The sequence below is a fragment of the Prionailurus bengalensis genome, chromosome A2 (genome assembly GCF_016509475.1).
Source record: "Prionailurus bengalensis isolate Pbe53 chromosome A2, Fcat_Pben_1.1_paternal_pri, whole genome shotgun sequence".
NCBI lineage: Eukaryota > Metazoa > Chordata > Mammalia > Carnivora > Felidae > Prionailurus > Prionailurus bengalensis.
The window spans coordinates 137,201,911-138,177,673 of NC_057348.1; the positions used below are offsets into that span (position 1 = coordinate 137,201,911).

Genomic DNA, 975,763 nt, shown 5'->3' on the forward strand with positions numbered 1-975,763 from the left:
AAATGTATATTGAAATGTTTTAGTTGTCATTGTGTTTACAATTCTGAATTATAGAGAAATTCAGATAGTTCATTTAGTTCTGTAAAGAAATCAATCTCCCACATACAATTAATACAAAGAAGAAAATAGTATCAAGATTATTTCTGTCCTACAGATTTTTGTAAATAATTGTAGTGATATCTAATCACAACATATGATAGCTAAGCATAGTTCTAGAAGGCCAAAGATTTCTTAAAATTGTAATTTAAATATATATGTTTTTCATACATCTATAAGACAGTTGACTAGGTTCTTAAGCAGACAACTTAACAAAAACATGCAGGTTTTTGGGGACGCCTGGGTTGCTCAGTAGGTTAAGCGTCCGACTTGATTTCAGCTCAGGTCATGATCTCATGGTTCATGAGATCAAGCCCATGTAGGGCTCTACCCTAGTGGAGACTAGGATTCTCTCTCTCCCTCTCTCTCTGCCCCTCCTCCACTCTCTCTTTTTCTCTCTCTCTCTCAAATAAATAAGCTTAAAAAATGCAGGTTTTAAAACTTACCTCAAGAGTCCAATTAGAATAAGAAAGTATATAAGAAAAGCCATGCAATAGAATACGGCAATTGTATAAGATAATAATCATTTTGTTAGGATTTTCTCTACCCTAATTACTGTACTAAATGTAATTTTTTATGATCATTTATTTTATGTTATAGTTGATGCTATATGGTTATAATGTTTTATTATTACTTATTATTATATGATCATTTGTATAAAGTATATGTGGTTGTTGACCCTTGAACAAACACAGGTTTGAACTATGCAGGTCCACTTATACACAGATTTTTTCCCAATAAATACAGTACAGTATTATAAATATAGGCTCAGACTCACAGCCCTGAGATCAAGAGTCACCTGCTCTACCAACTGAACCAGCCAGGTGTCCCACTTTATGATTTCCTTAATAGGTTAAGGAACCTATTCCTAGTTTACTTTATTGTAAGAATGCAGTATATGAAACATATATAACACACAAAATATGTATTAATCAAGTGTGTATTGGTAAGGCTTCTGGTCAAGAGGCTATTAGTAGTTGAGTTCTGGGGGAGTCAAGTCACGCACAGATTTCTGACTGCACGGGATAGCAGTGAGGGTCAGTGCCCCTAACACATCCAACATTGCAGGGTCACCTGCGTGCATATATATGTTTGTGTGCATATGTGATTAGATTATAAATCCCTTGAGTGCAGTGTTAAATGCAAGTTTTATATTTTGTTCAGTTGTTTTTCCAAAATATTCATTTGTTTTGAAAAAGAGAGAGCAGAGGAGGGGCAGAGAGTAGAGGGAGAGAGAGAATCCCAAGCAGGCTCCATGCTCTTAGTGCAGAGCCTGACATGGGGCTTGATCCCACAAACCTTGAGATCATGACCTAAGCTGAAATCAAGAGTTGAATGCTTAATCAACTGAGCCACCCGGGTGCCCTCAGTTCTTATGTGGTAAGTTAGCTACCCTCCCTAGTACTTCACATTCGCATATAATACCAGGCACTAGAATTATGTTTCTTCAGCTGGAATTCTGATTGTTTTTCCTCCTTCAGAAAATACATGTTAACTTAGTCTAGCTAATTCTTCTACCATGTTTATAGTATCAAAATTGAGTCTCAGGAATCGTACAACACATCTGTGACTCTTGATGGATAACTGTAATCTGTTCACATGAAGCAATTAAAGCATATGTGTAAGGTACATCAGATCCCAGAATAACAGGGAAGAATGTCTGGATCTGGCATCTCCACTTACAGAGAAAGTTACTAGATCCAAGAAGCCACTGCAAAAGTTGAAAGCAGACTTTTAGCTCAGAGAATGAGTGAAGTACATTGTTTTTTAGCTACTTTATTAAGATATAATTGGTGTGTCAAAACCTGTATATGTGTAATGTACAAACTTGATGAATCTGGAGTTAAGTGTGTACATGTGAAAACTATTGCCACCGTCAAAACCATAAACATAGCGATTACCTCTAAAACTTTCCTCCTGTTCCCTTTATTATCTTTGTGTGTTAAGAACATTTAACATAAGATCTACCTTTAGCAAAGTTTAAAATATGCTATAAAATATTGTTAGCTCTAGGCACTATGGTATACAGTGGATCTCTAAAATTTATCTATCTTGCCAACTGAAACTTTGTACCTTTTAAGCATTGCATTGAATCCCCTGTCCTCCTCCCTCCAGCCCCTGGAAACCACCATTCTACTCTCTGATTCTGTGAGTGTGACTATTTAACTGAAACTTTATTTGAACAACCTAACTCTGAATGTCTACATTAATAATGATAGTGAACAACTTCCAATATAGTATAAAATATTAAAGCACTCTGAAGCATCCACAGTCCCAAAAGTATTAGAAAATATGTAAGGATAATAGGAACACGTAGGATAGTAGTTAGAAGAACAAGTTAAAAGTCTCAGCACTTGGAAGGGAGGCTTAGGGGAAAAAAGAAAAGAGAAAACCTCCATTAAAAAAATTGACTTAAGGTAAAAATACACTTCTTTCCCTTGTATCCCTCTTTCCAGTTGATAGATGTTTCAAAGACTCTGATTTTTTTAATACCAGTTATTACCTTAAATTATTACCTTAAATTTATTACCTCAAAGCATTAATGATTACAAATTATAAAGAAATTTTGGTAATTCGAGTGGAATGCAGCAATTATTTTCCAGTTTCTTTTTTTTAAGTTTATTTATTTATTTGAGGGAGGAGGAGGGACAAAGAGATGGCAAGAGAGACTCCCAAGCAGGCTCTGTGCTCAGTGCAGAGTCGGATGGGGATTCAATCCCACAAAATGTGAGATCATGACATGAGCCGAAATCAAGAGTGGGAGGCTTACCCAACAGATCACTTGACTGGCCCAGCAAGTTTCTCCTTATAGGAGGGGTAAACTAAATGATGGGAAATTAAATGATGAGAGTTTTGCTTATATTGATTCATATTGATTTTTATTTTGGTTTATATTGATTCATAACATTGTAATGTTATGAAAGACCTATAATGTGCCTCTGTAAATTCCTCTTTTCATACACATTGTTAAGTACTCCCTTGCCTCCCCCAATATGTACACATACAATGTGATATACACATACATAAACACATATCATTTGGTAAAATTCTTAAAGTGTTGATAGCCTTAGCTTGGGTCTCAAGTTCTGTAAGGCATATTTCTATCAATAGAGTAAATGTTTGTGTCCTCCCCAAATTCAGACATTGAAATATTAATCTTCAATGTGATGGTATTAGGAGGTGGGACCTTTGGGATGTAACTAGTTCAGAAGAATGGAGCCCTCATGAATGACCCTTATAAAAGAAAGCTCAGATGGGCACCTGGGTGACTTAGTCGGTTAAGCATCTGACTTCCGCTCAGGTCATGATCTCACGGTCAGTGAGTTCGAACTCCATGTCAGGCTCTGAGCTGGCAACTCAGAGCCTGGGTTCTGCTTCAGATTCTGTGTTTCCCTCTTTCTCTCTGCCCTTCCCCCGCTTGCACTTGTTCTCTCTAAAATAAATAAACATTAAAAACAAATTAAAAAAAAGAGAAAGCAGGAACATGAGCAGAGCTATGTATGATATAGTTTGTAGACACTCTCTCAAAAATAAATAAGGGTTTAAAAAAGAGAGAGAGAGAGAGAGAGAGAGAGACCCTAGAGAGCTACCTTGTCCCTTCCTCTATGCAAGGATACGGGGGAAGGCTGTAACCCAAAAGTGGGCCCTCACCCTCCCTTGCTGGCACCCTAATCTGGGATGACCTGGGTCCCCAGAACTGTAAGAAATACATTTTTCTTATTTATAAGCCACTTAGTCTCTGATATTTTGTTATAGCAGTCAGAGCAGACTAAAACATTTCCCAGTTTTTAACTTCAGTGTACAATCATTTTTCCTTGGTCCCAAGATTCTGGAGAGTAGCCACTTAATGGTCAAGTCCTCAGGACTATGACAGTTTTGTTTTTGCTTTTATTATATTTATTTGTTTTTTAATGTTTATTTATTTTTGAGAGAGAGAGAAACACACACAGTGAGAGTGGGGGAGGGGCAGAGAGAGAGGGCTCGAACTCACAAACTGTGAGGTCATGACCTGAGCTGAAGTCAGACCTTTAACCGACTGAGTTACACGGGCACCTGCTTTTATTATATTTAAAATATTATTTCTTCTTCTCTGTCTTCCGTTTTGGTTTATTTATTTACACTGTATTTGTTTTTATAAATGTTGCTGATATAAAAGTATGCTAATATCAACAACTGAACTGAATTCATGACAATACAAACCATGCACATTTAAACTCTAAGTCAACATTTCACTTTCTTAATTGGGATTATTAATTTATCCTAATACTTAGTATTTTAGCACAAGAGAATTTCATGTTGTCCTTTCTCCTATATTTTAAAATCTATTTAAGGGAAATTTATTTTCAACCTATTATTATAGGGATAAATGACTATAATTTGGCACAAGGAAGTCTTCTCTGACAGTGATAATGTTCTATTTCTTTATCTGGAGGATTGTTACATAGGGGATATTCTTTCAATCTTTGTAAATATTCACCAAGCTGTATAATTAAGATTTGTACATATTATCCATATAAGTGATTCTTTAATAAAAGTTTATTTGAAAGCCTTTTTGAGATGATATGTAATTTATATAATGAAACCTTTGCCTGCATGAATTTTGAAAGTTATGAACAGCATTTTAATCATTTTATTTTTTTCTGGATATTAATAGAAGCAATTATATGTAGATTCACATATTTACAGAATTTTTAAAGATGACAAACACTAGAATCATCTATTTCAAACCCTAAATTATACAAAAAAGAGCAAAGGAGACTTATAAAAAATATAGAGTTAATTTTCTTGAACTAGAATTAGAAACTAACACACTGGATAATATTGATGCATTTAAAAATAACATCTGGGTCATTCTGAGATTTAACTTGCTTGGGAAAACAGTCAAAGAGGCATTCCAAAGAGGATAAATGAAAGCTTAGATAAGATACAAAGAATGAAATAATGGGTTATCTGTGGTTATTTATACTTCATTTTAATTTATATATCATAATTATTATATTCTTCATGATCTAGAATTTTTATATTATGGGCTTCAATAAAGTATTGTAAACAGTTATGAAGAGGTTCCATGTCTTTTTCCATCAATATCATGATTATAACTGGTATTCTGAAGTTTAGTAGTATGTGTATATATGTGTGTGTGTGTATATGTGTATATATATATATATATATGCATATATATATACACACATTTATGTGTGTGTGTTAAATATAATTTAATCTTATATTCATTCCATTGATAAATTTGCAGATTTCATTTCCATTTTACTGTCTCATCCTCTTTTATAAGCCACGATTTCTATAATAGGATTAGGAAAACTCAGGCTGACATACAAGCTAGCACTCTTTCATCTGGGACACTCAGAGGTCACTATACCATTGTGATCTTTTATAGAGTAATATATAATTAAACTGGAACTTTTTCCAACAGGATATTATAAGAGATCAAATACTTAGTAAGTTTCCAAAACGATTAAACATTTATACAAGAATAGCATATGCTAGGCTAAAAATAAAGGCTATTAATAAAAGCCTTTATGCAGTATTGCTGTCATTGAATCCATCTGTCCCTGTGAGGACTCAGCATGTTCATGTTAGTGCCAAGAGAGCTGTCCTGTGTTGCAAGGACTTTGAATGACCTACCACCCATGAGTGCAGTCATCTCTATATCCTTTCAGCTGAATGACCGTGGCCTAATAGAAAGGATACTGTTCTTTGAATCCAGTGATCTTTCTTTCAGGACCATTCTGCCCCAATACTTTTTTGAGATTCAATATGTCATTTAGACAGCTAATGCCTCAGGTGCATTGTCAAGAAAATAGAGTGAATTCACTTTCAATTTAACTGGCGTCTTGTTTGTGCAATTAATATAAGGTGATTTATTTGAAAGCATTAAATAAGTATGTATTGGTTGTAGCAGTTTTGAGAGATAGACCCTTTGAGAAGGAAGAATTATTGAAAGCATCAATTTCAGACTTCTGCCTGATGAATAAATCCTCTCTGCCACTTACTGATCTTTATTCTTACATGGGATATCTATAGGAATTTTGAACTCATCCTCCAAAACAATCTCTTCTTTATCAGCTACCATTGTCACAAGTACTGTCTTATATTAAATCAAAATGCTTTTTTTTTGTTGTTTCTATCCCATGTCATTTAACTGCCTTAGGTCCCGCAGGACAAATTTTAACTTTTTTCTACTTAATTTGATACATAAATATTTATTAAATGCCAACCAAATGCCAAAATGTGAATGATGAAATCCATATTCTAAATTGTCTAGTGAATGTGGGGAACAGATATGAACACCAGTCATTAAAACACAATAGACTGGGGCCACTGGGTGGCTTAGTCGGTTAAGAGTTCAGCTTTGGCTCAAGGTCATAATTTCATGGTCTGTGGGTTCAAGCCCCGCATTGGGCTCTGTGCTGACAGCTCGGAGCCTGGAGCCTGCTTCAGATTCTGTGTCTTCCTCTCTCCCTGTCCCTCCCCCACTTGTGCTCTGTCTGTCTGTCTGTCTCTCTCAAAAATAAACATTAAAATTTTTTTTTAAAACACAGTAGACTAAGTACTTACTACATTAGAGGTATACATAGATAGGACAGGAAAACAGTGGCATCTAACTAAAAGAGTTAATGAAGGATAGAAAGGAGGCTTCATACTCTGTTAAGAATGAGAAATCATATGAAAATGATGGGAAATGGCATTCCAATAGAAAAAAGAGTCGATACAAAAACATGGGTTCTGGCCACATGCAAATACTTAAAAATAGCTATACATCATTAATCATTTTTTTTCCTGAAATCTAAAGAGCACCATTTCATAAGTCTGTTCTGTTTTACTTTATGTTTTTAAGTCTATCAGTAATCCAGCAGCTTTTCTTTTGATCATACTTCAGTTAACCAATACTCTCTTAATTGGGAAGCTGAATGGAACTATACATGGTAGGCCTGACCTGGCTTTGATTGGCATAGAAGCAATCATAGGATCAAAGAATATATTTGCATTTGCATTTGAAATTTGAAGCAAACATTAAAATTTTTGATGTGTCTATTAAAACATTTAGTATTTTTGTATGTATTTTGTTTTATTATGTGAAAAATACAAATATACAAAAGACACATCATTTATTTTTATTTTCTTTATTATATTTTTAATCCAGTTTGTGGGCTATGAATTCAAATCAAGTGATGAATGACTGCTGGGAATAAAGGGCTGAAATCTGTTTCGAGTGATATTAGTAAGAGGCAGAGAATTCTAACAACATCTGCAAACCTAAATTCTAGGCCACCAGGCAACAAATGTAAGTTGGCTTTGGTGCAGATAAAAAGCAATGTGTTTAAACTTTCTAGCCTGTTGCCATTTTGATTCAGAAAAATATATTTCTTCCCAATCTCTCTCTATCAAAATTAAAGATACTTTTTTTAAAAATATGGAATAAAATTATATAGTAAATATTATAGTTGATTTTAGAAGGACATTGACTTCATGGAAAAAGTGATTTGTGAGTGTTTTTGTGATTCATGAATTTAAACCAGTTGAGAATCTGGCACTCAAGTAAGTAGTGAATGACTAAATGTTCTTACTGTTCATTTAAAAGGTGACTAATTAACAAAATAGTATTACAGCTATACAATAGAACACCAAGAAACTATTAAAGTGAGTAGGTTTATTATGTAAGTTGATATAGGAAGAATCTCTGTGTATCTACATTTAGAATTATAAGAGTACAGAATAATGTATACTCTGAGCTCCTGTTTACATATGTTAGTGTATTATGTGTTCATATAAATGGTCGCTTATATTTGGCCAATTCATAATTGACATATGGTGTGATCATGATGATTACTTCCCCAAGGATCTGGGGTAGATGGTGAATTACTTTTCCATGGAATATTAGAGAGACATCAGTGAAATGGAATCTTTCCTACCATTTGCATTTTTACTACATTAATGTACTCTATTTTGTTCTGTTTCTTAATAATATTCAGGGAAAGACTAATTTAAAAAGAGGTAGAAGAGAGAAAAGGGAACTGAATCTTTGCCTAGGGAGGGCTGGGAGAGAACAAACTCTGTGGCTGGAGGAACTTGAAGACAGCCCAAGAAGAAAGATTAATTAATGAGGATTTATCCAGAGGATTTCCTGTTAACTATTATTTCTCTATGTGGACCCACAGATTTTTTGAAAAATGACCAAAAAATAAAAAAGAGGATAGCTTTGGTATGATTTTATTTCTTTGGAAAGTTGGAAGAAGAGTTCAATATTTTCCCAAAGTTGGTGAAAGGAATCTGAGTGGGGCACCTGGCTGGCTCAGTTGGTGCAACACGCAACCCTTGATCTCGTGGTCATAAGTTCAAGTCCTACGTTGGGTTAAAAATAAAAGAGTTAGGTCATGTGGACCAGGGCTACCACAGCTACCTCTATCACTGAGGTGTTTGACTGCTAGAGCCTTCACATCCCTTGACACAACTCATGCTGTGTCATCATTAGAGCCGATGGTCACTGAGGAAAAGGTGATATGAAAGGAAGTGGACATATAATAATGGAGGAGGTTTCTAACATACATTCTATAATGTTTTAACTTTGAAGAATAATTTGTTGTAATTTACCTTTTCCGGTATGTTTTTATTTCATTTTCATTATGCCCAGATGATGCTCTTCATTTTTAAGTACACTGCAACACTCCCCATAGCTGTTAATGGAGAGAAACAAAAAAGGATAAACAAGAATATACGTATAAGGACATGACAGAACAAAGGCTATAAGGTAGAGATAGGAGCACCTGGGTGGCTCAGTTGGTTAAGAGTCTGACTCTTGGTTTCAGCTCAGTTCATGATCTCACAGTTCCTGAGTTCAAGCCCCACAGCCTGCTTGAGATTTTCTCTCTCTCTCTGCCCCTCCACGGCTTTTGCTCTCTCACTCTCTCTCTCAAAATAAATAAATAATCTTTAAAAAATAAAATGTAGACATAAGTAATAAAAAATAGTTTGTAAATAATATGATGGCACAGATTCTTTATGGACCTAATTCACTGTTTTACAATAATATATTTATGTGTCTGTTTTCCTTAGCAGATTATAAAATCCTCTTAGAAAGCAGCATTGTTATCATAATTGTGTTTATATCCTCAATGTCTTGTAACAATGCTACACATAATTTGTTCAATACATATTTATTGAATGAATTTGTATTACTTAATATAGACCTTTTAGGAGACAGTTTTCAAGACTATAGATGATTACACTTGAATACTCTATTTAAGCCAAACAGATTTGGCACATGTTCTACAAAATTAATTAATTATATATATATATATATATATATATATATATATAGGATTAGATATTTGAAAATCTAGAACAAAACCCAATTGTCCAATATACCCAAGATGAATAATATTAGAATAAAAAATATATGATATAAATTTTGATTTGGATTTTAAATATGATTTTACATCAGTTTTGTGCATTTGTCATTTTATGTAAATGTAAAATACATAAGTTTGGGGACTTCCGACTGGCTCAGTTGGTAGGGCATGTTACTCTTGATCTTGGGGTTGTGAGTTCAAGTCCCACATTGGGCACAGAGCTTACTTTAAATACATACATATATATATGTATGTATATATATATAGGTCGATGAAATAATTTTTTTGAGAACCAAAAAGTAGAAACAATGTCAGAAATATAAAATGAGAAGCTTTGAGAAAAAATATTTTTGCCTTCTCTTGTTTCATGTATTTTTTTAATCCTCTAGGAATCTAAAAAGAACTAAAAGAAATTTGATATGAAACATCATTTTGTAGACCATATCTTTTGCAATTGGGTGAAGTTAAGATTTGGAGCTAAAGAATTCAGAAGGACCATAAAGCTCTGACTATACTCTTTCTTTCCAGCCCCACCACTCAAATTTTCCCATGTATGTCCTATTCTCCTTCCAGTCCAAATTCCCTTCTGCTCCTTGGAAATACCCAGGCAATCAATCATTCTTGTATGCCATTCTTTCCAACTTGAATATTATTCTATTTCCCTGTTCTGTTCCCCAATTCTAACCCATATCATTCCCCAAACCCCACACACACATGCTTCCCTTTCATATTCATATTCTTCTTTGCCAAATGAAACCTCAATTCTCCTTTTAGATTTGATTTAAATGAAACCTTTCTAAGGGGCCTCAAGCAAGAATTGTTTATCTGCTTTCTGAGCCTACATTTTATTTAGCACTTACTCCAAGTATCATCATCATTAGTCTGCTTCTCGTTTTCATCCATTAGACCTGGACTTCTTAACAATAGAAAGTGCTGTGTTATTCATCAGTGCTATCCCAGGTCCAGCACGACATTTAGAACATAGTGGGCATTCAATTAACATGAATGCCTGCATGCATGAATGAATAAATGGCAAAGCAGGAAAGAGGGCAGATAAACATGAAATCTGGAAAAGATCAATATACAAGCAATTAGATAATATAGATAATATAGCATATGGAAAGAAAGGACTTGTAGAAAATGATTGCAAAGAAAAGATTAAGAAATACCTAACAGAGAGATATCATTTGATTTGCCAAGTATTTATACTTCAGGGAGTTGGCATGTACAGATGAGAACCAAAATGTCTATGTCCCTCATTTAGTACATATTTTTATCTACTATCTAAGTTCTAAGGGCTTTTCTTTCCTGAAAGTATTTTGTAAACTCCTTGGAATTAGTGGATGTTTCTCATCTCATAATTTCTAACTACTTAGACTGCAGTTGAACATATGAAAAGATCTTAATTCATAATTTTAAGTTCAGAAATGGGTTTGTGTTTTTGAGGGAGCCATTTCAAAATTTTAATGAGTCATAGTAAGTGTTATGGGCTGAATTTGTCCCCTCCCCTCCTAAATATATATGTTGAAGTTCTAAACCCTGTATTCCAGGATGTGACCATATTCAGGCTTAGGGTCTTTACAGAGGAAATCCAGTTAAAATTAAGTTGTTAGGGTGGGTCTTAATCCAATTTGACTGATGTCCTCATTAAAAGGGGAAATTTGGACAGTGAGATATGAATATATGGAAGAGAGTGTGAACAGACATAGGGAGAAGACAACCATTTAAAGCCAGTGAGAGACTGAGACTGGTCTTTCTTTCACACCCCTCCAAAGGAACCAGTCTCACTACCATGTTGATCTTGGACTTCCGGCCTCTAGAACTGTGAGACAAAACATTTCTGTTGTTTAAGCTATGTAGTCTCTGGTATTCTGTTAAAGTGGCCCTAGAAAACTAACAGAATAAGCAATAGCTTATAAATATCAAAATGATAAAACAAATTCCAATTTTTGTATGTTTCCCTGTTTTGGTAATGCTCCCCCCCCATTCATCAAGAGTGTATTGTCTTAGGTCATATATTAAATATCGTATGAAAATATCTTCCTTTGTTTTTTTTGTTTTTTTTTCTCTTTTCTTTTAACATGTTCTAAAATTTGATTTGTTGAAACTGTTTCTTACTTAGAAATATGAGCTGAATGACCCTGAAATGGCAATGTTTGCAACTGACTTTGTTGATGATCCTTAAGGAGAAAAGCAATTGAAGAAATCAAATGGAAGTCAGACATGTGGAGTCCTCAGGGATATTTTGGTGTCTTGTAAAAGTCCAATTATTTCTTCTTTACAGACTTGTTCTCTATTTAGAAAATGGTGAGGTTTTTTTTTCCTTTAAATCACATCAATTAACAATTGCAATGGAGTGATGAGTATCTCAAAATTATGATGCTACAAAGCTCATTAAAAGTAACTTCTCTGTTGAGTTAATACAAAAGCTGGATTGATAACGAAATACTTAACATAAGTGATATAATGGGATTTATTATAATTGGTCAATGTATAAACTGTTGACACCTAACTTTCACATTTTCCCAAGATACTGTAAAGATATCATGGCAACAACTTATTAATACAATAACAAAATACAGCAAGTTGAAAATGGCTGTAGATAAAACAGTTATTTTTGGTAACATCATAAAGTGAGGTAATAAAGGAGGTGTTATAAAACAACATATTTTTTCCTGTAAATTCTTTGAATTTTTTGGTACTGCTCTTGAGAATATGTATTTCTAAGCTAAATGCTTATTTGCAAAAATACAAAAAATACTATCAACCCAGTTTGCCATCATTTTTACTTTTTTTTTAAATTTACTGAATATTTTATTGAAGAATACAAATCTCATGTCAAAATACCTGTTCTGGTTCCGTTATACATGATGTAGATGGGTCAAGATAAACAGATTATTGGTTTTGAAGAAAGTTGATAAACGTCATTAATTTGGCTTTGCATTTTAATTAGAGAGCTGAGAATAAACAGGGGTAATTCTCAAATTTAATCTGGTAATTATATCAGTTTTCTAGGGTTGTCATAACAAAATACTACAGACTTGGTAACTTAAACCACAGAAATTTATTTTCTCACAGTTCTGGAGGCTAGACATCCAAGATCAAGGTGCCAGCAAGTTTTTGTTTGTTTGTTTGTTTGTTTTGTTTTTTTTACCAGGTCTCCATCCTTGACTTGCAGATGACTACATTCTCACTGTATACTCACATAGTTTTTCTCTGGTGTCTCTCTGTGTGTCCTCATTTCCTCTTCTAATAAAGATCCCAATCAGATTGGATTAAGGTAACGCTAATGCCCTGGTTTTAACTTAAATTCTCTCTTTAAATGTCCATTCTCCAAATACAGTCCAATTCTGAGATACTGAGAGTTAGGACTTCCACATATGAATTTAGGGTAAGGGCACAATTCAGCCCATAATATATAGATTCTTACACTCTACAAAGGTACCAGAAAAGAAACTAGATATGGATTCAAAAACTCAACAAGAAGATTCAACTAAAATGGAATCCAACAGATCAATACTTAAATACGGTGTTTGAATATTTGAATTCAGTAGATTGACAGTCATAGCCAAAAGATGATCTTGTTTCATCTGTAGGCTTTTGATGGGCAAAGTATTTTCATCCATGTTTTATGTACAAGGCAATAAACATCTACATAGATGTTCTGACCTGCTCACAGCCAGATCCAGTAAGTGGAAGGGTTTGAAGAAGCAAAGAGTGGCTTCTAAACCTGAGAAATTTGGCTCTCTAATTATCCATAATGTAAGCAAATGGCAGATAAACATAAATATTAGACTATATTTACTTGTGTTACTTTTTCTTGTGGCTAATTCTGATCTATGTAAATGAAGTTGAACTAATAGATTTAAAACATTCTCAAAATATGGATTTAATTGCATAGGTGTGAAGGAAAGAATAATAAATGGTCCTTACTGTTGATAATGTTGGAAACATGTTACTGAACTATTTAGTTCCATTTTCATGGAATAATATCATTTCCTCGGGCATTTATAAATACTTCAATTTAATTAGGGTCTCACCAAAAAGATATTTATAGCATAGTAAACAACTAATGATAAATAACCAGGTACAATAAAATGGATAGATTTATATAATGTAAAGGAAAGTGACATTTAGATGGCATTTTCAAGGATTTGTGATGATATGGGTAAACAGAAAGGGATTCACTGTAATTGGCCAATGTATATATTATTGACACCAGACTTTCATATTTCCCTAAGAAAATAAGGAAATAACTTGTGAAAAGACATGGAAATGTGAGCAAGCATGATGTTTTTGTTAAGGGTAAAGTCAGGAAGATGTAAAATTAAGAAAAAGAGCAGTGGAAGATTAAGTTGGTAAATTCAACTGTTGTGAGCCCATATTTTGAACACCTTTTCCATGTGATTTGATACTGACTGCCTGGATCAATTACTTAAAGTAGCTGGAGATTCACAATTATAAATATGGTTGATTCTTTGAGGTTCATCAGATAAATGTTGATGCAGCCACAATGGTTTTCTAATAGTAATTATCCTCCTCTCCTCCCAGTCCCCATTTCTAACACCACTGTCTTTACTCTCAGAACCACTGTTTGATTCAGATACCCTGTGGAAAAGGCTTGCAAAAGGTGAACACAAGCACACGGTACATTGTGTTTACTATGAGCCAGTCATTGTAATAGCATATACCTAATTATCAGTGATTTAATGGATCCAGATTTTTTTAAATTTATCGTCTCTATTTTTTTTTCTTCCAAGTTTTTATTTAAATTCAAGTTAGTTAACATATACTGTAGTATTGGCTTCAGGAGTAGAATTTAGTGATTTATCAGTTACATATAACACCCAGGACTCTTCAAAAATGTCCTCCTTAATGCCCATCACCCGTTTAGCCCATCCCCCCTACCCCCTCTCCATCAACCCTTAGTTTGTTCTGTGTAGTCAAGAGTCTCTTATGGTTTTTCTCCCTCTCTGTTTTTATCTTATTTTTCCTTCCCTTCCCTTATGTTAATCTGTTGTGTTTCTTAAATTCCACATTTGAGTGAAATCATATGGTATTTGTCTTTCTATCTTTCTCTGACTTACTTTGCTTAGCATAATACACTCTAGTCCATCCACATAGTTGCAAATGGCAAGACCTTATTCTTTTTCATGGTGGAGTAACATTCCATTGTATATGTATACCACATCTTCTTTACCCATTCATCAGCTGATGGACATTTGGGCTCTTTTCCATACTTTGGCTATTGTTGATAGTACTGCTATAAACATTGGGGTGCATGTGCCCCGTTGTTTCTTTTTAGTTTTTTTATGTCTTTATTTTATTTTGAGAGAGAGAGAGACAGAGTGTGAGCAGGGGGAAGGGCAAAGAAAGAGGGAGACACAGAATCTGAAGCAGGCTCCAGGCTCTGAGCTGTCAGCATGGAGCCTGACACAGGCTTGAACTCATGGACGATGAGATCATGACCTGAGCTGAAGTTGGATGCTTATCTAACTGAGCCACCCAGGCACCCCTGCATATGGCCCTTTGAATTAGTATTGTTGTATCCTTTGGATAAATACCTAGTAGTGCAATTGCTGGGTCATAGGGTAGTTCTATAAATTTTAAAGGGGGAAACATGATGGTGTGTTTTGGGGTAAGCATTTTTTTTAATTTTGATAATAAGAGGGCCAGATACTGTACAGGATGATAGGGCCCTTCCTTTCCCGCTTTTGGATGTTACTGAGTAAGGACATAATTCTGGAGCAGCTATAGCTCTCTTGTGACCATGACAAGAGAATCACTGGTTGGGGCGCCTGGGTGGCTCAGTTGGTTAAGTGTCTGACTTCAGCTCAGGTCCTGATCTCACAGTTTGTGTGTTCAAGCCCCACATAAGGCTCTGTTCTGACAGCTCAGAGCCTAGAGCCTGCTTTGGATTCTGTGTTTCCCTCTCTCTGCCCCCCCCATGTCTCTCTCTCTCTTTCTCTCTCTCTCTCTCTCTCTCTGTCTCTCTTTCTCTCTCTGTAAAAAATAAATAAACATTAAAAGAGAGAGAGAGTCACTGGCACAGTGAGAATGGCAGGGCAGAAAAAGGGAAACTGCCTGGGTCTTTGATGAGATCATTGAGCCACTGAATAATCTTCAAACATATGCTTTGTCATTTACAGCATGTAAAATTAGATATTTTTTAAATGTTTTTAATTTTTATGTATTTTTTGACAGAGACAGAGAGAGAGAGACAGAGCATGAGCAGGGAAGGGGCAGAGAGAGAGGGAGAGAGAGAATCCCAAGCAGGCTCCAGGCTCTGAGCTGTCACCACAGAGCCCGACACGGGGCTCGAACTCATGGACCGTGAAATCATGACCTGAGCCGAAGTCAGATGCTCAACTGACTGAGCCACCCAGGCTCCCCCAGAAAATTTTTTTAATGATTAAGAGTGTAAACAATAGAAACATGTTATTTGAATATGGAACTTGGCTCTTAGTAACCTTAGGTAAGTTACTAAGTCATTGTGTGCCCTTGAGAGGAAACAACACAATAGGTCAGTTTCTCTCACTGTTCTTGCTCATCTGTGTTATCATTGTGATGGCCCTTGCTCAAACACTGAAAACTAAACTACTGGAATGTTCTCATCATTACTTGGTAATGATGTGATTTTCTACATGACCAGAGCACTGGGTCAAGATAAATCAGGTCATTAGCATGTTTAAAGGAAAACATGAAGATTCATTATGTGAACGTACAGATTTGGAAGTTGACACCATGGCTTGGCTTTTGACTCCAAGACTCAAGTGGAATTTCTTGAGAGAATACATCTTACACATTGCCCCATAGATTGCAGCTGGAGAAGAAGACACATCTACATAATCCTTATGGAGGAAGATAGGAAGGCTCCCTTTTGACCTGTCTAGCTTCAGCGTATGTATATTTTTGCCCTGCCTTTCCTGCACTGTATTCTTTGTTGTAATAAGTTTGAGCCTTGGTTATACCCATATACTAAGCTGGGTGATTCCTTCCAGCAAATCACTGAATTAGTGGATAGTTATAGGACTCTTGGGTACTGCCCTTGATTCCAATTATATGAAATAAAGCGAATTTTAATATCTACCTACCAAGTTTCATTTGAGAATTAAAATATAATGAATATATTTAAAACACTTATTAAACAACTGCATGACAATATAAAAAATATGTGGGTTAGTTATTTTTACTTTTTAAAAAATTGTTCAGGTGAATTTGGGGCACCTGGGTGACTCAGTTATTAAGCATTTGACTTCAGCTCACATCGTGATCTCACTGTTAGTGAGTTTGAGCCCCACTTAAGGTGAGCCTGCCTCTCTCGCGCGCGCGCCCTCCCCTCCCTCTCTCTGTCTACCCCTCACTCACTTGTGCTCTCTCTTTCTCAAAAAAAAAAAAAAAAAAGAAAAGAAAAGAAAAAAGAAAACCCAAAACTGTGAAAGTGAATTTTAATGACTATCCACTTACTCAAATAGAAAGCATCTTACTATTTAAGGCTTCCTATTAAAAATTAACAAAATGTGAGCTTTCTAGATGATAGATTTAAAAAAATGAAAATGTGTGAGAAAGGGGTCTATAGATGAATGAAGAAAGGGAAAGAGTTTCAAAATTTGTCTATAATCACTGACTTTATATCAACTAGTTTGGAGGGGTTGTTTATTTTTTTATTTGGTTTGTTTTTTGTTTTGTTGTGTTTCTTTTTAGTCTAGGTTTGTTTATTGGTTGACAATATGTAAATAGTTTTGCCAAATGCCGCCATTCCAGGGAAATATATTGCTGCATTAACATTGATAAATTCTGGGTTTTACCTCATAGCACTTAGACTCCAGCAGTGTATTTTTAGTCATTTAATTAAGGAATAGCAAAAAGTGACATTGTACACTGATGAAGTGAGCAGGTTTATCTACACCATAACTAAAAATGCAACTGTTGTAGTGCTGACAAGAGCTGACTGAATGAAATGAAAACACCATCTGTGCTGAAAAGACATATACCTGTTTGTATGATCTTCTTCTCAACAACCCTCTTGTTTACAGTGTAAGTGAATTTTATATCGATATAAAGTGTGAGTTTACTGCTGCAAGAGTCCGTAAGATGAGAAATAGACACATTGAAAAACCTAAGATTGATTGTCCTTGTAAAAAACAGAAACAGCATGCACCAGTGAATATACTGGAAAGTACAGAAGAAGGGGAGGCATGTTTCCATTCCCCAGAGGTTCAGTCTTGCATTACATGTTCTGGGGGATCATATTTAAATATTCTCCACATTGGAAGAGTTAAAATGACAAAATCTAATAACTAAAGATGAGAATGAGCATTGGATTTTTAATTATCTTATGACACGAGGCATCATCCTAAATTAAAGCGACGGAGCTTTATCACGCGGTACTGGGACGCAGTACCTGTGTTGTTCTACAGTGTATTTTTACATTCTCTACTTCATTCCAGAAAGGTTAAAAATACTAATATTGAGTGAGATTTTCCTCCCTACCGGACGCTGCACATTGTACTGGGTGGTCTTCATGATGATCATGCTAATGATGATAAAATAACAGAAACAATGGGCACACGCTCAGACCTGGCACTGGGAGGCATTTAAATACATTTAGTTTATGAGTGTCTTAGTTTATACTTGCAATGGTCACAGGGATGTGGGAGAACCAATGTTACTAAGCTTTGTGTGGCCCTTCATTAAAGCTCTAGGTTGCTAAGCCCCACCACTTTCCCATCGTTCTCCACCCCCCATTAGGGCTCGCTGCCTCCTGGAGCTATTATCTCTTTACGTTCACCCTGGGATTCCATTTGCTCTTTCAGCTTTCCAACACTTCGGTACCCAGTTTCCTGCATATGGATCCCAGTGCGATTTCTGTTTTCCTGGCCTGTCTCTGACTGTCGCAGTCACACATGATTGAAATCATATATTCCTTCTTTAAATTCAATTCAGTTCCATTCAACAAATACGTATTCAGGGCATAAACTGTCAGACAGTGTTACAAAGATAAAGAAAGCATAGTCCTTGCATTAGCCAAGCTGAAAGCAGGCTCTCCAGAGCAGGACATGCCATCTGCCTGTTCCTCTGCTTGTACTTCCAGTCACACCCATGGACCATCAATACCGATAGTAATCCTTTATGTAATTCTCAGACCTGAAGCATGACTGCTAATTATTGCCACCCAATGAAAATATTTTAATACCATTTCTTCTAAATGCATAGTTTAATTTGAGTCTGGCTTTTGAGGATATATATGTGCTTTTCACCTCAACTTCTTTAGGAAAAATATTAAACCTATTTTAGTTGACAGGCTACCCTTGCAGGAAAAACAGAAGTAATAATAGTAAGTATTAAGTAAATATTTAACAGTCTTTAACCAGGCATACATAGGGTGAACATAGTTTAGTGGGGAGCGTGGGTGGCTCAGTCAGTTGAGCATCCGACTTCAGCTCAGGTCATGATCTTGTAGTCCAAGAATTCGAGCCCCACGTGGGGCTCCGTGTTGACAGCTTGGAGCCTGGAGACTGCTTCGATTCTGTGTCTCCCTCTTTCTCTGTTCCCACTCTGTCCTCTCTCTCTCTCTCTCTCTCTCAAAAATAAATAAAAATTAAAGAAATTTAAGCAATAGTTTAGAAATATTTTCCCTGCATGTGTCTCTTGATCTCAGGGTTGTAAATCTGAGCCCCATGTTGGGTGTAGAGAATACTTAAAATAGAAAAAGAAAGAAAGAAAGAAAGAAAGAAAGAAAGAAAGAAAGGTCTCAACCTAGCATTTGTTAAAATTTTATCATCGTTATTATATTAATACTACATTAAAATAAAATCCTCTCCTCTCCATGGTCTCTTTTAATAGTGAAGCTAGCAGTGAAAGAATTCTTACTTTAACTTGTGTTTAAATCTGAAAGAAGGCCAGCAAATAGCCAGGGCTTTTTTTTTTCTTCTTAAGCCACAGAGTTACTGATAATTACTTTTCAAGTTCAACATGCAGAGTACTTGCTGAGAAAATGAGTAATCTTGGATCCAAATGGCTGGAGATAGCTGTTTCCAGTCTTAGATGGTGGCAGGAGAACTATTTGATATTGCTTTCTTTCCTTGTCACTTGGAGTTTCAACCACTTGTATCCTGTCGTGGTTAGCCAACTAAAGCTTCTATGCAGTCAGTTGGTAAGGTCTATAGGAAACATGATAAATTATACATTAGACATATATGAGATAATTTCAGGAAATAAATTGGTAGTTGTCTTGATGTACTTACTACAATGATATAGTGGTTTTATGTAGAGTAAGTCTACTGTTTGTGTTGTTACTTTTAAACACTTTTACTTTGCAGTAATTTTCTTACAGCAATTACTTCAAAAATATGAAAGTCAGATTTAATAGAAATTTAAATACCAAATTCAAAAATTAAAAAGTTTGATGATGGCACCTATTGATATTTACCATTCTACATGGACATCCATTTATTCATGAAATCCACATGTTACAAATCTTCCTGAAAAGTATCACCATTTATTTTATAAGTTTGTACTCGTTTTAAGAAGACAATTTAACACATACATTTTCAGAAGTTTCAACTATATGTAACTCTGAAACATTACATTTTATTTAGATCAAATGGCTATTTTTCTAAATCATTTTTACTCCTTTCTGAGTCCACATTTTCTTGCATACATAGAAAAAGTGTAAATGGCTCCATTAGCTGATAACCTCACATACAGTTGATTGATATTTTGAAAAGGAAATAGTTTCTTTGAATAATTGTTTTTTTCCTGCTGTTGTATAAGCTATAGGACAGAAAAATTCCTGAATTACACATGGGAGCAAAAAATAAAGGGGGCAGGAAAATACGAAGATAAAGTAGATTAGTATTCCAAGATATGCCTCCCCACACTGAGAAGAATCTGGTTTCTCCATCTCACTACTTCTGTCTCATTTTCCTGCCATCATATCAACTGTTAAGTTCTTTCTGTGTCTTCTACATTTCAACAGTCATCACTTAAGACTTTTACTACCTTAGGTGTGTGCTATACAATTTCATCCAAATATTCACTGCCTATAAATAAAGTGGACAAAATGGCAAATGAATATGAAGCCAATGCTTAGAATTATGCCTGGCCAATAATGGGAGCTAAATACGTATACATATTTGGTATTTGACTAGAAGGGAAAGAAAAAAATGTTGGCAGGAATTAGACTTCAGAAGTTTGTGCAATAAAGATAAAGCACTTTAGAAAGCACAATAACAGAATCATTGACTTTAGAGCATAAAGAGATTGTAAATCATTGGGGGGAAAATTTGATTCACATAAATTTCATGTACATTTTAGGATTATAATATTTGTAACCAGTGATTTTCATGAAAGTTTGAAAACAAGGACCCATTTCCATATTTTAAAACCTGAAATATTGCTCATTTAAATAGTTATTTGCTATCTATAGCATTCACTTTCACATAGCTATAGAAATAGTTCAATTGCTCATTCTGTCTCAGTTTATTGCGAGTGCTCCGGTTAAGGGGAGGGCCGATGACCTCCTGACACAGCTCCTGGAGTTTTGATAATCCTGCACCAAATACTAGTTCTGTTCTCTTACCTTCCATGTTCTAATTAGCAATCAATTATTATTACATATGGCTTTTAATCTTTATGGTCATGCATAATGTTTATTTTCATTGTTTAAACTGTTAGCAGCATAAGCTCTTTTGATAGAGGCAATTCATTTAAGTGAACATACACATTCCTGCTGTCAACAATCTCACACCATAAATTCTGATTCCCTTAGCCTCCCTTTGTGTCTTTGGATCTTACAGCAATATAAAATCACAACCACAGTATCTCCTGGAAAGAATGAATAAAGAGTTGCCAATTTTTTCATGATCACAGAGAGGGATATACACTTGTATTAACTGCTCTGAAATGATCTAGGAGTTACAATTTCCATAAAGTTTTTCCTGATCCCCCCCTCTGAATCATGAGTAATATAGCCTTCCAAACTCTCATGTTCTCATTTTTCTGTCTTGAATAAAACCTATTTGTGTGTTCTTTTTGTTTTTAATTTTAACTGTTTATTCAATAATTGTAACTAAGTATAGAATATATGTGAGAAGTTCCTTTATTTTTAGTTCAGTTGAAAAATACATGCCTGGGTGCCTGGGTGGTTCACTCAGTTAACCCTCTGACTTCAGCTCAGGTCATTATCTCGTGGTTCGTGGGTTCGAGCCCTCTGTTGGGCTCTGTGCTGACAGTTCAGAGCCTGGAGCCTGTTTCGGATTCTGTGTCTCCCTCTCTCTCTCTCTCTCTGCCCCTCCCCCCCCCAAATAAACATTTAAAGAAAAAAAAGAAAACACATGCTTTCACAATTGAAACTAGGTTCATATATTTATGTTCCTCTCTCACAACATCTATCAAAATAACTTTTATATATTAGCTACTGAAAGTCTTTCTTGAATTAGTAAATGGATGTATCTACATTTAAGAAAGACATCTCAATTTAACAACACCCCCTAACTTCTAATGGTTACATCCTGTTACATCTTTTAATGGGCGTACTTACTCTCCTATTCATCAAAGATGTTCTCAGTGACTGGTATGTGCCAGTTGTGTGACAATGGGAGTTAAAACAGTAAAGAATAACACAGACATTTACTTCATACAGATACTGTGAATTCTTCATGGTTCAGTGATAACAGTCCATTTTTAAAGAACTGCCTTTATAGAATGTCACGGAGTTAAGAAGTGCTTTGTTCATAATGATGGGACAAATTATATTTTGTCTTTGCTGTGTTGTAGTTGGGTCAAGACTTTGTGTAGCTTTTGTGACATAGCCCTTGGGTTGGATCACCCAACATTAATTTCAGACTCTTTCTCTCCTTTTTTGTTTTTTGTTTTGTTTATTTGTTTGCTTGTTTTATTTTTTTGTTTTCCCTACTTAGAAAGTGGAAGTTTAAGTATGCAGTTTTTCAGGTCTCTTCTACGTCTAAGGGTAGATTATAAATGAATAGCTTCTGTGAAAAGTACTGGTGAAAGTTTTCTGTCCAAACAAAAAGGTAGAGATGAAGCTAAGGTCATCATTTTGACTGTCCATTTTTATTGCCTTAAAATGGGATACAATGGGGCGCCTGGATAGCTCAGTTGGTTAAGCTTCCTATTGGGCCCAGGTCATGATCACATGGTTCCTTATTTTGAGCCCCATGTCAGGCTCTGTGCTAACAGCTCAGAGCCTAGAGCCTGCTTCAGATTCTGTGTCTCCCTCTCTCTCTGCCCCTGCCTTGGCTCATGCTCTCTCTCTTTCTCTCTCTCTCAAAAATAGGAATAACCATTAAAAATTTTTTAAATGGGATATGATAATTGGAACTATAAGAGCATCTTGTGACACTGAGATCACAAATGGTCATGAGATGGAACCAAAAACTTCAGTTTTTAAAGAGCTTCAGTCTCTAACAGCATCATTGAACAGCTGATCCAACATCAGCAATTACCCTCTTCAGACTTGAAAGTGAAGAAAATGAAATCAAATGTAGCTAAATCGTGAAGGTTTGTTTTTCTTTGCTTTTCTTTTTCTTTTTGCTTAGAGCTGAGCACATTCCCAATTAATTGATAGTAAAATCAGGGATAACTCTTGCTACTTGATCTTTTTAACCATTTTACACAATTTTGCTCAACTGAGGAGAAGTCACTCACTTAGAATTGTTTTATTTTCTAAGATGTCTTACAGTTTATAGGAGAAAATCATGATTTGTATTTTAAATTTATTAGATATAATTTGGGTCTGAAATATGTCAGTTATAGGCAGCATTCCATAAATAAACTAAAGGTACTTTAGTTTGATACATTGATGCTGATACTTTAGTTTAATTTGGTGTATTAATGGAGGCAGAATTTTTTTCTCCTTTAGGAGTATCACACTTAACTGCAAATTGACAGGAGGTGCAAATACAATGTGACTGGTAATATTTTTTTCTTTCCCTGTAAGCCAAGATGTGTGGAACTAGAAGACAATTTTTCTTCTGTGCTGAGAAATTGAGACTGGGTAACTAGGAAAAGCTGAGCACATTGAAGGAGCACAAAAATTCTACGCTATCAAAAGACTCCCAACTAAGACAGCAAAAGATAGTGTTACACCAGCCCCACAGATTTTCAATACTTATAGTCTTATAAGGAAGCAAGGTGTTAAAATTTATTTTTGATAGAAGAAAAGGAAAAAGAGGAAGAAAGAGAAAGATTACCTTGTTACTGAAGAATTATAATTGAAATAGTGAAAAGGGACCAAGCTACAACTTGCTGTTTGCATTCATTTAAAGCAGAATTATATGTAATATTTTTAAAAATATGCTAATAATAGCAATTGTGAATAGAGTAGGACTCTGATTAACTGACTAAAAACTGGCCAGTTAACTTAAAAATTATGTTCCAGTAGGAACTAATACATACCTATAACTTAAATATTTTTAAACCTAAAAAATATTTTTAAAAAGTTATCACCATCTGACCTAGACATTGTAATCAATATAAAAAATTAAAAATATATTTTATAGTTTTTGACCATACTTAACTGGATAGCAATAATAAAAAAAATTAAGTCTTACAAATGATTCAACTCAGTTTTTATTAAAACAAGAATTTTGTTTTCTCTATTTATATTTATCAGTCTATGTGTTCTTTAAGTACCTGAGTGCAATATTGAGTATAGCTAGCATAAATTGCTTGACATGAAAAAAATAATGTTCCTATTTATTTATTTATTTATTTATGTATTTAGAGAGTAAGCATAAGCTGGGGAAGCAGAGAGACAGATTGAATCCCAAGCAGGCTCCACAGTGTCAGGGCAGAACCCTACATGGGGCTCATCATGGGGCTCGAAGACCTTACTAACTCTGAGATCACAACCTGTGTAGAGACCTAGTGTCAGAGTCTTAACTGTCTGAGCCACCCAGGCACCCCAATAACTTTTTTTTTCTAATTCTGTAACTCAACCAGTAGCATTGGGTACAATGACATATTAGTAATGTCATAATATAAATCATTGTCTAAATTGGATAATTATGAAAGTGAAAAGGAGCTATTCATTGAATAAGGTACCAGAAAGCAGGTATAAACGGTCCCAGGCAAACCAGGAGGTATATTCACCCTACTAACTCTGAATATCCAGTGTGATGAGCAGCCGGTAATCTGTTATGGGAAAATGGGGTTGCAGGATTCGTTACAGGAATTAGGAGATTCAGACAAAATGCAATTTATTGTTAGGTGTTGTTATTTACTTCCATGTTCATAAAAAAGTTTAATCAATGAGATTATATACTTCATTTATTCATAATGTATACTCTGTTCACTCACACAAAGAATTTATGCTGAAAGATAAGAAACATAGTCATTTGAGTTAGACCACTTTTTACACTAAATAGTATTGACCTGATTAAAAAAAAAAGCAACAACTTTACTTCATTCTCCTAAAATGCTGTGAAACAGTATAGAGAACTTTCTAATCGCTAGCCTCATTTTATCCAAGAGAAGGGTCTATGTCGATCTCTAAAAGGCCAGCACAATCATGTTCCTGAAGACTGTCTTTAATAGTTTAGGTATACTAGATTGTATACCAGATCTGCTAGAGTCTGCCCATAAGCTATGAAACAATTTTAGTTGCAGCTGAAAGGCAGCAAATCCCTTAGGACTGACTCAAATCAATTTGCCTTGTTGGCCATTTCTGTCTACTTCCAAACTTTCTCATTTCAACATTTCTACTATTCTCTATTATAGCTATTAAAGTTGGTATGTTATAAAATGTAAATTACACTGAATTAGATACTTCCTTTATGTTTCATTTTGGTTCTGGCTTGAATAGTGAAAGATTATAAAATGCATGGAAATGAATTAAAGAATTGTGGAAATGAGAGGAAAAAAAAAACTTACTGCCTTATCTAATTCCATCACCCTAGACGAGTGAGGTTTTTCTCCTTAAGGTATCCTTTAGTCTCTCTTTGGTGACAATCTAGAGACAAAAATATGTATAATTTTGGAAATGCACCATTCCAGATTATTCTCATTTCTTCCCCCTTCATATTAAATCCAAGATTGCATGTTGTTTTTGAAGAAACCAAGATATTTAACTTCTCTTAAGCTATTTCTCAGCAGATCTTTCAGTTATTCACTTATTCTGTGACAGATAATTCAGAGGAATCATATTCTTCACAGTTAAATTCCAATTATAAAAGCAGGGAGGCCTCTGTGTTTACATTGTTTCTTTTTTTTTTTGTATTTTTCCTCTAACATTTACATTAGAATGGCCAAGATACATTTTATGTTTCTTTGTGTGAACTTTGTCTAGTGATGACTGCACAGACTTCTCTTTATAGAAATATTTCCCTAGAACTAATAAAGCTAGAATAAAACTGATTCTGCATGTAAGTCCAAAGAGAATACTTCTACCCCAGCTTTTTATTAAAAAAAATCAAACATATGACTTTTGCCTAGATTTACCAATTGTTATTCTCTCTCTGTCTCTCATCCTCTTTCTTTCACCTTCTTCTGACCTTTTTCTCCTTTCCCCCCTCCTTTCACACTCACACTGAAGCATGTGGAAGCAAGTTACCCACATCATGACACATCACCTGCAAATACTTAGTGTTTATCTCAAAAAAAAAGATCAATCTCCATAACCACAATATAACTATCACACCTGGAAATCTAACCATATCACTATTAGTATATGATTTATGGCACAGATTTAAATTTTGAAAATTAACCTAGAATCCATTCCCCATTTCCACCTACCCATTTGTTGACAATCACACTTCTGGTTTATCCCTTCTTTCTTTTGCTTGTTTTTTCAAAATGTTTCTTTTTGTTACATAAAAACTATGTTATATATTTATTATCATGAAAATATTATTAACACGTTACTAGCATCAAATACTATAAAGATGAATGGAAAGAAGTGATTGGAGGAAAGTCCAGATTTTTTGAATATAAGAAAAAACACACTTTTGTTTTTTATTTATTTTTGAGAGAAAGAGAGACAGAAACAGAGAGACAGAGCACAAGCAGGGGAGGGGCAGAGAGGGAGGAGGACACAGAATCAGAGGCAGGCTCCAGGCTCTGAGCTATCAGCACAGAGCCCAATGTGGGGCTCGAACTCGAGATGAGATCATGACCTGAGCTGAAGTCAGATGCTTAACAGACTGAGCCACCCAGGTGCCCCTAGAAAAAAAGCACACTTAAAACGATTGAAACAGGTTGTTGTATGAATTTGTGATACTGATATTTTCTTACCTTTCAATTTTCATCCACCAGGCCTGATGATAAAAATGTTTCCCAAAAAGAAAGTAGCATTCTAGTTCTCATTTAAATAGTTTAGCAGCAAAAAACCTTTCAACTGACAATTCCAGATACTTTAATTGATGCCAGTGTTTTTATTTTTTTAAATATTTTTACTTACTTGTTTTGCAAGTGTTTTTAATTTTCTGTTTTTGATTCCATATTCTGGACGGTTGCATAATCCACCTTTATTTTGCAGATTCAGATTCAGCCTATGTTTATGTACCTACCATGTGCCAAGTTGGGGCTAATATTTCTACACTATTTTCATGATTTAATCATTACAACAATCTTAGGTATTCCTTATTTTGCCATTAAGGAAAGTAAGTCTCATATTGTGACCAAAAATGTTGTTTTTGTTTTCATTTGGAATCAGTGAGTACTTTTTTATTTTGCTTCTTTTTGTAAACTGTAAAAAAATGATTAAATCCGAGAAGATATGAGGTCAGCTTGTTTTTAAATAAAATGGCAACAAAGAGCTTGAACTATGAATTGTGGGTCCACTGTACCAAAGTAGTGGTTGAAAAATTATTAAGTACTGAGACATGAAATACAATATAATCTCAGAAAGGTGGAATTAAAGTGCAATATTGTAAACTCAGTTTGTTTTTCTGTCTTTTATTTAACTCTGCCAGTGGACTAGTAAAATGGAGATCAAACTATCAAGAAGATAATTATCCCTTTGAGTAGTGTTCCCATAAAATATATTCTGTGGTCAGCTAAACTTTGTGTAAATACTCTAGAATATATTTTATTCAACTTTCTACACAAGGAGTTTTTCTTTTGTTGTTGTAGTTGTTTTTTCTGGGGTTTGAAAAAAAGATTCTTTTTTTCTTGTAAGAGAAATTCTTCATTTAAAAAGAATATATATATATATAAATATATATATAATATATAAAAAATATATAAAAATAATATATATGTAATATATATTATATATTATATAATATATATTATTATATATAATTATAATTAATTATAATTAATTATTGTATAATTATATTATATAATATAAATATATATAATTATATATAATATATATAACTATATATAATACCTTTACCTTTACAGAGTAATTACTTTACACAGTAATTCCCCTTTAGGAGTCTATCCTTTAGAAGTATATGTGACACATAAATATATGTGAACAAAAGTTTTACTATAAGCTATGTTTTCATTAGGTTGATATAGTCATTATTATTTGAATATTCTGTGTTTTTAAAAACATTTTCCTCATTTTCATAAATGCATACTCTAGGATACCTTTTCTTGTTCTAGTCTATTGTTTCTGCTCCCAAATTATTTCTCCCAAGTAACTATCTACTCTACATTCCTGATTTAATTGTTATAAAGGGACTGCTGTGGGTTGAATTTATGTCCCTTGAAAAATATATGTTGAAAAGCCAACCCCAGGTACCTGTGAATGAGATCCTATGTGGAAATAGAGTCTTTGCAGACATAGTCAAGGTGAGGTCACACCAGACTGCGGCCGCATGAATCCGAAGAAGGCGCTTTAGTAGGGAGAGGGAGGATTGCAAATATACAAACTCAGAAGAGAGATGGTGATGTGAAGACAGAGCAGAAATTGGACCGATGCAGCTATAAGCCAGGGCACACCAAGGATGGCCAGAACCCACCGGAAGCTATGAGATGGACAGAAGGAAACTTCCCTAGAGAATTGGAAGGAAGAGTGACCCTGCCAACACTTTTGATGTCAAACTTCTACTCTCCAGAACTGTGAGAGAATAAACTTGTTGTTTTCATCCGCCCAGCATGTGGTATTTTGTTATGGCAGCCTTAGGAAACTAATACAGCGACTAATAGTGACTATAGAGACTAAATAAAGAGACTAGTTCTCTTCTGCTACAAGATACCCATTCGCACATTCTGAGAATCTCTCTGTTTCTCACTCCCTAGCCAGCGTTCCCACTGTGTCCAATCAGAGCAATCCTGGCAGAAAACATTCCCCTATAGTAACTAATTCACTGAACTCAGATGCACCAAAGCAAGAATTTAAATTTTCTTGCAGCTTTTCCTACAAATTCATGGTTCGTAGCTCTACTTTCTTTACTAACCTTAAAAAAAAAAACAGCTTTATTGAGGTATAATGGATATACAAAGAACAGCTTATGTGTAAGTGTACAAGTTAATGAGTTTGGATATATGCAAACACCTATAATACCATCACCATAGTCAAGGTAAGAGATATGTCCAATACCTCCTAAAGTTTCTTTGTTTCCCTTTGTTTTTGTTTGTGTGTGTGTGTGTGATCAGATAAAACTCTTTCATTTTTAATCTACCCTGAGACTCATTGCATTGATGGCCTCCACAGAGTTCACAATTGCTATCACCAAACCCACGATCTTTCAAATCCTGTGGGTCCCATTATGGAATGGCCTTGTCTTCCTCTGTCAGTGTCAAACTGTGGAATTTTGACCCTAAAATCAAAGTATCAGTCCCACTCAGTGTGTTTTGACCATCCTGAACATCCAGTGCCCATGAAGAGTGTTTTATTTATCAACTCCTCCTCTTGTAATGTGAAAATATAATACAAAATGAATGATCGTTAAATAATAATTGCAATTTTAAATAGCCAGTGCAAATATTGTCTTAACAAGTGCTGTATGTTTAAAGGAAAAAATGTATACATTTCTTTACTGGGGAAAAATGAAAATTTATAGCACAGGGAAATAAGAAATTGAATTAAGTTGACACTATCACAGAGACAGTACCTGCGCATCGTTTTTTCAGTTTCTGAATTATTTTTGCCTTGTGCATTCCTTCAAACGTTGGACAATAGCAAATAGGTATAATTCATGACACACCCTAAGGGGTTAGCAATTTTCTACTAAATTAACCACAACAAATAGAGACAACAGCAGACATTCTTCTTACACTAATTCAGGTTAGAATTAATATCACTGACACTCACTGAATGTACCAAATAACATGCATAAGAAAGAGAATCTTCTGTGGGAAATGAAGATACTGCAGTCATATTGGCTGAACCGCTATGTTCTATATACCATAATACTATTGCCTGGTGTAATTAGAAGCACATTTATATTTATGTCTTTGAACTGTGAATCCTACCAGCACTTTGTATTTTCCTATTTGTGTCTCTATTTTATTTTTGACTATTATTCTTATGCATCTATGTTAGTAAACTTAGACTTCAAGTTTATTAGTAGTTAGTAATTCAAGTAATTAGTAGATCAAGAAACTACCATCTTAAATTAATCTGTCAAATACTGTAAAAACTCTGTATAATAATAAATGTAAAGCCATGATCAGAATCAGTAGACATGCGAAATAGAAACATTTTGAGCACAAATGGTATCAGGACATTTTAATACTTACTCCTTTATCATAAATACTGACCTTGGTTCTTGACAGTCTGTCTCTCGTGGGCTTGTTTCTGCAACAGTTTCACTACATTAGTACCCTACATCCTATAACAAGGAATGTTGTAATGTGCTGACATTTCTTCAGTCCCAACTACAGGTGGTGACCAGAAACTTTTTTTATATTCAGCAGCACAACTAGCTCTGTGTTCCTGAAAATTTATGAATCAGTTGCTGCTTTCCTCAGTGCTTTAGCATATCATTGTGCTTTGAAAAATTAATATTTGTCTTCTGTATGCAAGTGAGTAAGGGGGCAGGGGAAATGAAAGCTACAAATTATTAATTATTTAGAGAAGATAAAATCATTTTTCACTTAATAACATATAGTAATAGATTAATTGCTAATGAAGTAAGGCTAGGTACAGGTCCTATTGGGTGTACATTAATGAAAAAATACTTTTATTTAATATATTATTTTGCAAAGTAATAAAAAGGAATGCTCAAGCATTTTAACTATAATGTTATATGAATATATTTTTCTTTTCATTTTAGTATTATACAAAAAAGATTTAGCTTGGCCTTGGTGGAATACACACTGAATTTTTATAACCATGGTTCAATTAATAATATATTTTTAAAAATTTTTTAATGTTTATTTATTTTTGAGAGAGAGAAAGAGCATGAGCAGGGGAAGGGCAGAGAGAGGGAAACACAGAATCTGCAGCAGGCTCCAGGCTCTAAGGTGTAAGCTCAGAGACTGATGCAGGGGCTCAAACCCACAAACCACAAGATCATGACCTGAGCCAAAGTCATACACTTAACCGACTGAGCCACCCAGGTGCCCCAGTTAATAATAATTTAAAGGCTGTGATCAGAACATAATCACTGGAGAAAAAAAAATTCAGGAAATACCGGTAAGGATATATAGAACATTGAATAAACTAGAATAACTCCTTATAGTTTTTATAAATGTGTCAAGGTTGTAGTAGTAATTAACTTGATTCAAATTTTGGTTTAAGTCTTTAAGGAAGAATAGAACACCTTTAACCCTTTCAGTTGCCAGAATATGCTTTCAAATAATTATAATCTTGTGATGACTCTTTTAAAGTGAGTTATGGAAAATATTTACAGCCTTCTATTTTTTCAGCCAAGTTCAAGAATGTATAGCACATTATATCTCAGTTTGAATTGTTGAATACACCAATTTAAACTGGCTTGGAAGTCATAAAAAATATGCTAACATTTTAGTCGAGGCAGAGAAATCAGCATGCAGAAAGACATGGGGAAAAAAAGAAAGTGAATAATTTAGAATCTTTCTAGTCATTTGAGATAGCTACATCGCAGAATGCAAGGACAATGCTTTTAAGAAATGAGCTCAGATCTTGAAAGATCTTAAATGCCAAAGAATTGGGACTTTATCAAAAGGCTTTGAGGAGACTCAAAGGAATTGAAGCAGAGAAGTAATAGACTCACATTTGCATTTTAGAAGCATCATTATAGAGACCCTGTTAGCATGATTTAAGGAGAGATTGGGGGTAGGGAGAGGTGTTGTTTTTTTGTTTTTTTTTTTAATTTTTTTTCAATGTTTATTTATTTTTGGGACAGAGAGAGACAGAGCATGAACGGGGGAGGGGTAGAGAGAGAGGGAGACACAGAATCGGAAACAGGCTCCGAGTCATCAGCCCAGAGCCTGATGCGGGGCTCGAACTCACGGACCGCGAGATCGTGACCTGGCTGAAGTCGGACGCTTAACCGACTGCGCCACCCAGGCGCCCCTGAGAGGTGTTTTTTTAAGTTTGGGTAGGGCAAAAAATATATATGTATTTTAACTTTTTGAAGGAATTTGAATCTAGATTAATATCCCCAACTGTTTTTACCCATGTCACGAGTTTTCATGGATTGATTGGATGTTTTGAAAACTACATCCTAGCCTTAGCAGTCTGAAACCGAATATGGAAATATATTCTAGACACAGGTTCATCCTAGTGTTTGTGATACAGTCAAGAAAATGTGGGAGACAAGATTCCACTGTTGTCTGTGATCCAAACAATGCAGATATCACCATCAATTTATTAAGGTTCCAGGAAGAAGTACTCCATTCCAGTGACTTGAAGCAGCATACAAAATGCAGTTAAAGAGATCCACAGTTTTGTGACCATCAAAGCTCTTAAGGACCCATTGTTAAAGGTGTCAGGAACCACTATCCTTAGCCCTATATCATGACCCCAGTCCACAGTGGATGCCAAATAAAGGGATGTTAAACTTTTGACATCCTCTCGTAACAACACGTGTATATACGTATTTATAGATAATGAGAGATACCACCTCAAAACGTAGGAAAAAAATGACTGTAAATTCAAGGTTAGGGAAAAAAAAATATCACTAACTCCAGAAAGGAATTTTTGGAAGACATACAGTCTCGTCCAGACCAGGAATGAAAAAGTAGAGAACAAAGGTGCTCTCCGAGAGACATGGTTTTTGCATTATGCTCATCACATTTCCAATTTCTTAAATATTCCCATTTTTAAAGTCTTTAGTGTTTAATAATTTTGATTATAAGAGAAGGGGATGTCATGCTGCTGCCGAGTCTTGGGATGTACAGCTCACAAATATATTAAAACTTTGGTTGTAAATCAGTAACAAAGATTTAAATTCTCTTTCTGTGTGAAAGGAGCAAACTACTTCCTGTTCCTTCATGAAAAAGAGTAGGATGTCAAGAGGACAGAGTAGGAGATGTTTCTATTTATCCCTCCTTTTATCAAGGAGTTGTGATGTGCCATTGGCATGACATATTAAGAAGGTTCAGACAAAGCCTCAGGTTAGGAGTATGGCAACTTACATGTAGCAATAACATAAAGAGTAGCAGAAAACACTAAAAAGAATACCACATAGGCTAAATGCTAATTATCATATTTATTTTTACTGTCTTTCATTACAAAAAGAGAAGAAAGAAAGAAAGAAAGAAAGAAAGAAAGAAAGAAAAAGAAAGAAAGAAAGAAAGAAAAAAAGAAAGAAAGAAAGGGGAGGAAGGAAGGGAGGGAGAAAGGAAAGAGGAAAAGAAGGAAGGAGGAAAAGAACCATCTGCTGTCATGCAAGACGACAGAGAATACTATCCCGAGTTCATAGAACTTCAGAAGCCTACATCAAATGTAGTTTCATGACATTAATTATGAGTAGAATTGTGTAGCATAAAAATTCATACGTTGGAATCCTAATTCCCAGTGTGTCAGATGTGACCTATTTGGAGAGATGTTTTTGCAGACATAATCAAACTAAAATGAGATTATTAGGGTGGGCCCTGATCCCATAACACTGGTATCCTTATAAAAAGGGGAGACTTGGACACAGAGACACAGGTAGAAGGATGGCAATGTGAAGAGACCTAGGAAGAAGACAGCCATCAACAAGCAGAGGACAGAGCCTGGAACAGAGCCTTCCCTTAAAACCCTCAGAAGGAATCGACCCTGTGGACGCTTGATATTGAACTTCTAGACTCCAGAACTGTTAGGAATTCTGTTTAAGCCACTCAGTCTGTGGCATTTCTTTATAGCAGTGCTAGGATACAAAGTTAGTATTCTTTTTCCTTCTGTTTCGCAAGTGGGCAGTATCTCCGGGCCTTTGAAGGATTGTCCTTAGTCACGTGCTGTCCTTTCCAATGGGCTCCATGAAACTCTAATATGCTGAATGCATGCATGTATTCTTCCTCATAAGCAGTTTTATGACATAGGTATTAGTTAAGGTCTCAGTCAAAACAGATGTGGAGCTGCCCAGAGAAAGGTTAAGATAGCTATGACTATGCAATCTGTAAGAGAAATGACTAACAGGTGAATCAGAATCAGGTTCAAAAAGGAATGGATTTTCTATGATAAAGATTGACCACTGAGAACAGAGTAAAAAATCAGTAGAAAAATTGATCCTGAATTCTCATTTATCCTCAAATAAAATATAAGGACATTGTAGCACCACATCTTCCCTCTTGCAAGCATTTAGAAGCATCGTCTTAATCATTTTGTGGAATAAGCTGATAGTTCTCTACTCAAATATTCAGTTATTTGTGTAAGTAGAGTGGGGACAAAGAAGGGAATATTTTGGCTCTATAGCTCAAGTCAGATCTTTGTTGTAAATTTATTTACTTATTTTGTAATTTCAAATATCCCAGGGAAACAATTGACCGTGAGTCTAATCATAAAGGGGAAAAAAACAATATATGTTTAAGAATAACTGTAAGCTTTCAACTTGAAATAAGAGAATTGCCTCTTAGGACAAGGAGAGCAGAAAGCAAAGAGAGAAACTGTTAACATATCATCCATTAGGTTGTGCATAGTCATCTACATTTTATGAAGTATTTTTGTTGCTTAAGTTATTTATTATAGTTCTTCCAAGTCTTTTCAGTTTGGATTCATTTATCTGTGTTTTATATGTTTTATATATTGTCAATAGTCTCATTATTTTATTAAATAGTACTAAATTTGCACTAAATTAGCTAAAATTATGGAACTGTTATATAAACACCTTGTGTGTATCAGTGTTTTCCAAGTATAGGATTTTTATTCCAGTAAATACAACATGTATGCCATGGGCTTACTATGTGCCAAGAAATGCTTTCAGAGAATGGAGTAGATCAGTTAACAAAAAAGATAAAAGACCTCTTTCCAAAATAAATAAATAAACATGAAGAGCATTTCTCACTGTGTTAGAAACTGAATTTCAAAAAGAAACATGTACTTGTTCCTTTTCACTCCAGAGTTTTTAATATTCTTAGAAAACTCATGGAAATTATGAATTCATAGATGAAAATGCAAATCCAGATGGAAACTGTGACCTGTATGCTGGGATTGCAGAATACCAGACTGTACTGGGAATTAAAGCCTGGCACATTGATGGATGGTGACAGCATTGTTTCACTTAATGAAGTGGCTATTGAAGCTGAAAAGGGGTGGCAACAGGGAACTGAATGCTTTTGTCTTTGGAAGAAGAAAAGGCTTTACAACATTAAGCCAAGAAGAACTGAACTCAGTACTTCTTTCTGAACTTCATTAATCTTTTCCATGAAAATTTATCTCATTGTCAAGCAGCTCAATAGTCACTTTGGGAGAAGCTTTGCTTCTTCCTAATGGAATCAGTGCCTTCATTATCCTGAGGCGCCAGTGATCTACCTTCACAGAAATGCTTAGGAGACTAGCAATGTTCTGGAGAACCCTGTGTGAAGATGCCAAAATTGTACAGTTGGGAGGCAAAACTTTTGCCCCTTGGGGCAATTTTTCTTTGTTAATTAGTTCCTGACAACAGTAACACATAGTAAAGGGAAATAATGTTACTAAGAATTTTCATGCGGAGATGCTTATTTCTGAGTAATAGAAGGGGAAGCTTTTGAAATTGTTTTAGTGACTCTTTCTGTAGATTGATCTTAAGTTTCAATAACACAGACTGTAAGTGAGGTCAAAAGGCTCAACAGAATACCACAACAAAACATGTATCTTTGAAAACCCACACTCCTAAAAGCAGTCAAATCATTTTCCAGTCCCAATCCCCAAAGCTTTGCACAGTCCCAATTAATATCTATTTTTATACAAAGAAAGCAGGAAGACAACACATGCAACTTACCCAAGACTCCTTCCTGTTAGAAAATATTCAAAATCCAGCACTGCCTCCCTATTTTAATGTTAAAATATGGGCTTTGATCAAAAGAAAAGCATTTTCAAATAATATGTAAACAATAAGGATATATTTTCAAAATGAGTACTACATTCTTAATCATTGTTTTTCTTCTGGAAACTAATGGGTAGACAATTTTGATCACGATGTGTAGCAAACTAAATCATTTTGGTGTTCTAACATACTGCACTTGTATCATACTTTGCCTTCACACCGCCTTGATGTATTGCCTTTAAGACAACTGTATTTCCTTGAAATCACAGGTACTTATTTTCAGCCTCATTTTCTCCCATAATTTCCTGCATCTGTGCGGTGGGTGGAACTGGCTCTATATCAGTTCCAACCTTTTAATGATAGGGATCACAGACTAAAAAAACATACCCTAGAATGCCAGAGGCAGAAAATTAGGACAAAGTCTACTGCTGGTCTAATACTTTGCCTTAAAAATGCAGCATGGTGTTCCTGGGGTTTATTATTCTTCTACACTTCAAAAGAGAATTTAGAAAATCTGAGTTACCAGTTGTTTTGTATTATCTTGATTTAAGCTCATGCAAAGAATAGGCCAAAATAGAAACACCACTCACATGTGATTATAAACGTGAACATACTGAATAAATAAACTAGCGAAATAGAATGTTACAAATGAGAAAATAAAAGGGAAAAACATTCTTTAATTTTTAAGTTTTGGCCATATTTTTCCCCAAATGTTCTTTGAAATGTAACTGGCAGCAAGATTAATCCAGGATTTAGTTCCTTGGCTATCCACACAAGGAGAACATAAATTATTAATTACAGAATTTCAATTACAAAGTCATTTGAGTCCAATTTTTCTTCTGCTCTCATGGTTTTATTAAGTCAGCATGAAAATACAACTAACCACAGTGTTGACCCATAGATACAGGGACTTAAAACTAAGCAGATATAACATGGGAATTAGACAAAAGTTATTTATAAAGATTTTCTCTTCTATATAAGTTTTCCTTAAATTTTTATTATTAAATTTAAAAAACGATTTGGGATTTTCAGTTCTCAGGTCTGACATATAAAGAGCTTGGAGTTATTACTCCCTTCCTGACAACAAAGAAAAGCTGGACAAACTGAAAATCAATGACTCTTCTTTGACCAGTCAGAGAAGGAAGTTCCCAGAGGCAAATCCAGAAAGTCAGAGCTGAAACCTAAGCAAAAGCTGCGAGAGCTAGAACCTTAAACTGATAGGTATACTTAAATGGTGGCTTGCTAGTATGAGAGCAGACACAGTTCCCTGACACTTTCCTGGGCTTTACCACCAGGAATTCTACCAGGTTCTTGTGGCAAAAAGTTGATAAATATCCCCTGGTAGCTCTAGCAGGAGTGTTGTGAAACACTCCTAGAACCTTCTCTGTAAATGCAGACTTATTTTCCAGGGGAAAAACTGTTATCAGAGCCTTGCCCTAGAGCAGTGGAGGAAGGGCATTATTTTCACTCTCGTTCACTCTCGCCTTCCTGTCTTGCCTTGACAGAGAGGGAGTCTACACGCAAAGAAAACATGTAAGCGTCATGGGCCAGAGGCACTAATCAATAAAAAAACTTAGATTTAATTGAAAGACTATAGAATGCTTCTCTGTGCATCTTACCAACACCAACAGAGCTCCAACGTAATAGTGAATTTTAGTTGAAGGAGCTGCAAAACACAGACTCTCTCTTACAAAGAGTACTTAGGGAAGTTCAAACTCAAAAGAATTGATGAGACAAGAACTATAGAGCAATGTAAAGTCTCTGGAATATACAGCTACTGCAAATATTAAACAATGCCTAAATCCTAGATGGATTGACAGAAGCCTCCTTTACATCAATCACTATCACTCAAAAAAAAAAAAGTGGTTGGCTTTCAACAACAAATTACAAGGCATGCCAAAAGGTAACAAAAGACAAAGTTGGTAAAGACAAGTAAGCATCAAAACAAGACTTAAATATGATATAGATATTGGTATTGGTAGACTGGGAATTTAAAACAAACAATATGTTAAAGGCTCTAGTAGGAAAAATTAACAACATGCAAGAAGACACAGATTTTTTTTAAATAATTAGAAGGAAATGCTGGAAATGAAAAACACTGTTAGCAAGAATGCTGTTGATAAGCTCACTAGTAGACTTAACATGGCCAAGAAAACAAAATAGAGGGCTTTAATATATTGTCAAGAGAAATTTCACAAATAGAAATGCAAAGAGAGAAAAAATAAACAGAACAGAAAATCCAAAAACTGTCAGATCATTTTAAAAGATGTAACATATGTGTATTTGAAATACCAGCAGGGGAAGAATGAGAGAATGAAACAGAAGGAATATTTGAGATAATAATGGCTGAAACATTTAAAGAAGAAATTATACCAATTCTCTACAATTTATTTCAGAAGATAGAAGCAGAGAGAATATTTCCTCATTCATTCTATGATGTCAGCTTTACCCTAATGCCAAAACCAGACAGAACACCACAAGAAAAATATGAGCCACTATCTCTCATGAATATAGATATAAAAATCCTCAACAAAATATCATAAAGTTGAATCCAACAATGTGTAAAAAGAATTATACACCGTGAATAAGTGGGATTTATCCCAAATATGCAAGGTTGATACAACATAAAAAAAATAAATTTTGGGGGGTGCCTGGGTGCCTCAGTCACTTAAGCGTCCAACTCTTGATATCAGCTCAGGTCATGATCCCACAGTTCATGAGTTTAAGCTCCACACTGGGTTCTGTGCTGACAGCATGGAGCCTACTTGGTATTCTCTCTCTCTCTCTCTCTCTCTCTCTCTGCCCTTCCCCCACTTACTGTCTTTCTCTCTCCCCCTCTTTCCCTCTCTCTCAAAACAAATAAACATTAAAAAATCAGAAAATCAATTCTTATAATCTATCACATCGATAGATACAGAAAAGACGTTTGATAAAAATCCGGTATCATTTATGATTTTAAGAGTTCTCTGTAAACCACAAATGGAGAAAACTTCCACAAGTTAATAAAGACTATCTACAAAAAAAAAAAAAATCAGCCAGCAGCATACTTAATGGGGAGAAACTCAAAGCGTTCCCACTAAGATCAGGTACAGGGAAATAATGTTCCAACCTATTCCCTTTCAAGATAAGGAAATAAAGGTATATGTATATATAAATTCTTTGTTCTCAGATGACATTATGTAGAAAATCTACAAGAACAGTAAAATAAATTGATTAAAAGTATACAGACAGAACAGGAAAAAAAATAAAACTGTCTTTGCTCAGAGATGACATGATTGTCTATGGATAAAATCCCAAAGAGTTAAAAAAAATTCCTGAGACTAATAAGTAATTATAGCAACATTATAGGATACATGTTTAACATAAAAATTCTATGCTTTCCAATATGCCAACAGTAAGACTTGGAATTTGAAAATAATTAAATAATATTTATAGTAACTGCAAAAATGAAACCTAACAAAACGTCTAAAGGATTTATATGTGGGAAACTACAAAACGCATTTTTTAAATCACATTTTAAAAAATCACACATTTAAAAAAATCAATGAAAATTTAAATAAGTAGAAAGATGTACTGTGTTTCTGGTCTGGGAGATTCAGTATCATTAAGATGTCAATTCTGAATTTCATCAGTAGACTCAAAGCAATCTCAAACAAAACCCTAGAAAGAGATTTTCTAGATATCAACAAACCAATTCTAGAGTTTGTATAGAAAGGCAAAAGATATAGAATAGCTAACACAGTATTGAAGGTGAAGAACATAGATGGAAAACACACACTACCCAATTTTTAGACATACATATGTCTACATTAAAGAAGATAGTGTGTTATTAGTGAAAGTATAGACAAAAGGCATGGTCAGGAAACTAGAGTTATCCATGGAATACATTAAACAGCTCAGAAATAGATTCACATAAATATAGTCAAATGATAATCAATGAAAGAAAAATAATGATTCAATGGAAAAAGAATAGTCATTTAAAGAAACAGTATTGAAACAATTGACTATCTATATGAAAAATATACATAAACCTTATTGCTTACAGATATATTAACTAAAATAGATCTTATACTGAAATGTAAAATATAAAATTTGTAAAAAACTCTTGAAAGAAAGAGGGGAGAAAAATTTATATGAACTTGAGTTTGGTTATGGGTTTTTAAATACAACACCAATAATGCAATCCCTAAAAGAAAAAAAAAAAACGATGTCTGACATTATTAAAATAAAAATTTTCTGTTCTCTGAGAGACACTGTTAAAAGAATACAAAGACAAGCCATAGATTGGGGAAAATATATTTCTTAAAGTTTATTTACTAAATTTATTTTATATATATATTATTTTATTATTTATTTATTATATTTTTATTATTTTTATATTATTTTATTATATTTATTATATTATATTTTATTATTTATTTATTATATATTATATATATATATTATATATATATATAAAGTTTATTTGGTGTTGGAACTCAAAATTGTGAAATTGGCTGGGCAGTTTGGCAGTTTTAAAAACTAAGTATAATCTTTCTTACAATCAAGTTATCCTGCTCGTAGGTATTTACCCAACTAATTACTGCACATGGATATTCATAGCATCTGTATGCATAATTACTAAAATCTGAAACAACCAAGATTTCCTTCAGTGGGTTGGATAGTGGATAACATATAAACCAATTGTGGCAACACACAATAGAATAGTATTCTTCAATAAGAAAATAAATTACCAAGCCTTAAAAAAGACTAATTAATCTTAAATGCATGTTGCTGTGTGAAAAACACCAGTCTGAAAAACCTGCATACTTTATGATTGCAATTATGTAGTATTTTGAGAAAGGTAAATATTACAGATGACTGCTAAAGATCAGTAGTTTCCAGGAGTTGTGTTGGGGAGCATTGCATAGGTTAAGACAGGGAATTTGGTGCAGTGAAACCATTTTGTATAAGACTGTAATGGGGAATAGAAGATATTGAGCATTAGTGAAAATGCTTAGAATGTTAAAGCAAAAAGAGTAAACAATATATACCACTTAAAAACGTATTTATAAAAAGGGAATTTTTGGAAACAAGGTATAATGTGATAATCTAAACATAGGATAATATATGAAACAAATCTACCAATTTTTACTCACCTGAAAATATTTGTTTTTCCTTTGTCAGTCCACAATTTTAGATTAACTGGAATTTCTTAAAATCATCTTCTTATTTTCAACATAATAACAACGGTCATATTATCAGCCTAATTGTTTCTATTTGGTACATGATCTGTCCTTATTACTGAATGTTAAAATATGTATTTGGTACCTGAATTTTGAGCAATTTTACATTGTTAATATTAAAGTTAATTTCTATAACTATAAATTTATACTTTCGAATAGTATTGGAAGATTGCTAGTGTTATGTTTTCATTCATTGCCTCTTCTCCATAGTCTGTATTTTCTTTCTGGACCTCAAACACTTTGCATATTGATTTTGGTTTTTATCCTCTTGGTCACTTAACTTCTCTTTCACATTTTCGTTCTCTCTCTGTGCTACATTCTGAGTGGTTTTTGCCATTGTATCTAAGTTACTGTGCAAACCATCCAGTAGGTTTCCAAATTTGGAATGATATATTTAGCATTATGTATTATTTTTGGTCATGACATATCTAGAGTCTATGGATGCTTACAGCTCCTGCTTGCTGTTTCTGGTCACTCTTATTCACAGAGTTCAGATTCTTGTGATTTCTAATTTAGTATGAATTCATATTTTATTGATCGTGAGTATACTAAAGGCCTATATTAAGATACTCTTATTCAGAGAAGCATTTCATTTGCTTCTGTTAAGAGCCATTTTAGTTTTTATCAAGCATCCCTTCCCCATCTCCCTTGGGACAAATGCTTAGTCCATTCTGAGGTTTCACCGTGAGGTTAACTTTGCTTGTTATTTTTTATCTTGCTTTCTTTGTACTGCTTCCTGCTTCCTGCATAGATTTCACCTACTTAATTCAATGTTTCCTGCCTTGCCTTCCTTCCTATTTTTCTTTCTTTCTTTCTTTCTTTCTTTCTTTCTTTCTTTCTTTCTTTCTTTCCTTTTTAACTTTTTTGGCTTTTGGAAATTTTATTGCTTACTAATAAATATAAGAATGCACCAAAATATTAAATGTAGTTTAATAGGAGGGCTCCCAGAATATCTAGTACACCCGTGGAGTGATAATCTTTTCTTGACTATTTTGGGTAGATTTTTAGAACTAATGATATGGTTTCATATGTACATGTTTGTTGTTGTTGTTTGGTTGGTTTTTGTACTTGTGTGTGTGTGTGTGTGTGTGTGTGTTTACATATAAAAAATTAAAGAATAGAAGAAAGAGGGGAGAATAGAGGAAGATAGATGCAACACCAAAAAAAAAAAACCTTTTTGTTAATCCCCCTCCACTCCAAACATTTAATGATAGAAGGTGTTATAATATAAAAATGATTATTGTTGATAATGATTAAAATGTGTCAGGTATTCTCTGAACATATACATATTTTATTTAATTCCCATGATATCTTATAAGTTAGGTATTTTTGATATTTATTATTTAATTTATCTCATATCATGCAGCTAATAGTGGTGGGAGAATTCAGTTCTAAGATAGTCTGTATCTAGATTTCATGCTCTTTATTTTTTGTTGCATTTAAAAACAAATTAAACATTTTCTGGGAGTGAGGAGACAGAAAGGACAATAGGTGCAAAATGGTGATGTAGGACTATAGCCAAAGGCACACTGGGTCATACTTGGAAGCAAAAAAATGATAATCAGGATTTTGAATCATGAAGGATATTGGTGGTCGATCATGAAGGGTCTGCAGAATGATAGGCTAATGTAAAAGTTATTGCTTGAAATTCAGAAGTGAGGTTGACCCCTGGTTCTATATGAAGGTCACAAAATAACATCTGTCCTACAAAAGAGACATGCACACACCCAGTACTGGGTGAACTATTTTATATTTCAATCTTAAAAAGAGCTTATTGGATAAAACTTACAAGTGAAAGTATTGTGGAGCGCCTAGGTGGCTCAGTCGGTTGAGCATCAGACTCTTGATTTTGGCTCAGGTCATGATCTCAGGGCTGCGTTGGGTTCCATGCTCTGCTTAAGATTATCTGTCTCTTCTTCCCTACTCATCCTCTCTCTCTCTCTCCCTATGAAAATAGAAGGGAAAAAAATTAAAAAATAAAAAGAAGTGGAAGTATTGCATAACATGAAAGATAAAGGGGGAGCTCGTTGATTGCACAGAGATGTATGTTGCATCAGGCCATAACTAAATTTTACACAATATGAATTATGTTCCATGGAAAACTAATCCTATACCTATAATTGTCAGCAGACTTCAGGGGAAGGGAGATTCCTTATTTAATAATGACCTGGTTAGAAAATGGGACCTCCAGAGTAGTTACATTCATATCAGTTTGTTTTGAAATGATACTCAAACATGCTTCCTTGTTAAGCTACTAAGAAGGACAAAGAAATTAGTCAAGGATATTCAGATTTGTTTCTCCTAAAAAATAATATCTTGATTTGAACGCTGACAGCAAGCAATAGGTAAATGAAGGCAAAAGGCAGCAGCTACACTCAACTATGATACAAACCAGTAAATCACTAATTTTATAGCTAGCATTCTCAGTATCATCCCGGGTAAAATAATTTAAAACTAGACAGTAGAGATTTTGATTATGAGCAGGATATAGAAGAATCCGGAAAACCTTTGCATCTTTGGTAATCACGAGAATATCTTAAGAAGTCAAAATATTTTATGACCTAACAAAGAACAGTGGATACAAAGAGGCCTTCACTAAGTCAATTCCAGGGATAAATAAACAATTTATATTTGGTAGCAACTTCCATTCAAGGATGTATGCCTGACTTGTTATATACAGCGTACAAAGGAACAGCCTGGCCAAGCTAGTGGGAATGTTCACAGAAATGGAGAAACCAGCAAAAACGTTAATGGTAGCATGGTTTATCAAGACCTGGAAGGGTATCAAATATAAAAACAAGCAACTAGTTCTAAATAATCTACCTATACAAGGGAAAAGAAAACAGAAAGAAATTGTAAGATCCTATATATATATGTATATATACACATATATATAGGATCTTATATATATATATATGATATATATATATATAGGATATATATATGTGTATATGTATATGTGTGTATATGTATATATATGTATCCTCCATTCTTGAATCCTTGGATCTTGCTGGACTTGCATCTATATATGCACTAAAAATATGTAATATTGCAGCTCACTGCAATACTGTGCAAATGCTTACTTACAAGGTCAAAAAGCTGTTGAGGGCACAGGATTTTGAAAGTTGGTCTAATCACAGGTGAACTCAATCTAATTATAGCTCCAGGTCATCGTCTGCTTCATACAACTCCAGGAAGAATCTGAATAATTAGACCTTCTGGTCTATCACCATAAAATGGAAAGACTTCCAATCCTAAGGAAATTAACAAAACAAAACAACAGTTATAATTCCCTACTATGTTATAACCAATATCTGGGAGAAAACTATGAAAATATAAAAAAATATGTAAAGGAGCATGAAAAAGGTAACCTTGATCAGTACAAACACTGACAATAGGAACTGACTTAATACACAAACTTTACTTATTATGAACTTACCACAATTAGCAAATATTTTGATACATCTATTATAAATATGGAAAATAATGGAAAAGAGGGAATAATAAATGAAGATATGGAGATTTGAGGAAAGGAATAAAAGTTCTAAATAAGAAGGAAATGACAATTGGTTTAACAACATACTGAACACAGAAAAAGAAAGATTAGTTTAACAAAATTTAATTTAATTCCAAGGGCAGAAGAGTGAGATTACGGAGTAGAGAAGCTATTGAAAAATAATGACCGTGGTTTTTTTTTGTTTTTTTGTTTTTTTATATAGAGAGAGCATGAGTGGGGGAGTGGGGCAGAGGGAGAGAGAGAGAGAGAGAGAGAGAGAGAGAGAGAGAGAGAGATTCTTAAGCAGGCTCTGCACCCAGCAGTGAGCCCGACGCAGTTCTCCATCCTACAACTCTGGGATCATGATCAGAGTCAAAATCAAGACTTGGATGTTCAACCGACTGAGCCACCCAGGCACCCCATGGCCATGAATTTTTAAAATTTGATGCAAAATATCAACCAAGATATCTAAGGAGCTCTACATATTTAAAGTTGTATAAATACAAAGTAAAAGATATCCAGGCACATCATGTGCAAATAGCTGAAAACCAGAGTTAAAGATAAATACACCTAGAGAAAAATCCCATTACAAAAGGTAACAATAATGATGATGGTGACTGATTTCTTTTTTACTAGAAACAATAGAAGCCAACATAAAATTTAATGTTTTAAAATGCTGAAAGAATAAAAGATCAAACAGAATAAATTGAAAATTGTCTATATTCAGCAAAAATATCCATTAAAACTATGTTCTATTCATCAAAGACACCATTAAGAGAGTAAATAAGGAAATAATAAGGCATGGACTTGGAGAAAATATGTTATGAATATTGATAATATTCGTAATTTATATGTTTATAATACATGTTTACATATGTGTTTATAATAGGTAAAAGTATATGGATATGAAAAAGAAATTGTGTTCCAAATATATAAACAACTTTTATAAATTTATAAGACAATCTTCACATGACCAAACAATATGAACAGGAAGGAAGATATGAAAATGGCCAATAAACAGAGAAAATTGTGTGTAGTACTAGATAATAGAGAAATTAAAAATAAAACCATTAGAAGTTCAAAAAAAACCCATTAAACCCACTATATACCCCCTCAGAATTAAAAATATCCATTGGGGAGCCTGGGTGACTCAGTTGGTTAAGCATCCAACTCTTGATTTCAGCTGATGTCACAATCTCATGGTTCATGGGATTGAGCCCTGCACTGGACTCTGCACTGACAGAGGAGATCCTGCTTGGGATTCTTTCTCTCCCTCTCTCTGCCCCACTTTCTCTCTCTCTCTCTCTCTCTCTCAAAATAAATAAACTTTTAAAAACTAAAACTAAAACTATCCGTAAAATTAAATAGCCTGATACACACAATTTTTGCAAGTGTGTATGCACAGCCATTGAAACTCTTCAACATTAATATTAGTGTGTAAAATAATACCACTTTATAAGGTAGGAGTTTCTCTGTAAGATTGAACTTTGTTAGTGTATTAATTATTTTCCCAAATCTAAGCTCACATTTTTAATAGAATTTTTTAAAACACTTTTTCTGTGGAAACTGAGAAATTTACTTGTATGGCACATAAGCTAACAATCACCAATGCTGTTTTAAGAAAGAATAATTATTTGAAAAAAGAATAGCACATGCTGTTCCTCAAAGCAAAGTTTAATATAAGTTATATATACATAAACAATAAAGCTGTAATAATTAAGCCATTGTGATATTGGCTCATAGATCAACAAATACTTCTAATTAATAAAATAGAGGCTCTAAATGAAAACTACTTTCATGATAAAATTTGTATGACAGAGACCAGTGGAGAATACATAGACTTTCCAATAAAGTGTTCTAAGTCAATTGTTTCCATATGAAATGAATTCTGATATAACACTACACATAGAAAGTATTTTGGGGGGTGCCTGGGTGGCGCAGTCGGTTAAGCATCCGACTTCAACCAGGTCACGATCTCGCGATCCGTGAATTCGAGCCCGGCGTCAGGCTCTGGGCTGATGGCTCAGAGCCTGGAGCCTGTTTCTGATTCTGTGTCTCCCTCTCTCTCTGCCCCTCCCCCATTCATGCTCTGTCTCTCTCTGTCCCAAAAATAAATAAACGTTGAAAAAAAAAAAAGAAAAAGAAAGTATTTTTGGTTGGTGTATAATTCTAAATTTCAAAAAACAAAAGTTTAGCATTTTTGTAGAAAAGTATGTGGAATATTGTTATGACCCAAACATTTAAAAGCAGGACAAAATACACATAAAGAAGGGTTGATATTTACCTACATTAACTTTATTAAAAATCTCACCATAAACCATACACAAACCATGCAAAATACTTCCATAAGAAGTTAATTTTCAATAAATAATTAACAAGGAATTATAACTAGTACTTCAACACCTCATACAAATAAATAAGGAAAATGTATTATTACCCAACAGAAAAGTGAAGAATGTGAATTAACAATTCACAGAAGGAAAATTAAAAATTTTTAAAAATCTACAAAAAGAGGCTCACAGTCTTCTTATAATCCATGAAATACAAAAATAAATTTCAAATCAAAAATAATTTACAAAAATTTGAAAATATAATGATAGCAAATGTGACTTAGATGTCAAACAATGGTAACCTCACATAGTGGTGGAAGAAATGTAATTTGATGGAGCCACTTTTGAGAGTGATCTTATCAATGATAAAAATCATGTATTATCCTAAAATTCCACCTATAGGTATGTCATGCAAATAAAAAAGAAAATATTACAAGAATATTTATCACACTATTAGTTATAAAAGCAATAACTTGGAAACAATTGAAATATCTATCAGATATTTTGTGGCTTTTACAATGAAATGATGTGCAGCAGTAAATATGAATGAACTTGAGCTACATACATGTATCGACATGGATAAACTGATCAAAAATCAGTTGTCAGAGGTGCCTCAGTGGTTCAGTTGGTTAAGCATTTGATTCTTGATTTCAACTCAGGTCTTCATCTTATGGTTCCTGGGATTGAGCCCTGCTTTGAGCTCTGTGCTGACTGAATAGTAGGGAGCATGCTTGGGATTTTCTCTCTTCCTCTCTCTGCCCCTCCCCCCAATTCTCTCTCTCTCTCTCTCTCTCTCTCTCTCTCTCTCTCTCTCTCTCAAAATAAATACAGTTTAAAAAGCTAAGAAACAAAAACACAAAAATCAGTTGTCCATGAAGCAAATTTCAGAATGATGGCAACCCTACAATACAATATGTATATTTTATGGGTGTATATATATGTGTGTGTGTGTGTGTGTGTGTGTGTGTATATACATATATATATATACATATATATATATAGTATGGTATAAAATGTTTTGGAATACTAAAATTCAAATTTGGATAAATTGATATATTTTGACAAGAGGATGAGGAAATGTAAACAGGGCTCTTAATATATATCGCTGTAAGGCATAAACATTGCATTAAAAATCAGGCATATATAGGACTAAAGGTTAAAGTTAACAAATTTGGATGGTGGGTCTGAGGTAGTCTGTTAATTTTCTCCAATGGATGATGTATTTGAAATAAGAGGGAGAGAAACAGAGAAAGAGAGAGAAGCAGAGAGGAATAGAAGGAGAAGGAAAGGGGGAGAGAGAGATGTGAGGGGGGAGAGAAATGGGAGAGAAAGAGTGGGGAAGAGACAGGAGGAAAGAGCTAAGGGAAAAAGAGGAGAGAGAGGAAGAAGAGAGTAGGAAGAAGTAGGGAGGGATGTGTTAGTAGAATGCATTATGTCACTATACATTTTTTTAAATTGAATATAAAGTCTGTGACAAGTACATTGAACAGCTGTTTTCAAGTTAGGTTTAACCAATCTTTGTTAAAGTTGATATATTACATGAGGGAAATGTGTATTTTGTATCGTGGTAGTCAATTTCAATTGAAATTAACCATACAGCACGCGCGCACACATACAGACACACACACACAGACACACACACACAGACACACACACACTACGCTACTTGTACTGGAATTTTAACAATCTTACTTTATCATCCAGTACATTCTTTTTTTTTTTTTTAATTTTTTTTCCAACGTTTTTATTTATTTTTGGGACAGAGAGAGACAGAGCATGAACGGGGGAGGGGCAGAGAGAGAGAGGGAGACACAGAATCTGAAACAGACTCCAGGCTCGGAGCCATCAGCCCAGAGCCCGACGCGGGGCTCGAACTCACAGACCGCGAGATCGTGACCTGGTTGAAGTCGGACGCTTAACCGACAGCGCCACCCAGGCGCCCCTCATCCAGTACATTCTTGAGACTGGTTCCCATTCTGCTCAACATATTTTTTCCTACATTAATCCTAAATTATCTATTTCTTTAATGTTCACTTGAGCCTGGAGAAAATATTCTGTTTGTCTTAGAACCCAATTAAGTAGTACTCAATTCTCAGTATTCTTTCCAAATTGCACCACTTGAAATTAATATCTAACATAGTATTGTGTTTCTACTTCCATCAAAGAATTGCAGTATGTTTGGTATGTAGACATAGGTGTATTTCTTGCATTAGTTTATGAACTCATGGAGGACAAAAACTGCACTTTTTAAATTTTAGATCCTCTATTTTACTTTGCACTATGTTCTGTGTTTGTAGCTGTGTCCTTACTATCTTACTGAGTAGTAGCCAGGCTCTGTGCTACCACAAGGATTTCACTGGTGTTGATAATCATTTCTTATGGTAGCAATAGAGATACGAGAAAGTGACATTCAGGTTTTGCATGTGCCAAGGTAAAGGTGCATTATTTGTTCAAATAATTTTGTAAGGAGTAATATTTTGACATACTAAGACTGATCTTTTTGAAAAGTTTTGTACTCTTTTCTCTTCCTCTACTATTTAGGAAGAATTGATAATTTTCTACATTCACTGATTTGAGAGGCAGGACATACATACTTGGAGTCAGATAACTGCAGCCTCTTAAATAGATAAAACTTTAAGATAATTGTCTTGCAGACAAGACTTTTTAAAAAGTGTTTCTGAAATATAAATTTCTGTTCCAAATGTTAAATACTAAAACTTAACTAAAGCAGAAACTATGGAACCTTTATTTTTTTATTGAAAAAAAAAGAGTAGGTAATGATGCAAAGTGATAGAAGATCTAGTTTCTGACCCCAAAAGTATATAAATTATCTGTTGGATAAGACATACAAGGAAAGAATAGGGAGGAATTCAGGAACTATAGGAATCAGGAACTACAAAATAGATGTGGCTTATGTCCAGGTGAGGATGTTTTCACCAGATAAAGAAAGGCATTAAGTCCCAGCTGGTTTAAGGGATCTTGGGAAGGTATAAAGATGTGTCCCAGCTTCCGAAGAAATTATGCAATATGAAACACATTTTTATTTTGTTCTAAGTTGTGAATTATCTATATTATTTTTGCAAAGTGTTTCCAGAATTCTTTGCATTACTTATAGCTTCTCCCCATTTTCTCCCATTGAAGAATGCAAACTCAAGCACTAAGAAAATGGGAAAAACTGTAAAATGGATTGAAAATGTGTTGGAAACATAAACCACAAACTATTTTTAAAAATTAATTGTGATGTGCTCAGCACTTAAAATTTTAAATGCATAGAAATTATAGTTCACAGCAATACACTTAACATTTTGAACTGAATCTTAAGACATTCAGAGAAACAAGATTTTGATCAATTTGGTGAATGTATAGTATTTGAAAAATTAAGAAAAAGGAAAGTTTTCTCTATGATGATTTGAGTTCAGTAAAATAATTAGACTGAGAGAGCCTTCAGGGAATTGTTATTGGTCAGATTATTTTCAGCACATTGACCTGACTTTAATAAATGGCAGGTGAGTATGATACTAATTACAGTTTTGACACTAATATGAAGCCTCTATCTGGTGTGAAATTAAATCTCATTTGTTTTAATATAAATTCCCCTCACTATTAGCTAAATTCAGTATCTTAATATTCTCATTGTCATTTGATATTTTTCTGGTTCTTGGTATGATGACTGATTTTCAAGTGGAATATGGACATTTTGGGTATTATGCTATGAGATGCTACATCTTATGTAAACATTGTTTTAGCTGTTTTTGTTGTTGTTGTTGTTGTTGTTGTTGTTTTAGCTGGTTTGTTTTGACACCACACTGGCTGGGAAGGTGGAAGTTTCCCCATTGGGCCTCCAATGAGAGGGGAGAGCTCCTCATTATTCCTGACTGGATATGACCATTCCAGCTCCCATTAGGACTCCAATGAGACTTACTCTTCACGAGGCCTCCTCTGGCACCCACCCAGCGTGGTGGAGGGGAGATGTTTCCTTACTGCCAGCTAGGGGTAGAGGTACAATTTCTTCTTGTGGTCTGCTAAAATTCATTTAGATGTTGACACCTAATTTGCACACTTCTGTGTCTGTACAACATACTTTAGTAAATATGCATCTTTTGACCACCTAGGATGAAAGTCCCAGCTACTTAGCCTCTTCGAAGCTACGTCAGGGAGGTGATTGGTGCACCTCGGTATAGCCTGGCCAAAGTGGAAGTCTAGGCGTCTTTGATGGTTAATTTTATGTATCAACTTGCCTGGGCCATGATACCAGATATTTGGCTAAACATTGTTCTGGAGGTTTCTGTGAAGGTGGTTTTATTTTTGCTGTTTCTTTGTTTTTAATGAGGTTAACCTTTCAATAGATGGACTGTGAGTAAAACTCATTGCCCTCGATAGTGTGAGAGAGCCTCAGCCAGTCAGGTGAAGCCTTATTTAAATAAAGGCTGACTTCATTCCAGTGAGCAGGGAGGGATTCTGCCAGCAGACTGCCTTTGGACTGCAACTCTTCTCGGAGTCTCCAGTCCACCAGCCTACTCCATCAGATTTTGGATTTGCCAAGCCTCCATGATCATGTGAGCCGATTCTTTAAAATAACTCTCTTGATAGAGAGATAAACATTCTTTTGATTGTGTTTTTCTAGAGACTCCCAATACAGCATAATACCTGCCTTTGCTAGAGTGGGTAGAGATAGGGATTTATTTTCCTTCCAGGGTTAGGGTGGAGTTTAGTGGTTATTTTTTAAGTTTTCAGTCTTGCTATGGTCTTTTGGCTGGAGAGAACAGGTTTTTGGGATGGGAGTCGCTTTTATCCACCATGAGCAAAAGAAAAATACAACCCACCTGTAGGGTTCTGAGTCACTCTGGCCAGGAATTCTGGGATTTAGGAGGCAACAAGAAAATCCAGAGAACTCATCACCTTGTGGTTCCTCAGTTCCTTGATCCTCAGTTCCTCAGTATCCTGAATTTTGGATATTTGCCTGTCTTCTATAATAATTATGCTTTTTATCATATGTTATCTACTCATTTTTCCCCTATTTTTTAAAACATTTTATTTTTAAGTAATATCTACACCCAATGTGTGCCACCAACCCACAACCCCAATATTAAGAGTCACATGCTCTACCGACTGGGCCAACCAGGTGCCCCTCTATTTTTTCTCTTGATTTTTTTTATTTGTCTTTGTTTTATTTCTCTCACTATTTCTTATTGAGTTGAATTGAATCTCCCTCACACATCTTACCATTTAACCATTCACTACTGACATAAGTATCTCTGGTATTGTTATGTTCTTTACTTGCTTCAGTAACCCCTTCCATAGTTATTTCCTGTTTAGAATCTGTTTAACTACAGAGTAAAATTTGTTTTGAAATCTTAATATCACTCAATACTTAGGAATATTTAACGTTGAGGTGTTCGTTGCAGCATTGATGATTTGAGGGGATTTTTTCATCATCTCTAATACTTTATCATTTTCTATTTTCTTCCTTTAGGACCATTTTATGATATTGCCAATTTTTTTTCTTATTTTTAAATTCTAGTACTTTACTGAAACATCAATAAAAGGCATTTCTATGTGAGCAGTATTGAAGAATTCCAGTGGCTTCCTCAGGTTTCTTAAATCAATATTGTGATTTTCTGTTGATACAAATGCAACTTCTTTAATGGGTGGCATATATTTTTTTGAGAAAGTGAATATTTTTTTCTAATTTCGAGATACTCCTTTGTTTTTATGGAACTTTAAGTGCTACTTCTTGTTTTGTTTGTCTTTGCCGCCTCCCTCTTCAAAGAAGTCTCTCTCTTCACTGTGACCATGGTCTTCCTTAGATTCCCCTTCTGACCTTTCTTTTCTTCTTTTTTTTTAGTTCCTTGAAACGTATTCTCTCACCAGGATTCAGAGTTTTCCTTAGTGTTTTCCCACTCAGAATAAAACTCACATAGCAGTGATTTTTTTTCTTCTTGTTACCACTTGGCCTGGCTTGTATTCCATACCGTCTCCTTCCACTTCCTTCGGTACACTGTAGCTCACTATAACGTTTCGGATACATCATTGCATATGGGGAGATATAATTTTGTGCTATTCTTGTAAGTGTACGTGATGTGTAATTTACTTTTCTCCCTTTGTTAATTATTATGGCTTAAGTTTATGGACAGTTTAATATTTAAGTGTTCATTATGATAAAAAAAACCTATAAGTACAGTGATTTAAAATTATAATTGATAATAGTCATTTAGGACCTTTTCAAAGACTTTCCTAAAAGCCAGAATTTCTTACCTCCCTCTCCAAAACTAAATAATCGGTATAACATAATTTCTTAATGCTTCTAATACTTATTAGGCACAACAAATCTGTTCCATAATAAAGGTGATTATTGTGGATGCTTTATTCCTTGAGTCTCTAGGACTATGCATAAAATCCAGAGACACTTGTTTTTAACATTTATTCATTTTTTTGAGAGACAGAGCACAAGCGGGGAGGGGAGGAGAGAGAGGGAGAGACAGAATCCAAAGCAGGCTCCAGGCTCTGAGCTGTCAGCACAGAGCCTCACGTGGGGCTCAAACTCACAAACTTTGAGATTGTGACCTGAGCCAATGTTAACTGACTGGGCCACTCGGGCACCTCTGCAGACACCTTTTATTTTTAATGTTTATTTATTTTGAGAGAAAGAGAGAGAGAATGCATGTGTGCACACACAAGGGAGAGAGAATCCCAAGCAGGGTCGGTGCTGTCAGAGCAAAGCCCCCAAAGCAGGGCTGGATCGCACAAACTGTAAAATCATGACCCAAGCCGAAATCAAGACTCCCAACTGACTGAGCTACCCAGGTGTTCCCTGGGAAACATTTTTAACCACTCAATCTGCTGTCCTTGTAGTTGATTCTCTTCATATCTTTCCTCATGGCTTGTGTTAATTTTCTATTGCTGCCATAATTAACCAAAGGTTAATAGCTCAGATTTCTGTAGACTCCAGCCAGATGAGATCAACTAGTTTCTTTTCTCGGGGCCAAAATCATGAAGTTGCCCTGCTTTACGATTGTTGAGAGGTTCTGTGAAGAATCCATTTCCAAGCTCATTCAAATTGTTCATAAAGTTCAGTTCTTTGGGGTTTTAGGGCTGTGATCTTCATTCTCTTTCTAGCTAATAGTTGAATGGTGCATTTAATCCCCAGAGGCCTGTTTTTGGTCATTGAACCTGAGATCCTACATCTCAGAGCAGCAGTCACGCAACAGATATTTTTCAGGTTTGGCTCCTTCTACAGCTCTCTTCTGCTTCCAGCTGGAGACCGTTTTCTGTTTTTAAGGGTCATGCATTAAACTTGGTCCACCTGGATAATCCGGGCAACTCTCCCTATTTTAAGGTCTTTAGCATTAAATATATCTGTACTTGCAACATAACATTCACAGATTCCAGGAGACAACTTTAGAGACCATTCTACCTACGACATGATTAATTTTAGGCTGCCTATTTAGAGATACATCTCCCCACCTTTCATCACTGAAATCCTCCAGTATCCTCTCAGTGGATACTACTTAATTATACTGAATATTGTTCAATAAGCCATGCATTGTCTCCAACCAAGTAGTAAATAATTGCATGTGGATAATCCATTAGAAAAATACTTGTACCATAGTCTTAAAATACTCATTTAGCTTGTCTCCTCTTTTTCATTTCTAAGCAGTGCCTCAGTAATTATCTAGCTAACTCTGTTTTTTATACATGAAAAAATGTTCTTTCAATGATTTTAGAATCTCATGTGATATTCTCATTAAAATCTTTTCAACTACCATGTTTCAGTTTACACCTAATCAGCTCTAATAACACTCTATATTTATATAGTGCTTTATAGTTCACAGGTGCTTAAAATACAAACCTAATTAAATCCTTGTTATGTAAATAATTGTGCCGTTTTCAGGTAAAGAATATCAGAGATTCAGAGAACTTATTTCTTCCTAAAATCAAATGGCTCTTAAGAAATGCAACTGAAATTTAAACACGTTTCATTATGCCAAGTTCGTTTGTCTTTAACTTAATTTACAATTACCCAAAATAGTTTGCTTCTCTGTCCACTTAACCGTACCACATTTCATAAAGACTTTGAATCTTTTATATCTTATATAAAATTTCAAACAGTTTTTATAAATCCTGTTGATGGCTTCTATGCTTATTTTATGAAAATATCACAGCTCCTTATTGTAAAATATGTGTGAGGCATTTACTTGTATTCCCAGTATTAAGTACTATTTATCGATTAAGTGAAGTCCAGTACCTTTCCCCACTAAGAGGTTTCTTGAGCAACTGAAAGGGTCTTATATCCAGTCAGTTTATAGCCATTTATTGACTACCTACTTCTGTTAAGTCTTAGTTAAAAGCTGGAAGTATTAAAGATGAGAAAGGTATAGTTACTGCCTTCAAATAGTGATCTTTCAAGAAACAGTTCATTGCAATTTTACCCCAATTTTTCCAAATAACAGAAACAGGAGGAACAGTTATTTCATTCTATTGGGGAGGACTAATTAGACAACAAAATTCAACCAATATATCAGAAAGTATAGGTCAGTTTTCCTCATGAAGTATTGATGTTAAAAGCCCTAAGCAAGGGGCACCTAGGTCTCTCAGTTGGTTAAACCTCTGACCCTTGGTTTCTGCTGCCTATTTGGTCATGATCCATGGATCCATGATCCAAGGTCATGATCCATGGTTCATGGATTCAAGCCCTTGCATCAGGCTTTGCACTGGCAGTGTGGATCCTGCCTGGATTCTCTCCCTCTCTTTCTGCCCCTTTCGTACTTGAATGCGCTCTCTTGCACGCTTGCTTTCTCTCTTTCAAAATAAATATATATATATTTTAAAGCCCTAAGCAAAACAACATAGAAAAGCTGTATCAAGTATGACATATTATGTCTGTGTAAAAGGTTGGGAACAGGAATTTAAGGTGGTTTTTATTACCAAATTAATCAGAAAAAAATTTGCACCAGCCTCTATCCTCTGCATGGTTCTAAAACTACTTCTACATTTTAGTTATTTGTTACAGCAGCAACCCCACATCCTGTTATCAAACTTTACATTAGTTTTCTATTGATACTTAACAAATTACCTCCAGCGTAGTGGCTTGTAACAGTACACACTTCTTCACAGTTTCTGAGAGTTGGGTCCACGCTCCACATAAGTGGGTCCTCTGCTTGGGGATTTCACAAAGCTGCAGTTAAGTTTTCACTTGGGTTATGTTCTCATTTGGAGGTTTGACTGGGTAAGAATCTACATCCAAGCGTACTGTTTGTTGGCAGAATTTATTTTCTGGTAGCTATAAGACCTAGGGCAGTAGCTTCTTGCTGACAGTTTGTAGAAGCCACATGCATTCTTACACGTGTTGACTTTCTTAACATGGTCTCCTCATCAAACTAGCAATGACCATTTCTAGCCAGTCAGCTAGCAAAATTTCTGTAGAATATAACATAATCATGGGAGTGACACTCAATTGTCACTACCATATCCTCCTGGTTAAAAACCAGTCACAGGTTCCACCTACACTGAAGAGAAGGAGCTTTCACAATAGCAGGACATAGAGATTATTGGGAATCACCTTTTTAGTCTGACTGCCACACTTCTAAATTTAATTTTCAGTGAATTTTTAACTTGAATGAGTATGTTAAATTTTGTCAAAGTCTTTTAGTGTATCTAGTTACTGAATCTATCTTATAATTTTTCTTCTTGAGAACTACTTTGGTAACTTACTAATTTTGAACAAACATTCTACCCTGAGGCGAACTTCACTTGATCAAGAAGTACTATATTTTTATCTCCTTTAGGATTTGATTTGAAAATTTTGTTGAGGGATATTTGTGTGTGCTCCTGATAACTTTTTTCTTGTAATTACTGTGTCAGATTGTAATATCATAATTACTCTAGCCTTATAAAATTAAAGCAAATTAGGAAATGTTCTCTTTGTCAAAAATTTTATATAGCATTGGCATTAATTTCTCTTTTAATTATTATGGAATTGACTACTGAAACACTCCAGTCCTAGAAATGTTAGGGATTTTTTTAATTTAATCTTTAACACATATAATACTATTTATATTTTTAGTCATTCTGTGTCAGTTTCAGAAAGTTGTGCCTTTTAGGGAAGTTTTCCATTTCATCTGTTTGTTGAATTTATTGTCATGAAATTTCATAATATTCCCTTATTCTTTTAATGTCTGTGAGACTTACCATGATAACCGTACTTTCATTTCAAGTATTGTTCATTTGTATTTTGTTTCTGGTATCGACTGAATATGTACCCCCAAAATTCATATGTAAAGCCCTAACCCTTACTATAATATTAGGAGCTGGGGCCTTTGGGAGGTAATTAGGTCGAGATAAGATCTTGAGGGTGAAATTCCTATGATGGGGTTAGTGCCTTCATAAGAAGAGGAAGAAATATCAGAGCTCACACCCTCAGCTATGTGAGGACACCATAAGAAGATAGCCATCTGCAAGCCAGGAAAAGGGCTTTTGATGGAACCCAACCATACTGGCACCCTGATCTTGGACTTCCTCCAAAACAGAAATTTCTGTTATTTTGATGTAGGGGGGAAAAAGGCAGAAGGAAATGGTAGATAAAATTTCCTTATAACCTGCAGCCCTTTGACAGATACTTAAGGCAGGCAGAGCAAAATATTCCTCCAGGAACTTCTGTCTTAATGTTAATGCTTTTCTAGAGGGAAAAACAACTAGCTTGATGATAGCTAGACCTCCAGGATCCTGCTGGTTGTCTTTAACATATTAAAATCCTTTTGGAAACTTCCCCTTGCCTTTTTTTTTTAATGTTAATTTATTTTGAGAGAGGGAGATGGGAGAGGGGAGAGGAGAGTAAATTGGGAAGGGACAGAGCGAATCCCAAGCAGGTTCCTCGCTGCCAGTGCAGAGCCTGATGAAGGGCTCAGTCATGACCTGAGAAGGAATCAAGCATTGGAGGCTTACCTGACTGAGCTACACACATAGGCACCCCAAGTCACCTTGCTTTTACTTCCCCCAACAGCCGAATATATAATCAATCACTCCGCACAATCCCAGGGCAGCTCTTTCTGCCCACAGATCCTGTCCCTGTGCTTTAATATAGCCATCTTTTTGCACTCAAGGTGTCTCAAGAATTCTTTCTTGGCCATCAGCTCTGAATCCCAACATTTCCACATTGGTTTAAGCCCCCTAGTCTGTACTGTTTTGTTGTGGCAGCCTGAGAAGACCAAAATGTTGTTGTTATTGGTTTTCTTTTAGTATTTCTGGGGCTTTATCAATTTTCTTACTCTTTTCAGATAACCAGTTAGCTTTGCATTTTCCTATTTGTCACTTTTTAAAAAATTTTGAACTATCATAATTTTTTTTTCTGTTCTTCAACTTACTTTAGGGTTAGTTTTCCTAGCTGAAAAGTTGGACACTTAGATCAGTCATTTTAAGATTTTCATCCTTTGCAGTATTGACATTTATTTCTATTACTTTTTCACTAGTTGCTGCTTTAGCCATATTCAAATTTTCTTTTGAAATAATTTATTTAAAATCACTTCAAAACTTCTCTTATAATCCTTCCTTGACTCCTGTTTCTTTAGATGAATTATTTCCCACAAGTATGGGGATTTCATATATGCAGGGATTTGTTGTTGTTGTTTTTATACAACAAATTAACTGCTGTTAATTCTAATTACATCCTTGTGAGATACTCTTTTGAAACCTATTGAGATTTATACTCCTGAAATAGTCCATCTTATTAAACATTCCAGTTGTTCTTCCAAAATTAATACACCTGTATTCAACAGTTGTTGAATGTAGTGGTTGATAATGTTCATGGGACTGATACTGTTTGTTCATGTATTTGTTTTAGATTTTCCATATAGTTCCTAATTTTTTTGTCAGGAAAAGAAATTAATGAATTAATTTTGGAGAAAGACTGAAAACCTTCAACATTATTGTAAATTTGTCTTTAGTACTGAAAATTTATGCTTCAGGAGTTTTGATGTTTTAATAGATATTATATTCTATTCTAGTAAATTGATCCTTCTATTATATAACATAGTATAATTATTTCTATAACATGTAAGGTTTAAATATAATATATAATTTATATATGTATATATATATATGTTATACATGTGTTGTACACATGTCTTACAATACTCTGAAGTTGCTCTGAAGTTTACTATGTGTCATATTAAAATAGCCAGGCCAGTTTTTTTATGCTTGTTGGTTACTAGGTGTTTCATATTCTATTCAATTATTTTCAACATGTCTGTGTCTTTTTATTTAAATTTTATATTGTGTAAATCGCATTTCGTTATTTTTTAATTGTATTTCAGACTGTAGATTAGGATGGTTAGTCCACTTACAGTTAGGTATTTTTTTCTTTTTCTTTTTTTTTTAAGTTTATTTATTTTGAGATAAAGCATGTGAGTGGGAAAAGGGCAGAGAGAGAGAAAGATAGAATCCCAAGCAGGCTCCACTGTCAGTGCAGAACCCAACACAGGACTCGAACGCACAACCATGAGAGCATCACCTGAACTGAAAGTTTTCATACCTTATACTCTACATCTGACATTTCAGCCTTCTCAGTTTACAGTAGATTTTTTTTCTATTTCCCACCTCCACTTTCCATTTCCTGCTTCCAGTTTCCCACTGTACACATGTAATAACCATTGAACTCTATAATTCCATTTACATGGCCTATATCCCTTGCGTGTCTTTTATAAAGTATATTTGACTTCCACATATATATTTCAATACCATTTTTTGGATTGTTTTGCTTCAAATACTTGATTTTCCTTTCAAGAAAAGTATAAAAGAGAAACTATATTATTTTGTAATTGCTTGTACATTTATCATTGTTAATTCTTTTCCAAGGTGAAATTTGCTGTATGGTGTCATTTGCTTTCAAACTAAAGGCATCCTTTAGATTTTATTATAGTGTGTTATTTGTACTTACAGTAGATTCTCTTAGTTGGTTATGTGTCATGTCATTTTTAAAAAAGGTTTAATATTGACATGATATTGCAACCATAGCTTTTTTCTTTCAGCTGTTTTAAAAATCTTATTCCATTGCTTTCTCATGAGAAGAAAGCTATCATTGTTTATCCTTGTTTGCTGATCATGTATCTTATTTCTGACTGCTTAAATTTTTTTCTTTATATTTGGTGTTCAGCTGTATGATTCTATGTCTAGGTATTATTCTGTTTATAAATTTATCTGCTTGAATATGTAAATCACTGATAGTCTTAAGCTTTTGGAAGTTATATACGTCATTGTATCTTAAAAGAATTCTTGGGGCGCCTGGGTGGCTCAGTTGGTTGAGTGTCCGACTTTGGCTTAGGTCATGACCTCACAGTTTGTGGGTTCAAGCCCCGCGTCAGGCTCTGTGCTGATAGGCCTGGAGCCTGCTTCGGATTCTGTGTCTTCTCCTGTCTCTGCCCCTCCCATGCTCATGTTCTGTCTCTCTGTCTCTCAATAATAAATAAACATTAAAAAAAAAAGAATTCTCTTAAGTGTTCTCATTCTGGCACTCCAGTTTGTCCCACGGTTTACAAAGACTGTTCAGTTCTCTTAAAACAATAGCAACATTCACCATTTGCGGTCTGATGGTAAACCCATTCATCAGTTTTTTCATTTTTGATTGTATATTTTAGATCTAAATTACTTTTATATTTTTTACAATTTTCATTACTTTGCAGAGATCCTTTATCTCTTTACTCATTAAGAATCTATTATTTTTAATATATTTTATGTAATTAAAAATATAACAGATACTTTAAAATATTTACCTGCTAAATTTTTTTTAAAAAATAAATAAAATCTTTACCTGTTATATCTCTATCTAGTCCATCTTGGATTCAGTTTCTGTTGCCTGTTCAAAAAAATTTTTTTTAATGTTTATTTAGAAAGAGAGAGACACACAGGGTGTGAGTGGAGAAGGAGCAGAGAGAGAGAGGGAGACGCAAAATCTGAAACAGACTCCAGGCTCTGGGCTGTCAGCACGGGGCCTGATACAGAGCTCAGACATGGTAATGGCAAGATCATGATCTGAGCCAAAGTGGGATGCTTAACCAACTTAGCCACCCAGACACCCCTGTTGTTGTTGTTGTTGTTGTTGTTGTTGTCGTCGTCATCGTTTTAAAGGTAGATCTTATTTTTTAAGCTTAATTTTTTTTTTAGTAATCTCTACCTGCAACATGGGGCTCAAACTCCCAAACCTGAGATCAAGAGTTACATGCTCTGCAAACTGACCCAGCCAGGTGTCTCTTTTTTAATTTAATTGATTATGAGTCCTAGTTTTGTTCCTTCACAAGTTATTAATTTTTGATGGAATATTGGAGAGTTCTGATAGTTTTTGGCACAAGCTCTGATTTTTACCACTTTCCTCTGAAAAATCTTATCCTTTGTATGGCAGGCAGTTGAAATAATGGATAATCAGTTTGAACTTGTGTTATTCTTGTACTTAGATTTCCAATCTCTTCTACCTTTACTGGACTTAATTCCATTGTGAGCTTTTGTCAATGCTTTGTTAGGCCTTGTGAGAGCAGGTCTGAGTCATGGTGCTTATCCCTAGGATGCCTAGATACTAAGATTTAAAGATACGTGTTTACTGTGACACCAAATTCTGATTTTTGCATCTTCAGCTTTGTGGGACAATTGTGTTCTACTTGGATTTAATTTCTCTATGTCACATTGGGAAGTTGTCTCAAATCATGGAATTGTGATTGTGGGCTCACCCCAATATCACTTTCAGATATTAGCCTCACTGCTTAGAGTCTGTGTTTTGAAAACTTTCATAAATTTTGAACAGTGTTCTACCAGGTTTTACTTTCCTGGATGAAAGCAAAATTCTTGTTCATCCTTTATATTTTTCTTTTGACTCAGTGAATAACTTATTTTCAGCAATGATAATATACCTTTGGTAAAAATATTTTAAATTAATGAAAGTTATGAATATATTAAAAATTAACTATTGTTCTCTGTCACAGCATATAGGGAATCACAGTAAAGGAAAGATATTTAAGAATTCTAGTAACAACATGGTTTCTCTAAGTTAGGAACTAAAAATCTGTTCCTATGACTTACTTCTTAAGACAACCATAGAGCAAATTTGATTAAATGGCATTTTATTGGGGCGCATGGGTGGCGCAGTCGGTTAAGCGTCCGACTTCAGCCAGGTCACGATCTCGCGGTCCGTGAGTTCGAGCCCCGCGGCGGGCTCTGGGCTGATGGCTCAGAGCCTGGAGCCTGTTTCCGATTCTGTGTCTCCCTCTCTCTGCCCCTCCCCCGTTCATGCTCTGTCTCTCTCTGTCCCAAAATAAATAAACGTTGAAAAAAAAAATTAAAAAAAAAATAAATAAAAATAAATGGCATTTTATTGGCAATACCTGCTCAAGTATTATGTTGATGAGGTCACTGAAGAAACATCTAGCATTATGAAAAGAGTTTGACTCAGTAGTATATAGACCCAAAGTAAAGTGTTGTTGCACAGTTCATTATCATAATTCTTGCATTGCTCATCTATATAAATTAAAGAGACAAAAGTCTCAATTATTTTTTTAATATTTATTTATTTTGAAAAAGAGAGAGAATGCTAGCAGGGGAGGGGGGCAGAGAGAGAGGGAGAGAGAATCTTAAGTAGGCTGCATGCTCAGCACAGAGCGCAATGTGAGGCTTGATCCCATGACTGTGAGATCATGACCTGAGCTTAAATCAAGAGTTGGACACTTAACCAACCAAGTCACCAAGGTGCCCAAAAGCCTCAATGATTTTAAGAGTATTTTAGACCTATTTTGCAGGAAAAGGTGCACCTTTCTATTATTGGATATTGTGAACCAATTGTAGGGTGCATAATTCTGTCCATAATTACAGAAAATCAACATTAAGAATGAGAATAATCCTTTGTATAAATAAGAAGGCATCTCAGTCAATATCAAATACATGTTAATTTCAGGACTTTTGTGTTCCAACCAAAGAGTTGTGTATTTGTTCCTAACAAAGCCAGTGGTGTATTGCCAGAACCTTGGTTTTTTGTTTGTTTATTTGTTTGTTTGTTTTGTATGAATCTTGGTAATGCGAATTCATGGCAGCTACTTATGGCTGGCACATAGACTCATTTTGAATATAGTGAATTACAGGAGTTTGCTGAAATGATACTAGGATTAAATTATACTTTAGTAGTTTCACAAATTGCCTAAGTGTTTGGTTGACCATGAGAACCAGCTTAACAGTCAGTGTAGCAATGAACAGAAGAATATCTTATGTTGTATAGTTCTCTCATTTAAATTGTGTTGTTACATACTAATACATTTGACTTCATATTAACCATGAGGGTAAGTTGGTCAAGAATGTCTGTTCTCCTTTTAGAATTAAGAACAGGGGTTAAGTGCTCTGCATCAGGTCTTACAGCTGGTAGAGCTCATAGTTAAGATTTATGAATCCAAATGCAATGTTGTTTCCTTTCTACTATACAGTCCCTTTTCTCTAGCAAATATTCCTTTGGATAGAATTAGGAAATAATCCCTCTGCTGCTCACCTTTATATGCTATTTAACTTTATTTCAGTTGCCAGTTATTCCTGCTTATTAAAATTTCTACTTGAAGGACACACTTATGGTCCTTACTTTGGTATATTACAGAGAAAAATTCATACTGCCTTTCATTTACTGAATGCAGTCTCTGAAAATTGTTCTGGCTAAAAAGTTCAATATAAATGCAAAATATCATTATTATTATTATGTAAATATTCAATGGTTATTAAACATTTTAAACCTTCTTTTCCGCTCATAAAGCAGCTATTATTTGCAACCTGTGGGATACTTAAAAAGCAGTTATTCTACCTGTTTCATATTGCAGAAGAAATCCCTTCTCATCCAAATAATTGTGGTATGTTAGGAAATAAGACACTAGTTAAGGAAACAGGAAAGAGAAATTCCATTCATTCTTACTCAGTAGGTAGAACTCTGATGTGATCTGAAGATTGGTAAAATATGTACCTTTTTCATTATTTTAAAATACAAAAATATGGGGTGCCTGGGTGGCTCAGTCAGTTAGGCATCCATCCAACTTCGGCTCAGGTCATGATCTCACCGTCCAGGAGTTTGAGCCCTATGTCGGGGCTCTGTGCTGACAGCTCAGAGTCTGGAACCTGCTTTGGATTCTATGTCTCCCTCTCTCTCTGCACCTCTTCTGTGCTCTCTCTCTCTCTCTCTCTCAAAAATAAACATTAAAATACAAAAATAAACTTGTAAATAGAGTAATGGCAGTCATCTTTACCACACCTAGAAAGACAAGCTACTCCCAAACATGTGCACTTTGGAGTATTTGAAAAACATAATATGACTTTTATTATTATTAGCCAAATTACCCAGGCTTCAATAGTAGCCCCAGTAATAAAAAGCATCTGTGTAACTTGAAAATGTTAAAATTGCCTTTTCTTTAAAAATCGTGTGAAGATCCACTATAATAGTATCTCCTATCACTAGCCTCTACAATGTTTTCATTAGCATTCACAATATAGTTGAACTCTCAATGGCAATATAGCCCATTTATTTGGGAGGTGGGAATTATAAAGTTTTGGGGGCATAGTTATTTGTGAAACTCCAAACTTTGCCACTTACTACCACTGTGAGGCAATACAAAATAACTTGAGGCAAGTTACTGAGTCTCTGAGCCTCCATTTCATAATTTTTATTAAAGAAAAATAGCAGGTAAAGGTTTAAAATGTATATTGGGGCTCCTGGGTGGCTCAGTCAGTTGAGCAACCGACTTCGGCTCAGGTCATGATCTCATGGTTCGTGGGTTTGAGCCCCGCGTTGGGCTCTGTGCTGACAGCTCAGAGCCTGGAGCCTGCTTCCGATTCTGTTTCTCCCTCTCTCTCTGCTGCTCCTCCACCTACACTCTGTCTCTCTCTTAAAAATAAATAAAACATTAAAAAATTAAAATATAGTATCTATAGGGGAGTTAAGGAGACAGCTTAGAGTGGCCTATGATCTGTTGTGGAGTGGTACAAACAAATTTTATACAAGTTGGGAGTAATTGGTATAGATTACTTCCAGCGGGAGTAATCATAGTAGGTAGATCTTTTCATCTAGGACTTTAAAATTATTTATAGACATTTGGCACAGAAGGGAGGTTGAGCTAAAATAACTACCAAATTTTCAAGGACTTTATGCATGTTAAACATGCATGGCAAAGTTACAAGTAGAAAACAAAACTCCCGTGGCCACTTTGCAAAGCATTCCTGTGGCAATTAATTATGTTTTAAAGTTTCATCAGCCCCAAAGCAAACTTTTTTCTCTCAGAATTTTCTGGAATTTTTTCTTAAATTTTTTCTCCATAGCCAGAACAATGTTAAATTTGTACTCTGTCGCCCTGGGTATAGAACTCATGAAGCCTGATTAATAGTTTGTCATTCTTAAAGCTGTTCTATTGCCAAATTTTGCAGTTTTCTGTTCTCTGCTGTCTTATAAATGTGTGCTCTTAGTACCATAAATAGTGTAATCAAAAGGTGTTGGGGCGCCTGGGTGGCTCAGTCGGTTGAGCAACCAACTTAGGCTCAGGTCATGATCTCACGATTTGTGAGTTCAAGCCCTGCGTCAGGCTCTGTGCTGACAGCTCAGAGCCTGGAGCCAGCTTCAGATTCTGCGTCTCCCTCTCTCTCTGCCCACCACCACCCCCTCCCCACTCATGCTCTTTCTCTCTCTCGAAAATAAAAAAAACATTACATTTTTTAAAAATGTATATTAAAATGTACAATAGCTACAAAGTGCCTCTGATAAAATAGACACTCAATAAACAGACTTTATAATATTTGGCACTGCTGGCTAGTTGTATGACCTTTGAGAAACAAGAACAAGGTTATATTTTCTGTTTCAGTTTCCCTACCTATTCAATAAAAGCTGAAACACCACCTGCTTCTTTTCTACCTTGAAAGAATGAAAAGATCAGAGAGTAGTTGCTGGCTTGATGCCCAAACCCTTCACTCTAGTTCACTTGGGAATTAACAACCTTGGTATGAACAGAAAAAAGGAACTATTATTTACTCTTTGAAAGAAGGATGCTCTAATTCAATGAATAGAACAATATACCCTATTTTCTTTACCTGCTATCTGCAAGTAGCTTCTTTACCCATAAAAACTATGCTCTGGAGAATTTATAACATGTATATACAACACACATGCATACACACAGAGACACATTTTTTATGTGTCTTTCCTGGCATTTGCAGAGCAATTACTCATGAGGAAAATTATTTAGGTGTAGAAGTTATCCTTATTTATTTATTTTTTTAATCTGGTAACAAAAAAGAAAAAAGCTGCTGGCTGAAAGTTAACAAGCCAAGGCTGATACAGGAATTCATGTAAAATGCCTGGCGTCGGCTATATTATAAAGTAATGTCACATATTTGTGTGTGTTTTTCTCATGTTCTCGTGGAGTTTTATCAGGCAGGAGACTGGAAGGAAAAGAAGTTTCAGGATGCATTGTACAGTTGGGACACATGTGGGAAACTCTGTTTAGTGTAATCTTTTTTATGTAGCAGTTTATATGAAATTCTTTTTTAATTTTCAACATTCAACTCATCTTTGTTTTATCAAGTCATAACTGACAAGCAAAAATTGTTTCCTTACAATGTACACCATAATGACTCAATGTTTATTTTGTGACCTATGATGTTATTTAACATATCCATCACCTCACATTGTTACCAGCGTGTGTGTGTGTGTGTGTGTGTGTGTGTTTATACACACATTACAATTTCTTCATCCATTCATCCATCAATGGACACTTAAGTTCCAGGTCTTGGCTATTATAAATACTGTAATGAATATGGGCATGCAGATATCTTTTCAAATTAGTGTTTTGGGGTCTTGGGGGGTAATACCCAGAGATGAAATTGTTAGATTATATGGTAGTTCTGTGTTTAATTTTTTGAGTAACCTCCATACCGTTTTCCTACAGTGGCTGCCCCAATTCATATTTCCACAAGCCGTGAATGTGCAGAGGTTTCTTTTCTCCATATTCTTGTCAATACTTGGTATCTCTAGTGTTTTTGATAATAGGCATTGTACTAAGTGAGAGATGATATCTCATGGTTTTGACTCGCATTTCCTGGATGAATAGTGATGTTAAACACCTTTTAATATGCCTTTTGCTAGGTGTATATCTTCTTTGGGAAAATGCCTGTTCAGGTTCTTTGCCCATTTTGTAATTGGGTTTTTTTTTTGACTGTTGAGTTATAGGATTTCTTCATGTAGTTTGGATATTAATCCCTTATCAGATATGTGATTTGCAAATAATTTCACCCATTCACTAGGTTGCCTTTTCGTTTTGTTAATGATTTTCTTTGCTGTGAAGAGGCTTTTTAGTATAGTCCCACTTATTTATTTTTACTTTTGCTTTTGATGTCCAATCCAAAAAATCCTCACTGAGGTTGATGTCCAGGGGCTTACCAGCTATGTTTTCTTCCAGGATTCTGTGATTCAGGTCTTACATTGAAGTGCTTCTTTTGAGTTGTTTTTTGAGTTCTTTTAGTATTAAATAGTGGTCCAGATTCATTCTTTTGCATGTGGCTGTTCAGTTTTCCCACAATCATTTATTGAAGAGCTGTCCTTTCCCCAGAGTATATTCTTGGCTGCTTTGTCATAAATTAATTGTCCATATATACATGGGTTTATTTCTGGGCTCTTGATTCGATTCCATTGACAGATGTGTCTATTTTTATACTAATACCATACTGTTTTGATTGTTATAGCATCGTAATTTGGTTTGAAATTAGAAAGTGTTATGCCTCCATCTTGTTTCTTCTCAAGATTACTTTGGCTGTTGGGGTCTTTTGTGGTTCCGTATAAATAATAAAATTGTTCTATTTTTGTAAAAAATGCCATTGGAATTTTGATAGAGATTTCATGGAATCTGTAGGTTCCTTTGGCTAGTATGGACATTTTAACATTCTTCCAATCCATGAGTACCGAATATCTTTCCATTTATGTGTGTCTTCATTTTTTTTCCATTGGTGTCTTATAATTTCCATTGCACAGGTCTTTTCTCTCTTTGTTTAAATGTATTCCTATGTATTTTTTATGTTAATGCAGTTGTAAATGGGATTGTTTTAATTTCTCTTTCTGATTGTTTGTATAGAAATGCAATAAATTTTTCTGTCTTGCTACTTTACTGAATTTATTCTAACAGTTTTGGTGGAGTATTTAGATATTTACATAATATATACAATTTATATAAAATATAAACACATATAAAGTCCCAAGGTCTACAGGGTGAATCAGCAAGCTGGAGACCCAGGAGAGATGATGGTATAGTTTCAACATAAAAGCCAGTTTACTTACATGAGATTTAGAGGGAGCAGATAGTTCAGTTGGAAGGCACAAAAACCTGATTTCTTCATTCTAAAGCAGTAAGGCGAAGGTGAAAGGAGTATCAGTCTTTTTGATTTATTCAGACCTTCAGCTGATTGGACGATGTCACCATATTAGGGAGAGCAGTCTTTATTCACTCTACCTATTTAAATGTTGATCTTTCCAAACGTACCCTCAAAAAAAAAAAAACAACCCAGACAGTGTTTAACCAAATATCTGAGTGCCCTATGCCCCAGTCAAGTTGGTACACAAAAATAACCATCACAGTAAGCCGGGCCTTCATGGCGCTAGGAAGTCAGAGATTGAAACAGTTTTACCACTCAGAGACCTTAGATGTGAAGTAGACAGCATATGAGGTCTATGTTGGTGTGTCTGAGTCTGTAACAAGGTAAAAAAAAAAATTAACACAAATATGCATAAATTTAAGGAGTAGGCTGTTAAATTACCTTTTGCAACAGAGTTCCAGGCAAGTGAAATGAAGTTTAAATGCTTTGTGTTTGAGACTGGCAAAATCAAAATCATCCACGCGGATACCAATTTGGCGGAGGCAGATGAAAACAGGCATTGTCAAAAGCTAGTCTTTGGATGAACATGACCCAGAAGTAACAGTGACTTGGCCTAAGCACCCTTATGGCATGAGTAATGCCTATAAGTATGGAAGATTTACAGAAAGTAGATTTTGTCTGAGAATTATTTTGGCTTCACTGGAAAGCTGTAGATGGTACATAACCACCATGACATTAACCACCAAGGAGGTCATCTTTGGTTCCTCTGAACATTAAGACTTATTAGATTCTCTTAGGCCACATTTGGCACCAGTCTTCTCAGGTATAGATTAGCAGCCACAGCGTGGCCTTCCCCATGAGTGAATATCTCCTGCAGCGGTCCGTACAGCACATGGAGAAACGATCTATGGACAGGGGCTGCTTGACCTGAAAGTTTTATGTTCCCCAAGAGCCAAAAACTTATTCTTTTTAACTTCTAAATACGTTGTGTCTAGGGACTCTGCAATGGACTTACTCATTTACAGGAGTCACTGAAAGTTGCTGCATTTAGACAATTCTAAATCACCGTCCTCCTCAGATATTTTAGTCCGTATGTTTCTTCCCATTGCAAATAAAATTGCCCAATCAGGGATCATTTTTTATTAAAAGCAACATTGCCTAATAATTTTGCCCACAGGAACACCTTTATAATGGTACAATTTAACTGAAGTTCACATTCTCACAAAATGGAAAAGAAGCTTTGTTAATCCTTTGCTCACAATTTCCCTGTAGCTCACATAATATCTGGAAAACTATCCCAGGTAGAGATAACAGCCAATGTCAAGAGTCTGATTCAGAAATATGTCTGGAATGTTTGAACAACAGTAAGGAGCCAAGAAGTTGGAACAACAGTAAAAGGTGGCTACAGTTAGAGGATTTGGGGCCTTGTAGGCATTTCAAGATGTTGATTTTTGACTTTAGAGTATAAGAAGAAAGCAGGAAGGTTAAAGAAAAGTATAAGCTAATGGTTGCTATATTCTAAATAAGATTGCCATGAAGGAAAGTATGTGGGGAAAAATTTTCCTGTTTTATTTTTCTTTGTAATTATAGCATATTGGAATACTATAATTTCTTCAAATTCCTTCCTTAATACCTTATTACCCTTTATGTCACACTTATTGCTTGTTCAGATTTAGGCACCCAAGAATGGTTTTAAGGTTCAAAGACTTAGCTTTTGTTTTTAATGTTATAAAATTTAGTAATGTGATAAAAATGTAGGCTTCTGACCTACTTGGCTTCTGTGAAGACCATGTTACAATAACATTGTCCTCATACTTAATTTATTGTTACTCCCAAATTTCTCTATTTCCTTTTAAATGTGCTTCTCTCTACATAATCTAAAAATAATTTTGGTGGGAAAGCTTTATTAGTATTTTGATCTTTGCCTTGCAGAATAACTTTGCTCAACTAAATAGTCTTAATTGGCTATGGTTGCATAGACATTTTAAATAATATTTCTGTCTGTTTTAAGGGACTGAAAGCAGTCAAATTATGTAGACTAATTTTTTTTTTTTTTGCATATCTACTTAGAACTTTGGCAAATTCTTTCTTGGAGAGCAGGCAACACTCATGAGATTTCCCTTTTTTTTTTCTTTTACTTTTTTTCCAAATACTTGCACTAGAGATACATGCTCAAGAAGAAGTTCAAAGAAATCACAGATGACACTGTACCAAATACATTGTCGGAGCCAAAAGGGATTACCTCTAATTTAGCCTTTTTCATCACATTCTTACAGACTGTTTAATGCCACATATTTTAGCATCTGAGGATTTTCCTCCCTCAGCAGCTACCCAAAATGCAGCCAGATTTTGAATAATTAAGGTAAGTTAACTTCTGTAACCAATAAATTATATCCAAATGCTGAAAGACTAAATATAAGCTCTTAAATCTCAAAAACAGGCAAAATGGTTTTATAAATGGCAATGACAGTATAATTGGAAGCATATTTACCTTTCTGTCTTAAGTGATGATTATATATAAGGAAACCCTTTTTAGTCATTGGACAACTGTCTGTTAACTTCAAGAGAAGACAAAGTAAAATGAGCCCCATGTTCACCCAGTTATGTGCCTATGACACATTTCAAGCCCCAGGGAATAATAACAAAGTATGGGATAAAGGAACCAGAAGATGTTGCAGGTAACCAGAATGGTATGATGGTCTCACTGGGTTGAGAAGGCAGAGATTAAGGTTTAGGGCCGTTGGTAAGGAGATTATGAGGAAACACGCTAAAACAAAAGAGCTGTTCATCTGTTTTTTCTTAGCGTTTATTTATTATTGAGAGACAGAGACAGAGCATGAGCATGGGAGGGGTAAAGAGAGGAGGAGACACAGAATCCGAAGGAGGCTCCAGGCTCTGAGCTGTCAGCACAGAGCCCGATGCGGGGCTCGAACTCACAACCCGTGAAATCATGACCTGAGCAGAAGTCAACGCTTAACCAACTGAGCCACCCAGGTGCCCCAGGAGCTGTTCATCTTGTTCACAGAGTTGAAATCCCAGAATTGCCATGCCAAATGATGAAAGACCAAAGTCTAGAGTAAGGAACATGTCCTAGGACTATGCAGTGGAGGAAAAAATGGAAATAGACCTTGATTAACATAGAAAAAAATATGTGTGTATATGTTGATGTGTGTATATGTTGGATGGCAATCAGAAAAGTAAAAATTATCTTCCTACCAGAAAAAAATTTAGTATCTAAATGAAGACCACACAATCCATACTCATATAGAGTGTCTAACTCACAATTAAATTTTACTAGAGAAGTGAAAAAGCCAGCAATTTTGACCCATAAATAATAAATGGAAACATATGGAGAAAAACTAAACATAGTATATAGCAGAAAAGGATTTTTTTACTGTTTATTTATTTTTGAGAAAGAGAGAGAGAGAATGAGTAGGGGAGGGGCAGTGAGAGAGGGAGATAGAGTCTGAAGCAGGTTCCAGGCTCTGAGCTATCAGCACAGAGCCTGACATGGGGCTTGAACTCACAAACCATGAGATCATGACCTGACCTGAAGCCGGATGCTTGCCCAACTGAGCCACCGAGGTGCCCTCAGAAAGGGATTTTTAAAGCAAATATTATAAATACATTCTTATCCTCCAATCATCTACTTCGACTTTTCGTGTTAACATGCATGACCTAATAAGTCCTAGTAACATTCTAGTGAGAAATGTATAAACTTGGTCTAAATAAAAAACAAACAAACAAAAAAGCAAAAACGTATTTTTTTAGGTCTATGACAACAGCATGAAAGGTAGAAAAAGATTTCAGTAGTTCATCAGATAAAGTAATACGTGTGATTTGTCTAGTTTGCATTGCCTTATGCTTAATATACTGTTCATATAAACTGTGCAAATCAAATTGCATGATTTGACCAACCGAAGTTAGTTGTTGATATCTTTACCTTCCTATTCTCAAAGAAATGCATTTTTTGGCAATAAGAGTACAAGGTTGAACCTGATTTCATGTTAATGCTGTCACATAGTTTTGTTTTAACAAAGTGTTGAAAAGATTTATTATTTTTTATCAGAATATTTTTGGAACCCAAGAATTTGAAACCTAATTCATGAATTCACATTGATGTAAGAATTCTAAAAAAATATAAGGCAAGATATCCGACATTTAGGATATTGAAGCTTTAGCAGAAAAAATAAAATAGCTGAAATGTCCAATGATATGCAAATATTAATTCTCCTGCTGGATACAAGGTCACAGCAGGAGGTAATGAGAGAATGAACTCATTTATTCTGAGCTGAGCTGCTTTGGTGTTGCAGTAATCACAGGTTTTTCAAAATCACTGAACTATTCAAAGAAAATACCACATTTTTATAATAAATATATATATATATATATCAACTTTAAAATTTTAGTGCCTATCAAGTATATTTGCATGTATCACAAAGTTTCCTTATGATTTTCTATCAAAAGTATTAATTGAACTAGAAGTGTAGGTTTCTAAGTAAACCCATGTAATTTAGTGCTAGGTTTATGAATTGCACTTATTTCTTTTAAAAAATTTTTTTTCATTTATTTATTTTTAAGAGACAGAGAGAGACACAGTACAGGTGGGGGAGGGGCAGAGAGAGAATGAGACATAGAATCTGAAGCAGACTCCAGGCTCTGAGCTGTCAGCCAAGAGCCCGACGTGGGGCTTGAACTCACAAACTGAGATCATGACCTGAGCCGAAGTCCGTCGCTCAACCGACTGAGCCACCCAGGCACCCCAGAATTGCACATATTTCTGATAATGTGGTCCAATTCTAGATAGTGTTGGATCTACAATACTCTATGAACATGTTTTATTTTCATGAAACAACTTGAACCAAACTTAAGAAATGACCCCTAGCCATGCAACAAATGTTAATACTGAAATCAAAATTCTAATTCCCTTTTCTCTGCCCCCTTCAGATACACTGATACTAGTTCAGTATATGAAAAATACTGTATTTGGATCTTGTAGCCCTGCAGTTAGTTAACTGTCAAAGATTTATTTTGATAACGCTAAAATGGATATTTTATTACCGAACATGCTATAATTCAGGGCAATTATTTAAGAAAGCATCTAGGTGGTCCATATTTGGCAGATCATGTAATAAGTTAAACAACAAATCTGAATTTCCTTTATAGAAGATCCTTCTCTCATTTTACTATTAAAAACTTGTCACTTAGAAATGTGGAGTGATTTAGCCAAACTCCTAAAGTGTAATGTTGATAGAATCCTGACTCCCATGTCATTGCTAATTACACTATATCAAATATCGGGGAATACCCTGAAATCACCCTTAAGTTTATATCCAACAAGAAATTTTAGCCTATAATAATCTAGAGTCTTAAGAGAATTGAATATTTTGATAAAATTTTGTCTAATAAGAGTATATTATATTTGGGGCAACTGGGTGGCTCAATCGGTTAAACATCCAACTTCTCTGCTCAAGCCATGATCTCCTGGTTTGTGAGTCTGAGCCCTGCATTGGTCTCTGTTGTCAACACAACCTGCTTTGGATCCTCTGTCCCCCTATCTCTACACCTCTCCTGCTCATGTACCTAATTTTTTTTAAGTGTATATTAAATTTTTAAAGTTTAAGTAAACAATAGGCTGGATAGATACACACACACACACACACACACACACACACACACATATATATATATATATACACACACACACTAATATATATATTTAATATATATCATAATTATTTATATATAATTATATAGTTATATAATATATATATACACACTAATATATTTAATATATATTTATATATATATATTATATATATTAAATATATATATTAGTGTGTGTGTATATATATATATTAGTGTGTATATATATAATATAATATATATATAATTTATGATCTAGGGCCAAGAGGGAGTCCTATCTCTAAAGAAATGTGATAAAAAATTATTAAATCTCTATTACTGATAAAGAATGTGGACAATCTGAAGATCATTCTCCCAGAACAACAGACAAGGAGCTAAACATTCAGAGAACAGGATTGATTACTTTAAATTTAGTCCTTTCAATTACACAAAGAAGTGAATCCTGATTGCACGTATTCATGGATATTTAAATAAGTGAGAAGTATCAAGAAATCTTTAAAAGGCTTTTGTGTTTCAATGGAGTCAACTCCTTTTTTTCTTGCCCATAGCAAGTGCCCTATTTTTATGGGTACTAAAGAAGATACACTACCTCTATGAATATAGTATTAAAAAAATCCATCATAGCTAGAGAAAGCAGAAGATTTTTAAAAATCATGAACTGTATAGTTTCCATTTAAGCATATAAATCATTTGTTTCTACATGATTTAAAAGTATGGGTACTAAATAGCCTTATGGCTATTTCCTACAGTATATATGTTTATTTCTTTATATCCTTTGCCTATACCCAGAAATGGGCTATTGGTTATTTTGAGGATAGTTTATTGTTACAAAAGTATATAATAAGAAAATCTGTAACAACTAACCATAGCTTTTAATATGTCCTATGCCTAGTGCTCAGTATTTGACATATTAGTACTGCATTCAGTATACCCAAAAAACTCTGAAAGGCAAGGACTATTGCTGAAACTAATTTACAAACTGAAAAAGTGGGGATTTGAAGGTCCTAGTAACTTGTCTAAGGCCAGAAACCAGTAGATGCTGGAATTAGGACTTGAACCCCTGCAGAGTGAATCAGAAAGTTATAACCTTTAAATCATTATGCCATGTTCTATGTGAATATATTGATTTAGTTGAATAATTTTTCATGAATCAGTGATACCTCTATGTAAAACATTTAACAAACTATCTGTAAGAATTAGGTTTGGGTAGATACAAGAGTATGTTCAAATTAACAGTTGCTGAAACAAGTCCTCTTCAACAAGTCCAAATCCCAGCATTGAAGGATGATGCATTTTCTCTGCACTGCCCAGAATCCAGCAATTTCAGTGTTTCCTTTCATTATTCATAGATTGCCCTCATTGTCCACAATAGCCAAATGTCAGCCATTGTTTCCATTTTTTAAGAAACTGGATCAGAATGAAGATAAGGGCTGTATCTTCTTCCTTTTCTGTCCTGCAAGTTGTAATATCACATTCCTGCATACTTTATTGGCTATAAAATGATCCCTGTCCCGTGTATAGTAAGGAATGACGGGAAATGTAATCTATTCTGAGTGTAAAAACTGATAAATTTAAAGGCTCCTTTCCTGTAGAAGAAAGGAATAAGAGATTTTAGGGGACAAAATCCCTAGTTTCTGTCACATACATGAACATAATGGATATTAAGGAATAGTCCTAATTGCCAGCCTCTATACTAAAAAAGAATATAAAACATAGAATTATGTTTTAATTAAATTAACTTTATAAAACATTTGTTAGAAAAATGGTAAAACCAAACTTTGACCTCCAGCAAATAAAATACAATTTGTTTTTATTTTCACAGAAAACATAGTAGGCATATGTATTTCCTTGCCCCTAGAAAAGGCAAGTGTTAATTAAAAAGAAAAAAAAAATTTTAAGACAATTAGTATAATAAAGAAAAAATCTTCCACAAAGTAAACTGGCTGTATTCACAAAGTCTGAACCAATTTCACACTATTACATGTTGGGTCCACCAGAAGCAGCTGCTGAAGTTTAGAGTACGAGACCTTTATTAGGGATCAATATCTCTGAAGGGAAGGGGAAAGAAGCAGAATTGATCAGAGGATAAAGTCAAGCTATTACATAAATTTGTCAGAGCTTTGCCCAACTTAGGGAAGACCTGGAGAGTATTGCCTGGTGGAGTTGCCTCATGCTGATCTGAGGTGGCCAGGCCTTTCTAGCTCTTCTAGTCTCTAGATGTGATCAGTCTTGGGAAAGGTATGGGTTGGGCAAAGCCACTCTTCTAGTTGAAGTGTTGATACAGATAAGTTCTATCTCCCTGCTTCTTTCTCTAGCACCCTGGTGGCTGGTGCACGTGACTAATTCTGATCTATCCTTTGTAAGCTGAATTATTATGTGTCACTTTCAAGGTGGAGCAATAAATTCCAATGCCCTACCTTCCTGAGCTCTTTTCTTTCCTCTAGCATTGTGATCAGTAGTGTATGAGTTAGTAGTCGTCAGTCTGGGTGTCTGAAAGACCATGATGAGCAAAACTCTTCTGCTGATCCATGCTAGACATGCAAATGAATAAGTACACTAATTGGATTGAGTCTATTACCACAACATAACTCAGTCTCCCCTCAGATGTCCTCATGTTTTCCTTGATAGTAGAATCCTTGTATTTAAGCATATTCCTATGCTTTCTGTCCAAATTTATGCCCAGACAGAAGTTACCCATCCATCCAAAATGTATATTTTATGAATGCCTTATAAGTAGTATATACTTATAAAATCTAGTCTAATAAACACTTTTTTGGATTTCCCTTTGTTTTTATAGAGGTAAAATTGACATATTACATTGTACTGGTATCAGGTATACAGCATGATTCAATATTTGCATATGTCACAAAATGATGACCACAGTAAGTCTAGTAAACATCTGTCACCATAGATGGTTACAAAAATTATTTCTTGTGATGGGGTCTTTTAAGATTTACTCTCAACTTTCAAATATGCAATGCAAATATTACATTACATCCCAGGACTTATTTATTTTATAATTAAAAATTTGTACCTTTTGATACGCTTTGCTGAATTCACCCACCCCCCTACCTTCTGCTCCTGGTAACCTCCAATCTGTTCTCTATGTGCTTATAAATTCTATAATCTGTATCTATAAACTTTTTCTTAGAGTCTGCATATACATAAGACCATATGGTATCTTCCTCTGATTTATTTCAGTTAGCATAATATCCGCAAAGTCTATCCATGTTGCCACAAATGGCAAGATCCCCTTCTTCTTATGGCTGAATAATATTCCATTGTTTCTATACACCACAATTTCTTTATCTGTTGATCTGTTGATGAACGTTCAGGTTGTTTCCCTCTTGGCTCTTATAAATAATGCTGCACTGAATATGGTAGTGCAGATATCTTTTCATATTGGTGTTTTCATTTTCTTCAGATAAATATCCAGAAATTGAATTGCTAGAACATACAGTAGTTCTATTTTATGTATGTATGTATATATGCATGCATGTATGTATGTATGTAACCTCCATACTGTTTTCCATAGTGGCTGCACCAATTTACATTCCTATCAGCAGTGCAGGAGGGTTCCCTTTTCCCCACATCCTTGCCAACACTTGTTATTTCTTGTTATTTGGCTTTGTTTTTATTTTGTTTTTGGAGTAACCTTTCTTACAGGGATGAGGTGATACATTACTGTGGTTTTGATTTGCATCTACTTGATGATCAGTAATGGTGAGCATCTTTTTTATGTGCCCATTGGTCTTCTGTATGTCTCCTTTGGAAACTGTCCATCCGTGTCTTTTGCCCATTTTTTAACTGGATTTTGTTGTGTTTTTGTTTTTTCAGTTAAGTTGTATGAGTTTATATGTGTATGTGTATATGTATATATACATACATACTTTGGATATAAACACCTTATCAGATATATGATTTGCCAATATTTTCTCCCATTTAGTAGGTAGTCTATTCATTTCCTTATTGATTTTCTTTGCTGTGGAGAAGCTTGTTAGTTTGATGTAGCCTCACTAGTTTATTTTTGCTTGTATTGTCTTTGCTTTTGGAGTCAGTTTCAAAAAATCATCACCAAGACAAATGTCAAGGAACTTACCACCTATGTTTTCTTCAAGAAGTTTTATGGTTTCAGGTCATATATTGAAGTCTTGAACCTATTTTAAATCAATCTTTGTGTATGCTATAAGATAGTGGTCCAATTTTATTCTTTCGCGTGTAACTTTCCAGTTTTTTCCAGCACCATTTGTTGAAGAGACTGTCCTTTCTCCATTGTATATTCTTTGCTACTTTGTTATAAACTAATTGACCACATGTGCAGGGGGTTATTTCTGAGCACTCCATTCTGTTCCATTGATCTATGTGTCTGTGCCTCATTGATCTATGTGTCAGTACTCATTATTTTGATTACTATAGCTTTGTAATTTGGTTTGAAATTGGGAGATATGATTGTTTCTTCTTTCTCAATATTGCTTTGGCTACTTTGTGTCTTTTGTGGTTCCATACAAATTTTAGGATTGTTCGTTCCATTTCTGTGATAAATGCCAGTGGAATTTTGATGGAGATTGCATTGAGTCTGTAGGTTCCTTTGGGTAATATGGGCATTTTAACAATACTTCCAGTCTATGAACAGAGAATATCTTTTCACTTATGTGTGTTGTCCTCAATTTTTTTTTATCAATGTCTTATAATTTCCAATGCACAGGTCTTTTATTTCTGTGTTTAAATTTATTCCTTGGTATTTTATTTGTGTTGCCATTGTAAATGGGATTATTTCTTAATTTATCTTTCTGATAGTTCATTATTGATGTATTAGTCTGATTCAAGTATCAAAGAATATTATGATACCAATCAATGCAATTCTGAATGTACAAGATCATGCACACAGTTCAGCCAATCAAGGACTACATTTCTGCCAGGGAATGTTTCTTATAGGAAAAGGAATGAACATTGGCAGAGCATATGTATGAAAATATATACTACATCCACTGCATAGCACATAATCAAAGTTGAAATCCAAAACAGTTCATTTAACTTTCTTCTTAGAAGCACAGGAAAAATTGTCAAAGGGAAAGGTTGAAGTTAATGGCTGATATGAAATAAAGCCTAGATAGAGAACTGGTGTGAGCCTGTCCAACCTGTCACTTCAACTGTTAGCTGAATTCTGAAGAGCATGACAGAGAAGTTTTCCCCTCATTTAGATTCATGCCATGTCCATTGTCTATACCTTTCACTTGTCAACTAACCCCATCCTGTTTTGTGAGCTTTCATACTGTCTTCAGATGTCATTTATAACATCTGCACATTAATTTTTATTTTATCTCTTTTTCCTAAATAAACTTATCCATTTATAAGCAGTAACCCTATTGGGTACATTGCTAAATTGTCCTAGTATATAACACACAACCTAGTGATGTATTGGAAACAATTTAGTATTGAAAGTCAGTATTTGTTTTTTACATTGAAATACTAGCTCCACTATTTTTTTCTGAGATCAGAAGTTCTTTAGTCATGTTAACAAATTGTGTAGATAAAAATGAATAAGAGTGAGCTTTTCTGAGATACCCTGAGAGAGAGAGGTAGAAATAATTTATCCCATCCCAAAACTTATTAATAAAAGCATGCAATATTTTTTTCTTTTTTTTACCAATATGGTCATTTTGCCTAAATGTTCAGTATTTAACACAAAACTTGATTTTTATTTTACCACTTATTTGGATGGACTTGGGAAAGTCACTTGAATCCTGAGTCTTTGTTCTGCATCTGAAAATGACAGAAAATAATGTTTTAAGTATGTATTTTATCACATACTTCCCCATTTATTCCTTGGAACAGAGCAAAAAGATAAATATTACATTTATAACTACCTTTATTTTCAAGATTAAAGTTTATGTAACTTGCCTATAACATGTGAGGAAAATGGGATTTGAATTTAGCCTGAATCTTAAATGTCTTTAGTCTCTAAATTAAATTATTCTAATAAATGAAATTACCCATAAGTGTCAATATGAAATGGACTGTGAAATAGAGAAAGGACCACAGTTTAAATAATATCGCTGAAGATAAATTAATTCATGCTTCTCTATGAAGTTAGGTTAAACTAAACTTACCTGTTATAATGCCAACAACAAAATAGTTACTATACAAAATAAATATATAACTTTATTGGACTCTTTTAATAGGAACTATTTTATTTTATTTATTTTCTTTAATTTTTTTAACGTTTATTTATTTTTGAGACAGAGAGAGACAGAGCATGAACAGGGGAGGATCAGAGAGAGGGAGACACAGAATCTGAAAAAGGCTCCAGGTTCTGAGCTGTCAGCACAGAGCCCGACGGGGGACTCGAGCTCACTGACCGTGAGATCATGACCTGAGCTGAAGTCAGCCGCTAAACCGACTAAGCCACCCAGGCGCCCCGTTAGCAACTATTTTAAAGAAGCAAACATTTTGGCGGCACCTGGGTGGCTCAGTGGGTTGAACATTCAGCTCTTAATTTTAGCTCAGGTTATGATCTCAAGGTTGTGGACTCAAACCCTGTGCTAAGTGTGAAGCCGGCTTGGGATTCTTTTTCTCTGTCCCTTTTACCCTCCCTCCTACTCACTCAACCTCTCTTTCTCTCTAAATAAATAAATAAATAAATAAATAAATAGTTAAAAAAAATAGGCACACTTTTTAAAAAGATTTTACTTTCATGCAATCTCCACACTCCTCATGGGGCTTGAACTCACAACCCCAAGATCAAGAGTTGCATGTACCACCAACTAAGCCAGCCAGGCATCCCCAGAAGCAAATGTATTTTAAACTAACATAATACATTGGACACCAATTCCAATTATTTGAAGTAAAGTAAGGGAAGTATATCAAAAAATAAATGATTGGGACTTAAAATAAGCAATAATATGATTTTTTTTTGTTTTGTAGGGGTAAATTCTGTGTTCCAAAATCCAGAACCATGAGGTAATTACACTTATCATCCAACTTGAATTTCAGTATCGGAGAATTGCTGATAGTTAAGTAGAGACTAAGAATAGAGGGGCGCCTGGGTGGCGCAGTTGGTTAAGCGTCCGACTTCAGCCAGGTCACGATCTCGCGGTCCGTGAGTTCAAGCCCTGCGTCAGGCTCTGGGCTGATGGCTCAGAGCCTGGAGCCTGTTTCCGATTCTGTGTCTCCCTCTCTCTCTGCCCCTCCCCCGTTCATGCTCTGTCTGTCTCTGTCCCAAAAATAAATAAACATTGAAAAAAAAATTAAAAAAAAAAAGAATAGAGACCATGTTTTACAATAGGTTGATTAATATTTTTACATGTAGCTTTGATTTCTTAAACAACTGCCTTTCTTTTTTGGGATATAAAAAAAATCTAAAATACATTCCACTAACTTTAACATAAAATTAAAATTTTATTAAAATTTTATTATTATTAAAAATTATTAAACATTTTATTAAAATTTTATTAAAATCCCACTAAAATTAAAATTTTAAACTAGTTATTTAACATAAATAATATATGCTTATATGTAATGTGTATAATTTGCATGAAAATGAGTAAAGGATGGTTCACCTCCTGTCCCACAAAATGTGAGCTTATTTGAAATGGCAGTGTTTTCACCTTACTTTGCAAAATGGAAACATGTTCTTAGAAAATGTGGTAAACATGTTTATTGAAAACTTTTTTCTGAACACATTTTTTGAGATAAGTTAAATAGTGGAAAACACTGAAGAGTGTTTTACCTGAAGAGTGTGTAATATAAACAAGATGTTTGTATTTGGAAAGAAAGCACAGGGAAACAGTAATAAGAATTTATGCTACAGTGCCTGGCTGCTACAATCCCCCAGAGTCCCTTAGTAAAAGTTTTAATGTTATGGTCATACCACCATTGTGCTTCAAGCTTCAAACATTAATCTCCCTGTGTCTCTCATGGAGAATCAGATATTCTGCAGATGGTGACATGCTAACTGGGAAGCAATTCCGGTGTTTTTTTCAGGCCAAAAAAAGAAAATCTTGCTAGCAGAGTTGGGATTCAAAGTGACTGGGATTGAAAGGCAATGAAAGTCTGACCATTTCTGATAACATAGTGTGTCCCTATTGTCCTTCCTCCTTTTGGTTTACTACCTCAGCTGGTTGAACAAAAACAAATGTAAATGTTACATTAAACAAGTGTGTATTTGTCATCAGTGATATCTCTCCATATCATCTACCTTTTCATGTCCTAAACTTAAGGCTAGAGACCCCATGCAGTAGTGAGAGACAGAAAGGCAGAATATGAGACTAAAATGTAAAAGCTCAACTGTCTACCCAATGATAGTCATATGGTCCTGGTTCTATTGATTGTCTGCCTGGGATAAAGGATGATGATGGTTGGTTCCTACTGGCTAGAGCAATGATTTTAAAGAAAAGATCCTGAGCAGAAGGAATGCCAAAGACAGAAGTCCTAGAAACCAGAGCATGCATTAGGGCATGATGGGGTTTGAAGTGTTGGGGTTTGGAGCTGGTGGCCAAGAAAGAATTCTTGAGACGTCCTTGGTGCAAAAAGGTGGTTTTATTAAAGCACAAGGACAGGACCCATGGGCAGAAAGAGCTGCACTGAGATTATGGAAGGTAACGGATTTTATATCTTCAGGTTGCCAAGGGTTAGGGATAGTGTAAGTCTCTAAGGTATTTTGGAAACAGGGTTTCCAGGACCTTGAGGGGATAGCTATTGTTAGAAAAAGGTCATCCATGAGACCCTTCAGATGTGTATCAGTGGACCATAAGCTTGGAGCATGATTGCCCATATATACCTTGGGGGGCTAGAAATAAAGGAAGTTTCCAAAGGAGTTTTTATATGTTAGAGTAGACTTACAGGAGGATCCTGGAGGTTGGGATAATGTTAAGGTAAGATTGCCTTTTGCCCTGAGCAAAGTGTCATCATCAAGGCAGCTGAGCTCCGAGAAGAATATCACTCTGCCTGTTTCAAGGACTTGTCAATGGGTTGTAGGCAGTAAGGAAATTTAATTTCTCATTTGCCTTCGTTTCCCACATCATTACCCCCTGAACAGTTTGACCCTTAAATCTTTAAGGTTGCTAGCGGTGGATGGTCTCATCACTGTAACTTCTTCCTGCTGAATGAGGGGCATAAAGATGTCCCTACCTATGGGTCAACATTGGTCATTTGAAGGCTTATGTATATAAGAGTTACAAAAGGCAGAGGCAGTTGAATCTAAGGGAGACCACATGTATGGATCTTTTTGACTGGAAAGGATCATCTGTCAGCTGGAAGTTATGGCAGTGAAGGAGTTTCTGCACCAGGTGGAGAAACAGTGGAGAAAACAGGAAAATGTGATTAGAACAGAAAGAAAAAGAAGCCCAAGTAAGCATCCTTTGATAGTTGACAAAAGTCATCTTCCAGTCTAGGAATTTAGCCAATTATTAAAGGAAGAAAATTATCATTTAAGTGTTAATTTTAACATTTGTGTCAATTAGAAACACAGAAGTATTTTTGTGGTAATCTGGAATGTATACACAACATTCTGTTTTTAAGATAGCACATGGTTCACCTTGTGCAGCAGTTAAAACATCCAGTGCCATTCTATTTGGTAAAACTGCTTTATGCATTTGTGTCACTTCAGTATTTAATAGGAAAATGCCATTTTGAGTTTCATTTAGGGCTTTGGCATGTACTTATTAAGAGTTTCCATGTTCCAAACAATATCCTTCAGCCCTAAATAGGGAACAAAGATGAACGTTAGATGGTCATGCTAGTGAAACACAGAACATGTCCATTGTTGTTTTAAATTTGGAAGATTGGCTGGATTGATGATGGTTTTAATAATGCATCCAGGCAAAACCCAGACTACAGCAGCCTATCTAGTCTGGGAAAGCTATGGCTACAAGTTAGAGCTGCTTCCAGTCTAACTAATTCTCAGCCTCTTTGAACTGCAGTCAGGATATCAAGGGCCATTTGGTATTGGAGGGCCACCTTTCCAGAGGAATGTGGATGCCAGGCTGAATGTAAATAGTAATTTTTAAGGCTTGAGCTCAGGGGCTTTTTACTCAAATAAGTAGCCTTGTGTAAACCCTATATTACCTTCCGTTGTTGTTGTTGTTGTTGTTGTTGTTGTTGTTTTTGGAGGGGGGGTGGAATATAAAGTTTTTTCCCTCATTATTAACAAGCTAGTCCTGTGCATTTTTTGAATATTCTCATTACTGGGCTATGTGAATTTCTTGGTCTGAATAGACTGGAGCTAGAGACTTTATTTAAGACTGGTGTAAGACAGTATTTGTTTATTTTTGTGCTGTCTGCATGGCTGTGCAATCTGCCAAATTGATTCCTTTAGAGTCTAAGATCATATCCTTTTGATGTATTTTGAGGTAAGTTACGGCTACCTCCTTAGGTAGGTGTACAGCCTCAAGAAGAGTAATTATTTTGAACCCATATTTGGGTTGGGAACTTATGGCTTGATTATAATCCCTTTTCTTCCAAATTGCTCCAGGGGCACCTAGGACTAGGAAGGCCTATTTAGAGTCAGAATAGATATTAATTTTGAGGACTTTTGCCAATTGTAAAGCATGAATGAGTTCCATTAATTGATTTTTTGGGGCAGACATATCTGCTGGGAGGGCTTTGGCCTCAACAGTCTGCATTAGACTCACCATAGTGTACCCAACCTTTCTTACCCCCTTTTCCATGAAATAACTGCCATCACTAAACCAGCTGTCATCTGCATTTTCAGTAGGGGAATCTTTTAAGTCTGGTTGGCTAGAACAAAGATCAATAATCTGAGCAGTCATATTCTAACATGCAAGTACAATGGTCAGGCCCAGGCACAAGCTTTAAAGTTTTTCATGGCTTGCTTTAAAGTTTGACAGGTGTTAAGTATTATTTCAGGTGTATCTATAAGCATAGCCTGGTATTTAATAATTTGGTCTCCCATTATACATTTATGGTCTCTGTTCTCTGAAACACTCTGGCCCTGATGTGGAGTCATTACTGTCAGAAACTGTCCCATAGTAAGTGTTGAGGCTTCTTCTACCAGGAGGACTGTTACACGCTTGGCTAAAGCCTCTATCTGCAATTGTACATCGATAGAGGTAGTTCCTGAGACAAATATGGCTAAAGGAGAAAAACATCAAGAAGCCCTCTTTGTTTGAGGTCTAGCCTTGACAATATCCTAATTATGAAGAATCGCTGGCAAATAGGAGAAGACTTGTCTTAGGAGATAAGGGGAACCCTGAGTGCATCATCTCATACAATCAAAAGGAAAGTGGGGTTGTCCATTATCTCCACAAGCCCATAGGTTAACCTGATGGAGTTGGATATGCTCCAACTTTTAAGAAGCAATTTTGTCATCAGTCACACAGAATTGGTCAGGGTGATATTTGAGTTATACAATTGTTGTGGAATTCATCCCATTTTCCAGCTGTTCACATAATCATATATCCATGGGGCCTGTTATTATCCCCACAGAATAACAATCACAAAGATTGTCTATACATGAACTATTGCGGTAATTTCTCTGAAGTTTACCTCAAGTTGTCTAGCTTACTCAAACAACAAACATTCAAAGACAATCAGAACTACAATTAAACATCCACAAAGATATGTTATTGAAACATAATTTTTCTCTCTATAATTACCCTTATTTCCAGAGATAGCCGAATTAAGACTAATTCACTTGTAAAACAAGTCCAATTTTAACAAACTTGTTCACATAAGTTTAGCAAGAATAGCAATTGGCCATATAGATTTTTTAAAGTCTGCTTTGCTGGAATTTTATAAGGAATCTAGATTGAACTTTTAGTAGCCTCTCTAGGCCAGAAGCCAAGCCAAGTACTTGCCATCAGTCATAGCTGCAGTACCTGTAGCTTTGGATGAATTCCTCTTCACGAGGTCCCCAAAGTCTCCTGAGGTTCCAGCATGTGCCAAGAAGTGACATTCTTTACTCACCTGGGAAGGCTGCTGGGAACTCTGTAAGCAGGGTATCAAGCCAACATTTCCAAGGGGCTTTAAAGTAAATCTTCGTTCCTTAAGGCTGTCTGGTCATATCTGAGTCTATGCATGTCTTTCTCAAATATGACATTTCCAGTGAAAGCGTTGGTAAAATAACCAATGTTCCCAGTGGTGTCTTACTACAAGGAGAACAAATTCTTATTGAACTTATGCAAATAATTATGATTGCTATGGAAGGAAGAATACTCACTGAGACTTTTGAATTTCAGGGGGTTCAGGTAGAGAGAAAAGTTAAATGCTTCAGTTATTCACAAACAAATAATTTATCACATTCCTGTAAGATACAGATACAGTAAGAGAAAGTTTCTTTACTCTGGAAGAGCAAACATTAGAGAACCAGCAGTGTTTCAAACAAGAGTCACAAAAACTATAATAATCTCTTTTCAGTTCATTTAGTCCCATATTACTAATTCTTGTTGAGTTTGAATGCAGGTTTTTAGTTAGTTCTGGAAATTATTACCCATTTTAGTTTATGATCTTAAAGATACTGAATACTTGTATTTGTCCTAAAAGTCCTTTTTATGAATCTCCTTGAAGATGAAACATGTTTTGTAAGAGCATAAGAACAATCATAAATGACAAAAAAATTCAGAAATGGACATTGTTAATGATCTGATATGATAGGTTATTAGGATGCAGTTGACAAGGAAATTCAGTTATTTCTGTGACACAGAACACTTCAGTAATAAGAATACTGAGTAATGACTTTATAGCAGAATGTAATGTACCAAGTAAACAGGCCTAATTAGTCAAAAAGACTTCATTTACAATTTAAATCTTGGGGATGTTTGTTAAAACCTTAGAAAGCTTTAAAGAGTGTGCCTAAATAGGATTACAGCTCACCAAAGGATAAAGACAAAACCCAGAAACTGTTTTTTCTGGGCGGGCAAAGAGAAAACAACTTTGTTTACATTTCTTACCAGGAGCAGGCCAACAATTCAAGAGACTTTGTCTTTTTAAAAGAGAGAAAACAGAGTACCAGTGCACTTTTAAAAATCCATTCATTTCAACTTTAGTCCGTCCTGACCACACATCCTTTCCAAGGATCTCTTGTCACAAACCTTCTACAACTTTCCTGTACATTCACATTTTGTTCCAAGCCATTTTTCCCCAAGCAACCAGTCTCACTTAGAACAAAATTACTTTCTTTTACCTTCAAAAAAATGTATTTCCATTCCTTATATCTTTCTTACACATTTCCTACTTTTCTACATACAGAGTTGCATCCCTTATTTCCATCAGTGTTAACTCTTAGAAACAGTCTACAGTGGAAACTAAGTAGTAACCAACTGTAAACTGTTACACCAGAAGTCTTTAGATGGCAAATTCATGAATCAAGCACAAAGCATCATGTTTTCCAACAGACCCATGTATCCTTAGTTTCTCTGCAATAAGAAATCAAAAGCAGATAAACCTTTTATTTAGTATTCAGTGCTGTAATATTTTATCCTATTTGGAAAAGACCTAGATGTCCAACAAACTCAATCTAATTTATTGGCCAAGCAAAATTGTAAAGTTTCAGGTTTCCAAAGACTTTGAGAACTATCTTAATTATCCATGAGAACTTTGAGACAGACAAAATTACCTTTTTTTTTTTTTTGAGTGACAGAGACCATGCATGTGATCAGGGAAGAGGCAGTGAGAGTGAGAGAGAGAATCCCAAGCAGGCTCCATGCTGTCAACACTGAGCCTGATGTGGGCCTCGATCTCATGAACCATGAGATTATGACCTGAACTGATATCAAGAGTCAGATGCTTATAACTGAGCCACCCAGGCACCCCATGATTTTCAGGTTACCAAAGGTTTTGAGAACCATCTTAATTACACATGAAAACTTTGGGACAGACAAAATTAACCATCATTTTAAGTCATCTTTTTGCTGACAAATTGCAACAGAGATAACATGAGCTTATTTGACCTTTAGTAAACCTTGGTAGAATAACAATTTCATATGTAATGCTGATAACTCTAAAGATGGGTCTAAAGATGGGTGCCTAGTGAATGGACTGAAATACCATACCTACCATGTCTAAGCATTCCCACAAAAGCCACGCTATTACCTTGCTCGGAAGGTTGTGCTGCTTTTTTTAACCCGTGGAAAACAGTAGAAAAGTTTTACAAGGGGAAATTACCCAGTTCTGTAGTTAAAGTAGTTAGTAGAGGACATTAATGGAAACAGTAAAACTAGAAGCAAATTTCCAACACATGTAGTCTTTACAGCCAATTTCTTTAGGAAATTGTCCCGGTTGCATTTTATTTCAATCGGGTACTTGTTTTGGCCTGCTCCAAGCAGAGTTCTCATGGCCAGAAGCAGCTAGACCAGAGATGTGAAAGGGATCACATTAGACCAATAAGGAGGAAGCTTCACTTAAGAAGAGTCTTAAGATTGACAGTTGTCCTGGTGACTTAGGTGGCTGTCCATGGCCCAAGAGAGATAACTTGGTATAAGGACAGGAATATAGAGAGGGCAAAACGGTTCTGGGTCTTATTACCATTCCAGCTGTGGTACTAACTTCCAGCCGAAAGGCAGGCTTTCTCCTCATAGAGTAACCAAAGGCTAGAGAATTACAGCCTGAGCAATCAACATGAAAGTTTCCAGTAAGACCATTCTTTTTGAAAAGCCCCTGAAATGAAAGGAAGGGAAGAGAAATTACTCACCAAATTTGTACAAAAGCTCAAAGTCCAGGTGAGAAGGCTCAGCCCCATGGTAAGGCGCCAAATGATGTGGTTTGAAGTTTTGGGGTTTGGAGCCGAGGGCAGAGAAAGAATTCTTGAGATGCCTTTGGTGCAAAAAGGTGGTTTTATTAAAGCACAGGGGTCAGGACCCATGGGCAGAAAGAGCTGCACTGGGGTTATGACAGGTGAGAAATTTTATACCTTCAGGTTGCCAGGGGTTAGGGATAGTGTAAGTCTCTAAGGTATTTTGGGAACAAAGTTTCCAGAACCTTGAAGGGCTAGGTATTGTTAGGAAAAGGTCATTTATTACTGGTTAGTAAAACCTCAGCCATGAAACCCTTCAGACGTGTATCAGTGGACCATAAGCTTGGAGTATGATTGCCCACACATACCTTGGTGGGGGGGTGGGGTAGGCATAAAGGAAGTTTCCAATGGAATTTTTACATGTTAAAGTAGACTTACAAGATTCTGGAGGTTGGGACAATGTTAAGATTGCCTTTGGCCCTGAGCAAAGTGTCATCATCGAGGCAGGTGAGCTTCTGGAAGAACGTCACTGTCCCTGTTTCAAGGACTTGTCAATGGCTGTAGGCAGTAAGGAGATTTAATTTTTTATTTACCTTTGTTTCTTACATCAGGGTAGAGCTACAAAATATGAAGAAAGGATTCTGCTATGAGTCAGGAAAATCAAAAGTTCCACGGCTTCTACTTATTTAAAGAAAAGACACTGGTTTTAATGGCAGATCGAGAAGTAAAGCTAGATGTGTCACCATGCAATGCTGGTGCTACACGTGGTAGCTCCACTTGCAATGAGCATAGTGTAACATATAGAGCTGTCGAATCACTACGGCATACAACTGAAACTAATGTAATGCTGTGTGTCAACTATACTCCAATGTAAAACAAGGTAAATCTAGAGATGACAGATATAATAAAAAGTTAAAAGCAATAGCCATGCATTAAAACACTGTCAAGTCTCAACTGAAGTGGGTGTTCAAAGAATGGAAATATAAATAGTCCGAACTGAATAAAGTCAGCAGAAACCTTAACAGGTCATTGAATTAGTAACCATTATGGAAGAATCAAGTGGATATACTAATAAAAACTAGAGACGTATAGAGGACTGACCTCTGAATGTAGATGGAACAGCACAAATTAGAAAGATAATAATGAGATCTGTATCACCAACAGAGCAAAACTAAAGTAGTATTATTATAGCTGCTATAGAAAACAAAAGTTGAAGGATGGGTGGATGCCTTAATGAGTGAATAAATGCACAATATAAATATACTTTAAAAATTAAATATAAAAAGAAAACAATGTTTATGCATACATACACATACACAAATGTGCTTGCATGTGTATGTTCAGCCATTATCTATGAATGTCAAGAAAAAAAATCTTGAAATTCATAATAGGAGTATCCCTAAAAACAAAATGTGTTTTACCTATGGATAGCATGAAAGAATGTATATAACAAAAAACAGTAATTTAGTGGACAAAAGGGGGGAATGAAAACAAGAAAATGCCATTAACTGAAAATATTTTATGCTAATAATATATAAACACTAGTATAATCCAGACAATCAGAAAAGGTTGTGAAAGCCCTGTTAGAAAAACAAGGGTCTTATATAAAACCAAGGTGTAGATTAAATAACAAAACAAAAACACAGGGGTAAAAAAAAAATGATTAAAAAATCAATATGATTGGTAGATAAGACTCAAAGTAACTAATTCTAGAACAAGTTAGTCATTGGGAAAGAAAAGAGGTAAAAATGCAGTTTCCTGAAGAGCAGTGACCAAATGACAAGAGATGGAACAATGGAGATTGTTTTCAGGATGGCTATTAAGAAAATATTAAGTTGTAAAATCACTAATTTATGGGTGTATAATAGGGAGGGATACTATTTGGGGAAGGAAAAAAAAAACTCAGGAAAATTAGAAACAAAACACAACAGCACATAAAATAGATAAAACTAAATGCTATCTTGACCACCTAAGATCAGACCAAACTATAAATACTCATCAATACAATGTCAGGAGGATTGGAAGATATAATGTTTTAGAAAAATTTCTGATTAAACAATTGTCCATATACTTCTCCATTTGGCTAGTAAAGAAAACCTTTGGGAAATAGAGGAGTTTTGGTTTTTCTATTTTTCTTAGAATTTTTTTCTTTTATTTCCTCTAAATTTTAACAAACCCCCCAAAAAATCAGGGATGGGGGGCAAAAATTATTGGAAACTTCATGGTTCAAATGGGGAGAAAGGAGACTTCAGGTATTAAGTAGAAAATGTCGCTGAAATAACAGGCTTACTTCACAACAAAGGATAATTAGAAGATCAGATTTCAAACAGCCCCGAAAAATGCATGTCAATTATACATTTGAGCAATGTAAATTTTGCAATACTAGTAGCATAAGGGAATTATGCCCACTTTGTTTTCACATGGAAAGGGGCCCTGTATACAATTACTAGATGAACAAAAGGGTGCATAGTTTGGTAATAACAAGCTATATAAACAGAATTTAAGTCAGAATTTAAAAGAAGTTCTAGGGGGAAAAAATGTTTCCTCCACCCTTCCAGGTTCTTGGCTGATAACCTTTTGTAAGAAAAAGCCAGATTAACAGGAGAAAAACATGAGCTTAGTAACATGTATAGTTCTTGTATACATGGGAGAAGCCCAGTAAAACTGAGCAACTCCCCCAAAAGGCACAAGCCACCACCTTAAATATTATCTCCAGATAAAAACAAAACAAAACAGAGCAACAACAACAAAAAAAAGAAAAACAAAAAGATGTTGGAAGGGGTAGCCAATTCAGGGGGGCTATCAGGAAAAAATACACTGAACAAGGATAAGGTTGTTGTACAAATGGAAGCTGTTGCCTTCTCCAGGGATCAGAGTTTCTAGAGAATTTTCTTCCTAATAAAGGAGGGAGACACCCTTACAAATGGTGATTTTCCTTGCAAATGTAAGTATTTCTTACAGTAAGGCAACTTCTACTTTGTTTTAGGAGCTTTTCCTCTATCTTTTAAAAATAATCAGCCTACAGTAATTCTTATGCCAAAAAGATTTATTTCGGGATGGCAAATTCTGCCCTCCCATGGATCAATAATAGACTGTTTTGATAATATCATCATGGCCGGGGGATAAGTAATTGGTAATTGAGAAATAAAGAGATGATAATTTCCTGGATGCAACATAGAAAATGTATAGTACAAATACACATATAGTTGATACAAAATATGATTAAATTCTTAAGATCAAATCTTGAGAAATTAATTTACAACTACATGGAGAATTGGGGAGGTTTACTTAACTCCAGATGTGTATGTTTCCATTTCAAGAGAAAATGAGGGCAGGACCATGAAAAACTTCTTAAGTCTTACAGATTGGATATGCCCAGGTTTATCTACCCCTTGGAGAGATGTATTTCTTTTCTTGAGGATTAGAGTGAGAACTCAGGATCTTAACCATTTTGTCTCCAAGGAACAAAGGTTTTTCTCTTTTCAGGCGGGTAGTGGGAGGCAGCTATCTCTTTCTTTTGTATGTAAGCACAGAAAGCCCATTTTCCTATTTGTTGCCTATATTACAGACTTTGTATCAGTAAGGTATTTGACTTGGTTTTCATTTTGTCAACCTAATGTTAAGAATAGGGATATAGAGAAACACATTGTCATTATTTGCTTTTTATAAGGATAACCATGGTATTGTCTCTGATACAGAGCACCTTATGTGTATGTTCAGGTTAAAATGAATAGGATTAATATTAAAAACACAACAAGGAATATCACCAAAATCTAAAAGGAAACAATAAGTAAAGTGGACATGTTCTCAGTAGGGATGCTCTACCTACTCTCTATGAAGGATGCAGAATCAACATTAAAGGAATTAATAATTTGGAAGTCATCATTAGATGAAATTGAAGATCTCCAATCACTGAGTCAGATCCAGGAATTTATTTCACAGCTAAGTAGTTCAGAATTGAAGTAGCAGAAATAATATTGATGTGGGAAACAAAGGCAAAAGAAAAAAATTTCCTTACAATTTACAGCCCATTGACAAGTCCTTGAGACAGACAGCGTGATTGACATTCCTCTAGAAGCTCAGCTGTCTTGATGTGGACACTTTACTCAGGGCAAAAGGCAATCGTAGCTTAACATCCCAACCTCCAGGATCCAGTACATCTACTTTAACATATAAGAATTCCTTTGGAAACTTCCTTTATCTCTACCTCTCCTTCCCAAGGTATATGTTGGCAATCATACTCCAAACTTCTGGTCCAATGATATATAACTGAAGGGTCTCATGACTGAGGTTTTACTAAACAGTGATAAATGACCTTTTTCTAACAATAGCTAGCCCCCTCAAGGTCCTGGAAACCTTGTTTCCAAAATACCTTAGAGACTTATATTATCCCTAACTCCCCCCAACCTGAAAGTATATAATCTGTCACCCATCATAACCCCAGTGCAGCTCTTTCTGCCCATGGGTCCTGTCCTTGTACTTTCATAAAACCAGCTTTTTGTACCAAAAACATCTGGAGAATTCTTTCTTGGTTCTCATGTTGGAACCCCAACATTTCCACGTCAATATTATATGGAACTTGTACCAAACCTCTAACTCAAAGAGTAGAGAAGTGGAGTGGACTATTAAAAACAGATAAAAAGAAAAATACACGTAGCTTCAAAATGAATTGATGGAAAATTGGTATTAAGTACTGCCAGATTTCAGTTGAATAATTAAGAAAACAAAAAGGCATAAATTTACCTTCTTTAATTGATGGCTATTCCCCATATCTTTCTGGGATGACTCCACCTTAAAAGTTGGGGTGGGGAGGGAAAGTGAGGGAATTAGGTCCACTTAATATAGTTAAACAATGGATTAAAGGACAGAAGTTATATGTGATTCCTGTAAAGATGATAACAGGAAGAGCAGTCCCCTGTAAAAGAAAAGTGACAGTGCAAAAATATAATTTCTATGATAAAATATTCCACATTGTTTTTTTTAGGCTGCTTTTTTTGTTAAAACCGTATATTTTTTTTACAGTCAGTAATTTAGACTTTTATGAGAGTAGTTACAATAAAAACTTGCTGATCCCCAATCCTGAACAGTTTTGAAAAATATAAATGATGTGTTTAATATGTATAATTGCTAATTTCAATTTATTGTTCTAAAACTGGTTATTAAACAATCATGGAGAAATAAAATATAATTGATGTCTTATTAGAATCTTATTTTTTCAAACAATTTTTAAAATATGTTTATAGTTATAGACCAATATGTAAGCAATTATGAGATTTATGAATCCACTGACAATCCTTTACCATCAACTCATTTATATGTTGATGAAGCTCACTAATGTTTGGAACAATCAAACTGACAGTTATATTATTTAAAGGAAACAACTTGTTTACTACTAAACAGATATCCTAGTGTCATTAATTCTTAATCACTTGTAGTGATGACTTCAAATATTTTTAGTTACTAAAAATACAGCCCAAATATATTATATTATTTTAGGTACTATATAGAAATGTTCTCTCCAAGGATTAATTTCTGAAATACTGCCATCTTGTGGTGTTCTTTACAGAACCTCTAAGCGTCATTTAGTATTTGGACTTTTAGTGAAAAAAAAATTGTCCTCTAATAAAACTAATGAATATACTCAGCTGAAAACCATGGAAACCTAGAGATTAAGAATAACCAATTCTTAAATATTCCCTTAGTATTCACATAGGTGGTGAGTTTTAAGTATTTCAGAAGTAGAAGAGATAGTTCTTCCTATTTGCCTATAAATTTGTTAATAGGAAATAAAGGAGAAATTTAATCAAATACCAACTAATACCCTCTCTGGAGAGAAAACCCTCTGTTTCATCTCAGTCCAATTTATTTCAATACAACAACTACTTAGTATATTTTCTATGAGTTTGACAAATGACTTGGCAAACCAACATAGGCTACTCCTTTTTTTTAGCTCTTGGAGGAGCCAGGTCTCATTTGCGTTGTGATTTAGACCACCAAGTTCCAGAGGACATATTCTTCTTTTGACACAGTTGAGCTGTATGATCCAGGATTATTTAAATTTTTCTTATTCTGCCTATCACAGGGCATAGATATACAACTAATAAAGAGAAGAAAGTTTTGGGGGTGCCTGGGTGACTCAGTCGGTTGAGCATCTGACTTGGGCTCGGGTCATGATCTCATGGTCTGTGAGTCTGAGCCCGGCGTTGGGCTCTGTGCTGACAGCTCAGAGCCTGGAGCCTGCCCTGGATTCTGTGTCTCCCTCTCTCTCTGCTCCTTCCCCCATTCGTGCTCTGTGTCTCTCTCTCTCTCAAAAATAAATAAACTTAAAAAAAAAGGTTTGTATTAAAAGAGAGAAGCAAGTTTTAGCTTCTAGTCCATTTCATTTTATCACTGAAATATGATTAGTTTCATTAATCCCTCATTTACTAGTTTGACTCCAAATTAAGATCAACTGTTTACAGAAAGCAAAGTTATATATTTATCTCCGTTGAAGATAGGCAAAAGGATATTCAATATGATTTGAAGGCCACTGCAAAATTTTTTTGTAAGTTACTGGCAAAATCATGATCTCCAGTTGAATCTATAAACTCTGACATACTAATTTAAATGATCAATTAGGTCACTTCATGGTTTATTTTGTAAATGTTTTTTGTTATGCAAATATTAAGTAGAAATAATGAAACTGAAAATTTAGCTTCAGTAAAGAGAAATTCCATGGTATTTTATGCCAAGAGAATGCCTAGATCTGTAATAATGCACCAGGAGCATTTGATAGATTGTGAACATAAAAACAATGTCTATAAACACTTTTGAGATCAGCTTAGGCTTCCTCTGGTAACTGAAGCAGAAGGAGGCATTTTGCAAGTGATGCCAGCGTAAAATGCCCTTAAGCTTTGAGTATTGAAGCAGTTTTCACACAATAAAAGGAAAATTCCTTATGAAGCAACTTTGCCCTTGCTCTCAAGACACTCTTATTTTCTGCAGCAGAAATTAATGTGACTACTATCAATGAACCCAACCTTGCAATAAGTTCTGCTTATATCTTTGCCAAATGTTTTGTATATCTTTGTGTTCTGTTCCAAAAAATTCAAGTGCTTTCACTTTTCACTGTGGAACATTACCTTATAGGGTAACCTCAGTATTTTCCTTCAGGATTGAACCCCTGACCCTGAGACATAATCAAGAATGTTATTGTCCTTCCTTTTCATGACTTCAAATGTTCAATTTTTTTTTCAACGTTTATTTTATTTTTGGGACAGAGAGAGACAGAGCATGAACGGGGGAGGGGCAGAGAGAGAGGGAGACACAGAATTGGAAACAGGCTCCAGGCTCTGAGCCATCAGCCCAGAGCCTGACGCAGGGCTCGAACTCACGGACTGCGAGATCGTGACCTGGCTGAAGTCGGAGGCTTAACCGACTGTGCCACCCAGGCGCCCCTGTTCAATTTCAAAGTAATCAATTTTAATGGGAGAAAAAAAGGATAATGGTTTTGAATAAGATTCAATGCTGATATGGCAGGACCAAAATACTTTATTTTGATATGAGTGATAGGCACTCCACTAATGTCTATTATCATTAATATTTTAATTCATAATAACATTTGAATATAATCCATAACGTGAAAGAAAAACAATTTTATAGATATAAATTCAATCATGATTAGATATGACAAATGAGTAAGAATCTTGGCAAAATGCCACGTGTTAAAAATATAATTTCTGAACAGAAAATAATACTGATATGTGCATGATAGTAAATATATAGCTGCTTCACATAACATTACATATATATAAAGAAGTTACTTTATTGTATTAGTTTTTTATAATGTAAAAGCATGTTGTACTTGAAAACTTGTATTTATAAAATTAACATGTAAATATTCCAGATTTAGAGTTTAAGATTTCTAGAAAATATGACAGTTTTAAAATTTAAAACTTTTTGAAGTTTTAAACAGGTCTTTTTGAAATACATATCTATATTTAGAGATATGCTATGAAAATGTAAACTGAGGCACATTAAAATCTCCAAGGTTTTATTCGTGTATACATCCATTCCAGGCTGGCACTGCCAAACTGGAGATGATTAGGGACCTTCTATAGATAGGAGCTATGGGAGGGATTTTTATAAAGAAGACCTGGAAGTAAAGCAAAGAAGTTATTCAGTTGGCTATGGCTTAAACAGTTGCCTTATTTGGGAAAACTAGTTGGTTGTTTTTCCCTCGGTTTTCTTAAGTTTCATTGTTTGGATTCAAGTGCATTGACTCTGGCTTAGGTTTTGGTTTGCTTGCATAGGCTCCCAAGGCATTATATAGAGCCATTCATTCCAGTGGCCTCCTTGTTTAAATACTTTAAGAACTCTTAAATTATTAGATTGTATTTTTTTTTATTCTTTAAGACAGGATGGAAAAGATTTGCTGAAATCTACCCTTATCACTTATGCCTGAAACTTTGTAGGCATCCTCAAAATCTATGGAAAATGTTTGTAGACTCCTCATGGTTTGCCTTAGGAAAAAAAGACCATCCCCTTCATTTAAGGGTACCAGCTAGAAAGGAAGGGGAAAGTGAGGAAGGAAGGAAGGAAGGAAGGAAGGAAGGAAGGAAGGAAGGAAGGAAGGAAGGAAGGAAAATACTCCCAACTTTAATATTTCTATTTCAGTCTGTGAAGTATAATCTAATTAATTAGCAAAAGTGTTCTGAGGGCTTACTAATGCCTAGTACTTACTGCCTAATATAGTATTCTGCCTCTAAGTTAGCAACTCACTTTTATATATTTTCAGTTTATAAAGTATACTTTCATGGTTTCATGCAAGCTATACATAAAATTTGAAGAGGTAGGGATGACCATTTTTAAGTCCAGATTTACAAGTAAGGAAACTGAGGATTAGAGAGGTTAAATAGCTTGCCATGGCTAAAAATCTAGTAAGTCAGAGGCAAGTTTTCTTAAATTATGGCTGCTAGCATCCCCAGTCTCCCCCTCAGCCCAAATTAATTATAAATGTGATTCATATAAATATTAATTATTTTGATTATATTTGAATGTTGAACTTTAATAATGCTAAAATGACTATTCAAACATTTGTGACATAGGTTGATATATAATTGTGAAGGCACAGAAGAAAAACTAAATATATGACCACACTTGATAAATAAGAGACTTAAGAAAGCTTCCTATTATTATGCAGACAGAGTTTCATGGCCTAGTTAAAAATAGATGCACTTGACCAAAAATTTTTAAGCTAATGGCTAACTCATTCACCACTTTGCTTGTCATGCTTATGTATATATGTATCTGTGTATGTGTATGTGTGTGTGTAGTTAATATCATATTGAAAATCATTTACATTCAAAACTACATTTGGAAATATTTATATAAATTTTTAAAATCTGTCTTTTCAGATGATATTTAAAAAATCAATTTGTCATTCAAGATGAGAGCCCAGTTCATATGTGTACACATCTCATTCTATTTAATTAAGGGAATCACAGATATATTTATTGTTAATGTTAGAAATGTCACTATTTAAAAAAATTTCAAATCATTTATAAAACTTATAACCGTAGAATTTCAGATTTTTAAAAAATGTACATCAGCTTTGAAGGTTAGCCTTTTTTTCTTTTTTTAGGAGAATGAGAGACAGAGAGAGAAAGCCTGAGCAGGGGAGATGGGCAGAGGGAGAGAGAGAAAGAATCCCAAGCAGGCTCCATGCTCAGTTCAGAACCCAACATGGGGCTCAATCCCACGACCCTGGGATATGACCTGAGCCAAAATCAAGAGCCGGATGCTCAACTTACTGGGCCACCCAGGTGCCCCAGAATTTCAGGGTTTTTTAACATAAATTCTAATAAATTTCACCCGGATCATGCATTACTGTGTCATGTCTTTGTAGATATTTCTCAGCATGAAGCTTTATTTAACTATCTATACATAGCTAATTTTATGAGGAAATATAGAATCCATTAGATATCTGACAAGTTAATCTTGGGAAGAAATAGCTATTTTGCAGTAGAATAAAAACAGTCAAATATACTGTTTGCTCTGGCAATCCTGAGTGTCTCCCCCTGACTTAAAGAACAGCTATAACCAAAATAGCATACAGATATTTGTCTATTAGATAAGTCCCTATGTGTTTCTTATGCTTTGGAACAAAGGTCTTCAAATATGAGATGATAATCGATAGTTCTTGACCTCCTGCCCATTGAATTTCTGAACTAATTGCCAGTGTAAAACCTTTACTTCTTCCATACTTATTACGTACTGCCTGGCCAGATTTTCTAGTTGATTATAGCAACTTTGCCCTTAGTTCATAAACAGAATGATGTCTAAGGTTCAATCAAATAAAATAAGGTCTTCACAATACATCCTGAGATGAGTTTGAGTGAAGCCATTAAAGTGATAAATTCTTATAAAACAGTCTGGTGCGCGTGCTTGTGTGTGATAGCAAATGCAATGGAAGTGCTCAAAAAACAAAAATCAAATTTGCATTCTTCCAGCTTTCCCAGAGAAGACATTTGCAACAACCAAATCATTTAAATTCTTGGGCTTTCTCACCCTAGAATTCTATATTCTCTCAAACTGTTTCTTATTTAACTGAAGTCCCGGGGGCTAGTGGACTGCCAAAAAGTATAGTATTTCTGGCTCATGGACCAAGGATAATTCCCAAATTATAGAATGTATTGCAAGTTGTTTATTGTAAACACAAAGATATTGAAACTCCATTCACTGTAAAACAAATCGAAAGCCAGTGAGTTTGAAGGTAAGCATTACAGTTTTAGCCGTAGCCATTACCTGGCTGAAGTGGACACAATTATAACGAGCACATCTGAAATAGTTTTTTTTTTTCCACTTTTTTTTTTTTGGCCTTCAACAGCATCTATTCAACAGAGCCTTCTGTTCTAGTATAAAAGTTAATCACCTGAATATATTGAATATTTAAATACGTCATTATCATAAGTCCCCTGTGAAAGTTAAAGAAAAAATATAATTTGTCCTCCTAGAGTATTAATTCTATGTAATAAGAGGAGAGCAAAACATCTTTGTGATTTTTACAATATCATTGAAAATGTATGCATTATATATTTTGAGGAGTCATGGTATATGTTTATTTACTATTGAAGTGATGAGTGAGGCCACAAGTTAAATGACGTTATTTCTAGAATGTTGTAATATACACGCCTCTTTAGAAGTCTCAGTAACTAAAGAGATTAATCACCAACAACACAAATAAACTGATGTACCAAATCATTTTCCTTGCTCTTTTCTGTTTGTTTTTTTATTGTTTTTGTTGTTGTTGTTACTAATATCTCTCTGCTTGCTAGTGGCAACACATCTGGTTCACACTAGTTAGATCAATAACAGAATTCATTACCTTCCTTACCTAAGAAATCTAGAGATAATATTGGTTCAAGTAGAGCTGAGTTCTTTGCTCAAATACCTGACACCAGTTTTCCTGATTCTTTGACACTTCTGTTCAATTGGCTGTACACTCAGATTCTTCAAGATACCCTGCATTTTATATTCCTCAATGCAACCAATAAATACAAAAGTTTTAACAATGAAGTATGTAGTTTCATACTTTTGACTGACCACATTCACATATATAATAGGTGTACATGTATGTATATCACATATTCATGGTTCTAAAAGCACTTATAATAATCTTATCTAGTCATAACATCTAGCTTCAAATCCAGGATTTTTGAGTGATGTTAAGCTCAGATTATAAATCATCAATATTTGATAACCTATAATTAAGTTACTTACTCAGCCGCAATATGTAGTAAACATCTTGGAGATAAAGATAACTTTTTGAGAAGAGAGGATAGAAAACATGACATCGTTGTTACTAATTCATAGCACATATATCCTAAAATATAAAATAAAAAGGACTTCCTAAACTGACAATGACCTAAGTTTTGTTATTGTTGCTGTTATTTTGGTGTGTGTGTGTGTGTGTGTGTGTGTGTGTTTTACATCATCTGCATTTTACATTTGTACTCTCCTTTTCTGATCCATCTTGAACATATCTAACATAAACATACAGATGGCCTTCCATTCTGCAAAGTGTGATTCTTAGGAGCCAGTATCTTCTAAGAATGGTTAGGTGGGCAGACATAGTAGCCTAAGGGTTTTGCTGGTACAGATATTTTGTATACCAGTCTGCAGAATAACAATTTCCTTAGATTTTAAAAGTGTTTTTTGTTGTTAGTTTTGGTTTTGTGTGTGTGTGTGTGTGTCTGTTTATCACCTTCTTGGTTTATTTCGATTGACATCCATTGGTATTAAGCAATGTTGAAGATATTATTTACTTATACTCCTTAGATCTAATTCTTTGTCTACAAAGTTCTCTCTCTAATCAACAGTCTTCTATGCCATGTTTATCCTATTAGTATTCACGTTATAGTTTCCATTTACATCACTGGCTCCTTCTTGTTCTCTATATCCATTTTAACCTCTGTCTTGGGAAATTCGAAATAATGGCCTGCTGGGTTATAAAGGAGTACAGGCTGCATCTCTCTGACAGTGTTAGGGAGCTTATGGAAGGAGCTGCATTAAAAAAGTGCAGGAAAATCCATCTTCTTTCATATTGTTATCTTATAACCTGCCCAGACTTGTCTTTTAATAATACAGTCTCGGTTTCTGGAATTGGTCTTGTCCAACCCTACCAGCTTTCAGGTTGAATTAAGCAATCTTGGGTTACAGAACACAAGAATAAATGTTCTTGTTTTATCTTCATTATACTTTCAGAAAGGTTATTTTCTTAGTTCTGGTCCTCTAGGAAACAGAACTTGAGGCATGAATTAAAGTGATAACATTTTATTATAGTGATACAAGTTTAAAACTGAGGAAGAAGATAACGGAAGGCAAAAAGAAGACATACTGCTCATCCAATCTTCCTTTCTACTTTCTTATGTGCACCTTTTTTTATTCTTCAATGAGAAACTTTAAAAAGCAAAGATCTTTCTAAGGTCATCCTATAAAAGATTCATTTTTTAATATAAAATTTGTCTTATTATTTTGTTTTGAGTATACCCTTAAGGTGTATATTTAACACATCACTTTGTTTTTAATGGTTGCAGGGACAAGAAAGTATAGTCCATTTCTAAAAAGGATAGCTAAATGCTGGTTTATTAAGCTAAAATATGAAGTCTAGAATATGGTTGAGTGGTCATTTAGTTTATTCTTAGTTTGCTTATCATCAATGCTACTACCTTAGATGTTCCTCTTTCTCTCTATTCCATTGCCTTAAATGTTTTAGGTTTTCTGGCTCTCCATTTTGCATTGATAAGGAGAGTTGCAAAAATTGGTGTGTTTTTTTTAAATCTAGTCTAAAACAGACTTATTTTTTTAACAGACTTTTAAGGTGAGAATATTAACTGTCTCTTAAAGCTTACTGTGTGTCCTGTTATGCTTGAATCTTTATTTTATTTGACTTACCAAGACTCATGATCACTCTTTTGCATTTGAGATTTTTGCAAGGCTATTGTAATAATTTGTTATACATGATGGTTGTTTTCATTGGAGTAGAGACAGTGTAGCTGGGAAGGAATTGAAAGACTGAAGACCTTTTTGAGGTTTAGAATTGATAGGACTACATAATTAAGTATGTGAGAAAACTCAATTATTAGCATAAGCATATTCCATCTCCATAGAATGGAACTTTTTTGCTAATTTTCTGTGGAATAATCTAATATACACACATCTGTTTCATTATTCTGACTCTAGATGCTGTGTTCAAGTTTAAGTACTATAGTTTTGAGTATTTTTATATCCATCAATCATATCCTATATTTATCACAATTAACATTTTGAATTTTATTAAAACCTGAATGTTTTTGTGGGTGTTTCTGTGAATGGCTAATTTGACTTAAAAAATCATATTAAGTTATCTTGGGAATGATGAAACATATAAATTGATATGTGTAAGGAAGAGACATGGTTTGCATCTCTAAATTACTAAAATACATATTTTTTAATTTCTCAATACCTTTTTTATGTGTAAACTAGCCACATTTTTGTTCCTTTTAAAAAAATGGTACCCCAAATATTTTCTCTAGTTTATTATTGCTAGTATAAGGAAAGATGTTAATTATTCATTTATATTTATCAAATTCCTTGTACTTTATTTTTCCCTCCTTCTATAATAGTCTTCTTTAATATGAATCATTTAACTTTTAATAACTTCTATAAAAAATTAAATGATGGCAACAGTAATAGGCTTTATTACCTCTATTTTTATATTTAATGAGAATACTTCAAGTTTTTTTCTCATTTTTGCTGTGATCCTTCTGCATTCATAACTGCTCTTAGCTTCACTTTGTAGGAACAAAACAGCTCTCCAAAGTATAAACTCCTCCTATTTTGAAGAATACCATCTAAATTTTGCATCATTCAGATGCAGACATTTGAAATTATCAAAAGAAATAGTCCCCAGTATTGCTCAATCTCAATGCCCAAGTATAATTTGGCCAGTGTTTCCAAAGTATTTAACACACCAGATTCTTATCAGATGATGCCAGACCATTTTGGACCACACAGATCTTTTGGATTACTGGCTGGGAATGAAAGAAAAAATAAGGAGTGAAGTGGAGGATATAAACCACCCAAGTGTGATAATTTAAGTGATGGAGAGGAGTGTGTTTACAGACTCACTGAGATATATTTTGGAATGTGTTGAAGGAACACAGTTTGGCTGAGGGGGCTGTAAGAATAGCAATAGAGCAAAGGGAATTATTTATGAGATCCCGGAAAGCTAGTGGTTGTTCATTTACAAAGCCCAACAACCTGAAGCAAATAATACTGAATCTCAGATATAACAGCAGTCGGGCTTTTGAATAGAATAAGAGAAAATTTTGGTGACTTCGCACAGGACTGTAAGCTTCAACATTTATAAAAATTTTCAGTAGTCGCTGAAATTATTCGTCATTAGATACACTTAATTCTTATGGAGAAGTTTCTTTCTGTTTATGCATGGTCCTAGCTAGAGAAAAGGTACCAAAGGTTTTGTGCTTAAGAGCATCATTTTGTTTAAAAATGACATAATTAGTGGATTGATAAGAATGTTTCTACTTTTCAGGCTGATTAATAATAAAAGAGATAATAAAGAAAAATCACAGATAATGAATATCTGTGAGAAGGCATTACTACCTACCTTAGAAATATTAAATACGTTTTTTAATGCCTGTTCTTCAAGAGGCAATGTTAGGATAATTAAAAGACTGGACACAGATTAAGAGAAAATATTTCAAAAACATATTTGATAAAATATTTGCATCTAGATTATATAGAGAACTTTCAAGGTCAGTAGTAAGAAAATAATTTTTAAATATATGGGCAAGAATCAGGGAGTTAAGATGGCAGAGCAGTAGGAGGACCTTATGCCTGTCTCGTTCCTCGAACACAGCTACATAAATAATCAAGTTATTCTGAACACCCAAGAAATCGATCTGATGACTGGGAGAACAAACTTCACAATTAGAGGGAGAGAAGAGGCCACATCATGGGAGGTAGGAGGTGCAAAGGTTTGATTTGGGAGAGAAAAGGATCACAGGTGCTGCAGAGGGGAGAGAGCCCTGGTCAGGGAGAGAGGAGAGAGAGAGCAGCGCACAGGGGATCACACAGAGAAAACACTTCCCCAAAACCATTGACTAGGAAAATGAGAGCGGCTGAGTATTGTAAGTTTTTATAACCAATGGAACTCAAAGACCGGAGTTTTAGAAGTCTGTTTGGCCAGTGTGGAGCCCAGGCAGATGCTGTGGTGCTTCTGTGGAGAAGGAGACCAGAAGCCTGGAGCTGAGGGCATGATTTGAGGATCCCCTGGGACACACTGGGAGAGACGTTTCCCTTCTTGGAACACATCTGGGCATTGCCTCCCAGGGCACAAAAGAAGCCAGCAGGCACCATTAAGCTCTCCTACCCCTAAACAGAGGGTCAGAGACACTTACTGAGTGTGGCTAACCTGGAATCAGGCTTTTTGCTGTGCTTGATTCTAAACTCCAAGCTCCTGCACATTGGTGCGACTGCCTTTTTAGGACAGACCAGAAATAGCACCACTGTGGCAAGACCCTCCCCCAGAGGACCAGTGAAGGTCCACAACACGCTGGGTCCCTAAAGTTTGGAGTTTTGAAATTCAGCCAGTGTGCCTGAGAAAAAACACAGGTGTGCTGTGCTGCTGGGTGGGCCGACAGCCCTGATGCAGACAGGGTGAAGACAGCAATCTGAGGGGCACCTGGGACACATGGGGGGGATTGTTTGCTCTTCTTTGAAGGCTTTCCAGTCAGCAGCAGATGTGAATTTCCCCTCTCCAGAGAAGAGGGAGAGGGCTAGCACCATTTTTATCCCCCACCCATCAGAGAGACTTCAGTGGGCACCACAGTTCCAACAGTAGAGGCCTGAGCTACTTACAGCAAACTCCACCCACATGTGCTCTGCAGGTGCTTCTTTAGTAGGACAAGTACCTGGGAACCAGAGCAGCAGGCCCTTCCCCAAAAAGAAAAGCACAATCCCCCTCCCTCACATGCACCAAGTCTATTGATCATAGAGTGCTGCAAAGCTTCAGTTCTAGTGGAAATTGGGCCAGACCTCTTTTAACAAGCAGACCAGAGCACACCTAGTTAAAACTCACCACACTCTGGCCAAAGTCAAAAGATTCCCCATTGCAAGTGAGAAACTACAGAGGCCTAGCCTGAGGGAAAGACCAGCCATATATGACCTCTTCTTAGTAAAGCTATTACTTTCAGGAGGAGGAAACATAACAGGCTTTCCTAACACAGAGAAGAAGACAGACCTAGACAAAAGGCCAAGACAAAAGAATTCATCCCAAAAGAGGAAATCCAAAAAATAAAAAATAAAAAAAATCATGGCCAAAGATCTAATCACAACAGATATAAATAATAAGGCTGATCCAGAATTTAAAACAACAATGATAAAGATACCAGTTAGACTTGAGAAAATCATAGAAGGCACCAGGGAGTCCCTTACCACAGAAATAAAAGACCTAAAGGTAATCAAGACAAACTATAAAATGCTATAACTGGGATGGAAAACTGACTGGATGTAATGACCATAAGGACAGAAAAAGCAAGAATTAATAGGTGATACAGAAGATAAAATTATGGAAAATAATGAAACTGAAAAGAAGAGGGAAAGAAAAATATTCGATCATGAATATAGACTTAGGGAACTCAGTGACTCCATAAAGCATAATACCATTTGTATCATAAGAGTCCCAGAAGAAGAGAGGGTTAAAGAGGCAGAAGGTTTATTTGAGCTAATTATAGCTGAACGCTTCCCTAATCTGGGGAAAGAAACAGACATCCAAATCCAGGAGGCACAGAGAACTGCCATCAAAATCAACAATGGGAGGCCAACACCAAGACATACCATAGCAAAATTTTCAAAATACAGAGATAGGGAACAAGAATCCTAAAAGCAGCAAGGGAGAAGAAGTCCATAACTTTCAAGGCAAGACAAATAAGTTAGCAGCAGAATTCTCCACAGAAATTTATCAGGACAGAAGGGAGTGCCATTATATAGTCAACATGCTAAATGGGAAAAATATACAACCAAAGATATTTCATCCAGCAAGAGTGTCATTCAGAATAGAAGGAGAGAGAAAGAATTTCCCAGACAAATAAAAACTATAGGAGGTCATGACAACTAAACTAGCTATGCAAGAAATATTAAAGAGAATTCTGTGAATGGGAAAGGCCACAAACAACAAAGAATAGAAAGTCTCCAGAAACAACAACTTAACAGGTAATGCCATGGCACTAAATTCTTATTTATCGATAATAACTCTGAATGTAAAAGGACTGAATGTTCCAATCAAAAGACATGGGGTTAAAAAACAAGACCCATCAATATGATACCTACAAGAGATCCATTTAGACCTAAAGACACCTGCAGATTGAAAGTGAGGGGATGGAGAACCATCTATCAATCTAATGGACTTCAAAGAAAGCTGGAGTAGCCATACTTATATCAGACAAATGAGCTTTTATTTTTTATTTTTTATTTTTTAAATTTTTTTTCAACGTTTACTTATTTTTGGGACAGAGAGAGACAGAGCACGAACGGGGGAGGGGCAGAGAGAGAGAGAGGGAGACACAGAATCGGAAACAGGCTCCAGGCTCTGAGCCGTCAGCCCAGAGCCCGACGCGGGGCTCGAACTCACGGACCGCGAGATCATGACCTGGCTGAAGTCGGACGCTTAACCGACTGTGCCACCCAGGCGCCCCAAGACAAATGAGCTTTTAAACAAAAGACCATAACAAGAGATGAAGAAGGGAACTATATCATAATAAAAGGGTCTATCCAACAAGAAAATCTAACAACCATAAATATTTATGATCACAACTTGGAAGCACCCAAATATATAAACTAATAACAAACATAAAGGAACTCATTGATAATAATACATTAATAGTAGGGAGCTTAACACTCCACTTACAGTAATGGAAAGATCATCTAAGCAGAAGTACAACAAGGAAACAATGACACGCTGGACCAGATGGACTTACCAGATATATTCAGAACATTTTATCCTAAAGCAGCAGAATAAATTCTCTTCGAGTGCACGTGGGATGTTCTCCAGAATAGATCATATATTGGATCATGATTTAGGTCTCAAATAAAGATTGAGATCCTACCATGCATATTTTCTGCCCACAATTCTATGAAACTTGAAGTCATCCACAAGAAAAAACTTGGAAAGAGAACAAATACATGAAGGTTAAAGAACATCCTGCTAAAGAATTATGGGTTAACCAGGAAATTAAAGAAGGGATTTTAAAAATATGCAAACAAATGAAAATGAAAACACGATTGTCAAAAACGTTTGAGATGTAGCAAAAGCAGTCAGAAGAGGTAAGTATATGGCAATACAGGCCTACCTCAAGAATCAAGAAAAATCTCAAAAAAAAAAAAAAAACACAAGAAAGATTTCAAATATGCAACGTAACTTTATACCTAAAGGAGCTAGAAAAAGAACAACAAATGAAGCCTAAAGCCAGCATAAGAAGGGAAAGAGTAGAGGAGAAATAAATGATAGAAACAAATAAAACCTATAGAACAGAGTAATGAAACTAGGAGCTGGTTCTTTGAAAGAATTAATAAAATTGGTAAACCCCTAGCCAGACTTATCACAAAGCAAAGAGAAAAAGCCCAAAATAAGTAAAATCATGAGTGAAAGTGGAGAGATCACAACTAACACTACAGAATTTCAAACAATTGTAAGAGAATATTATGAAAAATTATATGCCAACAAATTGGGCAATCTGGAAGAAATGGATAAATTCCTAAAAACATAGAATACACACACACACACACACACACACACACACACAACTAAATCTGAACCAGGAAGAAATATAAAATTTAAACAGATGATAACCAGCAAAGAAGTTATATCAGTAATCCAAAATCTCTCAACAAACACAAGTCCAAGGCCAGATGGCTTCCTAGGGCAATTCTACCAGACATTTAGAGAATAGTTAATAACTATTCCTTTCAAACTATTCCAAAAAATAGAAATGGAAGGAAAACTTTCAAACTCATTTTATGATACCAGCATTACCTTGATTCAAAAAACAAAGAACCCCTGGGGCACCTGGGTGGCTCAGTCGGTTAAGCCTCCGACTTCAGCTCAGGTCATGATCTCACGGTCAGTGAGTTCGAACCCCGCGTCGGGCTCTGTGCTGACCGCTCAGAGCCTGGAGCCTGTGTCGGATTCTGTGTCTCTCTCTCTCTCTGACCCTCCCCCATTCATGCTCTGTCTCTCTCTGTCTCAAAAATAAATAAACGTTAAAAAAATTTAAAAAAACAAACAAACAAAAAACAAAGACCCCACCAAAGGAGAATTACAGGCCAACATCCCTGATGAAAATGAATGCAAAAATTCTGAACAAAATACGAGTAAACTGAATCCAACAGTACATTAAACGAGTCATTCACCATGATCAACTGGGATTTATTCCTGGGCTTCAGTGGGTGGTTCAGTATTTTCAAATCAACCTGATTCACCACATCAACTAAAGAAAGGATAAAAACCATATGATCCTCTCAATAGAGGCAGAAAAAGCATTTGACAAAGTACATCACCCATTCTTGTTAAAAGCCCTCAACTAAATAGGGATAGAGGGAAAAATCCCTCAACATCATAGAGGCCATATGTGAAAGACCCACAGCTAATATCTTCCTCAAAGGGAAAAAACTGAGAGCTTTTCCTCTGCAGTCAGGAACAAGACAGTGATGTTCGCTCTCACCATTGTTATTTAACATAGTACTGGAAGTCCTAGCCTCAGCAATCAGACAACAGAAAGAAATAAAAGACAGCCAAATTGGAGAGGAAGAAGTCGAACTTTAACTATCGTAGATGGCATGATACTCTATGTAGAAAACCTGAAAGACTCACTAAAAAAACTGTTAGAACTGATACACAGATTCAGTGAAGTTGCAGGATACAAAATCAACATATAGAGATTTGTTGCATTTCTATACACCAATAATGAAGCAGCAGAAGGAGAAATCAAGGAATTTGCCCCATTTACAATTGCACCAAAAGTCATAAGATACCTCAGACTAAACCTAACCACAGAAGAAGATTTGTACTCTGAAAACTATAGAATACTTATGAAAGAAATTGAAAGAGGACACAAAGAAATGGAAAAACATTCCATGCTTGTGGATTTGAAGAATAAATATTTTTAAAAACATGTATACTGTCCAAAGCAATGTACACATTTAATGCAGTCCCTATAAAAATATGGCCAGCACTTTTCACAGAGCTAGAACAAAGGGAACCACAAAAGACACCAAATAGCCAAAGAAACCTAGAAGGAGAAAAGCAAAGCTGGAGGCATCACAGTTCTGGATGTCAAGTTTATCTTGTTATCATCAAGATAGTACAGAACTGGCACAAAACCAGATGCATGTCAATGAAATAGAGTAAAAATCCCAGAAATAGACCTACAACTAGATGGTCGACTAATTTTCAACAAAGGAGGAAAGAATATCCAATGGGAAAAAAACAGTCACTTCAGCAAATGATGTTGGGAAAACTGGACAGCAACATGCAGAATGAAATTGGGCCACTTCCTTACACCATACAAGCATGCACACACACACAAACTCAAAATGGATAAAAGACCTAAATGTGAGATAAGAAAGCATCAAAATCCTAGAGGAGAACACAGGATCTCTTTGACATTGGCCATAGCAACTTCTTACTAGACATGTCTCTAGAGGCAAGTGAAATAAAAGCAAAAATTAACTACTGGGATTTGATCAAAATAAAAAGCTTCTGCACAGCAAAGGAACCAATGAGCAAAACTAAGAGGCAGCCTACAGAAAGGGAGAAGATATTTGCAAATGGCATATCCAACAAAGGGTTATCCAAAATCTATAAATAACATATCAAACTCAATACCCAAAAAACAGAATACATGAACTGACATTTTTCCAGAGAACATCTCCAGATGGCTAACATACACATGAAAAGATGCTCAGCATCATTCATTTTCAGGGAAATAAAAATCAAAAGTACAATGAGATACCACCTCATACCTGTCAGAATGGCTAAAATTAACAACACAATAAAAACAATAGATGTTGGTGAGGATGCAAAGAGAAACCCTCTTACACTGTTGGTGGGAATGCAAACTGGTGCAGCCAATCTGGAAAACAGTATGGAGGTTCCTCAAAAAGTTAAAAATAGAATTACCCTAAGACCCAGCAATTGTGCTACTAGGTATTTTCCCAAAGGATACAAAAATACAGATTTAAAGGGGCATATGCACCCCAACGTTTACAGCAGATTATCAACGATAGATAAATTATGGAAAGAGTCCAAATTTCCATCATCTGATGAATAAAGAAGATGTGACATTATATATATATATATATATATATATATATGAATATTACTCAGCCATCAAAAAGAATGAAATCTTGCCTTTTGCAATGATATGGATGGATCTAGAGTGAATTAGGCTAAGCAAAATAAGTCAGAGAAAGACAAATGCCATCTGATTTCACTCATGTGGAATTAAAGAAATAAAACAGATGAACATAGGGAAAAGGAAAAAAAAGACAGAAGAGAAGAGGAAAACCATAAAAGAGACTCTTAACTATCGAGAACAAACTCAGCATTGCTTGAGAAGAGGTGGGATGGGCTAAATTCAATGGCATATCACCCAATGGTGATAAGTATTAAGGAGACATTTGTTGTGATCAGCACTAGTTGTTATATATAAGTGATGAATCACTAATACTAATCATAATCAAATCACTATCACTAATAGTAATCAAAACACTTGAATATTCAATTTACCAGGAAACTATTGTTATAGCAAAGCAGCACATTTAAAAAATACTCAACAACATTAATTCTTAAGGATATGCAGATTCAATTACAAAGTGATATCACTACATAGTTATTAGAAATAAAAAAAATTCTTGCAAGTACCAGTTATGATGGAGATGTGAAGTAATTGAAATAATCATGTATGATTGATGGGAGCACAAACTGATGCACTTTGGAAAATTTAGCAGGTTCTTATCAAGTTAAACATACACTTCTCATTTGACCCAGCAATCTCACCACTAGCTAGTTACAGAGGAGGATTTAAAACATGCTTATCAAAAAACCTGTTTGCAGTTGTTTAGTGTTTTTATATATAACCTTCCATTCCATTTGGGAATGGAAACAATAAAAATGTCCTCTAAATGATAATAATATTACACTCATACAATAAAATACCACTCAGCAATAAATGCAAAATACGGATTTAGTTTTAATGTGTATTACATCATAGATGCATTATTCACAGTGATAGAAGACAGACATATTCAGTGTTTAGATAACATGTGCCACTTCACATACGGAGTAAGTATACAAATGTATACTTCCTTTTCCCCTTATTTGTTGCTTGTGTCATTGTCATCATATATTTTACTTCTGCGTATGTGTACATATCTGTTGGGTAATATGTGGGAGTGATATGGCTGAGTAATAGTGTAGGTTTATGTCTCACTTTTTAAGGAACCTCCAAACTGTTTTCCCAATGAACTATATTTTTACATTCTCACCAGAAGTTTGAGAGTTCCAGTTGCTCTAAATCTTTACCAATGTTTGGTACAGTTTCATTTTAGTTTTCTAGTGGGTGTATAGTGGCATGCCGTTATGGTAAAAAATTGCATGTCTCTAATGAATAGTAACATTCAGAATCTTTTCCTGTGGTTATGCCATCAAATATAAACTAGTAGAAATAATAGTCAATTTAGCACAGTCACTGCACACAAAATTGGTATGAAAAATTGCATTTCTATATACCAGCAAAAACATATGGGGAAAAATACCATATACAGTGTCATCAAACAAGAAACAAAAATACATTATCAAATATCTAATAAATGTAAGGAGGGTACCTGGCTGTCTCCATCAGTAAAGCATGAGATTCCTGATCTTGGGGTTTTGAGTTTGAGTCCCACATTGGATGTAGAGATTGTTTAAAAATAATTCTTAAAAAAATTAAGGACAATATGCAAAATTTCTTCCTTAAAAACTGCAAAATATTGATGAGTGAAATTGAAAACAATGGATGAATAGATATACCATATTCATGGATTGAAAAACTCAAGTAGACATACATGCTAAATTATCTCCAATTTAAAATATTTAACACATTCTCAAAATCTCAGCAGGTTTTTTTGGGGGAGAGGGGGATGGGGTGAAGTTGGCAAATGCTATTTGTAAAATTCATATAGGAATTCATTTCACAAGGGCCAGAAATAGCCTAGGTAATTTGAGGGAAATACCAAAGTTGGAGGATTATATTACCAGATATCTAGCCTAAGCTATAAAAATATTTTCACAAGGGTAGAACAGAATAGAGTCAGGAAACAAACACATTTGCAATAATCTGCATTATTGCATATTGCAATAATTTGTAACAAAGGAAGCACATCAGCATAGTAGGTATAAAAAGGTTCTTTTCAACAAAGATGCTATGTCAATTGGAAATACCAATGGGATAAAAATGAATCCTGGCCCCTACACTATTCACACTTTTTACTATTCACACATTGTAAAAAATAAATTATAGGTAGATTTAATATCTAAATATTAAATATAAACAAAACATTTACAGAAAAAAACAATGAATTTGCCTTCATGACCTCAGATAGAAATAGGTTTCTTAAACAAGACAAGGTGCTAAGTATAAAAGAAAAAGTGTTTAAACAAATTAATATTGTCTTTTTTGTTTTTGTTTTTTTTAAAGCTCTTTATTTTTTATTAAAGTATAATTAACATATAATGTAATATTAATTTCAGGAACACAACCTTTTTTTTATTTAACTTTATTTTTTATTTTTTAAAATTTACATCCAAATTAGTTAGTATATAGTGAAGCAATGATTTCAGTAGATTCCTTAATGCCTCTTACCCATTTAGCCCATCCCCCCTCCCACAATCCCTCCAGCAACCCTCTGTTTGTTCTCCATATTTATGAGTCTCTTTTGTTTTGTTCCCCCTCCCTGTTTTTATATTATTTTTGTTTCCCTTCCCTTATGTTCTTCTGTTTTGTCTTTTAAAGTCCTCATATGAGTGAAGCCATATGATTTTTGTCTTTCTCTGACTAATTTCACTTAGCATAATACCCTCCAGTTCCATCCACGTGATTGCAAATGGCAAGATTTCATTCTTTTTGATTGCTGAGTAATACTCCATTGTATGTATATACCACATCTTCTTTATCCAGTCATCTATCGATGGACATTTGGGCTCTTTCCATACTTTGGCTATTGTTGATAGTGCTGCTATAAACATGGGGGTGCATGTGCCCCTTAGAAACAGCACACCTATATCCCTTGGATAAATACCTAGTAGTGTAATTGCTGGGTCGTAGGGTAGTTCTATTTTTAGTTTTTTGAGAAATCTCCATACTGTTTTCCAGAGTGGCTGTACCAGCTTGCATTCCCACCAACAAGGCAAAAGAGATCCTCTTTCTCCGCATCCTCACCAACATCTGCTGTTGCCTGAGTTGTTAATGTTAGCCATTCTGACAGGTGTAAGGTGGTATCTCATTGTGGTTTTGATTTGTATTTCCCTGATGATGAGTGATATTGAGCATTTTTTCATGTGTCAGTTGGCCATCTGGATGTCTTCTTTGGAGAAGTGTCTATTCGTGTCTTTTGCCCATTTCTTCACTGGATTATTTTTTTTTTGGGTGTTGAGTTTGATAAGTTCTTTGTAGATTTTGGATACTAACCCTTTATCTGATATGTCATTTGCAAATATCTTCTCCCGTTCTGTCGGTTGCCTTTTAGTTTTGCTGATTGTTTCCTTTGCTGTGCAGAAGCTTTTTATTTTGATGGGGACCCAGTAGTTCATTTTTGCTTTTGTTTTCCTTGCCTCCAGAGACATGTTGAGTAAGAAATTGTTGCGGGCAAGATCAAAGAGGTTTTTGCCTGCTTTCTCCTGAAGGATTTTGATGGCTTCCTGTCTTACATTGAGGTCTTTCATATACTTTGAGTTTATTTTTGTGTATGGTGTAAGAAAGTGGTCCAGGTTCATTCTTCTGCATGTCGCTGTCCAGTTTTCCCAGCACCACTTGCTGAAGAGACTGTCTTTATTCCAGTGGATATTCTTTCCTGCTTTGTCAAAGATTAGTTGGCCATACGTTTGTGGGTCCATTTCTGGGTTCTCTATTCTGTTCCATTGATCTGAGTGTCTATTCTTGTGCCAGTACCATGCTGTCTTGATAATTACAGCTTTGTAGTAGAGGATAAAGTCTGGGATTGTGATGCCTCCTGCTTTGGTTTTCTTTTTCAAGATTGCTTTGGCTGTTCGGGGTCTTTTCTGGTTCCATACACATTTTAGGATTATTTGTTCTAGCTCTGTGAAGAATGCTGGTGTTACTTTGATAGGGATCACATTGAATATACAGACTGCTTTGGGTAGTATCAACATTTTAACAATATTTGTTCTTCCTATCCAGGAGCATGGAATCTTTTTCCATTTCTTTGTGTCTTCTTCAATTTCTTTCATCAGCTTTCTATAGTTTTCAGTGTATAGATTTTTCACTTCTTTGGTTATATTTATTCCTAGGTATTTTATGGGTTTTGGTGCAACTGTAAATGGGATCGATTCCTTGATTTCTTTTTCTGTCGCTTCATTGTTGGTGTGTAGGAATGCAACCGATTTCTGTGCATTGATTTTATATCCTTCAACTTTGCTGAATTCATGAATCAGTTCTAGCAGTTTTTTGGTGGAATCTTTTGAGTTTTCCATATAGAGTATCATGTCATCTGTGAAGGATAAAAGTTTGAACTCCTCCTGGACAATTTGGATGCCTTTTATTTCTTTGTGTTGTCTGATTGCAGAGGCTAAGACTTCCAATCCTATGTTGAATAACAGTGGCGAGAGTGGACATCCCCATCTTGTTCCTGACCTTAGGGGGAAAGCTCTCAGTTTTTCCCAATAGAGGATGATATTAGCGTTGGGGCACTCATATATGGTTTTTATCATCTCAAGGTATGCTCCTTCTATCCGTACTTTCTTGAGGGGTTTTTATCAAGTAAGGATGCTGTATTTTGTCAAATGCTTTCTCTGCATCTATTGAGAGGATCATATGGTTCTTGTCCTTCCTTTTATTGATGTGATGAATCACGTTAATTGTTTTGCGGATATTGAACCAGCCCTGCATCCCAGGTATAAATCCCACTTGGTCGTGGTAAATAATTTTTTAATGTATTGTTGGATCCAGTTGGCTAGTATCTTGTTGAGGGTTTTTGCATCCATGTTCTTCAGGAAAATTGGTCTATAGTTCTCCTTTTTAGTGAGGTCTCTGGTTTTGGAATCAGTGTAATGCTGGCTTCATAGAAAGAGTTTGGAAGTTTTCTTTCCATTTCTATTTTTTGGAACAGTTTCAAGAGAATAGGTGTTAACCCTTCCTTAAATGTTTGGTAGAATTCCCCTGGAGAGCCATCTGGCCTTGGACTCTTGTTTTTCGGCAGGTTTTTTATTACTAATTCCATTTCCTTACTGGTTATGGGTCTGTTCAAATTTTCTATTTCTTCCTGTTTCAGTTTTGGTAGTGTATATGTTTCTAGGAATTTGTCCATTTCCTCCAGAATGCCCATTTTATTGGCATATAATTGCTTATAATATTCTCTTGTTATTATTTTTATTTCTGTTGTGTTGGTTGTGATGTCTCTCTTTCATTCTTGATTTTACTTATTTGGGTCCTTTCTTTTTTATTCTTGATCAAACTGGCTAGTGGTTTATCAATTTTGTTAATTCTTTCAAAGAACCAGCTTCTGGTTTCATTGATCTGTTCTACTGTTTTTCTGGTTTCGATAGCATTAATTTATGCTCTAATCTTTATTATTTCCTGTCTTCTGCTGGTTTTGGGTTTTATTTGCTGTTCTTTTTCCAGCTCCTTAAGGCGGAAGGTTAGGTTGTGTATCTGAGATCTTTCTTCTTTAGGAAGGCCTGGATTGCTATATACTTTCCTCCTATGACCGCCTGTGCTGTGTCCCAGAGGTTTTGGGTTGTGGTGCTATCATTTTCATGGACTTCCATATACTTTTTAAATTCTTCTTTAACTGCTTGGTTAGCCCATTCATTCTTTAGTAGGATGTTCTTCAGTCTCCAAGTATTTGTTACCTTTCCAAATTTTTTCTTGGGGTTGATTTTGAGTTTCATAGTATTGTTGTCTGAAAATATGCACAGTATGATCTTGATCTTTTTGTACTTACTTAGGGCTGATTTGTGTCCCAGTATATGGTCTATTCTGGAGAATGTTGCATGTGCACTGGAGAAGAATGTATATTCTCCTGCTTTAGGATGAAATGTTCTGAATATATCTATTGAGTCCATCTGGTTCAATGTGTCATTCAAAGCCATTATTTCCTTGTTGATTTTTTTATTGGATGATCTGTCCATTGCTGTGAGTGGGGTGTTGAAGTCTCCTACTATTATGGTATTACTATCGATGAGTTTCTTGATGTTTGTGGTTAATTGATTTATATATTTGGGTGCTGCCACATTTGGCGCATAAATGTTTACAATTGTTAGGTCTTCTTGGTCTATAGACCCCTTGATTATGATATTTTAAACTCTTTATTTTAACGTCTAGATTGTCTGATATAAATATGGCTACTCAGGCTTTCTTTTGTTGACCATTAGCATGATAGATGATTCTCCATCACCTTATTTTCAATCTGTAGGTGTTTTTAGGTCTAAAGTGGGTCTATTGTAAACAGCATATAGATGGGTCTGAAACAAATTAATGTTAAGAACTTATGTTCATCAAATAATAGCATTAAGAATGAAATATAAGAACAGTGTGGGAAAGATACATTAATAATGTATCTAACATATAACTAGTATTTATAATGTATCTTAAACTCCCTCAGATCAATAAGTCAAAGAGTATACCTACTAGAAATAATGTGCAAAGGATATGGTTTAAAAGCTTTTCATACAAAAGGATATTCAAGAGACCAAATAGCATGAAAAGATGTTCCACTTCATATAGTTGTCAAAAAAATGCAAATTAAAACTTTATGGTGATACCACTACATACCCACCAAAATAGCCAAATTTAAAAATAGTAAAATCTAGGTGCACCTGGATGGCTTAGTTAAGCATCCCACTCTTGATTTTGGCTCAAGTATGATCTCACAATTTATGAGTCTGAGCCCATGTTAGGATCTGCACTGATGATGTAGAATCTGCTTGGGGTATTTTCTCTCCCTCTCTCTCTGCTCTTCCTCTGCTCACGTTCTCTCTCTCTCTCTCTCTCTCTCTCTCTCTCTCAAAATAAATTAATTAATTTAAAATATTAAAAAATAGTAAAATCTAAACGTTGCTTATGATAGAGAACAACCTAAATTTTCATATATTGCTGGTAGGAATATAAACAGTTTGTTTAAGTGTTAGTCAATATCAGGTAGAATTGAACATATACATACTCTATGACCTAGAATTCCATTGTAGGTATATACTCAAAGGAAATACCAAAATAAAAATAGAATAGTCAGGTAAAATAGAACAATCTTTGTAGCAACACCACCTGTAGAAATCAAAAAGGCTATCAACCGTAGAATGAAATTAAACTCTAGCAAATTCACACAATAGAATGATATATAGCAAACAGAATGAAACATCTATGTGTGGCAATAGAGTTGAATCTCATAAGAATAATGTTGAGGGGCGCCTGGGTGGCGCAGTCGGTTAAGCGTCTGACTTCAGCCAGGTCATGATCTCGCGGTCCGTGAGTTCGAGCCCCGCGTCAGGCTCTGGGCTGATGGCTCAGAGCCTGGAGCCTGTTTCCGATTCTGTGTCTCCCTCTCTCTCTGCCCCTCCCCCGTTCATGCTCTGTCTCTCTCTGTCCCAAAAATAAAAAATAAATAAACGTTGAAAAAAAAAAAAAAGAATAATGTTGAGTGAAAGAAGCCAGGTGCAACACAGTGTTAAAACTATTCAGTGCTGTATGAAGTCAGCAAAGCGGTTACCCTTGGAGGTGGTAGTGAGGGAAGGAAGCACTCAAGAAGGTTTTTCTTGAGTGATGGGGATGTTCTGTTTATGTTTTGTTTAAAGATTTTATTTTTAAGTAACCTCTACACCTGACGCGGGGCTCAAACTTACAACCTAGAAATCAAGAGTTGCATGCTCCTCCAACTGAGCCAACCAGGAACCCCAGGAATATTCTATTTATTAATGTAAAGGATGATTATATGAATGTGTTCAACTATGAAAATGGATCTCCTCTTTCTCCTCTTCCTCCAACTTCTTCTGTTAGCTAAAATTTAATGTTTTGTGCAGTATAGAACAAAATGCAATTTAGATTTCTTATAGAGCATTTGGACACCAGGCACATTATCTGGAAGTTGATCAGTTGGCCTTAGAGAACAGTTTGCAGATCCTTTGGGATATCAGCTCTGATTGTCTTATGTAATGCAGTTCATTCTCAGAATCTGTGCTTTCATTAGTGGCCATTCACAAATGGATATTAAAGGAGCCATTTTAAAGCTCTCTATTATTAGCATTACTCAGGTCTAGGATTAAATCTCCTTTGTTAAATGTATTGCTCTTAGATAGTTCATTGAAAAGTTGGTGCATCATAAAATAGCCAAAATTACAAATGAATGTATATGATTATGGGCATTCAACCATTTATAGACCAGTTATCTGTCATTACTTTATTTTGAAATTATTGAATATTTTGAACAAAATATAATATTAGGTAATTAAAAATTGTGCAACCAGACAAACAAGATAAAAAAAAAACTGTGATCTACATTATATGGAAAACTCCTCTGGTACTCTATTTTATAGTAGGCTTTCAGTGATGTACACATTTCGGTATCATACTTTATTATACTTTGACTTCAACTAGACATTGATGGAGTTTGAGCACTCAGTAAATTAAATAAATAAAAAATATTGAGAGACATACTGCTGTGGTAAGGAAATTTCCTATACATATACCCATTAACTTAAGTTATGGAGTAACGGACTTCAGTTGAGTTTAAAGGCAAATCAATGTCATGTAGAATGGGGTAATAAAAGTGTGTCCCATAAAGCTCTTCTTGAATATCAGCCAAATCATGGAGTATTTGGCAGAATTCCTAGAGTTTTCTTGCAGAATATAACTTTAAAATTTCTTAAAATGCTTATAAGTACATTTGATGTACATGTTGCTAGTAAACTAAGGAACTGCAATAACTTTTCATTACTCTGATATTCAGAAGCCAGTTGTTATATGCTCCAGTAGATCAAAATGTTTAAATCACAAAACAATGTGAATCTCTTAGAAAATGAAATTGTCCACATCCAGAGAATGCACTGACCACAATATAGCTCCGATAGCCTGGGCTAAGAAATTTGAATGGAATGCAGAGTTTACCCAAAGCAGTAAGGGTCTGAAACTGGAAGGTGGCAGATGGAAATCAAATGTGTAGACTGAGTTTGTTAATCTAAACAAGTAGATTAAACTGGAAAGATATTTAGAACTTGAATCCTGATTTCACAAATATATGAGGCAAGGTGATGCACATGAAGAGAAGATTCTCAAACAGGACATCAAACAAAAACTTTAAAGAATTTTAGAAGAGGGTTATGATAGGTATTGCATTGGGTTCAGAAGCCCAACATCTCTATCCTCAGAGAGAATGGTAGGTTTGAATGGAGTTAGGCAGAGCAAGCACATTTCTACATTTGGAAATTTGGAATTTTTAAATTCTAGCCAGTTTAAACTATCATTGTGAAACATCTAGATGTTGTGTCTTCATTTATTCATCCTGCTTAGCACTTAGTTGACCCTGATTCTTTTCCCTGCATTTTGCCAATTTTGATTTTCTCTATTATCACTTTAAAAACTTTGTTTTCCAAGAGTTCCTATGAGAAAGCAAGTTAGAAATTTTGTACCTCCATATCAATGCCCCAATCTCTTGAACTTTTATTTCTTTTCATCTATTGACTTTTATACTACATATTAGAGTCTGTCTGTTGCACATGGCAAATAATCACTTAAACTTCTTCAATCTGAAAAGGAATTCATAAGCTCATCTAAATGGAAAGTCAAGAGTAATACTGACTACAAATGGACCTGATGCACTTTCAAAGTCGCATAACTTGGTTCTTCATGTCTCTTAACTAAGCTTTTCAGACTGTTGCCTTTGTTTTCAGAAAATATTTCTCCTTGTGGTCTCTAAGAGGACAGCAGGAGCAACTCCAGACCTTATGAGACTCAGGAACTGAGAGTGAAGGAGGGGTAGATTTTCAAAAGAAAATGAAGATGTTATCACAAGAAATAGAGGGTACGAGTAATAGTTTCAAAGCAACAGTCACATAATGCACACTATAACTTAAATGAATTCCTGGGCTTACTAATTTTTTTTCTTTAGTCTTTCTTGCTTTGCAATTTTTAGCTCCTATTGCTAGGTCCTCTGTGGCAATACCTGTTCTCTGACTTAGAGGGCTTTTCCATACTCCTGGATTCATCAGCTGTTCAGCCAGCTCTGCCTCTTTCCCTGGTTCTCACACTCACTGATCCTGGTTGGGGGCCAATATCTCTGCTATCCTTTTCGACATTATTAGCAAAATGTTTATTTCCTTGGCAGATTCTACAGCAACACTCCAAAGGTTGATTCAAATGTTGACTCTGGTGACTAGCAAATCATGTCTTTTATCTTTTGCGTTAGATAAATGCTCCTGCTCATTTGGAGTTGTGGTTTCCTCCTTCATTCAAGTCCAAGTATCTCTTCCTATGAATATGTCTTATTTTTTTTTTACAACTTTTACTTATTTCTAGGGATTTGGGCCAAAATGAAGAAACTATACCTATCTGCTACTGAATTTTCAGTTTTCTTCTATCCATAGTACCAAAATATGCATCATGCTGCTTTGCCACCTACTCTTCCCATATTCTAGATACCTTATTCCTTTTCAAAAATAATGTATGTTTTCCTTTGTTGAGATGAAATGTCTGTTTTCAGACACTGACTGATAAGTACTGATGTTACTGATTGTAAATCATTAGGTTTTCATAACATTCAGTTTATTGTCTATTCTTAGCATTCTTATTTACTTTTTTATCTGTGTATGTTTTACTTTGGAATATGGCTCTCATTTATATTGTGGACTAAAATTATATCTTTAGGACATTTTAAATCATAGTAAATATCAAGAAATACTAGATTGAAATTGATAGTTTCCAGGAAAGTAGCCATTTTTATGAGAAAAATATATTTTGTTATATAAAATAATTAATTGGATTTTTATTGTTCTTCTTATTAAACTATTTATGTATTCATCATCATAGATGCCACTGAATAATTGCACTTAAACTATTTTGGGAAAAAGGGAGATGTGCTTCCTTCAGTTCATTTTTAGCTGGTGTTCTATATTCTTTCCATGTTTGTTCATCTTTAGAATTCGAGAACAGTTTTCATATCTAGTATTGTGCTCATACAGCAGGTGGGAGTTCAACCTACTCATCAGCTACATTTGTATAGCATTTAAAGCTCAGCTGGTATAATTTATAGTGTTCTACAGTATGGTTTCTCTTCTCATGTGTATAACATAGAATGTACTTGCCAGGGAGACTTTATCATCACAGGAATTTTAAAAAGCATGAATAGCTAACAACACAATTACAAACAATTATATAGTTTTTACACACTAATCCACTTTTGGCAAATCATCAAAGACCCAAAAATGAATGAAAGAAAGAAAGAAGAGAGAGAGAGGAAGGAAGGAAAGGAAAGAATGGAAGACTGCAGGTAGAAAATTTAACAGGAGATGGTATTATTATATTACTGACATATATATGATCACAATTAAATTATGTAATTGTAAAGTACTTTTATATTACTGAAATATTGTATAAATTATTGGTCATTTGATTTACCAAAGCTACTAGTTAATTCAGAATAAAAACATTTTGCAAAGTATTTTCTCTAAATTGCTTTTATAAAATAGAGATTTAATGAACGGTCTGGTGCTCAAATAACAGGGCCTTTCAAAGAAGAGGATTGCCTAAGGTTTGCCTGAATGGCTTCTTTACTCATTACAACAGGTATAGAATCATGTCAAGTTTGTTCTCTCATGAATTATATACTTACCATTTCTTGATTTTATAAGAGGTATGTCCACTGCACAGTCCATCAGTATTGGAACAGATACATGTCTTCTGCTAAAGAAGACATGCGACAGTCATAATGGCTCTCCATTATCTTCTAACATTTTACTATTTAAACCTTTAGGAAATTGAATGTTTATTAATAAAATAAAATTTTATGAGAGTGATTTTTGCGGGACACCTGGCTTGCTTAGTTATCGGAGTATGCATTCTTGATCTCAAGTGCAAGCCCCACATTGTACGTAGAGATTACTTCAAAAGAATCGAAGTGAAATAAAAAGAATGATTTCTGAGAGCCTAGTGGCACCAGATCCCTATCTGCCTAGTTGAGACTACCAGACTTATTTAGCCTGAGCAAGGTTAAATAAACCCAGCAGGATGCTTACTGGAGGATTTAGAATAGCACTATTTTCCCTGCTGTCCTATGAAAAAGGCAATTTCAAACCTACATATCAAAACAAGTGAAATGGAGTCTGATAGCATAAAATGTCCATATAATTTTTGCCTTTGTAAAAAAAATAAATAAATAAGTTGTGCCTTTGTGATTCCATATATATATATATATATATATATATATATATATATATATATACAGAGAGACAGAGACAGAGACAGACCAACAATGTGAGGTGTGAAAACCTAATCACATCACTTTTTTGATCCAGTCTGGAAAGACTAGCTTGAATCTCTTTGATTTTCTTATTCTTATTGCTTACTCTTGGTGATTTTGGAAAAGAAAACATAAAATGAGCAGCACTTTGACTTAAAAAATATATTTTCCTAATATAAAAGTTAAATGGAAGGCAAGGAAATCACAGAACTGAACAAAAATAAAATTTGGGGAATCCTAATTGGGAAAAATACTGAGCCACAGAAGGAAGTACTGGTAAAATACCATGCAGGTAGAAACAGCTATTCATTGTGCTTGTCAAACATGTTAGGACAGCAGATGAAAGACTCTTAAGTCCTTCTGTATATTCCCTCATTTTAGCAAAAACAGTATTCCCATAGAAACCAATTGCAGTAGAGTTCATGTTAAATATCACTGCATGAAGACCAAAGGAAAGAAGGAATTATCTGTACCTTTCCAGGATATTTCCAGAACCTTTATGGAAAAGAGATGAAAGGCATGGAAATCTGAAACCAATTATACCTTATTAAAATGCATCTCCTTATTAGAGGTTAATGAAAGATAGACAACTATAGCCAATTTGACTATGAAATGGAACCCCTTACAGTCTTTTTGGAATGTTTGTCAACACTTCAGTGTGAACTTCTCCCAATAAACCATCTGCTTACAATTTACTTGAGTCCCATTACCAGCAACTTGTACCAAATTGGTACAAAAAGCAAGAGAATTTATGTGATCTGCCTACTGAGATCTTGTACCTCATATTTCTTAAACAAATCATCTCTTGATAGTCACATACCTTATTTTTATTAACGATGTAGCTAAGTCTTCTTCATCTAGAAAATAAATAGCACCGCACTATGAAATCATGATTTGCCAAATCATATAAAAGTCTATATTCTTTTCCACTTTTCCCTGCGTGATCCCCAAATACATTTGAGCTTTGTCAGCTGACCCATTCTGAACTAGAATGGCAATCTCCCCTACCCATGTCCTTAAACAAAAAATTAAATATTCTATAGTTGCTATATTCAAGTTCAGTGAATCACTGGGTAATGACCTAATCATCTGATGGTGATTTTTGAATGCAAGATCCTATTTCAGTAGCACCTATACTTTTAGGTTTTTTTGTTTGTTTGTTTTCAATGTTTATTTTTGAGACAGAGAGAGACAGAGCATGAACGGGGGAGGGTCAGAGATAGAGGGAGACACAGAATCTGAAGCAGGCTCCAGGCTCTGAGCTGTCAGCACAGAGTCTGATGGGGGGCTCGAGCCCACGGACTGTGAGATCATGACCTGAGCCAAAGTCGGACGCTTAATCAACTGAGCTACCCAGGCACCCCGATATACTTTTAGTTTTTAACAACAATGAAAAGTCTTTTATTTACCTTCATGAGCCCTCTGTTTCCGTGTAAGTCATATTGCCCATACGATACAAATGGAGCATATGGGAACTGATGGCAGGTGCGTATGTTGATTTGAACTTGGTGGTGTTTGGATCATTAAGGGTTGAATGGGCAGCACAGATAAAACAAGGAAAGCATAGCTTAAGGTTTTTGGCCCTAAACTAGTACTTGGAGGTTAGGTCATACACAGATTCACAGTCTTACATAAAACAATGATAGAAGTAAATATTTGAAAGAATTCTTTAAAAAATGTGTTCTGTTTTTATTTTTGTTTTTGTTTTAACCAGAGGTTCCCATAGGTGCTTATAATTACACCTGGAGAAGATTTTGTTTTATTTTGCTTTTTTTAAAGAAGGAAGCTGAAGTCCTTGCCCTAGACATCTAGAGATTCTGGATCATGTATCTGTGGCAGAGTCTGAATATCTGTTTTTAAAATTGCTCATGTGATCCCTGTGACTATCTAGGTTTGGAACACATTTTGAAGCCAACTCTTAACCAGTTAACATGATTCTTTGGTTTATTCAGTAGATGCCTTTGATATTTTTAATATACTAGATTTCTTTTCTCATTTGGCAGAAATTGCCTTGCAGCATAACTTCATCAGTATTGTTCTAACATGAGATAATATGATGGCTGTTTAATTTATAAAAATACAAGGAAGTAAATACATAATACTATATACATGGTGTGTGTCCATTCATTTAATATCTACTTTCAAAAACTTAATTTCTCAAAAATTTGAAATTTATAACTGGAAATGGACAAGAGAAAAATTTGGACCATGTCTGATACAGCATATTACATTGCCAGACTTTAATCCTTTTCCTATTAATTTATATTTTAATAGATTTAACAAGCACTTCATATAGCATGTACTACCCGCCAAGCTGTTTTCCTAGTACTTTTACAAATACTAATATAATTTTCAATACAGTGTTATAAATTGTTTTTCTTTTAATTCTTATTTATAGATGAGGAAACCGAAGCACACAGATGTGTTAGTGGTGTTTCATCATTTGTTTGCTTTAACAAATCACACAGCTGATAAATATTAGAACCAAGAAGATTTTTTTTAATTTTTTTCAACGTTTTTTATTTATTTTTGGGACAGAGAGAGACAGAGCATGAACGGGGTAGGGGCAGAGAGAGAGGGAGACACAGAATCGGAAACAGGCTCCAGGCTCCGAGCCATCAGCCCAGAGCCTGACGCGGGGCTCGAACTCATGAACCGCGAGATCGTGACCTGGCTGAAGTCAGACGCTCAACCGACTCTGCCACCCAGGTGCCCCTAGAACCAGGAAGATTTGATTTTAGGTACTCTCTGGCTTATCAGTCTATAGATTTAAACTCTGAAATATACAGCTAGACTTAGCTTCAAAACATAGATGGAACAACTTTATAACATTGCAATGATTAATACAACCTTAATTTGGTATGTCTAAAACATTTACCTTGTATAATAAAAATGTTCAGTTTGTGTTTAATTTACAAACAAATGTAATTTAAAAACATCTGATGGCCCTGTGAAATAATTGAAATTATTCTCATAATTTACATGTAGGGATTCAAGGTTATAGAGAGTCAAGGCAGAAAAGATAGCTCTGACCTGTTCTCATCTCTTTAGTAATTCAGAATGAAAGATAGGTTCTCATTTCTCAGTGGTCAGTAATTGATTTCACTAAAAGTGATCAAATTTATATAAGTTAATGGAGTCTTCATGACCTTATCCCTTATTCTTTCAAAGGAAGAAAGTGTTTTATACTCCAAAATGGTGTGTGTGTGTGTGTGTGTGTGTATGTGTGTATATATATATATATATATATATATATATACACACATATATATATATGTATATATATATATATATATATCCTTACACTAGGATTCAAATATTTCTCATAAACTCCTGATTTCTAGAATTTGTATTAGTTACTAAGCCTTACGAGTTAAAAGCATAATTAAGTAATCCATGCTCATGGTTTTTAAAAAATCCAACTTGAAAGTAGATTTCCCCCACCCGGTTCAATCCTGTATCAAATAAATGTATGTATTTAGAATTTAATACATATTTTTCTGCAACTGGAATTTTTTCACATGATAATATATTGGAATATCTTTCTTGGTCAACATATATAGATTTATTCTATGTAATTGCATCTTTACATCCCATTGATAAAATGCATTATAATTCATTAGCATAAAAATAACTTATTTTTTCCAATATAGTGATGATGTATACAAATGGTAATAATTTTCAAGTGGCCCAGAAGAATATAGAATTCAAAATAAAAGCACCTTTCATCTTTCTCACTCACAAAGGCAACCAGTGCTAAAAGTTGTTGTTTTTAGCTCTTCTAATTTCTGTATATATGTATATATGTGTGTATATTATATGTGCATATGTATGTAGAATATTTTGCCTATCTTGAGCCTATTTTATAATTTATTATTTCGTAAGCGTATTTATTGATGTGCCATCATGAATTAGAACAGTTGCATCTTAACTGTTATTCCTTACTCTGCCCATATATATCACTGAGGATATTTTTTATGAGGATTTTTTTATTTCCTCTTATAAGGGTTATTTTTATGATTTAAATCTTATATTAAAGCTTGATTTCTTAATTTATAGACTGTTAGTAGACACTGTTGCCTGTATAAATGTAAAATTGCTCCAGGAATTATCTACATTTTTTTCTCCATCCTTATTTTTTTTTTCACTTTTTATTGGATTATTTCCATGAGCAAACACAGTTATCTACATTTTTCCCTCCATCCTCAATTTTTCCCCCTTTTTATTGGATCATTTCCATAAACAAACACACAGTCCTTTAAAAAGTACTGTTCTTATCCCCGCTTTTCCCACCAGCCACTGTGTTTCGTATTTGCAGCAAATCTCCTTTGAAGAAGTTGATTATACTCATTTTCTCTAATTTCTGCCTTTCTAGTCAAAGTATCTCTATTCGTTTTAAACCATTTGATCTAAGACATTTGTGAGTTTTTAATCAGAAGGAACCTGTGCTTATTGAGAGGTCTATAACATTTTCATTTTTTATGATTACTGATTTATTTGGAGTTACTTGATAGTTTTTTAATCCAAAAGGAGCCTCTGCTTTTTAAAGGAACATTTAATCTATGCATAATTATTATAGTTGCTGATTTATGTGGGATTACTTGAAATATACTATTTTGTGTTTTGTATTTTAAATTTTATTTTGCTTGCTTCATTCACCTTTCTTGATTTCTCTAACACTTATTAGATTTAACTTTCATCTTTCTTAATTTATTGGTTTGGATAATATATACCTCTACATATACTTTCAGGGGTTTTCTTTTTCTTTAAATTTTAACCAAAAAATACATATATATCATTATGTATATATCCATAAATTAAAAGCTTACTTTAATTTTCAAGTTTCTCTTTGCTAATTTCTATATGATCAATATCTAAATTTTTAATTCCAGCTAGCTCTTAAAAACATCAAGTTGGATTATTCTAATTGCCATGTTTAAAAATATAGCTATATGGATTAGCAATATACTTAACTGATTTACTTGCTTACCTGTTCTCCTTGTAGCTCATTGCTTTATTCTCTGATGCTTTTTAATTTTCTTTCTGGAATGCACTTATCCCCTGAGAGTTTGCAAAGTACATTTATTTTTCTAATGAAAGACAGACTGTTATTCCATTGTAGCCAATCTAATCCTTGAAGGTTATCTATAAACACATGCGTGCGCGCGCACACGCACACACACGCACATGCGCGCGCACACACACACACACACACACACACATACACACATTTCTTTTCTATTTTTGTTTGCAGATCTTTTGTACTCCATAAAGACTTTCCTTTCTTGTTCTCAAGATGCAATACGGCTTTACTCCAATAATTAATCACAAATCTTTCCCTTTTTACAGGAGTTGCCTTCACATTTGGAGTAAACTAAAGTATTGAGAATGTTTCAATGAAGTATTTTGTCATTCATAGTTTAGGAAAATATTCAAATAAGGAAATATTCCATCTTTTTGCTATCATCCAATCTTACATTATGAGACACACCCAATGTACTGAATAAATTTCCATAATAATGTACACTTCACTGAACTATTTCTCTTTGTACAAAAAGTGCTAGGAAATTAATTTCTTCTGAAGGAGTTAAAGGGTCAGAAAATGTTTTTCTTTTGCTTCTGATATTAGTGCCCTTTCTTGAATGATAACTGCTCTTGTCTTCATCCCCTAAAAAAATAAGAAGCTGAGGAAACTGAGTTAATCACCTTCCATCCCTTGTCCCATCAATACCATTTCTCAGTTGCCTGTGTCTGCAAAAGTTAGTTCATTAATCACTATCCCTTGTCTACCTGGTTCAACAAATGGAGGAAATTGACCTTGTTTCAGTCACCCAAATCACCAGTTCATTTTACAGCCCCTGGAAATGCCTACACCTCTTATACAACATATCTTTGGTCTGGGATAAGCATATCATTCATTTCTTTAGCTTCTCTTAGTTCATACAGTGTCTTCTGGATTCTCTTCATACTGAGCCTCTATGTACTAGCATGCATTGCTGAGTGTATTTGTGTTCCATGTGATTATATTTTAGAGATACAGATACATGTAGAAAAGATTACACATAACCTAATTTCTCTAAGCTCTGTTCTAACTCTCAGATGTGTTTCATTCCTTCCCTTTTATTAGAAATCACCCCCTCTCAGAGAAAACATGTAAATTAAATTATTAACCGTACATTTGCAACTTGGAAGTATTCTCATTTTTAAAATTTTCTAGTCTTTTTCCCTTGCTTCCTATTATTATTACTACTACTACTACTACTACTAAAGGCATGTTTTCTTTCTTCCTTTAGTCCTTAATTACATTTAATATAGGAAACAAGTATACAATTAACACTTCAATTGCTCTGCAGATCTTCTGTCTATGGCAAGAGTTATCATTACAGACAATCTTTCAATACTGGAAAAAAAACAGCAGCCATGTGATTCTCCACACCCCTGTTTAAATATTCTATTTTTATATAATTTAATAAAGCCATGTAACAGTTGTTTTTATCTGAAAACATCATGACTGTCTGAATGTTGTGGTTACCAAAAGGATTATTTATTGAGGGAAAGATTAAGGATTGAAAGAGGCATTGTTTTAAATTTCACAAGGGCAAATAGAAGAAGTATGTTTAGATTCTTGAAGTAGAGTGCTCATAAAATAATTATTACAGTAACAACTTCATTAAAAATAAAAATGAGCTCATTTAATTGAATTACTTGTAATTGCTAATCAATTAGAAACACTTTCCAAAAGGTTATGGTATTCTTGGGTTTCCGGTTAGAGAGCTCTCAAGGGAAAAAAAGCTCATTAACAGTTCTGTATTTAAAGATGAAATAAATTAAGACCTGGGATTACAAAGAATTAGACAATTTCTTAGAACAGTTAAAATAAAATATTAAGAAAAAGAATACAGAATTCGAAAAAGAATGAAAGAATGAAACAAATTTCTGCAGTTTTCAAGGTTGGAATATAGTTCATATCCAAACAATACATGGCTATATAGTATTTATTATTCCTAATAAAGATTGTATTTAAATTTTATACAGTGGGTATTTTGTTGTTGTTAAAATCATATCTTCTATGAGTAATCTAGAATTGTCCTGTAGTTCAAGGTCTCTGCTTGTTTACCAGTGGTGTGACTCTAGTGAATTGATTGAACGCTGTGTGTCTGTTTCCTGATCTATAAAATGAGGTTAGTAACAGTCAGTGCTTCTTGATTATTTTGAGAATTAAATAATATGTTCAAAGTACTTAAAACAATGCTTTAGAATTGAGGAATATTTAGTAACTTTAGTGGTTGCTGTTATTATAATAGTTATAATAATTATTACTACATGAGTAGCCATTATTGCACTTTGCTTTCTACCCACTTGTACATTTCGCTTTTTGGTTTCATTTTAAAGGACAATTTATCATCGAGAGCTCCAAGTGCAATCCATAATTTGCCTCAAAAATCTCACCTTGTACATCTCTCCTTGAATGAGGCAGCACCCTCTTGTGACCCTACTATCTGATCATCTGTAACTCTTGACATGAGAAAGATTTTTCAAAACAAGCATGAACTGTTTTTTTCTGTCAACTCCTCTTTTCTAGAGCTTTATTTGTGGGGACTGTATAGCTGAGAATTTAAAATGCCATCGTTAGCACCACCACCCCCTCAAACACACACACACACTCTTCTTTTATCCTCTGTGATTTCTTTTCTCTCCTGAGAATCACTACCTTTGAATGCACGTGAAAAATGGTAGGTAACTGAAAGGTCAATACTTTGTCTAGGAAAAGAATCAGCAAACAGCCAAAATATATTTAGCTGCTCAGTTTTCATGTCATCAAAGACTGATTCTTTGATGTGGTAGATAGGCCATAAGAAAAATTTAAAGCTTCTTCTATCATTTTCCAGGCAGCTGCTGTTTAATGAGAGTGAGAGAAAGAGAAAGGGTGAGAGGAAAAGACGTGAGCAGAGAAAGGGAGACAGAGAAGTAACAAAAGAAACAAAAGAAACATCCTATGTAATGAAGGGAAGCTAGATAAATTCTTCATGATGAAATTGCTAGGGTTCGGATATGGACTCATATAACAAGATTCTGGAATTGTGTGCTGCTGTTTTTTGGTATTTACATTTGTGGGTTTTCCTCACTTTTTTTAATAGATATTTTAGTGGAGTGGTAGAAGATGTTATATTAGGGGTTCTTGAATACTGTTTTAATCTACAAGATTCAATCATTCTGTTTCTGAACTACAAGAAAATGTTAAAACTTGAAATGAGTGGGTGGATGTGCATGTATGTGGCAGAGAAAGAGGGACCATTGAAGTTGTAAGTTTTGTGTGTGTATGTTTAAGAGAGGAATAGGAAAGAAGAAAAGGAAGAGAAAAAATTTAACAAAATGGTTGGTTTCTTGGTTTGATCTGTGTCAGTAGTCCTCTCCCTGATGATGCATATATTCATTTTCTATAATTTTTTATACATCAAGACTTACAAAACTTGAGTTGATTTTTTTCCATAAATAAAAATAATTGTGACCTATAACAAATAGACTACATAATTTTATGAACTGAGAACTACCTAGGGCAAGACAGCCTTTTGCAGGAACATTACCCTGTCAATCAATTGATATTATACAACCACGCTTTCATTAACTGGTTAAGGTAGTATTATTTAAGTATCAGCTAAGTATGGTTGGAAATATTTCAAGTTGGAAAAAAAAAGAAATATTTCAACTTGAAAAGGGCCTGGTATTTCATATAACACAGTCTAATTATTGGACACAAATAATGTCAACAAATTTTTGAAAATACCTGATAAGATGCAGACTTAAGGTTTGCATATTCTTCATTCTTTAAAGAGTGCAGTATTCCTAGGTTGCACCCAAGGTTTTCATCAGTGCAGTGTCTGGTGTTAGAAGTTTCAAGCTATGTTGAATTGTTCCCCTTTATGCAAGTATTTTCCCCTATTTGGTAGCTACAATAATTTTTTCCTCAAACTTGAATTTCTGTAATGTTTCTTTATAATATAAAGGACATAAAGAGTCTATGTGATTATGCTAGTTGCCTTGTCCCTTCTGTTTCTTGATATTTTTAATTAATTTTATTTTTTCAAATGTTATTTTTGTCTTTGACTTTTTTTTAACCTGCAAGTTACATTTAAATCCCATCTTTTTCCCTCTGTAAATTCTGTTGTAGAGGTACTGTTTTATTGGATATATTATTACACTATTTACAGTGTTCATATCATTTATGGAAAATTTGTCTTCTGTGTCAGCATAAACTAATATGCTTTGTACATGATAAAATCCTTTGTGTCATGTGCATATATTGGTTGGCACTGCTACTGTTCCATATCTTGTCACTTTTTTCCCACTTGGGTAACTTTGTCCAGATCTTTTCTTTGCTCCTTGACATGTTTTTTTTTTAATTTTTTTTCAACGTTTATTTATTTTTGGGACAGAGAGAGACAGAGCACGAACGGGGGAGGGGCAGAGAGGGAGGGAGACACAGAATCGGAAACAGGCTCCAGGCTCTGAGCCATCAGCCCAGAGCCTGACGCGGGGCTCGAACTCACGGACCACGAGATCGTGACCTGGCTGAAGTCGGACGCTTAACCGACTGCGCCACCCAGGCGCCGCGCTCCTTGACATGTTTTGACAATGTTCTCACCATAACCATGTTGCTTGTTTTTCCTACTTTGTTACTATTGAATACCAAGTAATTTTCTGTTTTAACCACATTTCTATAGCCTGAAAGCATGACAGGTTAAGGAAAAAGCTTGAGTGAAGCAGTATGCAAGTGTTGTTGGAAAACCCAGGGTATGCTTTGGTTTCTGTCATGATGCTTAATGCCCACACGCTATGTCCTCAGTGCCTGCCATATTGGCACACTGTAGGTCTCAACAAATGATTATTAAATAAAACAAAGAATAACTATCTTAGACAAGAATACCTGTCACCTAATTGTGTGTTTATTACCCTTCTGCTATCCGATGTTTCTTCTATTCATTATGTACTTTGAAATTCACACTTCAAATTGAATGAGCAAACTCACGCAATGCTACATAAAACTGGAATTGGCACACTGCATTCATTCATATTTTATTAGTTTAAGCAAGACATAGGATTGAGCCTCCTACTGGGTAAGACATACATCTGCTGTCCTCAGAGAAGTACTAGAAATACCAATGGGAACAGGTATTTACTTATGTAGCCAGGCTTTTCTGGAACTAAACATTCTTAATAAATGTAAGATGACAAACTTCAGATTTTTATTCTTTATATTTGAAGTTAATATTAAGAATTTCCTGGCCTCTGTTTGCCTATACTGTGTTCCCCTGGGTTTGTAGGCTTCAATAATTGTGACTGCCAATACTGTTGGCAGTTTTTCTAGTTTCTAGAATCATGTTAATTTGTTAGTAGCCATTTTTAAGTTTTATATTTATAATGTTTATTTTAATCTTTAAAGAAAATGAGTGTTGCAGTTGAGTTCTTCCATTGTTTTCTATAATTTGTTTATTTTTTATAATTTACATCCAACTTAGCACATGGTGCACAATGATTTCGGGAATAATTTCCTTAAGCCCCTACCCATTTAGCCCATGCCCCCTCCAACCATCCCTCCAGCAACCCTCTGTTTCTTCCCTATATTTAAGAGGCTCTTATGTTTTGTCCCTCTCCCTATTTTTATATTATTTTTGCTTCCCTTCCCTTATATTCATTTGTTTTGTATCTTAAAGTCCTCATGTGAATGAAGACATATAATATTTGTCTTTCTCTGACTAATTTCACATAGCATAATACTCTCCAGTTCCATCCACATAGTTGCAAATGGCAAGATTTCATTCTTTTTGATTGCCAAGTAATACTCCATTGTATATCTATACCACTTCTTCTTTATCGATTCATCCATCGATGGACATTTGGGCTCTTTCCATACTTTGGCTATTGTTGATAGTGCTGCTATAAACATTGGAGTGCATGTGCCCGTTTGAAACAGCATACCTGTATCCCTTGGATAAATACCTAGTAGTGCAATTGCTGGGTCATAGGGTAGTTCTATTTTTAAATTTTTTGAGGAACCTCCATACTGTTTTCCAGAGTGGCTGCACCAGCTTGCATTCCCACCAGCAGTGCAAAAGAAATCCTCACCAACATCTGTTGTTGCCTGAGTTGGTAATGGTAGACATCCTGACAGGTGTGAGGTGGTATCTCATTGTAGTTTTGATTTGTATTTCCCTGATGATGAGTGATGAGCATTTTTTCAAGTGTCGGTTGGCTATCTGTATATCTTCTTTGGAGAAGCGTCTATTCATGTCTTTTGTCCATTTCTTCACTGGATTATTTGTTTTTTGGGTGTTGAGTTTGATAAGTTCTTTATAAATATTGGATACTAACCCTTTATCTGATGTGTCATTTGCAACTATCTTCTCCCATTCTGTTGGTTGCCTTTTAGTTTTGCTAATTGTTTCCTTCACTGTGCAGAAGCTTTTTTATTTTGATGAGGACCCAGTAGTTCATTTTTGCTTTTGTTTCCCTTGCCTCCAGAGACGTGTTGAGTAAAAAGTTGCTGTGGCCGAGGTCAAAGAGGTTTTTGCCAGCTTTCTTCTCTGGATTTTGATGGCTTCCTGTCCTACATTGAGGTCTTTCATCCATTTTGAGTTTATTTTTGTGTATGGTATAAGAAAATGGTTCAGGTTCATGTTTCTGCATGTTGCTGTCCAGTTTTCCCAACACCACTTGCTGAAGAGACTGTCTTTATTCCATTGGATAATCTTTCCTGCTTTGTCAAAGATTAGTTGGCCATACATTTGCAGGTCCATTTCTGGGTTCTCTATTCTCTCCCATTGATCTGCCTGTTTTTGTGCTAGTACCATGCTGTCTTGATGATTACAGCTTTGTAATACAGCTTGAAGTCCGGGATTGTGATGCCTCCAGCTTTGGTTTACTTTTTTAAGACTGCTTTGGCTATTCGAGGTTTTTTTCTGGTTCCATACAGATTTTAGGATTGTTCTATCTCTGTGAAGAATGCTGGTGTTATTTGATAGGTGTTGCATTGAATATGTAGATTGCTTTGGGTAGTATTGACGTTTTAACAACTATTTTTCATATCCAGGAGCATGGAATATTTTTCCATTTTTTGCGTGTGTCTTCTTCAGTTTCTTTCTTAAGCTTTCTATAGTTTTCAGTGTATAGATTTTTCACCTCTTTGGGTTAGATTTATTCCTAGGTATTTTATGGTTTTTGATGCAATTGTAAGTGGGATCAATTCCTTGATTTCTCTTTCTGTTGCTTCATTATTGGTGTATAGGAATGAAACCAACTTCTGTGCATTGATTTTATATCCTGCAACTTTGCTGAATTCATGAATCAGTTCTAGCAGGTTTTTTTAGTGGAATCTTTTGGGTTTTCCATACAGAGTATTATGTACATCTGCTAAGAATGAAAGTTTGACCTCCTTCTGGCCGATTTGGATGCCTTTTATGTCATTGTGTTGTCTGATTGCTGAGGCTAAGACTTCCAATCCTATGTTGAATAACAGTGGTGAGAGTGGGCATCCCTGTCTTATTCCTGAACTTAGGGGAAAAGCACTCAGTTTTTCCCCATTGATGATATTATTGGTGTTTTTTTTGTATATGGCTTTTATGATCTCAAGGTATGATCCTTTTATCCCTATTCTTGAGAGTTTTTATCAAGAAAGGATGCTGTATTTTGTCAAATGCTTTCTCTGCATTTATTGAGAGGATCATGTGGTTCTTGTCCTTTCTTTTATTGATGTGATAATCACGTTAATTGTTTTGCGGATATTGAACCAGCCCTGCATCCCAGGTATAAATCCCACTTGGTCATGGTGAATAATGTTTGTAATATATTGTTGGATCGGTTGGCTAGTATCTTGTTGAAGATTTTTACGTCCATGTTCATCAGGGAAATTGGTCTCTAGTTCTCCATTTTAGTGGGGTCTTTGTCTGGTTTTGGAATCAAGGTAATGCTGGCTTCATAGGAAGAGTTTGGAAGTTTTCCTTCCATTTCTATTTTTTGGAATAGTTTCAAGAGAATAGGTGTTAACTCTTCTTTAAATGTTTGGTAGAATTCCCCTGGAGAGCCATCTGGCTCTGGACTCTTGTTTTTTGGGAGATTTTAGATTACTAATTCAATTTATTTACTGGTTATGGATCTGTTCAAATTTCTATTTCTTCCTTTTTCAGTTTTGGTAGTTTATACATTTCTAGGAATTTGTCCATTTCTTCCAGATTGCCCATTTTATTGGTGCATAATTGCTCATAATATTCTCTTATTGTTTGTATTTCTGCTGTGTTGGTTGTGATCTCTTCTCCTTCATTCTTGATTTTGTTTATTTGGGATCTTTCCTTTTTCTTTTTGATCAAACTGGCTAGGGGTTTTTCAGTTTTGTTAATTCTTTCAAAAAACCAGCTTCTGGTTTCATTGGTCTCTTTTACAGTTTTGTTGTTGTTGTTGTTGTTGTTGTTTCGATAGCATTGATTTCTGCTCTAATCTTTATTATTTACTGACTTCTGCTGGTTTGGGGTTTTATTTGCTGTTCTTTTTCCAGCTCTTTAAGGTGTAAAGAGGTTGTGTATCTGTGACCTTTTTTCTTTCTTTAGGAAGGCCTGGATTGCTATATACTTCCCTCTTATGACTGCCTTTGCTGCATCCCAGAGGTTTTGGGCTGTGGTGTTATCATTTTAATTGACTTCTATGTACTTTTTAATTTCTTCTTTAACTTCTTGGTTAAATGTGTATTCTGCTGCTTTAGGATGAAATGTTCTGAATATATCTTTTAAGTCCATCTGGTCCAGTGTGTCATTCAAAGCCATTGTGTCCTTGTTAATTTTCTGTTTAGATGATCTGTCCATTGTGGTACGTGGGGTGTTGAAGTTCTCTACTATTATGGTATTATTAATAATGAGTTTCTTTATGTTTGTGATTAATTGATTTATATATTTGAATTCTTCCACATTTGGAGCATAAATGTTTACAATTATTGGTTTTCTTGGTGGATAGACCCCTTAATTATGATATAATTCCCTCTTCATCTCTTGTTATAGTCTTTATTTTAATGTCTAGATTGTCTGATATAAGTATGGCTACTCCAGCTTTCTTTTGTCCACCATTAGCATGATAGATGGTTCTCCATCCCCTTACATTGAATCTGAAGGGATGCATCTTGTTTTCTTATCCATTCTGTTATCCTATGTCTTTTGATTGGAGCATTTAGTCCATTGATGTTTAGAGTGAGTACTGAAAGATATGAATTTATTGCCATTATGTTGCCTGTAGAGTAGGAGTTTCTGGTGGTATTCTCTGGTCCTTTCTAGTGTTTGTTGCTTTAGGTGTTTTGTGTGTGTGTGTGTGTGTGTGTGTGTGTGTGTGTGTCTTTTCTCCCCTCAGAGAGTCCTCCTTAAAATTTCTTGCAGGGCTGGTTTAGTGGTCATGAACTCCTTTGATTTTTGTGTGGGAAACCTTTAATCTCTCCTTCTTTTTGAATGATAGCCTTGCTGGATAAAGAATTCTTGGCTGTATATTTTTCCAATTCAGCACATTTAATATATCCTGCCACTCCTTTCTGGCCTGCCAAGTTTCTGGGATAGGTCTGCTGCAAACCTGATCTGTTTTCCCTTGTAGGTTAAGGACTGTTTTTCCCTTGCAGCTTTCATGATTCTTTTCTTGCCTGAGTATTTTGTGAATTTGACTATGACATGCCTTGTTGATGGTTGGCGTTTGTTGAATCTAATGGGAGTCTTCTGTGTTTCCTTATTTTGATGTCTGTGTCTTTCCCCAGGTTAGGAAAGTTTTCTGCTATGATTTACTCACATAACCTTTCTACCCCTTTTTCTCTCTCTTCATCTTCTGAGACACCTGTGATTCTGATGTGTTCCTTTTTAATGAGTCACTGATTTTTCTAATTCTTAAATTGTGCTCTTTTGCCTTAGTCTCCCTCTTTTTTTCTGCTTCATTGTTCTCCTTAAGTTTGTCATCTATATTGCTGATTCACTGCTCTGCTTCATCCATTCTTGCCACTGTGGCATCTATCAAGATTGTAGCTCAATTATAACATTTTTTATTTCATCCTGACTAGATTTTATCTCTTCAGAAAGGGATTTTAATCTGTTTTCAACCCCAGCTAGTATTCTTATCATTGTGATTCTAAATTCTGGTTCAGACATCTTGCTTATAGCTGTGTTGATTAAGTCCCTGACTATCATTTCTTCCTGTTTTTTTTCTCTTGGCATGAATTCCTTCTTTTTGCCATTTTAAGGAAGAAAAGGAACTAATAAGATAAAAGAAAAAATTAAAATTAAAAAATGTAAAACAACACAAAAAAATCAAATAAAGGATGCTAGATCCTAGGCTTGTTCTGGTCTGGTTGTTGAAAGGAACTTGATAGATTAGAGAAAAAAGGGAAAGATAAGGAAATAAAAAAGAAAATGTTTGGAAATTTGAAAAAATGAATACAATGAATGAAATAGAATAAAATTAAATGATGGGAGTAAAAAGTAGAATGAAAAATTTACCAAAAGTAGTAAGTATAGTAGAAAAAATTTTAAAGAAAAATATTTTAATAGTAATGGAAAATAAAAATAATTTTTTCTCTTTCTGTAGTTAAGACTAAGAAAAGAAAAAAAATTGAATCAATGCACTAGCAAACAGACTGAAGTACGATTGAAATTACATCGGTTTCTCCTAGAAGGTGAACTGTGATGCACTTTATAGTCCATAAACTAAGCAGGCAGAGACATTTATGTTGCTCCTGAAGAGCAAGGTTGGCCCAGTTGGGTGGGGCTTAGTGTAACGACTCCATTCACCACTAGATGGTGCTGCTTAGCTTACTGGGATGGATTGTTGTGGCACCTGTAGTTGTGTATGTGCATGCACAGGAGGGGTGAAAATGGCATCACCTAGCTACCCAGTCTCTAGTATCAGAACTCTATGTTCTCCCTGACCAGCAGTTGCACACCCTTTTTGTCTCTGGCTTCTGTCCACTCCTTGTTTTTACATTGTCCATGAACAAGCCATCAGTTTGCCAGGCAGCACCTCCCTCCTGAGTTTTATCTCAGATGTGGCTGTGTTTCCCAACCCCTCACTTCTGAAGGACTGTGACTTTGACCCACTGGGACCTTTTGAGGGAGGGTTTCACTAAGCAATGGCCAGATGCCGCCCCACCCCCAGGAACGATCGGGAGACCACACTGCTGCCAATGCCCAGAGACTGCGGCTGGGTCCCAGCCCGCTACAGAAAAAGTTCCCATGATAGTGTAGCAGCAGCGTTTCAGGGATATGGAAAATCACAACACACTTCTGGTGCCAGGCTTCACCCTTAAGGACCTTGTCCAGCACCAGTGAATGTGATTGTTCTCCAGGGTCCACTGGGACCTTTGCCTGTGGGGAGGCTGCACAGCCTGTGTCTACCAAATGCCCTCCCAGAAAGGGAACCACCTCTCCCATGTGTCCTACAGACCTCACTCTCTGCTCCTAAAGATTTGCCCTTCCTACCAGAGCATGCCAGATATCGAGCTGCAGAGTTTCAGACTCTGCACCCCCCCTGTTTAGAGTCTTAATGGAATTTAAACCCTCTTCTTTCTCCTTCCTCCTTTTTTTGTTCAGTCCTTTGTGTACTCTTTTTTTTTTTCTCTCCAGCTGCTTTTGGGAGGGGGAACGGGGGATGATTTCTGTACTCGTCCCCTGTCTCTGTCCTCTCTCTGAAAGCAAAAACAGTTCCCCTCCCTCCTCAACTTTCTTCCCCAGTTCACCTCTCCACACCAGGTACCTGCTGAGTTCTCTGGTTCAGGTTGTGCAGATTGTTGTGTTAATCCTCAAATGAGTTTTCTAGTGTGCAGGCTGATTAAGTGTTGATCTGGCTGTATTTCAAGGATGAGGGATGCAAAAAAAACCTTCCATCCTGTTCCACCATCTTGGCCCCTCCTCCAAGTTCTGCCATTTTTACATTACTGTTCAGCTCAGATGTTGGCCAAGATCTTTAAAGCAATAATATGTACTCTGGTATTCTTTTATCCTATCATATATCAACATTATCTTACTTGTATGATAGTTTTATTTAATGCATATTTTTACATATTTAATATGTGATACATTCTAAATGGTTAGTACAGTGTTAGTACAAGGTTGGTGCTTCTTTTAGTATTTTCTTTATTACCTATTAATATTATCTGTATCAGAAGATTCAGAATTTCATCTGTTTAATTAGGAATCTAATTTACACTCTACTTTAAAAAGTTCAGGAATAAGGACACATTTTCAAATTTGCTGATATTTTAAATTGTACAGTAACTTCTTCATCTAATAAACGATGTGAAACGTTGGGGTTCAGCAACAAATGGTCAAGATTTCTTGAGACATCTTTGGTGCAAAAGGGTAGTTTTATTAAAGCACAGAGGCAGGGCTTGTGGGCAGAAAGAATTGCACTGGGATTGTGAGGAGTAACTAATTATACACTTTCAAGTTGAGATGGGGTTAGGTATAATATATGTCTCCAAAGAATTTGTAAGCCAGTTTTCCAGGACTTTGAGGGACTAGCTGTTGTTAGGATAAGGTTATTTACTACTGTCTAGTAGTAATGACCTCTTACTTATGAGACCCTTCGGATGTATATCAGTGGGTCATATGTTTGGGGGATGATTGCTAACATATATATTTGGGGGTACAGATAAAGGAAGTCTCCAAAGGAATTTTTGTATGCTAAAAAAGACTTATAGGATCTGGAGATCAGGCCAATGTCAAGCTAGAGTTTCTTTTTGCCTGTAGCAAAATATCAACATTGAAGAAGTTGAGCTCCTTGAAGAAGGTCACTCTGTCCCAAGTACTTGTCAATGGGCTAAGTAGCAAGGAAGTTTATTTTGTTCTAAATTTCTTTTGTCTTTGGACCCCACATCACTAAACCATGTTTTGAAAGCCATTAATTTTCTTTAAATATGCCTTTTAATTTAAACACTTTTAGGAATATGGGATCATATTTGCTGTGTTTTCTTAGAATCTGTAGGAAAACTACTAGGTTGTAGGTCATACTTTGGGTTACAGAGAGTGATCTCAGAACTTGTGCATAACCAGAATCTATATCCTCACCAGCATTTGTTTTCTTTTCTCTTTTTGATGATAACCATTCTAACAGGTGTGAAGTGATATCTCATTGTGGTTTTGATATACATTTCCTAATAACTGGTGATGTTGAGCATACTCCTTAACTCCCTGTTGGCCATTTGAATATCCTCTTTGGAAAAATGTCTCTTTAGGTCTTTTGCCCATTATTTGACCAAATCATTTTCTTGCTTTTTTTTTTAAACTCCTTATCAGATGTATGGTTTGCAAATATTTTTTCCCATTTTATTGTTTTTCATTTTATTAATCATCTGTTTGCTGTTCAAAAGCTTTTTAGTCTGATAGTTTCATTTTTTAATTTTTAATTTGGTTGCTTGTGTTTTAGATGTCATATAAAAAAAAAATCATTGTCAGAACACATGTCAAAAAGATTTTTCCCTGTGTTTCTTCTAGGATCTCTCTGGTTTCACTTCTTACATTTAAGTCTTTGTACTGAGTTAACCTTTTTTCAGATTTTTAAAAAAGATTTATATTATTTTTATTTATTTTAAAGATTTTATTTTTAAGTAATCTCTACACCCAACGTGGGGCTCAAACCTACAACCCCAATATCAAGAGTTACACATTCCACTAGCAGCCAGCCAGGCATCACTGAGTTAATTTTTTTAATGGAATAAGATAGGGATCCTGTTTCAGTTTTCCCAGCCCTAATTATTGTCATTTCTTCATGGAATTATCTTGGCTTCCTTGACAAATATTAGTTGTTAATGTTTTTAATCCTTTAACTACCTCTGTCTCTTTTACATTACAGAATATAAATATGTCCACTTATTGTTCTTTCTTTCTAGTTTTAATGTGTATTTTTTTTCAGTGTAAGGTGCTTGAATTTTATAATAGCTTAGAAAAATGTGGGGGTGTTTGATAGGAGAAAATATGTCGGTGTTGTTTACGTTAATTGCCCAAGATTTATAAGCGAAGACACATTTAAAGGCATAGCAAGTGTGATAATTGCGGCAATGAATGCTGCGAACTTTCAGTCTATTGCTACACAGTGCCCTAGAGAGGTGTCATTTCTAACACATTATTTTTGATACCACATCTCTTACACATTTTCCAGCAAATGCCAAATTTATAATTTAATATATATTTCTAGTTATTGTTTATTAAATCATCCATAATCAATTGAAAAATTATCATTACAAGTCATATATCTAAGTTACAATCTAGTAAAAAATGTGGAGAGTTAGATATTAACATTTGTGGCTGTAAAACATCTCAAGATAAAACCAAATAATTTTACTTGGTTGAAAAGAAATTTTGAGGGAAAAAAACGACTAAGATGATTAAAAGTACAATAATACCACAGCCACCTGGTTTTTCAAAGTAAATACAAATGACACAGCTTGTGTCATTTAAAATATCAAAAGCCTTAGTGAACTATAATTTTTACTGTTTAGTAGAGAATAAAAACAATTTAGAATGAATTGTTTATCTAAATTATTATTAAATTAGAAGAATAAATTATTTAATTTAAAGGATAAATTGTTTTTTACTATTTAGAGTTCTACACTCTGTGAAAGATGAATTGCAACCACACATGTTCACTCAATCAAAAAAACAAAAATCTACACCCTTCCAATGACTGAAAGTCGATATGCATATCTCTGAATGTAGCTGATACTTAAACATCCCTCACTGAGAGGGGTTTAAATCTCATGCTGAGGTTACAGGGACATCATTTGGAAGATCTTTTTGTTTGAGATTTTCAGTTTGTATCAATCAAGATGCCTTTAATGGTCCCGGTCATCATCACTACACTTTAATGAAAGCTTCTTCCTGATTCTAGGCCCCTGACCTCCCCTTTCATAGAGCATTTACTTTAGGAAACTTGTAATTGTAAATTCTTTCTCAGCCATGTTGAGATGTAAATCTTTTTAAAAGCCTCTTGCAAGTTTTACACCCCAGGAATGGTTTTCTCAAGGAAGTGAGATGCATTTATTTGAAATGTAATCATCAAAGGTGAGAGTACTCTTATCTCTCAGTTTTGTGAGAGAATGGGGACCTAACTTCGGCAGGTGCCTTGCTCCAAGTTGTGAAACTACCTTCTGTTGTAAAGATATGACAAGCTTATTTTTCCTCTGGATAAGCCAATTGAGCAAACACAGATGACCTAAAACATTCTCCCATAAATTTCCACAAGCTCACTCCAGCCCTAAGGAATACTCCCTCCCTCTACTTAATAGGAATTAAGTTTAGACTCAGTTCCAACCTCTCTTCCCCCATCACGATAGCCTTTAAAATCTTCCTTGCCTGACTAACTTTGTCCAGTGTAATTTTTTGCCTTCACAGAATCAGTGTCCAAATTATGTTGGTAATTTATGAACTTATTTTATACAGTGGGGAAAAAAGCAAAATAAATAAAAATACTTGACCATGAATAAGATAACCTGGATTTGAGTTCATTTTCTCCATTTGCAAATATTTAAAGGATATAGTTCATATTTCTTCCTGTGATCATCAAGTAAACATTAGCAACACACTAAAGAAGAGATAAATGAATTTGCTAGCACTTTCCATAGACTGAATGTTTGTGCTCACCACCCCCTTCCCAATTCTTATATTGAAACCTAATCCCCACTGTGATGATACTTGGAGTGGGACCTTTGGAAGGTAATTAGGCCATGAAGGTAGAGTCTTTGTGAATGGAATTATTACCCTTATAAAAGAGACCCCAGAGAACTATCTTACCCCTTGTGCTCTGTGAGGGCACAGCAAGAAGAAAACCATCCAAAGTGGATTCTCACCAGGCACTAAGTCTGCTGGTACCTTAATCTTGGATTTCCCAGCCTTCAGACTGAAGAAATTTTCATGTGTAAACCACCCAGTCTTTTGTTATAGTAGCCCAACTGGGCTAAGATAGCACCTTATATTAATTTAGCATCACCAGATCCATTTTTGTTTTCCTTCAAAAGGACAGACATAGAGATGGCACAGTGTAGGAATAATTAACCAGGAGCATGCCTAAATTTGGTCTGAAAATTATAATATTTTGTGAATCGATACCTCTAAGAAAAAAATATACTAAGATATGTTCTTATTAGAGTTTGAATGTAGTTCTGGCAAACATTAGCACATCAAAAGGTGAATTGGTTTAAATGTGAAAGAACAAGATTTATATGTAAAGCATTTGCTAATTATTAGTCTAAAGTGGTAAAGTAGAGCCCTTGTGAGATCTGTGTAGACGTATCTTCAAATGGCAGTGTCTGATCAGCAGTGAGAACACAATCTCAGCCTACACATCGTTCCTAGCTAATATGCCTTTGGTATAATACTAATGTTACAAAAATTATAATCCCACTTACTAATTTATAGTTGCTTTATGAAAGTGTTCACCATTGAGTTTTTCAGCCAGAGTTCTTGCTGCTCAATTTTATTTTGGTTAGGAAAGCCAAAATGAAAGTCAGAAACTATCAACAAAAAGGCCAACAGATTTCCTTACATAAACATGAAGATATTCTCTGTATTTAAATATGGCTAATAGACAAGCAACATTTAGGGGGAAAATATTCACAAAAAATATAGAAGGCAAAATATCAATTTATAAAGATTTCCAGAAGTACAGAAAATTAGCAGGACAAAGGAAAGATATAAGCAGTTGATTTAAAGAAATAAACTATAATTTGTCAACACAGATGCCCAACAAAACTACCAAATATTAGTGAAAATTAAAAGTTTAAATTGTCCATATGTTAGTATATTTGAAAATATAAGATTGTTAATACACAGAAGTATTGATACTAGGGTGATATTTTATCTGAAAAGTTGATTCCTACAGAAATATTCAAAATTTTTGCATATATATGAATGTTCCCTGTAACATTGTTTATAATGGCCACATATTACAATATAATATAATGACATCCATATCCACTTAGTAGGGAATGTTTAAATAAACTGTGAATTATTCATATAAGAGAAAATTATAAAATCATTAAATATAATTACCAGGAGCAAAGAGATCTAAAAGTATGCTTAGGATGCAAGATTTTTTAAAAGTAATATAGCAAGTTGCAAAGTTACATATAAGAAAGTATATGTCATCCCAAATGTATTAAAAACAAATATATACACTTGTGTCTACACATACAAGCAAATGTACAAAAATATTTTGCACATTCATATCATATTTTTTATAATTGTCACCTATAGGGTGTTGAGAGAATTAAATCAGAATACATTGATGTACTGTTAGTTTGCTTACATTGTTTTACTTCTGAAAGAGACAAAATATTAAAGGTTGACATCAAAATTATCCCCTAATTTATTTTAGGATAGCAATTTTATTTGGACTAAACATTTATATAAAGTTATATTTTTAAAAATTTCAGTGACGGGGAAATAACAGTATTGAGTTACTTTTATTAGATATTTCTTTGTAAAATTATATCATGTCCTTACAATTTTTATGCCGTGAAGATGAAAATTTTAGAAGTTTATTTTGAATTGATCACTTTGGGGGAAATGATTAAAAAGTTGTCATAATTTACTACAAATTCTTATAAATGTTAGAGTTTACTATGAATTCTTATCAGTGGTAGTTGACTGGAGTCCCAAGGTAATCACTTAGATAAAACCAGATGCTCTTAAGTCATGTCTGATAATCACATTTTTACCAGATAACATTTATTTCTGACAACAACTTACCAAGTGGAACCCATATTACTGCTTCCATAGGATATCACGTTTGAGAGAGTGGGACTGTCTAGGATCTTGAACTAACCTTAATTTTCAAAGCCAGCCTAGCTGGTCCAAGAGGTGGATATAAACTCCCATCCGCTTTTAGTATTTGACTCCACTATCTTGCAGAAACTGAACTGTAGTTTGTCAGTCGTATAACCTAGTTCTTGTGTTTTCAGCTGGTATTATAATTCAATCACATCTTCTTTTGTTTTTGTTTTATGAGTACTTGTATCACTGTTCACTACTAGAATTTTAGCGTTGTCATTGTCAGAGACCTTCAGTTTAAGCCCTCCTTACATATTCATTCATACTCAAGTAGAAAACACTTCCAGTGGAGACTGCGTTTTTTGCAAAGCATATGCTAAACCTGAAGCCCTCAATGAACAGTAGCTCTTTCTGTCTCCTGGTTTCTGAATAGATTGATGGCAATTAATAGCTAACATTTCTAATGTTCTTATAATGTACCAGGTAAACTTCTAAATTATACTCTTATTCATTCCTCAGAGCTAGTTGAGGTGACTGGAATTTTATTCTTTCTTTACAGATTCAAAAAGTGAAGAACAAAGAAGTGAAAAAAGTTATCCAATATCTTATTTCTGGTAAGTAGTGGGACTCTGATCTGAATCCAGGCTATTAGCCTTCAAAGTTTTGTTTTCTCTCCTTTTTTGTTTGTTTGTTTGTTTGTTTGTTTTGTTGTATTGCATTGTATTGTTTATTTCTGCCTTTATTTTTTAAAATTTTTTTTTCAACGTTTATTTATTTTTGGGACAGAGAGAGACAGAGCATGAATGGGGGAGGGGCAGAGAGAGAGGGAGACACAGAATCGGAAACAGGCTCCAGGCTCTGAGCCATCAGCCCAGAGCCCGACGCGGGGCTCGAACTCCCGGACCGCGAGATCGTGACCTGGCTGAAGTCGGACGCTTAACCGACTGCGCCACCCAGGCGCCCCATATTTCTGCCTTTAGACTGTACTTCAGATGGGTTATCAACTCAATTCAAAAATACGAAACATGTTAGAGAGTTGAGATTCAAAACCAAGCAGTCTGACTCAGACGCCATGCTGAACTATTGTTCTGTACTATCTAAGCCCATTCCCATTATCTATATCTATGGTTTTATCTACCTGTCAATGTATTCATATTTATAAAGCCTGTATATGGACACACACGCATATGTATATATGCTTAATTTGCATTGTATGCATAAAGAAATAGTTATTGTATTTCAGGGAAAACATATACTTCATGAATTACATTTTCTCAAAACTAGCTCATCCAGACAAATGGAGACTGAAACATGGGGCTCGTCTTGTTCCTCTCACAGGTCTACATATGGAATTAGTTCCTTTGCTGTGAGCAGAGACAATTTACTATCACCATCTGGGATTGAAAATTAAGAGTTTCTTTGTTCTCCAAACAGAAACAGAGAATATTCAGGAAACAGCATAGTTGCCCATAATTGACCACTTCCAGGGAGTCAAGTGAGAGTGGTGCCTCTAAGAATCTCTAGAAATGAACTTAGAGGTCTTCTGTCTTACCACCCACTGTTAATACATGGCAGTGGGTCATTTGTGGGTTGGAATTTGTGATTAAAAGAGAGGCTATAGGGACACTGGACAAAGTTACTCAACTTCACTAAACTTAAATTTCCCCCTCCTTAAATAAAGAATATGAACTAAATACTCTACTGTTTGTAATAAGCTTCTGATAAATTATAAGTCCCCAACAAAAACATAAATTTTCACAAAAATAAAAATTACTGTCATAATATCCATCAAAGAAAAAGTGGTCTTTTCTGAGAGAAAGGAGAGAGTGCAAACGGTTACGGGCAGAACAGGAACATAATCTGAGGTGAGCCTGAGGAAACATGCCACTGGGGAGAGCAGAATTAAATAAACAAGAGCCCTGAAATGGGAGGGAGACCAAGGATTCTTTTCATCCTGTACCTACAGTATAAAGAATATGGAAACAGATGCTGAAATTTGAAGAACGTCTTTCATTTTTAAATTCAGCATTTTGGGGGATGACTCAGGGGTATTTGACCATTCTTTAAAACTATGAAGAAATTCCTAAGAATATTTATTTTCATTCTCTTATATAAGAATGTGTTGAAATCTGAGAATTCTCAGGAAAAAAGTTTATAATTGGAAACAGATCATTATGAGTTCTTATGAAGAACTCTGTTGTCACACACACACGAAAAAAATAGCCATGATGTAGACATGGTTTTGTTAACCTGAAATCTCTTGTTTCAATGCTAGGGTGCTTGGGTGACTCAGTCGCTTAAGGGTCCGACTCTTGGTGTTGACTCAGGTCATGATCTCACAGTTCATGGGCTCAAGCCCCACATCGGGCTCTGCGTTGACAGTGTGGAGCCTGCTTGGTATTCCCTCTCTCCCTCTCTCTCTGCCCCTCCCTAGGTCGCTCTCTCTCTTTCTTAAAAAAATGAATTAAAATAAATAATTAAATCTCATATTTCAATGCAATGAATAGAGGTAGATTGGTTTCCACACAGGGGTAAGTGTGAATATTAATAAGTTTGATGCCTTCTCTTTCATAAATTGAAGCAGTCAAGTGACGATATATCATAAAAGGCAATGAGAAATACCAGAGATAACATATGGATATGTATATCTATGTGGATATGTATATCTATGTCTATCTATTTATCTAAAAACTAAAGATTCAAAACATTATACATACAGAAGTCCTAATACATCTATGAAGAGTGAATTACTAAGTCTGCCAAGTTTATATTGATCAAAATGCATGAGGATATTTATACATATATGCTTGTTGCATTGTTTTTAATAGCAAAATTGGAATAGTTTTTTAAAAGTTTAAAATTAAAACACACCAAAGAAAACGTTTTAAATAACAAAATAATTTTACTAAATATAAAAACATTATTTTTGAAAAATACATATATGAGTTTATCATAGCTGAGCAGATTATAGCTTATTTGAATCAGTGAATAAAAATATTTTTAGGAGCTCCTGGCTGGCTTAGTCAGTGGAGAATCTGACCTTTGGTCTCAGGTTGTTGGTTTGAGCCCCATGTTGGATATAGAGATCGCTTAAAAAATAAAATCTTTAAAAAAATATTTTTAAAACAGCAAACTTTGTCATTTCCAGACTAACCTATACATCTCAAGTACTCTGATTTTTTTTCACACAATTCATATAACAAATCGTCTTAAACTCAATGTCCTAAAGAAGAGAGGGAAGAGGAGGGGTATACCTTAAAGTTACTATGTTTAAGGTCACTCTCCCAGACTTTCTTAAAATTAGCAAGGCAATAGAATCTCAAAACGATGATTGAAAATTAAACGGGCTAAAATTAGTCAAAGGACATATCTCACCAAAGAGTATTTTAATAACTTTGTTACTCATATGTACTTCCATAAGCCTGATTTTTATTTGTGATATATATGTGAAAACATTCCTGCTTCAGAGTCAAGTGTGGACTCCTAGGGGAAAGTTATGATCAGAAATGGTTCTTTTTTTATTTCTTTTTAATGTTTATTTATTTTTGAGAGAGAGAGACAGAGTATGAGCAGGGGAGGGGCAGAGAGACAGGGAGACACAGAATCTGAAGCAGGATCTATGCTCTGAGCTGTCAGCACAGAGACTGATGCGGGGCTCGAACACCCAAGCCGTGAGATCATGACCTGAGCCAAAGTCAGATGCCTAACCAACTGAGCCACCCAGGTGCCCTGCAGAAATGGTTCTTTAAGGCTCTGCAGCAGGCAGAGGATTTGTCTTTTACAAAGACAAATGTCTTTTCCCCATGACTAGCCTTGGATGATGATGTCAGGTTTCCAACATGACCCTCATATTGAGTAATTGCAAGAGAGTTTAATAAATATACTATTTTACCAAAATATGTGCAAGAAGCCAAATAAGGAAAATGCAGGTAGTAATGGACTGTCCTTGTGCTAGCAGTAGTCCACCAACAACAGACTGAAGCCTAAGTGGTGAGCAGAGGGATTCGCAGAATAATGCAGAGAGAGAGAGAGAGAGAGAGAGAGAGAGAGAGAGAGTCAGTCATGAGATATAGCCAGCCAAAGCAGACCCTACAGAAGAGAACCAGGATTTACCTTATTCTCCTAACTCTTCTGGTATTTCTACTAGTACTCTTTATTCTCCAGTCTTAACTGTAGCACAAAGGATCCCATTAGTGAAATCCATAGAGGTCAATCTCCCAGGGCATAAAGCAGAATAGGGGAAGAGTGAACATGTATCTGGAAGGACAGGCAAAATAAATGTAGCTCACATATGATGAAGAAAGATACAAACATGGAAAATGGGTTTTGGCCTTAATACTAAGCCTCAGAATTGACTGGCCTATATAATAATTCTTCATCTTTGAGAGAGCATTCCAGTGCCTCAGTAAAAGAGAGGGTAGTGAGGACATTGATGATACTGAACGAGATATAAAACATTGATATTTTCAATTGTATTCAGCCCTTTTGGCAAACCACCTTTAGAAATATCTTAGCCTCTTAGTGAAATAGATTTACACTCAATTAGGCCATTTAAGCATACTTTTATACTTACCCTGAAGAAACACAATGTGATAACAAAAATATGACCTCCGATCAAGATCTTGCAACATAAATGCCTAGGGAGAGGCAATTGTTATCCTCAGGCTAACTTTCTTCCTGCAGCTATAGGAACCGCCTATATCTGCCAGAATGGTAGCAGCTGCCTTCCTTTTTAAAGAAGTGTCATATAGACTTCATCAATTTTGATTTGAGTATTATGTTGTTTAGAATATGCAATGAATTTGAGATAGCATACAAATTGGTTTAAGGGAGTAAGAAATGTTTTAACTGCTAAGTAGTAATACATGTTGTCACTTTAAATAAATTAAACATTATGACAATAATATAATTTCCTGCTTTTTAGAGCATATCTTAGAAGTGTATAGCCCTGTTTCTGATCTAATCAGAGATGTGATCCCGCTGGGGGTAGTTCTGCTTTACCAGAGTTGCAGATTTTATCCAAATCAGGGTGCAGGGCTGGTGTGGTGTGGACAAAAATTAGGAGAAAGCTTTGGGGAAAGGAGGACTAGTGTATATATTTTGCTTGTTGAAACAGATGATGTTTGAGAGGCAACTGGAAATCTATCATTTTCCACAAGAAACACTGGGAAATGAATATAATTTCAAATGGTATACCAAGATAATAAGTAATAGTCCAAAAGAAGACATTAATAACAGACATTAGTATGAATATATCAGAGCCACATCCAAGTCAGAAGATAAATCCTAGGCCATAAGTATAGTCTATCATGATACTAAGAGGAATAAAATGGGACTCCTCCCCAAGCCTTTAAAAGTCTTATTATATTTGGGTTAAGTTGAGCTTTAACTACTTTAGAAGCATGTGGAATACATTGGAAACCTTATATAATATAAAAGTGTCTTTATTCATTTTTACTCCGTTGGATATTTATTGAATGCTATTGTGTGCAAGGCATTGTTTGGGGCACTAAGGATATAAGATAAATGAAACAGACAATAATCTGATCTAATGGAGTTTACATTCAAGTTTACAAGACAGATAATGAGTACATAAAACAAATAGATGCATAACAAAATACATGTAATGTTATATCCTTTGAAGGAAAAGTAGGATAAAGGAGATGGAGTCCATGGAAATTTTTTCAGATAGGGTGGTGAGAAGGTGACATTAGAACATGAACTTGAGTGAAGTTTAAAAGCCAAGCATACAAGAACCTGGGGGAAGACCAATCCAGAGGAAAGAAACATCAAGAGCAAAGGTTTTGAAATTGATTGGTAATTGGCAAGTTGGATAAACAGCAAGGAGTCCCCTGTGTTCTACATATGGGACAGAAATAGGCTGATAGAGGATTGGTCAGGAGCCAAATCTCAGGGCTATGCAGGCAAAGGGAAAGGATTTGAATTTTATTCTAAATGTGATGAAAGGCCTTGGGAGATTTGGGGTAGAATAATTAGATGGCCTGAATCAAAAATTGGCCACTCTGTATTGTCTATGTAGACTAAACTCTAAGGGAGGAAGATTTATTTAGGGAGGCCAGTTAGGGAGTAATTATAGTAGTTTAGGTGAGAGATGATGACAATTTTATGCCCTTAGAACTTGTGACTTGCCCTTTTAATACTAATGCCATATATTTGTTTTATGCTTTTTTGAAATCAAAACTCTATTCCTTTTATATTTCTCAAATCATCATAAAGCTTTTTCACTTAGAGGTAAGAGGGCCAATGGAAACACTAGGTCTGGAAAACACATATAACCTAAATGCGATTTGACACCTGCAATAAGTCTCTGATGGTTTCTCTCATTACTTGCCAAAACATCCTCCACTTACTATTTTGCATTTGCTTCATACAACTCAGCATCATCTTCTGTCATCTCTGGACCAGCTGTTCTGATTGTGAAACTTCAAATAGTTTCTCTAATCACCAACCTCCCATGACTGTGTTTTAAGTTCTGAAAACAACCTGGGATAAATTTAGAAATCAAGAACAAAGCATACATGAGACTCTAGGTTTAATAGCTTGTGGTTTTTAATGGCATCTGTCAGCATGTCTTTGAAAAGCTATTTATCACAATTCCCTACTGTACTGTTTTGAAATGGTGGCCTTTTTATCTTCTTCACCCAAACATTTCATGTAAACAAAATCACTAGGATGAGAATAGGAATATCATATTTGATAAAGAACTAATTTCTGCTTTGGAAAAACTTAAAGGTATCTAGCATCAGATATTCAGACAACATGAAATATGGAACTGGGGCCCCTGGGTGGCTCAGTTGGTTGAGTGTCTGACTCTTGATTTCGCCTCAGGTCATGATCCTACGGTCATGGGATTGAGCCCCATGTGGGGCTCCACACTGAGCATGGAGTCTGCTTGGGATTCTCTCTCTTTCTCCCCCTCTGCCCCTCCCCTGTGTGTGTATGCATGCACACACATACTGTCTCTCTCTTTCTCTCTCTCTCTCTCTCAAAAAAAAAAAGGAAGAAAAGAAATTAAATATGGGACTGAGCTTTCATAATGCTCATTAACCAGTATTATGAGATCACATGACATCACATTAGACATTTTCTCAGCTTCACACAAGCACTGGCAACATGTGATACAGCAGAACAGAGTGTCAGGTACGAGTAGGAAGTTTGATGTTAGTGGTTTGTTCCATGCCATTGAGCATGAGCATCATCCATATGGGCTATAATTACCTCATTTGAGAAATTAAAATTTCAGTTAAATATATTTAAGTTCCCTTTGGGGTCTGAACATTTACATATTTTTGATCAATAAGATAAATCTTCTAGGTTTGGTTCCCCAAGAAAATGATAGCATGAATCACTAGGAAAAGGATAGATTACATCTTTAGCTCTACTAATTTAGTACAATTCATTACCAAGATAGAATTTTACTCTTGAAGTGCTTATTAAATTAGTAACACACAATACAGAGTAATTTAGCTCATAGTAATTTTCAGTATAGTTGCACAATGAGATTTTGTACTATAAGGAAAACTGTTGTTTATACACATTTTAATGCATAGGTATGATGAAATTTTCTTGAAGATGAATGTCAGGTTTTGGGTTATGTTTACCAATCCCCCCCCCCTCAACCCACATTAACTCATAATATAAGTTTCCCCTTCTTCTTGTTTTTGGCATCTCTCCAGTGTTTTCTGAAGAGTGTCAAAGCTTCTTTGGTAGCAGTCGATTGTAAAACAAAATAATCACATCATTATGAGGATGTCATTATGCTCAAAATCTTGCCTGTCTAGGGATAGTCAGGTGTTCCATAAGGGCCCAGCCACCACTGTCTTCAGAAATCCACTTCTATGGACTCTTTGTCTGAAATGAACATGGCAACTCTGTGAGTTATGCTCAAATGTCCTCTCACTACCCTTGGCCTTTATTATTCATTTTGCAAAACCTCTCAGACCACATCAATTGAAACTATGAATAAACTCCATATCTGTTCGTGGAATGATAATTCAAGGCATTATTATTTTGCAGACAATTTCCCATCTACAAAAAATTAATATTTAATTTCAGAGGGAAAGCTTTAGTGTAAGACAGAGTGTCACAATGCCAGTATGTGTCAATTTGCTATTGTGGTGTTTTCTGAGTGATAGTGACTGATGTATCAGAAGGACAAACCAAGGTATTCTATTCATCCCTCCAGGCAGGGACGAACAGGCCTGTTCCTGCAGTGAGATGACAGCCGGTGTGGGCATGAGCCCTAGCAGAGAAAGGAGTTTTACAGTTTTAGAAATAAAGAATGAGCTCGGTTTTTTTTTTTTTTTTTGGTTTTTTGGGTTTTTTTGAAGGAAGGGACACATCATCTGTTAGTCATAGTCCTATACATGTGAGGGTTAAAATTAACTTTCTAAAGCCTCACCAGAACCCAAATAAAAAGCAGAGGACCACTAGAAGCAGCATGACTGCTACATGTGCTTTTATCAGTTTCCAATGATAAGTATCAATAAGTTATCTGGATAGGGACTTCAACTTTTCACTTAATTTTTTTCTGGTTACATATAGCATTGTATGCCATATGTATGCTTTGTTTATTTGTTTTTTCTTTATCAGGAAGACTTGACTCTTCCTTACACTTGGACACTCCCATGCCCTGAGACACTGTCCTTGGGCAGTTCACACATTGCAGAAGTATAGGCGTGATAACATAAAGGAGATATTACTCCTATCAGATTCCTTGATTGAGAGTCAATAGGTTTTATGATGATTACTATATTAACTTCAGATTTCAGCTGTCAATTTTAAATTACCAGTCTTCCCTGTATATATTATTTCTATGTGTTATGACAAAGTGCCAATTATTTTGTACTATAGCTTGTCAGAATTTAGTAAACCTTCGGTAGAGATGAAGCTAAACAAGGAAAAATCATAAGTAATGATTCGTATAATTATGACTAGGTTTTAAGAAAAATATTCCTAGCCATTTATAAAACGAAATTTATGCGCCTAGATATCTTATTTGAAGTGATGAGAATTGCCATTTAGATTACAGAAGCCCCTGAAACTAGTTTATTGGGTCCTATAGATCTTGGAATAATTTGAAATAGCTGTAAAATACATGTGCTATTTCTTTGCCATACCTTGTCAGTTTTAATTGGCTATTTTGGAATTGGAATCATTTGATGTGTATTTTATTCTGTTGGTACTTGATATGATATTGTAGTATCTTTTGATATTTAAGTAGAATCATAATTCAATTATACCAGATAAATATTTACTTACATACATGTATGTAAGTTATTGTATGCATCCGTATGACTTTTTTCAATTTTTTCTGTAAGTTGGTTTGGTATACGAGGTAGCACTAGAATTGTTGTTTTTTTATCCTGTTTATTTATTTATTTTACCTTTTTTTAAGTTTATTTATTTTGAGAGAGAGACAGCATGAGCAGGGGAGGGGCAGAGAAAGAGAGAGAGAAGAGAGAGAATCCCAAGCAGGTTCTTCACTATCAGCGCAGAGCCAGACGTGGGGCTGGAACTCACAAAACTGTGAGATCATGACCTGAGCTGAAACGAAAGGTTGGATGCTAAACTGACTGGGCCACCCAGGTGCCCCGCCCCCTTTTTCAAACTACTTTTTTTTTTTTAAGTAAGCTCTAGGCCCAACGTAGGGCTTAAACTCCCAACTCTGAGACCAAGAGTCACATGCTCTACCTACTGAGCCATCCAGGCATTGTTTTTTTAGATGTTTGTCTTATTTGAAGGGTAAAATGAGTCTGAAACAAATACCTTAAATATTTAAGGTATTCGTTTTACTCATGTAATTTACTTTACTGGAGGTTCCTCTCAGATCTGATATTTTATCTATAGCCTATTTTGTGAGTGTAAAAGAAAAATTCAATCCATTTAGCTTAACAAATATTAATTTCAAAATCAAAGAACTGTTCTATAGTTCACATGTAAGTGTTCACTACTAAATTGTTAGTTTTCTCAAATTATAAAATATTTTAGATTTATCTAAATTCACAAGATAATTTTTAAAAATTAGATTAAAAAGTTTTCTGCATAAAATAAGACATGAATTTAAGGATTCATTTTTGACATGTTCATTACCCTGGCCTGGCCTCACCTCAAGTGTGCAATCCTATTTCATACCCCTTGATACACTTAAAGAAGTATATCCTCTTTCTGTTATACTCTCAAGTGGGGCACAGCTCTCTGGAGTTTCTCATGGCTTATATTTCCACCAACAGTTATGAGTATAGGTGCTGTTAGATAGAGACCCCCTCATTCCTTAACCACAGTGGCAAATTGCAGATTTCTATTAAATGTAACCGCAATAACTAAACTCACTTCTATGTAGATCTTCATGTGACCATCACTTTAGAACCAAACAGCATATACATGTTATTAAAATATAAGGATGATTTTTTTGACAAGTAAAGCCATATTTAATATTAGTATTATCTTTGAATAGCCAAAAAAAAAGGATTTGAATATAATTTTTGGATGCACATTAGGATCCAGGGTAATACTAGGTAATGTTTAGTTTCTAAATGTAGACTTACAGACTCAAGTCTAATAACGGCCTCTCATTATATCATTATATCACTTTATCACTTAGACTGGAAGTGAATTATCAGACATTTAAAAAGCTTTCTACAGTGAAATTTAATGGACATTATGCTAGTGAAATAAGTCAGAGAAAGACAAGTACCATGTGATCTCATTTATATGTGGAATTTAAACAAACAAAAACACAAACTCATAGTTACAGAGAACAGATTGGGGGTTGCCAAAGGCAGAGGGTAGGGGGTGGGCAAAATGGGTGAAGGGGGTCAAAAGGTACAAATGTCCAGTTATAAAATAAGTCATGGGGATATAAGGTACAGCATGGCAACTATAATTAATAATTATGTAGTGCATATTTGAAAGTTCCTAATAAAGTAAATCTTAACAATTTTTCATAAGAAAAAATAAGCAACCATATGTGGTAAAGAATATTAACTAGACTTATCAGGGTGATCATTTTGCAGTATATACAATATGGATTCATTGTTTTACACTTGAAATAATATATTGTTGTATGTCAGTTAAACCTCAAAAAAATAATAAAAGGCTTTCTGTAAGAGTAGCTTTTAAGTGTAACTTTGCTATATATTTTTAATGAATCATCAACTTGGTTTTTTATATCTCAAGTTACAACTAGAATCTTCAGAAATAAAATATCCTAAAAACTGATTAGGCACTCATTGCCACCCATGGCCTAGCAATTCAGGGTGATAATCATTAGATAAATTAGGTTCCCAATTGTCATAAACTAGAGATAAATTAAAACTCAAGAATCATTTTATTTTAAACATAATTTGATCCCAAAAGGGTAATCTTAGTTTTTTTTTTTAATATTTATTTTTGAGAGAGAGAGTGAGACAGAGCATGAACGGGGGAGGGGCAGAGAGAGAGGGAGACACAGAATCTGAAGCAGGCTCCAGGCTCTGAGCTGTCAGCACAGAGCTAGACGCGGGACTCGAACTCACGAACTGTGAGAACATGCCTGAGCTGAAGTCAGAAACTTAATCAACTGAGCCACCCAGGAACCCCCCAAAAGGGTAATCTTAATGAGAGCATCGTAATGATTCTTAAGAAGATTCCAGTTAATTTACCATGTGGGCTACAAGGGAATAAATTGAAGCACTACAAGGAAGGAAGGAAGAAAAGGAGGGAGGGAAGAAGGAGAATTAACATAACAAAAATTGTCTTGGTGAAGGCAATTACACTTATATTTTCACCAGAAAAAATAGTGGAAAACACCAAGTCATCTGTCAGTGGGTATAACTATGGGGCACATTTTCAATAATCAGAAATAAAAGCCAGATTGGTTTTAAAAATTAATTTATTTTCAACAAATGTATTAGATAAAACGGGTTTAAAGTAAACTATCCCCAGGGCCCCTGGGTGGCTCAGTTGGTTGAGTGTCCACCTCTTGATTTCAGCTCAGACCATGGTCTCAAGGTTCGTGGGATCGAACCTGGTATTGGGCTGTGCACTGACAGATCTGAGCCTGCTTGGGATTCTCTCCCTCTCTTTCTCTGTTCCTCCCCCACTCATGCTTTCTCTCTTTCTCAAAATAAATAAATAAACTTTGAAAAAAAAACCTTAAAAAAATAATTAACTATCCCCAAAATGATTACTATCCCCAAAAGTTTCCTTGACTCTTTAAGACCTCTCCTATACCTCAAAGGCAAACACATTTAATACTGAACTATTTGGGGGGCACTTGGGTGGCTTAGTCGGTTGGATGTCTGACTTCAGCTCAGGTCTTTGTCTCACTTATACCTTATATTTTCCTCTCAATATAAGTATACCTTAATTTTTCTTAAAAACATTGTATTTCCATGATGACTTTTCAGATATTGTTCACTGTGAACAAGAAATGTGTTCTGATTACATTTCCTTCTACATTGATTTTGTTACAGAAGTTAAAAATTGACAACCCCCACCCTGCTTTGATTTGGTTTTCTTTGAACTTATGAATAAGTCACTCCAAACACTCCAAAGGTCTGTAAAATGCCTCATTATAAAATTTTCCATATGGTCACAGCTTTCATCTCATTTTCAAGCATACTTTATTTTGCTGAACACATGCCTAATGGAGACGTCTGACTTCCTGCTAAAATATGACCCTGTGCACTCTTCTCCTACTCTACAACTACCACATGGATACTTCCTTTTTGCTATGATCTCGGGAATTTTTTTCATCTCTCTACTGTGTTGAGTCCCCTGTTCCCTGGATCACAATTCTATGTTGGTTTAGTTTCTTGCTTTGGCAGAAATCATCCTCACATAGCTTCCTTTAAAAAGGTACAGAGAGTCAAATGTTCTATACTTGGAAAGTCTCAAGGACTTTTATTCTCTGATATGTGTTAGAATATCTAATGGAAAAAGAATTTTAGGTTGTAAATATATTTTGCCTCAGAATTTGGAAAACTGGCTCAAACTTCTTCCTGTTGCTACTGCTGCATCTGAAAAATCTGATATTCTGATTTATCATCATTTGTATTTGACTGTTTTAAAGTTTTTATTCAGTTATTTTGAGAGAGAGAGAGCGTGTGCAGGCGTGTACGTGCACAAGTTGGGGAGGGGCAAAGAGAGAGAGGGAGAGAGAGAATCCCAAGCAGGCCCCACACTGTCAGCACAAAGCCTGATTGCAGGGCTCAATTTCATGAACTGTGAGATCTGACCTGAGCCCAAATCAAGAGTCGGTCACATAAGCAACTGAGCCATCCAGGCACCCCTTTATTTGACTTTTCTGTTCTTTGAAATATTTTAGTGTTTCAGTTGTTCACCTTATTCACCCCATTAGTGAGGGGAGGACTCACTCTGTGGTTACAGGGATGTCTGAACTTGTGGCACCTGACAGTGAGCAGAGGAGATTCACAGCATTTTATAAGGCACATGTGCTTACAGTGCAGGGGGAGGAGGGTACTGCAGGGCCACAGAGGGGTACATTTTGGAACAGAGTAAAGGACAAGAAGCTGTGGGAGGCAGGCTTTTCAGGACCAGGAGGTTAGGGTTCCCTTCATTCCTATAAAAGGACGTGATTATCTTGTTTGAATAACACCATGGGCCTAAATAATCCATGAACTGAAACCCACTACTCAAGAATAAGCAGGAGCTGTGCCTGCTCCCTTTGTTAAGGGTGTAGCAGCAGAATGGGGTGAGAAGGGACTTGCGCTGTAGGACATTCGAGGCAACCCCAGTTCTACCAAATGTCAAGGAAGCAAATGTTATTTATTTTAGGACTTCTCCACTATGTGCGACCTTCCCCTTACTTTTTGTGTTCTGTAAGTGCATGATGATACACTTTAAATAAGGGTCTACTTCTCGTTCTCTGCGCTGAGCATGTTTTGGACCCTGTCACTGTGGAATCCCCTGCCCCTGCTTCCAAGTTTGTTTGCTTTAATGATTGCTTTCAAGAGTTCCTTTCCTTTAGTTTCACTTTTCTCCTTTTGTTGAAGTTCTGTTAGCCAGATTTTGGATTACTTCAATTTCTATACCAATTTCCTTTTCTATTTTCTCTTACTGAAAATCATCATCTTTTTTCTTTCCCTGAGAGGTAAGATTTGACTTTTCTTCCAACCATTTTACAATTTTACAGCTATTTGAAATTTCCAAAGTTTCTTTTCTTTTTCTCGGAATGATTTTTAAAATATTGTTTAATAGCTGCTGTATCTTCTCCGCTAGCTCTGAAGATATCACTGATATATTTTTCCCTTCCATCATTGTCACCATTTTTCCTTTTTGCTTGCTTCTGTCTGGATCATTCATCCTTAAATGTTGGCAGCCCATTTATATTTACCAATGAGGCACTAAAAATTGATTGGAAGCTCTATGTGCACTGAATTTACTGTAAGGCCGTCAGACCTCTTGCATGTGTGGTATAAATCTGGCTGCTGCTTTTCTGGATCTGCTTAGGAAAAAGAGTGGATAGGCAGAGAGTGACCTAATGCAAAAAGCAGACTTCCATATTGTGCACCTGTGTCACATATAGGACATAAGGGACAAAATTCAACTGCCTTTTTTGGTTTAGCCAACTTCCCATCATGCTCTCATTTTCTGTACTGCTGCCCATACTCTCACAGCACTTGATACATCAGTTCCTGAAGCTCTCCAAAGGTTATGCTAGGTTTTTCTCCTCTACCCCAACTTGAAAGCAATTAGGTATGACTTGTTCCTCTTTCCTAAGTCATTTATTATGCATTTTTCTGTCTCATGTATTTAAATACTATGTGCTGGGCTTGCAGGTTTATCCTACTTTCATTGAGGATTGGTTTTGTGATGGTATAGCCTTAGGTTATTGTTGTTGTTTTTTTCCTTTTTTTGATTTTCTTACTATTAAAGGAAATATTTTAAGTGTTTATTTATTTATTTTGGAAGAGAGAGAGCACATGCACATGTGCACTCTCCCTAGTGGCAGAGAGAGAGAGAGAGAGAGAGAGAGAGAGAGAGAGAGAGAGAGAGAGAATCCCAAGCAGGCTCCATGCTGTCAGCACAGAGCCCAATGCGGGGCTCAATCCCAAAACTCTGAGATCATGACCTGAGCTGAAATCAAGAGTCAGATGCTTAACCAACTGTGCTACCCAGGTGCCCGTAAAGGAAATATTTTTAAGGTTAAGATCTAAGGTCCTTATGTTCAAAAATACCCTTTATTGTGAATCCTAAGGCTGTTTCTTCCATTAAACTCTCTGGACATCGCTTCCTTAATACTTAGAAAGAAAAAGGAAAAATAATAATCTAGACCTCATAGATATGTTCTGGGAGTTACATCTGAAAAAGCTTTAAAAATTATTGGCACAAAAAGAAATAACTGGCACCATGGTTAGCATGTAATGTGATCTCCATCTTCATTGCCAGCAATATCATCTAAGTTCTGTGCATCACCAGTCCAATATCTTTGTTCTTCAGCCTGGCTTCTTTCTTTTGCTTACCCCCTTTCATTTAAACTAGGCATTCTAAGCAGTAACATCTTTGAATTTCTTTTTTATAGTTTCTATCCTTTGAGTAGCATTTACTTCCATTGTTTCAATCATTTCTGTAGTGTTGACTATCAATAAAACTTCACTTCTAGAAATTTCCTTTTTCTAGAAACCCTGTCTTTTGATTACAACTTTATCCTACTTAGCTTCCCCTCAGTCTTTCCTGTGTAGTTGGAATTTAGCAGGTTCTGAAACACCAATGACTCTACTGTTCTTACAGTGTTTTAGTTTGTATTTTGATGACTTGTTTTCCATTCTTTTAAGTCCTCCTGATCAAACCCTTGGGATCAAACCTTTGATTTCCTTTTTTTATCTTAAATTTCAGTATTTGTATTTATTACCACTGCCCTATCCTATTTCATGCCTTAATTTTGTTTTTTCCCCAAGCTTTAAATTTAAATTCCAGTTAGTTAGCATACAGTGTAATATTAGTTTCAGGTGTAGAATTTAGTGATTTATCAGTAACACACAACTCATCACAAGTGCCCTTCTTAATCCTCATCACCTATTTAACCCATTACCCCACCTACTGTCCCTCTGGTAACCATCAGATTGTTCTCTATAGGTAAGAGTCTATTTCTTGTTTTTCCTCTCTTCCCCCTGCCCCCAGGTTTGTTGTTTGTTTTCTTTCTTCAATTCCACGTATGAGTGGAATAATATGGTATTTGTCATTCTCTGACTTATTTCACATAGCAAAATACTCTTTAGTTCCATCCATGTCATTGCAAATGGCAATATTTCATTCTTTTTTATGTATGAGTAATATTCCATTATATATATATACCAAATCTTCTTTGTTCACTCATCACTCTAAGGACATTTGGACTCTTTCCATAATTTGGCTGTTGTTGATAGTGCTGCTATAAACATCAGGGTGCACGTGTCCCTTCAAATTAGTATTTTTGTACCTTTTGAGTAAATACCAGTAGTGCAATTGCTCGATGGTAGGGTAGGTCTGTTTTTAACTTTTTGAGGAACAGCATGAGTTTGCACTCCCACCAACGGTGTAAGAGGGTTCTCTTATCTCCATCATGCCTTAACTTTTAGTTGTTTAGAGAATTATAGTGGTCTTCAAACAACTTTAATCATTTCTGTACAATTTATTCTCAATCATTAGCAAACACTGTTTTGCATTTATTTTGGTTGTGAAAGGCTATACCAAAATCTGTAAATAAGTGCATTCAAGGTGTCATATGAGGCATATATAGATATGGAAAGAGTAAAATGATGAACTCAGATTTAGGAATACATTTTCCTATATGGGAGGATTATTCTTTAATCCACATAAAAGCCTTTGAAAGATAAATGACTTGGACAAATGGCTCATGCAATTCATTCTACACACAATTACTGTGTTAAACTTTCTTCTTCCTATCCTTATTTGAACAGTTTTAGTTTCTCCATTCCCTATCAAGTAAAACCTGGCACATTTAGCTTGACTTTCAAGATATTAGCAATATGACTCAACCATACTTTTCAGCTTCCATATTCCAGTACCTCTTTAGATGCTTAAACCATCATCTAATGTACCTGGATTGCTCACAGTTACTTCGTACACTAGCCCCATTTATTTTGCACACTTTCTTATTTCTTCATTTTCTTTACCTCAAGTTTTCTCCTCTGACATTTCTGCTTGTTAAGCCCTATTCACTTCCTTCATGAAGCATTTTCTGATATATTCACCCATATTACCTTCTTTTCCTCAAACTTTCCCTTCTGAATATTTTAATGTCTTTTGTAGCATTGATGGTATTCAGCCTTTTTATTTTATCTGTACTAGATTATAAACTCCTTGGGAACATCCCCCCCCATTTTTTATCATGTGTGTATTTCATAATACATTAGTGCTGTACTTTCTAGGCATTCAAATATTTACTGATTTATATTTATATTCAAGTTAATTTTTTTTCTAAAACAAAACCTTTGCTGGAAGTTTTCATTTTCATAAATATTGTGTCTTCAGCAGTTACCCAGAATGTAATATCTATTTTTTTTTCAAAGTAAGGGTATTTTAAAATAACAATGAGGCCTCCAGTGCAGGTATCATTACTGAGTTTCTTCAGAGGTAGGAATTATGATAAGATGTTTCCTACATAAATTTCAGCTTAAACTGAATTGCCAGGAGGCAGAAAAAGAATACAAATTGCCTTTAAGGTAAGAAGGACCTCAAGTTTTCAATACTTCCTAGAATTCATATCTCTAAAAAAATATGCTCTGTAAATCCAATAGTTTTGTCCTGCTAGGCATATTAAATAAGTAATGTAATTCATGGTTTGATGTATGCATGTATGTGCGTACAACTCATGCTGACACTCTCTTATTTTTAAGAAATCCCACATAATACAATACAAAGTCTATGTTGTGTTAATACAGAGTTTAATAATACTGTATTTTATACAATCCTTTGTGAATAACACAACTATGTAGCTAACAATTACAAAGAATGTTTTAAAATGTCATTATTAGATTTGAAGCTATTTATAGAATATTTACATTTATGTATAGTTCTTTTCAAGGTCCTATACTTCATCATTTTAAGATGCAAAATGTAATTCTTAGCTGACGTATTTAATTATATTTATTTTTGTCATATTTATTATATTTATTATTAGCATTTTGTTATGCTTTGGCCTATTTTTTTTATTTTTGTTTATTTATTTTCAGAGAAAGAGAGAGAGAGCACGAGCACACAAGCAGGGGATGGGCACCAAGAAGGCCCTGTGCTATCAGCGCAGAGCCTGACATGGGGCTCAAACACACAAATCGTGAGATCATGACTTGAGTTGAAACCAGGAGTCATATGCTTAACCTACTAAGCCACCCAGGTGCCCCATGCCTGGAACTAATTCTAACAGAGATGTTACTTTGGAGGTCATGATTACACATGTGTCAATTTGTGTGTTTCTTGTAGGAAAGATATCCAAGTTCATGTAGGATAGCTTGCATGAGATCTCAGAAAGGAATGAATCCATAGTATTTTCTTCTAGTCAGCACCTTTCTTGTCATTAGATTTATGTCATTCTATTTTCAACTTAATAGCTATTTTGATCATAGGAATGGAGAGATATTGTGTCTTTTTCAGTCCCCATTATAATGTCTGTGATGAGAGTATAGTATGGAAATGTTAATGTTTTATGTATTTCTGACAGTCATAATGTACAATTCGATTTTGACCTTTCCAATATGATACAGATCAATTGGCTGGGCACTTTATTTCTTCCTTTGTCTACTACTGTAATAGTCTATTAAGAATAAGGGCAAAATGATCAATCAATCAAACTTTCTAATGTGTTGGATAATAGTCCTCCCATTTTGCCCAGTAAAGATAGACATATGTTCATTATTTAAATACATCCATAAATATATTCATGTTAGCATAGGCGTTCTATTATTTTGAATATACCATCATATATTCTTATGAATTATAGTTTTGTTTATATCTAATCTCATGCTTTCCATTGCCAGTTACGCATTTTGGAAAAAAAAAGAAAATAAATAAAGTAGTGGCTTTTAGCTGCTAGCTTTTGGAAATGTGGGTGCTTTGTTTGACAAAATGGAATGATTTCTCTAGATACATTGGACAAAGTAGCAAGGTCCCCAGATGTTATTTCAAAATAACAAAAGGTCTTGAGGTTTGTGCACACACATGCAAGGTAACTGAACTGAATGCATACTCTCAAATGGTTTACTTGTGATAACACTGAAAAAGAGGAAAGAACAATTCAAGTCTCATTCAAAGAGTCAACCCATTACTGTGTAGTTTAAATTGATTGGTTCTTATTTGTTTCATACAAAGGCATCTCTGCTCTGGAAACCAAACATTTTCCTCTAAAAACTCTGTAAGCAATATCAAAATCGCTGTATTATGAGTGGGAGAGAGGTCTAGTAAGTAATGTCCTGGGTCTGCCTTACTCCTAAAGAAATCAATTAATAGCAATATAGTGATTAACAGCACTGTAGGCCTGGTTCCCAGAGTCAATAATTTCCATTTTCACCACTGCAGGGATATCATAAAAGAAATACAATATGTTATCTTGAAGTTAAAATAAGTGTTTTTGCCACCTATTTGGCAGTTTTCAAAGCATTACAAATTACTGAGGGTCATTGCTTATATAGTCCAGGTGACTGTTACACTTTTGATTTCCAGGAGGAACATATCATTCGAATACTTGGAACAAAATGTGTAGTATACACTTCTTTCCAAAGTGAAACGAAAAATGTAATGCAACCTTACAGTGTTTGGAGAGCTTAGCATGGTTTGAGATACTCTAAACACAAAGAACTGAATTGCTTATCTTGTTGCCTGGTAATCTTTGATGTCCACTCAATTTGTCCAACACAAGGTGAATCACAACATTTTGTTAGAGAAAGGAGAAAGAAAGGAGAAAAGGAGTTATGAGGTAACACTTGTGTTTATATGGAGGTAAAGGGTATTATTAAACACTTAAGATGCATATCTGTAACCCTGGAATCATTTCCTTCTGAATTATCCCAAGGAGAAATCTCAGAGTTATCTTGATTACTTTGGACATGCAAGGCTATGCATCCCCTTCTTACCATCTCTACAACCACTGTCTCCTTTTCATTTAGCAAATATTTGTACAGTTCCCAGTTTATGATAGGCACTATGTTTTGAATTTCACCTTGATTTTTGCAATTTTATGTTGCTCATGCCTCCATCTTATTAGCCTCATCCATAACATTCGCTATACAGCCATTAGATCACTTAACGTCTCTAGATACAAATTTTTTAAATATGAAATTTATTGTCAAGTTGGTTTCCATACAACACCCAGTGCTCATCCCAACAGGTGCCCTCCTCAATGCCCATCACCTACCCTCCCCTCCCTCCCACCCCCCATCAACCCTCAGTTTATTCTCAGTTTTTAAGAGTCTTTTATGGTTTGGCTCCCCCCCTCTCTAACTTTTTTTTCCCCCTTACCCTCCCCCATGGTCTTCTGTCAAGTCTCTCAGGATCCACATAAGAGTGAAAACATATGGTATCTGTCTTTCTCTGTATGATTCATTTCACTTAGCATAACGCTCTCCAGTTCCATCTACGTTGCTACAAAAGGCCAGATTTCATTCTTTCTCATTGCCAAGTAGTATTCCATTATGTATACAAACCACATCATCTTTATCCATTTGTCAGTTGATGGACATTTAGGCTCTTTCCATAATTTGGCTGTTGTTGAAAGCGCTGCTATAAACATTGGGGTACAAGTGCCCTTATGCATCAGCAGCACTCCATTTATCCCTTGGGTAAATTCCTAACAGTGCTATTGCTGGGTCATAAGGTAGATCTATTTTTAATTTTTTGAGGAACCTCCACACTGTTTTCCAGAGTGGCTGCACCAGTTTGCATTCCCACCAACAGTGCAAGAGGGTTCCATTTCTCCACATCCTCTCCAGCATCTAGATACGAATTTTAAAGGGCTTCACATATCCTTTAAAGTTTGGATCCATAAGCATGAGTGGAATTACATATTACTTAAAGAATTGGCCAGTAACTCTTTCTCCAACAGAATCTTTTTTCTTGCCTAGACGATATTCAAAATTACTTAACAATACTCAGAAATAGTATGTTCTAGACTAAACTACATTGTTTGCATAAACTGATCTTTAAGCCTGGACTGCTTTAATTTTACTTGCTAATTGGCTAATTTCTTTCTACTCAAACTCTTTAACCTGCCAGTCTTGATTATTATAGCCCTACTATGTGCCCTGTAACAACTCATGCTTTCTTTTATCTTTGCACTTATCACTTTGCATTTCAGTTGTAATTAAACTTTTTGTTTTGAGATCATTGTAGAGTCATATGCAGTGGAAAGAGATAGTACAGAGAGATCCCACGTATCCTTTATCCAGTTTCCCCCTGTGGCAATATCTTGTAAAAGCACAGTATCCCAACCAGGATATTGACATTGTTATAATCTAAAGATCTTACCTAGATCCACTCAGACTTATGTGAACTTTGTGTGTGTGTGTGTATTTAGTTTTATGCAATTTTAACACAAGTAAGTTTGTGTAACGCCATCTGGGCAAAAAACAGAACAATCCTATTGCTGCAAGGATTTCTCAGTTTGACCTTTATTGTTAACTTTCCCTGTATAATAAACTCCATGAGTTTATATGGCCAATTGGTAAGTTTAATCAATATTCAATAGTAAATTTTCTGATCATACACACACACACGTGTATGGCTGTGTGTGTGTATGTGAATAGATGGATAGATAGACATATGTATGTATACATATATATGCATATACAGTTCTTTGAATTGGTATTTTGTTAAGTTAATTTTGATTACAATTCTAGTCAGTATTTCTGTTTTATATGTCCAAATGTTTCCTTTTGTGTAATAATTTCTATATAATACTATAACAAATCATGTTGTAAAGTGTGTGTGTGTGTGTGTGTGTGTGTATATTTGATGTGACTCTAGAAGTTTGACCCTTAAAAGCTTAGAACTTGTGGTACATGGAATATAATGTTTTTGATAGCTTGGATAAATCATGAAATGTATGATTTAGCACTTCACATGATTACTGTGATTCACACATATTTGAATTCATGCTGATGCTCTGTGCTAAATTCAGTTAGGTGCCAAGATTTGGAATTTGGGTGCATCCACAATATTTTCCCCTTTTCTGTTTATCTGCTTGTTGTGATTGGTGATTACCAGCAGCTGCTGTGCACATTTGCTGATAATAAGAAATGTTTAGAGCTCTGTATCCAGTTTCTCTTGCTTCAAACCCTCCATGATAATCAGCTTATCTGCATTTGGCTTTCACATGATAAGATTATCTTACCCCTGTGAGTTTAGTCCTTCCATCATGGGTATAAATCATTATGATTGGGCACACAGAAATGTTGGCTAGAGAACAAGCGAAAATAGGGCTCATTCTGGCTCAGTAATTGGAATCAGCCCCCATCCCTTGGAGAAGATTAAGAGTTGGTCATCAAACATGCTTTTCTACGTATCTCTTCATTGTTAACTGGTCCCTGGAGTTGGAGGACTGTTTCTTAATAGCGTTTCTGGGGAGAATGCCCAACCATCATCCAGAACTCTGTCATATTTGGATGTTAGTGTGAGGTTGGTTACCAGAGGACCATTTCAGACATGGTCAGCAAGTATTCTTCTGTTCCATTTTTGTACTTCAGTCCTGATACGAGATTCAGAACAGTGTATCTGGAAGAAGTGTCTAAAAAGTCATATACTCTGTTTTAGTTAATATCCCTATAAATATCTTTGTGTCAGAGAAGATAATACAAGAGAGAGCTAAGACAGAATGAGAACAAATCTATTGATTGAGGAGAAGTGGTAATCTTCATTCATCTTAAGAAATGTAGCTTCTTTAGCAAATCTCATATCATTTAGTTAAGCAGCATTAAAAGATGGATCCTCACACCCACCTTTTAATGGTTTGTGTGTTAAATCATTTATCTATGTCAACAGCATCTATTCAGCAATCTGAAATACATCAAATGCTTCTAAAGCCATCTTAGTTTAAGTAAGTGAGTTTCATTCCTCTGGCTTCAGATCAACCAAGAATGATTAATTGTTGGTTCCTCAAATTGTCGGTTCCTCACCTGTGAGGCATTCAACACTCCTGATGCCCAGGTGATACCCTCGTCCAATTGGCCTCTGAAAATGGGACCCAGGCGTCCATAGTTTCTATAAAACTTCCAAGTAATTCCAATGAGTGGCCAAGTTGAAGAACCAGCAATTAACTGCTCATTCTCAGGCACTTATATATCAAAATAGTCTCCTACGGTTTATTGGGGTAAGAAAAATCTTTAATTTTCTTTCTCATCTCTGTCATACATTTATATATTTTAAGGTTGCTTTAGTCTTTTTTTCAGGCTCCCAGAAAGAATATATAGGCAACAAACTTCTTCTCCTAATTTCAGTTCAGGATACAAGAGGAAACTGGTAACTTGTCTGGATGGCATTAAAGTCGACTTAACTAAGTTATAACAAGTTAACACTAAACAAACAAGAAATCTCTGATTTAAGAGAAAAAAAGAAACAATGAATTTACTCAATATGAAAACCAAGTTCCAATTTTTAAATTTTATTTCAAGCTAAATAATGCACAAGTCTTCCCCCCACCCCCTGCCCCAGGAAACTGAGCCTTAATGAAAGTCCTGGTAAAAGATATTTGTAGGTATTTTAGTATTTGGATCATGACTACCCAAAGAAGGGATTTTTGTGAGTTTGTTTGTGTTATTTTGCTTTTTGGTTTTTTGCTTTGTTTTGTTTTTGCTTATCTGTACAAAAGTAAGATAAATGCAATGGGAAGAAATTTGCCTTGGCATATATAATGGAAGCCCATGGGACTCCTTCATATGCATAGCTGTAGATCAAGGGCTGCCAGGGACCTTGACCTTCAATGTTCATGGCATAATATGTACAGCTTGATAAATCAGAGCTCCTCTGGAACATCTTGGGAAATTTTAGCAACTTTAGAATCATGACCAGTATTAATAATTTTCCAATTAGGTGCAAAGATATTTTAATAATATACAGCACTATGGCTTATTAATAGGTTTTACATTTTTAAAATGTTTAAATTTTTATGTAAAAAAACTTTGATAACTGTGTTTCAGAAGAACACACTAAAGTCCAGCACACTTATATGATATGTGTTGAAATATAAGAGAGAAAATTTCAGGTCCAAAGTAAAGCTTTATCATTTAGAATCATTATTTTGATGGTTATAGAGAAACATTATAAGAACTCAATTTCATATATTCGGAATACGTGATTAAGAGTAGTAGGACACTTCAAACAAAAAGTGTCCTATAAAAGAACTTTCCTTTAAAATATTTTTCTTGGGTGAAGAATGTTCTTTTCTAGGTTTTGCTTGTATGAATTTAAAATATTAGCTGTAAAAGTAAAGTAAATGTACAAAGAACTATTTTTTTATATTATCAAAGGAGTTTAATTGATAAAGAGGTTAAGTGAATCATATTAATAGGCTATAAAGTTTTATTTATCTGCAACATAGAATGCTTCACAAATGTAGAATGAGAACTTAGAGATTCTGTGTCTGTTAGGGTAGGCTAAGTTACAGAGGCTAATATATAAAATGTTAAAGACTCACAGAAAGAAAAACATATTTCTCTCTAATCTTAATAGTGTAGTGCTGGTATTCCAGGTCAGTGAGAATAGTGTGTGTGTGTGTGTGTGTGTGTGTGTGTGTGGCGATTAGGGAAGTGGCAAGGAGTGGGGAAGTCTTGCTCCAAGCATTCATTCAGAATCCCAGACCGATAGGAACTCTTCCATCTTCATATATAGTTTCTCTAATTCTAGGCAACAAAAGGGAAAAGATCATGGAGGAATGAACATAGAAAAATTTAAGGGTCTGTGCTAGAGTTAGCACGTATCACTCCCTTTACATTACTTCAATTATAGCTGAATTTTATAGCCATATCTGACAGCAATAAACATTGCCCAGGTGAAAAACAAGAAAAAATATTTTGGTAGATAGCTTGTAGCTTTTGCCATGCAAGCCAGTGTGCATTACTAATTTCTAGATTCAAGTTTGTTTTCTTTATGTCCAAGGATCTTAAATATTTTAAGAGACTGGTTTCCTCATAAACATGATCTGTTCCTTCTTTTCAGAATACTCTACAACATAACCTAGGCAGAGCACAGCCGTATGGCTCTCTTACACACACAAAGACATAGACACAGACGCAGACACACACACACACACACACACACACACACACACACACACACACACAGAAAATGATTCTGTACTGGAAGAAAAAGAAGAAATTGAAAGCTAATCTTTCTGACCCCAGGTACTGGTTTGATTTTACCTTGAACAGTCATCTCTACTACATCATCCAAGGAAAGACATGGAGGCAGAGAGTGCCTATGAGTGGGAGATGTGGCAGCAGGAAGGAGGAAGTCACTTGTACTGTAAGAAGTGGGCACAGCTCTGGCAGCTCTCCCCTCTTATGAAAAAGGGTGTGCTTTATGAGGGCAAATCGTTGGGACAATGAAATTCTGTTGGCGAGTTTGGAGCCCAAGGCGGAGTAAAACAGGCAAGAAGAATTCTGCCCTCTTACAACCATGGCCTTCTTTAGGGCCTGCTGCAAAAGCTTCTCTATCCTTTGCGTAAGTGTAAATGAAACACAAAGACTTCTGACTGACAGCAGTTAGAGTCCCTCAAGCCGTTAACCATCTAGTCCTGGATTATCATTCAAGAATCCTCACACATTTTGAAGAATCTTCCTTCCATGCTGTTCTGTTTTGCAATTCCTTAAAGTATTGTATCACTTGTTTGGACCATTCTCCTCCTTTTTCTACCCCTACCATCCCCTCAAATCTTTTGAGTCGATAATTGTGCTCTTCAGATCTCAATGCTCTTGATTTCTGAGCATCCTAGACTGAATTAGCTCTCCCAAGTAGAGATTGCTCCCTTAGCAATCTGTACTTTACCATTTAGACAGACACTACACTTACAGTGATCTGTTAAATGATTGACTTCCCCTATTAAATTGTAAACTCCCTGAGGACAAAGAGAGGAGTATCTGCAATGCATTGCTTAGAACAGAACACAGTCCATGGCAACAGTAGCTGCCAGTAAAATAGTTATCAGATGAAAAAAATAATACATATATATATATTTTTTCAATGTATAGCATATATTATCCAACCCTTACTATAGGCAGTCATTCACATATAAATACTTGAAGCAATTTATTTTAACCTTAGCATTTCTAATGCTAATTTCAGAAAATCTATAGGCCTCAGAGTTAAAGTTATTCTGATTGATTCTAAAATGAGGTGTTTCCTATGTTGTTTATCTTAGTGGGCCAAGCATAATATGTGTGTATGTATATGTGTGTGTGTGTATGTCTATATATAGATCATATATATAAATATATATGTACTTATAAATATAGTCAAGGCTATGGGATACCATAGATTATCTTGCTAGTATATGTTTTCACCATAAGTGATTACAAGCATGTGAATGGACAATGTGATTCCATCACTATAATTAAAAAAAATAATTTAGAACAAATATTCCATCCCTGAATCAGTAGATTCCTGTGTCCAAAAACAGTTCACAGAACTACATAGTGTTAGGGAAACAGCATTTTCCAAAGTTATAGAAACGGTGGTGTAATATAGTAGTTAAGAACATACATCCTGAAGCCAGATCATGGGGGTTCAGATCTCAGTTCCACTACCTGTGTGATTACATACCTCTCTGTGCAACTATCTCATATAGGATACATCACAAAATATTCCTCTCCTTTGCCTCCTCATCCTCCTATTTTCTTTTTCATTTTCCTAATTTTAGGAAATGCTGTGCATAATTACCATTGTTTATTGTGGGAAGCATTAACAGAACATGATTTGTGAAATTATGAAATAAACTGACCAGTGAAATAAGAACTTTACTGATGTGTTAATTAATACAATATTGTTTTGTTAGATTACACTCTTGAGTAGTGGTTGTATATGGCAAAGTTTAAATACCATGATTGTATTCTTTTTAAAAAGCTACCCTGTCTGCTGGGTACATGAACAATAGAAACTAAAATTTAGGACCAAGATTTTTTATCATAATTATGTCCTTACTCTCTTTCAAATGCAGCAATGTTGAAAAATATTAATTATATTTAATGACAGTATCTCAATTAAATTAAGAAAACTATATTGCCAAGCAACATTTTGCTTTGTGCAATTTAGGTTTTTTCCAATAAATGTCTATCTGCTCTACATGAATCAAACCTGTAGATACTACTTGCAAAACATTTTTTTTTTCAAATAAGAGAAAGGAAAAACGGGGGTAAGAGTTAGGCCCCAAACAAGAAAAGCCGCTCTAAGTACCAACCAGAAAATATTATGTGTGACAAGGTGTGTGCAACTACTAAAAGACTTTGTTGCAACCAGAATGCACTAGCTTTGGGCACCAATCATAGCAGAGTAGTTCTGCTCAATATGCTGACACACAGGCAAGTTGTCCAATTTGCCCTGATTGTCACAATATTGCTTTAGTTTACAATACTATTCTGTGGAAGCATTTATTACTAGTTTAAATGCTCTAGAGTTTTCCTGTAAGGTTCATAAGTATTGCATGGCGTTTGACTATTGAATTATAGCTATAACCTGAAAGTGAGTTGCAATATACTTGAAACTTAGCATCAGTAGCCTAGAATTTTTTACCTCACACTGTGCAGATTGTCATTGTGACCATAATTTGTAGTTGAGATTACTAGTTACAGTTATTTCAGCGCAAGCAGTCACAGGGATCCATTTATCCAGGTCTGCTTATAGAAGACATATGTGATCATCTATAAGAACAGAAAGAGATTTCATGCTCTAATTCTGGAAAATGTTCCTTCCAGGGAACATAGAAACAGAAAGAGATACTTGGCTTAATAATGTATAAATAACATTGGAAAATATAATTACTAATACAAAATACCAGTCATAATGTTTTCAACACTTATCAGCCCTTTTCAGATATAGACACTATCGCTGGTGCCTTAAAATCTAGACTTAAGATTTTCTTACCGAATTTTGAAAACCAAAGTCCTGTTTCACTACTTCAATCCGTAAATCTCAGGAAACTAGAACTACCCATGCTCCCTAATCTATCCTACAGGTGGCTGAAATCCCCTGTGGATCCCACTTACTTAGCAAGACACACACAGTATTGTGCTCAAAGTATAGATCTGCCACTTGTTGTAGCTGTGGATAAATTACATCACTACTTTGTGCCTAGTACCCAAATACATACGTAAAACAATGTTAACTATAGTATAATGCTTATGTCACAAGATTCTATAAGGACTAAATGAGCAAATGCTTAAAAACCATTTGCCACATGCCTAATAAAAGCTTGTTTAATAGGCAGTACATATTATGACTAATATTTTAAGCAAAAAAAATTAATTCCTTTTTCAAAATATTCTTTCCACAAAACTCCTGATTCCTAAGTAATAGTCTCTTAAAGTAATAGGCTTATATGTGTACTGTTCTAGCTAAATTAAGGATGATGAAATAACAATAAATATAGTAAGGTAAATTTCAGGTAGAAGATCTCAAAAAGCAGTTTTATGATGTATTTTAAATAATGTAACTCTTTAAAAATTTTTTTTGAATTTTTTGAATGTTTATATCTGAGAGAGAGACAGTCTGAGCGGGGAAGGGGCAGAGAAAGAGGGAGACACAGAACTGGAAGTAGGTTCTAGGCTCTGAGCCGGCAGCACAGAGCCTGACGTGGGGTGCAAACTCATGACCTGTGAGATCACAACCTGAGCCGAAGTCGGATGCTCAACTGACTGAGCCACCCAGGCATCCCAGTAATTTAACTCTTAAGAATCAATTTACCTTTCTATTTTTATTTTATTTTTTTAATTTTATTTTTTTATTTTTTAAAATTTACAGCCAAATTAGTTAGCATATAGTGCAACAATGATTTCAGGAGTAGATTCCTTAGTGCCCCTTACCCATTTAGCCCATTCCCCCTCCCACAACTCCTCCAGTAACCCTCGGTTTGTTCTCCATATTTAAGAGGCTCTTCTGTTTTGTCCCCCTCCCTGTTTTTATATATTTTTTTGTTTCCCTTATGTTCATCTGTTTTGTCTCTTAAAGTCCTCATATGAGTGAAGTCATATGATGCTTGTCTTTCTCTGACTGACTGATACTTGTCTTTCTTGACTGACTAAATTTCACTTAGCATAATACCCTCCAGTTCCATCCACATAGTTGCAAATGGCAAGATTTCATTCTTTTTGATTGCCGAGTAATATTCCATTGTATATATATATCACATCTTCTTTATCCATTCATCCGTCGATGGACATTTGGGCTCTTTCCATACTTTGGCTATTGTTGATAGTGCTGCTATAAACATGGGGGTGCATGTGCCCCTTCGAAACAGCACACCTGTATCCCGTGGGTAAATGCCTAGTAGTGCAATTGCTGGGTCGTAGGGTAGTTCTATTTTCAATTTTTTGAGGAACCTCCATACTGTTTTCCAGAGGGGCTGCACAAGTTTGCATTCCCACCAGCAGTGCAAAAGAGATCCTCTTTCTCCACATCCTCGCCAACATCTGTTGTTGTCTGAGTTGTTAATGTTAGCCATTCTGACAGGTGTAAGGTCGTATCTCACTGTGGTTTTGATTTGTATTTCCCTGATGATGAGTGATGTGGAGCATATTTTCATGTGTCGGTTGGCCATCTGGATGTCTTCTTTGCAGAAATGTCTATTAATGTCTTTTGCCCATTTCTTCACTGGATTATTTGTTTTTTGTGTGTTGAGTTTGATAAGTTCTTTATAGATTTTGGATACTAACCCTTTATCTGATATATCATTTGCAAATATCTTCTCCCATTCTGTCGGTTGCCTTTTAGTTTTGCTGATTGTCTCCTTCACTGCGCAGAAGCTTTTTATTTTGATGAGGTCCCAGTAGTTCATTTTTTGCCTTTGTTTTCTTCACCTCCAGAGACATGTTGAGTAAGAATTTGCTGTGGCCAAGGTCAAAGAGGTTTTCGCTGCTTTCTCCTGTAGGATTTTGATAGCTTCCTGTCTTACATTTAGGTCTTTCATCTATTTTGAGTTTGTTTTTGTGTATGGTGTAAGAAAGTGGTTCAGGTTCATTCTTCTGCATGTCACTGTCCAGTTTTCCCAGCACTACTTGCTGAAAAGACTGTGTTTATTCCATTGGATATTCTTTCCTGTTTTGTCAAAGATTAGTTGGCCATACATTTGGGGGTCCATTTCCGGGTTCTCTGTTCCATTGATCTGAGTGTCTGTTCTTGTGCCATACCTTTCTGTTTTTAAGTGCGACACTTAAAACATTAACAGTTCTCTTTTTAGGAGATTAAATTAACTCATATTAAGCAGTTTTGAATTCCCAATAAGCTATTTAATTAGTATTTTATAGAGTGATCTTAACTTTATTACATTATAACTAAGCAAACATACATATTCCCAAGAACTCATATATTAACAGCATGCAGCTGTCAAGTATTTTTTGAAAAGGCAATCAAAATAACTGAGAAACTTTTTTATGGATGACATAATCCAAATGCAGAAATGCATTTGAACATCATCTGCATATTCCATAGCTTAATGACCAATCTCATCTTCATTCAGCATTTTTCAAGTCCTTGTGCTTAAAAGGATGAAAGTAATTCTAAGATCATCTTTCATACAAACACAAAAACACCTCTGCAAATTACAAGAGCTACAGGGAATGCAAATGTAATATATTACCTGAGCAAAACATGAGCCCCTTAACTCTGATATTCACAGCTTTTCCTTTGAGAGGTACTACCAATTACAAATCAGCCAAATGTGTGAAATCTTTTTATAGTGGACGTGCCCCCAAATCCAGCAAACATTAAAGTTAGATAGAGTTAAATACAACAAAGCTGCTTGATAAAGAGAATGAGACATCTTTTCTTATAAGTAAATCTATTGGGTGCAGATAACATGTTAGTGACATTCTTATTTGACCCTTTCTTCTGGGATAGGGACTATCTTTGGCCTTTGGATACAGAGGAATCACATGTTACCATGACAAATGGAAAATGATCAAATGATTTCTTTACCCAGCAATTAAAAGCCTCATATAACATAGAACATTTTTATTTAAAAAGCCCTTCAATTTAACGTTTTTCATTTAAAGATAAGTGTTTTCCCTTGACAATAGTGTTAACTTTATACATTAGTTTTAAACATATGTTGTGTTTCCTAAGCAAATATCTCTTAATTCATCTCAGAAGACTGAATTTTGAGTCCTTTTCATCAGCCTCAATGATTTTTTTTTAAACTAATTGATTTGTATAAGCCTGGCTTTCAACTAGTTGCCTCAGTTACAAACCATCTTTTAAGGACTAGGTTTCAATCAGGGGCTTCTTGTGATTTTAAACATAAAATTTTTAGGTTTCTTAAATTGTTAACCGAGTATCTTTTTAAATTAATTATTACATGATATTCATATACTTAACTAAGTGAAGGAGTGAGATGTGAGGAACCTCAGTGTCAGAATTGGGTTTCCTTGTCTTATGAACTCAGCCCCACTCATCCCCAACCTTTTTTCTATTTCTTTGAGTAAGGTAATGAACTGAAAGTATTCAGATTGGCAATGTGCCCCCTTCTGATTAGTTCAAAATGGGTTCCTCATCGTTATTTCCCCATTCAACAATCTATTCAATTCCAGGATTGTGATAATGATGTTTTCTCCTACAGAGCTATTGTGCTACTTAATTAATGTTTGTTACATACTTGGAGATCCTTGGATGGTAGATGATATACTGGTGCCAAGTACATTATTATTTCATTAAAATTAATGCCAAGATAAAACATAATGTGGATGGTGATGGCCTGGAAATTGTTTCCTATTACCAAGTGGAAAGGATAGATTTGTTTGGCACCTTTCTAAGTACAGTGTAAACAGGTGGCCATCAGCTAACTGATACATAGAAGAGAAGTATTTCATCCAGATAATTTAGATTTTAATTGGATTATTAGCAAAGTATATGAAGTTTGAGTTTCTTTTGCAAGGTGGAGATTTTGATGAACTACTTTATAAGAGGGCAAACAGAGACCTATAAAGAAAAAAATAAAGCACAAATGTTTACTTTGGTGTAGTGAAGAAACATGAGCTTGGTGTTAAAGAAGACAGTCTTGAATCCAGGCTCCATCAATGTTGACATTCCCCAGCACACAGACTAGACCTGTCTTTTTCACTGCCATTTTCCTAGTATATAAAATGTATCCGTGTTTTACCTACTTCATACTCTTCTTAAACAAATATTCTAGTTTTTGATATAGTCAGTTTCACCAGTTTTTTCCCACAGGCTTTGTAGTTTTCATATCTTTCATTAAAAAGTCTTCTCTCGGGGCACCTGGCAGGCTCAGTCAGTAGAGCATGCAATTCTTCACTCTCAATCTCAAGGCACACATTGGGCATGGAGCTTACTTAAAAACCAAAAAACCAAGAAACAAGTCTTCCCTTACTTGAAATGATTAAAATAAATCCTCATATTTTATTCTATAAGTTTTACTTTCTTTAAAAGTTTATTTATTTATTTTGAGAGAGAGAGAGAGAGAGAGAGAGAGAGAGAGAGAGAGAGAGAAAGTACACAGGGGAGAGAGAGAGAGAATCCCAAGCAGGCTCTGCACTAACAGTGCAGAGCCTGACATAAGGCTCAAACTCAGTGAACCGTGAGGTCATGACCTAAGCCAAAACCAAGAGCCAGACACTTAACCCACTGAGACACCCAGGTGCCCCTATAAATTTTACTTTTTATATATAATCCATTAATCCATGTGGATTGCATTATTTTGGAGTAAAAATTGTAAAAGGTAGAAAAACATGAGCAGTCTAATTTGAATTTCAAAAATTAAAGATGTATTTGGAGAGAATTCACATACTATCTTTTTTTGTTTGTAGTTTACTTTGTCTTCTAATAATGAATTAGAGTATACTTTTTTCATTTATTTTAGTTTACTTTTTGTTTCCAATAAAGTCCTATACATATTTTGCTAGAGTTATTATAGGTACTTAATTTCCTGTGTTAATACTGGAAATGGTGTACTTTTTCAAAAGGAATTTAAATATCTGATTAAATGCACTGAAATTAGAAACGTACTTCAAGAAATATCTCTGTTTTTATCTAACAAGTGCCTTTAAATAAATTGTTTAATCTTTCTTCCCTGCCATAAATGACTGCTAAGATAGAAGCCATCACTTTCAGGAACACTTTTAGTTATAGAAACAAATTTTATCTCCGTAATTATAACTCACTTTGAGGTATTAAAATGATGGCTCCAGTGTAGAATCCAATTAAAAATTTAAATGTCCAGTCAAGTTCATAGATTTTCCCTTTCCGTGGTTCAGGGCTAACTTAAGCCCAGGATGCCTGGAGTAGAAACTTCTTTCTTCCTTCCTCATTCCTTCCCCAGCCAGTCAACAACTTCTGGGTTCCCCTTCCTTCTCTAATGTAAGTGTGATGTGAAAGAAAAGATGGCAGTGAGCAACGTTGAACAGGAAAGGAGTATTTATTCAAGACTGTTGCAGTAGGGCAGAGTGGCCAGAGCTTAGTAAAGGATTGGAGAGTTTTTAAGAGCCGGAGTGGGTGGGTCTTAGGCCATCTATGTTTGCTAATTGGCTTTGCCCATAGGAAAAGTAGACATTCTCTTTCTTCACAGAAGGAAGTAGTTTTACAACTTGGAGCAAGGCTCCCACCAAAGTTTGGTTCCTGATAGGTGCTCTGTCTTCCTTGATGAGTACATTTCAAAGGATGGCTCTCAGGTCCTCTAGAATAACATTTTAGGTTGTAAAACTGGCAAGAGGCTTTTAAAAAGATTTACATGTCAACAGGGCTGAGAAAGAATTTACAAGTACACTTTTTTCTAAAGTAAATGTTCTAAACAAAGGGAGGTCAGGGCCTCCAGTCAGGAAGAAGCCTGTCTAGAGTTTAGTTGTGCCTAGGGGAAGGTTAAGGCCATCTTGTTCAATGGGTGCACATTGCTGTCCTCTGTCTTGTGCCGTAGACAAAATTTATGGACAACAGGAAAATTCCTTTTTCATCTGTAACTTTTTCTAATTGTTTATGCTGGTGTTTAGGAATACAAATAATTTTTGTAAATTGATTTTTGTATTATTCCAGAAAACTTGTGGAACTCCTTTTTTTATTATAATGTGGTTTTTTTTTGTAAAATCTGCTTGGTTTTGTATATAAACAATTATTTTTCCAGCAAATTATGAAAGTTTTGTTTCTGATTAATCTTTCTCTTTTTCTTCTTTACTTTCTGTGCCCACTAGAACCTCCTTTACAATGTTCAGTATATACAGTAATGAAAGGCATTCTTTCCTTCTGCCTGACTTAAAAGAGAATGCTACTTGTATCTCACCTTTAAGTATGAAATCTGATGTAAGATTTTTAGGAGGATTCTATAGAAACAGGCAATGCCTTTATGTTTTTATTTTATTAAAAGCTTTTCCCTAGGGATTGAATTTCTCCTTTTGTTATAGGTTTGGAAATGTAATACAAATTTAATATAGTCAAAGATATCAATGTTTTATTCTGTGTGTTTTTTTTCTTTTAGTTATTTATGCATTTTTTTTCATTTCAAGATGACCTACAAATTCACTGGGACTTTTTTCTAGTACTTTTGGAATATTATCTTTTATACTTAAATATTTAATGCCTCTGGAATTAATGTTAGTGAATGCCTTGTCACAGGGCTCCAGTAATTGTCCTCATTTGTGATGTCATTAGAATTATCACTAACATGGTGTTATGCTAGGATTTGTTCCTTGGCACAATTCTTTATGATATAATGACAGATATCGCAGACTCCAGAGACAGAATACTCACGTTCAGGATCCAGCTTCTCTACCTTGGCTCTATGTCCTTGATGGATATTTAACCACTTAGTGCCTAGTTTACTCATCTGTAAAACTGAGGTAAAAATAGTACTATGGCAGGAAATATTGTAATGATGTTCCCTCAAGAGTCTCACCTTCTGGTTATTCCATCAAATGCAAACCTAGGTACTACTGTCATAGGGCTTTGCAGATGAAATAGAGAAAGTATCTTGAATTATCCAGGTGGGCTCAATGTAATTGCATAAGCCCTTCAATTCAAAAGAGGAAAGAAGAACACAGCCAGAGATATTTGGCTAAAGTAGAAAGCAGGAGAGGGATTCCATATATAAGAAAGACTCATCCCACAGTTGCTGGCTCTGAACATGTCAAGGAATGTGGGTAACCTCTAAAAGCTGAAATGTGGGGCACCTGAGTGGCTCAGTTGGTTAAGCATCCAACTCTTGATTTCAGCTCAGGTCATGATCTCATGGTCATGAGATCCAGCTCTGCATCAGGCTCCACATAGAGCCTGCTTAAGATTCTCTCTCCCTCTCCCTCTCTCCCTCCCCCTTACTTGCTCACTCTAATAAAATTAAAATTAAAATTAAATAATAAAATAAATAAAATAAAAGCTGGAAGTGGTACTTGGCTGAGAGCTAGCAAGGAAATGGGGACCTCAGTTCTACAACCACAGGAAGTTAATTCAGACATCAATCTAAATGAGTTTGGAGGTCGATTCTTCCCCAGAGCCACCAATAAGGAACACAGCCCTGAAACACCTTGATTTTAGACTGGCAGAAATCTTGTTGAACATCTCGAGAAACTATGAATGAATAACCTCCAGAAACTATGAATAGTAAGTTTGTTGTTTTAAGTCCCTAAATTTGAGGTAATTTGTCATGGCAGTGAAGGGTTTAAAGAAAGCTCCCCTGCCCACCCTGCCAATGTGCTGCTTTGGCATGTAGATCATTTTGAGTTGAAGGCACTTGAGGCCCTGTGGGCTCAAGAGAAACTTCTGTCCCTCCCTTAACGGCACAAAAGAATCTAAATTGGGGGTCCTTCCTAGAATAAGGGTTATTAACAGAGATAAATTTTATCTGAGTAACCCATCTGTATGGTAGGGCAAACATCTAATTACCAGACATCTGTTCTTCTTATCACCCTGTGAAATGTATTCCTCTCTCTGAAATCTCAGACCCTTTTCCCCTTCTCCTTAATTCAGAATGACATATACCTCATTTTGCCTAATTGTCTTTGGAATTTCCATGTCTGTGTGGACTCCCTGTAAGTACACCTGTTAAATTTGATTTTCTCCTATTAATCTGTCTCATGTCAATTTGATGCTCACTCCAGTAGGAAGACTTTTGAAGGGGCAGGAATTCTTGCTCCCCCAAATGGCAGCAACAGAAGACTAACACAAGTGCATACATGAAAAAATTATCATGCATGCTAAATGAGTATATTTGTGTGAAACACTAAGGATAGTGCCAAGCAGGAATTAAGTGATAAATTCTGATTTTTATCCAGTTACCCCCTATTTTATTTCATTCACTCAAATCAGGTTATTTATTATATTTTTATAATACATATTAATCTTTGGTGTAAAATGTACTCATATGGTCTTTTTTAAAAATGTGTTCTTAGATATCCTTATTCATTTATTCTTCCTCATTCTTTCAAATTTAAATCACCATTGGAGTTTTTATTAGGAATGCTTTAACATATATACATTTGATTCTACCTTCTGTTTGACTCTATTGATAAAAATGATAGCTTTTATAGCCAGATTATTGTTAGTGAATACTTTTATTATGTTTATGCCCTCTCAGGAATTATTTTTGCTACATTTCTTACTCATATCCTTGTTTATATTATTTATGTCATTTTTTCTTTTCTTTTCAAGGATCCATGTTATCCTTTAGTTGCATGTTATTCCCTGTCCTTTATGTGTCAGTTATTGTTGCATGATCAGCACCCCATACTTAATATACTAATGTTCTCCCATTCTAATTATGTGTCTTTATTCTCCGGACTAAAAGGACATCCTTGCGATTCTCATCTGCATCACTCATTAAATTTGATGTTTTCATTCAAAAATAGGTCAAGTTTTATTAACTTAAAAATTTATCATATAATATTTTCATATCCCAGTGATATTCTCCCACCCTTTCTCCCTATCCACTCCCCTGGGCTTTGTTTCTATTACTTACCTTTTTCATTTGAATTAATTGTTATCATCTCATCTTTTATCTATTTTAGATAGTTAGCGTTTTGTTGAATTTTTAAGAATACTCAATTATATTTTTCATATTTACCTTTGTTTCTATTTCAGTTTTTATGCTGGCTTTTTTCATTGATTTTAGTAAGGAATTCAGGAGTTCTTTGTTTCTCAACTATTAAATGGAGAGAGCTCCGACTTGGCTTAGGTTTTGACATAAACAGAACGGGTAAATTGTTTCTGCTTTTCTAATTCTTTGAGTCAGAAAAGAATCTGGATTGTAAAATGTGTCCTCAACTAACATTCTATTGAAATGAAAGGGCTTTCCTTTTTTCAATGACAGGGATTTATTATTGTAATATCTGAAGCAGGCTACAGTTCTTTCCTTTTCAGAAACAGTACATGAGCCACTGTAGCCCCTCACATACCAACACTCCAGGTTTTTCCATGTTTGCCCTCCCTGTGATGGATTTCACATCCTAGACTGCAACAGGTCATTGAATGTTCAACTCAGCTCTGAAACGGAAGTGGATGAGAACTAGAGCATCCAATGCGGGACACATTCTTGGGGAAAACAAACAAACAAACAAACAAACAAACAAACAAACAAAGGCTACTCCTGTCAGGTATATGCATGTATGTTTCAACTAGAAAAAGGATTAGATTTTTTTTTTCCTTTCTAGTCTTGGAAGATTCGTTTCTCTGTGATTGGATGGAAATCTGCCATCATCTTCTCAATATTTTTCATTTTTGTATTAGGGTCCTTACTTGTGCTATGATTAGTGACAGTTTCTTTAGGACCTGGAAAATTCTTGACAAGTGATTCAGTTTTTAGTAGTTTTACAATGTTGTATCTCTATCTGTGTTCTCATGGGTATTTCAATTGGAACTGAATAGCCCTTCCTAGAAGTCATTATATCAAATTGTAGTAGAATTTCTTTATTTTTGTTGTATATTTTATCAAACCAATACAAAGTAGAAAATCATCTAAGATTTTGGCAATAGATTGACTGTTTGCCTTTCTTACAAAGGAAGAAATTTGGGGTCCTCTTTAGTATTTTCTCAGGTATTTGAAATATTTTGTGAAAACTGGGTAGTGCAATGTCTAGTGACATCTTAAATTCTGATTTTTACTTTTTATTTTTCATGATCACAAAATAAACCAACTAATCTTTCCATATGTTTTCAAATTATTTGATCACAGTACAGAAGATATTTTTGAAATACCGTTTTGTCACACTGTTCAGGGGAGCAGTCCTCTATAGTTATGAGTCAGTAGTAAGCCAGCATAAGCCGACAGATAATGATGTGAATATCCACAGAATGTGTTTTATTTCGGTGATATTTTCCCAGTGCAATGTAACTACAGAACAGAATTCTATATGGTACATGGACTAGGAGACTACATGTTATTAAACTCATTTTGAACAGTTGACATCAAGAAGTCTCAAATGTTTTGACCTGTTTTAAGTAGGTCATAAAACTGCGTCTCACCCAACTTCCCACTTCCTATTACTGTTTTCCATATCACTCTTTTGAAAATAATTGACTTTCATGCAATCCTTTTATCTTTTTTAAAAGCTGAAAGAGGGTCTTTATAAGCAGCAGACTAGGCAAAAAAGAAAGAAAGAAAAAAAAGCTTCAAAGGAAAACTGAAGCAAAATTTGAAACTGTGTCACAGAGCTGGGAGTTGTTGAAACATAGAAAATGTTTTCAGACTTATGGTGAGCTGCCTGAATGGATCATGACTTCTCCAGTAACTCTTGGGAGAGTTATGAGCAGTGATACATTCACTAAAACACACCTTCGAACCCTAGTTGAGGAAGTGTCTAGCCTTTAGTTCTGTGCTAAAGTTAGTTGACAACAACTTGCTAGCTTTTGACCCTTTCTTGTAAGGTTGTCCTATTTTTACATGTGCACTCCTGCCCTAGGCCTGTTCCTTTTCTGGAATCTCAAAGGAAGGGAACAAGGGAATATATCAAGGTTTTTGATGGAAGAAACCATTCAGTGCTATCCCCTCCTCTTTCCTCAACTCATACCCAGTCCAAGTCACAACTACAATATATAGATATGAAATGTTATTGATAATGTGAAAGATACACAGTAGTCATACAAATAACTAAAAGAAGCCTAAGTAGATATCTCTCATGTTCATAGGGCATGATCTTTATATTTATTGATGAGCCATAGACTACTAAATGCTTTAAACAACAACCACTTTAATATGCTTCACTGTTTTGTAAGGTATAAATATGGGGTGATTTTTCTTTTTCATGTGGCAGCAGTGCCCCAGGGATAGTATTTTGCTGGCAGACTGATCTAGATGGTTCAAGATGGCTTCACTCATCTGTCTGGCACCTTGGGAAGGAAAGACTGAAGGCTGAGCTCAGCTGGACCCTTCTTCCATATAGGTTAAGGGCCTTTCCAAATGATGTCTCCACCTAAGCAATTGGATATCTTTCATGGTAACTCAGATTCCAAAAGGCTTAGAAGTTGCTGCATATTTTAGAGCTTACACACAGACTGTCACCTTTGTTGGTCAAAATGGTTTTGAGCCAGCCCAGATTCAAAGGAATAAGAATACACTCCAACTCTCAGTTAAGGGAGAATTAAATAATTTGTGGCATTCTTTTATACACTTTAGGACTCAATAATATGTATTCAGTGTTTAATAACAACTTATGGAATATTTAATATCCTTCACTTCTGTTCCATCTGTGTTTTCAGCTCAATTTCAGCACTTGGCAGACAGGAATTCACATATTAATACAGCGACCACATATTCCCTGTTCTGTGTATGTGTGCTTGCAAGCACGTCTCTCCCCCTGTCCTCTGTCTTCATACAGTCTGTGTTACAGAGTGAATTCGAGCCTGAGTTTCGAAACATTTAAGTATCATGTGGTAAAAGTTGAAGAAGATAATTTCTCTCTAAGAAACAATATGGCATAAGCACCATGTATTCAGAGGTAGGTTAACCAAATGTTATTTTGGAATTATAAATGAAAAACAAATTGCCAGTGGATGATGGACTGAAGCCTAATCTCTTTGAGCCCATCAACTGCTTTATCCTTTGTAGAACACATTGGTGGGAAAGACAGCAAAGACAGAGCTAGTGAAATTGAAAGTGATAGATCATAATGTGTAGAGAAAAATAGCAGGGTTTTCTTATTTGTTTTCCTGACCATAATAGAACGCAATTAGGCAAGGGAGAAAAGGAGGGAAGGAGGTGAGCAAGGAAGGAGACAAGAAGGGGAAAGCTGAAAACATGTTGGGGGGAGGTAGGCAGGAAGAGGAAGAATGCAAAGATAATGAAAAAAAGGTGGAGGAAGGAAACACTTCTAGTGACTTTCTTTATCTCAAACCCAAATAAATTGTGTCCTACCAAGTATCCATCAATACAAAATAAGGTTTATTGCCATGGTGGCTATCCTCAGGTAAAACATGTTAAGCTGTTATTAACTACTAGAAGGGAAGAATTATTGGTTTCATTTACTTATCCCATTCCTTTTCAGTATTTGACACAATGCTAGGAACTGTGTACATATTAAACCCAAGCTAAATGAAAGAAAAGATAATTTAATATAAACATTTGACCAGATTGGGATATAATGAATGGATCGCATGGTTTGGCTTTATTTTTATATTAAATGTACCAGATTACATCACCTTTGTAGATATGATCTAAGTAAAGTAAAATTATTAAAATAATTAGATATTTGAGAATGGGCATAAGGTCCTTTTTCACTTTCTTGATAAATTATTGCAAACGTGGTTGAGGATATGTCTAAGACAAGTAGGTAAGTATTAACATATGTTCAGTAAACATCACACTTCTATTTAGAATTAGACTTTTTTCCTCATAATGCACAGTTTCTCATATTCATCATAAGGCTTATTCAACACCAAGCCACCATTGCCCAATAGCATGACACTACCCATTTGTGTAGCAGATATGTGACTTGCTTCCAGGCTTCTATTTTAGGAATCTGGAATGAAAATGTCATCATAAGGAAGGCCATTCACAGAATCTCAAGTCATTAAAAACAAATCTACACAGAGCTATATTGGAGATCCAAAGAAATCCTCAATTAAACACGAAGAATACCTTCTGAATGTAGATTAAGAAATATATAATCTCTAATTTTATAATAATTCTCTTTTATAATGTATGATATAATATATATGTAGATAAATTTTTAGAACATACATATCAAAGGTTTATGCAAATCTAAAAAATGTAGCTTGACAAATACTATTATAAAGTTTTATATTTAATAGAAATGATTTCTGGAAAGTAATTAATGTTTCCATGACCATATTTTGAAGTTGTTTGTCAGTTTATTATATCAATTATAATATATGTAAATATTTTGAAAAACTTAATTTGAAAGTATTGAATTATAGTGCTTTTATACAAACTTTGTTAACTACTGGAGAACTTAACGCCTCTGCATCATGTGTGTAAATGTGTATGTATGTGTGCATATGTGTGTATGTGGGTATATATGTGGTATATATAGTAAGTATCTTGGAATGTCTGAAGCTTTATTAGCATTATAATATATGTGCCTTCTCAGTTGTTTAAAATGTTTACTTAAGGTAATCTACACCATATTTTTCAAAGAAGAAGAAACAAGAGAGGCTATATTTTTATAGCACTATTGTTTTATTAAAAGTATTCCTGGAGGCAAGAATCTCCACTATTTATTTAGAGGCTTATGATTTTTTAATATTATTTTCTGGTTCATAGAAAAATAATCAAAAGAAGACAGCAACTTCTTTAACTTATTATATATGCATCTCATAAATCTAATCTTCTCCTAAAGTTTCTGGTATTTACATGTAAAACTCATTTTATATAGGAAATTTTAGGAACTATGTATTTGGGGTATGCTTTTCACTATCAACCACCAGTTTCAAAAGAAATTAAATATCACTGTAATGAAAAGTTTACTTGAACAGTTTCTATTGCAGAACACTCTCAATTAAATTTTGGGATAATTTTTTTTCTCTTTCAACTCTTGCTGCTAACTTTCAAAATTTAAATATTTGCGGAAGAAAAATGTATGCAGACATAGCTTGATAACAAATATGGAAATTAAAATGCTTATATAATAATAATTTCAAGATACTTAAATTGATGCTTAAAATAAGTCCATGCATATGTACTTTGGACAGATAATGTAGCATGTATTACATGTCAGGTGCTATGCTGGGAGATGGAGATTTAATAGTAAATGTATATGCTCTGGACAGAGTTAAAGAGATTTCCTGCAAGAAAAGGTATATCCAACTTGAATCAAAGCATATTCTTTGGTAACATGAACTATTTCAAATATCATTCTTTAACTGTGAAACATAGTAAGAATTTTTGCAGGTTAAATCAATTATCTAAACAAATTTTAAAATTAAATCACTATTTCTCTCAAAGATATAAAAGAATTTATCATTTAATCAAACATCTCATATAATCTAGTAATTGTTCTATGTTACCTTTGATGAATAAAAATTCATTGGGGCGCCTGGGTGGCGCAGTCAGTTGGGCGTCCGACTTCAGCCAGGTCACGATCTCACGGTCCGTGAGTTCGAGCCCCGCGTCAGGCTCTGGGCTGATGGCTCGGAGCCTGGAGCCTGTTTCCGATTCTGTGTCTCCCTCTCTCTCTGCCCCTCCCCCGTTCATGCTCTGTCTCTCTCTGTCCCAAAAATAAATAAAAAATAAAATAAAATAAAAAAAAATTCATTCAAGAGGCAGTCTGTTTCATTGTTTTCGGGTACCTGCAGAGCAAGATATTTACTTGTAATGAACCCAAACCTGCTGGGTGTCCTTCTCAGGTGCTTGGAGGAGTGGGGGAAGAGTATATAGATAGTTCTACTATCTAAATCTTAACAATTCTAGGGGCACCTGAGTGACTCAGTTAAGCAACCAACTTTGGCTCAGGTCATGATCTCACAGTTCGTGAGTTTGATCCCCACATTGGCCTCTGCTGTCAGTGCAGAGCCCACTTTGGATCCTCTGTCCCCCTCTCTGTGCCCCTGCCCTGCTTGTGCTCTGTCTCTCTCAAAAATAAAATGTTTTAAAAATTAAAAAAAAAATCTTAACAATTCTGTCTATACCACTTAATTATATATTCATTTTTTTCTAAATTCTGTCTTCCCCACTGGAATGTGATTTCCACATGGGTGGGGATTTTGTTTTGTTGACTATTGTTTCCTGAGCAGTTAGAACATCTCTTTCCCAATAAAAGGTGTTCCATAAATATTTGATGAATAAACAAATACAAGGTAATAATAATAGAGAGTGGCAGATGCTATTGATGAACCAGCACATTTGCCTTGGGCTATCTGAGGTCACCTATAGCTACAGACAGTTTCCAACTTGGTAAATGCTTCTTAATTTAGATGCCCTGCGTCTGTTTCCCTTCTCTGCTTGAGAGCTTACTCCCCACCATCTGATGCAATTCTATCCTGTGCTCCCCCTTGAGGGCAATGCTCCAGCAAAGCAGGATGGGAGTGAGTAGACAAGTGCTAGAACCTGTCTGCCTTCTGATAAGACAGTCCTGAGGTTGATTCCACAATGTTTCTCAGAGGGTCCTGCACCCAGGCAGGATTGAGCCATAGTTGCTCTTAGGAGCAACTTCCTCGTTAATACACTCTGTTAGCTTTTTCTCTGTCCTACTTTCCCCACTTCTTTGCCTGTGCTTCTCAGGACTACACTTTGGAGAACCCAAACTATGGAGACTTAAAAGTCATCGATGATGATATTTCCTCTGGGCAATCAATGCTTATTATTTCATCATATTAAAGGTAATGACCAAGTCCATAAAAATTAACTTTATTTATTTTGTTATGCATCAGCATTAGGGAAAAAAGAAAAAGTTGGGAGCCATTAAAATTATTCATTAAAGTAACTGGGTCAATACTTTAAAAGTACTAATAGATTTCAAATATGTCTTGTGCAGAAGTGTGTATTCATCCTTGTGCTTTATGTCAGTGCCTACCTCCCTGCTGCTCTAAGTACCCTTCTAGATTTAAGTTGTAGAAAAGAACCCAACCTTTGTACAGCATAGATCATCTCATTTCATGTTTAACAATTATCTTCCCTAGAGCTTAAAGAATTACACTTCAAGGCAAGTAGGTAAAACATAAAAGGACAAAATTCTTTGTATATTATCAATAAGAATTTTTAGACTTTGTGTATAATCCTTATACTTCCAAATGTCAGTTGGAATATTACTTGTTTTCTAGTGAATTTTCTACTACATTCCATTTTAAAAACACCTCATTTTGAAAAGATAAATTTTAAAAATGAAGTTGAAAAGAAATTTGAAATAACTTACTTTAACTTTAAATGAGAAATATCAAAGGGCACGTGGGTGGCTCAGTCGGTTAAGCGTCCGACTTTAGCTCAGATCATGATCTCAGAGTTCATAAGTTGGAGCCCTGCATCAGGCTCTGTGCTGACAGCTCAGAGCCTGGAGCCTGCTTTGGATTCTGTCTCCCTCTCTCTCTGCCCCTCCCCAACTCACGCTGTCTGTCTCTCTCTCTCAAAAATAAAATAAACATTAAAAATTTTTTTAAAATGAGAAATACCAAAACTGATGTGCTTTTATATGTATGTAACTACTAAGTTACATACATATAATTGGCATATTTATTTTGATGTTTGGCATATTTATTTTGTGTGATTTAGCCAAATAATGTAAAATGAGATCTATGCTTTTCATTATCAAAACCATATTACTAGTTAAACCATGTGAGGAAGAAGTGAAAAAAAAAAGAGAGAGACTCTATATTTGATGAGAGGATTCGATCTTAACATCTCTTTGTGCATGTGCTATATAAGAAGGTAGTATTAAAATTACTATGCTTTGTTTCTAAATGAAATGACCATAATGAGTTCCTTGGTGTTTATAGAAGCCTCATAATTACAGTGTTTGAAAAAACAGACAAGTTTATTTCATTTTATGTAATAGTTCTAAATTAATAGTCAGTGTTTACAAGACAATTTTGCTCTGCATGAACATTCAAAAACTTGAATATCCTCCACTTCATGGTGCAGCCACATCCCATAAAGCATTTCCATTTTCTCAAAGCTGAATCACTGTGGGTCCTGACTGTTCTGTCAATGGAAAGAATAAGGCCACTATCTTGAAGACTAAACACAGAAGTGGAAAACATCACTTCTGTTCACATTCCATTGATAATCACTTACATAGACACACCTCACTGCAAGGAAGTGGGAAGTAAACTATTACCATGTTACCAGAAAGAAGGAAAGACACATTTTGGGGGACCACTCACTGTTCCATAAGCAAATGATTAGGGCTTAGTTACTAATAGGTTTAAAAAATTTCATGTAATGTTAGAATTCTTGAGATTGGCATAAGTTTAAAAGGCAATATGTGTAGTATTCATTCCCACTGTGTTTCTTAACAAATGTTGACTAGTCTTATGAACAAGGAACTTAGTTTCCAATATATAAATTAAATCTAGTGTATGACATGTTTTAATAAAATGTTAATGTAAAGCAATTAGTAACTTGTCACATTCAAAGAAGTTTAGAAGCAAGATGTCTCATGTAGTCATGTCTAACTGCTTGAGCATAGATTCATTTCAAAATTATTACAGAATCATTTTAAGTTATAACATTGCTAGATTTTTGTCAAAGCTGAAATATAGAAATAGCAATCATTGTACACATTCTTCCTGGGTGATAAAATTCATGAAGCTGAGCATGTAGGCAAGGACACCTTCATTTATTTTCAGTAAGCTTATGTGTAATTTAATAATATAGCAAACAAAGAATCCTCAAACCCCCTTCTATTCCAGCCCCTTAGAGAGCTGAAAATATCAGTAATTTTATCTTCCAACACATCCTAACATATCGTCGGAGAAATTGGTTATCCAAACACACAACCTAGTTAGGAAACATTTACACTTTAAATATTTACCACTATAATTATAATAAATTAATAGTAATTGTCTTAGTCTTTTGTTTCAGAAATATCAAGCTTCTATTATATAGAGATTGAAAACTATATTTTAATTTTTTTATTTTTTAAATGTTTTTATTTATTTGTTTTTTGAGAGGTAGAGAGACAGAGACAGAGCACGAGCGGGGGTAGGGCAGAGAGAGAGGGAGACACAAAATCGGAAGATGCTTCAGGCTCTGAGCTGTCAGCACAGACCCCGACATGGGGCTTGAACTCACGCATGACCTGAACTGAAGTCTTAACCATCTGAGCCACCCAGGTTCCCTGAAAACTATATATTTAAAATGGATAATTTGTATCCAAGACTATAACATTAATTTTACAAAACAGAAAGTCAAATGAATCAACTTCATAATGGTTTTATCGAACTTCATGAAATACTTTTTCAATGGTACTTATTTCTGAAATAAAGTAGACCTAATAGGATATAAAAATGCAAAGGTTTATCTAGTTTACTGTATGTGTAGATTGTATTATTTATTTATGATACTTTCTCTCTTTCTCACTTTTGCCATGGTTTAGGGTAGGAAAAAAATCTATTTTCCCACTAACTTTTTCCTTGGCCAGGTGATTTTATTTTTGATCAGTGGAATGTGAATAGAACAGAATTTGCCACTACTGAGGAGAGATTTTTAGAGACACTGTGTGTTTCATTCACCACTCTGGTTTTTTTCTCTTCCACGTGATAACACATCTCACGTAAGATGGTTCCCAAAGCGGGGTGCCTGGGTGGCTCAGTCGGTTAAGTATCCAACTTTGGCTCAGGTCTTGGTCTCACGGTCTGTGAGTTCGAGCCCCACGTCGGGCTCTGTGCTGACAGCTCAGAGCCTGAGGCCTGCTTCGGATTCTGTGTCTCCCTCTCTCTCTGCCCTTCCCTCACTCACGCTCTGTCTCTGTCTCTCAAAAAATGAATAAACGTTAAAAAAAAAAGATGGTTCCCAAAGCAAGGAGACACATGCAGCAGTGTTTCACCCAACTTGCATCCTGCATCCACGTCCACCAAAGATAAATCCAGAAGAGTTCTGAACAGTCACAATAAACTCTCAGACACTGAAGTAAGACATAAATTCAGAGCATTGTAAACATCAGAGTTGTCAGTAGAATGTTGTGCATAATTATAACAAAACCATACTAATACAGAAGGGGACACCAGATGTAGAATGTCGCCGTAACAAAACCTTAGCTGTGTGACATTGGCATTGGAGATACACGGTAGTCAGCCACTGTAGACAGAAAATATTCAACCCATGTATAATAGTGGAACAACAGTTGATAAAACTGTAATCTGAAATAACTTCAGGGTAGAAATGCTCCCAATGAATTCCTGAATGAGGGCAAGGAGGTTTCTCGAGCTGAGGTGATCTATGCGAATTGTGAGTAGAGACATTAAAAGGCATTGCATGTTTCTATTTACTTCTCTTGCATTCTTCCTCTCTCATGAAACTCCATGTCCCAGAGGAGACGGGCTCCTTCGATTTGTGTCCTAGAATGGGGAGACATGTGGCACAGACTAATCCTAACACTGAGTCTGTGGCCAATCACAGACAAATCTAGCAGAAATAATCTCAGCAAATCACAGTAAACAGCCAAACATACATAGATCTGTGAGTGATTAACAAACATTTGTTGCTGTAACTCATTGTGTTTCAAGGTCAGTTATTATACATATATGGCATGGCAGATATAGATAATTAAAATTTCACTTTTCTTGCCAGAAATATTTTGTTATTAAAATATCTTGAAAACAAATATTTTTTTCTAAGATAATATTGTACAGTATAATGAAATGGCTGTATCTGTAATCCATCTAAATGTTTACCCTTTTATAATTTTGTATTACATTGCTGCCTATATTTTAGAATCTTCAAATAGATTAGTACATATTTTTTAAGTATTATTTGCCTAATGGATATGTCTGGGATTTCACTCTAGATTCTTTTTTAATTTTTTTTTAAGTTTATTTACTTTTGATAGAGACAGAGTGCGAGCACGAGCTGGGGAGGTGCAGAGGGAGAGAGGGAGACACAGAATCCGAAGCAGGCTCCAAACTGTCAGCACAGAGCCTGATGCGGGGCTCGAACTCACAAACTGTGAGGTCATGACCTGGGCCAAAGTCGGACGCTTAACCGACTGAGCCACCCAGGCACCCCTAGATTATTTTTTTTAATGTTTATTTATTTATTTTGAGATAGACCACTAGCAGGGGAGGGGCAGAGAGAGAGGGAGAGAGAGAATCTCAAGCAGGCTCCGTGCTCAGAATGGAGCCCGACATGGGGCTCGATCTCTTGACTGCAAGATCACAACCTTAGCCAATATTGAGTCTGATGCTTAACCAACTGAGCCATCCAGGCACCCCTCATTTTAGATTCTTGAAAGAAAAAATTAATTGTCGGTTTCAATCATTGGTTGAGCCAATTTAAAAAAATAATTTCTGCTAAATGAGCTGGTGTCTGAATTGCATATAACATTCTCATTAAAGACACACATCAATAATTTACCTAGAGACAATGTTTTAGCAGTCACTGTCTAAAAGAGTTTGGACTAATGAGTTACAAAATCATTCACAAAATCAGTCATTGTCTATAAAAGATTCCTTCAATAATTTGTCTAATGTCCAGATTTTAGACAGGGTTTAAATTACAGGGTTTTAAAAGCTACTGCAATCAGTTATATGCATCGATAACTCTCCAAACAAATAAAACATTGTATACTAAATCATAATTTCCATGATGATTAAAAGGTAAATTTATTTCAAAAATGAATGTATTTGTAGCTAATATGCAGTATTTTGATCTAAATTTCAGGCTACACACACACACACACACACACACACACAAAGTTGGTAATAAGGAGAAGAGAATATAGTAATAGTTTTGATGCAGGCCAGCTGAGTCCAAGAACCTGGGGGAAAATCCAACAAGAGGGTCCTTGGCTTCACTGAGGATAAAAATCAAACACGAGCCAGAGAAACTGAAAACAGAGGTTATTGAATAGTGTTAAGTGACAGGTAGAGAACATTGGATGCTGTGTCTGGAAGACTCAGAAAGGAAAGGAGAATGAGCCTCATCATTGCTTGTGGCTAGGGGTTTATATTAGGAGAGGGTATGTGTTCCTCCAGGAATCCAGGGTAGGGTCCAATCGAGGCAAGCCTCAAGTGAAAACAGGTGTTCTTCCACAAATAATCAAAGGTAAGGGTGTTGATGCCAGTGTCAGCCAAAGTTTGCTTGAAGCTGATGTCCTGGAACATGTTTGGGATCTGACTCTTGTTAGGTGTTGTCAGGTATTGGGAGGCTAAGACAAAACTCACAGAATCATTAGCTTTCTTGCTTCACCTTTGAAGTAGGAACATAGCTTCTTTGGCTTATTCAGAGGCAAAATATGGAACAAGAGTCAATGAGGCCTTGCAGAAAAACAGCAGAGATGGGGCCTTTCTAAAATGGAGTCTCTTTAGCTTCCCTACTTGTTTCAACTCTTTTTTGTAAAATGACCCCTAAATAACTTATGTATCCATTTTGAGAAACTGATTTTCCTGAAGGTGATTTTGTTCTTGTGTCATCCTTAAATTGGGTCAATTCAGTTCCTCTTTCACTTATAAAATATTAGCTATAAATCTCAAACTGTTACCTATTAGTTGTGCAAAGTGAAAAAATTCATTTGTGCCTTATTTCCTCATTTAAATGTGGATAATAATATCTCATTTAGTAATTGGGAGTACAATTTCTTAACACAAAACAGAGTATCTAGTACATAATAAGTATCATATAAATGTTTATTTCCACCTCACTGAGAAATTCCCATCTCATCCCTGTGTAATCACCAATATTGTTTCCCAAAGTCTTATTTATTCTTAAAAGTAGTTTTCTTTTCATACTTAGCACTGCCTATGTGGAGTAGACAAAATATTCTGGTACTACCTTATGCAAAGGAGACCAGTATGTATTTGTACACATACAGGTTACAATCCTCAACACTTATATTTGTAGCTATATTCTTAGAGAATTAAATATGAATATGTATGGGTATGTGCATGTGTGAGTTTGTCAACATATTCATATTAGTAAAAGAGAGGGAGAAAGGTATGCCTTGTATAGACAATCCAGGCTCTGTTAGAGTACAAATGATAAAGAAATAACAGTGATATGGGCCTTTGGGTTCATTTTTGAAATGACTTCCCTTCTCAAATTTAAGTGAATCAAGTCAACTGTTTTTTAATTTGACCATAATTAAAACTCAGGTTTCTAACAAGAGCCCGTACTGGGCTGTAACAATAAAGATCAACACCAGCATTTATTAAACCCTGAATCTTTTCTCTGGGTGGAACTGTCTTTCTTGCCCATTGTTTGTCATGAGCCCTAGCTCCACAGTTTGAGAAACTCCTCCTTATCCATTATGCTCTTTGACCACAGTGGACATGAATGAATATTTGGGGCACTCCATCCTTGTTACTGTACCCTCTTTAAAGCCTACTACTCATGGAAGACTAGGGATCTAAATGATTCTAAAATTCAGTGGTGTTTTTAGTTCAACATTACGGTTATTTTACTAATAATATCCCTTACAGATTTACTAGTATCACATTCGTCACTAACCACCCACCAAGGTTTTCAAAATCATAGGTCTCAAATCTGCATTATTTTCTGCCACTTTGCTTCCATGCGCCCCATCTTCAACTAATTTCTCAAATTTGAGCACTCCCTTGTGCTCTCTGCCTCTCTTCTCTCTCTTTCTTACACATTGTTCAATAGAGATATTTTAGCAAAACTTTGGTTTTCCTATCCCTTTGTTTGGAGTTAGAACCAGTGGCTTCAGCTTGAAAGACCCTTTATCCCTTCATCTCTGACTGCCAACTGGCCAGTTTGTTCATGTGTTAACCCATCTCTAATGACAAGTGTTTTAAATCCAGCCCACAGGAAGTCAACACAACCTAACAAGGTTTGGTATTCTAAGTCCCGTTTCTAGCTTCTCCCCTGGAGCAGCTGACCCAGCAAATACATGGGTTTTTTTCCTTCCTTATCGCAGATGATGATTAAGTAAATCTTTTGCTGTTACAAACATGGATGACTCTTTTTAAAATCTCCAATATTAGTTTTCTCACTTTTTGCCATGCAGCTGTTAAGTCAATGCCACATATTTTTGGGTTTTGCTAAGGCAGAATCCTGCTTCAAAAAGCCATTTTCTGTATTAGTTAGGATGATAATTTTCTATATCAGTTAGGAACTATATTTAATAATGAGAAAGAAAAACTATCCATTCAGTAGCCTCTATCCTAGTATTTCAAAGAAGTCAAAAAGAATGTTCAAGAAACCAATTATTTTATGGTAAATATGTAAAAAATGCAAGATATGAAAGGGTAACTTGAGAAATGATGGGAATGAAACACAATAAGGGTGACACCCCATTTTTAAAAAAGAGGATTTTTTTAATGAGTCCTTTGAAAATACCTGCTTTTCAGTTTAGAATTATGAATCGAGTGTTATGCTTATATAACTAAATCTTCCTCCAGCTATCAAGGAGGCAGATGAAAAAAAAAGCCTTCAAACAGAACAAATTGTTTCCTTACTACTAAGCCAATGTCTTTATACACTCCTGACTTTTTAGATGAATAATAAATAATAAAGAAATTGTTTAGAAATGGCTAGTGATACCCATTTCTTTTGAATCAAATAAGGATAAAAACATTAGCTATAGAGTAGAAGTTGTATATATAACACGGGATTAATTAAAGGCATATAAGGCATTATTCAAGGGTGGAGAGAGGCAAGTTTGAATGAAGACCCTCTAAATATAAACAGAACGGGGGAAATTACTTCGTTAAAGAAGCGAGCTTCAAGAGATTGATTTTTACTAATGATAATAAATAGAAATGTTCTCAGGAAAGTAAGTTCAAAAGGTAAATGAGTCCAGGAAATCACACTGCCAACTTTCAGAAATAATTACAGCTGTATTTTCTAAATGTTTATATAGAATAGGAAAAAGAATAAAAGTAGACCATATGAATTCATAGCTACATAATAATGTGAAATTTAGATCTGCTAACATGGAAATAGGAAAGAACAATCAGGACAAAGGTAGTTAGTTCAAAGATGTATTTCTCAGGGCACCTTGGTGATTCGGTTGGTTAACCTTCTGACTCTTGATTTTGGCTCAGGTCATGATCTCACCATTGTGGGATCTAGCCCTGCATCAGGCTTTGTGTTGTGCTGAGCATGGGATTCTCTCTCCTTCCCTATCTTTCTCTCTCTCTCTCCCTCTCTCTCTCCTTTTCCCCTCCCCCACTCATGCTCACAAGCTCTCTCAAATAAATAAATAAATAAATAAATAGTACTTCTAGAGTATAAAACAGAGGAAACTCCTTTAAGATATATTTTGGGTCACCACGTGGCTTAGTCAGTTATACGTTTGACTCTTGGCTTCACCGTTCAATGGAGCCCCGCATCAGGCTCTGTGCTGATGGCATGGAACCTGCTTGGGATTCTCTCTCTCCCTCTCTCTCTCTCTGCCCCTCCCTTGCTCATGTGTGTGCATGGTCTCTCTCTCTCTCTCTCTCTTAAAGAAGTAAACTTAAAAAAAAAGATACATTTTGTGTTTAGGAGGAGATAACCAAAATAAAGCAGGAATACTGTATTTGAAAGTAAATAAAATAGATTTTCTACTAATGATAGCAAAAAAAGGGTATAATTCTTTTAATATTTTATTTATTTTTCCATTGGCAACAGTAATACATGCAATATAGAAAAACAAAATTCTGTCTTAACACTGCCTCTAGTTCTTTTTTTTATTATTCTCCCAGAGGCAGCCACTGTTATCTGTCCTTGGTAGTGCTTTCAAAGAAGGTTTCAAATTATTTTAGGTACATATAGCCATATATGCACAAACATTTATACACATAGGCACCTTTATACACCAAAATATAGCCCACTCTACACAGTAGTCTATACACTGATTTATTAATAAGTGATATATCTTGAAATTTTTGTGTAAATACGTATGCAGCTTCTATATACTTTTTAACAGCTACACTTGTAGGCATATTTATGTACACCTGTGTATAGCTGTATCAGGGTTAAATATCGTCACATCTTACAATAATACAGGTCAAATGATACAATTACTATATCAGAGGGTATGCAAAATTAATTTTGATAAATATTTCTAACTGCATTATAGTTGTATTCCAAACATCCAAGTACAACAGTGCCTATCGTCTTACTTTCTCTAAGTATGTTATCAAAATATGATTATACCTAATGAAACTGTGAGCAGTGGCATAATGTGATTTTGATTTTTTTTATTATGAGTAAGATCAAACACTTCTATATATTTGAAAGCTATTTGTATTGGCTTTTAATTGAATTCTCTGTTCATATCCTTTGTGTTTTTTATTGTGTTCATGGATATATCATGTTCACCTTTCAAATGCATTTAACAATGAGAGAATTTAGCCCTTTTTATGTGATATGAATTACAAATATATTCTCATCTTTCCTCTTGTCACTTTTATGCACTTTCTTTCTTCATGCAGGTCTTCAAAAAGTATATGAAGGTATCACTTTTATTTTATGATGCCTAGATATTGTGTCAGACTTATTTACTCCAATATTATAAAATTATCCCATATTTTTGGAACTTTTTTGGTTTAATTTCTCATATTTAAATTTTAGATCAATTTGGAAATTTGAAATGTATCAGGTGGCAGAAGAGGATGGAACTTTGCTTTTAATGATGACACTCATGTTGTCCCAACATTATTTATCAAGTATTTCTCCGCTGACATAATATACTAAATTCAAAATTGTGGCATTTTTTTGGCCTTTCTACTCTATTTATCTACCAATAAAATACTTCTAAACATATTTTAATGGCATTATATTTTATATTGAACTCTGATAAGCCACATAATCTCTTCTTTTTTTGAAGTTTATTTAATGGCTTGGCATATATATCCATATGTGTGTTTCTAAGTCCAAAAATTGCTTTTTGGTATTTTATTGAGCCACAGAACTTATATATAATTTATATCTAAACTTATGAAAAATTAAACTGTTTAGGATGTTAAGGAGTTGACCAAAAATCATGGCGTGTTTTTCAAATTTTTTGTGTAATTTGTATCCCAGGATACCATTTTTTGTCTTTTTTGTTTTGTATTTTTGTAGTTAAGACAACTGTAGATTTACATGTGATTGTAAAAAGTTTTTTTTTTTAACTATTGATACCAAGATGTGATTTTTTATCTTTAGCCTATCATGGTACATTACATTAATTGATTTTTGAATATTAAACCTGCCTTCCATAACGAGAATGTCCTACTCAGTTGTAGAGTATTATTCTTTAACATTTATTGGATTTTATTTGATAATATTTTATTGAGAGCTTCTACATCTATATTAAAGAAAGATATTGACCTGTAGTTTTTCTATTTTGTAATGTATTAATTACAAAATTAATTTGTATTATTATTCATCAAATTATTAATTATTAATTATTCATCAAATTATTTAATACATATAGGTCCATTCATATCATTGATTTCTCCTTATTTGAGTTTTGGTAGTTTGTGCTTTTCAATTATTCTATTTCATCTACATTATTAAATTTAAGGTCATGGAGCTATTAGTGTTATTTTATTATAATCCTTTTAAGATCCATGAGATCAGAAGTGGTGACACTCTCTCACTTCTGATATTTGTGGTTTATGTCTTCTCTCCTTCACCTTTGTTAGATTGACTATGGGTTTTTCAATTTTATTAATCTTTTCAAAGAGCTAGCTTTGGTTTTGTTGATTTTCCTCATTTTCTTGTTTTCAATTTTATGTATTACTTCTATAATTTTTATTATATCTTTCCTTCTGTTTACTTTAGATTTAAAATTGCTCTTTTGCTCTAATTTCCTGAGGGGGAAGGTTTAGGTTATTGATTTTGGATCTTTCTTTTTTTTCATATATACATTCAATGATATAAAATTCCCTCTAAGCACTGCTTTGGCTGCATTGCACAAAGGTTTATAAGTTACCTTTATATGTTTAATACATTCAAAATACTTTATTTTTATGAGAACTTTTCATTGAATCATGTATTCTATTAGAAATATGTTGTTTAATCTCCAAATATTATGGAATTTTCCAGTGATCTTTCTGTTATTGATTTATAGTTTAATCCAGTGTGTTCTGAGAATATACTTTGTATCATTTCTTTTAAATTCATTGAACTATGTTTTATGGTGCAGAATGTGGTCTATCATGGTGGATATTCCATATGAACTTGAGAATAATGTGTTCTTTGCTGTTGTTGGTTGGAGCTTACCATAAATGTCATGTTGAGAAAGCAAGATTTTCCTGTAGGAATGAGTTGAGTGAGTTGTTTTCTTCTCTGCTTCCTTTGAACCAACGAAGATCAGCAACTATATGGCTATTCACCCTGTTGTCTCTTTCATCACCCCTACCTCCTTGCCTCATTGAGAGATTGATTCCCTCAAAATTGCTTATGTATATAATTCCTCAATAAACATTATCTCTTTTGCTTATCTTTAGAATCTTTTGAAATTAAATGGAATCATTCCAGACCATGCACATGTATCTGTTGTCTCAAATAAGATATGATGGGTTTTTCAGAGAATACTCCTCTCTTTGGAGTATGGCAGATCCTGTTGATTCTACAGTATTGTCTGACATCCACAATGATAAGTAGGTCAGTATGCTGTGGTTAGTCAGATCTTTCATAGAGTTTTGTTATGTGGGGCCACTTACATAAAAATTGCTTGACATTAATAGGAATAATTTTCTAAAAAACATCTTAAAGTAAAAATATTTCAAAAAATTTGTGAATAAATAGTGTAACTATGGGCTAAGTGTATAAAATAAAAGTTCAATAAAATGTGTTGATAAACTGCAGAGCGGCAGAATAATTAGAAAAAAATTACTCGAATTAAGCACACACTTTATTATATGCTAATTATAAAAACCAATATTTGAAATCACCACTTTATGTTTTATAATGAAACATTTGTTATAATGAATGTAATTTAAATGAAATAGAGACAGTGATGATGTAACGGGGCTTAAATGATCTCAGTGTTCCTTCTCTTAAGCGAATGTGCTCCACAATCATTTATAATATGCATATCCACCTCTTATAAACGAAAACTGTGATAGAAAACTTTAAATGTAGTAGAAATTTAAGCAGTTGGTTAGGAAAAAAAAAGAAAAAGATCTCTGTAACATTTACATAATCTCCTGGTACTGAAGTGTATATTGTTTCAAATTACTGTTATTTACTTAATAATCTATGAAGAGTCATCTGACTCCTCCATAGATTTTTCTCTTGCCAAAGCCTATTAGAGTCTTTCCAGTGAAATATTAAACCCTTAGGTTATAAAACTTACAAATGAGTCATTACTGTCTATTAGGTCAGTACAGGTGTAAGTATGGGCCATCTGTTGGTTAAAATGGCTTTTAATATCTCAAAGATAAAAATATCAAGCTGGCACTGCAATGATTTACTATAAAAGATGCCATAAAAATAAAATGCATACATTTTCAAGAAGAAATCACTTGTGAGATGTTTGAAAAAATTTAATCTCCAAACATTTTTAAAGTATTATATTTCAAAAAATATTTTGCAGCCATAAATTTTTTAGAAAGATATATATATATATTTAGAGATTACTCAGATGCTATTCTAATTTATTCCATTATATGGGAATGGAATATAATTTATTCCATTATATGGGAACATTATATGGGAACTGGAGGGATTGTCCTAATTTATATCTGAGGATGGAAGAACAAGACCAGAAATGAAGATGGAAAATTAGCGATATTGGAAAGAGAAAAAAGCACAGAAGTGAGTTCAGATATCTGTGTGTTAGTCTGGTCTCTGCCACTACTCGGTCTGATATCCTTGCAAGGCAGTTCACTTAAGTATGCATTCAATCTTACTATCTCTAAAACAAGGAGCTTATAGTGTCATGTCTAAGGACAATCTCTGTGCTAAATTAAGTTTTGTTTCTTTTTAAGTTTATTTATTTAGAGAGTGAGTGAGCAGGGCAGGGGCAGAGAGAGAGGGTGAGAGAGAGGATCCCAAGTAGGGATCCCCGACATGGGCCTCAAACTAATGAACTGTGAGATCATAACCTGAGCCAAAATCCAGAATCAGGCACTCAACAGACTGAGCCACCCAGGCGCCCCCTAAATTCAGTTTATAATTGTGCCTTAATCAAAAGAAATTGAATTATAAATTCAAGTGCAATTTTTAATAAAATAAACATATATGCTTAAAATATCTAAAACTAACAATAGAGTATAAACTAAGAAAGCTCTTTAAGTAAATGGTATAGAAAAAACATTAAAACAAGTATACAAGAGAAAATAATAAGTTTGTTAATCAAAATTGAGGTTGACAGTGAATTTCAGAGGTAGAACAATCACATAGTTCCTAATTGCTTTTGTTAAATGAATGTGGAATTCTGGAGTGGATCCTGGAATAACAAAAGGTCTTAGGGAAAAACTAAGAAAATATTAATGTTAAGTATGAACTTTAGTTAATAATAACATGTCTGTAATATTTTATTAATTTTGATAAATTTATATTACTAATGTAAGATATTGGTAATAGAGGAAATGGCTTGCGCATATGGAAACTGTAATATCTTCACAAATTTTCTGTAAATCTAAATATATTCTAAAATTAATCTTTTCTAGATGAAAATTACTTTTGTTAGCCTAGCTAGTTTATCAATTTTATTGTAATTTTCAGACAACTAGCTTTTGGCTTTGTTAAATTTCTTTTTCTTATTTTTTTTGTTTTAAATTTAATTGATTTATATGCTATTTTTTTATGTTTCTTTTCTTCCACTTGTTTTAGGCTTAAATTATTCTTATTTCTCTGGTTTCCTAAGGTGAAAGCTTAGGTTTCTAATTTTAGATCAACCTTATTTTCCAATATATTTGTTTCATGCTATAAATTTTCTTTTAACCACTGCTCTTGCATCCCATGGATTTTTATACAATGCATTTTTATATTCACTTATGTCAAAATATTTTAATTTGTATTATACATTTTTCTCTGACTCATTAATTACTAATTATTTGGAGGTTTTCTAGTTATCTCTGTTTTTGAGTCTAGTTTAATTCCACTTTGTTCTGAGAACAAACAGATTGGAATAATTTCCAATTTGTATAATTTGTATAAAAGTTGTATACTTTCTGTTTTTAAATTTATGAAAGTATGTTTTATGGCCCCAAAGGTGGTAAATCTTGGTTAGTATTTTATATAACTTGAGAATAATGCAAATATTGTATATTCTGCTGTGGTTAGATTGAGCATTCTATAAATGCCGCTTAGAACAGTATATTTATATTGATGTTTTGGTCAACTATATCCTACTGATACTCTTTTTGTTTGACTTGTCACTTACTGAATAAAAAGTGCCAAAGCCTCCAACTAAAATAGTGAATTTATCTATTTTATTTTTAGTTCTTTTTAAAAAAAAATTTTAAATGTTCTGTATATTTTTGATAGCTAGAGCATGGGGTGGGGGGGAGGTGCAGAGAGAGAGGGAGACACAGAATCTGAAGCAGGCTCCAGGCTCTGAGCTGTCAGCACAGAGCCCAAAGTGTGGGGCGTGAACTCATTGGCTGTAAGATCATAACCTGAGCCAAAGTTGGGCACTTCACCAACTTAGCAACCCAGGTGCCCCTATTTTATTTTTAGTTCTATCCATTTTGTTTATTTGTTTGTTTGTTTGTTTGTTTGTTTGTTTTCTCATGTGTTTTGACATCCTACTGTTGGGTTTATATTATTTGGGGGGTTTTATTTTCTTGGAGGATTGCCCTTTTATCATTATTCAATGCACCTCTTTATCCTTGATAGTTGTCCTTGCTCATGTCTGCTTTGTCTGTAATTGATATAGCTAATTCAGATTTATTTTGATTAGTGTGAGCATAAAATATTTTTCTCCATCTCTTTGCTTTCCTTATATCTGTTTCCTCATATTTAAAATGAGTTACTTTTAGGGGTGCCCGGGTGCTCAGTCAGTAGAGCATCTGACTCTTGATTTTGGATCAGGTCATAGTCCCAGGGTTCTGGGATCGAGCCCCTTGTCAGGCTCCATGCCTGCTTAAGATTCTCTCTCTCATTCTCTTTCTTTCTCTCTCTCTCTCTCTCTCTCTCTCTCTATTTCTCCCTCTACCCCTGTCTCCTGCTCATGTTCTCCTTCTTGCTCTCTAAAATAAAATAAAATAAAACAAAATAAAATATGAGTTACTTTTAGACAACATAGGAGCTTGTTTTATATTTATCAAGTCTGACAATTTATCTTTGAATTGATGTATTTAATATAATTTATATTTAATTATTGATATAATTTAATAAATATATACCATATACCATATTTATAACTATTTTTTGCATTTGTTCTTTGTTTCATTTCCCCCTCTTTACATTTACTGTGTTTTGTTTTTGAGGTAGAAAGAGGGGGGTGGGGCAGAGAGAGAGAGAGAGAGGGAGAGAGAGAATCCTAAGCAGGTTCCATACCCAGTGTGAAGCCCGACACGGGGCTCAACCTCACAACCATGAGATCATGACTTGAGCAAAAATAAAAAATCAGACACTTAACTGACTGAGCTACCCACGCACCCCTTCTTTTTTTGTTTGTTTTTTATTTGAACATTTTATAAGATTATCTCTCTTAGCACATCAATTATACTGCTTTTTTAAAAAATTTATTTGTTGCTCTAGAAATTTCTTTTTTTCTCTAGAATATTCAATAACCCATTTAACTACTCTAAATCTACCTTCAAATAACAGTATACTGCTTTGCAAGTAGTACAAGTACTTAAAATAGAGAATTCCTAATTTTTTTCTCTCACTTCTTGTAATGTCACTGTCATTCATTTTACTTATCCATATGATAGAATCCCCAAAACATTGCTACTATATTAAAGCAAGCAATTGCCTCTAAGATTAATAATTTTAAAATAAGGTATTTCACCTTCATTTACCCTTTCTTCGTGTTCTTTCTCTTTACATTGATTCAAGTTTCTGGCCTATACATTTTTCTTTCTGTGTTTAGCATACATTTTAAGAGTTGCAGGGCAAGTCTCTTTAGCAATGAATCCCTCAGTTTGTTTTTCATGAGAAAAATCTTTATTTTTCCTTCACTTTTGAAGGATAGTTTCAATAGACATACATTCTTTTTTCAAGGTCTCAATATGTATATAAATATTATTAAATATTTCACCTTCTTTCTTCAAAGGTTTCTTATAAGAAGTCCACTGCAATTTTATATTTGTTCCTCAGTGAGTAAGGTGGTTTTTTTCATCTGGCTTATTCTATTTTATTTTTTAAGTAATCTCTACTCCCACTGTGGGCTCGAACTTGAGATCAAGAGTCACATGTCATATGCTCTACTGACTGAGCCAGCCAGGCACCCTTCATTTGGCTTATTTTATAATTTCTCTTTGTCTTGTCTTCCATTGGAATACGATATATTTAGCTCTAGCAGGTTTATTTGTTTTAGTTTAGACTCTGTTATTATTTGTTTGTTTATGTTGGTCTTAATATTCATTGTGTTTGCTGTTGTCTGAGCTTCCTGGTTCTGTTGTTTCATATCTGTCAGGACTTTTGGATCAATGGCTACTTCTTAACCATTGCTACTTCAAATACTTTTTTTTAATCCTGATTCTTTCTCCCTTTTCTCTCCTGTCATTCATTACACATATTTTATACTTTTGAAATTGTCCCGAAGTTCTTAGATACTCTGTTCTACCTTTCCTCATTCTTTTTTTTTTCTTTGTATTTCATTTCAGTATGTTAATGAGGTGTGAGGAGGGTGAGAATAGTCTTCCAATTAAATCTCTTTATTTAAAAAAATTGTTAATGTTTTATTTATTTTTGAGAGACAGAGTATGAGCAGGGGAGGGGCAGAGAGAGAGGGAAACACAAAATCTGAAACAGACTCCAGGCTCCGAGCTGTCAGACCCTGACACAGGGCTTGAACTTGTGAACCGTGAGATCATGACCCGAGCTGAGGTCAGACGCTTAACCAACTGAACCCCCCAGGTGCCCCGTAAATCTCATTATTTTAAGAGCTTATTTCTTAGAACTATGACCTTCACATCTGTTTCTTCAGTGATATAGCCCCCACCACACCCACAACCAATCCCCCAGCCACCTATTTCCTTCTCTAGCTACAGTGTTCTAGAGCCCTCCGGGTTCTGTTTTTCTCTCTTCAGTTAAAACAGGAAGGCTGTATGGGGCTAAGATTAGGGTCAGAATTGTGCTTAAGTTCTTTCCTTGAGAGTATGCCTTTATTATGGTGAAGGCTCTGAATATATTGTATACTGATACTCTTTCCTTCTCTCTACCAGAGACATGAAGGTATCTTTCTTGGATCCTCACAGTGAGAAATTAATGAGATTTTTTAGAGGTAAGCCTGTGGTCCTGAGGACTTTCTCCCTCTCGCACTAGTGCACATTCAGCAATGCATTGAAATTACACGGTAAGTAATTCCTGCCAGTTTATGGTTCCCATGCCACTTACTTCAGGTAAATAGACCTCTTGGCTAGACAGGTTGCATCTGTTTCTACAGATTTGAAACTCTGTACCCTCAATTCTCTGATTTGTCCTGGATTGCTGACTTTCACTTTTCGATCTTGTTCTTATTGTAAGGATGATGTGATGACTTTTAAGTTCTTTAAATTAAGAAATGAACCTCAAAGTGTAACTAAGTGCTTTTAAGCATAAAATTCTTAACTAGTGGTTTCCAAAGGCCTAGCTTTTTTACATTTTTTAAAATCAGAATGACTATGAAAATACCATTTAGGAAGCTTCTTAGAAAAACAAATTTCTAGAGATTCCCTTTCAGAAATGTTGTGATCTAGACACCAGTATTGTTATAAACTGCCCTTGGTGATTCTGTTGTGCAACCAGGTTATGGAAACTAATATTCTAGAAAATAAACGTTATTTTTGAGAGGTGCTATCAATTCATTATTCTCTGTTTTCTACTTCTAATGTCTAACATACAGCTTAACTTATTTTACAACAGTTACTATGATCTATTTTTTTATATTTCTTTAATAATTTGGTCCCATAGACTACTGTAATCAAACTTATGGTTATCATCAATTTGTCTCAGGCTTAAGGTCGCATATTGGGTCACATTTGACTGGAATCAAGGTATCTGTTAAAATTCTAGAAAGACTTTCAAAAGATGATACATGGAAGTATTAATCAATTTATTTAAAATGATAGAAGCAACCCATTCAATTCAGGAAGGGAATACCCACAAGTACATTTAGAATTCTATAGTAAAAAAATGATGAAAAATAATTAGGAAGATATAATTAGGGGGTTAAAAAATTTGATATATAAAGTAAAGTTGCTTAATATTCTATTTGCTAATATTCTTAATATTCTATTAATATAAAAATTAATTCAGGGGCACCTGGGTAGCTCAATCAGTTGAACATCTGACTCTTGATTTCAGCTCACACTTTGTGAGATTGAGCCCCACATCAGGCTTTGTGATGACAGTGCAAAGCCTGTCTGGGATTCTCTCTCCCTTTCTCTCTGCTGCTCCCATGCTTGTGCTCTCTCAAAATAAATAAACTAAAAAGAAAATTTAAAGACAATTAATTCAGATCCCAGAGTACACTTGATCTGTCTCTATATAATACAACACTAAACATATGAGTAGAACCCTGGAGTGTTTGATGAAATAAACCTCAAAACTGAACCTCATATTTGATATAAATTTTGTTTATTGTTTTAAGTACTATATATGTGTATGTGCACATATATTGTAGTTATATGTTGACATACATACTTTTCCATCAGGGGAAAAGAATATAATATTTGCAGAGACAAGCAGAAAGAGAGAAAAGAGAAAGTTAGGAAGCTATGTGCTTGAAAAGCCTAGTTTTTTATTTTCTTCCAGGCAAAGCTTAATGGAAGAGATAAACCTGGAGGGCACTGTTCCTGTTTTTAGCTCTGAAATTCTTAGTCCTACAGAGAGTGCTACTTGTCCCCAAATGTTGACATGGATAAGGGAAAATTTTAAATGAAAGTTCGGTACTGCTAAAATATTAATATGCAAATTTCAGAAGCCTCAGTAACAGATGTCAGTGGGACACCAATCTATGAAAATCTTACCAACACTAGAGATTCCATGATAGTAATAATTTCTTATATCCAAATACAATGAGGGTATAATGGGGGTAGCCTTGACTAAAACATTTAGAGACTCTTGGCCAACAAAGAGTGCCTAAAACAAAAGCAAAGTGTACTTTAATGTATATTGCCACTGGGGGAGACAGGAAGGAGGAAATAAAACTGTAGTTGATTATGTACCACATGATGTTCTGGGTTTTGAATGTTTTGCTGCCTACCAATTGTGATATTAACAAAGAAAGTAAAACAAGATGTGAATCTAGTAGCTTGCGTTTGATTGTAAACTAACTGCACTGAGAAGATGCTGCCTTAGTCTCAGAAGGTGAGTACAAGCTCATTTAAAGTCATTTTAGCTAGCAAGTTGTCTTCATGGTACATAATAAGGTTTCCCATACCCTGGATAAGAATCAAGAGATAAAACTTAATCATAGTACATGACACTTCAAAAGGTTTTTTATCTCACTTAATTTAAGATTCATAACTAAAGCCAGGCTATGATTTTATTCTGACATTTCATCTGCTTAGCATAAGGAAGAGTCATCATGACCTCAGAATCTGAGCCAGCCACAGTCATTCAGCAATCTAATTTTATACTCAGTGGGCTGGAATACTTTTCATCATTCTGGAAATGTTCTGGTTCATCTAGGAAACACTGGTTCTTGTATTTTATCTTCTTAAATAGATAATGGAGTAGTAGTGATCATGCAGTTTAAGATTAAGTTCGTTTAATGGTCTTAAAATGTAGATTAAAAAAATCTTGTTAATGAGAATAATCCTCTTTAGGTATTTTGCCAGATGCTTGGTAACAACTGTTCTCCAGTGCAATTTATCCTGAGATATTTTCTTTTTGAAGTTTTCCTGATTAAGTGAATCAAAAGCACTTAGAATGCAATTTATACTCCTCTCAGTTCCAGATTGATCTGCAACACAGATTGAATTAGAGTTAACTGCTAAAAAATGTTCATTTTCATGCCTTCTTTTTCAAATTCTTGTGTACTTAATATTTCCCCTCTTTAACTTTGCTTTAATATGATGTGATTCTCTTCAACATATATAAAATCAGTGATATAAGACCAATCCATAGCTTTTTCAAAGAATTATATATCAAGATTCTGGCCCTTCTGCAGGTATATAGATGATGGATATGTTTTTGAATGGAGTGATTCATCCTACTACACACTAAGTAAAAACTGAGGCCCATTTGTAATTAACTAAAACATAAGCATACTTTGAATGAGGGCCTTGGGGAGGAGATGAAAATAATAAAGACTACAGTCAGTGAGTTGGGTGTATGTGGGTAAGATTTCTAAGGAAAAACCAAGAGGGAGAAGTCCTTGATTAAGTAAAAATGCTTTTGTTTCATTGTGTTAGCATTATGAAGATGAATTTAGGTTGCATGTTTACTTGGAAAATAAATACAAACAGTAAATTTGTTAAATGAACAAAAAATGCTTTTAAAAATTAAATAGATCTGAAATTTTTAGTCCTTTTTAAAACATTTTTTTTAAAACTCCCCACCACCAATTTCCAGAGAGTGGAATACTATGACTGAAGCAGGAACTCAAGGAAAGGAGAAATACCCTACTAGCCAATTATCTGCTCTTTCCTCTCTCACAGTAGCCCCCAATAATCTCCAAATAATCCAAAGATTCTGGGTAACAGAATTGAGAAAGTACTTTTCATTTTTTTGTATGCCTATAGGTCATCAGCAGCATTTTTTTCCCAATTCTTTTGTTCAATATTATGCCTCTCAGCAGTGCTTTTAGACGTGTCTCTTAAAGAGGATGAGGTCAAACAGAGTTGTGACATTTTTTAATAATGTTTAAAAGGTCAAAAACATAGAGCATGTGAAGCATGAAGTAATATAGCATTCTATGGCTACATGTATTAATACCTTACAGTTAGGAGCAGAGTTGGATTGAAGCATGTTATCACTGAGACTACTGGTAAGAAGGACATAGAAGCTCACAGACATGCACTGGACAGGATTTATAGTTCTCCAAATGTGACTTACAGGAGACTGGTGGTCCCCAAGGACATCACAGGTTGTCTGCCAGCCCAGGTGTCTCTGCTGAATTAATGTTAAAGTATTTAATTTATTTATATCCTGCATAATTCCAAAAGTGATTTGGACTTAAAATACATTCAAGAGGAATAATTGAGTAAATAGCTTAGCTTATACCCAGAAGTTGACAAAATATGGTACATCTATGGAGATGTTATTACTTAAAATAACACATGAGGTCTTCCATCATTGTTAGAATTGACACAGATTAGGATGAGTTCACAAATGTCTACCATAAGAAGGGACAATAATTATATTAATTAAAGGGTCTATGACATAATACCTACCTTCTTAGTACTTACAATCTAATTTGTTGGACAAATATGGAGACAATTTCAATCCACTGTCTAAATATTGTGATAAATTGGTTGAACATGTGGCCTATCATAGTTCAAGATAGGAAGCAGTGAAACATATTGGAATGCTGTCAAAGTGATCCAGTCAACTGAGGAGTTGCAGTGGGAAGAGAAAGATATAAAAAAGGTAGAATTTATAAAATTTAGTCATTGCTTGTTTATGGAATATGAAGAAAGAAGAGGAACCAAGAAAGGATAGTACCGCATCCGCATCTTTAGTTGATTGCACCATTCTCCAAGATTAATAAACAGGCGGGAGGAGTATGTTTGGAAGAAGGAGAAGTGAGTTACATTTTGGACAAATGGGGTTGGAGGCTGCTTGGGAGAAATACAATGATTTCTGGAACTAAGGAAAGAGTGAACTTTCCCCCATGGTCTTCTTTAAGACAGTTATGACACACTGAGCAACTTTCTCAACAATGTCTTTGTAATTAATAACATAACGAATTTCTTTGGTCATTTCTTATATATTCTTCTACATAGTCAAAAAAATAATATTTAAATATAGTTAAGTAAAACAAATTTGAAGGTTTCCAAAAGTATATCGTCCGGATAGACAACTTGGAGGGTTGGGCTGTGAATAATTTTTTTTCAAATTCTTTGGATTATTATAATGGAAACTTCCTCCCTTCGGGGATTATCAGGAAAGCTATTTCTTCCTCTCCTTTAACTCTTGTGATTATTGTTACTCAGGTGGAGTGATTTCTCTGATTTGTAGAATGACAAGAATCTCACAGCTAGTGGGATCCCTTTCTCTATTATGAAGGGCAGAGATGTTAAAGATGACTGTTTCAATGTTGTTTTCTCTTTTCACTTTTAGGCTAGCTTATGGCAATAGATCATTCTTCACTGAATGTAGGTTTCATGAAATATGCACATCTGGGTACAAGTCTAGGGTCTGCCTTTTAGAAGCAAGTTTGAATTGCAGCCTACTTTATCCCCACTCTCAGGACAAGATGAGTATAAAAGAGTGATTTATCTTAGGCTGTCTGAGTAAATTTCCCAACTGCAGACAAATTTCCTTATGCATGGGTCACAGATCTGGATTTTGGGAAAGGTGGCAGAAATCTTTATTTTTGCAGCTTTTAGTCTAATCTAGTCTTTCCCATAACTAAAACTTTTTTTAAGATTTTATTTTTAAGTAATCTGTACATCCAACGTGGGGCTGGAATTCACAACCCCAAGATCAAGAACGGCATGCTTCACTGACCGGGCCAGTGAGGCGCCCCAAGAAAACTGTTACTTTGATGCCAGTCTGACATTTGTGTTTGTATTTCAAATATTTAAGAATCTGTAGTACTAGGTGTGCAGTTTTTATCCCAAAAAGAACCCAAACACAGATCTTTCATTGGGGTGACCTTTTAGAGTATTTGTAGTGGGTGTTACACATTGCACTCAAAATGGTCTAGAATAGCATTTTGTTAACTATTTTTTTGGAAGTGTTTCTGAGTGTTTCAGTACTTAAATTTCGCTATAAAAATGGTAAAAATGCTTTTCCAACTCTAGCCACAAAAATACAGATAAAATTGATCTGGAGTAGAATCCAGTATATGTATCTTCAACAAGAGCCACAGAATATTCTGACTCAAATATCCATGAACCTTACCTAGGAGACACTGTTATAAGTTTAGAATCAAACTTTTTTTTTTAAATAGAGCTTTTGTTAAATATTGTCTCAAACAAGGTTTTGCTAAATATTATCCATCTTGGAGTCTAAAACTTTACTCTCCAATAGCTACTGAAAACTAACCCCCACCCTAGTCATTGTTAATTGAAACGATGTTGGGTACCTGAATTAACACCAATGATAACCAATATTGTGGACTGAAATGTAATCTAAGAGAAAAAAAGTAAACATCGTTCTCTTAATAATGGGAACTAGAAAACACAAAAAGAGTGAGTAGGTACAAGTAGGATCAAAAACTACAGAGTCAGGGGGCGCCTGGGTGGCTCAGTCGGGTAAGCATCCGACTCTTGATTTCAGCTCAGGTCCTGATCTCATTGTTTGTGAGATGGAGCCCAGCGCTGGGTTCTGTGCTGACAGAGCAGAGCCTATTTGGGATATTCTCTCTCTCTCTCTCTCTCTCTCTCTCTCTCTCTCTCTCTCTCAAAATAAATTTTAAAATAAAACAAAACCGCAAAATCACAATATAGAGAAAAACTTGACAGACATAATGTATTCTCTTTCAACTAAGTTTTGTGAAAACACAAATCAGAAAATGTGCATATACTGTTATGAAACTGAGAAAAGATATTAGAGCAGAGAATAAACCAGTGGTGACAGGATAGAAAGAAATCACCATAGAGCAATGGAGTCATGCCCGTGTCCAGTGATTATCAAAGCTATAGCAAAATTCCAGCCTATGTTTTCTACTCTTCAAGTCCTGTTAATTTGACTTGTGTGTGTTGGGGGGGGGGAGGTGGGGGGGGGGAGAGTTGATGCATGTTAATCATTATAGTAAATTCCTTTTACTTGGGATAAATTGCATCATCTTTATTTTTTAAAAAGTGTTAAAACAGATGCCTTTTCTGGACATGATTTCATACAGTATCCAATCCAAAAACCATTCACTTTATTCATTTTCTATTTACCTACATTGTATATCATATTAATAAATAATATTTTAAATTAATCATTATAGTTTATGTGTTATTGTTGAATAAAAACTCATGGCATAGGATGCCATCTTAATATTTTGTAACTCAGTTCACAAAATATTTTCAGAGAACTCTGTTGCCTGAAGAATCACCTAGTTATTTGCTCTTGTGCATCTGCCTTCGGTGTTATCACCATTTTGCTATAACTTTCACCAGCTCAAATTATAGACTGTTTTTTTTTTCATTCATCCCATCTGTGGGCCTTATTTAATACCATGAGATATGATGAGAATACTTACTTATTGCTCTGTAGCAAACTTATGGACATCAGCAAATATTAGCATTAATTCTGTAAATTTGTAGGGAAGATTTTAGATTAGTCTTCATTTTCCTCTTTTAACAGGAATTGAATCAGTCAAGATCCATTAATAAATTGGAAACCACTCTTGTCGTTCTAAAAAGGAATATTGGTTACATGCTTGTTGCACGACATAAAGAGTTGAAAAAGGGATTAAGAGAAAATAAAAATTAACAATTGTAGGAAGCAGCTACCACTTCTAAGTCTAAGGGAAAAAAGGAGGAGGTCGAGTTATAAGAACCTAGTAGCACTGAGGAAGGGACCCAATAGAGCTGATTTTCAAGTCTTTATGGAGGGGATACTTCTCAATGCTTCTGTAACCTATGGGGAACACAGTCAGGTTGGCTCTGAAAATGACAAATAATGGAAATATGGAGATTGCCTGCTGCTGCTGCTTCTAGGGCAACAGCTAAAAATGGGAAACAGGAAGTAAATACCTTCTCCACAACTCCTACTTCCCAGGATTTCTCTAGTGCCTACTATCTAACCTAAATTGAAGCCAGCTCACAACAAAATGAACGCCAAGAGACTCAAGCAGACTAGACTAGGGAAGGTTTAATTTAGAGCTGACAAACAATAGATAATCTTCACTGAAAAAAATGAATTTTTATGTAGTTTTAATATTATATACATATCACACGTTTATCATAATAGTGATTAACTTTCCTTGCTGTGTGTATAGATTTTCTTCATTTTAAGACAGTTGAAATCATTGTGACAATAGAAAATATATAAATTATAAACAAAACTATGATCCTTGCTGAAAGTAACTATTCTGTATGTGGAATGAGACTGGAACACAGGAAATTTCATGACTATTCAACTTGTATCTTCTTGAAATGTTTCATTCTTTCTTCTTTTTCCAACATATGCATTTAAAGCTGTAATTGTCTCCATATGCTCTGCTTCAGCTGCATCTCACAAGTTTTGATAAGCCATATTATTTGTTTTTCAGTTCCAAGTATTTTATCATTGCCATTGCAATTTCTTTTTTGACCCATGGGTTGTTTTGAAGTTTATGGTTGATCGCTAACCTTTGGAGGATTTCATAACTATTCTATTATTACACTGAGTAAATTCCAATTTAATTCCACTTTAATCAAAAGTCTTATGTATTATTTTAATAATTTGAAATTTCTTTATACTTAAGTGTCTAGAACTTATTTTGAGAATCGTCACATCTTTATCACAAATGATATGCATTCTACTTCTCTTTGAGTGTAGGGTTATATAAATGTCAAATAGGACAAGTTGGATAAATGTGTTGTTCAAACATTATATATTTTTAAAATTTGTGTCAGCTTTTTCTTAAAATTAAAAAAAATATATTGTTTAATTATAGTGAGAGAGAGAGAGAGAGAGAGGGAGAGAGACAGAGCACAACTGGGGGAGGGGCAGAGAGAGAGAGGGAGACACAGAATCTGAAGCAGACTCCAGGCTCAGAGCTGTCAGCACAGAGCCTGACACGGCCCTGGAGCTCACCAACCACAAGATCACGACCTGAACTGAAGTTGGAGGCTTAATTGACTGAGCCACGCAGGCTCCCTCGTGTCAGTTTTTTCTAATAGTTACTAACATTTGTGTTCAGATATTCATTTGTATTATAAATTTACCTATTTTTCTTATATCTTCAAATTTTGGCTTTTTGCATATTGAAACAGACTTAGGATTGTTATACCTCCATTTTTATAAGGACAATTTTCCCAGATACAAGGTTTTTCCTTGCCCCTAATAATATTTCCTACATTAAAGTATTTTATATTATTATTAGTTATATTAAATGATTTTTCTGGTTAGATTTGCATATTTCACAGTATCCTTTTTTTCAGTCACCATTCCTTCAAATCTATTTATGTTCTCATCTACAGTGTGACTTTTGTAATAAAATAATCGGGTCTTTTTATTTAATTAGGAGGGGTATTTTTTTAATGTTTAATTTAACCACTGATATAGGGAGATTTAAATCACCATCTTGCTATTTATTTGATAATTATTCCATGTATGATTTATTTCTTTATTCTTTTTTAGCCTCCCTTTGAATAATTACCTTTTATTATTTGGTTCTATCTCCTTTATGAACACATTATTTATGCTATTTTGTATTACTCTTTTACTGGTTAGTTAGTAATGTAGAGATTATAATATGCAACTTTTTCTGCTTATAGTCTACCTTAAATAAGCACTCTTAACATGTCTCAAACAACTTGAGAACCTTACAACAGTTCAATGCTGTCTACCCCATTCCTCAACTTTGTGCTATTATTATAGGTTTTACTTAATTCTTTTAAAACACACACCATAGTTAATTTTTTTTCTTTTTGCCTATTCAGAATACTTTTCATATTTGCTTACATATTTGTCACTTATGGTGCTGTTCATTCCTTTTGGCATCATGGAGTTTCTGTCTGGAAGCACTTCCCTCCTGTACAGGATGCACCTACAAATAACAAGCCAAAACAGTGTCTCAAGTGACTGGTAATTTACAAGAGGAATAGGAAGACCCCATCCAGAAGTTACCTGCAGATCTTGCCTCTCTGCATAACTTCCTACCCTTCTCCTCATGAAGGATAGGCAGAAAAAAAGCATCAATAACTTGTAGCACTATCCAAACAGATAAACTGTGGAAACAGACACAAAAGCATATAGAACAGAAAATTCAGATACAAAGAAAGTACAATCGAGACTCAACAAACATATGAGGAAAGCCAATAACATAAAAGGCCAATAGTGACAAATGAAAGTAATTATAATTGCATAAACTAGTATAAAAATCTAACATGAGGAAACAGTTAAATCAACCCCTACATATTATAATCTCAAAGTTTCAATTTAGACCTTCTATGTTGACCCTATGTTAGAACTTTCCTTCACTGTTATTATTTTTTCATACTATGTATATGTTTGACTTCCGGAGTAGGGCCAGAAAATAATGCATCCATGCATTTACGTGGTCTCTCCAGGGGCTTAGATAAATTTTGATTAAAATAAAATTTTTTTAACCTTTATTTATTTTTGAGAGACAGAACCGAGCACAAGTACGAGAGGGGCAGAGAGAGAGGAAGACACAGAATCTGAAGCAGGCTCCAGGCCCTGAGGTGTCAGCACAGAGCCCAATGGGGGGCTCACACCCACAACTCGTGAGATCATGAATTAAGTTGAAGTTGGATGCTTAACCAACTAAGACAACCAGGCACCCTGATAAATTTTGATTTTTAATAAATAACTGTTTGTAACTTTAAAGCCTGAAAGAGAAGTACCTATGGGATTCTAAAATGAACGCAATTTTAAATTAAGTGCAAATAAAATCAACAAGACAGCTCGTCAAAGAAAAGGTAGATAAATACAGTTGAAAATTTTAAGTGGTTGTTGAAATTGTTTTAAAATATTTAAATGTTAAATAGTAAAAGAGTAGTTATGCTGGGTTTATTTTTTAAAGCTGAATAAAATATTACTTTTCTAAAAGATCTAGCAATGGAATCTTTCCAAAATGCAGCACAAAGGGGTTGATAATGCAAAATATGGAAAAGAAAGACAAGAGAAATAGGAAATTGAAGCAGACATTCTAAATCTAATGGAGAATGAAGGAGAGAAAAGAGATTGGGAAAAAAGGTTCTCTTTAAAGAAAAAAGGAGAAATATCCTCCAAAACTGAGAAGGAGTGGCATACACAAATTAAAAAGACGTGATGGTACAGGGGAAAAAATTAAATAAAATAATAAGATACAATCAATAAAATAAACACATAAATAAATATATATCTGGCAAAACTTATAACATTAACAAAAAAATCTCATATTATTAATTAAAGTAAACCAGAATCAAACAGACATCAGACTTCTCATCAAAATAGAATCTAGGAAACAGTGAATAGCATTTTCAAAGGAGAATTAACAGATTCTATACCTAAGCAGGTAGGATGTTGAGGTAAAAATTATTCAAACATGATAATTCTCAAGACAGTATATCACCTGTGAATTCCCAGTGGAAGAATTTCTAGAGTAAACAGTTCTTTAATCCAAGAATTAGGTTTCAGGAAGATAGTAGGAACAATGAAATTTGTAAAGCAAAATGCTAAATGTTATACATATAAGTACATACAAATGGGAAAAAATTAATAAATCTGGAAATAAATTGCCAGAAAAAATCATTAGGGGAAGTGAACACTGCTGATGATAAGGAAATGGCACTCTCTCCTTGACCAGTTTGAAGATATCTAAGACAATAAAAAGGTGTTAGTTGTTTGTTTTTCTGAGACATAGAATATAGATACTGATTAATTTTATACATACTTGGACAACATAGGTTAAAATATGTGTGCAAAATATCAAATGCTAAGAGACTTCTGATTCTTAAAGACTATATACAATGCTAATAGCTTTGAATTTCTACAAGCATACCTCTTATAGCATTTCTGGGTTATAGGAAAAAATAAACACCAGGAGGAACAAAATAAATAAGCAAAATATAAGCTGCATTGATTGGTTTAATCAATGCAAACAATTGCTTCACCTTGGGTCAAATGCCAAAGAGAGGCTAAGATCTGGAAATGAACCCTTGAGTCCACACCAGGCTGTGAGCACATTAGGGTGGAAGCTTCAAAGTTAATAAAATTGTTGCAGATAAGTAGTATCATTGTTTTTTCCTAGCAAAAACAGATGCAATCACAAATCTCATGTACATCCAAACTAAACATATCCCCAACTCACATCCCCAAAAATCTCAGTAGCCACTGTGATGCCATTTGACAAGAGGGAGTCTTAAGGGGAACCCAGACTGGTAAGTTGTGAGGGGCGACTAAGGATCACATATCTTCTAGTTGAAAACTTGACAAAAGGAGCTGATCCAAGAAAACATTGCTAGAACTCCTGTTGTTACAAAAATGAAACATGGGGGTTTTGTTGTTGTTGTTGTTGTTGTTGTTGTTTCTGCAGAGATCCAGCCAAACTAGGGGCCCTGCAATGTAAGTTTTCTAGCTTCCTAGTTGACCCATCTCTGTTGCCCCGGCCTCATTCCTCCTTCCCACATGTATTTTTCATCCATCCATCCATGTTCGTGAAGTAGCCCTTAGGAGATGCTGCAGATGGAAATTAGGCAGATTAATCATAAATTTGTCAGAATATGTAAGGAAATACCTGAGTTCAGATAATGCTTATTTAAATGTACTTCCCATGGCTTGTAGTCGCTTTGACTTCTGAAACACGATAGAGAAGACCAGGTCAAAAAGAAGAAAGAAGAAACTTTAACTCATATACCTCAAACAGAAGTAGTAACCTGCTGAACCTACCTAGCCTATCTAGCTATTTTTCACAGACTACAATGACAAAACTTGAGGAATGGTATAATTTTTGAAAGTTTATACATTTTGAATGATCCAAGCTCTGATAAGAACATAAAATAGGGGCGCCTGGGTGATTCAACCGGTTGAGCACCCAACTTTTGATTTCGGCTCAAGTCATGATCTCACAGTTCTTGAGATCCCCGGAGTGAGGCTCCATGCTGTCAGTGCAGAGCCTGCTTGGGATTCTCTCTCTCTGCTCCTCCCCTCCTCCTTCTTTCTCTTTCTCTCTCTCACTCTCTCTCTCTTTCAAAAAAAAAAAAAAATGTGTGTGCGTGTGTGTGTGTGTCATACACACACACACACACGCACACACATTTTTTTAAAAAGAACATAAAATAATAGGTGCACCAAGGTTGATCTTGGGGTTGTGAGTTTGAGCCCCATGTTGGGCTTAGAGATTAGTTTTTTTTTAAAAAAGGAGCATAAAAAAAATAAAAAAATAAATTAAATTAAATTAAAAAATAAAAAAAATTTAAAAAGGAGCATAAAAATCATAGAATAATACCTAGACTAGGAAAAGAAGGAGACTGTGTTTCTTTTTTTTTTTTAATTAAAATGTTTTATTTTTGAGAGAGAGAGAGAGAGCACAAGCAAGGGAGGGGCAGAGAGAGGGAGACACAGAATCCGAACCAGACTCTAGGGTCCAAGCTGTCAGTACAGAGCCCCCACACAGGGCTCCAACTCATGGACCACGCGATCATGACCTGAGCCGAAGTCAGATGTCCAAACGACTGAGCCACCCAGGTGCCCCAGGAGACTCAGGTTCTAATGTCAATCTACATATTGACTAAAATAACTTAACCTGATTTTTCTGAGATTTTTCTTTTTTTGTAAAAAAAAAAAAAAAACAGCAAAACTGAGTGATGAAAGGCACACAACTAGATTAAAAGGGAAAAAGTCTCATGATACAAATGCTCTCAGAAAACCATTTTGATATTAAAAATTTCACAAGCGTGTACAGAAATGCAAACCCATTGGTGCATATGTGTTGTTTGCTTAACAGTGATGGAAAAAGATTACAGAGCAAAGGAAACAAGTTACACACTGAAACAGTACAATAGCTTATCTAATAAATCAGAAACAGCAAGGAAGAAAGACACAGAGGAAAAGGACAAAGAGACTAAAGTGATAAGAATGAGATAATAGGTACAAAGAGACTGATGACCTCACAGTGGTTTCCTAAAATGGAGAATGCATCAACTGAAACCTTAAAAATGTATTCAGAGAAATGACACAGCAAAATTTCCCTGAAGTGAAAAATTGCATAAGTAGATTAAATTATGCCAATTATACAAAAATGAATTAAAAGATAAAAATCAGCATTGAGTTATATGCTGAATGTTGTAGAGGTCGACTCGCTTTAAAGTGTAGTTGGTTCATCCAGGTAGAATATGAGAATCACCTGCAGAGGGAAAATTGAGCTGAACTCAGACTTATTCACAAAACCAAGAATAGTTCAGCAAAATTTTAAAAGACTGAGGAAATATTATTACCAAGAAAATTATATTTAGCCTAATTTTCATCAAGTATAAACACAAAAGGAAGATAGACTCAATTATGAAAAACCTCAAAGAAGAAGCATTCCCTAGTACTTTTTGGAAAAACTATTTGGAAGAACTGAAATTTCGCTAACCGATAGTCAAAATACACACTTTGGAAATGAAGATGCCATTTAGAAGGACTGATAGTGTATATTGAAATCCTATAAATATAAGGGGCGCCTGGGTGGCGCAGTCGGTTGAGCGTCCGACTTCAGCCAGGTCACGATCTCGCGGTCCGGGAGTTCGAGCCCCGCGTCAGGCTCTGGGCTGATGGCTCAGAGCCTGGAGCCTGTTTCCGATTCTGTGTCTCCCTCTCTCTCTGCCCCTCCCCCGTTCATGCTCTGTCTCTCTCTGTCCCAAAAATAAATAAACGTTGAAAAAAAAATTTAAAAAAAAAAAAGAAATCCTATAAATATAAAACTAAGATTTTAAAATAAGGAGAATTGTAGATACACACCAGAAATGTGACTACTACAAACTCTGACTAATTAAATCTATTTTAAAAACTCGGAATTTGTAGGAAGGGAATCATTGCAGTGAAAGTTATAGTGCAAATAATTTCATCTTTCCTAGCAGGGAGTTAATAATAAATTAGTATAGAAATATTTTAATAGAACTATTATACAAATAATATCTTAACTATTAAAAAAAGAAACAGAGTTTTAAAAAGAAAAAGGAATGACTTCAACATCTCTGATACCCATTTAGAGCAAAACTGTGAATGGCTATGTTCGCTCTCTGTGTTTCTCTCCTAAAGTTGATACAGTCAGTCCTTCATCCTGCTCTCCAGAAACTGCTTTTCTGAACTCCATGTTACCATACCGAGTGGTCATTTCTCAGCCTGCATCTTATTTTCTTTATCTTTAGCATTTGACACTCAGATTACCCTCCTCCTGGCAAGACTTACTTTCCTCTCAGAGGACATCAATGTCTTTCCATTTTTCTTTGCCTTTATGGCTTGCAAGTTTTTAACATTTCAATTAATCTTTCCCGTGCTAGCAGCTATAAAGGTTGTAGTGCTCCTAGATTTAGTGCTTAAAGTTCTTTGTCTGTGTGATTTCTTAGGGGATCCCATATGATTTTATCAAAAATGAATGATGAAATGAATTGACAGCATCTATATCCTGTCAATTTTTAGAAGTATATCTGGCCTAAACCGCATCCTGGATTCTAGACTCAAATATTCAACCACTTCCTTGACATCTAAATTTGAATATCTGATAGATATCTCAAACTTAATGTGTCAGAGTGGAACTTCCCATCCCCCTACTCCTTTCTCATCTTGCTGCTCATCCAGTCTTCTCCATATTAATAAATAGCAACAATATCCTTTCTGTTGACTCTTCTCTCTCATATCCCACCCACAATTACTCATCAAATCCTGTTCACTCTACCTTCAAATTTATCTCTCTCTACTGTAGCTTGTACAATTCACGATTAACTGTCAGTGTATCATTCTAATAGATGCCTTACAGGCTTCTCTGCTTTTATCTTTATTCCTACAATCTAGTCTTAGCAGAATGTCTAGAATGAGCATCCTAAAAATTAAATCAAGTTACTTACTTTTGAACTCAAAATCTCATGTATTCCTGCCTCATAGTAAAATGTGTTTATTGGTTTTTAACAATGAGAATGTGACCTCCATTACATCTCTGCATTGTAAGAAATAACCTTTGGCCATCTGGAATGAAGAGATTATTGAAAGCAAGTCTTTGAAGGACCAATAAGCCAATATTTTAAAAAATGTGTGACAGGGGCACCTGGGTGGCTGAGTCGGTTGGGCATCCAACTTCAGTTCAGGTCACGATTTTGCGGTTTGTGGGTTTGAGGCCAGCATCAGGCTCTGTGCTGATGGCTCAGAGCCTGGAGCCTGCTTTGGATTCTGTGTCTCCTTCTCTCTCTGCCCCTTCCCCACTCATGCTCTGTCTCTCTCTGTCTCTCAAAAATAAACATTGAAAAAAAATTTTTTTAATGTACGGCAATGAGTAATTCAAGAAAAAGTTAGTGGGCTGATTGTCTCTAACTGCACTGAAATTTTTTAAAGCAAGTGAATTTTAAACTTAAAATCCAAAATTCTCAGCTCAAAATCTAACCAGCACATATGAAGTTTCTCTGGTTTTGTAAAAGAATTTATTGTAGCCGTAACATTTAATCTATAGTTTACTAAACTACAACATCAACTAAATTCAGAGTCATGACCAGACTCATCTGTGAAAAGAAAAGTGCCTATGAAGTGAGGGGGAGGCATAACAGAGAAATCAGGGTCTCCACTGGAAACAGGAAAAGTTTTTCTTCTCCTATTTTATGAGGGTCTCTATAGCTTCCCAGAAGATACTACTATGATGTCTCTAAGGTATTTATTGGCAAAGGGAAACACAATTTTTTTTCATCACTTACTTGCAAACACCCTTCTAGAATTCTAGAGTCAGAGTCCAGTATTCCCCAAAGGAAGATATAAGTTTAAGCCCAAGAAGGTATGAACTCACATCTCAAGATATGCTAATTAATATTGAGAAAAACCTTGGAATGCGTGGGAATGTATTCTAAGATTATAGACCGGAGGGCTAAATTTATTAATCTGGATACATGTGCCAGGGATTCTGAATTCAAAAAAGTGTGTGATATAATTTCTGGTTTTGTTAGTTGGTTGGTATATAGGCTCAATAGTTAGCCTGAACTAAAAGTGAATTCCCAGGGTTTCTTGGTGTGTCATGTATACTTTGTAAGTATGCCCAAACCAATGCATTCTATCTCCCATGTTTTATTTATAACATCATTTTATAGGATGACAAATCCTGACATTTACCACCCTCCACCAAAAAAACACAGTTGTATTTGTATACTTCCTGTATACTTATTCATGCTATTCTGCCACACTGTCCTCAAATCACACGTACAGCCTCATGAGTATTGCTTATTACAATATCCAAGTTATTAAGGAGGAAAAAATAGGGTCTTGCTTGACAAAAGGTTCTTGGCAATATGCTTAGATCACCTGGATTGATAGTCCTGCAGTTAGGCAACTTTATTCAAGAGTAGGGCAGAATGAAAATCCTACCAATAGTTACAAATTCAACTTGTTTACCTCACAATCTACTTAGTCCAGAAAAAGAGAAGCATGAATTCATGGGCAATAGCTAAGAGGTTGGTCAGATGTTCATAAATTGAAAGAAATATGACTGAAGGATTAGAGGCAAGGAAATTGCTCATATTACAAGAAATGCTGTGTCTTATTTAAAACTCACCAAATCTTCTTCTGAAAAAGAGTCTCATGTGGACAGTATGATCCACTTCATATCAATCAACCATTTTTTTTATTCAGGTACACCAACGTTGATCAATAGGTTTATGAACAAATAGCTATGATAACAATTACCGTTTATACTTCACTTTAACATGGAATTCTCACCATGTTTGAACTGGATACAACCACTCCTAAGCATCCAGTATGTTGACATCAGCAACTGTCTCTGAGATCCCAATAGAGTATCATACCCAGAACAACCAGAGAGCCAACTGGTACAATATGACTTTACAATTTCTCCCATTGAGAGGGGCTGGTATTGTGACTTCCGTTGGCCAGGAGAATGTGGAATAATTATGACATGCCATTTCCAACCTCATGGATCTGGGAAACTTGTATGTAATCTTGCCTGGTTGCTATGTAAACGGGTCCATGCTAGCCTGTTGGGGATTAAGACACCACATGGAAAAGAGTGATCTTTCCCACTTGAGCCCATCAGAGACCAGCCCAAGTTCAGTCAGCCAGTTGCTGACTGAAAATACATGTGCGAGCTCAGCCAAGACCAAAAAAAGCACCCATCAGAGCCTAGCACAAATAGTTTACTCAGAATTGTAAATGAAATAAATTATTTTTAAACCATCTGTTTTCTATAAAATGATCTCTCTACTTGTCTACCTTTGTCTTTCATATTTTCTCTTTTTTTCATTTTTAAATATTTGGTAGAATTCACCAGTGACACCATGGGCCCTGGGATGTTCTTTGAGGGAGAATGTATTCTGTGTGAGTGTGTGTATGCACCACCCCCCAGCCCCCATGCTCCACTATATTCCAGCAGTTAAAGTAGACTTTTGTAATTAAAATGTTCTTGGATCAGTTAGAGTCTCAGCATGAAATAGATGGCATACTCTATTTAGGCTAATATAATTCAAGGAATGTTTAATGAAGGGAAAATAGGTGTGATAAGGTAGAGGGGATCCTAAGGAATATCTCAGTGCCTAGGTCTAGTGGCGCTAACATTCATACCCAAAGTATCAAACAGAATAGAGTGATTACTGAAATTTGGAAGAGAGAAGCTGTATATTCCTTACAAGACAAGAGTCACACTCATCTCAAGGAAGCCAAACAGAAAGGGAGCCTTAACTTTACTTTCCTCCCTCCTTCTGCCTTTTTTTGTCACATCTTTGAGGCTGAACCCAATTTGAGGCCAGAGAGTAAAGAAGCCCATTCCTACAGTTAAATAGATGATCCTCCTGGAGCGGAGAACAGGGCACAAAAGATATGATGTATCTGGAAAGCAAAAAAAAGATGTTATAACTGGTATAGCACTGAAGAATACATGAATATATATATATATATATATATATATATATGTATTTGAATTAGCAGATGCATGGATATTGCCATATATATTGTTGCAGTTACTCTGAAGGCAATTTGGAAGCAGTTATTGGCATTTAAAATATTTGATTCCATATCTCAGAATCTAAATTAAAGAAACACTAGTACAAATGAAACAAGAGGTAAGTTCGAGAAAGATAACTTAAAGATACAACTTTGGTCACCATGTGAGATTAGTGTAGGCTTTGTGGATAATATTTTATCTGTAATTTTTTTAATTAAAAATATATTTTTTACATATTCAACCTGGGTAATTAAATGATAATTTAGGTTAAAAAAAATACAGGGGTGCCTGGGTGGTTCATTTGGTTCAAATTCAGCTCAGGTCATGAGCTTGTGGTTCAAGCTTCAAGCTCTGTGTCAGGCTCTGTGCTGACAGTTTGGAGCCTGGAGCCTGCTTCAGATTCTGTGTCTGCCTCTCTCTCTGCCCCTTCCCTGCTCATGCTCTGTCTTTCTCTCTCAAAAATAAATAAACATTTAAAAAAATTAAAAAACAACAACAAATACAGTAACTATACTAGAGCCAAGATAAAATAATTCTTACAATTAATCATTCTACTCCTGTGACTCTTCTGAGGTTCTTGGCAGCCAAGGCAAAATGAACAATATAAAAGATTATATAATATTAATTATCAAAGAAAAGCAGACCAGACGAGATAAATGTTTTATTTCTAGTAAGCTCCTTCCAGTATTAAACACGATGTTCCTATAATTTTTTTTTTAATATAAGCTATCATAGAAAGAACATTTAAGGTACCATCTTATTGGGAGTTTAAAACATCCCATCTGATTGGGAGTTTAAAAAAAATTGCAAAAGCATCCTTTTTCATGAACATTTTCTTACACCAAGTAGTTAAAAATGATAGACATTGCTATTTGAGGGCCCTGTAAAACAGTTAACGTAATCTAAATACATCATTTTCAAGTAGTGTAATGTGAGCAAAGAATAAAGATGCCATATTTTAATTTTACACAGTATGACTTACTATTTACATGAAAGTGGTTTTACAACAATGATTACATAACTTCACCTTTTTAATTAAATATTCTCACCAAAAACAATGATATTCCAACAATAAACTTAAACTAAGTTATAGTAGATGATCTGCTTCTGCTTTCCATTTATTCATCTTTCATGAATGAGTAGAAAAAGCAATTAATAAAATAACACATGGGCCACAAATACATCATGTATAACAAAAATGAAATTGTATGATTTTTCTTTTTTTTTTTAATTTTTTTTATTAACGTTTTTTATTTATTTTTGGGACAGAGAGAGACAGAGCATGAACGGGGGAGGGCCAGAGAGAGAGGGAGACACAGAATCGGAAACAGGCTCCAGGCTCTGAGCCGTCAGCCCAGAGCCCGACGCAGGGCTCGAACTCCCGGACCGCAAGATCGTGACCTGGCTGAAGTCGGACGCTTAACCAACTCCGCCACCCAGGCGCCCCTGTATGATTTTTCTATGCAACTCTTCTCACCTTGATCATGTCACATTTAAGTGCTCCTTACTAGGATGCATTTCTAGTATTTCAAGAAGATATATTTTATATTCATTATGCATACATTGGGACCTCAGCATGGCCAAACTAGTTCTGGCATAATATACAAAACTTGTATATTTGGCATTATATTTTTATGGCTTTCAAGAGTTTTATTACTGAAAGCACCATATGAAAGAGTTGTAGCATTACTGAGGCATGAGTTCTTGTAAAGGGTTGTATTTTACTTGCTTACAGATACCAAAATCATCAATTAAGTCTGAAAACACAAATATAAAAATATAAAAATGAGGATCTCTTTTTCAAATAAAAAGTTGATTATGAATATGTAAGCTATAACTCCTGAATTTCCTACCAAAAACATAATTTCTTGGTATGAATGCTTATTTGATTATATATTTTGGTAAATAGAATATCCTAGTGATCGTATATTTCCCATGTATATAAATATTTGCAAAAAAGACCAGTTTAATAAAAGACATTAAATATTTTTAAAATTTTCATGTATTATAGCCCACCCTCACCCCAGGAAAGGAATTTAGGAATTGGAAAAGGTAGATTCATACTCTTGCCCCTTCGCCCCACCCTTTATGTTGTCCCAGATGACAGTGAACATGTGTATCTTACTGGACTTGTGAAAAAAAAGAACTTAGGCAATAAAGTCAAGTTATAGGAATTTTTTAAAAGGTAAAGATAATATTGAAGAAAGTTTTTCTATTAAGTCAAACAAAATGTTATTTTAAAAGTTGCATACAGAAATAAAAGTATAAATCAGATAGCTCTTATCATTGGTTAAACTGATGACAAGGGGCATAGGCAGAGAATCCTCATCAATCTGGTATGATGGGGCTGACTGGATTGACAGGGGCATTTGGGGTAAGAAGTGCTAAAAAAAAAAGTCAAAGAAAGTGGATGGGGTAATAACTTAGAGCAACATAAGGTTAAGTCCACTAGGATATTACTGCAAGGAGACATACAAGCAATGGTGAGTCGTCCATTAGCAAGTTACTTGAAGTTTCCCTAAAAATCCCTGTCTATATTACATCATGTCCTCATTCCAGACAAATAAAAAATGAATATTAACTGCATTATTGATGCTTGATTCATCTCTGGAGGATGAGGTCAAAGTCTCAGCAATGGGGATTTTTAGCAGAGTCCTGACAACTTCAGGTCTTAGGCCAATGCTTAGGAGAACAAGCCTTTTCTGCATAGCGATTATTCTCCCACTTTAAAGGTAAGGGATTTCCTTAAATATGATTTACCCTATTAAAAATTTACATTCTCTTAATGTATGGACTCAGTCCAATTAACTTCTGCATTACCTTCCCCAATTTGGCACAAGAATCACTTCTTTATCTCTGGATAGTTTTGTTATATTCTCTCTTACTTTGGAAATGCAGATACAGGGAGGGAGGAGATGACATCTACTTGGTGCCATCTTGGCTTTAAATAAATTAATTTATCTGAAATCATCTGAGATACCTCTTATCCAGATTTTACAAAGAACAGTGGATCACTGGCCCAAGGTCAAATGGGAAGGAAGGAATTTCAACCCACGTCTTTAATTTCAAAGCTTTTTCTTGTTCTAATAAATGATAATTTCTACTAACACGAAGCATCTATTTAGTATTCTAAGCTACAAATAATGTAGTGGATTGAATAGTTTCCTACAAAAATCCATGTCCACCCAGAACTTCAGAATGTGACCTTGTTTGGAAATAGAGTTATTGCGGATATAATTAGTTAAGATGAGTTCATACTGGATTAGAGTTGGCCTTAAATACAATGACTAATGCCCTTATGCAAAGGTCATGTGAAGACACAGAGACATAGGTGCACATACAGGGAAGAAGACCATATGGAAACAGAGGAAGAGACTGAAATGTTGCAGCAACAAGCCAAGGCATCTGAGGATTCCCAGCAACCACTAGAAGCCAGGACAGGCAGGGAGCCATTTTTCCCTACAACCCTCAGAAGAAACATGGCCCTTCTGACGTTTTGATTTCAGACTTCTAGCCTCCAGAACTTAAAAGGGTAAATATCTGTTATTTTAAGCCACCAAATTTGTAATATTTTGTAGACAATCCTAGGAAACTAAGAAAAAGTCAATTAACAAAGAAGTTATAATTTGCTTGTCACAGTGCTACTGGAAATAAATATCTTGTAATAATTTAGAGGATACTTTAGAATTTGTATTTCCTCAAAATCACAACGAAAATAATTACCAATCACAATTTTTAAATTGATTTTGCCTATTGCCTCATTTGACTGCTCTTCCCCCACCTATATAGCTGAACTCAAGCATTCAACACAGAATATTCCAAGTGTTGCTATGTTTTGGGGAGAAATTCTTTAACAAAGCATTGGCAGAATTCATCATTGAAACTCAGAGTATATGTATAGAAAAGCTGACTAGTAGAAAGTCTTAATAAAAATTTGGCAAAATATTTGGAGCAAATATGGGTCCTATGTCACTGACCTTTTCTCTTATGTATACAAAAAAACATATAAATGTGATGAAATGGGTAAAGAACTAAACTCCATCATTTTTACTCACAGCTACTGCCTCTTGAAAGAATACTTGCCAAAGTGGCAAGGTAAGAATGGGATGTATGATTTGAGACAATAATTCTGAGATTGCCCCATCTCAGTTACAAGAGAAGTTATTACCAGAAGTATCTGCACTTAGATAGAAGTTGTTTCCAGTACCTCCAAAATCTCAATAACAGTAAGAATGGAAAAATAAAACTATTCCAATATAAGTTGATAAAGTTTCTGCATATTAATATCTTAACTTTAAACAAGTGCAAAGTACAGAATTCTTTGTAGTCATGATATTACTGTTATTCAAGTATCTACCTGGAAAAATGTGAACTGATTTGGAACTGGCTTCTTAAAGAATATCCCTAATGCCCTTAGTTTGGTAATTAATTTCACAACTCCACCTTCAGATATATCTATATGTTATATATATTTTTTGTCTTGATATTTATACTTAAATAGTTTTTTTAAATAATGTGTCTTTCATAACACATCTCTCTGTAGTGGGTAAAACTGTTTTCTCATCAGGCAAGAGAAAATAAAACTCGCAACACCAAAAACAGGGAGAAGAGATCAGCTAAATCTACTGTGTGTGCTTTTTATTTCCTTGGTTTTGCTCTTCTGTAAAAAAGAAAAATCCCCTCTTCCATTCATATATTGAACATATGCAGTAGCTCTCAGCTCTGCATCCCACAATTTATCACTTTAAATCAAGCTTGAACAAAAGGACTGTGACATAATCAGATATATAATCCAAGAACCTAAATTGTCTTTTGTTAAGCCCACTCGTTTCCATAACTTCACTGAATTCGAAAACACTGAATTCTAGGAGCTGCTGAGCACAGTTGATAGTACATATAGTAGGTGTCTAGAGCATCCTTGATGTTAACACCACAGGACAAGAGAGATCTATCCTTGTACACAGTACAGATCTCCACAGGGACAGCTCATTTTCTTTTTGTTTTCTTTTGTTTTCTAACTTGCCATAAAACACATTTTTCCTAGAACACAATGTTTTAAAAAATCAAGATTAAGTTCTCCGCAGCTGAAAATTGATATAGAGTACTTATAAATTTATTAAACTTGATTAGACCCACTCAAAAGTCCCTGTGTTTTTGACAATTTAAATAAGAATTGCTAAGTGGATAAATTTTTTCATCTGTTTTGACATATCATATTATACAAGTACTTCACAGTGGAGATAAAACATTGTATATAGACATTTCCAATAAAATATATCCCTTGTGTGGAAACCACATTAAACTAGCAACCAACATCTTAGCAGCAGTGTATGTCAATAGAACACTAACTCCGAAGGCTCAGGTTTTTCTTGTACCATTTATGAAAATGTAACCCTAGGCAAGTTATTTATTTGAGCCTCTTCGATGCTCAGACTCCTATCTGAAAACTGGATAAGAGATACACGCTGCCAAACCTTATGAACTAATAACTGAGTTACTAGAATTGAGGATGGACAAGAAAGCACTGTGAAATAAATGCATCCTTAAGATATATAGATCATTCATGTTTTACTTTAAAAAATTATTTTGTTTAATAAGATAAGCACATACTTTCAAAGATTGATATCCTATTATGAGTTATTTAGCTCTTTCAAACTTTTTGCTCCATCTTGAATCTCAAACCCCCTACTCTACCCATTGCATCAATATTGAAATTGTTGGATGGTTGCATTACTATTAACTGTGTAATGTGCTAGGATTAAGTTTCCATTCTTGTAAAACTCTTTCCCCTGGATTTATTAATTACTTATTTTGGTTATCTGTAGTGAATTTTTAATTTTCTCTAACAGATCTATCAAAGCACAACAATTGTTCTAAATACCTAGGCCATCAGGTTCCTTTTTTTTCCTTGCACATCACCCTTCCATAGCTATCTTCCTATGATAATTTTGACTGTGCAGCTGTTATTGGGAATGCCTTCCATCATTCACATTTGGGAATCTATTGTTTCATGAATGTCATCTCTCTTTTTTTAAGTTTATCTATTTATGTTATTTATTTATTTGGAGAGAGGGAGAGAGGAAAAGAGCACAAGTGGGGGAGAGGCAGAGAGTAAGGGAGAGAGAAAGAATCCCAAGTAGGCTCCACACCATCAGCGCAGAGCCCAGTGTGGGGCTGGAACTCATGAACTGTGAGATCATGACCTGGGCCGAAATGAAGAGTCCGATGCTTAACTGACTGAGCCACCCAGATGCCCCAAATGTCATCTCTTTTTGTTTATGTTTCTTCCTTAACATATTCTCCAGTCTCTTCTAAAAAGGATTACAAAAGAATTACTATTTTCTGATTCCTTGCGTGTTTAAAAATGTCATATTGTATCCTCTCATTTGAGTAAATTTGTCCAACCATAGATATCTATCTCCCCACAATCAGTGGATTTTCTCCCTCTTCAGAGGCCATAGGGAACAGTGGGCCATTGAGAGCTATAGTCTTGATTCAGCTGACAAGTACCGCCAAAGGCAAGAAACCCAATGCCTTCCCACATAAGTCCTGTCCTTGAAGGAATACAGACAGGTAGCAGACAAAGCAATGTAGAGAGGCTCATCATCCTTCATGCCATGAGAGAAACAAAAGGTCTACAGTACCCACAAGTTCCCAAAAGTACAAGCTGGGATTTAACTGTACAACTAATTATTTTTGATCCACCTTTTGACCTCACCTAACTTTCCACCCAATATCTTTCTCAGGGTAGAGCCACAGATCTGCTCACTTCTCCCCCCGCCCCAAATCAGACTGCTTACACATAATGCCATTATAATATACCAAGTGAACTGAGGTTTGGGCTGTATTTTTCATGCTTCAACAGTTTTTTGTTTGTTTGTTTTTGTTTTGTTTTGTTTTGTTTTACTATGTATCTCTTTAAAATCTTTGTGGAGAAACAGAACATTCTTTTTCTTAATACCTTATAGATAACAGTTGGTATTAAACAGAATCGGTCTGTTTGGTTTTTTTTCCTACTCTCTGTACTTTGGGCTCCATTTTTAAATTCAAGCCATCTTTTTTTTTTCATATTGTTAGCATACTTATAAAATACTGTGTTAAGTTGAATTTATTTAGTATACTTTATCGTCAATTTTGTCCGTCTCCAATTTACTATCCAAGGTTGAAAATTAAATGCTTTCAGAAACTTGAAGTCATGACTCCATTGTCTTCTAGAACCCAATATTGCTTTCCATTCTGATTCCAAGTTTGGATGTGTACTTGTTGTATCAGGATGGACTTCACTAAAGAGTAGGCAATTTAGTTAGTTGATCTTGTTCTGAGAGTGTCCAGAAGATTTAAGGTAAAAGGGTGAAACAAATCATTCAGAAGTAGAAATCTTTGCAAGAAGACCTGGGATTTCAATTACTTCCCCCATTTTTATGGTGTCAAAGTTTAACTTTTTATAACTGTACTGGGAAATGAAATATAGAAACAAAACACAAATATGGAGATTCATATAAATATATACATGCACATGGAAATGTGTGTGTGTGTGTGTGTGTGTGTGTGTATCTTTGGTAGCTAAAGGATTCTTTATTATACTCTTTGAAGAGATACGTGATTACTTAGCATGAAATAGTTTACTCTTTCTCTTTAAAACATAAAATGCCAGTAATTCCAGCTAATTGCAACAAATATGGTACTGAGTTCTGTTTATTGGCCTGTTTTCCTGCTTCATTGTAATTGCCTCTGCCTATTGTTTATTTCTGTTTTTGATAAGTCCAACTCAAAGAGATATGTGAGCCTAAGGCTTTTTTAAACAATTGAGGAAAATGGGAAATTGTCAAATACAAACCAAATATAAATATATAATCAAGAGAAACTGCCGAATTAAAAAAACAAAAAGATGGAAGTACTGCATGTCCAAAATTTTGTATATTGACCATCTGCACAATCTTAACTCATCAAACAACTTCCAGCTTTTAACCTCATTTTTCAACATGTTTTCATTGAGTAATAGTGAGAGTTAGAGAAATTACCAAGTTCTTGTCCTTTCTGATCCATTGATTTGTTCTATGACCTTTTGTCTTGACACTGTTGGACCTCAATTTCACAATCTATAAAACCATTCCTGTTAGATTTACTATTGGACCAATTACTCTAGTCTTGGGATACTTTAGAAGACAAACAAAAAAGGAGAGATGAGATATCTATCCCACATCTTTACAGTATGCCATTCCAAATAATTCATTTCTATGTCACCAATGTTACCTTATAACCTAAATTTTTTCACAGATTATATTTTAATTATTTTTATGTGTTTTATATAAGTTTAAGATACTGTATTAGTAGTGACTGAAAAAAGAAACATCTTCAATCTAAATTTAAATAATTTAAAGTACAATTGGAAAACTACAGAAAGTGTCATAGAATATATGATGGCAAAAAATTATATTTGCACAATAAATGTTTTACATTTTTTTTCTTGGAAAAAAAATGAAAGTTCTCCTCTAATGCACTGAAGACACAGGTAATACCTAGAATTCTCAGTACAAAATACAACCTCCATGGACTCCTTACATAGAGTTGATGTGCCATTCTCCCCTCTGCAGATGAGAGTGTTTTCAGTTCTCTAATCTATGTGTTATAAAGGAAAGAAATCCACCCAAGAGACATACAGAAAACAATGCTCATAAATTTGGGGCAAAATGTATCAAACTATACTCATGTGCTATCATTTCAACTTGTTTAGTCTTTATGCATTTCTGTGGCCTTTGCAACAACATTGTAATAACAATCTCTTGCATCTTCTCCAAACCTTTGTCCTTAAATCTACAATATCACTGCATTAATAAAGCAAATCATAAGAGTATTTGAAAACTTGTTTCACTCCTAATTCAGTATTATTAGTCATGAAATTATTGCAGTTGACTGTTCAAATATTAGTCACTTTATATCTTCATAATGAAAAATTTGCTTTTATGTCATTAAAAGTGAAACCTCACCTTAAACATTTACTTTAATTATCAGTATTCTTTCCTCCTTTAGTGTAAGTTTATATGAGGAGGTAGGATCATTAAGAAGGCAAAAAGGAAGCACATGTGCACTCAGTGTCAGCAGTCACTCTACTCTAAGGTTACTTTCAAGAAAGGCTTCCTCACTAACTACATGAATAGAATTAAGACAGGCTGAATTTGGCTTTCTTTACCCCATGGCTAAGCATCTGGAACTCTTGCCCCTTCCTTCCTAAGATGACTGTTAATACTGGACATTTCTTCTTAAAATATTTATAGGCCATTTATTAAAAATCAGGAAATGTCAGCAAGTAGACTCCAAGTCAGAGGATACTTTATTAATGTTAAATATCTTATGTGTAACTTAGCAAGAATAAACTGGATTTCATAAAAGAAATTTTGGCTGAGGGGCACCTGTGTGGGTCAGTATGTTAAGCGGCCCACTTGGCTCAGGTCATGATCTCATGGTTCGTGGGTTCAAGCCCCACGTTAGGCTCTGTGCTGACAGCTCAGAGCCCGGAGCCTGCTTCATATTCTCTGTCTCCCCGTCTTTCTGCCCCTTTCCCACTCGTGCTCTGTCTTTTTCTGTCTCTCAAAAATAAATAAACGTTAAAAAAAATTTTTTTAAAGTAAAGAATTTTTGGCTGTGATATTGTGTATTAATTTTATAGTTAATATCAATGTATAATTAATAGAATATATTTGTAGCTGTATGTTTGTACTAATACAAATATAGTTAGTACAGTTGAAACCATGGAAAGGCAATTGAATCAATTGATATATAATTAATACAATAATATATAATTAATATAGAGAAAGGAATTGGAGGAGCAAAATTTTCCACTGATGAAGATATCTCTGTGTTTAAAGACCCAGAATTATTTTCCTAAAGTGTTCCTTTGGAAACATCTAATTGTAATTTTGTAACCCTAAGCAATAAAATACACATATACAATCAACTTTTAAATATGACCCAAATTTGTTTAAATCTTAAGCATTCAGTTACAGTAACTCTAGAATCAATATGAAAGAGTTGTTTGAAGAGTTATCAAGAGAAGCAGCTCCCTATTTCTCTAAAATGTAGACACTTTATAGTAACATGTCATCTGCATATAGGGACAGTTTTACCTCCCCCTTACCAATTTGGATGTGTTTCATTTCTTTATGTTGTCTAATTGCTATGGCTAGGATTTCAGTACTGTGTTGGATAGAGGTAGTGAGAGTGTACATCCTTGTCTTGTCCCTGACCTTAGGGAAAAAGCTCCCAGTTTTTCAATATTGAGTATGATATTGGCTGTGGGTTTTTCATATAAAGCCTTTATTATATTGAGATGTGTTCACTCTAGGTCTACTTTGCAGAGGGTTTTATACAACTCAATACCCCTCCCCCAAATAATCAATTAAAAAATTGGCAGAAGACATTAACAGACATTTCTTCAAGAAGATATCCAGATGGTCAACAGACACATGAAAAGATACTCAACATCATTCATTATCAGGAAAATGTAAAGCAAAACTACAATGAGATATCACCTCATACCTGTTAGAATGGCTAAAATCAAAAACACAAGAACAAGAGGTACTGGCAAGGATGCAGAGAAAAAGGAATCCTCCTGCACTGTTGGTGCACTCTTAGCAGTGTAAATTCATGAAGCCAATGTGGAACACACTATGGATGTTCCCCCCAAAATTAAAAATAGAACTATCCTGTGACCCAGGAATCACATTACTGGGAATTTACAAAAAAAAAAAGCCAACACTAATTCAAAGTGAAACATGCACTCCTATGTTTATTGCACCATTATTTACAATAGCCAAACTATTGAAGCAGATCAATTGTCCATCCATTGATGAGTGGATAAAGATTTGGCATATATATACAATGGAATGTTATTCAGTCATAAGAAAAGAATGAAATCTTTCCATTTGCAACAACATAAATAGAGCTAGATGTATAATGCCAAGCAAAATAAGTCAATCAGAGAAAGACAAATACCATACCATCTCACTTATATGTGGAATTAAACAAACAAACAAAAAAGAGAGAGGCAACCAAGAAATAAGAGCAGGTACTGGGTGGGGAGGATGGGGGAAATAAGGGATGGGAATTAAAGAGTACACTTATCATGATTGAAGTAAATAAAATAAATAAAATAAAATAAGTAAAACAAAAATAAATAAAATGTAGACACTTTAGGTTGTTTAATATTTATTCAACACACTGTGCTTTATTTTCTTCTCAAGGATATTCCACAAATCCCGTTTCTTAGATTGAGAGTTAAAAAGCTTTATATACAACTTTTACCCTACTCTATGTATATATGGTTAAGTATTTGTAAATATAGATTATATATAATTTATCGATCTAAGTGTCACAGCATTTGATTAAAAGGCCAAGAACATCTATTAGTTAAATAAGATGACTCACACATCAAGTTATTGACTTACCTTTATATACAGTATTCTGGTGTTGTTTCATCATAAGAATAAAGAGAAAATAGTTCCTGATAAATGAAATTCCAATTTCAAATTGTGTAATTTAGTGCTAAATTATCACTTTGCCTTATTTTACGAAGCAATTAAATTAATATACATATTTTAAATGTGCTGGACATTTGCCCTCCTGCCATAATGTAAAATAACATCTTTAATGCTGCTTACATGGTTTTTATCATCTTAATTGTTAATAGACTCAGGAAAGAGCCTAACCATCTATCACCTCTAGGTTGTACTTCATCCTGGCCCTTTGTACAGCCCCACCACATTTTGGACGCTTGTGATAAAGAAGACAGTACAGTGATTTTCTTTTCTGGGGGCCTTTCTATAAGCAATTTGATTTGCTATTTAGGCCCTGGTATCCCTGCATGGTGTATCTTAATGAGTACAAGAGAGAAGAAATTGTACAGGATATGTGTGTACTACTATTGTATAACATTAGGGCAACAGAAGGCTGAGCAGATTCCAGTTTTATATGATGTCTGGCTAGCAATCAATATTTTTGGAGTTAACATGAGTCTACATTAGCTCCAGATTGCAATTCCCATGTCAATTACATGAGATGGCAATTTTGTTGAAAATCTGGCAGTAGTTTGGAATTTAATCTTTAATTCTGAGTGCTTTGACTTTTTGCTAAATCTTCATAGATAATTTAGAGGGAACATAAAATACCATAGGAACAAACCTTACTATGGTCAAGTAGCTATCGAAAAGGATATATGAGTGTTCTTCCTTGCTGACTGCTGCTGCTATCAAGATTCAAATTATATATCAACATAAAACTGGGCGATGATCTTTAGTTGGATTAATATTAGACTAGAGAGCTCTATGTTGGCTAGAGTAAAAGATAGCCATCCATTTGAAATATGCACACACATACACAAATATGCGCATTCCTACACATTTGCACACAATGTGCTATTTTATACACTATATCTGAAATCTGCATTGTAAGTAAATGATATTGATAGGTAAATAACAAAAATTTTAATTGAATTGGGAGATGCTTTAATCAATATGATGGATAACAAATTTGTGGATTTCTGTAGCATGAAAAGGAAAATGAAAAAGAAGATAAAATGCAAGGATTGTATGGGATAGATATGTCAAAAACAAAACAAAACAAAACAAAACCAACAAAAACACTTCTAAGTAAAAAATTATAGGTATTTCTCAGGAAGAAGAAGAATAAATCTCTGGAACTATACAACCTACCAGGACTAAGTCATAAAGAAATAGAAAATATGAAAAGACCAATTATGACTAAGGCTACTGAATCATCAAACAAACAACTCCCAACAAAGAAAAGTCCAGGACCAGATGGCTTTGTTAGTGAATTCTATCAAATATTTAAAGAAAAATTAATGTCATTCTTTCTCAAACTCTTCTAATAATTTTAAGAATAGGGAACACATCCAAACACATTTTACTAGCCCAACATTATCCTCATATGAAAACCAGACAAGAACACTATAAGAATATCCCTGATGAATTTAGATGCAAAAATCCTGAACAAAATATTAGCAAGCTGAATTTAACAGCATATTGAAAGAATTGTACACCAGGATTAAGTGAGATTTATTCCTGGAATGCAAAGATGGTTCAACATTCATAAATGAATAAATATCACACACCATGCTAACAAAATGAAGGATAAGAATTATATGCTCATCTCAATAGATGCAGAAAAAGCATTTGACAAATACAACATCTTTTTATGATAAAACTCAACAGATTAGATATAAATGGAATGCATCTCAGTATAATAAAGGGCATATATGACAGGACCACAGCTCTCATCATTTGTAGTGGTGAAAAGCTGAAAGCTTTTCCTCTAAGATCAGGAAAAAGAGAAGGATGCTACTTTCACCTTTTGTATTCAACATAGTACTGGAAGTCCTAGCCAGAGCAATTAGGAAAAAATAAATAAATAAAAGATATCCAAATTGATATCTATACAAAGGAAGAAGTAAACTTGTCTCTGTTTGCAGATAACATGATTATACATATAATATATATAAGTATATTATATATAATATACATATATAACCATAAAGACTCCACAAAAACAAATTGTTAGAACTACTACATGAATTCAGTAAAGTTGCAGGGTAAAAAAAATCAACATAGAAAAATAAGTTACATTTCTATACCATGAGGTCAAAATATCAAATACCAATTAATTCAGGATAGTAAATGCAGAGAAGAGGCTCAAACATGTTTTACAGAATTTACAAGGATATGGATGAATTCAAATTACTCTTCTAACCTTCTCCTTTTTATCTTCCCTTTCATATATGTGTGCATGACTCTAAGAAGATGTTAACTAAGGAAGAGGATGACTAATATCTTTTCCCTTTCTAAACATGAGTCAAATAAAGGGGATCCTTTCAAGGAAAATAAAGAGAATCCAAGAGAACCACTCATAGGGACTGATGGGTGGGGAGTGAGTGGGGGTGCGAACATGAAAGGGAATGTGCCGTCTTAGTTGATAGCTGGACATCTTTTTATATAGTAAATTGTGCTTTGCCTTCTGTACTCATTTGAACAAAGTCTGAAGAGACTGGGAGAAAAATGGGTTAGTGAGGCATCCACAGAACAGTCTACCGTACCCCCACTGGTAAGACAAGTACATACAAGTTTCCTGTGGGTGAAGTGTAGGCAACTGCGGTAGTGGGAGATGGGTATGGAGTTTAGGGTGAAGAAGTTTGATCACAGATAATGTTCAAGGACAATGAATTGTTCAGTTGCAGGTTCCCTGCTGTGCTCCCATAGCAATCATATATATGGCTCAGTAGTTGGAAAGCTGCCCCACAGAGTCTGTTGTCAGACAGCCATTGTTAGTATAATGTTCTCTGCCATTCCCCTTCTTCACCCCAGCCTGCTAGAGCAGTAGACTACAAGAAGAGGAAGGAGAAAAGGCATTAAACTACTTCAGGAGGACTTTTTTGCATTCTGGGTCATTTGAGCATAAGTCTAAACTAGTGTGGATGAGAAAGAAAGAGGTCACAAAGCTTTAAACTGGGTATGGAATTGGAACTTTTAAATAGACTAGACTAGGGGTGCCTGGGTGGCTCCGTTAAGCATCTGACTCTTGGTTTCAGCTCCGGTCAACATCACACAGTTTGTGAGTTCAAGTCCTGTATTGGGCTCTGTGCTGACAGTGTGGAGCCTGTTTGGGATTTCTCTCTCCTTCTTTCTCTGTCCCTCCCCGGCTTTCCCTCTCTCTTTCTGAAAAACAAACAATTTTTAAAAACCACTTAAAAATAGACTAGACTGAAGTTTATGAAAAAGAGATTAAAATCTTTGGATTTTCCAGAGGTATCATTTAGGAACGACAAAAGAAAAAAAAAAAAAAGGAAATTCACCAGCATAGTACAAGGCAGTGATTGGAGAAAGTAAAGCCATTTCTGTTCGGTTGTGCACCGATTACAGATAGTTTAATAATTGGTTAATGTAATTGCTTGACAAGAAAATTAATAATGGAAAAATAGCCTAGCATTATCACTTGTACCAAAACTCCACATAATAATTTTGACTGCAGTCTTGGAAAAGAGTATGCTAAATAATTTCATTCAGACAGGTCAGTTATTTAATAACCTAGGAATGGGGGTGGAACTCTTTATAGCTAACATTTCGTGACAGGCCCTATGTTGATAGGCTTAATAATTTCTATTTCAATTAAAGTGTCTAATGTCTAATACCTAACTTTAAAATTTTAAATACTAAATTATCTCTTCAATCTATGACATTGAAATTGAGGGCTTCAGCCCATTATTTGAATAAATATAAAGATACCTTTTAGGACAGCTTTGGCCTAGCCTATGACCTCCTTATAAATAGTTCTTCAGATTGAGAGGTGATGGCAATTCTGGGAAGCAGATGCTGGCTTACTCTTTTATGACTTAATTTATAGTGGTTCTGTGAAAGCACAGGATCACCTACCAGTAACCAGAACATGCCCTTACCCAGGTCCTAATGGTTCATGATAGCACAGTAATCTGAGGTGAAAGTGCTGGAGTCAGACTACCTGAGACCAAATCTCAGCTTTGCCCCTTCATGTTTATGTTACTCTGGGCAAATTGCATAACTGCTCCGTGTCTCAATACCTTGATTTTTACAAAAGGGGCTAATAAGCTGTTTTATTTCATTGGATTATTGTAAAATAGAAAGTCAAAATAATGTATAATGAATAATATTCATTCAGAATATTAGTATTAGCCAAGACACCAATTTTGAGTGTGCTATAAGCAGCTCTTGTGAAAAACTGACTCAAATAATCATTATTTGAGAAAGATAAAAAAAAAGGATAAGTACATATTATTCTATATTCCCTAAGTTTTATTCCTGTTTTTATCTTCCTAACTGAACCATATTATTTTAACACTCTGACATTTTTCTGTATTTCAATACTTATATAGCTCAGTAGAAGAAATGGGTAATAAAGAAGATTGCATAGGCATGCCCTTATGTAATGATATGCATGATTCTTCAATAATTGAATAGTAGCAATTTTTTTCTCTCTCGACAAAAGGATATATACTTCCTTTAACATGCAATAGGATTATATCCTTTTTTCAGTTTGATATATGGGAAAAAAGATATTCATTTTAAACCATATTCATCTAGAATCCTTATATGATCTTTCCCTTTCACATATTTTACATTTTATTATTGCAATTATAGAAGTTCAAGTTAACTCAAACCCTATTGTTGAGGCAGAAAGAATTTAAATTATAAAATTAATTTAGAGGACTATGTGTAAACTACTGAGGTGGACTTTCCTATTCCATAGAACTAGCATTTCTTTGTAGAGTGAAATGTAGTCCAGTTAATATTTACTAGGAATCTATACATGAGTAGGGGGTGGTATGTAATAGAGTTTGCCTTTGATAAAAGAGTCCAGCTAAATCCTTTATTTCTGGTGGCCTCGATAGAAACAGAAGAGAAAACAAAAGAAAGACAGATTGAGGGAGACAGGTGAGAGGGAGAAGGTGAAGGAGACAAAAAGGAGAGAAAGAAAGGGGAAGGGAGAGGGAGAGTTTAATGTTAGGTGCAAACATCATAGACCACAGCTTCCACAATCAGTCATGGGCTAGGGGTTAGTAGGAATAAGTTATCTTTGTTTCTTATTGCTAACCTCAAGTATAGTAGAAACCTTGGGATTACTTTTAATTGGGAAAACAGCATACAGTTATATATGGATTTGGTTATGGCCAATGATTATTTTCCACAGGAAATACTCATATTATATATATATTACTCATAATATATATATATTATATACTCATAGATATAATATACTCATACATGCATTATTTTTACTTTGTTAAATACATTAAATGTAAACTCTGTGTGATATACAGTCATTGACTCCATTTCAATTTGCCTTGCTTTAGGAATTAGAAGATTCACAGGACACAAAACATACCCAGTTTATTTAAATTCAAAATACACAAACAAGGTGATATAGCATTCAGACAAACAGCAATTGTATCAGGAGTTCTTGCAACATCTCAGGTGCAGATTCTAGGCCCTCTGCCTCAGAAGAGGCATTCTATTGCAAGAGATGAAACTGAAGCATGTATGGACCACTTCAGTTTATGAGCCTCTATCATTCATCAAATAACTTTTGCATTATTGCAAGTTACACTTCTTGGAGAAAGTGCCACTTGAGTGCAGCCGAACCCACCAATCAGAGGTTTAACAATGAACACTTCTGATAACTGAATACAAGCTACTTGATACCGCATGAACTAATCAACATTCCACATTATCTTAACTCAGTACTCTTCAGAAGGCAGAGTTGTAAGAAGGCAAATCCAGGGACGCCTGGGTGGCTCTGCCAGTTAAGCTTCTGACTTCAGCTTAGGTCATGATCTCAGGGTTGGTGAGTTTAGCCCTGTGTCAGCCTCTGTGCAGAAGCTCAGAGCCTGGAGCCTGCTTCAGATTCTGTGTCTCCCTCTCTTTCTATGCCCCTCCCTGACTCGTTCTCTGTCTCTCTCAAAAATTAAAAAAATTAAAAAAATTTAAGAAGGCAAATCCAGAATCATATAACCAGATCTCCCTGGAGTTCAGACCAAATGAATGAAACACCGAAAACCAAATTTCCTTAACTCTTTAAGCATTACCTACAGATATTACAGATTACCTATTGGTTGTATTGATTAAATTTAAAGTGAATATAATTTTTCATTACAGTACCTTTGAACATCCTAAACAGCAGGTAAACAATTTCAAAAACAACTAATATTAAAAACTTAAAATATTATATCACTTAACATATAACCATCATGGGAAGTATATGTGTTCATTATATCTAATATTTTGTTTATAACTTTGCTTACAGCTTTAATTGCTTGATATCCCTTATGATTCTTCTTGTAATATAGCTTTGATACTTTATAAGAAGTTTACATTATTCTAGAAGTGAAGGTAAAAGAATACCAAATCAAACTAGCTAGGGATTTGAGTTATCCCTCTACTGATTCTTGTCTGAATACAGGATTAGGATTATTTTACTTTGGAGATTCGAATGTGAGATACTCACCATCAGGCTGAGTTTAGCGTTTAACAGTTAAACTTACTAAAATGTAGGGTGTAGGTACCCATATCCCAAACTTGGAGAGCAGAGTCTGAAAAGTAGTGAGTGCTCAATTAACAAGCACATATTTGTTAAATGTATTAATTTGTTAATTGGCACTTTTTGCTTAATGATTTATAGAAGTTTTATTTTCAAAGCCTACTTTGAGTTTCAAAACATATACCATCTATTTGAAATTTTGTTTTACCAGTAATATGAAATCCATTACCTTAATATCATGATATCTTGACCTGTCCTGCCAGCACTATTAAAAATGTATGAAATAAATAAATAAATAAATAAACATGCCTCATTAGTATTTTATAATTAATAGTATCATTTAGAAAATGTGTCTCCTAGGAGATGAGGACTTGTGTCTTCCCTACCAATTCTTCTTTTTTTGACACATTTGGCCAAGAAAACACTTAAATCACAAAATTTAAACTTTTTTTTTCTCTTTGCTCATTGTTTTTTTTAATGTTTATTTATTTTGAGAGATAGAGAAAATGCTTGCATGTGCACACATATGCACAAGCAGAGATGCGCAGAGAGAGAGAAAGAGAGAGAGAATCCTGAGCAGGCTCCATGCTGTCAGCTTCATCTCATGAACCATGAGATCATGACCTATGCCAAAATCAGGAGTTGGACACCCAACCAACTGAGCCACCCAGATGTCCCTCTTTGCTCATTGTTTGTGACAAGTAATGCTGATTAACTGTTGGGCCCCAGGATAATCTGTCTTATCTAACTGATATTACCATTACTTATCATGTTCTTCCTTTCCCTGTAACAAGTGTGATTGCTTCTGAAATACCTGACATTATTGTTTGTTCTTCATGCTTACTAATTCCTGCCTACATCCTACTTTTTTTATACCCAACTTTTATATCCCAATAACTTTTGATTTCCTTTTATTATCTCTTTCGATTTTGAGGATACCAGTCAGGGTAAATAATGTTAGCTGAGTAATAAACTACTCTCAAATCTCGGAAGATTAACAATATAAACGTTTATTGTTCATTGATGTCAAAGTACAGCATGGTCCCCAAGAATGGGGAGAAAAAGTTCTTCTATGTGGAGAAATTCAGAACACCAGTATAATGAAAGCTTGGCCATTTCTAATACATGGCTTCAAATAAATTCATTAAATAGAACAGGGTAAAAAGAGATTGAGAAGCAGCTTCTAACTGCCTTATACCAGAAGTGACATATCATTGGTATCAACCAGTCATACAAATCCAACTATAATCACAGGGATGAGAAAACTGTTTAACTACACTCACAAGAAGGGGAAAAGTTTAGTGAGCATCTGCCCAACATTTTACATAAATTTCACATAAGCTCATGGGTTTTACAGACTCAGCTTTTTCCACAGAATTATTGTTTACCATTGTCAGTATCATCCTGATACAAAACTTGCCATGCCATTTCCAGTGTAAGCTTTAATACTATTTTTTGAAAAGATATTATGTTTGATTCTAGGCAATGAAAACATATATAATAACCCTCTTAATCTTTTTCTTTACTCAAGACAGGGATTCATCTCCCTATCCTTTTAAATGGAGAATAGTAATAAAATCAAACATAAAGGCAAGAGGTATAGACATGGGCCAAGATTGCTATAACTGCTGGGTCAGTTTTAGTAGTGACATAATGGAAGACATTTGTATTTAAGGTTACAAATTCAAATTTATTTCTTAATTAATATATTTTGTCACAATACTTTTTTTTTATAGTGATGAGGTTTCATTGACAACTAAGGTTTTCTACAACTTCAACAATAGTTATTTTGGACTTCAGTTAAAGCTCTTCCAGACTCAGTTGGGAGCCTAATCAAGGTATTTTCAGGTGAATGATGCTTGAGTCCAGTCATTTTTGAAATATACCTTTTCCAGTTATGACTATAATCAGAAAGCTGTCTGACTTCTTTAATTAGAAGTTAATAAGCAACTGTGTCAAAATTTTCCTTACAAGATAAATGGTTAATTGTACTAAAGATGTACTCTATTCTCTTATAGGGAGAATTGAGCTTACCATGCAATCACAAGTTGGTATAAAATTCTAAAACTTACGTAAGTTTCAGGTTTCCTTTTTCCCTTCACACTTTGAACGGAAAAGCATCATCACTTATTTTTATTACTGGAGCCTGAAATTCTAAAAGTTATTTTGCGTGTACTTCATTTGCTGGGCCTTTTCTATTCCCAAATTCATTCATATGCAGAATTGCCATGATATTCTGAAGAAAACAGGATGTCATTCTCTAAATGAAACACTTGGAAGGAGGATTATTTCTATTTCAAGCCTCCAGTTTATTTTAATTTATTTGCTGATGGAGCCAAGATCTGCAAGAACAGTCCCACTTTCTCATGCTGATTCTAAGTGCAAAAATCTACATCATGACCTTTGTATTAACAGACACAATATATCTTTAAAAATAGAGTATTCTTGCCATATGTGCCAGGGCCCTAGTGACTTCAAATATGAACAGACAACATTACTACAGAAAAGCTTCGGTCTTGAGAAGAATGGCTTTCACACAGCTGAATGAGAATTAAAAAAAAAAATGCTGAGCTCAAAATACATTGTCAGAGTACCAGAATCCAAAATAGAGTGAAAATGTATGCCTCAACTCAAGCAGTTTTTGTCTGTCACTCATCTCCTGGTTTAGAATCATTCTCAAGTGAATATTATTAAGAAGGTACTTTTATCTCCTCAGGCTCCATTTCCCCTAGGTACTTTTCTGTATCCCCATGAACAATCCCCAGAGGAACCTTAGAGGGTGACTGAGTTTGCTATTCACATTTGGATTGCATGAGCTCCAGGGATGGGGTCCAATCAATGACTCAGCAGCCTTCTCTCTGCTCATGCTTATTCTTCCCACTTTTCTAGGACCACAGAAGAAGAGAAATAACCAGTAGCAAATTTTGGAGGGAGCTACATGATATCAAAATAATTGAATAATTGATGTTCTCTTAGGATATACATGTCACTGAGTAGTATATCCTTGGAAACCAGTATAATTACTTAAAAGGAGAAGAAACTGTTGAAATTGTGAGTAGTGGTCAATGGGACTAGGGAAACCCTTAGAAGAACTAGCAGTCTGGATTCTTATCTCAGAATATAGGGAAATCAATGTCAAGTACAATGGTGTAGAGCATTGCATGGTTTCCTGTGGGTGACGTCTCATTCAGGTGTTAATTATATAGCACAGGTATTATTTACAGTTAACAGCTGAAGAAATGAAGATTTGCAGAATTTAAGTGATTTAGTCTGTCTTCAAGTAATATGTGCCAGAATCAGCATTTTATAAAACTTCAATCCTATGATTCAAAATCTTATATCTTTGTTTTCTCATTTTCTTTCTTTCTTTACTTTTCTTTTTAAAACTACAATAGTGATTTTCAGATTGTATTTTGCAATGATATGGGTCTCTGGAAATGAATTTTGGGATTACTATAGGGGAAAGCATAGAATCAAAGCAAGTAGGAATGCCAATATCCAATATCCAATATCCAATGTCTCCTCTTACTTCAGTCAAAGCAACACTACCTTTTAAATGTTTATTTATTTTTGAGAGAGAGAAGGAGAGGATGCATGAGCCTGTGTACACACGGTTAGGGCAGAGAGAGAGAGAGAGAGAGAGAGAGAGAGGGAAAGAGGGAGGGAGAGAGAGAATCCCAAACAGGCTCCACCCTGTCAGCACTGAGCCCGACATAGGGTTCCATCCCACTGCCAGGAAATGATGACCTGAGCTAAAATCAAGAGTCAGATACTTAACCAACTGAGCCATGCTATTGCCTCAAAACAACCCCATTTTTATTGATACTGAAATTGGGATTTGATGTTAAGATTACATTTGAAAAATTTTGGGGTGCCTTGGTGCCTCAGTTAGTTGAGCATCCGACTTTGATTCAGGTCATGATCTCATGGTTCATGAGTTCAGGCCGCACATAGGGCTCTGTGCTGATAGTTTGGAGCCTGAAGCCTGCTTCAGATTCTGTGTCTCCCTCTCTCTCTGCCCTTCCCCCATTTGTGTTCTGTCTGTCTGTCTGTCTCTCCCAAAAATAAACACTAAAAAAATTTTTTTAAATAAATAAAAAACAATTTTAAAACTAGTTCCAATAACTAAACAACAGTAACAATAGGTTTTCAGTACAAAATATAGTACTATGTTTTGTTTTTTTCCAAATAGAGACTACTAAAAGTGATTCCTAGGTACAAAGTACACTCATCAACCATCCTGGAACTCAAGACCTTTAGATAACAAGATTAATGAACAGCTGGCTGCACTAAGGGGCAGCTCTAAATTTGCCTTAAAAAGCACAGGAATTATAAGTTCAGCAGTTTTATTTTTAAATGCTTATTTATTTATTTATTTATTTGGAGAGAGAGGGAAAGCACGCCCGAGTGGGGGAGGGGCAGAGAGAGAGGGAGAGAATCCCAAGCAGGCCCCACTCTGTCAGCACAGTCCCATAGGAAGGCCCTATGCCTTGGACCTGGAGAGAAGAGGGCACTTCACATATCTTTTAGCACCCATCACTATTAAATGAAATGAGATCATGACTGAGTCAAGATCAAGAGCCGGACGCTTCACCAAATGAGCCAATGAGGCACCTCGAGGTCAGGATGTTTTTAAGCTAACAATTTATGTATATCTTTTCTCTGTTAACCTTGTTTAAAGATAACATTATAAACTCATTGATTAGATATAGCAAATGTCCTATTAACCTGCTAGAATTCTGCATAGCTTCAGTAGCTCTTTGTTGAGGAGGGCACATGGATCCCTTGATGACAGAACCAAGATTCTTGGCCATAGCCAATTGAATAGACTGGCATCTAACCCAAGTTGGGCTAGTTTCATTACTTTGCACATGTAAAAACCAGGTACAGCAAGTTATATCTGCAAGCTGTCATATTGATAGTATAGCCACAATAAACTATAAAACTGTCCCATTTTCTGTCCATTATGAAATCTTTATTTTTTGATATTTCCTTTGATTCCATGACATTCTCTTTTATTGCTTAAGTCAAGCTTTTGGTTTTCCTCTTTTGAAACCAACAATATCTTACTTAAGAGAGCAGTAACTTAAAAATCTATTTATGAAAGCAATACAAACTCTTTATTTGTTTCTAGTGTATTTTTTTTAATTTTAACATTTATTTATTTTTGGGGAGAGAAAGAGGAAGGGGCAGAGTGAGGGAGACACAGAATTTGAAGCAGGCTCCAGGCTCTGAGCTATCAGCACAGAACCCACGAGCCACGAGATCATGACCTGAGCCCAAGCCAGGCACTCAACCAACTGAGCCACCCAGGGGCCCAATTTCTAGTGTATTTTTAAAACAATTAGAAATGATCTAAATGCAGGTAAAATTAAATTTTTGTAAAGCCTATTAAATAAATCAATGCAGTGTTTTTCAGATATTTAATTCAATTTTTTTCTTTTCTTAATTTCTACTGCTTAGATTAGAACTGCATTCCTATGTTTGACGAAGCTTGAGTTTTTGTATGGTTATTACTCAGCTAACATATTTGAAAATAGACTACTTAATTTTACAGCATTATCTCAAATATCATTATTGCATATGGCATTTTATCTAAGTGCATACTTTAAAATAGGACTATTCTTAAATGATCACCATATGAAGTAAAATCCCTATTTTATATCTTACTCTATTAACAGAAATGTGGACTATACAAAATAAGTAATTGTGTATAAAGGAAGATTTTACTGATGATGATTAAGTTTCTGAAATTTTATTGTGTTTCACAGGGTATTATTTTATTAACCTGGAGAGAAGAGGACACCTTGCACATCTTTTAGCACCCATCATTATTAAATTAAATAGACTATTTGAAAAATAAAATTCTCACTGTAAACTGCTGAATTGGGTCATTCTGAAAGTCTTCTAATCATTTTTATGGTTATTCTTAATAGTTGTACAGTATTGCCTTATGTTCCCTTGGTTCAGGTACCCATCAATTCAGAATTTATTACAATAACCTCTCGACTGTCCTCCATATCTCTGGCGGCTCCTTTCTTTCTTGTCACCCCAAACCCGATCCAAACTACACCCAATCCATAAATTAATCCTCATAAACACCGTCTTCTCTGGTCAGCAGCTTTTGAAAAACAAAAACAAAAAGTACCTAATTTTAAGACAACATTTTAATACTTTTGGGAGTCATTCAAGGTCTCTAAATTGATACTAGCTGGTCCAATACAAACTAATTTTATAAAGTCAAGCATTTGTAATGCATATTCCCTAATGTTCATAATAAACTTCTTAAGCACATTCAGTTATTCCAGTTTTACAGCTGAAGAAACTGAGGCCCAGAGAATTTAACTAATTTTCCAAAGCTATATAGCTAATAAATGGAGCCATCTATTTTTGAACCCAAGCCTGGATTCCATAAAATACATCATGAAAAATAGGTCCCAAGGTCAAATAAGTTTTGAAAATAATGTAGAAATATATATCTATCGTAGAAATTCAAAGTTCCCAGTAGCATTTTAGGGAACTTAACAGTTGTATAGTAATAAATGCATTCCAACATGATTACTCCAGCGTTTTCCAAACTTATTGGACCTCACTATCTTTTTCATGTTCCACTAATACACTATTGCTAGAAGACTATTGTAAAAGTATTTTTTGTCTGCCTACTAGGCATTCACTTTTCCCTTTTCATGGCTTCGCTGGGGACTCCCTGCTGTGTATGGCCACAGTAATTATCAATTATGTATCTGCCTTTTCCCATTGCAATGGTAGATGCACTACCCTGGTTGTTCAATGAGAGTCCCACATACTGTAGGACCCAGTAATTATTTCAAAATTTAAAAAATAAAAATTATTTCAAAATTATGGGCATGGCTCCTTAGAATCTTTCCTGGGAAATAGGAAAGAAAACTTACCTTTACAGAAGCATCTTTATATGTATGAAGAATAAAGTTAAATAAATTTGAAGGATGGACCCTTAGGTCCAACTATAAAGGAAATTTACCCTTGAGTTCCACAGACACAAAGGACAATGAATTTTCTTTTGGACTAAGTTAATTTGAATTGAAATTGTATCACTGGTCATCCAAAATAGTCCTGACACATAAAAACCTGTGAAATTTATGTACTATGCAATATATTTTGGCAAAAACTGCACTGGTCTATGCTAAAAAATAATGCCTTTAATTTCTTTATAGTATTATAGACCCTACTAAGCAATTTTTCCAGATTGTGTCTTTTCATTTATCATTTCACTGAGATGTGACACATACATACTTATATGTCAAAAACTATGTTTGTTTGTTTGTTGTTGTTAGCCTGTAATGAACTTGAATCATATTGCTATTTAGCTAGTTATTACAACCTTATCTTAGATTCTCTAGAAGCTTAGTTTCTGGATGGGGATTCTTGAGCCGGTGAGTTATTAAGGTGCTATTCTCAGATGAAACATATAAGGGAGAAAAATAGGTGAGGGGAAGGTTTGTAAACCTGTGTGTATAGATAAAACTCCAGCTTCAGTCTGATCCCATGGGGAGTTCTCGCACAGGAATATCCACAGAGCCATTCTACCCTGAAGCAAAGTATCTCCCATACCCTGAGGGTAATTATAAGGAGGAATGGAACTCAGCTTTTAGCAGCCACCACTCTCAGAAACTGGGAGATGGGTGATCTCAGACCAGTAAAGGGATCTTGGTAAGGCAACAACAGCCTACCACAACCACCAACTTGCTTCCAAAACCTACATAAAAGAGTTTTGAGAAACCGTGCAGTATAATTTAGTAAGACCTTGATTGTTACAATAGGATTAATCTAGGTTAAATTCTAGCTCTTGAGTATAATTTCTGGGTTAATTTGGACAAATTGTTTCGCATCTATTGGCCTAGAAACATTTTTTTGTGATGACTAGAGGTAGTAATGTATTTAAAGCTTTGCCACATACTAGGTACCCAATAGCTAATCAGGGTTAGTAATACGTACAAAATCAAGCACTTGGTGGCTTTTTAAAACTCTGCCAATTCAAAGAACAAATTTATTCAATATACAAAAGCAAATTAAAATAATTTGAAAGTATGTTTTGCTATAACCTCTCAAAAAAAAAAAAAGAGTCCAGTAGGGATCACATAGCTAGTACCTGTCAAATTGCTTTACAGTCTTCATTTGTAAACCCTGTCCTAAACTCTAAACCACAAGGCAGCTGTCTCTAAAGTTTCAGTTCTTCCTCCTTCTAGACTACCACAAGCTGTCTCTCAGAACACAGCCTATATTAAGCCATCTTGAATTTTTCCTTTTGTATTAGTTTGCTAGAGCTACTATAGCAAAGGACCACAAACTGGGCAGCCTAAACAGCAAAAGTTTATCGTCTCGCAATTCTGGAGGCTGGAAGTCTAATATCAGTCAAGGTGTTGGTTTCTTCTGAGGCCTCTTTTCTGGCTTGGAGTTGGCTGTCTACTACCTTTCTTTACTTGGTATTTCCTCTGTATGTGTCTACATCCTAATCTCCACTTTCTGGATAGTCTTGGGGGGATTAGGAACAACCCTAATTATTTCATTTTAACTTAATTGCCTCCTTAAAGGCCCTAGCTCCAAATATGGTCACATTCTAAGGTACAGGGGTTAGGAATTCAACATCTGAATTTGGAGGGGACACAAGTCAGCCCTTAATACCTTTACTGGTCCTGTAGCTACCATTTACTAGATGCTCTCTGTTCTTTTTAGAGGCTCTCTACTCTTTCCAGTGTGCTGGTCTCACAACTTTTGCTTGTTACTCTTTATTGTGATGTGTATAAAAATGGCCCCGGAGTCACTCTGGTAAAGGAAAACTCTAGTGGGCACTTCTTGGACAAATGAGAGTGAGCAAGTAAGAATGGTCATGAATGAAATTTGTTCATGTCATATTCTTTAATAAAAAATAGGTTTAAAATAATTTAAAAATATATCTTATAGTAAAATATCTCAGTGATATTCAACATTGGTAGCAGTAATATATATTAAAGCAGGCACTGGTCATTCTACCCAGGATGTGAGGGAGAGCTGAAAGAACTTATTCTGTGCACTTGAGAATATTAGTTGAGGATAGTATGACTATTTCACCTTTTCCTCAGGCAAGGATTTGTTTTACTTTAATTTCAAATTCAGAGTGGAAAATACACTGAACTCTTACAGCGATGATATTTACTTTATAAAATGTAGAGCTCTTGCAAACAGGTAAGATTACTGGAAAGAAAATTACTAGATCAAGATTATTTTGTTTACATATATATCATGTCATAGTTCTAGAGAGCTTAGTGTTATATTTGCCTGCAACCTCTGTCTGAAGACTGTGCCAGGGCTGGACAAACACAGGTCACTGGAGAGAGAGAGGATCTCTGACATTTTTGTAATGGAAGAGTCAACTGCTATACTGCGTACCACAGGAAAGAAGTCACTTGTCTGGGGAGAATAGTGTACCCTCCAGTGAAGAGGAGTGGAAATCACTGCTGAAAAGAAACAGCCTAAGGATCAAAATCGAGGACCAAAGAATGAGGAAATGAGAGGTAGAGGCTATCAATTTATAAATTATTTAAACTAAGAGAGTGAAAGAGAGAAACCTAAGGCCAGTTATTAATATTTTTATTTAAGTTAACACTAATTTCTTCTGTAAACCATATTTTCTTTTCATTCCATAATTCTCCAAGGTCTATCTGATTATTGCTAAATAATCCAAAGCTTTCCATTCCTTTATTTCTTTCCAGTATGAATTTTTAAAAATGAGCTCAATAGCTCAGACCCTTCAGAATCATCATTAACTTACTAGTCTTTATTTATTAATGCCCCTTCCTTACATCTTATGCTCCCTTTTCTCCAAAGTATTTGTAAAATTCTATTCTCTTCAAACCCTTTGGCTACCATGAATTATTTCTGCTTTTTCCCCCCTTGTACTGAAAACTACAAATAATACAACATATCTTTGTTGTTTCTTCTTTCCTTCTTTTTTTTCTACTTTCAATATCAGTTTTTTATTATAATAGAAAATAGAACCATACTCAGATTTTTATAGGACCATACTAATGACTTAATAGAACAGTTTGTCATAATTATCTGTATATTTCTAGGCTATTTGAAACAAATAAATGTATAAGGCTCATCTAATTTATGATGGCTATATGTGTGTGTGTGTGTGTGTGTGTGTATCCATGTACAATGGTGCATTCACTTGTTGTTAGTGACATTTTATACTAATACTAGCAATATGTACTAGAAAGATTGACAAAGTATGTGAAACAAATCTTATTTATATTAATCTGACTTAAAATATATGTTTATTTACTGGAGTGGTGGCATGTGCCACTTAGATTCCCCTCCTAGATTGAGACTCACCTTTCCCCAGCTGCTGGGAGTGTTGGCTACGAATAGCTCTTTGCTGATTCCCTCTCAGGAAATTGTCTTTGGCTGAAAAGAATACCCTTGTCTGAGGTCACATCTTCGTGGAGGTCAGCATGCAATGAGTAGCTGATACTGAGATATAAACACTTGGTACTCTTGCCTCAAACTGGAGCAATCCCAAAGCATTATCCCATCTCTAGAGTCCCCATTAGATTGACTGAGACCTTTGGTGCAAATACATCAATAGTTTGGTTCTTCTGTCTGTCCAATCTTCTTTCCTTTATTCTTCTACAGATGTTGACCCTGAGGGTAGTCCCTTATAAATTTTTGGCATAAAAATCTCTGCCTCATAATCTCTTTCCCAGTCAAACAATTATAAAACTTTTGTTACAGGAATGGTCCAAGGAAGCAGACTCTAAAACAGGGTTTTGGAACTGGACCACGTAACACCCAGGTGCAAAATGAGACCCCATTGGTTGCAGGCAGTTGCATTGCAACTGTGAAATTTTGCCAATAGTTAATATTTTTGAGATAAGATAAATATGCACTGGTGGTATAATATTTTTTAAAGTTCCTTAGAAGTGCAAATTATAAGAACAATTGTATTCTGATAACTCTTGCTAGGTGCCATTTATGTACTGGAGAAAGACATTAAAAGTAGAAGGTGATTAATCACTGAATGAAAGTAAGTGTCTAAGGAAGAAGTCTTCCTTGGCAGCATAAAAAGAGACTCATCTCCTACAGCCAGAGGGCAGAAAAACCTAAGGAAGAAGTCTGTGACTTAATTAGAAAGAGTAGTAGATTTCCAGGGGAGAGAGGAAAGAGAAATCTAATGAATTGGACCAGGACCTAATTATATGAGTAGCAAAGTTGACAGAAGGTTAATTCTTAGCTCCCTCTACATGTTCCACATGTGCTGTGCCAAGCATGGTTGAAAAGAGTGGGATATTGATACCTGGCTTGAGGATATCTGTTCCGCTACACTCAAAAACCTTGGGACTCCAGACTCCACTGAACTCTCTGTGGACCTGCAGACGTGGCCCACTCCTTACTCTTAGAGGGTAAGGCTACCTTCTTTCTAAAAGCTATAGCAGAAGCTTCTGCCTTTCAAGAAACATGTATACCCTTTGGGATCAACCCATTCCTGCCCTCATTGCCAACCACCAGTTACTAAAGCCAAGTCACAATATGCCCAGGAAGTTCTGGACATTCTCTTATGATACAGGATATAACACTCTGGCAAGGATCTCAGGAAACAATATTAACACGCTGCGCTTGGAAATATGGAGAAAGTAATGGTCCATGCTATGTTAAATAGAAACACCCATGGCAGATGCCTAAAGAAAAGATCAAAAGGCTCAGAGAAGTAGTTTAGGGTGGATATACTATGTAAGACTGAAAAATCTGCTAGTTAGCTATGTTCTGCAGAAGGACCTCAATGAAGAGCACCCCAAAATGGCACAGAATACACTAATGAGAGGAACACTAATATTACAGGAAACCTCAATGGTCACTGTCCTCTAAAACAGGGGCTGATGATAATAGGTATTTTTTTATAATTAAGCTCACTGATAGCAATGGAGATTGCACATTCCCCCATCCCCAGAATAGAGGCCAAGTAGAAGCATTTCATTGTCAGAAGCAAGTAGAGTTACAATAATCCTAGTGAGAGACAAGGTTGTCATGAAAGCCAAGAAAGCTTGATTGCAAAGAGGTATGGATATAGTTAATAGAACACAGCATCTCTAGGGTCAAGACAGTTGTCAGCCAATGAGGTCATTGTTCAGTTTGCACAACCAAGGGGTGAGGAGGAGTAGAAGGGAGAGAGAGGGGAAGAGGAAGAGAGGAAGAGGAGGGGGCAAAGAAGGAACAAGGAGAGAAAAGGGAGAGAATTATCAGGAAATGGAAGCCCACTGTCTCAGTCATGATCCTGCACCAAGTTTATGGATCTGAGCCTATTTCCAGACCCTGATCCCATTGACTAAAGGAGATAGCTGGTACTTAGATGGAGTAAACCTGCAATACCACATCAGAAGCATGTGGCCCAGATCCCTGCTGCATTTACAGTTTCACTAATGCCTTTCTCTGCCTTTCACCTATGGCCACATGGGATGGAATGCAGTCTTATATCACTAGATCCCAGAAGAAGAAAAAGAGAAAACTTTGTTCAGAGATGGTTTGGCTCTGTGAATGTAGGATGAAATGGTCCACTGCTGTACTTCTGTCCCACTGAAGAGAACAATAAGGGGAATTATTTCAGCGAGCAAAGCTTCAGGTGGCATGCTCAGTCTTGCTTTATGCAAAAAGAGAAGTGCCCAAGGTAAGAATATTTAAAGACACATGTAGGGTCAGTTGGCGTGGCTAATTGGTCCAGGCCTGGAAAGAGAAAACTCTGAAGATCAGGGATAAGAAAGTACAACAAAAAGGCATGCTGATAGCATTATCAAAATGGGCACTAAGGATGAGGGTCTTTGTATTTCTTATTAACCCTCACCAAAAAGCATCCACTACAAAAATACACTAAACAGCCAAGAAGATAGAATTACTTGACCAATAATTCTGACTTGATCAGCTGGCTTCTGTCATTGTCCACCCCACTGCAGGCATAATAGATTCAGGAAGACTCAATGGCAGTAAGGATGGAAGATGTACATGGGAAATGAGCTCCCACTCAACAAAGCTGATTTAGCCACTGCTGTTGCTAAACATCCAGCTTCCCAGCCATAAATATCAGCATTTCAGTCCTGATATGGCACCCTACCTAACTAAAGAAAACAAATCAGCCACTTGGTGGCACATTGATTACATTTGACTCCCTCTACCCTGAAACAGTCAATAGTTAACTTTGAACAGAAAGAACTCATATTTGAGGTATATGTTTGCCTTTTCTGCACCACTGTTTAAAAACTTTGAAAGTATTTAATCATCTGATAGACCCAGCATGACATTGTTTTTACCATTGTCATTGTTTTGGACTAAGAAACCATTATATAGCCAAGGGGTGCAGTAAGAGGCACATGATCATTGAAGCCCGTGATCTTGCCAGATACCACACCTCCCAGCAGCTCTTAACATGCTGTATCCTCAGGGGGTAGAATATATATGTCCAGGAACAGTGCATGGGAAGAGGAGTGAAAAACCTATTTGTAATCTCACCAAATGCTTTCCTAATTATTTTGAGGAAAAATTAAATAAATCTCCAATGTCGAAATACCTTGAAAGAAGACTAAGAATTTCAATCTTGATCTTGTTGACTTACCATTTTTCTTTCCACTGAGATTCACTACCTTTTCATATTTGCTCCTAGATCAAAGGGCTGAACAAACAGGAAGAACAGCAAAAATAGTCTCTCAGGAATAGGTGGTCAAGAATGCACTTTAGGGCCTCATTTGTATACAACAACATTCACATATTTTTTTTAATATTAACAAACTGAAATCAACCAAATGTCCATCATAAGGGAATTAATTATACAAACTATGTAATAAATACATGATGCATGAGCATGCAACTATTTAAATTTTTGTTGTTGTTGACTGATTTACCCAATTGTGGTTAGTACGTTGTAGCATCAGATCTGTAACACATGATGTTTGGTGTTTAGTCCAATGGGCTATCCACCATATTTAGCTGGATTGGTCTTGATCTCCTTAGACATCACATTCTAGCACTACCACTCTTCCATGCTCATCCCATTACCTTTCCTTCCAAATTATGTACTGAGGTTGAAAAAAGTAATCAAGTTCTGATTAGTTAATACTAAATGTGCATATAATTTATGAATAAGTTTGATCTCTGCCATTATTAAAAATGAATACATTTTTCATTTTGTTTTTTAAAGTTCATAACAGCATGAGATGAATATCGCTATATAAAATTATGTAAATATATATATATATATATATAAACTGTATAGCATGGCCTCATTTATAAACACATAATCACTGGATATTAACCAGAATATGATACAATTTAGTGTGCATTTTATTTCTCTTTTATACTTTTCCATATTTTTCATACAATCTTATAATTTTTAAATCTGAAAACAAGAGCTATAGTAAGACAAGAATAAGGAAAAGTAAGCAAGAAAGAATGCAAAAAAGAAAACCGCAAGTTAAATGATGTAAAGCCCTATCCAAGATCTCCTGTGTACATTTTAAAGGCATTTTTTGAAATGTTGTTTCTTTTTTGAGCATTATTTCTATAATCTCTAGGTGAATTGAAGTAAATAATATTCCTCCTAAATGAATGCTAGCAAAGTTGTTCTCCAGGGAATAAAATTTGCTTGAAAAAGAAGGGGGGGGAGCCCATTAGGATTTGCAAATTACACACGAGTACACTAGGTCAAATTTAAGCAGAAATTGCTTCTAAGGCTTGATGTTACTTCCTTCAATCTCCTCCCAATCCTTCTGTGTTAGTTTACCAATAGAGCGGAAATGAGTATTTGTCGCATTTTTTTGTCAATTAAGAAGTTAAAAGCAACACCATGGTATATAATAAGAAATAAGGACTTAAATCAGGCGATACATTACTTAGCCACTTTAGTTTTTGCCTTTATTTTGTATTTTACCCAAGTGATACAGCTATGTTAAAAACAAAGCTATTCCCTTGGGTTCTATAACAATTGGCAGAAAGAAAGAGAGAAAGAGAGAGAGAGAGAGGGAGGGAGGGAGGGAGGAAGGGCAGGCATTGGACATGATGCATGATAATTATATACATCCGCTTTTTATGCAATGGTACTTTGTAGTAGCTTCATCACAGTGCCCGATCATTTCCTGCTTTACCTCATGACTTACATGAAATTAATTATTACAGTTTCTTTGCTTATTGTTTAGTTGAAAATCTTGATATACTAATAAATAGTATTTGTTCTTTGAATAACCACATTAAGGTTCAAAGTAGCTTTGAAATTACTATCCGTATTAAAATAAGCCATAAAGGGGTGCCTGAGTGACTCAGTCAGTTCAGCTGCTGATTCTCGAGTTCAGCTCAGGTCACTATCTCATAGTTCTTGAGATCGAGCCCTGTGTTGGGCTCTGTGCTGACAGTCCCAAGCAAGCCTCCTTGGGATTCTCTGTCTCCCTCTCTCTCTTCCCTGACCCTCCCCGGTGCTCTCTCTCACTTGCTCTCTCTCAAAATATAAATAAACTTTATAAAAAAAATAAGCCATAAAATGAGAAGGTAAGGAAGTGGTTGTTTAATGTCTGATATATTTAATCATATTTTACTATACTGGTCAGATTCCCAACAGAAATCCATTAGCACACTCAAAATAGGGTATACTTCAAGGACTGTTTATGGACCAGGAGTAGAGGAGCCTTGGATAGTGCAGTCACCTGGAGTTAGTGAGCTGGAGATCAGAGGGAGAAGGACAAAGATTCGTTGCTAGAATCTGGGAGAAGAGAGTCCTGGAGAATCAAAAGCCTTGGGATGAACAGTAATCTTCACTTGAGAGGTGTAGCCAAACCAAGGCATCCTAGCAGGAGTAAAGCCACATAAAATACCCTGACCTCACTCTCCTCCTTCCCTCTGATTTCTTACAGCGGTTGCCCATTTTCAAAATCCAATCTGATAGAGAAGGCATGGATGCTCATAGACATATTCCATATGTTCAGTTTGTCAGGGCACAGGTCCAGCGAAAAGATGAAATGTGTACCTGGAGGGACAAAAGGAAAACATTCCACATAATTGGAGGCCTTTTTGTCCAACTTGAATATAAAAATATAATGATAATAACAGTAAGAGTAACAGTTTACATTTGGGTAGATCTTTGGTCAATTTACATGTATTTTTTATAGCATTCATACTAGCTTTTTATGGTGTTTTCATCTGCTTCAATGTGACATGGTATCCAGAGTGGTTTAGCTTTCTGGGGGCTCACTAATTCAAAGCCTTCTAGATTTTTAAAAGTAAAGTCAGAGAAAAAAAAATGTTTGCTCTACATGATGCGTTTATTTAACCAGTCAAGAAAAGTGCATAGTTTCAAGGTTTAGTTTTAATTGCTGTCAAATTTATTCATGTTTCTGTTTTAACAAGTCAGTTATATAAGGTTTGTTGTGGAAAATAATAGTTCACGCCTCTACTCTCCTTGGTTATCTCTCTCTTTTAGCATTAATTGATCTTTTTTGCTCATAACATTCTTGTATTGTGACTTCTTGATGGTTCAGTTTCAGGTATTTATTAGTGTGCTAGGGCTGCCGTAACAAAATATCACAGACCGGGTAGCTTCAACAACACAAATTTATTTTCTCATAGAAAGGCTGAAGGCTGAAGGCTACAAGTCTAAGACCAAGGTGTTTTTAGGTTTGGTTTCCTCTAGGGATTCTCTCCGTGGCCTGCACATAACCAGCTTCTCACCATGTCCTCACATGGTTGCCTCTCAGGCCATGTGTGTCTGTGTCCTCATTTCCTCTTCTCATAAGGACATCAGCCATATTGGGTTAGGGTCCACCCAAATTACCCCATTCTACCAATTGCCTCTTTATTATTTTTTTTTAAATTTTTTTTACTGTTTATTTTTGAGAGAGAGAGAGAGAGAGCATGAGCAGGGGAGTGGTGGAGAGAGGGAGACACAGAATCCGAAGCAGGCTCTGAGCTATCAGCACAGAACCCAAAGCAGGGCTTGAATCCACAAGCCATGAGATCGTGACCTCATCAGCCATATTGGGTTAGGGTCCACCCACGTTACCACATTCTACCAATTGCCTCTTTATTATTATGTTTTTTGTATTTTTTATTTTACTGTTTATTTTTGAGAGAGAGAGCACAAGCAGGGGAGTAATGGAGAGAGGGAGACACAGAATCTGAAGCAGGCTCCAAGCTGTCAGCACAGAGCCCGATGTGGGGCTTGAACCCACAAGCCATGAGATCATGACCTTGAGCCAAAGTCAGATGCTTAACCAACTGAGCCATCCAGGTGCCCCCAATTGCCTCTTTATAAGCCAAATCTCAGATATAGCCTCATTCTGAGGTACTAGAGATTAAGAGTTCAACGTATGAACTTTGAGCAGACCCAATTCCAGCCCTAAACAGGTATTGTCTATTGACATCTTACTAGAAAGGTGATATAAAAGGCTATTTGTAATTTACCCAGTAGCACCACACAAGCATGCTTTCCATCTTCTCATGTATTCATTATAGTTACTATGCTTAAGTCAATATTTAATGTTCACATTATTAACCATATGTAAACCAATTCATAGTGAGTGCTAAATTTACTTTCACTTTATCCTGAAAATTTTTTCACTTTCCCTAGAGTTAGCAAAACTATTGTTTTTGCTTAGTTTTCTATGCAATTATATTATTTTAACCCCAAACTGTTTGCTATTTTAAAAAAATATCCTAGGGGCGCCTGGGTGGCGCAGTCGGTTAAGCGTCCGACTTCAGCCAGGTCACGATCTCGCGGTCCGTGAGTTCGAGCCCCGCGTCGGGCTCTGGGCTGATGGCTCAGAGCCTGGAGCCTGTTTCCGATTCTGTGTCTCCCTCTCTCTCTGCCCCTCCCCCGTTAATGCTCTGTCTCTCTCTGTCCCAAAAATAAATAAACGTTGAAAAAAAAATAAATTAAAAAAATATCCTATCCGGGCACCTGGGTGGCTCAGTCATTTAAGGGTCTGACTCTTGGTTTCAGTTCAGGTCATGATCTCATAGTTCATGGGTTCGAGCCCCATGTTGTGCTGTGCTCTGGCAGCATGGAGCCTGCTTAGGATTCTCTCTGTCTCTCTCTCTCTCTCTCTTTCTCTCTCTCTCCCTTCTGCCCTCTCTCTACCTCTCTCTCTCTCTCTCTCTGCCCCTCCCCTGCTCACACACACACACACACACTCTGTCTCTAAAAATAAATAAAAAAGAAAACAAACCAAAAAAACCTGTAAAATATCCTATCAAGACATTCAGAAGCATGTGAATTTCATAGATTTTATCTTCCTGGGGTAACCTTCCCTGAGCCTTCTGACCTGTTCCAGGCATGTCATCTGCTCCTGATGTGTAGTAATGTTCTGGGATCTCCATTTACCAACACTGTGAGTATTTTTCTTGCCTCTTTTCAATTAGGGTCTCTTAGATCTTTCTTCACATATCCTAACTTCACACATGGCTGAAATAGAATTCTAGTTGGGAAGAATTACCCTTCTGAATTTTAAGGACATTTCTTTTATTGCCTTCTAAATTCTAACGGTGTTGCCTAGATGTCTGAAGCCAGACTTCATTGAGACTTTGTGTCTGTGTTTTATGCTTTTCTCTCTTTGAAAACTTGTATAATTTTCTCTTGATTTCCTGTTTACTTAATTTTTTTAATGATTTGTCTTCCTCAGTTTGTTTCATCTGTCTTGTTAGGCGCTGAGTATTTATAACCTTTCTGCTTGGCAACATTTCCTTTAGTTTTAGGACTTTTAAAAAAGTATCTTGTTGACCATTTTTTCCTCTCTTCTTTTTCAAAATAAATATGTCCATACATAAAATCTCCTTTCCTCCCCAGGATATGTATTTTTTCTCTACCCCTCAATTTTCCTTTAAGAAACAAGCATTCTTATTGCTGAGGTTAGACATAGATTTTTCCTGTTTCCTTCATCTTTTTGCTTCATGCAATATGCCAATCAGTCTTACTATTTCTTCCTTTAAATTATCTCTCAAGATTTTCACTTTCTTGGCTTTCTTAGTAACTCTATTCTGGGTCATCTGTATGTCACTGAAATCCCAGATCAGTAAATATGAGAGCATTCAATAAATTTGTGTTGTATTATCCAAGTGAGAGATCTTGCACACCTAATGATCAATTTCAGAAGTGAATGTTGGAAATGTTTCAAACTTAAATTAAGGTAAAACCAGTTTCTATTAATTTACTCTATGTAAATATTATAATTTATTGATATCTGAAAGTGGAAGGAGATATAAGAACCAAGTGAATAAATGGTCAGCTTTTTATTATCGTTGATTTAATTCATATGGACTTTAGAAAACACTTTCTCCAAATTGATTATTAAGCCCATCTATCTTTAATGCAAAAGCAGATTACTATTTATTCAACATTGTCTAGTTTATATAGTTCCTACCATGTGTCAATTATTGTGTTGGAGTTTGGTCAGATTTTGTTGGAATGAGGATACAAATGTGAATAAGGAAATTAGAATGTGATTTCCAAGTCTTCCAAGTCTCATAGGAACGACATTTTACACAACAGAATGTGATATGGTGTGCTAAGTGGTGTAATAGAGGTGGGGACAAAGTGGGTAGAGAATAAAAAGAGTATAATTTTAAACTCTACCCAACTGGGTTTTGTAGTTAAGGATGGCTTGGAGGAGAAAACATTTGCAATGGTATGGATATTATGGGGGAGAGCATTCCAAGCAAACTCATCAAACAATGAGGTAGGATGACATGTCTAATCAATTGTATATTTAATTATCTTTTCACAGTTTATATTTCCATCACCTTTCCAAAAAATACTATATACTTATTAAAATATTATTGGAAATACATTACATTTCATTAATTTAAGTGATCATACCATACATGTTAGTTTAAAATATATATATATATACATATATATATATATGAAGGTAATATATATATATATGAAGGTATATTTATATATATATAATATATATATATATATATATATATATATATATATGAAGGTAATATTTCCTTGTGTTTTTGTTGGGTATCACTTATATTTGTGCTTGGAACTAGGCTCTATATGCTGTAGCCCCTGCCCTCAGAATGATGAATATCCCTGTTAAAAAAGAAAGACTTGTGCAAATAGCACATATTAGAACAATGTGTTCAGTATGTAGGCAAAGTAGGAGGTTTTGTAGAAAGAGCTCTGAACCAGAAGTCAGGAAACCTAGGTTCTATTCCCAGACTTCTCTCTAATTAGCTGGGTGACCTTTTTAGAATCAATTATCATTCCTATGTCCCATGTTCTTAATTTAAAAGAGTGTCTTGCACTAGATAACAACTACGTTTCTTTCCAGCTCCTAAGTTATATGTCAGTAAAATGACAAATGGATAATTTCCCCTGCCTCTATTCTTTCCTAATTGTCTCTGGCAAGTCTTGACCTTTGCTTCTAAGGTCAGCACAGAAGCCGGTTTGTCTCTTCTGAACTCACATGGAATTGTATTTCTAGCTCTCTTAAGTTAGGGTAGACTACAATTTAGAATATAGGTTCTGGAGCCAGACTTCCTGGTTTAACAATCCAGCTTTGCCACCTACTTACAAATTGTATAATCTTAGAAAAATTATCTTGTTTTTTTCATGTTTTTAAATGTTTGTTTATTTATTTATTTATTTATTTATTTGAGAGAGAGAGTCAGTGTGTCAGCAGGGGAGGGACGGGCAGAGAGAGAGAGAGAGACAGACAGACAGAATCTGAAGCAGGCTCCAGGCTCTGAGCTGTCAGCACAGAGCTCAATGTGGGGCTCAGAACCCACGAACCACGAGATCATGACCTGAGCTAAAGTCAGATGCTTAACCCACTGAGCCACCCAGGCACCCCTTAGAAAAGTTATCTTAATATTTATTTCTTCATCAATTTATTCAACTCTTATAGAAAACAAATGAAGAGGAACTTCATTTTTATTAGGCCAGGTTTACTTTGATAGTAAAACCAGACAGTTATAAGAAAGTTGAAGACCATTTTTTTTTTTGGTCATGGATGCATAAATCCTTATTAGCAAATCTAATATTAGCAAGTCTAATCCAGCATCATGTAAAAAGGAAAACCATCAAGTTTATTTGGGCATGGTATGTTGGTTTCATATTAAAAAATCAAAGTGTATTTTGCCATATTATGAGTATAAAGAAAAAAACATCTTAATATTTCAAAGATGCAGAAAAATAATTTCACAAATTGAATACCCATTCATGATAAAAATGCTCAACATATTGGGGCACCTGGGTGGCTCAGTGGGTTGGGCAACCAACTTCAGCTCAGGACATGATCTCACAACCCGTGAGTTCAAGCCCTGCATCAGGCTCTGCGCTGACAGCTCAGAGCCTGGAGCCTCCTCCGGATTCTGTCTCCCTCTCTTTCTGCCCCTCCCCCACTCAGGCTCTACCCCCCCATCCCCATCAAAAATAAATAAACATTAAAAAAGTTTTTTTGGATGCTCAACATTTTAAGAATAAAAGGGAATTTCCTCAACCTGGTAATGGTAATCTAGAAAAACTATACCACTAACATCGTACATAAGGATAAAAGACTGAATGCTTTTTCTCTAAGATCAGCCACATGGCAAGAATGCCCATTGTCACCACTTCAATTAAACATTGTGTTAGAGACCCAAGCCCCTGAAAAATAAGTCAAAGTTTTATAAATTGTAAAGAATTAATATTATCTTTATATGTATACTGTGGCCCATGTGCACTGAAAAAAGCAAGCAAACAAGCTACAAAAAAACCTACTAGATTTGTCAGTAAGTTTGCATGATACAAGATCAATACCAATATGATTGTGTTTCTATATCCTAGGTAGGAACAGTTGGAAATGGAAAATCTTTAAAAATACTTTACAATAGCATTCAAAAATACAAAGTAATTAGGTATGAATTCACAAAATGCTCTGCCAATTAAAAAAAACACTGCTGAGTGAAATTAAAGAACTAAATAAATGGAGGACTATACTATTTTTACTCATCATAAATTGACAATTATCACCAACTGATCTATACATTTATTGCAGCTCCAACAAAACTTCCATAGGCTTTTTATGTAGAAATTAAGAAAATGATTCTGCAGTTTATATAGATATACAACAGGCCTGGCATAAGCAAAACAATTTTGAAAATGTGAACACAGTAGGAGGACGTAGACTAGCTGCTTTCAAAACGTATGAAGTCACCCAGTATAAAGCTACTACTGTAGTCCAAAAATACAGCTATGGATGAGTGGAGCAGAACACAGAATCTAGGGATACACCTGCATTTGTACAGTCAATTACTTTTCAAAAGTTACCAAGGTGCTTCAATGGAAGAAAAAAGTTTTTAATAAAATGGTCCTGGGAAAAATCTACATATTCATATGGGGGAAAAAAACCAACAACTTCAACCCTTAGTTCTTGTCATATGTACAGGTTGACTCAAAATGAGTCACAGACCTAAATTTAAAATTCAACAGAATCTATAATTAAATGTAAAAGCAAGCCATTAACCAAGAGAAAATATTCACATTACATGTATCAAACTTTGAATTTGTGTGATGAATATTTTTTAAAAAGTTGTGACTCAAAAATAAGTAAATAACCTAATACAAAATAGCCAAGAGATTTAAACAGATGGCTTATAAAAAAGTTTTATATGTGAACAAAATGTATATGAAAATACTCAACATATCTTATCAGGGAAATGTAAAGTAAATTCACAATTAGATATTGCTACACACATGGTATTAAAATAGCTAAATGTGTAATGATTGACCATGCCGACTATTGGTGAGATTCCTTGCTGAGGGTAATATAAATTCTACAACCACCTTCCAAAACTTTTTTAGCTGTTTATTAAGTAACTAAATATATTTATATATATATATATAAAACCTAGAAGTTTCAATCCTAGATATTTACTTAGGGAAATCAAAGCATTGTATATGTCCCAGAAAGACTTGTAAACAAATCTTTCTAGGACCTTTTTGCAGACATAAGGGATATATTCTATGATTGCTTTTATATGAAACTCTAGAAGGGAGAAATCTAAATTCATAATGAAAACAAACTGAGGAGTGATTGCCTGGGGTTGATTGCAGGGGCTTAAATTGACTGGGAAGGGACATTGGGCATATTTTTGGGTGATACTGGTATTCCAGTTTGCTTTTGGCTACTCATTAAAATACACACTACTCGGGGCACCTAGGTGGCTCAGTAGGTTAAGTGTCCAACTTCAGCTCTGGTCATGATCTTATGGTTTGTGGGTTCGAGCCCCGCATCAGGCTCTGTGCTGACAACGCAGAGCCTGGTTCAGATCCTCTGCCCTCCTCTCTCTCTGCCCCCTCGTTCATTCTCTCTCTCTCTCTCCCTCTCTCTCTCAAAAATAAAAATTTAAAATATACACTAACTCGAGGTGGTGGGTGGCTCAGTTGGCTGAACATCCAACTCTTGATTTGGCTCATGTCATGATCTCACCGTTTGTGGGATTAAGCCCCACATCAGGCTCTGAGCAGACAGCATGGAGCCTGCTTGGGATTCTCTGTCTCCCTCTCTCTCTGCCCCTCCTTCACGTGTGCTCTTTCTTTCTCTCTCTCAAAATAAATAAATAAACTTTAAACAATAATAAAATATACACTACTCATAAGGTGTATTTAAATGAGACATTATATTGTATGTAAATCAAACTGAACTTTATTTCAAAAAGTTTCAGGGAAATTTTTTTTAATATTTATTTTGAGAAAGAGTGCAAGGGAGGGGCAGAGAGAGGGAGACAGAGGATCCAATGTGTGCTCTGCACTGACAGCAGAGAGCATGATGTGGGGCTGAAACCTACCAACCATGAGATCATGACCTGAGCCCAAGTTGGATGCTTAACCGATGGAACCACCCAGGCACCCCTAGAGGTTTTTTTGTTTTTTGTTTTTTAATTGAAATATAGGTGACATTCAATGTCACATTTATCTCAGGTGTTGTTTTTTGCATATGACCTTAATTGAAATCAACTAATCATGTCCAAATTACCACATCTTTTTATATTCTATGGTGTGAATTCACCTAGGTGAGCCCTGAAGATCTGAGCCAACATTCATAAGCAATATCCTTGTCTCTACCAAGATTCCAAGATACCTCACAATGGACACCTCAAACTTAGTGGAGGAAAAATCTATGTACATATATCCATAATCCTGCTGTCATTTCTCCTCTGGAAATAAATTTAATGATATTAAAGTTTGTACTTAAAATGTATACTTTGTTTAAGCTATTCATGCATTATACTATATTTCAAATGATAATTATCTGTTTGAATATTTTTAAAAATTGTTAATGCTTAGAACTCCACAAGTAATCAGTGATTATATTCTGTCCAACTTGAAATACATTTTTAAAGGGATTTATGGAGATTTTTAAGCAAATTCTATCAGAAATATGTTTAAATTTGAATTACTTCCAAATATTCCCCACCCTCCACCCTGCTTCTTTCTGTTTCCAGAAATTACCTCCTTTGCTGGGTCCATAAACATGGAATTAATCATGAGGCAGTAACTATGGCCACAGAGTCTAGACTAGACAAGTCATATAATTATTATTCAATTTCCAATAGAATACGATAACTTTTACCTTATTTCCACCAATTTAAAGACACCATAGTATTTTTTAATGCTCATGTTTGTTCTTATTAGAAGTGTTTTCACATTATTGTAAAAGTCAAAATGCAGATATGTTTCACTGATACTCCATCAGAAAATAATTCAGGAATGAAAGCAGAACATATCCAGCTTTTCATCCGATAAAAGTGAGAACCACATTGTGTGTGGTGCTGGCTACCTTCACTCTTTCATATGTTATCCAGATGGTTTATTCGTGATGCCCAGCTTAATGATGCACACCTTAAATTGACCATGTGACCATGATGCACACCTTAAACTGACCAAACAGACCATGTTGGACTGGCTGGCTTGTAATCTGCTGTGTCTGTTTATATATCCAATTCAAAAATCTTTGATAAATTGAGCATTAATCATGATTTTCTTGTCACATATTTTTTAAATCTACATTATGACTCATATAATATGTGTTAAATTATTCAGACTCTAACATGGCCGTTTGGACATTATAAATTGCCTGCAGATTTTTTATTTTGTTCAAATCAGTATAAACTCGCATGCGGATGGAGATATCCCTATTGACTATACATATGAATAGGCTCAACAGCTTAATGTAATCCTTCTAAAGATTATAAAAGTTTGCCTAGACATAAAAATTCAACAACGAGCATGTTTTGTAAACTGAAATTGATGAGAGAATAGATCTGTGTAGAGTCTAGACACTTTGCAGCTTGTGACTTGAAGTCAAATTTTATTTTTCTTTCATAAAATACATTTCTTGACTATGAGTGGCAATCTACTAACAATACTCTATTCACTGATAGGATTAATGCCACCAAAGCATTGAGGAAGGAGAGGTACATGTAGTTTAATGAATTTGGAAAAATATAGCGTCACCATGTACCTAAATCCTAATACCAGTTCCAACTAATATGGTAATTATATAGCAGAAATCCATATACAAGCAATGTTAGCTTTAAATTTATACTGGTAAATATTTTTATGGTGCTATTTAGTTCCTTCAATCAATTCTGCAATCTCTCATTAATATCTCTGCCTATAAACATGCCTCTAAAATGATGGATAGAGTCAAAGTTCTTTTAAGGTTCTTTATTACCTTTTCATAACTTAGTGTGTTTTAAATTATGTTTAGTAACTTGGTACATGCTTCTCATGGTTTCCTTTTCTCAAGAAGTAATGTGTAATGGAACAGTAAAAAAAAAAATTCACTGTATTTAGGGTCAGAAGATAGCACCAACTATGGGTTTGCCAAGCAAGATGTGAAGATAATTGAATACCATTCCATCTGTGCAGAATTTAAAACATGATAGATATCATTATACAGACATAAGTTCTATAGGAGTAAAGAGGAGGAACCATGCAACTTACGGCTTTGAAGAAAAATTTTAAAGAGTAAGATGTATTTGAGTAAGAAGTTGCCAGATAGAGAAGGGGAGAAATAGCATTTAAATCAGAGGATACAGACACAACATGCCAAAAGACATAAATAGAAAAATCTTGAAATTTACAAGTATTCTGACATGGCTATATTACAGTATGCATGTGTTGGTAACCATTTCGGGGGTATGAGGAGGGGAGGGAGATGAGCAGATTGCAGGAAATGAAATGGGGTCATTGCAGAGAGCATGGTAACTTTATGCTCCAGATAATTATAAGCTCTTCAAGATTCAGCAGAGGAATGAAGTGAATCTGTTTTCCTTTTGTGTAATTTTTAATTTCTAATCTATCACTCTGCACTGTAGATCTTGCCTGGGTAGAAAGAGAACCTGTTGCAGGAGGCTAGTTAGGAGATTATGGTCATAAACCACATGGAAGAGAGTTTACAGAAGGAATGGGAATGAAAAGGAATGGGCAGATTTGAGAGTAACTTTATACCTTTTTTTTAAGTTTATTTATTTATTTTGAGAGAGACAGAGGCAGTATAAGTGGGGGAGGAGCAGAGAGAGAGGTAGAGAGAGAAAGAATCCTAAGCAGGCTCCACACTGACAGCACAGAGACAGATGCAAGGCTCAAACCCACAAACCATGAGATCATGACCTGAGATGAAATCAAGAGTCAGATGCTTAACAGACTGAGCCACCCAGGTGCCCCTATATCTTTTTAAAAGTACTTTGCCTTTACTTACAAAAGTAGTTTGTAAACTTTTTGTTGACTCAACACAGAAAATGTTACAAGTATTTCAATTCAAATTCTTATTTTACCCTATTCAATCAAACTTTTCTTATACAGCCAAGGGTCACACTGTTACTTTGGGAAGAAGTCCCACTTTTTTTTTTCCTCATCCAAACTTTCTACCTCATTATCCAAAAATGACTCATATTGTTAAATCACTTACATATCCTAATACATCATTCTGATTCTCTTCATCATTCCACCCAGGTCAGAATTTATTTATTTTCCTTCTTTGCTCCCGTGTTCCATATTGCCTACACCTTCTATTCTAGCTTTTGTTTTCTTTGCTATATTTACTATCTTAAAGGATCCTTAAGGGTAGGGACCCTGACATGTTTGACAATCTGTGACAGATCTTTTATCATAAATACTTGATAAATATTACTGAAAAGAATAATAATTGATTCATACTCAACCTATTTCATAATGTTATTTCCAAGTGATAAGAAGTTGCCAAGTTTTATCTGTGGTACAATCTAACACAGAATCCCTAGTGTATGATTTTTATTCATCTTTAATCCTATCTGTATACAAAAAATAATCATGCCTTTAAGTCCCATTCATCAATGTGAGAATTCTCTCTTGTTCTCAAATATCTTCATGTAAAGTCTTTCATATTTACTTTATTATAATTTTGATTATGAAGAGTTTTATCATATCTAATATTTAACCTGACTTATTCAAGTCATCATTGCTACTAAGAGCAAACTATTGGTCATATAGAGTATTACTACATTTAAACAACATCATGTCAATGACAGAACACTAGAAAAAAAGTATATACCTAATTGTACCATAGTTTATTAATAAGGCTTTGAGTATGGAGTTCTGAGAACTTACTGTAACTATTCCTTGATTATAAAGGCTATTTTAACTTGAGACCTTTATTTAAAAAAAATCAAGTCTCTAGCATGTGTCATTCATTATTTCATAAATATGATAGTTTATACCTCAGATACATGGTAATATTTTCCCATTCATTGTAGTTGTGATAGAGTGTACTTTTAAAAAATGCCTACAACAATATTTCTAGTCCTATGTGATCTTCTAGAATCTTGCCTCTCCATCACAGGGCGAAGTCTGCGTCCACTGCTCTTGATCTTGGGTGGGCCTCTTGGGGCAATAAGGAAGTAGAAGTGGCACTCTGTGATGATTGAGGTTAGTCATGTAAGTGGTAGAGCTGTCTTGCTCTCAGTCTGAATGCCATCATGCTGTGAGGAAGCCTTGGCCACGTGGAGAGCTCTACATAGAAAGGAACTGTGGCCACATGGCCTCAGTTCTGTCTGAGCCTCCATCCAACAACTATCGCCAATTGTCAGCTATGTGAGTTTAAAGGTGAGCCTTCCCTGCCAAACCTTAACCATATTACACATTTACAAGCAAAATGAAATGATTGTTGTTTGAGCCCTCGTGGTATTGAGGTGTATTTTTTTAAGGTTGTTATTTATTTTGAGAGAGAGACAGATAGAGAGCAAGCAGGGCAGGGGCAGAGAGAGATGGAGGGAGAGAGAGAATCCCAAGCAGGCTCTGCACTGTTAGCACAGACCACAGCACAAGGGGCTTGATCATGAACCATGAGATCATGACCTGAGCCTAAACCAAGAGTCAGACGCTTAACCAACTAAGCCACCCAGGCACCCCAAGGTGGTTTGGTAAAAGGCAATAGTAACCTGAACGAAAGTAAACAAAGCATTAATAAGAGATATATTTTGCATTATAGAGTATTTCTTTATAATGCAAATGTGACCTCCAGAACAGCAGCACTGCTGTTTGGTTCCCTTCTGTCTTTTTGGTCCTTAGTACAGGGGGTGGCCCATAGTATTCAGTACATAAAGTAATGATGAATTTATAATGATATATATATATACATATATATATATACACATATACATATACATATATATATAAATGATAATAAAAGCTTTTGAAAAACTTATGCAATCAAAAGTGCTTGCAAATTAAAATTTTTCAGAACGTTACCCAAATTGATGAAAATGTTAGTATACATAAGAATTAGCAAAAACCATTTTTGTACATTTAAAGCTATGAGACTCTCAAAATATAATGCATACCATTATGTCACATTCAGTTCATGTTTCATTTCAAATATATATTACTTATGTTGACCCTCAACAATATTGCTGAGTTTTACATACCAAGTTTTGATTTAATAGTCTGTATTTGGTTTATTTATTTACTAGTTCCTGAGATATAGGAATTGATTTAAATATCTCAAAAATGTATTTTTATGTGTTCTTTCAAATATCATGAAATTTTGATTTAAAATGTGCTATGTTATCTCCCCCAAAGCAACGATCCTTCTGATTTCTTCATTTATAATGTAGGCTGCAAACTAGGCATGTCTTAATGTTTTCTCCTAGATGAAAAGGTCCCTGCAGACAATATCAATCCAGAGATTCAGATTCAGCCATGTGTTTTCCATCTTATCGACTTGAAGCAAAGCATATTCTCTCTCAGCAATGCATAAGGCTTTGGGGAAAGATTCCATAACTAAGAAACATGTTTTATTATTTACTCTGCATTGTGATGCAGAGCTCATTCCAAGTGTGATTGACAAGGAGGAACATTAAATAGGCAGAGGCACATAAAAATCAGTGTGAGAAAAATTATGGGATAAAAAGTCACTGAATATGATACTATTAGCCATTTTTTATGTCTGTACTAGAAAATTATCTAAGATGAATCTGAGAAGCCTCCCACAAAGATATTCAAATATGTTCTAAAAAATAGCAAAACCATCCATTGATTATTGTCGTTTATAATCAGTGGCTCAGTAAATTCAACTGTAATTTAAATTTTTTTAAACTTAAATTTATTAAATTATCAGAATATTGCCCTATTGGGGCACCTGAGTGGCTCAGTCGGTCAAGCATTCAACTCTTGATTTTAGCTCAGGTCACGATCTCATGGTTTGTGAGTTTGAGCCCCACATCGGGCTCTGTGCTAACAGTGTAGAGCCTGCTTGGGACTCTCTCTCTCTCTCCCTGTCTCTCTCTGCCCCTCCCCTACATGTTTTCTCTCTCTCTAAAAAATAAATAAACATTAAAAATGATAATAATGGCCTATTTATGGAAATGCTATGTCAAACAAAAAGAAATATTTATGAAATAATATAAAATTTCATTAAAATAATATTTTGTGAGGGGCGCCTGGGTGGCGCAGTCGGTTAAGCTTCCGACTTCAGCCAGGTCACGATCTCGCGGTCCGTGAGTTCGAGCCCCGCGTCAGGCTCTGGGCTGATGGCTCAGAGCCTGGAGTCTGTTTCCGATTCTGTGTCTCCCTCTCTCTCTGCCCCTCCCCCGTTCATGCTCTGTCTCTCTCTGTACCAAAAATAAATAAAGGTTGAAAAAAAATTAAAAAAAAATAATATTTTGTGTTTTATTTTATTCAAATAATTATCTAATGCAATAAATACCTTAAAGTCTATTAAAAGATCTGTGTTTTTAAAACCAGAAATACTCTATGGTTAATGTGAAATTGCAGTTAGTCCGGTTTCACTCTGAAATTATCTCCTATGAGAAATTCTTGAAATGAAAAAAAAAAACTAAGAATAATTAAATAAAATAAGAACACCAAAACCTACCACAAATGTATTTAGATCTAACCGACTGCTCTCAATGTTTTTTCTCAAGGTGGTCTAGCAAAGAATGAAGATGAACAGCCTTGTTTTTCAAAGGCAAACATTTAACAGCCTCATCCATACAGACACTATATTTTACAGACACTGTATTTTAAGTTGTTGACAGAGTATTTCATATTGCATACAATACATAAGTGATAAATTTCATTTTGTAGATGTATTATATTTTGAAACTTATAAGGTGGTTCTAAAACTGACAAACACCCCAAAACATATAAAACAAAATGGTAATATCACTGAGTAAAGAATGTCAAATTTATTGCCTCTTCTGATATTTATCAGAATTTATGAATAAGAGAAAAATGTATCATAGTCTATTGCAAGAAAGTTATTAAGTTGAAGAGAACTTCTATGTGATTCTGTCTTTGAAAATATATAATACCAAATAGCTAATTGGTTAATAATTTTTCAGAGTATTAATAATTTACTGATAATAGCACATAGATTTTTAGTCAAAGGTGTGAATAATAAGGATAAAAACCTATCATTCTTTTCTGTCCAAGATATCCATTGAAACACTCAATTTTAGTTATTCCCCATTCTGAATACTTCCTAAACTATTAAGATGTAACATTTAATAGAAGAGCTTTTGAGATCTGCCTTCTCTTATATTTTTGGACAAGGCTTTCCTTGAACTTTATTGCTGAGGTAACAATGAATTAGTTACAGATCCCCCTCTGCTCAATGACGTGTTGATTCCCACTTATGGTTTGTTTAAGGTGTTTCTTCTGTCCAGAAATGCCCTAAATTGCCATTTCACTTTACAAAGTTGGTTCAGTGGACTTAAAACTCAGTTCAGGAGTGTGTTTGATGTCCCCAGGACCACTCCCACTTTCAGAGACAGGCTAGAAAAACTCATAGGAGTCAGCACATAGGTGTACTCACCACAAAGACTTATACAGTGATGTCATGAGGACACATGGCTGGATCATATGCAAAAGAGGTGCAGTGTCTGGAAGAATTTATGTGGTGGTTTTCTTATGCTCTCTCCATCCCATGAGGTGTCACATAGGGTGTCCTGTTCTTTCAGTAATGAAATGCAGTGACCTGTGTGCAACATTTCTGCCCAGGGAAGCCCATTAGGGACCTAGCCAGGAGCAGATGATGCAGGACCCTCTGCCTAGCATGTATGAATTCCAGACTTCGAGAAGGGAAGAAGGCATTTAGCATAAAGCTTATTGGTTGCACAGTCTAGGCATAGTGAACCTTCATCAGTTAACTATGTATTGGGGGCCAAGTTTCCAGATGAAGCCAAGGGCCAATGGTTCAAGCAGGTCCTTCTATAGATAGCAGTCTCAGGCCTGCTATGGTAACTTTTTTTCCCCCTGCACAAAAAGCAGCCCCCTAAGGATTCTGTCTCTTGATTCCTGGAGTGGTAGCTACTGATCTTCAGTGACCCCATGCCTATATATCTTATAGTACTTTCTACTTTGGAGTACCATTACCAGTATATCTAGCTTCTCTCCCATATTACTCCTGATTGTTTTTTACATGAAACTTGGATACACTGTATGTTAGCCAACTTGGCAATAAATTATATTTTTAAAAAAATGAGTTACCCATCAGGACCCCAGTGCAGCTCTTCCTGCCCATGGGTCCTGTCCCCGTGCTTTAAAAAAATCACCTTTTTGCACCAAAAAGAAAGAAAGAAAGAAAGAGGAAAGAAAACTTGAAAAATAGTAGGCACTTAGAAAAAGCTTGTAAAAAGTTAAATAATGAATCAAGTCCCTTTTCTTTAAGGTTTAAAATCTATATAGTTCACCCCTTTTCCCATCTCTTCTTTCCTGAGCAATGTATTCATAATATCATTAAATAAGGCAGAGCAAAGTATGTGTTCACATATGAGGTGGAAGGGAAGCAGGTTGAGTTGTAGTGGACCAACGCAGGGTCTCAGAGCTATGTGAGATAAGGAAGTAGGAATAGAACTGCACAGGGTAGGAGTAGAATAGCACAAGATGTTGAAGCCCAAGTATGATGAGGAAGGCATCCCTACGGGAAGACAACCCAGCATGTTGTGTCAGAGCCTAGAGGGTAATGGGGGAAGCCACACAGGGAAAGGCAGGATTTTGGATTTTGGGGAAGGGAGGTGGGGTGACCACACAGTGGTGGACAGTGTCCTGCAGAAAGTATTGGAGGCAGCCATGGGAGATTGGTTGATAAAAGAAGATCAATAAACTAAGTGAACTTGTGTAGGATAATTAGAAACAGGACTTTCACTGTCAGAAGGGTACTACAACTATGGAAAGGAAGATAATAAGGTTGGGTTGGGAGTAAAGGGTAAACTCATGGTTCTTAGAGAGACAGACAGGAAAACAGAAACACAAACCGACATAGAAAGATAGATAGGTAGATAGATAGATAGATATTTGCATAAATATTTAAATTAGATATTTACAATTTAGTAGGCTACATATATGTTGCTATTCTTAGTGGTCCTAATATATAAGAGAATTGTAAATAATTTTAAATACTCTAACCAAATAGTCCATTGGTTATTTTGATAAAAATATATTCCTTCATTAGGAAGAGGAAAGTTATTAAGTAAATAGAATATGAGCACCAGTGAAAGACATTATTTCTCTTGATCTCTAACAAGTTCTCAAAGGTTTTCATTTTCACCCTTTCAAGACTAATTTATTGTATGTAAGAGAACTGGAAGTGAAATTGCAGATTGGGAACAAGATACTAATATCCAAATGTTTAATATCAAAAAAAATTTCCAGATGATGGGGAACTGTAAACTCAGGTATTCCACTAAACCATTCTATCTCCTGCATATAAAACTTACTGTAACCTCTATCTTAACATACCAGTGTGGAAGGTAGCATCTTCTTTCTCTAAATGTTTCCTTTGATTTTCCTGTTTTTTATCCATACTCTCAGTCACTGGGCTCAAAATTGGTGTCGCCTTTTTTTTTTTTCCCTTAGACTTCCCTGTCTAATAATAACACATACTAATTTTGTTTTTTTTTCCTCAAAAGCTGTCTTATTATGTCCATCCTTCATTTGCTTTTTTATTATAACCTTTATTTGGAGTAGCCTTTTTTTCCTGTCAGTTTCTTCTCTTTTAGCTTTCTCCTACACATGGCTATCACAAAACAAAGCATATTTGTTATTTCCTCTTTAAGTCAGTTATAGAGAGGGAGTAAGAGCAGTGTTAGAGTACCGTTTCCAACTTCTCTCCCCTATACCTTCACAATTTATTTTTCCATACATACAATAGCTGCTCCACCTAGGGTAGCTTCACCTCATATCACACATTGTCCAAACTTGTCTTTTCATGTTTCAGATGTTTTAAATGTTTATATGTTATAGGGATGCCTGGGTGGCTCAGTCAGTTAAGCATCCCACTATTGATTTTGGCTCAGGTTGTGATCTCACGGTTGTGAGATCGAGCTCTGCATCAGGCTCCATGCTGGGTGTGGGGCCTACTAAATAAGGTTCTTTCTCTCCGTCTCCCTCTGCCCTTCACCCACTCATCTCATAAATGAATGAATGAATGAATAAATAAACAAATAATTAAATGTTATAAAATGTTTTAAGTATGTTTAAAATGTTTATATAATTCTTTATTCCCCCTTCTTACTGTGAATTCTTTGCTAGGGTAGAAAAGCTGAGGTTTCCAAATTTCTTTATTCATAGTACAATTCCTGTTTCCCAAAAAGAAATGATGTAGAAAATTAGACACATATAGACTAAAACATCAAATGCAGTCACTTGGTAAGTATTCCAAGCATGTTACTCTTACCAAATCTATATGCACAGGACTCTTTTTAAAATCAGTGGAGTTCTGGCCCACAAAGGTTTCACATGAGAGGAGAAGAAAAATAATTTAAACATAAATAAGTAGAACAAACTTTATTAAGCTCTCTCAATAAGTATTTACCTGAGGGACTGGAATAGCTGCAATGTAAAACCTGTTTAATAACCCTCTATTAAATAATTTTCTTTATTTAAATTAAAATCCAATGCAGGTTAAATTGTAAACAAGCAAGATTTACATAATATCAATTTCTAAAAGTGGGGTAATGCAGGGATCTTCTATGAACCAAATATTTTAAAGTATTGTATTATGCTGCTTTTCTGTATACTCCACTATTTTGAGTGATTTATTAAAGTCAACTACATAATTATGTATAGAAATAATGATGCAAATATACTTGTGTATCAAAGTGGCTTGCTAGAGCATATCAAGCAGTTTTAAAGAAAGTAAACAAGCAAATTAATTGCCAATTTTCACACAGAATGTGGCTTTTTAAATGATGAAAACTTTATAGACTTCTTCAAGATTTTCAATGACCATAAACCATTTGGGGTAATTTATCTTTTTTGCCAACATCAGTAACATATGCAAGAATTTACTTTTCTCCAGTTTTAGAAAAAGCAGGATTTTATTTCTTTGGAACTCTTGCTGCTGCTTTCCTGTTTGTGGTTACAATTCTCGGTTTATGGCACTAGAATTATTCCACGGCAATTAATCCCAAAGTTATAAATATGATAATGAGTCTAAGAAGCAAATTTATATGTTCCCTCTTATCTTCCCTCTTTTTTCCATTTCTAACGAATAAATGGTTCCTCAGGACAAAACACTTAGGGAAGATACTCTGAAGTGAAACTCACAAGCAAGGTTGCTTTTGGATTAAAAGAGATTACCATGCTCTTTCTTATTTTCATCCCCGGTGTCAAATTCCCTGAGGGCCGCTGTTCTTCAATAACTTGGGTCATGCTAATGTCCAACTTCATGCTTTGCATGTTGTAGGTGGTTGATAATAACAGTGTGTTCAAAACTGATTTTTCCCTCTAATTTGTCCCCTGCCTTGTTAGATCATAGGAACAACATGTGCATTACCATCTGTAATTTCATGAAAATTTTTACAACAAAAATATATTATTTATATTAAAAATAACCACTCTGCTTCTTCGTAATGATAGCCATGCCATGAGGCAGGATTGGAGTTGTAACGTGATGGTTAGATTTTGTACATCTATTTACAAAATGTGTTTAGCTGACAGAGTTCCAATCACACAGAATTAGACAGGGGCTCAGAACAGCATTGTGGGAACTTAGAAAGTCAAGTTCATTTCATTGTATAAAATATATTTAAGATGTTCTGGATATGAGGAATAAAGTCCCTGAAAATGGGTTATTTTTAATAGGAGATGTTCAAGGTCTGAAACTTTAAAAAGGGAAGATCCTTTGAAGAGGACTTTGAAAAGGACTTTGCAGTATTAATAAAAGGAAAAAAAAGAAGTTAGAAAAAAGTTAAGCGCAGGTTGCCAACCTATCTTTTTAATAGTAGTCCAAAAAAAGACATAGGTCATTGCCCTTTCCCTGATGACCATATTCTAGGGATACTGTGAGGTATTTGAAATCTCAAGTATGTTTTAAGCATTTATCTAGCCTTACCTATGCTATGACTTTCTAACGTCCTCCATATCTTAACTAGTATGTCAGGTTTTATTTTTATTTCCCTGGGGAGCAAAATAAATAAAAATGGGACAGCTGTGTACTTTTTCTAATGAATAGAGAATCAAAACCAAACCAAAATTACCTTTGGATAAAGTACATTTGCTAAACTCAAATAATATGGAACCTAGAAAGTGAATAAAAATAAACTATATACTTCTGTCTTTATAATTTGAAATTGATCAGAAATTTGATCAAATATTCTAGGGTAAAAATGTTGATCTTTTTTCTGAATATTTAACAGTATAAGCAAATATGTTACTTTACAAAAAAATTGAAGTTGCTAGAAGTTAATCAAGATTTAATACATATAATTTCAATTACTGGATAAAACTTTTGTTCATTTCACAAGTTGATTAAATTATTTCTTAATGTAGGAATTTTTTTCTTTAATAAAGAACATACTGTGTTTTAAAAAACATAATAAAGAGTTATTAGGAAATAGGTTGAAGTGTTCAAAAGATACAAACTTCTAGTTATGAGGTATACTAATTATGGGGATGTAATGCATAACATGATGATTATAGTTAGCAACTTTCTTTTTTTTCAATATATGAAGTTTATTGTCAAATTGGTTTCCATACAACACCCAGTGCTCATCCCAGAAGGTGCCCTCCTCAATACCCATCACCCACCCTCCCCTCCCTCCCACCCCCATCAACCCTCAGTTTGTTCTCAGTTTTTAAGAGTCTCTTATGCTTTGGCCCTCTTCCACTCTAACCCCCCCCTTTTTTTTTCCTTCCCCTCCCCCATGGGTTTCTGTGAAGTTTCTCAGGATCCACATAAGAGTGAAACCATATGGTATCTGTCTTTCTCTGTATGGCTTATTTCACTCAGCATCACACTCTCCACTTCCATCCATGTTGCTACAAAGGGCCATATTTCATTCTTTCTCATTGCCACGTAGTACTCCATTGTGTATATAAACCACAATTTCTTTCTCCATTCATCAGTTGATGGACATTTAGGCTCTTTCCATAATTTGGTTATTGTTGAGAGTGCTGCTATAAACATTGGGGTACAAGTGCCCCTATGCATCAGCACTCCTGTATCCCTTGGGTAAATTCCTAGCAGTAGCAACTTTCAAATATACAATACTGAATTATTAAGAATGTAGATCTTAAAAGTTCTCATCACAAGAAAAAAATGTGTCATTACGTGTGGTGATGGGCTTTAACTAAATTTATTGTAGTAATCAATTAGCAATGTACACATACAGCAAGTCATTAATCTATACACCTAAACTAATACAGTGTTATATGTCAATTATATCTAAATTAAAAAATAGGTAAAAATAAAATGAAATAACCTAATACAGACCTTTAGAAAGAAGTGTCTTAGAAGAGGTTCTAAGAATGTAGTTAGAAATACTAAACTTCTCTTATATGAAATATATAATTGAGATATTAAAATTTGTTTATCACTCTGGGCAGTTAGCATAATTGGTTAAAATATGGGGTGAACAGATGAGGTACTCCCCTTCTGTATGACACAGACTGATTTCCTGTGCTGGCCAGAGACCGCTCAGAGATGTGCCACAGGGGATGCATCTGTCTGCAACTTAGTTATATGATATAATCTTGGGAAATCTTTTAACCTTCTTAAATTTTGTTCTTTTTTGGGTAAAATGAGAGCCAACTATAGTAGGTATATTGAGAAAGCATTTTTACACAGCTATATAAATGTGGATCATTTGTCTTATTGTTAAGGTAATTTGTTTTCCCTTGTACATCTTGGTAGAAAAATCAGCTTGATTCTCTGTGAATCTTTTGGAGTTGCAATAGTAATCTATAATGGGGAAAAAGTGCATATTAACTATCTAATAAGAGCATCCAGACCTTTAACAAATATTCACTTTATTTCTACTATGTGCCAATTACAATGGTAGATCCCAAGGATATACAGATAAAAGACCATTGCCTTCTCTTCAAAGAGGTTATAGTCTATTGCCTAAGAAAATGAAAACACACACATCTCTTCTGAGCTATTCTGATGGAGCATGGGAGATGGACGTAATTTAGAAGAGGTTAGGCAGTGGTTCCTAGTGATTGGGACTCAAGCTGAGTGCCTGAGAGCTCTGAGAAAGAAGTGTGTGAACCAAGATCCTGAATCAAGATAAAACACACCAAATTCTGCAAACTAAAAATAGTTGAATAAGACAGTGAAGTAAGCTAATATCAAGACAGCATGAGATGAGGCTTAAAGGGTAGAGGGAACTGAGATCCTGAAAGGTCTGCTGAGGACTGATTTCCGAAAAAGATGTAAGACTATCAAAAGGGGTAGTGATATGATTGTAAGTGCATTTTTTAAAAACACACTCTAAATAAAAGGCATACAGATTTCAAAGGAAGAAATAAAACCGGCCCTGTCTTTGAGTGACATGATTATCTGCATAGAAAAATCTAAGAACTAATAAGGAGGTTCAACAAAATTGCAGGTACATGATCAATACACAAAAACAAATTGTATTTCTGTATTTTGAATATGAACATACGGAAACTGAGATTTTAGAAAAACACAAAATACTATATATTTATAATTGCCCCAGAGAAAATGAAATACTTAGTATACATCTAACAAAACATGCATGGGATTTGTATCCTGAAAATTGAAAAATGCTGATGAAATAATTTTTTAAAAAAGAGCTAAGTAGATGGAGAGACCATCACATGATCCATCACGTGATCATGGATTCAAAGACTCTGCATAGTAAACATGTCCATTCCCCCCAAACTGATTTGTAGGTATAATGCAATGTCTATTTAAACCCCAGCAGGATTTTTTGTAGACATGGATATGCTTATTCTAAAATGTATATAGAAAGACAAGGACCTAGAATAGCTAAATTGGTTTTGAAAAAGAATAATAAAGTGGAAGGAATAACTTTAGTTGATGTTAAGTGTTACTATACAATGTCAGCAATCAAGAAACTATGGTTTTATTGAAACAAAAAATAGAGAACTTAAAAATAGACCACCAAAATATACCCAACTGATTTTTGACAATGATGCCAAAAAAAATTCAATACAACTGGGCTAGGCTTTTCCACAAATGGTGCTAAAGCAACTGGATATCATAGGCCAAAAAATATATATAAAATGGACTTTGACCTAAGCCTCATACCTTATACAAAAAGTAACTTAAAATAGATCGTGGACTTATATTTAAAATGTAAAACTATAAAACATTTAGGAAAAAAAAAAACAGGCGAAATCTTTGGGACAAAGAGCTAGGCAGAGTTGTTATAGTTGACACCCACACCATGATCCATAAAAGGAAGAATTGACAAATTGAACCTCATCAGAATTAAACCCTTTGACTTTACAAAAAAAAAATCCTGTGAGGAGGATGAAAAGACAAGCTATAAACTTGGAAAAAATATTTGCAATGGACATATCTGACAAAGGACCATTATTTAGAATATATAAAGAGCTCTCAAAAGTCAACAGTAAAGAAAAAACAAACAACTCAAGTTCAATTAAAAAATGATCAAAGATAGGAACATGTATTTTGCTGAAGAATATACAGATGGTAAATATGTGCATAAAGATATGTTCAACAAAAGTAGCCATTAGGGAAATACTGATTAAAGCCACCATGCGAAGTCACAACACACTATCAAAAAGGCTAACACAGAATAAAAAAAAATGATACTGACAAATGCTGAGAAACCAGATAACATATAGTTTACTGGTGGGATATATAGCCATTCCGGAAAAGATTACTGCAGCTTCTCATAAAACTAAACATACACTTATCATACAACCTACCAATTGCACTCTTAGGTATTTATCTAAAAGAAATGAAAATTTACGTTCACCCAATAATCAGTACATGAATGCTTATAGTAGCTTTATTAATAAAAGATAAAAACTGGAACCTCTCCAAATGTCCTTCAGGGGGTGAATGCTTAATCAAAGTGTGGTATTAGTCAGCAATTAAAAAAAAGAATTGTTGATACATGCAACAATGTGGATGGATCTCAACTAATTCTACTGAGTAAAATAAGACAGTCTCAAAAATTGATATTGCATGATTCCTTCTACACAATATTCTTGAATTGATAAACTATAGAGGAGAAGAGATCGATGGTTGACAAGGAATAGGGAAGGAAGAGGGAGGGAGACAGTTGTGTCTATAAAAGAGGACCCTTATGATGGAAATCTTCTATGTGTTTACTGTGATGGTAGTCGCACAAATCTGTATGTGTGATAAAATTAGAACAAAATATAAACATGCAAAAATTAGTGTATGTAAACTGGTGAAATCCGAATAATGTCAGTGGATTGCATCAATGTCAACTTCCTGGTTGTGATATTGTACTGTAATATGAAAAATGTTACCTCTGGGGGAAACTAGGTGATTAGTATAAGGGATCTCTTATTTCTCACAATTGCATGTGAATCAATAATTATCTTTTTTTTAAATGTTTATTTATTTTTGAGAGAGAGAGAGAGAGAGAGAAAGAGAGAGAGTGAGTGGGGGAGGGACAGAGAAAGAGGGAGACACAATCTGAAGCAGGCTCCAAGCTGTCAGCACAGAGCCCGACGCGGGGCTCGAACTCACAAACCGTGAGATCATGACCTGAGCCGAAGTCAGACGCTTAACTGGCTGAGCCACCCAGGCACCCCATGAATCAATAATTATCTTAAAATAGTTTTTAAAAAATCACTGTAAATGGGGTGCCTGGGTAGCTCAGTCTGTTAAGCATCTGACTTCAGCTCAGGTCATGATCTTGCGGTTTGTGAGTTCGAGCTCCACGTCAGGCTGTGTGCTGGCAGCTCAGAGCCTGGAGCCTTCTTTGGATTCTGTGTCTCTCTCTCTCTGTCCCTCCCCGCATTCGTATTCTGCCTCTCAAAAATAAATAAAACATAAAAAAATAAAAAAAAATCACTGTTGTTGCAGTATAAAGATAGATGGGAAATGAGGGTAGACTATACCAGCTTATTGGATCACTGGATGAGTGTGTGTGTTTTTGGGGGGTAGGGGAAGTAGTGAAGAACAGGACAGGGTCTGTGAATGACCATCAGGTTTCTACCTGAGTAAAGAAAAAAAGAGGTGGTGAATTCAATTTTGATCTTGCTGAGTTTGTTTTCCATCAACCAGGCAGAGTATATAAAATGAGAATACAAGAAGGAAGAACAGGAATCCCTGGGTAAGAAAACCTTAGAGTGAGAATGTTCAGCTGGATTTTGTATATTATACTCCTCACATAGTGTTTCAGTACATGAATGAAGACTAAAATATCAGAGTCACCAGTATATCACAACAAGGGAATTTTTGAACTCAGAAGCAAGAGTAAACATAGCAAAACTATCTGTGAGAATATCAGATACAGGAGGGATAAAATAATTTGCATTTCCATTAGACATTAAAGCAAAAAGGAATTGATACTGAGTACCATTTGTGTGTACTAAGTTCTACATTGGTGTTCAGAAGTATTATCCCATGTAATCCTCACAATAGCCCTAAAAAGTTAAATTTTATCTGCAATTTCTAATTCTTCTTAATGTTTATTTGTTTCCGAGAGAGAGAGAGACAGAGAGACAGCGTGAGCAGGGGAGGGGGAGAGAGAGAGACACACACAGTATCCAAAGCAGGCTCCAGGCTCTGAGATGTCAGCACAGAACCCGATGCAGGCCCCAAACCCACGAATCATGAGACATGACCTGAGTCAAAGTCAGATGCTTAATCAACTGAGCCACCCAGGTGCCCCTGTTATCTGCAATTTCTGAACAGAAGTTAAGTAATTTGCGAGATGAAACAGCCTATGACTAATTTCTTGGGCTACAATTTAATTCTAGATGTGTTTATCTTCTTTTTTTCTTATTTTTTTAATGTTTATTTTTGATTGATGGAGAGAGAGAGAGAGAGAAACAGAATGTGAGTGGAGGAGGGGCAGAGAGAGGAGGGGGCACAGAATCTGAAGTTGGCTACAGGCTCTGAGCTGTCAGTGCGAAGCCCCATGTGGGCCCAAACCCACGAACCATGAGACCATGACCTGAGTGGAAGTTGGATGCTTACCCAAATGAGCCACCTAGGCGCCCGAGATGTGTTTATCTTCTTCTTTTTTTTTTAATGTTTTTATTTTTGAGAGAGAGAGAGACAGAGCACGAGTGGGGGAGGAGCAGAGAGAGATAGGCAGACACAGAATCCGAAACAGGCTCCAGTCTCTGAGCTGTCAGCACAGAGCCCAACTCGGGGCTCGAACTCACAGACCATGAGATCATGACCTGAGCCGAAGCCGGACCGCTCAACCGGACTGAGCCACCCAGGCGCCCCATGTGTTTATCTTCTAAGGCCACATTCTTTCTACTGTATCAAGAAGCTTGTGGAGAGTGGGGGAGAGTAGATATCAAAGTCTTCTTAAAAATTGTGGATATTAGGGGCACCTGGGTGGCTCAGTTTGTTAAGTTTCTCTTAATCTCTGCTTGGATCTTGTTCTCCAGGTCATGAGCTGAAGCCCTGGCCTCGGCTCCATGCTGGGCATGAAAACTACGTTTAAAAAAAAAAAAAGAAGTTGCAGGTTTTATATTCTTACTAATTAAGGGGTTTTTGTAAAGTTATACATCTATGTTTATATTTGCAAGTGTTCACTTTCCTGCTGGGAAGTTTTAAAGGCTCTGTTTAGTTCACCTGCCCCATCTCTATGGGAGGTCATGCCAGTTTGGCATCAATTGAATATTCGTGGCTCTTCATTCTCTAGAGACACCTGTCATGCTTGTACCTTATTGTCTGGATTAGAACGGGGTTAATTTTCTTATAGTAATTGTTAAGTAGTGCCCTCCTTTTTATTTTCCAGTTAACATTTTTTTCGTGTATGTAGGCTATACAGATTTGTTAACAAGCATCTTTCACTGCAACTAATACAAACAGATAAACAGCAGGTGTTTTCAGTTCTGTGTTTCCAAACTTTCATGGTGCGTTGGCTCTGACTTCATTAACTACTAACATGGGATTCCCTAAACCTCTATACCAGTAAATAAGTAAACAAAAATACCTTTCCATCTCTACAAAAAAAAAAAAAAGCAAACAAACAAAAACCCCTGCACATTAGAAGGTTTGTTTTTCTCCTTCTCTAGTAAGTTTCTGTATCCTCTATTTCTTGTTAATATCTTTTATTTGAGGTATTCCATTTCAGATTTTTAAGGTTAACACATCATCCCTAAGAACTCTAAGTCTTTAAAGTCAATTCAAGACTATACATCACAGTCCTCTTACTTTACAAACTAGGAACAAAGTAAGCCTTGAAAATGTAACTTTTAGGTAAAAATTAGACTTCTCCCCTAATCAGTATAGATAAAACCTCACTATTTCTTTTTTTTTTCAACGTTTATTTATTTTTGGGACAGAGAGAGACAGAGCATGAACGGGGGAGGGGAAGAGAGAGGGAGACACAGAATCGGAAACAGGCTCCAGGCTCCGAGCCATCAGCCCAGAGCCCGACGCGGGGCTCGAACTCCCGGACCGCGAGATCGTAACCTGGCTGAAGTCGGAAGCTTAACCGACTGCGCCACCCAGGCGCCCCAAAACCTCACCATTTCTAAGGGCCTTTATTTATAATCACTGTTACTCAGTAATCTAAGTTTAATTTTCAAAGGTATTTCAACAGGGGACTCTCCACATCTTCCCATAGCCATGGAAATGCAGACTCAAACCTGAGTAGTATATCTCATATAAATACTAAAAAAGGTGGATGGAGAGTGGGGGATTGAGGATGTTTTTGTGATCTGCTCTTCTGCTGGGTCACTTCATTTTGATCCTTCACCTTTACAAAGCATCTGAACCTTAGGTGTAGATTTAACTTCTCTCCATTCCCGCCATCTAGTGGTTTTAAGTGGTATAGGTTTGGTTTTAAGAAATATTCCTAATGACGCGGGGGGGGGGGGGGGGAGGGGGGCGGGGTACACGAAAAACAAAACGGTTGGCCGCGACAATTTCCTAGTCGCTCACCCCATCATTTAGCCATCACACGGACACCTTTAACTGCTTTAACCATTTTTGAGATGCGCAGAGAGAAGGAAGGGGACGCACACTCACAAGAGCCTCACGCCCCTTGACGCTGACATTTAGAAAAGGATTCTAAATCCTTCCTGTCATTCTCAAAGGACGGGAAAAGGAGTTGTGGCAAGACCTAGTGCGAGGAGACTGTCTGACTTTTCAGCAAGTTGGACAGATGACATATTAGCTCCTGCAACGTTCACATCTGGTTTGAACAAATAAAAAGAGAAAGAAAGAGGGAAAAACACTTAAAAAATTCCGCCGCGGGGCTCTGCAGGTCTTGCTACCCAGTAGCCCCCAGAAGACAACCAATTCCTGCGCGTTCCGCTCCGCTCACCCTCCTTCCCACCTTCTCTCTCTCTCTCTCTCTCTCTCTCTCTTTTTTTTTTCCTTTTTTTCCCACGCTCGCCGTGAACCGAGTCCCAGGGAGGCAGAAGCAAGGCACCGGTCCCCTTCCTCCTCTCCTCAACCAAACCACCGCAGCAGAGCGCGTGAAGCTTCCCTTTGTTCATCCAGGCTGCTTTCCTCCCCGGCAGATCCACCTGGATGCTCTCCCTCGGTGACATTTTGCGCCGGGGCTGGTGGGTGGCTGGGGTGGAGCGAGAGGAGCCGGAGGGGGCGGGGGCGGAGAAAGGTCAAGCCGAGGGAAAGGCAGGAGACGCCTTTCATAACCTGCGTGGCGGGGCGTGCGCGCGGTTATTTATTTATTTTCTCCTTATTTATTGATCGCACGAGCAGAGCGGCGCGGGGAGCCGGGGGAGATGCAGGACCACCCACTGGCGGGGAAGCAGCCAGCCGCCCTCCCGCGCCCCCGCGCTGCCGAGCGCCTCCTGCCTCTGCGCTCCGGCGATTGCCCTCGCCGGCCCCGGCCCCGGCCCCGGCCCCGGCTCCGGCTCCGGCCCCGCCGCGCCGCCGCCGCCGCCGCCGCCGCCGCCGCCCGCCCGGCCGCCCCGCAGCCCCGCAGCCTCGCAGCCCCGCACCGCCCCGCTCGGGCCCCGGCGACCGCGGCGGCGCAGTAAGTTGGCAGGAGCGAGTCCCCTCCGTTCTCGCCTCCCCCGCACCTTTTGAACTTGTTGCTGCTGCTCGGCTCGCCTGCGCCTGGCTTTTGGAAGGTGAAAAGGAGGAGGGAAGCACAGAGGAATGGGGGAAGGGGAAGAAGAGCTCGCCTGAGCTTTATTTATGCCCTCTGGGCGCATCGGATTCGGCTGCTCGGGAGCTGCTTTCTCGGCTTTTCCCTTTCCGGGTGCACGGCGAGGAGAAAGTCTCTATGCAACTCAGCCCCGGCGCGCACTTTGCCAGGTATGTACCGCGAGCGAGGCGCGTTCTGCGCGGAGGCAGGTGCTGCTGCTGCTGCTGCTGCTGCCGCCGCGGCGGCGGCGGCTGCCAGCTCCCGGCTTCTGTGACTGTCACACTGCACCTGGGCTGAACTTGAAAAGAGAGTGAAGGGGCCATTGGGCGAACGCTTTTGGCAGATACAAGGGGTGCTTGCAGACGAGGGGGAGGCGGATCTGTCTTCACGCCCCCCACCGTGCCCACCGCCACAGCACCTCCATCTCTGCAAATACGGCCCGAGGAGTGGAGGCGGCCACCGGACTCCCAAAGAGATATGGGGCAGCGGCTGTGACCGCATCTCGGAAGCTACAACAACAGGTCGCCTTTCTGAGACTCCTTTGGCGGGAAGGGCCACTTGGAAAGGGGAGGTTTGGAAGAGCTGCAAGGGAAGGTGGTAGGGTTCTCGATTCATCAGAAGAACACCACTGAGTGACTGTCCCTCGTTTTCTCTGTCCTACACGACGCGTACTGGCCCTACATTATCCGGACTGTGTCAGGGGAGAAATCAGACACCTGTCTGAAGAAATTGCTGCGCCTAAAGTCACCTGTGTACTTATTCGTGCCAGGAGTGGCCTGGCCCAGCTGCTGGAAGAGATCTGGTGAGGTTCTGCTGGGTGTGATTGTAAGGACGTTGTACATATACACATATTTTTTCTTCTTACAAATCCCCGCGTTGGAGGGAAACTTACCTTTCCGAGAACTGTGACTTCACCAGGAGCCCCGCCTTGGAGTAGGAGTGATACCTCCGTATTGGGTTCGACGGCAGGAAGCGAGTGAGTGTGGCCACTGTGACCCGCTGTAGACGCCTGATCGCCCTTCGTGCCTCCGCTTCGAGGAACCATGGCGGCGGGTGTGGCCGCGTGGCTGCCCTTTGCTAGGGCAGCAGCCATTGGCTGGATGCCCGTGGCCTCGGGGCCCATGCCGGCTCCCCCAAGGCAGGAGAGAAAAAGGACCCAAGATGCCCTGATTGTGCTCAATGTGAGTGGCACTCGTTTCCAGACGTGGCAGGACACCCTGGAACGCTACCCGGACACTCTGCTGGGCAGTTCGGAGAGGGACTTTTTCTACCACCCGGAAACTCAGCAGTACTTTTTTGACCGTGACCCAGACATCTTCCGCCATATCTTGAATTTCTACCGCACCGGGAAGCTGCACTACCCTCGCCATGAGTGCATCTCTGCGTATGATGAGGAACTGGCCTTCTTTGGCCTCATCCCGGAGATTATCGGGGACTGCTGTTACGAGGAGTACAAGGATCGCAGGCGGGAGAACGCGGAGCGTCTGCAGGACGACGCCGATACCGACAACACGGGAGAGAGCACGCTGCCCACTATGACCGCCCGGCAGAGGGTGTGGCGGGCGTTTGAGAACCCCCACACCAGCACAATGGCCCTGGTGTTCTACTACGTGACAGGCTTCTTCATTGCCGTCTCAGTCATCGCTAACGTGGTAGAGACAGTGCCCTGCGGCTCTAGTCCCGGGCACATTAAAGAACTGCCTTGCGGGGAGCGGTATGCGGTGGCCTTCTTTTGCTTGGATACAGCCTGCGTCATGATCTTCACAGTTGAGTACTTGCTTCGCCTGGCCGCGGCACCCAGTCGTTACCGTTTTGTGCGTAGTGTCATGAGCATCATCGACGTGGTGGCCATCCTGCCTTACTACATTGGGCTGGTGATGACAGACAATGAGGATGTCAGTGGAGCCTTTGTCACGCTCCGGGTCTTCCGGGTCTTCCGGATCTTTAAGTTTTCCCGCCACTCTCAAGGCCTGCGCATCCTGGGGTACACGCTGAAGAGCTGTGCCTCAGAGTTGGGCTTCTTGCTCTTCTCGCTCACCATGGCTATCATCATTTTTGCTACAGTCATGTTCTACGCAGAGAAGGGGTCTTCGGCCAGCAAGTTCACCAGCATCCCTGCTGCCTTCTGGTATACCATCGTCACCATGACAACACTAGGGTAGGTGCCGTCAAGGGAAATGGGGTGGAGGTTGGATATCTGTGAGGTGATCGTGGACCCAATAAGGTTCTACAGTTCAGAGGAAATGCTTTTTTCTCTTCTAAGTGGGTTTAGGAAAGCATTATCCAAGTGGCTCTGAGTAACTCTTTATCCACGAAATGGGTATGATACAGAGATTGAAGTCATTTAGGGATTTGCTGGCCGGTGTTGAGTATGGATGCCTGAAGGTGATAAATACACAAAGAAATTTTAGAATTCCTGAATATAGGGAAGGATAATATATATATATATATATCAATACATAAAGATATGACAGTGAAAAACACAAAATTGGTGCCCAGTAAAGGTATGAATATGCATAATATATATTGAAGTGCCTAGAGAGAGTTCCAGTGTATTCAAATGAAAAGTTTTCATGTATATTTGAAGTATTATTTTCATATAAATAGATACTTTTGGCATGCATTTTCCTTCTAAGAACCATAATTCTTATTTTACAACATTGTAAAACACAGATTATACGTATCATTATCCAAGGATTTTGTAATATATATATACATATTCATATACATGCATTTTCATTTTGGATGATAGGTTATGCGGTTTTAGAATATCAGGGCTGAAACTGATCAACCCTACAAAATGAAGTAGAATGATATTTGCAACATATCTTACACTATAAGTTCATAGTTTTAGAAAAAAGTCAGTAACTATCACTCACACAGTTTTTAGAAACTACAGATCCCATCAGGCAATGGGCCTATGACCATTAAATATACTTAGAAGGTAGAACACTATCTGGTGAGATTGATGGTCATCAGGGGCTGATCGTATTATAGGATTTTGTGCATTGTAATTTCCTTCTAGAATTCTTCTGTGTGTTCTTTTATTTGGGGATAATGGTGTTTTGCAACCCAATGGGCATATTCCAAATTAATGTGGTTTTTTTTTTTTTTAAATAAATATGAAGCTAGAATTAAGGTTTCTTTAGATGGTACAAAAAAGGAAAAGTATGAAATGATTAATGTTAATCAAGCTGCAGAAAAGTAGCAGAATTTATATATTATAGGACCTAATAAAATAAAATGGTTAGAGTCTTTTACTTTTATGAGTTCTTAGGTAAGCCAAGTACTGATGTTAGTGCCCTTTCTTCAGCTTTTCTTTGCTGCTTTTCTTGCATAGTTAATCAGTTCAATAAGGCTTTGGTAATGGCTGTAGGAAAAAAGTTATTCCCAAGGCTGCTTTTTTAAGTTTTGTGTCTGGCTAATCTAATTGTCTTCTTTAAATGACCATGTGGTTAAAGTCAACTTAATTTTATTAGCCATATTGTGTTCAGCAGAAAGTCTCATGTTGTCATATGGCCAACTAATGGAATATCTTATATGTGAAGAATTTCTGGCGAAGTTAATTAAGAATTTATACTAAGCTAAAATACCATAGTATGATTTTGATTTGTCTCACATATTTTTTAAGACCTACTGGTGCACTAGAAAAATGAATCAGTGAAAATCCATATCCTACTGCTTCTATGTCCTTTTTATCGTGTTGGTAGTTTTGTGACAAATTTTGAAGGTGATAACAGAATACCTTAGCAGTGAAGGTGCTTATTTCTTATCAAAGAGAATTATATATATGTGTGTGGTTTGGGGGCTTATTGTCTTTTTATCATTTGAAATCTTTGTTAAGGACAATTGGATAGTGCAAATCACTATCAGGACGTCAAATCAGAAATGTATATGAATAAAAAGAGAATTCTGTTTTAAGAGGAAATTAAAGAAACATTAAAAGGTTACATATATATATATATATACACACACACACATATATATATACATATATATGCATATATATATAAAACTTGGTGTCTATGGTAGTGTTTTTCATGAAGTATCAGTGAATCATTTTAATACCATATACTGTCTATATGGTTGAATATCGGTATTATTATAATGAATATTGATGAGATGCTAATTTCATTTGGCTATAAGTTCTAGACATGAGAAGTTACTATTATTTTAAAATTTGTTTCCTGAAATGACTTTTTTTTGAAGTTTATTTTTATTAAATTCAGGGGAAAAAAGAGGAAGTTTTAACCATTAATGACATTTTCTTTATTATATAAATAAAATACTTATAAGCATATTTTTGAAATCATTTAGGAAATTGAATCATAATGCCCGAGTCAAATCTATGACATGGATTTATTAGTTCATATGTTCTGTATGTAAGTAGATTAGAAGAATTAATTATATATACTTTCTCAAAACTTGGAAGCAAAATGGAAGTTACTTTTAAGACTTAAGTTTCACTGAAGTTAAAAATTTTAATTTTCGAGAAATTAAGTTAATGATCCTGATGAAATATAGCAGTCATACTTTTAAGATGTAGAAATGTGGATGCAATCAAAATACAATCCATGTATTGAAAAATGTATATGAACATTTAAGAAAGTATATGCTTTATGATATAGAAAGCTTATTAGAAAGATGTCTTCAGTTTCTCATCAAAACATATTTATAATGTATTTTATTTTCCTGGAGAAATAGATTTTGTTTTAAATCCTGCCTGTTTGGTGTCTTTGGTTGCACTGTGATTCAACAGCTTTATTTAAGAACAGAAAATATTCAGCAAAAGCCATTGTCTGAATTTATTTTTTCACTCTAGTTTTATACTTACAGGCTGAAGTGTTAGGTATAAACTTTCTGGAAAATATGCAATCGTCTGAGTTAAGATCAAGCTGTGTCTGATAGATATGACCAAGAATTTCCCCGTACATTTTTCTGAACTCTTTTTACTTGGCTGTTATTTTTGATGGAGCTAATATTCATCAATTAATGATAATAGAAGTGAAAACAGAATCCTAAACAGTGGTTATAGAAAACCTAGCTCATATAAACATTATCTACATGAGAAGTAAAGGCAAAACCTTTGTAATTTAGGACTGACAGAATTATCTACTTCTCGGGTCCTTTGAAACAATTTCAGTCCGGTTTTGGGCTGAAGAAATGAGTGGGTCTGTCTTAGAACTGTTGTGTGTTCATCGAATCGTTCTTATGCTCCCTGAAATCTCAAATATATCACTATACCGTAACTTAACCATGCTTTTACATAACCAATTATTTGCTGCTAAAATTAATGCTTTGAAGTATAATTTTAAGCCTACCCATTTCCTATTAAAGTAAGAAACATTAAAAGCACAATTTAAAAAAATCAGTGAAAGAAAGAGTATCAGAAAGAATTTTTAGAAAAGTGTTTAGATTGAGTGGTCAAGTGTATCTGTTTTTTCACTTCATCTTTTCCTTCGGAGCATATTCATAGGCCTTCACTGGCCCTCAGTGCCCTTTTACTCCCCCCACCTCCCTCCTTTCCATAACGTAAACTCTAATTGCTGCCTTACACAGCCTTGGGAGAAAAAGAACCTGGAACTCCTCTTTTGTCCTAATGACCCTTGGCAGGTAGCATCCAGTAGTGGTGTTTCTTCCAGGTGGTAGTACTCAAATGGTACCAAGTTTAGGAAATTTTCAAATGTTTATCAGTGATCAAAAAAGATTTTGTAAAAACAATATTTAACAAGGTCCAGCATCAGTTTACCATTTATTGAACCTCCGGTTCATGACTTGTGAGTTAGAAGTGGTACCAGGTGGCACATTAAATAATCTGAGGAGCTTGTATGGTAGCAACACCTGCGTTTTTGGTCACGATCACTAACCACTTAGACCCTTGTTTTTAAACAGATTGTGGGGCACCTGGGTGGCTCAGTCAGTTAAGCGTGTGACTTGATTTTAGCTCAGGGTATGATCTCAGTGAGATCCAGCCCCGCATTGGGGGAGGCTGCTTGGGATTCTCTTTCTCCCTCTCTCCTTCTGCCCTCCCCCTGCGTGTGCACGCGTTCTCTCCCTCGCTCTCTCTCAAATAATAAATACATTTAATACAAAAAAAAACCATTGTATTACTCATAACATACAACTTAAGAACTTGAGAAATTTCTTATTTCTTAATTTCTGTGGTCCACCACTTCTTTAATTTTAAAACAAAGTTGCTTTTATCAAAGTTTTCACTTGGGAAAGAAAGCTACTACATGGCATTTCTGTAAAGTTTTGTTTAACATGCAACTTTATGATTTTAACTACATAAATTATATTCTGATTTCTGAACCAATCTAGGAAAACAAGAAGGGTGCTGTCATCAGAGACAAATATGGTAGAATTACCTCTGTGCTCCCAGAAAACTTAGTGTACTTGTCCATTTATAACTCTAAAAAAACTAGCACTATAATATTTCAATTTTAATAGGTTTACTAAATTGCTGTTTTGTGAAACAAAGAAGCAAAATAGTTTTTTTCACTGCAGTTTTCCTAACACTGTGCCAGTATCTGTGTATCCTCTTTTTGGAGTGGCATGATTGGAGAGGGATTATATATAGAAATATGCCACATATGTTATATTTTATGTGCATACAAATGTGTTATATATGTCAAATACAATATATCAATATATTAAAAGTATTACATTTTATATATCATATAATATAGAACATATACCTTACATAACACATATATGTTGTTAAGTATACATGATTAAAAAGAAGAAGGAGCTTTTAAATATCTTCCTGCTAGCCATCACTATCCTGACTACATAGCTTTGGGGAATGTTGGGAGTATATCTTGCAGAATCATTTAAATAAATAGAAACTTTTCATTTACGCAGTTATTACTAAAAATGGGTAGAATTATTTTCCCCTGCACTAGCTTCTGCCCAAAATATTGCTATCATGTTAATCAAATATCTTTACAATGTGGGAAGTACCAAATATTTCTCTTTCAAATGAAAGAGCCATACTATGGGTAACATCCATTTTTATTTTAGCATACCATGATATATATTCTTATTAAATTCTTTATAGAGTGTGTTAATTGTTGGGAGTTGAAAATGAACTTTTAAAGAAATGTAGACATGTAATATGTATTCTTCTTTTAGCATTAAGGTCACCAAACTTTAACTGTCTTTATTTTGTTTTAGTCATCATTTAAATATAGACAGTATTTGACATGACATACAGATGTATCTTTTAAACGTGTGTATTTACCTAGCATTTTTCCTTTTCTTTTTTACAAGTATTTACTTGGTTGCCAAACAGAGGTATGTCAGGAAGAGATAATATGTGTTCTATCAGCACAGCATACTAGAGTGGGATTGTGTTCTAATTTTCAGTGGGTCTGTTATGATACGGATACTTTTTATCCTTTCAGGATTTCCCTTTAGACTACAGATTAGCTTGGTCTTATTTTATTTGTAGAGTTACTTCATTTAATTCTGATGTCATGTCCCAATACTCATCTTTGAAAATGAGTTAATGAACTTCAAATGTCTTATTACCTAATTTCTAAACTTCTGGTGGAAAGAAACTTAGCTGTTACTCATTTACAGTCCATTATTTTCTACATGTAAGATTTTTGGGGGCTTACTGATAGTTACACAATTAGCAGCAGCATTTTTTTTTGTTTCATTTTTCACTCTTTTTTTTTTCTCTCAAGACCATAAAACATTATCTAGGAATATGTAATAATAGCTACCTGGAGATTACTGCTGAGACTACAGAGTAAGAAAAGGAATAAACTTTCTCTTTATTTCTCTCCTAGTTCTGCTTTCTGTGACTCACAGTACATTTCTCAGCATCGCTGTTAGTCCTGCATTTATTTACATAGTACTGGGTTTTAGCATGATGGTGCCCAGTTGACATAACAAAACCATGTGTTCCTGTTCAGTGAGCTCTTAGGCCATTTGGAAGCAAACTATATGGTGGTAAGTATTTTACCTGGCCTAATAAAGAAGAAAATAAATCAATAATTTTGCTTGAATTACCTAAAAAGAGTTGGCCTGAGAGTTGTTAAAACTATACAATTTAACTTCTATTTCATTGAAAGAGCAGGAATGGTAAAAAGAATATTCACTGAGAAGGAAGTATTATTTATCCTTCAGAGCTATAATAATGATTTTACTCCCCCCCCCCATTCTCCATATGTCTTATACTGTTTTCTGATTACATATATATGGGTGTGTGTGTGTGTGTGTGTGTGTGTGTGTGTATCACCATTGTTCTACCACTGGCTTCAGCAGCTAGTTTTGGCAATGTGGGATATAGTGTGTATTGAAAAGAAACCCAGTACTGCAATAGCATCTCTACATTTCTGTGCACATTGACACTGCTTCTTGCTTCAGTAGATTCCATTGGAATTTTTACCCTTTAGTTTTCTCCTTTGAGAACCAGTCTTTACAGTGATTTTCTCCATGAAGCCTTCTCGACCTCCCATGCCTATACCATCTATAGTTGGAATTACATTTGACATTAGTAATGTTATTTTATATATGTTACAGTTCTACTTCTTGCCTTCCTAACCAGATTGAAAGGCTTTTAGTATGGGCCCATACCTTTTGGGGACTTATTACCTATTAGTGCAGTGTCTAAATGTAGAAAAATCTACATTAAGGCTTTGCAAAATCATGGTGTGAGGTGATACCTGCACACCATGGAGAGCTCCTTCGTTTTGGAACAGTGCCATCTTGACATCAGCCATCATCTACTAATGTAATCTTTCGCTTTGTTCAATGTTAGGGAAAACTGGAATTTATTATTTGAACATTTTGTCTTTGTACTATAATCTGCCTTTGTTATTTTTCTTTTTGGACTTGGGAGGGCTATGAGACTCTTCCACTCTTTGTTCTGTAACTGATTTTCTTCAAAAATTAGAATTAATGGCTGTCGATGGTTATTTCCTTAATCAGTGTGCTTTCTGGTGAAGGCTGGTAAATTGAAAATCCTCTGGGAAGCATATGGAGATATCTTATAATGCAAATGAATCAGCACAGAAATGTACTTACTGCCTTCTCTTTCAACCTCAGTTCCCCCAGTAAACATGAGCTGGCCCTTTTTTTTCTTTATCTAAGCCCACTCATTAATGCATAAAATGGAAATGTTTAAAATTAGTGAAGTGTTATTTATAAATGACATACACAATACACAATAAATGTAGTCTATCAGAGAGAAGTTCCTATTTGAAGTGATTAAAAGGCAGATATGTAAAATGTACACATATATGTGGATCCACATTCTGGCATGGTGGGCTGCATTTTGCATTGGGAATTTTGACATGTCTGTTATGTAAAGAAGATCTGAATTATAAAAAGTGTGGGGAGAATAGGCAGTGAATTATCAGAAGTTGTTAATGAGAAAAAATAACATTGAAAGAGTAGGATGACTGTTGAAATAATGTCAAATAGAATGGGAAGGTTTTGTTCTAAAAAGTGAAAGGTCTTGTCTTTTTGCTCTCATGTGGGCATGATTCTGCCATCTTCCTCATTCCCTTTGCTTTTAAGAATAACAATAATAGTGCTTTTGGAAACCCAAAGTTTTACCAGTAGCATATACTCTCAGGAAATCAAAATATGACTCAGAGTTGGTTTCAATTTAATAGGCTTTTGTTGATCACTTACTACTTGTCACTGGCCACAGCAGTAAACATAACTGCCAATTTCCTAACCTTAAGAATTGTGTTTTCTAGTGACAAAGGCAGAAAGAAAACCACACCAAGTACTGGTGGGTGCTACAAATAAAATAAGCATGGGTTAAGAAATGTATTGTTCTGGATAAGAGACAAAGACCTTTGTAAAGGGAATATTTGAGACAAAGACCTTTGTAAAGGGAATGGCTAACTGGAAGGATGGAGTGAGTTCTGTGAATATCTGGATAAAGAGCTTTTGGTGAAGAGAGGAAATAAGTAAAAAGACCTCAAGGAGGGAGGAGACTTGTTGTATTCCACCTAAGGCCATGGTAATTAAAACAAAAGGAGGGAGGGGCTTGGTAGCAAAGGCTGTCTGAAAAGTAGTAGGGACAAGATAGCTTAGGACATTGTAGACCATAGTAAAGACTTCTGGTTTTATTTAAGACATAACGGGGACACATTAGAGAACTATGAGTATGGTAAAGGTAGGATACGATTTTTGTATTAAAATGTGCACAAGCTCCGAAACATTTAACATTTTTTTAAGTGGTCATTTTAACATTAATTTCTTCACATGCATAAATCCTCATCCTTAGTTAGATTCATTATACTTACCTTAAGTTAAAATTTATATCGTTACTCATGAGATTTTCCAGAAAAAATGAAGTATTTTATAAGAATGCATGATTAAAGTATTCCCAACAGACAAAAATAAAACTAGTTCAAATGAGAAAATGAATTCCACACTTGAGCTGAAAGGACAAAAGTGTTTCTCAATAGATGTGGAGCTATCTAGGAAGTGACTAGAGATTATTATTTATTTTGAATATAGATTTTCCGGCTTACAATTATCAGTTCTAATGTTAATTTTCAAGAATATCATATCTGCATTGGTACTACAAGAATATTTCCATTTCTTTTTTTCTCACTTTGCAGTAGGTACATGTGTCCATGTTCAGGGGTTTTGTTGTGAGTTTGAAAGAAAAAATAGTTTACACGTCTTAAAAATTGCCAGAGGATATGTATTTTTAAGCCCAAATCAAATTGGAACCATGCATGTAGCAGATGTGTATACGTAATGAAACTTATAGAGTTTCAGTCCTTTGGTAAGAGTCACCACGCTGGAGATAAAACATAATCATGGAGAGAACTTGGGTTTGGAAGAACAAGAATTGGATCGCCAACATAAAAATTAAAAAAAAAAAAAAGTGTGTTTCCTAGACAAGCAACTTATGGAAATAGTACCTGACTCTAAGGGCACTCAGCATGCCATCTCACCGTGGCATTCTGCTTCCATTAAAACATCTGTCCTACACATCATTCTGCATCCCGACCAGTACTTCTATCTGGAGACCTGACTTCGGATGGTTGTAAGCTGGGATTCATGAGGGTCATAACAAAGGAAAAAGTCCTGGTATTCCCTGTTCTTTGCATGTGAAGTTGATAATGACAATTACATTGTCAAACTACTAGACTTTTTTTTTTTTTTTTTGAACGGGGAGCTAGTTTGTTTTCATCTCATTGTGGAAGTTGGAACTCTATAACCCTACACCATTCTAACACATTTTGGAAAAGGAAAATCCTTATGCATATTGTTTTAGATCACACTGTGGAACTTTTGTTCCCAATTCTTCCCAAATGTGGTGTTTGGGAATGAAAAGCAAACACATGTATTTGTATTCTTCTTAACTTAGATCAACTTAGTAATGCACATTGGACACTACTGGATCAGAAAAGAATGTATCTTATGGATTTCACTAATATTTGATTTTTTGTTTTAGTCTAAAGGTATTAAAATCATGGAATATTGATTTTCAAGGATCTTTAGAAATCATCTTGTGGAAACTTATCAATTTATGCTTGGAAAATGCTAGGAAACAAAATCACAGAGCTAGTTAGTGGAAAAACAAAAGCTTGATTTCTGGGGGATCTTTTGAAGTCTAATGCTCTTTAGAGCACAATTCACTGGAATTCTTTTTTCTCCATATTTCTTTCTTTATTGTATAACCTATTTTCATCATTAAACAAAATAAAGTAGTAAAACTAGTGCACATATACATATATATAACTAGGTCGTAGTCCTCCTTTTATATATATATATATATATATATATATATGTATATATACATATATATGTATATATATATGTATATATATACATATATATGTATATATATATAATCTCCCCATTAGACAATAAATTATATACATAAAACTTATTGTCTAATGGAGACTTTGAGCTAGTAATGCAGATTAATAAATTCATACAATCTTATCCTGTCATTTTTCCCTAGGTCATCTGCTACTTATTAAACCTTGTTCAAACTAAAGAGAATTACTTATTAAATTGAAGTTTCAACTCTGAATTTTATTTTATTATTTGTTTATTTAAAATGTTTATTTGTTTGTTTTGAAAGAGAGAGAGGACACACAAGTAAGGGAGGGGCAGAGAGAGAAAGTGAAAGAGAATCCCAAGCAGGCTCCGTGCTGTCAGTGCAGGGCTTGATGTGGGGTTCGAACTAACAAGCCATGGATTCATGATCCGAACCCAGATCAAGAGTCAGACACAACCAACTGAGCCACCTAGGCGCCCCCCAACTCTCAGTTTTAGACAATTATCTAAAATTATGATTTGTTAATTTTATTATCAGTGGTGTTGAAAGCAGGGTGTGAAATCAGTGTCAAATCATTTGTGTGAAAAGTTGGAATTCAAATTTTGGAATATCAGATGTGTTCCTAATTTGATCCCAAAAGATCATGTTATGTTTTCTTCATTAAATGAAAAGACATGTTAAGGTTCAAATGAAAGAATATCTTAAAATATTTTTCATTTAAACACCATAATAAAGAATATATTTTGAGGAGATTGTCTCAAGCTTGCTTCAATAATACATTTCCAATTTGAAAAACATATAAAAGGTCATTTTTATATACATTTATATGTCATTTTTATATCCATGGAATTACTATAGGGAAAGCAGTTCCTTCTTTAATTCCTTTGAATTTTTGAACAAGTTAATATTCTGAAAAAATTAGGTAATAAGCAGATACCTCCAGTACTTTAGGAGAAATCTTCAAGATGAAGCCTAATTGATAAATCATAAGAGAATACCTTACATTTCAATAGAGTGTATTTAAAAGAGCTAAGCCTTTGATACTGTGAGCTTAAAGAGGTAAACCAAGTTGCTTTTGTTTAATTCCACATACATAGAATTTAATTAATTATTATCCTTTTTCATAATACACTTCTATCATTCATTCATTCATAGTCCTCTATCATTTTATTTAATAAATTTTGGTAATGTAATATGGACAAGTGAACTTATCCCCAAACTAAAGCTATATCATTGGTATTAACTTACAGTGGTTGCTAACCATTAGCACCTCTTTTTCCGTTGTGTCCCGCTGTCTTTCTCTGCTGGAGATAACCATCATCCTGTATCCTATATTTATCATTCTTAAAATGATACTTTTAATTGGGAGATTTTGTTAACCTTATGAAAGTATATCATGGCGTACACAGCCTTTTGGGCTCTTTCTTATAATACATCATCAAGGTTTCTATGCATTGTAATTTATTTTTTGGCTGCTACATAATATCTCATTCCATTATGTGATTATTCTACAGTTTATTCAGCCAGTCTCTTGATGATGACTTTCAAGTTGGTTCTAGATTTTTTTGAAGAGTGCTTATATGCAAATTGTTGGCATGTGCAAATGTTTCTCTTACATATATAACCTGGAATGAAATTGGTGGGTCATAGGTGTGAATGTTCAACTTCGGAGATATAGCCAGTTTTCCCAAAGTTGACATCAGTTGACACTTCCATGAGCTACAAATAAATACAGAGAATTTCGAAAAAGATGATTTTTATGAGGCAGTGGGATGCAATGGGAAGAGGAAGTGCATATGGTTAGATAGAAGTTACTGTGAAGAAATTAAGAATGGTTTTTATATTGGCACTATTTTTACCTTGATCTCTTTGAAATGAGAATGTAATATAATTGTAGTGATCCTAACTTGCACTGTATTTAACTCCATGGTTTGTAGTTGGATTTTTCTTTTTCTTTCAACCCAAAAAGATTTACTTTGGTCAACACTGCATTTATATTTTCACAATGTGAAAAAATTTGGTTAACTTCAACTTTGTGTTTGAACTCAAGGCCAATATTATGAAAACATCAAACCTGAAAATATCTTGCAAAGCTTGGCTTACTCATTCATCTGAAATTAAGAATGAGGATTGAAATTGATATTCAGTTGGTTTTCTGACACTTTATAGTATCTTATAAAATGTTACATATAACTTTCTACAAGTGTGTACAATCAAGAAACTATTCATATCTCTCCATTGATATTGTCTAATTTATCACAATATTACTGCAGTTAGAAAAAATTGTGCTAATTTCAAGGCATCTCATAGACATTTAGAAGGAGATACATTACTGTGAAACAGGATGTATGAATAAATGTCAAGAGGAAATTACCTCCATTTCAGGAAATTCTTAATTATGGAAATTAAAATGAATATTATTTCCAGTTCTTCATGGATGACCTTGCATTTTTTTGTTTGCAATAGAAGGCAAGTGTTTTGAAAATGCATAGATAACTTACAGTGTATATATGTTGACCCATTTCTTTTTAAAAAATGTAGTATTTGTGCTTTTGGCTTTAAAAATTACATGAAGTTGATATACAATGTCAGAAGATAATAGTAAATATTCTCATAAAAAAGAAAAAAATGTGATTTACAAAATGGCTATAAACTCTTCTCTATGGAAAAAGACACTTTCTTTATTCAGGATTGGCATGGTTTTAGAGCACTAAAAACTAAAGTGCCTATTGATTTCACAGAGAACTTCATTATTTTCATGTGAAGGGCCCAAATACCTTCATAATCACCTAAATGAAAAGTAAGATTATTTTATTTCAAAATTAAAGAGAGTTGTTTTTTAGTCAGGTAGCAAATTTTAGCAATGTGTTCTGAAATATACTATTTGAAGCCAAACATTGAATAAACTAAAAAGTCACTTTACATAATTCACATTATTTTACTTCTGTCTCTTCATTATTTTCCACAATTAGACAGCATCCAGTTACTGGATCTATATTTGTTATTTTAAATATTACTAAAATATGTGTTAATGTATAATATATACTCGGATATACTTTTTAAAGGCACAAACACATACATGATTACAAAATGTATGAATATGTAAATAAATATTACATACATGTACATAAGTTGATACACACATACTCTTTCTTTTTATTTTTCTGGGAGGACACAAAATGAACTATTGGTGATAATACTTTTATGAAGTGGGGGAACAACAATTTTATACTTCATTTTGTAACTTTTTGTATTTTTTTTCTTTCCAATAGCCTACAGAACTTCTGTTGAAAAAAGACTCTTTGGTGACATTTGAGGCCTTTCCCTTCATATATTTTCTATATAAAAATCTTACCAGATGTTACTTAAAATTAGATCTTTTCTCCTACAATAACCCTTTTGATGATTCATGCAAGAAGGTCTTAAATATAGATGGTAATATATTAGAAATGGCCTGGATTTAAATACCAGCTCCATGATATTGGTTAAATTACTTAAATTCTGTTTACTTGAGATTCCCTATTTTTAAAAATAGATTAACAATACCTATCTCATAGGACGTCAATGGAAATTAAATGTAAATATGCAAACTTGTTAGAACAGTACCTTCTACATAGGTGCTATATGAAGGATTCCTATTACATTGTTATTATTAAATATATGATAATATTAAATGTAGTACTTTTTCTTTCTTTTTGCATAAGACAAAGTAGTAAGGGAGTAGGAAGAAACTTTGGGAGGTGATGGATATGTCTGTGGCCTTGATGGTGGTGATAGTTTCATGGGTGTATAGTTATCCCCAAACTCCTCAAATTGTAGTCATTAAGTATGTACAGCTTGGAAGGAAGGAAGGAAAGAAGGAAGGAAGAGAGGGAGGAAACTAAGAATAGAAGGGAAAAAAGTTCCTAGTGGATCACTCAATGGACAATTAGGCAGGAGAAGATTTTTGACAATGAAGAGATACTGATTGAACATACACCTTAAGTGAAAAGGTATTTCCTATTTAGAAACTGGAATTCTGAGTCATCCTATAAAACTTTTTGTTGCTGTTGAAAATTCAATAGTTAATGAGTTTGGGTTACCAAATGATAAAAATTTTACATCTCTGGCAAACTTGTTTTAAAATTATATGCTTAATAATTCCTTTATTAATTTTATATCTGCCAATTTTCAGAGAGGGTATGCAACAATTTACTGTCAAATGAACCAAAATATTAAATAAGTGCCAAGTATTAAAGATGAAGCGGAAATGATGGGGAAAAACAATTATGTTAAATAAAGCATTAGTGAGCATAAAATCACCTCTGGATTTCCTGGCAGCCAAAGAAAAGAGGGAAAGTGTAGCATGTTTCACAGCTCTGTTTATCCAAGAAAAGAAAGTATCTTACTTCCTGATAAGGTTTTTTGTTTTTGTTTTTATTTTTTTAGAAGAGGTAGAGTCTAAGATAATCCAGTCATGTGGATCCTTGTAAGCTGGTTATTTACCAACCTAGTGAACAGTGTCTGCACCAATATTTTCACAAAATATTTAGAACTATTTTTGATTTGGCCTTTTTATGCAAAGTACATGATATTGTAAGAAGATAAAGGCATTTCCATAGGAAATATAAATGACATGATCAAAATGTATATAAATTCCACATAACAAGATTCATAGGTAGAGCTGAGCAAATTTTGAGTGATGTTTCTTACTGTGGACCAAAGGCCACCAGAATTAGGATCAACTCAGTCACTTATTAAAAATGCATATTCTTAGCATTCACCTAAAACAAATCATCTCTGGGGATAGGAACCATGATGACTGGATTTTTGCTTCTCACATCAAATTTTAAGAACCACTGATCTGGAAGAATGTATCTTGAGCCTATCTCTACTGTTATCATCCTGGAATATTACTGACCTTGAGTTAGAATTTTCAAATGAGGTAAAAAAAAACAAACCATGTAAAATAATGTTCCAGACAAAGTAGCTAAAGTGATGGTTTTCAGTATTACTTAATAGACATGTATCGAGAGAAACATTGATAGAAATGCAATAATCTTCAATATAGGTGATAAACTATTTATTGCAAAAGCCCTGTTTTATTTTGTGCTAAGAAGTAAGGTTCCATGGATAATAACCATTAGTACTAGTATTCTGGAGAACAACTGGAATAAAGAAGACACAGCTGCTTCCTTTGGGGAATTTAAAGTTGTAACCTTTTAAAGTTACTGATTTCTTAACTGGCAGGGATGAGTGGAGGCCCAAGTTAACTGACCAATTGATCATAATGAAAGTAAAGTATGTGGTGTCTTGGATCAGAGACTCAGAAGAAGGGAAGAGCTTATGAGGAACAAAACAACACCATTCATAAAGATAATCTAAATCTCATGAGATGAGAATTTTCTTCAGTTAAGTTCTTTTTTCTCCCCTTTTTTTCTCTTTTGCCTTATATATAACCATAAAGTTGATTTGCAAGGATTTTCTTTCCAAAGAGGATAATTTTTAATCACATACTAAAAATTTCAACCTGGAGGGTCTAAAGATAGAAAATAGGGGCACCTGAGTGGCTTAGTGGACTAAGCATCCAGCCCTTGATCATGATCTCAAAGTTGGTGAGTTCAAGCCCTGCTTGGCATTCCCACCCTGCCCCCATCCCCACCTGTGCATATTCTCTCTCTCTTTCTCACAGAATAAATAAATAAACATTTTTTAAAAAGATAGAAATCAAATTACTGGTGGATTCTTAGATCATAATGAAGCATAGAAGGAGATTTTATGTAAAAACCTACTGAATGGCTGATTTGATGTTGAGCTTTTTAATTGACTCTTCATGATGTTAGCCTGACCAAAACTACTTTGTGTTGATCTAGGAAAGTATGCAATAAGTGTTCTCTCACAAGACCTAGGTGCAGAGAGAACTACCTTGTGAAAGGCTGATTGAAGATTAATATGGCCAGGAATTGAAATTCACTTTTTGCCTTGGAGGATGCCATCTGATTAGCTATGGTTACAGGATTTCTGGTCATCATCATTCGTAAAAAGAAGAAGACTATAGTCAAAAGTTGTAATTCAGTTATAAAGTTCTGATAAATATAATGTCATGCAAATTCAGATGTTGCTTAGTATTAAGGTAAGAAGGTCTGAGATGACATTTTGAAATTTTGGTTTGCAGTGAGATAATTTAGATGATGCATGTTTATCCCAAATCAGATAAATAGGAGGGAAAGTCTTACAATCCCTCTGTAATGCCTCTTCCTGAACAGAATATTCATGGAGAGGGAGAGGGAAATGGAGAAAGATGTGTAAGGAGATAATCTGACTGTTACAATGGAGCAAGGAAGGGGGCCCCTACTCTGTGGTAGACACCATATGTATAGACATAAACAGTATTATTTTTTCATACCATGCATCAACTGTCTCCCTTGCTTTACCACATTTTGATCCCTACTGGCAAGACATAAATGAAAATATGCTAAATAATTACCCAATAAAATGGAAGACATGACACCAAAATTGGACTACTCTAGTAAAAACATGTTTAAGTTCAAACAGCTAGAAGTAACTTTTAAAAATCAGGCAAACCCTTTTAGCTAAAATAAAAAGCTAGAGCCAAACATAATAGAACATGTTCTGAGAAACAAGTCTGAATTTTGATATATGAAGTTCTTCTGGGAGAATATCAGAAAAGATTCAGCAGAAAATTAATGTCCCTGATCAGGTATCCCAGTAAAAGAACTTTTATGCTTCTACCAAAGATTTGAGCCTTGAGCCACAAAATAAATAAGTTCTCTTATCTTCCTGCAGAAAAGATCAGTGGATTGGCCAACAGCACTAGCTGTCCCTTCCCTGCACCTCAGGCCAGACTTAAACATCAGCCAAATGCCACACATACCATGCTTGCAAGTTGTGACCTGCTAGTGGAATCTGGAATATTGGAAACAAATGTTTTGTTTTGTTTTCACTTTCAATCCAAGATACATTTTAATTGGACCTATAATTCCTGTTCATCTGTATTTTAGTTAAGAGGAATTGGTTTTACTGAAGAGCTAGGCATAGCTTGCATTGTATTTCTGTTTATTTATAGTATCTCTAGGAGCCAAATAAGGAAAAAAAGAAATCCATGGATCTATAATGCTCTACCTGTAGACTTGTGTTTAAAGTGCCTCAATATGCCTGCTGACAAAAGTTCTCTCTTCCAAGAACCTCAGACTTGAGCTGAATTCTCCCCCACAGGTTTATAACAATATCTAGAACATTGCTTTGTAGATCACAGATGCTGAATAAAGATTTATTTTATTTTTTTTCTTTTTACTGTAGAGTTAAAGATCCAATTCATCTTGGGAACTTACATCATTCATAATACAGTTGACCGTTGAACCCCATGTGGGGTTTAGGGGTGCCGATGCCCCCCTCATGCACAGTTGAATATCTGCATACAACTTTTGACTCCTCTAAAACTTAACTACTACTAATAGCCTACTGTTGACTGAAGGCCTTACCAGTAACATGAGCAGTCTATGAACACATGGACAGTCCGTGAACACATATTTTGTATGTTGTATGTATTATATACTATATTCTTACAATAAAGTAAGCTAGAGAAAAGAAAATGTTTTTAAGAAAACCATTTGGAAGAAAAAATGCATTTAAGATACTCTACTGTTTTTATCAAAGAAAATCCATGTTAATTGGACCTTCAAAGTTCAGAGCCATGTTGTTCAAGAGTCACCTGTACTTTCTAGCTACTTCTCTCTCAATTACACATCCTTGGACACAACAGTATCTGCATACAGAAGTAAAATTTCCACAAGTGCAAAGTCTTCAGCTCAAACATACATTTAAAAAAAATGATATGTGAAATAAACTATTAGAGTTTTGATACTTTTTTTTATTCATAGACACTTTTCAAAATATGCTAATTGGTTCCTCTATAAAACTGTTTTCCAAATCCTTATTCATTTTCCTTAACCATTAAAAGAATTCCCCTAAATTTCTGTGCTATTTCTTTCACCTCTATGCTGTTGGCTCATAGCTATACATATCTACCCTGGGCCATGCTTCCGAGCTTCAGACAATAATTTCCTGATTTATGCCGTCAGGAAATATTATGCCCTTAGTTTTTATGGACAATCAGCATAAGTAATGGCCATATAGAGAATATTTCTAAATCTAATGCAAAACCATTAGACATAGAGTATTGTCTAGCTGGCACATTGCTCACTATCCCATATTATTAAGAACTATGAAAATATAAATATTAGAAGTTTTTCTTATATGCTAACTCTGTTAGAATTTGGATGTTTCCTGTGCGACTGATGAGAAAAATTCTCAGTCATGTCCAGGGTCACCAGTAATGGGTGCCATGACCAATTAGTGATGACAGTCATAGTAGGGGATAGAGGAGAGTTTCCTTACCTGACTTAAGCAAAGTCTCAGTGGCAAAAAAAATTCAGGGCATATTCTGGGCACAGTGTGTAGATTAATTTGGCACTAAAATGTCTGTTGAATGTTGACCGAACAAAAATTGGGGTCACTTGTCACTTTTTAAATCTTAATAAATTCTGCTATGAGTGGATTTGAAAGTAATCATTATAACATAAATAATGATCTCTGCACTTAACAATTATATTTGTACTCGTATTTGTGCTTTTACCTTTCTAATGTGTTTTTACTTTCATAAGTGATCAATAATTATCCATGGAATGCATGAAATAATAAGTTACAAATGTCTTTCTGAGCACATAAAAATTTGATTCGTATTTATGAAATGGGAGAAATAATTTTAGCAGGAGGATGGAGCAGAGATTGACTTAGATGACATTTGAATCTTGTTTTATGGTCTTAACACTTGAGACCCCCAAATAATCTGTGACATGACAGATTTACCTACTTTACCTCACTATAATAAGGTTCTCTGTAACTATCTCTCACCATCACCTTAAGATTGGTATTTAATAATAATCTATGAAATTGATGTACATTAGATGTTGCACACAGTCTAACATACCAGAACACTGTTGTTTAACAGAAACAAATATGATACCCAGAAACACAGAAAAACAAATGCACAGTCATATACAAACCTAGCAAGTAAACACAGAATCCAGATTTCATTTAACTCAACTTATTGACTGTTCCTATGTGCCAGAAAATATACTTGGCACTATGAAGAAACGATATAAGTATGAGAGAGTATGTTCTGTGCAAAGCTGGGATTTTAAATCCTGGCTCTTCTCACTGGCTGACTCTGCAGAGCCTGGATGCAGTTTAAAAATATATTTGTGTTTGTATGATATAAAATGTGTGAGGAACTTTTTAATGCTCTGAAATGAGCGATCGTTTGCCTGAGTTGGAAGGAACAAAAGTCAGCCATCAATTCTTGTAGTGAAGTTAAAAGTCCATGGAGCATATGAAATTGCCAGGATATTTGAACATGGTTTTTGTCCTTTCAGTACCTCCTTTCCTCCTTTTAGGCCCATCCTAGTAAATAGGAAAAAATGGATGCATGTAAGCTTTTATTTTAGCCTTTAATTATGAATTTTTATTTATTTTGTTTTTAAGTTTTTATTTAAATTCATGCATGTAAGCTAACTTTTGAGCTGATTACTATACCAGTTGTTTTTCTCTTATTTTTTGTTGGTTAAACATAATTGATATTTGCTTTTTTCCAAATAGTTTAAGATCATCTATATCTACTGTAGTTTTAAATGATGCACAGCAAATGGATAAATGATGCAGTGTTACTATTGAGAATGTTATATTTGCTCTCTAATAGAAATACGTTGTTTCAGAGATAATTACCTTGAAACACATGAAACAAGTCTTTATTGTAAATGTTCTAGGTATATTTTGGTTTTTGTTTGTTTTTTTAAGATTTTATTTTTCCGGGCTCCTGGGTGGCTCAGTTGGTTAAGCATCCGACTCTTGATTGCGGCTCAGTTCCTGGTCTCAAGGTTTGTTGAGATCAAGCCCCATGTGGGACTCTATGCTGACAGTGCCTGGCCTGCTTGGGATTCTTCCTCTCCCTCTCTCTCTGTCCCTCCCCCTCTTGCACATGCTCGCTCTCTCGCTCTCTCTCTCTCTCTCTCTCTCTCTCTCAAAATAAACAAATAAACATTAAAAAAAAAGATTTTATTTTTAAGTTATCTCTACACCTAATATGGGGCTCAAATTTACAACCCTAAGATAAAGAGTCATATGCTCCATGGACAGAGCCAGCCAGGCTTCCCTATTCTAGTTGTTTTTTTTAAAGACACATTTCTATGACAAGAAAGAAATTAAATATTATTTCTCAATTTTCTTAGTGCTTTTGCTCCCTGTGTCCCAATTTTCACTCATTTGCAATGGTATCCAAATCCCTTTTGATTTCGTTTTGGTCGTTTATGCCATCATAACCATGATACTTAAATAAATTCAGCAGCATGTTCATAGATACAGACATTTAGGTGGGGTTTTTCAAACAGTAGTTCTTTCTATTCTTACAACCATAGAATCCTGAAAGTAACAGTTTTCCCGTAGGTCACCTAGTTCAATCTTCTACCAGTTGAAAGACTCTAGTATATTCTCTATATTTATATGGCCTTCTATGAACTTTTTGAATGTTGTGTAATTGGAAGTTTAAGACAGTCCATTTCTTTGCAGCAAGAATCAAATTTTTATAAAGTTTTTTTAAAGATTATGCTGACAAGTACACCTTCCTCTATCACCCATTTATCCAAATTAGGCTTTAGAGATTGAACACAATATATTTTCTTTTTCACATCCTTTCTAGAACTGTACTTGAAGAGAGCTATCATGTCCCTCCTTGGGCTTTTCTCTGCTGGGGTGAACTTTCCTAAGTCATTTAAACTTTGCCATGTAATGTGTTTTCTGGACCCCCCTCATTGCCTTGATCTCAAATCCTCTGAAGTTGATCCTACTGGAAGAAAGTACATTGAGATCATGACCTGCCATGACACTAACACTATGTATCTCTGAATAGGGCCTAAATGCAATGACTTTTATCGATCTTGTGGTAAAATAACAGGTCTTTTATTTTTACTTGAAATACTATAAAACCTTTTCTTTCTTCTCTTTACTTATACTATTTACTACTTAAGGATAAATTCTGTCAGATTTTTAAAATCTTTGTTAAATTTCATTCTATGAGTTAATAAAAATGCATTGTTTGAGTGTTACCTAGCTACATGGCTCAAACTTCTCTATGAGTCTGTTTAATTGTGTTATAAAAATGAAACAGAACACATAATAGATGATGTTCTTCTGGAAAACCTATAAAGGAGTCCTTTCATCACTGGAGGTGTTTATCTAGATCATTGTACCTGAGTGCATCTATCTAGACATTTAAAATCCAGTAGGTGAGGGAGAAGAGAAAGAAAGAGTATATTAAAAATCCTAACTGAATTGTTCGGGGACCCATGGGATATTCTGATTCTGTCTGACCAGAGGCTGAGGTTCATTCAGGTTTCTGATGATTTTTCCCTTCAGTCCCTAGGAGGATCATCAATAATGAGCCTATTAAGACAACTGGGATGGATAGAGGAAAAGGGTCAGACACATGCAGCTTTCCTGTTCCTTTTTATTTGATCAAATTCATTCCAAGGGATGAAATGGCAGTCATCATCATCATCATGACAGAAGCTCTCATTTAATGAGTAATTACCCTGGGTCAGGCACTCTGCTCAGCTATGCTTTACATACATTATCTCTTATCACATGTGATTCTACAACATAAGACATTGCTTTTACTTCATAGGTAAGCAAAATGTGACTTAGAATTGGTGTCAATTCTGTCTCTGAAACATGTGCATTTTCAACAGAAACATGTAGGCTCATAAGTTATGTTAAATAAATAGCAGTAGGAATGTAACTGTCCGTCTGGAGGTAGAAGTGCTATAGAAAAGGCTTGGTTCAAAGTGTGTCAGGACCAGCAATGACAAAACTAAATTTTCTACTCTCAAAGTATATTTACCAAGACTGTGGTAATAGAGTATTCTGGGCATGTGTTGGTTTGTGATTTGTGGGTTTCCTAATTGAGGTCACTCAAAATGAAACCCAGTCCTCAACACAGCCATTCTAAAATAGTTTACTCAAAAGTAGGTAGGTGGTGGAGCTATCTTGATGCAGGAGGAATAAATTCTCTAATATGTTTTCTATCATCTTCTAACTGAAGTCATCATCCCAGCATATTTGAAATAATACATGACCAGATCAAATATGCATTCATTATAGCAGAGAGGATTGATTAGGTCACAACTTTAGAAATAAGGTTTGTATTGAACACAAGGAGAAGTTACTTGTGAACCCTTATCTGACTTAAGCCAGGTCAGCAATAATGGGCATATATTAAGTCAGAAAATGATGTCAGCTTGATATACAGACAAGCAATATTTTTAACAATCGTAATTTCATTTTTCTTCCTGGAAGTAATTTTATTTATTTGCATTATCTCTAATTTACAAAAATCTTATTATAATTAATGCCCTAGAAAATAAAAAGATGTGATTACAAAATACATACTTCTAAAGACATTTTCATCTGACTTAAAATTTAGAGAAGACATATATATAGGATATAATAAGCATCTTAGAATGGTGTCAGAATTTACTTAAAATTAATTAGGACTTGACTAAAAGTCATTCCTATAATGAAATAATGTTTTATTTTTATTTTATTTTTTATGAAATAATATTTTAACATTAATGTGGCAAATTGCAAGAAAGATATGCTTCTTAAGTAAACACTCAGGCCTATTGTACATTAAATTATCTAAGTTTCTATTATATACATATCATAGATAGGTTTGTAGATATATATACACACAAATACATACAAAATATATTTGGAAAATATCTATATTTATTCATTTCATACTCTCTTTCTCCTATTATGAATTCTTGGAGGTCAAGACCTGTATCTAACTTAATTTGATCTAATACTCTGGGCATTGAATATATTATTTTGCTGACGGTTATGTTGGTCTTGATAAAAATATGCAGTATTCTATTTATAAAGGGAAATTGGCTTGGAGATAATGATTTTCAATATGTAGCACTAAGAATTCATATTGATGGCAAGGAAGCAAACTCAATAAAACATCAGTTTAGTTCAGCTTTGGCTGCAAGAATATTATAATGTTCTGTTTCAGGAGCTATTAGAAAATATCAAGATTCTTTTCTTTCATTTATTCAGCAAATATTTGAGTACCTTCTCTGGGCATGCTCTTGCTAAGTGTTAAGGATAAAAATTAATGAGACATACTTTCTGCCTTTTGAAGGCAATGGCCATAGTGTAGTCTTACATACACCTATGCACATGTACACACACACTCACACACACATACACAAACACACAAAATTCTACCTTAAAGTACAAAGAGTATAGTAATAAGGTTATACCAGGTAATTATGGAATCCCTAAAGAGACACACCTAATCTAGCTGGGAATCTCATAGAAGGCTTGCTGAGGGTGAGTCTTGAATGAAATATTTAAGAATGCATATGGGGTATCAAAAAATATTGGGATGGAGATTGGGAAGGTCATTACAGATTGAGGGAATAATAAAAACAAAGGGATAAGTGGAATATTTTAGCAACAATACAAATATTAGGTATTATGGATTTAATATTTACTTTGGACTAGCAAGTGTGATGATGGTTTGACATGGATTCTCTTGTTTTTGCCTTACAACAACTTTTAGATAAGTGCAACTTTTATCACTGCTTTGCAGATGATGTAATGCAAACTCAGAGTCCAATTGTAGGAAAGCATGGATTCAGATGTAGGCCTCTGACTTCAGAATCCCTGCTATTAAGCTTTCCTATACACTCTTGAATTTGGGGTTGGGATATTCCCAATAATTTAGAGCAGCTATAAACTATTCCCCAAGGAAAGATTCACAACAATTGGACTGGAACCCCACAGCAAGGGTTCATGGAGATTTTTGAGGTAAACACTGAATACTCAAGGATAACCTTAAGCAATTTTTTTTCTCTAATGTATAGTACTAAAGATTTAATTCTGTTTTCACACATTGAAAAGGTTGGCATATATCTTGCTAGTGATGGAGGATTTATATATAGTCATTCAGTCTCATTTTGGTAGGGTCAGGTTTGCATTCATGTACAATGTAAAAAGTGTAAGTGTTGCATTTGAGGATGACATTTTTTTCCAGTTCTAGAAAGCTGTGTTTTACACACCAGTTCTTCTAACTGAAGAAGTGTTTGAGGTCATGCTTCTAATTGTGACTGTTGTCCCACAAATTTTCAAAAGGATTCAAAGTACTGGATCTCATTAAGTTTAATTCCTAGGACCATGGAGAGAGGAAATCTCTATTTCAATTTAATCTCTTAAAGTGAATTTCCTATTTCAAATAATTCTCCTGAGAAAGACTTAGTGCTAATAATTAGCTTCATATTATCCTTCATTTTTACAAAACCAGAACTCAAGATGTGCCTATAGTGTGATCATACGGGAATACTAATTGTTTATTTGAAAAAGCCTCTTTTAGTCCATAGTAAAATAGACTATGAATGAATTCTTTATAGTTATTGTAATTATCTGGGTGGTGCTCATTACATAAATTTGGAATAATAATTTAAATGCACTGCTGTACTATACATAGTTACTGAGAGAAGCAGTTTTCTAATACTTAGAGAAATGAAGAATCAAACATTTGAAATAGTCTTTGGATTTGTTGGCTAGGGTGAAAGAAACCAGAGCCAGACTTGGAAATGAGACATCAATAAAAGGAGCCAAGAAAGAACAATTAGAATACCCAAACAATAAACCTTTTATCCAGTTTAGCAATTATTTTCTAAGAATTTTTTAAGCTATTGGTTTTTAAGAATTGCAATTTTGATATGATAAGGAGACATGATTCCATTGTCCTTTTTATTAGTTGAAAGCTCTTACTTCGCATTTATATTTCCATGATGCCTCTTTTAAATCAGATTATTTTTAAATAGCTTCTCTGTATCATTGTTATTTTTTAGAAACTCTTTTTTAAACATTTCTACTCTTGGCTGTTTGATGAATAGCTGTCATTTCTCGTGGAGTTTCAAGCCTCCTGGCCTCTAACTGAAATCTCTTGGAGACCATTTTGGTATTTTAGTTTGTTCATTTGAGTAAAAGTCACTGTGAACACATTAACTTTTCAGTTTTAAGTTAATACTCTTTCAAAGTGTGTTGATACATGAAATTCTAGTTCAGCATTATCCCATTGAACATTCTGTGATGATAGAAATGTTCTGTATCTGTTATGTTTAATACAGTGGCCACTGGCTACCTGTGGATGTTGAGCACTTGTAATATGGCCAGGGTGACGAGGAAATTTAATTTCTAATATCATTTAATATTAATTATTTAATATTTATATAGTCACATGCAGCTAGCAGCTACCTTGTTGGATAGAGCAGTGGTAGTTAATGTATTTTAACTGTGTGGCTAGTGAAGTTCTGTATTTCTAAAGATGCATCATTGGGATAGTAACTTCAACATGAGTGCAATTGTAAGAAAGGTCTCCATATACATACATATTGGAGGCTTCTACGTGGGCTATCCTGTCCCCAGGTAATTTCATTGTAAAATTGGAACAACCACCAAAAAACGGAACTCATTCAACTAGAATACCCCAGCCATGTCATTGTGCTGTGGTGCTATTAAAAATTAAAATGTTTAGGGGCGCCTGGGTGGCACAGTCGGTTAAGCGTCCGACTTCAGCCAGGTCACGATCTCACAGTCCGTGGGTTCGAGCCCCGCGTCAGGCTCTGGGATGGCTCAGAGCCTGGAGCCTGTTTCCGATGCTGTGTCTCCCTCTCTCTCTGCCCCTCCCCCGTTCATGCTCTGTCTCTCTCTGTCCCAAAAATAAATAAACGTTGAAAATAAAAATAAAATAAAAATAAAATAAAAAAATTAAAATGTTTAAAAAAAATTAAAATGTTTTTACATTCAGAACAACCAGAAATATGAAATATACCAGGCCACTGACTAAAATTTTCTGGCCACTTAATACCTCTTCAGTCTGGCTATTTAGTGATTGATGAGTTCCTGATTAAAATTGAATATTAAGTATGATCTGGACGATGGATGATTGAGAGCACTTCCTATTCAGCCATACATTTCTGGTGCTCCTGCTAATAAGCTCTAAAAATAAGTGTTGAGAACTAGTCACAAAAAGGTTTTCTGAGATGAGGATGTTGATGTAAGCCTTGATTTTAGTTTCTGCTTTAATGAATTCAAAACAATATGTAGGAAGTGAAGTAGGAAATGTACCTCTTAATGCCTAATCTTGGAAAAAAACACACACAGAATTAAGATCCATTTTTATTCTGCTTGTACAAGTTAATAATGATTGAGCACCATTGTTAGAAAGTGTAGCTCTTAAGCTATATCTGATATAACCATTGGCTCTTGATGAATTACCCATGCAAGTGAAAGAGTGGAGGACACATTTGCTAGTCGATGCAAGATATATCATTTAGCCTCACTTTATTAATGATGGTTCTGTTTTGTCTTATTTTCTTAGTGGTATTTTGTACTATAGGTAAAAGAAAAAACCAAATGCCATTAAATACATGAGTCACAAGGATCTTGATAAGGAGGGAACTGGTCATAGCTATCACAGTTTCACATTCTGTGTGTGTGTGTGTGTGTGTGTGTGTGTGTGTGTGTGAGAGAGAGAGAGAGAGAGAGAGAGAGAGAGAGAGAGAGAGGGAAAATGAGCTTTTGCCTGTCAAAATCTCCTGGATGTCTGAGTTTTTCACTATCTTACTATTTAACTAATACTCATTTTTAATTATTTTAATTAATTTATTTATTTTGAAAGAGAAAGAGTGAGCAAGGGAGGGGCAGAGAGAGAGGGAGAGAGAGAATCCCAAGTAGGCTCTAATTCCAGTGTGGACTAATTCCACACTGTGAGCACAGAGCCTGATGTGGGGCTTGAGCTCATGAACCATGAGATCATGACCTGAGGTGAAACCAAGCATCAGACACTTAAGCAACTGAGCCACCCAGGCGTCCCAACTAGTACGCATTTTCAAATGCCACATACATGAAGTTTAGACTTAGATTCAGCTATAAATAAGGGAAAACTTGAAATTAAAATGGCTTAAACAAGAGAACAATGTCTTTATTTCTAAATAAATAACGTCAGTATTCCAAAGCTGTTTTCGCTAATTCTGCATCAGAGATTCAGACTTCTTTTATCAAGTTCTCCACCAAATTAAACACATAGCTTCTACCTTATGATAAATACAGTTAATTGAGGTTTAGATATCACATCTGCATTCTGGAGAGTGAGAAGAAAAGGAAAGAAAGGGGCAAATCCTTGTGCTACATGTCTCTGAAGAGATTTCTGGGTAGTTTCTATGGGAAAATTTTTGTTCATAAGTCTAAATACGGTCATGCCTCCCTGTAAGGTAGCTGATCCAGGGGTTTTTTGATAGAAGAGATGAAATATTTAGGTCCCAGTAATGTTTCCTTTTGGAGAATAATGTTGAACTAGAATGACTTTCCTGGCTTACTGTAGAAATAGACTATTATTTGGCATATATTAGAACTATTTATGATATATACAAAGCTCTGCAAATAAAACTACAGAACTGGCCAAGAATATATGTGCTGGGTTGTAGCAAAGTTAGCATTAAGAAATATCCAGTGTAAAAAGGTTGGTCCCATAGATGGAAACAATGAGGCCAGGCCCTAATCAAAAAATATACCTGATAAAGGACAAACTATTCTTTTATTTTTTTAACTAATTTTTTTCTTTTTTTTAGAAAGAGCATGTGCATGAGTAGCAGAAAGGGGCAGAGGGAGAGGAGGGAAGAGGGAGAGAGGGAGAGGGAGAGGGAGAGAGGGCGAGAGAGGGAGAGAATCCCAAGAAGGCTACATGCTGAGCACAGAGTACTACACGGGGCTTGATCCCACAATCCTGGGATCACGGCCTGAGATGAAATTAAGAGTCAGACGTTCAACCAGGTGTCCCAAGGACAAACTCTTCTTACAGAATAATTTGGAAAAGACTCACTTCACTAGATTGACTTAACTAAGAATGTAGTAATTCATGTTCATAGGAAATTTATTTATAATTTTATAAATCCATTGTGTCTTGTCCAGAAAAGAGGCAGGCAATAAAACTGAAAACTCATAGCGAACTCCTTACAAGAAATAGATGAAAGAACTAAATGGTGTTTCCACAAGAATAAATCATAAATTCATATGATGTCCTTGAGTACTGGATTTGCATTCTGATTGCTGACTTGGCAGAAAGACTTAGAGAATCAACTAAGAGCATTTAGATTGCTATTTAAGAATACTGGTATGTGTTGTTTTCATTTCAGAACCATCTGAAGCATATTGTTTATCTTTAAAATATATAATGAACGTGGATACTACTCAGGAAACAACACTGAGTGGTGAATATGTGCGAAAATTGTATTTTCTTTTTTGATGAGGTTATTTGTGGAGTTACTGATGCATTATAAAATATTCTCATAAATTTAAGCAAAAAAACATAATTGCAATTAAGTGAAAGCCTTTATTATCATCTAAAAACTTAACTAACAACTATTTTCCTCCACACACTCTCAAGTTCACTAAGATTCTGATACATAAGCCAACTTCGTATGAAGCACAGTAGGCACGGTGCCTGTGACCCACATTACTTCTAGGGGGCCCATGAAAATGGCTTATTTACTTTTAAAGTAAGAAGTAAAAGTAAACTTCATAATTGTGTATGAATATTTATTATTAATATATTTATATTTGCACCAACACAGTTATAAAATGTAATTTAAAATTTTGAGGGGGGAGGAAGAGGCCCACAAAGGCAAAAGTCTCTGGAGCCCACAGAATTTGTAGTATACCCCTGAATATCCAAAGAAGAATCTGAGCAAATACCTCCGTTTGGCATGTTGAATTACATGTAATAATCAAACAGTATCGTATAGCAAACAGTACCGGAAACTTCTGTATTAGTACCTGTGGAGCAAATGCTGTCATTAGTGTTTTATATAAATTAACTAATTTGATTCTTGCAACAAACTTTAGAGGCGAGTATTATTATTATTATCATCCTTCCCCTCTTAGGGAGTCTCTACCGTCTTCCACTTCCAGGCGAGATCATGGAAATACCTGCTTCTGAGCGGTAAACGTGAAAATGCTGCAAGCGCTAGATCATTGTCTCCTCAGTGGAAAGCAGTGCAGCGGAATTAGAATCGGGTGATGTTGAATTTCTGCGGCCACACTTACCAGATATCTTATTTTGGGGGGATTGCCATCCAAAAGCTTTAACAAGCTTTACGGGATTTTTTGTCGGTGATGTTTTTTCTAAGCTTAATGGAATGCAAGAATGATTTCTGCCAACTTATTAAGTTGTGGAATCGCCAACTTTCTTCATAACGAGTACTATGAAAATTGCCACCACACTGGGTCCAATCCGATGGCAGCACAGTTCTTCAGAGGAATGAAACATGGCCACCTCTGAAATGTTATTATGCCAATGTTATCTTTGCTGGAAATAGTATTTAAGTTTTTCAATGTAAAAATTTTAGAGGTACCTGCTTATGTTATGCACTTAGAGTTATGTACGTAAAGGTAGCATTTCTGTAAGTTAAGATTAAAATAGAGAACATAAATTGAATATGTCTTTAATTAATTAACAAAAATAATAAAAAACATGTGCTGCCATCGGATTGCCATGGCTATAGCTGCATAGCCATAATGCTTACTTGAAGAAGAAAACATAGAGAATTAAAGTAGGTAACGAGATGACTTTTTTTTTTTTACCAAGACCCATTTTGCTAGAATCATAGGTTTGATATCAACGTCTCTGCATCATGTGTTTCATGTCTAGATACATAGCTTTAGTTTACTTGTTAGAAATTAGAACACCAAGCCACACATATGTTACTATTTTCATATGTTGCTGTAAGATTCTGTGTATCTTATGTATTTATATATACAATATGTATGATACAGAGAACTATTTACCTAGCTGATTCATCCGCAATAACCGATATCACTAGTGAAGACTCCCTAAAAATTCAAACCAGTTCTCTAACTGGCTGCGTTTTTTACTGTAATCGAATGGGTGAATTATTGTATATACTATGTGCTTTAGGTAATATAAAATTTTTTTTTAATTTATTTATTTTTGAGAGACAGACAGAGACAGAGCACAAGTGGGAGAGGGGCAGAGAGAGAGGGAGACCCAGAATCTGAAGCAGGCTCCAGGCTCTGAGCTGTCAGCACAGAGCCCCATGTGGGGTTCATGAGATCATGACCTGAGCCAAAGTCGGACACTCAACCTACTGAGCAACCTCAGCACCCCTGTATTTTAAGTAATATTAATCAGTACCCTAAGGTACTATATAAAAGGAGTCCTAGGGGTACCTGGGTGGCTCAGTCGTTTGAGCGTCCGACTTCAGCTCAGGTCATGATCTCATGGTGTGTGAGTTCAAGCCCTGCGTTGGGCTCTGTGCTGACACCTCAGAGTCTTGGAGCCTGCTTCGAAATCTGTGTCTTCCTCTCTCTCTAACCCTCCCCCACTCACAGAAAGACCGTCTGTCTTTCTCTCTCTTAAAAATAAATAATAAACATTAAAAAAATTAAAAAATATTTAAAAAATAAAAGGAGTCCTAAAAATGTTTTATGTATGGCTGAATGTTTGAATCTAAAAGAGTAATATAAAAAAGGCTTATTAATTTCATTTCCAGCAGAAAATATAATGTCTTCTTGTTAGAACTCATGGACAAAACTATTTAAAAGCCTATTTCTGAACTAAGAACTTTGTTATCCATAACGTCTTTTAACCTGTAACCATCTCAGGACTACTGTTTACCAGATAAATTTGGAGAGCTTGAGTTGAATTTAAAGTTACCTAGTCTAATGCACTCATTTTATATACGAGAGAAATGAGAGGCATAAAGGTGAAGTGATCTTTACAAGGTCATGCAGCTATATAGAGGCAGAGAGGGAGTAGAAGTAAAAACAAGATATTAGATCCTCAATCCTCTTTCCCATCCTTTATAATACACATTGTTACCTGTGCTACATGTTATACAATTCAAAGTTCTATTGCTAATATGTTTTACTTTGGCAGACACTTGTTATAAAGAAAAGATGGGAGATGGATATTACAAGTCAAAATGACTTGAAAACTGTCAAGTCAATAAAATTGGCAATAAAGTTTTCATAGATTACAGCAGGGAGAGATGAGACAATTACTTTATGAAGAGAGATACTGCAGTTTTCAAGAAAGAGCAGATAATGAGGTTTATTCCTGGAGATCTATGATCAAAGTCACCTATAATTGTGAAAAACACAGCTAGTCTTACGTCTATAGATTATGAAACAACAAAATTGGTGATCTTTTCCCAAAGAAGTAGAGAAATGCATTTGCAAACAGATCTATTGTTTCCTTTTTTTGGAATAGGAGGTTTAAGATGTTAACAATAAGATAAATACTTGTCCTTGCAGACTCAGAAAAGGCATGATATAGCATTTGTGCTTTTTCTTAAATGCATCATCTTAAGTCATTTTTAGCATGCAGAGTAAAGCTTTAAAAATGAGTTTCCTTTCTTTTCATCTCAGTGTTCTGCCAGGGACAAAGTTTTGATTTTGGCCAGATTAGGGGAATCCCTCTTACAACTTTGACATCACTTTAGACATTCCAAGAATGAGAACTATGTTCATGGATATTCATCCAGAGCAGGAGAAAATAAGTTTAGTTCCTGCCCTCCTGAGCATCCTTAGATGGGTGAAATAGAGAACGTACCTTTCTACCCTCATTCTTACTATGTGTACACCTCCATTTTTTTCTGTGTCAGTGTCACTTTTAAAATAATCCCTGCACTGATGAATAACTAAAATACTGATCTAAGAAAAACGTATTGGGATTCTTTTTTATTTTTCCCCCTTAGGATTCTTGGGAGGGTTAAATATCAGTCATTAACACGTGAAAAGCACTAACCAGATGCCTCGCACAGAGTAATGTTCAATTACTGTTGTTAATAATGGTGGTTGCAGTGGTGCCTTTAGCTGTTGAGTTAATAAGGCTTTTTTCACATGGCACCAGAAGATAATCTGAAACAAGTAGGCCAAATTATACTTGCACCAACAGTGAATGAGAACACCCATTTGATCTCTCACTACCCCATCAGCATAAATGTGTACTGTTACCTTGGGTTTTTTCTCCCATCTCTGATATGTAGTGAAATATAAAATCCATTTAATCATAGCACAAATATAAGAAGTAAAGATTCTATCATATGCCTAGGTAAGAGAAGTTCAGTGTCTTGAAACAAAATAACACAGCTTATACAAATGATAATGACTTTTACAAAGGTGGCAATTGGAACAGGTTTCTTAAATTTTAAGAACTGAACTACACCTGTTTTTTTCTAGGCACGACTCCATATAGATGGAGAGTTATCATAGTATTCCGAAAGTGTGGCTCCCACACCAGCAGCCCCGGCCTCACCTGGGAATTTACAGATGCTAACTCACATCCCACCCCTCCTCCCACCCTCCTAGGCTGCATCAAAAGCTCTGGGGTTGGGTCCATTAATCTGGGCCTTCCAACTTATTCTGTTGCCAGTTACAGTTAAGAACCACTAATACATAAATTGACCTGTCTCGCTCTCTTCTTCCTTCACTGCCTGTCTTTGGGTCTCCCTTCTCTTTTGCACCATCTCTTTTTCTCTCCTTCCGTATCCCTCTTTCTCTCTTCATCCTTCCCTTTCTGTTCCTCCTGCTAGAAATTGGTGGTTGAAGCTAGTCATTGCATTATTGTTAAACTACAGAAGTTGACTAATTTGACCTAAATACTCACTGACTATTAGATGAGCCTGAACAGGAATGCTTGTCTCCTTCGCCTTTAGCCCGGCATTCTTTCTGCTGTACGGCAGTCTGCTAATAGGCTGAAATGCTCTTGAGAAACCTCCTCCTATCGTCAATATTATTGTCATTGGAGACATTGCCTCTTTGAATATAATAGAATTTCAAAGCTTACTGATTTAATCTTTCATGCTTCAAATCCAGACACTGTGTTATATTCTAGGTGAAAGATTGCTGTTTCTTTATTATTAAAGGAGGAATTGTGTCTTCCTAGCTATAATTAGTTACATCAGCTTTCACATCAAAAGGGTAGTAATTTTCTGAACCAGAGCTTTGAAAAGTAGCAAGAAAATAATTTTACAAGTGTCTTTTTCAAGAGCATGAAAATTATGAGGCTGTAGGTTCAAACTATTCAGTTGAAAATGTGTCCAAGTTAAGCCCAACATAAATTCACTTTCTTTCTTTCTTTCTTTCTTTCTTTCTTTCTTTCTTTCTTTCTTTCTTTCTTTCTTTCCTTCCTTCCTTCCTTCCTTCCTTCCTTCCTTCCTTCCTTCCTTCCTTCCTTCCTTTCTCCCCTCTGTGGCCCTTACTATGGTGCTATGACATTTTATCTCACCCTGAAGGCTTCATGAGGAGATGACTCGATTTAAGGTAAAGTTAAAAAAGTAGACAACCTGCAATAAAGGAAATTAAGTAGGTGACATACCTTCAATCCAGAGACAGTAAGAGACTTTTTCTTAAATCTTAATAAAGTCACAATAAAGCCTTTCCTGGTTTTCTGCTTCTGTCTTTAGTTAGTTTCCTTTAACTATGAACTCATTTTTCTCAAGACACAGTTCCACTTGCGTTTTCCAACTCAAAATCCTCAGTGACTTTGCAGATCTACAGGTTCACCCCTTGAAATATTTCCTCCCTGTATTTCTGTCTTTAAACTCCACTACTCCCTAAATGAAGCCGAACTTGTCTGCCCCAAGTCTACGCGGTTTTCTGGGACCCTTCTATGGAGTTAAAGGACTTATAAGCTCTTAGTAATAGCTCTTAGTATAAGCTCTTTTTTTACTGCTAATTTAATTTTGACTTCATGAGCAATGTTTTATTTATTTTTTTTTTAAATTTTTTTTCAACGTTTATTTATTTTTGGGACAGAAGGAGACAAAGCATGAACGGGGGAGGGGCAGAGAGAGAGGGAGACACAGAATCGGAAACAGGCTCCAGGCTCTGAGCCATCAGCCCAGAGCCCAACGCGGGGCTCGAACTCACGGACCGCGAGATCGTGACCTGGCTGAAGTCGGACGCTTAACCAACTGCGCCACCCAGGCGCCCCCATGAGCAATGTTTTAAATTCTGAATTTGAAGGTTTTGTTTTGTTTTGTTTTGTTTTGTTTTGTTTTGTTTTAATGGCCCAATCACTGCAGTTTGTGAGAATCTTCAAATATACCTGGCTTTCACTTTTGGCAAGGTTCTTAACATCTGTAAGGATGGTACTAAACTTAATATGTGGACAAAAATGCCTTTAGGGTAGAGGTTTTAAGGATTTGTTGCAATGGTATACGCAAAGTGGCTAGCAGATAGTGGGCCCAGACTGGTTCCTCCAAGAATTTTATGGCCCTTCCCTTAGCTTTGGAAACCTCGTATTGCTTTATGGTCTGTCTTCAATGTCTCCTCCTCCATAAAACACCACTTAGACATGGCCTCACAAAATTTACAGATCTTTTATGACTTATTGGTAGTCCATTATGTTCTTTTCTTAAATCTATCCATGATTTTATGTTAAAAATTAATATTTTTGAACAGTTGTTTAGTTATTGTTTTTGAGCTCTTTATGATATCCTGTTTATAAAAAATATTCAATAATCTTTGGTGAATTTAGTTTTAAATTTTAAAAATTCAATACAATTTAGGAGACTGTAAGACAAGTTGAAATACTACAGAAAATTTCTTGTCCCACTGTGCTATAAACAATATTTAATGTACAGTCATTAGTTATGTTTCTTCCTACCATTGTAGAAAACAGATTTTTTTTTGCAAAAACTCTTTCACTTTATGAGGCCATGTTCTTCATCACCTAATAATTGCTAGTTTCCTTAAAAACCTTCTCTGTAAAACTGCATGTTTATGTGTGTGTTTGTGGTGGGGGTGGTTTGTGTATGTTGCACATATAGAACTTTTTCAAATATTGACTTCTACACCTTCTGCATATTTCTTCTCTCCTTCAGCCCAAATATGTTTTATTTCCAGTAACTCAAAAGTATGGCAAGCCATGAAAAATCTCCAGGTATAGCTACAGACAGGCGAAAGAAAAGGAGAGATAAATCTAGGAATGGGATAAAGCAGAGAAATAGAGAATATTTACACCACTCTTTAGATTGATAACTGAATGCTTTACCTTCCAGGGCATTGTATTATCATAGAGTATTCTACAGATTAATAAAAGTGACTAAAAGTGAGAATTGCACAGAGACTGATAAAAATATTAAATCACAAGTCATATATGAGTAGCAACTATTAAAATCAGGGATATATATATACATATATATATGTGTGTGTGTGTGTGTGTGTGTGTCTATGTGTGTGTATTTTTTAAGCAATCATATTTTAGAAACTTCGTCTTTCCTGTCAAATTGGTAATAACTCCAGTAAATAGGGAAGACCAAACTCTCACAATGAAAAACACAAATCTTCCTCCCAAATAAGTGCACAGTGGAGAAGTTCCTGGTGATTCTTGGGCATGGAATAGCCCGCAGGTATTTCTATTTCAAACTAAGAACTTATGGCTCTTGTTATTTCTAGCTATCTGAGGTAGTATCTGAAAGAGAAGAGAATTTTGTGAAGGAAGTTTCAAAAATGCTTTTTAAAATGAATTAAGGGAATTTAATCGTGTTTAACTCAATTATTTAAATATGAATTGGGGACTCTCTGAAGAACATAAAATAACATGTTGTAATATATAAGCCATTCTATACAAAATCATTAGGTGTATCAGTAGCTGAATTTCAAAGTAAGTTACGTAAAATGTTACTATTTCTAGGACAGAAACTATACAAAAATATTAATGACCACTCTTAATGAAAGTCTTAGTCAAGGCAATCTTTATGTTAATGGCTATTATCATATATCCACTGATAAGAAATATGTATTTTCACAATTGCTGAAGTCTATGTTTACTGCCATTAAAATAAAGTATGTATTTCTTATATAATTGATGAAAAATTGTTTTAGGGGTTTGGACATTACCTAACTACATATTAATACAATTGAGTATTTGTTTTAAATCCAAGGGAGGGACGCCTAGGTGGCTCAGTAGGTTAAGCATCCGACTTTGGCTCAGGTCATGATCTCGCAGTTCGTGGGTTCGAGCCCTGCATCAGGCTTTGTGTTCAAGGCCTGCGTCAGGCTCTGGAGCCAGCTTCAGCTTCTGTGTCCCTCTCTCTCTCTCTCCCTCTACCCCTCCCCCACTCATGCTCTGTCTCTCTTAACATTAAAAAAAAATTAAATAAATACATTAAAACATTCAATAAAAATATTAAAATAAAATGCATTAAAACATTAATAACATTAAATAAATACATTAAAACATTAAAAATAAAACATTAAAAAACATTAAAAAATAAAAACATTAAAAAATTAATTCCAAGGGAATATTATTAGTTCACAAATAATATTCAGTATCAAGATTAGTGACACGTGTTTGTACTGAATGTCTCCAGAGGTTTTCACTGTAGTCTGTCATGCAAATTGTGAAGGTGAGCCACTACTCTACCCCAGCCCTAGCAAAAGATATTTATTTTTAGGCAAAATTAAGCTGTACTTTAAATAGTGAAAAAGAAAGAGTATCAGACCTAAGCAACGTTTGGTCACTCTAAGGTTTTGATTAAAATCAAAGTCTATTTTTCTTAAGTTTGCCTTTAAAATCCATGTTGTGTTTAACATTAGAAGTTTTCGTGTCTTTTATGTTTCTTTCCTCTAGATTTGTTTTCTTTCCCTAGTCTTTATTTCCTCTTTCATCAAAGGGGATTATCACCACAAGTTGAATGCTTTTAGAAACATATGAGAATTTTTGTTGTTTCACAAGATGGTAAAGTTTACAAATAAGGGAATAGTGATGTACCTATGTACTCTATGCCTACCTTATAGGCTTCCAGTAACTTGTATTGTCTCTTTAACATAGAGCATTCATAGTGCCATGATACTGGGGTATGAACTACAACAAGCAAGACTTCTGTCTCTTGAAGATCATTCCAAGAACTGGAAATTCTACATCCACCTTGTTTCTGAAATGAGACAGCCTTCCCAGTAATAGAAAAAGGTTGAACAAGTAGGGAAAAGTATTTAAACATGCCTGTGTGGTCAGATATATGTTGTATCACAGCATGCATTACTCATGTTGCATAATCTACTGAGAAAGCATGCCTCAGCCATCTGAGCGGAACATATCAATGTGTAAAAATTGCAGTTACTCTTTAAAACCGAAGCAAGCTTTAATAGATGCTGCGCAAGCTTCCGCGACTAGACACCGTGAAGATTCTCTGGGCTATTTCATTAACAAATTGTATCTCTGCAGCCTGCATTTCTCTACTTATTTATTGAACAGATAATAGGAAATAACTACTTTCTTTGTGAAGTCGTAAATAATATGGCAGAAGGATATTAAATGCACTGAGATGTGACAGAAGAGCTAAAACTTGTGGGTTTTAGAATTTTATGATGCAAGCCTTTTTTTTTTTTCTTTTTCCATGAGCACATGTAAAGTAAACAGATATATTTGAGTTGTTTATGTGAACAATTACCAGTTTAACATCGCAGCTGCTGAAAAGCAACCACCTTAAACCCAGAACTTCTTCTGGTACTTTTTCCTAGAATATCACTTGCTGAAGGGCTTTACTAAAGAGAGGGGGAAAAAAGATCCTTTAGCCTTATCCATAGTCCAGCTAAAAAATGATGTAAAACCTTTTATGATTATAAAGGTGGTTTTATGTCCATACTTCTCATAATCACTGTGTGGCGCCTGTAAAGGTGATAGGAGGGCACCAGCTTTTCTAGTCCAACATAGCTTTATCCTGTTTACTGAAATAGTTCCAAGCAGTACCACGCCGAGATGATACATTACCATTCTTCCTGCTATCAGCAAGAGAGCTCTTTCTGTTTGTCCTTTCAGGGCTTAGCAAAATTTACAATTATTTTTTTAACACTAAGTGAACAAAAACTCAAGTAAAGGTAAAATAATAGAATTAAGGTTTCAAGGGGCACTGGAGCTGTAGTTTTATCGTCACAATGATCTCAAATTAATATTGGTCGATATGACTTGTTGGTTGAAGTATTGTTTTCAGTTGTTACGGATTACTAAACATGTCTTGGATATGATAATTTTGGTTTCCTTATCAAGAAATCATATTTGTTTTGTCCTAAGAAATAGGAGGTAGGAGAAAGTTGCCTTGTGTAAATGGTAAGTTATGTGACTGAGAGACTCTGTTTCCTTACCTGAGTAAATCAAATTGGAGTTTCTAGTTTACAAGTAAACTTGGATACGTTTATCTCTAGTCTTTTCTGAGACCTCATTGAATTGAAAGCAAAAGCTAGGTGATAACAAATGAATGTTTCTCATAAGTGTTTAAGAGATGGGAAATATGTGGATGGGGTAAATGACTCAATAAATTAAATAGGCTAAGACCTAAGTGTTTTCTACAGGGAACACCAACAGAAAACAAGCCAGTATGTGCAGGAGGAAACCATGAAGGCTCAGGAAGTGGAAGTACTCGATGCTTTGGAAGATATGGGTGGAGAATGAGTTCAATGTTTTTAACGGAGAATGATTAGAACTCAGTCCCAGTGTTTCACTCTGTACATCCAAAGAACTACTCTCCTGACCCTGGCAAAAAAATAAGATATTTATTCTTCATGAAATTCAACCAGAAAGCCTTTGATGAAAGGGAAGCTTTGTACAACAGAGAATAGAGGTGAGGCATCATATTAAAAATAAGAGTGTTTACAGAAGGTTGACATACTATTTTATATGTAACTGGATACATCCCTAGAGGAAGAAGACAGTAATGTCCGTAAGAATGGGAGAATTTCTGGAGTGAATAGTTAGAATGAAATATGAAGTATTTAACTCTTACATAGATCATTGTGTGCGAGGCTCTGTTCCAAGTACTTCTCAAATAGTAGCTCATGGACTTCCTGGTAGGGCCATGTGAGGTGGTGTTACTGATTGGTCTCCTACCTTCAGATTCCCCTCGTCCCTTTAATCCAATCTCTGATCTTCTCACTCTCTAGATTAAAACAGTTCAGTAACAACTCTCTATACACAAAAATTCAAACTTTTCTATTTTGGCATATGAGAAAGACTCTTTGTTGTCTGCACACCAGGCATGGGAAATTCTTTGCCACCAGCAAAAATCCCCTCACACGTATTTGCCTTCACACATCTACCCCTTGAAGACTTTCTACTGTTTCTTTAAATCTTATTTCAATTGTTACTTCTCCTGTGACTCCTTTCCTGACTTTCTTCCCAAGAGGAACCACTGTCTTGGTTTTTCGCCATGTTTGCAGAGCTCACGGAACATTCTTCTATTATAGTATGGGGAGAGGAAGGGAAAAGGAGAAAAAGAGAGTGTTCCATTAATAACACACAATGTTAATTTTAGGATTAAGAAGAGCTTTAAAATGTGTAAATAAAGAATAAATGACTTATCAGAAACTAAGTCACTTGTGTTAAGCTAAAATTTTAAAAATTATATATATTTGTAATCTCAACAAATAAATTTATGGAACTTGTAATTTTCTTTCAGTTTAGTAGCATGGTACATAGTATTTACAGTTTTTAAGGACAATGAAGAACAATTTAACTTGATTTATCCTGCATTATGTTTTTCTTTAAAAGAAACGTTTTTCTTATCCATAGATAATTAACACCTGTCAACTATTATTTACAAAGAGCTCACATCAGTTTCTGCCTTAAGATATGCAGAATGACACAGAAGATTGAGTCTGTTTCTGTGCCTTTATTTTCTGCTATAGAATTACTAGTAAATAAAATAGTGTTTAAATAATGTGACTAAAGAAATGCTAATGTATATTATAAGAAGTTAAAATATATATTGTAGTTTATATTTCATTGAGTTGGTGGGTACCTTAGCCTCATTATATTCTTTCACAGCACGTACAAATTTCCCCCCACTTTTTTATTTAGGTTTCTGACAAATAGAGCTTAGACATGTGCCACATCCTCTTGTAAGCAAAACTGTGCTCTTTGGTAATTTTTGCTGACATACCCATACTTCTTTTTATTTTTTTTAATCTTTATTTATTTTTGAGAGAGAGAGACAGAGTGTGAGCAGGGGAGGGACAGAGAGGGTGACACAGAATCCGAGGCAGGCTCCAGGCCCCGAGCTGTCAGCACAGAGCCCGACGTGGGGCTCGAACTCAGGAACCGTGAGATCATGACCTGAGCCGAAGTCAGACGCTCAACCAACTGAGCCACCCAGGCACCCTTACCCATACTTCTTGATAGAAGTCTCAAGAGGCTGAGTGGTATCTTAATAAGACTGCATATTTTAAAGATTTTTTTGAAGGGTTTTGTAGATAATTATTCAAATGCCCTTTGTTATAAGATAAAATCAGGAACTACAATATAAATATTTTAAATATCTGGTAGACTTTTCCATTCCAATGATAGTGAAGACTTTAATTGTAGAGGCAATTGGGATAGAATGTGACATTTTAATTTGAGGAAGACTTGGGAATAAATCCAAAGTTTCTAAACTCCTTTTAGTAATAGCAAGGGCTAATATTTATTGAGCACCTACAGTATTTCAGTAACTATCCTGAGTGGACTATCTCCTCATATTCTTAGAATACTAAGCTACAGATAATGCTTTTATGCACATTTTTTTGGGTAAGTAAACTGATGTGAAATTGTGTAAGTACTTACTAAGTTCATGCAGCTAGAAAGTGATTGTGTAGAAGATCCTTGATTCAGTTGTGGGTATTCAAAAACTTGCTTTCATGGCTATGGCAGTAAACATCCACATGTCCAGCCTCAAAAGGACTACTTAAACTCTTAACTAATTTCCCCAGGTGTTGTTCTGTGCCTAACTCATTCAATGATATTTCTAGCATAGTTTTTAATGGATAAGCATGAGGAAGCATTATGATTATTGGGATTATAGAAAATAAATCCTCAAATAAATAGATATGGTGATAATAGTGACAATTGATAATAGGATAATAACCACAGAATAAAGTTGAGGAAATGGATGTATGAATGGATAGTTCTCTGCTAATTTTTCAAGAGAATCAGAAAGGAGTTTTGGTTTTGTTTTATTTTATTATTATTATTTTTTTAAGTCTGATTAGATCCTTTCCAACATGTCCACACAAACCTTAGGCTTTCAGCTCTGATAGTACGTCTGGTCTGGAAGCACCTAATATGACACAGGGTATTAAAGATCTTCTGAAGACTTTTCCATTGCCGAAGTTTGAAAAAGGAAATTTACTTATGACAGTTTGTTGGTCCATTTAGAACTTTATTAATTGCTTCTGCATCCATTGGGCCAGAACTGTCTACTTACTTATATACTTCCACTTTAATTTGTTATCTCATGAAAATTTCATCAGAAATATTCTTTATCTGATTCAGTAGAAGGTTGAATTGAAGGATACATAGAGATGCTTGTAGAATAGAAATTTAGCTTCTATTACTGCTAACTAGAGAAAATTATCTTAAGCAAATGAATTGAATAAAGACAGCTGTTCATGCTAATATCCTAACAGATACATTATTTCTATTGTACACATATAAATTTATATATGAAAATTAAATAGATAGTGGGCAGCCTGTTTCATTGTTAAGGTGAGGACTTTGAGGGACGGAAAGCATTTGTTAGTAAACGTTTTCTTACTAAAAGTTTAAAAGCACATTGCAATAGTGTTAAATAGATAAAGCATAGCTCTAGCTGGACATTTTCTGTCCCTTCTGTTTTTCCTTTCATTAGTAATTACAAGATGTAGATGGCAAAGATAGGAAGACTTCGCGAAGTGGTAAGCAGCTGGGTCTTTGTTGAATGCCCATAGCATGCTCTGCTGGTAGCTTCCAGATTGCTTCTAGGACTCCCCTTGCTGGTGGAGTGCATAAGCTTTGTTGTATTTTAGAAACTCTGCTCAAGAGGTCTACAAAGATTTTTTTTTTTTTTTGTAATTTTAAAGAGAAGTGTCCTTCTTTAGAAACATGCAATATTTCTAGAATCCTATGATATTATACTGTAAGACATAAGCCAACAGTTTACACATCCCTGTCCAGGAAGCTGAATAATAAGTAATCTTGGGAATTTAAATCTCTATTTTAATCCTCCAGTAGGACACTCTTATTTCTTCTGTATAAATACAAAACAAACAAACAAACAAACAAACAAAAAAACATAGTTTGATCTTCTCACTTCAAAAAGACCCCCATATGAGGATTTAAAAAAGAACAAATGCAGGTGGAAAGAGAACTATTCAGATTGAGTGAACTTAATATGTTTTGAAATTACTTTTGTGAAAGCAGATTATAAGTAATGTGGGACATGTATGTATTTATTTTCCAAATGCATTTGTTGTTTCATTTGATTCTTTAAGGTCAAGCAAGTAAGACAAAGGCCATACGGACTTCTTTTTCTCTAACTCTTGGTTTAAGAGACTAATTGGTAAAATAGATAATTTATAAGCAATATGGAGGAATAAATTGCATAATCAAATTAGTCCTTAGTAATTCTTTGGCATTTCATATATTTTATTCTGACTATCCCTCAGTACCATAAAGAAGAAATTATAAATCCCATTTTATGCATAGTGAAACAGACTTTAGAGGCTTGACTGGTCATTCATTCATCTAATGCGTATCAGGACTGGCATAAGCAATGGGTCATAAAGAATGCCTGAATAATTACAAATTTGTTGCCTGTATATATTACAATGCAAACCAGTATGTAATTATAACCAATAACCAAGATATATGTTATGTGGCTTGAAATTCATAATAATCTCTACATAGAATACAAGCAGGGAAATCTACATTAAATATAAAAAATAATGACATATTATAAAATGTCAGTTGTGTTAAATAGCATATGCCCATTAGCTACATTGGAAGATTAAGTCATAGAGGTTTTTCTTTGCTGAAGAAAGTTATCACCACTGAGACTTTTAATGGAACACACACACACAAATACAAATATACATGTACTGATACACATAATCTGTGAATATGAAAGGTACAATTATTGAAAGATATATTGAAGTAAATTATCAATTTACCAATTGATTAAAGCTTAGTACAGTGTAAATTGCTTTGTGAAGGGAGTGGGAAAAAGCGCCTATTAATATGATTTATTTCGTATCCATGCAACCTTGAAAGAATGAACCTTGCTCAGTATTTCATTAGGGCCTCTGCTGCTTCCCGCCATCCCCACCACCACCACATATATACCCTTGACTCCCACTCACAAAAGCAGAGTTTGAGCAGACCCAGAATTTCCTGTAGAAATTGGTGCATTCACAGGAAATGCAATTGAGTTAACAATTATCCTTTAATCTGAAAAGTCCTGTGGATACATAGTGTAGATGCCTCTCAGGGTCTCTAGGAGTTTCAACCTTGCTAGGTTATTTTAGGGTGACGTGGCAGAACCAGAAACATCGGATGCCTGTAGAACCTGAGTTTTCTGCAGTGAAGTGGAAGACTCAGAAGCAAAATGATACCTGAAATTATCTATTCCTACAATAGGTAGGATGCTGATTCTCAGCATCAATTCCTTTGCTAGACATAGAAAATCACATATTTAATGTCAGTGAAATATTTGACAATCTGGCAGCACTCTTATGGAATAATCCCTGAAGCCTCACAATATAAGAGTTACTCTGGCTTTGATAATGTTCCCTATATCACCATGTTGTAAATTTCATTGTCCTAAACCCATGTTGCAAAAGGTAAGGAAAGTCATGCAGTGCAACATGCAGCTCAAGTCATGCAGTGCCTTGTGGTTTTCCATGAGTGCTGTTTTTTCTTTTTTTTTCTTTCTACTACTTAATAATTTTAAGGGTTAATGACTAGCTTCAACTTGAGAGTAAGCAGATAACTGAAATGCAATGATGCTGTATATTTTAGAATGCACAGATCTTTAAATTAAAGGAAAACATGCAATAAACCATGAGTCTTTGGCATCTCATAGATGTTGAATTTGTGTTGAACCAATGGCTTCTGTTTATGTGTTATGTACTTTTTACACATATCATATTTAACTCTAGAAGTATTTCTAGTTGTGAAGATCCAATAATATGTAATTTTAATATTTTAAATGGCAGTGACTATATTTAATAATTATAATTCTCTTTTCCCCTTACATGTTCACAAGAATTACCTTGTTAGGTATACATTATCATATTATATATTATTAGTTAAAATTTAAAATTATACCTATATTCACCTTAAAAATTAGATAATTATTATCTTATTAAGTATTTTAGGTAAAAAACAAATTTAAAATATTTTGGGTGAATTTCCAAGTTAAAATGATCTCTTCAGTGAATGCTTAAAAATTATGTTTCAATAGTCACTAAAAGAATGAATAAAACCTCAACTTTCTTTCAAAATAATAATTCTTAGGGTTTTTTAATCATAAGTAGCTTGTGGACTATGTAACACTCCACAATTTAGGAAGTATAGCAATAAGTTTATAATTTTTATCTGTGTGATATAGTACACAACTGGAAAACAAATGGATTTATCAATCTAAACTAGTTTTTTAGTCTCCAGACTCTCTGAGAATTCTTACATCTTCTTAAAGTTTTTCCCTATTACTAAGTGGCATTCATAACCACCAACATAGCCTATTCTAATTTGTAGGTGACTGAGAAACAACAAATTTTGATGAAGAGCTATAGTTAAAGTAATTTCATTTTATTGGAATTCCTGTGACCAATGAATTTCATGATACTTTCTCCCTAATTAATTGGAAGAAAAAGATTTTCAGAATTCTAACTTAGGTACTGTTGTCTGGGCTTTCATATCTAAGAAAAATGAGTATGTTGATAGATAATATTGACACATATTCTTAGCTATGACTCCTTTCCCTAAAAGTAGAAATCAAACCACTAGGAAAAAGAAGTTATCAGGACAATTACAGTTTTAAAACACAAGATGGGTGCCTAGATGGCTCTGTCGGTTAAGTGTCCACCTCTTAATTTCAGCCCAGGGCATGATCTCACTGTTCATGAGTTTGAGTGCTGCATTGGGCTCGGCTCTGACAGCATGGAGCCTGTGTGGGATTCTCTCTCTGCCTCTAAATAAACAAACTGTAAAAAATAAATAAAAATAAAACACAAGATAAATTTACTTTCTCTTAATGCTATGTCATTGGACTTTTTACAATGGCAACAATTTTAATCGATTTTTGGCTTTTGATGTTGTAAGAAGTTTAAGATTACAAAAAGTGAGATGGAGCTCAAGACATTGTTACTTTTTATTTGGACCGAACTACATAGCAATTCATTGCTGAGAAGTGACCATAGCAAAGATGGACTTTTGATGACTCATAGTTGGAGAAAATGAACTATGTGAATTAATTTCATGCTTAAAAATTGTATATAGCTCTGGGGTGAGGGGTGTGGGTGTTTCCCTCAGGGGAATTCTGGCAGCAGTGTTTGCTAGACTGTACATATTAATGTAGAGTTCTGGAGGGATGGCAGATTAGCAGATGTTGGGATTTTGCCATATTTAGCATGGATTTTGAGAGTTTTCCTCAACATATTGCAAATTAAGATAGGTTCAACAAGACCTGAAATATTAAGATCTAGGACTGCAAAATCAAAGGTAATGGGATGAAGAATGCCAACAGATATCCGCAGCAGTGAGACCTCTTGGCAAAGTATTAGTCAGAAGACAATGTGTGGTGCTCACTCAGTTCTGAGCAGGTTCATCATAGGAAGTGGGGAAGACCAAATACATAGCACAGAATCTGCTAATGTCACCTCCTAGAATGATTTGGGAAAAATAATAACACATTTTTTTCTAGAGCTGTCCAGAATTCTGGTCCCCCCTCTAAGACTAGTAGTCATTTACTTCATGCATGATGCATGCATGCTTGATGACATGAGTCCTTTTCTAATCAACTACTCTAAGCAACTACTCTCTGTTTATTTTTCTTAAGTGCTTTCACCTAGCTCCTATGAGCAATACTTAATGTTTATGTTGGCTTTCTGCATTCAAAGAAACCTAGCAGATGTCACATAGCCTTACTGATATTTTTGTGTCACTTCTTCCATTGCTGTCACAATTATTATAGTTGGTGAACCAGGCTGTCCAATCAATTGTTCAGCATCGCACTAAGAAGAAACTTATCTATTGCTGACCGATGAAAATTGTATATGATTAAATCACTAGATGGCATTGCCAAAGTGGAGTTTTTGTAGGTGCATCCAAATTCCAGCCATCTGAAAGAAGTAGGCACACCTTGAAACATAAGGAAGGAAAAAAGTGCATAAATCCATCAACAAAGAGTTTATGTAGTTCCAAGGGGGAAAAGTTGGAAATATTTTTTATTTATTCCCCAAATTTAAATATATCTGTGGTTGTAAAGTCATAATACACTATTAGAGAAAACTAAAAGTATCTCCAGTTTTAGAAATTTAAAAGGTAAAACCATTTTTCATCTGCTTTACCGTGTCTCACAAGAGGTGGAAATCCAGATGCTTCTGGTTTCCATACCACTTTTCTTTGCACCTATTAAAGTTCCAATTTTGCTTTGAGAGAAAGAAAAATGATTCCACTTCTAGGATTATTTAGCTAGCTATGTGAGGCAGAGGCAATTTTCAGATTTGCATTCTTATCACTGCTGCTGTAAGCTCAATTATTTTAACAAGGTCTTTCCAATTTCCCCTAATGTTTTTCATAACTACCTCAAGCTTACATTTAAATCAAAACTCATTTTTGAAATAACTTATTTCTCTTAGACTTTTGAAGCTTTCAACATCACACTTGTGTAGCGTTCCTGTTTCTACGTATTGAAGTTTGGTGCAAAGATTTTCTTTTTATTCCAATGGGTTTATTAAGCTACAGCTAAAGTTATTAATGTAAATTTTAGATTTATATTTAACAGGCTATTTTAAAGCCATGTTGACATATTGGCTACTTATTCTGTTACTAAGCAAACATCAAAACAGCAAAGTTTCAGTCATATGAGGTAAGTATTTCCTGGAGATCTGCTTTACAACATGGTGCCTAAAGTTAACAAAATTTTAATGTACACTTAAAAGTTTTGTTAAGATGGTAACTTTCACATTAAGTGTTGGTAAAACAAAACAAAACAAAACAAAACAAAACAAAACAAAACAAAACAAAACCAGCCTAAGGCTAGTGCTTTTCATTTGACAATGAAATGGTACAGCTTTTTATTGTACTCATTTATTGTATTTGATGTTCAGGATTTTTAGAAATCAGAATATGACATTAATTGCAGATCATTTTTTGTAAATCATTTGTGTATTCAGTGCTTTATTGAACAGAAATATATTTCAGACTTCTTCAAGAAACTATTAGGAACACTTTGTATACCAATCTGTTATGCTGAATGATAAATGGTCTTAGAAAAAATAAAACCATCAAAACATGGCATCAGATCCTCTAAATGATGCATTAATTTTAAATTAGATAATTTATATAATTCAGATTAGATAATTAGATAAAGTTTATTTATTTATTTTGAGAGAAAGACAAAGGGTGTGAGTGGGGGAGGGGCAGAGAGAAAGGGACAGAGAGAATCCCAAGCAGGCTCTACATTGTCAGTATGAAGACTGATGTGGGGCTTGATCCCGTGAACCATGAGATCACAATCTGAGCCAAAACCAAGAGTTGGCTCCTTAGCTGACTGAACCACCCAGGTACCCCTAGATAGTTTTTATATTAATATTATTTCATTAATTTTTTAAGATATTTCAACCACAATGTACATAGGTCATATGTATCTAACACTTAGTAAGTTTGTGTCCTTTTTTTTTAATTTCTTTTTAATGTTTTATTTATTTTTGAGACAGATAGAGACAGAGCAGGAGCAGGGGAGGGGCAGGCAGGGAGAGAGGGAGACACAGAATCCGAAGCAGGCTCCAGGCTCCGAGCTGTCAGCACAGAGCCCGACACGGGGCTTGAACTCACAAACTGCGAGATCATGACCTGAGCCAAAGTTGGTCACCCAGCCAACTGAGCCACCCAGGCATCCCAAGTTTGTGTCCTTTCTATAATTACTTTCTTCTCTCATAAAAGCTATGCTTTCTTAATGCGGCCGTGCATCCTGTGAGTTATGTGTCTTTTACTGAGAATATCTTACTTTAATTAAAAATACTCATGTTGGTCCTAATATGAGTCACAAGTTACAAGTTACCAAAGATTTAAAGAAAGGTTTAGTGAGACAGATTGTTTTCATTCTTAAACTTCATCCCAGTTTGATTTGTGTGAATCTGTGATTTGGCTGAGATTACAGTATAGGGCTTTAGAAATTAAATTGTCTTTGGAGATTATTGCTACTGTGCATATGTAATTAAGTGTACTCATTATTGTCTATAAAGCTGTAAAAACCTGCAGTTTTATGGGAAGAATATAAACCCAATGATTTCAAATCAATCAGTTGCAGAGGGTTCTGAGATGTTCCAACCATTAGTTTTGTGAAAAACTTTAAGAAACAATATTCCTGCAGTCGGCCTAGAAGTATGAAGTAATAAAAGCTATCCCATATTAATTAAACAAGCATTCATTAAGCACCTGCTGTGTATTTGCCACCATGTACTCTAAGGTGTAGGGGAGTTATGGGATGTTAGATTTGGAAAGAACTTTAGAGTAGATCTTGGTCCAATTTTCCTACTTATTGTTGAGACCTAGAAAATACGAATGGTTTAAGTTCTCACATCTAAAATTAGCATCAGTACTCGAATTAGAACATACAAGAAAAAACACAATTAAAACGAGTGAACCTAAGAGCTCAGTGTACGTGTTGAGTTGCCTAAAGATAGGAAAGTGTAACCGTACAAATTCACAGTGATGACATAGGAAGGAAAGTCAAGGAATGATTAAATATAAAATTTGATCTCATTGTTATATCTAGATCATAGTCATCAGCTTTTTCAGAAATAATGTCAATCACTTTTACTGATTCCATATGAAAGATGAATTCTCTGTTGATTAAGGTCATTCATAATGACTGAAAACGTGCTGAATTAATTAATACTTTTTATAATACTTTATATTTAATCATAACATCAACACAGCTTTTATATGTATATGCAATATATCTGTTTACTCTAATGGTAATGCTTACTAAGCTCATTTGGCCTTGAACAAACCTTGAAATAACTCCTTCGTGATTAAATCCAGAGGTTGGGAACCAAACAAAAGCTGATGAGAAAGTTCTTCCTTCAATGGCATATGTAACATTTTTAGCACTTGAAGACTCTCTTCCAGGCTTCACATTGTGAAGAACGAGGAAACACATTTTGTCAATCTAAACAAATAAAATTCACTGATAATGCTAGCATACCAGATTCAAAAGATGGCTTTCAACAAATTTGTATTGCTCTGAGACAATGCCTTAAACATTTATAAATAAATAAACAAAGGATCATTGATATATCTCATAGGATTCTAGAAACTAAACAAACTAACCCTATGTCAGCATATAGTGGACTTCAAATTTTTAAAGATGATTTGCATTTTAGAACAAATCAGGAGACTATAGATGCTGGAGAGGGTGTGGAGAAATGGGAACCCTCTTGCACTGTTGGTGGGAATGCAAACTGGTGCAGCCACTCTGGAAAACAGTGTGGAGTTTCCTCAAAAAATTAAAAATAGGTCTACCCTATGACCTAGGAATAGCACTGCTAGGAATTTACCAAGGGATAAATGGAGTGCTGATGCATAGGGGCACTTGTACCCCAATGTTACAGCAACACTTTCAACAATAGCCAAATCATGGAAAGGACCTAAATGTCCATCAACTGATGAATGGGTAAAGAAGTTGTGGTTTATATATACAATGGAATACCATGTGGCAATGAGAAAGAATGAAATATGGCCCTTTGTAGCAACGTGGATGGAACTGGAGAGTGTTATGCTAAGTGAAATAAGTCATACAGAGAAAGACAGATACCATATGTTTTCACTCTTATGTGGATCCTGAGAAACTTAACAGAAGACCATGGGGGAGGGAGAAGGGGGAAAAATGTTACAGAGAGGGAAGGAGCCAAACCATAAGAGACTCTTAAAAACTGAGAATAAACTGAGGGTTGATGGGGGCTGGGAGGGAGGGGAAAGTGGGTGATGGGCATTGAGGAGGGCATCTTTTGGGATGAGCACTGGGTGTTGTATGGAAACCAACCTGACAATAAATTTCATATAAAAGAAAGATTATTTGCATTTTTAAATTATTCACTTGTAATTTACGACAATTTATGCTATTGTTATCATCACTGCTCAATAGATGAGCAGTTTCCCTTTCTCCTACTGTTTTTCACCCTCTCCTTCCTTATAGCATTACTGCATGGAAGCATTAGAGCATTTAGTTTTATATTTTCTGAGCCATGGTTCCCTTCCATTAACCTCGTTATTAGAGATATTTCTAATACCTTTCTTCTGAATGAACCCTAAGTTTGCTATTCATTTTTTTCCCTATTTCTTACAGGGCTCTAAATATAATCTCAGGCATTCCTCCAAAATTGCCATGAAGTAACAGGGGAGTAGCTGTAGAGCTTTTTATTTTTAAAGGAGAAATTGTAGAATAGTAATACACTGTACCAAATTACTCTTTTCTTAAACAAAACTCTAACCCCAAAATAGGACACAGATTTTACATTCACTATTCTATTCCATATACTTCATATATTACAGTAGACTTTTTTATTAACATTAGGCATAGGTTCTGGGCATTTAAATTTCCTCATAAGGTAGATAAGCTTATCAACAGAGCTATGAAATAGAAGGAAAATGGAATATAGAATCAAATTCTTTCTTGCTTCTAAAGGTAGGTCACAATAAATAATGCTATAGTTAATTAGCCTAAAATGTGTCATGTTTTTATGTCTTCTTCATGCATTAAGACATTGAAACAGAAAAATCATGTCCAAATCATTTTGGATTCATTTAAAAAATATCTTTCAGTGGTGCCTGGATGACTCGGTTGGCATCTGCCTCTTGACTTTTGGCTCAGGTCATGATCCCAATGTCATGGGATTGAGCCCTGAGTAGGGCTGTGCACTGAGCATGGAGCCTGCTTAAGATCCTCTCTGTCCCCCCCTCTTCCCCTCTTTCCAGCTTTATCTATCTCTTTCTCAAAATAAAAAAATAGAAATAAGAAATATCCTTTAGATAATTATGTTGTCAAGTCAATATGTATTTCAAGAACTAGAGATAAGATTTAATATAATTATATCTTGATTATGTGAAGTCTTACTATAGAAACATTTTTGCTCTCCATTTAAGGTAATAGAAGTCAGTAGAACCAATATTACACTTCATGTTTCTGCATATACTAATTATATCATACTATGTTGTAAGCCATGAAGTATTTTCTTAGCATGCAGCTATTAGCTGGTTGGCATTTAAAAGGTTGACACCAATCCCAGTATGTGGAGAGGGGGGATTTCGCCACACATACAACAAGAAATGCCTCAGATACCGACGTTTGTCCTACATTTCAACTCACTTTGACACTGTATACAGGTTAAGAGCTTGGTCCTACAAGATTTCTCCTCCACCCCACCTGCCTCTCCCTCGCCACTTTAGATGCCAGTTGCCAGCTTAGGTTGTCACCTGTAATTTTGACTGACTGACTAGAAATCAGAGTTTTCCATGACCCCCTCCTTAGGTTTGATTAAGTTGTTAGAGAGGCTCACAGAACCTAAAGAAACATTTAACTTACTAGATCATAGTTTTATTATAAAAGTATAGGGGCGCCTGGGTGGCGCAGTCGGTTAAGCGTCCGACTTCAGCCAGGTCACGATCTCGCGGTCCGGGAGTTCGAGCCCCGCGTCAGGCTCTGGGCTGATGGCTCAGAGCCTGGAGCCTGTTTCCGATTCTGTGTCTCCCTCTCTCTCTGCCCCTCCCCCGTTCATGCTCTGTCTCTCTCTGTCCCAAAAATAAATAAACATTGAAAAAAAAAAATTAAAAAAAAAAAAAAGTATATAACTCATGAACAGCGAGGTGGAAGAGAGGCACAGGGCAGTCTGTGGAAAGGGCACAAAGCATCCATGCCCTGTCCTGGCATGCCTTCTCCCCATATCTGCATGTGTTCACCAACACGGAAGCTCTCTGAGCCCCATCTTTTTTTTTTTTTTTTTTTTTTTATGGTGGCTTCAATATAAAGGAATGGTTGATTAAATCATTGACCCCTGATGATTGAACTCAATCTCCAGCCCCTCCCCTCTCCCTGGAGATCAGGGGCGGGGTGGAACCGAAAGTTCCAATCCTCCAATCACATGGTCAATTCTCCTGGCAACCAGCCCCAATCCTTGGGTGCTTTCCAAAAGTCACCTCATTAACATAGCAAAAACTAACTTTCTTATTCTTAACACTTAGGAAATTCCTAAGGTTTTGGGAGCAGTGAGTCTGGAAACCAGGACAAAGACCAAATATGTATGAGAAATATATTTTGGTCATCTGAATTATCAAATATATTTTTCTTATATATCACAATATCATAGCATTAAATATTAAAGTACATGTATTAGTTTAGGCTATGCAAATACAAAAGTAAGAAAATCATGTTTTAAATATACTGAAATTAAAAACCCTTGAGCCAGACTGTCTAAGTGATTCTGACCCACCTCGAGCTCCTTCGTCAGTTTGTACCACTTAAATGATAATAAACATTGAGTGTTTTAGAACTGTGTATGTGCCAGGCACTAGAGATACCCACAACTTGAATAGTTGACATCTACCCATAGGAAGTGTAATAATGAATTATATGGTGGCACAGGGGTGTTATAAGGGAAAGAGTGATCATATCTGCAGAGGGGAATTAAAGAAACATTCACAAAAGAAGGGTCCCTGATAGAATGGATATGACACTGCCAGGTGTTCAAGATTGGAAAGTGTCCAGGGACTAACAGATGCAAAACCTGTAAGTGTGAGAATTTGGTATGTCTTTGTGGTTCAGTGTGAATGTGAAGTTTATCATTCAGCCTGCGCATAGCCACGTGGGTGGCAAATTAAGGAAATGCCTGTCATTCTACAAAAGGACCTTTACTTTATCCTGTCAAAGACAGGGACAGGCTAAGGAATTTCAAGTCAAGAAGCAACAATGTGGCTGCACTTTGGAAAATTGATTGAAGTGGTTTGAAATTGAAAGTAGAAAAGCCAATTAAGAGTTTATTGTAATGGCTTAAAAGGAAGAAAATGCGAATGAAGATGTAGTAAAGGAGAGAGATGCCACCTTTAGAAAGTAGAAGCAAAAGGATAGAGTGACTTATTGAAAATGGGAGTTGGCAGGAGGAAGGTGATTGCTCTCTCTAACCTGGTTGATAGACTCAGGGTAGAACAAGACAGAGAATGCAAGAACAGCAGTTTTGTTAAAGAAAAGGAGTTCCTTTTTGTTTTGTATTAAGGCTAAAGTACCTTAATATAGGTGGAGATGTTTGGACCTACAACAAAATACTTTATGAATGAATGAAAGATTATTCAGTGTGCCTATGTTGCTTTGCTTGGAATCCATGTTCAAAGTACGTTGTTTCAGAGTACTCAATCCATGATACCTTCCTAGCTTTCAGTGCTATCATTTCCATTCATGTATTCGTGCATTCGTTAGTAAATTCATTCGGCAGATGTTTGTAGATTTTGCTAGGTAGGCACAAGGATGCATCATTAAAGACCACAAACCAACATTCCACTATTTTATTTATTTATTTATTTATTTATTTGAGAGAGAGGCAGGAGGAGAGGGATAGAGGGAGAGAGAGAGAGAGTCCACACTCAGAGTGGAGCCCAGTGTGGGTCTCCATTCTATGACCCTCGGATCATGACCTGAGCCAAAATCAAGAGTCAGAGGCTCAACTGACTAACTCACTGAGCCACCTAGGTGCTCCTCCACTGTTTTAACTTAGCAGAGAATACTAACAAGTAAACTACCGATCAGAGTACTGTGTGGTAAGTGCAGATTGACTGCATTCAAAACCAGGAGTTTATTGTTTAACTTGCATTTATATAACTATTAGGACAAACATTTAGATAATTATTACATAGTTGTATTTCTATCTATGCTTTTCCTGTGTACATCACTGGAATATTTGTCTGTTAGAAAACTAATGATTTTAACCACAGTTTGTCTAAGGTGTTTATTTTTGTGATATTAATAATCTTTGCTTATTGAAAATTTTGTCCTTCACATTTTCTATTTAAATGGTATTTGTTGTTTGTCGTCCATTTTGAAAATTTTATTGTCCTTCACATTTTCTATTTAAATGGTATTTGTTGTTTGTAGTCCATTATTAAAACTATAATAATGTGGTTATACTTTAAATTGAAAAATATCTCAGAAATGGAGATTACATATGTGAAAGTACATCACGTTGTGCCTAGCAGAGAATATGCAATCAACACGTTGTTTTCCATGTTTTTTACTTTCCTTTTTAGCCCTCTCACATCTGTTGTCTAATGGTCTAGTTATATCCAACACACTCACTGTTCCATACGTCATCATTAAATCTTTGAGAGAAGGAAACCAAATTTAGGATTTATTTCTGTCCTCATCAATCCCTATCATTATTAATCATTTACACAATAAGCATTTATTGAGTACCCAAAGCTATAATATTCAGGAGATGCTGAGGTACATAACATATGCCTTAAGTGCATTACAGAAACTCAGAAGAGGTGACATTTATAGTAATGAGAAAATATGAGCATGAAATTGCTCAAAAATGCCCATTAAAGGTGGGTAACAATATTACAAGCAGAGAGAAGAAGTTCAAAGACTCATAGGCATAAAGTGATAAGAATATTGGAGGCAGTAGATGGTTCTGTGTGGACAGAGAACTGCACACATAGAAGAAAGGTCATGTAGGCTGAGAAAGGTGACCATGTGCCATGGTGAAGGGTTTGTTGTGTCATAGCAAGAAATTTAAGGATTTTGTTTTTGTTTTTGTTTTGTTTATTTGTTAGACATTCAGAGATGCCAATTATTTTAAACAGAATGATACGGGCACACAGTTTTAAAAGGTGCCACTTTTTGGGGCACCTGGGTGGTGGCTCAGTCGGGTAAGCCTCCAACTCTTGATTTCTGCCCAGGTCATGATCTCATGGTTTATGACAAGTTGTGCCCTGTGGGGTGGACAGCACAGAGCCTACTTGGAATTCTCTCTCCCTCTCTCTGCCCTTCCTCCACTTGCACATGCAGAGCATTCTTTCTCTGTTTTTTTTTTTCTTTCTCTCAAAATAAATAAACATTAAAAAAAAGTTGCCTCTTTTCATATAAGACATGATGAACTGAAGAGAAGAGATGTTGAACATATTAGCACATAGTTATTTTAGTACTTAATGGAATTATTAACCTCTATTTTATTCATGTGTGGTGTGTGTACACGTGCTTGTGTGTAGTTTCAAAAAAATGCACATTGAATATGTATGTTTTACAGGGAGGCATATAGGGTATTTGATAAGAAGAACTTTTATGGAAAGTATTCTGAATTGGGACAGGTTAGTACTTATCTGTGTTCGTGGAAAATGATTATTGAGTATTGAGACTAGGACATCTGCTAAAGAGGAATGGGGAGATTAATTTATCTCCAGAAGTCAGTAATTCTATTTTAACAACCATGTTTGTTTGTTTGTCTTTCATTGTTATCAGTATTATTGAAAGATAATTACTAGCAGCGTGTTAAATAATGTGGAAGATGAATTAAAGTAGATGTGGTCACTGAAATGTATGTTTTAAAACTAGAAAACATACTGGGATTAGTAAAGTGCACACTGCCTATAGATCTAAGAATCAATGAGTGAAAGTAAAACAAAGCAAAAAACAAATATTCATCAAGCAGCACAAACAATTGTGGAGTTTTATATTTTCATTTGGGGCATGCCAAATATGCTTCTTGTGAGATATATTTTTTTCAGAAATGTAAATGACAAGGTGATTTTGAAAAAATGAGTATAAGAAACCTTTTAAGAATATCTGTTGAACTGACGAAGCTACAAGTATAGGGTGAACGATTAAATAGTGGGAAAAAGGCAATTTGAATAATAAAACAAAACAAAAAAAGAAGACACTGACAGAATAATTTAATCCACACTCTAAAAGTTTTGGAACCCACTCCATTACATGAAGTTTCTATAAGGTCCTAAAGAGAAGCTATCGTGAAACATCCAGTGTATCTGTGAAGTCATAATTTACTTGAAAGGGAATTAGAAGCAAGAGGAGGAGGTTCATAATTAAGGTTGATAGCTGAGATTAATTGTCCCTATATTATTTATTTGGTCATTCTTACATTTTTCAACGTAGTAATGTCACAAAGAAGCTTGACTTCTCTGAGAACCAACTTCAGGTTTTATTGTAAACAAACCTGCATGAGAAACAGTCTAAAACCTCCATTTTGCCTTTGTTTAACTTTTTTGATTAAGTTAAAGAAATGTAATTTCCGGTGAAATAAATTAGTATTTCTGTGAAAAAATTACTTAAAAAAAATTGACATACCAGCACCTGGCCAGCTCAGTTGGTGGAGCATGAAACTCTTGAACTTGGGGTCATGAGTTCAAGACCCATACTGGGGGTAGAGTTTACAAAAAACAAACAAACAAAAAATTGCTATCAATTCAGTACATAAAATTGTCTAATTCATAATACATTTTATGTCAATCAGAAGTTATGTTTATTTAATAGGCTTATAAGTTTTAGAAATGTAAGGAAATTTAATGTTCAGTTGTTCTAGATTCCTTATTTTGCAGATGAGGAAACTGAGATCCAAGGATATTAAATGCTTCCTATGAGGTAGGGACAAAATCCAACTCCCTGCCCTTATCCATATTTCTTTCTGTTATGCAGCATTGATATGTATGTCATATGTTAGACTTGAGTAATTTATTTATTTAGTTAGTTAGTTTTTTTATTTATTTTGAGAGAGAGATAGAGAACAAGCTGGGGAGGGGCAGAGAGAAGGGGACAGAATCCCAGGCAAGCTCCGCACTGTCAATGCAGAGCCATACATGGGTCTCGAACTCACAAACAGTGAGATCATGACCTGAGCCAAAGACAAGAGTTGGACACATAACTGAGCCACCCAGGTGCCCCAACCTGGTGGACTGAGCTACCCAGGTGCCCCAACTTGAGAGGTTTTTAAAGGAAACAGTTCATAAAGCAAACAAAATGATTTTTACTTATTATAACATAACTTGTCTTGAGATTGTTATTCTAGTCTTGCATAGGTTAAATAAGATATTATGTATATTCCGACAATTTATCCATTTAAGGAAAGAAATACATATTTTAATTTTGCCACTGACATAATCTAACATTTAGAAAATTTTCATATCCTGGTACCTGGGTATTCAGTCACTGTGAGAGTAAAAGATGGCATCCTCTCTTTGTTAGCTCATTCGTTATTAATATTTTCTATGACGAGTAAAAGTAGCATTATTGGCAAGACACATAATAGCTTTGTCTTTTGGTAACAGATAATTTGTACCCATAAATGGCTTTTAGGTGTTAGATCAATAAATACATGGCTTTTGTTTTCCCTAGGGCCATTTTATTTTATTTTTTTTTTTAATTTTTTTTTTTTAGTGTTTATTTATTTTTGAGACAGAGAGAGACAAAGCATGAATGGGGGAGGGTCAGAGAGAGGGAGACACAGAATCTGAAACAGGCTCCAGGCTCTGAGCTGTCAGCACAGAGCCCGATGCGGGGCTCGAATTCACGGACCGCGAGATCGTGACCTGGTCCGAAGTCGGCCACTTAACCGACTGAGCCACCCAGGCGCCCCTCCCTAGGGCCATTTTAAACTAAATTCTAGATATTACCAAAAGTAATCCTTTACTATAAAGGTAAATTTCTGATATGTAATAAAAAAATAAAACCATTCTTAAACAAGGTCATGTGTCAGTCTATTGGCTTTCATTAATAGGTTAAAATAATGACCTGGAAGAAAACTTGTTAGTATTTCCAAGTAGAATCAGCCATTGGAAAATAACACTGTCGGCTTGCTGTGAGATCTTTGGAGGTTAATATTGATGCAGTGGTGCTGACAGGTGCTTCCACGTGTGGTCGACCTTTGGTCGTAAAGGTTCCCAGTACTCACAGTAGGAAAAGAAAGCTGACATCAAAAAGAAAGCAAGAGAATAATAGTTCAATTACCAGTGAAATTAGGAAACCTGGTTTTTAAAGTTTTTCTTAATTGTACAAACTGATTTCTTTAAAAACACGAGTTTGATAAATGACGTGTGGTTGGGCTCACATGAAAACTTACAAATGAAAGCATCTCTGGGCACATTCTATTTTCTTAAGTTAATATATTGTTAGACTATCATTTGTATATAAATTTCAATATTTATGTTGAGTAAATACATGGCTGTCAATTAATGTATTGAATGTGTAATTCCTTGATTGGGAAAGACTGATACAGAACAGTATACACTGATGTTGCTTACTTTTCTTTGGAGTTGCCTGAGAAGAGCACTCTCATAAATTGAATGTAACCTTTTTAATATAGCTCAATGATAAATGTTTAATTACCCTATGACAGAGTGGAAAAGAAAAATGACATTTGTTTTATACTTTGATCATGGACATCTGGCCAAAAAAAAAAAAAAGTGGAAATTTCTGACTTACCTCCAAAAGCTTCAAAAGGAAAAGTGATTGCATATAATATTTGCATTAATCTACCTTTTAAATGACTTGTTCAATGACAATAATATGCATAAATGTGCATAAACATCGATGTATATTTATGGATATGGAACTAAAATGAAGAATAAATGGTAGCCTACTATTGTAGCAGAAATTTATTTTGCCTTCAAATTGGAGAATTACAAGAACTCTTCAAGGAAGTCATACAGATAATCAAATCCTACCAGAATAGAGATATAAAAAAATATATCAAATATTTATTCAATTCGTTCTTTCACATGTTTTGCAAATATGTATAGAGAGCCTATTTGTTAATCTTCTCTCTTACCCACAAGAATATAAACTGCAAGAAAGCTGTGACATGGCCTGCCTTGATTACTGCCTTATACCCTGCACTATGAGCTATGCCTACACAGTCATAGGCATTCAATAAACATTGATGAATGAATGAATGCCAATTACTGAACTGTGTGTTAGATATATGCTGTTGACCAAAATACGTGTAGCCTGCTATCTTAATGTCTAGCTGAGAGGGTGAGGGTAGGATAAAAAATCAAATACTTACATCAATAAATATTTAATAACAATTGTGCACCATGATAGGTAGGAAAACAATGACATTTTTTTTTCAGATGTGAAAATGTTACTGTTGGTAATCAGTCTTCCACATTGCAATAAAATATGCAGTCTATAAAGATCACCAAATGACTTAAGTTTAAGCTCAAAAGGAGGAAGGTAAAGAAAATGTAGCCCAAGAATTCCTGGCAGTTTATATTCCAGAATTAAGGGTGTGAATTTGTATATAGTTACTTATGGTGACCTATTAGCGTAAGAGGCCTTTAGAGATTACAGGTAGTATTACCCAGGAGCTCCATTAAACCCTTAAGATGTAGATGTCCCAACATGCGTTGTCAGACACAGCTCTAGGAGGAAACCTTAATGATCACTAACTTCAGAATGTGTTTGTAAATGTTTTCATTTCCACATTTATCCAAAACATTTCTCATATAAACTAGTGAATGTTTAGAATTTTATCTCCCTCTCCTCCTGAATCAAGAGTTACTCTCCTGAAAAGTTAAATAGGATTCACCGTCACAAGACTGTAGACAAAATTTTGTTTGCTAAAATCAATCCCAGTTTCAGCAACTAAAGAAACTTATAAATTAATAAAATTATAGGAAATAATAAATTCTAATATAAGACCCATAATATACTGTTTGACACCTTTGTAGTTTTTGTTGTATTTATTCGACCCTGTTTCATCATGAAGGAATGGAAAAAAATGCAAACTCAGATTTTTGAAAGAAGCACAGAGATAATCACTCCCTCTGTAGAAAGTGACTTCCTTTAGACATTTATAAACATAACCTTTTCAATTTTTTTAAAGTTTTGTTTGTTTATCTTGAGAGTGCATGAGTGGGAGAGGGGCAGAGAGAGGAGAGAGAGAATCCTAAGCAGGATCTGCTCTGTCAGCATAGAGCCCAACACTGGGCTCTAACCCACAAGATGTGAGATGAAGACCCGAACAGACCAAGAGTCAGATGCTTAACCGACTGAGCCACCCATGTGCCCCTAAACATAACTTCTTTTAAAAAAACAAACTGCCCAAGATCATTTGAAAGTTTTTGGAATTTATTTTTTAATTGAGTTACATAAAAAACTTTGTGAAAATACCTGTTACATAATATGATTAATATCCCACTGAGTGCTTTCTTCTTTGGTTGAGTTTGAAAGTGTGCCACTACAATTGTATCCCTGAGTCTACAGATACGGTGTTGTTCCCGATTTCAGTGAGTCAAATTCATTATTAATTTTTTTATTCAATATCTGATAATACTTATTGAATGTTTTTTTTAATGTTTACTCATTTTTGAAAGACAGAGAGAGACAGAGCACAAGCAGGGGTGGGGCAGAGACAGAGGGGGACACAGAATCTGAAGCAGGCTCCAGGCTCTGAGCTGTCAGCACAGAGCCTGAACGTGGGGCTCGAACCCACGAAACCATGAGATCATGACCTGAGCTGAAGTCAGGCGCTTAACCAACTGAGCCACCCAGGTGCCCCCGATAATACTTATTGAGTATTAACTTCATAGTAGACTCTCTGCCTTACCTCTTTTAATTTTTAGAACCACCCTGCTGGGTAGGTACTATTATTATTCTCACTTTCTAAGTGAAGAACTTGGTGGTTCTAAAGTAATTTGGCAATAGACAATATAGCTGGTAAATAGTAAAGCTTAAAATCTAACCAGGATTATCTGTTTCCAGTGTAAGCATGCTTAAGGTCTGTGCTATGAATAGAGAGATATGTTGAATTACAACCTCAAGAGGAGATATTTTATCTTAATGAATGAATAAATGAGAGGGTGAATTAGTACATAAAATATATCTCAAAAGTAAAGAAAGTCAGGAAAGTAGTATCACGAAATGGGGAATATTTTCTGATCCATAGGTTGCTTACCTTTGATTTTTACATTTTGGTTCTTAGCTTCAAAATAGCAAATATTTTTTTGAGCTTGTGTATGAGAAGCATAGGCATACTATAGCCTTTATTTTCCGTGAAGTATGAGGAGTCTAATATACATTCAAATGTTGCAATGATAGGTTCTTTATCATATAAATTATATTAGTTAACAGATGATATTTTAATACTTATATATTTAATATTTGCGAAAACTCAGCTTTCAGTACTTTTTAACATATTATGTTTATATCTCACTAAAGTCATCTGGGAAATTCCATAAAAATATCTAACTATAAATTGTTCAATTGGTTACTTATTTGGCCTGTCTTAATTCAGTTATGAATCCCCTTAACCAAGCTAATGGGCAGCTACTGATATGTACTCTCATGGAAATAAAATATTATCATGTGGTAAGATGACACTACAAGATAATGAAAATATAACTACCTTATTATGGTTTTCTGCCCATGCATAGTTTCTGATTCAGAACCTTAATATGAATTTTCCTTGCCATTTCAAAAATTAAGTTACATCTCCCAAGAACTTATTCAGATGCTGTTTTCATGAAAATACAAAATTGAATGAATTTTAAATGAGAGAATTCTTGCTTTTCTGCATTGAAAATGGAGGATTCTTGGCCAATAAAATGAGGACACATACCTTTTTCTGGTCATTTTGTCTTTTCTGAATGCTAGCACGCCTTTCTCAAGTCCTTTTTGACAATGAATGAACTCTATTCTGAGCTCTGGTATTTGCAGTGATTTGATAAAAATCTTCCAAACTGTCCTTAAACTGAGCATTCTACATGTTAAATAACTGATTCTGTGTAGGCAGTGGAGGAAGTTACTTCTGCTATTATCCACACAATTAAGAGTTTTACAGAGTCCAATGAATTTCTGATTTTATAAAAATGGGAAAAATGCTTGCTGATTATGCTGCAGATTTGTCCAGGCCCCACACTGTTTATTCATAATTTTAAAAGTAGCGTATACTATAATTCATTGTATTTCTGTAGAATATCTGTAGATTAATAGAATGCTACATTAATATTCACCATTTAGGAGTATTTTTCATCTGTATTTTGTTTTGCTCTAAATAAAACAAGATCTATAGAGGGAGCGTATTGATTCTGTCTCTAGAACTATACAGCCTGGGTTAGAACCCAGCTTTCCATTCACTAGATATGTAAAACTTGGGCAAGTTTGCTTAAACTTTTTTTTTTTAGTTTATTTATTTCTTTTGAGAGAAGGCATGAGTGCAAGTAGGGGAGGGGCAGAGAGGGAGAGTGAGAATCCAAGCAGGCTTTGTGATGATAGTGGAGGGGTGGGGAGTTTGATTCCATGAACTGTGAGATCATGACCTGAGCCAAAATCGAGAGTCAGATGCTTAACCAACTGAGCCACCCAGGTGTCCCTACTTAAACTTTTCATGTGTCAGTTTCTTCCTCTGTAAAATTAAGATCATAAAATACTTACTCTAGATGGATGTTTTAAGGACAAAATGAGTCTATTTATTTTAAATACTTAGAAAAGTGCCTGGCACATTAAGAAAAAAAAAAGCCAGTAATTCTTTTTATCAAGCTCCAACACAAAAGCTGATGAAATTAGAAAAAGGCGCAAGAAGCTGTACTTGTGCACTTATATCAAAGTGATGGATGAGTTCCATTTTAGAATGTGAAAAATGATAGAACAATCGTGCAGGTGCAGAGAAATTAATAAATGTAGATATTTGGGTATTTCATTATTTTTATGCTACTGTTTCTAAATAAAGCATGATGCTTTCAACACCTCAGAAAGGATTTTAAAAATAAAGCATAAAGCATCAATGTAACTATGTAAAATCCACATACTAATGTAACTGAAATTGAAATGAGGGAAGAAACAGGTTACAACTGATCTGAAGATAAAATTAAGTTGAAAATAACCTTCTAACAAAAATCACGTTGTGACTTTTCTCTTCTTTATCATTTTTTTAAGATTTCTAAACAGTGTTATTTTCCTGTTTTAGCTTTTTACACTATTAGACTTTAACAGCCATAATAGCATGAAACATTTAAGGAAACTACATTTTTCCAGATTTAAATTCTAATCATATGTCTTATTGAACTTCCTCAGTTTTATTAGTAGAAATAAAGAGTAATATTCAATAAATTAATATATTTAATTATAATTTAATCTTTTAATGATTGTAATTTGTAATGAAAAAGGATCATTTTTTTTTATTCTTTAAAAATATTATGTTTTTAATGGTTATAAACTTTTGGTAGTTTTCAAAATTATTTGTTCCTTGACCTGGGATCCTGGGAGTGATTTTCATAAGACAGAAAGAGGGAAAGAGAGAGACAGAGAGAGAGAGAGAGAGAGACAGAGAAAACACAATGAGGAAAAGGAGAGTGGGAACGAGGAAGGAGAGGGAAAAGAAAGGAAGAAAGAAGTTGAGAGAGAGGAAGATGTGTGTAGAAAGGCATTTTACTGGCATTTAACTTATAGAAATAATCAGGTAAGAGTTTTTGCTTTGTTTTAGCTTTCATAACACCACAAGTAACTGAAGAAATTAACAATGAATATAACATAGTAACTATACTTAAATTTATCTTCTGAAACAACATATAAGTATTTGTCATTAAAAGAAAAATACAACCATAATAAGTTATCTTGTAGCTCTTCTGAAGTGAAAGAATCCAAACAACTCTCAAAAGTCACCCTGATGTTTTGACTGTGCATTTAAGTACAATATTCTAAGATTCTCTCTCTCTCTCTCTCTCTCTCTCTCTCTCTCTCTCTCTCTCTCTCTTTTAAGTAAACTCTACATCCAGTGTGGAGCTTGAACTCACAACCCCAAGATCAAGAGTTGCATGCTCTACTGACTGGTTAGCCAAGGATCTCAGTTCTAAGATTGTGAGATATCCTTTATTTTACCCCATTCTCTCTAGCCAGAGGCCCCCCTCCCACCTTTTTGTGTCTCCTTTTAAAATTTCACTTGTGTCCCATTCTTCTTTGCTTTCAGTTCTTTTATCCCATTAATCATGTCCTCTTTGGAAGCAGGGATATTGTGAAGGCCTTCTGTATGCTCGTCTTACCTGATCTTTCTGTTGCTTTTAACATTTTAAATGCCAGCACCTCCTCCACCTGTAGCCCCATTGAATTTAAGTTGGTATGACTGATTATCTCCAACATCCACAGCAGTGATTATTAGTAGAATGTAAAGTAAGCAAGCAAACACAGAAGCAGATCTTCATCTTCCACCTAATTGAAACAATAATAAAATAGTTACTCCTCAAGACCAGATAGCGACTTGTGGAATCATCTTCAAAATGCTCCTAACTTTGGGGCGCCTGGATGGCTCAGTTAAGCATCTGATTTCGGCTCAGGTCATGATCTCACAGTTCAGGCGTTCGAGCCCCACATCAGTCTCTGTGCTGACAGCTCGGCGTCTGGATCCTGCTTTGGATTCTGTGTCTCCCTCTCTCTCTGCCCCTCCTCTGCTTGCACTCTGTCTCTCTGTCTTTCAAACATAAATAAACATTAAAAAATAAAAATAAATAAATAGTAAAATAAAATGCTCCTAACTTTAAGCCAATTATCAGCTCCGATTGTGGCATATTAAAGCTTATTTTCAACATTGTCAAATATAAGGCATAAAGCAATATGTCACATGTATTTTATCTGTGCTTATAAATCTGTTTATGAAACAGGATTGAGGGTACTAATTATGTCAAGTAAGAAAAAGTAGGTACATGTGGCTGACATTTCTTGGAAGGTTCTTTATTAAAAGTAAGAAATCCGAATGCAGTTAGGTTTTCATTTAATCAAGTCGTGTTTCCAGTACAAATGAATGGCTATTGAAGTCATTATATCCCGTACTTTTCTTAAATGCTTCGCTGAATGTTTAATACTCTGGCATCCCAGTTTGTAGCTTCCTTTAAAGGAGTCTTTCATAAAACTTGGGACAGAAACCCGCTGTAGAGGACCACATGGAGAGTTGTACAAAAGAGAAACAAATTATAAAAGCTTAGTGTTACTTGGTTGCTTAAAATTTCTCTTTCCCTCTTTCTTTTTTACAAGAAAAAAATGGGATTAATCACTGACCTACTTTAGGTTATAGAGGCTAAATAGTTGAAAATTTTATATAAAGGTTCACATAAGATCATTTTATTAAGTAAAAAGAGAAGTACACAGTCTTTTGAAATTAAGCAAACAAAAATTTAGCCAAGATAATAAAGACAGCTTTTTTAACACACTCAAAATTGCTTTACTTCACATACTGTTTTAAATTATGTAAATCAATATACTCATCCACAGTTGCTATGAACAGTCTTCAGTGTTTTCCATATCTTCTGAAATTAATCTTTATGACAAGCATTCCATACAGTATCCTCTGTCCATTGGAGGTGCATGGGGCTAGAAGAATAGAGAACTGGGTCTGATTCTGTTTGAGTCCCTTATGTAAGTTAATTCTGATGTGTTAAGAAAATTGAGGCTGGGGAGGATTCAGTTATCTGGAAAAGAGATTAATAATTTATTCCTTGACTTTTTCATAGGTTTATTGCAAGTAATACATGAAATATTATTTGTTTCCAAACAAACAAAAGATTATAACTACAGATTAATTGATGTAATGTATTCAAATGAGACTTCACTGCTTGGCTGGGTCCCATGAAAGGTTGGTTTCTTTCTACACTTGAAGATGGTTGCTGTTAATCCTGGAAGAAATGGATGATAAAACATAGATTCTTAGAAATTCTACCCCATTTATTGAAAAGCAACCCAAATCTTAAACCAACAGTTTCCAAGAAAGCATTTTAGGACCTTTGCCATATGGCACAGTTTGAAGGGTAAGAAAAATACAAGAAAAAAAAATTGTGGGAAGAATCTAAATATTTTTTTTCCAAAATACAGTCCACTGATTATACAAATTTTTGCTCTCTGAATTTTAACTGATCATATTATAATTTTTTTATTTAGATCAACACAGATACTCTAACTAGCCATTTCATCCATAATAATACTGGTACTAGATTCAGTAGAATTAACTATTAGCATTAATAAAAATGAATTACTGTTGCCAAACTACTATTTCATTTCATGCATGTCTAGACAATTTCTGAGGGCCATTTTCCAAAATATATTTTAAGTACTTTTTTTAAAAGATCTTTTTAATGTCTATGTTTGACAGAGAGAGAGAGAGAGAGAGAGAGAGAGAGAGAGAGAGAGAGATACAGAACATGAGTGGGAGAGGGGCAGAGAGAGGGAGACACAAATCTGAAGCAGGCCCCAGGCTCTGAGCTCTCAGCACAGAGCCCAATGGGGGGCTAAAACTCATGGACTGGGGAGATCATGACCTGAGCTGAAGTCTGATGCTCAACCAACTGAGCCACCCAGGCGCCCCTACTTTAAGTACTTTTAGAAAATGTTTTTTTATTTAATTTGAGAGAGTGGGAGAATGCTTGTGCGCGCGCGCACAAGTGGGGAAGGGGCAGAGAGAGAGAGAGAGAGAGAGAGAGAGGGAGAGGGAGAGAGGGAGACGGAATACCAAACAAGCTCCATACTGTCAGCGCAGAGCCTGATGTGAGGCTTAGACCCACGAACGGATTGAGCGACCCAGGGGCCCCTCCAAAATATTTTCCAAACATCTGTTGGCATTTCAGGTCTTGTTAGTATGTTTAAATTCTTTTCATTTTAAAATGTCATGTAAATACAATCATTTTAATTTTATATAAATGAGTTTTAATCAGAATTGTGTCTGCTACAGTATAGTGGTGGGAAGGTTTTGCCTCCTTTGTGGAAGATTAATTGATCACACAATTGTGGGTTTATTTCTGGGCTTTCTATTCTGTTCCATTGATCTATGTGTCTATTTTTGTGCCGGTTCCAGACTCTTTTGATTACTACAGATTTGTAGTGTGTCTTGAAATTTGGGATTGTGATAACTCCAGCTCAAGATTACTTTCACTTTTGGGGGTCATTTGCATTTGCATACAAATTTTAAGATTATTCTGGTTGTGAAAAATGCTGTTGATATTTTGATAGGAATTACATTAAATTTGTAGATTTCTTTGAGTAGTATGGACATTAAAAAAAATTGTTTCTTTATTTTTGAGACAGAAAAAGAGTAAGTGTGCAAGCAGGGGAGGGGGAGAGAGGGGGGAGAGACAGAATCCTAAGCAAGTTCCCTGCTGCCAGCACAGAGGTGAATGCAGGGCTCAAACTCAAGAACTGTGACATCACGACTTGATCTGTAACCAAGAGTCGATGTTTAACCAACTGAACCATCCAGGCGCCCTGGTATGGACATTTTTAGCAATATTGGTTCTTCAAACCCATGAGTTTGACATTTTTTTCCCATTTCTTTGTGTCATTTGTAATTTCTGTCACCAATATTTTATAGTTTTCAGACTACAACTCTTTCACCTCCTTCATGAAGATTTTTCCTAGGTACTTTATTATTTTTGGTGCAATTTTAAATGGAATTGTTTTTTAAATTTCTCTTTCTGTGACTTCATTATTAGTGTACAGATATGCAGCAGATTTCTGTGTATGAATTTTATAGCCAGCACTTTGCTAAATTCATTTATCAGTTTTAGTAGTTTTTTGGTGGAATCTTAGTGTTTTCTATATATAGTATTACATCATCTGCAAATAGTGAAAGTTTTACTCCTTCCTTACCAAATTGGATACCTTTTTTTCCTTTTTCTTCTTTGATTGCTATGATTATGATGTTAGCTGTGAGTTTTTCATATATGGCCTTTATTATATTGAGGTCTTTTTGAAAGGTTCTATATATTTTCAAAGGGTCATTAAAATTAAAATAAACACTGGTTCAAGAAGTTCTTTTCTCTCCAGTGATGATTTGTTAACATCCCTAAACTCTGTGTTCCCACTTGAAATGAGAAGATTGACTATGCATTGCAAGTATTTAGTAAGCATTTGGTTTGAGCTCCCTTTTTTTCTTGGTGGAACTTATATATGGAAAACAGAAAAATAATAGATGTCCATTTACACTTTACACATATTTATATTTATCACACTGCATGATATGATCCATATCTTTGAAATATTGTTTTTTTAGTTTTGAAACAAGAATAACTATATAATATTATTTTCCTTCTCCTGGAAAAACAGCTGCAGTTCTTTCATTTATTTAGCTTTTGCATACAGGTAACTTAAAACATGAAGGATATTGTGAATGAATTTTCGTCCAGGTAGCAATTTTTGCACTTGAAGTTGATGTCATTTTAAATCTATTCAAGCAAAGGTTATCAAACTTAATGTGTATATGACATAAAATATCAGAGTCTAGGGGCGCCTGGGTGGCACAGTCGGTTAAGCGTCCGATTTCAGCCAGGTCACGATCTCGCGGTCCGTGAGTTCGAGCCCCGCGTCAGGCTCTGGGCTGATGGCTCAGAGCCTGGAGCCTGTTTCCGATTCTGTGTCTCCCTCTCTCTCTGCCCCTCCCCCGTTCATGCTCTGCCTCTCTCTGTCCCAAAAATAAATAAACATTGAAAAAAAAATATCAGAGTCTAGCAAAGACTCTGTAGCAAGACTCTATCAGCTTAGTGTATACAGTGAAGCAATGTGGAATACTAGAAAGAACACTGCAGTAAGATGAAGCAGACCTGAATTCTGTTGAGAAGTGGTTTTTTAAATATCTTTCATTTTTGTTCCTCCATCAGTAAAATTAGGAGGATTGAATAGATTCCTGGTAAATTCCCTTCCTATTCTTTTTTTTAATGTTTACTTATTTTCGAGAGAGAGAGACAGAGAGACAGAGCGTGAGTGGGGGAGGGGCAGAGAGAGAGGAAGACACAGAATAGGAAGCAGGCCCCAGGAAGTAGGAGCTGTCAACACAGAGCCCTACACAGGGCTTGAACTCAAGAACCATGAGACCATAACCTCATGAGCTGAAGTACGAGGGTTAACTGACTGAGCCACTCATGTACCCCTACCTCCCATTCTTTTTTTTTTTTTTAATTTACATACAAGTTAGTTAGCATATAGTACAACAATGATTTCAGGAGTAGATTCTTTAATGCCCCTTACCCATTAAGCCCATCCCCCAGCTCCACAACGCCTCCAGTAACCCTCTGTTAGTTCTCCATATTTAAGAGTCTCTTATGTTTTGTCCCCCTCCCTGTTTTTATATTATTTTTGCTTCCTTTCCCTTATGTTCATTCTTCTGTTTTGTATCTTAAAGTCCTCATATGAATGAAGTCATATGTTACTTGTCTTTCTCTGACTGACTAATTTTGCTTAGCATAATACCCTCCAGTTCCATTCACATAGTTGCAAATGGCAAGGTTTCGTTCTTTTTGATTGCCGAGTAATACTCCGTTGTATATATATTCCACATCTTTATCCATTCATCCATTGATGGACATTTGGGCTGTTTCTATACTTTGTCTATTGTTGATAGTACTGCTATAAACATTGGGACTCATGTGTCCCTTCAAAACAGCATACCTGTATCCCTTGGATAAATACCTAGTAGTGCAATTGCTGGGTCAAAGGTAGTTCTATTTTTTAATATTTGAGGAACCTCCATGCTGTTTTCCAGAGTGGCAGCACCAGTTTGCATTCCCACCAACAGTGCAAAAGAGATCCTCTTTCTCCACATCCTCGCCAACATCTGTTGTTGCCTGAGTTGTTAATGTTAACCATTCTGACAGGTGTGAGGTGGTATCTCATTGTGGTTTTGATTTGTATATCCCTGATGATGAATGATGTTGAGCATTTTTTCATGTGTCAGTTGGCCATCTGGATGTCGTCTTTGGAGAAGTGTCTATTCATGTCTTTTGCCCATTTCTTCACTGGATTATTGTTTTTTTGGGTGTTGAGTTTGATCAGTTCTTTATAGATTTTGGATACTGATGTGTCGTTTGCAACGATCTTCCTCCATTCTGTCGGTTGCCTTTTAGTTTTGCTGATTGTTTCTCCTTCACTGTGCAGAAGCTTTTTATTTTGATGAGGTCCCAGTAGTTCATTTTTGCTTTTGTTTCCCTTGCTTCTGGAGACGTGTTGAGTAAGAAGTTGCTGCGGGCAAGATCAAAGAGGTTTTGGCCTACTTTCTCCTCGAGGATTTTGACGGCTTCCTGTCTTACATTGAGGTCTTTCATCCATTTTGAGTTTATGTTTGTGTATGGTGTAAGAAAATGGTCCAGGTTCATTCTTCTGCATGTCGCTGTCCAGTTTTCCCAGCACCACTTGCTGAAGAGACTGTTCTTATTCCATTGGATATTCTTTCCTGCTTTGTCAGAGATTAGTTGGCCATACGTTTGTGGGTTCATTTCTGGGTTCTCTATTCTGTTCCATTGATCTGAGTGTCTGTTTTTGTGCCAGTACCATACTGTCTTGATGATTAGAGTTTTGTATTATAGCTTGAAGTCTGCCCTCCCTCCCATTCTTAAGTTGTATTTCCATAACTTGCGTGTTTCAAGAAGCTAATATGCATGTGTGTATAAAAGTACATTCAATCAAACATATGCACGTAAAGTATATATATATAATGATAAAACAAGAACACAAGTTTAGGAAGTCTTTGGAGGAAAAGTACTCATGAGAATCAGTTTACAGAAATTTTAATGAGGTGTATTTGTTGTTTTGAAAACAAAGTTTTTCTATTTTCTGACATAGTGTCAAGAACTTGCTCCTTCTGAGAAATGATTCTAAGACACTTTGTTCTTTTGAAGCTTTAAAAGTTTTTATTGAGCTGCACAGAATAAAGTCTATTTGAACATGATAAGCTGACATGGTGAATCAAAAATGTCAAGCTGTTTTACATTTCAGAGTTTCACAGTAATAAAAATTGTCCTTTAATCCATTAAATATAACATCTTTACACAAGAGAATTCTGGTATGAAGATCTTTAGAAATTTGAAGAGTTTAATGATATCACTGAGTACTTCAAGTTGTTATTTATTTCTGTGTTGTATTTAGGCATCCTAATTATGAATATTTCATTGTCTCTTATAATTTTATAGTTTCTTTTAAACTTATTTGAATCACAGTGTGCTACACTGAGCAGAAATACAAAACATAATTAAAATGTGAAACGTTCATAATTCAGACATGGTGTTTAGCTTTTCTTTCTTTCTTTTTTAATTTTATTTATTATTTTTTTAAATTTACATCCAAATTAGTAAGCATGTAGTGCAACAATGATTTCAGGAGTAGATTCCTTCATGCCCCTTACCCATTTAGTCCATCCCCCTTCCCACAATCCCTCCAGTGACCCTCAGTTTGTTCTCCATATTTATGAGTCTCTTCTGTTTTGTCCCCCTCCCTGTTTTTATATTATTTTTGTTTCCCTTCCTTTATGTTCATCTCTTTTGTCTCTTAAAGTCCTCATATGAGTGAAGTCATATGATTTTTGTCTTTCTCTGACTACTTTCACTTAACATAATACCCTCCAGTTCCATCCACATAGTTGCAAATGGCAAGATTTCAGCTTTTCTTTCTTTTTAGTACCTCTTTCAACTCCTCTAGTAGTAGAAATTACGGTGATTTCTCTAAGTGACATAATCAGTCTTTGCCTAAATTATTTTGGGAGGGAAACTTTTCAAAGTCTTTATTTCACCTAAATTATGTCCATTATTTTTTTCTTGTTTTCATCTTTCCAACGTGAGGTGGATTTACTGGAGCATAGCATAATAGTGTTTTGAACTTACCAGTGGAATTCTCTACCTCAGATTTTTCATGAATTATCTTTCTTCAGGCATAGCATCTCTTGCTGGTACTATTTTATCAGTGTCATTGATTTATCATGACAAAACTTCCAAAATAACTTAAATTTCAAAATGAGTGAATGTTTTTCAAGTTCTTTTGAGGTTTGTCTACATATACAAACTCTTAATAAAGTTTTAAATTTGACTTTAGTTGTATTAATATTTTTAAATCATCAGTGATTAAAATAGTCACTTGGTTTATTCAGCAGACATATTTAAATGCATTAAAGGTTTTGTGTACCCAATAGAATATGGTCTGATGGGTACTAGTCTAGCAGGCAAAAGAACTGGTTTCTGATTCTAACATTGCTATTTTCTTTAATTGCTGTGTAATCTTAGGCAACGTTAAATAATCTTGACTTTCCAATTTTCTCACTGCAGACCATGTAAAAGGCCCCCTGTTACTAAAGTATTCAAGAATAGACTAGAAAATTAGTATGGGAAAACATGTAGAAGAAATAAACATTACACACATGACTGAATTATATAACCTTTAAAATTCTTCACAGTTTTGAGAGTCTATTGTTTTATATACAAAATTATTAATTATCCCTTAGATGTGGATCATCATATTTCACTTATCAAGGACAAATTTCCAGTTCTTTTTAGAGCTGTGTGCGTGTGCACGCGCGCGCACACACACACACACACACGTGTGGGTTTGACCAAGATTACACTATATTATTTTATACATTTATTATTTTATAGATTTATTGGACAAATACCATGTGTCTGGCACTGTTCTAGGCACTAGGGTTACATTAGGGGAACATATACACACAAATTATTTAGGCAGCAGAAGGTTATAAGTGCTAATGAAAATGTAGAACAGAGGAAAAGAAAAGGGAATCAGGTTGCATTTTTTACTTAGGCAGTCAATTTTGGCTTCATTGAGAACGTAGCATCTGGCAAAGACTTGAAATACTTCAAGAGAATAATCATATATCCAGAGGACAATATTTAAGGAAGGAGTTATACTTGCACAAGCCTATAAAGCATACATATGCCAACTCTGTTCACTGGATAGTAAAGTCAGGTGGTTGGAGGTGAATGAATGAGTAAATGGTTAGATCTGAAAGGAAGAGGAGCCTGATCTTGATGTGGCTTGTTGTGACTTGAGTTTTACTCTGAAAAGAGGAACTAGTAGACAGTTTGAAGTAGAGGAAAGATTTGATCTGATTTGGATTTTACAAATGTCAGTCTGGCTGTTGTGTTGCAAAAGTTTGCACATAGATTGAAGTAAGAACCAGTCAAGAGATAATTATAGTGATCATTGGAGCAGTAACGATGGTTAGTATCAAGGTAATAGCAATGGAAATTTTGAGGATTGAGTTCTGGCTATATTTTAAGATAGTATAACAGGAGTCCCAACAAATTGGACATGAATGTGAGAATAGAAAAATCTGGAATGAAGTCAAGAATTTTGCCTAAGCAACTAAAAGGGAGGAATGGATAAAGAACTGAGATCTAGGAAACCCCAATGTTAAGAGGTCTGGAAGAGGAAGAGAAACCAACAAAGGAGATTGAGATGGAACAAAAATGTTGTTACAAGAGAAACAACAGTGTGGTGATGGAAGCCAAGTAAAGAAAATATATCACAGGCAGTACACTTGATGTTGATAAGTCAACTGTGATAACAACTGAAAAGTGACCACTGAATTTAGGAGTTTGGATATAATTGGTGGTCTTGACAGGAACATTTCTGGTGTAATAATCAGGAGGAAAATCTAATTGGCAAGGATTAAAGAAGAATAGGAGTAATCGAATTCAGTATTACTGAGTATAGTCAAATATCATAAGATGTTTTGCTGAAAAAGGGAAAAGATAATCAGTTATAGTTTTTAGGTGAAATGAGGCTTAAATGAGGATTACTTTTAAGATGGGTGAAAAACAACATTTTTTTGCTAGTGGTGTTTATCCCTACTACATAAGAAAACAATGCAGATAAAGGGGAATAAATTACATTATGTGGTTCTTGGATAGGTGATAGGGAATTGTATTTAGTGCACAAAGGTAGGTTTTAGAAAGAAGTAAGTATCATTTATTTCCAGAAATTTGAGAGAGAGCATTTGAGATATGGGTTCAGTTGTGGGTTTACATATGTGGCATTAATTTCTAGTTGCTTTAATTTTCTCAGTGAAAAAAAAAGCAAAGTCATCAAATTGGAGTATTAGGATGGAGGTGTTAGAAATTTACGAAGAAAGGAGAAGATATGAAATAGTTCTCCAGGATAGTAGAAAGTACATGAACTAGTGAAATATAGTTGATTGTCGGCAGCCTTAGGGGTCCTCTAACAGTTTGTCAAGTTGAATTTAAAGTGAGATCTTTCAGAGCTATTTATTTCTGCACACATATTTAGCTGCACAAGTGCAGGTGTTGAAGAGGCGAAGAGTTAGATTTAAGTAGGATTGTAATTTGGTCTAGAAAAGGTTGTTGAAGGGCATTGAGGTGTTTATTAAGTTTAATTGATGACAGGTCCCAGTGGGATCAAATGATTGTTAGAATTGAGACACTAGAACAAATGAGCTGAAAATATAGCAGATGATGATCAGAGAACTGGATGCATGAAACAGAGATTATGGAAGTTTGGGCATTGCTTGTAATGAATAGGTCTAGAAATGACCAGGGCATTGATTGGTTGAAATAACATGGAGGACAAGGTATTTAGGGGAAAAAAGAGCAAGCGATCAAAAGGCCAAATTTCAAGGAAGATCATATATTGAAATTGTCTATCATTAAATCAAGAGTCATGTTGCAAAGAGAGACAGGAGCTAAAATACTTGAGAAACATGAAGGATCATCCAGTGACTGCAATAATGAAGGTAATGAACAATATAATCTGATTCCAGTAGAGTAAAAGCTAGAATTTATAGGGAACAGGGAAGAAAAATAGTATAGAAATAATCATAAGAATGGAAGCAGCCATCTTTTAATGTGACCACTTTGATAAAAGGCAGTCTCTTATGTGGTTTTTAAAAATGTATTATGGCTAACATAATGTAGAAACTCATGAAATAATAATAGCTAATTGACTTAAGTGTTGATATTTAAAATAGAGAAGCAAAGTGCTTCAAACAAAAGTGTCACAAAAACATATGTAATGAGCAATGCTAGAGAGAGTTGTGTGTTAGAAAGAAAAAAACATGAAAGAATAAGACAGGTGTTGGGTTCCACTCACTGCTCTGCCATTTATGAGCTGACTTCTTCATTAAGCTGTTTCATCTCTGCAATGGGGAGAAAACAGTACTTCACAGTTGTTGTGAGGACTAAGAACAATGGTGTATGTAAAGCACCTGGCATAGAATAAGCATCCAATGAATGTTAGTTCCCTCCCTTAAAAGAGAGATTCAAATATTGAACATCTTTACAGGGTACTGCAACAAAGATAGACTTCTGAGGTAAATAATGTCTATTTCTATCACCAATGATAAATGATTCATGAATTCATTCATACACCAAATGTGTGCTATTTCAGTGACTTAAGATTGTGCTTGTGGACTTTTAGTTTCTTTTTCTCAATTTCTGGCTTCATATTACTTATTTAACACCAGTGGGAACAACAGTCAAAAGAAGAAAATCTGGACATTATCATTTTCTTTTTAGTGAATACTAAGCAAGCATTAATTTTTTTACATTTTAAAATTATGTGGATATATAATTAACGTTATCATTGGATAGCATATACATATATTAAATAATGGTTAGAGTATTTTATGAGTATTGAAATGCATATAATTGAATGATACTGTGACAAGTTGGAAGACAGTATGTATCTTCTCTTAAAAATATACTGATGTTGAAAGAATGTTATTAAATAATTGTAGTTGGTTATATAGAGAATTTTAAAAAGCATTGAGATATATTTCTAGTCTTTCACGATCAATGAGGGAAGTGAAAAATGGCCCAAGAAAAACAAGGGGTGGAGGGTGAAGCTTCATCCATGCAGTCATTGAGGCACCCAGGAGCTCTGCCATTCCCTAGAATCTTGTAGTCCTTGTTGAATCCTCTTCATGTGGCCAGTAGAAGAGTACAAAGAAGGAGAGTGCATGAAGCACTTAAAACATTTTATAGGTCAGCCTCAGGATGGTGAACATTATGTTTGCCTACTTGCCACTGGCCAGAACCAGTCAAATGATACACCCAGATGCAAAGAGACTGGGAAATGCAGTCTAAATGTGCACCAAGGAGAAGAAGTGCTTATAGATGAACTAGTTGGTCTATTCCAGAGCTGATGTACTCCTAGTTGTCAAAGTATGAACTCTGTGGTATTATAAAAATGTAGAAAATGGATGGATCATTTTAAGCTATCTGGGTACTAGATAGGCAGGTGATATTTCACAGGAGGGATGAACTATTGTGGTATGGTATGCCTTGCAAGATGGGAAATTTGGGTGAATATGTTTTTCAGGGAGTGAATAGCAGTGAGGGTAGGAATGAACTTGCAATACATTTCAGTGGTGAAATTAGGCTGAGTGGGAAATTGGCATTAATTACTAAGGCATAAGAAACTCTCATATATAGATAAGATAGATAAGTTGGACCATACTGAAGTCTATAGTGGATACCAAGATGGGGACTGTGTGATTATTTAGAAGCTACATTTGCTGCCATGTTATTTTAAACCATAAGAAACAGGATGTTGACAGTGTATTTATGTAAGAAGTTTTTAACAAACTCAAGTATAATATTGAGATCTACAATTTGACTTTTTTATTTTATATTAATGTGGAGAAATATTCTTATCTTATATTCAGGGTAGCTTCTTTTTACAGAGAGCCATGTATAAACATATGCATGTGCACAAGCAATAGAGTATTTGTGCTTAGTTCTAGGTAAGGGTTTAGCCCTTCAACTATCATTCTGGACATTACTGATAGACCCATGAGATTTTAGGGTTTGAAAGAACTTTTGAGGTATTCTAATCCTAAGTAGTCAAACGACTTTTCTAAGGAGCCACAGTTACCCTAAGTCTACATCTAGATACAGGTCTAATAAATTTTGTGGTTTAAGATTGCTATGAAGGAAATCATATTTCCTATTCTCTTAAATTATAGCAACTAAAGCGTGCATTTTTTACCTAGAAAGGGTCTTGACTAGATTGTCTTATTACTTTGAAAAGGAGCTTAATTTAGCCATAGTTTAAGGAAAAATAGAATAACTAATATGACACACAAGTGGATATACATTGGAAAACAAATTGTGGAGAACAGACTATACCACCTACTCAGAACTGAACCAGACAACATAAAGTGTATAAGAACAGATATTGCAGTAATGAGAGCACAGCTGTTTAGGATTATACTGAAATGTAGGAAACATTATTCATGGAACAAAGAAAGGAAACTAAAGAGAACAGCTTTAAAACAGCACCTTCATATTTAGCCTCATATTGCATATTTTACATATTTTAATCATATCTCACTTTCTTCCAAAATAGACTTGAGGCAGTTTATAACAAGATAATGTTACGAGAGCATAGACGTAAGGACAAGACAAGACGGGGTAGTGGTGGAATAAAACCAGATTACTCATACTAGATTACTAATGCTAGGGGTAAACTTTAATTTAGGACAAACGTTTGGCATTTAGCTTCCTGGCACCCAAGTCAAAAAAGAAAAACAGAGCTATATTATATTATTTGCTAAAATCATATATTATTTAGTGAAAAAGAGCAGGTGGGCTTTTATTCTGCCATAGTCCTGATCTCTAAGAGGAACTTATTTCACAGTTATTTAATAAGGCAGTTTTTACAAGAGATGGCTTCAGCAGCAACCTATAAATAAATACTGAACTTCTATTTCTTGCTTGGCTCTCTGCTGAGTTCTTGGGACACACAGATGAATATGAAGCATCCTTACCCTTAAGGAGCTCACAGCTAGTATAAATCTAATTGGGCAGTAAATGCAATAAATGAGTCACTTGCAAGACATAATGGTAGCCCAAAGGAAAGAGTGTCAGCACAGTCAAAGAGAGAAGACCTCACAGGGGGAGAAATGTTGAATTGATCTGAAAGTATGAATAGGTCAAGATTAAAAGACAAATGAGCAGAACTTTCTCTTATCTCAAAAAAAAAAACTGCAATGCATAGTTTTATGCAGATATCTGAGAGAGAATTTCTTTGAAGAACCAAAACAATATAGTTCAGATCCCTAAAATTTAGGAGAACCATCTGGATGAAAAGTGCTAAAATTTGAGGAATGAGTTGTTGGCTGATTGCTTCAACCCTATTTGAAAATAATTGATCATATTATTATCAATAATTTTTCGCCTGGTGGTATGCTTTTCCACAGCATAACTAGTAGGATGAAGACATCTCATTTTTTTATACACCAAAGTCTGGATTGTTTTTAATTGTGGCAAAATACCCACAACAAAATTTACTCTCTTAACCATTTTACATATATAGTTCAGTATTGCTAAATATGTTTATATTGTTCAGCCAATCTCCAGAAATTTGTCATCTTGCAAAGCTGAAACTTGATACCCATTAAACAAATCCTCATTTCCCCCTCCTTCCATCCCCTGGCAACCACCATTGTATTTTCTGTTTCTATGAATTTAACTACTATAGATCTCTTAAGTAAGTGCAGTCGTACAGTGATGGTCTTTTCGTGATTGCCTTATTTAACTTAACATAATGTCCTCCCGGTTTATGTATGTTTTAGCATGTGTCAGAATTTCCTTCCTTTTTAAGGCCAAATAATATTCTATTGTATGTATATACCACCTTTTATTTAACTGTTCATCCATTGATGGACATTTCCACCTTTTAATTATTGTGAATAATGTTTCTAGGAACACGAGGATACAAATATCCCTTAGAGACACTGCTCTCAATTTTTTTGCATATATATTCCCAGAAGTGGAATTGCTGGATCATATGGTAATTCTGTTTAATTTTTTGAGGAATGACTTACTATTTTCTTTTTTTTTTCATATATGAAATTTATTGTCAAATTCGTTTCCATACAACACCCAGTGCTCATCCCAAAAGGTGCCCTCCTCAATACCCATCACCCACCCTCCCCTCCCTCCCACCCCCCATCAACCCTCAGTTTGTTCTCAGTTTTTAAGAGTCTCTTATGCTTTGGCTCTCTCCCACTCTAACCTCTTTTTTTTTTTTCCTTCCCCTCCCCCATGGGTTTCTGTTAAGTTTCTCAGGATCCACATAAGAGTGAAATCATATGGTATCTGTCTTTCTCTGTATGGCTTATTTCACTTAGCATCACACTCTCCAGTGCCATCCATGTTGCTACAAAGGGCCATATTTCATTCTTTCTCATTGCCATGTAGTACTCCATTGTGTATATAAACCACAATTTCTTTATCCATTCATCAGTGGATGGACATTTAGGCTCTTTCCATAATTTGGCTATTGTTGAGAGTGCTGCTATAACATTGGGGTACAAGTGGCCCTATGCATCAGTACTCCTGTATCCCTTGGGTAAATTCCTAGCAGTGCTATTGCTGGGTCATAGGGTAGGTCTATTTTTAATTTTCTGAGGAACCTCCACAGTGTTTTCCAGAGTGGCTGCACCACTTTGCATTCCCACCAACAGTGCAAGAGGGTTCCCGTTTCTCCACATCCTCTCCAGCATCTATAGTCTCCTGATTTGTTCATTTTGGCCACTCTGACTGGCGTGAGGTGATATCTGAGTGTGGTTTTGATTTGTATTTCCCTGATGAGGAGTGACATTGAGCATCTTTTCATGTGCCTGTTGGCCATCCGTGTGTCTTCTTTAGAGAAGTGTCTATTCATGTTTTCTGCGCATTTCTTCACGGGGTTATTTGTTTTTTGGGTGTGGAGTTTGGTGAGCTCTTTATAGATTTTGGATACTAGCCCTTTGTCCGATATGTCATTTGCACATATCTTTTCCCATTCCGTTGGTTGCCTTTTAGTTTTGTTGGTTGTTTCCTTTGCTGTGCAGAAGCTTTTTATCTTCATAAGGTCCCAGTAGTTCATTTTTGCTTTTAATTCCCTTGCCTTTGGGGATGTGTCGAGTAAGAGATTGCTACAGCTGAGGTCAGAGAGGTCTTTTCCTGCTTTCTCCTCTAAGGTTTTGATGGTTTCCTGTCTCACATTCAGGTCCTTTATCCATTTTGAGTTTATTTTTGTGAATGGTGTGAGAAAGTGGTCTAGATTCAACCTCCTGCATGTTGCTGTCCAGTTCTCCCAGCACCATTAGTTAAAGAGGCTGTCTTTTTTCCATTGGATGTTCTTTCCTGCTTTGTCAAAGATGAGTTGGCCATACGTTTGTGGGTCCAATTCTGGAGTTTCTATTCTATTCCATTGGTCTATGTGTCTGTTTTGGTGCCAATACCATGCTGTCTTGATGATGACAGCTTTGTAGTAGAGGCTAAAGTCTGGGATTGTGATGCCTCCTACTTTGGTCTTCTTCTTCAAAATTCCTTTGGCTATTCGGGGCCTTTTGTGGTTCCATATGAATTTTAGGATTGCTTGTTGTAGTTTCGAGAAGAATGCTGGTGCAATTTTGATTGGGATTGCATTGAATGTGTAGATAGCTTTGGGTAGTATTGACATTTTGACAATATTTATTCTTCCAATCCATGAGCACGGAATGTTTTTCCATTTCTTTATATCTTCTTCAATTTCCTTCATAAGCTTTCTATAGTTTTCAGCATACAGATCTTTTACATCTTTGGTTAGATTTATTCCTAGGTATTTTATACTTCTTGGTGCAATTGTGAATGGGATCAGTTTCTTTATTTGTCTTTCTGTTGCTTCATTGTTAGTGTATAAGAATGCAACTGATGTCTGTACATTGATTTTGTATCCTGCAACTTTGCTAAATTCATGTATCCGTTCTAACACACTTCTAGTGGAGTCTATCGGATTTTCCATGTATAATATCATGTCATCCTCTTCCGTGGGCCTCTCGTCTGTGCTTGGCTCTGGAGACTCCGTTCTGCTAGTCTTCTGGTGGTTTTTTGGGTTAGTTAGGCAGGTGTAGGTGGAATCTAAGTGATCAGCAGGACGCACAGTGAGCCCAGCGTCCTCCTATGCCGCCATCTTCCAACCTAAAATCTGATTTACTATTTTCTGTAGCAGCTGCATCATTTTATATCTCCATCAATAGTCTGCAAGATTAGTGACCTTGTGAAAAAAGGCCCCAGGGAGCTGGCTCACTTTTGCTGTACTAGATTACAGCTGGAAGGTGCTGTCTGAGAACCAGAAAGCAGGCCCTCACCAGCCCCTGAATGTGCTATGCCTTGATCTTGGACTTCCCAGGCTCCAGTACTGTGTGAAATAAATTTTGTTATCATCAGCCACCCAATCTATGGTATTTTGTTATAGAAGCCCAAACAGACTAAGACATCTGCCTAAGAAGGTTAATAGAGGCATGGCTTCTGGGGACAATGACTTTCTTTGGTGGCCTTTCTCTGACAGAACGTTAAGAAGCCATTTCTGATCATGTTATTAAAGCCTCTCATAATTATGTTATTGTTCAAACGATATTTTTTTTTAATTTTTTTTTTCAACGTTTGTTTATTTTTGGGACAGAGAGAGACAGAGCATGAACGGGGGAGGGGCAGAGAGAGAGGGAGACACAGAATCCGAAACAGGCTCCAGGCTCTGAGCCATCAGCCCAGAGCCTGACGCAGGGCTCGAACTCATGGACCGCGAGATCGTGACCTGGCTGAAGTTGGACGCTTAACCGACTGCGCCACCCAGGCGCCCCTCAAACGATATTTAAAGATTGAAAAGGCAGTTGATTTAGAATCAAACAAAGGTGGCCCATGTGCCAAGATAATGTATACCTTGATAAAGCCCAGATCTTATCAAAGCAGGAGTTTAGCACTAACTAATTTTGTACCTGCAAGGTAGCTAAGACGCAGTTCCTCTGATACGAAACGAGATCAGAGGAGCCAGCCTGTTCTATCCTCCATGAGACATACCTACAATCTTACTGTGAATAAGTGCATTTTCTCAGATGAGGCATTTTCTCTAACAAGTGACGTGAGAGACCAAAAAGAAAGGTTTATCCTGCTGCACCTTAGGAAATGCTGCTTTAGCCATTATCAAAGATATGTTTAGGGATTATTCATATCTCTGCTTTTTAGAAATATAAGATTCTGTACTTCTAAATGTATATATATATATATATATGTATATATATATATATACATATATATATATACTTGTTTTACTGTTACTACTTAGTTCTTATAGTTTATTATTATAATGTGCTTGGAAGAAGGGTGTCATGCCTTCCTCCTCAGCATATCCCTCAGCAGGATTTGAACATAAATAGCCTGCCTAATACTCAATAACTATTTGTTGAATATGTGAAGGAACATGTTGGCATATGTATCTGCGCTATAAGTTTTGAAGAATAATTTTAATTGACCCATACAAGAATGGGTATCATTCCACTTCTTTAATATCTCACTATGTCTCCCATTTTTGTCATAGTCTCTTTCTCAATTCTCCAGAGAAATTTACTCTTGTTCTTCCTCATCCAATTAAGGAAGATCTACCATGCTTTCCTGATGCCTCTCATGGGACTAATTAGATGGACATCTGAGGTTGTATGAGAAGCATAAGGCCATCACCACGACCATCTCTACCACGTCTAAGCTACACCCCCAACCCCAAGTGTGCGAGCATGCGCATGCACACACACAATGTTTTCCCAGGGAATGTGGACATTTTAATACTGTCTTTCTGGAATTAATGCATCTGTCTTTGCTGTTTAACCTAGTGAGATAAGCTTGAGTAAAATGGCCTGATGTACAGCCACAAGTCTCAAATAATATCTTTAGGGTGGATCATTGTAGACATATTTGATGGGCTTTTCTTCCCCCCACCCTAACCTCCTGGAGTGTGTAGCTCCTATGCTGGTTCCTCGGGTATGCCATATGCTGCTAAATCTTTTCCAGGGAACCTATCGATTAAAAGGGAAGCTTCCAATTTTTACATTATTGAAGATACTATGCAAGTTTATTTACCCAAAAGATATTTTTAAGCAGATATTATTATCCAGATAATGTTCTAGATACTTTAATCACCAAACGTTTACATACAAAGACTGGCCCCATTGGGGCTTCAATTTTATTATTATTTATCATTTATGTTGTTTTCCTGTCTTGTCTCCTTTTAGTCTTTGGTCCATTACAAATATCATGATGACAATGAAATCTTAATTTTATTTACTGTTTCTTCGTATAGTATTTTTTGGTACCTTTACAAATGTAACAAACAGTAATTGCATTAACTATATATTTCATATGTATATACACTCTATGAATTTGTCTACATTAGTGGTTAAGAATTTTGATAATTTTATAAAACATTGCATAAATAAAGTTTTGCGGATTTTGCAGGCATATAAAATAATACCATTTTATGAAGTAACTTTATCAGTGTTTATAAAAACTAGTAAATTATTAAAGTTTTCATCCGTTGCCTTTAAATGCAGGTGCTGTGAGTGTTCCATTCACGAAAACAGACATCATTTTTATCGAGTGAGCATAGTTCATTTTTTCAACCAGTTTATTTTATTAAATCACAGAATCCCATGCTAATACAATGTTAGGATTGCAAATTTTAACCTTCATAACTCAAGAAAGTAAAAAGTTAGAGTTTTCATAACAACATCAATTTCCTTACATTTCTTATGCCTTGTAATAAAGTGTACATTTAGAACACTAACCAGCAATTCAGGAATTATATATAATCAGTGTTGGACAAGGTAATGTTACTAAGAGGATCTTAACTTTCATATTCTCTGATTTGTTTTTAAATTTACAGCTTTAACAGTGCACTAATGGAAAGATTTTGCATTTAATTTTCTAATTTTTATGAAGCAGACAAGCACAGATAATAAAGGTGGAAAAGTTGATAATGATTATTTCAGTATGATGACTATTTCATTAGTGAATTTAGAGGCAATCCTGTGAATTTTTAATCAGTGTGTTTGATTCAGGATGTTAATGCTTATAACATATCCATAGTATTTCTACCTAAAAAAATTGAACTTAGGGGCCGATTTCTATTCACATGATTGCCTATAATTGAACACCTTTTAACATATACTGCAAGTAAAATTAATTACCAAGTTCTAAATTATGGTTCCAATCATACTTGTATTTTGATAAATACTGATTTAAACAATGTACACTCAGGTCCACTTTGTGTATTTAAACAATAAATCACATATAAACTGTAATAACACAAAAATGAGTCCAAAGAAAAATAGACCTTTAGCTGATATATCCCTATTAAATGTTGTAAAGATATTTAAGTATAATAAGAAAAATAATGGACTTTAATTATTGAAAGCATTGTTACGTATTATGCATTATATATCACATATACTTCATATTGTGTATTATAGTTCACATTTTATATTATATATGTTGTTTTATTGTAAGGTATATTCATAGTACCTATTCTATTATATGTTATATATTATGTATCATATATATGTTTTTCAATTTACTTATTTGTTTATATCGGGTCACTTATAAAATCCAAGAGAATATACACAAACAAAAAATCAAGGTTATAATCAGCACAGCGTCTCTCCAAGACCCCAGCAGTGTTGGCAACAAATACAAAATACACTGTAAAGAAGTGTGCAATAAAACTGGCATGGTGATTTAATGATATTATTTAGTGGCTCTTGTTCAGCAGTCAGGTACTTGGGTTCAGGGTTGTGGACTTCCTATGATTTATTTGCAAAGTTCAAATAAATATAGACCTAGTAGGCAATTGTCTTCACTTTGTGATTTGACATGTTCCAAAATGTTTGCATGCTAAAACATACACATCAGTTTGTCATGGACTCTGCCAACTCCTGGTATTATATTCTCTGCCATCTTCTACAACAACGGTTATTAGCCTTGTCTGGGTCACAGACCTCTTTTGAGAATATGAAGAAAGCAATAGACATTCTTCCCCCCACCAAATGTATACAGAGTATTCATGTATCTTCCAGCCAACCCTTGGACAAGTTGACTTTTGTCCTTCCGAGTCTTTGGAAGACACGTGTTTAAAAATGGCTCAGGACTTTGCCAATCGGGGTAATATGTTGGCAGATTAATCCTAGTATATAATTTAGCTACTGTGTATGTTTACATATTACAATATATTTTCCTCTAGTAATTAGGTAGAATCTTAAAGAATTGAGACTTGGGGCGCCTGGGTGGCGCAGTCGGTTAAGCGTCCGACTTCAGCCAGGTCGCGATCTCGCAGTCCGTGAGTTCGAGCCCCGCATCAGGCTCTGGGCTGATGGCTCAGAGGCTGGAGCCTGTTTCCGATTCTGTGTCTCCCTCTCTCTCTGCCCCTCCCCCATTCATGCTCTGTCTCTCTCTGTCCCAAAAATAAATAAATGTTGAAAAAAAAATTAAAAAAAAAAAAAAAAGAATTGAGACTTAAAAATTTCAAACAGTAATAAACTAAGTCCCATTGTAGATAATTCAGAGAAAACTTAGATTCATTAACTGATATTTAAAAAGTACCAATTATGTTTCAAATGATGTGCCATGCCCTAGGCATAAAGTGAGGAGAAGTTAAGTTTCCAATTTAAAGGAGGACATAGTCCAGGAGCGGGAAAAGCATAATCAGATAATTTTTACAACACAGTGAGAAGAATTTTAAGGAAAGAACAGACAATAATTGTTAACATTTATCAACAGCTTGCAGACATCAGGATATGTGATAATACTTTCTGTGTATTCACCTAAATAATGCTTTATAGGAATTATCTCTACCTTTGCAACCATATATGATAAATATCTTTACTTTTTTTTTTTCTTATAAAGGCAAGCAGTATAACACACAGAGCCTGAGTAACTGCTAACGTTGCCCAGCTGGGAAGTGAGAGAGTAAGGAATTGAGGCCAGTGCTGTGTGACAAAAGCCTCATCTCTCAATATTGCATCATTTAAATTTGCTTTTTCAGAAGCTAACTTTAGAAATGAGTGAAGTATGAGTAGGAGGAGAAGGAGATTGAGCAAAGAAAACTAAATACAGGACAATTTTTTTGAGGCGCTGAAAGCTTGAACGAATCCAATCTTAATAGTGTTGGACAGAAATGAATATATGTAAGAGATGGGACATAGTGACTAATTGGATGCAAGGGTTTGAGGAGAAAGAAAAATCAAGAGTGACTCCTAGATTTCCGACTTCAATGACTTGTATAAAGATGCTACCTAAGATAGCAAGTGAAAGAAGAACAGCTTGGGGTAAGAGGAATGACAATGATCATATGACCGTTAATCAATTAAGATTCTTGAAATAGCAGTGCCTATAGGACATCTGATAGACCATTGAACATTTGGGTCTAGACCTCAAGACAGAGTTTTGATTACAGAGCTACTCAAATTGTGCTCCACAGACCCCTGGGAGTTTTTGAAATGTTTTGGGGGAATTCAGAGAGTCAAACTATTTAAATAATATTCTAGGATATTATTTGCCTTTTTCACTGTATTGATATTTGCACTGATGCTGCCAAAGCAGTGAGTAAAGGTACCTTAACACAAAGGAAGGCAGTGGCACCAGATTGTCATATTCCTCATTGCCACATTTTGGTGTTTAAAATTAAAAACCATGGGGCGTCTGGGTGGCTCAGTCTGTTAAGCATCTGATTTCGGCTCAGGTCATGATCTCACAGGTAGTGGGTTTGAGCCCCGCATCAGGCTCTATGCTGACAACTCAAAATCTGGAGCCTGCTTCAGATTCTGTGTTTCCCTCTCTCTCTTCCCCTCCCCCACTGGTGCTCTGACTCTCTCTCTCTCTCTCTAAAAAACAAACATTAAAAATTTAAAAAAATAAAATTAAAAATCAGTTTCTCTTAATAATGTGGAAGCAGTGAAAAGCTATTAATTTCATTAGCTCTGAACTTTTGAAATTTTTAATATTTAAATATGTTGTGTGATGAAATGCTAAATATGCATATGAATTTCTTTAAACAAAACACTCTGGCTGTCTCAAGAAGAAACACTTGTACACTTATTCAAGTGGCAAACTAAAGTAGCCACTTTTTTCATACAATACTTTTTTTTTTTTGAAAGAACAACTGACATGCCAACTGTGGTTATTCAGGTGTTTGGCAGACGTTTTCTCAAAAATTCATTAACTGAGCCTGTCATAACCACTACTATGAGTTTAACAACTTCCCAATACTTGAAGAATTTTCTGATATGATTAGTGGTGGTGTTGAAACATTTTTTATGTATGTATTATATGTACATATGTTTATATATATAATATGGTACTGCCATGTAGAAATCTATCAACATTTGAAAAATGAATATAACTCAGGTAACTAATATTGTGTAGATGTCCAATGCAGGAGGTTGTAAAATTATGCATGGGTAAAAAACCCATTCAACCAAATTAATGTAAGAAAAAGTGAAAAATTCATTGATATGGTTTCAGATTCCACCTTGTAACTAATCTTTTAGAAACTGCCACTTGTCAAGATTTGGTATAGTATCAAAATAGAATATCCACAGTTATCTGAAAATGCTATTAAAATATACCATTCCTTCCCAAATATTTATCTGTGTGAGTCAGGATTGTCTTCATATATTTCAGCCAAGATAGCATATCTCAACAGATGAATACAGTAGCAGATATGAAAATCCCACTCTCTTCTATCAAGCCAATCATTAAAGAGATTTTTTAAAAATGCAAAAAAAAAGCCACTTTTCTAATTTATTTTAGAAAACATAGTTATTTTTCATGATAAAGATGTTATTTATGTGAACAAGTAATGAGTTTAATATTGTTCTTTTTAAAGTAATTAATAAAAAGTTTAAATTAAAAAAATTAAACTGTGTTAGTTGATGTGGAAGTGGCTTCAGCCTCAGTTCTAGGGAAAAGTCTCAGCCATTTGGCATTCATTGAGATTTATTTTAACTAATCTTGTGGTCTTTGATATGAGACATCCATTGCATAAATGGATACATGCACATAAAGAATCATGTGACTAAGGAGACCCTTACTTGATACAGGCAAAGATGCTTTGAGGGATTATTTATTTTACTTTAGCAAGTTCAGTTAGAAATTCTCTAAAGAAAATTTCACAAACATTTTACATGTGAGATATTCATTATGTAAATTATAATATTCTTCAGTTTTGTTAAGTATCCAAAAAATATGTTCAGTTGAATAATATTAAGGCACATGTTTTTGCAAGGAATGAGGAAGTCATCAAGTCAATATCCTGGTAAACATCATTTTTCTTTCTTAAGCTATTATCAGTCTAAAGAAGCAAGAAGTGACCTTCTCTCCCTTGCTTGCTTTTTTATTGAACCTCACTAGCTAGCGAACATGCTTCTAGTAGAAAATTCATGCAGCAGAAATCACATATTCATCATTTTTATCATTATTTATCATTTCTGTGGAACTTTTACTTAGTATTTCTAAATCCTCCATGAAAATTTCTTACAAATCAAAATCTCTCTAATCACTTGAGCAAATTCGCATAATTAACTTCTACCTAGATACACAGAGAACATTGATTGTATTTCTGTTTTTTCTAAATTCTTATAGAAAGGAATATTTAAGGTGTCATAATTTAAAGGTAAGAGCTCCTAGGGTATCAAATAACTCATTTAGATGAGGAAAAGTTATGAGAAAGGACAAACCAGTCTCAATGGGAGTATGAATTCTGTGATTCCTATGTGTTAACCTTGAATCAAGGGAGGGCACCTAATTCTTTATGCCAACCCCATATCAGTGATGCTGTAATGGAAAACTACTGGGATGTTATATGCTCCCTGAGAAGACGGAATGCCATCCTTGGTGATTGTATAATTAGAACATTTTTCACAATGTCATGACATAATGTGTGCTTTCCTACATATGCATTTAACATCATATAAACTCTACACTGCTGAGAATATAGCTACTTTAAGGATAAGAGCAATTAGTAGGCTTTGTCTTTATACACATAAAATCTAAAGTATTTTAATGGGAATTTTAAATCGTAGATGAATATTTTGAATGACCACAGGTCTCACTGTTGTGTATCATGACAATAGGTAAGAAATGAGATGATCATAAAGTCAAAATCCCATTGCTGTGAAAATAATTGATCAGATTAGAGGACCCTGGTTTGATTCACTGTTTGGGTGTAATCAAGTGTGGAGTTTTGAAAAGCCATAGTGAAGTCAGAAACAACTGAAATGGGAACAGGAAGAATTACGTCTTCCTGTCCATGCTGTCTCTTGCTATGTTCCTTCTTGTCTTGCCATATTTCCTTATCCAACATGGACTAAGTATCTAATATTTCATAGGACTCTCATCCTTTCTATACATTCTTTGATTTTGGTCTTACTCTGCAGACTAATCTCAAACTCAGTGTAAGTCCAACCATTCTCTTCTCTTGTTATTTCCAGGCTAGTTAGCATTGCTGGAAAAAAGTGCATGACCCTGTGGATAGATATGTTTAAAAAGTTAGGGTTTTAGACTGCACTGCACTTGGCAGTGCTGTTCTGCCCTCAAGTAAGCATTTTCTTTTCCTGTTCTCTGTGCTTCATCGCCGCCTCTCATGGCTCTTGTAATACATTTACCCCTTTTCCCAGATTTATCCTTTCCCTAATCTATATCCTTTCTAATTGTACTATGTAAAATTGTCAAAACAGCCAACATTTGTTAAGCAAGTGTCAGAAATTAGAGTCCAGACCTAGCAGTTTCTTCTAATTATAATAATACTGGAAATTAAGTATTATTATTATCCAATTTATAAAATGATGAAACTGAAAACCAGCCTGCACAGTTATTAACTGAGGAGCCAGGATTCAAAGTCAGGGTTTTATGACTCCCACGTCAAAATCATTTCCATTCCAATGTGCTTTTCCTGTTTTATCCTGGGATTCTTAAGTGTGTTTTCACTTTTCTATCCTTATAGTATTTTAAATCTTCCTAAAAAGTATTTTCCTCTGTAAGAATCTGAAATTCACTCCTTTATGTATGCAGGTACATAATCTTATAATATTATTGCAACAAATAAGTATATCAAGCATTATGAGAGATTTTTTTTTAATTAGATAATTTTATTTCCTGTCCTCCATGTCAGTCAACACAGGGAGATAAGTATTAATTAAATACAAGTGGTATATTAGTTTTTCAGAGCTCCCACAAAAAAATACCACAAACTGGGTGCCTTAAACAACAGAAATTATTCCTCATAGTAATTGAGGCTGAAGTCCAAGATCAGGGTGTGTGCAGGTGGGTTTCTCCTTGACTTACAGATAGCTTCCTTCTTGCTGTGTCCTCACATGGGCTTTTCTCTGTGCTTGTACTCTTGGTGTTTCTTTGCCTTAGTGTGAGGACACCACTGCTGTGGATTAAGGCCTTACCCTTTTGATCTCATTTAACATCAGTTACCTTTTTAAAGATCCTATTTCTAAATATAGTCACACAGGGTGGAAGGGCTACAACATGAATTTTGGGAGGACATAGTTGAGTGCATAATAGACTGCAAATATGACAATTATTTCCAGTGAGGTAAAAAAAAAAAGTTACTGTAGGTGTTACAAATTTGAGAGTTGAGTATAGTATAGCTGGAAGTGATTCTAACACATATGCTGGAGAAAAAGAGATGTAAACTAGAACTTCATGGATGACTGTAATCTGGAAAAAATTTTGACACAAGAGAAAGAGTATTTCTTATGACGGAAACTAAGAGCAAAGGTACTTGTATAGGAATTAGCAAGGTGTGTGTAACTGGTGTATATAACAGGTTGGCAAGTTGTGTTACTACAAATAGTGATGCTTTCAAAGATTCTCTCAAAGTTGGTATTAGGATAGTCCTTGAAGTTAGAAATGTTTCCCTCCCTCCTTCTTTATCCACAACAGAATCTAACAGAGACTTAAAAGTGTTGTGTTGGCTTGAAAATCAATACATAAATTTTAATCAGATTGATAAAAACTAAAACGATCTCTTGCTGGTACATGAGGTAAACAGTTGCCATGGTCTGTTGCATTGCGTTCAGACTTTTCATTTTAGTGATTTAATGCCTTCAGTTTGTTATATTTTGCCTATCCAACCTTATCTCATCCTTTCTCCTGGCCTAACCCATTTCTACTAGCTCAATATCAGCAGTATCCCTAATGTAAGACCCTGCATGTAAGTCTACATGTAAAGTCTTATGCATTTGTTCATGGATTTATCTTGTCTGAAGTGCTCTATCCAACCCTTCTTCATTAATTGTTTTGGAAAGGCTACCTTCAAGTTTAGTTTCTATAGGGGTCAGTCTTCCTTGAGGTTTGTTATCTGTAAATTTACTAATCTAAATTATAAACTATACTCTTCAGTAAAGGATTTGATTATATGCTGTCTTTCATAGATCTTTGGATATTTTGTGCAGATAAATTTTGTCTTCATGATTAAAGCTAGGGATTTTATTTGCTACTTCCTACATTGCATTGTGGGATTATGATAGATACATTGTAAACTTTTGTTGACTATAATAACAGGGACGATTCTGCAGCATATAGATCAGATATTTTATTATTTTATTTTAATTTAATTTAATCTAATTTTATTTCATTTTATTTTATTTTATTTTATTATTTTATTTTAATGTTTATTTATTTTTGAGAGAGGGAGACAGCGAGAGAGCGTGCACACACAAGTAGGGGAGACACCCCGTGAGGGAGACACAGAATCTGAAGCAGGCTCCAGGCTCTGAGCTATCAGCGCAGAGCCTGATGAGGGGCCCGAACCCACCAACCATGAGATCATAACCTGAGCCGAAGTCGGATGCTTAACTGACTGAGCCACCTAGGCACCCCCAGATATTTTAAAAGAGAGAAAAAGAAAGACCCTCACAAGCCATAGGAGGCATTCATTGATCCTGAGTGTTTAATCCTTCCTGTTCTTCACGAGGGACTAGTAGTAGTGGTACTTTACAGATTGGAATAAGTCAGGTTATGGTTTTCAGTGCTTCCTTTAATGGCAATAAATTGAGCTCTCTCTGAAGCCTGCTTATAAATGTCAACTTTGGGAAAGAACTTATGTCATGTGCTTAAACATTTTCTTGAATGTTCTGCCAGTGAAGGTATTCCTTCTCTCTATAACAAGACACATTCTGTACATTAAAAATTATTAAGGTAATATGTGGAAGGAAGGGAAACTGTTTTATATTTGCCTCTCTGGTGACCTTTTGAACATACCGTGGTTTGTACCAACACTTTTATAGGCCACAGAATGCTAGACCTCTAAGCATTTCAGATATTATGAAACCTCATGATATTTTAAGATCTTAGGTGTCTTCACGATGTTTAGTACACCTACAACTAAAATGAAATAAACAAAAAGTTATGTATTTTTTATAAATGATAAGATAAATTCTGTTCCTCCTTGTTCCCTTATCTTTTCCAAAAAGGAATGGTCAATTATAAACAAGGCAGGTGGACTTTAGACACTTCTCCTTGATAATGAAAATTGCTTTAATGTGGTAACAAGTTTCTGTATCTTCTTAACCAGAAAATTAACAGGTGTGGAAATTAGATAAATATGGCCTTTTCCTTTGGGGGCAGGATAACTCTTCATGCAGAATTGCAGTTAGGCTACTGAGAATGATGCTGATGATTACTTCAACTCATTTTCACTATAATTCAGTACAACAGATTTTTAGACCTTTATTATGTACCAAGACTGATATATTTTTCAGGGAGAGGGCAGAGAGGTACATGTATTCATCTCAAGTAGCTGTATAGAGTTATCTTTTGGCCTAATAACTTTTCTGATCAAAGATTTCCAAAGCCCTCTGTGATTGATAAAGCTTATCAAAACTCTCTCTGCTACCCTTCATCTTATTGCACGTGCAATATGCTTAATACATCATATCACACTCCAGCCTTTGATCTGCAAGCTTTGGAAAACTATCAAATTTAAAAGCTGCAAAAATTTAACAAAATATATATAAATTCTGTACAAAGATGATGCCTTTGTATCAATATTGTTTGGCTCTGTAACATGCACTTTGGAAAGCAGAATGAGTGGACTGAGTGGCTCCAACTAAGTTTTTAATTAAGCATTTGGTTTATATGGTTGGAGACACAGTGACATTTTATTTTTCCCTGTCACAGACGCTTTTTTCTATAGCCTTTCTTTATTAATAGAAATGTGATTTGGTTTTTATCTCTAAATCTTGATCCATTATCACATACATTTCAATTTAAACAAAAATAAAATTTTAGATACAAGAAAACAGTGGAACCCTTTAAGAAATTCACAAAGTTCAAAAAATGGAAAAGGTGTTGGACTCATTTTACTTCATCAAAGACTTAAAATGATGTGATCATTTTTGGTTTTTTCTTTTTCTACTTTGTGTTATTTATGGGCCTATTATCTGTAAACAACAAGTAGGATTCTTTTAAAACATTGGTGCAGGCACTAACATTTATCTTTGTTTAAGTCAAATTAAGTTCAGCTCAAACACCCATCCTTTCCCTACAGACACACATATGGCATGACTTTCAGTATTGGTTGCAAGAGAACCCCTCTCTCTGCCTCCACACAAGTTGGATGGTGATTACATAATCTCAGAAGTGGCCCTTCTGTTTTGACTGTCAAAAGTCTCTATTTCTGCAAGCTGCAAGTTACTATGTGACCCATGTATACAATGACCTAAGCCTTGAAACCAAGGGCTGCTTAATGAATTGCCTTTAGCCCATCCCAGCCTAAAAATTCTCCTTGCTGGTTCTGAAACACACACGAAAATTCTGTTTCCCACTTCTTGCTCTAAGCAGAGCTCTGTCTTTAGGAATAATTTCTTGTTGTAGTCTTAGAGACACAATTTTCCCTCTTTTTTTTCCTTAATGACTACAACTTTGAAATAAAACAAATTAATTTCTCAGTAGATTATCTGCCTACATTAAATTTTTAATAAATCACTTTACTGAGCTGAAAAGGATAATTTGTAAAAGTCATTGATTTGAGGATGGAGAATTGTGATTTGAGGCGTTCAGGGCAGGCGAGAAGAATGAGCAACAACACGGCTTGGTGAGTGAGTTGCATGTTGAACATGTTGCATGCAAAGGAGAGAGCCACGACTGAAGATTGAGAAGCAGAAAGGCAAAAGCAGAAGTGCTTAAAAACACAGCTTCAACAATTTCACATACTGATTTGCTATAATCGCCATTAATCCCTATTTGGCTCATTAATGTAATGAGAGAACCTGGTTGAGAGGAAGTTCCAAAGTAAGTTATAATTCTATTTAAAGATTATTGTGCAGCTGACTAATCACTGTAAAGAAGTCTAGGCTATTTCTATACTGTCAGAGCTAAATAGAAGGATTTGCAGTTCTCGATAAATCTAATGCCTTCTTTGTGAGTCCAATAAACATCAGGCCTTATGAGGATTTCCTGAAGAAGATATAGAAAGTAGAGCTTAAAAATGATAACCAAGCCAATAATCTTCCATTTCATGTAACTATAGATGGTTATAATGAAAGCTATTCAGTATTACCTAACTGGGTGGGATTTAATCCATTATTTGTTCTCATTTGACCCGAAACTTTTCAGTCTGAAATTATAACTAGATGTGTAGTAGAAAAAAAAAATGCTGCTGTAAATTCTTTTTCAAACTTGCAATAGTCCGGCACTGTTTCCATAAATGATTTTTCGGAACTATTGTAATGTCATGGTTTTTATATAGCCCAGCTCTACTCATTTAAATGTCTTTAAAAGTTAGAAGTTACATTTTCTCTGGTTTAAATCCCAGACCATCTTATTGGGGCAGATCATTTATCTACTTGACGTTTTACAATCTATACTTCTATTCATCTTGAGGTTAACCAAAGATCCTAAAATGCATTTAGTTAGAAAAGGAAGGAAAAGAAAAAAGTTTGGTTTTCAAGGCCAGGAAAGTGGTAACCTTATGCTAACAGTCTGGCACTTAATTATATTTCCAAATAAAAACATGGAGATAGAATGTGAATATTGTAGCATATGCATAACAGCAAAAGCATGTGATCAACTGAGGGGCCATATGCTCAGTAGATTGCATGATTCCTGGGTTCTACCTCTAGCTCTGTGATAACTATATGAATGACCCTTTCAAAGTCATTTATCCTTGCCAGACTTTAGCTTCTTTCAGTGTAAAAAAAGGAGCTTCCTGTAGATTCCTCCTGAGATTCCTAAAAGCCTATAATTCCATGACATAGTCTATATATTATGGCTTACTAGCAAAATCAGTTCAACAATGAAATATGTTTTATCTTGGAAATCATACAATATATCCTGCCTTTCTATTGAACATGACTATAGGTTGGACCAAGGATGAACAAAACCAGGAAGCTCCAAGCAGAGTATTTTCTGTAGGAAATTACTAACTTGAACCTAGAGAGGAACAGTAACTGGGAAAGGGAGGACTTAAAGGGGAGAAGAGAGAGATTTGTCTTTTAGGATGACTATGGTCTAAATTCTTGGATGTCTAATAAAGTTTCAAAGTCCATATGCCCAAAATTAAACTTCTTATCTTCCCCCCACACTCTCCTCTAGGCTGTCTCAGATATCTTAACTCGCTCAGATGATGAAAAGCACATTCTTCCAGTTTCCAGATGAAACATCTTGGAGTCATCCTTGATTTCAGTCTCTTTCTCCCATACCTGTAGTCTATGACTTTATGTTCAAAATGTAGTCAGAGGGCAACCATTTCTCATTGCTGCCACACTGGTCAAAGCCATTGTCATCACTCACCTGCATCATGGTACCAGCTGCTTAACCAGAATCCCTGCTTGATCCTTGCGCCATTTCAGTGGCCAGAGTTATCCTGCCCAAACCTGAGTTTGGTTGTGTTACTTCTCTGCACAGAGTTGTGCAGTAGTTTAGAATTTGAAACAGAATGAAACCCCAAGTTTTTATAATAGTCAACATGGCCCTCTATGATTTCCCATCCTGACACTCTTCTCTGATATCTCCTTACCTTTCAGCTCCTCTGATATATCCCCAGCACCATTTGTGTTGCTCATTCCACTCCAGCCCCACCTTCCTTCTTACTGCCTTTTTGTTTTTGTTTTTTTTTTTCTTTACTTGGAACACTTTTTTTCTAGATATCCAGTTGGCTAACTTCATCACCTTTTCCGGTTTTTGCATTACCATGTTATTGAATCCTGCACCTTTGTCTGTTTTGTTCACTGATGCATCCCAAGCATCTAGAACAGTGCCTAGCACATACTGAACAACTGTTCAGTAAATATTTGCTGAATGTACAGTTGGCCCTTGAACAATAAGGATTTGAACTGCACAGGTTCACTTATATGCAGATTGTTTTCAATAAATACAGTACAGCACTGCAAATATATTTTCTCTTCTTTATGATTTTCTTATTAACATTTTTTACTCTAGCTCACTTCTTTATAAGAACATAATATATAGCACATATAACATACAAAATATGTGGTAATGAACTGTTTATGTTGTTGACAAGACTTCCAGTAGGCTACTACTGTTTTAGGCTAGCTACGTTTTGGGGAAGTCAAAAATTATATGCAGATTTCAACTGTATGGGAATTGGTGCCCCTAACCCTCATGTTGTTCAAGAATCAACTGTATTAATCTTAGATGATATATTTCTCCCACTGGGATTTGTCTTGCTTGCTCAGTTGCTAATCGCATTCATAGTGTGCCTAGTTTATAATTTCAACCCTGACGTCAGCTTTGTATTTCATTTTGCCAAGTACTGTTAGGAGGACCTTACCATTGTTCTATGTGCTATCAACAGCTCTGTACTAAGTGTTCTTCAGAAGAAAGCCTGGTGTAGTAAATGGAGGCATTTTTGATACCCAGGTTTCTTTGGAGAAAAACAGTGAAGTGAGTAGGTCACCTTTCAAAGCAAAACCATCCACAGACTAGGAGACATGCCTTAAGGACAAGATAAACTAAGATGATGACAGGAGGAAAACAAAGACTGTAAGAAGCAAAACGAAGAGTTATGAATGGCAAAAAGGATATATTGGAATATGAAATTGATATTGTAGAAAAAGGTCTAGAAAGAAGCATTTAGGGGCGCCTGGGTGGCGCAGTCGGTTAAGCGTCCGACTTCAGCCAGGTCACGATCTCACGGTCCGTGAGTTCGAGCCCCGCGTCGGGCTCTGGGCTGATGGCTCAGAGCCTGGAGCCTGTTTCCGATTCTGTGTCTCCCTCTCTCTCTGCTCCTTCCCCGTTCATGCTCTGTCTCTCTCTGTCCCAAAGATAAATAAACGTTGAAAAAAAAATGTTTAAAAAAAAAAAGAAGCATTTAAAAATATAAGATGGTGATGTTATGACATAGTCAAGGTGAAGTTCACAGCTGTTACTTATCTCTTTATATTTTGCTTTGAGATAGGATGGAGAAAAAGGAAACGAAGGGAGGGAGGGAGGGAGGGAGGGAAGGAAGGAAGGAAGGAAGGAAGGAAGGAAGGAAGGAAGGAAGGAATTCAAGTGTACTAATTGAAAAAGTCTGCTTTGGAAATGTGTTTTGAGCCAAGCAATCACTCTTAGATATGGGCAGCAAAAGTTCAAGGCTGGGTAGAGGAGACAAGACTGGGCGTTTTGTCAGACAGTAGCCATCCAGCAGGTTGCATATGGGGTGACGACCTGCAGGATTAGAGAGACTGAAAGTCCAGGCACAAGTTAGGCAAAAGGTCGGTGTCTCTGTTGGAGCTCCAATTTCCTTTTTCAGTGTTTACTCAAGACAGAGATGTATTTGCCTTTATTGCAGCCGAGATTTAGTCAGTGGCCTAAACAATCCTGCCTTCTCCTGATTAAGGTGAGGGCAGAGGTGCTGGGCCTGTGGGGAATGAACGCAGAGATGAGAAAAATACCAGCATGTCAATTGTGCAATTACTTAATACTTTTTGACGCACATGGTTAGGGCTACAGAAAAGGAAGAAATGGAAAATGGACCTGTAAGAAAAGATACACGAGCTTTTTCGAACAGGACACACATGTTCTAAATAGAACTGTATTTATAGTATCAATGTAAATAATCAGAAATATGAAAAATGGATATTTAGGTAAAGAATCATATATCATGTTAAAAATAACTTGTAAATATGATTAAAAACATAAGGGGTAGAACTCTGTGCTAATTTAAATAAGAATAAATTAAGAATGTTTAATAGAAGTTTAAAATTATTATCCCCAAATTAATTTAAAATGCTTAGAGAAGGGAAGCTTGTAGGAGGCCAATGGCTGCACCCTTACTTGTAAGTAATTATAGATAATTATGAATACAAGTGGAAATGATTGCAGTTAGCAGAGGGCATCATGGTGAATCAAATAGTCCAGTGGAAAAGTAAGCTTCATCTTGATAGATGAGAGATCTATGAGTTTGATGACCAAACACAGGCAGGGTAATGTGTATGAGGAACATCAGGCCAGGAAGCAAGGAGGTTTTTATTTAGATTGCATTACAACTTTTGAGGGGTGGAAGCAAAGGGATGATGACCTATTAAATTTATCTCCATCTAACTAGCTTTTATATTCCTTTCTCGTGTAATTTTTCTGCACTGAATCCAGACTTCCAAAACCAAGAGGCCACTTGCTGTCCCAAAGTTAAATTCTGTGACTGAGGATTTACAATGTAATGTTTACCTCCAGCTGCAGTATTTTGATGCACCATAGATAACTTTATACCATCAAGATATTATCTTTTAAAATGCTCTTTCAGTGATACAGCAAATTCATCAGTCCGGATTTAGCCTTGGGGCTGCTAAGGCAGGGAGTCCTTATCTCTATGGAATCCGAGGCAGAAGGTATACATGGAACAAATAGTGGGACTAAGGAGAAAAAAAAGATTGGAGAAGGGACTCAGCCCTAGTCAGGGTGTTCAGGAGCTGAAGACAAATGTATAGAAAGTGCTGGATTATCCAGTTGGCCAACTGGGCACCAGTGATTAGGACACCAGTAAAGCAGAGATTATTAAACAATATATATTAAATTAATTTTGCATTTTAAATTTGCAAATGTTAAAAGTGTCAACATGGGGAAAGTTCTAACTGTGTTGGTCTTCTTAGCCTTATTTTATTTTAGGGCTTAATACTATTTTAGAATATAGAATTACAAAACATAATTATACATGTGGGCTTACTCATATTATCGCTTTTTTGATTTTTCAGGCTGATAATACTACCCCAGATGTGGATATGGAAAGTAGCCAAGGGTCAGGATTTTGGGAGAAGTTCCTGACTATTCTAGAATAATGTAAATACTTTTTTTCTCCCAAGCTCTGGGGGAAATAGATGCACTGTCTTCTCCTACCAACCTTGCTGTCTGGCTGGAACCCAACATGTGAGGAAAGACAGGGGTATAGTTAGAAGACAACTGTACTAGAAAACAGAACAGTTTGGTTTTAACTTTCTCCTGAAGTTCTCTGAACTTGTATCTATTCATTTGTTAAAAGAATAGGTTGAGCCAAATTATTTCCAGAATCTGAAACATTGTCAGATTCTGTGTGACCTTGGATACCCTACCAACTTTTCCATACTGTTTCTTTAAGTGGGATAGTAGTTGTTAACCTCACCCATCACTGCCTCCTTTCCTTCTTTCTTCTAAGAAGTGAATGAGATAACACTTGTGAAAACACTTCAGGAATTCAAAATGTAGCATATAACTGCGAGGTATTATTTCAATTTCCAAGGGAGTATAGGTTAACAGGTATTGAATGCACATTCTGCACCAAGCATGGTGCTGTGTGTTTTTAATATGTCGCCTCACATACACATAGTAAACCGACAAGGTGGTTGTCAGACCTTTGCTACAGATGAGAAACCTGGGATTCATGGAAGTAAAGGGATACGTTAAAGGTCAAAACTTAAATAGCAGAATTTAGGATTCAAACCCAGGCCTGCCCGATGCCATTCTGTCAAGCTTATTTCCTGTGGCTTTAAGAGAATCAGATCCATGAGGTGAACCAAAAGGGTAAGGCAGCTGGGTTTTCCTATTCTGTTTTGAGTGAATATAATGGCTACTCTTATGTTCCCTTTGAAGAAAGGGTCTGAATAGCTACTTCTGTGGGGTAGACCTGGGAGATAATTTCGAGAATGGTGTTTCTTTTCCATTGTAATATTTGCATCACTGTAACAGCTCATACTAGGATCCTGAAGTTCTAATAATTGTTAAAAAGTAGGTGTTGAGGAGGAAGCACCTATATGGGGAATTTCAGGACATGCATAATTTTTAAAAGCCCCACAGATTATTTTAAACAGGCTTCCTCCCAGTGAGAACTATTCTGTGATTTAAAGCACTAAAAATGGGGATGGGGGGATAGAGGGATTTCCTTGCAAAATTTTAGAACTGTCATTCTAATTACTAAATAGCTATGGGTTTGCTTCTCAAAAGAAAGCCTAGAGACTCAGTCTGTAGTATCAATTAATTTCAGAAAATAGTGCCCAATTCATAATTGTTTCAAAAGGAAAAAGTAGCAATCAGGACACAGCTGTTAATAGCTAATTTTTTCTTTTTCATTGTCCTAGCAAGGTGACTAGGGAAGGGCTGCATCAACCCTGACAAATATCTGCTTTAAAGCTTTAAGTTCCTTTGGGATCTTTGTTGCCAGAGTGTAAAAAGGCCTGGGATAGTTGTTTTATTTGATACTAATTCAGCTGGGCAAGCCATAACCAGGAGTGTCACATCTAAATGTCTGAACGCACTGCTCATCTTCTACTGTGATTGGTCTCAGATTATAGTACTATGTCAAGGTTCATTTGATCCAAAGCATTTCAACTCTAGATTTTACCTCTCACTGGCTCCAATGAAAGAAACTTCCTGATGTAAAGCCTGAGAATTCCTTAACCTTTGATAATTCTATTATATTCCTCTTCAGATTCTTCTTGCAGATCCAGAGACATTTTTTCTCATTAAGGATGAAACTGCTAATTGCAAGTTGTCAATAGGGTAGAGAGTTTTTATTTTCAGTGTAGGTTTCTTGGGTTTCAGGGTACTTTTTTTTGGACAGTTTGAGTATTTTTTGTGTGGAAGCCAAACTACTACATTGAAAGAAAACAATTCAGTATCCTTAATATAAATTTTTTAAATTCTATTTGAAGTGTCCCTCAGTAAGCATGGAAAAGACCAGTTATCTTTTTTCTTTTATTCTAACAGTTAATTCTGCCTGCTAGTAGAAATCTGATTGTAAGTTTAAGAATATTTGACAGCATTTTTATTTCTAATAAAGCGTACAAATGTAGCTAACCCAAAGTGCATAAGCCCTCTGTACATTCCATTTAACTTTTCAGAAGCATTCATATCTACTAATTCTCTTTTATCGTTTGCAGTTTGATTAATAATATGAAGGTGTTTATAGGAAATTTGACTATAAGCCAAATCTCTTGGAAGTAATTATTGGTTTCCATTAAGAATTTAAAAATTGAAGAGGGAAGAGGGCTATAACGAAGACACAGAAGGCTTTCATGGAAGATGAAGGACAAGCTTAAATTAAAAGGGCACTGAGGAGAAATAGAACCACTGTGTTTCTCCTCAAACAATTTACTGCATCAGATTTCATTTATTCATCGTCCTTAAAAGATTATACTTTCTGTGGATAGCCTCCAGCTGTTCATTTCCTAAACTAAGCTGGAGCCACTGATTGGACACACATATGAGGATGCTGATGGGCTGCGCAGTAGAAACTGTATTTGGTGCTGGTTTTATTATCCTCGATCCTTCTTCTTTGATAAATGTATATGAGCTAGAGTTTGAGAGTTAACAATGTTCTTGGGGTTGAGGCAAATTGGTTAAAATAGAAAGGAATTTTGAAAAGCATAATAATTTCACATTAATATTTATAAGATCAACTCAAAGTTTCCAAATGTGCACCAATCCACTTTGTTGCTGTCTCAAAACAAAAATAAAAACAAAAAATCCTGCAAAGCATGTGGCTAATTAGCTATCTTTCATATTTTCCTCCGTTTATTTTCAGCTCTGTGAAGTTAGAAAGATGTCACATCAGTGACTTGTTTTATAAGAAAAAAGGTACTATTTTAATCTTCAAAAAACAACAGCTTGCGGGGGTCAATCTTTTAAAGTATATGCTTCACTGGCTGCAATTATTAATCAGTTTCCTTCAGGAAATATATGAAATTAAATATTAAAGTACAGATCTAAACAGTGCTACAGTCTCAGGGCTTCTGAGCGCATGATTTCCTTATTAGCCTGAAATAACTGACCTTCTTCAATCCAAATGTAGAATCTGCATGAATACAAAATCACTCATTCTGTCTCTACACCTCATCATTTGGGCTTTATTTACTTGTTAGCACTTTATCTCTTTTAATAGGCACAATTTCTTCGAAGTTAACTTTTTATGATGGCATAGTTAACTGCTAAATAAACATTTTGTTTGTAAAAAGGAAATTTACACATTTGCTCAACTTGTGGGTTCACTCAACTAACAATATTTATTTACCATCTATCATGTGCCAGGCACTACTCTAATTGCTTGAAATCAGTGAATAAAACAAAGGACCTGTTGGAGAGGAAAGATTTTCATTCAGCCTTTAAGATTCTTTTGGCTGGTCTAAGAATTAAATGACATGTGACAGATTAACAGGAGAAAATCGGATTTAATTACATACATGCAGGTACTCCAGAAGAATATGAGGCCCACAGGCAGCTGAGGCTTCTATGCTGTCTAGAGCTAGGCAGAAGAGGATGGAGTCAGAGACTTCAAAAAGGAGGAACGCAATTCATAGGAATATGAAAAGAGCAAATGTTTGGTAAACAAATGTGTGCTGGGCCATAAGGAAACTGCCACAGAGGGAGGACTTTGCTAGGTTTCTCTCTGTCTACCACAGGTAGTTCGTTTTATACTGTAGTTATCTATGATGATAGCTCCTATCCTGGAACAGATCCTCTGTCTAAATTCTTTTAGGCAGTTAGTGGGGAAGCAAAAGGAAAAACTTCTTGAGTTTTCTGTTTCTTAAAAATAATTGGCCTACAATAATTCACACGCCAAAGAGACCTATTTTGGGGTGGCAAATTTTGCTCCCCTACAGACTCTACCCAATGAAGCTTACATTTTTATAGAAATAAAAGGTATTAATTATAAATGTGTATCATAAGCAAATCACATGGTATGACAGAAGGTGATAGGCGCCTTAGCAAAAATAAAAAGAGAAAATGTAGACAAGATTAAGGGGAGTCACAAGTGTCAAGTGTGTTGGGGTGTGGGGAGGAGAGTTAACAATTTCAAAACGATGATCTGTTTGCCTTATTAAGAAGGTGACATTTGGACAAAGCTGTGGAGAAGGTGAGGAACTTGGTAGTGCAGATGCTTGGAAGAAGAGCGTTCCAGGCAGAGGAAGGTACTAGAGCAAATACTCAAGAGCAAAAGCATTTCCTGGAGTGTTTAAGGAAGAGGCGAAGGACAGTTGTCTGGAGTAGATTGAGTGAAGAGGTAGCTGCAGGAGATGAGATTAGAGATGGGTCAGAGGCTTTTGGCCTTATGCAGAACTTGGAGGGCATAATTGGCTGTTGTTAGGACTCAGTTTACTCTGGGAATATTGGGAAGCCACTGCAAATTTTGAGTGCAGAAGTGATATCATTTGGTTTCTTTAGACTCTGGATACATTTTGAATGTAGAGTCAACCGGATTTTTTAATGGATTAGAATTGAGTTCAGAAAGATGTAAAATTTAAAACTGCACGTATTGGGGCGCCTGGGTGGCGCAGTCGGTTGAGCATCCGACTTCAGCCAGGTCACGATCTCGCGGTCCGTGAGTTCGAGCCCCGCGTCGGGCTCTGGGCTGATGGCTCGGAGCCTGGAGCCTGTTTCCAATTCTGTGTCTCCCTCTCTCTGCCCCTCCCCTGTTCATGCTCTGTCTCTCTCTGTCCCAAAAATAAATAAACGTTGAAAAAAAAAATTTAAAAAAAAAAAAACAAAACTGCACGTATTACCTATGGAAACCATAAATATCTTGTCAAATAATATTTATGGCAAATAATAGTAATACTCATAGTAGATATTAATAACCAAAGCATTGCCATGTGCCAGATACTTCTCTGTTTTGCCTGTGCTAACTCAGGTAATCCTTACAACATCCTCTCGGTGGTAAACTATTACTTTTTCCATTTTATGGAAGAGGAATATGAGGCACAGAAAATGAAGTTCTTTGCCCAAGATCACACAGCTGTAAGGGACAGAGTGGAATTTAATTTGGGGCATTTCAGAGTATGTGCTCATAACCTGAAAAGTTCATACAGTGAACCAAAATTATTTATAGGAAAAATCCAAAATAAGAAAGAGTAACTGATACCTCTTAGAATAAATCTTCTTTTACTTCTTCATAAGGAAAACATAATAAATATGGGAAATGTTGACAGTGCTGAAGGGGAATGATTATATTACCTCAGATAGTAATATCTTACGTTTATGCTGGGAGAGTGACCACAGTCTGTCGACAAAAGTTCATTTCTCCCTGGTGTCACAAGTCTCTCAAGAGCCAACTGCACGTTACTTCATACTGTCTTCATTCTGGAACTCAGGCCAATAGAGCAACCATTATCTGGGGCATGTCTGTATCATAAATGAGAAAGAGAATATGCCAAGCCATAGGCTGCCTCTTAAATCTTCTGTTGAGTAGAGACACACATTGTCTCTGTGTACCTTTAATTGGCCAAAGCAAGTCATGTGACCACTGTTGTTTAACACAGCCATGGTATACACACATAGAGAAGAACATGAAATTGTAAGTAGATTCTAATCCACCACAATGACACTACATTCATGCTTACATACTTTGCAGGTGCTAATCTGTTGGCATTTTCCTGGGTTGGAACCACCTATAAATAAAGCAACACACAGCATAGCTGATTCATTCCTTGAGTTGGGAGATGGCTTACACTATCTCACCCAGTACCAAGACAGAGAACCCTTCAAAATTTTGATTGATAGGTTTTCTGACTGGGGCCCAGTGGGGGGAGATGAAGGGGAGGGGTGTTCCTCTGAATTTTTCTTAGCAAATGCATTCTAACATTCCATGAAACCCATTTCTTCTGAAGGAAAATAAAGTGCCATACTCTATAATATTGGTGGGTAATCTGAACTTCAGCTAGCTGTATGTATCTCATGAAGGGGAGAATTGGTAGGACCTAAGTAAACTATTATTTCACTATTATACCTTTCTGCTTTTATTAGAGGACATCTGTTAAGTTGTATCACTTTGCACATTTCTCCCATAGAATTGAAAACAAGGGCTACGTATTCTAAGCATTTTCTCTTTACTACTCACCATAGTGTTTGGCAAATAGAAAGCAGTCAAGGAGTTCCTAGCTGGCTCAGTCAGCAGAGCATGTGACTCTTGATCTCGGGTTTGTGAGTTCAACCTCATGTTGGATGTAGAGATGACCTAAAAAATAGAATATAAAAGGGAGAAAGAAAGAAAGAAAGAAGAAGAAAGAAAGAAAGAAAAGCAGTCAAAACTCACAGAATGAATAAGTGAGTGAATGAATGAACAGCTACCTCAAAACCAGCTGACTTCATTTAATCAAGGTTGTCCTGAAAGCAAGTGGTATATGTCAGTGACTCTAATACTTTAATTTTGGCTCTTTTTGCTTCACTCTAGAAAATCTTTATAAATGGATAAATTGGATCAATGGAAATGATTTTTTTCCAAGGCCTTCCTAGGAATGGGCTGATTGGTGGAAAGTGGCAAGTTTTGCATGTCATAAAAGAGAAGTTTTTTTATATGTCAGAAAATATGTAGTTTTGTTTGTTTGTTTTGTTTAGTTCACTCCTCAAGGAGGCTCTAGTTTTGTTTTAGCTATAAGTTACGAGCTGTATAGTAGAAATTCTTTTGAGATTTAAAATAATTTTATGATACTTTTATGAGAGTAATTTACCCCATTTATTTCTTGAAGTACTCACTTTGCTAAAGATTCTCCAGTGTCCGAAGTATTGGATCTAATTTATGTTTAAATTATGTGTCCCCCCAACGACTTTCATGTATATCTTAATTTGCTATAAATCATTTGATCTGAAAGGGGAAAAATATGGAATTCTGTCAGGAATAGTTGCTTTCAAAATTTAACATTAGTGTTGTTATTCCATTATACCATAAAGGCCAGTTTTTAAAATCTGAATTCATTTTATTTTTGCAAAATAATTTACTTCAATATATATGTGAACTATTTTTTTGGTTTCATTTTGTTTTAAGATGAAAACACGTAACTTTTGTATGTCACACACACACACAAAATCACAAAATTTTAAATGAGTTTCAATTTTTCACAAGGGAAAAACCATCTTTTTGAAATGTAGGCTTATTTTATAACAAGTCTCATTTCTTTTCCTTTTTTGAAATTGTAATTCTAGAACTTCCGCCCAAATAGTCAAAACTATGAATAGAAATTTGTCTTTTTATTTTACTAATAAACTTCTTTCCTGATAGGTGTCTTTTTCCATAGGGGAACAAGACTAAGTTTAGCACTGTCAAATACTCCAGGATCAAAGCTCTCTGCTCAGTCTCCAAAATGGAATACCTACCACCAGCCTTTCAACTACAAGTCTTTATGAACCTGGACTTTTTGGACCCAAGTTAGAAGTCTGTCAATTGAATTCCCTTTATAAAGTTTTACTTCAGATAGGTGCCCTTAGCTTCATTTCCCCTCAGGGTTCCTGTAACTTCACTAGAATATTCTCTGGAAAATGATACCTTTCAGTGACTTCTCCCTGAGTCCTATCAGAATTTTTATATTAGTTGCCAATGCTCTAGTACTTTCTTCCTTCCGTATCTAACTAATTATAAAATTCTGGGTGTAATTTATTTAATTTTTTTAGAGATTATTTCTATACTGGCAGGTTTTCATCTTATTTTTGCTTTCCTCTGATCTAGTACTACAGTTTTAATTATGACATTGACTTACTTCCTTTTTCTCCCATGAAGAAAGTAGACAAATACAATAACTGGTCTTTTTGGGTTGAGGACCAGAACCTGCAACTAAGCCCCACCTTCTCTCTAACCTGTATTAACTGGCACATTTCAATCCAGAATAACTGGTGTCATTTATCATGTCACCTTAGAAAGCAGGAAACTCTTTTATAAGACGTGATTCATATGCAAATCTGAAAAGCTCTTTGCCTCTTCCTTAGAATTGACTCAGATTTGAGTTGCTTTTTCATTTTTGAAAGTAATGATGAACTTGTTCTTCTGGCATATCTGTGCTACTGTAAGGAGGGACCTTCCATAGTTTTAGGAATTTGTAAAAAAACCCATCTCCACACAGGGAAGAAAGTGGTCATGAATATAAACACTTAACATTTCAACATTTAGATCTATGGATAAATTAGGCAGTAGACAAAATTAAAAGTCTATTTGTTATCAAAATTTATTTGGCCAGCTTAACCATCTATTTCCTTTTTCAACTTTTTCTTCTACCCTTCTAGGTTCTTGGCTGAGCCACTCAGGTAATAAAAGACAGGTTAACAGGAGAAAAACAAAAGCTTAGTAGCATGTGTACCTCCTGTATATCTGAGATATCCAGGAAAAATGAGCAACTCCCTGAAGTGGCTCAAACCATCACCTTAAATACCTTCTCCAGCTAAAGACAATAGATGTGTGAGGGTGGGGCAGTTATGGAAGGTTATCAGGCAAACCAGAGTAAACAAAGGTAAGGTTGTTATGCAGATTTAAGTCTGTGTCCATTAATTGAAAATAGTTTCTAGGGATTTAGTTTTCTTACTCTTCCTGACAAAGCAGAAAGGACCCTTACAAATGGAGATTTCTTTTATAAATGTAAATGTGTCTTACAGGAGGGTAACTTCTGCTGGGTTTTCAGAGCTTCTCCTGTATCTGCTTTCTTAAAAATAATCAGTTCACAATAATCCTTCTTCCAAAGAGAAATATTCGGGGTGGAAAATTCTGCTCCCCTTCAATATCATGTTTGAGCTGTGAAAAATACCACAGGAAATTTGCTGACAAGTTTTCCTATCCACTGCTGAAGAACTAAGGCAGTGTCATTTAAATTAAACAACTCTGAAGTTTTTCTATTTCCATTCTGATTTTTTTTTAAGTTTATTTATTTATTTTGAAAGAGAGAGAGGGAGAGAGAGCTTGCACTCAAGTGGGGGAGAGGCAGAGAGAGAGAGGGAGAGAGAATCCTAAGCAGGCTCTGCATGGGACTTGATCTCACCTCCACATGATCACTATCTGAGCCAAATCAAGAGTTGTATGCTTAACCAACTGAACTACCCAGGTGCCCCTCCATACTGATTTTTTCAGTAAGATTTGAAGTCACATGAAAAATATAGACAGTAATTTCATATTCTATAATTGTATGTTTTCTGGCTAGTTAATAAACCCAGAAATTTAAACAATTGAAATATTTGATCCTACTACTAGTTTATTTCTGTTTGAAAAAGTTGGTTTTATAGTTAGCATAATTTTTTTAAAGTATAAATTGAAAGTACTTAAAAATATTGTGTAAGATTGCCTTTTTCCAATAAGTTTTACCTTATTTCATCTATCCTAAAAAGAAGCTTCATTTTAATCTAGATTTGGATTACTCATATTTTGATTAAATATGATTTTTAGCATTTAATCCACATGATTATCGTGGAATTATTTAACCTTTATATATGTTCATCCTTACTACAATGCTGTTAAATTCTTTTTTATTTTTTAATTTTTTTTTAATATATGAAATTTATTGTCAAATTGGTTTCCATAAAACACCCAGTGCTCATCCCAAAAGGTGCCCTCCTCAATACCCATCACCCACCCTCCCCTCCCTCCCACCCCCCATCAACCCTCAGTTTGTTCTCAGTTTTTTTTGTTTTTTGTTTTTTTTTAAGTTTATTTTATTTTTTGGGACAGAGAGAGACAGAGCATGAATGGGGGAGGGGCAGAGAGAGAGGGAGACAGAATCGGAAACAGGCTCCAGGCTCCGAGCCATCAGCCCAGAGCCTGACGCAGGGCTCGAACTCACGGACCGCGAGATCGTGACCTGGCTGAAGTTGGACGCTTAACCGACTGCGCCACCCAGGCGCCCCTGTTCTCAGTTTTTAAGAGTCTCTTATGCTTTGGCTCTCTCCCACTCTAACCTCTTTTTTTTTTTTCCTTCCCCTCCCCCATGGGTTTCTGTTAAGTTTCTCAGGATCCACATAAGAGTGAAACCATATCTGTCTTTCTCTGTATGGCTTATTTCTGTCTTTCTCTCTATGGCTTATTTCACTTAGCATCACACTCTCCACTTCCATCCATGTTGCTACAAAGGGCCATATTTCGTTCTTTCTCATTGCCACGTAGTACTCCATTGTGTATATAAACCACAATTTCTTTATCCATTCATCAGTGGATGGACATTTAGGCTCTTTCCATAATTTGGCTATTGTTGAGAGTGCTGCTATAAACATTGGGGTACAAGTGGCCCTATGCATCAGTACTCCTGTATCCCTTGGATAAATTCCTAGCAGTGCTATTGCTGGGTCATAGGGTAGGTCTATTTTTAATTTTCTGAGGAACCTCCACACTGCTTTCCAGAGCGGCTGTACCAATTTGCATTCCCACCAACAGTGCAAGAGGGTTCCCGTTTCTCCACATCCTCTCCAGCATCTATAGTCTCCTGATTTGTTCATTTTGGCCACTCTGACTGGCGTGAGGTGATACCTGAGTGTGGTTTTGATTTGTATTTCCCTGATAAGGAGTGACGCTGAACATCTTTTCATGTGCCTGTTGGCCATCCAGATGTCTTCTTTAGAGAAGTGTCTATTCATGTTTTCTGCGCATTTCTTCACTGGGTTATTTGTTTTTCGGGTGTGGAGTTTGGTGAGCTCTTTATAGATTTTGGATACTAGCCCTTTGTCCGATATGTCATTTGCAAATATCTTTTCCCATTCCGTTGGTTGCCTTTTAGTTTTGTTGGTTGTTTCCTTTGCTGTGCAGAAGCTTTTTATCTTCATGAGGTCCCAGTAATTCACTTTTGCTTTTAATTCCCTTGCCTTTGGGGATGTGTCAAGTAAGAGATTGCTACGGCTGAGGTCAGAGAGGTCTTTTCCTGCTTTCTCCTCTAAGGTTTTGATGGTTTCCTGTCTCACATTCAGGTCCTTTATCCATTTTGAGTTTATTTTTGTGAATGGTGTGAGAAAGTGGTCTAGATTCAACCTTCTGCATGTTGCTGTCCAGTTCTCCCAGCACCATTAGTTAAAGAGACTGTCTTTTTTCCATTGGATGTTCTTTCCTGCTTTGTCAAAGATGAGTTGGCCATACGTTTGTGGGTCTAGTTCTGGGGTTTCTATTCTATTCCATTTGTCTATGTGTCTGTTTTTGTGCCATATTTTTTAATTTTTGAGAGAGAGAGAGAGAGCAGGGGAGGGTCATAACGAGAAGGAGGTACAGAATCCGAAGCAGGCACCAGGCTATCAGCACAGAGCCCAATGGAGGCTCAAACTCAAGAACTGCAAGATCATGACCTGAGCCAAAGTTGTATGTTTAACTGACTGAGCCACCCAGGCGCCCCACTACAATGCTATTAAAAAACAAAAGTTCAAAGGAGTAAATTTGAAAATCCAATTGGCTTTAGGAAGGTATTCATGAATCAGGCAGCATCCCATCTAGCAAGTAGAGGGGAGCTCCAAGGTGCTGTAGCAAATGGAAGGTTCTTATAGGAAGGTAACTAGGGCAAGAAGTTATTAGCAAAAGAAAAGAAAGGGTTGTTTCAGGTAGGATCACCTTCCCTTTTAGCGAGGCACGGGGGAGGGGGATCTTACTCAGATTACCTCATTTTTTGGGGAATGGAGAGGACCCTTGTGACAGATTACTTCATAGATGCTTCTTGGAAAAATTCTGACTGACCAATTAAGACTACATTTCTGGAGTAGGTTGGAACTGCATATCAGTAAGGTATTGGGTACAGTTGGATGAGTTGGCCTGAGGCCATATTGGACCTGTGGTTTTCTTTTTAACAAGGTTTACCCCTTAGTAGATACGCAAGTAAAAAAATATTTTTAAAAAATTTGAAGGGAACTAAAAGGTATTTATTGGCAATCATTCAAAGACAAGGATTTTAAATGAACATTTTACAATTCTTAATTGGCTTACATCCCTGTATAATCCAGTTTATTATAGGAGGCAAAACAGCAGGTAGGTGTGAGCTAAAGGTTAGCTGAATTAATTATATTTGCTATGCCTGTTTTAAAATAAGTATTAGTTGAATGGCTGTAAATTCCTCCATATAGGTCTCTCTCTGCCTTGTCCTATGTCAATTCCATCTCCCAAACTGCCAACAAGTTAAGCTTCTTAATATATACTTTGATCTTAATTAAGAGACTTTCTTTAAAGATTGCACATTGTTTTCAAGATAAAAATGTAGAATCTTTAATGAACAAATCTAGTCCTTTCTTATAGGGCCCCACCTTTTCTTCCATCCTCAAAGCCTGTAGGGCTTGTTGTAAATTACTAAAGTACTTTTCCCAAATACACTTTGCCCTTTGGCATATCCATACCTTTACTTTTTCCTACTAGAGCATCTCACCATCTACCCTCCCTATTATACTAATAGTCCTTTAAGATGTAAATCTGATCATATTTGTTCTGATAAACTTCACCACTGTTCATCTCTTCAAGCCAAAATACTTCTCTTTCCAGTGTTTACACATCTCTTGAGCCTTCCTTGAAAAGGAACTCACCGTATCTCTGCCTTGTAATCATCTCTCACATTGGAACCTGAGCTTGCTTAGAAGAGAAGAGTCTTGCCTCCTGCCCTACAGTCTGCATCATGCCGGGAACCTATTAGATACAGAATACGTGGTTTTGTTTTTGTTTCTCTCTCTTTTTTTTTACTTTGTTGTAGTCGTTTAATGAGTATTCCACAACGGCTGATTTTAAATCGCTGCAATCTCTTAGACTCTGGTGTTTATGATTTGTGTAGATATGTTTTGTTTCCAGAGGAACATACATTTTTAAAAGAATAAGTGAAATACCTACCCTTTTCTTCATGAACCATTATTAAAAATAATAGCTTATTTAAAAAGTTATTAACTGAGAACTTCTGTCCATGTCACTTCTAATCAGAATATACTTGGAAATTTAGATTCCTTTCAGTCTCCTATATGTAAATGATGCATGGCCTAATGCTTATTATATACCATAAATAGTCTTTTAAATCAAAGAATCATTGTTCAGTTCTATTCCTTGTCAGTTTAAATGTAGCATAACAGTGGAAATATGCCTTTTCAATATGCTACATGAATGTATATCAAGGCTTGATGGCTGAACTGTCAGAAATCCTAAATTCATCAGAGACTACATTTTTTTATGTAGATAAAAAGATGTGGTTCCCCATTATATTACATGAATTGTCATCATAATATTACAGTTAAAGCTAATGAACCATTCTCTGGCATTTGAAAAGCCAGTTAATGTAGTGTTTTCCTGATGAAGCTCAAGTTTATAAATGAATTAAGTCTGTTTGTGTGGGTGTTGTAATGATCATGACATGATTTCTCAACATTTTAAAATAACCCCATTCTGCCCCCATTTAAGGCTAGCACGACCTACAAAAAGACACAGTCATATTCATTTAATCAAAGTAAGATATGTAGGGCTTTAAGGGGAAAAATAATTCTATAAGGAAAATTATTTATCATAGCAAACATGTCTTATTGGAATCCAAGTTGTATATTTGGCTTAAAATTTTATTTATTTACTTACTTACTTATTTATCTATTTATTTATTTTTTAATTATCCAGTCCCAAGCGAGCACAGACCCTACCACACCCTTAGTATATTTCTACTTTAAGTAGAAGTACATTAATATTTGATACGTCTTCCTTGTTTCTCAAATAACAAACTAAAAAAAAAGGGAAATCAAAAACTCCCAGTGACTTTTAATCTGTACTCTACTCCCTTTCCTAAAATTCTGTTAAATTTTAGATGAATTCCAGTTATCATAAGAAGGGTGCTGTTGAGTGGGGGGAGACCACATTTACATTGTGAGACAATAACCGAGTTACGAATAGATAATCCTTGCAAAAACCTTTAAGCAACTTTCAAAGAACTAACTCCAGATTTTTTTTTGCCTTATTATAAAGTTATTGAAAGACCTTACATATCTTCACTTAACAGTAATTGATATACCCCTACTTTTATTTTTAAAGATTTTTTCTTATTTTTATTTTACATAAAAATAACATAAATTTATTTAAATATAAAATGTAAATATAAAATAATTTTTAATATGAATACAAATATAAAATATTATCATGTGTGTATATATATATGTGCATTTTATTAGAATCCCTAGACCTGAACTTACCTCTTTGAAGTATTGAACTGAATGATGATATTGAGTTAGCCATTGCTTGTTGACTCCTTGTATTTCAGCGCGTTAGTTCTACCTTTCAAGAATCATAAAAAACTTAGGCTCAACTGGATATTAAAATGACAGCATTGGGGCACTTGGGTGGCTCAGTTGGTTAAGGGTCCAACATTTAATTTTGGTTCAGGTCATGATCTCAGGTTACTGAGATTGAGCCCTGTGTAGGGCTCCAACTTCACATTGTGGGTGTGCTTCAAAATTCTCTCTCTCCCTCTGCTCCTTCCTCTCTGTTTCTCAAAATAAGTAAATAAAACTTAAAATAAAATGACAGCATTAAAATTTTATCCATACGGAGCTTTTTTTTCTTTTTCAAATTTCTACATGTTTATTATCTCTTGTAAAGCATGTAGATGACTCACCAATATTTGTTTTTGATCAGCTGTTCTGATATTGTATTGACAGAAACTATGGCTCAGGTTTTTCCTCTCACATAGGAGATACGCTTTTTGTGTAGGTCTTTTATTCACACAATGTCTCCTAATGTTTTGACTCAAATGAAGATAGGACATTTTCAAATAAGCATTGGATTTTTGGTTTAACATTAGATGTGGTATTGAAGAAAGTGCTGATATGGAAATCTGAAAAATTGGGTTCAAGTTCTGGCTCAGTCATATAACAGCTGCATGATTTTAGACAGGTTACTTAACTTTTATAAAAGTTAACTTTGTCTTCCTACCACTGAAAGTAATACTATTGATTCTTAGGTCCCTCTGATAATTTTTTAGAGGGATCGGAGAACTATAGGATACAGATTTAATTTTAAAAGCAAATTTTGGGGTTGCATCGGTGGCTCAGTCGGTTGAGTGTCAGACTCTTGATTTTGGCTCAGGTCATGATCCTGGGGTTGTGGGATTGAGCCCCATGTCTGGCTCCATGCTAAGCCTGGAGCCTACTTAAAATTCTCTCTCTCTCTCTCTCTCTCTCTCTCTCTCTCTCTCTGTCTCTTTCTCTGTCTCTCTCTGTCTCTCTGTCTCTCTCTGTCTCTCCCCTTTGGCCCCTCTCCCCCCACTTGCATGCACGCTCTTTCTCTCTAAAAATGTTTAAAAGTAAAAATAAAAAAATAAAAGCAAATTATAATATATAGGTGAAACATTTGCCTCAGGATATTAGAGTTTACTTTTTAATTTAAGGCATGAAAACTACATGCAGAGAAGGCAAGCAACTAGAAGTGTAGTGGGCTCAAGCCCTCAAATCCAGAAAGAGTTTATGCTAGGGTTATTAAAATTTGATTCTCTCACCCCATTGACTAATTTTCTTAAGCATATTCTATTTTTAAAATCTATGAGTAATGTGGTAGTAGTTTTCCTCAATATGACGGAGTTTTTAAAGATTCCAATTTTGTTTATGTGTCATTCTCTACCCCCTTAACCTAATAAAAAAAAGATATAGTGTCAAGACAGTTGTTTAAGGGGTTGGGCAGACATAAATGTATATTTAGCCTTGTCACTTAGATTCCTAAACCCTGCCTTTTTTGTAAGAGTGGGAGCCAGTATATTTATTTTGTACTGTTCCTTACTATGGCAAATATTCTAGGAACTTAGCTTGTTTTATTATATTTCCATGGCTTTGCACATGCTGTCCTTTCTGCCTGGAATACTCTTATGCAATCTATCCACCTAGAAAACTTCAGTACATCCTTTCAGTTTTATCATGGAATGTAGGATATCATTAATAATGTCTTCTGTGATACAGTCAACCAGCTTAAGTGTCCCCCTTCATATGTTTACACTACATCTGTAATGTAACTCCCAATGAAGCAATTAAATTATTTACAGCTTTTTGTTTGCTAATCCTTTCCCAACTGGATGGCATGCTTTTAGAAGAAAGAGAGTGATGCATAGCAAGTACTAGCTTCCTACTTAGTGAATGAATGAATATAGAAAACACCAAAGCCTAACATTTAAGGCAAACAAAAATGTTCTTTTGTCTTTTCTTTCCCCTTTTGTTAAAAAAAGAAAAAGCTGGGGCACCTGAGTGGCTCAGACTGTTAGGCCTCAGACTCTTGACTTTGGCTCAGGTCATGATCCCAGCGTCATTGGATGGAGCCCCCTCTTGGGCTCCATGCAGAACTTAGAGCCAGCTTTCTACCTCTCCCCTCCTTGTGCACAGACTCTCTCTAAAATAAAAACAAAAAAAATATATTATTAAAAAAAAGGAAAAAACATATACGTGAGCAGTTTATATATATGCTGTGTATCTGTGGTTAAAATTATATACATATAAAATGATATATGATATATAAGTATATAATCCTTATTTTAAAATGATTTTTAAGGTATTTGTATATGCAGTATTTAAAAATTTACCATATGATTGCCACATGCCATAATTAACATTTCAAGGGATAAAAAGTTGACTCATTAAAAGTGCAAAAATACATCAAAATCTAAGAATTAAACTATTGCTTTATTTCAATCGGTATAAATCTTGGCAAAGACATTTAGAGTACAGACTTTAGACCAGTAGTCGCAAGGTTTGCAGATCTCTTCTGCAAACTCACCCAAGCAAAGTGGAGGGAAGGTTTTTTCCATGGAATATTTTGTGGGAATTAAGAATAAGCTAAAGAACTCCTTTAGTTTCCATGTATTTTCTCTAGTGACACATAATACCTAGAGTTTTAAGTGAGTATAGTAATTTAACAGAATATAATATAATACAATATAATAATTATATAAAATATAAGCCCCTTTTTTTAGCTCTATAAGATTTAGAATAATAGATATTCTTAGGACAAAACTACATGCAAAGCAGGCTCACAAGAATGTGATTTTTTTTTTGTACTGGATTACCTATCCATATAAATCTTTAGGGATAATTTCTGCTTTCAACATAATTTTAAGAGGTCCTTGTTAAGTAATAGCTCAAAACTGCCAACATCTCAAAAATGTATCAAGAAATAGAAAGTTTCCTTGAATAATTTGCTTTTTTGTTTAAGACTCTTACTTTTTAAAAATATAGAACCTCATATATAAAACTATTCTAGGGACTGAGAGGGTGATAAAAATCTTAGTTGTAATATTACTTTTCTCAGTAGCAAATGGTTCGTGTCTTCTACTTTAATCTATGCTGGGAATTTATATGCATGTTTAAGAGGAGAACTCATTTGTAACTGAAAATACAATAAAACTGGAATAAGCGGCCAGAAAATTTTAATAGTTATTTAAAAGCAGACAGATCTTTACCCATGCAAGTTTTTTATATAAAAAATGTTCAGTGTGTTTTTTCTTCAAGGTTAACTCTTTCTTAAGAATGGAATAAAATGATTCTGACGTATAGCATAAGCCAGGAAACTAAGACAGTGTTTCTTCTATGAACCATGGAATTTCCAATCTTGGTAATGTAGTTGAGTTTGAAAATACCACTGATAATATTTTGGTTATTGGCATGCAGCCATGGAAGAAGTTCCTCATCCATATGTAATAACATATGTCAGGGAAATAGAAATGATTACTGAATTATTATTACTAAACTTTGGTTGATGGAATGGTGGCACAAAAAAAATTAGATAATGTGTCATGCTTTAAGGTCACAGCTGATTAATTTCATCTTAAATTTCATGACCCTACCTTTCTTGCCTGTTGACTATACTACTTTGAGAAATGATATGTTGAACATTGTTTATTTTAATAAAATGTACACAAATGTCTGTGGGTGACTTCCAGGGAAATTTCAAATTTGCCTTTCGTAAAGTCATTCTTAAAATGCCTGCACTGCCTATTTCTGTCTGTGGCCTGGAAATTGTTCTAAAAGAATTTTTTCTAAAACATTAGTAGTCTTTGTTGAGTACACATGAAAGGAGACTTTCCAAATGTCTTGAGTTAATCAGACTACATTATGTTGAAATGTGATTTCAGTATTCAAATGTGATTTGGGGAAGTACATGTGACATGTGGGCAGAGTCAGGGAGATAACCTTAGTTATTCAGTTTCTCTCTGCCCTGTAGCTGCAAACTGAGACGCATGTCCAGATGATAGAGACACAGAGTCATGTTGGCTTGGATCACTGAGGGTATCATATGCACAGTATCTGCCTTGGAGTATTACAGACACTAAAATACTTTATATGTCAATGAAGTTTAAATTCTCATTGATACTAATTCTAATGTTATTATATGATACTGAACTTTGGGGTTTGGCAGCATAACATAACCTATTCTGTCCTGATGTATATTTTTGTTTCTTTTTTCTTTTTTTCCCTGAAGGACCTATGACTGCATTAAATATATCTAGTATGCAAAAATATGAATTTATAGAAAATAGAAGTATTGCAAACATCATAGTGCCAGTTCAAATTGTAGAAAACTTTCAGAAGTACCTACTGCACAAAGAAAAGGACATTTGTGGTCATAAGTATTTTTATGGGAATAGTATAAAACCTATCCAGTATTGTTTTACCAATATCATCATTAATAATCCTAGAAAAAGACCCCATCAGGACTGCATTTATGTGACTGTGTGTTGTAGGATGGCATTGTCTTTGTCCATTCATCTGTGTCTTTCCTCTTCCATTTATAAAGCACTGCATTTGTTGTGAAGTAAGTAGGGTCTAGGTCAGAGAGTGTGTGGATGATGAATTGGAGCTTGATGGCTCAGGACCTACAATGGCTTCTGACATAGCACAAATTCCTAAGTAGCATGACTTTGGGAAATAACAAAAATAAAAGTTAAGGACAATACATAGAAATTGAAATAGTTAATAGATTTTCAAATCTAAATCATCATTAGATGGATAATATTTAATAAATTTTACTGTTTTTTTGTGGTTTTGTTATGAACAAATTTTAGAGCTACCAACTTACTAATGATACCACATTAAATATTTTTGTAAGGAAACTATCCAGTCGTTATGCAAGCATTGACTATTTTAGGGACAAATCATGGGCCACAATATATAGAAAACGCTGATAAAGAAAGATAGATATAAGCCCGTTCCCCAAACCTAAACTGAGACAGAATCCTGCTATATTATCAGTTTTGCAGAATTTAAGTATACATATTTATATGTTCTTAAAAGTTATTTTAGGGGCGCCTGGGTGGCTCGGTCGGTTAAGCATCCGACTTCGGCTCAGGTCATGATCTCACAGTCCGTGGGTTCGAGCCCCACGTTGGGCTCTGTGCTGACAGCTCAGAGCCTGGAGCCTGTTTCAGATTCTGTGTCTCCCTCTCTCTGTGACCCTCCCCCGTTCATGCTCTGTCTCTCTCTGTCTCAAAAATAAATAAACGTTAAAAAAAATTAAAAAAAATTATTTTAGATGTATTTATCCCAAGAGTAGTGACAACTTACCAACAACTGTGAGTTAAATAAATTATTTTAAATTCACAAAATGATTTCTTAAGGAGTGTCAAACACATCAAAAATTCCAAGGTGTTATTTACACAAAGCTTAAAAGTAGGAAATATTTTTACAGTATATTGTTAAAGAAATCAGATAACAATATATTACACATAATAAAAATCTTATTTTGTAAAAGGTAATTATATATTATAATTGTTTTTTGCTTAAGGGAAGTGGTTTCAAGTTTTATTGATAATAATATGATACACGACGAAAATAAAACATGACAGATTTATCTGTTGCTACATTCTGCCAAATTCTTCATTATCTTTTTAATTTCATCTAATGAGAGGGATGAAAGAAGGCCTTTCTAGTGCTACATGGAAAAATAAGTTGTAAATTAATGGGATAGAATAATACATAGAAATGTTGTTAATAATTTCAGGTATAACTGAGGAAGATAGGATCTTCCCAAATATTAGCAAAAAAAAAAGGTAAAAATTATGAAGAAACAAAGTATGCCAAAACTGTGAGTGAAAAGTTTCTGTGATGTATTATTGTAAGGTTTAATTAGATTAAAATTTTATTTCTGGTGAAAAGTATTTTTAGGTATGCAAAAACAATTTATATTTAAGCATGACTATGCCATTTAATTTTTAGAAAGAGAACGAAGGGAACTGGTAATTTCTCATTAGGTTAAACAGAAAACTGTCCAAACAATGATAAAACTTAAAAGTCAAATGCATTTGACAAATCATTTTGTATTTATAGATTTAAGAGTTAGGATAGTTTGTAGTTTTATGTGATTTATTTACTTGATTTTATAGGTAATTTAGAGTTCAGTCAACCTTGTCATGCAGAACATATTTTTATCTTTCCTTGAGGAGTTCAAAGAATATGTGGCTGATTATGAAGCATATTCCAACTAGTAGAAAGTATATTGTTTTTTTGTTTCTTTTTAAAGTCAAGAAAGCAGAGAAATGTTCAGAATCTGAAATAGGATTTCTTTTACTCTCCCCACATAATCTTCTCATTGTTTAGAGACTGAATATAAGATGGAGATCCTAATTAGTCAAATATTGATTAGGGCATTTAAAAGCACAAATGAAAAATTTATATAGCACAGATTTCCATGCTGGGAACATGAACATGGTAAAGTTTGTTAAGCTACTGGAAGAGTGCAAACAGAAAAGCATTCTTTTCAACTTCAAATAATTATAATGCATATGTTTTTGGTCCCAAATGAACTAATAATGTTTACCCTTATTAGAATTCAAATACAAAGGTAATGACTTGGTGATTGTTTTTTAAGTCCCACTGCAACATGTTGCTGAAATTTCACTTTGGAACAGAAACGTGTGTTCATTACTCCTGTTAACTTCTTACCTTTTGCTACTCTGAGTCAATGATCAGCATTAACATGCAAAGATTAATTTAAGTGTCTGTCCCTGGGTATATTTTTCTCATCTATGAATTCTAACTTTCATGTAACTAAAAAGTAGCCTCAGCTAAGTAATAGTCAAATTGAATTCTATTGCAATATTACAAAGACTTTGGGGCTCCTTCCTGAAAAGAAATCCTAAGGAGAAATGCTAAGGATTACTCTTTAATTATGTTTTAGATCATCTTTCTGTGTTATTAAAGAATATATTTTGGTTTTGATAAGCAGTGCATGTTACCCATGATCTTTCTTCTTTATTCCTGTTCGGAGTTTAAAAATTAATGGTGTCACTCAGTAGGTGTGTTTGCTGAGCACACCATTCCTATTATCTTACATGACATTGAACCCTTTGAACCCTTAGTCACATCTAAGTTTGCAACTTTGACCTGGGACTCACATGATTCTAAGGCATATATTTGACTTTATTGTTTCTCTTGAAGAAAATGTTTTAAGTGAGTTTAAATGTTTAGATATTACAGAATTGTTCTGAAATTAATTTTGAATGGTATCTAACCACTGTTCTTTCAATAAAGTCACTTTCCCTTGGATTCTCAATGTATTATTTAAGCTACTACCTCTCTATCTTTTCCTTTCTTCCTTTTCTTTTTACCCTCTAGCCAGATTTCCTTTCTGTCTTGTCTACTTCTGTATCAGCCAACAGAATCCAAGCTACAAAGATTGCTTCTATACTTGCATTAATTCTTTACTGTCTTACTATCGTGGCAGCACATTATGGTCATTAATTTACCTGAATAGTTTACTTAATTAAAGAAAATAAACATTGTGAATAATATTAAAGTTAAGTTTTCTTCTTTTTGTTTAGCAAATAGTAATTATGTAAACTGTTGGGAGCCTTTAAAAAAGTATGAGAAATGCACAGTCCACTCATAAAGTTTAGCACTGATATGCTCTAAAATTCAAATATCTATCTATATATCAACTATAATATATATATAAATTCAAATATATATATCAAACTATAAAAAATACAAACAATATACATCTTATATAACGTCAAGTCCTGTTCATATACAATGGTAAAATAAGTGACAGGACTTGACTTCAGTACATTATTGAATATATAAAAATAGATAAGCAGCATTTGACCCCACATTTGATGTGTGGTGTATAAAATACATTACTTGTATATATGCGTGTATGTGTACACATGCACCCACACACATTGCTGTATGTGCCATATTACCCCTGTATATCTCAACTCATAAGAAAAACACCGTAATGCAAAACTTAATAAAAAGGACATTTCTGACAGTATTAAATAATATTTAATTATTAAGATGAAGTACACTTCACCCTTCATTTTATAAACTGCTGAATATGGCTGAATAATACATTTTAAAGTTTTTAAATTAATTTTTATGGGACTGTTGTTTTTTAAACTGGGCATGTCTATCAGTTGTCTATTGCTACATAACAAACTGCCCCAAAACTTCATAGCTCAAAACAACAATCACTTCCTTTTGTTCATTGATGTACAGTTCAGGCAGGATTCAGCGGCTGTAGCTGGTCCACTCCATGCTGCACCAGCTGGGGTATCTCCCCTTGGGGGCTAAAGAGGCCACATCCAAGATGGTGCACTCATGTGGCTGGTAGACTGGTTCAGGTATGCTGAATACTATGTACCACTGGAACCTACATCCTCTAGATGACTTAATCTAAATCACTTTTACAGAGACACACAAAATCTTTTCTTTTTCTGTCTGAAAGATATTAGAAAGGATATAGGTAACAGGCTCAGTGAATCTTAGCTTGAAAATAACACTCTCGGCCATTCTGAGAGCAAAATTAGGACTGGATCACAATCAGGTAGTCAGAATTTAATCACATGGCCAGAGTGGCCATAGCTCGCTGCAGAGATGGTGGGTAATGTACCTTAAGTGTGGGGACTTACGTATAGCCCAAACTCTGATTTTTACAAAAGAAAGAAAGGATATTTAGGAAAAACTAGTCGCCTCTCATACCTTCCCAGGCTGTTTACTCTTTTCTTTGTGTAAACAAAGCCATTTATACACAACTTTACTTAAAGCAGGAATCTTACCATTTTGTTAATAATGAGTTTCTTCAACCTGAGAATCCCCTAATGTGTCTCTGAATATCCCATACTGGGATCAGTGCCTGGCCAAAAAAAAAGTAGGTACTTAGTAAATGTTAATAGGACAGATTTTCCAACTTTTGAAATATCCAAGTCATCACCAATCATATTTACCTCTAGAGCAAGGAGAATTAGCAAATAGATGAATACTGAGAAGGGGCAACTTTAACTTCTTATTTGGCACAGGAAAGATTACTCAGTTCTTCCAAATTCTTAGTCAGTTAAGGAACAGCCACCAAAGCCAATAATTTATGCAGCAAAAAAAAATGCACGGTTCCAAAGGATATGATGTTTTCATTTGTAGACTCATTAATGTTCTAGAAATAGCTGAACTGTGAGCTATGCCTAGCCAAAGGCAACATTAAAGATTTTGAGGAAAGAAAAATGTTCTTGATATACACAGTTTTATCAGTCGTATACCAGTGTTTTCATATGTTTCTCCTTTTCTTCACAATTATAGCTCAGTTGGCGTATACACTGGTTTCCAGTCATTCTGCATTGAGCTATTTTCATTCCAGCACATAGTTATTTTCAGTCTCAACTGGAAATGAGTTCAGTGCCCACCTGATGATACTGATTCCATCTAGCCTTCTTTGTATTCTAAGACTGAGCACACATTATTTTTGGTTTGACACTCCTTTGTATTGATCCTAAGAATTCAGTGCAAGCCTCACCTTTTCTGTCTAGCCTCAGGAGTCTGTCAGAATGACACAGCCATTAAAATGTAGGTTTGATGGTTGGACAAAGTCAGAAGCACTTGTACAGGGCTTACCTCAGGAGTCACTCCACTCCGATTTTAGCTTGGAAGAAGACAGTAGAATATTTCAGGGTATGGAAACACTTCTCAAGAATAAAAACTATATTTATTTTTATGTTTATTCCATATCCACTTGTGAGACCAGTTTTACATGATCAGGTGTAATTGATGCATCACAAAGTTAATAGTTTCTTTTGCCCACACTTTTCTCCTCTGACTGTTTTCCATCTCCTTGCCTCCTCCTCAGTGGCTTTTCAAACACAGGGTTGTGTTGAAAGTCAGTAGGTATTTCAGTGCTGGATGGGAACCACAGGAAGTAGCCCTGAAGGGGTCCATGAGAATGGCCAAAACAAAGTGTTAAATAGAGTTGTTTTTTTTTTTAATGTTTATTTATTTTTGAGAGAGAAAGAAAAAGACAGAGGCCGAATGGGGGAGGGGCAGAGAGAGAGAGAGAGAGAGAGAGGGAGACACAGAATCCCAAGCAAGCTCCAGGTTCTGAACTGTCAGCCCAGAGCCCGCCACGGGGCTTGAACTCACAGACAGTGAGATCATAACCTAAGCCACAGTGGTATGCCTAACTGACTGAGCCATCCGGGCCCCTCAATATTCTTTGGTAATCATTTAGCAATTCTTCAAAAGCCCAAAGAGTCAGAATTGACATCCCTTACTTCTATATTTAGAAATTCTTCTATACTAGAAATCTTTATGGGATCATGTCATTCTTAGCTTTTTAATGTAAAAACTAAAAACCATTTACATTTATATTCTACCAGCAATTTCTGACAGTTGCACATATTTCACTGTTCCATGAAACATTTGATTGTTCTTCACCCCTCATAAAGAGACCTGTCTTAATATTATCAATGTTGTCTTAACATTCTTTATGTTACAGCTACTCTCCAGAAGTCTTGTTTTGAAGGAAATGGAGGGGAAAATATTGAAGAATTACTTTTTGATACATGATTTTAATAAGCATCTACAATCAAATTATGACAATAATTAAAGGATGTTTCTGTCCTCATCAACTTCATTTCTTTATTCAGTGCTGTGTTTCCACTGAGGCCATTCTAACTAAGTTAACTAAATCACCGTGTCCATCATCACTTGCTTTATTTTTCTTCTGGGTATTTTTCACTGTCTAACATACTATGTACTTTTTTTTGTTGTCTTGTTTATCATTTGTCTTTCCCCATTCGAAGGTAAGCTCCTTGAAGATAGGAACTTTAATCTGTTTTGATGACTACTGAATTCTCACCAGGTGGTAAAATTATGTCTGCCACATAGCAGACTCTTAATAAATGTGTTAAACAGTTAAGTGACATAGTGAATGAATATACATGTGATATTTGTTTAATATGCCATGTTATTTATGAGATTTTTCTCAATTATTGTCAAAATATTTTGGTATAAATTGAAGTTTATGTTACTTCATTTTGTCTGTTAAAAGAAGTAAAGATGATGACTTGGAAAAATTGCCCCAAATGGCGAAAGTTATAATTGTTTTTCTATTCTAATAAATGGTTTTATGAGGAGTATTTTTTAAGTCATTTTTTGCATTTGAGTGGCTGTATTATTACCTATATGTCATTCCATAAACCAAATAGAGACTTTTGCAGTGAATTTCTAAGCACATGGTACTCCTTATAGCTATACTCCTGTGTCTTTCATTATGGAAGCTATTAAGAAAGCAGCATGAAATCCAAATTGTATTTTATTAATTGATTTGGAAAATAATTCTTCAAATGTCTTTTTGTGAATGACAGAGATAGGAAAACCTGGGTCATCAGACAGTTGGACTAAATGGATATTCTCTCTTAACTGTTTTTCTTTTACAATTGAGGATTTACTTTTTCAGTAGTAGTGAAACTTCTATTTGTTTTAGTTTTACGGTGCAAAACTAAACATCTTCTGAATTAGTGCTGTACCCCTTCTTAATAAAATGCTGGTGATAAAAGGTTATTATTTTTACATTAATATGAATTTTACAGTGTCTCTTGGTCATCATTACAAATGAATATCAGTCACCAACATATATTCATGGAATTCTGAGGTATTAATAGTTACGTGTTAACTGTTGTCTGTTTTCCACAAAAATAGATTATCATAAATGTGTTTAAATTTTTAAAGTTGTGATATATTTAATTTTTTTTAATTTATTTTTGAGACAGAGAGAGAGCATGAATTTATTTTTGAGACAGAGAGAGAGCATGAATTTATTTTTGAGACATAGAGAGAGCATGAGCAGGGGAGGGGCAGAGAGAGAAGGAGACAGAATCCGAAGCAGGCTCCAGCTCTGAGCTGTCAGCACAGATCCTGAGTAGGGCTCAAACTCACGGCCTGTGAGATCATGACCTGAGCTGAAGTCGGACCCTCAACTGACTGAGCCACCCAGGTGCCCCTACTTAATATTTTCATTAAGTAGGTTACAGTTTGGGTGTTTACTAATTATTTCTGGGAAAAATGGAAATTTAATGTGTCTGATACCTATTTTAAATTATTGACGATGTAGAAAATTTTATGGTGATTTAGAAATTAACCTCTTCCCACAGGGAAGTATTTTTCTATAATTGAATAAAAGCCAACTTTTAAATTCAACTGTGTAGAGTACTCTGTAATTGGGGAAATATACCTGCTGATGCAAATGAGAGTTTAGTAGGAGACCTTTGGGCCCAGCAGTATCTGCGTAATCCATTGGCCTTCCCCCAGCACCAGCATGTGGTTCTGTACAAAGTAGATTCCCAATAAGTGTATGCTGAATGAATAACGTGTGCATAAGTCTCTGCTCAGCCAGCCAGAGGCCTGGATCTCTGACTCACACTGGGATCAAAGAGGGTGTAATAAGGGTGTGGATGATACTGGTTTGTAGTTTTAGGAAGGAGACCAAAGGGAACCAGAGCTAGAGTCCCAAACAAGGAAGTTTGGAAATAAAAGGACAAGTAGAAAGCTTTAAAGCAATGAGAATGAACTGAAAGCAAGACTCCTACCCCAGTGAAGGTTTTTCTATGGAAACCAGTCCAGATGAACTAGAACAAAGCTATATGTATGGGCTTTCCATGCGTATATTCTCATGGATGTGTGTATTCACTACAATAATTTTGTTTTGCAATGAGTGATATCTTTGCTGATCATCTGAAATAAGTTAATATAAGCCTCTTTTTTGTATATGTATATATTCTGCTGCAAGATTTTACTTCTTGCTTTGGAATTTGTATGTATAAACATTTTGGTGCCATGTTGTATTTAATTGTCTAGGGCTACTGAGAAAAGAGAGAAGTACACAATACACAAATAATGCATCTTCGCTAAAGAGATGCCAAATTTCTTTAAGCCACACCATTGAAAGATTTTACATTGCCCAGTAGGGAAAGTAGTGGGAGAATCATCTTCATTTAGCATATTTGTTAGGATGGGCTTGCTGAATTCCAAAGGTCATCATTTAGCAATTACTCACATTTTAAATTGTTAAAGATTATTTCATTTAGAAATCATTCTTTATATTAATTTAATTTAGAATGTTAAACTGATTTTTATTGGCTTTATAGTTTTGTTGCATTTAAACTGTAGCATTTTAGTTACTTTAGGTTTATCACAATTGTAAGCACGAGGAGTGTTTAACGTATGTTTATGTTTATGTTTAAATACAGTTATACAATATAGAAATAAGTCAAGCCTGTTCTGGGTTGTTGCAGCCTTTATGTAGAGCTCTTTTCAAACCTTTATTTAGAGCTCTGGGCATTTCTCAAGTTCAAGAAGTGGAATCATGAGAAATTCCCTTGGTCAGCTATTAAGGAAAGAGAGCTAGTTGGGACTTTTTATCTCATTATAAATTCATGTTCATGGTCCTTATTGGATAATTTGTGGAAATTATTATTTTCTATTAGAATCTTTAAGGTTACATTAACTAATGAGGGGAAAATAAACACATATTTTTAGTAATTTCTTAAACCAAATACTTTCTGAGTTGCTTTTCTTTTACTTGGTTTCCTAAATATAAGATGTTACATTAACTACTAATGGAAATATAAAAATGCATAAGACTCAATTAGTTTAAAAATGACACACTCCCTGGTTATAGGGATCAATTTTGGGATGATGATTCTAATCATGATGATAATGATGATTTCTGTCACTTACATAGAACTTGACACATGCCAGTCATATGGCGTGTGGTATGTGGTTGGCACTCACATGTTAACTGACTTGACCCTCACAGTAGCCCTATGAGAGAGGTTTGCTTATTATTCCTGTTTCACAGATAAGTAAACTGAGTATTCAAGTAAACAGAGTCTTCTAAGGTCACACAGTTCTCGCACAGTGGAACTGGATGCGGATTCCATTTAATTCCTGTACTGTATACTTCCCCTCAAAAGTTAGATTAGGGCCTCTGGGTGGCTCAGTGAGTTGAGTGTATGATTCTAAATTTCGGCTCAGTTTTTGATCCCAGGATTGTGGGATCCCTCCCTGTGTAGATCCCTGATCTATCAGCATGGAGCCTGCCTAAGATTCTCTTTCCCTCTCCCTCTGCCCCAACCCTGCTTGCGCACACACTCTCGCAAATAAAAAAGAGTTCATTGTTTAAAAAATTAGATTAAAGTATATTTATGCTTAAGATATAGTATTAAATAATGTTACCACAAGAGATAATTATGATTTTTAGTTTTCTTCATTATGTTTATCAATACATAAGTATATCTTTGTTAATTTTTTAAAAGTATTCAACAATAGACAAGCACGATATCTATATATCATTCATCACTCCCTGGATAATCCAGATTCAAAATTTGTGTCGATTAGAAGTGAAAGGTGTTGGTTTGCTTTTCTTCCCTTTTCACCAGATGCATCCAAATATGAAATATCCAAAATATCAAATATGGAAACCTTGGTTATGACACAATATTTTAAAAGAGGAAATCTCCTCAAAGTCAGACCTATTAATAGTTAGGTTCCAGATTCATTATTTGAATGTTATGAGTAATTTTGTTCTTGTATTTGCTAACTTTTTCTTTGGTTATTTTATGTAAAAAGTTATTTTTCACCAAAGCATTAATGACTTACAAAACTGTTTCTTCACTGAAGTGGTTCTTCCACTATTCCAGAATGGCTCTACCTGAATATCATAACATCATTTTTGCTCTTGTGGTGTTTGTGTTACAAGCAGTTAATTCATAGGCACAGAGCAGATTGTCTTTATTTAACATAACTGTGGTATTAGGATACTAAAATGATAAATATCAATATCATAAAATTTAGCAAGACCTTATTAATCCTAAACTATTTGCCGTACAGACTTTCTTGTTCTATATAAAGTCCAGTGGTCAGAATGTATGTTTAAAGCAAACACTTATCATATAAAATTACATATTTATTGCCATACTATATTGCTTTCACTTTTTTTTTTCCTCAAATAGTGTAAAGGGGATGTTTGACACTCAATATGAAAAATAAAAGTTGATATAAATTTGATAGCTTCATTTTCTCTTCCTTTGTTTTCTGAACTGCCCAAAATATATAGACCTTTTGAATTAATGAGTTCTTATCCCACCTAATGGCATTTATTAACTATGTGCCCTTGCACCATATTTAATTTCTATAAGCTTTAGTCTACATATATTTAAGAAACCAGGATAATGGCATGCAACTATAAAACTTGTTGGGAGAAATAAATCAGAAAAAAAACATGTTATTTATTAAAACTTTTTATTAAGCTTTTTATTTTAATTCCAGTATTGTTAACATGCAGCATTATATTAGTTTCAGGTGTATAATATAGTGATTCAACAATTCTATATATTACTCAGTGCTCATCAAAAGTGGACTCCTTATCCCCTCGCCTATTTCACCTATACCCCCACTAACCTCCCCTCTGGTACCACAAATTTGTTCCTTATAGTTTAAGAGTCTGCTTTTCAGTTTGTGTCTTTTTTTTTTACTTTGTTCATTTTTGTTTGTTTCTTAGATTCTACATATGAGTGAAATCATATGGTCTCTCTTTGACTGACTTATTTTACTTAGCATTATATTCTCTAGCTCCATCCATGGTGTTGCAAATGGCAAGATTTCATTCTTTTTTTATGGTTGAATAATATCCCATTATGCATATATCTCTTCTTCTTTATCCATTCAGCTATCAGTGGACACTTGGAGTACTTGCATAATCTGGCTATTATAAATAATGCTGCAATAAACATAGGGGTGTATATATCCTTTTGGATTAGTGTTTTCATATTCTTTGGGTAAATACCCAGTGGTACAATTACTAGGTGACAGGGTACTTTTGTTTTTAATTTTCTGAGGAGCCTCCATACTGCCTTCCACAGTGGCTGCACCAGTTTGTATTCCCACCAACAGTGCACAAGCTTTCCTTTTTGTCCATATTCTTGTCAACACTTGGTGTTTTTTGTGTTTTGGATTTTAGCCATTCAGACAGGTATGAAGTGATATCTCATTGTAGTTTTGATTTGCATCTCCCTGATGATGAGTGAAGTCGAACATCTTTTCATGTGTCTCTTGGCCATCTATCTGTGTTTTTTGGAGAAATATCTGTTCATGTCATCTGCCCATTTTTTAACTGGATTATTTGTTTTTGTTTGTGTGTTTTACAAGTTATTCTTATATTTTGGATACCAATCCATTATTGTATATATCATGGGCAGATATCCTCTCCAATTCAGTAGGTTGTCTTTTAGTTTTGTTGATTGGTTCCTTTGTTGTGTAGAAGCTTTTTATTTTCATGTAATCCCAATAGTTTATTTTTGCTTTTATTTCTCTTGCCCAGGAGACATATATAGAAAAATGTTGCTTTAGCCAGTGTCAGGGAAATGACTGTCTATAGCTCTCTTTTAGCTTTTTTATGATTTCAGTTCTCACATTTAGGCCCTTAATCTATTTTGAGTTTCTTTTTGTGTATGGCATAAGAAAGTGGTCCAGTTTCTTTCTTTTGCATGGAACCATCCAATTTTCCCAATACCATTTGTTGAAGAGACTGGTTTTTTTCCCATTGCATATTTTTGTCTCTTTTAATTGACCATATAATCTTGAGTTTGTTCCTGAGCTTTCTATACTGTTCTATTGGATCAGTGTATCTGTTTTTGAGTCAGTACCATACTGTTTTGATTACTATAGTTTGTAATATAACTTGAAATGTGGAATTGTGATATCTCCAGCTTTGTTTTTCTTTTTCAAGATTGTTTTGGCTCTTCAGGGTCTTTTGTGGTTCCATACAAATTTTAGAATTATTTGTACTAGTTCTGTGAAGAATGCTTTTGGTGTTTTGATAGGGTTTGCATTAAATCTGTAGGTTGTTTTGGGTAGTATGGACATCTTAACAATATTTGTTCTTCCAGTCCATGAGCATGGAATATTTTTCCCTTTGTATGTGTTGTTTTAAATTTCTTTCATCAGTGTGTTATAGTTTTCAGAGTAGGGGTCTTTCACCTCCTTCGTTAAGTTCATTCCTAGGTACTTTATTATTTTTGATGCAGTTGTAAATGGGATTGCTTTCTTAATTTTTCTTTCTCTTGCTTCATTATTAGTGTATAAGAATGCAGTGGATTTCTGTACATTGACTTTGTATATTGGGACATTACTAAATTTATTTACCAGATACCAATTTATTAATTGCCTAGCATAGTGCCAGGCTCAGAGGAAACACTGTATTAGTTTCTTCTATCTAATTGACATCAAAAAGTCATTCAAAATTCTTTACCTTCAACTCTTAGATACCTTCAGAAAGAGAATTTCTTAGTATCTTCTAGCAATGCATTGACTTTTCATTCCTTTTTAAGCAGGCAAAATGCACATATGTATTGTTAAAAAGTTTTACATGCTGTCTGCAATGTTTTGTGTAGTTTCTTCCCTCTTTATCATGTACCAATGTATTCTTAGTAAACTGTAGTTTGTTTAAACATCATACATCCTATGATATTTGATTATGAAAATGTATAAAGTTTTAAGATTTAGAAATTTCAGGCCAATTACTTTGTTTTGGTGCTTAGGTTACTTACAAATTGTTTCGTGTGATGATTTTCTCAGCACCTCATTGAAACATCTCCAGATAAAGCCATTAAGCAACCTGGCTGAATTAAGGGCAATTACTTTCTATTTTTACATTTTTTTGAAATTTGTTCTGAGAAATTTCTTGCAATTCTGTTATGTTTAATAACCAAAGATATAAAATTCTCTAATCACTCTACACTTCAAAGTGGTGACATTTTTGGAAGGGAAGCAACTTTTTTTAAACTACTCAAAAAATATGACTTCGTAAGAGAGAGTAAGTAATGTTAACATAGGTAGATCATCCATTATATTATTAGAGCATAAATAATTATTCTAAGTTTATGCTATAATGAATTTATATTAGGAAAAAATAATCGGAAATGGAAGGAACTTGTGATTATCTGAACTTCCTGTGGTCAAGTCACCACTTAAACCACCGAAATCAAATAAATGGTCATATATGTTCAAAGATTAATGTTGCTTTTACCTGCCTTTGGCTGAATGAGAAGAAAAGGAGTTTCTTTTAACTTTGCTGGAAGCAGATAGATTCTTCTTTGGCTATTTGGTTGTCAGAAAGGTGCTATTCTTTGCTATTCAAATTAACGATGCTAAGTTTAGATTCCTTATTGTTGAAACTCTTTTAGGGCAACTCCTCAAATCTTTATATATTACATATTTAGCTATTGATGAGTTTATTCTTGGAGACTTCTTGTTTCACATATCAATGAGGGAGACATTATCTCTGAAAGAATATGACTCTTTGTATTCTTTAAAAATCTTTAATGTAGTCTAAAAGATTACCCCATGTTCTTTAGTTACAATTTTACATTGTACATAGTAAATATATTTGAAGCAGTTTTCAGTAACTATTCTAATATTTAATTTCAAACTCAATACAACTCAATGTAAGTAAATGTTAACTAGTAAAATGGTTCCAGTTCTTTGACTCTTTATTTCATTTTCAAGGTAAAAACATTGACATTGACTTGGAGTATTGAATAAGCAATTTTTCCAATGACATAGAAATTGCACTTTTTCCTTCTTCACCACACTCTCTATATAAGTAAATTGCCTTTTACTTTGAGCTACCTTTTATGTTCACTTAGGACTTCCAGCACAGCAAATCCTACAATTTTATCCATATATTGAGGAAAATGGAAAATAGATATTTTCCTGAAATTTAATTGCTGAACTTCCAAATAAAGTCAGATTAATAGATAGAAGTCCACAGTCTGAGATATCCACATGCTGGCAATTACTTGTTTAATTTGATCCATGTAAATAGCTAAATTGGTCAATGTCAAACCCAGTATTCACTCTTTAACCTAAATGTGCATTCTGTGTTGCTCAAATTAATCATAAGATCAATTGCTTTTCCTCCTAATTGTTGAGGACATTATGTGAGACTGTGAAGCTTCACAGAATCAACTGGTGTGCCTTAACTAACAGTGTACTGATTTTTATCCTCAGGGTCAAGAAGCATATTTTAGATTTAATGCTCGTGGCACCCTACTAACTTGGCCTGGAACAACTCAAGATGATTTACTTTTTTGGACTGAATGTAATAGTTATATGTTAGCATTAATAATAAGACTTTATTCTATGATTTCATTTAAATAGAACAATAGTCAACTGAGTTGAGTTTATATTTTTCACTGCATTTGTGTTTTTAACTAGTTAGTTGATTATCATTTGTGAGTTCTTGTTAACATCAGGAAACTTGTGACTTACAGCCAATTCAGTTAATACTACTCAGTGTTTAGTAGTTTAAGTTAATGTGTGTGTGTATGCGCGCATGTGTGTGTGTGCGTCCCCTGATAGAACTCTTTAAATGATTTCTTTATGTTTAATAAATGTGAGCCATTGGTCATACATAGGGAGGCAGAATGGTAACACAAGAACCCTCTAAGTTCATGTCCGACATACCATAGAATATCATGATCATATTATACAGCAGATCAGAAATGAGTGGCTATTGTTGCTGTTATTTTTCTGAGTTACTTGTCTTGCTAAATGACCTTACTGTCTTATTTTATCAGAATTTAGCATGTCCCTCCAGGGGCTTGGAAAACCAAGCTATCGACATTTAATTATTTTCAATTTCCTTTAAGTTAATCTTCCTGAGTTGTTCCTGCATTGCTTATCTGATTTTCTTTCTTAGTTTATCTACATGTTCCTAGGAATGAAGGCCTTATATCTACATGTACATTTAATTCTCCATAGAAGAAAAAACAAAGTATCACCTTAACTCTGCACTATCATGAGAGAGAATACGCCTTAGCCAATATGAGTGCCCATTTAACAGCTAATATTGGCAAAGTCAAGTTGAATTTGTAGTTTTATTATTAAACTTATTCACCAAAGTAGAAAATGTCATTTTAATAAGATGCAAAACAGATCCAAGAATATTATTACTGTCCCTGGTAGATATGACTACGTGTTTTCAACATACTGTCCATTTACCCGGTCAGTAGTCAGTATTTCTTCCCTGTTCCACTGCTGTATTTAAGGTATTTGGACCATAACTACAAAATACAGAATAAAAATTAGAAATCCCGAAGGATGTGTCTCTTTCTCCTCTATAATGGTCCTGTCCAAATTAAGGACTTTGAAGCTCTCAACTCTAGTATTGCAAGTAGTTTCTATATTTTGCCAAGTTTAACAGTGCTCTTCAGTTTCTTTAAAATGTGCTCATCAACAGCTAAGTCATCACTTCTGTTGATCTATTTACTTGGCATCTACCGCCTCTGCTCTTGCTCCCTATTTTGGGTCCACTTGTTTTCTTCTCCATCAGCTCAGCCTAATTCAAAATTTAAGGTCCAGTTCATTTCAAGTTCTCTAACTCATCCTCCCACCCACATAAGTTTCCTTAATACCTTATAAATATATATGATTATATTTTCTTTGGCACTGCTTATCAGCTACAATTGGGGATCCTTAGGGTAGTGAAAGTATCTTGGCCGCTAGCAAGCTTAGCACATTGTTGACACATATTAGGCCCTTATTCACACGTTACTGAATGAATAAATGGAAGAATGAATGAATAAAATGGTATTAATGTGTTTTTATTAGTAATTGAAGTTGCCTGGGAGCTCTCATAAAAATCAACATTTAGCATACGTTGATAATTATTTTATAGCATGTTAGCGTGTGGGGCATGTTTTCATTAAACTTTCACACACAGACACACATTTTATATACTGTGCTTGGGAAAATAATAACCAATTTTAAATCTCTAACATTAAAAAACATGATTTGCTTTGGAACATGTAAAGGAAACTATTTTGGCAAGCATAGGGGCCACCTTTACATCTTTCCCGTACTTATTACACATTTTAATGATTCTTAAATATTTGCAGACAGTCCTTGCATTATAAGCTGTTAGGTATATTTTGACCTTAAAATATGATACATGGGAAGGAATACAATGATACTTTTACCCTTCATTTTTTAAAATTATTAAATTATTCAGCTGAGATCAGGGAAAACACGAAGCATGACATTATTTCTAAGAGCTTTGTATGTAGTGGAAATCTTATATTAGTGCTTACACTTCTGTGTATCCTTAAAATATCTACTTAAAGTGATGTTAAATTGATTTTATTATCAAATATATGAATGATATCTAACACCAGTTTTAATTATGTGATATATTTTAATTTTAAAAGATTTCCTTCATTTTTCTTTTATTTTTCTAATTTTTTCCCCAGTGTTACTTCCTTTTGACTGTCTTCCTAGACTTTACAATGTGTATATTAGTCAAATATCTGTCATTCCTCGTATCTATATCGTTTTGTAATTCAGTGTTCACTTAACCATGTGTAATTAACATTTCCCCATATGATTAAGTATTCTATATTGTCATGCTGGTTAGAAATTATAGATATCTTAAGTCTTTATCTATTTAAAAATTGCTGTACTAAACAATATTAGAGCTGAATAATTAAATACAATTATTCATGATGGACAAATTTCTAAAAACTGAACTGCTGCTTCCAAGAGGTTGAACAGCTTATATACATATATACATATACATATGTATGTATATATACATATATATCCACACACTGTGTGTATGTGTGTGTGCGTGTGTATGTGTGTGTGTATTCCCTTAACAATAAAATAATTGCAGTAACATGATGAAAGTGATTATTGAAAGTGAACACTAATAATTTTTTGTAAAAGCAAAGTCGAAAACATATACAGTGAAAACTGTTCTAGAAGTAATATGAAACTTCTATGATCATTCATTCATCAGTCATTCACATTTGTAAAAATTTGTTTACTGAACACACAGTATGTTCTAGACACTGTGTTGGATGACTGGGATACAAGGGTCAGTGAGCCATGGCCTCAGCCTTGCACCTGTGCAGAACATACTTACATAAAGGAGGTCCATTTCTGTCAAATGTCACTGCCAGAGATGCCTAAACAAAGTGTTATACGAGTTAGTCAGTGGAGAAGTTGGTGGAGCTTCACAGAGAAGATCATACTTGAGCTAACTCTAGTAGTATGAGCAGGAGTTTATAGAAAAGTGAGGGAAGAAATATAAATAAAGCAATACAAATTTATATAATGAAGACAATGAACAGGTATTTGCTTATTTGTTTTTTAAATGAAAGAGAAGTGAGGTTGAGGTCCATCTTATGGAATGTGAAGTGAACCCATACCTTGTTAAGAAGTGCTGGAAATTAGTGTAAAAATCAAACAGATTTGTAATTAAAACATTTTTTTAATGTTTCTTTATTTTTGAGAGAGAGAAAGACAGAGCATGAGCAGGGAAGGGGCAGAGAGAGAGGGAGACACAGAATCCAAAGCAGGTTCCACAGAGCCCACACGGGGTTCGAGCTCAAGAACCATGAGATCATGACCTGAGCCGAAGTCAGACGCTCAACCCACTGAGCCACCCAGGCACCCCAGAAGAGGCTTTTAAATAAAGGAGCGGCAAACTGCTTATGTAAGAAAAATACTTTTCTGGCAGAGTAGAGTATGGAGCAGAGTGAAAGAGAAACTGGTGGAAAGAAAACAACGAAATATGCCACGTGATATCAGCCAAGTCTTAGTGGCAGTGGACGTGGAAAGGAGCACAATCATGTCCACTGGATGTGCTGCTTCAAGAGGTAGGAGGAGGGTAAAGGTCTGAGGTTGCAAAGAAACATCACAGAATAACCTCCTTTCCCAATTGATTTTATGTGTCTAGTGTCCTGTCCTCTGCTGAGACCCCAATCCTGAGGTAAAAAGATTCCAGAGACCTCAGAGAACCCATGAATGCCCTGATTTCATGGACAACAATTCAGAGATGAGGATCTATAGTTTTCAGCAGATTGTCATCTCAGATTCCTGGATACTTTTAAAAACTATAAGCCGATAATGTTTATAAGCACTTTTCTAGGGAGAAAGACTACATGCTTTCATTAGATCCTTTTAGTAGATTATAACACCAAATATCTGAAAACCATAATCTATCTGAATATGCTTTTTATTTTCACAGATTTGTCTGTACTGAGGTCCAGTCCTTAGGGCAGGGCTGCAGGGCAATATGGCAGAAAATACGTGGCAAAATTGGCGAAATTGTTTAAACTTTTTTAACTTCAGTTTCTTCACTTGTAAAACAGGAAGAGTAACATCTAGTTCAAATATGGGGATATTAAATAAGAACTTATCCCAGCGGTTAGTAAAATGGCTGCTTAATAGAAGGCACTCAGTAAGTGATAGCAGTAATGAAGATTGTTGTTATTATGGTTACATTTAATAAATGGCAGTGATAAAGTCATCTCAGTCTCCTCCCCTCCATGATGCCTTCACTTATGACTCTATCCAAAGTGAGTCTTTGGATTGTCTTTGGATTTTGAGCTCTTTGTTTGTACTTCCTTTTGATATCTACCTTACTTTAACCAAAATTATAATGCAAATGCTTTTGTCTCATCCAGCTTCCTCAACATAGGGGTATTCATCTTGTATTCCCTTTAGTGTTGGCTATACTACATTTTATATGTAGTAGTATAAGCACAATATTTTAAACTTTTTTAGGTTCATTTGTTTATTTTGAGAGAGAGAGAGAGAGAGAGCACATGAGGGAGGAGCAGAGAGAGAGAGAGAGAGCACATGAGGGAGGGGCAGAGAGAGAGAGAGAGAGAGAGAGAGAGAGAGAGATAAAGGGAGAAAAATCCCAAGCAGGCTCTATACAGTTCAGCTCAGAGCCTGACTTGGGGCTCAGACCCACAGAATGTGAGATCATGACCTGAGCCAAAATCAAGATCTGACACTTTGAGCACCCCACGTGCCCCAAGCACAATATTTTAAATATTTATATATCACATGATATTTGATATTTTAATAGCACGTTTGGTTCAGTGGTAACTATCAAGCACTTATCACACCATATTGTCTCCCTTATAACACAGTGGATTCAGGGCAGAGTCTATGGTATATTCATAGTGTTTACATTGGAGAAAAAATGTATATATTATTTGAATCAATGACTATGGGCTTCTGACGCTTGAAAAAAAACTTGGGTTTTACTTTTACTCTTTAAATATTAGATGTCTTGGGGCGCCTGGGTGGCGCAGTCAGTTAAGCGTCCGACTTCAGCCAGGTCACGATCTCGCGGTCCGTGAGTTCGAGCCCCGCGTCAGGCTCTGGGCTGATGGCTCAGAGCCTGGAGCCTGTTTCCGATTCTGTGTCCCCCTCTCTCTCTGCCCCTCCCCAGTTCGTGCTCTGTCTCTCTCTGTCCCAAAAATAAATAAACGTTGAAAAAAAAATTTAAAAAAATAAATAAATAAATATTAGATGTCTTGTCACTTATGTGATATGACATAAAACCTAACTCTTTGTATAATGTTGTATGTATTGTATTAAAATAGCCCATATTTGCTAAAACCTTATGTAACTCAACATCTGGAAAAACTTAGCAACAAACAGTGTATATATAGTTCAAAGATTTGGTTTTTATAATTCCTCTTATTCACATAATAATTTTTGTGTGTATTTTGCCACTAGGGTAATTTATCCCTAGGTAATTACATAAATTAAAAATTTAATAAGGCCGTGTTTAAGAAACATTTTATAAAACACACAGCAAGCAACTGACACTTCAATCAAGCAAACTTGTGTCATCCAAGCACACAGCTGTCAAACAACAACTTTCCAGATTCACCACAACCAAGTGGGGCAACCCTTCCATGAGTTTAGAGAGCCCTGTGTTTATTTATCATAGCACCTATCAGGCTTTATTGCAATCATCTTCTGACTTGTCTGTCTTTCCTATCAGAATGAAATACATTCTTGGGGCACCTGGGTGGCTCAGTCGGTGGAGTGTCCTACTCTTGGTTTCAGGCTCAGGTTGTGATCTCATGGTTCATGGGATTGAGCCCTGCATCCAACTCTGCACTTTGAGTGCAGACCCTGCTTGGAATTCTTTCTCCCTCTCTCTCTGGCTCTGCCTCTCTCCTTCTCCTGTTCTGTCTCTCAAAATAAATAAACATTAAAAAAATAGAATGAAATAATTTTTTTCAAACCATCTCTATGCTCCCAGAGCCTATTGAGTATCTAGCACATGTAAGGTGATAAACTGTTTATGGAATCAATTACTTAAGTAAATAATTATTTAATTAAATGGCCCCTGTGTTTTTCAATGACTTTCAAACTTGAATGTGCATAATAATTACCTTCCAGAACTTAGTTTTAAAATGCAGATCCCTTACTACTACTACACACATAGATTCTAACTCAATAGGTTATGCAACCTGAGAATGTGCGTCTTAACAAGGACATCAGTGTTTCTGATTCAGGGGCAAAGATAATTCTTTAAAAACATGAATAGAATGTCATCAATGTTATTAAGAATTCTTCTTGACTGATGTAAACTTCAGCAAAATCACTAACCTTTGTTCACTGGTTCTGAATTGACAGAGCCAGAGTGAATGAGGAGGGAGGCTCTGTAAGAGAAAGCCTGAGACATACTGGTGAAAGCTTTACTCAAACTTCTTCGGATTCTGTGCCTGTTAGAGTCGTGAGGTCAATATTAATAGAAGGACAAACTTGGCAATGTGGGCAGACTATGGGACAACCTAAGGATACAGATAAAGGATGCAGGGTTCCAGCTGGGCTGCAACTAGGTTCACACTCCAAGAGTTCAAACCAAGAAAAAAGCAGGGGGCAAAATCTAGGCCAGTAATGGAATGGCATCTCAACATACAGACCATGCAGGCACACCGACAGCAGAAACAGTCTTGAATGTGACTTCAGATACCTGGACAGACCCTTTGCTTCCTCAGTTCCTATTTTAAGTTGGCTTTCTCAGGGCGCCTTTGTGCTCAGTTGGTTAAGCATCTGACTCTTGATTTCTGCTCAGGTCATGATCTAGCAGTTCATGAGCTTGAGCCCCACATCAGGCTCTGTGCTGAGTGCAGAGCCTGCATGGGATTCTCTCTCTCCCTCTCTCTCTCTCTCTTATGTGCTCTCTTGCATGCATGTGCGCTTTCTCTCTTTCTCTCTCAAAATAAATAAATAAACTTAAAAAAAAAGGTAACTTTCTCAGTGTCAGTGGATGGGAACTAGTAAAGTATGTTCTGTTCCCAGAGTGGATTTGCTTCTTTAGGTACTGGCCATGGTGGAAGTTTAGATCTTCTAAAGCAGTTATACTTTCAGATTCAGCACAGAATCTTTGAAAAATATTGTTTAGATTGATTAAAGCCAGATGGAATAAATCAGTATCTGAGGAAGCACACAATGGGAGTTGATTTATGAATGCTCTTTAGGGGATGTAAATGATTGGCCTGGTTATGGGAGCCATGACTTTGAAAAGCCTTCATAGATATTTCATTAATGAAAAATGTTACTGTATTTATAAGGAGCCATATTCCCCAGTTCCCATCTTTAACCACACGTTTCTGCCTCTTGCACACATCTCTCCTCATCTGTCTCTTAGTAGCCTTCTGTCCAAAATTATTTTGTTACAGACTTGCTGCTTTAGATAGTCTAACTTTCTAACTATAATGATTTCCTTTATTCCCCTTTCTGTCAGTTTTCAGTCTAAAGACTTATTTTTCTGTTCTCTTTTTTCCCCTTTGTACAATTTATACCCTACCACATATTCAAATTGCATGTCATAGTGTCATACACATCCCTCCCACCCTTTTCTCTATACCCACATAGGTAGCACACCAGCAGGCCTAGATTTTTTAAATAATTAGGGTCCTGTGACTCTGTGTCTGAATAAGCAAGCAAGGTCATTATTCATCTAAGGATGTAAGAGAAAAGTTAAAAAAAAATTGAGAAAGTTGCCTTAAAAAATGGACGATGGGTTCAGAATAGAGCAGAAAGCCTAAGATGTTTTACATCCCGACTTGTTTTAACAAGATTCTACTGCTTTGTAATTCATTTATAGAATGGTTATAGCCTCCCATTGGCTCAGTGCTCCCATTTATTCAGCGACTGTAAATAATAGCCATCAGCAAAGCTTTTGAAATCTTCAGATGAAAGGAACTAAATTAAGGAAGCTTCCCGAGTGCATCCCATCCCCACAAAATGGATGCTGCTAGAACACAGAAAGCAAGGAATAGCTAGGACAGCCTGGTGATCTTAGCAACCTAATGCAGTCCAGCTTTCAAGAACCATGAATGTTTATTTTCTATGTACTGAGGGTTCGTTTTATTAATAGTTTCTTTTTCCCTCAATTCCCTCAATTGTAACAGGGTATGGTGGATTTTATGTTAAGATGTGAGAGATTGGAGAAGGCAGTATCAAATCAGCTACATTATGTGAATTAATACTGCAGTAATTTCTTTCTTTGGTTATTGCAAAGCTGGTTGCTATTTTAAAGCTATTAGTCACATGCTACTGTACCTGAGAGTGAAATTGTTCATTTTCAACCAAAGATGATTCATTTTGTTGCTTAAAAGGGAAACTTCGATAAATAAATCTCAGCATTTTTTTTAATGCTCCCAGGGACTCACAATGTACCTGCAGTTTAAAAAATTTTATGTACTTTATCTTTTGTCAAGGAGTTTATTTATATAATGTACATATTTTAAATTATTAGACTAATGAGCTTGCAGTGGATGAGGTTTAATCTCATTGAAGTGCTTTGTAAAATCTTCTTAGGATATGATTGTTGAGTTAGGGAATCAGTGCTCACTCCTCTAGGCCCACAGTGTTTAATTAGATGAATGTGTAAATAAAGTTGGGAAGCATTACTTGAAATATAGAATATGCCTAACTCAGATAAGAGTGGATTTGTAGTTTAAAAAAATTTGTGTTAGAGTTCTTTGTCCTTTCATCACTTTGTTATATCTGATAATGTCAATATTCAGTACTAGGGAATGCAGTAAACAGAAAACCATGTTGCTTGCTATAAAGATCAAGTAACTGTTGGGGCATTGTGAGGGATGTAAGAAATGTAGATATGCTCTTAGCCTTCCAAAACCTCAAAGTACGTTTGGTTAGATCAGGAATACAAACACACACACACACACACACACACACACACACACACACACACACACAGGACACCTATATATATATGGATACATAGATAAGATATATTGCATTTATTTTTCAATAATGCACATCTCACATTCCCTATTTTTTAACAATTGAGTTTACAATTATTTATACCATATAATATCGCCTGTTCTGTAGCTTTAAATTGTTATTTAAATTCATGAGCTCTTTGTACCTCAGAGAAGATTTGTTCGCTTGTTTTTGTTTGTTTGATATTTGTTCTCTAAAATAACTAGGTACTGTGAATAAAAGAAAATCCTTTTCAGGGATAAAAGATGCATTGTATTCCTAATTATCATTTTGTTATTTTAGGATATAAGCATTTTTATATGCGGTTTATTTCTCTGACTTCTTAAGAGAAATAAATTGAGTGTGTTTTTAATCTATTCAGAGGCATCGTTATGTGCATCAGTGTTTGTGATATTCTCAAAATGAAAATGTCAATATAGAATGGATATGATGGAAATCCCTTGGTTTCATAGAAAAAATGCATTACTGACCTACTCTTAGGCCATTTTTAATTTTTTCTCCTAAATATGTGTGAAGCAGTTAGGTGCTTTTTTTATGCACTTTCTGCTAAATTACTAATAAGTTAATATGTGGGTCAAAGGCGAAGGCATGCTTCTTCCAAGGGGTAACTTCAATTTATAAAATGATCATCTTTATTATTGATATTGATGATCCTGAGTTTGTCCATATCTTTGAAATGTAATCTCAGAATTCTTCATTGCCAATGTGAAGGATCACCTACAGTATCACAGTATTCACCCTCTCCTTTAGAGCCCTCGCTTTGATTTTGTTCCCAATGTAGGAAGGAGTATTTTTACCTTTTGCAGTTTTTGATAGAGAATTGCATTCTTAAGAGTGGCAAGCTGGAGTGTAGGGAGCATTTTGTGACATACCAAAGATTAATAAAATTAGAAATCCCACACTTAATCTTATGATAACAATAAAATTAATAGCTATTTGATACTGTAATGTTATCTTGAGATTCCTTCATTCCTAAATTACAATTTCGATGGTTTTGTGAATATTCTAGGAGATAGATTCTATTAATAAATGAATCTTCTACAAGATTCATGAAACTCTTCTAAAGCCTCAAGTTTTGCTTACAATCTTTGTTTAAATGTCTAATGTAATTATTCCCTTTCAAATGCCATACCTCAATTCTGTGACTAATACAGCTTAATAAGCTGTATCTACTTATTTGTAAAATGCTCTTTTAAAGAGTGTAGTGGAAAGAATAATGTTCCCTAAAGATGTTTATATTCCAATCTCCAAAATCTGTGAGTATGCTCTGTTACATGGAAAAGAGAAGATCTTAAGATAAGGAGATTATATGTATTATCCTGTTGGACCAATGGTCCTTACATGGGAAAGAGGAGGCAGAAGAATCAGAAACAGAGAGATAGCATCCTGAGAAAGACACATCATTGTTGGTTTGGGTAATAGAAGAGGGTCATGGATTATGAGAAGCCTCTAGAATCTGGAAAGTGAAAGACAACAGGTTCTCCCTGGAGCCCCAGGAAGGAATGCAGCCCAGTGAGACTCATTTCAGATTTCTGACTCTCAGAAGTATGAGGTGATAAATTGGTGGTTTTTTAAGCTATGTTTTGGTGATTTGCTACAGCAGCAATAGGAAACTGAAACAGTTAATACTAGAGTCAAAGAGAGGCATTCTTACAATGTTTCATAGAAAGTCAGTCAAACAACATTGCTGAATTCCCGTATGTGGGTGAATGTGTGGAAGCGTGCTTCTCTGTAACTTTGCATCATTCATAATTGTTGGGAAGTATAAATAGCTACCCAGTCTGAGGCCTAATGCAGAGATAGGGTAGATAAAATACTTCTATACTGACATAGCAATGTTTTCCTGCATTTCCTTTTAAAAGCGAAATTATATAGATCCATTTGCTTATTTCAGTTTATAGTCACTCCTCACATGTTATTAGGTAACAAATTAGAAGTCCTACAAGCTTTTGCTTTTACTGCAATATTCTTGTTATAATGTATATATGGTGCTCCTATGTTAGTCCTTCTGCTCTGCCATACAGTTAAACAGATCATGGTGCCTAGCCTGTATTTTGGCTTAGTATGTCATGGTAAAATTGCTTTAAGCCTTCAAGAAGCACAGTCCTGAAAAGCTTCTGAGGCTACTGAAGTACAGTTAGGTTGGGTGCCACATATGTAGGCTAGATGCATGGTAAGAATATAGTTTATAAAAATAACTACAGTGAATGAATGTGCCAGTTGGGACATTGACCTTGACTCAATCAGAGATAAGCTCCTCTTTCCACAACCTGTATTCATTAATCTGAAACTAATTTAATTCCATGGATGATCTAGATCCATGGAGTTTGGAGATTCACTATGACGTATCTAAAAATTCCACTTTGAGCGTATTTACTGGTTAAGCAGAGATTCTCAACCTTGGCATTATTGACATTAGGACCAAATTTTTCTTTATCGTGGGGGGCTGTCCTGTGAAGTCCGGGATGTTTAGAAGTATCCATGGCCTCTGCCCACTGGATGTCATTAACAAACCCCTACTCCAATTGAAATGTTTTCAGATTCTCCAAAGTTTTCAGATATTGCCAAATGGTTTCCAGATATTGCCAAATGGTTTCCAGATATTGCCAAATGGTTTCCAGTGGGGCAAAGTCACTTCTGATTGGGAACACTGGGTTACGGTACATGAGAACTTAACTTTTTTCTTGAAACTAAGATTCTGTTTTATAACCGACTTTGAGTAGCTTGATTTACTTTGACAGCCCCTATTAAAATACCTGTAATTGTATCCAAAAATTACCTCAGAGAAGCCCCAAATTTAAATACTATATTTTCTCTAGACCTTAATCACCATGGTAGGATCTCTGCTATGATATTGCAGAATATCCTCTCTTCCTCCTCTCTTTTCATGAACCAGCTGTGTGTAAAACTCCCTGAATAAATATTCTACCTTGCAGGATTTTATCCACTGACATCTGGAGACATCTTCCCTGATAGGCCTAACCTGTTGGATCTGCTCATCTAATCTGCTAATCTCTAGTCTGTCCCATTCTATTGGACCCTCATTTCTGACAGTCAAATTTGTTTAAAAACAACAATAACAACAAAAACTTAATTGGTACTGATTCTTATTTCACATGTAAACACACACCTTACCACCAATAACAATTGAGACCTGAGTACCCAGTAAGACTCTATTTATAAGTAACAGAAACTAATTCAAGAATGCTGAAGTAGAAAAGCAAGGCAAAGCAAAAAAAAAAAAAAAAGGGGGGGGGGGAGTAATTTTGATTAGAAATAAACTATCTCAGAAAAGCAAGGCATACAGAATGGCATTGTGATTGTTTGCAGCAACTGGGAAGTGGCCAGGACCTCAGGGCTCAGGGAATGGTGTGCACCCTTCTTTCATCTCTGTCTCTTTCACATTTTCCATGTTTCTTTCTATCTACCCATTGGCTTTGTCTATTGCATTGTCCATATGGCAAGAGGCTGAGCCAAACACCCAAGAGTTTACAAGCTTTTCCTTCCAGAGATTAACCCAAACTGAACTATCATATCTGAATCCCAGTTTCACATCCCTGCGAGAGAGATTTGTAGCCATGGGTATGTGGAGGATACTTCTAGCTTCTAGGTAAGAAGATGCCTCAAGAGATTACAGCCACAGATTGGTTCAGAAATTTACCCAAATAATCTAGTCACTAACATGGAATAAATTATTTTTTAAGTAAGATTTGTGATAGAAAACAATGCCATATGCAGAATTTTAATTTTCTGAAAGCAACATAAAATAATACCATCTTTTACATATCAACTTATGCTTAATAATTACATAGCAATGCTTACATTGCAGATTTTATTTACCAAAGGGACATTTTAGAATAGTTTTGTGCAGATATAAACAATGATTGTTTTCTGTCTAGGAAAATAGAAAATTTAATTTTTCTTCTACAAATAAATGAAAACATCAGTATCTTTTTACAAGAGTCTCTAAGATGTTTTTGCATATCTTTGAAACTAAAGTAAAAATATCTATTTCCAAGATAAACAAAAAAGATAATATAACCTTTGTGTGAAGCTACAAAGATAATTTTTTTTTTCTGTAAAGCTTGTTTGTTCAGACCCTGATTATTACTTATTTCAGCAGAGCATACAGGAAATTTCAGTATCTTAAGACAAAAAAACTAGAAAGTTGGGACCTTTATGTTTTTCTAATAAGTATGCTCTGCTTTATTTTCTGACAGGTTCACTGACAGGGCTTCAGAGGTAGCATAACAGTATCTGCACTTACCTGTCAGCCAGGAATGAGTCACTCTTGAATTTACTAAAAATGACATGATCAACATGGCATAGTAATGAACCCTGGGGAGGATTTTAAGATACTAGATGGCACCAGAGCCTCTCATTAGTGCCATGGGTCTTATTAGCACATGTCAGTTTTCTAACCTTTACAGCATTGCTGGTAGAATACAGCACACATTGAATATCTCTACATTTGTCGCATCTCTTAATAAAAAAAAATTGTTTATAGCTTGTAAAATTTTCTAAACATGTTTTAAAGATGAGGAAATAGTGTAAAGCAAGGAAAATGAGAAAAATTCATGGACTTTGTAGGGGGAAAAAAAAGAAAGAAAAAGTATGCTAATACATTGAATGGGAAGAAGTACTTGTTCCCTGTCAATCCTTATATCCTAGGGAAGCAATATCTGATGAGGAAGGGAAAGAACCTGTGACTCAGGCTGGGGTTCTAGACAGCACAGCCAATAAGAATTTGTGTTACTCTTAACCTTTCTTAGTTTCATTTTTGACATGTGTGGTATAGGAAAAGAATTCTAGGATTCTTTTTTTATTAGCATTCATTTTCTCAGAACCCTTTTTGAATGTTTCCTCTCTTGTATCCCCCTCCTTTCTTTCCCTCTTCCCTCCCTTCCTTCTTACTCAAAAACATTGAATGAGCAAGTAACAAATGCCAAGCATAGTGATAGGAACTGCAGATACAATCAGGAATTTCATTCTCTATGTGTAAAGATGAGATAATATTGTAACTCTATGTAAGTGAACTCACTCACTCCCAATACATATTTGATTGTATAGAAAACCCCCTTGGGAAAGAGTTTAACAAAATCTGAATGTTGTTTAGTTTCAGTTAAAAAGATGCACTTAAAAAAGCTTTTGAAGAAGAGCTGCTGGCTTTCGAATTTAAATACCTCTCTAAATTTCATAAATCGTCTTGAGAAAGCAAAGCATCCACATTTTTCAAAAAGACCGGAAATAAAAATACCTAGTAAAGCTTTTGTATTTTAAAGGCCAAAGCAAGTAATAAAATTGTGTAAAAGTGATTCCAGTATATCATTTGTTATTTTCAATTTTGAAGTTAACATTTCCCATGCGCTACCTCAAGCCAACTTTACAAAGCCTGTCACTCTAGATATCTAGCGTGGTGAATCCCAGGTGAGTCCCTAATGTCTTCTCCTGACATTTCCTCAAGAGTGACTGATCACTGGGCAGGTCCAGATTTACGGAGTGGTGTGGATTGATACAGATATAACTAAGGTTTAGAAATAAGAGAGAGTGATGGAAAATACATCTCACTTAAAGATGGCATCTTATTCTGTTGACTTACCAAAAATACATAATAATTTTATGTGAGATTAAAGAAATAACACATTTCCATAATATTTACATAAATATTTCAAATAAAAAAATAAGCACCAAAATGCATGCATGCATTTATAAGGTTATATCTGCCAGATTCCTAACATTAAATGTCACCTCAGAATCAAAATTAAGAGAAAAAATTTTTTAAAAAGCCATCTGATTTGTCAGGTAGTTACTGAACTACTTGTCATCATATGACTAATTTGTCTTCCTAAAGGCAGAATCATGACACATATTAAATGTAGAATAGAAGTAGGAGTAGTCGATATTTTTCACGGTAGTGGTTTAGACATTCAGAAAGTTCCTGGGAAAATACCATATGCCAGTTGAGACTACCAATTGCATTGAGTGTTTATTGGTTTCTGTCATGGTATGGTAGGTATTGGTCAGTGATAAAAATGAAGGAAAATTTGTTTGTAGCTTTAATTTTTCAGCTATGTGCTTTCTAGTAGGTACATTTGTCTTGTGGAGGAGGTAGAAAGGAGCTACGTTAGAATTCAGTTCTAATCACAGACAGAATATTGTAATGTAATTTGTTTTCTCTCCAGTGAATCAGAGAGGTTTAAGGTATCTGCTGAAGTAACTATTGCATCAATAGTTAATCATAATAGATGAAATTTACTTTTACTTCTTAAATACAGTTCTATTTTCCTGGTAAAGGATAATCATTTCAAATAAAATTCAAAGTGATATCTTTAAGATATACATTATTTCTTCTAGGAATCTCAAAATCAACTTAGTTTGTACAATATAAAATATGTAAACCCCCATCATTTGAGGTTCTCTTTCACTGCATTAACATATGATAAAACTTATGATTTTAGTCAATCTTTTCTGCTGGTTTGGAAGCAGTAGCAAAAGATCAACCATTTATGATATGCCTGCTTATATGTACCGCACTGAGTGAACAGGGAGAGAATTCAGGGATGGGTTAGAGTTTATAGATTTTATTTTGAAGCCAAAACATATGCATGCTAAAAATTTAAATAACTTTCTAATCAAAAATAGAAATATGTGACAAAGTAGTACATGATTAATAGCAAAATTAATGGGTTAGGGAATAATTGCTAAAAGAGTATATAGGAGAAGATTACTTCACTGCAGAGATGAGCTACATATTAATCCAAAGATTAGAACTGAGCCAAGTAATGAAAGCTGGAGTTAGGGCCAGAGAGTCATTCTAGGCTTAAGAAATGCCCAAAGCTAAGGTGGAGAGATAAGAAAGTAGAATGATTTCTTAGATAAGAGTGAGTATGGATATATGAAGGGTATATGTAGGGAGTAGATTGACTAGATCAGCTTAGAGTCAGGATATAATGGCTTTTGAATGTCTGGCTAAGTGATTTTGACTTTATTCTTTAAAAGCAGTATTTCCCAGAACCCGGTCTTCAAAACTTCAAAAAGTTCCAGCAGATGTGATAGCTATACCTGGGGGTGGGTAAGGATAGGAGTGAAATATGGAAGTTCAGTATATTTGGTAAATTCTTAATTTAAAAAAAAGCAAACAAATTTCCTTATACTAGGCCTTCATAGAGCCCTTAATCTATTAATATGCATTGTGAAATCCCAAGAGGAGGATATAGGCTAGATGAGCCCCCAGGTTCATTTGATTATAAAATCCTTGTTCTATGGAGCATCCTACAGCATAAATGTACATGGAACAAAATTTAGGAAACACCAGTGTTGATTGCTGTTGAATAGGAAGGAAACAAATGTTTGATTAACTGAAAGTTTATTCAACTCTACTGTATACCAACACTAGCTTGAAGCATAAGGATATAGAGATAAGTACAAATAGACATTGTCTTCACAGAGCTCAGAGTGTATTCATAAACAAATCCAAAAATTAGTGTAACATCCTTCAGATGAATGCAATAATAAGATTATGCAAAAATAAGACTATAGAGTTTATGCACATGGACTTTGGATTTGAATCTTTAGGCTTTGAATTCTGGATTCACTACTAACCAGTTATGTGTCCTTGGATAAAGTACTTGTTCATCCTGTACCTAAATGTTTTCATCCATAAAATGGAGAAAGTAATAACCAACTTCAGCTAGCTAAGATTAAGATTAAGTGCTAATGTATATAAAGCATTTTGGGAGTGCTTGGTACATATTAAGTCCTATGTAAATATTCATAGTTAGCATATAAAGTAAGAGCATTAACAGAGTAGTGATGTCCAAGCTACCTTTGAAAGGAAAGGCAGAAGTTCATGAAGTGAAAGGTAAAGAAAGAAGCATAAGGACTAAGCCCTTCCAGGAAGGCCTGATAGAGGCACAGGTATATGAAACACCTTCGTGTATTCTAGAAGCTTAGGTAATTTGATGTTATTGAAGGACACTATATGATGGTGTAAGAGATAAAAGATGAAGCTGGAGAGTCATACTGAAGACTTTCCAGTGTATGCATATTTTTTATTGTGTAGGTGATGGGAGGCCAAGGAAAGGTTACAGGAATTACAGGAAGAAAGTTGTCATATTCACATTTATATTTTTGAAAGGTCATCCCAGTGACAATCCAAGAGACTCCTGTAATCTGTCATTTAAGAAATGGGGGCCTGAACCAAGGCAATGGCAGCAGAAATGGACAAAAAAGGTCTACCTCAAAAGTATTTAAGAAATATAATCCTTGGGGTGCCTGGGTGGCTCAGTTGGATAAGCCTCTGACTTCAGCTCAGGTCATGATCTCGTGATCCGTGGGTTTGAGCCCCAGGTCGGGCCCTGTGCTGACTGCTCAGAGACTAGAGCCTACTTCAGATTCTGTGTCTCCCTCTCTCTCTGCCCCTCCCCTACTTGTGTGCACCCTCCCTCTCTCTCTCTCTCAAAAATAAACAAAAAAAGAAATATAATCCTCAATTCTTGACGATTGACGCGATAAAAAGGAGTCGAGAATGGATGATGAGTATGTAGCTATGGAAACTGAGAGAAAAGCAACATCACTAATCAATTTACGGAACAAAAGGAAGGGCAAAACGGGGAAGGGGTAGGAATAGTGCAAGAAGACAAATAGTGAAATCAAACTGTGGTGGTTTGGGGTTTGAGATCCCAAAGGTACATACAGAGTGATATATCTAGAAGACACTTAAACATATATCTGGAACCCAGAAGAGAGATCTGATCTAGAGGTAAAGGTTTGAAACTCACTGCTATGTAACAACATAGCATGCAAAGACATGAGGAATGATGAGAACACTTACACAGACCTTATAGTGAAAACAAAGGACCACCAAGGACATAATCTGGGAAAAATAATGAATATACAACAGAAAGATATCAAAATTAGCATTATCCAAATGTGTTATTAGAAATTGTTATAAAGGGGGGCGCCTGGGTGGCGCAGTCGGTTAAGCGTCCGACTTCAGCCAGGTCACGATCTCGCGGTCCGGGAGTTCGAGCCCCGCGTCAGGCTCTGGGCTGATGGCTCAGAGCCTGGAGCCTGTTTCTGATTCTGTGTTTCCCTCTCTCTCTGCCCCTCCCCCGTTCATGCTCTGTCTCTCTCTGTCCCAAAAATAAATAAACGTTGAGAAAAAAAATTAAAAAAAAAAAAAAAAAAGAAATTGTTATAAAGGGACACCTGGGTGGCTCAGTTGGTTAAGTGTCCGACTTCGGCTCAGGTCAGGATCTCGCGGTTAGTGGGTTCAAGCCATGTGTTGGGCTCTGTGCTGACAGCTCAGAGCCTGGAGCCTGCTTTGGATTCTGTGTCTCCCTCTCACTTTGCCCTTCCCTGCTCACGCTCTGTCTCTCTTTCAAAAATAAAAACATTAAAAAAAAAAAGAAATTGTTGTACATACCCTATCATTGTTCTACTCAAAATGGGGCTTTCTCATTTCTTCACAAGTTAGTTGTGACCATTGCCCCTAGCCTGCACACACATAGGAACTTAGGTGTCCTTGTTCACTGAGAAGCACAATCATGTATAGAGTGCTCTATTTTTCTCTTACTGACATTATTTTATGGGTTTCTTTTCCCAAATAATTCCCTAATACGTATTTGAAGATTGCTGTCCATAAAACACATTGCCTTTAATGTACACTAAGTGGATTCTTTAAATCACATGAACTGAGCCCAAAAACACAAGAGCAAGAAAGTGTTAGGGGAAGAAAAAAAGATAATGATATGTCAGACCTACCTTATACATGTTTCCTGAGAGGGAAAAGCCTGGGAAACCCTGCTAAGAGCAAATACATCTGCTCCTTTTTTTACATATGTCTGAGAATCATTGCTACATATTTTAATCAAGACTGAGGCAATATACATGACTTTGTCCAATTTAGAAGACATATTACTGCTGGGAAGTACTGTGACAGAGTGGAATGAAATGTTGGGTTTAGATAGGTCTAAGTTGTATTTATAGTGTGGCCTCATTCTTGGGAAGGAACTTGAAACAAGATATTTAACCTCTATGAGTCTCTGTTTTCTCATATGAAGTATCTTACAAAATAAAAGCTACCTCATGGGATAATATGGATGATAAAACAGTATAGGGAAAGCACTTAAAAAAACCCATGATGGGGACGCCTGGGTGGCTCAGTTGGTTAAGCATCCGACTTCAACCCAGGTCATGATCTTGCCATTCCTGAGTTTGAATCCCGTGTCAGGCTCTGTGCTGACAGCTCAGAGCCTGGAGCCTGTTTCAGATTCTGTGTCTCCCTCTTTCTCTGTCACTTCCCTACTTGTACTGTCTCTCTCGCTCACTCTCAAAAATAAATAAACTTTAAAAAAAATTAAAAACAAAACCAACTTATGATGACTTATATTAAGTAATTCTTGTCCCAATAGTATGTGGTAGTCATTGGTATAGGTATGCTGAGGTAGGAACTCCCAAGCTTTAGGGCTAATCCATGTGGGGACTAGGGGGTCTATAGTCCACAAATCTGTTACAATTAGTTTTAGTAGCCTTATCCATTTACCCTATTGGAACATAAAATATTATTTCCTATCAGTGCCACAACATAAAAAAGCTAAAATCAAATGAATAATTTTTTTTTAATTTATGGTAACTTAAACAGTTATACACTACCAGTTTTGAGTAGGTGTTCAATAAACGTAATTTCCAATTATGTTTAATTTCGAAATTTTTAGAGCAACTACTAACCTGGAATTCTTCTGGTGACTAACACTAGAACTTTTTATAATTAGTCCTCCTGCTCTATATCCTGCTATGTAGATTTGAAAGAAATCAACTTTATTGAGGTAAAAACAGTAAAATTCATTCATTTTAGGGATAAACTTTGTTGAGATTTGACAAATGTATATAGTCTTTTAACTACTACCACAGTCATGATAGAGAGTATTTGTATAATCTTCCAGAGTTCCTTTGTGTTCCTTCCACCAAACCCACACCCAGGTGACCACTGATTGGCTTTCTATCATTATAGAATTTTCTGGAATTTAATATAAATGGAATCATACAGTATGTAATCATCTGTGTTTGGCTTCGCTAATTTAGAATAATGTTTTTAACACATATTCATGCTGTTGTGTCAATAGTTTGTTCCCATTGAATGGATATGCCACAATTTGTTTATTCATTCACCAGCTGATAGTCATTGGATTGTCAATACTAACGTACTGTACTGCTATGAACATGTGTAAACACATTTTTTGTGAACACATGTTTTCACTTCCATTCAGAAAATATCTAAGTTTAGGATTGTTGGATATGATAAATTTATGTTTAACTGCCTAAGAAGTTGTCAAACCACTTTTCCAATTTTTTTGTCATTTTGCATATTTACCAACAGTGTATTAAGATCCAGTTGTTGTAACAACTGGATCTTAATAAGTTGTAGTTACCCTTAACCAAACTTGGCATTGCCAACCTTTGTGATTGTATTCTTTTTAATGGGTGTGAAGTAGTGTTTCACTGTGGCTTTAATTTTCATCCCTGTAAAGACTCACTATTTTAAGCATCTTATCACAGTTTGGTTGGTTTCTGTTTTTTTGTTAGCTATGTATATTGTATTTTGTTGAAATGACATTCTGATCTTTACCCATTAATTTGACTGGGTCGTTTGTCTTCGAGTTATTCAGTTGTAAGAACTCTTTATACAATCTAGAAACAAGTTTTTTTGTTGTGTTTTGTTTTCTTGTTTTTTCACCATATATATGGTATGCAAATATTTTCTCTCAGTCTGTGCTTGCCTTTTTATCTTCTTAATAATCTTTCTAAGAGCAAAGTTTTAAGATATTGATCAACTACAGTTTATCATTTTTTTCTTCAAAAACTTTTACTTTTTGGGGCACCTGGGTGGCTCAGTCACTTGAGTGTCCAACTTCAGCTCAGGTCGTGATCCCACGGGTCATCAGGCTCTATGCTAACAGCTTGCAGTTTGGAGCCTGCTTTAGATTCTGTGTCTCCCTTTTTCTTTCTTCCCCTCTCCAGCTTGTGCTCTCTCCCTCTCTCTCTCTCTCAAAAATAAATAAAAACTTTTTAAAAGTTAAAAAAAATTTTAAATAAAAACTTTTGCTTTTGTCCTATTTTAGAAATACTTGCCTAACATGAAGTCTCATAGATATCATATATTTTTATAGAAATGTTATGCTTTTGGCTCTTATGTTTAATATCCATTTATAGTTTTCTTTGAAGTTTATTTATTTATTTTGAGAGAGAGAGCATGGGGGGGAAAGGGCGGAGAGAGAGGGAGAGGGAACTCCAAGCAAACACTGTGTTGTCAGCACTGATTCTGACATGGGGTTCGATCTCATGAACGCTGAGATCATGACCTCAGCCTAAATCATGTGTCAGATGCTTAACCAACTGAGCCACCCAGGTGCCCCCATTTCTAGTTATTTTTATATGGCATGAGGTAAATAGTCAAGGTTTATTTATTTATTTGAATATGGATATCTGGCTGTTATAGTGTTGTTTGTTGGAAATACCACCCTTTCTCATTGAATTATCTTTTTTGCTCTTTGTTGAAAATCAATGGACCAATGTTTATCAGTCCATTTTTAGACTCCCTATTCTGTTCCATTAATGTATATGCCTGTATTTATGCCATCATTATGCTGTTTTTCATACTACAGCATTATGTTATATTTTTAAATGAAATAATGTAATTCTTTCAAAATGTTCATGAAAACTATTTTGCCTATTATAGACCCTTTGTATTTCCATGTAAATGTTAGATTAAGTTTGTCACTTTTTATGAAAATTTCTTCTGAAGTTTTGATATTGCATTAATTATATAGATCAATTTAGGGAATATTGGCATCTTCACAATACTATGTTTTCCAGTCCATGAACATGGTATACCCCAACACTTATTTATGTCATTTTTACTTTCTCTTGGCAATATTCTATATTCTTCAATGTAAATATCTTGAGCATATTTTGATAAGTTTATTCTTATACATTTCATGTTTTAGATGCTACCATATATGGCATTTTTTAATTAATTTTTTTTTAAATTTATATCCAAGTTAGTTAGCATATGCAACAGTGATTTCAGGAGTAGATTCCTTAATGCCCCTTACCGTTTATCCCATCCCCCCTCCCACAATTCCTACAGTAACCCACTATTTGTCCTCCATATTTAAGAGTCTCTTATGGGGGCTCCTGGGTGGCTCAGTCAGTTGAATGTCTGACTTCGGCTCAGGTCATGATCTCGCAGTGTGTGAGTTCGAGCCCCAGGTTGGGCTCTGTGCTGACAGCTCAGGGCCTGGAGCCTGTTTTGGATTCTGTGTCTCCCTCTCTCTTTGACCATCCCCCGTTTATGCTCTCTTTCTGTCTCAAAAATAAATAAACGTTTAAAAAAAATTTAAAAAAAGAGTCTGTTATATTTTGTCCCCCTCCTTGTTTTTATATTATTTTTGCTTCCCTTCCCTTATGTTCATCTCTTTTGTATCTTAAAGTCCTCATATGAGTGAATTCATATATTTGTCTTTCTCTGACTAATCTCACATAGCATAATAACCAATAGTTGCATCCACATAGTTGCAAATGGCAAGATTTCCTTATTTTGATTGCCCAGTAATACTCCATTGTATATATGTATACCACATCTGCTTTATCCATTCATCCATCAATGGACATTTGGGCTCTTTCCATACTTTGGCTATTGTTGATAGTGCTGCTATAAACATGGGGGTGCATGTGTCCCTTCAAAACAGCACACCTGTATCCCTAGGATAAATACCTAGTAGTGCAATTGCTGGGCCATAGGGTAGTTCTATTTTTAATTTTTTGAGGAACCTCCATACTGTTTTCCAGAGTGGCTGCACCAGCTTGCATTGCCACCAACAATGCAAAAGAGGTCCTCTTTCTCTACATCCTCGCCAACATCTGTTGTTGCCTGAGCTGTTAATGTTAGCCCTTCTGACAGGTGTAAGGTGGTATTTCATTGTGGTATTGATTTGTATTTCCCTGATGATGAGTGATGTTGAGCATTTTCTCATGTGTCGGTTGGCCATCTGGATGTCTTCTTTGGAGAAGTGTGTCTATTCATATCTTTTGCACATTCCTCACTGGATTATTTGTTTTTTGGGTGTTGAGTTTGATAAGTTCTTTATAGATTTTGGATATTAATCCTTTGTCTTATATGTCATTTGGAAATATCTTCTCCCATTCTGTCGGTTGCCTTTTAGTTTTGCTGATTGTTTCCTTCGCTGTGCAGAGCTCTTTATTTTGATGAGGTCCCAGTAGTTCATTTTTGCTTTTGTTTCCCTTGCCTCCAGAGACATGTTGAGTAAGAAGTTGCTGCAGCCAAGATCAAAGAGGTTTTTGCCTGCTTTCTCCTCGAGGATTTTGATGGCTTCCTGTCTTACATTGAGGTCTTTAATGCATTTTGAGTTTATGTTTGTGTATGATGTAAGAAAGTGGTCCAGGTTTGTTCTTCTGCATGTCACTGTCCAGATTTCCCAGCACCACTTGCTGAAGAGACTGTCTTTATTCCATTGGATATTCTTTCCTGCTTTGTCAAAGATTAGTTGGCCATACATTTGTGGGTCTATTTCTGGGTTCTTTATTCTGTCCCATTGATCTGCCTGTTTTTGTGCTAGTACCATACTGTCTTGATGATTACAGCTTTGTAGTATAGCTTGAAGTCCGGGATTGTGATGCCTCCTGCTTTGGTTTTCTTTTTCAAGATTGCTTTGGCTATTCGGGGTCTTTTCTGGTTCCATACAAATTTTGAGATTATTTGTTCTAGCTCTGTGAAGAATGCTAGTGTTACTTTGATAGGGATCACATTGAATATACAGATTGCTTTGGGTAGTATCAACATTTTAACAATATTTGTTCTTCCTATCCAGGAGCATGGAATCTTTTTCCATTTTTTTGTGTCTTCTTCCATTTCTTTCATCAGCTTTCTATAGTTTCCAGTGTACAGATTTTTCACCTCTTTGGTTAGATTTATTCTTAGGTATTTTATGGGTTTTGGTGCAATTGTAAGTGGGATCAATTCCTTGATTTCTCTTTCTGTTGCTTCATTGTTGGTGAATAGGAATGCAACCAATTGCAGTGCATTGATTTTATATCCTGCAGCTTTGCTGAATTCATGAATCAGTTCTAGCAGCTTTTTGGTGGAACTTTCGGGTTTTCCATATAGACTATCATGTCATCTGCAAAGAGTGAAAATTTGGCCTCCTCCTGGACAATTTGTTTGCCTTTTATTTCTTTGTGTTGTCTAATTGCAGAGGCTAAAACTTCCAATACTATGTTGAATAACAGTGGCAAGAGTGGTCATCCCTGTCTTGTTCCTGACCTTAGGGGGAAAGCTCTCAGTTTTTTCCCCATTGAGGATGTTATTAACTTTGGGTTGTTCATATATGGCTTTTATGATCTTGAGGTATGATCCTTCTGTCCCTACTTTCTTGAGGGGTTTTTTCAAGAAAGGATGTTGTATATTGTCAAATGCTTTCTCTGCATCTATTGAGAGGATCATATGGTTCTTGTCCTTTCTTTTATTGATGTGATAAGTCATGTTAATTGTTTTGTGGATATTGAACCAGTCCTGCATCCCAGGTATAAATCCGACTTGGTCATGGTGAATAATTTTTTTAATGTATTGTTGTATCTAGTCAGCTAATATCTTGTTGAGGATATTTGCACCCATGTTCATCAGGGAAATTGGTCTCTAGTTCTCCTTTTTAGTGGGGTCTCTGTCTGGTTTTGGAATCAAGGTAATGCTGGCCTCATAGAAAGAATTTGGAAATTTTCCTTCCATATCTATTTTTTCAAACAGCTTTAAGATAATAGGTGTTAACTCTTCCTTAAATGTTTGGTAGAATTTTCCCTGGAAAGCCATATGGCCCTGGACTCTTGTTTTTTGGGAGATTTTTGATTACTATTTTGATTTCTTTACTGGTTATGGGTCTGTTCAAATGTTCTATTTCTTGCTGTTTCAGTTTTGGTAGTGTATATGTTTCTAGGAATTTGTCCGTTTCTTCCAGATTGTCCTTTTTATTGGCATTTAATTGCTCATAATATTCTCTTATTTTTGTTTTTATTTCTGTTGTGTTGGTTGTGATCTCTCCTGTTTCATTCTTGATTTTATTTATTTGGGTCCTTTCCTTTTTTTTTTTTTATCAAACTGGCTAGTGGTTTATCAATTTTGTTAATTCTTTCAAAGAACCAACTTCTGGTTTCATTGATCTGTTCTACCATTTTTTTTTTGGTTTTGATAGCATTAATTTCTGCTCTAATCTTTATTATTTCCTGTCTTCTGCTGGCTTTGGGTTTTATTTGCTGTTCTTTGTCTAGCTCTTTAAGCCATTAGGTTAGATTGTGTATCTGAGATCTTTCTTCCTTCTTTAGGAAGGCCTGGATGGCTATATACTTTCCTCTTTTGACTGTCTTTGCTCTGTCCCAGAGGTTTTGGGTTGTTATGTTATCATTTTCATTGACTTCCATATACTTTTTAATTTCCTCTTTAACTTCTTGGTTAGCCCATTCATTCTTTAGTAGGATGTTCTTTAGTCTCCAAGTATTTGTTACCTTTCCAAATTTTTTCTTGCGGCTGATTTCAAGTTTCATAGCATTGTCGTCTGAAAATATGCATGGTATCATCTTGATCTTTTTGTACTTGCTGAGAGCTGATTTGTGTCCCAGTATGTGGTCTATCTGGAGAATATTCTATGTGCACTGGAGAAGAATGAAGATTCTGCTGCTTTAGGATGAAATGTTCTGAATATATCTGTTGAATCCATCTGGTCCAGTGTGTCATTCAAATCCATTGTTTCCTTGTTGATTTTTTGATTAGATGATCTGTCCATTGCTGTCAGTGGGGTGTTGACGTCTCCTACTATTATGGTATTAGTATCAATGAGTTTCTTTATGTTTGTGATTAATTGATTTATATATTTGGATGCTTTCACATTTGGCACATAAATGTTTACAATTGTTAGGTCTTCCTGGGATAGACCCCTTAATTATGATATAATGCCCTTCTTCATCTCTTGATACAGTCTTTATTTTAAAGTCTAGATTGTCTGATATAAGTATGGCTACTCCAGCTTTCTTTTGTTGACCATTAGCATGATAGATGGTTCTCCATCCCATTACTTTCAATCTGAAGGTGTCTTTAGGTCTAAAGTGGGTCTCTTGTAAACAGCATATAGATGGATCTTGTTTTCTTATCCATTCTGTTACCCTATGTCTTTTGATTCAAGCATTGAGTCCATTGATGGTTAGAGTAAATACTGAAAGGTATGAATTTATTGGCATTATGTTTCTTGTAGAATTGGAATTTCTGGTGGTGTTCTCTGGTCCTTTCTAGTCTTTGTTGCTTTTGTTTGTTTGTTTGTTTGTTTTTGTTTTTTCTCCCCTCAGAGAATCCCCCTTAATATTTCTTGCAGGGCTGGTTTGGTGGTCACGAACTCCTTTAATTTTTGTTCTGAGAATCTTTTAATCTCTCCTTCTTTTTGAATGACAACCTTGCTGGATAAAGAATTGTTGGCTGCATATTTTTCCAACTCAGCACATTGGATATATCCTGCCACTCCTTTCTGGCCTGCCAAGTTTCTGTGGATAGGTCTGCTGCAAACCTGATCTGTCTTGTCTTCCCTTGTAGGTTAAGGACTTTTTTTCCCTTGTTGCTTTCATGATTCTCTACTTGCCTGAGCATTCTGTGAATTAGACTATGATATGCTTTGTTGATGCCTGGTTTTTATTGAGACTAATGGGAGTCCTCTGTGCTTCCTGGATTTTGATGTCTGTGTCTTTCCCCAGGTTAGGAAAGTTTTCTGCTATGATTTGCTCATATAACTCTTCTACCCCTTTTCTCTCTCTTCATCCTCTGGGACCCCTATGATTTTGATATTGTTCCTTTTTAATGGGTCACTGATTTCTCTAATTCTTAAATCGTGCTCTTTTGCCTTAGTCTCCCTCTTTTTCTCTGCTTAATTATTCTCCATACATTTGTCTTCTGTATTGTTGATTGACTGCTCTTCCTCATCCATCCTTGCTGCCGTGGCCTCCATTTGAGATTGCAGCTTAGTTATAGCATTTTTTATTTCATCCTGTATAGGTTTTACTTCTTTTATCTCTGCAGAGAGGGATTCTAATCTATTTCGGCCCCAGCTAGTATTCTTATTATTGTGATTCTAAATTCTGGTTCAGAAATCTTGCTTGTATCTGTATTGATTAAGTCCCTGGCTTTCATTTCTTCCTGCTTTTTCTTTTGGGGTGAATTCCTTCGTTTTGTCATTTTGAAGGAAGAAAAGGAATTAATAAGGAAAAAAAATTAAAATTAAAGAATTAAATCAACATACACACACATACACAAGAATCAAATAAATGTTGCTAGATGCTAGGCGTGTTTTGGTCTGGTTGTTGAAAGCAGCTTGATAGATTAGAGAAAAAAAGGGAAAAAGAAAATGTTTGAAAAGTTGAAAATATGAATACAATGAAATAGAATAAAATGAAATGAAGGAAGTAAAATAGAATTTGACAGATGCACAAAAAAGTAATAATACAGTATTGAAAAATTAAATATTTTTAATAAAAATTAAAAATAAAAATAACGTTTTTCTTCTTTTTGTATTCAAGAAAAAGAGGGAAAAAAAGAATATTGAATAGTTTGACCAGCGAACAGACTGAAATATGATTGGAATTACATCATTTGCCTCTAAAAGTCAAACTGTGAAGCACTTTATAGTCCATAAACTAAGCAGACGGAGGATTTGTGTTCCTGAAGAGTGAGGTTTGCACAGTTGGGCAGGGCTTACTATAACGGCTCTATTTGCCACTCAATGGCACTGCTTAGCTTACTGGGGTGGATTGACGTGGCGCTTGTAGGTGTGTATGTGCATTTGCTGGAGGGGAGAAAACAGTGTCTCCCACTTACCAGTCTCTAGTATTGGGACTCTGTTCTCCCCAATGAGCAATCACGCACCTGTCTTTTGTCTCCAGCTTCTGTCTACTCTCCTCTTTTACACTGTCTGTGACCAAGCCATCAGGTTGCCAGGCAGTACCTTCCTCCTGAGTTTTATCTCAGATGTGGCTGTGTTTCCAGACCCTTCACTTCTGAGAGACTGTGACTTTTTCCTGCTCACATCCTCCTGGAGAAGTCCTCACTGAGTCATGGACAGGTCCTGGCCGCACCCAGCAATGTTCACAGGACCGTGCTGCTGCTGATGACCAGAGACTGCAGCTGGGTGCCAGCCCAACCCAGAAAAAGTTCATGCGATCATGTAGCAGCAGTGTTTCAGGGATTATGGAAAATCTCAACACACATCTGGTTCCAGGCTTCACCCTTAATTATGTTGTTCCAGCACCAGCGAATATGGTTATTCTCTGCTGTCTGCTGGCACCTTTGCCTGTTGGGGGGCCACAGGGCCGCTACCAAATGTCCTCCCAGCTGGGAACCACCTCTCTCCTGTAGCCTGTGGACCTCCAGACCTCACTTTGCTCCTGGGGATACGCCCTTCCCACCAGAGCACCACCAGGTATCAAGCTGCAGAGTTTCAGACTCTGTGCTGTCCCCATTTATAGAGTCTTAGTGGAATTTCAACCCATCATTTTACTTTCTCCCTTTTTCACTCAGTCCCTGCAGCTGTTTCCACTTTTCCACTTTCTTTCCATCTGCTTTTGGTGGCGGGGGGGTGTTTTCCTGAATTCTCCCCCTGTCTCCATCCTCTCTCTCCAAGATAAAGCAGCTGCCTGTCCTCTGCAGCTTCTGTCTCCCCCAGTTCACCTCTCCGCGCCATGTACCTGCTGAGTTCTGTGGTTTAGGTTGTGCAGATTGTTGTGTCCGTCCTCAAATCAGTTTTCTAGGTGTGCAGGATGGTTTAGTGTTGGTCTGGCTGCATTTATTTCATGGACGCGAAACACACAAAAAAAAAACTTCCATGGTGTTCCACCATTTTGGCTCCTCTATGTGGCATTTTTTAATTCAGATTTCTAGTTGCCCATTATCCTTGAAGACTGTCAAGACAATATCCATAGGGAAAAGCACATATCTCTTGGTTTTTGTTTTACTTGAAACCTGGGTATTTGTTGACTAGCTTAACCTGTCTTTTTGCCATCACTGTTTTCAAGAACTTTTCCTAACTTTTCCTCAGACACAGATATTGGTGACTTTAACACATGCTTTATAGTTCAAATTTAACAATACTAAAAGAAGTTAAAAATAAGAAAGCTTTCTGTTATCAGTACAGTTTTCTATCAAGTTTGGAAAATAAATTGGAAAGTAGGCAATGAGAGCCTCATCAGATCCACTTTTGGGTGTGACTCTGTATATGTGTAAGAAAAAAAAGTTGGGTGAAGTATACAGAAAGAAAAGTCCCTGTAGAAAAATAAAGAAGAGAATCAAGACATCTAGGCAGTATTTGAAAATATACTGGCAAGAAAATTACATTTAATATTTGTTTTTAAATATTTTTGTATTATGTGTTATACAGGTTATATTAATTATTATTTTAAAGATGAAGAAATTGAGGATTAGAAATATAGTATCTCTCCCAATGTTATGGAAGTAGTAAGTAGCAAAAGATGTATCATTGCTTGGGCCTTGTGACTCCTATCTCTTTTTCATTTACTGGTTGCCTCCTAAGTTACCTAGACAGGCTTTTTGAAATCATGTAACTAATTGCATCTTTGAACAGATATACATAGACATAATTATCCCTGCCTGAGTACTATGTAGTAGCCAAACAGTTATTTGGTAAACCTGGATTAATGTGTTTTACTTCTAACAATATTATACTATATTTTATTTTTATTTTGCTCTATGTGGTCCTCAAGGATCTTCGCAGGAATGTTTCAGTAAGATTGCTCAATCATGAGACAAGTGAAAATGTATTGACTTATGAATACTTAATCTCATTATGGCTAAACTTTATTATTGAATCACTAAGAAGTTACACATTTAGCTCAACAAATAAATGATTAAATCCAGAATTCTTGAATTGGCAAGAGCTTAGTTTTAAATTTGTTTAATGTTTATTTATTTTTGAGAGGGAGAGAGAGAGAGCAAGCATGAGCAGGGGAGGGGCAGAGAGAGAGAGGAAGACACAGAATCTGCAGCAGGCTCCAGGCTTTGAGCTGACAGCACAGAGCCCAATGCAGGGCTCGAATTTATTAACCATGCAATCATGACTTGAGCTGAAGTCGGGCACTTAAAGGACTGAGCCACCCAGGCGCCCCAATAAGAGCTTAGTTTTAATACTGGATCTCTTTCTCTTGGAAATAAATAATAGTTGTTTTTTGACTGGGTTATTCCCAGTTCTGCTCTTGCTGTTTTTTTTGTTTGTTTTTAAAGTCTTAGTGTACCATTTCCTTTTCATATGTGTGGCATAGAGCTTATGAATCCCACTATACTTTATAGTTTGCAGTTAATCTGTTACCAAGGCTTTACTTTCTTATTTGGATTCACCTTGGGTCTCTCATCTTTTCTTGCTCCTTTAAAAAAATTTACATATGATATATGCCCTGCACCACCCCTCTTGTCTCTTACATAGTTTCCTTCTCTATAGTTTCTGGTTTTCTCCTTTATGCCTTAAAATAATTATATGGCTCATGTTGCTCTATCCCTGAGCTCTGCACCCTGTCTCCACCTGTGTGTTCACCAAACCTTTTTGTGTTGCTAGTCTTCTCTAAAACAATGCATTCACTGAAGCTGTAGTGTTTGAAATATATTTCATTGTGCTTTCTACACACAATGAGTGTTCTCAGAAAACTCCCATCAGTTTAGCTTCCTGGCAGAAAATAATATCGTGGAATGTCAGCCCAACCTCCTAATGCTTCTATCTTAAGATTCTTTAGGTCACACTAAAACAGCAGCCCTTTGAAATCTACAACTTCTCCAGAAGCTTTGCCAGTATTTCTTTACACCAGATCATGTGTTCTGCATTCATATGTTAAACATAAATTCCCTGCTTTTTGTTAGTTCCATGAAATCTCAACCAATGAAAAAGCATGAAAATGCCTGCGGAAGAAATTTGATGTGATACAGGTAAAGTAGGAATTGTGATTACTAGCACCAACCTCCCATTACTATAATTATGAAGAATATTTATTTAAAATGTAAGATATTTAATGGAAGATTCAACATTCACAACATTGATGTAGTTGATAGTGGGTAATTAAGAGCAATCTGCTGAACAATCCAATGAAATAGTAAAGTACTATTTGAGCCTAATAAAATTTTCAAGAATTACTGAAACGATATATATGGTTAACTCTGGTTAAGCTATCTACAGCATCAAACATTAATATTTTATTTAGATAAATTATTTTTTTTAATTTTTTTACGTTTATTTCATTATCAAGAGACACAGTGAGACAGAGCATGAGCATGTGAGGGACAGAGAGAGGAGGAGGCACAGAATCTGAAGCAGGCTTCAGGCTCTGAGCTGTCAGCACAGAGCCTGACTCAGGGCTCAAACCCACCAATTGTGAGATCATGACCTGAGCTGAAGTTGGATGCCCAACTAACTGAGCCACCCAGGCACCCCTAAATTATTATTATTTTTTTAATATTTATTAATTTTGAGAGAGAGCGAGCATGAGCATAGGCACAAGCTGGGGAGGTGTATAGAGAGGGAGAGAAAATCCTAAGCAGGTTCTGTGCCATCAGCACAGAGCCTGATGTAGGGCTGGATCCCACAAATTGTGAGATCATGACCTGAGCTGAAATCAAGAGTCACACCCTTAACCGACCGAGCCACCCTGGTATCCCTAGATAAATTATTTTTTTCTATTGGAAAATAGCAAAGAGCAAAAGAGTTATCAGGTACTAAATAAACCATCATTTTTTCTGGGTTAATTTGTCTGTAAAAATATGTCTACATTTGCATATTTTTTAATGTTTGTTTTTTAGAGAGAGAGTCGGGGGGGGGGGGGGGGGCGTTGGGCAGAGAGAGAGGGAGAAAGGATCCCAAGCGGGCTCTGCACTGAAAATGGAGAATCTGATTCGGGGCTCGAACTCACAAAGCAGGAGATCATGATCTGAGCCGAAGTCAGAAGCTTAACTGACTGAGCCACCCAGGTGCCCCTTGCATATTATTTTAGAAAAAAAAATGTGTGGGGTGTCTGGATGGCTCTGTTGGTTGAGCGACCAACTCTTGATTTCAGCTCAGGTCATGATCCCAGGGTCGTGGGATGGAGCTTTGCGTGGGGCTCTGTGATAAGCATGGAGCTTGGTTGGGATTTTCTCTCTCTGTCCCTCTGCCCCTCTCCCCAACTCTCTCTCTCTCTCTCTCTCTCTCTCTCTCTCTCTCTCTCTCTCTCATAGAAGAAAGAAAGAAAAAGAATGTGTGCTTACTTTTTGACATTTCTTTGATATATAATGTCATCACTAATTCAATTTTCCAAAATATGTATATAGCACTAACACACACACACACACACACACACACACACACATCTAGAGAAAGAATAATTTCAAACTGTCATGTACAACATATCAAAATTATATATTAGTAGCAATTGATCCTGTTTAAGTTATCCATGGAATTCTGAAGTAGCATTGTACGATGGTTTATAATAAAATACCAAAAAATTTCTTCAAGTTGATAGGAAAAGAAATTCATGTTACTGTCTGTTAGTTGATATTTCCTATCTGAGTATATTAAATAAATGTTTCATGTTAGGTGATTGACATTGGCTAGCTACTTTTTCTTTTTCTTTTTACTGTGGAAGACTTAGACAAATCAATGTTTCTAGGATGTTTTTTTGGCATTACAATATATAGTACTGTTTTATTCCTCAAACTGATTTATTATGTTTCAGATATCTCCTAAAGCAATTTCCTTTTTTTTTTTTTTAGAACATGTACAGTAAGTTAATCTATTAGACTGAAGTTCAATTTTTCCCTCTTGTGCTAAATCTGATGATGAGGTTATAATTCTTTTCTGCCAGAGAAGAAATAGACAATACAGAATAAAAGCCTCTATTAGGAAAACTTCTCATCCTCTATCATTACTGGTATTTTCAAAAATTTTATATTGAGAATTGTACTATGCTTTCAAAAATAATAATAACAAAGAATCCCTTTAATAGCTAATTTATATAGAAAATTTGGTTCCAGAGACAGAGAACTTAAGATATTATGTTTTTTAATAGCTTAAACAGATGATTCTGTGTTCACCTAGATGAAAAGCCATTTGGGATTATTCCAGAAAGTCTCCAGTGAATATTGAAAAAATAATTACCAATTTTTCAATTACCCTTACCCTGACTATTTTGCTATCATGGATCATTTAATTAAGATGTGTTGGAGTGCCTGGGTGGCTCAGTCGGTTTTAGCGTCTGACTTCGGCTCAGGTCATGATCTCGCGGTCCGTGAGTTCGAGCCCCGCGTCGGACTCTGTGCTGACAGCTCAGAGCCCAGAGACTGTTTCATATTCTGTGTCTCCCTCTCTCTCTGACCCTCCCCTGTTCAAGCTCTGTCTCTCTCTCTCTCAAAAATAAATAAACATTAAAAAATGTTTTAAAAAAAAAGATGTGTTGAGTGTACTTATTTCAGTTTTCATCTGCAATCTCCTTCCTACCATGTTCATTGGCACACGTTCATATGATAACCCTTACAATACTCTAGTTACTAGAGCTTGTGTTCGTTTTGACCTCCTCATGTCCTGTAACATTCTTTGCTACACTTTGGGCAACCAGTTGCACAGCCATGCTCTACAGGTGTCCCCCCAAAATCTGTCTCCTCCAGAAATCACTAATTAAGCATCATACTTTGAAGAGTTTAACTTTTATTGTTGAAGTATTCCCTATATGATTATTTTTCTACTTCATTGTGACCTCCATTTCCTTGATACCTCTATTATTGGCCTCTCTTTATCCATCAGATTGATGTTTGAAGTTTCCCCATAAGATCATTCTGCCATACTCTCATGATATCAGGCAGCTTCATATCACTATCATAGGCTTCACCTTATTCATTAGCTGCTCCTGCTCTTTCCTTCTGTTTTTATCTTCTTCTAACCAGCTTAAATTGGATGGATCATTATGTCAATAAGTTTATGTCAATATCCAAAAGTCCCTTGCCCCAATGGCTTTGACTTTTTGATCATGAAAATCATCAACCACTGATGAAGCCAACTATTTGCTTTATCTGGTCTGCATGTGTGCAGCTGGGCTCAGCTTGACACAATAACAATGCACATAAAATTAGTGCCACTGTAATTATTATATATTTATTAACCTCAGCTAGACTATCATTGCCACCACATTTTGTGTCTCCCACCCTCTGAAAAGATTATTTCAAGCCTTCTCTATTCTCTATAAAACCCCAACTTCCCTCTTCCTCCATTTATTCCCCATACATAACCTAACCTAGGCAAGATAAAACAAAATCCTCTTACGTGTAAAAGTTTTCTATTTGACATGGGATACAGAGAAGTGAACAGGTATAGGGAGCTATTCAATAGTGACTTTCTCATCAGCACCATCCACTCTATCCCAGCGTGTTATTAAGTATACTTGAAGTTTTTGGGTCTTCTGCTTAGCTGACCACACCTTCCTTCTTGCAGCACTGTAGTGTTCTTTTGCCTATACCATCATAATTTTTTTTAATCCTTTTCCTCCTACGTCTCTGCACCCACCTTCTCAATTTTCTTTGCTTGCCCATTTTTCTCTTTCTGGTAAGTGTTGGGGTAGTGCAGGCTCAGTGAAAGGCCTCCCCTTTCCTTTCCATCCTATACTTCATCCCAGGCCATTCAGCCCAGTGTATGGCTTCAGCTCAAAACCAGTCATTCATGCCAATGACTCTGATTATATTTCTAGCCCAGTTCTCTACTCATCTCTGGAGAAGTACATCATTTGTCTTCCAGATATTACCACTTGAAGTTCAGAAGCATGTCAATGTCAATATGTACCGAGTTTCACAATATTGCACTCCTGCCTTCCTCTTGTGTTTCATTCCTTAATGAAAAGTACAACCATCCATCTGTTTACAAAGCCAGAAAGAGGAGACATCCTGACCATCTTCTTTCTTTTCACGCTTAATTCAATTCGTTAGCAAGCCTTGGTGATTTTACCTTCGACTATGTTTGAGGCACTGCATTTCTCAACATCACCACCATTATCACACCCAAGTTTAAGCCACCATTTTCTCTTGCCTGGACTGCTTCAGTAGTGTCCTATCTGGCCACATCTTTTCTTAGGGCTCTCTCTTTGTATACATAATGGAGTTGGAAAGGCAACTATTATTATTAACCTTTTTTTGCTTAAAACCATCCTTCCCTACTTTGTGCTCCAGCAACACTGTCTTTTATCAGTTTCTTTAATGTGTCAACCTTCTACTTACGTCAGGACCTTTGCACATACTCTTGCCTCTATTTCATCTGTGCTTCCTCACCTCCAACACACATACATCCCTCTCCACCACTCTTGCTGATCTGTTTTTATGATCTTGGCTCAAATATCACTTCTTCAAAGAAATCTCCCTTGACACTCCAAATAAGATTAGTCTCCTGCAATTGACTTTGGAAGTATACTATAAATTTACAATACCCTATAAATGTTTCCCATAAAAGCTGGTTTAACAATTCGAAGTATATATCAAAATAATGATACGATTTTGTGAGAAATAAGCATTTACTGAGTGCCTACTATAATGCTAGACTCAGTCTATGCTCTTGAAAATCTCACAATCTATCAGGGAAGTCATCCACATTAAAAAAATAAGCGAAATTGTACTTTCAAAGAGTAACGCAGCCCTTATTTCAATTGAGTGAATGTTTTTTCAAGTCCCTACCATATGCCAGGCATAAAGGAAAGACATAAGCCCTGTACTGGAGGGACTCAACTAGCAAGGAAAACTTTTAAAACTTTTAAAAAAGTATAACGCAATGAGCTATATATAATGCAGGTGTTTAGAAAGCTTGCAGATGAGGGAAAGGTTGAGTGAGCCTGATAAGTATTTTAAAATAAATAATCCCTAATAGATTGGACATCTACTTGCTAAATCTATAGTATCACATAAAATGATTGTGCCCCTCAGGCAAGAAATAGTCTATGGAAATGAAATTTCAAAGGGACTTATACCAAATCATGCATTTACTTTCTTGGTTGTTTAAATAAATCTGAGCTAATCATGCCCCACCCCCCTCCTCCCTCCAAGCTTTTCATTTTTTCAGATGACTGAAAAGATTTATTGAAACCTTACGGCTGTTCACTCCCTAATAAAGTTCTCCCTCAGTCATCCTGCTAATTTGGTTGACTGGTCTATTTTTAAAAATTAGCAGTTTTCAGAAACAGCCTCCAGTATTGTGGCTGTGAAAAATCTGTTGAGAAGAAATAAAAGGCTAAAACAAAATCTAATACTGTAAGCAAGTATAAATTTTTTGGAATGATATATGATCCTGTGTTGTGCCAGTTTGGTCCCTGAGGCAGGAAAGAAAGCAATCTGGTTTTCTGAAACATTCAAATTTCTCACCTAAGCTCAGCTAAGAATACATCATTATGGGAAGCAGAGTGAAAAGTCACCATTTTATCCTTTAATTTACGGTGTCAGTGGGAATAGCACAACACAGAATCCAAAGTTCAAAGAGAGAAAAAGATCTGGCTTATGGTGGATATAAACTTAATTTCTTTGAACCAGGTATCTAGGTCCTGCTGTGTAGATTTAACACTGGGCATTCTAGACTTCTTTTAATGGCCTTTCACAAATTTCAGAAATATGATAAAATATTCACTTCAAAGAAACCACTAAAAAGCCACTTGGTAAAAACTGATCTAAGAAATGATTTTTGTTGGATTATGAAGTATTTTACTTGTTTTAAGATAGAACAACTTTTTTAGATTGCCCTTCATTTAATACAAAAGGTCAATTCTACTTTCTATCTCAGTTGTGATATTAATCTCTCTATTTCTTTCTAAATCCTATTAAGAGAGAGTAGAAGCTTAACTTTATCATCTTAATGCCAAGATCTCAGCAAGCATTTGTCGAGATATAAACAAGGATGCCTTTCAGAAGGTTATATCTTCATTGTGATAATGAAAAAAGGGGCTCATACATTAATTGCCATGATTTCACAAAATGGAGTGTTTGGTAAGATTTATAAGCACGTTTTATTATTTTTGCAACCTGAAAATGAGAAAAGCTAAGGAGAGATTAGCTTGTGATTTAGAAAAATGTAGCTTAAGAACAGACAACTTTCAGCAACCAAGGTCCACCTTCACATCCAGTGCACCAACAGATCTCAACCCATGCTACTTATTAGCATCACCCTGGACAGAGTGGCTTTTAGAAATACCCATTCATCACCTGCTCCCCACTGAGTTTCTGCTGAAATTGGTCTTAGAATGGGCCCTGACATGGGTATTTTTTATTAGTTCCCCAGTCTATGCTTACATTTAACCAGGCTTATATTTAGCCTGGCTAGATGCTTGACCCCACCTCACCACTGTATGAATTAAGTGAGGAGGGGCACTCAGGTAAAAGCAGTGGCCTAGAGAATCTGAAACTTAACTGAGAATGCCATCTGGTCTATCACCCCCCCCCCCACCAGCGATTGTACTCTTTTTTTCACTTAATTGTTCCATTAAACAGATCCCATTGATTTAATATCCTACCCATTGCTAAAATAAGGCATTAACTTATTCCAGCAGGCAGGAAATTCAGTGGGAAAAAAGTCATGAGTTAAATCACTTGCTTGGCTACATTGACACTTGTTCTCTCCTGAATATTCAGTCAGATAGCCCTTCCCCAAATCCTCCGTTGGTGAAATAATTCATCACTGTACCACTGAATCCCTCTGCCTTTTTAAAAATATATAATTGAATATGAGTGAATCCCTGCATTATATTTTCTTCTAAAAAAGTACTGTTCCTGTTGTCAAATTGGAACATATTGTACTTCCTATATATATCACCCACAAGTCATTTTTAAACCTGGATCACTGTCTATCCTGAAATAAAAGGTCTACTACTAGGGAGGGGCAACTTTATCCTCCTGCATCTATTAAAGCTTCTGATTCCCATCTGCTATGCATTGCTGAAGGGGCCGCTGTGAATCTCCCATGGTTTCTGCAATTTTTAGGAAATAAAATTTAAATGGTCAAAAGAAAACCCTTTATAAATGATTTCTGTGAGATATAAGTATATTTAGAATATAGACAAATCCCATTTGTCTTGGCAACGTGTTACAGGCATTTGTATGTACAAAGGAATCTCCCTTGAATCCAGCTGACTAGCAGGAGGATCCAATATGAAGCCGCTCTAGAAGCCAATCCACAATGGGTCCATAACTACTGGAGCACCTTAATTGACAATGTGGGGAATGGCTGTAGGGGGAGATTTATGAGTATATATAATACACATACACACACACACAGGCCTGGTATTCCATGTGTACATTAGTCATCAGGTGGCATTTTAATGTATCTAGGAGTGGGACTTGGAAAACTCCGCAGTGATGAAGATGTTCTCCTATGCCAATTCTGTATGCTCATGTGCCTGGGAACGCACATACACATATATAGGCATAGAATTATGTGTGTATACCTGTGACTGTATTTCTGTCTATCTAACCCAATAGATCCTCTCCCATTAGGACACAGAAAAAGTTAAAACCAAAAACACCATCAAAAACCGATGTTTGCAACCTATGGTCAGAACCTAAGAATTAATTTCACTAATTATCAGGCTTTTGAAACTGAATTGGGAAAAATAAACTTTGTTGGCTTAAATAAACTTCAGTCCCAGTGCCTCTCACTGCTTGTAGGAAAAAAAATGGAAGCATGCTTTTTAAATTTTATTATTATCATTATTATTATTTTTTTATTTATTTATTTTTTTTTTGCTTCTCCCTGAGTGCTACTAATTGAACTCTGGGAAGAGCCTCAAGAACTGAAGAGCCATCAGTTTTGCATAATAGTTAAAAGTCCAGTTCTCTGAATTTGATTTCTGTTTTTTACTGGGTTCTTACAGTTTGACCTTAAGGAATTAACTAATTTCTCTAAATCTGGTTCTTTTCTAAAAATTATGGCAAAAGATATGCATTAGTGTTGTTAGGAGAACTATATATGATCAATTCATGCAAAGCCTTTAGTTAGTGCATAGTTTAGAATAATTACTCTGTAATTAGTAATGATTAATACTGCACTGCAAGAAAGATATTTTTATAAGTAGATATTATAGCTATCTTATTTTTATATCTATTCAGAAGTTAAAACTTACAGAAAATGGAGAGAAACAAAGAATTCATAAACAAGAACCTACTACCTCCTATAGTTAGTGGGTAAATAGAAGACACTCAATATAACATTGCCTGGTAGGTTGTGGGTGCTCAACAATTATTTGCAGAATTAATGAGAAATTAAAGAGGGGAAAGAGGAAGAGGTGGACAGTGGTTCCTCTTGAAACAGCAGTTTCCAGGATACTTTATGGGTTTGGCTTCAGATAACCAGTTGGGAGACAGTCATACCTCAGAACAACAGGGAGACACTGCATGCTTACAATATGAGCAAAGGAGGTACATATCCACCTGGAATGAAGAGGGAGAGAGGGGTAGTATCTCAAAGAGGTATCTGATCAACCTTCACAGTAGACAGTGAAGCAAAATCCATAATGTTGTCACCTTGTCTCTTGATGACTAAGGAGACCAGATAAATTTTCATTGCCTGAGTATAGGTAAGAGGGGAAAAATTGAATTCAAATTGAAAAAAAAAACTATAAAAATCAAAGGAAGAGAAAAACGTGTTCCAGCTGATTGCTGCAAATATACACCTCTGAAAACTAAAAACATAGGAATCAAGCGTTTACTGTATCATTTGGCATACATAAAATCATGAACTATGTAAGAGCAGAAACATGAGAACAAATTGGAGTGCTGGGTGATATTGCTATAACAATAACAGTGTATTATAATTGTTACAATTACAATTATAATTATGATCACTAATAATGTGACAGGTATTCAAACCTATCAGAAAACTATCAATAACAGTAATGAATATGTCACCGAAATACATTTTAAGTTATGAGATTATACTTGACATTGTTAGATATCCTAATTGTAGCTTATGCAATTCAAGTGCTTGCCATTTTCATTAATGTCAGATATGGCTGAGAGGTGATGATCATCCCTCAACAACAACAATAATGTCAATGTCCTTTATAAGTGAATTGAGCACTGTTATCACTATTGTCATGGTAATTCTAAATGTAGATAATTACCTCTATCCTAGAGATGATAAAATTGTGGCTCAGAAAGGTTAGACAGTTTACCTAGAAATAAAAGTACAGGACAAAGCCCTTGTCTGTGGCTAGGATACATCAGCATTTCCAGTCAAGTGACCTACCTGCATACATGACAACCTCCTCGAAACTCAAGTTTCTGTTTTGAATAATGGAGACCTCAGCATGTTCATCCAGTGCTATTTTGTGAGAAAAACAATGTGCAAGTGTTATAAACCTTTTACTATGTTATTGGACCAGATTTCTATGATGGCATTAGGAATGTTTTTTCCAAAGATCCATGGGTGATTGTTAATTTTCAGCCACATTGAAAGCTCATCATTTGGAAACACTATTTGACATGAATCTGGCCCGAACCAGTCAACCTCCTGTATTCCTATACCTCAGTTCATACAGCATTCCATTTTTAGTGACAGCTGTACAAATAGCAAGTTATCATTTCAGGCTGTGTCCTTTTATCGAGGTATCAAGTTTCAAAATGGTAGACTATTGTACTTAAAGCTTAGATAGCAAGATAGAACCTTTCTATCCACAATCTTAGTACCAGCTAGACTGACAAAACTGCTCCCCTCAGGAAAAGCAGTGGGAGCTGGTGGACTGGTGGTCACTTTTTCGAAAGTTGTGCATGGTTGGGGGGCCACATGTCAGAGGCGTGGCTGCTGGGAGATTTACTGTAGAGATCCAGCAGGATGGCAGAATAGCAGAAGGCTGTTTAGTGCATCTTCCTTACAAAATCTTTAGGAAAATTACTAAGTTTATGAAATGCTAAATGTGGAAAAAGAGTGAAGGGGTGGATCCTCTCATCTGGGTCTGACATATGTAGCATGGTTGAAATTTTGCACTCTAATGCAGATAAGCCAAAATCTGTACTCTCTTTATGTTCTATAAGTGATCTAAATATCCTCATGAGCTTTACCATTCTGGCTGGTAGAAAACGAATATAAGGTTTTCAAACTTTTCTTATTTAAAACCTTTGTTATTCTTCTTCAAAACCTGTCAAAACAGTCTCAAGACAATATGCAATCAATTCAAATCCCAAGTCACCCTCAGAACTATTTTCCCATGTTCTCCCTCCTTCATTTATGCAATTATTTTTTGAGATTGGAGAAGGATCCATTTGGCTTGGGCTATCTCCTAGGTTTATGCTGCCCCACCCTCATGTGGTACAGCAGGTCTCATCTCTTCTGTAGGCATCTGTTGGTAACTGCTAATGCATTTTTGACCCTTCTTTGGTTCTTGAACACTCTGCGTTTGCAGCCCCTAATGCTGAAACTAACCAAGGGGAGAATCATTATGTTCCCATCCTTCCTAGCCAGTTCTCTGTATTTCACCTCTTCTTTTACAGATGAGGCAAAACCTAGGGCTGAGACCTTTCTTCTGTTTGGCCCCTGCTTTGGGCTTTCTAGCTCATAGTCTTGGCTACTTCATTGCTCTGTTTGTTTTGAAGGTAGCTCCAAGGCTGTCATCTGGCTCTCAACACAGCTTTTCCCCCATACCTATTGGGACTCTGCAAGATTTGGAGGATGTCTTCTATGTCAGGAGTCAAGATAGAATATCAGAGTAAATTCACCTAATTGCTATTTTCCTTCTGCTCAGAATGTTCCATGTTTGCAAAAGAGCACTCTGCAAGGCAGTCTTTGTCCCAGCCTCCATTCTGCACTGATAACTTTCCTCACCCATTTCTAAACTGCTGCCACGTAATGTCCGAGCCCTGCTGAATATGGGACTTCCCTCAGCAACTTGCAGTCATTATGGGTTACACCTAGAGGAGAAGAAAGAAACAAATCCCTTGCAGTGAGACTTTCCCAAACTCATCTGGTCAGTTTTCACCACCTTATTGTTTTGATTCTAAATGGAGACCTTGATGTCTGACTTCTGACTTGCTCTGCCCCCAAGTACTTCCCCTCCACCAGAAGGGTAGTCATTTACTTACCTTCCTGTCTTAGAAAATTCTCCCTATCAGTCTCATTGGCCCCTCCAACTATCCTATGAGTGCTTCTTTCTAACATGGGGGCATACCACTGGGAGGGTTGCAGGTGAATAGGATTTACTCATTGGCTCAGTACTATCTAAAAGGTTTTCCTTTTAAATTGGATTTCATGCAAGGCTCTGGGGTAGGCAGTTCTTTGGAGATGTCAGATGTAGATTGTCAGACCAAACCTTCAGCTTTACCGCAAAAATAAGAACATACTACCCTCCTAAAGATCAATCTCATAGATCACAGTGAAATTGATGCCTGGGTTTGTTTGTTTGTATTTCTCCCATAATGCTGCTTGTAGATTTTTCACATGGTCTGAACACAAGAATCACCCTATTTAAGATGGGACACAGTTGAAACCGGGCTAACTTGTCTTCCTTTACCCTCCATGACAGGCAGGGAATATTTCTCTCTCTGGAAGAACCCATTACACTCAGGCTGCATTACTGGCTCTTATAACAAAATGATACATTTTATTGCCTTGTTTACTAACCCTTCCTGTTCTGGTACATATTGCTGGCATTTTAAAATTTGACTTTCTATCAAAACCAAACTGCTTCTTTTAGTGATTTTACTCTTCATTCCTACCAGAGCATTTTAACCCAACTTGAACAAAATAAGATATAACAATTTTGGATATATAAATTCTCACAACCTTTTAAACCCAGTTTGCCTGCTCGTATTAGGCTTAACTATAAAACATTTCCCCAATTCTTCTCACTTGAAAAAAATACTGAAAAGCTATGTTATGTTATAGACTACTCAGCAAATGGTTAATTACTATTTCCTCTAAATTCTGGCTCTAGCTATGATGTGAGAAACTGTTACAGCTTATGTTAATATTGATGACAAGTTGGTATTATTTCAACATACACTTGACTATCTGTAGCTTGGTGGCTAAGAAGAGGAGCTTCAGAAAGATCCTTGGAATTCAAGTCCCAACACTGCCACTGCTGGGATTGTGATCCCATGCATGTCAATAATTTCTCTAAGGTTATCATCCACACATTGCAGATAATATTTACTACTTGGCAAAACTGAATGAAGAATACATGAGATAAAGAATGTAAAGAATCTGGTTCAGCATTAAGACCTCTATGGAAAGAATGAATATGTTATCTAATGGTTCGTCAGATACAATTTGCTGCAGCTAATTAAGATGGTGTTATCAGCACTGCCATACAGATCAATCACAACAAATTAAAGTGGTGAGGTATTTTGGTCACATTCATTTCTATTAATGGCTATCAGCCAAGTTCTGGAAGCCAAGAAGAGACTCCATAGAAAGAAAGATATATTTAATCTGGAGCTATACAGTTTCCTACAATGTCTCCTGAAATAGATCCCTTTTCTAATAAATAATGTCTTCCTACAGATGGATTTGACCCCATCTTCTACTTAATGGGCACAGTCCACAAATCAGCCCCATGTAAAAAATCTGAACCTAGCTACTTGGGAAAATAAGAAAAGGCATAAAAATAAATGAAGTTACAACTAAATTGCTAACTTACTTGACAATAGATGTGAAATCAAGTTTAATCTACCCCTTAATCTAGAGACAAATTAGTGAAGGACATTTTTTCTCCACAGCTTTGAGACAGAGCAAGCTATATTTGTCCTTTAGTGCAACATGCATTTTTCTAGTTTATTTCCACAGTTAATATCTGCTGCTATCACAGATTTGGCCTGAAAAAAATATTTCAAGGCAGAGTTGACTAAAAAGGGGAACAAATTGATTCCATCTTTATAGTGAAACTTCAGAATCATTTCTCCCTCTCTGTTGTTTTTTAAAGGTTTACATAATTAGGTTTTTTTGTATTGCAAATCTGTATATGCCTTTTCCTCTTATTTGTGTTCTTCTCTGCTATCTTTATATTTATATAACAGGTACAAACTGAGCATATAATGGAGTAAAAAATGCAGTAATAAACAGTAATTTCTTAGCTCGCCCCCTCTATCTAGGTTACTAGAAGTATGTCTCGCCCTACTCACTCCCATTATACAGAACATCTTGCCACTTAGCAAAGGGATATTGGAATGAATACACAAGATATAACACACACACACACACACACACACACACACACACACACACACACCTTGCCACAGCCACAGATTATGTGATGCTTGGCTGAGACAGTGTTTCTCAACATTATTCAATCAGTAACTATTTTTGAGGAATTAATATGTTAAGGAATGTGACATTCAGTGATGAAGTATTTGAAATAAACACATGAAAGGGGCGCCTGGGTGGCTCAGTCGGTTAAGTGAAATAAACACATGAATCCTGCCTTCATGGTGACTCCAGTGCCAACATCACCTATATAATAGGCAGCTACCACTGATGTCCATCTAGCTACCTTCATACTGAGCCAATTTTCCATTCTGATGCTCTGTCACAGGGTTTCCTCTGTAACGCAATTCTATTCAACTTCTCCCCTTGTTTAGCATAACAACACTGTGCCAGGAGCATGCTACAAAATCCCAGAATGGGAATGCTTTCTAGACTATATCCTCACCAAAGTTACATTATTCTTTTCATAGACATACAGGAAGCACATTAATCCTGGCCCTGGTGCCATGCCAGATTATGTTTATACCTGGTTTGTGGGGGAATAGGCAGATTTATCTTCTCAATCAGTTCAACTGATACTTTTCTTTTTTAAAAATTTAAAAAATTTTAAAAAATTTCCTCTAAATTTCAACAACTTCTACTTTCCTCTCTCTTCTACATTCTCCATTCCTGTCCTCTTAGTGTATTTTAGAACTTGTCAATTTTCTTTTAGAAGTAAGGGAATGTCCTAAAAATAATACTTGTGAACTTCTTTGTTTATATATAACTGTTATATATAAATCAGTATGGCTTCGACTACAAGTTTCTCAAAAATGGGATCCCTTATATGAATGAAGAACAGAAGAAGAACATTAAACACAACATCCTGATTGGGAACTGGAGAGTTTGCAATTCTCTGGATAAAGACTGGATCAAGGTAGTGATTGATGAGGTGACATGGTGGCTGGACCTGGTGGAGGAGGGTGACTGGATGACTCTCCCTGGTATTGCTGGCTTCCAGGCATTTGAGGTCCAGCTGGTGCTGAGGCAGGCCATCCCTGACATCTGGACAGGACTGAGATACCAGGGAATAATAGTGGGAAAAGTGAGGAAACCACAACGTGATCAATTCAAGCTGAATATCCACAACCTGTTCTCATCGACATGGACAATGTGACAAAGGATATCTGGAAGGAAGTGAATTTCCCAAGGGTGTCAAATCTTTTATAAGTTTATGAAGTCCTAAACAATGACTTGAATCCTACCAAAAATTTGGGGTCAATGATTATTCATGCAAGCAAGTGTGAAACTTGTACACTGAGACTGAGTACCCCTGTAAGGCTGTGATCGATAGATTTGAATCAGTTCTTTTGAAAGCGACACACTTGCTCTTATGGAGGGTGCAGGGTGCTCGTGCCATGACTGAGGTCTCCTTTCTGCTGTATCCATGAGCTGGCTCCCTGTGTGAACCAGGTGAATCTTATCCGAGCCCGGGTCCCTAACATTAATTTTTCTGGTCCAGATTACCCCAGGATCCAACCTTTCGTCCTCCTCTTAAGTGTCCGGAGATGGCCTGGGGTCAGCATGCAGCAAGTGTATCACGAGTTTCGGAAACTCTGCAAGTTTGATGTCCGGTGACTTGCTGGGTCAGTTCCTGCTCTTGACCAGTAAGTTTAAGGATACCTGGAGCATCCCGGAGGAGGACAGGGACCACCCGACCCTGCAGGTCTCTCTGCATCATATTGGAGGCACTCTTGAACTGCTTGTTACAAGTCTGTGGTTTAGTCACCACCTGGGCCCTCCTCCTACTTCTTTTCAGAAACCGTGGCAGCCTGCAGCCTCTGTCCCATCTCTGCACCTCTCTGGGACAGCCAGCTGTGTGGGTTTTTTGTGGGTTTTGTTTGTGTAAATCATATTTTACTTGCAGACCAATCTGTGTGGTTCTTATGAGGAACTTTGTTTTGAATGTGATCTTCTGAACTATAAGCAACAATAAATCATTAGATACGGTGAAAAGAAATCAACCATATTTTTAAAAAATGAATAAGAAGATACCTCCTACATCTGAAAGGAGCAGAGCACATATTTAAATTTGTGTGCAATGATAATGCTTCACTAAATAAAAGGAAGAAATAAAAATTAAATTCTGTTGCCTAGACATATCTTTCCTTAAACTTAATGTATTTTTTTAAATTTTAACTCTCAAAAATATAAAATACTGTCCAAATTTAATTTTCATAACATTCTCTTATGTTTAAAAGACAGAGATGTTCATTTCACACAGATCAGATGGAAGAAACAATTTAGGATTTCTCCGTATTTTAAGAGACTTACATAACATTGGAATATGGTTTAAAATTCTGATGGTCAGTTTTGGGTTTGACTCTTAAAAAGTAACAAAGCTAAATTAAAATGCTTTCATCATACTTCCTGCCACTCTAGAATGCATGACTGACTCCCTTTAGAGAATATTGTAAGGGGTGGTCTACTCTTTGTTTGCAAGTCTTCCTTGCATTTTTATTACATATTACTTCTGCCAGTGACAAAATCTTCAAAGGAATTGTCTTCATTGTCAAGTGCACCTAAAGGATACGGAAAAAGCCCAGATTGGTATATTAAGCTCATCATGTTTTTTTTCAAGTCTTCAGAGTCTCTCTCTGCCATAGAGAATGGTCTTGGGGCAAATCCCCAAGTGTATTTCTAATAGTTTCTTTCCTGTTTCCTTTTCCTAAGTCAGTGTCATTTTACTGTTTTGGTCATCAACCAGCATCTGTCAATATTTCGTACAAATTTAAACCCCATGTGGATCCAGAGTTCCTAACGCATGGGACATGATTCATTTCTCCACCCCTTCTCTCACAGCCCCTGCCATGTTCAGAAATGTCCTTCTGTGAGCAGAGCCACGTCAGTCTGCCCCTTGGACCACACTGCACACTCAAGTATAATTCAGCCCACCAGGACCTCTTGATGAAGTTTAGCCTGAGCTTTGGACTAACCATGTTTGGTCTCCACATGAGAAAGCTCTTCAGACCATTAACCATTACAAATGGGAAGGACATAGTAGTAGGACTCACCTACTACTATGGCAATGCCAAAGCTCTGGTATCAAGTGCAGCGAATTGTGACTGGAGTATTGAAAGCTGAAAGCAAATGTATATTTTGATATGAGAAACAAAAATTAAAATCTAAGAATATAAAAAAAATGTGAGAAATGTTTATCCATATTTATAAGAAAGTTTATATCAAGTAATTGCTTAACTCTAGTAAAAAGATAATATTGATGTATTTTAATTAAAAAATCCAACTGTTGTTTGCTACTAGAGTATTCTTTTACTCCACTGCTGCTTCTACTGTTTTCTCAGCAGAGATAACACAGTTATCTAATAATTGAGAACGATCCCTATATCTAGCTCTCCTTTCACTCCTTGACATGTCTGAAAGTCTTTCAAGACTATACATTTCTGTGGCAATAGTATCCTTTTGTATGATCATAAAATTGTTCCTGTTTCTATTTTGTATAACAATGAGCTACATTATAAGGTAGATCTGACAAGCTTTAGGTATTTTAATTGGTTTATATCTTATTTGAAAGTTTAGGGAATGGAAACAGTGTAATTATAAAACAACTCCTATTAAATTCTCAGAGCTATATTTTCAATTTGAATACTATAAACACTTGAACAAAGGGCATTAAAACAAAGCATATTTATCATCCTCAACTTGACATTTTATATTATGTATATCAACTCAGTTTTTACAAATCTATTCTACAATTAAAATTCTATAAAACCACACCAACAGCTAACTGCCTTAGTTGATTGTGTGACAACTTCTAACAGTACTTGCCCTCATATTGCTTAAGATACAACAGAGGCCACATACAATGGAACAGTCAAATCCAATATACTGTAATAAATGCTGTGATAAAAGATGCTATGGGAGCAGAATCAGACAATGATGAAGTGTTACCTATGGTGAGACCATAGCATGAAAAGGGCAGGAGTGGGAAATGAATATGAGGAGAAAAGAATGCTTCACTCAGAGAGGATAACATAAGCATTGACTAGGAATCTAAAGAGAAAGAATAGCATACTTAAGAAAGTGAATATTTATTTTGCTTTATCGTAAAGTTTGATGTATATGTGAAAATGACAAAGAATGAACAGTTAGGTGGAGTTAAATATAAATCCTCTGATTTGCCTCTACTGTTGTTACCCTCTGTTTATCCTGATTCCCCATCACAAAACCCCAGAATAGGGAATTGAGACGATGCTAGATTGCAGTCTTAAGTAAATAGGTACGTGGGAGTACCTACCAACAAGGTGAGAATAAGAAAGAGGCTCAGACCTAAGTGGGAAGAAAATTAGCTCAATGTTGGATCTTTTGAATGTGGGATTTCTATGGAAGAACCAAATTCAAGGTGTGGTCCACAGACCTCTAAGGCTCCCAGAATGTTTCTGAGAATCTACACGATCAACTCTAATTTCATAACATTACTAAGGTGTTATTTTCTGTTTTCCACTGCATTGGTCTTTTTGCTCACAGTGCACACGCCATGCCAGCGACGACTCTTGGCAGTTTAGCTGTAGTCAGTTGTAATTATATTCTTCACTTACAAAAAGAAAAACAAAACAAAACAAAACTTCTAAAAGCCAATAAAATACTAATTTTATTGAATGTCAAATGTCAATCCTTGGGTACTTATCTTTTTAATAATCTTGTGAGCAAATGGGAAGTACACAAAAAGAACTTGCCACACATACAGATTGTATTCAGGAAAAAAGAAAACAAAAATACTTATGTGATTATCTCAGTTGCAAGCTGAACTAGCCAATTTTTTCAAGGTGCACCATTTTTATCTGAGAGAACAACCACTAGACAAATCATGATTGCTCGTTATCTGGCTGACATGTTGAAATTGAATGCAATCAGTCCCTCACTTCAAGGAAAACCAGTGACAGCATTTGTGGACAATAGTAAAATTCAAGTTTTCAGATAAATGTAAAAAAGTTGGAAAACTAGCATCTGCCACTGTAAGCTTGATATCCAATAAAGACAGCCTTCATGAGATTATAATGATAATTTTAAAAAATATGACTTTTGATTTATTATAAAGAATTATGTCAAAATTTGGAAAATCTGTATCTCAATCAATATTTTCCAAATGACCTGTGGATGATTTTTCAAAATTATGCATGGATATATGATCCACTCAAAGAGAAAGATAGAAAGGGTTTTAACATTACAGAGTTCTAAAATTTCATTGATCTATGTATTAGTTTGATAGTGCTGTCATAATAAAAATGCCACAGGCTGTATGGCTTAAACAACAGAAATTTATCTTCTCATAGAACCAAAGGCTGGAAGTTTAAGATCAAGGTTCCGGCAGATAGGATTTCTCCTGAATCGTCTTTCCCTGGCTTACAATTAGCCACTGTGTCTTCACACAGCCTTTTCTCTGTGTGCATATACAACCCTGGTATCTTTCCTGTTCTTATAAAGACACCAATCATGTTAGATTAGGGCTGCGCCCTTGTGAGTCATTCAATCTTAATTGCCTTTTCAAAGCTCTGTTTCCAAAGGCAGTCCCATTGGGGGTTAGGGTTAGAGCTTCAACATATGAATTTTGGAGGATACAATTCAGTCCATAACAATCTGTTTTCAGATTTCACATTGAAATCAACTTTTAGTCCTCTACTGCCTGCCAAATTTTAGTGTAATATCGAAGACAAGTATCCATAATTCCTACTAAGGTTATTGAAATATTAATCCCTTTCCCATCTATTTCCTTAATATACTTCAACCAAAACAGCATATCATAAGAGGTTGAATGTGGGTATGAGTATCCATCTGTCTTCTATTAAGCCACACATTTACAAATATGTACAACAATGTACAAAAATGTACCACGACCTTACACTAATTTTTTATTTTCTAAGATATTTATCATAAAAACATTTTTAAATAGGCAATTACCAATTACATTTTTTACTATTATTTTTAAGGAATTAAATTTCTGGCTTAATAGCTAATATACTAAGTATTAATAAATACAACACACACAAATAAAAACTCTTTGTTCCTCATTCATTTAAGTGTCCAAAAGGTTATAAAGAGCAAAAAGTTTAACATCTAAAGCTTTAGAATATCAGCTTGGATATTGGATATGTGTTTAGATATGTGGATATATTATTGGATGTGTGGATATGTGGATATGTGTTCATCCTGAAGATGATTCATCAAGTCAAAGAACAAATAAGAAGAAATCACTATCTGATTTAAGAGAAAAAAAAAAGCAAGCTTTAGGAAAACCTGTATTTATAGGCCAGATAGAGAAGGATGGACTGACAAAGGAGAATGACAAGGAAAGCCTACTTTTTGTTCCATGCTATGCTGAAAGCTAGGTACACAGAAATAAACGAAATAAACGTGACCCATGCCTTCACTGAGCTTAGAGTCCAGTGGAAGAGAGTGGAAAAACAACTTTTTTTGAAAATCCAGGGAAACTAGTTTTTAGAAGGGAGTGGTAAGTGTCAGTGACTGCAGAGGATCCAATTAGGTAAGGACAGAAAGGTACTCCCTTCCATCAAGGAGGTTGCTTATGGTGAACTTGTTGAACATAGTCAGTGGACTGCAGTGGGCAAGGAATGAGTGCAGGAACAGGAAGCTTTTCTGCCTTTTCAAAATCAGGGAATGGATCATTTTCCAGTCCTTATCTCAGATGAGAAAGAAGAGTCCTCCAGTGACTTAGGGGGAAGGAAACCTTCTGGCTTATTTTGCCTCATCATTATTTTTGTTGCCCATAACCCTAAGTTTCATATTTACCATAAATAACCAGGACTTGTACTTTGATGTTATCTGGCACTGCATTTGAATTATGTCTGTTGATAGATATCAAAGATAGATCACTTTAACAATCTCTCTCTCTCTCTCTCTCTCTCACACACACACACACACACACACATACACACACACATAGTCTTCTGTTCCCAACTGTTCCTGAGAGCTTAGATATATGCAGTGTTAAGAGGGTTATTACTTCATACAACAGAATAAATCTCTGTTGCTCAGTTCTAATTCCTAAAATACATGGCCTCAGGATGAATCTACATTTAACTGCAATAAACGTATGCTCATTCATCCTATATATGTCTTATGAATCAACCAAACATTAACATTTTCACTCTGACAGACCCTCAAATATTTGAAGATAGTCTATACTTGTTCCTTTAGTATTTTGTCCCCCAGTATAAATACCAGGATTTTTTCCAACCAGTTACCAGGTGAGAAGGTATTTTCATACTTCACTCATCCTGATAGCTCCTCTCAAGATATATCCTGGTATACTAATGACTCTATAAAGACTGCCAAGAATTGCATACTGCATTTTCAGATGTGTTTGCAACTATATATGTACATTAGAACTATTGACATAGACACTACATTTTTCTTGATAACCTAAGAAAGCGTCCTATCAGTGTATATATCATATCAGTGGGCTTATTTGGCTAGTATGGCATGGGTAATACTCGGTTTTAGAGAGGCGTGTCATAAAATGGAGTACTATTCATACCTTTTATGTGTGTATTGTACACATACATATATGTGTGTTATACTCACAGCACTTGAAGTAAGTAAATTGAAAATATATTTTAAGAGAAATGAAAATAGTCATAACTTTTTTCCAAGCAACACCATTCCTGATCATTTTAACAAAGGAAAACACCTCTACGCTTGCCTTAGCTTGAACATCATTGTCTCTCTGTTGGAGAGTTATTTGTCTCATATGCAATCCCTTCCTTGTCAGTCCTCTTCTAAGTACAAATGTAATCATTGCACTATGCTACTTGAAAACCTTTTATGGTCCCCCATCAATTGCAAGGCCAAACCTCCTAACCTGACTCTCATTGCCCTTCCCAGTCTGGATCCTACCTGTGTTTCCACTTCAGTCTCCTACCACTCCCCATGTTGCTGCTCTGGGCTTCAATCACACTGGATGAGTAGGTCTCCCACCTCTAGCTGTGACTTTTCAGAGATAGTAGAAAGGGGATTTGGGTAGGAAGAGGAGGGGATAGTGATCACTATCATCTAGAGGCTTCTTCAAATTAAAGTGTTTTCCTCCCCCTTCCTAGAGATGTTTGCATTTCCTCATTGGGAGTGGGGACCACTTATTGAGTGTGATTACAGGGATGAGTCATTGTTAATGCTGAGAGGATATCATGACCCTAGTTGAAGTAAAATGGACAAAGGTGGAGCAGTACTGCCCTCCTTGCCCATGTACTGTATGAATCCAAAGCTTCTTTCAGAATTCTGCCCAAATATTATGTCTTCTCTCCAGCCCTGCCTGTCTCCTATCATCAGGGCCTCCATATACATTATATTGGTTTGAACTATATCAAATAGGCTATTATTTGGTCTTCTTAGTCCTAAGTAAACTCCTTGTGGTTTACTTGTAGATCTATGAGCACACATCTCACTGTACTTAATCCTTTGTTTATAAGTCTGTCTCCTACTTAGATTATTCCTTAGGAGTAGAAACCACAATGTATCCCTGACAATCAGCACTATTGCCTGACATGTACTAAGTGCTCAATAAATGACTATTGAATGAAATGATGATTAATAAAAAACAGTTAACCTACTTCTAAACAATAGAAGAATGATGGCACTTTTACAATCATCAAAAATAGGGTCAGTATTAAGCACATGAGCAAATGTGAAATTATGCAGTATAACAAGTTTAAAATATAAGAGCATAGTTTTTGTAAACACGTAAAATATGTCAAGAAGCATGAATATAAGACATGTTAGAGTGAGTGATGAGATTGACTATCTAATTTTAAAATTATGTTTTATTAACTTAATATTTTTTAAAGAAATGTATTTTTAAGCCTGTGTTAAATGTAGGGTAAGTGTGTGTCCTACTATTTACTCACTGTTGAGGGCATAGAATGTCTTAAATCTTACATTTACAATCTTACATCTTACAATCAATCATCTTACAATCTTGCATCTCCTTACATTTTATACAGTGTATGTGTGCCATAGATGATCAATAACCCATCTGTTAAGTGAATGGAAAATTTAAGTGCCTAAATTATAAGTATGGGAAATAATAGCCAGAAAATATTTTGTTAAGGGACCTCAATGAATCAAAGCCTAACTTGCTTCATTGCATTAAGAAGCACTGGTGAAACATGTAAAAATTAGTCCAATACTATTGGATGTCTTAACTCTCTCAGATCCCCCAGCTCTATTCTAAGGGTAGGTGGTTGTGAGGCTGAGCCTCCAGGGAGAGTCTGACTAAACCACAGAAAGGATCTACCAGAGGAAAGATGATAAGTCCTTGCTGGTCTTTTTTTTTTTTTTCCTCCCTTTTGTTCTGTGGGTGAAATTATCAAAGGAATAAAAGCAGGTGTGTCCTCGTCTGGACTTCCCATTGCCTTGAGCATAGTTTCCATAGATGCCTGGGGCAGCCAAAGAATCTAGCTCCTGAGCCCTGGTTGTGAAAACCTTCTCTCCTAAGCAGGGTCTCATGGTACTTGATTCTGAACAGAGGCTATAGTTGTAGAAATCACCATTGCTTCCTGATTTCTCTTTTCTTTCTCTCATCTTCTTTATTCCTCTATACCTATTCTCTCCCTTGTGAAAAATGCATGAATTCAAATGCAATGAAACACAGTGGCGGCTACACTAAAAGGGGAAATGGTTGAATCAAGAGCTCCTGTTCTGGCTGCAATTTATTGCTTATTTGCCTTTGGACAGTTGCCTCTTGTGGGGATACAACAGAGAGAGACCATGAAAGCTCATGGGTCCCAATGTGACGCTTTGACCTAATTAGTTTATTTTCACTGCTGTGTAAAAAGATCTTAGAGAAAAAATAGACCTTTCCAGGTGTGAGCTATTACCCTGAAATAGCATTTCCCACCTGCACTAGTCTGTGATCATTGTCCATTAGTAGATGTCAGAGGACACATTGTCTTCTATTCAAGACTCACAGGACTGACAAACTATTTTTTTTAAAAGAATGTGATATATTTGCATGGTAGAAAACTATTCACATCTAATCTGTAGGGGGAAACATGAATAATTTATCTTGCAAATATTAAAATTTATGTGTAGAATAGAAAAAATAAATTTTAGACTAGCTAACCCTCTCATTCCTTCTCGTTTGCATTATGCTTTAGAAAGCCAATGTTTCTTAAAATTTAAAAGTAACTAGATACAAAGTAAGGAAATTATCTCATCATTTTTATAGCAAATAGTATAATGCATAATGTAATGATGGTTATAATAAATGAAGAAACTTACTTAAAAATTAAGTATGCATTCATACAATTTAGGACTAATCAAAACTCAGTTTGAACATTAATAATAATTTATAATGATAATAATAATTGTTATATAATTTTAAAATGGATCTAAACCACTAAACTGAACTATAATTTGTTCTGGCATATATAACCATTGTATGTATGAATAGCCAGCCTCATTGCAGCCCATCCTCTGCTCTTCCTCTCTTTCCTTTCCACTGCCATATGTTTGTTTGTTTGAGTATTTGGGCAATGGATAGGTTTTCTTAGGCCTGCCCCCCTGCCCCCAGCAGAGTTGGCTGTACCATTAAGGTACTCTGCACTATATTAAGGAAAATTAGGGTTCAGAATTTAGAATCTGCAGCCATGTGGTATCTGGTCTAATCAGATAAAAAATGTTAAGAAATAGGTCTAAGAGTGGATTGGGAAGGCTGAAATGTTGATCAGAATCAATTACAATATAACTACAGACTTGAGAATTATAGTGACTAAAACCAAAATAAAGAGACACACGAACAGTAAGAGAAGGGAAGGCCATTAACTGAATATACTTTTGAGATTGATAAACTACTGTTATCATATAGAAAAAGAATACATTATTTCCAGTAAAAATTCGCCATCGTTGACAAGCTTAAGGGGAGGATAAGAAAAAAAAAAAGAAAAGCAGAAAGGAAACACAGGATAGAGTAGACAAATATTCTCATAGTAGATTTTAATATATACCATGATTGTGGAATGAAGGGTAATCTATGAATAAAGTAATTATGATGTGTAGTTTAGTTAAGAAACAGAGTAGTAGGTAACTAAAATAATTAGGTATATTATGTAAATACAGTAGTTAGAATGCAATATTTGATCAATAGGAATTGGCCTATATGTCATTTGTAGACACACAGCAGAGAGAAATCTCAGTGTCTAAGCACAGGTATTCAAGTATGCAAGAAACCCAGTTTTCTGCATTTTGTTCTAGCTGAATTTAATTTGTATTTGGGGCCCCAGTTCCATCAAGTGGCAGAAACTCAATCTCAATCAGCCCTAACCGACTCTCCTCCAGGACTATGTCTACAAAATGCCAGGTGGGGGGCCATCTGGCCCTTAGTGTCATCAGCTATCCCTGCCGGTACCCACAGAGACTTCCTTCTTTCTGTCTGGTCTGTGGTCACTGGTCCCTGCAGGTTGTCACTGCAGCCTCCTTGTCCTCATGGCAAGGACGCATTAAGCCTGCAGGCTCTCTGTGAATTTTTCACTGGAGGAATTTTGCTTTCCCTGTACTGCTTTAGGCTAAGGAGAACTCTGTGAGCTGCTCTCAGCCCACATGCCCCGTCAGATCTTGCTTTTAGAGATCCTCAATTCATCTGAAAATTTTGTCATTCTCTCCCAACAATGGGGCTTGTTCTGTGGGCATCCGTAAAGCAAGCACCCTTTCTCAATGATGTCAAAAACATTTAGATTCATCTTTTTGTGTCTACTTTTCTTTCTCTTCCTAGCCCTTTGAAATTTTGCCCTGGAGAGGGAGCTGAGATAGGAAGAACAATTTCTTTTACTCATTGTGCAATCTTCCATATCTTTTGGGTTTTGAAACTCAAAATCTAATAGCTAAATCTTATTTCTAATGTCGGTAACTACTTGATACAATGAGTATGGAACATTCTAACCACCTGAGTTAGGGGAAGAGGCATAAGATTAAAAAAAAAATACTACTCACAGAATTCACATTGGTAATATAATAGTATACTAACCTCCTAGAGATAATTTTCAAGTTATCGAATAAAATTAATTAATCCTATATTACGTATTTGTATATATGATAGTAACAATATAGTGATATATTTATTTTACCTATTTCCATATCAGATACTGAGTAATTATAGCAAATACATTTCTAGATTTGAAACTTTTTTTTTCTTGTAGTAACCATTGGAAACAAACTGAAGCTATCACATTAGAATGCAGCTCTATGTAGTTAAATTCTGAATGGCTAAGCAAATGTGATCCAACTTTATCTGATAATAAATTTTTGAGTGCTTCTGGGACTGTGTGCCTCTTAGATAATGCTCCCTAAAAATCACTTCTCTGACTTGAAGAATTAGAAATTGAAGAGCAGAGATTCTGGATTGTACTACATAATGAAAGTCTAGAAGGTTTGGCCTTCATTTTGCTCATAGAAGATAAGGTACATGCTTTGGAAACCAGATGAACAACTGCCATGCTTGGCAAGCATGAAACTGAAGACACTTTATAGAGGACTAGTCCACCTCAAAACAAGGGTGTCAATAGGCAGCCTCATTTCTCCAGAAAACAATTTTGGATGTGCAACAGCATTTGATCAAGTGCTTAATTTGGTATCCAGAATCTCACTTCATAGATAAAGTAGTAATTGAGAAAAATTCAATCCAGATGTTATCAGGAGTTGGTCACAGTGATAGAATAATTTCCTGCTGCTCTCCTGGAACATCTTATACTCATTGGTAAGATTCTTGGTGTAGCCACTTTATAATATTGTGTTTACTTCATTCAGCCTTAAATGGAATCATTTCATATAGGTCAATTTAATGTATTCCAAACATAACAACAATAATTAGGTAGAGAAAGAGATAGATAGATGGATGCATATAGATATTTACGAAGGACATTTATAGGCACTAAAGCCGGTTTGTTTTTATTGTAGTTACTTCATGATAATAAGAGTAATAAAACCATATAGTATGCATAAAGAGAATTCCTATGGTCCAATTAAATCTAAAATGATCTGAAATCCTAACGTCAAACATTAAAAAACATATAGTGAGAATGGGAAATGGTCTGCCAGAATATCTCTCTGTCGGCTTTGATTCTTGTAGCCCTAAGTAAATCAGATATTGTGTTCATTCAGCTGGACTCATAGCTTGCTTTTATTCATTTGTAATTCATATATATATTATATATTTTATATATAGTTATTGAAATTATAAGCCACATTATATTGTTTTAAACAGATTTTTTCTATACTATTCATGTACTCCTCAATTCACAGTTATATATCAACCTTCTTATTCATGCCAGAACCTTGTTCTAGAAACTGTATTGTTGTTCATTTGGGCTAGGTCTTAGTTAGGGAAGGTTAATAGTGAATATCATGCCTGATGTTCCTTTGCTCGATAAGTGAAATATCAGACTGGGAGAATCAAGCCTCCACTTTATTAAGAAAGCAGACATTATATTTTTAAATAAATTGAACTTTGAATTGCATTTTAGGGGAAATTAGGGTACACTGTGTTTCAAATATATGTTGCAGGTGCCATGTTTAAGAAAATAATTGAAATGGATTTTTTTCCAGATTCTAGAGCCTACCAATTAGAATAGAGTTTAAATGGGTTTTAGGTCAAAGGATCTTCTCTTAGCACTTTGTTTTGAAATATTTAATCAAAATAGTAGTGTTGGAAGGAATAATTGAGCTCTAAACACAGAGGCATCTTGTCTCTATAAAAAGCATGAATCCAAAACTCTGAGAAGTACTTGGATTCCCATTCTCCAGCATCAGTTAAATCATGTATTCATCACCACTAAATACTAAATATTAACTGAATCCTTATTCTGTGTCATTCAGGGTATTAAGCCTGGGTACAGCAGTAAACTGAAATGACAAGGCCTCTCTTCAGAATTTATAATTTTGGTTTATATATGCGCCTGTGTTTCACACAATCTCTCTCCTGAAATTATACCATAAAAATTTGTCTGCATCATTGGTTCATTAGGCATTTTCTACATTATAGAGTTTTAGAGAAAATACAAAATTGGTCATAAGATTCGAATGTACCTAGTTCCTAAGTAACCTCTTTCCTGTTCTCTCGTATGGCTGCCTGTGTACGTGTCAGATGCTTGTATTTACCTCTTAGAATGTCTGCTAAAACCAGAAGCTAGAAAGTCATAAATAACAGTCACAATTCAAGCTATTTTAAATATAATCCAATGTTTGAAGATTCAGAAGGCACAGAGGATTTTATAGTGATGACTTCATCATTATGAAACATTATTTTTCAATCTCCTGTAGATATAGTGATATTAGATAGTAACTAATTACATTTGATGTATCATCAAATAAGCCCTACTAGATTATAAGTGAAGTCTAGGATTTCTTGAATTGTATTTACTTTTATTATAGAATTATATTAATCAGGACCCAGTAAAGAAATTCTTAAGCTAGCTCCGTGATCTCAGTTAGCTCTCCTTAAAGAATTGGTGAAAACAAATATTGTATTTTATATTCATGTTCTAGGGAAGGAAAAGTAACAGGAATGAAATATAATTTAATCTTTGACTTTTAGATGAGGTTGTTTACAAAATTAAAGCAGATGGCTAACGTTTTCAGATGAAGGATGATGAACAGTTTTCAAGAATGCAAGAATTTATTTCATTTTATTCATGTAGATATAAAGCAAGATTTTCTTCAGTTATTTTAAGTTTGTGAATTCACTTCACTGTTCAGAAATTGTCTGAGGGAATGAAGTCAGGTAATGAGATACCAACAAATTGTTTTAAAAGAAGGGTAGTTGACCAAAAATGTGTACTTAGAACTTCTGTATCTCATTTATTCCATTCATTTCCCTCCCAGAGAGGCACTTCCAGAACTTCTGTGCATAACCAGCTCCCTACCTGAACCAACCTCTGACACACTGAATTGTACTTATATATACCTCCTCCTGCAGTGCGCCCATACAGATGCTCTGAATCCCAGGGTCTCTGATCTTGGTGAGCTTTTGTGTATTCTTAGGTTTTATCTTTCCAGGATTGCTCATCTCTGAATATATCTTCAATTATTCTATTCTTGCAGAAAGAATGTCTTTAATACCAAGGTTGTTTTTCAATAAGCAAGTAACCCAAAATGCTCAAATTGTGAGGGTACCATTTTCTGTGTGTTTAGCAATAATTCAGTTGAGTGAGAAGCAGTCAGAGCCTTCTTGCTGTTGATTCCATTTCCAGTTACCCACGCTGATGGCATGGGTACATGGAAATAAAATAATACAAGAGCACCTGTCATAACACTACAACCAGCAATTTCATGGAAGACAAAGTAGATCAGACCAGTTGCCTGGCTTTGGAAAGACAAAACTAGTTAATGAGAGAATCCATAATTTATGGATATTTTGAAACTGAACAGTGTTCTGTAGAACCAGAGGGATCTGTGTTTTAGTCTTGAGTCTTTTCTTTGCAGTTTTGTAAAATTGCAGAAGTTATATAACTTCCCTGTTACAGATTTTGTTCACCTGTATTAAGAAAATATGCCTAAAAGTTGTTAAGAGAATTACTATGCAGTTTATGAGAGATAGAGGAGTACCTGGCACATGGAAGATTTTAATATATATTTTCTTTATGTGGTGTAGCAGCAAGTGGGCACAATCCTATTCTTATTACTCTTTAGTAAACAGCTCTTTGGTTTTGAGCCTCGTTTATCAAAGTCAGAGATTATTCTTAATACTGGGAATGAGTGGCAGGGTGGGTTTTATTTACTTTTTCTTTATGTAAAGAATGAGTATGCACTTAATGATAGTTTATAAAATAATAAATGACTGGTCAAATAAATGGGTATCTAACAGGCAACCCAGAGAAAATGGGACATAGAAAATCCTCTTTTATACAACACGTAATTAACCTGTAGAAGATTTTCCTACACCTAGTTAGACAACAACTAATTGCAGAATGAGTTTAACAAATGGCTAGATATGGAACTAAAATTAATTAAGGGAAATATCACTATGCTTCAGGGAATAAGTTTATCAGAAAATAATGTATGTGCTCAAGATTATGGTTACCATACTCTGCCCATGGCTGTAAATTTCTTTCTAGCACATTGGCTATTGTTGTGGGTTTGTGTAAGCTGCCAGCAAGTTGACAGCCAGCTGATATGCAAGAAGTTTCCCCAGTCTCTACTCCTTATCCTTTCTTTCCCTTTGGTTATCTGACAGACAAGGAAGCCCATTCAGAATCCAGAACAAAGCCCAGTTCTTGGTAAAAAGTACCACGGACACCAGCATGTGCTTCCTTCCTATTGAAATAAGAACCATATCACCCCCACAATTTACAAAAGAAGTTTAGAAGTTCCAGCATCAGGGGACACTATGTATAACCAACAAAGAGAACCCTCCATTGACTGTGCTGTGGAGAGTCTCCCTAAGAGGTAACGGACTGAAGGAAGCATTATGGTCTGGGATCTCAAGCTTGCAATCTGTGGGCCCAGTACAGTCAGCACATACATGGTGTGTGTCCAGAATGGAGATTGTTAAATTGTGAATGTTTTTAGTTAGGCATGCCCTGCCTAGTATACTACAGCCTCCTCTGTGACCTGTTATCTTAAGTTTGTCGATTTGAGTCTGCAACTTTTGATGTAGAACAGCCTTTCTTTAATTGAGAAGGAAAATAATAAGTAGAGACCACAGAATTCTATAAAGGACAAAAGGCCACACAAAAGTAAGTGGGGACCTAAAAGTTAGCAGAGTGAAAAGAGAAAATAGCAAATCCTTTTTGAAACAATGTGTAATTAACCTATTGAACATTGTGATTTACATAGTTGGACAGCAATTAATTGCTGAGTGTGTTTAACATGACACACATCAAGTGATTTTTACAGACACCCATCTGAGAAGTTACACAACAGCATTTTCAAGAATGTGAAATGGCTATGTGACTGGTTCTGACAGCATGCTCTCTGCATAGCCATCAGTGTCCTCTATACAGAGCTGGCCAGTGTGGTTGCCCATGTGTGTCCATCATTTCCAGCTCTGGCTTTAAAGCAAGCTCAGGAAAAAAAAAAAAAAAAACAGTCTTCATCTATTTGGGTTTTTACCTAAAGATAAATAAAAGAAGAAATATAAGATCTTTGAATGTTCTCAAGATCATAAATTGGCTACCTCCCTATATTTTGCTCTAGGGGAAAACAGGTGTAACAAGAGTAGGTGTGTGGGTACATGCATGTTTGCATATGTGTGCGAGTGTGTGTGCTTGCCATTCTATCACTTCCTAGTATTTCTGGGCTAGCGGCTCATAATCATGAACTGGAGTGTTGTCAGTTTTGACGGACAACCTCAGGTAGGTAGACCCAGAGAAGCAGTTCAGTGTGCTTGCTTTTTACTGATAATCAGGGTGAGGTGTGCTGCTGAAATTACATTTCTGATGCTTGCTTTCCCACTATCTCCCCCAAGGCAATGTTACTGTGACAGACTGAAGACTGGGGTAGAAGAAATTCTGGCTTTGAAAGATTAGATAGAATTTTCTACTTTTCCCAGGCACTAAACCCTCAGAAAAACTTGAAAGTTTCACTAGCTAATGATTTCCAAGGAAAAGAGAAAAGAGTTGTCCTACAGAAGAAAAGAATATAAATAAAGTATTGGGGTCCCAGCCTCCTTCCATGGAGAAATTGACATTGCCATCATTTGTCTCCTATCTGTTCTGTCTATAAAGTCCTCCTGACTGGTCTCCCTCCCTCCCCATTGCCAGTTTTCCCCCAACTCAATCACCTTGCCAAGGAATACTGAATTTATTTTGTTGAATCATAATACTCATTCTCAACACTGTCAAAGATTGATCATATCATTCTTCAATTCCAAAATTTTCAAAGACTTCCCATTGCCTATTAAGACACATTTATTTGCATGGCATTTGATGTCCAGTGTGATATTGGAGCCCACTTTTCCAACTTCCTTTATCACTGCTTCCTTTTGTAAACTGTATCCTCCAGTTTTTTCTCAACTAGAGTGCTTTTAGCATTTTTGGAGGGGTGACATTTTTCCATGTGATGACACTGATTATAGAATCCTTGACTTTAGCACAGAAAACTCCAATGGCACCTCTCCATCATTGTGACAACCAAAAATGCCCGCACCCATTTCTAAACCCCCAGTGGTAATACTGTATTCCCGTTCAAGATCTGTTCTTGAACTTTACTTGTTTTCCTGCCTTCATTCCTTATTACTCTGCTTCTTTGACTTGAAATGTCTTTCCCTCATATCTTAACATCCTACCTTATGATGCCTTAATGAAATTACCTCTATCTCTGGTTCAAAGAGATTTCTCCTTCCTCCTAAATTCCCAAGGCAATTCATAATCAAGCACCTACCACATGCCAGGCAGTCTTGTTACTTGCTTTACGTGTATTTTTTCCAGTTAACGTTGTGCTTCCTTGCTCATAGTGAGTGGTATTGAAACTTACTGAGTTTGCAAAGGCCACCTTTATTTACCTTTTCCCTCTTCCTCCCACCAAAGGGCAAGTTAGAGGTGAAATCTAAATTCTCTAATCTTATTAGACCTTGAGCATTCACCTATTTCTATCCCAAGTACAAAGCCCTTTTATTAATTTTCATGAAGGCAATATATTGACTTAGTTATTTCCTAGACTTGCCATACATTTCTTACCTTGTATACTAGACTAGTAACTGCTTAAAGTCAAGGCATCTAATTTATCTTCTTTTTTACTAAGTACCCCAGCAGAGTACACTGGGCTCTCAAATAGGTCTCAAAAAATATTTGCTGTGAAAATTTGTATAGTGAAAATAATGACTAATGTATTCCAATGTTTAGTGCTCACTTTAAAACCTAGAGGAGTTCAAAAGAGTCAAGATCTAGAATATCAGAACATTGCTTGGGGGTAGGGGTGGTTAGATGAGAATAGCTTAAAAATTAAAACTAACGAAACTTAAGAGGTCAACTTCAGTTTTTCAAACAAATATATAATAACAATGTCATACTATAAAACCAACATAAAATGCCAGGAAATTTTTGATATTTTGGGGATGTTAAGGGGTAATGATTCAGAGCACATTAAGAAGGGCAATTGCACAATTCCCATTACCATCAATGAAACTCATATGGTAAAATTCACACACACTTCAGTGGAAGCATGACCTCAACTGTCATTGGACATGTTACTCTTCATGGTGTGTGATTTTCTTCTCTAATTTGAGGCAATTTAATTTTCTGCCCACTTCACAAAGAAATGTCAGGCTGAATGACTGGAGCATTGATGTTGAACATCTTTCTTCACACATTGTATTTACAGTAAAATTGATTCTGTTATCCTTGATATCACCCAATGAAGGCAAAAACTGCAATATACTTTGATATATACTCACTTTGAAAATAAGATTTTGGACACAAGTTATAGACATACTTATAAAACATCTTAAAATGTGAAATTAAAAAAACCCAAATTTTAGTTAAACAAATGAAAAAAAACATTATTGAAAAACAGTCACGTATTAACTGTGTTCTCTAAAATTTCAGGATGAACTATATATCGGAAAAGATGCAATACTTGGATTGTGTGTTCATTTTAAAGTTATAGATCCGGGACACATGGCTGGCTCAATAGGAGGAGCATGCAACTCTTGATCTCAGGGTCATAGTTCAAGCTTCATGTTCCGTGTAGAGATTACTTAAATAAGTAAATGAACTTGAAAAAATAAATTTTATAGCTCAAAAACAGAGTAGTGGTTAAAAGGACAGTCTCTGGAACCAGACTGTTCACACACTGGTTCTACTGTTTACCAGCTCTGTCACCTTAGGTGAATTATATAACATTGCCGAACTTCAGTTTCCTTATCGATTAATTAAAAGTACTGGAATTCCTACTCCATAAAATTCTTGCAAAGTTAAAATAATAAGTTTAGATCACTTTTTTGTAAGTTTATTTATTTATTTTGAGAGAGAGAGAGAGAGAGAGAGAGAGAACATGTAACACAAGTGGGGAGGGGCAGAGAGAGAGGGACAAAGAGAATCCCAAGCAGGCTCTGTACATGTGGGGCTCGAACTCACGAACCATGAGGTCATGGCCTGAGCTGAAGTCGGACGCTTAACCCACTGAACCACCCAGGTACCCCTAAATCACTTTTGAGAGTGCTTAGCACATGGTGATGTACAAAAAAATGTTCATTAGCATATTGACATTTATTATTAATATGATAGATATTCTAATGGAAAATAAACATCAACTAAGCCAATTATCACGTGGGTTTTATTATGATGCTCTTTCAAAGTATATTTGCTCTGATTAGTCTGTTTCACTGTATATTAGGGGAAAGTATATAAATGTAACACATATGTTCTATAACTATTTTAGAGGACTCTTAATTCATAAATATCAATAAATAAGCAATGATAGGACTTACTCACTAATCCCCATGAAATGTTTTTATCTACCTCCTCCCCCCTCCTTTACTCCAACACAGCCATTCAGTCTACCTGCTTGAGAATAGGAGGGACCATTTCCAACTGGATCCTTCATCTTTATTACCTAACACTGTCTTGGCACATAGTAGGCACTCAGTAAAAATTAATTCAATCCAGCCTTTCTCAAAATAAACATTCCACTTTGTTTCTCCACCTAGCCAATGAACCCAACCATCCTTAACCATGCTCTGGGGACTTTGATCTTTTCGTCTTTCCCATCTGAGAAAGAGTTGGAGCTCCCTCACCTCCTCCTGTACAGCGCTTCTAGTTCACCCTAATCTCTGCCTCCTCAAACTTCCTGCAACCAGATTCAGCACAATAGAATTTAGCACTACATTGATTTAGTTGCATATCAAATTTGAATCTTCAACTAGACCAGGTGCAGTTTGGGGGCAGAAGTCAATTTATACTTCTTTGTAACATCTCACAGTTGGCCCTCAACAAATAAATATTATTTGATAACTACCAACACCCACACTAGGATTCTTTCCCTGCTGAATTAATCTCTCTACTTTAATTATTTGCTTTTTGTTCCAGTGTTGGAGTGGAATTATTTCAATGTTGAACGAAGATCTGTAATATTGCATGTTGTATGTCACACACACACACACACACACACACACACACACACATCATATGAAGTTGGGAAATTGGGGCAGGATTCTAGCTTCTGACTCAGGGACACTGAATGAGTACGTATTTTCTTTGTACTCATAGGCCAAGTGGAGACTAAGTCAGTTGGTCCTATATCCAGATTCTGTTGTTATAAGGGGTGGAGGATGACAGAGCAAATGCCTTGGAGTTTCCTGAGTCTAACACAGCTATTAATCAGTTATGGAGACCATTAAGTACCAACCAATATAATTTCACTTGCTATTTTAATGTATTTTGCATTTCTAAAAAAATTAGTGTACTTCGTTTTCTAATTCTCTAAAGAGTCACTTAAAGAGATTCAAAATTTTAGTAGAGTAGATTTTACTACATAAATTATCACCAAATATTTTGTAAGTAATAGTTCACATTAATTGAAAGAGACAATATTTTATCCCCATTTTATATAGGTGAGGAAATTGAAATTCCAGGAAGTTAAATAATTACTCAAGATCACACAGGTTAGAAATGGATGAGCCAGATTCAAACCCAGGAAGTCTGACCAGACTACATTCATAACTACCATAGTTTACCTCTGGTGGACCCCATAGTTTGCATAAACCTGACACCCATTTCCTTTCTGAGAGCCTGTTTGCATAACAGTTGTTTTCCTGGTTTCCTTGAAGGAAAGGATGGAGGACGCAGTCTAGATCTGGCCAACAGGAGTAGCAGAAATGCATTCTGGGTCTTTAATTTTGTACCCTGGGGGGAAAAATAGAAAGATGCATTAAAAGAGGCCCAGTTTTGTCCCTAATTTTAGATATTGATATGTGAGGATGCGATGCTTGGAGCTTCTGTAGCCAGTTTGCAACTGAAAAAAGAAAAAAAAAGTCAAAAGAATTACAGAAAAAACTATTTAGAGGATGTGTATTTTTAAGCTTTTGGACTGACCCTGTACCTCCTTTTATATGCATTTTTTTATTCGAGAATAATAATCTTTATTGCTTAACCTTTTTTGTTGGATATTGTTACCTATAGCTCAAAACCTATATATAAAATATATATATAGGTTTTGATATATAAATTTCTAAGTTTATAAATATATAAATTATTTTTATATAAAATATAAATTTATATTTATAAATTTCTAAAATTTCTAAAATATAAACTTCTAAAACTCAGTCAACTCTTATATCTTGTCATAAAATATAACCTTTTGCTTCTTCCAGTTAGCAAAATTAGTGTTCCCATTGAATATTTATAAGCATCACTAATTATTAGATTAGATCACCACTTTGATTCATGAATTGTTAGTTGCAGCATATGTTATAAATTGCATTGGCAGATTTGACAAAGAAAACCTTATTTTTAAAAATATAGATCCATTTGAATTATTTGACATTCTTATATAATAATCAGGCAAATGAAAGTACATTTCCATTTTATTCCCTTTTTTGTATTTTTTTAAAGTTTATTTATTTATTTTGAGGGAGAGAGAGAAAGAGAGCACGAGCAGGGCAGGGGCAGAGAGAGAGAGAGACCCAAGCAGTCTCACACTCTTAGCACAGAGCCTGACACGGAGCTTGAACTCACAAACCATGAGATCACGACCTGAGTGGAAATCAAGAATCAGAGGCTTAAAGGACACTGAGCCACCTAGATGCCCCACCGGTTTTATATTTAAATTAAACTTAAACTTGTGTTAGTATGTCAGTACATCTGTCATACAGATTTCACCAGCCCCCCTCACCTAAACAATCATACATGAGAAAATGTAAATCTTTCCTCCAAATTTAAAAATCTGGTTTTCAAACAGCACCATACTTGCCCACATTGTCCTACTAGCTTTTCCCTCATCAGATTGAAGATGAGAATTAACCACCCTTTAAGGAGATTTTAGATTCTACGTAAGAGAGTATATGTTCCCAGGTTGTTTTATTTTTTTGTTTTGTTTTAATAAAACATTGGTTCATTAGGCACTGAGCATTTTTAATATTGGAAAAATGCTCTTCATTTAAAGCTAAGAGTTTTGGTTTTTATTAAAAGCTGAGTTTTGGGGCGCCTGGGTGGCTTGGTCGGTTAAGCGTTCGACTTCGGCTCAAGTCATGATCTCATGGTCAGTGAGTTCGAGCCCCGCGTGGGCTCTGTGCTGACAGCTCAGAGCCTGGAGCCTGTTTTGGATTCTGTGTCTCCCTCTCTCTCTGCCCCTCCCCTGTTCATGCTCTGTTTCTCTCTGTCTCAAAAATAAATAAACGCTAAAAAAAAATTTTAAAAAAAAGCTGAGTTTTAATTTCATTGTGATAAGCTAGGAAATGAAGACGTAGATTTATTTACATTAATAGGAGCAAATAAATAATTTTTGAACCATTAAGATAAGACTATCACTTCCTGGGGAGAAAGCAAAAAAAAAAAAAAAAAAAAAAAAGAAAGTTTTTAGTTAAGGCTGCCATTCACTCTATAATTTACCTGCAGTGCATTGACAACTGTGACGTCAAAGCACATAACACTACAGCTTGCTCAGCCTATTTCGAATGTGAATCTGTAATGACAAAGTGCCAGTTTCAGCCTTCTGTAAATAAAACCATTGAGCAAAACTCAGAGGTTTAGTTATGTCACTACAGTCACCCTCTATAGTATAAAATTTTGCGAAAAAACATCCAAATTAGTAAGAATTCCTACAGGGAGACATCCTCTAATGTCCTCTGAAGATCTTATTACATGTGTTATTTAAATACACGTGTTTGACTCAAGTAAAGAAAAGTACCCATTCTCCACCCAAGTGTGTAATGGGGAGTGCAATAAAAGTTCGGTGATTTGAATGCTTGAGGAGGGGGTGGTGCATAAGGAGAGGGGATAGAGTAATAAAGGCAAAAACAGCAACAGAAGGAGGACTAGGCTCCCAAAGACAGTGGTGAAAAGCTCTTTGTGGATTTATGGGAAGCGGAGTCAGCAGTGACGCATGAACACAGACTGGAACTCTCGGTCAGCTGCCGTGTGCATTCTGTAGTCTGTGCCATGTGATTTGATTTAGAGGTATTAAGAGAAGAGACTAAGGAAATAGGATTTGGCTTAGGGTAAGTATACAGATATCTAAAGTTGTAGGCTGTGGGCTATGTTTGGGATAGAGCACATTTCCTTCATCTCATATTTCCATAAGGGAAGGAGACATTTCATCCACTGTCCAGAAGGGAATGATATTAAGGTGAATGTTACTAATAATTCTACTACTTAGCATTCCCTGAAGGAGAGATAGAGGGATTTACTACTTGTTGGCAATATGGAGGAAGCTGGCAACCACTGGGCCAGGCCCCCAAAATCAGTGGAATTTCCTTTGACTAAAAGTAAAAAAGTGGTCCTCTATAATTCTCATTCTAATTCCCTCTCTTTTCTCATTCCCTCTTTCCTGCTCTCTCTTGCGTCTTCCTCAAAGCATTGCCTTTCCCTTTGCTCCCTGTCTGCCTGTGGCTCAGACAGAACTTTTCCATTGCAGTAGTCCATTTGGGGATGGAGGTAGGAGGCCCAAGTTTTCCATTGTTGCATGTACCAATAAAAAGTCAATACTGTATCTAGATTGTTATGTGGTGCTCTGTGTCTGCTTGCAATTGGTTGGAATCTATAGGAGGAAACTGGTCAACTGCTTGGCTTACTTTAATGTCCCATAAATCACTAGATTCTGGGGAGCATCAGTTCTCAAGAAAAAAAAATACATTTAGTACTCCTCTGTGGACAGAGTGGGGAATTTGAATGGCAGACACTTTTGTTATATAAGAAGTGTAGAAATGAGAAATCAATAAAAAAGTTAGAAATCAATAAAGTTTTATACCTTACTTAAATGTTTCTTAAAAAATTAAAATAATGAAAATAATAATAGGTATTCATCGAATATATTATTATAGGTCAGGTACTGTACCATGTGCTATATACATTTATCACACCAATTATTTCAAACTAAAGATTGACAAGTTCCTATTACCACATAAGGACTACAGTTTTGCTGTAGACGGGTAAAGCCCAAATGACTGACACAAGGTTTATACATAATAGTAAACACATGACTCTAGTGATGTCACCTCCCCTTCTGTGCCCATTTTAGACTTTGCTAATCAAGCACAACACAATCACAACCAATCAATCTGCATTGACCCAGAGAAATGAAGTCTATTCACCATTCTGATGCCAGCATAACCCCAGAAGGATCTAAACTCTTGATTTGCTATGCTTCCATGTCACTTAAAATTCTAGAAATCTCAGTAGCTTAGATGAATTTTCTAAATAGCCAGTCACAGGCTAAGCCCGTGTGTACTGATAAGTCAAGACAGCCATCTTGAGTAGTTTTTGTGTTTTGTGAACTGTTTGCATAGTATTTATGCCTGTGATTAACCAAACTATAACAGAAGTCAGTAAAAGATGTTTTACTGACAAAAGGCTTTTTAATTCAATCACTTTCTTCTTATCTAAGAGCTCATTTTATAGCAAAGAGGCAAGAAAAATATGAAAATAGAATAGACCATAAAATCTATTAAACTATATAACATTTTAAAATTGAAAGGTTTTTGAGTATAGTGACTTAGAATGCAAGCTTTGTTGTCAAAAATCTCTGGGTTCAAGTTCTGGCTCTGCCATTCTATTTTCTTGTGCAAGTTACTTACAGCTCCACTCCTTGATTTGTCCCTTTGTAAAATAGAGTTAATCAGTAGTACTTTCGGCAGGGGCTCGATGGAAAGATTGAGTGGGAAAAGGTATCTGAAAACACTTAGACCTGAGCACATAGAGACTATTTTTTAAATCTATTATTGCAGGGGCACCTGGGTGGCTCAGTTGGTTAAGCCCTGACTTCAGCTCAGGTCATGATCTCAAGGTTTGTGACTTCAAACTCCACGTCGGGCTCTGTGCTGACAGCTCAGAGCCTGGAGCCTGCTTTGGATCCTGTTATCTTCCTCTCTCTCTGCCCCTCCCCTGCTTGTAGTCTGTCCCTCTCAAAAAATAAAATTAAAAAATGTTAAATCTATTATTGCAGATTAATAACAAAAGACTGCTTCAAGCCATGCTCCTCTTAGAGAAGATTGGCATGGGTTTGGCTAAAACATTTCATTCTGAGCAACGAGTAATATGATGCTTTCTGGTTTAAAACAACTGATGTGATGAAAGGATATTCCTCTGTAAGTAATGACTAGGTGGGTGACATTGGGCAATCTACCTAAGTTCTCTGAAACCCACTTGTATAAAATAATGACATCGGTTTGGATGATCTTTAATAATCTGTATAATTCTTAAAATCCATTTTTAATTGGTATTAATTATTTGGCCTTACTTTAGCACTTCAAACTTTGTGCTTATCTTTGGGTTTTTACAATATTAATATCTTTGTATCCATATAGTACCCAGAGAAATTCAACTGTTTCTGTTTTCCTGGCTTACTTTCTCTCTAGGAATATCACAATATGTAAAGGCAATTTCATTATTATGAAACTGATTATTGTATTTGCTACAAATTTGAAATTATAGTCATGTTAATAACGTGTAAAGTAGCACATTAAGAATACATTCAGTGTAGTATATCACCTTTTGGAATGTGTTATTGGAAACTATATAAAATTGTATCACAGAGAGAAGATGCCAAAGCATTTGATCTCATTAAAATTTCATGAAAAATGTCTGAGTTTTTGCTTATGTGCAATTTCATATGGAAAGAATCCATACTATTTAGCAGGTTCTCAATTGTCAGTGACCCAAAAATCAGAAACTGTTTCTATTACCTCTCATATGCTTCCTATCAAATCTCACCTGACCTGTTTTTATTCTTCAGTATATTCCTCCATATTTTGCAAATGACAAACAGGAAGAAAGAAGTAGGGATTGCAGCCCCTTTATTCTGTTCTATCTCAGGGTAAGGTAATGCATTTCTTAAAGTAGATTGTAATATTCATGCTTTCATTAAATGATTATTGAGCATTGCATTGGTGATGGTTCTTTATTCCAAGTAACAAAGCTAAGTATGGCTTATTTAGGCAAAAAGGAAGTTCATAAAAGGATATTAGGTAATTCACAGAACAGATGACAATTTTAGAGAACCAAGCATTGGCCTAGGCAGCCAAAATTACACCTGAAACCATACCTCACCATTAATCTGATAAAGGGCAGCTGAGAGAAGAAAATTCTAACGTTCCCTGCATTTGTGCACTGACTCTCTGGGATATGCTCTTTGTGGATACCTCTGTAAGGAGGACCCCAGAACAAGAGTCTGGGCCCAAGACACAACGGAGTTTGTGGAAACAAATATTTAACATTTCTACCTTCTGTAAGTCAGACAGTCTCTGATGTCAACCAGGACTCATTAGATGAGAGTATTCCAACAACCTAAAAATGGATTCAGATGGTGGATGGGCAAAATGAATAAAAGTGTTATTGATTCTATGTCTACCATAACCACACAGTGTGTATCAGGTCCCAAGAAAATGAAAATGAATAATTCACACTCTTTGTTTTCAAGAAGAACAAAGCCTAGTTAGGGTAATGGTTAAATGAAATTTTGAAATTGTGTAATAGGAGGTATGGGAACATAAAATTGAGAGGATGAAATATATACCATAATTATTGGAGAACTGTCTAGTTATTAACTTTAAATGAAGATAATGAATCGAATGTTCTTCCTACATAGAAAATCCTTGGATTTTGTTGACTCTTCTCTTTCTCTCACAACTCTATCTGATCCACCAGCAAATCCTGTTGACTCTTCTTCAGTTTGTATCTAGTAAAGTATCATCATCATCATCATCATTATTACTACTTCCTAATTCCTACTGTCTGCAAAACAAAGCAGCCAATATTAACCAATTAAAATGGAAGTCAGAGCATGTGTCTCAGAACCTTCCAATATTTCTAAATTACTCACAGAAACAAAACAAAACAAAATAACAACAACAAAAAAGCCCAACTACTTAGAGTGACCTAAAAGCCCAACAAGTCCTGGCTTTCTGCCTCCATCACTACTGCTCTGGCCACTTCCTTCTTCATTGACTGCTCTGACCACAGCTTGCCTCTTGTCTGTTCTTCCAGCATAGGAGGTGTGTTTCTGTCTACAGTACTTGATCTTAATTTGTTGTCTGTTCCCCCTGCCTAGAAAGTTCACCCATAAATGATCTGCATAGCATGTTCCTTCACCTCCTTTAGTCTTTACTCAACCGTACCTTATTAGTGAACCCTTCTCTGATCATTCTATTAAAAATTTCAATGATTGCTCCCACCCCCAGCATGGCATTCCCCATCCCTTCCTTGCTTTACATTTTTTTCAGAGCGGTTATCACTATCTGATATTTTATATCATTTGTTTATTTATTTTATTCATTGTTTGTATCCCTCTTCCCTGAGGATGTAAGCTCCATCTGAGCAAGAATTTTTATCTCTCTGGTTAGTGCTGTATCCACAGTGCCTAAAACAGCAGTTCCTGGCATATAGTAAACACTCAATAAATTTTTGTCAAATAAATGTTTGAATAAAAACCCCAACTGAAGGATAGAAACACATAGAGATTTCTTTTTCTGCCTTACTTTTTCGCCTTGTGCCTCAGAATTTATTTTCCTAGTAATTTAATTTTAGAATCTATTATTTCAGCATCCTATTTTCATCATCACTCTTGTGAATACAGTCCAGGAATCCTCCTTCTCCCCCAAATAAATGCCAGCATAAAGACGTTTTTCTTGTCCTTTAAAAAGAACAAGGAAAGAGCATCTTAATAACTTGAACTGCATCTTCTACGTGTTTCTTTCTCAATGCTTTCTTCCTTTTGCTTCTTTCTGCTAATGAGTTTCATCTTAGAATTTAATCTAGGCAGAAACATAAATGCTCCCAATTAGGAGGGAATATTTCCCTTGTTCAAACTCGGGAAGAAGAAAATTCTTTTCTTATCTGTGTCCTAGGTCACCAACTTCCTCCATAACTAAGCATAACATTATTATCTCTTTTGTAGAGTAAGTGGAGATCCCTTTAGAGAATTTTATCAAATGAGTACGGTAGTCCAGGCAGTAGGAGCTTGCAAAGCTGTAGTGTAATTTTATTCAAAAAACAATATTAGAGATCTAAATTATTAACCCCACATTACAGTTTTGAAAATGGAAGCTGGACAAAAATAGGCAATGTGCCCAAACTCAGCTGTCTAGGGGAGGAACTTGTATCCAAACTCACATTGGCCTGACTCTGAAAATGGTTCTCCTTCCACTTCCTTACATCCTGATTGCAAATACCTCTTCATGCATCCTGTCTCCTCTTTCATCATTGCAGTTTTGTTCTCAGCCGCCTAAGGCTCCTTAAGTTGCTAAAAAACTTGAGAGAATGTGTCATCACCAAGACCCCTCCCCCTTTGTTTAACATTTGAAATTTGAATCTAGAATATAAACCATAGAAATATTATCCACTTTGAACACATATAAGGAGGTAAGTTACAAAACAATCTAAAAAGTCTGTGGGAGTATCAGGGACATTTACACGCTGATGCTGATTATATTTTACAGGCTAAAGAGAAACTAGGGGCAGGCTGAACCCTCAAATTAGGGTGATTGCCTCTTTCAAAGAAAGACCACTTTCTTTCAATCTAAACAAAAAGAAGCACATAGAAGACAAAAGAAATTTAAGAGGCTTGACACTCTTCTTTACAAATTCAACCAAGATAAGTAATTCTTCGTATAGACTATTAGAAAAAATGAATACCTTCCAGATAGTTAAGAAAGCCTTTTTTTCCCTGCTTCTTTGATATATGACTTGGACAAAAGGGAAAATGTGTCCCTTGTTTCTACTTCATGCTTTATTGTTAAATCTACTGTGTAATTTTTATTCTGCTGTCACCCAGCACCTTCCGTGTTCCTGGATGCCAAAATTCTCATGAGACCATGTGCTGTTTGAAGGCCTCCTTGGATGTGGTTATGGTGTCATTAGCACCTTCTGCCCCAGGCAACCTGGCTGAAGGAACTTTCTATTGTAGCCCCCAGCTCCTGCTATGATTTGTACCTACTGACAGGATAGCAGCTAATTAGCCTTGGTGACTTGTCAGGGCTGCCACTGAGGTCACTCTGCTTCTGTCCTCTTCATAGAAAATATTCACAAAAGCAGGCACGTTTTCACTAGGATTCCTAGAGCAAATTATAATTACTTTTTTTTTCTTCCCCATATCAACAAAACATTTCTTCCATCACTAATGTGTCTTCAAGCAGGTGGATACAACTGCTATTTCACATATTTTGCCCCCCTCTCCAATTTGATTTGAAGACCCACAGAGTCTTACATCACTGCCCTGTTCAAACCTCCATGGCTCTGTTTTCTAGTTTCCTTTTCATTCATGTTATTCTTTTCACCATGCGTATGGCTTTAGGTTGCAAAATATTTGAGCTGCTATTTGAAATTACATAATTGACAGTCTTCTGCTGTCAGAGTTTTCTAAGAGGTGTGTGCAGCATGCTTTTTCAAAGAAGACTATAAATATGTATGTAGATTAATGGAAATTGTGTTATTTTTGCAATATATAATGCTATTTTTGCTTTAAAAATAAAACAGATTTCTGCCCTCATTTAATTCTGCTTTTGTCACCTTTCTAAAATCATAATCTGCCCACTCCTGTACTTGTAGCTTTCCATTGCAGATCTAACAAATCAGTGGGTACGCTTAGTAAATTCAAGGAATTTTAAAATATACTCGAGAAAGTTGAATCCTTAACATGTGTCGTCTTTAAAAATAACCAAAAAGACAATCATTTTCATCAATCTGAATGGGAATTAAGTCGCTTAGATATAAGATATGTCAGAAAGAAAATAAGGTTAAATTACTTTCACAATACCATAGGATGTATAAGATTTTTAGTATTGATTGCTCTCTATGTAAGTAATTTTATTGTTGTTTCCTTAGTGGACTTCAAAATGCATTGTCCAAAGCCCAAGGAAAAAAAATGGATTTTTGTTGTTGGTGGTGGTGGTGGTATACCTTCTAAAGAGTCCAAAGAGTTAGGGCCTTCCACAGATACTTACAACTCGATATCTGAAGTAGCATCCAATAAACAAGGTTATTAAACTTGAGAAAACTAATGCAAATAGAGTATCAACCTTTTATTTTATTTTTTTTTTCAACGTTTATTTATTTTTGGGACAGAGAGAGACAGAACATGAACGGGGGGAGGGGCAGAGAGAGAGGGAGACGCAGAATCGGAAACAGGCTCCAGGCTCTGAGCCATCAGCCCAGAGCCTGACGTGGGGCTTGAACTCACGGACTGCGAGATCGTGACCTGGCTGAAGTTGGACGCTTAACCAACTGTGCCACCCAGGTGCCCCAGTATCAACCTTTTAAAAGAAGATTTAAAAGAAGGTTTATTTGCCACTCTTTTGTTTAAATTCTGGATTCTGAGATTCATTTAGCTTTGCCTTGTTGAGATTCAATTAGCAGGTAAGTGAGCATTTTAAAGAGTGAAGACCAAATTGTAATGGGTCTCTGACCAGGAAGAAATATTACTATTTCAAATAATGTTCTTTTAATAGAATAATACTTACAAGTATATAAACCCTTAAAATGGTTTTGAAGATATGCCTTTAAAGAAAATGTACACTCTGCCCTGAGCCAAAATAATCATCTACTTTGTTACTTTGTCATTTGTTAAGTATTTTATCAGAAGAGGTACATCCCGTTTCTACGTAAAGAAATAAAACAAGAATATAACTACTAGAAAGGCACCAGAGATGAAGAAATGAACTTTTCAAATAAGAACCATGAGACAAAACCATAGCACTGCCATTGATTTTCATATTTTCAATGGAGTACACAAATACCAAATATAAAAAACAAGAGCAATAGTGAGAGCACTAGTTTGTTGTTCTGCTTTAATCTTCTTTTTCATTTACTTATTTACTCATGATTACTTTCTCAACCATCTTTAGATCAAGCATGCTGCTACAAGTAACAAATCACCAAATCTCAAAGCTTAGCACAACATAAGCTTATTTATGCTCTTGTGAAATCCTGTGGAGATTGGTAAAGGAAGCACATAACTTACTGGTTTGTTGTGATATCTACTTTTTTTTAAACGTAATCTTCCTCTTACATAGGCTAAGATAATTAAATCATGAGTTAACTTTAAACTTTGGCACATAGATTGTACCCTTCAAGATGGAGGAATTATGCCTTTCTCTTTCAACTTTATTCATATAATTTGGAAGAGTATAATAATTAATCTCTCAAAGTAAGTGCAATCAATGCTATTCTTAAAGTGCTTTCCTTTATTTATTTATTTATTTATTTATTTTTAAATTTTTTTTTTCAACGTTCATTTATTTTTGGGACAGAGAGAGACAGAGCATGAACGGGGGAGGGGCAGAGAGAGAGGGAGACACAGAATCGGAAACAGGCTCCAGGCTATGAGCCATCAGCCCAGAGCCTGACTGGGGGGGGGGGGGGGGGGGGGCTCGAACTCACGGACCGCAAGTTCGTGACCTGGCTGAAGTTGGACGCTTAACCGACTGCGCCACCCAGGTGCCCAGTGCTTTCCTTTAAAGTTACTTTACCAAGTTTGGTTTTTCACGTTTGTAATCTATAGAGTCAGACACATAGGTGTGTAACCGAACATTAAGCTTTTATTTTTATTTTGCAAATCACGTTGTATTATATAAAGAATTGCAAGTAATACACTGTGTCAAGCAGAATTCTTCTGTACACTTGGGTCACTCCATCTGGTTCTTTCACATTTTGCTATGACCTAGTGTAAAATGAGAGATTCTTTAATGTGCTGAATCTGTGTAGTTAAAACAAAATCATTCAGCTGTTAGTCTTTTGTTTTCACTATTGAGTTGTAAATTACAGGTTGAATTGACTAGTAGCCAGAGTATTTGATACACAGAAAGAAATAAAGGAGGCATCTTTGATTCCTACATCTTTTACAATTTATATCCTGGGGTATCAAAACTGAAGGGGACACTGCAAATTATATTACTCTTAGAAGTGGACTGCTGATCATGGATTGGGCTCTTTACCACGCAAGCAAAATCTTCGCATATAGAAAACAATACAGTCCATTCTTGAAGGATAAGAATTCTGGTACATATATTGCAGTAGAATGTCCTGACTGAATGCTTTAGATAAGGCAAACATTTCTCATCTTTCTCTTGTAGTTGAGATTTTTTTTCTTTCAAGAAGAGCATGTACCCCATGGCATATTATAGAACTGCCTGGTTTTCCCCTAGCTGCCAATTAGACTATACTGCTATATCAAAGTAGGTTGTCAGGGGTCCTGCCTCTGGCTGAGTCCATTCTTGCAGGCTAGTTGGATAGTTTGATTTGACTGCTAAAGGTTATAAAACATTTATATCCAGAGAGCCAAACCAAAGTATGACTAATTATTTGTCACATGAATTCTTTTAATCTCATTTGTTTACTTATTCCTTAGATGTTATGTAAATAATACACACTGCCTACCTTTAGGGGACTTAAAAGCTAGAGGTTAAAGAAGAAGTCTGTGTCAAAATCATAATAGCTATTTGAACGACAGTGTAGAAAAAGAACTGATTCGTTTGCAGAGGAGGATGGAGACGGGCCTTCCTTGTTTTTTTTTTTTTTTTTCAGTGCTGCCTATCAAATTACCACAAAATTAGCAATTTACAGCAACAACCATTTATTATCTCACAGTTCTCTAGATCAGAAGTCTGAATTTGACTGGGTCACTCAAGGCTGAAATCAAGATGTCAGCAAAGTTCAGTTCTTGTCTAGAGGCTCTGGGGAAGAATCTTTCACACTCATCCAGGTCCTTCGCAGAATCCAGTTCTTTGTGGCTATAGGTCTGAGGTCCCAGTTTCCTTGGGGGCTGGGGCCGCTGTCTTCTCTTAGAGGCCACCTGCCTTCTTTCTCTTGGTCCCTCCTCACTCCTTCATCAATGGCACTTGAAGCCCTCATGCTTCATCTCTGACATCTCCTTCTGCTATCAGCCAGAGAAAACTTGGCCCTTTTTAAGAGCTCACATGATTAGATTAAGTCTACTTAGATAATCTTTTTATTTTAAAATTAACTAAGTAGTAATCTTAACTGCAGCTGCAAAATCCCTTTTGCTAAGTAAGGTAACATGATCACAGGAGTAACACCAGGGAGCAAAGGTCATAGGGGTCTCTTTGGAATTTTACACAGTACACTTAAGGAGGTTTTTTGTTTTGTTTTGTTTTTTTGTTTTTTGTTTTTAACAGAGCTAAGGTTGAACCTCAGTATTTTGGAGATAAAGTTACAGAGACAGTGAGGCATTAAAGTTTAGGTCACATTGTGAAGGAAGTTGGGGAAGTCCCACATGGTTGTATCAAAACAAGCAAGAGATATCCAATTTGGGTTCTTATGGGGAAATACTATGCAATTTCATAGACTTTTTATTTCTGTGTGGCTAATTGCTAATACCATATGGCAAATTGTGTAGATGATGTATCACAGGAGGATGCTACAAGACCATAAAGAAGGAGCAGAGGAAGAGATATCTGATTCAGCTCTTAGTAATTGGAGAGGTCAGGAGGGGTTTACACAAAGAAACTTGAACAGAATTTTAAAGAATAAGCATATTTGGCAAGTGACTGAATGGGGCAATGAGTGGAGCACAAAAAGAAAAACACTGTCAAATACTTGAAAAAATTAGAGGGGAAGAAAGTGGCAAATGCAGGAGGAAGAATAAGTTTCAGTGATAACTGATGAGATCAGTTTGTGTACGTCCATCAGGGTGTTTGAAACAAAGAAGTAGGGGTGCCTAGCAGTCAGACAGACCAATTTGTCTAAGGTTTGGAGGTTACACTGGAACAAATAAGAAGATGTGAGCCTAATTTGCATATTGGTAATATATTTTAAACTCATGAGCTTGAAAAAGTCGTCCCAAATGAGAGCATAAGGATATAGCAGTTGAAATCAGTATGGTATAGTAAAGGGACAATAGGAAGTAAGGAGAGCAGACAGTATGCATGGAGTCTACCCTTTCCAGAAGCTTGACTTAAAGGAAAATCCACGCTATAGCATAAATAGTGTATTGTCTAAAACAGGGTTTTGCAACAGCCAACCGTGGCATGATTAGCATTCGGGCCTGGATAATTCTTTGCTTGGGGGACTGTTCTGTGCATTATAAGATATTTAGCAGCCATCCCTGAGTCCTACCCACTGGATGCCAGCAGCACACCTCCTTTCCACCCCCCACCCCCCTCACCCCCCGCAAGCTGTGACAACCAGAATGTCTCCAAGCATTGCCCAATGCCTTCTGCGGGGCAGAATTGTCCCCAGTGGAGAACCACTGCTGTAGAAGGTGTTCATTTTAATTAAGCAATCAACAAAGGTAACTGCAATTAGAAGAGGGTAAGACTGAGTATTGAGACATCTAATGAGGAAGGAGAAGCAGTCTGTTGATGGGATCATTGGGAATAGGAAACATTCAAAGATGGAGGAAAATGAACCTAGGAAAAAGATGGAGAGTAGTACCATTCTCAGGGCTTGGAAGAAAACTAAGAGAGCTTGTCAGCCAATGATATCACAGTCTATGATATTCTTATCATTAGAGATAAAAAAAAATGAAGCCAACTGTCTCTGTTCCTAGCTGAATACAGTCCTCCCACTTGTGTCCTGGCTTCCAGCCGTTCTTACTTTCCCAAGATTATTATTCTGGCAATGTTCCCTTTACTCTCCCTCAGTAACAAATTGTCCCTCTCTAGAGAGTATTCCTATAGTAAAATGATTCAATAATTCTGTGAAAACAGTGCTCAAGCCCACAGACTCTAAGGTTATGTGCCTTACTTTCCTGTTGCCGTTGTGACAAATTACCCCAAACTTTGGGCTTAAAATAACACAAACTTACTGCCTCACAGTTCTAGAGGCCAGAAGTCCCAAATGATTCTTAAGTATCTGGAATCAAGCTGCCTGCAGTACTGTTTTCCTTCTGAGGCTCCGGGAGAGAATCCATCCCCTTGTCATTTCCAACTTCTTGAGTCTGCCCACACCCCTTGGCTCGTGGTCCCTTGTCCATCTTTAAAGCACACAGTTCCAACTTCAGCTTCCATCATCCTGTTTCCTTTTCATGACTTTGACTTTTTTGTCTTCATCTTAGAATGACCATTGTGATTACTCTATCACATCTCCAAATTCCTGTTTGCCATATAACGTAACAAATGAAGAGGTACCAAGGAGGGGCACCTAAGTGACTCAGTCAGTTAAGTGTCTGACACTTGATTTTGGCTCAGGCCATGATCTCACTCTCACAGTTTGTGGCATGGAGCCCTGTGTCCAGCTTTGTGCTGACAGTATAGAGCCTGCTTGGGATTCTCTCTCTCTGCCCCTCCCCCACTAGCGCACACACGCTCTCCCTCTCTCTCTCAAAATAAGTAAATAAACATAAAAAAGAGGTTCCAAGGAATGAAATGTGGACATCTCTTGGGGGAGGGGGTGGTGGTGGCTACCATAGTATTGTAAAAGGCAGACTATGACAATATGATGAGAATTATGGAAGTTAGATCCATTGGACCGGGGAGGAAAAATTACATCTAATAGACATTTTGACTAAAAATAAGTCAAACTTTAGTCATGATACATGGAATAAGAGAGCTAGGCCTACCCATCAGTTCCTTAATTCTCGAGACTGAACTAGAATAGGGTCAGTGTTCCTAAGAAAAGGGTAATGCACTGTGGTAGTTCCTGTTCACTCCATTTTATTCTCGTTTTTATCAATCTACTAGAAAATCTAGCAGTTTAATTTCTGGTACATTTGGAGGCCATCAGGTGTTCTTTAAATGCAGCCTCTCAAGAAAATAAAGTTTCACCAGAACCATCTGGCAAGCCTACATTCACAAGGGAACAGAGTGGCAGACCCAACCTGCTAAGGATACACATTTCATGCAAATGTGTGAGGCACAAATGCTACTGATCTCAAGTCTGGAAATGGTCAATGGAGGTCGCTTTATTGCTATGCATTCTATTATTAGCAGTATGAAATTTCCAGTCTGTTTACTTCTTTTTGTCACCTGAGATCAGTGCATAATAAGCTATACACAACACATTCTACTAAGCTCTGATTCAGGAAAGAAAACAATTGTAACCAGAAGTGGGTGTTGATGCCTAATACATGTAAATGTAGCAAGAAACTATTAGACAATGAAAGTTAGCTCCCAGATGGTACTACCATCTGGAACATAAATCCATAAAGGTACTTTGGTAGTATTTTTGCAATGAAAAATCAGGCCTTACTGAGAATTTTTAATGGCCACTTACGAAGTTCACTGTTAACATTAGTGTTGATAAATGACAATTATGCATATATATACAAACTTGCATTCATCAAGGTAGGCTCTAGAAGCTTCAGGCCTCTGTTAAAGAAAAAGCACACCCTAAAGTAATCAGTATCTGGGAGAATGCATGCAGCTGGTTTAGTAAATGGGATGTGAAAATTTTTAATTCCTCATTTTTAAGTATTTTAAGTGCAGAAAACAGCATTCATATATTAGGACTTTTCTCTTTGTTTTCCATTTAAATCCCTCGTAAATATTAACTAAGTACTTTACTTAACTCTCTCTTGCATTCTCGTTTCACAGACATATGAATAAGAGATAGAGCATTAGTATTATTTGCAGCTTTAAAGTAAATAACAATTGGAGTCCCTTTGCTGTAATATGATTTTGTCTAAAGCAGATAGGGAAATGAGGATGGCTTTGTCTGAACACTGTCGTAAGGAGTGTCCTTAATGTCATTATGTCACCCACAGTACAGATCTGTGGCATCCTCCAGACAGTACTGCAGTAATGGTTCTTTCTGCTGATAATTTGCACAAAACCTGCCAAATTTATACTTGTAACATTCTTTTTTGGAAAAAAATAAAGTGACTTCTAGTTAGGAACTTAATTTTCTATAGGATATTTTTAGAAAATTGAATTCTTCTATGGATATTTTAGAATCCATAGCAACAACAAGCCCATCTATATGCTACAGTTTTATTTACATATTTATGTATTTTTTTAACAGGGAATTGGTTCCAGTGTTGCTGTTTTCTATGGAATGAGGGTTGAAGAACTTTAGGGCTGAATTTCAATGTGATCTATCTGAGAAATGTGCAATAAACAGCAGACAGATTGATTTCCTAGAAACATGTCATAATGAGATTGCACAGGATATAGGCCCAGCTTCAGGCTTATTCTTCATTGATCCCTGACTGAAAACAGGGATACTGCTGACCGTGAAATCCCACTTGTTTCCATGTTAGAACTTACTAAGGAAGCATGGTCCTGGATAATAATAGCAGATTCTAGAAAGATCTTTATGGATATAATACATATAGACACACACACACACACACACACACACACACACAATGCCTCTCATCCTCAAAGTGCCACTCCCCACTTTAAAACCCCTGTATTTAAAAATTAAATTGAAAACTTACTAACTTTTGATCCATTATGCATTTTATTGGTATAAATTCCTCAAATGTCAAGCATGAGTAATTCACAAAACATAGATGAATTGGATCCTCTCATTTGTGAAGCCCAGCACTTCATCTTTTTCATACCTCTGTAATGGAAGAGGTTTAGTTATTAGCCGAATGTAATTTTATAAAGATGTGTATTTGAAAGTAAAATGGAATTCATGATTTTGTCCATGAGTGGCATATTTAAATTCTGTTTCACAGAGAAGTGCAACATATAATTCCATTTTGGAATTTTAAATATCTTTAGTGGATGCATAGCTTTTTAGCATTAAATGTGTCCTGTGTGTTCATTCTTAGCTCCCTGGTGCCAGAAAACTTCAACAAAAGGATGCAGGAGAGTCTAACAACACTAATATTGTTAGAAAGTCATTATCAGCCAATGCTCTGTTTCAGTAGTGGAGAACTGGGAGTTCAAGTCCTAGTTTCGTCCCTGTCTGTTTTTATCTGCCAGATGCATAGGATATTCCCTCAGAAAGGTTCAAGTGGAATATGACAGAGTGAAAAGCCAAATTAGCAGCCCTGGACTCTGGCCATGAACAGGGGTGAAATACAGATCAGCACAAATTTCCCCCATCTTTTCTGTTACACCAATTGTGAGTGTTTTTCTGATTGAAATAATTATAAATCTGGTATGAGTCTGCTCAGTTGAAAACTACCCAACATCATACTACCATTGGTGTTACTCAAATTAGGGACTCAAAATCTATCTTTTGGTTCATAAGGAAAAAAAATAAGAAGACTGAACTTTAAAGTCCTATTAGTAGCATAAAATGTCACACTTGGTTTATTGGTTCCTTACACAAATTAAGAATATTGTTTGAGTTATATTTTGACATTTGAGATTGTGGCTAGTAATTTACCTTCGATAGTAGGGGTATATAGTAGAATTTCATTTCGTATTCTTAATATTAAGCATAGAATTCTAGAGTGGCATAAGATCTAAAATTGTTTTCCTTTTAATAGTAACAATATTAACATTTCTTCCAAATTTGTGTATGAAAATTAGTACACAGAGTACCTCTCTTCCTAAGAAACACTGATGATATAACAAATTAAGAAAGTTCAAGTTTTACAGAACACCAGGCACCACTACTAAAGCCATGAGCTGTATCTGTTCAGAAGAAAGGGATAAAACGTACTCACTTTGTTAAATGAATTGTGCACTGTTATTTTCCAACTAGTAATGTCCGTAAGTCTGGGACATGTATTTCTGCAGACTCCTACTTCATCTTCCACTCTACCATCAAGCACTTTAACATAAGTGATTATATGTGCCCTGCCTATTTATCTCTTCTCTAGGTCAGCTAATGTCAACCTCTTTTTTTTATGCAGATCAGATGCTTTATGTCCCAGATCACAAACCTTAATAACATTTTTCAAAGGTAACCATGCAAAGGCTATTGTTCCCTTCATAGACTCCCCCTCCCCCAATTCCTCATCCAATTTCCATAAACTTGTTAGCTAGAGGATATGCTTTTGTTGCTGTTGTTATTTGGTTGGTTTTGTTTTCAGGAAAAAAATGATAAATTTAAATGAGAAGGAACTAAGTGACCTTTAACTTCCCTTTCAAAGCTTAAAGAGTTTATAATTCTGTAAGAATTAAAACCAGTCTAGAAAGGCGTAGAATGGGAACTATCATAGTAGACAAAGGGGAATAGAGAGGACTAGATAAATACCCCCTGTAACTCAATACATTTGTCATAATATTATACATGCATTATTATTTGACATTATATATGTAATATATAATATCGGCAAATGCATCCAATATCCATTTATTGAATGATGTTCTTGGTAAGGCTCCACAGTTAAGCCAGTGTGTGAATTGGTCATAGAGCTTAATAATTCCCCATACACATCCCATTAACTTAAATAAGAAAAAATAAAAAAAAATGTGTTTGTATGTGTGTAATATTAAAACCACTAGAAATTATAAGTGAACCATTAATAGACATGGAAGATACTGGAGTTAACGTGTTGATTGAGATTCCATGTAATCAGCCATCACACCAAATTATATGCAAACCATACCTAACCATTATATAAAATGTTAATAAGGATGTTTTTGAGTCAGCTACTGTGCTTTAATATGACAGAATAGATTACATTTCTTCTTTATTAGTATTACTTCTTGAGAATCAAATGTAAAGTCACTATCTTTATTGCCTGTGTGTCCTCAAATTAAAGATGTCATTAATGGTTTCATATTATAAATCCTTAAACAAAGATAATTGTGACAGATGTATAAATAGTAGTAATTTATGGTTATTTTGACTAGAATTATACATTCCTCCAAATGTGTAATTGAGGAAAAGATTATTTTACAAATATCTCCAAATTATCTCTAAATAGAAAATACATGATTAAATGTTGACACCATGGATCTGGAATCACTCACATTTGATACTGCAAAGTATACCTTTATTGACTTGAGTAGCATTCCCATAATGGGTGTCCAGAAACTTGACCCCTTTACTGTCACTATCTATCTGCTTCACTCATAGTCAAGCTATTTAATCTAAGACTTTAATTTGCTATCACCTCACAATCACCGCCATCAGGATCTATGTTATGAGGAGACTGATGATAACAAGACAACATTATTCCTTTGAAAATTAACCCTGTTGGACAGGACACTCAATTCTACCCTCAGTTACAAAATATCAGAGTGAACATCCACTGTTTTTTGCAGTACTTATTGAGTAGCATAAAGTGTTGGAGTGAACTGTAATAATAAGGTAACATTCAATAAAGCAAATAGGGAAAGCAATCACATACCTTTAGAGATGTAGGGGCATCATGGATGGTAAAATCTTCAAAGAACATGTGCCCAATGATAAAACAACAACTAGACTATAAAAGTAAACATTGTTAATGTGCCTAGTATTACCTCACTATAACTATTGCTGTTATTATCTCCATATTAGATATAAGGTAAACAAAATTCAAGAAAATGATGCAATTTATCTGAGGTTATATTGCTACCAAGTGATGAGGGCATGGGGGAGCTTACTACAAGGAATATGCCAAGATAGTGTAAACTCTGGAATGAGTGAACAGCAAACTAAGAAAATGCTGGAAGAGTAGCTGGAGTAGAAACCTTTATTGTACCACGGTGGAAAGCGCATGGGCTTTAAAATAACATTGTGTTAGTGCCAAATCCTTGTCATCAGCTCATGATTATGGCAATTTACCTACCCTCAAGTTCATGTAAAATAGTGATGCAATATTGTTTTCCTAAGATTGTTGTGAGGCTTGAATTACAAACACATGCACGTGCACACACACACACACACACACACACACACACACACACACACAATTTGTTTGAGGTTATTTTAGTTGGTAGATTGGTTGATTAGTTAGTTAGTTGGTTTTTTAACTTTATAGAGGGAACCTGGAGTCTTGTGAAAAGTTCAAGCTTTGGAGTGGCCATAATTAGACTTAGTAAACTAGACTCTTAAAACAGAAATTACTCAGATACAGAATGCTGTGAACAATGGGGAAAAACTGACAATAATGGTAGATTTGTAAGGACAAGTGGTGACACTTGGGAAGATATTTAGGAACAGCTGTAGCCATGGACCTGGAAATCCACACGAAGCTGAAAACCACAAAAAGGTTGGTAAGAGATGACAAAGAGTTGTGAATAGTTAATAAATCAGGATTCAGAAACAAAACCAACATGAAATCCAGCTGTGATGGACAGTGATGGTTAGGAGTGTACTAATAGCCAGGATGGCTGCAGACTAATCCCAGAATATGGAGTCTTCTGGTCATGAACAGCCCTGGGAGCCTGCACAGGGCCAGCACACAGCCACAGTGTTAGGTGTGGAGGAAATGCTGAGGATCAGCTGCAGTACCCAGAGATGGAAGTGTCCCTGGTTCTGAGGTCCATGTGAGAGAGCTGGGTATGGAGCTTGTGGTCACACTGGTGGTTGATGGAATGTGATCCAGGGCAACCATGGGTTATACTTAATTTAAAGGACTTAACTTCAATGCACATGGCCACTCTAAAGTGTCTGGTGACAGCAACAGAAAGCATCATTATGGGAAGGCATCCAGGTCAGGTTTCATCACTCAGGGGCTCTGCACATTTTCCGACTGAAAGACTTTCCACTGTGATCATTTGGCTGAGTCTTTCTAATTGTTGAGAATGCTGCTCAAGTACCATGTCTTCCAAAAGGCCTCCTCCCATCACCCATCCAGTACTTCTACTTTCTTCTGCCCTGTTATGTTTGTATCAGGAGAGCACATGTCACTCAAACACCAACTCATGCTTGGAGGTAAAATAACTTCTTTATTATGTCTATAATTAGCCCAGCCTCCTTCGTGTACACTCTGTGCACTGGTTAACAAGAAAAAATGAAAACTTTTAATCCAATCAAAAGTGTTTTTTTTTTAATTTAATAATTTTAACAGTGTGGAGGAATATTTAGCTTCCATGGATGAAATGTGTACTCTCTCAGCTATTTTCCTCTCATCTTCTTTCCCTCCCTACGTTAGTCACCTAGTATCTTGGGGGAGGGAAGAGGCTGTGCAACCTTTTGCTGAGAAGGGAGATTCAGGATCCCTGGGAGGTGTCCTCTGCCCCCTGGGAGTATAGGGTAGTACTGTTTATCCAACCAGTTGCTACTTGTCCCGTTGTTCTTCTTGACTGAAATCTGAAGTCCTATAACTTGTGATGTGGCCTAATTCTGTCCCTTGCCTGTGTCTTACTTAATCCTGTGTAACTCCATGATTGCCACATTTTCTTGTCAGCTTGAGCAATGCACAATCCTTTTTACAAAGCCACCTACCCCAACTCTTTTCTGTAGTGACCACCTCTCAGAAATTTCCTAGCCACAGCTTCTAGATGGGGGCCATGGACTCCATCCACATGGGAACTCAAGTTCCCCAGTGCCTGGCCATTCTGCTCTGCCAAGTTCATGGGAAGATATCAGAGGTGCACGTGGGATCATGAATGGTGACTTCTTTTCAGAATCCTTGATGAGGAATAGAAACAGAAGCGTTCTCTGTCCTTGCTGCTTTCCTCAGCTGTCCTACCGCCCTGACCACCATCTCCCCACCTCAACACCCATGATCTTCATCTAGTTTCTCCAGGAAAGGAGGGTAGAGGATGTTGAGGTCATGTGTTTCTCACCATATTCTCATTCTAGTCTTTGAGAAGCAGGACCTCAATCATCTATCTGTTCTCCTCAAGACCTTTGTTTCTGACCATTGAGGACCTAGATTTAGATACCAAAACTGAGTGTTGTGCGTTGCACTTCAGGGGAACTGTTGCTATAATAAATGCCAATCCCTTTTAGACATTTTTGTTCAGGAAACTCTTACGTTCAGAAAGGCAAAGGAAAAAGGGGATTTAACATTTTTAAACATTATACCCTCAAGAAGCAGGAGGTAACTCAATTTTTCTCCTTTAATTTAGCTCTTAAAGTTGGGATAGATAAATAGATAGGAATATGTTCCAGTTTATATCAAGGGAAAAGATAAAGTTAACTAACAGTTGTGGAGTGACTGCCATGTGCAAAGTACTTCTCTTTATCATTTTATTTCCTCCTCCCTTAAATAAGGATCTTCATAATGATCTTGCATAATGCTTGCTATGCAGAAGGCTAAATGCTGTATCCTTTTCCTTCAAATTATTTGCAACTTAAAATTTGCATAATTTTTCAAAATTACAAAGCCTTTTTATTTACATTTTCTATCTCAGATCATCATACCAGCCCTGTTGTTGTGGAGGAAGGTCATTAGTAACTATTTTAGAGGTGGAAACTGAGGTTCCCAGAGCTCAAATGACTGGCTACAGGGTCAAATAAAAAAGCATGGTGAAAGGACAAATAACATGCATGGAGGAAATGTCACTATGCTCTACTCTTCTGGGTTTCCTCATGTTAACAATGATCATTTGGCCACATAGCATTACAGTAAATTGTGTAAGCTGTGACAATGCTGCATGCTATGTTAACAGAAATCTGGCTGATTCAGTTAAATTTGGTTAAAATTAAGGACAAAGAGACAAAATATGATAAAGTTCCCGCTAAATCAAACCGCGGTGCCTCAAATCATATACCGAAAATTGCCAGAAAATGGTAATGGGAAGATGGAAAGTGCACCAGGTTTCAAAGGTGAATGCTCATCATTGTAAACAATCCTAAGAAACTCTTCTTCATTCCATTAGAGAAGAATGTATTCATTTTGAGGAAACAGTTGCTTTATTAATGGTAACCTTTTAAAGCTTCCATGAGGCCTTGGCTATGACTGCACAGACCCTGGGGAGATAGTAACCCAGTTCAAATCCCAGTACCATTTCCCACTTGCATGACCACAGGCAAGCCACTTAACCTTCAGTACCTCAGTTTTCTCACTGTGTAAATCATTCCTATCTGATGGGGTTGTTGTGAGGCTTAAAACACATAGGCCAACCTACCCAGTGTCTGGTACGGAAAAAGAAATTTCCAAGCATTACTAGAGTGTAAGCTCCTGAAACAAGAGATTCTTGTCTGTTTTCTTCACTATTATAATTCCAGAGTCTATAATCATCACTTGACCTAGAAAGCTACTTTCAAATACATGTCAACTAATTGAATACTTACTATTTAACCAAATAAGCAAACTAGACAACATGAAGCCAACCAGCCCACCTCACTCTATCCATCTAATGAGCCCTCTAACTCAATTAATACTTTAGGCTTGAGCTGTCCTTATTCATATTAAATTGTGTTTTTCTGCTATATGGTGTGTTTGCATGTGCATGTGTGGGAAGAAAGAGAGGGGGTAGGAGGAAATAGTGCTTTTGTACATGACCTCACCAATTTTATATTTACGCCTTTCAAAAAATCCATTATACCCTCTCTCTTTTCAAAAGAGGTATGTGCTGACTTGTTAGAGGACAATACAACCTAATAAAATAGAAATAGAAAGTTACAACCAATAAAAGGAAAAGAAAGCAATATCTAAACCATAAGAGTAATTGCTGGGTTTGAGCATCACAAGGGGCTCTACATTTTTGCACAGCCCTTAACCTTTCCAAATGCCAACCAGCAGGGCTGGCCTCATCTCATGACTGAAGTGTTAAATTAGGTAGCTATCACCACAGGACATTTTTGAGAAGTAGTTAGATTGTTCCATGACCCTAGCATATTTCTCCCTCTGGCTTAGCATCAAGTATCTGAAGTTAAGATACAGATGTAACAGCAGCAACAGAATAGCTTAAATTTGTTTAGAAGAGCTCTTATTATATATAGCCGCTTTACTGTAAGCTACCTAGCTTAGTATATGCTGACAATCTTACTATGTACTAAGAATCTGAGATGGGCATTTTGAACAGTGAAGCACTGAAATATATAATTTTAAGAGGAAGTATAGAATTGCACAGAACTGTCTACTAAGGCAGGTGGTCTGAGTAAGGCATTGTAGTCAAGCATGCTAGACAAATTGGGGGTTTATATGGAGTTGAGTAAATTAGAGTCATATAGGGCCAACGGAATAATTCAGCAACAGTTGGTGGATGTTTGGATTCCATATTTTAAGATCAGCATGAACACCTATAATTATTACAAGACACACAAATTGGAGCTAAAACTAATGAGTTGCTTTCTTTTTCAAAATATAGGTCACAAAACTCTCAATTTTATCTCACATCACCAGAATTTCCTTTCAAGTGCTCAGAGTGGACTCTCTTTTATATGCTAACAATATAATAATAATAATAATAATAATCTTTTAATCACTCATTCATCATGCATCACATTAATTTGTCAACAATTTATAGCAAAAATTAATAAGAAACTGACCTTATAAAGTCAATTACATTATAATCTTTATGCTAACTCTTAGGATCACCCTTAAATGTAGCCCAAATGGAAAATATGTCCTAAAGCACTTGTACTACTTAAAGGATGCTACAGGGGTGCCTGGCTGCCTTAGTAAGTAGCCCATGTGATTCTTGACCCCTGGATGGTGAGTTTGAGGACCATGTTGGGTGTAGAGATTACTTTAAAAAATGTTCTAAGAATATAAAAATTTTAAAATTAAAAAAAGCATGCTACAAACATAAAAGATACAGTCCTATTACATATAGCTTTTTTTTTTTTGGTCTTCCTATCTTTTATTTATGATATAATAATTGCTTCTGTCAAGTAATCATAGCAGGGCTTTCTACTTGTAATCTTCCCCAAAATAGAATTAGGTGAAAGTAAATATTTGTGCACTTTGTGGACTACCACACTTGAGACTTCGTTATTGATTTCAGTCTGGAGGCCATGCACACAATTCAACATACACACCAAGTGGGTTAAGGTGATAAAAGTGGGCTGAAAGAAAGGACGGGATTTGGAACGAGTAAATTGTATTTTGCTTGCATTAGAGCCACAACGTGACCAACAAAAGCTGTGCTTGTCTCAGAGTTCTTTTATTGTAGTGTGAGGAGCTTCTAAATAAACATCTATGGTGATTGGATGGCGAGTGAGCAAACAGTGATATGGCCTGCTGGACGCTTGGCAGAGGCTTCATGTCTTCTTCCCTACTTCTTTCTTGGGTTCTTGTTTCAGCTTGTAATCAGCCAGGGCGGCCTTGATTGCATCTTCAGTCAGCATGGAGCAGTGCAGTTTCACGGGGGTGGAGGAGGCAAATTTCCTTGGCGATATGTGTGTTCTTGACGGTCAAGGTTTCCTCCATGGTCGTCCCAGTGGCTAACAAGCTAGAGGCACTTGCAGAACCACAGCTAAATGTTTTAGGTGGCTCAGTCGGTTAAGCATCCGACTTCAGCTCAGGTCACGATCTCGCCTTCCATGAGTTCGAGCCCCGCGGTGTCGGGCTCTGGGCTGATGGCTCAGAGTCTGGAGCCTGCTTCTGATTCTGTGTCTCCCTCTCTCTCTGCCCCTCCCCCGTTCATGCTCTGTCTCTCTGTCTCAAAAATAAATAAACTTAAAAAAAAAAGCCCATATGACTTTGGGCAAATCATAAAAAAAAACAAAACAAACAAACAAAAAAAAAGTTTTAAACCTGGCAACCACAGTCTTCTCCTTTCCATCCACTTGAACCCAGCATTTCATTACGTCACCCCAAGCTGGAGCCCCCACCAATCCAGTGCCAACATTTTTTATGTCTTGTCAAGAGTCCCCACATTTCTAGGATTTTCATAATGATTAACAGTCTTCCTGCGGTAGAGGCAGAGCGGGGTGGCGGGGAAGTCAACAGCTTCCGGGTCAGCAGGTGCGGGCCCTGAGCAGCAAGGCAGAAGCTGCCCTCCATCTTGGGGCTTGCCCATATGGCACTTCTTAACTGTGCTCTTGTCACTCATGGATTTTCACTCTGTTACACATTTAAATGATCTTACATCACTCATAAATTCTCACTGGGACACACTAGCAACCCCCCATTGATATCAATAAGTTCTGATGATTTTTCAGGGGGAAAAAAAAACTTACCAACAAGTGAAGTAACATTTTCACTTTACAATAAGGTTGTCACTGGAACCAAGTTCTGCTACTGTCTTCATTTTTTCTTTATGCCAGAGGCCCATGGAAAGAGTGGAAATTAATTTATCCTCAACTTAGATAATGAATCATGAAAAAAATATACTTTCCTGATGTAATATGAAAAATAAAGAACTGCTAAAAAAAATTTAACTCTCTAATGATCTCGGTGAAGATTGGTTTAAATGTTTTTGAATAGTATAATTATAGCTGTAAGAAAATAACTGAATTAAAAAAGCTTTACTAACAATTCATATTTCTGACTCAATAACAATTTCTTGTACTGGCCTCTGGCTATCATGTTTTCTATCAGACTCGAGAGACAGAATCTTTTATCTCTTTCTCAGACAAGCGGGGAAAATAACCATACTGGAGATTTTATAATTATATCCAAGTAAAATAGAAGGAAACTTGATCCTCTCTAATTTAATAATGTATTAAACCATTAATATTTTTCTTTCTCATTATGCATTTTTTTGTAAGAAGGATAGTACCTTAGAGTCTTCTCCATGGTTCAAATGATAAAATTCATTTGAATTTGATACTAACCAGGGAAATAAGTATTTTCTGCATCTTAGCTGTAGGGAACAATTGAAACAAATGTATTGAAATTCATGACTCACACTTGACTACAGGCAATATCAACTTAAAATTCAAGGTTGTAGTGTTGCAGATGTGTCGTGAGGTTTCTTGCATACAATTTCATCAAGGAGAAACAAAAGAAAAGCAAGACCTCATAACTTTTTTCTAAGAAGCTTAAGCTACATCCAATGTGAAGCTATATTGGTGTTTGTTTATGAGACAGATATATGTGACAGATCCCTGTTTGTTTTCATTTCAAACACAGAACATACTCAGATGTAAAATAAAGTAATACTTCAATTTTAAATACAGATTTAGTCGATCTACTCAAATTTTACCAACATATGTATTTGAATAGAATATTTTGATCATGATCATCTGTATAACAATAAGGTGAAGGCAAAAATTATACTGGGTATTCATAAAATATCAGCTCTCTTGTATAATAAGACTAACCTAATATTTTAAAAAGAGGTATGTTATCAGACATCCAAATCTCTGTTGTATCAACTAATGAAAAAACTATGTTTTAAAGCTTGACTTTGAAATACTTTTTACTTTTACTAACTTGTGAACTGAAAAAACAAGAAAGGAGTGTAAGCATTTGGAGTTACAAAGGACTAGAAGAAATGTTTATAACCACATTGTACTCCTTAAAATTAACCTGTAATGAACTTCAAAATATATATCATTATTTTCAACAGTAGTTTCTTTTTATGGGAGAAAAATTTCAAGAAATATTTAAAAAATACATTCTGGTGTTTTTCCAGAGATTTCTAAAATGTTTATTCTGGTAATTCACAGCATGTATTTTATATCTGATATGTTTAAATACTTCTCTAAAGGGAGAAAGAATCAGAATACTCAAATATAGAAGGGATGTATCCCACTATTACATGGTAGTGACAGAATGGTGATGAAGGCTGATACCTGCTCAAAGCATAAACTTCTGGGGTGCCTGGGTGGCTCAGTTGGTTAAGCGTCCGACTTCAGCTCAGGTCATGATCTCCCAGTTCGTGGGTTTGAGCGCCAGGTTGGACTGTGTGCTGACAGCTCAGAGCCTGGAGCCTGCTTTGGATTCTGTGCCCACTCCCTCTCTACCCCTCCCCTGCTCATGGTGTCTCTCTCTCTTTCTCTCAAAAAGAAATAAACATTGAAAAAAAAACTTTTTAAAAACATTAACTTCTGTGTTCAGTGATCAAGAGTTTTATTCATAAAAAAGACTTTAAGGTTTAAAATGATACAATTAGCACATCTTCTATTAGACTCTTCTTTGACCATATAGATCAGCTTTCATATGGCAATTAGAATAAGTTGAATATTGACTGTAACTGCGTCTGTGCATATGCTAAATTCTCTTCTTCCACTATCCAGAAGGAATAGTATTTTAACACCATGATCTGTGGATAACTGCAATACAGGAAAAGCTACATAATAGAGATTACAAAGCATTTGTAAATGCAAAATGTTCTACCTTTCTGATAAAGGCATCATTTGAGAACTTTGGACATAAGTTGCCAAACTTCTAAGAGGCATAGGGTAGAAACACATTGTTTGTCAATGAATGATTGAATAATGATTGAATAGCTCTTTTAAAAGATAGCTTTTGGTAAAATGACATGATCTAGGAATTTGTTTTAAAATACTTCAGGGGCGCCTGGGTGGCTCAATTGGTCCAGCTCAGGTCATGATCTCATAGCTCAGCTCCTCAGTTTGAGCCCCGCATCACATCCTGCTGTCTGCTGTCTGTTGTCTGTGGGAGCCAGCTTTGGAGTCTTGGTCTCCATCTCTCTGTGCCCCTCCCCAACTTGCACGCATGCGTGAATGTGCACTCTTTCTCTCCGTCTCTCAAAAATAAATAATCATTAAAGAAAAAAGAATCTAAGTGGTTACTATAAAATACTTAAGAAAAATTGGGAGAGAGTAGTTAAAGCAAATGGGGCAAAATCATAAAAACTGTTGAATGTGATGATTTTAGAAGGGTTTGGTTTATTTTTCTCTCTCCATTTCTGTTTAGTTTTTTTCATAATAAAGTTTTTTGAGAAGATCTAAGTTGCCATTAAAATTCATAAATTGATAACATGCAAGCATTTGTCATATTTTACATCAGATTTAATTCTCTTATCTCTGTGCTATTTCTAATATTACTAGCTCCAGAATTATATGAGGAAAATATGTCTTGAGTTCTTTCCGGTCATTAAAATAAACTTTTTGTGACATTTTTTAGATGCCTGAAAAATTGTCTTGAAAGCTCTTAGAAATCTATAAGGTGAAAAATCTTTTCTTCTTACTTTTAAAGGCCAAATTGATTTTTTTTTCACATTCACATACATTTCCCATTCCTCACAGCGTCTAAACTTGCAGTCCATACTCTACTCAAATTAGTTCAAATGTGAGGCTAGGGAGCCTTGAAATCAGACTCTCATATCTTTCGTGTTTATCTAAAAACTTACCTGTAACTGCTCTTCTCCCAGAAGTAATCACTGGATAAATTAATTGCATTAATTATGCTATACAGCTAGTATAATTAAGTCTAATCAGTTAATCTTGCTAAACTTGAAACTACCGTAGTCCTTGGGGCAGTCAAGCTTAGTTGCCTACTTGAAAATCCATTCTTCTTTCTCCTTACCTTATTCACAATGGCCTTATACCCAAGTAAAGAATACCTTTCACAGACTCCCTTGCAGCTGTGTTTTGAGAAACAAAAGTTAGGCAACATCCAAGAAGTATTTTTAAAGAGAGAGAGGGTGCTCTTCTCTTTATTCTTTTCCTGCTGCTTAGAAGATAGACCAGATGCCTCCAGCTCCAACTGCCATCAAGGATCATATACTATACTATAAGAATTATACTTTATTTATAATAATAATATTTGTTAGCATTTATTGAATATTTGTTATCTTCATTTAATAGGTGAAAAACAACAACAACAACAACAAGGGTTGGTAAGGTTAAGGGGCTTGAGAAAGTTCACAGTTACTAAGAGGTAGACCTGAGATGCAAGCCTAGGACTGCCTAATATGAAAGCTTAGATTCTTAACCACTGGGCTGTAAGGCTGTATACCTTAAGGATTGATTAAAAAAAATACTTAATTAGCCTTTTCTACCGACACTATCAGAGAGTTTAAGAAGAATGTAGTATTAGTACCATGTCTTGAAAGGTGTGTGGTTTTCAACCAAGGGAGTGTTGAGGAGAGAAACACAAGAAAAGCAAATATGATGATTTAGAATTTGCACTATTGTGTTTGAGAGGCCAGTATGATAACCAGGAGGACATACTCAACAGACAACTGGAACACAGGTCTGGATCCTTCAGCTTTTTAAAAAGGTACAACTAGACACAGAGATTTGCAAGTTATTTGCATGGAAGTGATAGGTAAAACAGAAATAGGTGATATTATCTGAAAAGAGAAATGGGAAGCTAAAAAATAAGACCAGTGAAGGATTCTTGAAAATATCTGCATTTAGTGAGAGGGGGAAATAAAGAATGTAGCAGTGGTAATTGAGAAGATTCATCCCAGTGAGAGAGGAAAACCAGGAGCCTGCAGGGTTAAGGCAAGCAACAGTTAGAAACGGAAGAAAGAAGCAGTAGTAGAAAAATGTTACAGATATATTTGATAGGGCAAGGATCCAGAAATTGAAAATTAGAAAGGGATGCTAACCCTGAAGAAAGCAATTTCAGACAACTAACATAATGAAAGGCTGGCTGTGTTAGATTGATAAGTAAATATGAGATGAAGAATTAGACACACCGAGTATAAAATATTGTTTCTAGAAGTTTGACAGGGGAGGGGAGAATGGGTATGTGCAGGTACCTGAGTGGGAAGAATCAGAGAAGATTCTTTTGTAGTTGTTTTGCTTTGCTTCATAAAATTTAACGTGGCAAAACTTGAGTATGTGATAGCAGAAGAGAAATAAAACTAGGCAAAAAAAAAAACAAACGTGAAGATAAAGACAAATAAGAGATTCATGAGAATAAGATCCTAGGAGAGAGACATAGGAAAAGAAAACCTTTTAGTAAACATCAGGAGAGATGAGTTTTAGAAATGGGAAGGAAATACTGCCTTGGAGACAGGAAATGAAGCAGGGTTAGTAAGTGTGAAGGACACATTGATGTGACCCTAACAAATCTATTTCCTATTGAGTAGCTATTGTTACTGTCACCTAATCCTTCATTTCTTCTTCCAGGTTTAGAAAGGGCTTCAGAAATAGCTAACGCAAGATTTCAGGGTGGTGGACAGGTGTCTTGTCTTCTTGATTCTTGATGTCTCCCATTTTGGAGTTATTTTCTGTAATTATATAAAGGCATTACATCTACTTTCTGTTATGCAGCTATGGAATTTATTTCATTACACAGATAAGAGGAAGAATATCCATTTCCAAAAAGCAACAAATTTCTCATATGGAATGTATTTCAACAAACACTGAAATACATTTTAACAAATACATTTTTTTCCTAAGATTAAAAGGGTTGTTTTCGACATTCCCACTTAAACTTGCTTATTATACCTTTTAATACTGTTTCTATTCTGAGTATTTTTATTTTTTTTTTTTATTTTTAAAATTTTTTTTTTCAACGTTTATTTATTTTTGGGACAGAGAGAGACAGAGCATGAACGGGGGAGGGGCAGAGAGACGGAGACACAGAATCGGAAACAGGCTCCAGGCTCTGAGCCATCAGCCCAGAGCCCGACACGGGGCTCGAACTCACGGACCGCGAGATCGTGACCTGGCTGAAGTCGGACGCTTAACCGACTGCGCCACCCAGGCGCCCCTGAGTATTTTTATTTTTGTTAACTGCTATTTATGTAACATATCAAATATATAATACAAAGTTCTTGCAGAACCTCCAATTAAGAGATGGAATCTACCATTTATGAAACCCTTCATTTTATTTTAAAAATTTATCAAGTTTTTAGTGTTCAACAAAAAAAATCTGCCAAGATGAGGGCTTTATAACTTTGGTTTTTTTTCTTTGTAATAAAATAAATTATACACACACATATACATACCCTATTTCTAAGATCTAGGCTTATATGCATTATATACACACACACATATGTTTATACAATAATATATATTTTTATATATGCAAAAAATTAAAATAAGTTTTACTAACATTTTTTTTTAATTTAAATCCAAGTTAGTTAACATATAGTGTAACAATAATTTCAGGAATAGAATTTAGTGATTCATCACTTACATATAACACCAAGTGTTCATCCCAACAAGTGCACTCCTTAATGCCCATCACCCATTTAACCTATCCCCAGACTCAACACCCCACCAGAAACACAGGGCCCATTTTCTGTATTTAAGAGGGTCTTATGGTTTGTCTTCCTCTCTGTTTTTATCTTATTTTTGCTTACCTTCCCCTATGTTCATCTGTTTTGTTTCTGAAATTCCACATATGAGTGAAATCATATATTTGTCTTTCTCCGACTGACTTATTTGCCTAGGATAATACACTCTAGTTCCATCCATATTGTTGCAAATGGCAAGATTTCATTCTTTTTGATCTCTGAGTAGTATTCCATTGAGTGTGTGTGTGTGTGTGTGTGTGTGTATGTGTGTGTGTGTTTGTGTGTGTGTGTGTATATATATATGTATGTGTATATATATATATGTGTATGTGTATATGTGTATATATATGTGTATATATATATGTATGTGTATATATATATGTATGTGTACACATACATATATATATACACACACACATACATACCACATCTTCTTTATCCATTCATCAGTCGATGGACATTTGGGCTCTTTCCATACTTTGGCTATTGTTGATAGTGCTGCTATAAACATATGCCCCTTCAAATCAGCATTTTTGTATCCTTTGGATAAATACCTAGTACTGCAATTGCTGGGTTACAGAGCAGTTCTATTTTTAACTTTTTGAGGAACCTCCATAACTTATTTGAGAGTGGCTGAACCAGTTTGCATTGCCACCAGCAGTGCAAAAGCAGTACTCTTTCTCCACATCCTTGCCAACATTTGTTGTTGCCTGAGTTGTTAATTTTAGCCATTCTGAGGTATGAGGTGGTATCTCATTGTGGTTTTGATCTGTATTTCCCTGATGATGAGTGATATTGAGGATCTTTTCATAAGTTTTACTAGCATTTTAATCAATATTGTGAAAACTTCTGATTTGTCAATGTTCTTATTTTTAACTTAGGTTGAACTAGAATGTAATCTTTTATTTAATGTAATACAACCATTAACATTAACTGGTATGTTGGTATTATGTTAATGATGAAATTACCGAGGTTGTATTTTAGGCATTATTTCTTCAGCTAATAAAGCTCTCATCTAAATATCAAATCTTAGAATGCCAATAGTTTATTATCCGAGGGTAAGAAAATCTCTATTGTCCCCTCAAATAATGGCAAGAAGGACTTAACTCCATGGCAACATGAAATATCAAAGTGTGGGAATGGAAATACAGTGCCTGCCCAAGAAAAAGGACAAAGACATGACCATAGCTTTTTGAAAAACACAAAAGAGGATAACAGAAGTCCTCGATTTGCTCAAAAAAAGATTGACCTTGAGATGTTTCACAGAAGTCCTACATCCACTGGATTCTCTATGGATAAAACCATATACTATATATGTGGAAGACACTAGAGAATTTTTTTGTGTGAAACAGGAAATATAAAAGAAAATTCAGAACAATTGCTACCTCCTCCTAGAGGCTGCCCTGACCATTCTTTCTAAAAGAGTAATTTGCAGGGGTGCCTAGGTGTTTAAGTTGGTTAAACGTTTCACTTGATTTTGGTTCAGGTCATGATCTCACAGTTTGTGAGTTTGAGCCCTGTGTTGGGCTCTGCACTGGCAGCACGGAGCCTGCTTGGGATTCTCTCTTCCCTGTTCTCTCTGCCCACTTCTCAATAATATTTGTTTGTTTGTTTGTTTATTTATTTATTTATTTATTTATTTATTTAGAGCACAAGCAGGGAATGGGCAGAGAGAGAGGGAGAGAGAGAATACCAAGCAGGGACTCACTGTCAGTGCAGGGCCCAATATGGGGCTCGATGTGGGGCTTGAACCCATGAACCATGAGATCATGACCTAAGCTGAAACCAAGAGTTGGATGCTTAACTGACTGAGCCACCCAGGGGCCCCTAAATTTTTTTTTAAAAAGAATAATTTGCAGACCCTTTACAATGTTTTATTATTTTTCCTAGCATTTGTTAACACCACATGTACTTTTTTTGTTTTTGTATTTTCTATCTCCCTTTTCTAGAAAGTAAGCTATGTGAGAAAAAGGAGCTTGTTGGTATTCCTGTATGTATGATGAGCACCTAATGTATATATGTGTCCAATATATAATTTTTAATGCATAAATTAATTAATGAACAGAACTGAGCTATTAGAACTCATTCACTCAAGAATTAATGTATTTTTAAAAATTGGAGTATAGTTGACATACAATGTTATATTAGTTTCATGTGTACAACATAGTGATTCAACAATTCTATACATTACTTAATGTTCACTGTATGACATTATTGCAATATTGATTATATTCCCTATGTTGTACTTTCCATCTCTGTGGATTTTATTTTATAACTGGAAATTTGTACCTCTTAATCCCCTTCACCTATATTTTGTCCATTTTGTTTGTCCATTTTGTTTTGTCCATTTTGTCCACCAGTTCTTAGTATTTATGAGTCTGTTTCTGTTTTTTTGTTTGCTTGCTCATTTTTGTTCCACATAAATGTGAAAACACACAATATTTGTCTTTCTCTATCTGACTTATTTCATTTAGCATAATATCCTCTTGACTCTATCCATGTTGTTGTAAACGGAAAGATCTCATTCTTTTTTATGGCTGAGTAATATTCCATTTTATAGATGTGCTACACATCTTTAACCGTTCATCTATTATTGATGGACACTTAGGTTGATTCCATATCTGGCTTATTATAAATAATTCTGCAATAAATATAAAAGCACCTATATCCTTTCAAATTAGTTTTAGTGATAGGAAAAATGCCGAATGAGGAATATCATAGAAAATTTGGAAACGAAGAACAAATGGAGGAGTGGTAATTGACTTAGCAGACCAGAAAAGAATGGAACTTGAGCCTGCAAGGAATAGAAGCCAAGAGGATGTATGGTAATTAATGCTGCAGAACTCTAGAAACACTTAGGAATTGCAGGGACGAAATTTTTCTGAAGGTGAATGGGGAAGGTAAGTGAGATTGATAGCAGGTTAAGATAGGGAGTGGTTAGCCAGCCAACCAAGGTATGAGGAAAGGGGCAGAGGTTTGCTTTTTATAAAAGTAGAATAAGAAAAGCAGTATGGAGGGGCACCTGGCTGCCTCAGTTGGTAGAGAATGTGATTCTTGATCTCAAGATTGTGAGTCCAAGCCCTACATTGGGTATGGAGCCTACTTAAAACAAAATAAAACAAAAACAAAAACAAAAAACCAGAAAACTCATATGTGGATTCATGGATTCTGGATGCAGGTAGTGCATCAAAATTCAAACAAAAAGAATGAGTGAAAATTTCCATGCTGAATGGTAAGAAAGTCCGGGATTCTTCCTGTGTCTGGCTCATTTGTTTTTTGTCCTTATCCTGGTTTGTGTAGCTCACCAATTATCTGAGTCAGTTATAGTAATTGAGACAATGCAAAGGGAATTTGTAAAATACTACTACCTACAAATGCTGTCCTTTTAAGCATATATATAATAAGCCCGAAATATATGGGACAAGAACTTGAGGAATGCTAGACATTAAAAAAGAAAATCAATGTTAACTTTCAATCCCAATTTAAATGAATTGAACTATTAAAAAATCAGAGCTACAAAGGAAACATGCTGCCACGGAACAATTTCAGTGTTCTTGACTGACATAAGCAAATTGGAACTATGAGAAGGATCAAGACTGCAAATGGCTTTGAAAGCCATAAATTGTAAAATCAATATGCTAAGCTACTGGAAGCCAATGTGAGAAGCACAGCACAGGAGCACTCCAGTGATCCAGTCTGGCTCCCACCAACGCCTGGCATCACAATTCTATAAATTAAATTTCAACAGGTTTGGCTTTCTCGCCAAATAGGCTTACAGCTTTTACTAGAAATAAGGCATGTTCTTTAAGTAAAGGGGGAGAAAAAAAGATGCCCTTAATACTAGAGCAAGCAACAATTTAGCTTTCAGTATCAGAAACAGCTAAGACACTCTTCTAGGTACAATTACACACCGAAGTCCAAGGTAGAGGAAATTGAACACTACTTAAAATATGGAATATTGGGGAAAATGAAGGAAGTGGAAACAGTGAGGCAGAATACAGAAAAGAGAGAGGGAAAAAAAAAAGAACGTCATCAACTATCCCCAAAGTCAGTGAATTACAAAGAACTTACACAAGGGCCAATTGCAGCGCTGTGTGTGGTCTCTCCAAACTCTCCCCTTCCTTGGGGTTGTGTAGAAAGACTCCATGTTTGGACAGCATCACTATCACTTCTTGGAAGGGCATAACAATGAAATATTGGAACCACACCTCACCTCAAATGCCTACACTTCACCTTATGTAAGACCTTATTTCAAATAATATAGAAAGAATCTCAAGATTTTACACAAGATGTAAAAAACAGGCTGGAAATTATTGATTTTGGGAACCCCGTGCAAATGATATGCAATTGAAAAAGGAGGGGAAGTCAGGAAAGTAATATACCAGTGGCTTTATTTTCTGGGAAGTTTTAAGAGTATATTTTATCATTTACTTATATTACTTAAAAATTAAAATAACATTTGTTAATGTAAAATAAATTCTTTTACTTGGAAAAAATGTTAGTCTCATTGTTTTTATTTAATTTATTTCATGTTCATTCATGAATTTTGTATCACCTTTTATGAATTGTCATCTTGGTCCATTTATCTGTACTTACAAACAAATTTTTAAAAACCTTATTATTATCCTTTAAATAGAAGTAGTATATACATAGGAAAACCAACATAATGAATTGTGATTTATTTTGAGTATCTAGCATGCTAATTAAATGCAAGTATATTTTCCAGACTAAAAAAAATAAGCACATATTCAATAAGCTCCTCTAAATAATCTGTCCAATTTTCCTCTACCGTTTGAAAGTACAGAATGTTAGATCATTCAGATAAATTGACAATTATAGTTAAATGTTAACAAGTATCCTGATTAAAATTACCACCCTGCTAGAAATAAATTCAATCTTTATACGTATATATTCATATTCTGTATATTAAACATAAGCCAAAATAATCCTATATTTCCATCTAGAATAGTTTATATTTGTGTAACTAATACATCATATCTAAAACATTTAGCATAAGTAGTAATTAATTCATATATAAATGACCTATGTATCTATAGATCATTCTGTTATTATGATAACTCTGTGCAAGTTAGTTCTATTCAACTGTATGTGAATGAGTCAGGTACTGATATAAATGTACATATTTTACATATATAGTATAGAAATTAAATATAAGTAACTTTAATAGAAAATTAGTTGTATTATTTGATTAGTGAATTTCTCTTTTTTCCTGGTGAAAGATAAACATCCATTCAATTGACGCAGTTATGCAACTTAAGCTACAAACCTCCAACTGAAAGAAAAGTCATCATAATATTCTCTAAATAAATAATTTTCACAAGAATTACACATCCATTACAAAGTTCCTCACCCTCTCTCCCTGATGGATCATTCAACATGCTGATGGAAGCATATTCTACAGTTATTTTTCCATGTTACATTCACAGTGATTCCAATAGAGATGAAAATGCTTTCATTTCAATTGCTACTATTCACTCAGTCACAGCCTTATCAGAAGCAGTGTTAATCTTGAAGTGGCATTTTATGTACTTAAAGAAAGCACTAGGCTTCATGTCCCATCCCAAAGGGACATAGAAGGACCATCTGAGATCTGAAGTAGTAAATACTGTAGATCCTGTAAATTTAAGAAATTAGTAAAGATTACCTACATTTCTATTATGAGTGCTCTATGATAATTTTGGCAGAAATACAGAGGCTATCTGAAAACACTTCAGATGGTAACTCAGTCCATAACCCACCCCCACAGGTGGGTCAGCCAGATGAACAAAGAGAAAAGGGAGAACCAGGAGAGTCATGTCACTCTAAACAAAGAAGCACTTAAGTTAAACTAGGTGTAAAATGTAGGCTTTCCCAGGGTGACTTGGAAGACTAAAAACCCTGGGGGTGGATACCAAGGGGAATGACTGTTTCCTCAGCTCACTTGGACAGAGGGCAATCTGACCTGGCCTGAAGCATATTACTCACAAGAATCAGAGATTTCAATAATATCTAGTGTCTGTGAACTTGGGAGGAAACAAAATTACAACCTAATTTTCCCCCAAATCTCACTGGTATTTATTTAGCTTTTCTCTTAGTGATGAATATAAGAAATAGACCCAGTAAGTAATATCACTATCCTGTCATGGTATCTTATTGTGTTATAGTAGTTGCTCTCATATACATTTCAACTTGTCATAGCTTTGTGAACTGAGTAGTTATTAGACTCAAACCTAGCTATTATTTTATATGATTTCTTGATAAAAAGGGTATCATCATTTGGGTTTTTAATAAATTTCTAACTGAACTTTAGTGTTAATGGTTTTTATTTTAATCTTATACATTTCATTTCATGCATTTTAGAAATCTATTCAGAAAAGGAATCCATATATTTCACCAAAATGCCAAAGGAGCTCACGACACATAAATTGCTAAGAATGATCAGGATGCAGAGTACAGGTTAAGCAGCGGCATCACACTACAAGTCTAAGGTGTAGAGTGATCTTTATGCCATGCCTGCGTGGCTCTCGTCCATATTCAAGCACTCCCTGGGACATTGCAAAAGTGCTAAATAGTCACAAAGGGATTTGGAGTGATTGAACAAAAGAATTCTTTACCAAAAAAATATGGATAGCTTGGAAAATAATATTTTTCTCCATATTCAGCATTAGTCATCACCATCTGGTATAACATTTCTGCTCAAGCATGTAAATCTGTCATCTCATTGCTGAAATGATACTGAAATTCAGAGGATGGTTGGATAAAGTACCTGCCCCACAGGCCACACTTACAAACAAGCCAAGATGAGGGACTTAGTGAATGCTTAATGAATGCTAGAGACCAAACGACTAAGCAACCTGTCCTGGGCTTTCACGTTGATAAGACATAGGAAAGAAGACTACCATTCGTACTTCGAATACAGGAGTGATGCAGTACCTCCCAACACTCAAAAATAAGCAGATAATTTTTATGATACAGCTTTATCACAATCAGATTCTAAATTGCATTTAAGAAACATGAACATGTACATTGCGTTGAGTTCGCTGGGTTGAATATACCACAGAGGAGAAAGAAAATTTTTTATTGGATAAGACTATGTTCCCTGAAATCTATGTATATCAGTTAATAATGAGACAAGTCATTACCGGGTGCCCACTATGGGTGAGGCGCTGTGTCATTCCTACAGCAACAGAACAGATGTATGATTATAGACATTCTGGAATCACGAAGAAGGGTTTTCTAATAGTATAGAAAGGCTTTCCTTCCTACTGAAGGCTTCCTATAGGAAGGCTTTCCTTCCTAACATATTTGATAGCATGTGATTCATAATTAAAGGTAACTATTTTTCAAGTTTCTTGGAACTATGGTAAAAAGTCTGACCCAAGACAGGTGGGAATAGGAGTCTAGATTCCTAGTATATAGCAGAGCAAGTTCTGTGCAGAGATCCATAGGAAATAGGCATGTCTTTCAGTGTTAATGACGTAGGAATAATAGCAATCTTAGCAAAATATGTGTGGATTTGTTTTAAGAACTGAAAACACATCAACTTACTTTTTAAAAAATAAATTCTCAGAATTCTTCCATCTCTTTATTTTCATTTTAGCTTTAAATCTCATTTCATGCATTTGAAATTTTAGAAGCAATTAGGGGCTGCTTGAAAGTGCTACTACTACCCATTTGTGTGATTAGTGCAATTATGTAATTAATGTAAATAATTGCAACCTAGAAATTATGATTTGTTATCTTTTAATAAAATATCTATAACGTTGAAAGATTTCATGTAACAGTAGAAATTTTAATTTAAATCTTTGGCCATTTAAATCATGTCTAATCACACTTTTTATTAATAATACTGTGCAAAATAGCAGTTACAATTTCATGTTTTCAAGTGAAAAGATGTCTTCTTTATGCCTTCATAAATTTATTCCAGACATTAGAATTTTCCTGACCACACTATTTCATAGCTATCAATCAAATAAGAAGTAATTTATTTTCCTAGATCTTGGAAGACTTCAATTCCCATCTCTAGTCATTCTTGTGGAATGAGAATCTAGTAAAAAGTAAAAGATGCACACACAAAAAAATTATGTATTCTCTGTAACCTAAAACTGTAACAAAATGTGTGATATATAAAGAAAGTCTTAAGGTAGGTGGATTTCTTGAAGTCACTTTGTAGACAAGCTTTTTTATTACACCAACATTTGATGCTATCATTCCACTGAATCATTGTGTGTGTGTGTGTGTGTGTGTGTGTGTGTGTGTGTGTATGAAACTTCTGTTTCTTTCCTACAACTCTGTCCTATTCTATCATCTCAGAAGTATTTTATAGACCAATGATTAATACTTTCCTTCTTTCCTTAATGATTTAAGAAGAAATTTTTAGCAAAAGTAGCATGTTACTATCTGCAAAAGACAAAACTACCTAATTAAATCACAATGCTGATCCCTGGAGAGATAAGAATACAAAAGGTGCAGTCCTTCCCCTCCAGGATTTTAAGTTTAATCAATGGGCACACACATCTGAAGAAACAACGTATGGTTTCATAAAGAATTCTTGCAAATACAAAAGAAAAAAGCAAATGGCCAAATAGAAAATTGATAAAGGATATAAATAGGCATTTCCTTTTCAGAGCAAAGCAAACACAAAAACACCAGAAATAATAAAAATATTCTCAATATTATAAGTAATAAGAATACAAATTAAAACTGTAACAGGATAACATTTCACACCCACTATATTTGCAAAAATTAAGAATTTTAACAAGTCCAAGTGTTGGTGAAGATGTGAAACAATGCAAATTCATATATTCCTCATGGGAGTAGATATTGATACCAACACTTTTAAAATTCTTGCGTGTTTGTATCATGAGAAATGATCCAGAGTGTTCACAGGAGCACAAGCCAGAATAGTGTTAAACTGGAAATATCTCAAATATCCAATTGGTAAATAAATCATGATGTGTTAATACACTGGAATATTAAGTAAGCAGTAAAAATTACTGACCCACAAGTAATTACATTCAAAATGAATGAATCATAAAATAGTAAAAATGTTAATAAGCAAAAAGTGTCATTTGACTATATAGAGAACAATATCATTTTTAGAAAATTTTAAAATCGCCAAACTGAAAAATATACTATTAGGAAAACATGTATGTGGGGTACAAACTATATTTTAAAGAAATAAAATCATAAGGAAAAGCTTAGCACGTTTCTTTGGGGAGTGGAGTAAGATGGAAGATGGCATCCAGGGGCACCTGGGTGGTTCAGTCGGTTGAGTGTCTGACTTCAGCTCAGGTCATGACCTTGCAGTTCTTGAGTTCAAACCCCATGTTGGGCTTTGAGCTGACAGCCCAGAGCCTGGAGCCTGCTTTGGATTCTGTGTCTCCCTCTCTCTCTGCCCCTTCCCAACTCATGCTCTGCCTCTCTCCTTCTCAGAAATAAATAAACATTTAAAAAATAATAATAGGGGCGCCTGGGTGGCGCAGTCGGTTAAGCGTCTGACTTCAGCCAGGTCACGATCTCACGGTCCGTGAGTTCGAGCCCCGCGTCAGGCTCTGGGCTGATGGCTCGGAGCCTGGAGCCTGTTTCCGAGTCTGTGTCTCCCTCTCTCTCTGCCCCTCCCCCGTTCATGCTCTGTCTCTCTCTGTCCCAAAAATAAATAAAAACGTTGAAAAAAAAATAATAAAGTTGGAATCCAGAAGGAGCAATCAGATAGTTTCAATAGCAGTGATATCTAGATAAGAAGTTAATTAATGGGTTTTACTTTGTACCTTTCATCATTTTCCCTATAGTTTTCTATGCATAAAATTTTGTATGCATTACATACAAATGTACATATGTAAAACAGTATTTTTTTCTACATATTATGACATTGTATGTAAAAGGAAATAAGCAAGATATCTGTGGTACATTAAAACGTGTTTCTAAAAGAGCACTATTAAGGGGCGCCTGGATGGCTCAGTCAGTTGAGTATCCGGCTCTTGAGTTGGGCTCAGGTCATGATCTCACAGTTCCTGTGTTCGAGTCCCACATCGGGGTTTTCACTGACAGCACGGGCACAGAACCTCCTTGCGAATTCTCTCTCCCCGTCTCTCTGCCCCTTCCCTGCTTGGACGTGCACTCTCTCTTTCTCTTAAAATAAATAAACAGGCATTTAGAAAAATAAATAAAAATAAAAAAGCAATATTTAGAAAGCATTGCAGAGAAGTTGCATTTGTAATGGAGGAAAAAATCACTTTGAAGAGCTATGTTTACATCAGACTAATGTAAAAGATAATAAAAATTAGGTAAGTCATGTGTCTTCATAAGAAGACATCTCCTGTCTTTTGGACAGTTTTTGTTTACCTTAGAAATACATTTGTGCTCTAAGAAAAAGCCCATTTAAACAATTCTAAGGATATCCGAATCCCCTACTAAATAGACCTGCTGTGGATTCCAAATGATATTTTAATCTTCTAAACTATGGTTGGGGATGTATTCTAATACAATTTAAGTTCTACAGAAATTTGTGTGCATGGCATGCTATTTTATTTTCCAGGGCTCTAGACGAATGCATCCTTATAGGAAATGATTATATCACTGCATGTTAAAGTGGATAACATGTCTGAAAATTGTCAAAATATATGTAAATCAGTATTTCAAGTAGGACCTAATGGAACCATTTAAACAGGCTTGTTGAAGTTTGACCCATAATTGTGATTGTAACAGTGTGTTGTCAATTTTATTTCCCACTGCTAGTTGATCACCAGAGGACATAAATAGCCATGGAGTGTATAATTGGTGCTGTGTTGCCACAAGTAGTTATTTAAATTCAGCTTCTTTCTACTCCCCTGAAATCATGTGCATTAGTAATAATAAAGCTGCTGAAATAAATAGATGCTTTGGAAATATAATCAAATCTTTGAAACATGTTAGTCTTTTTTATTTATTTTTTCTCACTAGCATACTAACCTGGAAACCCTTCATGTTTATGCTTATAAAAGCTAACATTCAAACCTATTCTACAAGCAGTAGATAATGTGGGTTGTTTTTAAGCACAGTGTTAGTGTTGTTTTGAAGATTAATGAGATCAAACATTTCATTAAAAAGAACCAAAGATATCAGCAGCCCACTCTTTGATATTTTAAAGCGGGATAGAATGACAACTTCTTTTTGAACCCAGTTCAATTGATTCAGCTCTTCAATGAGACCTACTTTATCATTGTGTGATAAGAAACAAGCCTGTCAAACCAACTTGCCCAGGTCACTGTGTCCCTTTCAATCAAGATAGTTGGGGCTGTAGTTTTATTGACCCAGAACTATGCAGATTGTATATTAGCATAATGGCCAATCAACTTAATGCATTTTAATGCCATTAACTTTTCCCCATACCCAGAAAACAAAGAAAATATAGACCTTCAGTTGAGATTCTTTTTTCCTAAATTTCATACGCTAAAAGTCATTTATAGAGAAACTAAATTCACTTATTCTGGTGGAGGTCAAGACTGAAAAGTGGATTACTAGAAAGAAAAGTGAAGACAATAATTTAAGTGTTCTACCTATGCTCTATTCTGCACACCTTAGGGCTAATCTCTGAGTTTAGGTAAATGCAATGTGTTAAAATGGTAACTCTGTATTTTTTTTAAGTTTATTTATTTATTTGAGAGAGAGAGAGAGAGAGAGAGAGAACAAGCACGAGTTGGGGAGGAGCAGAGAGAGAGGGAGAGAGAGAATCCAAGCAGGCTCCACGTTGTCAGCACAGAGCCTGATGTGGCACTAGATCCCAGGAACCATGAGATCATGACCTGAGCCAAAATGAAAAGTTGGACACTTAACTGACTGAGCAACCCACGTGCTCCAACAATAATTGTGTCTTTAAAGCAAAAAGAAGGATAAATATTTCTTAGGCTCTGGAAAAGTAAAATATTCATTTACCATATTGGTAACAGGAAGCATATCAGTGGCAGGCAGCAGGCATGTGACATAGCCAAGAAATGCTAGAAGGAGGTTGAATTAATACAAGAAACAGGCAAAATCAAATAAAAAACAGGTTGATGTAGACAGGTAGCTTCAAAATTAATGATTAAAAGTTATGGAAATCAAGGGGACAAGACCAGTGGCTGTTTGATGAAAAAGTTTAAGAACAGGAAAAGGGATCTGCTCTAGCTCTGAAATCTCCTTGGGCAAAAGCTGTCCCATGAACCTATATCACTCCACCTGAGGAAGTTGCCTTGATAGACTCTGAGGTTGGAGAACTTAGATCTCCAGGCCTCAGACTGACTTGGTGGATTCTAACCTCTTTCTGTAGCCCTTTTGTGTCACTGTTGGTTTTGGTTGAGGCCACAGTTAGTGTCAGATGAGAAGGCCATGTATTTTATTGTAAATGGACATGCAGCTAGTTGCACAATGTGTTACCGCCACCTGCTTCTTGATGCGTTTCCTAATCCCTGTTCTTTGGCTGTGACCTTTCTCTTTTACATATCTCTGTTGTAATTTACAGCAGGTATCATGCTCTACTTTGTGTAATAATTATTTTTGTCTTACTTTTCCTATAAGAGACTAACCTCCCTAAGAGTTGGATTTATGGGTAATTTGTATACAAACCATGTACTCCCTAGTACAATCACTTGTTGAGCTGAACAAATTTTATTACCCAACCCCATGAAAAGATATTAATCTGGCTTAATGATGATGATGATGGCATTTGAATTTGTCTAGGTTCTTTTTAAGATAAAGATAATTTACAAGAACTGTCATATATCTGAGACTATAATAATATCCTTTCTCTACTAAGTGTTATGTGTAGCATGTAAAAATACTGATTAATCATTCTCTTTGTTAACTAGACTGAAAAATAAAGGATGCTGCTAACATTTAGAGATAAAAATAACAAGCATGTACCAGCATCCAATGCTACCAAGAGCTCTTTAATTGTATTATTATCAGTTGCCAGAAAGATCCCAGATCCCCTTCATGTGACATATATTTTAAGAGCTCATCTTGCCCTTACAGATCCTTTGGAGAATCAGTATAGCCACATGGAAAGTGAAATATTCATAAAGGCATGTATGTGAATTTCCTCAATCTTGGAAAACCCTTTGAAGAAAGTGAGTTCTCAGAATGCTTAAAAAGATAAGAGAGAAGTGGTAATTTATAAGATTAGGTTTACATGTTATTTAAATTAGGATTATGTTAATAGTTTTTTTTTAAAAAGATTTATATTTCCTTCATGTCATAAGTAAGTGTGGCTCTGCTTCACAAGTCTTCAGAGACCCAGGTACCTTCCAACCATACAAGGATGTAGCCATTGGTCTCATGATCCAAGATGGCAAATGGAGCTATTACATTCAAGATCCACGATGATGGAAAAAATGGCAAAGGTTAGAGCACTAGTGTGTTTTAAGAAGTGTTCCAGAAGCCCAGAGGCATAGGACATTTCTAGTTGGATTTTATTGACCTAAATTACTCACATAGTCTTAAAAGAGCCTGGGAGAATAGTTTTACTTCAAATGAGTATATGTACTCAGGTAAAACTCAGATATTTTTCTATGGTAGATAAAGAGGATTATCGGTACTAGAAAATGCCTATGAGCCTCTGCTACAAAACAATACAGATCACCATGGAGGTATTTAGAGAAATAAATTAATGAAACAAGAGTAGAGGAAGAAACAAGGTCTTAATAATTTTTCCAATTTGCCGTACTGGTCCTTATTTAATCTCTCTTCAAACAGATCCCCATTTACCAACAATTTTTAAGTGTCAGATGTCACTTTCATCAAGATAGGCACATCATAAGGCACAGTAGCTCACAAGGGCTGTTAGAAGAGCATTTGATAAACCAAGTGAGAACAAGATATTAAAAAGCACCGTAGAAACCTGAGCGTATTAGCTCTACCCATGGGAAATAAATGTTGTCCATGAGGCTTAGCCTGAGGCTTAGTGTACATTTTTTATCTTTTTTTAATTTCTTTTAAAGAAGCCAAATGAATTGCACTAGATACTGTTCCAGCATAGTCACTTAAGATATAAGTAAAACTATTAATATATTATACAATTCAGTTCATAGGAAAATTTTTCTTTGAGACTAACATAAGAAATCTGTGATTTGCCTTGCATTCAAAATTATAGGCAGGAAACAGTTCATCCGCATGAGCCTTATATCATAAATTATATTCTAATTGCCTAACCTGTCAAGTTTCTATACTGCTAAATATTCAGCTGAAGCAAAGGGAAGAAAACCTCATTATATACTGAGCTGTATTTAAATGGATTCTCTGATAAGGGAAATTTTACAAAGCCAGCTTCTACAGGCTTATGGAAATTAATGAGTGTTCAAAATATGTTTGTATATTTTATTGTAAATAAATTATAACTGAACTAAAAAACAAATACAAAATAATCTTTATCAGCCCATTTATTTTATATTTAAATTTCCAAAATAAAGGAAAAACTACACATATTTCCTTATTTTCACCATTGGTAGCAAAAAGACATTTTGTTTCTGATTTTTGTAGGCTGTATTTGGAATCTATACAAAGCACATTAAAAGAGGTACAGCCTTACTTTCCAGGAACTTAAAACCATTAAAAAAAATAATTTTCATCACAGAAAATCTTATAAATGGTGTGGTGCTTTTAATTGTATTGTTCTTTTTATCTAGAAGGTTCATCAATTTGCTCCACTCCCCTCTGCCCATGTATCCTCCCCATCACATATGCTTCTTTAGAGCAAATTTTACTTAACTTTCAAGACCCAGCTTACACGCGGTCACAGAAATGTTTGGTGCTGTCCCCATCTGGAAGCCAAGGCTTCCTCTTTTCCGTTACACGTGTGCTTTTCTGATACCAAACAGCGCATACTGTTTTGTCACAGTACTTTGCCTTCATCTTATTTCCAGCACTAGATGACTTACTTGTTGAGCACAAACCCCCATCTGATTAATTTTCGTACCACCACGGCCCCCATGTAGCACAGGGTACCCAACACATAGTGAACCTTCAAAAAATGCAAAAGTGATGGATACAAAAGAGAGCAACATTTAAAGACATCCTAGATTATGTTGGCATATTCATAACATTATGTTTTGCAAGTGGTCTTTCTTAGTTCCAAAGAGCCGATTTGCACTGTGTTCACTTATAATCATTTTACTAAATTAGAAACTTCTCTCAGAGATCGGAAAAGGTCTCTAACTTGCATTTTTGGCAGCTTCTGGTGTGAGTCAAGAAGATGTTATTTGGACCAACGGCACAATCCGGAGATGAGAAGTGACTGATAATTCTATGGTTTACTAAACCCCCACACAGAAGGGCCCAGATAGGTGCGGTCTCCACCGTCTTCACCAGTCATCTTAAACATAAGTGAATGCTTCTTGTCCCCTAAGCACTTTGGATTTCCATAACTATTTTAATAGTGCTTATTACTTTCTCTCCTATCTGATAATAAAGTGCATTGTGTATCCTGAGGCCATCTAACTTGAGCCCTCACTATTGAAGCGTTCTTACAAAATTTGTGAGGGTCTTCACAATCTCCATGTTACAAAGTCCCAGGTGCTTATACCTTTTTGAAATTCTTCCAAATAAACACTTTCAGGACCAGGTGTTTAAAACTGCAATATCTGGGGGGTAATTCAACCCCAAAATAAATAAATACCACCAACAAAACCATCAAATCCAACAAACAATAACAACAGCAAAATAACCTGAAACTATTTATGTTATGCAACTTTCCAAAGGGAAGCAAAATTTCATCCAGTTACATAACTTGATATTTCCCTTGTTTCAGAGATAAACTTTTCTTTTCTTTCTTTCTTTTTATAAATTTATTTTAGAGAGGGAGAGTGTGTGAGAAGGGGGAGGGAGCAAAGGGAGAGAGATGGAAAAACTTAGGCAGGCTCCACATCAGGGCAGAGCCTAATACAGGCTGGATCCCACAACCCTGGGATCATAACCTGAGCCAAAATTAGGTGAGATGACTGGACCACCCAAGCACCCTAAACGTTGCTTTTCTAAAACACATATACCTCCACAGTTATGATTGATATGGGTTTAGGTATCATTATTGATAATTTTTCTACCTATAATGCCAAATGCCAAAGCCTGAGAATAAATAATATGACGTTTGATTCACTTTCCATTCTGTTGTACCACAAATGATGGGTTAAATCTTGTATTTGACTTCTGGCTAGAGTTTGTTCTCTTTGTGTGAGCTGTGCAATGCTAAATTCACTAGGTTTTATAAGAACTCATTGAGTGTTAGCTTGAACCCTAAAGCTATGTTTTGAGTTTTTTTGGTTTTTGTTTTTGTTTTGTTTTGTTTTGTTTGTAAGTAGATTACTGACTCTAGAATCTGTTAATTCATACTCTTTGTTTCTTAGTTGCACCATTGTGTATACTTTGACACATGTCATATTGGGGAACAGACCCACAGCACAGTAATGACCTTGCCAAGGACCAAGAGGTGTGTCTTAAAGAATTATAATCTCTTATAACTCGATTTATGTGATTACTGTGTAAAACAGAACTTGTTCAGCAATGATGGATGACAATGCTGCAGGTATTGACTGATCTTTAGAAATATTTATATGACAGGTCCCTTAAGGTTTTGTACATTGTAGGAGAGAATAACTGCCTACAGAAAAGAAATGAGTTGTGATTCAGGTTCTTGAGCAATGAACTTAATTATCATATTTCTTTCATGCCCAGGCTAAAACCTGCGCATTTGCCCATGCAATAGAAACAAATGCCACTTAAGGAAATATCCTCTGCTTTTTCAGAGGATTACCTTTGCAAATACATACATACATACATACATACATACATATACATATTTATATATATATGTAAAAATACATATACATATGATTTTGAAGGAAAGTAATTATTGAAAAGGTGAAGAATATATTTAAATAAAAATCTACTTGAATTATTGAGATTCTAAACTGAACACATTCTCTGAAATATTTCCAGTCTGGGAATTGCAGACCTACGTAGGCACACAAACATGAGAAATTCAGCCTATACTAACAATTCTGCTTTAGAGAATCCCAACTGTTGGTTCATGAGACCATATATTTCCTTCCATGGCTTTCTGTATTTCCTGAGGTGTTTCAGATTTTTAAAAAACATTCACTTTTAAGATTTAATTTGCCATTAAACATTTGCTTTTGGGTGGCTAGAAGTAGAATGTCTTGACAAAGTTAAAGTTTTTCAGGAACATATACTTTAAAAATGTTTTTATCAAGGAAATTAAGGAAAGCATATTCACAGAAAACAATCTGTAAAACTATAAAGTGTAAGCCGTACTCCAAATAAGCTGGACAAATGTGATGTAATCCAAAAACATTTTTATTTTTGTCCCTACAACCCGTTTAAAATTTCCTCATGGGGGGTGGTAGTTCTCTAGCCAAGGGTTAAAAATGTAGGAAGACCATAGCTGCTATCTTGTTTAGTAGCAAACAGTCCAATGTAACATTCCGTTCCATATAACAATTAAAACTCTGATTTAAGGGTCAATTTTTTCACCTTCAAAGCTTCCAAAGCTTCCAGAGCTGGGGCCTGCAAAAGGCTGGCTACTAACTCAGATAATTTAGGTATTGCCTTTCCTATCTTTTTTCCCCTGTCCCAAGCTTTTACCCCCTCTTCCATCATCATGTGAGCTAAGATTTCCGACCCCAAATACTTGCAGAAAGATAAAGAGAGGCACACGGAGAAAACAGTAAGGAGCGCCAACTGCTAGGACGGCTTTGCCTTCCCTGAGCCTAGCAGATAGTTAAGCTCTCTCATGGGCCACTTAATGAGGGTCTGTCACCTAAAATTCCCTCAGTCTGGATGAAAGTTTCTTTACCCTAGCTGGTTACTAACTGCTTCAGCAGAACTAGAAATTCACCAGTCCACTTCCAGTTTTGGTCTGCTGAGTGTCCATTGCCCCCTCAGGTGGCCTTATCAATCAGGACTCTGTTCTTTTTCTTGAATGCAAGCTAATCCCAACAGAACAGCCACTCTCCTTCGGTTCAGCACCAAAACAGCAAGCTTCATTCCTGTTAGGTTTCCTGAGTAGAAGTTGGACTCTGGTTCTCTGGGTCTCCCAAAGCAGGGAAATGTATAAAAGTTTTCCAAGTGGTCCCATTAAATGTTGTCTCCCAACATGCAGTACAGTAGAAACACATTCCCTTCCCTCTAGGTGGAAACGGGAAGGCTCCCAGCACAGCTGTCTCCAAGAAATCTGCTCTGCTGGGGTGCCTGGGTGGCTCAATCAGTTGAGTATCTGACTCTTGATTTAGGCTTAGGTCGTGATCTCCATCTCCCAGCTCTTGGGATCAAGGCCTGTGCTGGGCTCTGTACTGACAGCTCAGAGCCTGCGTGGGATTCTTTCTCTCCCTTTCTCTGCCCCTCCTCCACTTGCACGCACATGCTCTCTCTCTCTCTCTCTCTCTCTCTCTCTCTCTCTCTCTCTCTCTCTCATAAGTAAATAAATTTTAAAAAATTATAAAAGGAAATCTCCTGTGCAAATCTCACATTTCCTATCTACTTTCCCAACCAAATTGCAGGCTCAAAGTAGGCAAGGCAAAGCTGGTTTTTCAGGTTCTGCTGATTTTTTTGAAATTCTTACAGGGTATATACCCCCTTACTTATCTGCTACCTATTGCTTTAGGGTGTAGGCTGAACTCTATTTTAACATCTTGTTAAAGTTCATCTAATCTACTTCTTTTCAGTCACTTAGTTTTTTTGCAAGCATCCTCAAATGGATGAAATTTAAAGAGAAAAAGAAGGAGGAGGAAGATGAGGGTCAGATGTTGAATGCATACTGTGTGATTTCTCATCAATTCATATTTTATTTGTGAAATAAAATCAAATGGCATATCCAGGATAAAAGTAACAATAACCCATGTAAAAATAGTACAAAGGTTATGATTTAAAGCTGGAGATTACAAATTCATGTCTTAAGTGAGAGAGCTGGAAGCTGTGGACAAGAACTACATGTGAGACTGGGGACTCTTAGTCCCCAAGACTCACATATGTGTGTCAGATTTTCTGCTCTTTCTGCAGAAAATCCTCTCTCTTACTCTTTCCTTTCCTCCACCATTCCTTCCATTTCCTTCAACTTCCTGTATTCTTTCCTTTGTTCCTCTTCGTTATTTTTTCTGACAACAATGAAAACCTGCCGACAATTCTCCTAATTCTTCAGTATTTTCTGCATTTAGTCCCTTCTCAATCCTGAGGTCCCCAATGATTCAAGACTGCAAAAGACCTTCAGATGTTCATGCATACATGCTGGTGGGTCCACGTGGTATGAAGCCTGCAGCCTTATACAACTTGAAGAGTGCGGTGCACGGGAGGAAGACATGTTAAGTAATAGAAATAGAATACGAACTAATGAATATAAAATTAAGTTCAAGACCTTGGAAGGGACCCTTGCAAGACAGGGGCACTGAAGCTTCATGAGCTCCCCAGCAAATCCGCCTCTGCATCCACATATAAAAAGCTTTGAAAAATGTTTTACTCCTCTCTTCTATCTTTCTAAAACAGTCATAATTAGAGAGCTGCTTCTCTATGTCTTTCCCCTAGGTTATATAAGAATAAATAATGAAAGAAGCTTGTTAGTTCAGATCTTCAAGATCTGATTCTTAAGTGGGTGTTAAATATAAAAGCTACATCACAGTAATTAAGTAACTCTTTTTGGTATGCACAGATATATTATAGTGTACAAAAACAGAATTTTGGCTCATTCACCATCCTCGCACTTATATAACTAATAATGATGCCAAAGTAATATTACTATGTCTCTTAAAATAATGCTTTAGTTCAAAACATGCAATAAATAGAATAATTTTTGAGTTCTTAGACAGTTCCTTATTATGCTAACAAAATTACTTCAACACAATGAAATGTGGAACGGTAGCTTTCTATTGTTTCATTATTATTTTATATAAACCTTAAAATTGTAACTTCAAGAATATGGATCTACTTTTATCATTCATTGAAAGGCTTTATGTTGGTTCTTATTGTAAATAACTAAATTTATAATGCTTGTCCCTCATGTTATCTTTGATGACAGTTAATTGTTAGTTGGTTTTCATTATACATCATAGTCTTTGTTCTGGAGACAATCCAAAGAGTAGATCATCTTGGTGTGTAATTTACTGAAACAGTTTCTAGGCAAACTGCCATACTGAAAGACCATGTGGTACAATTGTCATTAAAATTAGAAAATATTGGTATACACGTTTGAATTAAGGATGGGTGGTGGTTGTATAAATTATGGAAGGCTCTGCAAAGTATTACTAAAGTTTGAGTTCAGCCAAAGGCCTAATTTCTAAATACCATTACAATACACAGGTATACATTGTGTACCTGTGGTAGGACTTTGATGAATGCTTCTTCTGCTGGTAGAATTCTAGATCACTCATGAATATTGATATACTCTTTATTAGCAGGTGAGTTGGTGGGTAAATATTGTTAACATCTGGATATTGGATAAGACGCTAAGAAATATTGTCCTATTACACAATATAAAGCACTTTAGCTTTTAAAATAAAGGGCCCAAATTCTGGTTAATATTTTCTTCACTTAAAGATAACATTTTACCCAATTTAAAAAATAATAAAAAATGCTTGGGCAGTATTTAGAGTCATAAATTCATTCCTACAGAATATAAAACAACTGCTCTGCTAGCTACCATTGAGTAACATCATTAAGCATTATCTTATTTTTATTCTTTTATTTTTGAAATTCAGTAAAAATATGTCAAGCAAAGACGAGCGTGAACTGGCAAAAGAGAAAACAAAAACAAAAACAAAAAAAACTATGCACCCTTTTGAAATAAAAGACCTGTCTTCTCTCTCCTTCTTCCCTTTGACATCTATCTTAGGAATCTTCAAAAACAAATCTCAGGGCAGAGAGCAAAAGAAACAAACCAAGACAAAAATGGAACTTTGTATCTGCTAAAGTAAAGCTTTCAGCTGCAAATACAACTCTAAAAAACAAAATCAATTGTTTTTATTTTAGTGTTATGGCAAAGCAATATTCTTTTTTCTTCATGTTTATTTATTTTTGAGAGAGAGAGAGAGAGAGAGAGAGAGAGAGAGAGAGAGCACCTGTGGGAGGGTTAGAGAGACAGAGGGGGAGACACAGAATCTGAAGCAGGCTCCAGGCTCTGAGCTGTCAGCACAGAGCCTGATGTGGGGCTCTAACTCATGGACTGGGAGATCATGACCTGAGCCAAAGTCAGAGGCTTAAGTGACTGAGCTACTCAGGCACCCCAAGAGCAATATTCTTATAGAGTAAAAATTAGGAAAGTACAGAGAAACTGCATGTTTATAATAAAATAACCAAATAAAACAATATTTTTTTTTCTAAAATCAAATTTTATCAAGTCAATCAAATATCTAACTTTCAGTGAAGTCTCTTGCCCCTGGACCTATATCAGCTTACACACTTTCTAGCTTTGGCAGCTCTCCCTGGGCTTACCTAAACCCAGAAAGATATTAGAATGATGCACAAATAGCTAGTGAAGTGGGAAAAATTCTCCACTCAGAGTCCATACAAAAGATAAAGGAGACAAAAGAACTGATAAAGAACAGTAGGGTCACAAGAACCAGACCTACTTACTCCCATCTGATTTTACCCACCGCTCAGTAGTTAGGTGCTACTTGCCCATACCTCTAACTCCTTGTTTGATCTTGTAATGAAAAAAAGCACATCTGACATTCGAATTTATCTTCCTATCAAGGAAAGCAAATAAAATATTTTTGATATTTTCATTCTTTGATATTAATAAAAGAATTTTAAAAGTCATTTCTACATTATATTTGCATTCAGTAATGTGAGCTAATTGTTGATTTGATGCCCTCACAAGGAAAAATGGCAATCTTGCCTTCTCTATTTTTTAATTTCCTCCCCACCTAAAATTTGGAAATAAGAAGAAATACGTGAAAACAGCAGACAGTTTTTAAAGTGGATAGTATGGCATTACAGTTTTATTTAATAAATACTGAGTTTCACTTCTTGTGCCAAGAGATGTGCTAGATGCTGGGTACACAAAAATAATATGATTCATACCCTTGAGCTGCATATAGACAAGGGCAGTACCTGGTTAATTGGATTAGAGCAGCATACTAAATGATGCCAAGATCATAGATTCCACTTATGGACCAATTAGTTCGTCTTTGTTCTATAGCCATAGATTGCATACAGATTAGATACTTTCATGGGTTTGTGCATTTGTACTCTATCTCTTGCCAAAAGGAATTTGAACGAGCATACAGCAAAGGTCTATAGAGTACAAAAACTCAGTGGAAGATAATGGAAAAGGTTTTTTGAGACTGTATTTCATAAGATCATTCAAACATTCAAAAAGTTTATTTGTATTAAGCCTATGAAACTCATTGAAAACAAAATTGTTGATTAATTCAGTAATGTGGAAAATATTTAAAACTGTAAAATGATTTTAATAGAGTAAGGAAATTTAATAAAGTCCCTAATGCATTTATTAGATATCATGCTCTAAATATAGAATTTAAATTTAGAATAAAAGACACAAATATACAAAGATAATAATTTGTGCAGTAGAGAGATTCCTTGGTTGCAGCTGAACTATCTGTAGACAAAATTTCCCACCATAAAATTATCAGTTAAGTCCTCTTTAAGTTTCTTATTTAATTACTAGCTATGTTATTTGCATAAGTCTTTAATTGGTGTCAGATTCATAATCATCATTTTATTTATTCATTTTATTTATTCATTTTCAAGAAACTAAGGATCGCATTTCTGACTAAATATCATAAGCTGCATATGTATTTATATCTATAATATATATGGCACATGCATTGTTTTATAATGATAAAGTAACCAGTTGATTTAATTGGTTCAGTTAAACATCCAAACTGGTTACTTAAAAATTTTTTTTAATGTTTATTTATTTTTGAGAGAGACAGAGACAGAATACAGGTGGGTTAGGGGCAGAGAGAAAGGGAGACACAGAATCCGAAGCAGGCTCCAGGCTCTGAGCTGTCAGCACAGAGCCTGACGCAGGGCTCGAACTCAGGACCTTTGTGATCATGACCCGAGCCGAAGTTGGACGCTCAGTTGACTGAGCCACCCAGGCGCCCCCAAACTGGTTATTTTACATTATTTAGTAAGCACGTATGTGATCATAGACCATTGTCTTCATCTTTTAATCAATTATATTAAACATTTTAGAAAAATAGTTTTTCTTGGTTTTGTTCTTCAAGAACAGGGACTTGAAAAGGATAGCAGCATGGAGATGTTGTATCTATAACAGATCTTTTATGAACAGGATTTATGGTCACTTATCAAATTTGTTGAGAATGGGGGTATTTGTTGATCTCTCTGTACTAACAGATGTAGCAGAAATTTCCAGTTACCCTCAGGATATCTGTCCTTTCCTTCTTCATTACTGCTATTGCCCTAATTTTTTTGCTGGGTATATGATCACATACGATAAAGACTATGTCTTTCAACCTTTCTCGCAGTTAAATGTGACCAAAAGATGAAGTCTGGCCAGTGAGATGTAAGAATTCTTGAGTGTGCATTTTATATGAAATTTCCCTTATAGGAGAGGGCATGTTCATTCTCTTTCCTCTTCCCTGTAGGTTGGAATGCATACCTGATGACTAACACTTCATGAGTTGTCTTGAAATATGAAGTGACCTTGAGAAGGGGAGCCTAGGTGTTATGGAATATCAGGATAGAATGTGTCTGGGTCCCTTAGACCCTGGGACTCCTATCAGCCCTATACTTCTTAATTGTGGACTTTCTGATAAAAAAGAAATGTGCTTTTATCTTACATAAGTCACTGTTTTTTTTTTTTAAGATTCTTTTATTTTTAATTTTTTTTTTCAACGTTTATTTATTTTTGGGACAGAGAGAGACAGAGCATGAATGGGGGAGGGGTAGAGAGAGAGGGAGACACAGAATCGGAAACAGGCTCCAGGCTCTGAGCCATCAGCCCAGAGCCTGACGCGGGGCTCGAACTCACGGACCGCGAGATCCTGACCTGGCTGAAGTCGGACGCTTAACCGACTGCACCACCCAGGCGCCCCTTAAGATTCTTTTAATGTGCATTCCAAATTATACTTAAGCAACATATAAAAAAGCACATTTGATATGACATGGTAGTAGGATTATATATCTGTAAGTTGATTTTCATGGTAACATTTCATAAAAATAAGCCCACTGGTGGTAAATGTGAAATATTTGAAAGTGTATTTTGAAACTATATTGTCCTTAGTTTAATGATAAGCTTGTTCTCTTTAGAGTTGTTAAGAGGTATCAGGAGTCTATATTGCCACTTTGATCGTTTGAATGAAATTTGGAGTTTTGTTCATTATTAGCCACCATTTCAAACTAAGGCACATTTACAAAATTTTAATTAATCTTTTATTAAAAAACAAAAATTATCTGGGGCACTTGGGTGGCTCAGTTGGTTGAGTGTCTGACTTCAGCCCAGGTTGTGATCCCGTGCTTCATGGGTTCGAGCCCTGTGTCCGGCTCTGTGCTGACAGGTTGGAGCCTGGAGCCTGCCTCGGATTCTGTCTCCGAAAAATAAATAAACATTAAAAAAATATCAACAGGAAGAATTGGTTGGGTTTTTTTCCTCTTTGTTTAAAATTGATTTCTTAATATTTTTAGAACAAATCAAAAATTGTTACTTATAATCTAAAAATCACTTTCTCTGTTATGACTATCATGTCCTCTGCTGATATCCAGTTTTACATAGAAAGCTGGACTGTTAAAAAAATTTAGTATATTTCTGTTATCTGAGAATTTCAGTCAGAAAAGAGTATTTAAACATTATTTGAAAGTCTAAACAAGAACTCTATTATTGTTTATAACGTCCAAAATGGACTGAGAGATTTTGAAGATTCCATGCTCAAAGGAAGTGGCTAGGAAAATGGTTTCAAGGAAGGTAGCTGTGAATATGATTCCTCCACTCATTCTACCCTCTGGCTACAATACACTACTTATTCACAGCAGTGTGTAAAGAAAGCAAGTGGCATTTTAAAAATTAAATTATGTCTTCCAAAATGATTGCTCTAGTAATCCTTTTCTAATGGTCTTTCACTAACGGTCTAAAAGGAAGCCAAAGTCAAATCAATGCAAAAAAATCACAAATGCAAGTTTCAAAAATGCATATTTTTGCTGTTCCCTAGATTCTATTAATCACCTTAAAAATTGGCCCCAACAGTACATACCATTGTTCTGAATGATAGAAATCCTATTCTGTCAGAGGAATTATGTATCTTTTCTGCCGACCTTATGGCATCCACTTATGTTATCTATCACCGAAGCAAAATAGGTGAATCTACTTTACCCTCCTCCAAATACACACTCTCAGTTTAGAAATTGCCTTTTATGGTTTATTTTTTCCTTCAGTAGTTCCCCTGGCTTTGCCCCCAGCCCCACTCTTTCCAGAGACTGGCACAGATTAAGTCGTAAATGAAATACGGGATACTGATGAAATACAACACACTGATAAAATATTAGAAACAAAACACATTTGTGAATGTGCATGTGACATAAACTGGCAAACAGGGAAGCGATATTTCTGCCAAGAAGTTTTCAAATCAGCATACGGAATGTATCAATTAAGATTTTTATTTTACTGGTAATTATATTTTTAATGTAAAAATATTATGGTAGCTGTCACAGCCAAGAAAAGTCTAAGAAAAAATGACTACCTAATATAAATTGGTATCCTAAATGGGATCCTGGAACAGAAAAAGGACATTAAATAAAAACTACGGAAATCTGAATAAATGATGGACTTTAGTTAATAATGTATCAATATTGCTTCATTAATTATAACAAATGTGCCACACTAATGTAAGATATTAATAACAGGGGAAATTGAGCATGGGGTATTTGGGAATTCTATGGTCTCTAAAGTTTTTCTGGAGATTTAAAACAGTTCCACAATGAAAAGTACATGTAAAAAAATACGTTAACATTTGTTACCCAGAGTTAAATATTCACAAATAATCTCTTATCCAGGGTTGGAATGGTCACTTCAGTTCACAAGCTTCACAAAGATCAAGGTTTCTACCTCGTTTGGCAACGTGCTAGAAGAACCGGATAGCTTGTTAACAGTCACAACGGCATCTTGATGTTTTCATGTTCCTTCTATCTGTTCATAGAATGGAGAGTGCACCCTAACGTACTGACAGGTCGCTACAATGGCAATAATTTTATTGTTTATTTCAATGCGACATAAAACAATCTAGTTGCAAAAATATTTGCCAACTTACGGTCATATACTTGGAATGGATTTTACCTCTAATTAAGAAAGTAAGTCCCACAATGCCATCAGTAAGATATAAAATACTTAGGACTCAATGTTTTGACTTGATGTAGGGTAAATTTTGCTGCTTCTTTCTAGCCAAACACTTGCCAAATAACAGGAGCTTTATGGTAACTGGTGCAGTGTTGAACCATCGAATCATTAAATCCTATGGGAAGTCAGTCCCTTTCACCCTATGAGTTTTGAGCTTTAGTATTCAAAGTAATGTTTATGCTTTTCCTACATGACACAAATTTCCTAGTGCATGCATCGCCAGCACTAATGTTCAGGCTAACCTCAAAGACCGCTTGTCACTGAAACAGGTTGATGGCAGCATATGAAATGCAGCATGTTCTAGTTGTCAGAGGCATCCAGCTAAGGTTATAAGTACTTTACAAGTATTAAAGTTCATGTTTAACAAACCCTCTGAGGCTAGCATTGTTATTAACTTGATTGTAAAGAAGAGGAAACTGAGGCCAGAAATTTTAATTCACTTGTCCAAGATAACCGACTACTAAGTGTTGGGGCCAGGTTTTGAATCCAGGTAGTGTGGATCCAAATTCTCATCACACATTGCTTCCCAGAAGCTTGTCCATGTGTGAACATATCAAGGAAAGCGTTGCTTGGGGAACTTGAAGACTTAAGTTCCAGCCCACCTTTAGCCAGAAGTCCTCGCGGCACTGCATCTCAAGTTATTAATAAATGTGTACAATTTTTCTAGATTCCAGTTTCCTGAAGATTGTCTAGGGGGTGGGAATTATTTGACATGTGTCTTTTAACAGTCCTCCATAGGTTTTGAAAATACCTAATGAGCACTGAATTCTTTTCTAACTACTGACTCCCTTGTACGCTCGTTCCCACCTACTGTAGTCTCCTTACTATTCCATGAACATGTCAAGAACACTCCAACTCAGAGCATTACGGTTAGTCTCTCTGGAGCATGCTTTCACCTGGAGCGCTCCAATGGTTCATTCTCACTTTTTCCACACCTCTTCTGAAAAAATCACCTAATCAAGGATACCTCACCGATCTTCCTTGACCCTATAAACACAAACCCTTGTTACCATGCTTTGTTTTCCCCTCAAAAACGTATCACCATTTGAAATTATTATGCTCTTAGTACTTTAATTTTTCTGTGTCCTGTTCCCCAAGTATGTGATCTTCTTGAGGGCAGAGACGAGTTTTGTTTATTGCGTATTTCTAGCACTTGGTTTAGTACAGGCATTCAATAGGTATTTGTTGAATGAATAAGTGAATCTAAAAAGTGTTGTATAACTTATGAAGTGTGTAGTGGGATGCAGTGTGTACTGGGATACATTTATCAATAATATTTCCTTTCTTCCTTGGTAATTTATTCATCCCAAGAAGGATTTCTACATTGTTTGAATGCAGTAAATTGTTACTATCTCATTTTGTGCACGGCAGAGGCAGTTGGCTTTAAATTCTGATAGTGTCATTTTTTTTTTTTATCTGTGGGACTATGTGTGAGGGTTTTGTTGTGTTTTTTTTTTCTTTACCTTTTGAGATTGTGTTCTCAACTGTAACATGGGGATGATAACACATATCTTGCAGATTTCAGTGAAGAGCAATACCTTGAAGATATTAAATTAAAGTTATAGGAAATGTCAGGCTAATATACAACTTTCATCACTGAGAGCATGCATGCCCCTGACAGAATAGGATCCCAGACCAGCCCATTTGTATTATATGATAACAACCCCCCCTGTCTACCACTTCCCAAGCCTGGCAGAAATGGAGTTTCTCCAGTTACGCTTCTGTTTCATTCAGATGATTCCAGCAACCTGAGATAAATTGCCTTTGCCTGAGTCCAGATTTTGTGAATTACCAACCTGTATTATTTATTCATACCAATGCTTCCCTTCATTGACATTGAATAATTGAGAGTTGATTGTGTTTAGGAAGATCAACAATCCGTGGTTCAATTCACTTTTCAAAGCACAGAATTTGCCAACCTTCAAAAGAATAAAGAAGAATTAATCCATTTCAAAAAATACAATGCAAGTACAAAAATACATCTACATTGAAAATTGATAATGATATTGATGAAAAATATATATTAAAAATAAATAACTGGTACAATAGTAAGAAATATTTTGAATATATACTTTATTTTTAATAAATACTAGATATTGAACATTATTAATTAATATTAATTCAATATAAATATTAAAGTTCTTATTATATTGGGGTTAGTTTTTCAAATCATTTTTGGAGTTTGCTGATAAAAAAATTTCATTGAATCTATTGGGCTATATTATTAGCATCACATTAATTTCTTCTAGCCTTCAGAAATTAAGAAAAGGTAGCAATTATACTCTTAACAATTTGCTAATTGTTTAGAGTATCAACTAATTTTAGATATATTTTTAGAATCAACTAATTAATCATTCATTGCCCATGACACTAATAAGTCATTAGTCTTGTGGGGTCTCATTATAAGGAGCAATATGTAGACAGGTTCATCTAGATAGTCCTTTCTGAATGTTGATGAGGTTATTTGTATATAATACATGCATGTTAGGATCAATTATAACAAATTAGAGGGGGGTTTTTTGTCCTTTTTTATAAAGGGAGGAAAGATAGAGACTTTCTAAAACAACTAAGAATTGCAATTTTGAGATGTGTTTGAAGTTTCTTCAAAATGGGTAAATAGAGCAATTTTCTAATGAAACCCAATGGAGATATCTTAATCTATTAACCTGAGCAAATCACAAATTTCTAATGACTGCACACACATTCTGAAGCATCTTTTGAGAAATGTACATTTGTAAGGTTTAACCTCTTAAGACTTTGAGGCCAACCGATATAGGCAATCAATAGTCACGTTACATCACTATTTTTCTTTTCTTTTCACAAAAAAATTGTTTTTTATTATCTATTCATTTAGCTTTTAAATTCTCTTTGCCACTTATGATACAGATTTAGGTTGTATCTATGTGAGGTTAACATTTTCATTGACTAAGGTACTCCATTTTTAGAAACAAATTATTGGACTGATATTTTTCACTGAAGTGATCTTCTCATTATATTAAATTAATGGAATTAACCAGTTGCTTTGGTTTAGATAGATACATGTAAATAGATGCGGATAAAGATACAGAAAAACCTTGTTCTATTTTATTTTATTTTTTTTAATTTTTTTTTTCAACGTTTATTTATTTTTTTGGGACAGAGAGAGACAGAGCATGAACGGGGGAGGGGCAGAGAGAGAGGGAGACACAGAATTGGAAACAGGCTCCAGGCTCTGAGCCATCAGCCCAGAGCCTGACGCGGGGCTCGAACTCCCGGACCGCGAGATCGTGACCTGGCTGAAGTCGGACGCTTAACCGACTGCGCCACCCAGGCGCCCCTTGTTCTATTTTAAATAGTTGTAACACTTGGTGTTATTTTTTTTTTCCTAATTGCCAATCATTTGTTTATCTGTTTGCATATGTAAGTGTAGCAAAATATATCATTAAGATAAAGATCACATTTAATATGAAAAGATTTATTTTAAGAAACTAATAATGTGATTTAAAATATCCAACCAAAGGTCTTAAAACTACTGTATACTTGAATAATTGTTTTGAAGACAGTGTGATTTAAACCATGTTTAACAAAACACACAGACTAACATTCAATGTGTTATTAATAAGAATTTAAACGTACTAATGAGCATTTAAATGTGAATTCGTTAACAGTAATGGCCCAAATTCTGGCCTTGGATGTGTACATGTTGCTTCCATTTAGGTCAATGAAACATACACTGGAAGGACTAGGCAATTGACATAATGATTTATTTTTTTAATCTACAGTGTACTCATACCTACAGTTTCCTGGAAAAGATGTTGCAAATATAAATGATATAAGTTAAATCTGATTCTCACATTAAAAAACTGGTATGATTGAAGGTTTAGCTCATGACCAATGACCTGCTCATATTCTTACCTGTCCACACCAAAAACCCAGAAGGCAAAGAATGCTTTGTAACTGTCAAAAATATGAAAAAACTGTCAAAAGGACATGAAATCAGTTGTGAAGCAGAAGTCATGGTTCAGTTTTTTCAAAGACAGTATATAAATTGCAAACGCCCATGTTATAAGCACCCTACAAATACATGTCACACTATGCCCAGAGGATTCATATCTAGTTCTTATGGATTAAATCAAACATCACATTTATTCAATTACAATGTATATCCTTATCTAATATAAATGCTTATAAAGTATATTTAAACAGGACATTCCAGTATGCAATCACATAAAATTGTGGGTTTATTCTTTTTTGCTTTCTTTGTTTTTTTTTTGTTTTGTTTTGTTCTTACTTATTTATACAGTGTTTTTGTTTTTTGTTTTTTTTTTTTTATTGCAACAAATTAGATAGGGAATGTGTACTTCCGAATGAATTTGGAAATCAGGAAGTTCACTCCTACTTAAATTGCATTTTTATTTTATTCCATTTTTAAACCTATTCTTCTCTCGTATTATTTTATAAGATGAAAAGGTCTCCAACCTGTACTTTGTGTTATTTGCACACAAGTAAAACCACAAGTAGTTCTGAATTGTTCTTACTCTTCCTGTTCATGTACCCTCCCCGCAGCCCGGTTGACCTGTTCATCGTCCCTCTGTGCACTCCTGCTTTCCTGCCTCTGCCATCTCCTCTTCTATTTTCCTGACCTTCAATCTCACTGCAAACATCAGTTATCTGTCACAGCCCAGTGGAAATGCAGATTTTTTGTAAAGCCTCTCCTGATCGCTGCATCCCGAAGTGTATATTCCTTTCTGAGTTTTTTTTTTTTAACAAATTTCTGTTGTTTAATGTTTATTTATTTTTGAGACAGAGAGAAACAGAGCATGAACGGGGGAGGGTCAGAGAGAGAGGGAGACACAGAATCTGAAACAAGGCTCCAGGCTCTGAGCTGTCAGCACAGAGCCTGACGCGGGGCTCGAACTCACGGACCGCGAGATCATGACCTGGGCCGAAGTCGGCCGCTCAACCGACTGAGCCACCCAGGCGCCCCTCCTTTCTGAGTTTTTATGGCCGTGTCACTCCGGATCCAGTCAGAACAACAACGCAGGCCACTTGCTTACCGGAGAGAATTTAATTAAGAATTAAACAGGTATATTAGGGCAAAAGGAGAGGGGAACCTTGAGGTTATAAGAAGACAATAATCACATGGAAGGAGATATTATCTCTAGGGCTGTGAGAACAGCCAGGAAAGAGGTTGGGATTATAAGAACCTAGAAGCTCGGAGGAAGGTCCCTGTGGGGCTGGGATTTCCACGTCTAGAAAGGAACATGTCCCATCGCTGTGCTGCTGCTGCAGGAACCCAGAGGAGGTCCCCCCACAGAATGAGGACTTGGAATTCTGAGAATGAGGCATCCCGGCTCTCTGGGGCTATTATCTGCTTCAGGCACCGCGAGGGAAATGGCAGGTGGAACTAACTGATGACGTGAAGGTGAAGAGTCCATTGCTGGGGTGACATTGATAGGAGCAAGAAGCAGAACGGTAGAGGGGCACATGCCTTCTCTCTCCTTCAACCGTCTACTCTTTTGGTGGGCGAAAACTAAGAGGGAGCCAGATGGCGGAAGAGAAGCCAACTCCAGCATCGCAAAACACCATAGAAGGGTGCGTGCGACGCTGAGAGATGATAACTTAATAACCAGCACCTTAGCATTTTAATTAAGCCTTTTTCAGGTACTTAGCATTTTCTTCCTTCTAATGTAGTGTTCTGTATTATCTTATCCTCTATCAGTCTCTACGATCCTTGAGAATAATATCTGGATATGATTCATGTGATCCAAATTTCAATTAATATTGTTGAATAAATGAATATATAAGTTCCCCCAAATCAAAGCCCTTTCCTTTTCAATTATAAGGACTGAATATTTTATTATAAAAGAAGATCATTAGAAAATTAGTTTCTCTTTTACTTGACACTTCAAATAATTTTTCTGGGATTTCATTGAGTATGCTTATGATAACACATGTATCCAAACAAATACACACAGAAGAGTGTTCTTAAAATTAATCTTTTAGTAGTCTATATAATTATGCAAATTTTGCTTCAATTTTTTAAAGATTTATTATTTCTTAGCCAGGTTTACCCTTTTCTTCACTAAGGGAAAGTGAGAACAGAATCCCAGAAAAGAGCCCCTGATGGTATTCCAAAGCTGAGCCCCCTGAAGGAAGCAGTTGTGTAGGCCAGTGCAAGCAAAAGCTGGGGAAGAAACTGAGGTTCAGGATGAAGATCTTTATGCTGCTCACATCCAGAAGTGATTTACTGGCATAAGTCAGTGTATGTACTGCCTGACTCTCCAAGTGCTGTAAGTTGAGCTCATGAGGGTGAATCAGCTGAACTTCATTAATATAAATGGCCTGTGTTTAGCTTGACAGAAGATGGGACCCACAAATACATAGCCATACATACAAAATACACATGTATAGATTCAAGCAGGTAGGGCCTTTTTTGCTACATTTCAGAGCTATAGGAAGACTTTTTAATGGATGGAAAGGTTTCACAGTGTGGTCTTTCTCCAACAACTAATTTGGATAGGCCCTAAACAGTGTTGCCTAGAATTCTAAATAAAACTCTAGAGATTTTTCTGAAAAGTATGAAATCAGCATTATAACTTGTTGTCAAAATTTCATTTGCTCCAAAGGAAATCATTTGTTCCAGTGAAATAATTTTATGTACAGCATGTCAGGTTCTAATCAATGAAACAGAGGTAAACTAGGAATTGATTATTCATTTTACAAGTTATTGACAACACGATTGCTTATATTAAAGTAACCCCGTTGCATATTTAAAAAGCAATTCCACTTATCAAAATTGGATTTGCACACAATTTTACAAGTAATGATTTTTGGTGTGTGAATTGATCTGTATTGCATGAGGCACAATCATAGTTAAAACTGATGAGAGTTAGACTTTGTTAATGATGTATTCAATATCCTTTTTGAAGAAAGTAGGGAGAATGTTATTCTCAGTATAGTTGTTGAGTCAGAATCGCATCTTCTGTAACTATTTTTGTAACTGTTGCTTATTAATACTATCCGTAGCTGAAGTTCAAGTTATAATTAATATCAGTAAGCTGTGAAGTGTCACCACAGTCATTATTCAGTGTCTGATTTCTAAAAGAAGCAGTGTAGCCTAACAGTAAAAAAGCACAGGATTTGGGTTAAAGATTACGGTCTCCTTAACATACTAGCTATGTAACCTTAGATAAATTATTTAACTTATCCAAACCTGTCAGTATACAAAATTAGGAGACTAATATCCACCTCTTAAATTTGTTATGTCTATTAAAAAACTAAGAGGTCAAATGCTTAGCACATACCTTCAGTGAAGGGTAGTTATTATGAATACACTATGCCTGTCAAGTTTAATCATTTCTATCTGTCTTCGATATATATGTAATGTGAATAACTTATAAGTATATTCATTTCAGGAGTCATTTAAATATAAATCCTCTTGCATATCATAACCAGTTTCCAATCTCCTACTACTCTTAATCTAAAACCTCTTGTGCTAGTTAAATAGCACAGATTTAAATTTTTTACACTACTGTTGCCACAGGCTTTCTTAAAAGACTCAAGAAACCATTTTGTCCCCTGCATCTCCTATACAGTTCTTCTCTGGGGTATACTAATTTCGGCCATTTATTAGCAGCATATTCTATAGCTTCTTCATGGCTAGAGACTATACAGTCATCTGTGCCTGAAGAAAGATGTGTTAAATAGGGATCTGTGGTTTTGTTTCTATAAAAAAGAAGCACCAGGTCTGGAAATTTTAAAAAAATGGATGGGAAATTGCACCTGTGTAACATACTTGACCCTTTATGTGTGACCTCATAGTCAGAAAGATTCTGCTGTAACATTTTTCTAAGGCAAATCTATCCTTATTCTGTCTATCTAAGGAGTCTTTCCTAGCAAAAGAAATTTGAGTATATAGTGTCAACTCTCAATGGTTTTCATTATAAAAACATTTTTTAAAAAATTCAGTTGAGAGGTTGAGACAAATGTTCACTACTTTAAAATACCCTAAAGAACTGGGGCGCCTGGGTGGCTCAGTCAATTAAGCGTTCGATTTCAGCTCAGGTCATAGTCACGTGGCTCATGAGTTCAAGCCCCCCATCTGGCTCCACATTGACAGTGCAGAGCCTGGTTGGGATTCTCTCTCTCTGCCCCTCCCCTACTTGTGCACTCTCTCTCTCTCTCTCTCTCTCTCTCTCTCTCAAAATGAATATATAAACATAAAAAATAAACTAAGGAACAAAATGAAGCAAATATCTTAGGTATCAGACAAAGGATAATATATTAAATCAACAAGTAACTTCTTACGATTTTTCCCTTTGAGTCATCTGGAAAATTATCACAATTCTTCTCAAATTTTCTTAATGTTTACTTATTTTTGAGAGAGAGAGAAAGACAGAGTGCAAGAGGGAAAGGGGCAGAGAGAGGGAGGGAGACACAGAATCGGAAGCAGAACCTGAGCTGTTAGCACAGAGGCCGACACAGAGCTCGAATTCACAGACTGCAAGATAATGACCCGAGCCAAAGTCAGACGCTTAACCGACTAAGCCACCCAGGCACCCCATCACAATTCTTAACTTCACTGGAATCCAATTTTATCCCTAAAACTCATCAATACACTAAACCATCTGCTAGAATAAAGTTTAAAAATGAAGACATATACACAGATTATATTAATTCATTCTATAAACATGTGGAAATGATGTAGAAAATATTTTTGGAATGAATCTAAATTTCATTATATTTGTTATATAGGTAAGAAATATGGAATCTGAGCTAAATTAGTAAATAGATGAGAACTGAAGCACTGAAACAACAATTTGTTTCAATATGATAGCGTTTTGCCATAGAATGGGTAATGGTTCCCAAAGATGTCAGCGCTCTAATCCCTGGAACTTGTAAATACATTTCTTAACCTGGCAAAAGGGATTTTGCAGATGTCATTAAGAGTAGGAGTATTAAATATCATGAATGTTCCATGTAGTTTCAGTTTAATCACATGACCTTTTTAAAGCAAAGAACGTTCTCTGACTGGAAGAAGAAATGCCACAGAAGAGAGTGTCTTAGAAATTTGAAGCCTGACCAGGGCTGGACATGCTAGTTTGAAAACAGAGATAAGGACAAACAGTGTTCATTTTAGTAGCACGTATACTCAAAAAAAGGTGACAAGGAATACAGGTGGCCTTAAGGAACTGAGTGTGGCTCTTGGCCGACAGCCAGCAAGGAAGGAGGGACCTCAGCCCTGCAACCAGGAATTAAATTGAGCCAATTACCTGGATAAGCTTGGAAATGGTTTCTTCTCGAGAATTTTACTTCATGATCCCACATAAGAACCTCCACCAACTGACACTCTGATTTCAATTTTGTGAGACCAGGAGCAGAGAAACCAGCAACTTCTACGGGGACTTCTGAGCTAGAATACTGAAATAATACATTTATGCTATTTTAAGCCACTTAATTTGTGCTAATTTACAATGGAATCAATAGAAAATGAGTATGTATCTTTCCTCAGTTCTCTTTCATATGAAAGTGTTACTTCATTAACAAAATCATCAGGCAAAATAAAACTTAAAAAAATCTACTCGCATAGTTAGGGTTTTTACACTCAAGCCTGACTCATTACCTTCATACTTATTTAAAATAGTTTCTAAAATTCTTATGTGATTGAAGTTAATGTAATATTTATGCAATCAAAGTTAATGTTAAGACATATAATGATTTTATCAGGTAAGCCATGAATATAAATTACAAATTATCATAATTATTTAAGATCACAATATTTGCATGGTGAAACTATTTTTTCAAAACTAATGGTTGTTCTCATTAATTTAGTGAGCACACTTCCACAATGAATATATTAATAATAGTTCTTTCTAATGAATAAATAATAATTACCATATAAGAATAAAAATAATTAAAATATGGGTGGAAAATTTCCTGTTTTAAATAGTTTTGTCTGTTATTTATGCATAATATGAATTAGCAGAGGATGTGGTATGTAATGAACATTGTTATTTCAATAATCCTAATTCTGAGAACCTACTTGAATGAAACACTTCTGAATATGAAGAACTTATGCATAAGGATATTCATTACAGTGTCATGTATGGTAACAAAAATACTGAAATAAACTAGACAATAGGGAAATGCTTACCCAAGTCCTGGGATACAGACTCAAGAAAATATAATGCACCTACATAAAAGATTGTTGGGAGTGTATAGCAACTCATAAGATTATGATCTTAGTGAAAATATATAAAAATAGTTTATTAAGGTTATAATTATTTTAAATATGTAAGATTAGAAAAGGAAGAGAATATATACACATATGAATAGTTCTTTTGAATATTGGAATTATGGTGATTGCTCTTTTGTTTGTGTCTTCAAATAATTTGTAGTTATATAATTTGTATGATTTTATTTGAGACGCATTAAAAATAAATATCTCATCATCATGACTATTTCTTAAACCCTTTAAGTCTGATTGCCATCTTTTGGGGTGCCTGGGTGGCTCAGTCAGTTAAGTGTCTGACTTTGGCTCAGGTCATGATCTCACGGTTCTTGAGTTCAAGCCTCGAGTCGGGCACTATGCTGACAGCCCAGAGCCTGGATCCTGCTTCGGATTCTGTACCTCCCTCTCTCTCTGCCCCTCCCCTGCTTGCTCTCTGTTTCTCTCTCTCTCTCTCTCTCTCTCTCTCTCTCTCTCTCTCTCTCTCAAAAATAATAAACATTAAAAAAATTTTTTTATTATAGTCTTTCAACTCACATAATTCAGTAACTTGATGGAGTCTAAACTTGGACAGGAATAGGTGTTGCGTTATGCTCACAGTAAAATATAAAAAACAAACAAACAGACAAAAACTTGAAAGTGAGGAAGAAAGCACTCGCCTTTGAGATTTTGCTCATAGAAATCACTAAGAGATCCATTCTCTGCAGTTCATTTTACCAGCGCTCATCCAAGCTGCTTCAGTTCTCTTCTGCACGACAGCAACAGTCACCCCCTTTCCCTCCAGCCCATTCCTCACACCCCACTGTGGTCAGAATGACGGATTTCAGTAGGAGATCTGCCCACATTGCCTTGCTTAAACCTTCTAATAGCTCTATTTAGCTCTGAGGTTAGAGGATAAAATTCTTAACTTGGCTAACAAGGTTGAGCATGACCTACATACCCCACCAGACTTTCCAGCTGCTTTTCAGGGCTCTCACATCCTCACTCTCTTTTCTTCAGCTTCATCGTCCTTCGATCAGTGTCCCGAACATGACATGCTGTTGCTCTCGCTGTTCTCTCTGCACCACTGCTGCATCTGTCACGTTAGGACCCAGTTATCCTTCAGATAGCAGCTTGACACCTTCGTTATAGTTCAGGGTCTACTGTGTTGTATATTCACTCACATAATGCTCATTCCTTAGGGGCACTTATTTAAATCAGTCTGTAATTATACTTTCATGTTTGTGATTATTTGATTAACATGATAATTAATGTATTGCAAACCTTGGGAAGACAGCTCTGTCTTTGTTACCTGTGTTAGTGCTTGCAACAGCAACCTAACATAGGAATTTAATAAATATTTTTGGATGAATGAATGAGTGAATAAGGGAAGGAAAGTTATACTATAAATTAACTCACACATAAAACAAAAGCTCATTTATATAAAAATCAAATTCCTAGTACAATATGGCAAATGAGGTACTAATGGACTTCACTGGTAGGGTTAGCATTGTTGCATAATTGGGTTCACCAGGTTACCTTAGTCTAATCCATTAAATATTTGAATTAACAAGTTGTTACTTTTCATGTTCTTTCAATAAACCTTTTGATTCCAAGTTAACTTTTGAAGTGACCAGGTTTATAGGAAGAAAATGTAATGGCTATAAAAATATGAATATGCTGGCTCTCAATTGTTAGTTTGGCAGTTCATCATGTAAGCTACTGTTAGTACTCTGATTGTATATATACATATATATGTATAATATATGTTAGTTACTGTGAATATAACCTTAAGAGGTGTGGCCCTTTCAAAATTGTGACAAAATTAAGTTTTGGGGTTTTCTGAATTTACCTATATAAATTGGTGAAAAATTTACTGAACAAAGGTAACTTACACCACCTTCTTATTGAGGATGGTCAACCGGTCATTTCCAAACAATGGATAGTCACTTATGTTTTTTTAAGGTTTATTTATTTATTTTGAGAGAGAGAGAGAGCAGGGCAAGGGCAGAGAGAGAGAGAGAGAGAGAGAGAGAGAGAGAGAATCCAAAGCAGTTCTGTACCACCAGCACAGAGCCCACTGCAGGGCTCAATCTCATGAACTGTGAGATCGTGCATGACCTGAGCCAAAATCAAGAGTCAGACACTTAAACTGACTGAACCACCCAGGTGCCCCTCAAATGTTTCTTTTAATTTTGACTCGTAACTCTAAATTACAAATCAAGGGAGTCATTTCTAAATCAATTGAGCAAGCATCTTTTACCGTATCAGATTTATTTTATAAGCATAATCAGATCATCTTAAATATGTAGAATATTTTTATCATCTGTGGACTTTCAAAAATATCAATGCATTGGTTTTGATTAAACATTGACAATATTTAAATCTGGATACTGGGTAACATTTAGCAAAGGAATAGATAAAATTGAATTTTTAAGTATATTCAGTTAACACTTGGGGGGAATTTATTCTCCAACTTCTAAACTGAGCATAATAACAATATACACCTTACTTATCTCATAGGGTTTTTGTTGCAAGATTCAAATGAAGGAAAAGATATGCGAGTTGTTAGGACATTAAAAATACTTCAGAGACACCTGGCAGGCTGAGTCAGTAGAGCATGTGACTCTTGATCTCAGGGTCATGAGTTCGAACCCCACACTGGGCAGAGGGTTTACTTAGAAAATGCTTTGTAAATACAACATCTATCTGTCATCCATCTGTGTTGGTGTGTGTGTGTGTGTGTGTGTGTGTGTGTGTGTGCATGCGTGTGCGTGTGTGTGTGTGTGTGGAGTTTGTATACATACACAAACACACCACAGGCATACCAAAAATACCTATAATGAAAACTAGCAGAAGAATCTATTAGGTAAATTGGAAGAAAGGCCTTTTTTTTTCCTGAGTCTTGACATCCCTCTGTTCTGTATCATCAGCTGTGTAGTTGCCTAAAGGCAAGTATTGCACCCGGTGATCTCTCAGGGTGCCATCAACCTCTATTATTTGGTGTAAAAGTACAATCAAAATGATAGGGAATTGCATTTCACACACAAAGCTGCAACTCACCCTTTCTAGTCTCAGCTTCTATTTCTTCAGCCTTGGTTCTGCACCTCCATTTATGTTCCCTGCCTCTCTTCCTAATCATTCTCTTGTATACCTACATTTGCCTTTCTTGTCCTCAGCCTTTTGTTGAGAAGTGAAATTTTTTTTTTTTTTTTTTTTTTTTTGCTGTGGTTCTCCATGTTAGCTTTCATTTGGGCTTTCTAGAAAAGGCCTTGTGTAAGCACTATTCAAAAATCTAAGTTAATCTACCCAGTTGGACACAGAGTACAGCATTAAAACGGGATACACAAAGACTGACTTCTCAACCAAGGACTTATGGCGTGACCCTGAGTGAAGCGCTTAATCTCATCAGGCTTTAGCTAAGGGAATTACATTAGTTACTCACTCCAAGATAGAGATATTGAAAGATCAATGGGATAATATATGCAAAGTGGTCTTTGGAAGGAAGCAGAAGGATAAACAAGACTTCTTCACATTCTCTCCTTGCTTTTAGAAATGAGCCATTCTAATATGCTTTGTTATGATCGCCAGGTGAGTTGTTCACTTTCAAATACTGCTACAAATCCTGGAAAAAGGATCCTTCAGCATGTTATAACAACAATACTAAGAATCATCCCAGATAGACCAGAAAGGCTAAATAAAAGTCGTGAATATTTAGATTCTTTATGTTTTAAATACTCAATTTGATAGAGTTTTTTAATAATGTTAGGAAAATCACAATGTGACAGGTCTCAGGTTCTGTGTCTCCAAAAGCTGATAAATTTAGTGCTGGTTTCATGAATAATAAAGCAAATCTCTGTAAAGTGCTCATTTTATGGAAATACTAAATAACATAGGGAATCCTTGTATTCTGCCAGTTTCCATAATGCTTCTTCCCTTTTTACTTAGACATACCTGTCTTTTTTACTCTTATTTTGAATTCATAGACTTTTTTTTCCACTGGATTCTTCCTAAATTGTAGCGCCAGAGATAGCAAACCCAGAGCCTGAGTATATGAATGAAACAGAGGAAGAAGGTAACAGTGTCTTCAATCCATCAGATTCTGTAGTATGAGGAAATTCTTTCTAAATGCAGGCTGTGTGCATAAATGAATTTAAAACATAAAGCCACATGCAAAGCTGAGGGAAGCCAAATTGTCCCTACCGTGATCTGGCAAGCCTTAGAGTCATGGTGCTACAAACCATCAGCTAAACCTGGAACATTTTCACATACAATATCAGACTGGACTATGAAAACATAACTTATTGGCAGGGACAGTACAAAGGGTGGAGAACAACCCCTCATTACCTTGGAGATGTCAAGAACACTTGTAAATCTTGCAACAGATACACAGTTCAGAAGGTTTGCTACTCTCTGTTTCTCCCCTCTTCATCAGCTAGGTTGGGGGGATCATAAACCTAATCATTTATGCTAATTTACTTCCCCTGCCTACACAGCTGCACTTTTCTAAGTCTTGACACTGAAAGTGATTTGGGTATGTGTGGATTTCACAGATCTGACTGTCTAATCAAGGATACTATGGTTAAAGTGTAGCTTTAAAGTCTTTATTTTCAGCTCTTAAATCTTTCAGGATACTAATGCACTCTATGCCTTCTAGCTTTATACTGATATTTAAACGTTTATAATAAGTAACCAAGAGGATTTGTAAGTTAGCCCTATATGTAAATTTGACCTGGCTGCACCCCTGGGTACAAAGAGACTGTAGGTCTAACCCCCTAGCTCTCATTGAAGATCACCTCAAATGCCAGATCTCGAATAAAGATGTCCCTGATTCATCCAGGGGAAGAAATGGCTTGCTTAGAACTGCTATAATTCTCCTATGAAACAACCGACTTCCCATTTCCTGTTACAGTTATTGTGTATGTATCTAATCTTCCACTGGTGTACAAGGTTCTAAAAGTTCAGTGTTATGATTTATTCATCTCTGACTCAGAAACCAGAATTTTGCTTCCTACTCTATATAGGATAACAACCAAGTCTACAGCTACTAAGTAGAGAGGACAGAGTAATTATCTTACCCTTTAAAGTAAGGCATGTTGCTAATTACTTTTGTGACAATAGGCATAGACAGCTATTGTCCTAGGCAAACGGGAATGTATGGTTTTTACACTTACACAGACTTGTCATGATTTGACCATTGCCTCAGTTTCCAGCCTCACTTTCCATCAGGCCCTCCTACCCACACTGAGCTAAATTAGCCAGGCTAAATTATTTGAAGTACCCACAAGTGTGACAATTTCCTTCATGTCTAAAACTCTGCCCAAATCTCAGCCGAAAGAGCAGTTCTCCATAATCCTTTCTTCAACATTCAGAGAAAGAAAGCCTCAGCCCTGCAGGATTGTGTGCAGGTTCTGATCATTTTTTTTTCTCAAAAAAGTATTTGGTCTATTGTAAGTATATAACTAATTAAGGTGTTCAGTGAAAGAATTATTTTGGAAGAGTAACTAATCCAAACTGAGCCCAAACATTACATTCTGGTCTGAACACAGAACCAGAACATAAAATTATATGGCATCAAATCTGGCCTCAAATTTTCTGTTTTCAAAGTGACCAAAAAACAAAACAAAAGAAAACAAAATACAAACAAAACCAAAAACAACAAAAATTAAAAAAAGTGACCAATGCATGACTTTTATATCTTGACTCACCAATAATGTTTAATAATTAAAAGATAAGTAATGTGGGGCACCTGCCTGGCTCAGTTGGTAGAGGATGTGGTAGAGCACCTTCACATTTCAGGTGTGGTAAACAGTATTGTGCTTGTGTTGTTTCTACTACCCACATTTAGGTTCTACCTTCGATTACTGGAAGCTATATGTTCTTTAACATGACCACTCTATTCTAACTGTGCTTCCTGTCATGAAAAGGTGTTGTATAAAAATCCATGGAGGCAAAAATCTATGTGTGCCCTAAATAATGAAGCAAACTTCCAGACATTGCAGAACAAGTTAGTTTTATCATTTTATTTTGTTTTATTTTATTTTATTTTATTTTATTTTATTTTATTTTTTAATATGAAATTTATTGTCAAATTGGTTTCCATACAACACCCAGGTGCCCATCCCAACAGGTGCCCTCCTCAATACCCATCATCCACCCACCCCTCCCTCCCACCCCCATCAACCCTCAGTTCTCAGTTTTCAGTTTTATCATTTCATAAAGTAAATGAATATTTACACTGCTTACGATTTTATTTATGTGTAGCAGTCTGTGTATGTTTGTATGTCTTTACATGGACAAGCAACTTGGGGTTTACATGGATTTCTTTTTAACGCTGACGTGATACGGGGTGCCTGGGTGGCTCAGTCAGTTAAGCGTCTGACTGAGGCTCAGGTCGTGATCTCATGGTTCTTGAGTTCCAGCCCCTCTGACAAGTCAGAGCCTGGACCCTGCTTCAGATTCTGTGTCTCCCTCTCTGTCTGCCCCTCCCCCCCACACACACTCTGTCTCTCTCAAAAGTAAATAAACATTAAAACAAATTTTTTTGGGTTGACATGATTTGTACACAAAAGTAATCATAAGCCAGAATGTACCAATTCAGCATTTTGTAATATCTCAATGAGAAGTAGAAATATTGCAATTCTTGGCAAGCCAAACAAACAAACAAAACAAAACAAAACAAAACAAAACAAAACAAAACAAAAAGTGCTGGATCAAGAGAAGTGAAATATCAAAAGTATAGACATTTCATGAGAGAATTTCTGAAAATCAATACTTCTTGAATTACAAACCTGAGAGTCAACTAATGTCCTAAAAAGGCCAGAGTCAGAAAGAACTAATGACTTGTATTAAGAATAAGAAGGGAATAGGGGCTGAGAAGTAGGAATAGAGCCTGAGAGTAAAATAAAATGTGCAACTATTACATTGCTTTTTAAAGTTTTTGCTTTAATTTCATGCTAGCTTTTAAAATATAACCTAAAATGCTTTTCCTTTGGCACTTAGTCTTCAGGCAGTACTAAATATGAACATAACCTTCATTTGTTTAGAAATGTAATTTCATTTTCCATAATTACCATCCTAACTGCTATTACGGTAGGGCTTTGTTAATTCACGCTAATGACAGGGAGACAATTGCTGAATTTTGCAAATTACTAAGTATGTGAACAAATACAATAAAAGTCACGGATATTTTATCTCAGGATGTACTTTATTCATTTATTTTGACAATTTTAGTTTAGCTCTTAATTATTCTGATAATGCTGGGACTAGTCAATATCCTAATGCATATTCTGTGAAACTTAAAATACTCACAAGAGATGCTTTTTTGCCAACAAATTGCTTGGGTTAGCTAGTTTAGAATACCAAATTATCCTAAGGGATAATTAATAAGGTTTACTTTCTTGGGAGTGTATTCAACATTAGGATAGCAAAGCTGTTGTGCACTCTACCTGTACAGTGTGACTTGAACGTTGTATTCCTTTTTAAATACTTAACAATCTTCATTTATTCCTGATTCCTTTCTTTAGTCATTCCAAGTTAATGAAGTATTATAATTGATCTTGAACTATGCTTTAGGCTAAACGGCTTCTATCTTATATTAGTTACTGTTATTATTACTGTTGGTTTCAGGATAGATTCCCAGAGTCTGTGGTGTCCACTCATTCTTTCCCCAAATGTTGCTTTGCTATTCTGTACAAATTCAAGTGTCAACCACTTGGAAAAAAATTTTTTTTAGTTATATCTACAAACAATGATTTGAGGAAGAAGTTTTAAAATTTAGAGCTCCAGAATGAAGACTGAGATTTTTAGATTCTGAACCTGAGTCATAAAATGTACCGAGGCATGAAATGTACCCCCTCTGAGTCTCTGGAATTTTAGTTTCTGAATACTTACATTACTGCTTTCTGGGAATGTTTTTATTTTATTTTGGGGCACTAACTTATATTCAGAATGCTATGACTGTATAGTCTTAAATCAGCATAATAGAAGCGGGTGTAAGTGAAATAAATTCAGACTTCCTGCTTACTATTCTGAGGGCACAATTAAAGTATCTAGCAGGAAATCCCAGTCTTTCCCCAGGTGGCTACATACTTGGTGAATTCATGCCTTTACAAGAATGGAAAGGACTCACAAATCTTTCTACACCCTTCATATAACTTTCCAAAATTTAACATTATACAGTCTTTTACTCAGCAATGCAAGGGAATACCATATGCCTCTGTAATGCTATTTATTCATTCAGTAATCATTTGCAAAATTAATGAGTGAAAAAAGAAAACCTATCATAAATGCCCAGTTGACTCACACTACCTCAGCAAGGCCAAACTGGGACTTCTTGTATTTGTTACTATGCACACAGTCCTGTCTGAATTCTCCTTTAGAAATATATTCAATTTCCCCATAGTAATAACCTCATTGTAGCCTAAATGTTTAATGTGTATTTCTAATGGTCACAGTCTGGCCAAGCATGTTTCTCTTTTCCTTTAACAAATGATAATTTCCCTCCATAATCATGGGATTTCCCTCCTTCTCTAAAATCTTCTCTACAGGAGGATGGAAGTCACTGCCTTTTACTTTGATGCAAAGCATTCTTGCCAATCACATTCTTTTACCATGCTGACATAGGAGAGTGTTCTGCACATTCTCTTTTATGAATTTTTATGTGCAATTCATCAGACATTACTTTTTGATCCTGACTCAATTCAGAATTTAACTAATCGATATTAATTGAACATTTTGGAAAGATGGTAGAGTGTAGAAGAAGGAGAAATGGATCTTAAATCAAATGGTTTGGGATGAAACCCAAGTATGAAAATTTATGTGGCTTTAGGGGAAAATAATTCCATTAAACTTTCCTGAGGTTGTCTCCTTATATTGAGAAGTAAGATTATACTTGAAGGTAAAAATGTAAGGATGTAAGTGCTACTTACAACACATGTCTTTTTTTTTTAATGTTTTATTTATTTTTGAGACAGGGAGAGACAGAGCATGAACAGGGGAGGGTCAGAGAGAGGGAGACACAGAATCGGAAACAGGCTCCAGGCTCTGAGCTGTCAGCACAGAGCCCAACGCGGGGCTCGAACTCACGGACTGCGAGATCATGACCTGAGCCGAAGTCGGCCGCTTAACCGACTGAGCCACCCAGGTACCTCACAATACATGTCTTAAGGAAGTTTATTACCTTTTTTGGTTTCAGTTGTACCTAGCAAAAACTTCAAAGATAGTACTCAGTAACCCATGTACCCCCAAAGAAAACAGACTGCATTCGTTGGAGCCTGATATTTTGTTGATTTGTTCATTTTTGAACACATATCAAGTGTCTAAAAATCCAACAAAATAACTGATAAATGAAACTTATTGGGAGAAATTAATTTAATCCTTAAATATCAAGTTTTGGTAATTACCCATGATATAAAACATTTATCTAAAATTTGTAATTGTTCTAATACTTATTTTTTAAATGTCAGGATATTCATACTGGATATACCTGTTTTCAATATAGAGAATTCTGATGTTTTTCAATCTTGCAATTTCTATTGATATTTTATTCATTATCTGAAGGACCATAAGCTGAACCCCCAAATAAGCAGAGAAGAGGATAATATGTCTTTCCTATACCTGAGAGCACATGAAATATTTGACTTGAATTCAATAATAACAACAATGGATCATTTTAACTTTTGCAACCAATAGAGCTCATGATAATATAATGAAGTACATCAGATTCACTGAGTAATTATGGTGGCACTTTATCAGATCGGTACAATGTGCTGGCTGTGGAGTCACATCGATATATTTACCCTAATGTATATTGTTGAACAGTATATAATAAATTCTCTATTTTATGGTCTTCTGGGAACTGAGGGAAATGATTCAATTAGCAAGAACACGTGAACTGAGGGAAATTAAATCAACTTTAATAAAAACATCTATAAAACATGTTGCAAGAGAAGTATAGTGGTGATTAGGGACCTCATTCCTGGAAATCAATAAAACATTTGAAGGGTCATATTTTTTATAACTTCTTGCATGTTAGTTGGACTCAGCTCAAGGGCATCCCTAAAACTGCCAAACACCTGAAGACTCCTGACTTCAGGGACATCACAGTTCTAATGAGGTTCCTCCGTATGCATTAGCCCTATATATTAACTTGGTCCTGAGAAAGCTTTACAGCCAGTGATGTGAATTTAACATATCATTGGTAGGAAATGCATGCGGAGTGGTCAAACTCCGGAAACCTTTTGTGTTCCCTAAATAATAAACATTTACGTATTTTATCAACTTCTAAAACAACTGTATGTTTTTAATTGCCATTACAAAATAAATTCATGCACATTTTAAGCAAAGCAAAAACTCAAATATAATGTCTTCACTGCTCCCACACTCCCCCAACCTCCTTTTTCAACTCTACCCTCTCAGGTAATTACTGTTTACAGTTTATTATGTGTTCTTCTAGAAATATGTCTGTTGACTTATGTAGAGAGAGAATGTATACATATTCTATGCCACCACATATGTATTCACCATTTTCTGGGATTCTATTATACTTACTATTCTGATGGGTCTTTTTTAATTTAATGATATATAGACCACATTCTTATGAAAGTGCCATTTTGTGGCCTAGAATGAATACACTAATGTATTTAACCACTGTTTTTTGGTGAATGGTTTCATTATTTTTTTAATCCCAAGATTGTACATAATTTATCTATAATTCCCTAGTATAGATTATCCTAAGTTTACATTTTTTAACAGACATTTTTCGTGTATGCAATGAGGTTGTCTTGGCATTAGCCTACTTCAGTATTTTAACACATTTAAAAAGCCCATAGTCCATTCACTTTCTTTTTCTGTCAATGGCGCCCAACCCCCCTCCTCCAGGCAATGAACTTCAATTTCTTCAAGGGAACTCAAAATGTTGAGAGTCTTGATTTTCCTCTGTATGGAGCTGCAGGTTTCTTAACTCTGATGGACTTAGTAGTCCATTTCTTCCCACCGGTATGTTGTCTTCCAGAAATCCCTCACAGACTCCCTTGTTGAAAGCACATCTTCCCCATCCTAACAGAAATTAAGAAAAAATTAGCCAACACAACAAAGATAAACCATAACAGTTCTTCTATGGACTTACTTTTATATTTCTTCTGCCTCTTCAGAGATTTTGAGAGGAAAGATGTTCAATCAGCCATCTTGAGCCAGTAGCTTGTATTACCTTTATAATCAATATAAGCTATAAAAACTTTAAAGGATTCTATGCATCCTTTAAGACCCAGTTTAGGAAGCCAGTCACCTGCCGCTAAGGTACTTTTTAATATTCCTCCAGGTCATATTTACTTTTTCCTTTGTGTTCCCATAGTTCTTTGCTTAAACTTCTACACAGCATTTATTGTAGCCTGCATTTTTTATAATGTGTCTTTTCCCCACACTGAACCCTTGTTTAATTAAAGATCAGGACAATGACTAATCCATCTTTATATGGAAATATATGCACACAGGAAGTATAAGGAAATATGTATTAAGTGAATTAATGGATAAATGTATACATAAGGAGCAGACAGGTTGTAGAGTAGGGATACTTATCCATCTGTTTTGATCAAAAAGAGTGTCTGTGACCTAATTGTGGAAAGTGATAAATACATTTTTTAAATGTAGCTGTGATTTTTGTTATTGTGCTACACAATAATGTATTACAACAATTCTGATATACTGACTTTTTCCCTGTGATTTTATTACTTTTCTGCTACTAAGACAAACATTGTTCTGATACTCTCAGACCCTCAGGGAAAGAAGAATGATTTTCACAGTAGTTTATACAAACACTGCTTTTAAATTGGATCAAGAAAGCTTCTTTAAAAATGACAGCAGTCATAGAATTTAGACTCTCAATTGCAATATAAAATTAAATTTTCAGTTTTTCCTAGCTGTGGGGAATGATTTAGAGGTTAGATTGCAAAGGAGAAGTTGTTACATGTGTAGAAGAGGTTTTGAAAGTGATTCATTATTTTAAAAAAACTAAATTGATGACATTTTAGAAGGTCACTTTGCAATGAGCTATTCTAGTTTGAGGTTCTTGAATCAATCTAATTAAATATACAATTTAGACAAAATGTTAATTCATGGTCATGTAAGGTATTATATATCATTTAAAGTAAACTAAATGAAGACAGCGGTAAAATATTTTCCATAGTTTTGGACTCTCTCCATCTTAATATACACGGACTGGCCAGCACCTTCCAGATCATGGGACAGAAATTGACTGACTTACAGAAATAACCCACAATAAGTAAATGAAACACAAAGGTGAGACAAACTTCACTGCAACGATTACAGTCTTTATAACCATGGTTATAGTATCACAATATTTTTCAACTCCGGGAGTACCTGGGTGGCTCAGTTGGTTAAGCGTCCGACTCTTGGTTTCAGCTCAGTTCATGATCTCACAGTTCTGAATTTGATCCCCACGTCAGGTTCCACACTATTAGTGTAATTCTCTCTCTCCCTCTCTCTCTGCCCCTCCCCCACTTGCTGTCTCTATCAAAATAAATACATAAATTTTTAGAAATTAAAAAAATAATTTTCAACCCCATCCTGAAGTTAACTCTTTCCTAGTCATACCACCAGTCAATTTGACCACTGTTCTCAGCTTCACTGTCTCTTAACTCCAATGCATTTACCTATGGGGCACTAAAGCCGTGGCATTTGGGGAACTTCCAAATTAACAAACCTGTTTATAAACCTCTATAACTAATTACTTCCTATAATTTTTTTCTACTAGCAACTAATACAGGATTCAATATAGGAAAGGTAGATATTATGAGTTGATGTCTCCTAAAAACATTTGGAAAACTTTTCTGCTTTATATTTTTCCTCTGTGGTTGTTGGTATCTTTCACTACTAAGGAACTCTAGTGAAGGTAGCATACAGCAAATGTGTGTGGTGAATGCTTAGCTGGGAGAACTGGACCCATTTGGAAACCAAGGTCCTGCCTCCTTTCTTCCCTGTCCCTCTTAGGTTCCCATAATGCCAGTTGTATTAAGGTTTGACATTAGACAAGTGTCTAAGTTTAAATGAGAAAGATACTCTCCTAGTGGCTTTTTCAGCGATGAAACTAAGTATCTGAATTATTAGAATGTAAAAGATGCCAGGATTTCAGATATAACTTGGGCCATTTCACCTTCACCCTCTTCTATTCTAGAAAGCTTTTCATGGCAGCCCTCCAGCTGCTTTTCTTCCAGTTGAATTTGAAATGCTCTATTACCTTGGCTAAATTTCAACTATGTCAGTAAAATCCCAAAGAGCAAATCAAGCTAGTAGCAAAAGTGCCTTTCCTAAATAAATAGACTGCTAACCCCCAATATGAGAAGAGACACCCTACCACCAGGATTATTTCATAGTCAGTTTTAATGAATACAGTCATTTTCTTGTGCATAGGCATTCAGTGTTTAATTCAAATTGAAACTCAGTTTAAATGACCCGCCTGTCTCCTTGGACCAGGCACAGTTCACAGCAGCAGTTAAGGAGCAGATTCCTTCTGCTTCCAGTATGACCAGCACTACTGTATTCAGCACTATGAACTGCTGGAGACTAGCCTCAAAAGGAGACTATTCCTAACAAGTGATCAGGACTAAATCCACCATGTCATACATCCTCGATTACTTCGGCTTCACTCAGAAATGCATTCCTTTCTCTTCTGAAGCACATTATTCCAAGCATGTGGTTGCTGATGATTACACCCACCACGCTGGTGTGTGGTAACTAGGTGACATAGTTTCCACCTACAAAGGCAGCTCTTTGAAAAGCTAATACCTGCTCTACTTTTTCATCATGCTTGGTGAGTCCACGAAGGTCTTCCATCTAATGCTTAGATACTAAGTCGTCTCTTGTAACTAACTTGTCTTCCATCCCACATTCTACACCCATTCCCAGGGTCTCCCCAGACCTGGTCAATACCTGTCATCAGAGCCAACATCTCTAAGATCTCAATTTCAAATATTCCATTGTCTGATCACCACCTATTTACCCCACCACCTCACTTCCACTAGCCCAATTTCAAATATTATTTGATTCCACAGGTCCTGCAATTCGTGGATGCTACCAATTTTTTTTACTATCCCTCACCCCATTTCACCTCAGTCACTGCCCTTTTACATAACTTGGATTACATGATTCATCATTATAATTATCACTCCTTTGCATACTTCTTCATGGTCTTTGCCTGTTTTTCCCTTATCAAACTCACTTGTCAGACCCCAGCTTTGATTACAAATTGAGCTCTCCTCCTACTACCAGCCTACATCTAACCCTGACCAAGTTGGAGGAAACTAACGGTCATACTGACTGATGTTACATTTATGGCCACAGATTTTTGACTCCGCATTGCCCAGAAATCCTACTGGAATTCTGTGGTCAACTCATGCTCTCATACTCAAATAACTATTTGATACCTTCTCTTATGTCCTCGAACTTGAAGTGTTTCCTCCCCCATCCTGACTCTCTCAGCTGATTACCTTGATTTTTAAAAAAATCAGATGATAACTTTCTAATTATTTCACCACCAAATCTACCAACCCACTTTACCTTTACCCGTATACTTCTTTTTACTCCTGTTTCAATGGATGAGCTGTCTTGATTTAATTGTCACTTAAATGGCATCCCACCCTTTCTCATGCACTCAGTCCTTGCTCTTGTAATTAATTTTATCTTTCTTCTGTGCTGATTGATCATTCCCATCAGCATATACACTTTCTGTAATACCCCCACCTTAGAAAAAAAAAAAACCTCTTTATCAAATATTCCTCTCCAGCCGTCACCCTTTATGGAAAAAAACTTGTCAAAAGAGTTGTTTCTGTCACGTTCTTTCTTGACAGTTTTTTACAATCAGGCTTTCAAGCCCACTATCCTCTTGAAAGGTCTCTTCTCTGGGTCACCAGTGACATCAAGGCTGCTCACTCTAGTAGCCAAATCTCAAGCTCCATTTTACTTGATGGCTCCTTTTGACACAGTTAATTACCATCTTCTTTACAGAAGACTTTTTATACATGGCTTCCATGCCACAACACCTTTCCGGTTTTCATTCTATTTGAATAGCTTCTCTTTTAATCTTGTTTCTTGGTTCTTTTTTTTCCTATTTCCAAGAAATGTTGGAGTTCTGCAGCTTTATGACCTTGGTCCTCATCTCTCTTTAATCTACACTTACTCTGTAGGTGATCTTATCCAGTCTTATGGCTTTAAATATTGCATAAATGTTCGGACCTCCAGCTTCAAATTCTCCTCTGACTTCTGCTCTGCTGTCCAGTAGGCATATCAAACAGAACTCTTGATGTATGTATGATGTGTGGGGATTAAGTCATAATTTTAAATTTTATTTTTAAAAACCAAATCAAAGAAAAAGTTGACTCTTGTTAAACGTATGCAGTGGTTATACCATATCGATTATATGCTGAAATTTTCCCTGTGATTTGAATCCATCATCATTATTTCTTTTAAGTTAAAAATTAAATCTATGCCAATATTCTTTAAAAATATCAAGTATCAATACCTGTGAACATGTGACAAGGCTACAGAGAAATAAATCAATAAATAAGTTCACAGCTAAACGAGTTTTAAAGTATAGGCAGTAAACCTCAAAATTACTTAAACCTAAGGTAAATAGTTGTTTTTAATATTCTAATAAAATAAATGATATAGTATTAAAATTGTTATATCCTGATTCTAAAATCCTGTATTTTAGTTTAAAAGATATTCACAAAGTTAATTGTGACATTTGAGAAAATCAGGATTTGAGAAAATCAGGATTAAGTACTAACTACAGAAAATGAAGTATCCCCAGCCTGAAATAAAAAAAAAATCATATGTTCCTCTTAATACACTGCAAAACAAAAGGTAAGTAAAAGTACTAAAGCTTAATGGAGGAATGATACAGAAATGCAGTAGAATAGGAAAAAACAAGACGACAAAGTAAAATGGACTATATCAGCTATGAAATAAACAAATAGAATAAAATGCCCAACTGAAAATATATACCTTTTACACAAGTCTTATTTAAGACAAAATAACTTTAATTATAAGAAGTCATGACAGAGGAAATGCTCACAGGGCAATATAAAACGAAGACATAGGATAAAGTACTATATAGTCACATTACAATGTGTTAAGAATATATGCATATGTAAACACACACAGCATACACACACACTCCCCTGGGAAGATATAAAGTAAATGTTTTCAGTAGTTCTGTGATAGAACGTTGACAAGTGATTTTACTCTCTTCTCCATGCTTCTCTATCTTTTATATTTTTTTCAGTCAGTATTCTTGATTTTAATACCAGCAAAAGTTAATGTCAATATATTATTTAAATAAATCACCAGTTATCTTTACAACCTTTAGTCTCAACCCGTTTACAATTTATTTCACCTTGAATTTAAAAACTTCTGAAGTCTATTCCACTTACCAACTTTTCAATCATTTTTCTGCCCTCTCTGTTTTCTTAAAACTATTCCAACCAAAGAGGTCTACCTTCTGATATTTAGGCACTGTGCACATTCTTACCTTTAGCCAAAGCCCTCAGGGTCCTGCTCACATCTTATTTCCTCCAGGAGGTCTTTGAAATCAGCCTACCTTTTGGAGATTTCTCTTTCCATAGATTCTCATCGCACTTTCTGTATTGGTCATCTCACACTTTGACAAAGTATTTCTGGCCTAGTTTTTAATTTCAGTAATTTTTTTTCCTAAGTATAAGAGCTATGGTTTTAAAAATGGAAAATATCCTGCATCTAACTCAGAGCTCTACCTACAAAGGTCCTTAACAAATTTTGGTATTGCTCTTAGTAATGATGGCATATATATGAACTAACATAAATCCATTACTAATATTTGAAAATAATTTCTGTTCAACTAAATCATGTATATGTTTAATCTCAGATTAATGAGAAATATGTTGGTTAGTGGGAAAATTAGCATAGCTCATATGAATTGGATAACTGGATCTACAATATCCCACTCCTACTTCATCTTGCCAAGATCTGTCCATGGTTCCCTCCATCTTGACATATAAATGTTTTCACAGACCTCTCTTTGTGCTCTTTTAGCCACAGTAAGTAACGGGAGTTAATACCTTGAATATCAATTACATAATACGACTCTGGATGAATAATAATTGGTACAGAATAAGCAATGAAAGTGACCAGTTTAAAGAATTGACAGTTCCCCGGTAATAAAAGTGGAATGATAAGACCAAGAAAAATTCTCCAACTCCCTGATTCACTATGTTAACCATAGCTCAAGGATTTTGAAAATAAATCTTTGTTTTGTTTTATAGCATTTCATGGTAGTCTGGAAAATGGATATTATAAATGTCTATTGTATGAATCTCCTATACAGAAGATGACCAAATAATTTATGTAGACACTCTCTACACAAAAAGTGAAATATAACTCCCACTCCTTGAGTGTAGCTGTGTTTGATGAGCTATTATCTGGCCTAGACTGTGGAAGGAGCAGAAGAAGCAGGGAATAACTACATTCGGAGAAACCTGAAAAACACTGCTTCGGCTATGTGATCAAGGTTAACATCATCAATATAGGTCCTACCGATAGCATGTGCCATTTTATGATGAGATAAGGATGGCATTTTACCTCAGTGGTCTTATTCCCAAAAGCCCTAACTTCAGTCTAACCACAAGAAAAACAACAGACAAACCCAAATTGAGGGACACTCTACTAAATACTCAGTTAATATTCCTGAAAACTGTCAAGGTCATCCAAGCAAGGAAAATCTGAGAACGTGCTCCTGCCTGGAGGAGCCTAAGGATACATGGTGACTACATGTGAGGTGGTATGTTCTGGAACATAAAACAGACATTAGGGGAAAATTGATTATATCTGAACAAGGTGTGGATTTTAGTTACTAGCGATGCACGAAGGTTGGTTTCTTAATTGTGACAACGTACTATAGTAATGTAGGGTGTTAACAACAGTAGAAACTGGGTAAGGGGTAGATAGGAACTCTGTGCTATCATTGCAACTTTCTATAAATCTAAATCTATTTTAAATCAAAATCTAAGCGTTATTTAAGTTTAAAAGGTCTCTTATACTGTCCAGTATAAAATAATATTTTAACATTTATAAAAAATACTCCACATACCACATCAAATAGAGTGGCAAAAGAAATAATTTTTGATCTTTGATATGTAATATTCTTTAAATGAACAGTGTGCTGGTTAAAGAAGAATGTATTCTAGAAAGTCATTCTATCATTCCAGCAAGATTGTGTTTTATGTATAGTCTTTGGTTTTAAAGAGCTGTAACTGCTACAAATACAGTTGAAATACATGTCTCAATAAATAAGAGGGAAAGTGGATGAATCTCAGTAAAACCTTACTATTATAGTAATCTTCTGGAGAATTATGGGCTATTCTATATCCTTTGGATGTCTTCATTCTGCTGTAGCTAAAGTATGACATACTTCTGTTATTATTCTCTTTCACAAATAACAATATATACACATTCTGTGGGCTTTTCTCATTTGATGTACACAGATCAACAATGCAAGTTTACTTCTGTTGATTTGTACACTTTTAGTCATCAACTGTTTAATATTATCTTCCTCTCTACTGTTACATTACAGTTTCTGATTTCTTTTTGAAAAAAAAAAACTATTGTAGACTATCGTACAGACTTTTATTTAATGAGTGTTTTGTGCAACAACTAAATGAGAACATTTTCTTTATTACTAGTGAAGTTTATTTTGGAACTGGAAGGTAATGTAGACTTCACTTGCTACAAAATCTTCATTCTTCAAAGGAAGAAACTGAGGCAGAGAGAGTTAAATCATTTACCTAAGAGCACACATTAATTGCAAAGTAGGTCCTGGGCACCTGACTCTGACTAATCTAACACACTTCTCACAAAGTAGTGTTTACAAGAATTATTTTCCCAATGTTTTGGATTTCAGAAAAATTATTTGGATTTCTAACTCTCATAATTTCCAACAGAATATTTGGTGTTAATGTTTTGACAAATGGAGCAACCATCTTAAAATTATACTGTATCATTTGTGGATGATAGTAAGAAGGAAATTAATGTACTATCTGTAGCAGGATAAAGGGATCCAACTGGAGGATAGTCCATGATCCCCACAAGGCCCTTCAGCACGGTCTGTAGTGCTGAATTACTTATGTGTGGGTGAATATGTGTGTGTGTGTGTGTGTGTGTGTGTGTGTGTGTGTGTGGCACAGCTGAAAGATAATCGAAAAGAAAATATAGTCTATGAATTCTTGTCTTTTATTCATTTTTGTGCTAGAAGCCTACAGGTAATGTGGTCACTAGTTAAGTAGTCATCCATTTAAATTATTTTTTAACAGAAAATAATTATATATATTAATTATGCATTGTATATTAATATATTAATATAATATATATTAGTTATATATTATAGGTAGATAAATCAATACATAATATATCTTATAGGCAAGAAAAAAAGGGGAGATTATTACCAAAAAGTAAAATAAATAGATTATCAATTGATATATATTACAGATGCTTATACCTATACTTTTATCTTTAGTCTTCCTCAGAAGCAATTAAATCCTAGCATCACTGTCTGTTTCAGTTAATTTGCATATTTGCCTTAGGAGTTCAGGGACATTTATGACAATTCTCTGGATTTGGTTGCCAAAAGCTTTCAAAGTCATGGAACCGAAGTCACTGAAGAGAAAGCTCTGAAGAAAGCTTTGGGACTTATGATCAGTTTGCTGATTCCTCACAGGGGTATCAATGTCTGCAGTGCATTTGATAAAAAAAAGCAGGGTGCTCACTCTGAGTTTGCTAAGAAACAGTGAGCACAGGGCAGCAGAACCATGGAAGGAAGATTGGAAAAGAGGCTCTTAGAGACACTAAGTGGTATCCCCCATGTATTTCCTGAGGATATGACTGAAGCATCACCCAAAATGGAGCCCACTGATGGAGACATAGAAACCAGCTTTGGGTGTTAAGTCTTAACCTGAGATAATATCTAAAGCAGCTAGACATCCCTTTAACTCTGAAGTCTTAGTATCACAACTGCAATGATATGTAGCACTACAGAGATGAAAATAAGAAAAGGTTGCTTCTTTCTTGAAGAAAATTTTCTTCTACAAGAAGGGCAAGCCTTCACCATGGTGAACCCGATAGTATGAGAATTAGAAAATGAAACAGCTAAGACATCAAATAAAATAAGATGTGCTTTTAAAATGTTTTAGCAGTAGGTAGTAGATGTTCTGTAACAAGTAAAATGCTATTTAACCTTACCTTGTGATACAAAATCGTCAGTCTCTTTAAGGCTTTTGGTATAAATTTTTATCAAAATTTTAATATGAGTTTACAGACCTTGATAGATCTACAAATTTATGATATATTTTTCATATAGGCTTAGTATCATGTCCTAATATAGTTACTTAAATATTCTCTATCTGGTTTGAAAAGAGCCATATATAGAAACTTTTTGTCATACCTTGTTGATAACACTAGTTCTGACTGTGTTTTAAAACATGTCAAAATTTAAGAGTGACATTACAATTTTTATTTTTTTAATTTTTTAACATGTTTATTTATTTGAGAGAGAGAGAGAGAGAGAGAGAGAGAGAGAGAGAATGAGTGTGGGAGGCGCAGAGAGCGAGAGGGAGACACAGAATCTGAAGCGGGATCTAAGCTCTGAGCTGTCAGTACAGAGCCCAATGTGGGGCTCGAACCCACAAGCTCTGAGATCATGACCTGAGCCAAAGTCGGACACTTAACTGACTAAGCCAGCCAGGAGCCCCACAATTTTTCTTAATTAGAGTCTCAGACATTTGAATGATGCCAAAGACTTAGGTAAATACTCATATACAGAATAATGCTCAAATTTCACGCACTTCTTAAGTAGGCCAACTACAGAAGAAGTTATACCCAGTAAAGCTGCCTTCTAGGAGGATGACTTATCTACACAAGTGGTTCTCAACTACTGTAGTAGATAAGTCAGTCAAAATAATGATCAAAGTCATCAAAAGAATATGTTGAGTTTCTTGAATGATTTCCCTCAATGGGATTGGTTCTGCTTCACCAGAAAAGAAACATTAACAGCTTTCACTGATGAATGGCTGAATGGGTTAGTCTCTGTCCACATAGCTCAAAAATATTCTGTAGGAGAAAAATGGTTAATTTACTAACTTGATAGTTTCAAATTGGTCTGACTATTCCTTTGTAACGTGTCCAATTTATTGAAAATTATTTTTTATTAAAATAATTTGGGATGGCAGAACTTACAACAATATTGTTCATTTAACTTCTCTCTACCCTGGCCTATGCTCTATTTCAGTATTTTCCCCCAATACGTTTTTAAACGTAGTGAAAAAATTACTAGAAAAATAAACAAAGACATCTAGAATGCTACCAATTATTAGATTCAATAATCATAAAAGCATTCATCAAAGTGCTATTAAATGTTTAAACCTGTATCTCCGTTTCTATCCTTTTCTCAACTTAAATGCAAGAGAAGGGGAAGGGGAGAACCCTAGCTCCTTTGAGTACCACTGATAGAGAGTAGATTCATTGTTCTCAAATCTGGCCGAACAGCAGAATCACCACTGGGAAGCTTTCTAAGAAGGAGATATTCTGACTGAGAAAATTTATTCAGAAGGTAGAAGAGATTGGAATAATTTCCCTTATAGACTAGGGTGGGGAATGCATCATCTACCCACACCAAAAGTAGCTGCAATAATACCTCTTGAAGTATAGGAAGATCACAGAGCTCACAAGTCCAAATTCCAGAATCCTCAGTCTGGAAGAGTTTTTTCTGCACTCATGAATGAGGCTTGCATCATCTAAGCATCTAAGTCCTTTCATTTGGCGGTCACCAAGACAGGTCATTGTCCACTTACTTTCCAGCGCTCTTTGGCCACAAGCCTGGAAGAACGAGATGATATGAGAGCAGGAGGAGGATCTTGGCCTTAGTGGGCTGCATAAACATTTTGTAATAATTCTTCTGGTCAGGAAGAAAGAGAAATGGACCATATTATACCATTAATCATGAAAATTTTATGTACATGTGTATAATTGAAAATAAATCCACATGCATCCAGAGAAATTCTTTAGAAAGTATTTAATAATCAATGTCACATTAGGTCTTTTTTTTAGCATCTTTCTTTATGATGAAGAAATAGATCATTATAAAGTTGTCCTTAAACACATACACCATTTTACAATCATTTATTTGTTCAATGTAATGTATCCATGACCTATTTATTAAATACTTTCTTAATGCTTTAGTATCAGGAACATGGGTAATTATTTGCTTAATACAACTTGGTGAATTAATGGAGCTAGAAATAGATCCCAAAATTTCAAATCCTCAAGACTCTGCTCTCCAGTTTGAAAGGTAACCGTGTCAGTCTCAGCCATCAAACAACAATATCAATATATTGGATTAGACTCAAATTCATTACAGTAAGCACTTACCATACACTGGGTAATTTTATTTCATTTTCAAAGGTCAACACCTTTTAAGTGTTTTAAAATCAGTTTTATAACTGGCTTTGGGAGAAACCGTCACAGCACTTGACTCTGTTCACTTGGCTAATGATCATGTTGTGTTATTAGGATAACATGGTTTTAAAAGAAATTTACTCATTTTATTTCTTCCCAAATAACACAGGATTTCTAAGGTACTGCTTCTGCATAGTATGAGGAAAATAATAAAATTACCCTGATAAGAGTCCCAACTTCCAGCACAGCAACGGCATTTAGTGAATCAGACCTAATGCTAACATCGTTCTAGTTGAAATGCCCTAACCATTTCCTCCATGTTCTATTCTTTTCACTTCAGCATCTTTCCTTTTTTGTTGTTGTTGTTTAATGAAATACATCCTGTAAGTGTCTGACCCCTCCAAAACCCAGTGGGATGTATTCCTAAATAAGAGGAGTGACATCTTGACCTTTCTGATAGTCTATTGATAGCATCCTATACAATTTGGAAGCCTGAGCACATGGCTTGAGAAGCATGACTAATATTGAAATGTCTGTTGTAACAACTCTTTGCATTTGGTTGCAGTAAATAGCTACTATTTATTGCTCACTTGCAATGTGTCAGGCAATGTAATAAATAATTCTAGTTGTTATAACAGTCCTGCAAGGGAAGGGTTATCCCTGTTAATTGACCGTTTGATCCTACTTGCACCTCACAAAGTCAACTTTGACAATTTTGCATCTGATAAAAGATAATATACCCACGCTTTTGCGCGCGCACGCGCGCACACACACACACACACACACACACACACACACAAACATGCACACCACTCATCCTGGTCTCTAAAAGTATTGAAAAATAGTGTAGATGTTTATTATAGTTTTTGTGCAGATTATAGATATTTCCAATGCACTGTGTCACAAAAATTCTTCTAAAAAAAAATCTAACCAATTTTATCTCCAAAACTTCCAGGCTCTTTCTTTATTTTTCCAGCATCAGTCCCTCTGGCTTTGCTCTGTTCTGTCCACTACGCTCTCTGGCTGCTTCCACCGTCTCCTCCTCAGTCCACTTTCATACCCTCCAGGATTTCCTCAGTTTTCCCAAGGAGAGCAAGCCTTTCCTTTCCCTTTCCAATTCAACAAAGGACTAGCAACTTTCTGCTTCAAAGATAGGAGAAGAAGGAGAGGATGCAAACTCTTCTCTTCTAAAATTCTTTGTCACATTGCCATATCACAGATAAGAAAAATGAAGTTAAAAATGAGGTTCTGATAGGTGAGGTAGCTTGTTCAGGTGCTTATGTAGTTAAAATACTACTAAGTATGTGTTAAAATACTACTAACCATTTTAGTAGTATTAGTGGGTATTTTAATAAGCATTTGAATAAAGTAGCTAATTTTTTTTAATTATGTGTTTTTCCCACTATGTAACATCATCTTGTTGTGGTAGAAATTACATCTAAATCAGTGAAATTTAAGAGTCAAAGATAGTTGTCTTACATACAGGATGTGTCTTTTTATTTGAAACTCCTATTGATTCTCAAAAATCTATCTATCCCTTGTATTTTATCTTTCTTTTTAAGCAAATGTTGCATTGCCCATCTGAACATCTAATTTGCAAAGAAGCTTGGAATTTTTTTTCTCAGCCAATCTGCCCTCTGAATGATAGATAATATTGAATGCAGCCAACTCTTATCCATTTCTGATGGACGCCTGCATTTTAGGCAACTATAATCTCCTTAAAAAAGTGTCACTTTATAGGAGCTTCCTGGTTATAATGTGTAGTTGGAATAGGCCACCACAGTTACCAGTCATTCAGAGAAACTGACAAAGTATAAACAAGGAAGCGATGATCACATGACTCCCAAGAAAGCATGCTTCTACTCCAAGACAAATTTGAATTATGGGTTTGACAGTTACAAAAGATTAGTATTCATATGGAAATGTTTATTCCTCCCTGAACTGGCTACTCCCAAAAAAGGTAGGTTTTAATTGAGGCAAGAGTATATTGTGGAAAATCAATTTCATGAAAGGTATAATGTTCTATGTTAAGGCAAATTAAAATAGGTTATGAGCAGTAGGAAACAAAGCAGGATAGAGCTGGGAGGATTAGCAGGAATTCTAAGAAACGGTTCATGCTTGGATTCTGTTGTATAATATAGGCACAAACCTTATCTCATGCACAATTGAGAGCAATGATGTAATTTAATTTACATGTAAGCTTTAATATTTTTCTTAATGATAGAATTATAAAAAGTAGGGTCATCATTAAAATATCTTATTTGTTTTATCCCAAAGTGAAATTTACCTAAGGAAACATTTTAAAATTTGTTACCATTCACAAGATTCTGGAAACAATGTCATGAAAGATTACAATCAACCTAAAGTTAGCAGTGGTGTCTTGACTTTAGCTTTGCCATTGGTTGATCCTTACAAAAAAAAAATCTAGGAATCATGGCTGCAGCTGCAAACATCAATTCAACAATAGCAGGATCAGATCCTCAGGAGAGATTTTGTTCTTCTGCATTTCTGTCCTTAATAAGAATTATACATGTACCCACAAAAAAGTCATTTTTAATGACCTTCGCTTAATTCCTCAATAACTGCTAAAGCTAATTCATTAAGCAAAGTAGGAGTTCAAAATCATCTAGTTATCTTGGGAAGTCAGGTGATAAGAGATAAGAGCAACTGGGTCTAAGTTTGCTGAGAATTCCATAAGTTACCTTGAAAATAAGAACAAGCCTGAATGTAAGAAAATCTAGATAACTCCTACTTAAGAGAAAGCCTCCTAAAATAGTCAATACTAGTAGTCCTTTCATGGCTTTGCAACCTATTTTAGAGATCTTTTCATATTTCTATAAACGTATTCCCTCCTTCCCTCCCATATATATCAAACCAAACATTGCCATAGGTGTAAACTAAATATTTAGATTCTAGTCCTAGACATATCTTTGAAAGGAAAAATGTCTTGCAAGTGTAACTTGATTCATGTTGTCATTATATGTGGAAATTACTTTTACTTCCCACCCATACGTCTCTGCATTTCTACCACTGCAGTAGTTAGGCACTGAGAATGAGTACAATCAAATAACAAGGCAGATGTCCATTTTCCTAATCTACCTTCACTGAAGATAAACCAGGTCTCATAGAAAAAAGTGGATTAATATAAGATTATTTGCACATTTAGTACTAAATTATGCCTTACAGGTGTTACATAAATAAGAAAATGGGGAATAAATACCTGCAGAAAGACTTTAATTATGTAAATTACATGAGCAAAACATCCTTTCCTGATTCCATAAAGCTTTACTCTTTACTATTTACCAAGTCATCTTTGAAAGTTATTAAAGGAAAGAATCAGAACAATTTCTATGATAAATTAACCTTTTAGGCAGAAATTTGTTTTTCTGTTTTTAATTTTTCTCGTTGATCTAATTTAAACTTCAGGTATAAGCTGTGTAGAGTCTCTTTGTACCTGCAGTTTGCAAATAATAGATCAACAGCCAATATAGAACTGATACACTATGAAATGAAATGTAGGGTTTAGCAAGCATGACTTTGAAAACAAGATAGAAATAATTGTTGTCAAAGCAGTTTTAAAAAAATACTCAGAGTTACAGAAAAATATCATCCTGAAAATAAATGATGAACATGTTCTAACCTCTCATTCAGGAACTCTTTTTATCAAAAAAAATAAAAAATAAGTAAAAGTCAAATTTGAAATAAACCTTTCTTAGCAAGCTGTTAGAGCTCAAAGATCATGGAATTCAAATCCAGGGTTAGCTTCTTGACTTCGAGTTGACCATATACTAAGAAATATACTAAAACAAAAGGGGAAGATCATAGTCTACAAGGAGAGATTGCTTAAGAAATTTAAAGGAAAACATGCAAAGCTAAAAATATATAATAGCTTATGCACAATAAATGTAAATGTTTGATTTTCCTCCCAATATTTTGGTGAGATAAACATCAAATGGTGATCATCTGACCTCTGTCTCTGGCCCAATGGGGCCCAATAACTCAGCAAAGTAATGATCTTCTCTATTTTGAAAATCAAATTTATTGGTGGGTCTCAATACTTGTTTATTGAATCCAGTTCTAGCCCTTTCAATGCAACAGTGTGTGGGGGTTGAAAAGGAGAAGATATGTAGAATAAGGACATCAACAATAACATTCATCTTTCTTTCAATTTCAGAGAAGGGATCTACATAGCCATTTGAGAGAAATCATGTTATATGGCAATTTTCAAAGTGGTTTATATCGTATTATTTTACATAGTCCTCCTAATGACCCTGTGAGTTAAGAGAAAAAAGATCTATCTATTACTGTTTTTGAAATTATAATTCCAAAACTCACGACATTCGAATGATTTTCTCCAAATCATATGACTATTAAGTCGGAGAAGCAAAGCTAGAATCCACCAGAACTTCTGACTGTAAGTTAATGGCCTTTTGTTTTAAATTATTCTGCTTCCTAGAAAACATCTTCCACAAATGAATCCAAATTATGAGTGGGAGAGTTGGGTTGATAACTCTTGAACGATAAATAATTCATCGAATGCTCAAAAAGTAATTGTCTATGTGGCTAGGAATGCAATACAGATTTTAAGCTGCATTTACCACTTGAGACATTATCCCTTCTGTACATTAGAATCTCGTATAATATGTATTTCATGCAATCTATGATGTACTCTTAAGTGTAAATATCATGTTTTAATTGTTCACACTTTCATGTTATGGATTCTCAGTCAAAATAAAATAATATTTATATTTTTCCATCTGTATCCTCTAACTCATTCTTCTCACGAAATCTAGATTTTGTTATCAAAATCGGAAATGTTAACAACCATCTTAGAATCACTGTCCTTTACCAACTATAAACTATAAGCACTGGCACTATTATCAAAACAATTAATTGAAAATAAAGTACATAGTATACACAGAGTTACAAGAAATTCACTTGAGTCCCCACTAGTTACTTATATACGAGTCTTCATTCTGTTCAATTAAAATGACTATTAGAATGTCCAAGACAGGCAAATTGTGAATGACTCAAGTCTGGCCAGCCTTGGAATTACTTGGCCCAAATCCCTTGGGCTTGCATCATAACCTTCAATAAGAGGCCAGTGACTGAAATCATTCTCCATTTCTAATGGTAACTGAAGAAGTTCTGCCTCCAATTTCCCTTTCTAGGGAAGTGGATTTTTGTGGGTCATGTTGTCCCTGAGCCTCCATTTTCTTTTCATTTCTTACTGCAAAAGAATTTTTTCTTCCCCTATTGCTCTGGCAAAATGACAAGCAGAGACTCAAGGATATGTTTGTTGCAGTTCTGTAGAAGCTATTAGAACTCACAGTTACCTCTGCTGTCTCTGTTGTTACTATTAAAGGGTCCAGTACATCTAGGGGTGATATGGATTTCACAGTCAGCCTGAGGATGTGAATAAATTATTCACTCATCTTAAAAAAGTACTTTACTTAAAATAACTCTAGGCAACTAAGAATTATGCTGTTCTTCCATGTTTAATTTTAAGTGCAAAGAGGACTAACAGGTGCTTCCTGAATGCTGTTTGCATTGTCAGTGGTGTAGAGTATCATCACATGATTGATGCTACATTAATACTGACTTCGGACTTGAGTAATATACTGAGAATGTGAGGCAGTCAGCTTTGTTCACCTTTATGTGCCCTAGAGATTTTTAGATTCAGCCTTATCCAGGATGAAGGGAAGCAATAGTATTTCAGACAGAGCTTTGGCCTCAGACTCTGTCACAAATAAGTTAGGTGACAGCAACTAAGAGATCTAAACTCTTGGGGACTCAGTTTCCACATTTGTATATTGAAACAGTTTTTCCTACTATATGACCTTAAAGCATTTTGTAGTTCCCTCAGTGCTATAAAGGAAAAAAAAAAATGTTTCCCTAAGTAGGAACTGGGTGCTCCAGAGAACTGTCTGAAAGAAGTAGCTGGCAGGATTTCCAACAGAGCACCCATTTACCTGGGTAATCAAGACCCACTTCAGGAACCATAGGAGGAGTCTGGAGACTCATTCAGAACAGCCAAGCTCTCACTTTTGTTGAAGTCTGCCTCATTTGTAAAGTCTTCATAGTCTGCCTTATATTGTGTCAGAATGAAACCAGCCCAAATCACAGTGTTAGGTGGAGAAGAAGGAATGGAGGGAGGAGGTAATTTTATCTATAACTAAATGAACTAATTAAAAGTACTGCTGAACCCTGCTTCCTTTATTTTACTAGGACAGTAAACAGGATTTTTCCTTAGTTTAAAATGGTGTCTTCAGTGTCTGTGCGGGTTGAACTAGGAGAATCTGAAAGCCCTATTTCCTCTAAAATTACTTCCCTTCCAGATTCTTTCTCCTCTTGGCAAGCCCATATCCCTCAAAGAGACTCATTTTTTTTTTTCTCAATCAAACAAGGGAGGTCTTGCCTCCATAAAGCTCTTAGTGTGTAAGGAAGGTTCCACAACAGTACCTTAGCAGTGCATGCTCATTAAATATGTGTGGAGTGAATGAATTAAAAAGAAAGAATGGAGCTCTTGTAGCTTTCCCTCAAGAAGGAAGCAGAGCCTGATGGAGGTGCTCTGGTATAGAGGTTACGGTGCAGTGAGTTGGGGAAGAAGCAGGGGATTATATCAGTACCAGTTCCATGGCTACATGTTGCTGATGAAGACTGTAAAAAGGGGGAACCGGAAAAGCTGGCAAGGGACGTGTTGAGCACAGGACAGGAGGGTAAGTGAGGGATCCACCGCAGAGCACTGCCCCAAAAGGGCTTTGAGTTCATGGACCCTAGGGCAACATTTTGTTTCAGTGACCATTTTTGTTCGGTTGGGGCATTCTTATGTGATCTTTTCACTAGATTTTAGACTCAAAAGACGTACTTCAATTGCAGGCATTGAACTTTAACAAGGTTAGTATCTCAGGAAAAACTGATCTGACATCCATTAAGAGGTCAAAAAAGCCAGAGAGCAAGGGGTGGTCCTTTTGAAGCGAAATCAGAAGCAGCACGTCAACTTTAGACGTGGAGATCCAGAAGGGAGGGCATCTTCATACTACACCGTAATTGGGAAAGGGTGGAAATCAGAAGGCATGCCATTTTAAAGGGAACCTCTATCCTGCTAGGTCATTGAATAAAACATGCCTGTCTCTTCTACAGATCAGTCACGATTTGCAGAAGAAATTAGCCGTCTTCTATTGAGGACACAGCGAGATGTGGAGAAAAGTTAAATGGGGAGAGGGCGTAAGAGAAAGCAAAGAGATGGAGAATAGAGTCGTTTTCTCTCAGGAATGGTGTGCCCCTGCCGCGGCGTCAGCCTTGGCACATTTGGTGTTTGCGTGTTGATTAACAGCGTTATAGTGTATCTGTTATTACTTAACTGACGTGTTGCTGCAAATTATAGCTGGAGCGCTGTTGTGGGTTACAGATACAAATAACATTTAAAATAATTTCTTTCCTGGATACCTAGAGGAATTGTGAACTCAACAGCAGGTTTTCCCTTTACTCTAAAAGCATCCATCCTGCTAACTGAGTAAAATAGCTGTTTTTCGGTTCATGCTGAGTTTTAAATGTAATGTGTTATAAGGTGTTTATTCTCTCACCGATTAGCTCCCATTATCATTAATGGGAGTTGCCTGAACAAGTACTCCATGAAGTAGTGCGAATATCATCTTCTCGGGCTGCTTTTGGGGGAAATATTTTCTTTCAGAGAGAATTCTTTTCTTAACCTCAGCTATTCTAAGTGTCACATCATTTGTCGTACTGTCAGGTTTGGGGTTTTTTTCCATATCGTATTGGCAAAACAAAATGAAGCTAGCCATATCAAAAGCGATTATAATAAAGGGCATAAAGACAATAAAGGATAGTTGGGAGGAATAGATCAAAGCACGGATAATTTAGCAATCTCCCCCGAGTGAGAGCCAATCTCACACATAGCTGGAGTCAGAAGATGCCTCTGCGCAGGGAATTGAGGTCTGCTCGGCGCCCCCCCAGACACAGCGCTCACAGCTTCTGCTTGCTCTATTGCCTTTGGGTGGGGATGTATTAAAATTGGAGTTAATTTTTTCTCTTCTTTAAAATTTAAATACCTCTAAAAAGTAAAGTATGTTATCAAGATGATTTAGTGAAGACATACAACTAATAGGATTATTATTCCCGTTTTACAAATGGAAAAAAAAATGAGGTAACACGAGATTCAATGACACGTTGACCAGAGATTGTTATCTCATAGCCCAGTGATCAGAATGAAATGGTTCATCAGTCTATTTCATATTTTACTTAAAATTGGGAGACCCGCAAGATGTGGCCAAACTAAAGACACAGAGTAAATAATATTCAGTTGACCAAATCTCACTGTGGGCTGATGTATCTGCAGAATTTCCAAATGGTACTTGACTGTACTTGATTCCATTTTATGTTAAGAAACAGGAAATGGTTTTGCAACCAAGCACTTTGTAGTCAACCACAGGAAGCTCGTGCTGTTTGTATTCACACATGCTCTTCAAGGTCTCCAGGGAGCCCTTTGAGGATAAAACATGCCTTAACTCCCTGCCTCTAGGGTAAGAACGATTTACCTTGATGTTTGTGGAATCTTCCTATCAGTTTGAGAGAGAACAAATTTTGAGGAAAGAGGCAAAGTAATAAATCATCTTCTTATGGACTTTCCCGGTCAAATAAACATGTGAATGGAGGTGGAGGAGCAAACTTTACATTGCAGTTCTCAAATGGAAATACCTCATTTAAAAAGATTAAATTGGGGCATTATGATCAGCACGGGGTTGGCCAGCCCCAGAAGAGGATTGTGTTATGTTGGAAACCCACAAGGAAAGAGGAGCAAAGAATAAAGAGACTTTGCAATTCTTTATTGTAGAGAACCGAAAATTGAAAAATGTCAATCAACATTTAAGGACAATGAAAGCTCCTAAGTGTCTCTTATATTCATTCAGAATTTTTAATAAACTTTTAGGACTCTAATAGAGTCCTTCTTCATACTATTTTTAAAAGATGGACTCTAAGAAAGAAAGGGAACAGATTGTTACTTGGAAATATTGGAACAATTTAAGAAAAAAATTATTCCCACTGTCTGTAAGCATATAAAAAATCCGCTAAAATAAATTACGACATAATTATAAATCATTCTTATCTATTAAAGGCAGATTCCCGAGAGCCCCTAGTAGTAAAAATATTCAACACATGGGCACATACCTCCTGAGTTTCCTTTATTTGTTCATATATATTTACTCATTCATCAATAGTTATTATGTACCTTCCTGTGCCAGGCACAGTACTCGGTGTTGGAGATAGAAAGTGGAATGATGCAAGGTGAAATTGCATTTCTATCTGGTGATAACATTGTACCTGTGAGTCAGGTTTTTCACTGGATAGAGCTCATCACATCTTCTCAGTGCACAGAAGGACATGCCATCACATTTGTTTTATTGAAAGTTAGCTTGCTTTCACACTTAAAAAAAATTTGCTGCAGAATATTCTTGTAAAAGCCACATGATTCCTCATTAGCTAAACTGTAAGAAATCCAGATTTTTAAAGGCATTCTTACTTTTCCTCCTATCACACTGTGTCTACTCTAAAAAAGATAGCAATGTATGATAGCCATTGTGCATAATCTGTGGATCCATTCATTCATCTAATATTCATGGATTACTATGAGCCAGACACTCACTGTGTTCTCAGGTACTGAAAAAATGAAGGTGAATGAGACAAAAGCCTTGTGCTCAAGTAGCCTCTCGAGTTATAGCACTTCCTGGAAGATAATGGATAGCCAGAGACAGAATGGTAGTACTGGTTATAATGCATTGCCATCTACCTTCTTCAGGGATTGAGACACAGGATACCAGAAACCAAATGGCATATAGACTCTAAGACTATAGATTGCAGTAACTGTCCTCTCGCAAGAGAAATTAAAGTTTCCTGTAAGGATATGCAAATCCTAGAATGGAATGTTTTCTTATAATAGCATATATGTAAATTACAGTGAGATCCGAGTGTATTAAAATTCCAATTATACTGGACCAAAAGAATTCACAGAAGTTACTTTCTATTGGACTAAGAGAACGGGCAGTTTGTTTATGTATTGGCTGTGAAGGAGTAACTCATGGTAGGAGAAAATTGTTAAAATCCACACTTTTTACAAGTTCATGCCACCTATTCCTGCCATTTACCATTCCTTTGAACACATTACACTGCTGTCTGTAAATTTTTTTAAGTGCTGCTTTGCTTTTACAACTCTGTAGTAGGTCCCTAAATTTTTTGGCTCCTGCAGTCATACAAAATATTCCGCATACTGGGTATTCAGTATGCCATTCCTGCTGCTACAGCTGCTAATGATAAGGTTGATAAATTATCATCTTGATCCATCTCTAAATAGAGAAACGGTCTGCATCTGTTCGGGATGATTTTAGGCCAACCTGTGAGCACAGAGATTAGATCACTGGGCATATTGGCCAGAGTGAGATTTTAAAGAGATGGGCTGGAATTAAGTACAGGAGAAAACAACAGTCTGGCAGCTTTTTGGATTGTGTCACGTGGTTCAGAACAGGTGTGAACCATCCTGGGCTTGCTATCCTTGAGGCTCCCATCCTGGGCATTGCTAATTTTTCTGCTCTTCCCTCAAGAAAAAAAAAAATTATTAAGCAGACTGCTTAGGCAAAAGCTGGAGGTCTTCTGGGACCATCTCATCCTGTGACTTACTGACCTTGATAAGCAGCTCACATCCCCATAGGCCTTTACATTTAATGTGCTTCATGTGGGAATGACTAGTGTTTTGTTACTACTCCCAACAGGGTTAGCCTACTTTCCAGCTGAACTGGAAATAATTCATATATCCATCTTGGCCACAAGTACATATCAAATAGTAAAGAGTCACTTAGGACCCAAGAAGCAGTCACTCACATAGTAGTTAAAAGAATCAACTCAATTAGATCTTTTAAAGTAAATACGATATGTCCTTCCTGCTACTCCTGGCCAGTTTCATATCATCTCAACTTACAAATTTGAGTCGTGGTTCTCAAACATTAACTGGCAACAGAATCACTTGGAGGTCTCATTCATCACAGATTGCCAGTATTTAGTCCCCCAGTCTCTGGCTTAGTACTTTTGGGGTGATGCCAAGAATTTACATTTCTTACCTATCCAGGAGATACTGATGCTTCGGGTCCTGGTACCATACATTGAGATCCTCTGGATTACAAAAGAAGATCCCATAGATCTTTGGAGTTAGGCGCAGAATGAAACGTAGCTAGCTGTGCTTCCAATATAGCAGGTTCCACCTTTCTTTTCTTGCAGTTGCCTGGTTTTCTTGATTTCTTCTAATCTTCTTTCTCCATTTATTCATTTACATAATCAAAGGCAGTGAATCTAAGGATGGAACATTGAGAATCTATAAAGTTCTGATAGATCCCACATTAAGATGTGTGGTACCTTTCTTTCATTATATCTATCTGAATTAAAGTTGAAGTGTGTGCCAGGGAAGGACATGGCTGTACCCCCACCGAGAAATCTGTAGGTCCTTTATCTTCTGATTCCCTCACAGTGACAATGATGCCACACATTCCTGGTGTCTGCTGACCCCTAGTGGCTCGAGATGCCATCCCCTACTCCTATGTCGATTTTTACAAACTGTAAACTAATTTAGGGTTGGAGAGATGGTAATAATGAATAATTCATCATACTGACCATCATTTTCAAATTGGGGGACAAACATAGACATACAATTTTTTTTCCTCTTTTGTACTTTCTTGGAAAAAAAGTAAAATGATTGGCAAAGTCTTCTCCATGAAAATCAGATCTATCAGGCCAACTTCTTACAAATTTAAGACAGAGAGCTCCCTACCAAATCCAGCTGTTTGCCCAGGATTTAGTGTCCTATAACTGTAGAGATTAAAATCTGGGTGTAAAGGAGGCTGTCTGTGGTTCCAAAGAATTGTAATTTAAAGATATATTTAAACAGGTGTACAGTGTAAATCAAATGCGAAGGTAATGACAGTTATTTCAGGGAACCTTTAAGTCAGATTAAGTTTCCAATTGAGTTGCTCAATGTCCATGAATATGAGCAGATCCACCAGAAAACTTTCTGGCTTTAGTACAGTATGTAGTTGCTAAATCAGTATATCCATAAACAAAATTCGGAGATGCTTTTCCTTACAGACCAAAATGATTCAAAGAAAATAGATTAAAATACATTAAATATACTATATTGTCTGTATTAAAGGATTGTAGTTCTTGATGTTTAAACAAGGGGGAGTTTAAAACTGAGAGCAGTATTAGAAATTACTGGCTCTTCAGCAATTTGTGAATTAAAGGCAAACTTGAATTAGCATGCATGAGATACAGTAGAGTATTGATTACTTATACAAACTCTTTTACACCATCATCTTGAAGCTGCCTCCAAAGAGATTGATAGGGGCACCTGGGTGACTCGGTCGTTTAAGTGTCCGACTTTGGCTCAGTTCATGATCTCGCAGTTCATGCGTATGAGCCCCATGTCAGGCTCTGTGCTGACAGCTCAGAGCCTGGAGCCTGCTTCAGAATTCTGTGTCTCCTTCTCTCTCTGTCCCTCCCCAGCTCGTTTTTTCTCACTCTCTCTCTGTCTCTCTCTCTCTCTCTCTCTCTCTCTCTCTCTCTCTCTCTCAAATAAACATTTAAAACATTAAAAGAAAAAAAAGATTGATATTAAGTGAAAAACAATGACAAAAAAAATCCCAAAAACCTCCAACACTGTTGTCTTTCTATCCCTCAATGCTTCAAAAGTGAAGGATATAAAGAACACTAAAATGGATAAATTCTTCTGGTGAGCCATTGAGAAGGAATCTTCTTCACAGTGAATAATCTTTAAATCAACTGCAAGCCTAACTGCCCAGAGTGCATATACAGAGAGCCTCTGATTTCAACCAGATTAAGGTGACCCAGCTATTCTGTATGTATCACTAGAAAGAAGAAGACAATAGAATGAGGATCCTCTCTTCAAGAAGCACAGAAGTCTGCTCAAGGAGAGCACAAGGTCCCACTGTGTGGACACTGTTTCCACATTGAAGCCTCTCCCCTTAGAACAGACAGATCGCTAGCTAGGAATTTGCTTTTTTTTTTTATCACTATTTCAAAGTCTTTTTTTCTGGCAGGTTCTTTTAGGATCTCATCAGAAATGTAGCTTTAGTGCTTTATTCACTATGACATTTCATTTTATTGGGATGCAGAATGAGGACTTGCTACTAAAGCCCAGATTTGGAAGAGAGAAGATTTATTGCACACATGCACAGAGAAACAGTATTACCTGAAAAAAAATATGTGCTGGCAAACGACCTAGACTTACAATATTAATAAAACAGATTTACCTGTATAATAGACATGTAATATAAATCACTCTAAGGAATTTGTGACATATTAACATTGCATAGTGCAGAGTTATCATGGGTAGGGAATCTATTACCTTCATCCCAGGTGGACATTTTGCACTAACATTTTACAGGTGTTACCATGCACGTTGTTAAAACAAGTGTGTTAATCTGTAAGGGGTCCCACCTCTTGAGGTTTGTAATCCAGACTTTCGTTTCTGAATCTTGACATCTGGCTGCTGGCGTTTCCTTTTGCCTATGTACGATAACATAGTGCTTGCTCCTACCAATGAGAAATACTTTCCAGAATATTTTGTGTCACCTTAAAAAGATTGTATACACATATCTTGAAAACATAATAAATGATGGTGAAAAACAATTTGTATAAGTAATATCTCAGATTCTCTTCCATGCCTTTAATCATGCTGTTGGGCCCACCTGAAATACCCCTTTATTTCCCTCTTCCAGTACGAAGCCCACCTTTTCCAAGTAGTGCTTCCTAACTCCTCAATACCTACATTTTTTCTATAATTTTTCTACATTTTTATGACTAATAACCCACTTAGTATACTAATAACATACTTCCAGGTTTCCTACTAAAACATATCCATATTTTAGTTGGTTTGCATAGAAGTTCAGTATTTTGTTTTCTATTGTTCCTGAATTTCACTTAATGAATATTAATAATACACTTAATAAGTGCTCAGTAAAAATCGTTTGTATTAAATTTCATATCAATGCCCAGCTTAATCCTAGTTTTGTGGCAGTTGTAGAGACACCTAAGAAATAATGAGCAATTAAAAAAGAATCATTCTTGTATTGTGGTTTTCAAGTACCAAACTACTGAAGAAATAGAAGATTTGAATATTCACAATTGCCTTAATTGGCTAACTTCCTGTGAACTGGCTGAGAAAATTAACAATATAGGCCTCTTAAAATTTTACTAATGTTTCCCCCTGATGCCTTTATTATTAATTTTCTTTTCGTAACTCTACAAAATATCCAGAGGCCTTTAGAAAATTATCACATAGATTTTCAAAGCATATTTAATTATGTTTCCATATAGTTTAGAACTCAACAAAAGGGTACACCTCTAAAAAATTATGATCTGATTCTCATAAGGGAAGATTTTATTCCAGACTTAAATAATAAAAGTAGCTGGAAAACTGTACAAGGGAGAGAATATAAATGGCCCTGATGAATCACAAAAGGAGGGGCATTGCAATCAGAGGTATTGGGATAAGACAGTCAGAGAAGGACAACCATCACACCCTTAAACTATAGCTTACTTGGTGACATTAACAGCTCTGGAAACCTATTCCTCCCCCACACAGACACACCCTCCCCATAACTGCTCACCCTCAGAGATAGAGGGGGGACATTAACACCTTCTTTTCAGCTCAGAATTAAATTAATTTTATCTGTGCATAGCTTGGGATTCTGGGAAGAACTAAATGGGATCTGTAGGATATATGTGAACAACTAATTAGCCACCCTGTTTCTTATAATATCTTCACTTGAATGATTCTTTCATTGAAAATAATGGTCTGTGTCCTATGGTGAAACAGATTGAGTCAGCTGTTCCCTGAGCTTTTCAAGTGATGAGCGGATGAATTTATCCTTTATTTGCAGGATAATTTGGATCTTAAATTCCTATTTTTTTTTATAATTGTCTGGTCCCTCGAAATATCTATTCCTTTTGTCTATGTAGACTCAGCCTAGTCTGGCAAGAAACAAATGCAAATATCTAGAAAATCATTATTCCAACAGGGCACAATAGGACAGAAGGAGGTAGGTAGTCCAAAACATCATGCCAAGACCCTTTGGTTTATAAATTCTCTGAGTAGATGAATGATTGATAAGTGAGATAGCCAGAGTTCACAGAGTAAACACATTTTTTTTTGCATTACTGACATGTAGACATAAATATTGGTTTAAAACTGTAAATGTTAATATATTCCTCAGAAATCGAGTCACCTTTTATGAGAACATCATTAACCTTAATTGCATAACTTTAGTCCTTGATTAAATGATAGCCATAGTGCTACCATTAACAAAATTACATATTTTCTGATATTTTTAAATTCAATTTCATGATAATAACCATAGTAGTACTACTACTACTGATATTAACTAGAATTATCTGCCTGCTTTTTACTTGCCAGGCATCCTGCACATACCTTCTCACATTTGATCTGACAAACAATCCCAAATGGTAAGCAGTAATGAAGAGTAATCAAGTTCTCCCATTTTACAGTGAGGGCACAAAGGCTTAGGCAGACAACAGAATCGTCTCAAGATCATCAAAGTAGAAAGGGGAAGACCAGGGACACAGGGCTAAATATTAGCCACCACCCTTAAAGATTTACTCTAGAGATTACCATTTAATTATTATCTATCTAGTTATGGCAACATTTTCTAAATGAAAACATTTAGGCAAACAGTCTGATAGGAAAAAAAAAGTATATTCAGGAGAAAGCAGGGCAGTATGTTTGAACTTGAGATTCTGTTGGAAAGTTATCCCTGTGATATAGCTTGTGTTTTAGAGTATGCCATTCAGTGTGGTCCATGATGCAGCTGAGCTGCCCTACATCAGCATCGGGCTCTAGTTAAGTGTGCTTATGAAACTCGATATGTTCATCTTTCACATCAAAATATGAGTTCACAAATTAATTTCCTAATGATAGCCATCAGATGATTAATCAAGGCCTTAATAAATAGTAACGCTGATCTCCTCAGGATGCATTGTGAAATATCCACAGTCCTTTGGAGCAGAACGTTGTCAGATGAAGGACAACACTCACGTAAAATTAATGATTTAATGGTGCATTCAAAACAACTTTCTATGGACCATGATAGAATTGGAATGACTTTCTTATTTCTCTACTGAAATCATAACGTGACTGCCTTTCATAAAATAACAATTTTAAGCAAACAGTGCATGTGGGCCAAAATTGTTGGGTTGTTCTCAGTTAAAATTTAGCATTAATATGACTGACTCATAAATAATTCAACATTGATATAAACACTGCTGGTTTCCCTAGGAAAATCTTTTTCCCAGGTCCCAGAAACCATTTTTGCAGTCCATTTTTCCTACACAGAAAGCTTCCCATACATTAATCAGCAGAAGAAATTTTAGGTATTCAGTAGTTTTTAAAGACTACATTTAAGACTTGCTCCTTGAAGTGGAATGATGAGTTAAATTTGATTTAAAATATTTTGTCTTTTGAAAAACCTCCAATCAAATAATCGGGGAGAAAAGTGACAATAAAATATTGGAACTAGTCATTTTTAAGAGCCAATATAATCTTAAATGATAGGGATTCAGTTTCTATAGAGCCCTTTCTGGGCTCAAGGTCAAAACTTTAATGTGGTAACCAGCTTAAGCTAAAATCTTTTGCACTTTTTGGAGAGAAGGGTTTGGTGTTTGAAAGAGATGTAAATGAATGCTAAGACAGGGGAGATCTTGCAGAATTAAATTTAAAAACTGTCTTTTAGAAAATCCTGTCTACCAGCCTGTCTCATTGAACTGAGCAACAGGCTGAGAAATCAAGGTCATTAGTTTAATATCCCCCTGCCTGAAATGTTCTACATGATGTGTTTTTCTCAGTGTCTTCTATTTCAAATATTGAATAATTGCTCAAATCCACTGAAATCATAAATGTTAAAGGATCATTAAGATAATTCTAGTCCAACTTACTAATTTTAGAGGAAAAGAAAATGGAACTCAAGAGAAGCTGTATGTGACTTGCCCAGTGCCACAGAAATAGGGAGCAAAATGTTCAGTTGCTACCCTAGATGTTGATTAGCCGGTGAACTGGCCATTAGTACTGTGACATCATAGCAGTTTTACAAACGGTGGGACTATTAACAAATACGCCAATGTGCTTATGTCCAAATGATCAATCTTTCTAAGCTATTACTTTAAGAGGATCTACAAACAGTCCAGTGATTGACAAAAAGAGTTTGGGGGCCCCTGGTTCAGAGTCAGATTTTACAACGTAGATGCATTGACTTAGTTATTACTTAATAGTGACTGAGAGCCTACTATGGGTAGGGCACTGCAAGTAAAGAAGTAAAAGCCACTATGTCCTTGTTCTCAGGGATAGCAGTACACACGAAGATGGACAAAAGGAAGGGTGAATAGGAAACACAATTAATAAAATTGCAAGACTGGATTTAAGGCACACAAGAGAAGGTGGAGAGGGTGAAGATGAATAATCACTTATATATAAATGTATATATATAAATATTGTATATATTATGTATTGTATATAAACATATACATTTATATATATAAATATACATATATAATTATATATATATACATTTATAAAAATTTACCCTCAAACCAACACTATAAAGTAGAACTAGTCCCGTCTTTATTTGACAGATGAGGAAACAGACCCAGAAAGGGTGAGCTACTTTCCCAAAATGAAATAGTTTTTGAAAAGACGACTTTGCCATCATTTGAGACATAAAAAAATGTGCTGCAAACCAAGATAATTGCATAAAATAAAACTCAGATGTATTATAGTAAATGTACTTAATACCATGAACTACACTTCACTCTAAACATCAGTAATGAGCAAATATGTACATCAGTAATGAGCAAATATGTACAGTAATGAAAGATACTCTATGCCATTAATAAATTCTATGAGATAAAGTAGATCTGTGTAGAGTTATTTGAAAGCTATGATAATGTTCAGGAAAAACCTTCAACTGTCTGTGATACAAACAAATTTGAATTTCAAATGTCAAACAATATGAAATTTTTATATCCTTGGTTTATCTTAGATCCCGATCAAACCATTTATTGTTTACCATAATTAGAGGTTGTAATTAGTGTTTCTTCTAAAATAGAATCCTGGCGTATCTATTAGAAGGCTCAATATAACTATTTTCCCTAGTAACCAAAGGATGTTACACCACTCTCCTTTGTAAGAAAATGCCATCTCTTAAAAGTTGAACATTATTCTTTAAGGATATATGTGTTGTGATAAAGAAATAAAAGGAGTGCTTGTCTGGTTCGATGCTTTCAATCAAGAGCTGGCTGAAGAATGCTATAACATGTTACAGTCAGATCACCCTTAGAAATAGAATTAAACTTTCCACCTTTTCCACTGTTAGGAAGAATATGCACATACAAAGTTCAAGAATAACTTAGAAGAAAAATATTGAAGTAGTGAAGGACTTTATTCTTACCATGAAAGCCTTTCCTCTCGTATTTCCTATCTCAGATTTCAAAACTGTTCATTTAATCACCCAGCATATGAGATACCTTTCTGTACTCTTTATTTCCCTGTCACCCACATCCATCACTAAGCCCTTTCAATTCTACTCCCTTTCTATATGTTAAACCTGTCACCTGTAGCCCCACTGTCCTTACCTAGATTTGAGTTATTTTTTAAGCCCTCAAACTGGTCACATTGCTTTCAATTCTGCTCCTTCCCAGTCCCTTTTCCACATTTCACAGGGATCATTCCAAAATGTAAATCTAATATCTTCAATGTCTTGTGCTTACCAGCAGATTGAAGTCCAAATATCTCAACCTGATGTGCATGATCCTTAATGATCTGACTCATGGTTTTCTCCACCACTACGTCCAGGCCGTAGTGAACATACAGTGTTCACTCCACCTGGAATACCCTAACTTTGTTTTTCCCACTTTTTTACCGGGTTGTTACTCTTTAATTTGTCTCCATAGGTATCTTCTCCTTCAGGCCTCCCCCTGCAGTGCCCGAAGATGAGTTAGGCATCTATCATATGCACACATTACAGCCTATAGTTACCACATCTGAACATTTATAAGACTACACTGACATTGCCTCTATGTTTCTATTTGAAGCTGCTTAAGGATCAAGAGTGTGTCTTTCCTTACGTTAGGTGTGTTACCTAGCAGGAAAAAAAATAAATGAATAAACGAATGGGGAAAAAAACCTTACCTTTGTGTATAATAATACACAAAACATTTGGATAAACAACTTTCTGTGATGCTCTATTTTGTCATGCATAAAAGCACAGGATTACTGAAAAGATCAAAAGGGATAAGCAAGCTAGAACCTATTAATAATGATGCAAATATATAATATATGTTATATTGTTGTAGTTTTTGTTCTTGTTCATGATTCCTTGTGAAATGGTGCCATAGATACAGCCGCTTTTCAAGCAGCCTGATCTGGCTCTATTCTTCTTGTGCAGAACTCCATACTGCAGATCTGGGCTCTCCCATCCACATTTTGGCAGTCTATCAGTCAAAGGATTCCCTGGAGAAAACCACAATAGTAGCCCACGAATTAATGACTGGTTACTAAGCATTTGCTTCAATAAATTACAGCTGTTTGGTTAATAAAGACATTACTCAACAAGGATATAAATGCATATACTTCTGCAATACAGTTCTTAAAAGAGTGTAATAAAATCAGACTTAGCCTCAAAACCATGAGAATTCATTAACTCTTTGGGGTTTTCTCCATAGAATTACAGTGGGTTAGAAGTTTTAACTTGGAAGGTTTTACATACACTCGAGAAAAATATATAAAAATCAAGGGAACAAATTTGTTTTCTGGGAACCATGAGAAATGTCAAGAATTTCTCTAATAATCCTTATATAGTCATACAAGCCTTAAACATCTGACTCGCAATTTTTCTGAGCCTAATTCTCACCTAAGACTGATAATAAAATATATAATTAATGTTCCCACTGCTGGAAATTCTGATTCAGTACTCTAGTTCAGGGCTGAGGAATTTGCATTTTAATGAGAACCTCAAATGATTCTGATACAGGTTTTAATCAGTTCACTCTTTAGAATCCTCTCTACGAAATGTGCCTGTCTTCGTTCTTATTTTCTTACAAAAGATACTGTATTTTTAAATCATATTTAATAGATTACTGAACATGTCTGTTCACGTAAAGTAACATTTGTAGACGTTTGTAATGGGGGTGAGTCTCGTTTTCAAATCTTGTATTCACTCATGCTCAAGTAAAATAATATAAATAATATATTTCTCTTACATTCTAAATAGGACTCTATATATTATGAATAGTTACCCACATAATAGACAAAGATAATATTGTTTCCATGTGGCTATTTTTTATTACTGGCATTATATGGGAAAATGGAGAGCAGAGATCTGCAGTGGACTTCAGGAGATCTGTCCTGCCACTTCTGCAACCTCAGACAGGATAGCTAATGGCTGTAGACATCGAGGTCCATATTGGGGCAAGGAGCCTGTACTAAATACTGCTCCAAATGCTTTCCAGATGGAAGGCTATGACATTCTCTTGCATATTAAATCATTTTAATTTACAGAAGCAAATTTTTTACATCTGAGAGTGGTTGCTAATTGGAATTTCAGGAGGAAATATAGGATATTTTCAAAAGTACCGCTGCATTACACATCCAGTAAGTCCTAACACCGTTGGTTTAGGGAATTATGTTTGTAAAAATTATTCTGCACAGGTGTGATGTGACAGAGGGTTCTCTGGATAAGAATGAGGGTTCCTGAGATTCCATGATTTTTAAAATGAAGTATAGGTCTGTTATGTCAGGAAAAAGAGGTTTGGGATTCTCTTCCTACAGTGTTTCTTCTTTGAGAGATAAAATTATAGCTGTCTATCCTTGGAGAATACCTGAGAGGAAATTTGCAAGACTCTGCATCTGTCCTAGTTAGGAAATCAAAGTCTGCATTGTTGACAAATATTTTAACTTTCAGAAGTTCCGTGAAAGTGAGGATGATTAGTCTATTTCCCAGTGATCTAACACAAAGATTACACAATTATTCTCTAATTCCTGAGTGTACACGTCATCCCATTCATCAAAGCAAACTTAAGGGACCTAATATTGAGGGCGTGCAGACCATAACAGCTATCCATAGGGGATGACAGATGGTTGTCGTGGATAGGAAGAGACCCTGAGAATTTCTGGTCCTATTAAAAGTTGCTCTTGCTCAGGAACTTACCATGTTTTTTCTTACTGACATGCATGTTGAAAGTGCCACTTTCGCATTTGTATTTTTCCATGCTGAAAGAGCAGAGCAATGCATAGATGAGGGTAAAGGAGAAAAACTAAGGGAAACTTGAGGTAAAATAGTCTAGATATTAATATATCTTTAAACTATTTGTCACCTCCTTAGCAAGAATTTCCATTTACTATTTTATCAGACATAATGAGGCTCATAGAAGTCCAAAAAATCAGCATAACAGCAGAATATGTGTGTGTATATATATATATATATGTATATATATGTATATATATATTTATATACATATATTAAGACAGTGCCTATTCTTAATGTTTATATCTTTCTTCATACATGATTTTCATAGAGAACCTTACAGAAATAAATTTATTTACATATTTATTTAAAAAATTTTTTTAATTTAATTTCATTTCATTTTGTCTTGAGAGAGAGAGCACGAGAGCAGGAGCATGGGAGGGGCAGAGAGAGAAGGAGAGAGAGACAATCCCAAGCAGGCTCCGTACTGTCCGTGCAGAACCTGACACCAGGCTCAAACTCATGAACTGCAAGATCATGACAGCCAAAACCAAGGGTGGAATGCCCAACTTAGCCACCCAGGCACCCCAAATAAATTTAAATATATTTACATTCATACCTAAATCTTAAGCAATAAGCTAAGTTGCTGGCTCACTTACAAAGTTTATGATTATACTTACTAAAGAGAGCATTGAACAATACCATTTTGTTCGTATATAAACCTGCTTTGCATTTTTAGAAATAAGAAATTCTCTTTCATCGGAACACCCATTGCAGACTTATTTCTATGGGGAAAATATCCTACAAAAGAATCCCCATGTTCTTGCTCCTGTTGTACTGAACTAGGTTCAAAAACCTAGGAATCAACCCTTTTATTATCTCTTCAGTAACTGCAATGATTGCCACATTTTGCATACAATATGAATGTTCTCCTTTTGAAAAATTCTATAATAAATATAACTGTGCTCTGCTCTAGCTACTCAATTCATGAACAGCCATATATAATTGTGTATCCTTAATATAATTCCCTGGTAATCCAAAATTGCAATACAAATGTTATTCAGTTTATATTTGTTATATCATTCCCTCCACTTGATACACATCACTGCCTCAGGTATATTCATTGTTTTGAAATCCATGTATCTGTCATCTGAAAATAGCCCAGGATCTGAGAAGAAAATACATCTGCCATGCTTTAGAACTCAGAAGCTAATTCTCACTCGGGTATACCTAGGAATCTTGAGCTCCAATTCTCTATTTCAGAGAGCAATATGGTGGAGAACTTGCAGAATTTCAGCTCCCAAGGTGAGAACATCTCATAAACTTCTGCAATCACTTTTTTTTTATATGCGAACAGTTTCAGAGAAACACAAATATCCTACATGAATAAATGACTTTCTCTTCCCAATATAAAGCCTGGCTTATAATTGCTTCCCAACATGATATTTATGCAGTATAACATTTTCATTAAGATTTATATTTCTGCCTGCAGAAAATCCACAGATTTTAAATCTTGCACCCCAACATCATGCATGCCATCGTGCTAGTAAAGAAAACCAAGGTTTAGGGAATAAAATTAAATATTTGTAGATAAGATCACAATCTGTAGCACTAAACTAGGTAAGCGCTTATTTTTTTTTTTTGTACCTTTGTAGTTACGTGTATGTTGCATCAATGATGCATGGAGTACTTTTGAATTTAGCCAATATATGCATAAAGGATTAATTTAGCACTTTCTTATGTATGTTTTTGGTAATAGACCTACAAGAAAAATGGTTGACACAAATCAGTTTTCAATTTAAAGCATTGCAAAAATATCCAGGAGCATTTACATAAGTCTTTTTCTCAACATAAGTGGAGGAACTAAGTTTAATGACTTTGAGGCAGGCAGCAAATAAACCCTTTTCTAACCCTGAAGATTAATGTAGAAAATTCAGTGGGGTTGCATAAGACTGCTATATATTAAACTAAAAATCTCAGGTCTAAATCTCTGTAAATATTTTGTGATGAATTAAAAGTCATTTGACTCTAGAGCTAGTGAGTTTCTAACAAGACTGACCAGATTCCTATGTATTGTTACCAAAATGTACATTCCCAGGATTGGGATAAAATACTAATCAAAGAAAAAGGCTTACTGAACTTCAAATAACTCAAATGACTGTAAATGAATGAAAAATTAAGGGATTACACTTCTTTTCAAAACACATTTCTGCCTTACTCTAGGGCAAAAATTTTATTAAAATGAAACCCCAGGACTTTCAAAAGAGTTCCTTAAGATTATGTGGCAAATGTTCCAATCATTGAAATATGATTTTGAAGTACAATTAACGATCAGGATTAGAACAATCAGAATTACACTTGGTATTGAGAGAGAAATTAGTGCATGGATTCTGGGCCAGACTGCTTGGTCTCTAACATTTCTTTGTTACCTTCAGCACTGTTACTAAACCTCTCTGTATCGTCAGTTCTCTAATCAGTAAAATGAAGATAGTAAGAGGATCCACTTCTTAGGGTTTTTATGAGGACCAAATGAGTTAATTTAGTACAGGCTGTGAAAGTGCTGGCTATGATAAAGATGATAAGGATCATTATGAATTATTTGGTATTTTGGAATTGAGCATTCATCTATCCGTGGGTGGGACCTATCTGATTTTTAAAATAGTTTTGCCTCACACTTTCTAGATAAACGCTTAATAACTTTGGCTGAGTAAGTAGAAGATCTTTCACTTGCAGTCACCCTATTTCTCACTAGCACCACCAGCAGATGGAAAGGGAGAGCACATAGGAGTGTATAACAAATAAAATGTTAACTTTGGGCATAGTTCTGATTTCAAGTTGAACCAGAAGGAAGATCGCATTAATACGTACATTTATTTTTCAATTTACTGATGCTGTGCTCATCCCATCTACATAAAGATATTTCTGAGGTGACCATACTGTATGTATGTCCTAGGTAGTATCTTTTTAACCACAGCATTACAAAAGAATCTTTACCAATAAGTGAATGCTCTAAGTCCAGACTTAATTCCTTGATTAATCTCATTCCTCAATTAATGATAAGAGAATGAAAATACCCTTCAAGTGCTATATTCCTAATAGCACAATTTTTAACTGTTAATTGTTCACTCTGAGAATTATTTACCTAATTATTTCCTGATTGCAACCCCTTATTTATAAATAAAACTTAATATCCCAAATTATTTATTTAACGTTGGGGCATATTATTATTAGTACAAATTAAAAAAACAGACACATAGATTAATGGAACAGTGAGCCCAGAAATAAACTCACAGTTCATATGGTCAATTAATCTACAGCAAAGGACACAAGAATATACAATGGGGGGAAGACAGTATCTTCAATAAATGGTCGTTAGAAAAATTGGAAAAACATGTAGAAAGACTGAAACTGGACTACTTTTTTTTTATTTGCCATCAGCTAAGGAAACCATCAACAAAGTCAAAAGTCAGCTTACTGAATGGGAGAAGATGCTTGCAAATGATAGATCTAATAAGGGTTAATATCCAAAATTTATAAAAAAAACTCTTAAGACCCAACAACAACAACAACAACTTGATTTAAAAATGGGCAAAGAACCCAAATAGACATTTTTCCAAAGAAAACATACAGAGGGCCACAGACACATGAAAAGATGCTTAACACTAATCATCAGAAAAATACAAATCAAAACCGCCATGAGATATTGTCTTACACTTGTCAGATGGCTAGTGTGAAAAAGACAAGAAATAACTAGTGTTAACAAGGATGTGACAGAAAGAGAACCATCATGCACGGTTGATGGGAATGTAAATTGGGTGCAACCACTGTGGAAAACAGTATGGAGATTCCTCAAAAAATTAAAAATTAAAATACCATACTACCCAGTAATTCCACTTCTGGATATTTGCCTGAAGAAAACAAGAACACTAACTTGAAAAGATATCTGCACCTTATGATGTTCACTGCAGTGTTATTTACAATGGCCAAGATATGGAAGCAACCTAAATGTCCATCAATAGATAAAAATAATATATATATATATGCATATATATATACATGCATATATATATACAATAGAATAGATGTGCATTCTATGTATATATATGTATGTATGTACATATATATACAATAGATTATTAACCAGCTATTGAAAAAGAATGAGATCTTCCTATTTGTGACAATATGGATGGCCCAGAGGGTATTATGCTAAATGAAGTAAGTCAGAAAGAGAAAGACAAATACCCTTTGATTTCACTTATGTGTGGAATCTATGAAACAAAACAAATGAACAGACAAAATAAAAGGGAGGTTCACGAATACAAAAACAGGTGGTTGCCAGAGGGGGCTGGGGGCTGGGCAAAATAGGTGAAAGGAATTAAAATGTGCAAATTTCCAATTGTAAAATAAGTAAGTCAAAGGGATGTAAAATGCAGCACTAGAGAATGTAGTCAATAATACTGGAATAACTTTGTATGGTGACAGGTGATAACTAGACTTAGTGTGAATATTTCATTATTTATATAAATGCTGACTCACTATATTGTATGCCTGAAGTTAATATATTATTGTATGTCAACTATACTTCAATAAGAACAAAATTAAGAACTCAGACTGGAGTAAAAAAGCCTTTGGTCTTCTGCTTATTGTATTACAAGCCAGTCTGCCACCTTCCCGCTCACCCCCACACATAATGCTCTTGCATCACCAAAAAGAAATCCAATCAATATTCTAAAAAAACAAAACTGACTTTGCATCAATAAATATAAAACATTGTCATGAGGGAAAGTTTCCCTATGTTTGCCAACTATATACTTAGCAGGTGTTGCTTAAAGAAAATCTAGTTTGGAAAATAGAAAAATAATTTTTAGCTTAAATTATTTTTCTGTAAAACATAGTATAATATCTCTGTAAGATGATTCTGTGAAGCCTTGTTTATAAATTGAGATTCTAAGATAGAGGACAGTTGAGGTTGATTTGTTATTGGAGAGCAGCCTTCACAGGGCCACAAGAGTGACAGGTTGATTGAGCTGTAATGGAGACAGGGGACCTTTCAGATGGGGATTGATTTTTATTTGACAAATGCTAATGATGGTTGAAAAAAGATACCTGAAATGCTCCGAGCCTTGTCCCTGTTAGGTAATGCATTAAGGGTATTTACAGAAGTGTCAGTCTGTTTGTGTAAATACTACTTGTTTTAATTGATGTTCCTCTTACCTCTTAACATTTTGTAAATAATCTGTGTTTGTTAGAACATTATTTCAGAATATCTGCATACTATAAGGAAATTAGATTCTTGGAAATTAACAATTGAATTCTAGTGATATTTGAGATTCCCCTTTCCTTTAATTTTTCTATTTCAGGTAATCTTTGTGTAAACCTTGCATTTTTCTCTTTTGTTCTCTCAAAAACAGTTAATTTTTACTAACTCTCTGGCTATTCTCTGCTATATCCATGTATAAATACTACCTTTCTCACTAACGATGCTTATCATGAAGGATTTGACCATTCTTTTATTTTAGTTTTATTTCTATTACAGTTTTCTTCCAGTGTTACCTTCATCTTCACATTTCTTAAAATTCCAATCACAAAGCAGTATTTCTTTCACAAATATAACAACACCAGTCTTGTTCTTAAAACTAAGTGTAGTTTTTCCTTTCCCGGCTAATATCTGAAGTGGTGTAAACAGTTGTTATTTCTTACATATGTCCTAAATTGGTCATGTTAAGAAGGTCTGAAAAATAAAAAGTGTCACCAGGATACAAATACCACTGCAATTTTGTCAATTCACAGGACTTTGGCCATATTCTTCATATCTTTACCTCTTTTCTTTTCCTGTGTTTATAACCACTGCCTGCACCCCACCATTCTCCAAAACAGAGCTTCTGAGTTCTTCTCCGAGGCTACCCACATTCAGGTATTTATGACATAGTTGATATATGGACTATGTGTCCCCAACCATCTTTTTCCTAGCTCAGCATTTACTATATTTAGCCTTTATTTGTGATTAATATATGTAGCTAGCTTTATAGATTTGAATTAAAGAGAGAAGCTGAAATATGAATAAAAGAGAAAAAAGGATAGGGGCACTTGGGTGCCTCAGTGGGTTAAGCGTCTATCTTGATCTCAGCTCAGGTCTTGATCTCAGGGTCGTGAGTTCAAGCCTCCACAATGGGATCTGCACTTGGCATGAAGCCTACTTAAAAAAGAGAGAAAAAGAAAAGGATTTATAAGGAAAACCTTATTAGGTTTAATAAATGAATTAAAACTTAAATCAGAAAAAGTAATATGCCAAGAATCTTGGCCTAAGTTGGGCACAGTCTTTAAGCTCTAAGTATTGCACAAAAGTTATTCTATATAGTGGGTTTGTGGAAGGGAAGGAGAGAAGGAGAGAAAGAAAACAGTGAAAAGTAAGACAGCCTGGCTATTCTTGGAATTGGTTCCTGGACTGAGGATAGACTAGATATTCATGTCTCTCTCACTATGTCCTTAAAAAATGTGCAGGAAACAATTTAGGTTTGCTAAAACATCATGGCAAGAAATTACTCCTGAGGGTCCCTTCACATGTTCAACATCTGTCTTCCCTTTAAAAACTATGTAAGTCTTTCTCAATGAACCACCTTGTACAATATACATCACTAAACATCTGACTAAATGAAACCAATTATACTATTAAAAACTAAACCAGGATTTGCCAATAATATGGTTCACCTGGGGCGCCTGGGTGGCGTAGTCGGTTAAGCGTCCGACTTCAGCCAGGTCACGATCTCGCGGTCCGGGAGTTCGAGCCCCGGGTCAGGCTCTGGGCTGATGGCTCGGAGCCTGGAGCCTGTTTCCGATTCTGTGTCTCCCTCTCTCTCTGCCCCTCCCCTGTTCATGCTCTGTCTCTCTCTGTCCCAAAAATAAATAAACGTTGAAAAAAAAATTTTTTTTTAAAAATATGGTTCACCTGCCTGGTCTTCCTCAAAGTTAGATACATGTACTCCAAATATAATTTTCTATATATATAATATTATAATATATAATTTTCCATAATTTGTCTACATATATAATTTCTATATGGTTTATTCCTTACTCAAACGCTTTATGTATATATCAGGTAATACATTGCCTCAATCAGTATGACATTTTGAGATGGTTTATTACAGTTTGGCAGTTTAGGAAAATGTGAACATAATCTATGCAACCAGTCTAATAAAATAGTCTCAAATGAGAACTAAGGAGACATAGATTAACAATTATATAGCATATACACATTCACATAAACACATAAACACAAACACCAAACACACGAGGTCTTTTGTTTTTTAAAATACTATTATCCTTTTGATTTATAAAACATTTACATGTTTAACATGAAATACTTCCAGGTTTTGATGCAAAACAATTTATTAGACTGTAAGAATTCTTTTCAGATTATGCATCCGTCAAAATATTCTATCTGAAATATTATGGTATTTTCTTCTCAGTTATAATTCTTTAAATTTTATCTTTTACCTTTAAAAACTCTACTAGAGGGGCACCTGGGTGGCTCAGTTGGTTAAGCATCTGACTTCAACTCAGGTCATGCTATCATGGCTCATGGGTTCAAGCCCCGAGTCAGGCTCTGTGCTGACAGATCAGATCCTGGAGCCTGCTTGGGATTCTGTGTCTCCCTCTCTCTCTTTCCCTCCCCTGCTTGTGCTCTCTCTCTCTCTCTCTCAAAAATAAATAAACATTAAAAAAAATTAAGGGGCTTCTGGGTGGCTCAGTTGGTTAAGCGTCCGACCAGCTCAGGTCATGATCTCACAGTCAGTGAGTTTGAGCCCCTCGTCGGGCTCTGTGCTGACAGTTCAGAGCCTGGAGCCTGTTTCGGATTCTGTGTCTCCCTCTCTTTTCTCTATATCCCTCCCCCACTCATGCTCTGTCTCTCAAAAATGAATAAACGCTAAAAAAATTTTTTTAAGTTAAAAAAAAATTTCTACTAGAGCAGCAAAACTGGAGTGCTTTAATCTCTCACAACACTTACATTGCATATATGAGAAAAATAACTGTAACTCGTGTTGTAATGCTTCGCTTTTTTCCATTTTTTTGTCCTTCGTTACACATTATCAGTCAGACTTCAGATGCAATTGTACAGAGCACACTGGAAGCTATCAGCAATTATTGCCCTCAAGGTTTGACTAAAATGTTGAACATCTCTACCAGAAATGCGGAAACACAGTTCCAAAGTTAGCCCATCTGAAGTTACCACAGCACTACAAACTGAAACGAGGTTTTTCCTGGAACAATTGTTTTGCAACTTGCTTTTCTCCCCCTTCAGCTTATTTCCCAATTATTGTCTTCTCCTCACCATGTGTGGACTGCTTCTCCTACTACTCCAAGGCACCTGACGACATTTTTCCTAAGAAATAAAGGGAACGGAAAATGCATTATCAGTTGGCATTTAGAATCCTGTAGCAAGTCCTGTCTATCTTCACTGTTCTGTAAACCGTTCTCATCTTCAAAGAACTTAAACTTGGGCATTACAAGTATATGTATGTTGTTTAACACTTAAAAATCTCTGCACTTTTATTCTTGTGCTAGTATTAGTTACTTGAAGAGAGGTTAAGTTAAAGATCTTTATAGAATGAAGAAATAATAGAATGAACTTAAGTGAATCCTAGGAAACATTAAGGTGTAAGATCTCTGTCTTTGCCCTTTCACACACACACACACAAAGAAGATAGTATTTGTGTTTTTCCATCACAGAGTTTAATCCGGAATGTGAATAGAAATGACACTGCTGACAGTTAGTTATAATAATGTGGTTAAATGTACTCAGTTTGAAAAGCTGAAGGACATCCTTTAAATTGCCTCCAAAAGGAGTTGACTTTAGGTATAAATTGACCAGGGTAGCTTGAACTCAGTCACTGTCAAGAGTCTTGTGACCATGCATACGAACAGAAATTCTTGCCACTAGTCAAGTTCCACATGTCATATGTGAAAATAAAAATAAAAAATGATTAAAAACAGCAATGACGATACTTGAGGAGAAACAAATGAAAGTAAAAATAGTAGTAAATGTGCCCTTGGTTACACTATCTGACAAAGGACCCAAACGTTTAAAAGAGAGAACCTGGGTGTTTAGTGAGAGGCTATTGCTGCAAAAGACAAAGTATCAAAGAATTGAAAGACATTATCAGAAACTACTAGACTTGCGGTTCTCAAACTTGGCTGAAATTTAAAATCACCTGGGGAGCTTTAAAAAAATAACAAATACCAGTGCCTGAATTCTACTCTCAGAGATTGTTCTGATTGGACTGTTCCATTGCGACTTCAACAAAACAAAGAGCAGTAGTTTGGTCTTTGGGGGAACTATATGATGGTTTTCTGTAGCTGTTTCCTCTGAAGTGTCCAGAATTTCCTTACCCATAAATAAAGCTGACCCATACTATGAGCTTGAATTCCACTCTCGCTCTTTACAAAGAGATATATTAAACAAAGGAGGGACGCCTGCGTGGCTCAGTCGCTTAAGCATCTGACTTTGGCTCAGGTCATGATCTCACGGTTTGTGAATTTGGGCCCCGCGTCGGGGTCTGTGCTGACAGCCTGGAGCCTGCATCCTGCTTTGGGTTCTGTGTCTCCCTCTGTCTCTGCCACTCTCCCACTCACACTGCTGTCTCTCTCTCTCAAAAAATAAAAATAATAAACATAAAAAAACAAATGAATAAATAACTACTCATATAATAGTTTCCTTACAAAACGGTTCTGGCTACCTCGAGTCTGTACACCTGGCTCTGGTGCTGAGACTTTTGGAGGCTTACAAACCAGGAGAAGCTGCTTTTATCCAGCCCTGATTCTCAAGCTGTGTTTGGTTGGACCAGAAGCAAGCTGGTGACCCTGGCATCACTAAACGGGCAAGTGCACTTCTAATTCACATGCCCTTAGAAGAATTTTTTCATCTCTTACTTCAGGTTTCTCATCTCTAAAATAAATGAGCTTTGACAAAGTCAGAATTAATGTTTTTAACAATGCTCAGATTGTCCATTCCATTTTCTTTTCACATCTTTGGCTGATGGTGAACACATCATGCTCATTGTGGAGAATAGAAAAAGTTATGGAAAAAGTCAATGATGTATTTTGTTTCACCACCAACATTTTAGCATACTCTTTTCCAATCATTTTTCTTTTTTTTATTATATGAAATTTGTTGTCAAATTAGTTTCCATACAACACCCAGTGCTCATCCCAAAAGATGCCCTCTTCAATGCCCATCGCCTACCCTCCCCTCCCTCCCACCCCCCACCAACCCTCAGTTTGTTCTCAGTTTTTAAGAGTCTCCTATGCTTTGGCTCTCTCCCACTCTAACCTCTTTTTTTTTTTTTTCCTTCCCCTCCCCCATGGGTTCCTGTTAAGTTTCTCAGGATCCACATAAGAGTGAACACATATGGTATCTGTCTTTCTCTGTATGGCTTATTTCACTTAGCATCATACTGTCCAATTCCACCCACGCTGCTACAAAGGGCCATATTTCATTCTTTCTCATTGTCATGTAGTACTCCATTGTGTATATAAACCACAATTTCTTTATCCATTCATCAGTGGATGGACCTTTAGGCTCTTTCCATGATTTGGCTATTGTTGAGAGTGCTGCTATAAACATTGGGGTACAAGTGCCCCTATGCATCAGTACTCCTGTATCCCTTGGGTAAATTCCTAGCAGTGCTACTGCTGGGTCATAGGGTAGATCTGTTTTTAATTTTTTGAGGAACCTCCACACTGTTTTCCAGAGTGGCTGCACCAGTTTGCATTCCCACCAACAGTGCAAGAGGGTTCCCGTTTCTCCACATCCTCTCCAGCATCTATAGTCTCCTGATTTGTTCATTTTGGCCACTCTGACTGGCGTGAGGTGGTATCTGAGTGTGGTTTTGATTTGTATTTCCCTGATGAGGAGCGTCCAATCATTTCTCAGAGAATTATCTAGATTGTGTGTGTATATAGTTGTAGGTACAAAAATTAATATTCATAATATAAGATTGCATTAAAAAATTGACTGAAATTGATAAATCACAAATAATCTTACCACTAACAACCAAATATTTTGAGGACTTCTTTCTTCTTTAATAGTTATAACAAAAATATGTTCCAGTACCCTGCACTTTTACTATACTATATTTTAACCAATGCAAAATGTTCCATCTTATAAATTTATTTAGTTCTTACCCTACTCTTAAACATTTCAGTTGCTTTCAATGCTTTTGTAGCCATAAATAATGTTATAAGAAACAACTGTGTGCCTTTAATTACCTCTCACTATTTCCTTGGGCTAGAGTTTTGGGTTTGCGAGTTCAAAGAGTATGAATATTTTGGAGTTCTTTGTTCATATTGCCAAACTAGTTTTCAGGTTGTGGGTTTTTTTTTTAATAAATTTAAACTTCCTCTAACAGCACGTGAAAGAGCCTTAGGTGCCACACTCTCACTAAAATGGTATCACTTTTTTGTTCAATTGTATACATGAATGAAAGATTTACTTCTAAACCTGTTTTCTTCATTCTCCCAAGAAATAGTCTCCTCCAGTCAGGCCAGCAGTAGAAGCTGAGAAGAAACCACAGATGATTACAGCCAAATAAAGATGTGCTTATGGCATAAGGTCTTCCTATTTCTTAAAGGGCTTTGGTCCCAATATACTTATGAATGATAAACAAAAGAATGGTTTTTTTTTATTTTAACATTTGGAGATCTTAAATGATCAATTTTGCAGTTTAAGAAAAACCAAATGATAAACCTGAGAAGGTAAAAAAGAGCAGAAATAGTAAAGCTGGAAGGTCATCAGATTTTTCCCTTTTGATTTATACAAGTTTTTTGTTCATAAGTTATTATGAAAGTGCCAATTGTGAAATATGTCTTCCCTGGAACATACATCATTTCTACAATTCCGTTAAGTGACTTTCTCATGGCTGCAGAAATAAGAATGGAGACCCACCTGCCCGCCATTACAGCCTGTGTTAAGCAACACTAAGTTAACTATGCCTTCCTGGACTTAAAAAAAAAATTGGTATTTTTAAGAAAAAAACAATCCAGTTAAAATTTTATTCATTCAAAAAATATCCTCTTGCAAAGCAATGAAGCACCAACTTAAAATTCAACACGTTTTATATTGCCATAAAAAATGATAATCTAACACATTAAATCTTATCACTTATGGTAGCCCCACAGGCCTACTGTTAGCCAATAATTGCTTCATAATTATTTTCTATCCTGAACAAGGTGAGTAATAAGATATACCACTCAAGAAATAAAGTTTATAAAGTCTACATTTATTCTTCTTATAAAATGAAAACTACCCCTAGAGATCCACTCCTAAATGAGCACTTTAATAAAGATGTTTTTCCAAAGATGTACAGTGTTCATATATTTCTAATTTTACTTCAAGTTAAATAAAAAGCATTTGTTTTAACCATTATATACCAAAAGTAAACTATAGAAAGAGTATAGTATAAAACTGGGCAAGTTTCCCTGTGGCTAAGTATGCTAAGGCTGAAGACATGTTAATCACTGAGAGAATGGAGGAGAGGACCTACATATGCGCTGTGCCAGCAAGGTGACCTAAGGCTGGACACCCTGGCTCCATCTTGGATACTGAGAAGTATGTGGTTTAGGACTGAGTCTTAGATATGCCAGTGTTCCCTTGATTAGAGTCATGCCCATGGATAACATTTCACATGAAAATCCCACTTCTCACAGATACTAGGCAGTTCTACTATCTCCATCAGGGTTTGCGTTTCAATAGGGCTTAACCCTTCTCAGTAGGGCAAGGCAAACCTAAAGAGAAGAGGAAGAGAGGGTGAGATGATACAGAAGACCGATGAACTGTCCCTTCTCAGCATCACCCTTTTTACCCCTTCCCCTCCCCCCGCCTTCCTTCTGATCCCCATGGAGTCAGCAAAGCAGACCCAAACTTGGGACCTAGCAGAACCCACTAATCAGAATTAGGACACTGAATCCCCAAAATGATAATTATGCAGACCGTCCTGTGTTGTTGATGAACACCTACCCCTGTTTCAAATGTCTAATGGTTTCTTTTGATTCTTGAACGCATTTACAAAATTCACCTTTTGTTACAACTTGTGTTCTACTAATGAGAAAGACATGGTCAAATAATAGGAAGCCATTTTTTTTTTATGTCTGACAAAGTACTTTAATATCTTATACTCTCTGCTTTGTAATATGCAGCCCAAAATAACTTGTATCACTCTAGTATGTGGGCTTGTTTTTATTCTGATACAATGATCAACCTGAAAAGGTAGTGAGCTCCCCATCTCTAAACGCACACACACACACAAAAGGCGAATTGACCTTCATGTGAGGATGGTTGAGCATGGATTCCTAAATTCAGTAGAAGACTGGATGAAATAATGTCTACATTGCATTTCAACCCTAAGAATTCATATATGACAACTATTTCCCAAATTATTGAGATGACATAAATAAAATATATACTATAAGTCTGCTGAACTGGAATTTGAAACTGAAACTTCTGGGAACTCAAGATTAAATGATTCCTAATGTAATGCTTAATTAGAAAATGAAATAGTAAGGAATACTCACTTATCCATTCTGTTCTGACCAGATTTCTAAGTTAGTGGCAGTGTCAGAAGATTGTAGTTTTTAGAGCCAGTATAATGTTCCTTTTTCTAAAAGCAAGTTTATAGTTTGTTTCTCACTTGCCTATAGAAGCCCCATAGAAAATACTTAATTTCTGGCTCTTGTAAAGTTCTATCATAGTCAGCCCTTAACACAGACAGTGCCTTGCACCCAGTAGGTACTACACAGAAGGGTGTGGATTGAATTGAAGAGCTTAAGACAGAAAGTCCTTATCCAATCCTACCTTAAAATGTCTTATTTTTTGCTAACGAGTAAAAAATGTATCCTGATGGAGATCTAATTAGACCATAAAAGACGAATAAAATACAACAAGGACCAGAAATAGTAGCAATTCAGTTCCTTTCTGTGTGGAGAGAAGCAATCCTCCACCTACATTTTTTCCTCACAGAAGAAAAATGTGGCCTGTAACTTTAGTATTCTGCTGAAACAGAGAGTGGGTAAGATGGAGAAGCAGCAAACTATTGGCCTGGAATCCAAAATTGGTAGATCTTTACAACTTACCAAAATGTAACAGAAAAAGAAAAGAAAGCCCTTGACCCTCTTAATATTTAAGGATAATATACATCACTCTTCATCTGGAAAATGCAGTGTCATTGCTCCTGACCTTTTCTCATTGGATTTTTTGAAACCTTTGTCCATGACCTCTTCTAGCCCCAGTACTAGAGTACTAGTGTTCATCACTTCCTCCTGGCTACCCCCTCAGAGATCCAAACACCTCTCCATTGTGATAAAAAAAATCATGCGACCCTTCTCCTAATAGCTCCTCTTCCATTTTTTAATTCTAGCAGACCTAAACTTTTGTTTTTTTGCTATCACATTGACCCCCACATTCTAATATTCTGCAATTATGTTTCTGTCCTCATCCTGTATTAATATTGTTTTAAAGTCACAAATGATCACCTGCTCTTAAAGTGATCACCTGCTCCTTAAAGTAGTCTGTGGTTTCCTTCACTTTTGACTGCATTTTCTATTCTTAGCCACTCCTGGCTTCTCCCATGCCTTAGATTCTGTCACATCCAAGGTCTTTTTTTTCCTTAACGTTTATGGTTTGTTTGTTTGTTTTTTGAGAGAGAGAGAGATGGGCGAGGGGAGGACAGAGGATCTAAAGTGGGCTCTGCACTGACAACAAGAGCCTGATACAGGGATTGAACTCACAAACCGATAAGGGGCTCAAACTCATGAACAGATATGGGGCTTGAACTCATACACTGTGAGTTCACAACTTCAACCAAAGTCAGATGCTCAATCGACTGAGCCCACCCAGGCTCCTCTGTCACACCCAAGGTCTTGATTCTCTTCTAGGCTTTCAGACTGCTTCTCCTCTGTGTCTTTCATGAGTATTTCTCTACCTACCCCTTCCATAAAGTGTGCTTTTCCCTCAAGATCTTTACTTTTGTCCTCATTTTTTCCCTTTCACCTTCATCCTCAGAGATCCTATCCACTTCCAGACTCCCAAGGATTAAATTGATGGGCCGGCAAATCTTTAAAGAATAATAAAAATATATGTAAGTAAATATTTTTTCCCTGAAAACATCTCTTCATCTTTTGGCCAACTTTTGTCTTATCTTTGGCCTCAGTGCTGGCCTGGCAGTGTTTTGTTCTCTATAGTGTTCATTTTCTTTCCTTCCTTTCCAAGTTTGCTTTCAGCCAGTATATAACCCAGGGAACTTTCAAATGGCTTCCTATAGTTTTCTTAGCTTTTAACTCTAATCTCTCTTACCTGGTTTCCATCACTGGAGCTCTCTCTGTATCTGTGTGCGTGTGTAACATGTGCATATCTTCTTCCTAGCTTCACTGTATACTGCTGCAAGGCAGAAAACATATAACATATTTGCAGTACAACCTATAGACCCAGAAGAGTGACTTACCCCTAGTCACTGTTGAATAGATACTAGTAATCATGATGGTAATTTATAAGAACTCAATCTATGTTAGGAGCATGGATAAAGGAATATAGTGTACATTTTCCTGCCTTATTTCAGACCCTACTCTGACCAATATGCTCCACAATGCAGAATCCTTTCCATGTTCACCAACATTTTCTCTTCTTCTTGATTATTTTCACAAATTTCCCACAGATGTAATAAAAATATTTTTTTTCCTTCTGAGTTTTATAGTATGTAATAATGTTATTTAATTTTTGAAACTGAACTACAGATCGTTGATTTGGAGCAAACCCACACACAGTTACATGTGTGTGTTATATATTGTATAATTTTGCTAGTTGTACCATAACAAAGTACTAGAGACTGAATGGCTTGAACACCAGAAATTTATTTTCTCACAATTCTGGAGGTTAGAAGTCCAAGGTCAAGGTGTTGGCAGTGTTAATTTTTTCTGACGTCTCTGTCCTTGGCTTGTAGGTGACTGTCTTCTTCTATGTTTTCAAATGGTCTTCCTTCTGTACCTCACTGTGTCCAGATTTCTTCTTATAAGGACAACAGTCATATTGGATTAGGGCCCACCATAATTGCTTCATTTTAAATGAATTACTTTTTTATAGACCCTATCTCCGAATGGTCACATTCTGAAATACTGAGAATAGAGTTCAGTCCATAATCACCGTGTGTGTGTGTGTGTGTGTGTGTGTAGTGAAAGAAAGTCAAGTAAAAAAAATACCTTACCATTTTTTTTAATGTTTATTCATTTTTGAGAGACAGAGAGACACAGAGCATGAATGGGGGAGGGGCAGAGAGAGATAGGGAGACACAGAATCCGAAGCAAGCTCCGTCCAGGTTCTGAGCTGTCAGCACAGCAACCGACGCAGGGCTCAAACCCATGAACTGGGAGATCATTACCTGAGCCAAAGATGGACACTTAAACAACTGAGCCACCCAGGCGCCCCCCCCCCCACGAAAAAATACCTTCTTAAAGACAAGAAACTATAGGAATACATTAAGCTTTGCAGAAGAAAAAGAACCATGCAAAAATTTAGTTAACCATTCAGGCTAATGTCTGAAGAATTCAACTGGGAAGAAACCACAGGACATCAGGGAGGTCGTTGGATCCAACACTGTCTTGGGAAGGAAAAGGAAGTAGCTAATATACCCGGTAGAATTTCAGAAGGTGTTAATCATATCAATTTTTATTCCCTTGAGAAATTCTTGTGAAACTGAGGTAAATATCTGGAATGCACAATCGACAGAGACATATGGAGTGCATGCTTTAATAATATAAATAAGCTTTCTATCCTCTTCGGAAGCATAAGTTATATTTTGAATTACCTCATAGCACATATGCTGCCCTTGTGTATCACTAGTTTAGCATTCCATGCAGATCCATTTCCCAAAACTGTCCCTGGACCTGGGTCATTTATTGATTGTGTTCGGTCATGGCTTTTACTGATCATTTTTACTCTCACATTTTGGTGGCTCTTTCAGCACATTTTAAAGTTTCCTTGCTGGTATCCCTGCTGTTATTTCTTAGATGACTCATGTTGTAATTTTCCAAACCGACTCTCTTAACAGTAAGAAGAAAAGCATTCACTCCACTAAGATGGATTTTATGTTCGGTGCCATTCTAAACTATCAGTGAAAAAAACTGAACATGTTAGTATTTGAAACAAGTATATTGGGAGCAATATAAAGGGACCCATTTAGACATTAGCTGCCTGCAAAACATCCTTGTGTTGGAAAGACACTCCCCCAGTTTCCCCCAAATCACAGAAACACAATATGACTCTCAGCAATTCTAACCCTTACTGGGAATCCTAAGTACATGGACTCACTTTTTTGCACATCTCCATGTATAACATGCACATGCACATGCACACGTTGGGTAAAAGATGAAATATTAGCTACAAGAGATGAACAAAGAAAAAGCTGAAAACGTGCATTTGTATTGGGCTTGTTAAAAACACTTATTGTAATGCTCATCACTGATATGAAAAAAATTCAATGGTAGAAAAAGAAGGAAATTATACGGAGACAGGATTTTTTTTTGTATATTTGTATGAATGAGAGCAATGACTTTTTTCACCTAGGTGAGCATACCCTCTTTCGGATGACAGCAAGTGAGAAAATTTGTGTTAGACAGGGCTTTGTCAAACTATAGATTTACTTCTGAGTTCCTGATACCTACATGGTGTGCCTCTCCTTCTTGGGAATGGTCAAGTATAATAGTGACATTACTAATGCTTGCTTTTTGTGTACATGAAGTGTGGGGACATAAAAAAGAAAACATGCTGGGAAATAGTATGGTAGTATAAAATTCACCTATCTGTCCCTTGGATTCACAGGGAAACATTGATGGAAGAGCACAGGCAGAGAAGGGGGGACAACAGGTGAAAGGTAAAGAAAGGCATCATAGTTAACACGGGGGTTAATGTGGTCCAATTTGAATTTATTTTGAGAGAGAGAGGGAGCAACAGGGAGAGGGGGGCCAGAGTGGAAGGGGGAGAGAAAGAATGTTAAGCAGGCTCTATGCCCAGTGTGGAGCCTGCGTCAGGGCTCGATCTCATGACCGTGAGATCAGGACCTGATCCAAAACCAAGAGTTGGATGCTTAACCATCTGAGTCACCCAGGCACCCCTGAAACTCTTAAAACATGTGAAAGTGGAAGTTTGTGAGTTTGTTCACTTGGCAGGCACGCCTTGGGCAGACAGAATAAATAGAGGAAAGAATGCAGAGAAATATACCATGTCAGGACTTTGTAGAGGAAGCCAAGGCCCGAAATTCAGGTAGACTGGAGGAGGATTTGTTTGCACCATATATTAAGGAGAGAAGAAATCACACACTAGGGACTAAGAGGAGAATGGAAGGTAGGAAACAAATAGAGGGCAGGTGCCATCCTTACAAGTAGATAAAGAATGAATTACAGGAAGTAAGGCAGGGAATGAAGAGGCTGGATCAGGGGACTATAGACAAAACATAGTCAGTGATGCCTGAAGCTATATTTGGACCCATGTACCAAAAGTGATGTTTGAAAGCAATAGGAATGTGTCTTAATCTCTTGTAAATTCATCTCTGGTAAAATAGATCATCTTTCCTGTTGTCTATGAGCCATCACTGTCTATTCATTTCTTCCACATTAATGAGAAAATTTCTCAGGTTTCACTGGGTTGAATTGGTAGCGTTTTAAGATTGATCATTTAATAGTCATATGGGTCAGTCCAGCTGAGTCTATAAATTCTGAACTCACTCTTATAATCATTTCTTAAGAAAAATGCCAGGACTATTCTTTTTGATGTCTATATGAAATTATTTTTCCATTGTAAGTATTATACTATCAGAATCCTAAGTATTTTATATATCATACAATACAAAACCTACACTGCCTATAAACAAGTACATACAAACATGTATGTGCACATGCATAAAATCCAGGTAATTACAAAATAAAGACATTGTACCCATTTCCTATGAAAATCACACATGTAGATAACTACACTTGTAAGCATAGCTTAATGTATCAAGATGTTGAATCACTATGCTATATACCTGAAACGAATATAATATCTCTGTGTCAGCCATAATCACGTAAAATTTTTTTAAAAGAAAAATATTCTGAAGTTAAACTAGTGATATGGACCCTCATTATCTTTTACTGAAGGCTTTTCAATTCTCATTTTTTTCTATTTAAATCCTGAAATTCTCACCATTATTTTTTTTGGCCTTTGTTTTTGTCAAAGGACAAAAGAGATTTTTAGTTACACTTGACATTCACCAAAATCCTTATCCATAATTGAACTTGTAAGATATAGTGTTATTATCAGAATTACTATAAACTGAACCTATATCAGAAATTGTAAGGCATAAAATTACTCTGTTACTTTTAACAATTCTCTCTTTTCTACTCTGTAAAAGTATACACAATTGTGCATTTTGCAGACCAACTGTCAAACAGCTAAAGATAAATTATTAGTGATTTGCAGTATTTTATTGTTAAGATTTTCAGTGCTTTCTCAATGGTTTCCTGACTTTCAGAGGATTTTTTTTTTCTTCTTTTTCTTCTCATTTCCTACCAGGGTAGAGGATTTTTTTTTCTTCTTTTTCTTCTCATTTCCTACCAGGGTAGCATTTTAAGTAGATGTTATAAATCTCTGCCAAAGGCACATTCATAGCCCTGCTTGAATGGTTTCATTTAGACTAGGCCTACCCTTACTTTTCAAGTTTCTTCAAGATCTTTATCATGGTGAAATAACACTCTGTTTTCATTAAAGAAGCAGCACAACTTCCTAAGCAGGCCCCCAAAGTAACTAAATATAGATGATTTCTTTGTTTTTGGAATAGATCCAATATTATACCACATTATTAAATTAACTTTACATTTCTACTTGAAATACAAACATGGATTATTAATAGTTTTTTTCAGGAGATAAGGGATATTATCTGCGTACATATATATATAATATATCCACTATTTTAGTTCTATAAATTAAGCATGTTTGATGCCTGACTGCTGTAAACATTTTCTACAAGGACAAACAGGAAGCCGGCATCTATTTTTGCAATTTTAGTCAAACATCTTTTAAAAGACTAGTGATGAGTATGGTATTTTTCTTAAAGTTTCCAAGACCTCTAATTCAGGCCACAGATATTTCTTTAAAATGCACCAAATCTAGCTGAGAAATATATTGAGTCAGAGATTCAGAAAGGGAAAACCGGAAATAGAAATCTTTCCCAGATTCCATTTCTAACCTAGCCAAGTAGACACCAAGAATACTAATTTTTTTTCAAAGGTGTCATAATTTTTCAAAATTTTAGCCTGAAGGCAGCTATATACTATTCTTCTTGATCTGTTTCACGATCAGTAACAATGGTTTATTCATGTGGTTATAAGTGACAAGGAAATGCATATTCTAGTGACTTACAGGATTTTTTTCCAGGTGAACAGATTTCTTAACAGACATATCTGTCTTTTGGATGAAAGAAAGAAAAAGAAAGGAAAGGAAAGGAAAGGAAAGGAAAGGAAAGGAAAGGAAAGGAATCGAAAGGAAAGGAAAGGAAAGGAATCGAAAGGAAAGGAAAGGAATCGAAAGGAAAGGAAAGGAATCGAAAGGAAAGGAAAGGAAAGGAATCGAAAGGAAAGGAAAGGAAAGGAAAGGAAAGGAAGGAAGGAAGGAAGGAAGGAAGGAAGGAAGGAAGAAAGAAAGAAAGAAAGAAAGAAAAGGAAAGAAAGAAAGAAAGAAAGAAAGAAAGAAAGAAAGAAAGAAAGAAGAAAGAAAGAAAGAAAAAGAAAGAAAGAGAGAAAGGAAGAAAATTAAGTGAATCAGAGATGAGATAACCTTTCTCTTTCAACATCTTTTTGTAACATCTTTTTGTAACATCAGTCACTCTGTGCTTGCTATGTAATGATGAAAAACAACCACTTTCAGTTTTATACAGCTTCTATCTTCACAAAGCCCCATTTTCATGAAGCATAACCCTGCCTTTATAATTATGCATGTGGTCCAAACTACAGGTCCCATTTATTCTTGTCACTTTAATTTTTTAGTGTTTCAAATAATAGGAAAAATAATTTAGTAAGATTCACAAACGCTAATCTATAGATACCTCCTATAGATTTTGTGATAGATCCTGAAGGCCAAGACCTGTGTTTAGAAGCTAAGGGTATGTGGCATATACTTTTACAATGTATGTTTGTACTCCTGTTCATTTATGAGTACAAAAATGTCAGTCAGAGAAAGGACAACCTCTCCACCTCTTTGCCCAGTAAAATAGCAGAACTACCTATTTTTATTTATCAACGCTCCCCTCTGCTCAGCTGAATGTTTATACAGTTATGATTTACATGATCCTATGCTCTTTATGTAATAAAAATTCACATTAAAATTAATTAGACTTTTACCCAAGTAAAGTGAGGAATTAGTGACATTTCTGACTTTAAGTGATGTTACTATTATTTCATTATATTCTAACAGGTGTATGGAAGGTAATTTAAATGTCCCTGTCTCATTATAACTCACATTTTGTAATCCTAAATACCAGAATTAAAATGTTATGAATGAATTGCATCCCTTTGAAGGGCATATACAATGATAGTTTATTTTTATTGCATCTAGGAATAAAAATAAAGGGAAATAACTATGCAAGTGTGTGTGTGTGTGTGTGTGTGTTATATTTTTCTTCTTTTTGATTTCCTTATTTATTTACCTAATACCACCTTTTGTACAGAAGGCTCAGAGTGGCCAAAACTACAAAGACATTGAAATTGGGATTGAAAGATGGAAAAAGGCAAATGTTGGGAGATGTTCTACCAGTGGGCCAGGCAGGTGACAACATAAGGGTGTGGAGCAGGTGGACCAGGAGAGTCCAGGCCTCTCCAAGGGGACAGCCTCCCCACCTTTAGCGGCTGCTGCCTCCAGAGAACACACACCCAGTGTTCAGAGTTGCCCTAGTTGATTCTCAAAAGATGGCAGAAATGCAGATTTCTTGATGTATGTGTTTCAAAAACTTTTTTTTTAACTTCAGGTTTGAATGTTTGAGATTAGGAATCAGGCAGTGATTTTCCTTGGATGGATGGAGACGACCAGGAGGGGACACAGCAGGGTTGTTGGGAATGGCGCCCTCCGATTCCTGATCTGTCAGTATGTTAAAAACAAAGTGGTCCATTCTGTGTCTCTCTCCGCCCCATTCCCGCTCATGCTGTGGCTTCGTCTCTCAAAAAATAAATTTAAAAAAATTAAGAAAAATAAAAATGAAAAAAACCTAAAGTGGTCCAAATGAAGCCTGTATGGCAAGGGACTGGATTCTACATCCAGAGGCAAAGGTCCTCAGGGGCTAGTTTAGTTCTTGGATGCCCCAGGATTTATACCCAGGGCCTTGTGGCAACAATGATGAGCGTCTTTCTCTTCAGCGTGTCCCTCAGACTAGAATCCAGGATCGAAACTTGGTTTGGGCCCATTATCTTAAAACTGAATCTAAAAGGAAGCTGCTTATAGAAAGCAGAGCACTGTTCACCCCATTATTTATCGGGGAAGATGGGACTTGATTCTGTTTCACAGCTGCATCTGCTCCCACCTCCTCCTGACAACATGGGCGACAGGAACGCAAGCTTGTGAAGAAAACTGCACTCGCTCACCAATTACAATGAAAACTTTATAAGGGGGTGGAGGAAGGAGTGACAAAAGAGACAGGAACAGGAAGAGGGCTGAATTAATTTTATACCGTTGCCTAATGTATATTTTAACATTTTCCTTATTTAATTTCTTTGGGTTTGGGACATAATTATCCACCTGCCTGTCTGGCAGTATTTTACTCAATAATGCTTCACATAGCAATGCCTCGGGTTTCAGAGCATTATCTCTTGTGCTAACTTTGAAAAACCAAAATTGAAATGTGTGCTATCTTAAAGAAAAACAAAATGTGTGCTATCATAAAGCAAGGCAATAAAACATTCATCAAAAGACACCTTCTCATAAGCCAGCCCGGAAGCATTCTTCTGAGGACACAGGCCCAAACTGACACATATTATTTAACCCTAAAATTAGGAGCTAGCACAGGTGTGCAGGCAATGCTTATTTGAACAAAGCTGAACTCAGTCACACAATAGTTAGAGAATCTTCTTTCTGAGATTAGAATTTAATTATTTAACATAAATAATGAATAATAGAATTATAAGTACATACTGGAATACTCACTAGGATATGATAAATTCATGGCACAAAATAAGTATCTGACATGAATGATGAATATGCATAGCACATGAATAAATAGAAACTTAGACTTTAAATTTTAATTACCACCGTCACCAAAATGTACATATAATATACAATATACATAAATATATTGAAGAACTTGGTAGACTGTTTTGTGAGATTAGGCTATAGATTTTTTAAAACCATGGGACCAAGAACGTTTGACAACCATTTACTCTAAGTCAAAGCATTTGCAAGGGGACAGAGTCACTATTGAAGTGCTTTCCAGCTCACTGAGCCTAAAAATCCTTGAGTAGTAGGACAAGGCAGCAGGCAGTAAAATAAAGTTTATGATTGTTACTTTTTTATTTTGACATCCATTTTAATACAAAAGTTTGTCTTTTATGAGTTCAATCTGTTTTAAAACAATTTGTTCTCTAGGGAAATTAAATGCACATTTTGTTAAATGTAGATGTGAAATCTTTCAAAATGAATTGTGTTAATTCAGGTATCATATCTGGAGTCAGACCTTGGGCGAGTTACTTGCCCTCACTGTTCTCCAGTTTATTTCTATGTAGAATGAATATGTTAGTAGCTAATAATTAATGTTATGAAGTTGAATGGAAACCTGAGTTGGGAGCATCTAAGTGTTCAATAATGGTATTATTGTTCTTCTTATTACTGCCATTTCATACACTTGTAGTCTGAGAGAGGCCCAAAGTTCATGTGTTGGTTGTGCTCCTTAATTTTCACAAAGGCTCTTAACTTCTTCCCCTTCACAGTGGATTCTATCTCCCTTTGATCAGTCACCAAAAAAATACAGAGTTTTGTCAGACTTCAGCCTTCAAATCCTTATTAATTCTTACCAAAAGTCTGCTTGTGGCAAATATTAATGGGACATTAAACTCTCCATTTATTTATTGGAGGGATGTGAGGAATGGGTTTCTGGGAATAAAGAATGCCACTAAGTGTTTAGTTCTACATGTAATTTTTTTTTCATTAAATACATTGCAGCTGTAATTTTGTGTCTGTTTTAGGAGAGAGAACTTCCAATCATAGCTGTCATCTGATTCTCAAAAGTATAGGTGGCCCCACAGACACATTTGTGGTACGATTTTCTGAGTCTTCTAATATTCAGATCAATTCAGGCCTTCGTAAAATTGTATATGGGAACTGTAGCGGTGTTCCTTGTGGTAGGATTTTTTACTGAATGAAGTTTTGGCACCATTTCATTGCCATCTGGTTTCTTCCGTAGGTCATTGTCTAGCACTACCTTTACAATACGTTTTCCAATAGTCTTGTTGTGAGGACTTGACAAAATAAATTTTACTTATACCTTAGTGTCATGAAAAGTTCTGAAGGGTTGTGTTTACCTTATAGACAGGTAAACGTTTTTTCTTTGGACTGCTAGAATATCTATACTGCAATTCATAGACAATTGATATACATAGAAAATTTTACTATGGATTGAGTGTTTTTCTATGATGGTTTTGCTTTATCTGGGTTTCTCACATATTTTATTTGAAGCAGTAGAAACCGAACATACTTTTCCCAGTGTATACCACCACTCATGTTCAGTGTCTTTCAGTAAAGTTACATCTCAGACGCCCGGGCGACTCAGTTGGTTAAGCGTGCAACTCTTGATTTCAGCTCATGACATGATCTCGAGGGTTCCCCTCACCACCACACCACCCATCCACATGTCAGGCCTGCTTGGGATTCCCTCTCTCTCCCCCTCTCTCTCAAAATAAAGAAATAAACATTAAAAAATAATTTTAAAAGGTTACATCTCAAATTTCCACCCATTTGGTTATGATTACAAATAAGACATTTCTTTATAAATTTAGTGAACGCTTATGAGATATTTGGAAATTTGGGGTTAACATGTAGCGGTATTAAAATGTACTCTTGGTAGCTTGCTTTTTTCTGAATTATTGCCCACTGAATGTCACAGTTAGCAAAAGACTGGATTGGCCTACAGAGGGAGACAATATGATTCAATAGAAAGTGGCCCTCCCCTCCCCAACTCATGGACTTAGAAGATTGATTCTAGCCCACACTCAGCAGCTTCAGGCAGAAGTCCTTTCCATAAATAGGAGACAATACTACTATACCTATATACCTCATAAGATTGGGGTGCTAGGGTAAATAGTACAGTGGAAAATGGTATAGAAATACGAAGTATTGACAAAACCCACACTTTGAAAAAGTTGACTTAGATAAGAGGAGTTAAGATGGCAGAAGAGTAGGGGAACCATAGGCTTGCCTCATCCCTGGAACACAGCTAGATAAATGTCAAATCACTCTGAACACCCAAGAAATCGAATTGAGGACTGAGAGAACAAACTGCACATGTAGAGATAGAAAAATGGTCATACAATGGAGGGTAGGAGTTGCAGAGAGTTGATTTGGGGAAGAAAAGAGCTGGAAGGTAGGAAATGCAGAGAGATGATTTGGGGGAGAAAAGAGCTGCAGGTGCTGCTGATGGGAAGGGAGCCCTGATCACAGAGAGAGAAGTGAGAGTGAAAGAGAAAGAGAATGAAAAAGTCGATTTCCCCAACTACCCTGCTTAATAAAGAGTCGGAGCCATGCTCAACCTTGTACTTTGAACCTGTGGCTATGAAATTTTCAAGTCATAAATTTATTTAGTCTGTTATTTAGTCTGCCTTCACCACCTATTCGTTGCATGATCTTGGGCAAGTTTTGGAGCGTGCTTGTTCCTCAGGCTTCTCGCAGGTTGTCAAAAGGAATAAATGAGATAATACAGTAAAACCCTTTAGTTCAGTATTTGCACTATATGTGAAATTCAATAGACATTAGCCCTTGTTATTAACATGTAATTCCTTTGCTTTGTCCTTAGTTAGTAGGCATTACAAAATGAAATTTCAGCCCATTTTATTAAGCTAAGATATATATGTGTAAATTGTTCCCTATTACAGCAATTGGTGACTGAGGAGATTTTATAAACAATAATTAATGAGATTTTAGGCACTAAAATGTAATGGAAAAAGTTTTAATTTAACAATTGCTGTTCAGAGTATCCCAGTCACCCAATTTTAGTTTAATGGCAATGGGTACAGTGGAGGGACTTTAATGAGGCAGCTGCTAACATGATTGTGCCGTCAGGTGTGTTCAGTCCCCAAGCACATAGTCCAGCTGTATACATCTCTGACAAAACACAGCCCTGCAGAAACAGTGCCAGAGTCCCCTCCTTACCTACAGAAGCAAACGGAATAGAATGCTGTGTTACGGTTTTAGTTGCATACGCAATTTCAGAGAGAGTGACCAAATTTCCTTGGAAAATCACAAGGACATGTTGGTAACATCCGATTCAGTAGGCGCGCCACAGCCTTTGCTCACAATCCCTTTATTATACATTAAATCTAATTGGAAACAATTATACAAATTGCAATGACTAGAAAATATTAGTGAGTCTAAGTCTAATAAAAATAAGTTCAATCTGATCTGAAGAAAATCAAGATGCAAAATCATTAGACTCCTTGAAGGGCTACTCAAAATTTATTCACTAGAGTCCATGTCCTATCAATGCAGCTGTAGATATATTTATGCATTTTAAAAGGAGAAGGAAATGTCTGCTTGGATTACAACGTGATCCTGATAAACGCTCTTGATGCTCATATTCTCTGGGAGAGTGAAGTTATTTGTTGCCAGTATGCACCGAGAAATATCAAACATTACAAGCAAACAGTTTTTGTTCAAATGTTCACAGAAAATTCACCATCGCAAATAGCAGCAAAAACAGTTTGACAGTATAAGAACAAACATAACATTGTTTCAAAAAATCCTGTGAAAACCTTGTTTAGTTTAGTACTAAGATGAAATGAAAGAAGAACTCAAACCTCTCAAATATTCCTTCCCAGAGCATGCACTGGAACCCACATAAGATGTAATACCTGACAGCTGATCCATTCACATACTAATTTATCTCTTCATTGTTCCTAAGGAATACTTGATTTGGGATAGAACAACCTTCTGATTGATTCTCCAAACAGAATTAACTTAAAATGCACAAGCAAGGAGCTAAGTAAATTTCTCTACCAAATGAGGTCCATAGGCACTGTCCTTTTATATACTGAGCAGAATGTCACTGAATCTTTTCAAATACAAACTCCCTGTCACTTCTCACTATTATCACAACCAGACCAAGCAGTTGATTGTGATAAGAAAGCCACTTCCTAGTCACAAATATCCTCACCAACAACCAGGTAGGAAAAATTCATCCAAACAATTTTGGGAGCAAAAGATCTTTCTCTTATGGGCCATGTTAATGTATTCTGTAGCAATAGAGTTATAGTAATAGAAAAGTAATAGAAAAGAATGCTGAAATATATACAAATGACCAGACATAAGTTAGCAAAGGTGTAACCAGACCATTAGCCACACCCAAAGGAAAAATGTGACACCAACAGAAACCAAATGTTGGTTCTCTGATCCCTTGCCTAGTTCATTGGAAGGAAATGAAACCCTGCCTGTAGTCTTGCCTCTCAAACCAAATATTCCTCAAGGAGAGAGAAGGGAACATTTTCTCACATATCATTAGAGCAGTGCAGCCCCCTTACTTGAATGTTCCATTGGACACCATTGCCTGCTGCCTCTGAACTGGCTGCCCACACCGGGCAGCTCTGGTCCATAAAGGTATGTGGAACCCACAAACCCTCTCAGGGAGTCCCAAACCTCATGGAACATCAGAATTATCTGGTAAACCCTACCTGGAGATATCATCTCTGACCAACCTAATGTGAAGTTCTAGGAGTAGATCTCATGAAATCTGTACTTTCAAGAAGTTCCCCACAATAAGAGCATATAGTAAAGGTGCAAAAAATAGTTATTGAATTACTTCCTAGGCAGATATAGAACCTTAATACACAGATTAGCACTTAGAAATCAGAGCTTACACCACAGTCCTTCTCTTCCTGTGGTAGAACACCTACTTCATTGTTTTGAACATAGAGAGACAGTTAAAGAGGTCCTTTAACATTCAGTAACAGACAGGAGGTCATATGTCAGAAGTATACAGTGTCCCTCTTCAGAGAGATGTTGCCTGAGTCTCCTGTATTCCAACTGTAACAGTCCCTCTTCAATCCCCACTAAAACCCGTAATAGAAATCAGTGCTTAAAAGAATGCCTCTTAAAGAAATTGTCCTGTCATTGCCAATATCTCAAAGAATACATTTGGTCTTGGAAATAGCTAAGTAAAAACAATATTAATGATACTTCTTTATCCCACTTTTGAGAGGCCACAGTGTAAAAAGAACTGAATTTTAAAATGATCAAATGTAGGGGCATCAGACTGGCTCAGCCAGTAGAGTATGCAACTCTTGATCTTGGAGTCTTAAGTTGGAACCCATGTTGGGTGTAGAGGTTACTTAAAATGATCAAGTAAGTTTCCCTTAAAACTACAGTCTGAGTTCCTTAAAAGGTAAAGCTTTGTATTTATAGCATTTTTAACACATAAAAGGCACTCAAATCATGTAATCTGGGAGGAAGGAAAGAAAGGAGGCAGGGAGTTGGAGGGACTGAGGGACAGAGGGAATAAGTTAAGTCAATGTATGAATGAATGAATGAATGAATGGCTTTTGTTAACATAGACATATATTTGCCTTTGCTAACCTTTATGAAATGAGAAGGTAAAATATTTTACCCTCTTCATTATTACGATGTTCAGTGAATTTTTCCAGATAGTCTCTTTTTTCATAAGTATAACAATGTCTCTGTTTTATTTACTTGGATTTGCTGTATTTCTCAAGAATGCAAGGCAACATGTATCCATCCACCTTTCCCTGGAGAACTCTTTTATAATTATGTTAATTTTTAGACTTTTTTAATGAATTAAGCATTTAGCCAAACTATTGCCAGATTGCTGTTCATGTATGGAAATGATGATACCAACCAATATATGCTTAGAGAGTAAAAAAGCAGAAATGCATTGGTTCCTAAAACATGAGGGATTTATATGCATATTTGTAGTAGGGATTTATATATTAAGAGAGAAAATAACATTTTATGTTAGTAAAAATGACAAAAAGCTATGTTGCAGAGAATGTCATGCCATTTTTTTTTTCTCGTAAAGAAGGAGGCACAGAAAGGTCCTGAATCTTCAAGAAGTCTCTGTATGTTGTCAGATTTTGAACTCAGTGTGTTTGACATCAAAGCTTACATTCTTTTCAGGTAAATATTATTATAATCTGGATCAGGATTTTCATATGCCTGATAAATAAAATCCATCCTACTATGTTTACTGTGTGTTAGCTCACATGCAATTGTTGCTTAATCAAAACCCAGTAGGATCTGACATCCACCCTAAAGAAGTTCATGGCCTCCACGGAAGGGTAAAACAGTGCACAAGCTATCATACTATTTTGTGTTAAGACCTGAAAAGGAGGTAAATAGTCATAGTTAACCTGTGTCTAGCAACTGCACCAATTATATGTCAGCCTCACAGGAAACCCGAAAAGTGGAAGCTTAGAGACACAAAGTGACTTATCCAGGAATGAAGTTCAAATCAGGCAGTCTATTTCTGGCACTCTTACATTTAATTACTATTCTATATTTTTCTCAGGTTAGAAAGTGAAGGAGAGACTGGAATAAGAGAGATCAGTTAGGTCACTGCAGTAATCCACATGAAAGATGTTAAGGACCTGAACTAGCATGGCAGCAGGGGAATTGGGAAGGAAGTACACAGGAGATACTTGATAGAGAGAAAAGAGGGCACTTGATGCCTGATCAGAGGTAGAGGAGGCAGGAGGAGTGTTGATAAGATACAAGGAGGGGTCAAAGATCAAGGGCTCTGGCCCAGATGAAGAGAAGAATGATATATATCTTTAACAAAAGTAGAAAATATAGAATCGAGAGAGATTTGTGAGGAGGAGAAATGGGTTTAAGTTTTGACATGTTGAGTTTAAGGAAGAGATTTCATAGGTGTAATAAGGTTTCTAATCAGTTAAGACTTAGGAATAAAAATGACTCAAAAAACATTCATGGCGGAAAGTCAGCTGATAAAAATGCTATTTATCATGTATGAAAAGACTCACGTGTTGTTTAGTGTCCCTTAATTAAACCGCATTTCGCAGTCAAGTCCATTCCTTACTGGGGTCTTACACTCTTGGGGGTGCAGCACATTCTGGACCTTAAAGAGCTTTGCAGTTTTCATTACACCCTGACTGACAAAGACCTGGGAACCATCTTCTGGGAAAGTGAGACAACATAAACAATTTCTGTCCTGAAGATCCTGGGAGAGTATCTCCAAAGCTAAACATTCTATTTCTTTTACATTTGCATGCTGAAGAAGGCTATTTGGGAAATGTAAATACTTTTAAATTTGATGAGAGTCAGTGCCTGGTCATTCTTGTTTCATGAGTTGCCTTTTTGTCTTAGAAGACAGTCTGTGCTAAATTGCCATAAACTGTGATTTAAGTAAGAAAGCATCAGCCTCTGTCTCTAGAGGACTCTTCTTTTAGTCCAGAGGACCATCTGCACTTGGTGTGGGAGATTTGTTTACAGATGCTAAAAACTGCCTCCACAAAAATATTTAGCCCCACCCTGCCCCATCCAGAACAACAAGCTAATTTTCCTCCAGAAAGAATGCATCAACCCCAGGCCATTGGCACTTCTACTGAGTTCTTCTGTGGACAGAGTGGTAGCTACTTAAGAATGCCAACATTTGCAAGTGGAGCTCAAATTTCATCAGCTTTTAATTTCATATAATCCACTAAGTGTTCATTCAAAAGAAAACCAACAGACTATGAAAGTAAATTGTAAACTAATTTTTCAAAATAGAAGGGACTAACAATAATAATATGTCTAATAACCAGATGAGTGCCATTGCTTATATTAAAACATTATTTTCCATTATTTATTAGACATTTGGGAAAATTGATTCTAAATTCTCTTTATTCCTAATTCTAAAAAACTTACTATGTGATTTTCAAATTCAATATAATATGCAGAAATGGGAAAATATCTTAATGTGGTTTGTGTATTATCTCAATGAAAGTTAACTGAACAACTGAATGAATCAATGGATCAATGAGTCATGTATTCTTTTTCACTAAAAATTTAAATAGTCTATCATGTATAATTCCCTAATTTTGGTTCAATTTTTTTTAAGTTTTTGTATTTGTACATTTTTATTAAGATTCACCTTTTATCTGATGAATATATGTTTTTAGTACTATAAATTCAGTCAATAAGCAGTTTAAACATTTTTTTTCCTGTGCAAATCCTTGTGTGAGGTGCTGAGATTGCAAACATCAATGAAACACAATGTCTACCTTCTCCAGTTTATATGCTATTCTACTGGGTGAATCAGATGCATAGCTAGTATGCAAATCTTATGAATCCCAGAGAAGGAATACATTGTATTTACTCATATTTGTGGCCATTGTGTTAAAACAATGTTTGCCACATAGGATGCATTTACATGCCTGATACCGTAGTAGTAGAACTCTAAAAAAAAAATGTGGAAGGGGCACAGAGGATCCACTGACCAGTTCTTCCTAGAGCAGTCTGTTTAAGGAGATGACATTTGAACTGAATCCCATAGAAAGAAAGAAGAAGGAAGGAAGGAAGGAAGGAAGGAAGGAAGGAAGGAAGGAAGGAAGGAAAGAAGGAATAGAGGGAAGGAGGATGGAACGGAGGGAAGGAGGGAGGGAGGAAGGGAGAGGGGGAGGGGAAGAGGAAGGGACGGAGAAAGAGAGTTCAAAGCAGAACAGCATAAGCAAAGGTGCCCTGGTGCTAGATAAAGTGGTTTCCAAGACACAGGTGACTCTACCATGTAGTACAATGGTTGCAGAAACTGGCTCTTGTTAATAAGAGGTAATCTAAGGACAGAGATTTAGCTGTCTTGCTTAGGATCCATTTCTCTGTAGGAAATACACGTGACAGCTAAAGAAATCTAACTCTGCATTATGTTGTATAGCATGCAACATGTTAAGCTAGTAATGTGCAGTTCAAGAGTTGTAGAACAGTCCTTTGTGCTGCAAAACCACCCTGTTCAGTCCTTTTTTACCTTTCTTCACAACAGTCCCTGTAAGAGTCCACGACTAAAAGCGTTAAAGCTTCTCACCAACAGCGAGCTATAGTATCCCTTGGAATACATAACCCCTTCTCACTTAGCTAATTTATAGGTCTGCTAGTCATGTGAGAGGCCAACATAGAATTCCATTCAGTGATTTTTGCAATTTGATCAGCTCGAGAGGGGGATAAGGGAAATCTTCAAATATAAAACTGTCCAGTGAAGATAAGAGCATATAATTTAGGACATGCAGCAGTAGACAGCATTAGTTATTGCTCTTCCCTATACGCTGAACAAAAGCTGAGAGTTCCATACCTACTGACAGAATTATGACCTCCACTTCAAGCCTTTTGTGGTACAGATGTAAATAATAAAGTCATGTAAACAGCAATAAGTGAAATTTCAAATCCTCTACATTTATCAGATTTCCTCATTTTAGAGAATTCATTGGGTGTTAAATGTGTTATTAAGGGAAAATGTTGGGTCTCAAGGATTTGTAAGTGTGGCAAAATTCCCAGTATCAAGATTAATCTGTCTGTTTCTTCTTTTCTTCTACAAGTACACCACTGAGCTCTAGTGCACATTTTTCTTGTTTGTTTTCTTCTTTGTCATCCAGCTCAGCCGCATAGGCTTCCCGCAGTCATCTGTCCAATAGGCCTGGGCAGAGCTACGTGCTTTGCAGTGCTCCATGACCCAACCCTAAGGTTGTTAGGAAGGGTCGTTAGGAAGTTGTGGAGATGCTAAGCAGAGAGAGTCATTAATGCAGGTAACATGGGTGAGGTCACCCCCTTCAGCTACCCTAATAAAACTTGAATGTTTCTCACCTTTTAGAATACTTCATTAAAATGATAGAGTATGAGTCTATAACCTAAAGTGTTCAGGAGACATGTGAAGAGAATCCCCTTTAGAAATGTATTTTGCGTCAAAAAAACCCACCTCAACTCTCTTGAGGAATGAATGTCCAAATTCAGAAAGACATCCACTGAGAATGTTATATAGCTCATCATTTTCTTCTCCAGGTGTTTCTATGGAAACATTTTAAAGGAATTCTCGAAATAGAGTAGAGCAGACAGAAATAAAGACTCCAATTCAGAAGCAGTTTGTGAGAGTAAATATTGCTTTTAGAAATCTATTGAAATGTTCCTTTCTACTCCTAAGAGAAAGACAAGAAGGAACTCAACACAAATTGTGTGAAGGATGCACATATTATTAGCCTAGACTGATATACTTTATTCGAGCAAAACATGTTCTAGGAAAAAATTATGAGGACTACATAAGGAGTCTGGTGTAATAAAAAGAACACTACCTATGGAATGAAAAGATGCATGTTTCCCCATTCATTGACATGTGACCTACTAGAAGTCACTTAAATTCTCTGACTCTCCATCCCTTCATATATAAAATAAAACCATAATAGACTCTTGATTACTGTTTAATGGGTTGGCATAAAGCTCAAATATAATAATAAATATAGACACACCGTGTATAACTCCTCCACCTAGAAGGAATCTATGATTCCTCCTTCCAAAGAGTAACTTCTCAAGTGTCCCAAGTGGGCTGCACCTGTATCAGGGCCCCAGACCAGATCATTTCCTGGAGTGAGGCTTTCAGCTTTTCTGAGCAGTTGGTAAATGCGGTGCTGAGTTCTCTGTCTGTACTCTGTGTGCACAGTTGGGGTCTGGGGCTGGTGCCGAGCCCTGTGTTTGATGTGTATTATCTGCTTTGTGGGATTATGGGAAGCAGCATGGTGCTACAGAAAGAGCACAAGGTCAGTAGTGAGAAAGACATAGGTTCCAATCTTGGCCCCACACTTATTAAGCATCTCTGGCTTTGACTTCCTGCTCTGACTCTTTGAATTGAGCCAGCTATCATATTGAGCTTCTCTGGGCCCACCACAATTCCTGTGTTGAAATTGTCTTTGGTCCTGGTTTCATGAAAATATATTTGCAAGATGCTTACCATAGTGATTTTTATCTCTACTGGCAAAGGTAGCATGAAAATTCAGCTCTATGTAATAAGAATGCAATATAAGTTATATACTTTTTCCTATACTAATGATTCTTCTCCTTCTCCTCCCCCTCCCCCTCCTCCTCCTCCCCCTCCCCCTCTCCTCCTCCTCCTCCTCCTCCTCTTTCTTCTTCTTCTTCTTCTTCTTCTTCTTCTTCTTCTTCTTCTTCTTCTTCTTCTTCTTCTTCTTCTTCTTCTAATTCCAGTATAGTCTACAGTGTTATATTAGTTTCAGGTGTATAATATAGTGATTCAACAATTCTATAATTACTCAGTGCTCATCATGATAAGTGTACTGTCAATCCCCTTCAGTAATTCTTCATAAGATTTAAGAACATCTTTTTAAAAAAATAGTGGGAGGTTGGTATAATATAGGGGCTTTGAAATTCAAGACCCAGTCTCGCCACTTGTTGCCTGTGTGTCCTGAATCTTATTAAATCTCAGTATCCTTAGCTATAAAATGGGAATGATCCCTTGAGCCATACTTAATAGGATCATGAAATTAAGTGTAATTTAATATAAGCAGTACATGATCAAAGCCCTCCAATGAATTCTAAAATGTAGATGATTACTATTATTCTGCACTATTCAGTGTTAGTGATTCCTATATTCTCTATTATTATTCTTATTAGGTCAACTTTGATAAAGAAGCTCTGGGTTTTCTCTCTTTTTGCCTTAGTATTTTTAAACTAAGGTGATGTCTCTTCTTTTAGAGAAGCCAATTTAGAGTCAATGTTCTCTCTGGCAATTAAAGTTGAAAACAGGTGCTCCTTGCATTCTCTTGTCTCAAATATGCAAATGCTTGATTTATTTTTCTTTATATAATTATACTTTAATCATTGTGGAAAACAGACTGAATATTTTGCAGAACTGTGTTAAGTACAGAATGTAACAGGAAAAAATATTTTTATGATGCAATCATCTTTCATCTAACAATTATAAAAAGAAAAATACTCATACATGTGACATCTTAATCATTATGGCATACCTTTGATGTGGTCAGAATATTACTACCTATTATATATATAAGAAAATTATTTTTCACATTACCCCTATCCTATCCAGTTGAAATTTGCTTCTTTCCTGAAGTGCGATCTAACTTTGAAATGAACATTAATACAGTCTTTTGTTGTCTTACATTTGTTATTATTATAATTATTTAATAACACAACTCTGAGATCTTTCCACAACAATATGTATAGGTCTGTTCAGTGGTTCTCAGTAGGGCAAATTTGATCCACACGCTATATTTGGCAGTGTCTGGAACAGTTACACAACCGTGACACTATCTAGTTCCAGAACATCTTCATCACTCCCAAAAGAAACCCCATATGCATTAGTAGTCACTCCTTACTCTTCCCTTCCCCAAGTTCCTGGAAACTAATCTTCTACTTTCTGTCTCTGTGAATTTTCCTATCCTGGACATTTCATGTTAATGGAGTCATACCATATGTGGCCTTTTGCATCCAGCATCTTTCAACGAGCATAATGTTTTCAAGGTTTATCCATATTTTAGCATATATTAATGTATCAGTCAGCTTTGTGGCTGAATAATATTCTATTATGTGGATATACTACATTCTGTTTATCCATTCATCAGTTGATAGACATTTGGCTTGTTTCCACATTTTGGCTTTTATGATTAATTCTGCTACTAACTAATATTCACATATAAGGTTTTGTGTGAACATATCCTTTCAGTTCTCTTGGGTATTTAACTAGGAGTAGAATTGATGTGTCATATGGTAACTTAATGTTAAGCTTTTTGAGGGACTGCCAAATTATTTTTCAAACTGGCTGCAATATTTTACATTTTTACTAGCAATGTGTAAGAGTTCCAAATCCACAAAACCTCTCCAACATTTATTTATCTTTTTTATTATACCCATCCTAGTAGATGTGAAGTAGTGTTGTGGTTTTGATTTTCATTTTCCTATGGTTAATGATGTTGAGCATCTTTTTTACATACTTACTGGCCATTTGTGTGTCTTTCTCAAAGAAATGTCTATACACACCCTTTGTGTATTGTCAATTGAGTTATTTGTCTTGTATTTGTAAGAGTTCTTCATATATTCTAGATGCACGTTCCTGTTCAGATATATGACGTAATTTTTTTCTCCCATTACATAGCTATCTTTTCACTTTCTTGACAGTGAAGCACAAAAATTTTTAACTTTGATGAAATCTAATTTATCTATTGTTGTTATTGCCTGTGCTTTTGGTGTTGTATCTAGAAAAATCTTTTACTTAATCTAAGATCATGAAGATCTACACTTAAATCTTTTTTCTGTGAATTTTGTACTTCTAACTCTTACATTTAGATATTATGCACATTGAGTTAAGTTTTGTATGTAATGTGCACAGGGTCCAACTTTGCATAGGATACATAGCTGTCCTATTACTACTACTTGAAAAGTAGTACTATTCATTGAAAAAACTATTGTTTTTCAGTTGAATTGCCATGTGGCATTCTTATAGAAAATCAATTGACTGTAAATGTGAGGGTTTATTTCTGAACTCTTAATTCTATTCCATTGATCTACGTATATTTATCTTTATGCCAGCATCAAACTGTCTTGATTAGTGTAGATTTGTAGTAAGCTTTGAAATCAGAAAGTGTGAGTCCTACTACTTTGTTTTTCATTTTCAAGACTCTTTTGGCTATTCCAGGTCTCTTGAATTTCCAGATGAAATTTAGGGTATCTTGTCAGTTTCTGCAAAGAAGGCAGTGGGGATTTTGAGAGAGAGTTTGTTGAATCTATAGATTTGGGAAGTATGGCCATAGCTATTCAAACACAGGAGGTTTTTCATTCACATAGGTATTTAATTTCTTTCTATGATGTTTTGTAGTTTTCAGTACACAAGGCTTGCACTTCTTTTGTTAAATTTATTCCTAAGCATTTTATTCTTTTTGAAGCTATTGTAAATGAGATTGCTTTCTTAATTTTGGTTTTGGATTGTTTACTGTTATTATATAGGAATATAATTGATTTTTGTCTATTGATTTTGTTTTTTGTGATCATACTGAGCTTGTTTACTGGCTTTAATTGTGTGTGTGTGTGTGTGTGTGTGTGTGTGTGTGTGTGTATTACTTAGGGTTTTCCATATGCAGAATTATGTCATCTGAACATAGAGATAGCTTTGCTTCTTCCTTTCCAATCTTGGATGTCTTTTATTTCTTTTTCCTATCTAATTGCCCTGGCTAGAAACTCCAGTAAAATCTCTTCTTCCTGACCTTAGGAGGAAGCTTTCAATATTCTACTATTAAGGATGATGTGAGCTGTGGGTTTTTCATAAATTCCCTTTATTAAGTGAGCAAATTCCCTTCTATTATTCCTGGTTTGGTGAGTGTTTTTACCATGAAATAGTGTCGGATTTTGTCAGAAGTTTTTCTGCATATATTGAGATGATTATGTGTTTTTATCCCTTATTTATTAATATTGTGTTATAGTGATTGGTTTTCAGATATTAAACTGACCCTGTATTCCTGTCAGGCTGTTAGCTTTCATTGTGGTTATAGAGCTAATGGTTTTAAAGAGTCCTATGGAGCCAGGAAGAAGGAAATGAGAATAGGGCTGGTTAAAATATGACAAAGCTCACTTTTCTTATGGAGATTCAGTCATGTTTTTGTAATAAATGCTTCCTAGGTTGTTGCAAGCCTTTGCTTAATTTCCAGACTTTTGAAAAATGTATTTTGACAGTTTGTATCAGTGTAATTGTTGTTTTTAAGGAGATAAGGTTTTCAGAGGTCCTACTTTGCCATTCCACTGACGTCAGTCCATTAAAGCAGTCTTAAGGATGACGCTGAATGCTCCTGAATATTCAGTTTAACGCATTTGTAGGGAAAGGAACCTACACACTCTCAATTTTATTTTCTGGTGCTATCTATTCTCATATTACTATTTACCTCTGTTTATCCCTTTATCCCAGCCAAATAGTCATTCATTATATTCACTGCTTCAAATATTTATGCAGTGCCTTCTAAGCTTAAGGCACAGTGATAAACTTTTCAGTGGATACAAAATTAACAAATACAAATTATTCCCAGGGGGATAAAGTAAGATATGTGTGTAACTAAAATACATGTTAAACATGATATATACAAAAAAAGAGACAGATAATGAATTTTCAAAAAAAGAATAAAGGGATATTGCTCTATTTTTAGAGAATAATTGCTCTCCTTAAGTGTGAGAGGCTACACAGAGTCTGGGCCCATTTGTTTTGGGAAAAGCATGAGCAGGATTGGGAATATGCAAAATGGAGGAAGAGAGCTTCAGACAGAGGAAACAGTAGAAACAATGGCATGGATATGAAGAAAACTCTAGTTCTAACAAGGAAGGGGGAAGTAAGTCTGTTCTGCTGTAACTGTCTTGAAAGAGTATTGACAAATAATGGTTACATAAAGATTAAGCCTAGACTAAAGAGTACATTTAATGCCAGTCTAATGAGTGTGGGTATGGTTTTTTTTTTTTTCTGCAGGAGGCATAGAATTGTTGAAGATCACATGATTAGACCTATACTCCAGAAAAATTAATTTTCATATAAATATTTGAGAAATGTAGTTGAAGGATATACTGTGATCAATGTAATCCAGCATCAGGGTAAAAGCAGTAAAAAAAAGATGGAGAATTATAAATTGAAATCCAAAATAGCAATAGCATGGAATGCAGGATGAAGAAGGGATGAAGGCCTTAGCCTTCTGATTATTTAATGACCTTTTTTGTTTTAGATTTATTTGCTTTTCAGAGGTTCTTAGCACCAGTAATCATATATTGCATGTGCGAGCACAAGTGAAAGTCCCAGGCAATAGGATACCGTGGCAGACATAAAATTATCCAGCTATGTCTTCCATTTGCAAGTATATAAAAGGGTTATTAATGGTGTTACCATGTTATTCATTCACAGAGTCCTTGGTTATGGTGCCTTCTGGTTTTAAAGCCTAACTTCTAATACCTCTAATCCCAGCACAGTGGACTAATTTGCCTCTCCTTGTTCTGTTTCCAGAAGTTCAAAGTTGAGCTTCACTGTAGTCTTCAAAGTCCTTTTTCTTTGTTTTCCTCTGTCGTCTCACTTCACCTGTTTGAGCTTCCCACAGTCATCTATTCTTTACTCTCAAGTCTCCAAAATTACATGATTTCCAGTACCTTCTTCACTCTACCACAGCATTGGGAGGACTAGTGATCTTTAACAGTTAAAGTTAAATATGGCCACCAATTCCTCAAAACACCTGAAGTTGAGAAAATCCTTCCCAGTTTGCACTAGTGGCTGATACAGCACAGTCAATCTGCCAGACTTCCAAAGGCCCGGTTGGCTTTCTTGATCAAATTGCCTCCTTTCAAAAAGGAAAAAAAAAAAGTAACTGACCATTTAGATGTGGTGCCTTCTAAGGAGTCACACTTACACGGCTCAGTTGCCTGTTACACAAAGAACATCTGGGTCTTTGTGGGATTTGTTTCCTACTTAGGCTGGGATATGACCTTGGTTTTCAGTAGGTGAATCATCTTTCACAGCACTGGTAGTGTCAGGCCGTTCATAATATTCTGGACTTTTTTCTTGCACAGTTAAGAATGCAATACTGCAGCAGCTACTAAATCACTGTCTTGAGAACTTTGATAATGTCCATAGCCTATTAAGTTGAGGGAGACTAAGATCGTATAATTAAAAAAGCTTCCATTTCCCCTGTGATATCTTAGAACATAGATTGGCTGAAATTGCTAACCAACATTTTTCACTTCGTTGATGAGAGGGAGAGGGTGGCATAGCACTCTGTCAACTCTGACATAACTGTTCACACTATTTTGAAGCAGTCCTGGGCACTGACTAAATATTTCTTAGCAATAAGAGTTACTGAGACTTGGCCAGAAACTGATCCATTGCTGTGTATGCATCAATATATGGTGAATTAGAGACGTGTGCATATACAGCTGACCCTTGAACAATGTGGAGGTGAGGGTCACCAACCCACCACGCAGTGAAAAACCCACAGATAACTTTTGAATCCCCCAAAACTTAACTACCAATAGCCTACTGTTGACTAGAAGCCTTACCAACAACATAAAAACAACCAATTAACACATATCCTGCACATTATATGTATTGCATACTATCTTCTTATAAATAAGTCAGAGAAAAGAAAATCATAAGAGAAAATACGTTACAGTACTGTATTTATTGAACAAATCTGCATCTATGTGGATCCACACAGTTTAAATCCATATTGTTCAAGGTCAGAAGTAGTATGGATATTTTGACCTTACCCACTATTTGCCTACAATTGTCATGGAAAACAAAAAACATTTTGTGTTTGAGTTTTGTGAACTTTTGAAACTTAAAGGTGATGCTGATTTTGTAGGACAAAAACCATTTTTGAAGAATACTCCCATCTAAAGTGTTTGCAGCGAGAGAATTTAAGGACAGAATATGTGGTTTGAATTTTAGAAGCTGGCTCTGCTTACCACTAACTCTCTTCCACACAAGTCCAGCTGCATAGTTTTCAAAATGAAAATGCAGTTCCCATTTTACAAAAATTATTTGAAAATTTCAAGGTCGCCACAGTTGAGTCTTAATTTTTTTTAATGTTTGTTTATTTTAAAGAGAGAGAGAGAGAGAGAGAGAGAGAGAGAGAGAGAGAGGAGAGTGGGGGAGGGGCAGAGAGAGAGGCAGATAAGGAGTCCAGTGTAGGCTCCAGGCTCTGAGCTGGCAGCACAGAGCCCTACGCGGGGCTTGAACTCACGAGCCGTGAGATCATGACCTGAGCCAAAGTCAGACACTCAACCGACTAAGCCACCCAGTCACCCCTACAGTTGAGCTTTAAACCAATTGTGGGGCTTTTCTTTTTCTTTTGTTTAGTACGAAATTTATTGTCAAATTGGTTTCCATACAACACCCAGTGCTCATCCCAACAGGTGGCCTCCTCAATGCCCATCACCCACTTTCCCCTCTCCCCCACCCTCCATCAATCCTCAGTTTATTCTCAGTATTTAAGAGTCTCTTATAGTTTGGCTCCTTCCCTCTCTGTAACATTTTTCCCCTTCCCCTCCCCCATAGTCTTCTGTTAAGTTTCTCAGGATCCACATAAGAGTGAACATATATGGCATCTGTCTTTCTCTGTATGACTTATTTCACTTAGCATAACACTCTCCAGTTCCATCCACGTTGCTACAAAAGGCCATATTTCATTCTTTCTCATTGCCATGTAGTATTCCATTGTATATATAAACCACAACTTCTTTATCCATTCATCAGTTGATGGACATGTAGGCTCTTTCCATAACTTGGCTATTGTTGAAAGGGTTGCTATAAACATTGGGGTACAAGTGCCCCTATGCATCAGCACTCCTGTTTCCCTCGGGTAAGTTCCTAGCAGTGCTATTGCTGGGTCATAGGGGAGATCTATTTTTAATTTTTTGAGGAACCTCCACACTGTTTTCCAGAGTGACTGCACCAGTTTGCATTCCCACCAATAGTGCAAGAGGGTTCCCATTTCTCCACATCCTCTCCAGCATCTATAGTTTCCTGATTTGTTCATTTTAGTCACTCTGACTGATGTGAGGTGATATCTCAGTGTGGTTTTGATTTGTATTTCTCTGATGAGGAGTGATGTTGAGCATCTTTTCATGTGCCTGTTGGCCATCTGGATGTCTTCTTTAGAGAAGTGTCTATTCAAGACAGCATGGTATTGGCACAAAAACAGACACATAGACCAGTGGAATAGAATAGAGACTCCAGAATTGGACCCACAAAAGTATGGCCAACTAATCTTTGACAAAGCAGGAAAGAATATCCAATGGAAAAAAGACAGTCTCTTTAACAAATGGTGCTGGGAAAACTGGACAGTAACATACAGAAGAATGAAACTAGACCACTTTCTTACACCATTCACAAAAATAAACTCAAAATGGATAAAGGACCTGAATGTGAGACAGGAAACCATCAAAACCCTAGAGGAGAAAGCAGGAAAAAACCTCTCTGACTTCAGCCGCAGCAATTTCTTACTTGACACATCTCCAAAGGCAAAGGAAGTAAAAGCAAAAATGAACTATTGGGACCTCATGAAGATAAAAAGCTTCTGCACTGCAAAGGAAACAATCAACAAAACTAAAAGGCAACCGACGGAATAGGAAAAGATATTTGCAAATGACATATCGGACAAAGGGCTAGTATCCAAAATCTATAAAGTACCCACCAAACTTCACACCCGAAAAACAAATAATGCAGTGAAGAAATGGGCAGAAGACATGTGGGGCTTTTCTAAGCACAGGGCCCTGCACAGGTGCACAGGTCCCACCTCCAGAGAGCCGCTCTTCTTTCAATAACTATAAATGAAAAACAGTATGAACGTCATCCTTCTTGGACTTAATGAAGTTCACATCCTGCTCATATAAGCAGAAACACTGAGTATTTAAGTATGCAATTCAATTTGGCAGTAATTTGGAAAGAGTATAGTATTATCCCACAAATAACACATATCTATTGCAGTGCCTACTAGGTGCTGAGTGCTTTCAGATATGTTATCATATTTACTCTTTATAAAACCCCCAAATACTCAATGGCATGTGTGATTAAACTACAGAGGTCTAACTGTAATGCCTTTAACTCGAAGGTACAGAAATATTGAAAGTAAGTGAGGCAGGCTTCAGTAGCCACCTCTTAGGTGAACCAGCTGCACTTCTTGGGCTCCCTGAGGATTACAGAACCATCTTTGAAACATTTTAAAAGTAAGAACCCAGATCCCTCCACAATGACTGAAAAGCTCACAGTCTTGGAGCCAAGTGTTTTATGCAGGGCAGCTGGGTTTAACCACCTCCATCCGCAAATGAAGGAGAAGTAAAGAATCTCCTGAATGAGTGTTTGTCCTACTCTAATATGCACATGAATCACTGAGGAGCTCAATAAAATGCAGAATCTGATTCCACTGTGTGTTAAGACCAGAGATTCTGAATTTCCAAACAAGGTTTCGAGAGGCGCCTGTACTGCGGGTCTGCAGACCATGCTTGAGAGGCAAGGCTCTAGAGGAAACATTCAATCACCTGCCCTGAAATAAGCACAGCATAGATACACTATGTAATCACTATTCATGAGGAAACTAATTACTTTCAGAGCTTTGTATAGTCATTCCACGGTTATATCATCTTTAAAGAAGGTGCATTCTCTCTTCTTAAAAAAATATGTACCTTCATACTGAAGGGGAACATTAACAGCGTGCTGCTCATCTGCTGACCTTGTTTTATCACTTGGTTATGTGGGCAAATGTGTATTTTCAGGATTACGAACTACTCTGCCCTTTTAGTCTCTTCACCCACTCAGCTGTTGTTCTTAGAACAACTCCACCCTCGCCTCTATCAAAAGTCATCCCTCACATCAGTTCTGAAAACGCCCATCTTGCTACCCCAAAGAAGTCACAAATGATCTAAGTCTTTCTTCCATCATTAAGGGAGGATAATTGCTTACTAAATACAATGTCCTACAGCCTACAGCAGCCCTCTATAAGTACTGAACCAGGCCATTAAATAAAAGTTAGTAATAGACAAGACCGCCCTGATGACTAATGCCTGGTTCCTCTTTGCTGTTATTTAGCAAACTCTGGACAGTTTGCAGATAGTGCTTAATTATTATATATGTCGTTTGTCATCATATCTTGTGCTTTCCTAAAATGTGAAGCTGAAAGCAGTTCTGTTATAAATGCAAAAGTTTGTATTAAGAAATAGAATCCTAAAGAAAGCTACAATAATTGGACATGACCTCTCACTGGTAACTCGCAGCAGGCTGTAGACTTCCTCTGGCCCAGCCATAGAAGATTTGTGATTTGGTGCCGCCTGTTTTCTGGGGGTGTAGGTTAGCACAGAAATGAACTTTTGATGAAAGGAGCTGAGTGGGTTTTGTGATATTAATTTGATTAGAGTTGGGGTAAAGGATGTTAAAGGGGCAGTGGGAGAGAATTGTTCTTACGGCTCTACTCTGTCCAGAAAACCCTAATTGAGCTGGTGCGATTAGAAAGAAACAGATGAGTAAGGAGGTAGAGACTAAAACCTGAGAGATACCAATCTAAAAAGATTTCGTTTCCTGTTCTCCACAACAAAAACAAAACAGACTCTGTTCCAAGCAAGTCTCCTGATCAAATGACCTTTCTGGACATCCTTGTAATCATATTTAAAATTTCATCAAAGGTCACAAAACCCTGGGATCATCACAGGACTGCTGCCTGTGCTTCCTTGGGAAAGACCATTAAAAGAGATTAGAAGAGAAAAAGGATGTTTTATAGGAAGAAGTCTTTGGCCCATGGTTGTAGACTCCATAGGTAGAGCTGTGCAGTAATAGCTCTGTGCAATTTTCTCTTACCAGCAAAAGTATGTTTATGCACAACCAATCCGGGTTCTCTAAACTCTTAAATGTGCCTTATTCACAGTGAATGCAGAAACTTGGTTCTTATGGCTTTCCCCATCTACTCGACAGCACATTTAGCCAACATCTCTCTCTACCCAAGATGTGTCTTTCGTGAATTGTTTACTACTAATGAGCAGATAGAGAGCTGTTGCACAGTTGCTAATTTGTCCCTGAATTTGTATATAAAGCATTGATAAACATCTCAGGCTGAATTTGAACAAGCAACTGTATCTGAAAAAAAAAATGTAACTCGTCTTTCAAATCCCCTCTGCCCAAACACTTAAACTTCTAGTTCACGAAATAAAGTGCTAATGTTGCACTTTGGTTCCATAGCTACGTCCCCTCACAACACTTATTTTGTGTAAAGTAGTGTTTCCCATTAAATAAAGTGATTAAGAATTATTCAGCAGTGGAGGTAATAACACATAAGGTGTGCTGCTAAGGTACTAAATAAATTGTGGTGGAATATGTCGAAAAGTAATACAGCCACGTCTGTTTTGCTGCATTTCATGGGAGACATGCATATTTCTTTTACATTTTTTCACATTATTTTTCAAATAACTAAGTTTGGCCCTTTTTTATAGTGTGGCTCTGAATACTCAGAATATTTACTGTATGGACTCACCAAGATTCCAGTCATCCGTAGTTCATGGGTGATCTATAAACCTAAAGAACATGCATTTTGATCCTATAGGTTAATTTTGAAAAGAATGAGGCCCTTCTTATTGTATCCTTAATTATTCTAGTAACTAGCCCTTATCCTTTCTTATATATAACAAGTTTGATAAACTCATGAGTATTACCATTACATGGGTGTCATTCAGTTACTCTTTTAAGCATTTGAAGAAACATATTAAAATAGCTGAATTCCAATTGATTAATTGAAAAGGATGGCATGTTGTTCTCAGATCTTGTATCATAAATCATTTTATAAATTCAAATTATAAAGTAAAAACTTGTTCAAATAAACTTTATTATAGAATAGTATGCATATGAATTTAGGAAAGGTGCAAAGATAGCCACAAAAGTAGAGAGAGGTACTCAGCACTCTGTACAGCAGAAAACTGGATGTTTGTTTTTTTTCTGGAATGGGCTGGGTTTGGGGGACATCTACCAGCTACTATACAGTGATTCAGAAAAACAGCATACTACAGACACTCAAAAGGTCAATTGGTCTAACTCTGTGCCTGCAGACAGCTGGACCACTAAAAACCTCAAGAAAAAAGATTGCAACCATTTACATAATTAAAGACAGTTATGATTCAGCATTTGTTTCTTTTTCTCCTCCACAATGAACAAATTCCTGCTCCTTGAATTGTTCCTTGAATTATACCATGGTGTAATTTATCCCTGATGTGGAAGGGAAATTCTGGCTGAGGAAGGAGGTCCTTCATTTTCCTTATGAGGTCCTTTGTCATTTTCAGGGCTAGAATTACAGCCCTCACTATATTTTCTTGATGGTTAAAATTCCTAAAAGTCACCTCCTACATCCCTATCAAGAGACTAACCAAAATTGAATTCCACATTTCACATCCTAGTACATTTAAACTATAAGAGGTATGCTACTTTTTTTGTTGTTGTTGGAGTCTAAATATCATTTGTATATAAAATGCCTTTTAGACAAATCTCTAATAAAGCATTTTAACCTTTGTTGGAATCATTTGAAAAGATTACACGCAGAGCTCAGTGCTCGAAACAATCAGCACAAAGTGCCCCAATAGAGAATCATTTTGAGGTTTGCTTGATTTGAACCTCAGGGCCCCTTCATGTGTAATAAAGTCTATAGATCTAAAAATTTACCTCTTCCAGTTTTATCTGCATTTGTAGAAGTACACTGCTTCATTCAATTCCTTTGCCAAAAATCTGGATTTCACCTCCCAACACTCTCTCCCCATACACACATCTTCCTTTCCCACTTATATTTATATGTTCCCCAGCTAAACTCAATTAAAATGTGATGAACATTGGATTGAAACTTCATTTGCTCACCTGATGTGTGCCAAGGGGATAGTCAATGTCACAAGACAGGCATGGTGCAAATGTTTTTGTCCTGATGTTTTCCTACTTATATTTATCACTTTGTATTAAAATGAACAAGGATAAGGTAGGAGTAGAATACAATGTTGCATAACTTTTAGGATGAAACAAGGGACTTCAAAGAAATTTTCAGAAGGAGATATTTACCATTCTTTGTCTAGGAGAAAACAGAGTAGAAACCTTTAATAAGTGTTAGGTTATTATGCTATACCTTGACTTTTTCTTTTCAAACGGCACACACTAAAAATTTAGATGCTTGACCATAGACTCCTAGAATTCAGAGCAAGAAAGAACGTGTGTGATATGTAAATAAGACTTCATGTGCACATGAAGAATTGGAGGCCCTAAAAACTTGGACATGTTCATTGTTCTTTGATTCTGCTTCAGAAATCTGTAAACAGAAGGAGGACTTACTAGAATCAACAATATTGATAGAAAGTGGCATTGCCATTGATAATCATCACCTGGAGCCTGGCTCCAAGATTATTTACGAACAAAATTTGAGTTGGCAGAAAGGTTACAAACCCCACTGAGAGGGGCTCAGTTTCTGAAGGCCAAATGGTCTCATTATAAGATGTTCTTATGCGGAGAGAATTGGCTAGCCTATCCTGAGAAGGTAATATTAGTGTAGAGGTCCAATGTGTTACTCTTTTAAAGGACAAATAAATAATGAGAGACATGCTCCCTTCCAAGGTAGTGTGCCCATTGTCTTCCTGGAGGCTGACACTTGTTGTAGCTTTCCTGGGTGCATTCTTATTTGATAAGGGGCAACCCTGTCTCAGAGTGACAAGATGTTAAAGTGCTGCTGTTTCTTCCCCATAGTCAAGATCTCTTCCATGTTGTTTATTGCTGTTTCCTTCAGCATTTCTCCTGTAAATCCTGCCTGTGGTTACCAGAATTTAGTTCTATATAAATCACTGTTTTAACTGCCTGCTATTTGTACTAGAAAATAGGAGAGAGTAAAATGTAACAAATAATTGCTTCTCCAGGGCTTGGATTTCCTCATATTATAGTTTCAACACATGATCTGGAACTGCATCAAACTGTATGGGCTCCTTTTCTGAAGGAACATCTCCTGCTTTCAAGACTGAATGCTTTGCCTTGGAGCTACTTGATGTTCAGTGATGACACATTAGAATGACTGGCATCACACTGACTTGAAAAATCCAGGGAGTTCTTATTTCATAGAATTTGGTTCTACGTCAATTAGGTAGGTTGTATTTTCCACTGAGTTGCAATAAACACACATTCAGGGTTACTGGTGAGAAATATCTGGGACATTATTATTATATTGGATAACAAGTGAGTTAGGTAGGTCAGTAGGGCTGGAACACAAGGTGCGTGATTGTTGAGGAGATACAATATAATGGAGACAGTCCCAGGGAATTTTGGAGAATCTTGAATGTCACTCTCATCTAAGTACCTCTGATTTTATTCTATAAGTTAGGAGAACCATAAATATTTTGGAGAAAACAAAGTTGTAATACTCTCTAGTCGGCTTCATGAAGATGAGCCTGGTGACAGGAAAAGGGTGGAGGGGTTGTAGTAGCACAGAAGAGGGGGACATTTAGCCACTACAGTAATATCACCAAGAAACAATGATATTCATTCAATATCCAATTTTCATATCCAACTGGTATCCGATCTGATATCATGTCAGATTCTGTGTTTGGGTTATAGCGTGATAAAATAGACTCGTATGATGCTTGTCCTAATGAAGTTTACTTTCTGCTCCTGAAGAATATATAACAAAGAAAATCTAATAAATGCTGGAAAGAAAATAAACAAACAGGATACAGGGTAACCTAGGAGAATATGCCTTCAATAGGTTGGTAAAGAATGGGCTTTCTAAGAAGTTGGTATTTCAGCTAAAGTGAAGAGTGGGAATCTCAACACAACCAATGAAAAGAGCACATTCAAAGGATCAAGAAGCATTGCTTGTTCAAAGAACTCAGAGAAGGCCAGTGCAATTGGGACTCAAATGATGTGGAGAGAAAAACAAGAATGGGATGAGAGGGTTGGAGAGAATCATTCACAGCTATATAAGGCATGACAAAGACCAGAGTTTGTTCTGAGTGAAATAAACTTCAGCAGAAAGAGAACCCCATGCTTAGATTTGTCTGTTAAGAGGATCCTTTTGCTGTGTAAAGAATGGTTTGTGGAAAGGAGAAGGAAAAGGAGAAATTGCTAGGAGGTAACTGATGTATGATCTGAGGTAGGCTGATAAAAATAGACATGGAAAGAAATTTCTGGATTTAAGATTATATTTTATAGAGAAATTTCTGACAATTCAGAGTTCTATGGTTAGAAAAAGGGAGTAATCTCAGATTTCTGGCTTCAGCAACTGGGTATATTTACTGAAAAGAAAAAGAATGGGAAAGATAAGATTATGCTTTGCCCATATCAAATTTGAGGTGTCTGAAGATACCCATAGTATGAGAAGCATCATCACTCATGTGATGACCAAGGGGCTAAGAGATCCCATCCCAATCTCAGAGTTGGTAGACAGTCATCCAAACCTTCACCCAAACAATTCTCTCTGTTCCTCTGTTCGGTGTGACAGAAGTGTTCACACCTGGGGTCCCACTGGATGTTTAGATACTATTTTAAATGTCATATCAACTCTGCGAAAATGAACAGTACAGAAGCATTAGGAATATATCCCAAGGGGTATGAAGGTTTCTTTCTTTCCTTTAAGTTACTGTTACTGTTAAGTGTTTTTACACTGTAATGTTTTCATAGCAGAAATTTTATCAACATTATCAGAACTTACATGTCCAAACAAGTGCTTTTTCCATTCAAAACAATCCCCTTAGGAGACTGCATATTTTCCCCAGAAATGCTAGCTTTATTGACAGTGCTTTTGGAAACTTCTCTTGGAATTACCTTCCAGAGTTTATAGGATATTTTTAAATGATGAAAAGTTTTCTTCCCTGAAGATTAATTATTTTTCATAACTAACCAAATTTTCAGTAAGCAAAGTATAGTGATTTTATTGAGGATCAAAATTAGACAAAGGTTACAGAGGGACTATAAACCAAGTAGATGTATTTTCCCATATGACTCATCACTGGCTAAAAAAATAATCCTTAAAGAATAATTACAGAATGATTGAAACTAGTTGTAGCTTCCCAAATTGACTCTTGATTTCTACATTGGACATTTTTCACATTGGACATTTTCTTACCATCTTAAAACTTTAAAATCACACCAAATGTTCAACAGATAACACCAATTTGAATCAATTACTGTGAGATTCTTTACCTACATTCCATGTGTTCCTAACAGTTACCACCAGTGTTAACCACCGTCTACTGCAAAAATGTTTCCATTTAAATTTATGGGAAATGGATAATGGAAGATAAGTCTTTAGCTAATAGGTTGAGTTTTCTTGTCCATTGTAATAAGCAATTTAACCTTGAATGGCTCTGTGTGGAGTTCTCTGTTTTGCCATAATTATGAAACTATATTAAACATATTGTCAGAGAAGTCAGCAGGCACATTATGAATTTCACAAGCTACATTCAGACCTGGAGAACTTGACCTTTGTTAGAACTAGTTCCATCGTAAAGAATTGCAGCAGCCCTTTCCCCACAACCAAGATAACTACCAGTGACTGTTCGTTCAGTTTTCAGCATGGGTTGCAACTACTGCAAGCAGTAACTCTAGAATGAACATGTGAATGCTCAAGGAATGAACCTTAGTCCCAACCAAGAACAGTCCAGAGTGACCCAGCATGCCATGTACAGCCTAATACCAAAAATTTTGAGATAAGAAAAATGTGGCAGGTTCATAGATTGCATATTTTGAAACTGACAAATCTAGCCTTATTTCCTGCTCTATCATGAAGTTTACAAAAAACTTCTTGTCTAAAGAAAAAATTGCCTTCATCTCATGGTCAACCTGTGTCTATTTCTGCTTTTCTGTCTCTTACTGTAGGTGTAAAATGTCCCTCAGACTTGACTTCTGTTTATCTTTCACTTGACTATAAGGGGTATCAGGGAAGTCAACTACTTATATGTTCTCAGTGTATGGTACAGAGCAAGTCATAAATAAATCTTTTTGTAGGAAGGAAGGAAGGAAGGAAGGAAGGAAGGAAGGAAGGAAGGAAAGAAGGAAGAGGAGAGGAGGGGAGGGGAGAGGAGAGGAGAGGAGAGGAGAGGAGAGGAGAGGAGAGGAGAGGAGAGGAGAGGAGAGAAGAGAAGAGAAGAGAAGAGAAGAGAAGAGAAGAGAAGAGAAGAAGGGAGGGAGGGAGGAGGGAAAGAGGGTGGGAGGGAGGAAGGAAAATTTACTGGATTTCACAGGCTTAAATATACGATCTGGAGTCAAATTGATGGTAATGGTATTAAAGTCCTCTTTGACATTTACTAATAATGTAAGGAAAATTATTTTCTCCCATTAAGCATTAATTTCCTCAACTAGAAAATCTAGATACAAATTTGTACCAATCTAAAAAGGCTGTTTTTGGGGTGCCTGGGTGGCTCAGTTGGTTAAGCATCTGGCTCTTGATTTCAGCTCAGGTCAGGATCCTATGGTCATGGGATGGAGCCCCACATTGGGCTCCCCACTGAGTGTGGAGCCTGCCTAAGATTCTCTCTCTCCCTCTCCCTCTGCCTCTCCCATGCCCATGCTCTCTCTCTCTCTCTCTCTCTCAAAAAAAAAAACAAAAACAAAAACAAAAACAAAATACAACACAAAACAAAAATGTTTAAAAGGCTGTTTGTAAGGACCAAATAACACATACAAAGGTGTTAGTATATTTGTGTATTATGTACTATTTGAACTATAAATAGCTCTATATATTTTAGCTTTTATTTATTATCTTGAGAGGATATCATGAATCCATTTGAGAATTTGATGGAAATGGACGCTCGCCTCGAATAATTTTATGTCTTTAATAAGTAAGCTCTTGAAACCTATCCATGTACAGCATATTAAGAACCATTCACTAAAATTAGTCACTTTTCCCTCCAGCTACACATCACAACTCATTATTAGTGAAGTGAAACCTACTTAGTTTTGTAGGGACTGGTAATATTTTTTAATGAAAAAGAATAGAACAAAATAGAAAATTGAATACACCTTGCATCTCATTTAATTAGGGTTATTAAAGGTAGAAGTTTTGTGAAACTTTATTTCGTGCATATATGTGTGTTAGGTTATACTGTAACTTACCTTTCTCAAGATGGGTCACACTTGAGCATCCTTCAGAACCTAATGCCTCGTTGTCTCCTTAGCCCTTCCCGTTTTTAGTTCTACCCAGTGTCTTTGATTCTCAGCCCTTTCTGGTTTTAATTCTACCTTGTCTGCTTGGTTTCCCAAACATTTGGGCACAACAGCAATGTTTGCACATGCAACAGACCACAGGGTTAATCATTAAAAAAATGAACTAAGTAACTCTGATGATCACATTAATCATTGCATATTAACCCCACCAGCAACATAAATGTCACATTCAGAAGACAAGATGTATGCATCTGAATTCCAGATGTGCCATGTGGATGACTTATATTCCAGAGTTTTGTTGTCATACTGCCCTTTGGCTATGACCTGGAGCATGTTATACATGAAACAGGTAGAGCCAAGTGCTTCTAGTAATTACATTCTTCTGGAAAATATCCAAAGTACCAATTCCATGCCAGACTTTGTGCTATCACATGATGTCTTATACTGAAATTATAATAAGTGTGTGTTCCAGATTTCCATAATGAAACTGCTTTAAGCCAACGTATCCATTTTCTTACCTTAAAACCAGAATCAAAATATAGGTCCTGCATGAGTCAAGTGACTCTTGTATAAAAGATAATTTCATCCTGCCTTTAAAACATTTTCTATTTGAATTTTAAAAACCAAAGATTATATTCACATAAGCCTCAAAATCTGTAGATGATGTAGACAATTATCAAAATTCTCTGCTCAATGATAATTGATCTAATTGTCTTCTTCCTCAAATAGTGTCTCTTTAAAATGGAGAGTTTCTAAGTGAGTCTCTAAACTGAATTACAATTGCATTAACTTTATGGTCTCTAATTATAAATGTCTTATTTATTATAGAAGTTTATCAATACTTAATATAGTTAGACATATGGACATGGCTAGACATATCAGTTAAAAAAAACACATAAACAAAGTATGTCTTTATGATGTCCTCTGTTCTCACATTAGAGACTTTAGGAAGATTTGCCAAAGGAATTGCAGAAGTTGAAAGTCATTATTTACTTTCTCTTATCTTAAATATTTGTTGAATTACTGAGGAATGAAATAATTATCATATTATGAAACAAAAACATAACTAAGTTTTTTGCTCTAATTTACCTGGCCTATTGACTAGATATACATGGATCTTTCATGAAGGTAAACATCTCTAACAAGCTTCAAAATATAAATGTTTAAGATGCATAACTTCATATATATAATGTGAATAGTTGAGATGAAACAGCTAGCAGTTTATGCGTGAATTTAAGAAACCAGGAAAACAACCACCAGTGTAATAAATAGTATTTTATGCATGCAAACTTAGAAAATATAATTTACAAGCATGAAATAGAATTTGTAACAATGGCAACAGAAACTAAACAATCAGAAGATAGTCTTATGATACGGTTCCTTGAAAAGCATTAGCCCACCAGTCAGGAAGCCTTAATTTTATTTTTCTTATTGTCATGACTATTCTTGGCCTATTATTGATCTTTTGAAAACTGAACATCATGTTATGAATTTGTGAAACAGAAGGACAAAGGCAGGATTTATATCTGCCCTATTCAAGATAGTATGTGGTAAAGAGGAAGCTGAAAATGATTTGTTTTGTGAATAAATTTAATCAAGTGGGAGCTTGATTCATATAGGTAATATTCAGGCAATATGAGTATCCTTCTAATGTCTCAGAAATGAACATTTTCTATCTTATTACGTGAAAAATTACTTATGAAAAACTATTTACATTGACTCAAATGATGAGGTTCTTAAGAATGATTTCATAAATACAGAATAGGTTTGTTAATTATAAAATATAAATAATCTCAATTAAGCAGTACTTAAAAATTAATATCGTGAGATTTTCATTTAAATGCTGTCATTCAGTCTCTCATATGAAAACTGGCAGAATTCTAACTGCAGAAAAACTCTCTTACTCTTAAGGGGCCCCCCGTCATTTATTCATTTACATCCATAACGTGTGGTCCATGAAAGAGTAGACTTTGGAGTCAGAGTAAATGTGGAGGGCAGGGAGCATGTTAATCTTATTCACTGTTGTATCTGTAGCACAATACCTAGTGATAGTACTAGTAGGGGGAGTGGAGTTAATATGTTTTGTTCCTATATTTTGAATAAATGAAGGAACAAAACTAAATTCAGGAAAACTAAACATGATAAAGTCATTTGTCTTTTTAATGCATGGGAACAGTTCTACCAGGCATTTTTTTTTCCTGTAATGTCCTAATACAAAGGACTTTGGATTTCTTGGGGAAACTAAGTGAATTTTTATCAACTTATTGTTCAGGAGTTTGTAAAAACTCATAATTTTAAGAATTAATCTACTTCTTCCTGCTGATAGGAAGACCAAGAATTGATTTGCTAAGTTGTAAGGTCTTGATCCAAATAAGTTAGATGATACTGGGCAAGTAAAAACCATAATGTGTAAAGGTCTGGATCCTGGGAAAACCCAGACTCATCCTGGGTAAAATTTTTTTAAAAAATGATTTTTAACATACCTTGAAGGTATCTTGTCACCTTGGGCCTTTCTCCCGTTCTTCCAAGTTATCCCTTAACCTTTGTGTTTCTGTTAAACACATTTTAGGATGAGGTGCTGATTTTTGCAGTGACTCTGGGGACAATGCACCTGCCTGTATCATTTAACTCAGAGACTCCCAAATACAGGTCAATATATTCTGAAGTCTATGATAACTGCTTTAATTATCACAGGGACAAAATTAAATAATACAGATGGTGAAGTGAGCTTTTCATTAAAATGTTTTTTTTTTAATTTTAAGATCTACTCCTTATTACAAAATGTTATCTCTTTTATAAAATATTGGTGATATTAAATGTGAGGCTGTTTTTCCTAATAAAAAAATGAAGTTGCTAAACTTTGCTGCCACTAAGTACAAATAATTCAAAACAGGTAGACAGTTGGTAATAGAAAAACACATTCTGTGACTGAATGAAAAGAAGAAAATGGAAAACACTGCATGGCCTAATGCAAGAAGAAAACAAGATTAAAAGAGTAGATTTCAGTATCTTTATTTTCAACCACTATTGACTGATGAAGGCACAAAGCCTAGGAGTGGTATGAATAGGGTTTTTTCCTCTTTTGTGCATCACTTCTGAAAGAGTCCAGCTACTCTTGATACTTCTGTGAAGAATGGCATTCAAGTATATTAAAAATGAAGGGATATCTTTTTTGAGGTGTGGAATGAAACAATGAATCTTTTCTCCAAGGTTCTTTTTTTTTTCATTAACTTATTATGACTTAACCAATGAAATGATCGCTAAAAGTCTTACAACAAACACACTATTTATGTTGTACTGGATTATAAGCAAAAGAAAAATGTCACTCACTCAAAAATAAATAATCCTCCAGTTACACAAATGGCTTATTGTCATGTTATATTGGATTTTAAATAACCTAGAACTGATGTGTCTGAGTTTGTTTTAAGAAAGCTCAACATATGTTAAGCTTTCTTAGAAAATGGTTTAATTATTAAGACATCAACGTCAAAGTTTAGAGATTCATGAAGACCAATATATTTGCGTTTATAGGATTCTTTTTTAAGAAAGCAAGCCTGATGCTACTTCAAAATAGATATGTCAGGGGGCGCCTGGGTGGCGCAGTCGGTTAAGCGTCCGACTTCAGCCAGGTCACGATCTCGCGGTCCGTGAGTTCGAGCCCCGCGTCGGGCTCTGGGCTGATGGCTCAGAGCCTGGATCCTGTTTCCGATTCTGTGTCTCCCTCTCTCTCTGCCCCTCCCCCGTTCATGCTCTGTCTCTCTCTGTCCCAAAAATAAATAAACGTTGAAAAAAAAATTAAAAAAAAAATAGATATGTCAGGTTCTCTATGAGTCGGGGAAGGGGAGCTTTTACCCAAAGATTATTTACCAAGGGTTGTTAGGTAACTTAAAAAATTAATTAATAATAAAATAATCCACACAAAATTATTACATATACAGTCTTACCATTGCTGTTAATAAGTAAGTAAATATATAAAACATATCCTAAATTCCCACCATATTCTGGGATTTACAGAATGTTGGGACGCTCACACAACTGCCATTTTATTCCCTCAGGCTTTAAAATAACTCTTCCTTTTCCTAACACACACACACACACACACACACACACACACTGTAGACCTCCTTCCTTTACATCTAGACACTTTTGGGCAAACCATTCCAGTATATACCCTATATTACCAAAACTGAAAAAAATTTTCCTTATGAGAATTATTTTCAGATATCAATGAAATATTTATTCAGTACCTTTAATCACTATATAGAAGCAAAGAAGTATAAGGAAGACTCAAGCGTGTCAGGGTGTCTCAGTCATTTAAGTGTCCACTTTGGCTTGGGTCATGATCTCACAGTTCATGAATTCAAGCCCCTCATTGGGCTCTCTGCTGTCAGCATGGAGCTGGCTTCAGATCCTCTGTCCCACTCTCTCTGGACCTCACCTGCTTGTGCTCTCTCTCAAAATAAATAAATAAACAAAGACTTAAAAGTCTTTGCAATCAATTCTGTGGGAAATAACACATATTCAGTTGAAAGGCAAAATATGAGTAATGATATAAATAAGTGTAAGCAGGGAAATGTCAAAAAAAAAAAAACCCAAAAGAACGGAGAAAATAGACGTGGATCGGAATCCTGACCAAGACAGTAGTTGGCTAGCATAACATCTCTTGAACCCTTTGTTTAGATGTGAAATGAGAGTGTAATAACTCTGTAACATCATCACTATGATGAGAAGCAGAGGATGTTAAAAGCCTAGCATTGGACCCTAGAGTCAGCAAATAAGTATTAATTATTATTAATAGTACTTCATGACATTAATAGTTATGATTGTATTTGGTTGTGATCTTTTCTCCCTACAGTATCGCCCTGCTCTGGAAACCTTGTTTATGCTTCTCCCCTGACCCTTACTTTCACTCTGCCCTGATTATTTAATGCTGTGCTATTAGTAAACTGTACGAGGGCAAGTATTATGATTTGCTCCTGTGTGTATCCTCCCCAGCAGTGCTTTTCCACCTTTAATTGCCTGGAGATCTCGTTACATAGTGTTTCAATCCTGCCTTAGAAGGTCTAGGCAGGGTTCTCAGATGCTGCATTTTCAACAGCGCTTTTGGTTCCTCTGATCAAGGCCCTACAGCATTTATACATTCAATAATATCTTTTGAGCTTAAAAGGTAACATGAAACACATAGAGTGTCAAATTAAATACAAAAGCAATCATTTTTTAAGGTGTTCAGAGGAAGGAATTACAGAAAACTTTAGGGAGCAAGTGAGAATTTACTCAGGTCCTGAAGAATTACAAAGATGTGAATGGTCAGAGTGGACGACAAACAATTCTAGACTTGTAGAAGAACACGAGGCAAGTTGTGGAAAGAGCAAAACATAAGGAATATTCAGGGATTAGTACAACTGGTGTGCCCAAAGCATAAGACTCAAGTAAGTTAGAAAATGTTGGTTGATGCATATGTGCGTCTAACAGGCAATGAACAAACATAGAATTTCTGAGCAATCTGCAAAGTGATCACTCTGGTTTTAGGAAAGTCATCCTGGGTGGTGGCGTGTAAAGTGGTTGATGGCGAAGAGAAGGTGGGAGGCGCAATAAGCTCTTAACTTTAGCTTCTGGCGGTGTATTCAGTTAAGCTTCCAAGATTTTAATTTGACATCAGATATAAAACAAACATACATATAATTCCTGTGGCTATGTCAAATTATATTCTAACTAAGCCTGAAAGCAGTTAGACAGGAGTATATTTTGGTCTCAAGATAAATTTGCTTCGTGGATTCTTCTACCAATACAACACATTAATTATGGTGCAGCTTTCCTGAATTTGAGCATCTCCAGACTTTTGAGATCTCTAGCAACTTTACCACCAGAAAGAAAAAAAAGCACAAAAATAACTTCTTGCATTCTATTGGGAGACTCGCATTTAGCATGTATTGTCATTATTTCCCCATATTTAGTAATATTGCTATTAAACAGTTAATGCATGAAATTATTAATAACCCATGAGGGAAGAAGTAGGCCAATCATTTATCCTTCCTAAAAATTAAAATATAAAAATAGAATATGCAATTATCTAATAATACATTTAATGATTGAAGGAGCCAACAGTCATGTTTTTGGAAAGCAATTTTGATTATATTGTAAAAGAATCAACACAAGTTTTGATCAAATCTCTGAAGTTCACAGCTGAGAAAATCACTCACTAATGTATATCTGAAAGCATCTAATTGTAATTTTGCCTATTATGTGATTCATTTCCGGGGGGTGGGAGGGGTGGGGAATAGAATGAGACTTGGCCCATCTTGGATGGTATTAACATCTAACTATAGTATATGGCTGCCATAAAATTAACCGAAGAGTAGCCCTCATAAGTGATGTCTAAGATCAAGTGATTTAGTGTGTTGTATCACTTAGAACCAATGAAGCAGAGTAAGTAATTGGCAGAAAAAAAGAAAAACCATGGTAAAATAGCAAAGCAAGGCAACTGCCATTAAGAGAAAAATGTAATGATCTCATTAAAGACATTGCGTGCAGTCTCCATTTCAGTTTTCACATCTCTGAATTTTTCTCTTGGCTTTGCAAAAATATTATCTACTATCACATAATTGTAACTGTAATTCAAATGTAAAATAGAAATAGGTTTTAGAACTTTATTATAGGTTTCACACTTAGGTTGTCTTATTCCATGTCCAATATCAGTATTTTGATTGATTTCTTGTTTCCCCTCTCTCTTCTGAACTGAGGTAAAGTAATTTATTTAATTCAGAAAGAAAAGTCCTCAGGTAAGGGTCCATTAATTCATACTGTATATAAGGTAGAAGAACCTATTTTACTTGTGAGACACTCAATAGGAATCATGAAGAACTCCAAAGATTATTGTAATAAAGCATATTCAGAAGCATATGTCAGTTTTTCAAATTGTGAAATCTGAATGAGAAATTCACGAGAATAACTTTCTTATGGAAAAGTTGAGGGAATTATGGTCTCAGACAAAACTTTTTGGATTCATTAGTGATTCCAGTTTTACAGTTTACTATCACTGATTATGATAAAATCATCAATATTTTGTCCTAACTTTGCAAGTTGGAAAAGAGAAGTTTTAAATTACCTGTATAAAATAGCTCTGGGAGAATATAATTCTTCATATGTAGATAAGGTACTCTAAAATTTGTGACATTTTACAATCCAAAACGAGAACCTATTTTCAGTTGTTCTAACACTGTTTATACTCCTTATAGTTTTTATTTTAAATTTAATATCAGTACTAAGAATGTGTCATCTGCATTAATATTTAATCACTTACTTTTCTTGCATTTTCTGTTTTATTGCTTCATAAATAAATAGTTTATAAATTTGCCTGATTCATTTTTGTTTCTACATAGAAAACTGGACTCTAAGAAGAGTAAGTTAATGTTCTAGACATGTAATAAAAATTTATTGAAAACACATTTTGCCATTAAGCATTATAGTGGAGGATATGTAAAGGAAAGGGCATGGCCTCTTTTTTCAAGTATCATATAATCAATTTGAGATATAACGAGGATTTATAAAAGTAGATGCCAATTATCATTGTGTAAATTAGTGTATATATTTCTAATGAAATGTGAGTTAAAAGAGTAATCATTGGTGGTGCTAACCAAGGTGATTCCTGAGGTTAATGTTTTGCATAGTATACATGATGGGTGGGTGTAGTTTAAGTCCATCATCAATCAATGCTATTTGATTCCACCAGTAGTAACACAAAAATATATAGCACATGCTTAAGTCAGTCCATAATTAATGGTACCAGTCTCTTCTGGAATACTGGAACTTATCTGAAAATAAATGTTACAGTAGCCGGCACTATACATTAAGACGCAATTGTATTCAAGATTTGAAAGCTGACTCAGGTGGGCAAATCACCGCCTTTCTGTTTGCAAGATTTTCTTCCTATTTTCTAAAAAGGAGATGTTGGTTCTGCCCAGTGCAACTCATAATGTTATTTGGAAGTCCAAATAAAGCTCACAGAAAATATGCTCTGGAAAGCATAGTACACTAAAGAAATATTGCTACAAAGAAACTCCTGAAGAAAATCATGCTTGTTTTTTCATGATCCCCATGTTCCCTTCCAGCGCTGTGACACACACCAAAGTCTCAGTCTCGTCGAGTTTGTGTAATATTTTATCTAGAGTTGGTCAACATTGACTCCCATTTGTGCACAGTACGATTTTCATCACACACGACAAGGCCATTATATTCCAATATAACTTCAAGTATCCAGTACAGCAGCAACCTAGATGGAACTGGAAATGAATTCACTTTTCCACAAACCCTTATTAAGCATCTTCAATGTGTCCAGCATAGTGCTCATCACTGGAACAGAGAGAAGACAGTTCCTAACCTTCCAGGGAGTTTCATCTAGTTGAAGAGAAAGACAAATGAACATATAATATAGCCATCCTACGTTCAATATGATTGTTTAAAAATGGATAACTGAGACATTTTTATTTACTTTAGGAATGAGGTTATTTAAGAAGTTACAATACAATTCATAATGTTGATTTATGTCAATTTTTCAAATAAATACCTGTTTTGAAAAGTAAAGTTCATCCTAAATGTTACCCACTATAGTTTGTTTCAGTTCTAAAGGGATTGTTCTATAATTTGACTTTCTTGTCAATGTCCTACTACTAGTGAAATTTATAATGTTCTTGGTGAGCTAACCCCTTCTATTGAATTTAAGTGATGTTTTGGACTATTTCACCATTTAAAGTGGGAAGATTACAGCCTTGCTGATATAGTTTAATCCAAGATTTTCGTGCTTATAGACTTGTACATAGTCGCTGTGCAGATACATTTATAATAGATTACATATGATATTAAAAACTATATATTAATTTATTATAAACAGGTAGGGCAAGCATCTAATTATTTGCAGACACATAATAAATGCTGTTTTTATTGCCTTTGCTAGGGAGGCCTTAAAGAATCCAAAGTTAAGATTTCAATTAATCTGTAATAATGAGTAATTTAAGAAATTAAAAAAGTAAGCTAGCACAGGAAGTTTGATATAAAAAATGCACAAGGTGGTTCCAGGAATCTTTGGCACTGAGGAAATATGGGAGCATTTTTTTTTAATCTAAGAAGAGCTGAAGGCAGCAAATGCACCAAGATAATTGGAAGGAGAAAAGCCAGATTATAAGGTATTGATTCATTATAAAGAAATAAATAAAGGCCCCAAATAATTAAGATGACTGGATTGTTTCCTTTCATAAGGAACCATGATAAACAATGATGAAAAAAAACTAAAGGTGTAAGACCAAACAAATCTGCCAATCAAAATCTACACTATTTTCTCAGCAATAAGGTCACCTGAGAGGTGGAGCCCAGGTACTCTTAGAGTTACCACATCAAGCACAGAGTGGGCAAAGCAGTGTAAATTTTCCACAGTCCGAATATCAAAGGAATGTGTACATTACCAGACACTGAGGCAATGCTAACTATGATGCTGCCAATGACTGTGACTGTCCCACAGGAAATCTCCTCTGAGGAGATTTTAATGATAGTTTCTTCAGGTGAATAAGTCAAATTTGGAGACGAAGTACACCTGCAGGTCTGTAAATTGAACGGGCTAAGAATGCCATTTCCCTTGGCACAGATCTGTCATGAATAAAAATACATTAATGAAACAGCACTAACCGTGCCTCTAGGGGGAAAACATTTTTTCCCTTATGTGCCTAGGAATTCTAAAGGCTATAGAAAGAGCATATTCTTTAAGCCCAAGTGCCCAGTTCCAACCACTACATAAATGGATAGCATTCCAGGAAACTTCTATAATTAAATCCATATTTACCACATTCTTCTCAGCATCACTTCATGCAGCTTTTCTGAATTAATTCAATAAATTTTATTGCATTCCTACTTTGTGCTTTGTGCTGTTATTATGTGCTGATGAAACCACTATGAAAACAGAAAGATCCAGAGCTCAGGGGCTTATATTCTAATCAGAGGATGAAGACAACAAGTATGTGATGAATAATTTGATGAAGCTATTAAGAAAAATGGGCAGGGTAAGGGAGTGAGTTATACAGGAGCTTATGGAAGAGTTGTCTGATAAGGTGTCATTTCAGAAATGGTTTCAATAAACTAAAGAAAGAACCATGTGCATATCTGTGAAAAGAACTGTCAAGGCAGAAAAATAAGTTTAAGGATCTCTAAGGCAAGAAGTATCAGAAAGAAGTTTCAGGTGGTTGGTGGAGGGAAAGCAAGGAAAACAGGATGAATTGAGTTAAAAGAGAAGACATGAAGCAAATGAGGTCAAAGTTTGAGATGCCAATGGAGTATCTAAATGGAAATATTAACTAGGCAGATATATATACAAGACTGGAGTTTAGGGGAGAAGTTGAGGCCGGCATTATAAATTTGGGAGTCATTAGTATAGATATCATAATTAAAGACCTAAGAGTGAATATGCCAAAGGAAAGAAGTCCCAGCACTGACATTTAAGGAAAATAAAGAAGATGAGCAGACAGTCTTGGCATTTCTCTCATTAGGGGGAAGAACTCAAGAGACATTAAACTAGTTTTCTTGCACCGCTCAGCATTGAACCACTCATAGATAGGCAATTAGCAAGTCGCTTTCATTAGGATGTGGCAGACCCATGCATTATTGACCTCAATACACTGGGACAGTTACTCTCTGACCAATACAAATTCATTAACATTTTGGAAATGATCAAGGCACTCTAATATCTTAAAAAAAAAGACATGTGAGACAAAATGTTAGTGCATAGACAGTGATACAAATTGTCAGAGTTGCCATTGCATTTCTGTAATGTGCAGAAAGGTTTTTTTTTCCAAACTACCCAAAATTTTAGGTGTCTATTTCCATTATTCTACTTATAGAAATATCTAACCATGATCTCATCAAGTCCATTCTTTCAGACATGAATGGTAGGAACTGTTATAACAAAAGCTCAGATCTTTTTTAGTTCATAGCAACTTATAAATATTTTTATAAATGAACTGTTAGGAAAACATGGCAAATAAAAATACTCATCCAATACTAACAAAATCTCTTTTTATTGTTTATGTCATTTAGGGAATTCCCGAGCTACTAGAAGAATAACTGTGGCATCTCACTTAAAGGCTATTAAGTCATATGTACTTTTCACAGTATGGGTTTCTAGGATAAATCACTTGAGTTTTAAAACATCCTAGTTAAAGTTTTGCATTTTCATTTGTTGTTGTGCTAATATGAAAATTATTTTTGCCAGAAGCAGACTACAACAATATTTTAAGGAAGAAATTGAAATTAGGTATATATGCCTGCTAATGTTATGAGAATAGTGCTAACTACATCTGCTAAGTAAATCTGTAAATTAGAAAATCATTGGTTTAGTGATCACATCAGCCTTAAGGAAGTGCAGTTTAAGAGCTTAGATGTATTTCTAACAACTGCTTCCAAAGCTGTTGATAGAAAAGGAAATGAATGCCTATTATCTTGAGAAATGTCTGAAAATGTTATCAAGGTAATATTTTGATCCTTTTTTTAATTCATATGGCATTAAATGAAACATAGGGTTTCATGAAATACAGGTTTTGCAAGTGTAAATGATATTCTTACAGTCTTTACCTATTAAGGCATTACCTATCCAACTCTTTTTTTCTGAGATGCTTCTGTATTTGTCTAGAAATTTAAAAAAAAAAAGTGAATATGCCATATGAAGCAGCCCAGTATTCAGATAGTCACAGCGTTTCTATTTGAGACTCAGTGATTTTTAAAATCAAAACTAGTGTCCAAAGTTATTAAAACTTACTACTTTGCTTAAAATAAAGACTTAAAATAATGTAAAAGACAACATTAAAAATGCAAGCTTTTATATGGATATTTTTTACTCTTTAGGAGGATAAACAGAAATCAGCGTTAGAGTTTTCCTCTGGTAGGAAATAAAATTGCATAGTTTACTTGATGCAATGCTTTCTAAAACAGCATATTTAACTAGTTTATGGAGTTAGAATGTTGTACAATATAGGAAAGGAATGAGTATTGTTTGGGCCACATATTACATTGCATAGATTGGATTTTATTTCTATAAATAGAAAATATGGGAAAGTAATTTTATGTATGCATAATTTATTTTATCAGCCCATAATAAGAGCATCAAGTACTTCATTATTCTCAATTTAGCCTAGAAATGGGGATTATAAGCTCTTCATTGTACAAATGCACAAACTCTAGTTGGAGAAATTCTTACTAAGGAACAACAGACAAAGATTAACATGATCGATATCCTATGTAGTAAGAATTGTCCTTATTTTTATTTATGTATTCAGTATGTTGTAGCTTCACAAAATAAAATCATTAGGACACTGTCTCAATTCATGATGTCAGGGCTCCCTACTCGATTTCAGGTTCTTGTCATTACTCTAACTAAGACTCCGATTTTCTTGGAGGATAAATGGATATCTGTATATTTTTATAACCTCTCTGGGACATAACATGGTTTCTATATGATTAGAGAAGAGCAATTCCAGTAAATTGTATTCATAATACAGCATCTGCTATTAAAGTCTCTCAATTTTCTATTTCTAAAAAAAAGATGGTACAGAATATCTCATAATTCTGCAATTTGCTATCATTAGGATGTAATTTCAGCAGTATATATGCACACATGCTGAACAGTGGAAAACGAGGGCATGCTTCCGAAAAATAAGTAATTCTGTCTTACATTTGTATACACCTTGCATCTAAGAAATTGAAAGTAGTTAAAAGAAAAGAATTTTTAAAGCCAGAGACTACAACCTGTAAATGACAGCTTACTGTCTTTGGAGAAGAGTAGTACACAGCATACAGAAAAAGAGAAGGGCTCTCTCTGGAATTATTTGACTTGTGAGAAGAGCATTTGGAATATATCTTTTGCTACTGATATATGGAGGTCTTTCCTTTTCATTACAAAATGAGAAAAAAACATACTTGACCACAATGTCTCGTACTATATTTGTTTTATTTTATTCATGTGATTTTACTAAATAATAATAACCATGAGTTTTACTAAATGCTGTACACACTACATAGATTATTAACCCAACATCCTTAAAACATCACGAGGTGTTCTTTACCATTTCACAGGTGAGAAAATGGGCCTGGAGAGGTGAAGCAGCCTGCCCCCAGAGTGAAGACCAAAGAGCTGGGGTTAATACCCTGCTCTGCTACCATTAGAGATAGCCTTTGAACTTAGGACTCGCTGTTATCTAGGCCGACATCTACCTGGCTGTCTATAGCCTATATGCAAAGAGACACCAAGAACCTAGATTAGGGTGGAATGTCCAATCTTAGCATAAGTAGAGACTTTAAACCCTGCAACAATTCTCACACTGGTAGTCAAACTAAAATAATTCCATTGGTAACAGCGCAGTTCTAGGTTTTATTAACCATTGTAAAACACACAAATAGAACCTTGAGAGAAAGGTCTCTTTTCCTTCTCAGAGGAAAGAGGAATTGAGAGGAGGTAGGGTTAACAATGTCTGCCTTTCATTTTAAATTAATTGTCTATTTGTTCAATGTTGCTTTTACAACCAGTTACCATTTCACTAGAACTGTTTAAAGAAGAACAGTGCTACTGGTTATCAAGTTTCCATTAGGGCAGGCTTAGCAGGTGAGTCCAAAGAGATTAGTCCATTTGGTGTAGCTATTTATCAATACAGAGAAAATCACTTTTCAAATGTGGATCACAATATTGAGGCACGAACTGAATCTACAATAGAATTGTAGAGAGAGAAATCAAGCCTAATGCTGGAATTTGATGGGTGGTTAAGAAAGAACAATACATTTGGAAGAAAGAGAACATTTCCTATGGCAATGCTGACCCGTCCAGACCATAATGAGAGCCAAACTTAAGTAAACACATGTTTATCAAGATTATTTCATTTAATTCTCCTTAAAAAAAAAGGCTCATGAGTGTTCTTATTTCCCATATTACAGATGAGAAAGCTAGAGTTAAGAAAGTTTAGGAGCTTTATCAAAATTATTTGCAAACTGTGGACCAAACATGAGAACTCAGAGAATTCATTTTCATAGCCATGTTCTCAACTATTTTGCCACTCTGAATTCATCACATGGTATAAAATGAGAAAGATTAGTAGTTTCTTATCACAAAATGGCAACCTTTGCATTATACTTAACTAAATACATAAGCCTGACCTTATGTCATTTAGCGAATACATCAGGTTTTAAATTCAATAAAATAGCAAGGATTTCAAATATGAACATCTTGGAGGTATTTTGAAGCTATTTGAGTTCAAGAAAACAAATTGTGTTAAACGTATGAAAACTATGGTTATAAAAGTAAAGTCAGCTGAGTACTATCTAATATCACCCTGATGCTTGCATTTGTAAAATCTTTTCATTTTAGACAGTGTAATATTGATCTAATAGATAGTCTATAAAGTTTGAAGCTACAAAGTCTAAGCTTGTATCCCAAACTTGGCCAAGAAATACTTTGCAATTCTCTGAGCTTCAATCGCTTTATTCATAAAACGGGGATATTCAACAGGCCACAAATATTAATTTAATAATGATAGTTAATATAATACCTTCTGACATCAACATTTGGTTTATAGTTTTAAGTGAGAAAACGTGCTGTGAGCACATTAAAATTCTATCCAAGGATCAGATAGTATCATTTGACAATTCCAGATCCTGCTCCCTGTGGTCTCCATGCATATGTCTCATATTTAATAAGACCAATGCTAGGTCCATTCACCGTGTTGCCTAGCAAAAGAATTGGTGCTACTATGCACTCAATATTCAATCCAGAATCCTGGGTGTTAGACTTGTGACCTCCCTCAACTCACCTGCCATATCCTGGCCATCACCAGGTCTGTTAATTATACCCCAGTTAGCTCTCAAAGCCACCCATTTCTTGCCATGACTGCTGCCACTGTCATCTCTCACCTGGCACTTGCAGTAACTTCTGAAGGACCCATCCCATTTTCTCTTGCCCACCACTTCTTTATTCTCCACTCTGGGGCCAAAGTTGTAGAATTATAGACGTGACTATGTTACCTCCCTACCCAAGATCCCGTAATTTCTTCTCATTAGCCTTAAGGTAATGCCCAAGTGCTGCGTGACTCTGCCTCCCTCTACTCCATCCTCCTCTCAGGCTACTCTCCTATCTCCTACTTTACAGGACTAGACATCAGCAATTTTGAAATTGCTGAGGAACTATCTCATACCATCTCTTCTTCATATCACAATCACATGCTGCTCCCTTTTTTCTGGAGTATTTTTATTAGCCCTTCTTCCCTTGGGTGATTCCTGTTGATCCTCAAAATCTACTTGTTGACACCACTTCCTTCAAAAGGCCTTTCCCAGTTCTTCTCACCAAGTTCGATCGCCCTGTTGCTGAGAATCTAATGCCTTTCACTTTCCTTCTGAAAACAGTCATGACACTTAAGTTTCTTATATTAGAAGTTTGTCTGTCCTTTTCACAGCTGTAGTCCTAGAATCTCTAACAGGTCATCATACATATATGGATGTTCAAAAATTGTCTGATGTGACTGGTGAGTGAATGAATAAAATAACAGTACTGACCATTCAGTTGACTAGGATAGGAATCTATTTCATCTTGAGACCTCTTGGTAGAACTAAGCATTGGCTGTGGTTGCTACTGTAACTTGTTAAATATTTTAGTGTTTCGTATAAAGTTTGAGAGCAGGGACAATACCTTACTACTTTTTTTCCACCTGGAGACCTAGTAAAAATGATGAAATCATGGTAAGAACTACACAAATGTTAGTAGTTATAAGGGAAGGACTGAAATTTGTTTACTAAAATGTAGAAGATTGAAAATACAACAGAGGTCATCAGATGAATGTTTGTTACTTCCTTCAGAACAGACTCCTTGCAGCACATATATTTATTCTGGGGGTGCTCTGTGCTTTATGATATGTGATAATCCTTTCCTAAAAATTATATTCAGGGTCATAAAACTTCTTTGGAATGCCTTCACCAATTGCAAATATTTGACTTTCGAGTGTACCTTTGAATTTTGAATTCTTAAGCCATCCAAATTTAAAAGCTACATATGGTAAGGATCATTGCAGGGAAAAAATATTGTTGTAGAGTTTGAGGGGAAAAAGTAGAAAAATAATGAAACCAAATTTCTTGGATGAGTTTTAAGCTCTCTAGGAAAAAATTCTTAAAGAATTTCCAAAACATTTACTTTTTTTTTTAACTTTTTTTATTTATTATTGAGAGACAGAGAGAGACAGAGCATGAACATGGGAGGGGCAGAGAAAGGGGGAGAACATGGGAGGGGCAGAGACACAGAATCTGAAGCAGGCTCCAGGCTCTGAGCTGTCAGCACATAGCCCGACATGGGGCTCAAACTCACAAACCACGAAATCATGACCTGAGCTGAAGTCAGACACTCAACTGACTGAGCCACCCAGAGCCCCAGAATTTCCAAAACATTTAAAGCAATGGATTAGGGAGATCTCAAATGACAACATTAATTAGCTTTTTTTTTTTTTAAACAATCCCTAGACCAAGAACACTATTGCTAAACTCTAAAGCACAGCTGAGGCCTTCCTATTCTAGAAACTACTACCTTGTGTCTGAGTTAAGTGCTTCCTGGGCTTCAGCTCTAATTCCACAGCTATTCTCTTGATTGATTGGTTTATTTGTTCGCTGACTGATGCACTTGTGTATTCATTTATTCTTTTATTTAACAAATACACAGTGATCAGAAATTATGTGTTAGAGAAGGAATATTTAACAGTGTCAAAAAAAATTTTACCTTGTGAGGTTGGAGTCAAAGCAAGATCCAAAATTATAACCACAAACAGCAGAAGTCATAATGCATAAGAGTATTTCAGGTTTACTGAAAGGAAGAACTCAAATTAGCTTCAAATTTCTTATTACTGTTATATAAGCACTCTTCCTTATTATAAAATATTTATGTTTGCACTAAAGAGTCTAGAGCATGTTTCTTTGTATTTTAATAATGCTTCATGGACTGTATTTGCTGTGGATGTTATTATTTTTTGCATAATTAAGTAATGAAGCAATTAGCACAGCAGGCACATGTCAACTAGATAGTGGTTAAAATTTGTGATTAACTAGGATTTTTTCTGTGTTTGCCAATATTCTCCTTGCTAAATGAAGTTGCATTCTTTTCACCATGAAGAAATGGAGCTCCCTTCATGTCTGAAGTTTCGCCCATATAATAATATAATGAGATGAGTCTTAACAAAATGTCTTGGTGACATGCAAGCATGTGCTGAGGAGCTGGCTATGAAGACTTGTGAAGTAAACTATTAAGACTGTCGTTTAGGTTTAAAAACACACGTAGAAGAATAAGCATTTTGCAGGATCCCTAAATTGGCAACTTCTTTTTCCACCACCCACCAAATCTATCGTAGCTCAGTCCTTCTACCCTATGCCTATGTCCCCTCTGACAAATCGACAACCAAATACTCTACAGTTAGGGACTTGCAGAACTCTAAGCAGGAAAACTGGCAACTTACAAAGTCCATCTTTGTGGCTCCATCATGGAAACCAACCAGAGAGAGAAGGCAGTTCATCCAAACACAAGGTCCACTGTGTAATTTCATTCAATAGCCATTCATTGTGTATCATTCTGTGCCAGCACTTTACTCTCTGAGCCAAAGATGAGTAAGAAGTGGTGTCTGCCCTTGAGGAACATACAGTCCAGACTAAGTGAGTAACTAATTTCGAGTCATAGTTACATCACATTTCAAAATACGTAATAAATGCCAATAAATGTTTGCCAAATTTTGAGTCTCAGGAGTTCTCTAATCGAATCTCTATAACTTGGAATCTAGCTTTTTTTCATAGACTTCTAAAGAAAAGTAGTATTAAATAAATTGGTGAACATAAGAAAAAGAATCCCAGCATTAAGTCTGAAGACCACGTTTATCCTCTGCTTCTTACTTGCCGGATAAATCCAAAACTTTGAGTCCCGATTACGTGAATTATAATAATACCTGTCCTGCCAGGGCAAAAGGTTGTACTTAGACTCAAAATAGGTAATGGATTGAGAAAGTACTATTCTTTCTTAATTTTTTCTTCAAAAGTTTTGCATCTCTCGTGTATTTCAGGGTAATTGTCCACTTAAGGAATAAGAAACAACAGTAGTGTAATACTTTAATTGAGCATCAACAATAGTCTATAAGCACAGAGAAGATCCGATTTCTCTCCATTTCTGATATAAGCATTAACCTAAGGCCACAATTTCTCTCACCATTCCAGTGCTTATTTTGTATGTGGATAAGGAGCTTAATGTGATTTAATCACTGTTTAGGTGCAAAAGAAATCTATCTATGGTGAATTTTTATGAAGTCAGAGTTGGGAAATATATTCTCCAAATTTCTTAAGATGATTGCAGTGCTTGAAGTGTTTTATCCCTATCAATAGTCTGAAGAGTCCGATAGCCATCACAGAGTTCTCGGACCCAGTTCGAAGAGATTAGCTCCTGGGTAGCTTTTGCTGAGAGTTTGAAAATGAAGACCCAGCGGAATGTCTGCTCAGAGCTAAAATAAAGTATAAAAAGCAGACACTGGAAGATAATCATTCTTCAAAGACACAAACACAACTGATATGGGAAACATTAAAGATAAACCAAAGAAATGCATCAAAATTGAGATAGTAGATTGTGTTGGCTCACACAGTAGAAGAGAAAGAAAGTGGCTTCAGTCAATTCAAGGTCAGAGCAAAAAGTTTAGCAGGCAAATTTGGATTAGGGTCTTCCCTCAGAATTTCTTAGCTGTGTGCTGCTAAAGAAGCTATTTCCTTCATGCTCATGAGCTGTTTTTATCTTTCCCAGTGTGAAGCCCAATACAAAGTAATGGAGAGTTGTAAAACATCTTCAGTGTGGGCTTTCCATGACTAGCACTCTTCAAGAGATTTGGCATCTGTAAGACACACTGAACCACAATCTGACTGAAGGACAGACATATTCAGTATCATAAATTTAAGAGAACCCCTAAGGGCATCTCTAGGGATGTAGCCAGTACCATAATAGATGTCATAGAAAACTAAGTTGCAAAAGAGATGATTTTGGGGAGGGATTTAGATACCCTACCTAACTAATAACTAGATATTTACCAACTCTTAAGTTTATTTTCTTGAGTATTAAATTTCATCCTAAAAGAGTCCTCTGAATAGAATATGATATTACCCTGTAGGAGAGGAGTAGAAATGATATATGTATGGTTCTCAGTTTGATGACAAATAATTTCCTTTTTAAGATTTTGAGAATAAAAAGTCCTATTTGTAAATAGTGCTGTCATACTGAGAAAGCTTACATACCTCCCTCTACTTCAAAATGGAAAGTTCTCTCTGGAAATCACAAAAGTGTGTTTGTGCCCAGCAGGTGCTTCATACATGCTTTGGGCTTGTATAGACATGAAAGAGACCATTAAAAGTGTTGAAGATGCATAAATTATTTAAAATCATACTATCATTGAGAGAGAGGGCGTGTGTGTGTGTGTGTGTGTGTGTGTGTGTGTGTGTGTGCCTGCACGTGCACGGGTGCATGTGGAGGGGGAGAGGCTTATAAAAGGGAAAAACAAAAATTTGTAGGTTGTCCCTTTGCCAGGTTCCTCTTGAGTGACTTTTGGGATGGTCTTCCTTTGGTGCTTCACATATGCCCGAGAGAGCTTCAGATGCTAGCAGGCACACACACTTTGGTGTTACTGACTAAAGCCTGGAGAAGGACATACTACAACAGCTCTGATAGTATTGGAGAGATCATGGGGAAGAGATCTTCTTGGCATTAGAAGAGGGAAAATCTTATCAACTTTTGAGACTTTATTCACAGAGCAAATACAAGTGAAAAAGAATAACTCCAGAAGAGAACAGAAATCAGGTCTTCTTTGCTGTGGGATTTTAGGGAATTTCTCCTTTCAGTATGATAGATTTGTAAGCACCAGAGAATAAAGCCTAGGAAACAGTAAAGCTGGTCTTTTTATAGTGAGTAAAATGATTCCTTCCAAAGGATACGAGGGGCACACCCACGGGCCTCTTCTTCACTTTAAAATATGATACTCCCAGTTCCAGCAGGGAACAGTGTAACTCCACCCTTGGGGAGAAAAGCTGTATTTCTCCCATTCTTCCCATTGCTATTGGTCACTTACCGCAGCATGGGCATAGTGGATTTTTATGGATTCCTGTCAGTACTTGCCTATCATACTGGGATATTAGTCACAAAGTCAGTGCAAATTTAGGATACAGAAAATGTAGGCAGCACATATAAGTAATGAATGTATCTGATCCAACTCATCCGTTCTTAAAAGTGAGAAGTTTGTCTGCCTTGTTTTGTTACGCGTTTGGGTCATGTGGGGAATCGTTCTGTGCCAGCTAGGAAGCGCAGGTGGTGCTGGAAACTGACAAACACTTCACACAAAGAGATTTCTTCTACCCCCCAAGGGTGGGGTTTGTGTCAAAGCCTTAGCATCACCAATATCCCGTTTATTAAAAAAAATATTTTCGTTTACCCAATAATCTTAATACTGAAAAATAGAAAGGAAGGTAGGTGCTCCCTACAACCCTCACATCCACACACATGCATCACACTACTTCCGACACATCCATTTTTTAGACTTATGGATAGCTTAAATGTAGCTTTTTTAATAACATTGAATGCTTTCAAAGATTGATTATTCAGCAGTATTTCTTCTTTCCCTCTGTGGTTTTAGCCTACCCTGTGGCGTGTGTTGATGAAAAGTCTTGTAATATATTGAGCCTTCACTGAAATTTATTGTCCTTTTTAGATGACACATATAAATATCCTAAATGAAATGTTGGCACCACCATCAAAGTGCTAAAATATGTCATCATTCCTCTCCAGCAATTTCATATTTTACGTGTGTTTGATGTTAATGTGAATGTTATATTCAGGCTTAATAAATATATGGTAAGAAGAAAAGTAAATGTCAATAGGCTTTTTGAACCCTTTCATTAAATGGTTGTGTTGCATAAAAATACATCCTAAACATAAGAGGCATTGTAAATCTCCTTTATCAGCATTATGTAGTTCCATATATTTAAATGATTTATATTTGTATAAATGTATGTTTCCATTGAGAACAGCCTGATATCATAATGCAAATTCTTCAAAAATGTCTTATAAGAGGAAAATTTTTATGTTAGTTGTTCTTTGAATTTGGTTATTACCAATAGCTCGTGGTGTAAATCCTTCATTTGGTTTTTTGCTCCAAAAGATATTGTTCAACTGTTGGAGAAATCTAGCTGAGGACCAAGTTGGTGATATGATTTGCATTTTTTGCTACATGGGATACATTTCTCATAGGAGGATTACCGAAGGAAGACAAGGGAAAGAGAGATAGCTGAGGAATGCTATTTCCAAAACCAGTGTGGGCTGTCTAATTATCCAGAGAATTAAAATGGAATCTGATTGAAGTCCTCGGGGCTTCATCTAGGCTAGCTACTTAGTTAACACAGCAGTTCCAATTACCTAGACTCCGTGTAGATCTGGCATCAGCTCATTCAGGGGCTGTCATTTGGGCAGCCCCCAGCTAATCCTGTAATGTTGAACCTAAGAAGAACACATGGGGAAAATGAAACGAGATAGTCTTTCTGGAATGGCTACTCAAAAACACCCTGTGCCCTCCAGATTCCCTGGAGACAGGCAGGCAAGAAGATTTCCAGCCAAGCTTTCCCCCCACTGGCATGCTTTTAGAGACCAAAATAATCCATGACCTTGTGTAAATCACACTGATAATGGACATTTTCTCCAAGTGCCTGCCTCTCTTTTCCTCTGGGTACCTGACTCCCACTGGCTTTAATTGGACTTCTACGTGGGCACCCCAGGAGAAATGCCCCCCAGATGCAATGGGCTGATGGATAAAACTTCAAAGTGTCTCTGCTTAATATCCATGCAATGACATGAAATGAAATAAGACATTATTAATGTCATTATTACATCACTCAATTGGATATTCCTTTTAAAGTGAGAATCTTATTAAAACTTTTCTGAGCAGCTTCCTTTTTTTCATATTTGATACTTAAAAATCCAATCATAAAAAGTTCCTGGGAATAGTAACCAGTATTCTGTGTTATGGAGCATAAAGATAAAAGATAATGAAAAAGAAAGAAAAGCACAGCACTCTCATACCCACCTACTAACAGGTAGCCTGAAAAACCAGCCATTGTCATTTCCTGATGAGATAAGCACCTTTGACCTCACGGTTGCTGGGATTTTGATACCTAGTTTAAGTTTAGACAATAAAAATATTATTGAATCAGAATATAATTAAAATATTTCTGGATGTTTGCTATTGAGATTCTCTTTGTAAGGTGCTTCATTTTCTCTATGTCCTTATGAGAGCTATCGCCACATTTTTTTTTTTATCTTTTCCCTATTTATATCACAAATACATCTCAGGATCAAAGATATTGACCTTGCCGTCAAAGAGAAATCCATATCCAGGTCTGCCTTTTTATATAATAAAAAATATAATGTTACTTACACAAATTTTTACTATGTATTCGATATATGAAGTGTCTTTTATATACATTTCTTATTATATAAAATATACCTCATAGCTATAATGAAATACCTTAAAGAAGAATAAGGATGCTTCAGTGCAGTTTAACAGACTTTTTTTCTCTTTCGGTAGAAAGTCCACTTCTTTATGGCAAGAACTATGTTTGATCATATTAATGAACATTTATAAACTACATCAGAGTTTACAAAACATTTTCACATACTTTGTCTATTTAAATCTAACATTGTCTCTGAACTAGTCATTGTAGATTTAAAAACTAGTACTTCACGCTATTTGCTAAGATTACATGTCTAGAAAACAAAATAACTAGGATTTTAATCATGTTGTCATACCAAAGTCACATGCTTTTTTCTACAGTATGGATCAGAATTTCTCTAAAAAAAAGTTTCAACTCTGCAACAATAATACTTTCCATTGCATGGCACTCTCCAACTTCCAAAGCATGTTATTCTATAAAATCGATCACAAAAATTCTTCCAGATGCAACTATACCTAGCTTTGCACACAGTACACATGAAAAAGTGTTCACTAATTAAATGAATGACAAATTCAGACCAGCATATAATGAAATCTCTGATGGAGTAAGGTTCTGTCTTCTAAAGCCATTCTTTATTCCACATATAAATATTTTTTTTGGCTTAAGTCAAGAAATAAGAATATTAGCCGTGGGAAATGCAGTTTTAATCTTTTGAGTCACATTAACATAATAAGAATAAAATGTAAAAGCAGACTTCCTGTGATAGGCTGCAGTTGTTGAGGGTCAACATAGAATAAGAAATACTCTAATTTGTGAAATTAACTTTATCACTCACTATTGAAACTTCCATATATTTCTCAAAACCATTCACTTAGAAATATATAATACTCAATTGTAAAAGCATATTCTGTGCCCCAAGTGCATATGATTTGATCACAATTATAGATATTTATATCTCAAACTATATAGTGTTTCATTTTTAATTTCCATGGGGGGTTCTAGGAAAATAAATGACTCAACGCTATTTCAGACTTTGGGGAAATCATTTCAATACTTTGGAAGCCAGTGTCCTTTTATTTATTTATTTTTTCAACGTTTTTTATTTATTTTTGGGACAGAGAGAGACAGAGCGTGAACGGGGGAGGGGCAGAGAGAGAGGGAGACACAGAATCGGAAACAGGTTCCAGGCTCTGAGCCATCAGCCCAGAGCCCGACACCGGGCTCGAACTCACGGACCGCGAGATCGTGACCTGGTTGAAGTCGGACGCTTAACCGACTGCGCTACCCAGGCGCCCCGCCAGTGTCCTTTTAAAGACCAATTTTGCTTGGAGACTGGCAAATAAGGATCATAATAATCTTTTTTAAAAAATTTATTTTGATATTTATAATAAAATAATTATATGGTTTTTAATATAATGTTATTAGCTTTATATGTTATTTCATTATTAGCTATTTTAAGGCAGATCATCCAAAAACTACAAGTAATCTAGACTTATTTCCTCATGCTATCTCACTAAAAAACCTCTCAAAATGAACTTTGGTGAAAGTATATATGTTTTTAAAGTGAAATATGTTTAAAGGTTAACATCCTAGTTCTTAAGAAACTGAATGAAATCTCTATTGGGATGCAACCTCCCACAGTTGAGAATTTAGGGTAATATTTAAAGACTAGGACAGGAATTTCAGAATATCCATAAAGAGAAAGAAAATAGAAGAGTGTCAAATAGTAATCATTATATTTGGGAGAGCCATCCATTTCAGGGACATTCCTATTTTCAAGTCTACTGGAAAATATATTAGCCACATACTTGAACCTCGTTCCATTTCTGAGGCCTAGAGATTCCAGCCAGACAATATTACCAAATAAAATCTGATGATTCTAGAGAGGTAAACACTATAAATGATAGACCTGTTAACTCTACCAAGGAAACAGCTAGGATAAATGATTTAAAAATCAATTTCCAAACCTCTAGAAAAGAATGAGTACCAGGAAATGGCCATATTTAATTTCGATAATACTAAATAATGTTAGCATAAAATATATCAAAGCAAAGAAATCATTAGCAAAGATTTTATTTCTGGTCAAGATGACAGCATCCAGTTTCATCTCAACTAGATTAAATGTTCCTCGTGGGTAGAAAATGTCTGTCTTTTCCACAAAGATAAGGAAGTGCACATCACAAAAATTCACTTAATAATTTCATGATAACTTTAAGTTCTGTTTATTGGTGAATGCTCAACACTATCAGAAGCCGGGTCCTCTCTTTGGAAGTTAATTAAGAACACTTTTACTTAAGAGCAAGGCCTTCTACAGAAATTATGTATGTGTTTAATATTTATCCCTTCTCCTAATATCTTCTAAACTCAAAATAATCTTTCTTAGTAATTCTTCCAAACTCTCATAGTTGTGTTTTCTGGTTGGGATTGGATCCTGTCTAAGTGTATAGGCTAGAATCAGACTGTATTTTGGCCATGATTTACTGATGGCTGCTAACAGTATCTGAACTGTAATAGACAATGAATAAATATTCCATTTTTAATGTGTTTTAATGTGTTGGTGAAAGTATATATGTTTTTAAAGAACTTTCACAGAACTTTTTCCTGTGAAGTTCTGCCTTTCTGCAAACTTTGTATGTGTCCTTTTATCTGCCTTTAATCTTTCTTTGTGCCTACTGCAATGATCCCCATTCAGTAGGGCATTTGTTATACGTTGTTAAATGACTCAGGAAATTGGTTTAGTAAAACAGATACAAGTTTAGAAATAGTTCTAGTCCTCACAACTAAATGAAGAGATTGTACAGAACTGTAGCCTTGGGCTCCATTGCTATAAAATTCTGCCTATCAGCTGGCCACGAGATAATGGCACGTTACAGAGGGTTACCTTTCCAGTGGATGGCCACATGATAAATGGCATGCTAATCTAGGATTATGTGTCCAATGGCCAGACATCTTAACATTCATTTGTATAAAGCCATGAAGTTCCATTTTCCCTCTCTTTTAGGGAGAATTGGAAGCCTTCACATTTAGTGAGGTGAGAAAATAGATACCATCGTGTAAGCATCCACCACCAGGATGTAGCTCTGTTATGTTTTGTGCAGATCTGGACCATGAGATCACTTAAGAAGGATGACAATGTGACACTAGGAAATTAAGAACTGAGATCTGCTGGAATTATTTTGCAATTCAGACATTTCCCTCTGATGATCTGACCCAAGGTTTTCTTCCTCCAACCATATGTGATGCATTTAACATAGGCCAGGAAGTGGCTCACTCCTTCTGAATGAGCAATGAGAAAAAACTTGAAAAGCATTCCCAAAAGCCATGCTACAGCCTTGCCATTCTTGATCTCCCCTGGGCCTGTTTCCTGTCTATTCCTCTCCTTCCAGTGACGATGACTCCCTCTTTTCCCTTTCCCATAGCTTGGACTTGTTCTACTCTTAGATATAATCATGCCCAAAGACATTGAAAAACAGAAATTCTGTTAGTGATTTTGTTGATAGTTATTTATCTCAAATTAGATATCTGTCTTGCAGTCTTGTTATTTGTGATTTGTTTTCTGTCTCAACTCTCATCTTTACCTTTGTTTTGTAGGTAGTCAGATGTCTCAGATGTCTTCTTTCTGATTTCTGCCCAAACCAACATGCAGTGAAAGACCTTTCCCGTTCCGAGATTATATAAAGAGCCACAGAGCTTTCATTTTATGGGGGGTGGGAGGGCAGAAAGGGAAAAAAACCCTAGAGCTCAGTTTCTAAACAAAGAAGCTATTTTAAGCAAAATGCAGGGGAATTTACAGATATCTTACCAGTGGGAAAAGAAGTAATTTTGTTTTCATCTTAGCAAAGAGATTCAATACTGAATTAGGGCTACTCACATTCCTTTAAAAAGGCAGCGATAAGAAATATACACTTTCTGTTAACCAAAATACAAGCCTCACTTTGGTTTTTGAACATTTCCTTGTGATTGCACTTACGCGTGTGTTTGATCTTACGGAAAAACGACTCAAAAGGCCATATTTTTCTTAAAGTTTCAGTTCCTTTTCTCAGATACACGAAGTTTTAAGAGACAGCCTAAACGATAAAGCGTTCACTGAAAAAGATGTTAGGTTGAGAGTATTTATTTCATCTGAAACATTATGAAGGAATAGTCTCTATACTACTGCAGCTTGAACTTGGCTTCCAGTGTGATTTAAATTTCTTCTGTTTTCAGCTCTACCCTTGTGTACAGTGACTCTCCCCAGTGATCAAATATTTCCGAAATCAAAGACTTGTGATCACCATTTGCCTTACATTAAACATCATATCAACCTTCAGAGCATAGACTTTACTTTCACTGGATCAGCCCCAGGCTGCCTGACTGCCCTTAAACACAGCTGTCTGTGGCTGGTGAGGTAAGGGGATAGTACCTTCAAGGAGTTAAGTCACAGCTGCCATGGCTTTTAGCAGAGGTAGAGGATGCATCACCATGGACATCCCCTGTCTATACTACTATTCTACAACAACTCAGTGACCACATGCCATTATTTTTATCTCATGGCTGATAAAACCGTTTGTCTTCTGTGTATCCTACACTCTGAGATTCTTCTCATCTTCCTCTTTTCCTGTATAAACACATTAATTGTTTTAGGAAAGTAATTATTTTATTGCCACTTTGAAAATATACTTTTTTTGTTTCTAGTCAAGTTAAGAAGGCAAGAACTGTTGACAGATTTGGGTATGGGAAAAAAGATAATCATTTTATTTCTTTTTAATTTTTTTAATGCTTATTTTTGAGAGAGAGACAGACATAACATGAGAAGGAGATGGGCAGAGAAAGCTGGAGACACAGAATCCAAAGCAGGTTCCAGGCTCCGAAATGGCAGCACAGAACCCAATGCAGGGCTCCAACTCATGAACCGTGAGATCATGACATAAGCCAGCGTCGGCTGCTTAACTGACTGAGCCACTCAGACGCCCCAGAAAGATAACCATTTCGTTTACATGAATAGCTTACCATTTATGTCTAATTGTTGTTCAGTATAATACATTAATGTACTTCATTAAATATCTGTCAGATTAACTTTGTTGTAAGTTTTCATTAGTTTTGACATTCATGTTTGTTTATTTGTGTATGTGTATGTATGTACACTATATGGTATTCATAGTTTTATGCTCACTTAATGTGGAAATATACTCACAACTTTTAATAAATTTAGTGATAACATCGATCAGAAAATATAGATTTTATTGTTGCATATATGGTATATTTATAGACTTAGCTATGCACATAGATATGGATATGGTTCTTTTGTGTGTGTTTATATATAGGTGCTTACAAAAGTATTGCCTTGCTTATGAAGTCACATCCACGCTTGTTTGAATATTCAGCTTTAATATTAGCAATGGAAATTGCTTTTTATTTTTATTGAATGAGTAAGTGGATGAATGGTTTCATACTTATAACAAAGGATATGATTTTTTTAATCTCTCTTTTTTCCTCACAAATACTTGTCTTATTCTCTAATATTTAGTCCTATGGAGAGAGACATAAAAGCCTAACGGCACATAGCAGAGACCCAGTAAGTATTTGATTAAAAGAATGAGTAAGTAGGGGTGCCTGGGTAGCATCTCGGCGGTGCCTCAGTTAAGTGTCTGACTCTTGGTTTCCGCTCAGGTCATGATCTCTCAGTCATGAGATGGAGCTCTGAATTGGGCTCCACAGTGTGGAGCCTGCTTGAGACTCTTTCTCTGCTCTTGCTCTGTCTGTCTCACAAAATAAAAAAAAAATTAAAATTGAAAAAAATTGTGTAAACGAATGAATAAGTAAAGGTAATGATAATCACAGATTGGGATGAATGAGTTTTATATAGTGCAAATTTAAAAAAAGTAGAAGAAGAAGAATTAAAAAAAAGATAGTAATAGGGGGCGCCTGGGTGGCTCAGTTGGTTAAGCATCTGACTTCAGCTCAGGTCATGATCTCACAGTTTGTGGGTTCAAGCCCCATGTCGGGCTCTGTGCTGACAGCTCAGGGCATGGAGCCTGCTTCGGATTCTGTGTCTCTCTCCCCTCAGCTCTTCCCCTGCTCACACTCTGTCTCTCTCTCAAAATAAATAAATCTTTTAAAAAAATTGTTTTAAAAAGATAGTAATAGGAAAATAGGGGCCCAACTCTGGGGTGTCATAGAAATGGAAGTGAAAAGTAAATGCAGGGTAAGCAAATGGAAGAAAAAGAGAATAAAATGAAGGAATATATGTTAATATAAAGACATCAAACTAGAGAAGAACAGTATGAGAAGATAGACAAGGAGGTAAAAAGGAAGAGCACAGTTGTAGCGAGATGTGAGAGAAAGAAGAGGGATCCTGAAAAGAGCAGGTAAGGCCCAGCAGCACAGGTTAGCAGACATAGGCAGAGAGGGATCTGAACAGTGGGAAAATGGAAGGAACATCTCAATGCAAGAGGAGGTGAGCTGGACCACTGTATTAGCTCTGTGCCTCCATATGCATTAATGAATTTTGGTCGATTTTGAATTTCAAATTTAAATTTTCCTTAAGCTTTTTAAAATAATAATCCATGTAGATTAGAAGACTTGATAACCCTGGGGCCCCTGGATGGCTCAGTCACTTGAGTGTCCGATTCTTGATTTCGGCTCAGGTTGTGATCTCACTGGCGTGGAATTGAGCCCTGAATCAGGCTCAGTGCTGAGTGTGGAGCCTGAAGATTCTCTCTCTCCCTCTCCTTCTGCCTCTCCTCCACTAGCGCTCCCCACCCCCTCTCTCTCTCTCTCTCAAAAACAAACAAACAAACAAACAAAACAAGACACTTGAACACCCTGAAGAATTAGACTTCCATGCAGACTGTATATACAGTCTACTATGGAACCCCCAAAACATAACTCACTCCGTGTATTCCAAATGGAATAGCATTTCTTATAAATGGTTACTGTAGTTCTTATAACTTATAACTCTTAGTAATACTACAAAGTCACTGCAAATTATATTCTGATTTCTCAGAAGTCAATTTTTATTATATGACATTAATGTAATTAAAAACTCATAAGCCATCTAATCACATTAATGAAGGTTTTGCTTAGCAAATTGAAATGCACCTATTATAAAAGCAAGTCATTTCATAGACTGGTTGACACTGGAAGTAAAGATCTTAAAGATAGACTAATCCTAACCTCTCATTTAAATGTTGAGGAATGTGAGCCTACAATTGTTAAGGGACACTCCCAAGGACATATAAGTAATTAGTGGCGGAATTATGGACAAGAATTCAAAATAACAGTTCTTTTCCCAGTTATAATCCAGATCTGTAGTCTTGTGGGTTTTTTTTTTCATGTAGGTCTATATTATTATCTAAGAAATGCATCATTACTTGCACATTAGCACTGATAGAATTTTTTTAATCCTACGGCATATTTTTATAATATGGAGATAGTGAAAAATTGAAATTCATTACAGAGAAGAAAAAAGAATCTTCTAAGATAAGTAAAACAATAATGTTCCATGGATGAAAACTAGAATATTTCAAGAATGTCTGCTTAAAGTAAATAGTTAGAAAGAAGTGGCAGGAGGAGAGAGACAGAGACAATGAGACAGGGAGAGAAAGAGAGAGAGAGAGAGAGAGAGAGAGAGAGAGAGACCTAGTAAACTATCTTTTCTCCACAGGGCAAGAATATTTTATTGAGAAATAAAGGAAATTAATTAACACTGGACTTAGATTGAATTAAGTCTCATGTTTATGAGTTCGTAAAAATCAAATAGAAATAGATCACCAGAACTACACCTAAGGTTTCATACATTGAGTATGAATTTTACAAAGAGTGATGAAAACCACCATTTCATAGTGGATCTGGCTTCTTGATTATTTTGATGGTCACTCAACTAGACATTTTGATCAAAATGGATTACCAATGTGGGTAAGAATTCCAAATCAGTAGTTGATTCAAATATCTCATAGTGCTGTGATGTACAGGCCTATAATGAATAATACGAAATAAGTATCATTCAGTTACTTTGGTATAGCTTGATAGGCTTTATGTGGTGCTTTCACATTCACTATCTATTTTTATACAATAATGTGTGAGACAAGTAGAATAAATCTCAGGTTTTAAAATTAGGTTAGACATAGGTGAAGTGATTTGCTTAAATTCATATAGTGAGTCTGTCTTGAAGTTATGATTAGAACCCAGTCAACCTAATTCCTAGCTTAGATCTTCTTTCATCCTCAAGAAAATATATCCCAAGATGACAGGAATTTTTGTCTGATTTGATTACTTCTATATCTCCACCAAACTGCTGGGCACATTGTAGGTATTTAAAAAGTTCTTGTTGAATTAATGAGTGATAAATTTACATCATTCTTCTTCTCATTGTTATCTCATTTCCTTTTTCTAAATTTTATTTTTTTTATTTTTTTTCAACGTTTATTTATTTTTGGGACAGAGAGAGACAGAGCATGAACGGGGGAGGGGCAGAGAGAGAGGGAGACACAGAATCGGAAACAGGCTCCAGGCTCCGAGCCATCAGCCCAGAGCCTGACGCGGGGCTCGAACTCACGGACCATGAGATCGTGACCTGGCTGAACTCGGACGCTTAACCGACTGCGCCACCCAGGCGCCCCCCTTTTTCTAAATTTTAAATTTGAGTTCATAAATCATTTTAAGATAATTATTCAAAGCACACTATCCTCCACCTTAAAATAAACAAGCATATCTTTGTTTGTCTTCCCAAAAGGAAAGCATTTAGTCCCCCACGAACACCTTACACATTTCTGACTTTATCAATATACTAACAATTCTACCTATTTTTTGGTGAATAATATGTTTCAACCCAGCTTATCAAAGCTAATGGAAATCTGTTCATTTTAGTGTAAGGGGAATTGCCTGGCTGTGCCCAAATTATCCAAAAGCCCTCTATAGCAGATAGTACAATAAATGTAATGGGACATGGGTCAGAGTAGAAAAAAGAAGAACTAAAAGAGTAGAAAGACAATGTGGGGCACCTGGGTGTTTCAGTCAGTTAAGCATCCGACTTCAGTTCAGGTAATGATCTCATTGCTGTGGGTTCGAGCCCCACATCTAGCTCTGTGCTGACAGCTCAGAGCCTGGAGCCTGCTTCAGAGTCTGTGTCTCCATCTCACTCTGCCCCTCCCCCACTCGCACCCTCTTTCTCTCTCTCTCAAAAACAAATAAACATTTTAAAAAATATGAAAAAAGAAAGAATGTGATTCTGCTTTAGATGCCTTCATGCTTCTTGACTTCAGCTGTCTGTATGTTTCAGTGCTTAAAAAAAATAAAAACTAAAAAATAATGGAGGGACCCATAATTAACTTTAACGCGGAGACTGTGAGAGTGGACATAACTGATCAGAAGCTCAGGTTTCCTTGTGTAGTCTGGGAGTATGGCCCTTGAAAACTATGAAGACTTCTGAAAATGATCTTAAATGGATTACGGTGGCAGTAAATGGAGATGAACTTTCTCTCTGTTGTTCCATGAGCTACCTCTTAAGTTGATGCTTGGAAGGCTCACCTCTTTAAAACCTTTGTCCATCATAGCTCTAACTTTGGTTCTTTCTGTTGGAGAGAGGAAATCTGCCATGGGTTGAGTTTGGAGAACAAAAGAACCTGAGATATCTAGATACCATAAAAGAAAAGTAACTTTTAAGGTTTTCAGATCTTTCATAATTTCTTCATTTTGTTATTATGTTGTTTACCCCATCTTTTATCTCTTGGTGATAAGCAGGAAAACTTTTAGTATATAGAGGATGTATTTTTGATGATAGCAAGAACAGAGATGGCTGGAGAAACTCACTTTCTCTACAATCCTCCTTCATAGAAAAGAATCCCCAGGGACAGTGGAATAGCCAAAGCTCATTAGAGGAAAGATTTGAGACCAAATCTCAGTGACTTTGTAAAACCTAAATAACAGGCCACTTAGTGATCTAAATTTGGCCCAAGAGATGCCTTCATTAATTCATTTGTTCCCGAGCAAGCTGTATCTCACCTTTCATCCAAAGTCTGAATTTAGTATCGGAAAGTCTTAAGACATGAGTTCTGCCTTTGCAACTACCTAATATGTAACATAGAACAAGCTATTCTTTATAGATGTCAATTAGCTCGTCTAAAACAAGAATATTATTTATATCATAGATTTATTGTGAGAATAAAAAGAGATGCTGCTCAATGTCTATGTAGTCATAAAACAAACCATAGTTAGAGGCCTGCTATGTACCAACTGTTACGCAAAATATTGAGGATACACAAAAACTCACATTCCTGGCCTCAATGTCTCAGAGTCCAGAAAGGGTGCTGAGAAGTCAATGGACAAATACAATCAATACACAGTGAGAAGAGGAGCCATATAAATACAACACAATGAGAATATAGAAGAAGAAGCCATTAACTTTGCTTGGGGAAAGTTAACAAGCAATAGACTTTAAATTTTTTTAACGTTTTTATTTATTTTTGAGACAGAGAGAGACAGAGCATGAATGGGAGAGAGGCAGAGAGAGAGGGAGACACAGAATTGGAAGCAGGCTCCAGGCTCTGAGCCATCAGCCCAGAGCCCGACGCTGGACCGTGAGATCGTGACCTGAGCTGAAGTCGGACGCTTAACCGACTGAGCCACCCAGGCGCCCCAGCAATAGACTTTAAAAAGACATGTTTTTGTAAAGGGTAAAAAAAAAAAAAAAGAGAGAGAGAGGAGAACCAAGAAACAGACTCTTAGCTATAGAGAACAAATTGATGATTCCCAGAGGGGAGGTGGGTAGGACATGGGGGAAATAGATGAGGAAGATTAAGGGGAGCACTTGTTGTCATGAGCACCGAGTATCACATGTAAGTGTTCAAAAAACTAAATTCACACCTGAAACTAATCTTACACTGCATGTTAACTAACTGGAATTTAAATAAAAGCTTGAAGCAAGCAAACAAACGAAAGACGTGTTTTTGTATACATTCTCTCTACCCATCTTTAAATTGTGGCTTAAGTGTACTCAGATCATGACCAAGTCTGGGTTCTGTTTACAGTACTTCTTGTATGGTTAGTGCTCAACAGATGTTTATTATTAAAAATTATTTTAATTTCCTTTTCCATTACATTGAACTATATTGTTGTATTACAAAGAAGGCAGGGGAAGGCAGAGAAGGCAGAACTCAACTTACTATTGAGTTCAATAGTAAGTTGTGCTTGATTGTTTCTTCCATATCTTAGGATCACCCCAAGAATTCAAGATATTTGATATTTTTAATAAGAAAGAAGTTTTTTTACAGAATGCAAAACATCATATTCATGTTGAATTAAGAAGGTATTTGTTGTACTTCCAACATAAAACACTCTGTTAGTGAATGTGAGGAGTATTAGACACTCCTATTCTTTGCTGGTTGGTATGTTAAATGGTACAATTAATATGAAGAGTGACTTGAAAATAGCAATCATGATTTATATTTCAACAACACTAATTCTAGGAATGTTTTCTGCAGACATATTGACCATTTATGAAGTGACATACGTAAAGGGATTTTTACTGTAGTGGCTATAGTAGCAAAAGATCAGAAACCACATAAATGTTCAACAAAGTAGGGACTGCGTTAATGAATTATTAGATAATTTCAGGTATTGTATGTAATATATCTTCAAACAGTTTTATACAATGGAATACTATGCAATGGTTAAAAAGAAAGAGACAGCACAATATATACTAATATAATAAGCAAAACTGCCACGTTCCCTATTATAAGTGTAGTATAAAGTCATTAGTGCAAAAAGAGGTAGGTATATGGTTGTAAATATAAATGTCGCTTCGGATGTGGATATGGATACACACACATACATTTATATAATCTTGTGTATGAATATCCCTAAGAGGATATACAAGAAATAGTCACAATGGTTACAGAGGAAAGAGTGAAATAGAAATATCCACTTATTACATACACCTTTGTCCTTTTTGAACATGATATTATGTGGGATTCCTATTAAAAATATACTAAGCAGGCCAAAGACACATGAAAAGATGCTCAACATCACTAACCATCAGGGAAAAGTAAATCAAAACCACAATGAGCTATCACCTTACACTTGTCAGAATGGCTAGTATCAAAAAGGCAAGAAATAACAAGTGTTGGTGAGGATGTAGAGAAAAGCGAACCCTCATGCACTGTTGGTGAGAACGTAGGTTGGTGCAACCACTGTGGAAAACAGTATGGAGATTCCTCAAAACATTAAAAATATAAGTACCATACAACCCAATAGTTCCATTTTTGAGTATTTACTCAAAGAAAATAAAAACTCTAATTTGGAAAGATACATGCAACCCTATGTTATCGCAGCATTATTTACAATATCTAAGATATGGAAGCAACCAAAGTACCCAACAGTATCATGCTAAGTAAAACAAATTAGAGAAAGACAAATATCCTTTGATTTCACTTACATGTGAAATCTAAAAAATAAAACAAGCCAATGAACAAACGAACAGAAACATTCATAAATACAGAAAATAAACCGGTTCTTGCTAGAGGGGAGGGGGTTGCAGGGCTGGGCAAAATAAGTGAAGGGGATTAAGAAGTACAAACTTCCATTTGTAAAATAAATAGGTCGCAGGGATGAGAAGTACAACATAGGGAACATAGTTAATTGTATTGTGATGATGTTATGTGGTGACAGATGGTAGCTACACTTAATCGTGGTGAGCATAGTGTAGTGTATAGAATTGTTGAATCACTATGTTGTACACCTGAAAATTAAGAGAACATTGTACATCAGCTGTCCCTCAATTTTTAACAATGCATTAAATGAGTTAACAAAAATGCCTAAAACACAGAAGGTCTTCAAACCATGTTTGTAATAACTGTCATGTTGGGAATTTTCTCTGTAAATTCACAAGAGTTATACTTGTTAATCCACTTTTATATTTATGTAGAGGAAAGTTTGAATTTTTTCTGGAGGGAGAATATTTTTTAAAATCTTTAAATTACTTTTCCCCCCCAGGAAGTCGATAAACTTCAATTACTTTACTCCAAAACAAGCAGCGTCAGCTATAAAAAAGGGATGAATCCTATATTTAATAGCATAAATGAGGCATAATAATCAAAGAAAAAACTTCTGAAAAGAAGAATGTGTGAGCTACTGGATCCTTGGGACACCAGCCGTAATTTATACACCATTACTTATTCAGGGTTGCATTCCTAATTACTGCTTGGAAAAAAAAGATAATTATTATACTATAGTGATTACTCCTTTCATCATACAAGAGAAACAATGCTGATATAGGCACATCTTAAAGAAATATAACTTTAGTCTGTTGAAAAATTTATTTATATACAATATTTTAAGGGGAATATATTAATAGCCAAACACATCTCTTAAAGGAGCATTCAGATCTCCAGTAAACTTGTACTCAAGTATTTCTAGAAAAATGTGGATAAATAAAGTCAATTTAATAATAAATTCTAGGTTGTTAATGACCTATCAGCTTTCTTACAAACATTCCTTACAAACTAGTGGAGAAGACACTACTGAACTATACACTTAAAAATGATTAAGATAGGAAATTTTATGTTAGTTTTTTAACCACAATATTAAAAAAATAACTAATGGAGGGTTAGGAGAAAGAAAAAGGCAAGGAAAAATCTGCCTCTTTAATGTGAATAATTATCTACATTCTACTTACAAAAAGTTGAAAACATAAGCATTATTATTTGCCTACAATTACAATTGGGGTTACATCTATAACATCTATACAATTACATCTATAAAGGTATGTCAATCTAATCTAATCAATATAATTATACAAAGCAAGATTAATGAAGCAAGGCTATGTCTTGATTGCATATACTTAAAATCTGAAACTTTCCTGGTTGCCTGGGTGACTCCTTCGGTTAAGTGTTGGACTTCAGCTCAGGTCATGATCTTACAGGTCCTTGGGATCAAACCCCGAGTCAGGCTCTGTGCTGAAGCTCAGAGGCTGGAGCCTGCTTCAGATTCTGTGTCTCCGTCTCTCTCTGCCCTTCCCCCGCTCATGTTCACTCTCCCCCCGCCAAAAAATAAACAAAAACATTAAAAAAATTTTTAAAAGCCAGAAACTTTCTTGGTTTTCTGTTTAAAATTATATTTAGTTCATGCTTTTGCTAATAAAGAAAGAGAACTTTTAATATTCTTATGGATTATCTGTATCATGTATTTAATGCTAAATGGCATTCCATACTAACCTGTATCTCTTTTCATGGTCTGGCTTTCCTGGTCATCAGTTGAGGTACATTTATAAATACAGATTTTAGTAATATCCTAAGCCAAACAAAATTCAGAAGGTGAACATGCAGAAAGTACTTAAGGGTATATTCTAGAGGCAAATGTGTGTTCGTGCTTTTTAGATTATGCGCATCACTGCCTCTTTACATTACTGTGGACTAGACTTGACTCATAGGTATTTAACCAAATGAACCATAGAAAACTATTTCCTTTCATAATTTGTCACTGTAAAGCGAGTGTCTAAATCTGAAATGGTAGAAATGGATCGTTTATTATATTTTTAAATACACAGAGCATACTGAGATTAAGTATTTAGAATTCATATCCAAGTGTATCTATAATGTGTTTTAATAAGGTCATGAATAATGAAGTAATTTTACACAATGTGGAAAAGCTGTGAAGTGTAGCATTCAAGTGATATTTATCTATGAGGTGTATCCATTTAATAGTTCTCTTTTCATAAATTTCATTTCCACTTGTAGAGTTGTGTCCTATGCAGACTAATTAATATGACTTATCCTGTGGCTAAGCAGGAATGTTTTTCACTTTTCCTTTATCCTTTCACCTTGTGCAAAATTATTATTCCCCTCAACACCTCATTTATCTCTCCCATCCACCCTAGGGAGTCTCTCGTGCAGAACAACTAGGAGGTGTATACAGAGGAACAACAATCTGGCAGCCTCATCATAAAATGTGATATGTTAGCTATTTCCCTTTCCAAGGGACCTATCCAGCTGAGACTGTATGGGACCTCTGGGCCACACATGCAAATGCAGCAAACTCACATCCCAAGAAAACTTTCTGCCAAAAAGGCAGAGGGAAATAGCTCTTTAACAGAGCTTGCACAGAGGGAAATAACATTGTGTTTTCCGGGAGTTTGTCATGTCAGAGAAATAAGCAGCTATAGCCATGTGACAAGAGAGTTATTTTTTCTGGACCAAATATGCTTAGGGATGGAGTTCAATTCCATGTATTCTTAGTGCTAATTCTGGGAAGATTGTCCAATTCTGATATACAAAGGCCATTGAAAAAATTGAGTAAGCTGCCATCAAAAAGAGTAAATAATTTGAGCTTATGTTATTAGATTGTTTCTACCCATAACAGATACCAAACAGGTGTTGATAAACACATATATCAAATTTTCTCTGCTATTATGATATTGTCCCTCATTTGAGTCTATAGCTGACTTGGTAGGTAGGAAGATTTTATTCTTAATTTATGTTCTTCAGGCATGTGTTTGCCTTGTGGCTGATTTTCAGTAGTGGACAGATTTATGTAGGCTTATGTTACTTGGGTTTACTCCTAAGCAGTAAAACACATTCTGAAGGATTTTACTAATATTCATGCTTAAGCTTGTTATAGAACTAAGAAAGATAACTGGCCTGGACACTGGTTAACCTCATACCTAATCCATATTTCCATCAGAATGGGATCAATCTCCCTAATCAACCTCAAAGAAATTGCACATGTGTTCTTGGTATTTTAGACAGGGACAAATTTTTTTCAAGAGGAAGAGTTATCAGTAGTGATATGTGTAAGCTCCAAACAGGCCAGAAATTGAGTCTGTTCTGTTCCTGCTATATTCCCAACATCTAGAATATTTCCTGTATTTGTCCTCTTTCATGGTTTAGATGCAACCACTATGCAGAATGGTCCCCGAAACATGAAGCCATATGAGTGACTTCATTATTTTGTGCGTTTGTTTGTTTGTTTCAAATTATTATTTAGATTCTAGTTAGTTAACATGTAGTATAATATTGGTTTCAGGAGTAGAATTTAATGACTCATCACTTACATATAACACCCAGTGCTCATCGTAAAAGTGATGTTATTATTTTATTCAAACAAATTTAATCTGTCCAATACTTACCATATGCATAATGTCTGCAGGCTGATAGGCATAAGTAATAAACAGTTCATCACATATGTGATTGAAATTAGCATTATTTTCAACAAGCATCTCAGGTTTTCTTGGTGTTATTCTTCCCCTCATTTTGACCTGTTTTGGGGAGTTTTTTCAACTTTGGCTTTATTTCCTAATATGGTATAAAAAAGATGCCCTTATCCATATCAGTAGCACCATCATGCATCCCAATATTCAAATTAAAAAAAAAAAAGTCCTGATTTCTTACCTCCAAACAGAGAGTGGTTACTTGACAGGGTCCTAGCCCCAGGGACTTTGCTCTGGTATTCACTCTTTTTCATCATTATTATAATCTTTTTACTGCTTCACATTAAAATACTGTCCAACTACTCACTAAAATGCTTTAACTTAAGGTATGCTTCTTACACACATTCCTTCCACAGTTGTAGAGCACTTGATAGGCATTGTGGGATGGGTCTATAAGACCCAGCAAGAATGTGTTGAGTATTAGAAAAATACAAAGATGAATACAACTGAACCCTTCCTTCAAACTAAATACCAGTAAGAGAGTTAAAATATATGCATGGATTGAAACCTTCCTGACTTTGTATGAGAAAATCCTACATGTGTGACTAACAGAATGAGTAGTGTCTTAGTCCATTTAGGCTGCTATAATAAAAATACAGTAAACTGGATGGCTTCTAAACAATAGAAATTTATTTCTTGCAGTTCTGGAGGCTGAGATGTCCAAGATCAAGGCACCAGCAGATTTGGTGTCTGCTGAGAGCTCCTTCCTCTTTCATAGATGGCCATCTTTTCCTGTTGCCATATATGGCAGAAGAGACTGGGGAGCCCTCTGGGGTGTCTTCTGTCATAACACTAATCCCATTCATGAGGATTTTACCCTTATAACCTAATCACCCCATCCAGGCCCCACTTCCAAATACCATCCATCACATGGGGTATTAGGTTTCCACATATGAATTTTCGGCGGACATAAACATTCATCCTCTTGCAATAGTTCTTACCAGGATTGGATTTTTATAAAACAGGAAAACCCTAGGAAGACCTAAAATTCAGAGATGGTGAATTTAGATGGTGCAAAGGGAGAAAAAAATATGCTACCTGGAGGAGAGGGGAGCAAAGAAAAATGATCATTCAAATTTTAGAGATTTCACAGTTTCACTCTGAATTTGTCATGTCTTCATCTGTGCAAAGGTATGTAGATGGTATATCTTTGGACTATAGCTCTAGCATGAGTGGATCTGAACTACCATATATCCTACACTAGAGCTGATACAAGCCAACTCCCTCTTAAAAACTCTATACTACCTTGAATCTGAGTCACAACTACTGATATAGATGACATAACCACGTGGTTTCCTTGATCAGAGACCTTAGTCCAACGCACATGGCAATAATATCAAAGACACCACCTGCAAAGAAGTATTTGTGTGTGGGATTATGTGACATATTTAAATTCTATATATACAATGGTGGAAAATGACTGGCAAATGCATGGTTGCCTCATATATTTAAATTGCAATTGTGAAACTTTTCTTTGATTAAGATGTTGTAGTTTTGATTGCATACCATGAGGAGAAAATAGTAAGTAAATTTGCAACTGTCCTTACACGTCAATCCAATGAGTCATTTATATTTAAACAGAAAACTAATTTCCACAAGGCAAATATAGCAAGAAAGATTACTTTGAGATTTTCTTGTTCCTTCAGAGATCACAAGGAAAAATTACCACCCTTCAGAATTCTGTAGGTTTACATGTGAGTGAGATATTATGGGTGGTCGTGGTTGGTCTGTTATAAGGAATATAACCTGTTGTTATAGATACTTACCCCTACTGCAACATATGAGTATGTCATAACTTTTCTTATATTATTCAGATTCAATTAACTTTTTAAAAACTTGGTAACTGGTATGCAAGAGGAAAGCAAGTTTTGATATCAGTTCAGAAGTCTTTCTTCCAATTGAAAGCACTGACCATTGTACATTCAGTCTTCTGAGTAAAATGTATACATCCTTTCTTTTTTTAGTTTTCAAAAGGGAAACAATGACTGGTCATGTGAAGAAAGCTCCTAATCAAGAAAAATGTCTTTTCCTGAAATAAAACAAAAGTAAATGTAAAAAGGAATCTTCAATTAAGAACGGATCATTTATTTTCCCTATACATCATGACCTCCTATTTCTTTCCAGTTGGTTGGATTTCAATGGAAATAACTGTTATGTTAAGTTTGTTTAACCTTAATTTGCTATGAAAACACAAACTGTGCCATTATTATTGATTAGAATAAGACTGCCAGCATGGCCTTGGAAAACCATTATATGCAAATGTGCAAACACAGATCGTTATAATATGAACTAAGGCTTGCTTGCATACCAAAGTGTCAATGGTGTTAGTATAGTCATTAAAGATTTTTAGGAAGAGTATGTTGTAACAGTTCCAATGAAGACCTTAGAGTGCTCTTGAGTTTGATTTAATGATGTATTTATAAAAAAATGTATTCATATCATATAGCTTTTTTCCACCCAGCATTTAAAAAGGAACCATCCCACAAGCCTTTTTCCTAAAAACTGAGAGCGTTGAGTATCATTTTCTGTAAATCCTATTTTATATGGAAACTTTCTCAAATGATATTTAGATAAGGCTTTTTAACCTTAATATAGTTTATAAACGCAAGTGGGCTCAAAATACCTGAACCTGAATGGTAAGACTGGGGAGGGATTGACTCTCCTAAATCCCAAAATGAGTCATCTGTGCTGCTTCTAGAAGCCGAGGCATAAACCTCTCTTGCGTCTAAACATTTGCTGTCAAGAAGCAGTTTGTTATTCTTTTAAACACAATATTCTAAGGTGCCATTAGTAGTGATACTCATGGCCACAGGGGGCTGAGGCTTGGAGTGAAGAACACAAAGCAGGAAAAGTAAAAGAAAAGAGGGAAGCAGGGTCTATGGATCTACACAAGCTGTTGGTGGATGGCGCTTCCAATTATTATAATGAATGATACCTGAGAAAGTAAAATAATATGATGAAAGGCTTCTTGATGCCAACCTATCCCATGACTGGGCTTTAAGCTTTTGCCTGTTGTTTGGACACTTTCTATAGAGTGTTCATTCTGTGTTACTACAGTGTTTGCTCTAGACAGAATTGGTGGGTACTTCATACATTGTTTTCATTAAATTTAATCGAATAAGCATTATAATCTTCTAAATACCTCTAAGCATTTTAAAGAGTGTTGCTTTTAGTCATGTAAAAGTCTTGTTATAACAATTATTATTCGGGGTATCAGAAAATTCTGTATAACTAAGCTATATCTATATCCCAGCATACTTCCCAAATAAAGAATGATTCAGTGACCTGATTATATTGCTTTCCTTACAATACAATTTGTAATGGCTTCTTCTCCCTCTCTCTCTCTCTCTCTCTCTCTCTCTCTCTCGCTCTTACTGTTGTTGGCTTTTTCTATTGCTTTACAAAAAAAAGGATGCTATTTATAACATGTCAGTGGAGGCAAACTGAGCTGACATATAAAATAGAAATATTTGTTCTTTTGTTCTCTTTTTTAAAAAACGTTTACTTCTTATTTTGAGAAATTTGAGATAGAGAGACAAAGAGAGAGAGAGAGAGAGAGAGAGAGAGAGCACAAGCAGGGGAAGGGCAGAGAGAGAGCTCTAGGAAAATCTAAAATTCAGAGATGGTGTTAGCACAGAGCTCGATCTTATGAACCGTGAGATCATGACCCGAGCTGAAATGAAGAGTTGGACGCTTAACCAACTGAGCCACCCAGACACCCTGTGTTCTTTTATTTTGTTCTTAAATGAAGATGAAATTATCCTTCAAATTCTCTTAACCTTCCTGCTCCAAATAACTCAACCATCTAAATAAAATGCACCTATGCGCCAGATGATCCACTAAAACAAAAGACCCACAAGAAAAGATATGAGACCAGCAGATAAGGGTACAATAAAGATCTGAACCTGATCCTGATTTCTGACACCTATTCATTTTCATCAGTGGATTCCAAAGACTTTTAGCTTGCAGCGACTGCCAACACATTGACTGATTTATCCGAATGCTTTTAGGCTAGGAAGAACTTTTAACATGTGGCCCAGCTTTGTTTGTTTATAAGGATGACTACCCAGGTATATAACTAGAACTGGTTTAGTGTAATCAGAAATCCTTTGGAGTGCTCCAAACAATCTGGGCCGAGCCTCAGTTTGTGAAAGAGCAGGTTCCTCTACAGGATACCTAATATGTAAAATGACTGGGGAAGATAAATTTGTGCATATGATGGTACACGGTATGTTGAAAGTAATTTAATTTCCTCTTCTAATTTCTTAGAGAACTTTCTAACTACTTGTCTTAGGGAAATAATAACATCACTTTTCTTAATATTGGAATCCACTTTCAGTCCACATTGACCATTTTAACAAAAAGGAGAGGATACAAACGAGGTCAGTTTTTGATCAGATTTCATCAATCAGCAATAAGAAGTGCAAAATAAAAATGTGATTTTTGATTAAGTGATTTTATGCCTTCCCTACATGCTTGATATTTAAATGTTTTTATTTTATGAAATAATGGGACAGTTTAAAAGATGACAACTCCATGATAGTCTTCCAATTTCATAATGATTTTGCTAATTTATGATGAATGAAACTTTAAGAATGACTGCAAATTTTTATAAACTTTTACTTTCTTATTCAGTTTTTTTATTCTAAGAGCAAAACAGCTAGCTATAACAATAAAATTACAATAAAGAATAAAGAAAACAATGTAATCATTTACCCCTAACATTCTCCAGTTTCATTTCCCTGATGTAACTGATACTAATCTATGTATTATTTATATTTCCTCACTTTTTTCTATGCTCACAAAAAAATGTTTACATATTAGGGGAGAAAAAAATTTTTCTCTACCTTTTTAGGTTCTTTTGGCTAGTCTATTAATTAAACTGACATAGGACAGATTAACCAAAGAAAAGCAAATTTGAGTCAGGCAATTGAAGTGTGTATGCCATCTTGAGCTAAGAAGAAGGTAGGAATCTGGGACATCAAAAGGAAGGAGGATAAATCACAGGGAAATGGGAAGACCAAATGTTTGGTAAGCAAATGTTTGGCATGCCATGCAGAGACAACTGGACACAGAGAGGAATTTGAATAAATAGGCTGAACTCCCCCAGCTTACTACCACACCTAGCCCCAGGTGTAGCTGTCTCTGGTGATAGCTCTCTTCCAAGATCAGGCCCTTTACCTAAATTCTTTTAGGCACTTAAAGGGGAGCTGAAAAGCTCTTCCTGGGTCTTTCTGGCCTTGATTATCTTCAGCTCAAAATAATCCACATGCCAAAGTGTCAGGCAATGGGGCAGCTGCTCTGAACCCCATCAGTTCCCTTCTTTGAAACTTCCCTAGAAGTTTCATATAGTAAAACCTGAGCTGGTAGATTGCTCCATTATTTCACTGATTAGTCTGCTAGTCTTGAAAATAGGTCAGTTCAGTTAAAAGTTGTGTCTTATTTTAGGAGGTGGTGATGAACCTGGCCTTTCGAGTTAGGCTTCTATTGTACAAGAAGTCAAGTATTTAATAAAGCATTTCTACAAAAACAGAAGGAAAGGATGGTTAATTATTGGAACAAGTCATAAATTAGTTTTTGAGCCCAGGGAGCAGCCAGTGAAGATTTCTATATATCAGGGTTGAAGCATCTTTTGTGGTTTGAATGTCTCTGATAATATCATCAAGATTCAGGCAAATTCTCTGAGTAGCCCACATAGCAACAGGCATGAAGATTGTCTAAACATGAGTTATTGTGGCAATTTCTCTGATGTTTATATCAAGTCATTCACAGTAAGTTTGCAGGACTTCGGGAAAAGGACAATTTTTTTTCTTAGTTATTCTGAGTCAAAAGTCATAAAAAATTCGAAGTTTGGAGAGTTGTACCCAAGGAAAGTAGAATTCAGAATCAAGTTGATTTACACATAGAAAACAAAACCTCAAAGATAAGTAGCAACACTAGAATCTGATACCCATAAAGGGTATTTGGAAATAGGTAAACTCTGCCGTAACTTTCAAACCAAATAGTATCAGAATATTTACCAAATTTTCATCTTACAGTCCCAGGCCTCATACCCAGAAAAATAAAAGGGTATCTGTCTACAGAGAAAGTGAATATAATATTTCATGTAATTTGTTCTGGATTATTACTTTTTATTTTACAAGATCCATGAAGCCATGTTTGTTTTAATTATCCATATTTTGAAACCCAGGGACTCAAATACTGATAATATTTCCAGAAAAGTTGAGTTTTGTGTGGATGGCAGTGGCACTCCAGTTTATAAACTTAATTACTTATTGCCACTTGGTTATAATGCAAACAAGTAGATATTTAAGGGGATGATAGGTGGAGGGAAATAATCTTTGTGTAACATCATTATAAAACAAACTATTGAGAAATTGCTGAAATAATCTGATTTTATGAGTTAGTTGGTTGACGAGTTGATAATCATTTATGTCTTTTTGTAGCTCTGCATTTAAAAAACACACCAGATATTTAAGTTGAATAAGACACATCTACTTCTCTCTTAGGCAATCCCAAGCTCAATGTGTTTTACATGCACACCTTTCCTTGATATATCAGTGCACTTTTCATTATCTTAAATTGAGTTAATTCCTCATTAGCTAGTTTTATTTTACTGAGTCACATGCCTGTATAGCACCAAAAGAGATTCAAGTTCTCTATTTTCTTCCAAATATTGTCAACAGCTTTAATTCCTTCAGGGTATGGAGGAGAGGTGTTGTGTATGCCTGTGGACTTGCTAGCAATAAAGCCAACATAAAATTAGTTAAGGAGGAAGACGGGGAATTGGGAGGCTTTCTGTACTGCTTTTACTAATCTAAAAGAAATCGCTGGAGTCATTTACTTTCCATTCTCTTTACGATAATTGACTCACACAACCCATCACTTTTTCTTCAAATAGTTTTGCAATGATCAAACTAGATTGGATCTTTCTGTGGTTGTATCTTTTATTTTACAAGTACAGTTATTCAGATAACAAATGGGAAAGTTATCCATAAGCATGCACACCCAATCAAGGATAAATCTACAATTGCTCCATTAGTAATTACAGGTAGTATTTCAATTATGGTCCATATTTTTGTGAATACCTGCACATACTAAATGTTAAGTTCTTGATTGGACAGAATTTCAAATCAATCAGAAGATAATATTGGAGGAGAGAACAGAATTATTAAGAAAACTATGATTGAGTACAAGTCTTCCAGACATTTGAAAGGATTTTATTTTAAAAATTCAAGCAGGTTTGGGGCGCCTGGGTGGCTCAGTCAGTTAAGCATCCAACTTCAGCTTAAGTCATGATCTCAGGTTATGAGTTGAAGCCTCGTGTAGGGGCTCTGTGCTGACAGTTCAGAGCCTGGAGCCTGCTTCAGATTCCGTGTCTCCCTCTCTCTCAGCTCCTCCCCTATTCGTGCTCGCTCTCTCTCTCTCTCTCCCTCTCTCTCTCAAAGATAAACATTAAAAAAATAAAAATAAAAACTCAAGCAGGTTTGATAAGTATTCACACGTGAGTTCATCATGCCATCCCACATTATATTGTAAAATATTTCTAATTGGAACAATCTGATAAATTATCAGCCATTTTTCTAAGTATAACAGTTTTGGGGAATGGGGAGGGACAAATGAGATTTAAAGAACATTGTGATTCATGACCTTGAAAATCAGGAATGAACAGAAAAACCATAATCAGCAAGGAGAAAAAGTGAATTCCTACCACATAGGATTAAGAAATGTAGGGGCACCTGGGTGGCTCAGTCCTTTGGGCGACTGACTTCGGCTTGGGTCATGATCTCACGGCTTGTGGGTTCAAGCCCCACATCGGGCTCTGTGCTGACAGCTCAGAGCCTGGAGCCTGCTTCCGATTCTGTCTCCCTCTCTCTGCACCTCCCCTGCTTGTGCTCTGTCTCTCTCTGACTCTCAAAAAAATAAGTGTTAATAAAAAAGTTAAAACAAAAAAGAAAGTAGTCAGTTTTTAATACCTAATATGTGCCAGGTATGCAAATAGTTTCTTTTTGTTTTTTCTTTTTTAAGTTTATTTATTTATTTTTGAGAAAGAGAGAGATAGAGAGAGAGAGGGGGAACACATGCATGCAAGCGGGGGAGGGGCAGAGAGAAAAGAAGAAAGAGAATCCCAAGCAGGCTCTGCACTGTCAGTGCAGAACCCAATGTGGGGCTCGAAATCATGAACTGGGAGATCAGCGGGGTTCAAACTCAGGAACCACGAGATCATGACCTGAGCACAAATCAGGAGTTGGATGCTTAACCAACTGAGCCACCCAGGTGCCCACGCCAACTAGTTTCTAAAAATACTACTGTAAAAGATGCAGTTATTTGACTTAAAGAATGTACAATCTAGTACACACTAGAATAGTGCAATTCTGATAAAACCAGGCCATGAAATGTATGTGTTATCGTAGGTTACTCTTAGGAAATTCAGATTGGAGTTTTGCATCCGTATTTATTCAAGGATAAATTAACATATGTGCAAGTGAGAACGTCCCCATTTTCTTGTTTTTTGTCCAATTGTGAGATATGTGTAAGTTCTTGTAGAAGCATCTCCAATGCATACCATCTGGACCCACCCCAGAGTTTGCTAAGCTAAGTCACCACAGATAGCCTAGCCTTCACCACTAGGTTCCTCCACTACACCCAAAACCAAACTGCAGCAAAGGATAATGCTTCAACCTGCCCCTTTTTACCTACCACTGACAGGTAGTTCTCTAGGCAATTCAAGGGGGTGAGGGGAATCCCTCCACACTTAAGACATTAGCAGTAAAGAAATTTTAGGGCCAAATTTTTACACACTAGGTCTCAGTTCTCTAATTTGTCCTTTTCTGCTACACAGAAGAAGAGACAAGGGACAAGTGAGAGAAGAGTGGGAGGAGAGGGAGGAAAAAACAGAAAGAAATAGAGAAAAAGAGAGAAGACTATGTAAGTCCTACAAAAGACTGTATAAAAGAAAATATATCGCAAACTGGACATCAATCTACAATCTATGGTTTAGGCAAAAAGCAGCAGACTATAAACTTAGACTCCTTTCTCCCTAGTAGAGCAAGACTTACTATAGCAAAGAGAATAGGCTATGATTTCTCATTTTAAATTTGATAAGGAAAACCTGGCATGGCTTTTAGTTAGAGCAGTGTGATCCATTTACAAAGATTCTTAATTTGAGGAGACATTTAAAATTCTAGTAAAGGCTCTGTGCATGTATACAAAGTCGTTTGCATACAACTTCAAGGTGGTCTCAGAATCCATGCAGCCATCCATAAATCCAAGTTTGGGTTAACACATTTTCTTAGTTGCATTGCTAGTTAATTATAGTAATGGCGAAGAAAAATGTGAACTTTATGCTGTGTGTAGATCAAAAACTAAGAAGCAACATATTCTGGGCCAGAGTAACTCATGTATGTAATAAGAATGGAAGAAACTACACAATGGATGAGATTAATGGGCCTGCAGCCCCATATTCAGTTTCTGAGTGGTCTTAAGAAAAACTGGAGAGCATGAGAAATACCTCATGATTCTCATTTTATCTAAAAATATTAGAGTTCTTCAACTAAATATATCTAACCTCCTCTTAGTAATCCAATTTCTGTCTCCACTCAGCAGACGTGAATATACCCAAACTTGTCTCTTTCTTGAACTTCAGAAAAAGGAGAAAGAAAGAAAAAGTGAAGAAAGAGACAACTGGGCCAGACACATCCCTCCACTTGACCTCAGCTTCTTTCCCTCACAAGTAACGCAAATCCTCTTCCCAAGAGTAAGAAGGTAAAGACGACATGTAAGACCAGAGTAAACTGATTGCACACTGACTGCCCCAAATAGAAGCACAAGACACCTTTAAATACTTCGGCAACTAAAAAGTTTATTACCATTTCTGAGAGACTGAAAAAATATACATGTTAAAATATGAATGTCTCGTATCCTCCAAATGAAATCAAAATTCACTGAAGCACTCTCAAACAATGGCTTACTAGAGAAAAAAAAAGTGTTAAGAATAAATTTTTCATGGGAGAAAGTTGTGCATTTAACCAGTGTGCCTGTTATCCAAATGAATGGATTTTCTTCCTTGAAAAATTTCACACATCAATGGTAACATAAAGTTCAGTAATTATCTTCTATCTTCTATATTTCTAACATTGTGTGATGCAGTGATTCTTCTATGTCAAGATATAAAGCAGGGGATTGAACAAAATTAACACACACATTTCACTTTGGTCATGATCTGAGAATATCTTTTTTGCCCAAGTGAAAGCCCTGGGGGCGGTGGGGGAAGAGAAGGGGGCTTTCCTGAGAAAAGAAAGGTGTCATAATAGGCCTTTAAGATAATTATCCCTGCACTAAAAATGCCAAAAAGTAAAATTATAATAAATTTGAATAGTCCTTTTAAAAAGTGTTTCTGGGGGCGCCTGGGTGGCGCAGTCGGTTAAGCGTCCGACTTCAGCCAGGTCACGATCTCGCGGTCCGTGAGTTCGAGCCCCGCGTCGGGCTCTGGGCTGATGGCTCAGAGCCTGGAGCCTGTTTCCGATTCTGTGTCTCCCTCTCTCTCTGCCCCTCCCCCGTTCATGCTCTGTCTCTCTCTGTCCCAAAAATAAATAAACATTGAAAAAAAAAATTTAAAAAAAAAAAAAAAAGTGTTTCTGATTTTTAAAATGTTTCTTACATAAAATAATCAAGATGGCTGGATGAATAGTAAAATTACATTGTTTCAGTTTCAGGGTATTAGTTCAAGTCTAATAAAATTTTAATAGAAATGTGTTTGATGGCTTTAACTTACTGCTGAATGAATAGTATTCTGCAAGATTTGATAGTATATGACTCAAGAAAAGATTATTAAGAAGACATATAATGCACTTTTATAAAAGATATTTGCAGGAAACCATTAGATGATACAGAAAATCAATAATGCCCTAGTGCCAATTTCAGCAACATAAAATTACAGTGCTCATTGATATTTATGATGATAGAGGTACCAAATCATTTCATTTTTATCTTTCACTACATTGACGTTTTTCTTTGTTATCCAGGACCAGTTGCAAATTTGATTGGTTTCTTCTAGAAGTATTTTATGATGATCTTGTTTCTAAACAGCTGTTCTCAGGGAACTTTAACAGTCCATTCTTCCTAATTCAGTGCATAAATGGATTGGTAAATCTCTTTCCTTTTAGGGAAGCCATAATAATTGTAAAATATTAAGACGTTGAAAATGGATCTTAGCAGAACCAAGTGAACAGGATTTAATAAACAGAGTTTTATTTCCATGAGGAAAAAAATAATGATGGTCTAGCCTCATTATCTCCCATGTGTAAAACTGAGGTCCAAATAGCAATGAATTATCCAAGAGTAGTATTCTATATAGGGTACAAACAAATCTCTTGAGTTTCAACCATGTCCTTTTCCAAGGTCACCCAAAGTATCATACAAACAGGAGTGTAGAGCTTACATTTATTTGGCTTCTGAAGTAACTCTGTGATTTTTTTCCTAACCTCCTAGAATGTCATTGCCAATGGACTTTAGATAAATTCAGAGAACTAGAAGAGAAAATAATGGATATGATGAAACACTGTTTCTACAATTTGCTAACTTAGAACTCCAGCTAAAGGAAAACAAGCAATTTGAGTCCATTTGGTTACTAGGCTTCTGCATAGGTAAAGAGATACCATGAGACACCCCATTGGAACGCTGTCTAGGACTGCTGTCTCCAACTTGAAAAGGCCAAAAAAAATTCCACGATTTCCCAAACCCTGAGCCTCTCTAACTAGAATATAAAAATGGCAACTGCCAGAAGCAAAGTCTTTTCACCAGTGGCTTGCATGAGTTAAGAAGTCTACAGCACTAATAAGAAGCTAAGAGAAACCTTTCAGATCTTATCCCATACTTATCCCATACTAAGTCTCCTTTTAATCATCTGTTTTTCCATAGTAACCAGTCTCATATACACTAACACATGTAATAAAGGCAACGATAATGAAATATGAAGGAAAAAGTTCACATACACCCTCAATGAAATTTGTTTCAAAAGATGACTCTACTGTCTATAAAAATGAAGATAGGTTAATAGTATATAAGGATTTCTGTAGAGCCATAGGCCTCTGGAGCTTTGAAAGTCATAGATAAAATTGCATTTTGACGTAAAAATTTCCAATTTGCTCTTCCATCCAGACTATTGTATCATTTTTCAAGATCTATATATAGAGTTCCCTGGACTTCATCTTCCAGGTCAATCCTGAGAGCCAAATATAATTTTTACATTCTCCCTGGGTGATCCATCTATTGTTATGGTTCTTAAATTAGCAGCAATTGTCAGTGAGTCTCAAATCTATCTGTAGATCAGATCTGTTATGGGCTGAATTGGCCTCAGAAGAAACCAAATCTGTCAACCCCTTGATCTTGGACTTCTAGCCTCCAGAACTACGAGAAACAAATTTGTGTTCTTTAAATTATCCACTCTGTGGCATTTCATTATGGTAACCCTAGCAAACTAGTACAAGATTCTTCTCTTCAGCTCCAGATCCATAAATATAACAGCATTCTAGTTATCTCAAACTGTATGCTTCATAACTTCCCAAAACCTAACATGTTTAAAATTAAATTCACTTTATCTCTCTCAAAATCTGCTTCTCTTCTTTTAGTCCCACACTAATGGTAGGCATCTACATCTAACCAGTTGCTGCACCAGAAATCTGGGAGTCTTCTTTGGTACATTCAGTTTCTTCACCACCATTCCTATTCAGTTACCAGATCATGTTAATCCTACAGATGTCAAGCCCATCCTCCTTATCCATGCCGTTATTTTTCACTTAAATGCTTCAGCAGACTCTTAACTGGTCTCCTGTCTGGTCTTGCCCTGCTTTAATCAATCCTTTGCACTGCAGCCAGAATGAGCTTACCAATATGCAAATCTTATTACATCGTGACCTTGCTATAAATCTTCTGATGCTTCCTCATAGCCTACAAAATAAAATCCAAGTTCTCATTATGGCATAAAATGCCCTCCATGACCTAGGGACACATCAATGTCACTGGCCTCCCTAGTCTGCACTCCAGACTTCCTAAACAACATGGAGTGTTTGCATGTTAACTGCTCCTCCTTCCATGCCGTTGTCCCTTCTTCACCTACCTAACTCTGTTTTTTTTTTCAAAAGTCAACACAGATGACCCTTGTAAAAAGCCTTACTTAAATGGCCTACTGCAGGCCAGCCTAATCTACGTGCACCTCTAATGAGTTCCAACAGCATTTTATATACATTAGTCCAATAATAGATGCTTTACCTATGGATCTAAGGCACTAGATTTAACGTCTTTGAAAAGCCTTGTCTTTTCATCCTAAGGGTCTCATATGAGTTCAATAAATGTAAATTGATGGAAGAATAAATTGAGGAATGAGTGTAGGTTTAGACATGTTAAATTGTATCTAGAATTTCCTGAGGGAAAGCCATTAGTAGACCCGGTTATATTCTATGTGTCTGAGAATTTTTGTAGATAAATATTTTCAGATAAATACCCTAACCCTTCCAGTTATTAAACTTTCCCTTCTCCAATTAAAAAATTAGAGCCACATTCTAAAAGTAATTTATTGGTATGTCTTCCCAGTTCTACAGTTTCGTAAACCTTCTGGCTTCATGGTCAACCACATATGCCCATAAGGCCCAAGGCCCTCAAATTAATATTGCTGCATTCTACTTGTATTTCACCCAGAGTATATATGTGGGGGAGTGTTCTTTTCTCAAAAAAAGTTAAATAGTAAAGTATGCCTTTAAAACAAAACTGATTTCAAAATAAATATACCTTCAGTATACATTGCTTTATAAAGTAATTCCTTGATTTTTACAGAATTTTTATGATGACCGTTTACTAAAACTTCATCTTATCCCAGCCTTGATTAAAAGTTAAAAAAAACAGGGTGCCTGGGTGGCTCAGTCGGTTAAGTGTCCAACTTTGGCTCAGGTCATGATCTCACTGTTTGTGGGTTCAAGCCCCATGTTGGGTTCTGTGCTGACAGCTCAGAGCCTGGAGCCTGCTTCAGATTCTGTGTCTCCCTCTCTCTCTGCCTCTCCCCTGCTCGCACTCTGTGTCTCTCTAAAAAATAAATAAATATTTTAAAAATACTTAAAAAAATAAAATTTGTTTTAAAAAAGTTAAAAAAAACAACAAAACAAACTTTTCTTATCTGGAGCTTTTTTTTTTTGGAAATATGGCTTTATTTACCTGTTTTTCCTATAAGCCTTTCATCAAATGACAACTTATTCATCTATCTAGTTATTTAGAATCAATACAAATTGTTGAACTTTGTTCACACTACTGAAGTTTAGTAACTCTGGGTTTTTAACTTTATGATTCTTTATTGAGTTTCCCCTGTTTTTATATGGTGAATGCATGCTTATGTGCAGCATATGTCTGAGTTTCTGGAATATGTATAAGAATGAATCGTAGAGAGACTACCCATCTGCCACATACCTATTTCCATCTCAGGCCTATATGCATTCAGCCAGAACGTGGATGTCAGGAATGAGAATGACCCCAAATGTTATTATGCTCTCATGACACTTTGCTTATTCCTCAATGATCTCACTTATCATAGTATAATAATGATAATTATTATATATGGCTATATATATAATATGGCTGTTGACCCCCTGGCTAGTTTGTATCCACTGACTCATTTTTTTTTTATTCCCAGCACCAAAGCACTAGCTCTTAGAGATGCTCAATAAATGGTTGTTGTATTGAATTGTTTTGGCTAGATAGATTTCAATTGCCAATATTGAAAGGATTTTCTACGACTGTGTGTGTATGTGTGTGTGTGTGTGTGTGTGTGGTCTTTTTTAAAATGCTTCCCTTTCTTTTTCGCACTTAAAGAGAATTTTATCATTAACTGAAAATGCATTTTTAATGAATTTCACTTTGTTGAATTGCAGTTTAGGCATCATGTAGTCCTACTGTGATCAGCTCTGCATCATTGAATTTAACTGCACTAACTTTAGTTTCTGGATGACTTTAAATTGTATGGGTTGTAGCATTACCTGGAATATTTTCTGTCTCTTGTTTACCACTACATTCATGCATTTTAGAATACAGGAATTCTATATTGGTCACAAACTCATATTTCTTTAATAATGCATTGAATACTATAATCCGATTCATTTGAAGATAGATATACTTCAAGATAACAAAGATGAGTTAAGAAGTGAGCAAAAATCCTGATCAATGATTTACATCTCCCTTGAGAAATACTGTACATATATTTACCATGGTACCAGACTTATTTTCCAGTTTTCTTACAATATTTCTTCCCCTGTGTCTCTGGCTGTTTCAAAATACAATGACTAAAATGCTTACAAATCCAATTGTTTGATGATTCAGGATAGAAAGGAGAAAAGAAATCTGGGCGACTACAGTCTACATAAGAACTAAGAATAGTATCTTTTTAAAAAGACTTACGTGAAGCAATCAAATTTGCTCTGTTGTTGAAAGACAGAAACCTGAGATCATAAAATCATAAATAGTGCAGTTTGGTCCTGATTAAATAAGCATTCTGTTGATTCAGTGGCCAGTCACTATGGAAAAATCAAACAAGTGCATGATCACAGTAAGGTGAAAACTGTTATTCATATCTTGGAGACCCTGGCAGCGATCAGACTGTCAGGATCAGAGGATGACTATAACAAAGCCCTTGAAACTGACTAAAGGCAGAAATTATAGGCAATGGGCCTATTCTTTTTTTAAGAATTGATGGCAATAGAGACAGAGCTACCATAAAGATACTATGAGTAAATGGGAATATACAACATTTACATGAGTGACATCAGAGTGCCTGTGGTAGTCAGTCACCTTGGAATGAATCAGTTCCAGGGAAGAGTAAGCCAATAAGCCAAGAAACTCATAAGATCTAGGAAAGACTAATGAAAATAAGATGAGAGAGACCATTTGCCAGTCCCCCAAACTCCCTATTCAGCTAATTTTTGTGAAATAGTTAAGGACAGAGGTGGGTCTGCTATTGAGTTGAACTTCCATGACCATCTATAATTGGTGGTGAGAAGGCCAAGTATATATAAAAGATCCAATGCTGATCTAAATGTAACAAAAATTTTAATATCTAGAAGATAGGATGTTGGACACTTACTTTCAGAGACATTAAGAGCATAAATTAGATGAGGTTCTTTAGTCCTTGAAACATCATCTCCGATTGTTAGATGTGATGTTAGTACTTTCATTTTTGCTTTCTAAATGCTAAGATACTCCAAAGACTAGTTTCAGTAGAAAAAGATTGCAATATGAATGAGTTCTTTAATTTCTAAGTTGACTAAGTTTGGCTTATGTTTTAAAAGGAGATTAAAGCTTATTTTCTGGGTCAGTAAGAATATGTATAGCAAGTGTTATTTTAGGGTTCATGAAACTAATCAGTAGTCCATATAGCTTAATCTGTGTTCCATCTATATATTTTATTGGAAATATAATCATTAATTTATGAGCCATTTTTGTTGAATTGTCAGTGCAATAGAGGGCTTTAATGAATTGAGACTGAGGCTGATCCTTTATGCCATTTATTGAAAATAAGCCTTATCTGAACAGAACACATGCACTGTGTTAGCATGGGTTACATTTAACTTCATTATGATTTCTGAATATTAACCGTAAGACAGTTAGGGGAATCTAACCTTAGCAAGAACATCACCTACATTTATACCAGAAGCTAAATAAGCATTGTGAATTTCTGATTCTGTATTGTATTCAATTGCATAGGACTTAGTACCACAAAAAAAAAAAGTGTATATATGTGTGTGTGTGTATATATATATATATATGTGTGTGTATGTGTGTGTGTGTGTGTGTATATGTGTGTATATATATATGTGTGTGTATATATATATGTGTGTATATATGTGTATATATGTGTGTGTATATATGTGTGTGTATATATATGTGTGTGTGTATATATATGTGTGTGTACATATATATATATTATTTCCTAGAGCTCTTAAGACACACACACATATGTGTATGTGTTTGTATAATACATATATTTCATTTTCTCATACTTATTTTATATATTTTATATATATTTCTATTTTCTCTCAACAAGGACATACTCTGAAACAAAAGTCCAGCTTTTGGTATGTGTGTAAGTTTTAGTTCACAACATAGAAACTTGACCCAATTGTACTTGACTTTTGAGTTACACTTCTAAGGTAACAGTTCTTTCTAAAATATGTATATTGTTTTTAAACAGTAGCCCTTGAAAAGCACTAAATGTGCTAGGGAATATAGACAGAAAACATGCTTAAGCAGTTACATAGCTTACATAAGCAGTGAAGTTTCCAGATTTGTATACATTTCCCTCCTGTCTATATTATTCCATCTGGTAGCCTACCCTGAGGCTTCATTTTATCACCCTACTTGTCCTGTAAAGTTTCTTGAGATTTTTATTGAAAGAAACAATGAAAATGCAAATTAGTTATATTTTTCATCATAATCTTTTTTTATACTGAAGGATCCTTCTCCCTTTCCTGTTCCTGCCTTTGTACTCTACTTCCAATGAGTTTCATTGCCCCAAAGCTATCATTTTTAGGCTTCTAATATTGTTTTCTGTTCACAGGGCTTAATAACTACTTTTTAATGGATTCTGTTTACCTCAGAGGCAGGCATTTTGGAGAATTCAGCTTATATTAGGGCAGGATTAAAAACTTCTATGTGGCTTTGGGGGCTTCTTCCCTCAGAAAATTAAAACGGTTTAATTTTTTGACTGAAAAAGGAACTAAAATGATCCTTCTTAAAATGAGACACTTGGGATTCAAAAGAGATCACAAAAGAGACAGTCCTGCTGTCTTTAAATGCATAGGCAGCATATTTTATGCATATACTTACTTATGTTCTTTTAATTATTATTATGATTTTACCTGCTTAAAAAATGGTGACCTAATCAAACACTAGAAGCGGATGTCTATTGCTCCAATAAAAATAACCATGGAGTCCAGTTGTGTATCGCCTTTAAGAGCTTCTTTTTAGACTTAAAATTTTCTCCATTTCTCTGTTCCCTTCAGTCATAAAAAGTCCATTTTATAAGTTATTTGAATAATGCCGAACTCAATTCCCAAAAAGAAGTCCTTTCATTTATTCACTTATACATGTGTTGCGCATATGCTCCTAATACCTGCGTAGATTGACAGGACACAGAGAAGTCTCTTCACACTGCACCTACTGATAGGTTAAGACAGAGGAAGAAGTCAGGAGATGGTTTAAATTTGGGTAGACTCAGATAAGAGAATTAAAAGAAAAAGCTGCCTTTCGTTTTAGACATGATTCATTTACATGTGAATACTTGCCTCCTATAGGACAATTTAAATGAGAGCAGCCACTAAAACAATACTCATCACCTACAACAAACTTCTATAGTCCAAACAAAGGACAAACGGGGAAGGTACTGTGCTAGGAAGGTGAAGTAAAAAGAAGAAAAATGTATCATGCCCACCTCCTTAATATGTGTTTGGGAAGACAAGATTAATACAAATAAGCACTCTCTCCATTTTCTTTCCATCTTCTGAACCCCCTGGCACTTTACCAATATTTATCTCCTTCATTTACCATTATCTTCCTTGTTTTAGCTATTCCTGTGTACACATGTGATATCTCTGTTTCTAGAGTGTGATCCCTGTGAGTTCAACAATGTGTGACTGTTTCATCCAGTGTAATACCAAGCAGCTCGCCTCACAACAAAAAGATACCTAATAATGAAGGGATAAAACAAATTACAAGGCAAAACAACACATGCCAAGTGCCACATACATAGGATCTTCAATTAACTGTCATACTAGAGAGGCCTTCTCTGGCCACCCAGTGCATATTTTTCCCTAGCCCACCACCTGTCTGACCACTCACACTTCTTCATGGGCAAAGTTTTTATTGCTACCTTTTATTATATTAAATATTGATTTATTTTTAGTCTAATCCAATATTAGGTAAGCTCCGGGGAAGAAGGAAAAGGGAATTTGTTTATTTTATTCAGTGCTGTGAAAATCCTTCATTTTAGAGCACTACCTAACAAAAAGAAGTACTCAATAAATACTTGTTGAATAAAGAAATGAAGAAACACAGTTGTAGGAAATGGTAACGACTTTAATTTTAGATAAAAAGGATTTAGGCACTGACAAGTCATCCAGGTAGAGTTAATAAACACCCAACACCAGATCAAAAGGCGCAAGTCTCCTATGGTCCTGAGGGCCCTGACTGACAGGCTAATGTGGTACTACATGTTGGTGTAGCTATTGGACTATCTGTAATACCATGCTAACTAGTGTTTTCAGGTGATATCCCATAGTTCATATCCAAGCACTGAGTTGTTTTGAACAACTAATTCATACGTAGTGCGTCTCAAGCTGTATAAACAAGCAATTATCCAAAGGAGACATTTCACACCGGCATTTGGATGGGATACATGGCCCCTAAGGAGTTGAGACTGCCCAAGAATATTTATTTCAGAGAACTGGACTGAAATTAGGAGTTCAGGACCTCTGCTGCTACCAAATAATTTAGGAGCCTTGGATTTATGTGTCTCAGTTTCTTCCTCCCTGGATAGAGGTATGGGGGGTATAGAGGTGGTGTACATGGATTATAAAATCCCTTCCAGCTGTAATGCTTCCAGATTCTATGATCGTCAGTGAGGAAGGTTTTGGTAGTGAGAGGAATGGGGAAGATGAAGGAAAAAACAAGACCAACATGTTCTAACTAAACACATTCATTCTGCAAGCATCATTCTTCACCTGCGCTGACATCTGGTGACATTTCTGTTAGAAATATTTAAAATGCATCAGTAACAAATAATTTCTATATCCATCTCTATAAAATGAAGGAGTAAGCATTATGATTTTGGTAGAAAGGTACAAACCTTCTTTCCATTTACTTGCATTCAAACTAGAGTGGCTACGTAAATGAGTTTTGGGCTTCATAATTTCCCTCTATCTTTTGGTCGTAATTATTCATATTTTAATTGTTGAATATCAAGAAACCTACTTGTCAGCAATATTTCTAAGAAAAAACAGAGTATGTGAATGCTGGTTTCATATCAAAGATTGAGAGTTATTTTTAATAGCATACATAGAAATATCCTATGCTGAATGTCCATATACAAGCATGTTATTTATCACATAATAACATAATTAGACTAACTAAGCAGATAATACTGACTTAGAGATAATTAAATGAAACTCCCCAAAAAGGCACAGTTAAACTTTAAGTAGATAATAGTGCAATAGAAAAGACTCTGCTTAAAAGCAAATGATAAAATCCAACATAATGTAATGAATATAAATTAACTTTAATTGTAGTTTATCGTCTCATTTTCAAAAACACAATCTCAAACTCTGCTAGAACATAAGTTATCATAACTTCAAGCAATTCATTTCATCAATGCAATAGTAACCTTTCCTGGTTTTCCTTTTTCCAAATTAAGGACATAAACACAATTTCACAAAATTTCTGTATGTTTTCTCTAAGTGAAGGTTGTTTTCATTATATCAGTTATTTCCCTCAGAGATATGTGGAGGAATAAAAGGTAATATTAACAAATATTAGAGCAATAATACATCTGTTGATGCACACAATAAATTATATTATTGGAATATTTAAAAATTAAAATCAACAATCTTTTCAATACATTTTCAGTAATGGTCACTTTTCCTAATTGATAGACTACAGAGTAAATTAAAATCTAGGACTGTGAATTAAAATTGAATGTAAAATGAGTTAAGATTCATATGGTGCGCTATTCTTTCCATAAGACACCAATATATCCAAAAAGCACAAAGACTCCATGGAACCGGCCAAAAATTACCCCAGGGCTTCACTAATAGTATTAAAAACCCATCCTACTGATCAGCCATTCTAATTATTATTGAAAGACATAGCACTCTATTATAACAGCATTACACAGCTAAAGCTGAGGGAAGGCTTCAGAAAGGAAGCAATGACTCTGGATTATTTGAATGCTAAACATGGTGGTAACATATATCAGTTAAGATTCTTTAGCTATATATAACACAATGCTCAGCTAAAAGTACTTTGAGAAATAGTCATTTATTATCTCTCTTAACAAGAAATCTGGAGTTAGGCAGTTTCATGGTTGATTCAGTAGCTTAATAATGTTTGTTCCATTTTTTCTGCTCTGTCTTCATTTGGTGTGTTGGTAATATCCCCACTTTGGGCTTTAGGATGACTACAGCAGCTGTATCATATCTTCATAGAATGACTTCCAAATGAATAAAGGAGTGTCAGCTTTCCCTTGTGTCAGGGACTTCCTGCAGACTACCCAACTGGCCTGTTGGCAAAAACTGCTTCATTATGTCCAGTCGTTGTCAAACCAATCCTTGGCAAAGACAAATGGGATTGCCATGATGGACTTGGACAACATATGGTTTATCTCACAAAACACTGGGTGGATCTTATTTTTTTCAGAGGAAAACACTAGCCCACACCTGAGCAAAATTGGACTTCTTTTAGGAAAGAAGAAAGGAGTATGACTGTGGGAAAAGAAAACACCAATAACTACGCCCAAAATTTAATAGGAGTGCAATTTTTCACCAAAACAATCTGGTTAAATCCTGACTTTTTACCAATCCTGATAGTAGAGAAGCCATACAGAGTTAATTATTTCCTCCTCCTAGCCACCGGAGCCAACCTCTATACCAAGCACCAAGCATGGTGCCTGTCATTCAGTGCATGTTTGATGAATAAATGAAGAAGTCCTACAATTATTGATTTGCTTTCTCTGATGGTGACACTGTGAGGAGAGATGGAGGAGGAACTTTAGTCCATAGTGACGTACTGGTTGACATTTCTTAAACAAGTCAGAAAGAGGACACACTAATAATGAGTTTCCTAGAGACTCTGTAGGGTACAGTGTTGGAAGTTGTCAGTGAAACTCAGAAATGCTTTATCCTCTGTGAAAAAGGATAACATCAAAAGAACTAATTGGAAAGATATTGGTCACATCTTTATAGTCAGTGCAAGAAGCAAACACCCAAAACAAATGTGAAAGTTCTATTTTCTAAGATATTTAGCAAAAGGAATAATTATTAAAATAATATTACACTAGCATTTAATATATGTACAACTTGAATATTGTAACACAATTAGGAAATTTCATGCTCAGGAAGAAAAGAAAATTAGGGAGAATGAAAACAGCACTAGAATCAATGACCAGATCAGATTGGCATAGTTATGACAAAAGCAAGTTCTAGTTCAGAAACTTAAGTAAAATAGAGGAAGAGAATTCTAAATAATCAAAAAGTTAAATCCCTTTCATTTTTCCTTAAGGAGAAAAATAAATCAGAAGTGGAAATAGTGCTTCAGAGACTCAGAAGACTTGAGGTCTGAGAGCTTAAATACAGATAGAGTAATGGTAGGTATGGTGGAGTAAACACAGATGATTCCACTGAAGCTTGTATAAAATCATCTTGTTCTCTCTCGCTCTCTCTCGCTCTCTCTCTCTCTCTTTTTAATGTTTTTCTGGCTTCCTACATGAGCCATTGGGATAATAGGGGCCATCTCCAAATAGAGCCTTTATGTAGTAAAATAGTTGTAATAAGAAAATGGAGTACTTCATCATCACCTGAAAGCAAAAGGGATGCTGCTGATCAACTAGAAAGCCTCTCCCAAGACAAGGCCTAATTTTGTACAAAGGACTGAACTCTGTGTGCATGCTAGCGTGGAGTAGCCTTACACCTGGGGCCTTCAAAAATAGCAAGTTCATCTTTGCTAAAATACATTTCATGAAGTTCAAGTTAGCACACTGCATTTCAATGCCTCAGGCCTCATGGCTTAAGCAACTCCATGTAAGTAGAAGTTATTTTCAAGGAGGCAAAGATTAATAATAAAAAAAAAAATTACAAGAAGCACTCCTGGAATATGATAATAGGGTATGTGAATTTCTTCTTAGATAATAAGGACTATGGCAGATTGGTTAATATTGTTCATCTTATTCTCACCAGCTTGTATTTTAAGTCAGTCTGCACTCCAAGACTATTTTCAGATACAAAGGAAGTTACACACCCTGGTTAGACCAAGTGCCCCAGGGCAATTACTCTGGGTAGACTCCTATAGACAATATGGCAGACCTTCAGAGTCAGAAGAAGTTTACAGCAAGGCCCAGAGGTAGCGACGTCGATGAGTGCATAAAGGTAGTGTCTCTGTGTATGTCTCCACCAAGACTAGGAGAAAGAGGATTCCCCCTACAGACTTGGTAGTTATCTAAGCACCAAGGTCATATAAACTCCAAGGATTCTACAGAGTTGTTAGACCTGTCATGGCCCAGGAATCCGCCCAGGTTCTCACAAATACTTCTTTTCCATCAGAATACCTGTATAGGGACAACCATCTGACAATGTGTGAGGAACACGGTGCTACTAGCAAGTTGATAGGATGATATCAGATGCCACGGTGTCGGTTGGCAGAATTTGGAATTCTGAGATAAATGCAGGATCACACAGCTGAAGACAGAAATATCCGAATTCAAGCATAGCCAACACCTGTTCTATGAGCCGTTTGTCATTGCAGAATCTAGTTCCCATTCAGCATTTCAGTGTCAACTCCATATCTGCTGTCACAAAAGCAGTTAAATTTCTACGCTACAGCTTTGTTTGAATCCTGATAAAGTAGGTTTTGTTCTGCATAAGAGAGAAAGCTCTTTGAAAAAGCAGTTTCAGGGCGCCTGGGTGGCTCAGTCGGTTAAGCGTCCGACTTCAGCCAGGTCACGATCTCGCGGTCCGGGAGTTCGAGCCCCGCGTCGGGCTCTGGGCTGATGGCTCAGAGCCTGCAGCCTGTTTCCGATTCTGTGTCTCCCTCTCTCTCTGCCCCTCCCCCATTCATGCTCTGTCTCTCGCTGTCCCAAAAATAAATAAACGTTGAAAAAGCAGTTTCAAAGGAACATTCTGGTCAAGGCAGTTTTTAAAGAAGTCTCTCTCACTAAGAAAAAGTAGAAACTGATAGCATTCCGATGAGACGAAAACCTCGTGCTTCCCCCCACTCCCCTGGTGATCAGGAGTTGTTTTACTAGAATCTGTTTCTGCTTCTCCACTGAATCTTTTATAGGGAAAAGAAGCAAGAATTCCTAGGTCTCAGGGAGCATATTCAAGAGACTGAAAAGATTAATCATTCCCCTTCTCTCCACATGCTCTTCTGTACACTAAGCAGAAAGCAATTAGAAAACTCTAGAAGATGTCAGGACATTGGTCCCTGAGGGATATATGGAGGATCTTTACATCAAACATGCTTGCATTTCTGGAGCCCCACTTAGGAATATCTTGATTCTAAATTAAGATTAAATGGTGAATCACAATTAGCCATATTCTAATCAAGGTTTCCTATGAGATTAAGGGTGCGTAAATACATAATCCTTACAGTTAGTGAAATAGGGATTGAAATTTGCCTTTTAAAACATTCTACCTTTTAAAAAGTTCATTTCTGTCAAAAGTATCTCTTTTTTTATTGAGGTTCAGCTATTCCATTGTACTTTTAATAGGAAGATAAGGGTAGACAAGGCAATATTGCAAGTATGGAGCACATTCGGCATCTAGTCTGGACTATGCATCTGAAGCCCTACTGTAATCTGGAGAACACGTTCCTGGATCTCAGATTCAATCAAGTATGTGGATGAATGTGGCTTTCTTAACAGTTAGGACTGCAAAAACTAAAGCTATATACTATGTAGCAGATATGTTTATCCCTGAGTTTATATCTAATGTAAAAAATTGCAAATGATCTACATGTCAGTTTAGGGAAGAGTGGTATAACTTGTACTAGGAGTCCACAAGCCTTTTTCTGTAAAGCACCAGAGAGTAAATATTTCCAGCTTTGCAGTCCATGGGCTGTCTATTCAGCTCTGCTGTTGTAATGTGAAAGCGATCACAGAAAATATACAAACGAACATGTGTGAGTTCCAATAAAACTTTCTTTATAGGTACTGAAATTTGAATTTCATACCATTTTTATGTGTCATAAAATATCCTTTTGATTTTTTCAGCCATTAAAACCTTTAAGAGTTATTCTTAGCTTCCAAGCTAGGCAAGAACATGAGGCAGACCAAATTTGCCCATGGGCTGCAATTTGCCCAACCTTGCTGTATAGATGGAGGTCTTCCTAGATCCTGAAGATGCTACACACAGCAATGAATAATTCATTGTCCTCATCTTTGAGCTTCTGAAAACCATGTTTTTCTTCCTCATTCTTTGTTTCAAGACTCCATCTTGATTCTGGAACATAATCCTTGAAAAAAAAAATTTAAGACTAAGACTCAGGCCTGTTATGGTTTTAAAAATAAAGCTACCTGCACTGCTCTGAAAATACTTTTGTCCCTATTTCCCAGTGTTACTGCTCTCAAAAAAGATCTTTTATATATGACTGAACACAAGGAAGGGAAGTCTTACCTCCTGTATGCCAATAGCTAGCTTCTGAATATGAAGGGGAAAAGAAGTTTTTTTTTTTTTTTTTTTTGCAGATGGGATAACTCAGTAATGTATACAAAAGCAGACTCCACATAATCAATCCTCTCTTCCAACTGGTGCCCCCCTCTGTTTCACCATCCCTCGAGATGTTTTAGAGAACCTTATCATACTTACAATACATACATAGTGTCACTATGTTGCAGTCTTATGAAAAATAATACTATGGGTTGAAAAATGCACAGTAGTAGGCCTAACTCATGGCCTAACTTGCAATATCACACTGAATTTTCACTTTCTGGGAGAGAAAAATGCAACACAGGACACAAAAGTAAAATACTGAACAAGCACCATTCAGAATACCAGGAAACATTGGCATTCTTTGCTTTTTTCTTGTCACCAATTTTGAGTCACAGTGAATAATACTGCAAATAATTTTTTAAATGTTTATGCTTCAGATACATACATTGAAATAGGGGTTTAATTTTTTCTTTGAACTGAAATGTTTCCAGCTCAGTAATCCAATTTCGTAGTTTGCTAGATTTTTGTTTATAAAGAGTAAGTTTAAAAAAAAGTGAGTTAAAGTCACCATCTGTATCATTTGGACCTAATATTTACTTGAAATATATATAATAAATCCAAAATCATAAAATTTATGATGCACATTGTCCCTCATTTTATTTTTGGATCAATATTCTGTTTTAGTAATTATGATTTATATAAAAACTTGGTCATAAATCATCCCTAGGCTTCTTTCAAAAACTACTTGGATAATACACTTGAAAATTGCAATAATGTGCTTCTTTGTAGCATGGAGTTTGTGTAGGTCGACTTCATTTTGCAATTCTATTTTTTTCTCCTCAGAGACAAATAAATAAAATGAGGGTAGGAGACTAAAAAACTTTGTGTCTTGGGAATATTCTCCATTACATAACACCCCAGAGCATCCTCTGGTTACCAGCAGGGTTATTGGGCCTCTGCAGCAGTGGAGGAGAATGGGAGAGCTGAGAGGGTATTTATGAGTACTCATCTCTTAAACCCTTGTAACCATCTGCCATGGGGTGTGTAGTTCTAATCAAATCAACAATACTGTTCGATACTTCCTCATCTTCTCTTTGGCACCTTATAAATTATAGCACAAAAAAAAAATTATAGCACAAATCTTTCTATGTGATTCTGGCATTAGAAAAGGTTTCTTTTTCCAATGATAATTTTTCAGTAAAAAATGGAAATATGATGTCAGTGATAGATATTCAATAAACAAATATGTGCCTTGGAACTTGACCATGAAGAGCTAATATATTATGCAGGTATAAGGCATGGACCTTCTTTAAAATGACTTTGAAAGATTTTTTATTCTTTTTTAAATAAAATGACTTTGAAAGATGATTTATTCTTTTTTAAAAAGAATAAATTCCTTTTATTCTTTTTTTATTCGGTTAAGCATCTGACTTCAATTCCGGTCATGATCTCATGGTTTGTGGGTTTAGTCCCACATCGGGCTCTGTGCTGAAAGCTCAGAGCCTGGAGACTGCTTTGGATTCTGTGTCTCCCTCTCTCTCTGCCCCTCCTCCACTAGCACTCTATCTCTCTCTCTCTCTTTCAAAAAATGAATAATACGTAAAAAAATAAAAATAAGTCATGTATACTCATAAAGATACTTCTATTACCTTTGCATGTAGTAATTATTGTAATGGAAAAAAATCCACAAATAACTTTGAGAGATCTTGACACTCAGCATTTATTTATTTATTTGTTTATATTTGAGTATAGTTGACACACAATGTCACATTAGTTTCAGGTGTACAGCTTAGTGATTTGACAAGTTTATACACTATGCTATGTTCACCACAATACAGCTACCATCTATCCCATTACATCACTATTAAGGTATCATTGACTGTATTCCTTATGCTGTGCCTTTTACTGCCCTAATTTATTCACTCCATAACTAAAAGTCTGTATCTCTCTCTCCCCTTCACCTATTTTTCCCATCTCCTCAACTCCCTCCCCTCTGGCAACCAGGAATTTGTTCTCTGTCTGTATAGGTCTGATTCTGCTTTTTGTTTGTTTATTCATGTTCTTTTTTTTTAGCTCCACATATAAGTGAAATCAGATGGTATTTGTGTTTCTCAATCTGACTTATTTCACTTAGCATAATACCCTCTAGGTCCATCCATGTTGTCTCAAATGACATGATCTCATCTTTTTAAGGCTGTATAATATTCTAGTGTGTGTGTGTGTGTGTGTGTGTGTGTCTCACACTTTCCTTATCATTCATCTATTGATGGACACAGATTGCTTTCATATCTTGGCTGTTGTAAATAATGATCCAATAATCTAAGGATGCATGTATCTTTTCGAATTTGTGACACATAACATTTATTGTTTCCAGGTATCATTGAAAAGGTGGCCTCAGGGTAGTAGAGAGAACCATGTGCTTGCACAGACATGCAGAGACACCAGATCTACTACCCCATACAGTGACATAATCCTGTTTGCATCATTCACACCATCACTTTTGCCTACCCATCTAGCCAGTGAGGGTGCGGTCATTGAAACAGTGCATGAGAAGTAGATAAGAATAGGAAAGTACAAATACATTAAACAGGGTGATGATGAATTTTAGAGTCATAAATAATAAATCCTATTTCTGACAATCACATTTGTCCAATTAAGAAATATTTGTTGACTACTTGTATTGGTCAAGCACTGTTATAAGCAATGAGAATACAGCAGTGAATACAAGAAACAAAATCCTTTGCCTTCATGGAACTTACATTTTAGTAGGAGGAGGGGGTGGTGAAGGCAGATCTAGGCAAAATAAATAAGTAAAATATGAGGCATGTTAAAGGATGGTGCAGGCTATAGAGAAAAAGAAAACGAATGAATATGAAGAGTGTTGGAAAGAAGTGTGGATGTTGAAATGTTAAGTAGTGGCATCAGGAAATTCCACACTGAGAAGATGACATTTAAATGAAGACCTACAGGGGCGCCTGGGTGGCGCAGTCGGTTAAGCGTCCGACTTCAGCCAGGTCACGATCTCGCGGTCCGTGAGTTCGAGCCCCGCGTCGGGCTCTGAGCTGATGGCTCGGAGCCTGGAGCCTGTTTCCAATTCTGTGTCTCCCTCTCTCTCTCTGCCCCTTCCCTGTTCATGCTCTGTCTCTCTCTGTCCCAAAAATAAAAAAAATTAAAAAAAAAAACGTTGAAAAAAATAATAAATGAAGACCTACAGGTCTTGGGAAATTTCTTGGGAAAGAGAACTCCAGGCAAGTACAAAAGCACAGAGGCAGGAGCATGTCTGGGTCTGTGAGGGGCACCAAGGAGGCCTGTGATTGGTGCTAGTATGGAATGAGGTGAGGGAGTTAGCTGGGTATCAGATAGTGCATGGCCTTGTGGACCATTTCAGTGACTATGGTTTTATCCACAGTAATATAAGAAGCCAACGCAGGATATTAAGCAAAGAAGTAACAACTATACCCCATTTCTAATGTCTGCTTTACTAGGATCTCTTACTAGACTAAATGGGTCTGTGAGGGACAAAGACAAGCAGGGATATGAATCAGAAAGCCATTACAGTAATCCAGGAGGAGAAGATTGTGGCTGGAACCATGGTGTTGGCAGAGGAAATGTAGGCAAGAGATTGGACAGACAGTATATCTCAGATGTTGAGCTGACACAGTTTTCTGACAGATTGGGCAGAGAATGTAAGAGAAAGAAGTTTACGATGGCTCAGAGGTTTTTGGCCTGAACAACTTGAGGAATGATGAACCCTTAAATAAACTGCAGGGAGATAGGGGGCAACAGAGCTGGAGGGGAGGATTAGGAGTGGAGTTTGGGTGATGTTAATGCTGAGATACTTACTAGACATTGAATGGACATGACCCATGGGAAGTTGGATATGTGAATTTGAAATCCAAGGCAAAGATCTAGCCTGGAGCGACACATCTGGGTGTGACCTGAGTATAAATGTTAGAAAGCCAGTCACTGAATATGATCACCAAGGGAGTGAGAACTGGGTGGCTCCAGTGCAAAGGGGATGATGTAACCTGGAGAGTAAGAAGCAGAGGCCAATTAGGTAGGAGGAACACCAAGGAAGGCAGGATCCTAAAGCCAAGTGAAGAAAATCTGTAAAAGAGAAGCTTGTTGTCAGGTATGTCAAATGGGTCAAGTAACATAAACACTGTGAATTGACCTTCAGATATAGCAATTTAGAGGCCCTTCACAGCAGCAGTTTTGGTGAAGTTTCCAATTGGAACATGATAGAGACACAATGAAAGGTGATCAAGATGGCAATTCTTTTGAGGAATGTTGCTGTGAAGAGGAAAGAAATGAGGAGGTAGCAGGAGAAGGAAGTGGAATCAAAAGTTTTTATTTATTTGGTGATGCGTAGTGGGAGGAGAAATAACAAGAGTGTGTGTGTGTATGTGTGTGTGTGTGCACATGCATGTGCATGCACGTGCAGGTGGTGTAGTATATTACATGAAGGCCATCTCCAAGTGCAACAATCACCATCGCTGATTGGCACTTCTGAAATGACAGTCCTTGACTATGGTACTTCATGGATCATTTAACTCCAAATTCTCTATTACAGACTGTTGGTAACTATCTTCTATTTTTCTCTTCTAGTTTTGTCCATAAAATAGTCACTTACTATAATGACAGGAAATGTTACACTATATTATATTTATATGACATAAACACACTGACAGGGCCCAAATTCTGCAGCCTTGGCAGGCAGGACAAGAGAAGAAAGGAGATTTCCCAGGCAAAGTCCTTTAATAAAAAGTTAATTTTATCCCAGACTCCAAGGCCCCCTGCAAAGAACCCATCCCTTCTAGGATTAACAAGAAAAAGAATTATTATCCAATAAGAGAGTGTCTTGCTGTTTGTGACTGCTGACTTTTGTCTCTTCATGGCAAGAGTTCTTACGTAGATGGGGACTTTGAGTTCTCTATTCTGTCCAAGCCACAGGGCTTGGGAGAGGCTTTAGCCCTACAGGGCATTCCATACTGTGAAGCTGTCTCAGCTCTATTCATTATGATCAAACTCCTATGAAGAAAGAAGCTTTTTTTTCTATTGAGTGGTTGTAATGTGATTGAACATAGAGTTTTGGAGAAACCCACTGTTTTGAATTCCAAAGTTCATTTTTCTCCCTAAGAACAAAGGAATTCCTACTCATTTAATCAAAGGAAGAATAAACCTATGGAAGTTCACTAAAACAACTACTCATCCAAAAATAAAAAGAACAAAAGAAGCATAAGATGCAAACATGAAATAGAAATATTTTAGGTCGTGCTCTCTCTTATTTACCTTCCTTATTCCAGAATATCAAAATACAGAAGTACCAACAGTCATACATTTTCAAGATCAATCCATCAACATCTAGATGTTTATATTAGCTATTCATTTTCTGTGTTCCAATCTCCCCTAGTAGAAGGGGAAAAGGAAAAGATACTAACATTACAATTATTCACTCTCATAGCGCCATATACTTCTGTTTAATACAGTTAAATTTTTTTATATTCACTATGTCCTACTTTGATTAATGTTTGTCTCTCTTATTAGATTGTAAGCTGAGAACAGGGATTGTTTTCCAACTTATCCTCGGTGCCATACATAATATTTAGCAAATGGAAAGTGGTTAAAATATTTTCAATAAATATTCAATAAAGAATGAGAGGAAGGAGGCAAAAAAGGAGGGATGGGGAGAAGGAGAGATAATGGAAGAGGGAATGAAGGAGAGAAGTAGGGAACTAAAATAACTTCCAGTATGTGATTATGTGCTGTCTATCTCTGTGGTAGCTATTTCATATTTGCTGTTTCAATTAATCCTCACCAAAAAACTAAGTATTATCATTCCTATTTTACAGGAGAAAAAAATGACACTCAGAGAGGTTAAGGTCATACAACTGGCAAATGGCAGCTAGAACATCATCCAGTCTGAATATCCAGTGTATCTGTACCTTTCCCTCCTACTATGCTGGGACAATAGGAGTAGCAATTATGGTGGAGAAAGGCCTGAAAGAAGATGAAAAATATAAACATTTTAAAATAGAAGAAGAATATTTTTCTTTCTAGGATGTAGACTCAGAACCAACTCTTGGCCACCCATGTTGACGCTTCCTTTCCCAAGCCCATTTGTGTTAGTGCCTCTAGCTTGATGCAGTTATTGTCTACATTTCTCAAAACTTTAAAAACGTTGTCTCCATTTCCCATCTCTACACATTTGTGGGGCAGGCCCATCCCAGCTTGTTATTTTCGGGAACAGCCCTTCACGTTGGACATCTATTACTCACAAGTGACCTTTACAAAGCATTGTCATGTTCATATGGGCTACACAGTCTGGTGTTTATGGTTAGTTAAGTCAGGCACAATCTAGAAGTAAATAAGTATGACTTTGAAATCCTTTCTTCTACTGGAAATGGCCAGATACATACTTAAGTTGGAGGACAACTATCTCAAGGACAACTATCTGAAGAATGACAAATTCTTTCAATGACAAGTTCAAATTCAGCTGCCCTCTGCTCCCATGGAACTATGGGTAATTTTTCCTTAACCATGTTGTGCAGTCTCCAATTATAAAAAAAATATTAAATCTAAACTGAGTTAAATGTACCACTGCAATTCTATTTCATGTTGGTATTACTATCCACTGTGATGGCTACAATGTTCTGAGATGTTTGCCCTTGCCCTGTGCTGGTTAATTGATGACATATAGTTAATCCTCAGTATTGGGCATGCTCTGAAGTCACATAACTTACTATTCCAAGTAAGAAAGTCTCTACAAAATACAGCTTTAATATATGACCTAGATTACCAATGCTCCGAAACCACCTGTTTCTGCAATTATACCAACTGGCCTGTGTTCCACTGTGTTTCTCTACCTTTGTTCAAGATTTTCCTCCAGGATAGAATACCATTTAGGATCTCTGTCATCATTCTCAAACCCTACTTAACCTTCAAGGCCTAGTCTAAATCTGATTTCTTTCCACTAATTTTCTATAACACTTTTGGTCTCCCCAACACATTTTAGCATTTATTGTAAACTGGGTTGATGACCAGATTCTTGCTTCTCAACAGTGTTTACAAATTCCTTAGGGATTTAGTTTTAACCTATTATTGAGTGCCATGATGCTGAACACATGATAAAGCATAATTTTGTTTTATAGCAATAAAAACAGGGAAAAAAAAGATCAGTTCAAACCATACATATCCTAGAAGTTTTCTGCCTTATTGGTTTACTTTGATTTCAAGAAACAGCAAGCATATGCAGAAAAAGTATGTTCCACTCTAATTATAAAGACAAGAACATTTGACAATAGAAAACATGCTAAATTTAATGTTTTTTTTTATTTTCTTTGTTGATGAGACAATGAGATTTCCCACTTTATGTCACATCTTTTATGAGAGAGTGACAGTGTCGTCTACCACACTATCTGCTACTTCTTAACTAGGAGAGAAATCAGGCTAGATTTAAATTAGCACATTCTTTTCCAGTGAAGATTGTTTAATTAAAATATGTTGCCTAGAAATCCAAATCTCTCAAAGTTGGTGATATCAGAGTGATAAAAATTGGTGAAGATAGTACATATTCATTTATAGGTAGAAATAACTGGGAAGGGGTAAAATACAATACTCTTGAATACTTACATTTAAAGTTATTTGTAATAAAAAGAACAATTCTTTTTCTAGAGTTCTTGATATATAATTGACATATGACCTTGTGTACATTTAAGGTGTACAATATAATGATTTGATAATAGGTATATATTGTGAAATGATTACCATGATAAGTTTAGTTAACGTCCATCATCTCACATAGTTACCAAAAGTTATCCTTGTGATAAGAGCTTTTAAGATCTACTCTTAGTAACTTTCAAAGATATAATACAGTGTTGTTAACTATAATCATCATGCAGTACAATATATCCCTGAAATTATTTATCTTATAACTGGAACCAAATCCCCAACACACATACCCTGATTCTTGCAACCACCAATATGATCTCTGCTTCTAAGAGTTTCAGGGTTTTTTAGATTCCACATGTAATGAGATCATACAATATTTGTCTTTCTCTGACTTGTTTAATTTTGCATAATTCCCTCACATTTCATCCATGTTGTCACAAATGGCAGGATTTCCTTCTTTATTATGGCTGAACAGTACTCAACTATAGATATGAGTAACATTGTATGTTATAATATTATATATGACAAATATAATATTTGTTATATATATGTGTATATATGTGTATATATATACATATATACATATATGTGTTATATATACATATATGTGTTATATGTATATATATGTGTTATATGTACATATATGTGTTATATATATATATATATATATATATATAACATTTTCTTTATCCATTTATCCATAAATAGACACTTAAGTTATTTCCATACCCTGGGTATTGTAAATAATGCTATAGTGAACATGAGGGTGCAGATATCTCTTGGACATAGTGAGTTCACTTTTCTTTGGCTATACACTCGGAAGTGGAATTGATGGATCATATGATAGTTCTATTTTGAGTTTTTTGAGGAACATCTATACCATTTTCCATAGTGGCTGTACCAATCTACCTTCTAACCAACACAGCACAGGAGTTTCCTCTTCTCCATCTTCACCAACACTTGTTATCTTGTCTTTTTGATGATAACCATTCTCACAGTTATGAAGTGATAGCTTGTGGCTTTGATTTATATGTCCTTAGTGATTAGTGATGTTGAGCATCTTTTTATATACCTGGTAGCCATTTGACTGTCGTTTTTGGAAAAAAATGTCTATTCGGGTCCTTCGCCCATTTTTAATTGCATTATTTGTCTTTGAGCTATTGAGTTGTAAGAGTTCCTTATATATTCTGGATATTAATCCCTTATGAGATGTGTAGTTTGCAAATATTTTCTCTCATTCCATACGTTGCCTCTTTATTTTGCCCATTATTTGTTTTTCTGTGCAGAAGCTTTCAATGTTATGTACTCCCACTTGTTTTGGTTTCTTTTTTTTTAATTTTGTGACTTATGCTTTAGGTGTCATATCCAAAAAGATCACTGCCAAGATGCTTGTCAAGGTTTTTTTCTAGAGGTTTTATGATTTCAGGTCTTACATTTCAGTTAATTTTTGTTGAGTGGTAAAAGATAGAGGTCTTGTTTCATTCTTCTGCATGTGAATATCCAATTTTCCCAGTGCCATTTATTGATGACACTCTCTAAATTAACATGTTTTAATAATTCTCAGGTGTGTATGCCTTCAAGTGAAACTATAATGAAGAAAAAACAGAAAATGGCAAGTGCATGTGTGAACTTAATAAATATATTTATTGATGATGATGATGATGACAACAGTAGAAATGGAAATTTCATTTTCCTCTGCTTACCCACACAGCCCTCCACTTTTTCCCCTCTGCATTTAGAACCCTTGATTCATTTATTTTTAGTAAAGTTTGAGATGATATAAGACTAATCAGAATACATATAAAGTATCTCAAAGTAGAAGTACACTGAGTAGTTTGCAGATGGAAGTTGATTGATTGGCCACACTGCCATGAGTTGATTTCAAAAAGAGGTGTAAAATGAAATGCCAAAATAAATCAAAGAGTCAACTAATCCTCATACAAGGGGCACCACTGACTGGAGTTCCATATCACATCAATCCTTTTATTTAATAGTCTCAATGGAAACCACTTCTGGGAGCATCACACAAGGCAACCAGCCAGAAATGTCATTATCCCAAGCAACATTTCTGTTGCGTAAAGCTACCTAACTCCAATTGTAATTTACTTTGAGAAAAATCTGGTTTTATTTTCCTGGATAATCCAGTATGAAGTTATTTTACATATAGGTTACAGATATTCTTTGTTGGTACTGAATGGGTAAAAGGAAATCATTTCACTATATATATTTTTTTCTTAACTGAAAAACATTTTTGCTGAACTGAAGGCCACGTTGGCATTTTGTAAGAATGCCAGAGCCAAGTTTAATTTAGTCATTCCCATCACTAATTAGGAGTGGCCTGCTAGGACCCCACCCAAAATGTATTACTTTGATGGAAGTATATTGTGGCCTCTTGGGTCATCTTTCCGTATTTAAGTGGTCATATTACAACACTGTGTGAATTGAACCTAAACCCTAAATTACCTTGTTTGACCAAATAAGTAAAATCCTTACAGATTATCAAGCAAATATAATTACTTAAATGTTTGAAAAACTTAGAGTTACATACATTTGAAAATAATAACATTATCCTTTTTAAAATCTTGAATACATTCTATTTTATACAGCTTTGAACTGCTAAGTCAGTGAAAGTGTTACCATTTTCATATAAGAAGAGAGTGTATTGCGGGGAGTCTGGGTGGCACAGTCGGTTAAGCATCTGACTTCAGCCAGGTCACGATCTCGCGGTCTGTGAGTTCGAGCCCCGCGTCAGGCTCTGGGCTGATGGCTCAGAGCCTGGAGCCTGTTTCCGATTCTGTGTCTCCCTCTCTCTCTGCCCCTCCCCCGTTCATGCTGTCTCTCTGTCCCAAAAATAAATAAACGTTGAAAAAAAATTAAAAAAAAAAAAAAAAGAAGAGAGTGTATTGTGGGGATCAGTCTTCCCTAAACCCTGATAAATGAGTGAGTTAGCATTCTAATTACAGATATGGTTTATGTGTTTTCTCCTTTCAAATGAGATTAGTAAGAGGCAAAGTAATCAGTGGATAACTTTGTATACTGCAGCTGATAATTTTCGCATTACTTAACCAAGCATCTTTCTAGTGTTGATTTTTAGAATGCCAACCCCTAAAAAGTTAATATTTTTTTTTGCTTAGATGGGTAAAATAATTCCCTTTTAGATTTATCTGGGTGTGAGAGGAATTTTTTATTATAATTATTTGTTTTTGAAGCTAAAGAAGAGCTTGAGGATATTTAAAAAGAACACCAAGATACCTCATAATAAAGAGTCCCCAGTCTGATATGCTAAACAGGTTTTAAGAGCTTTTGCAGAGTATAAATTTTTCTGTATACTCTAATATGTAAGTCATGCATGCAGGGATATACAGATTATCCTTCAGAGAGGTTTCATAAAAACGTGAGAGCATGTAAAATTCAAAAGAGTGAGGAAGCAGTAGATTTACCCCAGTGGACCAACTGTAAGAGAGTGAAAACTAGAAGCTGAGAGGCTAATGACAGGATAATGGCAAGAACAACAATCAACAAAGCTGTGAAATACAGTTAAAGTGAAAGTAGCCTGCCACTAAACAATGAAATACACTCAGCAGGGCCTCAGATGGAAGAAATATTTTTAACATCCTACATCAGCTGCTCTCAAATAAAATTACTGGACATTTTAGAAAATAATAAGGAGCCTTTATTTATTGTTCACCCAATTGTGGTTGTGGATTTTTAAATATCGTTATATTTATACCCTGAAAAAATGTCAAGGAATAATTATGCAGATTACCCATAATCCTCATATTTTAGGGAAGCATATCTGGCTATATAAATTTACTTTAAATATATATTTGGAGCCCCTTTGTCTATTGCAGAACAGCTATTACGGAATACTTAAGAGCATGCAGGCTGGAACCAACCACACTGCTGGGCTTAGTTTCAGTTCCACCATTTGTTATCAGTAATATTCTAAACAATTTACTAAACCTTTCCGTAGCTCACTCTCCCAATTTATTAAAGGATAAAATAATAATAAATCTATCTAATAAGGCAGTTATGAGGATTAAATGAGATAATACATTAAAAAAAAAACAGTAAGAAAGAGTGCCTGGCACATATTGTGTTCTCAGTAAACGTCAACTTTTCGTGATCAACATGAAGTATGAGCCCATGTGCATATCATATCTCAACTTGAAAAGTGGATAAAGTTATTTGTGCATAAAATCATTCAACAAATATTAGTGAGTACCAGGCTATAGATTGACAAGAGTTTAGAGTAAATCCCAATGTCAGACCCCATCAGTAGGCCAGGTTTCTAATCACAATTATTACCCTGTAGAAGGAATTTGGGATTGAAATCTGACATGTATTTCTCCCTTACGACCAAGAAAATGGCCGTGTTCTCTGGGTTCAAAAGATGAGGAAGGAAAAAAAAAATCAAATATCATCCTTTTGAAGTTCTTTCCTATACACATAGGTATTTTTTTATGTAAAAATGTCTCTAAATTAATAGAACTTAATTTATAAAAAGAAGAAGACTAGTTGGGATGAGAGATGGTTAAAGTCTCACAAATGAAAAATGGGATGAAATCCGTGAATAACGGATCCAAATTATGGCTCTACTTGCAAAGGTTGAGGAAACATTCATTTATTTATTTAAAAGGATTTTTGAGCTCGTTATGTGAATCACTATAGTAGATCCTAAAGACACAGAGATAAACAACTCAAAGCTCAGCTCAAAAGGAACTAACAGTGAAGTGAGGTTGATTTATAAGTAATTTAAAAATGACAACTCAGGGGCACCTGGGTGGCTCAGTCGGTTAAGCATCTGACTTTGCTCACGTTATGATCTCATGGCTCATGAGTTCAAGCCCCACATCGGTCTCTGTGTGGACAGCTCAGAGGCTGGAGCCTGCTTTGGATGCTGTGTCTTCTTCTCTCTCTGCCCCTCCCCTGCTCACGCTCTGTCTCTCTCTCAAAAATAAATAAACATTAATTTTTTAAGAAAAAATGACAACTCAGGGTGAAAATATTAAACAGAAGCAAGACCTTGGTGTTACAGGGACAAAGAGCAGGAACACAGAAGAGGAAAAACTCTCATTAAGGTCAGGGAAATTTCCAAGCAGAGATGAGACTTGAAATTAATCTTAAAAGATGAATGAGCTTTCCAAGGCAAAGAGAGATAGACAAAGAAAACGATGATGCCATCATCCAAAAGAAAATACTGTTGGATGAGAAGGTGGAGGCAACAGCTTGACATTTAAGGTGGGTGAATTCAGCCTTAGATTTGTGGATTTCTTTTTAACGATTACAGAAATACAACTCTAAATTTCAGGAAATAAAATGTACACTCATGAGTCATCAGAAAATAGGTGGTATTTGAAGTGAGAAAGAAAGAAACTCAAGATAGAATCCTAAAAAAAACAGAAAACAAAACACCAATATTTTAGGCATCGTGGAAGAAAAGACACAAGTGAATGAGAATGAGGGGTGGCTACTAAACTGGGAGATCTAGGACAAGAAATCCCATGGAAGCTGAGAATCAAGACAGTTTCAGTGATGATGTGTGAAACAGTGGCAAATGCCAAAGGTTGGTCAAGAAAAAACAGATCAGAAAAGCTTCATGAAAGTGAGAATATAGAGTGAGTTTAGACTAATCTTTCCTGAAGTTTATCTCTAAAGAAAAGGAGATAAATAGGACAGTAAAATAGATAGATATTGGCTAATAACAAGAAGGTCATTTTTTAATGAAAATAATTTAATCATGTATATTTCCTGCAGATAATGAGCCAGTAGATAGGGAGAAACTTTGGGGCACCCGGATAGAAGCATCCGACTCTTGATTTCAGCTCAGGTCATGATCTTGTGGTTGGTGAGTTTGAGCGCCACATTGGGCTCTGCAATGACAGTGCAGAGATTCCCTCTCTTACCCCTCTCTTTTCCTCTCCCCCACTCATATTTCCTCTCTCTTTTAAAATAAATAAGTACACTTCTTTTTTAATTTTTTAATGTTATTTATTCTTGAAAGAGAGAGACAGAGAGACACGGTGGGGGAGGAGGAGGTGCAGAGAGAGAGGGAGACTCAGAATCCCAACCAGGCTCCAGGCTCCAGGCTCTGAGCTGTCCGGACAGCGCTGACGCAGGGCTCAAACCCACCAACCCCACCAACCATGAGATCATGACCTGAGCCAAAGTTGGACGCTTAACCGATTGAGCCATCCATGTCCCCCTAAATAAGTAAACTTAAAAAGAAAAGAAATGGCTAATTCATATAAGGCAAATTACACTTTAGAAAAGAACACTTGCAATGTTACCTGTATCCATATTAAGTTTCCATCTAGTATCACTGTGCCTTACTGAAGCTATATGAGACATCATCTCAAAATGAGTGATAGCCTATTCAATTTACAAAGCCACATTTTTATTTGTGGCCATCAGATGAAACTATGACATGATAAATAAGCTGTTTCTTGTTTTTTTTCTTCACATCAAGTCACTATTCCATTTAGATGTGATCTTACTACCATGATATAAATCATAATTAACACATTATGATCCCTGTCAACATGCAAACTTTTGAGCACTTAAAATAGGAAAATTTTCGTTTTAAAAGTTAAGACAACAGGGGTTCCTGGGTGGTTTAGTCAGTTGAGTGTCCAACTCTTGATTTCAGATCAGGTTATGATCCCAGAGTCATGGGATCCAACCCTGCGTCAGGCTCTGCACTGAGCATGGACCTTGCTTAAGATTCTGCCTCTCTCTCCCTCTGCCCTTCTCCCCTGCTCGTGCTCTCTCTCTAAAATATGAACATTTCACAAAGTGTTGAGGGACCTAGACTCCTTCCAGATCATTGCTCTCCTATTCTTAGAATGTGGCCCTTCTCTTCATGACAAAGAAGGCTGACAGAGTTCCTTCCACCTACTACATTTATGTTCCAGGCAATGGATGGTAGAAAGGGGGGAAATAAACTTTCCTTTTTAAGGAAAGTTCCCAAAGTTCTTTCCAACATTTCTGTGTATATTTCACTGGCCAGATCTTAGTCACATGGTAATACCTAGCTGAATTAATACCTAGATGGATGACTGCAATGTATAGCTAAAAATTAGGGTTCTAGTTCTATCCTAAGGAAAACATATATTCGCTATATCAAGTATATAGCAATTTAGGAGATATGGTAGCAATTTCCGCCACAGGATTCCATTCACCATGAAGATTTAAAGTTTCCCAAGCTCCCTTTCTGCCTGGTAGGGAATGGAAAAAGAAGTGAAATAGGTTCTAGATGAATTTAGGATGGAAACTAGGATGACTTATTGGTCATGTCCTAAGGGACTGAAAGGACTGTTCATCTTCCTAAATCAGCTGCCTAGGAAGTTGCATTAGTTCACTTCGTGATTGTTCAATGTCTTCGCTCCATTTATACAACTCCAATATGTCCATGAAAAGAGTAGAAAACTTAGCCTCAAATGTGGAATATATAATCTAGATGTCCTAATCTGTCTAGTGATATGGGGGGGGGCTAAATTGGCATTATTGAGGAACACTTAAATGGCTGCTGTCAAAAGACAGAAGGTATCTGAACATGAGTCAAATTTTCACTCATGCCAATTTTCACTGGCATGTTAACTGGATGCAACTACAACTGGATACATCGCTGCAACTAAGTGCCTATTAAATTAACAACAAAATCACAGCTTCCCCTACCCTTCATTAGCAACTTCCTTCAGGAATTACCCAAGGTCAGTGCTCATCCATTCTTACTTCTCATGACAGGAGTCAGCATTTAGCCATCACCCTCCAGATGGTGATATTCAAGACCTTTGGCAAACTGCTTGTCAAAGGTTGTGAATCCTAGTAGTGAATAATTACCTGGATGTTGAACTGATTTTTTCACCCTTCATAGTTAAAGCAGTTGAGAGCAATTGTGAGCTATGTTGACAGAGTGTATTTGGCTGCCAATTTCTCCTTTGATATAACTACATGTGGAAAATGACATGAGCCTGCTCATCTGCTGTAACGTTCAGAACAGTTGTCATGTTAGAACCGAAATGGGGGCCCTCAGTTCAAGAAGAGGGAGATTGGAATTTTGGGGAAATATATCCAATTGGGAAATTGGATATTTATTAGAGGTCTGTGGCACTTTCTGGAGGAAAATTGCTGATACATTGCAGGTGGCACTGGCCGCACTGTGGTGTCAGCAATGTCACATCAGCAGGTCAGGTCAAACTTCCACAGTAATCGACAAGGGCTCTGACGTGGCTGGCACAAAGCCAGGTACAAACCAAATCCCATCTTGTAGCTACATAAAGCCCTTTATTTCACCACTAGCCTAGCACACTCAGATGTCTCATGAAACATTTGACAAAATGCTATGTTCGTTTTAGGAAGTCATCCACATCTCTGATGGTTTCCCTGGCATCTTTCTATAGCCGATAATAAAAATAGCAATAGCTAGCACTTATTGAGCTTTTACTGTATGCTAGGCACTATGCTAAATTTATTTTCATTTCATCTCACATTATAATGGCTATTGGCCGAATACTATCCAGTTCTATCTACTTTCCTTCTAATAGAATCCTGAGTGAAAATGTCTACATAAGGAATATTACCTTTCATAACCTCTATCTGTTTATTCAAGAAAAACAAAAATCAATATCAGTGTAATCACCCATAACATACCCAAGAAGCAAATTTTAGAAGAGGCATTTCTAAAATATCAGAATTTCATAATAAATTCTGATTTATTTTGGGAGGCTGCATTATGCAGGACAGTAGAATTCCCAACACATTTTTTTCAAGGGGCTTAAGTAAATCTTCTAAATCCTTGAACTTCAGTTTAAAATATAGAAATGATTCTTAAATCTTAAAACCCTGGTCAGGTGAGTTATTTTTCTTATAAAATATCTTTTTTTGCAAAGGCTATTCCTGCTCAATGAGAAAATTCACAGCCCTGAATATTTATGCACCAAGGTTTCTGTGGTAGGAATATTTAAAAGCCATTGACCAGATCGTTGATTTCAATGCCAAGCCATAATCATTTCACAGATAGCAAGAAAAGAAACACAAAATAATAAGGGCATACTATAAGCCATGTCCAAATGCCCATATTTTTAATTTTATATATGTTAAACTTTAACAAATCGGTAAAATATTTGTTATTTGTAGTCAACTAAGACCTGGGTTAAATCCTCTTTTGTCTCTTACCATTTGGGTGGCCCTGTATTAGTTAATTTATCTAAGTTTATTACAATACTACACTATGAGGTATTGATACAGCAGGTGCCATAGATAGCAAATATTATTGTCATTGTTCTAGTTTTTAAATAAACTAGATGACATATAGAGTAAATCCTTCAATATGAATAAACATGTGGAATAAAACTTAAACCCTTTTTAAAGGAATTAGTATTTCAGTTCCTTTAATATTGCCTATTAGGGTTCTTTTTTGAAATAAAAAAAAATGTAAATTATTAGGTGTGAATCTACCAAAGGCAAATAGTTTTATTCAAGCAGAAATAGTATTAGACTATTCTCATTCATTTTTGGAATAGGATTCTCATTCATTTTTGGAATAGGTCAATTTTAATGGAAGGAATCCACAAGATTCCTGTTCTTGGTTCAGCTTGGACACTTAACTCAGGAACCTTGAACGACATCGCATATAAAACCTTAGTGACCTTAAGGCAAAACTGAGGGATTAGATTAGATTATCCGTACGGCTTCTAACATCCAACAACCATGTGTTCAAAATCATGTATAAAGTTCCATCAGCAGAAATTAATTCCTTTGGTTTTAGACATTGGCAGGCAGTATGGTATAATAGAAACAATGCACATTTTGGAATCAGACAAAACTGAATTCCAATCCAGGTTGGTTTTCCAGTTACATGACCTTTAGTAAGCCACTCACCTTCACTGAGGCTGTCTTCTCACTTACAAAATGTTGATGTTAGCTACCTGCTGGCAATGTTGTAAAGATTAGAGATGGTGCAGCTATTCAGTTAATTTGGCCAGCATTCAATTAATCATAGCTATTTTCCAGAATCCTCCAGTAAAATGCAACATCATTGGTAATGTTGACTTTTCAGGACATTTTTGATTGCCATGAATAGAGAGTCACTCAAATCCCAATAAATGAAAGATGTGAATCATGGGGTTACAAGGTTATAGATCGTTCCATGGATCTCAAGACAGAAGGTGTGGAAGTGGGAATCAAACAGAAATAAAGTTCCCTCTGCTCATGTGATGTATATTCTTCTGGGAGATCATTTTTCTCTTTCCAGCTTTAATGCGCACAGCTGCCTGGAACTTCCCCCTCCATCTCTCTCATCCCCACACGGGGTCCCTGATTTACTAACTTCTACTTCGCTTTCAGCTCTAGGACAGATGCTACAACCAGAGGGTGGAGACATGTAGTCCCCTGTCCACTTCACAGAGTTAGGTTGTAGGAAGACCCTTTGGAATGGGTACATAGCAGAGGCTAGTACCCCAACGTAGCACTAGCACAAAGGACAACATAAATGCTTATTGCCACCCTAACATTTGTTTTCTGCTGATAAGATGTACGCAGCTAGAGCTGGGGATGGGTATAGCTTTTATGGATCCTGAAGCCAATATCATTATGAGGCCTGTCTTTAAGACAAAAAAGCAAAGTTATGAATGCAAAATTGTATCGAAAAGTAATTTTTTTAGAATTAGAAAAGAAAGTACAACAAATTATACACTTTAAGGAAGTTGAACAGTAACAAAGATGTCACAAAGTTCAGAAGATATTTCTATGAATTCATTGCTTATCACACATATCTAGTACTTTTCCCCTACATATTTAGGTTGCATACTTACTTATATCACTTCTTTGTGTAATAACATTTGAAACATTTCTTCAGAGACAATGTAAACAGTTTTCCTATTGCAAGGTTGACCGAAATTTGGTTTTATCTCATTGATAGTTGAGATGCATATAACAGACATACTTATTTTTTTGTTGTGCAATTACAGGTTTGTTTCCTAAAAGACAAAGTATTCTGTCTTTCTAGAATGTATTTAAGTTTAATTCTACTTTAAATTTTCTATTAAAAGTGAATGATGCAGTGAACCCTGAATTATCAATTCTATCCCTGATAGGAGAGAATTTGTCTTTTGACCTGGCATTAATTAGAACTGAAGTTTTTTGCTTACTAGTTTACACAGATAAGGATTGCAAGAATTTTCCTCAGACGAGCTTCTGACTAGTTTGGGAGAAACCTACCTACCTCCAGTGCCAGGTGATTTCCAACACATTTATATATCGATACAGATTCTAACCTTGTGCCTTTGTGTCAGGTACAGGGAGACAGGCACAGAGGGTGGTAGGTGTATTCTTGGAAATAGTCCCTACACCAGGAAAGCTATAACAATAATAATTATTTACAAGAAACAACAAGTGTTGGCAAGGATGTGGAGAAAAAGGAACCTTCTTGCACTGTTGGTGGGAATGCAAATTTGTGCAGCCACTGTGAAAAACAGTATGGCAGTTCCTCAAAAAGTTAAAAATAGGGGCGCCTGGGGGGTTCAGTCGGTTAAGCATCTGACTTCAGCTCAAGTCATGATCTCACAGCTCATGGGTTCAAGCCCCATGTCAGGCTCTGTGCTGACAGCTCAGAGCCTGGAGCCTGTTTCGGCTTCTGTCTCCCTATCACTCTGCCCCTCCCTCACTTGTGCTCTCTCTCTCTCTCACTGTCTCAAAAATAAATAAACATTAAAAAAAATTAAGTTAAAAATAGAACTAAATCCAGAATACCCTATGATCCAGTAATCACACTACTGGGTATTTACTCAAAAATACAAAAACAGTAATTCAAAAAGATACATGCACCCTGATGTTTATAGCAGCAATATTTACAATAGCCAAGATAAAGAAGCAGCACAAGTGTCCACTGATGAATGGAATTGTGTGTGTGTATGTGTGTGTGTGTGTGTGTGTGTGTATGAAAGAGAGAAAGTTGAAATGGAAAGAGACAGCAGCATTAATCTGGACTGGTTACAATATCTTACTTTGGAGAATTAAACATATATATGCATGACTCTGTGAACACATTAGCAGACATCCTCTCAGCGCCTGAAGTTGATGCTTTGTTAGGATAAACAAGGGATTATCAAGCATTTGGATGCTACTGGGAGAAAACAAGCCAGGCTGATGTAGAAGGACACTATTCAGTCACCTTAAGGGGTCTGGGTGTTCAAGGAAAGAAGGCTGTAAGAAAGCTCGTGACGAGGTAGATGAAGTTACAGCAAAGACCAACTTCACTGATTACAGTATTTTCCCCAGGGGTCGATTTACATTTGCTAGCATCTCCCACATGCCTCTGCTCTAAAAAGAAACTAGTTAACTTGACCTCAGGCCTGGGATTCCATCAGTTAAGATGACAAAAGAGGTTGTTTTCAGAGAAAAGAGGCCTATGGGAGACACCAATTCCATGACTGGCAGAAAGGGAGAGACGAAAGTGACAACTCATAGAGAAGAAAGACATTTTTTTTTCATTTTCATAACAGTTGTTAAAAATCAATGACAAGTAAGAAAAAACTAAAGATGAGAAGCAAAGACCTTCATTAGCTTTTTTAAGTGAAATGCTATTATGCCCAAGGGGAAGTGTGCGATCACAATACACTGAAATAAGACTGAGTCTGACAACATATACATTCACACCATGAACTACAGGCTTCCTAGGTAAATTTATTAGAAACTTATGTATGTGTCTACGAAGGACCTCTTCCAAGGAAAGAGAACTAACAGAATGCAATTGTATTAGGTACTTAAAGGTCAGCTAAATATCATTAAATGAGTGATTTTGTTGCTAATGAACCTTCTAGAAAAATATTTACACACACATTGCCTAATATGAAACAATGGTGAGGATAAGGCTAAAATTCACTTTACGACTGACTAATATCAGCCTTCTAGTAATGACAAAAGCTGCTCACGCATTCATTATTAGCCAGGACTGTGCTGTTTTCCATATGGATCACGTAGGCTTCACAGACTTCTTGTGAGGTAGGTATTTTCACTTCTTCCCGTTCCCGATTCTCTTCCCAGTTATCTCCTACTCATCTTCTGTGTCTCCACTTAAATATTTCACCACCCAAAATACATTGTCTCAACACCCTCCCCAACTTTTTTTTCCCCAAATATCCTGGACTTTCTTCACAGCACTTATCATAATGTGGAATCATGCAATTATTTTTTGTTTATTGGTTTACTTTCCATCTTCCACTTTACCATGTAAGGTCCATGATGGTGCAGAGAGTCTGTTGTGTTCCTCAGAGTATACGCAGTGGGCTCAGTGAATGTAAGTTGACTACATAACCAAATGATGAGAAAAGTGGAGCCATGGCTAAGAAGCAGAATATGATTCCAATCAAGCTCTCAGGACCTTCAAAGCCTTCGGAATGAACCAATGCATTACCCTATCCAGCCAGCCAGGCTGCATTATTTTCAGGGCTCAATGCAAAATTAAAATGCAAGCCCTGGGACACCTAGGTGTAGGTGGCTCAGTCAGTTAAGCATCCGACTCTTGATTTCGGCTCAGGTACTGATCTCACCATAGTGAGATCAAGCCCCACATGGGGCTCTGTGCTGAGCTGGGAGCCTGCTTGAGATCCTCCCTCTCCCTCTACCCCTCTCACTCGGTCTCTCTCTCTTTCTCAAACAATTTTTTTAATGCAATCCCTTATTAAAAAAGCAGTAGGGAAGTGTCATTAATGGTATTAAACTGTAAAGCTTTAGCCTTTCTTCCACAGCTCCCTTTCACTTGACATATTTTTTATTTGCTATTGAATGTGATTCTAAGTAAAGAAAACTTAAAACTTTAAATTATTACCATGAATTTTACTGTTATCTTTACATGGTGTAATAACAGTCTTATATTCAAATATGAACATTCACCTTGTATACAGAATTCTCGCATATGGAGAAGCCCCCAGAATTCTGTGCACGGATGACATGTGGAGCGCCATATGCAAATGCAGCAGCAAGGAACAGCTGACCCAAATGTTGTGTGCATCTCCTCCACTCACACACGTGCACCATTGTCCCACAGGATTCCACTTGCAAAACAAAAATCGAAGACAGGATTATTGAGAACTTAAGTAGCAGAGCGTTAAAACAGGCAAGGGGCCCTGGTGAGCACTTGGTCTTGTGCTGCTGCACAGGTCACACTCTGATGAGGCCGCCCTGTATACTGTCTTAATGTACTGTGTGTCACTGCTCTGTACCTGATGGTGCCATGTACAAACTCCAAATTCACAGCAATGAAACATATAATAATAAGGTAAAGATACCTGATTTCAGTGCACTGTGAGGACAACGAAGGATGACAAATAGCTCCCAAGTCTTTTTCAGACTTCTGTTGTAACTAGTAAAGGAGGCAGATACATATGCTTGCACACCAGGAATAAGGAATTATTTTTATTTGCAGGCATTTATAATTGCTTTGCCATTGACTGAGCTATTAAATATTCAAATCTGAGCAGGGAGCAGGTAATTTAGTGCAGCAATATTTTCTCCTCTGCTTCATTATTAAAATTGAATAAAAGTTAAATTATACAATAATGCAATTGCAAGTATTTGAGCCAGGAGGACATGGTACTCTTTAGCGTTTGTTGAAGAGAGAGCCAATTACAGACAAGGTCAACCATCCTCACAGTTCTTTGGGTCTGGGCTGATTTTGCATTTTTTCCCTGTTTTCCCTGCCATGAACCCTAGCTCTGAGCCCATGTGCTCTAGCAACCCTACCAAAGACAGTTTTTTCATATTTGCCATCATGACTTGAGACTGCCCTGGATTAAGGAGCCATTACTCAGACCGTATCAAGAAAATTAACAAACTGAGGTTATCTGATCTGTTCAGCAGATGAGAAAATGTAGTCTCAGAAAAGTCGAGTAATTGACACAGCTAGTAAATGGCAGCATTAGAATCTGTACCCAGGGCTAGCAGAGCATGCGTTCTTAGCCTATTCATTCTCAGAAAGCTCACTAAAATCAGAGATACCCGGATGATAATACCTGTGTGCTTCTCCTGAGCTAGAGCTATTGTATCCTTTTCCCCCACTCTGTCTGACTGTTTGCATTTACATTCATCACTTAGCTTTGTTACGTTCTTATGCCCTGAGGTACACATTTTTTGTCTGTCTACACTGTTTCTCGCACATTTTTTTAAACATTTCTGCCACTATTTATCTGAAGATATAAATACACAGCATATCTCCTTAAACCTCACTACAATTCAAAAATTTTGTACTAAACTTTTTCCTTAGTCATTCATATATGTCATACAAAATATATTAAAATGTAGAATATATATCACATTTATATGCATTAATACATATTACATATGATTTACAAATGGTTCAATGTAAATGACAAAGTAGAGTCCTTAATTGTGTGAGAGATGTCATACCCTCTCACCGAAAATACTGATTTTAGGGACTTCTGGGTGGCTCAGTCTTATGACATCTGACTCTTGATTTCAGCTCAGGTCATGATCTCAAGGGTTTGTGAGATCGAGCCCCACGTCAGGCTGCATGCTAACAGTGCCCAACCTGCTTGGGATTTTCTCCTTCTCTCTCTGCCCCTCCCCTGCTAGCTCATGTGTGCTGTCTCTCTCTCTCTCAAAATAAATAAACTTTTTTTAAAAAAACAAAAAAAAAAGAAAAGAAAAGACTGATTTTGGCATTTGATTAAAGACTCAAAAACAATGATCTCATCATTATATTGCCAAAGGTACATTTAGATCTCTAAGTTTATGTTCCACATTCTGTATAACATTTACTACTTACTCGATATAATCAAAGGTTAGTATACGCAAAGCAGTGAATTCAACATTGTATTTGAAGGACTTGCATTCGCTTTACTGGGATGCGTAAAACAGTTCAATGTCTGATGGTTATGAAGACGTTCTTTGTCAAACTTAACTTGAAAGGCATCAAACACCTGCACTGAAGGAAATCATGTTCTCTTATGAAAACAACCAGAGCCAGATAGGCTGTGGAGAGAGGGTCATGCCGTGAAAAGGAGCCCAGTAGGGTTCCCTAAGTTAGACCACACTAAGGAAATAGCCATTCTTTTTTTTTAAGTTTATTTATTTATTTCGAAAGAGAAAGGGGAGGGCAGAGAGAGGGGGACAGAGGATCCAAAATGAAGTGAGCTCTGTGCTGACAGCAGAGTCCAATATGGGGCTCAAACTCATGACCTGTGAAATCATAACCTGAGCCAAAGTCGGACACTTAACTGACCGAGCCACCCAGGTGCCCCAAGGAAATAGCCATTCTCGTCACTGAGGATTTGACATGAATTCTTTGTATTTCTGGAATAAGTAAAAGATTTCAAACAGTGTTTATGTTTTGTACAAATTCTGTTCAAAGTTAGCGCAGAGAATATTCTAGTTTTATTCCTTGAGGCTTTGGTTTCTCAGCAAAAGCAGCTGGTACAGATTTGTAGGAGTGAGATTATTTTTTATTTGGGTTCATGTTAATATGAGGGTACATCAAAGTCTGTATTTATGGTTAGGATCATAATTCTCTTTAAGTTCCAGGTTATAATCAGGCAACTCAATAAATGAACAAATCAAAATACACAAGTGGACAGTAAAAGACCTTATTGTGTAACAGAGACTCTAAATAATGTTAAGGAAAATTAAGAAGACTGAGTATCTATGCTCTGAGTGATAGTTGATATCTCAGATACTTCCTCCCAATTTAAAAGATTAAAAGTTGATGTGAACAGGCTCAGCTGATGCTTCTTGGCTCTCCTCCTTGTCAACATGAACCTTAAAACAAATGAGATGAGAAAACTGTATCTTTTTGGTCTGGTAGGGCTAATTTGTACTTGTATCCATGGAGCCTTTTTATTTTTTTAACACTTCAGTTTTGTGGTTTCCTTTTGAATTTTGGATTTCTGAATTTTTTAACTTAGCTTTATAGTCTAAGAAGAATATAAATGAATAAAAGAGGTATTAGGTAAGGATAGCTACCAGAAGTCCATAATGAAAAGAGGAAAGCATTTCCATCTAAGAAAATAAATTTAATTTGATTTTAAAACAGAAGGAAACTAAAAGAAATAGTCATCTTAAATTGGAAGTTCAAAAACCAGCTACAGGTCCCTGAAGTGAGGGCTGAACCTAAATTTCCTGAAAAGATTGAGGATTGATCCCTGTTTGTTCTTTGGAAGACTTGTATTTCATCTGCAAGGCCCTGGATGCCTGGGCTCAGATTTTGGCTCTGACGTTAATCATGCACAACATCTGTCTGTACAGTATCATTTGTAAATCTTTTGACCACGTGTGAACCCTTTGAAGAATGTGAGGTTCGGCCCACCTAGCCCTTCTTGCCTCTCCTGTGATTGTCCTCCCAGGCACTTAGTCCCATGAAGGCTCCTTTCTCCTATTTGTAAAATAGATGGAGTCACGGTATCTACCTCATTGTGGGGTTATGAGCTCACTATAAATGGGTTTTTCCGTATAAGTTTCTTACAATAGTGTCTAGTAAATGAATTGACTATTTCAGCCAAGGTAGACTAGAAATGACCAGGCTCATGGACACTCAGACCCTTGTAAGGGAAGTTCCTTGGGAGTCTAAGGGGACTCCAGGCACCAACTCATCTCAACGGCAAGGAGTCCACCTGAATAAGACAATTAGGAGTAAAAACCTCCCTGGTAAACTGGGAAGTAGAAAGAATGGCTATGCTCATCCCATATTTGATACATAAGTAAATAGTCTCAGGTTAGATTCTTTACTCAACATCACAAGGCTGGTAGGACATAGAGCTGAACTTGACGGCAGGTGTTCTGACTTCATGTCTTGCCAAGATTAAAATGAAATAACTCACAATCATGTTGCTGCAGATATTATGCCATCAACCAGCAAACAGGAACAAGGGGTATAATACATTAGCATTTGACAATCACTAACAGTAGCCTTTTTTTTATTTAAGCAGGTCACAAATCTGGGCAAATGTGCCATCAAAGATGGACATGAGTAGTGACAAGTGCCTCCACATAAAGCCCTCATTCAAATGGTCCTGTCATCTCTTGCTAATCTGAAATTTAGTTGCATCAATTTTTTTTTCTGAAACCCACTAATGTGCCACGGGGATTTGCAGACCTCATTGTCATTGGGAGGTTTTGCTGTCATGCTATTAATTATCTGAACTGCACAGTTTTAAATGTGAGGATAAGGACTTCGGAAGGTCTGGATTGTGTTACATACTATTCTTGTTTGGGTTTGGTTTAGTGTTTTGGGAAAATCAGAAGCAAATTCTGACATAGCAGTAATAATAGTGGCTCGATGGCAAGCATTTTTGTCTGTGTAGTAGCTTATTCCGGGAAGCTATAGAATAAAAAAGAGGTTTGTGGGTGGTACATCTGTTATACTGTTCTCTTGAGCACATCAATTATTATTTAATCTCTAATGGTAATAGATATGTAATTAACACAAGAAAATGAAACGCTTAATATGTAATTCTGAGCCCTATGATCCTTCAGTTTCCCTAAACAAGCTCACTTGTTCTCATCCTTAAAAAAAGTCATTTCCTTCCATACATGCTCCCATTGAGAATGGTACTAACATGTTCAATCATTGAGAATTTTAATTTACCATTTAAGTTGATAAGATAAAGCTTTCTTTAGATGATAAGGAAGTTCTGACAAAGAAAATAAATTACTGTTTTTATCTGATTATGTAAGTAAAAACATGTTGGTTATAGAATGCAGTGTAATTAACATATAAAAAGTGTTCGCCTAGAATTCATAGATTTGTTTGTACTACAACACAGGATGAGCCAACATTGTGCTTGCAAATAACTATCTGTAGACACAACTGATCACGTGGGTGTCGTTTACCAGTTGTTATTTCTGATCTTTGAACTCTTGTTCCCAGAATTGTATATTAATCTGGTATCATAAGAATTTAGCAATGTTCAGATACATTTTGTCTGTTCTTTCTGTATCATCCTGTTTGCTCACATTTAATATTTATGACATTTACCTTCCCATGGGGGGCAATACGGCATAATGAAATAGAGCTTAAGAATGGAAAATCTCATTACAGTAGCCATCCCTAGCCTTTGGGAATTGAGACGTCCTTCTCTTCATGTTTTGATTTTATAAAATGCATGCATGTTTTGATTTTATAAAAATGCACACATTTTTAATTAGAGAGGAGAATTCCATATATATATATATATGTATATATACACACACACACACACACACACATACTTTTCAAGTGAATTAAATATAAATTAGATCATGAAAAAGCTTTTTGGAAATAGTAAATAGCCCTTGAGATAATTAGAGACTTATTGAGATACTAGCAATTGATCATTGTGAACCAAGAGTTTAGAGCCTGAAGATAGTGCAGACCAAATATACCCAATATACCTCCATACATTTCCCTGCCTTTCCTTGGCATTCATCCTCTGAGGCATTGGAGATAGGACACTATCATTGGTGATCAAACTTGACTTATTAAAAAGGATCTTTGTTGGTAGAGGGGTTGCTGTGGGTGACACACATCTCTTGGCTTGCACATGGCAGGGATTTGGCAGGATGCCTAAAATAAGATCATCTCTGATGTCCCCAAGGTTTGTTTGTTTTATTTTGTTTTAGAGATGTTAAGATTACTTTTGAAAAAAATAAGAAAAAGGATAATTGTATAACGGGCAAACTTGTTGAAGAGTGATTTTGCTTCTTTAAAACTACTCAGACTTTACATACCTAAGTTATGAAAGCATAGAAAATATTTCTATACTTCTGTCTTTGCTTCCAGTTAATAACCTTAACTGCTGGCTGCATTTCTTATCTGAGTCCCTTACTCTGTGAGAGTGAGATGTTCCTGCTCTCAGTAGAAGACATTGCCAGGTGAAGGGTGGATGTTCTATATACAAAGGTGCAAAACAGCGAAAACAAACTTTCTTAAATTATCCTTAAAGTCACTTATTTACAATGTTAGTACCCTAGATTTATAATTATAGTGCAAGATTACTTTTGCTTTTGAGAAGGAAAACAAATTAAAACAGCACAGCACACATCATGATAATGATCATAGGACTTTTTTTTTTTTTTAGCGTTTATTTATTTCTGAGACAGAGAGAGAGACAGAGCATGAGCAGGGGAGGGGCAGTGAGAGAGGGAGACACAGAATCTGAAACAAGCTCCAGGCTCTGAGCTGTCTGCACAGAGCCCGACGCGGGGCTCAAACTCACAGACCGCAAGATCATGACCTGAGCCGAGGTCGACGCTTAACCGACTGAGCCACCCAGGCGCCCTGATGATAGGACTTAAACTCCTCTTTCATTAATGGCACCATATTTCAGTAGGTGTAGAGTGACAGTGCTTCATAGGAACCAAAATATTCTGACTTTATATTAAATTCAACATATAACTTTCTTTTTTTAATGTTCATTTATTTTTGAGAGAGAGAGTGCAAGTGGGGGAGGGGTAGAGAGAGAGGGAGACACAGAATCCAAAGCAGGCTCCAGGCTCTGAGCGGTCAGCACAGAACCCCACGCAAGGCTCGAACTCAGGAACCGTGAGATCATGACCTGAGCTGAAGTTAGATGCTTAACCAACTGAGCCACCCAGGCACCCCTCAACATGTAACTTTCTATCTATGTTCTCTACTTGCTATCTTTCCTAAAAACCACTTGTAGATTCATTTGACTTTTGTCATTAATTAATAATTAGGGAGCTAAACTTGTATTCATACCTAATCAGTTCAGTCTAGTTTTTTTTTTTAAAAAAAAAGCTCTACTTTTTTTTTAATGTGAAATTTGTTTGTGTTCATTCAGAAAAATAAGTAGCTAAGAGAAATTTCTTACTTTCTCACTTTAGTAAGACTAAGCAAATTTCCACTCAAAGTTAACATGTTTCTAGGATAGAGAGAGCTCATATTTGAAACGATTCACTCATTTCAAATCTAGAATCTTTTGAGATGTTTCAACAAGAAAGCCTCACGCAGGCAAAAAAAAAGTGTTTTTTTTTACATTTTATTCTTTCTAAAATATAAAATAATTAGCAACATACTATGCATACACAGTAAATAAAAAATGAATAAAGTTAGAAAGTTGTATAAAAACTTGTTTTTCTTCTGATTTCATTTAATAGAGTTTAATGTAAGAAAAACAAAACCTGTTGGTCACATTCCCCTTTTGACTTCCCTACATTAATTTGCTTATTAGATTCTGTGCTCCCTTCTCCACACAGAGGAAGGTTTCATAAATGCGCATTGACATGCCCACTGTAGGCTTCTGTGGAAAAGAGAATTAATCCTCCATGGTGTAGCAGTCAAGTCCTATTTAGTGGCTTGTCTGTGAAGATCAATACAGGGTCTCTAAGGCATAATGGCTGGCTCCATTCACTCTTGCTAGACAAACAAATGCCCTTTTAAAAGTCAGTTCACGAGGAAAGCTTTTTCTAGGCACAACCTAGCCCTGAGTAAAACTTTTAAACGGTCCAAGTTTTCATTTCAGTGCTGCAGGCTTCATTTCTGGGCCCTCTTCCCTGCTTTGAATGTGACTTTGCCAACCTCTCCCCATTAAAACCTGCCTTCAAGAAAATAATTTGATGTATAAATTCAATCCCAAAGAGATACTCATGAGTTCAAAGGCTTAATGTGTTATCACTCTCAAGAATAGTTGTATTTTAGCAAAGACAAGAAATCTTAGGCAGAATTAGCCTCTAATTGTGGGATTTAAGTCATTCAAAGAGCATGAGAGACATTTGTCAGAAAGTTATTCCAATATCATCATAGACAGGGACTTGGCCCCACCTACTTGTAAGAACACTTCTGTGCTGGGAGTTGCCTGAAAGCTTCCTCACAACACATTCTTTCTCTTTATTGTTTGGCGAACTCCTTTTTAATCTCCTAGATTCAGTTCAAATCTTGCCTCCTTTTGGAACTATTTCTCAAGTACACTCAACTCTCGTGGAATCCCACAATCGTATCTATCATGGTAGTTATAACACTTCATTGTTATGTCCTGTGTTTTCTCTCTCCCTCCTAGAAGTCACTAAGAGCAAGGACCGCTGCCTTTAATCTCTGCCTTCCCACATTTAGCACAGTGTTTGGCATGTTATACATCCTTCCCCCACCCCCTGTTCCAAAATTATGTAAATAGTAGACAATAACCAGGGAAATCAACTCACTCCCCCTTCCATCTATTAGATGCCCACTGACACCAGGCAACTGGTAATGGTGGAGAGGACAGTAGTGAAATAGAGGTAGATGAGCTGGGATACAGAGGTTCCCCTCTTCTCTTTTTCCCAGGATGTACATTTCCCACAGTTAAGAATTACAAAATGTGTGATGAAATATGTTTAACGGTATTGAGGTAATGTTTTGTTTTTAAAGTGTTGGTAATGGCTTCAAACTCTTCCACAGGGAAACAATGGTTAACACTGTGAGTTGATTACACAAAGAATGGTCCCTCTGAATGGTCTCTGGCAAACTATTACCCACAGGTCAAATACAGCATCTCCTGTTTGTATATTGTTTGAGATCTTAAAAGAATATTTACATGTTCAAATGGTTAGGAAAAAAAAATAAGAATGTTTCTCAACAAATAACATTCTATGAAATTCAAATTTCAGTGTCCATAAATAATTTTTATTTATTTATGAACACTGAATTTTTGTGGGATTATAGTCATTTTATTCATTTTGGATTATCTAGGGCTGTTTTTACACTACAACAACAAAGTTGAGTGGTTGTACCAGAAGCCATATGTCCTGCAAAGCCTAAAATATTACCATCTTGCCTTTTATAAAAAGAATGCTCTAGGGGCGCCTGGGTGGCTCACTCAGTTAATCATCCAACTTTTGATTTCAGGTCAGGTCATGATCTCACAGTTCCTGGGATTGAGCCCTGCATCCAGCTCTGTGTTGTCAGTGCCTGGGATTCTCTCTCTCCCTCTCTCTCTGCCCCTCCCTTGCTCATGTTCTCTCTCTCTCAAAATAAATAAATGTTAAAAAGGGGGGGCATCTGGGTGGCTCAGTTGGTTAAGCATCCGACTTGGGCTTGAGTCATGATCTCGAGGTTTTTGAGTTGGAGCCTTGTGTAGGTGCTCTGTGCTGACAGCTCAGAGCCTGGAGTCTGCTTTGGATTCTGACTCCCTCTCTCTCTGCCTCCTCCCTGTCCATGCTCGGTCTCTCTCAGTCTCTCAAAAATAAATAAACATTTAAAAATTTTTAAAAAAGAGTGCTTTAAATGAGCATTTTAGGAACAAAGGTAACCCAATGACATTGTTTATATCTCCTTAAAAAAATAGTTCAGAGGGCCGTGTGGGTGGCTCAGTCGGTTGAGCATTAGATTCTTGGTTTCATCTCAGGCTGTGATCTCTCAGTTCATGGGTTTAAATCTTGCTTCTGGCTCCATGCTGACAATACAAACCCTGCTTGGGATTCTCTCTCTCCCTCTCTCTGCCCCTTTCCCTGCTTGCTCTCTGTCACGCACACACTCTCTCTTTCTCTCTCAAAAGTATATAAATTTAAAATAATTTAGGACATAGTTCAGAAAGAATTAGGCCTGAGGAAAGGAGATTCACTTATGGTTGAAGAGAGTAAGCCATTGGTGTGTTCCTTCTTAGTGTGAATAGCACAGGTGTGACCAAGAGAATTAACACTTATTTCTAGTAGCAGTTAGATCAGATAAAGCACAATACAAGCGATAACCTTAGGCATCTTGAAAATAGGGGGAAAAAATACATAAATATATAGAAACCTGAGATCCTGAGAGTTCAGTTATTTCTTTATTACTCTAACTTCCTTCCTTAACTGTGAGATATTTTTGGAGGAAAAAAAGAACCAAGTATTAAATCTACTCCCGGTATGAAACCACCTCACTCAATAGAAGAACTAGATAAAATTTTGAGGAAAGAAAGAAGGAATGGAGATGAGAAGAAAGGAAAATGTATTTAAGACTAATTTTTGCTTTCAGCTTTTGTCACTGGCTTTACCTTTATTCCTGCAGACAATTTTATTTCTATTTATGAAACCAGCAAATGTTTTGAGGGATATTTCAAGGAATGTTTCTTCGGCTCTTTCACGTCTAAGCCTTGTTTTCTCATAATGAAAACCAACCCCCATTCATCCCATAGTGACTGCTCTCAGAGGGTAAGACACTCTGTTGTGAAGGCTTTACCCTACAACTGTAAATACACCATTATCATAAGCTCTCATTAGTGCTAGGGACATCAAGTTGTCAAACAAATTTTAAAAGAGTAGTCTAACTATCCATGTTAATGACATCCATAATGGTACGACTATGTTCTTTCTTGTGTTTAATTCAAAGCACACATTGTATATTTTCATTTTATTGCCAAACCCTCATCTGCCATCTTATATTCCCCTTTAAACATAAGAATTTTTTTCTTTATTTAAATTTATAACTAGCAGCCAGGCTCCGACATGTTTAGCTATAGACTTTCATTACTGTAATAAAAAAAACAAAGAACAAAACAACAACAAAAAACAGAAACAAAGAAAAACTCCTGCAACTAGAGGGTCATGAGCAACTGCACTAATTGTGGAGCCATGTTCATTTTTAAAGGCAACTTGGTTTTACATATACTCACCTGCCCTTAAAATATGCTTTAATTTATTACTAATGGTATTCTCAATGATCTGTTGAAGGATACAACTCCGAAATGATTTATTCTAATTAAGAGCCTCTCGCTAGCACTTAGTTACCACGAGGCTTAGAAGCCCCAGGGACCAGCTTTTATTACACTCTGTGCCCATTTCATACAAGTGGAACATTTTACAATCATCGAATCTAATTGGACATCTTTATAATGTAGCTTCATATTTAGCATTTTTCCCTCACTCTGACAAAACAGATATTTTGGTTCTTTAACTTATTTTCAATGTACAATGGATTGAAATGCACAGAAACTGAAAAGCCTTGAGCCTGCCCTAGAAGAAGATCCAACTTTCCTTCCATCCTTAAGGTAGGAAGGTTGATATGCTTGTGATGTTTCAAAATACAGGGTGACGTGACACACGGTGCAGCCACCCAGAGAGGACCCATCAGTCTCACTACTGGGATTCTAATTCCGATCAAATGTAATTTTCTGCTTTTAGGGGGAGGACTGGAGTCAGTCAACAAAATAACAGCTCTGAATCTAGGTCATAACATCTTAGGCCAGAACGGATCTTAGCAATGAACTACAGTGAGGTAGTTAGAGCCCAGCTTTGGGGGAAAACCCTGGGTCCCAGTCTGGTTATGGGCTGCGTTTCCCAGGCTGGCCTGTCATCTGATTTTCTGCCAGTTTGGACAATGGAATCATTGGCAGGAGATTGGAGGATAGGGGTGGGAAGGAGTAGCCAGGGTATCTGTCCTCCTTTGCATCTTCTAAGGCAGCAGCTGACCCTCTTCGATGGCTCTAGTTCCTTCCCTAAAGATCTGGTAAAGATCCAGATTCTACCTGGAACTCTGCCTTGGGCTCAGAAAGCTGTCTCCTCCTTTGCCTCTCCAGCCCCACAGTGGTTGTGGGGGCTACCGTCTCCTGCTTCATCTTTAGCCTTGTGATGGTTTCTCAGCAACTCCATTACCACACCAAGCCCCCTTCATTCCTTTCATTCAATTCATGCTGCTGTAAATAATTGGGGTGCTTTCTGTTTTCCTGCTTAGACCCTGAATTCAGACAATACTATTTTAAAAGTGAGGTATTGTTTCTATAATCTAATCTCACTTCCAGAAAAATTACAGGTAGATAGGAACATAGAGAGAGAGGTAAGAAATTATGTATTTTATGTGCTTGGAGTGTGGGATATATTCTGCAATTTTCTAAATTTAATTTCTAATTTTCAACTTGTTTTCAAGTACTATGTTTCCTCTTTTTCCTTAAAATGATACATCAGGAAAATAATGTTTTTTTTTAAATTTAATTTTTAAGTAATCTCTACACTCAACGTGAGGCTCAAACTTACAACCTGGAGATCGAGAATCATATGGTCTACTGGCTGAGCCAGCCAGACACCCCCAAAATAATTTTTTATAGCAGGTTCTTTTTAATTCATTTATGTTTATTTTTTTTAATGTTTAGTTATATTTGAGAGAGAGACACACAGCACAAACTGGAGATGGGCAGAGAGAGAGGCGACAGAATCTGAAGGAGGCCCCAGGCTCTGAGCTGTTAGCACAGAGCCTAATGCAGGGCTCGAACTCACGAACCATGAGATCATGACCTGCGCCAAAGTTGGACGCTTAACTGACTGAGTCACCCAGGTGCCCCAGTTCATTTATGTTTAACCAGGTGGACTTTTTTATTTCATTTATTTCATTTATTTCATTTATTTTATTTTATTTTATTATTACTATATTTTAATTAGATACAATCAGAATGCAACCACAGGAGCATTTTCATATAGAAATCTGGCCAGTTAGAGCTATAGAGGTAGAGATATGAATTCATTTAAGACCCTCTTCATTTATGCTTATTTGGGATACACCCTAATTTACATAGTTCATAGAAAGAATGACCATTCAATCAATGTTTTAATTGCCTAAGAAAAGGCAAAAGAATCTAAATATAAAATGCATATAATACCTTCATTTAATTTTAGGAAATAACTTTGTCTCACATTGAACAGAATAGAATTGTTCTCCAAAAGCATCTCTAATGTAAATACAGTCCCTTGAATTCTCATCAAAAACAAAGTTTGTTTAAGGATATAGAAACTTCCTAGGTTAAATTGAAGACTTGAATTTTAGTAGAAATACCTGGCTGTCTTTGGGAAGTTAAATCACAGCTTCTCTGCTCTCCCTTCCTTTTGTATTTAAACAGCTGTGATTCTTTACATGAAGATAATCATAATAAATTATTTATGCCTAAAGAATTTTGGAACTTTCAGCAGGAAAGAAGTCCCTAGTCAGTGACTGGGCAGAGCCATGCATAGATGAGGAAGGAAAAAGGTAGGTCTACCACCTGGCTGTATGACTTGTGAGAAACTGCCCTTGATGGTGAGTTACAGACCAGATCCTCACCTCCACCACAAGACAGGAAAAGTCCAGGTTCTGCCCAGGGTGGTCAGTTGAGTGAAGGGTGTTAGGACATTCATGGGACATTCATGCCATTAGATCATGCTACAGACTGAATGTTTGTATCTCCCCTAAATTCTTACGTTAAATCCTAACACTCAATATGATCATATTTGGAAATGGGGCCTTTGGGGGTGATCAGGTCATGAGGTGGAGGCCTCATGAGTGGGATTAATGTCTGGAGAGCTTCCTCCCCTTGCCACCAGGTGCGAATGCAGTGAAAAGACAACCCTGTATGAACTAGGAAGTAAATTCTCATCAGACACTAACTCTATCAATGCCTTAACCTTGGACTTCCCAATCTCCAGATCTGCAGGAGGGACACAACCTGCTTTTGAGTCTCAGTCAGACACTGCCGCTATCAAAACAGAGCCATATTCCCTGCCCTAATAGAGAGTCAAGTGTTAACCTCCAATACAGTTAGAATTTTGTGCATTCTTTTCAGTAAAGCTCAAGTAGACTAGAGGTGGCAAAATTATCAGGCCTTCCTGGACAGAATTAGAAACAAGAGACATGTTAGGTCATTACTAGATAATCTATAAGTAATTTTAAAAGTGCAGTCCAAAAGAAAATAGGTAAATACTTAAAGACATCTTAAGGGTGTCATGAGGCCTATAATAGCTAATAGGTTTGAGACTGTGTAAACTCAGGTAGAAAGAAATGAAAACTTGCAGGATAAACATCTCCACTTCATGCTTGTCGGCTGCAAACTGAATTCTCCCATAAGACTGGCCCTGCAAGCGTAACCCTTGGGACCAGCTCCCCCTTCTTCCCATGGCAAAGGCACTTAAGAGTCTTTGAATGGGTCGTAGGCAATGAATAATTTTGGTAGTATCAGCAAGTGAGCTGGGTGGCTGGCTATAAAAAAACAAACTTATAAACAGAACTGTCTAAATGGCACTGGGATTTGGCTCCTTGGGTGACCGCCTGTAGTGCAGAAGCAGTGACCCGGACTCACACACGGTGGGGAGCTTCCTCCAACAGTTACTTTTCAAAGGACAGGAAGAGAGGAAGCAACAGCAGCAGCTAACTAAAGAAAGCCCCCGGTGTGAGAGCAGCTCTGATAGTGATGAAGAGGAAACCCCTGGGATGTGAAACCAAGATAGGCATCCTCTGGAAGCTGGTGCAATCAGCCCAAAGCCAACATGGCCAGACATTTGCTGGGACCTTGATATACTTGATGAATTAACTTTCATTTGAGGGAAGACAAGCATACCTCCTCCAATAAACTACCAAGGCATAACCAGAAAGGATCTTGTTAAGAAAATGGATACCAAACGATGGAATTTTCAGAGAATTGCTAGTGTTCACTATCTAGGATTAGCATCATCTTTGAGCAGATTAGAGAGAAATGGGAAGACCCAGCCATTTCCCAGAATGATATGTGAGATTCAGAGAACCACAAGTCCTGTTCCTTCAAGTTGCTGGGCATCTGAGGATTGCAAAATCTGTCAAATTTGGGAGAATTTGTAGTTTGAAATTCTAGCAGGGTACGTGTTGGCTAAGCATGTGACAATGAAAAACAAGTAGGCATTGGAAAACTGTCAGTTCTCTCGGCTTTTCTGTTCATTTAAAATCATGTAGGTTAAAAATGATTTCTCTGGGTATAAAAAGTGAGATTAATTGACAGTGTAGAACTAGGTTATTCTGGGCATATCATCTAAGTATCCAAAGAGGAATTTAGACATATTGAGGAAATGAGATGGTGCCAGGCTTGGAGAAAGAAAGGAACTCTGGTTAAAAGAAAAAGAGCAGTGGATGTGTATTCCCCTTCACTCCTTCCCATATTTATTGTTTACCATCAGACCTCTCCCTGGAGGATTTATTTAAGCCATAAACATTTATTGGGCTTCAACTGTTTGCTCAGCTCTGGACAAGGTCTGTGCTAGACTTGGGTTTATAATGATGACATGATCCTTGACCTCCTGGACCTCCTAGTTTAGCAGGAGCAAACAGACTTGTACGAAACTAATTGTACTCCATTAGTTGCAGGCAGCATTGGAGGCACTGGAGAGGGAAAACATTACTCTGGTTGGACAGAGGTAACGTAGTCAAGAAGTTCTCCAAATAAGAATTGATCCTTGAGTTTTATCACTGTAAGTTAGGAGTTTACCCAAAGGATTTATGAGAGGGGAGAATATTCTAGAAAGAACAACATATACAAAGACACAGGAATGGAAAGTCATGCCAGTAATTGGAAGTGATTTGTTCCAACTGGAACATAGGGTGTGTGTGGGTGAGCAGTGGAGGATGGGATGGGCAAGTCATGAGGAGCTGTGTGTGTCATGCTAAAAAGCTGGAGCTTTTTCCTGCAGGTGATAGAGCAACAATGAAGGCTTTCATGAGAGAGAATGACAGGATCAGACTCTGAGCTCTGTGAGGGTGACAGGATAGCTCCAGGCAACAAAGACTCAAAACCCAAAGCGGGAGAATACATTTCCGGTGGTCCTACAGCTGGGGAAGCCAACCCCCAGTGTTTCTATAATGTGTGCCTCACAGTAATCAGTCGTACATGCATTTTTATAGCTTTGTTAAAAATGAAGAATAAAGTAAATGTTACAAATCTAGGCTCTGATTAGCATGCTTTGAAAATAAGAAAACACTCTTTAAAGGAGGCTATAAAGACTTTTACTGATGATAATTCATTTAGGTAAAAAGCACTTTATTAGGATATTCGGTCATAATCATATGTTTCATTTATAACCTTTAAAGCCTCATGTGATCATATAATAGGCTAAAAGCAAAGAAAAAAATCGGAGTCAGAAAAGAATTTGCTTTAGAAAAAGGCACAAGCCAGAGGCACACAGTTAGCAAGCCCGACTGAAATCTAACGTTGAGAGAGCTCAGAGTATAAATGTGCATAGATGTGCTAAAAGCATTTTGGCCCTTTCCTCAATTTTCCCCTTTTCTACATGCAAACTCAATCCTTTAATTTACCCTAATTTTCACACTGAGGGTCTTGGTTAAAGGGCTCCGTGTTTAAAATTATGCTTTAGTGATATCTCACATTACAGAAATGTCCCTGTCTCTCTGAAAGAAGTAGAAAAAGCTGTCAGAATTATTTTGCATCTTTTTGGAAACACCATGAAAATAGATAATCTATGAAATTGGTGAGGTTTTGTCCTGTTAAACTATTTCCAGAGGTATAAGATGCCCAAAATACATCCTAAATATTGGATGCGTGTAGGCAAAGATAAGGAATTGGTACAGGCAATTTACTGGAAATACTTTTCTCTCAGCTTAGGAAAACCAAAAAAGATCCTGGTTGGCTTCCCAACTTTCATTTAGGTTTTTATGCCCTCTAGTGGGTATTTGGGATTTATGCAGTTGTAAAATAATATTTTTACAGCATTTCCTTTGTGCCATATGTGTTCAGACATTTATCTCAACAATATAGGACATTGACTGATAAGCCCTTAAATAGTCAAACCAAAGTGTTTAACATTATTTGAGCCATAAACTTTTGATAATTTAATAAAAGCTCTGAAAACTTTTAGGAAAATGCCTATGAAGACACACTGTCATGGAGTTCTCTAACCCACTTGAATTTTATCCATGAATTCCTTAAGAGTCCATTGATTCCTGGTTAAGAACCTCTAATGAAGCTGAGGTGTCCTCTAGCTGCCCCCTTTTTTTTTAGTAGATGCTATAATTATTAACGTTTTGAACAACAGGAAAAGGAAACATACATTTTTAAAAGAACAGTAGCTAAAAATTCAGCTTGGACTTAAAGAAATAGGAGAGAACACAGAATATCTTAAATAACTAGATACCTGAGATAATCCAAAAGCTTCTCAAGTTTTCAACACAGCTAGGATAGTGTAGGATTAATCCTACAGGCAAGGGAGGTGGAAACAAAATCAAAGCAGCTTTTTAGGCAAATATTGATTTTTAAAATGTCGAAGAGAAATCTGTCTATTGTTAAAGTAATATGAGGGCCTCTCTGGCAAACAATTTGCATACCACAAGCAGGTGTTATATAGCAACACTTAAAAAAGTCATTTGCTATTTGCAAACATTGCAGCTACTATAAAAAAAATTAGCCATCAAACTATGATCCTTCTAGGATGCCAAACTGATATCAGAAGATCCATAAATAACTAGCCACTAAGACCCTAAAGGATAGAATGATTAGTTGAGAAGTGATCCAGATTTCAGGTCAGAAGAAAGGAGTTCACAGACTTCTCTGACCAGTGGTCATGTCTAGGAGAAAATTCAAACACAAAATCAGTAGGTAAAATACACACACACACACACACACACACACACACACGCACATACACTCACACACACGCACACACACACACATACACACGGACAGTTCATATCTTTTACCAGGTTATTATTATACATATCACTTTCATCTAATTTCTTAAGGATACTGTCTTAGTCCATTCAGGCTGCTGTAACAAAATACCACAGACTTGGTACTTTATAAAGAGCAAACATGTATTTCTCACAGCTCTGGAGGCTGAGAAGTTCAAGATTATGTCACCAACAGATTCAGTGTGGTGGTGAGGTGTTGTTTCCTGGTTCATAGACTGCCCTTCTTGCTGTGAACTCACAGTAAAAGGGGCTAGATAGCTCTGTAGGGCCTCTTTTTATAAGAATGCCATTTGTTTGGGCTCTGCTTTCATGATCTAATCACCTCCCCAAACCCCCACCTCCTAATACCATCATATTAAGCATTAGGATGTCAAGGTATGAATCTGGGGGAGATACATTCAGACATATAATGGCAGATACCTATTTTTCGAATACTTACATTTCCAAATACAGATTCATGTCCCCTATGAAGTTGTGGGATTTTTTCCCCCTAATGTAGTAGTTGAAGCACAGCTTTATTGACCCAGCACCTGCCCTACCCAATGTACAGGGTGCTCCCAGAGTTCTGTGCAGCTGCATAGGATCCATTCACTCGAGTCCTTCTACCTAGCAATTTAAGACCTTTTCATTGTGAAAAAGAAAGAGGGAGAGTGAGAGATTGAGTTACAGTAAGCATTGAGGTTTATGTTTAAATAAGTATTTCCTTCCTGTTATTTGAAGATCTTTCCTACCTTCATGAGTGTTTATAAAACACACAGCTTTTGTTTTCTTTCTTAGTATCCATGGGAAATAGCTTAACAGATGAAAAGTCATTCCTTAGCTGGGGAGGTTTGCTTATATAACATTTCTCTTTTATAAAATGAGCCTACATTTATACTCTTCAAATAAAAAGAGAAGAAAAAATAGAAACTATATGAATAGGACTAGGAAGCTAACAGTATTGTGTTTGAACACTGCATAAGAAAATTCCAGGAACTACTTCTCCATTTGAGATCTAAAGACAAGCACACTTTAGCCATAGGATTTCTGGACAAATGCCAAAAAGGGAAAAATTGTGTGGAAATTAATAAAATTTGCTTTGCAATATATTATGTTTAAATATACATAGATGGATGGATGGATGGGTGGATGCATGGATGCATGGATGGATGGAAGACATATGCATTCTACCTGTTTGTCTGAATTAACCTGATTTAGCCCTTCTCTACCATTGAGTGCATGGCACAATTTAAGTACTTTGCAGAAACTTTTCAATGATATTTAAGAGTAAAATGTTCAAGAACCAATAACTGAATCTTTGCTGGGGAATTTTGGTCTTCCATTCAATATGGTCTTTAACACATGGCAAATGATATAATTTTAAACAAGTATTTGGGGCAGTATGTGAAAATTTAGAATTAATATTTTTACATGAATAACAATTCCATGTTGTACCTTTTTAACTGATATGAGGAGGGAAAGGAGCAGTAAATATCAGGTTTGGCAGATGTCCAGGGTAAAAAAAAAAGCAGAATGAAACAGGACTGGCTCTACATGGTAAATGTAGGAACAAGTGGAAGGAAGTGAGAAATGGAAGAAAGTAGAAAGGTGGGGAAAGCTTCCTTTCAATGAACAGAGTTCAAGTCTGCTTATTTTTATTATGCAAAACTTTTGGAGAGTGATTCCTTTCATATTATGCTATCTTCTCCCCTGTTTTCTTCTATCTTTTAGGAATTCAATATTTATCTTAGCAGACCTTAGAAACCCCTTATAATATTTTAATAAATTTTATTTAAATATGGGAAAAAATGTCTCTATGAAAACAAAACCACATCTACATAAAGTTTTAGTGTAAATCTTCTTGGGAAATGGATTTTTGAAGACTGGAGAAATAATATTAAATTCTGAAGAAAAACAGAAAGACTAGAATATATAATATTGCTGGGCTTAGCATAAATTTAAGAGTAGGGAATCCGGAAAAATGAGGTGTGCTTTTATATGGAACAAAAAGAATAAAATGCCAACCAGCAAACAACTTGCCTTGGATAGAAATAATCATTAAAAGATGGCAGTATTGTAGGCAATACTTAAACTACATGATCAGTTAGCTAGAGTGTCACCTCTCATTATGAAGCTTTCTATTCTAAGCCTTTCCTCCGCCGAGTTTGAGGTATGATTCCTGAGGTGTATAATGCTATTTTGCTCCTTACTACAAGTATGAATACTAGTTAAAAGATCTTTTGTTAAACAAAGGAAAGCAGATGGTTTTGCCAGAGAGCTATTTCCTATCCCCAGTAGATTCTGTGCCCAATTATAAGTTTGCAGATAAAACTTCCATTCTCAAGGTTATCCTAAGTGAGAAGAGAGGCACAACGGACAATGTAAGAATAGATACAAATCACACTGTGTATTTGTGGTGATTCTCCAGCATATTCAAACAAGTGAAATATGCTTAAAATATTGCAAATATCAACAGCAGTCCAATCTTGAAAAGAAGTGGGGAACAGGAAGAAGAGCAGAAAGGGCAATAGATACAGTTCCAAGGGGATTGTGGAAGGAGATGGCAGGTGCTTCTTGGCAAATCAGCCTGAGGGTGTCCTAGCAAGCAATCAGGGGCAGCCCGCACCTCCCCCCGGCCCCAACGGCAGCACCCTGCCCTCTCTGCTCCCTGTGCCCTCCTCCCATCTCCCTCTACCCTAGTTTCACAACAGCGGAGACTTGGGGCCCATCCTCATTTTCTGTATCTTGAGAAAGATCTGTCCTTTGACTCAAGAGTAAAAGATGGAGAAGCTGCCCCCTCCAACGAGCACTTTGTGGTCCCTTCTGCTTCCCATCGTGATCACTGCAGTCCTGGCCAGTCACCTCAAGGGTCACCTTTGCTTTTGATTGTGAAGAAAATTTGGATTGTAAAACAAATACGGTGGAGGTAAATAATAAATGTTATTGCATTTGATGCAGATTAGCACAGTTTCATGACATTAAAGTACCCCTATTCTATCTGTTATCTCTTTTTTCTTATGGATCCTTCTAGACTGAATTTTCTGCCTTTCAGCAAGCTGGCTCATATCTTTACTTTCTACCCTTTTGTTACAAACTGTACAAGAAATTTCACTTTGCCCATTTTTTTCCCTCTGAGTACCAAGTTCACTTTCTGCTTTATGTATTTATTTATATTATAATGTCTGTTTATATTCAAAAAGGATTTGCAGTGATTATTTCTCTAGTTGAATCCTGGGCACTTTGTCAAAAATCGCTTTCCCAGGAAAACCTGCTTTATCAATTGGCTCAGAATTCCTTTGACTGAGTCCCTCAGAGTCTATTTTCTCTCCTCTTCTCTGAGGTAAGGTCTTTCTGAACATATGATTAGCCTCCATCCCTGCCACCACCACAGCCTGCTACTTGAACTTACAAACCTTCTGTCTTCTTAAAGTCTTACTGAGCTTTGGGTCCATACCACACAGTTTAGCCCTTAATTTCCTCTAATAATTACAAGAGTGCTAGCCTTGCCTACTCTATTATATAGTGAGCCTAGGATACAAAAATAGCTGATAAATACTAATTTTTAAAAATCTCTTAGAGAAAGACAGGAAAAACTTTATTTTGTGTTCATTTAGCTATTTTATTTATTTTATTTTATGTATTTATATCTTACAAGGTTTATTTTATTTGCATGGACTCAATGCTTATCTATTCTGGCCACAACAAACATAGTTGAGTTTTATTTATTTTCCCCTTTTAGAAAATCTTTCTAGATCCTGATTGGTAGACATTAAAATCAACCCCTCACCCTTTTTTTTTTTTGAAAAGCTGCTTGTGTGTTTCAGACTTATCCAGGACCTACTGTACAATCAGTGCAAAGAGAAAAAAGATGTCTTTAAAATATGGCTGGGCACTCAATGTAAACTGTGGCAAACATAGAAATTGGCTCATGTGCACACAGCATTGTATAAAACATTGATCTTCCAATTCCACTGACAGATCCCTATAGGACAAAAGTCCTCAAGACTTGATCGTTCACCTTATAAATTCTTCTATGTGTGACTGTTTCCTTACTAACATAAACTTCAGATTATAACTTAACTTCCCTGATGGACTACAGAAAAATACCCTGTTTCATATGGACACAGCATTCCAGTTCCTGGATTTATTCTATTCTTTTGTCTGTCTGTTTGTCTCACTATTAATTAATACTGCCATTCTGATCCCAAAACCTGTGGGAATTTTAGTTACAGTGAATTAGCTCAACTGCTGATCACCCACAAACACTGACAAGAATGAGTAACTGGGACCAGAGCCTGGAATGGGTTATCGAATAGGCTGTCACCACCAGCCTTTCCTGGGCCAATTACCCTGCAACTTCCCTCTCCCACATTGACACACAAATGTTTTCCCACAAAACAAAATCAGAGTGATCATTTCCTGGGCCACCGTTCAAGATGTAATGCATCCCCATGTCCTCCTAAACCTCCTTGAGTCTGGATTCCAAAACCTGAGCTCCTCTCAGAGTGCTGAGCACCCCAGACCCCTCAAGTGAACATGGAGAGGTTGGGGCTCTACAGGCACAGCCGGGCAGCCTCTGCAGTAATACGATCAAAAGACATCCTTCTTGCCCCCTCTCCAGAAATGAATTCTTAGAAGAACTCGGTATCAATAAGGTAGAGAAAATGGATTCTTTGACTAATATTTATTGAGGCAGCTTTGTGCTAGTCGGACTAAATAGAGCAGATCTTGCTTTGTCAAGGTTATATTCTAATGTCAGCAGGGCAGGTGGGTGGTCAAAAAATAAATATGTTAATAAGTTATAAAATATCATGTGTTAATAGTACTGTGAAGGTCATTAAATGGGAAAATGTTAAAGAGAATGACTAGGGGAGAGAATAAGACCACTATGGATAAGGTGGCCAGAAAATAACTTCTGGAATGGAGACATTTAAGTCTCAACCTGAATAATGATGATCTGGGGGCTGCACATTGTGGACACAAAGCCAGATGGCCCGCATAGCTGGAAGACAGTGGACTTGGTGCAAGGTGGTATGAGATACAGCTGGTAATTAAATGATATAGGCCCTTGGAGATAAAACTGAAGAGTTTGGATATATTTTAGTTCCAAGTCTATTAGAAGGTTTAAGCAAAGTGGCACCAGGGCACTCTCCATTCTAAAACCATAACTCCGACTGCTATGTTGGCATGAATTGTAAAGAGGTAAATATGAAGGAGAGAGTTAGGGTAAGAAGCTATATCTATCCATCACTCTGGCAAGAAATGATGATTGCTTGAGTTGTTGTGGTAAAATGGAGGTTGAGGAAAGAGACCATAATAGGACATAATTCAGTTTGGTCAGAGATAACAAGACTAGCTCAAAAATGAGATGCGTGACTGAGAATTGAGGTAACTCTTTCAATTTTGATGCAAGCAATTGAGTGGTTTGAAGTTCCATGGAATTGGAGGTGATAGACTGTGGGAGGAACAGATTTGAGGGTGGCAGAGGAAGCTAGGGAAATAAAAGTTCCTTGTTGGCTAATTTGTTTTAATTGGCTCTTAATTGGTTCTTAAAAATCCAGGGGTAGGAAAAATCAGACTAGATCACTGAAGACATGAGTCTGATTTTCTAGGTAGACATCAGGGTTGTCAACATAAATTAGGGTATCAGCAACAACTGCAAGCTATGAGATTGGATGATATCACATAGGAAAGGGTTTATATGGAGACAGTAAGAGTCTGAGAGCTAAATTACTCCAAGAGTTAAAAATCAGATAAGGGGCAGGGGGGAGCCAGAAAAGAAGACAGAGGAACAGCCATTGAGTTAGGAGGACCGCAAAGGGAATTTTCCAATACTGAAGCCAATGGAAAGTGTTCCAAGAAGAGAGAAAACTAATCAAGTACAAATGAGAGATTGAATAAGATCATCATGAAGAAATAACCATTGTATTTAACAAGTGGAAGTTAATGAGACCTTGGAAAGCTTTTTTTAAGTGATTATATCTGATAAAAAGAATGTGATATAACACTTTTTCTACTTAAATTTCATAACCAATCTAATGCTAAAAAAATGAAGTGGAAAGAGATGTTATCTAGACTATGAAATTCAGCATGGAAATACTAACTATAAATAAATGTAAAGAGGGGCGCCTGGGTGACTCAGTCCGTTAAGTGTCTGACTTTGGTTCAGTTCATGATCTCACGGTCCCTGAGTTCGAGCCCTGCTTTGGGCTCTGTGCTGACAGCTCAGAGCCTGGAGCCTGCTTTGGATTCTGTGTCTCTCTCTCTCTCTGACTCTCCCACATTCATGCTCTGTCTCCTCTGTTTCAAAAATAAATAAATATTAAAAAAAATTTTTTTAAGTAAATGTGAAGAATTTTGCCATATTATATAAAGGACAAACTGAAGAGCTATCATTACATCATCTGGCTTAAAACATTTTCCAATCAAAGAGATATCTAAATATTGGAATCAATTCCTGCAATATTGAAAGATAATTTTTTCATATTCAGATATTCATAATTTCTGGTTTATTAAGGTCTTAACCCATGTATATGGTAGTCATGAAGTAGAGATAGATTGGTCTAAAAAATCATTTGACTTCGGGTAAAAAGCTATTTGTAGCAGGTGAAAATAAATTTCTGTGACTTAAAACCATGTTTTTTTCTCTAACCCAGGTATGGTGACATGGTACCAAAAACCATAGCAGGGAAGATATTTGGTTCCATCTGTTCACTGAGTGGGGTCTTGGTCATTGCTCTACCTGTTCCAGTGATCGTATCTAACTTCAGTCGGATCTACCACCAAAATCAACGAGCAGACAAACGGAGAGCACAGAAGGTGTGTATTCAGCTCTGTGCAATCATGATTTAACATCTCCCCCTTTTTATAGTGAGCTTTAAAAATCCCTTACTGGCTATTCAGTGCTCCAGTTTTGGTCGATAGTTGCATAAGTCAGCACAGGCTAGGTTATACTACAGTAAAAAAGGAACCTTAATATCTCAGTGGCTTAAAACAACAAGGAATATTTCTCAGTCATGCTGCGGGTCCATTGCTGGTCCAGTGATAGAAACTCCATCTTGACAAGGTATTCTGCAATCATTCAAGCCGGGGTAACAGGACATGATGAATCACGCTGACTCCTAAAACCTCCTCCTGGAAGTGGGCCAAGTCACTTCCATTTCTATTGCACTAGCCAAAGTAAGTCACATAGCCGTGTGTAACTTCAAAGTGGGCAGGGGAATATAATCCTACTGTGCAATCAGTGGCAGAGAGAAAGAATTATCTAGTAAACAGCACTAATGATAGTAGTAAAATCAAAGATAGATTCTTGGCAAATTTTATCAGAATCAGATTTCTAGATCTAATTAATTTCGTCTTTGCCCATCAGGGATCAAGCTGGTTCCAGTAAGCAAGGACTATTAAAAGGAACTAAGATATGTCTCAGATATTTTAAATAGTTGACCCAGGAAGTAGGAGAAATCTGATCATTAATAGCTGAGTTTTATTCCTGGCCCAGTTTACTGTTTCTCTGAACTTCGTGCCAGTTATTAAACCCTCTAAGAGTAAGGGTGTATACACAACTGTAAGATGGGGAAAATGTACCTACCTCAAAAATTTATATAAATCTATATGAGTATATCATAATAGTAACAATATTTAACATTTATTTCTGGTTTTACTATGTGCTGGGTACTGGTTTGGTGTTTTTTTTTAAATAATTCATATTGTTTTCATGAGTCTAGGAGTGAGTCAACATTATTATTCCTATTTTTTAGATAAGGATCCTAAAGTACGCAGAAATTGAGAAATTCAATCTAAGCCAACCTGACACCCAGGTTCATACACATAAACATTATGGTAGACTGCCTCTCAAAAAAATCCGACTAAATGTTAACACGCTTCCCTTCTCCAATTTTTGTCAAAATAGTCACCTTTAGAGTCAGGGCCCTTGCTGCTTAGAAATAATTTTGGAGGGGCGCCTGGGTGGCTCAGTCAGTTGAGCGTCCGACTTCAGCTCAGGTCATGATCTCACAGTCCATGGGTTCGAGCCCCACGTTGGACTCTGTGCTGACAGCTCAGAGCCTGGAGCCTGCTTCGGATTCTGTGTCTCCCTCTCTCTCTGGCCCCTCCCTTGCTCATGCTCTCTCTCTGTCTCAAAAATAAATAAAAACATTAAAAAAAAAGAAGGAATTTTGGAAATCTCTTGTGTAGTTTCTTTAAGACCATGGCACTAGATTTCCAGTATTCTTCATGGATACTCCATCGTTGTCCTTTATGGATAGATAGTTTTTAATATCCACAACCATGACTAAAATGGATCCACAATGCCGGTAATGTAGTATAACTCTAAACTATCATGAGACATCTGGGTGCAGTTCAAAGCTACTGGCTTTGTAGCTAATTCCAGAACAGGATTTTAAGTATTCTTTTGAACAATGTTGGTCTTTTAGTCGAGTATAAAATCTCAAAAAGTAACTCTCGGGAAAGTTCAGGGTAATCAGTGTGGTCACAGAGCATACTGTCCAAAGAACATGTTCAAGTCTAACATCACAGATCCTCTGCCTTTTGCAAAGAGTCACTTTTTCAGCCTTGTCCTTTCTTGCTTTATAGACTCCCCCAAGTTTGGACAGGTACCTAGCCTTTAATTATTGTAAAGAATAGAGTAGTCCAATTAATATGAATTTTGGAACTGATAATTCAATAAACAGAGGCTAGCAAAAGGCACCTTCTGAGCAGTTTTGTAGTCTCACATAAGGTATATCTTTGGAGATGGAGAAATTGTGACCACCATTGGCCCCTCCCCCAGGACTTTCATGCTCACAACTGTGGCTCTGCCCACACGTTACAATCCTTCTAACTGGGCATACATGTACATTGTTTAAAATGACAAAAATCCTACAAAAATCTTAGATGCCCAGGACTCATCCATCTTCATTCTAGAAATCCCTTCCTTGATATAAGAGCATAAGAGCTACCTATAATTCATTTTCCCAGTGGAGGAGGTTGGGGGGGGGGGGCGGAACTACCTATATGGAAAACGTAGGAAGTACAAATCTGATTTTCAGATAAATTGAACACCAAAATATCTGTATTTTCTTCAAACTTTGTCATCTGCAACAATCAGATCAGTAAAGAAAATCTTAGAATAATTTAGAAGCCTTTTTGCATAAATAAATATAGAATTTATTCCTTAGTTAAAGGCAGTTTAGGTTTATCTGGAATGAGGTGATTTGACAAGTATCAAAGTTATGAAAAATTAGCCACTAATTCAGTCAAGCAAACAGTCCATTTAGTAAAAACATCAGTCAAGCTGAATAATAAGGAATATTACAAAACACTTTTTTAGACCATGTTTTTCTGCGTTTGGTCCATTTTTCAACTCTAAGCTCAAGCAAAAGTGTGAAATATATCCAATATGCATCTGAGGGGTGCCTGGATGGCTCCATCAGTTAAGCATCCGACTTCAGCTCAGGTCATGATCTCACGATTCATGAGTTCAGGCCCCACGTCAGGCTCTGTGCTGAGAGCTCAGATCTTGGAGGCTGCTTCAGATTCTCTGTCTCCTTCTCTCTCTGCCCCTCCTTGCTCACACTGTCTCTCTCTCTCTCTTAAAAAAAAATAAACATTAAAAAAATTTTAAATATACATTTGAGAACACTCTCCTCGGCACACAGGGATACTTTCCCTCTTCTAGGCTCTTCCCCCCAGGAAGTACTCTTCCTGCTTTCACTACCTATCTCCACTCTTAAAAGAAATGCACATTTCTAGCCACCCTTGATCATTTTTTTTAAGTTTATTTATTTTGAGAGAGAGAGAGTACGGAGGAGGGGTAAAGAGAGAGGGGGAGAGAAGAATCCCAAGCAGGCTCTGTACTGTCAGCGAGGAGCCCAACTCAGGGCTTGAACTCATGAACAATGAGATCATGACGTAAGCCAAAATGAAGAGTTGGTCACTTAACCGACTGAGCCACCCAGGCACTCCATCCTTGATCATTTCTTAACTAAACACCAACCTGTGGGTCAATATAGACTTAAACTGGAGCATGTCTCCTTTCACCCCCACCACTAGTAATTGTATTTTAACGTTTTTTTTTTGTTTGTTTGTTTTTTTTTTTTTTTTTTTTTTTTGGGACAGAGAGAGACAGAGCATGAACGGGGGAGGGGCAGAGAGAGAGGGAGACACAGAATCGGAAACAGGCTCCAGGCTCTAAGCCATCAGCCCAGAGCCCGACGCGGGGCTCGAACTCACGGACCGCGAGATCGTGACCTGGCTGAAGTCGGACGCCTAACCGACTGCGCCACCCAGGCGCTCCACTAGTAATTGTATTTTAATAGATGTATTTATTCAATAGTATTTCAGTTATCCAGTGGTATTTATTGATTAGAAAATATTTGCCAGGGCATCTGGGTGGCTCTGTCGGTTAGCATCAGTCTCTTGATTGCCGCTCAGGTCATGATCTCATGGTTCGTGAGGTTACTGAGTTTGAGCCTTCTGTTGGGCTCTGCACTGACAAGATGGAGCCTGCTTGAGATTCTCTCTCTCTCCCTCTCTGTCTGCCCCTCCCCTGTTCTCCTGCATGAGCTCTTTCTCTCTCTCTCTCCCCCTCAAAATAAACAAATACACATAAAAATTGTTTAAAAAGAAAGTAGTTGCCAAAATAAAGCTAAATTGATACAATGACAGATGGTAGGGTTGATATTTTGAAGTAGGGAGCCTACCTTGCTTTAAGATACAAATCACACCAGTCAATCAAGGTGTGATTACAAGGCTAATTGTAAGTAATTTTCATGTATAATAGTAATCATAATTATAATTATAATTTAATAGTACTAATAGCAAAAACAACAACCCTCTCCAGAGTTTCTAGTATATCCCAGGTTCTTTATAACTGTTATTTTTATTTTCACAATCAACTCACACAGAAGTGTTATTATTTCCATTTTACAGATGACTGTCTTATGCATGCACACCTACTGATTAAAGTCTAAGACAAAGAAATTCTGGCATCATTAGAGTTATGTATTTTAGGGATTTTCCTATAGATAACTCTAAATACAGTGAGAAGTTTTGAATCAATGAGCCCATGTACAGCCAATGGACAATGTAAGTACAATTTTTTACTTGTCACATAAAAATGTTGGCACTGATACAGAAAGAAGTTACCAATACTCAGTCTTTTATCATACTTTGCTCTGGTGGTTGCCAAACTTTAGATTCATTGGAATCATCTGAAATAGAATATAAAATATAGATTGTTAGACCCACCCCTGTAGCATTTGATTCAATAGTGTGGGATTACAGTCTGAAAATTTCCTAAGTGATGGCGATACTGTTGGTCTGGAAACCATACTTTGAGAACCATTGTCTAGTACATTAATTAATGTCCAAATCAAATAATTTTTATAGAATTCTAGAATAAGTAAAATAGATAATAATAAATACAGCCTGAGTATGATCTCTCTTAGATTATCCAATATTAAAAAGTATCACTCAGGCCCTACCCCACATCTCTGTGGATAACTAGATGTTTATCTATAGTTTAAGAACCCCCATTATCAACACATGTAAGGGTCTGGAGGTTATATACTTCTTGATATCCACTGTACGTTTCAGTCTTATTGAATTACTGAGTTCTGCTCTTAAGTCTCCATTCCATCTTCATACCACCTGGCAAACCCCTACTCAGGGTGCAATACTCAGCTCAAACATTACCCATTTTATGAAGATTTCTCTAAATGATGTGGACACCATGAATTGCTCCATCTTCCCTTCTACAACATTATGCGGACTCTACTATCATGTAGTATACATATTCTCCCTCTCCTCCATTTGTCTGAGTGTGGTGCCCAGCCTAAAATAGGCACTTAACAATTTGTGAAATGAGTGAAAGAATGAACAGTGAACTCTTGTTCACCGTGACAGTGTCCTCCATTCCTAAGGTTGGGTGGACAGTCCTAGGGCCAGTTGAAAACGATATTGGGAAGCATGAGTTTTGTCTTTGGTACCCTCCCACATCTTCTTTCAGTTCTTACCTCTTCCCACCTAGAGAACTCTCGTGGCCCTCTCTTTCACTGACCCTTTCTTTCAGGGTCCCTTCCACTGACCCAATTGCCGGCATTGTTTCTGCCCAGCCCTGCAATTACCGGGATTAACCAAGCTCTAGAGCTGACAGTTTTGCACTATCTTCAACTGATTTCTTCTCTCTCTCTTTTTATTAGTATTTCGCACTAACTTGTCTCATTTCTAGGGGAGCTATTTACCTTAACAAATGGAAAGGTTCCAATAAATCCTTAAATCTGTAAAAGCTGTTAACGCTTACTCTGCTACCTCCGCATGAGGCATTTTACTAAACCTTAAATGAAAGAAACAAGTCTAAGTAAAATTTCCAGAATAAAAGGTACATGCAGCATGCGGGCTGGTATTTGAAGAGTAAGGAATTGCCTCACATTACAAAGGAGAAAGGTCTTCTCTACCTGACTTGTAAAGCTACCTAGGATACCTTTATTTTTCAAAGGTATTGAAAACATTTTGTGACTCGACAACATGGTCCAATAACTCCTCACGATCTACCTCCCACTTCATTTAGAAGGTAGATCACATATAAGAAAATTGCTATCTCAGTGGTTTTTGGCTTATACCATCTCTGATTGGGTCCCCTGCTGTTTCAGGGAATACATTGTAAAGTTTATATAATGTCATTTGGTACAATTAAAAAACAATCCACTTGGTAAAAACCACTGCATTCTAGCCTCTGAAAACTCTACAATAAAAGGGTTCCATGTCAAATTAGTTTGAGGAAAATTATATACCATATCCCCCTTTTGACTTCACAGTGAACATCCACAATATGTTGTAAGGAATCCAACAGCAAAGAAACCTATTTGACTTCTGGGCATTTCCAAACTTCTCTTGACCACAGAACCTGTTGTTTGTTCATTTGGTTGGTTTGGATTTTACCCATAACACTTACTAGTTCCTTGGACCCCAACTTTGAGAAATCCTGCTGAATTTAGAGAATTTAGATGAAAACTGAATTTATGAAGAATTGAGATGCTTGGGGGAAAATGTGCTTATGAGACAATTTATTTTTACCAACACCATCGGTGTTTCTCAAGAATTTGAAAATAACTTCAAAGCTATGTTTGTTTGTTTTTACATAGACAATATAAACCTTTTTGTTTAATTAAAAATCTGAAAGCCTCCTATTTTCCAAATAGGCTAAAGTATTTAGTGAGACTTTACTTTCACGCCATAATATTTGCTGGTACTTGACTGTGCCAAGAAGTTGTATTTCCTACAAAATGGGGGTGGGGAATGCAAGGAATACATTTCCTCTTACCAGCCGGTGATTTTCTTTTAACCTCTCATCTACAAAGCCACAGTTGCCAAGATCGTCATACTGAGTGGGTCAGAAGTAAAGTGATTTTCTAAAATATCTTCATAAAAGAAATTTCTTCAATTACCTACTGAAAGCAAAGATGTAATCACAGGTCATAAAAGCTGGCATTATTCAACAGGCATTTGGTGTGGTGCTCCACAAGACCGATTAAACCAATTAACTCATATACTATTGTTGTAAAATGAAAGAAAAGTCGTGACTGAAATTTGAGACGGGAGGCTTTTTCTAACATAGTACGCGGCCTAGCAAAATGGCCATTCTGTCCCTGCAACAACTGCTTCTTTTCCCCTAAGCTTAGAACTACTTCTGTAGTAGTGGATGCCACCATATGTAGGCTTTCCCAATGTGGAAAATATGTGTCATTTTCCTTTGCTGGACAGTATTTTTGGCTGATGTAAATAAATGTCTCATTTGTGAAAAAAAATGTTTTCTAATACTGCTGCTGAATGCCTGGAGAATAACATATGTGAGACTAGGAACTAAGATACAGGCAATGTAATCGCATGCATTAATTGCAGAAGGAAGGAAGGAAGGAGAGGTGTAAGAAGAAGGGAGGGGGGAAGGAGGAGGGAGGGAAGGAGGAGGGAGGGGGAAAAGGTGGGGGGAGAGGGATACCCCCCCCAAAAAAAAGGCATTGACTGTTTCAGGAGACCAAGGAGATTTTAGGACTTAAATTTCCACAATAATCCCTTTCTGGAAACCAAATGTATATTTAAATTAGTTATTTCTGAATTATTACATCTATTCAAAGTCATTTCCAAATATGCTTGTCATTTCCCATTGTTTTATCAACTCTGGCCTGAAATCCTGTCTGGGCAGCACAGCTTTTGAAGTTAAAAATTTCCTACCTTCCCACTTCATTCTCTAGTGCTTTGAGTGATCTAAACAGTATGCTGCCAACAAAGAGTGAAATTTGTCAATTTTTCCCATTATTTATAAATATGATCTTTGTACAAAGTATTATTTTAAGTTGGAATCAACAAACAGGAAGAATAAATTCAGAGAGGAAGAGAGAAGGGGTAGAGTTGAAGCCAGATGATATCTTAATGCTATTTTGAGAGCTTCAGATGTCTCAGTGCTACTCTTAAATGCTGTGAGTGAAAGGGCATCTTGGTACAACTTTGGAGGGAAGTTTGGTAAAACACACACACACAGACATCCTTTGATCTAGGAATACTTCTGCTTCTAGAAACCGTCTTGCCAAAAAGCACATCATGATGTTCAAGGCAGGACCCATTGCTTGTAGTAGCAAAAGATGCTTTAAAAAATTAATAGTAGTTGGCTGGTTAAATAAATGGTGCTTTATTCATTGGTATATTATATATTTATAATGAATGAGGTGGATCTATATATTTAGATATGGAAGGAGTTCCAGTATGTAATAAATGGAAACAGCTGAGTGCAAAGGAGTGTGAGGCATATTGTCCCAAATGAGTAAAAATATGTGTGTATAAATGTATGAACACACACACACACACACACACACGCTTTTATCTCCCTAGAAAATTTCTGGCAAGACTCACTAGAAATATTACCAGTGGTTGCCTCTGAAGCATAGCAGTAGGGTAGCTCCAGGGTCCAGAGAGACTTACTTGTTTTTTATGTACTTTTGTATTAATAAAATCTTTGTCATATGTATGTATTCATTTTTCATTTTTAAAAAGCTAGATAAGTTTTAAATTTTTATTTTAAAAAAATCTCAGGGTTAAAGACTACAGATAGTATTTATCTGGGTTGTTTAGAAAGAGAAAAGAAGGAGTCTTTATGGGGTAATTTTATAAGAACTTGAGGAAGCCATCCCAGTTGCTTTCTTATATACACTTGCTAGATACACATCTTACAAACAGAATGTTCATCAAAAAGTGCCCTCCAGGAAGTGAAAACCAGACTCATTCCATGACTCATTCCATACACAAGCATCAGTTCTAAAGTAGAATGGAATACCAGATATCTGGCTAAATAGTTAGTTTGCTTAGTAATATACTTTGGTGATCTCACTGTAACTGTGAACAATTGAAGTAACCACCCTCAGTCTCTAAACTGGAGAACATTCTCTACACATAAATGTTTTAAAATTAAAAAATAATTTTATAAATCTCCTTGGAGGGACTCATTATGTTCTCATCTCAACAAATCCCAGAGAGAAATAGAAATCAGATAAGCATGCTGCAGTATGGGCCAGTGTCAGTAGAAAAAGTGGATAAATTAGGGATTTTTTTTGAGACTACATGTTACTCGGCATGGGGTCTACATTGCCCAATTTAACAAAATAATTCCAAAAAATGCTTTTTGATATTTGAGAATGCAGATACACTGCATTAATATTTACCCCCCTATTGTTTAATTCAAAGCATAAATGTATTTTTAAAATACATTTTTATAAAAACCTTTTAAAAAAAAACTTTAAAAAGTAAGGAAGGAAAGAAGGAGGGAAGGAGAAGAAACAAAGGAAGAGAGGCAAGCAGGCCATTGGTTCCTGGAATATATTTACTAATATTTATAAAGACATTAGTTTAAATGAAAATGATTTGGAAGGTCGTATGTTAAGTCTTCATTTCATTAAGTTACTCAGATTGAGATAAGTGAAAATATAAATAAAGGAATACTGTCATTTTTCTCTTAACACAATTGACAGAAACAACAATGAAATAACTTGATCTTACTAAAACGACTTAATTACAAATCTTAAATGCACTGACTCCAAAGTAGTTAATTGATCTCACTGGAAAAGTTCACGAAAAAAATATATATGCGGACATTAGCATTACACCAGAGTGCCTTCGCTGTTTTAAGAAAACAACTCGTGAGTATTAACATTTATTTCTCTTCTGGCTTATAGAAAGCCAGACTCGCCAGGATCCGGGCAGCCAAAAGCGGAAGTGCTAATGCTTACATGCAGAGCAAACGGAATGGCTTACTCAGTAATCAACTACAGGTACAGTCAAGCATTTCACTTTTTTTAATGTTCGATTTATTAGTGTAATATTGATTTAGTTCTATTTAACCATATAATTTTATTGTGGGCAATTATGAAAATGGCTACTGAAACAACAAAAGTGTCATTTTTAAATAACCTTGCCCTGTACAGTCTCATTGGCTGTATGTAGCAGATTAGAACCTGGGCTATGAAATATTGCCAGTGAATCATGACTCCCATTCACGATTGGGCAATATTTCTTCACTGCCTTATTGAAACATGGGAAAGGTAAAAAAATTCTCAACGACTCAAGTACCTATTTTTATTTCAAAATTATTTATGTTCCTTAAAATTCATTTGTGTGGGGTTATGATGTCTTGTTTTACTTCTTTCTTAATGGAGGGGAACACCATTCAGTGTTCTAAAGCTCACTAGTAGCAAATACAAGAGAAGCTTCACTTTTACCTCAAAACTTTCCTTTAATATTTAGGATTCCAATCATCTTGCAATCAAAATAGCTTTTATGTAGGTGAGCACGATCATGATTTCAGGATTATCTAAGTACTAGATTAAAATTTATTATCCAAAAAGAATAGCTCCCAGGCTTTCAAAGGTAGCTGGTAGTTGAATGAGTAAAACCGATTTAAATTTTCAATTCAGGGAGGCAAGTCTAAAAGCCCAGACCGCTAATTTGACAGAAATATAAATGCTGATTACCAAAATTAAAAGCAACTGCACATTTGTCCCTTTTTGGTTAAAAGAAAATTAAAATGCTGCCATTTAATCTCGGGAAATAGGCTAGCTCTCTCTCTGGAAATGTGTAGCTGAGGTTCTCATTGTTTGCAAATGAAATAGAAAGCACTTCTGTCTTCTGTGTGTTAACAGTCCTCAGAGGATGAGCAGACCTTCATGAGCAAATCCGGCTCCAGCTTTGAAACCCAGCACCACCACCTGCTTCACTGCCTGGAAAAAACCACGGTAAGGAAAAGGCATGACTGTCCGCCCCTGTACGGAGACAGTAATACCATTTGCTTTTGTGGATACTGAGCGTTTCCAAGTATGATTTCACTGTCTACATTGCTGGAAAATATACTAAAAATGAAAAAAGAAAGAAAGAAACCCACAATATTTGAAATTGCTTTGAAAGACTCTAGTGACATTTCAACTTGAAAAGTGTTTTAGAGAATTATTTAAAATGTTTTTATCTTCAGAGATTATCTTAACTCCAGTCTAAAATATCAGTTTGATGCCAATGGAAAGTCGTTTCCCAACAGCTGACTGCAAGTCCTGTAAAATATTATTTTTCCTCAGATAATTAAAATGTTAATTAAACAAAAAACAATGTAGTTCATGTATTACTGACATCTAGGTAAAGGGAAAAACAATAGCAATAACAACAAAAAAAGAGAGTAACTGAATATAAGCATCTTTCCATAAACAAGTTGTAATAAACAAGATGGGTAATAAAAGCTATGTGTTCCCATAAGAAAAATGACACATTTAATCGCTGAAGCCCGTTGGAACTGAGGATTGAGCCAGCACTTCTTCGCTTAGAAGCTTTCATTCGGATCTCCACTTTAGCAAATGTACCCTTTCCCTAGCTGGCTTGTCAAAAGGGGTCACAGTCTTTGACCACAAGGCAAAACAAAACTCTCACCATATTTGAATCAAGTCTACTCCCTCACTCCCCAGAGGTACATACTTGTATTCTCATTTCCAACATATTCCCCATTCATTTATTCACTTCCTTATGCAATCATTCAACAAATTTGTATTACTTGCCTATCATGTGGCAGACAGTGAGCCAGACCCTGGATACACCATGAAGTCAGGTGTGGCTTCTGCCTCCATCAAGCTTCCACATATGGGATAAAACACAGATGTTACCGGAAGAAGGGTCATGAGTTGCAGAGGAAAAACAAGGCCACAGTGCAGTGCCACAGAGGGCGGAGTCACTAGGGGCTTTCCTGGAAGAACTTGCATTGAGACCCACGGGATGCCTAGGAGCTAGTTAGGCAAAGAAATGAAGGAGCTAAGGGGTGATGTGAGCACCCGGGGACAGGGTGGGGGGTGGCGGCTGGAAGTTGGCCTAAGAGGAACTGAAAGAACTTGAGGGTGATCAGAAGATAGAGCATACAGAGACTCAAGCAGAGACAGAGAAAGTCTAGATAATGGAGGCTTTGGAGGCATGTGAGTAATTTTGATCTTTATCTCATAATAAATGAAAAATTACTTGAGGACTTTAAACAGGGTAGTTACATGATTATATTTGCATATGTATATGCAAGAGAGTAAGCGAGAGAGGAAGGGACAGAGACAGAGGAAGATAGAGAATCCAAAGAAGCATGAAATCATGACCTGAGCTGAAGTCAGCCGCTCAACCTACTGAGCCACCTAGGCACCCCTATATTTGCGTTTTTAACTGAAGAGCCATAACTTACAGGATAAGGTCTACAACTGTTAGGATACTCTTTCAAAGGTAAATGGTAACGTTAATAATCAAATCTATTTATCCCCATGCTCTTCTCTTTTATTTTCATTTTTTACTATCTTACCTTTTATTTTTACTATTTTACCTTTCAAATAAAAATTGTCTAGCGCCAATTAACATAGTTTAAATCAAGCTACCTACAAAAATAACCAGCAACAGAATGACTTCTTCACTTCCAATCACTGATGTCAAAAATTAGAATCTCATGCATTATATACTTGTATTTTGTGTGAGAATTGTGCATGGTAAAAGAAAAAAAAACAGATTGTGAATCCTTTGTGAGCTATATTTTTTCTATAAAATTTGACATCGAAATTCACTTCTTAATGAAATTCCATCTTATCTGGTCATATTATTCTCTGGACTTTAAACAGTAGATTCTTAAATTTCAGTTACCTCAAAATGCTTGTCTCAGCAAAGAAATAACAAAATGAGTAACTAAAACAGTCTATTTGCTATTGGCCAGTGAATTGCTTCAATCGTTTCACTAATATTCTAGGATGAGAGATGGTTATGTGGAACTTGGCATGTGCAAAGCCTTCCATTATAAGATTATTCCCACCTACACAATGAAAAAAAATAGTAATTGAAGTCATTCTCCAGCAGTTCGGACCAAAATTTTTTCTCTTACATTTATGAGGTAAAATCTTACATAGGCATTTTAGGAAGCGATTCTTTATTAAATACTATAAACACAAAATTTGCACTGTGTTTTGTCTAAAATGCGGCATACAAAATGATGCCCATCACTGTTTGCCTCTTGGCCAGAAGAACTATGAATACAAGCAGAGCTAAGAGGAGTACAGCCAGTGATGTATCACAAAAGAAAGGAGACCTCAGAGTTCAGTGCTAACCTCTTCTGAATCAAACATAAAGTGGCACATTTTGCAGTATTTTATTTATTTAACTAATGGGTCATTTTCTATACTTGGAAATTTTAGAGGAACATCTGAAGAAACAGAAAGTATAGAGGCACCTGGATGGCTCAGTCGGTTAAGAGTCTAACTCTTGATTTTGGTTCAGATCATGATCTCAGGGTCATGAGATGAAGCCCCGAGTTGAGCACCACATCAGGCTCTGCACTGAATCACTGAATGTGGAGCCTGTTTAAGATTCTCTGCCTCCCTCTCCCTCTGCCCCTCTCCTCTGCTGGCACTCTCTGAAAGAAAGAAAGAAAGAAAGAAAGAAAGAAAGAAGAAAGAAAAAAGAAGGAAGGAAGGAAGGAGAAAGAAAGAAAAAGAGAGAGAGAAAGAAAGAAAGAAAGAAGAAAAGAAAGAAAGAAAGACAAAGAAAGAAGGAAAGAAAGAGAAAGAAAAAAGAAAGAAAGGAAAAGAAAAGAGAAATAGAAAATGTTTTAACTATCTCATTTTCTAATTAAAAAATGTTTTCAATCTCATGTGAAAATATTTGCTAATGTAAAACAGACAATCTAATTTGGGACATTCTATTAAAATAGCCTCTTTAACATAATTCCAAACTGTTTAAAAAATAAAAGTCAATGTGAATTTACACATTCACTGTGGGTACTATTTTATATGCATTTTCAACCATTTTTTTCTTTGCCTCTTAACTTCCAGAAATGATGTTTAAATTAATAAATGATATTTCAGGATAAGGTTAGTCCATAAAGAGACACTAAATCAGCCTGCAGTTGTCCATCTCAAAGTCTAACAGGGAGATTTTATTTTCACGCAAATGCCAGCGTGAGCTGGCTTTGGTATTCCAGTATTTATGAAAGCGGCTAGTTGCCCACTGGATAGTCTAAGTGTATGGGCCTATTTGGGTTTTAAAAATAAAGCCATTCATTTCCTTTCTTAAAATCACAATGTGTTTGTTGCCTTTTTCGCATGTTCTCATGACTACGGAACAGAATCACGAGTTTGTGGATGAGCAAGTCTTTGAAGAAAGCTGCATGGAAGTTGCGACTGGAAACCGTCCTTCAAGTCACAGCCCTTCTCTCTCGTCACAACAAGGAGTCACCAGCACTTGCTGTTCACGACGACACAAAAAAACCTTCCGCATCCCTAATGCCAATGTATCAGGAAGCCACCGAGGCAGTGTGCAGGAACTCAGTACGATCCAGATCAGATGTGTGGAGAGAACCCCGCTGTCTAACAGGTACCCGAGGTTAATCTGTGTGGGTGCACACACCTGTGCCTGTTCCCAGAGCGTATCTCCACCTGCAGGCATGTCGCTATTTGGTGTATTTGGCATTTTTTGGTATTGGGGCGGGCGTGGTGGGGGAGCAAATAATTTTTATTTACTTATTTTTAGTAAATACACCTTAGAAGGACTGTGGCATCTAAATCCTAGTTCCTAGGGTTTAGTATGAGACAAACTAATACCGTAATAAGTATGCTGTAATATTCATTTGAGTCAAAAGTAGCAGTTGTACAGTGTGAAAAGTAGAAAGAAGACAAAATGGTCAGGCACAAACAAGTGTACTTCTCCCTCCTTACCTCCACAACTTTTTCTTATTTCGGCAGACACCTTTATACTCAGGAGCCCTTTATGTAAATGCAAATAGCCTTAAATGATGTTCAACACTTACTACATGTTAGTAAGATGTTAGATGTTCAACACTTACTAAAGGAGACCAATTAGATTGACACTGGTATCATTGGAAAGGACTCAGCAGCACCTAAAAGAAATTGACACCTTCAACGTAGCAGTGAAAAATAAAACTATGCCTATACAAGGCTCTTGAACCAATATATAATTTTGACCATGAAGATATTTTGAGTTGCCAGAAGCACAAAAATCAATCCAACACACAAAAAAAGATAAGTGATATGCTACAATTGTTCACCTGTGGTTAGTTTATGGACAACTTAAGTGAAATGTTTCTGATGGTATTTTCCTTTGCTTGTCTTTATTTGCTTTCTGTTTTTCCCACAAATATGTATGTGCAACACAAAGTAATCCATTTAAACTATACAACTCATTAAAATGATCAATTCCTGCCAAAATAATTTTGCTTTCTTCTTCAAATTAAATAGCTATGTTTTTATATTAACAATCCATTAATTCAGGGCTGCTTCTTTGTTCTCATTCAACAATCTTTGTGAAAAACCTGGATGAGATTCTGAATTCAGGCTGTGTTGATTTACATAAATCAGATGTCTCTGGGACCAGAATATTAAATTTTAGAACAATGAAAGATTTCTGTCTCTAAATGTTCCACCTCTGCGTGGCAAAATTAAGTAGAAAGCAGAGAAGTACTTAGAAAGAAAATTTTAGGACATAAACATTTTAAGTAAGATTTCCATGAAAATAATTAGATTTAAGTATATCGTGTATACCCTTCTTGTTCCTTTCTCCTTTTCCCTCTATCCACATAGAGTATAAAAGTCGTGCAAGTATACTACTTAGGAAAATCTTGAATTATTGGTAATGGCTAACATTTTAGGGTTCTTAACATTGGCTGTCAGTAACTTGAGAGCTTAAAGGGCATCATCTTTCCCAAAGAGACAAGATAGTAAAATGATTCTGTGGTCAAAAGAACTGAGACACATTCACAGGTAATTGAGGTACATCCCTTTCATAGGAGCAGCTCAAAGGTCTCAGAGGTCCTGTCTTAAAGAAAGCGATTTTACTTTGCCTGACCCTGGCTTTCCAAAACTGGCCTGAGTCTCTTTCTTGCATTTTCGTAGAAAACACTTTGATAAACACTGCCTGAGCCAAATTGAGCTGGCTGTTAGACCCTCATTTAATATTAATGACCTGACCAATGTTCACTTCAACATATATTAAGGTTTAGGGCTTCATGTTTTAAAAATCATGGTGACTGTAATTAGATATTTGAAATGTTACTGACAAAATACATTCCTCAGTTGCAGGGAAATTTTTTTTAAGTAAACAACTTACTTTTTTAAATCTATTTTCTCCTCATCAGCCGATCCAGTTTAAATGCCAAAATGGAAGAGTGTGTTAAACTAAACTGTGAACAACCTTATGTGACTACAGCAATAATAAGCATCCCAACACCTCCAGTAACCACCCCCGAAGGAGATGACAGGCCAGAATCTCCTGAGTACTCAGGAGGAAATATTGTCAGAGTATCTGCTTTGTAAGACAATTGGAACCAGGTCTAAGAGAATTTGAGCTCTGGCTGTGGAAAGAATTCCAATGTGGAAGAAAGAAGAAACAATAAACCTTTTGCAGATGAAAACAGCAAGGCAAGAAGGTTGGCAGTGAAATAAAAACAAAGCTTCCAAACTTGAGGATGGAAATAAAACCACCAAATGGCATTTCTAGACAGAGTCTGACCTGTTCTACAGAGAAGTAGTCTGTGACCCTTTGACTTTGTGATTGAGCACAATGAAATGCCGCCTAGCGATGCTTCTTATGATCTGAACTCTTTTTTAATAAAATAAATAAAATAAATCTTTGAACATAATGTTCCAGTTGAATGCAAAACAAAAAAATATGGAAAACATTTTGATAAAAATTTTTCCTGTTAAAACCATGAACATTGGCTATGATGAAGATTATTACATATTAAAAAAAAACTCATACAACACATTTGTATTGACTGAAGGAAACCATCATAATGCATGCTAGAATTCTTTGGAGCAGTGATCTCAGTGTCCTTATGTTGTCTTCAGAATAGGCATGATAAATTATAATTGTAGAAAGGGGGACTTTCTGTGCACTTACAACAAGCTGATTGCTCATGTTCCATGGTGGGCTGTGCAAATTAACTCCTTTCAGAGCTGCGGTATTTCTCATGGGGATGCTCATTAGTAAATCTAAAGCGTTCGGATAGCTCAGTATTAATTATCATTTTACCTTGCACCTAGATACTGTTACAACTGCAATAATTCATTGTACACTTGTTGTATCAGGAATCAGGATTTTTGTTGTTGTTGTACTTTCCAGATCCTCATAGATACAGTAAGAGCCACATACATAGAGAAACTTCTGGTGTGGCCAGATTTTAGATAACTTTTTAATCCAAAACTATTGTGCCATAAATGTTTTTCAGTAATATTCTTTGGTCCTCTGTATTCGTGTGACAGTGCATTATCTGTTCTTGTATTTCTATAGCACCTTTTCGTGGGTTTATCGTCATCAACTGGACTAACGTTTTGTAGCTCAAATGACTTTCCTACTTTTGTATTCCCCAACATATTAGCTTGTAAGTAGATTACCATCATCAATCCCCTTGTCAAAAATTAGGAAAAAGGAGTTGACATCTATGAATGATCTCTAACTTCTTTGCTGTTAGGGAAAAGCCCAGACACTGGATATATCGTTCTGTGTTACAGGCAAAGAGTAGGCTGGGATGAATATCACAAAATCGGTGATCCCAGAGTCTCACTTGATGTATTATTTATTTTACTTTAGATCTCAAATACATTTTGAGAATAGCTAATGTGAATTGAAATGCAGAGATAAACTAGAGTGCTTTATGTAGCAATATTTGTTGAAAGCACGCTTTCTATGCCGTTGGAGAAGGCAGCACAAATTTATCTGAGAAGGGCTCCTGTAGACTGCAAGGAGCAATTTTCTCCACTAAATCAGGAGGATAGGAGTTTGATGATGCAAAGTTGATCTCTATGTACATTGAAGTGAAAAGTCTTTATACCTTTTCACCTTTAAACTATATCAGCAGACATGTCTGCACGTGACAGTGTAAAAAAGTTGTATGTCAAATGAAAAGTTTCGTTCATTCCAAACCACCACTGTAAGAAATAAAGTTTAGCTTCTGTACATGGAAAGAATTAATAATTATCCCTCTACTATAGAGATTTTAAAATGCTTATCATAATTTATCATAAAAAAGACTTAATCCAACCATTTTCGAGTAAAGCCAGAAATTCTTGCTTCCCATTTCTAGAATAGCTTCTAGAACAGTGCTGTGCACACAGTAGATATTAATAAACATTTGCTTCATAAAAGTAAGGCAAACTCTACTATCTCTCGGGAAGAACTGGCTTTATACCTAGTATGTCTTTTAAAAAGTTACTAATCTTCCTGGAGCGTGAATATTAACAATTATATTAACACCTGCCTCATGTCACTTTATGCTTCTAGAGAAAATATATAGCGAAACTTCTTTGATGGCAGTGGTTGAAAAACTTCCTAAAAAGTAGACTAAGGAAACCACAATCAGGAATACTTAGGTCTTTTGATTCCCAATGAAAAGTTCTATTTTCATGTTCTTAATACTACATTTAAAAAAACGAAGTTAGATGATTTCAGTTGACAATTCTGCCTCCTTTTCAACTTATCGTTTATCCCAAACTATTAATTTCTTTAGATTTTTGGAAAAGAAAAAAAAACTTTTTGGTGTTTTAGGTGATTTAAAAATCTACTGTGTTGGTGGTGAATGACTATTGATGACTGTGTTAAGTGCATCTGTATCGTAAGTGAAATGTAATTATTTCTGTGTACCATATGGAGTAACCAAGGTCATTGTTTTTGGCAATTTTGTTTGAAATTCATATATCTTATTTCAAAGGATAGCATAATACCTGCATTATGCTGGAAAAAAATAGACCTTTGGAGAATACTTAAATAAAACATGTGCATGCTTGAACAGGACAACATGGTTGACTGTTGCTCTTTTTTCTTACACTTCCTCCCTTTCCAAAATCTAGGCTACATCATACTCATATTTGGGGGAACCTTGTAACATGTACAAATTCAAAGAACCCGTCGATTGTGAGGGTATGGCCCAGTTTATTAGCCAGTACCCTACATCCCACATGCCTCTTGGACAGCGTGGTCCACAGAGAAGTAAGGCTGGTGCCTGAACCTTACATACTTCTTGACTACCACTACTTAAACAAAGTGAAGCTCTGAGTTGATGACATTGGTGAGAACTCAATCAGATTCCCAGCCAAAGACTCTTTTCAATTTAGGAAACAAAGTGTTATATTTGTCTAGCTATATGTGTGTGTATATGTATATTTATATGTATTTATTCATATACCTACACATAGATTTTTATTCCTTTTTTTTAATGCACATCTGACGGTTTCTCTTCAGGAGGCAACAAAAAACAAGGAAATTTTAAGAGATTGTCAGAAGAGGGGAAAATTCGGAGTAAATCACAGACAGTGATTCTGAATAGTGATAACTAGTGATGCTCTTGGTGGATAGTCTCTTTTTGTTCCTGTTAATTCTTTTCTTTTATAGTCTTTGATTTATTGAGATGCCAATCCTGCGTTAAAAAGGTTTAACACACCTCCCTATTCCTTCAACTGAGTTACAGTGTTGGCTTGGAAATAGCCTCCAGGGAGTTATATCAGTGGCTGCCGGCACCATTACTCAAAAGAATAAAAAGGGTTCTTCATATCAAATACATGACTCCTCAGAGTTTCATAAGAAAGGCATCTCCTCTTCCCTGGAGTGTTATTAGGTGTTTGTTTTATTAACTCACAGGTACAAAAATGATTGCTCTGCACTGTGTAAATTTCATCAGAATTTTCAGCACAATTGCATAGGCACACTGTACTTTAAAAAAAAATAAGAGCTTAAGTTGGATATACATCAGCTGGTTGTGTTTAGGGTAGCAAAACATTCTCAAAAGAGTAAGATATTTTACATGTGAGGAATTATTACTTTTGAACAACAGCGCATTTGCTTAAGAGAATTATAAAATGTATTTATTGCAAAAGTTTTTAGTGGAAATAATATTACATCAATATCTTCTAATTCTTTGTTCTTTACTGTCCACTTTACCTTTTCCCTCCTTTCTCTTCAAGCCATTCTTTTACTAGATTATCTCCCTTCCCCTAATCATTTTCCCGTTTTTTTCCTATGGAAATCCACTAGGTAACTACTGCCCATTCTATATATAATTCAAATTCTTGAGTGCATCACATGGGTCAGACATTGTGATAGGTGTTGGGGAAATAGAGATTAAAAATCCAAACCAAATCCTCTCCTCAAGGAGATATATACTGGAAAACAGCTTAACATGCTCTCTGCTTTACGCTGCTAGGCATAGTCTTATACTGCAAGTATTTTTCTTTCTGCCATAATAACATTTTTCTGCTTCAATCTGCTGAAAACATGTCTTCGAAGGAGGCTACATTGAGATAGTGTTCTTCAAAGTACTTTCTAAAACCCTCCCATCATATGATTAAAATCTTTGTGTGGGCCATGGTCCTCTTTCTATGGGGATGCAGGAAAGGGCACATGAATCCCTACCTGCCTGCTTGGAGAGAGAGTAGAAAACAAGGCAAGGCAAAACAAAACAAGAAAAGAGGCAGAACTTCACATTTATGATGTGAGCATGGTAAAAAACTAGACTTCCCCAAGTTTGCACTCTGCCCTTCCTACCATCGCCCCAGATTATAAAGAAAACTATTGAAATAGCTTTGCAGGAAGAGTCTCACATAACACTGTTGTGAATCCTACTGCCCCTCCCCAAATTCATTCATCCGCTTAATCCCCTTGAAATATCTGAGAGACACTCTGACAATAAGAGCAGCAGGTCTAGAAAGGAAGGTGAGTCTGTAATTAGCAGCACTCACCAAAAAGGTGGGCCCAGGTGGTCTGTGTCAGTTCCAAGGAATGAGCTGGGCTGAAGAAGGGTATTGAAGGAAGAGTATCAAAGAAGTGGAAAGAGATTTAGAGGAACCCTAGAACAAAGATGTGGGTGTTGACACGGGCTACAAGGTGGTAGAGAGGCATCTTTGGGCTTTGATTCTAAATTCAAAGCCTTTTTGACTTTAATCAAGTTAGAGCTTTGTTAGAGCTACAAATCATAACACCAAAAGGTATTATCTTAATCTATTATCAGTTTTTACCATTCAGGCATAGACAAATTGCTCAGAGATCTCCTGGGCTCCCTGTACAACAGAGAACAAAACTCTAAAAGAGCCAGTTCTGTAGTACCAGTTCTATATTCTGGTACTGAGAAATGGGAAAGAGATTTGAAAGAGCCAAAGCATGAACCTTGACCTTGGCAAGATGAATCTGTTAAATTTCCAAACCAGAGGCACTGGATATAAAATTTTAAAAAGTAAAAATGTCATGCTCATCACAGGTTTCCATACGACTTATCTGGACTTCATGAGCATTATTTTTATTCCCAGCCACCTGGTAAGGAACCAATGGACAAGCCACAGAAGTTAAACCCGAAGGTGTCCTTTCCAATACACAGTTTCTTTCTTCTGTAAATTCACAATGAACAGTACACAATTATGATTATAGCCACCATGAAAAGATAACAACAGTAATAATAACTGCGAACTTCTACTGTGTTCTAAATATATACCAGGCACTATGCTCATGACTTTATATGTATCAGTCCATTAAGTAATTATATTATCCGAATTTCTGTTGAGAAAACTTTAACACTGAAAAATGATGGCTCTGAAAATTCCTATTCAGGTAATATAAATTTTTGAATTAAATCATGTATTTCTGGATAAAGTTCCCTTTTGTAGAAATATAGATGACATTTGTTTTTCTAGCGTAAAACAGAACTTAAAGAAAATGGGGGCAGGAAGAAGCCTGGTTATAACCATGCTGTGTTGGTTGCAATGTCATTATCAAAGACAATCACTGTTTCTTCCCATTTTCATTGTTCTAAATTTCTCTTATCTTGAAAAGCATGCTACTAATAGCTAATCCTGATTGACTATTGGTGAATTAAAATAAAAATGAAACCTAGCTGGGAAATATATCAGTGTCCTAGTTGACAAAGATTTTTCCAACAACCCCATAGCGTGGCATACACATTGAGATAATTTTCCAGTAACAAAAATAATGATGTGTTAGGACATCCATTATCTCTCACTTGCTTCCCTTTTTGAACAAGGCCTGCCAAAATGTTCAAGGTTGTTGATCAGGGCTGTGGTGATGACTGTGGCATCTCATTGGCCCATAACTCATCTCCCGGAGGCATATAATAATGGAACAGAAATGTTTTGGAATTCAGGTCAATAACCACAGTTCCCATCTTTCATTATCTTTTATATTTTCCTCAGATTCTTGTAGGCAAAAATCCCAGAGGATGGCTATGAAGTGCCCATTGGCATGTGAAATAAGGTGCAGAGAGATTTGGATTGGCAACATAACTGTATAATTCAGTATCCCAAATTAAGATGATATAATTTAAAATATCCTTGGAGTTTCACACCTTCACAAAGAATTCCAAAATTTTTCTGCAGGTCGTTGGTAGTTTTTATTTGCTCCTAATAAAATACAGAGCTTCAATAAAGGTGTAAACACAGACATTTGATTTATATAGAACTGTAGAAAATTTAATGTACCTTTTAAAATGGTACTTGGGATATAACTACTTGTCATAAAACTTCTTCTTTGGGCTTCATCGTTTGCTTGTTTTATGTTCCAAAATAACATTGGGCTATTAATAATATCTCTTTACCGTCCATCTCACTCTTTCCTTTCCTACTTCTCCATAGGTAAATGTGTTAGTCATCATAAGTATTAACATTGTGCCCATTCTTTTCCATGAAAACTTAAGTCAAAATTATGATTAAAAAGAAATGTAATGAAAATTTAATATTACATATGGTTAATCATGGTCAAATCCTAGTGAAGGTGATAATGAAGGGTAAAAATTCTCACGTCTGTTTTTTTTCCAAAGTAGGAATATACAGCAGGTAAACCCTAATATAAAAAAAAATCACAGTATATTTTGAAAAAGAGACATATATATGATATCAGATGGCTCAACTAGTGTCCAAAACAAAATATTTTATTCCTCCAAGGATATATGGGCCCATTAATGAGAGACTAAAAGAAATGGATCCATTTGTGACCAGAGAAACCTGATACAGAGTTTGGAAGATACAGAGTTTGAAAAACCAGACAAATTTAACATCATCTCTGTTTCTCTGGCTATCATACCTACTATTCAGTTCCCTGGCAAAGATCCTGAGAATTTAGTTCGATTACACCGCAGTTATTTACTGTCTAATAAGACATAGATTATGAATTTTCTAGGATTATCTGAAATTAATTCAAGTCATTTCCCCCATCACGTAGAGCCTCCAATTATAAGTATCTCAACATACGTTTAGACTGAATGCTAAAATGATTATAATAAACTCAATTTAGGAGAATAAGGTTAAGGCCATCAGTCAAAAAGTGAGGGTATAAATGCCTCAGTTTATGTGTCCGAGTATCTCTGATTCTAATTAAATATATTTCTATAACAATTCCTTACTCTAGTCAAAATTTAAATACAGATGATCTTTAAAAGTACTATTGTTTGTTTTTAAGTAGTTGCATTTCCCTTCTTATAGCAGAAAAAAATACTTGATGTCCAAAATGTGTTATAGCATAGCCTCAACAAATGGCTTTTACAATATCAGAGAGAGTCAAACAATGGGCTCCTGGGTGACTCAGTTGCCCGTTGAGCATCAAACTCTTGACTTGGGCTCAAGTCATGACCCCAGGGGCATGGGCGAGCCTGTTTTGGCTCTGTGCCAAATGTGGAGCCTGCTTAAGATTCTCTCCCTCTCCCACCCTTTACTCTCCTCCCCTGTTCGTGCTGTCTCTCTCTCTCTCTCTCTCTAAAAAATAAAAATAAATACATTTAAAAGAGAGAGAGAAAGCCAAACAAATAAGTGAATGTAAACGTCCAATGCATTCTTCATAATAGAAACACGTAAAATAATATAAAATACTACTATAAAATAGAAATATTTCTTAAGAAATGTCTTGTATGGGGGCGCCTGGGTGGCGCAGTCGGTTAAGCGTCCGACTTCAGCCAGGTCATGATCTTGCAGTCCGTGAGTTCGAGCCCCGCGTCGGGCTCTGGGCTGATGGCTCGGAGCCTGGAGCCTGTTTCCGGTTCTGTGTCTCCCTCTCTCTCTGCCCCTCCCCCGTTCATGCTCTGTCTCTCTCTGTCCCAAAAATAAATTTTAAAAAAAGTTGAAAAAAAAAATTAAAAAAAAAAAAAAGAAATGTCTTGTATGTACATTTCTGTGTTTAATCATAGATTACTCTATAATTTATGTAGTGGTTCTATTATGAAATGTCTTTTATGTCTCAGATAAAACTCAGAAGAAAAATGTTGGAGGGTGGGGTACACACCCAGGGAAACAGGCAGAATGTGGAGTCCCATTTATGTCACTACCTAATGAAACAGAGGAACTTCTTAAAAGGACACTTTCTTGCCAGTAACATTGTATCTTCTGGGGCCTGTTTTTCTTCCACTGTAGAAAATTATAATGTAGCCATCTAGCCTTTTAAATAAATTTTTCTGAAAAGAGGGATCAAAAATAGCATTTTTAGGGGGTGTCCAGGTGGCTCAGTTGGTTAAGCCTCCAACTCTTGATTTGGCTCAGGATGTGATCTCACAATTTGTTTGCTTGGGGCCCTCATCAGGCTCTGCACCGGGCACAGAGTCAGCTTGAGATTCTCTCTCTCTCTCTCTCTCTCTCTGCCCCTTCCTCACATGTGCTCACACACTCTCTGTCTCTCAATGTAAACAAATAAGCTTTAAAAAAAAACCCAGCATTCTTAGGATTACCAAACAGCATTATCTTTTGTTTAAAGTTTAATGTGATTGCCTGAACCTGCGTTAGCACAGGGAAGAAATAAGTTAGGGGTGAGCTGGAGAGCACACGTGAAATTTGCAAATGTATGGAGGGAGGATCTGTGCCTTTTAGGTGACTTTTAAGTAAACAATACACAGGTTTCCTTAAAATGTAACCCATTTCTTGGCTAAAGTTGTTTTAAATTTGAAGGTCATTATATCCAATAGTGGAATTGTGGAAAACTACCATATTTTATTGCCATGACATTAGAAAGGACACCAAGAGTTTGAAATTCTTGCTTTCAAGATGTATCTGTGAACTTCTACCCTGTCTCCTCCTACATTTTAAGCGGCTAAATCACTTTCTCTGGATTCCGTAAATTGTAAGGATCACAGAGTATACATATGCCTATGTTCTCTGGGTCATGTTAATCATTGTATGTAACGCTCTGTGGGGAACTGGGGACACCAAGAGGAAGGAAGCAAGTTCTCTCATTCAAGGGGGATGTTAATGCATCCTGAATATTAAACAGTGTGTTGCAATTCCAGAAAGTTGTTTGAAGCTCCCTTAATGGACTGTATAATAGTGTCCACAGTTTGGTTTTAATGTTTATATATTTTTGAGAGAGAGACAGAACACAAGCAGGAGAGGGGCAGAGAGAGAGGGAGACACAGAATCCAAAGCAGGCTCCAGGCTCTGAGCTGTCAGCACAGAGCCCGACGTGGGGCTCGAACTCAAGATCTGCGAGATCATGACCTGAGCCAAAGTCGGATGCTCAACCGACTGAGCCACCCAGGCAACCTGCCCAGAGTTTAAGATTACACAAATTTCAAGAGAGCTTCTAATAAGAGACATTTTTAAGGAATGATTTTGCATTATACCTCGCCTATGATGAAAACAGGACTGTAAAGGGGCATAATGAAACTCGGGCTGTGGAGATGGCCGTTCTTCTCATTCATTTTCTTTGTGAGCACGTTATATGCTCTAGGCATATAATGCTGGGTGCTGGGGACAAACTGAAAACAAAATCCTGCCCTTGGTGGTCCTGTAAGGGAGGAAAGAAACATTTTCTATTCTTCTGAGTTCTTGTCTGAGACCCCCCTGTAACAAAAACAGATTACGAAGAGAAAAGCAAACATGTTCGTTCACATGTATACCTCAAACATAGGTGAGAGATACCAGGGAAAGTGAATAACCATCCGAGGTGGCCTAGAATTCAGGACTCAACAACCACCTTATAGGAAAAGAAGAAAGGTGATATAGGTCTCTTAGCAGACAGTAAATGATATTCAGGAAAGAAGAATAGATAGAAAGTATGATCATTTGTGACAAAGTTTGCCTGGATGTTCTAGGCACATAAGGGGAAATCAGAGGAAGGCTCTCTGCATTAGCTATTATTCACATACCTACAGCTCAAAGTAATCAAAATACCAAAGTGGCATATTTGGGGGGTCCTGAACTCCTACAGCTGTATTTTGGGGAGATGGGCTCTGCTACCTTTAAGTGTTCATAGTCTACTTGTTGACTTGGACTCCAAAACAGGTAGAAATATAATTAAGCATATGAAGCTCATAGTGACATGTATTCTAGAAAAAAATATACAGGGTTCAGATCAGCAAAGACATGGTGATGATAGAGGAGGTGAGCAGGGGAAATGCTCAATATGATGGTAAAGGAAGAGTCTGTAGGAAAAGACATGTGTGACCCTGCAGAAGGAAGAGTAATTTGAAGAGCATTCCAGGCTGGGAAGCACATGCACATTTGCCCTGGGAATGTAAAAAGCCAGTTGGATTTCAGGAAACTTCATGGGTTTTAATTTTTCCCTTCTAGTCTCTGTTATCTCAGGTCTCTATATGATTTGGGGCCACATTTTTCTGGATATTTTAAAGAAATTAACAGTTTATCACTCTTAATTCCTATTCCTTTCCCTTTCATAATTGAGTGCCAGAATAAACATCTTGTTGTGAAAATGACCGCTAACGTTTACTCATTAAGCAATCAACACAAGCCGAGCCATTCGCTTCCTTTCAATTTCTCTGTAACAACTTTAGAGTTGTTATTAAGATAACCACTTTCCAAGTGAGGAAACATAGGTCAAGGGAAGTTAAGCAACTTGCCCAAGGCCACAGGACTGGTAAAGATGGAATTCAGACCCACGTTTGACTGCAAGGCCTGGGCATTTAGCCCAACAGAATCTCCCATTTGTCAACAATAATATTGAATAGTACTAAATCTGAGTATAGCATGCAACTCTGGATTTCGAGGTAAGAAGTTTAGGAACATCTTGTGACTTGCTTACATTTGTGTTATTGTGTTTTCATCACTGAGATGACAAATATGATCCCTGTCATTACAGTGTTTGCATCTAGTTGGTAAGACTACCATTAAGCAAATAAACACACAGATATGGGATCATTGAAATCAGTGCCGCAACGGGAAATAATGGGGCACTAAAAACGGGCTAACAGAGAGGTCCTCAGTCAAGATTCAAAATTCAGCAAAGTTCTCTTTGAGGAAGTGACATTTATGGGGGCCCAACAGAGAAGTGGGAATTATCTACAAAGGGGAGAAAAACATTCCTAGAAGCAAAATTGCATCCCACAATATAAAACAGCTCTTGCAGCTTTTGGAAACCTGTGAGAAGGCCTGAGTGGTTGAGCCCTGGTGAGCGAGTGGTGGGGTGACTGCAGAGGGAAGATGGATGTGGCAGATATGGATGAATTCAGACACCCTTCTACTTAAGGGCTTTGGATTTTGTCCTCAGTCCAACGAGAAACCATGAGGAATTTTGAGCAGAGGAGTGACATGATCAAATTTACAATTTTTTTAAACTTTTTTTTTAACATTTTATTTTTAAGACGGGGAGAGACAGGGCAGGAACAGGGGAGGGTCAGAGAGAGGGAGACACAGAATCTGAAACAGGCTCCAGGATCTGAGCTGTCAGCACAGAGCCTGACGCGGGGCTCGAACTCACGGACCGTGAGATCATGACCTGAGCTGAAGTCGGCCACCCAACCGACTGAGCCACCCAGGTGCCCCGAAACTTACACTTTTTAAAGATCATCCTACTCGGGGCACCTGTGTGGCTAAGTCGGTTAAGCGTCCGACTTTGGCTCAGGTCATGATCTCTCAGTTTGTGGGTTTGAGCCCTGCCTCGGGCTCTGTGCTGACAGCTCAGAGCCAGGAGCCTGCTTCAGATTCTGTGTCTCCCTCTCTCTCTGCCCCTCCCCTGCTTACAGTCTGTCTCTCTCTGTCTCTCAATAATAAATAAACGTTAAAAAATTTTTTTAAAGATCACCCTACTTAAGGGACGCCTGAGTGGCTCAGTCAGTTAAGCACCTGACTCTTGAGTTCAGCTCAGGTCATGATCTCACAATTTGTGATTGAGCCCCATGTCGGGCTATGCGTGGAAAGCACAGAGCCTGCTTGGGATTCTCTCTCTCTCTCTCTCTCTCTCTCTCAAAATAAGTAAATAAACTTTAAAAAAAAATCACTCTAGTTGCTTTAGGCTGACTAATGAGTTGGAAAAAAAGCACAAAAGGAAGCTGGGAGAACAAGTAGGGAACCTTTTCAGTAACTCAAGTGAGCAACAAGGTATGGCTGAGTGAGAGAGGCACCTGAAAGGACTGGATGACCTAAAGAACATAGAGTTAAAGTTTAGGAGACTCGATAATGATTGACAGCAGCATGAGAAAATTCTAGGAAAGCTGTCAATTTCTGATACAAGGTGAGTGGAGGAAAGTGTCATTTGCCAAGGAGATCAGATGTTCTGCTTGAACATGTCCATGAATCATCCCAGAGGAGAGGGAAAATAACAACAATACGAAGAATTAGCAAATATTGATTAAATGCCGACTATATGCCATAGTTTTTAAGTGCTTTAAATGTATTACTTCATTTATCATCAGGAAAACCCTATAAAATATATACTCAGCTTCTCCAGTTTATAAAGAAGCAGAGGCACAGAAACGTTACATAACATACATAGGGTCACTCAACAAATAAGTTACAAAATTGGGATTGATCTCCAGGTATTGACTCCAAAGCCTGATATCTCAACATCCAGGGACCTCTCACTTAGCATACAGTTAGATACAGCTGTACACAACTCTGTGTACACAGCACAGTGCCCCCTGGGTTTCCTTTTTGGAGCCCCCTGCACTCCTTCCTACCTCTGATTATTGTCAGTCTATGCTAGGAGGAACACAGTCTAATTGCAATAACTCGTAGGAAGATACAGATGACAGATGCAACTCCCAGGATATTTGCAATTGCAAAGAGCTCACTTCAACTTAATGAATCTCTGGAGAAACATCCATATTGAGAGAGACAATATCGGTGGCCCCTGAGTATTCTCAAAAACGCTCTTTTACCCAATCTACCTATCAATCAGGGTGTCCCTGCTTACACAGAGACATACCAAGATACACATACAAGCCCGCACACACAGACACACATGTGCATATAGTCAAATACAGTAACACACTGAGACACATGTACATTATACACACCCACACAGCATGCACATACACACACACGTTCAAACTGTATCTACCCATGTGCATACATTGTGTGTTAATATACCTAAGTACTGTGCATTTTTAATATGGAATATACCTTTATTAATAACCCTTATATTACCATCTTTATCAGCTTATCATTCACTGAATTAGAGCTTCCTACTGGTATGCCCAGCTTACTGATCCCAATCTTCCTCCTCATGGTTTTTTTCTTGGGAGGACGGGAGGGTTCTTTTGTTTTTGTTTGGTTTTGGGTTTTTTGATATAACATGCACAAATAGAAAATCCCTTTCACTTTTGTAGTGATACTCCTGACTTTGGGTTATTTCGTTCAATTCTTTCCCATAATTACTACTCAAACCATGTGTTCTTTTTAGTTACAATTGAAATAAGGTAGAATTTCCAGTTACATGCTTTTTTAACCAAATCATATATTACATGTGAGTGAGTGCGTTTGAGTGTGTGTGTGTGTGTGTGTGTGTGTGTGTGTGTGTGAGTGTGTGAGTGTGTGTGTGTAATCAGTGTGCCTGGCTAGTGGGCAGGGGCAGAAATCTGTAAAAAATTATAAGAGCAAAGAGTTTGGGTTTATTATTCTAAATGAAATAGAAAGCCACAGTGAGTTTTAAACAGAGGAGTGACAGGAACTGATTTCATTTTCACAGTGCCACCGTATATTCTCTGTACTGCAGAGAATACTCTCAAGGGCAGAGAAAAGGTAAGAAAACCCATTAGTAGCTATTGGAGCAGTCCAGATGGGAAGACACATAGCCTGACCTAGATGGTTAACAAAGGGGATGAAGAAAATTCCGTAGGTGCGGGAAAGATCATGAAGAAAGTGCAACAGGACCTGCTGGTGGACTAGACATAAGACAAGGAAGAGCTTGGACAACTGGGTGGACTTACTAAGAAAGAGAAGCCCAGGAGTAAAGCAGGGAATCAAAATTCTCTTAGCCACGGCATATTGAATGCCTGTGAGCCATGTGGAGATGTTGAGGAGCATCCCTGGAATTGCAGAGAGAGATCAAGGTTGCAGACAAATGTGCTTCATACACCATGGTACTTAGCAGGTAAGCGCATACATGAAGAAGACGTGAACAGCTGGGACTCACCAACATTTTCAGGCAGAGGATGAGGGGCAGCAAAGAAAATAGAAGAGACTATCATTGAAGGGTCAGAAATAGCAAGAGAGTTTTATATCAGTTTTACCAGCATGTGAACCAGCTGAAAAAAATAAATCTATTTTATGTGCTTTCTTCTGCAAAGCTAAGAATTAGAGTGAGGCATTGCAGTGGTTTTTGAAGATGTGTCCATGAGTTCTTTGATACTTCTCTCTCTATAAAGTGGGGCTGACTTTCCCTCCCCTTGTGTGTGGGCTGCATTTAATGACTCACTTCTAATTAATTGAATTCGTGATGGTGATGGGCTATCACTTCAAGGTGAGATTATAAAAAGTTTGCAGCTTTAATCTTGGGTGCTCTCTCTTGCTTTTTCTCACTTTCTCTTGGATCACCGGCTACTGAGGCAAGCTGGCTACCACATTGCGAAGTGGCCCAGAGAAAAACTGAGACTCCAGTCAAAAGCTAGTATCAACTTGCCAGACATGTGAGAGAACCAACTGGGAAGCGGATCCTGTGTTGCCAGTCACACCTCCAGATGACCGCAGCCTCATCTCATGCCTTCACGAGAGAACCTGAGCCAGAACCACCCGGAAGAGCAGCTCTCAGAAAGTATGAGATAATAATTGTCTGTTGTTTTAAACCACCAAGTTTTGGGGTAAAATGTTAAGACGCAATAGATAATTAATTCATCAGCATAATGGAGACAACAAATGCTATATAACTCTGAATAATAAGCTTCCCCTACAATAGTTTTGTTACTTTACTCCTAAGTGGGAAAAAAAAGAAATCAAACATGTTAAATGTGTTTGGAGAGACCAGAGTCGATATCATCTTTTCTCCACAAAGAAGTGAGAACATGTGGCATGGACTCCCATCTGGTTAACATCTTCCCTATTCATCTATTTGGGTCAAAGAAATGTCTACCTCCAATAGTATTCCTGGTAATGAAACACAATCTCTAGAGGTTGGTGTCAACATGCTGTGGGTTTTGTAAAGTATTCCCAACAGGAATTACTTTAAACCCTCCCCAATCACCCTGAAATTGAAAGGTCAAGACCACATACAGAGAGTAAGGAGAATGAAGAGTCAGTGAGATCTAAAGGAAAGAACAGAAGGCCAGGCACTCCCCACACCTGGCTGTGGGCTTTGGAAATGTATCCAGCCTTTTGAGCCTCATGTCTGCATCTCTAAAACGAAGTTGTGCCCACTTCACAGACGGATGAAGAGTTAAATAAAATAATATGCGTGAAAAGACTTTTTAAATGACAAGGTTTTAGGTTGATCACACAGGCCATCCCTGTCTACTCCCTCTGCTATTGGTATGTGGATAGGAATAGCTGGATAGAGAACAATGGTTTGTTTGAGGATAGAATACATTCAGGTGACCTTGAATGTTCTTCTCAAATTGTTCATATGTTGTATGAGCTCAGCACATTTTACTCCAAAGCACACAATTCTAACTAAGTATCCCTAGATAGCCCTATACACTCTATTCAGCTATTCTCCTGTTTTACCTCTGTAAGTGGTCATTAGGAGCTTATTCCTTCTCCTTTTTGATTATTCTTTACGAGCTATTTTATCTAGATTAAAGACAGAAAATCTCAGGGCATAGCTGTGGATTAGCTGGCATTTTTAGCATCAATTTTCTACACTTATTTCTCTGAGTTGAAATCATTAAAAAGAATCACACCAATCATGGCAGTTGAATGTAAGCAGATAATCATATTAAAGTTCATTTATAAGTAAAACCTACACTCTGAAAAATCATCACAGATGAAATGTGTATAAACAAAATATATGTGCTCCTAGTTGGTTCTTCAGGGAACTGTGGCATCAGACTTATTGTTATTACTATTATTTTAGCTTTAGCCTTTCCTAGCCTTTAATATAAAGGAGAAGGGCATTCCTAGGGAAAACTTCTGGTCTCTAGGAGTGAATGAAGAAGTTTGACAAGTTTGATCTACCCAACCACTCAAAGAAACATGCAGAATTAGCATCTCTTCATTAAAAAATTTCAAATTAGAAGGTAAATTTCATCTATTTTTGTCTTTGTCTTCTTAGAAGTTAATTTTTTTGTGATCAATTCTTTTTATGGGCCTTTATTTTAAGAATCACTTTTCTGAACTTTAGCAAATGTTTTGCAATGCGATCTATACTACAAACATGTTTGTTTGCCACTTTTGGCTTCATCTCAAGTGTTTCAGATGTTAAAATATTTTTAATATGAAATGTTTTGAAAATACTGAAAAGTAGGAAAAATAAACAAACACTACATTCTCACCACTAAGATCCAACAAATGTTCATATTTTGACTTGTTTGTTTCAGATATTTCTACTATTTTTGAAAATGAAGAATTAAAATAACAGGTAAAACTTTCCAGATTCCAATTCCACCCTTGCTTTTCCATACACAAACGTTACCCTGAGATTTATTTAAACCTTACAATGTTCATTTGTGTTTTAATCATTGTTCTATATATGTGAGTATGCAGATTAAATAAAGTTGAGATACCAGAATGTCTTTGGTTTATTGTAGAAGAATGGATTCAAAGGCTGGGAGACAGGAATTTGGAATGGTTTTATCATGTGTGACCCACTCACCCACCCATGAACTCTGTCTTAAGGAATTACCCAGAATGCACTACCTTCACTTTTACATTGAAAAATACACTGTTAAAGAATGGACCTACATTTAGGACCTACATCCTAAAAAGCTCAAGGTACTTCAAGCCCTCAATGATGTTGAGAGATGCTCCCTCTGAAATGAGCTCCCTGATGCTGGGGTCCTTTGGCACAGCTGGAGGTGATTGTCAACGTGGACGGCAGGATTAGAGCCATAATCAAAAGAGTTTAACCTGAGGAGATCTTCGGTAGTAGCTAATTGATTATGGTGCTCCTCAAAGAAATATATTTGCACGGTCTACATTCTAAGGAAAACACATTAATCTTTAATTCTTATGAACAGTCTTGACTTTAATTGACTCAATGGAGCCACAATGTGTCACATAACCCCCATTCTTGAGCCAGTTTGTAAACACGAGCTCCTTAAATGAAAGGACCAGATTCCTTCCAGTTTAGCTAGCATGTTTCTGCCACAGTACCATTAGAGGTTGTGTAAATCTTCTTGAGTTGCCCAAAGGCACCAGCAATCATTTACTAGTGTGGCTGTGTAGTGGAGAAAGTGAAATATTTAGACTTTTCAGACTATTGGACTGAGTAGGAGCTAACACAAATTCAGGGAAATTCTCTAAGTCAGTGGCCCGGTAGTCAGAATAAAGACACAAGAAGTCAGTGACCTACATTAAATGGAGTTGAGAAGCCAGAAATTCTTTCTTATAATGCAGAGGAAGGAATGAAAATCAGAGTCCATCTCACAGTGGACTGAGTGGGTCTATCAACTCACTTGTGCTTAACACATAGTTTCTGAATACAAATCATACATTCAACAACAGGAAGTTTACCTACTTCAGCTCTTTTATCTATGTAGTAAGGACAATAAGGCAGGAAGGATCAAATGAAAATGGCTGGAATACTCCCTCCCTTCAAAAATCGAAAATCACCAATAATACTTCAGAAATTTGTGCCTCTTTCAAATTTCAAAGATGGGGGGTGGGTGTTTCTGTCACCTCTCCCAATTAATTCACCTATGTAGTCTATGCCAAGGACAGATGGGTTTGTAGATTTATGTGGATTATCATAAATGTAATCAGGTAGCATTGCCACTTGCATGGTTGTTCAAGCTGTGGTTAATAGTATGCCATCATTAAATCTGGCAAAACTTTCTCCTCTAGACCAACTAGCAAACAATTTGCTTTTCTGTTGCAGGGGCAGTACTATAGATGCCCTGTATTAACCCTGTGCTTTGAAGACTCTGGCTTTTGTGGTAACCAAGTTCTAGGGATCTTCATCATCTTACCAACCCACCAGACATCACGCTGGCCCACTATTTTGGTAGCACAGTCCCAGCTGACCCTGGAATGAAATGTGTGGGAATACTATTACACTGAAGCTGAATTTCTGCACGTCACCCCTCACCTTGACAAACGTTACACCTTTTTCTCTTTGTGCAATCTCACTGTCTTTGTTTTGCCCCTTTACCTGATAAAAAAAATCATGTCTCAATTTTCCCTTATGTAACCTCTCTTACAAGGTGTGCTCATTTTTTTTCTTAATTTTCTGACCATTCCTTCTCTGTGTCTTTCACTGACTCTATTTCTTCAACACACACACAAATAAAGCTCAGTCAAGTCATTGCCCATAATCTCTGTACCCAGAATATGCTTTTGTGTTACGATTCATGAGGAAAGAGGTCTCCAGTGTAGAAATTTTGAAATATAGGGAATTACAAGCATACACATCCTTAGAGCTGGAAGAATCAGAAGGAAGTCTGGGAGATGGCCAGAAATCTACAAGTGATTTCTCCCAGTTGTGAGGCCACCAATGAGAAGCCAGATGACAGCTGCTATAGGAAGAAGTGAGGACTGAGCCTTCTGAACTTATGAAAGTGGCTCTCAATGGAATGATCTACCCTGAAACCATATAAGAAGGAAATTCTGAGGACTCTTTTCCTAAGTAACATAGGGCAGTGAGGATACAAAATACTGCTGAGTTGACTGAAAACAATCCAACTGTTTTCAAACAACTATCTTGAACCTGAGCTTTTCCTTTAAAAACTTATAGCATCCTGAATTTGCCATGATAATCTCAAACTTGAATCCAAAACAAAATCTTTACAACAGTTCTCCTTTCTAGTTTTCTCTTCTGTCTCTGGCACTGTATTCTTAATGGTCTTTCTGACTTATAAACCAGGAAGTCAGACTTTATTTCCTCTTTGTAATCTGTGAACCTCATTGTTTTTTTAACTTCCATGCTTGGTTTCTTTCTTCCCAACAATGCTGCAAACATAGTACTTCAAGTTGTCATGATCCAGTTCTTTATATTGCTATGTTCAGTTCTGTCTTCAAGTATTTTCATTGTTCAGCCTCTTCTCCGTGCTATGCAAATGTAGACTTCAAAAATATGGCCCTGCTGATAAAAACCCACGTGGGGCTCTCCACGGCCTCAGAATAAAGTCCAAAATTCATAGAAAGCCCTCCTCTATCTGACCCTGTCCTACCTTCTCCAACCATAACGGGCTCCTTCCTGCTGTGAACACACACCCGGCTAATGCCTGTCTCTTTGGCTTATTTATAATGACCCTAACCTGAAATATGCTTCTCATTTTTTTCTCATTAAAATCTGCCCCACCACAAGTATAATTTTCCCATGATGTGCCAAAACTTCAGCCCGCTTTGATGTCTTGCTTTCTCTGAAATCCCATATCTGTACCACATACTTTTGCATTCAGCATTATACAAATTTTCAGTGTTGTTGATTCAATTCACACATTAATGAGTACCTTCAGCTGCCAGAAACTGTACCAGGCACTGGTTAACTATTCCATGTCCACTTGCCTGATCTCTCCAATTACACTATGAGTTTCTTGAGGCAGGGATTATAGTTTAGTTTATTTACTTATTTATTTATTTGCTGCTCTTCACAGTGTCCAGCCCAACCTATTCTACATAGCAGATGTTCAATGAATCTTACTAAATTGAATTGAATTGGTCTCAAACTTGGCAAGAGAAAGTAAGATGAATTCCAAGGAAAATTAAGAGAGAATAGAAGGGAATTAGGAGCCATCATTAGAAATCCAATTGTCAGATTGGTTCATACTGAACCATAAACAGAATCATATAGCACATTATACCTTCATCACAACAATTTTCTTCTCCGATTTTGCCAGAGCACAGCTTTCCAGAGGGGAATAGATTTTTAAGTTTTGCATGTGTGAAGGACTTAACAACACAAGGGCAGTTAAATTCTCACACACTTTCTCCATAAGAGGTAATAGTCTGAGGTGTGGTTTTTAATTCTGGAAAATGCAACTTTTTTCCCTGTCTAACTGTTCTAGCTTCAGGAACCTGCCCTTTGACAAGCATTTGAACAAAAAATTATAAAACAAAGGGAAGTCTCTCCTGCCTCAGTAACAGATGCCTTCCATCTTTGTTGCTAGATCAATCAAAGGTCATTATTTATAGGCCTATTTTGTTAAAACTTCTTTTAAGAATAGGAAAAAAATATGTCCTGGAAGCAGAGTAGCAATACCCTGCGTTGGAGTAGAATGAAGTCCCTGAGAAACGGAAGATATGCTGTATCTGACTGCCTATCTTGCTGAATCGTTACAAGGCTCTAAAGGATCATTTTTAAGAGCGAGCTCAATACTCAATGTGTTCATCTCTGTCCGGGTGAAATTTTCTTACACTAAACAGGAGAAATTTAGCCACATCCTCATAAAGTATCAGCTACTAAACACTAAATTTAGTAAATTGCCCAAATGGTTAGTGAAGAATGGATATCAGCAATGCTCAGGCCAGGCCTGAGAACTCCAAGCAAGAGAAAGGTCAGAGGTGACGAAAGTCCCGATAGGCAAGTAGGGACCTAACCAATCCTCTACATGCTCATAGGTTGGGACACATCTTCAATTACTTATCATCTCCATGACTATTTTAATTTTTTCTCCCTCCTTTCTTTCTTGAGGCAACCACCGATCTGCTTTTGTCACTGTCAATTAATTTGAATTTTCTAGAGTTTTATATAAATGGAATCATGTAATATGCATTATTTATTCTTTGGCTTCTCTCACTCAGCACATTTCTTTTGATTTTTACCCATGTTGTTGTATATATCAATAGGTCATTCCTTTTTTTTTTTTTGGCTAAGTTCCCTTCTCTAAGCATAATTACTTTGTAATATACCTATGTTGTTGCAGGTATCAATAGACCATTCTTTTTATATTATTATTGAGTGATATTCCATTATACGGGTTTAATGCAATTTGTCCATTCACCTGCTCACGGACATTTGGCTTGTTTCCAGTTTGGGGCTATTGCTGATAAAGCTGCCATAAACATTCATGTGTGAGTCTTTGTATAGAAATATGCTTTGTTCTCTCTTCAATAAATAAGTACCTAGGAGAGGAACAGCTAAGTCATATACTAAGTGTATGTTTAGCAATTTAAGAAACTGTCAAACTGTTTACTAATGTGTTTTTTTGTTTTTGTTTTTGTTTTTTAAGAGAGAGACAGAGCAAGCAAGCAGGGGAGAGAGGCAGAGGGAAAGAGAAAGAATATTAAGTAGGCTCCATGCTCAACGCAGAGTCCAACAGGAGTCTTGATTCCATGACCCTGGAATCATGACCTGAGCCAAAAGCAAGAGTCAGGAGCTCAACTGACTGAGCCACTCAGGCACCCCATGTCAAACTGTTTCCTATTGTGATTCTGCCATTTTACATTTGTACCTTCAATGTATGAGAGATCTAGTTCCTCCACATGTTCAACAACACTTAGTATTGTCAAACTTTTCATTTTAGCCTTTCTCGCAAGTGATACATTGTGGTTTTAACAGTTTCCTAATGAATAATGTGATTTAGTATTTTTTTCATATGCTTATTCTCCATCTGCAAAATTCTTTGTGAAGTGAATGTTCGAATATTTTACCCATTTTAAATGGAGTTTGTTTTCATATGACTGAGTTTTCAGAGTTTTTATATATTCAGGATACAAGATCTTTATCATATATATGTTTTGTAAATATTTTCTCCCAGTCAGTTCTTTGTCTTTTTATTCTGTTAATGGTGTCTTTCAATGAGCTGTGTTTTTAATTTTGATCAAATCCAATTTATTAATTTATTATTTTGAAGATTATGTTTTGCTATCATATCTAAGAAATCTTTGTTTAATCTGAGGTCGTAAAGATTTTTTGGTTTTTTTTTTTTTCACCGTTTATTTATTTTTGAGAGACAGAGAGAGACAGAGCACGAGCAGGGGAGGGACATAGAGTGAGGAAGACACAGAATCAGAAGCAGGTTTCAGGCTCTGAGCCGTCAGCACAGAGCCCTACACGAGGATCAAACTCACCAACCATGAGATCATGACCTGAGCTGAAGTCGGATGCTTAACCAACTGAGCCACCCAGGCAACCCAAGATTTTCTTTTTTTTTTTTTTCTAGAAGTTTATTTTAGTTCCACATTTAGGCCTGTGATTCACTTTGGATTACACCATTTTATCTTCATGTAATTGTCTTGTACCATTTATTTAATGGTACAAAATATAGAACAAGTTTTGGGGTTTTATTTTGTTTTGTTTTTTTGGTTTTGCATATAGGTATCTTATTGTTCCAGTACTATTTGATGAAAAGACTATCCTTTTACCACTGCATTGTCTTTGCATCTTTGTCAGAAATCAGTTGTCCATATATGTAGGTTTATTTCTGGACTCTCTGTTCTATTGAATCAGTACCACACAGTCTTAAAAACCAGTAGTATTGTTAGCCCTCTGACTTTGTTCTTATTTTTCAGCTTTTTAAAACTACCAGAGGTTTTTTGCATTTTCATATGAATTTTAGAATTAGCTTGCCAATTTCAACAAAAACTTCTGCTGGGATTTTGATTGGAATTTGAACCCAAAGATCAATTTGGGGTGAATTATCATCTTAACAGTATTAAGTATTCTGATCCATGAACATGCTGTAAGTCTTCATTTACTTAGGTATTCTTTAATCTCTCTCAGCCATATTTTATAATTTTCAATGTATAGGTCTTGCACATCTTTTTTCCCCTTGGATACATCCTTCAGTATTTAGTATTTTTAATGTCATTGTAAATGGTGCTGTCATTGTAAATGGTAATTTCAATTTCTGATTGTTCTTTGCTAGAAAACAATTTGTTTTTTCATACTGACTTTGTATTTTTCATTTTTACTAAAATCACTTACTAGTTCTGGTAGTACTTTTGTAAATTCTACTGGATTTTCTGCAAAAAAAGACAGGCAGACAGATTGGATGCCTTTTATTTCTTTTCCCTGCCTTATATGATGAGGGGGAAAAAAAGCCTTATATATTTAACCACGTAGCAGACCCTCCATTTTCCTTTAACATTTCCTGTAGTGTAATCTGCTGGCAAGGAGTGCTTTTCAGCTTTTGTATGTTTGAAAAGTCTTCATGTTACCTTCATTGAAAAGATATTTTCACTGGGTAGAAAATTCTAATTTGACACTTTTTTTTTCTTTCAGTTCAAGATATTATCCCACTGTCATCTTGCATGCATTACTTTTTCCAGTAACCATTTCCAGTGGTTACCTTGATGCTTGTTTGTCTGTATAACATGACTTTCCCCCCTACCCCCCTCTGGCTGCTTTAAAGATTTCCTATATATTGCTGGTTTTAAGTCAAGTGATTATACTGTGACTTGGTGTCATTTTCTTCAAGTTTTTTGTGGTTGGGGTCCTTTTATATTCCTGGACTTTTGAAAATCAAGCTTGGAAAATTTTCTAACATTACTTATTCAAATCTTTCTTTTGCTGCTCTTGCTTGAGGACTCTAATTACATGTGTATTAGACCACTTGACATTGTCACAGTTCAGTGATGTATTTTTCACTGGTTCTAATTTATTTTTCTGTTTCAGGTTTCTTTTGTATAATTGATATTGCTATGTCTTGAAACTTGTTAATCTTTTCTTCCACAATGGCTTACTTGCTGTTAGTTATAAGCAGCATATTTTTCATGTCATGCTTTGAAGTTTGTATCTCTCAAATTTCAATTTGATTGTTTTCAAAATTTCTTCCCTATCTCCATTTAATTTTTCTAACACATGAATACCAAGGTAATTGCTCTTTTAATTCTTTGTCTGCTAATGTATCTGTGCCAGTTCTGGATCTATTTCAACTGATGTTTTCCTCATTATGGGTCATGTTTTCTTGCTTTTTAGCATAACTGGTAATCTTTGATTGGTTGTCAAACATTGTAAATTTTCCCTTGTTGGGGGTTGGTTATTTCTTTATATCATTAAATATTCTTCAGTTTTATACTGGATTCAGTTATATTACATGGAAGAAGTACAATAATCTATGGTCTTACTTTTATGATTTGTTTGGTGCCAGTGGAGCCCTATTTATTCAAAGATTAATTATTTCTCACTACTGAGGTGGGACTTTCTGTACTCCACTCACTGCCCTATGAATTATGGGTTTTCTGGTCTGGCTGGAGAGAATAGCACTATTGCCAGCCCTCTAGGGACACTAGGTACCATTTGCTCTAGTCCTTTTGAATGTGTTGATCAATACTCTTCTGAATACCCATTCTACATATCTGTTGAGCTCTTGATCCATGCATTTCTTTTCTCCATCATTCTCAAACTCAACTGCCTTGGTATCCCTGTATTCTGAGCTTAATCTCCTCTAAAAATGAAATCCAGGCTCTACTTAGATTCTCCCTCCTTCACCACATACTGGAAGCTCTCTTAAGGAAGTTGGAGAAACCACTGGACTCACCTCATTTGTTACCAGCCTCTTACACATCATGGTCTTTACTGCCTAATATCCAGTGTCTTAAACAAAAATCATTGTTTCAAACATTTTTTTCTTATTGTTATACTTCAGGCATAAAGATACATTTGATCCCCATTATTCCATCTTGGCTGGAAGTGGAAGTCTCATTTTGCATTCTTAATGTTGATAATAGATATATTAAACAAAATTTTATCTCACAAATTAAATACAGTATTTAAACCTTCCAAATTCTTAGACTAAAATGAAATTTAAAATAAATACATTTATTAGGCTCTAGCTTGTCCTTGATATAATATCTATCAAAGATAAATGAGTTAACAAAATAAATGAATATAACTTGTGAATATATAAAAAAAATTCCTAAAGAAACATTAATTAGCAAAACTCAGCAATATATTAAAATAATATGTCATGGCCAAGAAATTAAGAATAATCTAGGAAATCTGTTAATATACTAGCTCTCTTGTAAAGTAGTTAAGAGCAAAGACTTTGAATTTAGACAAACCTGGTTAAAATCACACTTATTTACTGTGTAATTTGGGGTATGTTTCTTAAGATCTCTGATCCATAGGTACATTTTCTTTATTATAAAACCTACTTCATTGGTATTATGAGAAGAGTAAATAGAAAACTGTATTTGAGGAACTCAGCACAGAACTTTTGGATGCCACATGTTATTTAAATATTTATTTATTTTAAGAGAGAGGTAGAGAGGGTGCACTCATGCACAAGCAAGGGAGGGGCAGAGAGAGAGAGAGAGAGAGAGAAAGAGAGAATCTCAAGCAGGCACTGTTAGTGTAGAACCTGACTCTGGGCTCAATCTTAGGAACTGTGAGATCATGATCTGAGCCAAAATCAAGAGTCACTTAACCAATTGAGCTGCCCAGGTGCCCCCACCACACATTTTTTTAAGTTGCTTTCTAGAATTGCATGAAAATTGCAAAATTAGTGGTGATCTGCTACAATCTTTAATTCTCCAGAGATTTTTCTCAGTGATGTATGTGAACTCAGATTTTACTGTGTACACTTCTAGTTTAACAAGTGTGGATTCAAAAGTTAAAGGGTTTGTGGGTAGGCATAAAAGCATTTTATAAATGTGAGACTCTATTATTGTATTAGACCACAAGTACAACTTGATAGTTCACTCAGACATTCATAAGACTTTGAGCTCTAACCGCATTCTACAGATCTAATCTACATCCACTTACAGCTAAATGAGTACTTAGCCCATGAGAACCCAGTGTCCTCAACCCCAGTCAAGAACAGATGGCCTCCTTTAGAGTACTTTCTCCTTCTTGAAATCATTTTGGATAATAGCTTTTGATTCATTAAACTAACTCATAATTCATGCATATATTAATTCATACACATAGTGAAGAGATATGCACTGATACCTAAGAAACACTACCCAGCCCTAGGCAGTGTTGAGTGGGATACAAAAGAGCATATTTGTTCTCAAGAGACACCAGACATACAAAGAGAAAATAATAATATAAATGAAAAATAGTGTTGGGGCGCCTAGGTGGCTCAGTTGGTTAAGCGTCCGACTTGGGCTGAGGTCATGATCTCATGGTCCGTGGGTTCGAGACCCGCGTCGGGCTCTGTGCTGACAGCTCAGAGACTGGAGCCTGTTTCAGATTCTGTGTCTCCCTCTCTCTGACCCTGCCCCGTTCATGCTCTGTCTCTCTCTGTCTCAAAAATAAAAATAAACGTTAAAAAATTTAAAAAAAAAAAGAAAACTAGTGTTATAAAACAGAAAATACAAGGACCAAACTAGATATCATGGCAACAAATGCTGAGCTCACAGAGGGAAGCTTTTCTGTGGGCTGGAGTTGTCAGGGGAGGCTGCACATAGGAAGTAGCTGCTGAGCCGGGACTTAAAGGCCGAGTGCAGGGTGAGCTGGTGGACATGAAGGTATGTTAGAGGAACACCCTGATGTGAGCAAAATCAAGGAGGCATCAGATATATCCCACAATGTTAGCGGCAACTAGTAGACCATGGTTGGCCTATGTGGCTGGTGTGTATTGACCTGTGGGAAAGTGCAAGGGACGGGTTTGGAAAAATAAATTCATGCGGAAGATCTTATTCTGCAAGTACTGAGGAATGTGGCAGAGATTGCTAAGTGACACCTATACCAGTTTCCCCTCCTCCTATGGTCATAGAACTTCCTGGTTCAACTGGATACATGGGTGCCTGGAATAAAGACTGTTCCCCCAGCCCCCTTATAGCTGTGAGACGTGAATGGAAGCTATGTGTGTTTCTGGGTATGCCCTGAAAGGGAAGAAGCACGTCTCCTCCCATCCACTTTCCACTTTCTCCCGCCTACTGCCATATATGTGAGAGTAGAGTGTGCCATTTGGGGCCATGTGAGGGTGGGAAATGCCTTAATGCAGCAGAGCGGCAGGAGAAAAGGGCTTGAGTCCCTGACTCCTTCAGGCAGCTGTACCTTGGGCTACTCACACAGGTACATTTTATGAAATATAAAATCACTTCCATTTTGTTTAAAGCCCTGGACTGCAGCCAGACCTGGGTGCTGAGCTATCACTTTCCTGTAGCCCTCACTTATTAGGGCAAACCTAGGATGGCCAGTCCCCTCTGGCTTCATTTATCCCAATGTGCCACATAATTGCCATATACACAGATGAGCTGGACACCTCTGTCTTAATCAAAGCCAAGAACTCCTGGGAGGGTTTGAACGAAGAAATGACATGACAGGAATTGTGTTTTATAAAAATTGAGTGACGTAAACAGTGTCACCTGGGGCTAGGAGTGGGGATTGTAAGGGATTTACAGCAATGGCATGTAGTGGAACTTTTTGAGATGATGAAACGTTCTGTATCTTGATTGTGGTTGTAGTTACATGAGTCTATAGATTTGTCAAAACTAATACTTACAAATATATATAGTTTATCACCTCAATAAAGTTGATTAAAGAAATTAATTTGGCTGTGTATATGTGCAAGATAGATCAGTGGAAGGAGACCAGAGATAGGAGAAGAGAGAAGAGAGAAATGTAGCACTTCAATCGAAGTTTTAGATGATTTGAACTTGCTCTGGGAAATCGTAGGACAAATGAAATCAGAAAAGAGGGTCATTTTGAAGGAAGAAGTAACAGAATTTGGAGGCAAGTTGGGCCTAGAGATACTGATGGCCATGGAGGAGGACTTGGCTTTTCTGTGTAAGACAACAGCTGCACTTCACCACAGGCTGATGAAGACACCGTGTCACAAAGTGGTGAGGCAGGGAGGGTAGAGCACTGCCACTTTACCTAGTTAGATATATTTCTTCAATATCTCCGGGTCTCTCTCCTTCATTTGTATCACAGGGATCATGATGCCTATGGATTGCAAAACGGTTGTAGAAAGCAGAGAAAATATGTGTAATACACCTGGCACCCTGTGGCCTGGCACCTCATGGGCACCCACGAATGCACGAGATGAGTGATTGCAGTAACATTCTAAGAGAAAATAAATGACTATCGAATAGCACGAGAGACTCTCCCCAACATGTTTCTAGGAGGTGTGTGGAGGCGAGGAAATAATTCAGTTAATAGGAAAGAGGAATCCGCTTGTAAATCACAGGATGATAACAGGAAGTGGGGTTGGATGAGCAACATAGCGCTTGGCAGTATTGTTTTAAAAGGGGTGGCTCCTTTTGCCACAGAAGATTCAGTGGTTTATTCGTTTCTCCTCTCTTTACCTCGCTTGACTCATCCACAGGAGTGGGAGTTCAGACAAAAGGAAGCTCTTGTAGCATCCTACTTAAGATTCTCCTCATATTAGATTTGGTTCTCAGCCCATTTTCTGTCAGGCCTCCTGAGATGGGAAAGCAATGCATAAAAATTCTCAGGCTCCCAGTGAACTGTCTGAGCTCCAGACTGGAGTTTACAGCTGCCTGTAGACATCTCCCTCTGCACGTCCTTCAGGCCTGGCCCAGTTGGTATGTCCCAAACCAAACTGATTACCCTCCCACACACCAGCTCCCCCTCCAGTCTTCTATCTAGGCTAATGCCATTGCCAATTTACTAGCTACAAACTCTAGACATTTCAGGTCTTTTGCTTCTCAACCCACACTCAATTTGCTGCCCATTTTTGTGGATTCACCCTGTTGTAATCTGTTTTATGCTTTCCTTATTTGTTATTATTATTATTATTTACTTCCATTGCCCTAGTGAGGATCCTTCTCTCTCCAGGACCACAGCAACAGCAATCTACCCAGCCCCCCTCCAGAGTCAGAGTCTCCAGTGTTCTAGAACTCTGGGCACCTGGTAGCTACACGAGGTAAAGAATGGCCGCCCCACAAGGATGTGTAGTAACTATACCTGTCTCGCTGCTCACTGGCTAATCCAGTTAAGTTTCTGAGAGGCAAATCCTTTCTGAGAGTACTTCAATGACTTCCCATTTAACTTACAAAATGAATTTCAAAACCTAAATTTCACTCATTTCCTTTCTCATGGTATCTCTTCAAGCATCCTGTGCTCTAACCACATCAAAGGACATGCTCTGTCCCCAAAATAATACATACTTATTAACTTCAGAGTCACGGAATGTTCTCCATGAGTGAGCTAAACTCTACTTTCCTTCCTGACTCAGCTTGAAGGCCTTTTTTTTTTTTGGTGTAGCTGCCTCAATTCCACTCTCCTTAGTCTCTCATTCCTCAGCATGAACCCACTCACTGCATGTTCTCCTAAGAGTTTTATCTGTGGCTGGCACAAGGGTCTCTCCACCACATTTTACAGTGCTTGAGGACAGACTCTCTCCTACTGTCATTTCTGAATCTCCAGGGCACTTTGAATGGACTATTAACTAGGCTGAAAATAATCTTAAATTTTCACCAAAAGTGGTGATTTTTTTTATAAAAGAAAACCTTTTAAAAACTTCCAAAGAAATAGTTGTTTTTTTTTTTTTTTTTTTTTTTTTTTGCAGTATACGCAGTGAACTCCCTCAGCTCTACCATATTAAGTACACTTTTTAAAGTCTCTTGCAGTTTTATTTTTCCAGGTGCACTGCCACCGTAAGAGGCCCGTGTAGACCACGGCTATAAATGTCATTTGTTCCCATTAAGCAAGTGTAGTACATATAAGATGTCTGTCTAAATTTATGTTGACTCCTCTGGAGTACTAAGTCAGGTAATATATCAAAAAAATCTAAAGTCTAAAAATGTGGAAATTGGCTTTTATTTAAAATTTGCAGATTTTCAACTGAGGTCAACACAATATGTACTTGTTCTTCCTGTGACTGAGACACATCAACCAAAAAGCAGCCATTTAGATAATTTGACCATTATCCAAATAATTCAAATAATAGTCATAGCTGTCTCGATTCCATGGGCATTTTAGGTGAAGTTATGGGGAGCTGGATGTTGAGGAAATTATAAAAAAGGACACTTTTGGTTCTGACTGAGCAAGGAATTTACTCAGTTTTTATTTGAATCTATGGGAGAGATAAAATCTGGCAGTTAATTTCAAATGTTGCATTTCTTAGACTCATTTGCTTCTAAAAGTTACTTGAAGAAACTGGGATGTGAAAACATTGAGAAGATGAATCAGCAGGAATGTGCATATTTTTATGTACTAGCAAACAACTACATTATTTATCATTTAGCTCAAAAACGAACCTGAAAAGTAAGTGGGCATCTTTTTGTCTTTTCTCACTGAGGATACATCCTCTTATAGATTAGTTCCAGAGTTTGGCAATCATTATTGTTACTTTACTTAATCATTTCTTCTTATATTTCTCTCCCCTTGCCAATCATCGTGAGAGGTAAAAGTGTTCATCGTGTATAAAAATTAGACACAGACAAATTATTACTCTCTAGAAAATATTTATTGACACATTTTAATTTTCTTTTCATTTTCTAATAAACATTATACACAAAATACAGTAAAATGCACTCTCCCCATTTCAAATAAATATATTTTACTCTTGTAAAAAATTTAATAATCTGTGTAATTCACCACAGTATCTTAATCAGTGAAATAAAGCAAAGAAAATCTCTAAATTGTCACTTATTTTAATGATTCTTTTGGCATTTTGCTGGAGAGAAGGGACAGTATTCTCTATGGAGCTGTATTCAAACTTGTGGACTATTGCCTATTGTTTGGAGAAGACAAAGGTTTTAAAAAGTGTTGAGTGTCAAAAAGAGCCTTAGTTTGGGAGAAAGGCAGCATCCAAGATTTTGCTAAATGAACTACCATTATGTGCAAACTTCCTTGGAATATTTCCTAGAGACCAGACGACATTCTGACTTAAAATGATTCCTATGCATCACACTGGCAATCTTTCAAAATTAGTGGTTAAGTATTTAAATTAACAGTTATGTACGTAATATAAGCCCAAGACGGATTTTTAAAGCTCTATTACAGGAAAGGTTAACAATAATGGTGCTATACAGGACAAATTTATCCTTTCCACTCACAATTGTTATTCTTAACATTATAAGAACTGAAATCTACTGAATTATACAGACTTACCACAGACTCTTATATACACATAGATCCCTGATCAGTTTAAGACAATGTGTTAATTTGCTCTTGTTAAGTAACAAGAATATTTTAGTAACCAGAAAAAAAATCACATTTAGACAGTAACCAATCTTCAAAGTTTTCTTATGTATAATCAACCCACTCTCCAAAAACTATGTCACCAAGTAATACAATTCATTAATACTGCCTAACTTCCTGTGTTAGCAGTTCATTGGTACTTGATATACTAGCAAGTTTATGAAAATAAATCAAACTTTACTGTGGCTCCAATGCCACCAGAGCATGGCTTGTTTACATGGGTGCGGAAATGCTGGTCAAACTAAGCCAAAGCATGAGCCTCAAAGAATAACTGTGTTCAGTAAAAATCTTACACAGGCTATAAAATGGGTATTGGATCTGTCCTCAGCATTATAAAGGGCATCAACCGTTGTCCAGGTGGTAACTTACAAAATGGAATTTTTCCCTCTTCACTTTAAAGGGTAGAAAATTATATGCTCCGGCATTCCTTATGGCAACATTTTTACTTCTACACATTTCTGAAACAGATAAGTGTGTGCTCAAGAATGCACGAGTCCAATAAAATAAATTTGTAGTTTCCTTCTTTGACATCCTCTATAATTCCTCCATCTCGAAGTGTGTAGTAAAGCTGTTTGCCATAGATGTGTGTTCAAAGATCCTCGACAGGCTTGGTTTCAACAGTTCTACTGAGTGACATGACAGGTGCTGAGTCGTGTCATTCTTCAGGGACATCATTTGGTCTGTCCCAGGCTCCCTTCGATCATAGTAGAGAGCCCAGAGCAGGGTAATGGTGAGAATCATGGCCAGGATCTGTGTCACTCCAATGGAGATCCCCAGAAACCTTAGCACCTGCAGTTGTTTGGTTCCCCTCAAAAAGGAATACATTTTCTTCCCACAACCCTGTAAAAGAAATAACACAGTCAGTATTACTTTGGGTATGTCACGGAGGATCAAATAGTGAAAACAAACAATCTGTGCCAGTTAATGGAACCAAACAATAGTGAAAACAAACAATCTGTGCCAGTTAATGGAACCAAACAACTTGAATCTTAACAGTTTAACACAGTGACTCTCAGCAGGGAACACCTATGAGAAACTGGAGGGGGGATGGAGAGGAGCACTTTTTGAAAAGCCTGCCCAGGTGATTCTGATGAGCTTACTCCTTTTTCTGTCTTCCTCACCACCTGACATTGAGAATCACCAGCACAAAACACAACTAGAGCAGGGTTGGTAACCTTTTGTTTGTGTCTTTGTTTGTAAAAGGTCAGATAGTAAATCTTGAAGCAAATCTTTGCCGGCCATATGGTCTCTATTGCAATCACTCATCTCTGCCACTGTAACAAGCAAGCCACCATAGACAATATGGAAATGAATGCATATGGCTGGCTGCCTTTCAGTGAAACCTCATGAACCAAAAAAGCAGTAGGCCACATTTGGGGCACAGGCCATAGATTGCTGACTGCTGATATAGACTGATCCAGATTTTGCAAAAATGTTTCCTTATTATTGTTGGTATTCACTGTTAGGTTATAGCTCATTGCTGGAAGCCCAGCTACCCAGCCTGAGTGGCAGAGCCTGGGCTGTGGACGGACTGGTGACTGCAGGGTGGCCCGCCGACAGTGAAGCTTCTTGTCCTCCCGCTTTTAGGTAATTCGGCCTTAAAAGTACCTGGGGTATTGTCTGTTGGGGAATTGCCCTCGGCAGGCCCCCTGGGAAAAGAACCATTAGGGAAGAAGATAAGGTTCTGCAAGAAATTGTGCGGCCTTACGTTTAGCCCTTGCCATTCCCTATGGAGACTCCTCTACTTGCAGGAAGGATGGCCTCGTGCAGTTGCCAGCAAAGGCGGCCAACGAAGGAGAGACTTATGGATCCGAAAGCCCCACTCCGGTAACTAAGGAGTGTATCTATGGACATAGGTCACTCTGACCCCTGGGCCCACTTGGCCCCCAGGAGGCATTCCAGATGATGATTGAACCTAGTTGGTTAAAGTACAGAATGGTTCATTGGTTCCTAGGTGCATTGTCTCTCTGAGAATGTATAAGGCATGGGTTTCTAAGGCCCTCTTGGCCCCTTCCTGGCACCTTGGACCCAGGCGAACACTTTGTTCTTCAAAACCACAAATGGTTCAGGGAAACAACTAAGAGGTCATGTCCCTGAAACTGTTCCACTTGAGGTGTTGAGAGATAAATGACCTTTCGTGAAAACAGCAAAGCAAATGCTTTATAAATTATAGATAAACATAGATACATAATAAAAACAATAAAAGAAATTAATCAATAAGCAAAGGGCAGGAGGGAACGTTATGGCAAAACAATCATGTTATTCCTTATGGGGTAATTATACAATGGAACGTTTTCAAAATTAGATAATGTTAGAAAAACATAGATAACGTATGTTACAAGGAAATCACTAGCATATATAATGCCACGTTTACTGCAATAAATCAGCCAGTTCAACACACTGCTGTTGTCTGTGTCCATTTTTATTTTTGTTTTGTTTTATTTTCACTTTTTCGCCGACGCCGTTCATCCTTCGGGAACCCCTGGACCTGCTGGAGCTGGACTCCGGCAGCTCATTTGGTCACAGACTTTTCCCCGAGGATCAGGAACGTTTGCCCAGTCTGCTGCTGAAACTTGCTGATAGGTGGAAATTAATCTATTCCCTTTCACCTACCATCACACACTTCTGTCCACTGCCTGAGAAGAAATACAAAATGGGGGGAGGGGTGTTCCTGGCATGGCATCGAGTCTTAGTTGGATTTATTTATTTATTTATTTATGGACAGAGAGAGTGCATACGTGAGCAAACCAGGGAGGGGAAGCTGGAGAGGGAGAGAAGGAATCTTAAGCAGGCTCCACACCCAGCATGGAGCCCGACACAGTCCTCAATCTCACGATTTTGAGATCTTGATCTGAGCCAAAATCAAGAGTTGGATGCTTAATTAACTGACCCACCTGGGTGCCCCAAGTAAGGGTTTGAAAAGTATGTTTAGTTTCCCTACACGCTAAAGACACCTGACTTGAAAGGATTAGCAAAGATTCTGTTTGTATTTAATTTTAAGTATAAAAGGCTAAGGAGTGCATGTGGTAGACAGAAGAGAATTTTGAAAGAAAAAGAGAAGAGGGGAAAAAGGGGAAAGAAAAACTATGACTAAAGATAATGGCGGGGGCAGGAGGTGCAAAGGAAAGGAGGGAGAATGCAACCAACAACTGTCCAAGTCACTTCTCCAGTGAACAAAGCAGAGAGAACCTGCCAAGTCTCTATTGAATCCACCACAAAGAAATGATAATTCCCTCTTCCAAAGGGAAGCTGATTCTAAATGAAGGTGAAAATCTAGGAAAGAATTTTATAATAATAAATTTCAAGGACTTGGAAGATTCTGAGTCTCTGCTCTACTTGGAAGAGAACAAATTTGCCTGCCACAGTTTCGTGGACTTTGGCAGAAGACAGAGGCCAAGGACTTTATTACTCATAGCAATAGCAACAGCCAGAGTATGTGCCAGTTCCTCGAGATCCAAGTGCAACATGGAGACAACCAGATGATACCTGCACATAGTGGACTGCATTATGAAAGAGAAACCTGACGTTTAGGGAACCCTAATCTTTCATAATGGGCAGTAAGTATAAATGTCCTTTGCATCGGAGAAAGATACCATCTTTATTATACTGGACAGTAAATAAACCTGCCCTTTTCTTTGAAGGGAGACACCATCTCTATCTTCAAGGCTGTTTCTGTGCAAAAGCCCTTGAAAAGATAGTCCAGAACAAAGGCATCCATTGCTTCTGCATATAAGACATGAAGAAATGCAAGCGACCCATGGGAAATTATCTCCTAACAAGAAGAACTTGACTTTTCAAAACTTTTGTTCTGAGTTTGTGCAGTGATTCATTCTGCTTACCCTATTGAGGCAGCTACTTGAATAAAAAGAAATTGATAATTACATTGAAAATTTCCTCCTTGGGGATAAGTTGGATAAGCATCCAACTTCGGCTCGGGTCATGATCTCATGGTTCATGAGTTCGAGCCCCACATTGGGCTCTGTGCTGACAGCTCAGAACCTGGAGCCTGCTTCGGATTCTGTGTCTCCCTCTCTCTCTCTCTCTGTCCCTCCCCTGCTCGTGTTGTTTCTCTCTCTCAAAAATAAACAAAACAAAAAATTTTTTTAAAATTGCCTCCTTGTTTTCTTCTCTAGATTTCACAAAGAACTCAATTAAATCAAGGGAAGCAAGACTACTGAACCAGTTGTGAATCTGTGCATTATGTTGGAGAAGAAGAATGAACAATACATAATTCTTAGATTTCCAAAGGCATTGATCAGTAACTTTACTCCAATAAGTCATTATGTTCAAGAAATACAAAATCATGTAAAATGGGTCCTAGACATGCTTCAAGAACTTTTTCTGGTAAATCATGTAATGCAAATTAACAGCAAAAGATTAGCTAAACTTCATCAATTTCACCAAAAATGAACTTAATATATTTATAATTTAATACTACTTAACATGGGTTTAATAAAATCACTTCTTCGGCCATCTTACCTTTTTAATACACACACAAAATGCATGTATGCACACACATGCACACACAGTCTGTGGGAAACCAAAATAGCTGTCACAGAGAAAATTCACCAAAGTTCAAATACTTTTCAAAGAATTTCATTGAGCTAGTTCATCAGAGCCCTCTCACCCTTATGTTTATGTGTAATTCTAACAAGTATCCTTGCATGACACAGTATAGAATAATAGTTAAGACCATGAACCACAGAGCCAGAATTCTGAGTTTCATATCCCTGCTCCACTTACAAGCTATGTGACTTTGGACAAGTTACTTAATCTCTCTGTGCTTCAGTTTTCTCATCTAACCTGATGAGGTTTTTTGGGGTGATTGTGGGGGGTCTGGAGCCAATGGCCAAGAAAGAATTCTTGAAGATGTCTTCAGTGCAAAAGGGTGATTTTATTAAAGCACGGGGACAGGACTGGTGGGCAGAAAGAGCTACCCGGGACCATGAGAAGAGACTGGTTTTACACTATGGGGTTGGGGGAAGTAAAGTCCAGAGGAAGTTTCCAGTGAGATTTTCCTATGCTAAAGAAGACTCCTAGGATACTGGAGGCCTAGCTATTGTCAAGCTAAGGTTGTTTTTCCCTCTAGCAAAGCATTAACATTAAGACAGCAGGGAGTTCCTGGAGAAACACTTTACTCTGCCAGCCTCAAGTATTTGTCAATGGGCTGCAGGTTATAAGGAAATTAAATTCTATCTGCCATTTCCTTCTGTCTTTGTTTCCCACACCAGGCCCACTAAGGATTAGAAAGCTCAAATTAAAATAGATAAAAAATTAGGGCGCCTGGGTGGCTCAGTCAGTTAAGCATTTCTCAGGTCGTGATCTTGGTTTGGGGAGTTGGAGTCCCATGTTGAGCTCTGTGCTTACAGCTTCGATCCTGGAGCCTGCTTAGAATTCTGTGTCTCCCTCTCTCTGTGCACTCCCCCAATGGCACTCTCTCTTTCTCAAAAAAAAAAAAAAAAAAAAAAAATTAAATTAAATTAAATTAAAATTTAATTAAAAATCAAAAAATAAAATGATAGAAAATCTACAAAAAGCAAGTATGAATAAACAGGTACAAGGAAGGTACAACATTTTTTAAAAGAGAATGAAAATACCAAATCACAGCATTGTGCCATCTCTGAGTATTGATGCAACAGCCCTTGCTCACAGGAGCCAAAGTGGCTGATGCTGTTTTTCAGGGCAGTGAAGTAACTATCTAAAATGATTATTAGCCACTGATACATTAGATCACTAGCTTTCTCATGGAGCAGAGAAGTATTAATTTCTTTTTGGTTTATTTATTTCTTTTGAGAGAGAGAGAGAGAGCATGCACAAGTGGAGAAGGAACAGAGAGAATCCCAAGCAGGATCTGCACCATCAGCACAGCCCGATGTGGGGCGCAAACCCACGAACCGCGAACCATGAGATCATGACCTGAGCTGAAACCGAGAATCGGAAGCTTAACCAACTGAGCCACCCAGGCTCCCCAAAAGCCATTTTATATAGTTTGGAAAGGGTCACATTAAAGATAGTTAAATTTAAAAGCTTTAGCTTCAAACAACCGGAAATTAATTTATATAGATACATTATTTAACATCATTGCTAAGTAAGGCAGTACCAGATCACCACATCCATCTTTAGAAAAAAAAAAATGGATATAAAATGGCAGCGGATTATGTTTAGTTAATTCCTTACCTATATTCATCAGTACTTAGAATAAAAATGGATGTTTAATAAGTAAATAAAGGATTAGTTAGAATAGATAAATCAATAATTTGGTAATAGTAATTAAAATAAACTTCAGAATTAAATGTAAACCATTCAAGAAATACATATGCTAATGATTCAATCCTGTGAAATACCATAAGTCAATTATCATTTGATTTTTACTTTTTCAGTTGTCACTGGTACTTAAATTTTACCTGTATAGTTCTTCTTCTTCTCCTTCTTCTTTTGTGGCACCATGTTATGAATGGGGTAGCATTATCATGATATATAGTTCTTATTGTCATAAGATCTCCCACCCCTTTTGACTAACTCATTCTAACCTGAAAAACTGTGCAGGAAAGTAACGTTTCTTGTTTAAATCAGTGAGTAAAATCAAGCAGAGACTGATAACCAAACTACAGTCTATTGTGTTTCACATTTTGGCTTTGGGGAAAGTCTGTTCTAATTATATTTTAAACAACCACATTTGTAAAAAAGGTATAGTAAACTATATCCTCTGGGATGGTTTGGGGGGTGTGATATACTAGCTAACACTGAATGTTCTAGAGTGGGAGGAGACCTTGTAAGTTAATAAGGTCAAGTTTTAACCTTTAAAAATATGGCTAAAAACCACTTCCAGAACAACATCAACAAAACTGGCAGAGAAAGGACCTCTATATAGTTTCTCTTCCACATAAGTAATGAAAGCATTAGCAAAAATTGTCACAATCAACTTTTTTAGAACTCTGAAAATTAACCAAAGCTTGTAGCCACCTGAGGAGCATTATTCAGAAGTACCTGAGTCTCAGGAAGAACAGCAAGCTCTGTCACATTGTAATTAGCCCTCTCCCATCCCCTCTCCCCAGCTCTGCAGCAGCCTTGAAAATCAACAGCCCATAATTATGGTGAAAACCAGTGGCCTGGAAGCCAGAGGCAACAGAATATGACTGGAGCTCCTTCAAAGCCCCAGTCTCAGATAACTGTCATTATTTGTCCTATCTGGCGGTACCCTGGAAGACCTCATTTGCAAGGTTGTTTTTATTTGCACCTGAGTTGGAGCTCAACCGGGCAACAGCCTTTTCCCTGGGGGTATTTGTCAAAAGCACCCAGAGGAACACTGAGGCTGCCTGAGGCAGTGCATAATAACTGCACACAATGAGCTGGTCAAAAAGCTTAAAAAGAAAATCTGGGGGAATGAGAAGTCCACAGGGACCTTGGCAAAGCTCTGGGATACTTGTGGAACTTTCCAAAGTTACACACAAGAACAGGGCAGTGCTTATGTTCAGGGCCGTGTGCATGCTAAGGGAAGACCTAAGAAGGCCCTGCAATCTTAACTCTGGCTAACTTTGAGGCTCTGCGCACCCTTGACAAAGACCGGGAGGCTTATTGGTTCCAGGCATCTTAAGGAAATCTCTGATCATTCATTAACTGTCCCTAAGTTAACAGGGCAGACTTTAGTGGCCACACATGACAAAGAATAAAGATTTTACAGAATTGATTCAGGAAGGTCACTAATGAATAAACAAGCAACAACAAACTCTGGGGAGGGAGGAGAATCTGATTTCCAGAGTTGCCACATTATATTATTTACAATGTCCAGTTCTCAACAACAATAACAAAAATTACAAGGTGTGCAAAGATACAGGAAAGAATGACTCCCATACAAACAAAAAAAGTCTTCAACGAAAATGCACTTCGAATGAGAGGAATTCACTGCCCCACTAGACAGTTTTGTCCACGCTTGAACAACATTAATACTTAAGCTTTTCCTTATTGGAACCTATCTTCTTAATAAGATGCATTGGTCCTGGGTCTGCTCTCAAACTCTTCTATAAGGTAAAGAGTCATATTTGAAGAGCCATCACTTTCCCTTGAACTATTCTCTTCTCCAAACTAAATATTCCCAATTCCCTCAAGTTTTCCAGATATATACATGTCATCAGCCTACTGAGCTCTTTTTGGATTGTGCTGATTTGGTCCATGTTTCTTTGAAAATAACACTGATTTTTAACTTTAAAAACTAGAAAATGCAGTAAAATATTAGTGTGGCAGAGCACCTCCCTAAGGAATGTGGTGAACATCTCGAGACATGGGAAGGCAACCTGGCTATGTGTGCATGCATGACATTCCTCATGGCTCTGTAACACAGACTGCACATTCAGACTGTATGTTACCATATATGGGAGACAAAGGAGCAAAAACTGTACAAGAGGCAACCCCTTACTGCGCCCAGGGCTCAGCCTTTTGGGTCTTAGCCCTCTGAGCCCGTGCTGACACGAACAAAGCTGCTTCCTGGAAAGAAAAACCTCGGTGTCCCGACTCTGTGACTCATACTACATCAGGACAACCAAGACTGTTTGAATGAGTTTGGATCCTGGGCAAAAATCTTTGTCAAGTTCCCCAGAAGTGTGGACATGGGATTGTATCATATGACACATAGTAAGGACCCAGCCTCCTTCTGGATCTTGGGGACGCTAAAGATTATTTCCACGTCAAGGTGGGCAAGGGCTGTTTATTCAAGGCAAAGGTCTTAGATTCCTCAATTTATGTAACAATATGTCAGCCTTATCACTACCTCATTTAGTTTATAAGGCATACAGATAACCCCTCAAGCAAGACAGAATTTTAATACTTAAGTTTGTCATTAGAATTCATTAAATACAAATCTCTCTATATTGCACACAATTTGATGTTTTTTTGATGATTCAGAGGGCATTGTAGAAATTTGCAGTACATCAGGCATCGTGCTGAATATTTGTGAATCATTTACACAACTACTTAAAGTTAAGGATTAATTTTCCAAAAGAATAGTCCTCTTCTTGAGGACAATATTTTTCTGGATTTCTATATAAGCATTGTCCTCCTTAGCCGCTCTCTTCCATTCCGTGCCATTGAATAAAATCAGTCTGAACACAAGTTGTGAGCTTATTTTCAGTCAGTCAGATAATCATGCATAAGGTTTACACTTTTCAGTGCAGACTTGGACACTTTTGCTGAAAACCAAGACACCAAGTCTAGAGAAGAAAAAAAAAAATACAGATGTGTCTCTATACACTCTATTGTACTATTCATAGAGATTTAGTTGCATAAACAAACATTTCTGTTGAGTGAGTCAAAGAGGAAACAGAAATGTTAGAGTTCAAACCCGCATTCCATTTCACAAAGGGTGTTTTATTCAGAATTGGAAAGAACTCAATTACACTTATTTGCTTTTCTCAAAATAAAATACTCTAAGTTGATTCACCTTGAATGTGTTTTCTTCCTACATAAAGCTATGTTAGTCCTACATTAATAACTTCAGAAAACTCAAAGGTATGAATACGCATGTGGTCTAACCTACTTTACTTGCTGCAGTATTAAAATTCTGGTCAACTATTAACTATAAATAATAACACTAACTTTTTATTAGAGAAAAAAATCACTAATCCCTACGTTTCCTAGAATCTATTGGAAGGCATGTCAGGATGCCTCATTTTACTTGAGGAAATGATACACTTGAAATTATGCTCTGATCTATCTCCAAAATGATTTTCTAAAATTGGAAGCACCCCATGGCTTTTTGTTATTCAATATTCACAAGCAACAGAGAAAAAAATTAGGCAGACTTCTAATCAGCTTATGAAGATAAAGTACGAATTAAGTCTAGGTGCCAATACATGCCAGTATTGATATTTTTCTAATTGATGTTTGGTAATAAACGTGGCTCTCAAGTTTGAAATGACTGTGTTAATTATCACGTACAAATATATAATCTTCGGCCTTATTTCTTCTAAAATTAAAAAAGTGAATGTGCTTCATGAGTCTGTGATCTTTACACAGGTTGGACCAAATGTTCTCCACTGATAATCATAAATGCTGCAGGGAAATGAATCCTTCCTTTAAAAAAATTAAATAGCAAGTAATAAAATTCACCATAGGACTTTCTGTTCTCGTTAAGGGTAAGGCTAACCAAACCCGTGCATCGGAAATGCAGTAGAAAAAGTCTTCCTATTTCTTAATGACGGTCCCTGGTATCTCTATTAATTCTCACAATATCCCCATTGGATAGACAGAATCACCAAATTTAAAAGACTGCATCTACTGAATATTTTTCAATTTTTACAGAAAGATGTGGTTGTAAAGAGACGACAGAGTCAGAAAACCCAGACAGTGCTGTTCTCCCTTGTGAGGCCGGCTCCTGCAGCAGGCACTCCCTGATTGACTGAGCAGAAGCACATTTACAAGCTGCTCATTCAAACGTTATCTCTCATTGGGCCCTTTGGCCGCCTAAATTTCATCTATAAGAAGAAGGGAGGTGTTAAAACAAGTGAAGTCAGAAACCACATGAAGGCCCCAAAATCTTGACCTCAAAATCTACCTTCAGCCAGCACGGATATATAGAACCAGAAAATGCTTACCCTTCCTGTCTTTAACTAGCAAAACCGGGTGCAATTTGGCTAAAGATCTAATTATAGATCTTTAATTATTCTATTTACTTTAATAAATGTTAAAAATTAACAGTTATTATTGTCATTACTGTCATTAGCTACCGCCATGCATTGGAGATTTGTGTTTATTATATGCCAAGTGGTTTGCTAAGGGTTTCTCATTACAAAGCTTGATTTATCTTTGTAATACAAGAGTGAGGTAGGTAGTATTATTATCTCATTATAAAAATTAAGCCATTGAGGTTTACAAGTGAAAAAAAATCTACAAACATTCAGCTTATTCCTCACCATGTATTCCATATCTCAAAATTTTAGTGTCTAAAATCTGGGCTTTGGAATCAAATAGATCTAAGCTCAGTCACTGACTAGCTATGACACAGGACTATGTCACTTAGCCTCTTTGTGTCTCACTTTTCTCATCTGTAAAATGGAGATAATAATACCGCACCTTAATGGAACTATTTTAGGGCTTTAATGAGGTAATGCATGTTTATAGAGCTATATAAATGTGTATCTTATTTAAAAATTCCTAGGTGGACTTTCCAATCCCTAATTTACCTTAACTCTCAGCTATGACTGGTAGGATTTACTACAAACAGGCACTGTTCTAATGGCTTTAATATGTTCATTCACTCTCCAGACAACCCTGAGATGGGTACTTTGGTTATCCTCATTTTGTAGGAGAAAAGAATGAAACACAGAGACAGGAACACCTTGCTCGCGATCACACAGCTAGTAAGGCACAGAGTGAAGATTTAACCTCAAGAGTCTGACTTCAGAGCCTGATCTTCACCTCTGAGCCATGCTTCCTCACTCAAGAAAACTCATTCCTAAAACCCTCTCCTTCCTTGACTTCAGTAGGTGGGGCTCCTCCTCTGCCCAAGTGGTGCCACTCCCTAAATTTTGTCCTCTGTCGCATATGTCACACCATCTCTTTGTGGGACCTGATCTCCTCCCCATGCATTCATTGCCTCATCTACACTGATAACACCTGTAAACTGTTAGTCCCCCCCCCCACCTGCTCCAGGCTGTTTTCTACTTCTTTATAGTAATCAGTGTTGTCTATGGGAATGCAGTCTCCTAGCCAGAGGCCACATTTCCCAGCCTCCCTTGCAACTAAGCAGGGCCAAGTGAGCCCTTGCCAATGGAATGTGAGCAGAGGTGATGAGTGTAGAGCTGCACACACTGGATGTTCTCCTTCCCATGTCTTCCTTCCCTCTGACCGGAATTGGAGAAAAACAGGAGCAATTTTGGAAGGCAGGTATTAAAAAAAGGTGGAATTGTCTCACTATCCTGGGTCCCTGGATGAAGGCAGCAGAGCTGTCTGGCAGTCTGGCCCACCTGCCTGGTTTATGGGAGAAAAATAGACTCCCACCTTATTCAACTCATTGCATATGGAATTAGCTCTTTCCCTGATTGGTCCGCACAAAATCCCCATCTCTGACTGAATTAGGTCTACTGAGTTTATATTTTCTACTGGTTTCTGCACACCAAGTACTTGACAGGAACCTTAAACCCAGCATTTCCAAGAAGGACCCAGTCAAATCCAACCTATCTCCTCAGTAAATGGCTTCTTTATCCAACCAGGATCCAAGGCTAGTGTCCTTACAGCTTCCCTGTCATTCGCTCTGCACAACCAATTCATCATTTTGTTTATTCCCCCTCAAATCACTCACATTCATCCCTTCCCTCTGTCCTCAATGGCACAACCTGAATCCCAGCCCTTATCATCACTCACATGAATCACCTGCAACAGTTTCCTACCTCTCTTCCAGGCCTCAAGACCTAGTCCTTAGCTCCACTCCTCTTCACAAGGGCGACACAATAATTTCAAGGCACAAATCTAAAATTGTTACTTTGTGAAGTACTTCTTTCAGGTCAAAATATTAAAATGGCTTTCTTATGAGTAAATTCTAAAGGTAAACCTTGCAAGTCTTCATTAACAAAGCAAAAGAAGAAAAGTCATTTGAACGGTGACTAGGTAACGGGAAACCTACAAGTGAACTGTGCCAGAAAGAGAGGGAAAGAAAAGAAGAACGCATTTGTATACCTTAGGCAAAATCAGCAGAACAGTTCAAGGCCCCATTAGATAAAGCAAAGCCTGAAGATAAAAGGGACGTTCCCCCCACCAAGCCCAAACTGGTCCTGCAGGGCTCTGAATGATAAAACAGATATCACCCCAAGTCAGAGTGAACCTGACCCCTGCGGGCAGTTGCTGAGGAGATAATGAAGTCAGCAGAGAGGCAGGAGGGAGAGTCTTTGACTTCATATAAAAGAACCTTGTGAATGGAACTTCTTGGGGATATTCCATCTAAATAACCACTGAGCCTGAAAGCTGCCTACCGATTACTATCTGTGCAGGAGGTTCTGTGTGTGTTTATCTGAGAATGGAGCTTCATTATTAATAAATCAGAATCCCATGACTACTCAGCGTTAAGCTTTCCTGTCATAATAATGCCTCAAATTTGTGAATGTGCTTGCCTTTCTACTTGGCAACTACTCACAGACTTTAGCATAAAATTCATGCGGTAGCAGGATTTACGGGGCTCTTCGTAATCCAGCGCAATCCAGCGCCTGCCCTGGCCAGCAAGCCAGGAAGGCCCTCTCGCCCCAGGCTCCAGCTCTAACTTGGCACGATTGCCTCTTTGCTTGCGCCTTTCCGGCCGTGCCACCCAAATATTTTCTCCACATGGCTAACACCTGCTTATCTCAGGGAAAGACTAGCCCCTCTGTGTTCCCAATGCATATCTCACAAATATAAAAAAATGGTAATTAAAGATTACCTACCCATGTCTGGATCCTTCTTGTGCTCCAGTTTAAAGTCACCAATTCCTATCTCTTATTATAACCACTGGTATGAGGATCATTACTATGCAGACTTGGTTAACTTCATGTTAATGCAACTGGCCAGTCCCTAGCCAGGGGTCTAAACTATTACTTCGGGCTTCTGGTCTTACACTTATCTTTCAACATCAGCCCCTCATGTTGTTTTTTTTTGTGTGTGGTGATGTACTTGGTCCTAAAGAATCCTATTACTAGTAATTTAAGAGCAGGGTTACCTGGGAGAAAAATAATCAATCCCATAACTATGTAGAACTTGCCAGAAAGTCATACCCCTATTCCCTACCATCTCCTTTTGGATCTACAATGTATGTCGTGTCTCCACCACAAAGAATTGCTAAGGAAATATTTCTGTGTTTAGGATGTTGTGTATGAAAATTATAAAATCAAAGTTGTTTCTATTAGTCAAAGCAGACTATATACAGAGTTGACTCACTTTTCTAACTGTTAATAGAAGAGTGTTCGTCAAAGGTGTTGAAGGCTAAGATGCTGCCCAGAAAAGTACATATGCACAGATTATGAAGCAAATACCATTTGCTGATCACAACAGGGTACAAAGGAGATAAGGAGGAACAGGACCTCCAATCTGTGAGGGACGACAGCATGAGTTCATGACTCAGCTCACACGGAAGAGAACACACGAGAGAACAAAAACTTAGAACGAACCATCCCACATGGGTTCATCATGAGCTGGCCCACCTTTAACCTGGGGAAGCATCCCTAATATGTCCATGTACCTTCTGGGAGTACCATGGACCTCTAGATGCTTGTCACCATCTGGGTTCTTCGTGCTGTAAACGGAGGCTCAGAGAGATCACATCCCTTCACTTCCATGCTTCCTGGCCTTCTCTATCACCCTATCCATACAAGTTTTCTGTTACTCAGAGGCAGAAGTGGTTTGGGGCAAAATTCCTTGGGGAATTATAAAGAATATTTGCTGTTCAAACCCAACATCACATGGAACATATAAAGACTAAGGGTCTAAAGGGAAAGTATTCCAGGGGCACCTGCGTGGCTCAGTCGGTTAAGCGTCTGACTTTGGCTCAGCTCATGATCTCATGGTTTGTGAGTTCGAGCCCCACATCAGATTCTACACCAACAGTGTGGGGCCTACCTGGGATTCTCTCTCTCTCTCTCTCTCTCTCTCTCTCTCTCTCCCTGCCCCTCCCCTACTTGCTCTCTCTCTTTCAAAATAAATAAATAAACTTAAAAAAAAAAAAATAAGGGTGCCTGAGTAGCTCAGTCGGTTAAGCTCTGAATTCAGCTCAGGTCATGATCTCATGGCTTGTGGGTCAGGCTCACATCAGGCTCTGTACTGTCAGCTCAGAGCCTGGAGCTTGCTTAGGATTCTGTGTCTCCCTCTCTCTCTCTGCCCTTCACCTGCTCTCACTCTGTCTCCCTCAAAAATAAATAAACATAAAAAAATTAAATATAAATAAGATAAGTAAAATAGAGGGAAAGTGTTTCAAAGGCACCCAGCCATGCAGAAACCATCTCTCTATCCAGCCCTCACATAAACTGCTGTGAATACTACTTTTCCGAAGAAGCCAACAATACCTTTTAACAGTGGTCTTTCTCCTAACTACAAAACGAAGGCATGTATCTTTGGAGGTACATTTTACTTTACTCTCTGTTCCTCTTTGTTTTACATTTTGAGTTGGTCCATTTGAAGGAGGGCCTGTTGTGAACTTGTTTACTTGCATTCATTTTTCTTGAGGCGGCGTACGGAGGAAGAAAATTGCATTCCAATCCCTCTGAAAAGATGTTTATTCTTCATTTCATAACAGGGGTAGCAAACACTGCAACTATCTCTACAACTGCGGTTCTTCACACTTTTTGGTATGAAACCCCAAGAAAAGCTGATGAAAGCTAAGGATACTAGTCATTGAAAAAAATGCATATAAAATATTGAAAACAATTTCAGCACTATCACCTTTCCCTTGAAGCCCATCCAAGAAGAGCACAGGTCCACGGGCAAGAGGTTGACAGTCCACACTTTGCTAGCTTTTTCTTTCTCAGTCTCTCTGTTTTTCTTCTCCAGATCAAGTCTAGACAGAGAACTTTAGTAATGACATGGTGGAAAACTCAGCAGATGAGAGAAGGAAGAGACACTTCAGTCCTGTATTCTACCAACATACACCCTGAGTCTGATGTTCTGCTGAGGCCAAGTCTAACACCTGGTATTTAGAGAGTGTGGTTACACAAATAATCCCAAAGAACAGGGTAGTAAGCAGTCAGTAATCACTGACTAGTCTACCTCTGGGTGAGTTTTGGCACTCACAGTTTCACAGGCTAAAAAAAATTCTTCAGTGGATCTTTTTTTTTTTTTTTATTTTCTTTTAATGTTTATTTATTTTAGAGACAGAGATACAGAGCACAAGTGGGGTTGGGGCAGAGAGAGAGGGAGATGGAATCTGCAACAGGCTCCAGGTTCTGAGCTGTCAGCACAGAGCCCGACGCGGGGCTTGAACCCACGAACCGTGAGATAATGACCGGAGCTGAAGTCAGTCACTCAACCGACTGAGCCATCCAGGTGTCCCAGTGGATCTTTTTGTTTTTTCTAAGTTTATTTATTTATTTGAGGCGGGGAACGGGTGTTCCATGCATGGGGTAGGGGCAGAGAGAGAGAATCCCAAGCAGGCACTGCACTGTCAACACAGAGTCCAAGGTGCACGCTGTCAGCATGGAGCCTGATGTGGGGCTTGAACTCATGAATTGCGAGATCGAGACTTGAGCCTAAATCAGGAGTCGGATGCTTAAGTGACTGAGCCACCCAGGTGCCCCTTCAGTGGATCTTTGCATGGCTGCAGCCTTCTCATCGACTGCTCATCATTCAAATGTCACTTCCTAAAAGAGTGGGTTCCTAACCATCCTAAGTAGCTCCCTCACCAATAAAGCCATTCTCCAGCACACAACCCTACTTAAGAGCCTTCAAAATGCTTACCATTACCTGAGATTATTTTTATTGTTGCTTTTTTCTTGCTAAATGTCTATACACCTAACTAGATGTAAGTTACACAGGAGGAGAGATTTTGTCTGCAACTTTCTCTGTTATATCCTCAGCATTTCCAATAGCACCTGGCACTCACAAAACATTGTGAGTTGATGAATGTGATGGAACCAGGTTGATGGTCAGAAACATTTTCATCTGTGATTTTTGCATCTGTACTTTTATACAAGTGCGTAGCTCATTACAGGTATTGGAGGAGCTGTGTGCCAAATCCAACAATACTTCTGATGGGAATGTTTCTAAAATGTGCAATTGTTGCTTTATTTCTGCTCTGTCATTTTTCACAGGTTTCAAACGTGTCATAAAACATTATTGGGTCAGGGACCATGCAGGCCACCAGATGGTTGAGAATGATTTATTTCCTTGATTTCAGACTCCTGAAGAAAGATTGCAGGAAGAAAGCCAGTTCTTATCTCTGAGCTTAGAGAATATGAAAGATAAAAGGGACCTTGAAGTTCATCTAGTCCAGATCCACTCTTAATTTAAAAACCCATTCTATCCGCCAATGACATGGTTATCTGACCTTGACTTTAATATTTTTAGTGATGAGCCACTCATTATTTTATAAGAGAACCTGTGTCACAACTGGACGGATTTTGATGAGCAAGGTCTTCCTTCTATTGATTCAAAATTTCCTTCCTGTAATGTCTGGCCCTTGGAGCAACAATGAGCAAGTCTAGTTCCTGTTCTGAATGATGAACTTTGAAATATTTGAAGACATCTAAAATATCTCCCCCTTAGTATCTGCTACTTCAGAATAAGTAACATAAATACCTCCAGCTGTCCCTCACTTGTTCCTCCCTGTTAGACCCCTCCATCTTCCAGGTGGATAGTCTCTGGGCACTCTTCAATTAGGAAACATGTTCTCCAGGGCAAAGTGGAATTGAGTCTTATTTTTAATGATGGGTTTAATTGTATTTGTACCATAAAGCTACTAAGCGATCCACTTTTGTAAGTCAACTATGCATATAATTATGCACTGTATCATTACCAATACCAGCATCTGTTATTAATTATAAAATGCAAAAGCAGAGCTACTCTGATATAATGAACCTCCATCTCTGCTGGAAGTCTATCTAAAGAATATCTTGTAACTGGCAATGTCGGCTTGCTACTGAAAATCTTTTGATGAAAATATGAAAAAGCTTTTAAAATAATCTGGCTTCTCAACTTGCACATGCACAATAATATGGCTTCTATCAATCTCAAAATCCATAGAACAAGTAATTATAGACAGCCTGAATGTAAGGTATTCCATTATAAATACTACCAGCGGAAATAATCTAAGATAAACTAGTAAAAATGAATGGCATTCTTACAGCAGAAAAAAAAAACAACAAAACTTATCAAATGTTTAATTGAAAGCTTTTCAACTAAACAAAGCACAAGTGCAGTGAATCTGTCCATATTCAGACTTTATGGGAAGATCTGGCAAATCGATTTGTGTTTTGTCATTCTTATGATCAACATTGGTTATAATCATATTATCAGTATTAATCACTAAAAAGGGTAGAGATTATATATAGTGCTGTAGCCCAATATTTTCCCATACTGACTTGCCACTCCTAAAAACTAACAAATGGATTAAGTTCACACTAGGAAAGTTGATAGGTTTCAACTCACATATACACTTAATATCTATACTGTAATCATCTGTGTTTTTAAAGCCTAGTGGTAAGTTATAATGTATTTGAATATCCAAATATGTTCGCATTTAATAATATCTTAGAAATATTAAGCATTGTTTTCTGTTCTATGGCATGAACAGGACCTTAACTATTGAACTTGTTAGCTGGCCATCCTTATTTCAGACTTTCACCTGGAAAAAAAAGATGTAGCATAATCACTAAAGAACTCAGAGACACTGAGCGAATGATTCTTTGATTATCTTTTAAAAGAGGCAACCTAGGTAATTCAGTGGTTTCAACAATTCTTGTTATGAGTTGAGTTGTGTTCCCCACAAAAGCATATGTTGAGGTCCTAATCCTCAGAACCTCAAATGTGGTCTTATTTTGAAATAGAGTCATTGCCGATGTAATTAGTTAAGATGAAGTCATACTGAAAGAGGATGGGCCCCTACTCCAACATGACTTGTGTCTTTATGAACAAGGTGAAATCTGGAGATCTACACAAACAGGGAGAATTCCATGTGAATATGAAGGCAGGGATTGGAGCGATGCTTCTACAACCAAGGAACACAAAAGATTGTCATCCAACTGCCGGAAGCTGAGGGAAGGACATAGAACAGATTCTTCCTCACACCCCTCAGAAGGAACCAACCTTCCTGACACCTTGATCTCAAGCTTCCTAGCTTTCAGAACCATGAAACAATAAGTATCTCCTGTTTAAGCCACTCACTTTGAGGTACTTTATTACAGCAGCCCTAGGAAACAAATACAATTCTAAATCCCTTAAAAAATCCTTGGCACACTTCTTTGTGGCACTTCAGGGCCCAAAGCACTTTATTTTGGATATGCTTAATGTGGCATAGTCTTGTCCTCTGAGATGAATTCTTTAACAGCCAAAAGCTACTTATACGTAAGCTATAAATACAATGGATCATTTGTGGAGGTAATCCGCCATTTTTCTCAAATAAGTTAATTTACACCATAAACTAATGAAACTGATTTTTGTGCATCTCTACAATTGACTTTGGAAGCCTAAAAGATGTTTTGAACAATAGGATTTTTAGGGAAAGACATATAGCCTCTTAAGATTACTGTCTTGAAATACATAAATACATATATAAATCCGGATGTTCTGTTTTAAAAAAAGTTTTGCTCTTTATCACCATGCTTTATGGTAAGCCAGAGGTTTTCAATGGTGCTTTTGGATACCCAGATGCTTGACTGGAGATGTTATTGGGAAATAATCCCAGCCCCTCAGCCTGAGCACCCTCCCTGTCATCTGATTTACATTTTGAGTTTCCACTCTAGATCAAGACTGCAATAAAATTTTCTGTAATGTGGAAATGTCTCATATCTGCATTGTCTAATACTGAAGCTGCAAGTCTCAAGTGGCTTTTAAGCATTTGAAATGTAGCTATTTGAACTAACGAAATGAAATTTTAATTTAATTTAATTTTAATTTTAATAGCCACATGTAGCTATTGGTGACTGTACTGGATGGTATAGTTCTAGATTTTAATTTGAATTAAGATTCTGCTGCTAACAAAGTTTGAAAATCACCACTAAAAAGGAAGGAATAGGAAAGCTTCTGCTAACAAAGGAATAACTGGTTATTCTGAAAATTTTTCCCAGAAAACGCGAATAGGCAACTTTCTTGGGCATGTGAGGATTGATTTTAAACCCAGTGAGCATCTAATTTCTTTAAATCAGCTAACTAAAACTAACATCGCTGATCATTAGCCAGTAGGGGGAACTGAAGAGTAGAGGACAACGTTTTCCCTGGAGAGTGGGATTTTTTTTTCCTACATATGTTTTCGTCTCTGTGGAGGCCCTAAAATACATAGTCTGTTCAAGAACTCCAAACCCTGTCTTCTGAAATATTCAGAGTTCTTTATACACTCCGCATGCACCTGTTTCCAAAGAATCCCCAGGAGGCAAGAGAACTTGGTTCTAGACAATACGGTTTAAAATCCAATTGATTCTAAATCTAGTCTTCCCCAATTCCTTTTTTGTTTAACTTCTTTTTTAACGTTTATTTATTTTTGAGAGAGACAGAGTGTGAGCAGGGGAGGGGCAGAGAGAGAGGAAGACACAGAATCTGAAGCTGGGTCCAGGCTCTGAGCTGTCAACGCAGAGCCTGGTGCAGGGCTTGAATTCACAAACCACGAGATCATGACCTGAGCCGAAGTTGGACACTTAACTGATTGAGCCACCCAGGCACCCCCTACCCCCCACCAATTTCCTTTGTTAACACATGATGATTTTATACTGATTTTTAGTGCTATCCTGTTTCTCCACAAATTAGAGAATTTTAAGGGCCTTTATATTTAGATAGAAGAGGAAAATTTCATTGGCAAATTGTTGATTCTTTACCTAAAAGTCATTATAAGAAAACCTGTATGCATGATAGGTTCACAACGTATGGCCTTACCTCTTGATAAAGGTCACTGAGATCTTCCTGGTGGGCCTGTTTGGAACATCCTGGGAATTCCCTAACACAACAGGAATCTGGGGGCCAGTCCATCTCTGTCATTTCCAGCCAGTCGGTGAAGTACACCACCCCACAGCATTTAAACTGCAAAAGAATGACTGGTCAGGCTCAGCAACTACAAAAATATTTTCTTAACTTACAGAAGATTAAACGTTAGATTTCTTAAATTTTTGTACCCAGAGCCAAACTCACCTCTCTCATTACCTAACGATGTGTGTACATTCTATGTTGACGACAAAAATGCAGCCAAGGACCCTATAATGGAACACTTCTGAACAATAATGCTCATAACACATGCAAACAGATCAGGCATGGCTGAATCTCTCCACGACTGTATTGTCCTCCATAAGTGATCATTCAGCAGCAGACTGAACATTCACAGTAACAAAATCATTAGCAAGAATCCTATATTTACCATTAAAACTTTAGCTACTAAAGAACAGTTGATCCATCTATTTGCATATCACCTAGTTTAACTAATATAACTGCTTAATAAATTCAGACATTAAGTTACAAGTTTCCATTATCTCTGTAGAAAGAGTCGTTGACCAAAAGTCCACATCACAAAGATTACCCAACTTGGATTGATTAACCACTAAATTTTCAAAAATTTTTCAAAAGATAAACACAGGTTTGGCCAACAAATTTTTATTTAACTGAATGAGAATCTTGAAATAAAGTATCATATTCTAGCACCATGATCTCAGAAGAAATGATATGCCTTTAGCTTTAATAAAATTGGATTTAAGGAAAATTACTGTTGTCTTTTGTTTCTTTTTATCTAATTTCACCAAGGATTAGCAAAAACTTTTTCTGGTGAAAGTTTAGAAACACTGCTTAAGGATATATGTAGATTAGATTCAGAATAATTAACTATGATAATTTTCTGCCCTTGGATAGAGGGAGTTACTCTTCCCTACAGTCAAAAACAAGGACTCCTGGCAATCACTGAAAAGAACTTTGCCAAGAGTGACTGGCTCTGCAAATTATGTAGCCCAACAGACCAATCTGTGTGCAGGATTAACACCGTATCATAAACTAGCACAATCCACCATTTCAAAATCCAACTAAAATCATCTATGAGGAATTCTGAACTTCTCATGTAAAATGAAACAAGGAAAATACTAAAAACCATTTTACACTTTTCCTTTTGCCTAAGTAACTAATTAAAAAAAAATCTTCAGACTATTGTAAATGATGAATTACTGATGCCACGAGTAATACTAAAATTTTCTGAGAAACATTTTTTATATTGTTACTACTTGCCTTTTATAAACTTGTTCTAAAAGCTACAGATATACCATAAACATCATAAATTAGGTCAAACATAATTTGACATCATATATTTTACAAAAGGCCTTGAGTATCCATAAAAAACATATGTAGTAAAAAGACTTCACTTTCTAAAAATCATAAACTACTATATTTCCAAGGCAGGCTTTTTCAATTCTTGCACTCAGAGAAAACCCACTTCTCTCATTTCCTAAGGACATGTGTTTTTCTATGTTGACGACAGAAGTACAGTTCTTGGAACTCAAGCTCCATCCACAATAGAACAGCCCATTTATCTGGCCTGGTCAGGAAATGAGGTGCTCCACAGAAATGACTTTTCCAAATAACTGAAGCATACCATGTTCAGTGCCAGATATATTTTTTAATATTAATAAGTCACTGAGTCATTTTTTTTCTTTTTACATAGTTGTTTTTCTTTGTCAACAGGAGATACTAAATCGGTAATGAAATTTTCCCTGAGAACTCCCCTAAGTGGTCCCTCCACGACACTAGGCATGACTGTGGTCTACCTCTTCTCACGGTTTTCTCACCACCTTTAAAACCACATTATTGAGAGAGGGCCACTCTTGCTAGCATCCTGTGAAACTGGAAAATACCACCACAACTTTACATATAAAGAAAGGTTCTGACGGGCAAGTAACTTGCAAAGACCAGTATGTGGCAGGAGCCTATTTATTCCAAAGCCTGTACTCCAACCATTAAGTTAAAATAAATAAGTAAATACACCTTTAAAAATGAGTTTTTAAAAAATATATGAAATAAAGATCACTAAGGCTTGAGTGAGAGTCCACTAAAAGGAGGTACATGCATAGAACTGCACTGAATGAGGGTCAGAAAAACTGGGGCCCCACCAGGTCACTTTTAGCTCTACAGTTTATTTTGCTAGAGGGGTGTTATGGGCTGAAATGTGTTCTCCCTTCCCAAAATTCACCCCAAAATGTGACCACATTTGGAGATAGGACCTTTACAGATGTAGTTAAATTAAAAGAAGGTCATAAAGGTGGGATCTACTCCCATATGACTTACATCCATATAAGAAGGAGAAATCTCAACACAGATACATACAGAAGGAAGACGACGTGAAGACACAGGGAAAAGACTGCTGTCTACAAGCCTGGGAGAGAGGCCTCAGAAGAAGTCACCCCTGCACCCCTCGATCTCAGACTTCTAGCCTTCCAAACGGTGAGACAATGCATTTCTGTTATTCAAGCCCCCAGTGGTAACTTATTATGGCCATAGCCCTAGCAAACTAACACATAGGGGCTTTAAAAGACTCTTTTGGGGTGCCCAGAGATCTTCGCCATCTCCTTTTGGGGGAACTGGGCCTATGATACAGAGGAGGGAACTTACCAGGCAACGAAGCTAAAAACATGTACTATCATTTGCAGTGCTGTACTTCGTCTACCTAAGTAAAGCCCCTCTTTGTGCCACTGGAAAAAAACTCACCTTGCTTTCTAGCCTGTTTTATCATGGTCTACATCAGAAATCCCAGAACATAAGGAGCTCTAGACAGCTTCCACCCAGGGCAGTAGCTGAACACATCTTACCATAAATTCCCTAAGGCCTCACCTTTTTTCCCTTCACGTTGCCTTTAGTACAAATGAACAGTAAACAAACAAAGTCAGGAAGCATTTAAATAAATAGGAAATCTGTGTCACTATGATAATTTTCACCATCTCGACAACTGTAACACAAGGAGCCAAATTTGGAGATTATCCTGTACTTGAACCTCTGCCCATATTCCAGACAGAGGAACTGAGCAGAAAGCTGGATATCTATCATGGAAGACGCTGCCTCTCACATGAGTTGTGGCCCAGCTCTAAAGGAAACGAAAGGAAACAGGCATACTTGGTCACCCCAGCATCTCCAATCACAAGAAAACTGCTTGGGCAGAGAGCTTGGTTTGAAGCAAGATCAGCGGTTAACTTCAAGTCACCGAATTTTAAGCATCTAAATATAGGCTGTGTTTGAGAAGATGATATCCATGGGGCTTTATGGAAGTTAGGTAAGAAAAGCTGAAAGCGCCTGTGCTTTGTAATGCTATAGTTAATAACCTTAAGCTAAATGAGATCAAGCTTAAGATCCCATTTATTCTTCTCAACAATCCAAGGAGGCAGGTAATTTTATTATCCCTATTTTACAGGTGAGGAGACTGAGGCTAAAGACGTTAAGTAAATGAGAGAAGCTCATGTAATATTAAGGAGCAGAGCCAGAATCTGAACCAAGATCTGACTAGAAAGCTCATGCTTCTTAAAAAAAAATGTTTATTTCTTTATTTTGAGAGAGAGAGAGTGAGGGAGGGGGGGAGAGAGAGAGAGAGAGAGAGAGAGAGAATCCCAAGCAGACTCCATGCTGTCAGCACACAGCCTGACACAGGGCTCCTTCCCATGAACTGCAACATCATGACCTGAGCTGAAATCAAGAGACGGACGATTAACCGGCTGAGCCACCCAGGTGCCCCAAAGCTTATGTTCTCAATGATATACTGATGCTTAATTCCCCAATAAGAACCATTATTTTTTAAAAAATTAACTGTTTAAAAATAAAGACAGCCCTAAAGGTCGTGAAAAATTATGTTTTCAAATAAAACTTGGATATACATCAAGAAACTCTCATAAAACTTCACAGTAGGTTAGCAACATGGCTCTTAAGAAATTCTTAAAATATATGTGAAGCATGTGAAATGAAGGGAAAAATGGTACACACAGGAAGAAAAGAAGGGCATGGAGTTACTTAAGGTATTTCTCAGTAAAGAATTCCACCCAGGGTAACTGAATCATAGGCTTCACTTTTCAGCACAGAGAAAATGACCAAAGCCAAAGCTTTGAACATTTGTTTTGAAAGTGTGCCATTTATTCCATACCTTCTGCCTCAGACACTATAGCACTTACCTCTCTCTGGAAAAAATTCCAAGCGTGGGTAAGCCACCGGTATCTAGGTAAGCCATAATTTGTCATTCTGGCTTTCAAAGTGACCATGTCTGACCACTGTACTGGAACCTGGAGATAACAAACAAAATATCAACAGCTGGAATACACAAACACACACATACAGGAACACAAACGTTCACACATTCATAAATATAATCACTCACAGACTCATACACATACTTGGAATGTACTGCAATTAACAGATGCTATTTTAAATTTATATTTGTGGCCCAAATGAAGCTCAAGGTTATTAGCTACATATTAAACAATCTCTATGTGTAGATGTTTGCAGTAAATGAGGAAGTTCTTTACATTAAGCAAAGGAAAAAAAAGCAAAATCATTTAATGCTAATATCAAGCATTAGAAAGTCACAAAACAAGCAGTTTACTGTATATCCGACAGATCCAGCTAAAGAGCTCCTCATAACAAATGATCTTTGCCCAGAAAAGTCCTCTGATTTGATTTCAGAATGCTATGGAGTTGGTCTTTGAAGTGACTGCAGATTATAGCACTAAAATAATGGGATAAGAATTAAGAAGGAAAAGAATTCAGCTCAAGTCAAGCTTCACTACGGATTAAGTGTGTAAATATCTTTCCAAACATTGGGTTTCGGGTGCATGCTAGAATTTTAGAAAGAAAACCTCTCAGATTAAAGCGCTTTTTGTGCTTCTTGCCCCAGTCACCTAGCCCAGTCTCCCTTAACAGAGTGTTTAATCATGACAGCTTCAGGTACACAACCCAACAGTTGGCCAGAAACCTAGTCAGCATATCATGCAGTGCTTTATCTACAATGCCAGGGGAGAAACTGATGCATACACATCATAGTCTCACCACACATGTGGTATTAGGTTTACAATATGTAACTGGGGAACTGGACAGATATCCATATCCGATCTATCGGGTAATACGGACCAAACTTAGCCAAACAAGCTTGACGCTAACTCAAGATTAGGACTATTTTGAAATCTTATTTTGAAAAGACAGTAATACCAATAGAAGTAGTTTCAAAATTCCTGACCACAGAAATTCTTCATTGTTTTCCTTTGTTACTTTTCTTTTTTAATACTTGGAAATGTGCATATAAAAGGAAACATGCCAACACTGGGGCACACAACTTTGTTCCCCCCGAAAAATGGTCTGACCAGGTATACTCCATGTTCGCACGGTTTCGACAAAGTTCAGGTAACTAAACCAAAACTCGGGCTACTCACTATAAGTTATTATTTCATATGCTTTTGAACATAATATACGTAGAAAGGAAATAAATTCTCTAGAAATTTATGATCTGAAACAGTTAATATTTTTTATTTTTCTAGAGAAAGAACGAATAGGAGGTAACTATGTATAAGCAACAGCAATAACAGGGAAACAGACTGACGTCAAATCTCTTGATTTGGTTATCAGAATAGTCTTATTTTAAATTTTATTTTACAAAATAAATATAAGTTGTTTCCCTCTTGTGACCACAATCAATCTGAGACCAAATATGGCAAGAAACAGAGATCACTGAGGTTCTGGCACAAAATACTGTGATTTGGCCATAAAGGAAAACACAGTTATTGGCTCCTTGCATGGAACAGCTAAGAGCACAAAGCCCATTCTATGCAAAGGCTGGGTTCTGCAAAATTTGGCAGCTAATAAACTTTAATGGCACTTTTCTTTCACACTGCTATTAGAGCAAAAGCAATAAAAAAAATTCTGACAAACTTTTTTTCCAAAGAACCATTTCCACGTTTCACTTTTAAACAGCCCAAACAGCCCTTGCTCTATCCTGATGACTTAGTGGGGAAGATTTATATAAGCAAACAGTGATGTACGCACTCAACTGAAATGGCAGTGTGCATCCATATAGTACCACTATGACACCAAGAAGATATGTGGCGACTGTCCCTTAACACAACAGAAGAAAGTATCTTCTAGAATTAGATTATATTAGAATCAAAACAGTTACTTTCACATACCTTAAATTAATTCACTTCATATTTGTTATAACTTGGGAGATTTATCAAATATCAGTATGACATAAAAACTATACAAACCATTTTAAAATCCATAGAGAGCAAACTTATTTCTAAAAACCTCTAATTATCAAAAAGAACATGATCAAAAGCTGAGCTGACAGGATCAGAGGTTAATTAGACAACTACTATCTATTGCTTGAATGTCAAGAAGATATATGTATCTTGGGAAGAAAGAAAAAAATTAGAAGAGAACATCTCTTTATCAATAAAGCATAGAAACTGAGTCTGGAAGAACTACTCTTTCACTCCCCTAAATATACGATGTTTCTAGGGATGAAGTGAAAACGTGATTCTCAAAGACAGCAAGAACATTCCTATTTTAATAGGAGATTTCGTTTTAAAGAAAGTTTTTAACTTTCTTAAAATTAGTTAGAACCTGCCCTGACTTTTCAATTTTTAACAGAAAAAAAAATCATCATAAATTCTCTCTTCTTACTAAGAGCTGTCAGACAGGGGAAGCACTACAGTTTTCGGAGGGGTTCGGAGATGTGGCTGTGCCAAAGCATCGTTTACATGCAAATTAGCATATGCAAAGGACCCATTAGTCTCTAATTACCGCTTAGGATTCAAAACAGTCTCACAGGACAGTAACAGATTCACCACAGAATCTTCAATAACTGTATCGGTACCAAAACACTTCTATTTTATTACACAACTGCTGAAATGCCTCTCTGAAATAAATACAAAATAACCTCTCTCTTTTTAAAAGCTCTTAAATGTTAAAATGTTGAGGATTCACCTGGGGAACTTGTCACAAATGTGGATGCCTGGTGCCTGCCGTTTCTTCTTCTGCTTTCCCCTCTATTCTGGCCTAGTGCCCTATAATGTGCATTTTAAAGACTGCCCTGGGTGACTCCTGCTGTAGACAGTCCAAGGACTACTTGTTGAAAAACATCATCTTCCCGAAACAGAATTACTCCAAGATGCTCGCAGTGGAAAAATCTGGCCTGCCACCATGAAAACAGCCAGCAATCAAATATGCAGAGATGTTCAACCTCATTGGCGATAAACGCACCAATTTTCATCAATGACGTGGGCAAACGTTAAAAAAGTAATAATGCCTAGTGTTGCGCAAGGGTGAGGGGCAAGTGATAAACCAAGCAAGACTGGTAAAATCTTAAGACTGAGAGACTCTGACCGTTGTTCCTTCTCTCATTCATAGCTATAAAAGTTTATTTCAGTTGATAAAATGAAAGAAAAAAAATGCTTCAGAGCTGTTTTCAGGTAGCCAAGTCTCAAACTAGCAGAGTGTTTCTAGGCTAAAGTAAACACACAGCAACTCTTCAAATATAATTCTTAAAGTAGAAGATGGCTCAGCTTGTTGCGAATAGAAGATGCATGCTTCCTATTCATCAGCATACAGCTGCAGTGGGCATTTTCTGAGGCTTACATGTAGATTTTCAAGCTCTCCCAGATCCTGTTGCAAACACAAATGTTTCCTATTACACACTCAAAAGTTGGCACAATTATTTTAGGACACCTATTATTTGTAGTCTGTTGTATCCATGTTTAAGCAACCTGTGGAATTAAAGACATATAGTACAGCAAATAAAACATTAAAAATTATGATTTGGAACTATGCTTTAGACACAGACAAGAAAATGTTAATTTTCAGAGGTATTGGGACCATTATTGTTATCATATAGTATAAACATTCAAATTAATAATCATGTGCCTAAATAACTCCAAAGTATGTGATTTAGAAGTCTGCACTAGAGATTGTCCAGATTGTAACTGTATGCCACTTTGAACTCACCATAATCTCCTGTTCATAGGTCCAAACACCGCAAGCCAGTTCCACACAGAAAATGACGAGCAAACTTCCAAAGTACTGTAGGAGAACAAACAGTTAATGCTGTTAGGATAGAATCAAAACGAGATGCAGTCATTAGACACAAGCTAAATATTATTCAGCATTGTTTATCCAGTGGACAAGAAAACAGAGGCATTTAGTCAAGAAGCTCCCTTGGAAGTAGATGGGAGACATGTCAGCAAATTTAGAGAAATCTGCAGACAACGTCCAACAACTCACGTACATGGGCCGTTTGGCTGGTGCTCTGTATTATCAAGTACTTTCATGATGAATTCACGCAAACACCTTGTGAAATGGATTGGACTACCTCATTTTATAAGTGAGAAAATTAATGCAGAAAGTAGGCAGTGCGATTTGCTCAAGAATGTGTACAGCGAATTCTGGAGGGCTAAGACCCTCGCAGTTGTGTCCCTTAAACCATACCTCGACACCTCTCCCATTGTGGAGGTACCATTGCAGAAATAGGAGGTAAAAGTGTGAGAAAGAAAGGGCTCTCTAAAAGTTTTCTTCACTAAATTCCAGCAGAAATAAAACAATACCAGTGCTTTCTGCATCTTACGGCACTGGGTCAGGGTGGGGGTCCCCGGTAGTGATGATTAGTGATTAACCCCCGTTACTGGAATGACATTTCCTTTACGGGCAGGAACTTTACTGTGTTCCTTGTTACAAAAAAGGTGCTCAATAAAGATTTGTTATCTAATAGAATAAATTAAAACAAAGCAGAGTGATATCACTGTAAGAGACTGGGAGCTGCCTTGGACTGGGTGATCTCTAGGAAGGTGATATTTAGGAAGAGTCAGTAATGACAACGAGAAGGCAATGCTGATAAGATTCATGGAAAAGCAATCCAGGAAGGGGAACTATTAAGTGCAAGGTCACCTATCTGAGCATGCTAATTAGTTAAGAACTCCCTGGTAACTGGAGCACAGAAGGAGGCAGGGTGGGTACAGGGACTGTAAGTAGACCACGATGAGGAGTTTATTTTTTTTTTTAATGTTTATTTATTTTTGAGAGAGAGACAGAGCACAGGCAAGGGAGGGGCAGAGAGAGGGGGGTACACAGAATCCAAAGCAGCCTGCAGGCTCCGAGCCGTCAGCACAGAGCCCGACGTGGGGCCCAAACTCAGGAACCGAGAGATCGTGACCTGAGCCGAAGTTGGAGGCTTAACCCACTGAGCCACCCAGGTGCCCCGATGAGGAGTTTAAAGAGCCAGGTCTTCATGGGCAGTAAAAAGGATTTTGGCTTTTATTCAAAGTGTAATCAAAATCCAGCGGCATGTGACAAGATCTGACGTACATCATAAAAACATAATTCTGGCTGTTTTGTAAAAAAACGACCTGCAGGAAAGCAAAGGTGTGATAATAAAAAAAAATTGCTAAATAAAAAAAATTGCTGAGCTAGGATGGCAGCAGGGAAATGGGCTGATACAGGATTGGGAGCCATCAAAACTTGAACACTGAACTTGAACTTGAAAGGGGAGGAGGAAATAAGAAATCTAGAAAATTGAGCTGATTTTCTACTACTTCCAGGATATAGCCCTATTATTTAAAGACATCAGTCACTGCTACTAGTTTTAATTTGCTTCTTTCATATAAAAAAATAAAGAATATGTAGCTGCATAATCTCGTAGATCATAACATGGTTTGAAAATAAGAATTGGTTCAAAAGATAAAGTGATATTTTTTAAGGTATTCCATTTTAGCACTTTTATTTTCAATATATGCAGTACTCCTGGTCAGCATCAATCTACTCAAATCTCACTGCCTTACTTTAAAGATTTTAGCCTTACAATGATGATCAGAAGAAAGTTTGTGAACACAGTACTCTAAGTCAGTTTTTCTGTAAATTCTCTTTCACGGCTTACTTAAGAGATTTCTAGACATGAACAATACTACATTTCCCCTCTTATGTTACAAAGAGCAAATATTCAATAATTGTATACTAGATCAATTTTTTCTACATTTTAGAAGACCCTGCAAGAGAGTAAGACTCTAGAGAAAAATTATACCATGGGATATTTTTGTTTTCTCAAATCCGTAATCTAAATTCTTTTCAAAATTGACGTTAGGTTACAATGAAGACCAAAGCAGCCCTGAAAAGCAAGACATCTCTAAAATAAAACATAGACATGGACACTGTTGCTTGTCAGGAGATAACCTTACTTTGCCTTGAGGATCACCAGGCAGATTTCTGGATTGATTTTATATCCTTTTAAATTCCACTTGAGTCACTTCTCTTGTTTCTTGCCTCCTGGAGTCACTGGCCAGTGAAGGGCCAGCAGAAGGGCCCCAAGCACAGAACCCAGGGCAAAGTGCCCAGATGTAAGCAATACTTGTAATACCTGGGTAACTGTGCCAGGCCTATGGATCCAAACAGTGTAGTAACTACTCACACGCCAGCACCTCTGATTTCTTGTGGTGAGCATTACAATGGGCTAGCAACATCATGACCTAAGCATCTCCAGGAATACATAAATAAAGCCTATAGAACTTAAACAATCACTTATTAAAAACTCAAAACTGAGATTACCTATCATGAGAAGGATGAAGTCCACATAAGTTGGACACTCCTTTACCTCTGGGAAAACTCTAAAATTATTTTATCTTTTCAGATTTCCAATGATGTCACTGGATGCAAGTTCTTTCATATAAAACAATACTTCTGTCTTTATTCTACTTATACTCGGGAGCACAGATTTATTTCAGCTTCAGATTGAAAACGCACATTTCATCAACATTGTAAAACCTCCTTGAACTAAATTAAATCTAAAATTTAATTCAAATTATACATATATATATATGTTTGTTTGTTTGTTTACAAACAATGTTGCAGTCTCATGGTCAGATGCCTTTGCTTTGTTGTCATTGTATTGGCCTCACACATCTAGTCTTCTAATTCCAAGGAAAATGTTAAATGCCAAATCCATTGTGAACACAACAAAGAGAGATCAACCCCATTTACTCCTACTTTTTCTTTTTCAGTGAGCTCTGGGTCTTAGATGGTCATCCTCAGATTGACTATTGACCAGAGAATCCCTCTGCCAGTATTTTGTTTAAGGGCTGGACCTGAGTGAGGCATCTGCTAATCCATAATTTCAACAGAACAAAGCAAGCAAAGAATAAAGCAATGGCTCCTGCTGACCTTTGCTATGGTATGAAGTGCACATACGTATCACATTTCACTAAAAAGCCCTCCATTGTCCTCGACAGTATTGGGAACGTGTGCATATCTCCCCTGACGGCGTTCACCTGTGTCTCTCCTGCACGTCTACATCTACCATCCCCCTGCACACGCCTGGGTGAGGTGGTCTGTGCCAATCTAGTTTGCAGACCAACCAGCTACTCTCATCTCCTTCCTGAAACTTGAGAAGAGCTCAGAATTTGGAGTCAGAAGACTGAAGTTCAAACCCAGATCTGAACACACTCTGTGACCTCTGGCAAATCATTAAACTGGCCTGGCTTCAAGTTTGCTCATCTGTATGGTCAAGATGCAATAAAGCCTTCTTTGCTATTATCATCAAGGTTGATGGGAGGGTGGTTTGAAAAATTTTTTAATTTTAAATTTGCAAGACATTATACAAATGTTATTCTGAACCAGTGTGTGAAATGCAATCCGATATTGACTTGTCCTTCCTTGCCGTAGAGGAAGTGCATTACCTACAACATGACCCGTTTTTTTCCTCATTATGGTTCTCCAGCATTTCCTTTCTCATTCTTTACCACTTTGCTTTTCTCTTTCCCTCCATGTATGGCAGGGTTCCCACTGTGGTACATCAGGCCTCAGAGGCTTTGGCTTTTAAACCAGTGAGGTGCTTCACACCTAAGACACAGTGCTCATTAACTATTTGATTATTGGTTCTGCCTGGCAGGGATCTAGTTCTTTTTTTGTTTTTTTAAGTTTGTTTATTTTGAGAGGGAGATAGAGCACAAGCAGGTGAGGGACTGAGAGAGAGGGAAAGAGAGAATCTCAAGCAGGCCCCGCACTGTCAGCAAGGAGCCCAACATGGGGCTCGAACCCACGAACCCTCAGATCATTACCTGAGCAGAAACCAAGCGATGGACGCTTAATGGACGGAGTCAGCCAAGTGCCCCTACCTGAGCAGTACCTGTCACACAGCAACTAGTCAATAAATGTTTGGTGGGAATAATAGTTTACCAACGAAAAAGACCAATTTCAGATTTCCTTGAGATTCTCCAATTCGAACTGTTTCCTATTGACGTTTGACTCCCCTTGACTTCTGCTTAAACATTTAAAGAAATTTTAAATGTTGCCTTTCTGTGTTACTATTGTCTTTTTTTGTGGGTTACTATATGATAATCCGGTGTGCCTTTAAACAATTGGGACGATTTAATGAAGCTAAATGAAAGGAGCTTTCTTCAGCTACCAACAACTGAACATTTTCAACAAATGAAGAATGTGAAGCTGTGTGTTTATACAAAAAAAAAAAATTCAGAATGCGATCATTTGCATGACAAACTATTTTATTTGCTTTAAACATGATCCAATACAGAGTTCCTTAAAATAGCTAAGCTCATCTACTGTAACTCAACCAAAATTTGTGTTCTATGGATAAGCTTTATCTCTAAGCATATGTTCATGAAAAAAAACTGCATCAAATAAGGCAAGCGGACAATAGGACACACACCCCAAAATATGCAATTAATTAGTGACTTTTTTTAACCAAGTCTCTCAGGCTGAGGGTAATTACTGTCAGCTAAGAACTGAGAGCCCTCCCTAGGTTAGATAAAAGAAGATCAAATAAAACACTGTATGTGAAGTTGCTTTGTTGACTCTTTTTAAACGAGACAAATGAGAAGAACATGGGATCTGAAATAAAATAGACTTGGCCTCCAGATTCTGGCTCATGTACGTATCAATTGGATGAATGTGGGCAAACCACTAAGCCTCAGTTTCCTCATTTGTAAAATGAGAATGTTAAAAATAACCTTGCGGTGTTGTGCTAAGGATTCAATCAGGTAAAGTGTTCTTGGGTTGTAAACACTCCCTAAATAGCAGCTATTAGTAACCGTATCATAGCACCTAGTAGAGTATAAACTCAATGAGGACAAGACGTATCATTCTGGCTTAAATACTTAACATACTGACTGGGATAGTGCACGTACTCAAGGCCTATTTCTTGAGCAGATGTGCTAGGATCAGAGGAGGATGGTGAGTAACATGGTTCATTTCCTTTTATCAGCGGCACTCCCACTAAAGGACGTCTAATCCTACAAGCTATTTGACAAAATCTTTACTGAAATCCCTATCTAATGTGAATATAGCTGGTATTTTTCCAAACATCTCTATTAGGAAGCCAAGGAGGAAGTAGTGGGTGGGGAACCCAACTTCTCTTTAAAAAGGACTGAAATCAAGTTGTTATTTTAAACTAAGATTGGCCACAATATCCACAATATGGCAAGAATGGCATAGGGTTAACGACTCCCTTTGTCCACTGGAAATTTTTGAGGAGCAAGAGAAGGACATGAAATCCCACCTTCCTATTTAAGCCCTTGGTGACTTGTGGCTAAATGCCTCCCCCAAGAGAAACAAAGGAGATTTATTCCTCCCCATTAAAGGTTATTTCATCTCATTATATGTATACAGACAAAATAGTAAAATCTCAAGGAAGTCCTTTCCTAAAAAAACATTTATTTATAAAAATGATTTGGTTCCCTGATACCATCCACCCCAGGATTTCCTCCTAAAGAAAGCAGATTAATAAATACATGTCCCTATCCCTTCTCCCTCCTGAAATTTCACTAAAAAAAAGGGGGAGGGGGCATTTTTTTTAAAAAAGGTATATTCCCAGAGGTAAAGGAAAAGGAGATAGCAACAAGTATAGTTTGGAAATGTACAAATTTATCAACAGTCCCCCAAAAGCTGAGTCGTAACCTAGTGGAGAAATTGAAAACAACAGGGTCCCCCAAATGCTCAGATATTGGCAGCTGGGATACCACTGAAAGTGGAAGAAGGTAGAGCTAAAGAATGACTCGTTGCAAACCTGTTTAGGAAGAAGTGAGACCCCTCAGGTCCCTTTCCCCACACCAGGTAGCTGGGTGACTACCCAACCCCACCCATACGGAAGTTGGGGATATTCATTCTCTGGAGACAGTAAAACAGAGTGTCAGGACTAGGGACACTGGATACAGTAGAGGATAAAGTACCGTACTAAAAAAGAGAATTGAAGTTCAAATTTACACACCTTTTCCACAAAGGTTCAAAACTCCAGTCGAACCAAAATAAGCATTGGCTTTCTCAGTAGAAGACTGGAAGCGAAAGGGCAGTGGAGGAATGTCCTCAACATTCTAGGGAAAAAATGATTTCTAACCTATAATTCCGTAGCAATCAAAATTATCATGAAAAGGCAAATAAAGCCATTTTTAGCCATATAGGCTTCAAAAAAATTGTCTCCTCTTCAGCAAACAACTGAAAGATGTGCTTCCTAAAATGAGAGACTGAACAGAAAATGGCAATGACTTGGAATCCAAAAAACAGGGATCTAAAATAAGAGAGAGACAAAGTAAATCCCAGAATGGTAGTAAAGGGATAGCCCATGATGCAAAAGCTTCAGTGGGCCTAGACTGGAGCATGTCTAGAATGTTCTGAGAGAGATTTCTTAAAAAAAATTTGATAGAATGCCCCAAATATTTGGACATATAAAGAGAACAGTTATACCAGAGGGAGTTTAGAGTTGAATTACACAGAAATACATAGAAAATAGAGTTATTAATTCCAAGAAAAACAAAGTATTATTCCAGAAAGAAAAATTAAACCCAGTACTTTCCTGGCCCAGCTGTGAATAGTATTTACATAGTCCTAATCCTAAGCACTGATCTATCCAGAGTTATGACACGTCCGTGTTGAGGTATCATAGGAAGTATGCATGAAAGGTTGGGGCATGAGGGCAGGAAAGGGCACCAGTTCTCCATCTTAGTAAGTTCTTCATCGTAAGAAGTCAGTGGGTAGTGCTTACAGCTAAAAATTTTTAAAAATGAGAATTTACATAAATATGAGATTTAGAGATGGGGAAGTAAATTCCAAGGGAATCTGTGAAAACAAAATTGAGAGCAGCTGCCACTTAGGAGTGGAAGATGGCGTAAGACTACTATTTCTTATCATAAGGCCTTGAGAATGAAATTAACTGTAAATTATGTGCATGAAGCACTCTGACACAAATAAAAGCAAAATTAAAACAAACAATAGTTCCCCTGAAGCCCTGACACCAAAGAGAAGAAGCTTGGAGACAGGATTATCTATGTTCTACATAGAAAACGTTATTCAAACAGGCTGCGAATTTTAAGTGGCCCGATTATACTTCACGGTTACTGGAACTAAAGGCGGTGGGTGGCAAATGGAAACTTCATGCTCAGGTGCTGTCATCTTTTTGCTAAATGCACCTTCAGTAGCTTAAAATAGGAGTGCTACAACAAAATACAAAAGTGTATACTTAAATGTGATTTATAGACCCAACCCAGGGGTCTCTCTGTATTACTAGATCCTGTTTGGCAATTCGGATCTCTCCTGCAACATTGCTCATTAAAACCACACATACAGTCTTCTCAGACTAGTGTGAGTTGGATTATTTTCCATGATATTTCATTTCAGTCAAAAAATTATGAAGCTTAGAATTCTATTTTGTGGGCAATTTCGTTCAATGAGAGGGGCCTGGTTTTAGTTAACTTGCTGGAGAGAGATATATTTGTATACTCAAGTCACGTGAGTATATAACATTGTAAGTGCACAAAAGTATATTAAATGTATGTAAAAAAATCAAGTATACTAATATAGCTATGCAAATATGTGTATGTGAGTGCATACACACACACATATGCATGCATAAATAATTTACTGTTCCAGAGATTTACATGCTATATAATTTATATAATTATATAATATGTAATATACAATTATATAATGCTATACTATACAATTTACTTCTCAAAAAATATTGCAAGAGCATCATTATGCTATTTTTAAAAAGGGAAATGGAGCTAGGCACATTCTCACATAAGTGAGAGGCAATAGAACACTAAGTTTTTCAGAGCCCAGGCTCTGAAGTCAAACATCCTAGATTCAGATCCCAGCTTTACTACTTAATAGTTGGGCAAATCACTTTTCTAGATCTCAATGTCCTCATCTGTAAAATGCGGATAACAGTAGTGAAGCCTCATGGTATGGTTTGGAGAATTTACATACAATACTGGCTGGCACATAGCATGTTATTATATTAGGGATATTGGTGGTGGTGTTAGCAATATCTCACAATCTACCATTTAATAGACCCCCAACTTATGAACATACATGCACATAGGGACATGTTCACATATGTTTATATAAAACTTTTCTTGTCTTTTTTTTTTTTTTTTTTAATTTTTTTCAACGTTATTTATTTTTGGGACAGAGAGAGACAGAGCATGAACAGGCGAGGGGCAGAGAGAGAGGGAGACACAGAATCGGAAACAGGCTCCAGGCTCTGAGCCATCAGCCCAGAGCCCGACGCGGGGCTCGAACTCATGGACCGCGAGATCGTGACCTGGCCAAAGTCGGACACTTAACCGACTGCGCCACCCAGGCGCCCCGAAACTTTTCTTATCTTTGAACTGATAGGGAATGACCTAAAAACCTTATGTTCCCATCTTTGACCTTTCCTAGCTGGAAAAAAAAAAGACTGCCAATAATTTCAAAATTTTAAAGATGGCAAAAAAAAAAATGTCCTTTTTTTGTCCATCTATAATGGCTAGTTAAAGGTACAAATGCTGTTTTACTGGCTATGTAAAATCCTTGACAAGTTATATCAGAAATTCCATCTCTTATTTTTATGTTTTGGACTTCTATTAAGTCAGTCAGGTCAGCTTCTTTCCAATAGTAAAATTAATTTTTATTCTTATTCACATTTTACAATTTTATAATGAAGTCTGGTGTCATGTAGGCAATGAGTGCTTCACTGTTCATTAAATGGAACTTTTATGAAAGCACTAATAAATGAAAGTGATTTTTTATACCTTTAATTCTTTACTGTTAACAATCAATAATAATAAAATTTCTAAGAAAGTAGTATTTATTTTTGTATAAAATATCAAATAATTTTCACTTTTGGGAAAAGAGAGTAATGTTTAAATTTTTGTTTCCAGCTTTGATCAGTCTAAGGAAAACATAAAAGCAATCAATGTATTGAGTGTTTAAATTTGAAGAGTATTACATTTTATTTTATTCTAACGTTTATTTATTTTTGAGAGACAGAGAGAGACAGAGCATGAGTGGGGGAGGGGCAGAGAGAGAGGGAGACACAGAATCCGAAGCAGGCTCCATCCAGGCTCTGAGCTGTCAGCACAGAGCCCGACGCGGGGCTGGAACTCACAGACCGCGAGATCATGACCTGAGACAAAGTCGGCGCTCAACCAACTGAGCCACCCAGGCACCCCTGGGGAGTTTTAAGTTTTATAAGCAGTTGAGAAATACAGGAAAAAATATTTTTGATTACTAAGAGCATCTTATAGAAAATATATTCTATTACTGCAAAACTTCTATCTTCATTCCTTCCAGCTTTAGAGAGAAGACTCTGAGATATACAGTATCTAAAGGAAACCAAAAGCCCTAGATCCAACCTACCACAAATAAACCAGGCACTTATTTTCCAAACTGTTTTTCTACGTAAGTACCAACTAGAAAATAACTTTTACATTAAAACAAAATTCTAATGTTTTCCTTGAACACTGTCATATAAGTTTCTCTGTGCAAGCAAGCGGATAATCAGCCAAGTATCACAGAACACTTTCAGTAAGAATATATTTCACTGAGAGAAAAGTAAAAATTATAGACACTGTAAAAATTATTTTAACCTGCTATGCTCTTAATTTATAGCTAAAAAAATTATAACTAAAAACTCAGGCCATTTTATCTTAAGAAACATTCAAAATATTGAAAACCAGAAAAGTCAGATTCGCTTATCTTGGAAAATTAGTACAACCTGAGATTCACCTCCCTGCAAATGAAAACAATTTCAAAATATAACATACTTTACTGGACATCTTAATATTTTTAAAACACGGTGCCTTCTGACTCCTATCTACACACTACATATCCAACACTTATAACAAACAAAAAGTTTGATTAAAAGCCTACATTCATGAAATGATAAATGATAAACTCCAGTCTCTACCCTGTCAAATACTAAACTCTGCAAGCTTTCAGTGCTAAGTATCTCTATGTCAGTTGTTTATTTTTCCTTTCCTGGTGATTGGAGGTTTAAAAATATTATATTACTTATAGTTAGTAAATAAGAGAATTCCAGTGCCAAATATTTGTACAAGATAATGGAACAGCCGACATTTTGTTAAGAATCCACTGGGACTAAACTACTAACAGTCCAAGAGTACTTGCTGCTTAAAATATACACCCAGACAAAGCCTCTGTGTTAGCCTAGTCTCAAAACCATGTCATAGGCTTGGTACTTTCTGACGGCTAATTATTCACCACATTCTATGTCTCTCTACAAATTCTTCAAAGAAAAGGCAACGTTAAATATCCTTTTTTTTTAAGAATCACAAATGGAGTGAGATCAGTCTAATTTAGGAAAAAACCAGAACTATAATTTTTTAGAAACATAATTTTTGAAGAAACATAATCTTGTAACTCCTGAGCCCATACAAAAGTTCAGGGTAAGGTAAGAAAATATGAGCATGATATATATGGTCCTTTGTTCATGCTTATGTTTGAATAAATATAGAGGAATATTTCTAATAGCACATCTTAATTTATGTTCCCTTTCAATTTTATCTTCTCCAGTAATTGCTGGGCTGATTTCTTTATCAAGGATGTTGGTGAAGTTCAAATTAGTACGTGTTTGCTTCATGTGCTGTTCAAACTATTTGAGAAATGTGTTACACCAGAATCTGAGGGACTTAGCCAAGGGCTACGAGTTCTCAGGGTCAATGATCTATATCATGAGAAGTAAAGCATTAAGGGTGAGGCAATAAAGCAGCTGGACATGCTAGACAGGTTACCACATATATGGCTTCTGTTGCTTTGTAAGCTAGGTCAGCGAAAGTCTGCCTGCTCAGCCCTATCTCCAAAGATTTACAGGGTGTTACTGGTCTCTGAAGAGGCTATCTTTACATATAATTGGGCCGTTTCTCAGAATTTGAGACAGGGGTTCCCATCACCAGACCCCGGGCAGAAAAGTGCAAACAGGAAGGAGCTTTAGAAATATTCTAAGCAACAATAGCCAAAATAACACCAGACCTGCTTCGCATCCAGACGGCTCCTCTCACATAGACCCATCCAAAGGTGGTCAGATCCCTCCCGAACATACGAGGGGCAGGAGTTCATTATCACAGGCACTTTTATGACAGCATCTTTTATGAGACAACAGGTTAAGAAACTGGAAATTTTAAAAGATGTTTCATTGGGCAGGAAGAGAACTTACACTCTAACCTCAGTCAGTAACTTTTGAACCTATTTGTAACTCTATGTCTGCGAAAGTTATCTTCTTCTAAATCACATTATTTTAATTATTTGACACTTATTTTGAGACAAGATATGCACTTTAACTTATTTTTGTATATTCTCCAGAACACCACAAACCCTATTTGTTAAAAAGAGTATTATAATAAAATGTTTCCTTCAATTGTACACATCTACACCTACAAATATTTATTATAAGTACAGAGGGTTGTTTTCTTTCTTTCTTTCTTTCTTTCTTTCTTTCTTTCTTTCTTTCTTTCTTTCTTGTTTTGATAAATCTATTCAAGCAAAAAAACATTCTTCCTAAGCCAAAAATACACTTTCTTCCTTAAAAGAAGAAAGTCATGCTTAATGTTCAGGGAGAGAAAAATCATTAAATTCTCACCAAAGTTGTTCAAACATCAATATTTCAGCCTAAGTGATAAAGGAATCATGTAAATTAAACAGCATGAGGGGCGTCTGGGTGGCTCAGTCGGTTAAGCGTCCGACTTCGGCTCAGGTCGTGATCTTGTGGTCCGTGAGTTCGAGCCCCACATCAGGCTCTGTGCTGATGGCTCAGAGCCTGGAGCCTGTTTCAAATTCTGTGTCTCCCTCTCTCTCTGACCCTCCCCCCATTCATGCTCTGTCTCTCTCTGTGTCAAAAATAAACGTTAAAAAAAAATTAAACAGCATGAATTACAGAACTATTTTAAAGAAATGCACCCTTGTCACAACAAACATTTGAGCTACACCAATGTTGAAAAGTAGAAATCCTCCAAGACCTGCTTTTATCAACAGACCAACAATCCTTTGAATGGAGTATATCCATTATCTATGGGTAAATGCTTCTAACACGCTTGGAAAGTTTATTCTCCAACAAGTTAAGCAGTTCTACAACAATCCTCTGACACCAGTTAGTTATTTATGGAACTGTTTTTTTTTCCCCCTGAGGCTGGAAAATTGCTGCAGCACTTCAAAGAACTACTGTTCTGACCCTTCCACAGGAGTCCTTGAACCTGGCTTGTCTCCCTAAGAACACCTTAGCCCTGCACCCAGTTTCCTGGTTACTACTTTAACCTGATAACCATATTTTTGCTGTGACACCTGAACTAAACACACCCAGATTCACAGAACTTTTTTTATAATGTACTTCTGAAAAGAAAATTCTAAGACATTAGACTTCCCCACCTCAGTACCTTCATTTCTTCATCAGTAAAGGCACATTGTTAGAATAAAGTTTGTCTTCCATTCTCTCTTGTATCATTAAAAGAAGGCTCATCATTAAAAAATGTGAAGCCCCCTTATCCCAGAGTGGCAAAACCAGGTACTATTTTCTCCCGGGTAAATGAGCAGAAAGCCCAGGGCAAGCAGGAAAGGACACTGCAAAAGATAGATCACATGACTCTTAGGCTCACAGAACTTCCAACTGCAGAGTAAGCACACACAACATTCAAGACTCTCCATAATGTGGCTTGAAAGCTCACAGAGCCACCTCTCTACCCTGCATATCTGGCCCACATTTCCCATATGACTGACACATGCCCTTCTCCACACACACCAGGAGCCTCCAAATGTTTTACTACAATTGCTCTATCCACCAGCCTTTCAGTTCCTCCAGAGTACCTTCCCCCCCAGCAAGGACCTTTCTGTAAGCCACCTCCCACCTCTGCCCCCGATTCTCCCATCATCTCCTTTTCCTGTCCGTGTATTAAACGTGTATTAAACGGTCTCAACAGAACAAGGTTATTGTTCCTTAGAGCTCTTTTAGAAAAGTACTTTAATAACACAAAGAGAAAACGTACAGAATTAAAATATTCTAATTATAAAAGACAAACGTCAGCCCATGCCTTCAACTCAGTTTGTAAAGCCTGCACAGAACATGAAATCCAAAAATATTTTCAATGCTAGTTTCCTCAAAGAGATGCTGAAAAAAAAATCATCTTTGTACTTAATGAGAAGTAACTGTTACACTGGCAAATATAATTTCATAAGTGCTATCTTCTTAAGGACAATATTTCTACAATGTCTTTATAGCTGTGATCACTTTGATGAAACATGTAGTTTCAAAATTTTAAAGTTCTAAAACTAAAAGAATGGTAATCTAAAGAAAATTCAGGGATAACCACTTATTTTAGAATAACCCAAATATATTACTCAACAGAAATAGTGATATAACAATGCTTATACATTTCAAACAAAATTTAAAATTTTTTTTTTTCAACGTTTATTTATTTTTGGGACAGAGAGAGACAGAGCATGAACGGGGGAGGGTCAGAGAGAGAGGGAGACACAGAATCAGAAACAGGTTCCAGGCTCTGAGCCATCAGCCCAGAGCCTGACGCGGGGCTCGAACTCACGGACCGCGAGATCGTGACCTGGCTGAAGTCGGACGCTTAACCGACTGCGCCACCCAGGCGCCCCATTTCAAACAAAATTTAAAGCAGTGTTTGTCAGGTGAACTGAGAAGATTCATCTTAATCTGAGCACATAACCAGGACCCGTTATCACCCTTTATCTGAAAAAAGGGAAAATTCTATGGATCACAAAGGGTTTTGAATTTATGAAATTTCATGGGAAAAAACTTAAATTTAATCAATAAGCTATTATTTCATCATTAACTTCATGAGACACTGCATAGAGAGTAAATACTAAGCATCATTTTCTAACAAGTTTATCTGAAAGCTATTTCCTCAATGGCTGAAATGACTTAATTCTCTCACCTTTTATGTGTGTCATTTGCCCTCTTGCTTGAACTCTGTACTCTAGGGACACTGATTCCTGAGTCAGTCTTACAGCTATATGATTTTACATAAATGCCTACTGTTTTACATTTGCCAAAGGAAGCCAACAGACTGACAATGTGGAAGCAGAGGACAAAGCAAAACCACAGCACAATTGCTGAACTGACCTCAAGGGAGCATTTGCTGAACCGGTAACCAGCATTCACAGCTGGAACGAACCTTTCAATGGAACATGCTGGCAGAGAAATACCTGGCTTTAAATGCTACGCAGACTAAAGACGTTCACCAAATTAATGGATATAGATTTACATGGCTTATATTTAGCCAAAGCTATCTCATCGTATATATTAAGAAACAACACACAATAAAGCTTAAAATGTTTACTATGATAGAGTACACCTAAATTATGCAAAGGTCAGAAATATAAAAACTATTCACACTTCAAACCCCAAAGTAAGCAGAAAGTCCAATGAGCACTCAAAATCCCGTCACAAAGACCCAACACTAAGGGCATGAATATCACACAATTGTCCCAAGCCCCTGTCTTGGACACATTTACTTTTAAAAACATCTGCTTATGTGCTTTTCTGGGGCATAATCAGAGGTAGTCAAACCAACATGACTTAAGAAACAGAAGAGGTCACGGAACTCTGTGCTGGGCTTTTGTGCATACAAAAGCAAGTTGTGCAAACTGAGAGCCTCTGAATCCAGAAATGCCTACATCATCTTCAGTTTCCTCCAAAGACCTGAGACCCTTTGTGAGTTTAACAACTAAGTTTGAAAACTATAGCTTTTAAAGAGTTCTAGTTGAAAGGTCACAATAATATGCCTGTATTGCAGAGATGTGTTTTGATCATATGAAAAGTGCATCAGTGTAGAATAATACCTCATTTCCTGATGTCAAGTAATACAAATTGTACTGTCATGTACAATTCTTTATTCATAATTCCACTTCAGCAAGGTCTACTGAATTCATCCACCTTCTATCCCCAAAGTCTTGGTTCTGACCCCAGCCATGGCTTTGAAGACTACTGTGTGATCACTAACGGGGCTTCCCAATGCCTCCAACCCTAAGTACTAGAAAAATCCACTGGCTCTTCATAGCCCAAGGGACATCAGACTCTCTCCTACAAAGACCTTCACAACTGGGCTACTTCATGTGTTTTTCTCAGTGCAGTGACACTACAGCCACACAAAATTTCTAAGTTATTCCTCTGTGTCTTTGCACACTTTTCATGTTGTTCTAGAGCCCCTCCCTCCCCTTCTCCACCAGAAAACTCTGATGCATTCAATATCTTTTCAATAGCTCAAATAAAGACCCTCCTTCGAAACCTGTCATAAGTCTCCAGTCGCTCCTTATTCTGTGTTCCCACACTTATTTACTTCTAACTTTAATATTGTATTAAATTTTGTTATTTTCTTTCTATTCCCCCCTTTCATCTTTGTATCTCAAGTGTCTACCACATGCTGGTCAAAGGACATCTGTCTAAAGAGGGAAAAAGGAAAGAAACAGGGAGTGGGAAGGAAAGGAGGAGAGAGGAAAGGATAAATGGCTGGATTCTGTGATAAAAGAAGAGGGAACTATGGTAGAATTTTTATGATAAGGGTATTAAAAGATTATGTTTTTAAAGGCTAATTGACCACTGAATGAATGGAATTATAAATGAAGCATATTTAAGTCTTAGAGAAATAATGCCAATAATTAATTAATGTATTGTAACAGTAGTGTGGTGTAGTTAGTGAACCCTGCATGGGCTTGAGCAAGGACTCTATTTGAAGGCTAATGATGGCAACTAGCAGCCCTGAATCTTTGGGCACCCTTCCTTCCCTCATCTGTACAATAAATCAAACCACAAAAAGTTGCTGTATTTTCTGAGGAAACAAAGTAAAACACTGGGCAGATGCTGAATATGTGGTCAATAATATGATGGACCTTAATTGAGAAACATAGATGCTAGGCTACCAACCAAAATCATAAACAGAAAATAATAAAGATATTTAACTCAATAGTTTAATTTTAACTTAATGGCTTATGACTAGCTATATAATTATAAAATTTATAACTGCTTGAAAGCAGGCCTTAAACAGAGAGTCTGTAGAAAATTACCATTTAAGATATTCTGGTTTTGCATTATGATTTCAACCAACAAAATACTCAAGGATGGTTAATGACCTTGTGGCAATTGAAATTTACTTGATTTCCATTAAGGGCATCATTAAAAATCCGGTTCAATCACTGTATATTTTAAGAAAGCTTTACAAGCGCTTCCATATAATCACTAGCTTTATGCAAATTCTCTGGAGTAATAAAAATGGAAAAAAAAAAGAAAAGAAAAGAAAACCTTCCATTTGAAACACAAGGTACTTGGTCTTGAACTAGTTAGGTGCATCCAACTTCAGTTCTGACCAGTGCCTGACTACTTGTGATTTGCTGGTGGTTGGATGTATATTAGCATCATGCTCTGACAAGTGACGATCTCCTGATGGTGACATTCAGCTGTTGTCGATACTGTAAACATGTCCGCTCAATCTGTTTACATTCCCCTGAGCGGCCACGGCTTTCCTAATGCCTGTGTTAATAGCAAGGTAGAATTGCAATAACAAACGAATTTCATTTAGTCTACAACTAAAAGCCTTGGGAGTACCCATCTAAGGCTTAAAACCAATTTCCATGTAGCTGCAATTTCTCTTTAAAAACGAGAAGGAATTTCTGTTACTAAAATCACTTTGAAAGTCATGGCATATGCAAGTTTATTTTCCTAGTCGTTTTTGGTTTGTTTTCCTAACATAATTAGAATTTAGTTATTTTTATAAATATACAAAATATATTCTTACAAAGATATAAAAGTTTCTGTTCTATGACAATCTCACATGTATTAAGAACAAATCTAGTTAGAGTAGGGTTGCCAGATTTAGCAAATGAAATTCCAGGATGCCCATTTAAATCTGAGTTCCAGATAAACAATGAATAATGCTTTGTGGATGTATATCCCAAATATTGCATGGGACATACTTATACTAAAATATTATTTGTTGCTTATCTGAAATCCAAATTTACTTAGCTGCCCTACACTTTATATAGGAACCCTAAATTAGGGTATTTTAACAACTTGTATCTATAACTCAATAGAAGGGTAAATTCATGACTAAAGTTCACCAGAAATGTTTTCCTATGGGTGGCCTCTTAGCCTGCCCAGTTGTTGGTATTTTAGGGGGGGTGGTGTAAGGAGAGGGCAGGTTGGTTATAAAGACCTGTTTTGAGAGTCTCCCGTTTTTTCTTGATCAGTCTGATAAGTAATGGCATTCTGACTTTTGCTTAACAGCACCGTAGCCCAGTTGCCAGCTCTTTTTGGTTTTTGGTTTTTTGTTTCTCTTTTGATAATCATTCAAAAGATATGGCAGCTCTCAGAGATACTGGTTGTCTTAAAATAAATAAATAATAAATAAATAAAAATAAGCCTCTTCTTACTAATCTCATTTACAGTTCTTAAAAGTGAAACAAGATTTTGAATACAGGGAAATGAATGAGTTGGGTTGAATGCATTCAACTTCTTTAAATACTAATTAGGATAAAAAGCTAAAGGGCACAAAGGAAGAAAACATGAGAGTTGCCTTGCAAATATTTGCCAAAGACCTAACATCCTGTCCTATTTTGCATTAGTACCCCTCCCCTCCTTTAAGAAGCCATTTCCCTTGTAGTAGAATCCTATCCAATAGGCTCCTTCTTTATTTGATCTTATTTTATTATTGTTTTTTAAAGATGATCATTTTATATGGTGTTTTACCAATTTCACAATATAAGTTTAAGCAATAAACCTGCTTGGAATCAACCCCGATGTTCAAATAACATCCAAAGATAAGGTGGCGAGGATGGCAGTTTATTTGCTGCCCCCAAATGAAGATCTGCTTTGATTCAATTCCAGCATCATTACAGTTTAGTGGGTCAGACTCCTCCTTTAAAATCTCACTCTCCTCATTGTCTTCCTGGTTCCATCTTCCTTCTGAGGTGCTGACCGCTCCTACTTGCGCTGTTCTAATGTCCTGTCCATTATTCAATTTGATAAACATTTACTGAAGCTATAGGCAAAGTGAACAGTTCATATTATCAAGCTGTTTGTAGTCTGGTAGTTTGGGCTGGTTATAAAACAAGGAAATTTATAATAAGGTAAATGTGCCGGGCTTCAAAGGTTGAGACACATCTACTAGAGACATCGGTAAAGACCCAATGAGAATGGGCTTGGCAGCCAGAAAGATTGAGGTTTGAATCAAAGAAACACCCATTATTGTTGAGTGACTTTGGACTCTGAACCTCATTTATAATTCTCTACCTTAGACGATTGTTGTCAAGTTGAAGAAGTGAAAGATCATAGAGAAAGTATTTTATAGAATGTGAGAAACATTTATAAGCACTTAGGAAAAGGCAGCAGAGTAATATAGTGAAGTTGTCACATATATGTCATACTGGACAGCTATGGTCTGAATATAGCAGATTCTCCATTTACTAGCCATGCAAACCTAGACAAATCAGCCAATCTGTGCCTCATTTCCTCATCCATATTATAGAAATAACAGTATCCATTTCATTAGAATTGTGGAGAGGACGACATTGATTAATTCATGTAAAACTTTTCATGTAAAAAACATTCACATAAACCTCTACAACATCTGTAAGCACCTGAGAAATGTTAACTACTTTAACATCAGCATCTTTGTCATTATTATGATTCCAGTCCTCCGTGTCACCTTTGCATCATAAGGTTCTTTCCAGCCTCTCATCACAATTCTCTGTGACTCATCCTGCCTCAAGTAGCGACCAAATTACTTAGTTCTTTGTCAACTTGCTTTATGGGCACTCAAACAGCCTAATGGAATGCATAAATGGTTTTCAAAATGGGTTCCTAAAAGTCTTTGAGGTTCCATGAATATGCTATCCCACCCTCCCCAAACACACAGTCCAGGGACCACCCAGAGTCACACAAGTTGGAGACAGGGGGAAGACTAGTCATTCTTAAATTGTTGTGTAATGGGACATCATTCTAAGATTGTGGTTTTAAAAAAGGATTCTGAGATTTTTTTTTTTTAAGTTCAAAATACCTCCTCCGTCCTTTAAGCTATGGGTTTCATATAAAGTAAGTCCTTGAATTTATGTTTAAACTATTGTCCAAATGTCTTAAATGACAAAGTAAGATTCCAAACCCTTCTACAATTCTCCTCACTATATACGAAAGGAGAGAAAAGTAAGGTAATGGGCATGTTTCCCTTCTCTGAGTGTAATTTATTTTCTGCAGCATTTTCTGTTTTCCAATCATGGACCTGAAGAATCCATGAAGCCAAGAGTTATCTAACACATCAACACAGGTTGTTCCTGTGAAATTCAAAGCTTTAGTTCAGTTTTGCACTACGATTCTGTTTTAATTGGCTTGGGATGGGATCCGGTCGAGCCCTGGCGTGCGGGAGTGGCTCCTGACAGCCACTTGTGCTCATCTCTCCCCTCTCTGCATTCAGGGACACCACTCTGGTGGCCTGAAATCCACGATGCTGCAAGTATTCAACCCATGGAGATCTTCAAATGCTACAAATCAGGACTTTTTTCTCCTCAGATATCTGGCGTAGCAACACACCATTAAAACTTTTTTTTTAAGTTCCCTACAAGAAATTAATGCACAGCTAATACTGAATCCTACTGCAAAGAAGGGCATATATCCAATCAATTAATTCTTCCAAAATCTGAGATGTCTGCAATTACATGTTAGCAGCCTCACTACCTAGTGCCACTAACAAGCAATATTTTATACATGCAACGTGCTTCAAAAAAAAGCTGTGTGTGTGTGTGTGTGTGTGTGTGTGTGTGTGTGTATGTGTGTGTATATATATATATATATGTGTGTGTGTATATATATATATATATATATGTGTGTGTGTGTGTGTGTGTATATATATATATATGCTATAGTTTAAATTGACTCAAATTTTTAATGTTAAAAGAGAGTTGACTAATTTTTTGAATTAAAAGTTTAATCATAGATTTTAGAATCATAGATTTTGCGTGCTGAAGGGAATTTGAGAAGTCACCTAGTCCAACTCTTTCAGAATCAAAACAAAACAAAACAAAAGCCACTAAGATTATGGAAACGAAGACTCATTTTTATCCACTAACCTCTGTAAAGGCGGTGCTGGGATTTTAATATCTGTCTGCTACTTCATCACCTGAATTTCCACATAGGTTTTTTGACAGGTTTGTTTTTAAAAAAGGAAGAGAGAGAGAAACAAAGTTTTGTCATGTCTTCTTCATTCTAGTCCCAAGGAGCCTGTTTGGGTGGTAATAAGGCTCATGACACAAGAAAAAAACTCGTACTTTCAAATAAAAATGTCAACACCTAGCCTGAGTGAAATAATTAAATAGCATCCATATTTCCATACCTCATCATTTGAGGACAACAAATACTTGTGCTGAAGTCATCCCCCATGGAAAGAACGCTTCCTTTCTCACAGGATGTTAAACAATTACCACAGATTAGAGTACTGCTATCACGGTTCCCTAAGCACGTAATCTTGTACACTGATGAAAAAATAATGCAGTCCTGGTTGGTCTTTTTACCCATAATAAAGAGAAGATATAAACACCATACCCATGCAAGAAGTAACAGATTTCTTTTCACTGTTCCACAGTATCCTAACATCCCCACAATGATAAGGAAACAGCAAACAGCAATCATGACTGGATGAACCACAGGAAAATAAGTCAAGATGACAGCCTCCTCTACCCTGAAAGAAGAACAATAATGCCACGTTATACATAAAATAGAACCAAAATGCACCCAAGACATAGGACAAGACACAACTGAGATTCGTGTTAATAATCCTTTAAATCATCATGTCTCAAAGCTGATGACTGTATCGCTATTTTCAAAATCACTGCACTACCACTGACTTGCCTGCTTGTCTTATTTTTGTTATGTTTTGTTTAGTTTTTTATACAAGTGGTAGCACTTCTACCTCCACTCATTTAAAACATAAGATAGGGGTCCCCAGGGGCACTTGGTTGGCTCAGTCAGTTAAGCATCTGACTCTTGATCTCAGCTCAGGTCTTGATCTCAGGGTAATGAGTTCAAGTCTTGCGCTCGGTTCTATAGTGGGCATGAAGCCTACTTAAAAAAAAAAAAAAAGAGGTCCCCAATAAGAAGTCAATCTATTATTTGCTCTGAAGCTTTAGCTTGAGGAAAACACACAGGCCCCACTGAGAAGAATCTCTCTCCTCTTCTCTGATCTGGAAATCCACATGCAGCACTTTCTCTGCTCAGCAACTAATCTTTCCCCCCAATGTGAAACACTGCTATGTAAAAGGAAATTAATCTATATTAAAAGAAAGAGGAAGGAAGATGATTTTTGCTAGAAAACTTTATTGCTATGAAAAAAATCATTAACTAGAACCATACTAGTAAGAGTAATAATAACAACAAATTAGACATTACTGTATACTGAGCTCCACTTTGTTTAGGACTTCACAAAATCTATCTCAGTTAATCCTTCTGACATTTCAGAGTGGTATACGCGACAGTCCCCATTCAGAGATGAAGAAATGGAGACTGGGAGAGGTTAAGTAACTTGCTTTTTGTGACGTTACTGGATCAACCTTTTGAAATTTGAGAAGACAATGGCAATGCTGAGTTTGGTTTTCCTTAGCTGAGGGATATGAAGGTAGGAAGGTGTTGGCAGTGATTTGCCTACAGGAAAATAGCCACGCTGTCCTTTTCATGCAAATGTGACACAGCTGACCCACTCTCCAGAGGACAGCAAACTGATATTAGCATACCCAGAAGTTTTCTCTGGGACAAGTGGCATACCTTAATGAGAATGCTAGAAGATGTAACAAAGTTTATTGATTGTGGAAGAGTACTACCGTCTAAACAGGGGCAAAGTTACTTAGAAACTAGGGTCTACGAAAACCTGATGAAAGAAATCAATCATTAATTATAAAGCTTACCTTGTTTCTGCAGTTAACGTCAGAACATTATTTAGGTAGTCCCTCATCCAAGCAGAAACTGCCAACACACTGATGGACATTAACTGGAAAGAAAAAAAAACCAAATTGGTTACCAAGGATTTATGCAACATTCTCTGCAAGATTAACAATTTTAAAAATTAAGGATTTTTTGTTACACAACCATTATGCTTTTTCCCCTACATGGCTGATTCTGGGTTCAAGACAGGATTTGCACAGGCAGGATAAAGAGGCCACTGGATGACTAAACTATCAGATGTACAAGATGAGCCTAAAACACGTCATATGCAATAGCAAGGAAGCAATGAAATCCATACGACTGATATTGCCAAGAAAGTCACAGGAGCTAACTTGAAAGGGCTTCCATTAGCTAAAGTCGAACAATTGGAGCACCAAAATAATAATAATAATAATAATAATAATAATAATAATAATAATGATAATGATAAATGCAACGCTTTGAAATATCACATGCTAAAATCTATGAATTCATATAATACTTAAAACTCACCTGTCACCTTTGTAAGGATGGTGGATACTCATTATTCAGAAAACTGGTAAGAATTAAACATTTATCCTACCTTTCCTGTACAAAGGAAAGAACTGAAGACTTCATGAAAGTTCTTATAGAAGAATTTCTGCTAATACATGCAGAAAGCATAATAGAGTATCACTATTTAACAACCTCACTGAAATAATGGATCTCTAGGCAAAGATCCTCAGCAACTGCCCAAATCATCAGGTTAGTAGTTCTCAGTCCTGTCTGTACATCAAAATCACTTAAGACTCTTAAAAAAAAAAAAAAAAAAGTACTGAGCCCAGAACCACCCTGGAAAAATTCTTGAAAGTGGGGCGGAGGCACGAGAAATGTGTAAGGTTCCACAAATGTTCTAATATGTAGTTAGGAGTGCAAACTGTGACACGTGAAAGGCTAGCTTCTAGAAAGAAGAAATCAAGTGGAAGAAAAAAATGCCATACCCCACTGCTTAGTTTTAGTGCTATAAAGAAAAGACAATGTGTCCCCCAACGTGATACAATCGGAAGCACACAGAGATGACTTTGAAGTATTTTTACCGAAAAGTCAACCTGAATCTAACCCAGCCTCCACCTCTAATTATCAGTTTATAGGAAATACAGGGACTAGATTTAAATTTGTTAAACACCACCATGGGGATGCAATCAGCAAAATTGAGAATATGAGAAATTTCACAGGACAAATGATCCAATTTCTTCAATTAAAAAAAACTGGCCAAGTGGAAAAAAAGAAGGAAGGAGAAACTATTATAAATTAAAAGAAATTTAAGGGATTACCCAATGCAATATGTTGACCTGATCCTGATTCAAACAAAACAATCACAGAGAGACATCCATGAGATGGCTGGGGATATTTTCACTGACTGGATATTTGAAAATGTTAAGAGATTATTGTTTTAGATATGACAGTGGTATGAAGATTTTTTAAAGGATCCTTATCTTTTAGAGATATATGCTGAATAGTTAAATAAATAATCATAATGCATAGGATTTAGTTGGGAAGTGGAGATTATGTTGACAATTGGGTAATAGGTAATTAAGGATTACTTATATTGTGTTTTCGACTTTTGTCTATATTTTAAATTGTCCACAGGTTTTTTTTTTAAAGTAACTATATAGAACATGTTCAAAACGAGTCTTCCTAGGAAAAGTCTTCAGCTTTTCAAAAAGTTGAAGGTTAACCCCTAACCCTCTCCTATTTAGATGGATTTATTTTTCTAAAGTGTGCCTTCTACTTATGTTCTTAAGCACCATATAGTGAAAATTAATTTAATTTGATTTTTAATAATTTCTGTCATCTTAGTGAACATCGATTACCATTATGCATCATAGATTTAGCTTTAAATTCATTAAATAATGAATATACAAGACAGGAATGAGTCTGTACTGACTGAGTCAAGCAGTGGTCATGAAAATGCTTTCTGGATAAAGGCTCAAAGGCAAACAGAACATGTAGAGCTCTATGACCTCTGGTACAGGGAAGTATGGGTACCTGCTCGGAAAATCAGGTAGTGAATTTGCTCATTCTTCATTCAGTGACTGAATACTGAAGTGACTGAATACATTCAGTGACTGAACACTGACTCAATACCTACTATCTGCCTCATACTATTTGTGCTAGATTTAGAGACCCCACAATAAATAAGAGATGCGAGATCCCAGCCTTTGTGAAGCTTCTTGTGGGACACAAGGAATAAACAGATACAGCAGATAATAAAGACTATAAAGAGTACCATGAAGCACAGAAAAATGAAGTAATCTGTTCAAGGTCTTACAGGTTCTCAGTGGCAGAACCAAGATTCAAATTCAGGCCATTGGTCTTTGGAACTTAAGGCTTAGTCACCAACTGCCTTCCAAATTTAGAAATGACCATATCAGGGCACCCGGGTGGCTCAGTGGGTTCAGCGTCCAATAGGCTCAGGTCATGATCTCACGGTTCTTGAGTTCCAGCCTGAGGCTGCTTCAGATTCTCTGTCTCCTTCTCTCTCTCTGCCCCTTCCTTACTGGTGTGTGTGCACATGTGTGCGCTCACTCTCTCTCTCTCTCTCAAAAATAAATAAACATTTAAAAAATGAATGTATCTATTTCCACAGTGAGGAGACTAGCCTGCACAGCATGCAGGGATCTTTTTTTTTAAAGGGAGGGATAACATGGGGGTCAGTCTGTACTTGACAGGCTAAGTCTGAATGTCTTAACTATATCCTTTGGGGAATAGAGTCTCAGGAGTCATGGCCTAAAACAGATTATGAATCCTGGGACCACAGCTCAGCAAAGAATGAGGCTAGTTATTACTATCCTCTTTTCTGTTAGGAATAAAAAGACTGTAAAAGTAAAAACTAATAAAAGTTACCCCGTGGGTCAGCCACAGTTTATTAATCATGCTTCTAGCTTCTGTGAATTTGATGCTTAAACATCTGTTCTACATGTTCAAGCCAGACACACCTTGGTCGGAACAAACTGATAATGTGCCTGAGCCACCTTGCCTTGGCCTCCTGCCCTCCACCACCCTTGAGAAGAGGTCTTCTCCCAGGTTCACACTTGTCATTTTCAAATAAAAACCAACCATTCCAGACCCCACACCCCAAACACCTCTTTTGTTGCTCTCTCTCTCACTCTGGGCCACTCTACACCTGCCATAAACATGCCAAGGTCCAGGTGCCAGACAACCAGGGACAGCCCCTATACTCCAGAGGCTGCTGAAATTAGAGTAGCCAATCCAGACCCTACTTACTTTGTCTTGCCCATTTCTTCTTGATGTAGCCACAATGAAAGTACTTGCCCAGTCCCTTTCTCTCTGCCTTGTGATGGACCCCAGTACTTCCCCCTTGGCCCTCGTGATGAGGCATGTACTCTCTCTCTCAGGATCTGTAAGTATAATAAACTATCTTTTCAGTGGTAGTCATCTGATCTTTTGACTTCTCCATAGCTAAATAATAATAGAACCTATTAAAACACACAGGGCTAGCAGGGCACCATGGACTACTTGATCATATCTAAGGCTGCATGCTCTTCCTCTACTTGACTTGTATGTGGCCTTTTAAATACCTTGTAAATTTCACGGGAGCCAGAAAATTCTATTAATGTGATAGTTTATTTACATCAAATTCTTGTGCAATTACAAATAATTCTCTCCTCTCTTTATCATTCTTTAAAGTAATAACTGATCTTGGTTTCTCCATCTTCGAATTTCTTACTGGCTGTTTAGCCAATTTTCGGTATCTAAGCTCTGAGACAGGTGTCAATAAATTATCAGATTCTTCATTTTGGTATAGTGTATCATCAGTGGTTGTCATCATACACATTCTTCCATTTATAACAAAAAATGTGTATATCTTTTAAGTGGCATATTCCAAAACATTTCTAACAGGGTAGATTTGGTTAAGTGCATGGGTTTTGAAGTAATTCTTCCATTCAAAAATACATATTGATCAACTGCTCTTGGCCAGGTCCTTTGTGATGTGGTAGAGACACATGGATGGGCAGGAAAAGGCATCATCTCTATTCTGTGGTGAAATTTACTAAGAGAACACACCTTAATCAACCCATCAAAGACATAAATGTGTAGCTGCAAACTGTAATAAATTCTGGGAAGGAATAATACTGGTTGCTATAAGAATCCTATTTGTAGTGCCTGACCTATTCCATGGAGTCAAAGGGACTTCTCTCAGAAAGCTGAGATCTCAAGGAGAATTACACAAGTTCATTACAGAAAGAGCAGTTGGAAAGTACATTCCAGCCAGAAGGAACAGCGAAGATCCCAGGATGGAAGGCTGCACGACATGTTGAAGGAAGGGAAACTGGCATGTGGTAAGAATGGAAAGCCAAGCAGGGACCAAAATACATGGTCTCAGAGGCCATTTAAGGCACATAGTCTTGGCCATAATGGCTATAAGAAGCCATTGAATCAAAAAGCTTTGGTTTGAATTCCACCTGTGCTCCTTTTCAGTTATATGACTTTGGGTGTCACTGAATCTTTCCTAAGCCTATTTCCTCACATACAAACTGTTAGGAAAATAAGACCGACTTCACAGAGGATTTATGCAATGAAAAGACAGACTAGGATTCTTATATATATTACCTACTACTATCTCAAGTCACTTTTGACTCAGGGCTTTCTCTTAATCTTTCTCAGTCAGCTTAAGAGAAAAGGCAACGCCTAGATGAGTTCAGAAATGGAATCTTCAGATATTTGAAGGTCTAGCACACGGATGAGGAAGAAAGCTCTGTGATATAGCTATCTATTGCATTGCATGGCCATTCTCAGTTTTGACATCTCTGAGAAGGTACTCATTTCCATTCCTCTCGAAACCTGCATGTCCCTCCCACTGTGTTTCCTATCTCAGTAAATGGTATAATCAACGCTTCAATCACATAAACTGGCAACTGGGCAGACAGCCTGAACCTCTCCCTCTTCCTCAGTTCTCCATCTAATTATTTTCAAGTCCTACAGATAGTTCCTGCACCACGGCTGGTGAATTCCTTCCTCCTTCCTGCCACTTCTGGCTAGTTCACGGCCTCAATCTCTTGCCAGGTAATTACAATCACCTTCTAATGAACTTTCCAGCTCACAGAGTCCACCTCATACTCACCCTTCAGTTAGCTTTAGGAAACACAGATTGAGTTCTTCTGCTTATACAGCTCCCACAGCTTCCCTGAGGGGGGCCTTCCCAGCTCTGGCTTCCACTACCCCCAACTCTTTCCTAGAAAGTCAAGTTTAAACGCTTCAGCAGGGCACAGAGGCCCTCTTCAGTCACCTTTAAAGGATCTCTTCAATCCGTTCCCTGCCTGCTCCTTCCCACACACATTCTGTACTCAGATACAAAAAGCTGCCTGTACTTCTCCAGCAATGCACCATGCAGATCCCCCCAAGCCTCTATGTCTTTGCCCATGAAGTTCCCTCCCAATGCACCCTGCCCCAGCCTTCCCAACCTCCCCAGCAGAGCAACTCAACCTTACCCTTTGAGACCAGCTCAAACAGCTAGCATATAAAGATGTTCTCCCAACTCCCTCCTTACCCTCTGGGGCAGGCTTCACAGAGCAATTATCTATTGTTTCCTATTTTCACCCACCCATCTCATTCCACAGACCACTGCCTAGAGCCCAACCACACAGCAGAGTACCAGGCCCAGCAGTGAGGCCCAACAGATATTAGATGAAATGAATGCGACAATGATTAAACTAAAGGGAGGCAATTTCAACTTGCTAGATGAGCTAAGCAAAATTAGGAGATGCTTCAAGAAGAACTAAGCTTTCTACCACTGGAAGTTTTCCAGTAGAGAGATGCCTGCTGAATTACAAGATCAAAGATTTATGTATCAGGTCAGAAGCTGGTTTAAGTGTTCTCAAGCGTCCTTTAAACTACAAGCTTCTACTTGACTCTACTGTTCTTTTGCACAGTAGTTACCCAAGCATTGCAGCTGTGCCCAGAACATTAGTCAAAATAAATAATATCAATACAAAGCCCTATCTTATGGCGAACAAGCAACTCTGAGAATAAAACTGCTTTTTATTATGACATTATTTCTAGCTGCATTAAATGTCTGGAAACAGTTTCATTCTCAAAGAGTGATTTTACTCACTGGGGTTGAGAAAATCATAGCAGTGAACAACACAGAGTGCATGCTGTAGCAAGGAACAAAGCTAAAAGGAGATGAGGTCACCTCAATACAAATCGTGCTATTAAATCTACAAGCACAAATAGTGCAAGCAATTCAGGACCCCTTCCTAATAACAGCATTTTCTACTAGGTTTCCAAATAAAAATAAAATAATTCTTCAACTGTCATTCATTATGATTAAATTCCTAGGAGCACTATAATTATCATATGTAACTAGGCATATAGCTCCTTACATTTTCTCCAATATTGCAAAATATCATTTGTAGTTGAAGAAAATGCTTAGAAAATAACCCAAATATTACTCTAGAGAAATATGCTTGATCTACTACTTAGCAGGACATTTGCCACATTCTGTCTTGAAAAACATTTAGAAAATGCTAGCTCTCAACAAATACTTGTACATATGAAATTTGCTATTGCTGGAGATATATTCTGGGTTTGTTCAAATCTAATTATGTAAAAATAAGTATTGAATCAAATTGTTTTCTCAATCAGAATTTTACATGTATGCAGAGTCCCTAAACTTATTATGAAATGTATGCCTTTGGTTTCCACCAAATAATAAGGGCCTAGTCATAAGACAGACTTTCTAATTCCTTCAACTGTCTGCCATCCATAATCTATAGTCTCATTTAAGAGAGCAGTTCAAGGCACTCTTGCAGAAGTTTAAGGCTGACAGATGTTTAAAACCATCTACCTTAACTTTACTTTTTATGTCAAATCTGGTAGCAAAGAGCAGAATGCAGGAGAGAGATGGGGAATTTAGTTATAGTTCTATCTCTGCAGAGAACTTGGACAAGTAATTCAAACTTCTGGAACCTTTGTTTATCCTGAAAATGGAGAATTGAACTAGGTGCTTTTAAAATTCCCTTTGTCTTGGGGCGTCTGGGTGGCTCAGCCAGTGGGTTAAGTGTCCAACTTCAGCTCAGGTCATAATCTCACGGTTTGTGGATTCAAGTTCCGCGTTGGGCTCTGTGCTGACAGCTCGGAGCCTGGGGCCTGCTTCGGATTCTGTGTCTCCTTTCCCTCTGCCCCTCACCTGCTTGCACTCTGTCTCTCTCTCTCTCTCTCTCTCTCAAACATAAATAAACACTAATTTTTTTTTAATTGCCTTAGTCTTAAAAAAAGGTTTGAAATAGTTATTTACTGAAACATGAAGTTAAATCAAGTCTTGATTATTTGGATGCTGGCAGGCCAAGGTCAGTACTATTCTGCTCTGCCACAAGGACATGTCCCGAAAAATCCCCCACACCCCTCTCCAAAGCGTGGTCCTTATGAACCATGCGATGGCTCATCTTTGCTCAGTTGGGGCCACACTGTATGAAAAACATGTACCAGCTTTGCCCCTGAGACTAAAGCTTATTTAATATTTATTTTTAAAAAGAACTAACGTTTGTCGGAAAGCTCTCCCCTAGTCACTAGAATTAAAGAAAACTTCAAGGACTTTCAGAGTATAAAGTTAGGGGTAACAATTTAAAAAGTTGTATTTTTATATGACTACATAAATGCCACGTGAATACAAATGTCTACTTGCCAAGAATCTCTGTAGGGTCTGCCATGGGTCAAACACCTAAGGTTCACTACATATGGCCAAGGAAAAAGAAACAGGACATTAACCTTCTGTTATTTCATTTGCCCTGCATATATCCCAAAAGTATGAACTGGATTCCCTGTCCACTTTTAAGGCTTTCTTTTATAAGTTTCTTTTCTTAGTTCACTAGAGTAGTTCCTCTCTGTTGCTACTATCTTTAGTAATGGTAGGTGAAAAACAATGGCTCTTATCTGCCAGTGAGAAATGGGGCTTAAAAACTACAGATGGGAAATTATATTTTTAGAAAATAATAAGCAAACATACTTGATAAATGTTAAGTGCTCACCAACTTCAAGAACTTCCAAAGACAACCATATTTATCCATAGTTGTAATAGCAGAAAATTATCATCTATGAATGGCAAGCATTCATATCATAAAGCCACAGAAGTTGTCTTTAAAATGGAGGAAAGCTTTCATTTACTCAAATAATATGCCATTTAAATAGTAAAAGTGGGATAAAACTGAAGTGAAAATAGCTCATTTCCTTGCTCCTTTGTGGCCAGAATGTGAATCATGGTTTCAAAAGAGCTCTTGGGGCAGTTCACCCACGTGCACCGTGTCCCATGTGACCTCTCCCATTACAAACCCACAACACTCATGACAAACCTAGAAGGTCCAATATCTGTGTGCCAGCTCCCCTACAGCTATACGGGGACTGCGCTTCTTCAGAATGTGGAAGCGCCACTCAACAGATGACACATCAAAGTCACTGGATCCATGGCAATGGAGAGAAGCAGTGCATTTGTGATCTTGCATTGTTTCCTCTTAGGCATATCTCTGCCTCACATTTAGAAAAATACTCAGGATGTACTTTAAAAACACACACACAAAGCACTCTGATTTCCAACTCTCAGAACAGCAAAGCAAAATTCTATACGTCCTCAGTTAAGATTTTAGTTTTCTTTTCCCTAAAATCCTTCTGGATACAGAAGGAAAGATGGTAGCAACATAGTAGAAATAGGGAAGGTGGGGCGTGGGGGGACTATTTAAAATGTAAAATGAGGAGTAAAAGGCTTCAGCTTTGAGCCCAGAGGTAAAGAGGGCAGGTTTCTCAATCCTGCAAAACTAGAGGCAAGAATAATCCCCTCTCCATACTCAGGATGTGAAGTGTGATGTAAGAAGTTGCGCTCATATGCTACACTGGTTTGTTCTGCTTCTAATCTCAATGAGCACTGAACACAAGGACTAAAGCCTTGCTCCTCAATACGTGAAGCCCCTGCCACACTCAATCAGACTCTGTATTCTAACAAGACACCGGGGGGATTCGTAGGCACACGCAGGTGAGAAACGCTGCTCTGGAGGACTTGTTAGGAGTTGGATAGCTTATCCCTTCCTACTGAGGGTGTTTACCTCTCCACTGCAGATACATTCACCCCCATTTCCAGTCCTACAACTTCTATCACACTTGGAGAAGAAGTTTGAACTTTGAGTCCCTGTTCTGCCACTCACTAGCAAGTTACTGAACTTCTCTGAACAACCTCTCTCTACCCAAAAAAAGAAACAAACAATTTTCCAAAGCCGTTGTGAGAATTAGATGAGACAGTAGTGCAAGAATGCCCAGGAATGTGCCCAGCACAAGGCTGAAAACTACATCTGACTCAGTAAGAAAACACAAGATCTGCAAACATTGTTTTAGCATTGAAAGAATAATGCCGATTCTCCCAAAGTTGATATACATCGCATACAATTCCAACAAAAATCCCAACAGATAATTTTAATTATATCAAATAAGCTTAAAGTCCACTGGGAAAAAGAAACCCTGACTAAAACAAGAAAGGCAGGTGCTTTGAAAGAACAGAAGAACAGAAGAAAGAGTATATAAAATCTTATTTAAAACAGCCTATAAAAATTTGTTGAACTGTTGTATAGTAACAGCATAAATGAAATCAATGGACAAACAATAAGACAAACCTAAATGGTAAATATGACATACTTACTGAATATGAATTAAAAAATGAAATAACATATATGAAATATATACGTGTCTAAAGAAAATGATGCTCATGCTCATTGGAGAAGAGAGGAAATAAAAAACAAAGCAACAGTAAAATAACACTTTAAACCTTTCAAACCGACAAAAATTTCAAAGTGCCCTAACACCAACAAGATGGCAATAAATATTTGTGTGCATACAATGGGGTGTATCGGTGTTCTTCTTTCTAGGGAACAAATTCCCCGGGCAGGATTTCTGGGTCAAGGAAATGTAGTAGTGGTAGCAGTATTAATCCCAGGAATAACAATTGCTGCTATTACCACCACAGGGGTTCCTTTGAGTGAGCACTCCACCTCCTGATAATCTACTTGAGCGTCATTACTGTAGTAACAGCGGTAACAAACACAAGTACTACTACCTACTGTTACTGCCACCACATAGATAGCACATTTAGGCACCACTGTTCAAACCCCTTGTGTACATTAACTCTAATCCTCAGGACAACGCTAGACAAGAGGAACTATCGTTCCTATTTCACAGGCTAGGAGACTGAAGCACTAAATGTGACTGGCAAACGGAAGAAGAACTGTATAAAGATTAGCTCTTTTGTTGTCGTCTGTATCGCATATCCTCCCACAAAGCAATCCCACTCCTGCCACTTGAACCCGCATGAGAAAAAAACCATTTTAACAAAAAAATATTGTGAATATACCTATGAATGTCCACGAATGGGTATATGCGGACAGGTATGAGTAAATACATCTTTGTACAAAATTTTAAAAGATACAGAGGTTAACACGAATTATTTTGTTGGAGGGGAAGTTGGCAGAAGAAGAGGGCTGGAGAAAGGGGGAAGGGATCTCAATAAATAAATAAAATACACCCACATAAAATGAGAAGGATTAGGTACAAGATAACAGCAAAGACATGGCATTTTACATTTTGGGGGGCTAGAAAGAGCCCTGGAGGAATTTAAGAAATAGGTTTTTTGAAGCCAATTCAGTAGTCGGAAGAGCAATATTTTTGTTCAATGATTGAGGTTTTTTTCCTCCTACATAATACAGATTGTTAAGAAAATTTCCAAATCATTGTTCTTTGGACAACAACAAAAGTCCTAGTAATTTCAAGACTGAGAACACAGTAATCATTCACGTAAAGGCACTCTCCGGGAGCGAGAAAGCTGAGTTCTGCTACAGGAACTGTCACCATCAGGCCACCTGACCTCTGACCAGTCACTAACCTACACTTAGTTTTCTCATTCACAAAGTAAGGAAGTTCAACCAAGTCATCTTTAAATTCCCTTTTAGTTATAAAAGTGTGATGATTCTATAATTAAAAAGCATAAAGTAGAAAAGTGAAAAACCAGTAAATTGAAGTGATAATTACCACACATTTAAAAAAAAAAAACCACAAAGTTCAAAATCTTAGTAACTTTATAGCTAAGTAGGTGATTTAATGATCCATTGAAAAAACGTACATATTTAGAATTAACATCTGCAATGAGATCAATTAGTGATTTTACGTTCCCAAGTGGTGAATTTAACTATGCAATGATTTTTAATTCTCATGTAGAAAAAAAAAAAAGTTGCCAATTTAGATATCTTTTCAGATTACTCACGGAAGGAAGGCTTAATTTGTCACTTCAAAATGGAGCCACCCGTAGGGACTAGTTGAAACCAAAATGTCATCCTCTAGAGACCACTTGCCCTAGCCTTATGAAAGGAGGCTCGTCGATGCCAGCCAGCCATGTAAAATTTCTAACAGAAAATTTTGAATATAAGTTATTAATAGAATACAAAATTGGCAAAAATGTACTTGCTTAAGGATGACAACTTCTTGAAGCAACATTAAAAGTTTTAATTTTTATATTTTCCTCATAAATTTTATAAATAATAATGTGATTTATTAATAACACTTAATGAAAACTTATGCCTGGGCGCAAAGCATAGAAAGTCACTAGCTCATACAGCATAAAGATTTCCATGAGCTTGTTAAATTTTATGTATTTTATTTCCTTAAATGGTTATGGGATTTTCCAAAAGCATACACAAAATTCCTTAAAACTTTGCCAACTTAGAAATAGTTACATGAAAACCACCTTTTCAGCCTGGATGGAATCTCTACCGGTAGAAAAATCTACCCAGTCTTTCGATAGGCTATCTATCTATGTATGAATTCTCACGAAAACATAGTAAGACTGCTTTACGCCAACCAGATTTTTTATAGGCTAGGATGACGTAAGGAAAGCTTGGACAGTTATCTGAAATTCCTGAAAACAAGCAGTTCCCTAAGTAGTGTGCCATAATTTTCTTATCTACAAGCACAAGCACGTGCATTTATTTATATCCCTAGCTTAACTTCAAGTCTAATTTTACTGCCACCAGTATCCAGGCGTCGATTTCTTTTTTCTAATTACAAATGGCACTTCAGCTAGATCAAAGGCATTTTAAGGTCAAAATGGACTTCTCTGAAAAATAGAGGGTGTGATCCTCTGCAATTAATTAATGTTTAGCCATGCCCTTTGGCGCATTAGGTGGTGGCTGGAGGAGACCGAGTCCAGCCGTCCCCACCTGTTGGTGCAGTGGAACTGTTTGACTTACCCAAAAGAGCAGATTGAGGGCATAGAGAAGGCAGCGCAGGCACTTCACGGAATCTTCTCTGGCCATTGTGAGCCCCGTCTGGGAGAAGCCCCATCCTTTCACCACATCATCCTACTCTCACCGGCAAAGTAGCTGCGGTCTGCAGGGGGCGGGGAGAACAGGGCACTTCTCAGCACCGCGCTCCTCGCCCCCGCCCCCCCGCCCCGCAGCCCACCCCTCCTCTGCAGCTCTCAGCTGGGTCCCGAGTCCGGCCCGAAGCCTAGGTCATTTGAGACATCGCTTCATCGAAAATCATTTGTTAAAGTTGTAACTGTAACCTCAACTCCCCTAAAGTTCCAAACCGGCTTCAGATAACACCTGCTGAGAAGAGAAAAGATTGACTCCCGGATGAATGAAGGCACACAGTAAACTCCCGTTCTCGGGGGACGCGCGGCGGTGTCCTCTGCATTCTGATGAGACGCTCTGGAAAACGTCCCTCAGTCCGCGCCCCTCCCCGGGGGGGACAGCTCAGCTCGGAACCGTCCCGAAGGTTGGAAACCGCACTACCCCCGGGAGACGTCACCGGCGCCGCCGGCGAGTCCGCGGGTGCGAGCGTCCCCCGCATTAGGACAGCTCCCTGGCCCCCCAGCTCTCCGCACCCCCCACCCCACCCAGCCGCGCGAGTGTGAACAGGGGGCACTGGGGGGGGGGGCGAGGCGCTGAGCTGGGATTCCGCCCCGCGACTAGGGTTTCTCGGGGAGAACGTGAGAAATGGTGCTCCGGCCCGGAATGATGGATTAGCCGGGGGCGGGGGCGGGGAGGGGCGCGGGGGAATTAGGGCCGGTGCAGCTGTGCAGACGCCGGGTTAGTCACTCACGGCCCCCTCCCCCGGCCGCGGCCGCGACCCCGCGCCGCCGGAGCAGCACAAAGCCGAGCGCGGTCCCCCGCCCCGCCACCGCGTCCGCGCGCCCCCGGCAGGGCGCGGGTGGGGGGTGGGGGAGCGCCGGCGGCGGGGGAGCCCCACCGCCAGCCTCTAAGTAGTTTAGCACACAGCGCCGGGGACAGCCGCCGGCGGGCTGGCGGGACGGCCGGCTGGGGAGACGGGAGACGTGCGGCCACTCACCGTCGGCGCTGGGCTCCGCGCCCCACTCCCGCCGGGGGACGGTCGCGGACGCACTGCGGGGGCTCATCGGGGCAGGGACGCTCCTCCCGGAGAGCCAGAGGGCTGCATTGGCTCAAGGAGGAGACGCTTCCTTCTCTTCCTCTCCCCCGCCGCCGCCGTCGCCGCCTCCTGGGAAAAAGAAAAAAAAAAAAAAAAAAAGAGTCCTGGGCAGCAGTTGCTGGAAAGTCTCTGTTAAGCCACCTCCCAGCGCCTCTGTCCCTCCCAAGTCCTCGCCAAGTCCGGACGAGGCAGCGGCGGCAGCCAGGGCCAGCTGCACAAACTCTCAGCGCATGCTCCGGCCGCTGGCTGCCCGGGTTGGATCCGAGTGGGTGTTTCTTGTCCCTTCACCCGGCGTGAGCCCCTCGAAGGGACGCCTCACCTCTATGAGACGCGGCCCAGAAAGAGAGAAAACCTATGCACTGCGGGGAAGTCCGCGCAGTAACCCCCTTTAAAATGGTGGTGTCCGAGGAGGGGAGGCTGGGTTATAACCATAGGGAAACAGGCTTTTATTATATGAAAATATTTGTGTTTGAGAAGGGGGGGCGAAGGAGTGGCCCAACCCAATTCCTGCAATGAGAAACTAGTTTTCACAACCTTTCTGGAACCACCTCCTGTGATTTGTCACTAACATGGTGCCCTATGATCCTTCTTATTGCTTTGTTGCCCTCCTGATTTAAAATTTAAAAAATAAAAATAAAAATAAAAATAAAATTGACAAAAATAAAAAGACTTCTTTCCAACTTCCATGGTGCACTGACAGCATTTATGTAAACACCAGAGTAAACGTGTCCGGATCTGATATCCAGAATAGAAAGAAAGAACATTTTTAACTCTTTCACAAGTAACCCAAAGGTTCCAAAATTTTCTCCCAATAAGATTGTCTGAGTTTTAACCGGGTGTTTTATCTTTTTATTTACTTTTTTAATGTTTTTATTTATTGTTGAGACAGAGAGAAACAGAGCATGAGCAGGGGAGGGGCAGAGAGACAGGGAGACACAGAATCTGAAGCAGGATCCAGGCTCTGAGCTGTCAGCACAGAGCCCGATGCGGGGCTTGAACCCATGGACTGTGAGATCATGACCTGAGCTGAAGTGGGATGCTTAACCCACTGAGCCACCCAGGAGCCCCTGGGTGATTTATCTTGAATTGTGTGCAGAGTAACGGGTCTTTAAATTTGTTTTTAAACTAGAAATTCAGGAAGTATTAAAGTAATAATAGGAGACTATCTTTCCAAAGTACCTTTCCTTTGGGAAGTAAGAAGTTTCACACTTAAAAAAAAAAAAATCACTCAATCATAGTTTCCATATAAAACGTTGATGTTTTGTGCCCCATGATAGTTCACATTTCTATGATTACTTTTGTGCACATTGTGTGGCAAATAAAACTAGACTAACAAATACAAACTCCATGAAACACAAGCAACATTTTGGGGAAAACCTCATAAAGGAAATCCTCCTTAAATTTCTTTAGGGGAAAAAGAAGAAGTTTGCAGTGCTGTGTCTATCATCTCCTGTCTGGAGTCAGTAGCCACATGACCAGAGTGACGATGAGGCACATGCTCTCATTTGGGTAGCAGTAAAATCAAGACTAAAAGAGAAGCTGAGAGTTCCAGGTTAGGGTCAGGAAAATTCTTGGTAAGCAAGTCACTAAACCAAATGTAAGGTAGCAAGCCCAAAAGAGCACAAAATAGCCATGCACATAAAAGACCAAGAAAAACATGCAGTAGTCCATCAGATGACTCTACTCTGGCAATAAAGTATCTCCTGGAATCGTGGATAAGAGGAAAGAAACCTATTTTTTTATCCTCTAGCAGTTTCTGTGCAAATCAGGATGGACCCCAGTCCTCAGCAGGGGACTACTGAGAATCTTGCCATCTGAACACTGTTGGTGTCACACGTTCCTGGGAGAGGCAGAACCATCCCCACGTTGAGGGGCGTCTATGACTGCCATTATAACTAACAAAAAGGAGTGCAAAGAATTCCCATGTCACTGAACACAGCTCCCCCTCTATTTTGAGAAAGTAGTAAGGTTGCCTTTTCATAATTCATAAACTTTTAAGGGCCTAGAATAATAAAATTTTGGAGGACAGTGCCTTAGAAGTATATACACCCCACCTCCTTTTGATAAATAAGGAATATGGAACCAAGAGAAGGAAACTGCTTAGTGTTACACCTCAGGCTAAATCAAATTCCAAACTACAATCCAGAATCATAATTTTTGAGCACGCTGGTTCAGCGATTCTCAAAAGTGCTGTACCTTTGAATCAGTTGGAGAGCTTTGAAAAAATCCTTAATGCTTAAGCCTTATCCCATACCAATTAAATCAGAATCTCTGCAGATGTGGCCTAAGCATCTAGACTTTTCAAAGTTCCCAAGTTAATTTTACTCTGCAGTCAAGTTTGAAAACCATTGCGACTAGTGATTTACAGATGCCTGAAAACCAGCAAAGGAGTCTCTTCAGGTTTCGTTGGACCAAATCCCTCATCTGTGAGCTGATAAATTGGGGTTAATATCCCCATTTTTCAAGTTAGGTAGAAAACAGAGCTGCTATAATATTCCTGGTAAATGGTCATCAGTCTGGGAGTCAATACTTCAGGAGAGGAGTCCTCAATACCTTTGAGGCATTGCAGTACTAGGCAGTTCTGACTGTTTAAACCTGACCCCACCTCCCTTTATCTTATATCCCTCAACTTTAGTTCTGCTTTGTAGTGTCCACAGCATGAGCAGTCCTCCCATCTGGCAGCCGTCAGCTTCTTAAGGGCAGCGGCTCTTCCCTCCTTCTCCAAATATTTTCTTCATCAGGATTATAGGAGCACGGTAAGACTGGACATCACAGCTGCCATTCTGTGGGCTCTATATTTTTCTCTGTGAGAATAACTTCTTTTGTGCACGAAAAGGAAGATAGAAAAAGTATCAAAATGGCATGATGACTTGAATACAGAATAACCCATTAGAAAGATTGTATGGTCTATGCATTGCCCATGAGGTAGGAACCCAATTCCGTGGCCATTTATGCTCATTGTATACCTTTTGGGTGTGTGGAATGCACTGTGCCACATGCTGAAGATACTAAAAAAGAGATGGGTCTCTATCCTCCAAGGAAAGGCAAAATTATTCTTCTTAGTTTAGGTACTAATAACAGCTATAATTTATGAACAATCTAATATGTGCCAGTTTCAGAGTCAGGAGTAAAACTCAGCTAGGGGCAGCTAGGTGGCTCAGTCTGTTAAGCATCCGACTTTCAACTTCCGCCCAGGTTATGATTTCACAGTGCATTAGTTAGAGCCCCACATTGGGCTCTCTGCTGTCAGCACAGAGCCTGCTTCAGATCCTCTGTTTCCCTCTTTCTTTGCCCCTCTCCCAGTTGCGCGCACCCCTGTGTGTGTGTGTGTGTGCGCGCGTGCTTGTGCTCGCGCTCTCTCTCTCTCTCTCTCTCTCTCTCTCTCTCTCTCTCTCAAAAAAAAGAAACACAAGTATTTAAAAAGAATTTTAACAGCACCTTGGTAGCTCAGTCAGTTAAGCGTCCGACTTTGGCTCAGGTCATGATATCAGGATGTGTGGGTTCGAGCCCCGCATTGGGCTCTGCGCTGACAGCTCAGAGCTTGCAGTCTGCTTCAGATTCTGTCTCCTTCTCCCTCTGTCTCTCCCCTGCTCACATTCTGTCTGTCTGTCTGTCTCTATCTGTCTCAAAAATAAACATTAAAATTTTTAAAAAATATATTGAAGAAAACCACTCACCCATACAGTACAAGGTTCTCACACCACAAAGCATCTCATTTGTCCACATCTTACTGCACTCACTCTGCTCAGGTTTGTGCAGAGGGAAGAAGCAGCATCAGTACTTGTTTGGATGAATGAGTTTCTATTGCTTCTTAGTATAATATTCTTACAAGTGCACCTAAGAGAGTTCTTAGCAATCAATACAAGAAAGAGAGTTAATATGTTTGAAGTAATATGTACCTGACATGAATGGTGCTTCTCAAAATGTATATTAATTCTTCATAACTACATACTGAAATACTGAAACTCAGATGGTAGATTTCTATTGCCCCAAATAGGTGGTAAGTAAAGAAATGGAGACTTTAGGATCTCTTTCTACAGTTAATCTGCATTAAAATAATATTTCAAATCATGGTAAGGTTTCATTGACAAGACTCAAGAAAAAAGTATTTTAGACACTTTTACTAGTTCTAGAGAATATGAGCCTGAATTCCAAATATGTATACTCAAAGTATAACTCGTCACTCTATTTCACATTTTTACCTCTGAAAGAGCATAGCCAATAGGACCCAAGGAAAGCCTTTCATCACCGAACCAGGTAAACTGCTCTCAGCAGCAAGTTTAATGTTGACAAATAAAATACAAGGTGTCCAGTTAGATCAGAATTTCAGATAAACAACAAATCATGACAAAGGATGTCCCAAATATTGCATGGGACAAATACCACATTAAGCATATATATACTGAAAAATTATTCATCATTTATCTGAAATTCAAACTTAACTCTGCAAGCTACATTTTTATTTGCTAACTGGCAATCCTCTGCAAGCTAGAAAATTCAACCAAAAGTGCCACAAGAGTAAGGATATAAGTAAATTCATTATTTCACATAACAGTAAGACCAAAAGTAGCATCGTCCACCCGACAATGATATCAAAGAATAAATTCTTTTTCCACCTTGCTCTTCTGATCCACGCAAGGTGTAAGCTCCTGTCCTTTGGCTTCCTTTTCTCATGATTGCAAGATGGCTGTGCAAATCCAGGGATTGTATTCAGTTACTACTTCTTCTAGAGGAGGAAGAAACTATTCCGTTCCATGGGTCTCCCCTAGGATCAAGAAATCCTCTCCCAAAAATTTTGTAGGAGGTCATCCCTGGTGATTCATTGCCTAGAACCCTGTGTCATACTCATGTATACATCAATTATTGGCAAGGTCTATGAATCTGCTGTGGCTGATTTAAAGCAGTTGCAATGCACTCCCTGTGTCTGGGGCAACTCTTCTCTGAAGCACATGGCCAAACAGAGGACAGATAACTGAACAGGGGCAGATTTCTGCCTGAACTTTGAGTGGAGAAAAGAATGGATGCTACCATCTTCTTTCCTGTTCAGTACTAAAACAACCCAGCTGTCAGCCAACTGTTTCTTGGCACTACTCGGCAAAGCCCTTGGCTACTGAGAGAACCACCGAAGCAGGAACATATCGGCAACGGCAAAGGATCTTAAGAAAACTCCATCGCATCATTTCCATCTCATGACCAAATCTTACATCCTGCACCCATACTTGCCTTTGTACACCACACTATTGATTAAAGGATTGCCTCAGTCAGAACCCTCATAAAAACCCCTAGAACACTTTCCTCTGAAAGTTTATCCAAACCCAGCCTCTGTACAAAGTTCAGAGATTTGGATACATTTCACCAGCCAGCATTGGTGCAAAGAATCCATTCCTATTCGATAAATATTTATTGAATTGTTACTGCAAACTGAGAACTCTGATGGGAGTCCTAATGTAATTTTGACTCTCAAAGAATTTACAACTTCATTAGCATACTTCCTGTTCAGAAAGCAGAATTTATACAATTTAAGAACTCTTTCCCTTTGCAAGAAGTCTTAATTCACAGTTCTTTGAAACACGCTGTACAGGTTCCATTTACAAACAGCTGCTAAAGCCTACCTTTCTTACAAAGATCCCCCAGGAAATATTCTATTGTTCCACATTAGCTCCTGGCAATGCCCACAATGTAACAACTAGGAGGAAGATAGTTACCATGAATATTAGACATTTGTCTTCATCTGCTGCCCCTTCTAATCCACTGGCGGTGCTTTAAAGCTTTCAGGTTTGCCCAAAAGTGCATTAATAAAACCTTTATTTATTTACACTAGGTAAAAATGTTTAATTTTAGAAATTATTTTCTGAAATAATGAGCTAATCCAAACTCACTAATGACCTCATCCTACCATGTATAGACCAACCATTTTATGTAACCAAAAAAAAAAGGTGATTTTGTGGTTAGAATTCAGCTTTTACAAAGGTTTACACTGCAACTAGGACTTTCTATTCCTATGTTATTATTTGTATGCATGTGTATTAGGCATAACTGTATATGGCACACTAGAGATGTAGTAATTTTTCATTTCATATTTAATAGCATGAACGCATAGAGGATTGACCAATGAATAATAAAAAAAAACTAATATCTCCGCTTCGATGATGATCCATTTTGTTCATTGCAAAGAACTGACAATTGCCATTATGTTTTATTATATTTGCATTGTCAGTATTCTTTCTTAAGAAGCAGTATCAAATGATTTCTATTCATGGTAATAATAAAGGAAGAGATACCATGTCAGGGACATAAAACATCCATGTATAACGTATACAGTTAGTTTTTTAAACATACAAGCATCTCTATCATTTTAATGCCTTTCTTAGTCTATCATCCATCACAACTGACTTAAAAAAAAGATTCGGAAGATAATATGTTTGATTTAGCAAACTTACATGTATTTTCCCAAATGACTTGCAGGAATGAAATTATATGGGGTTTTTTGGTGTAAGTTTTACATTGATGGTGTTTTATGATCCACCATCACATTAGCACTGGGTCATGGGGAAGAATCTTTCTAGGTCTGCCAAAGTGGAGACAAGTTGGTTCCCTCTCCAGGGAAGGTGGCCTAAAACATAGCAGCAGCCAACGTAGGTTGCAAGGGTGACCATATGTTAACTTAATTAACTAGGTCCCAACAGCCATTCCTTGGATCAGACGTAAAAGCTGAGTCCATAGCAGCCAAAACCTTACATTACTTAGGTGTACTCTGTTTCTTGATCTTTACTTTCTTTTACTGTTCCCAACTTGCACATATACCAGCAGCATCATAAATCACGTCCCCTCTTCCCTCCCTTCCACAACCTCCCTATTCAGGCCAGTGTTGCCAGCTATCCCATGAACTGATCATGTTTGTCACACATCCACAGTCTTACAAACATGCCTCATTCAGTTATGGGAGTGGGCAGGGATGGCCAGAACCTAAAAACTAGAGCAATCAATTAGGGTGTGACTGGAACTGGAGTGAAGACCCATCAAAAGGCAATGTAAATTCAGGCAGCCGAGCGGAACTAAGTATGAGGGGAATGTGCTGGCAAGCGTGAGGTGGAAATCTAGCAGGAATACAGATGGCAGCATCGGAGAAGCCCAGCAAATGGGAAGAGGCAGGTGCCCTGGCAGACAAACGCAAGTCAGGGGCACAGGAGTTGGGCAGCAAAAAAGCATGGAAAGCCTCACAAAATCAAGGAAAGCTGCCCTCCCTGTCAAGGTGATTTAATCCTTCTCTGCCAAGGCCCCAGCAGGGAGGCTGGTCCAGGCCGATGAATGCAGTTCTTAGAAACGCAAGATTCGAGAGCAAGAACCACAGTCCCAGAGAAATGCCTCTAGTCCCTAGTTTTAAGAGTCATCATGTTAAGATTAGAAAAGTTTGTGGTTTCCAGATTAAGGAAGATCCTAAATGCTGGGCAGAGGAGTTTGCACTTAATTCGGAAGCAATGACAGCCACAAAAGGATTTTGATATGGGCAGAAGAACAACAGAAGGAACCTACCTCAGGGGTTTTGAAGTCAGCCCTGGATTTGAATGCTCCCTTCACCGTATGCTGGTAATGTGATAATGAGCAGATGTCCTTACCTCCATAAGCCTCAGTTTCCTTATCTGTGTACCTTCCTCTTAAAATGGTCATGAGCATTATGTAAGGTGTGAGTGACCTAAATTTAGCGGGGTCACACTGTCCTTTGATGTTTAAATAGAACAGGTTGAGCCTCCTTCCCACATGCAGTGGATAAACTTGTTCTCCTCGAGCAATCCCTCTGAGGATTATTTGAATGAAAAAGAAGGGGACACACTTCTTCTAGAGTTCTGAATCAATTTATGGATCATCTCGTCATCCCACGCATGCTATTCTTTTCTCTGAAGGATGGCAGCCTTCAAGAAAAGATTCCTTCCCTCTCAAAGTATGGCCAGCACAAGCCTACACTCGTAGTTGCCTTTGACTGAAGTCTCAGAGAGTGGGAAGGGATTTCTGTAGGAGCACCACGTACAACTCAAAAACAAATATTAGCAATTGTCTGGTTACTCTAGAACCACTTATTTGTTCCTTGTTGCCTTTCTCTGAAGTTTTCACGTTGACTGATACTCCTCTTACCTGTTCTTCTCTCTCACTGCTTATACTCCAGCCTCAAATTCCTGGTAACTTCTCATGCAGACGAGAAAGCTATCTATTTTGTTTTACACTCGACTTTGAAACTATGCCCCAGACGTCTCAGCTTTCACACAATTCTCTCCCTGAGTGACATTCTGGTGTGAGGCAAGTGTGAAGAGATTCATGGATCTAATGAAGATACAGTGGACTGTGGACAGCTAGTTTTCAGAAGAGAACCCACGATGATGACAGTTTTGGGGAGTCATTTTGGGATCGGAACAAATATCAAACACTGACCTCAGAAACTATTCCTTTCAAGAAATCACATTTTGGTTGGATGACTTTGTAGAGGAATATATGCCCAGGGACATTGTTGAAAACAATACCAGAACTGGCAGGCACTTAGTGGAATTTACCAGCTGGCTGCGGTCAGGGAAAGAGTAGAAGAGAACTCTACCAGTGCCACAGTCACCCCAGGGTGGCTGTGGCACACCCCACACTGTGCCTCCTTGAGGAATAATATCGGAGGCTTAACACCAAGTGGGGGAAATGGGATTTCACCAAAATAATCCAGCCGATCACTAAACAAATAAACAACCGAATAACAATAACATGCCCCAAAGTGGGACGGAGCAGCCGGTACCTAGAGTTGCTCCAATATATTATCTAAAATGTCTGGTTTCCGACCAAAAAAATTGAGGCCTGAAAAGAAACCGGAAGGTATGACTCACATACCAGAAAAAAAAGCAGACAACAGCAGCTGCCTGACAGTGACCTGAAGCCGGATCTCACAGAAAAAGAGTTCAAAGTAGACCTTATAAATATGTTCACAGCACCGAAGAAAGCATGACTGAAGAAGAAAAGGAAGGCATGATGGCGGTATCACATCACATAGATAATATGAGTAAAAAGATCCAAATTATAAAAAATAACCCAATGTTGCTGTATGTGCTAGACCCAATAACACAATTTATATTTATAAGAGCATTTTATATAAACAGTTATATGTATGTATGTATATATATAAAACCATTCAGTATGTATAATTATATGTGTGTAAAGTGTATTGTTGGGCCTAGAACACACAGAATGTCATATAATTGTAATATACTGGTCAATGACAGCACAAAGGAGGTGGGTAAGATCAAGGCTATAATGGGCTACAAAAAATGACTATAGGTGATAAAGTAATAATTATATAAAATAGAAAAAGGAAGAGAAAGAAAGAAAGGGAGGAGGGAAGGAAAGAAGGAAGGAAGGAAGGAAGGAAGGAAGGAAGGAAGGAAGGTAGGAAGGAGTGAGGGAAGGGGGGAAGGAGAGAGGGAGAAGAGAATTCCCCATCTGCCTCATCAAAGACAATGATGCCAACTCCTATCTTCTTTAGCAGATGCTCGCTATATGCCTGATGCCCCTCTTCTGTAGGCTCAACCCAAGTCTGGTGCAGAGACAACCCTGATATTGCGATCCAGATGCCGTAACAAGACAGGAGAGCCTATTTGCTGCCAGGACTTCCAAGAGTCCCTCTGTCCCCCAGTTGCAGCCTATCCTTATTGGCTCTATTGCTCCAGTACTAACTACGGGTTCTGGCTTCTGCGTTTCCTACCTGACATTGCAATTTAGAATTATATTTAGAATCAGAAATCCTTCCCCAAACCCCATCTTCTTGGTTAGGCCTTAGTACTCTTCTTAACCTCTCCTTCCAGAGGCTAGATCTTGCTCCCTATGTTTCATTTGCTTTCTTACTTTTCTGGGACCTGTTGGGATCGGACCCTTAAACCATCACAGTGTTACATCCTGCTTAACTTGGGGTTTTCTTGATGTTGTGCACCATCAGCCCCACCTCACCACCCTCCATACTTAGACACACACACACACACACACACACACACAAGATGTTGGAGCTTCTTAGTTACAAAAACCAGCAGGAAGCAAGTTTCCTGCCTGACCCTTCAGACATGTACCTCAAGTCCAAGAGCTGGGGCACTGTCTCAGCCCTTTCCTATACTGGCCTGTAGGGATTGCTATGGTTTTTGTGTCTGTATTTGTTTTGCCTAAACACCTTTGACTTTTAACAGTGAATGCACTAAAGTGTCCTCAGCGCTGATGTCACAGCTTATGTAAATAAGCAGGTTATTAGCTTCTCTGCTAGGTGAGTTTGTAACATAACTTCCTGTCGCCTCACTGTCAGACTGGTTTTTGCTGGTTCGTTTGTTATTTTTTGCTAGTCAATGTGTGCCTGCAACAAGCTGCATAGCCCTCCCTCCCCCCCGCCCATCCCCTGCTCTCTTTCTTACCAAAAGCAAAGGAACAAATTTTCTAATTTACTCTGGGCAGAAAATCAGAAGAACCAAAATAATGCAACTGAACTCAGAATCAGAGGAAATATACTCCAATGAGACTCTAGAAAAGTCCCTGAGAGCTTAAGTGTAAGGATTTTGTGATGTCTGTGTTTGCATGAGGATTTAATGCAAGCATCGTATGTATGGTTGTGTATTTTCATGTTTTTACTCATCTGTGTTCTGTACAGTTAAGGTTCTAAGATCAGTGGCTTCTGGTCATGAAAGTACTACTACATTAACTTTTGGGGGAAAAAAAAGACTCTGGGAAAATATGTGAAGGGAATTTTACTTTTAGCAGATTACAATATTTCTGAGTCTAATTTTGTATCTGAGCTTACTACACACTTATGTAGTGGGTGAAATGACCACTGAACTGGGAAGTAGAAGACTGAGGTTCAAATCCAGATTCTTCCTGAGCCAGGAAACTTAGAGTTGTTTAATGGTTCTCCATCTAGAGAGATAAGAAAAAATTTAACCTAGTTAATTTTAATGTCATAGTTCCAACTTTGAACAGTTCAACCACATTTCTGTCCTTCCTACTTCTGACAAAAGTTACTACCCATAGTAAATTTTTTAGAGGCAAAACATTCATGACCTTACATCCCTTTCTTAAACCTAAACACTAAGTGCTGATATGGGTGGATGTCCCTCAATTCTATTGACAGCAATTGTTGCATAATTTGATATTATTATGACAAATTGCATCCTAGTTGTTAAGGTTCAAAGTTAGGTTTACGATATTAGTTTACATACTATTTTTGGTTAAAAAAAAAACAAAAACAATCTCCTGTTTGTAAGAGATCTTTAGAAACAGTCTTTGTGTTATATAAACCAAATACGTCTCCTCTAGGTGTATTTAGGCTTTATGGGTGTTAAATTTGCTTTTTTTCTTATTCTTATTTTGTCTTTCAACTTGGAAGATGGCTGTGATTGAACCATACAGTTGTATTATGTATCCACATTCATACTTAGTCCTGTAACGTTTTGTTCATTGGACATTCATAGTAGACGTAATTGTACTTTATAAATCTGTGTTAATTGGTAGCTACTAATTTCCTCTGTTAATTCAGATTCAAGACCATAAATCATGATGCATTTAACCTACCATTCTTTCATGTATAGGATAAAAATGACAATGTGATATGATTTTTATGACTTGACAGTCATCACAAAATAATTAGTACATTAGTAATCAGTGATAGCTCAGTACAAGTACAGTTGAGATTCTCAATTGAATAGAATGGGGGGAAAGGTGGTTTTCAAAAGACATGTTTTCTGCTAAAACTAACAGTAGTGCCAAGTGTTTTAGAAATTTTTGCAATGCAGATAATAAAACTGCAGTGATTTGGACTAGAAATATCAAACTCATTTCATATAACTGGCTTGTTCTGAAGTCAGACTCCCCACTTTGCACCAGGCATCCTCTACATGAATACTGAAAAAGAAACACTTCACTCGCCCTGATGAATGCAACAATTATAACACAAAAGAAATCATTAATGCATCAGAACAGAAGAGTATGGTCTGTTAGCATCTAATTAGGCTCTTGCTGTAATTATCCTCCATTTGAGAAATTTTCTTAATGCAAAAATGATAAAACAAATCATGAGTATTCACTTAGTTTAATTAGTTAGCAGCACTAAGGCACATTTAGTTTAATCTGTATCCTTTTTATATACTTTGTTCCAAGGATCTTAACTACACAAAAGCTGAATACCCTACCACTTTAAACTTTTTACAATATCCACATCATAAAATGTTTCTTGTACTCTCCACAAAACTTCCTCAGACAAATTTCCAACATTGTGCTTGGTTATTTGTGCTGAAGGGCTACAGGAGGAGGGGAAGGATTAAGGAAGCATTGTGTGGCTAGAGTTGGAGCAGAAAGAATGAGGTGGGGGAGAAAGCAGGAAAGGGAAGGGATAAGATGGAAGAGAGATTTTGACAAAGGAAGGAACACCAGGAAAGGGGAGGGAAGGAGAAGACTGAAATAAAGAAGGAAGGATGAACCAGAAAAGGAAGGGTTACCGAGGTGGCTGAAATAGAAGCAAGAAGGCAAAGACTGAACTCATCACTCATTGGTGATCACATTGTGATTTTTAAAAATTACCTGTCTGTCTATCTATCTATCTATCTATCTATATATCTATCTATCTACCTACCTACCTATCATCTATCTATCTATCTATCTATCTATCCACTTCTACTTGGCAATGGATTTAAAAAAAAAAATCCTTCTTTCTCTGGGAAAAAGCACAGGAAGAGAAGACTACATTCTGCCTATGATTCTCCAAAAAAGAAAATTCTCCAAGTTCCCTAATAACATTTTTCCATTTCTTCCATAACCAAGGAAACTTTCAGCCACTTAAATGGACCAAGTCAGTCTTGATTCTTAGGATCACAAGTTTTTGCTGCCCCCTTAATCAACAGAGAGCTCCTAAGATGATAGGAACAAACTTCAGTTCAGTGATGGAAAGCAACCTAATGTGCATGCCTTTTTGTGGATAGGCAAGGCAGCACTCCATCTAGACATGCTGGCAGGATTGAGTTGTATCCAAGTCATTTTCTTCCCCTATTTGTATCAATGGAAGAAAGAAAATCATCTTTCCTACTAGTAATTTCTTTTATAATTTATGATCAGTAAAGCTTGTTTACTATGCTGATTAAATTTTTAAAAACCATGCTTGGAAAGACTGTGCTAAATGAGTTCTTCCCAAATCTTTATGTGTAATGGTCCTGAGATATTTCAAATGCATGTATACATTAAAACGTTTCAGTACATGAGTGAAATCTTGATTTGGGCCTATAAAAGCCATCTGGTAATATTCAGCTTTGATTATAGATCTGATGTATAAGGAAAGTTTCAGAATAAGTGGCTCTAAAATCTTTTCTATCATCAAAATTGATGTTTACTAGAATAAATACTTGATGAATAATTAAGAAAGCATGCTCAGATTCATTCACTGAAATAAAACAAAAAATATGCTGTATACCATTGGTTCAAGTTTTTAAGAGGAGAGAAGCTTTTGAGAACCGTTATTTAATTTCATCAGCTTATATTCATCTGGAAAGCATTGATATGGCCATACCGGTCATTAACATATTAAAAGCTCTGAACTACTTGGTAAATAGCTGCAGCTCTGAGCCTTTGACTCCCCAACCACCCTGTCCACCCTCTCATTATCTTTGCTCTGCCTAGAAAATACAGCATTAAGGTTGGGGAAGCATGTGCTCTCTAGGTTCTGTCCCAAGGCTATAAAGAACATCCATGCTACTTTGTTTGTATCTGAACCATAATGGTATTCGATATTTTATATATAACCTCTGAATGGAATGTGTGTTGCCAGTTTTTGTCTAATGAGAGAATTAAGTTTTCAGGGGGAAGGAGTAATATAATTACCATAGGGTTTTTTGTTTTGTTTTGTTTTGTTTTGTTTTTTTTACTGTGTTTTTAAACTGTAAGCTTGTATACCCTTCTCTCCTTTGAAATGGTCCGGCCTATTTCACCCAGTCTGTGGATATCATTAGAACTTTATTCTACAGACACAGGTGCCAATACAGTGGCTCAACTTCCATTGCCAATGTTGATCTCCATTTCAGTACCCATTTCTACCCTAGAGATGTAGGCAAATCATGGCATGACTGCATTGCCATTGTGTCTCCTTTCTTCCCACAGTCTTTTCCACTCCCCTCTTGGGTGAAGGAGGAAAAGGATATGTATGTGGAGGAGTGAGCTAGTCTTTCTCCAGCCAGCATAACAGATCTTTTAATAGGTTCATGATCACAGTTGTTTGGGACCCCAGGTTTTTCCTGTACAAATTTTTTATGCGAGTTCTTGATTTATCTTTGTGGGGCAAGCTTCCTTTGGAGCTGGGTTGTGGGTACCACAACCAAAAGAAATCAACTCTTCTCACTAATAATTACATTCGCAGGTCTAAAATGAAACACCTTTACTTTTCTCTTTTTCAAATTGAGCTCCCCAGGACTAGGACCACTGTTGAGAGAAATCCCTCTCTGCTCTAGAGGCTCATCCCAAAAGTCTTATTTCAGCGCTGGCATGTCCAGACTTCACATCTCTTCCAGGAGGTAAATGAAACCTTCGGGGCACCACATTGGTGTGAGATGAGGTTCGTGAGATAAAATGTTGTCTGGATCTTCACCACACACACACACACACACACACACACACAGTGGGCTATAAGAATGTCCTTCCTTTCCCAATCTTCCTTCCTACATTTAACATCTTCTTTTTAGTTATTATCTTTAATTGTTCCATGCTAGTCAAAGACATATCCAAAATAATTGTGTGTTTCTATTTCACGTGAAAAACTACAGAATTGCTAAATAAAAGAGCACCATCTCTTCTTTCTGCATTTTGTGAGAAGAAAATATTTTGCTGACGTAAACTCTCCTCGTTTCAACTTCATTATTTTGTTTTCTGCCTTTTCTCAGAGTTAAAAGGGCTTCAGGTGAGAAGTGATGGAACATTGAACGTGTCACATGAAACTTTCTCTTTTCCGCTCAGCACTAATGAAAATATTTGCCTTCTACTTAACTAACAGGTCTTTTCTTTAAAACTTGCTGAACTTGTTTTTTACCTGAATAACTTCGGTGTGAACCATAACAGGGATGCTTTAGATTTTCATCTCTTTCATTCCTCAGGGGAAAAAAAAGAAAGGGGGAGGAAAAAGTCCCCAATTTTACAAGTTCAATGAAGAAAAGTTTCTTAGTTCATAAAATAATAATTTTAAACTCTCTTTGGCTTATTAAATTACTAGTTTTCATTAAATATGAACCCAAAATCACTTACTATCACCAACACAGTATTTGTAAATTGCCAATATATTTTCATTTTATGTAATTACAATGTGGAAGGCAAAACTAAAAATGAGCATTCATTAACAGATAAGTAGTACTTTAGAATTTTAGCAAAAATGTTGTCATTCAGCTAACTCAAACTTAACATATGGCATATCTAAGTTTTTTGCACCTTAAAAACATCTGAATGTCCTGCTGTAAATCTACTGGTGCAATTAAAAAAAATTGGTAAGACATATAGGTATATACAATCAGCATAAGAATATTTTAAACTGTTTTATCTACCCAACAAAATTATTTCACTGAAGCTAAATAAATAGTCATCAAATTACTACCCAGAAAAGTCAACAGCTGCTTCTATTTAAGACTTTCATATATGTCTTTACTGTCCCCTCCCTACCCAGCCAAATTAACCCGAGAAAGAGACAGTGGGATTCATTTCAAGAGCTCTTTCTCCCTGCAGGGCACTGGGAGATGATGGAATGAGAAGCAGCTGCATTTCCTGAGCCATTCTGTCCCTTCTAGTTATTTCTCTGCCTTTTGTTGCCCTCCACAGTCTCTCCCTTCTCATATACAATCTCAATTAGTTCTCAAGCTTTAAATTACATTTATACCTTGATGACACCTAAAAGTACCTCCCTAGCCCAGGTCTCTACTGGGAACTCCAGATGCCAGTATTCAACCAGCTGCAGAATATCTCAAGCTTCATGTGTGCGAAAGGGAGCTCCCAGTGATGGAACACCATACCACTTCTCAATAAGTATTAGTGGAATCACCATTCATTCATTTTTCAACCAGAGACCTAAATTTTATCCTTGATTCAAATTTCTCTCTTATCCCTATATTGAATTCACTCTGATGGAAAGTTCTATTAATTCTATTGCAAAATATACCTCAAATCCATCTTATTCTCTGTCTCCATCGCCAACAAACTAGTCAAGAAAATGGCAAGCTCTCAACTGAACTGCTTTGTCAGCCTTTGTCACATTAATATTTGCTCTCAATTCATTCTCCATAAACAGTAGGAATTCTTGTCCTATTGTTACAAATAAGAAAACTGAAGTCTCTGATGGTAAATAAATTTGCCCAAGTTTACATGGCAGTGAAAGATAGCATTAGAATTTTAAGCCAGGTGAACCAGCTCAAGGTTCAACAATTTATTCAATTTCATATAACTACAAATTGGATCTAGCTAGTTCAAATTTGGGTTCTTTTTACTAAGTTATACTGTTACTCTGTATTTAAAGGAGTAGTGACTCCTTTTTATGGCTCCCAAATTAAAACGGACCAGGAAAGTCACATGTGTGTGTGTCTGTGTGTGTGTGTGTGTGTGTGTGTATACATATATTGTAGAAAATATCAAAACGTTAAGAGATGTTAAGAAGGGAGTAACAGAGAGGTGAAATTGTGATTACTTAATTTTCTTCATGATTTTCTATTTCTACATTGTCCCAAATTTCCTACTAATAACATATACCTGTTATAATCAGAAAATCACCATAAAGCTTTAAATAGGTCTGGATATAACTAAAATATAGATTTTAAGTAAACTAAATTAAACTGAAACATCTGACCTGTTTATATGAACTTTGTGACCAAATTTTCATTACTTTCATACTTTTATGACTTCATTAATTTTTATTAATTTTATAAATTGTATTGTACAGATTGGTCAAAAGATTCTTTGCAATTGAAATGAGAAATTATAATTTTTTAAGACTTTGCTTCCTTCCTGCATTTTCCTGACCAAATCTATCATCAAATGTCTTTCTCTTTTAATTCTTAAGCCATTCTAAATACTTACAGGTGAAAGGCATATTCACGTACACTTGGAAGTAATCATAAGGAATAGCATAGCGTTTACATACAAGTGCTTCTTAGAGCCCTTTGATTGTTTTTATAATTGTGAATGGTCCCAAGAGTTCCACCTATAACCTTTACTTGTCCAAAGCTGCAACATCGTACATCCATCTTCTATTGACAACTCTGGCATTTTCAACAACATACACCTAAAACTGAACTTGTTGACAGCTCCAGGCTGAATTAAGTGCCCCTCATTGACGCTTCCATAACAGCCTGTGAAACTTCTTTTAACACATTACTTGTGTGTCGTAATTACCTGTTAGTCTATGTTCTCCACTAGATTGTAACCTCCTTAAAGGCAGTCTCTCTCGTTCATCTCCTCAGTGTCTAAAAATTGTCTGTAGGGATTTTATCAACATTTTTTTTCAAATGAAATTAATGAACATCTTTAAAATAGTATAATAAAAATAGTTTCACCCAATCAAAATCTACATGATAATTAACTCTTGAAGGCAATTTAAAGTTAGTCAATCAACATATATTTCAATGCCTAAAAGATTCAGTTTCCTCTCGACCAGACTGGGAAGGGTTTAAGGATACAGTTTATCAGTTGGAAAATTTTGGCTCTTAGCACACCAAAGAGAAAATATCAACAAAGTGTATACAGATGATGGCAAAGTATTTAATTTCAATGTTCTCTAGTTCACGGAGTTGGTCCTCAGTTTTCTTCTGTAATTCACTAGATCTCATCTCTGTTATTCCATTTAGAAGGTGTCTTTAGATGCACAAAGACTTCATTGAAGAATAATGAATTTCAGCAAAGGCTGAAATAGAGGGGATTGTTTCCCTTTCATACAGCTCTCTAAAAAAGTCTCACTTTTTGCTATCCAAGTATTGTCAACATCTTTGCAAGCTCTCTCTCTCTGAATCCTAGATCATTGTATTTGATTCTTTTAATGTTGTTTAGCGTTGGTGCCTGATATAAAATGACACTTTCAGAATTTTATCAACCACAATAGTATGTAGACAACAACCATTTTTTAGTTTCCACAAGAGTTTCAAAGTCTCATATTTTGCAGCAAATATTCATGGTTAAAAAAAGAAGAAGAAGAAGAAGAACTCAAGCATCCATTGGTTAGATGAACAAAACTAACACCAGGGTATTTGGCTGGTGAATGAAGGAGACCTTAAGGACTTAAGTAGGCAGCCCCAAATCTAGTGTATGGTAATTGTTGGGCCTAGGGATTCTTCTCACTCCAATGGATATAGGATATGTGATCTCTGGGAGATTGTATGAGGCCAGAGTTTCAACCCCATGAAGTCTGAAGTTAGAGTTCCTGCAGGGTATCATTTACACTAAGAAGATCATTGCCTAACATTGTACAAGGGTCTTTGGAGCCTCTGGCAGCCAGCCATGATTCACTGCAGCAGCATGTTTTTGAGGCAGCTGGTCCTCTGTGGACACACACACACACACACTCAACCCACTGCAGAAATTAACCCTTTCTCACCTAATAATACATTCATACCCTGACTTCACACTACCCATAAGAATCATGTCTTACTCAGTGAGGGCCAGTTGTGTGCCAACTCTTCCCATGTAATGTCTCTAAGCTTCACGACAATCCTCTAAGGTAGGTATTACTATTCCCAATGGACAGATGAGAACTTAGAGGTTGAATATCTGCTCAAGTTTTCAGAACTAGTGGAAGGCTTAACTGATTTCAAACCAAGATTTGTCTGGTTCCCAAACCCTCTTTCCATTAAAAACTAGTGATCTATTCATGCATCACGAGAGGACCTGGAGAGAGAACAAAAGCTTTTTTGAGGTGAAAAGTCATGAAAAACCATTAAGAAGTTAGGTAAATTCTATTACTAAAATTACAAGCCTATCTTCCTTATTATCAGAGCTGACTTGCTTGAGAACCACAAGAACCTGTGATTACTTTAAAGTGTGTGCTTTAATCTCAATGATACATTGTATTTTAAATACTCATATTCTAGGGGCATCTGGGTGGCTCAGTTGGTTGAGCATCTGACTTTGGCTCAGGTCATGATTTCACGGTTTGCGGGCTTGAGCCCCACATTGGGCCACTGCTGTCAACGTGGAGCCCACTTTGGATCCTTTGTCCCCCTGTCTCTCTGCCCTTCCCCTGCTTGTGTTCCCTCTCTCAAAAATAAATAAAACATTTAAAAAATTAAAAATAAATAAAAAGATATTCATTATTCTAAAGAAATAACTCACTTTAATAAAGCACTACAAAAGTTGTTGAAGTTTCAAAAAAGGAAAGGAATTACCAATAATGTGGTCAGAATGCCGTATGGGAGAGGTCAGTTGCCCATCTCCCAAAGGGACATCTGAGGTTGGCCTTCTCTAGTGAATTTACCATGGCCTAACTGAGGCACTGGCTTTAACTTTTTGATATCAGGAGGTTGATTTGTGTCTGATACTAGAAGTTATTTCTATTAAATGAGAGTTTTTGTTCCTCCAGACTGGTTTTTACATGGGGAAAAAAATCATTAATAGGTTGTTAGTTTTTTAAATATTCAATTTATTATCATTATAAGGAAAAAAAAGATTAGTTCTTCTTTACAGTTGTCAGTTCACTTTGTAAACCTTATTATCCCATGTACAGGGCTAGCAAATTTTCACACTTTAAAAGAGGCCTTTAATTACTATCTAAAAAGGGTTATAAACCTTGTTAATTAAACTACTTTTAACATTGTAAACTGCATTAATACGTTTAACACACTCAAATTCTTTCAACGCATACATAAATTATCTAACACACTTTTCAAGTATTTAAGCAATACTTAGAAAATTAACAAATAAAACTTTGAAAATGGTTTCCTTTAAGTTCTCTTAAATGCTCAAATACTGTATATGAAATTAATTATATTCAGTCTAGATGCACATTTACAAATCAGTTTTTAATTAGCCATTTTAAAATGGTGTAAAAGTATCCTATACATTACAGATTTTTTTTAATGTTTTATTTATTTTTGAGACAGGGAGAGACAGAGCATGAACAGGGGAGAGTCAGAGAGAGGGAGACACAGAATCTGAAGCAGGCTCCACGCTCTGTGCTGTCAGCACAGAGCCCGACGCGGGGCTCGAACTCACAAACCGTGAGATCATGACCCGAGCCGAAGTTGGATGCTTAACCGACTGAGCCACCCAGGTGCCCCCATTACAGATTTTTTAAAAGTTTATTTGTTTTGAGACAGTATTGCATGGGAGGGGCAGAAAGAATTCGAGAAAGAGAAAGAGAGAGAGAGAGAGAGAGAGAGAGAGAATCCCAAGAAGTCTCCACACTGTCAGTGCAAGGAACCAAATGCAGAGCTGGAACTCATGAACCCATGAGATCATGACCTGAGCCAAAATCAAGAGTCTACCACTTAACCAACTGAGCCACCCTGGTGCCCCTACTTTACAAATATTTAATAAAGCAAGTATGCATACATTAATTAATGTAAAAAGATTAATAATAGCTTCTGGATCTCTAAAACATTTCTACAATTAATTCTAAATCTTCCTAGATGTGTAACATTCTTTTCCACGGAGGAAACATATACCATCTCACAAAATTTTAGGGGTTATATCACTATACAACTTTTGAAACTGCCTTCTTAGCTTCTCAATGAATTGAGACCAGTCCCCTGATAAGACTGGATCCTGTCTTTGACAGGGATGGAACATACTGAACCCTTTAGAATATAGCTGACAATAATAAGGACTTTAAGTGAAAGAAGGAAACTTCATGGGGCTCATAACCATTAGAAATGAATCACATCATTATCTAATTTTCAAGTCAGGTTAGAGTCCTACCCAGGTGGCCATGCCTCTTAATTGGATTTTGCTTTCCTTAGTTCTTAAGACAAGTAAATATATTCACCTCTAGGTATACAGACATTTGAATGTAAGGAGGTCCTGAATTTTCTCACACTAATCAAACTACCCAACTCTTCCTGGTATTAAAACCGTATTGGATTGAATTCTGAAATGTCTTGGAGCTTTGTCTGACAATTTTGCTCACAACTTCTAACATCACTCTGTTGACAGACCCATCTTTTAAGGGCAGATGCACACTAACCAGGCTCACAAAAATAAATTATCAAAACAAAATGCCAATGTGTTAATTACAAGGAGAAGTAGGACTGGTAAGGAAGCCAGGCACTTAATATCTTCTGGTGCACACATTATCTTCCTTTAATCGAGGCTCATAAAGAGGTGAGTTATTACCTGAAGATTGCCTGGTGAGTATGAATCAGAATAAGAGAAATTAAAAATATGACTTGGATAATTAACAACTTCAGCATGACATAATCTCTACCTACCAGGGTTTGAAGGAGCATAATAGATAGCATCCTTTCCTGCCCCAGAAGTTTGGTACTAACTAAAAAGCAAATATGGAGTCAAGCAGATACAGCTCAAAATGTCAGCTTTATTACTAATGAAGGCTAGAGACACAGCTTTAGCTACACAACGAAGTGCACTTGGCGCTATTTCTTCACTGAATTAGACCGACTGACTTTGTCACAAGTACAACTGCTCAATCCCAGTCACCCTTATAGACAGACCCCTGACTACAGGGAAGGAGAGAGACCAAAATGCATGCATCCTGTGGGAAGACTGGTTTCCAAAGAGGGGAGAGATTGAGAGAGTGCCATCTCTCTCTTCCACATTTCACTTATTAGATAAGACATCTCTTCTGCCAAAAGGGGTAAACTGGGGAAAGAGAGGCCAGGAGTGTTTCCCTTAGAGAATCCTTCCACATAAAGACTGGGGAATGAATGAATGCTCCCTGAGCCTTGGTGATAACCATCTCCGCAGGAAGGAGAGATCTGATCTGCCACAGTGCCAGGAAAGGGTTGTTTGCATACGTGGACCAGGACCGCTTCAGCCCCTGTTGGAGGCAAGAAAGGCACTGCCAGGATCTGCTCCTGGAATTCTCATCTCCCTCTGCTTCCATTGCAGATCAATCCTTTTTCTCATTTGCGAGTAGGTGTGGTATGCGTGTGTGTGTGTGTGTGTGTGTGTGTTTTTAAAATTCTGTTAACGTATTAAATCAGGTTGATGTCAAGTTCCATGGGCCTGGAAGCTATTCTGCCTTTCTAAACACTCTTTGCATGTCTCTGCCATGATCCATTATTCCTCAATCTTAATTCTCTCTGTTCCAAATTCATGAAGGATGACCCAGTCCCCGGGAAAGTCATAATAGATTCTGTGGAGCTAACACTACTCTGTGAGATGGAGAGATGCTCTTCTGTTTACATCCTCCCGGGAACCTTCACTTAATGGCAGTAATTGATTTCTTTTTACGGATACGTCTGGTTTGCTGCTCAGTTTTTCAAAACTAACAAATAATTGCTTAAGAATGAATACACAGTTGCTGCATCTATTTTTTCAGCAAGGGAAGCTTAGTATAAAAGTAAAAAGTGAAGTTCCTACTGGGAAGAGAGGAAGGGAAATGCGATTGGGAAGGAGCACAGGGCCTTTCTAAGGACTATGAATGTTCTATTCCTTAATCTGAGTAGTGAGGACACAGGTGTTTATTATTACCACATATACATTAATTATGTGTCTTCATATGTTTGTAAACAAGTGATACATTTCAGAGAAAAAAATAATTCACCCATGATAAAAATGGCAAGTGTAATGATTCTATTTATGTAAAATTTTATGCGTGTGTATGTATGTATAAAAATAGAGACGTGTGAAATGACAATCATAAAAATGTTAATGGAAGATTTCTCAAGATAATGAGATTTCAGATTGTTTTGGTTAGTTTGTGTTTGAGGGTTTTTTTTTTTCCGGCATTAATGTTCTTATGTTATGAATGTAATTAGAAAAATCAATAAAGCTATTTTCATTGAAAACCAGAAAGAAACAGAACTGCTGCACACAAGAAGTTATTAAATGAAATTGTATATGTAGCTTTGTGTTTTGAACTCGTTATTCAATTGCATTTCTATGCACTTATTTTTCTCTAATTAATGGAAAGGTGGTACCTAGTATCCTGTGTGCTGCATGGGTTCAAACCTTACTGCTGGTACCAAAATCAGCATTATTTTTCTATTGCTGCTGTAACAAATTACCACAAATGAAGCGACTTAAAACGGCACACATTTATCACAGTTCTGAAGCTCGTAAGTCCAGCACGGGTCTCCCTAGGTTCAAATCAAGAGGCTTGCGGGACTGCTTCCTTTCCAGAGCCTCTAGGGGATGGTGTGTTTGTCTTTCACAGCTTCTAGAGGCCATCCATACTTGTAGGCTTACGGCCCCCTTCTATCTCTCTATCCATTCTTCCCTCTGATTCTCTCCTCCGCCGGGAGGGTTCTTTTAAGGACTCCTATGATTAGGTTAATTTCCCCATTTCAAAGTCTTTAAGATTAGTCATATCTTCAAAGTCTCTTTATTCATGTAAGATAATATGTTCAGAGGTTCTAAGAATTAGGACAGAAACATCTTCGGGTGGCTATTATTCCGCCTACTATGTCTGGCTTAAAGATACAAAAATACAAATCTGTGTTTGCCTACATGTAATTTTTCTCTAAAAAATACAGAGGAAAATTCATTTTAATCTTCAAAAAACACATTGTCAAATATGAATGTGATTTCAATTTTTTGAAAATAACTTCTGAACAAAAACTGGAAAACATTGTTTATGATAATGATTCAGTTGAAAAATAGGTACATTTACAAATTGTCAAATAAAAATGCAGTCGTGTAAATACTGAAAGCCCAAACCTTATAAATAATTTAGGGTTTCAAAAAATAAGGTATCTTCAACAAGTTTTTAAAAAGATTATAAAATCAGACTGCCACAAAGCAGGAGTAGGAATTATCATATATATATATATATATATATATATATATATATATATATACATCAACCAGGGTCAGCTTCCCAAACAGGTGTCAAGAATGTCAGTGGGAGGGGAACCTGGCTGGCTCAGTCTGTAGAGCTCATGACTCTTGATCTCTGAGCTGTGAGTGCAAGCCCCACATTAGTTGTAGAGATCTCTTAAAAAAATAAAAAATTAAATTAAATTAAAAAAGGATCCCAGTGGGAGCCATTTACTGCACGCTATTCAGGCCTCTTTTTGCACCTCATCTATGACCTTTACTGAAAATTCTTCCAGGAAGGATTTATTCCTTTGGGTTCAAGTCCTCTATTATAATGCCAGCTCTCAGAATATAAGCTAAATATTGGCAAAAATCTTGGTCTCAGCTTGTTAAAAACTAGGGTAAAACTTGACATTTGAAGAGGGAAGTGCATCAGAACTCCACTAGAAACTAGGAATGGCTCATTGAAATGGAAAATACAACAATCTAACTTTTCCGATTTTCTATTTTTTAAATGCATCATCCTGTATCAATAATGACAAGTCATACCAACCAGCCAGGGGAAAATAAAATATAAGGTTATAGAGGCATTTTTATTAAATTTAAAACATTTGATGTTCTGGCCAGAGAGGACAGTGACAAGGGATTCTTGATGAAATAATATGAGAGGTAGATGTAATTTTCAAGAAATGGAAACAGATACATGCAGTCCATCATAAATCACCGATCATAGTTATGCCTAATGTTTTGTAACATTTTCCATGCAGTGCCTATTGTTGATTCATATTTATCAAAAATAACCTGAAATTAGTGCCAAATGCCCTCAGAAAATATTGCAAAGAAAGGGCATTACTTACAGGATTACTTCTGCTTCTGCTCAAAAGAGTTTGAAAGCTTTATATCACTCGGTGGCATATTTCATTTAAAGCAGGTTTGTCTAGTTTCATGTCTGTGCTATGTATAGCACGCTGAACTATCTTCATTAGATCAAAGGGAAACTCGCTGTACTTTATTTACAAAGGCAAATTTAATGGGTAACCAAGGTACTTATTTTACTAAACTGACTAGTGCCTTTGAACTAATATCTTCACTGATCCATAGACCATGCTCAAATGTGGAGAAGGCTTCCTTGAATCTGGAAAATGTTCTTAGCCTAATTGGTGCACTTTCTTTGAACTGCGTGCCATGGATTTTATTATGCTGTAAGTGCACAACAGAGGTTTCTTCAGGACACATGAGTGCTAAAATACTTTAGAAAACAAAAAAACAAAACAACTAAAAAATATACCAACGCTGCAAAATTGAAACTATTTTATTTCATTATCAGTGGGTAAAAATAACTCACTCCGAAGTACATGATTATAGTTTATAATAATAGATGCAGTAATTAGCATGTAGCTGGCTATCTAATAACTTACAATGCTCACTTCTACATTGATTTAAGTGGAAAATATGTTCTGTGTGTCATATTAATGTAAATATGAATGTGAATATATGTGAAGCAACATCATGCAGTTGAAAGAATATAGATTTAAGAGTCTTACATTCTAATACTCCATTATAAGAACAGAGTGATTTTGCCAATGTTGTTAATCTCTCTGAACCTCAAATTCCTCATCTTCAAAATAAGAAGACTTCTTTTTTGATAGACATCAATGCTCCTCACCAGAATTTCTGGCTCTAATTTTGTGGGGCACGAGAGGGAGTTGTAATCTCTCGCCCATTGAGGTTATTATGCATGGTGCTGTAACTTGCTTTGGCCAAGAAATATGAGGGGAAGTAATATGTCACTTCTGGGAAAAAGTATTGTTTGACATGCTGAGACTTTACAGAAGTATATTTCTTTTCTGGGACAATTTTGGAAATATGTATGGATATGATATGGAGTTGCAAGTCTGAACCACCACATGGAGAAGAGCTGCCTTTGAGAATTAGTTAAATCTAAAATCTTGCTGTTTGGGGGGCGGGGGGGGGAACCTGGGTGGCTCAGTCAGTTAAGCATCTGGCTTCAGCTCAGGTCATGATCTCATGGTTCGTGAGTTCGGGCCCCACATCTGTGCTGACAGCTCAGAGCCTGGAGCCTGCTTCAGATTCTGTGTCTCTCTCTTTCTCTCTGCCCTCCCCCACTCGTGTTCTGTCTCTCTCTCAAAAATAAATAAGCATTAAAAAGATAAAGAAATAAAATCTTGCTGTTTTAAGCACTGAGAGTTGTTACCACAGTTGTTTCCTGTTCTGACGGAATATCCCTGTGAAATTAATGAAAGGATTAAGTAAAATCATATAAATAAGACACCTAGCTGAGTGCTTAGCACATATAAGTTGATTCATAAATGCTGGTTCTTTTCCTTATCTTTTGCTCTAATCTTGTCCACTTTTAAAAAAGTGAACATGCTATCATAAGCTTACAATAATATAAGGTAATAGTTTTCTCCTCATCCCTTCCATCCTTTCCTATTATCTTTTCACCTCTCCTGCCTCTTTCCCTGGGTCACAGCAACCAGCTATTACAGGCAGAAGTAAAAATATATACATATATTTTATAAAAATTTCCACACTCCTCGTAGTGGTAATATCAAGAAAGAGAACTTTTTTTCTTATTTTAGACAAAGAGAGCACATGCACAGGGGAGACGGGCAGAGAGACAGGCAGAGAGAGAGAGAGAGAGAGAGAGAGAGAGAGAATCTCAAGCAGGCTCCAGGCTCAGCATGGAGCCCCACGCAGGGCTTGATCCCTTGACCCTGGCGTCATGAGCTGAGCTGAAATCAAGAGTCAGACACTCAACTTACTGAGCCACCCTGGCACCCCTCAAGAAAGAATTTAAAGATTGGTTAGATCACCTGAAATTGCTATTTTTGTCCTCCAGAAGCTGCAAAGGTAGTCTTCTCTGGATTGTCTTCCTCTGATGCTGTTACTTTTAAGTACTTTCCAAGATCCATGGCAGTTCCAAAGAGTATTTTCCATTACATTTACTTCAGTGTCATAATTTCCCTTGGCTTACTTGGTCTGTGAATAGCTACATTTCTGTTTTTCTTATCTTGGTCTATATTGAGTGTTTTTGTTTATTTGTTTGTTTGTTTTTTTAATTTACTGCAGTACCTGGAAAATGAAAGCATAACAGAAATATACAAAGAAAATATTTTTTCTGGTTCCGTGAATGCAAGAAATGGCCCAGAAAATAATATCATTAACATATATAGACTACTGACTATGTGCCAGGCACTTTGCTAAGCATTTGGCAAGCAACGCTTTATGTAATCTTCATGATCCTATGAAGTAGACACTGCAATCAAGAATGATAAAGCCAAGTTTAGAGGAACTAACTCATCAACATCCCTAGCTACTAATGAGTGGAGCAGGGCAGGTGCCTAAGAAGTTTGACTGCAAAGTCCACACCCTTAACCAATTCCTAGTACCCATATCACAATATTGGTGTTGCCCATAAAGTCATTCTGTAATTTACTAAGTCGTGTGGTTATAGAGGTATATTAGCAGGATTGTTCTATGTTGATTTCTCATATGCCAAGCTCCATCCTTCAGTCCCTACTAAATAACTGACCACATCCCACATTCCTCCATAATGAATGGATTGCCCACATGTACGTATAAGAATATCACATATAGAGAATATGTGTTTCAGTAAATTTCCTGGAAATCAAAGAATGGAAGAAGAGGGGGGTGCTTTTGTTTTCTCTTTGTCATTCAAGTAGCAATTATTCGTTTATTAAACTCTTGGATTATTTACAGAAAACATTTACAAGGAGGTATTTTAACCCATATTTATCGGATTATTGAATATGGTTGTATAGAAGACAGTATACTAGGAATATTTATGAAATACAGAGATTTGATCCTTGCCTCTCCAAACTCAGTTTGGGAAGGGAAAATGGTTGAAAGATATGCTAGATTTTTGCTGTTGTTGTATAGCTGTGGTCACCTGGTACAATGGAGAAGAGAAGAACACAGCTCTAGCTTTCTTTGTATATTTTAATTTCGTTCCATATTTAAGTTAATTAAAACTGCTATGGAAAATTATCTCTAGTGCCTTCTGTTCTCATTCCATTCTGAGGAGGAAAGAAAGAGAAGACATTCATTACTCAACCCATTAATTTCCTCAGCATTAATTTTTTAGTGTAAAGAGGCTGCTTAGAATCCTTTAGAAGTTCTGAGGTAGAAAGGAAATATTACATGTAATAACCGAAAGAACAGAAGGATAAGATCAAAGAGCAATTGAATAGTTATAAATATGGCTTGCTAGATTAGCAAACAATATTGCTTTAAAATGGTAACGGCATTTTAAGATGGTAAAATGTGATTTTCTCACATCATCTTTATTTCTACCTCAATTGTATATATATATTTCTGGTATTTGAACATACATGCATACACATACGTATGAAGGATTCTCAATTTGTGCATAAATGAGTTCATAAGACTTTTCTAATTGAAACATCTTGAAAATCTGTCATTCACTTGATTCCATTGTAAAATATTCTCTATTGCTACAGAGAAAGAGTTATATGGGATAACAATTTCGGGGGCTAAAATATGTCACACAGTTTTATATAATTTAGTATGGATGAATAAATATATGAACATAAGTGTATGCACAGAGTCAAAAAGAACATGAGAGGACATCTAGTTCATTCCGTGTCTTTAGGTAGGGGGGATCCTTAAGTTATCAAAGGCAGACAGCTATTAAGAACATTTGCTTGATTAATCATGAATTTGCTGCAGGGAGAAGAGCTATAGATGCAGGGATAGTAAGCTGATATTTCCCCAGAGAACAATTTAAGATCTTAATTTTGATAAATGTCTATAAATTAGAACACTAACACATGCTAATGATAGCAACTGACTGAAGCAAAAATTATACAAGGATAAAGGAAGATACACTACTTCACATTTTAGTAATTTATATACACGTAATCTGAGGACAACAGAGTCCGAAATGGATGAGGATTACACTCTAGGCCTAAACCTCAGTGGAAAAAATTCCTAGATGACAAAGAAATGCTTACCTATACCTTGATCCAAGGTAATACATTGCTTTGTCTGGAAAATATCTCCCCCAAAATATATTTAATGCTTTGATAGGAATGAAATTGTTACACCATTCCATAAGTAATTCATTGCCATGAATTTATCCTCACTTTAAATGGGATTTAAGAATACAGTAAGAATAAGATAAAAATTTTATTTTTAGCAGTTTTATCTAATTGCCAAAAATTGGAACAAGTTACATGACCTTCAGTTGTACATCCATCAGTGGAATACTACTTAACCATTCAAAGGAACACACTGCTGATACACACAGCAACACTGGTGAATCTCAAATGCATTATGCTGAGTAAAAAGAATTTGCTCAGCCAACGCAAAGAGTTACATTGTGTCCAGTTCTGTTTGTGTGACTTTGTGAAAGTGGCAAACTATAAGGATGGGAAACAATGCAGTCAGGGGTTTTGTTTGTCAGGGACTGAGTATGATAATGAGTAGGAGTAAGGATAATGACAAAAGAGACATAAGTAAATTTGGGAGAATCAATGAAATTGTACTATACCTTGATTGTGGTGCATTTTTCAAAATACAGAAAGAATGACTTGCATTCTATGTAAACTATACATCAATTAAAAAATACCACCGTTAACAAAAAGGAACATATTTTCTAGTAACTACAAACATACTATGGTTAAAAGAAATATATAACTGACAAAACCTGATGCATTAACTTCTATGGATTTCCCTGAGGTGAAAGAGATGACTATAGATTGGCACAGAACTTCCTTTGACATTTAATTCACAAATGCCTATATATACATATGTCTGCCTCTTTAAAAATGTATGTTTTGTGTGGCATAAGCAGAAAGTTAATGGCTTTGCAGCTGTTAGCTTTTGTGCAGTTTTCATTATTTGATGTACATGGGAAATAAATCTGTTCTTTTGTCAGAAGAAGCAAAAAGTTTTCAGTTTTATTAAATAATTATTATTTTTTTAATGTTTATTTTTCAGAGAGAGACAAACAGAGCATGAGTGGGGAGGGGCAGAGAGAGACAGAGAATCCGAAGCACGCTCCAGGCTCTGAGCTGTCAGCACAGAGCCTGACACGGGGCTCGAACTCACGAACTATGAGATCATGACCTGAGCCAAAGCTGGCTGCTTAACCAATTGAGCCACCCAGGCACCCCATTAAATAATTAGTTTAAGTGATATTTTTGAAACTAGAAAGACCAAGATAAGTTGTGTCATGGTTTTTAAAATAAGGGAACTAATTAAAAATTGTTTTTAAAATAAGTATATATGTCAATTTTAGTGACATAAAAATAAATCTTTCAGGAGAAATTATTATAAAATACAAATAATTGCTACACGATGCAAAAGATATATACATAAAAGGCACCAGTTCGATGAATCTGTTAAGAAAATATAAGGATTACTGTAGAAAAAAGAGATAACATAGAAGGAGGCTGTCAAGAATAGACACTCATTAGATTTCTGGAATTTTTGACTAGTTACTCTCCTTCTTAAACTGATTGTGTGATCCCTTGCTAGCCAGGGCCTCGATCCTTACAAATATAGAGCAGTTAATAACAAATTCTATCCTGCATAATCTTTTTCTAGCAAAGCACCCTTAAAAATACTTTAATAACTTCTCATAGTGATATTCATGTAGGCATGCATTTACCTTTTTTTGTTCCGTGTATGTTCTTAAAAAATTTACCAATGAGTTAACTTGGTAAATGAAATAAAATATTGCTGGCATGCAGATTTATTTATTTATTTATTTATTTATTCTGATTGTGATTTATCAAAAATTTTATATTCCATTTCAAATAAATATAGATCAAGTTAAATTATTATGAATGTTTGTCCATTAGCAAGTTGATTGCAAGGGAACTGCACCAAATCCTAGCCTATGTGATAAAACAAAATTTCTTATATAAATTGAGTTACTTCATGAGATTTTCAATTTCTCTAAAAAAAATTTGTAAAGAATGTTAATTCTCATTTTAGGACTTTTTGAGCCTACATTCAGTTATCTTTGTTTAGTAATAATCTTTGCAGAGAAGACAGGATGGTATGTAAAATATTAAGAAATGATTCTTAAGGAGACAGTGGAGAATGTGCTGATCCAGATATTCTTTTCTGCGCAACTGTTTTAACAACGGTAGTGAAAACAGGATATACGTAAGTGACTCATCAACGCCATGTTAATCACAGAAAAGACAGTCTCTTACTCAGTGGTGACTGAAATTTAGGCCTGAGTAATTCCTGGCTCACTTGAGGAGATAAGATCTATGGAATGTCTCAGTCTCAGTGTTTGGGAGTCCTAACACAGCAGAGAAAGTCTGAAGGCCTTTGCCTCAACACAAGAGGTGCAGGGAAGATACACATGCATCAGATTTAGCCCTCATACTTCAGCCCCACTCCACTTAAGTAGAATATCATGGCCTTGCATCCTTGCAAGAGTTGGAGAATACTGATGCGGGCCAGCAAAATTCAGTGTGAGATAACACTGTGAACCTCTGAGTGGCATGGCTCCCTAATGGATGGAGGTATGGGAGTCACAGTTAAATGTCATGGTGGCATTTACTTTTTCTTCCTAGAAATATCACATACAGAAGGAAATGAGAAGGCTGATGGAAAGCTGAAGTGGCCTTCAGAAGGGAAGCCAGACACACGCACATTCTTAGAGAAATGACCAAAGAATCAGAGATTATGCTTCTAGTTTAGCTAGACAAAGGAACACACAGTGCAACAAGTGGTGTTTTGGGAGAAACTAAAGCCTCTAGGGTTTGAACTGTGTACTCTTAGGAGGGAAGGAAAGGAGCATTTGTGATACTCTATCACTTCCTCATCAAAGGTTTCAAAGCTGTGGCAGTGCTGGAGTGGTACTTCAAGCACATTACAGGGGTCAGTCCTGTGTCTCCGCCCAAGGCTGGAAAACTAGAACTCTGTCTAAAGTGATTCCACTAGTCCCTATTCTCAAGATAGAATATCATCCTCCTCAAAGGGATTTTTTAATGTATTTATTCATTTATTTTGAGAGAGGAGAGAGCACCAGTGCAAGAGGACCAGAGAGAGGGAATCCCAAGCAGGTTCCGTGCTGTCAGGACAGAGCCCCATGGGGAGCTGGAACCCATGAACCTGTGAGATCATGACCTGAGCTGAAACCAAGAGTCAGACGCTCAACTGACTGAGCCACCCAGATGTCCCTTACTGAAAGTGATTTTTCATTACGAATAAGGCTGAGGCGAAAGATTGTATTTTTGAAGGTGTGTGAAGAGTAAAATTGAACTGAACTTGTAGCGTTTCCTCGGGGAGGCTTACTGATGGAGGCTACTACAGGACTTTCGAGGGAGAAGCAGGAATTTGAGTGTAAAGAAAGACTATAGTCAGGGAGAGTAAAGAGTTCATCTTAGTTGACTAGTTTACACTTGTAGAAAAACAAAAACTTGAGGGGAATAGGTTTTCCTAGTACTTCTCATAGTGAAAATCAATCAGAATCACCATCTTCAGTTAGGTTCTGTTTCATTAGAGGATTGAAGAAACAAAAATTCAAAATAGCAAATTATATGTTCATAAATATATTAGAGGTAGAATACGAGTAAAATTTTATATCTATTATCAAAAGCTAAAAAAAAACTTCATAGAGGTTGACATTATGTCTGGGACCATGGAAAGGGCAAGCTCTGAAGCTGCCCTTGATATTGACCCTTTCTGAACCCTTGAATCACAGAACATGGGTGCAGATACAGACGACCCAACCAGTTCATCCTGATGAAAGATTCTGCCCTTGTCTAAACGTCAGTCAGGCTCTTCTGAGCCCTTTTTCAACGCATCCTTGACTTTTGGGTTTTTGTGTTCATCTCTGCATTGTCCAATTTTAGCAAGATTTCTGTTAAGTTGTTTTAGCCAGAATCCCCCATCCTTGATATCTGATCATGTGACTTCAGTATCTAATCAGTTTCCTTATCCTCTGATACCCACTCCTCAAGTGACGTCTGATCACCCTGGTCTGCCTTCACCAACAGCCCTACTAGGTCAGTTTAGCCCAAATTCTCTTACTCCTGATACTTTCCTTTGGTAATTATCCATGCATCAACCCTCAGCCTGGCTCCTTGGGTAAAAATTCTCGCTTTCTCTTGTTACACTCATTTGTAAACTAGATGTTGATGAATTTGTAAAATGTATTCATCAATACAACAAAGATGTATTGAATTTGTAAATAACTCTGGGTCGAACCTGATCAGGCTCCTCCAAAAGGTTGCTTCTCTGGCAGGGCTCAGCCAATGCTAACTCAATGCTGTGGTTCCCTGGCAGCATTTTATGGCATTTATCGTCTTTATATATTTGAGATCCATGTAGCCATAAATAGAGCATTGGAAGCTAGGCTCTTTAGCTATAGCTAGGTGTCTTGTCAAACTTACTTAACTCAGATTACAGCAATATTCAAGTCACATCTTGCCAGGACACCTAGGCCTTCACTAACTATATTTTAAACCACAGGAGGCTTTTTATAATGGCTAAAATTATGAGGCTTACAGAACTGTCATCAATTATTTGACTTTGGCCAAGGGACATGCATTATTAATCCTTTCTTATTTCCACCTTTTTAGCTGTGCCAACAAATAAGTGAAGTGTGTGTGTGTAAGAGAGAGAGAAAAACAGATGGTGGTGGAGGGAAAGGGAGAGACTGGGGCATGAAGGCACATCTATATACATGTCTATTTGTTTGTTGATGGTATATCTGAAATTTATGCGTGGAAGGAGAGACAAAGCTATATGGCTGGGTAAGCAATAAAACGTATAAAAAATGAAAGGTTTGAAACTATAAGAGTAGCTCCCTAACTGTAGAGGTCATGTCTTTGAAAACTCCTGTGGGGGAGAATTTAGTTGAGAAAAATAGAATAGAATAACTGAAGTCAGTAATTAACCAATTAAAGTTGTTACACCTTTATGGTCACTACACAAAGCAGAAAATAAACTCTTATCATTAAAGATAAGATCAATATTGACTCATGAAAGCAATTAATAATTTGTTCTCTACTATTATTTTTGATTTACCACCTAAGTCACTATAGAGGCTCCTTCTCTTCGCTGCAGCCTTAACAAGACATATACACAGCTGTTGGATGTTTCTAGAGTCATAGCCCATGAGGTCCAGGCTCAGATCCACGATATCATCAGAATGCAACCAAAGAGATAATTTTTAAAAATTTAAGTCCTTCACACGTATTTCTTAAAGTCCATGAGGGAGGCGTATTTCTAATGTAATATTTAGAACTCTTTCCTCACTCATCAGCTCCTCTCATATTCTGGGCTACTCTTTTCAAAATTCCTCTGAAAAACTTCCATGAAAGTTTTAATCCTCAAACCATTTTATACTCAAATTCAGTCCACATTCCTTCGTCTAATAGTTCATCACAAAAGCCCCAAGACAAGTGGAACAAGACAGGACCTTTTTTGGAGATCAGTGGGGATGGGGGGTGGGGGTGCGAGGAACTGACTAGATGAAGCCAGAATTTATTTTAGTATATCAGGGGGAGGAGAAAAGCCAGCACCATTCAGTGTTTAATAAATTTGCCATCTCACATCCAGAAGACATTTTTTGCTTAACGCCTTTCTGATTTAATGACTTATAGATGCTGACATCTGCATGCCAACCCCTCCCCCTGCTTTCATGCCTCATCTTCCCAGTTCATCTCCATCAGCTTTATTTTGTACATGACCCAGCTCACTCAGTCCTCTTCTAAGGATGAGGTTTTCCTACTTTTAACATTCTTTATCTTTCCAAGCCTTAACCAAGAAAGAAAAATGGTCTCCCTCTTGCTTGATTTACTTTCCTTTTCTACTCCTAAGCTTAGTTCTTTCTTCTTTAATCGACAAGAGTGTTTTGAGAAAGCACATGCGCTAAAATCCTGAGTTGGGTACTTTTTGACACAAATGTATACATACATAAATTAACAAATTCTCTAATTTTACCAAGGGAGGAACTTTTATTGGGGAATGACTACTATATTTCCAACTCTGCTTTAGCTTCTACAAGCAAACTCTTACCCAAGAAGATTATGTTTTGTTCAAGGCATTATTGCATTACTTGAACTTGCTTTGTACAATTTGCTGTGTGTTTTTTCTGCTCAATGATTGCAAATACCCCCTTTCAGCTCTACTGTAACAGCTGCTTCAACATCCCGTTCACAGTGGTGTTGGGTTGCATCAAGGATCACTGAAACGCCAGAAGACTGGCTATGGTCCAGGGTCTTGGTAGTGGTGATATTATCTGGTCATTTTAGATAAAGTATGACTCCAATTGATGGCGATGAAATATATTAAGAATAAGATACAGTCATTATGACAGATGAGATCCCACAAATATGTGATAGGCCACAATTTGCCACCGTTCTTCAAGCCTTTAGTTGGATTAGGAATCTAATCTAATATCATAGCCATATGATATTAGCCAATATCATAGACTGCTCTGTCTTCCAACCCACCGGATTTTGATTGACTATTTCAGTTAGTGCATTATTTCACAATGTGTGCCTAAGCATGTGTCTAGTGATAGCCTTAATTTTAATGTGGCTGATAAAAAAGTTCAGTACATGCAATGTATCTGTGTATCCAACGTATACTACTACACTAACCTTCCAAAATGGTTGTTTAATGCTCAATCATATAGCATGTGTCAAATGTGCCTGGAAACCTGCTCAAAGCATTTTGGATGGTGAATAGATCATTTCCTGACCCAAAGGAGACATGTGGCCCAGCAAATTCTAAGAACTCTACTAACTAGAGAAGCTGCGATTTGGAAAGAGACTAACTGTTATCATATGACTCCCTTTTTGAGAATATGAATGCAACAAAGAGGCTGCAGTTAGTAAAAAAAAAAAAAAAAATACAAGCAGACATCCATGTAACAGAAGTAATGGGAGCAAAACATTAGGGAGAATGAAATCACACACAGTAAGATTTCAAAAAAGACCTTGCCATTTACTATAGCTACAAGTAGGAAGGAATAAGGAGGCAGCCATAAAGTGAGGTTCTTTGACTGGCTTTCCTAGGATTATGATTTATATCCACCAAAAAGATGATGGATTTTATGTCATAAAGCATGTTGATCATGGCACCATCTTTGATACTGACTTATGAAAAGATTTTTCCAAACATATAAAAAACTTGGAGAAACCTCTTAAGCTTTTTAAAATGAAGTATTTACATACTAACCATGCATTTTTATGGTAAATATCCATAACCCGAAATTTACTGTTTTAACCATTTTTAAGGGTACAATTTAGGAGCATTAAGTGCATCCAAACTGTTATGTAAAATAAAGAGGAGCAGGAAAGAAGGGTGTAAGGTTGGTTTGAATAACCTCCTGCCCATAATTTTTACTGTTTTATATACAAAGCTTTTGCTATTAGGCAAGATTTAAAACTGCCATCTTTAAAAAAATACTTGGATTAAAAAAACTTGTGATAATTAAGCTACTCATTTATTCTTTAGCCTGTGGCCTGTTCTTAATCAAACCAAAAATTAAATCTTATTTTTGAGGCTAAGACTATGCTGGAAAATATGGTTCTTAATCAAAACTGTTTAATTCATATACATTTTAACTACATATAAATGTATACATATGGTCATTTAGGAAAAATAATTCAAAGTCAAGTTTTTTGTATTTTTACAAGTAGGTGTTTCATTTTAAAAAATCAAGTACAGGGGCGCCTGGGTGGCACAGTCGGTTAAGCGTCCGACTTCAGCCAGGTCACGCTCTCGCGGTCTGTGAGTTCGAGCCCCGCATCAGGCTCTTGGCTGATGGCTCAGAGCTTGGAGCTTGTTTCCGATTCTGTGTCTCCCTCTCTCTCTGCCCCTCCCCCGTTCATGCTCTGTCTCTCTCTGTCCCAAAAATAAATAAACGTTGAAAAAAAAAAATTTTTTTAATCAAGTACTTTTTTTTTTTTTTTTTTTGAGAGAGAGGGAGAGCACGTGCCTGTGCCTGTGCGCATGCTTGGGGAAGGGACAGTGGGAGAGGGAGAGAGAGAATGTCAAGCAGGCCCCAAGCCCAGCACAGATTGGACACAGGGCTTAATCCCACCACCGTGAGATCATGACCCCAGCTGAAATGAAGAGTTGGACGTTTAACTAAGTCTCCCGTGCATCCCAAACATCAAGTACTTTTTAATTGCTTGATTGGAGAGCACATTTTCAATTAATTACAATTAGAGAAATCGAAATTTCTGAACAACATTTTAATTTTAAAAAGTATGGTGTAAGAATCATACTGTGCAGGGGGCTCCTGGGTTGTTCAGTCAGTTAAGCAGCTGACTTTGGCCCATGTCATGATCTTGTGGTCTGTGAATTCGAGCCATGTCATGATCAAGTGGTCTGTGCTGACAACTCAAAGCCTGGAGTCTGCTTTGGATTCTGTGTCTCCCTCTCTCTCTCTGCACCTCCGTTGCTCATGTTGTCTCTCTCTCTCTCTCTCTGTCTCTCTCTCTCTCAAAAATAAACATTAAAAAATAAATTAAAAAAAAAGAATCATACTGTATGAGTGCTCTTTTGAGAGATTAAGTCCTGCATCTATAAAATAAAGATAACTTTATGTGTTAAACCAGAATCGCTAACATTTATACGTCTTCAAATGTCAGTGGCTATTCAATACCCCTGAGAGTAGTTGGGCTGGTATATACAGTTTGGAGGCCTCATTAAGAAAAATAATAGAAATACAAAAATTCAATACAAAAATCAGTATTTATTCATAATAAAGAGTCTTAAGTTTACATTCTTAAAAAAGTGACAAATATCACAAATATTACAAAATCCAAAAAGATGGGCTAATGTGTTCTATTGATTAGTCTGACCTGTCTTTGAATTATTCTTTATTCTCTATATTTTTGGCTGTATATGGTTCTAAATGACATTTTATACGATGATAATTTTTTTTAAACTTTTTTTTTTTAACGTTTATTTATTTTTGAGACAGAGAGAGACAGAGCATGAGCAGGGGAGGGGCAGAGAGAAAGGGAGACACAGAATCTGAAACAGGCTCCAGGCTCTGAGCTGTCAGCCCAGAGCCCGACGCGGGGCTTGAACTCACGAACCGCGAGATCATGACCTGAGCCGAAGTCCGCCGCTTAACCGACTGAGCCACCCAGGCGCCCCTATACGATGATAATTTTATAATATTGTTTCCATAGAAAGAAGAGAAAGATAATTTCATCTCTTCTCGAAAAGTTGATCAAAATTTATTTTTTTAAATATTAATATAGATAGACATCTTATAGCTTCACTTTATTTCTAATGTCATATAAATGTTTAGGATTTTTGTAAAATTTGAGAAAACCTCTGTCAAGCTTATAATTTCATAAATGAGCTGATGATTTTAGGGAAGTTCACGTTTTCCTGTGTAGTTCCTAATCTTAAATGCTATTTATATTGACAATACTCATTAACCAGTTTGCCACTAATGTTTATACAAATTGCTTTTTCGTTATTCCTCAAATCAATGTTTTAAGTTCCTATTTAAGCATTTACTGTTTCTCATCATTTGTCTTTTCAATGTTATTCATTTTCCATATTTTCTAGGATTTTTCTGATTCTTTTCCTTATCTTTGTGATTTCAAACATCAGGATTTTTTTTATTTCAGTTCATTAATGTACAGTGTTGTATTAATTTCAGGTGTACCGGATAATGATTCAACAATTCTGTTAATTTCTCAGTGCTCATCAAGATAAGTGTGCCCTTAATCCCCTTTATTTACCATCAGGATTCTTACTGTAAGACAATAAAAGAGTTTTTAGCATTTTGAAACTTTTATTCTTCTTTGTTTCAATTTACATTTATTTATTTATATTTTTTGCTTCAACTAGAATACTTCCTGGCAATCATATTTGAATTTTGCTGGAATCAATAAATCTGGAAAAAAAATTAACCTGAAATTAAATGAAATGCATGTTTTAAACTTGCCACGTATAGAGCTATATAATATGTAATCAAATTACTCTAATACTGCACACATTTACTTAATGTGACTTAACACGACCTAATATGTTGGAAAGTATAAAATGGGTAACTTCACATATAGTACTACTAAAATTGGGTGCTCTAAATACAGAGGCATTCTGATAAGTAAATGCTTAATTTCCATGTTGAAAAATATACATTGTGCATTTATAATTCTGAACTTTGCATTATTAAGTATATTCCTGATAATAAAAAAAATTGTTTTTGACAAGGCCTTGATGAGAGCTAAATCTTTTGCCTACAATGATTGGAAGGAGTTTCCACATATTAACTTCTTGTTTCGCAAATTTAAGACTCCACCTCTTTTACTTGACTTACATACTTCCAGTGCTGGTTGCTCTCGGACACATTCATATATGACATACTTATGGCCCTGCACCTTGGTACCATGACACTATGTGAGTCACTATAGTGGGCACAAAAGAATTCCCACAAGCCATCCTTACACCTGGATGCTTGCAATAACTTAACTGTACTTACAAGTGACAAAAGGGGGCTCCTGGGTGGCTCACTCGGTTAAGCCACCGAGTGACAGCTCTGGAGCCTGGAGCCTGCTTTGGGTGCTGTGTCTCTCCTCTCTGCCCCTCCCCCACTTGCCCTTTGTCTCTCTCACTCTCAAAAATAAACTAAAACATCAAAAAATTATTAAAAAAAACTTTTAAAAAGTGACAAAATACATAAATATATCCTCCTAGATTCACATTAAATATATGTCCAGCTCAAATTCCCATCAGATCCTTGAATTGCTTACAACTCCAAAGCCACCTAACACATGAAAAAATATGACAAACACTGAAATGGAAGAGACATAAGTCTTAACCAAGTGCATTTGAAACAACATTTTTTTTTTGCAAATTTTATAAAAAAATGTGTAACCACATCTAGTGGCTCCCCAAAAATATAGCTGTGTCCTAAACCCCAAACTTGTGAATATGACATCATCTGGGGAAAAGAGTCTTTGCAGATGTAATTAAGGATCTCGAGATGAGATCATCCTGGATTACTCTGGTGGGCCCTAAAACAACTGACAAGCATCTTTCTAAGAGTAGAGAAGACCCAGACACAGAGAAGAAAATGATGTGAAGAGAGAGGCAGAGACTGGAAGGATGCAGCCGCAGAGGAAGCTGACATCCACCGGCAGCCAGAGAGGCAGGAAGCGTTCTCCCCGAGAGGCTCCAGAGGGAGTGTGGCCCTGCCAACACCTCGATTTCAGACTTCTGGCCCCCAGGACGGTGAGACAATAAATTTCTCTGGTTTTAAGTTACCAAGATTTTGGTAATTTGTTATGGCACACCATTTCAGCACAAGAGCCTTTTCTGGGGCCTTCGAAGAGGTCCCACAAGACAATAAATTTCCTCTGCCTTGAATAAAAATAGGACAGCCAAACTTTCTGTGTATTACTTTATATTTTGAAATATTTCAAGTTTATCCTTCACTCAGACTTCCTAATTGTTAATATTTGATAACATCTTACCATACATATGTATACTTTTTGAACAATTTAAAAGTAGTTACAGATATGAATCCCTCTGCCCCAGATACTTCAGGATATCTTTATTTTCTGGAAAAAAAAACATCACTCTTACATGTCTACAGTACAATTATGAAAATCAGAAAATTAACAATGATTCAATAACATTATCAAAAGATCCTTTTCATGTTTCCCAGTTGTCCTAATAACATCTGTAAGGAAAAAATTCCAGTCAAAAACATGATCAAGGATCATATGTTGTGTGTAGCTCTTATGTATTAGTCTTTTTTAATATGGAACAATTTCTGTGCTATTTTTCTTCTGTCTTGCATGATCTAGACAATTTTTGAAGACTATAGGCCAGTTATTTTGTAGAATATTCTTAATTTGGACTTGTCTGATATTCCTCCATGATTAGATTCAGGTTCTACATTTTTTGCAAGAATACTACAAAATTAATGTTGAGTTCTTACAAAGCATCAGGTCAGGAGACACGTGATATTGGTTTGCCCCATTTCTGTTGATATTAACATTAATCACTTGTGTTTAGGTAATATCTGCAAGATTTTTCCATTGTAAAATTATATATTTCCCTTTTAACTAATAAGTACTATGGGGGAGATACTTTGAGACTAGGTAAATACTGTATCTTAGTTCTCATTACACTTGTACCCACTTGATGATTCTTGCCTGAACTGATTGTGGCCAAAGTTACTTTAAAACTCCATCATTATTTCAACATTTAATAGTTGATAGTCTACTTAAGAGTTTTTCCTCCTGAGGTGGGGCCAAGATGGCAGAGCGGCATGGAAGTTCACTGCTTCTCTCATTCTTGAATTGCAGCTAGATCAGCACCAAACCATTTTCAACACCTAGAAAATTTATCTGAGGACTAACACAATAATCTGCATAACTTGAGCCACAGAACTCAGCAGGTACACACTGCAGAGAGGTTACCTGAGGGAAAAAGAAGCCACAGAGGGTAGGAAGCTGTATTTTTTTGTGGAGAGAGGATGAAGACAGGAGGGAAAACCACTCCACCCCAGAAGCAGCTGAAGAGAAAGAGAAATAGTGGAAACACCCATAAGGAACTGAACAAGAAAGGGAGAAAAGAGAAAGGAGAAAGGAGAGGGTTTCAGTACCATTAAGACTCTATAAACAGGGGAATGCAGAGTCAGAAACTCTGCAGAGTTGAAACCTGGCAGTGCTCTGGTGGGAAAGCTGAATCCCCAGGAGCAGACAGCAGGATCTGAGGGGTCCTCAGGCCACACAGGGAAAAGTAGTTCCCTTTCTGGGAGGACATTTGGTAGAGGCTATGCAACCTCCCCAAATGCAGAGATCCCAGTGGACCCCAGATTACAGCTACGTTTGCTAGTGTTGGAATAAGGACACTAAGGCACCAGATGCATGTTGTAATTTATCATAGTCCTTGAACCACTGCTGTTACACGATCACTCAAAATTTTTCTGGGGCAAACTGGCACCTGGCCACAGTTTCTGGGCCTCTGCGGTAGTGTGGTAGCATGGGCATCCCCTGGGGCAGGCCAGCACCCTGCCGTTGCTCTGCAAAACTTTCCCCCAGAGGATTGGAGCAGGTCCACGCCACAGGGCCCTCAGAAGTGAGGGATTTGGGGGAGCCTGGATGGCTCATTTGGTTAGACGTCCAACTTCAGCTCAGGTCATGATCTCGTAGTTCATGAGTTCAAGCTCCGTGTTGGGCTCTGTGCGGACAGTTCAGAGCCTGGAGCCTACTTTGGATTCTGTGTCTCCCTCTCTCTGCCCTCCCCCCACTTGAGCTCTGTCTCTCTCTCTCTCTGTCTCAAAAAAAAAAGTGCACTTAAAAAAAATAAGATGTGAGGGATTTGGAAACACAGGCCCATCTGAGATAAAATTCAGGAGAGAGGTGCCGCTCGGCAGGCTGACAGCCTGGATCACTGACAGTGTAGAAGCAGGGAGTGGACAGAGCCAGAGACAAAGAAGAGGCACTTGATTGCACTGGGCGAGAGTACAGAGTTCTGATGCTAGAGACTGGGAAGCCGAGTGACACCATTTTCACCTCTCCCGCACATGCACATACACGTGTTCACGAACCACAACAATCCACCCCAGTAAGCTAAACAGCACCACCTAGTAAATAACAGAGCCATTACACCAAGCCCCATCCAACTACACTAATCAAGTCCTAGAGGACCATGACAAGTCTCTTAGTTTACAGACTATAAAGTGCTTAGTTTATGTACTATAAAGTGCTTCCTAGTTTGACTTCTAGGGGAAACTGGATGTAATATTCAGATTTCATTCTGCTCACTGGTCCATCTATTCATTTTTTTTCTTTTTCTTATTCTTGGATACAAAAAGAGAAAAAATTATTATTATTTTTTTATTTTTTTAACGTTTATTTATTATTGAGAGAGAGAAACAGAGCATGAGCATTGGAGGGACAGAGAGAGGGGGAGACACAGATTCTGAAGCAGGCTCCAGGCTCTGAGCTGTCAGCACAGAGCCCAACGTGGGGCTTGAACTCACAAACCATGAGATCATGACCTGAGCCAAAGTTGGACACTTAATCAACTGAGCCACCCAAGTACCCCAAGAAAAAATTTATTTTTATCTTCCCTTTTTATAAAAAAATTTTTCTTTAATTTTTTCTACTATCTATTTATTTTTTATAAATTTTTAAGTCTATTTTAGTTTCTTCATTTTGTTTTATTCTATTTTATTGTATACATCTTTTAAAATTTTTAACATTTTCCTACTTTTGTTTCCTTTTTTAAGTTTTCTTTTCTTTTCCTTTTTTTTGTATTCTATCAAGCTTCTTCAAACAACCAGACCAAAACACACCTAGAGTCTAGCTTCCTTTATTTGATTATTTTTTAAATTTTATTTTTTTATTAATCGTTTTTCTCCCTCCAAAATGATGAAATGAAGGAATTCACCCCAAAAGAAAGAACAGAAAGTAATAACAGCCAGGGACTTAATCAACACAGATACAAGCAAGATGTCTGAAGCAGAATTTAGGATCATGATAATAAGAATACCATCTGGGGTTGAAAAAGCATAGAATCCCTTTCTATAGAGATAAAAGAAGTAAAATCTAGTCGGGACAAAATTAAAAATGCTATAACCGAGATGCAATCTCAAATGATGCCATGGTGGCAAGGGTGGATGAAGCAGAGCAGCGATTCAGCAGTATAGAGACAAACTTATGGAGAATAACAAAGTAGACAAAAGAGGGAAACTAAGGCAAAAGATCACAATATAAGAATTAGAGAACTCAGGGACTCGTTAAAAAGGAATAATATCCGAATCATAGGGGATCCAGAAGAAAAGAGAGAAAAAGGAGTAGAATGTTCATATGAGCAAATCATAGTAGAAAACTTTCCTAACCCAGAGAAAGACACAGACATCAAAATCCAGGAAGCACAGAAAACTCCCATTAGATTCAACAAAAAATGACCATCAACAGGCATATCAAAGTCAAATTCACAAAATACACAGACAAGGAAAGAATTCCAAAAGCAGCAAGGGAAAAAGAGTCCTTAACCTACAAGGGAGGACAGCTCAGGTTCACAGCAGACCTATCCACAGAAACCTGGCAGGCCAGAAAGGAGTGGTAACATATATTCAATGTGCTGAATTGGATGAATATGCAGCCAATAATTCTTTATCCAGCAAGGCTGTCATTCAAAAGAGAAGGAGAGATAAAGAATTTCCCAGGCAAACAAAAACTAAAGGAGTTTATAACCACCAAACCAGTCCTGCAAAAAATCTTAAGGGTTCTCTCTGAGGGGAGAAATAAACAAAAAAACAAACAAACAAAAAAACAAACAAACAAAAAACAAACAAAAAAAACCCAAAAGCAGCAAATACTAAGAAGGACCAGAGAACACCACCAGAAACTCCAACTCTACAGGCAACGCAATGGCAGTAAGTTCATATCTTTCAGTACTCACTCTAAATGTCAGTGGACTAAAAGCACCAAAGACATAGGGTAACAGAATGGATAAAAAAACAAGATCCATCCATATACTGTTTACAAGAGACCCATTTTATATCTAAAGACAGTTTCAGTTTGAATGTAAGGGGTCACATACAGGGACACATATCAGCCCTCAACAGCTACAAAAAAATCAAGATCATACTATGCATATTTTCAGACCACAACACTATGAAACTCAAAATAAACCACAAGAAAAAATTTGTAAAGACAACAAGAACATCCTACTAAAGAATGAATGGGTTAACCAAGAAGTTAAAGAGGAAATTAGAAAGTACATGGAAGCCAATGAAAATAATAACGCCACAGCCCAAAATCTGGGACGCAGCTAAGGTGGTCATAAGAGGGAAGTATATAGCAATCCAGGCCTTCCTAAAGAAGGAAGAAAGGTCTCAGTTATACAACCTAATCTTAAGCCTAAAAGAGCTGGAAAAAGAATAGGAAATAAAACCCAAAACCAGCATAAGATGAGAAATAATAAAGATTAGAGTGGAAATCCAAACATAGGGGATGAATCACTGGATTCTACTCCTGAAATCATTATTGCACTATATGCTAACTAACTTGGGTGTAAATTTAATAAACAAACAGACAAACAAAACAAAACAAAAGAGTTTTTCCTCCTTGGATGCTTGGGTGGCTCAGTCAGTTAAGTGTCAGCTCTTGATTTTGGCTAAGGTCATGATCTCATGCTGACAACATGGAGCCTGCTTGGGATTCTCTCTCTCCCTGTCCCTCTGCCTCTCCCCCTCAAATAAATAAATAAACATAAAAAAATAAAATCTAGAGGTGCCTGGGTGACTCAGTCAGTTAAGCCTCCAACTCTTGATTTTGGCTCAGGTCATGATCTCACAGTTCTTAAGATTGAGCCCTGCTGGCAGCACAAAGACAGCTCAGGATTCTCTCTCCTTCTGTCTCTGCCCCTCCCCCACTTGCATGTGCATGTGCATACTCTCTCTCTCTCTCTCAAAATAAATAAATAAACTTTTAACAAAATCTAGAGGGTTGCTGGAGGGGTGTTGGGTGAGGCAATGGGCTAAAATGGGTGATGGGCATTAAGGAGGCCATTTGTTGGGATGAGTTCTGGGTGTTATATGTAAGTGATGAATCACTAAATTCTACTCCTGAAACTATTATTACGCTGTATGTTAACTAACTTGGATTTAAATAAAATTATATTTAAAAATCTGATAATTTAAAAAAAGAGCATTTCCTTCTCTGTCATTTTTCTTTACCTGCTTTGGCTCAGAAACTTTAAATCGAATAAGAAACAGATCTTGGATGAAAATAGCTTCAACAGCCCAGGGTAGTAAAGGGGAAGCTAGGAGGTAGAAATGAAAGTGAAAAAGCAGGGAGTTTTACTTTTCACACTGATCCTTGACCTAAGGTTTCCTCTGCTCCTCTCAGGATCTGATGATCCTCCCAAGTCTTCACCAAATTATCAGGGAAAATAAGATGACAGACTAAAATTTTACAGTTGGACTTTGTCACTGACAGGATGCAAGAATGAGAGAGACACGCACAAGTTCAACTAGACTCTCTACAAACCTCACTTCCCTAATGGGACTTGCTAGATGTGTAGTTTATGTTCAAGAAGCAATCAAGAGATTTACTTTAGGTACATCAAGTCACAAAGCAAACCGATCATGGCATTTATGTTAACTTGTGATGGGTTGGCCAACTTGGAGTTATTTAAAGGAATAGCAATGAGTGCTGATAGTGTATTTTAAAAGTGGCCACATTATGTCTGTCCAGGGAAAGTAAAGCACACGGATATTATTAGTTTGTTGAGCTCATAACTACATACATGGTATGTTGTTTGGACTATTATGGAGATTGATTTCTTCTTCTAGAGAAAAGAGGGGAGGTTGAGTCTCAGAATGAGGAGGACATTACACAAACAGATTAACTTCTAAGGTTAAAATTACTGTGGTTGTTATTAAGATATAATGTCCTCTAGGGAAAGTGTCTTGGAATGGTGTGGATAGAGTTTTCCTGATAATCCCCAAATCTCCTACTGCCAGAGTGACAGCCACACCCTTGCTTGGTTATAGGTTTATGCTAAGCCAATAGGCTTAATAGATTAAATGATGCCACTTTGGTTGATTAAGTTTAAGGATATCTTATCGGTTGATGTATCCTCCTTTTTTCTACCCTGTTATATTCATACCAGGCTCCTTTCTGTTTCGTAACACACCAGGCATGCTCTTCCCTCAGGGATTTTTACTATTTGTTCCCTCTGCCTAGAACATTCTTCCTCGAGATATCTGCCTATATCAGTCAGTTTAGGCTACTATATCAAAAATGCCATAGACTGGGGATCTTAAACAACAAACATTTTTTTTCTCACAGTTCTGGAGCCTAGGAGGTCTGAGGTCAGTGTCTACAGATTCTGCGTCTGGTGAGAGTTCTGTTATTAATATGCAGATGGTTACTTTCTCACTGTGTCCACATATGGTGGAGAAACAAGGCTCTGGTCTCTTCTTTTTTTATATGTATAAGTATTTTTTTAATGTTTGTTTTTGAGAGGAGAGAGAGAGAGAGAGCGAGCGTGAGTTGGGGAGGGGAAGAGAGAGAGGAAGACAGAGGATCTAAAGCAGTCTCTGTGCTGACAGCAGAGAGCCCTGACCCAGGGCTCCAACCCACAAACCGTGAGATCATGACCTGAGCCAAAATTAGATGCTTAACCAACTGAGCCATCTAGGAGCCTCTGGTCTCCTCTTCTTATAAAGGTATTAATCCTATCATGGGGTCCCACTCTCATTACCTCATCTAAATCTGAGTACCACCCCAAAGCCTCACCTCCAAATATCACATTGGGGAATAAAATGTCAACATATGAATTTTGAGGGGCACAAACATTCAATCCATAGCACGGCTTCTAAGCAGGTCCTAATTACTCTAAGAGAGCCTCTTGCCTTCTCCTTCTTCACTTCCTTTTATTGTTCACCTTTTCATATGATTTTGTTGTTGTTGTTTATCCCTTCCTAACTGTAAAGGGTAAATGGGTAAACGATCAGCAGGATGCAAACTGAAAGTTTAGGACTAGTGGAAGTGAAGGGGAAAGTATTTCAGTTCCTTTCCCCCAGCATTTTCAATTTTTAATTCTATGAGCTTCAAGAATACTTTCTAAAAATTACCAGAAGTTAACTCATATAGCTTGCTCAATGAGCTGTTTCAGGAATTTTTAATGGGAAATGCTGTCTCCTGTGAATTTCACTGTGTCACTGATATATAGTTTAATAATATCTTCTAAGGATTCCAACTTGAAAGCAAGGAACTACTTCCTAAAGAAATTTGTTTTGCTACATTATAATGTGTAGTAATAAATTTTAGTTGAAATTATGGTAAATAAAATTAATAATAAGAATCAATTAACTTATACTAGCTATCACACATTTATTCCAAAATATACATTTAGAAAAAATTTAGGCCATTGATTACTCTTTCATCAGGTTTTAAAATTTAATATCTGCTCAATATATCTGTAAATCTAAATCCAATATAATTAGTTTACATAACTTGAATTGCATTGTAATTCTTATTTTAGAGACTTAAACAAAATAAAGCAATGCTTTGTTCTAATGGTAGTGTATGAGTTATCAAATTCTCTGTATAAATATCTTTGTTTTTATAGAATTCTATGCTTATAGAATTCTGTCAGTAATAACGGCACTCTGATGAAATCAGCTATAGGATTATCATTTTGCTACATTCTTGTATAAGTGCCTTGACTTACAGAGCTATGTGTCATTAATCATTCTAGTGTTAGGTAAAATTGTTTCTTATCAAGAAAACTTATATTTGAATCAATGGGTACTAGAAAACTTAAATTTAATAAAAGCAAGCAATAACTTCCTCCATGAAAATCTTATTCTCTAGAGTAAACTTGGGATAGAGAGTCACAACCTATGATCCAAACAAATAGTAATTTTCAGGAAAACAAGTGCAGTGGTACAGTTAGGAAAAACAAAAAGTTCCATATTTATGGTTAACCAGACAATGCATGCTTCAATGAAGTTAATATTCTTTCTACTATTTCCATACATACTTTATTCAAGAGAAGGAAATTGTGTAAAACTCCAGCTGACAAAAGAAAAAAAGGTTTAGCCTGCTTAGTATAATGCTATTAAGCCAGGGAAGGGAAAAGATACCCAGAGTTTATTGGCTACTGGTTCGATGGGAGTGAAAATGGTTACTAATGCCTGGATAATTTAATTTTGAGAAGTGTATATCTAGTAGGACTTGGATTTCTTGGGTCCTAGATCAGCTAAATTGTGAAGACTGATGTTGGGTCATAAAAGGCCCTGTGGCTTCTGTTTTGCTCTTGGATTACTTGTGCTGAGGGAAGCTAGCCACTGTGCAGTGTGGACACTCAAGCAGGTTTATGGAAAGATCTATGTGGAGAGGAGTGGAGGCTTGCTGCTAAAAGCTGGTGCCGATTTACCATCCTCATGAAAGAGCCGCCTGGGAAGCAGATATTCCGGTCCCAGTCAAGCCTTCAGATGACTGTAGTCCTGGCAGGCATTTTGACTACATCCTTTTGTGAGACCTTGAGTCAGGATTGCTGCCCAGCCATGCAGCTCCCAAATTCCAACATGGAAACTGTGAGAGATGATAAAAGGTTTATTGGTGTTTTAAGTCACTAAGTTTTAATTTGTTGTGACACAACAGATATATAATTCATACTGCAATCATTATTAAGACAGTAAAGAGGCAGGCAGAACAATAACAATAAATCAGGAACATTCAATATTCAAAGCACAAGGGTTGCCATGACAGTGACTCAGATCCGTGGCTTAGTAGTGTCAGAGTTCGATTAGCAGCGAGTCCTTTGAGAAAGAAATGCCTAAATACGTCCCACATAGACTGCACTCCAACTAAGGCACTACAGGGAAGGGAATCTACGATTGAAAAACAAGTGGCCCAATTTTGGATAGAGAAGAAATCTAATGCTCTGAATTAGTCTTACTATATCTAATATGTGCATAGTATAAATATAAATACAAATTATTCCTCTTGTTTTTTCAGATGGAACATTAATGTGATTTCTGTGAGTCATGGTCTTATTTGTACTGACCTCTAGTCCTGAATTTGAGTTTTTTTTCCCCAAGAGGTTATTTTTAGCCATTGTAAAATGGGAACTATTTTAAAGTTATGATTTCTTGATCAATAAATTAACAAAAATTTACAAAAATTCTAAAGGAGTGTTTAATTGAGTTTCTTCTGTGCTTACAAAACAGAGGCATTTACAAAAACAATAATTTTTATTTTATATTTTAGACTTAAAGAAAATTACATCTAATATTCTTCAAAGGTAGTTACTTTCTGAACTTCCAAGGGTCTGCTAAACAGATCATACCCTCCAGAAAATCAACTGGGTTTTTTAAATAGTCTTCATTATGTACCTCATTCAACCTTTATTCTATAGTGCCCTACTCCTCACTTAGCTGTAAAAGATAGTAAGTAAGCCATTTCACAAAATAGAATCTTTAGGACAATTCCCAAGGAATAGGCATTTTTATAAAGAACAATACTTTCAATGGTGGCTTGTCTGTTGAAAAACTACCTTGGGGATGTTGCACATCCCCACATAGACATTTGTTAATCCTGCAAAAACTCAGGATCAGCACGGAATTTGTATGTGGATAAACGAGGACATAGGCTAAATGGGCTTTGGAATAAGGAAAGAGGAACACAGAGTTATGTTCACTAGAGTCAAAGGGATTTTCATTCTGTCTGCTTCCACAGACTGGCAGCTAAGGGAATAATATTCTCTATACACCTAAAAATAGCATGGAATATAAGTTTCTATTATTTTCTTTTCTCTTTCCTTTCCTTTCCTTTCCTTTCCATTCTTTTCCTTTCCTGTCTTTTTTTTTTTCTTTTCTCTCTTCCTCCCTGATCTTTTTCTTTTTGTTCTTTTGGCCTCTCTTTACCTTAACATTAAAAGATGCTCTTTGGTTTCTGTCAGAAAAAAAAAATATGTGAAAGACTATCTAACACATATTGGGAATTTCTGGGCCATTAATTGAGTGCTTAACTCATGGTAGGCATTATGCTTACACTTTCTTCTACTGTGGCAAGTATGTATTATTACCCTCAAGATGCAAGCTTGAAAGAGAGACAAATAAGTGTCATGCTGACAGGTGGTAAAACTGGGATTGGTCCCCAAGTTTTCCCAGCTCCGGTGCCCATGATTTTAATTACTAAACTATATGTTGGAAAAAAATATAGCTAACATTATTGTAGTGCTTATAAATGTCAGGCCTTCGTTTAAGAACTTTACATGTATTTACTCTTTTAATCTTTACAACAACCTTATGAAGTAGGAAGTGTTATTATCCTCATTTTATAAAGTAAACTAAGGTAAAGAAAGTTTAAATAACAGGCAGTGAGTTATAAAGAAGGCATTTAATTCCATTCTGTCCAACTCCTAAGCACATGCTACTAATCAATACATTAACAATTAATTTTTGAAAAGCACAGTATATTTTTAAGACAATGCAATATAAAAAGTTTAAGAAAAATTAAAGTCAAAATGTATTTTTGACTAATGTTGACAAATGTTCTAATGTTGCCGTAGCATTAAAAGCAATAAGCCATCTCTAATCTACCACTTTGAATAAGAGTCAGTCTTAGAGATATTTCACTGTTATAATGATCAAAAAGCAACCTTTCAAAATTCTAGTATATCTTAATTTATATAAAACAATTACAAAGATGGGTCTTCAGAACTTGTAGTTTTTACTTCACACACAAAATGTTAAGTGAAAGTAGATTTTTTAACTTTCATTTGTCTAAGGATTAATCACTTTGAAAGATGTGAGATCTTCGTGCTGACAGAGGAATAGGTAATGAGGACACAAATTAATTCAAACAAATTTTTGACAAAATGGAAATAAAATGGTTAATAGCTGCTGATGTTTTTGCAGACTGTGAGGAAGCTGTGACTAATTCAGCTGTAAATGAAATGAACTAAAAAGAGAAGGTATGTATTTGTCCAAATCTGGGCTAAAAGTCAAGTTTGAAGATACACGGAAATTCCATTTTCCTGTTGATAAATCAAGTAATTAATCATCTTGATCTTAAAATAGATAAGTTCCTACCCCAAATTTATTCCTTCAGTTGAAAATATACAAATAATTTAAAGAAAATACTTTTTCACAAGAATGACATGTCTGTGGTACAGCACTATGTATTCAGTATTTATTATCATCAAACGGTAGTTACTGACATCGCTATCTCTAAGAGTTTATAATGAAGATGGATAACACTCACGCTTACTGTTGAGGCAAGAAGGTATGATTGCATAATCCTAAAAACCAAGTTGTGTATGAGTGTGTGTTTATACCATAGACTGGAAAGGGAATGTGGGGAGAGAAAAAAAGAGTCACAGTCCCCATTAGAGGTAAGTTTATGTAAGCGGTAAGACTTAAGAGAAGTGAAGATTTTCCTAAATAATTCAATAAACCTTGACTTTAAGCTCTGAGCTTTACAAGAGTGGGAGGTGGGGAGCCTGGGTGGCTCAGTTCGTTAAGCAGCTGACTATGGCTGAGGTCATAATGTCACGGTTCATGAGTTCAAGCCCCGCATCGACAGCTCAGAGCCTGGAGCCCGCTTCAGATTCTGTGTCTCCCTCTCTCTCTCTCTCTCTCTCTGCCTTTCCCCACCTCTCTCTCTCTCTTAAAAACAAATAAACAATTTTAAAAATTTTAAATAAATAAAAGAATGGGAGGGAAGATTCATTTAAGCAAGTGACTCTTAAAAAAAACAGACAACTAGGAAGAGATAGTTCTAAAAATTAGGGACACATATAGATCATCATGAACTCTTTTTCTAACAAATTCTAAGTGTAATAGAATACATTAATCTATTAGATTGGCTGTAAAATAATAACCAACCAGATGTGAAAAACTTATTTGAAATAAAAAGACAGGAAGGTTGAAAGCAAAAGAGCAAACAAATACAAATCATGTTGGAAAAAGTAGGATTTGTAATATTAGAACTAGAAAACTATTAAGGCAAAGCAAAAGGTGTTAAAAAATGAACACTTTCAAACAATTAAGAATGCAATTCATCATATCTCTTGAGGATTTTTATGCACCAAATAACAGCTCTAAATTCCAAAAACCAAAGCTGCAGAAAATACAAGTAGACATAGAAAAACAACAATACCTAAGTCAGCACATGATAGATCAAGTAGATAGAAAAACAAGTAAGGCTATAAGGCCCTAAATAACAATACCTCAGAACCTATAGACAGATATTGAATTCAATATCCTCAAAAACAAAAACAACTTTTTAAAAATCCCTGTAAGCACTTACAAAAATTTATCACCTATTAAGCCACAAAAATTCAATAAATTCTAAAATACAGAAACAACACAGAGCACATTATGTGACCACAAGGCAGTCAAGTAAGAAGTCAACAAAAATCCAAACCAACATAAAAAAAGTCAGAGAGTTTGAGATGAGCCATTTTTCAAGATTCAGTGCTATTATTCTTCCCCTTGGTAATAATACTAATACTTATTATATTGACAATAATAACAAAGTCATGACAAATAAACTAGGAAAAGATAGCTCTAAACATTGTGGACACACATAGATCATCATGAACTCTTTCTACCAGATGACACTACATGGCTTTAAAGTAGAAAGCATTGTGAATGGGAGAGAGAAAATCCTCACGACAACCTAGAAAGCAGTTTCTTCCACGCAGAAAATTTAGCTGGGAGTACTCATAGGAAACATTATGTCTTATATTTGATATGTCAGCAGAAAAACATCCAAAATGCTAAATCAAAAGCTAGAGCAGGGAGCCCTGGTGGCTCATTCGGTTAAGCGTCTGACTTAAGCTCAGGTCCCTGAGTTTGAACCCCACATTGGGCTCTGTGCTAACAGCTCAGAGCCTGGAGCCTGCTTTCCATTCTGTGCCTCCCTCCGTCTCTGCCCCTCCCAAGCTTGTGCTCTGTCTTTTTCTCTCTCTCAAAAATAAATAAACATTAAAAAAAAAAAAAGGCTAGAGCTATTGTTTAAGCCTCTCTGCTGTGGAGCTATGTTACAGAAGCCCTAGCAAACTGAAATGGACAATTTTACCACTTCTTTTCTATTTTGTATCCAATTACACTGGGTAGAACCTCTAAAATAATGTTGAAAAGTGGTAGTAAGGAAATTTTTCCAGTTTTATTCTTAGTCCTAGAGAGAAAGTGTTCAATAGTTCATCATTAAATATGATGACAGCTATAAGACTGTTGAAAATAGCATTTATCCAATCGAGAAAGATCCCTTTTATTTATTCAAGTTTGTTGAAGGTTGTTTTTCAAAATCCTGAATTGGTGTTGAATTTTGCAGATTTTATTTTATTTGTTTATTTATTTATTTATTTATATTTATTTTATTTTATTTATTATGCAGGTTTTATGTAAACCTGTGATATTAGGTATGATTTTTTTCCTGTATTCTGATAAACGGTGAGTTACACTGATTAATTTTTGAAGATTAAACTAATTTTACATTCCTGATATAAACCTCACCTGGTTATACTATAGTAATAATTTTTATATATTGGTAGATTTGATTTACTAATATTTTAAGGGCTCTTAGTGTCTATGTTCGTGAGTTTTATTGGTCTGTAGTTTTCTTTTTCTTTTTTCCTTACTGAAGTATAATTGACATATAGCCTTATATTAGTTTCAGGTGTACAACATAATGATTCAATATTTGTATCACTAAATGATCATCATGATAAATGTAGTGAACATTTGTCACCACACATAGTTACAGGTTTTTTTTCTTGTGATGAGAACTTTTGAGATCTACTCTTAGCAACTTTCAAATATGCAATGCAGTATTATTAACTATGGTCAACATGCTGTACATTATATCCCCATGATTATTTATTTAGTTTGGAAAAAAGCTAAGCATATATTTTGAAAGTTTCTTGAGCAGGTAGAGTTTGATGTAAGGACAGTAAATGTCTCTGAGTTTCATTAAATTAACTATAAGAGAACATATATTTATAGTAAAGAGCACTGGTTTAGTAGTTCAACAAAATAAGAGTTATTAAATAATAGAATAGTCTACCAAAAAAAGTACAATCAATTATACGATGGTATTCGGTGATATATTTTATTTACTAATATTTAGATGCGTTTGCTAATTATTTTTCAGACTGAGACAAAGAGAGCACAAACGTGATTGGGGAAGGGGAGGGGCTGGGGGGGAGACATTCCATGCTGGGCGGAGCTCCCTCTCAGGACTGTGACATGAGCAGGTCGTGACCTGAGCAGAAATCAAGAGTCAGATGTTCAGCAGACTGAGCCACCCAGGTGCCTCTGTAATTTTTTTAAATGAGTAAAAGTTGCAGATTCAGTGCTCAGGATATACACTAAGAAAATTTTAAAGTCATGGTTCTTGTTTCTGTGGAACTTCTATTTTGAAATTTCTAGTACATCTTCGCATAAAATGTGGTGATTTTTTTTCTCAAAAAATACACTTATTTTCTTTGGTTTCATTCTGCTTCTGTTATTATTTTTGTTTTCAGGATTAGAGAAGTAGAAAAAGAAAGAAAACCATTGGAGGACAAATGATAATATAACCTAAAAATGTGTCTATCACTGCCCTCTGCTGTACAATTTTCTTAGGCCAATACTACTTCGTTAAGGGGGGATAATGTCACTAACAGGCATGGAACACTGACCCAAGAATGTTGGGGTACTCTTCAACCACAACGTCGGTCTGCAGCAGGTGTTCTCAACCTTGGCATTATTGACACTTTGGACCCAATAACTATTTGCTGCAGGGGCTGTCCTGAGTATCTCAGGATGTTTAAAGGCAGCCCTGGCTTCTATCCACTAGATGCCAGTAGTACGTATTCAAGTCGTGACTACTAAAAATGTCTCCAGTTATTTCCAAATATCCCCAAGGGGGCAAAAATCGCTCCTGGTTGAGAACCACTGGTGCATAGGTTAGCAATCATGTCTGTCATGTGGTCTGATTAGGAATGAAGGCCCAAGGTACAGAACGATGAATGTTACCTGTTCTCAAGGATCCACTCATAACCTGTGTCTGGATGGCATGTAGACGTACTTGTTTACTCCATCATTTCCGTCCTTAAAACACACTCACATGTTGAGCTAGATGAGAAAGCAACCCAATGACGCTGATGGTACTTTTCCTCTTGGTATCTTCACCTCCAGCCATCAGCACAGTGAAAATAGGTGCAGAAGCAGGACTTAAGTTGCCATTCAGAACAGACTCTTTTTATTACTTAGCTCCAAAAATGCAAATCATGTCATTTCTACTACCTCAGCTGACCTCAACTTAGCATTTTGTATGTTGTCCTGTGTTCTGAGATTTAACTTGGCAAATAATCCTTTCCTTCTTGTGTTCTTAACCTCATTTCCTATTTGTGTATCTGCTTCCCCCAGATCCTGACCTTTATGTGTCTGACCCACAGCCGGTAATGGGACTAGATAATGAGACTTAGAATCCTGAATGCTTATTTTGCTTAATGACTTGGCTTGGTGTTTTGAAAGTTGGACACCACTTTGATCCTGACAGCAATATTAGCTCAGCATGAAACACTTTTGAGAACAAAATTGATTATTCTAAGAAGAGTTACGACATATTTGCCCAGTTTTGTAGAACTTGGAACAGTTTGGGGGCACAGACATAACTCACTACATAGGTTACCAATATGATTGCTTTCATTTCTCATTCTCTGTCTCTCTCTTTCTCTCTCTGTGTTTCCACATATATATTTCTGATTGTAAAATAATTTTGAAGCTTGGAAAAGATAGAAATTTGTAAAGAAAATATAGTCACCTATAATTCTGTGATCGTTCAGAAGTAACTATGGTTAACTTTCTACATAGATTCCAGTCTAAGTAGAAATGTATCTGTATGTAAATAAGTATCTATCCACACACACATTTTTTTTTTACAAAGTGCTATCATGTTCCACACAGTATTTAATCTTTTTTTTTTTTTTTTTACTTTATAGTGGATACAGGAGCGATATTTAAAATAACTAATAACTCAGAGGCTGACATTACTGGAGCAGGATCCTGGTGCTATGTGTCAACTCCATAGTAGTTACATAATGGAAGAGCCCCAGATAATCCCATAGAAAGGACCAGGGAAGCCAGGGTGGTATGAGACGCTCTGGTTACTCAGAGAACCTTCTATATACCAACGAGTGGACGTATCTCAGTTTTTGTTTTATTTATTTTTTTATTAAGACTTTATTTTTTAGAGCAGTTAAGTAAAATTGAGGGGGAAGATCAGAGATTCCCCATAATCCCTGCCTCCACACATGCACAGCCTCTCCCACTATCAGTATCCTCCACTGATAGGTACTTTTGTCACAGTTGATGAACTTAGGTTGACACACCATAATCACCCTAACTCCATAGTTAGAATATGGCTCGTGTTTGGTGTTGTACACTCTGTGGGTTTGGACTAATATATAATGACATGAATCCACCATTATAACATCATACAGAGTAGTCTCACTGCTCTAACATACCTCCAATCCCCCTCCCCACCCCTGGCAACCACTGGTCTTGTTATTGCCTCCACAGTTTTGGCTTTTCCAGAACGACATGTAGTTGGAGTTAACTATGCGGTCTTTTCAGATCGGCTTCTTTCACTTAGTAATATGCATTTAAAGTTCCTCCATGTCTTTTTATGCCTTCATAGTTCATTTCTTTTTAGCACCAAGTAATATTCCATTGTCCACAGTGGTTGTATTGTTCTGCATTACCAACAACGAATGAGAGTTCTTGTTCCACGTCCCAGCCAGCATTTGGTGTTCTCAGTGTTCCAGATTGTGGCCATTCTGTTAGGTAGGTAGTGGTATCTCCTTTCAATTTCCATGTTTCCTGATGACATAGGGTGTCTAAATTTTATCCGAATTTTTAAATATCTAAATTTTTATCTAAATTATCTAAATTTTTAAATAACCAATTAGGGTTGTATCAGTGAAAGTCAGCTGCTTAGAATTCCTGAATATGTTGTACTTTAATATCTACTCAGATAGTCATCAAAAATCTAATATTTAATGGCTTCAAAGTACTTACATACGTGGATATTTTATCCACTGCATCTTTATATTGGTCTCCAGCACTTTATATTTTTGTTTAATCTGTAGTTCACTCTTCATCAAAGAAATCATCATTTTTTTTTATGTTTATTTATTTTTGAGAGAAAGAAAGAGTGCCAGCAGGGGAGGCGCAGAGAGAGAAGGAGACACAGAATCTGAAGCAGGCTCCAGGGTCTGAACTCTCAGCACAGAGCCCGACATGGGGTTCAGACTCATGAGCGGTGAGATCATGACCCGAGCGAAGTTGGACACTCCGCTGACTGACCCACCCAGGCACCCCAAGAAGTCATCATTTCTTCATTAAATTTATATAAATTCCTCTTAGTCCCTTCCTCAAAATTTGATCACCTTATATAGCACGTACTACATTGTATTTGAATAATATCCCTAACCTCTGCTTCTCTTACCAAGCTGTGCATCCTGCAAGAACAGGGACTGTGTCTTGCTCATGTTTGAAATGGTGGTAGGTCCTGTTCAATAAATGTTTACTGAAATGAACTGTAGTAATATTCTTACTCATGTTCCCTAGGAGCCTATGTATTGGCCTTGATTAACATCTAACTTTCAAAGGGTTTTTTAAAATATAAACTACCATGAATTATCATATTACTTTCATTTTCCCTCTGCTTCCTCCTCTAGGCAAGCCTAATTAAAAATCACTTTGGAAGTCAATCTACTCCTGAATTTTAGAGTTTTTCAAAGGCTTCTGTTTAGAAAATTCTTCTCAGCATTCCAGTCCAGTTGTTTGAATGACCACTGGAAACCTATTTTATTCACAGAGCTCAGTAGTTCACAATCAGGATAACTTCATCTTGCCCCCTCTGATCTGAACTTGGAAACTTAGGAACATGTGCTTGATGTTCATGCATTCGTTCATTCAATAATTCATTATATCTTTATTGAACTCATATTACCTGCCAGATCTGTGGATCAACAGATAAATAAAACATAGTCTCTACCTTTGAAGAATTCCAAATTAATGGGGGAGGCAGGTTCTATCCTACAATGTAGTAAGTCTCATAAGATATTTATACACAGAGTGTAAAAATGCACTGTATTGTCATATTTTCACACTCTTATGTCCTCAACCAAGTTTAGAAAAGCACTTTACCTCTACTAGCAAAATAAAGCTTCCTCGGCCCTTAATGATTTGGATTTATTAAAAACGAAGTTTTAAATACAAATTTTTAAAAGCTTGACGTTTCCAAATACCACTTCTTGTCAATATCATCAAGCACCTGACTGATTAAAGGAGAAAAGAATAAGAAAAGAAGAATCTTTAAATGTTTTCCAGCAATGTTAAAATTCCTCCCACTCACTGAAATATTTTCATACCTGTCACAAAACGAAGATAACTTATCTTTAATATTTTCATCTTTTTATTTAAAGATAATTTATCTTTAATTACTAATCTCATGCAAATGGATGTTAGTGAGCCTAAGGCTTTCAATATCGAACACAGGAAATAGTTACAATGATACCATTGTGTACAAATAAACTTACACTTGCTTTCTGTGTGAAGCCTTTAATAAGCATACCTAACATATCTGACACATGAAGCAAATCATTTCCCTAATATACCCCTTTTCTTCTTTCTAAATTTTTCTCTTCTAAAAAAATTTTTTTAATGTTTATTTGAGAGAGAGAAAGAGACAGAATGTGAGTGGGGGAGGGGCATAGAGAGGGTGAGACACAGAATCTGAAGCAGGCTCCAGGCTCCTAGCTGTCAGCACAGAACATGACATGGGGCTCGAACTCACAAACCCGTAAGATCATGACCTGAGCTGAAGTCGAGCGGGTTAATCGACCGACTGACTCACCCAGGTGCCCCAATATACCCCTTTCCTTAACAAGAAAGTTATTTTCAAAAATAATCATTACATGAAATAAATGATGATAATGGCCAGAAAAGAAACTCAGACAGTATAAAATTTCTTTTGTTAAACTTCATTACATAATCATGTTTACAGTGAATAATTAATTAATTAATTTTACAGTGAAAAAGAAAAAAGTAATAGATTAGTTCCTTTTAATTATATTCAAGCATTTTTTTGAAAAAGGAAAAACATATGGGCTTGTTGCACTAATAACATTAAAATATAATAGCAATTAAGTACCAGTTAAACAAGAATAACAATTTGAAAATAATACATTTTGTATTTTCAAGATATTAAATTCACTAATATGTTTCATGTATGAACTAAAATTTGCATTTGATGAGCAAAAATATCATACTTGGTAGTTTATAGTCAGTTTTACTGTTTTAAATTTTAAATACAAAGAAAAACTCCAACAAGTGATCGTATAGTATTCTATAATTGAAATAACTCAAGTTCCGTGTCTTTGTCTTTATAATCACTGTGCTTTCAACGTTTCTGTCCAAGCCATTATTTAACAGGAATATGTAGTGCCACTTATTAACTTCAACCACAACTTCAGAGATAGTTTAGAACTTAAACCAACAAAATATTTTTTTTCAGGGAGAAATATTTTATCACTGACATTGTTTAGAGTTGCTGGCACATAGTAAAAATAAAAGCAGACTGTAAAAGTCAGTTTTATTATTGTTTTTAAATCCCAAAGACAACGATTTCCCTTATTTGTCTGCTCTGGGGCAAACATTCCCATCGCGATGCCCTTGGACCGGCACTTACTAGACCATTTACCTAATGGTGCTGTCACTTCTACAAATAACATTGTTTCATGATTACATTTCTGCACAGGTCACGGTGCTAGATACTCTTATTCATTATTTTCTTTGAGCCTCCGCATATTCTGACAGTGCCAGTTACCCTTCCTTACTCTCATTTCACGGATGAGGAAACTATGTTAGGGACATTAAGTAACTTGGTTCAGGTCACATGAACAAACAACAGAGAGGGTGTTCAAACTCAGGTTTGTCTGATTTGAAAGGCTTCATCCAGCCAGTCCTGCTTCTATTTATTCATGCAACAAGTAGAATTGAGGGCCTTCTGCAAGCTATTAATAGAGCAGTGCATAACAAACAGTTCTTGTCAGTAAGGGTTCTAAGATTAGTCAAGCACCCGATTTCCCCAGAGGTGGCCACTCTCCTCTATCACCATGTATATATTCAGAAACTTCATCTCAATGTCATGATAGAGCATATAGTCTTTAGTGTCTCCATTTTTTTTTTCGGTTCTCTCTTTCAGGAACTCCTATTAATCAGATATTGGAACTTCAAGATTGACTCTCCAATTTTTATACCTTTTTGATTTTCTCTGTTCGTTTGTTCTACTTTCTGGGTTGATTTCATCAGTGATAACTTCTGATACTTACATTTAGAATTCTCTGTTTATTCTATCTGCTGAAGTCTCTCAGAGTCTTTGTTTCCTAAGTGGTTTGTAATATTTGAACGTGTGCTTATTTCCAACACAAGTTGTTGTTCTTTGTGTCCTAGCTTGAGGCACAATCCTAATGGGTATCGTATTTGTCTCCTATATGGGTCCCCTCATGGTTCAAATGGGCCAGACCCATGTTTACTATCTTGGTAAAGGGTCTCTGTACCTTGTCAGGAGTATGAATTTGGACTCCACATTCAGGCATGGTGCAGGTCTGAGGTCTAAATTCCTCTGGGCTGCCTTCTCTCCCTTGATTTTAGATGGGTGGGTGGCTTCTTTGATGTTTCCCCAGTCAGTTTCACTGAAGCAGTCTGTTGAGATTGCTGGCTTTTTGCAAGATGGATATCTTTAGTTTCCCTACAAGCATACGACCCCAGGCTTGTGTTTACAAAAAGATTAAAGAAGGTAATTTAGATGATACAAAACAAAAAGCAAAAAGCAAAAAAACTGTAACACTTCAACAAAGTGGACAGTCTCCTTTCAGAGAACTGCAAAATGGGGTAGAAAGCAGGAAGATTTTATAGGATAAAGAATAAAGAACAAGGAAGAAAAAAATAAAAATATCTGAGTAGCTGGAGCCACACCTTCCTTCAGGAAGGAAGGAGTCAACCTTCCTTCACATGAGAAAGAATAAGAAAGTAAGTATAAAGCCTAGAATTAACTTGGCATCTGGGGATTGGCTGATTGGAAGATAATGCATTTCTGATCAAGTGCAACATTTACAGGGATGTGACAATTATCATCCGAGTTTCAGTTTGCTAACATGGCACCCCAGCTCCAACCTGGGTCTAGAGGTTCATTTCAAAATTTGCAGTGTCTTCATTCTGCTATAGTCAGAACCCAAGACCCAACAGTTAAGGCCTATAAACCCTCTACTCCTTCAGCTCCAACTCCTGTTCACTACTGCGACTTTGAGTTTACTTTTCACTTCTGGCACCTGAGGATTTCATTCTCTTAGTTTCAAGCTTTTTCTTATTTTTTATCTCAAACTTCCCTTTGTTTGGAGGGAATGATTTTATAACGGCTTCATATCTATCTCTCCGTCACCCTGTTCGATATCTTCCTTCTCCCATCCATTGAACCCCCACTCTCCCATTAATCCCCTGTTGTCTTCTTCCCTTCTCCCTTCTTCTCCAGATTCTCTATCGCAAACACCCACAAGCAAGGTCAGGAAACTAGAACCTTCCCTAGAAGTTTTTTTAGTGGGTATTTTGAGTAGGAAAGGCTGGAAACATCCAGAGATACTCAAAGTGAAGGCTAATTATCCTGCTGCTTATAACTGATCCAGTGAGTGACTCAATGGATTTTAAAAGATGTAAAATTAGAGTCATTCATGTAAAGACAGAATTTTAGTTGCTTTCTTCCCATATTACAGAAGTCTGTCAGAGAGGATACACTACTTGGCCCAAAGCTAAGAAAATATTTTATTTCAAAGTTTTACTATGAAGATTTGAGGATGGAGTTTTCTTTATAAGATACAGAAGCAGCAGAATCTTAAGACATAAGGCAAAGGTCTGCCTGAAAACATGCTATATGAAGGCTTTAAAATTTCCTTTCTCTTAGACTCGGTAACAGTCGTATTTTGCATCCATTTTTAAAAAAAAAAATTTTTTTCAACGTTTATTTATGTTTGGGACAGAGAGAGACAGAGCATGAACGGGGGAGGGGCAGAGAGAGAGGGAGACACAGAATCAGAAACAGGCTCCAGGCTCTGAGCCATCAGCCCAGAGCCCGATGCAGGGCTCGAACCCACGGACCACGAGATCGTGACCTGGCTAAAGTCGGACGCTTAACCGACTGCGCCACCCAGGCGCCCCTTGCATCCATTTTTAAGTAGTACTCTGATATAACCCTCCCCACATCACTTCTCCTTTGAATTTCACATGACAGTGGCATTACAACAGTTGGAGATGAGATAATCCTAGAGTTCTAGGTGGTGCCTAGCCACAAAATAAACAGGGGCACGAGGCAAAATTCAGAGAAGCACAAAGGAGCATCTACAACCTGAGTAACTTAGGTGGGGACTCATTGAGGACGGTAATAGAAGCTGACATTTATTGCATCATACCATTCACTGGGCATCAACCTAAGTGCTTTGCATAGACAGTATTATTTCCCTCTAATACTAGCTACTATTGCTATTTCCATTTACAAATGAGGAATTGGAGACAGAGTGTTAAAATAATTTTCTCAAGGTCATACAACCAGTGACTAGTGAGATAGTGACAGAGAAAGGGGGGGAGAAAGCAAGGAGAAGCAGGAGAAGCTTGTGGACCATGTATTTATTGTGCTGCAGATCTGGCACGATGCCTTCAGTCTCCAAGTCTCTTCATTCCCAATTTCAGATCCCAAGAGAGTGCATCTAATAGGCCCAGCTTTGGTCCATCCCTGGTAAATTAATGAGCAAGGATCAGAGAGCACAATAACATAGTCCTGATACCGTCACTCCTGTATATAAGGAGCACTGCCAAAAAACACGGTAGCGGTTGTGAGTGGGCAGGCACCCCAAGTAGCACCTACTATACAGTCTAATGACGTAAGAAACTATCGTATGTGTGTACATGTATAATTTTCTGCATGTGACACATGGTCCATAAATGAGGATTACATTCGTTAACTAAAATACATAGCATGTAAGTTTTATTATGTTTTGGTTTTTCTGAAGTATGTATGTATATTGAATGAACTGGGATCCTCCTATTATTTAATTTTTCCCTAAAATGGAAAACTCCCTGAAGAAGCTCAGTTTTCACTAAAATGACAGACTTCAGTTTCTATTTCTCTTGTTTCTCATAGCATGCTATTTTAGCTATTCTGAAAAAAACACCTGCTGAAAACCGCTAGGTTAAAAAAATATATATCAAATACATTGATGAACGGGTAGGAAATGAAGGGATACTCAGAAAGGAACAAAAGAAAAAAAAGAAGAAAAATGAGAGTATCCTGAAAAATAAGTGAGGGCCAAAGTGGGATTTTGTCAAGAGATTATCTGTCAAATTCTGGACACCTACAGCTCCTGCTTTTGTAGCTGTGCAGCATGCCAATGGCAGGAAATAAAGCCAAGAACCCATCTAAAAGGAGGAGTCTAACGGGGTGGGGGGGGGGGCAAATCTGAAGCCCTAAAGGACTACATTCCCAGTGTAAGGGTGAATGAGGAAGAAATCTGATGCATAAGTCAGATTTCTGACTTGTCAGAAATCTGATGGCTGACTTGACCTTGGAATCCAGGAAAGAAAGACAAAGTCTCTTCTGGGAATGTCCTCTGAGAATCAAATCCAAGCCATTTGGATCCGAGGCCAAATGAAATCTATCTGTGCAGTCCAATACACTTTAAGTGAAAATTTTAATCTGGTCCTAGGTTTTTGCAGAAGCAAATTCCAATACTGTCTAGGAAAGCTCAATTTTAACTCTGGCCTCCGATAATTCTGACAGTTACAACCCTAGAAACATGAGTGCAGAATCCAAAATCACAATCCACAAAGAAATAGGCACCAGGAGCAAAAGCTAGAAGAAACAGCACAAAAGATCCATAAAACGTCCAGTTTGGGATGTAACAGATACAGAATATAGATTGTTTGATGTTCATGTGATGTTTAATATGTATAAGAAATTAGAAAATGGTTCCAAAAGAATCAAATAGAATTTGTAAAAATTAAAAGTTATCTGAAAATATTGAGATGAACCATATAAAATAAAGACCAGAAAATGGAGGATAAAGTGAGAAAGTCTTAGAGGTGTCTCATAGATGTTCTAAAAGATAATGGAGAACATGGAAAACAAGCAACACATAAGAGAAAATGGTTGAGAATTTTCTACAATCATTACAGGACATTAATCTTGAGATTCAGCAATCCTTTCAAATCCTAAGCACGGCTTAAATTTTTTTTTAACGGTAAGAAGAAAAGAAAGAAAGAAAGAAAGAAAGAAAGAAAGAAAGAAAGAAAGAAAGAAAGAAACTACAAACCTAGATTCACCCCTGAGAAACTGCAAAAATATCTGCAAAAATATCTAAGAGATCTTAAAAGCAGCCGGAAGGAAGGAAGGAAGGAAGGAAGGAAGGAAGGAAGGAAGGGAATGTGGGAGGGAGGAAGACTGAAAGCACCAGATTTTAGATAAAAGCACAGAAAGTAAACTAGTTAATTATTAAAACTGAGGTAAGTTTCCTTTGACATTCATCAAAATGACAGGTAAGTATCCTGATTAAGAGGGGTGAAAATCTTGACTATAAGAAAATGTAAAGGAGGGGGAAAGCAGGAAACTTAAATGCATAAAAAGTTTCAACTCCAATCTGAAAAATATTTAAATAGAACATTAAATTATGAACTAAAGACAAATTTCCCTCAAAAACAGATAGAGCTAAGACAGGTGGAAAAGAACAAAATCCAACCTTTATTGAGTGCGAACGTTTTTAAGAAAAAGAAAACTGAGCAGTGAAAGACTAAATACATCACGGTGGAGCATGTGCGGGGAGGAGTCAAAAGGTAGAAATAGACACCGCCCAGGACTATAGACATCTAATACAGGCTGTTTACTCAACGTAATCTAAAGTGATTATTAGAACAGCCCCTTAGATATTAAGTTTTCATCCGTTATTTCTACCTGTTCACTATTTCTTCTTTTCTGTGGGTGCAGGTTCTATGTATAGTTCAATTACATTACCATGACAGTGAGACAGACCGCAAAATAAAATGTGTAGGAGACTATAAAGGGCTATTTTTGCATCTTTTAATATGGGAAATTCATATTCATCCCATATTCTTAGTGTACACTATTTTAGTTACATGGAAGCCAACCAGAAGTCCCATTTATATTTTTAGCAGTGGATACTAAGGATAAATTCCAACAGAGAGTTCTGTTTTAAACAATCCAAGTCGCCCGAACTTTGCTGATTATTCTAGCGTTGGAACATTTTCTATTTGCCTAGCACTATCTGAAATCTATGACTCACAAACGCTAGGGTATGGAATCATAGCAGTAAAGAACAGGTGAAAAGTTGTTCCTAGTTGTGTTCTGCAGGCGCATACAACTCCCGTCATCCCCTGTGCAAAAAATCAACAAATAAACATAGGCACCGCATTTCAGATTCTGTTGCGCTCCATTCGCAAGGACGCCTGGTTTTTGTAGTTTCTACATGAGGAACTGCCAGCACGTTAATAACTGCTGGGAGGGAATGAAACTACACTTCCCACAATGGCACGGGGGCGGGCTCCGGTCGGCTTACGTCATTGCTTCAGCCAACCAATGACAGCTCCGGGCGGCAGTGAGGCAAGCGCCGTCAGGCGCCAAAGTGGTTTTTTTTTTTCTTTTTTTTTTTTTTTTTTTCCGCCGAAGCTGAGCGGGTGCTGCTAGCGGAGGCGCCATATTGGAAGGGACAAAACTCCGGCGACAGCGAGTGACACAAATAAACCCCTGGACCCCCTCGTTCCCCCAGCTCTAAGGGCCGCGATGTTGTACCTAGAGGACTATCTGGAAAGTGAGTGGGCGGCGCTGGCAGGGGCTGTCTGTGGGACCTGCGGGCGGGCAAGAGCGCGAGTGGACGGGCAGGCGGGATGGCGGGAGGGAGGGGGAGGCGGGGGATGTTTCTTTCTCACGGTAACTGGCAGCCTCGCTGTGGGCTGCCGGCTCCTTCGACCCCCCCCGCACGCACGCACGCACGCACTGACGTCAGCGCGTACTTTCGCCGTTGGCCCCGCCCCTCTGACGGACTCTCCCTTTGACAGTGATTGAACAGCTTCCAATGGACCTGCGGGACCGCTTCACTGAGATGCGCGAGATGGACCTGCAGGTGCAGAGTAAGTCGGCGCGTTTGCCCTTCTTCGCCGCGCGCGTTCAGTCCAGACTTCCCTGCCATCGACTTCATCGCCACCGCTATTTGACTCTCCTCCGGCTCACTGGCTAGTGGATAAGGAGTTGTGAAAAAGAAAAGGCAGTGCCTAATCTTGCCTCTTGCTTTCCACGCTACTTTTCTCCTTGCTTTTACAAGAGAAGGAGTCATTAGGGCACGTGTATCTGTTTCTTCTCGAATTCGAGACTCTGCAATAAAAGCTTCTGTACCTTCAGTGAGGACGTAGATACCTGTTTTAATGCACATCGGTGTAAATGTTGAGAAGATTTTGACTTGAGCCCTTATGTATGGAACATAGATTTCAGCATTTATACTTTTGTTAAAGTTCGTTCTATTCAAAAATTTCCAAGAGCGGAAAACAGAAGCATAGGTGATAATGTGGTTCTTTAGTGACCCTGGTGAACTTGGAATGTCAAATTTTGGAAAGTTACACATTATAGGATACATTCTCAATTGTCAACAGGATGATATTTTCTCAAAGTGAGGGAAATAAGATTTTACTGTAAAGCTTCTTATCTGCTGTAATAAAAATTTTGACTTTTTTTCTATCAGTGGTAGCTTGGTAGTCTGGTTACTTTTTCCCAAAATTAACCTTGTTCTTTCACAGAGCAGTATGTGGTTTATATGATCATTTTTTTTTTCTCTGGAGTTTCTAAAAAAGGGTTTACAATTCAAAGAAAGTAAAGAATCAGTGTCTTTGGAGATAAGGTAAATACTTAGAGCAACATTACACTTAAGTACAAATTTATGTCCACCATGCTCTGAATGAACCTCATGAACTTTCCCCTTTTATGAAATGCGTATAATATAGCTGTTCTAACTATCTTGTAGACATACTATATTGCAAATTAAGAATGCGAAATGAATTATATGTTACTTAATTATAGTATATAATTAGGTGTACCTTTATAGCTGGATGTTACTCCCCCTTTGGAGAAATTCAGCTATTCCTTAATTAAATTGTATAAGTGATAATAATGGCCGGCTGGCCTTCATGGGGTGTATCCTCAAAAGATAGGTTTCTTGATCCCATTTATTCCAGTGATGTTTAGGCTATACACATGAAATGTTTCTCATGCTGCCCATGTTTTTTGTTTTTTTGAAAGTAGAGGTGAAGGAAGACCTGGGTTTTGGGATATGATTGGGAGAAAAGGGGTATTGTGGAAAGAGATCAGAGAACCAACAGTACAGGCTAAGGACCTGTACTTTTCCTCGCTTGTTTCTCTGCCCCTCTCCACCTTCCGCACCATTGTTCATGAATATACTTTTCTCAGCCTCTTGTCAGTTCCATGTGGCCGCACTTAATACAAGGTGATAAGATATGGAAGCTTTCTTTTATTTGGTGGATTGTAGTGTAGAAGTCTGAATTGTGTATTTCTTTGGCTTGCTCACAAAATTCATTTTAACTTGAAGTTAGAAAATGCTTACTTAGACAAAGGAAAATTCTTTTAAAAAATTAACTGCAAGACTTCTTAGAATCTTTAAAAACCTATTATGCCCTGAAAATCTCCAAAAGGTTTTCCTCAACTTACATAGCAACAGATTCCACCCCTCCCTTTTTTTTTTTTTTAACTTTTCCTTTTTTAGCAGACATGGAATGAGATGACCATTCTTGGCATAGGCTTAGAGAAAAACATCTAGAATAAATAATATAGTGTATGAAGTGAATAAATGATTGTACCCTCTATTTCAGTAATGATGTGAGACAATCGGGGGCTTAATGCATATAGTGAGAGTTTAAAATCTTTTTATTACTTTTTCTTATTAAAAGAAATGTAGGGGTGCTTGGGGGGCTCAGTTGGTTAAGCCTCCAACTCTTGGTTTCGGCTCAGGTTATGATCTCACAGTTTGTGAGTTCGAGCCCCACTTTGGTCGGGCTCTGCACTGACAGTGTGGGGCCTGCTTGAGACACTCTCTCTCTCTCTCTCTCTCTCTCTCTCTCTCTCTCTCTCTCTTTCTTTCTTTCTCTGCCCTTCCCCCCCCCCCCCCCAACACACTTACTCTCTCTCAAAATAAATAAACTTAAAAAGAAAGTAAGAAATGGGAGGATTATCTACTGGTGCTTTTTTAAAAATTTTTTTAATGTTTATTTATTTTTGAGAGAGAGAGAGAGAGAGAGAGAGAGAGTGCTGGCAGGAGAGGGGCAGAGAGAGGGAGACACAGAACCTGAAACAGGCTCCAGGCTCTGAGCTGTCTCACTGAGCCTGACGCAAGGCTCGAACCCAAAAACCTGTGAGGTTGTGACCTGAGGCAAAGACAGACGGTTAACCGACTGACCCACCGAGCACCCCTCTAGTGGTACTTATGATGAGAAATTGTGTTTTGGCACATTTGGCTGATTTAATGCCATTAGCTTTTGATCCAAAGGCTGTACTATTGAAATACTGTCGTACAGAACTTATCTATGTAGTCGACTCCTTTGATGACTGGAAAATTTTTGAAATAACAAAAATAAATTGTCAGTAGAGAAAATTGTTATTTTTTTCTAAAGTAAAGCATTTACATAATCAAAGCATGACATATTTAAGTTATTGGCCAAGTGAAAGAGTGTATGTTGTCAGATATTTTTTTCTTTCCCCAAATCAAAGCATGTATATTCAGTATATAAATTTGGTCATCTAAATATGAAATGTTTTTATTATGTCATAGATGCAATGGATCAACTAGAACAAAGAGTCAGTGAATTCTTTATGAATGCAAAGAAAAATAAACCGGAGTGGAGAGAAGAACAAATGGCATCCATCAAAAAAGTATGTTCAACACTCTGGATGATTTATCAGTAAATATTGGGACTCTCTGAGAAAGATATTTTAAAATGAAATAGTTTTCTGGATCTCAGAATGAGGGAAAGTTACCAGTGGCTCTTTAAAATTTAAATATTTTGTTATGGTTTAGAGCTTTAGGTGTATGAATTTTTTTTTAATTTTTTTATTTATTTTTGAGACAGAGAGAGACAGAGCATGAGTAGGGGAGGGGCAGAGAGAGAGGGAGACACAGAATCCGAAGCAGTCTCTAGGCTCTGAGCTGTCAGCACAGAGCCCGACACGGGGCTCCAACTCACGGACCGCGAGATTATGACCTGAGCCGAAGTCAGATGCTTTAACCGACTGAGCCACCCAGGCACCCCTAGGTGTAGGAATTTTAAATAACTTTTTGGCAATAAAAATTAGCAACTTTTTTTAGAGAGTTACAGAATCATAAAAAGTACAGTTTTTTTCTTTTAATTTGTTTTATTCTGGTCACAGGTAGTTAAAGTTACCTTGTCTTTAGAGATGAAAATACTGTCTTCTAATTTTGCCCCCAAACTGGTATGAAAAATAGCACACCTTGAAGCATATTTTACATATTGCTAGGTACCTGAGTTGGTGGAATCACAGAAGAACAGAATTTTAAGAGTTGAGAAGATCCTTAAAAAATCTTTTATTTAAAACTCTGTATGAATTGGGCCTAGAAATACAGAATTCGTTGAGTTTTTGTTAATTTTATAGTACTCTCAGGTCTGTTCCAGATTAGAATGAGTATCAGATCTCCTCCCAAGGTTTGCTTTAAATGTATGACCTAGTGTATTTGGGATACATTGGAAGAACTACATAAAAGACCCACGTTTTGTCGTGACCTCCATTTAGCTGTGTGACATTGGACAGGTTCTTTAATATCTCTGATAATAATGGCTCCTTCATCCCCATCCTTCATAGAATTGATCAAAGATCAACTGAGAAAGAAATTTGAAAGCTACAAATTTCGTGTATTGTGTTATTTATTTTGCCACATGGGAGGAAGATTATTTCTGTTAGGAGAAAATAAATTAGAATCTGTAACAGAATTGGTCCTGACTGGGAGGATACCTGGAGACCCAGGTGCGTATGAGTATAGACATCACATATACAGTTGACCCTTGAACAACATGGGTTTGTATCGATGGGTCCACTTTATACCTGGGTTTTTTTTTTTTTTTTTTGACAAATACAGAACAGTACCGTAAAAGTATATTCTGAATAACATTTTTTCCTCTAGTTTACTTTATTGTAGGAATACAGAATATAATGCTTGTGCAAAACATGCATTAATCTCCTGTTTATGTTATCAGTAAATGCTTCCAGTCAACAGTTGACTGTTAGTAGGTAAGCTTTTGGGGAGTCAGAAGTTCTATGTGGATTTTCAACTGCAGGGGGGTTGGCATCCCAGCCCTCGCCATGTTCAAGGGTCAAATGGGCAACACCAAGTCAGTTATTATTCCTTTAACCTATTAAGTTTTTGGTGCACTGCAGCTTGGATACACCCTTAAAAGTCTAAAAGTCCATGGTTTCTATGTTTTTAAATGATTTGCTTTATATGAGGAGAAATCTAAAGTATAGATTGACATTGTAGGAATTGTAGGAATTAATACTTAGCTTAAGAGAGTTCTGAGACACCTGGGTGGCTCAGTCGGTTAAGTGTCCTATTCTCTATTTCTGCTCAGGTCATTATCCCAGGGTCGTGGGATCGAGCCCCTTGTCAGGCTCCTCACTGAGCTGCTTAAGATTGTCTCTCTTTCTTCCTCTGCCCTTCTCCCCCACTCCTGCACTCTCACTGTCTCTCTCAAATTAAAAACAAACAAAAAAACCCCTGAGAGTTCCAGAACAATTGGAAAATAGAGACATGCAGGTCAGAATATTTTCAATATTTATACTTTTATTTAAAAAATTTAAAAATGGAGAGTATAAATTAGATAAATTGTAACATTTTCTTTGAAAGAAAAAGAGTATTCATTAGTTCACATAACTTTTACTAGTTTAGAGGCTAGACTTGGAATAGTATTTAATTTTACTTATATCTTTTTTAGGAATGCTTAGCATCTTCCTTTGATGCTTGACCATTATATAAAATTTCTAATCCTACCCCATCCCCATCCTATCCTTAACTGGGTTTTTATTGCTAATGTAGGTTGACTGACATTGAATACAGGGTATGATAATGAAAATGCAGTTTTATGTCCTAACTGCACATATTTTTAAGTTATTAATTTGTTCTTAAAATGAAAATGTTTTTATTCAGGATTACTATAAAGCTTTGGAAGATGCAGATGAGAAGGTACAGCTGGCAAACCAGATATATGACTTGGTAAGTAAAATTAATGTGAATGCTGTGCTATAGTATTTACATTATGGATTATGTTTTAAGTTTCATTGGCTTGAATGTTAATAGGAAGAGCAGACTAAATTTGAGGTATTGTTTTCTTGATCCCATTTAATTTGAGGTTTTAGTGTCCATTTTTGGTTTCTTTGCAGAAAAGAGAGTCTGCAGTTTTAGTTAACAGGTCTAGAACCTTACATTTTAGCCGAATTTACTTTGCTATAAGTTTTATCCGATGTTAAACTTGTTTTTTTTTTTCCAACAAGAATTGATGTTTAAATTTATTTTACTAATCCTTATTTTAAGGTAGTGTATTTACTTCCCTGTAAATCCTCTTGAGATTGTTTCCGTGGTAAAATACATGTAAGACTACTGTGCTGACAAGACTTTTTGGTAGCCTGATTAAATGAAGAAGAGAATCATTTGAAGTCAGTGTTAACAGATAGTCCTCAACTATCTATTAAGTGATGTCAATAGATAGCACTCAACGACTGGCTCAGGTGGCAGAAATGGGAAACACTCAATTAAACTTTAAAAAAAGGTTCTTTTTTGCAGTAGCAGCACTTGTGAAAGATTGAAATCACTAAGAAGACAGAAGCAGTATTTCTCAAACTGGTATAATTATGGTGCTCTCTTTTATGTTAAGCAGCTTCTAAAATACATCCTTTAGGAAATACTCATTTCTGGTTCTGCCTCAAAGCAAATTAAAGCTAAAAAGAAATAAGTGGTCACTTATGGTCTACTTTAGCATATAGATTTCACACCGTATTTTTGTAATCTTACCTGGATGCCATCTTATTACTGAACAAGTGTATGTAAACATCAATGTTGTTGGTGAGCAAGACACAAGATAAAAGGTACATACCACACATGGTGCACATTGTAAATGTTTATGCAAAACTAGCAAACATTTGTCCTGTGAAGCTATAGAAAATGTTTTGTTGTTCTCATATAGTAGAAAGTTTTACTTGTGTAAATAACCTAGGCTCTTTTGTTCATACAGTTCTGAAAATAATTCTGAAAATAATTTCATGAAAGATATACTGCCTAAAGAAAGGTAGAACAAATGGTAGCTTGATTTACTGTGGAATTGAAAAAAAAAAAGGTTCTTAATTGTTTTGGTCTTGAATTATATACTTATAGACATAGAAAAAGACATTTATATTTGAATCCAAGAGGAAGTTGTTTAGTAACATCGTCCTCATATTTAATGATTATATGTGTCAGTCTTTATTTGGAGACTACCTTCTTTTTAAATCATATAGATCTTTGGCTGTATTCTTGGTTTATATTTTGTTATTTTAGTACTTTTTGTATGTTTAAAAAATACTTCATACACTTAGAAAAATATGTATAATATAAATATGTTCTTTTTAAATATGTGTGTTTTTCTGTGTATGTATTTATATATTATTTATGAACCACACTGTTTATCTACTCTTGTGCTTCGTATAATGGAGTTTTACCTGGGGTTATAACGAAGGAGTAAAAAGTAAATACTGTAAATGGCTTGTGTCCTCAAGGTGTTGGTAAACTAGTTGGGAAGATGTGCCCACAAACTAAAGTGAAGAGCCTGTATAGAAACAGTGTAACAAATAAAGATTAATGCAGTTAAAGATAAATATCTGATAAAGGGCTGAACTAACTCACAGTAGAGTTATTGTTAATTTCTTAGAGGTTATGAGATGAGTGTTGAACAGAATTTATTCAGAGGCTGAGGGGCCTGGATTAGGTGTGGTATTGAGGGGAAAGCATTTCACTCAGAGATAATGGATAAACAAAGAATGAAAATAAAACCTAGTAAATTCTTTGAGGGGGGTAGATTATTTAGGGTAGGGAGTGAGGTAATTGAAGGTGATGTGATAAACTGAACAAAATGTAATAAAAAGCAAGTGCCCATAATGGATCCATACAGACGTGAGTTCAGCCACTTCACTGACAGTGGGACTTTGGAAAAAGTATTTAATCCCAGAACGTTGGTTTCCTGTTCTGTAAAATAGCAGTCTTAATTTGTGCCTTACAGATAGATTTGTACATATGTATATAAATGCTGTTAGCTGGGCAGATAGTAGGCGCTGACTTCTTTAAAGATTCACTCCATCTTATTCCTCAAACTGGAATTGTGCACTTTCTTGAAGCCACTGTTTCCCTTTCAGCTCTGCCAAGTTGCACCTGGTTTTTCTCCAGTCTCCCAGTATTTCCAGAACTGCCTTTTGTCTTGTCTTTTCTTCTTTCTTTCCTTCCTCTCCCCTTCCTTTCTCTGTCCTCCTTCTGCCTTTTCTTTTTGTGACTTTTCTTTTCCTCTCCCCCTTTTGCTTCCTTCCTATTTTAGCACTCCATATTAAATTGCTGTTTCAGGCTGTTGTGACATCTCTAATATAAAAATCCATTCTTCTTTGAGACTTAATCGTCTATTATCATCCTTCCATCTTTCTGACCTTCCTCAGTCTCCATGGGTGTCACTCATAACGGTTGCTGTTCCTCAGGACTCTGTCCTTGACCTGCATTCTTTCTTACTGTATTCAAGTAGTTCTCACGTAGAGGTAACTCTCTTCCCTTCTTCTGCCCAACTCCAGAGGCCAGAAAGACCACATGACACATGGTGAAGAACTGATCTCTCAAATGCCAGTTTTATCCCCTGCCCCACACACAACCCAAGTTGAGAAATCTCTCTGATTCCCCAAGCTCAGACTTCTCTTCTGAGCCTAGTCATCTTACCTGAGAATTCCAGGCCCTGGAGCTCAGTGTATTCAATCTTAACTCTTAGTCTCCCCTTCAACTTCTCTCAGAAGAACCACTGATCTTCCAGTTATTCACATTGGAATACCGAAAGTTATCCTAGCCTCCTCCTCGTCCCTGGCCTCCCCACATTTAGTTGATCGCTATGTCGTGTTCGTTTTTATTTTCTAAGCATCTCTCATTACCCCTTCCTCTCCAGTTCTACAGCCTGCCGTCATTCAAGAACTTTAACAACAGCAAATGACTGGCATGCTTTTCCTTTCGTCTTTGCTTAGGAAACTTTCTCCATCTTTCATAATCCTCCACATGCAGTCTCTTTATTAAAATCGCCTTAATATTGATATCTGTGTCATTTATATCTAGGAGATGAGATTTGACCACTTAGGAAAGTCAACAAGAGTGATTAAAAAAAATTTTTTTTTTTAATTAGTTTTCTTTATTTTTGAGAGGCAGAGAGAGGGCGCGTGTGGGGGAGGAGCAGAGAGAGAGGGAGACACAGAATCCGAAGCAGGCTCCAGGCTCTGAGAGGGCAGCACAGAGCCTGATGCGGGGCCCAAACTCATGAACCGTGAGATCATGACCTGAGCCGAAGTCGGACGCTCAACTGACTGAGCCACCCAGGCACCCCACAACAAGGGTGATTTAAACAAAAGATTTATTTTCCTCTCGTGTAAAATAACTGTTGGAGGAGGCAGGCCAGGGGCTGTGTGGCAACCCCAACATCTTTGTTGTCCCAGGCTGCTTCTGATCTGTTCCTCCTCTTTTCTGGACAGGTAGAAGAATTGCTGTGGGGGTTACTCAAAAGGGCATATTTTGCAATTCAGTCAGCTCCTTTAAAGGAGCCTGGAAATCTTACCTACTGATTCCTGCTTATCTTCTTGACTCCTTCTAGCTGCAAGGGAGTCTGAGAAATGTTGCTTAACAGGGTACATTGCGACCCTTGGAGTACAATTGGGGTTCTATCAGTAAGGAAGGAGGCTATTGAGTAGGTAATTAACAGTTTGGGCCTTACCTTACCCTCAACAGAATCATACTGACCTCTAAATATTGTTATTCCCATGGTTTTATTATTACTTGAATTAAATAATTATTTATTTACCTTTTACTTGTATGTGTGTCTTCCCTACTATAAATGTCAAGAACTATGTCTTTAAAAAATCTTTTAGTGTTTTCAGACTCTAGCGTAGTTATTTCTCAGTAAACATTTGTTGAACAAGATCGCCTAAATTATTTAATGGAGACGAAGAGGCACTAACGTGACTCCCACATTATGAGTTTAGTGGCTAGAGTTTAGTGGTGTTCAGTTTGTTGCATCAGATACGGCAGTTGAGTGACATTTTCTCAGAAGGTAACAGAGTCACATTTTAGTATATGCTAAGTTTGGCTTGGTTTTGACGGACAAACACAGGCTGCTGTGCCAAACATGGGTAGGCAAATAGCCACCTCTTGTCAAAGTATGGCTTTAAACCAAGAGAAATGAAAGTAATATAATTCAAGTGAGTTTAGTTTCCTTTATAGAATCGTTTAGCAGACCACACATTCAATCTCATGATCTATGTCTTTGCTCACATCTTTTTGGCATCCCTCTCTTTAAATTGCTCTCAATTTTTTTAGTGTCTTCAGTTTAGATAGATTTCTATCTCTGATACATAAGCTCATTTTGAAAGTTCTATAACAGGATTTATAGATATGTCTTCAGCAAAAGGGGCATTTTTTTTAAATATAAAAAACTTATTATGAGGTACATGTTTTATTTAAGTACCTTTCACTTTATAGTTGTACATTAATAATTTTCGACTATTTTCAGTACCTTTGCTTTTAAAGAGATTCCTTTTAAAGTATGAAAACATTTATTAAACACTATTAGGCCTTGACAATTGAAAATTATGACAATATTATTTTCGTAAAATAAAAAATATTAGATCTCCTAGCCAGGGCCCTTGAGGGTACATAAGGTTTGTAGTCATTCTCTACCCTCAGAGCCTGGCACAATAGATTCGTTGAATGGTGAGCACAAAGACAAAGACTTCGGAGGTAATCTAATCCAGTGTTTCCCAGACCTTAATATTCGCATCTTACCCTCCAGGCTTTTAGAGTGTTCATATCATCTGTACATCTATTTACTAAGTAAATTTTAAAATGAAATTTGTGTAAGAGGAAAATTTATTTGGTAATCTGATATTATTAATGTAAATGAAAAAATGAGTATCACTTATCACAAATAAGTCATTATAAAATGTTAAAAAACAATAGCCTCCTTGGAATACTTGTGCTCCGTGTTGCTACACCACTTTGCCAGAGTGGCGTGTGGAATTTGAGCACTTTACACTTGAGGGTAAGTGTACTTTTGCAGGTAATTGCAGTTGAACGTAAGGGAATTATTGCCTTGTTCATAGGGAAGTTATTAAATGAATTTACTCTCTTAAATTGGTTATATTCCCCAAAATATCAACAGTAAGTATCCAAGTGAAAGTCTTTACAAATAGGAAAGAGGGAAAAAAAAAAAAAAAAAGGAAAGAGGAATTAAATTCCTATAACATTTAACACTTGAGAGCTTAGGGAGCTAAATACTTCAAAGGTGAGTGGATAGGGCACAGTATAAATGTAAACTTACAGCAATTTTCATTCATAGATCATTTATCCAGTAAACAGAGGTACCTCTATTTATACACTTCTGCATAGTGGGAGAGAGTAACTTTGATTCATTCAGCAAATATTTGTAGAGCTCCAGCTATGAGCAGTCATTGGTATAGTGGGCAGTAATGACAGACAAGCAATGAATATAGGCATAGTATCAAATAAAGATTAGATTTTGGTAAGTGCTGTGAAGGAAATAAACATCGTGGAAAGAGGGATGAAGAATGAATTACTAGGGGAGGCTGTTAAGAATGTCACCAGGATGAGTGTAGTCTTAGTAGGTGACATTTGAGGTAGTACTTGGAAAACGAGAAGGAGCCAGCCATGGGAAGGGAGCTTCAGAAAGCACATTTCGGGCAGATGATGTAGATGATGTACCACGCGTCAAGTCTGAGGGGGAAAAGGGCTTGGCCGGTCCAGTCAGAAAGAGGCCAGTGTAGTTGGTCTATGTAAGAAAGGTATTCAGAGGAGGCAGGCAGGAGCCACCACAGGCAAGGTCCTCCTGTAAGCCAATGCAAGCTGTGTGTTTTTTCTTCTGAAAGCAGCAGGAGGCCACCTTAAACAGGAGTGAGGTATACCTTAGAGGAGATTGTCTGCATGCCTTTGCTTAAACATTGTGTTATTGTGGTAATTTCAAGTAAGCATATATTTACAGATTTTAATGTACAATAATTTAGTATATAATTGTATTTGATTTGCCCCTCTGTGTTTTATATAGCATGGTATTTGATTGTATTATTAATTTTTGAGATACTTTATTTACTTTTAAAGTCAGTAGTAAACTTTTAATACCTAGAAGTAGCCCTATACTGTTACTTTCATTTATTAAGAAAAGAAACGAGACTGCATAAATACCCACAAATGAAGAGATTGGTGGAATTAGAGGTTCTGTAGAACAAACTGAAAATTCATTTCAGTAGTTGTCTTAGTGAAATGAACAACAACAAAAAGCTGTCCTATTAAAATAAATTCCTTCTAGAATCCTGATGCTCATAGTCATTAAACACTTATTTGTGTTTCTCAGTCAGATGTCACTGTCATAAGGCTGTATTACATTACAATACCTAATAAAGTTGATTTGTGTACACTCTGATAGAATTTGAGCTTTTAGTTAATGCTTGAATGATTTTAGCAGTCTCTTAACATTGCTCAGTACCCTTGAACTTGCTTCTTTTTTATATCCTGGCCTGTTCCTGAGATGATTATATTTCAGGTCTACATTTTACCTACACATTTGAGAATTCTTCATCTGATACTCTAATTAAGGAAATATATTGTGTAAGTTTGACCTTTTGATTTGTCTCCTATCCTCATTGTCTTTAAGGAAGATTAGATGTAGTTTATGTGCTTAGGCCTCAAATATTTGATTCAGCCTAAAGATGGGTCAAATTTTCACCTATTTTAAATAAAATTCAGAGATGTGGAGAATCATTTTCATGACTTGTCAGAGAAATAATTTGCCATCACGACTCCTTTTTCTTCTCCAATTTACCCTCTTTATTCACTGTTACCAGATCTTTTCACAGTTAGAAATTTATCTCTCATTGTCATGAATTTCAACTTAGAACTTTATATACTAACTTGTGCTCTTTCTAAAAGGGCAAGCTAGACATTTAAATTTTAGAATGGCATGGTATTAGAAGCCATAAATCACGCAGAAGCTTTTTAAAATGCTGTATTTCGTTCAGTTTGGGTCCATCAGTGACACATCTTAAAATTTGAATATTGGAAAACTGGGAGTCAAAAGAGAAAGAATAAATGATTACAGTTCTATGCAAAAATGTTCAAGTATGAGGATTTTTTTGTTTCATGCAGAGGGGCCAAGTGTGACTTAAATATCTTTGTGATCATCAATATGTTAACAAATAATGTTGACAGAATTTCCTTTGGCTCTCAAGAAGTCAGAAAAAAGGTAATTGATTTAAAATTAAAGGAATTATATTTGGGGTTATCAGATATGATTTGGGCTATAGGAAGGAAGATTTTGCTGCTGTTATTAACATTAAATGGGGAGCAAATCAAATAATTAGACTCCATGGTCAGCCTTGTGTTAGAAAGCTGTGGTTAATGGAAAATGTCTCTCAGTTGGCGTAGGACCCTCTTTACTACTATAAATCAATCTTATGAGGCCAGATGTGTGTGGAGGAGTGGGGTAATTTAGGTTCTTGCTTTGCCTGATACCTATGGGGCCATTATGGTGATCTGCCAGAACAGGTGCTCTACCCATGCAGAATCGTGAGGGTAGAGGACATGCAGTCCACAGCTTTCAGTCAAGTTCGGTGTTCTTTCTGTGGCTATTTAAGTACTCTGGTGCTTTATAGCTTAAGTTAAATCTGTGGTCAACTTTCTAACTTTAATTCGATTTAGTACATCAGCGGTGAATCTGAGACAAATTAATTCTCATTGCCTACTGATTGCTTATAATATTCATCTGTTCATAATCTTTTTTTACCTTTCAGGTGGTAGGAATGATTGGAAGTTATCTTCCAAAGCTGCCTGCCTACTACAATGTGGTTTAGGCTTTTCTGTGTTTGTTTATTTTAATTATGTATTTGGGTTTTAGAATTATGAAATCGTGGGATTCTGCTGCTTTTTCTGAGCTGCTAGTACTGGAAAATTCCATCATTTTCCATGTTCTCATGTATAATAACCCTTATCAGTACTATCTTTAATGCATCAAAACAGTTATTAGATGCAGGGGTGGAAGGAATTAGGGGAGGGTCCATGGCGTCGCCATCTCACTCTGGCGCCATCTTCCCAGCCAAGATTCTAATATTCTACCTGTCTATACTGTACATACCTGTTACAGGCCACACTGTTCTTTACTTTTTATTTTTTTTCTTAGAATCCTTTGTCTCTCTGTGTCTATTCATTCTTTCCATCCCTTCAAAGATGATACATTCTTCACCCTCTAACTCATTTATACCTCCTTTATGTCTACCACAGCCCAGTGTTTTATATATATATGGTTTTTTTTTTAATGTATTTCTTCTGATCCTTTTCCAGCTTTTGCTTATTTGCTACATCTAGGAGATACATATTTTAAAACATTATTATGTTAAACATCTTACAGAAATCTTGATTTGTCAGCTAAATTGTAATTCCTATGAAGGCAGGGATTCTCTCTCATTTTTCATGTGTCTGCCATTTAACCCAGTGCTAACTAAGCACATAATAGGAATGCAGTATTCATTAGTAGTATGATTGTAGTTAATAAAGTTGGTGGAGTATTTTCATTGCGTTGAGTGTTCTTGGAATTTAAATATGAGTATTTTTTCTGACTTCCCTTAAGATTACATTTTGACAATGTAAGATGTATTTTTGAATAACTGAGGTCTGTGTTCACACATTATTATTGGATGGGAGGTTCCATTAAAGAATGCTCAATTACCTGCATGTTCTTTGAATAGGAGCAACTGTCTGTAATATGAGACTCTATAGGATTTTAAATATTGCGAGGACAGTCTCTACCAGGCTCTGAAAAATGACTTGTGTGTGAAGATGGAGGGAAAAATTGGGTTTTAAAATATTGAAAAGTCACTAACCAATACCCCAATGGGTGCTGCTAATATACAAAATATAAATAATAAGGAGATATTCTTATTTTTCTAATTGAATTCTCTTATTCTGAGTTAATAAACAGTTGGGTGCTGCATACAGAAGTTCAGAGGGCAATGTTAGGTATAGATGGTGAAGTACAATTTATTACAAATAGATCAGAGTTAAGTTCCTTTTCCATAAGGCATTAACTGTTGCCTTTGGCTATCTTACTTAAACCCTCTAAGTCTTAGTTTCTTCACTTATGAAATGGAGACAGTAAAAACCTGTCAGAAGATCAGAGCAAGGGCTAGAAAAGACAGAAGAGCATCTGATGCACCAAGCACGTTATGTGGCGTCTGACACAAACAAATTATCTTTTGCTACTTTTCTCCCCATCTCCTTCATTTTAGGTACACGTTATTTCATTCTTATTTAATTTGTTTGCCCTCATGATGTATCATAGACCTCTTGATACTTGTCAGAAAGTCACTCTTAAATTATTTAACAATGATCCATTGGGAATCTGGAGTTTGAAAAAAGGTGTTGTCAAGAATATAACAGCATTTTTCAAAAAATTTGTGTTTTCTTTGTTTCACTTCAAAGTAGTAAATTTGAAAAAGTATTGAAAAATTTTTAATATTAACCTTAAGAAATTAAGACTTGCTGCTAGTTGGAGGTATCATATAGTTTTCTGAAATCAGTCAGAAGATCTCTAGGTGAATGAAAAAATTTGCTACCTTAACAAGGACAGTAGTATTACAATAAAGCCATTTTAACCAGGCTCTTTGGGGAGTAGAGTTTTCTGGCTAAAAACTCCCTTTGTTTCAACCCTTTACATCAATGTTTACAAGTATAATGGTTTAATTTTCTGCCTTCGAGAAATGTATGTATAGAATATAGGAGCGTCTTTGTTTATAGACAAGGATCTTTCATTCTTCATTCTAAATAACAGTTATTATAGGATGGCAGTGTGGATGACCTTATTATAAGTGGGAGATTAGGTTGAAAGTAATCCCAGGGGATACTATAAAAAGTTACCAACCCTCCTGCACTTCCTCTCCCCTCAAGTCCCAAATACCAGTTTTGCTTTAGTTTCATATCCCACCTCTTCTGAATGTTTTCTAACAAATTGTGATTTTAGTTTCTTAAAACTTCACATTATTAAGGGAGACTTGAGAGATTATTTTGTCTAGCACCCTCATTTCATAGATTAAAAAGCTGAGGTGTAGGTTGATTGACTTGCTCAAGGATACTAAGCAGATTCACTAAAAGAAAAAAGGTTCAGTTTTCCTCATTAAGCTGACACTTTAATAGTGTCCCAAATTTTGGTGGTTATCTTTGATCTTCTTTGAAACAGGTAGATCGACACTTGAGAAAGCTGGATCAGGAACTGGCTAAGTTTAAGATGGAGCTGGAAGCTGATAATGCTGGAATTACAGAAATATTAGAGAGGCGTAAGTAAAATTTACAGTTTTCCATCAATGTTGGACAGTCCATGTGCGAATCACTAAGGAGACACTTATCCCACGGGGACTTCTCAGATCCCGCGCTTCTGTGGATGGTGGCACCTGGGTCGGACAGGCGTGGACTCTAGCAGTTAGAACATTGGGTTATGGATGCTGAGAGAGAGGATACAGGATATCATACACTCTCTCTTTATTAAAATCACATATTAAGTCATTCCATTTTTTAATATGCATATATATATTAGTAAGTTGAGGGGTAAGAACAAAGATTTAAAGAAATAGAACCATCTAGATACAGGTTAACCATCTATCTTTAAATGTATTGACTTTGCCCTGCCTATTGGATACACTTTAACTTTGAGGAAAATTTTTCTTTTTTCTTCCTAAGAACTGCCTTAAGGTTTTTTCCCTCAGTAAGAAAGATTTTAATTAGTTCCAAAACACTTCCTCTTTCTCAAGTAAGTCCTTCTTAAACTTTTTCTTATTCATAAGAAGCCATTTTAATATTTCTTTGCAAGGTTCGACTTGATCTCCTGCTATAATTTACCTGTTTATTACTGTTTTTTTTCTTGGTTCATTTCAACAGCAAGAACATGTACCTATTTCTACACACTGATGAAAAATTTATTTATGGTATTAGGTGATGTGTTTATATATATATGTATGTATGTATACATGTATGTATGTATATATATTATACACACACACACACTCTCTCTCTCTCTCTCTGTCTCTCTCTCTCTCTCTCTTTCATACACATGCTCCCTAGAATAGGGAAACAACCAGTCATGAATCCATCTTGGTATCCGTAGTGCATTTTTGTATTCAAAAGTAGATCTGTCACTTTAGATGATCGTCTGATTTATTTGTGATACTTTTATTCCAAGGAAATCCTATTTGAGAATTGTATTTTGAGACAAAATAAAATGTAACTGCTCTAATTTTTTTTTTGAAATGCTGACAGTAGCTGTGAATAACAGTAATTCATGCCTATTCAGTACTGCAGGAAGGTTAATTATGCATCCTCTGTAAGGACACAGACATATGGAACTAAACCAGATCAAGTTCTAAAATCTGCTCCACCCTGTGCCCTGCCATGATTTCATCTCAAGGGATCAAGATAAACCCAGAATATTTCTTTAAAAGCATGTTAATGCTTGGCAGTAGAGATTCTGTGCCTAACTTCTTTCAGGAAGTCTTTACTATCATGTGTCATTTTAATGATCAAAGAATTTTCTTTCATGTACTAATGCCCCATCACCTAATACTGTAGGATCTCCCATTGAAAGGTCTTCTATCCAGTATAATTAGTTTGAGTTTTTCAGATCTTATCGGTAATGGACTTATGATATCCATTCATCCACTTATGTGGTACCCACTGTCCTGAATTCCCCAATTAGACATTAGCATGCCTTGAGCTGTTTTGTACTTAAGGTGAATATTAAGAAGTGGATTATGTATTGTTTAGAGGGAGGATGAAATTGGCTCAGGGTGAAACTGGAAGTGGTGATTCTCTAATGTGCTTAACTAAAATGATACAGGCGTATGCATAGAACTTGCCAGTCCTTTGCTGGGTAAGGGTACATAGTGCCTTTAGTTGACTGACCTGTACATTTTTGTGCTGACATTTAATGGAGTTGTATCTCTGTGCCTTTTTTTTAGGATCTTTGGAATTAGATACTCCCTCACAGCCAGTGAACAATCACCATGCTCATTCACATACTCCAGTGGAAAGTAAGTTTGGTTTAGGGCAGCTAAAATTAAAAACTCATTATATTACCTGTATATTCTTTTTAACTGGCTCTATGCCATCAATTGAGGGGGGAAAAATTCCCTTCCTTTTCTTTTGTGAGATCTACTTTTTCATTATAGTTCCTGGTGGACTTACCTTCTTCATTTGGGAAAAAAGTATATTTGATTTGGGAGTAGAGAGTTTGCTTTTCCTGGAATACTTGGAGGACAAATGTATGGTATTAATAGCAGTATATACTTCCATATGCAGACACCTGACTCTCTCTAGAGAGTGTTAAAACCCAAGGCAAATGATAACTACTTGATGGTAGGCTCTTTGTTTTTGTTATTTTGTTTTGTTTTTCATCCTTGCTTGTCCAGTGCTTAGCCTACTTTGGCACATAAGAAGGTCTCAAATGATTGGTGGGCTAGTGAGTAAATGAATGCTTGGTTGGATGTTAGCTTGCTAGAAGACTGTATCAGTGCATTTTGTGACAGATCAATTTGAATGAAAGAAGGGTTGACTCAAAACTGTTCAAAATTGTAGAGTTTTGAAAACAAAGTTCCTCTCATGTTATATGTGAAACCATGGTGAATCATGGGTTATCTGCAGTACTTTGCTACTGAAGTTTTGTGGGTTTTTTTGTGATTTGTGTGAGAAGTCTCCTCTTTTTTTTTTTTTTTTTTTTTGTGAGAAGTCCACTCTTAGTGAAATAGGTGACACAGAGAGTTCTTCTTTTCCTGTCCTCTAAGAAAACAGACTGTTGTGTATTCTGTGAAGAACTCAGAACATAGCTGTACTTGTTTATAACTTGATGGAAGTATTATGCCTTGTCCATAGTTCTTTAAAGTTTAAAAACACACAGATTCTTTCTTTATATTCAGAAAGGAAATATAATCTGACTTCTCACCATACAACAACAGATCATATTCCTGAAAAGAAGTTTAAATCTGAAGCTCTTCTATCTACTCTTACATCAGATGCATCTAAGGAAAATACACTAGGTAAGTTTATTATCTTAAATATGAATTTTGCTTTTTGTTTCTGTTAAAATAAGGGGAAATTAAAGCGTTCGGGATTAACGAAGCTTACAGATTTTTTACTTGGTTAAAGTCCACATGTGGGAAAAGAAGAAAAAGGAAAAATGGAACATGAAAATTTTATAGTGGCGTGAAAATGTTAAATTTAACGATTATATCTGTACTGGGAAATAATGTATTTTAAGCTCACTAACATTATGTTCTCTCCAACCATTCTTATTTCTTCTTTAATTCTACATAGGGTGTCGAAATAACAATTCTACAGCCTCTTCTAACAATGCTTACAACGTGAATTCCTCCCAACCTCTGGCATCCTATAACATTGGCTCATTATCTTCAGGAACTGGTGCAGGGGCAATTACCATGGCCGCAGCTCAAGCCGTTCAAGCCACAGCTCAGGTAAAAAGGAAGAGGTTTGGAAATAGGTACATTTTGTCTGACTCATTGGCAAACTTGAATAGAAACAACTAGATGTGAACAGAAAGAGTTTTTTTACGTTGTGTAGTTCCATTTTTAAATCATGGTTTTATGGTATCTGATATGAATATTTAATGAAATGAATATGCATTAATTTACCTGATTGATAATGAAAAGTGAAAAATAGTTTCGTGCAATCTCATGCAGAGCCCTTCACCCAGTAATTGCTCATGATGTGCATAGTCTTGACAGTGAGCCACAGCACCTGCTAGGAGAGCACTCTGTTCTCTCTGCTGGTTTCGGGGTTTCTTCAATAGCCTCAGGACTTGAATTGCCAAATTAATATATTCCAAATTAAGTTGCCCACTCTATAGTCACCTCCTAACTGTGTAAAAACTGATTTTAAATCTTTACATAAAGTAGCTTAAATTACAGTGATGAAAATAATGGCTTAAACAAAATAATACTGGATAACCAACATAATATTATAACTAGTAGGACTGAAAAAGAAAGTCTGCATACTTATGTTTATTAATATTCTCCATGAATGTCTATTTAAGATGAAAGAGGGACGAAGAACATCAAGTCTAAAAGCCAGTTATGAAGCGTTTAAGAATAATGACTTTCAGCTGGGAAAAGAATTTTCAATGCCCAGAGAAACAGCTGGCTATTCATCATCTTCAGCACTCATGACTACATTAACACAGAACGCCGGTTCATCAGCAGCCGACTCACGGAGCGGGAGAAAGAGCAAGTAAGTTTGATCATTACAGTAGCCCCATGCCTTTACTAAGTATGCAGGCTACTTGGTACCCAACTGGGCTTCCGTATATTAAACACAGGTAGCATATAAAGGATCAGGGTGACCTTTAGGGAAGCGGGGAGACATGACATTTTCATCCACACTGCCCTACTTTGGAGGAGTAAAGTCTTTAGAAGACGTTAAGTGTCTTTAATCTTTCTAAAGTCTTACATTGGGTATAAATGACTTCTGTTTACTTTCTTTTGTTCCCTAGGATAAACCATTTTATGGAACTTTTTTCATCTATGATCCCTTATTTTATCATGTGTTTCAATGTAAATTAATGCATAAGACACAAATTTTATCCTGGGAGTTTTTTTGAATAAAATTATTCACTTTTATTAAAAGTAAATTATCTTCCTTCATTCTTGTTCTTATGCCCCCAAAACTGAAATTATGAAAATATCTCTAGATTGAGTGTATGAGACTCTAAGGAAGATTGTCTGAATTTTAAATATGAAAACTTAACAGCATTCAGCGCCACCTGTCCCAGGTGTCTGCGTTTGGTAGGTGTTCCGCCATCATGGAAGTTCTGAATGGTAGGCCAGAAGAATAGGTTACCTAGTAATTGCATCATAATTTATTTTTAAATGTATTCTATTTTCTGTGGGTAAATCTCTAAAAGAATGATCAATGTAGAATCAACACAAAAGTGCTAGATATCCTAAAAAATAATTCATCTTAGTGACCCAAATTTATTATAACTGCCGATGATAGATTTCCCTATTTTTAAAATTTAATTTTAGCATATAAATAATAGTAAATTGCCTGTGAATTTTAACACTCTGTTTCCTCTCTAACACAGGTAAGTATTCACATATTGACAGATAGTCATGATCATTTTCATCAAATGCTTTTGTGTATTTGTATATATATTTTTTTATTTAAATTCAAGTTAGTTAACATACAGTGCAGTCTGGCTTCAGGAGTGGAACCCAGTGATTCATCTCTTATATATGCCACCCAGTGCTCATCCCAAAAAGTGAGAGCAAACGGGATTGCTGGAGGGGGGGGGGGGCGGTTAAACAGGTGATGGGCATTAAGAAGGACACTTTTTGGGATGTGTATTTGTATTTTAGATTTTGATGAAGAGTATTCACTTGGCTTAAAATACAAAGAATGGGGCGCCTGGGTGGCTCAGTCGGTTAAGCGGCCAGCTTCGGCTCAGGTCATGATCTCGCGGTCCGGGAGTTGGAGCCCCGCGTCAGGCTCTGGGCTGATGGCTCAGAGCCTGGAGCCTGTTTCAGATTCTGTGTCTCCCTCTCTCTCTGCCCCTCCCCTGTTCATGCTCTATCTCTCTCTGTCTCAAAAATAAATAAACGTTAAAAAAAAAATTTAAAAAAAAAATACAAAGAATGTCTCTAAGGTAGCCATAACTGATATTAATTCTTAAAACTATTACCTATAATTTAAGTCAATGCTACGTAGTAACTGATTAAAAAATTATTTTAAAAACCAAGATATGCTGAGTTTTTTAATACCTTTATTCTCCAGAAAACAAAAAAATATTAAAAAAAAAAAGAAAACGGTTATGAAAGATAATTGCTCTTTGTTGCTCTCAACAATTATGCTTTCAAATATGTTTATCAGGTTAGTTTAACTTTGCGTTAAATGTTAATTTATACATTTCATGTGATTTCATGTCATACCACTCACTTAGGAGTTACTCTCATGTAATTTCTTTTGGATGCTGAGCAAATAGATCTGATACTGTTCTTTCAGAAACAACAACAAGTCTTCAAATCAGCAGTCCTCCTCCTCCTCCTCCTCCTCCTCTCTGTCATCGTGTTCTTCTTCATCAGCCGTCGTCCAAGAGATGTCTCAACAGACAACAGTGGTACCAGAATCCGATTCAAACAGCCAGGTTGATTGGACTTACGACCCAAATGAACCACGATACTGCATTTGTAATCAGGTAAAAGCATAATCTGAATCAAATAGAAGAAAGGGAGCTATTTCAATTTTTTAAGTGCTCTTTTTTTCCTCCAGTTAAAACACTTTTGCTTTCTTGTATAAGGAATGTAATAGAATGTGTAAGTCACCCATAATCTCAGCCCCCGGATACAGCCTGTAATTAGACATTTTGATTTATCACTGCCATACACCCCACAAGCATGTTGTCTTAGTCTGCTCAGGCTGCCGTGACAAAATACCACAGACGGGGCGGTTTAAACAGCAGAACCCTATCTTCTCACAGTTCTGGGGGCTGGGCCAGTGTCAAAGTGCTGACCGATTCCATTCCTGGTGAAGGCTCTTTTCCTCGCTTGCCAAGGGCCACCTTCGTGTTGTAGCCTCACATGGTGAAGGGAGCGCTGGTGTCTCTTCCTCTTCTATAAGGGCACCAGCCCTACTGGATTAAGATTCCACGCATATGGCCTCATTTTCACCTTCATTGCCTCACAGACCCTATCTCCAAATACAGTTGAGGGGAAGGGATACAACACAAGAATTTAGGGGAGAGGCACAAACATTCAGTCTCATACACATATGTACACACAGATGTGCAGATACGCATGTGCATGTATATGTTTGTGTGTATGTGTATATATGTGTGTGAATTTGACCAGTTGGAGTCACAGTATATTCTTTATGTAACACTTTTTCACTAAGTCATATGTACTGAGCATCATTTTTAAGTAATTTTTTTAATCTTCTCACAGTTATCTGTTAGGCTGTGTGTAACTTTTTAAACCAATGGTTAGCTATACGTCTTTTAGTGGCTTGAATTCTTTTGAAGTTACAAATAATGTTATGGTAGACATTTTTTAAATGTTATCCATTTTATACATGTATTTCTAAGATAATCTTTTAGAAATAAAGTTAAAATATTTGTTATAGACTACCAAATTATCTTCTGGAATTCATTACCAAAAATTGGTGAGCATGCCTGTTTCCTTAACCCGGTCCAAAACTGGATATTATTCTGTCTTGAAAACCATGTACCAATTTGATAGTTTTATATCACACAATCATTTCAATTTACGTTAGTAGTAAAATTGGACCCTTTTTGGCCATTTTTATTTCTTCTTTTATGAATTGACTCTTAATGGTGTTGGCCGATTTTTCTATCATTTTTGTCTTGTACGTTAAGAATGCTTTGCAGTTTATTTTTTTTATTTATTTTATTTTTATGTATTTATTTTTTTAGTTTTGAAATTCCAATTTTATGTAGTAATGACTCAGTCTTTATGAAGTCAGCCATGGGTTATATGCTTAGGAGGCCTTTTTGCTTTTTTTCCCCTTATAAATGTGTCTTTTATTTTTTCTTATTTGCAAATGGCTTTGTCTAGCTCTTGATATAGTTTAGTTTCTTCACATTTAAATCTTTAATCTATCTACAATTTATTGTGTTTAATGGTGTGAGTTGGCAATCTAATTTTTGAGAATTTGCCATTAAAGAGTTTCTTAGTTTTTGTACTGTCGCCTGACAAACTTTTTTTTTAAGTTTATTTATTAATTTTGAGAGAGACGGAGACAGCACAAGTAGGGGAGGGGCAGAGAGAGAGGGAGACAGAATCCCAAGCAGGCTCCACACTGTCAGTGCAGAGCCTGATGTGGGGCTTGAACTCACGAAACCATGAGATCATGACCTGAGCCAAAATCAAGAGTCAGACTCTTAACTGACTGAGTCACCCAGGCACCCCGAATGTTTTTTAATATCAGTGATAAAACAAAGAAAATTGTGTAAAAATCCTGTCAGTTAAAGTAGCTTACCTACAAAAGAACAAAATCAGATTCACCCTAGATTGCCTATCTGTAACACTGGAAACTAGTTAAGTTGATGCAATATATCTGTAGAGCTCTAAGGGAAAAATCTGGGTGCCCCCCCAAAATTGTTACCCAGAGAAGTCATTCATGTGCGTACAACCATATACAGATACTCTCACTAGTGCAGAGAATCAGTATACCCTCTAGTTATAACCCTGTCTGAAAAAATGTTTTGGTCCATTGAGAACATAAGTTAACTCAAGAATTAGGAAATTATATTATAAAGTACTGGTGATGAACAGCAAAAAGAAAAATGAGAAAGGGCAGATAGTAAGTTTATAATAAGTTTAGAAGTTTCGACTGCTGACTGCAAAAATATAAATGACCTAATGACCCAAGGAAAAGTAAAAACCTTAAGTAAGTAACCAAGAAAGAAATGTAAACTCTATAAAAGAAAGCACTCACAAAGATAGTCTGTCGAGGTTCTTTCATACGTTCGAAGAGCACATAATTTGTGTATTTCTCTCTGTCCCTCTGCCCCCCCAAAATCTTTTAGTAAAAAGCTCTAAATTATATAAAATCTTTATTAAAAAAGTTATATACCCTATTTTTTAGTGCAATTGAGTATATGGTATATTTCCGTCTATTTCCTAACAGTATCATAAACCATTAATTTGGATTTAGATGCTTGTCATAAGTCATAATAAAAAATATTTACTTTTATTTGAACTAGGTATCCTATGGTGAGATGGTGGGCTGTGATAACCAAGATGTAAGTATTAAGTTTTTTCTGTTTGGGAATGAAAAAAATAACAAATTATTATTACTTGACTATTTTTCTTATTTACTGTGTCACTGAGTTTAAGAACACAGGTTTGCAGTTATGTTAATTACATATTAATCCTAGAATATTTCCCTGCAAAACAGGTAATGTCCCTTAATGTGTTCCCAATTTAAGTTTTTTTAAAGCTAGTTTTATGGTTTCATGTGCAGATTATAATTCTCAAAAAGTGTTATATTGTATGAAAATTAGAAACAGTCTCCACCCCCTTTGCTAAATAATACAGTGTTTACCAGAATCCAGTTCACCTATTACGGTGAAGAACTAGAATTTTAAAACAGTGCATTCTGTCAGGAAGCCCGCGGCCAGGGGTTGGGGTGGAAATGTTGAGGCTGTGATGTGAAGATATTTTCCTCCTGTCAGTATAGTACTTCCTGTTGTACTCTGCAGCTGTCAGCTGATAAGAGCCACTTCAGGTATAAAAAGTAAAAGAGGTTTGAAAGAAAAGAATTCCTATTTCTTTTTTAGGAAGCTTAATTCTGGTTAGAGATCTGTTTTTATTGAATGCTGAGAATATTTCTTCTAGTAATTTTATTCCCTCCTTACTGTCTCAAACTCCCAGTCCCCCTCCATTTATCTTTTCCTGCAGAGGGGTAACAGAACGCTGAATTCTAAAGAAGTACTAATCCATAATGTCAGAATCCTGAGGTTAATCAACAGTTTACACAATCTGAAGATTGAACAGGGTTGGCTTGGTGTGCATTAAAGTTTGTACTTTCCTGACATGACAGGGTCACCCCAACAGCATGTTCACATAGATGGAGACAGACTGTCCTCCTTCCCTCTTTAGAATCACTTGTGGGCTGTTTGTGATTATTGTAGAACAGTATTGCCCGATCATTTCAAGAACAGCGTTGTAAAGTCCTGGGGCACTTAGTGAAGATGATGCATTTCCATGACCGCCCCATTGTACTCTCTGATCCCTCTCACTCCCAGGCGTGCCCTTCGAGTGCTCAGATCTCCTGTGCCCGTGTGCAAGTGCCTAATGTGCTGCAGAGTAGAATACTTCTCCTCTGCATGTCTAGGCATAGATCTACCCAGAGAGGAAATCCAGGGTATCCCTTCATGTTTTGCATTGCAACCAGCTTATTCTACTTTATAAGGCAGTGAATAATGCTGAATATTAAATAAAATCCGTAAAATATATTTGCCTTTTTTGTGACCCATCTCACTTCTTGTCCTTGAAAGTTGGTATCCTCCAGTTTAACGAGAATTAGTGAATTTTTGTTCGTTAACTTGGGATTATGAAAAGGGATTATATAAACCTCCGAGTTAACAAAGAGGCATGCTTTTTCTGTGCCTCCATTTCCTCATCTCTGAAACTTAACCAATTGGATTCAATGATCTGTAAATCGGCTCCTTGATCTAAAAGTTCCGTTTCCATGAATCTAATAATACGCAGTCTAGTGGGCATATTTCAGCGTATTCTGTAATCTTTAGAGGTCTGAACGATTTCTCTGCAATTTTGCCTTCCAGTGCCCTATAGAGTGGTTCCATTATGGGTGCGTTGGGTTGACAGAAGCTCCAAAAGGAAAGTGGTACTGTCCGCAGTGCACCGCCGCTATGAAGAGGAGAGGCAGTCGGCACAAATAAAGGTGGTCATTTCATGTGAGCAAGGAAAAACTTCAACTAAATGTTTTATATGGGACTTTAAAACAGAAGAAAAGAGAAAAGAGAAACAATGCATTTCCAGGCAACCACTTCAAGGATTTACATAGACAATCCTGTAAGATCTTGAACTTGAATTTTATGGGTTGTATTTTAATAATGTAAGTAAATTATTTATGCACTCCTGGTGTGCTACGAATATTATTCCAGTTAGCCTTGGATTCTTTCAGTGGCCAACATATGCAGACATTTGTACTCCTCAACCAGTTTCTCAAAGTAATGGGCATTCTATAATTTAGACTTCAGAGAATTCCAACGATGAAGATTTTAAGAAAAGCATTTTATATTCAACAGGTATGTTCTGCTGCATGTACTGTACTCCAGAGCTGTTATGTAACACTGTATATAATGGTTGCAAAAAAAAAAAAAAAAAAAGTCAGTGCTTCTAAAAAGAATTTAAGATAATGGTTTTTAAAATGCCTTTATAATAAGCTTTGTTTCTTTGTGAAACTAAATTCAGCAGGCTGAAGGAAATGGTTCATGTGATAAAGTGGGCTGGTGTCCTCTAGAGTACCTGGGTACATAAACAGAAACTCCTGTAGGTAAAAACGAATCTGTGCCATTAGTCTTTATATGTTTCTGCATCCAGATAGAGTGCAGTTCATGGGAGGGGAGGGGGGGGCGGGGGAGGGGCTGAAGGGCAAAGGGTGTTAAAGTGATACATTTTTATACCAAATGTGTTTATTTTTTTGTGCAAGTAATCCTTAAAATTGGAATTGTATTAGGTGTTAAAATAAAGTTTTTAAAAAATTACTTGTATTTATACTTTACACACTCAATAAGGAAAATTTCTTAATTCCAATTAACTTCCAGTTTTCCTAATCTAAAAAGGACAGAGGCCCAGGACACAGAATGCTATGTAATCTGTGATTTCTTAAACAATGCTTGGAATTCGGGACGTAAAAATAAGGGAAAGACATTTTTAATGTAAATTTGAAATGCAAATGTATTTTTCTAGAACATCTCTCTGGCTTTTCCTTCAGTCTAAGGGACATGAAAACAGTCTAATTATAGTAGATAAAATAGAAATAATGGTTATAGATGTTTTGACTTTAGGCAGTGTGGCCAATTTAAATAAAGAGACCTCCTGGATTGGAGCTTAAAATTCAGTTCTATTTCGGATACTACCACATATTGGTATGACAGTTCATTCAAATTTTGAATCACTCTGGGCCTTATTAAACCAGGGTGATGCTGGCTGCAGGATGTCTGTAAAGCACTCCTAAGGTTTTATTCTATAGGTGCTATTTAAATTATAAATTTTGCATAGTGGAGGTTTTATTTCAGGTATAATATCAAGTCTGGTTGGTAGAAAAATCCTTAAAACTTTAAAAGTACTTATTACATCATATTTCTTTTATGTTGAAACTTATGGGCCCATTAGATTTCTGCTTTAATCAAAACCACTTATGAGCCTCTTAGAACTTTTTCAGAAGTCTATAAAATCTATGCAATGCTACCCAAAGGGTATGGATTAGGTAGGGGATTTCAAAGGTCTCTTTTAGCTTCACGAATCCTCAACTCTGAGCAACTCTGAGCTGTTGCAGAGTGATTTTATAGCTGGAAAGCCCCTAAAACAAAGTAGGTTCATTTGTGGGTATTCATGATTTCACGATATCATAAGTATCATGATTTCGTAACACTCAGTATTTTCATGGAGATATTATAAACCTTTAAGAAATAATGTATTAACGTAGCATTCAGTTAGCTTATTAGCATGTTGCCTGGAGATGCTCTGTGGTATTGTTCAATCTCCTAATTCTATATAATGACTTTTCCAAGTTACTCATTTTCCAGGAATTGGTCAAAGGAAAAAGCCTTATGTACAGCCTTATTTTAAGAGAAAGTTCCTTGTCGGAGTCAGGAACATCCCCCATTTCCAGCTGCTGCAACCCCTTTCAGTGTGTGAATTCCACTAGTTACCAAATCATTTAGAAAACATTTTGACAAAACTTAACCTCAAACATTGAATATTTTATGAAGCATCTATAAAGAAGCAAATGAAAATTTTGTTCGGTTATTTAGCAATTGGTGGAACCAGTTAGTATCTAAGATATTTTATATATGTATATGAATAAATGGGCCAAACGTGGAACTACCTCTTCCAAAAAAAAAAAAAAAAGAAAAATGTGGCCAACTATTAATATACTTTGAGACGCTTAGGCCAAGGGGTGTGATAAGCATTTTTGCTATTACAAAATACACATTCAGACTCTTTGTTGTACAAAACTCATGTAATAATTGGTGACACAAAGAATCCAAATGTGGGTTCACATTTTTATAGGTGGTGAAAATTGAGGCCTTACTGCTATGAAGTGTACATTAAAATGTTCATGGTGACACATTTGAAGCAATAAACGGCTTAATTAAATGCCTAAATGAAGCTGAGTGTTTGATAAACATACATACCATCATTCTTTCAAGGGCAGTTCATGTTTTTTTTTCTTTGCTCTTTTCTACTTTAAAGCAAATTCCACATATTTCAGATTTTTAACCGTATTTGGTTTGCGCATTGTTACAGCCCTTTGTCCTTAGATCTCAGAAATGGGCTTCTTGATCTAATTAATTATACTAATGTTAGAAAAACAAATGTCTAATACACGTGGGTTGTGAGAGGTGAGATACTCTGTGTAGACATTGCAGTGTTTTCCTTCAACTCACATTTTTAAAAGAAATCTTTAACAGATGGGTTTAAGAGGAAACGAATAGCCTCAAAAACGTTTATTTTCATAATTTTACAAACACCGAGCACTTAGATATTGAGAACACACAGATGAAGGTATCCGGGTGTGGGTGTGGGAAGGACAAGCGTGTTAACACGAACTGCTGCACTTTGATGGGTGCTGCGATGGATGCACAAAGCATTGTGGGAAACCGGGGGACTTAAACACAGGAGGTTTCATTTGAACTGATTCCTAAAGACAGATGACGTAAGGGAAGGTTTTCATGGCAAAAGGAACCGTTCAAGGGCCACTACACTCCCGAAACTTAAAAATAGTCTGGGCAAAGTGGACGTCGGGAAGGGAGGTGGAGGGTCAGAGAATAAAGCCAGAAAACTGAGCAACAGTTGAAAGGAGCATTTTACACAATGTCCTAGAATTGTTTGTTTAATGAGAGTAGTGGTGGCATTTACATACTGTTGTCTAAATACATTCTTACTTTAGCAATTTAATGAAATTATAGCACTTTTCTTATTTTAATGTAGGGATGACACAAGTAGCCTATAACTTGGAAGTTGCTAAAAAAAAAAAATTCCGAAGAATCTTTTTTCCTAGTTTTTGAAACTACAAATTAGAATTGCTAGTGAAGATTTTTGTTTTCCTCAGATGATAAAATCTACATTACTCAAGACTGTAATTTCCAACCCAGGATCTTAATATTCATGATTTGAATCTGCTCCAGAGAAATAAAGTTTAAAGTGACTTAAAGATGAACTGACTTCAGAATTGTTTTCTTTTTTGATTTCAGCTTGATATAAAAAAAGAGGTATACCCCTTCTTGGCCCTTCCCATTTTAAAGTAGTAAGTATATATACTTTACAAGTCAGTATTTAACTAATAAATTGTTAGGCATATTAAAATGTTTATTTGGAAAAAATTTAATAATTTCTTAATAAATTCTTCAGAGCCACATAATTCAGTTTTTGGTTAATCCAGAACCACCTTTTACTTTCTTTGTTTCTGGCAAAGGAGAATATTATAATCCTTCACTTTTCCGCTGCTTATTAAGAACTCAGAAGCCAATGTGGGAAATGAGGGTCCGGAATGTATTATGCTTATGTGTGTGTTGCTTATTCCCAGCCTCCATTTCTACTTACCTGTGTTAATGAATAAGAAGAGTGTTCCTTAGGAAAGTTATAACTGCTAGTCTTTAATGGTGAAGTACTTTGAAACATTCACAAGTGTAACATCAGTGGTAGGGAACAACAGTGGTCATGTTTGAATTCTTCTTGCGTTGTTAAATCTAATCCAGTAGAGGGACCCTTCATGCTAATACATTAAAACAAGAACAGTTGTAATAGGTACTAAGTTACTTTACAAAGCTGCTCAGGTTACATGTAGTATAAGAGGCCAGCCAGAAATATTTCTGAATAATCCTGAACGTAAATATGAGTTCATTCACATTTTACTAATATTTTACTAATATTATAACTAATGTTATGACTAGTCAATAGAAAGTTTTAGTGTAACTGATTTTACCAATATTATGACTAATTAGTAGAAAGTTTTAGTCTGACCTCCCCAGTCGTTCTCATTAGAACTTTTCAAAATTTATGTTCATATATCCTTGCAGCACCTTTTATATTTATCTTTAGTAGGAGAAGTGACTATTTTTTTGAATGGGTTTCACAAGGGTTCCAAAAGATGTCTTCACTTCACCAGTGCTTATCATTTATAAATGTTTGAGAGAATCCAGTTATCTGTTGAAAACAAAAAATAAGCTTATATATTAGTGATCATATGGTTTACATACAGGAGTAATCTTTTGAATTTATGTGGTATACCTGTGACCCAAGAACCATGCTCTATCAAAGAATGTGTCCTTACCCACTCAGAGTAGCTAAATGATTGCCATTCTTCACTGGAGTGATAAGATAAAACCTACCTCGTGTCCATCCCCTATCACACATCAGTTTTTTAGGTAGTAAGTTTGATGCTCTAAAAATTTCAAAATACCTTTTATTTTCTGAAAATAAGAATGAATGATTAAATTGTAATTACATTTTAAAAAAGAAACAAACTGTCACTATTTTGAGACAATTTTTTGAATGTATTATGGTTTCCAGGTGATATTATATTGCAGGTTTACAGAGAATACAGATGAGATTTCTGACTGAGTTAAAGAACATAATTTGATACTATGTTACAAGAAACAAAAGCTAAAATTGTTGTTTTATAGAATGATAGATAAAAACTTAGGAATACTGGCTGCATACCACGGTGTAAATTTGTGCCCTAAAGAAAGTAAAACAAATAGTGTAATTCATTGGATTAAATGTTTGCCAGTCTACCTGTGTGCTCACTGATTGAAATCATCCTCTCTTCCTTCCTCCCTCTCCCCCTCCCTCCCTTCCTATCATGCGTTCTTTCTTTTTTCTTTTTTCTAGACTGTGTGCATAAATATGTATGTGTGTGTGTGTGTGTGTGTGCACATATATCTACATACATGAATATATGGTCTTTTAGAGGATGCAAATCTTCAAAACAAATTAGAGAGGCTTAAAAGAAATTATATGAGCAAAGTTGCATTTATTTGGGGAAGTGGTATAATTACACATTTAGGAAGTGGTTAAAATCCCAATGTCATTGCCACAAGCTGCTCAGGTATACACTATTCTGACTTAACGATCAGGCAGCCACATGTAAAAATTACGCTGTAACTATTTGATTAAGCTTCCGTTTTCCAACCTCAGCTACTATTGACATTTTGCACCCTATGTTGCTTTGTTGTAGAGGGCTGCTCTGTGCATTGTGGGATGTTTAGCAGCATCACTGGCATCCACACACTCGACGTCAGTAGCATCCCCTTGCGCCCATAAGTTGTGACAACTAAAAATGTCTTTAGACATTGGCACATGTCTCCTGGGGAGCAAAATTTCCCCTGCTGGGCTGCATGTTACCAAGACGTGAAATATTTCCTATGGGAAAAATGGAAATCATATGGAAAATATTTAAATCAATGATATATAGACCTCCACAAATAGGAATTTTTAAATCATTTGCCAGAAGACAGTAGTAGATGCTGCAAGGATATGGTGGTGAGTAAAATAGTTTCTGTTACAAAGCAGTTCATACTGTAAAAAGATACAAGTATACTAGTCCCTAAAATACAGTACAGAATATTTAAAATAGTTTCTGTTACAAAGCAGTTTATATTGCAAAAAGATAAAATTATACTAATCACTAAAATACAGCACAGACTATGACAAAAGTAATTTTGGTTCTGGTGCAAGCAAGTCCAAAGTGCTTATATAGGAGGAAAGTTGTGAAAAAGAAGTAAAGCAACTAGTTGAGAACTATGGAGAGTTGGAGAACATATGTCCCATTTTAAAAAGGCAGCACCAAGCGTTATTATATGGAATCTCTAGGTGATTTGCATGCTCAGAAATGTTGGTCTAGTGGACAATTTAAAATGAAAAGCGTTGGGGTGCCTGGGTGGGTCAGTCGGTTAAGCGTCCGATTTGACTGGCTCAGGTCATGATTTCATAGTTCAGGAGATCAAGCCCTGTATCAGGCTCTGTGCTGACAGCACGGAGCCTGCTTGGGATTGTCTCTCTCTCTCTCTCTCTCTCTCTGTGCCCCTGCCCCACTTGCCCTCTCTGTCTCAAAATAAATAAACTTAAAAAAATAAATAAATAAAATGTAAATAAAGCTTTTAGTTTGGAGGATTTGGTCTGTCTGGACTGTTGATTCATCTAGAACTTGAGTCTAGTTTAAACAATAAAATAATTTTTAAAATACCTTCTTCAAACGGTTAATAAATTCACCACCTCCCTTCACCCCCTGCTCATTACCAAAAACCCAAAACGAAACGTATGTATGACGGAGGAGTATATTTTGTGTTAGAGAGGTGTGAGGCAGAAGATTGTTCTGTTCTGCCCACCCTTGAAATTCTAGAATTCTAAAAGGACTGTTGCCCCCTTGTCCCAGGTTGATGCTGCTTAGATACAGGCCCTTGAAGACTGAAATAATTTGGCAGAAGGGATACTTTGTGAAATTATATGCACAAAAGCATTCAGTCTGAAACACTGCCAGAACCCACAGGCACGCAGTCAGGCAGCGTGTCACCCGCCTACTCTGCTCACCGAAGCAGCTTACTCTGTCTTCATTGTTCCTGTCCTGACGCCTTCAGACTCCAACATAGGCTCCTACTTAGCCTTCCATCAAAACTGGGGCATGAACACCGACTGCTTGTTGTCTCCACCTACTGCTCACGCCCAGCCCACTCTTGATCTCATTCTCCCAAAGCAGCATCTGCCACCAACCTCCGTCTCACAGAATAAAGGAAAAAGAACATACTAAGTGCTCATATTTGCTTTTGGGGCTTCTGTGTTCCAAGGGGTCCGTTATTTGATAATTTATCTGTTCGCATGCCTGACTCCACTCCAGACTGAGCTTGGCCTCAGCATCCAAAACATAACAGACATGCATTCAGCCTGCTTTCTTTCAACATGGGTACACAGAATGCTTCGGTGCTTTCCATACATTGTGTCATCTGTCATACACTTCAAAAGAGGCATTAGTACTCCCATTTCACAAATCACTGTTTAAAGACAGTTAAGAGGCAGCAGCATGATACTATCCAGACGGGGTTAACTCTAATATCCGATGTCGTCTATGGACCCCCTCAGTCTGTTTGGTGGTTACTCCTGCTGTATCTTTCCACCTTTCCACCCTATCCTTTTTCTCACTTCTGCAGATGGACTTTTTTTTTTTTTTGCCATCTTCTCCTGCTTCTCAGACTCAGTGGTTCAAACAGGGAACTGGGGTCTTTCAAGACACCGGTATCACTTCTAGAACATTAAATATTCCACTTTCTTTCTGATTCTTGTTATTTAAAGTCTAGCTATAAAATTATCTGTGCTGTTGTCATTCACTTTTCCCAGCCCAAAGGCACTATGATTTTAGCATCTCGATTTATGCTTTCTCTTGTACTCAACAATTTAATGATGCATAAAAATGACCCTCCAGATTCCTCAAACTCAGTTTTTCCGACTTTTTGTCTTGATAGAAATGTATATCCCCTTCCTTTCCTCCCAGTAAAGAACTTTATCTCATTTGATCTCATCAACACAGGAACACTTGCAATGTAAAGATCTCATAATTCCTAGTATCTCTCAAATCACATGGAATCCACTAAAACTATACCTTCCAACATGATTGTTTAGCCGTTTCTCTTAAAATACTCTTGACTTCTAAAAGTCAAGTGCTACTTCATGTTTCTCTACTTCTTCATTTGTCATGGGATTAGGAACTCTAAGTCATTGGGATAAATCTAGCTTAGTGTGAATACTGAATTCTATAACGCTTTAATCTGTTTCATAAAGGTTGTTTTTTTTTTAATTTTTTTTAATGTTTATTTATTTTTGAGACAGAGAGAGACAGAGCATGAACGGGGGAGGGTCAGAGAGAGAGGGAGACACAGAGTCTGAAACAGGCTCCAGGTTCTGAGCTGTCAGCACAGAGCCCGACGCGGGGCTCGAACTCACGGACCGCGAGATCATGACCTGAGCCGAAGTTGGCCGCTTAACCGACTGAGCCACCCAGGCGCCCCTCATAAAGGTTTTAAAGCAGTTTCTTCTCAGCGAGGAACCATGGATGCCCCTTTCTCTGGGTCTATAATAGCAGGTCACCCCTAGGGGGCGCTCCGCCTCACAAAATATAAGTGACTGGAGCTTGACAGAAGGGATCATTTCAAAGGTGTGGCCTCACAGAAGAAACCTCAGCCCATAAGAAAGAGTTTGGGTTAGAAACAAGTTACAAAACCTACTTAGGTTCAGAGCCTTTGAAGAATGACTTGAGCTAGCCCTGCGTATCCAGGGCTAGACCTGGAAGGGCTGAGCAACAAGCACTGGACAGATTGCGTTTCTCCTTGGCTTCCCTTCAGCTGACTCAGCAAAAGTAGTTGGTGTTTGCAGAACTGCCCTACTAGGAGCGTCCTTGTGGCGGTGTGTATAGTATTATATTGAGTTGAATTTGGACAAAGCCTGCTGTGTATCCCTTTCCGCAGGGCAAAATTACCCGCTACTACCCACTTATTATAGGGGCAAAATTA

At 36.3% G+C, this 975,763-nt stretch overlaps 3 protein-coding genes across 6 annotated transcripts; 2 read left to right on the forward strand and 1 right to left on the reverse strand.

The window, feature by feature from the left end:
- Nucleotides 1-289,868: 289,868 nt before the first annotated feature.
- On the forward strand, nt 289,869-781,730 carry KCND2 (potassium voltage-gated channel subfamily D member 2). Its single transcript, XM_043589334.1, has 6 exons — nt 289,869-290,988; nt 763,049-763,211; nt 772,613-772,708; nt 773,576-773,668; nt 777,052-777,299; nt 779,077-781,730. Exons 1-6 carry the CDS (start codon nt 289,874-289,876, stop codon nt 779,252-779,254), a joined length of 1,893 nt encoding a protein of 630 aa, XP_043445269.1. The 5' UTR covers nt 289,869-289,873; the 3' UTR covers nt 779,255-781,730.
- Nucleotides 781,731-809,676: 27,946 nt separating this feature from the next.
- On the reverse strand, nt 809,677-874,563 carry TSPAN12 (tetraspanin 12). Of its 3 annotated transcripts, none has more exons than XM_043589336.1 (8): nt 874,450-874,563; nt 873,348-873,486; nt 861,054-861,136; nt 859,699-859,834; nt 838,830-838,904; nt 835,013-835,120; nt 830,769-830,912; nt 809,677-811,082 (listed from the first exon to the last, which is right to left on the reverse strand). In XM_043589336.1, exons 2-8 carry the CDS (start codon nt 873,411-873,413, stop codon nt 810,777-810,779), a joined length of 918 nt encoding a protein of 305 aa, XP_043445271.1. In that variant the 5' UTR covers nt 873,414-873,486; nt 874,450-874,563; the 3' UTR covers nt 809,677-810,776. The 3 variants fall into 3 exon arrangements, with proteins under 3 accessions (XP_043445271.1, XP_043445272.1, XP_043445273.1); XM_043589337.1 differs by lacking the exon at nt 874,450-874,563 and adding an exon at nt 873,705-873,818; XM_043589338.1 differs by lacking the exon at nt 874,450-874,563 and adding an exon at nt 873,675-873,768.
- Nucleotides 874,564-940,743: 66,180 nt separating this feature from the next.
- Nucleotides 940,744-969,367, forward strand: ING3 (inhibitor of growth family member 3). 2 transcript variants are annotated; one of them, XM_043589339.1, is made up of 12 exons: nt 940,744-940,914; nt 941,162-941,233; nt 943,936-944,036; nt 946,321-946,386; nt 956,672-956,768; nt 958,443-958,514; nt 959,397-959,516; nt 959,794-959,951; nt 960,530-960,723; nt 962,494-962,686; nt 965,213-965,251; nt 966,797-969,367. In XM_043589339.1, exons 1-12 carry the CDS (start codon nt 940,887-940,889, stop codon nt 966,911-966,913), a joined length of 1,257 nt encoding a protein of 418 aa, XP_043445274.1. In that variant the 5' UTR covers nt 940,744-940,886; the 3' UTR covers nt 966,914-969,367. The 2 variants fall into 2 exon arrangements, with proteins under 2 accessions (XP_043445274.1, XP_043445275.1); XM_043589340.1 differs by having other exon boundaries at nt 940,753-940,914; nt 959,436-959,516.
- The last annotated feature ends 6,396 nt before the right edge of the window (nt 969,368-975,763 follow it).

Excerpts from the sequence above, each read along its gene's own strand:
- KCND2 (XM_043589334.1), top strand. The coding sequence starts at position 289,874 with ATGGCGGCGGGTGTGGCCGCGTGGCTGCCCTTTGCTAGGGCAGCAGCC. Across the intron at positions 772,709-773,575 it reads TACTCAGTAATCAACTACAG|TCCTCAGAGGATGAGCAGAC; the intron begins GTACAGTCAAGC and ends GTGTGTTAACAG. Across the intron at positions 773,669-777,051 it reads ACTGCCTGGAAAAAACCACG|AATCACGAGTTTGTGGATGA; the intron begins GTAAGGAAAAGG and ends ACTACGGAACAG.
- ING3 (XM_043589339.1), top strand. The coding sequence starts at position 940,887 with ATGTTGTACCTAGAGGACTATCTGGAAA. Across the intron at positions 940,915-941,161 it reads CCTAGAGGACTATCTGGAAA|TGATTGAACAGCTTCCAATG; the intron begins GTGAGTGGGCGG and ends TCCCTTTGACAG. Across the intron at positions 944,037-946,320 it reads AAATGGCATCCATCAAAAAA|GATTACTATAAAGCTTTGGA; the intron begins GTATGTTCAACA and ends GTTTTTATTCAG.
- TSPAN12 (XM_043589336.1), bottom strand. The coding sequence starts at position 873,413 with ATGGCCAGAGAAGATTCCGTGAAGTGCCTGCGCTGCCTTCTCTATGCC. Across the intron at positions 830,913-835,012 it reads GGAATTTTTTCCAGAGAGAG|TTTAAATGCTGTGGGGTGGT; the intron begins GTAAGTGCTATA and ends ATTCTTTTGCAG. Across the intron at positions 811,083-830,768 it reads TCAGTGACCTTTATCAAGAG|GGTTGTGGGAAGAAAATGTA; the intron begins GTAAGGCCATAC and ends TTTCTTTTACAG.